The sequence below is a fragment of the Temnothorax nylanderi genome, unplaced genomic scaffold (genome assembly GCF_030848795.1).
Source record: "Temnothorax nylanderi isolate EJ_2023f unplaced genomic scaffold, tnyl_v1.0 TNYL_tig0007_pilon, whole genome shotgun sequence".
Lineage (NCBI taxonomy): Eukaryota > Metazoa > Arthropoda > Insecta > Hymenoptera > Formicidae > Temnothorax > Temnothorax nylanderi.
Genome location: NW_027249069.1, coordinates 627,895 through 1,451,907, shown reverse-complemented (window position 1 = coordinate 1,451,907; position 824,013 = coordinate 627,895). Strand labels below are relative to the sequence as shown.

General features: G+C 41.7%; 29 protein-coding genes, 2 long non-coding RNA genes and 3 other non-coding genes across 66 annotated transcripts; 20 read left to right on the top strand and 14 right to left on the bottom strand.

Annotated features, from left to right (window-relative positions):
* Nucleotides 1-16,639: 16,639 nt before the first annotated feature.
* Nucleotides 16,640-20,640, top strand: E(z) (histone-lysine N-methyltransferase E(z)). 3 transcript variants are annotated; one of them, XM_071719296.1, is made up of 12 exons: nt 16,640-17,013; nt 17,236-17,549; nt 17,623-17,874; nt 17,947-18,163; nt 18,471-18,491; nt 18,692-18,792; nt 18,879-19,056; nt 19,138-19,512; nt 19,586-19,876; nt 19,959-20,141; nt 20,213-20,378; nt 20,452-20,640. In XM_071719296.1, exons 1-12 carry the CDS (start codon nt 16,878-16,880, stop codon nt 20,510-20,512), a joined length of 2,295 nt encoding a protein of 764 aa, XP_071575397.1. In that variant the 5' UTR covers nt 16,640-16,877; the 3' UTR covers nt 20,513-20,640. The 3 variants fall into 3 exon arrangements, with proteins under 3 accessions (XP_071575397.1, XP_071575408.1, XP_071575394.1); XM_071719293.1 differs by having other exon boundaries at nt 16,643-17,013; nt 18,468-18,491; XM_071719307.1 differs by lacking the exon at nt 18,471-18,491.
* Nucleotides 20,641-21,879: 1,239 nt separating this feature from the next.
* On the top strand, nt 21,880-64,470 carry Adcy2 (adenylate cyclase type 2 Ac76E). 3 transcript variants are annotated; one of them, XM_071719266.1, is made up of 19 exons: nt 21,880-22,150; nt 43,012-43,178; nt 44,435-44,770; nt 45,360-45,554; nt 47,063-47,169; nt 48,129-48,240; nt 55,563-55,690; nt 56,903-57,061; nt 57,555-57,687; nt 58,960-59,030; nt 59,285-59,390; nt 59,467-59,525; nt 59,829-59,999; nt 60,409-60,646; nt 60,839-61,002; nt 61,100-61,337; nt 61,827-62,081; nt 62,358-62,475; nt 62,677-64,470. In XM_071719266.1, the coding sequence occupies exons 1-19, from the start codon at nt 21,895-21,897 to the stop codon at nt 62,940-62,942; spliced, it is 3,279 nt and encodes a 1,092-aa protein (XP_071575367.1). In that variant the 5' UTR covers nt 21,880-21,894; the 3' UTR covers nt 62,943-64,470. The 3 variants fall into 3 exon arrangements, with proteins under 3 accessions (XP_071575367.1, XP_071575376.1, XP_071575382.1); XM_071719275.1 differs by having other exon boundaries at nt 22,089-22,833; XM_071719281.1 differs by lacking the exon at nt 21,880-22,150 and adding an exon at nt 35,551-35,708.
* A 158-nt stretch (nt 64,471-64,628) lies between these two features.
* On the bottom strand, nt 64,629-72,407 carry Hexo1 (Hexosaminidase 1). Of its 2 annotated transcripts, XM_071719324.1 has the most exons (7): nt 72,100-72,407; nt 71,260-71,541; nt 68,771-69,182; nt 66,704-67,147; nt 66,008-66,519; nt 65,673-65,803; nt 64,629-64,954 (listed from the first exon to the last, which is right to left on the bottom strand). In XM_071719324.1, exons 2-7 carry the CDS (start codon nt 71,322-71,324, stop codon nt 64,725-64,727), a joined length of 1,794 nt encoding a protein of 597 aa, XP_071575425.1. In that variant the 5' UTR covers nt 71,325-71,541; nt 72,100-72,407; the 3' UTR covers nt 64,629-64,724. The 2 variants fall into 2 exon arrangements, with proteins under 2 accessions (XP_071575425.1, XP_071575420.1); XM_071719319.1 differs by having other exon boundaries at nt 71,260-72,407.
* A 218-nt stretch (nt 72,408-72,625) lies between these two features.
* Nucleotides 72,626-73,636, bottom strand: Med10 (mediator complex subunit 10). Its single transcript, XM_071719336.1, has 3 exons — nt 73,476-73,636; nt 73,013-73,096; nt 72,626-72,937 (listed from the first exon to the last, which is right to left on the bottom strand). The coding sequence occupies exons 1-3, from the start codon at nt 73,595-73,597 to the stop codon at nt 72,748-72,750; spliced, it is 396 nt and encodes a 131-aa protein (XP_071575437.1). The 5' UTR covers nt 73,598-73,636; the 3' UTR covers nt 72,626-72,747.
* Nucleotides 73,637-74,091: 455 nt separating this feature from the next.
* Nucleotides 74,092-77,830, top strand: Gammacop (coat protein (coatomer) gamma). The gene is made up of 6 exons (XM_071719189.1): nt 74,092-74,344; nt 74,631-75,735; nt 75,811-76,390; nt 76,502-76,815; nt 76,873-77,071; nt 77,278-77,830. The coding sequence occupies exons 1-6, from the start codon at nt 74,305-74,307 to the stop codon at nt 77,662-77,664; spliced, it is 2,625 nt and encodes an 874-aa protein (XP_071575290.1). The 5' UTR covers nt 74,092-74,304; the 3' UTR covers nt 77,665-77,830.
* Nucleotides 77,831-78,075: 245 nt separating this feature from the next.
* Nucleotides 78,076-82,451, bottom strand: LOC139780542 (solute carrier family 12 member 8). Its single transcript, XM_071719198.1, has 10 exons — nt 81,886-82,451; nt 81,626-81,806; nt 81,219-81,364; nt 80,916-81,147; nt 80,599-80,800; nt 80,282-80,516; nt 79,780-80,100; nt 79,539-79,700; nt 79,249-79,427; nt 78,076-79,041 (listed from the first exon to the last, which is right to left on the bottom strand). Exons 1-10 carry the CDS (start codon nt 82,078-82,080, stop codon nt 78,882-78,884), a joined length of 2,013 nt encoding a protein of 670 aa, XP_071575299.1. The 5' UTR covers nt 82,081-82,451; the 3' UTR covers nt 78,076-78,881.
* A 452-nt stretch (nt 82,452-82,903) lies between these two features.
* Nucleotides 82,904-85,706, bottom strand: Spf30 (Splicing factor 30). The gene is made up of 5 exons (XM_071719254.1): nt 85,509-85,706; nt 85,172-85,395; nt 84,335-84,484; nt 83,527-83,677; nt 82,904-83,426 (listed from the first exon to the last, which is right to left on the bottom strand). Exons 1-5 carry the CDS (start codon nt 85,545-85,547, stop codon nt 83,283-83,285), a joined length of 708 nt encoding a protein of 235 aa, XP_071575355.1. The 5' UTR covers nt 85,548-85,706; the 3' UTR covers nt 82,904-83,282.
* Nucleotides 85,707-85,982: 276 nt separating this feature from the next.
* On the top strand, nt 85,983-89,694 carry LOC139780552 (uncharacterized). 4 transcript variants are annotated; one of them, XM_071719231.1, is made up of 9 exons: nt 85,983-86,172; nt 86,835-87,287; nt 87,432-87,488; nt 87,689-87,977; nt 88,075-88,201; nt 88,316-88,587; nt 88,659-88,807; nt 88,875-89,204; nt 89,331-89,694. In XM_071719231.1, the coding sequence occupies exons 2-9, from the start codon at nt 86,873-86,875 to the stop codon at nt 89,507-89,509; spliced, it is 1,818 nt and encodes a 605-aa protein (XP_071575332.1). In that variant the 5' UTR covers nt 85,983-86,172; nt 86,835-86,872; the 3' UTR covers nt 89,510-89,694. The 4 variants fall into 4 exon arrangements, with proteins under 4 accessions (XP_071575332.1, XP_071575322.1, XP_071575342.1 ...); XM_071719221.1 differs by having other exon boundaries at nt 87,426-87,488; nt 87,692-87,977; XM_071719210.1 differs by having other exon boundaries at nt 85,984-86,172; nt 87,426-87,488.
* A 329-nt stretch (nt 89,695-90,023) lies between these two features.
* Nucleotides 90,024-90,142, bottom strand: LOC139782487 (5S ribosomal RNA). The gene has a single exon (XR_011720897.1). It is a non-coding gene; the product is annotated as a 5S ribosomal RNA (ribosomal RNA).
* Nucleotides 90,143-90,539: 397 nt separating this feature from the next.
* Nucleotides 90,540-92,230, top strand: Pef (penta-EF-hand domain containing protein peflin). 3 transcript variants are annotated; one of them, XM_071719183.1, is made up of 4 exons: nt 90,540-90,688; nt 91,101-91,275; nt 91,396-91,674; nt 91,842-92,230. In XM_071719183.1, the coding sequence occupies exons 2-4, from the start codon at nt 91,107-91,109 to the stop codon at nt 91,931-91,933; spliced, it is 540 nt and encodes a 179-aa protein (XP_071575284.1). In that variant the 5' UTR covers nt 90,540-90,688; nt 91,101-91,106; the 3' UTR covers nt 91,934-92,230. The 3 variants fall into 3 exon arrangements, with proteins under 3 accessions (XP_071575284.1, XP_071575278.1, XP_071575273.1); XM_071719177.1 differs by having other exon boundaries at nt 90,545-90,704; XM_071719172.1 differs by having other exon boundaries at nt 90,557-90,874.
* Nucleotides 92,231-92,584: 354 nt separating this feature from the next.
* On the top strand, nt 92,585-93,483 carry LOC139780526 (uncharacterized). The gene is made up of 3 exons (XM_071719186.1): nt 92,585-92,872; nt 92,945-93,073; nt 93,310-93,483. Exons 1-3 carry the CDS (start codon nt 92,680-92,682, stop codon nt 93,438-93,440), a joined length of 453 nt encoding a protein of 150 aa, XP_071575287.1. The 5' UTR covers nt 92,585-92,679; the 3' UTR covers nt 93,441-93,483.
* Nucleotides 93,484-93,928: 445 nt separating this feature from the next.
* LOC139780500 (E3 ubiquitin-protein ligase TRIM45) lies at nt 93,929-96,495 on the bottom strand. Its single transcript, XM_071719165.1, has 6 exons — nt 96,357-96,495; nt 96,079-96,279; nt 95,580-95,839; nt 95,228-95,448; nt 94,927-95,127; nt 93,929-94,721 (listed from the first exon to the last, which is right to left on the bottom strand). The coding sequence occupies exons 2-6, from the start codon at nt 96,264-96,266 to the stop codon at nt 94,497-94,499; spliced, it is 1,095 nt and encodes a 364-aa protein (XP_071575266.1). The 5' UTR covers nt 96,267-96,279; nt 96,357-96,495; the 3' UTR covers nt 93,929-94,496.
* Nucleotides 96,496-96,842: 347 nt separating this feature from the next.
* LOC139780412 (dyslexia-associated protein KIAA0319) lies at nt 96,843-102,842 on the bottom strand. The gene is made up of 15 exons (XM_071719050.1): nt 102,419-102,842; nt 101,496-101,910; nt 101,208-101,383; nt 100,635-101,018; nt 100,333-100,558; nt 99,794-100,167; nt 99,557-99,668; nt 99,328-99,476; nt 99,071-99,261; nt 98,812-98,911; nt 98,413-98,730; nt 98,229-98,330; nt 97,925-98,110; nt 97,467-97,619; nt 96,843-97,365 (listed from the first exon to the last, which is right to left on the bottom strand). The coding sequence occupies exons 2-14, from the start codon at nt 101,903-101,905 to the stop codon at nt 97,468-97,470; spliced, it is 2,880 nt and encodes a 959-aa protein (XP_071575151.1). The 5' UTR covers nt 101,906-101,910; nt 102,419-102,842; the 3' UTR covers nt 96,843-97,365; nt 97,467.
* Nucleotides 102,843-103,108: 266 nt separating this feature from the next.
* Nucleotides 103,109-141,202, top strand: Fdl (fused lobes). Of its 10 annotated transcripts, XM_071719075.1 has the most exons (9): nt 103,964-104,155; nt 105,396-105,464; nt 122,425-122,481; nt 132,633-132,776; nt 133,374-133,475; nt 135,792-136,054; nt 136,389-137,000; nt 137,150-137,879; nt 137,960-141,202. In XM_071719075.1, the coding sequence occupies exons 4-9, from the start codon at nt 132,643-132,645 to the stop codon at nt 138,105-138,107; spliced, it is 1,989 nt and encodes a 662-aa protein (XP_071575176.1). In that variant the 5' UTR covers nt 103,964-104,155; nt 105,396-105,464; nt 122,425-122,481; nt 132,633-132,642; the 3' UTR covers nt 138,108-141,202. The 10 variants fall into 10 exon arrangements, with proteins under 10 accessions (XP_071575205.1, XP_071575170.1, XP_071575176.1 ...); XM_071719069.1 differs by lacking the exons at nt 103,964-104,155; nt 105,396-105,464 and adding an exon at nt 103,114-103,712; XM_071719066.1 differs by lacking the exon at nt 105,396-105,464.
* S-cup (spermiogenesis-related protein stanley-cup) lies at nt 114,425-129,648 on the bottom strand. 5 transcript variants are annotated; one of them, XM_071719127.1, is made up of 5 exons: nt 129,329-129,648; nt 120,054-120,221; nt 118,691-119,318; nt 117,157-117,307; nt 114,425-116,076 (listed from the first exon to the last, which is right to left on the bottom strand). In XM_071719127.1, the coding sequence occupies exons 3-5, from the start codon at nt 118,861-118,863 to the stop codon at nt 115,762-115,764; spliced, it is 639 nt and encodes a 212-aa protein (XP_071575228.1). In that variant the 5' UTR covers nt 118,864-119,318; nt 120,054-120,221; nt 129,329-129,648; the 3' UTR covers nt 114,425-115,761. The 5 variants fall into 5 exon arrangements, with proteins under 5 accessions (XP_071575228.1, XP_071575220.1, XP_071575258.1 ...); XM_071719119.1 differs by having other exon boundaries at nt 129,376-129,648; XM_071719157.1 differs by having other exon boundaries at nt 117,157-117,295; nt 129,376-129,648.
* A 2,345-nt stretch (nt 141,203-143,547) lies between the features above and the next one.
* LOC139780407 (secretin receptor) lies at nt 143,548-148,126 on the top strand. The gene is made up of 10 exons (XM_071719046.1): nt 143,548-143,769; nt 144,728-144,801; nt 145,081-145,526; nt 145,957-146,051; nt 146,152-146,317; nt 146,625-146,781; nt 146,881-147,011; nt 147,076-147,167; nt 147,368-147,500; nt 147,572-148,126. The coding sequence occupies exons 2-10, from the start codon at nt 144,735-144,737 to the stop codon at nt 147,800-147,802; spliced, it is 1,518 nt and encodes a 505-aa protein (XP_071575147.1). The 5' UTR covers nt 143,548-143,769; nt 144,728-144,734; the 3' UTR covers nt 147,803-148,126.
* A 3,136-nt stretch (nt 148,127-151,262) lies between these two features.
* LOC139780397 (helix-loop-helix protein 1) lies at nt 151,263-156,193 on the top strand. 2 transcript variants are annotated; one of them, XM_071719033.1, is made up of 3 exons: nt 151,263-151,625; nt 153,068-153,268; nt 153,881-156,193. In XM_071719033.1, the coding sequence occupies exons 1-3, from the start codon at nt 151,570-151,572 to the stop codon at nt 154,032-154,034; spliced, it is 411 nt and encodes a 136-aa protein (XP_071575134.1). In that variant the 5' UTR covers nt 151,263-151,569; the 3' UTR covers nt 154,035-156,193. The 2 variants fall into 2 exon arrangements, with proteins under 2 accessions (XP_071575134.1, XP_071575139.1); XM_071719038.1 differs by having other exon boundaries at nt 152,957-153,268.
* Nucleotides 156,194-156,834: 641 nt separating this feature from the next.
* Nucleotides 156,835-159,792, top strand: LOC139780392 (uncharacterized). The gene is made up of 7 exons (XM_071719027.1): nt 156,835-157,674; nt 157,820-158,085; nt 158,204-158,566; nt 158,834-159,086; nt 159,162-159,230; nt 159,310-159,396; nt 159,582-159,792. The coding sequence occupies exons 1-7, from the start codon at nt 157,372-157,374 to the stop codon at nt 159,672-159,674; spliced, it is 1,434 nt and encodes a 477-aa protein (XP_071575128.1). The 5' UTR covers nt 156,835-157,371; the 3' UTR covers nt 159,675-159,792.
* Nucleotides 159,793-159,917: 125 nt separating this feature from the next.
* On the top strand, nt 159,918-164,765 carry LOC139780381 (uncharacterized). 2 transcript variants are annotated; one of them, XM_071719012.1, is made up of 7 exons: nt 159,918-162,205; nt 162,351-162,616; nt 162,735-163,097; nt 163,364-163,616; nt 164,092-164,160; nt 164,242-164,328; nt 164,538-164,765. In XM_071719012.1, the coding sequence occupies exons 1-7, from the start codon at nt 161,903-161,905 to the stop codon at nt 164,628-164,630; spliced, it is 1,434 nt and encodes a 477-aa protein (XP_071575113.1). In that variant the 5' UTR covers nt 159,918-161,902; the 3' UTR covers nt 164,631-164,765. The 2 variants fall into 2 exon arrangements, with proteins under 2 accessions (XP_071575113.1, XP_071575105.1); XM_071719004.1 differs by having other exon boundaries at nt 164,092-164,328.
* Nucleotides 164,766-165,021: 256 nt separating this feature from the next.
* On the top strand, nt 165,022-170,139 carry LOC139780345 (putative gustatory receptor 28a). The gene is made up of 7 exons (XM_071718969.1): nt 165,022-166,805; nt 167,015-167,283; nt 167,607-167,792; nt 168,200-168,449; nt 168,597-168,665; nt 168,751-168,840; nt 169,648-170,139. Exons 1-7 carry the CDS (start codon nt 166,230-166,232, stop codon nt 169,783-169,785), a joined length of 1,578 nt encoding a protein of 525 aa, XP_071575070.1. The 5' UTR covers nt 165,022-166,229; the 3' UTR covers nt 169,786-170,139.
* Nucleotides 170,140-170,538: 399 nt separating this feature from the next.
* LOC139780336 (protein KRI1 homolog) lies at nt 170,539-176,106 on the bottom strand. The gene is made up of 10 exons (XM_071718963.1): nt 175,970-176,106; nt 175,033-175,109; nt 174,449-174,847; nt 174,051-174,367; nt 173,787-173,968; nt 173,449-173,705; nt 173,108-173,371; nt 172,872-173,029; nt 172,189-172,788; nt 170,539-170,717 (listed from the first exon to the last, which is right to left on the bottom strand). Exons 1-9 carry the CDS (start codon nt 176,079-176,081, stop codon nt 172,191-172,193), a joined length of 2,364 nt encoding a protein of 787 aa, XP_071575064.1. The 5' UTR covers nt 176,082-176,106; the 3' UTR covers nt 170,539-170,717; nt 172,189-172,190.
* Nucleotides 176,001-177,321, top strand: LOC139780365 (uncharacterized). Of its 2 annotated transcripts, none has more exons than XM_071718988.1 (2): nt 176,001-176,142; nt 176,433-177,321. In XM_071718988.1, the coding sequence occupies exon 2, from the start codon at nt 176,454-176,456 to the stop codon at nt 177,120-177,122; it is 669 nt and encodes a 222-aa protein (XP_071575089.1). In that variant the 5' UTR covers nt 176,001-176,142; nt 176,433-176,453; the 3' UTR covers nt 177,123-177,321. The 2 variants fall into 2 exon arrangements, with proteins under 2 accessions (XP_071575089.1, XP_071575095.1); XM_071718994.1 differs by lacking the exon at nt 176,001-176,142 and adding an exon at nt 176,145-176,271.
* A 153-nt stretch (nt 177,322-177,474) lies between these two features.
* Nucleotides 177,475-180,132, bottom strand: Kin17 (kin17 DNA and RNA binding protein). Its single transcript, XM_071718980.1, has 3 exons — nt 179,981-180,132; nt 179,350-179,791; nt 177,475-179,240 (listed from the first exon to the last, which is right to left on the bottom strand). Exons 2-3 carry the CDS (start codon nt 179,753-179,755, stop codon nt 178,471-178,473), a joined length of 1,176 nt encoding a protein of 391 aa, XP_071575081.1. The 5' UTR covers nt 179,756-179,791; nt 179,981-180,132; the 3' UTR covers nt 177,475-178,470.
* A 235-nt stretch (nt 180,133-180,367) lies between these two features.
* On the top strand, nt 180,368-181,583 carry LOC139780299 (ribosomal protein L35). The gene is made up of 3 exons (XM_071718906.1): nt 180,368-180,470; nt 180,848-180,984; nt 181,305-181,583. Exons 1-3 carry the CDS (start codon nt 180,468-180,470, stop codon nt 181,534-181,536), a joined length of 372 nt encoding a protein of 123 aa, XP_071575007.1. The 5' UTR covers nt 180,368-180,467; the 3' UTR covers nt 181,537-181,583.
* A 63-nt stretch (nt 181,584-181,646) lies between these two features.
* Nucleotides 181,647-186,457, bottom strand: LOC139780275 (golgin subfamily A member 2). The gene is made up of 13 exons (XM_071718863.1): nt 186,225-186,457; nt 185,759-185,851; nt 185,121-185,681; nt 184,826-185,021; nt 184,561-184,726; nt 184,306-184,447; nt 184,053-184,232; nt 183,773-183,988; nt 183,508-183,693; nt 183,117-183,368; nt 182,640-182,967; nt 182,223-182,429; nt 181,647-182,071 (listed from the first exon to the last, which is right to left on the bottom strand). Exons 1-13 carry the CDS (start codon nt 186,312-186,314, stop codon nt 181,878-181,880), a joined length of 2,811 nt encoding a protein of 936 aa, XP_071574964.1. The 5' UTR covers nt 186,315-186,457; the 3' UTR covers nt 181,647-181,877.
* Nucleotides 186,458-186,551: 94 nt separating this feature from the next.
* LOC139780283 (uncharacterized) lies at nt 186,552-190,685 on the top strand. 2 transcript variants are annotated; one of them, XM_071718875.1, is made up of 12 exons: nt 186,552-187,000; nt 187,460-187,621; nt 187,754-188,273; nt 188,341-188,547; nt 188,648-188,683; nt 188,759-188,944; nt 189,015-189,194; nt 189,257-189,473; nt 189,591-189,820; nt 189,897-190,031; nt 190,103-190,315; nt 190,407-190,685. In XM_071718875.1, exons 1-12 carry the CDS (start codon nt 186,921-186,923, stop codon nt 190,476-190,478), a joined length of 2,238 nt encoding a protein of 745 aa, XP_071574976.1. In that variant the 5' UTR covers nt 186,552-186,920; the 3' UTR covers nt 190,479-190,685. The 2 variants fall into 2 exon arrangements, with proteins under 2 accessions (XP_071574976.1, XP_071574984.1); XM_071718883.1 differs by lacking the exon at nt 186,552-187,000 and having other exon boundaries at nt 187,460-187,586.
* Nucleotides 190,686-191,010: 325 nt separating this feature from the next.
* Mbo (nuclear pore complex protein Nup88) lies at nt 191,011-255,552 on the bottom strand. Its single transcript, XM_071718895.1, has 13 exons — nt 255,162-255,552; nt 208,327-208,496; nt 195,883-195,996; nt 195,224-195,401; nt 194,544-194,644; nt 194,212-194,404; nt 193,868-194,028; nt 193,572-193,648; nt 193,041-193,285; nt 192,138-192,248; nt 191,722-191,948; nt 191,317-191,565; nt 191,011-191,187 (listed from the first exon to the last, which is right to left on the bottom strand). Exons 1-13 carry the CDS (start codon nt 255,369-255,371, stop codon nt 191,106-191,108), a joined length of 2,118 nt encoding a protein of 705 aa, XP_071574996.1. The 5' UTR covers nt 255,372-255,552; the 3' UTR covers nt 191,011-191,105.
* Nucleotides 255,553-255,564: 12 nt separating this feature from the next.
* On the top strand, nt 255,565-514,087 carry LOC139780307 (uncharacterized). 6 transcript variants are annotated; one of them, XR_011720206.1, is made up of 8 exons: nt 255,571-255,897; nt 256,338-256,420; nt 272,897-272,998; nt 316,978-317,012; nt 375,256-375,319; nt 430,005-430,053; nt 451,660-451,885; nt 459,170-459,725. XR_011720206.1 is itself a non-coding variant. In XM_071718941.1 (8 exons), the coding sequence occupies exons 3-7, from the start codon at nt 272,923-272,925 to the stop codon at nt 466,749-466,751; spliced, it is 267 nt and encodes an 88-aa protein (XP_071575042.1). In that variant the 5' UTR covers nt 255,571-255,897; nt 256,338-256,420; nt 272,897-272,922; the 3' UTR covers nt 466,752-466,756; nt 514,002-514,087. The 6 variants fall into 6 exon arrangements, 5 of the variants coding, with proteins under 5 accessions (XP_071575029.1, XP_071575019.1, XP_071575042.1 ...); XM_071718941.1 differs by lacking the exons at nt 451,660-451,885; nt 459,170-459,725 and adding exons at nt 466,709-466,756; nt 514,002-514,087; XM_071718935.1 differs by lacking the exons at nt 451,660-451,885; nt 459,170-459,725 and adding an exon at nt 466,709-468,214 and having other exon boundaries at nt 255,572-255,897.
* Trnat-agu (transfer RNA threonine (anticodon AGU)) lies at nt 256,336-256,409 on the bottom strand. Its single transcript has one exon. It is a non-coding gene; the product is annotated as a tRNA-Thr (tRNA).
* Nucleotides 257,043-257,116, bottom strand: Trnan-guu (transfer RNA asparagine (anticodon GUU)). Its single transcript has one exon. It is a non-coding gene; the product is annotated as a tRNA-Asn (tRNA).
* LOC139780139 (uncharacterized) lies at nt 468,863-470,880 on the top strand. The gene is made up of 3 exons (XM_071718647.1): nt 468,863-468,997; nt 469,275-469,431; nt 469,644-470,880. The coding sequence occupies exons 2-3, from the start codon at nt 469,282-469,284 to the stop codon at nt 470,523-470,525; spliced, it is 1,032 nt and encodes a 343-aa protein (XP_071574748.1). The 5' UTR covers nt 468,863-468,997; nt 469,275-469,281; the 3' UTR covers nt 470,526-470,880.
* Nucleotides 489,445-494,095, top strand: LOC139780129 (uncharacterized). The gene is made up of 2 exons (XM_071718635.1): nt 489,445-493,575; nt 493,796-494,095. The coding sequence occupies exons 1-2, from the start codon at nt 489,445-489,447 to the stop codon at nt 494,006-494,008; spliced, it is 4,344 nt and encodes a 1,447-aa protein (XP_071574736.1). The 3' UTR covers nt 494,009-494,095.
* A 115,990-nt stretch (nt 514,088-630,077) lies between the features above and the next one.
* On the top strand, nt 630,078-675,516 carry LOC139780123 (uncharacterized). Its single transcript, XR_011720132.1, has 3 exons — nt 630,078-630,202; nt 669,524-669,747; nt 675,464-675,516. It is a non-coding gene; the product is annotated as an uncharacterized lncRNA (long non-coding RNA).
* Nucleotides 675,517-753,779: 78,263 nt separating this feature from the next.
* LOC139780118 (uncharacterized) lies at nt 753,780-759,000 on the top strand. The gene is made up of 2 exons (XR_011720126.1): nt 753,780-753,971; nt 758,188-759,000. It is a non-coding gene; the product is annotated as an uncharacterized lncRNA (long non-coding RNA).
* The last annotated feature ends 65,013 nt before the right edge of the window (nt 759,001-824,013 follow it).

Below are 824,013 nucleotides of genomic sequence, written 5' to 3'. Positions count from 1 at the left end.
CTTTTGAAACATTTATCATTTTCAGCGCCTCTTTAATTTATATCTTTCGTTTTTGTTACAGTATCATCGTAGTTACGTGGCCGAATTACTCCGCCCGTTGCGCATCGGATCGGTGAGTGACGAATTTTTTACAATAGTATGGGGTAACGAATTTGTGTGTGAGACCTATATTAGATATATTTATGTATTGTATCCATATAATAGTAAGATAAATGCGACTTCTTACAAATTCGTTGCTCTAAAATGGATAGACTAGATCAGACTATGCTAAATAATTAATCCTGGAGCATCATCATTATTTATTGTGCTTACGGGAGAATGCATCCATAAGCACATACGTTATGTCGATGCATTATTTATTAATGCATCTAATGTTATTTGTATCGCAGAACATGCGAAGTATACCAGTCGCCTGAAATTTATAGGCAATTATTTAAATTTGGCAAATATACACGGAGAAAAAAATAATGTTGTATCAACAGCCTGAGTCTAATTGGAAATAATCTTGTTAATTCAATACATTATGCTTTTGTTTTAATAAAATAAAACAAGATTATTTCCAATTAGACTAATGCTGTTGATACAACATTATTTTTTCTCTGTGTATATTTTATTGAGGCCGAGCATGGCCTAGTAGACAGCGCACTGGTCTATTGAGCCAAAGGTCCCGGGTTCGATTCCCGGTAGAGCTAGAAAAATTATATTCGCTCGTTCTCCTCTCGGAAGGCAATGGCAAACCACCGAAGAGTATTCTTGCCACGAACACTTCTCTGAAAAAAACATAGCCGTTCGGAATCGGCGTTAAACTGTAGGTCCCATATACAATGTGTATAATCTACGTGTGCAACACATGTATATGAAGAGAAGTCACCACGCTCGGACACGAGTAATAAGTAACGATGATGGTGATGTATATTTTATTATATATAAAGATATTAGTTTCTTGTGCAATAATAAAATCAATTATTTAGATTTATTACATTAATTACATTTTTTAAATTTATTTTTAAAATTATTAAGAAATACAGAAAAAGACAAAGAACTAAAATAAAGTTTTATAACGTTTTTCGAATATAAGATTTTATTTAAGTTTTTTGTGACTTTTATTTTTCGTGTAGAATAAAAATTTTAAAAATATTTATATTTTTTATATACAATTGAAATAAATAGAAAATAATGTTTTATAGATAGACAATAGATAGTTTAATTACAATTATGGAATTAAGAAATAATAAAAGCTATAAGTATCTGTAGATGGAGTACAGATAGGTTTAATAAAATAAAATAAATTAATTGATTATATAGATAAGAAAATTTAAATGTGTTTCTTCATTTTCTTTTTTCTCTCTCTTTCTTTCTCCCTATTCCAAATATTCCTCCAGGATTAAATATTACATAAATTGGTGCAAAGAAGCAAAATGTATTAATAAATTCAATGTGCATGCATTACAAATGAAAAAGACCAAAAGATATTTTGATTCACGTTGCATATATTCCACATGAATCTTATATTGTACATAGGTACATATATAGATCACACTAAAAAGTGTTAATCGTATTTATAGTCTTGGACGATATTTATAGTCTATCCATATGTAGCTTGGCTTTGTATAAACAAAACAAAATAAAATAACGTGAGATCCAGTGAATATTTTATTGCGGGACAGAATCATTTTTCATGTAGAATTATCTCAAAATTGATAGTTTTCATATCAATTATATTACATTAAAATATATAATATAATCGTAGATATATGTGTTTTTGATATGTCATATTATAAATATAAATTTGATAACAATTTGCGTTATAATAACGAAATATTTATATAAATATGTATATAAGAATTTGTAAAGACAAATGTTACAGCGTAAGAACTTGATGAATTCATTATATTGATTGCGATATTAATTATATGGAGAAATTATTAATCCCTTTGGATCTCACGTCATTTAGTCTGAATATCTCACTTGATATCTAAAGTGAGATTAAGTAACGATTCGTGATTCGGTTCGCGGTTCGGTTCGCGATTCGGTTTATACTTTTATACCAAACATTGTTTGTCCATTCATTAATAAATAATTGATTGATCGAGTCATCGATTAATTTTTAAATTTCTGTTGTCTCGTGTTTCTACATTGTACTATTGAAATCCAGATATTTGTGACTAATTGTGAGATATAATCACGACGATTTTTATTAGAACGCGATTAACATAAAATTCTTTCATTTCTTGATAATATAATTCTGTTTTACTTTCCATTGCTGCTGTGTATTAATTCTTGGACGAATACATTAATTACGCGTATCATTGTAAAATTAAAAACAAAATTAAGTCACTTAATTAAGATTTTATTAACGATCCAACGTGGTTGTTTATTTTTTTCCGATATGATTAACGCGCGCTTATTAACGATCGCAACGATTCGTAATCGACCGCAACATTATAATCGTCTACCGGCGCTGTTAATCAGCCGGCATTGAAGGAATTTATCTCCTTCTCATTTTCTGGCTGACATACAACCAAAATGGATTTGGCCAGTAACAACTCAATAGGTGAGTTCAATCTTGGTCAGAAGAAACGACGGAAACATCTCATAAGGTAAGGTCTATATTAATGACCAGAATTGAAGGTTTGTAAAGTAGTTAACATACAAAATAATTTGATCTGTTTATTTGCCCAAAGTAGGACTATTTTCTTTATATTTTCTCGCATATGTGCGAGATTGGAAAATCCCCATCCCCAATTAAATTCCAATCGCGCACGTTAAAACTCTCAATTCTACGTTTCCCAAATCTCAAGTGATCACTTTGAGGTATGGATTAACAAATACTAAATTGTAATACGGGTAGGTAGGACAACGGATAAAGTTAAGCGTGTAAAAAATGTCCCTCTCGTGGTGTGCCACCTTGCCGTGGTGAGAGGGCTCCCTGTATCAACGATCCACTGGGGCAGTACCTTCGGCTTTACCGAAGGGAGGGCCCGGTGGGGAGGTACAGGGTCTACGAGCACACCGTACCCTCCTCCCAGTTCGCTGGGAGTGAGGGTACAATGGGGTCCGGCGCTCCCGTCGCGTTGTCTGCCGCCGCGAGACATTACGCTTCGCTTATACGGTCCGTCGCGTGTCCCCCCGCCGCGCCGCGGGACATTCATACCGTTCGCTCGCTCGTACGGTCCGTCGCGTGTCCCCCCGCCGCGCCGCTGGACATTCATACCGTTCGCTCGCTCGTACGGTCCGTCGCGTGTCCCCCCGCCGCGCCGCGGGACATTCATACCGTTCGCTCGCTCGTACGGTCCGTCGCGTGTCCCCCCGCCGCGCCGCTGGACATTCATACCGTTCGCTCGCTCGTACGGTCCGTCGCGTGTCCCCCCGCCGCGCCGCTGGACATTCATACCGTTCGCTCGCTCGTACGGTCCGTCGCGTGTCCCCCCGCCGCGCCGCTGGACATTCATACCGTTCGCTCGCTCGTACGGTCCGTCGCGTGTCCCCCCGCCGCGCCGCTGGACATTCATACCGTTCGCTCGCTCGTACGGTCCGTCGCGTGTCCCCCCGCCGCGCCGCTGGACATTCATACCGTTCGCTCGCTCGTACGGTCCGTCGCGTGTCCCCCCGCCGCGCCGCTGGACATTCATACCGTTCGCTCGCTCGTACGGTCCGTCGCGTGTCCCCCCGCCGCGCCGCTGGACATTCATACCGTTCGCTCGCTCGTACGGTCCGTCGCGTGTCCCCCCGCCGCGCCGCTGGACATTCATACCGTTCGCTCGCTCGTACGGTCCGTCGCGTGTCCCCCCGCCGCGCCGCTGGACATTCATACCGTTCGCTCGCTCGTACGGTCCGTCGCGTGTCCCCCCGCCGCGCCGCTGGACATTCATACCGTTCGCTCGCTCGTACGGTCCGTCGCGTGTCCCCCCGCCGCGCCGCTGGACATTCATACCGTTCGCTCGCTCGTACGGTCCGTCGCGTGTCCCCCCGCCGCGCCGCTGGACATTCATACCGTTCGCTCGCTCGTACGGTCCGTCGCGTGTCCCCCCGCCGCGCCGCTGGACATTCATACCGTTCGCTCGCTCGTACGGTCCGTCGCGTGTCCCCCCGCCGCGCCGCTGGACATTCATACCGTTCGCTCGCTCGTACGGTCCGTCGCGTGTCCCCCCGCCGCGCCGCTGGACATTCATACCGTTCGCTCGCTCGTACGGTCCGTCGCGTGTCCCCCCGCCGCGCCGCTGGACATTCATACCGTTCGCTCGCTCGTACGGTCCGTCGCGTGTCCCCCCGCCGCGCCGCTGGACATTCATACCGTTCGCTCGCTCGTACGGTCCGTCGCGTGTCCCCCCGCCGCGCCGCTGGACATTCATACCGTTCGCTCGCTCGTACGGTCCGTCGCGTGTCCCCCCGCCGCGCCGCTGGACATTCATACCGTTCGCTCGCTCGTACGGTCCGTCGCGTGTCCCCCCGCCGCGCCGCTGGACATTCATACCGTTCGCTCGCTCGTACGGTCCGTCGCGTGTCCCCCCGCCGCGCCGCTGGACATTCATACCGTTCGCTCGCTCGTACGGTCCGTCGCGTGTCCCCCCGCCGCGCCGCTGGACATTCATACCGTTCGCTCGCTCGTACGGTCCGTCGCGTGTCCCCCCGCCGCGCCGCTGGACATTCATACCGTTCGCTCGCTCGTACGGTCCGTCGCGTGTCCCCCCGCCGCGCCGCTGGACATTCATACCGTTCGCTCGCTCGTACGGTCCGTCGCGTGTCCCCCCGCCGCGCCGCTGGACATTCATACCGTTCGCTCGCTCGTACGGTCCGTCGCGTGTCCCCCCGCCGCGCCGCTGGACATTCATACCGTTCGCTCGCTCGTACGGTCCGTCGCGTGTCCCCCCGCCGCGCCGCTGGACATTCATACCGTTCGCTCGCTCGTACGGTCCGTCGCGTGTCCCCCCGCCGCGCCGCTGGACATTCATACCGTTCGCTCGCTCGTACGGTCCGTCGCGTGTCCCCCCGCCGCGCCGCTGGACATTCATACCGTTCGCTCGCTCGTACGGTCCGTCGCGTGTCCCCCCGCCGCGCCGCGGGACATTCATACCGTTCGCTCGCTCGTACGGTCCGTCGCGTGTCCCCCCGCCGCGCCGCGGGACATTCATACCGTTCGCTCGCTCGTACGGTCCGTCGCGTGTCCCCCCGCCGCGCCGCGGGACATTCATACCGTTCGCTCGCTCGTACGGTCCGTCGCGTGTCCCCCCGCCGCGCCGCGGGACATTCATACCGTTCGCTCGCTCGTACGGTCCGTCGCGTGTCCCCCCGCCGCGCCGCGGGACATTCATACCGTTCGCTCGCTCGTACGGTCCGTCGCGTGTCCCCCCGCCGCGCCGCGGGACATTCATACCGTTCGCTCGCTCGTACGGTCCGTCGCGTGTCCCCCCGCCGCGCCGCGGGACATTCATACCGTTCGCTCGCTCGTACGGTCCGTCGCGTGTCCCCCCGCCGCGCCGCGGGACATTCATACCGTTCGCTCGCTCGTACGGTCCGTCGCGTGTCCCCCCGCCGCGCCGCGGGACATTCATACCGTTCGCTCGCTCGTACGGTCCGTCGCGTGTCCCCCCGCCGCGCCGCGGGACATTCATACCGTTCGCTCGCTCGTACGGTCCGTCGCGTGTCCCCCCGCCGCGCCGCGGGACATTCATACCGTTCGCTCGCTCGTACGGTCCGTCGCGTGTCCCCCCGCCGCGCCGCGGGACATTCATACCGTTCGCTCGCTCGTACGGTCCGTCGCGTGTCCCCCCGCCGCGCCGCGGGACATTCATACCGTTCGCTCGCTCGTACGGTCCGTCGCGTGTCCCCCCGCCGCGCCGCGGGACATTCATACCGTTCGCTCGCTCGTACGGTCCGTCGCGTGTCCCCCCGCCGCGCCGCGGGACATTCATACCGTTCGCTCGCTCGTACGGTCCGTCGCGTGTCCCCCCGCCGCGCCGCGGGACATTCATACCGTTCGCTCGCTCGTACGGTCCGTCGCGTGTCCCCCCGCCGCGCCGCGGGACATTCATACCGTTCGCTCGCTCGTACGGTCCGTCGCGTGTCCCCCCGCCGCGCCGCGGGACATTCATACCGTTCGCTCGCTCGTACGGTCCGTCGCGTGTCCCCCCGCCGCGCCGCGGGACATTCATACCGTTCGCTCGCTCGTACGGTCCGTCGCGTGTCCCCCCGCCGCGCCGCGGGACATTCATACCGTTCGCTCGCTCGTACGGTCCGTCGCGTGTCCCCCCGCCGCGCCGCGGGACATTCATACCGTTCGCTCGCTCGTACGGTCCGTCGCGTGTCCCCCCGCCGCGCCGCGGGACATTCATACCGTTCGCTCGCTCGTACGGTCCGTCGCGTGTCCCCCCGCCGCGCCGCGGGACATTCATACCGTTCGCTCGCTCGTACGGTCCGTCGCGTGTCCCCCCGCCGCGCCGCGGGACATTCATACCGTTCGCTCGCTCGTACGGTCCGTCGCGTGTCCCCCCGCCGCGCCGCGGGACATTCATACCGTTCGCTCGCTCGTACGGTCCGTCGCGTGTCCCCCCGCCGCGCCGCGGGACATTCATACCGTTCGCTCGCTCGTACGGTCCGTCGCGTGTCCCCCCGCCGCGCCGCGGGACATTCATACCGTTCGCTCGCTCGTACGGTCCGTCGCGTGTCCCCCCGCCGCGCCGCGGGACATTCATACCGTTCGCTCGCTCGTACGGTCCGTCGCGTGTCCCCCCGCCGCGCCGCGGGACATTCATACCGTTCGCTCGCTCGTACGGTCCGTCGCGTGTCCCCCCGCCGCGCCGCGGGACATTCATACCGTTCGCTCGCTCGTACGGTCCGTCGCGTGTCCCCCCGCCGCGCCGCGGGACATTCATACCGTTCGCTCGCTCGTACGGTCCGTCGCGTGTCCCCCCGCCGCGCCGCGGGACATTCATACCGTTCGCTCGCTCGTACGGTCCGTCGCGTGTCCCCCCGCCGCGCCGCGGGACATTCATACCGTTCGCTCGCTCGTACGGTCCGTCGCGTGTCCCCCCGCCGCGCCGCGGGACATTCATACCGTTCGCTCGCTCGTACGGTCCGTCGCGTGTCCCCCCGCCGCGCCGCGGGACATTCATACCGTTCGCTCGCTCGTACGGTCCGTCGCGTGTCCCCCCGCCGCGCCGCGGGACATTCATACCGTTCGCTCGCTCGTACGGTCCGTCGCGTGTCCCCCCGCCGCGCCGCGGGACATTCATACCGTTCGCTCGCTCGTACGGTCCGTCGCGTGTCCCCCCGCCGCGCCGCGGGACATTCATACCGTTCGCTCGCTCGTACGGTCCGTCGCGTGTCCCCCCGCCGCGCCGCGGGACATTCATACCGTTCGCTCGCTCGTACGGTCCGTCGCGTGTCCCCCCGCCGCGCCGCGGGACATTCATACCGTTCGCTCGCTCGTACGGTCCGTCGCGTGTCCCCCCGCCGCGCCGCGGGACATTCATACCGTTCGCTCGCTCGTACGGTCCGTCGCGTGTCCCCCCGCCGCGCCGCGGGACATTCATACCGTTCGCTCGCTCGTACGGTCCGTCGCGTGTCCCCCCGCCGCGCCGCGGGACATTCATACCGTTCGCTCGCTCGTACGGTCCGTCGCGTGTCCCCCCGCCGCGCCGCGGGACATTCATACCGTTCGCTCGCTCGTACGGTCCGTCGCGTGTCCCCCCGCCGCGCCGCGGGACATTCATACCGTTCGCTCGCTCGTACGGTCCGTCGCGTGTCCCCCCGCCGCGCCGCGGGACATTCATACCGTTCGCTCGCTCATACGGTCCGTCGCGTGTCCCCCCGCCGCGCCGCGGGACATTCATACCGTTCGCTCGCTCATACGGTCCGTCGCGTGTCCCCCCGCCGCGCCGCGGGACATTCATACCGTTCGCTCGCTCATACGGTCCGTCGCGTGTCCCCCCGCCGCGCCGCGGGACATTCATACCGTTCGCTCGCTCATACGGTCCGTCGCGTGTCCCCCCGCCGCGCCGCGGGACATTCATACCGTTCGCTCGCTCATACGGTCCGTCGCGTGTCCCCCCGCCGCGCCGCGGGACATTCATACCGTTCGCTCGCTCATACGGTCCGTCGCGTGTCCCCCCGCCGCGCCGCGGGACATTCATACCGTTCGCTCGCTCATACGGTCCGTCGCGTGTCCCCCCGCCGCGCCGCGGGACATTCATACCGTTCGCTCGCTCATACGGTCCGTCGCGTGTCCCCCCGCCGCGCCGCGGGACATTCATACCGTTCGCTCGCTCATACGGTCCGTCGCGTGTCCCCCCGCCGCGCCGCGGGACATTCATACCGTTCGCTCGCTCATACGGTCCGTCGCGTGTCCCCCCGCCGCGCCGCGGGACATTCATACCGTTCGCTCGCTCATACGGTCCGTCGCGTGTCCCCCCGCCGCGCCGCGGGACATTCATACCGTTCGCTCGCTCATACGGTCCGTCGCGTGTCCCCCCGCCGCGCCGCGGGACATTCATACCGTTCGCTCGCTCATACGGTCCGTCGCGTGTCCCCCCGCCGCGCCGCGGGACATTCATACCGTTCGCTCGCTCATACGGTCCGTCGCGTGTCCCCCCGCCGCGCCGCGGGACATTCATACCGTTCGCTCGCTCATACGGTCCGTCGCGTGTCCCCCCGCCGCGCCGCGGGACATTCATACCGTTCGCTCGCTCATACGGTCCGTCGCGTGTCCCCCCGCCGCGCCGCGGGACATTCATACCGTTCGCTCGCTCATACGGTCCGTCGCGTGTCCCCCCGCCGCGCCGCGGGACATTCATACCGTTCGCTCGCTCATACGGTCCGTCGCGTGTCCCCCCGCCGCGCCGCGGGACATTCATACCGTTCGCTCGCTCATACGGTCCGTCGCGTGTCCCCCCGCCGCGCCGCGGGACATTCATACCGTTCGCTCGCTCATACGGTCCGTCGCGTGTCCCCCCGCCGCGCCGCGGGACATTCATACCGTTCGCTCGCTCATACGGTCCGTCGCGTGTCCCCCCGCCGCGCCGCGGGACATTCATACCGTTCGCTCGCTCATACGGTCCGTCGCGTGTCCCCCCGCCGCGCCGCGGGACATTCATACCGTTCGCTCGCTCATACGGTCCGTCGCGTGTCCCCCCGCCGCGCCGCGGGACATTCATACCGTTCGCTCGCTCATACGGTCCGTCGCGTGTCCCCCCGCCGCGCCGCGGGACATTCATACCGTTCGCTCGCTCATACGGTCCGTCGCGTGTCCCCCCGCCGCGCCGCGGGACATTCATACCGTTCGCTCGCTCATACGGTCCGTCGCGTGTCCCCCCGCCGCGCCGCGGGACATTCATACCGTTCGCTCGCTCATACGGTCCGTCGCGTGTCCCCCCGCCGCGCCGCGGGACATTCATACCGTTCGCTCGCTCATACGGTCCGTCGCGTGTCCCCCCGCCGCGCCGCGGGACATTCATACCGTTCGCTCGCTCATACGGTCCGTCGCGTGTCCCCCCGCCGCGCCGCGGGACATTCATACCGTTCGCTCGCTCATACGGTCCGTCGCGTGTCCCCCCGCCGCGCCGCGGGACATTCATACCGTTCGCTCGCTCATACGGTCCGTCGCGTGTCCCCCCGCCGCGCCGCGGGACATTCATACCGTTCGCTCGCTCATACGGTCCGTCGCGTGTCCCCCCGCCGCGCCGCGGGACATTCATACCGTTCGCTCGCTCATACGGTCCGTCGCGTGTCCCCCCGCCGCGCCGCGGGACATTCATACCGTTCGCTCGCTCATACGGTCCGTCGCGTGTCCCCCCGCCGCGCCGCGGGACATTCATACCGTTCGCTCGCTCATACGGTCCGTCGCGTGTCCCCCCGCCGCGCCGCGGGACATTCATACCGTTCGCTCGCTCATACGGTCCGTCGCGTGTCCCCCCGCCGCGCCGCGGGACATTCATACCGTTCGCTCGCTCATACGGTCCGTCGCGTGTCCCCCCGCCGCGCCGCGGGACATTCATACCGTTCGCTCGCTCATACGGTCCGTCGCGTGTCCCCCCGCCGCGCCGCGGGACATTCATACCGTTCGCTCGCTCATACGGTCCGTCGCGTGTCCCCCCGCCGCGCCGCGGGACATTCATACCGTTCGCTCGCTCATACGGTCCGTCGCGTGTCCCCCCGCCGCGCCGCGGGACATTCATACCGTTCGCTCGCTCATACGGTCCGTCGCGTGTCCCCCCGCCGCGCCGCGGGACATTCATACCGTTCGCTCGCTCATACGGTCCGTCGCGTGTCCCCCCGCCGCGCCGCGGGACATTCATACCGTTCGCTCGCTCATACGGTCCGTCGCGTGTCCCCCCGCCGCGCCGCGGGACATTCATACCGTTCGCTCGCTCATACGGTCCGTCGCGTGTCCCCCCGCCGCGCCGCGGGACATTCATACCGTTCGCTCGCTCATACGGTCCGTCGCGTGTCCCCCCGCCGCGCCGCGGGACATTCATACCGTTCGCTCGCTCATACGGTCCGTCGCGTGTCCCCCCGCCGCGCCGCGGGACATTCATACCGTTCGCTCGCTCATACGGTCCGTCGCGTGTCCCCCCGCCGCGCCGCGGGACATTCATACCGTTCGCTCGCTCATACGGTCCGTCGCGTGTCCCCCCGCCGCGCCGCGGGACATTCATACCGTTCGCTCGCTCATACGGTCCGTCGCGTGTCCCCCCGCCGCGCCGCGGGACATTCATACCGTTCGCTCGCTCATACGGTCCGTCGCGTGTCCCCCCGCCGCGCCGCGGGACATTCATACCGTTCGCTCGCTCATACGGTCCGTCGCGTGTCCCCCCGCCGCGCCGCGGGACATTCATACCGTTCGCTCGCTCATACGGTCCGTCGCGTGTCCCCCCGCCGCGCCGCGGGACATTCATACCGTTCGCTCGCTCATACGGTCCGTCGCGTGTCCCCCCGCCGCGCCGCGGGACATTCATACCGTTCGCTCGCTCATACGGTCCGTCGCGTGTCCCCCCGCCGCGCCGCGGGACATTCATACCGTTCGCTCGCTCATACGGTCCGTCGCGTGTCCCCCCGCCGCGCCGCGGGACATTCATACCGTTCGCTCGCTCATACGGTCCGTCGCGTGTCCCCCCGCCGCGCCGCGGGACATTCATACCGTTCGCTCGCTCATACGGTCCGTCGCGTGTCCCCCCGCCGCGCCGCGGGACATTCATACCGTTCGCTCGCTCATACGGTCCGTCGCGTGTCCCCCCGCCGCGCCGCGGGACATTCATACCGTTCGCTCGCTCATACGGTCCGTCGCGTGTCCCCCCGCCGCGCCGCGGGACATTCATACCGTTCGCTCGCTCATACGGTCCGTCGCGTGTCCCCCCGCCGCGCCGCGGGACATTCATACCGTTCGCTCGCTCATACGGTCCGTCGCGTGTCCCCCCGCCGCGCCGCGGGACATTCATACCGTTCGCTCGCTCATACGGTCCGTCGCGTGTCCCCCCGCCGCGCCGCGGGACATTCATACCGTTCGCTCGCTCATACGGTCCGTCGCGTGTCCCCCCGCCGCGCCGCGGGACATTCATACCGTTCGCTCGCTCATACGGTCCGTCGCGTGTCCCCCCGCCGCGCCGCGGGACATTCATACCGTTCGCTCGCTCATACGGTCCGTCGCGTGTCCCCCCGCCGCGCCGCGGGACATTCATACCGTTCGCTCGCTCATACGGTCCGTCGCGTGTCCCCCCGCCGCGCCGCGGGACATTCATACCGTTCGCTCGCTCATACGGTCCGTCGCGTGTCCCCCCGCCGCGCCGCGGGACATTTATACCGTTCGCTCGCTCATACGGTCCGTCGCGCGTCCCTCCGCGCCGCGGGACGTTTAAAATACGCCTCGCCCGCCTACACGGTCCGTCGCGCGTCCCTCCGCGCCGCGGGACGTTTAAAATACGCCTCGCCCGCCTACACGGTCCGTCGCGCGTCCCTCCGCGCCGCGGGACGTTTAAAATACGCCTCGCCCGCCTACACGGTCCGTCGCGCGTCCCTCCGCGCCGCGGGACGTTTAAAACACGCCTCGCCCGCCTACACGGTCCGTCGCGCGTCCCTCCGCGCCGCGGGACGTTTAAAACACGCCTCGCCCGCCTACACGGTCCGTCGCGCGTCCCTCCGCGCCGCGGGACGTTTAAAACACGCCTCGCCCGCCTACACGGTCCGTCGCGCGTCCCTCCGCGCCGCGGGACGTTTAAAACACGCCTCGCCCGCCTACACGGTCCGTCGCGCGTCCCTCCGCGCCGCGGGACGTTTAAAACACGCCTCGCCCGCCTACACGGTCCGTCGCGCGTCCCTCCGCGCCGCGGGACGTTTAAAACACGCCTCGCCCGCCTACACGGTCCGTCGCGCGTCCCTCCGCGCCGCGGGACGTTTAAAACACGCCTCGCCCGCCTACACGGTCCGTCGCGCGTCCCTCCGCGCCGCGGGACGTTTAAAACACGCCTCGCCCGCCTACACGGTCCGTCGCGCGTCCCTCCGCGCCGCGGGACGTTTAAAACACGCCTCGCCCGCCTACACGGTCCGTCGCGCGTCCCTCCGCGCCGCGGGACGTTTAAAACACGCCTCGCCCGCCTACACGGTCCGTCGCGCGTCCCTCCGCGCCGCGGGACGTTTAAAACACGCCTCGCCCGCCTACACGGTCCGTCGCGCGTCCCTCCGCGCCGCGGGACGTTTAAAACACGCCTCGCCCGCCTACACGGTCCGTCGCGCGTCCCTCCGCGCCGCGGGACGTTTAAAACACGCCTCGCCCGCCTACACGGTCCGTCGCGCGTCCCTCCGCGCCGCGGGACGTTTAAAACACGCCTCGCCCGCCTACACGGTCCGTCGCGCGTCCCTCCGCGCCGCGGGACGTTTAAAACACGCCTCGCCCGCCTACACGGTCCGTCGCGCGTCCCTCCGCGCCGCGGGACGTTTAACACACGCCTCGCCCGCCTACACGGTCCGTCGCGCGTCCCTCCGCGCCGCGGGACGTTTAAAACACGCCTCGCCCGCCTACACGGTCCGTCGCGCGTCCCTCCGCGCCGCGGGACGTTTAAAACACGCCTCGCCCGCCTACACGGTCCGTCGCGCGTCCCTCCGCGCCGCGGGACGTTTAAAACACGCCTCGCCCGCCTACACGGTCCGTCGCGCGTCCCTCCGCGCCGCGGGACGTTTAAAACACGCCTCGCCCGCCTACACGGTCCGTCGCGCGTCCCTCCGCGCCGCGGGACGTTTAAAACACGCCTCGCCCGCCTACACGGTCCGTCGCGCGTCCCTCCGCGCCGCGGGACGTTTAAAACACGCCTCGCCCGCCTACACGGTCCGTCGCGCGTCCCTCCGCGCCGCGGGACGTTTAAAACACGCCTCGCCCGCCTACACGGTCCGTCGCGCGTCCCTCCGCGCCGCGGGACGTTTAAAACACGCCTCGCCCGCCTACACGGTCCGTCGCGCGTCCCTCCGCGCCGCGGGACGTTTAAAACACGCCTCGCCCGCCTACACGGTCCGTCGCGCGTCCCTCCGCGCCGCGGGACGTTTAAAACACGCCTCGCCCGCCTACACGGTCCGTCGCGCGTCCCTCCGCGCCGCGGGACGTTTAAAACACGCCTCGCCCGCCTACACGGTCCGTCGCGCGTCCCTCCGCGCCGCGGGACGTTTAAAATACGCTTCGCTCGCTCATACACGGTCCGTCGCGGGTCTCTCCGCGCCGCGAGACTATTATTAGCTTCGCTCGCTCATACACGGTCCGTCGCGGGTCTCTCCGCGCCGCGAGACTATTATTAGCTTCGCTCGCTCATACACGGTCCGTCGCGGGTCTCTCCGCGCCGCGAGACTATTATTAGCTTCGCTCGCTCATACACGGTCCGTCGCGGGTCTCTCCGCGCCGCGAGACTATTATTAGCTTCGCTCGCTCATACACGGTCCGTCGCGGGTCTCTCCGCGCCGCGAGACATCACGCTCATAAAGTTAAGCGTATAAAAAATCTTGTCTGCAAAAGACATCATCAAGGGAATAATTTGTAATTCTTTTCAGCAATTACATTTCCATTAAGCAAGAAAAGTCAAGAAACATTTCGACTATATTGCAACAACGTCGTAAAATTAATGCAATATAGTTGAAATGGCTTCTTGATTTATCTTGCTTAATGGCAATGAAATCACACTGCATTGCCACGAGTCTCAATGTGGCTCGAGACTCCTAGCTGACCCGGAGATGGAAGTGGATTTTGTGGCCTGAAGCGCTTAAAAGAAAGTGGTGAGTGTAATTCATTTTCACGTACTATGTCACTTATGTCATAAAATTTTCTATCTCTTCTGTCTTTACTTAATCGAATCGTTCATTTGAATGTTTCAGAAAATAACGACGCAGAAGGTGACATCGGAGCAGCGAGGGAATCGTGCGTAGCTGACATTCCGAGCAGCCTGAGAGGAGGAGGAGGCCTAGGATAGGCATCGGGCATCGGCGTACCAACACTTCTGGTAAATGTTACTTTTTATTTTTTCTAAAGATATTATAGAATCTCTCTTTTCGTTTGTGCTTATTCAGTTGCTACATTAAACCGTGTTTCGGAATTTAAATTAATAAAAAGAAATATTTTGAAAAATTTGATTCAAGTTGATTCTAACGTAGAGACCTTTTTCGAAGAAGTAATTTAAAATATAATATTAATCTGAATAACGAATAAGATGTTCGATGCGCGTGACACGTATTTAATCGATTCGATTATTTTTATGTTACAGAAAATATCCGCGCGGGAAGGAGCATCATCTTCGCATCGAGGGAACACGAGTGACATCGAGCAGCCTGAGAGGAGGTGGAGGCCTGGAAGAGGCATCAGGCGCCGGCGGAACAACATGCGGTAAATATAATTGGTTTATACATATTGTGTCTTTCGCGGAAAGTTTAACCAATCGGTTTTTCAATCGAATAGTAAAGATAGTCAGAGAGTAGAAATTAAAAAAGAGTTTAATTTTTTAAATTCTATTTTGAATTCTTGTGTTCAGTAAATAGAGTATACTTTCAAGAAATTAAACGTGTTTTTTTATTAAATTTATTTAATTAAAAGAAATATAGAATTCCGTGTTTTACCTTCGGTAATTATTTTTCGAAATAAAGACTGTCTCTTTTCTTCCCTGCTCTAATCTGGATTATATGTTTGATTGTTACAGAATCATCGTAGCGACGTTGCAGATACAGCTCCGCTGCTGCGCATCGGTGTCGGTGAGTTTTAGCGTAGGGAAGTGTGGAGAAATAAGCGTAGGTGGTCCGGACTCGCACCAGGGGCAAAGTCTGTAATGTGATTTAGGCCGGTATTCATAGTCAGATCTCATTTCAAGACCGTCTTAAGTAATATCTTAAGATGCTAATACGGCTCTGTGATTGGTTAATGGCATCTTAAGATCGTACTTAAGGGGATCCTGCAGTGACAGGCGAACTTTCTCGATGTCGATAATGTCAACCTTTCTAAGGTCTGTTCTTTGCAGCTGAACTGGCTGCACTAGTTCAGAGTTTATCTTTTTTACACCACATTGGAAGGAAAAGGATGAACTCTGAACTAGTGCAGCCAGTTCAGCTGTAAAGAACAGACCACTAATTTTGTTTTCCCTATATCTGTCTTTGGCCGGTATTCATAGTTGGTTCTTATATTTAAGACCATCTTAAGTACAATCTTAAGATGTCATTAACCAATCACAGAGCCGTATTAGCATCTTAAGATATTACTTAAGACGGTCTTGAAATAAGATCTGATTATGAATACCGGCCTTTGTCTAACGAAATGACATCTGTCCTTGTTTGATTGCTCGCCATCTCTCGCAATATTCGGCAACTACTGTTGCTGCTCTTCTTGTCATTCTGCATCCGTATTTGCATTACTAAAATAATTTTTCGATGGATCTTTTTTTGTACGCATTGAATCTTACTTCTACTTGCACGATATTATTCCTACATATGTTTTCCCAAGGGCAGATGATAAACATTATGTATGTATAAACTGCAGAATTTTTGTTTTAAGCAACTATTGTCGTCAGGTGACAGCTGTATGTGCCCAAATAAGTAATATTTTTAATTTTTTGGTGTTTTTGATATAAAATCGCGTTTGTTACCCTAGATTTTTGTGCGGACTTTAATTCTGTAAAAGATTTTTGCTATTCTATAAAGCCAATTAAAAGATCCATCGAAAAACGATAATGTCGGTAAATCATACGGCTGCAGGATCCCCTTAAATATAAGATTCGACTATGAATACCGGCCTTAGTCCGGACTCAATCCTAGGGGCAAAGTCTGTCGGTAATCAAAGCACGGAAATGCTGGTCTCGACTTTTGAGAGGCCATTGGCTATCTGTCTATTAATCTGTGACGTAGTGATCGGGGAACACCACACGTCACACGACCACACTCTCACACTCACAGACAAACTATATAACTAATAATAGACATCTCACCGTATTAGGGCCAATTTCACCAACCACGGTTAGCTTAACCGACGGTTAAAGTTAGCAGGATTGACCAATAGAAATGAATCCACCCTGCTTTCTATTGGTCAATCCTGCTAACTTTAACCGTCGGTTAAGCTAACCGTGGTTGGTGAAATTGGCCCTTAGCCGTGTCAAAAGATGAAAGGTGTATCGATGGGCGCGTTCAGAGCACTGGATTAGTTGCCAAATGTTGCAGTAGAGGGTACTACCACAGTGGGCTCCGGGCTCCGGGAGCTGAAGTTGGTCTACCCTCTCTATGCGAGTTGGAGTTGGAGCCGTTGGAGGTTGAAGCTCCTGCTCCTGACAGCTCCTGACTCCTGACGCTCTTGTTTTTTTCATAAATGGCAATTTATGTTGTTTGATGTATAAATAGTTATTAGTTTCGCTCGAGAAGTGTGCATTTATGTTACTATGTCGAAAGCTAAAGTCTCGGCGGAATGGAGGAAGAGAGTAAAGTCGGAGTACATGCGATTGCGGCAAATGAAACGCTATAAACGAGCGGATGAAGTCAAGATCGCGTGGAATCAGAATCGTAAGGTTATGACAGGTAAGTGGTGTTTTTCCTATACGTGAAAATAGATACGTGTTTCTTTGTATCTGAAAGAATTTATTTTAATCAGTATATTTTTGGTTTTCTTCCATTTCTGTTAATTTTATGTCAATTTTTTATCCGTTAAACTTACAGTTGTAATGTTAAAATGTTAATAGCTCCAATGTTAACATATAACTTTGTTTTCGTAATAAATATCTAGGATTGTTTATTGAATAGAACTCCTTGTGGCTGAACAAAAACGTTGGACAGATGGAAAGGCAATGTGGCTGACAATACAAGATATTCCACCTCATCTTTCCTGTATGAAGAAAGCCGAAATTACTAGTCCTGATGGCGATGTGCAAAGTTGTCCTGTAAAAATTATTAATGCAGTGACCCCCATACCAACCATGTATACATGGGCTCCTATTCAGCAGAATTTTATGGTGGAGGATGAAACCGTTTTGCATAATATTCCTTATATGGGCGATGAGATTTTAGATCAAGATGGTACTTTTATCGAGGAACTTATAAAAAATTATGATGGAAAGGTACGGAGGACAGTCGAAACTTGCATTAGTAATCGTGTGATGAATTTTGTTATCGCCAACTTTGTTGTTGCAGGTCCACGGTGACAGAGAATCTGGTTTCATGGATGATTCCATCTTTGTTGATTTGGTGAATGCTTTAGCGAATTACGAGAAAGAAGATAAGGACAAAGAACAAACAAAGAAAGGAAAAGAGTCTTTAAAAGAAAAAGAAAATCAAAAAGAAAACGACAAGAAGGATGTTGAAATGAAGACTGAGCTCAAGATAGACAAAACTGAAGGTGGAAAGACAGCAGCTACTCCGTTTCCATCAATGCATATATTTAATGTAAGGAAATTAAATATTACAGTAAGATATTAGTATAATCCTATAACATTGCTCTACAATTATCATTTTCAGGCAATATCAAGCATGTTTCCTGATAAAGGAAGACCTGAAGAATTAAAGGAGAAATATATTGAATTGACAGAAAGATCTGATCCAAATGTTTTACCGCCGGAATGTACGCCCAATATAGATGGTATAAAAGCACGGAGTGTACCTAGGGAACAAACGATGCATTCTTTCCATACTTTGTTCTGCAGGAGATGCTTCAAGTACGACTGCTTCTTACATCGTGAGTATACTGCAATGAAGCGATCTTCTTAACTATTTAAGTTGTATTTTGTGAAGTATTAATCATAAAAAATAGTATTATCTTTAATACTTATTATCTATTCACTTCTTAATATTAACTTAATATTAACTAGTTCTTAATATTCATTTCTTAATAGTATTTTTAGCGGTAGAGTAAAATTAATACCACAAAAAAAGAAATACTTCGCTGAAATACATCTTACTAAATAATTGTATAATATTTAAAGTGTCCTAAATTGAAAGTTTATTAATTACAATAATTTGTGATTCCTGATTTATCGTAGCAGCCAGGGGGACCTCGCCGCAAGGTAAAGAACATTGCATACAAACTAATGCATTATCGATCGGAAGCTTTTTTTTGTTTAGCACAGAGGCATCGTCAAGGGCTCATCTGAAATCATATTTCATTCATCGTTCATCGCTGTGTCCACTAAATTTCTCTCCATTCAACTATGCCGAATTAGTCGACGAGAGTACATTCATAGTGAGTTTATGATATTGCTTGTAGGTCTTCAAGCTTGCCATCCAGGTCCGAATTTGCTGAAGCGGAAAGGACCCGATTTGAAACCATTTGCGGAGCCATGTGGGACAGAATGTTACATGCATTTGGTACGCTACGTATTATGCTATATTCCATATAACAGAATGTCTATTCTCAAAGTATAGATTTGTTGATACCGTACCATTTTATGTAGGAAGGGATGAAGGAAAAGCTGGCGGCACAAGCAGCAGATATAAAAGAGGATGAAGGCGACGAGAAACGCGGTGGTCCTAGGAAGGTACGAAAACAAGCAAGCGTTGATTCTGGAAATGAAGCAAGCAGCGAGGATAGCAACGACAGCAATAAGTACAGTCAAGGAGGCAGTTGTCAAGGTTAATATGTATAACTCGTCACCAGGAGATTACACGTATATATTTAAATAAAATTCTAACAAGTTTTATTACTTAAATTAGACTTTAAGCAAAACGTTAACAAAAACTCCAAGCCTGAGGAAACGATGGAGGATCAAGCGCAACCTGAAAATCAGACACCCTTCACCCTATTAGGAATTGGCAAACGAAGTAAGACAGAAAGCGAATTCTCATGGACAGGTTCGGAGCAGAGCTTGTTCCGAGCACTTCACAAAGCCTTCCCCGGTAATCCGTGCGCGTTAGCTCAAATCATGTTGACGAAAACTTGCCAAGAGGTGTATGAATTCGCACAAAAAGAGGCTTCGGACATCCCCGCTATAGAAAATCTGAAGGACTTTACGCCACCACGAAAGAAGAAGAAGAAGCACCGATTATGGTCCATGCATTGCAGAAAGATACAACTTAAGAAAGATTCTGGTACGTTCATTGATCGATTTCAAAAGTTTTAAGCCCATGTTTCTTTTGATTTCTAATTAATTTCTTTCGACAGGTGCTAATCATGTGCATAATTTCGCACCTTGCGATCATCCGGGTCGCCAGTGCGATAACTCGTGTCCCTGTATCCAGGCGCAGAACTTTTGCGAGAAATTCTGTCAGTGCAGCAGCGAATGCCAGAATCGATTTCCCGGTTGTAGATGCAAGGCTCAGTGCAATACTAAACAATGCCCGTGTTACTTGGCCGTAAGGGAATGCGACCCGGATCTTTGTCAGACGTGTGGCGCTGATCAATTCCATATCACGAAAATATCTTGCAAGAATGTCAGCGTGCAACGTGGTCTTCGTAAGATTAATAGACTTTGAATGTCGTCTACTTTGTTAGAAACAACAAAGATATACGAAAGATAAGAAAATGTTATTTGTAGATAAGCATCTTCTGATGGCACCCTCAGATGTAGCAGGTTGGGGGATTTTCCTGAAAGAGTCAGCGGCGAAGAATGAATTCATCTCCGAGTATTGCGGGGAAATTATTAGTCAGGATGAAGCCGATAGAAGAGGAAAGGTATATGACAAATATATGTGCAGTTTTCTTTTCAACCTCAACAATGGTAAGTACAATATAAATGCAGCAAATGTAGTCAATGACCAAGAAGAAGATGGATTAAAAGATATTTTCTAGACTTTGTCGTTGACGCAACAAGAAAAGGGAATAAAATAAGATTCGCCAATCATTCGATAAATCCCAATTGTTATGCGAAAGTAATGATGGTGAACGGTGACCACAGAATAGGTATTTTTGCCAAAAGAGCAATCCAACCTGGTGAAGAATTATTTTTTGACTATAGGTATATCACTGTGATATTAATTGATTCATCACAACCACATGATTGAAACTGTATAAATTATGACAATTTTTAGATATGGACCGACGGAGCAACTTAAATTTGTCGGTATCGAACGGGAAATGGAATTTCTTTAAGGATTCATATTTTATATATATATATATATATATATATATATATATAATCACACGCATATAAGTAATATGTTAAATTGATGCGCATACAACTGAAATATTAGGAATGAAATAAATACGAAATAAACACTTGTCTGACTCATTTATTAATAGAAGAATGTTTCTTCATTTTTAAATGTTAAAAATCTATATTTTTACTTTGTCTAATCAAAATAGAACGAATTTCTAGTATTACAATATTAATATAGATTTTTTGTGTATGTAACAAAGAAATGTAAAAGAAATTTCAATACTAGAAGACTTTAATTTCAGTTTTTTTCTAAATATAAGTTTGTGATTAAATATAGCATCATCCAATGTGTTTGCGAAAAACTATTATAGCAATACTGCTACAATACCGCAAAAGTAATTGTAAAATATAAATATTTGATGGATAATTAACAGATGAATAATCAATTTTAATTGTAAGCGGAAGTATTTATCAATCTCGTTTTTTAGTTATATACATATGCCATTTATTAAAAAGAGTTTTATGGAAAAAAAACCATTCCTGTACTCTTTTTGTATAACGTACATATCAATTTATAATTTATAATTACGAGAATAAATATATTTGTTACAATTTGTAAAATAAAAGGATACACCTTCATTCGTATATATATATATATGTATGTGCTACTATGAGAATATCATTTGCTACGATGTATCTCAAGAATTGTCCTTTTTGAGTTGTTTGCAGAAGAAATTTAAATTAAGAACTAATATATAGCTATAATACTTTTGCCCCTCTATAATTATATAGTTTATACACTAAAATCGTATTTAAAAATAATATTACAAAATTTTAATTATTTAAAATATTTATTTTCTAAAAAACTTTGTTTTTTTTAGTTATATCATTTGCAGCAAATAAGCGATGTATTTATTTAATTTATTATCATGTAACTATAGTCAATTAATTAATTTTTAATTAGTTCGCTGAGGAAATTACCCAGATATTTATAGCAGGATGATATCTAAAGACGTCTTAATGACTTATATAAACCCGAAGTCGTCAATTGCATTTTCCAATATACATATATAAATACCACCGAGTAACTGACAAAGTTTATTCCAAGAAGGTATATGTACGATAGATCAATTGTATACGTTCGAATCTTTTTATATCCAAAGATTACATTTCGTATTTATTTATTTATTTGTTATCTATATCGTGTAAGATATTGTATACAAATTTTATACGCAGCATAACGAAATATTACGTGACAAGAAATCATTAAAATCTCATCACGGTTTCTTTCAGAAGCAGCTACGACAGCCCGATGTGATCGAGCTTTTCATATTGTGTTACTTTAATTTCAAATCAATTTCAAGTCTGGTGATTAATGAAAGGAGATTGCGTCGAAGACAGGCAAACGTGCCTTGAAATTGCGAGTCGCCTCTCTTTCACGGTGATCACGCCTGGGATTAAAGCGTCACGAGTGACGAGTGACGAGCTTTCGAGTATCGCGCAGCTTACAACGGAGTTACCGCGAAGGGATTGTAGGGAAGCATCTCGCGGCGATCCCGACGTGGGAATTCAGCCACCAGTTGCAAGCTTCGCGGCTGCGAAGGCGGTCGGACGGAAAGCCCGTCGAAAAGGTTAGATTAGGAGACCTCTATAAAGAAAAGTATTTCTTTCCGAAAATTAATACGCATACATTTTAAATTAATACAATTAATACAATAAATTCGGCCGCATTTAAGTAGTAGAGCTTTCGCTCCTTGAACCTACTCAAAAATTAATTCGTGATTGATATGCATAGTGAATCGAAAGCTTAATTTTGATATTAATTTCTCGCCGATACGAGTCGCGCGAATGTTTCTTCGCCCGTCGCCGCCTCCTCTCTTCCCCACAAAAAAAGAAAATAAAAAGGGAAACAAATCGAGAATAAACAAACGATTAATAATGACTGCACTGTCGAACGGAACCGTGCGCCTGGCGACGGCAATGGTGAAAATTCGCGCGTTAAAAATTTAATTGGATCCGAACTGGGGGTAAATATTTACACTCGCGTATATTGGATTCGCCTGCGATCCTCTGCGATCTGGATTTCGATGTGCGCAGGGACGAGTAGCGCGAAATCGAATCGCTTTCTTAGATGGTAAATTCGGGGAATTTGGAAACGTCGCGCGACGCGCAACGGATAAACATGTCGTGAAGAAGGTGAAGTGTACGAGAAAAGCGACGTCGCGCCGTCGATGATACTCGACTCGTCGAAAGAAACCAATTTGGATTGAGGCCAGGCCTGAGGAAATCTCATCCGCGAGCATGGAGGAGGAAGGTAATTTTTTTTCAGTGAAGAAACTAATTAGAGCTTTGTGTTAAGATTGCAGAAAGTAGACGACATTTTTTTATTGCAAATTATTCGCTCTCAAATTGTCAAGCGATTAATTGTTAAATACTGATTGACATCGTAATTATTTCTTAAGGAACTTTTTAATTAGATCAGAAGATTACTCCACCCTCATGGGAGGATAAAACTTGGGTTATTAAAGATTATTAATCAAAATTTTATAAGTGATTTAAATGTGTGAAAACCAACATTTTCTACGCAAATAGTGGCTTGTGAAAAAGAATCTCGATGCAATGTCATCAACACATTGAAAGACACCGCGCGAGTTTGATTATAATCGGGAATGTCTGACTGAAAATTGCTATAATAAGTAAATATCATATTTTTCATAAATTTTCTCATGATTTTGTTTAGCCCAATTAATGGTATTAAAATTATGATTTACATTATTTTATTATATTTGGATTTTTGTTATATAAATATACATATAATTATTTAAACAACACGTGTCATTTAACGTCAGATATTGAGTATAGATAATTAAGTATAATTATTGCATATAATTAGTCAAATGTTAATAAAACACATGTAAATTCAAATATGAATTTAATATTCTAACGTGTGATGATGTGTAACGTACTACCGGAAATCTTCAGCGAATGTTGGCAACAAAAATGTGTTACAGACAAACAACGTTGTTGCATTAAATTTGAATTTATGTAATCTAAGAAAGAATTATTTATTATTTTCTGACTTTTTATAAAGTTATAATTATTATAATATTCGTAATTCAATATGACAGTCGAGAACAAGCTGCATATTACAATATAAATATAAATATTGTACTTTTGTGACAGTAGCGATTTTTCGACAGTATTAAATTATAATGAAAAAGTGCTTTTATTATATGATGCGACAGTTTATAGAGATGCATCATTCTTTTGCTATTATAAATAAAATCTATATAAAAATATAAATACGATGGCGCATTCAATCATCGGAAAATTATGATCTTTACATTACTTTTGTGAAAAAAATAAAAGCTTTATTTAAGAAATTGTTCGTTAACGGTAACAAAACATACTGAAACACTTTAGGCGTTATTAAGAATTGCATGAAAATTTGTAGTGTTTATAGAAATCAATTTAATTTATTAAACATCATAAAATTTATATCACAAAAGTTACAAAAATACAAACTATTATTTTAAAAATCGTAGAAACCTGTGAAATATTAATGAATCGTTTATAAAATTGAATGATTGCATAAAGTTGAATTTAATTTTTATTTAGTATTTTAGTTCTTTAGATTTATCATACGAATTAAACGCCATATCTAATAACTGTAACTTTATTAAATAACGTTACGTATATGCGTATAATATATAGTACCGAGTGGCTTTTTTTGTCGCAGAAATTAATTAAATTTATGTAATTTTAATAATAATCTTTGTATGATTTAAGTTTGAAATTAAATTCCGTTGCGTTAGAGAGCGTAAGCCTCGAGAATAACATAAAACCGATAGAATTCACTTCATCTAATTAAACTTAAAACAAATTTACTCGGGAACAAATTGTTCATATATAATTGTAAATAAAATATGTCTATATATACTTTTTTCTCTTGTACAATCTCTATTTGTACATATAAGAAAAATAATATAAAGAATAATTGAAAAGTAATTATAGAAAAATAACTTTTGCATTATTTTTTTACAAAAAGTAAAATTGCGATTAGATTATACAATATTCTATAAACAGATTTTATATACGATTATTTCTATGATTATTATATGGATAATTCTTTTATTTCCTGAAACTTTATTTTTTGTAAAAAAAACACTTGAAAATTATTCTTTTAATTATTTTTAATTATTTTCCTTATTATTTTACATGTATACAAACAGAGATTATACAAGAGAGAGAAAACATATATGAATTTATGTTATATATAATTATATATGAAACATTTTTTCTCTCGGATATTTATAAAATTTATAGCGTGTGTTTAAAACACTACGTTATAAATCTATGTTACTATATGTTATAAATATACGGTATAAATATTATAAATAAACTTATTTTGAGTTTTATTGGATGAAGTCTCTACCGGTTTTTATGTTATTTTTAAGTATGCTAATGCGTTACGTCATAAAAACCGCTTTTTTTGTTATAGATGCGAAATGTTTCTCGTCCGTAAAATATTCCTCGCATAATTTTTATTCCGTGTACGAGACTGCACGTAGATATATGCGCGAACGTATTCATTTCAATATATTCACATTTTAATAAATAGTTGTTTTTTTTTAAATATATTTATATACGGATATCAGTATACGTCATATAAACTGCAAGAAATGTGATGGCAAAGAGGGCCTGTTTAAACAAGTCGCATAGGACTGCGTTTAATTCTCGTGACTCTTTGATCCGGATATTTTCTCTTTTCTCTTCTTTTTCCCTCGCGTGTGCGAGATATTCCGCGAGAAACGAACGAACGAGCGTAAATTCCCTGAATTTAAAGCGCACCTGGATCCGCGACTGCGAGCGCTATATACCGGTATTCCGCATCGATGTTTCGCGACACGTGATAATCCGGTCTTCCGTCTTCTCTCGCGTGTTTCATAATCAGTATAATCACGTCACTGCGTTGTATCGTCTTTCAAGTTTCATAAACAATTCTCGAGGAAACAGGACCGCTTAACTCGCGTGTTGCCCTTGCGAAACATATATCTCCCAGTATCGCTATTGCACTCGCATAAAAAGCATATCTTTAATGCGGGAAGATATATTATATTTATTTATTTGCCATCGAGTTACAGCTTACTTTTTCATTTTATAACAGAGGAGAAACATTAATATTAATCTGCTTTTCCTGACGCTTAATTTGCTTGAAAGCTTATCTTGCTCCATATCTGTAACAAGAGACGCAGTAGTCACATTTATATATCAAAAAGAAAAATCGACCTTATATATCGTCAAATGTACACTTATAAGAGAGTATGATAGATGTGCACTTGGTATATTCGGTATTCAATATTTTACTGTAATACAAAATTAATTATAATTAATAAAGTAATAATTCTCAACGCAATATAATCTAACTATAATCGAATAATCAATAGCCGTTGAATGCGTAACTGCTTTTTTCATAGGTGCAAAGATTAATTTATATCTCATTGCGCATCGTGAATAACTTATAAACTTTCGGGGGACATCGCAGTTCCCCGGACGTTTCCTGCTGCTAATTTTGTCATCGCGCGTAGAATCGCACGCGACGGCGATAAGACGATTCAGAAAGCGGAGCCAAGTTCCAAATTCTCGTGCGGTCCACGGTTTATTTTGATCCTTCGCTCGGCCATTTATTAACCACGGCGTGTATGTAGGTACGTGGAAATAATAGCAGGAGACCCCCGGGTACGTTTACACCGTTTATACAAATCCTGATTGTTATATGAGCGGGTTACGAGCGCGACGTCATCGTGTTTACTTGATACGTGAAAATACGTAATTCCGAAAGCCGCCAGACGATCACGAGCGTATTCCCGAGCGTATGTACGTGTAGTCGAGACTAGCAGCAGCAGCAGCACAACAGCAGCTTCCGTTAAATGCAGCTTTACAGTTCGGGCACAAAGCGAGTGCTTCTGTTCGGATAAAGCGCTTTATACGCGACTTAATCCTTTCATTACTTGTCTCTATGCCCGCGCTTGTGTGCAATATATACGATAATTATCGTAGTGACAGTAATAGCACCAACAGTGCCGTAAACATTCGGGATATTGGCGATATCGTCCCAAATTATTTTAGATCTTTATTTAGGAAGATAAAAATTAATTGTTTGGATATATTAGGATCTTTCACTCAAAAAGTATTTCGTGACGTTCCTATTATTGCTATTATTAATATTATTTTAATAGGGGCAAAAACATTATGCTGATACCACTCTAATAATGCATTTGCAATTCTATTAAAAGTAGAAGATAAAATTGCGTCATATCTGAAGCAAGTTACATGTATCAGTAAAACTCCCGCGTAAAATATAATAAAACTATTAGCAAACTGTTTACAAACCAACGGACGGGTGAAATTAAATGGGAATTTAATGAGAAGATCACTGCAAATCCGATTGGCATAACGAGTTACTAGTTTCACTTCGAATCACCTGCTTTCAATACTTTAACACGATTGCATTACACTTTAATGACTTTCCGCCAGTTGGATTTCAATGTAAAACGATGCGTTTTCGTATAAACCCGCTATAAATTCGCTCGAACGAAAAATACAGGTTCCGAAATATCGAGATAGCGAGTATAAACGTGTGCATGGTTTTGCCGCACCGAAAATATCACGTCGCGCGTCACGAGAACTCGCGTTTGCATTCGATCTCGAACTTGTGTCAAACTCAAAACTCCACAGATGTTAAATTTTAATTAATTATTATAGGATCGGTCACTAGCGTATCATTAAAGTGGCATCTTCCTTCGTTTCTCTCCTGCGTCGCAGGAGGGTATGTTTATGTTACTCGTTCTCTCTCTCTCTCTCTCTTATACATTTTTCCATCTGTTTTAATAATCCATGATTTCTATGACGTTTAAATAAAACAATACAACTATAAATAAATATATTTAAATAAATATATTTAAATATATTTATTTAAATATATTTTTAATTTCAGCCTTTGTGAAAGAAGGTTTATTATGCACAAGAAATGAATGTTGTTATTTGAGATACAGATAGTTTATTTTATATGAAAAGTGCAGCGCGGATGAGAGACGCAAGCTTGAAACAATAAACAACAACGAGCCTCTAACTTTGTGAATCATCGTCTGAATTTTAGCAAATTTCTTCGAAATTGGATTTATCATTTTATATTTCTTTTACCGAAAAGATTATTATTTCTGTGAAAATCGGAAATAGAACTTAAAAATGTGAGCTTTTTACTTCTCGTGAGCCGGACATATTTCTATAAAATGAATAATATTTATACACGATAGAACTAATCTATGGACTAACGTCGTTAATTTTACAAATAGCAGCAACAATATTAATCTTAGGGGATAAAAGTTTATTTATATTATTCAAATAATAATATTGTCGGGGCTACATAATATATAAGAGAAATAAAATGAAGTAGTTGGTTCTAACATTGATAATTTCGTATTACAAAAAATATTACATTTTATGTAACACCTCTGTTGTTACGAAAATTGAAACTTTCATTCAAAGCGACATAACCGCGACGAAGAAGAAAGAAAAGTTTAAACAGCAACAACTTAAATATTATACTGAAAAGCTTTCGTGTAACCAGGTATATTTCACAAATTAACTTTTATTCCGTTCTGAATATTGACAAAAAAAGTCGCCGATACTGTCGCAAAGATATTTTGCCAAACGATTCATGTTGTTTTCCGTTTTGTGCAATTTTGAATTCATATCGGATTCTATTATTTGTACCGCATCGAGATTGCTTGCATAAATGATAATGTCATAGACTGATGAAGCTCTCACAGCGTGCCGGTCGCAGGAGATTTTGCGAATGTATCACCGGACTCGATTCGAAACCGTGATAGACGCTGACGGCCTGATCGTTGAGGCCTGTCGATACCAGTAGCCCTCGCCACTTCGTGTCAATTCTAACGATCACTTGCACGATCGAGACTTCCCTCGACCAATATAATCGACCGATAAACAACCGATCTTTCTTTAACATTCTTCGAACTCTCTCTTATCCGTTTTCGTATTTATTACTTAGACGATTTTTTACTCGAATCACAAATAAAGTTAGTATCAGTTTTATTCCTTAATATATTTAAAAAGATATAAGAAATTTTATTTAAATTACATCTGTTAAATTTTTCTAGCGCTCTCAGATTAATATCATAAAGAGGCAATAATTTTATGTTTAAAAATTAGATAGTAAGAGGTTTAAAGAAAAATAATTCATTGTTAAATCCTAATTATTTTATCATAACAAAATTTTTGCCGCAGGAACAGGACACATTAAGAATCAATAAATTACAATAGGAATGCAAAGGTAGTAGTAAAGGAAATAATGTAAGCTACCTACATTTGTGGAATCGTTAAGTAATCTTTACTTCTGCTTTGAACGCGTATCTTCCCTTTGTCCCATAATATTGAAATTTAAAACATGACAAATGATCTTTTTTCAATCGAAAAAGTAGCGCAGACAGAACAGTGTAGGACAGGTGACCGAATATACGTATCCTTGAAGAGACATGTAGGTAATTGCATAGTAAAGGCTTTCAGCCGAGAGCCCAAAGCATAACCTGCACAATGGAGAACGCGTTGCAACAGAGAACTCGTATCGCTAGGGATTTACTGAAAAAAAGAGAGAAAAAATAGGGCAGCAGCATACCGCGCGCGTGGCCATTTTTATCTTATATTCCGGGCTGGCTCTCCCCGAGGAGACATTCCCAGATGTAGCAAAGCGAGACTACTGTAAAAAAAAATACATATATGTACGCTTAGAATCCCTTACGTGTAATAAATACGTGTTTTGTATCACACTACCTGATGATGAATTCGACACATTTCGCTATATGTACCTTGAGTTTATTTTGTAGGGATCTCATTTCAATTATACACTTTTTTTTACAAAACTACAATTTATGAGATATTTCTTACTGTACGTAAAAGCTTACTTAAGTAATTTTGCTAATTATTAAGATCATTAGTTAATAGGAGTACAACTCTACGTTGAAAGTATAGTAATGAATGTACGGAACTTTAGAAAATTTTTGTGAACATAACTGAAACGCCCAACATGCAGATGTGAGATAAAATATGGACGAGGTTAATAGAATAAAGTTTTTGCATTCTTCCGATTTCTTGTAAGTCTAATTTCATGACTAACAAAAAGATAATTTATATTTTTAGCTTCTTCTATATTCAGAACATTTTAAATATTTATAATTCCATATTCTATATTCTGTGTTTTGTATTATATATTTTCGTATTCTGAATTTTTTTTAATTCTACGCGTATTCTGTGTTGTGTTTCTAATTCTATATACCTAACTCGTTTAATTTATAACGCATGATTTCCGCTTTGTGTTAAATCACTTACATGTAGTTAAAATACTCGCAAACTGCAATTTACGGGAAGAATTCCTTTACGGTATCGGAATGATATTTGAAGGCTTTGAAGCACGCAATATCGAGAACTAATAGTAAAGCCCTACCCAACGTGCCTATGAACCATACCTAACGCTCCGTATTTACTCCAACAGGTTTATTTAGTTTATTCAGCAAAATTACATAGAGTGCGACCACGCTTGCGAGGCATTTGCTATAGCATTTCCTATGGCACGTAAATTGTGGTAGAGGACAAAGTCGAGCATGCATTCATTTAGAACAATATGTCGAATATAATACAATAACAATATAAGAATGTTATGTCGAAGGTAATACGATACAATTGTGTCTCGCGCAATTAAAAACATTAGTAAATAGCGAGCATTAACACATTGTCGAAGTGGTCGATTGTGTCGTATGACAAAGTGCGATGAATTGCACGGATTTATAATATCAACTCGTTGAGATACTCGCAAAATATCTGGGATTATTTAATGGCGTTTTTGTCGTGCTCAATACATAAAGCTTTATTCAAAACGGAGTTAGGGGTATACCGAGGGGTATACCTACTGAAAGAATAAAAATTTTAACGATACTGAAAGAATCTGTTTCGAATTATTATGTGAATAGCTGGTTATAAATAACATTAATGTTTAAATGCTGTTAACGTTCGATGACATATGATATATTAATTATGAATGCAGCGGATTACCTACATGATATACTATTGATGTATTCTATCAATTTTTACGCAATGTTATGAAATTGATATCTCTCTCTAATTATTATTCTGTTTTATTCAGTTTTGATACAAATAAATTTAAATGGAAATAAAAATGTAAAAACACATTTACATGATACGCATTGCCTGGCGACAGTACGTTAAACACGATAACGTCGTGTAAATATTTACGAACATCGACAATGTGATCTTCCATTTGATGTCGCATCTCGCTTCTTATACTACTATCATGTACTACTATCGATCAATCGTAAAAGGTTAGTAGTTGTATTTTTCAAGAAAGAAATTATGTTGAAATCATATAAGAACATTTCAATAATTTTAACACTAAAATAGTGAATTTTTTTATGCTGAATATATATCTATAGCAGAATTCTCTAATCACAAAAGAAAAATTCCTAAAGAAAACAATTTTGATAAATATTTTTCTATATTTTAATGTCAATTTTGTTTTTAAGGAGAATATATAATTGTGAAAAAATTTAATTGTGCTGCTTTGTCTCATTGATTAAGATAGCTACCTTTTAAAAAATCTTAAATGGCAATAGAAGTCGAGTGACACATTGTTTTAAAAGTATCTTAATTTTCTTTACAACTACGTCTTGTTCTTTTTTTTATTTAGACAAGCTGTAATTTGGTTTCTTGAGAAATCACATTTGGAAGTCTTAGATAGAGTGAAAACTGAAAAGTTTGGTAAGTGTTCGAAATGTCCTCAAGCAGTCTCCGTACAATGATAAAGTCCCTGTTCAAAGTTGTTGCAGACATTTTGGAACATTTCCGACGTTATTCTACTATCACTCATCTACTATTTTTTGACATACATAGATCTTGTACGAAATCCGGCATTGTGGTACAAATTTTATTTTTTAAATGTCCCCGAAGGAAAAAAATTTAATGGACAAAAATCAGATGACCTTATAAATCGCTCAATCGAATCTTTCCCAAAAGATAGCGGTTGAGAGTGCAGTAGAATAGTGCCGGAAATGTTTCGAAATGTCTGCAGCAATTTTGAACGGAGGCTGTATATTATTGCATGGAGACTGGTAGAGAATGATTCGAGCATTTATTGAGTGAATTTTTCTATAAGTTAGGAATTTTCTGTTTGTAATGATTTCTAAATGCGATTTCTCCAGAAACACTTGACGCAAATTAAAAAAGACAAGAGATAATTGTAAAGGGAATTGAAAGATATTTAAAACAATGTATCACTTGACTCCTATTGTCAATTAAGATTTTTGAAAGTCTAGCTACCCTAATCAAGACAGCACGATTGAAAATTTATCACAATTGTATATTCTTCTTAAAAGCAAAATTTATATATTTCGGCATATTTCGCACAAATTAGTCGAGCAATAAAAAACATCGACATGGAAAGTCTTTAGGCTTATCCTGTATATTAAATTGACATTATATTTGAGAATAATTTTAGTTTAGAATATAATTGCAAAAATGCAATTAGTTATGCAATCATGTATATCGACAGTTCTAACAGTTAAGGGACTTTGAACATATGAGTTTTCGATTAAATACAAATTCCAATGCGGGACTCTACTCAATGCTCGCCAACCGCGAGAAATTAACGAGTCGAGGTTTTAGTTCATCGGCGATGAACTTGAACCGAGTTAACAACAATTGAAATTGACCTCGTAATAGCGGATGAGCGCTTACCAATTCTTCTATTAACAATATAAATGTTCTAAGATATATGTTATCAACTTCGTAGACAATTTTATACGCGGCATTATATAGCTTTTAGTAATAAGTTGTTGATAATTTATTTAAAGATGATTTTATTAATATTATACTAATTTCTCTCGTTTCTATTTTTTTTTATAGAGATTCTTACATAAATACACATTAATTAATGATTCTAAATTAGTTATTTATTCATCACTTATTTGAATTGTAAATTTATTTAGATATATTTATTCTCTCTTTGTAGTATATATTAAATCAGATATGACTTTCCTGATATTACTTTCCTAGAACAAAATGCGAACACAAACGGATATAAAACGCGACGGAAAGTTTACTTTCGAAGTTTTCATTCGGTCCAGTATTTTTATTCACGCTCGCAAAGTGGTCCATTCTGTGAAATTGGAGCTGAAGTTGAATCGATGGGTATCACATCCTCTCTGGACACTCTCAATACAGACCTCAATCGAGACAAAGACAAGCATTTTATTAATACATTTTATCTTTGATCAATATTCGCTAGAAACCTTTCGTTATCATCCTTCGGTGATTTCCGCGACAACAGAAGTTTATTCAAACAAGACACCGAGTTAATTAAATCACAATTCGGGCCGGAAGTAATCTTCGTCTCAAGATAAGGGATAAAATATAGAAACGTACATAAAGAACAAAGAACTCTATCTCGTGAGGCTAAAAGATTGACTTGAAACAAAAATATTAAATATAATATCGTAATATTTTATCGTAGATTTTATTGTATTATCAAAAATTGTTTTTTGAAATTAGTCTACATTTTATTATATGAAATGCTCTTTTAACCAAGATCGAAAATAGTTCTTGCTGACTGACCAGAGCTGCTGGGAATACCATTCGCGTATTCTCTTCAATACCGTAAACGTTTGCACTTTGCGCGTTTTCCGGATTCAGCCCATCATCGGTTTCCGCTCACTGCTGCAGCGTGTGATTCCAGCTGGCAAACGGATACAGTTATATAGTCACACATAGGAAGTACGCAGGTTCTACACATACGTACGAGCAACTGGAACTCTCGACTCCCATACAGAAATTGATAATACGCAGAACTAATATTATACTGTTATCAAACTGATTTTAGTTATTAACTGATCTTAGATATACTCGTTTGGGTGAAATGATTACAAAAACAACGCATTCTTTTATGAACGATGACATTTAATATCAAAAATTGTCACAAGTACAAGTCTTTAGTATATGACGTCTGTTAAAAAAATTATCCAAACTGGAGATGTATTGTATATTAAAATACCGAGAACACGCTCGTCGTTATGACGAAGCAGAATTGGTATGCGCGGATTTGTATACAGGTTATTTCTAAAAGTTACGTCTCTATACACTGTCAGGCTATTATAGTAAGTCAATAAAGCTTGTTGTGTTTTCTTTCGTGGCGATTCCTACGATGTCTGAAAGCCATGGCACGTGTATCGAGCTCTGTTTCAAGATTAGCAAAATGGCTAGACGTTTGATTTGCTAAGAATAGCATACGGGGATGATTCTGTAGGGTCTCTCAGGAGTGGATGCTTCACTTGTTCACTCGTTTTAACTCGTCAAACATTTTTTTGACTAAAAGCGGGATATCACAAGTGTGGCAGCCTCCATATTCGCCGGATTCAGCCTCGACTTTTTTTTGTTTCCGAAGCTTCAAAAAGATTTTAAAGGGGCACGGAATTGATAACGTTCGATTTGAAATCACTGAACAAAATTTGAAAAGAAAACTTATAAGTTTCTGAAATAATTTTGAGAAGCGTTTTCAACAATAATGGTAGAAACGATGGGCTGTAAAAGTTATCCAAGTTGCTGCAAAAGGAGCTTATTCTGAAAAATACTAAATTTTTAATTCAATAAGTCGTGCAGTCTATACATGTCACATCATCCGGATATTTTTTAGCAGACCTCGTAAATCATAATAAAAGAAACAGAAGATTAAATTTTCAATTTCTTTTTAGTGTTCGGTTTTCTTTTCTTTTTTTAAATACCTACCGTTCGCACAATTATTTCCAACTCTATTTCGCTAATGATGACAAAAATATGACAGATACTTATATGTATGTAAATTCATCTAAAGAATTAACGGATACGTATTAATTAATTAACTTGTTACACATTTTACTGCACCGAATAATATTAATTAATCTATTTAGTCACTTTTTATGATTTGAAGATTACCGCTTATTTCGATACAACAACGCAAATTAGCAGATAACGTGCATGGTGCATGTATTCTAATAACAAATAACACTCGAGTGGTTACTGTTGTATAACGATATTGCCAGGTTAATGATAACGGTATCACGCGATATTTCGCGTCGAAAGCTTTCGCCTCCTTTGAACAGCTAATACCGCGCTTTTAACGCGCGTTACCAAGGGGACGCACGAAATGGTACGGTCGTATGAAGGCGTACAAAAATTGATTTCCTAATGCGTTCCCGCTGTACACTTTATCTTGACCTTTTATATACTCAGTATACCTTTCTCAATCGCGTTGAAATACCTCAGCCACGCGAGGACATTTTATTTTCGGGCAATGATATCAATAAACGGAGATGGCGTGGCACGATACGTCTTCTCGCGAATGTGAATCTACTCCCATGTTGCTTATCGCTTACGTACGTACTATCGTTTGACAGCGAGATGCCTGGCACTCGATCTGATACCGAAGAGAAATACATTTGTATTCTCTGAGCGTAAGAAAAGCGTCCGTGGAATAAAATATAAAATTATCTCACGTTACGTCTCACTTACACCGCTCATATGTTGTTACGCGAATATTTGCGAACGCGAGGAAATTTCAAACAGACAATGACGTTGAAATTCGACAATCGGTTTAGTAATTTTTCGGTGTCGGGGAATATAGAGGAGAATCGACAGAGAGATAGCCGGCGTTAATTTATTCAATTTAAAATCGAGTCAATCACGTCTGACTGGGTGTTATCGCGAGAGCGACGCGCATAATCCGATACAGATTGATTTACAAACACGCGTTAATGCGGAGGAGATTAACGCGTTGTCAAGAGGAGATTACACCAGTCATATAAATACGGCGGGAATTCCGAACGTGGATGCACACCCCGCGCGTAGAATGGTAACGCGTCGCGACGCCGCGCCGACTGCCAACCCAATGACACACTTCACAATTAAATATAAAATCGAGTCCGGCGAGCGACTGTCTGTTGCAGCCGCCGTTATCGAACAGGCGCGGGCGTGATAATTAAGCTCGAGGCTGCCAGCGCGCCGCAATTATTACTTGGCTTTCACGGCACAGAGAATTGGCGTGGCCGCAGGAAACATCGTATCAGATATGTGCGTGCGTGAGTGTGTGTGTGTGTGTGTGTGTGTGTGTGTGTGTGAGCGCCTTGCGAAACGCGGCCGTTTCACCGTAAATGCATCCCCGTGACATCGGTATGCGCCGCGGTTGCAACAATCGCCGTTATCTCGCAGGTGAAGCGCAATTGTTGCATCGCCGCGGTCGATGCGTCGTGCCTGATTTCGCGCAATTACGCATTCCGTCCTGCACATACGGAATTCGGAAATAGCGGCGTATTGGACATTGCTCTGTTATTTTCTATGTAAATTCATTGTAGATTCAAAGCCTCCGCTACTCACATTGAGAAACGTAATTAGAATACGCAAATTTAGAAAAAGGAAAAGAGCGTGAACAGCAATTACGTTTCGATATTCAGTCATTAAGTGTTTACATTATTTTCCGGATTGAACAAGGAAATTAGTAAATTACCGTGTCAAAATCTCCCCTTTTTTCTCCTTTCCCGTTCTTCTTTTCCTCTTTACTCTCTCTCTCTCTCTCTCTCTCTCTCTCTCTCTCTCTCTCTCTCTCTCTCTCTCTCTCTCTCTCTCTCTCTCTCTCTCTCTCTCTCTCTCTCTCTCTCTCTCTCTCGCTTTCTTTTTTTTCGGAAAGAAAATTCGCAAATATGAATTTCGTCAATATTGATTGAAAAATATCTCATCGTATTTAACAAGAAAACATTGTTGAGCATGTGTGAAAATATATGTTCTTCGCCGTTTATCTGTAGATGTAGGCAAATAGCAGCGACGCACGTGCGTGACATGTAGTCAATGAGGGTGCGTCGTCCAACGAGGAGGGTGCATTTGTTCATGTCACCGCACGCAATCGTTGCAAATAAAACGGCACGCAATAAAGCGGCAAATAACCCATGACGCTTGTTATGGTCCTGTTATTTTCTCTATAAAACATGCCACTAAGCTTTTGAACAAATAAAATACAAAATTTATATGAATCTTTATTAAGCGTACAAAGGGAAAAACTCAATTGAAATAAACATGTTTTATATGAGTGTACGTACACATGTTAATAAAAAACTGCGCGAATAGAGATTTCGACATCAAAGCGACGTAAGCATTTGTAACAAATATACTTCTTAATAATTTATATTATATATTTAATGTTATTTACACTTAATCTTTTGTCTTATATAGCTCTATGTAATTCCCATTTTTATTTTTGCTATACCATCCTTTCTCTAAGATTGAAAAAATAGCTTTTTTAAAGCAAGTTTTAAAAATGCTGTAACATAAAGTTTAGCGTATTATTTTTTAAGCATACAACAGTGTTAGCATAAATAATGAAATTTAATATATATAATATTCTTTTGTATTAAATTTCTTTTGTATTTTTCCGTGGAAATAGAACATTCGTTATTCCTGTTACATGATTATAAAAGGACAAATTTATGGAAAAAGACGAGTTATATTAGATCTGATGTAGACTCCAGAAATATATTGCCATTGAATCTCGCTCTAAATTTACGATTGCCATAAATAATTAAAATGAATAAATATTATTAACACGCAAATTAACACGTATAGGTAATTTTTATCACGCGTCGAGGATTCTGCAAATTAATTAGATAAGAACAAGAAAGAATAAGTCTTTGCATCACCGCGCTTTGCATTAGAAATACAGAAACAAACAAGCTATAGCTCCAGACGTTCAGCGCAGCATTTATTCACCATTTGCATACATAAAATCCAAATAGTGTCAGTCAGCAATTCTTAATTGCATCATACGGTGAAAGCTTGACTAAGTCACCGGAAAATGAAAAACATAGAAATCTCATTTCTCTCTAGGGATAAAGCGTGGAAAATAAAGAAATTTAATTGCAAATTCATAAACGCATAATAAAATAACCGAATTTTTAATTGCGTAATTGTATATGTAGATTTCTAGCAATTACTAAACAATAAAAGAAAATAATAAATAAGTGCAAACGAAATAGATTGATATAAAGATATTGGAAAAATAATAAAAATGTAGAAAATGCTGCAATTATTTAAACTTAAGAGGTTTTAAAAAATGATATAGTAATATCAGAGTCAGTAATATCGAGATCACCGATAAGAACGAAGACGCGACTAATTCTTCCGCAACTTTTACAATCTGTAAATTGTGCGTCGCAAGCATACCACACTTCTCAAGCCGTCGCGTCGTTAAATTCACTTAAGTACCGCGATGCGGAAAACCGAGGCGGAAGGCGCGGAAGCGTGCGAAGTTTGATAATTGCTCAATCGGCGCAATCGCAAGACTTCGAGACCCATGGTTCGTAATCAATCCAAAGTCGAGTATACTTACAAAATGTATTTCTGGTTTGAAGTTACGTTTCGCAATCTACAATTTGCGGACAACGAGCCAGTTGCACTAGATCTAAGTTTCTTGAGACAACATTGATGTTAACAGTTACGACAAACGAACGTTAATTGAGCGTTGACCAGGGAACGGGCACCTGATTCTTTTGTGCATAAGTGGTGACCTGGGGTGATTTTTACACCGTAATTAAAAGTCATTGTTATTAATTACAAGTTGCATATTTTTGATTATTCTATAATTTATTAGTACTTGAGAACAATATGTATATAGATTTACTCAACATTTTCTGAAAAAAGTAAGAAGAAATAAAAAAAATATGTAAGAGACGAAAGAAGCACATTAAAATTACTGTGACGTAAGCTTCATTCTTTCGATAATAGAGTGTAAAGATCACCCCAAGCGCTCGTTCCCGGGTTAATGGAGTCACAAGATTTGCGAACTTTGCAGTCTTCTTTCTAACTGTCGATATGAATACATTTCCGAACTTGCTTATTGTAATAATAACATTGGTGTGGATTCCAAGTATTGGAAGAATTAATATATCGAAGAAAAATTGACAACTTTACGTTTATTGTAACAGAAATTGTATTTGTATGGAAAATATTAAGATGTATAAAGGCAAATTTATGCGGAGTTTTTTCGGAGACAAACGTTTTTATGATTTCTATGCGGACGTGTTTTTTGCAATGGATAAACTGCGAACAGGAAGATACTAAAAGGTACATAAACGCAGAGGGACAGTGAATCATCATTCCACTCGAGAAAAATTCTTCGTGATTTAAAATCACGACGTTATATTTCACGACAAATTGCGACGATTTGTGTCAAAAAAGAAGAAAGAGAAAAGTATGATTAGTATGAACGCTCAAATTATTATATTTAACATATTCTAATGAAATATCATGCAGTATATATCTTGTGAAGAATATATAACTGAATTTGGGATGGAAAATAATAATACATATCTAGCCATTATACATTATATAATAGTTTTTAACTATTTTACAAAAGTTTCTTAACATTAGAAAAAAGTGATAACAATAAAAAGTAACTGGGGAAACTGAGCACTATGTTAATATTGTGTGCGTAATGTAATTTATTTTATTCTCTTCGTACTATATGTTTATTATATGTCGTCGTTATCTCATTTAGTTGATTATTACATCGCAATATGGGGGATATAATATATTACGTTACCTATCACGCAATATTATCGTGACACGTACATATTTACACGTATTGCGAATTATAGAAGTAATGCAGCGGTGGTACACACGCAGCAATAGAGCGAAATCATGATGATTTTGAGCGTATTCAGTTTAACAAGGTGCCTAATTGCGCACCTCCGTGCTATTGCGTACGCCACACAAGAGCAGCGGTTAATTAGAATCGTCGACACCGGGCGTCGTTGCCCTTGGCTTCATCGAACTATTAGCCGCGATCGCGTGTCCGAACGCGACTTGTTTCATTAGCAGATTAGGTTGATTCGTTTATATACGCCGACGCGACGACAATTTCGATCAATTAAGTTAATGCACTTGCAGATCCACGTACCTCGAACACGCGAAGCGTGGCTGCGCCTCTTTATTTAACAAACATTTGCTACAACAGTAATAAATGGCCAAATAATTGATTAAGCCGTTTGCAAAGATTGAAAAACGAAGTAAGATTATTGTAACAAAAACTAGTTTAAAATTGTAACTATAATATTGCAAATTAGATAAAAGCAAAATGAAATAAACCATATTTACTTGCGTTTAATGAATTGTCTTAAAATAGCAGTGGCTATATTATAAATGGTTTTTCTTTAAAATATCAAAATTAGGAGAATTAAAAATAATTTAAAAAATAAGTACATATATATGTATAATAAAATATAAATTTAAAATAAATATATCAATAAGTTATAAATACACATGTTTTGTGCAGAAATTTTCGATATAATCGAGAGACACGGTAGTATCTTGTGTTAAATGTATACGGCGAGATCGACTCATGTTGTATACGCGAACTATCCGATTACGAATACCTAAGATTATCTCAAAAACAGCCTGGCTAATCGAGTTTTTAATAGATTTAATGGTAGCTTGGGTTTAAATTATATAAGAAAAGTGTTTTCACTTTTTTTACGTATTCTACAAGCGGAGATATTATAACGCAAAATCCCAATGTAAAAATGTCTAAAGAGACGTCTTGGTCGCCGTCGACAATTGTACGATTTTCGACACAATACGACATTCGTAAAGCAAATAGCTTTTCGCTGCGTTGAGAGAAATTATTGAGAATATTTTCAGCGTCTCCGTGGCAACGCCTCTAACGCGTGACCATTCGAGGTAATGATGTCCTCCCGAATACAAAAGAGCAGAAAGCACGTACGGATGAGCTTAGAATTTCGGCCAGCTTTGGCCAGAAGAGAACATATCGCGCTATAATTCTCTGTCTCTTTGCTCTGTCTCGATAATTCAAATGCCAAATTTTGCACATTTTATCATGCTTTTATATCATGCGTTTCTAATATGTTTATAATATATTAAAATAAATAAAAATATTTAATATAAAAGAAATAATTTTATGATGTAATAAGAACGGTGATTTAATGATTTTTCTCGAACATGTAATGGTACTATATTTATAATTAAATATTTTTATTTATTTTAATATATTACAGACATCACATATATTGCAAGTGCGTAGTAAAGCAATTTAGATAATAGAGGAACTTTAAACTTTTATTTTACTTTGCTTACGAAGATGAAAAATTACATTTGTCAAAAAAATAAAGTTGTACACATTGACACAAATTGACATAAATAGTTTGATGAAAAATATAAATTACAAGCTTTTTGCTATATTGAAAATTTTCAATATAATAGAGAGCTTGTAATTATTATAATGAGAATTTTGGATATAACTAATTGAGAATTCGAATATAAGAATTGTGAATAATTTATGTCAACGTGTACAATAATTTTTGAAGGATTATAAGCTGTATTAAAATTGAATTTTATTATTTCTATTTTTATTTTGATAATATCTCTTTTGTGATATTATTATTTAAAAAAAAAAAACAACAGATGTATTCTTAGACAAACAATAATATTGTAATATATTTCTCATGTTAATATTTTTTGCTTTTATACTTTTATATTTTACATAATAAATTATTATACGCTTTTGAAAGGTGCTTGTTGCATTATGCACCTTTTTCTACCTTTTTTTTAAATAGGTAATTAATATTAACATAATATCCAAGAGTTCATAAATGTTTATAACTATTTAATTTTACATATTGTAATATAAAAATATAAATGTTAACACTTTGCAGATCTTTTATCATTTGCACTTTGTGATATCGGTCAGTTTTATAGGCACGTCCAATATATTTGACATTTTTAACATTTTAACATACTCTCTTTTCTCACGCATATCATTCATGTATGTCGAGTTTTTATCGGCATGAATTATCGATGGGACGTTACCACGAAACGATATTGAAGCCTTGAAAGTCACGAACTTGGAAATAATTCAGATAGCTTAATCGATCCTTTTTTTCCCTTCAATCTTAAAACGAAATAAAATCTAACGGCTGAAATGTAGCGCACAATAAAAGTGTTGGATTTTTTATGAAGGTAGTAAAGGTAAAGAAAGATGGTAAAAAAAATAGAAACTTTTTATGAGAGACATAGTAAAGTAGTTCAATTTGCCCTTATATTATAGAACTCTACACGTACTCCTTTTATCAGACAAGTGCAATATTCGTTATGTGCATTATTATCTCACGGTATTATACGAGATCTTATCATTACTTTTTTTTATAATGTTTAAAAATATATTTGATAATATTGTGAAACCAACATTTTTGGGCTGAAATATAATAACATAATAATAAACAATACATAGTGATACTATAAATACAAATATTTTTAAAATATAGCGGTTTCCAAAAAGTACATTAAATGATTGATCCTACTTTGACAGTTATATTTTAATTTCTTTAATATATAATAGGAACATATATCTTGTTATATTTTAGCAAATAAATTATCAAAGTTTATTGCGAGGCAAACTATAATATGCATGCAAAGAGATACGTAAACATAAGAGAACATAACTTTTGACTGTAGAGCACAAACTTCATTATTATAATATTGCATAACTGGATAAATCTTATCGCACTTAATAGTAACATCAAAGATGCTGCTGAAATAATTGAACGGTTGGGCAATATGCACTCTGTTATGACGTAAATTTGGTTCGTGTTCAGACTAAATTATTAATTAAACCTTGCTGCGACTGAAGTGTCCACAATGCAACGTCATACAGTTTAGTTACAGTCCCACGCATTACGATATGAAAGCCCTTTACAGAAGTCAGAACGTATTATATTAATAATTCTCCGTCGGATTCTCCGACGATACAGTCAGAATTTATTACTGTGTTGTATACGCGTTGCAAGTAAACGGAATGCCTCTAAGCTACTGATGTTGTAATGTTAATTAATACCTGCAGCAATATGTTCCTCTCTTACGTTTGTACCGAAGCACGTAAAAAGATATTCGTTAGATGAGAAGCAAAATGAGAAGTTTATGCGAATATTTCAATTTGTTATTATTGAAACATTAATTCTTACAATATATAATAATTACATACATTTATAATAATTAGAAATTTTATATTAATAAATATTTTAAATTGTACCCTTTTTCAATAAATTAAGACAGTGAATCGTCCATGTTGTTATTTAGAGATAATAGGTATGACAAATGAAAATTTTCAAATCGCACATGTGCATCTTGCAATCTTTATTCATCCTTCTATCACTATATATTTCCTCGCAATGACTATCGAATATACCGAGTATTTCGCATTCCTTGAATTGTTCTCCATTCAGAAATTCCTTCTCGCACACTTTTTCACATTATTTACTTTCACATACGCGATATATGAATACGACAAAATTGATCTACGGTGCTTTTTTTTCAGAGAGTCTCGGCGATACTGCCGGCGACGATGCTGGCGTTAAGGAACTTCAGGAACTTCGCGACAAATACGAGGGGAAGCTAACGTCGTCTCTCTACACAGGAACACTTTGCATCGCCACCATCTCTTCGCTGATCGCTCTAGGTGCTCTCTGCTTCGCCGACCATCATGTAAGTATCATTAATAATCCTCCTAGTTTCAATTAAAAATATTAATTTTTTCACATTAATCAAACAACAATTAATTGTTGCTTTAAAATAAGGAAAATCTGTCTACAGTTTATTTTTGTTATATTAATCTTTATATTTATCTACTCAGAAAACTTGGGAATTAAAAAAAATTTAGAATAAAAAAATCTCTCTTTTTCTTTCTTCAAACCTTCGTACTTTCGCTTTCCTGGTAAGTCGTGACTCTTGCTTTGATTTATGACCGAAGAAAATATATTTGAAATACTTCTGTACTAAGCTACGCGAACTTACTACGTCTTTACTCTCACTATTAATCGTTATTTTAGACAATCAATGCTCATTAGCGAGATGTTCAAGTTTTCCTAAGTTGGAGCATTATATTACCTTTCGAGAGCAGAGGTTACAAGATGATGTTCCGAGTTGTAATTAATTTTCAATTAAAACTCTACCTAGTACTCCTTTGTAATGGATCGATATTGGTCCAAGGTAGCTGTCGGTAGCATGCATAGATTCTTCGTAAACCTGTCCTGAAATTGAATCGCAGAGCGTTAACTGAGCCAAGAATTAATATGATGTCGGAGGTGCGGAGGAGAGCCCAGACAACACGAAGACGCTGTTCAAACCGATAGATTCACGAAGAATACATAAAACGTCATGCCTTAGGATTGGATCTGAGAATGGACGGTGTTGATCCTTCCAAGCTATCGCAGGACACGCGAGAAAATTGATAACGTGATTTATCTCATATCTAAAAGTTCTCCTCGTATTTTATTACGTTAGAACGTAACATAAAAATAGGAAAATTATCGACGAGGCAACTTTATTTCGACATCCGAGAAAAGAAAAAGTTGAACGAAATTGTTTTAATAAAAATAGATCCCGACAGTGTTTGCGAAAAAAGTTTGACAAGATAACATTTGTTATGCTTATTTGATTTTTATTCATCTATATATTTTTGTTCGTTTCGATATTTTTTATTTTGTTTCACATTTCGTTAATGCAACTTTCTCCGTTACGTAATTTACAATTTTTAATTTTTTTAGCTTGTTATTGCACACTAAGAAAAATGTAGATGTAAAATTTAAATTACATTAAGTTGAATATTGATATTTAAATATTAAAAGTCATGTAAATGATGTTCAAAAAAGGGGGAATTTCTAAACAATCTCACGAATCTTATTGAAAATAAGATCATGAGGATATTGATCTTGTTCTTGATACTATTTTTTATTTTTCAGGAGCTGTCCGATGTGACCTATCTTGTACCTGTATCGGCATTGACAACCATGCTCATCGTCTCTTTGACATTTCTAGTGGTCACGCAATTACCTTCCGCCATGGTCTCTAAACGGTCCAAGATTTTAATAGGTTTAACATCCTCCATCATACTTGGTTTAGGAATTCTAATACTAAGAGGCGTCCTACCCTTGTTCGCCTGCATCCTATCAGTAATCGCCATTCTACCTAAAATGAAGTGGCAAACACCGCTTATCATCAGCTGCATTCTGGCCCTCGCACACATTTTGAGAAGACTTATTTTCGACGATCTAACGAGCTATTACGGCATAATTCAGGTAAATATATAGTTGAACGTTGGATAAAATCTTTCTCTTAATTGATTTGTTATTGTAAAATAATGAATTATAAGGATTTCTTTTTTCTTAACTATTTTTTAATTAATGTTTTTTTTTAGTCTAAGCCAGAGAATTTTTAATTTAAGTTTTTCGAGATTTATTTATTTAGAGGATAACATAATAAGGCTATTTTAGTTCAGTTTAATTCGAGTTTAGGGTACTGAGGCATGGGATTTGCTAGAGGAACTTTGAGTTCAAGCCTCAGTTTAAATTATAAAATAAAGGATAGAACATGATATACCTAATTCAAAAGCGAAAAGAGAATTATGTAAATTGATGTATTGTACGGAAGTCCATTCAAAGTTGCAAGGCACGGATCAAATAAATATATAATTAGTGTTTTTTTTATTATACATATGTACATTTTCATACATAAAACAATAAATATGATACATTTAATAATAATTTTTGAAACCATGTTCTATTATATCACAGAGAACAATTTTAGAAAAAGTACCGAAAAAATATTTTTCGATAAATATATACAAACTATTAGGTATTTTAGAAAGGTATCTTTTTTATCGGACAGATTGTTGCGGAGATCATATTCCTTCTGGCTGCCATCTTCGCAGGCATGTATTACAGGATCCTAACAATGATGGCCCATCGCAAGACTTTCTCCGGCACAAAGACGGTGATCGAATCGCGAATCAAGCTTGAATGCGAGAGGGAGCAGCAGGAACAATTATTGCTCAGCGTTATTCCAGCCTACATTGCGGCAGAGGTGAGCAATAAAAATGTATCGCTTCGTGATCTAATTAAAATGTTGATTACGATCCATCACGGAAGTATTCGCGTTGAATTTTCGCCGCATGAATATGTAACGATGATAAGGCTTCTCATTGTTAGACTCGTCCAACAATTGATTAACGTTTAATTAAATTTCTGCCTATGACGTTTGAATTTTGACTATATTTAATCACAAAACTAATTTAACAAAGTTAAATTCATGCGAGGGATAAAATATGTAGGCGTTTGCATCTTGTGGAGGCAAATAGTTTTTCAGGAAATAAAATTATTAACATAAAAGAAAATAAAAGTTCGCGCGCGCAGTTTTCTAAACAATTGTTCTTTCATCGTACTTTGCGTATTATATACTACGATCTGTTTCCAATCACACGATGGATATCGATTTACTATACTGCAATAAAAATCAGATGATGACTTTTGAAGTGCCTTGACGAAAGTAATTAACGATTCGCGTTGAAGTTTTCTGTGAAATTAGACTCAAATTTGTAAAAACTTTACTTTAAATGAGAGTCGAAGAAGATACGCAGTATTTACAACAAAAGTTCTACGTCAGTTATTTGAAACGCGTAAATGGAGCAATCAGTCCGATTTTCTTTGATCACAATAATTACATCTTCAAAAAAAAAATATTTATTTTTACCAGAGGATTCTATTTCGGTATATAATATTGCATAATATACAGTGAAAGATGATATTATATTTGAGAAGACCTCGTTAAAAACTCCGTTGTTAGAGCTTAATGAGTGTATAAACGTTTTACGTATAATAGATACTCGATACTTCTTTTCATCGCAACAATGCCGAATTTTAACTATTTCTGGTTTGATATATATATATATATATATATATATATATATATATATATATAAAATCTTTGTTATTCGTAAAATTACTACAAGCATATTTTATATTTAAATATAATATACCTATATTATATTTAAATTCGTGTGTAAGAATGTACGAGTTCTAGCAAACTCCGTCTATATTTTTAACAATAAGATTGTTACGAGGACTTGTACAAAATAGAAAAAGGTATATAAAAATGACCGGATAGATTTTACTTTATTAATTTTGCTGTTGTTTTTAAGTGATATTTCCTTATTTGTAATTATTTTTAATAGCACTCGTAATGCAGAGCGAATTGTTCATTTAAATTGATTGCAATTCGGATTCCAATTATTTCCTATCAATGCACATACCGCATGAATCATATAATGATGTTTACCGGTGACATGAATAATTTATGGTTTCGAATGGATGAGTTCGGTGTTAATCTGCTAATCGAAAACTATGGAATACGATGTTTTGTTGATGCGATATTCCATAACGCATCACAGAAATTTCTAATGCAACACGTTATAGGGGATAGATATAAGCACTAATATCGAATAATTAATATAATTGTTAGAAAACTACGCAGCTAATAATAATACATAGATGATATTTATACTAAACGAAAAAAATATTAATTTGTTATCGCAGGTAAAAAGAAGTATAATGCTGAAAATGGCGGATGCTTGTCAGGAAGCCAATAAGCACAAGCAAACCACGTTCCAAGAGATGTATGTACAACGGCATAATAACGTAAGGTAATTTATTATATTTATTATTATTACATTTGTTAAACCTATTAAAATTTATAATATAGGTACACATATTAATGATTGTAACGAAACAGATTGCTTACAACGATGTTACAAAATATTTAATGCAAATATTGTTATAAAATATTAATGTGAAGAATATCGTGTATTTTTATTATTATCTATAAATTCAAAATAAATAATAATTTTTATTTTGTAAAGGAATTAATTTAAATCGCACTCTGATACTTCTATACAATATTTCGTTAAAATATATATGCAATACTATATAAACATTTGATGGAATCGATTCGCAAAAAGAGAGATAATGTTAAAAATAAGACCGGCTGCGCAAGGTTAAGAGCAGAAATAATTTAATCATAATCAGTGTATTTAGAAGGCACGCGCGTATTTAGTTCTCCCGCGCGAGGATTATATGGGTCGAGGATGATGGCAAGGAATATTGATTGCATTGAAATAAACGCATGCTGCACGTGTCGCACACTGCCTTTGGTCGTCCGTCCTCTATCCATCGATCTAGCCATGCATCTGAATTTAAATCATATGATCGCTCGATTGTGCAGCATCTCCGGATTCAATCGAGCGCACTTTAGATGTCGATCCATCAAAGACGAATTTTCAATGCCCCTTTCTTTGAAGTACATGCACCCATTAGAAGTTCCTAAGATTGATAAAAGATTATTCCGTGCATATTTAAATTTAATTTTTACATTAAAATTCTTTGACAAAAAGTGTCAAATAATTTACTAAGAATGTTTTACCTGTTTTCTTGCTCTGTTTTTTATAGTGTAATTAGTAAACTTGAATTAATATTAACGTTCACAAGAACGATTTCAATCTTGTTAAATTGATTTCTGCTTCTGATTTTCCTGTATTTCGTCGAAAAATTTTGCAATACATAAAATCTTATATTTAAAAACAATATATTTTTGTTGATTGTATAGCATTCTCTACGCGGATATTGTCAACTTCACACCGCTGTCGGAACAGCTCTCAGCTTCCGATCTTGTGAAGACGCTCAACGAGCTCTTTGGCAGATTCGATCAAATAGCGCAGGTAAAAGAAAACATAAAAGTTAATTTAATTTATTTATTTCAATTAAATGTTGGGTGTAATTTAAAAGAATAAATTTTCTTATTCAGCAAAACTTTTCCCCAATAGCATAAAAAACATTTTCAATGTCCTTCTTGTAAAAACTGCTTTAGATATTTATTGTAAAAGAGAAATTTAATTCTATTAAATTCTATTAATAGAATTAATCCTATTCAATATCATTGTATACCGCGTCTTTTTTACTAATGTAAGTTCAAAATTACTTATTAAATTTATTTCTGGAATTAATTTTAACGCAAGGTAAATAATCCGATAAAGGGAGAGAACACTGGGTGACCTGCAAAACGAGATTTCTTGCTATATTATCATCAATATTGATGTCGTCTAACCTAAGGTTGACTATGGATCCATTAGTGCGAGGTGAATAAAATGTCTGAAACCTTTTACCCTTTACCAACAAGCAGAATATATGATCGCCTATCACTTGTGCAAAGAGGGACATTGAAAGTGTACTTTCAATTTGTACGAGAATAATATTCACATTTCAAATTCTCAAATTTAATAAAATTCGTTCAATAAAAATTGTTCTATAAAATGTGCAAACATTTGAGTTTAGTATAACACTAATGTTACAAAATTTCTAGCATGAGGAGAGATGTTTTAATTTTAGTTAGGAAAAATTTTTTTACTTATACAATATGATTGTTGAAAGCTTCAACTTGAAATTGAAGAAAAGTTTGTTATGTTAAACGTGACAATTTAAAAAAAGTATTCAGTATTTATTTGCAGAATATTTCTGATTTTTGTTTGCGCGTATTTATTTCCTTTTAACGATTCAAATACAATATTTTTCAGCAACGAACAAATTGAATTTTAGTCCGTCAATATACTTTTAAATCCGAGTTCCTCGTTGACTAAATAAATTTCTGGGCTTGTGACTCAGCGTAACTAAATCTAAAAAAAACATGGAACATTTGCCTTTTCAGAAGTATAGCAATTTTATTTGTTTTACTCGTGCACTATGTTTACGATAATATGTTGCAATGATATTCAGTTAAATGCCTAGTTTTATCTAATAGTCAAAGTGAGAAACAATAAAAATTATAAAAAATATATAAAATTTGCAGAACAGTTATTTTAAACACTGATATAGAATGATTAAAATTATTGTATAGAAATATCTTTTACAATTCGTCTACAATTCTTAACTTCCAAAACGCATTTACAATTTTAATTTCGCTAGAAAGTTGAAAATCGGAGATTCACTTTAATTGCAAACAAGATTTCTGTTATGGTTACCAAAAAGTTTTGTTTCATTAAAAAATGTAGTTTTTCCGTAAATTTACAACTAATCTCATAAAACTCATTCAAAGTGAAATATGTTTAAATATTTTTTATTTTAGTTACTATTCGAACAATTCGAATTCCTAATAAACTGTATATAAAACGTTTTGCATTTTTTTGCGAAAATATAACGCTAAAAAAGATACGTTTTATTTGATATAAAAAAACAGGAGTGAGGATAAATGAAAGAAGATAGATTTAAAAAACAAAGTATTTGCAATATATTTGAAATTTATAGGAATTGCCGAATTCTATAAAAATAATAGAGAGAGATAACTTTAATCAAAAATAATAAATATAAAATATTGCAAAATGTGATGTGCGCGGTTTTTTCGACAAATATTGAATGTCGTTCAATCAAGCCATACGTGATATAGTACTAGTGCGATGAAGATAAAAAGTTTCTTTCGAACATTTGATTCGCAAAAATGTGCGCGCAATTTCTTTCTTGCTAACGACTATCTTCTTTTTTTTCTCTATCTAGACCATCGATTATTCTATCTCGCGCAAATTTTATTTACATGAAAAATCGAATATGTAAAGTAAACGCATTAGCTAATGAAATGCTCAATATAATAAAAATAAAAATTGAAATCTTCGTAATATCGCAACATAAATCTTTTTCATTTCCAATAAAAGTCGACGGTTTATCGATATGTAAAATTTTACGCGCAGAAAAATGATTGTGAAGAAAAATGTTGCATTCTAATAGGAGATAAACTGAATCTAAATACGCAAGATGATGAGAAACATAGTTTGTTTTATATCGTCACATACATTTTCACTCGTTTTTTTCGATTTTCCGAAAACTGCGAAAAGAGTAGTTTTAAACTTAAATTTATATAATAACAACCTAATAAAGCTATGGAGGGAGACAGAGTCCTATACAATATTGCGCGCCCTTGTGTTCATAATCGGATGCCGCTTTACATTCTTTCTCTTGGTAAAGAAAAAGCACAAACTTTCACGTTACGCTACGTTAGCGCGGAAAATTGCTTTTAGAACGACAATAAAACACAATGATTAAGCTTGAGTTTGTTAATTCCCGAGTTCTAGAGAAATCGGTGTTTTGTCAGCGCATTTAAAATAAGTAAAAAACTTATAATCGCTTTGTTGAAATATCTTTGTATATATACAATATATATACTTTTAACAGGACTTACAGCGACTTCTCACGTTTGATAGAATGTAAAATATTTTCATCACGAATCAGTACATTTAAATTTGTATGAATAAAGAGGAGCGCTCAATATACACTGCATCTCCTTCCAGAGCTTTATTAGTTTGCAGCTATATTAATCTAACTTATAACTACTCTTTTCGCAACGAAAAATCAAAAGAACGAGTAAAAATGATAGCATAAAATAAACTATGTTTCTCATCTAGCTTTTTTTAAATTCAAATCATCCTATTAAAATACAAAATTTTTCTTTACAATTATTTTTTTTTACTTAAAATAAAAGATTTATACTGCGATATTATGAAGATTTTATTTTCAATTTTTAATTTTATTATTAAATATTGTGTTAATCAATACGTTTACTTTACATATTCAATTTTGCATGAAATTTGATTTAATAAGTAGTTTCAATGTTATTTGCACCAATTGTTAATTTTTGGTTGCGTTAATATTTATCAATTTCCACCGTTCTCTTTATCCGTTCCCTATTGAAAATTATATTTGCAAACAAATCAACATTTCGACATTCGCTTTGGTAACTCATCAAAGCTAATATCGATGAACAAATACGCAGAACATATATATTTCCAACGAGAGAAGAAGGTCAAAGCATGAAGCCGCAAGCGGACGGATTTTAAAAAACTCCAGTTTCATTTATTTTTCAATCCGCTCTCGCAACCGCAACATTGCTACCGCCACCACCGTTATATCGATCACGAGTTTTAGGAATTGTTTATAAAGCTGAACATTTGCCCGAGGAGAAAGCTCCGGGAAACTTGCTAAATTTCGTTCGCCGTGGGCCAGATTGCAAACGCCAAGGCCTCCAGCCTTTACGGCGTCGCATAATTCGCTTTTATAGCGGCCGGAGGGACTTTACGGCGTTACCGGAGCGCGGCATGAATCCAACAATATGATCCAGCGCACGCTGTGATCGTCTCGCAAAACGTCTTCCTTTTACCACGAACTTGCGAATGTCGTTCCCGCGCTGGTTAACCCGCTGACCGAGCGGGAAAACCGAGCAACTGACATACACAGTTTGGATCACTCGACTCGTTTACCTTGAGCAATTATTTGCGGTTTGTCGGTTTTATATGCAATTCCAAATTCCAACAACGCCCGCTTCATGGACAATTTTGTATATATATATTGATTTCTGATGAAAATATTTTACACTCTATCAGCTGAAGAAGTTACTGTAAGTCCTGTAAAATACAAAGATTATACAGGACAGCTTCTTTTAGTCACACTAAAAAAACTGAGGTGATTTTGATATATTCCTTAAATTACTTGAAATATTAATAAATACATATATTTATTTATTATATAGATATGTAAAAGTAAAAAAAAAACTTTTAGATCGCTATCGTAATAATGACGAGGACATTGCATGCTGATCGATGATGGGAATTATGCCGCGAATAAATTCCGCATTCCGTCTTAAGGAATCTCATAGTGTTCACGTCATATTAGTAGTGATTATTTCCGTAATCTTTTGATCGACAGAAAAACAGAGTAACAAAATTTTTCGAATTTAATTTTGTCCTGCCGGCTAAACTCGAATTTATCGACGCTGATTTCAGTCTCAGATACGCGCGACACATAACAATCTTATACTCGTAACTTCTCCTTTCTTAAATTACGTGTAATGCCATGTAATTGTCGAGTTTCGACAATAAATTGTAATCTGCGAACAACAGATTGTTCCACGTTGTAGTAGAAATTATAGGAGAATCTCATTACAAAGTTATTGCAAAGTTATTACATAGTCGAAATCTTTTAAGCCAAATTTATGTGCTGAAATTTTGCCATGCTTCCTTATGCAATAAAAAATTGAATAAAATAAATTCCATAAGAATCTCATAGATTTCTTAAAAGAAGTTAGAAGATTCACTTTTTATTTTTAACTTCACGATTTATTTGTTAGTATAACTGCAGAAATTGCAGTATAATAAAAAAGATTACATTTTGAAAGCTGTACGTCGATATAATTTTTTAAATTTAATTTTAAATAGAGAACTGTCGAATAAATTGACAATAGAGACTCTATTGTGTCAAAGTTATTACCATTCGAAAAATTCTATCAATTTGTAAAATCGGTTTGTAAAATCAAATACAAAAGCAATCATATTCTGCAAACATTTTTAATCTAAACATACTTTTGCAACAGTTGAAAACATTTATTCGCAACACACGTTTCGCAAAGTTAAACGTAGTATTACGGTCAATATAAATTGTAATTGTAAATTGCAAATTGTAAAAATAATTAAGAGCCCGAGAGAATGAAAAGGTTAATGGTTCCAGAATTTCTTTATAAAAATCTCTGTGTGAAAATAAATGAAATGTTCATTTATTTTCACGTGAACGTTATAAAATCTGAAATATATTGTTTTATTGATATAATATTAAATAGTAATGATAGCAATAACAAATCGAAAATATCTGGAAATGGTTTTGTATTTTTTTTTTGCTCGATATGGCACTGGGAACAAGTAGCAATCTGCTTTCTTTCGGCTCGTATAATAATTCTCGTGGTAATTCTTTTGATTGCTCAATAACATTCCACTGATAATGAGTTTCACGGTCCACAAAGTCGGATTAGATAAGAGAAGGGAAAGGGTAGAAAATCGGGGAAGAAACGTCACATAAATACACGAATAAATTAATGATGCGGAAAATGAAGGAGGAAGACAATGTCTTTACCGGCGACAAATTTCTTACAGCTTCAAATCAATCATTATGTCAAAGATAACATCGGAAAGTAATCCTTTTTGCAATTTTTCTTACAATCTTGTATTAATTCCATGTTTTATCGATATTTGTTACAACAAAACGCCATCTTACGCTTTGTAAAATATTATTCGGCAATTCGAAATTTAATTTGTTTCTACATTTATTAAAGTAAATCCAAGAGAAATTCTACCGAGTTTCTTCCTCTCAGATTCTGCGAAATATCTCCGCAGCTGCAACAAAATTAAGTCTCGCGACATTAGACTTGAACTGAAGTCTTCTCGGATCAGTTATCTGGAGTATTCTCCAGAGTGCTTTAGACGGTGGAAACTGGATCCTCCTTTCTGAACTCGATCTGATATTAGGTCCCAACTAAATCGGATCTTAATTAGCTCAATTAAGGTCAGATCAAGCTCAAGTGTCAGATATGAATATAAGTTAGATGTATAACGCGACATTTTATATAATGAGATGTTACACAAGCCAAGTAAACTGTCAAGTTTCACTCCTCATATTTTGAATCTTGCGAAAGTATTCTATCGCAATAAGAATAGCGGCATACGTCACATAGACATCGATAGATGTTTTCGAACTAGCTTCCGATTTCTCGCGCTTTTGCCTCTGCCGCGCCGTTCACAATTGAATTCGGGAAATGTGCGATATTTCGCGATAGGCAAACAACGACGCCGCAAATGGAAAAACTTTATTCCATTTGTGTGGGTGAAATATATATGATGCTATCCAAAGCTTCGACGGGAATGCCTCTGTCTACTCTCTGCCTTTCTAGCATATTTATCTTCGCAAACATATCGCCGCAGAGATATTTCGATCTATCCGAATAAGGAAAAGAAGACAAAGCAATAGACTCAAAGAGACTATTAATGAACAAGTTTTACAATATGCTCTCATAATTAATAACTTTTATGGTAAAAATAAATATTTATAATAAAACGCCGATATGCGGAAAATAAAAGAATTTATTAGTACTTAATAATACATATTGTTGCACACGCATAAATTATTCAACATTTGCACGCAACCTTAATTAAATCGGTAGTAAAATGCTAATTAAATGAATATTGCAATGAATAAAAACGACGTTACGTAGGTGATCAAAATTTATAAATTTTCATATAAATGCTAATGGATGGCTTACGCAAATGGAGTATTTAGATACCGCCTTGAAAGTAATCATAATTGCGATATGAAGAATTATGGATCCTGTTTTGACGATTTATATCAATAAAGGGCTGCTACAACGTAAATTTATGTGGAATTATTATTTCACGTTTCGCGTTGTAATAAAAATTCTTGCGTTGAATAAAATATGAAGACTATATCGCATAATAAGAATATAAGGTATGTAGATTGCATGGAATGTAAATATACAGAATATTCTGTAATTATTACTGAAGGATTAAATATGATAAAAATAAAGAAAAATTACAAAAAAGTACATAATTCCTTAGTCTCTCTGCTATCTTAATTTTCCGCTTTCTGTAATTGTCTAGAGTTAAATAAAATTAATATTATCTTTAGGGTATTTAACCATTAAGACTCCAACGTCGAGCTAGACTCGACATAAAATTTTTATATACTTCTCTCTTCTGTATTTTTTTAATTAAAAGTATATTTTATGTTTGTTATATGATTCAACATTATTTACACTATATCAATATTTTATTTTGTATAAAGTTGTGCAGTTTAGCTTGCTACCTGGGTAAATATTTAATAAATTTCAATTTTTGGCGTCTAAATTTAATATGAAAGGAAATTGCTTCCTTTCCTATGAAAAAAAGCCTAGACTTATTTATTCAGGAAAATCCTTCAAGCGATATCATACGTTATTAAAGTTTAAACAAGATGCAATAAATGTAATAAATTATTTCTTAAATATAAAGTAATATAAAGTATTGATTATAAAATATTCAATATATTTTTTACTTGTTATAAAAAATACACCTAAAATTTTTATCGCAGAATCTTTCTATTTTTATTTAAAACTGGCGGGGAAGAATGTGAAATTTGTTACAGAGCGCAAAGGGTTGATAATAAATTAATTCATGACTTTCAGGACAATCAGTGTATGAGGATCAAAATTTTGGGCGACTGTTACTATTGCGTTTCCGGGCTTCCGGTTTCCCGTCCGAATCACGCTTACAACTGTGTAAATATGGGACTGCAAATGATTGATGCCATCAGGTGAGGGCCAAATAAAATACTAAAATTACATTTACTAACGAGCGCGAGCTCGTTAGTTACATACGCTTTTCTCTACCTATTTTTCTAAATTGTTGCCTGGCGCTTAACAGGATGAAAAAAGGAAATATAATTGCTACATTACTTTATGCGCAAAAGGGTTTACAAAAAAAAAGGAAACTCTTTATGAAACCATTGCACGTAGAATATTGCGTAGAATATCAATCATATCATATCAATAGCGTCCTTTCTTCTTGCTTCTCATTTTTCTCCCATTCAATATGTACAATGGCGCTAATAATTATTAGATAGAGAGAATATTTCAGACTTTTTATAATTATAAATTAATTTGCACAGTACTAATGATTTTAGTAACTCACTCACAATGAATCGAGGAATATTATGGAAGAAAAAAAATTTGAATTTTATTCGAAATTTGAAATAAAAACGAAAGTAGGAAAGCATATAATATCTTTATATCAAATTTATATTATTCTATAGCTATAACATCATCATCAGTAGTTGAAAATTTAACACTCTCGCATACCTCTGCTTAATCGTGTATTGCGCTTTAATAATCACAGGACTTGTGTGTGCTTTGTCGATGGCATCGTTCCCGGCATCGAAATGGATTGCTCATCGGTGATTAGAGGATTAGAGGATTAGTACAATATACCGCATAGTTATGTGTAGACATTAATTACAGAACAATATGGATCAAAAGACCGGTCAACCGTTGCTTATTATCCTCGATAGTTTTAGGAACTCTATTTTTAAAAACGTATGTTCATTATTTTTCAATATAACATATTTGTCATTTTATTACACTCTATTAACGATCTCTCGTGTATCGAGTTAAAAATTATTTCTTTTTTGTAATTCTTTGAATTGGCACTTAAATAGTCTCTAAAATTAATTCTAATTGCTATATATTAAATAAAGATTGCTCTTTTTGCCAGATTACACATCGCGATTAAAGAGCTTTTTTAAAAATTTCAGAATTTACGTAAATTTATATTTTTTTCCCGTAATATATTAGCATTTTTATCTCAAGTTTACACCGAGCCTACTGTTTTTCAACAAATAGAATCCAAGATTGGATAACTGTTAAGTTTAACGAATGGTGTGCTGCGAGAGAGTGTAGGAGCGACAAGTGCACGTATAAAAGCGGGGCAAATGAGAGTATTCTCGAATTGTATCTCGTCGCACGTGTAGGTTTGTCCGCGAGGCTACCGGCTTTAACGTCGACATGAGGATAGGAATTCACACAGGGAACGTGCTGTGCGGAGTACTCGGTCTGCGGAAATGGCAATTCGACGTGTGGAGCGACGACGTGACATTGGCCAATCACATGGAGAGCGGCGGTCTGCCAGGGTAAGACGATTCACCCCACTCTGGCTCTGTCAATCTGTATTCCTCTCTATATGGTTCTCACCTCTACCGCACATTGCAATATGTACAATTCTACTGTAGATTATATGCAGAACAAATTACTCTATCATCTTTCTGGGGAATACTGAACGTTAGCATTTGCGAATGTTGGCATTTATTTTTCTTGTGCAACTTTGGAGACAAAGTTTCTTAGTCTTAGGGTTTCATTATTTCGTAAAACACTGATATATAACAATTTATAACTCTTTGTCTAACTAATTTTTATTCGTATGGTGCTTCGAACTTGCAAAAAATACAGGCTACTTTTATTGTTGTATAATATTAAATATAATTATAATGCTATTCTGATGCGTCTTATTACGAAGGACATTAATGATCGCTCTCTTTTACAATAATAAATTATTGCACGTAAACAATTAGAAAATAATAATTTTTTAAATTCTATTACAAAGGATTTTCTTTTTTCAATTTTAAGGAGGGTTCACATAACAAAGGCTACTTTACTACAACTGACCGATCGTTTTGAGGTCGAGCCAGGCGACGGAGGATCTCGAGAGAGTTATCTTGCTCAGCATAAGATAGAAACTTTTCTTATCGTGCCGCCCCAGGTAAGTAAAAGCTTGCTAAGAGTCCATTATCGCTTAAAATGTTTTCGCAAAAACATTAACATCCGCTCGTCGCCTATTCAGATTCTTAATTAGGAGTAGTACTGTTTAACTCGTGCTGCTTAATTCTTCACTTTACGGCATCGCCGAAGGGAAAACACCAGACATCCGATCTATCCTCATTTGCTATAGCAATAAACACTTTATCTTCATCGGTGCTAATTAAAGAGATTGAGGGCGAAAATCGAATTAAAGAGCAATTTGTCGTAGCAGTAGCACGTAATTTATATTTAAAAAGAATAATTACTTTTTAGATTGCTTCATAGAATGTGTTTTTCTCACTGGGGGAAAACAAATATAAATAATGTTAATGTAATATATTTTGCGACGTAAAAATTGCTGAGAAAGTTACACGACTCTTAAACACATTTTTTTGTATATCGCAAACAATGTTAAACAATTTATCTAATATCCGAAAATTTTTACAATTCTAATTTGTCTATTTTATTGTATAATTGTTAGAATTTTATATTTTATAAAGTGATGTAAAAGCTTTAACTTTTTGCAAAAAAAAGAGCTCAAGCAAACGAACAATGGCTTGCTTCATGAAAAGGAACAGAAGATCCGCGTTAATACCATCAATTAATCTACCACAAAGTGATGATAAAGTTCACCCATGAAACAGGAAATCCGAGTAAATTAAGTCGCGTCTTATTTCTACATAAACGAAGTTTGGATCGTAATGCTCCGTTTATCGCCTCAATAAATATCTCGACAGAAGCTCGTTAAAAACTTATTTAAAAGCTCGCTAAATCGCGCTTTCCCTTCCGCGTATTTATTCACGTCTTTTTATTTTTCGGAGATGCTTCTTTCTTCCGAATATAAAAATTATAATTGTATGAAACTTAATTTTTTTTCGCGTAATGAAAATCCTTCATCTCGAGAAGAATTCTTCATTGTAATAACTGAAACTTCGCTTTTATAGTAGAAACATTTATATTATACTTTGTGCAAAGACACGTGTTTAATATCAGTGACAGTGATTGATGGTTGCTTGAAATTCGTTCGTTATATCTCCCATTAAGGAATGTTCTCTCAGATATTCTGCAGATAATCTTTTTGTGAAAATAAGTAATTTAATCTCATTTTTGAAATATTCAAAATAATATTTTCTGACAAGAACTTTAACACACACACACAGTTGCGCGTTAAATAGAGAATTATATCTTGATGTCTAAGAAATGTAAATTTTTTTATAATTTTTACTTTCCACAGAAAAATCGAGAGGAAAATGGAATGGAAAACGGTGGAAATCGTATACTGGGATCTGGACCAGTACCTTCCAGGTATGTTTGTTATATAATTTTGTTTAATTCGTGCAGTTCTTGTCAAATTAACATTTATGCAAAAGTGTCAATTTAATGTGAGTCGCAACAGTAACATTATAATACAAAATTTTAATCTAAAGCTTTAATTGTTAATGTATATTTTTAATTTTATGATTAATTAAATAGAAAATTAATAAATAAAATAAAAAAATAAACTAAATGATAAATAAAATAAAAATAAAATAAAATAAATGATAAATATTTTATGATAGATCCAGACCTAGTAGCAAAATGACGAAATACGTGGAATGTTGGGGTGCCGACAAGCCTTTCGCTAATATAGCGGAAGCAACCTTAGCGAAAAATATTGGCCTAACAGTAAGCTATTATTTGTCTATCTTTCTATAAATAGTTTTAACAAAATAATTAAAATATACTTATTTTATTTCGACAGAGCATCGCGATGATCGAATCGAATTTGTTGGCAAACAATTCCAACTGCTTTGATACACAGTGAGTTACACATATAATTACTTAATTTATATCAATATCATATCAATTAAAAATTTAGAAAATTATGCGTTTGACATCACGTTAATATCACGCACGAGTTTAATCACTATAATGGCTTAATGGTTTAATAACAATTATATCACTCTTCTGTCCGTTATACATGGTATGCATGTTGCTATTATGAAAATTGATTAATTATCTTCAATATAATTTTTTAAAGCGACAAACAAGAATCAAGCTCGTATTAAGTCAAATATGTAATTTACAATATAGAAATTTTTTCGGTTTTATGTATAATGTTAGACACTGGTGCGGCGGAAGTGAAGGACTTTCGCCTTTTACTTATTGGTTTAAAGAGAAGAATCAAGAGCAGCTGTATCGAGAGCAAAAGGATGAGCAATACCTTTGGTACGTTGTGGCCTCCAATGTGGTTTACACAATGATGTTCTGCATTCAAATCATCTATCTACCAAGGTGAATTATGATTTAATCGAATATTTGATATTTGAGTCAGTTCTCTCTCTCTCTCTCTCTCTCTCTTTACTCTATCACTCTAATATCTTAATGTCATGATTTGTAAAATTAATATCAATATATTTTTACAAAATAAAATTATTGTCATGTGACTTATTTTTTTAATATTTATAAAATAAAACTATTATATTATTAGTATTTATTTATCTAATTAGGTACCTTCTTTTATTTATATAATTCGATTTAGCAGGCTTAAATTAATGAAATGTTTTAGCAATTAAATTATCAATCTCTTTAACTATTGAACTTATTGAATATAATGATACAAAGATAATGATAAACGTAAACAAATGAAAGGTATATTTCTATTTAATAATTTAAAAATCAATTTTGTCTTTTATTTCCACAGAAGCATTATAGTTTACGGTTGCTTCGCAGCTGGTTTAGCGTCCCTAATTATATTTGCCGCAATTTCTTGGTTCAGTGGAAAAGCTGACTCTGAAAATACTGAAGAAACAACGAATCAAATCGCGCTTAGCCGCGGTATCAGAATAACTGTATATTTGATAACGGCACTATTAGCCATCGCATCATCAGTCATTAGTCTGATCGAAGTTGATCTCAATGCCGAACACGATATTATACCAGTGCGTATATGTCTTAAATTATTTTGTAGATTTCACACGTTATTTTATTTTAAAAAAAAGATATAGGACAACATTCAGCAAATGCTTTTTCATGCTTAAATAAATCGTTATTACACTTAAAATCTAAGTATTGGCATTAAATCTAGAAATCTGGTTAATATTAATATTAAAAATCAGAATTAAAATTTCCAGGTGTATATATATTCTCCAGTGATAGCGTTAGTAGTTGGCTGGACACACTTGAGAGTCGATTTTTTGCTGAAGCTAGGCGTAATGCTTCTATCCGTTGCCATAATACTCGTGATCTTCTCTCAAGCACCGGTAATCCAACTGTATTACGACAACCCTGACGCTAAGTAAGTGAGGCGCTCTGAAAATTCGAGCGATGCATGTATTATAAATCGCAAGCACTCTGGAAAGTCTTGCAATGTTATGGAAGCTACATTTTCGCAGGTTTTACGGCGTCCATTACCTAATGCAAGTGGGATATTTACTGGTTCTCGTCAGCCTGATACTCCACATTCTCGACAGACAAGTGGAATATACATCCAGGATGGATATTCTATGGAAGAGCAAGCTGATGGTCGAGCAGGACGAAGTGGAAACCATGAGAGGCATCAACAAGATTCTCTTGGAGAACATTCTTCCAGCGCACGTGGCTGATCACTTTTTAGCTACAAGAGCTATGCAGGTCAGCTCTTAAAACTTTGATGTTCGGAGTTATTTTCATCGTATAATATTTAATAAATTAATTCATTAAAAAGTAGATTATCTTGATAAATCTAATTTATATACCGTAATTATTGAAATTTGCACTTTTCAATATATTAATCATGATACATGATAATCGATAAGCATTTAAATTGATTATATGTTATTTGCACACAAATGTACTTATTATAGCTTTAGTAATATGCTAATTTGATACTCGCATCGTTGCACATGCATTGTCCACTTTGATCCACGCAAGTACTGTATGTTAATTTTTTTTAACACTTATTTAAATACATTCAGAAATTATTTTATATAGATTGAAATATGCAAAACACAATCTGTAGCTCTTTTTAAAAAATTATTTAATATTTTGATCATTTTCACGCGCACCTATTTTCTTAATAATACAAATGCATAATGATTGAAGTAAAAGATAATTAGATAATCATTGTCTTCTAATTAACAGGAACTCTACCACGAGAGATATAGCAGCATCGCTGTAATGTTCGCGTCGATTCCGAATTACAAGGAATTTTATGACGAAACCGACATAAACAAGCAAGGTCTCGAGTGTCTGCGTCTACTTAACGAGATCATTTGTGACTTCGACAAGCTCCTACTCAAACCGAAGTTCTCGGGGATCGAAAAGATCAAGACGATAGGTAGTACTTACATGTTGGCATCTGGTCTGAGCCCAGGAAAGGAGGACGGTGATGGCAAGGTAAAATCATAAAATTAAACTTTAGAGACAAAATTACCTTATCTGATTTCTTGAGCAACTTGTTCTGTTTATAAAGAAATTTCGTAATATTTAATATAATTATTTATTCTTCTTAATCTAATTTTGAAAAGCCAGTTGAATAAATATCTGTAATTTTGCATAAAATAATATGTGTGTATGTGTGTGCGCGCGCGCGTTGAAAAATGTTTTAATAATTTTTTTATTCTAATGAAGAAAATTGTCAAAATAATATCATTCTTTATCTGTTTTATGTAGAATCTACTAAAGCAACAAGATCATAATGTAATTGTACTCGTCGAGTTTGCCATCGCGCTTATGACCATTCTGGATCAGATCAACAGGGATTCTTTCCAGAGATTCAAATTGAGAATAGGTAGGACTTATATCACTAACGCTATTATTATTAAATTCTTTTTACCAAAATATTTTTTTATATTTAAACATTTTTAATAAGAAAATAGAAGTATTTTAAATAACAAACAATCGCATAATAAATTATATATATATTAATTCTTGTCAATTGTCCCTTTAGCTCTGTGAAATAAATAAATGATCAAATACTTGTTAATCGCAGGCTTAAATCACGGTCCGGTGATAGCGGGCGTTGTAGGTGCGCAGAAGCCGCAATATGACATTTGGGGAAACACGGTGAATGTGGCTTCCAGGATGGACACTTGCGGTGAGATGGGCAAGCTCCAAGTTACCGAGGACACTGCCAAGATCCTCATCGACGCCGGATATGAGCTCGTTTGTCGAGGACCGACATACGTGAAGGGCAAAGGAACCCTTACCACGTACTTCGTGAAGACACCCTTCGACGATAAGGGGGACAGCTATTAGCAATGAATCGGAACGGTTTAGATAATCACACTTTATCTTGTGATCGAGAAAGATTTTTTTCCATTATCGATTCTTATGGGTCTGAATACCTCACGAAAAAGTGTGAAACGTTGCAGAAAATAGAATTTTGTTTAAGTCGCTTAAAAAGATGATCAAAACCAAGTAATTTCAGAATTTTAACGATTAATCTATCTGTTGTAAAATATTTGTGGATGTTTACTCATTTAACTCGTAAATAAGATCTTAACTTCGCTGGAAAAAGTTACATCTTTTTATCATTTAACTTAAACATTGAAATATTTGTAATGTACTCAATATAATAATAATTTCATTCTTTGCTGTTCGTTATGCATTAAAGAATGAATAATGATACATGTGCGATAAGAATGCAAATGTTTAGAATTACTAATCTCTCGATGTTTGTTTTTTGTATTTAAAAGAAAGTGAGAAAGTGGCATAAATAATAATTATTTTTGGGAATTAGAAATTTTATGTATCAAACTTCAGAGACAAGGCAGATGATGATTTTACATACATGTTTTTTTACAAAATATACCACAGGATCGTTGCGGAAAAATTTGAAACACCGACTCAATAAACTTTTAACTTATGCCAAGTAATAATAAGTATCGTTACAACGTACCTGTTCAAGTAGATTATCTGTATATATACAATATATGTATATCTTCTTCATAACATCTTGGCAGATGTGTTGTGACACAATTGTTCAGCTTTGATAATAGCTCATGAGTTCTCATGAGAAAGTAAATAAGCACAGTAGTTTTTCTCCTTGCTTTCTGTGTTTTATATTCTGCCGCTCATTATGGGAGCTGTTGTTGCACTTTATGCAGATTACGAATTTAAAATCCATTTATGCGGAATGAGGGATTGAACCCGGGAAATTCTTCCGGGAAATCCGTCAATTACGAGTCCGCTCTCACGTCCCGGACATCTCATACACATATACATAGACATGCCATAAATTATGTTCCTAAGAAAATTGAATTTATTTCATAACTAGAATAAAACCAGTATGAAATGTATACTTATTTTATTGATTTGACCAATCATAATGATTTTAGTTATCAAATAAATTTATTTTTCTTAGCAACAGAATTTGTAGCACAACTATATGTACATAAATACATAATTGTATATGATTTAATTCTTTTCGAGAGCTACGAAAAATCAATTTCGACGGATAATCTCTATTGAGAGAAACAACGAGAATGTCTCAATCAGTCTCGATACCTAATATATACATATCTAATGTACGATATTGCTTCATATGGCCAGCATTTACTTATTGTCTTTCTTCACAGTTCGAAATATTGCGAACATGGCTATGTGAGTAAAAGTACGATGGTGAAGTTCATCCCGATTGTCATCATTAGAGGATAAGGAACATAAGTTCCGTTTTACAGAATGTTAATAAACGTTTAATTATTTATAAATAATCAGATTGTTCTTAATTAAATATCTAAGTTTGTATAAAATAAATAAAAAAAACTATGTGATTTCTTTTAAATACGAAGTATGTATTTTTCTTCAAGAAGAATTTAATTTGTATGCGGTATAATTGCAATTGATTGAAGTAATATGAAATTTCTGAATTTTTTGACGTCAATGAGATTTGATGAAGAAAAGAAGGAAGATGTAAGAGAAAGAAACAAAACGACGACAAGATTGAAACATGATGGATTATTTTAATATCAGATGTATAGAAAATAGAAACAATAACATTAGAAGTAGAATAGTTTTTATAGCATCGTAGTTTATGGTTTAATAGCACGAGCCTTGGTTCTGCAAGCACCACTCAGGTGTTAAGCTGTCCGAGTAGATTTTTCGTTCGGCGAGTCTCTCGCGATGCCTCAACATTCTCTGTTCAGCGTGATGCCACTTGGAATCCGGCTCGCTCCACAATCTTTCGGCCATCGCAGCCGATCTTGGCCACAATCTCGAATCAATATTAGAGCTGCCCGCCTGTTCGGTCCAAAGCGCTGCTTCTCCACCTATGGAAAAAAAAAATACGTAGCAAATTAGATGATCAATTAAATTGTAATTATTTAGCATTTTAGCATATCAATGTTATGAACCGGATGTTAATGAATTTATAAGTTCAACAAATCTGTACTTTATATTTCTCTGTTAAATTTGTTTTAACTAACATGTCTTAATAATATTCTTTTGCATAATAGCCCTAAATTTTGCTCTTCGAGAAGATCTTTGGGGTGACGCATGGCTCCGCGCTAACGCGGATAATTAGTAAACTGAAGGGTCCCGGGTTCGATCCCGACCCGGCCTTCATCCCACATTTTCCTCGTTTAGTCGTTTAACAACTGACATCCCCCGATTAAGATAGTTTAAGAGGAAATATATCCTCGCTTAAGAGGAGGTTTTATAAATATTTTTGTTCTTTTTTAACATAAGTAATATTTCTCAAAATGTTTATCAGATAAACAGTTTCTTTCTTTTTCTATGGCCTTTTCTACAATATTGCTTCTGAATGTCGAAATAATTGTGTATAATTTATATCAAAAATTGAATTTATCAATTTTTGAGCAAATATTATTTAGAAATTTTATTCTGACAACACCGCTGCGTTATGGTGCATTATCTTAATGCAATTATTGTGAAATTTCTCTCCATTTCATGATATAATTATTGTACAATATTTGGGCAATTTTCTTATCGGGGAAAGTACTAATAAAATTTTAATAAAGAATTTGCCTAGAATAAGATGTTTTTTATTCCCGTATCCTTGTTGCTTGATCATCTCTAATGGAGAATTTTCATAGATCTTTTGCCAACCCTTGTACGGCGAGCACCAATTGTTACCCTCGCCTATCCAAGCTCCGAATCTATGTACGAGAAGAGGGAAAACATAATTAATACTTATTTCTAAGAAGATTTAATATATGTTTATAAAATATATTTAGCGCGACTGATACACGTACTTATTAATGCTAATTTTTTATCTACAAACAGTCAAGTACTTGATACACATTACGGTTTGTAGTAAAATAGATAAATATGCAACGCTATATTCCATAATGTTTTCTCACCCACAGTCAAGGTACAAAGCATCGTAATTTGAGAAAATGATCTTGAAGTCGTTTCGCAAAAGCCTGCCGATAGTTGGGTCGTCGCTGGTCGTCCAAATCTGAATGATATATTTCGCAGGATCCAGATGTTCAATGTTCTCCTCGCTCGTCAATCCGCTGGTCCACAGGACAGCCGTAATGTCCTTGCCGCCGTTGGCAATCTTCAGCTTCTCCAGAGCTCTGTCCTGGAAGTAATCCCACAATCGGTAGAAACTGGTTTCGTTAAGATCCCATCCCCTCTTCAGCATCCAATCGGTGATAATGCTTTGGGATTTCCAGCAGTTGACGTTTACTTCGTCACCGCCCATATGGAAGATGTCCGGTTGTTGGAAATCTTCCAACATATCCTTATAAAGTCCCTCAAGGACCTCGTACATTCTTTCGCTGGTAGGATTCAGCTGACCGCACGGCGGCTCTAAGCAATAGTCCTTCCAGGGCTCGGCTTTGAAGCAAACTGTCGCATTGTCGCCCACCTATTCGTTAACATATAATAGATTAAAGTAAAAAGATAAAGAAAAATGGTGTAAATTGTATTTGATAATGATACATCTATAATAGATTTTAATTTCCTTAATTTTTCTTAATCTTATTTAACTGTTTTCTAATTATTATTTACGATTGTCATATTCACTTGCTGATAACGAAGTTATTACTCACCCACTGCCAGCCTTCGCCAACGTGCGCGGGTGCATCAAACTCTGGCAGGACTCTGACACCGCGAACCAAGGCGTAATCGATGATCTCCCTAATCGTCTCGAGAGTATAGATCTTGGTCGGCGCGTAGCTACCATGCTTGGCGAAATCAGGCCATGTTTTGCTAACATAGGGGAAGCTCTGGGAATCGGTGATATGCCAGTGGAATGTGTTCAGCTTGGACATGGCCATACCGTCGATCGTCCGCAGAATCGTCTCCTTGTCGATATAGTTTCGGCTCGTGTCCAAAACGATTCCGCGATAGGGATACTTCGGGCCATCTATAATATGTGTCTCGTTGGATATTCGAACTTGATTGCGCAAATCGTCGAAGACGATCAGTTGGCTGAGGGTCTCCAATGCGTGTCGAGCTCCGAAGTACGTGTTCGCCGTAATATAAGCTTCCACCTAGGAATTGTTTTAATAAACTTTAATAAACTGCGAATGTGTATATACTAAAAGTAAATCTCGATGTGCAATTTTAATTAATTTTTTCAGATGTTTCTTTCAACGGCATTTAGTTTTTTGTGTTATTTACGATTTATTTTCTATCACCAAAAATAGTTTAGAGAGAAAGATAGAAAGAAAAATGATGATAAAAAAATCTAAAGAATAATAGGAGATACGTATGAAGAAGAGAATTAAATCCACTAACAATAAGTCCTAAAAGAAGAGAAGTAGAGGGAGATAAGATTAATAGAAAGGACAGCGAAAGAAGAAAAAAATAAAGGAAAAGAAGCAGAGAATGAAAGCAAGGGAAAGAAAAAGAGAAAATAATAAAGAAAATCATACGTTCCAATCTATGCGGAGGAGAGAGAGGAGTAGCATAATATAATATGCGGCGTAGAAATAACATAATAGTACCCGAGAAAAAAAAGGGGATATAATATGGTCAGATGTAAGAATACATTATTAGATATGAAAAGATCTAAATAACATGTAATTTTAGATGATTATATGTAATTCGAAATTTGGCGCGATATGAGCATATCTTTATATAATCATATTCGACTTGATCTTAGATATGATCATATCGTGCCAAATTTTGGATTTGATTATATAAAATCATATAAAATTACATGTTATTTAGATCTTTTCATATCTAATAATGTATTTTTATATCTGACCATGTTATAGCCACTTTTTTTTCTCGGGTATAAACGAATCAGATTAAAATAAATCTAGATTAAATTAATTGAAAAAAATAATAAATACATATACAATACGATAAAATTTAATACAAAATTTAAATGAAGTATATACTTCCCGTCACGTCGTGAAAAATTGCAATGGTCTTAATTTATCTGACTAACGCGTCACCAGTGAATTTGGGAGATCATATGATCATTAACGAGACACAGTATGACCTAACGATGAAACACGATGAAACATGATACCTATATGTATATACGTACATACTATGCATATATGTACTTCTCCTGAATGTATGAAAAAAACTCGTTTTTATGTCCAAGCACCTATAAACCAGCAATTGTGAAATGTTACACACTATAAAATAATGAAATCGAAACTTAAGCCTCGTTAAAACTGAACAAGATATTAATATGTCGCCAACAGTGTATTCGACAAAATTTCATTTCGAATCCAAGAAATTGTGAAATACATTTGTCACATATATTTTGCCGGATACGAATTTAGTAATAAAAATGGTAGTCACTAAAATTTTGTCACACACATTTGTTTCCATACATTAATTATTATCTACAATGTCGACGACAATGTTTCTTGGTCAGGACGAAGCTTTAAAACGGCCAATAACGCATAACATCAGTGACGTCTATGTGTCTTATTATTTTTAATGTATCTCGAAATAAAAGAGATTTTTTTTATTCGACACATATATAAAATTTTGATGAAAACAGTTCTATTCTCGAGATGTTTACATAAATACTATCTCGAATAATTTGGGGTTTCTCCACAGAAACCAGTTGTCAATTTAATGAGAATCCAAATGTAAATTTATTCAACATCGTGCTTCTCGCTCCTTTAACTTTCTTTGTTACAGCTTACCTGTCCGTCGACTGTAGCAACTTGGAGAGTGTACCTCTCGTCCGTTTCCAAGGTCAGTTTGGCATTGTCGAGATTGAGTCCTTCTCTAAAGCGTATCACCAGCCCGGTCCCACTAGCGTTCAAAGTTAGGGAACCACCGAGCTTCTTCGCGTTCTCTTTCATACGAACCACGTTCGTCTGAAGCAGATTGCCCACCGCTGTCTGAGTGGAAATTCCGGCGAGTGTGATGCTCTCAGGATTAAGCGGCACCACGCTCTTGCCGATGGACATATGTCCTGTCGGCTTCGGCCACAGGGCACCACCTTGGCCGCATGACAATTGGCATACGCTAAGAGCGACCGGGTTGGTGTCCTCTTCCGTTATCAATACCTTCTTGCATAGGCCGCCATCGCACTTGTAGTGCCAAAGAGAACTGCGATTTGAAGAGGAGAGATTGGCAATTTTTACCGGATGTTTATTGAAAAAATCTTGATTTTATCTTAACTTAATTTATCTTGTTTTTAATTTATTAGATTAAAATTTGTCATTATCTTTTTAATTACTGATTTTATTATCTAATCTTTGCGTAACTGCGTATTCTTTGACGTTGATTGAGAATCTCATTAATCGTTAAAGCATAACGATGCTTAATCGTAATTATAAGAAATACGAAACACCTTTGTATAACATATCACAAAATTGATTTTTTATAAAAGATAAAAAAGCAGTCTATGTTGACATAGAGTAAGTTTTCTGCATGCCTTTTTATTGGCATGATTAATCGGCTAAGTGTTAAAACGTGTGAAAAATATTAAATTAAATATTAAATATCTTAAGGCGACATAAGAAGTTAACATTTGCAATTTATAACAAATTTCTATTATTATGATTTGGAGGCTGCAAAACGTGTTATTAATTATATTTTCACGTATTATGGAATTGAGATAAAAATATTTTGCCAATAATCAGTAGAGCAACATGCAGCATATAGATTAATCATCTCTTTAATCCACTATCAATCTCATTGATATTTCTCCAATCCATATCTAAAAGAACGTACACCGTTTGTAGTGCGAGCATTTAAATCCCGTTGTGAGATTCTAATGTAGGTCTTTAAACCGCTAAATATGATAAAACGTTATATAAAGGTCGGTCATACGTTCTCATTCGATATTCGTGAAACGAAACTCAAACTGATATCCACAAAAGAATTGTAATGTAACGGTGCGTGACTATTCTGCTGTATAACTTAATCATTTTTTTAGTCAACTTGTGAAGAACAACTAATGTATCAAAGAATAGTACTGTATTTATATTTTATAATAATACAAAAATACATTTTTTTCTTTACTTTTAAGAGCAACGTAAAATAATTTCTGATTATCAAATTTCGAAAAATAATCCTCGTGTCTGTAAAGAGAATCAGAAATGTTAAGAATTGCATATTTAAGACCTAAGTTCTTTTATAAATAACGTCACAGAGCATGTGATTTTTTTTACATTTTTTCACCATAAAAGTGCATTAAAAAAATCTCTAACTTGTTAAATATTCTCCAAAACTAATCGATGAAAAATCTAAAAAAAAAACTTCCCACGCCGATATTATTTATAGAAAGATAGAAAAGAGCTTATGCTTTAAAATTTATGCAATTCGTAACATTTCTGATTCTCCTTACAACCCGTTTAAGCAAATACAGTAAATCATATTTTATCATGTCAGCAATTTAAAAAAAATTTAAAGAACGTATAAACATTCATTTAAAAGAACGTAATTTATAAATCATTTAAAAAATGCAAAATTATTTTACATTATGAATTCATAATATCTCCATACATACGATTTTATCAGAGGATAAAAATAATTCTTATCGTTAGCAAAAGAAGCGGCAGATTATCTCATTATTGTTCACTATTACGTCGTGAAAACATTTCTAAGTAGATGTTTACGATATTGTTGCACTCAAACTCGAGAAGTGCGAGAAGGCACGGTAAGATACTCAATAATTTTCCGAATGTCTTTGAACTTCGGGAAGACGTCGCGTCGCCGTCGGGGCGACCGACGCGGTCTATTTCTCAATAAATCCCCACTTGTTGCTTTCACCGTGTACCAGGTGAATTGCCTTTCTATTTAAAACTAACATTCACGCAATCGGATAGCGCTCTATTACTTGACCGCTTTAAAATGTACGCGCTTATTCCAGCACGTGAAAGAACAAATAATGACGATTAGAGAATGCAACGAGACAAGAGCGCTTGGTACTGAAAGTCGACCGAAAGGCTTTGGTATCTAAATTTCGATGAGTCAAAATTTAGATACATCTAAAAACAAAAATCTAAATCTACTGAAATTATACCGGTATTTTTTACTGGAGCATTACTTGGCACCAAAATGTGAAAATGATTTTTATAACATATTTCTACGTGAAAATAGCGAAATGACAATCGACGTAAGCTGCATTTTCCTGTATCTAACATTAAATTCGGGACCAATCTCTCGGCTTGGTACTCACGTATACTCCTCGGCTTGATTGGCACCGTATTGGAGCGCGAGGACGACGATCAGTAGTGCGAGCATGCCGCTTAAAGTGATCGCCAGGGCTACTGTCGAACGCTCGATTGTCGTCCGTACTGTCCGTAGAATGATTTTATCCTTCGCCCAAAGATCGCATTCACACTGTGCTTGCAAAGTAGAGGGGAAAAGCCGAGTGGGGCAAAACCGATATATGTCTTTAATGTGCGAAAAATAGCACGCGCGTGGAGCGCAAATTATTTCGCTGCGTCACACAGTGGGACTATATGAAAATTAAAATATAATATATATACACACACATATAACATAGATAAATAAAAAAATTTAAACCGAAAAATATCGGTCTTAAGAATATTGTGCTGCTTGATCGCAGATCTAACAAAATCTCGATTCTCGTAACATCGATCTTCCGTCCTTTCCAAAATTATATAATTATTCTTAGCACAATAAATGATATTACTGTATTTTTACGCGTTGACGTTTATCCGTGTGCATCTAAAATTAAATCCCTCTTTTTTCAGCTTATCAAATTACTGTATTATTCAGCCGTAACATAATACATGTAACACGTGATATACGTAATTAAAAGTCGTAATCAAATATTCACTCAGCTATTCGTCATTGACAAAATATTTGTGCGAGACGGAAGTGTCACCTCGATAATTCCGTACACCTTCAAAGTTGTACTATTTAGGATTACACGAGTGCAGAGTTTATAGTTGCGATTATTGAGTACAGAGTAGAGATTTAACAAAGTTTCTTTTGTACTCGGGTAATACTCGGGTTATTACAGTCATTATAAAGCTGTTTATAAACACACCTTGTTTCATGACTAACCAAGCAAGTCGCACTTGAACTTGACACCGATTGATAATTATTATCGTCATATCTTAGTATTCAACGAAGATTATACTCCTCTCTTTTCTTTTAAATTCTGTAACAATTGATCTTTAAATTATTTTAATTTCTTAGGCCATGTTGATTAAATCGTGATATTTATGATATGGATATTTGCAAATTAATTGCAGCAACTTCTCAATTAACGCATTAATTGCAAAATAATTTCATATACACAATTTAAGCGTAATATACAAGTGTTTTAATACAAACAATAGCGTGACGCTATTAATAATTCAATAAAATTTGCAAAATTTGTTGGTTTAATTAGTATAAGTTAATTGAACCAAGAATACTGCAAAATATAAAAATTTCGATCTTTCTCTTGTAAGTTTATCCGATTTTTAGAAAGTTGCATATATTTACGCTTATTACGCTTGTTTATTTACGGTAATTTATATATATATATATATATATATATATATATATAAGTAATATTAAGTATCATGCATAGATAATATGTTCTTTAATAAATATAGAAGTTATTGAAAACGTAAATTACATATCATGTGGCAGCGTTTGCAAAGAAACATTTGTTTGTCATAATCTGGTCCTTTAAATTACATTTATCCTATTCGTCTCCGCGAATCGCTCTGTATTTGGTCAGTTCGTTCGGGAAAACTCGATTCAATTCCACCAGCATGTTCGCCTTGAATTTCCTATAGGCATCGATTTTCCCTTTCACCTGTTCATTCTTCGTCAGAGCTTTCTCTATACAGTCTTTGGTATATAACTGCGGATTTCTCCCTTGGTCGATATAACTGAAACAAGTGTTTAACGATAATAATAATTTCCTTAGCTGCATCGATTATGACATCAGTATTATAATGACTTACTCAAATACTTCCAGTGGCACATGGACGTCTTGTACCTGAGACTTTAGCTTGTCAATTTCCTGTAGGCCATTGACTAAGCCTTGACTGTAAGGAAAAACAAATCTGTCAATGTACTTTTGATAAATTTTACATTTCGGGTGATATAAACTACAATTTACACAAATATAAAGTCTCAGCTGAGCGAACTGTAATTTATAGCAAAGAAAATAATAAAGCTACATTGTATTTTCAAAAATGTGCTTTTCTTAAAAAAACACACACATTAAAGATCTTCTAACCTGTCTAACTATCGGATCTCAAAAGTGCTCTTCTAACAAGTACATGCAATAATTTATTATTGCTCAATTGTGGCACGAAGTGGAACGCTCGTTGTCGTACAACCTCGCCGTTGCGAAGTTAATTTATAAAGATAATGCCCTTATGTGTAAATATGCAAATCTATGCACATTGCACGAATACTCACATCTTTTGATTCAGTACGTTTTGCCCTTGGGGTTGAAAATCGCTCACTATAATGCGTATTTGCCGTACGTTTTCGATAAAGAGCTCCAATTGAGCCTCCAAGTTCTCCAAGGCGGACGCCATTTTTGTTTACAATCGCCTCCGTCCCTCCCAGTCCTTCCGAGTTTCCGACTGCGTTCAGTGCGTTCCAAAACCTCGCTCGAGCAACTCTTTTAGAACACATCGTAGTGGGGGAGAAATTACTTTGGGCGCGTTCAGCAGAACAAACCGCTCAGTAGCAGTCGAACGTGATTGGCTCTTAAGCCTTGTGTACACGATACTACAATGCGAGTCGCAAGAATTGACCAATCACAGTCGATTATTCTCCTCAAATTCGACTGTGATTGGTCAATTCTTGCGACTCACGACTTTGCGACTCGCATTGTAGACCCAGCATCGTGTACACAAGGCTTAAGCCTTGTGTACACGATTAGAAATCGGTCCGAGTTTCGGTTTAAACCAATCAACTTGCAGCTCTTACAGAAAAGCAGCAGTTTCATTGGCTTAAACCGAAACTCGGACCGATTTCTAGTATCGTGTACACAAGGCTTAAGACCGTGATTTAGACAAATATTTGTTTTTAACAATATCTCGTTAGTAATTGCGTTTTTGTAATTGCGAATATTTATTTAATATTATTTTTTTTTTTTTTCGTATCTTCGTGCTCGGTGGGAAAGAGGGAAAGATAGCGGAACTAGCGGAAGACAGAAACTGCAATGGCCGTCTAGAACACGTCGAGCTGACGTGTCGTGATATTTTTTCGTCTCCCGAGATTCTGCTTGCAGTGAAACATGATTACGTTTAAGCGCGACAAGAAGGAGGAGGAGGACGGTAATTATGAATTTAATATTCCTATCTTTTTCTTAACGCGAACGTTGCTCGCGAACGAAAGTTGGAAGTCGCGCGCAGGTTATCGGGTCTGTCAGGTTGTCAGTCTCGGACAATTACAAGTAAACACATTTTCAGATGTCAGTGATGAGTCTACGGAATACATCGGATTTTGTAATAATTTCTTACGAACGTACATTTCCAAATGTTATACGCGTTATAAATCTTTAGAATTTAGCGTTGATTGACACTACCGAGCACTGACACATGTCTTTTCTGTCTGATCAAGGCGGTGGGAACCCGTTTCAAAACTTGGAGAAGACCACGGTTCTTCAGGAAGCACGTACATTCAACAACTCGCCCGTCAATCCGAAAAAATGCGCCCACATTCTCACCAAGATTCTATATTTACTCAATCAGGGCGAACAGTTGGGTACAACAGAAGCCACCGAGGCTTTCTTCGCCATGACCAAGCTGTTTCAATCACGCGATGTCATCCTGAGACGGCTGGTCTATCTGGGCATCAAAGAATTGAGTTCCTTAGCCGAGGACGTGATTATAGTCACGTCCAGTCTTACGAAAGACATGACAGGGAAGGAGGATTTGTACAGGGCTGCTGCCATCCGGGCGCTCTGCACCATCACCGACGCCAGCATGCTGGCGGCCATCGAGCGCTACATGAAGCAAGCCATAGTCGATCGTTCGCCGGCCGTCTCCAGTGCTGCCCTTGTCTCGTCCTTGCATTTGACGAGCGTGTCGGGCGACGTCGCGAGGAGATGGGCAAATGAGGCGCAGGAGGCGTTGAATTCCAACAACGTGATGGTTCAGTATCATGCCCTGGGTGTCCTGTATCAAGCACGCAAGGCGGACAAGCATGCGGTGATCAAGCTGGTCGCCAAACTTATGAAGACGAACCCGAAGAGCCCTTACGCGGCGTGCATGCTGATCAGAATGGCGTATAAATTATTGGACGAGGTGGACGAGGGCGAGGAATTCATAGGATTCATCGAGTCCTGTTTGCGTCACAAGTCCGAGATGGTGGTGTACGAGGCGGCGCACGCCTTGGTCAATCTCGGAAGAAGCGGCGCCAGAGAGATCGGACCTGCGATCAGTGTCCTGCAGCTCTTCTGCGGCTCGCCGAAGCCGGCACTTCGGTTCGCCGCAGTCAGGACTCTCAACAAAGTTGCGATGTCTCATCCGGCGGCGGTCACAGCTTGCAATCTTGACCTGGAAAATCTCATCACAGACTCGAACAGATCGATCGCCACTTTGGCGATAACCACTCTCTTAAAAACTGGAGCGGAGAGTTCTGTTGACCGTCTGATGAAGCAGATCGCCACCTTTGTGTCGGAAATTTCGGACGAATTTAAGGTCGTAGTGGTCCAAGCCATCAGGTAAATTTGATTTCTCGAGTTACACAATAACATCGCTAATGTATATATTTTTCTTCTAAAATCTCTTTTTCTCAGGGCTCTGTGTCAAAAGTTCCCTCGCAAGCACGCGGTTCTGATGAATTTCCTCTCGGCTATGCTGAGAGACGAGGGCGGGCTCGAGTACAAAGCGGCGATCGCCGACACCATTATAGCCGTGATGGAAGGAAACGCGGAAGCCAAGGAAGCGGGGCTCGCGCATCTCTGCGAATTCATCGAGGATTGCGAGCACATCTCCCTCGCCGTTCGCATTTTGCATTTACTTGGCCAGGAGGGACCCACGTCGAAACAACCGTCGAGATATATCCGCTTCATCTACAATCGCGTTATCCTCGAGAGTGCCAGCGTGCGAGCAGCGGCCGTTACTGCATTGGCACGTTTCGCTGCCGCCTGCCCGCCCTTGCTTCCAAACGTGTTGGTGCTGCTCTCACGTTGCCAGCTGGACTCGGACGATGAGGTACGCGATCGTGCGGCTTACTATTGCACGATTTTGCAACAGCAGTACGACCCGACTATATTGCCGCTGGTGCAGCCGCCCTTGCTGTCGGTACCGACACTGGAGAGGGCCTTGAAGAATTACATGCTGACACCCATGGAAGAATCGTTCGACATTTCTCAGGTATAGTATTCTGATTTTCTGAGAAACTTTCTTATGAAAGCGAGACAATTACCCACTACTCATACATGTCTTTCTTTTTCATCAAATTTGTTTATTTACATTGAATTACAGATACCGCCAGCTCAGACAGTAGAGGAACCGGCTCAAGTCGAAGTGCACACCACTATCAAGCAACCTCGTTTGACCAGAGAAGAAAGCTTTATGGAGAAATTATCGCAGATCCCGCATTTGGCCAAGCTCATCCGAGACACGTCGCTCCTCAAATCCTCGCCGGTGTTTGAACTAACGGAATCCGAAACGGAATATAATGTCAAATGCATCAAACACACATTCCCTGAATTTCTCATTTTGCAGTTTGACTGTGTGAACACGCTCTCCGATCAACTTCTCGAAGATGTGGTAGTGGCCGTTGAACCTCCTACAGGGTAAATATCCTCCTTATATTTTTTATGACAGATGTTGTAATGAGTCGTTTATTTCAGTTACTCCATTGTGTGCGTAGTACCATGTCCGCGATTACCTTACAATGAACCAGGAACCACCTACACAGTATTGAAATATCCGGAAGATGTACAAACGAGTGTCGTTACCATTCCTACGACGTTACGATTTATGGCAAGGGATTGCGATCCAACGACGGGAATACCAGATGCGGAACAAGGATACCACGACGAATATATGGTAAAAGATCAGTTTTAATGATATAACAAAAAGTGACTTTCATATAAATACTTCTGCGAGCAATGCATTGATACAAAAGTAATATAATTTCTTAAATCTCATGAGAGAAAAATACGCTTGTTTATAAATATTTATTATATCAACGAAATTATTATTCACAAAATTAACGTCATTTATTAATTTGTATATAAATGCGATTTTTTTAGTTGGAAGATTTGGAAGTGACTCTAGCTGATCAAGTACGTGGCGTTGGTAACAGAGGCATGGACTTTAATACCGCTTGGGATACATACGCTGCGAAAGGATTTGTCAAGCTAGAGGAGACATTCGCTTTGGGAGCTACAGTGACGTCTTTGGAAGGAGCGATTCAAAGTCTTACAGAATTCTTGGGCCTAGAAGCTGTGGAACGCAGTAATAAGGTACAGAGCGGAGCGGCTGCTCACAATCTGCTCCTGAGTGGCGTCTTCCGAGGAGGAAAGGAAGTATTAGCACGTGCTAGACTAGCGCTGAATGGAACGCAAGTTTACGTGCAACTATCTGTTCTCTGTCAAGATCCAGATGTCGCTGAACTAATAGTCGCGTCCGTAGGATAGAGATCGCAGTGATACAATGTAAGAATTTTCGCAATAGGAAGAAATACATTCGCTGATTGCTGTAAAATAATTTTTATAATGTAAGATTATCGTTATATATACATGGAAATTATTAAAGAATACTGCTTGTATTTCTTTCCGTCGTTAATATATCATGTGACTTTTCTTTAATGTGTTACAATAATCATTGAACAACCTTCTGAGAACTCCGAGAACTCACACAATAATGATAATGATGTTGCAATTTTGGTCAAATTTAATACCATCGTTTAGTTTGTTATCGATACAATCGAACGGATCGTATTTCTATATAAAAAATAAATTTATTTTCGCTAACATTTGTTTCAGCAGATTTCGCGAAACGATTCATAAACAAACAGGAAAACTGACAACAATTATATTAGACCTCTCTTTCACACATACATATATATATATTCCTTTCTGCAGTTACAAATTCGTGCATTTGTATGAGAATTATAAAAGTGTTAAATAGTGGATAAATATATTGTCAGGTATTTACAGAGTATTTTCATGCACGATGCGATTGCCGTACTTGCCATTATCACTTGATTATCTGCGAACGTAAAAACTCAATATTGTAAAAAAAAAGTGATCTCACATCAAAGACGATGAACTCTACCGAATATCTTATCGTCTTTGATGTGAGATTACGAAGGTAAAGTGAATATTTTTTCTCAGATGTCCGTCAAATTGAATGACACTATAAGGATAAATCATTACTTTTAGTAGCAGATTACCCCGTCTGTGTACGCCAATCGCGATAAGTAAATACTTACAAAAATCTAACACTACCATTACATCAGTTCTTTGTACGTTTCATACAATCAATTTTGTATATGATCCATTGTCTCATTGATTGTTAAAATGCTCTTAAAGCTGCAATTATACTGCATTTTACTTTAAATGCGTATGCACATTAAATAAGTTAGACTAGCTGTTTGCGCGATTGACAATGTTATAAAATGAGGTGGAAATAATAGTTGCCTAAAGATTGCTCGCAATCCTTATCAGGTCCTTATCTGCTCCTTATCAGGTCTTGAAATATTAAATATTAAATATTAGCCGTTAATATATATGCTGTTCGTAATCTGTTCTCGCCACTGAAAACGTATTTTAAAAGACGTGCGTTCGTTATTGGAATAGTATATGAACTCGCGCAATTCATAATTCTGGAAAGATCACGCAATTTCATACGTTTAGTCGACATTAACGTATTGACCTGTAACTGTAGCGGTTTGATGATACCTTCTTCTTCCCGAAAAATCTTCGTTCTCTTCGTTCAATTGAGCTGAACACGTTTCAACACCCGGATGCACCGGGGTCACTACTATCTGCTCGTAATCATAAACTTTCCTCCTATATAACGATAAAATACAAATTATTTTCTAAAGAAATCTTTACACTATAATTTTTTATAAATATTCTAACCAGTATTCTGTAATCAATATTCTATAATCGATTCTTAAGAAAAGAAAACAAGGGAACAAATCATTTCCTGTCAGATCTTTATAATTCTTGAATTTATCGTTTCAAGAGAATTGTGAAGTAAATAATTAAACTTACCCCATAATTCGAAGTAGTGCAATCCGAAACCATTTAAATAATTGGAATTCCGCAGAAATTCCAGGTTTTACAGCAGGGTTAGCGTGACCAACGTAACTCCAGACGAGAAACACGACGACGATATTAGCGATCGCATATCCCCAGTGTACAAGAAACATTATAACCAATTTTACAAGGCACTGCAATGTGAATGCGCACGATATTAATCTTGCAACTAAATATGTCAGGAATATATCTCTTAAAAGTGATATATACAAAAGTACGGATTCTTTTAATGAATAAATACTCACGCCCAATAAAGAAAACCATCTATTGCACAAAGGGCTGTACCAATTTCCTAACTTATTGTGTATGTGAACTTTTCGTTCCGGTGTACTGGAAACACTAGCATTATCTTCGATGCTCGGCGACGAATCCACATATACGTTATTGTCGGAAATACTGTTGTTCCTCTGTAAACGTTAACAAACATTGGAAAAATCTTCTAAATAGACAATAATAATGCATGTTTCGGTAGATGTAATTTCTCACCATAAGATTTTTATGCCTTATTCTCTCAGGGAACAGACTGTCCAAATCATTGTCTGTGTCGGTTATTGAATTGTTCCTACTTGCGGAACCGTAATTGCGATCGAATGTTGGAGACTGCGTACGGAATCGTTGTTCCCGCGTATGCCGAAGATCAAATGTTTGCGCGAGGGCGAAGTATGCATAATCTAAGCAGGCGTATGTTAACAGGAATGGCATCGTCACGATTGGAGCGAGTGTATTAATTTGCCCGGTAATGATGAAAGTCAGCGTTACTACAGCAACAACCAGCATAGCATATATAGGTACTTTATTTGGTCCTCTCTGAAAATAGAATAAATATTGCTAACAAATCGTTATGATATAAAAGAGAATTGTAGGATTTCATGATATAAAAATATTATAATTTTCTTAACCGTAGAATAGGATAAATCTGATCCTCTGTTTCTTATTATCTAGTATGTCTAGAAGACAAATTAAAAAATAATATTCGAGGAATAATTACCCCTCTTTGCAAGCAGCTCATTCCTGGTATAACATTTTGACTGGCGATAGACTGGAGAACGCGAGGTGTGCCGTACATGGCACCCAAACAGCTACTGAATGACGATACATATAGACCAGCGAGTAACAACACCGAGATTGCCGATACCGTCGACGCTATTGTAAAATTGGTGAGCAAAGCATTTCTGACGCAAGTTGCCGCAAGAGTCAACGAAAAGCACAGATACAAAAATGTCCTGCAAGTAACAAGTAATTGTTTTGATGTAAAAATGAAAAAGTTTCTGAAATAACTCACACATTGGAAACAATTTATCTTACCCGGTTCCCAATGCCGCCAAAGTACCATTGGGAATGTCACTAGATGGATGCCTCAAATCTCCGCTCATGTTAATTCCAGCTAAGACACCGGTAACCGTTGGAAAGAATACACCGAACACAGTAAACCAGCTGTATCCATCCTGATAATCGGGGAAAGTGTTGTTTTTCAAATTTCCTGATAGCCAGCCTTCAAAACCAGAATCTGCACACATAAGTGATAATTTCAGTGCGTCTAATTTAAGATACAAAGACACTCGGCAACAATTTTATATCGTAAAATATATGATTTTATGACATGATTCGTTGTATCATCTCACCGATGTTGGTATGAGTGAAACTTCCGACCATGAAGTCAACTCCAGCGAGGAGTAGGATTAGAAGGAGAATAAATTGCAATTTTACAACCCACTTAACACCAGCCACGTTAATTACAGACAATAGCACAACGGCCGCGCACGCGAAGCCGCGTTGTGCCCATGCCGAATCCAAACCTACAAGACCGGCCATCGATTCCCCAAAACCTAAAACGTTTAGAGCACAACCCACCGCCTGAAATAAAATCCACAAACCGATTCTTGGAATCGCTGATAAAACGGTAGAATGAATTTGCTCGTTTCTACCTGTCCAAAGCAGTAGAGCAGTCCGATGGAGCCGCCGAATCTGGAACCCAGCACGTGCGATAACAAAAAGTACACTCCGCCACTTTCGACTCTACATCGTTCGCATATCCCAACAGCCGACAGTACTGTCACCAATGCGATACACACTGAAATCATTACAATACATAGTATTCTCCCTCGATATCTACATATTTTGATAACATCGACTTAATTAAAAAGAGCAACAAGGTTTATATATTCTTAGAAAACTCTTTCTCTTCTTACTTTTGTAAAAGATACACTCGCTTATAAATCATCTCACTTATAAAAAGATATATTTTATGAAAAATATATTTGGCTTGAGATTCTACTGTTTCTACTGTTGACAATAATAATAAATATATTAGTTATATGTCTCATGATATTACCTGTACTAAATATGATCAATACTGCATTCAAAACGCCTGCTTGACCGACTATCCAGCCAGACCTCAGAAATACAATTACACCAAATATGTTAATAAGGCAAGACGTAAAAACTCCATCCCAGGTGCCGAACAACACAGGTTGGGAGATGAAGAAGTTCGATTTCCACCAAGGATCTGAACTCTATGGAAAATACACAAGACGGATGTGATACTGCGATGCTGTATAACGAATCAGTGTTGCTTTGTACGATATTCCTTACATATTCCTGGGCGAACAACTCGTTTGCACCGGCCTGATACATTTCCGGCCCGAGGGCATTGTTACCGTCCTCGCTATCCCTCTTTGCGTTATCCCGCGCCTCCTCCGGATCCCGTAAACCGTATCTAGCCCAATCGACGTCTCGGTGTACCCGAACGTCGCCGTTTGGAAGTCTGTTCTCCTCGTTCGACCCCATGTCTTCGCTGCGCAACAGCACGTGAGCCAGTATAAACAATATCAGTTCCTGCTCGTTGATATCAGTCTCATTCAGGTGGAGATCGTTACAAAGCTTCTGTGCTCATAATAATGCCATACTTGTCAAAGGCTGAAATGATTTCAGTGAAATCTTACGGTACTTTCTTCTCGCGGTGACAACGCGTACAGGTTAGAATATGAGATCCACGAAATAAGATATCTTGAACGCTGCACAATAAGCAGCGGAAAGTGTTCCGTGCATGAGAGCTTATCACATGCTCGTCTTATCAAGTCGCTGAGTCCGCATTTTTTTCGCGATAATTATCGTTTGCTGGTGACGTATGACCGTGTGAAAGGAAACATTTTGGGTGCACATGGGTGCACTTGGTACTGCAACAGCTCACTGAACGGCTAAGTAGCAATAGAACGTGATTGGTTGGATGAGTTGGATCCACAGGTAAGAACCAATCATCAATGTAGCAGCAGCAGTAAGGATCGAAGCAAAATGATCACGTGATTTAGGCAGCCAATCAGACTTATATCCTTCAATTTCGCTACCAAAATCGCCATTTTTTACTTAACTGTAAGGCGCGAAATATGAACGATGTAAGGCCACTTCAATATCAGCATATTTTGATAATCAAAACCAAATGTCACTACAAAAGTGCTTTTGTCTATTAATAATTAATATTATTAATATTTAGGTATATATGTTAATATTTTATTCTTTTGATCTATTTTTCTATAATTAATCTGCGTTACACGTACAAACACACACACGTGCATTACACACATATTCTCTTAAAGAATACCTTCAAAGAAGCTGCACGTTAAAATATACATTTATTCGTATCAATGAGATTGTAAACAAGATATGCTCAAGCGGAAATGTATTAACCTAAAAACACATTTATTCGCTGCAATTACTTTTTTTTTTAACAGCGTTACGGTAAAAAATTCGAAATTTTTTCAGTACATGTAGGATCGATGTTGTTAAGAGAAGGTATTTTAATTTTATCTACACTCCACTTGTGAAATCGTCAGTAATCTTGCGAGCAAGTTATCGTGTCCCGTTCGTTCACCCACGTATCGCAGAAGCGTTCCGGTGAACCAGTCTTTGACATAATATGACGATAATTCCACAATAACTTTCTATCTCTTTCACCAAGTTACAATATATCTATTTATGTACATATAAGTTATTTAAGCTCCCCGCCTCCATTTCTCCCCGTTGCTGAACTTGGTCATTTCCCGACCACTGACGCCGCAGGTACCAATTCCCACACGACCATTTACGTTCTCTGGTGTAGCAAAGATGCTCTTCTTTATGACACCTTTTTTCGTAGACTGCGGAGAAACAAAAGCAATTAACAGAGCAATAAACAGAGACGTGCTTTAAATACATCTGCAGATAAATACGCATCATATAAATAAAGCTTGTGCTCACCTTGTTGGTAAATGCTAGCCACTTGTTCTTCTCCAATTCGCGTTCCTCCTCCAGTTCTTTGAATCGCTGTAATTTCCTCTGCTTCTTCTTCTTAAGATATTCCCTTTGCTTGTTTGGATCCGAACTCGCAACTGCAGCTGCTTGCATTTTTCTGTAAATAAATAAATCGATTATCTGGGTAAATAAATAGAGACGGCGCAAATTCATATATATGCTAAATAATTATTTTAAAAAACCGTTATTGATACTTGTATATTTTTATCAGCATATTCAACTCGACGAGTATAAATATTAACATATCCCGGTGTGTGTACCAATTACTTATATATAACTTATAAAAATTGGCACATTTTTTTTTTTTTTTTGGTAATGTCACAAAAAAGAGTAAAATAATATTATCTTGTTATATCTAGTTAGTGTATAGAATACAATTAGAACTTCTCAATTTCTTTTACACATATAATTATACTATTAATTTCCTTTTCAAAGATACCAGAGAATATGATACCAGAGAATCAGGGACAGTCCTTGTTACCTTTTCCTGGACCGCGACGATGCACACGAACCGCGTGACATCAAAGGATAAATGAACGAATAACGAGCATATTTCAGACAGAATACCGTATCAAGTTGGTGGAGTTATTGTTGCCAATTCAGAAATAAGATAGGAGGAAAAATAAATGATTAGTAAATCGTCTCACATCCTTTACGTTTCTCAGACAAAATTGTATGCAAAATCGTAAGGAATATTTTATATTGGTTCACAATAATGCGTTATTGCGGACATCATAGATCAGAAATGACTTACTTTGATTTTTGATCTGCCCAATCTGATGCTGGCCTCTTAGCAACAGATTTTAGCTGACTAAGCATAACGACATCGGTATTCTTGTATTCATTGAACGTTATATTTGCTACCCCATCTTCGCTTATCGTGTCTATAGTTGCCTCATAATACCTGCAAAATTTTACAAAATATGTTAGAAAAAGTTGTACGAGATACTTTATTTCAAAATAACTTCAGATACTTTACTGTACTTTTTTGAACAAATTATTGTCAATATGTTGTTTTCTTAACATAAATAGTCGATTCATGATTAATTCTTGCTTTACCCTTAGCCTTTTCTGCCTTTTTAATGTTTTCTTTAATATTCAATGTTAAATAAAGTTTGGTAGTAAAAAATCAAATTAAAATTCTCTTAAAACAAAACCGTCCGATATTAACTGAAAAAATAAATTTAAAAAATGAAGCATATAAATAATTTTTCCAAAATCCTTTTTGACTGATCATTGAAGTTTTCAATACCATCAATAATTTTATCAAAGCCTTTGTATCATATCACATAGACTTTAGGTTTTGATAATAATGACTTGGGGGTAAAATATTCAGCTTCTGGAACATTTAATGTATCGATATGACACTATCGGCTAACACTGTACGTGAGTTCATCTGAATGTCATCTGTTGCACAATTCAAACAATATTCAATTGCAAACAGTGACTGCAGCCCATTTGATGCTACAGATGCTTTGAAGCGTTCTTCTTGTTCCTCTTTCTTCACTGAAAGAAAGGAGAAGAGGAATGCTTTGAAGCATCTGTAGCGTTAAGTGGACCACAGCCAGTATAACGCATAAACGGTACCCACTTGCCGTCCTCGCTCCAAGGTGCCATACACTGATCGCCGACTTTCCACTTATTGGCCAGAACTGCAAGCAAAATAGGATCTTTAGGGTCCATGCCATTGGCCTGTCTTTTTTCCTGCTGTTGTGACTTAATTAAATCATGTGTCAGCTTTATTACTTCCTTCAGATCGAACTTCAGTTTTATCAACTCCTCGTTATTCGGATCTGTCGTGAGAGCCGCTTCCACCTGGAGCACAATAAAGCGTGAGGAGTCGCGGGGATGGTCGTAGATGAGTAAAAATGGTAAGCGAGACCGATCGATCGTCACGCGAGGTTAAGCAGAGGAATAACAGGACTCACCTGCTGGAGCTGCAGCTTGTAATTCTGTAAGTCATCCATGCTGCCCGACTTGTTCCGGAGACGGATCACTCAGAGCCACGTCGCGGCACGCGAAACTCGGCCTCCTCTTTTCGCTCGAATCGAAACTATCGCGAAAATAAAGCGTTTCTTCCTCGTAATCACTCGCAACAACTACAGTCCGAAGTCAACTCCAGTTGACAAGCGCAAGATCGCTCGGCGAACAATGCTGCCAATTGTAGCGCGTCGCTGAGACTTCCTCGTAGATGACGACGACGGTCGACGCGTTGCGAGGGACTGATACGGCGAACAAGAACGAAGAAACAAGAATTTATTATCTGTCTGGAAGAATCCGGGATCACTGTTCAGACGCTTTCGGAAGGCGCCGATGTTGAAAGGTACAAATACCATAAATCACAAAGTTGGCTAAAGTGATAACTCTGTTTGCAAGATGGCGGCACGATTGCGCTACGCTAATGGCTTATTTTTTTTTTTTTTTTTTTTTTCTTTAAAGATGGTGGATGGTAAAGATTCACGTGATAAACAGAAGTCAAACAATGTTCGCCAGTAAAATGTTTCTTAATTCGAGGTCTGCTTGATTTCTGTCATCAGTCATCATATCTTGTTGACAAATTTTGTTATATTCCTGCCAGCATCCTGCTAACAGGTTTGTATACATATATCGGATCCTATACATCAAATCTGCAGCCGACAAAATTTGTAACAGACACTTTGTAGAATTTGTTTTGATGAGAAAAATATTAACAAACAAGTATTTAAAGCAACAGAATCTTAAGTTGACTTACAATTAGTGAAAGCAATATTAAATTAAAATGGTTCATTGTTTTTGTCTTTGGTAGCGGTGTAATTGTAATACTAACCTAAAAAAGATTCGCACGTGGTCGTATACTAGGATCAACACGTGACATTTTCCTTAGGCATTACTTTTCTTTAAGTACCTGATGATATAATTGTACGAAAAAGTAAAATTTAATCAGAAACAGAATTTACAATAAGCAAGGTGTACGTATTAATAATATATTATTTAAGTAAATATTGTGACAAACGTTTCTATCTGTAATAAAGTCAGGATTTATTTTTATGCGGGGTGAATATGTGTTATTCAATGCCTTATCTAGCACATACACCATGGTTTGTTAACTCTTTTTTTATATCGTTTGTTTTTAAATTTTCGAATCTTAAACTATTATTATTTTCATAACTAAATTAATTTAAGCCATTAAAACTTTAACTTAATTTAGAAAAAATGTATTGATCGCTACCAACTTGCTACCGTCATTATGTACATAAATTTGTAACATTTTGTAGAGTCTCGTGTGGATCAAGATTGGGATAAAATAAAAGTAATGGATATAGATGCGAATAAAGTTGTTCACGAAGAGATGTCGATGAACATGTCAACGTCGGAAGAAAATAAAAATATACTTCAGGAAAAGATAGAATTATTAACGTCACATCAATTGATGTATGGTGAAGGATCGTTGAAAGAAGAATGTGAGGCAAAGCAGCTAGACGAACAATCATCCAAAGAAAAACACGAAGCGATGTTCTGTGATGAAAAATTAGAGAATGAAAGAGCAGTTATAATCGTCAATGAGAAGGAGATTCTAAATAGGGAAAATAAATGTGATAAGCTTAACGTATCGATAATGTTAGACACAGAGGAGACAGAAAGTACAATTAATAGCTGTGTTATATCTACTGATATTCCAAATATCAGTACTCAATCAATTTCAGAGGAAAACGATGAGACAAATGCACGTAAGTATCATACAACTGCTGAAAATATACCTGATATTAGACAAGCTTTACAAAAATCTTTAGAAATCATAGAGTGTAATATGTCGAATGATACTAATATTGTGCAAAGCAAATATTTAAATAAAGTAATTGATCAAGTTGCAGAAGTAACCATTCGTAATAATGAGATACAAATGAACAATCCATCACCACAAAAGCAAAGTAAGCACACACGCGTATTGGTTTATTAAATAAAAATTTCATCTTGAGAAAAATATTTACTTTTCTATTTATAATACATAAAAAGTAATTTGCATTATAAATTCGAAGATATCGCATATATTATAAGTACATTTGAAATCATATAAAAACATTCATTGAAGTATTTTATGTGCATATATTTTGTTATATCTATTTGACAGAAGATAGGACGTCTTCTCTCAGTGTTATTGCTGCAGAATATGGAGACACTTCAGATTCAGATGGCGAAAAGATGGAGGCAGATACTACAACTAAAAATCAGCACACTATGCCAGAGATACAGACACAACATTTGCAGTGTTATCGTACGACTGAAGAAAATTTATCATGCGAAGAAAGTGATAGCGATGATGATTCTGATAGTAGTGTCGACAGCAGCAGCAGCAGCAGTAGCAGCAGTAGTGATAGTAGCAGTGACAGTGATTCAAATGATATTACAATTATTGACAAGTATTATTATCTTCTTATAAAAGTAAAATTATAACGCATATATTTAATCATTTTTTATGAATAGAAATAATAAACTTTTTATATTTAACTTTTTTAGAAAAAAAGGAAGCAAGGCAAACATAGCAAAGAAGGAAAAGCATATAGAAAATGAATTGGATGATCTTCCACCAATAGAAGACTTACAAATTAGCGTCCCCGAAGTTTTATGTAATCCATTTGGCAAGGTATAATTAATATAAGCTAATTATATATATGTAGACATTCAGAAAATTATAAGATAAATTAATATCATGTAACAGCAATACAGTAACTTCCAAATATCTATTTGAACATTTCAGATTGAAAAGATAGTGGAGCAATTAGTAATCGTAGAGCCAAAACCTGGTCAGCCTACACTTGATCTGGATACAATTTTATTCGTGAATAAAGGAACAAAAGCACTCGGTAAAATATTCGATGTGTATGGCCCCGTAACCGAACCACATTACTGCGTTCGTTTCAATGACGCTAAGCACATGCAGGACAATGGCATTAAAGTGGGCATGCAAGTTTATTACTGCCCATCGAATAAATCGTATACGTTTTTCGTATTCCTACAGGAGTTGAGAAAGTTGGTACTTGGACGAATCTAGCATACGTTACATGTGATTGTAACATATTCAAATAAACGTTTTCTTGCAGGCTAAAAGCTTGCGACACGGCTGGCGATGACGAGTCTCCGGAATTTTCAGACGATGAAGAAGAACAAGCTTATTACGAAAAGTTGAAGCAGAAAAATAACAAAGATTGTTCTGACGGGAAAACTTCGCAGAAAAAACCACGTCAGACAGGTGAGTGTATTTCAAGTTGCTACAGTTATTACAAGTAACTAAATAATTATTGCTAATCGATTTCTAGAGTCTTCCTATACAACACCGGCCTGGCAATCGAATCACCCGTGGAACAGGAATAGAAATGTTCGATCTCAGAGATACAATCAGAGGAGACAGCGAAACTGGAGTGGTGGCAATCGTTTTAATTCTGCACAAACTCCTGGACCATACCCCTATCAAGACCCTTGGCAACAATACCCGTATCAAAATAATGCTCCTTGGCAGCCAGTTCCACAGAACATGCATCCGATGTCTAACAGATCGTATGCAGGATACGGAACATCATATAACGCGCCACATTTGGCACAGGATGGTAATTTGAGCAACACGGACGGTACAAACCAATATTATCAAGGTACCTATCAGAATTTCCAAAGTTACAATATACAAAACAATTTCCAAAGTAACGGTGTACAAGATCAATATTCTGAAGTCTCTTTTGGTGCTCCTCCGAGATTTAATCTTGCATCTCCACCCGTAGAGATGAATTGCCATCAATTCTCCAATACGCCATATCCGTACATGAATATGCCTTCTTATCCGACTCATGTGCAATCGTCACTGCAAATGGCAAATGCTAATGCATGTTGGCCTCCACCAGCTCCTCCATCTTTAGATACACCAAGTACGACGATTGAAGATCCAAATTCGTCTACATGACTTCATTCCTTCTTTTATGAATATATTTTATATTTTCATATCGAAAACATTTTTCATCTCCAATATCATGTAATCTATAATAGGATTATAAAACAAATATACTTGTGTGTAAGTAGTATTTTCTGATCTCATTTTTTTATGTAATACGTTTAAGAATGTAATAAATGACTTGTGAAATAATTATATCCACATTTTTTCAAACTTATTACTAATTTTGATTCTATTTCCTCTAACAGGAAACCTCGCAACCCGAACATTTTGATTTTAATGAAACTTTATACACATAAGGAGGTAAATAGACATAATAGAATTTACAGTTTTTTTTTTCAGTTGCGGTCTAAAAACGATATCGAGTGAAATCACTCTTTATATGTAGCAGTTTTTTATTTTTCTCGATATATCTTGAATACTTTTTGATGATATACATATTGTAAAAAGCAAAAAAAAGTCACTTTGTCATTATTATAACAATGTCTTAAAAAAAAAAAATGCTAAGGAAAAAAACAAAAAATTTGGACAACATCACACGGTGTTCCCAAGCGGTCACCCATCCAAGTACTAACCGTGCCCAACGTTGCTTGACTTCAGTGATCGGACGAGAACTGGTTTTTTCAACGTGGTATGGAAGTTGCCCGTTAAGCTGTGGTACTTGTCAACGATTTAAACAGCGTTATGATTTGGTTATTTTCAAAATTTTGATTTTTTATGTAGCAATAAATAAAAATTATAAGAATTATTAGATCACTGAGCACTCACTGGGCGTTAATTATGTAGAACGAGGTGAAAATCACAAAAGTGAACAGATTTACTAGATTTCGACCAATGAAATCGTAGATACCCTAGGGAATTTTCAGCCATTGGCCGCGTTCAGCAGAACAACTGTTGTCGTCGTCTTCCCAACGCTCTGCGTTGATTTGTTAGTTCTAAAAGTAAGAGCCAATCACGTTCGATTGCCGCTAAACGGTTTGTTCCGCCGAACGCGCCTATTCTTTATACATTTTCTTTATAGGAGTAGAACTCTAGTCTTTCCATTTGTGTTCATGCAATCTTGAATGAACGAATGCCTCATGCACCTGTTGTTTTTTTTAGTTTGCGATTCAAGGAATCGCAAATGCGGAATTACTTAATTGCGGGGATACGTAACGTCACAAAGATCTAGGTCTTTCTTCCAGTTGTCCAGTATGTTTTGACAAAAGTATGCTATTAGCGCACGAATGCGTCTGTTATTATGTAACGCTACTGTTAACGCAGAATATCTCGCGATGACAGTCTAACCAAGTCTAACGAGAGCTCCACGGTGTACACAGTAATTTGTGCCCTGTCCCAGGGTTAGAAAGTTTCAAGTTTCAATCAATGGCGTACCCGGTAATTCTAAATGACAATTCTAACGATTGCACCTGCGACAGCTGATGCACGCTTTATCCAGTCGTTTTGGTTTATTATGAATGCCTGAATGGCCCTGTATCGCCTGACGAGCGCACGTCAATTTGATAGCTCTCACATGTAGACAAGAAGCCTCCTTGTTTCGTCACAGCTTGTCTGAATTTGTGATTCTTTCTTCAATTATATTTATCTTGTCCGTTTCTTCAAGAGCGCGATGTACGGCTCCACCGATCCAGGATCAGGGGTAAATCCAGAGGTTCAACGATGGTTCTCCACAGTGGACAAGGACGGAAGTGGACGGATAACGGCTGCAGAATTGCAGTCGGCGTTGGCCAACGGTCAAGGGGGTACCTTCTCTGACACAGCGTGCAAGTTAATGATTGGTACGTTTGCGGGTTTCGTACATATATTTAGTGAACAAATAGAAGAGAGAACAACGTATCGGAGCTTTAGCTCTCTTCGGCGAGCTGTAAACATATCAACGAATTCTATTTCTTCCGCAGGTATGTTCGACAAAGAGAAGAACGGCACTATAAACGTAACGGAATTCCAAGCTCTTTACAATTACATAAATTCTTGGCTCGGTGTATTTCGTGGCTTTGACCACGATAATTCGGGTAGTATACAAGAGAATGAGTTAAACGCAGCCCTAACACAAATGGGCTATAGGCTTAGTCCGGATTTCATTCAATTCCTTATAAAAAAGAGCGATCTTCGTGGTCATCAGTCCATTACTGTGGACCAGTTCATAGTATTGTGTGTTCAGATACAGAGGTTTACAGGTAATTAGAAATGTTTACATAAAAAGAAGAAAATTTTATGATAATTCTGATATCGTTTATTAATCTAATTAGAGGCCTAACTATAAACATCTGTACATGCAATGGTTTGATAATATTTAGCATGATTTAAGCATGTTTGTTTAACAAAGATACATTGTATGTTACAGAGGCATTTAGGACAAGAGACACAGATCAAACTGGATCGATTACTATTGGATTTGAAGATTTTCTGGGAGTAGCTCTTAGCTGCAGCATATAACGTCTTCATATTTTAATAACAATACAGTTAAAATATTTTTTACACTTGTGTATGCTGAAAAGCAATTATTGTTTAACTTATGCTACAAGTGCTCTATTTTTCTATCTTAGAAGATAATGTAAAATGTGGGTTTAGACATGTAGGTTCTTAGGCTTATAAGAGATTTGTTCTTGGAAATTTCTATTTTCTTTGCCACTAAGCTTTTAGTGAGGTTTATTTATGTTTAGCTATAATGATAAAATTAAGATTGTTAATAAATATGAGAAGCACTAAAATTATGCTTCCTGCTGATCAATACCTCAAATGACAATGAAACGCGTTTATTTTACATTTATGCACGTTAATAAGATTTAACATAGCGTTGAAATAAAAATGAATATCACATGACAATGCAAGATGCATAAAGCAACATGTCCCATGACTTTGTATATTTATTATTTAATGTGTTATATACGATAAAAGCGAAATGACTGGTGTATAATATTTTTACCATTTAAGTAATACTCTTGTACTATCCAATTTTTTTACATTTGTCATACGTGTTTACAATTGCCATCTTTATAAAGATTTACTAGTACAAGGTTTATAAATTTACTGTCTTTATGTGGAGATACAAATAGCTTTACCTGAAATACACATGAAAGTAAATAGGACTTGACATATATAAAGGGTTTTCTTTAAACAGATACTTTGAGAATAATGCAGATGTTTCAAATTTGCGAGACTATAAAATTGTATTACTCCACATGAAACTGGCTCGGGAAAGAATACAAGAATTTGAACGATTACAAAAAGCACGACATCTTCTGGATGCTATTTCATTAATAAACAATTTACTTGCCGATGGTTCTGAAATAGAAATATTATCGCTTGCTGGGATAATAGTGAGGAGATTAAATAAATTAGGTGTGACAAATGTAACGGCAGATAAGGAAAACGGTATGTAGGTATTTGATATATGTGAGTTTTCTTTATGAAACATGTGTTGATGTGTATTATATTCTGTTGCAGAATACTGGTATAAAGATACGAGATTATCGGCTTTGAGACTCACACATAGTGGCATTTATCACTGTTGCACATTTTGTTCTAGTAGTGGAAAAAAGGAAATGACTTGTGGCTGTAGAGGCACCATGCCCGGTAAGGATTAATTTCACAAGTTAAATCTTTAAATAGCAACTATTGAATATGTATCGCGCGCGCGAACCAAAAAGAAAAAAGAAATTAATTTAAAAGTAATTTCTGTAATACTAATTTTATAATATTGTAAAATGTTTAAAATTTATAAAAGAGCAATTTTTAGTAGCTGCTATTCAAAACTTAGATAAGTAAAAACAGAAATAAGAAAAAGAATAAATTAGTTAATTTTTGTAAAGGTGGATACAAAGGCTGTGGCCATGGACATATCGGACATCCAGGCTTTAATCATTGGTCTTGCTGTGGATCTATATTACGTAATGGACGTTGCTTAATTATGCGAAAAACCATGCATCAATTTATATTGTGAATCTTAATAAATCAATAAATATATCTTCTGTATAAGAATATAATTTAGATATTCCAGTTTCCATAAAAATAAAGACATTAATTATGCCTTATATCTTTAATTAAGAGATAAAAATATTATTTCAAGAGATTTGAGTATATTTATATGTGCTCAAACCGATTGAAACATTTTGTAATTTTTGAAACAACTTTATCCTACTGTAGTTTTTGAATTAGAAACTTTCATTTTTGTTAAAAATTATGTAAAATTTTACTTCAAGCAAAAGAGGTAATCTTATATAGTATAATATCTAATTGTAAGTCTATATTGCAACAGCTTATATTGATAATTAAAATTAATAACTTTAAAATACAGAAATGCTTGAGCAAAGTAACAATATGGTTATTGAGCGTCTCTATTAAAAAAAAAAGAGAAGAGTAGAGAAAATATGAAATTTATAACATACTTTTGTATCTTACCTTAATTTTATCACTGTAGGTGACATGTAATAATATATAAACAAATATTCTTTTATTATATCTCATATATAAAATTTTTTAGATACATTCGATACATAAATTAAATGATCTTTACATTTGTATTATTTATTAATACAAATAATAGTTTACATTGTTTACAAATGTTCGCAATATAATTTAACTAAACTTAGATATAACACATTTTAAGTCACACATCAGCCGCAATATAATTTGCTTCTTACTTAATATTAGATTAACCAAATATGTTGAAATTGCATAATAATTTTCATTATTCTAATCAGTCTGTGTTGTCAGTCGAAGCTTTGGAATGTATGCTTTATACCTCAAATGACAATATATACCCTTTTCGCTCATTACTATCATATTAATCACATGACAATTGTTACAGTGTACTAATATTAACAAAAATTAGCTTTTGCACAGTCTTATACACATCAAAGTGTTGCATTTTTATCATACAATTAAAATTAAAAAAATTTATAAGTTCTTAAACATTGTAGTATGAGTTCTATATATGAACTCGCATTTGCACAATGTATTATAGTTTATATAATTTCCAATTTTATATTATATAAAATTACAGTTGGACATACCTGCAAATCTTGGCTATATGGTGTGCTTCTTCAAGATCGTTAGTTGAAAATACGTCGTAGTTGTATTGAATCAATAGATTATTTAGGTACATTTTCGCTTTTTGTAACATCCTCGCTAAGTATGTACCAGCTCTTCTTCCCACTCCAACAGCGTCTTCGCTAGCATGACCTCTGTGCTGCATACTCCACATGCATTCTTTGCACGTTACCTGAAAATTTTGTATTATTGCTTGCTTATTAATTCTATAAAATAACAAGTCGTTCAGTATAATAAATCACAAAAGAATTCGTACGACTTCAACTGAAAGTATCAATCGTTTGAATTCAATTGCATTTCCATTATATATCCTTCTTTTATGCTTAATACAATATTAAAAAGTATCGTATATCTAAGAAGAAAGAATTTTTGTAAACCTGCTGACACGCGATGCAATAAAATCTTAAAGCGTGCGTCGGATGTGTTTGGCATAAAATTGTCCGTCGTACTTTAGTAGCCTCCCACAGTGGTCTCATTAAATGTTTAATTATTCTCGCTTCCGCAAGGTTTTGCTGCTCGTGTTGCCTGCCGCACTCCGAGCAAAAATTGCGTAAACACGTCGAACACTGTATGAACGCCTTGAAAAAAATCAACATGCGGAGAAGTCTATAAAACATTTCTACCTTGCGACGAGATAAAATTTTTAAAGAAATACGATAATAATATTTAGATCGTCACCAGAACTTCGCCTGTGCAGGTGTCGCAAAGTACTCTATTGACCAGTTTACGTCGCACGGTGTCCATAACTAAACGATGTTGCAAGGGATAATGCGGCGGCGGCGGCACGGCGGAATTAGCATTCGGCAAGTGCGAGTCGCATAACGGACACGTTTCGTAAATGTCGGATTGCGCGTACATCCGACCGTCTCGTATTTCGTTCTTTGAAGAAACATTCGGAGCTGCAAGCATACAACAATTCTATCAATGCCTCTTCATAAATCAAAAGTGCGATTGTACGTGACATTATTAGTAACGTTAAAAATTATGAATTGCATTTTCCTTCGTTAAGATTCTTCCTCTCGCCACTTACGTTTGCTCATCAATTCGTAAACGCAAGATAAACATATAGAATGCAAGCAAGGAAGGAGTCTAGGCTCCTCCATTCTCTGCCCACATCTGGGACATTGGAAGTCCGCATCGTGCGGCAATCTATCTGAAAACTCCATCGGCTCCCTCGAGTCTTCCTCGATTTCGCTGGCCATTTTTCTGCGAATGAAGACGGGGGAAGGCTGGTATGCAAAGACGTTTGTATTCGACCGAGGAGCGCGCCTTTTTCTGGAATCCTCGTTGCTGAAAATATTTAAAGTTATTTACATACATCTTAAGAATTAGTAAAGGTCTTAAAAATTCTATTCAAAGTCAACTGTACGATCAATATTTTACATAATATAATAAATTATAATTTTAACTCTCGATTGAAACAGGCTTTATATATTAAATCATGTATCACGTGTTAAATCATATGTTAATAAACTTCATTTTAAGTGAATTTTAAATTCATTTTAAGTAAATTTAAAGGTATCGCTTACCGTTTGTTCGTACATGCCATCGTCATTGGTTCGACGTGAACGAAATCTTCAGTATTTATACCTTTGCTCTTGCCCTCGACCAAATTTGCGTAAATATGATCGCAGCTTCCGAGCTCGCTGTCTGTCGCAGCCCCGCGACCGCAGCAACCTTTCGAAGAGCGTTTTGCCGAACAATTTACGAAATCCATCGATTACAACACGCTAAAAAAATACAGTTAATGAGAATACAACAAACATAATTTTCTCTGACCGATGTCAAAATCACAATAATGACTCACCAAGAAATTAAGGTATAATTAACGGGAGATAACGAAAGAATGAGTCAACGGGCGCACGAAGGCTTCCTACTACTTAAAACTCGTTCTCCTACAGCGTAGCTGGTTAAAAATAACTTTAAAACATAGGCTATGAGCCAAGCGCATGTGGAACTTGCCTTGAAATGTAAAATCTTGAGCTACTGGTCGCGAAGTTGTAGATATCTTTAATATCTAGGTTGTCAATTCGATGAAAAATCTCTCATTCTCCATAAACGTTTGCTAGCGCAAAACGTGGATAAAAATACTTAATATTTATATGCAAAAATTTAGTGGAAAGAGGTTTTCTCCTATAATAATTAATTTTCTCAAGAGATAGGATTAAAAAAAAAATTGTTAGTAAACAAAAATTTATTATATTTATAAATCAGAAGTAACACATAAATATTAAGCGACAATTATTTGTTATTAATCAAGTGGGTATGTGCAAGAAATAAGTAATAAAATATGTATAGATAGTAAATTTTATTTAGTATTCATGTAGTGTAAAAATAAGATTGACAATGTATATATTAAAGAGTAAGCAGTACATACATATAAACGACATACAGAATCGATACAGTGCTTACTACATATCGATTTTAATTGAAATAGCTTCTAAGGCCATAATAATATTCAGATAAGCTCTCAAACAGTTTGACGATCATTTGACGCTGCAACTTGTCGCGTCAGCAATCGTTGACGTAGTTAAAAATCACATAATAGATACAGAATAGAATTGATTAATAATACTTAAGACGAATTAAGTAACATGACGTAGAGTATGAGGTTATTATTATTATCGCATATCTATAAACAAGACTTAAACTCCATCTATGTTCTTAGAGAACATTGTTATCAATACCGATTCTGGAGGCGATCATTCTTATAAGGTACATAAGTCAACTTATACCTTCGTGACTAGTATTTCAGGTTTGGCCAAACTTACACAACTGTGCGCTATTTATCATTGCACTCTATTATCGTTGCATTTCTGAAATTTAGTAAAATCTAGATACATATTGATTACGTTTTATCGTATGATAAATCGTAAATTTATTGTAGTTATTATTTAGTAATTTATTATAGTGTTACCTCATGTCTTTACTCGAGAACCGACTTTGATAAATCCATTCCGAGATTTACCGTTTCTTATATGGCTACCGCTTTTACTCTTACGATGCTCAAACAGAACATCGTCAGAATCGGTGTCCGATTCCGATAACACCATCTTGTTGTGAGTTGAAACTGCGACATGAAGATTATTATAACTTAATAACTAGAATAAATAATTTTTTAATACATTCAAATATTTTCGGATACAATATTTTAAGAGGATATTTCCCAAAATTGTTCGAGTTAAAAAAAGTGGTCATAAAAATTTACAAATAATGAAATTTCTCTCATGGTCTTTCATCTGAATTAAGAACAACATTAAGGCATTAACATTAAGAAGAAAAATTCTACCACTTAGACAATGTACAATGATAATGACAAAATTCAAAATATTAATTATTATTGTCATCTAACAATAAGTAATAAGAGTTACGTACATGCACTGCTATCATCTTCTGGCTCTGGTTGCAGCAAAGAATAACGCGGTGGTTTCTTCTTAGGCCGAAGCAAACGTCTTTTACCGACGCATATCCTTTGACACAAGCAAACAAGACCCCAAATAAATCCAACCCAACATACAACTAATGATAGCAATGCTATTATCACATATAGGATGCTCCAATCTGAAAAGAGAAAAAATGAAAATAAAAGTAAGTTTGAAAGATATAATGTGTATGTATATTGGAACACTATGTATATCAAGTACAAGTAATATGGAATGGAAAGAATAATTTAACATACCACAATTAGAATCTCCATTACCAAAATATTTTTGTATTAAATTCTGCATCCAAAATGCTTCGCATAAGCATTGTCTTGTCTCTTGATCGCATACACCATGGCCTAGATAGAAACATTAACTCCATGAATTATGAATAGAAACTTACGAACTTTGATATATTTATCACTTTTCAATATTATATACCTGAACAATTATTTTGGCATATAGCGGTGTCTATATTGGCAACCGACAGCTGTAAGAGACCGGAATCTTGTAATAACTTTTCTCTCAATCTTTTGACTACTTCTGGACCCGGCAATGCTGTTGTTCCCTTCTTTTTCACGTAAAACATTAAGACGGCCTTTCCAGTATGCGGTTCTGCCCTCAAACTTCGCACGACGATTGAAGCTTCGTCTCGCAATAACATTTGCAGTTTTACTACTAACGAATTCTTTTGCGAAACAGTTAACATGTTAGCTCCAATGTTTAGTGTTAGTTCTACCAAATGCAACAATTGCGGATCTATAGAAAGAAATAGAAAGTTGATTTTTTGTTTAAGTTGTCGCATTATAAAATAATATATTTTTTCTAGTCTGTACTAACCGGGTTTTACAATTACTGATACGGTGTCTTCACTACTCAGACCTTGATCATCCGTTACTTTTAATCGAAAAACATAACGACCAGGAACTATATCTGTTAGCTATAAAAAAGGCAACATAGACGTATGCATTTATGTGTATGCGTATGACGTACATTGTGTATGCAGGTATGTGAGATGAGTCTCAAACAATAAATTAAGCAACAAAACATTTAACACTATTCTACAACTATACGAATGGAGTTCGCATTTTAACTTTACCATTAAGACTGGTGATTTATCCGTATCTTGAACTATAGCGCCAATCGCAAGACTAGATTGATCTCTGGTCCACAGCCATTGTCCTATCCTTAAATCATCACTCGATTGTGATCCATTGATGATTAACGCGCTGATTGGCGCCGTCACAACTTGATCGCCACCAGCGTTCGCTTTGGGAGGCGCATTTTTATCTAGAAAATAAGATTTTTTTATAATACACATCGCAATATAATATACGATTGTAAGGCAGTACTTACTTTGTGTTACCTTCACATTGACCGTATCTGAATCCGCATTCTCGTTATCATCGACAACAGTCAATTTGAATGCATAATCACCTTTGGTTAATTTTGTAATATTTGTAACAGATTCGTTAACTGTGGCAAATTCAGCGTTATTAGGCCCACTGTAATGCCAACAATATATTTATAAATTCAAGATACATGACATGTACTGTAAGATGCAATTTAATTAGATACATTGTACCTTACTTGCTCCCAATGATACAAAACAATCTTTATGTCATCCTTACTTCTTGTACCATTTAGAACAGCGCGAGTTGTCGGTAATGCTATGCTTATATCGTCACCAGCGTCGGCTGCAACAAAATTAATCAATCGAGATTGTATCAAGAAGCGGTACACTTAAAACTGTAAACATTACCGCGCAGTGTTAAAGAGAATTTGATACATTTGAGATATTGACGACAAAAATGATATTTACCCTTTGGCGGTTTATTCGTTGGAGGTTTTACAAACACATGCACTTCCGCTGTGGAAGATTGCTCAGAATCATCCGTTACTTTAAGTACAAATGTATACATTCCTTCCTCCAGATTTGACAATTGTAAGTAAGGTGTTCTTGTGTTCTGCATATCTACCGCTTTATTCTGATCGGATGGACTTTTGGTCCACTCCCAACTCGCTATTCCTCGATCGTCGGTACTTAAATTACCGTTAAGCGTCAATGTATTTTGAGGTAGATAAATGATAACGTCTTGGCCTGCGTTTGCACTGGGGGGATAGTCGATCACTTTTAAGACAGTTATATTGGCACTTGTCGAATTTGTAACGTGATTTGAATCTTCAACTGTTAATCTGCAAAAAAAATATACATATGATTTAGATAAAGAGATTTATATGAAAACTTTTGATATTTTTATCTAAGGAAGGTGTAGAAAAGTAAAAACTTGTCGAGCTATCTCTATACATAAATATTATGTAATTGTATTCGCCATAATATAACACAGTTAGAGTACTAACTTGAAAGTGTAATTGCCGGCAATAAGATTATCTAATTGAAGCGTGGGTGTATCCACAAGGTTGGGTTGATATCCAATCGGGCCTTGCTGCAGTTCCCAATGATAAGAGATGACGCGATCATCATCCTTACTATTCGAGCCGTCCAAGACCGCGCCTGTATTCGGCAGCTTCACAATTTGCGATGCGGGCGTAATTATGGCAATTGGTGCTTGGTTGATACGTTTCGCTAAAATAAAAATTCAGATTTAAAAAAAGACCGATCTCTGACAAAAAGAAAAAAAGAAAATTTTCAAAGCGCTTACGAGGTAAAACGCTGACATTGGCATAAGCTTCTCCATAAGCGTTCGGACTGCTTACAGCTACCTTAAACGTGTACAAGCCTTCCGACAAATTACTTAATTTAACAGTAACACGATTCTGATCTGTCATCGTTCCGGTATGTCCCTCCGGTTGACTGAGCAGACTCCAAGCGTAATTATAATGTTGATTGCCCCGTTCAGCGGGGACGGTATACGCGGACAACGTGACTTCGTTTTCCGGTAATCTCACTTCTTTAGAAACCGCCGAGACTAACAATTGTTTCATAGTCGGCTTAATCGACGTGCTGATATCTTTCACAGTTGGAACTTTCGCTTGTTGCGTTACACCGAGCTCAGCGTCTATTTCATCTATCATTATACAAGTGCCTGCAGCAATAACAGATATAAATCACATTAAAAGCATAATTGATTTCAAATCCACTATTTTTCTAAAAAATAGAGTGGATGTGATGTTAAAGAAAATTATATGATAAATATTTCAGATACATATAAAATTCAAAAATATTTATTCTGGCAAATTGCACAAATAAATAACCAAAACGTGTTATAACATACCAGCAATATTTCGCTTGAAACCTAAAGGACATTGACAAGTTCCGACATCAGTGTCCCCGTGTTTTACACAAATCTCGTTATCTAGGCAACCTGACTGATCCATACAATTGATTATGATTTTGTTTGCTTCATTGAACAATACTTGATCTTGCTCTGTGCCATCTGTACTCAATGTCCTAAATGCGTACAATTAAAGGAAGAGATCATTTTACTATTACTTGTTGCTCGAAATGGAAATACTTTTTTATATAAATACTAGAAATTTATCTAATCTTGAATCGAACCTACCCAACGTTGTCCTCATTGACTTGATCCAAGAAATCGCTCCATACTTTATTACTCTCCACAGGTCTGACCAATACCATGCTCGGTGGATTATCGTTTGCCAATTCGGGCCTGTACAGCGGCACGCACACCATGGAGTTGTCGCACTCTACATGATAGCACGTACCATTGTGCATAAACGCTACGTTACACAAGGGTTTCTTGCAACAGGCCATAACGCAGTCCTGCATGTTGGACAAGTGAATTTGTTGCGTGTAAGTCCCACCGGTCAAATTTCCGCGGGGCAAGTAACTTGTGAACACCCGCGGATATAGGTCCGAGCACAGCAGCTGCACATTCCACAGTCTGTCCAAATCGCAGATGCAGCTTTCGAATAGTAATATGTATAATCCCAGGTGATATATTCCAATCATGTTAGCTGTACAACAGAACTCGAAGTCACACGCAGGCATCTTTTTTTAGTTTACAATACATTGATAGAAACATTTTTTTCCCGAATATAATTATGGTAAATAACGCGTGGTGTAATTAAAATAACATGAAAATAATATAAACCTAGTATATTATATGAGCCATAAAAACAGGTAAGATAATATTTGACAGTTTCAATTATACATAATAAAAATATATAACTAACTAGATAAAACATAATCTCGATTTATGACATAATAGAAAATAATTTCAACACGACACTTTGATATCGACGACATAAATATAAATTATAATTCTAATAAAAATATAATCATGTGTCACATGGAATGTCTCACGATATATCATAAAATATATATTTTAAATAAGTAGATTTAAATTAAATTTTGTTAAACGCGCGTATTATTCAAGGTTGGCAAAATGCGATATGTACGGGGCACGGGCACTTGAGGAAATATCGGATATCAATAAAGCTTTCAATAAAATAGGATTCGTACCTGATAGAATTCGTTCTCGTTGCACACCGATGAAAATGGGACGCTCGTCCGCGCGAAGGCCAAGAAGTGGGATCGTCGCTAGGTTATTCTACAATGACACATGTGTCATTTTCTGCGTCTCCCCGTAGTCCCCGTGGTCGTAAGCCCCTCGCGATCCGTCAACGATTAACTCGCCCGACGTGCCTTACTTTAAAGTAGCCTGGAGACTTGCGCGGCTTATCATATATTAGCAGCATGTTATTATCAAACACAGCCTAGACCATACGGGTGATTATCATATTTCCTGTCGCGCCGTACCGGAATAACGATCGCGCATAATACCGATAAAAGGGGAATACGTACGAGCGCGACTGTACGCCAGTGTCGCGAGTCGCCGAACGAAAAAAATCGGGAGCTGTTCAGCTGTGAGCTGTCAATTACGACAATAGTTTCCGCATTTTACTGCCACCTGCAATACAGAGAACTAATTGTAGAGCGCGTTAATTCGCTGGGTCACGGAAGCGGCCTGACTTATCGGTTTGATTTACTCGCTGCGTCGATAATGATCAACGACTCATTGGATAAATTGTTAAAATTACTGCGTTATCGATTGATTCATTGACAGGTCAAACGCGTTTTCGCAGTTTCATTGACGGCCGCGCGATAGCACCACCGATACATTTTCGGCGGCAAAGTACGGAGTACGGAGTACATACAGGCACTACAGGCAGTACAGCTACGGTGCGCGTGCGGTTCGCGCAATTTACGTGGAAGAGAGAAAGAGTAAAAGAATGAGAGAGACAACTCGTTTCTTCGCCGTGTCTCGCGTTACATGTCGTCGAAGAGTCGTCGCGATCGCTGGCGGGTGAGCCACGGAAGAAGACTCAACGGAGTGTCGAGTATCGGAGTGATCCATCTTCTCGTCGACCACGGTGCAGGCCACGGTGCGGCGAGTACGCGCGCGCGCGCGCGCGCGTCAGTCGCGTCGCGTCTCGCGTCGTCTCCCTCCCCACTCTCGCGGTCCTCTCGCTCTCTTTCACCGCTTTCCTCCCTCCCACTCCCTTTCACTCCTCTCCCGACATGGCCAAGACGTACCGTTAACTCACGCGTCTCTCCTACTATCCATTGATGCCTCCGCCGTCGCGTAACTCGTGCGTGCTCCCCTATACCGTGCATCCCGCATCGCGCGCGTGCAAGGACGCGCGTCCTCCTCGCCTGCCGTCGCCGCCGCCGCCGCTGCGTGCCGCAAGTCTGGGACGAGACGACGCGCGGCGCCGCGCAAACCGGCCGCAGGGCCGTCACGCCGGAAGGTTAGGTGAGTGGAGTTTTTGATGCATGCCCGACACCGTATAGTATACACGCTCCTTTGATTCTCTCGACCCGGCCTGGCTCGGCTCGGCTGGCTCGGCATCGTCGGTCCAGCTCCGTTTCCCTCCGCTCTTCTCCCTCCCGCTCGCCCGCCCGCCCACGGTCCGATCCGGCGGCGATCTGGAGAAAACGGCGCGGCGCGGAGCGGCGCCCGAGCGGCCCGAGCCCGACCGCTCCGGCTCGCCTTTGTCCCCGCGCGTCCGCGGCAGGTGTCGTGTTTACGCGCGCCGAGAGTGCCTTGTTCGCCGCGATCGAAGCCGGCTCCCGTCCCGTCCCGATCGCTAGACAGTCGTTCACCGAGCGCCCGACGATACGTCACGTTTCCCGAATTCCGATCGCGTTGTCCGAGTATCGTCGCACTCCGGCGAGCCTGGCCGTCGCGAGAAGTCGGTGAGTAATTAAACAAACGATCCTCCGGAGAGAGAGCGAAGGTGATTTTCGGTGACGTTCGGAGGCCGATCTGCAGATGCATCGCGTTTGTTATTTTCGTCAGCTGTTCACGCGCGCGCGTATGTGTGTGTCGTCGACAAAGCGTGTCCCAGAGGGGACCGCGTCCTTTCACCGGGGATATTTAATTTCGTCCTGCCGAGCCGACACGTCGGGGATTAGAGAGAAAATCCGAGTTTTCGCCGCTCGGCTTTCCTGTCCGCCGCCGCCGCCGCCGTCGCGTGTCGTCGTGACGACTGATATCTGCTGAACGCGATAACTCGAGACTTTTTAACCCTTAAATGCCACACCTCTCAAGAATCTCGTAAATGACACATAGGGTCTAAAAGACCCCAGCATGAAAAATGTCTCCTTACTTATTGATTTTTTGATATTTAGTTATGAAAATTATTTTCAATGTTGTTCAAGGCTTAGAAAAGAGAATAAAATGCTTATATTGTTAAAATTTCAATTTCAACGTAGTATAAAAAATTAAGATCGCCAACAGTTAAAATATTGGCTCCAAAATAAAAAAAAATAAAAAATAATAAATAAATAAATATGAGCTCCATTTTTGGCGGGAACATTTGAAAATATATCATTCTAAAGGGTCTGGGGTCCGCTGGACCCCGGGTGGCATTTAAGGGTTAATCTGGTCTCCGCGATTTGACGCGTTTTATGTATATACCTCGTTACGAGCACGGGCTTTGCGCGATGGCGAGGATCGAAGGCGTTCGAATCCCAGATGGAACATGAATAATGATTAATGACATCATGCTGACGTCATCCTGACTTTATTCATTTAAAGATCAAGATCACTTTGTCATTTCGATCTGATATCGCGACTCTTCGTTCATGCTTGGAGATCCGTCCGTCTGGAGGATTAGAACCTCTCGCTCGCTCGTTGACACGCGCGAAAAAATTCCGAAAAACCGTATCCGGAGAGCTCGAGAATCGTTTCCTTCCTCGTTTCCTTCTTCGTTCTCGCCCGCGAGATCGTTAGTATCGTTACACTCCGCTCCTCCGCTCGTGATGCATCGCGGCGTAACGCGCGCGCGGCTCGACGGAAACGCGTGCGTTCGCACCGTATAGATCGATCCATCTCGAGACGGTCTACGAGAGAGAGAGAGAGAACCGCGGGATAATTGGCGAGCAATTTGCGAAGCGTATCCAGTATCTGATCGGGGATTTCTTTTCCGTGTAGCATCACCAGGATCTTCTTCCTCCTCGTTTAATGGCACCTGCCTATTCTTGCGAAGGTCAATGCGGCCAGGTAACATCTGGATACTTTTTTACGTGTAGATTACGTCAGAATGTTGGCGATAACCGCATCGCGCGTGGCGCGATATGAATGTTCACGAAAATTAAAGTAATTCCCACGAGTGTGTAAAAACTACGATCGCGCGGTTGGAAAGAGAGTTTTGATGAATTAAAAGGATGCGGATAAATAGAGAAACTTGTACAATACTTTCGATAAATTTTTATAAATTCGACTTTATTTTGATGTTCGATATTTAAATACTTTTGCATTCTATGACTATATGAATTTTTTCTTGATTTTCGTATCTCGTATCTTTTTTATTTTGTTTCCTTGTGTTGATGTTCCCTTATTTCGACTTTTGTTTAATTTAATCATGTTTTTGTTTACGCAATCAGCGTAATCATTGCCGGCTCTTATTGTCCCGCTTATTTTTTTCTCTTTTATTGTATATCGTAAAACTTGGTACCTATACACAGAGGCGGAATGCCGTGTGACAGGTTTCCTTAAAATTTGATGAAATGTTCTTCACGTGCTTCGATAATTGAGTCTCGGACTAAATATATAGCATTGAAGATACCGCGAAGAGAAATATTTCGGTTGTATTACATATTCTTCTCGTTATTTTTATATTTCTCATACATTGCCCATTAATAGAATTCTATCGACGGATAGAAGTCGCAAAAATGCATCGAAATAAAAACATAACGCATAAAAAATGTAAAAATGTAAAAATTTCAAAAAGATTATATAAGGACAGGAATATTCCGTAATGACAAAGCACTTTGATAAGAGTATCACTTTGTTGCAGTTTCAGTAATTATTGCAAATTTTTTGATAACGATGCGCGCGTTACTTAATTGCTTTTACGGTATATACAAGTACTTTAAAAAAATTTTCTGCTTTTAAAGTTTATTTAGATTTCTTATCTAAAAGTGCGTAGCTAAAAGTGCTCTCTTTCGTTAAATAAAATTTAAATTTTTCAAAAAGTGAGGTTCTAGTAAGGTAAAACAAAATTTTCAGATGAAAATATGCAATAGGACGGAAAATAGACAACATAAAAAGGTGTTTGAATTGTGTAGAATTTTGAAGAATATGGAAAAAAATGCAATTTTTATTTCATGCATATACATTTCATCGAAAAGATATCTGAATAACGGATTCCTGAATCGATTTGAGGCTGAATCTTTTGTAAATTTGATGAAATTTTTTTAAACTAAAACCTTGGTAATAAAATTTTTATTTAAAAAATAAAAATTTGCTGCCAAATGGGGAAATAAGATTCTAATTCAAATGGAGCAGTAAGATCTTGTTACTTAATTGCATCCTAGAAAATTTATAGATTCCGGAAAATAGTAAACACGATACAAGGTATCTTGGATCTTTGAAAACGATAATTCTCGGCAATGTTTCTTGACAGATTTTTAACTTTTAATAGCATTTGAGTAATTGTGACTTAAGTCAATCGTTCTATTAAGTTATTTTTATTGTTATTGTTAAATTCTCATTCTGTTGAAATAAAATCAGCCAAACGTTAACTGGAAGATTAGATTCTTTATCTATATTCACATTTTTTATTTTGTCAAAATTTCGTTTTTAAAAAACCAAGTACATGCTTTACGAATCCCAGTCAAATAAAAGGCCTAATGTCCATTTCTACCAACGTAGATTAACTTTAATCTCGGTTTAACTTACTTTTTTTAGTTGTGAAAATGAGAAAGGGATAAAAAGTAAATTAAACCGAGATTAAAGTTAATCTGCAGTGACAGAAATGGATACAAACCTTTCGAAATTACATTTTCCGGGAAGATTGATGCACGTTCGATCATATTACATGACGTTTCTTAATTTGTTCTTAATTTGATGTTAGACCTACCCTGAACGAAAACAAGTTAAGTTGTGCGAGGTCACAGCTCGGCCGTGAGGATAGCTCGCAATGGGAGCCAAGAGAGTATTTAATCTCTATGTAAATAAGAGCGACCGTGATACAGTGACCTGTCAACTTTCCGCGTTCTCCTATTACGGCAATTAATCCGTAGCTACGTGACTATTTATCACTGTAGGACGTTATTGACGTTTCGAAGGCACTTGCTGCGTAAATCTTTTTCCCCTTTTATTCTTCGTTGAGAAAATTTTTACCTAGAACGTAAATGCGAGTAAATAGATTCTTATTTAATTTGAACTATATTTTTATTTTATAATATACACACACGAAAATAAAAGGAAATTGAAAATCGAAGATACTTTGCTAAATTTGTTTCCAAATTTATTGAAGAAACTATTTCTCAAAATAACGTTTATCAATTAAATTATTATTTTAATTCAAGACATACTCTATAAAATATATGAAAATTGGGAGAAAATTGAAAATCGAAGGTACTTTGCTATTTACTTCCATATTTATTGAAGAAGCTATTTCTCGAAATAACGTTTATCAATTGAAAAATTTCTTCTCCGGCGACGATTTATTTTATTTATACATTCCAGATAAAAAAATATCGATCAGATCATAACGTTTGTTACGATGTTTAAAATACGACGTGTATTTAATCGCGAAATTTTGCGTCAATTAATGCTCGCGTAGTTAATTTTATTGAGGCAGTTTCGTGGATTTCATCGCGAACAGCTACGCCGACCGATTCAATGACCGAATTATCGCGAAATAAAAGTGAGTTATGTATGTATACATGAAATTTGTGACATCGCATCACCGATTCACCGGGGAGCTCACAATCGACTATCGCTGTCCGAATTGATCTATCGATTTCTCTGATTTATTCCTATCACCGCGCGGTAATAGATAGCATAATCTCGTTTTACAGTTTATCGGACGGGATTTGCCATCACAACGCTGGCTCTTCTTACACAGTGTGCTACATATACGCGAACGTGATTACAATAGCTCAATGAGGCATTACCTCGACTATCGACGTCGTTATCGACGTTAATATAAATACGATTACGCCTTTTCCGTATACGTCGCACGCGGTTTTACAACCGCTCTCTTTTATCAAGGCGTTTACGCTTTAAGTGCCGCGGCTCGTCGACTGAGATTAAATCGTCTTTCGATAAGGACAAATTCTCGAAGGCCACGGATATTAACCGTGCGCGAATCTCGACTTTAATGAAGTCGCGGCTATTATTAATCGATCGCATAGTGAATCTTCTCTCGCCTTGACTTCGTCGCTGGCACGTTGTCCTCGAGGCTTATATTTATAGACGGTGCTGTAAAGAGAGTACGCGCGATGGTTTTGCATGGTCTCGCAGGTGTGCGCCTCCGATAAGATGATAAGATAATTTACGTGTAAATATCGGAGAGACGGTGCCGCCTTTGCGCTTGATTACGTTAAAAAGGCGCGAAGCTGTTGGAAACGTGTTAATTAGATGTGTCATCGGTAATACAATCGTTTGCGAGTACGAGGAAAACGTATGCGTCATTTGGTATTCATTTCTCATTCCGATCGATGGTCCTCGTATCAGAAAGATGTTAGTCTTGTTCCTCATTATTTTTTCAATGTTGATGGATCTGAGTATACGAATTAGAATAATTAATTTTGTTGGAACTTGTGTTAAAATTTCAACATATTGATCCTGTTTATGTAACTACTAATCCCGAGTGAAAATGGAATTACTATATTATTATTGCATAATATGCGTCGCAAGATGCAGCACTGTTAAATCGGCTTATGTAATATTTGCTGAGAAATCGTTTACGTATTTTCACCGTTAAACTTCGAGACTCTCCAAAAATCTCCAATAATTCAGCAATCGTTAATTACATTTCGTAGTTTGTTATTCCGGCATACATTCCGTCCGTCTGCGTGTAATATTAACGTACTGCATAATTTACAGTTGCTGCAACAATTGCGATAATTTATGCAGTGCAAAAATACCGCGCAAAAATACCTCGACGTAAATAATTACAAACGATACAAACAATTCGATAGGTATATTCGATTATCCGGCGGAGAAAAGCCGAATTTCGCGTCATGTTATTGTGATATGAGCGTGCGAGGCGCGTGTGTGTGTGTGTGTCAGGAAGCCTTCTTCGCTTGAAAATATCCTATTAAACAAACCGTGACAGAAGACTTTCAAGCGCGAACCTCCGATCTGTATATTTGTAAACTTGTAAACATGCTTACCGTGTCGGTAGACAGGTTAATCCGCGATTGTTTAGATTTAGTGTCAAGGTATAATATTTTTGGGAATGCACCTTACGTCGCTTATCTCTCTTTCTCTCTCGTAATAATTTCTACATTATGATTTTACATGATAATTTGTAACTAATTATGTTTTATATTATTTTAATTTCCGTCTCCCTTTTGATTCTTATTCATTAAATTATATTTGTATTTACAATTTGTAAATATTTACAGGTTTTGACTATGCAAACATGCGTAGTCAAACCGACATGCGATACACACCATTTTACACGTATCACAGTCCGAATAATTTTTCGAGAGATACGATTAAGCGAGTAAATAAATATCCTGCGCATGCACACGCAATCACTTTGAATTTATTACTTTAATGAAGTTAAAATCGTAACAAGTCGACCGCTAATAATCGAATTTATTATCCAAGAGATATCGTTTGTCAGGTTCAGTTCACGCCAGCCCATTTCGCCGTCTTCTATGTTTTCCACTACTTTGCCGTATTGTGCAAACCCTGCGAATTCCTTCGTCTCGCTATTCTCGCGCATATATGCGACAATCGTCTACGAACAATCACTCCTTACACGTTGTGTCGCACCTCGTAGGATCGCCTTACAGTAACGCGTCTTACGTCGTCTTGTTACACAAGTTAATATAGCACCAACAAACGATAACAAACGATACATTATTTGTATGACACATAATGACGTGTACTTATTATGCATATATTTATGCATAATATTTATGCATATATTATGCGTAAAACATAATTTATCGTACCGACGCGACGGTCATTAAAAGAATACTCGTTGCATAGATAAGATGCTTTTTAAAAGGCAAATCGAGTGATATTCTTTATTTAATTTATGACATATCGCTCATATTTACACTGTTGGAAAATTTGTGTTAAATATAACATAAATTACATGTCCCAAACGGTCCACTCATATTTTTGTGTTAATTTAACATAATATGGATGTGTTAAATGGTAACATCGATACCATGTTGAAATATTTCAACAGAAAGGAAATGTAATTCTAATCGTAATTTGAGGTCAATTATGTGTAAAATTAACATAACTTTTATGTTAAAGTTAAGATTGTAAGATAAAATCAACACTCTTTTTCTGTAAATTTTAACACATTTAATAAATACATTCAAATTGTGTTACTTTAACATATTTTTTAAATTATTTTAATAATTTTACATTTTAAATTTGTTAAGTTAAATTAACATAGCAGGCATATGTTAAATCTACACATGTATGTGTTGATTATTTTACACAAAAATTTTAACAAGGACCTTTTTTAACAAAACTACAAAATTTTCCAACAGTGTACGAGACAGTCGCGTTATTTTTAATACCCGCAATTGTCACGTAAAAATCTTGAGTATAGCCAACGATAATAATTATGATCTCATGCAGTTATTAGCATATTATTTGAATTACTTGTAACATCTGATATTTATTGATCGATATCAATGTTATTTCAGATTTTCGTTGCATCGTTTAGCAATTAGCTAAATTAATTTTAGTAAATAAACAGATAATTGTTGTAGCAGTTAAATTAATTTGTCGCATTTCGATGTTGATCGCAACTTCCGGATATTTCAGACTAAAAAGCGGTTCTGTTCGTCAACGAACGTCACGATCGTCATCTCTGACCCGGGGACATCGAAGTAAAGGTCGCTTTAATTAAGGACGATAAAACAAATCGCGTTGTTGGTGCTTACGACCCTACCACCGTGTTTCATTATATCTCGTCCGTCGATTATCGGTTTACGTTGACCGCGATTCCATCGATTCTTTCCGCGCGCACTTAAAAGTTCCCGCGGGTCAATAAATTCGTTAATTATATACGGGGCGAAACGGGTTATGCTGCTTCTGCTAGGGCGATCGCCAAACGATCGCTGAATAATGCATGCGTACATATACGTAGGATCATGCAACACCGATACACTTTAATGGCCGATTGAAACTTAATGAGGAGCCACGCCGGAAGATTGCCCGGTAGCGTATTTTACGAAGCCCCCAGGAGAGCCGCGAAGGCAGAGCGGTAATTGTTCCCTCCTAGAAATTATCCGGCCAGAGAACTGGCGCGTTTATATTCTACCTCTCTCTTACATTCATCTTCGCCTCGATACAGTTTCCATCAGACACACAACGCAGCTGAACTCGCTAACACGGAAAAGATTCAAAATTTTCTTCCCAATAATTAACCCTGCGAAAATTTCGAGGGAACTCTTCAAGACCGCTCGGAACTTTGCAAACGAGCTTTATGAGTTTGCATTAATATGCATCGCTTAGAGAAACTTTTAATCTAGTTTATATACAGTCACCTAATTTCTAATCCAGTTATCCAATTATCCGCGAACGCTTTTAAGCAAACTCAGTATGCCCGTCCACTTTCAGTTCTTAAAATACATTTTGAGTTAGCGCGAAATAATGTAATCTCATTACATCACGTATCTATATCTTTCGTTCGGCTATGCTCTATCGTAACAGCATTATGCAATGTAAAAGAGGATTATGTATAACATACAATACATACCGGTTTATCTGTGGAAACCGCTGTACAACGCTGTCGTGTGACTAAACTAAATTGATAACGGGGCGAGTGATGGCACAGTTCTGCGTTACACCGTTGGGAAATGTAAACACGCGAGTTATTCTGTGTAAATCTAATCTAATTACGGCACATCCGGACGATACGCACACCGCGCGCGCGGAACGTACGTGTCGTAGGTATATCGTTAGCAATTTGAAATTTCCATGCGAACTCGTTACCGGGAAATCTCGAATTCCGCCGCGGGGGTCCGCAATCAGGTCGCGGAGCGGAAATTATTTTCTGTTTGGCTCAATCTCCCCGCAGAGGCCGCGTGACGAGGGTGCTAATTACGATGTGCGATCCTAAGCCGCGACCGTAGCATGGATTTTCGGGCCGGATACTGTTAACAACGATGCTGTTTAACAGATGCTTATTTTGCAGAAGACTTAACGGCGACGAAGCGATCGCGCGTCGTAGATCGTGCAATTTGCACTTTTCTCATCCGCGTCATGGTGTATGATTTTATGTCGCCGGCGCCGTTCTTCGTCCTTGATTTTCAAAGATAGCAGACCTGCAATTTGCGGCTTTATCCTTTGTATTGTATACTTGATTGTACCGCGGTTCTTTTTACGTCGTAATTACTTTTAAAAGTTATATTTTTTAGTCATTAGGTGTTGGACGATAAACTTAAAGTTGATTACTATGAGAATAGATATTTTAATCTGTTAAATTAAGCTGATAAATTACAGTGCTATTTTAACATTTTTATTTTACGCTCGTTTATAAATATTCACGGATTATTTATTAATTGAAGAAGAAAAGAGTAGTTTGTATCTTTAGAGCTTTTCGGTCTATTTACAAATTATTGTTGAATTATTCAGTAATAATATTAAAAGAAATAACGTTATTATTAAATAAGCTTTAAATAAATATATGCTGTTTCTGTTTTGTGAACTTTTAACATTTTGCGCTCGCCAGTTCTTCCAGTATATATCTTTTTTTGCACACACGCACGCCTAATGACACCGATCATGCAATAGCGTGCACGTAACTACGCTTTCGGATTTATCGTCATTGATGCACCGCAGTCATCGTTGAATTAGTGTTTACGGGCGCTTTGTCGCGACTACATATCGCGGTGCTTTATCAACCGACATGCATACGCGATGTATTTTATTTCGTCATAATATATCTCACAAACGTGATCTCATCGCATATATCAGTCAATCTCCACGATCGAGATGACATATGAGTGAGTTAACAGGATACTCCACTTCCTGCCACTTCCTTGAATGTTAATAATAGATTATTTCATTACTTCGGGTATTTCCAATACTACGAGTTCCTTTTAACAAAAATACCAAAGTGGCTCTCGAATTAATTAAATCTGCAATATGAGAAATTAAAAATGGATCGTATTAAGCGAGTCGTGCCGTTAAAAATGGATAATGGATTAGCCGAGATTTCTTCGTACAATATTACCGTGCACGTCTTGTAAAATGTAATTATTTTAAGATTACGGCACAATTTTGTACAACCAACGCTGATTGGGGCCAGATAATCCCTCCTCTTTCAACCGTATCTTTCTAACTGTACGTAAATAATAATTTTGTCATGGAAAAATTTTACATAAATAATAGCGAACGCGGCAAACGCTAATGGATCACTCGTCTACTAAATTAAGACTTTTACCGTGTAATTCACGTTGCCGCTTCGTGCTTCGTAAATATCCAGCTCTTGGCAAAAGCATTACATTTTATCGCAGGTTTTAGCCGGCTCGATAAAACACTCGCCTGATAAGGTGCCTTTTCGAGCAAACATTTTTTTTCTCTCGATATCAAGGTTATCGCTTTTTCTCGAGGATCTCTTGTTGCTACTAATTGTTATTGCCGTCGTAATTAAGCATTCGCAAAGAAGGCCAACAAAACGATTCAACCGTGAATGCACGCGATACCAAACATAGTTAGACTTACGTAAACGAGATATCTGTGTTTCTTAATATTAATTGTCGCGTAATATTTACTGCGATTGCATTTGGCGGAAATTAAAAAAAGTTCTTAGCGTTCGTAAAAAAAGAAACTCGAGCGTTCGTAAAGCGCAAAATCTGACGTTTGTAAGCTCGAATCGAATTGCGGAATTGATGTGCGTTCGAGTCGGGCATCGAAACCACTTCCTTCATCGATATAATACTTACTACTTAATATTCATGCGGTCGACGCAGTAATAAATCATCATTGCGGCTGTTGTCGGTGCACGCGCTTAAAAATGCACATTGAAATGCACAGCTATTTATTTACATATTCATCTATCGTACAGAGGGAAAGTTCTACGTAAAATGATACGTTTTGAAGCGTTTTCCTAGCGAAAACGTATACATAAATTCCGCGATGTCGTGCGCCCATTACGCCAAGATATCATTTACGTTATAGCGATGCGCATTGTTTATTCAAACGGAAACTGTAATCTAACGGTGCCGCGTTCGTCTGTCCGCTCTTGCTCTCTTAAACTAATGACCGACCGGGAAAAATATGCCGTTAAGTATTCTCCTCCTTAACATCTATAAAATGTAATTACCTGCGAAATTAGGTCTTTCTGCTCACTGCCTGCGGCTGCGACTTACATATATTATACCTTACGACTTACGTATATACCGTTTTCACATACCGACGGACATTAACTTGGGCTATATTTCGGCGCATTCTACGTTCGAAATCGATACCTACATATTTCTACGACGCGTTCTTATCTATATTTAAAATATTACCGACACATTTAATCATAGAGATCATCAAAAAATAGAAAAGTCTTAGATATTGCATCTTCCAAAAATTTTCTTATTATGTCTCGTCGATGAAACTCTCGGAGTTTTTACGTGTCGTTTTACTTAGACAAGATAGAAGGAAAAACAGTACGTACTTTCGAAAAATTGCTTCGTCGCTTTTCTTTCATCTTTTGTCTTCCGTTTACACACGTTTCACAAAAAGGATGTATGTTCAGGCACTTTATCTTTGGTGGCTTTTCATTCTAACATTAAGAATTACTTGGAATCTTTCAACAAGGCAAGAGGAAAACAATATTCCAAAATTTTTAGAATATTTTTGATATAACGCACAATGTGTCTCTCTCTTATTTTTCATTAACTCCAAAAATAAATCCTCATTTAAAACTCCTTTCTCTTCTCTTTTCATCTCTTTGATTAAAATTATCCCGTACTTTTTACGCATTTTAATTCAAGCGTAGAGAAAAATAGTCTCTTAACATTTTTCAGAAAAATTGCGCTAGAAATTGTTCTCACACTTTGTCTTTTGGTTCACAAATCTACATGGAAAATTTGCTCAGCCGTCTGTCTCTTCTTTCCTCTTCCATTTCCTCGATTAAAAATCAATCTCAGCTCCTTGCGCCGTGTGGAACGACGACGTTCTTTCTTTCACAGATGCTATCGCGAGACTTGACTTCGGCTATCGTCCACAGCTGAGTCAGTCCACCTTGTCGACTATGGAATTTTGCCTCGATATCCATGACTCGGCGTTTCATCTAGGAGCTCTGGAAATTTTCACGATTGGAAATCTGCGATCGAAGTGGTTCCAGCGGCGGCCCCTTATCCACTCCTTAAACGTAGCCGTCAGCTTCTAATTTTAGGGCGGCTTCGTACGAAGGTAAACCCTGATCGTCCCTCGGGATATCCTCCCGCTTGTTGATCCTGTTGGCCTCCGACTCGGTGGGCAAGCTGCTTATCGGGGGCGAGATAATACTGCCGGGATCGTCAGACTCGTCCTTCTTGTCGGTCGGCGAGGGCAGTGCCCGAGGGTCGAAGATGAGGCTTTCGTAGGCCGGCGGCGGGCCCGAAGTCACGGGGCATGGCGGAAGAGACGTGGGCACTCCCTCTTCTTGATGAGCCTGAGACGTTGCCGATCTCTCGATGCACTGTTGAAAGAAAGGGAATCGTTAAAGAAATAACTATGAAATACTGGAATAAAATATTAGGAATAAAAAATGAATATGTAAAAATCAATAGCTCGTCCACATAATAAGGACGGATGCTTTTATCTTTCATATTTTTTATATCTGTGTCTTATATCTTAATCATAATGACATAGATGTAGATCTACTGTTCATTCTTTGCATATAACATTTATTTCTTCATTTGTTTAATGTTTTATTATGATTGATAATATTGCGCTTTATTTCTTGTTCCTTTTATCTCGTTTCTTGTATCACGTCGTGTCTGTATTCGAGACGGTCGCTAGGTCTGAAAGTGCGAAGTATGCACGTTGTCGCATTGCGGCGAGCAATTTCCAGCCGATGTTTCTCGCGCTCGTGTGCCTTTACGTGTAACGCGAGGGCGTGGTTTCCGCGAGATACGCGAATTTTTATTTAATTGCGGGCGTATAACCACAAAGGTGAGCGACTGCGAGAGGTTGCGTAAAAGGTCGGCATGTGGAAATAAGCGAGTCGCGGTGCGCGCGTTATTGTGTCGAGTGTAAGTGGTATGATTTAAGAGTAGTTTCATGTAACATTACGCAGGATATACCTCAGATCTGGCGACAAATATTTTTGGAACTGTAAATACGCCAGATCTGAGAGATATCCTGCGAGATCTCGTTATAGAGATCTTTTTACATCATCGGGGAAATAAAAGACTTCCCGTGGACTGAATGTTAGACGTGTAGGTAAACGGTTACATGTCGATAAATTTCGGATTGACAATTTATATGATTGGATTTAAAATTTATTTTAATCATCAGGAGATATGGAATTTTTTAAATGTTGCTGTTATTATTAAGAAAGACAATATAAAAATTAAAATATTTTACATATATAATATATTTAAGATTTCTTATATATCTTCTCTCAATTTCAATAGTTTTGCTGAACGATTTTATACAGATAGAGAAAGGTCAGTACTATTTATAAAGAATGATAGACATTTTATGATGATTTATGTCTGTCGAGAAATTGGATATCTGCGATTAGAGTGATCTTTCGAACGAAAATGTTGCTTACGTGCGTGTCCATGGTGAAGACTTCTAGACTGTGAATGTCCGGCTCGGCTCTCCAATATTGCGAGTACTCCTGCGGTCGATGCTTCCGGACGTTTTTGTGACAGCAGTAGCATATGAGCACGACCATCATGATCACACCGCTGATCATGGCGCTAAAAGCGAACCAATATAGACGATGTTTAGACGGTGCTTTTTGTGCTGGGAGGTGCCCGTACGCCCGCCCGAGGAAAAAAGCGTGGCTGCCATAAAGGGCGGGCGACTGGTGAAAAAGTGAGCGTGCGGTTTTCCCTCCGGAGGGAGCAGAAATTTTTAAACGCGGCGAAGTACGAAACGGTCACTTTTAACACCTGCTGCATTTTGACGGGTCAACTTTTTATAGCGATTTAATACAAAAAAAAGAACTGCATAAAAAAATACACTCACAGAGAAATGGACAGTTTGTTCAAAAATTAACAAATGGATAATCCGATATTTTTAGTCGGAATTATGAAAAGCCGATCAAGATTAGAATAATGTCCAATCAATGATAGCCGGATATCATTGATAATTGATCGGCTTTTCATAATTCCGATTAAAAATATCGGATTATTCATTTGTTAATTTTTGAACGAATTGTCCATTTATATATATGTAGATGTACCCTTATATATTTTGACAGGTGTTAATTCGAAAGATAACGTTCTTCTTCGTTTTATACGTGTAGAATTTTATTGCGGTAGATAATTTGAAAAATAAATATCTTGTCATCGAAATGTATGCGTAATGCATATATGCATAATGCATCGTTACCAGTGTAATTGCGATAACCATTTAATTAACATTTATTTATCATAAATCTTCTTATCTTAAATTTCTAATAAAGTAACTTGAGATAAGAATTCATTACTCGCTGATTTAATAATGGCACTTTAAATTTTTCTGCATTTCTATTGAAAGTTCTCCGTCTCCTCGAATCCCGAACTCAATTTTACTTTGCGGAACATTTATTATCAAACTCCGTGAATATGTTTTGCCAAATTTTTGGGACGCAAATAGTTAATATTAATTTATATAATGTCCCTTTTATTTATATATCATGCAAATATAAATTTTATGTTGATATATTTGTGAGTTTAAGATAGACATTTTCACGAAAACTTACGTAGGATTTTTGTGACGAGGAAAAGTTTCAAATTTCAAAGAGAGCAACGTTATCTTTCTTCAGAGCTATCAAGTTTGCCAAGTTTTGACTCACAGATCGAATCTCTCATGCTGATGCTCCACGCGGAACAACCATTGAATTTTCAACCACCGGATATCTAAATCTAAGCAATTGAGTACTTTTGAGTGGTGTCTCGTACATGCAACGATCTATTTGACGTACGGATACGATCCGTCGGAGGATTAAGGGACCAGGGCGGGTGGTGCGAGGACGACGCGCGTCTCTTCTCAAAGAGCTCGGGATTAGGCGTGTTCGCCGTGAGATATCTTCCGCCTATATTTTGCGAGCGGTGCTGTCGGAGCGCATCTGTCCGGCCGGCGCGGTTGTTACTCACCCGCCAAGAAGGATGTTAACATTGCCGTGCAGATCCGCGTCGAAGCGGCCGCTCCTGCTGGTCGACGAGGAGCCGTTATCCGGCGGGGCGTTACTCGCATCCCCGTAAGCGTTGCTGCCGTTATGATAGCCGTGGGCCCTCTGCACCGCGGCCATCACCGCTATCTTTTGCATTATCTTATTCTCGCCGTCCCGCACGTCGTCGATGCTAATCCTGTCTCCGCCCGATTTTCGCAAATAGCATTGGATCGCGGCTAATTGGCGCTTGGCGCCGCTGAGATTAATTATTTTTTCCCTTTTCCCTCTTTCGAGCTGTAGCTATTTCTCGAATCGCCCCGTTAGGCTCGTCAGAGTGATCTCGTGGATCGAGGTCGACGCGATGATCACGCGTTGCACATGCTACTGTCGATCGTTATCGCTCGCGAAGATCGGGAGAATCTCGATCATCCGTGCTGCTCCGAGATCGCCGTTGATCGTCTCGAAAAGGAATGTATCGTTTCCGGAAACGCCTCTCGGAAAAGCCCATCGGATGCAAGCCTCTCTCCTCTCCCCCCCGAGCACGATCGACTTCGCATTACGACCGGTTAGATCGCTCGGGGGGATCCTCGTAGCCAAATCGGACCTCAGACCTGGAAATATGCAGGATGTTCATCTTGGTTGGATCTTAATATTTACATATATCAATGGATAAATGAAATTGGACAATGACCTTCTAACCCACTTTTTTAAAAGTTTGAGAAAATCAATTTTGTACTTGAGGACATAAATTTTAGATTAATTCTCTTTGCGCTTTGAAAAAAGTGGTTTATTGTTATTGCACCGTTGCACGGTGATATGCTCACAAAAAGATTCGTAAGAATAAAAATGTGCTTCATGGTAGCGCACAACTTCTTTCTCAATCTTGAAGATTGGATCATTTTTTACGAGCTTGCCTTACATTCTCGTTTGTTTTTGCTAAGTGAATATACAATATATATATAAAGAAAAATTCTTACGTTTTTTAAATATTGCAGTATTACAATTAGACATGACAGGAATAGGCATTTAAACCGACTGAATTTAATTAGCGGAAAAGAATTAATAAATTCAAATTCGACTCGGCGCGACGCTGACAGACATCGCGGTTGTTGGCCGCGTATTGTTGTTTCCGTCTAGCGGTGCGCTTCGACCGTTAAACGGAGACACTTTCGCGTTGCGCTTCCGTTACAGCTGATAAAATCCCGGATCGCGTCGCGTCGCGCGGCGCCGGCAGCGTGATTCCGCGCGAGACGCCTTTTTACGGAGTCGAGTCGCGCTCACGTCGCGACGCGGTTCGCACGGAATTCCAACGCTCCAAATTGAATTTCTCATTGTACAATACTCACGTAGAGCCGTAGCTCCCGCCTGGCCGAACGCTCGGCTTCACGGACACCCGTCGACGGGTTCGCTCGCGCGTGAGACGCGCGTGTCATTGTTGCTCCAAGCAGGTCGGATCTCGGCTCCGATAGCCGTCAGGATAACCGTCGCTTCGTGCCGCTGCCTGATCGCGCGATCTGCAAATAATATCTAATTGTGGATTTTTTTTACTAATCGATCCCACACGTCACATTTTACGCGAAGGAATTTATAATATATCTTTCGATATACCTAGGAAGTTGTGTATATTTTCTCAAATCATATTGAAATAATTTATCTCTGTCACTTTATGACGTTTACGGCTTGAGAAAATAATTTATTATAGTCCGTTTAGTTTCGCTGAGTAGGTACGTAAAAGCCTAATATGAGCCGTTTCGTATTTCCAGTTGCTAATTGAGTTATCAACTTTGACGCGATCTATCATTTTCTCAGCGGGAACATTAAATGTTTACTTATAGGAATTTTGAACTCGTCGTGTAAACCTCGGAACATTTCAGAGCAAGAACGCACGCGAGAGACTGTTTCCCGTTTGACGGTGGAAACATATTCTGGAATTGATAAAATAAATAAGTAATACCGATGCGACTTCCCATCGGCGCTGTTTATATTTGCTGATTTCGTAGCAATAATTGAAAAAGCAAATATTGCCGGAATATTCCACAAGGAGAATATTCCCCTGGAGTCCTTCCACTCTCGAGGCGGCGCGGGCGGTCGATATTAATTTTGAGCCGCCCGGTGCGATAGTTAATTTCAAGGATAATCTACTTGATGTTAATTTATTAGACCGCGGGTAAGAGTCGATATTTTATGTGGACATGCGCACGCAGCAAACATTCTTCTCTTCGACGAGAAGAAAATTTCAAACCTTATCCAAGATATTCATTCACAAAAGAATTCTTTAAACGAGTACGCGTCTCGAATTGTTATTCTATAATTATCCCACGACCACAATTTAAACATTATTTTAGTTATTACATTGCCATGGACATGATACTGGTTAAGAAGTTCTCGTACCGTTCGCTTCGAGGCTTGGTGCTCGAATATCGATTCGCCAACATTGTAACGTGAACTTTAACTTTTTTTCAAACTTGCCAATTCCTTGTGTCTACCGCCGTACAGCGTGAAACCGCCGTAGAGTCGGTAAACGCGTCGATCCAGTTTTTTTTCCTCTCTCTGGGCACAACGCGCGAACTTTCCGTATTTTTGTTTTTTACGTGCTTGAGAGGGACGAAATTGCATGTGAGGGTGGCTGGAAAATTTGCAACCGTTTCCTCGTTCCGTCTCGCGTTACCCCGCGATACATTCTTCTTTCTTTTTTCCCCTTTCTTCGTTCGTTCCTAGCGGTATTCGCGTTTTTACATGGCGCGTTAATGAAGCTGCAACCGGACGTGGTAACGCACGAAGTAAACTTGCGTAAAAAGATTTACCGCCTCGCGAGTACTTATCTCTTAATAAAGTTCAATTGCGATTTCGTTCGCTTGGTTAACTTTTACTAAGGATATTACATAAAGATCATAAGTCGATTATTTAGCCTTTTATTAAAATAGTTTGCCTTGAGATAAGCTAATATTATACCTTGCGCTATTTTTTGTTTAAGCTAGTCTGGAACTAATGTAATAAGTGTTCGAAATATTTCGTATTACAAATAAATGTATAATAACAAAATGTAGGAATTAACCCTGTATCGTTCTTGTTAGATTAATTTCGAATATGCAATTGATATCATAATTACTCGATAACTTGATATTAAATGAATTATAATATATTAGATGTTATAACATTACACGAATATTGAATGTAATTTCGAAATGTATCGAAAAACAAATTTAAAAAATTGACAATTGAAACATTTAATTGTATACAATTTAATTATTGAAAATTTATCATTTTTGCCTAATATTAGGTAGGTTATATTTTTTGTTTAATCAGGTTATATCGAGTTATTACGTTATTAATTGCTTAATTGAACTCAATTTATCAGGGAGAAAAGAGATAAAGCCCAATTTACTTTGACGTAGTTCGTTTTAGTCGATAATGAGTACAGCCCATACGATGACATCGTGCGTCCCTTTATATGACGTGACGGATTAAAATCAATAACGGTTATTAAACTTATGCCTTCGGCCGTTGCAGGGCATAGATGAAAGACGATATAACTCGTAAAATCCACTGGTAACTTATTGCGTTGCGTTGAATTTTAAGTAATTTTTGACTGTGTCTAAATTGACACTGAAAATGTATATGAAGCAGCATGAATATACATGTTCAAGAAACGAGATTGCTGTTCGAAAACTTTGTCTTTCGAGACTCTACAATGGGAATGTATGTCGCCTGTTGCAGATTCGCGCAAATGAAGGACGTTAGATGAGGAAGTTTGCGAGACTGTCTGAATTGCAGGTAAGTCTATAACGCAAAGTCATATGAATAATCTATAGTGCGCAGTATTATTTAATTGCCTCGTGAGATTTTATCTGTGTGTACGTTGATTCGTAACACGAACATTCACAAAACGCAAAGTATATTTTATTCCTAGATTTTATTTTTGTTTTAATTAATAATAGTTTGTAAATAAATGAATAATATTGATGTTATATTGTATACAAATTGTTTTGATAATTTTATTTGCAATTTGCAATTTAATTTTTGAAAAGCGTTTAATGATATATATAACATTGTAATTTTTCATCGTGTATTACATCATAAAATCTCTGTATTATGAAATCACGATGACAATTTGTCGTTACATTAATTTTTCGATGCGCGTTCAATATTCACTTAATCGGGTAGAAAATTTCCACTTGACCACGCTGTTTTTGCCCGAAGCGAAACTAATTGATGTCTCATTAAAAGAGTATTCAATTACGTTTAATACTAGCTCAACATTGTCTGCTATGTATCGACCTAATCAACTGTTATGGCAACCTATCTTCTGCCTCATTCGGATCTAGGAGTTGCCGACTATTCAGCTGCCCATTTAATCAACCACCCGTCTACCTGCTCACGATTATCTCAGGAGGTCACGGCGTCACGCGATATACCACCCGATGTTAACTTTATTTAAGTTTACCCATCGTAGCATCTCGAAATAGCGTTATCACGATCGTATTTTCCCAAATGCTCGTTGTCTATAGATTTCTTATCTGAGATATCGGCGAACAAGAATTTAATTCAAATCAGTTGCCTCGTTTTCGAAGAGAACAACTTCGATATTTAATTTGTCAATCACTCGATATTCAATTGCGCAATCATCATTGCTTAATTGATGCAATCAATGTTTTTATCTGTATGACGATTAAGCCGTTGAATAGAGATAGTTGTGGAGGCTATTTATAACCAGAGGTCCTCCAACTTTCCTCGCTTTCTAATTCATGAAGTGTCAACGTTGCATTTACGAACGTTTCAATTGGGCTTGCTTGCTAATCGACGACCTTGGCTTACATCAACTACGTTGAACTGGGCAACGTAGGAGCGTGATAGTCTCACGGCATAGTTATGCTTTGTCTGTCGTGACGTGCATCTGCCGACTAAATCTTTCAAAGAGATTATAATTACTCAAGGTCGTCGAAATCTCTCGATATTGACTGCAGCGTTTTGACGATCTGCGTATCTAATCTGTGATAACGATACAAATGCGAGAACCTTTCAATTCTTTTTTGCATTCTTCGTTCAGTCGCAGTATTATCTTTCTCTTAAAAATCATTTTGCACAAGTAACTTTGCATTATGGTAAGTAAATAGAAGGAAGAGGCAATTATTATCGCTTAAAAATCTTGTTACATGTCTTGCATCGTTAAGCACCGTATTATTATATACATTAGTCGTACGGTAAATATGATTTTAGACGGTGTTGCTTTCCGAGATATGTCGAGGCATCTGCCGAGTACTCGTATTAATCGTGGCGCATTTGTAACGCATCCGTGCTTCTGATCCACTTCTTCCCAGGTCGAGCCGCACGCCCCAGTGCGTTCTTGTTGCATTTGCAGACGGGCTCTCGACAGAATCTCTAGAACCCATCATTAATATTATTCGAATAATCTTACGGCTATCGTATCAACTTCGATTTCCCAACGCCGATCAGGAAGACGTTCCATAAGTTTTTTTTTTTTTTTTCTACTAATTGGACTAACGAGACGTCGATCGTTGTTTTCATCCAGAAGGATATCTATAAATCTCCTGATAAACGGAAAGCGATGTTCTCAATTATTCGCGATTTCCGTCAATTATTCACCTTTTCGTCTTTCCGGAGAGATAAGCCATCAACGCCAACCGTAATTGGAGTCTCCTCTTCCAAATAAAGCCCGTTATACGTCTCACGGGCCGCTTCGTTTCTTGGCGACGCGACCCGGCGACATTCAGCGTTAGCCGGACTAAAGCAGCAACCGCACAAGTCTCTACCTTCGCAACTTTTCCGAAGGCTGACTTCGGAACTCTTCGAATTATTCACCGGAATGCCCCCGTACGCCGACGACAAACGCGGATTCGTGAACGGGCGAGAGCTGCGACCCCATTTGTCTTCTGATTCCGAGCCGAATTATTCCGCGATATCATCGCGACTCGCGCGCGTGTCGATTACTCGTTTTGCTCGCGAGCATGTCGGGCGACAGCGACATCGCGACGTGACAGTTGTCGCCGACGCCCCGTCACAATACTTTTACAACACGCCGTTACTACACCTGGTGGGATCGATGTCGGTGACTAAAACATCTAGAACACGCCGGGTATTACGGGTATTACGTACGTAATGCCACCGTTCTGCGTCGCCACCTAAACTTGCCTTTACATATTGTAGTCGTGTTATAGGACGTGATAATCCAGAAGGAGTGAGGGAGGGAGGGACAGCCGCATTTGTTAATTAAAATTAATTTGTGTCTCCGGCATGACGGACATCGTCATTGATATCAGCCTTCAATCTTTTAATTACTTTAATCGAATTTAATTCCCTTTTAAACTTTGCTTGACTTTTAGCTTAATCTATAAGTTCATTTTGTTTTAATTTTTCTAATTTATTTAATTTAACAAATTGAATAAATTACAGCGAAATACAAGGATCGTGTAAATATTTCGTACAACGCGGGCCATCTAATTAATAGCGCGCTAATTAACGTTACGTCGGGGAACGTTTCAACGATGCAAACGGCATAATGTAAGTTCCGCTTAAAAAGACTAGATTTGCAGACAGATTAACTATAGAATCGCGCTTGCCGTGAAATGCAGTTTAATACATTTCTTAAAAGTTCACGAAAAGTTTCGCGGGAAGAAGGAATTGCGCTCAGGGTGCGGCAGGGCTATTGGTCTTGCGAGGAAGTTCGAGCTCCACGGAATTGTCTTTCCGACTTAAGAACCTCCGTTAATTCGACTCGATTTTATGGCAATTAGACCTCGTTGAGTGGCGAAACGCCTCGAAAGCTTCTTTTCAACGTTCGGAGCACTTTTTCACATACGTCTATTTATAGGACGTATTAAGAGTCCCTCCCGATCTAGATTTAGATCTTAGTTTCGGGATTCCTGCTTATTCGAAAAGTATCTTTCGGTCGAAGTCGAAGTCCGTCGCGTCCGGTCCTTAAAGTTTTCGTTGCCCCCGGGGACAACGAAAGTGCGAGATGTGAATAAAGGAGGGCTGTAGATAACTGCGGGAAACCGCGTGTTCGCGTTACCTGCAGCTCGCTAATTGGAGTCGTCATATTGCCGGTGCTCCAATTAGTTCCCCGTCGTCGTTGTAGGTACGTAACGAAAATTATGCACGCCTAGTTAACTCGCATAAATTTTGACCCCGTATCAACTTGGCGCAAGTTTAACCGGCCGAAATCAATAGCGAAATAATTTCGATACGTTTGCCGGAATGCGGTGGAATTGCGCTTACCTCGAATACGCGATGAAATACGCCAGACTTATTGTTAGCGGTAGTATCCCTCCATTCTCGGCATGAAAAATTGAAAAGTCTCACGGACCTCCCGATTTCCGTACGCGAGTACGGAAATCTATCGTGCGTTCTACGCTATTCCCAATATACAATAATTAATATTCGAGGAGAGATCGTCCGGCTATAATTGCTTCGTTGCTTTTAATTAACGCTTTTAATTAAAGCGATTAGTCGCGAGAGATGGATCAGATTACCTTGAATTAATTTAGAACGAGCGCACTCTGAGTTATTGTAAGTCTTTGTTACGGTACATTCGTACTTGTGCATTATCGAAACGTCTATCTTTCATTGGCACTCAATGTCTCACAGATTAAAATAGATTTATTAAGTAAACAGAAATTATAGTTTCCAATTTCGAACATTATAATCTAGAATTCTAGATCATTACTCATTGCTATTGTCACTAAAACGATACGTTATCAAAATGTCTTTTTCCCGGACACTTGTTGGCTCATCGAACAAAAATCAATGAATTTAACAAACTTAAATTTTCAAGTTTCAAAATCCGTAAAATAAACCAAATTATTCTTATACGTTGTAAGTTGTAAGTATTACTATAGAATGCTCTTTCACTCGAGACTGTTTTACTGAGATCGTTCTAAATATAAATCGGTCTATAAGATAAGCAAAATTAAATTGACTTTCAAGAATCATGATATAGACGGAATTGTGATCGCGGTGCACTATAAAAGCGGTGCGCTATGAATGTTTTCTCACCTCAATTAAAAGTCTATCTCTCGGAATTATAGTTGGACGAAGCGGGACTCTCAAAATCTCATAAATCCCGAATTTTACACAAACGAGATCGCGCTCTGAAACGAACTCGTTGGCAACCTGACGTCTCGAGCCTTCTGCGTGATTGCGCGTGTATCGACTAAAAAGACGCGTCGAAGGCACGTGACATACGCTGTACGCCGTATATGGCCTACGCGCTCTATATATAGAGCCGTGGGTGCCTTCACCGACGTGCGCGCCTGGGTGGGTTCGCCCCCTTCGGCCACGCAAAACCACGTCGGCCTTTTTTCCCCATTTCTCGTATCGAACGCTCTCGACTCGCGCGACCCGGCCGAAGTCGATCGTCACGGGATAATGCATTCTCCGGGAACAAACGCTCGCCGCGAGACTCGCCGCGACGGGAGCGGGAAAGGGCTTTAAAATGGCATCGCGACTATAGCGGGCTCGCAATTGAGGGCCCCGAGATAAATATCGATCCGAGATTGCAAAGTGCAACGCGAAGGTCAAGCGGCAAGTTGAAATGCAACAAATACAACGCTACCATTCGGATTATTATACGCCGCTGCGAACGCGATCGAAGGATTCCGCGGGAATCGAAAACACGCCAGCGCGAAAGCTGCTTTTGTAATCAAGTAAAGCTGAAGGGAGAAACAAGACTCGTCTTTTCCGCTTCTCCAAGATTTAATCAAGGAAAAATCTTTCTCTTGCGAATTTGAATAAATTGTTTTAATAATTTTTATTCATTTTTTTCTATGAAAAGATGTTGGCTTTTTCTTTCCACAGTTTCTCGTGGAAAAGATGGAAATAGACACACCAGTTTAATGATGTTTAATGAGAGTTTAATATTCTTTCTCTTACTCGGAATATTATTATTCCTGGAAGGAACGCTGCGTTTTATTTCACATTATTAAACAATACATAAATAGCGCTAAAAATATCATATTCCTCCTGAAGTAATTTAGTATCGTTCCTACGGAGTTGCTTATTAAACCGATGAGATCGGCGCTTAATATTTTAGGCTCATTTCAGGCTATTAATTTGAGTAATTTTAAATTCACCATATTTTTCTCTATTTTTCGTTTATTTATGCTTAGAGACAATTATTCGCTTGAACTGTTCCATAGCAATATTTCGCGATGCGTCAGCAATGTTTACCGTTATAACCTGCCCGTCGAATAGCATTAATCGCGATAACGACGGCAGCGAATGATACCGTATCTTCCAGATTGCTCCAGATATATATAGATTAACTCAGCCCGCTGCCATCGTCATTGCCAACGATGTTTCGCGGTGATTAAAGTCGACAACATGTGTTACTGCGGGGCGGAATAACGGCGCCAGTTGTGTTTTTGCCATTCGCTGTCACGACATCGAACGTCATCCCCGCGGCTTGTACGCGGCCGGGCGAAATTTTACAGCGCGAAAATTAGCATCGCCGTGACCGGGAATGTAACGACGTTTATTAAATGCCGGCGTGAGAGGATCCTTGAAGCCCCGATGACTCGCCGCGAAACGTGCGGCAGCATATCATTTTGTAATCCAACTGCCGTGATTGTTGTGTCGACCGCCGGCGCCGCGCCGGTGTGTGTGTGTCGCACGCTCGCGAGGAAATAATAATTTAAGATCCTCGCGGTGGAAGCGGAGACACGCGGGACGTCGTCGTGTGCGTGCGGGCGATCCGGGTTGACCATCGCCGTGCGATGTCATGTTCGTGAGTTCGTGATAGCGGCTGGTTATAATAATTGTTTGCCGTCAGTATGAGGAGGAGGAGGAGAGTGAGGAGGTGCGCATATTTCGCGAAATATCCCGATCGTCCTTAATCCGTTGGCGATATAACGCGACAGTGGGTGCTCACGCCAACTTTCGTTAACGAGGACGATCGAACGCTAATTGTTGGGCCACTATCGATCGACGGCGACCGCCACCGGCGATCTCGTTAGCTCGCGTGTGGATTAAGGTGGGACGTGTGTCCGTGAAATTGTTTACGTTCGATTGGAGCGTAATTAAATGAAACGAGTGGTGATCTACGGTGTTGTCCTATCCCCCGAATATTAATAGCGGTGCTTCATAGCGTGCAAAATGTGACCTTTGTTGGCTTTCACGTAGGGTGTTGAGGGTGACGGGCGAAAAACGCGCCCACTTGACATTATCTGATGGTCTCCAGTTTCGTTATCTAATCGGTATCGCTTAATTCGAAGCTTGTTTTAAAGCTAGATATCTCCCCGAGCTCACGGAATGCTCCTATCAATTCTAATTAGGAGCGCTATTTAATATTCCACGTATTTTTTGTTCTCCGCTCGACACGCGTATCTTTCAACGTGCGCTGAAAGAAAAATTACTGTCGGATAAATGAAATTATCGGTGTTTTGCTCTGATAATCGAATCGGAGGCGAGGCTGGCACGAAGCACAACAACAACAATTTAACAATTTAACATATATCGTGCTTTATTAATTCATTTATTCGCCAAACATATATCGGCCCAAATTGTATCTCGGGATTGAAAATAATTTTTTTCTCGAGCTTTTTCGACGAGCAAAATCCACCCGGCAAACGTCAGCCGCACCGCACCCTTCAATTTCATTTGATACCTTGTTGACACCGTGACAGGTGTCAATTTGCCAAGCGGGAGACCGACCTTTTCTCAGTGTACAACAACGGGGGTCTAGCTGGCCCGGTCGATCGCGCGCTCGGTCTCGCCGAACAGCTTTCTCCTCGCGATACCGTTCCTCCTGGCGATCGATGAACAATCCTGGCCGGTGTCGGTCTGGCCGTCGTCCATCCGTCCGTTCGCCCTTCCTTCCGTCCTGCAGAGACCACCGCGACCGCGACGGCGACGACGGTGGACGACGACGACGACGTCGCGCCCCGGGGTGGCCGCACGTCGACGACGGTCCCGGCTGTTCGTGTCGGGGACGAATCTCCCCGGTCCGTCCTTAGTACCGTTTCGCCGGAGACTATCGGCGGCGCGGTGGTCATGGCACGCGCGTTGCTTGGCTACGCCACGCGATTCGTGGCCAGGCACGGCATTATTTAGGTATAGTTCACGTGTGCTGGAGGCACACGAGCAGCAACGACGCCGCGCCGCGCCGTCGCTCCCACCATCCTCGACTTCGTCGTCCCTGTCGCGTCACGCGCTCCCTCGACCTACCCTCCCTCGACTCGTATAACCCACCCACCCTAACCACCGTCTCTCCCTCTTCATCACCGTTCTCGGTGTTCGCAGAGAGACAGAGAGAGAGAGAGAGAGAGAGAGAGAGAGAGAGAGGGAGAAAGAGAGCTCCACACCACCTTCGTACCGGCGCGACGGTAATGTTAAACCACCCGCTCGCCTAATCGCGCGAGGGTGAAATTTCGGCCAGCTGGTCGCGCGCAACGTGGTTTGGCGTGGCGTGGCGTGGTGTGTGGTGCGGTGTCAGGTCGCCAGTCTCTCGCCGCGGCCCGATGTCGTCACATAGGTATCACGATGGGATCGTATTTCGTCTGAGCAAAGTGTCGTGCGAGATTCGATCGGATCTCCGCGGAATTGGCTTCTCGATGTGGAAATTGATAGATCCGCGTGTGTACGCCGGCGATGCGCGTCGCTTAAGTTCTTTGCGTCGCGTCGTCGATCAACCCTGTTTACGGAGAGCAAAGTCCGTAACACGAAGAGAAATTGAATTGCGGAATTAAAAATTGCGCGTTCCTGTTGATGCAGCTCTTCAATCGTTGTAACTACAGTTTAGCGAAATGTAGAATTAAATGTTATGTGCAGTCTAGCGAAATGTAGTAATAAATATCATTTGCAGTATTTTATGAACTGCGGTAGTTGTTAGTATATTTTTATTATAGTTGTTATTATATTTTTTATTTGCCGGATGATATTTTAAACAAAGGACAAAGTTTTCACCGCATTTTTTAAACGCAGTTAATATTCGCGATTTTTTCGTTTTGCTCTGGAAATCTGCTCAATATTTTAATACCCGGCGCTTTCAGTCTTCATGTCATTTCGCGTCAATTATTTATCATACCAAACCACGTGGAGCAATAAATGTTGACATTTTTAAAAGAGTATACGTAGCACGGTATGTGTCAGAATTTCATTTCTTTTTTTATACGAGCTATTTGAGTTAATTTCCCGATCCAGAATTCTCATTTGATATCGAATAAATCTGCCACTGCCTGCAATTGATTTTTTCGGATTGTGTACTGTTCTATTTCGCTTAGCCGCCTTGGCTTCGTGCATGAATGTCATTAGAGCTGCCTAAATGCAAAACATGTCGAGTATATGCACGAGGAATGAAAAATAGCGGCGCACGAAAATGCTCCGCGATCGGTATTGCTTTTTTCCAACAACTGCCACAGCTCGACGTTAGAGGTCTTGATTACAGCGGAATAAATTAGCATACGGGATATTATGATTCATTTTCGTGGCGGTGGGATCGAAACCCAAAGTGCCTATTCTCGGAGTAAAGGTGCCGAGGAGGTGCCAAGTGTTGTTTGTGTAGTAATCAGAACGCACGTTCCGTCTAGACTGCCGGAGAACATTTCGAGAGGCGAACGAGCTAAGCTTAGACCTCGCCTAGGCGTCCAAGGTGTATTTCTGTGCAATTCGACAGGTGGCCCTTGACTCGCTGCGATAAGTAGCGACACTCGATGACGCCGGTCCTCTTTACGACACGACGAGAGTGAGGTCAGGATAAACGCTCGGTCGTCTAAAAAAACATAGTGCCCCCAATTGGTTTCTTTATTTTTGAAATATTGGTCCGCGCGCCTTTCTAAGAAGTGATTCTCTTATTAATGAGAAAAATTATTTATTAAATTGCATATGTTTAATATATTATTTGTTGCATTGTATTATTACGTAGTTAATGTGAAGGTCTTAAATGTCGTTTGCAAACGACAATTAAATCCCCGGTGGATTTGCGATTTAATTCGGTCTGTCGCCGGAAATATCGTGAGATATTTCGCGCCCACGCGAATTTTCTTCGCTGTACTTATTTACGTTGTATTTACATTGGCGATAAACAGAACCGCATGCATCTCGGATGCATCTCGACAGATCGGATCTCGAGGGATGAAGATTCGCTCGGTTTCCCGACGGAAATGTTACGCAATATCGTATAGGCGACCGACGCCTGGCAAAGGTCCATAAATCCTCTGTGTGATCATAAAGCGGAAGAGCAGGCGCTTTTACGCGCGTACATTTACGTTCGAAAACACTTTCGCCGCGGTTCTTCCTCCGTCTCTGTCGGTCCGATGAAAAATGAAAGGAACAGAGGTACGACCGAGTTTCCCTCGTGCCGCCACAGGAGAATCGCCGGAAGTACCGGGGGAAACGTTTCCTTTCGGTCGCCCGCTGTCTAATCTCGAGATATACATATACGTGCCGTGTCTTTATGCAAATGTTGCTTTCCACGTAAATCACACCTTATCTCTCGCGTGTCAGCATCTGGGGATCTCGCGGTAGGGACGTATATACATCTACATCTTGTTACGCGTTTAGCGGTAAACGCGACATCTTATCTCCGTGTCGCAATCAGAGGAGGAAGTGCCGAAAGATAAAACTTAAAAGACACCGTTCTCTCGGAATGGAGTGGTATACGAACGCGTGCCAGTGACTTACATTTAATGTCGAACGACTTTTATCCCCCGCGACTTTATCGAATCGGCCAGCTTGGCGAGCGATCGCTATTCAGCGCTGAAAATGAAGGTAACGGAACCCGCATTTTGCATTGCTAATCTCGTTTCGCCGAGTTCATTGAAATTCGACGTGCAAGCGATAAACGATCTCCAGACGCGACTCGGGACGTCACGCGTCGTCGCGTCGTCGTCCCGATTGACACACCACGCGTTATGCGACTATCTCGCGCGAAAGCACATCCGCATGATTTTTCCCGTTTTGTTTATTTGCAGACTCGTCAGAATGGTGGGTAGCATGCCCAGCGGATGGATGAGGAGGATCCTCCTCTTCCTCGTCCTGATGACCGGTATCCTGCTGATCGCCATGTACGCCCACGCTCCGCCGCTCGCATCACTCCAGCCGTTCGCGACGCGACGGTAAGTAATTTTTTTAATATTTTATTTTTATATTTTATTTCTATATTTTATATGTTATATTTTATATTTTATATTTTATATTTTATATTTTATATTTTATATTTTATTTATATGCGTTGTTAATTGCCTTTCAAAACAGACAGTAAAACTTGCGACTTGCGAATCTTTTGACGTTCTATATATATTGAATTGAAATAAACTCGAAATCGTAGATGCGTTAGCCCAGTTATGCTTAAAAAAAGCGCGCGGACTCTCTTTGGACTCCGTTCTATTCGGTATATTTCAACTCTCATTTTAATATATGTATATATTTAATTTAATACATGTACAATTTTTGTGAGGAGAAAGATGTCCCAAGAGTTATAGAGTATTGTAAGGCAAGTCCGTGCGAAGCGCAAGATCGCTTTTTTTTCTCTTTTTCGATTTCTATATATTTCTGTGTTTTCTGTTAACACACAGCCAGCGCAGGTTCCTTTGCCCGCGTTGTGTATTAATCCAGTGCCTCTTCTGATTTTCTTTTTGTTACACCGCATGTTATTTTATTTTTTATTTTGAATTTATTTCGCACTCGCAACGCGATGAAATCGTGCATCGAAGAAGACTAGAGGACTTGCAGCGCGGCTTGGTTAATTACCTGGCGGGTAATGAAACCACGATCGGACCCGGGGAACGGCTCTACGAGTATCTGGAAGAGCCTAGGTAACGGACAGCCCCCTGACCGGGGGGTGGAATCTTATGCTAGACGAGATGTACCGCGCATTTCTCTCACACCTCCCATTGGAACCCCCCCCCCGCATCGGTTTGATCCCACTGTGTCTGGTTCGGGGAAAAAGCATTTTTGAACAGCCCTCTCCAGTTTCATGGGGTTGCAACGTATCGAACGGCACTGTACAAAAATTCGGTTTGAATTGTCACGAAAGAGGGAAATAAAAGTTTAAAGTTTTATAGGGAAAAAAAACCGTGCAGTCCCTCTCGAAGTCTAAATTTTACAGAGGGACGAAACCGCGCTCGTATTTCAGAGCGGAATTCGATTCTTCAATTTTGCAAGGCGGAATCTGTAGCGATATCAATGAATTGTCAAGGATTTACATGTAAAATTCTATATAGTATTTGTACAAATACCAAAATCTATACATTCAACATGTCAAACTGTCGAGATTTATTTCCGATAAACCGAATTGATCGCGCTTGATAACACCCGTCCGTTTTATTTTCGCCTTTCATTTTTTTTCCCCCCGGAATCAGTCACGTGCCGTTTGATACCGGCAATCGGACGTTGCTCTCCCAATTAGGAAGCTATCCAGGCATGACCTGTAACACGTCGGCCGTCTCAGTAAACGAATTCCCGAATGTCCTGAATTTCCGCGCGGGCACTCCCTCTCAGGTATTCCTGCACCTCTCTCGCCCTCCTCTCGCGACGTCGCACCTCATTCCGACGCTCGCCCGTTTAATCCACTCGCCCGAGCACGCCCGTCATACTAAACGCACGCCTCCGCCCGCTATTGTTACGCACCATTGTTCCCCATGTTGCGCGGATTGTGTGCACGGTTGCTGCATTTGTCGCGACCTCGCTTTGCGCGCGCGAACCCGACTTTCCCGGCCTTCAATTCCGAGTACGGGCCTCGCCTCTGCCTTCGGAGGCAGACAACAACTCGCTCGGTCGCGAAGAAGTTAAGAGAACAAATTTTGTTGTTTTGCTTTCGAGAGAACCCGGAAGACCTTTCACCCTCATCCACGTAACGATTTCTAGCGCGAGATACAACCAATTCTCCAATTTGTAGCTTCCATTGCATCGCGAATCGGTGTAAATATCCGTCGCCCCGCTCGCGTTTCCCTCTCGAATTTCATCGGGCCACTCATTTTTCAGCCTTTCCTGAAAATCGAGGCGCTCGTTAATTTTTTCCATTCTTCCACCTCGGGCAGACGTTATTCCGTTCCCATGATTCGCCAGCTATTTTCTTGGGTGCTTTTCTTCGTTCGGCAAACATCAAGCTTCCCTCTTCTTCCTTCGCTTTTCTAATTCGAACGATCCCGACGATATCGCTTTTTGCACTTTTATTCCTCTTGCCGTTGTAATGTGCTTTTAATTTGCCAAAGGTACGATATTATCAGTTTGACCGACATACGAAATAAGTCGTGGAAGGTGTAGATCTGATCTTTTTTTTTCGTACCAAAATAGATGGACTATCGTGGTTCGCTTTCTTAATTTATGAAACTGTTTGCTTGTATATTATGAGACGAATTACTCGCGATCTAACAATAAAACAATGTTTATTTTAATTTATTATTGAATATTTAGTTAATAACTTTTTTAATATCTTTTATTAAGATAAAAACATATCTACGTTTAATGTTCACATTAAATACTTCACAAGAAAGTGATATTTAACTTTCTGTGTGTTTTTTTTCTATAGTTAGTCATTTATATTGATTACTTATGACGTTGTTAAGCTGATTTGTTAATTTCTTTTATTTGCTTCTATTTTGCGTTTAAATGTTGCATAAATTGCTATTATTTAAGCAATGATTTAATTATTAAGTATGATATATATATATATATATATATATATATATATATATATGATTGTAATATTTTTATATAAATACAATATTTAGAGAGAGATCACTAACCGCGACATACTATTGTCAATCGCCATTTCAATCTTACAAAATGGAATTCTGAGATAAAATCGCATGTTGTCTCCTTGAATGTACCTGTCATTTTTAACATTTTCTACATTTCAATTGCGAGACAGATGTCTGTTGTAGACTGAATCGCTTAAAGAAGGAACATGATCGCAATTCGTGATACGACGAACAGCTGGATGTATACGTATTTGAGAATTTATTAAAGCAAAGGTATTTCTTTTTAAAAGACAGATTTGTCGAATTTCGATCTAAAAGAATCAATATTCCACAGTCGTACCACAGATTGCCAGATTAAAGCATCCTGTACATTATGCTGCTTTAAAAGATCACGATCGAAATATGAATTCAATTTTCACTCGATCGTAGAACATTTCAAAGTCCGTGGTCCTGGGCGTGTGTGGTGAATCGTTGCGAGAGGCGAGCAGTAAGGTCCTCGAGGACATCCTTGGCGACCTGCACCGCGCATTGCGGAGGGAACACTCGGCTGTTGTGGCCCAGACCGACGGAGAACATCGTCCTTGGCGATGACAGCGTCATTCTGCATCTTCAGCAGATCGAGTTCGTCACCGTAAATACGAGCGACCAGGAGACGAAGGATCTGCTGGAGCATGCGAAGGATATCTTCATCGGTGAGTAAGATACTTTACAACAGCTGTTTCAAGATTAATCATTATAGAAAGCGCACGGCAAAGACTTTTCTTAATTTTCTGAGATATTCTCAGTTAATAAAGCTTGTCGAGCTCTCACATTACCGAAATATATAAAAAACGCTGCATATACAGCATACAACATCACGTATTTCATATATTAAAGTCACATGTAATTGTATCAAAATTACAACTTATACCATATATAGCAGGAAATTACTGAATTCCTTCTAAACAATTATTCACTTTGCTTCGCATAATTAAGTTGACGAGACATCGTTGCTTCTTTCTACGAGAGACGTCCTTTTAATCGCAGGAAACATCAGGAGTCTGGTCAAGGTGCTGAATGCCAAAAGTCGCTCCGGTATCGATTCGTTCATCGTGTATCTGAGCGCTGAAAACGCGCGGGGCACTACCTTGACTCTGGATACGGACGAGTCATACAAGCTGGAACTTGTGCCGAATGGGAAGATTCTGGAGGCCAGGATCACGGGGAAGAGCTACTTCGGGGTGCGGCATGGCCTCGAGACCCTCAGCCAGCTGATCTGGTGGGACGAGGCTACGGGCAAGCAGGGCGCTCTTCGCGTCCTCACGCGAGCCTCCATCGAGGACAAACCCGTATTCTCGTATCGCGGCCTTCTCGTTGATACCGGTAGGCAATTCTTCCCCGTCGAGGAACTGAAGAGGGTCATCGACGGCATGGCAGCCACGAAGCTCAACACGTTGCACTGGCACCTCACCGATTCCCAGAGTTTCCCGTTCGACTCGGCGCAGTTCCCGGAGATGGCGAGATGGGGTGCTTACAGTGGTGATCACATTTACACACCTGACGACGTGAAGGATCTGGCCGATTACGCGAGGATACGCGGCGTCAGGATCGTTGTTGAGATCGATTCTCCGGCTCATGCCGGCGCCGGGTGGCAGTGGGGTGAGTTCTGAAGAAGATCTTAAGTCCTAATGTGATATATAAGTGCATCAATAGATAAATACATATATAAAATATGTAGTTCCAAATTTTGCAATATTCTTGTTGGCATAATTAGGTAAGCATTTTCACTAAATTTTTATGACAATCAGGTACGGAACACGGTTTTGGTGAGTTGGCGTTATGTGTGGATCAGCAGCCGTGGTCGTCCTATTGTGGCGAGCCAAACTGCGGTCAACTGAATCCCATAAATGAGCACTCGTATCGGATACTCGAGGGCCTGTATCGGGAGTTATTAGATCTCACCGAGGTGCGCGATTTAGTGCATCTCGGTGGCGATGAGGTGAATCTCGAATGCTGGGCGCAATATGGCAATATCACCCTGGCTATGCAGGCGCAAAATATGACGGACCATCACGCGCTTTGGGCGGAGTTCGAGACGAAGATGTTGCAGCGGTTGATTCGGGCGAATCACGACAAGGTGCCGAAGGCGGTAATCCTGTGGAGCTCGCCGTTGACCAAGAGGCCTTATATCATGATGTACTTCGACCCGAAGATTCATGTGATCCAATCCTGGGGCGGCAGCAATTGGCCGGAAACGCCGGACCTGCTGGAGGACGGCTTCCGGGTGATCCTGTCGCATGTGGACGCGTGGTATCTGGACTGCGGCTTCGGCAGATGGCGAGAGAGCGGCGAGGCCGCGTGCGGCGAATATCGCACCTGGCAGACTGTCTACAATCACCGTCCATGGAAGGACTATCCACCACAACAACTGCCTTTAGTGCTCGGCGGCGAGGCGGCGATTTGGAGCGAACAGACTGGACAGTCGTCTCTGGGACCTCGACTATGGCCCAGGGCATCGGCACTCGCTGAACGATTATGGTAAACAATGTAGCAAAGTAATGTAGCAAAGATATAATGATTTTTCCTAATAGAATGCTCATAAGAATTTTTTTTTTCAGGAGCGACCTACCGACAAACAGTTACTCCACGGACGAGAATGTTTACACCAGACTAGCCATGCATATCGAAGTCCTGAACAGCAGAGGCATCAAAACGGAGTCTATGTGGCCGCACTGGTGTTCCCAGAACCCCGGGAAATGTCTCTGACCGATCGTTAGAGATCCGTTAACTATCCATCAGTCGTCCCCCGAGTATTGTACTTGCGGCGCTGATAAACACATAAAAACGGAACTACACAAGAAGCGGCGACGTCAGCCGCAAGTCCTGTCGGTAGGCGAAATCGATCTCATTCGACGCTTAATGTCATCGCGTATTCGTGATTCATGGGACTTTTCGACGATGCATATTCTGCCGATGAAACTGACAATCGTACCCGTTCGATAAATCACTCGACGGCTTTTCCACTCGCTAGAAACGAACGCTGAAGGATTCTTTGAAACGTTCAGTAAACAACATCGATATAGCTAATAACCAAGAAGCTCTCTCTGCGTATGCAATGTATATGCAAACATGATAAAGCTGCGAGGTCACGCAAACGGTAGCGAGTAAGACATGATTTTGAACTAACACGCATTAACTTGATATAGAGAAACGCGTGGCTGGGACACGTAATGTAGGACAAATAACCTTATGAAGAGGTTTGAAATCAAGCTTTGTGCAAGCTTAGTTTTATAAGCGTCTACTTAACGAATCGAATAATTGTAATCAAGTGGAACCGCGGAAATTCTATCGATGGAATGTTTTTGTGATTGTTATGCGTAGGATCGCTCGGAAACCGAACTGTGCATCATGAATGTTACGGATCTTTTAATTCCTCTCGATATCTAGACGGTATCATTATTTCGAGAGTAAATTTGTTGTCGGCAAAAAAAATATATGGCGTTTGTGAATTATTGTAACGAAATTAATATATCCGTTACGATGTTATCCGTTAAACTGTTTTTCGCTTTCAATTTCTGCTACGTTAAAGTACAAAAATTTCGCGCTTGAGTGTTTCAAGATTTTCCAGCACAATACTCGCTTTTCAACAAATATGATATTCTGTCTGTCTTCTCTCTTTCGTCTGTCGATTTGATGACGCTAGAATTCTGAACAGTGCTCTGTTATATATTAATCGTTTAATCACGTTATACTGCTTGACGATGCATGATTGAGACAAATTGGGACAATCGTGTCCTAATATCGAGAGATGACGAGGCACTATCTCGATCGAGGCTCAATTAGAGTCCTAGCAAGAAGGAGCCTGTAATTAGCGAATGAGAGAGAAAGTACGATGGCGCATATGTACGCGGCATCAACGAAGCTTATTATCGCGTTATCTCTCGGATCCCGGAGATGAATCGGGAATACCGAAGCTGTCACGGTCGTAGACTAGCTTTATCACTGAAACCAGCCTCAGCCAGGGGCAGTTTTATAGCGCGTAATTTAGCTTTTTAACAATTGAGATTACACTACTGAAAGTATAAGTAACGAAAAAAGCATGTGTGTTTGTGTGTGTATATGTGTGTATGCGTGCGTATGTGTGGTAGTATAGTGATTCTGATATTATACCATGAATGTAGATTGAGAGAAAGAGTGCTTGTGTGTTTGCGATTAATCTGTATTAAAAAGTATGTATGATGAAAAACGCTTGATGTCAAAGAGCTTGAGATTCGCTGATTCGTCAGCGTGCGACGCTAATCGAACTTTCTACTTATCGTCAACGTAAAAATGCTCAGGGCAGAGTAATACAATCGTTGGACGTTTCTTACGCGCGCGGAGAACAAACGATACGTCTGAGGATCTCTTACTTTATTTCTTGAACAATGCTAAGAATTTTATCTCAAGTAAGAATTGAGCTTAATACTATTATATTATTCATTGAACTGATATTATGTTCAATTATAATTCGTGAACATGATCGGTTTGAAACAGAAACAGTCAATATGGTGTGACAACGTGTTTCTATTTAAAAAAATAATAATAAAAACTAAAAACTATTTTAATTTGATAATTTTGTTTCGAAAAATAAGAGGCATTACACTGCACTGTACTACGTTATTTTTTATCTAATAATGAAATTGCAGAGATTTTATTATCGTGTTCTGTTTTCTAATTGAGTCCTGCGCTCGGAAGATGACGTCCGTATCACCACGAAAAATTCGACTGATAGAACTTACGCAAAGAAACTTGCCCAAAATATAGTAATTCCAAGATGCATGCGATCGTCTAAGCGATGCGAGTGATCACGAGTTGAGAAGTGAGAAGCGCGTGAAATTCGCTCCCCTTAATCCGTGTAGTACAACGTGGCCTATGAATAAAGAAAACGCGAGTGGTCCTTGGAAACTTGTACATACTTCGTAACGACGTAGGGAGCAACTTATAATATATAGATAGACATGTAGATAGAGACAAATAGCTAAGATAGTTAGGTGAATCGATAGACGGTTATTTAGGCGAATAAGTAGACAAAGACAAATAGGCGAATCGCTCATGAGGGACGATGGGGGCGAGGAAATGTAATGCGAGTTCAGAAGAAGAGACGTTGGGATATCTGTACTTACCGATACTTACCGATATTGATGGCTGTAAGAGGAACTAATTCTCCTATGCGTTTGTAGATACACGAGATACAAGATCGTAATAACGTGTTTCGGATACTAAATATTATCTTAAATTATGATGTCACTCGCAAAGAAGTATATTTAAATAATTAATAAAATCTGATAGAGGGAGCAGACGAAGAAGAGAAAGAGAGAGATTTAGATTTAGTTGAAGCAGTGTCTAATTTTTGAAAGATTAGCAGCTGTTGTTATGTAACTTTTCTATCATTGTGCTCGAATATTTTTGTGACATCATAATGCAAGCTAATATAGGTACTGAGGATTTTCAAGATTGAAGTTACGCGCACGAATTACTCCGGTTATTTCTTATGTCAAGTTCATCTTAATATCGATTAACGAAACAGGGATCGATAGATGTGGAAGTAAGCGTTACGAGTAATGATAACAATTTATCGGTTATCGTTGAAGAATAAGAATTTTTCGCGATTAGGACGGTGATATTTACGGTACGTATACTTACGTTATGCGACTCTCTTCGGTCCGCAACGATGAATGTATGTAAATAAGACACAACTGTGAGTGTGTGTGTGTGCGCGTGTGTGTGTCTCGACAGTTTTTCGAACTGATTCGAGCAGAAAGATATACTCTGTTATGACGTGTCTCTTACACGGATTTAACATAAAGTGAATTTTGAATACATCATCCTGTTCTCGCTTTATTCCCTACAAAGACTGTTCTATTTCCTTATTAAATATGCGCGTTGAATAAAACACTGTCATGATAAACGTTTGCCAGAAAGAAAAATCTCAGGAAAGCATATTCTTATATGTAATATTTATAAACTTCAAAGAAGGCCCTAGATACATATAAAACACATCTAAAATGGTGTTTGTGATTCTTCGCATTGCCATTGGTCTTATCAGATAACATCTTTTCTCATTAAAATTTGTAAAAATTTTTACTTCTTAATTCAATTAAAATTAATATATCAACACTTATAGATATTAGTATAACCATTTCGAAAATATATCCATTAAATATATCTTCGAAAATTGTATTATTATATCCTTGATAGAGCCATAGCAAAATATTGACATCTGTTTTACGTCGCGTCGTCGGTATTTGATGTGGAAGTTGGGTCGGATAATATAATTAGAAATTCAAACCATCCGCCCTGCGATGGTTTGAGCTAATATTGACAACGGTCTATCGAAAAGAACTTTCAGAGATTAATCTTTGATGGATCACATTTACCAAATAACTGATTTGTTTGTATTTCTCACAAATACGTTGCATATAGCATGATAAACATTTGACGATATTTACACATCTGAAAGAATCGAGTGATGATATGCGTCAGGTAGCGACGATGTGATGATAAAAGAATACGCTGGAAATTTCCAATCATCTCACAATCATCAGTAGCATTATAAAAATTTTAGAACGACGCATATCAAAGTTTCTACAAACTGTTAGTTTCCACATATAGCAACTGGCAACTGCTATGTGTATCGCTGCAGTCAAGAGATAAAGAACATATCGATGACTATTATGCAGCGATTTATTGTGCTGCGTTTATTGATGGTCAATTAAACTGTTGAAAAGTAATCTTCAAGAAAACCTTCAAGAAAACCAAGAGAAAATAAAATTACATAGGTCTCTTCCGTCTCTTCTAACCCGCTACGCAAACTATATATAATGATGTCTATATTCACGTGATATTAATCTTACAGAAATTTAATACTGTAAGTAATTATATTTGGTTAGTGATTTACTTGTTTTTAGGATTGGAGGTACCATTAACATGCTTTTATAATAAGTATACTTATCTTGTGAGTATTAAAAGCACTGTTAATGATACATCCAACCCTGAAAATAATAGTAAATTACTAGCCAAATAATCACTTACAGTATTAAATTTTTGTAAGGGTTGATGTGCCTGCACGAAGTATAGATCAGATTTATCGGTGCTTAGTGCAGGCACATCAATATCACGTGATTTGCCTGCACTTTATATGTATAGTTTTGCATAGCGTGTTAAGAGAGACCAATGTAATTTTGTTAACATTTCCCTCTCAAATCGATCATCATCTATCTGCGTCCAATGTTTTTATAATTCATCTTGACAATTCTGATGATGCTAATTTTAAAATTAATTAGACGTAAGGTAGAATCCGGTCGATTGATTTCTTTAACTTATGCAAATATATAATTGACAGTGGAATGTATATGTACCTTTCCTAACATAATGATATATATTTTAGAGAATTAAAAGAGATACGTGCACGAAAACAATTTTCATTTTAATTTTCCTTTCTGAACGTTTATCTCCTGCGGGAAGAACGAAGAGCGCGTTACTGCGCGGCATGATGTATAGTGTATGATAACGAAATGAATAATATGTTTCAATAAAAACATGTTACTCATTTCGTTATCGTGCACTGCAGTGGTCGGAATTAGTTGCACTTTCGAGGCGATTTTCAAGAGCTACGCCTACTTCTATCTGTTTGCCTCTCCGCTCGGCCGGCGAGCTCTACAAGTGACGAGCGTGCATGTCGCTCAAGCACAGAAGAACTGTCACATGTGCGCAAAAGCTTGCTAGAGGTGTTCTTCCTAAATCTATTCTTATCGAATTTCTTTTATTGAAATCTCCTGTTTTTTTTATTTTTATATACGCTATGAATATATTTATATCATAATTACAACGTGACAATATAAGAAATTATAAATAATCGTAATCTAAATAAACTACGTAAATATTTATTTTTTCTATTAAATTATTTTATATAAAGTTTTATATTGAAAAATTATATTAAGTAGCTTAATTTATTATTTATAATATGTATTATGTATATTGATCTGTATATACCTACTATTTGAAATATATATCTCTCTCACAAATCAAGAGCTTAAAATATGCTGTATGTGTAACGACACAATCGCAATTAGAAATTGCGAATCTTCGACGTGCTATGAGCACGCGTTGTTTGCCGGACGAGCCGTTGACTCGCTCTACGTATTTACTTGAGTTTGTTTCCACATGCGTCATTACATTACGAGAGGAAGGTCCGGGGTGTGCGGAAAAACGTGTGTGATATCGCCCAACGCGCAGCCGCCCGATTTACGGCGATTATTCTCTGCCAAAGTTTCATATGATCCGCGATCACGTACACGCGCATACTCTGAGGAAAGTGCGGCCCAAGCAGTGCTGTTGCTAGTACTTGTAACGTGAAACAATTGTGATTCGCGATAAAATCAAATTTAAGGTGAGAGATAGACATTGTGCCATTTGATTTCAAATATTGCATCGTAAATCGGCGATAAAGAGATTACGATTTATTGGTAATAGGAGAGCGGAGAAATTATTTGGAAGCTTTAACTGACACTATAATTACAATTTATTACCAGCGCAATGGTACGAGAGAAATAATTTTATTATTTAGATTAACATTAATTTTTGCATATTATTTATGTAGTAATGCTGCTCAAAAAAACGTATCAGAATTTTAACGTGACGGACTTTATTCGTATATTTTTTTCTTTTTTCTTCTTGATAACGTTCTGATAATGGAACTATAGTCTTTGACTATTAAATGTTCTTTTTTATGAATACAGCTGTTGTTTTTTATTAGTATAACGTTAAAAGATGGACAAGTCTTCGTTGCAGTCCTTTAAGATTGATTCAAGATCCGACAATCAGAACAATTTTTTAAGAAAAGTTAACATCTGGGTTATAAAATAATTTCCATATAAAATCTTTGTCTTTAAATAATTATTTAGACATATAGTTATAATATTTTATGTGAATAGTACCAGAAGCTTTTGCAATAAGCGAATTAAATCCGTTGTGTTATAATAAAGAAAAAAAAACACTAAAAATGCGGTATCGTTAATGCAATATGCATCAGCATGCAATATACAACAATATACATATCGCATGAAAGATGCGTAAGAGTAAGAATTTTCTTCAAAACATTTTTACTCTAATTTGTTGCATCTCGTATTACTGGTAACAGAAACATTAAGAAACACGTGACTTGAATTTTTACATAAAAATGGGCTTTGATTTAAATAATAAAGTACGATCGTACGCAGCAAAGATGCATAGATTACTATAGTTCTGCATCGTGAATAGAATGAATGGTATGAATGGCGGACGAAAATTCTGTCGCAATCGAAGAGAAAAAGAAACATAACGTAGATTTATTTTTCCTGCTTCCTTAGTGTCGGGATGGCCGAAGCTGAAGTGGATCGTTTCTTAGCCGATCAGAGGCACAAATGCGATCAGTTGTTCGAAGGTGGGCTCGAATTTATATTATTCAAATGTCTGTTTAATGAAACTAAATACCAAAAATTCGAAACACCATTTGGCAAAAAATTGCGATTCTCACGATATTTCTTACGAAAAAGAGAAATCTACATCTCGCGAAGAATCCTTTAACGTCTTAAGAGCTCGAAAAATCTTCTCAAGCTTGATTAGAAATGATGGACGATCGATCGGGGTCGGATATGGTGTTCTTCGCGTTAATTAAGTATATATAGTCGTTATTACCATCAACGAGAACGCCCCACGTTAGGTATGTCCGTGTTTGGCGACATGATGTCGGTGACCACCGGAATCAGCTTATTCGGGGACAACGTCACTAATGAGGATCGATTGGAGAAGTATCGCGGCGTCGCCAAGATTAGCGTTGACGACGGCAACGGAACAGAAATTCGTCAATGCCCGCCGACCTTCGACGGTCTACTCTGCTGGCCGCGCACCGACGCGCCGGGAACAGCCACCTTGCCCTGTCCACCGGCCTCGATAATGGGATACACCGACCTCGCGAGCGACAATCTCAGAGCGCTCGCGGTGGCCAGCAAGGTCTGCCTGGCGAACGGCGAGTGGTATCAGAACTCGGACGGCGTCGCCTGGAGCAACTACAGCCTGTGCGTGCTGAACAGCACGCGTTACATCGTCGACAAGAATCTGAATTATACGCGGTGGTACGAAACGCCGGCGGAATTCGCGCTGCTAAATGTAAGCTCCGTCCTGGCTGCGCGGCTACGATCATCGAGAGAGATCGGGAATCCGCCCGATTATAATTTAATTAACCGCGATCGAATTAATAAAAACAGAATTTGAAATTTTTTGAACTTGATATTGTTTCAAGTTTAGAGAAAAATAAAATTTAGCCGTCCATAAAATAAATTATATTATACATATACAATTCTGAGCCTAATAACTACATATAATTTAATATTTCTCTATGAGAAAGACACATATAGGTGAATTATTGTATAAACTATATAGATATGTAATTAATTGCCATGCATTGTGTGCGATTATTACAGATATGTGAGATTATTTTTTAAAATTAAGCTTTAAGCGCAACATAAATGCGCAGTAGATTTAAAATAAAACTTGTTTGTACGTACAGCTATATTATTGTATTATTATTATTTGACAGAAATGGTTGCCGATTATCAGGATGGTATCGCATATCGGATATGTGACTTCGTTTACCACCCTAATCGTTGCCATGGTGGTTTTTTCCTTACTCAGGTGAGTGTGTTTTCCTTCTGATCATACCCGTCATGATCTCTCTTTAATTCCGTTGAGAGTCCTCCACTTATCGTTAATATCGTTCCCCGTATGTACGCAGGAAACTTAGGAATCCCAGAAATAGATTACACATGCATCTGTTTGCGTCCTTTATCATGAGAGCTTTTATGGCACTCCTCAAGGATTGGAGTTTTATAGACGGCATCGGATTGGCCTGGGACGTCGTCTTTGTCGACGGACAGAGCGCTTTTATCAGGGAGCGCAATGTAAAGAGAGCGCAATGCATAGATACTAATTATTTTATTATTCCAATTTATAATTAGTTATAATTTTTTTCTGTCAGACTTTTCTGTTCTGATCTTTTGCGTTTATATAAAAAGCCTCTGTGTAGTGATCTCATAAACTATTTATGTTCTAGTCAAAATGGCATGACATAGAAGTTATCGCATTAATCAATCAATCTTTAAATACTTACGTCTGCGTAAAGACAATATTCTAAATTGTCTGTTTGGCTTCTGTTTCTATCTTCTTTTTCATCGGACAATCCTCATTTTCGCTAATCGACGCTTTAAGACTTGGGTCTGCAAAGTCATCACGAGTCTGTGGCAATATTTCATCGTGGCAAACTATTCGTGGATCTTGATGGAAGGGATGTATTTGCACAATCTGGTTTTCTTCGCACTGTGTACCGACACCAGCACAATAGCTCTGTACATTGTGCTAGGCTGGGGTAATATGGACAAATCTGTTTAAAACTGTTTAGAATCTAAAGCGATCTTATTAAATCTTATTGAGGTTTACTCAGAGATTTAATTCCGTCCCGAAATAGGCCTTCCCGTCTTGGTAGTGGTGCCATGGATTATAGTACGGGCGACTATCGAGGACACTCTCTGCTGGACCACTAATGAAGATTCCTCACTGTTTCTCATCATAAGAATACCAATTATCACATCTATTTTGGTATGCCAAATAACGTATCACCAACGGGCATTCGAGATGTATGGACATTATCTTTTTCTTTCAGTTTAATTTTCTACTGTTTCTCAATATCGTTCGCGTCTTGCTTGTGAAGCTGAAGACGTCGGTATATCTGCAACGGAAGAAGATGAAATACAAGTTAATACATATAAAACTTTAATTAATATATATATATATGTATAACTTTATTACATATCAATTTATATCAATTTTAGATTAATTTTGTTATTGCCGATAAGGAGGTTTACGGTACAAACAATATTTCTCGATGAAAAATTCAGTTAAGCATATGAACTTTTGGTAAGCACATCCGCATTAATTTTATTTTTAATTTTCAGGAGATGGGCTAAGTCGACTCTGGTTTTAGTACCACTCTTCGGAATACACTATACCTTTTTCTTGGGATTATCTTACCACAAAGGGGTGGAACTCGTTTGGCTATTTTGCGATCAGCTGTTCGCGTCCTTCCAGGTATTTATGACACGAAGAACCTACTCTCTGATATAAATTTACATACTCACGCGCACATTCGTGCTTTGCAGGGCGCCTTCGTGGCTTTTCTTTATTGTCTGCTGAACGGCGAAGTCAGGGCGGAAATGCGACGAGCGTGGAAGGCCCGACAATCAAAGAGGGAGTTCGATTCCTTCACCTCCGGGCACACAAGAAATTCGAGGGACGGAATCAATCGAAAACGGCATCGATCGGAGGGCGATGATGGCACCAATTTCGCGATTGCAACCATGAAAAAGTTGACGTTGAAAGACATCAAGTAGAGAGCTGTCAAGTGAATGTTCAATCAGCTGTCTCAACATCGAATGTATTTTATTTGTATACATGTAATCCGTCTAAATATCTAAAAAATACCAAGACATTGATTGAACAAGTAATAGCAAATGTTTGAGAATAATGAAATTATAAAAGGGCGAAGCGTTTCTTTATATTTAAAGGAAGTATCTCTTTAATGTAAACATATATAAACCTTATTGTAATTTTTCTTTCTATAAATACGCTATATTATGCTTGTGCTACTTTTTCTAAATGTTTGAAATGTTTTAGCACACTCGCTTCGTAAATAAATGTTTCTATGTGTACGTCGACGTTATAAGAATATGCATTAAATATGTATGACGATAAAGAGAAAGAAAATTAAGCGTTAAGAAGTGTCCATGCTTCCGAAAAGAATGATTTATCATTTCTAAGGAATTTATTTACTTTACACATGACAAATAATCTTTAGTGTAACGTATGGGATTTTGTTACTAAAATTGAAATTTTGTTTTTGCCAACATGGACGTTTATTACCATTATTTTTTAAGCTTAAATCATTTCTTTTAATCAGTACCTACATAAAAACGAATAGCTTTGAAAGTTTAATCATACGAAGGTAAATGACTGCAATGTGTTCTCTCGGTAAGTTCCACCATTCTGCCCTGATAAGCAAGAGTGCCGTATCTGCAAAAATTTGGAGTTATATATCGATTCTGACATTTTCGACCTCGAGGAATTCATTCGAATAAACAAAAAAACCATATCTGCAACCGTTTTTAAGATGTAAAAATATCTTTTGTTATATCTGCTTTCAAAAAGGCTTAATTACGAAGCAAAAGAGTGAGTGTATTGTACTATAACAATAAGCAAAAACGCGGGATCTACTTTTTTATATTTTACACTATAAATATTGTAATTTTAGCTTTACAAAATGATTTCTAGTGGTAATTTACTTCAGAAAAAAGTTAAACAATTGACATAGATTGTGACAGTTAGGGCCAAAGCACATAACATGGCGTAACGATATACGACGGTCGTAGTCCCCGAACTGACAGATCAGGATACGCCAAAGCTTGTGCGTTACTTACGTCCACGACTACGACTGACTACGACTGTCATATGTGTTTTGGCCTTTACATTAAAAACTTTCGAGCTGTTTTTCTCAATTTGACGTTTTTGCAGATACTGCACTCTTCCTTAGCAGTGCAGCATTTAGTATAGATTTCTGCTGTTGCTGTTTTTATCACAGCCATTTCATAACTTCGTTTACTTCATTCTTTTTTTCAGTCATTACATTCTGAATGTAAATCCTTCGGCTCTACAAAAACATGCGTAAATATAACGTATTAGAACATTTATGTTAAAAACAATATTTAATCTTTATTTAATATATTAATCATGTTTGATTTGTAACAGTTGTGACGTTACAAGTTATTTATAAAGGCATGTGTTTGGCGGTATGAAAGGGAAAACCAAAAGGGTTTCAACCATGAAAAGAATCGCGGTGACGAGGTGTGAACTATCTCATGACACCCGAGACGCCCGGCGGAACACATTAATCGCGTGCGACGAGCAGGGCGTGTGCCGCGTTCTTGATTGTCGCGGCGAGGATCGGTCATATCCGCGCGCACACGCGTGTACACGCGTGTACGGCGGCGCCTCATCTGTAACTCTCGGCCGCACGCGTCAACCCTCGCGCGAGCAATTTCCGAGATGGGTGTCGGCCTGCGGATTGGAAGTAGATTAAAGTCCGATTGACCAATTTGCATAATTGCGGGTTTCGCGGTTCTCCCCCTTTAGAAACAGCGGGACAGCGGGGGTGGCTGTCCCTTCCTCGGTCGCGCAAATACCCGAGCCCCGTGAAAAGAAGATGGAAATTGATTTTTCTTGAGTTCTCAACATGTATAGAAAAAAGAAAAGCAATAAAAGTGAAGAAATTGAAATATATATAAAAATTAAGACAGCAAAGAGAAATTCAGAGATAAAATTTTCATTTCTTGTTGTTTAAAAAGTATTTAACTTTTTCTTTACATTCTGTTTCCCAAATATAATTTCCAAACGCGAACTAATTTTAATTGTTCTTTCTCAATTTTTGACGCCAATTTAGCGTATCAAATTTTGTCGAACCGTGATCGAAATTCTCGGATACATTGTATTTTATGAGACAAAAGATTGCAGCTATACATTGCTGCGAAGTACAAATGAACCGAATGGATACTGGTTTTGTATAGAAGTGTTCCACGACGGAGGATGTGACTGTGATTATTATTATAGTCGAACGGCGCAGATGCGACGCGTCCACCACCTGGTCCTCCAAAGAAATCTATACTACTCCAGTAAACCCACCCTCAATTTACTCGCTACTCCTACATCACGTTTAAAATGAATGTTACAACAAACTTCTTAAAAGAGAAATCAACTCTTTTCATGAAAAATGAAACCACAAATAATATCTTCACATCAGCATTTCTCGTGTACTGAATATTTTAATTGTAATATTAATTACAAGAAACGCGTCACATTTCTGGTAATACAGTTGTAGACTCTTAATTAAAGTTTCTACGTAATTTGTTCTTTAAGTCTGACAACATGTCGATTTTATCACTGATTCAGCAAAAGAGGGCTGCGTCACTAGCCTCTGGTCATGTAAATTAAATATCCAGCAGAAAATATTACTCCGTCAAAATGACAGATTTCAAATTTTTTGTTTTAAATTACAGAAATTATTAAGGTGCTTTTGCAGGAATTTAACTTTTGTTGAGATAAAAAAAATGATTATAGTACATGCCAATTTATTTTCCACCAACCGCTCTAATTTCGAAGTTCTGGTGTATATCTTATGTATTACCAAAATAATGCTGGTTGTTTTACTTAAGATTATAAAAGAAGATATCATTGTTTTGTAAATCAGATATAATAAGACATTATAGATTATACTTGTTCTCGGTGTGGAATGACGGTTCAGGTATATTTTGATTAATATTAATGATATGATTTATCATCTTTATTTTACTACAAATAAAAGACTCTTCCTCTCTAAAAAAAAAGACATAAAAGCGTGATATGAGAAACAGATCAAATCTGTTATTTGCATACGCACTCGGTTTTGAGATACCTACTATCGTCTCCAACGATAAGGCTAATCCGGTGTTGGTTTTCCAAAAAATCTTCAACGTGTCGAGACGTTGAATGATCGATAATACGGTCCGCGTATCCAGGAGGCTGCGTAAAATACTGTCACGTGAATTACGAAATGCGGCGGAATGGCGACGTGGCGTCAGGTGTCGGGGCGGGTTCGCCGGGATGTCTCTCGATTGTCGATTGGAGAACGCCCGGGATGCTGTCAGGGATGCTGGGGAAATGAGAGGGCGAGGGAGGCTGCGGCGGAATCAAGGGCGTGGTTATGGAAGATGAAACTCCTACCCGCGAGAGCCCCTCGGATCTCACCCTTCCCTAGATCGGTTTTTCCGCCAGGGATGCTGCCCGTCGTCTCTCCCAACGATCTCGTCGTAGCCGGGAGATCGAGATGTTGTCAGAGACGATCTTGTTGCAGCAGATAAAGTTAACGATCGACATCGATCTAATCGCGATCCGGAACCGATAAATGAACGTGATTTGGTGAAGTGGAATATTTTGAAGAATCTGTAAATCCTCTCTCGTGCTGACATCGATAGAAAGAAAGTGATCGGATAAGATTTTGTGCGCGATTGTTTAATTGGTGGAGGAATTTAATTGAGGACGACCAGAGAAGAGTGATGTCGCTTCAAACCGGATGAAAATAGGGCGAGGAAAATCTCGGAAGTATATTTTTTACCTTGGAAGACTATGGTAAGTGACAAAAATAAATAAAAACACATATTAATTATTATATAAAAGTAGATAGTCTATGTATGTAAAACATAATTTTTCATTTTATGAAAAATACCAGAAATGTTACATGATAATCTCAGAAGTTAAATTTGCTACTATAATTTACATATCATTTTAAAAAGTTTCTAGAATTATAAAGTTAATCTTTATTTCCGTTTCAATATTAAACAATAGCAAATTATTACCTTTATTTCGTTTTTTTCTTGTTAATTAAAAATCTCTATTTGAATTTTATAATTATAAAATACAAATACAGGTTAAAATCGAAGTTTTTAAAAACTACAAAGTGCATGTTTTTACAAAATTGGGCTCACATAAAATCGTGCGGTGTAAAGTCGTAAAGATAAAAAAAACCCGCAGGGGATTGCATCGATTTGATTGGATAGCGGTGCCGCGATAAATATTAAAAGAAGCGCCGAGGAGACTTGTCGCCCGAAATCTGGTGGTTTTCTTTGAAATATTAAAGAAAGAAACGGAGAGAAGGAGAGTGGTGAACGCTCATACAAATCGCCGGTTTACCATGAGAATCAGATCGGGCAGCAGTCGTCCTGGGTTGCCGTTCGTCAATACTTGATGAAGAACGAGCCACTTATACGGAGCGCGAACTGCGTTTCTCTCAATAATGCAACGTGCTCGTAAATCGACTGTTTCAAAACGACTGTTTCGGCGACACGTTGGAATACCAGAATCTTCGAAATTTATGATATTTTTCGTTCTTTTCTTTTTCATGTTTACGCACAGAAGCGTTCTTAATGTAATATCTTGCTCTTCTCTTGCTCTCGCTTGTCTATTTCTGACTTTATCTTTACGACTATAATTCTCCTACATAAGTTACGTCTGTGTGCTGGACAAATATTTGGCTATCCAATTATCGTCGACCGAACCCCAATATTCTGGAACTTAGGGCGAACCCTTTTGTGCTGCATTTTTTCGTAGCTTTCGCAAATCCCCAGGGTCAACGGTGCGAAAAATTTGATTATTTTATTTCGCGTCTGTTTATGATTTTTTCTATAAAAATATATGTCAAATAGAGAATGTAATACCTGAATATCTAATACATAAACTGAAAAGTTAATTCTATACAGATTAAAGTTGATGCTATATTCTATAACTCGTGACTAATCAGATCGTTTCTGACAATTCTGCAGATTTTTTTTAAACAAAAATATCGAGGTGTCAATAATCTTTAAGCGATTGATTATAAACAAATAATCTCCCTTCAAGCTTTCGTTTTTGTTATCCGCGTTTTATGTATCCGATTGACAGTTATCGTAACTATATAATTGCAGTTACGTGCTACGAGAAACAAGATAGCAATGTTTTACGATGCGAATCTATCGTCCAGGGCGAAGGTGAGGAGATAATTTTTCACGGTAGATCAGACTGTACCTTTTTGAAAGGAACATTACCGGAACGCAGAGGCACATGAAGAGCTTCAATTGCGATTTCGCGAACGAGGATAGAACGATTCCCATGGCGAACAGCGGCCATGGAGTCGCCGTTAACGGCGTAGGCGCTCCTGGTTCGGGCACCTTGTCGAGAGAGGAGAGACGCAGGCGAAGGAGGGCCACCCAAAAGTATCGAACCGCACACGCCACACGGTAAGGCTACGATAAGCGCAGAATTGAAATCTCGCTACAAAGACAAAGCAGTGAAATATAGTCGCGAAGAAATCGCTTATAACAATTTTTAATCGTATAATTTTAATACTTTGAGAATTACAAGTGGTCTCTCGAACTCGGAATTTTCAGTAAAATTTTGGAAAATTTCCCATTGACTGAAGTCATTTTTTGATATTTCTTATCCCCAATTCCAATTTTAATAACTCCCGCCTTTTCTCTAATAACCTTGATTTATTTATTAAAAATTGTTTTAAAAACTCCATAGTTTCTAGTTGGTAAATATCCGTAACATCCTCCCTGATATCTAAGTTTGAGTTCAGAGAATTTAAATCCTATCAGGACAATCTAATCTTTATTAACGAAAATCATTCCTGGTTTTTATTCAATCAGTTCACATCTTGTGCTTTCATTGACATCACAAGTACTTCTGATAATGCACTCTCTTATATCCTGTTGAAATGTTATCTGAGGAAGTTATCCGAAGAATTTTATTTAATTTATTTTAAAAACGCAGTAGCTTTAATGTATCTTTAGAATTCTTTCACACGAAGGAAAGTTCATTATTAAAGTAAATAATATTTATCTCGTCAGGGAAAGAGTCAGAGTGGAGGCGTTCAACTTGGCATTTGCGGAACTGCGAAAGCTGCTGCCGACGTTGCCGCCGGACAAGAAGCTCTCAAAAATCGAAATTCTTCGGCTGGCAATCTGCTATATCGCTTACCTGAATCATGTACTCCAAGCTTGAACTTGCGTCCTTCGATGAGATGGAAGATTTAAAAAACCATGACAATTTCTCTTCATCCTCACGTGCTGACGCAGATCAACTATTTGTCTAGAACTTAAAAAAAAAAAACATGTTTGTACAGATTATTTTTAAAATAATCTCTTTTCGAGGGAGTTTTTTGGGACAGATTATTTTTATCATTTTCGATCTCTGATTGGAGTCTAAACGATTCCCAATCGATTAGCACAGATGTTTAAGCGCTCAATGACAAATGAAGAAATACGCCGTGGTTCTGTACAATCGTTGAAGATACAACCGTCGCTGAGTTGCGTTAGTCGTGTAGGGTCTCATTGCAATGTACCCATCGATATTCTCGAATCCATCCGATTCTTCCGGATTACTAGGCCACCTCGGGACAATGGAGAGGCTTCCCATGGGACTGCTATCCCTTCGCGTACCTTCAAATTCTCCCACTACCCTCGACAGTCGTCGTTCGGCCGCGTATCCGATCGTTGTCGATTATACGGCATACGAGCTTAAGTGAAAAAGAATGGAATTGCCGACGAAGAGGCCAACTTCACGGGTCGTCGCCTTGCGCCTCTCGTTTCCCGGTTCTCTGCAAATGCGATTATGTGATTCGATCGCTCGAAGATCGTGAAATTGATTGTCCTTGCGAACTAAACTGGCTTTCCTGTCATGGAAAAAACACAGATGAATTAAAACGGAAGAAACTTATTTTCGTAAAACTGAATACCTAATCTTTAAAATAATTTTTAAATGTTAGGATCATTATTCCATCTTTATTAACTTTTTAATTATTTTTTAACAACTAAGATTAACACAAAGAATTACGTATTAGTAATTTCTTATAATATCTGACAAGCAAGAACGGTTTAACTTGAATGAGCGAAACAAAATTAATATATAGATAATTTCGAACGCAATTTGTGACACTTTGACAGAATTTTTCAATTTATTTTTCGAAGATCAGAATTAATTAGCTTAAATTAATTATATGTATTTGTTTCGCCAATAATTATTATTAAACGAGAAAGACTCTATTTATATTCGACAACGTTTGGCTAATGTCGTGATAATTCGACCATTGGTTTTGATCAGATTAATCGTCAAGACTTTTTCGACCATGGGTTTTATGGGTTTTGTATAATTTTCTGTTATTATACACCGTTGATCTAAAAATCGGTGTTTCCATCTTAGTAAGATTTGTTATTGCGATAAATATTACCACATGCCTCAGTGGTCGAATTGGTACGACGCCCTACACGGAATGAGGTTCCAGGTTCGAACCTTGGCTGAGGTAATATTTTTCGCAATAAATTTAATTATTTCAATTTAATTAAATGAGATGCTTATATATAAGTATTAAAGATTACTTCAATTTAAAAAGGCCGAAACCCATGGTCGAAAAAGTCTTGACGATTAATCTGATAAAAACCAATAGTCGAATTGTCACGACATTAGCCAAACGTTGTCGAATATAAATAGAGTCTTTCTCGTTAAATTAATTAGCTAAGCCGTTTAGATTCCTTCATTTTGGCAAAGGTCAGAATTTTACAGACAACGTTCTCACGCAAGATTATCTTTCATCAAATATGTAAAGAGATAAGCAGTATAAAGCGAACAAATTCCAGTGATAATATAAGTAAATGATCACTCGAAAAGAGTTTATTTTTTGTGTGTGTTTATTTCGCGGACAAGCCAATTAAGAAGCGATTGATGAAGCGAATATAGTCAGGTGATTTATTAATTCTATTAATGCCTCTTTTATATAATTATCAGTTTTATAAATAAATATATCGACCGTAATAAATAAAAATTTGGGTCTTTCCTCAATGATTTTATAGCATACTACAAAATATTCTGTGCGATGTGTATAATTAAGAACGTTAATTCGCCGCGCGCGCGTTCGTAAAAAGATTTCACGGGGCGCAATTTCTTTGTTCCTCCACAAAGTAAGATAGTTGAGCCGTTATTATTATTAACTATGTAAACAAAGCGTTTCTTAAATATTGCAGAGAAATTTAACGCTTAATACGCGCACCCCGGACGGCATTGACACTCTCTGCGATGTCTAATAAGCGTGACGTATAATTAATAATCGATTATGAGTCGTGACTGTATTGCATATTCGGCAAGAAATAAATTACGAGCAATTCTCACGCTTGTTTTTAATTTATCGCAGTCCGTCGATTTTCCTTCAAAGTCCGCCTTATTATTCAATTATTTTTCAGAAATAGCTCAAGGTAACGTAAGAAATTCTCCTCTGTGGGCCTATTCTGTAACTCTTAACGACAGTTTCGTTATCGTTATACTTGTGTTGCGCAGATATTATGTATAGTAAAAAAGCTGCGCAACAACAATATAATGATAACGAAACTGTCGTTAAGAGTTACAGAATAGGCCCACTGTGGAGCATAACAATTTTTACATAAAAGTTGCAATGTTTTGCATACAAAATAACACATTCTAGCCGTACTTTTCTTCGGTATGTTTTCGGAATTTGTTAAGCTTGTATATAACAAATACATAGTAGTCTATTGGTTCATAATCTTCATCTGTATCCCTCGTTTAGCATCTGCATATTCAGCAACGAGATCATGCGCGATCTTCCCGCTAGCAATTATCTTCCTCCAGCACATAAGAGTGTATTAATTGTCGTGGGATTTCGAATGATATCTTATAACGCTCGCATTAAGGTAATAAAAAGCGATCCCTGCGCGCACACTGAAACAAATTACTCATTGCTTCGCGGGCAAAGTTGATTCTTTTTATAGATATACATATATGATCGCTTCAAAGGCCACCGGGCGGGGCTTGTTTGCGCACGTTCATTTAACACACCCGCGTTCTTTATAATAATCGCTTATGAGCTCAAGTATGCTCCTTTGTTCATCGACGAAGGTGGATCATCGGCTTGTGAACTACACGAAAACGAAAGCAGGAGTACAGTGAGAAAAGACAGTGAATCGCGTCAATGTTCTGACATAGTCATCAACCATTCTCACGAAATATAGCACGTTGCGTGATATTTACACGTTAATCTAGTGCAAGTATCGAGAAAGAGGAGAGACAAGTGTGATTAATGCTGGAATTAACGCTGAAACATGCATGGAAACGAATAAGCAACTTATCGGTTGAATATCTGTAAAATATTCGGCATCGTCAAGAAATCGGCAAGAAACTACGAGGAAGATACGACTACTTCGCTTCTGAATATTACATCGACCTGATTTTGAATATCATAAATTTTTGATCAGCTGAAAACTAAAAACGAAGATACTTTATTGGAGTAAATGACAATCAAGGAATATCGGTCGATAGAGAGAGATCTGACGAGATGAAGCTACAATTTGCGCGTCCAAAATATTTCACCGAGGCGATAGCGCCGATGAGAACTGTCAACTATGTATTGGGACTTCGTGTTTTTGAATATCCTCGTGGTCATCCAAGGCCTGTACTCAGCCTGATCTATCTCTTGTTTATTTACGTCATATATTGTGGTGGCCACTTGCGCGTGGAAAAAGAATATTATGCGAACATTAGACTGATGAAGCTGGAATATGTCCTGTACCAATCATTGACGTACATCGTTGTTGTATCTGTGATACTCAAGATGTTGCTAGGCTGGTGGCATACAAAGGTGAGCGAATAAAATAATGTACGATATCTTGTAAGTTTATTATACCGCGTTTGTGCGGTATACAAACTATACAAGACAATTTTAGGATAAAACTATGCGTCCGTATAAATTATAATATTGTCTTATTATAAATTGACATTTATAGAAATTCAAAGTTTGTTACAAAAAGATCTTCGAGATCGATGAAACATTGCGACAGCTTAGATTGACGGTGAATTATGACAGAATATATTTCGTGACGATCGGAGTCATAACCGCCTGGATTATACTCGTCATCATTATGTGCACCTTGGTTTTCCTTCACTTGCAGAAACGCACGGACTTATTTACTTCACTTTATCTTATGGCGGTATATACGTATTCGTTTACTGTCAACTCTGTTAATATCTTCGAATTCTACATATTTGCGAGGTATGTCGCAAAATTGATTTTCTATAAATAATTCAGAAACTATACTAGGTTTATATTAGATATTAGATTTTTGAAATACATATTATAATATCTAACATGCTATCACACAATAATGCAGATGCTTACAAATGAAATTCGGATTGATCAACAAACTCTTGTGCGAAAGCTTAACAAATTTATCAGTGGAAGAGATAAAACTGGGTATTTTTGAAATAAAAGATTTTGCTGAAATTATGGATACCGAGCAACGGAAGCAAATTCTCTCCACGAATATGTTACTTCGATGGCGTCGGCGGGTGCAATCTCGATTAAATGTTTTTATGTCAGAGAAGCAAGATTCGGCCGTATTTCAGATTGAATCTCACGTTCCATCTCAGCTCGACCAACAATTTCAAAATGTACTCCGGAATCGATCTCAAAGACACAATCCAAATCCGATGACAAAATGTCAGAAACGTAGACATATGTTACAAATAATCAGGTGAGTACAGAGAATTATGAAGTACATTTTTACGAAGTAAACTCTACAAAATATATATTTGAAGCATATAGATTACATTCAGTTAGCATTTTTTCCAAGTAAAAATTAATTCAAAGTTTATCAATTTTGTTGTTATTCAATATTCAAAATTTATTATTTCCTGCAATATGCTTAAAATATTTGAGTTAGATTTTTTAAAAAATGTTTTCAAAAATAAAAGAGAGCTTTTTCTTTGAATAAAAATATTTATCTTTAAGTGTTTTTAAGACAGGTGCACCTGGAGTTGTGTAAAGTATCGAAAATAGTATGCACCATTCTCGGAGTACAGACAGCTTGTGAGATGGCAGTGATTGTCATGTTTCTCACTGGAGCTCTTTATAATTTGTACATTCGATACATTATGAACCAACACATAGTCAAAGGTTTGGCAGGGCAAACGTCTGTGATGTTGGTATTGTGTTTTCTTCACATTGTAAAAGCCGTTGCTCTAAATCGCGTTTGCAAGTATGCGGCCGATGAGGTAATTTATCTCGTCCATCATCGTTTAATAGACGATGGAATTAAAGATTTTGATAGGATTAACATTTACTTGTAGGGAAACAAAACCATCGAAATCATTCACGCGATTTATGGTTGTGACGCAGATACTGACATGCAGGAGGAGGTTTGTTTGTTACAATATATTAACATAATGCATTGTTATTACGTTAACGTATTATAATTATCGCGCGCAATTATTTCAGATTCAACAGTTTGGTATTCAAATTTTGCAAAGTCCGGTGACATTCTTCGCGTTTGGTCTTACTCTGGATAATCGTGTCTTAAGCACGGTTTGTATCAAATTGTTATGTATCATACATGAGTGGTTGCCGTTTATATCAATGATTTTGAAATAAAATTTGTGTGATTAAAAAGATTTAATAATGTCCTTTTCACATTTTTTTATATTAATTATTTTTTTTAAATTCTAATTCTGATTATGTTATAATCATATTTATACTTTTCTTGTTTATAGATTTTGAAAAATGTAACGACCTACTTGGTTATCATGCTACAAGTGGGCAATACGCTGGAATCGAACAATGCTATACAATATTCACATTTTTAAACAATTGTAGATATTAAATAATTATCTTATTGAATTATTTAAGTTATGAGAGAATTAATAATGTATATCAAACAAATGTCGCAAAGTGTCGTAAAAATAAAAACTGCGTACCTTCAAATTCTCCCACTACCCTCGACAGTCGTCGTTCGGCCGCGTATCCGATCGTTGTCAATTATACAGCATACGAGCTTAAGTGAAAAAGAATGGAATTTCCGACGAAGAGGCCAACTTCACGGATCGTCGCCTTGAGTCTCTCGTTTCCCGGTTCTTTGCAAATGCGATTATGTGATTCGATCGCTCGAAGATCGTGAGATTGATTGTCCTTGCGAACTAAACTGGCTTTCCTGTCATGGAAAAAACACAGATGAATTAAAACGGAAGAAACTTATTTTCGTAAAACTGAATACCTAATCTTTTTAAAATAATTTTTAAATGTCAGGATCATTATTCCATCTTTATTAACTTTTTAATTATTTTTTAACAACTAAGATTAACACAAAGAATTACGTATTAGTAATTTCTTATAATATCTGACAAGCAAGAACGGTTTAACTTGAATGAGCGAAACAAAATTAATATATAGATTATTTCGAACGCAATTTGTGACACTTTGACAGAATTTTTTAATTTATTTTTCGAAGATCAGAATTAATTAGCTTAAATTAATTAGCTAAGCCGTTTAGATTCTTTATTTTGGCAAAGGTCAGAATTTTACAGACAACGCTCTCACGCAAGATTATCTTTCATCAAATATGTAAAGAGATAAGCAGTATAAAGCGAACAAATTCCAGTGATAATATAAGTAAATGATCACTCGGAAAGAGTTTATTTTCGTGTGTGTTCATTTCGCGGACAAGCCAATTAAGAAGCGATCGATGAAGCGAATATAGTCAGGTGATTTATTAATTCTATTAATTCCTCTTTTATAATTATCAGTTTTATAAATAAATATATCGACCGTAATAAATAAAAATTTGGGTTTTTCCTCAATGATTTTATAGCATACTACAAAATATTCTGTGCGATGTGTATAATTAAGAACGTTAATTCGCCGCGCGCGCGTTCGTAAAGAGAATTCACGAGGCGCAATTTCTTTGTTCCTCCACAAAGTAAGATAGTTGAGCCGTTATTATTAACTATGTAAACAAAGCGTTTCTTAAATATTGCAGAGAAATTTAACGCTTAATACGCGCACCCCGGATGGCATTGACACTCTCTGCGATGTCTAATAAGCGTGACGTATAATTAATAATCGATTATGAGTCGTGACTGTATTGCATATTCGGCAAAAAATAAATTACGAGCAAAGACAATTCTCACGCTCGTTTTTAATTTATCGCAGTCCCTCGATTTCAAGGGTTCTTCAAAGTCCGCCTTTGTATTACTCAATCATTTTCCAGAAATAGCTCAAGGTAACGTGAGAAATTCTCCTCTGGGGAGCATAAAAGTTGCAATGTTTTGCATACAAAATAACACATTCTAGCCGTACGTTTCTTCGGTATGTTTTCGGATTTGTTTCGGATTGTTATATATAACAAATACATAGTAGTTTATTGGTTCATAATCTTCATCTGTATCCCTCGTGCAACATCTGCATATTCAGTAACGAGATCATGCGCGATCTTCCCGCCAGCAATTATCTTTCTCCAGCACATAAGTGTGTATTAATTGTCGTGGGATCTCGAATGATATCTTATAACGCTCGCATTAAGGTAATAAAAAGTGATCCCTGCGCGCACACTGAAACAAATTACTTATTGCTTCGCGGGCAAACTTAATTCTTTTTATCGATATACATATATGATCGCTTCAAAGGCCACCGAGCGGGGCTCGTTTGCGCACGTTCCTTTAACACACCCGCGTTCTTTATAATAATCGCTTATGAGCTCAAGTATGCTCCTTTGTTCATCGACGAAGGTGGATCATCGACTTGTGAACTGCACGAAAATGAAAGCAGGAGTACAGTGAGAAAAGTCAGTAAATCGCGTCAATGTCCTGACACAGTCATCAACCATTCACTTATCGGTTGAATGTCTGTAAAATATTCGGCACCGTTAAGAAATCGGCAAGAAACTGCGAGGAAGATACACTTCGCTTCTGAATATTACATTAGCCTGATTTTGAATATCACAGATGTTTGAACAAGTGATGAAAGCTAAAAACGAACATATTTCATTGGAGTAAATGACAATCAAAGAATATCGGGCAATAGAGAGAGATCTGACGAGATGAAGCTACAATTTGCGCGTCCAAAATACTTCACCGAGGCGATAGCGCCGATGACAACTGTCAACTATGTATTGGGACTTCGTGTTTTTGAATATCCTCGTGGTCATCCAAGACCTGTACTCAGCCTGATCTATCTCTTGTTTATTTACGTCATATATTGTGGTGGCCACTTGCGCTTGCAAAAAGAATATTATGCAAACATTAGACTGATGAAGCTGGAATATGTCCTGTACCAATTATTGATGTACATCGTTGTTGTATCTGTGATACTCAAGATGTTGCTAGGCTGGTGGCATACAAAGGTGAGCGAATAAAATAATGTACGATATCTTGTAAGTTTATTATACCGCGTTTGTGCGGTATACAAACTATACAAGGCAATTTTAGAATAAAACTATGCGTCGGTATAAATTATAATATTGTCTTATTATAAATTGACATTTATAGAAATTCAAAGTTTGTTACAAAAAGATCTTCGAGATCGACGAAACATTGCGACAGCTTAGATTGACGGTGAATTATGACAGAATATATTTCGTGACGATCGGAGTTATAACCGCCTGGATTATACTCGCCATCATTGCGTGCACCTTGGTTTTCCTTCACTTGCAGAAACGCACGGACTTATTTACTTCACTTTATCTTATGGCGGTATATATGTATTCGTTCACTGTCAACTCTGTTAATATCTTCGAATTCTACATATTTGCGAGGTATGTCGCAAAATTGATTTTCTATAAATAATTCAGAAACTATACTAGGTTTATATTAGATATTAGATTTTTGAAATACATATTATAATATCTAACATGCTATCACACAATAATGCAGATGCTTACAAATGAAATTCGGATTGATCAACAAACTCTTGTGCGAAAGCTTAACAAATTTATCAGTGGAAGAGATAAAACTGGGTATTTTTGAAATAAAAGATTTTGCTGAAATTATGGATACCGAGCAACGGAAGCAAATTCTCTCCACGAAGACGTTACTTCGATGGCGTCGGCGGGTGCAATCTCGATTAAATGTTTTTATGTCAGAGAAGCAAGATTCGGCCGTATTTCAGATTAAATCTCACGTTCCATCTCAGCTCGACCAACAATTTCAAAATGTACTCCGGAATCGATCTCAAAGACACAATCCAAATCCGATGACAAAATGTCAGAAACGTAGACATATGTTACAAATAATCAGGTGAGTACAGAGAATTATGAAGTACATTTTTACGAAGTAAACTCTACAAAATATATATTTGAAGCATACAGATTACATTCAGTTAGCATTTTTTCCAAGTAAAAATTGATTCAAAGTTTATCAATTTTGTTGTTATTCAATATTCAAAATTTATTATTTCCTGCAATATGCTTAAGATATTTGAGTTAGATTTTTTAAAAATGTTTTCAAAAATAAAAGAAAGCGTTTTCTTTGAATAAAAATATTTATCTTTAAGTGTTTTTAAGACAGGTGCACCTGGAGTTGTGTAAAGTATCGAAAATAGTATGCACCATTCTCGGAGTTCAGACAGCTTTGGAGATGGCAGTGATTGTCATGTTTCTCACTGGAGCTCTTTATAATTTGTACATTCGATACATTATGAACCAACACATAGTCAAAGGTTTGGTAGAGAAAACATCTGGGATGTTGATATTGTTTTTTCTTCACATTGTGAAAGCCGTTGCTCTGAATCGCGTTTGCAAGTATGCGGCCGATGAGGTAATTTATCTCGTCCATCATCGTCCATTTCTACCAATGCGGATTAATTTTGATCTTAGTTTAATTTACTTTTTATCTTTTTCTAATTTTTAAAACTAAATAAGGATAAAAAGTAAGTTAAATAGAGATCAGAGTTAATCGGCATTGGTAGAAATGGACATTAGACGATGGAATTAAAGATTTTGATACACTGAGAAAAAAAATTTATTAATCCTAAAAAATATTTAGTCCGATACGAGCAACTAAATATTTTAGGTAGTTTAACTAAACGTTAATTAAATTATTCAATTTTTTATTTAAAAATTTTAAAGGTTAACATGAATGCATTATACCTTTTTTAGTAAGCAACTTAATAATTGTTGAAACAACTAATGTTTAGTTAACTAACTAACATGTTTAGTTGCTCGTATCGGACTAAATATTTTTTGGGATTATTAAATTTTTTTCTCAGTGTAGGATTAACATTTACTTGTAGGGAAACAAAACCATCGAAATTATTCACGCGATTTATGGTTGTGACGCAGATACTGACATGCAGGAGGAGGTTTGTTTGTTACAATACATTAACATAATGCATTGTTATTACGTTAATGTATTATACAATTATCGCGCGCAATTATTTCAGATTCAACAGTTTGGTATTCAAATTTTGCAAAGTCCGGTGACATTCTCCGCGTTTGGTCTTACTCTGGATAATCGTGTCTTAAGCATGGTTTGTATCAAATTGCTATGTATGCATACATGAGTAGTTGCCGTTATATCAACGAGTTTGACATAAAATGATAAAATTTATGTGATTAAAAAGATTTAATAATGTCCTTTTTACATTTTTTTATACTAATTATTTTTAGAAATTATTTTTTTATAATTCTTATAATACCAATTATATTATAATCATATTTATACTTTTTTTGTTTATAGATTTTGAAAAATGTAACGACCTACTTGGTTATCATACTACAAGTAAGCAATACGCTGGAATCGAACAATGCTATAGAATATTCACATTTTTAAAGAATTATAGATATTAAATAACTATCTTATTGAATTATTTAAGTTATGAGAGAATTAATAATGTATATCAAACAAATGTCGCAAAGTGTCGTAAAAATAAAAACTGCGTAAAATAAAGTGCAGTGATCTATAAAATATTTAATGAATTCTCTTACGATCTCCCTTTAAACTCCACAATAAAATTTTACACGTCGTAATTTATTAAACGAGACCAGCGCGTCGCGCGTCCCTTCTCATTCAATCTTTGTGAATTTCGCAGATAAAAAATTTTACAAACAAAATAAGTAATTAATGTATCATTTAATATAGCAAACACAAAAGTAATTAATTAATGTATTATTTAATATAGCAATATAACGATAAGTCATAAACTTTTGATAAATTAATTTGATAAATTCCTATAATGAAAACAATAACAGAGGGGTGTTCGCGTGACACATTTCTAGATGTTTAACATTTTCAACTTGAAAAAACCGACTGTGTGGTTGCAAATGTCAACTACGACAAAGAAATTTATGCTGAATGTAAAAGCATTACGTTGTATAAGCATACACTCGGAAGAAATGTGTGTGTGCGTCGGTTATTACATATTCTCCGTTTCATCTTCATACTACTCATTTCCCTTTATTGCTACAACGTCGGCGGTGTTATCGGGATCTATATCAGAATGTACGCCCTCTCGAACTTGAAGTTTCTTGCAATATGCATGATAATTGCTTGTAATTATCATAAATAATTAGCGCGATAAAATGGAATTTATGCAACGACATTAATTACAAGAAAAATTCTAGAGATTATTGATAATTTATGGAATAATTTCGTGTGATATAACAAACTATTAAAAATCTTTCTTATTGTGCATCACGTCTTTATCTTACAACTGTGTCTCAATAACACGAGCTTGCATTTTTAACCCTCGTACTGTCGTTAACAAGATAGCTCTTAGCTTGATACTTCGCACGATATCGATCTTGCCGATGAAGTCTCCTGGGCATTCATCCATTATGAGATCACGGACACCCGATGTATTAGTCGTTTATTTCGCACCGCCCGCCTTGTCATCGTTTAAATTTATCATTATCTATCGCATAATGCTGCCGTTCAATAATTGTAATTTCATCATGCTTTATTTTTAGCATTCCACAATAAATGAATCAATTATTTTTATAATTATTAATCGTTATAATTTTTTAAAAATGTGCTTAGAACATTCCGTCATATATGACAGCACTTTTCTGCACAATGTACAGATAATTAAGAATAAATTAATGCTGAAAAAAGAATTTTTAGACGAAAGATTAAATTTCTCTTTCGATTTCTCTCTCTCTCCTTTAAAGAAGCTACCTTTAAAGTACAGGAGATAAAAATAATATAAATAAAAAGGGTAGATATTACGTCGCGCTGGTCTCTTCGAGGGTCAAAAGTAATCGCAATTGTTTAATTCGCTCACAGAGACATCACTTACAACATTCCAATGATCTAGGGCAGCAAAACCACTTTCGAAATCCCACGGCGTATTCGCCATAGGAAATGAAAAAAGGCGTGAACGACTATTTACGCAATACACTCGCGGGCCGATATTGATTGCGAGACGAGCGAATGAATCCTTTGGGACATGGGCATCGCGAACATCGCATACTTGGGTCGCGCGTTCATTACTTCACCGCCGCCGTCACCTGTTCGACCACTATCGGTGGTCGCCCACCCTTGTCGGGGGTGACATTTAGTATTACGCTGTCCGCACGTGTGTGGAACACGCGAGGAGGTGACGCAGTCACGAGACTCATCGTTCATTCCCCGATCGCGAGGTGCGCGTACGTGTGTAGGGCGAAGAGCGCTCGTTCGTCGTTATCGAGGCCAGCGGGTGAATCCCGATCATCTACGAAGATGTTCCAGCCGAAGACTATGCAGGAGAGCATCATGCCGCTGTTAGTGGCGAACATCGTGGTCGGCACGGGGATTTGGACCAGCAAGCGAGGCAGGCTTCTGAACGTCGCCTATTCGTTGATCTGCATGGTGACCTATTGCTTCCTGATGAAGCTGTCGACGGAATACCTGGGCGACTATTATCTGCACAAGGTGAACTCGCTCGGCGACATGACGTTCCAAGGGATCTTCTACGCCAACATTTGCCTGACGTTGTGCCTCATCCCTTGCGGCTGGCTGAGAAGGAAGGTAACTTTAGGGGATTGCCATGGAGAATGACATTATAGCGCGAGAATTTCAAGATCTAAAGTTTAATTCAGAAAAGAAGATTAATTTTTATATTAATATAAAATCTTTATTCAACTTCGAAAGTGGGACTCTTGGTCTATTAAACTTGATCTTGCGCAACTTGGGGCTGAATAGGAGCTGACGCGATTATTATTTTTGAACTTTCGCAGCACATGAAGGCGGCGATGATGCGCATCCTGATGTGCGAGAAAACCATGGATCAGATGGGGATACAGAAGAACTATCGGAAATTGTATCTGAATCAGCTTTACGCCCTCATATTAGTCGTGGTGATATTCGTCATATTCGTAGTGGTCAATTACGATGGGATGTTTGTGGAAGATACGCCGATTCATATCAGATTCATCATCATGTTCGCCGTAAATTATCCCGTCGTCTTACTCTACGTGGGCGACGTGTCGTTCTTGCACTGGGTCAGGTAAAAGCGAGTTTTCTCACATGAGTACGAAACGAAGATTCGCTAATTAATCCCATCTACGAATGCACGAGAAGCTTGGTATTGATTCGCAATAATTTTAGACCCCGACTACTTGCTGCAAACTTTTATCGTGACATTGTTACGTTTTGCGACAGTGCCCAGGTAGCAGAGTGATGTCAAATGACCGAAATGACGTATTAATAACGTCAACAATACGTTATTAAGGCGTGTTTAGACCTGCTATCTGGGTAATTAGTAAAGACTATGTATTAAGTAATCGTTGCTGCCTTTTTCTGTCTCGCTCTTGCCACGAACGCTTGAAGCTACTCGAAGATTCGGTTCGAGCAGTTGAACAATCTGCTGCAACGCATGTTAACGACCACGCCCGATTCGCCGCAGCACAAGAGGGTGCTGAAAATGAAGGACGAGTGGAACAAGCCCTTCACCGCATCCGCGACGCAACCGGATCGTAGGACCAAGGACAACACCGACACGATGAGGGCCGTCAAGTGAGATTTTTACTTCAGCACGTGTATAAATAAATTTTTTCATAATTTTACATCAAGAGCACCTTGCATGTGCATTTTGCACATGTGTGCTGCAATTATGTTTGCATGACAACCAGTCGTTCATGAGTGACGTCAACTCTATCTCTTGATCTATTGCCCATTTATTTCTGAAGAAATCTGAGAAATCTGACAATTAACATATTTTCAATGACGTACATTTTTTCACAAATTAAATAAATGGTAGCCGGGTACGTAATCAAGTCACCCTTGAAAAAATAATGTAATTAAATATTAAAAAACTATTTATAATTTTACGTTTTGGTTGAACAGTATTTTGTTGTAGAATATTACACTGTAATACTTTTTCGATTTGGCTGACAATGTTCTCTTCTTTATGTCGAACTAAGGCAAGTTCATTTGGAGTTAATCAAGTCCACCAGGAGTACAAATGAAGCGTACGGCATACAAATTCTCCTTTCCATGACGATATCGTTCGTGCTCATCACCAGTCTCCTGTACTACGCTTACACGATTTTCTGGGTGAAAATGTCCAGGGAAGCATTTCGACAGGAAATGATACCGGTTGTCGGCTGGATTCTGTTCTACTCGTCGAAGGTCCTCATTATAAATCACATGTGCGCAATGGCGAGCATTGAGGCAAGTAAAGCTTTTATGCGCTCTTTTATCTTTTCTCGTTTTGGAATTAGCAAAAAAAAAAACATAAATTCTTTTAAATATTATTGTTTTCTTGAATACCGGAAAAATACGCGCGGTAACAATATGCCGATGCCTGAACTTTTGCAGGCCGCGAACACGGGTGATATAATCTGCGAGCTGTACGAGCCATCGACCAGCAAAGAATTTCGCGCGGAGGCAAGTAACCATCGCCAATATATTAGCCAAATATAACATGTGAGAAACAGGCGAGACAAGAAATCAATGTCGAAGTCTTTTGCAGATACGCGACTTCACTCTGCAACTGATACAGAACCCGTTAATCTTCACGGCGTGCGGATTCTTCAATCTGGATCACACGTTCATTCACGGGGTAAGCGTTGATGGGTCGTCTGGAATTTCATGTAAAGCAGAAAGTCATTACGGAGATGTTAAAGTGATAAGTTTCTCCGAGATTTATCGCGTAAAAGTATAGACCCTTGCATAATCGCTCGCGAGCTGATAATGCATGTTATTAGTTCGACCTACTTTAATTTCCATCCTAATAGCACCGTAGTTTCGCGAGTATTCATCTACTTTTTGTTGTTCCGTTGCTTCACTATTACATTTAATCTCAGACCTCGTCTCAACTTAAGTTGTAACTTTTACGGCTGCGATTGAGGATTAACTGTCGAAAGTTATAAAGTCTCGTGTAGCACATTAACGTCAGAGCATGACGTGAGATTAAAATGTACAAAATATCTCACGCTTCACTAAAATAAGAGCTTTTAATCTTCGATTGTAGAGGTGGAGTCTTGGGACTTCTGCCATTTATTTTGTAACTTTAATCAATTGTTTTTCTAGAAAAAAAAATAAAACTTGATTCTGTGTGCTGAAAGTTAATGCTGAAAGATAAAAAAAAATACAGAAAATGTATATACAAAAAAAAACGAAGCAATTGTTATATAATTAGATATATAATTAAGTTCATATAATTAAATTTGTTAATTAAATTTATATAATTAATTAAATATTCTCTTTTTTATTTTAATTTTTTATTCTATCTCTGAAGATAAGAGTCTCTAGGGCTCTTTATCCGCTAGTATGTAATGTCCATGCAGTTAAAAGAATTGTTAAATAAAAATACAAATGAAGATAAGTACTGCAGAATCAGATTATCAAATTTTCTGCTTCTTCTCAGGTCATTGGCTCGGTCACCACGTATCTCGTGATTCTCATCCAAGTCGGAGATTTACCCGCGGGAAAGTCATCAAATTCTACCATAAACTACAACGACACGAATTTCACCGATATGTTTACAACCGTTAGTTATCCATGAAGGCGAACTTCGCGCAGTTTTTTTATTTCCTATTTTTCCGTACAAATTACATTCCGTACATGTAAGAAATGAAAGATTTGATGAAATACGCGTGACCGTTTTCGTGGATACATATACTTTGTGTGCGCTCGCGTGATGCGAAGATAAAAAGAAATTAATTCTTTTTTCTTATTGGGTGCCGAAACTTTCATGCACAGATATAACAATATATTTTAGCAAATTAAAGAGCATTATTTATGTATATTATAAAGTGTTATTATATATCTTTTTCTACAAAAGGTGATATCGATTTGTTTTATCCCCGTCAACTTTCTAAGCGGGATAGTCGCGAGATTAAAGACCAATTTTAGCAGAGCTAAATTCTTTTTATAGTGCTTAAACACTTATTTTATAGCGCCTACTGATTCCCCAAATTTACGTTCCCATCTTCGCGATTGTAGACACGGAAGGGACAACGCTGCAAGGTGTTTAATTGTTCGATCAGTTAACGAGGATCCGATGAGATCGGATTCCACCCGACGATTTTCCGCCAATTAGAACGCCGACGGGGATATTGCGTCAATTACGCTACCCTAAGTGCACTTATCCTGCTGTCCAGATGGAGGTGTTAGCCCGTGAAATTCGGCCCTACCGTAATTCAATAGATTCTAACTCGGGCACAGCCTCGTATTCCCGATCAATTACACGTGTGAGTCGCAACGTGAAATTTTCGCGAGACTTCTCCCTTTCTTCCATAATCCATTATAATTAATATTATTCTTGTACCGTATTTATTATATTTAAATAATACATATATGTTATACTTTTTTGTTATTTTTTTCGATGCGCGGATGCTGTAAATGTTTTGCGCTTGTTCTTCAACTTATTTGTATCTTTTTTTTTCTATTTAAATTGTAGAATACTGACGAATTAATCGCCGCACGATCTTATTTCTGAAAAGCAAGAATTCAAACATTAATATATTTTACTGTATAGAATCGCGCGAATTACTTTAATGCAACCGACGATGTCCCGTCGCGTCGGTGCATTCGATGCATAATCCGCGAGGAAACATGCTCGAACGTACGGTTTGGGGCCAAGGGGAACGCATAGGGCGTACGTTTACATCGAGGATAACATTAATTGGGAATTAAGGGCGCGAACGCCAGTGGCCGTCAGGAGCCACCTGCTACTACTGGTACAGTAGTCCTCGTCGAGCCAAGGGGATTGATTTATTGTACCCGAGGGAGAAAGAGGGTTTGTGCCGAGGGTTTTCAGACCGATCCCACCAATGTCGTTGTACTCTCCCGTTAAATAAAATTCTTAAGAGGCGTCGCAGATACATTATCAACGATATTGTTTTCTGCAGCCGCCCTTTTCTCCCGCAAGTGATCGAATCTTTTGTTTTAAAGTATACATGATCACGTTTACACGTTCGGCGGCTAATTCTGCTTATTCTTTAACGTTACACAATAAAAGAATCATTATAATTAAATAGATTTCTTTATAGAAAATATATATAAGTATACATCGGCATCAATTCAAACCGAAATATGATGAAAGTTTAAATAAGTATTTTGAGCGTGAAGATATATTTCTAAGAAATCTGTTAAGTCGAAACAGAAATTCAATGTAAAGAATAAATATCTACTGTGATCAATAAGTAACAATCTTATTAATGTTCCATAAAAAATTTATGATGTAAATAAAAATCTTAATAATATACATAATTTTTTTAACTCTTCAATTGATAGTTTTCTAGATGCAAAATCACGTATATCGTTTAAAAATTCGTTTAAAATTGTCAAAAAATAAAAAACAATTGCGGTTTAATTGAAGTTCCTTATTTGTAATTATATTGGTCAAAAATTTAACGGGGCAAAAAGAAGAAAGAATACAAATGAAGAGTTCGGTAAGTGAAATCCGTAACGGGCCCGATCAATGGGGTGTATTTTTCTCCCGAGCGAAGCATACGGCCTGGATTAGAGATGGAAATTGTGGAAAGGCAAACACAAACAGCGGCCTACGATCCTAATAATCCGCAAACGTCGTTTATCATCCGAAAGCGGATCCGCCCTAACTCGAGACCACTCCTACTCGAGGGTGCGCGCAGTCGCCGACTGCTGTCTCTTATCCATCCTTATATGTGGTATGTGTATATGTATATGCATTTGTATTGTATGTATATGCCTTGGTATTAAACTTGTCACGCTTATATGTACCGACTCATTTATTTAATTTTTTGCTATAACTTTGCGATATGATCAGATATGATATATATATTAATATTTTATTATTTATTAATAAGAAAATATTTTATATACATATATATATATATATATATATATATATATGTTACACAGAATCTAAAATCATATCAGATATGATTTTATATTTACAGATATAAAAATACAGGAAACCAACCTTTACAATTTTTTATTGCCATATTTCAACTTATTTTTTAATTTTTTAGCATTTATTCCGTATGTCTTCAATCTTTCTGCATTCAAAGACATCGTTGGATCATCATAATCTGGTTTGCGCTTTCCAGTGTTTATTTGATTAAATTGAGAACTCTTATTCTTGTTTTTCTTCTGGCCTGCAGATTTATTGACAGATACCATCCTTTCGTTATTGTTTTCTACTTTAATGTTATTAGTGTCCGCTTTCATTTGAGAATCTTTCTTTACTGTGTTGTCTGTCTTCATTTTCTTAGAAATTGGATCGTCGCCGTCGGCATTTAATTTATTCTTTCGTTTCTGGTTTTTGCTTTTATTTATTATGTTTTTCTTTTGCGTATCATTATTTTTTTCATCCACCTGTCTGTCATCATTATTATGCAAATTATTCTGTACACTATTCTCTGCTGTATGCACGCTTTTTTCCTTAGAAATAGTAACAGTATTTGTAGACTCGTTAGGATTGTTGGCTTTAGCTCTCTTCTTTCGCCTACGTTTCTTATCACTGGTTTCAGTTTGCTCAGTGACTGGTTCAGTTTCTTCTTCCTCTCTTTCTTCTGGTTCACTAAATATACATAATTAATATACAATTTATTACATACATATAGTATATATAGTATATATTTTTAATCCTCATGTAAAACTTACGTATATAAGCTCTTAAGAATTTTTCGCTTATGTGCGTCATTCATCGATTTTTCTTTATATGTTCGAATCTCATTTTTTTCTACATGTTCTGGTTTATATTTAAGAGTATGTCTTAAGGGACACCATTTATTCAACTCCTTATCATCAGCCATTAAAATCTTGAAACATAAAAATGTTTGTTGAATATGAAATGATACCGTTAGTTATTGACCCCATTTTATACAATTAACACTTACCTCTTCAACACTCAACCCATAATCGTTTGGCACTACTTTCCGATATTTAAATCTACAAGGCAAGTCTCCAATCATGTCCTCATAATCCAATGAGTAATATTGATCGAAATAATCTGCATACGAAGGAAATTGTTTTGGATCAAATTTGGGTTTCTCCTTTGCTATAAGTTCAGCGAATTTAGAGCGCTTCCTTCGTTTTCTCTTTTTCGTATTTTCAATGAGTTCAGATTGCAGATCTCGGGATTCATTATAATCTGCATCCATCTGCAATCAAATGACTGATGACATTCCTATTCAAAATATATCAGCTAAATATATAACAGGTAGACTATAATAAGCACATTAAAATCTGGATCTTCACAATGAGGTTCTTCTGGTGCAGCTTCCATGTCAATTTTATCTTTAGTTGGATCATAGGTGTCCCATTTAGGCTCGATATCCAATTCTTCATCAATCTCTGGGAATTCAGGCTTCTGCATCTCGTCTTCACCACCAGCATAATATTCATCATTAAAAATTTCTTTCATCCTTCTGTCGTGTTCATTTGGATCGAAATCGGAATCAAAATCAACATTATCGAAGCGCATATCGTCATTTCCTACAATTAGTATAAACGTAGCATAATGTTGAACAATTTGATATAAATTTTACACGTTCGGAAGGTGAAAAGTCATAGTACCTGTAATTTCTTTCAACTTTTCTATCTTTTCTTCTATTTCCTTTCTCTTCAACGCCTTCAATTGCTTTAGTTCCTCTCTCTTTTGCTGTTTCTCTTGCTCTTTTCTTTGCTTAACTTCGACTCTCTTCTGAGCCCTACGCGTATCTTTCTTTCGCATTGAGTTTTCCATTGTTCGTGGATACCTTAGTGAAACGTAAAGTTCATGAATAGAAAAAAATGATAGCATATGTAATAGTTAACATTTATTTGAGTAAGAATTCATACCTCTTGATAAATTCTTGATCAGGTTCTTCGAATCTAAAATTGTATTTATGTTCAAATTCTTCTTGCATTTGGATAGTCTTCTCATCTTCTGACAAATTCTCATCGCTGTCATGAATAACATGATTGTACTCTAAATCAACGTCATAAGATTCATTATCCATATACTTATTATTTAAAATATAATCTCTCAAGAATTTCTCATTTCGGTTTAAATTAGGATCTGACCAAAAATCACGCAATGGTTTAAGCATTTCCTTTTCTTTGGGATCTATTTCTACCTCTTGGCCTTTCAACCACTCCTTGTATGATTCTTCTTCCTAAACAAGTAAAACAATAACAGCATTACACACAATAATACATACACATGAAATTATTAAAAATGTAAGAATTAAAAGTACTTTGTGCTTCTCCTCTTCTGTCTTTTGTTTTATCTTTAAGAGATCATCTTCATCTTCATCCTTTAGAGCATGTTTAAAACTGTCTTTCAATTCTTTTTGTTCCTCCACGTAAGTCGGGATTTTAGATTTAACTTCTTGTCTTGCGTCATCTTCGTCTTCGCTGCTACTAAACCGTCCATCTCTTTCTAATATTATCTTACGTTCGTAATCGCGTAAAAAGAGAGGCTTTTCTTTCTTTGATTTCTTTTTTTCTTCTTCTTCTGCTTTAGCACTTTCTGATATTCCAGGTTTGCCAATATCATTAAAGAACTTAACTTCTTCATCGTACGTGCTTGGATCCTTAGATTTCAAACGTGCCAACGTTATGAGAAACTCTTTATCAAATTCTGGATTGTGAACCTGAAAAGAATAAATTATTGTTATGCATTTATTAGTATTACTATATATATAATTAAATTCGTTGTGGTATAAAAAGGAGATAAAATACAACATCTTCTAACACAAGTTAAGAAAATATTTATAATAGGTACTATACATAATAAGAGCAACTAGTAATTTGTCAAACAAACTAGAAATCAACATACATTCTCATCTTCCGATGAACTGCTATCACTGGATTCATCCGCCGAAAATGCAGCATCTTCTCCATACCTTGCCTTCACTACAAAATAAATAAAAATAAGAAAAAAATTGCAATCATGTACGCATTTAAAAAACCATATAAAATAATTTGATGTAGTAACTTAACATTAACCATGACAGATATAATATCAGATTGGTTTTTCGTAACTTAATTAAATATTTTAATTCTTTTGCGTATATCAATCAATTGTAATCATGTTACTGTAATACAGTTTTTGGCTAGAGAAATTCTTGTGGTGATCCTATAGAATAAACTCCTGACTTATAGTCGACAAATCGGAGATTCAACTTTGAGAAATTAAGAGATTGATTGAGATTGATTGAAAAGATGAAGATAAGGAGTTAAAAGAATTAGAAAATTTCAAGAAGCATAGTATTGTGTCTTAATTATATATGTATAGAGTATATATGCTTGTTCTTATTTGTCAATTCCTAGTTCTTTTACTCTTATAAACCGAGTTATAGATAAGGGTCGGGATCAAATCTGAAACCTGTCGACTACAAGTCGAACGTTCCTACAAGGAGCCACAAGCATCACTTCTCTTGCTCTTCTGTTAGCTTTACATTACTCGTAGTTTTTTCAACGTGGTTACTCGCATGGAGTGTATTTTACACCTCAATATATTATATCTTAATTTTCTCTATTCTCTTTGATGATTTACAATTAAAAGTAAGATAAAAGTTAAAATAAAAGTTGATCATATTCTATATATTTTCTAGAGAAAGATTAAGCGCAAAAGTTCTTTAATTGTGAAACAATTTATGTAACATTCGATCGGTTTTATTCTGTAAATTTAGATGATTTCTGTGGCTAGAGTGTATTTTACACCTCTCGCGAGTAACGTAAGGTTGAGGCGCACATAGGTTAGGTTCACTCACGTTTATGTAATTCCTCCTTTTGACGGAAGGTATCGTAAATATTGGCGTATTCCTTGTTTATTTTCAATTCTCCATCGGAGTCGGAGTTATCGCCGTTGAACAACATAGACATTTTAATCGAGCGCACATGCAAAGCGTGTAAATTGTAAAAGCGACGCAAAGCACAACCGGAAGTATGTACCTGCACAGCAGTACAGCACTGCACAGCGACCTAACCTAATATCAAATGCTTTGAACTCTTTGAAGTAGCATACACATATTTATTGCAAGCATATTTTTAGGAAACAGAAACTAGCTCCCTGGTAACAACACTTTAAAAGAAATACTTGTGTATATACAGAAATAAGAAATAATGACAGTATTAAGAATAGTTATACATATTATTTAATGAATCTAAAGCAGTCACATTTATTGACGATTACTTGATGATTATTCATACACGTTTTTATAATTGATGTTACAGAGTTGCTTGTGAGTTACAAGAATGGCTTATATCTTGAATAAGGCTCCTGTTTTGTGCCGATCTGTTTTTCGCAAGAATATAATTTCTGGTCCTGTCAACAAAAACACGCTCGTGAGAAGTTATGAACATCTTACTAATAGGACTAATACCTGGGCAGAGCAGAAATATAAACTTAAGGACAATATAAGCAACGGTTATCAGCTTGTATATAGGGAACATTCAACTATTAATGGAACAATTATTGTGGCGTATCATATTGGATGGATATGTCTTGCTGCCGCTACGTTTAGTTTTGGATATTTGATCTACATGAATCCACCAGTACTAAAGAAAGGAACAGAGGGTATATTACGTACTGGATATGTATTAAGGCCTTTGACGAACGTGCAAAGGGTACTCATATTGTTTACTAGTTTTGCTTTATCCATCATACTCATAGTAGGCAGCAAAGGACTTCCACTTAGAATTTATTACAGTTCTAAGGAGAAAGTGTACAAGGCTGTGTTTGTAAATAGAATATTTGGCAAGAAACAAATAGAAACATTTGGCGAAGGTACTGTTGTACCTATATCGAATCGTAAATTTCTAGGAGATATATTTTTTAAAATTAATAACCGCATTGTTCTACTTGATAAAGAATGTTTTCCAGTGCAATATGTACGTGAGCGAATGCTTCGCAAAACCGAATAGAATTATAAGTATTGAAATATTTGTATATCATTGCATCCTATACTGCACAGACATTTGTGTCATCAATGATATTGTTTCCTCATTTTATACATTAGTTACATAGTGATATAGTGAACACTGAACAAGATTAAGCTAACATATTTTTTATAAAATAACACATGGAATTCATTTACTGTAAATATATGTATATATACCATAATAGTAAATATTCTATTTATTTTTGTTTCCTCAAATTTTTTATGTATTATGTAGTAAAATATTTTTTATTGATAAATATATATGCAATATAAAAGAGAGAGAGAGTGCTTGGAAGAGAAATTTATATGTCGTTGGACACATGAAATAAATAATAGAGAGTTGATGTTCGTTTTATTTAAGATATATAATAATATAAAAGATATACAAAATGAGTATCTTGTCGAAAGAAACATAAGACTTCAAGAAATGCTGATATACCCTTATAAAAAAAAGAATACATATATTTATATGTACAGCTAAACAAATAACAATGGCCAAATTTCGAGCAAAAATAGGTGTTAACATTTATATATTCAAAATACAATAGTACAATCGAATTAGTTTACGTTTCGACCATACTTGGTCTTCTTCAGAACCGCATATACATAATTAAAGTCGAATTTACAAATAAAGGAATCGGGTACGATCCGGCGCTACGAATTTACAATCAAATCTACCCATGTCAGCAGAGAAATAGATCATATTCAACAGAGAAGAAGACCAAGTATGGTCGAAACGTAAACTAATTCGATTGTACTATTGTATTTTGAATATATAAATGTTAACACCTATTTTTGCTCGAAATTTGGCCATTGTTATTTGTTTAGCTGTTTGCTTCATCGAGCGTATTTATTTCGTTTTTTGTTTATATGTACATTTATTTCGTAAGACTATGTTTTATTTTTACATTTGTTATTTCTTAACAAATAATTGATATCTAATTTAAAAAATGATTATTCCGGAATTTGAGGTTTAAATTATAACATTTTATTTGCGTGGATGATAAGATTCCTAAATAATCTAATTTCACATATCTATTTGCACCGCACATACAAACACTGATATGTATTTAATAAAATATAATTGATAATGTATGTAATATTGTATAAAAAGCAGTTTGCCTTAAGTAAACGTTTCGCAAAAAATTGTTTCCCAAATTGCTTTATGTAATATTTGTTACTTCATGTTTTATATACAAGCTTGATATTTTTTTCAGCTGTTTTTGTACACAGGTGCTTTTTGGGGTAATAGAATGGATATAATACAGATTATTACCGTCAATATTAAAATATAGTATCTTTTTCCTAGTATTTCTCCGTACAATTACTTCTCAATCTATATACTTGCATACTTGTTCATATGGAAGTTTCTTCACAATTTTTTTGTCTTTTTCGAGTTCAACGTCTATGCTATAGTGCTCTATATGCAATTTCTTCACTATTGCTCTCATGCCTTTATGTTTTCCCCAAAGAATCAGAACTTCTTTACCTATTGCGGGAATTACTGTCTCGAGATATTCTTGATCCAGTCGTATAATATGTCCGTTAACTTCTTCCGGTGTCTTCAGTTTTACTTTACCAACAAAAGCGTCTGTTCCAACCGATTGAACAATGCCTTTAGCCTTGTAATATTTGTCACCCAGACTCTTCGTAGTTACTTTAACCATTAAACCTTCTCTAAGCCAGCCTTCAGACGCTGGCGAATTATCTTCACTTTTTAACTTCTTAACAGACTCTGTCTCATTATCATTGGATCTTTTGAGTTTTTCATCTTTTACACTGATTGATCCGCTTGAAACGCTTTGGCTATCTTCACTCTTAATTTTCTCTTGCTTTATTTCAAGTACAGGGAGCAACTTCGGTTTTGGTTTTAGTTTTATATCGAGGACTAAAGGTGTATCATCAGGACGCATCAGTGGTGTCTTAGATGTCTCACCCTCCTCCTCCTCCTCCTTTGTATCCTGTTTAGCTTTTTCTATTTGCTTGTCAATAAACTCCATCAGTCGCTCCTCATCGTCCTTGTCCATTTTTTCCTTCTTTGCTTTTCTCTCTTGTGCAGCAAGTGTCTCAGGATCTCTGTCGATATATGTTACATACCAGCCTGAAATAATGTAACACGTGTATTTTACAAAATCTAAAATTTTATCGATAGACAAATCTTTAATTGTCAATAATAAATTATAAATAATAAATTTTGATAATGTACAAACCTTTTTCAGTATCATCGACAACGCATTGTCCAGTACGTCCGAGCCATTTTACAAAAGCTGTCAAAGTGAGCCACTGAGTCGCATTCATGTGTATATGTCCTCTGTCCGAGATGTACTCCTGATATACTCGATTCGCCGGTACTCGTCTGGTGCCAAATTGTCTCTTCAATAAATTCAGGTATCCCTGTGAAAATTCCCGTGAAAATTGATCCATGTACCGATGCGCATTTTCAGCAAACAATAATAGTTGACGATGGTGCGACTCCGACATTGTGTGGCACTTGAATCCATTCTCGTCTCGACATTGCTTCTGACACATTTGACAATACCATCGTAATTTCTGTAATCCTTTCGCCTTGATTTTATTAGCAATGTATTTTGGTGTGCCTACTTCGTGCTTCCCCATTGTTTATGTTCTATTCTTATTAGCACAGATTGAAGCCTGCAATAGGATTACAGAGCAATTATTTATTTGTCTTTAAAATCTAATTGCATTATAAATATAAAGTTATATGTACACTGATAATTTGCTTGTAAAAAATACATAAATTTTATTTACAGATTAGAAGTGAAAACATCGGAGAAAAATTCAACATTTTTATCACTTTTTATCTTAATACATCGAACTTACAAGCTCTTTTCGTAAATTGCTTGAAAATGCCCGAAACTCTGTCCGAAATATTTTTTTTAACCAATATAAAAATTTCCTCAGACTGTCAATTACCAGTCAATTACAGCCAAGGTCCGTAGACTGGCGTAGACGTAGACAGACTTCTGACAGACGCGACGACAGATGACAGATATATATTCAGAGTCGGATTTTATTTCAGGCCGAGTCTACAATGAACCATTATGCGGGGTCTACAATGCGAGTCGTGGGTCGTGAGTCGTAGGAAATGGACCAATCACAATCTAATTTGAGGAGAATAATCGACTGTGATTGGTCAATTCTTGCGACTCACGACTTGCGACTCACTGAAAGTGTTGCACTGGTTCAGGAAGTTCTTCGAAAAAGAACAGACGGTGCGCGGTGCGCCCTCCTTCGCGACTTCGTCTGACTTCGTCAGTCGTTCGAGTTCGAGTCTTTCTTTTCCTTGCTGCGAGAAAACCGATCTAAAATGGTTAGTGGAAGCGTGAGATTGTAATCCGAATTTATTTAGAACATCAATGGTTAACGTACTCCGATTTTTCGATAAAAACTGTATGAATTTTACAATCTAATAAATGGATTGTGAATATTTTCGAGTTGTATTCACTGGAGAGATTTATATATCACATAACCTTGCGTCATCGCGAACACGATAGCGTCACGATATTTTTGAGCTACGAATTGAACGGGAAATAAGAGAAGATAGTATTCTTCTAGCAATTATGTTTCGGCAAAAATAAACGATTAATATTACAATGAAAGTCGTAATGACGATGCGTGTAGTAATTTGATTTTGTGTTGGTTAGTTGACAATATGTGGTACTTAATGCGTATACCGAATTGTTTTAGGCAAAAGTGAAGTGTTCGGAATTAAGGACCAAAGATAAGCGAGAGCTGCTGAAACAGCTCGAGCAGCTCAAAACAGAATTGACCACCCTACGAGTGGCCAAGGTGACTGGAGGAGCTGCGTCAAAGCTGTCCAAGATGTAAGTCTGTAATTCTTATAATTCTATTATAAATTTCTTCATGGTGCTTTAAATTAATGATGCAAATAATTTATAAAATTGTATAAAATGATAAATATGTATCTGCCTATCTCTTTGATATACTTTATTATATATTTAAGATACATTTACTAAAAAATATTGAAGTCTGTTGAGAAATTTGTTGGTATATATCATTCTATGTGCATAGTATGTGTGTCGAAATTAATTTTAGTCTGCAATGTTTTTTTGTCTAGTGCATGTTGTAAATATTTTACAAATTTATATTCTACGAATCTTAATCCTTTTTGTTGTTGTTTCAGTCGCGTTGTGAGGAAGGCTATTGCACGAGTGTATATTATTATGCACCAGAAGCAAAAGGGAAACCTTCGCCTACTTTACAAGAACAAGAAATACAAGCCCCTTGATTTGAGGCCCAAGAAAACAAGGGCTATACGCCGTGTTCTTACTCCCTATCAGGCCAGCAGAAGAACACTGAAGGACATACGCAAGCGCTCTGCGTTCCCGCAGAGAAAGTATGCTTTGAAAGCATAGGATGTACTATTTTAATTACTATTCCAAATAAAAATTTCATTAAAATATTGAATGTTTATTTGCGACGAAGGATTGGTACTCGTAATATCTCAACCCTCTTGACAAATAGGTGCGAGAGAAAACAAAAAGTTTATTTGCAAAATTATTCAAGGCACTGTATATTTATAAAGCAACTCCCCTCAGATAAAAATGTCACGTCCGCACTTTTACAAGAAATAGATACAGAGGTTTTAAAAAATTCTAAGAATTCTCTATATACAATTGTTACTATTCTACATGACTAATTTATATCGCGTGGATATAAGTTAGTTTATAACAAAGATTAAATTTATTATTCATGATTACACGGTGATGAGCCTTCCGGAGCACCATGGGCATGGATGAAAGTTAGGTTCTATAATACATGCATCTTTACAGTCTTTGATTTCTGTGAGAAGATCAAGAATATCTGATGCAGTTTTATCTTCAATCAACGGTAGTTCTGTATTTTCCTGCTTCTCATTGTCAGAGAGTGTAGGATTGCCGGCATTTATATCTGTAGAGAATATATACACACATATACATATAATAATTATACTTTCTTCTTCATTTTACGTGTCTAATCAAAATAAATTATAATTACATTTATTTAAAAATTATCAAAGGAAATAATGTCTATAGAAAACATTAAATACAAGCGGATTTACCTTTATGACAATCCATACAGGTTTCTGTGGAACTTATTAGCGTTTCGGGATGTTTTTTAAGCAACTCTGTAACTAACACTTTTAGTTTATGCAACTGTTCCTGTTGCTGATTACGTTGGTCCACTAATTGACGGAAGGTTTGCTCTCTTTCCTTCCATTTTTCTCCTAGAATCGCTCGTTGCTTTTGATACAAAGTAATGTATTCTCCTATATGAAATCAGAAGTTAAAAAGGTTCATAAAGAAATTTAAGTGTAAATGTATTCTATGAAAAATATAAGACAAAATACAATTAAAACAAACATTTATGTAATGTTAAATTTAAAATTAAAAATTAACATTGAAATAATTAATATTTTTCAAATAATATTTGAAAAATTAGGGTAAAGTTTGTATAATCAAAAGTATATAAAGCTTACCTATAGTTTCTGTTTCACTTTGGAGCTGGAGAACAAGATGTTCCAATTTTTGTTTCTCGTCAGTTAATTCAGCGACCTTCTCCATTGTTTCTTTAAACCTCTTTTCTAATTTTTGAATAGGCCCAATATTATCTGAAATACTTTTATCTTCTGGCAGTGGTAAGTTTTGCGTCGTTACAATATCATTACAATTTTGCTCATTCTTTGTTAAATACTGATCTCCATGATCGTTTACAGCTTTTCTGAGCAAATGCGACTCTTCTTGTACTTCATTTTCTAATTTTTTCAAGAGTTCTTCATTTTCTTTTTTCAAGTTTTCTACATAAATCTGTGATGTATAATTACAATTACTATACAAAGCTATTATGTTATCAGTATGTTAAATTTGAGTAATATAACCATGGACCACATACAAGAAACACATGAGAATTTATAAATAAATTAAAATTATTAAATTACTAAAAGTTCAGAAATTACCAAAGCGTTTTGTAATTCTTGTTGCAGCGTATGGGCGTGGTGAGACTGTGCTTGATAGTGCTGCATTTGATCTGTAATTTGAGCATTTTGCAATTTTTCTTTCTCTAATTCTATTAATGATGTTTCCTTTTCGTTTAATTTCTCTTTCAGATTATCCATTTGCGTCTCAACAGTATTCAATCTTGCATTTAATTTTCGGCCAATATTTCGTTCAGCTTGAAGCTGCTCTGTCAAATCCAATTTAGCATTACTCTAAAAAGAGAACAATTATAAGTTTTTTAAAACAAGATCAAATTTTGTAATAAATAGAAGTACTACAAAATCTTCTTTTTTTTTAAGTCAAGATTTAATAACATTGGTTCCATGTATATTGTGTAGCAATACTACTCACAAGATTAACAAAAGCATTTTCCATTTCAGTTAATTGTTCCTTCAACTGTTGATTTTGTGAAACAGCTCTAGATGCACCAAGTTTTTCACTTTCGAGAGACTGTACTAATTTTGCTACGTCAGCACCATCATCTTTCGTATCCCGTAGTTCCTGCACTTCTTTAGTTAACATTTCAATCTCCGCATCCTAAAAACGTTATCTTGTTAAAAAACATTTCTCTTACTAAATTTCTGAATTATTATTTTCTATACATATGTATTTTTACCCTTTCAGATAATGCAATATGAAGTCTTTCTTGTTGCGCGGTCAGTTGCTCAATGCTTTTCATTAAATTGGTTATTTCATCGTTACGATCTTGTGGTGGGAGTATAGCATTTTTCTCTTTTTCATGCTGCAATTGTTGTTCTAAATCTGATAAACGTTGTATATAACTTTTGTCTCTGTTTTCTAAATCAGTGATTATTTTATTTCCACTTTCAACCTGCAATTGCTCGATGTAAAATTACTACCTTTATGAAAGGAGTTATATAAACATTTATATGTACCTCATTAAGCAATTTTGCCTGCTGTGCCTCCAATTGTCGTACATAATTTTGATACTGTCTACTGGCTTCATCCTTCTCGTTATTCACTAACTTCAAAGTTTCTCTCATTTGAGCCAACTGTTGTTCAAGCACTGTTACAGTTTGATGCTGGGACTCCAACGTTTGCGATGTATCAGTTAGCTATAACCAATTTATTTGCGTTAGTTTCAAGATAAAGCAATTATAATTTTTAGTAATAATCTTACAGAATTACCTGTTGTATCCTTAATTCGCTTAAGGAAAGTAAGGCTGCTTTCTCTTGGAATTCCTGTTGCAAAGTAATAAATTCGGTGTTCTTTAAATTCAGCTTTTGTTTTAACTCTGAGGTTTCCAATTCCAAATCTTCCTTTTCCTTTCTATAGACAAAAATGTGGACTTTGATCATTTTGGATAATACATATTTAAAGCCACGTATTTATTAAAATAAAAAAATGATTTCAATATACAAAATTTAATATCTGTATAATACCTGAGTTCATGATATTTCTTCTCGAGCTCATCATAGACTTGCTGTACTTGCTGAGCGTTTTTCTGAGTGTCACTAGAATTACTCCTCGTTTGAGCCAATTCCTTTTCAAGCTCGTTAATACGAAACTGGCTATGTTTCAATTTTCCACTCATTTCCTCTATCTCCTCTAAACAGCAGAGATTCAATTGTAATAATAGCATATTTTCCGACATCAGGATAAATTATGAACATTCAAAAATTTTACGTGCACATTACAAATATTAACCTGAATTCTGTTTTGCAGTCCTCTGGCTCTGTGTTAAAGCTGCTGTAAGCTCCGCCTTTTCCGCTATCAAGATACCAGTAGTCTGCGCGTGAACCTGTAACTGCTCCTTGAGAGGACTGATTTCGCGAACGAGTTTGGCTTCAAACTCAGAATCCTTTGTAGCTAGAATTTCTTCTAATTCGGCCACTCTGCTATGCTATTTTATTTTCACATGTAATAATTTATCTTTATGTATGGCACCAATGATTAATTAAATATAAACCAGAAGCTGCATATAGTATCAAAGTATACTCACATAACGACTGACTTGAATATGTAAGTCATTTACAAGCTGTTTCTGTTCCTCCATACATGAACTTAAAAATTGATTACGACAATTCAGATCAAGATTAAATGAATTTGGCGGTTCATTGTGATCTGTGTCGTCGGTAAGCACATGAGCAACTTCTGAGGCCATTTCTAACAAATATTCTTTCTGCACTGTCGATGGCCCATTAGACACCGTAGCATTCAAGTTATATCTCCCATCGTTTCCCACAAATTGTAAATCTGGCTGAAGACGCGAATGCGTGCCATCTTTATTGCCACTTTCGTGTAACGCAGCGCTTTCTGGATAACTCTCCAAGATAGGAAAGCTCTTTTTTGTTATCTTACTGTTATTTGCCGTTACTTTAGTTTCGGTTGTGTCTGGTAAGTTACTAGCACCATCAAAATGATTTATTACATTTTCTTCTTTATGTATAACGTCTGTATCATCTATATGTTTCTCATATCGTTTCTCCACACACTTTACTTCATTTTGATTCTTCTGATCACAGAGTTCATCCACCTTTGCAGTTTGACAATTTGTTTGGCACTGTTGAAAATATTCTTCTAATATTATACGTTCAAAAATACGAAACATGAATTTCTACATTGTTAGCAAATAATTACCTGTGATATAGATTTATTTGTTACATTTGAGTCTTGCTGTTTACTCAAAGTCTCTTGCACTTGTAATTTTTTTTGCAGTTGGAACTCCTTTAGCTGTAAAAAAAAAACACCACAAAGTCCACAACTTTTCAAATACATTGACAAGTAAAACCGTGCCAAAAATTTAACGCAATCATTTTTAGTAAAACATTTTAATTTCGCATTCCAATAGCTTGTAACATTTAAAGAGTTAACGTCATCGTTTTATAATTTGCTTTGTTATTATCTTAATAATTGTGCCGATAAAGAGCATTTCGCAGCAAAACGGCATTTGTCATCTACGGATTTTCTATTGCTGAACTGGCTGCACTAGTTTAGCAATAGAAAACAGACCTTATTAATTATCTCTAATTATACCGAACGTGACGTGACAGGCTTGACAGCTGCGGAAGCAATTGTTCACGATGGTTCCCAAATGCGGGATTACCTTCTTCTTAGCGGCTAACAGCTTCTCTGTCTTATTCAAATTCATCGTGCAACTTTCGTTGCGGGGCGTTCGTCGAAGGTCACGTCGCATACAAAATTTCTGGAAACAATACTTCACATTGTCGAAAAAAACGGTGACAGTGAATCGCTCAGCGACGACTAGGCAGGGTTATGTCACGACTGTCACCACGTCGTCCACGTCTACGTGTATCGCGCAGTGCCACCAGTGATCGCCAGTCAGTTCAGTAGATGGAAAAAGTAACCTTAATAATGCTAGCATTGTCCAGTAGATAGCACTGATAGCAGTACGAGTGTATACGAGTGGTTCCATAAAAACATGTCCTAATACTCCTCCCCAGTCCCCACGTCCCCACCTGCTTCAACCCTTCGCAAGTAGTAGACCTTAACCCTAATGTTTACGCCTTTAATTTCTAGCAAGAGGCTTATGAAATTATAAGAATATAATATTAATCAGAAGAAGAGATCCCCTGTGCTATAAACCTTAGGAGTAGGTTGAAGGCACCTGTCCCTCCTCACTCGAGAACCTGCAAAAAAAAAAAAAAGAGAAAAAGCCTTTAACTCCATGCTGAGGGTGATGGCGAGTTTGTTGTGAATGCAATTTGCTGTGAATGATGAGATGTCATCGCGGCGTGCCGTTCACGTGCGATTGAGAAGCCTGTATTAATTTCCCGCGATCATGAGCGCGCAAAATCAGTTGCCAAATCTCGACAAGATTTTCCGGGATGACGACGAGTCTGACTTTGTACCCTCGGGAGGGTATGTATTTACTCGTGTATTATTAGATACGATTCCGCAAAATGCAAGTACACTACTTTTTTCCTACCTTTTTCTCCATCAAAACTTATAAGCAAACGTTTATTTTTAAACGTTAAAATACAACGAATCCTGAACAAAACTTATTGTTTTAATTATAGCTCTAATTAATTGATTAATTTGAATTCTCAGATTTGCAATTATCGAGTCTGTTTGCTGTTGCTGAACTAGCTGCACTAGTTCGGAGTTTATATTTTTCCTTCCAATGTGGAGTAAAAAAGATAAATTCTAAACTAGTGCAGTCAGTTCAATAATAGAAAACAGACCCATAGTATGAATAGTTCTTGTGTTATTTTATAAGAAAATAAATCCAAATTTGTTTTTCTCTGTTCTAACAATTTTCGCGTTGTCTTGTATATTTATTGGATTATATTATAATCCAATATTATATTATATTTTCAGGTCTAATCTAGCTGCCATTTTTGGGCTACAATCAAAAGTCACGGATTCTCACTCCGCTAAAGTAGCAAGTAAGAAGAGCAACACTCGACATAACGTACAGCAAACTGTACCTCCTTCCAAGACAGAAGTATTGATAGCTAAAGCAATACATGCTTTTAAATTGTAATTACGTCAAATCGCTAAGATTACTGCTAAGATTACTTATTTTTAGTTAATATATGACAGGGATATATAATTATAACCTTATGGTATTTCTTTTATAACAATTAATAATTAGATATAATTGAATTTCAGGCAAAATGGCCAATACGCTTCTGTTGGGAAGCTTGGTATGGCATTGACAGGCAACGCAGTAACAAGAGTATATCAGATAATTTTATATAAGACTAAGCAAGAATACATATCTATTGCTACAGTGACACGTGACTTTGCGTATACTATACAAGCAAATAATTACGCTAGTTATTATGATAATAACAAAGAGAATTGGTCAATTTTGTTCGAGAATAACGAGAGTTACCTGGAGTTTGCAATAGAAGTGGGACTGGCACGCTATTTTGCAACCCAAGAGAAAGGAGAGAATGTAATCTACCAAGATCTAATGCCGAGCGATAAAGACGTGATCGCGAAAGAAGGAGACAAAATATGCATCAAATATTTTGTGGGGACTGAGATTGTACAACCTTTTAAGACAAGCTTTGCAATGTCACAAGCAATGACTGTGGAAATATCGACGGACGAGAATTGGGAGAGAATTCTTTTGGGCAGTGGCAAGGGCCTGAAAAGAGTTTTATTCTTACCACCTAGCAAACAGGTAGTTCACCAAATTTCTATGCAGTTGTCATACGTAACAATTGTTTACATTAAGTAGTTTTACATAGATTAGTTTAGGTCCTGGATTTCCTAAAGAGAGAGATGTTATGCTGATAATAGAGATAACAGATATACGAGTACAGGAGGAAAATTCGCCGGCACCTAAAAGCTCAACGAGCGATAAAGCGGCTATAATATCGAGAATGGCTAAAATGGGTCAGTCCATCTTACCAAAAATGCCTTTGCCTTCCACTACTGATTCTGAAGATACCGAGGTACTCACATTTTCTATTGTTCCTGCTAATATTTATGAGATATCAAATAAAGCCTATGAAATTATTGTCCTGATCTGAAAGAAGCAATATCTTTTCGCAGGATGATGTACCTCATAAATCTCCTCGTCACAAGAGGGTTAGTCACAATTTGCAAATTTCTCCATAAAGATAAAATCCTATACTTTTGCTAAAATATTGCGTATTCTATTAGATCGAACAATCGGAAGGAACTTCGCAGAAGAAGAATTTGCCCCACGAGTCATCGAATGAAAAAAAGGCCGCTCAGAAAACTGTAGAGTCTAAAACTGAAATGCCTTCTGTAGATTCTAGTACTTATAAGCCGTTAGTTGCTGCATCCCCATTAACGCCACAATGGACTCCACCGCCATATTTTGCTGTACGATTAATACAGGCTAGATATCTAATAAGTTTATCTACGTGATTGTGAAAGATGGTCAAAATTACAGGGACATTATGTAACGATGGACAATCAGATGTATCCTGTATCGCAGACTGTGAATCGTGCAATACCAGCTGCTCTGGATCCCGGAATGAATATGCTACTATCGGAAACGAGAATAGCGAACGCGGAAATACGAATGGGGATGTCCAAAATATCCGACAATATCCAGAAATTACTGGATAAGGTACGCACATCGGTAAGAGGATGATAATGCGTTGATTATAAAATTGTTACGTATGTATGTAGTTCCATGCGTTCGAGCTTCAAAATGCGACAACTCCTACGAGCGATAAAGCAACTTTGGATGCCTCTTTGAAAATGTTCTTGGCTCTTAATGCAACTCAAGCAGGAACGAAAGACAACGAATTAGCAAAAAATACTGATAAAGATACATCGGATGAGAAAATTCGCGAGGCACAAAGCAGAATAAATTCTTTAGAAAATGATTTAAAAGTATCGAAAGGTAATAATCACCTGAGATAATACAGACAATATTTAAGTAATAACAGTGTTATATTGGAATATAATTTATGTGTATTAAATAATTTTTTTATTAAATTATCGAACTTTGTTATTACAGAGGAAAAAGAATCATTGTTACAAATTAATGAAAATCTGAGCAAAAAGCTTCAAGAATTGGAAGTAAGACTAACTGATACAAATGATGAGTTGAAGAAAACCAAAGAAGCCTTAGAAATAGCTGAAAAGACGATTGTACAGTGTAAAGAAGAAAATGTTAGTTTAGAAGATAGACTTTCTAAGTGTCATAGAGAACACCAAGGCGATGCAATATTTTCTAGACAGAAAGACGTAATGATCATATTTTCTAATTGCAGATTTTATTCTTTGACAATACAATATATTATGCTATTCGTTTACTTTGTAGGTTGAGAAGAAGAATAAAGAAATTAAGCAAATAATGAACAAAACGTATCATACATTATCAGAAAAACTTGCGGATGAATCGCGTTCTGAACTATCCTTTGATTATGTAAAATCAACTATTGCAAACACAATAAAGGTAAGATATATGCAAAATAAATACAATACTTATTACGATATTAACGTTCTAATATAAAATTTTATGTTTAGCATATCACTTTGCAAGTATTATATGAAGACCCTGATGAAGAGGATAGAGAATCTAAAGCCACTAAAGATGTGAACTCCACAGTTATTAAAACTGGTGACCATCAACAAATTGAGGAACCAACAATTGAACATATCGAGAAGCCAGTATTAAACCCAGATAGTGGTAATGATTTCTCGATAAAATACACGGAATCCTCACCACGGTCTACAACTGTAATAACCTATACGTTTATATTTTTCTAAAAATATTCATATGCGTATTTCTATGAAAATGAATTTCTGAAATCTCTTTTTTTCATCCTAGATCATGCCTATATTTGAAAACGAACCACCACCTGTTCCTGACGGCATTGATGACGTTGATAGCGATGATTGATTGATTCTAACATTGGTCGACTTTTTAATTCATTAATTCATGCCGCAAAAAAAATATTTTATAGAATTTTTTCTATTTTTAGTATCTATTGCGTATATGTATACTTTTACATATCCTAATCAATGTACTATTCCCAATAAACCAACAAATGATGAAACCTCTTGTACATTTTAAGACTTAATAAAGAAAATATTTTTATTATATAAATATATCTGTATCACATGTAGGGAAGGCTAAGGAAAAAAGTAACAGATGCGAAAATACACATAAACAAATAATATCCGCGATTGTAGTTGTTAATAGTTTTTTGTTCTTGTCGATGCGCTTCTACATTAATAATGGTCGAGACTCAGTGTACAACAATTGTACGTGAAGGAGTGTTGCAGCAAAAAAATTACGGCAAAAGTAAGTTTGTAACAAATAATTTAATGTGTTATACACAATTATTCGGGTAAAATGATGGATAGACAAAAGTAACACGTTAAAGTGTTACCATTAATTAGAAATCTTAAAGGTATAGGATTTTAAAGAATTATATAACAAAATAATCTTTTATTGTTTATACAAATTTGTAATATTAAAATTATACAATCACTAATTACAAATTAATAATATTGATATTTGCTATTACTGTTTGCTAATATATGAAAGACTAATTTCTGCTTTAATCTGTTTTACCTGATCTACCAAATTCTTTATATTTTTCGCCCTGTAAAAAAAATGTATCATATTAAAGAGGCAACCAACATATGATAACAATATTATACCAATTTTGTTTGCCAATCAATCTGTTTTTGTAAAATTAAAGATCTCGAATTACTGATTTACAATTACATACGTCTGACTAAGATTTTCCTTTGTCGCTTCCTCTTGGCTGCGTGTGAAAACAATTTCTTTCTTCTTCTCATTAGTTTCGATACCATTTGTATGCATAGTCTGTTGAGCGGATTTTTTCTTGAGCTGTTCAAGTCGGATCTGCATGTCGTATATCTTCACGTCCATTTTCTTCAATTCTTCCGCCTCTGCTCGCTCAATAGACGTCATCGAAGGTTCTTTGTAATTTACCAATCTTAAAACTTCCTCTGCTCTGAAAGTATAGTGTAATTTGGATTTTACTTTTTCTCCCTCCACAACAATATTTAATAAAGAATTGTGTATCTATCATTCACTTGACACAATTTGAATGACACGGATCTGTAAAGTTGCTCGAATATTGCTAAAGTAATTAAATAATTATACTCACCTACGTGCTAATTCTTTCTGTTTATCATTAATATCTTCATATCGTTCAGCTAAACGTTCAGCGGTCTGTCGCAATTCTTTCTTCGTCTCCATTAAAGCGTCGAGTTCCTTTAATAGATGACTTTTCAAAGCCTTCAGAGCACGAACTTTCTTACTGATTTCTTCCCGAACTTTGTCGTGTCGGACGAAATGTTGAGTACGAAAGATATTTGTGGCGTGATACAACAACTAAAATGCAAAAGAAACAGTTGCGTTTTTCGATCGTTCTTGGATTGTAATTCGACTATATAGCTCCTTTTTTGTACATGAGACAAAAGTTCTTAAATATTTGTAATAATTTCTATAAGTGGAATAAACTTATCAATTTAATCGGTTCATATAATGTTCTCTATTAGTATTAGGCTCTATTAGGCTTACCTCTAGGGATTCGCTTAAGGACATCGAGCGAGATCCTATTTTAGTTATCGGTTGTGATATTTCGCGTCTTAGTAATTTCTTGATGTATACGTCGAATGGTTCCTTGTTCACCTTAAAAAAATCAACAATATATATTTCTTTGCTATCAACATTCTCACTAAATAATTAATACTTTCAACACTCTTGCTTCATGCTGAAAGAATCGCATGGAAACTTGAGCAGCTCAAAGAAGTTTAAAAATACAAGAATGGAATTAAAATAAAATTATAATAAAAGAAAAAATTCAGAAATCTCAACATGAAAACATGGGAGAGGTGCGTGGCTCATTGTGAAAGCGATCGACTCTTATTGTTAATCGGCATGTTCCCGGTTCGAATTTCACATCCCACATATATTTAGATTTTAACAAAAGTTTACCAGAAAAGACAAAAGAAATCAACTCTAATTATTACTTCTCTGGATGTCGCTGTAGAGAGAAACTTTAAAAAACAAAACGGCTTTCTTTAAAATGTGATTACCAACGTCAGGGTGACCTGATATGATATACTGAAGAGGAAGAAAAGAAACATCATGAACGTGTTAGAATGAGACAGATAACAAGGACGGATAAGAACATCTTTCTTTGGAATGTTAGGTCTCTATTAGCAGGGAACAGTTAAATCGGATGATACTAATATAGTATAATAATACTTTAAATTTGAAGTGACGCGTGGTTTTGCGTCAGAATAATACGAATACATTCGTATTCAGTAAATCCTAGGTTCGATCCCGACCGTTATCCCATGTATGTTTCGGTTTAATAAGAAATTAATTTGGAGATTTTTAAGAGAGAATAGCAAATGAATAATAACTCGTTTTGGGAACTTAAATTTCATTTCATTCATTCAATATTCCTTTAATTACCTTCTTTGTAGTATCAATAACAGGTTCTAATTGCTCGATCCTTGGAAGATAATAAAGATCTATAACAGAGAGATCGATGACAACGCCTGTGTGCAGTAATGCGACTAAAATACAAGGTTCTTGAAGAAGGCCAAAACCGAATATCGGCGTAGGTTCATCTACGTTCGTATGCTTGGTTCTCGTAGAGAATAAATATTGTAAAATTGATTGGTTTAACAAAGATGGTAGATAATTTCCGCTGTTATCTATGAACAGAAATAAAATATTTGTTAGATCGACAGAAGTATTACCCGCGAAGAATATCCAATAAAAATGTAGAAAGAAAATCAATCTTTTTAATATTTTTATCTCATTCTTTAATTTTAATTTTAATTCTAATTTTTAATAAGAAACTGATTGTTAGTTATTATACATTTAAAAAAAAATTTATTCAAATTTGTACATGTAAGAATGTTTTTACAACAAAGCAAAATGGCAGATACTAATTTTTCTTGTACGCTCTTTTTTTTTTAATAACATAAATGTACTTGCCATGTATAAACTCCTCCAGTTGAGAAACCATCGGTAGACTCACCATGTGAATCCCAGCATTGTGAGAGCAAAAATATCTAATACAAGTAAGCATTGATAAATCAATTTTATTCAATCGTAATCGAATGCAATGCGGATTGCTTTGGAAATATCGCTGTTTTCGTTATGAAAAGAAAGAAATCGACTTTTGATTGAAGCTCAATCGAGCTTTGATCAATCGCCGCTGACTTGCGGCGAAAGAAGTTGCGATAGTTCTGAAACATCCCATACATGTGCGCGCTTTCTTCGATTAGTACCTCGATTTGTTACCCTTGTCGCAGTGAAGGTGGATGGGACAATTATATTTCTTATCGTCATCCGTAAAGAGAAGACCCAGTTCCAGTTCGACGCACTCGTAGACATAAAGCGCATCGTCTGGCGTATGAAGACTATAGCTCGAACCATATTGCGACCAAGTCTGGCGGAGAGAGAAGGAGAGATAATGTATCGTTCTTTTTTTTTTTCTTAAGTAACTATTCTTGTAAATTTGTTCTTCCCGTCCTCGACTAACGATACGGAAAGAATAACGATAAAATTTCCGCGTGTGATATCACGACACATGGAATATATAGAATTCTGTAATATTCATTATACATCATACCTTTCTGTCGTCACCGTCGTCGTCCGATATTTCGCGCAGCAGTATCGCGTGATAAATCTTTCCGGTGCACATGGCGATGACCACTATCGGCGGGGTAGTTTGCAGGCACATGATAGAGCATGAATCTATCCCGTAATTATCGTCGGTCGACGGATACATGGACAGCGAGCCCAATACCACTGGATTCTCATAGCTGACAACAGTTAAAGCCACAATCAAATAGGAAAATAGACGTTATTGCTGGCACAAGTGCAAGCAATTCTGAGATCATTAATAGTGTAAAGCGAGTACTTAATTTCTCTTGGTTTATAAAAGAAACATTTTGTTCGTACTTCTCCAATAAAACGTTCCCACGAACGATTAGTACTTCGCCATTTCCACGGAGCACCAAGATCGGCCACTCGATCTGATTCCAGTTCATCACTTCCTTTATCTGAAAATTATTTGGAACGTTTCATACTATAAGTCCTGATATTAATACTATTTCGTAATAACAAATTAAGAGCAGATATAATAACAAATTAAGAAATGTTAAATAATCATTTAAAAACTTTGAATAAATAAACAAAAGAAGAATTTTAGAAATATTGAATGTTTTGAGTTCGCAAATTCGCAAATTCACTTATCGTTCGCAACTAATTAAACAACGATTATTGAAACGTAAAATATAGGAAAGTAACTTTTGTTTAGAATTTTTATAACACGTAATGCGTAGCAGGTACGACGCGTTATGCTTGGGCTACACTATGCGCGTTATCGCGAATCGGATTCGCGAATCGTGCATTTGTATGCCATTCGTGCTAAGCACACATGGTATACAAATGCACGATTCGCGAATCCGATTCGCGAAAACGCGCATAGTGTAGCCCCAGCCTTATTTATCTTGCAATTAATAAAAAAAATAATTAAAAGACAAATATTGATTAAAGTATGTTATGTATGATTAAAACACATATTTCAGAAAAAAATATGTTGCTCAAAGTTCGTAATAGCAAAGTGCCGGCTTGTGTACCTCGTCGTTTGCGAACAATTCCGGTTTCCTCAGGGTAGGAGTGGCGAAATCGAAGTCCACCGCGGTCTCGCCGAGGGACGTAAAGTCCGGGATCTTCGAGGGTGAGCTCGATGGCGCGCGGCCGACCTTCCAGCATTTTATGAGTCTTGGTGCACCGCCCAGTTCACACTCGTATAAACTGCGGGCAAAGTTAAGTGCAGCTTAAGGTCAGTCCGACGACATTTTTAAAGACGCTTCGGCGTGTCGCGTAAAACCCTCTGAAGTTTAGTTTTGCATAAACGTGCCCGTACTTTTTAAGCTTCCGTCTAAGGAAGACCTAAAGAACGCGAGTTCGAGTTACGCCACGCTGTTTCTCAGGAGTTTTGCAGTTTTCTGTAATTATAATAGCAACAATCGAGGGGATGCCTTTCTCGCGGCTGAAAGATGAGATATTTTGTCTTGAAGTGTTATACACGGACACAATGGACACATTCGATCGATCGAGGATTTCGGCCATTCGTACTAATAAATAATAATTATGCAAGTTGAAATAAAGACATTTTAGTTGAATAACTCTATTCAAACAACGTACTTCTTCTTAATTATCGAAAGAATTAATTATGCAAATTGAAATAAAAACGTTTCAGTTAAATAATACTCGCACACTTTTTCTTAATTACCGAAAAGAGTTTTCAGATGTCAAAACCAATAGATGAGAGTCGTTAGTAGAACCCGGATGCCATCGCGCTTGTTGAATCTCCGTGGTTGCTTCGAAGTCGCCGAAATTATGATTCCTGTAATCAAAAAATGCAGGTACTGAAACATAATATTCAGTTCGTGCGTGAGACATAAAATCCACTTCAATTATCCTGCTAAATTTACAAATTATATATTAAGCTATGACTTTGCTATAACGCAGGAGCGACAATTAAAGTTTAAAGAATAAGTATGTGTATAATGATATCTCGAATCTACATGTGTCGAATACATTACGCAAAATTTGATCATTATTTGCAAGTAATTTAATAATGATCACTCAGGGAATAGAAAAGTTAAAAGTTATATTTGTACTGTATAATGTGCAGTATAATTGTTATTTTCCTATAATTAATTTTAAAAAATTATTAAAAAATAGATTCCAATCCGTTATGTCTGATTGAAACAATAGAAACATGGACGGAGTTCCACGAATGTGAGATATCGATCCAAGCTGGACTCGCGCCTAAGCAAGGAGAGGCGCGTTCGGCCGCGCGGATGAGCATTAATGGCTTTATAATCTAATGAATTTTTAGGTTGAACGTCGGGAAGGACGAGCGGAAAATCCAGATAGGTTTTTCCACGGGATTTATTGCCGAGAAAGAAAAGATGGGAGAAACGGGAGGGGAGGAGAGCGCCCGTCGCTTATCTCCCGTTCGTCGGCGCCTTCCGACCGATGCGATGACCAACAAACCAAGAGTCTAGCTTACAGATTTATCCGCGTGAAGATAACAATGATTATTTGACTCCGAGGAAATATATTCGAATCTCGGACAGATTCCATTCTCTTCGTCTTCATATCTCAGGTTTCCATTTCATTCTTAAAGAATCTTTCCAGAGGAACAATTTTAACAGATTTTACGTTCCTATATATACGTTTTTCGCGAAAGCTTTCTTTTTATAAAAGATGCTAAAATGTTAATATTTAAATATATTTTCTCAAAATGCTGTTATTATCTTTACGCAGTCGGGATGATTTTCTGAATTGAGTAGCCGTCCTGCAGCCTTTCTCCGGAAGACAACTACGCTTTGTTTAGTTATAATCCCGATGCGCAGAGTTCATAATTGTTTGCGCTCTACGTGAACGTTATTATTTAATTCGCCCATTTACGGAAAAAAGTTACGAAAATTCGTCTCGGAATCTTAAATGAGAGCGACGGCCGCGGCAGAAGCGGCAGTGACTTAAACGCAATAACGAGTAATACGCAGGGAAGTTCCTGGAATAAAATGATACGACACCGTGTAAGATCTACTTTGAAGTCAGGTCCGTGCCGTTCTTTGTACAAATTGCGAGAAAAGCGCAGCGCAAAAAGCCCGTCCACCGCCACCGGGGTTAATACGTTTACGTAGGAAAATTATTTTTAATTTTTCTAGACGTGCCCCGGACGAGAAAAAGAGAGAGAGAGATGGACAGAGGTGAGGTCGGGACATGAGGGTGTGGCAGAATGCGCGGCACCGCCGTGTAAGAATTTCTTAATTAGATTCGAGCAGCTGCGTGGCCTTTCATTCTTTTGTTTTCGACGAGAAATTTCCGGTAAATCGCGATGGCGATGCCCGGATCCGGCCACGCTTGTGACAAAGAATTCGCGCTTTATTAAATGTTTTAATCGATCCCAGATTTAAGCTTCGTATATTGCTTCGATATCCCTTTTTCGTCTTCAACAGCAGTCACATACCATATTGTTTAAAAATAAATTGATTTATCGACTTATTTAATTACTTTTTTTTAAATGTAACGAATACCAAAGGAATCGAATCAAACAAAAGTCTAAAAATTGATATATCTCTTCTACCTTAATCAAATACTTCAAAAACGGTATCAGTCTTTAGAAACCAGATATGTTTTCTGTTGTCTTTCGTAATTTTCAACTTGAGATTTTTAAATAAGTGTCAAAGTGATATTCTAAAGAAAGGCACAAAAGGGGAAGAAACCGAATAAAGTATTAGCTTGATTTTATACATTTTTACTCGTTACACTTTCCTTATGAAAAATACACAATATCAGAGATCTTAGATAGCAATATGCCTATTTTATTTAATATAAATGATCAGAAAATGGATATTTATGATACGCACTCTTCAAATCTTTTTTCGGTGCCAGCGTCAACGAATATCGAATACACAATGGGGGGCTGCGAGCGCCCTTAAATGCGTTGGTCCTGTTGCCATTCATTTTATTTAGGAATATTCAACGCCATCGAACGGAGCATCTCCGCGGGCAACCATCGCAGTAATCAAGACAGCTTAATACCTATCAGAATACGCGCACGGGCGCGCCTGGCCACGCGCGCGAAGGGGTAGGCATAAATTCTGATAATTCCGAAATTGTGACAGAACGAAGAAAAATTCTCGGGAGAGGTCGCGGTGAAAAGTGCGAATAAATCGTTGCGTATGCCTTTGTCAACGAAACGGTGGCGAGTCGGGCGAACACAGGAGGGTCGGAGTCACGAGGGTGAGAGTCACCACCACCAACCACCACTACCACCACCACCACCACCACCACCACCACCACCACCGCTGCCATGTCTGGCCCTTTTTTTCACCCTGTCCCTGTCCTCTTCGCTCCTCTATCTCCTCTACGTTCCTGCCTCTATCTCTCACCCCGTTCCCACTCTCTCCCGTTCTCTTTACCGGGGTGCGTGCGTACATTTTTATCAATTATTAAGAACTCCTGGCGCTTGTGCTGGTGGCCGTGTCGCCGTTCTGCGCGGGACGTATGTACTAACGGGGTGTATATCCCGGAGAACGTTGTGTGCCGGTGATACCCGATGCCCACTGTCTTTTTCTCTCCGGGCACCGGGGCCCTTTTGCTCGCTTTTTCTGGCATGCCGCGGACATTAATAACGGCCACGGGCTAACCACCGCCGTCAACCCCCTCGCCAACGTTACCGTGTCCAGCCGCGGAAAGTGCGAGAGTAATAATAAAATATACGAAATGTAGGCGAGAGAGCATCGCTGCGCGGAGCGCGAGCGGGGGGTGGCTCGGCCGCGCCGAGGCCGACAAAACAAACGTCGCGACGTTACGGTGTACCTTTCATTGTCCGCGAAGGTACGCGGATCTCCTCGCGTTATAATAATTTAGAGCGACGCTGCGAGCTCGCGTCGACTCTGCCGGGCCCTGATTTTAGCTTAATAGAACGCCGCGCCGCGCCGCGCCGGCCGATTCGGCCGGCTTGTCCCGCGCGCCACGTTTGTTCCTCGCGAGATTGTCATTATTTTCACGGACCGGAATTTCAACTCGCCTGACGGCGCAAAATTATGACGATTTGTATCGAGGATTTATATACTTGAGGTATAGAGACAATTTAGCAATTCGAGATTGATATATTATCGACTCAAATAACTTTCGACATTATAGTTGTTTGCCGCTATATAATAAGTCTATTCCCATTTTGTTTAATTAATTAACAGAAAAGATGGGAAAAGAAGAGAACCGAGATTGCTTCAGATGTCGCAGAATTTGCAATTAAATGAATCTTGTTCGTGTCGTTCGAAGACACGCCACAGCGGGGCAATTTTTAACCCACTTATATCTCGTTTTAGGCAGAATCTCGATGGTATTTCGTAATCTTTGATCGCACGTCGATGTAACGGGCTGCCACATGGCTTTTACGTCGGCGTTACGCCCTTTACAGCGATCGTGCACTTCGAACCCCTGCGGGGACAACGTTCAACCGCTTAATTCTGCCCGGCGAGCAGAGCCCGTAACGGCGTAATATCGTTCAGTTACTCGGAATACTTTTATTACGGCCTCGCGGAAGTGTGGCGCGTGAGGAAAGGGGCGGCTAAGACTAAGAGGGGTTGGTCGACGGCGGAGTTGGCGGGGGCTTCCGGGCCTCCCGGGCCATGCTCACGATATAACGAGGGCCATTATGATAAGCGGATGCATAGATTAGACATTACTCGTTAACCCGCCTGCTTGTGACGCAAGGACACACAACCTCGCGCTATCAAAGGAGCTCGATGAGAAACTGACGACCGACCGCGGGACCGGTGGTCCTAATTACGGTTTGTCATAAAATTGATTACTTTATTTTTTTTTAAATAAAATAATTACGTTAACGGATTAATGCGTCGAATGTCAGAATGCTATAGTTTTATTCAATTTTCGAGGATTAAGGTGAAAAATTTGCGTTTTAAAAATATTTAATGTACCGTAAATTAACAAGTGATAAAAAATAATTGATTAATATGACAAAACGATTAATGTTTCACTTTTTACGTCAATAATATACGTGACGGAAGATCACAGCAGATCACAGCATCGTGATTAACCGATCCTGAATCGTGCTCTTGTTGAGCGCATCTCATTCCGCCTCATCGGTACCCGGTTACGGCGGCAGCCGCGTTTACACAACGGAAGTTGGCGTTCTCTCGTCCCGAAAGGGGACGGAGAACGCCCCGCTCGTCCGAGGGCGCGGGGGGCGGCCCATAAAATCGGGATGTTGCGCAAAATATAACGACCGACGTTCTCCTGGCGCTAGCTGACGCTCCCGTCGTAATTCATCCCGACTCTCGCTTGCCTTCGCCTTCCCGACGACACCTGCGTCGGCAACTAAGCCCGTTAATTCTCGACGCCGCGGCGCGCTCAGGCAGCGTCGCGCGTCTCCATCGCCTCCTGCCATCGGCTCACGCCTGGTACCCGGTTGGCTTCCCGGTTGCCCTGTCCTGACACGTTCCGGTTCTCGATCTTCGCCGGCACTTACCCCCGTAGGTAGTGCGCCGTATTCGCCCCGATGACGAGGGTGTCGAGCCTCGTTGAGTATTTCGTGGCGGTACACACGCCAACGTATCGCACTTGGCGCGGGATAATTAGGCAATGTGTAATAAGCGCGAGTCATAAATATCGTTTGAAAGCAGTTAGTCGAGACAGAGACAGAGGCAGAGAGAAAGAGAGAGAGAGAGAGAGAGAGAGAGAGAGAGAGAGAGAGAGAGAGAGAGAGGAGGGGGGGGAGAGAGAAAGAGAGAGGTGTGTTGTAGTTAACGGCTTAATATCGATCTGAAGATTCTGTATGTCCGCAGACAGAATTTAAAGAAATCATTGGAAAATTTAATTGTTATATTAAGCGCTGCACAAATTAGGTGTTTGATCAATTATATTTAGAAATAGAGAAATATTCATGCAATATAATATTTCTTTTCAAATAAAAACTGGGGGGATGGATCAATCTTTCATGACTTTGACGAGATTATTTAGCCCCGCTAATTATTTTCCCTTAATAATTACACCTCTATCTTCAATCTTAGAATTTCCCATTCCATATTAATCTAAAATAAAATTCCACGGCGTAATGGATTAACGAGCTCGACGGTGTTTTATTTTTTCTAAGACTGAGGAGGAATCAGATCGTGATATCGACTTTGTGTCACGCGAGCGCGTGTCTCTGGACATGAAACGCGCCGCTAGAAACGGACGAAGCGGACGTAGGTGACCAACGGAAAACGGCAAACAAAGGATACCGAGTGCTGAGTGCGAGAACAGGAGTGCCCGGGCATCCCCGGACCGTGCTCGTGGCTAGCACACGTACCGCTGTAATTAAAAGAACCGACAGATGTGTCTCTCTCTCTCTCTTTCGCCGTCGGCTTTTATTTCGTTACGCGACGACGACGATGACGACGACGAAGCCAACGACGACGACGACGACGACGACGACGACGACGACGACGACGACGAAGACGACGACGATGATGGCGACTGAAACACACGTCTCGCGTATTTAAATTCTCCGCTGTGGCGCGACGCTCGAAATTCTTTGATTAGACGAAGGTAGGAACTCTGGCAAACGAATGCATAAGTCCAAGTGTGTGAACAATTGGTGTCGTGATAATTGAGCAAATTGGGATTGAATATCTCCATAAGAGATGTTCTCTATTTTGTCAGAAAAAATTGTGTACGGATATGAGAAAATTCCTCCGACTTAAATTTTATTTTTATATTTCTTTGAAAAGACAAATTAATTTAACTGTGTCGATGTAGAATATTTCCAAAAGTTGCAGCTTACGAGATTTGCGATTATTATAGATTGTGCTCTAGCATAGTTGCATTTTCTATTATTCAAAAATCAAAACCGAGATTAGATGACAATGTTGAAGATCTGTGTATGTACCTGTGTGGTTATTATTAAATATAGATTTTTCGGTAAAAAAAAAGCATTGATGACCTATGCTGAAGAAGGGAGGGGGAGAATATTTTTGCGATGAAGTATATGTAAAGACGACGCGGCAGATAAATGAATATTTTCATTCATATATCGCGAACAAATACCGTCCGATTATATATAAGCGTGACGCTGCGAGCTTTTTAATTCTGCGCGACCTCTCATAATTCAACTCTTTCGTTAACGCTGATTCGACGAGAAATATCGTTCGGCCGGCAATAAAGTTTCAGGCCGCGGCGGCCTGATAAAGCGCGACACACGTAAACCGTAAAACGGCTTATACGCTTTTTCCTCGGTGTGCCGACATTTTTCAAAAGGCGCGGATATCATCGGGGACCATCTAAATCATCCCCGCGTGCGAATACAGCGCGACCCTATGCTCGGCCTCCGCAAACAATCCCCTCTCGTCGCCGCCCTGCGATTCCTCACTCACCGCCGAGTACAACCGTGCTGCTGCCGGCAAGCCGGTGATTTTCGTTAGTGCTTGCTCATCGAAAAAAAGTAAAAAAAAAAAAAAAAAACAAAGATAGATTCGAAGTGGGGATGCACGGAGGACGTAGTAGATGTCGCGTGTTTGGAGAAACGCGGCTCTCTCGCTTTCTCTCTTTTTCCCTCCGCATGATCATGCGCGTGTGCGTGTCTCTGCGTAGCACCGCGTGTGGTCGTCCGAGATTAGCCTCGGGTTTATATCGGGATTACATATGTAAAACCATTAGGTTAAATCATTTTTTAAATAAACGCGCGTGGCCCTTTCCCCTACCCGCGGTCCAGCGGTCCGGGTCAGATAGGAGAACGATCCTCGCGCGTTTGCGTGAAAGGGGTGGAGGAGGAGGAAGGGATGAGATATTCCGTAGCACGTTCAACATATGCTCGAGGAACTCCAGCGCGCGCTCCGATTGACCGTTTCTGCAATGCGCCCGCGAAATTTTCACATTCGGAAATAAATGAGCTTGCACGCGTGACAGATTAGCCCGCGAGCTTTATGGCGCCTCATAAATCTGTCTTCTTTACTGTTTGTCTTTCAACCCGAAGCGGTTACAAACGAACATCAGAATACGCGCGTTCAATAAATATCGTGCTTTTTTTTCGACGTTTATCTGCTTAAAGGCTTAAACAATTACGATAATTGCGAAAGTTTAAATCAGCTGGTCATTCAGCCTGAACAATATGGGCCAGCTCGATAGTTTAGCTAAAAATAATAAAAATAATATTGTAAGTGATTCTTCTGTTTTAATACACTTAAATTTTAAATACTATACTTTGAGAAACATCCTGTATGCATGAATTGCAATTTTAAACTTTGTAGCGCGTTTGACACTCTGCCTGACCATAAAAGTTTTTTTTCACTTAGTCGGTCTGATACGACGAGTGGTTTATCTACTTAATCTAATTACGTTTAAGTCTGACTACCTATGCCTTTATCTACTGACCTATTAGGCTTAACCTGTTTAAGCTTAACCAGTTGTTATTTAAATATTTATTATTTTCTTTAAATTACCGCACAAATAGAACGTTTAATGTGAAAAAATCAAATTTAATTTTTAGATAAGTGCAGCTGTCGGCGCGGCGGTTCGAAGTACAGCGTAAAACTGAATATTTTTCGGCTGTGGTAAAATCGCAATCTGGCAGTTACATCGTGCAAACAGTGACTCGCGATACGATGGTTTTTAATATAAATTTTGAGGAATGCGTGGTCATGTGTGGAAGATATGAAATACCGTCGCCGGCGTATGTACACGTTCACGCTCTTTCGCCACCATAAACATTACGTGCGCATCACGTCCAGACAAATATTTCTTTCACTCCGAACGCAATATTATTCTGCATTTTTTGTTCGATCTAAAAATATATATAAATTCAATTCACCGCGCGGAGCGATACCGCTGCTGGGGGCTTGCGATTTTATCGCTTGTTAAATGCCGACGTGTCGTAAAGATGATCGGCGCAATAAATCTCGAGTATAAACGCAGGTCGATGCTTCATCGTGTCGCGTACGATAATTTCTTCCCCGAAACTTTCACATCCTGACAGATTGGAAGCGGCAAAAGTAATCACTCGAGCATTTTATTATCTTATTAGCTAATCGGCGACGAGATATATCGTAATTTCGTTGAAACTCGATAACAAAAAAGATTCTTATGACTCATCGTCTCACCCTGAGTTGTGCATACGTCCGTGATACGCTCCACATTTTTCTAGATAGTAATCGTAGTATCTGCTATAAAAGCTCTTTAATAAGGTCATTAGTCGGGGAAAGGTTGTAGTATAATTACACGTGTCTATTATCTACTTTCCGCTTCTTGCTGCAGGCGTTACGGCGATTCGCCTGTTTCGCGGAGCTCAGAATCTGGCTCGCAGATGAAGAGCCGGCATTAGGGGTTTACGAGGCGAACACTCCGAGGGTGGTTCGGCGAGACGTTCGCGGTGCCGGCGAGTGGATTGGGTAAAGGTCGGCGGGGGCGGTGAGGGGGTGGTTATAAGAGGTGAGAATTATTCATAAACGTAGGCTGACTTTTCGTGGCGGGAAAGAGAGAGAGAGAGAGAGAGAGAGAGAGAGAGGAGAGGCGCGCGAGTGGGAGGGAAGAAACGGGCGTAGATTTCTCTCGCTGTTCCCGAGAAGCTGAAATCTACCGAATATTAAGGCAGGTGAAGGGTGACGGGGAAGGTGGGCAGGGCAAGGTCCTCCAGGCCGCATAATAAACACATAACGGTAATCCTTAAAACAATAATTAGCTGCGCGGGCCAACCAAGAGGCGACGATCTTACGGCGCCGCGCGAAATGGCGTCGCTTTCGCAATTCGTTGTCGAATTAATACCGGGACTCGCGACAGTGTAGCGCTACTCACCCACACCGTGACCGCATTATGCGGCGGGAATTGTACTTACTTCCTATAGCGATTATCCGCGGGGAGTGTCGCCGCTGTTTTGGGGAGGCGAGCAAACCGTTATATCGTGGCTAAACTGTTGTTATTTACTGCTTTATGAGCACGTCTAATACACTCGTAAAGTAGTACGATTTTTAAGGACTTTGATAACGCACGATAGAGTGATTATTTTACTCACATTATAAGATTGTATCAATTATGTAATATAGAAAAACAATAGGTCAAAAAGTTCTATTTTAGCATCAAAAACTTTAAATCGTCAAAAAATAAGTCTTCGCCATTCGGGTATTATCAGAATCGTAAGATGTCAGTAGATAAAGACTGATCAGACATAAATATAAGTAGATTACTACTGATTGTATCAAACATTTCAAAATTTAAAAACGCTGCAAAATTTAAAGTTGATTTATACACAGAATGTTCCAAAATGTAATATTTCACAAAATAATACTTCGATTAGTAAAAAAAACTGTTATAACAAAAATCTGAATTTATTAATTTTTCATCTAGGATTTTTTAATTGGCAAATTTCACGATTTATGCTATATTTTAATTTAAATGTTTGCAAAATGATGTATATACATGAAAATCAGCAATTTTTATGTGTGTATTAGATTCAATATAAAAACAAACTTATGGAAATAATTTTCTTGTATTCTTATTGATAGGAATTGCGTGAATATACGCTTTACAAAGCAAAGTATCTTCGTCGTTAATCTGATGAGACGAAAACTTGCGCATTTACATTTCGCGCATCTTTTCTCTCGGTGGTGCAAACGAAACTGCCAGATTCTTTGATCCTCAGGGATGCTGAAAACATCCGAGGAGGACGAAAAAGTCTCCCAAAGGTGAGAGAGTCGTGCGGGGATCTGTCGGGAAGGGTAAAAAGGAGCTCGGAATGAAACGGAGTGAGACCGAAGGGGTGCCGCGAAGTGGTAATAGTTTTAATCCGGTGTCTTGAAGTCAGGATTTGGCGGCGCGGCAGTTAGTGGCTGCCAGTAAGTCCAGGCGAACCCACTTCGCGCTCTGATATCATAATCCGAATAATCACTATTATTGCCGCCATTTGCTTAATCCGAAGCCCGTCCTCTCCGCTCCGCCGCGGGTCGCAAGCTGCGGGACCTGTTATTCGGTTTCAGAACGAGAACGATGAGGACGTCGAGCGTCTTATCGAAAGTTGCCTTTTGCATTTTTAAATCTCTTCAATTATTTCGACGCTCTGGAACGAGAACGACCAAGTCTAAACCAAGTCTGCGATTCGGAAATTACTGGACTGGACAAATATCTGTTGTACTTATTACTTTTTGTAATTAGTGGACATTGACCTACTTCATGTAATGATAATAATTTATTAATTCTATCGAGTAATTCTTAACGCATAAATAATTTAAAAAATGAAATTGTAAGTTATTAATGTCTCGCGCGAAAGCAAAAACTATACGTTCTTATAATACGAATAATTTTCAAAGTTAGAACACAGTACACTCTTTCCTTGACCTTCTCTAATATTCTCTTGGATCGGTCTAATCCTTGTATCGCGTATCTATAGTTACTTGAAATCGCGAGATGATAACACGCTCGAAGTTTCAGACCATTGGCGAGGTCACGCCGCTGGGTCTACCGGAAGTTTCGCCGGCAATAACGCATAAAGTTCATTTAGCCTTATTTAAGCTGACTGGAAGGTGGCAGACATTAAATCCCCGAGATTCGTTCTAATGGCCGCGACTCACTCAGAAACTGCTCCGCGTGATCTTTCGCGCGGTGTGCGCGCATAATGCGTCGTGCGTTCTTAATAAATTCGCTCGAATCCGGGCAGGCCGGGCGAAATCGCCCTAAGTGAAACGACGAAAAAACTTTAGCGCAAACTGCCGCTCTTAATCTGGACAGTTTGTTTAGCGGCGGTCGGTTGTTCCTCTCTGCCTTGCTTTCCTCTTTCTCCCTCTTTTTCGCGTTGCCCTCGCTTTCCCTTTCCCTCTCGAGAAATAAGCGGTTCGTTCGCTTCCGGAAAAAGTTCGGAATTACGAATTAGCAGGAAGTCGGGGAAGGTACCTGCATTTATTCTGAATTCAGCTTATTATGAAATTATAATGCGTGGGACGACTTAAAACGAGTCGGTTACCCCTTTCGCGTTTATTCCGCCGGTGGATTAAGAGTCATCGTATTTCGCTATTAATTACGCTTAATTCAGAGGCGAGTTTTTAGTTGTAGGCGATACCTATCTTTATCTCGAAATATTTTGTAAGTCTCGTATTACGATACTTTAAAAAACTCCAAAAATTTATTTTGCTTAAAATCATCAACACATGTCAACATTATTTTAGTTAGATATAATGTTTTATAATTGCTTAGCTCTCTTTGTGACTATATTATACGAGATTGTGATTCTATCACTGACGAACAAGGTAATAGCGCGATATTACAGAATGGACATTAGGCGCGGATGCACGAAGGACGTTCAGGATACTGATCGACTACGATCGACTGCACCGTGATCCAGCGACGCGCGAGCGCGTGTAATCTCCAACGGCGCCCGTAATTGCGCGACGTTCTAATCGCCCGAAAGATTACGACCGGGGGTCGGAGCGCAAACGGGACCGGGGGCGGCGGCGGCGGTGGCACACACTACCGGGTAATGTTACGCGAGACAGTAGTCTCGGGTGGCATGTGTCGTTGATGAGGCGGTTAGTATTCAGCGGTGCTTCCCGGCCCCCCGGAACTTTTGAAAACTAACCGAGTAAAGCCACCTTAATTCCATAAGAGGGAGGCCGAAGGGGTTCCCCGGGCGTCACCGTAACACCCTCTTAATTACAGGATATTAGGACGCCTACGGGAGACGCGGCGACGGCGCGCGGAGGAAAGGCAGATAGCGCGATTTATTATCCGCCGCTAACCTTATCTCCGTTTTTACGAGTCAGACTTTCTTGGTGCGCGTTTTCTTTCCGGATGGTGTGATTCGGCATGCCGGGGCACCGAAATGAGACACCGATCGTCGACATCGGTCGCTCCGGTGTTGCTAATTTAATTATTTTGTCGCATTCCCGTGAATACTCGGAGAAACCGTTAACAAATACATTTCAACTAATATGCTTTACAAACTTATTTTTAAAAGATCTAAAGATGTATATGTGATTAAGAACAAATTGCTGTGGTTCACTTACATAATTGTTTTATCGTGACATGATTATCCGTATTAAGATCTTATTTTTTTTGTGAATTAAGATTTAGATAAGCAAGCCTTTCTTTATTGCTTGCATAATATTTAAACGCAATTTTCATAGAGGCAATACAGAGATTTCCAAGATTAATGTATACATTGTATACTCACGTGCAAAGAATCTCTTCTTTGCCGCCTTCGTAAACGGCATCCTTGCCCCATCGTTTCGGCAATTCCATGAGAGCGATCCCCAACTTGCCCCATAGTGCCAGTTGCGTTGCTGTCTCGTTTATCAGTACGTTTGTGACCTCAAATATCGGCGGATCTGTTGGCCGTAGTGTCTATAAAGAATAAAAAGTAAAGAATATTGTTAGTACGTGGTCATAAATATTATTTCATCTTAATAACATTACCGTTTATAATTTTGCTAATGCGATATAAAGAATTGAAGTTAAGATTTCCTGATTTCAAATTTTAGTTGCCTATAAAGATCTATAAAGAAATCACTTTTAATAAAGATACAAACGCGAGAGAGATACACGTGAGATTAACAGATATCTTGCCACAGCTAGAATTGCATCTCGTTTCTGTAACGTGGATACGTCCTCGTGCATCCGTTAAGATAAAGACTTCCGAATAAAGATCTCATCACACAGCTGGGACCGCGCTTTCATTAATTAAAATTCTAAGAAGGCAGGCGAAGCGAGAAAGAAAAGTGGTATGTCGCCGATCCCGAAAGCGTTCTTGCGCGAGGTATAAATTCATTATTACACGAGCCAGTAAGCACGCCGCAGGATTCCTCGCCCGATCGCGCCGTTTTCTCTTTGGACCCTTCCTCCCTTTCCTTTTTTCCACCCTCCCCCACCCGTCTGTCTACCTATCTACCCGCCGCGAGATATCTTACCCGTCCCATTGCTCCACCCGCTTTCCGAGACGCGCATCGTCTATCGATTAAAAACTTTATAATACGATCCCGCTCCTCGTTTGTTTTCCAGTTTGATTTTTATCGTGCTGTCCCGGGAAAAAGGCAGGTGCGCAACGTCGCCCGCTCTTTTCCCCCATCGCAAACCTCCTGATACCTCTTCGACGTTCTTCTCCGCCACCCCCGTCGTTCCACCTCCTTGCCCCGATATTTAATTTCGAACTAAGTTCGGCAACGCGAACATCATTACGAAGCGGCATCCCCGCAGGTGGGGTATCGGCGTGTATCAAGGGGCAATTACTTTTTTTCCTACCCAGAGGCTGGTTATTCCCCGGGTTTCTCCGATAGGGGAGACTTCTTCGTCTCGATATATCGGGTATCGTGTCTCGCGTTCGACGTGGCCTCGCGAAAGCGCAGACGAAGCGAACGAAATAAACTTGCGCGAGGTATGTCGTGGATCTTCAAAGTAAAAATATTTTAATAATATTTTAAAAGGTATAGGTTAATGTGGGGGTACATTCTGACAACATTTTATTTCTTTCGGAACTTATGCTTACCAAGAATCATTGCGCCACTAAATCATTCAACAACTATACTTTTTTTCGCATCGCAAATAAAATGCTATAATATAAAATTCAATTAAATCATGTTTTTCTTTTAAAATTAGCAAAGGACTATATTGATGAGTATATTGATTTATACGATCGACAGAAAATCGAATTATCATTGCGATAGCGTAAAAACGTATTCACGCGGTGGTTCATCCAGGACACTCCGCTGGCGGCGAGGGGTAAGGGTTAGTTGAAAGCCAGGGCGCAGTAAAGGGTGTCGGACGATGGTACGCGCGGAAGCGACGGCACTGGAGTATGAGCAGGAAAATGGAAGGGTATAAAAGGGGTGGTGAAGAGCGGGAGGGAGGGGGAGAACGGGATTCCCGAGTACCGATGCCGACACACCGGCGCGCGAGGCTGTAATGCGTTATTAATGAACACCAAGAATTTCATTAAAGATTGTTTGTATATCAAACTGTCCACTAAATTATGCCCTATAACCCCCGTGGCGCCTTCACGCGCCTGGAAACTATTGGCTGCCGCCAGTGGTGTTGCCTTTTCCCAAGTCCCGCGTGGCATTGATAACCCGCAAGGCAGGCAAAAGCCACAATCGCCGCGGTAAAAAGCGAACGGGCTGCTTTTTATCACAGATATTGGTCGCGCTCATCGCGCGTTTTTTCCCTGACTGATTCACGATTCACTCGATCGGCCGACAACGCTCGCAAAATTCGTCGTCCGTCGAAGTCAGTTATTTCGCGACCTTTGGGACATACATTATTAGGAGGGACGATATAGGTAGTTGGGACGTGGCGCGTGCGACGAGAAGCAAGAAGGACGATATGTATATGGAGAACAAGAGAGAAAGAGAACAAGGGTTGTGAGGGCGGGCGGATGAACGGCGAAAAGGTAGAGAGAGAGAGAGAGAGAGAGAGAGAGAGAGAGAGAGAGAGAGAAAGAGAGGGTGAAGAGGGTAGGGCACGGATGGTGCGTGGGTGGAGGGATACAGTTAATCGTTGGGAAGCTATTAACTTCGGACTGGAATGCCCCATAGCGCCTCATTTCGTTCAATGCAAATTTATACCCGACGCCAACCACCTAGCGCGCGCTCTTCGTTCTCTTTCGGCCGCGAAAACCCGAACTGGAAAACGAATGTGGTGCTCTATCAGCGATAATTCTTTTTTTTTTTTCGTAACATCGGTTTTGGATGTGACACATGGTTCTAGTGAATGAAGAAAGATCGGGTATGCAGCAATGAAAATATAAATTAAAAATGGCAAAAGTATGTATAATATAACTGTAAAATGAACCGAACAATTTTCAAGTTCAATAAACATCCAACATAGATATGTTCAAAACAGAGATATGCATATAAAAGCGTTATACTAATTTCTTAAGAATTATAAAATGTTCAAGGAACTTGAAATATTTTGTACTTTGTAGAAATAAAAAAAAACACAATCGACATAAATACTATGTAATTGATACACAGAAGTGAAAAATATATATATCTGGGTGAAATCTTCGCGAGCTTAATAGGGATCAGGACGGCGAGGAAAATTCAGCTCCTTCAACTTATCCAATTTGGTTGTCTCCTATCCTTGTAGACAATCAACGTCGTAATCGGTGACCCGGTTCGCAGCATCATGAAACTTGGACCCTTCTGCTTCCATCGCTGCCTCTACCTCTTTCTCCCTCCCTCTTTTCCCCCGATCGTACCACCGTGGTGTTGCCTTATTAGTTTAGAACTTAGGTTTACCGTAAAGTCGCGCGTGTCACTTATGATCAAAGTCTGCTTGCCAGACGACGAGTCTGAATTTCGCTTTTCGTCGAATTGAATGTCTTAGGAGACCAAGGAGAATTCCAGATTGTACTTGTGATGACCGTCGATTCTCGTGCGAGGTCTTTACCACTTTATACATGTATATGTATATATAATTTCTCAGTAAAATATATTTATTAGTGAAATGCTGTAAACAGAATTAAGTATTTATTTAAGTCGGTGCGCATGCGAATATTTCGACTAATGTCTGGAGAAAGGCGCACGATCTTTGGCGATGTATTCCTTTCGCATTGTAGCATTTAGTTGGTGTTTGCTCGACACAAACATCGGTCCAAGACAAATCCCGGACGCGGATTGTCACAGCCGGCCGAAATATCGCGCTGGGTGCGCGCGACTTAACGCGCGAAATTGCGCGCGTACGGCGAAGCGGACCTGACAAATGGCGATGTAACGGGTGCTCAAGATACACATAGTTAACAGCGAGATGCGGCGCGGGTTGACTAACGACGTCGGGCGTTCTCGCGCTATATAATTTCAAAACACACGCGGGCACGCGGCCGAAATGTCGCGTGTAGAGCGGGGGACGGGGGGACGCGGAGGGTTGACCCCGACGTGCGAACATTGCGAGCGCCATGACAGAGCCTTAATATGAACAAATGCCGGACTATATCTCAGCTTGGGTTTGCTTTGCATTATTCGGCTAACGTCCTCGTTTGCCATCCTTACGTAGATGCCTTACATTATGACGACCGCTCTTCGCGCGGAATGGCTGTATACTTCTCTTTTCGCAGTAACGTGCGTATTACCGAATGTGAATTGATACAAATGCAAGGGGGATGCGTGTCACTCGCGTGGCGACGTCTGGATATATATGTCTCCAAAGTTGGGAACTAGGGGCGCGTCTTCTATAAAATAATATATATTTCACGATAATGATAACGCACGCGGTACATTATGCTTTTATCAATTTGCGTGACTACGTGATATGTATATAATGACGTTACTGTAGACGCGTGTTTATATCAACAAGTAAAATTATCATTATCGATTGGATAAAAGTTCTGTTGCTCGACTCCTCATCAGCGAATAATTTCTCGTTTCATTTTACAGCGTATTAGAAAGACGAAAAAGAAAGATATTCGAGAAGGCGAGGGAAAACGTTTAGAGAACGAGTCAAGAAGGGAGGCTAGCTCGGGATATAAGTCGGATTTTAAGAAACCGTGACAAGACTCGAGATGTCTATCCGACTGGTGCTTAGCGAGAGTTCGCGCAACGGCGATGTTAATGGGTCCCGCTTTCGCAGGGGGGAAAAAGAAAGAAAAAAAGAAAGAGAAGATACAGAAGGAGAAAGACGGAGGAGCGGAGGCGTGCGCGGCGGGGATCAGGGAATGGATGTGTTCACATTATACCCTCTGTTCTTTTAATTTCTTCAAAGGACCCAACCCCGCGACACCTCGAGCATCCTCGGCGAAGCTTGCAGCCTTCACCCTCTCACCCTCGCCTCCGGATTAATAAGGCGTCGACAATATAACGTCTTTTTTTCTCTCCGCGCCCCCGAACGGGATGGCAGACAGCTACCTAAAGTGAATGAAGGCTCTCGGTAAGAGGAAAAGCAACAGGGAGGATACTCTCTTACCGGTACTTAGCGGCGGGATGAGTCGAGCTGCCGTTAATAAATGTGTTTCTAACAGTGGAAGAGAGAAAGAGAGAGAGAAAGAGAGAAAGTGGGAGGGGACAGGAACAACAGTGCGGAACATGGCACTCTCTCGTTAGGCTCTGCCGACGACGACCCCGAGGAATACGTCTTAACGAGGAGAAAACTTTTAAATGCGCGGAAGCGTCATTCGTCGACGTCGAAACCGGTTTCGTCTCGCTGCCTCTTTGTCGTGTCAACCTCAGCAAACGCGGGATCAATTGACGATTATTAATTGAGTCACGTGAGCCGCATTTCAGAAAACAAATAGATGAAATACGGATATGTATTAATCTCTTGCTGTTAAAAAGATTTTTGAGATGTAATAACTGTAGTTTTATATTAAATTTAAAACAATACACTCTATATACATATATAATGTAAATATATAAACAATTATTTTTCAAATATTTCCAGATATTCGTGGTAAAATCTTCGGATTCAAACTCGTCAGTAGCGACGAATAATTCTCTTATATTAGGTTGTGAACAATTCTCAGCGCATAATAAACGCATCGCTTCTTCCTACGTATCGATCGCGGAACATCATTTACGGCGTTTATCGCGTGCGGACAATTTTAGTCCTACGACAGGACGTTGATAAAGGTCAGTTGATTTTCGGGGCCGCGGCCCCGGAGCGTTGCTCCGCTACCGCTGGGACAGAGCAGCCACGGTTAATGAATCGACGTAATCAGGGGGTTGCGGGGTCAGGCGACGAATGACAATCGAGTTTTGTATTAATGCCCGACCGCGCCGCACCCACGGCGGACACAGCCATCAGGCTGATCGCTCGTTTAATCAAGCGAGCCGCTAACGCGATTAACTTATTGCGTACGCTCTTGCCATTGCGTACACACGTGAGACACACGTGAATCAGCGATATGCGCGAACCGTAATTGCCATTACGGTTACTCACCTCCGCTTTCTCCTCGCCCTCGCGCACTTCCGACACCCCCTTCTTCTCGTGAAAGAATTCGCCGATATCACGGGGGCACGTCCATTCCGCCACGATTACGCGTGCTTGTACATTTCGTGGCCACCCTTTTTGATATGCTATCTTTCGCATTCGTCGGCTGACTCGATACAATCGACCAGTTCTGTCCTGTCATTCTCATTAATTCGACTCGGTGTTGTTTAAACCGAGGTACATTATACCTCGCGTAATAAGCGCGGTCACGCGGGACAAAGTTCGCGGATTGCTTTTCATGATATTAAAAGAATATCAAAATTCTCTTTCGCGCGTTTATAGAATTTGTTTTAGCCGCACGGATTGTTTCTGTGCGCTTGTCGAATACAGTTCTTATGCAGAGAGAGAGAGAGAGAGAGACAGCCGCGATCCCCTCTTCTCGTGCACTTCTCGGCGAAGTAAAATTCCTTTCGACATCGCTGCGGCCGGCGCCTCTGCGGTTGATATACCCGTATTTTCTGAAGTGGAGATATGCATACTTTATATACACATGTACTTGGACGTACGCCCTCCCAGCCGGACATCTAAGAACCGAGGCGCCGATGTTCGCATGCATGACCGCGACGTGCACATAAACGCGAATGCCCGGTGAATGGTCGCGACCAAGTGAGTATTCCAGCCACAGATTATGACAATTGTAAAAATATGATATCGATATTTTCGTTGTGTATGCTAGCATCAAACAATCGCGTTATCGTGTATATCAGTATAAATTAAATACTAGATAATAATGAAAACGCAGTTTAATGTTAATAAAGTTTGAAAAATTCTTAATCATTTGACGTTGCATAAACACATTTTATTACTTTGATGTTCGCTTAATCGGTGTAAGATGTAATTAATCTATAATAAATGAATTATGGGTGAAGAAGAAAAATGATAATTATTGTAATTTTAATACATATATATAGATAAACAAAAATGTGACGATGATCAAATGGTCTAAATAAGAATCGAAAATCTTCGTTAATAATAAATTCATTATTTATATTTTTATGCCAATAAAGTGCAAGTCTACTTAATCATCTCGAAAGACTGAAAGAATCTTACTGCAGCTTTTTATGCCCTCGCGCGACGCGATGTCCGTAGCTTTTCCGGCTCATTTCCGCAAGTAAATGCGCTCGCTCATTTTATACTTCGGCCACGAGGCGCCAATGTCCGCACGCATGACCGCGGCACGCACATAAACGCGAACGTCCGTGTCCGGTGAATAGCCCCGCAAACTCCGTACAATGTAAGGATCGGTAGGTGGGCGCGGAAGGTTACCGCCTGGACCCTGCCGCAGGATGGGAAAAGCGCGAAGAACGGGGTAAGGGGTGACAATGGCCGGGAGGAAAGGGGGGAGAGGTGACGGCTACACGGGGGACGATATAGAATTTTAATATAGTGGTTTACGAGCGCGATTGTCCGCCATTTTACGGGCGGTATAGGGCGGCCATTTGAATTCTTAGATCTGCATACTTTGCGGAATTGCGTGGCCGGGCTGGCACGACGATGGGTAGCGTCGCGCGGCACGGATAGCTTGAGGCCGTCCAACGTATGAGGAAACCCACCGGAGTGCGTACGCGTATAAGGGGTGTCGCGAAAATCGCGCGTTTTCCCGCGACATTCCGCGATCGTATCGCTTCTCGATTATCAATGTGATATCTATCAATATGTTGATAATTAACGCTAGTTACTTAATCGATAGAATTCTTATTCTAGCACTAAAGCGATTGTCCAGTCGAAGCAAGCTGAGAAAGGAGACCCAAGCAAGATTTCGATCTTTGATCAAAACTTGGCAGCTTAAAAATTTCAGATATCTCAAAGCTGAAAAAATCCGTCACATTATTTTCAATTTAGATTCACTCGTATGTATGATTTAAAAAAAGCACTCGATTTCTGCGGCACCCTGTACATAACTGTCGTCGCATCACGCGAACACTCCAACACCCTGGTAGTCTCTCTATATTACGACTTAATAAAATAATAACGTAAGCCTTGAGGCACAGCGGCACGTTTCGCTCGTGAGTGGATGCGAATGGAATTGGCGGTGGCAATTGCGAGTGTGGAATCACCGGCGGGGACGGAAGGGAGAAATTTATATCGCGATGACCGCCATTTGATTACCATAGAATTCGAGTTTCTTCGATCCGCTGGCGGATTATTAATTTTTCCGCCCGTTATTAGGCTAATGGGGATGATGGACGCGAGCATTTTATTGTTATAGAATTTTCGTGTTAAGGGGGCTATTCGAACCCGATTCCGCGAGTTCCTGAAACACACTTACATATAAGGAACAAAATCTACCGTTCGTGCTTACGTTTTTAAATTAAAACGTATTTCACTGCCTGCAAAAACCGTTCTACGATCATCCACCGCGAGAGAGTCAACCCTTCGCCCCGGGGGTTAACTTTCGGTCTCTTTCCGCTCCTGCGATTCGAAATTAATGGTTCGGGGATCGAGGGGCCTCATTTGGCGCACCTTAATCAGGCGAGGAGCCCTTTAGGTATCCGTAATCGTCCGAATGCGCATCTCCGCGCGCGACGACGATGACGACGGAGAGAAGATAGAAAGCGTAAGAGAAAGAGAGGAGGGGAAAAGGGTGGGAGAGAGGATGAGAAAGAGGAGAGCTCTCGCTCTTGCGATATAAGCCGTATCAGTTATAATTTATAATGTTATGGCGATTTTATGTATATCTTGCCTCGGCCTCGGCTTCCCCCGCGCCGAGAAGTATTATTTAAATTAAACGGGGCTAAACTAAGCGAACCGGGGGGCCCATCGAAGTGGCGGAGAGGCGCCGCGCGGCGGTATGCAAATTATTATCGCGGGGCGATAATTTAAATGCATATTTCGCCTCCTATATCATTTTATTATTGCCAGCCAAGTTAAGTCGGTCCGTGGGCTAACGTTTACGAGGACGGCGTACTCGCTTTCCCGCCGACCGGGGGGGTGTTGGTGGTAGTGTACCATCACCACCACCATCGCTCGCCCACGTGGATTCCGTATTAGAAACGCTATCGAAGCGTTTTCCCCGTATAATCCGTATTGTTCGCCGCCTCCAGCGGCATAATATCCTGTCGGGTAACGGCCAGCGGGCAGGATTAATACCCGAGGACTAATTGTGTACCACAGGAAGCGCTGGCTCATCCAGCCCCAGCCCCATCTTCGAGATATCCTTAGCGCTGCTGTGTCACTTCGCGCCCAATGAGTCACCTCGGCTAATGATATCCGACGAGTAAACTCCGCAAGTAACATACGGCTCGACATCTTTTTCAACATGCTAGATCTACCGATCTGGAATAATATCTACGATCGAGAGAACTTAAGATCACTTGTTAAATAATAGAGATAAATTTATTGAAAGTTGTTTGTCTTAAAAATTATTATTAAAAGAATATTGGTTTGCATAACATTCTAGAATAAACCGAATAAAAACTTTAGAATTTCAATGGATTAATGTCCTATCAGTATTTTTTGGATAAACTCTTCTTAAAAAGCTTCTTAAAAGTATATGCCTATAGAATTTGCTATCTAAAATCTCAGGAAGTAATTTTCTAGGCTACATTAATATAGTATGGAATTTAAATTTAACAATGCCAGAGTTACTTTAGATCTAGCGCGGATAAGTTGTTGCGTTTTGCAGGCGATGCATTTCGAGCACGTATGCGCGTCCGAAGAAGACGCACTCGCCCGCGTGCTTATCCGCGCGTTACGAATTCTCAGGACGAATCTGCGAGGTCCACGGTTGGTCCTGCTTTTTCCTCCTCCTCCTCCTCCTCCTCCTCCTAACGGTGCCCTTTAATCCAGATTTACATTTCACGGAACAATAGCAAGTAGATCCCGCAAAAGATTGTGCGGGATGTTACATTCGAAGTTTTAAGGATCTCCGAGTGGAAACGCCGCCCGTCTCTACCATCGCCGCTATACCATCGAGGGTTACGGGGACATCGGTCACGTCCGCGTACACCGCGTACCCCCCGAACGACGAAGAAGGGTTAAAACCTGCGGGCAGTATTTTAATTCCCGACCGTTATCGCGCCGGTGGCTCGGGTCAGTAGCGAAAGATACATGTAAGTTGACCCCGCCCTCGAGACCTCTCTGGACGCTTATGAATATTAATTCCGCCCACCCTGTCCCCCTCCCCCCCTGAAAACCACGTCTCTCCCTCTTCCCTCAGGAACCACCACCTACGCATCCGAAAGTGGACCCGACAGGAACAAATTAGATCTTTCCTTCCATACATTTCCCTTTTATTCGCGCGACTCCTCCCGAGCCATCGCCGGACTCCGACCCGCAATTCCTGGCTGCTCTCTAGCTTTGCCGAAAACACCGTGTTTTTTACACGCCAGCCCGCGCATTGTTGTGATACGTAATATCCTCGCCGTGACTGTTTCTATCAGCACAGGGGAGAGAAATATATTTCTCGCGAGAGAGAAGGTGCCTGCCCGGTGCGAAGCCAAGACATCTCGCGATCTCGGAAACTGTGGGGAGAAAGAGAGAAAATTCTGGCTGTTATCAATATATTTTTAATTACAATATATCGCTGTGTCTCAAACCTGCCTAAGAAGTATTTTAAAAAGAACAGATTTTATAATGAATACGAAGGAATTTATTGCTGTATCTTTCAAAAATATCTCTCGGTATCTCTCAGTTTCTAACTTGCGACTCTAATTCCGAAGGGTGCCGGTTTCAGCCCCGTGTTTCTACGTAATACACCCTCATGTAGATGGGCCACGCGAATATACGTACGTACAGGCAGATACGGCTCGCCCGAATCTAGCAATCTCCTACCCGGGAATATAACTAGGAGTTAAAACCACAACGCGAGTGTCGTATCTTAGGCCCTCTCGCGAGATCTTACGAGGTGGTTCTCCGTATTACGGCTAGATCTTATTATCAGACTTTCATTCTCGTGTACAAACGCGAAGATCCCTCGACGCGCCAACGCCAATGTACTAGTCGAGGAGCCAGGAATAATTCAACGGGGAAGAAAACATTAAAGCCAAAAGTTATATCTAACATATGTAGATTCAAACATGCTGAATTAAAAGTATCCGAGTAAAACTGGAATTTCTTTCATTGTTTTACATTAATAAACATATTAACTCCGAGTCGAATATTGTACTTATTTCGTATATGCACTACGACAGCGCCTTTTCTCAATGTTTGACCACATCGATCTATTCTACTTTTGAAAAGATAATATCGTTCGAAACTTGTTGATTTTCTTTTTAAACTGATGTAGTCTTAACGATTTGGCGGTGATCCCGCTTATCTTAGCCGCAACCTATGAGATTAGCGTCCAAAGGGAGTATTCGAATAAATAACGAGGTAAACGAACGAGTAAACATAAATATTCGCAAGTTCCACGGGGCGTGTTCTCCCAACTAGTCCACGACGTGACTTAGCTCACCGCGAGAGGACGACGAGAAGACCGTATAACTCCGCAAGAACTTCTCGTCGTTTCGCGAATTTCCGTCTGCGCGCTCTTACGCGTGTATGTATATGCGGGCCCCGTGCACGCCGCTATTTCGGTTCGCCTTAATGGATTTCGCAGTAATTGTAAAATATCTCGTGAGTTCTCCGCGCGCGTGCATTTACGAGCGGACACGTGCGCATCCTGTACACGGGCATCCCGGTTTAATTTCCAGTCCGCGTGTAACAGGTAACTTTCCGAAGTACTTTCCGAGCGTATCCGACCGAGATTTATTTTAAAAGCGTGACATATGTAAATCAAAACTTTGGTTGGTTACCTCGGCCTTACACAGTAAAAAATTTTGTGTCAATGGAAGTCCACTCTCAATTTTGTGTTAAAATAACTCATACGTCGTGTTATTTTTGACATTTAGAAATGTTATAAATGTCGATATAACATTTCTAAATGTCAAAACTAACACGATGAATGAGTTATTTTAACACAAAATTGAGAGTGGACTTCCATTGACACAAAATTTTTTACTGTGTACACGCACTATCCGATCTAGGATCGCAGTGCAGTGCTCTCAAGTATTCAAGATCAAGATCTTAGAGCGTAATATAAACGATATTACGTTAATATATCGAAGAAAAGTTGCAACAGATGATGGAAAGGACGTCTGTTGACTTCGAACTTAAATCAGTAAAAAAAAAAAAAATCTTTTTGCGACTGCGTATAATGAAGTAAAACACTGATATGTTCTATATACGGTTTCGAGTAGCCTGACGAGATTTTTACAGAGATCCGGCAAAACATATTGATGCTCGTTTGTTGTTTCGCGGATGTCGGAATGACTAAACCGAGTTGTCGCACCCTCTGCATCCCTTCGGTCCTAAAGGAGGCTCGACAATGGAAGATGAAGGAGGGGTCGCCGTCGTGGGGGGTTAAAGAGACCGACGTCAAACGTTAAACCATAATGCCCGCGCCGGCAAGAATGTCCCCGCGGTAGTCGCCCACGTAAAGTGGCCATTTGTCACGTTATTACGCGCGTTTGATACGACGTGTGGAAGCCCACGCCACGGCACGTGCTTTCTCTCGGCCCTCGGCCGCGAGGGAATGCGACCTTACCGCGGTTTAAACGCGCGCTCCTAATGCGAGTCGATTTAAAATATAAATTCTCGGCGATACGTATACTCGCGACTGTAAGGGTTTCCCTCCCCTGGCCCCTTCCAGTCTGTCTCTGTGAAATTCCGGACCATACGCGATTAAGCGCGTCGCTTCCGCGAAGAGCGCCTTGTCTGTGGATATCGCGGTGTGCGGGGTACATCAAATTCCTCATACTTCTCTTCTTTTAAAACTAACGGTACTGTCATCTTCCTTAACTAATGTGAGTTAATTTTTCTTTTGAGAAATTCAAAGCACAGATAATTCCTAAGTCAACGATTGAAATCGTCAAATTCTTTAGCGCTTAAGATTTAAAGAATGAATAAAGAAAGTTACTTTCCGGAGTAACTTTAATAAAGTTTTTAAGCGTAGTTATGAAAATGTTTAATATTCAAGATATTATTAAAAAACTACAAGAAAAGAGACGTCGAACGAGAATTCCTAAATAACTCTCGTGCTTCTCACAACGGTATATTGCCTCAGTATTTCGCGCTGGCGTGAAAATCGCTCACTTCAAGCAATCATAGGAGATAGGGAATATTCCCATTCGTCAGGTTGTCGTGAAATGGAGTAGAGCTCCGGGAAACAAATGATCGAGCAGTCGAGGAGAAGCGTCGTTGAAATACAACGTCGGATTGCGAAGGCGCATTATCATATTCACAATTTGCTTATGCACCTTCTTCACGTATAAGTATTCACGCTTCTACCGACATTCGACAGCAATATTGATGACTTTGTAACTCATTAAATTTATGTTCGGGAAGACGTATGATGTAATTTCTGTATTGAGAAATATAACACAAATTTAAGAAAGACACAAGTTTATATCAATGAAAATATACGAGTAAAGCACCGAAGACTCTGCGATAAGTATCAGTCTCTGCACTTCCTTTCAATATATCCTTCTCAATCGATTTCATCATAAAAAGAAACGTAGACAGTCGCCAACGGCACAAGAACGACGTATCGGAACGACGGCGGTCGATTATGAAAATCATGGCGATTGCTCATCGGCGACGCAGTCTTTCTCGGTCTTGGGACGCGGGATTAGCAACGGAAGCGAGTCGGCGACGGGCGCAAGATCGTCATATACGTAATAAATAGGAGCCATCCGTAACCGCGGCCGGCCGAACTGCTCGTTCGACGCGGCGACGGCGACGGCGGCGACGACGCCCCGAGTCCCGTCGGATGCGCCGACTGATGCTTTTTGCCATCGGTAATAAATTACCCATTGCGATATTTCTTATTGTTAGCGGGGTGCTACCGAGTGCGTCTGAGGGCTCGATTGGTATCGTGGTCTCCATGGTATTTATATATAGCCGGTGTCGCGGTCGTTAATCAAAGATATATGCTTCGACCGCGCCACTCCCCGTGACGGGCCTTTCCCTCCTCACTATCGACTCGATCTCGCTTTTATTTTTGTATATAAGTCGACGATTGCGTATTACGTAATGAAAGATGCTTGACGTCCTTCGTCAATTAAAATTTGAATGTGTGACTTACTTCTCGAATTAGATATTTTGATATAATTGATAATACAGTAAAATCTCACTTGAATTTATGCGTCGTAATGCCAGTTATAATGAGATGAGTAGAATGCGCAAATTTACCATTAAAGCAAGATTAATATGCGATAATAAGATTAAAGTTATTCGTGGGAAAGATAGAGGCGATAGATCGAAAGCCGAGAGCTACTAAATTCGAACGTCGTTTGTAAAATTTCGCCGAATGGTAGATTGGAGGAGCATTAAGAAGGCCATTATCCGGCGGAGGAAATCGTGTCGTTATAGGCTGCGGAAAGACGGTCGCATTTTCCGAGCCATAAAGATCGGATATTGCGAGAATTATTCAGGATAATTTAAATTGCGTGTCGTCCCCCCCCTTCCTTCCAACGCGGCCGTCGATTTTCCGCGAAACGCGTTCTCTCCCAAAGTAGACGCGCGGTATAGCGCGTTGCCAAGAAAACAAGGGCATAAATTATGTACAGATAGGTACTATAATTTAAATTGCGTTCCACGCTTCGGCATTCACGATTTCGGAACCGTCGTAAAATTCAAATCAGCTGCCATTATTTCCTCGCTCCAGACACTCTTGTATAATCGAAAGATTGCCACTAAATATATTTCTTCGTATCGATATCAGCTATTTTGCAAAGAATTAAAGCATCGAATAATGAATTATATTCAATAAGTAATCTAATTCTCGAATAAGTAAACACACGTTTTAAAAATATACAAGAATTAATGAAGTTTTTACCTAATCGGTGACAGTCTCGCATCGTAATCGCAAGTAAAACAATTTGTCTTTTTTTACTGAAAATAATTAAAGTATAAATTCTGCGAATTTTACGAAATGAGAATTTCTGGCTCTGTTTCGCTCTAAATGTATATTTGTAATAACCAAATATTCAATGTTGTTAAAACTCGAATGTACTTTTCGCTTTTACCCTACGTCCGCGAGGATCAAATAAGGACATCTTGTCGCATGGTAAAAGACAGCGGAGTTTCGCGCTCGTCTGAAATAAAACGAAAACGCAGAAGAACTCTGTCGATTTTCGTTCCGCCTTTGCCATCGCGAGCGTCTGAGCTGAATGCCTGAGTTCGTTCTGGGCTCGTCACACGTGACATAAATCTATCTATCCACGTATAAGGATATAATATGAGAATCGGATCCGACATTACGTATGATGTATGATGCTTGGCGGATACACCCTTGGCAATTCTTCGCCTTTCCTCTCTTTCTCCGCTCCGCGTCGACGCTGGAATTCCGTGCTCCGTATATTGATGCTCCAGTTGTCCTAAACCTCGCTCCCCCAAAAATCCACGCGAGAGCGTGTATAAACACGGACGCACACCCGCGCACGTGGAGGAAATATCCTCTTCCCAAATGTCAGCTTAAGCGATCTTCCCTGGTTTTGTCTACTTCGAAGCTACTCTTGGATTCACAGCTATCGTTTGAGGAATCGGGAGAAGTTGCTATTTAATCCTTAGATCAGCCGTAGATTGCGACGAGGGTTGCGGTACATGAAAAATTGTTTTGCAATGAAATATTAATATTGTTGTCCCTCTGAATTATTGAGAGATTACCCGGATATGATGTACCATGGCGACATGGATTTACGATACGAGGTATATACAATGCGCAACGTACGCGATAGAGAAAGTTTAATATAACGGACAATCGTAACATTTCGATGTGTCTAGACATTCGTTATTTGATTATCGAAACGCTCTAAAGGACGGTATTTCCTTTCTCCGGCGTTCGCCGATGTTGTTCGATCTTCCATCGCATTAAATCCCTCACCGACACGGTTCCCGCAATCACCCTCTCCTTCCAAGGGCAGGCAGAGGAAGCCTGATGCTAATAGTTTAATTGAATTCCGATTATCCGAAGAGGCCCACCCCACCGCACAGTTTCGCAGTTCTGTTGTGCTATGAATCAAAAGCAGGGCGCGCCTGCAAGTGACGTAATTATTGAGACCTCGATTTCGCTAGAAGCGACCCCGCATTTTCCTCTTCCTTCGCCGTTGAATGAAATGACAGACGCATTAAAATATTAATGATCTGCGGTATCGGAAACAGACTTCGAAAAACGGCTCCGGTCGCCCCGACCCCTCTGCCGGCATAAATCACTGCCAAAGCATTGATTCCTTGCTTTGAGATGCCGTCTTAATTCCACCAAGATGTCATAAGATGCCATTCAAATTTCACGTTACTATATTAAACTTTTCATAAGATTAAGGTAAAATCTTATGCAGAATATCACCGATGATTTCCGTTGATTATTGCACAATAACCTCACATGAAGATTGTTATAATAATAATCGAGTAAAATATTTTAAAACAGAGTAGCTAATATCTGTAGAACAAAAATGATCGTAGTTATCGCTATATAATAATAATTTTAGAAAATAGTTATGTAATTTTTGTCTTTCTTTTAAGTGTTCATAATGTGTAATATACGGTTATCTATATATCATAATAATTAATGTGGGAAAAGAAGTACGTTTCCACGCATTCGACAAGTTCATGAATTTCAGCCGTTAAATTCAATAAAGAAGTTAAAAAAAAGACATTGAATACGCAAAACGTACGATTAATCTTTCTGGCGAGAGCTATCGGGGAGATGTTGCAGCACGGCATATGGGTCTGATATCGAGAAAGGATGTCACCTGTTGCATCCGGAACGATGGGGTTGGGGTCACGAGGGTTACGGTTCGAAGGCTATTCAGGAGTTCGGGGTAGAAACGACCCTCGATTGGTCGTGTAGTGGCCAGCGAGTGGCTATATCTCCTCAAACGTCGTGTAATCGGAGATACCTCTGCGCTTTCTCTGCTCAGACGCAAATCACCTTAAAGTGACATATCCTAGGGAACGATTAATAATCCATTTCGCTTTTAATGCAAAGACTGCAAGTGAGAAAAATATAAATAATCAATTATACAAATTTCATTTAAACAGTACAAGTAATATATTATGATGTCGATTATTACTTCATTAATTAATTAAAATTTAAAGATAAATCTTTTTTCACTCGATAGTTTGTTTTTCGAAATGATAAGGATAATTCTGAGAGCGCGCACGGTGGCACTTGCGCCTCGTATTACCAGATGATTTCACTCGCGCGAACGTGCCGAGCATAAATTTATACACAGGGGGTTTTGATCGTATTATCTTCGAGTAGCAAACGTATAGGAAGGCAGCAAAGCGAAAGAGGGTAAGGTATAGGAGAGACATCCGAGGCCGTCGATCTCGACCTAGGTCGAGAGAGGGTCCACTACGACGGAGGGCAGCTGGGATTCCTGTGGGATTCCCGGAACAAGGTTGGAATGCTTTATAAAGGGGGCCGATGACCAGCGTTTTACGGTCAAAGTAATAATCTATTACTTGGCAAACTGTATAATCATATTGATTAAACAACCATTCCGAAGAATTATTAAAACTTTGGATGTCATTAATTTTAACAATCTTGCAACTCATATATACATCTAATAATCACTTTGTTTGCTATATTAAACATTTGTAACGATAAAGAATAATAGTACCAGCATTAATGTTTCTTACTAATATAATGTGCTAAAATATGTTAATACATAAATTTTTTTCTATAATTAAAATAAAAAACTTATACTTTTGGAAGTTATTATATAAAAAACGGACGCAAGAGCACAGTCAGGGAAAAAAAATATTTGTGTCGATAGTTCTATAATTAAACGTTCTGATTAATATCGGCGAATAAGAGAGTTATTATCACCTGCCATTAACAAAGTCATGGTTCGCATGGATGTACCTAATTTATCAGTGATTCGTGGTATTAGGGGTAACGAAATGGATGAATGAACGAACGGACGAAGGAAAGGGAGTAACTGTAGGGATGAAAGAAATTCCAATAAGAGGATGAAGACAAGTCCGGGTAAGAAACGAGCCCATTTTGATAATGGGTTCGTATACGGGGACCAACGCTACGTGACTCTGTGGGGATTTAGTGAGCCATCGCTGCCGGATCACCGTGGAAAGCGAGGACACTTACGTGTGCGAACTGACACACGCGAAGCGCGAATAACGCGCACATCCATAGATTCGTTCCATAGATAAGTCGGAACACTTTCATCTCTTTCTCTGAATTATGACTCGACAGCGCCGTATATATTTGCTTTCGCCATATATATTCAAATTCTGATAAATTAGTTTTGCAATTAGAAAAATCGTAGAAAGAAATGGCAAGAAAAGTAAAAATAAAAGAAAAATGGATCTAAAACGATGCACGATCTGGAATGTCAAAAAGCAGTTAACGGTGCATATAAAAATTACATAAATTCACCCAGTAACCCATTTTTTCTAAATTTTCCTTCGTAACTATATTTTTCGCAAGATTTTTGCTAACGGTTGAAAACTGCGATAATCTTAATGAGCTCTAACGAATGTAGTGTCGAATGAGTTAATGTTTCAAGCAGAAAACCCTTCTTTCTAAAATCGTCCTCTTTATTTCAGTGTATTTAATCGGTCCTACCGTCATTAGCACTCTTTCCCGACGAGAACTAAAGCCGGGGCTAGACCGGGACGCCGTTGCGGTTTACGTCGAACCAGGTGCCTGCCAGAAAGGTTAATTTTAACGAATTCAACGAAGCAAGAGAGGTCGGAGTTTAACAGGATAAGCTAATTGTGGGGTATTGGCTAAGAAGTCGGGAGAAATGAGGATGTGGTGACGAGAAGCGAGAGCGGCATGGAAAGAGAGACGGAGAAAGAAGGGATCTCTTCTCCCGACACTAGTCGAGGATCGTTAGCAGCCAGCAGGCGACTGGAATTATAATGCAGTTTCTTACCGGAGATCCGGGACGAGGATTCTGTTTTCCACGAGCTAGCCTTCGATCGAGACGAAAGGAGCGGCGAGCCGAGGAAAAGATATCACCGCCTGTGTCTTTCAGTCGTTGACCGTCTCAACATTGCACAGCTAACTAAATTCGGTGTTTATTTTTATATATAAAAACATGAGTAATAATTGTGTAAATAAAAAACCGGACGAAATTGCTATTATTGCAAACCGTTCGTACCATAATGTACTCATTTCCAAAAATAAATTAAGTTAAAATTATAGATGAATAATGTAGATTGATTTTACGTGTATGGATACTTTGACGGACATCCTGCGGATAAAGAGAGAAATAAAGACGAAGAATTCTCTCGGATATCATTAATCATTCGCAGAATCATCACTGAGCTATCCATTTGGAGGACGACGGGCATATAATAGATATCACGGTCGAAGGCCGTATACTTAGATGGCTTTATTTCCGGTATAACGCATGTGAACGTTAAAGCGAGCTCTTAAAGACGTCGAGATAAAAATATTTCGTTTATTTCTTCTGTTAAGAAAAGTGTAAAATATCGAAATTTTTAAAAACGTGATTAACAAAATATTTTTAATATGTAATCAAATAATAAGTTTAGTGCCGTGAGCGGTTTGCATCGAAGACAATAATTAACGCTAAATTCAATTATCTCTTTCTTGTTTATCTTTTAATAAAATTAAAGATTGGAAATCGCCGATTTGAGATTAATACGAACTAATATCGATGCAGGGAATAGATTGCAACAGATCCAAGTTAATTTATATCTGGGTCGAATATCTCGACGTAGTTCGAGTCACCAAAGTTATCTGTCATTCGGAAGCTTTCGGTCTTCAACCGGAAGACGGGGCGGGAGAACGAAGCGAACCTCCTCAATCGTCGCTTTATACCAGAGGATTAGATTAAGTCCGCCAAGAAAAATCTATCCAACCCCCCTAGGACGTCTCGCTACATTCCGAGGGAGCGGACGAGCTGGAAAAAAGAAAGCCAGCAATATGGCCGGTTGTCCTGACTCGGATCTCTCGCGAAAGATATCCAGCTTTCGCGAGAGGGATAGTCGACGGAAGGTCCAATGAAGAAACGACAAAGAAAAGAGGTTGAGTCTCCGAGTAAGAGGAGTGAAGAGAGGAAGGCATATGGAGGGTACCACTATCCGTAGGTAACTCAATTTAGATCGAGTGCCGAGCATTTGTTACGGAGGCACGGATCTGCGCCTCGTCCTGGCCCCCGAGACACGGCACGTTTTTATTTCCTATTATTTATCTGGATAAATAAGTCAGTGGCAACTCCCTCAGCTTGGACTGTCGGTATCTTTTATTATCGAGGAGATTCCATCATGAAGATTTACGGAACAATGATCGAAGTGGGTTTAGTACGACCGAAACGTTGGACGGAGAGGCTACATAATTATCGGCCACTTGAGTTAGAAGTTACTTATAAGATAGTTATTTGTAATAAATAAAATGAGATATTTACTTGTAATCTGTTCGGAGCTAATGTCGATTTTCTACGAATTTTTTATGGCATTGCAGAATATTTCCTTCCTTTCCTAAACGAAACGGTAGCTTGTCACAAAATTGATAAATATATATAAGACATACATACATGTCCAATTTTCAATTTAACATACATTTCCAATTTTCTATATAAAAATGTAAATAAAGTTTAATCATGGAACTAAGAATAATTACGAATGTACGCTTGCATTATTTTCATTTATTAAAAATAATTATCAATATTTCTGTAGGATCAAATTCTTTAAACGTTTAATATTTATTTGCCAGTTGCTCGCACAAGAAAAGAGTTAAATAATATAGATATATTCCTAAAAATGATACATGTATCATGCGGCGTGTTTGATACGGCACATTTTAGGTCGCTCGGCATACACGAGTGCGGTTGAATATGGAAGTAGTAAGCAGAGCATAATTACAATGAGCCGAAATTACTAAATGCGCCCAAAACGTTTAACGAGGGAACGGTGTTTCAGCATCGGCGAATCCGCGTCGTGTGTTTTTGTCACGTGAAATTAACGCGCGCGCTCGTGGATCCAAATGGTAATACCCGACAACGACAACGACAACGGCAACGACAACGACAACGACGACGACGTCGTCGGCGACGATGTCGACGGCGGGGTTAAAGGTGGCGGACGCGAGTTACATGCGTATAATAATCATTACGAGCCGCAAATGCTCGGCCCTCTAGATCCGGCGTACATATAGAGCGGTGCATAGAAACGGTTGCGACAGCCATGAGAGAGCGAGAGAAAGACAGACGGGGAAGAGGGTGAAAGGAGCGGAGATGAGAGCGTGAGATGGCATATTCGGCAAGGATTAACCGCAGAATGTCGGTGCTGTTTACGATCAGCTCGATACATCCCGCGAGCCACGCCGCGGATAATTAATTCCGCGAGCCGAGCGATAACTTTTTTAATTAGTAACACGCGCCGGCGGAAACGTCGTAAGTAATACCGGAAGTCGGACGACAGGACGGTTATCGCCCGACGCAGACTCTCTGGACGAGACTCTCATGAATGTTGTCGACGCGGACGGTATAATTATGCTTTTTTTTAGCATATGATAATTTCCAGAGAAGAGCTGCGTTAAAACTTGGCGGGTCTTCGTCGCTTTATCGTTCTGACGCGTACTGTTCGTTTCCGGATTCGTTGCTCGATGTCGACTCCACTGCCGTCGAGTTTCAGGAAATTATTCCCTTATGTTATTCTGCCGACATTTAGGAAATTATCTCCCACCGAGTAAAAAATAAAAACTGATTCTCTCTCGCTGTGTTATTGTGCTGAAGATTGCGTAAAATTTGGCACGTTTACAATTCAGTTGCCGATCACATTTATTTAATTATTTCACAATTATCAAATGTTCTTCGTTAATTAAATTGTTTGTTAATTAAATCTTTCTTTTAATAGAAATGTGTTTAGCGTTCTTTTTCTAAGAATATTAAATTTTTCTAAGAAAGAAAAATTAAAAAAAGAAATTCAAGTACGTTAATTTCCAATATTTAAAATGCAATCAAAATGTGAATGCGTATAAGTTCTACAAAAGGGACCCAAGTGATAGCAGGAAAAGATCGTACGTAGGGAAGTCGATTTTCAAAAAGTTGCCAGCCGAAGACCGGAAGGTCCTCGATGGCGAACGCAAATGGGGTGGGTCAAAGAGGGTAGTTCGCTTCATTGTTTCCGCGGTGTAAAAGGTAGGCTAACAGCGAGGCTAGCGCGAGGGAGGCTGTATCAAGGGTTGAGAGCGACAAGCCCGAAAGAGTGAGAGAGAAAGAAAGAGAGCGGTGGAGGGTTGAAACGGGGTAGGGGCCTCGAGCGATGCCGGGGGTGCTCCGCAAGTGTAAATGCCAAGTGAACAGTTCGAGTGAACAGCCCTTCAGTACTCGCGGTGGCTCTCGACCTTTATAATCCGGGCATAATTACTGGGCGGACGGTAACGACGGCGGTGGCGGCACCCGGCCGCTGCCATACACGAGAGATTAATTGTTATTAATTATTTTCCCGCGGTGGGTAATTGCGTCATCGTAGTGCCACCGCCAGCGAGTATGTGGGCCTCGCCCGTTCAACAATGAGACGGTAACCGGCAATTCTCTTCACAGGCCCGGCCGGAAGCGGACGCTCGAAAAACTGCAATCACCCATGCACCCCCGCGGACAGGCCTCCTACCGGAGTGGTGGACTCTTTCAAACGCTGCACTTCTTGGCCACAGACGATTCGGCTCGAGTGCCATACCGAGTTCCCACCGGATTCTTTTTGACGCCTATTCTCGGATTTCTGTTTGAGATTGTACTGAGGGCTCTCCGCGCAGCCCGATTTCGCCAATGACCTGCTTGCATTATTCGGAGATTTCGGATATGACAATTTCTAGATTAGAGTAGCTTTCTTCTTTTTATCGATTTTCATCGAATACTTGATAGTCGTAAATAAGAAAACGATTAACATTTCGTGTTATAAAATTTTGCTCAAGAGAAATATATAAAAAAGAACTATTACATATTTTATATTAAACTTTCGCACTGATCAACAGTAGATTAATCTTTTATGATATACAAAGCAAGATTATATTATTATATACAAATATAATTTTAAAACTGATATAACGCACGCGATTCATAAATCTATAACTTCTATAACAGTGTTATAACATAACGGGTTTAAAAAGAGACAAATAATTATCTATATAAAATAAATAATGCCGATAATTATCCTGTTAACTTAAAGCTTTCATTGCACATTGGTGGCATTTAAGGTATACAAGTATACATCTCTATCGAAGGGCACTTTATCCGTCAGCTGGAGATATATCGTTTAGGATACCGCAAGAGACCGTGTCTCTTTCTCTCTCGCGTGACACTAATCGCTTACGACGTCGTTTCACTAACGGCGGTCAGCGCAATAGCACTTTCGTTAGTACGACCATTGCTTCTTGGGGAACGGCAAGACGGGCCGCGACATCCGAGGCGGAGGGTATATCGAATCAAAAGAGATCTTGTTGTTTGTGACTGAAGTGGGTGCAATATTCCGAGCGCGTCCTTCAACGGTTAGCCCTGCCAGGGTTCTGTGTGTATCGGCTCGACTTGCTCCAGAGGGAACGTGTAGGATTTAAGGGTACTCCGGGCGTCATAGGGAGTGAGCTACGTTAGATACCAAAACGACAGGGTTCACGCGTTACTTCCTCGGCTAATTTATGAATGCAAGCCACAACAGCGCTACAATTCCGACGTATTTTACATGTTGTACAAAATATTTAATTATTGTTCTTCGGTAGAAACAACCAAGTAATTTTCTCCTAAGAATAATTATTACTCTAATTAAAATGTAAACGTTTATTACTTGATAATAATTATGTATTTTATTAGATATAAAGCTAAGTATCCGAGAACTAACATGAGAAAGTAAATTTTTTTAAATCAGTACTTTGTTCATCATCTTTTTCAATAATCATAACCAATCATATGATCACAGCAAGTACGAAATATATTCGATCATATCTATGATTTCAACAGATGTTGCACATGAAGTATGTCATAATACGAAAGCAGAACTTGACGATCTAGACCCGAGGGAGACGCGCGTGAGCTTTCAGCTAGGCTAGGTAGACAAACGCAAGTCGAGAAACCCCAGCAGTAACAGCGGCAAGGGATGGAATGTGCTCTCTCCGACGAAACGTAAAAGAGAAAAGGGGTGGGGGAGAAAGATAACACACGAGACGCGGCGTAAGAAAGAGACAGACTCAGCGTGAGGAGTCTCACACGTGGACGAGGAAAGAGTGCGAGAGAGCGAGAGAGAGCGCGAGAGAGGGACAGAGACAGGGGGAGAGGGAGTAGAAACACGGGGTGGAGTTTGGTCGACCGAGGCTGTCCGCAATTAAAATAATTCCCTTTCTGCCTGCAGCCGAGCGGAAAGAACTTACCAGCACCCTCCCGCGGGTACCCCCGGGGTGCTGCCCTCCTCCTTCATCCCCTCCCTCCCTCTCTCTCCTCCATCTCCTGCCGTTGCTCGTTTCTGGACCGTCGTCCTCCTGCACCCCGTGCCTCCTGACGCATCCCTTAGCGCCGCGCTGGTAAGCATAGCTATTTTAATTGTGTCGTCCTCCGGCGGGATGACCGGTCCGCGCGGGACGGCGCGGAATGAACGCGCACCCTCTTGCGGAAACCCGGAGATCGGACAAAAGGCAGAGTATGTGGCCACATTATTATGCCTCGCTCGCGAGAATTGCGATGGGGGGACGGGGTGATTGCATCAGCGGAATAAGGGACACTAGGTGTAATCTTCCGCAGTCGCTGGAGTGCGGAATCTCGCCCGGGAAGATGACATTCTAGTTCTTGTCGCTCTGGATTTCGGTAACATAGTCATGCAAGATATAGATATAAATGGCGAAAATAATAATTGTCTTCCTACTATTTCTCTTCTCTTTCTATTGTATGTAAAAAGTATAACATATTACAAAAAGCTATGTAATTATAATTATAATTAGCAATCTTTATATATAAAATATAAGAGACGTCCAAATAAAACATAGACTATAGCTGCTCGAGTAAAGTGTAATTTAAGACAGCATAAGAATATGTACGCAGATAAATATACATATCACGCTATTACTGATAGTGTTATATATAGATAGCCTTCACATTTAGGCACGTGTCCTATCTTTAGTGACATCAATGTTCACGATGCAGAAACCCGAGTCTATGTTTTATTTGAATGACCCCTATATATTTCATTTTTTAAATTAAATATCGATTGATTTCAACTTTATTTTAATCTTACGACAAACTTCATGAAATATATACCATATTTATGAAACTTTATTAAAAGTCGGATGTTTCGTATCTTTTACCAAGTGTGTATATTTTACGCGCCCGAGGACATACTTACGCAGATCGTGTACGTAGATTTCAGAGCTGAGACAGCGCAAAAAGCGAATCAAACAGAGAAAGAGAGAGATACAGATTCTGACATGTAGAAGACAATCTCGAAGAAAGGAGTCGGTCTCGTGTTTCAAACGACGTTTCTTTTCGTTCATAGCAACCACTGAAATTTTATACGCGCCCGGTGTATCTCTTCGCAATTACGATTCTCCGTTGCGAAAATGGACGCGTCTCGTAAACGTTCAGCGACGTTTCTCTCTTTCTTTCTGGCAATAGAATAAACGTGCGTTGAGTAGTCGTGACGTCTGGTAAAAAAGCAAAAAAATTCTCACAAGACGATGGCGGCGGCGAATGTGAAGAGCGATACCATAGACCACGACGAGCGATGCGCGAGAGGGTTTTATCGCGCTCAGGTGGCTGTCGCGAACGCGAGCGCGGTTGAGATTAATCCGAGCGAGGTTAACCGCGGTTAAGCCCACTCAAAAGCGACCGTGAAATGTGCCGTTGGCTCGCAAATTCACAACGGGCCATTCTGTTTGCGCCCGCTTTTCACGGTCGGCGACGACTGTCAGTCGACTACTCTCTCCCTTGCACCGAAATCAACGAGGTATTATTTTTTCCCTGTGTCCTCGCAGAAATAGATGGATGTTGAGAGTTCACAGCATTCTTTTTGTCTCAAAAGAATTTTCGACACGCGAGAGATAGCGAAGGAGAGAAGCTGAAGGCAGACGTACATACATAAATATAAAGAGTTCCCGATCTTTTAAATAATAAATTCAAACGCGATGCTAGCGATTGCGAAAAAGGAGTCTTTCTAAATATTTAAGATATCTTTTGCCTTTCACGTAGTACATAAATTTTATATAAAAACAAATTTATGGATTTAACATCATGGAACTTTCCGATAATTCTATAATCTCTTATATTTTGAATAATTTCTTATATTCTACATATTTTGACATAATACTGAACTTACATAATACTGAATATCGAAGAGTTGGTTGATCGAGTATTGCGAACAAAATAATAAAATGTCTTTTTCGATTAATTGTCTTTTTTAGTTTCTTAATGGATAATCAATTACATAATAGTGACTGTAAATTTATAATAGAAAAATCAGTTTTAAATGGAATTTCTGAATAAAAAATTGCAATGTTTTTGGTACACCTTGTATATCTCGCACTCTTTTAATACTTCGCGAAACGATACGTAAGATTCGGTTTTAATTCGCCTTAAGCATGCACATCTACGTCAAAGTTCCGAAGACGCATCTGCCTCGCAGCATCCGTTTGAAAGAAAAGAGTGGGAGGCACGTCATCAGCTCGTTACGCGCCAATTAAATGCGTGCAGCTGGCCTGCCAAAGATATTAGAAGCATCCGAGCGAGCTCGGCCGAGGCCGAGCAAAAATAAGTAATTAGAAATACCGCATGGGTAATATACGGTGCAATTAAGACCGAAAGAGGGCCACCTAGCTAACGCGGGCAACACAGCGCTCTCTTCACCCTCGCCGTGCCGTGTACCCTACCTCCCTTCGCGAGCTTCCGCGGGAGCTGCTGCTGTTGCTGGTGGTGGTGCGCCGTGCAAAGGGGGGTGGAGCCTCACCCGGATGCGGATTCATAATTAAACACGCCCTTAAAACAAAATCATTACGGCTGTGTCGGCCTGGGCGGTTTCCACTCGTCCTCTCGTCCACCCCCTCTCATCCTCCTCACATATCCTCTTGCCCTCTAACCACCTCCCTACTCGCGGCAGGTAGGTGAGTCTCGCTCAAGTGGGTGGAAAAGGGGCAGAGAACGAGAGGAACAGATAGACACGAGAGAGACGTGCCGAAGGGACGCCCGGCTAGGATGCCCCGGAATAACACGCGCGGCCGGGACAGCGCGGAAAAGGGAGAGCGGGAGGGATGATTTTGTCGATGTCCTCTACCGCGCGCGTTCCTCCACTATGCGTCTTCGCGGATACTTGGACACGCGCGTTGAGAACACGTATACGGTTACAGGAGCGGGTGCAGTACATTCGTAAGCTCACGCGCCGCGCCGGTAACAAGTAGAGGGAGAATCGGAGAACAGCCGACGTAAACCTACATCACACACCACCGCCGTTTGCCCCTCTAGCCCCCTGAGTAACTTGCATCGACTGGGGTGGGTCGTGCGGTTCCGCGAGCGCCCGCGGGTCGTGCACGCCTCCGCCGAGAAGCCTAATTCGAAGCGCAACCTGACCAGAATCCGCGGCTAGGTTCTCACTAGATTTTCTTCGAGTCGCGTCGATTCGCTCCTCGGGATACGTAATTAGGACTTGGCGAATCTAACGAACGGTAGTTCGTTTCTCTTCCGTCTCTTCTCTGTTGACATAGTAAAATAAAGTTTCTAGAACTCTGCTTTAGTCGTTAACTTAGATGATGTCTGACTAAAACAAATCTAAATCAGAATTTGTTCATATTAACGTATAATGCACATTGAAAAATGAAAATTATCTATAATATTTAAAATATTTTATATTTGATTAATATATAAATTATCTGATATTTAATTATCCTATATTATTATAGAAATAGCTGTGTTAGCTTATCGTGAGTTTTAACTTAGAAGCGATATAGATGATTAATTACACAATTTTAGATTTTATTACATATACAACCTTTAGATAAGAAAACTTAGGTATAATAAGTAATTTTATAATTATGATATACACTTGAATAAATAATATAAATCTTATCAATGGGGTGTAATACGACGTATCAAAAAGCGTACATTAAAAACGGACATTATAAACGTAGATCCTATCTAAATAGAGAATTTCGGTCTAAATGGTGGGAAAACCGCAAATCCACGCAACACAGCTACGCTGCCAACGAAAATTCCGCAAACAAAATTTTTCATACAAAAACTCCAATCCCCGGGGGCACGTATCCGCGTGATGTATTTACAAAATGCACAAAGGACCCAGGGTTTCTATTTCCTCGGGAGCGCGCGGCGTACGTCGTTGGTGCCGACGCCGCGGTCGAGATAGTAGCGGAGCCAGGATTCGTTCCAATCGTAAATTTCATCCCCACTACAGAGGGGTAGCATCGTAGCGGCGCTACGTACTCGACTGGCTGTCGAGCAAGTGGATTCACCGAGTCGTACAAAACGCCGGACTAGCGCTTCGAAACGAGAGAGAGTGCCCATCTCTCCCTCCCGCAGGTAAGGTGAGGCAGGGACAGCGCGGGGATTGAATGAGGCGATGCCGTCGCCGAAGCCGGGGGTAGTGGAGGCGCAACTACTTTGGTCCCGTAGGGGTGGAAACGGCCGTCGTCGTTGCCGCTGCCGCTGCCGCCGCCGCCGCCGCCGCCACCACCGGTTCTGCACACCTCACCCCGCGATGGTTAGGACGGGGGTTGGGCGTGCGAACCCGACGAGGCATCCCGGGATTCGAACTGGTACCACCCACAAGGTCCATCGCGCCGGTCCGGCCGCCCCCCGCGCTATTTTCTCTCTCGCGACGCTACGTAACGAACGGAAGTCCTTTCCCCCCTCTTTTCTGACCTGCCGTCATCGTTCCCCTCACCGGTACCATCGGCCAGTCATCGAGTGGCCCTCCCGGATTCGTTAAGCTTAAGAAGGCCCAGCTGCATGCGCAATGCACCTTGCATCTTTGCGAAGATGCGAAGATGGAATCTTTTGAAATCTGGGATGCAGATATTTTTTACTCTGTGACGTTTCGCAAATTGTATAATTCTTAATGAAGTAAGGCAATTGTGGCAGGATTGCTGTATATAAGAAGACGTGATCAGTTACATAACTTCAATGATCAATAGAGTGCTATTTTTCTCGATATTTTCGATTATTTACTGAAAACTGGAATGCAAATTGGAAACTTTTTTCTTTCACTTTACCTTATTAGAAAAATGCTTCGCAAATAAAGAACTTGTTCAGTTGATCAGTTTCATTCTAATCTTAGCTATTGCAAAATCTAGCATGCACTGTGCAAAATTTGACAGAAAGGTTGCATTCTTCTGAAGTTTGTAGTATCACGTCGTCCGTTTGTCACTTCGCTTATTGTCAGAGGCAGAAGAGGATTAAGAAGAAGAAAAAGAAGCAAGAGCAGTAGTAGATGCAGTTGGAAGAAGGCGAAAAGCAACGAAATGAAACGTTCGCAAACGAGTCACGATCCCCTAATTAGGGGACTAAATACCGCTGACGTTTTTTGCCGTTGCAATATTATCATATTTAGTATGCGCACTTAGGAAGCCGGCTTAAATAAGCCCCGGGACCGGGCGAGCTCGGAAACTCCGCGCCGGGCGAGAGCACGAAGTGCAATAAGTTCCGCTGGTCGAGCTGCACGTCGTATATCTGCAGGAGCTTTAAACTGGTCCACGTGCTGGCGTTTCTCGAGAGAAAGAGAGAGCATGGATTCTCGAGGGAATCGTGCAAACTCTCAGAAAAATAATGCCTTTTGTCGGGATCGAAGAGCGACTTCGACTATTCTCGATCAGACGAATCGCAGCCGATGTTACTTCAGCCTTCGATTTCTGGCTACGACCGGCGTTGAAATCTCCTCTCTATCACCGCCGCGAATCGCAACTGTATTTCCGGCTGTTTCGACATTCTCGAATCAGGCATCAACGTGAGAGAAAATGCGCTGACATTATAAATGTACGATAGAATGTAAGCGGTGTTGATATATTAAAAATGATATTTATATCCGTTCAATTAGAATGCAATTGTAAAATGACCGTACAAAATTTGCGATCGTCTACGGAGAATCGATTTATGAGAAGTGGCGGGGTCAAAGGACGAAGATAAGGAGAGGGATTATCAAGTCACGTCAAGCTGGCATTCTTGGTGGAGGTGTCACAGGGTGGTGTTGGCGAAGATGGTTAAGAAAAGTTTTGGTAACAAGAGAGAGAGAGAGAGAGAGAGAGAGAGAGAAAAGGTCGAACGATGAACGGGACGGAAGGAGGGAGAGAGAAGCACCAGCAGGCTACGAGAGGTTCTAATTTACCGGGACGCAGGGACTTTGCGTCTGAGGCTGGAGCTAACTGCTAATTTAAGGGTTAATTCCTTGGGAGACAAGTTGGCAGAGTTACGGCGAAAATATTCATAGCATTATGCATATGCTTAGGCGGACGAGGACGTCGCTAATAAAAATTAAAAAGTCTAATTGCGAAAGAGTTGTCTTAGCGGCATTAAGACTCGTATCAATTTCTTCGCTTTCCCGGAGTCGCGAAGCAAGCATCGAGCTTTCTCCGTTATTGTCGGAAGTTATAGTTTCATTTACCGCTAGAGCAATTCACTTGATATAATGGTATCTGTCAGTGTAATTGTTCCCGACTTTGTTTATTTTAATTGAAAACATTAAAATTATAAGAAAGCAAACGTTTTAAATTTTCATAAATGCCTCATCACGAAATAAATAACTTTTATATAAAAGAATATATCGTTCAATATTTTAATTACCATTCAAAAATAAATTATATAAATATGTTAGATGCACGAAATTTAATAAATTACTGCTTTGAAGCAACTGTATAGAGATACGACTCAAAGCGGAATTGAAGAAAACTTCCTGCGCGTTCGCGTTTAAATTTCAATCGGAACTAATAAAATATTCCTTCCTTAAATATCTCTTCCCATCGAAGAAGAGACGCACCCTCGATGCCCAAATCGTCTTTCGTCTGCATCGTCGCTTTCGTAATTTGATTTTCGCCTCGGGCGACAAAGGGCCATTGCAATTTCGTACTTTGACTTTTCTGCCCCGCGATATTTCCGCCTCACGTTCGGCGACATATTGAATTGGCAATTGTATGCGCAGAATGGAGAAGCGCAACAGGAATGACGGAAAGAAGTCTCTTGCGTGGGTGGAAATGGTACTCGGGGGTGATCTTACAATGAAATACACTCACCTCTTCTGTTACTGTCGCGATTTGCTTCCGCTGCTCCCGGAGATCGGAATTGAAAAATGGAGAGATTTTGATATCACTTCGATATTTCTATATAAAAGTCCAAACATATATAATATATTCACATTTCTGAAGACATAAAACGCAGATGTGCGGATCTTTTCTAAATTCATAAATTCTACTCACGTATATTATGTCAAGCAACGTATATTATGAAGAATAATTATGTAATACTTCAAAGTTCAAAATGTTGCAGTGTAATGCTGATAAATAAATTCTATTTAGTAGAAATTGTTTAACATCATATTGCATCTACGATGTAATAATTTGTTTATTGTCTATGGGAATAAAAATTGCCGTAACATTCCAGTTACAGGTTTATAAAAATATCTCGTCTAAGTAGCAAGGATTTCATACATTGTACGCATAACGGGAAGTGTCATACGTAAAGGTACATGTGCACGGGCGTAACAAAAATAATTAATTTAATAAATAATTTCTCGCTCTTGCGATTATTTCTTGCGCCATTAAATGCTTGATGAATCTTTCATACACACGATGTTAATTTAAAAGCTGCGTGATGTCGTTTGCACTTCGTAACTTTCGTCGCTACGTCGGTGTGGCTGCGCTTGTGGTGAGTAAAAAAGTCGCACGAGGGTTGAAAAGCCCGACAGGAGCCTGACAGTCGGATTTGTACATTTTAAGTAGTAAGCCGGCTCTGTTCCGCTTTCCTTCGGTCCCTTATTTCGCGCGATAAATAAGGTCGTAACTCCGCAGCGAGGGCGATAATTAAATCGAGACATTTCGAGCGTTTACCAAGTTTTTTTTTCGTTTCCGAGAAGAATTGAACGATGTCAACCGAAGATGAATACTTAAATAACAGTACGCTAAGTGTCATTCGCCGCATATTCATCGAGCCATCTAACAAGGATAAGAAATATTCACAAAGAATCAAATGCGATTACTTTGTATTTTTAATGCGCGATGTCTGCATTTTGAAAGATACAGTTATCTGGCAACAATTATTAGTTATTGGCAATAATTTACCAACGTTTAAAAAATAATATAAAGTAACGAAAGAAATGTAATTAAAATATACATTCTAATTTTAATATCTGATTATAGTATTTATTTCTTGTTATTAATATGCAAGCCTCTCTCTATTTATTCAAATAAAAATTTTTTAATTTCTCTTTCCTATTTATGTTTCTCAGAAAAGTAGTACATTAGCTAAGCTGGCGATCAAAGCTGTGTCCAATATGACAACGGTATTACAGACTATCATTTCCTGGTGGCACTAAGTGGAGTACGTGGATATCGTTGTCGTTAAAGCAGCCGAGTTACAATATGCCACTCCCTTTCTTGGTTGTCGAAGGACCACGTTCGTCGAGGCGAGAGGGGTGCTTGTAAAAATAAAGGAAATTTATTTGCGTAATTTGAGCGGAAGCCGAGAGAGCTCGCATTCTGCGCGATCACGTCTCTTCTTCTCGCGCCTTCGCCATCGCCATCGCCCTCGCCGTCATCACCGACCTAGTCGACACCGGTGGTACAGTGCCGCGGAGAATGGCAATATAGTTTCCCTAATGGCGCTTAAAAATCTTGAGAGGATGATATTAAGAATGTGACTACCGACGCTCGGATCTATGGAAGAAACGTGAGACAGAGACAATGGACAAAACAAGTACTTTGGCTTTATTGATTTCTGTGACTTTATAATAAATTATCAGAAAAGAGATGGTAAAATATTTATTAATCAATTTTATACTTATATATATTTGTGATTTTGAATTAGAGTTCTAAGAATCAAAGAATTTTCTGAATATTTCACGATTATCATTCCGAGAAATATTATCACACGTTATGTATTTACTACCATTTATACAATAAAAAATTGATAATTGTAGAAGGAAAAGTGGATTCGATTTTTAATTACTTGCAAAGAGAAACGAGTTAAATACGCAACGAAATAGTCGCCGGTACCATCAGCACCCTTTCTAACGAGTGGCAATATAGTTTCCTTAATGGCACTTAAAAAAATCTTAAAAAGACGATATTAAGAATGTGACTACGACGGAAGAGAGTCGGGGGGGGGGGAGATGGGAGACACGAGAGGACATCCAAGGTGGAGGATAGGCCGGAGGTGGTTACGAGGGTGGGAGTTAGCAGCCGTGGTTAATCGCCGTAAGACAACCGGAGAAATGAGCGAACAGTAACGCGGGGGTGGCCTGTTTCCCTCCCCGAGGAGTCCACGTAGAGGCGGGATTGGGGTGGAATTTAAAGAAGTGTCGAGTGGCACACGGCGCGGAGTAAGGTGGAAAAAAACGCGAAGAAATTAAAGATGAACCTTCAGTGAAATGGGGCGTGAGTTTATAAGGACTCCCCGCTTCTCGAGGCACTTGTGCTACAACGCGTTTTATATCAGGGATGAATGTCATTTCGTTGGCTCGATCGAGCCGCACCGTGGAAATAAAACTTTTTTATACGCCTGCAAGAGAACGTGCGAGACTGACATCGGTCGTCGTGCGTTAAAATCATATGCCATGTTGAGAGTGATGTTACATATAATTGAGCATTATTGCAGATACTATTTTAATAAATAAGCCAAAGTAAATAATAGTAATATTATTATTATTATTATATTATTGTCGATGTAACCTGCAAGAAATTTAATATATCGACATTCTTGATTATGCTAAGAATGAAAAAAGAGAAAACAAATTCATAGGCATTTAGTTCCCTAAAAGTAAGAGTTAATATTTTTTAATTTTATTATATTATCGCGCGCGCATGTGTATTCACTGGTGTGAGGCTACAGTGAATCTTCGTAAAGTAAGATAGCAACGGTATCTCCTGAATACAAAATATCAATCAGCTGCAGGGGTAGCTTGCGCAAGAAAAATACTTGGTAATTACGGTAGACTCCCTGCACCACGGGGCGACCCCAATCAGCGAGTAAATACAGTCGTAGTCACAACTTCACGAGGAGATTTCGATTTTCTTTAAAAGCGCTGCACCACTTAAAGAAAGACACCCCATTTCTCACAGCGGTCCACGAAATCTCGCACATTTTTCACACTGTAATTTCTTAAATGTATCTTCGAATGACTTGGAGCGTGTCGTTCGCCCGCTTGTTTGTAAACCACGTATTACCGCACGTAGAAAACCGACGCGTGGCGGCGACACGGTTAATTCCGGCCTTATATGTTTTCATCCCGACGAAACGGTAAGATATTCCGGTCATAACGTTCGGCGTTCATTTTTCTTTCGCCCGCGTCCCCTTCGAGGTCAGAAAATCCACGTCCGACCCGACCCGTGCAAGGGAGCGCGGTATTATAACGAATCCTCGCGGAAATTAAAGGAAGGACCTTTATGTATTCTCCCGAGAATTCATACGTAGCCGGTTAATTACGAAATTCAAATTAACGCGAAAAATAGCGGCAGATCCGACGTGGGGTCCGACGGTTTTTAAGGATCTCTCCCTTTTTAAGGCTACAGACTCGCCTACTTATTACGTTTCCTCAGTGGCTCGTGCACTGGCCTAGCAGTCCGTTATTTACCTACTCGAGGTTTTAATTACCTACCCCCCGGCTCTCTACGGCGGACAGAAAAGTAATCTTGAAAGTATGTGAAAGCGGCCGGTGAATTCACACAGGAGAACAAAGTAGGTATATCGGTATGAACCAACCCTATCCCTTAATGAATACGTGTGTGAGTGTATAGTTAAGAAATATACTTTTGCTCGCGAATTCAACATCCGTTCTTACACTAGAAGTGTATTTAATATGCATATTTTTGTGCATATTAATATTAATGATCAAAGATGTTTCCAGACTATTAGAGCATCAGCAATCTTACTTTCTTTTATCACACTATAAATTTTATTGTTTTAATATAAAACTAATATTAATCCTTTTGTCGTTAAAACAGTGTCCAGTTAAATTATCAGAAAAATGAATTATTGTAATATTAAGATATTTAATAAAATATTATTACAGAAAAATATTTCTTTTTATCAAAAGTCTAAATAATTATTAAATCAATCAAATATGCATTAGCTTACTCTTAACTATTTTGTAATTTAACACTAGAACTATTGACGATTAACATATATATCTGTCTCTATTCCATATATATATTTTTTAATAAAATTAATTAATCATTTACGTATTGTAACAAAAAGTCACAAAAAATCTCAGAAAATGCATCGTTATTTTAATAAAAAATTACAAGTTACAAAATAAATTATAAAAATTATGAAGCAGTCATTTTTACTGCTTTGGTAGTTTTAATGTTAATAACAACCATCATACGTTGCATGTAACAGGATCTAGCCAATAAGTTTCTGTTTTTCTTCTGGTACCTTCCTGTTTTCGCCATGTGTGGAAACTACCTAAATACGACCGCACCATCCGCACAACAAAGTCTCTAGCGATTCGCATAAATCGCGCATACGCCATAACCGTTTCCAATCGTAAGGCACAAACGGCACGGGCGTTTCGAGCGAGAAGTCGCATAAACGAGCCAGTCGGGGCCGGGGAAGAGGAAGAGAGGCAATAATACTTGTTTGTCCAAATGCATGCAGCAACCGCGGTGAAAACCGATGCTGATGCCCTCGCAGACGCGATACCGTGCTGTATCGGAGTTACGAGCGACATAAAAAGTTACAGTTACATTATAATAAGCTAGCCGGCGGCGTACGCGGCGCGAGAACCGCGCGAAAAAGGGGAGAACGACTCCGGCGAGTTTATACGTCACCGTGGATGTAAATTCGCGCGAGGGCACCAGAAGTCCGCGATATATCGTGGCGTAAAAGCGAAAGTCCCGATTATTGGCGCGTTTAAAGGCTCGTAACGGCGGCGCGAGTTTCACCGTCGAAGAACGCGAAAAGCGCGAGAGATTTTCGCTGTTAACGGAAGCAAAGCTAATCCTGATGTGGGTGCAGTACGTTCCTATGCTTTTATTTGCGATTTGTTTAGCATTCGATTTGTTCATTGCAAACAAACAGATCTGACGAATATAAATATGTTATTTCTTTAAGTGATAGGTATCCTAAATTTAAATAAAAACTTCAAAATAATTTTAAATAATTGTAAAAAAAATATTAAAATTCTACTTATACAGGGTAAAGTTTGCTATAAGATTTATATATTTTCTATTACTACGGATATCAACGCGAAGATCTCACTTTATGATTACGGTTGTATCGGCTAATCCTGATAATATATATGTACACTACGATAAGAACGGTATAGTTACGGCAATCAACGCGATATGGTGAACGGCCGTTGCGCATTTTCGCCGGGCGTACAGCCGCGCGTAATATAAAGCGGCCGTTCGGCGAGACGAAGTCGGAATAAACGGAAATTACCGGGGCCATCTTGTAATTATACGGCTAATAGGAAGGTAATTTAGTGTCTCGAACTCGAGTTACCAGCGCGGCGGCGGCGTCGGCGGCCGCCGGTAGCCCGCGTCGGCGGCGGCCTTCGCGGAAAATTAAAATAATAAACGGCATCGTTAGGATTCATCATCTGATTTTAATTTCCATTCCGAAATGATTGCGCATTATCTCCGGGGCCGCCCCGTAACACCGTTTCTGGATTTACTGCTCGAGGGCCATGCCAGACGTTCGCCCGGTTCACTCGTTCCTTCCTCCATCCACTTCAATTTCGTCCTCTTCTTATTCTTTTAGCGTTTCCTGCCGCCTCGTGTCGTCCCCCTTCGGCAATTTAATACCGCGACGGCGAGAGCTGAATGCTTGACACGAAGTTCGATCAAACTTGTGACGTTTCGTCTTGATCGAAATGTTAATCGAGGTGGAATTCCATTACATGCGATTTGAATGATAAAATCATAAGACTTTCTCTCTTTCTCTCCCCGCGCTACTTATCGTATCTGTTATTTTAAACTGAGAATATTATAATAATAAAAGTTTTAGGCTTTAGTTTTAGGCTCACAAATTGCCATCCACATTGGATATAAGCATGGAATGAGTGTGGGGTTCCTACTTGTATCTTCGTGTCTCATAAAACATATCAATAAATTAAAAGCTCGTTCGTTGTAGACCGTTGTCATACTCGCCGTTAGAGTCGTTGCGGCAGATTAAAAATTATACATTCATAAGTCGCTACTCTCTGTTTTGCGAATTATATGTTATCGCGTTTTTTTCCGCCAGTCGTCGCGTTAATTGCCTTACTAATTTTACTTATCGAAAAGATTAAAGATGAAGATACACGGTCAAAATAAAAAAAAAAAGAAAGTAATTCCTCTCTTCTCTTTCATAAATTGTTGTATTCTTTTCTTCAAACGTGTACGGTGGTCGATATTGAAAAAGTTCAGCGCGTTGTATTTCTAATAAAACTTGGGCGCAGAGTGACGTAGCCTTCTCAATAAACGTGTGTCAATAAAGCAGTCAACTTCGTCGACGACTTTGTCGCTATTATGACGGTTACACGGCTATTCGTTGGGCGTAGTCAACGTTTTATGATTCCAACGTGTAAAGTAACGCGCTTTATCCGGCAGGCTTTTTCGAGTCAGAGAGTAATGAAAGCGGTCGTTTCGGCTAACCATTTATCAATATTTCGGTATATTTATGCGGCGACATGAATATTTTAATGACATATTCCGCAGTCTCGATGGGGGTTTGAAATTTTCAACTGGAATATCAAGCGGCTTGTGTCCGCTTTGAAATTACGGAGTGAAATAAAATCGGTCGCTAATATTATTTACAGATACCGAAAGTACATTTATTTCTTTTATATAATTGACAAAATATTCTATATTCAAGTATTTTTTGAAAAGCTTATATCGTATTATTGATTAACAATAATAGCATTTAAAATTGAAGACAACGTGATCAATAAACTGACGTAAGAATACAAAATATTTATTTTTATTGTGACTAGACACTATAGACACTCGCTTCGCGCGAGTAATTTATTTCTTGGCATCATATATTCTTCAATTAAATATATATGTATGTAATTCGGAAAAACTTTATCAATTTTTGTCAATTAAATATTAACCTGCTTGATAACTATCAAAACATATGATGTTTGCGCTCGCGGCATGTAGTTATGAGACGATTCATGTTGGCACAAAAATTAACAATCAATTAGCATCGCGGAAAAGAAGCTTCAAAATAAATAACATCTCTTTTTTGAGAATGGTTATTATCGTTCTATTATTCTCCTTTCTTTACTACTGTGACAAAGAATAATAGTCGATGTTGTGTATATATTGGATAAAGATTTACAAATGAATAATTTTTCCTCGACTGGCCTATACTAAAGTTACCATTTTCAACACGTAACAGTAAAAAGTATAAACAAGAGTCTTCTCTTCGCAGCGGTGCCATTTCAAGCGGTCACTAGCCACTAGCGCTAATGATATATCTGGTCGCGTTACGTTGTCATGCGGAAAAAATATTTTAACGCCCCGTTTTTTTTTCCAACGAGGGCGATCAAAAACCTCGTCGCGGCGACAACGTACCACGCGAAAAAATTGCGGTCGACAATTTTTTTTTTCGGAAATTCCCCTATCATTCCTCGTTCGTTTCTACGAGCTGCGCGTTATCACGATCGTTACCGCGGCCGGGATACGCGGCCACGCATCAGACGATTTTGGAAAATAAAGTTTATCGCCTTCGCAGCCCGCGCTGGTACACGCTGCATAATAGGGTGTCCACCGACGAAACGTAGGAAGTATATTACCAACGCTGGCTCGCCGGTCGTAGGAGCTGACATAATTTTTATGCGCGCCCGCGTCAGCTTCGCGCGCGCCGACGAATACGGTGATGCTGGCGGACATGTTCCGGACCGGCAGAACAGAATTTCCTCGCGTTGACTTCTGATTTAACGCGTGTTCCTACGCGCGGGGTGTAATAACGCTTTGTCACATCAGGCGCGGGACTTAAATCAGAGCGCTCAAATGTACCCACGGCGCAACGACGAGCAGGACAGCTCTCGCAAATGCGTCGCAACTCGAGGAGAACGATGCATCATTTTTCATAGTTCTCTGCATTCATTCGAGGTATCGAGTGACAACGGTTTTCCTTTTTTTTTTTTAACAAAAATATTAAACTTTTAAAGTCGTTAACTGATGGCATAAATTTGCTTAATGTATACGATAAAATGTTTACGTTTGACTGTACGTTATAATAAATGTGAGTTTATATTCCATCCGAATTATTTAGTAATCGTATGCAAATCTGGTGGAGCAGGTAGAGGAAGGGATAAAAAAAAATGGAAAAAAATAACACCGTGAATATCGTTGTCGGAAACATAAACTTTCCTATCGGTGAGCGACTATCACGCGGCGGTACGACCGTAGCCTTCCGTGTCGGCCTCTAAATCTTCTCCTTTGCCGGCGTCGCGGCCGAGGATACGAAACTTCGGAATACCTCGAGAAAGGAGTCCGATTGTCTACGGTGTACGGTTAGGTAAGTGGCTAATTAACATTACAACTACCCGCTGGGAGTCCTCCGCCCCCGACGACGGCAACGGCAACGGCGACGACGATGCCATGGTTCCTCGCCGACGACGACTCCCGACTCTCGCGCGCTCGTAGTCGCGTAATTTAAGTGTGCCACCGAAGACACGGTTTCGCCGTGCGACGCCGGGCATTATCATGGTAATTTGTTAGAAACAAACATTATAATTCGAGAAGACCGCGGTGACGGGGCGCGAGAGAGGATGGCCGCTTTCGGGGGTGAGAAGTCGTCGGCAGGCGTCGGCCGCGGGGGTGGCCGAGTCGTCCGGAGAGAGAGCGGAGAGGCGGCGAGAGCTCCGAAGAAAGGGGGCCGCAACAAGGGGGTTGGCGCGAGAATCGCGGGCAAGGGTTGAGACTTGGTACCCAAGTTAAAGGCGTAAGATCCGCCGTGTTTTGGACAGTGTCCATTGTCTCGGGGTTATTTATTAGAGACGGCGCCGCTGGCTTTGCCCTCTTCTCCTCTTCCTCACGAAGAGCGGGCGAAGACCGAGCTAAGATGGCGCGTTACGCCATATAACGGCGCCGGGATTTATATCACGTTCCCTACTACCAAGACGCCATTATGCCACCGTCGTGGCCGGAACCCGACACCCCTTCATCCACCCTCTGCCGTGGCTATAGGTGTCCGGGGATCTTCTGTCCGCGAGTCCTCATCGCCGGTGATTCAATGGCGATTAAAGCGTTTCAAATGGGCTTTCGGCTGCCGAGCGATATGTATCGGACGTAAAATGGAAATAGCTCGGTAATTCTACGGACTCGCCCGGGAACATTCCGGGAATTACAATTTCATTGTTTCCATCGAGCTCTACGATCGAGTGAAGGACAGATGGCAGCTATAAAGACATTTCTTGCTTCTTTATGCGTGCGATTTTATTTCATTCATTATATTAGAGTTAAATTTTTTCTCGTCAGAAATAAATGTGAGAAATAAATGCATTTTCCACCAAATTAATTCCATTATAAAATATCAAAAGACTATCCTTATATCAGCAAAACCATAATTCTTATTGGTAAAATAATAAGTTTTTGCCCGTTAAATATTTTTACAAAGTTGACTTATTATTTTAGTTAGGTATAAGATTATCGTATCTAATTAAAAATATGAGTATATTTTCCGATAAGACAAGATACTAGATTTGATGTAGATTTCCTCGTCATATTGTATTTATAAATAAAAACTCGCGTATACAGAAGCATACATAAATAGTTATTGCTCAAGTTGGGATTTAAGAACGTTCGAGGAACGTTGCCCCGAACTGCGCGGAGAATTGCCGGAACGAAGAAAAGAGAGTGCGAGAAAGGGAAGGAGGTCGGATGGATATCTTCAGAAACGGAGGGTTGGTGACGGTGCGCGGGGGGTGAGAGCCCGAGCCACTAAAATCCGTGCCGCGCGCCACTTCCTGCGCGAGGTGGAGCCGTGGAATTATTAGATATGCAACCGCGACGGCTCGCCTCCTACGGGCATTATTAAACTTAGTTATGAATGCCCATTAAAACTGTAAAGGAAATGCATTAGCCCGCCAAGGCGTCCCGCGGATGACAAAGCCACCCCCCGCGGAACGAGAGCCATCCACTTTGCTCGACTCTCTCTTCCTCATTCGGAAGAGGCGATTCGATATGCTTGGCGATCGAGACAAGATCATTTTAGCAACGAAACGACATTGCTGAAAAATATTGTCAATTATCTCTATGTGATAAGAAAATAGCATATAGAGATGAGAAAGCATGTCTTGGAAAAATAATATAATTCCTTAATCATTGTAAGTTAAATCAAAATATTCAAATATCTCTGCATTAGAGACAAGAATATTTTCAATGTTGCTTCGCGAAAGAATTATTTGATAATCAAATAATTAGTTTTAAATAATTATCATTAATTAATTAGTGGCGTGACTAGATTTACAATTAGTTGCGACCAAAAAGGGTAGCATAAACAAAGTTATATCATACTTGGCGGATTAATTTACGAGCTCCAGAATTCGAAATTTCAATCAAGCTTGGCTATCTTCGCGACTGGTCCCGAGACGCATTGCGGCGAAGTTACGGTGGGCCAAAATCTGAAGGCGCCTTTAGATTATGGGTTTCAAGGGCTCGATGATTGCTCAGTTGTCGGCCGATGCGCGGAGACTCGAACGAACAGCCGGGTTACAAAGACACGGGGCACTATCGCTATCACAAGGGGCTGCTCCGTGAAGTCTCTGCGAGGGGTTATTAGCGCGGAATTATTGTCATTGCGGGAGCCTCGCAGCCCTTTCACCGCTCATAGGCTATACACGCGGCGATAATGGAGGCCGACGGGTGCGCGCCCAGCTCCTTCCAAGACTAAGGGCGTATTCCGTATTTTAACGGGCAGCTTTGACAATGGACCACCGTCGTTCTTGTATACGACTTCGCGGCTGCGAGAGATAAAGGTGCTAGCTCTCACGAGTACACGGGCCACACATTCGCACTCTTACGCCTTGCGCGTGTATTGGATGTTCTATGGCGGCTCGCTTCCGTCTTGGACGTCCAATAACATCGGCGATGCCGGTTTAAGCGGTCCTTTGACGATTCATTAAACTCCGTTTCTGATGTCGAACTATTTTTACGACCAGCGTATATAGAGTCGTGTCGCGCGTAATTAATTCACTGCGCATGTCGTTAGAGTTGTTAACATCACTTTCTCTCGACAATTTTTTTGATAAATTTGTAATTGTAATTAACCTTGTCTTAAAAAAAAAAATTATCTTTCATATGAAATATACCTTTTTTAGAATATTAAATTAAATTTAGTATCTTAAATTCTCTCTATTAAAACGGAAATCACGTGAAGTTAATTAAGAGGAAATAAAATTAAAGACAAATTTCGGCTACAATAACAAATGATTATAAAACATTTTTCACTATTCAACATATATTCTCCATTGCATAATGGTCATAGCTATATAAATTTTTTTGATCGGGATATATAAGTGAACATACCAAATGATATTTCGTGGCAACGAAGCGATTATCTCTTCAACGTAATGCTTTCAAGGGTGCGTATATATCCCTATTAATAAATAAATGAGTCGAAAGAGCGAGAAAGAGAGAGAGATTGCGCCAGTTCGCGTAGGGTTACCGCTTTTTCCGCATCTCTGAAATGACGTTTCAAGTGCTCGAGCAGTGTCGGGGAGAGAGGGGGAGAGAGAAAGGGAGAGAGAGAGAGAAACGAAGGGAACGTGGAAAGGAAAATGTATCCGTACCGGTGGTGGAACGAAATACGAATGCTGAGAAGAGGGACGCGGGGGACGGCCGATGTCTACCACAAAAGCCATTGTCCGCCACTTACTGAATTCGTCGAGCCTCCCTCGCGCTTCCATATCCCCGCCATATCCAGCGTACGCAAAAAGGGGGAGAGAAACAGAGAGAGAGAGAGAGAGAGAGAGAGAAAGAGGGAGCGAGAAAGAGAAAGCTACGCGCGCCACCCGATGTAAAACACTTCCCGTGAATTTTATTGCTCTAGGTACCTCTCCTCGTATACCTCCACGTGCACGACGCGGAACCTAACCTACCTACACCCAGGCCAGGAACCGCCGGGACCCGCCACCACTCCCCTTCAACCCCTCCGCGTTTGCTTATACGCTCGGGCGTGAATCTGACCGCGGGAACATTCAGACGTACGCGGGCGCACACCACCGAACGCACGGACACGCACAGAGGTCCCGTACGTCGCGGCGTCGTAGTTATTGCTTGTGTACACACGGAACGCGCGGCTGCACGTGTATTTACCACCGACGGCGGGTAGGCGGGTCCGTAGTTACAAATGTCACCGTAAAATTACTTTTTAATTATCGTCGAGAGGATTTCGCTTATTACGCGATATTCCGTTCCGCTTCTGAGACGGAGGCGGCTGGTGGCCGGCGGTGGTCGGTGGCGGAGGCAGGAATTTGCCCGAAATTTTCTATTTTGCTCGCGCCGCTGACCCTCGACCGTCTCGTGTCGGGTCCGGCACTTTTAATTTAGATAAGATTGTCCCTTTTATACGTCGCGAGGCATATAGAAAGCCTCACGTAGGCCGCTGGCCGTAGGTCGCGCTATGCTCCCGAATCGAAGTAATTCTTACCTTGGCACGATTGTGACCGTCTGCGTTTCGTGTTTATAATCAGAGCAGATAGTATGAAAAAGATAGCGTAAAGGATTACAGATGATAACACGAGCAAAGCCGCGTTATGCGATATTCCGATTCGCAAAAGTTAAATTTTAATTTCGGATATTTTTTTAAATCTAATATTTATAATTATCTTTCGGCAAACACCGATATAAAAAATTGTTTGAAATATTAATAAATAATGATATGTTCAAAATATAATATTTCAAAACATCATACAAAAGCTTTTTCTATGGACACTTGCGTTCATTACTTGATAAATATTGAACCTTGCGTAGCATGTTAAATCGTTTTAGATGAACTCTGAGCAACTTAACGCTCCACAAAATTCGTTTACTTTTTGGTGAGTACCGAGATCCTTGAGATGGACACACCGCGAATGAAAAGTTCGGCCAAGAAGCGGCCCTCTTTCGTCCGCCGAATATTATCTCGGCGACAGCGCGGGCGATTCGTTTGCCCGGCGGTAAATCCGCGAATTAAAGAACTTATTCCATTTGGGCAGCCAAAGGGGTGTGAACGCTTTCGCGTTCGTATTATCTCCCGGCCCGGCCGTCGGAGAGACGGGGAGACGGGGGGGGCAAAAAGGGAAAGAGAGCGTAACCGGCAGGAAGGCGAGGACGAAGGACGAGGGCTGGGAATGACCTGGCGAAAGGCGCGAGAGGAGGAAAGAGATAGCCCAGGCGGGAGGGAGAGAAAGAGGAGCTGTGTGTGTGCGAGAGAGTGTGAGAGAGAGAGAGAAGACACGTTTAGACGTTCGTTCCGCTGGTAACAAAGATAACTCTATGCAATAAAAATGATTCAAAGTTTCCCGCGGCGGATGGCGGTTCCGATGGCGGAGCGGTTGACAATGGCGCGTCTTTGTCTCCGTCCCATGCCGCACCACCATCCCCCGAACCGCCGCCACTTTTGCCGCGACCGCCTCCCTCGTCCGTATCCTGCGACACCTATCTTCCGGTTTAAAGTCCCGGCGTGCGCGCCAGAGAGGAACCTCGCTAACTTTTATTATTTACGACCGATATTTCAGCCAGGCCCGAGCGCGTAGCGAGCGCAAAGTAGTCGCCACCCCCCGCGACGCGACGTCACGTTTATTAACCGTAATCGACGCCTCCGCGGAATCGCTGAGAAAAGATTAGACTGATTAGAGGATCGTCCGATCTGTCATACATACCGCGCATCAGCTCGTTAGAATCCCGAGTTATCGCAGTTTTATATTAATATATACGCGTCTTACTAGCCTTTCCCGCGTCGTTTAATTCGCAAGTGTATCACGATAAATGTGGAGAGAACGTCAAGATAAGAATTTCAAGATGATTCCTGATGTCGATCGACGACGTTTAAATCGCGAAATATCGCCGTGAAGATAAAACGAAATGTTAGGTCGCGTTATTAAAGCGACAGCTGAGTGAAATTAACCGAAGCGAGGTCTTATCGAATCAACGGATGAACGGGCGACGATCGGGACGGAGAGACCCGTCGGCGTCGGACCCTCCGTCCGCACTTACTCTCTCGCCGCCCTCGTGGGCACCTTTATCTATACCTATACGCATATACATACGCGACCCTCTCCCCGATGAAGGGTCTGAATTTGCATTTTATTCGCAGCCGTGGAACCGCGGGTCCGTCCGTGCGGGTAACGCTCCTCCGCGGCGCGGACATTTATTTTAATTAAATTACTCCGGAGCGTCGAACAACCCATTTCCTATAAATTATCCCCTCGCTGCTCTTTTGCGTTCGCGCGCCGAGGCATTAACGTGCCCGCTGATCCCGCGGTGCCATTGAAATGAAATAAAAGCACCAGCGGCCAGCGAGAGCGAAATGTACCGCTTGACCAATTCTCACCGCGATTCCGCCGCTTCTCTTTCATTTAGCGCAATCATTTCCCGCAAGTGCGCCGGTACCCTTAAGTGTCCAAATGCTTCAGGGAAACAAATTTTCGTCGCGTCTTTTCGAATTTCTTTTTCCATTTTTTTTTCGGTCGCAGATATATACCTACGTTATCTGATATATACCTAATTAAACTCATGGCGTATTAAAAAAATTAAAAAGAATCATAGATGCATTCAAAATCTCTCTCTCTCTCTCTCTCTCTCTCTCTCTCTCTCTCTCTCTCTAGAGCTCTTTCTTTTTAAGAAAATAAAATCCAAAATGTTAATTTCTCTTCTAATTATTTGATCATGATTTTATAATGCATTTACCAGAAAATACTTATCATGTTTTGTATCAGATACATAAATATCAATTTTTGTAGATTAATATGTAATTTTGTAAAATTTGTATCTATATGTATATATGTATAATATATAAAAAGTTTTACATATTCTACTATTCCATGACTTACACAGAGAAAAATAATCATTCTACAGCCAAGGAAAGCACTTACTTATTTTATTTCTTTTAAGTAAGTTTTCTTACAACAGAGAATATTTTCTTACTAATAGTTTTCAAATATCTTGACACAAGTCTTTGAAAAGCCAGAATATTGTTTTGAGTAAATGTAATACTTACAATGACTTTATGGTAGATTTGCGGATATATAACCTTATCAAATACTTAATCCGCAAATCTACCATAAAGTCATTGTAAGTACCTATTACATTTACTCCAAACAATATTCTGGCTTTTCAAAGACTTGTGTTCAAGATATTTGAAAACTATTAGTAAGAAAATATTCTTTGTTGTAAGAAAACTTACTTAAAAGAAATAAAATAAGTAAATGCTTTCCTTGGCTGTAGAATGATTTTATTTTCATATGTGTATAAATAAATTGGAGTCATTTTACTTCGCTACAATTAATAAAAAAACAGTATTCCTTACACTTTATGGAACAACAGATATAGTTCGCGGCAATCAACGAATCTTACGTACTCTTTAATTATCTCATCATATCATTCAGTCCTTAAATAAACGTTACATAACACGAATAGCACAGATCGATACGTCTTATATAATTCTGTAATATAATTCATCATTCGCAGTGACGATCTCAATTCAATACACTTTCCTATTCATTTGTCAAATATCGACGAATGTCTCGTCGCGAATAACGGCAGTCCCGCGTCCGGAGGCAGCTGTGCCATCCCGAGATTCCAGGACGCAACACACACGGCGAAGCGGCGCGGCGCCGGGCGCACGCGTTAGCAGCCGACGCGGCCGGCGCGTCGTCGAGGTTAGGTTTGGTCGCGCGACGCAACGCGCAAATTCGACGACGCCGCTCTCGGCTATCTACATCCGATCGAGAAAGATTCCTTCGACGATCGATTCGCGAGCGTGAAATATGCGCGACAACGGCACACTCTCTTACCTGATAAGGGATGTCCTCGCCGAGCTTGCCGCGGGTCGCCGCGACGTTGAGCGTGAGCACGCAACACTTGTCGGCGTTCCACACGTACAGCACGTTGTCGCGAATCTCGAGGATGTTCCGGGTCTCCTTGGCGCCGCTCGACAGGCTCGCCTTGATATCCTTGAACAGCCCCTTCTCGTTCAGGCACAACAAGTCCGTGCACGACGACATCCTTCGTTCGAGCGCGTATAGCTGGACCGACGGCACCGACGCGAGGTGCGAGGTTATGACGGTAAACGCGCGCGCTTCGGAACACCAACGTCACCAACGACGTTGAACTCCGTCGAAGCCGCGCCGCCACACGGCTGCCGCTGCCGCTTCGCGGCGAACTTCGCGTCGTACTTGTTTTTCGAAACGACCGTTGATCGCGAGGCGGCGTGAGGCGGCGCGACGTCCCGGCGTCCGATCCGGCAAAGTTCTCTCACCGCGAGGTTTTTTATTCGAACGGCGGCGACGCAATTTCGCGCAATTCTTCGCAAATGTCGAACAGAATCGTCGATCGCGAGCACCGTCGTGGGCTGGCAAGCGCGGCCGCCGCGCGAGACGGTTATCGATCCGTGACTCGGCCGGTTTACCCGCGAGATTTTCGATTCGGAATTCGGAACGCGGTCGCGAGTGATTTCGCGTACGGGCAGTTTCGGGTCAAAATGGAGTTGAGAGCTGAGCTCCGTTGGACTTTGAGATCGAGACGACGCCGGTAAGCGATTGTCCTTATGCCAATTATTCTCAACTTATCGCCAACATATATCAGTCGTATTTTCGTTGTTCGAAAGCAATGTTATCGCTGATAGCTAGCGTTTATTTGTTATGAAAACGTAACGGAACGGATGTCGGTTTTATTATAGTGAAAAGATCAGACGTTAATCGCGACAAATATTTAATGCGTCCATTACAACGGTCGTCGGCGCCACTAATATTTTTACTTATTATGATATTTTGTATTATTACAAATTAATATTTTATTATTCTCTTAATAAAAAAAATCAATTAAAATACGCTTGAACATATTAACGTGCGTGTATATAAATATTAGATGAGCGAAATAAATTTATTTCGATTTTTAATGTCGCAGCGCACGCATTTATAGAAGATCGAGAGAAAAAAAAAATTGAAGCAAATTATAAATTTTGCTTCCAGGCCCCGGAGGGATTCGAACCCTCGATCTCCTGTTTACTAGACAGGCGCTTTAACCAACTAAGCCACGGCGCCGTTGGAGAAAGGTGAGTGATCTACACTTTATCAGTGTATCTGGGAAATTTCGACGTACTCTGCACTTTCGTTTTCAAATTGAATCGTAATTTCTGTGACACTTTATTACTTCCGTTTGTTGTATGCGTTGAATATTTTTCGCGTTATACATGCCGCGATCTCTGTCGAAAGAAGTTATCATTTATATAATGTGACAAATATAAAAAGATAATATATATGATTGCAAAAGTAATACACGTTTGCAAGTAACGGTTAAGTTATATTATCTTTTATTAAATAATATCAACGAATTATATGTAAAGTAAATCGTATAAAATAGATAGAATACAATTTATCAAGTGGCCAATCTAACTTTCGTATTTTTTAAGTATGAATTGTGCTTTTAAGTACAAATTCTAAAACGATTTTGTTATAAACTCTTTTAAATTTCGGTTGATCTATAACAATTTTATTATGTAACAACAAACTTTGATACGTAGCAAGTTAGATTTCTCTTATTCATCAATTTGTTATTAATTAAAATCCATGTTTTCGAATAAATTGAGTAAAAAATATGCAAGATTCGTTTTTAATCATTATTACTCGTATATGATAAAATGTTATTTATATATAGAATTTATATGCAAAATATAACGCCCCCGGGTGGGCTCGAACCACCAACCTTTCGGTTAACAGCCGAACGCGCTAGCCGATTGCGCCACGGAGGCTGATGCTCCGTACGTCTTTAGTAAATGATAAGGTACTTCTCGCTCATCCTCTCTCCACGTAATTTAAATTTTTTTAAAAGTTATACATCTAACGTTTCTTTTACTACAAGTAGTAAAAGTAATATTTGAAAAATCGGAGTCAATGAAGGTAATTTGAAGACTGTTGTACATGTGCATAGCAAAATATTGTTTGTTGATAAGCCTAACGATGGACATAAAATAATTACAACTATAGATTCGCAATCATTAGAGAAAAAGGTTAAAAGTATTCCGTTTGACCTCGTTTATTATCCCTTTGTGCAAAAAAAAGAAACGGGAGTAAATATGTCGGTGAGATCTGCAAATTGTTCGGTGCATGCGAAGTAATTTGCAATTCATTTTCCGATAACGGCCGACGATGAATTGCGCGCTAGGCTCTCCGTTTCTGGGATACCACCGATACCACTACCAATAAAACGCACGTTCGCATCTACAGACCCGTGGCGTGCTACGATACAAATCGAACAGATGTGTCGACGCAAGAAAGCGGCGGCCGCGATGAAATATCGCTTCGCGTTGGAATAAATTCGTTATAGTCGTGGGTTGCGCGCGGCGATAATACGAGCGTATATATAACAAGGGAAATAGTCCGGCACAGTCGCATCGAAACCATATACGGTTAATTAAATGGGGTCGGCTCATTAGTAACTGTCTATATGCAAGGCGATGGGCGAGACGCGATTGGAGGGTGGTCCCAAGGTGATTTATCCGTCACGATGGATCGCAGATGTTCGACTGGTACGCGACGCGGGTCATCACAATACCGTAATTAGGATGATAGCGCGTCTATATGTATATATGCAGAACGAAAACGCATGTCCCCGTTCAGGTGCATGATATGTAGGTTATAGAAAATGATTGCTACAATAACGCGCTATTTCTTAAATTGAACTGGTAAGAATCTGAAGTATATTAATCTAAAAAATAACAGAAGCTAAATTAAATTATTTTTCGAACGAACAACACAATCATATTCAATCTACTTTTCAAAATATCCTTTTTGAATAAGGAAACATAAAGTATTCGTGTCATATTCGTTCTAAGACCTGCAGTTATCGACGAAATAACTCGATACTTGAGTAATTTGTTTATAAATCGGTGTACATCATCGTGTCGCAAGACTCGCTCTTAAAGATCTCCGCCGGAAGGAGACCTTCTGGTTCGGCCATGGTGACACTAACGGTCTGTTTAAATTGTGTGTTTAATTACACAAGTAAGACAGTCGCCGCGAAATTTATCGGTCAATGTTACCGTCCCCTTCGTTCCTAATCTACGTAGCAGATATCCACACTAAACAGAGGAGAACATATCCTTCGCCTGCAATAAGACGCTTCTCATTGCTTTTTAGTGTCTCTATTCCCAGAGAAGCAATTAGATTTATCAAGCGTGCACGCATATAATTTACTGATGTTATTACGGTAGTTATGGCCGATGTAATGCTAAATATGACTTGTAACGCGTTGCACGTAATTTATGATTATTACGTACAAGAGTTATGCATTTTTTCAAGTTATTAACTATAAGAGCAATTACACATATCTCATCTAACTTGCATTCGTAAAGATTCTAAAGAAATTTTACAGCAGTATTCGATCTTGGGTGGCGAATATAGTGCAGTTATGTTACATAATTATTGTTTCAAAAAGAATTTCGTTTCTGTATTTATATATTGTTACATGTTCTCTTTTATACCTCTCCGCGAGAGGCACGCAATTTTCTCTGCAGCTGCATATCTTTGAAGCTCTTTTTAATTATCGAAGAATTCTTGTTGCACAAGATTGAGTACTTGTATATATCTACGGTTAGAGAATACATGGATCTCGTTTCTTATTGGATAGGAATTTATGGCCATAAATCTAACTGGTTCCCGTCGAGAGGTTGAGCTTCCTCCTGGAAGTTTACAATCCCTCGTTCTCTCTATCCTGTAACCAACATCCGCTCCGTCTCTCTTGTTCGCGTTTTCCACCCCTTCCCGCCACGGAAAGCACGGTACTTTACAGGCCGTGGTGGGTGTCTATGATGAAAGTGTGCACGTTCTAGGATATACCGAACTTGTAACGATGTAACGGGTGAGCATTGCACTGAAATCATGATGAATTCATTTAGAGTGCGAATTAACGTCCGGTCGGAGGGGGTAAGTTTCGCTAAATGCCCGGAAGAGAGAACGCATGCGAAACCGGTGATCATAAATATTTCATTATGGTAAACCAAAGTCGAGATTTAGCAAATTTGTTTGCTCAAGAAATCAACAGCATTTGTTAACCGTCTCAGCCATAACGTGCCGATTTATTATGTGTCGATTATACATTCTTTGTATTATAATTATATTTATTAACACATTCTTATGTTCCATTTTCCGTTTTGTTTGATGTAATTTAACTCTTTAATATTTCGAGGGGAATAATAATCTAGAAAATTTTTAGAATATAATATTAATTTTATAAGATAATAAAGATGTTAATTCCATTTTGATTAAAAGTAATTTGACGGTGAAAATATTTTATGTATTCTTGTGTCTTACAAAAATGTAATATTTTATAAAATTGTTTTATAAGGATGTAAGATTTATTTGTGTATATATTTCAAAAAATTAATTCGCGTTCAGAAAGCATAATGATGAGGGAAGATTGTTAAACGTATCGATAGTCTTTACATAAGAACTGTTATTGTTTCGGTCTCACAAGTATGACGTTTCTCCGCGCCATTCTTGTGGCTCGTTTTTCTCGTTCAATCAACTAATGGCCTGCAGAATGAAGAGTACGACAGAACAGATCACGAACACCCGGTAGACAATACGTCTTGGCACTCGTAGGTCATTGTGGCGTTGAAAGGGAGTAACTTATAGGGGCATTGGGAATTACCAGTTTATTATTAGGGAGATAGCATAGAGGGCCAAGATCAGGGGTTGCTGTTAATTCTCCTAACACTTGGCTCCCCGGAGAGAACATGCTGCCTTAAGACTTCCTCCTTCTCGACCCATCCCACTGTACGGCCGACATCTTGAATCGCTGCCGTGTTAATTAGTACGACTTTAAACGCGCCCGCATGCGGTAGCAATCGGGATTCCCTGAAATGGTTTCGGCGCTACCCTCTGGAAGATGTTAAGATTGATATGCAATCTTAGGGTAAAAAAATCACAATTTATTTGTGCGATTGCGACACTTCTGCAAAATTCAATTTCCAACATGATTGTTACGTGTCATAATGTGATTTGTTCTGCATTTATACAGATGATAAAATTTGATTCAATACTTCTTTTTCTCTAAGTTATTTCTTAAATAAAGCATTAAAAATTTGATGGAAGATATAAGTTATGCCGTGATTAAAAGTATTTTTCTAAATTTTTATTGTAGCATGGAAAAAAAATCACATTGTATGGAGGGAAACCAACATTGATAGCGATTTTTGAAAAAACACATAACTGCCTCTGTCGACATTTTTGATGAAAATTTAAAAATTCATGATGATAAAAAGTTTTTGTGAAGATATATACAAAATCATCTTTAGCCAAGTTAATTATTCAGCGTTTCGTACATGCCTCGTTCCTCTGTATATGAGAGGAGAAGATAAAATATCTTTCGCCACCCTCTTTAATCCGGATACGAAGGTGAAACATTTTCGGAGGCTCTGAAAGACGAGTCGGCAAGGCTTTGACGTATGGAAGATGTCAGTTGCGGGCTGGCACGGTGGTGTCGTCGATTCGTCTTCCCTTTAGCCGCCACCTTTCGCGAATCCTTTCTCTGTTCCGCTATCCTTTACGTTATATAAATGGTGCCCGCGTCTGGTAGCCGCTGGCAAAATTTCGTCGGCCTCACCACAGATTGCTCTATTTTCGGAGCTCTTCGATTTATCAATTGGTTTCTTCGGGTTCCTCCAGAGATTGGATCCAGAGATCTTCTAAATTTACTCAACATACTAGTGGCTAGCCGAATAAAGATAAAATGTCGGTGTGTGCAATCGCGCCTTTTTCGATATACGATTACTACACTGAGAAAAAAAAATCGTAGATTCAAAGAAATATTATTTGATTCAACTAAATGCAGCGGTCACGGGCTGTCAAGCTAACATTTGTTAATTCAACAAATATTATATAAAATAAAATAAAATATTTCTTGATATTACTCACGTATATTTGATTTAAATATATTAATATTTACATTAAACAAATCACACCAACTAAACGAGTTTAGTCAAATTAACAACATTTTTTTCTCAGTGTACTGATGTTGGTTTTGCTTTTCTTACCATTAATTTTTTTTGTGTCAATAAAGTGTCCAGAAAAAGTGCGGGGAAGGGAATTCTAACAAATAATATTTAGTAAATAGCATGCGTTTAAAAAGTGGATAATATTTAGCTAGTAAAATTTCAAAGTAATTAATACTCTATCGACTTCGCCTTTATTAAAACCGACCTTTGATATGTTTATGCCAAAAAAATCTATTTTTTATAGTTCTAAAGAAGAAACGATATTGATTGACATAATAAATGGCTATGTTGTAATGTGGATATAAGAACGATCGAAATCGCGGCGTGTATAAACGTTTATAGGTTTTCACGTGCCGAAAAGCTGTCGAGGGGCAATTCTTAGTTCTCCTCGGAAGGCCGTAACGAGGTCGACCGGGCTAACTATGCCAATAAATCAACGGCCTTAATGAAAATGTAGCGCTATCCGTTGCAAGAGCGCTGAACGAGCGGTCCTACCTCCCCGTTCGCCGTTTAAATGAAATGAAAAGAACGTGCAGCACTGGAAAATGCCCTCCTAAAAATATCAAGATAAGAGCGAGTCGGCGATGAGGAGCCCTGTCCGGAATGAGGGATAGGGGCAGCTCGTTTCGCAGGAGAGAAAAACGCGCATAATTACGAAAACGTGGTATTTCTACGAACGCCGGGCAAACGTGCATCCCGTTGATAATATGCTGTAATGTTATTAAAATTCGAACCGGTACGACAAGCATCTGATCTCAGTATTTCAATTTGTAATATTACCAACATTAGGTACGCATAATTGCGGAAAGAAAGTTATGAATCAATATTTTATTATTTGTCAATGCCAATATAAAATAGATTTTTTTCAGTTTTAAAGTAAACGATAAAGCAACCAAATTCTTTTCTTATTTTTTCAAGCTATTAGAATCAAGCGGGTGAAAAATATAAGCAATTATTATTATACTTTACAGAATTGCCCGTATTTTTAGGTGTTGCAGATGTTCGTGTATTGAATTAATTTAGCATTCATACGTGATATTGTTATTTCCACAGACGAGAAAGGGGTACCGTAAGAATGGAAAGCATTCTTTTTCCGTTGTTGAAGATATAAAACATGACGTAGCATATGTTGCTCTACACGCAGTGGTCACATACGTGTACAACATGTATAATGTCGCGTACGTGTGCCTGCTATAATTACGACGGTCGCGAGCATACCCAAAACAAGTTTGTAATCGTGAAAGATGAGCGAAGACGACCCTCGCGGCCATACGCGGCAAAAAAGGCGAGCCCGATAATATATGTACAATATTTTTAATTGTTGACGTTAAAATGTGCTCCCTTGCTTTTTTTCTCGTTAACGTGACGTGGGAGGGTCCGAAAACTGGCTCGCGTCACGTTTTCGGCCGAGCCCTCCGAGTTATTTATTTTACGCTTAAAGAATCACCCGCCGTCCATACATACTACCGTTGAGCACCGTCACATGTAGACGACTTTGGACAGACTGTCTTCTGCAAGCGCGGGAAAAAAAAATCTGACGCGAAAGCGAAAGATCCGAGGAAAATAATCGTGATAATTTAACAATGACGCGAGTTCCACGTAGTAACATTAGTATTGTTAGGTGTATCAAAAATAGCAATTTATCATATACGAGGATATAAGATAACATAAATAAAAGATCAGTCCTCTTCTTTATACGAATACGAATTGTTAAGTAACTCGAATCTTGTCATTTATAATTTACTCATATCTTATATTAATTAGTATGTTTATTTTGATAGTCACTATTGTAGACAAATAGCGACCGATTGTTTCGGAAAAGGCAATTGCGCGCGTGTTTTGTGAAGAAATCATATTTCACCGTAGTTTGATTACTACGTGGGGAAGATTCAACTTTGCCGTTCAAAAATTATGTACCCCTCGAACATCGTTCTGTACGATTACGCGAGATACGATCGAAAGAAACGAAATCGGAGGAGGCCATTGTCGAGGCGTATTCATATTTGGCTCCTACATTTTGCATGCGATTCGTACACAATGCGGTCCATCGGAAGCTGTCGTCTACTACTTCCGCTATCTGACTGCGGCACGTCTGCCTGCCTGTTTCCCCCTTCATTCTGTCCCGATGAAATTCCGACGTATCCGCATATATTTATTTCGGTCGTATATGGAAAAATATGAGAGCGTTTTTCGGTGAGTTCCTCCGCGTTTAACATTCGTTCGGAAAAGTAACTCGGAAAATAGTATCAGTTTCATTTGCAAGAAATAAATATTAATTTTTCGCGTTTTATTTTTTTTTTAAATTATTGCGAAATTTGTATCACAATAAGCGTATTAGAAATTCGCGACGTACATACCAGTTATTCGTATTATACGATTGCATTAATAGAGTTATTATAGAATTATTGACGCACGAGCAGTTGTTAATTTATTCTTATTAAATAAAAGCGAATCAAAAATTAATTTTGGCAAGGCATTTACTGATTACAAAAAAGTAATATACTTAAGTATCGTGAAACTAACAAACTGATTGAGAAAAAGATTCCGACATGCGTGCAATCCCGTCGATCACACGTCGTCGCGGTGCAAACGACGTATCTAGGACATCTTTATTAGGGAGGCACGTGTGGTTTAGAAATGTTTTTAGCGTAATTACGAGGCGATCCTGATTAAATATATTCGAGTAGATTTTTGCCCACTCTCTCTCCTTCCCATTCTCTTCTCTCCGCTATCTCATACGCACACAGTTGTCACGTAATGGAATATATTCGTTACCGCGATATGATAACGGGCCGTCGTAAGTCAGAGAGTCATATTACCTCGGAGATCCTAGTCGCCAAGTATAGCGTGATTTTTCAATTTATTAAAGTCGACGCGCACGCTTGTAGAACTCCCGCGACGAACAATGTAGATAAGGGGAAAATTTATGGTCCACCTATTGGAAATGCGACGAGCGCTCTCGCTAATGAATCGAATTCAGATAGTCGAGGATGAAGAACTGCGCGCGTGCATAAATCAAGAACAAAGCACAGCAATAACCGGCTAATGGTGGCCGGAAGTGCGTCTGTTCCGCAGCTTATCGCAGTCCGATCTCATTAAACGCGAGTGCTCTCGCAAGTTTGTCGATGCGATCAATTCGCTTCGTATCAATTGTCGCCGACGCCTTGGCGAATTCGAGCTTAATTACTTTATTGCGAATGTGTCGCCGGGGAACAACCCGAGTTAGGGTGCGCGTGAACTATTCTCAGTAATGCGATTGCGATACTCATTTATCGTGCTTGATCGGAATGAGCACTTCTTTCGCGAGCTAACGTTTAAATACTAACGTTCATAATGCTGCAAATAAAATTCACGATGTTAAATCGTGTAGGATTAAACCATTGAAGAACTTTAATATAAAAGATCGAATTATTACTAAGAATTAACATTTTTGTGTTGGGTTTACTGCTTGTGCTCTCTACTTTTATTGTAGATTTTTCCACAGACACACGTTGTCGCGCATTATACGCAGTGAACCATGTACACGCTCGTAACTACGGTGTTTTATTCGCAGAATGTAAGAACGCCTTTTGTCACCGCCGAAGTGCCATGTATATATGCGCACGTGGATGTATACGGGAATGACAAACGATCATGAGGGGTCGATCGGGTATTGGCATGCCATGTACGTGCGGGGTTATATAAATGAATCGCGTCCCCGGGGCCGTATCTTACGGGAATACGAAACATTAATGGACAGATGCGTTTTTGCCGACGGAAATGAATGGCCCATGGCTGCGTGTCGATTTATCCTCGACGAACGATTCTGTCGTGGAGGACACGTCGAAGGTATACGCCGCGGAACCATTACGACGGAAACATTTCGATTATTATTTCTTCTTTTTTCTTTTTCGTGAAAAATGTTTCCGTAATTGCGCGCCCATTGTTCGGACACTATTCCATTAAAAAATAAATTAATGTGATTAATATGGAGCAAAAATAATTTATCAAGTTGCGAACGTACGTTTTATGCGGAAACGAATGGCGCCGATGATTTATGATTTGATTTTAGACTTTCTGAGATTCTTTCTCTTAAAAAAACGAAAATCTTTTTTATTCTTTCGTGATATTTACAGAAAAACAAGCACCTGCGAAATTATTCAAAGTTATTCGCGAACCATATGTGAAGCAGGCATTTTTTAAAACTTTCTTGCGTCTGATGTGTTGGAAATAACAAAAAAAAAATACGCGCGGTACTTTTCGCTGAGAGAACATTCTTTGTAGCTCAAAGGTTTTGTTGAAATAGTCCGCAACAATGCGTCGCGCACACTTCAAATTGCCAGCATACCCGAGAAAAAAAGAATGTCTACGCTATATACGAGATGGGGAACGGGTAGTCCTATGGTTTAGCGGGGTAAAGTACCTCGGCGTGTAACGAGGGGCTGGATATTTGCATAATGATTGCAATTATTATTGCCTTACCGCGCGTAATCTATAATGCACTTCAAACGATAACCGCCAATGCATCGGGGACACGAGAAAGGCCCGTTAACATTCCCGGAGCGAAAGTGCTGGTGCAATGGTGGCCCTCACCCATTAGCGAGTGTCGACCAGACACCAACACATTGCCAGGTATCGACATCGTTGTGTATCCGCGGTTATGGTAGATTAGCCGTCCTTAATGTCGTTCTTGTCGCGGTCCGACGACAGTCGTGATTTAAACCGCGAAGATCTCGCGGCAAAGTGACAAATATGTCATTTTATTTTTAGGACTGTGCAGCCATTTCAGATTCCTAATGGCAATCGAGCGAATTTTAATTTTTATAGTCATTTGCACTTGTATCTCGTAGTCCGTTATGAGAGAATAGTCCTAATTAATATAATATTTCTGCCGTTTCGAAATAGTAACTCTTCAATTTTTGACAGTATCAAATGACAATCGTAATATAGTATGATTTAGTTACTATATTGCAATTTACAATTTTTTAATTATAATTATTGTATTATTATAAATTTTATTGATTATAGTCGAATTGATATAAGATAGTAGAATTGCTATAATCTTTAATATATAAATACTGTAGATTTGAAACAAAATTCAGTGAAGAAGAATATTTTCGACATTTTTATTTCAAATAAAATCACAAAATAATTATTATTTTTTAAGTGTACTGAAGTTAGCGTGATACGTGTTTCCATTACGGATACTTGTTCCAAAATTTATTGTCATATTTCGCTAATTGCGTGACCATGTTAATCTTGATTTCTTTTGCATATCACGAAACGCATGGCAATATCTTTAATATATTCATAAGAAATTAATCCAACATTTGCGCAACGCAAGCATCATCCCCGAGTCGGTAGGGTAGATACCCCTGTAAGTGATAAGGGGTCGCTAGTCGACCGTCTTCTTATCGACTGGAAGCTCCATGCAAAACGGCTCCCTGACTCCCCGATAGAAAGGGGTAGCTGCGAATTGCCGCCGTCGATTTGAACAACCCCAATTGGTTAATTTGGAGGGTCGAAAGATTCGCCTTCGGACGAACATTATTCGTGTGATTTCCACCAATTCCGGATAAATGGCCAACTTTGTAATTGCATAAGTTATGATTGCATCGTGGACGTATATTGAACTGCTTTAAGGAATCGATTCTTGGATTCCGTTCATGCGTGACTGCTTGCCAATAAATCGCTCTCAACGAAAGGGAGAACGTTATTGCACCTCGTTTCGCGTTTCTGCAATGCGAGGAAAAGCAGGAACATTCAATATTGAATTTTACACGTGCTGCCGAACGTAATTTAAAATCGGATTACTATTTTATTAATTACTATCTTTTGTTTAATAATATCTGTTAAGCATCATGATATTTGTTGAATTTATCTTATATTTTAACTACGAATTGAAGAAGCTAAATTTACACGTTTTTTATTCGCAATATTTTTTATTGTTTTTTTTTTTACTTTTTTGTATTAAAAATGAAATATACATACTTTAATCAGATAAATTAAGATATAAGAAATTTATGTATTGTATATTGTTATTGTATACATATTCTTTCTGTAATATCAAACTCGATTTAAATGTTATATCTATCGTTTTGTTAATGAGAAATATGTGCTTGTCTTGATTTTGTTACGCTTTTTCTACGACACTGATTGTGAGAGTACTCATTATTCTTTTTCTGCACCCTCTGAATTGATTTCATTTTTTAAATACACATATCTTTGTTCGCCCACGATTACATCGCGAATTGGCGTGGAAACGGATCCTTTTCACAAATCTCCGGTGATATAAACCGGTGTTCCGATACGTACGCGTATACGCGTTCCTTTTGTTATGGAATCCCCGTGTGAATTATGATCGTCCAATAGAGGGAACCCCCGCGAACGGTATATTGGATTCGCGATACGCATTTCGCGTGCCTCATGATACTCAAATTTCAGCCGGTAAATCACGGCTGCCTAGATCGGTGCAACTTCGAGAGGGTCGAAAGAAACTTGCGATTTCTCGGATCAAACGCGAATGCAGAATCGTCGTTCTGCTTTAAATTCTTGGTTACATAGTTAACGATAAGTTTTAGTTCACCATTACTTTTGTCGAGATGTTTTCAAATAAATAAAAATTTTAAGAATTGTATACTATCCAAATAGAAAAAAGAAATGCTTCGTTTATTATCATCTCTATATGTTTAGCAAACGGTAGGGCATCGAACGGCTCTTTCGGGCGGAATTCGTGACGTGTTTTGTCGCGTTGTAAAATATTGACGCGCGCACTACATTCACTGTAGATATTTCACATGGCGCAACGTTCTTCACTGAGACAGAAGGAAATCTAGTTTTATATTTTATCAGGCGATCTCTTCGAGTTTTCTCTGATGTAGCTTTCGTTGACACAAATAATAAAACATTTTATTCTTAGCCAGTATTTATTAATATATATAACTGTGTTTTTATAATTTAATATCTACGAAACTTATCTTCTATTCTAGTATTAATGTCAAAAATATAATGCGTCTCGACCTATTTGAATAGGATGACTCGTGAAACTTTTACATATAGCTTTCTAATAATACAAAATGATTATCTTCTACAATATACGTGTGTCAGATTCTAATTTATCAATTAATAAATCCGATTTCAAATTGTGAATTAAAGAAAAGAAGAAATGTGTATTCAAAACAGCTCCCCTAAAAGATGTAAGAGTTTCATTCAAGTTACAAATGCACAAACACATGTATTCACGAATTCTTTCGTATTGAGGGTGCATCGACGTCGGCCATCATCCGGCCCATCGTATCGGTCGCGCACCCCTCAATAACCTCGATACAAAATTCTTTTCACATTGCCCTCAATAGCTAGAGGTATAGGAAATATATGAAAGGCTCTCCGTCCGGTTTAACCGGCGCAATGTTGGCCGAGGCTTTTTCTCCCAAACACACGAGTGCCGTTTGCGAGGGACCTATAAGCTCGGACCCCCTCCCCGTAATGAAACATAAATTATTCAATTGAAATCAGCTGCGGACTACCGAGCGTCGGCGTCTACCACGACGCCGGGACTTTCCGGTCAAAAGCGGCGCTTTAAACCGAAACCCTCGATGCTTTCCGCGAGGAAGGCGATGAAAGCGAAGCGGCTACGGCAGACCTTTGCTTTTTTTTTGTACGTGCGTGTTTTGAACGATTTTATTTATTTTTTTTTCGGAACTGAATATCGTCTGGGGTGCACGCGCACCTTCAGTTTTTCCTCGAGCAAGCAATTGGAAAATTTCGGCTCTCCGTTTCACGATGAATTCTCGTTATTGAATCGAGCAGAGAGAACGTCGGCTATGTTTTATTTAAAGAGTAGATTTCGAAGGGTTGATAGTAAATTACATATCGCTGCGCGAATAAAAATCGTAGCGTATTGCAGAGACAATACTCGATTACGACAAATTATTGGTTGTACAATTCTAAACGAAGAATGATGATAATAATCATCTCTTCCCGCTAAAAACTTTTAATGCAGTTTTATTAAAGAATACGTTCGAGGGATGTAACGAAGCGATTCTATCTTCAAAGAAATAGCTCCTTGGGGAAAGAAATTTTAATAACATGTTTCCATCACGTTTGTAAAATATATTTTATTTCGCGTAAGGCATCGGAAACAGGGCGATACGCATCGCGAGAGTCCCCGAGGACCTCTCCCGATTCCACTTCCGGAACGGGCACGCGCTTTAAAACTGAATGCGCGACTCAATTCCGGGCGTGTCGACACGCGCGTCGACGTCGACGGGGAATAGAAGACGTTTAGGTGAGGCCGTCAAATAAAATACACTCCGTCCCATGTGAAGGGAGTGACGTGAAACTGTCGCGATCCTTCCGCGGAGACCGCGTGCTGTGCGTACATGCACGTTCTGCAAACGCACACGCACCTCGCGTCAGGAATCGAGGCTAACATGGTCACGCAATTAGCGAAATATGACAATGAATATTTCCTGGGGAAGTATCCGTAATGGAGACACGTATCACGCTAACACCCGCGTACACAGGAAATGATAATCATTTTATGATTTTAAGGGACTCAACGTTTTTTTTTTACGCTGTATCATACATGCCAGAAAATATTTTTTTTTCTCCCTCGCGTTTGTGCGAACAACACATTAGATGTATGTTGTGTAACAAGAAATTTAACATGTGTAGGACTAATTGAGGATGCGTGGAGGACATCTTAGAATTCTCCAAGATTGCGATTTGCTACGTTGATTCAAGTTGCGAACTCCCACGAGTCCTGGCAGCCTAATTAAGCGTCTATATACGACGAAAGACGGGTTAGAACAACGTTCATTGCGAATCAATGTTTTGTTTGGCGCAGGACATTGTGTATGTTGTTTGATAGAGGAAACATCTGAGAACGCGTGACGTTTCTCGCCACGCAGAATTAATTTCGCGCGAACAAAACACACGAATCGGAGACAATATTTTCGCGTTAATTTATGCGAGGTGCAAATAATCGCCTTGTGCAAAATATCACGTGTAATATCTATTTAATGTAACGTCATCTTTCTCATTGAAAACTACGTTCAGTTATTTCGTACTAACAAGAAAAGGCAAAAAATGTTTGTGTACTGCTTAAGTTATATGAAAATTCTTAAGATATTTTGCTTAATATTGCAGTAAATTATATACCCTTTTTCTTTATGCTTGTCAAATTTTAGCCGCGTTTTTTTACATATAATACTCATCGATTATATATTAATTATTACTTTACAGGCATTATATTCTACTTTATTAGTTATATTCGACTTATTCCCACCCCCGTTTCATAATTGCTGCGCGAGCGTGTCGATTCATTGTAAAGCTCGATGCGGCTCATCGCCGGAGAACGAAAGAGCGAGCAATGCTGTTCCGGTCAGCGCTGGGAAGTCGCGTATAGATTTTTATGCAAATTCTATTGATATCCGATCGTGGCCGACGATAGCGCACGGAACATGCACGTCCCGCGATGGTGGCGGTTAGTCAGAAAATAGCCCTACCTAGCTGCGTCCGTTCAGCTGCAACCCCCGCGATTGTTCGTTGCTGTTCGAGAAAACGGTCGTGATTCGTCGGAGCCCCTTTGCGTCTCGCGATCCAACTCTAACGAGGGCGAGCGTAGGGTAAATCGCGATTAACGCTGTTCTTAACTCCTTGCTAACCCCCCGGATGAGACACACAGCAGCAACCCCGAGGCACGTTAACTTCGCGGCCTTTTATCAAATGTATGTGTTTTAGAAATTACACGTGCCGCCGGATTTATCGAGCGTAATGCGACTGGAATAAATGGAAATTAAAAAGCGCGGTCGCATAAAACGAGGCTCTCGCGGTGTAAAGAGCGGAGCCCAAAGGGGAAGTCACGAGTTAAGAGGGCGAGCAATTCTGCAAATATGTTTAAAAACCGATAGTCTCTCGTGCATGTTTACACTAACATATACGTAAATTAGACGTCTCGTTGCTCGGTGAACGTGCGTGCAATGAGAGGTGCGTGACCTGAGGTACACGATTACCGGTTGGCGCGAAACTCGGACCGATTTGAAATATAACCTACTCGTTATTAATAAAATTTGCATTTACAAGGGCGAAAAGGTGTCACAGCACGCCACGCGGGAACGGCAGAACACCTTTCCTATATCTTTAATGAGGTTTCCTTGATGCGAAATTAATGATCTGTCATTCTCTTTAAAGGATTGACCCGAGACTCAAGCATGTCTACCTTATTGTCTAATTAAAAATAAATTTAAAAAATACGTTATCGGTTAATTACATAATAATCACTATATTTTACACTTAATCCGGATTTTGTTCTCTAAATTCTCTGCAGTTATATTTCTCCAGAACACGTTTATTCCTTAAATCACTTAACTTTATTTGCAGAGTAATAAGAGCCTATCTATTACTGACAGATTTAGTATATCAAGTCTTATCCGCGGCAGCAATCGATCCTGTGTTTTTAAATAAATCCAGCAGTGGATCCACGGACACGTTCGTTTAGCGCTGAGCCTCGGCGAGTTCGTGGGGTTTGATTACTTGTTATCGAGGTAACTCAACCGTCGTCTGGCATCTGATAAAGGCCCGCGAGTAATTATTAATCATAGACCGGGCAGTATAACGATCCATCCGAGTCTTATCTCGGTGTCGAGTGATGTATGTACGTGGCCGAGGTCTACGCCGTAGCGCGAGGGCAAGCGGGGGTTGTGCAACGTCTAGAAGGGCGATGGTGGTGGTGGTGGTGGTGCTGGTGGTGATGGTGGTGGTGCCGGCGATGATGGTGGTGTTGTTGCTTGGTGGGTTACTTGCTCGCTCGCTTAGCTCCCGGCTAAACGGGGGGTTGCAATACTTCACCAAGATAACAACTAATAATCGATAGTAGCATTGCCAGGTACGCAGCCAGGTACACGTATACGTAAGTAAGTACGGTCTCGAAAAGTCCCTTATTCCCCTTCCACCCTTTCTACGTTCTTAACTCACTCCCCCGTCTTGCCTCCCACCGCCGCGCCGCGTCATTCGAATCGGTAGTCTCGCCTTTTAACCCCCCATAACCACCCAACGGCGGCATGCGAGACGCTCGTAGGTCAAAGGTTGCGCACTCTGAATACTCTGTGAATTATCGTGAGCTTAACTGTTACCTCGCCTCTGGCCGAATGAACAGTTCGAATACGACGTATCTTTCGCGGGAATGCAATTTTCGTGGGAATGAGAGGGAGAATGTAATTTTCCCCTGTAATGTGTGTATCGTACGTAGAGTGAAATACTTGCTAAGTCAACGCGCTATATACGTATATGAACTTCTCCGAAGATGTATCACGTTAATCTAAATATCAGATCCAGTATTAATAGGCATCTTTATAAAAACAAATGAGAACAAACTATAATTACTCGGTACGCAGCATGTAGAATACTTTGTTACTTATTGTTAGATGATACGAGCAAGAGAAAGCAATTGATATGATTAAAAAATTAATTAATCATCGATAAAATATATTATGATTAATTTTGTTTCTTTACTTTGTGGCTCATTTATGATACGAAATGCACATTTATGTACAGGACAGGAAGCCCGTGCGACAGGAAGGATGAAGCACGCGCCCAGGACGATGTGGAAGGGAAAAGGGCTCAGCAAGGCTGCCGGCCAGTGCAACGGTTTGCAAGGTAGGGTAGCTGCTATCGCCATGCGAGATAAAAGTATTACAATCGAACGCACGCAATAAGCCCTATCGCCGACCGATCGGCAATAAAATGTAAAATTTAAAACAGCAATTATCTCGTGCAGTATATCTGACTGGCTCGTCGACGCGTCGCGCCGCGTCTGACTTCCTCTTATACCCTCCGCTCCCGTTACGTATCGTCAACGTTGCCACTATCGGCCCTACCATGACCAGCGACCGGTTCAATAATTAATATCGACGACACTGTATCGTTGCTAGGCGATTATTTCACCAAACACGCTCGCCAAAACGATTGCGTTGCATCGAAATACATTCGATACGTAATCAACGCATAATCAATGACTTGTGAATAACAAGATTTTACCAATCTTGAAGAAGGTAATTAATGGCTTTGCAAGTTGCTCAATTTAATATAAATTGTTTGGCGAAATAAAAAGTAAATTTAGCACTTACGATACAAATTACAACGACAAATCGCGGTATTATTTTCTCCAATTCCAAACAGGTAGTATCCTATGCTTTTATAAGTTAAAATTTTGTGACAAGATTTATTGCATCTGACATATTTCATATAAACAATGTGCGGGCGTATGATAAGTATATTGCGACGTTTCTCTTCCACATCGAGTGTCACCGGCCTATTTGCATTCCAGTTCAACCGCAATGAAAGGCAGCTCGAATAAGGATTCCAATAAAATGTTTGGGGAGGTTTGCTTTGGGCGGGTGGTTCGGGACGTGGAACGTGGAATTCGATATTACAGCGTTACTCTGTAGTTCCGTACATGCTCGCTCGTATCTGCACGTCAACATAAATTGTCCCTTCCCGCTTTTGTGTCGTTCGAGAAGGAATTTTTCTTTTTGTATCACATATTTCCGAACTGCTGGAATAAGATGCTGGATATATTTTTGTGTATCTTGCATGGCGAGAAATTAAACTTATTTTTTTTCTTTTAATGTTTTAAGGCCTGCATATATAATTGTTACATGAATTTCGTGTCAAAAGGCATATCAAGTAAGATACTCGAATAAAGTTTCATATCTTGAATAACAGACATTAGAGATTAATCTAAAAATGTATTCAGTTGATTATAAAACAGAAGTGGAACGCGATTAATCTTGTAAAGTCTGTCAATCAAGTTGTGAAACACTTCGCAATACTACACAACGATAGATATTTATTGAATCTCACGTTATCAGATGCCTCTGTTTCAAATGATATAAAGTCTAGTTACCGATAAATAAGGTAAGTTACGAAAAATTGGATCAAAACTGACTTATTTATTTAGTTGGAATGCATCATTAAGATCTTGCTCATACATATACATTTTATTTTGTGACAGCTATCTATAATATGAGGCTGTCTATGATATACTTGGCAACTTGGAATACGATCGTTGTACTTATCCGTTATCATTATCGTGTCTAACGAACAGCGGCACGCTAAGAACCCCTCGCGTCTATAACGGCTCGCGCAAACGATAGTAATGAACCGAGCTTAGGAGAGTAATCGTAATATTCGCACGCTTTCCAAATGCGTCCTTTCGAGTTTCGTGCGCTAAGAACGTAGAACCCTTAGGTCCCGTGGGGTGGCTCTACTTTACGATCTGCTCGTCCGCGTGCTTCGCACAAAGGACTGCGCTACCTCGTTACGGAGGGACCAGTTAGAATAAAGTGTGATTAGGACGATAGTTATGGCATTTTGTATTATAATTCCGCGAGGGTAAAGCTCAGCCCTCTCGCCCGCCAGCTCCGCCACGTTCATTCTCGAAGGAGCTGTTAAGGCCTTGCCAAGTTTTCGATCCGAGGTAACGCGAATTCCGTGATCGCTCGAGATTCTGCTTTACTTGCATGCGCAGCCGAGATAACACCAACTGTAACCTCGCGAAACCAATTCATAACTTCATTTTCGAATGAATCCCACGGTGTGTTTTAATGCATTCGATTTTTATATAACATGTGCATGTTTGTTAGGCACAAAACTAACTCGAAACTAAAATCAAAGCACTAACTATTTTAAAACAGTGTTAAATTTACATATTACAAAAATATTTGGAATTTATTAATTTTATTTATATTTAAAAGTATACGAAGGTTTTTTCTATTATGGTAACATCATTTTTCTATATCGTTGCCTTCTATACGTTCTTATAATGTATGAATCAGTTTTCAATCCTTTTAAAGCTCAATCTTAAAGCTTTAACGAAGGTACGTTGTTAAGAAAAAATGTTGGACAGTGATTGACCGGGACGTTCAGCCACACAGGAGTTAGTCATTCGTTTTCGCGGGGGACAATCGAAGTTCTGGCGAAGTTAATCAATCGATCCGGAAGACCCGTGAGAATCGGGTAGATAGTGGGCAGCCGGTGGCTGCCCGTATTTGATTGTTTAATTAGCAAGATGACCCGGTCGTATTCCGACGGGAATTCTCGAAGGAGCCCAAGCTCAAGACAGGAAGGAACGCCGAGGGGGGAAAAGACGGGATGTCTCTAGAACGAGGCACGAGAGAAAGAGGAGCGGGACGGAAGGACGGAACGTGAGAAAACCGAAGACACCAGAAGGAGATACAGCCAGCGGAGCGAGTCAGCGGAAAGCTGACGCAATGGTGGTGGGGACAGGGAAGAGAGAGGAGGATGTGTGCTTCCAAGAGATACAGTCGCTAGAACTCTGGCGAGCGAGAGGACGGGAAGAGGGGAAGGGAAGAAGGGCGGGAAGGAGGGCTAGATTTCTGGTGTATAGGGGTATTAATCCCTACCCTCAATTACCCTTTGTCTTGGGCACAGCTTGGTCCACTTGTTAAGACACCGCCACTGTTTGTCTTGAGGAGCAGGTAAAGGCGCCCCCGAAGCGGTCGCGGAGGTCTGCCGGCTGTTTCGGTCGCTGCTTTACATACGTCCGTGAGACCGGAGACGAACTGCTACCGGGAAGGACTACTGATCGTTGCGGTCTCGCCTCTGCCCTTGATAGAAGTTCGCCGGCAAAGTTCCCGCCTCGCGGCCGCCTTAAGGGATACCGCCTCGCGCCGCCACTGATATCCTTGCTCTCGCGTGATCCGCAGCCTTTTCGTGGACTCGAGCGATCCTAGTGCTAACTTTCCTTGAGATATATTGGCTCGAGTTGTATTCCAAAAAGTGGTAGAAATGTTAATAGTGTAAATCATTTTGATAAAAATATGGACATCTTAGATTTAAACGAGAAAAAGAGAGCTTGTATATCATAAATTCATAAAATTTGATATTTTTTTCTGTAATCTTATTGAGAGTTTATTCCTGCTCATATTTATACATATATACTTAAAAGAGATTTAAAACTTCTTTTTGGAATTATGTTATAGAATCTATAATTTTATGCGTATATAAATATATATAAATATATATAAAGTATATAGTGCTGTAAAAGCTCTCTCTCTCTCTCTCTCTCTCTCTCTCTCTCTCTCTCTCTCTCTCTCTCTCTCTCCACTCTTTCTTTTACCCGTTGCGGTTTGACACTTGTTTGAAATTCAACAAAATGTGGAAAAAAAAGGAAAGATAAAGAGAAAAAATTGCGAGTCGCCTCATTGAATTCGGTAAGGTCGAGATATGAGTCGAGAGATTCAACGGAAGTCCGCTACCACCAATTTATCCCGAGGGCGGGGAGCAAAGAGAGCGGCGTGAAAACCGAAAGAGTCGACAGGACGGCAGATTTATCCACGTCGCGGTAATTTCCTCAGATTTTCCGCCCGTATTATTTGTTCGACATCGGGCCGGCAACGAGCACGGTGGCAGAACGAGGGGTGCGTCGTCCGTTTCTTTACACTACGAAGAATATCAATTGTTAGAAATACAAAGGGTGAGAGAGCGAAGCGGGGTTGAAGGGGTGGAGAAATCGTCTTCGTCGTTTGGGGTAAGGAGGAACCACCGGCGCCGCGCCGCGCCGCGCGGTATATAGGCGAAGGAGACATGGGGTGGGCGCAGCCTGTGGCACACCACCCCTGTACAAACCAAATTCTTAAGAGAATTTAACCGTTTGAATAGCTCGCAAATCCATTGCAAATGTTTACACGGGATTGGCGCGCGCGGGCGGACTTCCTTCTCTTTCTGCTCGATTCCACCGGCAATCGCGATATCTGACTCCCTGCCTTTGGGACTCGAAGGCATTCGGTCGAGTTTCCTAAGATTTCTGACACGCGTCTGTGTTTCCGTGTATCCGATTATACTTGTACAAAACGACTTTAGGCTCTGCGTTTTCTTTCGACTTTCGTGTTTCTTATAAATACGTAAACTTAATTATTATAATATAACACATATTTAATTTATTGTTTCGTCTAATAAGTACATTTTCTTTCTGTTAAAAAAAGTTTATTAAAGTTTATAAGAAAGTCTTTTTAGAAAAGCTCTTACATTTGTTCCTCCCTCTTTGCTTCTCTCTCTCTCTCTCTCTCTCTCTCTCTCTCTCACTCTCTCACTCTCATTGAGTTTTTATTTAATACACTGAAATATACGAAGAGTATATATTTTGACGCAAGAATATTAAAAAAAGAATATATTTAAAGAATTTTTTATATATTTGTCTTATTTAAAAAAGATTATTTATTTGTATTTTAAAATGCTAGCATGTATTACATGATTTTTTAACATCGAGACACGAGGCCAATGAAAGGCTAAGTTCGACAATCATACGGGGGTTGAATCGTCATTTCTCGGCAATCGAAGTTGAGATATATGCAGAGGGTGAAAGGAATACGGCTTATTCGCGTGCCAACGAAAAGTTTTGGGGAGCAGCGTGGCGTTGCATGCCCCGGCATTAATAATTACTTTACAACTGATTCTTTTTTTTTTATTTTATTTTATTTTTTAGCGGTACGGTCGCGACTGCCACCGCGCAGTTAAGGCATTGTGCATACGGGAACGCCTTTCGTTGTGTATTAATAGTTCGTACCATGCTACATTATTATTTCAGCTAATCCGTAGCCGATGTCGCATGCTTGTACGGAATTACCGGTTTATTCCTACCTACAATGTTCGCACCTTAATCATTTGACGCTTTTATATTGAGTCAGATAATTATTTAAATTTATTGAAGTCTGTCATGCGTGTATTAACATGACGTGATTAAAATTAAACCGGTTGGTGACATCTTTCAGTCATTTTCTCAAGTGCTATTAGGAAAAAATTATTTCAATTTTTTATCGATTTGACATTGATTAGTACAACTTGAGAATTTGTTTTATTTAAAAATTTTATAAATAAAATATAACAGTACGGTATTTTTTAAAATGATGTAATTACTGTAAAAAAATAATTTATGTTTCCTTTTAAATATAAAAATTAACCTTTAGAGGACGGGTAAATTTTTTTATGACTTTTTATGATTTTTATTTATAACTTCCATATATGTGTTAAAGTGTTATACTACGAAAAATAAGCGACCCCGTGGAGCCTAAAAATAAGCCTCTCGTCCTCTACAGGTTAATAAATTCCTAATATGCCTGTAATTACTCGAACGATGTCTTAAAATCGTTAATGTTTCATTTTTAATTTCGGACGCTACAACGTTAACTGTTTTTCAGTTCGCTAGCAAAATATTAAGTATGTACATTGTGGTATGAGATTTAGTATGGTCAGCTTTTGATGTCACTGAATTTCGAGTTTTCGTTCGCGAAGTAGGGTAGGTGAACGATGCCTTCGGTGCCAGCAGCGCATATCGGTTGACCTCAAACATGTATATGTATAAATCGCAACGTACTGCCTCCTCAATCTTGTCAAGCTGCATCGCCCCATGAGCGTAACTCGTAGGTCTTGCCGCCAAAACCGCGCCATTCTGCATTCATAAGTTCGTTGCCTTTCTCTGTGTGCTCCGCATTCCGAATTATGTTTACAAAGGACTCTTTGCATTACCGACAATATCCTGATGTTTTTCGGAAGCGGTTTTGAATTTCAATTAAAATCGGTTTATCACGACAATCTTCTGATTTTTAATCATCGATAATAAGAACTTTAATATTATTTAATAATAATATATATAGATATGTATAATTAGACGTCTAATCGGACTAATATTATAAATATATGGTCAAAAATATTCTCGTCAATAACGGAAATATGTGAAACACAGCATCGAGGTTTGAGGACTAATTTATCGCGTCGATCGCCCGCGCCGCTTCGTTCACTTTAATGCGAGTCAACTCCGACTTCATCGAGCACGCATAGAGCCCGCGGTTCAATCGATATTATTACGAAATCTACAGGCTGCCGTGTGCAAATGCTCGTCGCGTCGTTGCAGTCGACTGCACGACAAGGGGCGCGGACGTACCACCGACGCTCGATTATATCGTGGGATTAAAGTATGATCGGCCGGTCACGATATTCGACGATCAACTGATCGATGAAAGGCGGAACGTCACGTGCCGCAAGAACGAGAACGTTCGTTCCACGTGAATTTAAACGTGTTTATTGTACATTTCTTCGCGACTTGTCAGATTTCTTTTAGGGTATCGGGTGCATTTTACGCCGATGCTTTTAAATTTGTTTGCTGATCGTTTCATGAAAGTATTTTCTTAGCAGTAGGTCGCAACAATACGTGTTTTATAATATAGAATAAATATCCATTGAAATTGATGTCATATTGATGTGATAGCGCCGGTATTTGCTTTTTTATGACTTGGGGTAAAATCAATAAGCTGAGACGTGTAAAAATCGCTTAGTCTGGAAATTAATAATACTTTAATGTATTTTAACTCATTATTATGAATATACATTTACGTTGCACATTAAAAGTATTAGAGCAAAACTAAATTATAATAATAATATGTTTAACGCAGAAATTTTAGACACACATTAATTTGAAATGTGTAATAAGTATTCTACTATTCGGTTAATAATTTTCCGAAGTAAAAGCGAAATATATCCGTGACATGTATTGTCTCGCTACTTCGAAAGTTCTACAGTTTATCACGACTGGAAACGGTACACAGCTAACACTAATGTGCGTCTCTATAGAACATGATATAAATGATTTTCAAAGATTTTGCGTGCCAAAGTTCTGCAATTCCGTTCCATGTTCCAGAAATGGCTTCACGTGCCATTTATATCCATTCAATAATTACGTTGCCTCGAAAAATTCACAACTGCGAATGGATCGTGATAGCGTGACATGATACAGTCGTTATCGACATGAACTTTGCACTTTGCACGTTAGTGCCGGTCTCGAAATAATTTACGGTGGCGTTACAAAGCGGCATTGTATTTCTCGTGCAGATGCAATTCGTATTCTAAGCTTACTTGCGTACTTCGCCATTTCTCTTTCACTTGTCTAGAAATAAAAACGATAGTTTTACAGTTATAGCGATATGAGAGTTATGAGACTTGTCTGAATATCAGGTATCTTTACGAGATTACAGTTTCCACGAGATAACAATTTTCGAAGCTTGATAACTATTTCATATGAATTTCTTCCTGTCGTCACTTATTATTAGACGCATTTTCTCGTCTACAATTTGCACTTTGCCTATTCTTTCTATATTTTCGTATTTATTAAAAATTTCTGTGTTTTAATATTTCTATATTATTTGCACGCAATAGACATTCTAATTATATTTAATGGATTCTACAGTTCTATTCTATATATCTGGATTTATATTATATATTTTAATACATGTAAGTGGACATTTATAATTTTATTACTCGAATTTGTTCTAAATATCTGAACAACGTGACTCCGAATTCTTTTTTCAAAACTCAAGTAGCAGTCTGTAAGCTACCGACGCGCCTCGGCGAAACCGGGAAGCTCCGGCGCGGTTCGAAGTCGAAAGCAGAAGTCGGTGGTGGAGTCTGTGATTCCGTCGACGTGGGGTGACGTCGGGGATTGGGGTCTGGGTTCCGTCGACCGACGGGGATGAGGGATCGCGAAGCACACTTTACGATACGTCGAATGACTAATACGTTGAAACAATAGGCTGTCGTCGGCGCGGCGGCCTCCGATGGGACTGATGGCTGGAGGGGTGGGCCAGGGGCTGCAGATTGGGAGAAGGCGTTATGGGGTGAGCCGGGGAGAGATTCCAACGCACCACTTAACCGTTTCTATATCCGTGCCTTCGACCGCCCGTACGTACTTCCGTGCTTTTATCGCGCGGAGCTCGCGCGACGCCACTCGTCGCTACCAGCGAGATGGCTCGTCGCTGTTACGATCGTTATTAATGACGACAATTATTATAAGGAAGTCAACTTTCCCATCATGGGTGTCATTACGTCGTTATGGGCGCTCTCACAGCCCTCGTTGTCGCGCATAATAGGGCGTTCTGACTTCTCCTATTCTCGCATCTTTTCGGGGCTGCGAAACGACGCGATTATTGGCGAAGATGTTCTTTGTTATTTATCGGCATACCGTAACAGAATTGTATTTTATGAGATATGAATTTTACTACAAATTGTAAGAAATCTCGGAAATTTTTTATTGTATGTTGCATAATGACACCTCCTGTTTGTAATTAGTATCAGTACCGATGTAGCTTTCTGGAAATATAAAGCATCATGTTCTTTAAGTCTATACATGATATTATTCACGCTGATCCGGCGCTAGATAGAAGCTCATCTTCTGTGGTGGATTAAAATTGGCGTATACACGAAGCGCCTTGTCAAAGGACACCAGTTAGTACCGCATAAAACATATACGAAACATGGCCGCCCGCCTGCCTACCTGGCTTACGTTGCTTGCCTTTATTCCGACAAAGTCAAAGTTCAAAGTCCGTGTGTGTAGCGCGAGAATCGCGGGGACAGGGAGACGAGCCGGGGGGGGGGAAGGGGGTGTTGGGGACGGGGGTGGCCGAACCCCGCCGACGGTGATTGCTTCTCCCCCAGTCTGCCTTAAAATTGACGTCATATTCGTTATCCTTTCGACCCTTCTTCCGTGCCGTCCTCGCGTCTCCCGCGCTTCCGCCCCTGGGCATCTCTTTCTGCATGCGTATAAGCTTACATCAACCCTTCTCCATACGGCCACACCCAGTTCGGGGTTCAGTCGACGAGTACCCCGAATCCGAGACGCGCGAGGTAGCGGATGAAAAAGGTGGATTCTTTTTTTTTTCTCTGCGATTTCCATTGCCGCGCGTCATCTCCTTCGAGCGCCTCTTTTTTTTTCTTTTTTTCGAAGAGAAATTTGTCCGAAGGTCGTTATTGAGCTGCTTGCTGCTAAATGAGGAATGGTGAGTCGATGGGATGAGGAAGGGGGGGGGGATGGGAAGAGAGAATTTGAATATCATAGTGCTTGCAAATTTATAGAGAGTACTTCGGGAAGATTCGCATGAATTTAATCTTTCCCAACTGCGTAATTATTTATTTTTAAAACTCTAGGTATAAGTATAAAATTACAATTATATCCGAAATTGGAAATTAAAATGGATCGGTTAATTATGAAGTTTAATGGAAATCTTACGAAATCTTATTTGAAACGTTCCATAATTTAATAACGAATAGGAGGGTAAAATGAAATATGTTGTTTAAAGTAATACGTAATGAAGCAATATTGATAAAAATTGATTCTTATTTTCTTCCGATAACAATGGAATTTTTTGATCTTTGCTGCTCGATTGCGAGCGTCGTCGATAAGCGCCGTGGCTTCCGAGATACAAACGGAAGGGAGAAAGAAGGTTTTACGAGCGGAATAGTGGGCATCCCTTACCGCGGCGTCGAACCACCCCCTCCCAGAAAGAGCTTCCATCCCGGGAGAGAGCTTCCATTACTAATCCATGCAAAAACCGGAATATCTTTATCCCCCTCCGCATGCTGAGGACGTATTTCCGGAATAAATTCCGACGGCGGTAGCCGCGCGAAGACTATGCTATGCGTTTCATGTACAGCGTTCTTTATTATTTTTGCCGGATTGATCTAACTCTTTCATGTTGGCTCGCGCGAAAAATTGTTTCGATTTAAACCGGCGCGTATAAAACTATAATATATTTTCAGTTAGAAGATACACGCCCGTTATTATGTAGATTTTCTAGCGTTTCGACGTTTATTGATTACGCGGAACTCTCATAATTTTATTCATAACACTCGTATTCGTTATATTTATTATCAAATACTGATACGCGGTGTTTTCAAAGTTCATACTTTTAATTTTATTAACTTCATATTATTTCAAATTAATTTATATTCACATCACACACGCGAATGTATATATATATAAAATCCAGTACATCTTTCTCTTCGTATACTCTTCCGGCAAATATTAATTATAACCGAACATCTGCATTGCAGTGCGCGTAAACTTAATCCTCAAACCCCGAGACTCGTTTCCCTTGATACCGGTTCGCGCGATAAAACGCCGATGGCGACTTTATGACATTTTCCGCGAGAGATAGGAAAAGAGCGACCGCGGTCACCGCGAGTATGAACGTCGAAACGACTTGAAGGCTCGCAACTCGGGGAAATACGTGTGTCGTCCGAGCCACGGGTGGGCAAGTGGTACCGGAGTCCAAAGGGTTGGGGACCCGAGTAGAGGAGACGGTCGAATGAGTTAGAAAGGGTTGGAGGATCGTGCTCGCGCGCGCGCGGGGGTGGATCTGGGCGGAGGTGGAATACGAATATGAGAATTAAAGCCGTCGAAGGAATTAAAGCGTATAACCGTGGCGCGGATCTCTCCGGACTGCGTCTGTCTGAGCGCCTATCCGTCTATTTCATTGTACTTCGGGTTATCCGCACGTGCGTTCGTCAACGGATTTCGACCGTTCTGTGGACATCGAATTGTGGTTTCATCCGGTTACAGGCATCCGCAAAATTTCTTAAATTTGAAAATCTCTGAAAATGTCTGAAAGATCGGAAAATTTATTTAGTTTGTTTTCCACCATAAAGCTTTATTTCAACATTTTATTGTGACTCTAAATTCAGCGGAGTATCTCTACTCCGAAAGAAGGCTACTGACTTTTAAAATATTTTCTATATTTATTTTTATTTATTTATGTATGGCCTTTCCAAAGGGCGCAAAATTTTGAAACATTTATCCCATAAATTATTTTTGACGAACGAAAATGTTCGGAAAAACCTTTAATCGACAGGATTTCAATCTGGATTTAGCCTGAAATTTCCGTTACTCAAACGATATCTTCGAACTTTGGTTGCGATTTGTGGGGGGACATAGCATCGAACTCGAAATCGCGATTACGTGCACGGTCAAATACCGCCGCGCGCGAGACCGCACGGTCATAATTAACGGGCATAAATTATCAATCCGAACGTCGGTTAGTAGCACGGGCTGGCACACCGGACGCACGTACGTGAAGCCCAGAAGAGGGTGGAGGTGGACGGTTGATACGTGTGTTGGGCAGAGGCGAACGGCGCGACGGGCGCGGGCGGGGCGAGAACGAAGGGTAGTAGGTAGTCGAAGGGCGGCAGCAGGATGGCCACCGGCCGAAGTGATTGATATAGAGAGAAACGCGGTCGTCGCTGCGGGGCCCAACTCTGGTAATGCTGACTCCGTGACGTACGAATCTGCGAGCATTGCGAGCCGTCACTGTGACCGCGTGTCTACTGACACCCGGCCTAGGTGCCACGAAAGAAACAAATGTCTCTCGACGTTCACGCACGTCCCTTCGTCCCAGTCGGACGTATCTGACCGCTGTTGCCCTGTGTACCTATTATTGCGGTTGCAATACTCGTAATTTGAGATAATGTGATCTTTGGAAGAGATGCTCGCAGATTCCTCATGATTATCCCGACTCAAACTGTGTTTATATTAATACGTTATTTATTTCTTATATTTACTTATTTTTTATTTGCTTGTAGGTAATAGCATTATTATCTAATTAATGAATTCTAATGTCCTCTTCACGTTAGATTTATGTCATTTTTATTAGACGAATTAATTATTTGTATTTGGTATTTATATAAAACCATGTTACTACGCTAAAGAATAATACACCACCAAAAGATACACCGTTTTCTATCGTCGACGAGAAGTAGCAACGATATGCAAAAGTAGTACTCGGTGCAGAGCGTAACATCATTTCTCAAATCACGTTGGCGAGTCCGTTGCTGGCTCGTCGTCGCATATTTTTCAGTAGAATAACGGCTTTCGCTCACTAATCGTCCTCGCGTGCGTGGCCAATTCGACGTAGTGTTCACGTACGATGTGTCACTTTCAAAAAAGAAGATACATCCGGGAAGATAAAGGCGTGTCAACGTCAGCCATCCATCCGATCTCTCTAGCTCTTTCCCTCTGTTTTTTTCTCCCTCTTGGTTTCTTTCTCCTGTTTTCTCCATGTAAACGCGCGATGAGCAGCGTCATGAGGGAACAGCGGGCAGAGCTCGGTACTTCATATCATTAAAATAGAGATATTGGCAAAAGGCATGCATATATATCTGCTGTCGGGTATACATATCTCTCTTTCTCTCTCCGTCTCTTTACTACTCTCCTTGCTGCCAGTAGACGAGGCAGCCCTCGGGGCGTTTCACAGATCAATGGGAATATTGAACAATTGTCTCTCTGGCTACGGCTGAAACGAGCGGCCAAGACAATCAGCTCTCCGCGAACAATGCGTAGCTTAATGACGCAGCGCCACCGACGTTTTCGACGGCGCATCGCGTCTCACTTGCCGCCACCTCGTTTCTCATCTCTGAAAACGTTATTATCGAAATCCGCGTGAGCTTCATGCAAAATTGTCAATTTGAGAAATCGAATTCTGTGAAACACGCGTGTCTCGCGAGAAACTGGCGCGAGTAGAGTGAGAGTCCGGAATTAGAAGGATTCCAAGAAGTTCGCGTAGAACGGCGTGCGAATTCGGCTGTCTCGACGGGATACATCGCGGCGGTAGCAGCTTTCCTTAAGCTTCATTCTCCGCAGTGGCAATGGCATTGGCGGCGGTGTGTTTTAGGGATCAATAATTTATGTAAATGTGTACGCGGCAAGGGCGCTACCGTGTGGCGGTGAGTTACAGCCACGATGGTAAGGGGGTAGTAGGTGGGTTAGCGTTGGGTGGTCGGATGGCAGAGCGTCATCGGGACGCGAAGAGAGGCGGGGGATGGGAATGGGTGAGAGCGGGTGACTGGGGGTGGATGAGGAAGGGCGGTCGGACTTTAGGGGTGAGCCGCGGCAGTGGTGGTGGCGGCGGCGGCGGCGGCGGCAGCGGCGGCGGCGGTCCGACCGAGGGTGGAGAAGATCGCGACACGAAGGGGTTTGACGTCCAACCCTTTCATCGATTGTACTTCTCCGCTCCCTTTTATCCCTTCGCCGCGCGCGCGCTCGCTCGCTCGCTCACCACTCCACGCATCACCCCTTATACACTCTTGATCCTCCAGCGCGCGCCAAAAGCAGCCATCGACTAATGCCCGATAATTCCCGCCGCCGCATTCGCTCGCGCGAATATTTCCTCGGGTTTTCCACCTCGCGACTCTCGCCACCCTCGGGTCGTTCTTTTCGCGAATCTTTGAACCGCGTGTATCGTTAGGTGGCTTTCGGGATCGAAGCTCCCGCTCACGCAATTTCCACTTGACGTTGATGATTATACTTCGAAAGGATCGGTCCAACTATGTATAAAATATTATCAAATAATCTTTAATCCGAGACTACTTTAACTTTATAATTTTTATGAGAATAAAAAGTTTATTTTTAATCAATTTTAATAAATTTGTTTAATACAAATTTAATACAGAAAAGAAATTTTCTATAATTTTGAAAATTCTATATTTGTTATTGTCCAAAAATTTTATTTCTTATCTTTTACCTTTTTAAATAATAATTTTGTATCTTGTTAACTTGTCATTGTCACTATATTTTTATATTGTATCAGACAGACGTGGTGCTGTCACACTATATCATTTATTGATGACTATCCACGACTCTGTAACGAGGACGTACGACATGACAGGACAGGTGAAACAGCGAAAATCAGTTGAAGAGGTTGACGGATATTCGAGGTGGCTCGCGCAGGCGAAGGGGACAGGTGGGGATGAAAGGGGGTTGAAAGTGAGGAGACTGGGTGGCTGGGTAGGACCAGTTGTTTCGACCCTTCGTCTTCCTCCCTGCTGTTCGGCAGTGGCGTCATCCCGTCGTCCCCTACTCTTTGATCCCCCCAATAATCAATATATTCTAACATAACTCTAATGGCCACCCCATTTGAATACAGCCGATTCCACCCCACGGCACTCCGCATCTCGCGCATCTCCGACAATACCAATCATCCGAAATATTCCCTTTCTCCCTAGCCCTCTCTCTCTCTCTCTCTCTCTCTTACTCCTTGGTCCGTTCCGTCTTTCTCTTTTCCTCCCGCGGCCTCTTGCCCGCGCACCGTCTCTTGCTTTTGCTTCGATGTTGTCTGCCAACCCTCACTCCCCGAGTGGTATTAAAACTTTCGAGGACGAGACACCCGCAGGCGTCCTTCATCGAGCGACCCTCGGTTACGGGCGTAAAATTCGAGTAGAGTCGATGTCCAGCCTTTGCGCACGTCTTTATCTTTTCTGCCTTGCGATGCACGCAGGGATTTGCGAGGTATGAGTAGTTGTGCATCGTGGTAAACCGTAATGGGTGTACCATGTGACAGTTTATGGGAGACTTCGGGAAATACGTTTCTACTGCTATAAAGTAGATTTAAGAATTGCGAGCTGTGATTACGTTTGTGTTACGTGTTGCGATGTTTTATTACATTTATGCGCGATAGATCGATATATATATATTTAAAAAAAAATTATAACATTTTATCTCGGTTTCTTACAATTAGTAATTTAATTATTAATGAGTTATGTTCATGATATAACGAGAATTAAATTGAATGTGTTAATTGTTTGTTACGTCTCCACAGTACGGCTGCAATACAGCTAAATTTAATCGCACTCAGAATGGTGTGGCGATGACCATAAAACAGCGTGGAACTGCATTAACCGTAATATGATTTTTAACAATACAGATTTGATCTATAGTCGATTACCCGTCCAGCAACCCTTTCAACTAAACGATAATACCCTACCCAGAACGCTCGCAGCCGGAGGGCTTCACGTGATGCATTATCGGCGATATTGGCGATTGAATGAAAGCTGCGAGCTTACACGGGAATAATTCAATTTCTTTTGCAGCCAGTACCACACTGTATCATAACAATTAAAAATATTTTGTCATCTATATAACATCACCGTATAAATAGGCTGCAGTCCATTTGATGCTACAAATGATTTGAAGCGTTTTTCTTCTTCTTTTTTCCATTGAAAGAAAGGAGAAGAGGAATGCTTCAAAGCATTTGTAGTTTTAAGTGGACTGTAGCTTTACTGTAAGATTATTGAGCGATTTCCTTCGTTTTCTAATATAGATATTATCAAAGTATTTTAATTTAACGAGATAAACAATTAAGTCGAATTTGCGCATGTTTAATCTTCGAGATATGGAGTACCAGTTGACGAGTATATAACTCGGCCGATGCACCTTTACTGAATATCTTTTTTTCGCGACGAGGGGCGCGCGAATCACCCCTTGGATAAGTCGAGTGGGCTAATAAATCAATTCCGCCACGTAAAGCGGAACGCCGATGCGCCGCTCGGTTCTCCAGGTTGGTTTTTGGTTTCGAGCGCACTCGATCCGAAAATAAGGATTTACATATTCATGCAAAGATCCTCCTCGTGCCGGAGGATTCAGCGGAAGGAGGTGACGTCGACCTGTGCGGTGCGCGAGCCGAGACGAGGATAGTTTGTAATGGGATTTTCACCCCTTTTCGACCTAGGTTCCCCACCGCGCTTCTCTCGTTGCTGTTTCACACTTTATGCGAGGAAAAGTCCTGACGTATCGACGAGTTTCTCGTATCTCGGTGCGGAACGGAGATGTAGGAATGTGGGAGGGAGAACTGATATCTGATAAGAAAGTTTTTATTTCCTTGAATGGTACAAGAGTGCGATTTTCGTTTATTCAAGAAACACTTATTTTATACAAGTAGACCAATGAAGAAGATAATTTTTAACTTTTTCTTCATAGTTTTATTAAAATAATATAACATTATTAGGTAACTATTAGGTATTTTTTAGTGAATAAAAGTAAATATTGTGATAATCAATATCTTATTGCGAAACAGTTTGCTCTTATTAAATTCGCATCCTTGTAGTAGAAATTATTTTTATCTCCGAGAGAGAATATAGCTAAATGACGCTCTACTTTCGCAAATACACGCAATCACGGCGTGAATTTTCAACGCAAAGCTATCGATATAATCTGGAAGCGTTCCAACTTCGTACGTGGATTGTTGCGAGGCTAACATTGTGCCGCTCTCCGCTTGCTCTCCCCGTCATCGACATTCGCCTCAGAATCGTGCCGAGGTAACCTCGGTCGTTACGTGGTGTAATTTAAAAAGTTTGTATCATCGCGATACTTCGAACGAGCTCGCCAACCGGGGTGGCAAAAGAATAAATTGCATTTTCGCGAGAGGAGGCTAACGTGTCGTGTCGTTTTCCTTCCCTCCGGCTACAAAGTTCGCTCCTAATTCGAGAAACGACGCGTTCCTCGCGAGAAACGCGGCTTCGATTCGGGCGGAATGGGGAAACCGCGATCTTCAGCCCGCTCACGTACGATTTATTTAAACTTTGCTTTTATCGTTGCCCTCCGCGATTACCTATACCACACACACACTATACACTTGTGCTTTCTCGGGCATAGCCCCTCTTTGTCTCTCTCTCTCTCTCTCTCTCTTGGATTCCAACCCCTCTGCGTGCACGCGCGGAGCTGTAAAAGGAACGACGATTTCAGAAGTGCTGATCGAGACGCAACGAGAAAATAAGAGAACAAGAGAAGCATGATAGTTTCCGATAAAAGCGAGATTTTGCGAAAGAAAGAGTACTTATTATATTTGCTTCGTTGCAATAGGAAACAGTTTTTGAAATTGATGCTGCCCGATGCTGCCCGATGCTGCCTATGCGATATAAAAATACATTTTATTATTTTAAGTGCCCTTTTTTTCCTATACTTGCAAGGGATATTTATGATTTATTAAGAAGGGTTGTTTAACAAGAACTTTAGAGCTGAAATCTTGTTGAATGCTTAAAACATAAATTTTGTAGGAAGAATAGGAAAGATTGCGAAATAATCGTACATACCTTACGTTCGAATTATTTCCGTGCCATTTGCATCGAGAATGTTTTCGCGGTGAGTTCTTGTATTGCGATCCACATTCATCCTTCGTACACGATTGGAATTCAGGGGCGTAACGGTCGCGGTCTCTTAGAAAATAGGAACAAGCCCGCGCCCCCTACGAGCCCCCAGCATACCCCCCCTGCATCCCGCCCGCGACTTTATACTTTAAATCCGCCCTATAAATATCACGCTCCTTTGGATTTGGGGCTGGTTTCCGAAAGATTGGCTCGCGGTATCCTCCGTGGGAATCGCTCGCCGTTTTGCATCGATATATCAAGGGATGAAGCGCGGCCCGATCCCTACGAAGCGCACGGAACGATTCGTCATTCCCGTTTCCTTGTAAAACAGGCCACTAGTTTTACGTATATCCGCGCGGCCGCCTCTAACGTGCCGGCAGCCTCACCTCGTCGATGCGAGTACAAAGATATATGGAGTGCTACCTGACGAAGTATATCGAATAAGGAATACCTCGCACTCACGTGAGCCCTATGGCTGGACGCGAATGGATTTATGAGTCTCGGAAATGTTCCTCGAAATAGAAAAATGTTGATAATATTATCTTCGCTATAATTTCTCTAGAGTTTTCTCTAACACGACATTGTAAAAATATCTTAACGCCATATATCATAATTCCTACACGGGAGTCATCTGAATTTGAAGTAAATATTAGTAACATTAAAAAGAACTTTTATTCAGTCTATAATATTAATAACGCTTATATATTTTTTGTCTCTATTTATATTTTATTTTTATAAATATACATTAATGTACCAGTACAGCGCGAGAAATAAGTTCTACGTCAATTGCATCTCTTTTCAAGACAGAAGTTCCTAGCGTAAACTCAATATTGGCGCTAATTCGTCCAAGTTTTCATGTCGCACGGTTTTCCGTTTTCGCGCGCCGCTCGTAAAAATTGCGGGTCGTGGAATTCCCACAGTGCCTCCCCATGGGAACCGCAGCAGCGAGTTGTCGGCAATCGAAGATGGAATGCTAAACAGCCGAAGGGTTGAACGTTCTGTCGTTGTCGGTTCGTTGAGGCACACCGACGGCAACCGAACCATCCGACCGCCGCCATCCAGTCACTCGACCTCCCTTTAGCCCGCGCCAGGCGCTGCTCGCATTTAGATAAGTTAAACTATAAATTAGACGGATCACTGGTAGCTACTCGAGGAAATGTTGTCGGCGCCTGAATATGTATGATTTATACAAGGAACCCGACTCACCGATATAATTCCCGCCAGCCGGTAGCACGGGTGGGCGAACCGTGAGAGACTGACGGAGAAACCGTGCGGCTCTCTCTTAATTCGACCTCGATCCAGCGCGAAGCGTTTGACGTGGCGTAAGAATGAGCTGTACAAATGATACGACGAGATTGTTTTGTAAGGAACATTTTTCTAAAATATTAACAAACAACTAAGTAATCGGAAATAATAGATATTTCGGTGAATAGAATTGAATAGAATTTAGAAAGCATAAAAATAAGTATTAAAATTTATTGTTTACTAAAATCTTCCTTTATGTGGTTTTTAATGGATGTTTTATTTGGGACTTGATTACAAACATATTGTATATAATACGCTTAAAATTGAGAGGGAAGTCAAAGAGTACCGAGATGCCTAATATTATACAACGTGCCACTACAGTTTTGATTTAAATGTTGTTTTGTGGAGATCCTGGCTTTCATAAATAACGAATCACGTCTTCCATCGCGGTAGACGTTCGCCGTTGATACCCAATTAGCTGCACGAAGTGGCCCTCGGTCGGAACGCAAAATCCATCGTCTGACCAATGTCCGCCATCTCTCCTGGACCCTCGGCGCGTTGTTTCTTCTCGGGATATAGCGCGGATTGAAATCCCGACCAACCTCGCGCAACTCTGATCCCCCGGTTGTTTCGGCCGCGGCAGGAGCCGAAGACATCCCGCACACGGCGCAGTTGATTTAGGATTCGCATGTAACCGCGATCGGGCGAGGCCGAGCGCTGTCCCGAACGGAATACTAATCAAAGATACACAAATTCCGTCGGCTAATACTTCAAATCCCCTTTAGCCGGGATCCTGAAATTAAATTATTGGATTAGACGTCGGCGACGGCATACTTGCGCGAGAATGAGAGTGAGAGAGAGGAAAGGAGAAAGAGCCTCGTTTCGCTTTCCCGATGAGATCCAGAATTTCGAAAGTCTTTGCAAAATTGCTTCTTGAGTGTCGCTTGATATTTCTTTGAGAACAATACAGTTGAAAATGTTGTAATTCCCGGAAAGAGATACAGTTACATTGTGCGATTATGTTAATTTTAGTGTGAAACTTAGAAAAGGTTAGTTTTAATTAGGTACCATCGTCATTGATATTAGTCGCTTTTGAAAACCAGCCTCTGTCAGCTTTCAGGGATACAATTAATTTTTTCCACTTATTTTAACTGCTGCTAAAGATAATTCAGTGAATGTACTAGATAAAATTTCTTGCTCTTGAGACTCGGAATCTTCCAAAAGTGTTTTTAGCATTAACTTTATTTGAGTGTTGTGGTTCGGGAGCATCAGGAAAAGGTAGCGGCGGAGAAGGGTGAACGATGAAGAAGAGACGTTTGGTGGACCTGAAGAGGGGGACGGGAGGCAAGGCAGAGATAGGGTGAAACGGCGATTTAGGATCGGAACTGTCCGTCGAAACAAAAGGTATTCTATTCTCCTCTCCCTTTTTAACTTACGGCTCGACCTTCCAACCTCTCTCTTTTGCCCTACGTCGCACCCTCCAGGCGACGATGCTCCGACTCGCTCGGCTGGATGGTTCCGTCGCCGCGGAGGAAGAGGGCACGCGAGGGGGTGCGAGGATGAAAGGGCTATATTTTCATATCAATGATTTTATGACCGCATCCTTCCACCCTCGGGAGCGGCCGCCAGCGTTGTCGCCGCTGCCGCCACCACCGCCGGGAGCCCGTAGGAAATCTATATTTTATTGCGCGTGAAATTCTTGCTATTTATTCGCGTATAAGAATTTAAATGTTTCCAAAATGCGAGTTGGCCGCGCGTAGATCGCTCGCCCGGCCCCCTCCGTCTTTCCACCCCCTTTATCTCGGCCGCCGTTGTAATCCTTACATGATTTAGGTACGAGGGATCGCCTCGGGAAGGATCACGTAGACGGGAAAAAGCGACGGGACAGGCAGAATTCTCCGGAGAAGGAGGACGAAACGCCCTCCGCGTAGATTAAGTTCGATTCGCCGCGACATATTCTTGTTCGGGCGCCGCGGGGAAATACGATCGCGGTATTTTAAAATAACGACGCCATTAGCGGGACTTCGGCAAGACGCGCGAGCCTGGCCGCTTCTCGAGAGGGAAACTCATTTTCCTCTTCTGCGGAATATACGAATGCCTCCGACTCTATTATTTTCGGAGGTCATTATTCGGACCGCGCTATTTCGTTCTAGCTTAAATGATAAACGGATGTATTATTACGGATCTAATAATTATGGAATATTTATTGTTGTGTTATTCTAACGATAATAAACATAATGTTATTCTACGATACAAAATATTGGCAAATAAAAACGATAGCTGAGACACACAATTAATATTATAATTTCAAATGAATATAAAAAATGTTTATGTAAGGTATTCTACAATTAAAGTAATTGTAGAATACATTTTAATAGTGTATTCTTTGAAAATTAATTAGAATTATCATAATTGTATCATCATATAGAGATTATAATTCACCAATCAAGTATTATTCAGCTCTGCATATGTTTGAAATTTAATATCGTAATCAACAGGTGATAATTATTGGATACATTAAATGGAGTTGTTGAAATCCTGCGAATAGAGAGATAAAATTTATTTGATTCGATCGGCTTTTGACACCAATAATCACTCTACCTCGTCCTCGAACCTTCCATGCAGCTTTCAGAAACGCGCGATGCGACCGCGTATATGAACTCCCGGCGCATCCACCTCTCGCAGCCATAAAGTTCGAGTTTACAACGCGAAATGGACTGGAAAGCAAAACGCGCAAAAAAGGAGAGTAACGAGGGAGCGTGAGGGGGGGGGGAGATGGAGGTGGCGGTGAAACGAGGACGAGAACGTTTCTGCTCAAGAGAGATGACGAGAGGAAGCGAACTGGGAAACGAGAGGGATAGCGAAAACGCAGAGAGAAAAAGAGATAATTGCGGAGCGAGCGGGAAATTAAGAGCGTGCGAGAAAGAGCGAAAAATCGTGAGACAGGGACGGGGAAAGTCGCGAAGGAGGGACAGAGAGAGAGGGAGAGAGTGAGAGAAACGAGAGAAGGGATGTGGAAGAGACGGTGGGGGTTGGATGGTGGTGGCGGTGGCAGTCGGAGAAGTAATATCCAGCGCAACGTTCCGGGAGGATGAGCTTTAATTGGAATATGGATCCGCTCTCTGTCGTTTCCCGATACTCCGATAAATTATCCTACGTACCATTTGCCCCGGAAAGCGGCACTTCAATTCTGCCTGCGTTCGCCGCGTAACACCTCTGGCCGTGAAAGAGAAAGAGAGAGAACGATAGAGTGTGAGAGAAAGAGAGTAATTCCGCGTGCTATTTGGCACGAACGGATATGACGAAGTGCGAATGTAGGCTTTAAAGAGACACGATTAAGGTCAATTTGCCGTGATTCGATTTATTCTCGATTAAATTTCGAGGATCTGCGTTCAATCGTACGTCGGACGTCAGACTTTTAGCGTAATTTGCTGAAAAGTGACCTAATTTATCTGTGCGGCGGCGTTCGATGTCGATAACGTACTCTCTCACAAATGTTGAAGAGCATAATGTTGATACAAGCAGGAATAAATTGGTTGATTTCTTTTATTATACACAATGATGCAGAAAACATAATAACATTTGAAGCAGTTATATTTTTGCGATAAGATTTAATTTGTACAAACTTTTTATTTTAAGAGATATGAATTTCGTTTGGGACACATGATTTTTTATCCAATTATCGAATATACGTAACTTATTTTGGTTTTTGCACAAAACGAACGAATCTGGCAGAAAAAAGTCCCGCTCTGCCCCGCGAAGCGAGATATTAACTGTTAAAGTTGACGACTATCAGGTTATGAAACCTGTCATACCGACGCTATGTAGCACCTGTAGCGACTGGTTTTACACTTGTTTGAAACATACATTGTTTTTTTTTACATATTTTTTGCTGGATTTTTTTTCATAATGTGTTTTTCGGCATCGAAATATGAGATTACTTGTATCAAAGCAACAGAGAATATTTTGGAACACAAATTATTTCTGTTACAGATATTAAGCGTTGAATTAAGTTAACGAAACAGAAATAAAATTGTTAAAGCAGAGAACAGTTGGTATATGAAAAGTACATATTTATATGTACTTTTCATATACCAACTATTCTCTGCTTTAACAAATAATTTCTGTTACAGATATTGAGCGTTGAATTAAGTTAACGAAACAGAAATAAAATTGTTAAAGCAGAGAATAGTTGGTATATGAAAAGTACATATTTATATGTACTTTTCATATACCAACTATTCTCTGCTTTAACAAATTATTTCTGTTACAGATATTAAGCGTTTAATACAATATGAGAGTGAGTAGAGTTTTTCTAGCTATATACATCTACTCGCGTTTTGGTACGTGTATGTGGCCAGTTGCGGGAGTTCGGGAGGCCGAAGAGAAATGTTGAGCATTAGGTTCGGGATGGCGAGCAATGACGGAAGTTGATTCGCCGCGTTTCGCCGTGGGACTCCGCCCGGCGTTTCGCGAGTTGTGATCTATATCCGGTATATTCCTGGTACCCGTCTAGGCCTCCTCCAGGGATTTCGCGTGACGTATGTGGCTACCTGACGAGAGAAAACAATCTTCGAGGATATATCGTCCTCGCCCATTGCGAGATGGAGTCGGACGCGAGGACGATGTCTCTTTCGCCGCGAACGGCGACAGATATCTCTAACAGAACGAATATTGAAATCGCGCTTGAATGACTTTCGCGTCATGGGACGCGTGGGCGAGGAGAAGCAGCTGGGAAGGAACAGAAAGCTCTTTCGTATGGTCTTTTGTAGATAGTATTCGCCGATAATAATATTCGCCTCTTGTTTTTTGACATTGTTGGTTCTTATTTTACGAGGTGAATAGAGAGAGAGAGATATATATATATTCGCTCATTAGTCATAGATATAACTTTGAAATAATTAGATTGGAAAAATAGACAAATTGATGGAATATGTGAATATCAGCAATTTGTAAAAGCCTCAAGAATATGCATGTCTGCTTCGTTATTTTATTTATATTTTTTTTTCTAAAAATGATGCCCCAAGATTTTTACACTTATATATTTTATGTTGTCTTTTACACATTACTCCATATACCAACTTAGACAATGCAGGAACTTTTTAAAAAATTAAATTGGGTATAATTTTTTATACATTGTACCTACTCGATATTCGTCAAATCTATACATAGTACTGAGAGAAAATTATTTATATCGGTCCAGTCGTGATCAGCGGCTGTAAAAGAAACGGACCGAATACGAGGCGGAGGATTGGGGCAGTAGGGAGCGCGTTGTTGTTTTCTACTATCTGTCTTCGGGTAAACGCGTGCGGTTTAGCCAATTCGCCCCTTGACCGAGAAAAATGGCTATCGGCCTTGGGAATACGTTTACGACCGTTCCGGGCCGAGTAATTCTATTACGGAAGGATTTTTTTCGCTTTATACTATATCGGGGATGGAACTTTTTTCCGCGTCCTGACCGGGCCATTCGTTCCCTTAATAAGGTCCAAACGTCTCGAGAGGTTATCGATATTCCGCGCTCGCATACCGATTCCCTGTCACTCATTGCTGCAACCACACGAAAATTCTTATATTCCTTTCATTTTTATATTAATCAATTATTACGATATTATATCATCTCGTCTGCAATGTGTAAAATTCAAGTTAGTTGTTGCGACAACAATTAGGTTTATTTAATTAACTTCTTATTTCGACGTAGAAAGAAAATTGTTCTTTGAATCAGAATCTCTTAGCTATTGTCGACATTTTATCAAATTTTTAATGTTTTACGTTGCGTTACTCGCATTAATTTTATCTTTTTAAAATTGATATCAGTGTTTCTTTTTCGAAAGGATTCAAAACCACGGCGGCTGCAGTCATTTTTTTAATACCTTGCGAATCAAGTTAGGCGGCGTTTTGCCCGTTCGCAATGCGAAGTATCAATCTCTTTCGCGGATGAGCTACCCTAGCTGAAGCGTGGAAGGCACTCGATATCAGAACATTTGCATGTTCTTTATGAAAATTCTATAGTTTATGGGGACATTTGTATGTATTATCGTATTAGCATATTCCAAAAGACAGCAATCTCAATATTGGATACCGACGCTGGCTATATCGCTTGTTTACTACCCCTTCGCTCTCGAATCGCCCTACAATGGCGGGCACGCACACGTGTCTTCCCCTCCCGTAAACATAGCTATGCGAACGTTTTCTTCTTTCTCTCGAATTTCGAATACGCACCGCATATGTGACAGGAATGACAGTTGGAGGGAGAGTTTCCTATATCTTAGATATAGAGCATAGATATGTAGAAACTGCGAAGCACAACTTCGAAGGTTTACTTGATTATTGTGTTTTCTTAATAAAACATTTTTATTGTTTAGTATTTAAATATTTATTTTATTTTTGATTGCATTTGTTAAATGATGTTAAGTTACGAATTATTAAATTACGTTGAAAGCTTCTATAATTTAAATACATATATACATTTCATATATTGCATTATTGTTAAATATAACTTGCAACAAACGTTCATTTATTATAAGATCAAGCATTGCATAAGAGATCAAAAATATATATAATACATTTGATATGTCTCTATTGTTCAACGTCGGGCCGTTCGCAGTTTCATTCGTACGAGGAGCTTTTCTCGTCCTACTGATCATGTACGAAGGTTCGTATACGTTGCTAAGCAACCGTCTGGAGGGTGCCTTCTTGCGTGCGTTACATTATATCGACGTGGTTTTAGCTGCTTTACTCATTTAGGCAATAATAGCCTGGCTATGCATATCCATCGCGCGTAAAGAATCGCGTGGTGAGAAAAAGCATGGAGCGAGGAGCTTCTGCGCTTTGCAGCTTCTATGCTTTGCAGCCGTGCAGCATCCCTTTACCATCTTGAGAGTAATTCTGTCACGTTAATTCTTGACACTTGGATTATAATATTTAACGCATAATTTTTTTGCCAATGTTTTGAGCAATAAAACTAAATCTTCGTTGTTTATTAGCAAAACAAAACAATTTTCCAAATTACTTTTAGAACTTATTTTTATCAAATTAGAATAAAATAATTTATTTTAAGAAATAAATATTTTTTTATTACGTTTACACAAAAACTCGGTACATTTTCAGCTATGTAATAATTAATAAATAATTAATAAAGTGTAAAGTCAATGTGTGAAGAAATAATATTCTTGCGACGTTCGTTGTCACGACAAAAAGTGATTTGATTTTCTTTGACAAAGATTGCTCACGTTAAGATTTTGTTTTATTTGAGACAAAGTGAGAAATGTACCGAGAGAAATACAGAATTATGCAAATATACACTCCGTTAATGTTACAAACATTTAAAAACAGATTTTTTTAAACGTCTTTTACAGTTATCGCATTTTTAAAACTTACGTACTGTTTAGGAACTGTTTCGCTTAAGTTTAAGATAAGCAGAGATCGACTGTGAACGATAGGGACTTAGGGACGGACATCGGAATTCACCTTCACGCGCGCGGGCTGCCGTCGCTTTTCCGTGCAATTGCCTCCTAATTATCGCCGTCAACTAATAACTCGCGTTAATTTCAGGCGATTTAGTGGCGGCGGCGCGTGCGCGCGCGCGCGCGTTAGTTCATCCCCGGTTCCCCACATTCTCTCGCCCGCCGCCTTCCACCCTCTCGCCGCCGAAGTTTAAATTGAATTGGGTTGGCGCGGCACGACGCTAGTTCGCAAAACTATACCCGCACGTATAGATATAGCCCAGGCTACGGGCGCCACCGTATCCGAAGACCATCGACTGGAGAATAGTGCTCCCTGTTTATGGGACAAGTAACGCCATGGAGATACAGTTCAACTGGCAATGAGAGCACCGAACGCGCAACGGGGTGGCGGTTCCTTTTGGTCTCGCTTCCTCTCACTCCGGTTACTCTCTTCGATCCTCCTCGAATGCATCGAACTCCTCTTCAATATTCACTCGGGTATTCGCTATACGAAACGAATTTCTTCCACATGTCCATATATGCGTAATCCCGCGCGACCACCGCCAGACCTAGTGGTGGACGAAGCGAGCTTGCCACCTTGGACGATTCTACGATTGGATGGTGTGAGAGTTCGAGCAAGGAAGTCGTGGGGTAGGTAGACGGAAGGGGGGACGGTATCGAGCCGTCTGCAGGGTATCGGGGAATGTTTCTTGCCTTGCTGGGGGTTGTCGCTTATCGGGAATGTATAGTGTGTTGGTCAGGTCGTTAGCAAGTTGTCGAGATTAAATGCCTTCCAGCGTATTAGAAGCTGCACTAGCTTGATTAGCCCCCCGACCGGCGCGCTACCGACGTGATCCTCCTCGGCACGGGGGTCGCATCGATCCCGGGGAAGGCTATCCCACGTAGTCGTTGTCGTCGAAGACCTCTAGGCTGCGGCACACTCGATATCTATACGGAAGCGCATTATCTGCTTACTGTTTAAGCACCGTTCCTACGACGCTTCTACAGATCCGCTTTGGCCCCTTGGCTATGACGGTTGCGAATGTTTTCCGACCATCGCGAGGTAGAATTTATGTAAATTCTATAGGGAGAGAGAAAGAAATAGAGCTACTATTCCTTAGTTTAATATATCGGCAAAGTTTCATACTCAACGTCGTCTATAAATTATTATCAGTTATATTTATAGTCAACGTCTGAAAGTGATAAAATGTTCTCGGTGAATTTAGAGTTGTGGATCGTTATATCTTATTTTTAGATTATCTATATTTACCGTCTTGACAAAATTAAACCTTTAATTAGATTTTCGTTCAAATAAAATTTGCGTGATATCAATTCTTGCTAAGCAAAAAGTGTGCTAGAAATGCATCGCGAGACATATTGTTACTGATTTCTATCTTTTCCGGAATATTCCGTGCAATCCCATGCAAAGATAATGGTACGTCGGTATTCATATTGACAATACACTCGGAGAACAACGAGCCAGTCTACGCACCGGCAGACAGAGACTACAAAAGCATATTAGATACTTCGAATATTGGCTGTGCCTCCGTACGAGGTTGTGATCCGCCGCGAGAGGAAGAGATAGAGAGGGAAAGAGAAAGAGAGAAGGGCGGGAGAGAGGAGATTCACGGCGCTGGATTTCCGCGAGTTGCAATACACTTAGCTCGATATATATTTGCATACACGCACGCACGTTTCTATTCCGTGCAAGAAGGACGCGGGGCGCCGCGCCGCTCTCGGGGCGATGGGGGATGCGCGCGATGGCGCACACGCTCGTTAATATTCATACGAGCCATGAAGCACGGCGCGGCACACTCTCTCGCGAAACGCGTATAAAGTATCGGTAAATAAATCATAATGCGTTATTGCGTATTTGAATATGTTTGATGCGAGGCATCGGGGACCGGGTGGGACGCCTGTGGTCTCGCGACTCCGAGGTAGCGAATGAAATTTCAGGAGGGGGACGCGTTCCGGGGATGGTAGTCGTTGGCGCCCGTTGAATGCCGCTAGAAGCTCGCTACGAGAGATTAGGAGACTGGAAATATTAGTTAGGAAAGCTAGGAATGCCGTAGCTGCTCGCGTGGTTTACTTTGCCGTATCGAGGCGTTTGAAATTGTTTTAAATTCACGAAAAAATTCATTGTTTCAAGTTAATACGTGATCTGATTGGCTTATACTTTATGTTCCCAATACGAAAATATTTGATTGGTTATTAAGAGCTTTTTATTTTAGTCAACGATAAAATACGCTTTATAGAAATAAAAGTTTATATATAGATATTAATCTTCTTTTCTTGCTTCTATCTTTTGCAAAAAAAAATTATTTCTCTTGAGACTCGTGAGATTCAACGAGCCCTCTTATCGGTAAGGATGACAACGGTGGATTATCGATTGCTCGCAATGATTCATTGTGACCCTCTAACGCGGTATCGACGGGGGGTGGCATTCTCCATTGTGAATCGAAAGTAACGCTATACACATCGTTCCTGCGCGGTCGTGGTCGGGGCGCGGTTGATATCGATGTTTTAAAATACATATCTGCATATACGTGAAAATCCACGCTCTCCCTTCGGCTGTCGTCTTCTCGTTACAAGGATAAGGGCACCGTACTTAATGAGTCGAGGAGAGTTGGTCCACGACGGGGATAGATTCCACACCCTCTGCAAAGGGCTCCGCCGTACTCGGGGGACACTTGTAACCTCACCTCGCTGTCACCGTCTCCCTTGCTCCTTCCTCGACTTCGTTGATCATAACACTGCCTGATTTATCGGTATTCCTTGAGCAGTAACGAGCTGCCCGTGCTGGGCCGAACTGAAAAGGGTCGACGCACACGTGTGACTACGTTGGGGTTCATCGAGTGTACGTTACGGAATGGAAATATCGCGTTATCGTCTCTTTCTTCTTTCGCGTTTATGCAAAATAAGGATAAATTGTACAGCATTCTTTAAAATCATTCTACATTCATCGTACTTGAATTCCACATCAATAGACAGGTCGAATAAATTTCCTTGTTTCATGGATTTGATGCTTTTGAGATCCAGTCTCTATTCATGGAAGTCATAACGTTTCCAATCCTTTAATCTTTGCCCGCGAACAATAAAAGTTTAAATAATTTACAAGCGCTGCAGGTTGCAAATAACTTTGACTTTCTCGCCTCTCACCGCGAAGTACGATTATCGTTCACTTTCAATGGGGAAAGGCGAGCCCTCCAGGTATACGTTCAAGCTTCAGACTTCGAAGTTTTGTGGCCGCGCGATATACTGACGTTAGTTTGCGTATAATAAGGTGTCGTCTTATCTAATGGGGTTTGCAACGTGGGCCTGGAAGAGTGTATCGTCGTGTATAACGGTAATTACGCGTTATTAACAAGCCTCGGGGGTGTCGAGGGGTGGTGATGGTTGCCTCTTGTCTAATTAACTGAGTTTACAGCGACACCTGCCCCCGTATCACGGCATCTTCTACACTTCAACCAGTAACTCAAGATTTACGCCGAAGAACCGCGAGCAAGGACTCTCATCCTTATCGTTGTTCTATGTCTCTGCCGCGTAACTAACACAACCAATAAGACTAATTGTTTCTCCTATGGAGTTATATTGATTATAAAATAAAACACTTATTAATTGTATAAGGAAAAAAAGAATTTGCTTAATAATAATAGTTTGATGTTTGCGTAATATAATGCAGCAAAAAATGTAATCTTTATTAAAATATTATTTTACTATTATAAAAGATATTATTTTATCGTATTTTATCGTATTGCGTAGTTCTTTCATTATTTGACTTGTTTCACAGACGTAGTGTCACTTTTTTTTTTAGAGAATACGAAGGATATTTTCTGTTATGTATCTTTATTTAATATGAAAGAATGAAATATTACATATTCGTTATATTCGCATATCGCTCTGATGGCATACTAATTCGCACGCAATGCGCAGCATTTGCACATCCTCTCTCGGTGGTGCCCCGCGCATAATAACATCATTTAGTCGTCAGTGCTCACTTAATTACCGGAATTCACGAGAATCCGTCCTCGCGCGCAGAGCATATGGCCCGAAGCGTTAACTTTCAAGGATCTTCTTTCATAATTTACGTCATAATCATCTGGAACACAGAAGCGCGCCGGAGACACGAACCCGCGCGCCCGCATTCGCCGTTCCTGTCAGCGCGCCATTCTTTTGCGGAACGCTGCAACAAAGTGCGCCCCGCGCGCGAAGGCGCATCGCGGGTCACATTCATAAAGGTGAAGTGCATTTGGCGGTAATGTGTCGTGTATCGTACTGTATGTGGTGCTTTCAATCCCGTTGGAGAACACCGGCTCATGTAACCGCGAGGAACGTCCCGCGATACTCTCGACGGCGCGGCGTTGGAACATTAAACGATAAACATCGCGCGTTCAGCGCCATTCTCTCTTTGCAACTCTTTGCCCTTTTTTGAGCGACTTTATGCGTCGTTTTCGCTTTGCGTTTTTTGAATTACGACGATTAAAACGTCTTTAAATTGTACGCAGCCGTACATAAACACTGACGACTAATAGGTGAAGACATAGCGAAAATACAATAATGTGATAATAATGCGAAGGAGTTTTAAAGTCTGCTTGTTTTTTTATTTAAAACTTATAATCACAAGATTCGTAAGATGCTTTACAATTTTTAATTAAGAAATAATATACTATTTTTAAAGTATCTTGCAAACGTTATTTTAAAATATTTGTGTCATCTCGCAGATACATAAGAGTATTTGCAATTTTTATCGATTTTTCTTTATAACGAACTACTCGTCAGTCCGATTAACTTTACACCATTATGATTAAAAGAAATGTATAAATGGTGATGAATGATAGTCACGGTAAGAACAACACGTCGATACTCTCGTTGCCGTTCTCGTCGACGCCTCTCTGTCGTATTAGAATCCAAATGTATCCCATTACGAGAACAACGATAAAACTAACAAAGATGGTATTGCGATGCTGCTCGGCGTTGCGAAAGCTCGTTTCGAAAGTTGGAATTGAGGGGTGGTTTCAGAGCGCGAATCTATATACGCATTGGAGCATTCCGAATTCGAGCTCTTTGCAATTTTCATTACTTCTGCTTGAAGACTTTTGGTTTATTTATATCGTATTGTTCAGATTCTTAATCGAATTTAGCTGATGACGTCTTCAATGTTGTCCGTGGAATTACCGCGTTTTTTTTCGAATTGTCCTACCAATTCGAGAATTCCGTTGTTAACCAATGAAATAAATTCGATGATTTATATATAACAGTAGATAAAATTTGATGAAAAAATATGCGACGGTAAAAGGTTGATGAAAATACAATGAATCACGAAACTGAAATCAAATGTACAACACAATAATTTATTTACAAACTGATTCGAAAAAAGCAACGACGAAAACGGCCTTTTAACATAACATATAAATAAAACAAATATCTATGATCTTGTTACAGATATCTTCGTTTATGAATTTTTAAAAGAAATTAGCAATGGTACGATTTGATCAGTTTCGTAAGTCGCTGTTATATTATATTTATTACATTTATACTTTCAAGTGAGTTATTTAAAACTGAACGTGTTTGAATAAATGCGCCCGTCGTAATTTTTCTTGAAACGGCCGATTCCGCAATTCCATGAATTCGAAACAGCTGTGCGCGGCTCTGTTCTACGAAGACACACTTACGGCAGGACAGTATTTTCTAAAAAAGCCGAGCGCGGCGCATTCGGTAATTCGCGGGTATCACGTGCTATATTTAAGGTAGACTCGTTCCGCAGCCGACTCTTGCATTTTCGAAACTAACGATAATATTCCGTTTCGCTCGCGCCGAAACGGTCCATCTCCAGATACGATGTGTGCGGGTACTATTACATAAGGCGTGCGGCGTTGCGAAACGAGTACGAATGCGAGTTACTGGTACCCCGGGTACCGAGCCCCGGACATACACACGTCCTCTAGTCGCACTCTCCTCCCCCCCCGTCGCGGCCCTTATCCTCAGCAGAAGTGTACGAAGGCATTTAGACCTTTCCCCGACTCATCAGCTTTGTGCTTTTGCCGGCGGTCGCCGCGGTGCGCGCCACGGGGTAATAACGCAGCTTTTGCGTTACCTCAAAAACACGAATTTTCACTTCAACTTTCCGTTAACTGCCCTCTCGCGCACCTAAGTACAAAGTTAATTTTTTAATTATCCCCGCGGTGTCTGGCATCGCGCATTGTGTCGACCTCGAGGACATCCACTACCACCACCACCACCACCACCAGCACCATCGCCGCCACCGTCACCACCACCTGCGGCGTCGTCGTCACTTCGGCGGCCGCGTCTCCGCGGGCAATTGGGAAGTTGCCTCCGGAAGAATCCCCGACCGGGTGGCTGCTCGGGCTCGGTAGCCGCGGGGGTCGGTTACGGCGGTTATCGTTCCGGTAACTCCGCGCTAACGCCGCGTCGTAAATGCCACCGTATTTACCTTTCCATGTGAGCGAGCGAGTTGCGTAGGCTTCACTTAAAAGGGAAGTTTCTTGAAACGTTTCATTAAGCTTACCGCGAAAGTTTCGCTCGAACGAGTAAATTCTGGATGGCAATGGTAAGAATAAAAATCTAACAAATTCTACTGGATGCGGAAGGAGGCGGAGATAGAGGAAATTACAATTGAAAGAACGAATAAATTTTAGTGAATAGTAACTCGATATTATTGATTACCCTAGATTTTAATTATTTTTGATAGACACATTTACTTCAAGTAAAATATTATAATAATAAATACTACAATATTATAATATTGATTAACAATAACATACGCTGATAACAATATGGGATATTCCATATTTTATGCCATATTATTAAATTGCACTTTAAATTATTAATTTCCCGAATTAATAAAGTAATGCTCGAACGGAAGAGAATTATAAGAGAAAGAAATGTAATTACTTTATTCGAAAAGAGAGAACCGTAATGCATCAAGAGCGTAGCACTGTACAAAGCCTTGATACAACAACTTCAACTAGCACGCAGGCGACGCATAACGTTTTGTTAGTACAGCGCTGGTTCGTGTAGGCTGTCGGCGTTACGTCGGCGATACTGTAACAAGAGACGATTTTGTAACCGAGAGACGTAGAGGAGGGACCTCGGGAAACGTTGACGCAGGTATAAGGCCGTTTCGTCAGTCTCATTGTCACGGTTGTCGCGGAATGAGAACGTACGGCCGGGTCGTATTTTAATTCCGCGGACAAACCACCCCCGCAGTCGCTCGGTCCGGGCCCACCCCTTTCTTCTTCGCGTTTCCTCTGAGCCCCTGCCGGCGGTGGTTGCCGGTGTGTTTCTACTACGTCGCCACCGCGACGAGCTGCTCACGCCGGGGTCGCGTTGACATTACGGCGCATAATATTTAATAATTATTTTCATTAAAGTCATAATAAAGTTTAGGATACTTTATTAATTTATAGGCCAGGGAACACGTTTAAAGGGTTCGCGGCGTTTCCCGCCGTCTCGCGGCCATTCGTATCAATTATTGTCCTTCACGCGGCGAGATTAAGGAACCGCCCCCTGAACGCAGTCTCGGCGAAAACTTCTTCGGCAATCTTTATCGGTCGCTTCGCAGCGTGCTGGCTCTTAATGAAGAAAGTAAAGTTGTGTCACGAGCAACAGCCATGTAACGCTACAGTTTCGTAGATTGTTACAACGCTGTGCCGGTGCAGGTTAGATATATAGCAATTTATATTCAATGAATTTAATTGATAACAGAATTTGTATAATTATTCTTAGTAATTTTTCGAACAGAATTGTTTAATTCCATTTAAAAATGACTTCTACATGACGGTACATATTGTAAATAATTCCGCAACGCGGACTTGTCGCAAGATTGATGATGTTTGCGTTTTGGAATCTTCGACGTCAGTGCGATGATGCGACTTATCGTGATTCGGACGAGAGGATCGTCTCGAAGACGAGCGTGGCGCACCCTCGATGTTAGCGAAGGGTTGTACGTTATCCGACTCTGCGGGCCTTGTTTATAGCGCGGTGACGTTAGAAGAGGAAAGGTGGCTCGCGCGCCAAGGGTCGGACGTTCGCCGACGAACCACGTGGATTGGCTTTCATTAATCCGCTAACCCTATCTGCCCTCGACTCCTCGCACCCGCGTACCTACATCCGCGCATGTATTATAAATCGTAACGCATTCGGGGCCATCGCCGAATATCTATGGAGCCGCAGATTCTCCGCGCGGCGGACGGACTCCGGACTTGAATATTTTAGGACGGAGGCGCATTAACGCTACCCTTCTTACGCTACGTATTAACCTCAACAACCGTTTCCACTACCAGTGTCGACCAGCCCCAACACCAGTTGCCACTAGTGCCACGTACGAATCACGAGTGAATCGACTGATTTTCCCTTGTCCGGCGTTTCATCCCATTGCACACATTCCTTACACATATCGCAGACGCATACTTCTTCAGTTTTAAATTAACGTAAGCAGATCTCGTAATAATGTCTCATAACGTGAAACAAAGATTTTATATTAACTGTTTAGACATTGCTTATTATTATTAAATTATTCAATTACGCTGTATTAGATTATTCTGCGTTTGCGATATCACATTCATTATTTAATGTCTTTATATTTCAAGGTAGAATTATTTAATCTTATATCTTGCTCGTCACATTGTTAATTGTATTATTTACACATTAGTTGCACAATTGATTGAATGTCGGTTGATTGTACCGATTTTTCTTTTATTTTATGTATTTATTTCTGTCATGACGTGAACTAGAAATATATTTGCGAGATATTTCGTGTTTCGAACGCAAGGTCTGCCGATCGTTGTTGCGAATTAACGATCCTCCGCGAACGGAGAAGTCTCCTTGCGCATCGGGGTATGAGGGTGCTCGAGAAATATCATCGAATAATGAATATTCATGCCGATGAGTCGCGGGACCAAAGCGAGAGATAGGGAGAAGGGGGGGGGGACGTGGAGGAGGTGGCCGGGTTGTAAAGTTGCCCCGTGGAGAATCGCGCATCGGCCGCCATATTTTGTACGATGTATTCCGACTGGCAGCACCCTCCGCGGGGTAGATCTAAATACTGTGCCCCGTTTACACCCACCTCGCTCCTAAACCCGCGCGAAAGCTCGCGATCGGCGAAACGACCCGCGCCAACTTTCGAAGTATCAACCGGTTTCACTTCGCCTGCAGCGCGCGATGTAGCCGGAATTAATTATAATGAAGCTTTTACTTTAATTCCATAATTAATCCTAACTCACGTCAGTGCGATGCTCATTATAAATTTAATGCGATTCCGCCTGTTGTCCCTTTAGAATCCTCAAATTGAGCTTCATGGGAATCAACTTTGAAGATAACGACGCGTGATTAATATATTGATATATATAATTCACGATAACATCCGTAAGAGCATAAGTGCCATTTCGGTTATTGGGAATCATATTGTTTCCTCCTTTCTTTTTAAATTAGATAACATCAGCGAAAAGGGCACAGACATCCGGTTGATGATCTCGCAAATACCTTGCAGGACGAGCGTCCTTCTTTGAAAGAAAAAAGAATTCTCTTTCGCGTGCATTTCCCTTTTGCTTTTACGTTCACAGTTGCGATAAAACTCGAACAAAACTCAAGATTTTATGGGCTAATACCGTGAGCAGCGGGTGAGTAGGTGGCTGGGCTAGCTTTCACCCCCGTCGTGGATCCGTGATTTTATATAGAAGTATGTTTTATGTATGTGCGCCAAGTATACGCGGCCGGTTTCTCTGTCTCTCTCCTTCCCTCCCCCTCTCGCTCCTCTGTCTTTCTCTCTTCTTCTCGCTAAATTCCGTCGCATAAAAGGGTTTTGGATTTTATTCCCGCGGTTTCGATGTCGAGCGGGAGAATCGAGGAGGGGGAGAGACGTCTACGAATGTCCTCGTCGCTTCCGGAATTTAAATTTCATACGTATGTGTCCGTGATATCAGCATGCGCGACTTCGGTCCACCCGTTCTTCGTCTCCGACTGATCCGTCTTGCGCGCTGGAATTTGCCGAAGAACGAAAGTACGTCTACGTGGAGTAACGTGGAAGAATCGTGTCACGTAGCCGTATTAATGTCGTATTCGATATTTGAATTTCGACAGTTTCTGCATTACATTGCTTCGGAATAATTTACATTTTAGCCGCGTTGCGTTTAATTATCTCTTTGTTACGAAATTATGCATTCCGGGCGGAGTAAAAGACAAATAAAGTGGCCCGTTCGATAAGCGGATTCTCGATCCTCATCGACGCAGCTCGACACGTCGAGGAAAATTTCTGCGGTTTGCGAAGATGTACGTAGGGCGGGTGGGAGGGAAATGGGGTGATGGTGAAGGGCTGTCCGGGGATGCCGCGGAGCTGGACACGCGGATGGCGCCGTTATCCCCGGCGAGAATTTCAGAAAATATTCCAAGGCAAAAAGTATAGAGCGAGGCGTTTTAATTATCATTAACAAGGCCGGCGTATAACTCAGAATTACGCGTTTATACGTAATAATACGTAGGTAGGTACTGCCGTACGTGCCGGTACCGGCCGCGCATTTATACATATCCACGTATGTAGACGCGTATACATATACGCGTTTATATTCCGCACGGAAATGGCGCGCGGGCACGTACGTATACGTACAGTACCGTACGTACGTAGATACGGACAGTCGAGCGGCACGGGCGGACGGACGGACAGAGAGACAGACGGACGGACAGCAGATCTGCAACGCGCTGACTCTGGTGCTAAATGAGATGCGTTACGGAGGGAGGGAGACGGTCAGCGGATGGTCGGCGGGCAGAGGGGACGATGGAGCGCAGGGTGGCGCCGGCGATGGTGGGGTTTGGAGGGTGGTCGGCCGTCGGGGCGAATTCCCACCTTACCAATCCTATTATTAACAATTAGCTCTAAACTACTCTTTGCATATAAAATCATCCCGCACACCTCGTAACGGCGGAATGGAAATATACATACTGCATGGTCGTCCGTCGGCTCGGCCGTGGAAAATATGCCGCGGCACACGACGCGGCGCCGCGCCGCGCCGCGTCGCGCGTATCGGCGCGCTCGTGGAATATCGCAAGCGCGAAGTTGGATTCCGCCAAATGGAGTGAATGACGATCGACATGTGGAGTTCATCGTGGTGACAGATTCATGCGACACGATCATGTATGTGTAAGTTACATGTAACGGTGCATGTGGGAACCCGTTAAGTTACGGTACATATATAACATATAGGATGTTTATTAGTTGATCAATAATAATCCTCTTTATGTAAAACAAAGCTCGATTTGTGTGCATCAGAATTATTTCAAGTACTGTTCAAGCAAGACATGTATCTAGCACCTCTTCTGACAAGTAGAAACGAAGGAGAAAAACTGAATTCTGTTATGACATTCATATGTCGTACGATGACGTGCTTTTTTAAATCTTGCATTAACAAAACGCATTTACCTATGCGTTTAGGGTATTTGCGTGTTCAATACGTCCTTATAAGTTACTGTGAAAGTTTATTTTTCACCCATGACGTAATTATAAATCTCCAAATATACACACAGTCGACGCTATCAAGTAGGCGACATAAAAGGCCAATTCAAGAGGGCCGTGGAACTCGGGTGCGAAGCCGCGAGGGGTTGAAGACGAGACAAAAGTAATGCAATGCCGGAATATGTCACGAATTAAGCGGGGAGAAACCGGGAGTGCTCTCCGTCGTCGTCGTCGTCGTCGTCGTCGTCGTCGTCTTCGTAGTCGTCGCAGTCGTCGCCGCTTTTATTAGAATTATCTTTGTCACTTTCCCAAGTTTATATTTACTCCTCCTGCGAACCTCTTAAAGTCGTGCCACCCCCGCGGCATCCACCTTCCGCCACTTCCTTCGACGGTACCTCCCGACAACCTCCCTATACTCCTCCTGTATCACCTCCGTCATCCCTTCCCTTCCTCCGGGTACCCCTCCGCTTGCATCCTCTTCTCGACACGGCGAGCAACCCCTGCGTGCTAGCGAGAATACAGCGCGAAGCAGCAGCCACTCGCTTATTATCTTTACGACTGGGAAGATGGAATTAAACTGAGTGTGCAGCCGAAATGTAATAATATTCATTACTATGCTAATGTCCGCACGGGCCCGCGGGGTTATGGGCTCCGAAAACTTGCCTCGTATTTTTGTTATCTGCCGCCGACCGACCGGGGAGGCCTAATTCCCGTAGAGTCGACGATCAACATGGTACCGTGATTCCGCTGGAGATTACGGATCCGCCGTTGTATCTTGATAACGCGACATTAAATTATTGCGCCAAATCGTTTTTAAAAATATTATACTTTTTCCGTTATTAACAATACATAAAGCATTTTAGGAACAAATTTTAAGATTGTACATTTAAAAAACAAAAAACACCAATTTTTATATTTAAATAATAAAATTTTTTTATTATTTAATACATTCTTTAATATTTTAAAAAAATTTATTAATATCTACACGACAGAAACAATCTGAAATAACAGGGTAAATTTCTTTAACACGGAGCTGTGTGCTGTTCTTCATTATTCAATGGGTATGCCGTCCATAGATTTCAAGAGACAGTGTATGTACGTGTCGTGTGCAGCGAAAGTTCGGACGAAGACGCTCGTCATATTTTCCATACAGCAGTTTCCGTGATTCGCGATGTTTCCGTGCCCAAGGACTTCTCGAGTTTCTAACTGGGATGGCAAGCGGCACCGAAACGCGCAACAGAAATCACGGGGACTTCCCAGCGCTGTACCCCAGTCGCGCCACACTCGCAGCGGCTTATCTGGGTCGTCAAAATTATAAGCTTTCGGGTAGAAACTCGCCGGTACAAACGGTGAGCAGTAAATTCGCTGTCCCTATCGGGGGTGAGCTTCCTTGGCGTCGGCTGTAGCGCGCGGACCGAAACTTGTGGCCTTAAATATCAGCTCCGCCTGTCCGAAGCGCGGACGGAGATAAAAAAACAAGCGCAAGCTGGTCAATAATTTGCAGTAAGATAACGTCATTGTTGAACTATTTCGTTTTCGAGTTTTGCAAACAATAGCATTAATCCCACGTGACCGCTTTTTGTTCTTTAATGCATATATGTTTTAAATAATCCTAGTCAAAACGTACATTTTTTTTAACTATTTGAGATACTACATAATTTCAAGGATCAATATAAAATTAAAATATAGCGTTGCTTCTGGACTTAACGTTTCAAATTTTTTCGTTGCCCACGATGTATACGATACAAGTGAAATCGGTAGGAGAAGTATTTAATCAAGCGATCACTTTGGCCGGGTCTAAATAAACCAACGTTGAACGATGGGGTCGCAGATTACAGCGCGAAGAGGGAGGTGATAAGACGACACGGTCGGTCGGCGGTGAGAAGGGTACGGCGAAGACAAGACGAGTCTAAGAAGGGTTAAATTACTCACCTCTTCGTTATAACTACAACGCGTTCCAACCCGCGTCCCGCCCTTTCCTTTTGCTATTTATCCGTCGTAAACTTCTCGAACGTCTTTGGTGCGATCGTGGGGTGACCGAAATCCTAAATACGAGCCGTAAATGATATCTATTAATAAGCTGGATTATAACGATTTCTCTTCCTGAACTTCTTCAGTTTCACAATAGATATAGATAATATATAGGATAATAAAACAGTATTATTTTATTCTGTGATAACGAAACGAAATGGCTCGGCACAACGACGAAAATTTATATTTAACGTAAAGAAATATTAAATTAATCCCATTTGATACTCGGAATGCGAGTGAATTAAACGCCAACTCATTACATTTCTCGCAGGAGATATTGATAAAACAAAACAACGAACTTCATGAAGATACTGATATGCCTTCCGACGTAGTATCGTTATGTCTGAAAGCATTTCACTTCATTCTCAGTTTTTCCGTCACGAACCGAATTTCATGCAGCGCTCACGTACCGTGCCGTCATTCAAATTAATTGCGCTTACTTTGAGCGCGATTCGTCGGGATCTCTTCAGTGGCAGTTTCGGTTTCAAAGCGCCGCGTGGATGAGTACGAATGTCAGGGAAAGTACGCGTGTACCAAGGCTGTACGTGTGCCGGCGGGTGAACGAGGGGGAGGGAGAGGGCGGATGGTGGCGGGATGGGAGGCTGGAGGCTCTCTCGTGTACACCCGACTCCACCTTATTACAATTAGCTTCCTTATATATCTAATTAGCAAGATTCTTGGCGCACGGGGTTTCAGTGCGAAGTGAAAGACGGCAGTTGCCACCAGAGCTCTTCGCTCCTGTCTAATATAACTCCGCCATGCTCCAGTCTGCGAGACGTAATATCTCACGTAGGTGTGCGATCATCTCTACGCGCGTACGGTTTGCGCCAAGTTTTGGGACCAGCCTGACGTGTTGCACGCTTATGAAAGATCGCGTATTGAGAGCAAGGTCCCATCATCTCGATTTTTAAATTTTAAGATTAACAGATTGAAAAGACTTTTCGATATTTTGCTTCAGCAACATTTTATCCCGCGACATTTTATTCAGCAACATTTTTATCTCTTGATTGCAAAAAATTTACGAACGAATAAAAACTGACGGAAAGATCTGGGAAGAATGAGGTATGAATTTTACACCAGAGTTGCAATCCGAGGACAGCAAGAATTTCATTTTAGCCGACCTCATCTTGAGAACCACCCACCGGTCGCAAAATAATTCACAAGTGAGGGTAAACTGACGGAAGATAATTTTTAAACCCTTTCTTGGCCGGCAACCTAGCTCGGGGCGAACATGAATGGACGGCCGGCCAGCGGTTGGCTTCAGCTTACTTAATTATCGCACAAAGAAAGAATGGCCCGTGGAAATGTAAAATAAAGGCTGCGCCGTGTTTCCCCGGCGTTTTCTTCAGCCCCTTCCAGATTCCCGTACCTTTGCTGTTCGTCCGTTCCTTTGCCACTAGGGCTCCGTCAGTCTCAAAGGACAAGCGCGATCTCCCGGAGGAGCACGAGAAGGAAAGGCAGAAGGGGAAAAGAAGGACGAAGGGGAGGATGGGGTAAGAACGGACCGGTAAAGGAAGGGGTTAACTTTCCACAATTAATAGTGACTAACGTCCATTAAAAACTAATTCCTTTATTTATGGTTCACTTCCCGATTCTCCTGCGACCTTCCTTCTTTTGCTTCTCGATCCTCACTCCTTCACTCCTTCTTGTCCTCGCCCGCAATCTCGGTAAGGGGTATCGCGCCCCTTTATTTGCTCTTTCCCCGAACGACAACTTGTTACAGGACGAAAGTTGCCGCTTTTTTTTCTCGGCATAGCCGGTCTCGAATGACGGATTAAAATTGGGAAAGTTCTTGCTACCGGGCCATTTTTTCTGCGGCTGGGGTCCTCGTTAAAAGTAATTGCGCACCGGTAGTCTTGTCCGCGTTCTTCCGCCGATTTCAAAAGGTACGATCGCATTAAATCTTCACGACAACCTAGCGTGGCCAAGCTTGCTGTAACTTATATTGATTTTGTAGCGCAAGTCAACATAATAACAATGTATCTTCCGCATTGTATTACTTAGATTTAATTAGCATTAATGCTACGTTACATCTAGCTCTTACATCAATATTTCCTCTATCATCAAAAAAGTTAAGATTAGAAGTGGATACTTTAAAATAAGCAATGAGATAAGTATTATTATAAGAACATTTTTATAAATGTAAAAGAAAGTGATATATCGATATCCACGAATCGAATACTATCGCTTTTCATTTTGATTATAAGAATAATTCGATTGTGCCATTATTTTTCTCTGGGCTCTTAGTCTTTCGACGAATTCCTTTTAGCGCCGCACAAAAGCTCGTGCGCGTCGACAATACGAAGAACGGAGAAAGATTGATGGCGCAGAGAGATGGCCAAGTCCGAAGCGCTTTCACGACGCGAAGCGAGAGCGCGCCGCCGGCGGGTCTGCACATTTTTAATTGTAACTAAAATAATTATACTTTGAGGAGAACCGGCCGCTTTGACACCGCCGCGCGCGGCCAGCAAAGGCAGCGGCGAAATAAAAAGTCCGTCCCCGTTCGTCTCGTACTGCTCGCACGTCTCGACGCGGTCGTTGCGAGGAATATGTAATTTCGCCTCTGCGAAACTGACAGCCCGGAAGGGGCCACACACCGGCGTTGCACCCCTAAATAATAATAAGTACGTCTAGTTACGTCCATCCGCGTCCATCTCCCTCCACCCTCTCGCGCCCTCTTCCAGCCCGTCCCTTCCCCCGCCCCCGTCACCTCTTTCGCAGTTTTGGATCGCTGTACGTTAATTTCTGTACGTCAAACGAAGTTGCACCGGTCGCGTGTTTACATGTCGAAAACGAGCGTAATGGGCTGCCGCTGCAACTTAGTCGCGTGATTTCGCGCGGCGCGGTGCGGCGCGGTGGCCGGTGACCTTAAGCACCGTTCACAAATGCAGCGCGGGGGGTGAAAGGGCGAGGCAGCCGGCGGCACACCCTTTGAAAAAAATTGTTCCGGGCTCGTCACGAAACCGGCTGGAGAGTTTCGGAAAGTATGTTAAACGGATTTCGCGTTCGACGAAAATTAATTATACGGCCAGGCGGTAACCGGCTCGCTCGCTCGCTCGCCTCGCCTCTCGCACTCTTTCCCGTTGTCCCTGTCTTTTTCCACCGCGTTGTCGGACCTTCCTTTCGACGATGAGGCGGCCCACCCTGACGCTTTATCATTCATAAAGTCTCGGATTTCAGAATTCGCGTAACCCAATACGCTCGCGGCTCTTTTCCCGTTTTGCGCGAAATTTCACCGAATTTCTTGCGCCACCCGGTGCCGCCCACTTAAAAAGCTCCGCGCGCACACCGCGAGCTGCCTGCTTACCCTTTTTTTCCCTTTCTTTCTCTTTCTCTCGTCGAATATATTTTTCCGAGTGGACGCGATGACGAGGAGGAGGGAAAAAATGTAGGAAACACGCGCAGAGGGACGAACTGAATCTCCGAGAAAACTCTTAACGCTGCCTGCCGACTGAGAGAATCAAGTTTGAGATGCAGCCTGCGGATATTCGAATGTGCATATAAAGAGGAATAAAGCAACGAGTGTGATAGTTCCATATGTATAATGCGAATATACCGGGTAATCGGATAGGATTTTTAAACTGAAATAAGAATGAAATCATATCTCACAAGACTTAACGTACAAAGCATCTCTTTTATTAAATTCATTTGCTACTTGATCTTGTAGCGATACTTTTATTTTCTTGATATTATCGAGTAATAATATTAATTACTTTGCCATTGCTTTCCTTTATTAACATTTTCTCTCAGATAGATAATTTTGACGTAACGTGAGTAGTCTTCATTCTTGTATCATTCTCTGTTGTATCATTTTTAGTCACCCGGTAGATGGCACACCGGAGCTTAATTAAGATATGTATTTATTTTAATTCCTCTCGGGCCGCACAGAGATGGCCGACTGGCCGGGCATAGGATAACACGATTTGCTTAGAGCCGCCACTGCGCATACATCTCGCACGTGCAGAGAGATTTTCAATTCAGGTATAAGGAAAGAGCTGATGTGCTAGGAGCGCGCCGGAAAATATAATAAATAGGGAGAGAGAGAGACAGAGAGAGAGAGAGAGAGAGAGAGAGAGAGAGAGAGAGAGAGAGAGAGAGAGAGAGAGAGAGAGAGAGAGAGAGAGAGAGAGAGAGAGAGAGAGAGAGAGAGAGAGAGAGAGAGAGAGAGAGAGAGAGAGAGAGAGAGAGAGAGAGAGAGAGAGAGAGAGAGGGAGGGAGAGAGAGAGCGGGAGGGGAGGAAGAGAGAAGTGCCAAGAATGGATGTTACGTTTTTAATTTGCTTTTAACCCTTTTTCGGGATCATATGTGGCAAGTATTCTTTTGGAAGACGCACCCCTTGCGCGATTCGGCCGGCGGTCCACTTCGCAGAATAAAATTTAGGGAACCGTATCCTTCAACTCTTTGAGAAGATGCGTTTATTCTTCTCCACTCTGTTTTTCTTTCCGCCTCGTTAACTCTTTTACCCTCTGAGAATGAGCGGTCCGAGGGACTTTACTCCTCGTGGCTTTATTCCAAAATGCATTACGCGGATTTCTAATAGCGTTTTCGATAGTGCGGATCCTCTGATACACATTGCTTAAGAATATTTATCCATAAATAAAATTCTGGAATTGAATATTTGTTAAAGTATCTTCTTTTTATAAAATATTGTTCAATTTTTTCCCCGAGAGAAACATCTCATATCTTATCTGTTTCAGATTATGGCTTCTGCGATTTGAAGGACTGCAAAGCGGTAAGTCATAATTACGTAGTACTTTTCTACTTTCCTGACTTTATCGTGTGTTCAAGCAAGGAAAAAGTCGGTTAACCATGTACGAGCGAACTTTGAAAGACAAACGTCACGAGATAAAAGTTAAAAATCTGGTCTATATGATACGAAAAGGACTATGCTCCTGAGGGAGACCCCGTAATTTTTATAGTCCCAATTCGAAATGCGCTCGTAAAAGACGGCATAAAATCGTCGCGTATGGTCGAGCGTGTCAGTTTGTCGAAAGACCAAGTCACGCTGCCGTAAATATGAGATATAAACGTGTTTGATGCGCGTACAATATTGTAATGATCGAGGATTGCTAAAAGGGTGAGAAAAAGGCTTAGATGAACGGATTCGTACCTTGAATCATCGTAAATCGTTAGTTCTTTTTTTAATTAGCATAATTTGGAGTACGATACAAGCATAAAAGCGGCTGTTCTTCCACCAGTAAAGTTACAGTATTTCTCGGGAAAGTGTTCATGGTAGAAACACACTTTACGATAACGGCTCGTTGAAATTAGCGACATTTACTCTTCTGCGATCTTCTAGTCTCGTGTAATTTTGTTTCGGGTATTTTACAGAATAGTCGCAATTTTACAATTTAATCAAATGATGATCAAATATAAGGCTGAGAAAATGAAACTCGAATTTTGTAAATAATTCAAAATTTCAATTCGCATTTATAAATGCGTATTTGACACAGAGAGGAATGTTTTTTTACATTTTAATCTTTCTTACTTACTATATTTCTATAGCACTGAATTTTTTTGCAGTTCAGCAGAAATTTGATTTAGATTATTTCCTCTCTCTTTCTTTCTTGCGTGAATCTTATTATTAATTCTAGCACGTTTAAGCCGATACTGATAAAATACAAGCGTACCCGATTTTTCAACCCTCCGATTTCTCTTTTTGCCCGAGACACGTCATCAGCGACCGTTTTTAAAATCGTCTCGATTTTTCATTGCCGCTACGTTTCCTTCTTGCGATTTCTGCGGCTTCACAGGCTTCCGCCTTCGAGACGCTAATGGGTGCGTACGAATATTTCATTCCCTGTAAGATGCCATTACGAAAGTATATAGGATACGCCATGGCTGTGTGCACGGTGGAGTCGCAGGTTGGAGGGGCGAGGGGATATTTAATGACGCGTGGCGATATTAAAATGGCATAAAAATGAGATGTAATTTGTATCTGGCCTCAAAAGTTGCCCTCATCCTTCGCTCGCAGCCAGATTACACCCTGCTCTCCTCCTCCTCCTCCTCCTCCCTGTCTCTCTCTCTCTCTCTCTCTCTCTCTCTCTCTCTCTCTCTCTCTCTCTCTCTCTCTCTCTCTCTCTCTCGAGCTTTCGCTCGACATTGTGTACTATTATTGTTATTAATATGAAAGGTCGCGGGCTCACTTAATACCTTGAGAAATCGCCGTATTTCCGTATCAACTGTTCCACCCTCGGTCGCGTCAACACCGAAATAGGAATTTTAAGGCGAGAAACAAGTTGGGGATGGCTCAATTCTCTGAGAAAAGTTCTTACAAACATTATCGTCGTAAAATGTGAACAACGATTAAAATAATAATTATAAGACGTAATATTACGAATATCGCGAGATAATGATGAACCGATAGTGGTTTTTCAGACTATCTGTAGCACGTAAATCGTGTGCAATCTTACGCGAATATCGAATGTAACATATATAGCTTAATGTCTTCTTCAATATAGAAGCATCACCGTCGTCCCCGGCCTACACGGATTCTCCTTCTGCACGATCCGTCGAAATCCTTCCGCCCGAAAGGAGCCGCGGATAAAAATGTCATTTGAATATTTGGCGTACGTCCGCGACATCATTTATAACGCGTGACAATAAAGTCTCGAGCTGGTAGTAATCTTTATGGCGCGATACACGACGCGCGCGTACCGCCGCCGCGCCGTCCTCCCTCCGACCGACTTCCATTCGCTTTTTCGAGGCGCAGTTACTGCTTTTACGATATGCTAAGCGCCAGCACCGTCGCCCTTTTCAAAAGATATCCGAGCTCTCATCGTCACGGGCGGAATATTTTCTGGCTGCTTAAACATCGGATTAACGATCTGCAATAACAAACAAACAATTTATGCAGCTATCCCTTCTCGGCGCGCGCGGGCCCCAACTTCCGCCTCGTTCAGAATTAGATCAACGTTAACGACGTGTCGCGATCGGCTATTTAGGTCGTGCATTGTCGCTATAATATATTCTTTAAGAAACAAGTTTATATTTATACCTGGGAATTTTTAATCGGTATAATACTTTGTATTATACCGATATTGTATTATGATTTAATTATACTTTTTTACATTATTACAAAATATTTATAATCTCTTATTATTTTATTACGACTATTACATGTACAATTAGATTGCATTTTACACATTACAAACTTCGGTTCCACTTTCTTATTGAATGTATCGTATAATCTTTGATTATAAAATTTTCACGATGTATATCACGATACTTCTTTCACATTAAATAATAAAATATCATCTTATAGCTATTTTGGCAAGATCCTAGTTCGCAGATTGGTGTGGTGAGCATTCGCTTACGGCGAACATCGCACGTCGTGGCGATTCATGGTCGACGATGGGGAAATAGTTCGGTAGACGTAAGTCGCACGACGAGGGAAGGGGGTCCGGACGGTCACTTGGATTTGTGTGGTGTGAACGCGGGACGGACCAGTAAATCCACCCTTTCGTGGTCTCTTAGCGAACTCGGGTCATAGATCGTCCAAACTATCGTGAAACAACCCCCACCCTGCACCTACTGCGACCTCCGAACTACCCTTCGGGGTGCTTTGGCACCCTCGTAAGGAGCACGGTATCGCCCCCTCGTCCCGGAAGAAGCTCCGATTATGCGAATGGCTTTGGAAATTCACACTAAACTAAAGTGTCTCGTATGGTTGGCAATATCGGGAATCGCGAGTCAATAACTAATATCACCAAGAAGTATATTTATTAACGTTGAAATCTAACGAAATTTTTATTAAAAAACTGACATTTTCGATTAATAAGTTCCTATTCTTAAATTGAAAGGATTCGAATAAGGTGAAGCTTGGATATTATCGCGCGATTACCTTCGCACCATTCTTTCCACGAGGCATTTCCGCTTTTCTTCTTTTTCTCGAATCGGCTATGATATAGAATACACCGTGGGCTTGAAAAGAAAAGCGGCGCTCGTTAGTTCCGTGAGAAATTAATTATTTGCCCGCCATCGCTACGGCCGCTCGAGTAATGGTGAAAAATGTCTGGATTGTGCGGGATTACATCACGTTGAAGGGGGCGGGGGAGGGGGAGGGTGGCAGGAGATGAGTTGGGTAAGTGGGGGGGGGGTGAGAACGGAGACCCGGAAAAAGAATAAGAAGGAATGTATCGGTGTGGCTCGTTACACTTAAATTGGAGGGAATGACTGAGTGGTCTCGTTATTCATCGCGAATAATATAGAAAAGGGCTTCCGACTTCGCGCTTCACCTGAGCAACGATTCCTGGCAGGATATCTGACACGGCTAGATCGCGGGGGAGCCTTTTCTCTTCGGGAGATGAATTGACGCGGCCGTGTCCAATGCCATAATCAGGCATTGAAAATGTCTCGTCCCTTATATTCGAGATCTCGTCGAAAGCGATATTCAAAAGTTGACGGAATATTCTTGATCATTAGCGAGATATCCGTGTATGTACTTATGAAATATATATGGTATGCGTATTTAAACAGTAACTTAAATTAAAAGGGTTTTTATCGTGTCGGTATTTGCAGTTTATTATAAATTAAGGCATACAAACGGAGCTGTTTTTACCCAAATTAATTAATAATAACATTATTTTTCTGTGTTATTTTATTGCCACTTATATTAATAGTTACATATCATCAATTTTTACGAAACCGATATTTTGATTTTCGCTGGAAGAGAAAAGTTTATCATATCGCATTGAAGCTGTCACTAATCGAGACGAAATAAAACATTGACGTTCTTATGCGTACTTTGCTAAACGTAATTAATGCACCCCGAGGAATGGCGTTTCGCTAATTAGTTCGCTTTGTGCGAGAGTCGCGCCGAGCCAAACAAAAAGACATCGAACCAAATTGTTCACAAATTGGACGGATGACATTACCGTCCTCTATTAAATGGCGTTTACCCAACTCGTTGGCGTGTCGGCCTTTAACCCTCTCGGCACGAGCAAAACCACCACCAGGGAGGCCGCCCGGCTTGGGTTGGCGTAGTTTGAACTGCCCATAGAGGTGGTCGCTTCTCTAAGATCAAGTGCTTTCCAGTACCGCACTAAGCCAAACTCCTCCCGCTCTAACGTCCGTTCGTCCGGTCGGATCTGCCATCCAGGAAGGGGTGGATTGATAAACCAACCGCTCCCGTCCCTCTTGACCGGGCAAATTCTTGCGGACAGCCACTGGACTTCAGTGGATCTCAATACGCGACCTTGTTTTCGATGTCGACCCGTCGACATCGACATACGTCGGAAATGAAACGGGCGCAAACGAGAATTGTGGGAAACATTTCAGAAAATATGATAATAAAACATACTTTGCTTACTAATATTGCAGAAAAATATTATTTGAAGGTTTCGATCAGAATACCGCTTCACTTTAATCGTAATATATTTACTGCAATACATTTTTAACTACAATTTATTTACTTAAGCTCTATACAGTTTTTCTAATTCTGTAGTATCACTTTACCCTAAATTTTGCTCTGTCTGCATTGCACCTGTTTCTTTAAATAATTTATCAGTGAAAGACCTAGAGCTCTTGGGATACGCAAGCATATTCTCATCACGTGATCCCACGATCACGCCACGAGGACGTCGACAAATTCCCACTCCGAGTCTGTTCCCCTGTAAGATGTCCCCTGGACCCGATCTACCGGGTGTCTCGTCGTCGTTGGCGCACGTAAGCCGCCTGCACCTTTCGTGAGAACGACGTCGTGACAACGGACGACCCTCCGACCGATCTGCGTGTCATTCTTCGGGGCGGTAGGCTCGCGTGCCTCTCTTGGTTGTTGCGCTTCGTCACGAAGGGGGTCGCCGCGACGTCTTCACGACGTTGAGCACCCCCAGGGCGAAATACTTGAAGTCGAGGGGTAGTGGGTCAAGCGGCACCGGGGAAAATCGGGAGATCCAGGGGTATTGTCGCCGGAAGTCTCCGTTGGTAAGCGCCGATGGTCGGGGTAATTGGATAGAGAAGATCGAGCACAACCCTGCTGTAGCACTTTACCTTGTTCCTTTGCCCATCTCTCCCCCGACCCATGAGGATCTATGAAACCCATCCCCACTGACTGCTAGTTCTTCGACATCCGAAAACTATAAACCCATCGAGAAAGTCTGGTTATCTTCTGGGATGGTACGACGAGATGTCACGCGATTGGGATGAGACGTTAATCTCCCTCGGGGATGAGATTCGATTACTGGATCACGACCGGACGTAGCCTCCGCGTGCATATATAAAATAGTAGCTTTATTAAAGAGATTGTTCTGATATGCGCCAAACGTAACTAAATATGGAGTAAAAGAAAATGCTCGTCAAGTATGATTGAATGATTAATTATATTTTCGAACTTTTAGAAATCTTTTATTATAATATTCTTTTGGATAAACTTGCTAATACTTGTCACAATTAATTGTATTTATAAAAACTCAAGTTAATGACTCTTAAACTTTGCTACACTCATATATTTTTCAACGAAGAATGTTTTTTATTCTTTCTATGTATGTTTTTGTGTATTTTACATATCTCCATTGTTTCCGAATTTAATGAAAACGTTGACTAAAATTTTGATCGGTTGTAACACGTTTTCTGTATTTTGGTTTAACTCAAATTAGCAGCAGACCGAACTTTTCGCCGAATTACAAGGCTAGTCGGAAATATTAGGAGAGAAGATTGTAACGTATCCCGTGATTTTCAACGAATTGGCGCACCGATTGCACGAGTTGGCGTACTTTTGATTTATTCTAATTGCTATTTCGATAATGGGGGCCGGGTCAGCGCTTTCGCAGCTCTTGCATTCCCATTATCGGACTCGAACGCCCGAGAAATATAATCGCATTCGAGTTAAGGTAACGTCCGGCACGGAGCTTGCTAGTAATTATTAGCTAATTTGCCGTTAAATCTTCGCTGACCGCTAAATTATCGCCGAAGGACGAGTGTGAGGAAAGGATATATTTTAGCATCCTGACTACGCGTCCATTTGAACGTACGAATATATACTAGAACTAGAATGAAGTATTTCTTTTCGCGATCTACAAGTAAAACATTTGTAATTTTATCCTTTCAGTATTTCTGATGGAGCGTTTCAGATTTCACGTGAAAAAGATAGAAATGCGATGCATAGTTAAGTTTTCGCGTACCGACTTAATGTAACGAGTGGCCACTGCGGGATTGAATAGCCTTCTGATGGAAACGGTCCTTTGCGACAAATGAACCACAAACCGAGTGGTAACCAAAACCACTCGAGATCGTTGGGTCCACGTTTAAACGTCATGTATTGTTTTGCGCGTCTCAGAAAGCCACGGATCTGGAATTAGTCGGCCCCAAAAACCGCCGTTGTGAAGGTTCTCCCGTTAATAAGATTGGAACATGTGTGCTTCGGGTACATTATAGATTTTTGTTTAAATACATCGTATTCTGTAAAACTCGTTAAATTTATTTAACGTGTCAGCTTCTCTATGAGTGCTTAGAAACGGAATTAAAATACTTAACTTTATCATTCTGATTATATCCATTTAAATACTTGTCAACTTATGGAACTGGCTCTTACTATTTTATATGGAGATTTATTAACCTCGATGTTTCAATGTTTCTAAATAACAATGAACTATAACCGACTACATCGAATCTATCATGACAGTCCGCCATTCTCGGGGGTGACAGGTAGGGTGTACACAGACGCGGTGAAAGAAGAAGGAGCAAGCGTATCTGAATGGCTCCCAAGAGTGCCAAGTTCGAATCCCATTACCGGACTCGCGCCCGTTAAATAGGTCTCGCATCGTCAACCGGAAAATATACACATCGTTCCCGAGTTGTCCTCGGGAAGGAGGAGAAACGCGTCTTATACTCCACACGACGGAAATCGATGTAGGTCCGTAGGGAGGACCGAGCTGAAATTTTCGTTTCTTCATTGTTTATTGCATACGAAATGCTCTCGAATGCTGTCACATAAATTTTAAAAAGAAAACACGTTTCACGGCGTGAGATAGGGAAGTGGCAGCGACAGGATTTCCCTTAGATCGGAGAAATAAGAAATAAGTCATATTTTACGTATTTTTGTTTTTATCATAACACTTCTCTTTATTTGTTTAATATTATGATTAAAGTTTTAATATTTTCCACACATAATTCTTTATGATTTACGTTATCCGTCGTCGAAACGTTCCTCGATGTTCCCCTCCGGCATTTCAGTCACCTTACGTCTTCCTTTCTCTTTTTGTAGTTTTTTTCCCCCCGCCCTCATCGTTCGTTCGTACACCGCTCCGTTCTCGAGCCGTTACGAACGAAACGAAAATAAAATGTAAGTGGAAATTTATTGCCGCAGGCGATAGGAGACGTTTCTGTACTTTTAAATATTTTATAAACTTTCTTCTTCTTGCCTCTCTTCCTCCGCGCGCCTCGTGGTTCCCAAGAGCGCCTGGAGAGCACCGGTGACGATAGAAGGAAAGAAACGAAACGTTCTCAGGAACAGAGCGAGGACTTCACCCTAGTGTCGATCTTTTTATATCTCCCGACACGAATACTTATCGTAATGCTAGAAAGTGAAAAATTTACCTTGCAAAGTATATAATATACATACTTTATTGATGATCAGTTGCACTATTAATTTCGTGCACGACATGGCCAAGTAGAAAGCTAACAGATGGAAAATAGTTTAAGTAATTGTAATTTTTTTTTCACACAAAAGAAACTTTATACGATTCGAGCCCTTAAATCATTGAACCAAAATACAATAAGGTGCAACGGTGATCATCTATACAGGCGCTGGTACCTTTTTCAATTAATTATGATTTTTATGGTTAATAAATTTAATATCAAAGTAACATAGAGATAATGCAATATTGTCTGCAATAAGCGATCAACACCGTTTGATCATTTCCCGCGCGGGTGTATCTGGCAACGAGGACGGGCACTGCCGAAATCAATAATCGACAGGCATAAAGAATGTGCTCCCCTACCTCGCGTGTACTGACATCCGCCATTATTCGACAACACGCGAGCGAACGGCGAAATAACGTCGTAAGGGCCTGTCGAAGTCGTGAATATTTGATGCGAACCTATCAGCGCCTCTCAATACGGTTACGCGAAAATTGACAGCTCCCTCTTGAACGCTTGAACCTCTTCCCCGTCTCTTTGACAGGGGCATAAGCGTTCCTGATGAATACTCCTCGAGAGGCGGATAACGATGGAACGGTGTAGATAAGTAATAAGTTCTTTCCTTATCGGTCTCCCAAACTAATAAGTCCCCTTGTCTGCTCGAGTTCCATCAAACATTCTGAATTATTTAGATCAGGCGAATCCTCTACATACACTATTGATGCCACGCGATCTGCTCTTAAGGAAATCTACTTGAAGCTCTCTCCTTTTTTCGGATCCGTACGCGTTGTGTAGGTAATTCATAAATCTAGTTTTGACGAAAAATTAGTTTCAGATAGCACTCTTTTGCACGTACGGCGTTACAAATTATTCTCTTGTTTTAATGTAAGGAGTTGACAATATCTTTTCTCCAAGTTCTAAAATTCCAAAGTCAAGTATTTCAAGTTTCGCTTCGTACATTACGTTTAGATCGCGCTAATTCATTCGAGACGATTAATTCATACTTTACGCGCGGTAAAAAGGAGCGAAAGAGGATCGCAGAAATGAAAGAGTAGAGAAGCGTACGTCGCGCGAGATCATGCACCGCACGAAACCGCTGCAAATGGAGACGGTGAATTACGAGACTTCGCGTTAACCTCCCGGCATCCTCTCGCACAAAAACGCGCCGTTACGGGGCAGCGGAGTGGTGGAAGGCGGGCAGATTACTTTTCGATAAGGAATAATTAAAAATTTTCTCGTTTAAAGTAGCTAATTCCATTTCTGGCGACGCCCACGGAGGTAATGGGCGGCCGGAAGTGGCCCGGCATGCCGGAAAAAATAACCGCTAAAATACTTGGTAGATAAAGAAGATAAAGTCGCTGGCTGGCTGGCAGTAATTTATATCGGCGTGTGATTCCGGAGTGAGACGCGAGGAGAAATATTTCAGGGCGGTACACCCTCCAGATAGCGGTAATTAAAAATTACGGGGCGGGGGAGGGAGGGGGTGCGGGTGCCGCTAGTAGGGAAGCGGGAAAATAAGAATATATTGATTGCACGGGATGAATCATCCCCTGTATGGAAAAAATCCAATTTATCTCTCTCCTATTATATCTTAAGAAGATACATGTAACGACTGTGTTTTATTCTTTCTCCGATGTTTTAGAGTTGTATAAAATTAAAAGGAAATATTTGTGATTATCATATTCGCTGATTAAAGAATAAGACATTTATTTTTAGATTACAAGTATCCTTGCGATTAGATTTTCGTTTCATATAAAGGAAAACTCTAAACATGGTTGATCATCTGTATTACGTTGTGCTTATATTCGGGTAAATCGCGGCACAGTCGTTGAGCCGGCACAAAACGCGATAGCCACATTGACATCCTCTCTATTGGTGCCACGTGCTTCCGGTCGATCCGTCGAAAGTTTCGGTCAACCTGGAACTCGAACAAGGATCATAAATCCCCGCAGTGGAGACTAATGTAGTGGTAATAGAGTATAAATGGGGGTCACGACCTGAGGTCAGCCCGTCTTACACCCCTAAACTGTCGTCCGCCACCTTCGCCCTCGTGCGAGGACCGGCCGAGACCTTAAACTCGCATAACACCCACCTACCATTATTTCGAAATGACTTATCGGGTCTCCACGCTCCACGAGTATGCCGATTCCGGAATCAGTTTCCTCTCGAACGGTGTAACTGTAACAGGAAATGCGATACTCGAATATACACAACAACGTTTTGTACAGTTTCAAGGTGAATCGTTCAAAAATGTATCTTAAAAGATAATACCACTTCTGTTATTACCCAAGTTAAGTTACGCTAATCGCATTGCTTTATTAAAGTTAGAAAACAAGTCCTATATTTTGGGTTTTTGAAAAAAAAAAAGATTGATAATGAGAAGCATTTTTATTTAAAAAATATGTATTTTATACGTTCATACCTGTAAGGATATTTTACAGATTGAGAAATACGGATGCACACCGTGCAGTGCTGCCGTCTTGTGAATCTGTAACGTACTAAAGGGCCACCAGGACAAAACTTTTTCCGCTCCTTCACGCTTACTCACGACACTCACTCGTCGCGTTTCTTCAGCATTTATCAGTGCTAAGACTTGTAACACAGTTTTAGCTTCTTTTAGCCAATTAATATACAAACATGATGTTGCTAATTTATTCCTCCGCAGTCATAAATCCTTTTTTCTTTTGATTATTTTAAATCATGCTCATATTTTTATTTAAAAACTCAGCAAGACACCGAGAAGGATATATCACATTGTATATTTCTTTAACGTCATGTACGTATCTATATTTGACAATAGCATGTTAGCCTTAAAAAATAACGTCGTACATCGCGTGCTTTTGCGGTCAAGCGATCGCGGCCACATCGTTCAAGTTACGGCTCTCTGGTTCCCGTAGGTGCCGCACGCGTGGAACTCTTTTCCCAAAAGTTGTTTCAAAGTTCACGGCACAATGGACACGACACATTATATATCCCCCTTCGCTATTTCTCTCCGCTTGATGGTAGATATACACACCGCGGTACAAGGGAAAGGCGTCCGCGTGTTGCGGGGTGTATACCTAGCGTAGTGCTGACCAATGTTCGCCCGAAGATACGGTTGACGGGTCCGGGTCCGGCCTTCACGTCACCTCCACTTCAACAGTCTCCCGCGCCCTTTCTCGTGAGCCGCCGCTCTCCTCGGTCCGCATTCAATTTCAACACCTACGTCCGCAACCTGACCCAGCGCGCTGAACAATCGCCGAACCCATTCGCAACTTGAGACAAATGAAAACTTTGCGCGACGCCCGAAACACTTCTGTCACTGTTGGAGGTGCCACGAGAGCCGTTTGAGAATCGACGCACGCGACTTACGTGTAACGGTAGATACGTGGCTCGGTTCATTTTGTCGTAAACCCGACAAGCGATAGACACCTGACAGAAATTTTCAAGAAAAAGTATAAAAGAGATTTATGTTTTATTATTGTTAATTAATAGAATAGAAAGGCTGCTTTTTACGTATTAAGTATTAATAAAACGTAATTTATTAATTTAAGTCAAAGCCATTCCAACCGTATTGATTATTTTACTTAAATTTAACTATTAATTGCTAATAATTATGTATATTTTTCGACTATAAATATATAAAGAAATATATAAACGTAAAAAGATTTTGGCACGAATTTTGAAGCTTATTTCGGGTAAATGGCCGCAGATCGATATCTAGATTTATTTGACAGCTTTATTTGCATTGCATTCTCGCTCGATAGCTTCTAACGCCTCGAGAGGGTCGAAGGAAGACGCCTGGACCGTCGTGAAAATAATTGCACGGTGTTCGGCACGATGGTAACCCTTCCCTTTACTTTTCTTTATCTTAATGAAACTCCATAAATAAAGAGCCTAATGTCACGAAAACAGCCGCCTGGGGGAGAAAAAACCACGCCGCGGTGAATCGTTGAGAATCGAGAAAAACAATGTTAAATTATTAATCTTTTTGTAAATTTTTCGATATTAACATTAAAGCGTTAAAAAACCTCCATGTGTATATTTTATTTAAAAGTTTATTATGTATTTATCAGTATTTTAAATAGACATTAGAATTGTGAAATGTAATAAGCAATATAACGCTGTTACCTGATAATATTGCGTAGTTAAAATTCTAATCTTTTATTGTTTTTCGAAAAACTGCTTTAAAAACGCAGCTTTTTAAAATGTTACCTAGTAACTGATGGTCCACTAACAAAGAGTGAAATATTGACTTTGCTAGAGATTATTTAACCAAAGAGGTTGAGTATTCTTGTGCTGAAACAACAGCGATAAGAATGTAGTGTCGTAAAAAATTTTTTTCAAACGAATCAGGGATACTTTTGCTATCGAGGTTTACGGGAAGGTTTATCCCCCGAGGCGAGTACGTTTTGACGAGGCGGGGGCTTTAGAAAAAGGGTTGATGTGCAATAAAGGGGAGATGCTTACATCTGTAAAAAAAAAAGAAAACGCCAATAATTCATTGACAACAATCTCATTGGAGGGGGATAATGGGCGCCGTTTTCTCAGAGGAGGCAGCTCCCGCGCGTTTTCGCTTGATTAAGAATTAGGCTTAAAAAATAATTATTTTTAATTTGTGACCACGATAAGGGCTTTATTGTTCTATGCTGTATATGGCCCGCTGCGAGGGCGATAAGAGCGAGCACGGAATTGATCTTCGTGTTTCGCGTTAATCCCATTAGTTCCATTAATATTCCCATTCTTAATACTTCATAATTACGTTCAAAATTGCGTTTACAACGTTCCACGGCAGGAGAGGGAGCTACTTCTATCTTAATATTTTATAAAGTTTGTTTGTGTGTATAGTTCTCAGAGAAATACAATACATTATTTTTATTAATTACTATCAGTATGACACTTTTTCTACTCAGCCAGTGCTATTTATATTCTTGCAAGGGATTGTACATAATAAATATAAAATATGCACATAATACTAATACATATATAGTATGCTTGAAGAAACTAAATTAGTTAATAAAATATCGATAACACATATAATGGTAGCGTTTAAAGGGGCATATACATATCTCGGGTCAGAAAAATCGATTTTTTAAAATACATTTTGAAAGGTTCATGTGTCTAGAATGTGTCAGTGAAACCGTTTTTTGAAATTCCGTAAATTATAGAAGATACAGCGTCATCCAATCTTTTTTATTTAAGTAAAAAAAAAATCACAAAATATGCAAATTTTTTAGGCCGAGTTATGTATATGCCCCCTTAAGCATTAATTGCAAAGTATTAATTTTGTATGAGACAAGTTACATATATCTTGGATTCTTTTTTAACATTAGTCTCGTGCCTGTTAAAAATATCGCGTAAACAAAGACAAAGGTGGCGTAAAAACGACGTCGGCCATCGAGAAACGAAAGGGATAAGCAAGTTAATGAGAGACAGAGGTGCGCGATGATAAAGGCAGAACGAAAGCTGGACGTCGAGCCCTTCTCGGTGGCACGGTTAATATTACGGAAGAGCCCTTTGGCAGCCTAGACAGCGACACCCCTCGACAATATACTCCATGACGGGACGTGGGACCCCATTAATTTTTTTTAAGCATTATAAATATTTAAGCGAGCCATTTCTCATAGGGCCATAGGCAAAGCGAAATGGTCTTCTTCAACGAATTCTTTTTTTTTTGTTCGGACTGGCGACGAAATTCACGATACCCTCTTCGTGGCTGACGCGATTGTGAATTGTTAATGATAATATGGGGATTTACGATGCGATTATTTATTGCGATTAGATGTACCTTTACGATGAAAGTTATTCGTATTATTGAAATAAGTTGACGCAATCGGACATATATGAATTATATATATTGTGTGAAAAACAAAAAGTATAATTGAAGAAACTATAGTAACTATACTCAAACATAGATATATAGAATAAATTATTATAAATTATTTGCTATAAAAGAAATGTTTAAATAAATGAGAAATTATTAAAAAATGCAATAAAGATTATTATTAGTATATTCTATATAAATTTAACTTGAATACATATAAAATCAATTTTTATATGTATAAGTGAGCAGCAAAAGAATGTGTAACAAGGAATGACAATATAACACACAGATTATAAAAACATAAAATAATGAAAGATACTATTAATAACGGCAGTATATATTATTGAATAAGTTGGCTTTCGTTCTTCGTAATTGCACGCGATATGTCGGCAAGTTACAGTCGCGAGACGACCGTTACCTTTCGGTGACACAGTTCACGATGAACAAACTGTCGACGCGTTGAAGCGCGTGCGGAAACTTGCTCCTTAGATAAATGGGCGAGAAGAGAAGAGAAGAGGAGGACAGAGGGTGGAGCGCGCAACCGCGCGACCAAAGAAAGGCGGCGTTCGCGCCGCTACGTGCGCGCGAGCGAGCGCGCTATCGCGCTATTGAAACGACAAGTGAAATATACGAAATAAATCTTGCAAGACCCTATTCAGCGGAGACAATACGGCGTCCAGTCTATGGACGCTGTCGAGGGTAGGCGCACCGTATTGTGCAACGTTGGGGAGGTAGACGAACGTGAACTCACGGACCGACTCTCGCTCTCACCCCCTTTGCCTTGCACTTCGCCTTTCCTTCTCTGCCTCCTCTTTCCGAGCTGAACACCCAGCCTTTTGCCCTGACCACCCCAAACCTAGTCCCCTCGGCCACCCCCTCATGCCCTCTTTGCTCTCACCCGATAGCTCTCTTGGCCCCACCGAAGCTCGTGCTCGTCTATCTTTCTCGCTCTTCCCCTCTTCTCTCTCTCTCTCTCTCTCTCTCTCTCTCTCTCTCTCTCTCTCTCTCTCTCTCTCTCTCTCTCTCTCTCTCTCTCTCTCTCTCTCTCTGTTCGCCTGTTTCGCGACGTCCATCTTTCGTTCTCTCCCTCTATCCTTGGCAGCTTCCGTCTGTTTCACTTCGATCCACGAGACGGCAAGTCGCGAGTCGGTGTCGTTGGGTAAATACCGGTAGCGTGTGGGCGATCTTTGGACGGGGTGGTCGTAAAGAATGGTCGTATTCAGAGTCCGGCAGCACTTCTGCTCCACCCTTCTCAATCCACCCCCTCACGTCCAGTGCCACCCCCGTCCTGCCACCAACCTACCTACCTACCCTGTTCGTCGGTGCGGCCGAAGCGACACCACAGTGCAAAGTTTCTGAAGCGAGACAAGCCGCAATATAATGCCACCCTTGGTACACGGTCGCACCTCACCCTCCGTCCAATAGCGATCCTAGATACACCCTTTCTTCGGCCGAGTGCCCGGCTGATATTCTCTACCGTATCACTGATCACGATCGCCGATGTCTTTAAAGGCATTGAATCCTTATGAATAATATGGAATTTAATTATATTTTATATATTTATATATAATATTTACACAAATAAATATTATATATACATATAAATATCAACTACTGAATATATTTTAATAAGAAGTACATTATATAGGATTTACTATAACAGAAATTTATAAGAGATAAGGATTTTACGGTTACTCTAAGTATTCTATTCATTTTAGTAATTTATTAACACTATATACTTACGAATTAAATTTTACTTCTTTTGTAATTAAATTTCTATTTAATATTTTTATGTAACTCTAAATGTATATTGCAATATATATATATATATATAACATAGCATTCGAAGAAGATGTCGAAAATCGGAAACGTCGTACCGCGCAACCGATGATTCCTACATTTTGCGTTTCCGACGCCACCGAATGCTGTCGTGAATCTGCAAGTGGCATCGGCGCTCTGCGACCTTACCGTCGTCATTTCGTGGACGATCCCGTGCGTTCGATAACGGCGCGACTCGACGGACTCCGACCGCGATGGTTAATATTGATTTACGCGTAAGGCTCGCCGGCCTAATCCGGCCGGGCCATAAACAGATCAAGTCCAGACTAAATCCGGCGCAAATTGTTACTAATTCGCATCTTAATAATGACCACGTCAGAGGCGTCACCGTATCTCAGAACGTGGCAAATTAGCCGCGATGACAAATGACAGTCGGCCGTGCACGTGCGCCCGCGGCAACCCTCTCCCAGGCTCGTCGTCGTCGTGGTGGTCATACGTGCCGGTCAGGGCTAGTCGTTGCGCGAATGCATATGTGAACGACGCGCGCGTGTACACGTGCATGCGATGCCGACTACGTGTGTGGGTGGGACGGGTGGCGGTTGGGTTACATACGAATCCGCTGGACATACCGCAACCGAGCCAGCGCGATACAGCTGCCTATTCAACATGTGCAACCGTCAACGTGCGCAGATACAATCAATCAAATCAATTAATGATTCGATTGTCCGATCGCGTCGCGACACGTGCACCTCATCCTGAGTTATGGCAGGCGACGCGATAGTTCTCTGCCCGGAGGAGGATCCTTTTACGATGGAGAAGGTTGGAGTTGTTTACGCTTTCCGTTTTCTTTTAATTGTTTTATAAAAATGATGAATTAGGCAAATAACAAAAGGCACTTTGCGTTAAATAATTGACATATTAGTTTAATTTTATAGATCCGATTTTATTTTTTACAAACAGAATGCATAAAGTGTTACAATTAGTAATAAAAATATTCTTGAAAATATTTGTAGGAACATTCGTGTAAAAAGCGTTTCTTACATGATTTCAATAAAAATCTTTATTAGAAAATAAAATGCTATTGTTAGAGAAAGGTCAGAACCAATAATCGGTCGAATAAACGAACCCTCCGTTTGGAAGAGGCGTCCGCGTATATTAAAGATGGATCTGATGTGTCGTTGTTCGATAGCCGGGATGAATCGAAGCACAAATCGGATTTGGCTTGGGGTCGGGAGAGCTTTTAATAAAAACCTCGTGCCACAAGCGGGAAATCCGATAGAGCTGAAGTACGCGCAAATATTTTCTCTTCCTCTTCTCGGGGCCGGAATGCGCCGAGAGCACCGTCGACACATCAAATCGAGTGTGTATCGGTGCTGCAGCGTGCGGTAATATCCTTTGATAACCAATTTGTGCATCCTGCAAGCTTTACACGATCACCGTTTCGCTCGATCTACCGGGTGGATCCTTTCACTCCGCTCGTGTAACGATGTAACGAGATTTATTGATGTTTCCCTATAAGTTCATAACGCGCTTCGCGATTGCTGCATTGTGCCTTTGCATCTCGCATCTCTGCTAAGAGCACATTCGACCGCTTTTTCACGTCAACTTGCGGAATCATGCGTTACATTTTCACATTGCGTTTTTCATATAGATGTACATAAATTGTATGTATGCTGTGCAATTGTTCAGTAAGATTGATATACATTGTGAGTTATTTAACAACAATATCAGCATTATCATGTTTGAGTAGAGAATTGCTTTCAAAATGTTTCAGTACTTATGCATGCCTTTCTAGTAACCGAAATATCGTAATCTTAGTCGTACCTTTCGATCAGGTATAATAATGCCTAACAATTAACGTAAAAAATATGCATTCTGCATATTTTGTGTTACGTACAATATATGTTTATAAAAAAGTGCTTTCGCGAATTACGGCGAAGTGATAGGAGTCGGTGCGAGCACCCGTTACTCGAAACGGCGCGGGCGGCGCGGCCGGCAATATGTGTATCAATTTGCGGCGTAAAAGGTTGCACTTGATGTATTTTTATTTATCGCCTCTCCGCGAACGCGAACGATATGTCGACCGTATACGGTTCTCCCCAGTCGTACGCGCATCCATGTACATACGCCGGCTCTCTGCGCCTACGGTCCGTTCACCACCCTGTTCGTTTGCCACCCGGCGAGCACGTTAAATCGTATTACTCAGATAAATTGCGACGCACGGATTTCCGCGGACCTTTTTCGCGACGTACGTACGCGAGCGATGGAATTGTCTCATACGTATACGGTAATTTCGTAAATGCACGGCTGCGAGAGTCCCTTTGGCCGGGATGTAGGAAGGACTTTTCGCCGGCCGGCGATAATACAAGGCCGGTAAAGCCGATTTCGCAGCCGTCCACCGCCGATCGCGCATTGTTCCGGCCGTCATTATTCTTCCATCTCGGTTATGAAAACGGTTCGCTGAAAAATAGGTTGACGCACTCTGCGCTGAAATTGTCTAACTTTTTAATAAACGATGTGGAATGACAATAATTACGCTTTTTTGTTATGTAGGCATCATTATTGTTATAACATTCGTTTACAAGTTAGGTTGTTTTGTGAGATCCACGAGATCAAATTAATTTAAACGTTTTCTATCTAAAAATTTTTATATTATAAGAAAAAAGAAGTCTTTTGAAGAACATTAGATATTATTTCTAATAATTGATCATGTTTAAAGCATGAGAGGTTTTTTGAGATCTTTAACGAATTTTTATTCATTAGTTTTTATATATAAATACCATTTATAATAATAATCTTTGTCTACTGCGTTGCGTAATTTAATTCGTAATGATAAAGTTCTTTGAATTGCGGTAATATATACATTATGGTAGAATTACCATCTCTAATTTTTAGCTCGATCATCGGCAGCACGTCGAGGTATGCGATGCAATCAAGCGAGAGCAAAGAAATCGCAGAAAAACATTCGTGTGCCGCATTTTAAATCAAAGAGCTTTCCTCATTAACGATTTGCTCTGATTTCTTTCGAGGCTGGGATGGAATCGTGGCGCACCGATAACGCTCGATTAAATAACCGCGCACGACTTCTCTCTCTCTCTCTCTCTGTCTGTGTTTCTCTCTTTCTTCTTCTCTTAAAGTTATAAAACCAGCACGCGCGTTCGCGATCTCGCGGGTCGCAGAGAGAAAGAGAGAGCGACCGGGAATCGAATTTTGCTCCGTCATATTTCCACGGTGGAATGCGTCCTGCACTCACAGTGCCGCGTACGTTTATAGCCCGCGGCTGAGTTGCAAACTCTCCCGCTAACTATGTGTCGGGAGAGCCGTCAATCGGATCCGCCAACACGCGTATCACTTACATGCAAATCCCGAGCTAAAATCCCGCGCGTTTCGATGATCGTGCAAACGGTCGGGGTGAAGCCCCGAAGAGGAGGAGGAGGAGGAAGAGCAGCAGCAGCAGCAGCAGCAGAAGGCGGAGAGGAGGGCAACGCGGGGGAGGCGATGCCGCGGACGCAGGAGAGAGGGACCGAGCGAGAGGCGCGATGTATTAATTACCAGTATTGATGTCCATTTGCAGTGAATTGATGTGTGGTCAGTGTTGCATCACGCGCAGGGGTCGAGCGGCCGAAACACACCGTGTGCGGCAACCCCACGCATTCTCTCTCTCTATCTCTCTCCCCCCCCTTCTCGCGGAGAGAGAGAGAGATGAGCCCGCATTGAAACCAGGACGAGAGTCAGACGGCTAGACAGGGTTGGCTGCGTGCAGGCCGACTACGCGTCTCGTGTCGATCGCACGTATCGATATATGCATTTCTCGATCCGCGCCGACCCCGGCGTCACGCCGCTCCTGATTTCGCGTGTCCCATTCAGGATGGAGCGTTGCTTGGAATCAAAGGTCTCGGCTATTATGCTGTATCTTGACATCGCGCATACGAGCGTGTGCTCGGGGAAGATAGTAATGCGCGCAGGTCACGTTGCAGGATGCAGGAAACGGTAGCGGTTGCTGACGCGCGTCGCAATCTTTGTTCTTTCTCATGACTCCGGATCTATCATAGATCCGATGTAATAAAATGAAAATATGTAGTTAAGATTTTGCTAATTAAATCACGATACGATTTAAATGTTTTATCTTATAATTTCTAACGTTATCTATCGCAATTATAATTCTAATTGATAAGAAAGTAATAAAATAGGTCGTAACATTGACGTTAGATTCGCTGCAACACATTGTGCAAAGCGACAATGGCAGTTGCGGCGCGTTGCGTGTCGTGCGAGAGACGCGTTCGTAACATATTAAACGCTTCGTTGTCTCTCGTGCAAACTCCGCGAGATTGTCGGGCAACCTTCTGTACGGTTTGAGTAGTAAGAATGGACGTACGCTAAACAAATAACGACGACGAAGATGTTAACAACGTCGGCGTCGCGCGAGAGAGTCCCACGAGACTCTTCCAAGACGATCGTCCGCGCGGCGCTTCACGGCGCGACGGTAGAATCGGTCGTTAAGATTTATGGTCGGCCTGGCATGGTCCCCGGTCTTTAGCCGCTTATTAGCATGCGGTATATCACGACGACCGGACCGGTCCGGGGTCCGCGACAATAATTAGATAGATACGGGACATAGACGACAGCGGGTATGGGACGTAGGCGACGCCGCCGGGTTAGGTGGGCATCCAGGGAGTGAAACGGAGAAAGGGTCGATGGAGAGAGAGTCCGTAGGGCGGTGTAAGAGGATGGAGGAAGATAGCGGGAAGAGACGTAGAGAGAGAGAGAGAGAGAGAGAGAGAGAGAGAGAGCGGGAGAGGGAGAGGAAGAGGGTGAGGGTGGCGGCCTGGAAACAGCCGCAACGGTGCGTCGTATGCAAATGATGACGTCACACAATACCACCCTCCGCGACGAGGGCTATAGACAATGCGTCCGCATAGATAGATCTCGTTCTACTACTGTACTCTGAGCAGCGCTACACATCGCGGCTACCTCCGTGCTCTGGGTTTCTGGCCGATTCGTAACTCCCCTAGATGTCGGAGAAACCGACTGCGTGTCGCAACGAGATCATTACGGTGAATTCTGACGTTGGCCTTCCGTTATAGTATCACGATAGTCTCTTTAATGATCCCCCAAGTTTTTTTTTGAATCTCGTATTGCAGCGCATTATGAATGACGGAACAGAATGACGGAGAGAACTCGTTTGAATCGAGTTGCAAAGCGAAATGACATTCTATTAATTTTTTTCTAAGGAACAACTCTATATTGATCGAAAAAAATCGTGGGGTGTGAAAACCTGGAGAAATTGAAACGTTTGAGTAGGATATACCTGAATGTATACTTTTAAAATTTACAATTGCAAATAATTGTCGTCGTTTCTATATATTCTATTATCAAATTCTTAAATTCCATTTATTCACGTAATTCAGTTGCATTGGCGAACGAACGAGTCTCGCGTTTTAGATGGCCGAATATCCAAATCCTCACGTTGCAAGCAATAACGCGGGTTGATGCAACTAGCCGATGCAGCTTCAGGTATACATCCCCGTGCCACCAGTCTCGGTGGTGCGGTGTCGGTGAATTTAACGGAATTTCGATGAAACGCCTGGGCGGAAAATCAGGGCCGGTCCAGGGGATAGACGGAGATCTTACCGCAATGACGTGCGGTCGAATCGACCCGGACGAAATGACGGATCCTGCGAGTGACATTCGATATCACGGCGGTAGCGCGGCCGGTGAAACGGCGAATACGAGGTACCGGACGTTTCAAGCGTTCCGTCTATCGGACTGACGCTGAAATCCGGATTAATCGCGGCTTCCTGTATATCGCTCTCTCGGTTTGCGGTCGGCGCCGTGAGCTGCCTCGTTTCAACCGTCGTCTCGTTATTTTTCTTCGACTTACATTACCTTTCTGCGTGCCTATCCCTGGTACCCATTATTTGTCAGTCCGTTCGTCTTCGCTGTTCAGGCCATTTTTTTCTTTTTTTAAAAAGGACAGTTATCACAAGAAAATGTGGCAAGAATTTTGAAGGGTGAAAAATCTTTCTCGTAAAATTGTTTTAACAATAATTTTTTTGGAATTAAAAACATAAAAAACATGTTAAATAAAGATTGATCTAAATAATGATTACTAAAACGTGATAATATATTTCTAAATTAAATTAATCTAAAAACACGATTTTTTCCTTAATGATAAATCTAATCTATAACTTAAAAAATCAATTTATTTATAATAATTATGATATTAGAGCGCAATGCAAGTTGATTTCATACACATTATGTATCGAATCTAATAACAGGAATTGATATCGAATATGAGCACATGTCGATTAGTTTAATGATAGCAATGCATTGACTTTGAACGGATTCATTGCGTTCAAGTATCACATGTCTTGACCAGAAGCCATAGTTTACAAGTCTCTCCGCTTCCTCCGCCACCCCCGCTATATTAATTGCGGACAGATTCCCCCGGTGTGTGGGCGCACGAAGCGGACCGCGACATTACACGGGGCAATAATCAATGATCAGGCTAATTGAGTGGGATTGATCGCATCGATGATAACGATACGAGCGCGGTAGGTTGCATCGTACGCCAGATATACGCGCATTAGTATCGGATCATGATGCATGCCCCTTTAGTCCGCACGTCATTTGGCAAAGTTATTACTGCATCCTCGATGACACGATCTGTTTCGCAGAAACGTGGTTACGCGTAGTTGGCAGCCATTGTATCTCAAATTACATAAATTTTACAAAAGATATACCAGATCTCAAATGTTATACGTAAACGGTCAGAAATAATTTTTATTCGACTCTAAAAGATAAAAATGAAGCATGTTTAAAGTTTTTCGTGTTTTATTTTTTTTATATTTATAAATTGATATAAAAATTCAATTTATTTTTTGTCCTACCTCTAGATATATTTTATCTAGTAAAGAAAATTCAATTTTAGAATTTTTTCCTATCAAAAATCGCATTTCCAGTCATTATATAGCTTTGATAAAAAGATATTTAATTGAAAATTGTCTAATTTTAATAATAAAATTTATACTGAGAAAATATGAGAGTAACAGTGCAAAACAAGCATAGCTGTTGCGTAAACATTGGCGAGCATTATTCTGTAGGAATTTAAGATCGTACCGGAAGGAGCGAGAGACGAAGGTGACGTCACTCGAGTTTATTCCCCGACGAAAGACGAGCTGTCAGGCACTTACAAAGGGTATCGGTAGCGAAGGTATTTCGTTAGGTCGCTATGACTAGACGCGTAACGACGCGCACAATCAAAGGTAAAACAATACCGCGTGACAGAGCGGTAGGAAACCTCAGGATGCGCGTATATGCGAGCGCGGTAAAGATCACCGGTAACCGATATCCACTTGCCGCACAGGTGATCCAGCGCTCGCGGAATTACGGACTGTCAAGCTCGTATTTTCCTTCTCCGCGCGAATTCTTATTCTTGTTCTCTCCTTACCGGATCTCACTTTACCGTACGTACATCCTGAGGACTCGTATTGCACTCGAGACCGACTACGGGAATCGCGCTTGGTTACTCCTTATCCTGCCACTTATTGGTTCGTACGTTACACGAGTATGGCTGAGTTTTTAAATTCATTGCCAGCGCTGAAAATCTATAGTATACGTTACGTGCACTATAGATAGAATATACGGTACTATACAATCGCTTTTTTTACCGATAAAATGTACCGTTGAAAAAATTCAAGGCTTTATTTTGGTATAAGCTCGCGCGCCCACATTTCGAAATAAATTCTAACAATATTTACATAATTAATTGCTGATATCGATTTAATAGTAATTTTTTTCATTATTGTATATATTTCCGATTTTTTGTTCTAAACGTTCTGTTGCGATTTTGTATTGACAATGTTTTGATTACACAGGATTGATCTATGTCGTTATATAAACAAACGACGGATCATTTTTGGTACCACGAATGGGTTTCCGATGTCTAATCGATCGATAGCTACTGTCACCGGTTACCGCAGCGATTAATGTTCGGTCAGTGGTATGTGTCGAACGAATAATGCTCGTGAAAACGATTCTTCGTAATCAATGGTCAAGAGAAGCGAGAGATTATTATTCTTTTTAAGCAATACATTTGTTTTACAATTGGCAGACACACAATAAATATATAAAAATTACTATATGATATAAAATGAGAGCTGAAAGTAATATAGTAGTAAGTTTATAATTCTTATTTTTATGGTTTCTTTTATTCAATATATTTATTGTACTGTATGATAAGCGCAGGTTAGAAAATCTATTTTTCCCCAAATATTAATTAGAGATGTAATAAGAATTTAATATCACGCGCGATAATCGTATCTCGGTCAAGACAAATAAATACAGATTATTTCTTTGTAATTGTTCGCGTAACGTAGGGTGAATAGCGATAAATCCATTTAGGGGACTAATCGCAACCCACGGGCGAGCGTCGTCGACGCATCCTCGAAGGACCTCGGGATGCAATCCGATGCACCCCGACACAACATACACAGCCCGGCAGGGCCGCGCACCAAAGTCGGAGTCGGAGGTCCGTGCGTGCACGAGAGCGCAGTAGCCGGCAGATAATGACGCGATATTATGCATAGGATATTCGGCGCACATCCGCGGGCGTATTCTCCGCGTTGATTTATCGTTGTCTTCATTATTAGGAATGCACGTACGCCGCTCGGCCATTATGCAAGCGGGGTCCCCGGTCCGAGAGAGACCTGACGGACGGTCCAGCCTCGGACTCGGCTACAATACAATGTCCGCATATACGGGCGGCATATACGAGAGGGAGCATTGAGACACACACCTACGTCGGGCCAGATATAGATAGACAATTAGCTACCGTCACCGTCTATAATTCTGGTAGATTAGTAGCCTCGGCGTCCTGCAGGAATACAGTCCTCCGCGCCGCGATCCTCTCGTCGTCCACGTCTCTCGTTGTCCCCGTGAAGCCCAGGTCATACGCTGTAGATTGGAATCTTGATGCATGTTGATCTCGTCGGTCGGCAGAGATCCGGGTGCTCCTCGTATAATGGCGGAACCGAAAGAAAAAAAAAGGATCGCGCCGATTTGAGCGAGCGCCCGAGTGAAATCTAGCTCGTTGCGTTTATCGGCATGGATGATTAATTTATGATGACCGATAACGCGCCACGGTCAGTAATCATCCTTCTTGTGACGTTATCTCGTATGCGAATGCAAGGCCCGGTTGCAAGGAATGTCGCTGCAGTGTCCTATATGGATGGAAGTTTAAATAAATTTATAGCATGTGTGTTGTTTGATAATGCGATTTCCATTAAGCTTAAAAGTCTCTCAGATTTATATTATCATCGTGCAATCGAGAGTTTCGTTACAAGAGTTATCGAAAATTCCCCCCCCCCAAAAAAAAGATTCGTAACTTTCTGACGTTTCCCAGATCTTAGGAGGTACACGACAGCAAAATCGAACTACGTCCCTTCCATTTTCCGTGCCCCCCTTTGTTCCGGCGGGAGAAGGAAAGAAGGGACGCGGCATCCGTTGGGGAGCTGCGGGAACGTGGACAGTGATAAAATATTCAGGAACGCGCGACGGTAATATTTCACGTAGGAAATCGGTCGGTTGATTTTTATAATACTGGTCAAATATAGCCAGGGGAGAGAATACGCCGGTCGAGTACGTCGGGGGATCACCCGGCGCCCCTTACGCCCCCGCGCGTCTACCGTCACACAAAGGACTGCGGCATAACAAATAGATGTATAAAGGGTCAATAAAGGCCGACGTAGAAGGAGGACGGAGAGCGAAGGAGGTGGTGGACGAGGTGGAGAGTCTCCCGAGGCACCAGCGGGGAATAAATCTGAGCCCGTTTTCGCCCTTGGCCGCGCAGCGGGACGCTAAAAATCAAGGGTTGACGCGACGTAGAGAGAGAACTTGGTAGAAGTCGCCCCCTCGGCGACGAGTTGTTTGTCTCGATAGTCGAAACAGGATCTGCGTAAATTGTTTTGTCCTTGCGGCTATTGATGTGTTAATGATAAATTGAATACATATAGTCTTTTTTGGATCAAATTTAATTTGGAAAAATTAAGCTCTGGATTTAGTCAATGTTTTAGTGAATTTATTCAATTATCTGATATTACTCTATAAATATTTCCCATTTTTATTTTTTTTATTTTTCATATAATATTAATCGGTTAAAAAATTTTTTTTTTTCGTAAAAGTATATTTTGGTGGAATAAAATTCTTTTGATTCTTTTTAAAAATAATTTAAAGGTATTATAAGCATCTAGATGCACACAAGTTATTTTATAGATACGTTACGACGACGTTGCTGTTATTATTTTATAACATATGTGTTGGGAATATAATACTGGAGACACACCAGCATTAGAGTTAAAATATCTCTATTTAATTTTATAATAATAGTTGCATGAAATAATTCACGACTCAGTCTGTGATCTCTATTCAACATTTAACATTGTATATGTATATAAACATCTTTTTATTTAGATTCACAGTATTCTCTTTAAAGGCGACACTCCATCCGCGTACTGCATTTTTCAATCGCATTGGTTTTCCAGGTCGCACGAGTAAAGGTTATCCGTGCGGCTATCTATCCAGCCAGCGCCTATCTATCCATCCATCTTTGTTTGTTACTACGCGGACCGTGTAAAGTCTGGAACGCCACCCCTCGCGAGTCGAGTCCTCTGGGACTCGGCTTCCCCTCGCGTCTCTCCCCGCCATCCAATCTCGATGCCGGGACAAAATCTGCGGGCGTACATCACGTTTATGGACCGCCAGAGGTGCCGCGTCCCGACGTGTCTATAAAGCCCGCCACCTCCGGGTCATTTTACGTCCTTTAAAGCGGAGTTTCCATATTTCTCGTAGTCGTATCCGTATCGCGAAATTGGTCTTCCGGGGTCTCCGAACGGGCGGGGGTGACCCTTCGCCACCCAACCGCTCGTCCCTGACGTTCTCAACATCCCCGTGTGACCGGAGAGGAGGAGACGACACTCGCCCCTGCGAAAAAGCGAAAAGTCGACACGGAAACGCGTGCGTCCCCTCCCCCTCGTTCCGTTCGACCCTTCTCCAATAAAACCATCCGACGATAGCGCATTGACTCGATAAAAAGGCACTTCGTGGCTATCGCTGCCAACTGCTAACCCGCCCGGGGATGGAGAAATATACGTCTTGTTAGGTCAGACCTCGTATCGCGAGATGCGTAAAGCGCTTTGATTTCGTTATTACGACGAATAGAAGATTTATCCGGAACGACAGGATTTTAGTAGAGCTCGTTTTAGTTTAGGGCATCCTGTCTGGTGGTACGCAAGATATGTTTCCGCGCGACAAAATTTGCAGACCGTATAAAACATATTTTTTCTCTTGGGTTATGATGTTTTCATAATAAATATATAAATGTTATACATTTAATATTTTAGTTTATATTATTTTGCCAATACGGATCATAAAGAAGTACAGCAAGGAATTGCGAATGTTAAGATAGAGTCTTGATAAAATTTTAAAATATTGAAAGCTCTCTCATTAGAAGCTAAGACTAATAAAGTAAAGTCAACGAAATTACAAACGAAATGTCTGCCTCTTCCCTTCATGATCCACATGCCTTCTGACCCTCGATTGGAAGTTTGGCGACGTTCGCGACTCGTTGGATTATCGGTGCTCATGAAGCTGCGAGACGTCCGGCGGAGCCCGCGAGCGTCGGCGTCGATCTAACATTTATAAACGGCCGTTAGGCGGGTCCTGCAGGATATCCGCGTATCCTCGGAGGCAGTCGGCGAGGCCGCGGTTGGTACCGAAGGGCGCGATGCGAACGAGCGGGGGCGGCCGGGGCCAGGTCCACTTCAGCCTCGAACTCCACCCCGAAATCTCATCGGCCCAAATGGCGCATCAACATCTATTATTAACCGGGTTCAGAATATTAACGATACAGTTACCGTATTCCAGAAGCTAAATTAGCGGAGATTATTACGAGTGGGCTCTCGCGGTACCATCCTCCCTCCCCCTATCTCTTCCCCTCTACCTATTCCGCTTCGTCTCTCTCTCTCTCTCTCTCTCTCTCTCTCTCTCTCTCTCTCTCTCTCTCTCTCTCTCTCTCTCTCTCTCATTCTCTCATTCTCTCTCCTACTTTCTCTTTGCCAATTTGTTGTCTTCGTCTGCGCACCGAGTGCAGATCGCGTGCGTACCCGACGGGACACACCCGCGCCCTCCCCTTCCCGCCTCTGGTGTTTTTACGAAGACCGCGCCATTAATTTTAATATTATTGCATATTGCTCTTCAAATTGCCGGAAAGCGTGTGTGACGGCCGCGGCGCCGCTGATCGTGTGACGCATTGCCCGCCGCGGCGCCCAATTCATCTTGATTTTTCGTCATGCCGGTATCCGTTCGCAAACGCGTCATCGATTCCCCTATATGAAACGTTGACAATAATGTGGCTTAACCCGTGTCTATGTAATGAAATTAATATACGATAGGTCTGCCACAAAATATTTCCAGCTGTTATTCCAGACTGCTGCTGTTTGTTTCTGTATGCTGTATTTATTGTAATTATTCGAATTATTTATTTTAATTATAGCATCTGTTGAATTTTCCTTCAAAGTCCCTTTTATAATTGTTTATTTATAGTTTAATATTTATCGGTGTTAATGCGCTATTTTCATATTAATTGATTACATTAAAACAGCTTTTTGATATTAAATAAAAATGTTTGTGTTCAATACTATATCGAAGAATTGCTTTGGTACGTGAAGAAACTTGCAGGAACGTGAAATCATAATTCTTTCTTTTTCGAACACCAAATTGCTTCATGTCGTACTTTGACGTTATTACGTCACACATCCCAGAGGAGATCGTGGCGCAAGGTATGGAGAAGGATTAGGGCGAATGTGTGTGTATGTAGAAACGGGATGTATGTAAAAGCGTGGAAGGAAAGGGCACGATCAAGTCAGGGATGAAAAAACGTAGGATGGAAGTGAAGCCTTTTGATTGACTGTTTGAACGATTTGTGCTCGGCCGGCTACGCCGCGTCGGGTTGGCATTGATTATTGCTTATTGAATTTGTATGCCGGGGAGGGATGCTCTGTTAGGGGTTGTCAAAGTCATCGTGAAGGGTGGGTGCGCGTGAAGCGTTTCCGTTTTCATACGCGTTATCTATATAGGAAGGCACGGTTTATATAATATATATATAGTTCCCTCTATTAACCGACAACCGAAAGACCTAATTGTTTCTCAGTTTTGCACGGAACGAAATGAAAAGAACGGATATAGGGATAAAAAGTGGAAATTTTTATCTAAATGAAAATAAGAATTATTGCACTTTTCAAAGTTGGATGACATTCTATTTTGTATATCTGCCTGAGAGATGAAATATTTTCTCTCGAGTTTCCCATAAGCGTCTGCGATTCAGGAAATGCTTTACCTTATCATCTGCAATCTGTTTAATTGAAAAAGAACACGTACGCGGGGAATATATTATGAAAATTTCAATTTCGTCGAAATCTTTCTCATATAAGTTTCTCTGTCGGATAATTGTAATTACGACTGTCACGTTTACTTATATCGCAGCGCATGGACGAATTCGCTGGTTAAATTTCGCATAGGTATAATTCGGCTGGCACTCTCGAGAGATTCAGCGTGGCGCGCAGCGAGAAATATTTTGTCAGACTAAAGAGGTAACGGGTGGCTTCATCTCCTCTCCCTCTCTTTCGCCTCTCGCCGTTCTCTCGCCCAGTCTCTCTTTCTCTTTGCCGCCGCACTTCCCAGCTCGTTTATGCTTACGCGCATCGTCCGGCGAGCACCACACGTCGACCCGCGACGTAGCCCTGAATTATTGAACGACGTGGGGATCAACCGCGGATCTCCGAACGGGTCTCCACATCGTGAGCCCCCGCCGTCTCTCTCGAGCTTTAACCGGGCGGAATACCAGAATCGAAGAGGTTTTGCAGCCGCGAATAACGTCACTCGCGCGAACGAGCGGTAATCCGGGACACGCGCGCTTTTTCGGCCTCCCCAGAGGCGGCCGAGCATCATTAAACCGTAATTACGGCAACCGCAGAATCGACTGCTCGAATCGTTTGCTCGTACGTATTTATGTAAATAAAACGCGAATGTTGCGCGCACTCGATCGATTAAAAATTAATGTTTAACGGAGTATTCAAATCATGTTTCTCAAGTCAAAACAGAATATTGAAACAAATTTTGTATTATTTTTCGCTCATTCAGTAATCGTAAATTTTTTTTTGTGAAAGTGACGAAGCTCGCATATGATAGCCTCAGGATGGTCGCTTACGCTCGCCGTCGGCGTCGTTTTCTTTATCAACGTGATTTCTCGCCGACGGGAAAGAACCGTGACGCGGTCGCCGTTGAAATCCAAGTGTGCATACGTCTGAGGACCTCCTCCGGGGTCCGGTAATAGAGAGAGACATACGGGTCGTGCGCAAATTAACCCGGGTAATGAAAACACAATGAAATTATAATAAACCAATTGCCAGGTTGATTCGCAGTCCGGGAAGGAGGCCATTCAATAATAAAACACGTACCTGCCCACCGCGCCCGTGCTCGCGCGAGCGCACCAGAGTGGGTTCTTCTTGTGCGGAAAAGGGGGTGAAGGGGGCGGCGGGCGGGTGGACGCGGGGGGAGGGGGGCGAGGGCGGACGGCGCCGTTCGTGTGGGCATCGCCGTCCGGCCGCGCGTGTACGTACCTGCAAGAGAATTAATTTCTCGAGAGCCTTTATGCTCGCTGACTGACCAAACTACTACGGGGCACTACGCTCCCTCCACGCACGTGGGATATATGTGTGTGCGTCTTGGCCGTTCGCGAACGCATTAAGGCGAATCTACACGGTACGTTTTTCGATGATTGCCAAGTGGATGTTTTACCAAGTGAAAAAGAAACGGACGATTCGTGCGAGGTACGTTTCTGCAAAAAAAACGTGCGTTAAAAAAGCTGAAATCTTTTGTTTCTTTCTTACTTTCCTCGGATCATGATTTCATTGATGATAAATCGCTCAAGACTTATGGAAATCGAAGCTTTATCAGTATTATAGATTTATATCATTTGCAATGAAACATTAGTAATATAATTATATTGCTTATTTAGGTTGAATTATCTACAGTGTAGATTCGCCTTTACACGCACTCACACCTCGCGAGGAAACGTTCACGACGGTGCGGTGTTGCGAAAATACTGGCGTCGACCAGATATAGAACGTACGTACCACCACCGACGGCAGATTATTACAACGAGCGAAATTTCAAAATACACTTATGGCAAGTGTGCGCCAGGGGAACCGTATAACACAATGATCAAACACGACCGGCCGTAGAGGGCTGCCTGGTACGCTCAACATTGGACAGGCACTCGCGCTTCGTCGGCATTGCATCGAAATACATTAATATCACGACGTTCGTTAATATTAATTTCTTTGTTAGTGCCGCGGCTTGGTGCGCAGCCTGGCGATTTTCAAGAGGAGCTCCGCATCGCGAGAGAGGAATACGAAATTCGCCTACACCAGCAACGAGACGCGACGATTGACTCACAGTCACCACCGCGCGCGCGGGACGTTGATTGTTTGAAATGGAAAAATGCAATCTTTATTTTTGTTTGGAGAAACGCAAAATGTCGGAATGTACCTTCGTATATCTAAATTTCTAATTTAACAAAGGGCCGAATAATCCGATTGCAAATCGTAAAGAGAAGCTAAATACTTTTTCTAACAACTTCGTCCACAGTGTTCATTTTGGGAACGATACTTTCGGCACGGCCAATAAAGTTATGCAATGACCATTCAGGGGTAGGTCGTCTACATCCTTTATGCTTACGATTATTTTTATTCCTGAGAATCCTTTGCCCATCTCGAAGATCGTTAGCCGACGATTCTTGCCGTAGGGGTGCCGTGACCCACACAGTACGCACACATCAACCTTTTTAGTCGAAGTAGACATGAACGGGTAGGGTAGGGTATGTAGGTAGGTCATGGGGATGAGTCTCGCATTGCCAATGTCGGAATTTCTCTACGGCGGATTGTATTCGTTTGCGTGTGCACTAACAGGAAAGAAGACGCGTAGGTACGGGGGACTGGGTCGCGGAAAGGTCGGGGGAGGAGATCTTTGTTGCGGTCAGACGTGGTCAGAAACGTATACGCGCAGGCGGGGGAATATGTTTTCGCAAATGTAAGGTGCGGTTCTCAAGCCATCCCTTATGAAATTATTTCGATCCTCCGACGGAGGAGGTGTGGGATAGCGAGGTCAAGCGGGGATGATAGCGGAAGACGAGCGACGTTGGGAAAATAGCAGCGCGGCAAGAATTATTAGAAAAATTAATTATTTTCCTGGTCTCTTAATTAATTTTACAATTGCTCTTCCCTCTTCCTCTTTGCCTCCTATATCCTTTTTCTGTCCGCGGATGTCGGTCGCGAAAGAGAAGCAAGAAAGGCAGAAAAAGTGAGAGAGAGAGGGGAGGAGGAGAGTGTGTATGAGAGAGAGATAAAAAAGGGAAGAGGAGAAAAAGGGAACTAGGAATAAGAGCTTTTTTATTGGTTTGATTGTTTCTCATATTTGCGTTCATAGGTGTTTGAATATTTTATTAGCTCTCGAATCAGATTTTTTAATTATCCAATAACTGCGACACAATTTTATGGAAATATCTTGATATATATCGACGTTTCGTTTTTTTTTTACGATCAGTTTTTCCTTTCGAGCTGTGCTTCTTCGGAACCCTCGTAATTTCGCACGATATATCAGGAGATTGGAATTAAGTGTGCTGCACGTGAACGTACCTACGTAAGGATAATGTATCCTTGGAAAATCTCGACTTCCGCTCGAACGAGAGGAAAAGAGTACTCCGCGAAACAGCGCATCCTTTTCCCCTCCATCTCCCCTTCCTTCGCTCTTCCCTCTCGCTTTCTGGATTTTTTGCCGGTCTGGCCACGTCTCAATTATAGAAAGCCTTGCTTCGGCTGCCACGGACGAATTCCAATTAGTCGCCGGGTGGCCCGTGTCGCGGGGACCCCGTATGGGGTTTCCCGGATTCTGTACGAGTTCCTTTCATGGAACGACTCGTTCATTTGCCTTTCGTCCATACCTTCCTCCACCTCCTCTGCCTCCTGCTCCTCTTCCATCTCCCGCTCGTCCATCTCTCTCCCCCTCCCCCTCCCTCCGCCTCCGCCCCCGTCACCGCCATCGCCTCGCCACCGGCATCGCCGAAAGTCTCTCTATCCCTATTTGCCTCTCTTTTCATCTGACCGAACCCCAAACCTGGAGAGCCTTCTGTCGGGGACCGGACGGCTGGATTAGCAGGGCGTCAAAGCCAGCTACGGAGTTGGCTCAAAGTGGGTGCGAGAAACTAAATACACTCCTCCTGTCGTCCGGCTCGGGTACATATATAAACCGCGCTCCTTTTCTCATCGCTCCGAAGACACGGCGACGCGGAATAGTTCTGTATCCGCGAATTCTTTTGAAATTGCTTCGAGGGCTGACGCCGGTTTTATATCCCATACGTTCCACTGCGGCATTAAAGGGTGAGGAGGGGAGGGGAAAACTGTGGGTATTGTTCCGTCTGATATGGCGTTATTAAATTTTTCTTTAAGCGGGAAACGGTCTCGCATAAATGCGATGGACTAATGCACTTGGCTCCCGTATTCAATGAAGGGACTAGGTAGTCATGAATCCTCCGTGAAATGACTTTATATTGCATTTTATTTTTAAAAGTCATAATATGGACAAAAGAAATTTATATATGATATTGCACTTTCAATTTATTAAATCTTAAAGAATTATTTTTATCCATCTCTGAAAGTGTTGATTAATAATGCTATTTTCAAAAATTAATTATTTTCTATAAAATCCACTTGCGATTTGTGGCACTGTATCTGATAAACAATTTTTACTGATGTATAACAACGTGTATGTATAATAAATTTTTGATTTACTTATAAGGACATAGTGACGTTATATAATGATATTACAAGAATTTATGGAGGGTGTAAACAAAGGATCATAACGCTAGGACCTCCCGGTAAGCAGCATCGATTTCGTTTGCTTAGCTCAGGCACGGACCTTATCTATCGTTTATGGGGGTGATTCAGTCCGGATTCTGCCTTCCCGCGCGCACTCGCCGTAGGGGACGATAGTTCGCGGAGCGCTTCACGGGTGGATGAGTCGACCTTTAATATGCCGTTTGAATCGGAGCTTTATACAACGTTACGACGGGAGATAGCTCCCGGCTTGACGTGTTTGCATTTGAGCGAGCCAGAGAGTATTGGATGCATATGTTAATCAGCAATATGGTGCGGGATAGATATTACCCAGTGCCATCCGTGGAAGGCCATCCCGGGGTAAAGCGCCCACGCCGGCCCTCCCCCGACAACTCTTGTGACGTCTATATACGAGAATTCGCGTAATCCATCGGTGGTACCATCGCTTCTCCGCGTTTCTAGAATTTCTAATTTCGAAGCCGTGATATAGTTCGCGGAACTTTACGCCGGACTCATGCCGAGGAAATTCGCTGGGTTATCATTCGCTGGATGATTAAATTCGGCCCGACACTCTCTGCCGGAATGGTCGGCGAGAGTGCGAATATTGATACAGAGAGAATTCTTGATACAACAATATTTGGCTCCGTAGAGCTTGGTCGTCTTCCTTTTTCCTTTTTAAATTTGCATGCTACGCGCATGTTATATTATCATTACATGTAGGATGATATATTTGCGAAACTTAAATAATCCTTCTATTATAAGAATTTTCTAAAACGGTGTGGGAAGGAAAGTTATGTCATTATCACATAGTCACGAATCTAAAATATACGGAAATACTTTGGATAATGTATTGAATATTATATCGCACGGAACACACACACCTACGTTTGATTCGTATCGTCATCCTACAAATCTCTGTCCAGAATTTTTAAAGAAAACAATCTTTATTTTATTTAAATTGTAAATTTGTTTTAAGTACGTTGGTATTTTCACGGACTTTCCAGCGGTAAGTGCGGTTGTGCGGTATGGCGAAACCGAAAACGCGAAACAGGACGAGTCGCGATTGCGCGGCCAAGGATTATTCTCGGAATCTGTCGTCTGTCGGCACTTATCCCGACTTAAAGGGCCAGGTAATCCTTTGCCGTCTGACGAATTTATCGGAAATCTCCGGAGAGGAACGGGGAACGCTAAAGATTTGCTTTTCCTATTGAACCTCACCGTGTACGCGAAGGAAGGGCGGGGAGTAAAATTGTGTGGGAAGGGTAGAGCGACTTTTAACGCCCGAGCGATCAAAGTCGAAGACGTTCGTAATCAGCAAAGGATGTACCCTTATGGATTCTTGTTCGATTGAATTTGAAGTCATCAGTCGTCTGCGCGACTCACGGCAACGTGGCAGGGAGAAAACCCTAATAAAATTAACATTATCATTTTATCGCGATTATGGATTCAGTTTTATGTTCTGTATAAAAAGCAATTAATACCGATTTTTCTCTTAATAAAAATAGATACTAAATATATTCAATATTTAGATTACTAAAACGCATTTTATGCAATTAAAAAATTGTCTCTATTATTATTGTTACAATTAAAAAATTTAATTGTAAGTGTATTTTATTTTTATTCTGATTAATATTGCCTATCATTATTTTTGTGGAATTTATGCAGAGTATTTTTCTCCCAATTTAATGCTTTTTATTAGGCTAATGTTGCCTTGTCCATCTTATTGACCGTCTATGCTATATTACCTTTACACTTCGGCACAGACGTGACCTTTTCTCTCTAACCTTCTTCTGCGTTTTATCCGCTCCATTTGTTCGACACTCGACATTTTCTTATATCGAAAAAGTTTTGTCTATATCATTAAAAATCTCACGGTTCTAAAAAGAACAGAAACTAATTGAAGTTTGATACAGCATTCTGAGTTTTCATATTTTAAAATGCGTTTTTCTTACAAAATGTTTATAATACAGAACATTGATATATGCATTTCACATATTATTAACAACTGCACAACATTGACACTGACAAAAAGAAAGCAAATAGATATATTACAAAGATTCAAAGAGATATTTAGATCTTTTTCTCAAAAAATATTTTCAAAGTCACGCGCTCGCGTTCGCTTCGTGTTAAGACGTTAAATTTAAAGCAAATTTCCATCGATCAATCGTGTTAAGACATTGCAGATCATTAAGTCAAACAGAGGCCCGATTGTTCGGTCAACAAACTCCCCACCTGATCCTGCGGGACGGGTAGTCCTGACCACGAAATCGCACGGCACGTCGAGGAAGGTCGACCCAGGGAAAAGAGATATCGGTTCAAGGGATTCGGCGGGACGCATCCCTTTTATCCCGCCCAATCGTTCGCGATACATCGGGGCTCGGTATACAAGCGCACAAATCTCTGGGCCGGTTACCCTCGGCACGGGTGATTTAGCGGGTTTTCCGAGGGCTTCGAGGGCCACGATGCGGCTGGCAAACTCTTTTATATCAATCGCGGATTGACCGGGGGAGTCCATTGAACGCGGTCGCTTCCGGAGAAAGAAAGAAGAAAAAAAAAACTATCCGCGCGTGGGGCGACCCTCCGCGAAAGTGTGAACCGCAATTTGCTCCCCTTGCACGGCAGATTCGTAGATACGTACAATTGGCACTGGCATTACGCACTGGCTCAAATTACGCGTGTTATTTCGATGGGTAGCAAAAGTAGACGTGGGCGTGATTCTTCTGCAGTTTATATCAATTCAAGCAACGCATCAGAAGAATTTTTGTGGGCGCGAGATATACATTTCGGATTAGGAACAATGAATATTTAGTCGCGATGGCTGATGCCGTATTAACGTAGGTTATATTAATCGTCTGATTTTCATCAACGTATCCCTAATGAAATACTGGAGATATCTCGTTCGGATGTTTAGATATCTGCATGGCGCTACTAGAATTAGAAATTGGTACAGTATATTAAGATTATGTAAGAGAAGGAAATACACACACAGCATCTATTTCTTAATAATATATCGAAATTGACTTCTGGAGGCTATTATTGGTTATTGCTATATCGCAAGGATTGCTGTATTGTATTTTTTTGAATATTCCAATAACGAGATACCGATGCTTCCGTGTGTATTAAGTTATACTTTTTAATGTTATATTTATAATATACATTATATAGAAATATATGTATATAAATACAACTGATGAAATAAGAAATAAATATAAAGTATGTATAAATTAATACACAAATAGGTACTCACACACATAAAGAAAGCTACAATAATATAAAATATATATAAATGTTAGATGAAACTTTCTTCTTTGCATATGCTCGATAATGAGCATCATTCGGTTCTACTTTCTCTTTGCTTCTCCAATTCATCGTTTCTCTCTGCATGGCAGCGTGACAATTAGTCTATAGCTAATTATTTATAATTAGATGGTGACTAGCTGCGTTTATTAGTATCGTTCTGAACTGCTAGCAATCATAGATAATGAAATACTGGGCATTCTTTTGAGAAATTATGATTTCTATAATTTTAATTCTCTGTTCTCTCTCTCTCTCTCTCTCTATCTTAGTTAAGGGATACTGTCATGAATAGTTCCGTGAGAATAAAAATTGTTATATTTTAACTCGGTTTTTACGCGAATAAAATAATTATATTTTAGAAATTATTTTAGACAGTGTAAATGTGTAGATACATTCTTCTGTGTTAAAAAATTTAACACGTAATTAGAACAATTTTATTTAAATGCATACTCTAATATATTTGTATTAATAACATAATTTTTTCTTAAATATTAGTGAGATCCATTATGAAGTGACAAACGACACGCGCATTGCTGCTTTAGTTTCTAAAATATTCTATTGTATCATGTAGGCTGTATTCCGATATTTACTGTCAGCAATTGTCTGTATTAAAAATCAATAGTATATGTGACGTAAAATATAGAAAAATATAGATTTTTAATACTGACAGTGAATATTGGAATGCAGCCTACCATATTTCAACTATTCGATTACGAAATGGAGTCATATACATATAAAGTAAGGAAAGGCAGGCGGATGTTTTTGGTTTATGCCGCTATTGCCGCTGTTGTTTGCTGTATTAATATCGAATGTGAAGAAGTTTCTAACAAAAAATTTCGAGGATGTGTAACAATAAGGTGTTAATAGAGGTTCCGTCATTCTACTTACGGTGGTTATGTTTGCTTTATAGAAAACAAGCAAAAGCCATGTTATTCTTCGATGGTCGCATGGGAGATATTCAACAGTTTGTTTCTCTGATTAAACTTGCCGGAATCCTAGTAGTATTTTCTTTCCTAGAATAAGAGCTATTCCAGAGAAATGTAATATTTTTTCTTCAAATAAGGAAGGGAGGGCTGAAAAAACATACTACAAAAGATTTCTAGTGCATGATTTATATTTCCTGTTTAAATGCTAGACACACACATGTGTTTTTTTATCTAATTTATAAAGAAATATGAAATCAATATATAAATATTATAATAGCCTAATATATATGAACTTTACATCTATAAAATTAGCAATAGAAATAGAAAAAGGCAGACATATTTGTAAAGGAGAGAAATAAAATAAGTCGAAGGAAAATACGAACGTATAGCGCAGCGAGTCGCATTGACGCACTCTCGTTTGTGTCTTCCTTGCGACGATATCCGTTGTTCATAAATGAAATGCTAACGAATCTGTTCGTCATCGCGCGACCTTTCCTGTTAGGAAACTGCACGTCGCGTCTGACAGTAGACTCGTAGCTTACGAAGATGAGCTTTCGCGCCGTGAAAATGAGAGGCGTTTTCGTGCCTGCGGAGAGAATTCCGCCATTCCCCTTGCCTTGGGAATTATTGCGTTAAATCGCATAACTAGCGGGCGAACGTGCGCTCGTAACTCGCGGCGTATTGCGCCGCGCTAGTTTCTTGCGAGAACTTTGGAATCAATCAGCGCCCGCGCGCTGATGCATTCGAGAGAATTAATATCACCGTCACCGGCGACATCCGACCTGCGCCGTAATCCGGTTAGCACTTCTATCAGTTCGCTCGATTCGAGTTCTGTGCCGCGAAAGACGACGAATTTAACTGCGGCGCGAAAAACACGATATTTTACATGTAGCCTCGCTTAAAAAAAGAAAAAGTTTATTATACTAATAAAAAAAAAAAAACAGTTTTGTAAACGCGTAGTTGTGTAAAACTTTTTACTTGTTATTGTATTATGCAACGGAAATAGGTATGTTCCATGTTTCAAAATTTGTTTGAAAATAATGGAAACTTTTATACAATATGATCTCTACATATCAGGCTTTATTTTAGAAACTGTTTTATTTATTCGAATGTATGTCACGGTAATTAATGCGTCATCATTTAATATTGTATAATAATACCTATTTACGTCATTATCATTCAACGCGCTTTCATGCGATGTCTTAGAGGGGACGGATATTCTTACGTCGATCTTTATTCGATTCATATGAGTGAAGCAGGACGGAAGGATAAGAGTCCTTCTTCCGACGGTTGATCGTCGAGGTAACCGATTGCCCCGTTTCTCCGCTTTGTCCTTTATAAGGATTTGATGCCTCGGACAGAGACATTACGTATCGTGGGCGATCGACCGGCCAAAGTTTTGTCCGTCCCTTGCGTCGCGACCTTACCGCTGTAGGAACGCTTACTTCCTCGGTCGGCTTATCTTTCGGCGAACGCGACATATAAACATCAATTCAATGTATGAAATCTGTCAAAATGAATTTCGCCTGGGAGCTGCTGCTCCGAACCACCATTTTTCTTCCCGGCAGCGAATGCGATCTTGATGTGATATATCGCTGTATTATTGCGCGGGCACGTGAGGAGTATCAGGTAGGTCGATTCCCGCTTCTGCTTTTTCAAGATAATCCGTTCGAGCGGCAGGCCGCGTCCTATGTGACGAGAGATACGATTACATCAATCTGCGCTTTATTCTTTATTTTTTTTGCCTTCTTTTATATATTTAACTACTGTTCCTGAAAGTTACAGACGGAAGGGGATAAGAGAAAATTCTACAAAATATTATTATAAATATTAACTGGAATAATTTGACAAGATTTAATAATTTGATAATGTGTTATATCGAATATCTGACGTAGTCACAGATTTCTTTGAATTGCGTTTGATAGCTGTCCCACATATTTTATCGAAAAGGCTCATGTTCGTATAGCTTTGGAACATTTACGATCGTTCGAGAGCAGCGAGCATTTAACGCATCAATAAAACCAATTAGAGTCGACCTTCTAATATGTCGTGAGAATTTGATGACCATAAGACGGGCCCTGTTTTACGAGTATATCGCCTCGCCGTTATTTTGTACCGATCGGTGTTCATATAGACGCTTTTATGATAAAAAATTCCTCCATACTCACATCAAATTTAAACCTTTAATTAGAATATTGTCGAGATACGTTTAAAAATTAGAAGACAGTATGTAGCAATCTCTCGTGAAAAAAACTGACTTTAATTTTGCCAAGCTAAACTTCACACAGCTGAAATATGATCCAATAGATTTGAACAGCATATTGTATATACATTCATATTTAAGCGGAGTTAAACGCGTCAACCGGCTTGTTAATCGAATAGGACAACGCGTTTTGGTAAAGCTGTCGCGGGAAAAATGGAAACCGTGTAAAAAAAAAAGAACTAATTTATCCGGTTTGATACGGGTAATCAAGTCTTCTTAACCGCATTAACGCGTACCCGCTAAAAAACGCGGAAATGGACGTACGCGACGATAATACCGCGGCCGAGCGAGAGCGCTTTGATGTAGCGGGAGGAATTTTATCGTAAACGCATACAGCACCGCGCGATACCGGTTCGATTTATCCAACACCTTGTCGCGCGTTGCACGCGTGCGAGAGGAAATTTTTTTCTTTTTTTTTTAATCCTCTCCGATTCCCCGAGGATCATGAACGGGCCCGAAGGGTAATAGCGGCATCGAAACGTTTCGAAACTCGGACGGTCGGCCATTAGTCAGTCACGAAACTCGCCAATTAAACGTAAATGTTTGTTTATGCGTTCGATGGGGGCCGCGAACGTTTATCGATGTCCGTACATTAAGCTGACGCTATTGAGATGCATCGGTTTCGCACCGAAATGACGACATTGCATAGGAGGGATCACGTTTGCTCTCTGCTTTGCGTGAACTGTTTCTTGGACATACATCTTGTCAAATAGCGCGAAAGGCGCGGAAGCAGATGATCTTGATTCTCTAAATACTATCATAATACTATCTAAATACTATCATAGCTTTAAAATTGATTATAATTTTTAAAAATTTAGATTCTTTTGCATAAACGATTCACGTTTCATTCATTTTCAATCAAAATCTAACAAAATATTTATTAGAAACAAAAGCATATTCTGTGTAGTAACATATTTACATATTAATATTATATTTACTGTTAAATAAGATAATAGGATATGCTGCGTTCGAAAAACAGTTCTTTAACAGTCTAATTTTAAGTTCTGACAGTATTATAACGCGTTAAGCTAAGATAGCGTAATTGTGCTGAAAATGCTTGACAGGATGTATGCATAAACGGATATCACTTCGCGGTCAATGGCGTCCGAAAGTAGGTCGCAAGACACATCCGGGAGCGTGGTCAGAGATCGGAAGGTAATTAGATCGAAGACCAATAAGGACGGGTCACGATTTATGTAGTGTTAAATACGTGGTCAAATGCGTAGCCTGACCCTAGGACCTAGGATCTTTGCTTAATTGGAAAGCTGGGGAGTTTCCGAACAGTTTAACTGCCCTTCGGTACTATCGTCCGGTCATCGTAATGTCAGGAGGAGCACCCTCGAATATTGCTTCACTGGACGCTGCCGCGCTAATGCGATCTCTGCTTGTCCGTCGTGCTTCTCTTGAGAGGAGAATTATCCCAGGATCCGGATTACTGTGGCAAACAATGCAGAAGATATCCTGGAAGGTGCGTCAATAATAGTTGTACTGGATGTTAAACAATGTCGGGTTAACATAACCAAGTAGTATTTAGGATCATAATGGATTTCTGTCAGTCATAGATAAGCATCTGATTATATTTAATATTTTTGCCACATTTTATCCATATGAAGTAAAGAAAAATATTTCAATAGGGGAGATAAATATATATATACATATAAAATATAAGGTATCTGAGAGAGAAATTATAATAGTAAATTTTGATTTGTGTTTTACGTTTTTAAATACATGTCTGGGATATCTTCCATTCTTCATGTCTAAAGTGATAATATGAGAATCCCTGCTACTTCATTGGTTTGGTAAGGACAGTGTCCCAAAGGTTGTATTAGGATGTTGTACGTTTAATCGAACGATCCTTCTGCTACGAGGGTAAATTGTCGAATCGTTTGGTCAGTTGTTACCCAGAGCCTCGTTCGATCTTACGACGTACAAATCTTGCGCCCAGTAATTGCCTCGGGAGTTGTGGATTAACAGGGTGCTTTTTTACGTTGCTTGTAATTGCAACTGAACCTCTATAGGGGCTGAAAGATTTATTTTCAATATTGAGAACAAGCAACACCCTATTATTATATCTCCAAAAAAAAAAAAAAGCCAATGCTTGCAAGTAAATTAATGCAATTATTATTCGATCTTGCTAGTCGTTTAAAGGCAAAGTCGAGATGTTTATCGGAAACTCAAGTCACACTCGAGATGTTAACGGATCGGATTTAATTTCAACTCGATTTATAAAAAGATATATGATGAGTCGACGTAAAATCGGTTATCAGCGCAATTCGCAGCTTCGGGCTGTGACGTCACGTTATAGTGGGGTACATATCGTTCTCACATATCATTGTCTCGGGAATATAGACGTCGCACCTCACGCCTCCATATAATTCTCCTCCTAACGTACGGGATCGCGCGAGAACATCGTCCCACCGTGGTGTGATGGCGAGCGGTGGTGCGGGGGGTGGGGAGGCGTGTGCGGATTCGAAGGGGCGCGGATGCCGGGGGTGCCGACGGGCGCTGATATATTCTTGTAATATTTTTCGATCATCGCGTGCTGCGGAGATTTATAAGGGAGGAAAGGCGCGCAGGCAGCCCGCCACCTGATCGCAAGTTACTATCTTCCGAGTAGCTCCCGACCGCCCCATTCGACGAGGGTGGTAATATGCCGGGGCTTTTCTCCGGGTGTCTCGCGATACCGTCGATCGTGCCTAAATTTGTTTGGCTTGGGACGGACGTGCACGCGCACGCGGATGATTTATTTCGGATAACTCGCGCGGACGATCGCGGAGTTCTCGCACGTAAATTATGTGAACTTCGTAAAATTGCGAGGAACTCGGGAATTTATGAAGCGCTTTATTATCTCCATGTTGCATTATATTCTTCCTTCCATTTATTTGTATATACGTGTAGATTACGATTATGTATATAACATATAGATGCTCAATTGAAATCGAAATCACACGATCGTATTGTTGCATTAAACTATATTATTATTTATAAGGTATATCAGGGCTATTCGACAGATGATAGACGATAGATACCCATAATAAAGTACTCGCGGCTTGCAACAGCTTTTCTCGAGGGCGATAGGTAGTAACACTGGCGGAAGATCGTTGAGTTCAGGTTACCGGCGTTGTTAATGAAGGAGAATAATAGTTCGATACCAATTAGCGAGAAACAGCGTCCTCTCTTCCCCTGCAGCGATGGGTAGATCGGCCATAAAAAGAAACTGCCGTAGGTAAGTAGGTATGCCTCTAGCATTAACTACCCCCGTGGCCAGTGGTACGGCATGGACCCGAACTGGCCACCGTTAATTGAACGCACCGCTCGTAACAACCCTCCAGCTAGCAAACCCTTCCCCCGTTCGCTGCCCGCACGCTCCCTCCACGTGCTTCCTCGTTCGACCCGAGCAATCTCTCGCCGTTTCAAATCTATACCACTTACTTTTATGGTTTCTAAGCCTAGTCGAGTGTGCGCACCTTCCCTCTCTTTCCACGGGGAATAAAATTCCACGAGCCCCTTAAGCGCAAAGGGCGCAACCGCCCAATTTAGCCTGGCCACGCATCGTCCTGGCCTTTAACGGCGTTCTCGCTCCTCCTCTGTTTTCTCTTTTATCGTCTTCTGTTCTCCATGAGTGCTTCAGTCTTTGATTCTTGTGACAAAAGGATGTTGTTTTGTCATATCGTAAAGTGTTATTTCTGAAATAATTTTATATTTATTACATAATTACATTTTAACACAAGTACATTAATTTCTCAACATTGTTTCTTTTTGATTTTGACAAATATCTGATAAACAAGAATTAGTTGTGGAAGAGAATCGGGAAGAGAAGGAATCAAAAGATACAACAGGATTAGATAGCTCAGGTAGATCTGGATTCTATCTACTAGGAATCCGGAATTGACCGCTGGGATACGTTGACCGTGGTAATATCGGTCTCGGGATTTTATGGCTTGTTTCGCCGTTGCCAAAGGTTCTCAACGTGCACGAACGTTATACCGATAGATCTTAGCTATTAGATTAATTTTATAAATAAGACATTAATCCTCTCACATTCAGTAATATATGTGATCTCATACAAAAATTGCAATATTTCATTTGATACAAATTTAGCACCACAATATTCCTTACGTAATGTGGCTAATTATTTTACCATGATGTTCTTTTACTCCCATACGGTTGCGTGTAAGTACTAAAAAAAAAAGAAAAAATAAATTAATATCACACGCTTCGCGATTGTGGAAGAGGGTTAATTGAATTAGACTGCAGCTGGGGCTCCAGAGTGTCCCTTTGCATAATCGTGCAGAAGCGAACGGGGTACTTTCGTCCTATTATAGAATCAAGTAAAATCTCGCCCGTGCCCGCCCGCGCGCAGACTAAAAGGCGTTCGCAACATAATCGCTTAGATGCACTTAATTTTAGTTTTATCAATATATTATTATTATAAGATTATTTTCTCTCTCTTTCTCTCTCTCTCTTTCTCATTCTTTCAGCCATATTGTAGTATATATTTTTGCAAGTATATGATGAAGTTATACATATCTATATTATTTACTTATAACAAGAAAATTAACGAAATATAAAGAAGACAACCGTTCAAAATTTTTTCGTTACTAAATATCCTAAATATCTCTGATGCATTTCGTAAATTTGGTACATTGTCTTATTATCTTATTTTTTATTCTTAGCGCTTCTCTCTCTCTCTCTCTCTCTCTCTCTCACTCTCTCTATGCTAGACAATTAAATTATGTTATCATCTTCAACGCGTTATGTAATTGGTTCTCCCTATTTATATCACTATCTATAGAAAGATCTAATTCTTCGCGTTTCAGCCTCGATGACATAGGCAAGAGTTCTCCCGACGTAAAGCATTATCTTCGCGTTATACATCGCCCACGTAGTACTCGACCTCTGCGTAAACCCTTAACATCGGCCACGGAGTACATTAGTGAGGTTTAAGGCATGAATGAAAAGGGCTGGTGTGTTCCGTGCTGGGTGGCTCGTTCGCGACTGTAAGGACTGTGGCGGCTGTGCCACGGGCAGAAAACTTTACGAGCACCTTTCCTCTCTCTCACATCCGCCGGGCGCCCTTTCCTTTCGTTTTCTTCCTCGTCTTCTCGCTCGCTCGTATATCAGCCACTGCGGTTTCGAAATTATTTTTATGCCTCGCCGTCAAAGGCTGCCCCGTAGCGCGGTGTGTATATATCCGCGCCTGTACCGAGGATCGGCGGTGTCGTGCGAAGGCGCATCCTCCGTCCAGCCTTGAATTATGCAATCTCGCGAATCTCGTCGATTGCGAATGCTCTTCCCGTGGATCATTGCTAATCGAGACCCTCCTCGTGCGTTTGTGCGATTCACGCGGTGTGATTCTTTTGGTCTTCTGTGCTGCTATCTGCGTCAGGACAATATGTATTTGTTAAAAAATAACCGAATGTAGGAACTCAATATGCACGTAGGTACGTCATTAATTGTCTCGTAATATATATGTATTTAGTTTTTAATTATATTTACAAATGATAAAAAAGTCACGATTAATTACTGCGTATATATTTTGAGAATCACCAATCAAAATAATGAAAGATTATCAGTCGTACACTTCGCAGGATGATAAAGGGCTCTCGTTATTGGAGGAAAGCGCGGGAACGCAACGGGGAAAAAGGGAAAGAGGGATACTTTCTTATATTGTCACCAGAGATCGTCTGACGAGCCTCTAAGCTGCCGCTTCCTTTCATCCGATAAATCAGCAGTCGTAAATAACATCGTGTGCCTGGGAATCTACTCTCACTTGCGGCCGAGCGAACGAACGAAGAAATAAAGAGACCAATAGACCGCGGAGAGCCCTTTGTCTTCCACTAGTTTAACCCTCGTGCGAAACTGCCCCGACTTCTCGAGGAGGATCGTCTATCAAATCGGTCGATCGAATCACGTTAATCCTTGTCTTATCACGGTGTCCTTTTCTTCTTCGAGATTTAACTTCTCAATTATTGCTTGATTAAATTTCAATTTTACGCAAATTTTTCATTTTTATTATTCTATGAGAATACATTCTATGTTCAGGATCGATGTAATTCTGTATCTTACCAAGATATTCTTTATAATTTTGTATATCTATGAATCTTGGCTCGAATTTAAGGTTTGCCAGAATATCTCATATTAATGCGCAATTTAAATGAAGAAAGATAGTGATCATGTTATAAAGAAGATGGCCTTTAACTTTGCTAGACTGTACTCTTAAAGTTTCTTGCAGAACGCGCGGGAAGGCTCGGTGACGCATTGCTAGGGTCTTGCTAGGTAAAGAACACGGGCATACAGCACATATACACACACACACATACAAAACACACACAAGAAGCCATAAGTGGGACCCTATGTGTCTTCCTCGGATCGAAGGGTCCTTCAACGCGTATATATCGGGGTATTTCTTTGGGTATCACACTGCTGGAGTCACATTGATTTATGCCGGCCGTAAGATTTATGCGGAAGAGCCGCACGATTGAGTCGCAACACGGCGCCGACTTATCGCGAGTGGGTAGAAACGACAACGCGAGAGAGAAAGAGAGAGAGAGAGAGAGAGTTAGAAGGTAAGGGGCAAGGGATTATTGGATGGAATGTATCGAAAAAGAAGGATAGAATAACAAACCCATCTATCGATCGACAGCGGAAATGCAATCGCATGTTAGGATTTATAGGATCAGAAAAAGATTTATGAACACGTAGAGTTTCTGAAATGTTAAGGGATTGAGGCAATCGTTGATAGATAAATGGCTGTACCTTCGTGTGTGATTGGGCAACGAAGTGTGCCATGAAGTTACATTGGACCTTGATATTTAAATGTCGCTATATTTGCAAACTGCGGGTGTGTGTAATGAAGAGACTCGGCGAAGACAATCTCTGTATCTCTCTGCCACGCTACATACATATTTATGCCCCCGCCGCGCCGGTGTGAAACTCTCACGCGTGTGGTTTCGTACTTAGCGCGTTTCCAGGGAAATGCCACGGTGGGAAATGGTGAAAAATGATTTCATTCAATATTTGTCGCGCACGGTAACGGTGATACCGTCGTGCGGCCGTTGGCGCTGATGCGGCCGCAATCCTATTGCCGCGACGAAATGCGAGTAATGAGCGTTGGCCGTCAGGACCGCAAAGCCCTCTTTATTGGTACTTTTGCGTAACCGCAATGCTCGACGCCGCGGACGCCGACAAAGTCTTCTATTAATTGCAATTAGACCGCCGCCCGATAATAAATATCAATTAATGCGACGCGAACGAGTGATTTACACCGCGTTGATCGCTTTTTTTCCTATTCGCGCACTACTCGGCCGCGTGCGTGGTATGGCCGTGGGAATGAAGGGTGGCGATTCCGCAAAAAGAAATTAAGGCCATCTAAACTCCGCACTGCCAACCATCGCGTCAATGTCGTTCTTTGTTTCCTCAAACTGTCCATCCTCTGCGGCTGCACGAAAGATTTTCTTTTGGTGTCATTGAAAACATAGATTTGTAATAGAATTTATTAGTTTGTTAGCAATGATAAACTTCGTTTTTAATACATTTTACATTTAGTATTGTTGAATTCGCAATTATTGCTAACTTTTTATACTTTTCTAAAATATCTCGCATTTAATTCTGGCGAGAGTAAATACATTATTTGAACGTTCCATTTTCACAATATTGAGTCATTTTAATGATATATTTAATGACATACGAATTTATTATATTTGATTGATAAATATTGTCAAGTGATGCACAATTATTAAATCGATCCACTGAGTTGCCTGCGGTCTGTTATCTCTCTCGGCTTGCCTAAATATATCTTAAGTTCTCACGAGATATGTATGTGAGAGTAGCGCACGGATCAAGTGCCATGAACTAGTGCCACGTTCAAGAATTACAGAAACCGAGAAAACCAGTTACGAAGCCCACACGAGCTCACACACAATCGTTATTACGTCCCTCATCACGTACCGCGAGATGAGGTACGATAACCCCGAAGTACAAATACGATACAAGGAGCTCCATGAATTCTTACCTGATGTATATAACAGTCGTATACGACGAAACCTGACCGCTACGCCGCTTAGTAGTAGATGCCTCTTATTTCGTTGACCAAGCGACACGTTTAAATCGCGCCAGAATGTAGACGATATATTGCATCGTCGCAGCAGTTGGCGATCTCTCTTTCGTTTACTTATAATACCTCGTGAAACGCGAAAACACAGATATTGTGTCTTCACGTGGGATAAATAATCGGAATTGCTAATGCATCATAGGCTTAAATTACAACCTGATTATTTAAAATAGCGATGATACTTTAATAATTACGGAATGTTAATCAAATGACATAAACGATCTGTTCACTTTATGTTCCTTTGTCTCAATCGTAATCTGATTAGGACTGGAGTAAATAAAGAGATACAAGCGTTCATAATTACTTTCATTAATACAAGTAGTGTCACTGAAGAGTTTAGCCTGAAGAAAAATCTTAGTTTCCGCTTCGCTTCTGATCTTGTCGATTTAGCGTGTCGTCGAATCGACGAAGAATCTACATGTGACGGACGATCGAAGATACCCACCCGTCTTGGCGATGCTTCAAAACCACAACAACGGTGTACCCTCTAATGGATCCGATAAGGCCCTTCGGGGCTCCTCGCCTATTGGTAGCTATTACTTAGTCGCCGATAAAGCCGGCCTTCGGGTTAATACGATCCTGAGAATAGCTCGGACCTTACCTTCCTCTTCTTCGCTCCTGCCGGCTATCTGCGTCACTTCGCGGCACGTTAATCGTTCTCGGAGTCCGGACGACAAATTGGCCGATAAGTTAGACGCTAATAGCATTTCCCGGATGTTTCATCGAGGAGGTAACGAAAGAGGCCTACAGAATGAAAATTGTTCGGTATTTCTTGTTGGCTTGTTCCTGCGCGTCTTGGATGTAAGCCACCCTTGTAATCTGCGCGAGTTAATAGGCGCAATGGATTCCAGTGTTCAATTAGTCGGATCTTATTAGCGTTTAATCGGGAACGATAGCGGAACTGATGTGATTGAAATATCTTTCGAAAGGAATGGATGGACTCTTATTGGTGTTGTTAATATTGGAAGCGAGAAGGATTGTTTGTTTGATTTTTATTAAATCAGTTACGTTAGTATTTTAGTAATGCGATTTATTACAGATTTACAATTATTATTGTTAATTTTATTATAATATAGTTCTATTAAGTTTAGTTAAATGAGAATTTGATTCACGTAAGGGAAGCAATTTTCATTATAGTTTTATATTTGCTATTAAAATAGAAATCGATACTGGGACCGTACATGAACGGTAATCAAGATAACGAGAGGCGAAGTTAAAATTATCTGATCACACCGACACCGAATCGGTGAGGGAGAAAAAGATGTCATTTTAAAGTATGAGACTGCAGGCGTGCTTAAGCGGCTAGCAGGTAGATTCCCGCGTAGAAACAAACGATCTGTGGGGCGGGCAATAATTTTCCACGATGCGATTGGTCACCAGAAATGGTATTAAAAAATTGGCTGCGAGGTCGGGGCGTTTGTCATCGAGGGCATCGAGCCGCGAGGGTCTTGAATTAAGCCTCGTTCGCACCTTCGAGAGCCCGCGCAGCCGAAGGTGAGAATGTTTCGCGCAGGTATCATCGAGGCGGAGAGAAGATGAAGAGAAGCACGAAACAGGAACAAAGAGTGCTTGCTGCTAAGAGGATCCGTGTTTTATTTCAACCTCATATAAATTATTTTTTCGATAAAGATAATAATAAATAGCGCGCGCGCGCGTATACAAATTTTTTACTCTTTTTTTACTTTTAATTTGTCAAATATTACAAATCGTTTTTTTATTAGATTCAATATTTCAGATATAAAATGAAAGAAATATCGAATAAATATTCTTAAAAAAGAATTTTTTTAAAGAAATTTGGATAGATTTCTCGCTGGAAGATCGTCCATCGAGATCGATTCTTTGAAATCACGGAGTTTTCTTCGAATATGTTATTCCATCGATTCCTGTGCGATATAGCCACGGTAATATGATATCAGGATCTAATTGGCCGCGATTCAAAATTGATGGCGGTATCGAGACAAAAACAGGATAACACATAGAGTTGGCTGGTCGTTTGCGAAATTGCGAAAGACGAGGGACGAGGGACGGGGCGCAGCGCGCCGGGGAGGAGCAGACGGGATCTTTATCGCCTTCGGCCCGTTCAATTCGCATAATAAACAATCCTCGACGGGTGTGGAACGGGACGAGAAACCGGAACATATCTCCGTCGCCCGGCGAGCCCGGCGACAAATAAACTATTATCGCCGGCGACAAGTTCTCTCACGCCTGTCCCGTGGTGGTAGTGCGGTATACACGTGCACGTACAAGCGGGGCCTGCGCCGCGGGCCCCGTAGCCCGCGAGAGTACCTTTAGGGGCTCTCTGCCCCACACACGGGCACGCGTGAATCAAACGCGAACCCGCCCAGGAATGCTTTACGGACATCGAAACATAGCAATGCTTTATGGTGGTCCGCGGCTGAACCTGATTTATATAAGTGCATTACTGCACCGCGGAAAGTGCGAGGAACGCGCGCGGGAAGATGAGAGAAGAGAGGAGCCACAGCGGCGTGTATAGGTACGGTGCTTAGTCGCGACCTATCCGTTTGCCTTCCCTCGCTCGGCATTCTCGACTCAGGAACTAATGAGATTGCGTGCGATAGTTTAATGAATGAGATTGTTGCAGCGCATTATTTTTTTATAGACTGTCGTTTGCGATAGATTGTTAATGTCTAGCTAGGTCCAAAATAACTTGAAATAAATTGCATTTGTTGAACAGTATATACATAAATCTGGAAATATAGTTTATAAGGTTTATCTCTTTGTAATATTATCAAATGGACTGCGCAAAAAGTCGAGAAACTAATCGTATCCAACCACACAGACATTCAGAAAAAGCTAATCGCTAAAGCGACAATCGATCACAGGAGCCGAAAGGTCGAAAGGTGGCGAAGAAAGAGCGGAGACATATCTGGATTCCCGGTGTATGTGGCCGGGACCATCGATCGGTATTATCATCAAGGATCTCTCGGTGTGGGAGGGACGGAAAGAGGAGGGCGAGGGGGAAGCTGCAGATGCACTTCTGATGTTGGTCTGGTTCCAGGTCCCGCTGCCGGTGCACCGGGAGGGATATAGCGCGAGAAGGAGCTCTCCGCGCGGGGCTTAGCCATAATCTGAAATATATTGGTGCCCGGTGTTTGTCCACATCTCGTTGACCGGCATTATAAATCGGCGAAGCGTAGGCATTCGTTCGAGGACATTAGTCAAAGCCGGGGTAATGTCGTACGCGATAATGCGCCTGATATCGCGCGGCGTCCGTATATGCAAGCTCGCGGGGACGTTTGCGAGTATTTGTGTGCCGCAACACGCGGGAAGGTGTGCGCGACTTTCGCAGGTAACTCTAAGAATCAGAAGGTCGTCGACGGAATCGCCAACGACCTCTCGAACATCCGTACCAGCGATGTTATTGGGCGAGGAAACGAGGCGAGACGCCGTAAAATATCGTTGAATAAATCATGTATTGTGGGTGAGCTAATGGCCGCCGTTCGCGATGCGTTCCGATTATCGAGTTTTCAACTTATCGGCGAACGTTGCACTCGAACAGGCTGGTTCTATCCGATGAATCTTGTCGATTACATCGACAGAGAGAATTACGCTCCATTGTTCGCTGGAGAAATGACGATTAATAAATGTTTAGTTGAAAAATTTTAATTTTTATAAATCATGTAACTGTAAATTGAGTTTAAACAATGGATTTAGTAAACTTTGATATATTTTAAATTTAAATTTAATAACTTATTTCTTTACTTATTGTAAAGCGAAACGCGTATATTATGCACACGAGATTGAGAATTTATATTTAAAGCTGCGATACTTGGAGGGTACAAATATTGTACGCCAATGATAGGCAGATATTTTAGATATGGAAGTCTTCATCCCGAAAGTAGGTCGTGTGACAAGAGTGATCCGAGCAAGATGTCAAGTGTCATTCAAAAACTAACCGTTTCCATGAATTGGTAAAGTTAGGGTTCGCGCGATATTCGAGAGAGGGAAATATTCAGCATGTCAAACGGGGGCGGTGAGACAAGTTCAAAGAACAAAATAATGAACAAAAAAATATATAAACGAACGAAATTACGTATGCACAAATTTTTAACGTACGTATGTACATACATGACACGTTGCTGCACTCTTAACATACGTTTATCACATACATTTATATTAATACATTTATTTTATTATTTTTTTATTTTTCCTAATGTTGAAATCTCTTTTCACGAAAGCGAAAGAGAAATCTTATTTCAACGGAGATAAATTTTGCGATAATAATATCACTGCATTTTTGTAGAATCTATTTCATTATATGCATACGCGCGCGCGAAAGTTCTCTATAATTAAATTCGAATGTCAGCATCGATTGTCAGCGGTGCCAGGACTCCGAATCCGACATATCAAAATTTCTACTCGGGAACTAGGTCAGGCGTTGAGGATATGAGCGGCCATCAAGCGCGATTCCCGAACTAACGTGTTCCACCGTCCTCTGAATTCGTAAAGTAAGGATTCGCGAGGAATCTTCGAGGGAGCGAGAGGGTGGATGTTCGGCGGGTTAGTAGCTGCAGAGGAAAGGGGAGGAAGGAGGTGAAGAGAGGAGGTGGCGCAAGAAGAAGGAGAACGGCGCGGACCGGGACGAGAGGCAAAAGAAGGAGGAAGATGGTGGCGCGGTGGAAGAGGCATGTGTCCCAAACGACGTATGCACGCCGAGACACGTAAACGATATATCAGGGGGTTAGCCGCTGGGGACGGACGACCCGGGCCATCTTTCTTCCACTTATACGTGCGATATTCACATGCGCAAACGTGATACACTCTATAGAGAGATCCACCGGCAGATATCCGGCGCTGCCGCTCACGACAGGAGCAGCGAGAGCGAGCGCTCTCGTGAGCTGTAAATGTATTAAGGTTTGACGACCGTGGTGGGACCCCTTTTCGGCTCGGGAGAGGTGGTGGAGGATCCAAGGGTGGTCGTCGGATCTTGCTCCGCGTACCTGTGTACGTGCTACGTGCGCGATCTCCTTACGCCACGTGAATGAGAGATCGACCTCGTTTCCGTAAGCGTGATCTTTTTCGCGACGGCGAGGCAGGCGGCTCTATATCTCCTCCATTGATAATTCCTCAATTGAGTTGCAGATCCCTAGGATCTGTGAAAGAGGATATTGTAGAAATTTCTGTGTCTGTACGACAGTCATTTATGTGCTTTGTTGATAGCGGTTTTATTTTATTGGTACGATATTTTTGTTCGCCTCTGTCAAATCAACGATTATTATTTACTACGAAATTAATTCTTACGTAACTGTCGATTGATATCGGGATACGCGACGTAGGAATTATCGACGAATCGTCACAGAAAGAAACTGGCTACGTGCGCGAGCGTCCGCGCAATGAGGGTGGTGGCTCGTGTGGGGTAGCTCGTTCGTATGCGTGCGCATTATTACGTCCTTATATTATATCGCGAAGGTACAAATGTCTGTACGTATGTAAAATTCCTAGCTCCGGCCGCGTAGAGCCATAATAATATCTGTGCTGATAAATGAGACACATAACCGTACACGGGTCCCGTACCCCCTACCCTCTCAACCCATCTACCGCCACCACCCTCTGTCCACCCTACCATTTCTGTTGCCGCCGCCGGTGCTGCGCCGCCAATGGTACCACCCCGTATGTCTCGGCTTATTCCACTTTTGCGGCGATGTATTACGAATTTTACATTTTACAAACGGCCCCGCTATCTTCCGCGACACGCGATCCTTCGAGGTACAGCGCGAGGCTTGTGATAAAGGACACAGCGTGGGTGTTTGTACTCGGGTGAAATGGAAAGGAAAGCGACGCGGCTTCGAATCCGCGGGAGAGATCTCTTTAGGATATTCGAAAGTAGAAAATGGCGCTGTCGCGCTGATAAGAATGCTGTCGAGTTTTTAGGAACGATTTGTCTTAATCGTCGTGTGTTCCTACAGATCCTGATATAGTTAATTTATATTTAATATTTTGTAACAATCAACCAACAGATATATTTATCAGAATTACCTGTGACATTTATTTTAAGCATGTAATGTGTTTAGAGATGAAAAGTCTTATCTCAAATCTGCTGAAGCTAAATTTATAAGATATAATATTTCAGTATTCGAGGTTTCTGTAGACTTGTATTCTCATTTATTTCATTTATTTCTTATTTACAATTTGCGGTGGAAATAGCTCGAAGCGAATAGCAATAATTATATGTCCTTTAGTACAAAACTGATGCAAATATTAGCTGTATTATTGAAGAAGAGATAGGCGTTTTAGATTTTGCACGATCGCACAGTGCAAACGACAGTTTCTCAGAATTATGGAAATCTCTGGCAATGTCGCTTTCAGAAAATAGCACGGCACGAAAATATGAAAACGGTTGACGAACGAAGGGGAAAGCATTACGTGCACAAGGGTTTCGCGAATGCCGCTGGTGATAAATAGCGAAAGATTTGCAAAATATATCGTGGCAGTAAGACCCGGCTCATATATGGCGGAAGAGGTTTTAGAAGAACGTATATCGCGCGTTCTAGAAGAAAATGGCGAACCGTTTGTGTCCTCGAACATTGCCAAGATATTCGCCAAGTTGCTCCGAATGCTTGTCAAGAGATGGCTCGCAAAAAGGACGTCACTCTGTCTTGCGCGAAATTCGAGTTTTCGCATTGAATTCGTCTGTATTACGTTTCGAAGATATCTATCTCACTTGAGAAAAGATCTCGTTTTATTACTGAAGACTCATACATGAACACGTGCGCGCATTTTTTTTATTCGCTTTCTTTATGCGCGATTATATGATTTACAAATCATCCATATATTATTTGATATATATGAATTGATCGAGGAATCTATTATGACAATCGAGTGCAGTCTAGAAACGTACATTCTGTATGATGCTGCGAGGAAAGGTGTTATTGTGTCGCGCGACTCCTCCTATTTTCTCATGCTGGCGAATTCTCCGATGCGCGCCGCGCGAGAATCGAAAGGAGGCGAATCTCCTCACGCGCGATTATCTTTTATTCGGCGTTCGCTGACACGGGCTTTACCACTGAAAATAACTGACGCCGGTCGCGCCGGTACTGAGAGGCGCGAAATTAAAAAGGAATACGAGAAGCGTCTTTAATCTCCCGGTCTATAAAGAGCCTTCTACACGAAGACGATCGCCGAGGATCGCGGAGCAGCAGAGGGCGGGAGGGGGTAAGAAAGGATTTCGCGCGGTTCGGCAGCAGCCGCTACGTTTCGAAGCCATCGGCAGAAAGGAAATCGGCTTACCGGGCAAAAATATACTGATATTTATGAGGGTCGCGACATCGGGGCTAATCTTCGGGAGATAATAATTTATCGGCTACCGCCGGTACCAAGGAGTTGTATTTTGACTGAAATCCCTTAGTCGTCCGCTCCAAACGGCGATCATACGAACGTCTTTGCGCGCCGGTCTACTTCTAAACCCACTCGACGCCGCGCCGGCCCCTACGATTCCCTGGACAGTGACGTCCAATCGTCCTCCTGAATAGCTTCAGCAGCGTAAGATGCAAAACCAGCCCGAAGGTTCCCTCGTTCGAAAGTAGACTCGGTCATATTATAAATGATTTTGTCGAGTTTTCTTTTTTACAACTAACCACACGAGCATAAATCTGTTCTTGATATAGGTTTAGTATTAAATTCGATTTTGCCAGAGGCAGGAATTTAAATCTTTAATACTACGCGACGAATGTAGAAATACAATTATATAATTTTATAATACATTATATCCAGCGTCTATCAAATATATCAAGATAATCTAAAAGCTTCCCTCGTGAATTAAATCGCGCGCAGGTTTGAAGTCGAACATTGCTGCTTTTGCATTAACAAGTCGTATTTTAGTCGATTTCAAAGACCTAGCTGACAGTATATCGCGCTTCGAAGGGGAAAATAAAAGTAAAGAGAAAATCCACGCGTTAGCGTGTCGATGATACATGTCGATAATCTTCTTGAACCGTGCTGCAGATCAGAGTTTGCATCGTCCGATTAAAAGCGTGCAACATCATTACACTTTGTCTCTGTCTTTCGTGTGGATCGAATACGTCCTTTGATCGGAAGTTGTGTCGCGAAGCCACGTGTATAGAAGCAAATCGTGCGACGTGAAAACGCGGGTAGAATAATAATACGGTCCGATCCTTCTCTCCGTGATACATCGACCGACGTTTCGTTATTTACGGCGATCCCCTTAATCCACCCTAGGAGTGACGAATCATATCAATAGCGATTCCAAAGATCTGTCGAATGCATCGGAATCTCGCACGGTACGCGCGGTATAAATTACAAATTTAAATCGTGCTTGTCATATCAAAAGTAAAAAAGTGTAGCAGGAGTTACCTTTTATGCGAAAAATCGCGTTGCTATAGTGAAAGGAAATTTGTAAGGATACTTTTTATACGTGAAGAAAATCTTCATACACATGTACATACTCTTGTAAGTATATCTCAATTCAACACTTTTGCAAATAGCTTCGCGAATCCGACGACGATCCAGAAATCGCGCGTATATTACACCAACGATAGCTATAACGACTGGCAATCGCATGGACCGTTGACGATGCTCCTTTTTCCAAGATATATCTCGCGTCATCTCGAATTGGTATGCGACACGGTCTTCCAACAATACGACAATTTATATGGATTTGGGAGAGTCTTCAACGTCCTTTCGGATCCACTGCCTTGAGTTTTACTTTCCGCGGCATTCAGTAGCGTCTCCCTGTTTCCCCCTTCTTTCTCTCTTTCTTTCTTTCTTTCGCGTCAGTCTTCTATTTCCTTTTCTCCCGTCGTCACGGCTCACCCTCTCGCTTCCATCCCGCGGATCGCTCCGCCGGGCATCAGCGAGGTTTTATCCCGCATTCAGGGACTGGCGTCATCTCTCATGGATGGATCGGCAATCCTCTTTCGCTCCGCGCCCCTCCGCGCACTTACCGCTCACCTCCCGCCGCCTTGGTTGTAGCACCCCTTCGCCAGTGCCTATTCGCCCACTCGATGGGAGATTACGCCGCGTCTGAATTCACGCATTCACGCAAAGTGCGTGCATCGTGCCGACGTTCGTCGCCGTAATCGCGCGCGGTTAACCCTTCACAGTTTAACGCAATGTCCGTTTGTCACGTGTCAATTATCCACGCAAAAAGGATATGCCAATTTAAGATACAAATTACGAGCGAAAAGATTTACGGATATAATAACACATTTATTGTTGGAGATGCTTGAAAGCTTATTTTCGATTTGTAGGTATTTTTTTCCAACACTGTCCTGGAATGTAAACCTAAATTCGTTATTTTTTATCTCAGATACTTTGCACTTGCAAACAATTGGCAGCGTAATTGTAACGGATATCGTAGCAATTTAAACGATAACGATTACCTGTTGGATCGAGGACCATTCGGTTGAAATCGTTGAGGTCCCTTTCGTTATTTTGTCTGTCCTGCTTCTCCGGCAAACGTATTGGCGTAATACGTTATTTAAGCGTCGTTTTATTCGGCGAGATAGCCTTTAGTGCGCCCAGACGTGCACTTTCGCGACGTGTAACGATTTTGCAAACTGCTCTTCTATGCTAATATCGATAAGGTGGAAAGACTGCGACCGTATGGTCGCCCAGGGATTTCTCTTCTTCATCGAAAATCGTTCTTTTTGACGTTGGTTCTCAATCGTTCCTACATTGATCCTCCCACATATTGCTCCGGAATTCCGAAATTTGCTACATACCTGTTGTGAAATCGCGACACGTAAAAGGCGAAATAGCTAAAGTCGATCGATACCTCTATTTAGCGTGCAAATTAAGGACACGATGCGCTCTTATTCGTATTTTATAGTTATATTTAGCGGTGCGACAGTCTTGGATTGAGAATCACTGCCAGACGAGCGCAGTTTCCAGTGGCTACCAAGAGATGGCAGAGCCTGTATCATAAACTTCTCTTTGATGCTGCGCTTTAAAGTCTGAATTTTATTTGAAGATTATGCAAATTGCTGCTTTGCTGCTTTGTAGAAATGTCTAGAAGTGTAGAAATGCGGTATTCTATTATTATAGAATTTAACAGAATTATATCCGAAAAATATAACAGTTGAACATAATTGCGGAATCATCTCGGATATTTTTAACAAATTTTGTAGCTCTTGTTGTTCATCGCACAAATTGGTATAACACATTGAGCATAATGTTAATGTTAATTTGCAATTTGTAATAAGCGGTACGTTCGTGACCGCTCGCGGAGTTTTATTTTTGCGAGAGAAACGTCGGAACTAATAAAAATAACGTGGCCGTATTTTTCTTCTAGATTCAATCGTTTCGTCGTGATGTCAGATCCATAACAGGGGCGACGTACAAAGGGATGCTGAAACGTGAGTAGAAATACATGTCTCAGTTCGGTACACGAGGACAAATGTGATATAATGTTACCTCTCTGTGACAATGCACAATACGCGCATTTTTATACACGGTCGAGGAAGTTTCTTTTATCGTGCGCAAAGGCGGTATCTGTCTAAATCCGAAACTCTTGCTTGAGTTTCAAATAAATTGGATATACGCGTACACGTGTACACAAGTACACAATAAAGATCGACGTGGTGTCTTTCGTTTATTACGAATTTCTGCCCGGGCGATCCAATTAACGTGTTACACGGAAAGAGAAAAGCGCTTTAATATTACAACGTGCACGCACACGCGGAAGAAAGGTTGAAGTGTACTCTTCCTCAAATTCATAAAGAGTTCAGAGAAAAGCCGTGGTTCTAAAGAGATATTATATACTCTATAGTCTATAAATTCGATGAGATAGAAGGATAGGATACCATCGGCGCGCGTAGAAACTCGCTGCGATTTTTACGGTATTATACAATACGTACTGTTCCGTTCATGCATGCAAAGCGCCAACACGTGGTGCAAATCTTATTCCACGCATGTATCGCGCACTCGTACGCTCAAGTGCGTCAGCAGGGAAGCCTAATCCGAGCATGAGAATCGGTTCGCGTTCAGCGTGCGGCTACGAAGATCGGGGCCGATAATTCAACGCGATATTTACGATATTTATTGACCGGTTGGAACAATGGATCGATATTGTTTTTCGATTGGGACCTACGCGCGGCCCTCGTGCTTTATATGCGGCACGGTTATATTGAACGTGCGTTCCCTACACACGCGCGCGCGAAGCCTCGGATCCAGGCGAGTCAACCGGTCTCTTTTGTGCGCGAGGGAACATAAATAATATTTAATATGACAGTGCGCGAGGCGGCGGAGTTCTGTACGATATATTTGGTATAGAAATGTCACAGATCGCGGCCGTGTCTCGCTGCCAAATGCGGCTCGCGCGGAAAGCGCCTTATCTTTGATCGGAATAATATATTGCGGAAATTTCGATGATAATTTCGTAGAAAATTTTCAGCGAAAGCAGTGAAACGTCCTTTCGCGCAAATATTTAAAGATATTCAAATTGCTCTCGATATGGATTGCAAAATTAATGCGCTAGAATAAATAAAATCTGTGATATAAAATTATTTAAATCGCTTTAAATAAAATCTCTTGCCATTACTCGTCATGAAAGAGCAAAATTCGATTCCGTAATTCGAAAGGGAACTGACGTACAAGTATTTCTTGAGTGGATAGCTAATAAATAACTGCAGGTTGTTCTTGTGTTCTTCTCTTGAAAAGACAGAACGTGATCGGTAACCACATTGTATCCAGACTGTTAGTTTATCTTTTGATGAAATTTCGTACTAATCCATCTTGCAGTTTATCGCGCAGACCAAACACTTGGTAGTGCGCATAATTGTGCTGCACGAGATCGTCCTTCCATGTACGATCGTGCTTAATACATTAGCGTTCCACACAGATCGACTCGGGAGAGACCGTTCGCGACGGCGGGATATTCGCCGATGCTAAATTTAATCCTTTACTTCTTGTACGAGTCGACACTGCGCGTTTGCAACGCAAGTTTCCGTATATAGGATACGCGTGGACTCGCCACGTCTTCGCGATGTTTCTGTCAAATAAATAACTTCTAAATAAACAAAGTTTCCGCGACGCATAACGGTTTAATACAGCCGCGTTTATGTACATTGCAACGAAATGCCATACGAATCATCGTTTACCGCAAGGAAACAAATCTCGTTGATGAAAGTTCCTCGTAAAAGATGCGAAAAGTAATAGCTCTCGTTGAATCGTTCCTCGCGTGACTTTTATGAGATGCATTTCTTGGAAACAGAAATATGTAATTTGTTTTTATGGAGTACGAAGAGTAGCAGATAATTAATGCTAAGCGGACAACTTACTATAAACACGACAATTTTGCGATCATATCTGAGCGCAAATAGAAACAAATCTCGACATCAGGGTGTTTTCGATCTTCAATCGATTAGGATTGGAAAAAGTCCAGCCTGAACAAAAAACGGATCCATTTGAATATCAAATTTGATACCGCAGCGCAGTTCTGGTATCACGTCTTATCCATAATCGTATTTAAATTAAGATCGCATAAGGTAGGTTAGTTTAATAACGGTTAATCGTATCTTTCCCTTTTCTTTCTCTTTGTCTCTCTCTCTCTCTCTCTCTCTCTCTCTCTCTCTCTCTCTCTCTCTCTCTCTCTCTCTCTCTCTCTCTCTCTCTCTCTCTCTCTCTCTTCCCTCGCATCGTGTTTCGAGGGGGGCCTTAGGTACTCCCGTCGGTGACGAACAATAACGATAAACCATATAATGGTTAAACGCGACAAATATACGTACGGTACGTATATACCTATAGACTGTGTTGGCAACCGAAGAAGAAGTCGGCAGAGGTGGAGGGCCCCGCATATGCATACAATTGATACAGATATACAATCGTCTTTACATACGCGTCGCGAGTATTCTTTTCCCGGAGGTTGCCCGGCTCGTAGCCGACACGAGTATTGGTGCGACACGATGTCGGTGCATTCGTAGATCCAAAACGAGAAGAGAGCCAAACGGGGGCTACTGCAGGGGCCAAGCCAGGTACACCGCGGCTTGTATGGTACCTTATTGCGAGGACTATTCGCGACAGGGCGGACTAGTATACATCTGTTCCTGTCATAAGCGTGATTTAGGGCTGAGCGTGGGGATTGATCTTTCCACTTTAAAGGATATCGGGCAGTTAACGCGAGGTCATCGGAAAGTCGATGGCCGAACGGGATTGCGCGATCAGGCTGACTTCTGCAATCTAAATGCAGTAATATCTGTATAATCTATGAACCAATTTATTTACATAATTTTAATAATAATTTTTAAACGTATTCTAGTATAGGTTTCGGTAGTTATATCTAAAAACATATCAAGTTTCTCCTACTCACTGTATATAAACATTGTGCAGAAAAATCTATGAAGTTAATTCTTTCAAAATTTGATTTATTTATTTTCTACAGTTATTAAAAATGGACAATGCATTTTAAGTAATTTAATTTACATGCATGCAAATAATTTAAAATTATTAATTCAGAATTACAGCTTATACAGGTTTCATATCGTTATATTTACGAATACATAAAATTCTATGCTGTCAAATATTTTTTTGCTGAGAAAGTTAGTTGCCGTAAAGATTTATTATGTCAGATCATAGAGCGTGAACTATGTCGGGTTCAAAATTTCTCATGAATCCTTACGATCGCTTCAGATAACAGCTCCGAAATTTTCATAACGTTACCTTTCCGAACTAGAGCGACGACTGTCTCTCAGTGACACGCTCTAATTATGCAATCAAAGTGGCCGTGAATAATAATCGCGGCTCGTGGTAAGTTTCGGAGAGATCTACCTGCTGTCCGGGCTTGCCACGTGAACGCTTCACCATCGTATTTCATATAGGTGAACCAGTTTAAGTACTCCGGTAGGTAATGCCGTTCCGGAGATATACGAACGTAGGAGCGCGTATGACGCACCGGATAACCAGTTCCACGTGATTTGTGGCTATTCCTGGGCGATCCGGCCGCGATAATAAAGTGGCAATGGGGCTTGTTAGCGAGCGGGTACAACGAGGATGGTCGTGCGCCCGTCGCATGACAGTCAGCGTCATCGGCGGTTCATTTGGTGGAGATCATCATTTTGTGGCCCGTACGGGACGGCGAGCTCGTCCCGTGAGAAAATCGTCCCACCGTCTCGCATAATTACGGAAGATCGTTCGCCACGATTCGAGAAATGAACGATATAATGTCGCCGCTTCTGTCGCACGCGACGGTAAAGACGTTACTTTTTGTAGATCGCCGCGATGTAACGCGTCTTTGTATTTTATCATTGGATGAAGATTTTATCGTTGGCTTTAAGTCGCGTGATAAAAGGGATCATGGCTACAGCCGTAATTTTCGTACCGTTTCGTGGAACAAGAACGAGTTCGTCTCTTCGTAATTCCAAAGATACGAACGTTCTTTGGAAAGTACGCGAATCCAAATAATTGGACGTGATTTCGATAAATTCCGTCATAAATTCGAAAAAAATATTTCTGAGTAATTGCATTTTTGATAATAAATCTCATACGCTTTAAAGATTACGATTGCCGATTTTGTGAGAAAAAATATCGTCATTTAAGGAATTACGGAGGATTATATTATTCACCTTCTGAGTTTACGACCAAGTTTTAATACGATGTTTCTATGCAGAGCACGAAAGAGTTTTTTATAAGATACGAGGTATTCATATAACATATGTTTTAACGGGAAGAAGGTAAAGACTAGCACACGTAATATAATTTTTCAGAATATTTTATGCTTTCGTATTCCTGTCTTATACGTGGGAATATACTACTCTGTTAATTATATATAGACTCTATTCGATGAGAAAATATTTTAACGCCTGGAATAATTACGAGCGATCGTTCGTCCCGTCTCTTCGTATCCCGGAATGTTTTGACTTTTGCGTAAAATATAAGAGGACTGTACCACACACTGTCGGGGGATTACAATTTTAATGTACATTACAATCGCAAATGCTTCTCCGGCTTCGCTAGGTGTACCTACTCTTTTCAGCGGCTTTTCGACCTTTTAATCTTCTTAATTTTTGCTCCTCTTGCGATTGCGAAGCACGTTAAGGTTTAGTTCCGCCACCGGCTTATTAACTATTTCGCTTTACTTTTTAACACAAAATGCATTCTTGTCGCGAATATTTATATTTAATCCTGTATTCCCCGTTTTTTTCTATTCCTCTGCTTTTCGCCGATACGTTTTAATGTAATGGAAAAGACATATTATATAGCTGTCTTCTGCTATACAAATATCATACTAGAATACTATAGATACATAATATCATGATTAAGAGTCCTTAAAGAGAAATTTCACATCTATCTAATTTCATTAACGATTGTTCCTAGTAAAAATAAATTATTGGAGGGCAACAAAAAGAATCAAAGGATTGATTAAAATCTTGAATTCTTATCGTCAAATTTTTGATTGGCAAGAATGTATGGGTTTCTCGAGATTACGCGGACGATTGCTGTTTAAATTATTGAATGAAGTCAAGGTAAGGAGACTACGATTATCACGGCTGACTCACGTTGGAGAAGTTGCTTCATTTGCATGTGCGATACGTAATACGTGAAAAGAATTTAAAAGCGAAAGACTATATATAATAACTTTAGATTTAGAATTATTTCTTTTAACGCTTGAAAGCTATTTTACGAACAGATATGAAATTAATTATATCTAGAAAACATATTTAATTGTTCTATTTACGAAAAAAATGGTTAATTTATGATGCCAAAATATAAATGCCGTAAAATAAAGAGTATCAGAGATATCAAGAGGACTAGATGATTTGAATTTCGTCATTTGAAAATTTAGCGAGAGGCAAAGGATCATCGGAGAGGCAGGACGTCGTTGGCCTGGTCCTTCCACGTCGGGGTCAGTCTGGTAGGCGGTACCAACGTGGCCAGGCCTACCTCTCTTCTGACTCAGGCCTAACAATGGACCTGCAACAATGCAGGCACCTCGCTCTCGTCCGGACCTAGCCTCACCTACGTCCTCTTCCTCTGATGTCTGCACATACGTCGTACGTGGACACTGATACATGTTGAGCAGCTTTGCGGTCGGAGAACCGAAACCGAATATAGAGACACTACCGGACTCTGGCATCAGTCGTAAACATACTGACTGCAGTCTCGCGAACTGAACATTTGTTACATAATAAAACCATAAACATGGTAGAGCAGAAACGTCACGAATGTCTTAGATTTCGGGCAAAAATCAAGGGCAAAGAAAATTAGCGGCATCATTGACAATCACATATATTATTTTGTAAAAGATAGAGAGAATAATAGTAATAAAAAAGATTCTGCAGAATTATTTCTTTATATGTAAAAATAATAAAATGGCAGAAGAATTTGCATCTGGATATACTTACAGACTACAGATGTCTATAAAAGTCTCCGATACGCTGGAAGACATGACGACTTAATCTTTTCTTTGCGATTAAAAAGATTAACGGTATTTAATGAAAGAGTTCGCATGCGTCAATGTTGCATAATAATTAAGATCATGGCGAATCTTTTACCGGGATGGTATTATTTACACGTAAAACATAGATCTCCCCGTACGTCAGTAATGAATGGCGGGCATTAGTTAACAGGATATCAAAAGGATATCCTGAGTTAGGCCCACCAAGGAACCAAGACCCCACCCAGGCAGTCGATGCCTGCTGCAACATCAAGAATGAATCCTTACCAAACACAATGCCTCGAACCTGAGCCTTTATCGCGATATCATCCAGTTATAAATTGGAACATAGCTTCGTTCTGGCATTATGATGTTTCTAATATGTCTTTTTTTCCCGCTGGCCACTGACCAGACCGATCTTCCGGCCGATTGCCGCTCATATTCCTAAGGCACTCGTGTGTCTACGAGAACTGGACTTCCCTCAGCACCCTGCAGATTGGTTCCACTAATTCAAAGATTTCTTTTTCCATGATTTATTAGCCGCTTTATCCGTGATGTAATGTTCTCGATTGCACCGCAATAAGAAGAAAATTGTAATAGTTACATTAAAAAATTAGTAAGAATTTACATTTACAAGTAAATAATGGTATATAAATTTGATGTACACCAGCGAAGTATACTTCACTAAAAAACGATTATTTTCATGTTCGATTATTATGTGTATTATGGGAGAAGTTATGAAGATTGAGTTGTAAGATTTTGCAAGCAAGCGCGTTTTCGAAATGTTATTTAAGTTTAAGGTGTATTTATAGATAACTTGACGTGCCCTACGGGGTAACATTCTCGGCTCTTCCACCGGTAGGAATTATTCAAAATCCTTGCTCATGCGACTGCTCGAGATAAATAACTTTTGCCTCCGCCTCTTCCTCTTTTATCCAACCGCTCCTCTTCCACTTCCATCGGATGTCTCGTGGGTGAGCTCTCGGGGCAGCTCTCCATGCCCGGATGTTTAACATAACACGAGCAATCATTTATGCGTGGTGCGAGCTGGCCGGCGACCTCATAATTTAGACCGGTGGGCAGAACTAGCTTACAGCACCCCGCGATTGGCTCCGTATGGGGTGTGCTTTACATTTTTACGCTCTTAATGTCGTTTCCGTTTTTTCCGATATCTGCTCATTCATCAACGGGTGCTGTATTTCTCAAAAAAGAGTCACGCAGTTTATCTTTTGGAAATATAACCATTTTAATAAATAATTATCATCGATATGCTTTAGTGATAATAAGAAAAACATATTTACATTATATCTTAATGTAGTTAACTGTTGCGTATTTTGTTATTATGTAGTTGCTATACTAAATCGTATGAATAACCACCGTAGCCGTTACAATCGCGAAAGAACGTAATATCCTAGCTATGAGGATGTATAGAGAGATGTTTGCATTCCTTTTTGTATCATACATCACTCGTTTGCGGCATTTATCTTGCGTATCGTACGTTCAAATGATTAGATCGACTAAGAAGAAGCTGATAAAAATTTTTGATTACTGTCGGTTCTTTCCTACCTGCGACCGTACAGAGGACTTTCTTTCGCAGATTACAGATTCGAAGCGGGCAAAACGCATTTGTAACGCCTCTTCGAGGAATGGTCGTCGCATCACGGGGTAATAAAATCAGCATAATGATATAAGTAAATACCTCCCACCCGGTCTCATCGCGGGGTTCCTTAAAAAGTCACCAGGTATATCGAGGAGACCCCGTATACGTACGCGGGCACCGCTGGGCCCCCCACGGTGGGATAAAGCCGGGCCCCACGACAGTAGCCGTGTACGCCATGGGTTAGACAATGCCGCGCGCATTAATACACTTCATATTAGTCCGCTTTAATGCGTGTTCGCCGGCCATTGTGAATGAGCGACACTGTTTATCACCGGCCCCCGTATAACCCCTTAGTCCGCTCGCGATGGTAGGGGGCTGCGTATTTATCTGGGGCCCTTTGGCGATCGAGGGATAACAAATACGTACATGTCACACGCCTGGGCTTTTTCAGTTTTTTAGTCATCTTTTATTTCCTTTAAATTGACCGGCGAGCTTCCTCCGCTCGGAGCTTAACTCGAGAGTCAACATACAGCAATAGTCGTTTAATCTTCGTGCGAGTATCTTTATTTTAAGATAATCTAAGAGTTATGCATTCATATCCCGGGGCGTAATGATTTCTCTTTGTCCTATAAGACATAAATTAAACGTCGAGTTAGTAACGATTAAAATATATACATATATGGTCTAATACCTTGTTGGGACTTTACTTTCTCGCGAATTCCGCCTTTTATATACCTACCTCGGATTTATTGCGCGAGACATATCGGGAGATTTGCAAAAATACGAGCGCGTTCGAGAATGTGCCTCGGGCACTCGAATTTTTCGTGTGAATACCGTGAACTTTCACGATCAAATTCGCAAACCCGCGAAAGTAACGTCGCGCGCTTTCTATTTTATACAACACTCCGTCGAACGGCGCTATAATTCATTCTATTAGACTTAACTCATCACGATTTAACGCGCAAGAATGCTGCGTAACTGACGGCCGACAATCATCAACGCGTAAACGCTGCATTCCGAATCTCGAGACATTATCCGCGAACATTCGCATTACGCTTTCTTTAACGTCACACTCCAGCGTTTCGAAATAATCGCTCGGCGCTCCAAGCTGGCTTTACAGTGGACTCGGAATTAATTCTGGCGCACAAGGTTGCACACGCGAATTTTCGCGTGTACATGTCTCGCGCACCGCGAATATTTCAACAAATACGCACGACATCTTAATACCATCACGACTCGTCGCGGGCTGGCTTTTCAGCGGGCTCATGAATAATTCCGGGGACCCAAAAGGTTGAATGCGCCAATTTGGAAAGTGCGGATTTCGTGTATCTCGAATTCTTGTCTGTCACAAAGAGGCGAGGATCATAAGGAGAAAGGGACGTCGAGGAACAAGAACAAGTTGAGGGGCAACGAGAAGGAGGAGCAAGAAGCGGAACAGGCGAAGCGGCAGAGAGGGGCGGGGGAGAGGGGGGAGGGGGGGAGAAAGAAGCCGCGGATGAACCCGCCGGATAAATATAGTTCGTTAACCGATGATGTTAGGACATCACCCCCGCCTCCACCGACGTACGAGTATACCGATATTATTTCTGGCATTGACTCTCTCCGCAGCCGAGAGTGTACGACCCGACAACGACGACATACCGTCATCACTCATGACTCACGGGACTCGAAATACATACTCTCGATAGTAATCGAGAGCGCTTTCGTCCGTCATTATTCGAAGAGTATGCTTGTCTTACTAGAGCTATCGAATTTCAAAGTGTTCTCGAATGCATTTTACGCAATCTTTATCATCATACTGTCATTTTTTAGGGAGACCGTGTTTTAATCGCGATAAAGGATATAAATCGTGATTTTAATGACTGTTATTCAATCATTTTATTGAAGCTGCAGAATTTTGTTACTCGTAGGAAGACCCTTTTAAACGTGCAGGCGTTTCTGGGGTGTGAAATACGCAGAACGCCGTATTTACGATCGCTTCACTCTCGTTTTCTCTGATTTTTGGTAGTCGACGTGTCGTCTGGGATGCTCAACGATACAGAATAGCGCACCCCACACACGTCCCACGCAGATATCTCGATAGTGGATCAGCCAGTGTAACCTGTACAAAGGCAGCCTTAGGCGAATCAGCTATATTTATGCTTTGTTGTGGGCATAAAGACCCACCATAACGATTCACCGTGAATGCGCTGTCGTTGAGTATTTCATCGCGATGCATTTGTGTCTCTTCGGCTCGAAATTTCTGCAGTCGTCGCGAGACCATTGATTCTTCTTCGTCTCCAAACTCTTTTTTTTCTTGGGTTCTCACTGCCATTGTCTTCTCCAACTTTCCTTTTTTTTTTGCGAGTGCTAATGTCTTTTATAAATTGCCGTGTTTCGAATCGCAAAATAATTTCAAGTTTACGTCTCATATATTTAATATCGCTCTCCTTAATCGTGGTTCTTTTGCCAGCTCTTAGAATTATGCCCCGTGCATTTCGACGAAGAGATTTCGCATCTAGGGTCGGCGCAGGGATACGGCAGTTCGCGCGCATATGCAACGATCAAAAGCCGGAGTTTTTTTTTTTTCGTGGATCGCGAATGTCGCGGTGAAATCTGCAAGCCAAAGAGAGTAGGACGGCCGTTGCAAGGAACGCGGAGAAATTAAAATCACGTGAAGTAACCATTTGGAGAACGACGTTGCCAGAATATTAATGTAACGATGTTCGACTCGACGGAACGAATTATGCTGCGCCGAGAACTGTCAGCACGCCAATCCGCCCGGGGTTTCGGATATATTTCGCAACGTCCTGCAGGCAACGGAAATTTACAAGAAAGACGCGGGTTTACGCGACTGATCCCCTTTTGATGGCTGATAGATGGCGATTGCTCGCCGATGCCAAAAGGCGATGCTCGCTGTTTAACGCCGGCGGCACTGCATCTATTACGTCGCGTTACAAGTATGCTAAAACAAAGGACGCTCATTATGTATCTATGCCCGGTTGAGTAACATGAAAGTGCGAACAGATGCCAAAATATGTTCCGAGATCGTGTACCGTCGCGAATAATATTTTGTCACGGCATCGCGATGGATATTCATCCGTCATCGTGGTTTCGCCTTCGCATTCTGTTCTGAATCAATATTGTTCAAGTTAACTAGAAATATCCGTCGCGCGAATATATTATGAAACCTCTCTATTCTCGTAACGCAGATATACCCTACATAAATTTGTCCTTTGCGGCGGATTAGTCTAAAACATTCTGATCCGCCCATTTGTCGCGCGATGACAATGCGTTCAGCTGCACACGATATTATCATTTATTCCCTTCGTGCCGAAAATAAAGGTGATTTAGAGTGAAATAATTTTCGTCGGTGAGGATAAAGCTGAAGATGAAGTTAAGCTCGAGAATGCAAAACACAGAAATATTATTATCGAAGGCTTTTAGTAGAAATATCCTACGAATTCCGGAAGAAGAGCCAAAGGGATGAAATCGACCCGTCTTACGGGTATCATAATCCGGGCACATCCAGGAAAATATAAGACGACGTCCTGAAGATCGCGTATCTTTGGTATCGCGTGTCTTCGGCACCGTTTCTCGTGGCGGTTTCGCGCTCGTCGCTACTTAACAAACTTACCCCTTTAGCCCCGTCGTCTGCCCGGGGCTGCAACGGTGGAGCGGGGTATACGCGGAAATTCTTAACGCTGTTAAGATATGTTAATTTTGTTTACCTATAAGCTATTAAAGGGGTACCTAACGTGCTTAAAGCTAAACCAGTTTGGTTTTCGCTGGATGTGTTCAAGGTGGATCCTGGGGGATATAACGCCGCGCACGCCGGCATTGCTCGCGCCCTGGAAAGGGCTTTTACAGGAAGAGCTGTTACCGGAGAATATACCGAGCGGCGCCCTATGCGTTATACGAAAGTAAGATTGTATCGCGGCTGAAGCGATACCTCGACAAACACGCGACTTATCGAAATTTGGCCGTGCTATCGTATAAGCCAAAGTTGGAGATAAAGGTTCCATCACGCTTTTTCAAGAAAAAGAAAACGATTAGATGTTTTTAGAGTAAAATAAATTTAAAAAGATAAATGCACAAATCGTTTCTGCAATATATTTTGAGACTGTATATATCTCTTTTTAGAGTTTTTGTTACTATATTTTTTAAATTATGAAATGGTCAATGGGGTATAGAGCAATATATGTACAATTGTGTGTAATTGAGTAGAAAATGTAATTATAAAACAATTTCTCGCGATAATTTAGGAATGATATTACACTTACAAGAAATATTCGATACGAACGCTTGCTTACAAATTTTGATCTTTGGCGAAATGACTCGACGTGCCATCGAGAAAAGCTTACGCGCAGCCGGCCGGAGTTTTGCAGCTGCGCCTATTACTAATCCACGGTAGAACAATTTAAGTGTTTGCTATCACTAATAACCCGGCGAGCAAACGCGGCATTATTAACAGGTTTGCAAACATCTCCTGTATTAGTGATCCCGTCCCCCTATAACCTACATAGACTTTCCACGCGCCGACCCCGCCCGCCACCGCCACGCCAACCCTTATTCCGATCTCTTGTACAGATATTTGCCGTGTCTACACCGACCAAATTATCTCCGGCGATTTGAAGATAAAGGATTTTCGTCGAGTGTCGCGCGCGATGCACTCGGCCGACGAGAGAATTGTGCATTAGTATACGGATCCAATAAAGAGCACAACAACCTGGCTTTTGATAGCAATAATTTTAACAGAAATATCATAATGTAAGGTTTACAAAAATTATCTTAGCAAGATATTTATTCAAAATTTACGATTAAATATAGAAAGTACGCTGCAAGGATAACATCCGGATATATTTAAAATACCTATATGTAAAATATCTTTATCCGGATTTTTAAACTCAGAAAATGATTTATTCGTTCGTTTATTCATTCGTTTATTTTTGTTCCCTTTGATATTGTTCCTGAAGTGATGCTGATCAGGAGCCCTCGATCACGGAAGAGACGCGGATGGCGACCGTGATTTTTGCCGACCGTCGCGCTCAATAGAACGTCACGACGTTTTCCATCTATCTGATGGGATCTTCCTCGTGGAATAAATATGTAAATCGGGTCTTCTTCCAGTCGCAGGGCACACGCTTTCGTGAGAGGCTACGACGGACGGCAAGCTAGACTTGACCTTTCGCATCCCCACTCGCTTCCCTGTGTATCCGATCCCACCGTTTAGCCTCTTCTCTGTTTCTCGATATCTCGAGGAGACGTCGAACGTCCCGGCCGATATCGGAGTCCGGAGGCCCGCAGGCCGTGTCCCGTTCCCTTGAATAATTCAGCTCGTACACTCCCGGCGATTTGCGGACGACTGCAAAGGCACGTCGATATCAATATGTACAAATGTATCTCGGGATTCCGTGTGCGATGCCCCGGGAAATTACGATTGCAAATCGCCGAATGTTATTGCTCCAGCCACATCCGACTTCGTTTTATAAGTCGTTAATAACGAACTGGTTCTTATTTTTCTGAATTGTATGAAGATTATTTAAAGATACATATTTATAGTTGTTTTAGTTTATTTTAGTAATTTGACATTACGATATAGGTATTTGCGATATACAATTTTTATAATATATGGAGGTCTATTTTTATAAACAGTTGCTATAACATTCCAATTTAGTTTTTAATCGATTTCCAGCTTTAAGTAATTTTTATGCTACGTTTTTATTTTAATTCGTACCTTTTACTTAACATATTAAAATTGACTCTGAGAAATTATATGAGATGTCAAGTTATGTTCAATCCGCAATTAAGATCCAACCATTCATTTACGTTGAAGGCTCGCAAAGCGCCGCGCCGTTCGATTTTCGAAGCAAATCAATCGGCTCCGATTTCGTTCGGCCGGCGATTATAAGCTCCGCGCGGAATTAGATTGAAAGCTAATTAGTATCGGACAGCTAATTTCGCTTCGACCTCGCCCTTCGACTCTGCGGCTAACGTTCGTATTTTCGTAAACGTTAATAATACCACGAACAGATATCGGGCCGTCCAGCTGTCAGGTATGCCCACCCGCTGATATTCCGAATCGAAAGTGAAGTGGACAACGATCTCGGCCTAATAAACCATGGAGGAGGTTGCTGTTGTTGCCTGTCTGACGTAAAATCGGCGCTAGAATGCACACTCGTACGTACGTAATGCGATAACTTGTAACTGGAACTTCACCACGAGTGATAATGCAATTTTAAGGATAACTCGTACTGCTTTATTCAATGAGTCAACGCAATGAGTCGTGAATTGTTTTTTTTCGCGTGTTGTAATATTAATCTGGTAATTTATTATTGGAATTATCATTTGTCAGAACAGTGACACAAATCAATTGCGATTTTAACATGTTACAGCGTTTCTATCGCGTCGAGGAAATTTCTAACGACCAATTCCACGTTTTATTTTGTTGCGATGTCAAACTCAATTCTGGCAAACTGACGAGAAGCTCGAGCCGAGCGTGCCGACGAAGCGAGGGGAGAAATGTTTTTATTTATTTAGACTTCGATTATCTCGCTTGCGAAAGAAGTCAACCCGTCTGGGACCACCTATCGTGTTCCTCCTATAATTCAACTCTCGAGAATGGTCTCTGTTAGAAAACAGGGAAATACCGGAGCCCGTACCACGTCCCTTTTCCGCATCCATGCATTTCTCCTTGTTACTGTTGCGTGGAAACTTTTTTTTTGCTCTCCTAGTTCATTTTCTATTGAATTACAGCGACGTACAGATAGAAAATGTCAAGTATCGCATGTCTTGTAGGATTTTTTATAAGATTGATCGTGTTGTGCTTGCTTAAAGCGGAACGCTTTAAACCGTCACTGATTACGCATTAAATATATCAAATATATTTAATGCAGTTTAATGCGCTTGAATTTATGCAACTTAAGAAATAATTTAATTTCTTGGAAAATATTGAGAATTGACTTTTTATTTGCAGTGTGTGAAAAATGTGTGAAAGATAAGATAATAAAGAAGATGCGGACAAAAAAGAATTGAAGATAGAGGAAGGGTGAAAAGGAAGAGAAGGGAGATAAAGGGACGACTCCCTATACGCATCATCGTTCGGCTATTTTTTCGGTTTGATCGTAAAATCTAATGGGCGCATAAACCGTGGAAAAGAAGCTTCGGCATAAAAAAGAGAACCGTCAACGATAGAAGCATTATTAATACTTTATGTTAATTACCGTATCGTTTGGTTCGTCGAACGGCCTTAAATCGAGTTGCTAAACAGCCGTGCCTGATCGTAAATTCGTTGTCTCGGCTTGACGCTCGATTAAAATCTGCTTCCAGGGGGGAATGGCTTCCCTTTTTCTCGTCCTTTTCATCATTTCATCGACCACGTCGATACGGCTTTCCCCGTTGATGCTAATCGGCTGTGATAATCGATTAAAATCACAAGAGCGTTATTCAATCTTTAAGTAAATGTATACTCTTCGCTCGATTAATTAAGCAGAAAATATTAAATGACAAATACAATGATGTCGAAGTGTTTCATTGTCTAATGTAAAAAGCGTTGATGTTTAGATCCGCGTATCGCATTCTCGCAATCAACGTCTTTCAGGATAGAAATATAATTGATACGTAATGATTCGGGCAATTGCTTTATTAACTCCCTTTGTTCTCCCACTCAGGAGCATCGCGTGATTGCATATTTCATTATGTAACAGCCACATGGTGTATCATACATGCTTTGTAATTCAACCTGATTGTGGCCTAACTATAAGAACCAAACTGCCGATTCATCCGCCCCGCTGGACGTAACAAAGACGCACGCACAGTAGCAATCGCTATAATCTGGTCACTTATGCCGACATAATGGCTTACAATCTTCGTTCGGTTTCTCCGTTTTAAGACCCCAATCACTTTGCCATCGCAGCTGCTATAAAAAAGTATATACATTATATCGACTTCCTTGATTAATTCTTTCATTCAGAGCTACTTCCTTCCGTATTTTACTGGGAGCGCAGTCTACCAGCGTCGTTTGTCGATCAACAACAATATTCCCGAAATATTCACGATGATATACATATCTCACATTACGATGTAAAAAATTTACGGTTAATTAGATGCGTCGAAGTTCATTCGTGATGTCCTTTATGGCTAAGTTGCAAAGAAACATCAATCGGGATAATAATTGTGTAAGATTAAGAATTCGACATGTATATTTATTAATGGCAGATTTAATACACGTTTTACGATCATGAGTCAATTCTTGCGTATCCCTTTTGAACGCAATGAAAAGCGCAATTTAGATATCGATTTGTGTTTATGATCATGACATACGCTATCTGAATTTTCATAACTGTTTTGTGAATGTCGAGTTACAAATAGTATACGTGTAAAACAAATTAGGCATTTATTTACGAGAAAATTACAAACAACTTTGACGAATAAAAATATGTATTAATCATATTTAAAGAGAGTTAAAAGAATTTATATATAATTAATTTTTATAATGAATTAAATTTGTATTTATTATAATATTCTGGATTTTTTTACTCTGAGTACTAATATTATATTAACTTATATTGTAATCTTTTTCCGCTATAGTTGTAGTTTATGCAGTGTATTCCGGAAAACAAGGAAATGATTCTTAAAATTGATAGAATCTCACACGTTACACAAAATTTTACCATTGTACCATATATATCAATTAATTCGGAATAGGCATAAAAGAGGGAAAGACGCTCATCCTCTTCTAATTCCAAGCCTAGGGCGAGAGAGAAACGACGATAGAAGGAGCGAGCCGTGATAATTTAGCAGTCAATTAGCTCGCGTTTCAGGGCTGCCGAACTCCCGGCTCCGCGATAATATCGACTGGCGGCTGTTATTTCGCTGAAGTCGCTTCGAATTCGAATTCGCATCTTCCTTCCCCCTCATCCCTTCGGTCCGTTTCGTCATCCCGTGGTTTCTGGAGGTTTGGTGGCATTGGTAACGTCGCGCCCTACCGCTATGCTCCCGCTCCCCCCCTCGCCCCCCAGTAATTGTTTGATTACTCAGCACGGCGCTGAGCCACGATTAAACTCAAACTAAGGCCTCCAAGACCTGCCTCGGCCCTCTCTCCCCCCCCTCTCTCTCTCTCTCTCTCTCCCCGGTCTTCAACCGACGAGTTAACGTAAGGTAATACTACCGTACGTCGGCCCGCCGGGTATTATCGGGTATTACTGTCCCGGGGGAGCGTTAATTAGCGATCATTAGTTAATTGATCGGCAGCCGTCGGCGAGGTGCAGCCTCGGACGATTCCGTCGGCGGAAACTCTTGTGCGTGTTTAGCCATTAATCCAGATAATGGAAGGACGACGGAGTTTCCCCGCGCGCCGATCGGCAAGTAACGCGCTACTGTGAACACGTTGCAAGTATGCGATCATTAACCGGATGCACATCGAGTGAGCCTTTCTAGCGTGTGACGCTTATCAACGTATCGGGTTGCTTCTTTGGAGGATATTATGTCAGATCGTTCATCCGTTATGTCGTTGTCACGAAATTAATTTTTTCACAATAATTGTATTTTTTGCAATTTATAGCCAGATGATACCAATCTTTTTTTATAAAAATATTTGTATTGAAGAATATTGTTCTTGTATCGATACTGGCGCGATTCTTCGTTATAATACTATCATAGTCGGATTTAGATTGAAGCCGCGTTTCATATCTCTTTGCGCGAAATATTTTTTTTTATCAACGTGATGATTAAGTTTGTCGGGCGTAGGGTGTAGAGGAAAACTAAAGTGTTCTCCGCTGAGATTACGTGATGAAAGGAGTGGATGTCCAATATACGATTTCTTCGCGTCCTCGGATAAGCCGCCCGTGAAAGGACAGAGAAAGAGATCAGGAAAGAGTCGTCTATAAAAATAATCTTCCAAAGACTCGATTCTCGATTGATACTCTCTGGAGAGATCTGAGGGATACTTTCTTTGTAAGCGGGTTTTCTCTTCGTCGCTTCTCTCCACAAAGCTTTGTCACACTGACGTGAGGAGTTCTCGCCGCTTTTTACGTTCGGTTTGATTTCGTCGCGATGCTCGCAACGCTTAAGCGTAGGAAATACGGAGTAATTGAAATTTTAAAGATCGTAGCTTTCACACGCGCTTTACATTAATTTCATAGAATTTAGAATAGACGGAAATAGAAAGTAATCTCTTCTCTCCGTTATCAAAAGGTGTCAGAAGTCAAAATATAAAACTAGTTTTAGCAAATAAATATTCTTTACATAAAATCATGGAAAGTTATATATCTTCCGATTACATTTTGATAGAAAGAACGAGATCCAAAGACGCGCGTCAATTTTTATGCAGCGCGAAGTAGCGATCGCCCTTAACGCACATCTCCGATCAGCCGGACAAAACTCGGCCCGCTACCGCTCGTACCCGATAATTGTTAATGAATAAATATAAGTCTCGCACAATAGAGCGCCCATATGCGACCGGACGTGAGTGACAATGGCTTGCCGTGATGCTTATGAAGTGACAGGTGACGCTTTCGTTTCCGAGAGAAAGAGAGAGCGAGAGAGAACTCATTTAAAATCGACCATTTCGAGAGATTGACTCGTTTACACTTACGATCCCGGCCCATCTTCCCATATACAGTCCTCCAATTGCATCCAGCGTTACGGTTGTGAATTACAATGCGAGAGAGGAAATGAGGAAGGGCGTGCCCGAGGCAAAGTCAATGCGATGCTCTCTTTAATTCATCCCGTGTCATTCATTCGTCACGTCTTAACGGAGTTATATTGTACATTTCCATATTTCATCGGTCCACTCTAAGATTGCGGGAGCTCTCTTCTGTCTCTGTTTCGTTTATTTATATTTTATATAATGTTGAACACATCATATTGATGCCACGTATTTTTTTACGTTTACTTCAAAATCTGCATATATTTTCTTTCTGATTTTGATATTTGATATTCCACTCACAAAACGATACATTTCGCGAATTATATAGCATTTGTTGTGATATTTAGCATCTCGTGTGACAATAAGCCTGCCATATAAGTCACACATGCAGCATGCGGTCGATTGTGCGTCAAGCAAATCGGCGTTAAGGCAGGGTGAAAAGTCGGTCAAGTGAATCCGAAGCGTGAAGTATTCGACAGAAAGACGCTTTCCACATGGCGGATTTGAAATAAATTTCTGTCTTCCACGGGGAGGTAGTCGGTGAACTCGCTTCGCTCGAGATATTTATCTGAGCGAAGAAGGAAGGATGAAAGACGCGGGTTCGATGGCTGCTCCGCGTGGGAGAATGGCCCCTACCGAAACGCATACGGCGCGATGAATGGCGTAACGAAATCGTAACAAAAAAACTCGGGCATGTGACAAGTCTTTGTGCGCGACGGAACCTCAGCTTGTTCTCCTCGCGCTTCTTAACATATAGGTGTTTATCGCGTATGTTTGTTTGATATTCGTACACACAACACTTTATTGCTAGTCAAAGGTGATCGAGTAAGTCTTGGATGACAATGTAGGGAAGATAAGGGAAACGTATGAGAAAATTACAACGAGGAAACGAACGCGTGACGCGAGTATGTGTCATAGGTCATTATAGTTCAAATAGTGAAGAGAGATTTGCTTACGTAATCATACGCGTTTATATAATTTAATAAGCATTATCTTATTGAAAGGTACGTTATTAAAGGCGCGACGTATTAATTGACGTATTAGCACTGATAATTCTGCACGATCCGCTGGCTATCGCGGATGGATGGCGCGATCGTAGAGGCGAGGCTCGCGCACTGCTCTCGGAATTTAGCAGCCACCTGGTATAAATGGCCGAATGTGGTAATTATACGCAAGTCAGCCCGCCGTCCATGCGGCATTAACGTCCAAGGGCCTTGGGCTGTGGGAGGTTTCAGTAACGTGTATCGGAGAGGGCAGGAACGAGTTGCAGCCCTAATATTTTGACGTGGCCTAATGAAACAATGCGAGGCATCGTTCCGAAGGCATGAGAGAGAGAGAGGAATACCCGGTACGGGCTGGCCTGGCCTCGGTGCGAGCAAGACAGACGCGAGGAATGGAAGAAACCACGAAATTGTGGACGGGTCCTCCGTCTCGCCGGAATTATTGCTTGCGCGCACCAGCGGAAGCAGCTGCGCCGTAAATCTGCATTTTCGACAGGTGTTGCGTTGATTGCATTGCATCGGCGATACGAAGAAGCGTCTTTCAGGCGTCATTCGGATCCGTGGGAATTGCAAGAGTCGAGGACAATACTGGTGTTTGTTGTCAAGGTTCATGCTATATTAATTCCACGACGTTTCGCGCAAGTCGCGTATACATCGATGGGAAATGCCCTTCTCGTCACTTCCGCACAGTTCTGCTATCGGCGCAATGTCGATTGTTTAATGGAAATTGTCATATTCTTGATATATACGCAACATTTGCATCACACTTTTAAACAAGCTTAGTTTAACTATATACATCATAACGAGCGGTATAATTTTCCGAATAAAAAAATAATAAAATTGGTATAGAGATACGGAGTTATAAAAATTTTTTTTAATTTTTCTGATTTTAATTCATTACATTTGACGAGAGGCATGCATAAATGTACGAAATGGCTGACTATCTCATCTGATTGGACTTCGATTGGCGGCCATCGAAGCGGCCGACACTCTCGAACTGGTCGATGCATCGTCCTGCAGCAGGTCTAATCACGTTCCTTTTTCTCGTGCGTTTTCTCGACGGTAAGGCAGACCAAGGGTCAGTGATTGGTCGAGACGGGAGAAGGGGCCTATGCGGCCCTAAGGCCCCCATCCGAGATCGGCCGTCCTACTACCACGGGGATACCTTTGACGGGTCGGCAATAAGAACAAGTATGAAATCAACCTCTCGACAGACAACAGACTCTATCAGATGGTAATTATGTGTATGGCTGATACAAGGAGATACGGCCCGATATGCACCTATATCCGAAATCTATACTGGGTGTCAAACTCTGAAATAGAATTCTCCGTTAATGAAATGCCAGCTCGAGTGAACGCTCAAGTACACCTCGAGCACTTGTAATAAAGGCTCGAGACCGAGGGCACGAAAAATTCTCTGCCCGAGTTTGTTAGATGTCATGAATCTGTACGTCAACATCTTTTCGATATCATCGTGTTACATAATTTTTGAGTATAGTGTTCCGGTGGGATAATTACACGAGCAGGTGCGATAGCTTCGAGCCGTTAAATTACGTGTACACTGAAATAATCTGGCATACGCGCATCAAATTGATTAAAGAACGTACTACATTATTTTCTTAAACACTGCGGTGTCATCCAGTCTTATTAAAATTTATTTCGAGAAAAATGCGTGTTACTAGATCTTTCACTGAAAGCAAAATAATTAGCAAAATAATTCAATAATATCAAAAAATATTATAAGTATGCTTTTTAAGCAATTTGTTCGCGAGTCTTAAGGATAAGAGATTTTGTACGATCTAAGCTAATAGATCGCTTTCGGAGCACCCGGTACGTAAAATACGTTCGAGACGGTACGTTAGCGACTGACATTATGAGTGACGTACGATATGGAGGAAGGCATCGGGCAGTCTATAATATATAATAAAAATGCATCCACACGCCTCGATGAGTTGATTGTCTGCTTGTCCGGATGCCAAAACGTCCGAACTCGTGCATTTCATATCGCGTTTTATGCATTTACGAAGCGCCCCGCTCCTTCGTACTCGGGTGGTCAAGGAATCGGCCCACGGCGCTCTTTCGTCGTCCCGCGTCGTCGTCGAATAATAATCATAATAATGAGAAATTCTTGCTCATCCTCGACTATTTTTGGATTTAACGGTGTTTCAGGAATAGCCTTTTTAATCGTTCTCCTTCACAGTTTTCATCAATTATTACGTAATCGGTATATGTATCTTATTTAATTGTTATTCACACGCGTGTCGGTATCTTTCAAACGCTTTATTTGCCATGTTCGTGTTTTACCGAACGTTCTAAAGTAAAAGAAGTGAGTGTTCTCTCCAGATAAATTTTTTCTACAGAAACATGTGATACAAGAGACCATAAAATGGTAAAGCAATTCATAATTGCTATTTAACAACACTAGATCGATGATTGACTCAACCGTTCCGCAAACGCGGACTCTGTGGTAATATATGGCACTTTGACGATCTCATAATCCTTTTCTTAAATTAGGTTAAGCAATCGGAAGCGAATATCTCAGCTGCCCCTAAGTTGACAGAACTCCTGCGTATTTCTAAAGTGGTGTCCACTTCTACATGCTTGACTTTTCCCCTTTGCCCTCTTCCCTCTATCTATCTGTCTATCTATATCTACCATTTCACGAGATGTAACATTCGCAAAGCGGGACGTCTTCTGTCAGAAGATCGCGACAGTGAGAGCGAGTGAGAGCGAGAGAGAGAGAGAAAGAGAGTGGGGTGAGAAGAAGGAGAATGGTTTGGTAGTTACGGAAGACGGGGGGGGGGTTGAAGGGGCGGGTATTTGTGTAATATTCCGTTTGTCTTGCCTTCAGAGCATCCGCTAATGTACACAACACCGGGGCGCGGGGGAGGGTGGGAAGGGGGAATGGGTTCGAAGACACTCGGCGTAGAGCGAGGATGTACCTAGGACGACGGGAAGGAGCACCGGCAGCAACTACTAGGATTGTTATTGTACAATTTGCTAAGACTAAGGCGCATCTAGTGTCGAGTGTGAGGGAAGCACCTTTGGACATCAGGCGAGGTATCACACAGAGCGCCTAGTTGGTCCTCCTTTTGCCTGCGAACCGACTTGTACCGCGCTTGGAAGATCTATTGTCTTGATCCGCGACAAGTTCAATGAAGAGCTTATAGATCAGCTTCGACGAATCGCGCCGACGCGAACGACGATTAGACGAACGATCGGATAGCTCGCGTCGTATCGAATTGATCCGCGATAATCGGACGAATCGCTTCCGATTAGTTAGCACGCGCGTACGACCAGGGGGTCTAAAGTTTTGCTGTTGACCAAGATCAAAGCAGAGGACCAGTATTCCGCAGATCCGTGAGAGAGTGTCTGGTTAATGCCAGCACAGGCACTCCTCTTTACCGTTTGAAGCAATAACGAAGACGTTTGTTAACCGGCAATAACTTCGCCCTGATTCCTGATGATAAGATCACAGCAAAGTTCCCTGTTGCGTCCATTGCATTAGCCCGTTTGTAAGCGAGATTTGGAGCTGGTATATTCAATTCTCGGCGAAATATTTCTCAGCAAAATATTATAGTTACTCCAACGTCACAATTTGTCTGATTCGCTGTATTTTACATTTAATTTAAAGTTTTCGTTGTTACGAATAAACAAAGAGATTATTTGAAGTCTATGGCATTGGCATTTGAAATTTATTAAGATTTCGCTGGCTCGAAATCTCTATTTGCAAATCAAACATGTGCTAACAAGCCGGATGTTTGCGATATATCATAAATCCACGAATCAAAGATGCCTCGCTGCGACGGATTAACTGCGACATCTGCGTGCTTTCGGAAAACGAAGGGGCGAGGGGAAAACGTTATAGCGAATGCTCCGACATCTTAACGGAATTACGCGACCGGAAGTGGCTTCCTTTAGTCACACTCACTGATCCTGTCTCATCCTCACCCACGTAAGCTTGCGGAATCGCGTGCGTTCCGCGAGCAAATCGCGACTGTGAATATGGATGTTTGTGTGCGCGAACAGTCTGTCTTCGTAGGCCGGGCAAGAGGGCGGATGGCGGTAGCAAAGTGGTTGTTCTTACACAAATAAAACAGCACTTAGTACGAGTACTTACCTCCTTCGCCTCCCCCCCGCCGCCCACCCGCTTCTCTCTCTCTCTCTCTCTCTCTCATATACACACATCCTCTCTCTTTCTTATGTACACTTTCTCTCTCCCTACGACAACGCCGACAATGGGAATGTGACATGTGCCCGGCCTCCTACAGCAGGTAACACCGCGATGCGAACTCGTATGCAAATCCACTTGGGTATGCACTTCAATACGAACTACGGAGACGCGAATTTCAGCAAGACTCTTTGGTTAAATCAAAGACGCGCTGTCATGATGCTACCGATTGCTCGTTTCGGTCGCAGCCATATTCTAATGATACATTCAGCCATTAGTTGTTAATGCTTATATAATATTATAATCACTGCTAGTTTATTTAGTGGACTGCTTAAAAACAAGAATCGACGTTGTCATTTTATTCCGTGACAAATATAATTTTAAAATTATTTTGAAATTTTGTGATTATAACAATGTAGTGTAAATATTACAAATGCTTAAGCAATTTTTATATTAAAGTGATCATATGAGAGAAATTATTGATATAAAAATATAAAAATATACAGGAAATCTTCCTGAAATATGTATCTGAAATTATACCATTTTTCCTGGATTAATTATAAGTGGTTATATATGTACATGTTATTGCTAAACTTGCATTAGGTATATTTCTAATTTCGTTTGTATTTTAAAAGAAATATATGTAATGCCACGTTTAATGCTAAAAAAGACAAGATTCGCGAAGAGTTTATTAGATTCATAAAAGGTCACTTTAATTTTCGAACGTAGAGAAAGATTTGGGATATAATTTCGACGGCGGTAGATCTTATTAACCCGGCGCTGAACTTTCCAATTTAAGAAATATTATTTTAGAAAATACTACGAAATCGTCAACAGACATATTTGAAAAGCAAATGAACTCGTACAATTAATTATTCCCAAAGTAATTATTCCGTCGCTCAAAAATAAACATTGCTGAATAAGTCCAGGATGAAATTGTTAATGTGCGATGATGTTTTTATCTGACATATATCTCTCGAATTTTCAATCATGCCTTATTAGTCGGAAACAAATAAAACATTTACAACTTACTAACTATAAAATTACGAGTTTCTACAGATTGATAAAACACAAAGACTCTCGCACCTTAATACTCGAAATTTAAACTATCAACATTTTTTTAGATGATTAAAATCTTACCCGAAAGTGAAGATGGTCCGTACGATCTTTTTCGTCTTTAAGCAGCACAAAGGTGTAAGCGTGTTAAACTTACACCGACACTTGCCGCTTGAAGAAAGTAATAGAGAAAGGGTTGACGTCATAGATCCCGCGAAATCAGTAGCTGTGTAGATCCGGTAGAAAGAGAGGACCGGGAGGGATGGATTAATATTTCAGGAAGATTCCCTGTAGTCTCGTGCGCGCGCGCGCGCGCGAGCACGCGTACCATTGAATCCGCGAAGCTGAAGGCTGCCTCTCGCCCCGGCAGAGGTGGAGGGTTTAATAAGAGCCAGTGCCGGGGTCCGTTGTAATATCCGTTTTGTATAATCGCGCTGCCGGTCCTCCTTTTATTTCTGGTAATTTTTCTCATCAGAGCACCCGGACGCCCGGTGTCCCGCGGGACGCCCTGGGCAGTAGGACGCCTCCTCCCCTCCCCCCACATTCTCTCTTCCCGACCGTTCGTGTCCATCCGCTCCGTGTCCGTCTGACAGCGCCGGATTCAGAGAAACGTATTAATACGTAATCAGTCGCGGGAGCTACCTTTGCCGTTGTGCCGGATCGCTGCCTCGTTCTTTCGCTGCTTGTTTAGCATGCCGTTGCTGCCGATGGTGGTGCTGCTCGTTGCTGCTGACCTCGCAGCTAATGAGAGTATAAGTGGGGGATCAACAGCTACCAGCGAGCTGCTCTATCTTTTGACATCGCTGCGGTTCAGCTGGAAACAGAAAGATGTTTGCAGATGAGAATTTTATTACAGATTTGTTCCATTGTAATTTTATAAGAATCGTTTGCTGTTGGATATTTCTAGGAATTTAAGAGATCAGTAATAATAATTAATCATCGATATTAATTTGCCATGAATGTTAAAAGAATACGTTGGCCAGAAAATATTACGTTATTGATAGCAATGTTAATTCTAAAATGTAGAAAAGTCAAAGCTGCGAAGTCGCGGATTGCGATTAGCAATTTCACGAACGAAAACGGGAGAGAAAAGCGATAAGAATTGACCTCGATATACGGCAGCTTTACAAACGGCGCGGGAACGTTGAATTGACCTTGGAAACAGGAAGCGGCGTATGGTATTCACAATCCACGCGGTCCAAACCAACCAAGTCCGTTGGGTTATCCGATCGTTCCTATCACCCGGCTATCGGCCCCATTTGAATGCCGGGGTCAGATCGGGGATCCGATCGGTTGCGCTCGGGCCGCGGTCTTTCTTCGTCTCGCCGCGCATTTAAATATTAGCCTCCTACGAAAGGCCCATTGAAACATCTCGCAGGTGCACTTCTACGGTTTTGCTTTCTTCGCGTGCGGGAAACGCACATCTGAAGGCGCGCCCTTGGAGGGATCTTGATTCCCCATTCTCAGTTGGGTGCCTCCCTCTTTGCTCTCTTGTGTCCTCTCCACTTCGATGAAACCTTTTGGACAATGCAATGTGCGCGATCGACCTATCAAAGGGTGCATGGGAATATTGTAGGCTTACGTAAGAACCTTGAGCCCTGCACGCGCACATCTTGGAGGGATCGAGGACGAAGATCGTTGGCGAGAATCGATTCGTCGTCCAGCTGCGTTGGTTTAGCTCTTTCAAGCGACTAATATGTGTTTGCGCAGAGATGGGCCCCGTAATAAATAGATTTTGTCCTTGAGAGATTTGCGTTTTCCTTTTATTCTAAATACGGCTATTGACTTTGATGATCTAACGGCCGATTTATTCGATCACCCTTTTCATTTTATTGACTCTTCTTTTAGCAGATGTTGTTGACGAATGTAATTACGGATTCAGTTTTTTAAATTATTAGATTGTTAATTGCAAGAAAACTAATAATCACTGATATGATGTAATTTATTATTATTATGCGTATGTGCGCGGACCGATCATGTTAAAACTGAGATTATTAATGTCACGTATATGTATTAAGAACGCGTTAATCTTCGTGAGTTAATCTACTAGAAATTAACAGCGATATCTGCGAAATCTCTATTTAGGAAAGTGATGCACAGATGATTTGAAATCTTCTAGATTGACGTGCCACATCACGACGGAGCCGGCGGGCCTCGTTTCGATTGCTTTCCTTTTCTTTTTGCACGCACATATTAATATTAATAGCTTGCCATTTTTAGATGAAGCGAAGCTCGCGAATGAACTTTTGATTCGATTCTGCCTCAGGGAATGTACGAAGACGATCTTCCTTGTCGTAATAACGTCGCCGCTCGGTATTTCGATAAGAATGTGTATGCATGTTCTACGTATATATGTATGTATACACATTTTTATATATACATATGTGTGCGTGTGTGTGTGTGTGTGTGTGTGTGTGTGTGTGTGTGTGTGTGTGTGTGTGTGTGTAGGTGTGGGTGTGGTGTGGAGGTATGGATGTGTGCGCGCGAGCTCGGTTATCGTCTTCTTTTCCTTCCTTCTCTTTTCTACGCTTTGCATGTCGCTCATTGGCAGGTTTGTAATTATTCTCGAGCGTACAAATTGTGCGAGCAGACGATTGTGTACATCGGTAAACGTAGTCAAAGAGCATAATAGCGTAAACGCGGAGAATAAACACGAATGTTTCGTAATATAATGTGTAATTATCAATCCCAGGCAAAGTAATTTGCATTAAGCAAGAAACATAATTATGTTTAGCTAATGATGGCATAATAACATAGCTCTGGTAAAATTACGAAGCAATGAGTTTCGTGCTTCGATAAACCTTTGTCGCATTATTGGTTATATGAGTTTTTAATTAATCCGTGTAATCGTGAAATGTCATCAGTGCAGTAATTAATGAGCATAGGTAGCTTTGCAATTTCCCAGTGGCCATTGTGCTATATTTATACCCAATAGTCATATTAGTCATCTATATTGCGCTTTTGCTGCGTTTCGGTGATTAATTGACTTCAATTAGACGAAAGAATATTCTGTTTTACGAACTGTCTGTTAAGAACTGTCAATAAATTTCTTGAGTAAGACATTACATAAAATTTTTGGAATTAAAAGAAGTAAGAGTTTATCTGAACATAATTTACGTAAAACAAATGATTTATTAGGCAACTATAATCATCGTTTATTTATTTATGTGTAATGCATTTTCTAAAATAATTGTAATGAAAGAATAAACAGGCACCTGACTATAATAAATGCCAATGTAAATTAAAATTATTTAAATATTTAAATATTATTAAAAATTATAATATTGTTAAAATTATTTAAATATTATTATTAAATATTACTAAATATTAAAATTACTTAAATTATTTAAATTATTTAAATGTTTGTTTAAGTTTACAGTTTTTAATGCTTACAAATATTTCGTTCAACTGTGATTCGTTTTTGTCAATTGTAGAATTAACTTTTATGTGTATAATGTTACGAATTTGTATATAGATAATAAATAAATTTTAGTCATGTTTTACGATATATGTATATATATTTTTTAATGAAATTTACACAGAAAACTTTTTGTTGCAAATTGTCGTAGTTCACGCGTCAGTCTTTTGTGTTTCATCTTGTGTATTATCTTAGCAAGTTTCTTTCGTAGGAAACATAATAATCTGCTAACGCCAACCTGATTGTATCCTATACGGCGACGAAGAAGGTTTCGCGTGTCCTCCGTTCTCGCGTCTGATATCCCGCGATATTGAAACGACCGTTCGCAAACTTTGATCAGCTTTTAATCCACTTGGGTGCCGTTAAGCGAAGATTTCGCGAAGATTCCATCGTGCTCCTTCGAAACCTGCCGTCGTTCATCATTCGAAGAACTTTCCCAAAATTGACGCGCCCAGCAGACGAGATAAAAAGACGAACTCGGGAGGAAAGGCGAGCCCAGAGAGGAAAGAGATGGAACGATGCGCGCAGTGTCTTGATATCGCAGGCTCTCTAAACGATTACATGTAACGAGATTTATCGAAGGCAGAGTTTAGAAAGGACGTTACTTTCGCAGAGCGTGTAACTGAAGTGAAATAAACATGTTCGTACAGATAAAGCAAATTAAAAACCATTAAAAATAAATCCGAAAAAGTGCAATAAACATACATTTAGAAAGTATCATTATTATTCGCCGATATTGGCGAGTTTGATAGAAATATTCTATTCACCAAAACGGATAGAATAATAGATGATTAGTGAATAGATCATTGCGCAGATTATAAATATTATTGTTAACTTATTCGATTTCTCTATATGCAATTAACATCTTAACGCTTGATTTTGCGATGTCTAATTAGCTTCCTCCTTCGCTCGGGGGAACTCAGCCTAACGCGATGAGTCTGCATATAGGAGCAATCCGCGCGCAGGTACGACGCGACGAGTCGCGCGCATTTTTCTTATAATCCCCCCGCGCTTGCCGATAACATGACTTAAGAGTAATTTGTCTCGGATTATTTGTGCCGCACTCGACACTGCGGCATGCGTTCGGTCTCACTCTCTTTATGAGACGCGGTGTCACCACCTGGATTTCAAAGTCGTCGCACGGATGGCGCGCGGATGTGAACGTTGGCAGCGCACTCAAGAATGGGGAAAGGGGCGGCAAATAAGCGAGAGAGAAAGAGAAAGGAGGAGGCAGGAGGAGAGAGATAAAGAGACGGCAGACGGCAGGGGGGAGGGAGTCCAACAAGTTCTTATCGGTGATTATGGATACGTCAAAAGCGAGTCGAGTGTTTAACGAGGACCATCCACCGACGGCGAGTCACCGTCGCTAATGATCGTCAGCCATTTTCTTTCATCCCGGGTGACACGTCGAAACTCGGTGTGGTCCGGCGTCGCCTCCCCTCGAGAGAAGCTGCGATCTCCGCTGCTGCAAAAAGGCGGTATCTCGATTTTATTTTGGAATGCCCGCGCGCGGGCCCACCCACGGTTTCTCACGTGCTGCAATTACTGCCTCTTGTAAAACAGCAATAAGAGCGCAATTATATGGACTCGTAACAGATGGAATTGGGGAAACTGCAAACCTCTTCAGTGTACAGGACGAAGAAATATATATTATGTTTTAACAAAAATGATTTTAATACTAATTGCACGTGTTTATACATACCTATATATAACATCTGAGTTTGATAACAACAAAGAAAAAAGAGCTTAATAAGATAGTTTTCATGATATATAGTTTATTTCCTTGCGCGCAGATTCACAGAGAGTTACACAATAAAAATTTACATCTATGCTACATCCAAATCCAAGTTTCGTGTTTTCTAGAGTTTTCCCGGACTTAGCAAACGCTGCGCTAACGATCTCGTTTCAAGACGCACTATTTCATCGTAAACAGTGCGCCACGGGATTTTCGCCGGGGGTTACAACTTCATTGTCGCGGAAGTGCGACGCCAAGTGCTGCGAAAGGCCATTGACATTTTTTTCGTCGAGCAAATCTCGCCTTACGTCTCCGACGACATAGTGGCTTACCGGCGCGCGCGGTGTTTCCACCTTTGCGATTCCCGGCGTCGAACGAACGAACGTACGAACGAACGAGCGAGTGAGCGAATGAACGAATGCCAGGGGGATCGTAATCGCTCACGCGAAATCGTTAACTCTTACATAAAAGGTCGTCGGCGGAGGCAACACGGGAGAGGCTTCCCGTTGCATGCGCAACTGCATTTCAGTCAACGGTAGCCGGCGAGCGCTCATTGTGCGACATTTTTAATTTCCAAGCGGATGCACCTTGAGCAACCACCCCCTCACCCTCGGCTCACGTTGCGTTGTGCGCGCCGACTTCGGAGTTGTGTCACGCGTGATAAATTCTCGTCGCGCGATGCGTACACACGTACGGGTTTTCAGCTCTAACTATGATCCTTGAAAAGCGGAGTAGAAGAGAATAAACCGTTGCGCAGACCGATCCAGGTATTCTCCGAGCAAGATCGATTATGAAAGTATATTTTAACAAATGTCGCGATTGAATGGACTTACCGTATGATTAACGGGAAGGAAGGCGAGTATTTGTATGTTAGGTTGCGGTATCTTGAACGTCTCGACCAACTCAGATCATATCTGCCGAGTGACTTGTGACTTCGAGCCTGTTAAATCCCTTGTTTGGACTAAACACTGTAATTTTCGATGGCGCCGATGGGATGCCCGCGTAAACACGTTGGGATGGTTAAAACTTTGGCTCTACAAACGGTAATTTTAAGTAGCTGAACAAGCAGAAGCTCGCGCTGAAGAATGCTGAAACAATTTTATACGCTAATTTTTACTTCTTGATTAACGTTACTTACGGAAATATGACATTTCCTCGTGAATATTATATACCTTTTATTTTGTGAAATCTGGAGGTGGTGAATGAATAAAAGATCATAGAATAATAGATTTTATAATAAGATCGTAAAAGAGAGAGATTTTATCCTCGCAAGAAATGAAATCCTCTTCGGGGATAAAGACGCCTTTATATTTGCATTGTTCATATACATTATTTTTGGCTTTCGTAATCTATAAACGAATGAGGTTTCGAAGGAAAGCTCTTTCCACCCTCTTTTCAGAGTCCCGTTCGATTTTCACAGTTCGCGGAGCATCACATAGACGACAAACAATACTCGATCGAAGGCTGGCGAGCACCGCCGGGTGGCGGGAGGAAGGGAAGGGGGACCAGGCCGTATTTCACGGGGATTTGAGCCGAAGACATTTTCACTCGATAAATAGATGATAGGCCCGGCAGCGTGTTATACAGGACGGCCGATCCTTATTATAAACTCTAACTAGCTCGAGCCTCCTGCCGCCCGTGCGCTCCGCCATGGGGGTAACGACGATACTTGATGGGATTCCTAGCCGATGGTGCAGACAATCCTATCTCGAATCCCTCCGCTCTTGAAATCACTCGCGTCGTCTTCGAGCATCGGCGTTCGTTGCGCGCCGTCCTGACGTTAAGACGCGATCTCGCTCCTATAATGGCGGCGATCGTCGTTTTATATTAATACTCTTTTTAACATTCGACACGCCGTTGAGCGGGAGCCCCGCCGAGGCGATTAACGTAAACGAGTTCGCGCCAAAAGCGTGGCCGTTGTGCGTTTGATACTTATCGGCGAGCGCTAGAATAAGCGACTTCGAATTATTGCTTACGTCACGTGTGATTTAGTCGGAGAAAGTTGTAATTCGCAGTTGTCCGTCTACGTGACGGGAGTAATTATAATTCCCTTAATACGTAGATACTATTTTTGAATTTTAACGAGAGATTGAGGAAGAAAAGAGGTGAGATATTTTTTCCTAGGATAACTGTACTGAATTATATTACTGATATAAGTGATGTAAGTGATGTAACAGCTGACAAATCGGATTAAAATTGCATTCGTTGTACTTTTGAAGTAATCGTGAGTTGTAAAGTCGATCGACTCCGTGTACAGTCGAAGAAACCGACTCCGCTTTTGATCGGCCCAACACGCTCGTCGTCGTAGTCGAATAACTATTTATTCGGGTGACACGTCGTTTCCTTCGTCGTTGTCCCGTGACAACAACGCGTTGTTCGTTGGTTCTACTTCCCCTTCGTCAGAGACAAGGGCAAGTAGTGTGCGTACGTATGGAACGCCGTACGATACGAAGACGATAGTCCCACCGGCGAATATCTGCAGGAAGTTAAACAAAAAGGAATTCCCGGGGGCCCCTGAATATTCTGAATCGATTAAATAATCGAAGCCTGCCATCTAGTTCCTCTACTGCCTTATATACATATATAAAGGGTGCCTCAGAAAACGACACGTTCTTAACCATATTACGATCTTTATTGTGGTACTTTTATGCTATAACAATTATATGTCTGAAGGAAAACAGATACTTTTGATACTTAAATATTATGTTAGAAAATTTGATATATTCGCGTGAAGATATATTTATGATTTTTTACATATTGAAGTGAGTAAAAATATCTAGCCTACTATCTCACATTTACATAGTACTGCTTTGCTGCAACAAGAAGTTAAATATTATTTGCGCAATTAATAATTTGGCATCATTTGTGCCTTGAGCGCGAGTGGAAACAAGATAATTAAACTAGCACGTTTTTAAGAGACACCCCGTGTATAAGTATACACCTATACTCCTACCGGGTGACGCGCCTCGGCGGAACCATTCACTAGGCTCCTTCTTTTCATATTCAAATGGTACCATTGACGCTTCAATGAATAATACTCAATGATAAATTTGTGGGCGTATTCAGGATGGACCGCGGCGAGACCTTGAAATCCAACCGCGCCAAACGTGCACGCATTTGAATACGCAACCGAAAGAGTAGGAGAGAAAGAAAGAGACTTTAAGGAAAGAGAGAGAAAGAGAGAGGTGAACGCGAGGAAAGGAAGAGAAAGAGAGAAGGGAGCCGAGGAAAAGGTGTGCATGCATATACAATCGTCACTCGTCTTTCTGTATGACTGAACGAGGTTGCCGTCGAACCTTGATGTAATATTCCTATTCTGAGTCTCTTCCTATTTCTATATCTATGATGCTCTTCTCATTTAATGACGGCCGGGTGATCGCTTTTCATATCGTTTCGTCATTTCTCGAGAAAGATTCGATTTCGATCTCAAAGAAATAAGATTGAATTTCTGCGTCGCGTTTCTGTCTCACTTTTATTTTGAGACACTGTAATTTGCAATGTAAAAACTGCCATCTTGACACTAATAACTATAAAAAGCTTTACACATTAAACGGTATTTAAATCGTACACGACACATGAAATATACAAGGACATTTTCTTGGCGATTAAATGCAAAGTCTGTGATAATTACAGAGAGATAAATAGGATTAAGACTGTTGCTTTTATTTTTCATTACAATACACGTATTAATATTGTAATTACGAACTCTTTCGCGTACTTATAACTATAATTGGAAGCGACTTGGGGAGAAAGAATCGCACGTTATTGAGGCAACAAGCGAAGTGTAAAAAAGGAAGTGCTAATTCCAGTTGATTAGCATTGAGAGAGTTACCGATTTTTTACAACTTTACGAAGTACGACGTCTGAATGCTTCGCTGGCTTTATGGCGACCATTATGCAAAAATACCGGCTTAGGCTCATTACTTTCCATCACGGGCTATTTCCATCTAATGAACTAATAATTCGTTCCTGCGGAAATAATTATCGGTTGGCGGCATTGGGATCGACACTCTTTGTATCCGCTTCGTTAGATATCGTAGCTTAAAGTAACCATGCAGAAATATACTATTATTCTGCAAATTTAATTAATTAATACAATAAACGAGATTTTTCTTGTGCTAATTTCTTTTCACGTATTTAATATTTTCTTATATTAATAGATTTATGTGATTACAATGTATAATTTCTATTTGAGTCAAAAAAACTCTCTCTCTCTCTCTTTCGCGACTCTTCGTACTGAGAATACTATTGATTGTGAGCCAAACATAGATAGCAAAAGATAATTGGCCATCCAGAGCTTTGCCGAGAAGAATAACAAGTTTAACGAGCTGAGACATTTGTACCTCATCGGCGCAATTATCTCATCCTTGCTGGAAGAAAAATCGAGTTAATTATCCGAAAGTATAATAGCCGCGCAGTAGAAGGAGCGCGAAACGATAAATTAACGAAGGCAATATTTCTGTCTTGGTTCCTTTTCCGTAAATCTTTTTCTTCTCTCCTCGAGAATGACGATTAGCGACGCGTTCAGCATAACGTTTTTCCCCCGCGCCCCTAGAGCACACGAGATAAATTTGTAATTTTACGCCGGTGCTTGTTTTCGCCATCCAAAGCGGGGGTGACGAAGTGCAATTTCGAAACTCTAAACCTCAATAAGGCGCGCCGTGATTCAGCTCGGAAAGTGAGAATTACCGCGTCGCAGCGGCGGTCGATAGTAACTAATTGTTATTATAAACTTACAGTATAGGTTTAATCATAATAGCTTCGGGCTAATTGGATAGATAATTAAGGGTAAAGGTAATTACGGGCGTATACACCGCGTACACCGAGCTATATCCGTGCTATACGCTGCTTAATAGTCGATATGGCTTTAGGCTACGGTGCCGTTTATGAGCTACGCGATCTGCCAAAGGCTGTCCACCGAAAATTCATCTCGAAGCTTCTGTCATTGAAACGATTACTTGTATCTCGGTCACGCAGCATCATTATGATCGAAAATGCACAACCTATATCTGCAAGTCGAGCTTCACTCGTATACTCTCGCGTTCTTTCGTGATACATGCCTAAAAGTACATCCTAAATATTTTCTAAGAGAAACTTTTATTTGAAATATCACGCTCTGTAATGGTTTAATAATTCCGATATACGTAACATATGCCGTCGTAAAAATATTCGAAGTTCAAGATAATTTATCGGAAAATCGCATTATTCGCCTTTGGCTGAATAACGTCTCCAAAGCGTACGTAGGTATGCCTTCAGTTTACAACATCGAAATGTGTACCAGAGGTTTCGTCAAATTACCAATTAACGTAAACGCCAACAACAATAGCTCTGAGCTGTATTTCCGACGAAATGATGCAACGTGATGACCGCGAGCTTTAGTAGATGCAATCCGCGTACGGTCAATGCACAAACAAGATATCAAACAGAGCGGATCTTTCTTATCGTGCGAGTGTTCTGTGCGTATTTCTCGTTTAGTTTGAGTACTGAATATTTTAAACATGAACTGTGTGCGCGCTATTTCAATTGAAAAGCTGGAAGTTATTCTGATTTATGCGTGATATCGAACATGTAATAATATATTTTTAATTCTATTTCCTTCATAGAAGATAGAAAAAAATCTGATTAGTGCGTTAGAATTTGTTAAATATTATTTTTTTATAATATTTAAATCTGCGAACCGCGCGTATTTGCGATTCGCATAACGAGACGTGAGCATGATTTTCTCTTATAGGCAATAGCACTACAGTCAATCGCGACGGGAAATGACAAACGAATCACCGATGCGAATCGCCATGATGATGAATAAAGAACAGTAGCTCGACAGAGGCTGGTTGCTTCGTTGTACGACGAGGAATAAGAGAAGGGAAGAGAAGCGCAGTCGGGGCTTGGTCGAAAAGAGAGAGAGAGAGAGAGCGTTGGAGCACGCGGATCCACTAGACAGGGCCGGGGGATAGACGGATCCTCCTGATTATTTGTATTTTGCAGGGTTGGAGTGCTCGAGTGCGGCCGACGCGCCGTTACAATGCACCGCATGGCAGATAATGACGAGAGCGCGGGAAATACAAACGAATATGCTACGAAGTGACACCTCTCAATGACACTCATTCACCGCCGTACTCGTGGCGCGCTTAGTAGACGGGGGTGGGTGGGTGGGCTCGGTTGTAGGCCTGGTCCTGTCAGGGAAAGCACGAGAGCACGCCGCGCTGCCACTTCTGCAATAATGGCGAGCGATGAAGCCCTTGTTTTTAATGAGAAATAACGGTCGGCTCTCTATCATTATTGCTGCGTGTCTCTTCTGCCTGCCTCTTACGCATCCTACTTTCCTCGTCTTATTCCTTCTCGCGCGCGATCGTGAACGACGACAGCGATCGTCAACATTATCGTTTCTGAGAAGAAACTTGCTATCTTAGAAGAGTTTACGAGCTCGATATTTTTTCTGCGACGGTATTACGTTTTCAAGACGTATACATTTTTCGTAATTACAATACTAACATAGGCCTGTCATGCTTTATTACTAATTGTTATCATTACTAATTTTTATCATAGTACAGTTTATGAACAAAGCAGTTGAATGCGAGTCGGGAAACTTTGTCAATTGCGAACGGACTCGCGAGCGAAATGCCGATAAGCAGCCGCGAATAAAAATGCCCCAACGGCGTGTATACCCGCGGTCGCCGGCTGCACATTACTCACCGCTAAATGACTAGTCGCGAAACGCCGCGCCGGCCGCGCGCGAAACGCCTATAGCAATTACATTACGCGGCCAGTTTGCATTTCGCATCAGCGGCACTCCGGTCGCTTTGGCGAAATTCTCGTGACCGGCAAAATTCTCCTCTTTCGTACGAGCGTATTCGTACGTATAAAACGGATGCTTAACGAATTCGTCGTTCAGAATCGAGTCGGTGTGGTACGAAACGGTGTGCAAAGCTCCATTCGAGGCACGACGTGTGTTCTCTCTTTCCTCCCCTCCTTCCCTCCCGTCGTCCCTCTTCCTAGATACTCTTACGCGCTCTACTCATCCGACTCTTTCCCTCCACATGCTCTTTTTGCCGTCCGCGAATTCGTCTACTCCCATATTAATATATACACGTCGAAGGAGTACACGCGTTTTTGGTACGTGTATGTGTGTGTGTGTGTGCGCGCAGGTCTCTGAATATATGAATAACATTGTAGATGCTAACAGCCACGGCATATTGAATATCTACACACGCTGCAGGTACTCCTCCCCCTTCTCTCCTTGATTACGAGAATCTGTAACTTCGTTAACAAGTCCAAACTTCACTTAGCGTCCGTCACCGGGGTCATGGGTGCGAATCGATCGAGCTCGATGCTCCTGGATGTCGCCGTCGTTGCTTTCATTTTGATTGACGGCACAAGACGGCACCCAGTTTACATTGAAGAATATCGAACGAAAATTCTCCTTTAGTACAAATGCAAAACGATTAAAAACGTCCATCGAAACGTAGCGTCACGGATGGAGGAGATGTAATTATTTTCGCTGTCCTGAGAAAAATTATTTTAAAAGAGGGTTCGCTCTCTCTCTAGGCATTAAACACAGTCGTGGCTTCATTCCCCAAGACGGCGTTTATTACGCCGAGCAATGGGAACTCCGTGGAGCCGCGATTTTTTCCAATTAATGACCCATGTAGCCGCAGCATATGCGAAACAAGAGCCGGATACGAAAAGGAAAAATACAACGACAGGAAAACAAGAGAGAGAGGAAGGGGAGGGGGAGAGGGAGGAAGAGAGGGTAAGGGCCAAAGTCTCGAGGTAATGGGTATTGGAAGAAATTCTGTGGGCAACCCCTGCAGGCAGACACACTAAACACCGAACGGCGGGGGCGCAGTTTGTCTTGGCCCATTAGGAGAAACGCTAGTTGGCTTGCTCTACGGGGGTGGATAGAGCGGCGATAGGGGATGGAAAAGAGGAAGCGGTTGTTTTATGGCCCGGCATCTGTTCGACGATCGTCTCGTTCCGATACCACTTTATCCTCGGCGTTAGCCGTTTCCTAACTGTTTGCGAAACAAGCCGGCCCTCTCTCCTTCTATCTCTCTCTCCCCACATCCCGTCCCTCACTCTTCTTCCATCAGCCTCAGCTTCGGAAATGCCGCTCTGTAACGCATTCTATTCTCCGTTCTCTTTTTTGTTTCCAACGTTCGCTTCCTCCTTCCGCGCCGAGTTTCTTTCAGTCTACTTCGCTTGCTCCGCATTGATTTTCGGTATAAGGCTGAGTCTGATAAAATATATTAATAAAAACCATAAAAATTATATTTAATCACACATTTTTGAAATCTTTATTTATATTTTATACTTAATATTACGCTACTGCGTTACTTCAATTAACATCGCGTGCGATGTTCATAAGACGAACGCGAATCTGGGAATCAAATAATTACGTTTTGCGCCAAATGTCGCAAAATACGAATTTACAGTTTTAACGAGTTTACATAGCGCTCCAATGTTTATCGTCATTTTAAATAAGTATTATGCATTAGCGTAATTGCTTTTTACAGGAACAAATTGTTACATACCCTGTAAACTGTGACTTCAAATGAAACAAGAAACGGATGAGAGCATATAGAAAAATTCTTCTACTTCAATACTTCTATTCAAATTTTATCAGTCATGTATCATATTTTATATCGCAGCATTATAAAGGCGGCAAAAGAGGTGAGCCGCGTGCGGCGGAAGGAAACGTTATTAAAGCGGACGATAATCTTCCGGATGTAAAGCACCGATCAACGAAGGGTAAGGGGTGGAAGCCGTGGAGACTGTTGCTGGCGGGGGAGGCGGGCATTCTCTTTTTGCCACACGAGATACGTACCGGGTAGCAATAAATAAGCGCGCGTCGAGCGGGGAGTCGGCGATAATACGTGATCCCCTTGCGTTGAATACTTAATGCTAAGTACTCGGTGTATCTGCATACACACCTCTCGCCCCACGACGGGCGGATACATCCGTGTGGGCTATTCGCGTGTGTGGGCGTGTGTATTGTCCGGGGTATCTCCGCGTGAGCTTCGTACGCGGATGTGTGTTTCCTTGCATGTGGAAGAAACGCGAGCATACGTAACACGGAAACGGTATAGGCGGTGGGAGCCACTATTGAGTCGCAGCACAATAAAATAACACGAAATACTCGGTCGGGAAGAGACGAAGGGTGGGACGGCGCGGCGGAGCCGTAGGGAGAGGGCGAGAAAGAGGAGCGGCAGCCTCCCTTCAGCAGGGCGCGGAGAATCGAGCTCACGGTAAGTGGGGGGGTTGCTTCCACCGCCGGTGTGTATGCATTATGCAGGAAGATAATGCTCTCGGATACTTTGTCCGTATGGGAATAACGCGAAAAGCCGTGAGCGCCGGGAGCTTAGATCGCGGGCATAACTCTTTCTGCGAGCCGCCATTGAGAATCGAGACCACGGCGTTCGTTCTGGATAAAAAATGCTGATAGGTAACTGTCGGACTGACTCGTAACGTTTTAGTGTTATGATTTTCAGCTGATCGCATTATTATTATTTGTGTGAATGCTGCTGACATGTGATGGTGATTAAATATATATTATTATTGCTTAAATTAGAAATCTATACCCCAATGATTACCTAACTATATTATATAGGTAAATAAGAAATTTCGCGGAGCAATTGTCTTTTATAAATAAACAGTTGTAGATAATACAACTGTTTGTTAGAGATAATTTTTATCTAGACTCAAGAAATCCTCTCTTTCGAACCTAAAGCAGTTATCTTGAGACTCACGAGACAAAAGTAATTTGTCGGCGGAACGGCGTCTGTGTGTGCGTGTCTCCACGCTTGCAACTAAGTTCGTCAGAAGAGTGCCCCAAGGGTGAATTGGTCCAGCAGGTATACGATGACGTGCAGCGAGTACACGTGCACCGATGACTTCCGATGCATCCCTCAATAGTGGTACGTCGGAAGAAAGGAAAATAGGATCATGGTAGACTTGAGGAGAAAGGAAGGTACGCTGGTGGTTCGGGGAAAACGAGGGGGATGAAGCGAGACGGCGAAGAGGCGAGAGCCCGTTACGAATTCGCGGCGAAGAGAGAAACGAGTCGATATGGATACGGAGATATACGGATACACGCGCGGGGACACGTGTGCATCGCGAGGGTACACGCTCATACACACACACGTGCACTCGCGGCAGTCTAACCTAAATTCTGAATAAAACGGGGGGTTGCATAAGAGATCAGGGGCGTGATGAAAAACAAACAGCGGTTTAGGTTTGCTGTTTGATCTTCGGGCCGGGCATTCACAGAACTCTCGACTACTGCGCGGGTATTATCTATTGACTGCGTGGTATCGCGGCTATGTGTGCGGATCCGTCGCGGGCGTACGGGACGGGAACGAGCGCGCGCGAGGGTGGGCGCATCGCGATTCGGAATGCAGCGACGGAGAAGGAGTTAGCAGCGGGCGCTGATACGGCTGGCCAACCGCGGTGGATGATGTACACCTACATATGTTAACGACGACGGCGGCGGCGGCGACGGCGAAGCCTTTCAGTTTCCGCGCGAGAGAGACAGACGCCGCCATTGCTCGCTCGGCATTTGGGAATAGCTTTTATGCGCGAGCCATCTTTCATCTTCAGCGCTTGATGATGCATTTGAAGTGCGGGGGAAGGAGAAAAGCGGATTTGTAGCGTGGCCGACCATCGGCTTTGATTTCCTCGCGTGAGTCCCGCCGATGCATCGTTGCTGGCGAGAAAAAGAGAGTTGAGAAAAGAGAGCACAATCGATTACATTTAAAGTCAAATTGGGAGAGGCGACAGCATTATGCAAACGCTCACCTCTACCTCTCCTGAGATTTGCATAGTGATACGAAGCCGGCGTTACATTCGTTGACAATCGAATAATACAAAACCGATAATCCAATCTGACGGTGTCGCGCCATAACATTCGTGATGGAAGGATTCGTGGCAATAAAAGGTACCAGCTTACCTGACAGTGTTTGCAGGGCAGGGAGCATGGGGCACGTAAGCCATTTCCATATCACGTGGATGAGGGAAAAAAAAGAGAACGGGCACGTCGAAGTGATGGGCGTTTACAGGCGGACGAGCAGTAATCCGTAGGTAACCCTTGTTAGTGACGAATCGCTACCTACCCTGATATCGTCTGGCACTCAATTAAACCTCCCGGTCCCTCCCCCTACCTTCCCCCGATTCGATTCGAGGAGTGACGATCGTGATTTTCTTTTTGGGAGCACGCGTGCATAAACATCCGCGGAGAGAGGATCGATCCTCTTGAGGCATCGCGACGCCCCGCGTAATTTGACGAATAACTATTGACGATTCTACGTTCAATGTTTGAAATCGGGATCGAACCAGACCGGAAACAATACTATATACTCAAGTTCTATATTTCCCATCTTTGATGAGGCTGCTTTAACAGGTATTGGCACGTGACTCCGTCTGTTCGGACGAGATAAGATCTCCGTTCGCGATCGGATTGGTTCGACCGGAATCAGGATTGGGTTGGACAAGACTATCGCGGTGTTGCGGCATTCGAGTGATGGCGGGACCCTCCCTCCGAAAGCTTTGAGATATCGGAATACACACGCGCGGTTTGGTGGTGGTAGAGTCGGTAGAGAACGGAGGGATAGAGGTGGTTAGATACACTGCTCCTACCGCTCCCCGCCGATTTCTGACTCGGCTTCACCGTGGATATACGCACGCTCTTTTCGTGTACATCCACCAGCCAGCCGTTACCACCCCTTGCCCTAGCCTCATCTTGAAGCCTCCTTCAGGTTTTTCCTTTCAGTGTTGCCTTATTGAATACCCCACGAGTGGAAAATCAGTTCAACCTACTTGAAAGGAGACGACCGAACCAGCTCACCCCCGCCGCCGCTCTTCCTCTCCCTCTCTCTATCACGTATTTCCCAGTCTTCGTTTTCCCCACAAACCTTACGGCCGAAGTTATCGCATTCAATGCGATTTCCCGCCGATCAAAATCGGATAGCGGAAGAAGCGCCTTGGGGGAAAAGAGAGGGAGGCCTTCAGACGAGCAACAAATTGTCGTATCGGATTTCCGGGTAAAGTGACTGTGCGATATATCCGCGTGCAGTAGCGATGTGCTTTTTTTGTGATCAATCAGCGATAAATGTGGTGGAATTTATCCTGCTGTTTCATGCGGATAACTGATTCCTAGATTGTACTTGTTACTCTCGATAATATTACACAGTTATACACAAATTTGGATTTGGTGTTATTCATAATCACGCATTAATGATTAGTTTCGTTACAATTCATTAATCTCAATTTATTACAGGAAGAGAAACGAGCATCAGCGATGTCTTTCGGGAGATCTCTCAACGTCGACGCGTTTAATAGATTGCCGGTTTAATATTTTTACCAGAAGAAGAGAGGAAACGCCGCTTTCCTCCCGTGGCATCGGCTGCTCGCGAATTGGAAGGGACTGCGTTTCCAAACGGCACCGCGAGCCGTCACGTTTGACGTCTCCATGTATCATCCGTCGGTTTCCATTACATGCGCGCTCATAATATCGTAGGGGATGCGAGATGACGCGAACGAGAAAAAGAGAGAAAGAGAGAGAGGGAGAGAGGGGGGGGGCAAGCAAACTCGCGCCGCGTTATAAGTGTATTCGAAGCGAACGCGCGCCGGTGGAATGAACAAAATAAGGGCGGAGGGAGAATGAGAGGGGGAGAGACGAGCGAGAAGAACCTTCGCGGTAGCGTGGATTTCTTTGCATAGGGAATTCGATCGTTTGTCATGTATACGCCATCTTGCCGTAAATTGCCGGGAAGAGCCGCGCTCTCAAAATTGCCCGTATGCATATTGGATGTTCGTATACTTCCTAGCGTAAATTCAATGCGCGATGTAGATATTTTTGGTGCACGTGGGCTGTGAGAAATTGCGATCGGTTGTTATTTGCCGCAATCTTGCCGCCACTCTTTGTTGCAGCTTTACGCGCGTGATTACCAATAGGGTGACTATAATTCCTTACTTCTCTGACTAGATCGCATAGAATCTTAAAATTTCCAAAATTCTATAAACGACATTGTCGTTAATGTGTAATTATAAGAAAGACAATAATATTAATTAAAATGTTCCTTATAGCGCGACGCTTTTTTTCTTTGATTTCTGAACCACTGTCGTCGAGCATTTCAAGCGCAAAAGGTGGAATGGTAGGGGGTGTTGGCAATAGGGCGAATACCACAAGCACTCGACCTGTCGCTCCTTGTTGGATATTTATTCGTTCGTTCGTTTTTATTTATACTCAAGGTCTCTGCGAGGGCCCATCTTATTTGCACCCGTTCACCCGCCGTTCGAACCCCTACCATCCCCGACAGGTCCTTTAAACGGCTGCCGCCGAGACTCGAAACCCTTTGCCGCCACCGTCGCTCTGAAAAAGGAAAAAATTAATGGACGCATTCGAATGAATTTTATTAATTGAATCGCGCGTAGGGCGCCGCGGTTCGACGCGGCTCGTACGACCCCTTTGTAAACGCGGGGTGACTTGTTGCAACCGCCTTTTAAGCTCGTTTCCCCCTATCGGATGGAAAAAGAGATGAACCAGCCGCCGATTGCCTTTTACTCGTTATCACCTTCTCGATGGTTACGCGATGAATTCTTACAGTAGATTTTTCACAATGCACGCACGTATCGCAGTATTTTATGCACTTGCGATCGTTTAATGCAAAAATGCAATGTTAAATTTTCATTCAGTGCATTTTCATTCTTTGAAAATCCAGTTAATTTGGAAGTAAAATATTTTACGAGTAACGCGAATCAACTTTTCTTCGTTTTGGACATATATCAGTTATTCTATAAACGTAAACTAATGTTTTTCTTTCGGAATGCGTCAGCTGTTCTATAAATTAACGAGTAACAAGGAAAAGTGGGCTTTGAGAGTCAAACGCGGTTAGTTGTGCGTGTGTTAACGTTATGTAACATTTAAATAATAAATAATTTAATACAAATTGTAAATCGCAAATTATAAATTACAAATAATTTAATACAAATTTTAAATGCTCTTGATATTAATTTTAATATCAAGAGTTTTTAGTTAATTATCTATAAATTTATTCTATACAAATTTATACTGTAAATGTTTTACGTTTGATCTCTTTTGAGATTAAAAGAAGTGAATATGAAGAGGAATAACAATGCACGCGCGAGTTGTTTTGCTCTGCGATAGCCAATTTGTAAAACACCGCTATTACTGCTATTTTTTGCGTATACTATTTTTCAGTACCCGATGTACCCGAACAGGTTTTGCAGAAACGTTGCGTTTGCATTTAACATACTTTTGAAGTATCCTTTAGTGGAAAGCGCGCGAAACTCGGTAGCCTCAGCATCGCTTTCCGCATTGTGACGTGACTGTGACGGATACGGTCCTCCTGGGTATTGCTCCACGATTCCATGCACGCTCATTAGATTAATCTCCGAGCTTCGTTGAAAGCTTGCTGCGACGGGCACGTTCAAAAAACAAGCGTGCACGGCGAATTCATCCCAGGCCGGACCGTCCAATGAATGCCCTCGAGCGGACATCGGTTGAGCGAAGACGCGAGTTATCATCGAAAGAGACGAGGAGAGACGGAGGGGGTCGGAGGGGAAGTGGCAGAGGTATCCAAGAAAGAGACCGGGAAGAGCGGAGAAAGATAGACAGAACTCGATGTACGCATGCTAAGTCATACCGCAAACGGTATGAGAGTGCAGGACGATGGAGGAGGAGAAAGAGGAGCGATAGGAGTCGGGGATGAGGTAGACGGAGCATAAAAGGAACACTAGTAGGTATTAATATTTAGCGTCTCTGAAGCCGCCCGCATTCAGGCAACTCCGCTGGATTTCCATCCCCGTCCCCCGTTACACACCCCCAACCTCCCCTCCGTTATACCACCGCCGCGGCCGCCGCCATCGACGCCAGCGTCGCGTCCCTTCCGCAGGCACCGATCTTCCCTTACCTCGCCTCCCCCTCCCCCTTGTGCACGTCTCTTTACGGTAAAATATGTAAATCTAACCAATATTTCTAAAGATACAGCGGCGTACACGCGGCGGGGGCTCTTTTATGACGGGGCAGAGCGCGAAACCCGCGGATACCGCGTTAGCGCGGTAGTGTGTGGGTACGTGTATGTGTACGTATATACATACACGTTTGTATATGACGGTATCTTCCTATGCGTGTATGTAAGGACCAACCTAAATACACGCAAACGTATATACATGTATAAACGCACACACATACGGCTGTTACACGGTGCCGTTGAGCAAGGGTGGAGGTAGACGCCTGTGGGTGGTGGTGTGTGTATGCGCGCGTGCGAGCTCGCGCGTGCAGATACACGCGTGTGTGTAAGGGCGAGTATTTGAATGGGGCTTGAATATCATCCATGAATATTTTGCAAGTTCCTATTTAAAAGAACGCGGAGCGCGGGCGCGAGCGCGAGCACGCGGTAAGATATGATACCGGGCGGCGGACCACCTCGAACACTCATGCGGGAGCGCAGAGACGATGGTATACGGGTACGAGAGGTACCTACTCGAGAAATCGATAGTAAAACCCGGAGGAGGACGTCTCGGCGAAATGGCGCTTGCAGTCGCGCACATTTTTATGTAGATATCGTTATCCGCTATCGCCAACGTTAATGGATTGCACCTTGCTTCTCATTGTTTTATGAAAATTTCTCAGTTCTTATACAAATATTCGTAGTTTCTTCTCACATTTTGACGCAATATTAAAGTGCCTACAAATGAACTGCTTTCCCACATCGTATCCACATGTGATACTATTTTCCTATATAGTATTATTAATAATTTGAATGGCTTTTTAATCAATAATTTAGTTCTATTGTCTGATATAATATTCTTTTTATCTCCTTATTTTTTCAATAGTACATGTGAATATGAGATATATTTCTTAAATGGCAAGCGCAAACGGCAACATAACGAAATGCGTAATTACAGCCGGCAATTCTTTAAGTCATTTCCCAACATCGATATGGCGCGCACGTAGTGTACGCGCCGAAAGATCCCCCAGTGAGGCTTTCTTATTCGAAGGGGGTAGCTAGGAAGGACGGCGCACCTTTCTCTCGACGGAGGCGGAGGCGGGAGGACCAATTTTCACGGCGGCGGGATATATCCGGAGGTCTCAGAGTACCGAAGGGTTGGCGGCAAAGATCACAAGTAATTGAATGGGGGAGAGAGAGGCGGTCCCGCTTCAACCCCCGTGAGTGTTCAACCAATTAATCCACTTCAGTCCCGGAGGCAGCCCCGCGAGTATCGAGCCGCCTTTTTTTCTCTATTACGCTGTAGACATAGTAAGACGTATTGAGATCGAAGGAGACACCTTTGGGATTTAAAACATCGACGCGTTTCCATCCCACCTTCCGTTCTTGCCTTATCGATCTTTTGTCGTTTCTTCTGTAACTTCTCTCCCGTCCCTATCTTTCCTTCGTATTTTCCACCAATTCTTGCTTACGTCTGTTAAATTTGCAGAAACAAAACAAAATATAATATATAATATATAAAATAATAATGATATACATGTTATACATAATGATATACATATAACTATGTACGAAATGCCGAATTGTAACACAGAAAATCTGTTGTTTCACATCGAGTTCCGAAACTCAAAAAACCTGCTTACACGCGTGCTCGATGCGTATCGTCCCAGATTGAAAATCTGGAACAGCGCTTCGACGGATAGCATCGTCTGGAAAGGCTCACGGTATCAAAGCGATCCCGCAACACCAATTAAGTCCCTTTCGAGCGAAATCGGGGATGGTCTAGCCAATAAAACAAAGTAAATCCTCGTCCGGTATAATCTTCGAGATAGAGAGATACGATGGGGAGGGGGAGGGAAGAGGACAAGGAGGGGTGAGTTGTCGGTCTCTCGGTACGAAAAGTAACGATTGCCAGGTACTCCTGAGATACGGCCAAAAGAGATTTTAACCAGAGACCCGTCGCAAATCCTGGATACGTCCCCTAATAATACTCAATTCCAATGTGGATTAATAGCGGTTTATTCCCTTCCTTCCTGTCCGCCTTCCTTTCGCCTGTCGCGTCCGCAGGGCCTCCCATACGAGCCGCGACTCGGAATCCTGAATTCCTATTAACGCCCTAGTAATTAAGTCGAGGAACTACTTAATCCTCCTCCACCGCGCGACTGATCCTGCGTAAAGTCGTTCTCATTTGAACTAACGAATCTACATTAGTATTTTGTATTTTGAGTTTATTGCTAACGAACGTCGTAGGGATTGATCTTAAGTGATTTGAGCATAATAGAGTGTTTTTTTCCGCGCTTCTTCAACGAATTTACGTCGAAACTTTTCTTATATCGACGTACAGCACACTGATGAGAAAAGACGAAGTTTACGGCGGACGGTAACGGGACGCGTTGTACAGATTGTCGAATCGGGAAAGGACAGAAGAGGGCAGCATGCTAATTTATGGCACCCTGGCGCTCCATTACGAATATTTATCCGCGGCGAGTTTAATCTAAACTTCGAGAGTCCTCCTCGTCGTCCTCTTCCTCGAGTCGCTCTCGTCCCCTCTTCTTGCAGAGATCGCCGCGGATTCCTTCCTTCCTTCCTTCCTTCCTTCCTGCCCTGCCCAGCCTTCCACGTCGTTCACCTCGTCGTTCTCGCTCCCGTAACGGAGAAACCCGGCGCCTTAACGACGTATTGTCTCCGCGACTTATCAAAACAATTCGTTGAACTACTACCCGTGCCCTCCGCCGCAACGAACATTGTTTCGCCCGCCGCTGATTAAACGAGCCGACGCCATTTTCGAGATTCGTCACGCGGTTACCTCGATAAGACCGTAATACTATAGTTTTCTTGATACATCGTAATGAGGACGATAAGACAGTTAACATTGATATGTTTTGTACGAATATTTAATTTAGTTTCAGGAAATTATCTTAGGAGAATTATTTTTATCGAGTTACCATATAGAAGTAACTATAATTATTTCATTAAAGAAACATATCACATGAATTGATGTATCCTGGATATTGTTAAATTGATATTTTATCATCAACAGAAAAATATATTTTCTTATTTATATCTTTAATTTTATCGCATATGTTTAATTTCGTGTATTTTCGGCTGCAACATATACTTTAATGTAAAGCGATGTTAAATGTCGTCCAGATCTTTTATAACATATAGTTTATTAATTAAGTAATAATGACATTGAAGGATCGTCCAATCATTACTCTTGTTTCATAGGGTATTCTTCGTCGAACATCCAATTACTCCGCATTTTACGTTTACGAGACAGACGTTTCATCACGTATGCGTAAGTTGCCGATCGAAGTGTCATAAGCAGGCTCGTAATATTCGCTCGACAAGATATAATAATCTTTCGAAGCGAGGAGAGCACGATAATTTCGTCGTCCCAACCATCGTTCCTCATCCTCCGTTTACGGTTATATCCTTATTTCTCGCCACCCCATTTTTCCGAAGCTCCTTTGCATATTAACAATATCGCTCTTCGAAGAGACGGAGTGGTTTTAGGATAAAAAATTATGGAGACAACCCAGCCGCCCTCGAATTTCCTCCATCTTTCCCACTTCGTTTCTCTTTCCGTTCCCTGTTTCGTCTCCTCTCCTCTCGTCCTTCCTCGCCATCTTAGGTCTCTCTCTTTCTCCTTTTCTCTTTTTTTTTACGATACTGCCAATTACACGCCCGTTTAAATTCACTATCCGACCGAGGCGAATACCCTCGATATAAATTTTTATCGTTCGCCACGGGGTTCTGCTCTCTGTACTTCCTCTTTCTATTTTATGACACGCTTCATCCCCGCGTCAGTTCGTCTTTTCCTATTTCTATTCTTGTTTATGTTTGGTGGAAAATTCTTAAACGTAACTTTATATACTTTCTGTAAGTATTTGATTCCTCACACTCCATCCAGGTGCCGAAAATTTTCTTAGAGTAATTATTTAATTATATACGCTCAAATTTTCTTTAAAAAAACTATTGATGAAAATAATCAAATTATCGAAGTTGTCGACACCGTCAGTCGATTGAATTTAAAGTCGGTCTTTCGAAACTGAGGCATGCGCGCATGTTTGTCGCGTTTCTTTAATACAGTGTCAACCCTCCGCCCATCCCCCGAATGTTACCCGGCGAATGTAACAAAGTACTCGAAGAGGAAGGTTTTCGAGGGTGATATTACTCTGTAATAGATATTACGTTCTACCTGCTCGCATATTAGATTTTAATATAGAAGATACGAGAGAGCGGCGCTGAATACTTTTTCCTTTGTGAAAAATTCACGTCGGCTGCAACTTTTAATACGTAATACCGTCGGCAGGCGCGCCGCGTCGTTTGCGAGCGTATGCTAGACGAGCGCATACGTATGCTATCGAACGTAGGAGAGACGTAGGCGAGGTATACTTATGGAACTCTCGCGCTATCACTTCGCCGAGAGTGCCCGTCGCTCTTTTTTTGTATACCCCGACGAATTTAATTCAGCCACGTTATTTTCCGTCGGGAACCGTTTCTCGATTTAGATCGCAGGTCGTTACTGTATATTTTCATCGATGTTCCATTATTTTCAGCAATTGCATTAATTACTCTCGGCGTGTCATTTCATAAAAGTGCGATATGTGAGTTAACAAGTGTGGAAATAGACGGATAAGTATATATTTGAAGAACATTTTGTCAGAAATAGGTATATATGTATATCACACAGAATATAATTTAGTACATAGATTTTACCATGGAGAACTTTTTCAAAACTGGCATATTCTAAAAGAAGTATTACAGATTAAGAATGAAGCTTATAATACTCTACTTAATTTTCGTCTAAAATAGAAATTTTGTATAATAAAAATTTAAGCTGGTAACCAAATTTTGATATTTGTACGGTCTAAAACTTGATGCAAAATAAAAATCTTACAGTAAAATAAAAATCAATGATATCTTTAATAAATTGACATTTTAAAAAGTATATGTGTGATCCGCACGGCTATTTTGACTACTGAGATGTATCAGCGGGTTGACGGAATATGTTAGGACTTCTCTTTCGCCGTATATGCAAGTCAGTGGAAGTAGTCACGATGCGACGTGTCTCTGACGCGTTGAAGTTAAGTGGATGCGCCTTGACGAAGTCGATCTAATTAACTTCGAGGCCTCTCACCCTTCGGCCTAAATATCGCCTCCTGTCCTAAATGCGGATCAGTGAATTGCCAGAGACGCGGTTACGGCGGGAGAAAGGGCTGACGTCGCCGTGGAAGCTGGAGGCCAAAGCGCGGGGGTGCTACATAAGGGGTTGTTTTAACGAAACCAGCTTCTCCATCCACCCTCGTCGCAGCCTGCTTAAACGTAGACAGACGCGCGTGTGGATTTTACTGGCGCGTGTAAAGCGGTTGTCTGTTCGGTTTATTTGTAATCAACGCGATCGTGCCTCGACAAAAGCGAAATATAGCAACGCTAAATGTATCTGACGTTTCTGCGAGTTTATCCCAGCTCTATCTCTTCGGGAGTACATAAAAATGTATCAAAGTTAGTCTTACGTTGAATAAATATATTATTAATAATTACATGATTATTAAACCTCGAGCTGTAAATTTGATGAATGTGCGAAGGAAATTTTATAAAAGTTAATGAATATAATAACGATGAACTGCTACAGTTGACATAAAAATATATGTTATCTATTTTCTTTCCTATAAATTTCAAAGAATCATCTTTCTTGGATCAACTAGCTTTCGAGATATCACCAAATCTCTTTTTCGATTTGATGAAGGCGACATCAGGAGGCTTTTAGTATTTATGAAAGTGCAGATGCTCCACATTCTATTGAGGTTTCTCGAAGGGGAATGGTCGCGCTTGTCTTGTTCTCAATCGAATTCTGTTTTCTCGGCTACGGAATTCCTAAGACGCTCGACGTGCCCACTTCCAGGTTTACGATACGACAGACCCTCTTTTGAGAGAGAAATTCAGATTCTTCGCGTACCAAAATACGGAAGTACCAGAAATGCCCTAATCTACCTTGTATCTTATAAAATAATATAGATTTTGTGATGGTTTGATGTAATATAATTTTATCGTTTTATTCGTACAATTTGTAATACAAACAATAGTTGTGTAGCGTTTCACTGTAATAATGGCTAATCGTTATGGTATTTAGATTTGAAACTTTCACGATTGCTACAAAGAGGAATGTAAACTCGATAAGGGTTTCGCCACGTAATCACGCGTTATCCGTCGCGAATACCAACAGATTCCCAAGACGTTCGTACCCGTATCTCAGCTGACCCGTTTCCGATGACCAACCGCGATTCACAGGGAAATACAAATTCTTCCGGCCATCGGGCGAATTCCAGCGTACGGACTATTGAAAATACCACTTTGACGTGACTGCACGCTCGAAGACAATACCGCCAGCGGTAACGTTTCGAGTTTCGTTTTCGCCTGGCATTTAATGTAAAATAATGTAAATGCCGTATCGTCTTTCGCGGTGTGAGCGTAATGTTTTATCTCGCAAAGTGCGAATAGAAGTCTACGGATATCATCCTTCTTCCTGTAATTATTTGACAATGCACAAATAACACGCTTAAATAAAACAAGCTTTCTCTTTATTTATTCGTAACGCGAATACATTTGTATTGCACGCATTAATATAACGTGATACCACTGATGTATCTTTAATGAATACATTTTTTTCCATAATAGAGTCACATTGATTTCTCTGCTGTTGCGATTACGATATCTTTTCAAGTTATTATCGAGATCATCATTGGGAGTAATCAACTGCGAGATTTGATGAAATCAAGTCTTGTTTGGAATTGTACTTGGCGGAAAATCGGGAACGTTTCGCGAAGCTTGTGAATGCAGATGCTGACACACCCACGCCACTGAGCGACGCGATATCGCGAATTCGGATTCGACGGTAGTAAACCAGCACTAAATCTTGAACAATCAAACGTCCATTGTTTGCCTAGGTCTGTCAGTCGACGGAATACCGATTCAGCGATTACGCTGTGAGTATATCCGCAGACGCATCGACTGTACACACGCAACACCGACTTGTGTTCTTCGTATAATATATACGTGTATATATTTATGTAGATACGTACACAGGGTGCGCCGTTTGTACACAATATTGTATAAATTACATTTCCCGAGCACTAACATATTGACAGACACAATATTTATCACGGTAATAGTAAATAACAAATTTTGTTAACACATGAAGTATCCGCTACTTTGAAAAAAGTAATATTTATTAACGTTTAACATCTTCTCCCATACATTTCTAAAGAAATCATTGAGTGCTAATTAGATAAGTTATATATGATAGATTAGCTGGATAAGATAGAAAAGTACTGAACATAGCATATACACCTTGTATATCTACACATAGCTCGGCGTCGTTAAATCGCATTTCTCCATCGTCCCTGCTATCGTGCAAGTGTAGCGCGTGGCGCGATCACAATGGTGAATTTGACTGCTTTTGATTTGAAGGGAAACAATGGAGGCAGTCACTACTTACTTGCGCTGTTATTTCGCCGGCGCTGCCGGCTATAATATTCGTAGGTGATTGCATACGCTCGCGAGGACGAGGATGGGGCTCGTTGCACTTTTATCGCCGGCACGATCTGCCGGAATGGAGGTGCGAACATTCTGGTTAACAGACATGGGCTTTATATGCTCGTCAGAGATGAATTTGTTATTAACCGCCGACTGATTGTAACGCGAAGATCCAACGTTACCGCGATCAAACTGAACAGACGTCGATATGTTCGATTTTCCGCTCGTTAATCAGATTACGTTTATAGAATTTTATAATTTTGATATTGATTTTTTCCTATACATTACAGCCCTTTGTATGCACGAATTGAAATTCACAACTTGTTTAGCATGTCGCTGAAGTACCTATCATAATTTATGATACATTATTGATTGTTTATTATACGGGAGGTAGCCGTATTCGCCTCGCATCGTTGTTCTTAAGAGATCCCAGCCAAATCGGCTTTGCCGATCGCGACGGCCGCGGCGGAATCTACATCGCTCTTTGTGCCGGGCTCGGCGCCGACGCGTGACACAAGAACGAGAAAGAGCGCGGAGCAAGAGAGATGGGGTAGGAGTGGGAGGCCATTACGTAGACGTAATTCAAAAGCGGGAACGTATGCTTCATTTATTAAAGAGATTGCCTCGAAAGATTGCTGTTTCGCGCATGGCTACGTCTCCTGGCGCTGCCTTGCTTCCCTTCAGCCACGGTCGCTGGCTCCTACGCAGCCGTCATCATTATTGTGCCGGTGCCGCTGCAGCAGGCATTCGAATTACGGCGCGTTTATATTCAATTTGTTTCTAGAAATTACAATTTGTTGGGAATTGGCGCGGCAGACGACGCCAAGGAGCTGCGAGCTGCCCTCCTTTTCGCTCACCTTCGAGCCCTCGGCGATCGTTGCTCGCCTGGTTGAGTCATCTGTGCCATTCGATTCGACGGTTCGAAGATATATGTCAAACATAAAATTGATTTCAATAATACATAAGAGCTAATTGAATAAGAATTTTATAAGAATAATTGGAAATTTGATAATTAATAGCTTTAAGTGTATATGTATAATATTCTTCTATTAATTTTAATATAATTAGGTAATTAATTTATAAGTCAACGGTGTGTGCGAAATGATCAGTTTGGTTCGTAATTATGATTACAAGCATCTTTTATTAGCAATTACGATTAACTTAGCTTTTACAAGAGATCGTAATTTCTCAGACCTTTAAAATGACTTTAATTTATTTATATAAATAATTGCTTCGCGATATCAGGTATAAAATATAATTTTACCTATATATATATAGAGAGACACATTTCACTTTAATTATCTAGATTTAAGTAAATTGAGTAAAACAATGAAGTTAGATTTAATGTTTCTCTATTGCATATGAATCGTGTTTAAACGGCGCGACGCCAGTGTCATTCACTTATATTCTCACCTAGTCTAACTATAAGACGCGCGGCGGGAATAGGAAGGTTGATTCGAGGGTCGCCCATCGAAGAGAGAACACTCGGATGATATATGGAGACAATATGGTCTCATATTTCTGTCGCTGTCGCGGCAGGATTAAGCTTATACTCTTTCGCGACCGAATATCTTCGGCAGTTGTCGTATACTCTACTGTCAGCACCCCACAGAAATCTATCCGCGCCCTCCCACTCTCTGCGTTTGCACCCTCTGGTATTTTTGGCAGCGACGAAAAAAAAAAAGATAATGGCAAGTGATAAATAACGGTGCCAATTCGAGCCTATAATGTTTATTTCTATATACATATATAAATGGATTTTCCTATTATAGCTTTATTACAATTGAAGTGAAGCTCGAATTGTAATCATATAATTTTGTAAGTTAAGAGAGATAAATATGGGAGTGGAAAAATATTTTTTTCATTCTTCTGAACAAATGATTGATATCTAGGTTTTAGCTGTTTCCAAAAGAAATTTTCCTTATTCATTGCTGTTTGCGAGACTCATACGTGGCTATATGCAGATAATACAACATAGTGCGACAAAGACTCGTGGCAACGTTCTTTCCTTTGTTACGTTCTCTTATCGGGACAGAGAATATGAAGGAGAAACGCGAGAGAAGGCGAACGAAAAGAGATGGCTCTTTGTATCGATATACTGCAGCTACCCTCATTTCTCTCGTCTCTCTTTCTCTCCTTTAATGCCGCGGTATCTCGCAATCACGTCCTCGTCTGCTCCTCGTCAGCTGGTAGACGGCCATTAGTGGTAGGGTAAAAGCTATTGGAAGCTCGCGGGATCTTTGAAAGGGTGCAGATGACGATTTCGGTAGCACTGTGTCCGCGCACTTCGCTCACGAACCTTCCCCTCCATCTCTCATATCGCGATTGCATCCGCATATTTTTTATTCGCGGTATATATTTATATTCGCGTATTTTTAATCATATTTTCAATTTTATCACAACATTTTATTGGAATGTGCATTGCATATTAATATTTCTGTCTATAAAGAGCGCGATGTATGATTAAACTTTAATTATAATTCGTCTGAAGGGCTGTTTTGTAATTACATGTTTGGAACAAAAAAAAAGTAATTCATTCGTCCTATTTCTACTTGCAGGCGACCGGTTACTGTCACTACACAGATCGACGTTCGTCTACGTCATTAGGTGAGTAAGTACAACGGCGTAAATCACGTAACGTTGTTTTATTGCCGTACCGTCGATCGCGCCGATTACGCAACGAGCTCGTAGCTAACTGGCGATGATGTATGCCTGATAATTGCCGATTTCAATCTACTGAAACAGCCTGCTAATAAATAATTTAATGCGCCGGGTTTTCGTGCATCGCTGATTCCGAGCGATGCACAGTCGGTCGGTCGGTCGGTCGGTTGCATGCCGTGCATTGATAGGTACAATGCGACGTGATTGTACCAATCATGCGATATTATAATCAATAATACACGCTATTAAACCCTAACTATGCACGACTGCTACCGCTACTAATACAGGCTATGCACCGCAGCGCCATTAAGGCTGCAACGGTTCTCATCCCGTCGCTCGAATTCGTCGCGAAGAAGTCCGTCGTCGGTATCGATGAGCAACGAAAACGGTGCCTCGAACGTTTAATCCGCGACGTGACGGCGCGACGCGAGACTCGTTGGAATGACGTAAAATTATCGTGACGCGAGGTCACGCAGTCAAATCGAAAATAAGACGGGACGGTGAGAGCCGCTGGGTAAGATCAAGTAAATAGAAACAGGCAGTGCCAGTCAGTGCTCGGCGGAACGCAGCATGAGACCTTTGAACGTCCGCACTGTCTTTGCGTTTCTGTGGATCGTAGAGCATAGAGGATCAACGAAACGCGCGCCGCGGCGATAAGCGTCACGTGCAACTGGATACCGAGTCAATCGATCACGGCGATATGCGTTTGATTAACGTATTATAAGAGGTCGGCCGTGCACGCAAGTTTCGCCGTGATATACCCTGCCGCAGGATAATGAGACAAATTTAAACTGTGGGACACTTAATCGGCAGACACTAATTATTTTTAATATGATTCGTACGTCTGGCAAACGGATGTTGCATTATAGATAAATTCGCGGGTAGACAGACTCGCGAGCGGCGTAACGTTTTTAATACCAGAGGAGCGTTTCTGGTCTGGCTCTCGGGCCGAGAAACGAAAACTCTCTTCAATTATTTGTCTTCCTCGCTTCCGCGCAACGAGAAGTTTTCCCAATGGCTCTCCAGGTTAATACTTCCGAGGGACTTAATACTCTTTGTACCTATTTATGACTGCGAGACGGAATCGCGGGCACGTAATCTTCCATTATAATTGACCTTTCCGCCGTTACTCGTTGTTCCGCGAGTAGGTGCGGGGTAGGGATAGGGAAAGGGGTCGTCCAAGACCTCGTCGTAGGCGAGGGGGTCGTCGCCGGGCGAGGAGCGGGAGAAGAGAAGTCAGTCGGAGAATCGCACCCTCCGTCTTCCCCGCGGGTGCACCGCGCACGCCGGGGTACGCGTCGGTCGGTATTTATTTTACAAAACGTTTCTTCCTCACTCTTCCGGCCGCGCCCGACTTAATTTACCACCCGAGGTATTAATTATAAAAAAGTCGTAACTAAATGCCCAGCAGGACGGAGTTACGCGCCCGCCGCGCCGGTCCGCGCGGACGCGGCTTTAATTTTCCTATTTGTCGGGGAAGTTAGCGTCTGAGCGAGCGCGGAAATCATTAGCGAAGTAAAAACCGGCTCCCACGCGACTTCACCAATACCAAAGCGACGGACGGCGGGGCGGCCACGGCCTCCCTGCCTCCCGCCTCGCTTATAAGGCGCGATGTCGTTACGCTTTACCTCGCGAAATTGAATTTGGGATTCTCCGCTCAATGCGGAGATAAAACCGCGTTACGTGCGCCGCTGGAAAGTCGCGCGCGAAGTGGGGCCGTCAATTAATATGCGCGACGACCAACTTCTTTCTGATACACTCTCTCTTTGTATCGCGGGGAAACACTTTGCGAAATAATGAAATAAAATATCAAGTCGCATACACTGTTGAGCGATCACGTCACGCAAATTAAAGATATTAATGATCTATAATTACAAGGGAGATCGTTTAATGTATACTCGTCGACTGTAAAGTACATGCTTTCGTTAACTGTGACGATACTGTATCTCTTAATGATACGTATGACTAATAATAACTGTAATCAAAATGAGAGACGTGTCGCTCCTCGTTCCTCGCTCCTCGTTGACGAATCTTCTCGAAGGCGGAATGGCGAAGGGGCCGAGAGAAGATTGGAAAGAGAGACGAAGATCCAAACGCGACAACGAGAGGCCGCGCGTCGCTCCTCGCTCCTCGTAAATAAATAATTAGAATCTCCCTTCAACGTCTCTGCAGTACGTTTCCTTTTTTTTTCTTCTTTCTTTACCCTCCTTACACGACTTCGCCTTCCCGGGCAGTGAATGGCAGTGATTGGCAGTTAATGACGATGCTTCACGGACTATCCTCCACACCTCCGATATCCACCGCTTTCCGCCAGAACGAGTGTCCCTCGTAATTTCTATCGAGACGGTCGTGATTTTATTCTAGAGGACATCGCTTCTCGAGACACGGCCAATTTCTCCCGGGACCGTCGACGAAAAATCCGTCGACGCTGTAGAATCGCGTTAGTCGGCAAAAAAATTGCATTCACGATTATTTATTTCGTTGATGAGCCACTTACGTATTTTTGTTCTATATCCTATAATCCGCTCACTTTTTACGAGTATCTAACGAATGCATTTTATGTCGAGAAATAGCTAAATGTATGTGTTTTGCAATTTTGATTAGTAATGGATGGAATGTTAAAATTTCTATCAGATACATTTATCGATTATTCATTTAGCATTTTATACTATTATGAATATAACTATTATGTATGACACTAATTACATTCTAATTCGTGAAAGTCTTATCCCATATACAGAGAAAAATATAATAGAAATTATAAATTTCATATTTAACATTGTAAAATAGCTTGGCTCTTATTCTGTGTTTCGAATATGCCAATACAAATTCAAATATATCAATTTCGACCCCTTGGAGGACCTAAGTTTCCCGTTTTGTCATCAGTAACGCGGCAATTGTACAGCTTCTCGTGGTAGGCGACCATAGATACTCGCAGCCCGTCGTAACAGCGGCACTCCTCGACCACTCGGGGAATAAAGTACAACAATACAAATCGTGAATTGTGTTCGGCAGGCCGTCGGGGGCCGTCGACGAACAGCGGCAGCCTATTTACTCGGATAACGATGCTCCGGTTCACGTCGAATTGGCCCTCCCTGGTCTCCGCGCGCGCGTCTCCGCTCCGTCCTACTCGCCGCTCGCTCCTTCTCGCACCGATCCTGTCCTCCTCTCTTGGCTCTCTCTCTGTCCGCCCTCGCGACCCCATTGTTCCACCATAAAAATGTCAGTTTCGCGAATCTATAGTCAGTCGTTCACAAAGAGGACAATGAAGGATGTATGGAAATAGCCAGATAGGCTGCCACCCGAGCCTCTACGCCGGGCACAGCCACTCGAATGCGCTTGTCGTGCACATTTAAACGACAGTAATGAACCATTGTTGAGAATTATCAGTCCTATGTCGCGGAGCTCGCTCGCTAATTATCAGCGGAGCGCTGTATGCGCCACGTCGTCGTCGGCGGGCCCAGTCATCGCGCTCGACTACTTTCTTGCTCCTCCTGTCGCTCGCTCCCCCGGCATGCAATAAGACTTTTATTCGTGTCACGCGAGAACCGCTCTCTCGTGTAAAGTGCATCTGCCTCGCTTTTAGAGGCGAGGCTTTATTGCGGGCTGTACGCGGCAGGAATTGAAGTGGGCGCGTGAGGGGTAGAGAGAGAAAGACAGACAGAGAGAAAGAGAGAGAGAGAGAGAGAGAGAGAGAGGAGAGAGAGAGAGGGACAGAGAGAAGAGGCGGGCTTCGTCTACCAACGCTGATAATTAGACAGAAGATGTGGTGAGAGGCGGTAGATCGTGTAAATGCCTTGTTGATAGTCGTTCGTTAATCACGCGAATGTGCATTATTGTCGAGCGGAGTTATCTCTCCCCGACTCGGATTTTCCCAGTTGTAGGACGTTCGCGGGGGAATCGATTCCGGATAAAAGATGGAAACTTGTCGCGCAGCTGCCGAAGCGTTGGAGTTAACTTTAGCGATAAGAGAAAAATCCCAAAGTGCCTCGAGAGTCGAGCGTCTTTGATTTCACTTTAATTTAACTTTATCGGGAGTCGGTCAATAGTAATGTCCCTAATTGCTTGTCGGCAAATTCTGGCCGTCGCCAGAATTTTATTGAAATTCTTGCCAGACTTTCTTAATTCAACAATCCGATTTCCGCTTTCGCCTTCGCAAGTTAACGCGATATTTCAGTTGCGTCATTTCAATTGTTACGTGATCGGCGCTACAAATAAATTTTCTATAATTATATTATAGTCTTTTCTAATCACATTATTACTTGAATCTATAGAAGAAAGCAATAAATATTATTACGCGTAAATTAATTCTACGTTCCCAAGATTGCATACTAGATATTTCATATATACTGTTGATTTTTATCTAGAAGAAAATTCGTTACTCTTCCATAATTAATACCTTGACGTGGAAAGAGTACGGTCTAATCTGATAATAAAATCGGCTGCTGCTCTGCTTCCACGGCGTATAATTTCACAGCAGTTCGTAGGCGCGCTTAAGACTCACGCGTTCCTACTCTCCCTTCTCATGCAAACGATTTAATCGACCGATCGCCATTTCCAGAGAGGGTCCCTCGCGGTCCGATTCGAGTCGGCTCCTCTACCGTGAAGAGCAAAGAGGAAGCGCGGCGCGCAGCTTAGCGTAGGGTCGGCCGATCGGACGGATCTCCAACGGCCTTATCTTAATTATTCCGAAAAGTTAATTAGTTTTTTCCTCCCGCCTACCCCACGGAAACCCTTTGAACGTTTCCGCGTCTGACGTGGACCTTGCGTTCAAGGAGAATCTCGGAATGAGAACGACCGTCCAATCGCGCCGCCACCCGAGCGCACCGGCCGAGTAATTCGTTGGACGCTCCCTTTTGTGCCTTTAATTATTCTCTCGCCTGAAAGGCGAAAAGGAACACACACGTACGTGCACGCACACAGGTACGGCGCGTGCCGTACGTTCTCATATCATTTTTCGACGTATTATCCTCTCGCGTATTATCTGTCGTTTATTGATGCGCTCGCCAGATGGAATATTTTTGTACCACTTATATTAAATTTTTCTGAAGCGTATTTAATTCATTTAATTTTATTATTATTATTAATATAGAATATATAAACGCGTAAATTAATCTTTTTATTAACTATATCTGTATCACAATCCGTTTTATATAAACATTCATAATTACGATAGCCATATACATAATATAATTTGAATTACTGTCTACATTTTTTAAATATTCACGGATACAGCCACCTTTTATAAAAAAATATGGTCTCATATGAGAATTACATTTGTAAATTAAATTGATAGAAATATTCCACCGAGAAATTTTTCATTCGACTGATTTCTCGTGCAAAAAAGGTTCTCTCTCGTATTAGTTACTTCTATCTTTATGCGGTCATCGCGTTACATCGCGATCGTCATTAATTGGCATAATAAAACACTTTAATCAACGCAAACAGCTCAAACAAGACGATTTCGTCGCCCCCGTAAACCAACCGTTTCACCGTGCGTGCACACGACCGTCCGTAGGGAGTAAACAGGTGTCGGCGGACGGCCGTACACGCCGTTTACACGAGCGTCACCCCTTGCTCGCGTGGATGCAACACCGAGGGGTAGAAGCGAGAATCGGACCGAATGGGGTGTGAGGGAGAGAGCACCGCGTTTGACAGTGGCGAATTTTTTTTTGTCCCGCTGAAAGAAAGTGTAATTAAGCCGGAACAATGACGAATGTCAACGCGTGTCACCGTCCACACGCCTATTCGCGTATAACACGCGTTATACGTGTGCGCGATGCTTAGCATATTTGAGGCCTCTATGTCGCTATGCAAATGATTATACACGCCGGATTACAACCAAGATGATGATAAAAGAGATCATCTTTTTTATCACTGCTCGAAACGCATTGTCTCGTACAGTAAATGGGCGACGAGCACCCGATGCATTGTCAATTATGCAAATATTTTTCAAGATGCGATTTAAAGAATACATTTTTATTTGTTAGATTTAGTAGTCTAATCTTCATTATAAGCTTAAATAAATTTATAATTGAAAAGTTATCAAATATAATTTTAATTGACTTAATGACATAATGACACTTGAAAATTATCGTATAAGTATTTAGGTATCAAGGATTTGCCAATGAAATAATTATCGAATAAATAATTTTGTAAATGATGAGTTGATTAATATTGTTATTGTAATATCACATAAGTATTGTCTAAAAAATGCTGTTTCCTATAGAGGGTCCACAATGTCTGTCTGACAACAGTCATATAATGAGAATGCTGCGAAGATTTCCGATATCTATGTAGTATATGTATACGTGAATGATAAGTGCAGCAGTGGTTAGTGCAGCATATGGCGCGCAATGCGAGCAAGGGAGCCAAGCATGATTACAGTCACGTAGCTAAAGTCAAAAAGCATTTCACGTTATCGCGACGAGGATTCTTCCCCGGACACAACAAAGAGCGTTTTTAGAATATTGATATCGAACTTGCGAGAGTGCTCGTGGAAGAAATAAAGATATTTGGGCTGTATAGAGCTCGTACTGTATTTCGACATATGCAGTATCTGATAATTATCATTACATTATTGAAATATTATGTGCGCATAATAAAGAGAGAAATATTATGTTCTTCAACTAGCGGTCTTTTGCTTCTTATTACTTTTTTAAACTAAAAAAAAAATGAAACAAGCAGGAAAGAAAAAATGGAGAAATGAGATTAATGTTTTTTAGGTCGCACGTCTCACGTAGCAGTAAATAATCTTCTATTAGTGATAAACTTCTATCGACGCGTTGCAGCGGCATTTCGTTACCAGCGCGAAGTGTCTGCGTGCAACGTGGCATATTACGTGACGCGAGCTACCTTTTCGCCTTGATGCGACAAAGGGCGTTTTTAGGATATTGGTATCGAAGCCACCGAAACAGAAAGCGAGAACGCGCGTCACAGTCACATCGGGCGAGAGCGGGCTTTTCGCGCGTACGCGCACAACTCGGCGACGATGTGAGCTTTCGCGTTCTCTTTTTTTCCGCCGTTTCTCATTTTTTCTCCACTCCTCCCTTTCGGCCACGGTCGCGTCGCGCGTCGTCTGCATGCTCGCTCTTTTCGTGGAGCGACGCACTCGCAAAAGGTTCGACTCTTGCCAATCGCGAAAATCGCTGGTGCTCCCGGCCTCTTTTAACGCCCCACATCGGCGCGAATGCCTCTGGAGAGTGCTTTCGTGGGTCGGCTACGTCGAATAACGCCGCCAGGGAGATACGCAAATGAGTGACGCGAGCAGAGAACGCTGAATGCGAGCTGCGAGCGGATCGCTCGGAAACGTTTGTAATATCAATTAATCTTTCTCTAACACGTCGCCATTCCGGCTTCTGGAAGTCTCATCGAGCGAGGGAATCATGTTTTAATGCATGATTGCATTTGTATGCATAGATTTCAACTTTTCCATACGTAGATCCAGTAGATCTTCGATAGAGTTTCTGTCTCTTTATATGTATATCTCGCTTGTATATAGAATTATTAGTTGTATAATAATTTAGCTTCAACTCGATTTGCCTTCCGACCGTTCATTGTTCTCTTTATATGTATATAGCCGTACCGTACAGTCGAAATAAGGGAAAGCGCTTCATTCAAATCGACGCCGTACACAATGATTTAATTAATTGACGTCATCAGCGACAGAAGGTTCAATTTGTAGAACAATCGCGGGCGTCATGAGCGAACAATAACGGCGCCGGCAGACGGACGATCGCGACGCCGTTCATATCTCCATTACTTAAAATAAATCAATATTTTCAATATCCCTAAATGGAGGTCTCCTTTATACGCGTCTTTCTGCTCTGTCGTCGCGCTATGCCCGCGGCGCGGCGCGGCGTGGCACTCTCTATCTGTCTCCGTTTTACGCTCCTCGCTCGCCTCTTTTCCCCTCCTTTCTTCTCTCCCATAATGGCGAGCGTGCATATCATTGTCGATGGGGAGAACGGGAACCGTGAAAACGCCGAATATGCGGTCTGACAATAAAAGATGTTAGCGACGGAACCTGAGCACCCCCTCGCTCTTCGAAGATCGCTCGGCGGTAACCCCCAAAATTCGAATGCGGCCGGGCAATTTCGCAAATGGGGATTGCCGATACATCCGAAGTGAGAGCGTCGTAAATAATCCGTGGGGTGATCCGTTCCGAAAGTCAAGCCTATTGTCAACTATCGATTGCAACACAATGTATGCGCGCGACGCTCTGCGCATCATTTTGACAGCGATAACAGTACATTTTAATTTTAATATTTAAATATATATACGTTTTACATTTATTATATTTGTTTTTGTACAGCACATAAAAATGTATCGCGTTAATATTAAATGAAGAAATTAAAATTATCGAGCAGATGAATCTGAGTAGATATTTAAATTGAAAAGTTAGAGGAGCTCCTAAATCCAATTCTTAATATCTGTGGAAAGAACTACTACAATTTAAGACATTCTTCACGCAGCATTATGAGCAGCAGAAATTTCCTTCCTACTCGAAATTCACAACAATCAGTGTGGACGTGCAATTACGTTGTTCGGCTGGCTGTACGAAAAATCGAGCCCGGCGAATTAATAACGCGAGATTTAATAAAAACGCGGCCCTAATATCAAAGCATTGCGGTATAATTGAGTCGAGAGTTTTTACCCCGGGAGCACAAATTACCCGCTAAACTCGCGTCAAACGTCTTGGCGCGCCCCGGTAGCGCCGGCTCTCGCTTTTAGCAGTCGCTGCGGCGCGCGAGAAGTCGTTGACGAGCAGCGGAGTGGCCGTGGTGGAAAGAGCGCGAGCGGCGAGGGTAGGGAAATTAAAGGCAATGACAAATTCACGTCGTGCAGATAATTGGAATAAATAAAGGAATAATAGAGAGAAAGAGAAAGAGAGAGAGAGAGAGAGAGAGGGGAAGAGGTATGAGGGGGAAAAAGTGGGTGGCTGGCCTCGGGGTGGACGATGGCGGCGGGAGAGAGGGAGGAGGAGCGGGTACAACCCCTTGACATCTGTAATTAAATGAAAACAAAAAGAAAGTAATCGTACGCTCTCGAGGGTCGAGTCAAGGCAGTGAAATGAGAGAATCTGATAGGGAAGCGAGACAATGCCCTCTTGCCAGCCTGAGAATGAAATGTCACCGACCGGATACGGACCAGCGATTCGTCTGGATCGCCGTTCTTCCGCACCGTCTTTATATACCGGCGTTTTCTCTCGTTCGCGGCGTAAGTAAGTGATCTTTATCGTTTTCGAATAGAGAGAGCAACGCACCGTTATTCTATTTTTTCTTTCGAGAAAATTTTTTATAGATTACTTAAAAAATAAAAAAAAAGGTACATTAGATACATCAGCTCGAAGTATTATTGAAGAATAATAATCCGAATCCAATTTTCGTCTGTTTCGTGTTGGTATCGACTGTCGATTTCAAATGATGCCGGAATGCTGTTCTATTTTTTTTCTTTGTCATCAGTACATCAGGGAAAAAGAGATTGCAGTCTCGCGTATCCATTCTACTCAATCCGTCGCTTTAGAGCGCAGAGACCACACGGTGGTCGACGTGCTACTGACAGTGAAGTATCGCTTCGAAATCGTCTTGGGCACCCTCGGTCTTAATACGCGGGGTTGTGTCCCTGCGCGCCGACATCGGGAAGCGTTACTGAAGACATTACAAAACGATCTCTGGGCGGTATCGACGTCCGACGCCGAGCAATATGCCATCAAATCCCCGTAACCATCAATATCTTTTCGTTCTCGACGGAGAAAATCGTGCGGCTCGATTTCCACTCTTCTCGCAGCCCTTCCCGCCGCCCTCCGCTCACCCCTTCGAAGCACTGAAATGTTTTACATTGCAAAATCAATGCCGATATCACCCTCTGTTCAGTCCCCTTTCTACTGCGCGTAGGACATTCTCCTACAGCCTCTTCCGGTAAATCGCACGATTATTGAAAATGCATTTTGATATTTCTATCGCGGGGAGCGAGAACGAGACACGCGCTCAGTACAACGTTCATGTATCATTGTGTAATCTTCCGCGAAGTGATTTTGCATTTTTGCATCCCATATTAAGAATTAAAACTGTGGTAAAATGCATGTTGAATATAGACTTTATACAAAACCAAATCGGTATTCAGTTATGGATAGTTCAGTGTGAAAAATGTCATTATTAACTTGTCACATATCAAGTAATCTCGTAACTTTAAGTTATTCTGAAAATTTGGTTGCAATAAATACATTTGACTATACTAATTACATTTGATTATAACCATAGTGTTTAGTCACAAATGCATTTACGTACGAACGAACGAGCCGAAGAAAACTGAACGTATTGCTTGATGAATCCAAGGAAGTCTCAAAGAAAACACGAGATCTTTTTTTTTTACTGGAACCTCCGATAAAGAAACGAGAATAATTCGAACGGCGGGTAGAGATAGATACATTATGCACCGTCCAATCTCGCGGGTGATTTCCCTCCAATCGGAAGAGGGCAATCAGCCCTGTTTAAATACTCAACGGTGAGCTCGAGAGCGCCAATAAAAACTCACTTCGCGGATTGGGTAATAAAGCTCCAATCAACGGCTTAATTATTCGATTACGGCCGAGGGCAGGCAGGTGGAACGGTGGGCAGATCGGCGGCGAAAAGAACCGACGGGACGAGATTCGCATCGCCGGAATTTCCGGGCTTATGGAATCGAAGATAATTAGAAATAAATAGTAACGAATCAGTTTCGGTCTCCCTCCTAGATGGGTAACTGGGTCTTATTGCTTTAATTAAAACGAGGGATGGAACGGGCTGACTTCTCTCCGCGCATAAGACTCCACGATGGAAGTCTTACCTCGGCGCGCGCGCCCGTCCATTTCCGTTTCTTCTGCTTCTACTTCTTCTGATAGGATTGAGAGGTACTTCGAGCGTAAATTGGAAACTACGGCGGCAACGGACCGAGGCGAGTCCCCTCTTGATTGAGACAAAGTAACGTTAGTTCCTATTTATTAGTTCGCTGTTTTGTTTCGTGAGCTGTATCGGCGTTTCGTCGGTCATCTCTATTAAATCCTCGAGGAATGGATTTGAATTTTTAAGAATCGTAAATTTATAATAATTTGCACAAAGGCATTACCTATGTAGGCACTTGGATAAAGTTTACAGTCAATTCCAATGTTAATTATAATATTGACGATTATTAAAAACTGTTCCTTATATGAATAATATAATAATGTTAATGATAAAAATATATTAATAATATAATAACGTTAATGATAAAAATTATTCCATCGGTAATAATAGAGCAAGATTATTGTTGTTTGCTTTAATACAGATTAATTCCAGATTACATTGGTTATATTAAAACCATGCTTGATATTTAAAAATTAAAAAAGAAGATATATGATTAAAACATGTTTTAATCACGTGAATTTATATTCTTTTTTTTTGTGCGCGATGGAACGTTGATTCCTAATGCGACGTCCGCGCAGATAAATGTACGCCGACGAAAACGAGAAATCATTTGGTTCTCGTGATATTAACACGGGATTTAATGACCGGAGATATCCGACGAGACGGAAAGCGTGGAATATTATCGCGACACGACCGGGAAGACGAATCGCTCTTCGCTGAAACTTTATTAAATCCACGTTCGGCGAGCATGAGCACGATCGCTCGAAGCAGAGCGTTAATACATTCGACAATTTTTATGCTCGTGCTCGCCTGTAGGGGGGAGGACATATTGGCGGCTTTAATGCGACATAAAATTTCACAGCCATGTCGAGCTCGAGCAATATGTATCGGCGCCGCCTATAAATTGAAATACATATTTAATGTACGATAATCACACATCCGCTTATGGTTTCTTCAATGAATATCTTTCTGATATATCCTTTTAATAATATTTTACGTCGAACAAATAATCGCGAAATAACAATAAGCTGCCACATGAGAGAAACAACAATGAGATTTATTTAGATTCACGGGAAGAAACTTAAATTTTCTATTGCAAATAATAAGGAGAAATATCGAAGAGGTAAAAACTGGTCTCCCGTTTTGCAATAATCTAAATTTAACCGAGTGAAACTGATTTTTAATGAAAACTGTAAAACTAGATTTTTATTGCAGTCTACGTGCAGCGCGTCTGAGTGCAAAATATGCGGCCGTGCGTTTTTATCTTGACTGATTCGTTAGCGACAACGTTGAATTTTGCACGTCGCGCACATACATATATGATGACTGAAAGCAACGTCGCAAGGTGAACCAGTCGATGCCAAAAGCTACCCTTCGCGGGGCGCACGATGAAAAGGAAAAAAAGCGCCTAACTCCGTCCACCTCGAGGGATCGAATCGTAGCGGGTCCGGAGCGGAGCCAGCCGCCGCACTCTCCGTTTTATGCTTCGTTCCGTGTTTTTATTTACACCGCATTATTTACTTTCCGTATATCCCGCGAACGAACGCCCGGTATAAAGCGGTTAGAGGAGCCGCAGATATAAGCACACAAGCCGGTTCATTAGAGACATTTGAGCTTCTCGCGAGGAGAGCGGGTGGGGTCTGGGGGTGGTGGCGGCGGCTCTCTCCGGGGTGGTTCAGGGCTGTGAGAGAGAAACGCGGGGTGGCTTCGGGGGGTCGGGACGGAGACGGGGGTGCCGCCTCGCGAGGGTAGTCGGGCGGAGACAGACAAAATCAACAACGAGTAACGGGAACTCCGCGATATTAATCCACTCGTCGAGTTTTCAAACTTCCTACAAAGGCACCGCACCACGTCACCCGCCCTGCCCACCTACGCCGCCCATCCCGTAGCTATTTCCGCGCAACTGCATATTTGTAATGAAACCATAATCAATATTTTATTAGCGCTGGAGCGCGAGAGTGCACGATACGGAATCTAATCTAAGGCGGAGTCTTCTTGCGGAAGTGGTATCGTGGACTTTTGGGAAAAGGATCCACTCATTTCGTATATTTAAGTATTACTTAAATATGACACGTTACTGCTTATAGACATTACGACTGACTTGATATACGTGACGTAAGTTAGTCTGTGTAACGGACTTTGTAGTTTCCTTTGATTGTAGTTCGAGATTGTGCTTTTATCAAATTTATCGCAGTAAAACGTACCCAATAATACTTTATAGTATAATTCTAGTTATTATTGAGTCAGCTCCAACCCGAATGCTTCGCTCTGCATTTCATTGCATTATTATTAATCTGTGAAACGTGATGTTCACTCAAGGAATTTTCTCTAATTAATTAAAAGGATTGCTCATTGTTTCATTACAAATATTGTTTCTACAAATATGTCTGAAATCTATTTTACTGTAATGTTAGTTGTCAGTCGTAACGATGAATAACAGTGGTAATATTATTGTGTGGAATATTTTATAATTTAAAAAAGATTTAATTAAAAATTGACTTGTTATTGAAACTGATACAGTACAAAACATTTCGTATGTGTATAGCGAGTAATTAATAATGCTCGTGCCGATTTATTCTTCGCAATGACTCAAATCGGTCGAACTGCATTATTGTTTTCGAGGAAAAAAAGATAGACGATGTTGCAAGACGGATTCTGTGGCGAGTAGGAGCAATCAATGCTGACGCTATGCGTCGACGGCGTAGGTGAATCGTTAAGCTGTTAAAAGTGTCACTGACTTATGACGATTAGTCACCGGAGCCAATTGACCCGATATGATAGCCCGAGGTATTCTTGTACACGATGGCCCGGTGTCAATTGCGGCACGCGCCAACAATCCATATGCGGACTTCGTGATCCGCTTACGAACGGCCGCGAATTACGTCACCGTCGAATGTGGTTTAATTATCGAGGACGCACGGCCGATCGTAAAGCGTTGTATTTTTAGCCACGATATTATTGGCACGGATCTTCTCCTTATTACGAACGTTACGGACAATAAGGAATGCAAAGTGGCGACCGACCTCTCGTAGGAGGCGACAGAAAAAGACACAGATGCTTTAAATATAGATCACATCCCAGTAACAGCAATTTGCATAGCGTTGACAAATGATTCGAGGGTAATATTAATTTATTGTGTAATTTATATAATCATCACTTCTCGCTCGGATAGTCATTCAGACAATTCCGTTTTTGATAATGGCTCCCGCGATTGTATGTGCAACAAATCGTAGTTAATTAGAGAATTATTTTAACGGCTGCTTGTTTTTGGCGTAAGTTGATAAAGAAATTAACTAATTATACTGGGGTATTATTCGCGTAAAATTTTTTTCGTTGCAAGGAACTGCACATACTAATCATATGAGCGCATACCGCCTTAAAAAAGTCATATTACATATTCGCTCTTCGTATAATTAATTGTGTGCTTGCACGAGATGAAAATTATCATTAACGTAATGTTACTCTTACCAACGGAGAAAAAGGGAGAAAACATTCTGTCGCGTTCGGCGAGGTTTACCGAGGGAAACCGACGAAAAGGTAGGAGGGATGGAAAGAGGGGGACCGAGAGGCATGATTCTCGAATCGAATGCATTAAGATAATTAATTATAAAATCCACGAGAAACGCAGCGGCCGAGAACAGCGGCGCCGGCCAGAGCGCCGCGATGCAAAAATATGGACGCACATCGAGTAGAGTTTCTATTCGTCGCTCCGTCCCCCTTCACCCCGTCGCTGCTTTCATTTACTCAGTTAGCCTCGTTTCAAGAGATACAAATTAGAACGAGAAAATGCAGATTTCAAAATACTTACCGGGGTAAATCGCTCGTGAATTGAGGTAGAATAATACGGGGAAGGTGTCCCGAAAATACCTTGCGACCGCATTATAGGACCCGAATGTGCACGTGGAAATTAACGTTAATTAGTTGCGGCTTGATGACAGAGCCTTTACAGCGTGCGCCGCTATCTGAAAGATTAATGAACGTAGGACGCCCGACTTGTTGTGGAAAAATTACTTTCAGTTATATTCCTCTCGTGACTCAACATGATTGAATCAGAGACAGAAATAGCGATGATCATCGGATTGCCAATTGTATTGGCGGATGTTCATTTAGCCCCGAGTGTCACAGACCGAAGTGTGGTCCGTATTAATAATTTCACACTTTATAGCTGCCATCGCGTAACCAATCAATCAATTTAAACGTTCCGAACGATAAGGAAGAGGAATTTTCTCTTAATTGTAATATTAATTGTTATATATTTAATATATTAGCATAAATAAGTCTTTTAAAGTTATAATGTCTTTTAAAGTGTACATAAATTGTAAATTTATGTATGCAATTTGTACTCGGAGAAATGTTGTGTCTATAATAATATATTTACGATCGAAACGATGCTTCATTCGCGAAAGGCTGTCATTGATTACTTCGGGGCGGAACGTTAATGTTAATCTGAAGGAAATGAACGCGAATGACCTGCAGTTCGTTGCCGGATCGAAAGTCGTCGTCATAGCTCTCGCAGACTCCTTAAGATCCGTTCGCTCGTAAATTTCTCCTCGTTTGCCAAAGGGTTAATGCGTCTGACTGTATCCCAGGAGGAAATCTTGAAATGCAATATTCTACAATATTCACTGACGAGGGAACGAAGGTCGGAGGAGCGGTGGGAGCGGCGGAAAAGACGACGGATGGCGAAAAGGGGGGGACAAGGAGAAGAGGAGTGAGAAAGGGAGAGACTTGGACTTTTACCACGGCTCAATATTGGTACTCCGACAGCGTCTTCCTTCGCTCACTTCCTCTCAATCTTCTTCCCCGTGTTCGTTCCCCGTCTCGCGCCCTCGCACTATTTCTCCCACTCCCTCGGAGGAAGTTACTTGACAACTGTTATTTGCATTTCTATCCTATTGAAGAAAATATCTAATAAAGTTTCGCGAGCGGCGCCATCTTGAGGGAGACCAGCTTCTCTTCGCCCTCCCCCTGTCGTTCCCGGCCAACCCATCAGAATCTGTACTCCAAGTCATATTCTGCGAAGCAATGTCTCGAAAGTACTCCCGTAAGTTCGAATAGTTCGATGGACGTGGTTGCGAACAATGTCACAATGAATAAGATTTGGTCTGAACATATTTCTATATTTCTATATTCTGGCGGAACTTTATTTCAGGTGCTGATCCATCTTTGTTTTTGTCATGCCATTGCTTATTTACTTACTTCCTAGAAAATTAAATCTCACGAAGTAATCGCACATAAATATATACATAAATCTTATGTAATATGTATGTACATACGTGATATTGGCGAGATAGTGAATAGAAATTCACTATCGAATGTCAACAGTTTAGAGATGACGATTTGATCCGAACTGGAATCTTTTCGCGAACGGCATATTGAAGAACTTCGCGTCGTCACATGGATGATTACGGGTATTTCGCTCCCCGCGATAAGTCGTAAATCCGCGGTACGAGTGCTCGTAAAAGGAATCCGAAGTGCGATCCTTACCCTGAATCCCCGCGTAATCACGAACCCTTTAACCGCGGGTAAGCTCATCGCTTCGTCAATTCAGTGGCAAGTATTTGCGTTGCCTATCGTATAGGACATATAGGTAAATTGCGAATTTGTCTTTGAAGACTATGCAAAGTCGAAGAAATATCGATTAGGGTGATTAGGCTAATGAAAAATGTATATCTTATTATTAAGTTTTATTTTCAATCAAATTTTGGAATTAAATTTATTTAAGAATAACTATACTTTTATTGTTAAAGCAATTCTTGAAAAAAATTGTGAAACGACGAGCAAAATATTATTTCTAACAATCAAACTCATCAGCCATGATGATGACTTTCCATTAATTTTTTAAAAGATACAAACGTGATAATGTTCATGTTCGGCATCCGCGCAAGATGAAAAGTTAGCATTTCGAAATAAACGCACAGTACCTTTTCGATATTAGACAGATATTTTTCAAAATATAATGTTGTGGCCTAGTATATTTTCCATTGTGTGAATGTATTTTGATGTTTAATGAAAATCCAAAATTTTGACACAATGATGTTAAAAGTACAGAGTTAGATTAAATCATCGTTTTGAAAAATAAAATATATTTATCCCGCTAAATGACTAGCTTTATTAAGTTTGAACGTGGAAAACAAGTTCCGATTTTTTCATATTCTAAGCTTTTGTAGACGTGAAAATAAAAATTAATATAAAATGTAAAAATACGTATATTATTTTAAAAATGTATATCTTTTTTGGAGAATTTGAGAATGTTAAAGTATTATTATATTATTCACATACAACAAAGAAAAAATTGTATTTTTAATTTTCAAAGTTTTTTTTATGTAAGCATATGCATTTTTTCCAAAAATCCTTTGAATTTTATGCAAGCATGATATTCTTTTCAAAAATCTTGATACATAATATAATTACGCCGAGAGTTATATCGACTGTAGCTACAACTGACAACGTAATGAGATGGCTAGCAGACGACATCAGCGAGAGAGGTTTGTCGGTAGCACAATGCAGCGGCAACGTCTGATTCAGGCGATGTTATGAAATCAGTAAACAGCCGTCTTACGTGCACTTACGTCGAAACTCGTCAGTCACACGTGCATACGTGCGTGTGTATCGGTAGGTGCGTTAGATGTAGATTCCGCAGCGGGGTGGTAAGACACGTTTCTCCATGCGGTGGCATCGCAGGAGGAGGATCGCTCATTCAATACGGGCGTATTGTTCAGGTCTTATCGTAATATCTCATAATTAATATCTCCGCATTGTGGTATGGATGGATAGGCAGGATTCGCTGCCAGACCCAACTGATAGCGAAAGCATTTGTACTCGGCAGCTCTCCATCTCTCGGTCTCTCTCTCTCTCTCTCTCTCTTTCCCAGCTACCCTTGCACGTTCATCCACCTTCTGTCCTCGTCTTTGACGCGACGACCAAAGCTCGGCGTTCACTTCCACCAGGTCCCATGAAAATCTTGTTCTTAGACCGCCAGACGATCCCGAATATCGATAAGCCGTGGATCTTGAGCGGGATAACGGCGGAAGTCTTATAACGAATCAACGAGCGGGTCCCGTGCTCAGAGACGATTGTAATGGCCGCTCTGATGTATCGTCGGAATAAATTAACGACTACTAATTGCGATGATATTCCATTGGCCGCGCTTAATTCCTCGACAATCAAAATACAAACGAAACTTTTCATATTTGAAAAGAATACAGAGAATGCGACATTTCAAATGGAAATCTAATAGCAGTTGGAGTTCGGGCAAAGCATTTCAGCGTTCAGCTAATTATTTAGTACCGTGGTAGCTGAGCACTTACAACACCGTGTTCCGCCAGAATATGTCAAAGCCGCGCGCACGTTTGCCGCTGAGCTAATCAAAATACGTATACGACGGATAGATGTTCTGTGATTTGTCTGGTCCATTGAGACGCCGACCTTCCTTCCCTTGATCCTCAAGGAGTATTTCGCGTAGGACGTAGGGGGACACCGGCCAAGAAACGGCACTAAGGGGCTTTTGAGATCGCCGGACGACGACTCCTGGTGCTCGCGGTCAGAGGGGGAGAGGAGCTCGCTTGTCCAAATGTCGGAATAGACGATAAACAGACGGATAGAAGGCCGTCACAGACGACCGTATCCGCTTGTAAGCTCAATGCTTGGCAGAATTCCTAAGACGCCGCGAGTCCTTCAGCGCGGATATATTCGTATGTGCTCGGTGTAATTGAACGCATACACCACTGCCGGAGCATTCACACGTTGACGCTCCTTGATACGGTAAGCGCGATTGCGTTCGCGCATCTTTTCTTTCGAAACTCAATTTTATCGTAATATGAAATCGGATAGACAATCGTTGAAATCAACGGATTGATAACGATGATTAGAACAGACTTTTTGAACTTTTAGTACTGCCGATTTGTAAAAAGATAATTTTCATGTTTGTTTCTAACATCGTAATGTATACTTAATATAATTATAAATTACATATTGAGCAAAACAAGTATTGAGTACAGGTCAATCGTACCCTCGTTAATACGATTATAAACAAAGATTCAGCGTTAGGTGCGGAATTGCGCAAAATGCAAATCAGCCAGTATAAAATACTGCACACGTTGCAATAAACGGAAATAAAAAATTACAATTTAGCCGAAACGTTATTTAAAAAGTTATTTAATTCCAATGCACATTTTGCTGCGTTCTCGCCTCTGACTTGAATATTTAATTTCTCGCTGAAGAATTAGCGCGATGAGAAGTTGAGAGCAACTCTCGATATTCCCATTTCCTCAGTGGCCACGAGGAGAATAATGCAGGATGGATAAGTCGAAGGACCAAACCAAAACAAGCTGCGCAACAGTTAAGGCAGATCCTGTTTGAATATTGTTACCTTAACGAGGCGCAAGTATTTGCTTTAGAGATGTAATCCAGTGTACCGCTACCGGAATATGAACGGCTTGGCGAATTACAGCGGTGTTTCGATTCTAAATCGACGAAAAGCCTTCGTTAATTGGCTTGGAATTTGCATTCGTTGTTTGAACGTCAACGAGCTGTAAAATTGTACGTTAAAGTTACAAATGGTTAGTTCTGAAGCTATTTTCTCATATTTCTGATATGTAATGGTCAAATTGATAAACCTTTTCAAGACTTCATAATTTGTTATATTAATTTTACCATTCAGTAATCTCAACAGTATAATAGTAACATTTCTCTCAATTTTATTAAAAACAGTCAAGATTAATCAAAATATTGTTATAAAATTGAAAAAAGATAAAACATTTAAGTCTATATAGTCAATACTTATTCGAGTCTAAATTGTCCATAAGTTTCGTAATCTTGACAAAAAGGAAGAAAGACTTCGGCGTGTTTCACGTCAGATTGGTAAAATATCGAGTTTACCGGAAATGGCCACCACTAACAACAAGCGCGATGCGGGAGTCCGTGGCCGCGCGATTCGACTATCTTTCACGGGGCGAAAGGGGTAGAGAGAAGAGGTAGGTTTTCGGGGTACGGGCCGAGGCGAGGAATACGAGAGAAAGGACGATGGAGTTGGGGGTGGCTGGGAAGATAAGGCGAATCAAACCGTAAATAACCGCGGAACGGCGGAAAGGAAAGGGAGCGAGAGGCACGGAGTGGCGTCGAGGGGGGTAGCGAAGGAAGGGCGAGGGTGAGGGGTACGACGCCTCGCCAGCTGCAAAACTCGCCGAGTTTTATAGTTGAATCGCATGACTCCGAATCTCCATACATTCCGCGCCTTCTCCCTTTTGCCGCTCACCCCTCCCCCTCTCGCCGCCGTCCCCCCTGTCTTTCTGTCTTTTTCTACCCTTCGCCCCTGCACTTTCCGCCTTTTTGCTCGAATCATCCCTACTCCCCCTTTTTTCGCTCCCCCCCTCTCTCTGGGTCATATCTATTTTTATATCGCCGTTCCTTTCGCCAAGCCGGCGGCTACCACTCCACCTGCAGATATCTCCACACCGGTAACACCGTGTGCGTATTATGCATATACGAGGCGCGCTGGATGGAACAGAAAGGGGCGATTAATTCCGTATTCCTAGATACTTTCTAACGTCCGCACGCCAGACTCATACCTCATGCCACCGTCGCGGCCTTCACGGTGTTTACGAGCGCCACTTTTCGAGAGGAAGTGGAAAAGAATTGGACGTACGTCCAATATATCTGTGCCGTAGCCTGGAATTATGGTGGCGCTGAATTGAGGTGGAATTTCTCGAAAAAAAACGCGATAGTGTGTTAGGCGGCAATCGAACGATACGAATAATAAAGCGAACTCGCCACTAATTAAAGTGAATGAGCAAAAATTGTTAATTAATTTTTGTTATTGTCCGAGAAAAACAAATAATTTTAAGTAATTTAGAATTTTCTGAAATTTCAAAAAAAATATACTTTGATAGTATATTTTATCATTGAAATCTTTTTCTTTTAAGTCATCTTTGGTTGCGAAATTATTAGCATTAATTAGTATATGTAAAGACGATCTTTCACGACGAAGTGCCATATTTTTATTCGCGGGACTACTTGGCGACTCGGACGTACTCTCTGCAATTTCACGGGGCGCGGAATCGCAGAAGAAGTTTTCTGTGACTCTATGCGTGTAGTATCATACTCGCACATACGTGTGTGTATGTATATGCCTGTGTGCGTATTATGCGACGAGGGTGCAGCCCAGGGTGGCAAGGTGGGCGAAGGTGGCCGTGGGCGGAAAGTGCACGAAGGAGGGTGGAATGCAGGCCGAAGTAGGTACTAATGCCGAAAGTTTTAACGAGTTTGAATGATCGCGGTCGATGTAACCGCAACAATAATAGCAATAGTAATAATCATGCCACTGCTCCGAGGCGGTACCAACTTATCGCGCTGCTCGGTATAAAAGCCTCGCTTGTGTGCGCTTTTGTGTATCTCTCCGAGCGTTCTGGGAAGAACGAAAGGAACGGGGACCGCTTATCAAATTCGTGCTTCGCCGTCAGTAATAGATATGACAATAGAAATTAATGTTGTAAGACTAGTATTATTTTTATTACTATTTTTTCGTAAATATATATTTTTAATATCTGAGAATATGATGGCAAGCGCACGTTTAATATTTCGTTTATATTTTTAAATAATGTATTTAATTAAAACTTATGTTATTGCGGTGGAATAAAAATGTCGGATTTGCTAACGACGGATACGGAAGACTAGATAAGTGCGCATTGGGCAATTAATCTCACGGCGACAGTGCGCCGTTCAGCTTCGTCCGCAACCTCCATCTTCGACGAAGGATTCAAGGGACGACTTTTCTTCGCGTCAGCCAATGACCGATCGCGCAAGTCGCGCCAAATGGAATCCTCTTCGTCTTCGTCGGCACTTTCTTCGGGCCCGGGCAGCGGGATCTGTAACACACGTACGCACCACATACACAGGTATAGACAGGTATCCTGAAAGAACGACCGACTGCTGAGCGGCGGCGCGGAGGCGGGGGACGCGGCAGAAGGTGCCCGCCTCGGCGAGGGCCGACTAAAGGGTGTATGATTGATCGCGCCATGGCATGCCAGATAATGCAATTTTATTTCATTTGATTCCGCGGGGGTAATTGCTATTTTGGCGGGTCTGCCGCGCCGAACGGCCGACGGAGTGATGTATTGGCGTGGCTCTTTCTTCCTCTGCCCACCCCCTCCCTGACTTGCCTCCTCTCTCCCACCGTCTCGCGATATATATTAACTCCAGTCAGGATTATTGCTTCGAGGGTGGAAAAGAGCGGATCGATCACGTGCGAAAGAAGGTGGAGAATCGTCGGCTCGCCGGCTTCCGCCGTCAAAGACCGCGCGGGGTGATAAATTTCGCGTCTTCCTGCCATCTTGTTTTGGAAAGGAGCCTAATCGGCCGTACGATTGATTTAGATCGCCCGATTTACCTCGCTTCGCACCGGCCTCGTGTAATGCTCCATGCGAAATTGGAGAATCGTGATGATTGCGTTATGGCAAACCATGTCTGAATAGAACTTGTTCCGCATATACGCCCTCTCTCGTTTTAATAATAGATTTTACTGAGAATATTGCAATATTTTAAATTAATTTAAATTTCCACGTCAATGAATGCCGCAAAATTTTTATCGAAGCTCACGATTTGTATAGTCCCTCAACTCATAGTAAAAAAAAAGTCAAGCATTGTATATTAATTCGAATTTACTGCGTTTAGCCCAAAAGAGTTATGGCTGAATGAAGGAGTGCGTTAAATACACGCATTTGCGGAAGTTTGTTGCTAATCGCATGAACAAAGCGTCATCTTCAAAATCCTGAGCGCTCTACGCGACGATGTAACCGAAGCTTACGTCGCAATAAATTCAAAATAATATCCAAAGGCAACGCTACGTGGAATAGTACGCGGCGGCAACTCAGCGACGTGTTTCTATTTGACGTCGCGGTGCCGCGGGTGCATGGCGTCGCCGCGCAGTTGGTTAGCGTTAATTGTAATGCTTTTTGGTCCATACGCGATTACACGATGAAATAATCCCTCATTTATGAGTTAAGTGGTCTGTGGAACTCAACGGCGCTTCTGATGAAATGCTCACGGCGAGTGCACCGCTGGTTCTGAGGAGGATCGTTGAGGAAAGAGAAGAAGAGAGATAGAGAGAGAGGGGGGAAAGGCAGAAATACACGCCGGAGAGAGGACGTGAGAGTGAGAGGAGAAAAGGGTGGCCGGCGGGCGGATGGAGGTCAGGGGGTAGGTAACTGCGCCACCAACCACGCGACCCTACGGCGATATGGTCCTTTGCTCGCATTATAATTATGTTCCGCCGTCCGTAAAATTGCAAATAATTAAGATTTGGTCGATGTGAGAGCGCGAAACGTAATAATGTCGTGCGGGTTGTTTCGCTGCGCTTCGCGGCTGCGGAGGGAGAACGATTGTGAGTTACCGAGGTCTTTCTTGCTCATTCAGACGTAATAAACATTTGCTTGAACAGCAATATTTGACTATCGGGAAACAACGAAAATGAGGGAGCTTTTTATCAAAGTAGTTTTTATTAGGCTAGCAAGAGTCATCTTCTTTTAATTTTATACAGTTAATTAAATCGCGCATCTAAATTTCGCTGATGACTCGAAGCGATCTCTCGACAACACTCGCAACACAATGATATATCGGTAATTAGGACGCAAAGTTAATAGGCGAAATTACTCGCTCGAGTCAAAGCCAGCGCGGTGATCTCGCATCACCGAGCAGAAATTACAAACCCTCACCGCGTTCGCGTTGCCGGTCTGCTTCTTGGTTGTCGGTATAACCACTGCGACAAAGACCGCTATTACCCAGCAATTTGGGATCATCCGCGAGAGACATCAGAAGAACCAAAAATATACTTAGTTATCGTATACAAATAAATCCGCCCTCGTTCTCGAGGCCATTTTGGGGAGGTACGCACAAATCCGTGCACTCTTGCGTGAAAAAGGGTGGAACGAGAAACAAGCTTGGTGCATTGGGAAAGAAAGGGGTTTCGAGTTTACATTTTGAGTTTACATTTCAAAGCATACTTGTAATTGTTAAATGGCGGAGATAATTTTTAGACCACGCAAAAAGCATATGAGTTATGTACTCTCGTGATGATAATTTAATCGATCGTTGGCGAAATAATTTCTTTTATGCTAGAAAGTATTTAAGTACGTGTTATACTCATTATATTGTTGTATAATTATATATACGGTAGCATTACCACACGAAAAAATTTGAATACTTTGTGCCAACAAATAATTATTTCGTGAACGCAAAGGCTGCTATGCGAGCTTGCTTCAAAGTGATAAGAACCGAATTAAAGTTACATACAAATTAGCCCGATAATGCGCACGTGAAGCAACGCGTTCTCGCAACATTCGTCGATGCCGAAGCATGTTGAGGGTGAAAGCCTACCCTCTACATTCCGCTATGGTAACTTTTTTTCCAACCTTCCTCCTTCCTTTGACCTCCCCCCGCTGTGCTTTCCTTCTCTCTTTTCTCTCGAAGCGTAAGATCGTCCTGCGCAAATTGGCCGTGGCTTTTTTAATTTACACTCGCTCTGTGCTGCAACTGCTTCGTTCCTCTGTGCTGCGACAAGTCGATGGGTGGTGGGTTAACCCATTTGCCGGCCATCTTGCATATATATATACGCCGAGTTTTGTGATATTTCTTAATTAAATATAGCCTCAAGTTAAAAATGAAATTAAATAGAAGGCAGTGTTTTTTTGCCGGCTCGGCCGGCCACGTATCTCGCTTCCACCCCCGACGAGCGAAGCCCTTCCTACCCTGACTGTTCCTCGGCTCGACAATGGCGAATAAGGTTACCCAGTCGCTTCGCAGCTTCGACCAACCCTCTCTCTCTCTTTCTGTGGACCACCCGTTATACATATTTCACGTCGAAATAATTAAACGCCGCTGGACCGCGAGTCGACTCGCCCTAAGGTCGAGTGGAGCCGAGTCGCGATTATTAATTAGGTCGTAGCTACCTCGCCGACCTCGACTCTCGATTTTCTGATAAGGTTGACTGACCATTGGCCTCGGATGAATAATACGTTAAGCTTCCTATAAAGTTAAAAATTACACCCTTCGCATATTTATCAAAATTTACACAAATTTACTTATTTTCTTTTTTAAATATATTTTATTTGTAAATGTTTACAAAAAACCTATTACTTAAAGCATTATTAATATAAAATTTTTATATTTAATTGTTAATTAATTATATTATAGATTTGGAATGTACTAAAAATGATAAATTTAATTGCGACTATTTTTCTAATTACAAAAATTATTCATAACATTGTGTACCGCAGATCTGTCGCTATATAGAGAATTTATCTTACAATGAAACGGTTCTAACAAGCCATGTGCGATCGCCGGCGAAATCCTGCATCCTCGGCCGTCTTGGTAATTTGTGCGCCAATTTGGGGGGAGCCCTGACGCTCGCGTAACGCTAATTCTCGGAGATACTGTCAACCCGACGGCGATTATCAATTGCCTTGTCAATTACACCCCGTCCAGGGGACGACGCGCACATGCTGGTAGACCGTGCCGTCGCTGATCCTCCACCCTCTTCTTCCTCCACCGACTCTCGGCCGAATCTCGAGCCCGGCCTGATCGCAACGAGTTATTTAATTACCACGATCTATCACCAGGTGTCAGCTTCCAGTCTATAATGCATGATCGATCGTAGCCCGAGCTCTCCTCCTTCAACCCTTTGCTCCCGCGCTTCGGAAAACGCATGTATGTGTGTGAGGATTCATGCGCGTGAGTGTAATAGCCGATGTATACGAGATTTGTAAGATAGGTTTTGCAGTTCCTTTTGTTCCTATATTTCTACTTACAATACCATGATTTAAATAATTTATAAAGATTATTGATAATCCAAGCGAGACCTGTGTAACAAGAATCCTTCCAAGCTGAAGAATTTCCATGATGCGAAATATCCAGAATGTCGACGATGAAGGGGAGAAGCGAAGGGGAGAATCCGCATAATCCGTAAAAATTATAAAAATATTTTTATAAAAACATGAGAAGGAAGCTTGCGCCCCCTTGTATACGTCGCATTCGTCTCCAGACTGTGTTTCACCTATTTATCAAACCAAAAGTCCGACTTATTCCACGCACGTATCGCCCAGCGAAAATGCGTGCCCTGCGAAAATGCGTTCAACGCGTGGTGGGTTCTACTTAATCCTAATTATCTCGTGTAAATCTTAATTCCTCCGTCCCGGCAAGTCGTTACTTGCGCAAAGCGCCGTTAAACTACGCCCACCGTAAACACCGCGCGCCGCCCGGTATTTCGGACGTGAAACTTTTAAACGACGGAAGGGATCGATTAAGGCATAACTTCCATTAAGGTAACTCTCGATTGGGTGCACGGGGAAAGGGGATAGGGATCGGCGAAACGACAGAACTAACCGTGCCCGTCTTTTTCATCGTCATTTTTATCGGCGCGGATAAGACGGCCGGGGCTAATTCGCATTCCCCTTGATGTCTGGCGGAGTTAACGGTTTTAAGGGATGAAACGCGTATAGATCGGAGGTTGGTGGCTGCGAGCGTAGGGACGCGCCCGCGCCGGCGAGAAAAGCGAGGAGATGGTCGAGGCGAGGAGGTGAAGCAAGAAATTGATATAGCATACGAAAATGAATTGCCCCTTTGCCGAAGAATGTTCCACGGCAATCTGCCCTGCGCCTCGCTTTTTATGCTTTTTATGCTCATTTTCAATTTTACTCCCCCGCCTCCCCGTCTTCCGTCTCTCGCTGTGTGTGGGCTCGACGACGCCCCCAGGTTTTCCATAAAACCTTGCGGTATTACAATACCTTGTCAAGCCTCCTGCCGCTGGCACCCTTCGCGTCGATAACTGGATGAATACAAACGGACGTATTATCGGTGTCAAGGCTCGCGTCTCTCTCCTTCGTGAAGAAGACATTTCGCGTGTAAACAGATCGCGTCACGTTACCCGACGTTTAACGAGACATTGATATTTATTGGCGGGCAAAATTTCTTCGATATTTATTACTGCTTTGCGTAAATTTAAAATTGACGAATATTTAATCCAATATATGTCAGCATCGCAATTATTCATCATTTAAATTGAATTAGCATTCCTCAAATTTTTATTCGAGAATTCTTGCGTACTTTTCAAGTATATTGATATTGACATGATAAATAACGAATAAAAATAATAAAAGTATTTTTTCCTAAATGCTTCTAAAAATATAAAATACTTGGCGAATTGTATTAATTATAATAATCAGTGATGTAACGTTAACTTCTCTCGACACTTATATCCTTACTTGGTAAAAACAGAATTTTGTTTTGTTAAAAAATTATTAATATGTTTGGTATTCAAATGTGGATGTCGCGCAAGGATGTCCCTACAATTCCGATTAAAATGTATCCGACGGGCGGAGATAAGGATCCGATCCGAATTTGAAACGACATTCTGGTAGGGTGTCTGGCGCGAGGTAGGGGCCGAAGAAGATAAATTTCAGTCGAGAAGCGGCTCGGAATCAGGAATCTGGCGCGTTTCTCGAGCAATCGTTGCCGACGCGAGATAGGGCCGCGGTTCGTTCTGTTGCTTATTTGTCGCCGGAGAAACGAAACGAGCTGGGGAAATGGCGAGCTGGTTTAAGGGTGCGCGCGCGAGGGGAGTGGGAGGGACTCGTGCTCGAAACCGTGCAAATAACGGTCGCTGACGACGAGGCGCTTCTCTCCGCATCCTCCGCTGCCGGGTGACCCTCGGATCCTTCGTTCGCATCGAATCTCAAACGGGAGGTTCGATGCTCTCGTAGATGCTATCGACTCGCACAACCAGACGAAGGGATTCACGAGGCTTCCGCGATAAGATCGAACAAACGTCAACGTTGCGAGGGGAAAATTAAACGCGAGAGAAACTATCGCCGGATTAACGTGAGCGCGCCGAAAACTCAGAAACGTACAACGCTTGAAAATAAATTTGATGCGATTTCTTTTTAGATTTGCAATGGCAATTCGATGATTGAACCGAACACCGAGTGTACACGATTTTCGTATTGCCTCGTTAACCCGGCAAGGCGTCACTTAGCGACGTACGCACGGTGGATCGGGGACGTTGAACGAAAAAAAAAAGTAAAAAGAAAACGCGAATTCGTATAAATCGTCCGTTGCAACGCGCCACACACGCGTATCTCTTACGTCTGAGCGAACGGCGGAAGAACACAAAGCTAATGCAATTTTGCAATTATACCGTGCTCGCCCGTCCCTTCGCCGCCCCGACACCGCCGAGGGGTGCGGAGGAATGCCCGCGATACGCGTCGTCCTTTCCTACCCCTCGGCCTTCCTCCTCGCGAACAACGCGAGAATATTTAAATTTCGTTTCGTTTCCGCGTCGTTATTCTTTCATCCGTGCCGCCGCGGCGCTCCGCTCGTGATTAATTGGCGAATCCAATCGCCGAGCGTGGAATGTACGCTTTTCGCTTTGTCGCTAACTTGGCGGGCACAAGACGCATCCTACTTATTCGCCGTTGTGTGTGAAATATGATTGCTCTCCTAATATTAGTATGGTCGTCACGTTCTTTTTATTTCTCTTTTTTACCACGCCCGTGGTCGAATTTTTCCATCATTATCAATCGCAGAAATTTATTACGGCGTTCCCTGTGCCCGCGGCTGTCCATTCTTTTTTGAGTGTCCTCCTTCTCGCTCGGTGATTTTATTTGTTTTCTACGTTCTCGTCACGTTCACCCTAGCGCGTTACCGGGATAATAAACCTCGGTAACGAGTAATAAATCCCACGATTATCATGATATACTGGACACGGCAGAGCGAGATACATCCAGTCCTTTCATCCCCCCATTCGGCCCCGATATTCTCCGGCGGAAACTTTCCGAAGGATACGTAATAATCCATCCCGCACAATTCCGTGTTCTCGTACTCCGAAAAGGCTCACCCTGCACGATGGAAAAAGCGACGGAGGGGGGAGGAGGCAGGAGGGACTTGGCGCGCTCGCGTTGCTGTATTAGATTTGCTTTCTAGGACACTTTAATCAGAATGTACCTATGTAAATTTTTGAATACACATCCCTCGTCTCCCGCGATGTTTGTATAGGTCAGGCGAAGGTATTTTCCTGCCGAGAGCGGAGGACCTCCGTTCCGTTGCGACCGCCATTGCCGCAGCCGCCGTCGTCGCCGTCGCCATCGCCGTCGCGTCCCGTGAATTAAAGAATTTGCAATTCTGAATTTCAGGTGATCGCATACATACGCCGTCCGGCTTTATCCCGCCGACGACGGCGACGATCCACGACGCTCGCGAGCATCGACCGCAGCCGCGATATATTCTTTTGGGGCAACTGCAACGTGTGGATATGCGTGATATTTATGTTATACTATAAGTTACATTTTGTATTACTTTCACAGAGTATTCGATATTAGTTATATCTTTGTTTATGCCTTTTTATGGATTTTTTCGGTGGAATCTTTCTTGAGCACTTATGTAAGTAAAGTTAAATGAAGATTTTCTTTTGCGTAATGTACCTACAGAATGGTGTACATACAGTAGTTACGGCTTGGCGATCGCGAAGCTCGTAATTCGTTATTTTTATCGTATTTGCGCATATATCATCGTATTCTATGCGGAGTTGCGTTTCGCAAAAGAATTCGTGAATAATACAAATCCTCGTGAATAGAATTATTATAATGGTCATTATAAATAATAGAGTTTATACCTCTTAAACTAACGTACATAATTATTATTGTGAATCATAAACTATTACATAAATAAAAATAATATGCTTATTCTTTATTGATATTTTTATGATATTTTATGAATAAATATGATACTATACAATGATTTGTTAACCTCAGTGTCTCTTTCTCTCTCAATCCCTCTATTTTTTTCTCTTTTTTACTTAGCAAGATAACGGAGGAGGAAATCATTTCACTCACGTGTAAAAATTCTGACTTAGAGCATGAAACATTAGCTTTACATTGAACATGGCAAACATGGTTCTACAATGTTATTTCTCACATTCGCAAAATAATTACGCATAAATTTGCTTCATTCCCGAATAAAATTCAGATAAATTCCTTCAAACTCGTATAAGGAATTAGCAAACTTTCCGCATAAATATTCAAAAGATTGCTTTAAATATCACCTTGCGTACACATTATTCGAGTACAACGTACGCGCTCGAGGAGAATGGACGTCAATGTGGTGTACCGACTGGTTAGGCACGAATTTCAAGATGAATTCCGACGGACAATTACGACATTTTAATTGCACAATACCCGGGCATAGGGAACGAGAGAGCGGGCTACGAGAGGCGAGCGAAAAGAGAGCGCTCGCGAGAGGGTGGCGAGGCGGAGACGGCGAGAAAGAGGAGAAAGACGGACAGAGGATGCGCCGTGTGTGGAGCGACGGAGGTGGTCGGGGGATGGACGGGCACAAGAAATGACCGACCAAGCGCACACGCGTATAATTATAATAACATTACTTGACAGAGATGGCGGCGAGAGGCGAGCCCGGTCGGCCAGGCTCCGCCGAGCATTGAAATATTATACCTACCAAAGAGAAAATAATTAAAATTCAACCCTTGCGCTCGCTCGCATGCGAGTGCGCGCCCGCATTCGTGTGAGCGCCGGCACAAGCACACACGCACGTACACACCCACATACAACACACACACACACACACACACCAATCCGTGCGCGCCTTCTACGTGGGGTAAACCATCCCCCCCTCCCCTCCTCCGGCGCCGCTACCTCCCTCGCTCGTTCTCCAAGGATGGGGTTTCCCATATTTTTTCCAGCGCCCTAGGTAACAGGTATTCCGGAAACGTTTGTTCGTTACGTACGTGCTTCTGAGCGCCGTTGTAGTAAGTAGAAAAAGCCCCCGGACGTGTACCTTTCAAGTTGGATTATCGGACCGGATGAATGCGCGCATTCACGATCGCGCGGCTTGACTCTGACAGCATTATTGTTGCGAAACATATCCGGTGTCCGCGTGTCGATGCTCTTCTGCGGTAATTGCCCGCGTTACGCGTCTCGCCGGTTTCGGTAATTAAATCGGTTTTAATACGAACTCGCGAAAGTAAAACCCAATCGAGTCCAGATAAAAAGATAACATCAATCACTTGACTCCACAAAATTAAGGATTATCGTACACATTTTATTTTATCGGAATAATGAAATATAAGACATATTTTCACCATCTGGACTGGGATTTCTCCTTTGTGTTGCTCTTGAGACAATGGGACTTAACAATGGGGCCAAGTTGATCGCGTCCGGTTGTACAGATCGATTCGATGTAACCGCCGGGAAATAAAGGTCTCGGTCCCGCGAGAAGGCGAGATGGACACGGCCGTTTTAATTGATATTTTAATGGACTCCGCGAAAAAAAGGTCCTTGAAAATCGGCCCCCGAGGCCGTGACAGGATCGCGAGACAAAGGAATTAATGGAAGCCGCAGAGATCCTTCTACTTTAGCACGTCCACAGCAGGAGGACTCCCCCTTCCGTTTTCACGGCTATCAATAGCGTCGCCGAGAATTTGGGGCCCCGTCAAACGCCGTCGGTTATAATTTATTCAAATTAGCCCGGGGATTATTCATGAAAAAGTTACGACGCGGGGAGGCGAGTCGACGTTCGAACGGCGGACTCGCTCGATAATATCGCTTTATCTCTTTCCTCTACGAGATTAATATAGGTTTATTATACGACGCGGTTTCCTTGTTTTGTGCCATCCCGCGTGATTATTCGTAGATCAGCGTAAAGGTAAAAAGCTATCTACTTAGCCGAGTGATATCCAGGTACTCGCGTTATCTCTCCGATAATATAAATCATTTTGTTAACGCACCGGGAAAATTTAACTTTCATTAACCTAATTACCGTGTAATCACACAATCAACGAATTGTAAAATAAGATTTTTAAATGTAGATCTCTGTCCTTTTAAAGCATTATTCTTACAAGAACAAAAATGAGGTGTGTCGCCATTCGCCAATATATTCATTGAAAAATGATGGTTCGTTTTTTACGCGCGTGAACGTCACCGGGCATTTTGCCTTCTCGCGGAATAATTATTTGCGCTCTTTAAAAGTGCAAAAACAAGAGGCACGCGAGCGCGAGCGAAGAGCACTCGTTGACACGAGGGCGTGCGCAAGGCCGAATCACAGTGGCTCGTAACGGGTCGTACATTATGATTTAATGCTAACACTGTGGTAATGTCGTCAGAGAGACTCCTGCGTATAAATAATTCGCGTGTCCGGGCGCCCAACCCCGAGGACCACGGAGTCCGGGGTAGACGAGGGTGCAGAAAGAGCAAGCGGAGACGGAGGGAAGGAGCTGTGGGCGGGGGCGGGGGGGGGCGGCGAGTTTTTAATGCGGCATCTCTAGGGGCGACGAGGATTACCAAGGTTAAAAAGGAAGTTTTTAATAATTTTTCATTTTCTCTATATTTATTATCGCACGTTTCCTAACCGGGGGTGGGAAAATAGGGGAGGGTAGGGAGTTTTGTTTTGTCGGAGACAATGGAGGGTCGGTAACGCCGGACCGTCTACCGTCGCGGGGGGTGATAGGGAGGTGGGGTAAGGGATGGGATTTCACGATTGTCAGTTGTCGTTGTAAAATTTTAATTCGCCCTCTCCCGTTTCCTTTTTTCATAGCCACTTTCTCTCTCTCCTCTCTCTTTCCCGTTCCTCTTCCGATCTTAGCGCGTAAAAGCCATCGCGCGATCCCTCCATCCTAATTCACAACGCAAAGTCATTTTTACAACGGCACGCCGGATGCTCGCGGAGATGTAGTGCCTTTCACGCGTACCGCTTCTCGTTCATTTGCCCTGCATGCTGTTGTTCGAAGTTTCGCGTTGCGAAATCTCGCGCGCGCGCTCGTTTTTCACCACTTCTGTTTACATCGTGTTCTTCTTCGTCACTTTTTTTCCATATATGCATACTAACCCTTTACGGTTTGCGCATAGAGAAGGTGTTTACAAAGGAAAGAGAGATCAAGGAAATTGGATAACATTTTTGTGTTTCGAGATATCGATATCTACACTCATTAACTATATCAAATGACAATAAATAACAATTAATTTTTGAGAGACAAACTAGAGAATAATCGCGTTTGCCAATCAATTTGATCGAAGAGGACGGAAAAACGCTTGACGCGAGACATTTGCGACATTCCGTGAGAGGACGCGACGTAAGGGGATGCAGGACGCCGGAAATTCGTCTGTGCTAATTTGTCGCGAAGATCGTGGAATTGAAGTTGGCGCGGAGTCTCTTCTATTGGCTCGGAACATTCCACCATGCGCCTTCCTCGCCCTTCTCTCCTTCTTCCGACTACCCTTCCTCCGCTCTCTCTTCACGATACGAAGCGTCCTATCGCATTTTCTGTGCAAGCACTGTTCCGAATTACGAAAGTCGGAAACCTTAACGACATAAAGAAAGAAAAAGAGAGAGAGAAAAATTGAACAACGATTGAAGGCCACGGGAAAATCTCTTGTTATTATTCTGTTTTTATTAATATTTTAAAGCGATAGCTCTTCGACTTTTTTAATTGCTTGCTAATATGCTTGGAAAACGATAGAATTTCAAGATAGAAGGTAAAAAGAGTTTAAAGTCGCAATTATAATACGTTAAAAGCAACAAGAATCTATTAAGCGTGAGGATCAATAACATTTTTAAATGCAAAGCTTTCAGTTGGTTATTAATCGCATGCAAACCACGATGAAATGTACAGCCATTCATTTACGCCGCCTGTATTGAATATAAAGAGCAGAAAAATTATGTTTACATGGGAAATCCGCCACGGATCATTTTCCATCCACGGGCGAGCTACACCCGCTTCGTTTCGTTTTCGCTTCAGACCTTCCATCTCTTTATCCTGAAATCCAGTGAGATATACTACCGGTGTATTAATCAGGAACGCGCAGGGCAACCTGCTTTATGAGTCTTGAAGTATCGCGAGGAGCAGAGAGAGAGGGAGGAGGCGTAGGGCGAAGACATCAATGTCAATAATAATTCATTGATTACTTAATTCATAGTTGCCATGACGACCGTCTCTCGCTTTTCCCTCGCCTCCAAGCTACTCTGTTTTTCTCGCTTCGACGAAGAAGAGTACATACTCCTTAAACTCGTCTCACACGGAGCCGATTGTTTCCTTGAGTGGTCCGGATAATTGACTAATTAAATCACACACTTCCTGACTAACGTTATCACGATTTTCATACTTTGTGATTAGTAAAGTGATCGCGATCACTCGAATTTGATTATCGTTCTCGGCATATTTTCAGGAATAACACGGATTCCGTTGTGAGCGTCGCATTAGCCTTGCTTACGGGTTCGCAAGCAGGCAAGGAGAAACACGAAATGAATATTCAGAAGTTATTAGTCTGTAGTGAAATGTGACGGGGCTCACCCTTCTCGAAAACCACCCTGGCCTCCGCCACCGTCGCCCATTCCTCCTCCTATCCTCTACCCCTTCGTTCCGCCCCTCAGACCGCTATAGATTTTGCGATACATCCTGCGGAAATACTCGCGAGCGAGCGAGCAAGACACCCCCGATCTGCTAGGTAACGGCCGAAGAAGGGGTTGAAGCCTCGATGAAACGGCGGGGATGAAATCGTGAAAGATGAGGAGGTTGCGGGAGGTGGATGCGAATAGACCGGGACCGGCGGGGCGTGAGGGTGATGGGCGAAAGGGGCTTTATGCATAAGCTAAGAAGCACCATTGACGGGTACCGACGAGGGTGTGTGTCTGTGTATATACTTCGACTGTAGCAACGTACTTGATAAACAAGACTTTGGTAACACCAACGTGACGTAACCCCAGCACGTATCCGGAAGTCACCGAGTATAATCACACGCGTGGGGTAAAAGTGCGCCCTGATTAAAGTCAATCGGAAGTATTTTGGCGAATAATTATCTGATAATACGTTCGACGAAACTTGCAATTATCATTCAAGCGAAATAGTGATTTATGAGAGATTTACAGAATCGATTGTTATTGATATTTGTTCTTATGATATTTCGCGAATCTGTAAATATGTAAAAACGTTTCTCTATAAATACAAAATATTTAATTTGTAATCATAAAACTTAATTACGTATTAATGTTTGATTAATTAAATAATTTATGAAATCGAGAGAAATAGTTGACGCCGATAGAGAAGGACTTGGCTACTTTAATCTTATCCCCTCGAGTTGTCTTGCAATCGGCGAGGAAACAAATGTCGAGAAACAGACGCCGGTTTACGTTAGTCGCTCCATCTCCTCACGAAGTACCGCGGGCGCAGTCCGCAATGGAAATACGATCCACGAAACATATAATACCAATGTGTCTCGGCAGTATTTGTCGAGGAAGCGCGCACACGGACGGATAGAGATCTCCGACAATCGTGTAAACGCCTTTACGAACGGCACCGCCTTGAAACGCGCGTGTCGTGTCGCAGGCGATATTCAAATGGCATCAATTTCTGGGAAATTGCTCCCTATATCTGCCCGCAACCTGGATGCAGGCCCTCCCTCTCGCGAGCAGGGGGAGCAGACCGTATTGGCAGATAGCTACAGCATCGTTTTACAACCCCTTATCTGGATAAGTTACGGGCATCCTATTCGGCGATTCCCGTCCGAAGTTACGTTGTCGAGGGTGTCATCGATTTCCATGGAAATCCCTGGTGCGTGTAACTCCTGCACTGCGCCAGATTGTCTTATCGCGTGAGACAACTCTAACTCTGGAAGCAAAAAACATACCAGCCGATCGTCACCGAACGCGATGCCATCTCCGATTGCTTACCAAAGTTGAACATACTATTGGACACAGTTTTTATTTGCATCTTAACAGAGCACGCTCTCTCTCTCTTTGCGTCTATCTAACATTATCAGAGCTTTTATTCGTAATGCGATTAGTTATTATTTAAATTGTTTACGATTGCAAATTGCATTGCACGTTTTTTTCGATAATGAATCAATTCATCTTCATGCTCGAATTTCGCGCAACGTAATATCCAACGAGTCGAAGAGTCAGTCAGTCAAGCTGCGGTAACAATCTTGAAGGAGCTCGTTCCTTCTTTCGCCTTTTGCCGCAGAAGAAACACCCGCAGGGCTCGGCAACTTTTTTTCATCAGCATTTTACGGTTATACCGGCGCATTAATAATGCACATGCTTAATATAAAGAGAGGCTCGCGAGTCTCCGTCTAATAAACTGGAAGAATGCTTTATAACCGTTCGCGGTTTTGGGCCGTGAGGGGCGAGCGACGGCGAGGTGGCGAAGGGTGCGCTGGAAAGGCAAACTAAAGGGGGTGGCTTTCTTCTTTATGCTCGCCAAACGGCCAATCTCTCCTCCGCGCGTCGAAGGAAAGTGGCCTAACTTTCCGGCGTTACGAAGAGACAACGAACTCGTCGCACGATATATCCTCTGGAAGCGTGACTCGTTAAAGGATCTCCGCCATTCTTTCGTCAATCCCCGTATATATATGTACTCCTCTCGCTCCACCATAAAAAATTTATTTTGTCAAAAAGTCAGCGCTAGTCGATGCAAAGATTGAACGGAACCATGTTGATTTTACAAGTTTTGCGATCTAAACTTTGATTAATTTGTATTAATCAAAGCATCAGCATGAATAATAATAATCGAATAAAGGCATTTATCTATTATCTACGGCGGATATGTCATTTATGATAAAAAGCTAGTTGAGTGATATCCGTGTGGCGCGAACGTAAATCATCTTTAGCGTAAGAATTTTCATATCCATCTTATCCTTGAGTGCCAAATGAATTTTTCGTTCTTCCAGGGCTGATTTCCGAGTTGCGAGCGAGAGGAGGCGCTCCAGATAGCGAAGGTGAGACTTTTTGAAAAATATGAGTTTAATAAAGAAGGTAGTATGATGTATGACCCGGCGCGGCGTCGAGGAAGGGAACTTGCCAGGATCAACCAGCTTCGATACACAGATATTGTATACGTAATATAACTAGATGAAGGAAATGGGCGTGATGTACTGGATGTCAAAATGTCTCGCGAGAGGTTCGACGTTGCTTTCACGTTGCCAACAAAATTGCGGGAAACTTCCCGTTAAACTGAAGAGGGGTGGAGGAATACTCGTTATCGGATTTCGTCGCTCATAGACGGTCGATCACCCTCTTCTTACCACGATTCGTCAAAAGGATAGGAAAAAGATTCGTCACAAGGATATTATTTGTGGGAAAAAAAATTTATGTAAATTCAATCCTACGTCTGCGATAAATAATTTACAATGCAGGATGTTTTCGTTTTAATAAGCCGTCCGTTTGTAAATTCTTTAGTCGGTTTTTTAAATGAAAAAATAACGTCAGGGAATTATCATTTTTTGCAAGTTCTCAAGCTTTCCATAAGTCAATTCTTAATATAAAAGTCTGTTAAAATAACGAAATTTGCTTGAAAATTATTAAAACATTTATTAATACACTTTTATCAATCTACAGAAGTCAAATGTTCAACCTTTTACTGCCTATCTCATGGTATTTGGAAACGTTTTTATCACCCTGCATTTTTTCTCCTCGACGCATAATATTGCGTGGAGATATTGAATATTTCATCGCGAAGATCCGTATTTTTCTCCGGGTGATTGTCATTCGAATAGGTCCAAGAGCGACAGGCGCGTCCGGACAGCGCGGCGCAGGGAACAGCAAAATCAATTATTCATCCGAATTGGCCGGGAAAAAGTCCTAATTATCCGGAGCAAATACAACCTTAATACGCAGAAGTATACCATCGCCTCCTCCTTCGCCTCAATCTCTCTCTCTTTCTATCCGCAAACTCCCGGCCACGACCGCGCAGTCACTCTTCGGCACAACCTTCTCCTTCTTACCGTGAATAACCATTTGTATTTCCAATTAGCTTTGCTAATAAGAAGACGGAGGCATTGCCGTAGTTTAAAAAAAATGTATAACCTCATCCAGCCACTGGGGAAATAAAGAAAAGCGCCGTCCCGGTATGACAATACCGACGGGTCGGGCGGGGTTATATCGGGCGAACTACAATTAAAAATCCTCGCTTCACCCTCGCTTAACCCTGGCTCCTCCTTATGTCGTATTAACGACCGGGACCGTGCAAGGATCGCTACGGGGATATCGTACCAAACAGCGAGAATATTTTTTTCCCCCAATTATATGCTTGACCCCTTCGCATTTTCTTTTTTACCCACGCGCTCTCTTTTTTATTCTGACGTCGCGACATCTTTTTTAGCATCGTGTCGATTTACTCTGTTCGGCGCGGCGGCAATTTTCTCTGTCTGTAAAGCGAATAAAATGGGTTATAAAAATATATCTGAGAGGAGAAATATTCATTTTCCTGACCATGTAGCTGAGGTGGTCAACCCAGTTATAAATGGAGAATCGATACATAAATCCTGGCACCTGCACTTCCAGCTCTTGTTTTAACTATATTGAGTAATTAACACATCATAACATTTAATATTATTCTATTATATTTTATGCAGGATAATTATTTAATCTTACTTTATCTGTATATGTTGAGAGTGCAAATGTCGTAAAAGAAATGTATATGGAATATTTAAGGTATTTTTTATTTTAATAAAAAGTCAATAAGTTTGTTGTCGCAATAAGTATTTTATAGTCTTGTATTAGCAAGATTTCTATGCACATTAAATATTGTTGATAAAACACAATTATTAATGTCAAAGACATATCACCGAGATTCTAAAATATTATACGTGCTTGATCATAAATACCTATGTCCGTACAAAAGAATTTACAATACTGAAGAACGTAGCCTCCGTAATAATCCATTTCTGCGAATACGAAACTATACCTATGTTTGCAAACTCGAATTCTCATTTCCGCGACTCCGCCAGGGCTTTTGTTGTCGTGTCGCTCATCAAAGTCGTACCGAGGTCATCGAGCGACAACCAATTCGGAGTTAGCGATAAATCTTGTCAGTCGCGATCGGTATTTCGTATAGAATGTATCGTGCTGCGAAGATTATACGATTCAGTGAAATAATGTGTCAAAAGTGTTAAAGCACTTTTAATCGTAATAACGAGAAGCTGTGTTCTGAACCCTGGGCATCTTTACTTATTCTGGATGTAAGTATAAGTTTATCTTATAAAACCATTACATTTTTTCAGATTTAAAATAAAAGTTTATCGAATTTTTTTTATTTTTTATTAAGTGTATGTAAAATTAGATACTGTTAATATAAATATTTACTTTCCATTAAAATAAAATGTTAGATTAATATCAATTCTGTGTATTTTATAATTTTATATAAATTGAAATCTAATATTCTCTAATATTCTCTAATTTATTGAAAATGAATATTCAATATAAAATTAATCTTATAATTATTTGCCATTTTTACAGTATAAATATGAGAATTAAAACAGTTCCAAGACACAGAACGCTCCAAAACAGTATTAAGATTGCGACTGCATCAAGAAGCTCTTCAGAAGAGAGTGATGCGGATATTGGAAAAGATTATGATTCTATAGAGGCAATGGATGGTCAAGATTCATGCCAGGTAGTTAATTATGTGATATTTTCTATTTTATTATACATTATAGAATTAATTTTTATTTAAGATTATTAGAATTTTTCAATAATTATCAGAAAAGTGTAGCTGCGCGATTAGATTACTTAAGAAATTTTGTATATGTAAAATTTGTAAATGTATTTTTGAACAATATTTAATTTCTCAATTTTTCCGGTATTAAGACGAATCTTATTTAACAGGCATATTCATCACCATCAAAGATTCTTATTCCACTTATGACGTTTACTAGTCCGGACAAGGAGATGACTTTATCTTCATCCACCAGCACATCACCGTCGTTGATTAACGACGACAACAATAACGAGGTCATGGATCTGTCAACAAAAGGTACTTCCAATCGTGTTGACGACATCGCGACAAGTACCTCCGCCGAGCCAGAGGACAAACTGAAAGATTCCTTCCTCTACAAGATCATGACCGATCCAAACTTTCTGAAGAATATACAGAGAAACAAACAGCCGAAGAAATTCGTCTGTCTCTATTGCAAGGAGGAATTCGCGACGTGTGAGGAATTGACAAGTCATATGGATGTAAAAAAGAACGAAAGCAACCAGATCGTCTGCTGCGCCTGCAAAAAGACATTCGCCGAGAAGAGGTATCTCAAGTACCATCAGAGATGTCACTCCGACAGGATCAAGTTCACCTGTGACATTTGTACCAAGAAGTATACGAGGCTGGACAACCTGACGAGGCATAACGTCCTGCACGTGAACCCCGACAAGTTCTGCTGCACGATGTGCAACAAGACGTTCACGCGCAAGGATCTGCTCAACAAGCACCGCAAGAGCCATGAGAAATGTAATCTTTACTGCGTGAAATGCGGCAAGTATTTCAAGAGTATTCTCACACTAGAAAATCACCAAAAAATGCATCGCGAGCCATCGAACGCTTCGGCGAATATAGTTGTTTATAAGACTGAGAGTTCAGTTTCCACTACTGAGAATCTAATCTGCAAAACTGAGAATTTGGTTTCCGCCGAGAATAAAGTTTGTGAAACTCATGATTCAACTTTGGGTGAGAGTTTAGTTTGCACGACCGATGATGTAACTCGTAAAACTTAGAATTTACTTTCCGATATCTGTTAAACAAATATATGTATATGTGTATACATACATATATGTGGTTACACATGTATGTATCTATATATGTATATAAATACATATATAGATACATACATGTCTAGTCTGATTTCAGTTTCTTATACTTTCTGGTAATCAAAGTAAGAATTTTTAAGGCCAGTATTACCGAGTAAAGTACGACGTATTAAAAAGACATAGTCTTGTTAAACATTAGTTTGCAACACGAGCTTTTGTATAATTATTGTGAACTTATTAAGTGATAATTCTTTATTGCATAATTTATAGATTTGCAAATTTATAGATTTATATATAGATATTTGTAATTTTCTTGATCTATCGCGAAAAATTATCTATGAAGTTAAATGGATAATTTTCAAAATTGTATTATGATTAATATGTATAAATATTATACATATACTAATGTACCGATTTAATTTGTTATTTATGTTGTATTATCATTATCATGGTATCTAATATTTCTTGAAATCATTATCCACAACTTACAATTAGTTACTTAACTATATTACATAACGTTACTGTTACCACTAATGTTCAATAATCTTATTCATGTCAACTTTTTTGTATGTTATAATTATGACAAGAATATTAAATCTTTTTCTACATAAAAATATATTCGAACTTATACCGAAAGAAAAGTTATCATTTCTGTAATATTTTACCTTAATTTAATTGACAATTCAAAAATACTATTCCTGTTTTTCTCATATGCTCAGAATATGGAGTACCTACTGGGAAATAAGCTGAATACGATGTGTCTCGCGTATAATCGCATTCAGCTTATATCCAATCATGAGAATTAGAAGGCTCACTTTCTTCAGAAACTCTCGCCACTCTTTTCGTCCCTTTTGGCTTTGCACGTTCATACATTTTTTCTTCATAGCTCTCTTCGCTGTTAACTCTCTTTCTCACTTGCAATTTAATGCAATTAAGTCGAGCGTTAAAATATCGTTCTTAATTCGCCGGCGGCACCCTTTGTTTTAAACGTGGTTTTAGCGCGAACGACTCACGTTGGGGCCTCCCGTTCTCTCTCTTTCTCTCTGTCTGTTCATTCTTGTTCTCTCTCTCTCTCGATCCATCTTTCTCTCTCATTTTCTGTTTTTTCTTCTCTCTCTTACTAGACGAAGCATACAATTCGTTTTTCCGTAAGAAATATACACATGCGTGTCATCGTCGCATTTTCATGAACAGTGCATGACTTTGATGCTCTATTACCACAAACTCTGACCGTTTTTTACGAAATTTTAATTATTTCTTTTTTTTAGAATACTTTATCAATTCTTTGCAGCGACAGAGAAAAGTTTTAGGACCTAATAATATTTAAAATTTGGATTTGAACGAGATAAGAAATCGAAATTCTTTGCTGATAAATGATAACGTACGTTTTTTACATATTTGATACGAAATTCATTTTCTTTAAGTACGAAACGTTTGGATTCTGGATAGAGAAAGAAAATTTATTAAAACACAGTAAGAAAGATGGCGTGAATTTTTTGTCTATAAACATTACACAGTTTTTTAAAATACAATTTTCTCCATTTTTTTTTATTTAAACATCAAGCAATTAGTTATCTATATTTAACTTAAATTCTCCTCTACCAATTCTGATCTACTTTTCACTCTGTGCGCTGCTAGCTACACTCGTTTCGTATTCTCTTTGTTCCTGGCATCCTGAAGAACTTTGAAAAGGTTTTTTCGCTTGCGACATTGAAAGAAAGCTCGACGAAGCACTCAAAGATAGAGCAATAGGAGAGTCCGCCAATTTTCAATGCGTCTCTCTTTCTCTCTCTCCTTCCTTCTGTCATCCTGGAATTCTCCTGTGTCCCTTTGATCCACTTACTCGTCCAACGCGTATCGCGTATGCGGACTCGACCAAAAATGTAACAAAGTTTTCAGGAACGTCCTGGCAGAGAGGCTAGTACAGATTCTGCGGTCTCTTTGGCGAGCGTCGAACCCGGTTCTTGCTAGATGAACGATGTCCTCTTTTCGCCGTCCTCCGGTTACCTTCCCTCTACTCTGTGATACATTTGAACGTTACCCAGATACTCAAAATGATTTTGCGTGATGTGTGAGTGACCATACAGATAGTAGAAAAACTGTTCAGTAGATTTGCTCGATCTTTTTCGAAAATATTACATAAATTTTAATCATTGCAGATACAGTATGAACAAATTTAAAAATAATTTTATTTATAGCAAATATATTACGCTTTTTTTCTTTGATTTTGATATTTATCTATTTTTAGCCCCAAATAAAGTATGTATTAAATTTTTTTGATATATTTTAGATGTGTTTTCTCTTGCCTTAAAATTGCAATAAATGCTTTTAATCGATATGAAATCTCTTAATAGAGGATTAATCTTTAAATATAGAAGTCAAACACATTTTCTTGATAGACATTTTAAGATTGTTTATCTCCTCACGTTGTTGTTTAATCTCTCCTTGTGCCGAAATTTAAAGCATTATACCGTAGAAGAATCTCTTTGATGTCGCGCTTTACATGCAATATTTACATGCTATCGAGGGAAGACTTTAAACTTCTTAAAGATATTTTGAAGGCCCGGGAGTACTTTCAGCGAGCTTGCTGCATTAAGAATTCAGGGGAGGGGCACAGTGGCATTTATTCATTCAGGCATTAATGAAAAGACTGTATGGCTGATGCTTTGTGTACAGAAATCGACGCAAAAGACGAGACGCTGCACGCGACTTTTGTATTTATTGATGGCTTTTCAATCATAAAAATTTTAATAAAGTAGAATTTTTTGTTTTACTATTATTAACCATTCTTTCAATATTTTTAAAGAATTTTTAGATTTGTTTGAGATTACATTTTGAAATATCTGTTTTCGTATGTTAAAATCATAAATATATCATTAAATTTTCAAGTCTGTAATTGCATTCAATCGATTTGATTAATCGTTGTTATAACGTATATCACCCGATCTAACATTAATGACGTGTTAAAATATTTTGTACATACGGTGTGCACCTAGCCGGAAGACAGGTGGAACGACAAGAAGTGGAAAATGGGTAAAAACGCGTAAGGGTAGAGATTTCCCCGCAATTTTAAAAACAGCTAAGCATTCCACGTGTTTGTTTGAACGTGCACAATGCCATTAGAAGTGCCTTTTAGCCCCTCTATCGTCCTCGCTATCGTCGCCGTCGCCGTCGCCGTTGTCGACATCGTCTACGTTGTCGTCTCTCGCGACCGACCCTTCTCCAACCCCCTCGGGTCGAAAAATCTGCTCGCAACGAAACACAAGGCGTTCTATGTACGCAGCACTGAGTTTTTCACGGTTTTCGTCTGGCACTTCGACGCTCGTTTTCCCAGACCGCACGCGTGTGCGCACACGTGTTATGCACGCGCGCCGCTGCTGCTGCTCTCTCCTCAGTTAGGGTCACAACGTTTGTTTTCCTACTTACTTTGCATCGCCGAATGGAAAGCGAAATATCTGGGAGATCAAGTCGCTAACGAACAAGAAGGCCACGGTATCCTTACGACTTTGTCGGTGAGTCAATTCTGATCAGGTATTTCAATCGAGATACATTGCGCTCTCAAATCTTGATCTTAAAAGAACATCTTAAAAACATTATAACGACTAAAAATTATTAATCACTCTCTTTCAATAGATATTATAATACGGATTAGTTTTACTCTTTAATATTAATTTAATAAAAAAAAATAAATTAGATATTTTACTGCCATTCTACTACAACCTTTAGGCTCGAATTTCTTTGTTGTTTATTTTACTCGCGTCGGCATATCGTGACGCGCTTTAGTTTCGCTCGTTTACATTAATATTACATAATGTCGTGTCAAAGGGCGTATCCTTCCTCATTCTCGCCGTTACCCTTTACGCGTACCCCTTTGCACTTCGATGAGGCTTTTTCGAGCGGCCAAGCAACATACGGCTGCCTCGTGAATAATTAGCGGACGAGATGTTAACCGATGGATTTGGAAATTTCTCCAAATTGCTTAAAAAATATCTACATTCCGTTCGTACGGTAATTTCCCACGAGTGTTGCCGTATGATAATTAAAAAATAGTGTACTCGTCCGTAAAATTAATTCTTTGCGTTTTTAGCGAATTCAAATTACGTTGTTCTGTATGAAACGGTTCCCTTTTTTTCAAAAGCATCTAGTGTATTTTGTTTCAACCATGTTATGTCTAAAGCCGGGAACACAATACGAAGGTACAGACAATAGGAACAGGGAATAAGAACAGAATGCATTGATACACGGCTTCCGATTGGTTGAAAATCGATATTCTGTTGCTATTCCCTATTCCTATTACCTGTACCTTCGTATTATGTTCTAGCCTAACACATACGTATTATAACTATCGACTAAAATTCCTTCTATTTTTTTTTTGCAAATCGTTAAATTGTATCATTTATCGATACAGAATTTCCAACGTATTTGTCTCACAATCAGACAGTTAGATTGATTCCGGCTGACTTAACCGCAAAACATCACCAAGGGGGTACAGAATCTCTCGTGGAGAAAGTAAAAAAAAAAAGAAATCGCCTCGCTTAGGCAAACGCGGCCAATAATCGCTGATAATTTATTAAGGCAAAAAACGCTGGCGATCCGCCCTACCGGGCTTCTTGCGTTATTTAAGAAAATAAATATTTGATATCTCAAACAAAGACTCGGCTATTCCTCTCCTTGCCGAAGAGCCGAAACGGAGGAGCGGAAGGAAGATAAGGGTGAGGCCGCGAGAAGGAAGGACCAAGGATCGCAGCTAAAAAGTGCCGAGGGAGAGGGTCGGTAAGTCTCTCGCCTGCTTAAAGGCGCCGGCGGGGGTGGCGACTCATTGGCCGTGAAATATGGGGTAAAATGTTCGATAATTGATTACACAGATTTTTTATGCCGCAAGAAGCCTTAATTCTCGCCGCTACCCCTCGGAAATAATTCCGCGCCGGGAAACCTGAGCGACGAGGCCGGAATATCGAGTCCCTTGCCGCCTCCCCCTTACAAGGGAAGACAATCTCGTGTCGGCCCTTACAACCGGTTCGGAGATTAATCGAAATCGCGATTGCGCTTTTCACGAGCGACAAGAATAAACGGCGTATCGGTGAGGCAATGTCTGCTTTATCGAATGAATGTCTCCGCGATAATCCCTCGTCTTTTCATGAGAATCATTTTGGTCTCTGCCAAATATAAACGTGATAATGTTTATGGATAATGAGTTTTCTTCTAAGCGATTATTTTCTATCTTTTCTAATTAACTTGCCTTCTTTTTTAACGATTATTTACATATATTTGTCGGTTAATTCTTTTTCCGTAATCAATGTTGCAAACAATTTACTTTTACAACGTAATTATTTTTACGATAAATGAAATCACAGTGAAATGATATTTCTGTCACTTGCGATACGTTTATACGCAGATGTATTCCGCAACTTATACATGAGCTAAAAAACACAGCACATATTACGCGACTTTTTCGCACGTAAACAATTAACTAAATCAACATCAAAGAATTGAATCGAATCATTCCTCGTCAATGGGCGACGATATTGCAGACCGGTTGATCCGAGACTGATATGTGAGAGCCAATATAGAAACAATGCCTCCTATTACACGAAGGGTGCGCGGCATATTTTCTGTGCGAAGAAACACGGGTTCTAATATTAATTTTTATCGAGACCAAAGCCGAGGGGGCACAATAGGGGAAGCTCTCGCGGTGCGCGCACCAGAAACGCGTATATTGATTAAAGTGTGGACCGACGGCCGAGGAACGCTTTGTCTCGCCGTGAAAAATCATTGCCACGCTAATTCAAAAACATCGAAGCTGGCGAGAGATGCCGTTAAAGTGAAAGAGAAGGATGACGAGGAACAGAAGGAGAGAGACAACTTGGATACCTCCTCCCTCTCCCTGTATGACCGTTCGATGGAAAAGTATTGCGTCCCCGATACCGATAGCCTCTCGACTGCTTTGTTATTATACTAATTAAATTGCTCGCTCTCACCCCCCCCCTCTTTCTCTCTTTCTGCGATATTCTTTCCTTCTCCATGGACCACATCGCCCCGCATCAGTCGTTTGAACTTTTTCTCCTCGCCGCCGATTCCGTGGGGTTTCGCCATCGATATCTCACAAAACATTCAAATTAATTGGTGCGGAGAGAGTTATTTGTTCTCAGAGGATCGATTGATATATTTTGTATCCGGGCATTTAGCTTAATGTATTTACGTATTATGTTTATTATAATTATAAGTATTATTTATTTACCTATTTATTCTACAACAATATAAGTATTTTACATATATTATTATTTATTATTAATGTAATTTTTTAATTCAAGAAGATAAATGATTATACATTTTTCATTTTAGTAATTTTATTCTTATCGCTTATTTACGCATTTTTCATATAAAAAGATGCGCTTACCGCTCCTAAACATATAAAAATGTTCTTTCAGTCATATGGAATATATAATTGCTTCATCGTGCGTATTATTAACAAGCACGCTTTTCCCGAATGTTTCCCGAATCTGGTTTCCAGAGAAGAATTAAATTAGCATAAGAGCCCTTGGATACGGCAGAGGATGGATAATTCAATGATACCGCAGTGTTACATTTCAAACATTCGTTTTAATTATGATACGAAGCGTACGGTAAGAATTTATGTTTTTCGTAATTACATGCGTAGCGGTCTTTTACACTGCGTTTCTCGCGCAACAAATCATATCATCTGCCGCTGGTCTCTTCTTCGTATGAATTTTACGTAACTCGGAAATCGCGGACACAGAATACGCGTCATTCCCGCAACAGCTCCCGTTTTTGTGAATTCTGACGTTTCAGGATACATAGTCTTCTTTTATAAAGAGGAATGAGGCAGACACGGTGAATGGATTCTTTATCCACAGAAGAACTATTATTACATACATTTTTATAAATTTTATACTATGCCGTTTTAGTCGATTCATTTTATAATATCTATAACGTATCCTTTTCCCATGCCCGTGTTGCAGCACCGCTCTTCAAATCATAAAAAGAAGAGGGAGAAAAAATGTAATTTGCCGTTTTTCGAATTGTTATTTTTATTGGCGATGCAGACGTGTTTGTTACAGAGGTACTGCACACGTCCAGTCGCGTCTTGCTCTATAAATGAGCGACCAGACAGTTTTTGACCTCTCTCATTATTTCGTCTAAAATTAATTCTACTCGAAAAACCTCGAGCATACGGTTCCGCACCACTGAACAACATGTTTATTTCGACCGTCTGCGTCGATTAATGACGGGGCGTATGAATGGCGTAGGCGATATTGAAAGAACGGAGGTCTCTCGCTACGAAGACTTCCGTGCAATCTTTCAATCGTTGTTGCGGCCAGCATTTACACGGATGTAGACACGCGCGCGCGCCCGGGATATCTCGCGAAAGGAACGCGACGAAAATTGATTCGATCATCGTCGCCGAGGCGGACGAACGCGCGATAGGTCGCTCTATAAATAGTGACACCGATGATGGAAGGCTTTAAATGAGATGATATGGCCTCTGATCGACCCAATCAATGCCTCCACTAAATCATCGTCTAAACTGACGGTCGCAACACCGCCGGCTAATATACACACGCCATGGAACGCTGGTGGGCGACCGGAAGAAACCACTCATCCAGCGATTGCCGATGTATAGCGTCTTTATGAGGCCACGTTACGATGAGTGCTCGTCTATGCGAACTCGTCGTCGCGTATTGTTAGATATAGACGCTTTGCTTTTCGATCTTGCAGGAATAACTTTGACTGCACGTTTCTTTATAGATGCGGTACATTGCTATTATTATTAACTTGTGACAAAAATTACTTTTGACCAATAAAAATATTAGATATTTTAGGATAAATCTAGCACAACAAGTAGAAAACAGATTATTTCATTGATTTATTTTTTCTATTAACTTGAGCATTCAAATCTTATTGTTTAAAAAGATATAACTGATCAGCAAATGATTTAATTAATAAAAATATTTATTTCATAAAACAAAATTGAAACAAAATTCAAATTCCCCTTTTTTTCTCATGGTTCTTTTTGTTTATTTAAATGTAATATATAACTGGATAAACGAAAGAAAATAATATTCGTGATTAATATTGCATAATTTCTCATAGCCATTCTTTTGATTAAATTAATAATTAATAAAGTTTTCGATGAAAATATACACACACACATACATACACTTTGCCCGTGTAGCGTAGCTTGTTAAATCCAGGAAGTACATCATTTTAAAAGGTTCTGGTTATAATTCGATGCGGAATGCAGTGTGTTGATATAAAACGAAAAGTGCGTCGCATGAGTGCATCGTCACGCATAGCGTCCGCTGTGACAGATTTCGATTGAAAAAGAAAGAAAAAAAGGAGATGATAATTAGTGCCGTGGTTCACCTGTCGACATTGATGTGTGGCTACGAAACATTCGTTCAACTGCGCTCGAATGTTCACGTATGGGAGAAATTGGAGAGAAGAGAAATACGGGAATTTTGTTTGTCGTAACACCGGCATCATGACGATACACCAAGTTAATTAAATTTGATCTCGATAATTACCCGAAAAATGGAATCTTTAACCGTAGCCAACAATCCCGTACATATGCGTATCCATCGAAATGTTAATGCATTTCAATTAACTTCTAAAAACATAGTGTTTTATGATAATACAAGTTTTACTTAATTATAATTGCATAATTGCATAGAAATAATTTATAATTACTTTGAGGTACATCGTTTGATTATATATGAGAGAAGGAATATATTTCTTGCATGATTCTATTAAAGAAGCAAATGATTGCTGAAAAAATATAAAAAATAATAAAAGTTATAGAAAGATGTCTAAATATTAAGTGAAAAGATAAATTCTTTGTGATACAAATAACGTTAGGAAAACATTTATGAGATCAATATATTATTAACGTTTCAAGTACTGACTATAACTTAGAATCATACATATATACGTATATAAAATTACGAAAACGTATAAACGTCACACAAATGACCAAGTGTGGCAATCTCACGATTGATCGGTGATCGTATAAGGCAGCCAGGCGAATCTTAATGCACGCGATTGGCCGTTCGCGTCTTAATGGTTGGTGCCGAGCAATCGGGTATCGACTTTTCCATTAGCCACAAAAGTTGTGGTCACCGTAACGACGAAATTGGCTATACCGAAAGGACATCGCGCCGGTGATGTTGGTGTCGGAGGAAATGCTCGGATAGCGAGGGGTGACGAAGGGGGTGACACGCGGAGATGGGTGGCGTGGTGGGATGGAGGGGAGAAGGGGGGATGACATTAATTCTCATAACATTTTACGAGGCGGTATCTGACCTGTGTCAAGTCCTTCCGACGCCCAGGAGTACGGTTTAGGAGTCATAACTCCCAATCACCCTAAGACATGCAGTCGCGAGCAATTCAGCCGGCACCAAGGTGGTGGCTGTTCTCTCTTGAATAGCGCGAGCTTACCGAAGGCATGTGGCTGTCTGTCTCTTTCACTTCCTCTTTTCTCACTTCACGCGGCGGCTATCTTGGCATATCACTGTCTTATTAAATCTTGTAGACCTTCAGTAATGAATTGTCCTTCTGAATTCCTAGCTACAAATTTCGCTGAAAAATTTCAGCGTCAAATGCTGTCGAGAATTCCGTCCGTGGATTAATGTGTGGAAAAAAAGATGTAGTGAATAATATATCACATTAACTTCAAATTTTCCCGATTATAGTTAACTTATCTTTAAACAATTCTATACTTTTAGCATCAGTAAAGAAATCTTATTATTACTAATTCTAAACTGAAGAAAGATTGCGGTCATTTGATTTGTACAATCGTCGGCGGTAATTAATACATTTTCCAAATGTATTAATATATTAATGTTTCAGTACTCTCAAAATATGTAATGATATGAATTTTTTAATATTAATTGATGCACGATTTCCAACTCGAAAATCAATGAAATATAGCGCACTAACGTCTCGCGCCACAAATGCGACACGAAAGAGCTGCAGAGTTTGGTAGAACGTGCCTCGTTAAGAGAAACGGAGAACATAGGGGATGCAGTAAGGGAGGCCCGGAGGTGTACATCGTCGTTAAACCGTACCGGGAATATCGCCGTTCAATTTCGCTCCCCGCGCTTTAAAAAGAAAAAAAAAGGTAAAAAACCGTTCCTGCCGCTCGTCGTATCGGCCGACCGGAGTTCTTTTTGATCTCGCTAAAGAATTCATTAAGTTTTGCGGGCGCGGTTAGGTATTAATGCGCGGGGGTGGGAAATGCGCGCGGCGCGTTTTATGCTCGCCCGAGCGCGAGTCAGGCCGGAGAGAAGAGGCAGGTGGAGGCGGTGGATCTCTCTTTTCTCTGCCTCCCTTTGTCTGCCCTTCCATTGCTGCTGGCGTCGTTTCTTATACCTTTCCGTGATGCTTGACTATCGATGGCTCTTTAATATTCGCGCGTGAAAGGCTTGCTATTTCCTCGGTCGTTTCTCAATGATAAACTTGAAAAAAGAAGAAAAAGAGAGAGGAAGATTCGTCTCAGTTACTCACTAAATCTGACGATTAATATGTTTTATAGGGCGTATATTTGCGCGATATAGATATAAATATTACGATTTCTACATGAGTGATACATCTGCAGGGGTATAGAGGCTTTTGAACATTAATTCTGAGACTTAACGCAAGCTCCCAGGGATGTACAATATCCCGTGTTTCTACAAAACGTGATGTACTGAATTTTTCTTCACCTAACACGTTGATAGAGGGGATCAGAATGGAGGTGGCCTGGAAAATACTAGCTGGACGATAGAGATCGGCTAGAAGGCGGGTGAGGCTGAGGTCACCCCGTGCTGGTGGAGTGCATTTGGCCATCAAATAACATCGGCAGTGCCTATAACCGGCTTACGTCCCGACATAAAGTTGGCTTGGCCGTTCTCTTCCTTCCACGGTCTATCCTGGCCGCGCTGCCATCTCGAACCACTAACTCGTGATCAAGCCGCCTAACCATCGTCGAACTACCGCCGTATCAGGAGTTGCTACTCTTGGGAGGCTTAAGCCCGCGATATCAGTTGATTGGGTCTAGCAAGTATCGCCGGAAAGAAAATTCCTTCCTGGATATTCTCTAAGAGAGAAGCTCTGCGATTTTATAAATTTTCATTTTTTATAAAAAGAAGAGAGAAAGAGAAAGAGAAATGAAAAATAAAACAATAATTTGATTTAAATAATATCGCCCTTCTTATGTCAAAACCATGAATGTGTAGATTTTCACTTTTTGAGTAAAGAAGTGGGATGAATGCTTTTTTTTGTTCCTAACTGAATGCCAAAACGATGAATGTGTACGTAATATAGCAACGATGATTATACTGTAAGCTTGATTCATGATGAATATAGGTTATCTGATTACATTTTACATTTAGTTGTTAATTTCCCAAATTTATCGAATCGCACATTCATGGTATGGACATAAGGAGGACGATGTGTATTCTCAAAAGTATGTTATTTTTAAAACAATTAAACACTTCAAGAATAATTTAATTAGAGTATGAAATATATATTATTATACAATTTGAATATTTTAAAATATGTTGTTCATATTTTTCCGAAAATATCCGAATAAAAAGCTTCTATTGAAAACAGCACAAAAGTTATTACGTACTCTAATATTTTTTACGTGAAACGTGCAAAAAGGTGTTTCGATAATGCGGATATGACTGCTGTTACAATGGGAGTACCCTCGTTTAATACGCCAGTTCAGGACACCCGCTACCGACACTATCCTCCGGCACTTTCGGTTTCCCCGATATTTCCAATTAAACTTTCTGCGCTCTATACCGGGCGATACTCTTTCCCGGATTAGCGAAAATACGCTACGTTTGCGGCGACCTTACTGATACCCGGAGGTGGTCGCACATTTAAGGAGGGGACCAATAACTTGCCAATATCGGCATTACTGGCGCACTGAGCGCAATATAAACGTTTATGACCCAATGTGCGTCTGTTCAATCCCCCCCGACTGAGCTACCCCCTTCCGATCCGTCGCTTTCCTACCAGCGGCTCTCAAATGTGTGCCATCTCTGTACGTTGTCTTTAAATATTATTTTACAAATAAATCTACTTGAATCTGGATTGATCTTCAATTATATAGATAAAAGTATATTATGATAGAAAACAGACACAAGCACAAACAATATTTAAATTTATGAAAATGTTTATATTATACATAGAAAAAGCCTTGCTTCAAGAGATACGTTGATAAGCTTCATTTAAATATGTAAATTAATCGTAAGATTAAACGTGATTTTATCCAGTCGTGATTTTTTCATGAGATTATTTTGGTGGAAGAAAATGAGAACGACTGGTCGGGAGGTATCTATAAGACATGAAATGGAAGAAGGGTGGGTATTGGTAGCCAACACGAATTCCGTCCTTCTCTCTCGAATGTTGTCGTGGTTGGTCGTTGTCAATGTGCGTCACAGGACATATCCACGTCGGTTACTTGTTGTTCTTCCACGATGTGCGAGCACATCGTCTGTGTGAGTGCGTGTCCTGGACACTTAATGTTTCTCTATCTATAGCGGTCAGGTCGGGACAGCCGGGGATATTGTTATATACGACATTGTGGAGGACCCCGAGCAAGAAAAGACGAGGAGTGGAGCTACGAGAGATATCGCCCGCCACCAATTACCACCGACCAAGAGTTATTGAAAAGATCTCCCCACGGGAGAAACCCCGTAGAATCGCGGCTTGGCCAGGCTAATGAACACTGATTACAGTTTGGCGGATGCCCGTCGATGATTTGTGGACAGATCGTGGACCGCAGGTTGGCAGAGGCCATTTCACGCTACTGGCGACAATTTTTCTCGGCTCTCGATTCGCGCAACACTTAATATATATTAAGGGAAAATGCGACCGCGAGAAGCATCAATTCTGTTTTCTCTATGCGTATTCTTCCGAAGATCTAGAAATATATATAGACGCGACTCACAGTAACGGATTGTAAACCAGCGTCAATAGTTTACGATAAGCTCAAGTATAAAAAATTTTAGACTTTTCAATTTCATAAAATAGTAGAGAATAGTTCATTGTTAATTAATTATTCGTTGATCGTGGAAAAGACGATAAATAATGGGAGAAGAATTTATTTTCTCACCTCTTCGGCATGCGCCATTCGCCTCCTTCTCCTTCTCCTTCTCCTCCAACTACATCCGGTAAACGACATAATTCGCTAACACCTCTAACTCCTGATATAACAGAGTATTAGTTCTGATGCTGTCACCCCTCCTTCCCGTTCTCCCACGTCTCGCGTAAAACCGTTCGACGGATACGCTTGTAGCGCGTATATAGAGTCCCTCTTTACCAATTTTCCTCCCCGAAGCTTCATCGTCTTTGATCAGCTCCAGCGACGCCCCTATAAGCCTTCGTGCAGCTGCCTGCGTCTAACTCGACGTTCCGTGCATTGAAATTCGTTGTTATACAAACACCGTCAAAAGTTAGAACCAACTGCCTGTACCGCGAGATTAATTAAACAATTATTTATAAGCAATTGTGAGAAGACATTCAATGAGTTACGTTCCCTTAGCAGGCACTATAATGCAAAGTGTAAAATTTATATAAGTAGAATTTTAATTTATTTCCATTAAATATAAATTAGAAGAAATATTTTAATTATACAAAATTGTATGTCAAAAAATAGATCCGTCTATAATAATCAATAGTGCATAATAGATGCGAGAACCATTCTTAATTAACATAAGGATTAACTTGGAAATTTCGCGATTGGCGAAAGCTTACGCCAATGAAGCGGGCATTAATTATTCCCTTTAGATTACGCCCGACACGATCCGTAAGATCTCCCATACCCGTCCCGTTGCGTCGCCATCAATTTCGTCCCTTTCTCCGTGCAATAACTGCGTTCCTCTTTTCTCTCTCTCTCTCTCTCTCTCTCTCTCTCTCTCTCTCTCTCTCTCTCTCTCTCTCTCTCTCTCTCTCTCTCTCTCTCTCTCTCTCTCTCGCTCTCTCTCTTTCTCGCTCTCTCCCTCGTTTCTCCAGGAAGCGTCAGAAAATCTGCCTCGTCTCATCGATGGTAATGCCTCCTTTTACGATCATCATATTTATAAATGTAACCTCTTCCCCCCTCGCGTTCTATCTCCATGGCCGATGAAAGGATCTCGTTAATTGGGAATACTGATGCCGGTACGAAGGCGAACTATACCGAATCGATCCCACCCCTCTGTCATATACCATCGCACCCCGCGCGCTCATCTATCCGCCCACCCATGAGATCACGACGGCGGATAAGACCCGTGGGATGCCGTCAAAGGGAGCTTATATTTATGAGACTTTCGGCAAACAAATGGATAAATCTAATATCTTCGAGGCGAAACGGCCGAAGCCGCTTGAGAAACCGATGTCTGGAGACGTGAATTCAACCATCTTCTCTTGTATGAAGCTTGTGATGGATTTTTCGGCTCCTAGTCGCGAGGAAATGAAGTATCATATATGAGCTTTGACAGGATTTATTAGAAGATGATAAATACATTACGGAGATTATGTAATAGAACGATTTTAATATTTCCAGATTGATTTTTAAATGTAATTAGAACAGTAAAGAAATTAATAAAATAGAATAAGGAAAGGCAAAATTATATAGGTGCACATAACGCTGAATTAATTAAAAAATGGAAAATTAGTCATAAAATAAAAAACAATTAAAATAATCAATATAAGAATATTGATTATAATTTGCCAATTTTCTTTCATTAAGGTTATTGTAGTTTAAGTACAGTTTCCATTAAAAATACGTATTAAAAGTAAGGCTTTAAGTATTTAGTGCAATAGTACCAAGTATTTTGTCATACTATTTGAAACAAATATTCATAAAAACGTTCGTACAACTGTCTGCATTCACACAAGTTTCGATCGAAATCGATTGAGGCACGATCGCATTAGCTCATACAGACAGATGTTTGACGATCGCAATAATCCAGCCGTGGCTTCGAGCGGAAATGACGCGCGTTTACAACGATGGTCACCGATGATCTCACAGAGATGATACGCGGCGATAGGGATCGCTTCTCGTGCTATGAAATTGTTTAAAAACGAATACGGGGCCCTCGCATGGCCGGGGCATCGTCGCCTTAATGACGCCAACTGTCACTAAAGACCCCTTCGATCATGCGCTCGGCGATGTGTCTTAATTGGTCCGCAAGTCGACCGTTATTAACGCAGAAAGTGACGGTAATGCGAATATTATCCGCTCACTGCTGTGGCGAGAGCAACTTTTGACGGCAGGTAGCGCAGAAGCGCTCTCGTGCAGTTTTACGTTTTACGATGTAATATGTAATTAATTCGCACTCGTCGCATCGGGAATGCATGCGCGCGTGATCCGCGTGGTAACATATGTAGGTACGTATGGAGCCGGGGCGATATTCATGAGAAATTTTACCTGTTTCTTTGATCACGATTATCACGAAGATACATAGACAATCGTTACCATTTGCGGTAACGCTGCGCGTCTGCCCTGCAATTACCAAGCCATAACTCACTCGCTACCTCGCTGCATCTAATTACCAGACTGACTACAACCGGCGATTCGCTTTAATAATGCTATACCGCGTCTATTTTGAATTTTCCTTTCTCGATCAAATGCGCGCGCGATTTTACAGCGTATCCCGAATTTATTATTTTTACATGCGCAATGTCCATTAACGAGTCCCGATGAGTCGCACACGCGTTGCACACACGAGTCATCGAGGTCGACGCGCCTCGGTCACCACGCCGCGCGTGAAGAAAGGGAAAAAAATTAATATTTATATCTCGCGTATATCTCTAATCTACGCTATCAGGCTTGTTCCGTTACCGATAATGCATTACGACAACGTATTCCCCTCGCGATTAGCGTGACCTTGATGCTGAGAGCGCAGCCGCCGCGCCGGTATACGCGGCGTTACGTTAAATCGTGGATACATGACTTCGCGTCAGGAGAGATGTGTCGTGGATGCGGAGACGTATCTTAACCCGGGATCAGTCTGGGCTGGTTAGCCGTCTAGTGGCATTTATAACTCGTCATTATTATTTGAGTTGATTTGAAACACGCGCGGTATAGCCTTTCCCCTCTTCGACTTGCATGCGACCATCGTCGTGGTCGTCATCATCATCATTCTTCCTTATGCGCCGCCGCTCGAGTCCGGCAGCTGCCACGAGACATGCATCGACACACACGCGCCCCGGGCACATACATACGCGCATATGTAATAAAACTTATCGATACCGACCGATCAATCGTATCGGAGACCGTTGATTGCATTTCCGTACACGAAATCGGAGTTTCTAATTTTTTGGTGGAATTAAGCCTGACTTAAGAAAAAAGAAAATAAAAGTGTGCAATCCTTTTCACCTTGTGATATTACATTTAGTTGTTTGTATCTCGTTAAAAAATTGCGAAAAGTTATAGTCGAGAATAGGGTGTTCATACACTCACAGTGGATCTTACACCTTTTTTGTCGTTTATTTTCTCTCACAATGACATTAGAAACAGTAAATATTATACGATTTTGAAAGGACAGAAACAAAGGCAGAACAATGCCTTTCATCGATTCACAGAAGTTTCAAGGCGCGCATTCCTATCGCTCGTACTCGTATCGAGATTCTCTGTCGAATTATTGGTACCGAGTACCGTTTTCGTTCTCCAGCGCCATCAAAAGCGCCATAAAAGAAGCGGCCGGCGATGGTCGGCGGGGCCACCGGTGGCAGAAGGGAGGGAGGGGGGGGGGCACCGGGTGAAATTTGTCAGTATTAAATAAATAACCCATAAAGGCGGAACATCAATCCACCGTGGAGGCATTAACGCCCGATATAGGGAGGGCGAGGCACAACGGCTGTTATTTTTCATACACCAGCTACATCTTATATATGAGCGCGCCTATATATCGACGCTCACTTGTTCTTTCTCTCGCCGTAAAGGAGAGGACCTCCCCTTTATTCTTGTTTCTTCCCGCTCTCCCGCTCTTCTCTTTCTTCTTCTTCTTCTTCTTCTTCGAGGTTTTTACGACCGACACGTTGGACCGTATCGCGAGTTACGCCGTAGATCAAAAGTGATGTGTCTATTATGACGTAAATACTTAAGATCCCTCGAGTCTCCGTTACGGTCTCCGACCTGGACGAAGTTTCGTCTCGATACGCGGTGTCAGGATTCGCTCTCGCTATAAGCTTGCCGAAAAAATTCTGTATTACACAGCATCATCAAATGAAGAAATAAATAGAAGACTAATAAACAGAGATTTATACATATGACTTTAAACGTTCACGCTTCAAAATTCGACACGTATTGATCGTAATTTTTCGGTGCTGAATTAATCTGATTAAAAGAACAACGCAAAGCGGACATAGGAAAGTAATACACCATCACAATACTTTTAGTGAATAGAAGCATGTCAATTTCGTACTATATAAATATTGTATTATTTATCACGTAATTTTTAATTACCGAATTATATATTGATGTACTAGATTGCGCACATTAACGGAGAAACGAAAGGAAGGACCACCGAAGGCGCGGATGGTGCAGCGGCGAACTATAATCCGGCACAGAAGAGACGCGGTTGAAGACGCGCGCGTGCGATGAGGCGATATACATCCGAGGGAGCGGCTAAGACGAAAAGCGAAATCCCAGCAGAAGGACCGCTCTAACGGCGGAAGGGCCGCCGGGGTGGAGGCGGCCGCACTGTCGATACAAGGGGTCGATTGTGGCTTGAAAGGCACCGCCGATCCGACGACGCTCGGACCGCATTCGGCGGTCAGGCTGGTGCACGGGGCGGCCTACAGTGGCCGACTTGTGCCCGCGATGCCGATTCCGATGCCGAGATTACGGCGGATTTCGCGCATCGCGCGTCCCATCCCATCGGGACACGCCGTACGCGCCGCGGACGCTATTAACTTCGGCTTTGATTGGCTGCGTTTAATGAGCCGGGCGACACGCGTATATAAATTGCCGCTTGCTCGTCTTTGAAGATATTTCGAGGCCGGTCGCGGGAGGATTCCTCTTTCCTCCTCCCCGACGTCTCGACGCTCCTCTCCCGTCCGCGCGTTTTGCCGTATGTATCGCGAATGTCATCACCGAATTTCTGCGAGTTCGTCTCCGTGCCCGCGTCGCGGTCAGAGCACGCGTTGGCGTGTCTTGGCGACAGATGAATGGCTTCGAAAGAGGAAATGTGTCTCCTCGAGTAAACTACGACATGCATATTAGCGACGAAGTTAGATACTTCTTCAAACAGTGCAGCTGGCGAATTTGCTAGAGATCTTGTAGAGAACGAGACGGGCTTTTATTATACTGATGATATTTATTACACTCTCGTTTTATTTTAATTACTAAAGTACCTATAATTAACACTTGATTTCCATGTGTTTTTATCTTTACCAATCAAACGTGTCCTTTTGTCACGTGTTCGTCATTTGTCGCGTGTCAACGCGTCCATAGAAACCGAAATGAGAATGAAATGTTTTATGGCACTTCTATTCTATATATACTACGTATCTTTTATACTTTTTATTTCTGTTTTTACAAGTGAAACATAACTAATCGCTAAACACTTGAATATAGTTCAGGAATAAAAATACACGATGTCGAAGTTCGTGGTATCAATATTCGAGAGAGTTGTGTCACAAAATTGAAGACGTCCCATGAAAATTATCCGAAGAATATGTAAAAATCTTCGAAGTAAGCAAATTTCTATTCACAAATTAATTAATTCATATCGTCATACATCTGAAGCAACGTCTAATTTTTCAGAAATACCGCAAAGCATGGACGTGAAATAACCTCTCTGACAGCCATAATCAAATATATTGATTTTGTAATTTTCGGGATATCAATCGATCATTTTATCGCGCATTTTAATTCGTATCGAAGTTCAATATGACGTCAACCGGGAGAAATTCTTCGGGACAATCAGACATGTTCGCAAATAGATGCACCCAGCAGGCCAAAACAAACTACTTCCTTCCGCTGCAATGCAATAAGAAAACTATCAAGCACGTCGATGCGGGATCAAGACGAGCTTCGAAAATATCCGCTTCGACAGTCGAGATGTATTTGAGGATAGGACCAGCACCTAGTATACTTCAAAAGAATTACGTCGTACTCAACTCGAGAACTCTTTTAACGTTTCTGCCGTTCGAGGATAAATTCATTCGAAATTCGAGGTGTTCGAAATCGAGCGAGGCCGAAGGCAGGCGGCACACCTTTACGAAGATCTTTGGATCAAAAACTTCGCAAGCCGAGATGTTCGAGGAATCCATAAAACATCGAGTCGCGGAGTTTCTCGACGGTAAAAGTTCGACCGTAATGACTTACGGCATGAGGGATTCCGGGAAGACTTACACGCTGTTCGGCACGTCCGCGTCGCCCGGTATAATAACGCGCAGTATCGAGCTTGTGTTTTCGGCGATAAACTGCACCATAGCGCCGTGGTACAGACCGACGTTTCAGGGCACCGTGCTCTGCCTGAACGAGGCCGCGCGGGCTTCGGAGATGCAACGGAAGATACGAGTATTAAGCGGACAATCGACGGACGTAAAGCAGACGTCTGCGGAGGCCAGAAAATTTCTGGAGAACTCGCGGCCGGGGAACGCGGATCCTGACAAATGCGAGGAGCGCTACGGCGAGTCAATGTACGCCGTGTGGCTGTCCTTCGCGGAGATTTACAATGGAAACGTTTACGATCTGTTGGACGACGCGGAAACACGCTCCCCGTTGAGATTGTACGTGAACACCGAAGGGCGAGCTTATGTTTGCGATTTGCAAAAGGTCCACGCTATAACTGCGCTGGAAGCCTGTCGGATTCTCATAACGGGCCAATCGAGAATGAGCACCGACGTGACGGGATCGAGGAACTCTCGATCGCATACCATATTCACGATAGAATTACTGAAGTACCAAAAGGATCGTGCAGCAGACGAAGTGGTACTTAGTACTTTGACCTTTTGCGATCTGGCTGGCTCTACGCAGTTCGAAAAATCACACGTGCGCGAAGCAAGCAACATTAACAACAGCCTGCTGGTGCTTGGTAGATGCCTCAAGGCTGTGAGTCAGAATCAGAGGGCACCGTTTCGCCAGTCGAAGTTAACGCGAATATGCCAGCGAGCTCTTTCCGGTGAAGAAAATTTGAGTATTATAGTCAATGTCGTTTTTCAGCCGAGCCTTTCTGACGAAACACAAAGTATTTTTAATTTTTGTGATATAGTTAGAAAGCTATTAACTAATCATGATAAGGAATGCAAACAATTAAGCGATTTTGAAAAAACTACCCATAGTCTGGACACATGTGATAGTAACATTACGACATCACCGTGTAGTCATCAAAGCTCATCTGAGACTGCAGAGATGACTGGCTGTATCGATTCGACAGCGTGCAGAAATATACGAGAGCAGAACAGAAGGCTGAAGCAAGAATTGGAAACTGTGAAAAGTGACATGCTGAATTGCGAATACGTGATTCGACAACAACTAGCCGACCAGTATTCGCACATAATCGAAGAGTTGGAAGCGACTTACAAGGAGAATACCAAGAAGATCGAAACTGAGGGGCACGATCTATTGAAATGGTCTGTCAATCAGGTTGAGAGCTTTTATAAGGAGCGCATCGTTAATTTGATGCGGCACAAGAAGAGAAAACGAGAAGATAGTGGCGATTACATCGAGGACAACCATGCGCTTTACGAAGAACTCCGAGCTGAGAATGCGCAGGTTACTTCTAAGGTGGTGGTTCTGAAGGAAGCGGTGAAGAAACTGAGAAAGGAGAACAAGACGATTCTTTGCGAAAAGAACAAGTGCAGCTTCGAATTGGCCTTGATAACGGAGGAATTGAAAAAGTTTCGACAGCTCACGCGAGCCGGGATTCGTAAATGGGGTGGCAACGGTGAAAACATCGAGGACGATGCCGATTGTCTCATGAACAATCTGGAACGGTTAATGGATGAAAAAGTAAATAGAACCGAGAAGAAACTTGAAGAGATGAATGAATACATTCGTACGATGGAAAACAAAGACGCTGAAGCCGCTTCCGAAGCGAACCAGAAATCATCAAATTCGGAACATGCTTTGAATGACGCCTTGATTAAGATAAAAGAATTGGAGGAGAAACTTTTATGCAAAGAAGCTTGCATCGCAAGTTTGCAGCATCATGCACAGTTGCAAGAAAGACAGCTTGCTGAAGCTCAACAGCGCTTGGATAACAAAAAAAATGAAAATATAAGCGACAGAAAGTGCAGGTGTGACCGATCGACAAATATTTCATTTGACGATACAGCAGATAGCTTTTTTCAGGAGAACATGCCTGTAGAGAAAAGTTCTTCACGAGTGTGCGTGAATGCATCTACTGTTGAGCAACACGAGCTTAACCACTGGATCATCGTCCCAACAATGTCTGCGAGCCATGTCGAATCAACGAAGAAGAAACTCTCGGACACATCAAACGTCGGCCGCAAAAGTCTCTTCGAAAGTAGTGGTAGTACGAATTGTAATGTTTCTAGATCGAGCGATAGAAGCAGCAAAGATGACTCGGGTGTAAGTAGCGAATTGCGAAACGAAAGTCAAAGATCTATCAGCATAAGTGATAACATAAGTACCCGCGAAAACGAAGACAAGTGTACACAAACTTGCGTCATCGATGAGGACAGTCAGATTGCAGTGGAAGGAAGCATTGAACAGATAGATCGCGCAGATTCGAACAAATGGAACTGTCAAGAGATGTCACATGTTGCCGAATTGTCTCAAGATCTGGAAACTATCCGGGATGTGATTTATGCACTAAATGAAGCGTCTTGTACGAACGAATGTCAGTTGCTGCACAAAGAAGGAGCAATGGAACGATTTACTGCAGAGGAGAGTGACATTGTAATCAAACGCGATAATTTATTCAAGGTGATAGAGAATAAAATGCAGGAATATAAACGTGAAATTCATATGCTAATCCACAAGCTAGCAGTTAAGGAAGAAAATGAAAGTCGAATTTTTAGATGCTTAGAAAGATACATAGAGGGATCAAGAGCCTTTGAAAGTAAATTATCTTTGATGCGTAATCGGCTGGACAAAACGTTTAATAAATGTGCAAATGAACACTTACCAAAAATCGAAAGTCTTGAAGAAGAAGTGTTACAGAAAACTCTGCAGATAAACGAGCTCGATGGAAAGATTTCTAAAGTACAACATGAGCTCGCGAAAGGCTACGAATTGTTCCAGAAGATACATGATTTTGAGATTATTGTGAACAGATGTCGGAGAGATAAGAACGAGCTTTGCAGGCAGTTGTATGAGTGTTCCGAGACTCAATTGACTCTCGAGGATAAACTGAAGAAATTAACAATAAAGATAGCGGAAAGAGACAGCGAAATTATTTCGTTGAAGAGTGAAATACACAATATAGCAGATCTGAATGTTGCGAACAACGAGAAAGCGAGAAATCTGAGCGAGCACATTACTGAAGCTGGCGAAAGTATCGATTCGATTAAAGAAGATCTACATTGTTGCGAAGATTTGCGTAAAAATGTAGAAAACACCATCAAAGCGGAAATTCATGATTTCAGATCTCGGTTATCAAATCATAAAAATAATACAACGCTCCTGAACGAAATTTGCAAGACTTATGGCGACAGCCAGGATGAAATAACTCGTTTAAAGATGCAACTGGAGCATAAAGAACTGGAAGCAACTCTACTTAAAACTAACAGAGACGTTACAATAAAAAAATATGAGATTTTAATGAGACATTTTCAAAATGAAATTGAAGAGAAGGACAAACATTTTAAACCTGTTGCGAATAGTTCAAATAACTTGAAAAGATCTTCAACCGAGAATCAAAGACAGCCGGAAGAAATCTTAAAAGACCATGAAGCCGAAAATAGTTTCGCGAGTAGTTCTTGTTTCATGCCTAAACATGTTAGTTCGGAGGCATTAAATATTTCGTCGGCTCCAAGTGAAGACCGTACAACTTCTTCTGACGAGAAAGATGGCATTGGCATTAAATTCAGTGATAACGAATCTTGTCAGGTCTGTTTGCACATAATATAAACTAGTATTTAATAGAGAAAGTAAATAATTTACGTATAATGTCTAATTGTTATAATAAAATTTTGAAGTTTTTTATTAAATTAAAAAATTTGTTAATTATTAGTACATTAGCTATTAGCATATACGTAAAATTTGAAAAATTTATTAACTATAAAAGAATACCTCTTATTTAATATTCTATATCTTCAAAAATTTTCAGGCAGATAGCAGTGTAAAATCAAATGTACGTTCATCCGTATATGAAACTGATAGTTCTGAAACGGAAGATATTTTCAATATGACATCTCCAGGTACCAAAGACAAGAGGAAAATACTAGATTGGATGAAAGTTAGAAGAATCTCTGGTAAAACCGTACTTTCGCAACTCTCCGCTAAACATACAGATGTTAATAGTGATTCAGAAACTGAGTGACAGTAAACAACGTATGCCAATAATTAATGATTACTTAATTATATATAATTTTTGTATATAATTATCGATGTTAAGAATATTGCTGTATGTGCGTGCATTTTTTAACTAATTTGACATTTATTTATGTTTGTGTATTTCATGTATTTCGTTCCGCTGAATATTTCATGTACAATTTTAAACACGTGTCATACTTTGTTAAATTTAACGGGAAAAAAATCGTGCACGTCTCAAATGTTATATGTTTTAATCCAACGTTATACGTTTAATGTGTATTGTTGTCTCTATATTATTTTCTCATTGTACACATAGTACATATTTAGCTCATAAATTAATAAACTTTTATGCAGTCTTTACACATTTTTTCAATAATGAACCATTAAAGAGTATGAATTTATTATGAAGAAAATCACGTATATTATACATTTGAAAGCTTGGAAAATATCTTGAAATTTCATCAATATTGGTATTGCTTTTATTACTTTAGCCATATAAACTTATTACAAGATCACAAGACTATAAGTATTACGCGAGAGATGCTTTGTATCAATATTTTATTGTGATACTATCCGTAAGAGACAATAGTACGATTAGCGATTGGGAATATTATCGGTATATCAGACGTTCCCCCGAGATAAGATCGTATGTAATGGCAAAACATGGTTCCGACATTCGTTACAATAAACGAGCCACCCACAAATAGAGGCGGCAACTGTGTTGAGCTTGCTCGTGCAAGGGCGGACCCTGCTCCAGATTTTATTGCCAATATGCTATAATTTCTGACATTAGATGCTGCTGACGCTTTCGTCCGCTCATTACAACCCGCCCCATCCCCAAACGTGATCTTCCCGCGAAAACGGCTACTTTGACCTCTCTCTCTCTCTCTCTCTCTCTCTCTTTCTCTCTGTCTTTGTCTCTCTTCCTCTTTCGCGGATACTGATAGATGAAATTATGAGGAGGGATATCGAAATTGGACCGCGACTTCCACTCCGTAATCTTTCGGCTTCTGATGATATTACTGGGATGTGTGATGTGATAAGGGGATACGAATAAATGAAAGGAAATCATCCAATACGAGATTGCAATCTGCTGCGAGTTTACAGACGTGAAAACGATGCTGAAAAGTACTTTCAAATCGTATTTCTATTCGTAAAAAGATATATTCTTGAAAAAAAGCAAGAAGTTGATTTTTTAAAATAACGAGGGACATTTAGAATAATTTTTATGTAAAAGATACCGTGTACGCGGGTACGATATTTAATTGTGCAAAATGAATTTATTCCGTTAATTGTTTGTGCTGGACTATCAATCTGGTTGTAATTATTCTTATATTACTTTCTCGTAGACGAGCTTGTTATCGCGATGGAAACGGCCACGAGTGGTTTGCGGAATCGCAGATCGCAGCGGCCATTTTCGCTAGCTCACCTCTTCGTCGTCGGTGATTTCTCGGGGTAAATGTACCGCGAACTTTCCTCTTTCAATTGGCAATAAGATTTGATCGTTGCGGGAAATATCATCCAATTTCCTTTCTCTCTTGGCCGGGACGGAACATGCCGCTCGTCCGCCTACTCACGTTCGCCCTCTAACTTCACCATCAACCACCCTCTTTCCGTTATCCTTTACACGCCCGGTCGCAAGATATAAAGATGGCGAAATCATCCCTTTTGGTTCGTCGGTTGAAATTGCACCGGTGCAATATCCTGTACTGATGTGTATTCATGATATGTTTAACACTATAGATTATATAATACAGTTATCGATCTTTTTTAATTGATAAAAAGGATTTTTCTGTTTTCATGTATTTTATTTTGTAATTATTTTATAAAAATAGAGCCGTACAGAAAAAAAAATAAAATAATTTAATAAAACAATTATTTTGCTATGTATTGAATATTACATCTGCAAATTTACTAACACAAATTAGACAGCCAAATGTATGTTCTATATATTATTTAAATAATGTATATGAGAGTTTGAGTAAAATTCAGAACAGCTGACTTAGGGTATACACGATGTTTGAAGGTTGAGCGAGCACTCGGAGGAGTAATCAGATAGAGGAGGAGAAAGTTATTCCGGACGAAGTTTCCTCGAGACATTAGTTTATAATTCGGCAATCCCGGATCAGTATTTGTCACGATTAGCCGAACCCTCCCCCTTCTCCAACGGTTGGAATATCTGTTTCTGGGGAGGTCTCATCCCTTTCTTCACCCCTTCTTCGTAGATCCTGCGCGAGTTTTCATTAATTTCGCCCAATCCTGCCGAACTATTGTCGTAGTTACGCACAATTTCGGTACGACAATGCCCAGCTTTCTCTGGGATTGACGTAGACGAAGGGGGAAAGCGGTCGAGGGAAGGAGAGGCCAAGCCTGTAAGGAGTTATAACGATGTCGAGTGGGAAGGGTAAGAAGTTCTCCGGGTTCAAAGCCCGGGGTGGCATGGATTATATTTCTCGTGTCATTTGCCTTCTGAGTTAGACCGATGACGTTTCGCCTCGAGTTTCTCTATGGAAATCTTGCTACGCGAAGCGAGAAGAGACTCTTCGAAAACGGGATTTGACAGAAAGGGTTTCGATACAAATTGAAGAACTTTCACTTATAATATCAGGTAGCATATGTATAATAATACGTATTAACTATATATAGTTTTATATATCTTTAAACAATCGACGTTTTTATTACCTATTAGTAGAAGGACAAGAACGTTATTCTTTCATAATAAGCTACCGTTATTTTGATAATATTGTTACTATTATTAATAATAATTAAAACAATTTCGTAGATACATAATTATAAATTTAAAAATTATATAGAAAGTAACTTATTGCTGGCCAAACATTTATGAGGTACACATTCACAACGAGATACGGTGAGAAAGAATATGAGCCGTTGCTCGGACAAATATGCCACTCGTGCGAAAACTTTGACTTCGATATGGCCACTTTTGTCAACGTCGAACGGTATCTTAAGAATTAGCCTCATGGGATTTCGAGGCGAGAAGATACTGCTGGTTGCCAGCGCGACGTTGAAAATACATGTGTGTGTATCACAGTAAGGCTACAAGAAGAGACGGGCGGAATCGTCTGGATCCATTTGCAATGTCACCCGGACAATTTCCAACGGACAAACTTCCATCTTCGAGCTTCGGGGGTCGGACCCGCGATATTAGAACAAACGATTTCATCTACTACGTCCTCAAAATCATCCCACTACATTCTAGACGAAATCCACGTGCGAGCTTAGAAATACAGATTTCATATAAAATATATTGTGCTGTCTATAGACATAAATATTCAGTTACTCCAATATGATTAAAATAATATTTCCGTACAAGATTTTACTCTTATTATGCGATAATATGAATACAGCATAAAACACAGCCATTCCAAGATTAATTTAAAATAATTCTAACGATAGTAAAAAATGTTACAAAAATGATCATTATTAAATATCATCTATCAAATTATTCAAATTATTATAAATAACAATTAGTTTTAGTTAATTCCGTGTGTAAAGGTTATTAATTAGTTCCGTTCATAAATTCAATTTGTTACGATTGTTCTTTCGTCGGAAAAGTGTATCGCGACACAGGATGGCATTCGTCGGTGGTTATTTTGCCTATATTGTGGAAACGTAAGATACAGGTATTCGCGGTTATTCGCAGCGTTTTCATTACCGTACGCAGGCACGCTGAGAGCATCCCCGGATTAAATACAACCGTGCTTCCGGACGATGACTGCGTTGTGCCGCGTCGCGTCGCGTCGCGCTGGATAAATCGCGATTGCGTAATATCGCGAGCGAAGCGTTTGCGCGAGTAGAGAATTGCGTAAAGGCAAATATGCGATAGACTACCCGAACGTCCCGTATTGTATGATTGTCTCCGTTCTCCGCCCCCTTCTCTAACCATCCCTGTCCGCCTCTCGCCGCCACCGCCGCGCGCCGCCGCCGCCGCCGCCGCCGTCGCGTTTCGCAGGAAATGCCTGTCTTGCATTTCCCGGCATTGTAACCACCCCGTCGGCTTCGGAGTATTGCCAGCCTCCACGTTTGAATTGCATTACCTATTATTGCTTATTGTTCGCACGTTACGTGCCTCTCGTCTCCTGCGTGTCCGGATTTTCCCTCTTCGGTCCACCCCTGATATTCCTTCCTGCTTAGTTGTAGCTTGCTTTTGCCTTCTTTCTTTAATATCTTTTTACTCGTTATCGTAAATATTATAATACTAGTTTCACGTTTCTTTTTAATAAGAATTAACTCTTGTCTTTATAAACAAATTAAATTAAATTAAATTAATACCCTACTACGATATATAACGCCGCGTCAGTAAAAAAACTTACATCACTTAGAGGAGCTTGATGCATTTCACTTGCATTTGTGAATGTTTGCGGATGCTGAAGAAAGGAATGCCGGATTCGAGCTCGTACGCGCAACGATGTATCCCCATGCTCGCCGACTTGTATATGCTAAAAACGTATGAAATCAGATTCGACCGACTGGCCCGGAGCGATTGCCGCGTGATCCCCTGGCGCAACTTACCGAGATTTTATTCATTTTTACATATGACCGAGCAGACGATAAGGAAACACCCGTGATATTTCACGTTTTTACATGCGGCCGCGTTTGCCTTGAGGTGTTGGCCGGTCGCGCACGCCCTCCGTATAGAAATGTTATACGCCCTGGCCCGTGCCCTGATATGCGAAATAAGTAGCCGCCAGGCATCGGAAAGGCCGCGGCCTCGTTAACTCGACGTCGTAATCCGGAACTGCGTCGGTGAAGAGGGCTATTTTCGTCTTCGCGATCTCTTTAAAAGCTTCAATATTACATCTAAAATTACATCATTCCTAGCTGACGTTTGACACCAAAAATCATCGGAAGCGTCTTACCTTGTATTTTTTATAGAAGCATCAACATTTAGGATGCGGATGTTTTTACGCTCCTGTACTTTAGTAATTTACAATATGTAACTATTCTCTAATGCTAATGGAAACAGGAATATATCCGCACATACGTATATCACGTGTTGGGACATGTCTCTATTCTTAAAAATCGTGCGCCTACGATTAAGTGCAAGATAGCTCATGCATAACTTCTGAGCATTCCTCTATTTTTAAATTGTGCCGCAACTTTGACTGGTAATCGTAAGAACTTTTGACGATCGCTCGACGTTGGGAGAGATCGTATACATGTTACGGATCTGCGAGTGCGGGCACGTGTGCAGCCCGGTTTATGTACGCCCATGTGACAATATGGCGTTGCGGGTGGTTTGAGTGGCTATTGAGATGCTCGGTTCCCGAGCGCGGTGCCCTTACAAAAGAGCAGTACTTACCAGATATTGGAGGCAATGAGGCGGGCTACTTTTAACAAGACTACCCCGGGCACCACTCTCCACTTCACCGATCCCCATGCTCGATACCAAACTGCCGTGCGCCCGATGCGCCCCGTTGTTGTGGAATCCTATAAAATTACGAGCGCCACGACGAACCCATTGATCCCGATTCGCTAACGAGCCACAAGTTGGGGATTACATAAGAGGATCCGCGGATCGTCTTTTCTACGGATGGATCTTATCAGTTATGCTTCACAATGTTCGTTTCTCAAAGAGCGCGGTGTGGCAGGGTAGCTTCACTTAAATTTGACTTTCGTGAACGCGACGTGAATTCTTTCAACGATTCATCGAATTATGATAACTAATGAATATATCGAATCATCGAAGTGCAGATAAATTACGTATTGTTAAATAAAGTCTAAAATAATATCACGGATAATTCTTTAGAAAGAAATAAGTAATCGTTCTATTGTTGTGTAATATTTATTACTCGCTCTCGATTCTCTTTTCCGTAAAGGACGATTTCGGATTCGACGAATCAGGCCGTCCTTTGTTTTGATAATCTCGAGCAAATTCAGAGTTCGCGGAAGTTGGGTGTCCGTACGAGAACAAAATTTGCAAAACAAAGCGTCGATTTGTAGAAATTTATCGGGCGCGTCACGCAATTAGGCAAATAAGCAGTCTAACTGAGAATAGCGCCGGTATACGAAACGGATGGAAGGGTGTAACGACAAACAATCTCTCTTTCTCTATTATCACTCTCGTCCGCGCGCAGAAAGCAACAACATTTCATTTCATTTGTTCAGCCCCTGAGCCCCGCTGCTTTTCGGCCCGACATCACTCGACGTCAAACGTACCGCACTACCCCAGTTCGATCCACCCTCTAATTTGCTCCTATGAACGCATCCCTCTTTTGATCTCGCTTTCTATCACTAGCAACACCGTGATTTCTGCTAATCGCCGATGCAAAAGCGGAAATATTTCTCGTCGCCACTTATCGAACGCTTCATGAAATTACACTTTAGTCCTTCGTCTACTTTATCTTTTATCATATTACTTAATAGTCGATATGTCCGATATCATATGGACTGAAGGGTCAAAAAGAAATTACGATTAAATGCTTATTTAATAATTTAGATTAATTAAAATTAGAAAGAAATTATCCACAGAAAAGGAAAAGTTAATAAATGCTAACATAAAATGTACACTTTCGAGAAAACGGTCATTATCAATTAAATTAATAAACAAACAGGTAAAGCCGTGTGTTCAATGGAAGGCAACACGGTATTTTGCTGATGGATAATTGCTATATTATCGACGAGCGTATCGCAGAGATCCGACAAATACATTCAAGTTCAAAGATGCACGCGATCGCCCAGCCGTTTTCTTGTCGAGGCCGTGATCGACAGGCGGCTGCAATAAAAGGGCCAGACATCGATAATTATCCGTTTTTACGAGCTTGTGCAGCTCTCGTGCCGCTCTATCCTCTTTCCACCTCCTTCTCTCATTTACTTTCCCTTCTTCGATTATCTTTCCCTCTCACTTGCGATCGTCTACGTGCACGAACGTCGACCTCGGCGACGCCGTACGCCGGCGGAGATAAAGATTTCAATTCCTGGAATGAAAATTGCCGATCAATTTAACAATTGACCTGAAATTCCGCGATAATAAAGCGCAATCATACGGCCCACATGGAAACCGTCGGAGACGGATCGGTGTGTTTTTAGTTTACCGTGATGCATTACGTCGCCCGCAAGCCTGCAGAATTACTCATGCTCTGAGATCGGATTCTCTAACGGGTGGATCGAGTCAAAGGTTCCTCCAGAAAACACGAGAAAATCTGCAGATAAGCTCTATTCTATGTTTGTAGTACATGTACCTTTATATTTGTAACGATAAAAGAATATATATGTACCTACACAATGGCGCAATGTATGCAAGTACAATAGTACGATATATAGTTTTATATCTACATTTTAAATCCATAATTTTAATTGTCTTTTCATCTACATGATATTTTACTCTGTGGCTACGCTAAACAGCAACTTTTTATTTTGTCTGATCATATAAATGCTGTAATTTCTCAATATTAAAAATTCTGCTTTTTTTAAAATCACTGCATTAAATGATATCTCTCGCTTTCACGGTCACCCAGTACCTGAGGTTTCCGGACCGATGAGTAAGATCGCGTGTGTGGAAAGGGCCGAGTAATTAAGTCTTCCCGATGTTGACTCTCGATGGCTGCAGGAAAGACGGGCAAAGGCGGCCTTTATTCCTTCGTCGTGTCATTATTTGCGCATTGATGCACTGTTACGACCAGACACGCATCCGCATCTCATTTCAAGCGCGCTTTTGTGAATATTCACGAGACCATTTTGCCTCGTTCCTTAGATTACTGATCCTACCATATTATGGAAATAGTCGTCGAAATAAAAGGGGCTAGCACGAGTCCTTCATTTGGCTATCAAGTGCTGAGTCGTGCAATTGCACTCGATACATCAAATAACATGACGATTTAATTTTATATCGCTATGTCGAAATGTAAAATTCAATGAGTTAATTATTCACATATTTTGTGAGATAATTATTTTCTCTGTATTTATTACTTTATTCATTGCCGTTTCAAGATATGTTGCTTTCTTTTTTCTTTTTCTGTGCATTTTGTTTAAAGTTTCGTTTTAAACATTGCTATGTCAAGCAAGTAAGGCTAAGGTGTCTGTATGATTTAATAAAATAAGATAAAGTAATAATATATATTTCTATCATCGAGATAAAGTATTTTAAGCCCATGTCTTAAATCGCGTTCAATAGCGCGACGTATGAATGAAGAATTAGAATCTTGCGTCACATATTAGCCGCGGGTACGATTAACGAAGGAAGGGAACATAATCCTCCATTTTGATTCCTAAAGGGCCCAAAGAGCAGCGGGCCGATGACGAATTCAGCATCTGGTCCCAACATTTACGGTCTATAATGCGCTTCTTGCGCCGAATGACCGGCACAAACGCGAAACATCAAACGTCACGGAGAAAGAAGGAACGGATGAAGTTAAAGGGAGCGAAAGGGAACGACGTAGAGAAAGAGAATGGTGGGGGAGGGGGGGGGTGAAATCAAGTAGGAGAGGGAGTTATAAGAGGACTAAGAAGAACGGAGAGATGAGAGGGGGAGAGAGAGAGAAAGAAAAGGAGATATAACGCGCGGTAAAAGAAAGTCGACGGAACGTTTTCAGCGGCACGTCGGCGCTTTGTGAGCGCACACAATCGTGAAGATCATGCACCCTTTTTTTCGTGCCCGTGGAAGAAAAACTTAAATTGATGCGAGTGGCTCGCGAGAGCGAGACGTATATGCCGCTTCCTCGCCGACAATCGCAGAACTGGAAGGACACGCGGGGAGGAGAGACGCTAATTAGTCACACAGATTCTCGCTGAATTTCTCTCGCGTCGAAATGTATCGATAACGCGTATTGCGTGTCGCGTGGTATTCACTTGACCGTTCATAGGTTTGAGAAATTTGCTAGAAAAATGTTCAATCTCTACGAAGAAAATTCAAAACTCACTAGGAAAATTTAATGAATTGCTTTGTATAGCATTTACTACATGTAGGTACACAGTTTTTTCTTCTTTACTATATTTATTATTATAAATATTTCTTTACTGCGTGAACATACTCTTTCTTAATCATTATTGTAATTAAGGAACATAGGTATATCTCTATGTGACAGATTCCTCCGACTAGAGCATATTACATGCACATTAAAGTGCAAAGTCTGCAGCAGCATTAAACCCGCGATTTCGCGTAAAGTATCTCGCGTCTAAGAGCAACTACGTTGCACTTTTTCGCAAGAGGCGCGACGCGCTCTTCTCTTCGAATGCCGCATATGGCGGATATACCAGCTCTTCATTCGTTCCCGTCTAATTCAATAAGCCACTGAGCCGCGCCGCCAACGGTCCAGATGCAGCTGTGCCGATGACTCCGAGAGTGCTTTTTGCCTCATTAAGACTATCGTACGAGGAATAATAGATTTTCACAGAACTTCGCGAGGAGAAACCGGAACCCCTCATGATTTATCGCCGCCGCAATTTGACATTCTTTTTCGCTTGATTATTTCCCGCGTATTTCGTGAAGATGTCCATTGTTCCTGATTGTTAATATCAGTGGAAACATCCAAAATGCAATGTAAAAAAGATATCAATTTTAAACGCTTATAAAATCCGTAATATTATTAATACGCTGTGATATTATTTAATAAAGGCAGATGTCTTCGTTCGAGGGAGGATACACGACACGTTCATAAAATTGCGTCGGTACGACCGGCCGACCGACTGGTTAACGATACTCCCATCCATTCTGCTCTCGAAATACAACGAGTCTGACAGGGCCGCCTGCCACGTTGTTTACACGTTGTCATGTATCCCAGACGTGGCTGCTATCGACAGCCTCACTGGCTGGCACGCATTCTCGAAATGAGTTATTTCGCCCGCCGCGTCGACAGAGAAAGAGAGAGAGGACGAGAGCCGGGGAAAAAAAGTATCGGTGTATGACGCGTACCCCCGTCGAAGGAAAATATTGTCGCTGACACCGCGAAACCACCTCCGCTCCGGCCCCTGGTCACCCCCGTCCCTCGCCCCTCCCCCACCCCCTTACAGGGAGAGGGCGAAGCGAGGGTTGAAATGTCGGCGTTATTACGGCGGCTGAAACGACTACGAATCGTATAGCCGACGCTGACTGGATAATGTATCGCGCGAATTGCCACTCCGAAATGGATTCCCGCTTGCATTGTAGGCGCACTGAGCGCACATAATAATTGTACGGCGACGCGTGCGTTCGTGTGTGCGTACGCACACGCACGCGCGCGCGCATGGAAAGCGGCACGTGTTGTGTCGCGGGTGTCATTTGTACGAGATGCAGATAAGGTAATTATATTTTAAAACGTTGATTCTCACCCGGGGACGCGTTTATCGGCGTCATCTTGCGTGCATTAGCGCTCGAAGATTTAACAACGGTTCATCAAATTGCGAATCTGCGAAAATAACTCTCCCTAAGTCGAACTCTTGAAGACTTTTTTCTCGCACCGAAACTGTTTACGGATAGCGAGTATATAATCCTTCTTGGAAATTTGGATCTTTCGTGGGCGGAATATGAGACGCCTAATAAATTCCGGGCACGAATTGCCCTCGCGATGAAGGGAGCTAATTAAAAATTAACCGAGGGAAATTCCGCGAATGTTCACCCAAAATAATATCGAACGCCGGGGGCCATTATATCCCGGACCACTCTTCTCCATCTCATTCTCAACCGCGTATTTTTCTTCGAGCGCGTTCTTTTTTTTCCTATTTTTTTTCCACGGATTCGGAGAACGATTTTTGCCAGACGCGCGCTGGCCGCGAAAAGGCGCGCTCTTGTTCGCGTTCATTACCTATGTTTTTCCGTCTTACGCGCCTCGTTAAACACGCGATGCCGCCCAATACCCGGAGTTCCCGGGTTTTGCTTCGGCGGCCGGGCCTGGATTTTCATATTTCACTTCAATCCCCACTTCAGCCGCTCAACACACGTCCACGAGAAAGGTCGAACACTCGGACACTTGTGCGGAATTCATACAGCAAGTACACGACCGGACGGAGGGAATTTACATCTGCTGGTAGACCGGTGGATGGCTCTCGCGCGGCGAAATTATTTAGTAGTAATTACTACCGGCCGTCTAATGACGCCGGCGCGGCGTCTAGCGTATCGCGATTTGGAAAATATTTTCAAAGGTACCGCGCGACGCTATTACGAGCGAAAAAGGGAGCGGTTGAATTTTTCTGAGGAGAGAGTGACGCTTAATTAATTTTTCTCGTGTTCCGCGGAGACATCGCCTGAAATATAAGCATCGTGAGCATTGCGATTAAAATTGATTAATATTCTTTTCATCACTTAGAGAAAAGAAGTCGCTAAAGGTGGCTGCGAGTGATGAATCGGCGCGAAGTCGCGATTAGTAGGAGAACGTCTGATCTGAATACATAAAATTGGACCGCACGATTTATTTTTCTCTATTTTACGTATTATTTCCCATTTTGTAGTGCAAACGAATTTTGTAGTGCGCATTAACGTGGCATAATGCTAATACAAGAAATGATAGCTCATATCGTTGATGAAGAGTTTCATTTCCTGCTAACGTCATCATTAATCATCATACCATTTGAATTCCGCATCTAAACGCATGTTATCTATTAATAACCAGCTCTAATTAATTGCTTAAGCCTGACCGTTGGTCGATGCAATTCTCTCGCGTCCTCACAATTAAAATGCAATAATTATTTTCATGCGGGGCCGCGCGGTATCGCGCGTAGCGTTGCGGACGGCCGTCAACAGCTCGATAGGCGCGAATCGGACGCGATTATCGCTGGCCAGCTCGCTTTCGCGATGATCATCGGGGCGGAGGGGGGTCAGGGGGCTGGGGGGAGGGGGGGGGAGGACACGCAGAGTACCGCGGGATGCACTCGCGCGAGGCCAGCATCATATGCACTAACATATACATGAACGATCGCGCGGACCACCGTTGACGATCCGTCAGCGGCGCCATAACGTATAAGCGAAGCGATGATAACATCAGCGGCACTTATAATGCAAATTAGCTGGTGACACTCGACTCGGTAACAGAGTAATGTAATGCGCGAATAAATGGCAACAACTGGCTCGGCGCATCGCGCTGTCAAATGCGCCCTGAACTCTCATAAAGCACCGTTGGCCGCGCGGTTTGTCAGCGTAGGCGTGAGTTGTAGGTGTGCTTCTGATGGAAATATTGACTATTACGCGCGACCGGGAATGTGTATCATTGAATTGCCCCCCGCCATAAATATACCGAAATTCTGCCGGGCGCATTTCATACTTTTGATTTATCCCCGGCGTGCGAGCGCGCGGGCCACGCGTTTGCACGTGAGCGTGCCGTGACACAACACGCTCCGATGCAACGTGAGTCCCGCTTGTCGCTCGAGATCCTTAAAACGCCCACGATCCTGTCGATGACAGCTTCCGCGACGGAAAATTCGTGTATTCCGATAGACACGCAGCTGTGAAAAGTATTGGACACGTAGAACTTTCAGCGCATTTCGAGAAGGGCTCGAGGACTCTGAAATATTCTCTACATACCATTATTACATTATTGCACGTTGGGAAATTATGGATAATTATAAAGCTATCATATTTTTGCATCAATAAATATGCATAATATTCCCTCGTCTTTCTTTCACGCTTACCTCCTTCGAATACTTTTCATGATTCTAACAATAAGATCACGCATCGTGAATCGAGCTCATAAATGCAAATGTAATTGCGCAAGTACAGGCTTGCTGGCGCAGCGAAACGCATTGATTTGCTTCAAGAGGAAGCGAAATATCATTTTTCATAATTGCACCTTCTTCAGATCAGTCCGGACAAATTTTGCTTAAAAAGTCATTACATTTTCATGTAAGGGTATCGTGCAGGAATTTCCTCGGCTGACTCACTGTGGATAATTCCACGTAACATCGTTCGTAAATGTTTCGCGTGAAGAATATTATACCCTTCTTCGGAACGATGTATTCCACATCAAATGAAGATCTTTGATTACCGTGCCATTGTAATATTCTTCTCCCCCTCGACTTGCCGAGATCGACAAAGTACACGAAAAAGGTGGAGTTTGTCGTTCAATCATTTGTTGTTCGCATGAGAGAGGAGAATAACGTAAGACATCCAAAACTGACGGGCGATACCCTTTTCGATGAATTAGTGAGGCATCTATAGCACCGGCTGCGGCGTTATTAATAGAGCGACATGTGTTGCAGGTTGCTTGCGCCGTATCGATACCCACGTCCAATTGTGCATAAATTATTGGTACGCTGTGCCTGACAATCGCGCGGATATTGATGCGATTATCAATAATTTCCTGCAGGGGCTGGCACATTGTCATGCGTTCGTGCGTGGCTTTTGCCGGTGCATGGCTAATGTCAGTAGTTATTTCGAATAAGATCAAATAAGATACTGCTCCCCCGTTATTTCCTCTGATTATTAGGTTATCGCGTTTCGTTCGATTGTTTTTTAAAAATTATTTAAGCGTGTACGTTTCTTTTTTTATAATCTCACGAATTATTATTATTAGTAATATTCTTTTACTAATTTATAGATACATTTTTTTATTCAGGATCGGCGTACCGGCGCCGTAAAGTGGATTGATACATTACCGTCGTTTGTTAACTCGCTAACTACAACAATGAACGCGTCGTGATGCATGTACTAACGACACAAAATAATTCGTGTTGTAACGTTTTCGCAGAAAACGTATGCCGCAATTTGCCAAATCGTTGTTTGTCGCATGTAATAAGAGGACGCCTGATTTCAAGTGCGCGATAATCGTGCTCATAAATAAAAAAAAATAAAAAAACAGAGCGAACTCCCAGTGTTCGAAACACGCGGTACGTGCCTCTGGGGGAAAAAAAAATACGAGCTTCTTCCCGCGCGGCATTCATGCTAGCGCGATTGAATTAATCGGGTAATTGAGTTAAGTACTCAAAAATTCGCCGGCGATTCGCGCATAACGCTCGTGAAATGCGCATGAAATAATTTCGATGTGCATTTCAAAATGCGGCGCATCTGCTCTATAATTAATACCGCTAACGGGTTATGTAGTCTCCAACGACAAATTTTTGAAATCATAAAAACATGCTTTAACATATTGCAATTGCAATCGGGGAATACATTGCCGCGTTACGCCGGTGCGCAATGGTGGAAGGGCGACGGGCAGAAATGAGGACGGATGCATTGGTGTCGCGAACGTTAATAATGACGTTTCGAGCGGTATTTATAGCGAGTATTTATAGCGGACTCTGCCAATGATATTATCGGCAACGTTGGGCCGACAAAAAATATTCGGTGGCTTCCCGCCGCGAGAATATCAACCCTGGAAATTATTTTTGCGCCGTTCATTCGATATCACGCAACAAAGGAAATTTACATTTTATTTTTTGGATATTAGTTTAACGTAAAAAAGTTTCCCCGTGAATCCGTAAAAGCAGCACCGTCCGGCAAAACGTAACGGTATTAAATTCGCCCATTTTACGCGAAGCGATTCTATCGCCTGGATTGCTCCCGCATACCGCAGTTTAGTTTTATTCAACGTTAAACAGAGCGGTGACGCCGAAAACACCAAGCGCGCGCAGCTGTTCCGTAATTAATACAGTCGACGGTTCATGTAATAATCGACGACAAAGTTTCGAGCCCATAAGGACGCCATGCTTTAACGCCGTGCGACAGGAGTGCGCGGGTACATCGCGTCGCATTGGCGGCAGCGGCAGCAGCAGCAGCAGCAGCAGCAGCAGCAGCAGCAGCAGCGGCGGCGGGAAAAGGGCGACAACAATGAAGAGGAGAAGAGTGGCGAAGAGCGGCGACGATGGCTCGCGATGGGGCGAGCGCAGCGTGTGTTGGTGGCGACGGTGGCCGGTGTGGTCTGCGACGATGTGGTGGTGGTGGTGGTGGCGGTGGTGTGATGGTGGTGGTGAAATTTATACCGGATGCCAGCCACCTAATAACGTTATTGCGTTGTATAAACTGCGAGAGCGCGGCGAGCACGCTACAGCACATTAAAGCCGCCGTCGGCACCATAGAAACGCGCGAGTATAAATAATACACCCGCGGTCTCTCATTTCCGATGCCGTATTTAGTTTATTAGCGCGACCTGGAATTTTTCGTGCCGCGTCGCGCCGCGCCGCGCCGCGCCGCTAGTACTAACCCGCCGAATTACAGGATACAGTTTAGTGCGAATCGAGCCGGGGTCATAGCTCCATCCGCCCCCTCGCCTATCCCCTCCTCGAATGTGCATGCGGAAGTCGGCAGCTTTACGACGGTGTCAAAAATTGCCGTGACCCTAAGTACGGCAGTCGTTCAGACTCGTTCTCAATGACGTCGGACCGGGTCCGATCCGCCACTTTGCTTTTCGCTAACTCTTCCAACGTCGTTTTCACAAAATTATATAATATTGGTAAATGTTAGAAAAAGAAACTCTTAATTCCTATGCAATTTTAACCGCAACTGGGTCTTAGAAAATGTTTCAGAAAGTGTAAAGAGAGTAACGCCTTCAGAAAAAAAGAGTAAAACGACAATCTTAGGAGCGACACTACTGGCGCTGCGTTCCGAAGAAATACGTCCACACAGATTACGAGTTGGGATAAATCAATGTCGAGTGGTACCTTAACCTGGCTCAAACGAACGCGGAGCCTTCATTGGTTGACTTAAGAAAACTAGCAACCCTTCGCGAACGTTTCGAGTGGCTCGTCTCGATCTCGTCTGTTTACACAAGATCGCGTACACCAGATGCAACGTCGTTAGGAAACGTTCCTGAAATTACGCGGTGTTTGTTTAACCCGTTACTGTGCCTAGTATTGCGCTTCATCGTGATGGAACAGATTCTTGTTGAAATTATATGGAAAGTAGTTGAGAGAAAAAAAAAGAAGAGATAAACAGAAAGTATGATTATACGTAAATGGCAATAAGATACTTTAACATGTGTTAAAATTTTGCATTGTGACACAATTATATTTTGTTAGGCAGAATATATAAATATAAGCCGAAAAGATTACTTTTTTAAGGAAATACTAAATTGTTGCTATCTCCTCTGTGTATCATAACTGTAAAGTATTGCTTAAATAAATAAGTTTAATTTATGGACGCGTATACAAGTCGCGTTATTTCTCCGCGCAACGTATATCCACCGCGGAATATAAACCTATCTCCCCTTATAAAAAGCTTGTCAACGAGTCTAAACAGATGTAAGATAGCCCGGTGTCTCGAGAAAACTTCCGTTGCGGTTACGGAAAAATCCTTGTGACATACGGGAACATCTGTATCGTGGAGACTTGGATTGTGTATACGTATAGGGTGATCACCCTACTACGGAGAGAGCGGGAGAGACTCGTCCCGGTGGCCTCCGAGTCATCCAGGACCTTCGATTTCCCAGACTTGGCGCCAGCACGCCTCGCGTCTGTTTGTGGCCGTGTGGAGTGCCTGCCGCGAGGCTTTTCCTGCCTAAATCCGTTCAGGAGTGCCTGACCTGCAGACCTCGAACGGCTCCCGTTCGACCCCTCGAAGATATCCCGAAGCCGGGACGAGAGCACTCAAAGGGCAGTCGATCCATCGACGCCGTCGAACCTACCGTTCGACCTGCAAGTCAGACGGTCTGCCTGCCTCCCACCGTGTTTTCTTTCGAGGAAGTGGCCCCGGGCAAGGAGATTTATTTACTTGGACGATACCTCCTGCCTGTTTTACGATCGACTCGCATGACAAGTCTCTCGCGCTGCTCCGATCGCTCGAGTGCTACCATCTGACATTTATAACGGCGCGTCGCGTCGTGTCGTCTTTGTATAAAGTTCTGTTCTACGAGACTAAAAGGATGGCTGAGTCTCAGGACGGCCCGGCTTTTAAAATAGACAGAAGTTCTGTAATGACATATACCTATACTTGTTATCTTGATAATCAGTCAGTTTCCTGTGATTGATCTTTAAAATAACTCTCTTTTAGGAACTAATATATATGTCGGTAAGAAGCTAATGTATAAAGAATATAAAACGATATATGAAGAAATTTCTTGAAATTTTAATTCCATCGAATTAACTCTCGCCGCTGTATTCAAATATCTCCGAGAGGTAAAGTTATCGGTTTATTCCAGAGGAAGGGCATGCAATGCGCGGACAATGCGACGGCTCGTCGGCCGAAGAGGTACAATAGCAGTCAATAATGCGTGTGATTTGTGCAATAAGCGCCTATTGCACGCGCAGCCGGCGCCGCGCAATTCGATGCTACGAAATCGTTCCGCCTCGGAACATCGCCGACGCACGTGTGTGCCCAGCTACGCGATATCCGGTGTAGCGTGCACCGCCGATGTTATGTGCATTTGCGCTTGTCATTACGCGCGTCGCACAGCTCGATATACATATCAAGGCGCATCGTCATTTTCGTTGATACCGCTTAACGATATGCCGATTACAGCCTCGGCCTAATATCGCCATCGTAAACATAGCTTGCGAAGAGCGTTGACGCAAATCGAAAACAATATAATGACGGGATATGTGCAGAATTGCTACTGGAGGTATCTCGTTACGCGCGAGAGATAAATAAATTTAAGATTTAGATTTAGCCGTAGATTTATTCGAGTGCATCGAAATAGTGTTAACATATTTCGTATTATGTTAATTAAAAGATCGAAGGCGATTTGGCTTTTTATGAGAAAAATATAAAAAATATTATATTACGACTATAAACTTATTTGTCAAGTTTATCGATATTATTCATTATTCTATTCGTTTCATATCTATTCCTGTCTCGATATGCACATCTAAAACGGTTGATGACCCTTCCAAATGTCAAAGGTATAAAAAGGCCAAGCGGAACGTTACGACGAATATCCACCGTAATGCAAATGTCATCCTATACATCTTCGAAACGGTTGCCAATCGACGTTATAGCGCCCGATAATAAAATCCCTTTCGACCGTACAAACGGACTCGCGCCAAATTCCACCTCGAAAATCCCGTTCGCATTCGTGCGCGCTGTGGATCGATCGTAAAGATCGATGGATGGTGCCCGATGTGTCCGAGGTAGGTACGCGCTCCGAAACCGAAACGAAGGATCAGTGGTCCATGCGGGACAGCGGATAACGCGCATGGGACCAGGGAGGACGAGGACAGGAAGAGAGGAGGAAGGGAGGGAATGATGATGATGCAGTCGATGGGTGGACGATGCTCACGCACGCGGTGCATCCGGGGGATCGCCACGCGGGGGATCGACGCGCTCCGCTGTGTGCGAGTCCGGGGGACAGGAGCTTGGCGGTTGTGTCGCGCCGCTGCGCCATGCCATATCGATGCACTGCTCGTGCTCGACGCACCGAGCCGCGTCACGCCGCGCCGCGCCGCGCCGTGCCGGTTCGACCGCCGGTAGGCGAGATAGCGACGCGGGATAGGATACATATAATTACCGGAGGGGGGATCGTGCTCCATTTCACACATCGCACACCGTGTGATCGCGTCACACGGCCGACGCCTCGCAGCTCCACGTATGCGGCCGCCCTGCATTCTGCATGCACTCCGCGCGCCTTCTCTCTCTCTCTCTCTCTCTCTCTCTCTCTCTCTCTCTCTCTCTCTCTCTCTCTCTCTCTCTCTCTCTCTCTCTCTCTCTCTCTCTCTCTCTCTCTCTCTCTCTCTCTCTCTCTCTCTCTCTCTCTCTCTCTCTCTCTCTCTCTCTCTCTCTCTCTCTCTCTCTCTCTCTCTCTCTCTCTCTCTCTCTCCTCTCTCTCTCTCTCTCTCTCTCCTCTCTCTCTCTCTCTCCCTCTCTCTCTCTCTCTCTCTCTCTCTTTCTCTGTCTCTTCGTCTCTCCATGTTCGTATGTTCATATGTCGGATGGATCGATTCGGATTTCACGCTACACCGCGATCGAATGGCCGTGCGCCGCGGTTCCTTTCTCATCAAAGATCGAAGAGACTAGGGGATGATCATTCGCGTCGTAATGCGCGCGTATATATTTTGTGCATTTTCCATCGCGAGTATCGTATGCGTGGACGCGGTTAGTTATCTATCGTAGCGTGCATTTCGTTCCACGAACGTAAAATACGTATACAATTACGCATTACGTACACAATAAAGTATCTATATACCTATATATATATATATGCATTTGTGTAAAATGTATTATTTTGTAGATTCATGATGTCAACGTGTACAGATTGAAATTAACAGGAATTCTGTTTGGAACACGCAAGTGCACGCGCATAAAATTATAAGGACATTGGCGAAAGAATAAGAAAGTTTGTAAGAAAGAAAGAAAGAAAGACCCCATAGTTTTTATAAATATCTTATTAAGCACATTTGTCACGGTAGATGACGCGGTGAAAAGTGACGTAAACCGCTCGTCTTCTCGCATGTGAATTGCAAAGTTGCACGCTCGATCGCAAGTTAATTCAACGGTACCGTATTACGTGGAAGGACGAAGGGGTGGTTTCGACACATTGACGGCGATGCAATAGAGTGGCAACAAACAGCGGACACCAGATACTCGACGGTCCCGCACCCGCACGCGCACCCACCAATTCAACCCACCCACACAACGCACACGTACGCACCAACCCGCGCTTGTCTCCACGCGTGTGTATATCTGCACGAAGCAATTGAACGGCGAATGATTCAATTTGTCAGACCAATGAGTTTGTCAGGTGCCACTCCATGCCGCGCCGTACGGCGCGCGAGAGCTCGAATTGGATTTGATTTAACGTTGCGCGTATTGCCGCGCATTACACACTAGAAATATCGCAAATTTCTCGCACGGCATCCAATTACTTGTTCCCCGAATACAATGCGGAAAAGCCGCGCGCCGGTACGTTTGCGCGCGCGCGCGCACACACATACATTATCGTACGCGTGTGTGTATGCCGTTTGGCTGATTGTGAATATGCTGAAGCCTCGCGCGAGCGCGTAGTGAGTTCGGGCTGCGTTCGGCCGCGTGAAATTCCGGATTTCGACATAATGGAGATCGCTGTATCTGCGTGCCAGCTGTGTGCGCGCGGATCTATCCGGTTCTCGAAAAACATTTTCGCGCCGTGGTGACTTTGCTCGTATACTTTTACATTTCGAACGACACGTGGTGATGAAAAAAAAAAAAACGAATGGTTCATTTGTTGCAGATGACGTTTGCGCAACAAGCCATTTTGAGCGTCGGATATTGCGATACTTACATCAGTCTCGCGACTTGCAGATTCAACAAAGAAAGGTAAGAACTATTTTAAACTGCTTTATAAATAAATAATATTTAAATAACCTATTTGTATGTGACAATTTAAGTAATTTTCCGGATTTTTGGATTTTTTAATAAAATTATTTTCACAATTAAAGGGATTACTATTATCAATTTGTCATCGGTTAAACGGCGAGGAAACTGTTCTTTTAAATAATTCTTGCTTCACTCTTGTCCGACTTCTTTTTCTTTTGTCTCCGTAGCGAACGACGTACTATCCGGTTGTCCTGACTTAATTAAATGGTTTAAGTTCCGACGAAAATCCGAGGCCGATATCCGACGGCGAAGCCACGGGAAAAAATATTTCAGTCGGATTAAGTACGTAAGCTTTAGAAAAAGGTTACGGAGGAGAGGCTGCCGGCTGCCGTGGGAATAAATTCTAATGTGGCGGCATTATAATTGCGCGGTTTACGTTCGTTGCCGGCCAAGGGCTGCACCGGAGCCAAATTAGCGACGATCATTATTTATGTCTCGCGAGGAAAAGGGGTTAAAATGGCCACTCGTTGCCGCCGTGCTTCTATAACGCGGAAGACAAAGGGTAGTTAGCCTCGTCCGGGATGGGGATCCTCGAATATCCGGGAAATTACTTATCCCACCGAAATGACTGTCGAATTAAGACCATTGATAGGGACGCATTTGCCTGTCGCTTCGATATCTGCGTACTGGAAGGCGCTATTATTTAAAGAGCAAATAACTACATTTTTCTATGACAGAGTCCCTGATGAGTCTATAATTAAAATATTGATTCGTTGGCTTCAAATCAGCTCGAAAAAGAAGAATGTGATAAAGTTAAGGTAGAGAGATCCTACACACGTTAGTATACAGCGCTAAATGATTCTATACGTTATAGGCGAGCCGTTATGCGCTCCCCTTGTAATTTCCCCGCGATTAAGTAATTACGCATGAACTCAAAGTCCGTCGGAAGGTACGACGGATCCGCCGTCGGAGTTTATCGCGCCGATAAGACGACCGACGTGCGGAGAGTACGCACGTTCCTTATACTTTTTTTTTCTCTTTTCGTTCTTTTCTCTCTTTTTCATAAATGACACGAGCAGCGTAATTTATAATACACCGTGATAGCGCATCTCGTCTGGACTTTATAACTTTATGGTGCAAGACAAACAGTGAGAGCGACTGATAAGTAGCTATCTGCCGTGTTAAACATGTTATCCTAACCCGTTACCGACATGTCTACGCCGAAGTGCAGATAAGCAACAAGTGTGCAGTTCGCGTCGAGCCGTTTGGGAAAAGATATTGTGTACTCGCTTCTCGTTAATTATCTCTCGCCTCTTTCACGCTGCTTTTTTTCCTCTCTCCTCTCATTTTCGTTCGCCGGTCGGTCGCCGGCACCGGCGTTAACGCCGGTGCCTACCAATAACGGACGATATTCCTCTCATCGAACGAGTTTTCACATCGCCTTCGTCGTTTAATTCCTCTCCACAGCGAACGATAGAATTTGCGTGAATAAATCACGAATAAATTGCGGTGATTGTGTGACGACCGGAAAAATATAGCACGAAAAGATTCAATGTTTTAATGTGAGAATATTTTAAAACAAACACACAAATTTTTTTGTTATAAATTAAAATCATTTTCTTTCTGATTAAAAGAGATTAAGAGGGAAATTTGTAACTAGTCGTACTTTTATTATAATTTTAATATCTCGATTATAAAGGACGGTTGAAATTCTTACATAATAGTAATCTCATATAAGCGAGACTTTACAATTATCCGTAAGCTGAGTAATTTCCGAAAGTCTGCTAGTATCTTCTCTTACGAAACGATAAATTTAGATCCTGACATTTAATTATGCGACACGAAGCTAAGGGTGGTTTCTTGGACTACGAGATGACTCTTGTTTCGTTTATTTTAATGGTAATGGACACTACTTACGCTACAGTCGCTACAGCGTATTTGCTGAATTATCGAGGACTTGGAATGATTACTCAGCAACTAAAAATTTTTGCATTTGCTTAAAATAAATATGAAAATCGTAATTTTATTATTGTTTTGGAAGAAAATATCTTTGTAATTTATATTACGCAATTATCACATCAGTGATTATGTTATATTACTCCATAATTATATGTATAGTTAATGCAATAATTCCTTATCGATTGTTTAATTATATATCTAATTTATTTTTATCTCGACTCTCGAGGCTAAGATAACAAATATTCTTTTCTCTCTGAGTATCAAATACCTACTCAATATTCCATCCATTTGCCCACACTTTCTGTTTTCTCTGGCTAGGGAGGATAGTACGACCTTATAATATCGATATAATTTCTCCGGAGGGTCCATATGACTTTCGACCACCGAAAGTTTGAGAACAAACCTACATGCAATTAAGCGTAACGGTTCTTCCACGTCTAATAATAAATTTGGCGGTGGTGCGGGTACCGGGCCGCTAATGCGTTAGAGCGTATAGATTGTTGTTAATGGGAGTTATAAGGACGCATTAGCCTGATAAATAGTAATGGGGTTTATTGGCGGAAAATCAGAAAATATGACGATAGTCGGGGTATTCTCCCCCCTTTTCCTTGCAGCGCACGGACACGCAGCGAGACGTTCCTTTTTCTTGGGGTCTGCCATCAGCCACCATAAGCGCGGATATATGGACCCCAAGTTTATTATATTTGCTGGCCACAAGGAGGCTTCATCGGCTATATCTATGAAATACTGCTTTAGACGGACTATTAGATTCTTTTTTCTTTCTCGCCCTCGTTCTATCGATGTATCACCATGTGCGAACATTGACTAACAAGCTCTTTGAACATCCTTTTTAATGTACATATAATCATTAGCATTATTTTTATATAAAAGTTAATTTGGCATATTAATGATTCGGATTATTGATTATACCTTAACAGTTTCTTGTTTTATCATTTTTATTGCGTTAGTAGTTCCATTTGTAACAAACTTATCCTTGTAGACAAGAGCAAGTTGCTATTCTATTTGATAAACAAACCAGAAGTTTCTTAGATTTGGATAAGTGAAGAGGTAGATATTCCTGGAAGAATATGCAGGTGGACCACTTGGAACTGACCATGCCGTAGACTAAATAGCATCATAGGTCGTGGTGTTTACGTATACAAACGCGGTCAATGGGTTTTTAGTTCCTAGCAAACGACACTCGACTACTGGATGTTTATTTCGAGGGCTTTAAGAACATAAATTTTTCTGAAGAACCTTGAAAGCGAGGAACCTTCTAACGTCGACTATTTTCTTCCATAAAGTTGTACTACTTCGTGCTAGTGAATTACCGCTTGTAAAGGAGATGAAATTTACTCCGTAACCACGAAAGAGAAAAAGAGACGGAATTCTTCTTCCAACATTAAAATAAATGGATTTCTGTACGCGTTTGGCGATCTTTATTTTTTTTGTCTCGAGCTTTATATTAGTATATCATATAGCATGCTTATCTTTAGTATCATAGGCAAACTCAATTCTCAAAATTATTTTAAATAACATATTAATATTGAAATATATCGATTAAGCATCATTACTTTTACTGTGTAATTATTGTTAATTTTGAACACATACATTATCAATCATTAATTTTAATAATACAAATAGACTTTAAAAAGGAAGTATTTTCTATGGAATAACCGTCGAAAGAAATATACATAGAATATACAGAAAGCTAAACGATGTGTGCTATTTTAGTAGCAGGGATTCATGTCTTCCAGATTTCTAGCTGTCTTGGGGACATATTTGGGGAATAGGTTCTTTTTTTCGTTATGGTCGTGTTTTAAGGATGAAGAAAAAAAACAGGGCGAAACGAATAGGAATCGGATGTGACCACGTTCTCTTCCTATATAGCGCCAAGTTTGTCCTTTCCGGTCTCCCCCTTTATATTCGGGAGCGATATGAGCAGCACGTGTGGCAATGCGGTCGTCGTACGTGGTGGCTCGTGGTAATGTATATGAGGCAACGCCGAGAGAGGAACGTTGGTGTACACGGGTGAGAATTACTCTGAAGTCGGTCCCCCGCCGAATTATACGATTCACCTGGTCCCTATTTTACGACGTTTATATTACATCGCGCTGCGGCGAATCTTGGCTGCCGGCGCGCTTCTTGCGGTTCGACTTTTCCTCGCCGCCCGCGTCTAATCTTATTTCACCGCGGATACTGCGGAACCGTGAATTCCGAAATTTCTCTTGTAAACTTTCGTCGAGTAAAAAAAAAACCCCCGAGACAAAACGTCTCGACGCATTGGCGCAATTGTCAATTGTCAAAAAGCTGTAATTATACTGGCGTTTCATAAGTAAAAAATTACATAAGGTAGTAAGTGATATTCGTAAATATATGGTGGTTTACAAATATTAACACGTTGCAACGTATTATCGTACAAATTTATAATGGACTGAAATTATCCTCTACAGGATATTTATAAGAACTATTATAAATATTCTCTCGTCAGAGAGATCTAAAGCTTAAATACACGATTCCGTCTGGAACAAGGCCGAAGCATAAATCTATCAACGAGGAAAGAGTTACTCGTAAAAAACGAAAACAAAAAGGAAAGGAAGATCGCTAACATCATCAGGGAGTCGTTGCGTTATCGCGGCGTATTTAGTCTTGCCCACAACCTCTCCTCTGCTTCTCTACCCCTTGCCCAATCTCTCCGCCGTTAATACCGCGCGGGTATCCTTCGATAAACAACGGAGCAGCAGGTTGTTCAGATTTTATTTGTCGAAGCCGCCAGCGCCCTTCTTCATACCCGCGCTTATCGTCCTCGGACGTTCCTCCCCGGCGCTTTCTCTCTTTCCCTCCTAGGAAGCTGGGAAAAATTCGTAAACGGGTAAATATTAAAGGCTCGGCTCCCCTCGCTGCGTCGTTGGGCGTACCGATAACGGGGGTCCCGCTTTCGGAGCTTCACGATACTATCTTTATTTCTCGAGATCGTAAAATTTTACAGTCGCCGGGCAGGGATTTTTATCGTCGCGACGGTCCGTCGCTTCTTTCGCTTTCACCGCGCCTGTATCTTCACTGGTAGGTATTCATACGCGGGGGATGAAACGTAAAATTTACGAAACTGTCGGCAATTAAAAGAATATTGATCGATAGGATGTGCGTTTGCGTAACTGATGTTAGTTACGCGCAAATCAGCAAAATCGACCACGCACTTTAGTCTATATCTTATCTGTATGAACTTCTTGCGGACATCATTAGAACGATTGTTATTATCATTTGTCAGAACAAAGGAGAGCGAATAGGTGAATAGATAGAACAACGCGCTGCGCAGGTGGCCTCCGACGGCGAGGGTTACACTCGGTCCCGTTGCCCCGTTATACCGCGCTCGTCCATTAGCCCGCGTCCACGAAAATTATCTGTGACACAAAGACGATAGGTAGGCGCGCGCAAACAAGTTAGTCGTCTCCTGATTTCGCGGAGTGGCAGCCTCATAATTGTTACGACGTAACCTCCAGATAATCGCGTCTAAAGTTTCAGGACGTTTCGTACAGTTAGTTGGCGGTTTGGTTGGGAGCCGGGCATTTAGCCCGTATTGTCGTGTATACGCCGAGCGTGGATGTACACGCTCGGAGTCCTCTTTGCCTACAGGCTCGTTCAAACGGAACGTACGTGTTCCTTCGCTCTGTCGGGGCACGGGATTGTACTCCTCCCGCCCGCGCCGCGCCGGCTCGAGCGTCCGTAATCCGTTCATGGACCAACTGCTGGCTCCGGTAGACACGTACAATGCTTGCCACTTGAACTTCCACGGATGCTGCGTATCCACGTTGTTAATGCCGCATAATTTCTATTACTTTTCACTTTGGCTCGTTAATCGCTTATATGTCCACGGTATCACGACAAGGAACATGTGAAATAATTAATTCTTTTTCGATATCATACCTTAATCTTTTCGACGCTTTCTCTTCTAGCTTATTATTATCTTTTGTAAAAATTGCATTGGTCAGATCGACTCTTTATTTTAGATCTTTAATCTTTTTAGTACGCATGAATCACCAAACGGTTTCGTAATTCTCATTTTTTTGGATTTGAAATGTGGATGGATCGAGATCTATAGAACGACAGATATAAAAACGAAAGCCAGAGAGAAAGAGAGAAAGGGATTGTGAGAAAGATAGAGAATATGCAGGAAGCTGCGGTTAATGCGTGTGCGAGCGACCACACGAATTAACGCTTGTTTCCAAAAGCCCTAACGTGCCTGCGACAATTCTTGAGTGCTGTCTACTGCAGAGGCGAAAAGGGGGGAAGGAGAGAGATCGAGAGAGACAGAGATAAACAGAGAGAGAGAGAGAGCACAGTGCCCTCCTCCGACCAGCAACCTTCCACCTCCGCCGCAACCAACCCCTTTCTCTGACCCCGGGGATGCGGAGCAACCACGTTAAACGTTGGTAATGTTAACGTAAATAGATTATAACACTCTGTTAAACAGGCAGGCAGGCGGGCGGGCCTCGGCTCGTGCGAATTACTCACGGATCGCGTGACACGTTCCCCTGTCCTGCCAACCGCCGCTTTTGGCTATCATCCTACGTGGTGCACGCGTCGACGACGCTGTCCTCCCACCGTTCTCCACCCGACTTGACTGTGTCTACCTACCTACCAACCGATGCGGACGCGACGCGACCCGCGCTGTACCTCGGCGCCGAAAGCAAGCGTGACCATCCTTGCGTTCGTATGAAATGAAATCGCCGAAATTTCCTTGCTCGTTTTTCGCGGGACCGCGGGAATCAGCTTGCGGAATGAAAGTTGCTGCTGACGGAACGATTTGGAGTACGGAACGTTGTCTCCGGTCTGTTCTGTCAAAAGCCATGCTAACCACTGATTTCATTACTTTGACTTTCAAATGCTCAGCCTCATGTTTATAAATTATAAATGCCTCATTTTTTTGCCAAAGAAATCAACTAAAATCAGTCTTGAAACGCGATGCGATTTAATGGATCTTGACATTCGTCAATTTGATAAATTTATTTATTATTTTGATATTTATAGGAATTATCCTAAATTATAGTAATTATTATAATAAAAACTTGTATGTAACTTATATAAAAATTTTGAATTAATAATATATGAACAATTGACATCGGTGAATACGAATCTGAGCATGTAAAATCTATGGTCAATGATTAGCTTTAATCGATTTTAATTCAAAAATTTCGACTTTTATTGAACATCGAAATATATATTCGCATTATGGAAGATGTACTGAGATAAAGTATAATTTTCTGAAAAAAAAAATTAGAGAGAATAGCTGCGTGCTGCGTCTTTATTTCGAGTACTAACGATAAGTTTCATCTCGCGTAAATTATTGAAATACTCATAATATAATTTTATAAATCCATTATGTCCATATTGTCTCAACATTGAAATGGCAAAATCACTCACCGGCCGATGCGCAACAGCGGAGTTGTAAAACTGCCGTCGATCTGTAACACAGAAATATTTTTACATTAAAGCAGTGTGTTCACAAGATAATCAATATTTCAAGTAAATAATTATATCGCGCCTCTCAAATTTTTAAAACGTTATTTTAATAGATATTTGATCTTGAAATGCTAAGTAAAAAACAATCGTGGCCGCATATTTCCGCATTAACTCGCGTTCGCATAATTAATCCGCGAAAAATTGTTCAAGTGTAATATTATGACCGTGCAACAAGACGCGACGTTCACGACACAATATCTCTTTTCGCATACGTCTCCGAGATCGAACTCCGAAATTGCGAAATTGCGGAGTTAAATTTAACAAGTAATGAGTATCACACGTAATGGTCGAATCAAGTCGCGCTTAAGAAAGTGGCTGAATCCACCACTGAATAGCAAAAAAAATAAACGGTGAATAATATCTACTCACCCCACGATTGCCCCGCTGTCGCCCGATGCCTCCCAGGCCTCCTCCTCCTCTCCTCGGTTCTCCTCCGTTGTCGTTGTCGCATCTCCATCGGTGCACTCACTCACGACGCGACGTTCACGCGAAAATCGACGATATCGATGCTTATGATCGCGCGACACTTAGCACACGGCACTCCCGGTATTAATCTCGCGACGCGGCGCGTACCCGCGTTTATTACATGACGACGGAAGAATTACGGAAAAGCTACGACTAAAGCTATTTAGCTATACGATCCGCTCGACGGACGTCGGCGTCGTCGGCGTCGGCGTCGGCCCGTGATGTCCCGCAGGTAGAAGCGACGAGTGAGTTTAAGATGGCGGAGAGAATTTCGTAAATTGCGCGACCAACTTCACTCGCCAGGAGCAACCGTCGCGAGGACGCTACACTTGCCGCTTGCCAGGCGATTTTGGTTAACTGCAATTAAATAATCGATTTATTCGCATTATTCGAACATTCACATTCGTGTCTATTTCCCACGATCGCCAAATAGCAAAACAATGTGATTAAATACAAAGTTAAATACGTACGACGTTAATAGAGACTGTGATCTGTGATCGTTGATTAAACACGTCGTGGCGTTACTCCGATTTATCCGCTCCGGTCCGCTCGTATTCTTTATCCGTGTTCCAAAAACGACGATTCCGAACTATCCCGAAGCCGCGCGACACGGCGCGAGGCGCGAGAGGCGAGTCAAGTTGGCGGTTGAGAAAAGCGAGATCGATTAGGGCCGGTCTACAATCAGTCGTCGGAACGCAACCGATGGCCCAATGAGAGAATTTCTTTTTCGATAACGAATTTTTCTCATTGGACCAGCGGCTGCGTTCCGACATCCGACTCCGACGTACGATCATACTGATTGTAGAATCGGCCTTATTCGAAAGAATGTAATCTAAAGTCAGTATTATTGAACGCGCGATATACTTCGTGTCCGTATAAATTCCGCGAAACATATGTGTTAGCTATAAATCATTCGATGTATCACAGTTTTCTGTAATTTGAAACGCCGGCTCGGCGATTCGTAGGTATTCGTACGTTCTTACTCCGCGATGCGACGCGATACGAGAACAACAACGAGGTCGCGGGCGCCGCGGCAACATGCGTAATGGAGACAGCGTGGGGGAAAGTAACTAGACCCACCGAACGCGCGCCGTGACTAGTCACTCTACCCCCCCTCCATCATGTTTACGAGAAGTCGCGGCGCGGCGCCCGCGTCACGCGACCCCATCTTGGAATTTACTGACTCTCGGCTCTCGCCGCTCTGGGATTGTAGATCGATGCGCGGAGTAAACATACGTATCGTCGGACTCCGTTTTCGGATTACGGAAAACTGTGATATACGTGGTGTATGTGACATCGAATGTGTATTTAATACATTGTGCTTCGCGATTCCGATACCGAGGTATATCGCGTTCGATAATTACTGACTTCAGATTACATTCTTTCGAATTTCGCTTTTCTCAACCGGTCAACTTGACTCGCCTCTCGCGTCTCGCGTCGTGTCGCGCGGCTCCGGAGTGAATTTGCCATCGTTTTCGGAACACGGATGAAAGATACGAGCGAATCCTAATAAATCAAGTAACGCCGCGACGCGACGTGTTTAATTAGCGACAGATCGCAGTCTCTATTAACGTCTCACTTTAACCTCGCATTTTATCGTGTTCTGATACTCGGCGATCGTGGGGGACAGACAGTTTTCATAAATCAATGATTTAATTGCAGTTAATCAAAATTGTGCTTCACAAGCAGCAAGTGTAGTGTCCTCGCGACGGTTGCTCCAGGCGAGTGAAGTTGGCCGTGCGTCGTGCGATTTACGAAATTCTCCCCGCGATTTTAAACTCACTCGTCGCGTCTACCTGCGGGACATCACGGGCCGACGCCGACGGGCGTCAAGCGTCAAGCGGATCGTAGTACAGTTTCTTTCGTAGCTTCTCCGTAATTATTCCGTCGCCGTGTAATAAACGCGGGTACGCGCCGCGTCGCGAGATTAATACCGGGAGTGCCGAAAGTGTCGCGCGATCATAAGCGACGATATCGTCGATTTTCGCGTGAACGTCGCGTCGTGAGTGAGTGCACCGATGGAGATGCGACAACGGAGGAGAACCGAGGAGAGGAGGAGGCCTGGGAGGCATCGGGCGACAGCGGGGCAACCGTGAGGTGAATAGATGTTATTCATCGTTTATTATTTTGCTCTTCTGTGGCGGATTCCCGCCACTTTCTTAAGCGCGACTTGATTCGCTCATTACGTGATACTCGTTACTCGTTATGTTTAACTCCGGCGCAATTTCGCAATTTCGGAGTTCGATCTCTGGCGTATATGCGAGAAAAGATATTACGTCGCGAACGTGTCGCGTCTCTCTCTTATTCGCACGGTTATTTGCACGATTTTTCGCGATTAATTATGCGAACGAGTTAATGCGTAAACGAGTTTATGCGGTCGCGATTTCTTACATTAACATTTCAAAAAATATCTGTTAAAATAACATCTTAAAAATTTAACGATAATTATTTACTTCAAGTATCGATTACCTTGGACGATGTTTTAATGTAAAAATATTTCTGTGTTACAGATCAACCTTGAGATCAATGCAGTTTTACAACTCCGCTGTTGCGCATCTCGACCGGTGAGTTATTTTTTTATTTCAATTCGTGGCAATAGATTTGTATGGAAAGATTTGTATGGAAAATTAGAAAAGTTCTTTCCCACAGCTAAGCGTCGTACGAATGAAGTCGTTGCGTTTATCAATCGCGCTATTCCCGCAACATTCTACAATCCGTCTCGAAAAGATCCTCGTTGAAATCCTACCGAATTTAAAGACTCGATGGGAGGAGACGGCGTGTCGTATTCGTGGTTGCCACCACGTGAAACGCGGGTCGGGGCAGGGAAGTAATAGATAGGTTTGTAATCCATCGAGAGCTCGAGGCGTTTAGGAATGAGATATTTTGGAAGGGGTTGGCGATATCGGCAGTCTGCGAATGAAATGGCGCGTCTCCCGATCCTCGACGTGCCCCGAAGGGGCTTGCTGCCGAATCGAGCCGCAATCCATCCCCGTCCCTCCTGATTTCAACTACCCCCTCGGCTAAAGTTGTCTTCGTGGAGACGAGTCAGAATTGTCCTATCGTCCCGAATTTCTGCCATTCTGCAGACTCGCTCGTCGCTCTTCGCGGCATGTATAAGATATTGATGAAAAATATATTCAGCGCTTTTATACTCCTTTTCACATTTCGCATTTCAATGCGTCATTATCTAATGACTCTTTTTATTTCGCGAGAATCTTCTCAGAATTAACTTATGATGTGTTTTATTATTTAAAAAAATTGCTTTTTTCGTTAAAATATCCTCGCCTCGTTATATTCTTCATTACGCTGAATATATCGATAAAACCGACATTTAACTCTAACAAAAAACGGCAACAATGGCATATTTAACATATCTCCATACAAATCTATTGCCTCGTTCAGATTTGCTTTCCAGCCTTGCGGCGCCCGCGGCAAGAACCTATCTAGATCGATTCCGCTATTTTTTCTCTGCTTTGATTATCGCCTGCGATCTCGATAACTATGCATACTCGTGCTATAATCTATATGTGATATTGATTACATATGTTGATTTACATATATTGTAAAAACTCTGTCTAATAGTTAAATACCTTATATAATACGGCCGATTTTTAATAACTACATAGCATCGATTTTGAATAATATATTAAATAATCTCAACCTATACCCAGTTGATTCCTTAAGCATTAACATTTCTAAACCTATACCCAGTGGCACATTTTCGGAAAACAATGTGGAAGATTACCGCCTGAGTGAAGTACATCGGAATACCGGAATATAGAGACGGATGGGGCATTGAAAACGATCACATTGTTCGACACGATAATATTTGCCGCCGAAAATAACGCTGAAAAATCGTGAAGAAATAGAAAGATGGGACGGGGCGTGTGTTCATTCAAACGCGGACAATGCGAGAGAGATTCATCTGCCTGCCGGTGCCACTCTGATTCCATCCACTCTTTTCGGTCCTGCTTCCATTGACTAATGTTATGTGGTACGCGTCGAATTAAAAACTTGATTTGCAATCCCGTTGCTCCTTCTGCAGGATATTTTATGACCGAATGTCAAAATAATTTATTAGAAGTATAATAAATAATATTCGCAATTTACATCGCCATTTAGGATATTTGTATATCGTACATAAAATATATTTATTTACATGCGCGATTACACGCAAAAAGATCATCTATTGTAAATTTATCAAAAAAATCTGCTCTAAAATATCTTTTGACAATATAAGAAATCTGCATGAGATATCATGACGTTCAGAATTAATATTAGACAGATTCCACATATCGATTTGAAGCTATTGTTACAGAAATCCTGTATAACTTTTAACGAGTTGGAATGAGCTGCGTATATGTGTGTGCTATCTTGACAAGAACATTTTCAAAATTTATTTCACAAGAAATAAGTTATCTATGTTTTTGTAATAGTATCCGAACAACTCTCAACATAGTACGAAAAAAAAGCAATGAGATATATTTTATACAATAATGATTAATACAATTTTCTTAATATGCCATTCGGTTGTAAATCCGTATCATTCGGGTACTCGACAAATTCAGTTCGTCGCATCGCATTTAGCGGGATCATCAGCGGGAACGGTAGGCAATATCGGAATTATTGTGATTCGCAGAACGCGCACGGTACGCCCGAGGGCGAGCAATCTATACGAGAACCAGACATTACTCCATCGTGGCTTGGATTTGAATATTGCGGTAGCAATACCGCTGCGGGCTCTAATAGTTACTGCGAATGGCACGTGCACATCCGTATGTATGCACCCTGCTATGCGCCGCACAATGTATCTAGAAGTATAAGACGAGTTATAAATGGTTGGATTATGTTGCCTGCTAGCGAAACTGCAGCCCGTTCTGATGCGTTGAAAATTACAAGACTCCTGTAACAATATCTTCAGGCCTGTGCGCGCAGTCTGTATATTAATTATCAACGCCACAATACAGGTTTCTCAAATCAATCAAAAGCTATTTCAGAGCAGATTCTTTACATTCAGAACAGATTTGCAATAGATCTTTTTGCGTATAGGCAATTGGAAATTGTTCAATTTAATCCATTTATAAGATAAGGGAAATTATTTACATATAATTTAATTTTATAATTAATAGATTTTTTCTATTTCTTTTCTCTAGAAACATCTGTGACAAAATTAATTCCGGTTTCGTTAAAAATATCTCTTGTACTAGTATCTCCCATAAATTCTTTTAGTCATAACTTTCTTAACTCATAATTCTCTTAAGTTACAAGTCGCTCCTGTAGTACGGCGGCACAAATTTCGCCGGATTACGAAACGAATTGGCCAGAACATGGGTTTACTGCAAAACGCGCGCGCTTTGACGACACGAGACGTGTCGAGAGAGAAACGCGATCTTAATCCCGCGGCCACCTTATTTTTAGGGCGTCGAACTTACCGGCTGACTAGCAGTCACGATGGCAACGTCAAAGCCTGATTGAGATGGAATCGGAGAATAAAAGAGTTGTAAATAAGAGATAAAAGCAGGCCGTATGAGTGAGACGCCGGAGTGGCTGGTCGTGTCTAGCCCGGACAAAGTGTGGTTTTATTGGTACGTAAGGGGGCACCGTCGCAACGATAATCCCCATTTATAGCTTATAAATGATTTTAACCCCCGTAAAAATGCATTAGCTGTCGCCGAGGTGTGTCACACGTACGGCGTTGGTAACGACGCTTCAACGACCAGCACGTATTACACACGTACGCACAACGCGTGTGCGTGCACGCGTGTACCACGCGCCTGACAAAAACCACGATATCGAGTGACGCACGTCTGCAAATGTAAGTCGGCTATTAAGGAACTATAAAGTAGTACGAGAGAGTGGTTTTTGTGACCGAGTCTTGCAAGGAGTGGACCCACCCGTTGAAAAATACGTAATCTTGGCAAAGTAAGGATTGCTAGGCTTTCCTGGCAATGTGAATATTTCAAATATTCAAAATATCTTATAGCGTAACACGTGTCACATAAGCAGATTTTAATTCAAAGAAATAGTTGTTGAAACAGAGGCTGGATTCTTGAATAACAATTATTAAACATTATATCAAAATTTTTATTTAAAATGATGATTAATGTAGGTAAAGTGTTCTGACATTACAAAAACTTTGATATAATGTTTAATAATTGTTAGAAAAAGACGTAATTCTTTTATAATATTTCATTTTTCATGCATTTTATTTACGTTTGTAATAAAATTTTACAAATTTGGGCATAACTGAAATATAATGCTGACGTAAAGATTTTTACATGACACTCAATGATTGAATACTTTTTTATAAAAAATGATACGTCAAAACAAATTCGCATAAATTTTTCTGTCTCTGTTAAAGACATAATTGAGAAACGGTTTATCATTGCGGCGCGTAATATTATTATTTAAAAAACGGAATATTCTTATTAATAATGATGCTGAATCTTTTACCGAAAAGATGTTCTTTGTATTCTTAAGGCGCGAAGGTTACTTCGAGACGTCGCTTTTTTCCAGTCGCGGCGGGCGTCGACGTCGCATCGACGCGGTTCGGTTAGCCGGACGTGAGAGAAACTCGAGGTGGCGGAGAGAGTAGAGTGGGATCCCTCGGTTTTCAATTCGCGATATCGTGCCGGTGCGACATCCCCGTGTTAGGGAACGAGGGGCAACGGTAACCTGTCACGAAGGAGCTGCGCCGCGTTCCTCGAGTCGGTATAGCGGCACCTCTTAGTCTAATTGAAAAGTCGGCGGAAATTGAAAATTGTGATCGCGAATTGTGAGCTGCATTAGGCCTTGGAAACGGGGAAGAGACTGCGGAAGAAAGGGAGAGAGAGAGGATAGGCTGCAGAAAGAATGAGGGGGCGGGAAGGCTCGGTGTGTGTCGGGACGCGGCAGAATGAAGATTCACTGTTTTGTCTTCCGGTGCGTGCGGAGCGTTGAGGGTGGCGTGTGTCCTAGGGGTGGCGCAAATCCAGATCCGTATGGGCACATTCTTTTAAAGAGTCGTCGATTGTGCCGTTCTATATAGAGTCACGTTCTGAGGGTTGATTTCGCCGTCGCGTGTACTTGCATATCCATCTATACGTCCATTTATAGACAACGCCGCGCAACATTTCTCTCGCGACGCGTCGCGACACTCGCACAACGACATTCGCTGACTGCTCTAAACGCAGCCCCTCTATGGTCCTTCGAAGGCACTTGTATATTTCAAACGCCGACTCCGTACGCGGTGCATCGAAAAGGAAACAGGGGACGAATTGTAACTGAAATGTCGGCGTGGCATCTGATGCAGGAACTGTAATCGTCTCTGTTTTAAAAACGTGGAATCTTTGATAATGGCCCCACGTGTGCGAGGAGATCGTTCGCGAAAGACTACTTAGCGTATTACGAGTAGGAGGATCGTGACGTGAGATTACGAGCTATGCTTTATTATATGTTTATATGTAATTGCACTTTTGATTAAAAGATTGTATCAGGATGCACATCGAGATATAATACTTGATTGAAACTTTATAGATTTATACAAAAAGTAGATTTAATATGAATTAGATTAACAGTACACAAATTATTATGCACCTAAAAGTTACGTTAAAAAATTTTTAAGAATGTATAACCCGAGGTATAATCTTTGTAACATAAGAATTTTGCAATTAATTTAAAATACTATTTTTTCATCTTTATCAAATAAAGAATAATATTTGCTTCTCTCGTATTTTCTTAGTTTTTAATCTTTTTTTCGCCGCGTAATGGTACAGCCATTGATGCTGATAGCTAAAGAAAAATACCGGTAATTATACGATCGTGATATCTGTGTCGTTGTCTGTATCAAAGTAATAGTTGTTCAGTATGATGCATAGTGCACATGCATCCAAATTGAAGCTCGTCTCGGTCACCTTCTTACTCTCGACGCCTTTGCGCTGTTCGTCTTATACTCGACCCGTTGAAGTCGACGACGCGGGCGAGGAAAAGAAATAGTTAAAGGTACACATCAAAGCGGCGTGATTTCGAGGGCGCACCTCGGCTTACCGCGCTACTTCTTCGCTGGGCTGAGAGGAAAAGAAACCGGAGGACAAGACACGCGAGGGAGAAAAATAAAACTGCCGAGAAACGCCACGCCGGCCGGTGCGGGATGCGCGAGGGAATTTCGAGTAAACGAGTTAATTTGCATCGAGAACGAGGACTTGGGCGATGATGGCGGATACGCGCCGGATGATGATCGTGACGACGCACCGACGGTGTCGGGTATGCGAGAGCTTACCTTGCAGAGCCGCGCGATGACTGTCTAACGAAGTCGAGTCAGATATAATGGCAGATGATCGTCTTAAATTTGTTCAAGCTGTTGTGAGCTACCGGTTATCTGTGAGCGAATGTTTTACATATACATATATTAATTCTTGACGTTTTAATCAAGTAATATTCTTAAATATTATAGCAATATCGCAATATGTTTTAATTATATTTACTTAGCGAAACAATTTAAATTAATATATTTTTTGCGTTATATCCTTTATTGCTCGTAACTTTATATCTTGGATAAATGGAACCTTTTCACAGATTTTCAATTTTATATTAAATGTCTGTATAATTATATGCCTATACTGTTTCAATGTTGACTGAATAAAAACTTATAATTAGTATCGCGTTTCTTAGTAAGATAATTAAAAGGCGAACGTCTTTGACTGTATTTTTAACGCAATGTGCTTCAATTCATGCAAAGCTCGACGCACTTTGCGGCCCATTAGTATCGCAGGTGTCGACCATCTCTATTAGTGAGACGTCGTAGATTAAAATCAAATTGCGCCTTTTCCGCGATTCATTCTCAATTTACCGCTTCCGTTCGTCATCCTCCGGTCGACCGGCTTTACCTTTATTCGTATACTTGCGAATGGAACACGCTGGATACGTTGTTGACGCGCGTAATTACACGGTTGGATTAAAGTGACACGTCGGACTCGCCTCAAAAGGACGGATCCTAGGACACTTCGATAGGTGCTACATCGCGCTCTCTTACCCTTCGCAACCCTATCTCGTCGTTTCTCGGTAATGTGTATGTTCGCATCGCCGCGGTGCGTCGGTGTCGCCTAATTGGAGCTTTCCGAAGTTAACGTGGCAGTGCATCGCGCGAAACGAATTTCCTTAGCGGCGCTTGCTCTTCATTTCTAGCTCGTAGAGCGAATGACGAATCTGCAATCGCGAAAATCTTTCTTATTTGATAGGGGTTCCGAAATCTCGTCTAATATTGATAAAACGTACCATATTTGGCAATTCGAGAATTAAAGTCTTGCAAAGAAGTTCCAGGTATTTGCGATATGGAGAAGAAAATTGAAAATCACGCAATGTGCGAAAGACACACAGTGATATTTATTTTCTTATCTTTCACATAAAAATTATGCTGACCTTAAGAATCTTTTTATTAACAGAATCACAAACATTAAATTAAGAACTATTTGAATACACATAACGCACATAATTTACGTGTGTTAACAATGTCACGAATGATCTAAAGGATCTATTTAAAGAAATAGGTACTCGGAAGATAGTATTTGACTGTTCTAACGGAGTCCAGATGAGGACATGTAGGTAACGTTTTAATCACAAGAGACGCACCGTTAGATAGGCTCGGTTCCACGGGCTTGTAGTTTGAGCATTCATTGTCTCCGGGAATGCGAATTGAGAGATAAAACGGGAAAGTTGTGCCCGGGCTCTCTATTGCGACTCCTCTCGCTCTGCCATCGCTCACCAATTGTCCTTGTCTCCCGCTCATCGCGTTCACGTACGCCGAACTCTCGTTCGTTCGTTCCTCTGGTCGAGCCCGGGCCACCCCTCTAATTTTCTTCGGAGTTCAGCTATGCGGACTACATTATGGAATAATTGCGCGGGTCGTTATTTCCGGCTTCTGTTTTCGCCGGCGGCCGTGGTGCTCCTATTCCTATGTAGCCGAGGCCGGTATAACAAGGGCTGAAGCTCACTCTTTCGTGCGGACTAATGAGCAATGATATCTACATTTGCGATTATTCGGCGTATCCCCTTTTTGCTCCTTAACGCACTTTGGAACGTGCTTTAATCAGGCGTTTGTCGAAGTTGCGACGAGAATTATACTGTTCACCAAATGGACACGCTTTAGCGGGTATTACATTCACCAGTTCCATTCAATTATGAATAAGTCGTTTTCGCATTTATTTAAGATTACAAGACTTTTGTCAATTTTAATGATAAAACAGAATTTTTTTTTGAATTCTTAATTAATTAATTTTATCTCACTTGAAAGTAGGAATTATCGATTTTCATCAAGATTCTCACACGCAAGTATGACGGCTAGAGAGTCTTAGGTCGATTTTGACCCAGACTGAAATGAAAACCCAACACAGTGAGGGAAGGGATGAACGTTGAACGTCGAAATAAACGGGAGAACGCCACTTTAAACGTGCAATTGCATTGCCGGGAATCAGACCCATTCCTCTCCGCACCCTCTCTCACTCACTTTCGCACCCTCTCCGTCCCTTTTGCTGTCGCGCTCCGTTTCTCTATCTCGTATCAGGGCGACAGAGCGGGCAGCTTGCAAAGCCCGCTTCGCTCTCCCCCGCCTTACCCGCGACCCTTCGAGATTGCTGAGCTATTCTCGCGACTGAATGTTTCATTAAGGCCACCCGGTATTGCTCTTAGATAACTCTACGAGGGGTAAATGAAATTTCCGCCATCTCCGATATCGCCACGTCGCTACTGCCACCTTCCACCTTTCATTCCCTAACACATCCTACCTCCCTAGCTACCACCCACACTCTCACCCTTCCTTACTCTCATACCAACACGTCATCGACCCGAGAAAGATTTAATCAAACGCATTTCCGCTTGTTCGATATAATGAGTTTGACGGTTTCAGCTTTCGATCGGGACATGCCGCGAGGATAACTGTAGCAATTGAGAAAGACAACGACAATGTCGAACGACGAAGAATAGGCGAATATGTTGGAAATGCGATAAATGACATCGTCTCAGCGACGAAAATCGAGCGAAGCACGGGTTAGTGTCAAAAAGCGCAAAGTCGAGGGAGGATCAGATGAAGAAATACTGACAGAGAGAAAGAGGGAGGAAGATTGGAAAGAAGAGAAAAAAGAAACGAACAGCCTGCAGCCAACCGTCCGTTTACCACTCGTGACAGTCTCGTATCAGCTGTCATCCGTTAAATTCATCCGAAGAGGACGAACAGTATGGAAAGAAGATCCGACTCGAAGCGAAACCCGTAGGACAGGATAGATGGAGGCTTTCGTGGGACTCATATAAGAGAAAGGGAGGGGGAGGGGAATGAGAGGTAACAGCCGGGGGTGCAGCGGGATGAGAAAAAGGGTGAGCGAGGTGAGGCGAGAGGGGCGGATTTCTCTGCGGCCTAGATCGAGACGAACTTGAATGCTCAAATGTCAGAGAAACGACGAGTCCTCATTTGCCGCCGTTTCCGCGAGCATGTGTATAGCAGGAGAGAGGGGAGTAGTCGGGGCATCGGAAGGGTACGAGGGGCAGCAGCGGGCAGGAGGGGAAATAGGGGATAAGGGATCGAGGGCGCGACGGAGAACGCGAGGCACGTACGTGTGCACATACGGTGTGTGTCTGTCCCGGCGCTGTCTGCCATGCTCATTCTTGCGATCTTCAATTAATGAAACTCGGGTGCAGTCGCGTCGCATGTCAAATAAATATGTCTCCTACCCCCGCCCCTCTTTCCGCGGTACAGTCGCTCCCACCGGCAGACTACTTACCCTCTTCACCCTCTTCCTTCTCAACTCCCGCGTTGCCGCGTCGTTTCTCGTCGCCCTTCTTCGTGAATCTTCCTCATACCACGACCGATGTCGCCCTGCCTCCGCACACTTTAACCCTTTCGCGTGCTGCTCCTTCCCCTGCCCGTCCCCCATCCCTCTCGGGCTTCAGGACGGTTTGATCCGGAACAAAATCATCGTTCTATTCGCGCGTATATGCTTCTGACAGCTCTCAGCTTGCCCTCTCCGCTTCACTCGGCGCGACGATAGGACTCGCGTGGCTTCGCTCGGTTGTCGCGTGAACTTCGATCCTAAATTCTGGATGTGTGATCATTACAATCCGAAGTTTGGAACTTTTAGCTATGTTAGAGACTATCGTTAAATACAAAGATTTTCTATGTAGCAAAACTTATTCTAGGAGCACATACACAGAATATATACATGTTTTAATCTCTTTCAGAAATAAATATTAGAATATAATATAATATATAATATGTAATATATAATATATAGTATGTATAATATATACATATAATATTATGAAATCTTCAGAAATAGTTTGAACAGACAGAAAAATAAGAAGAAAAAAGGAATTAAAGACGCAAAACCAGAGGAAAGAAAATCAAACATAGACGCGGTTTCGTACACGGGTCGTCGACACGGTCGTATAATGTCGCTGGTGGCTGACGATGTACCTCGCTCGACCGGTCAGAGGGGAAGTGAAAGGGAAGAAAAGGATGATAAAGAAAAAGAAGCAAGAGAGGAAAGGAGAAAGAAAGCGGAGATCTCTTTATTCTTATTAGCCCCAACAGTGATTCCTGCAAAATTAAAATTGCCTAAGGAGGTATCATTTGCCCCCTCTCCCTCCCCCCGTCAACCCACCCACTCGCCCTATCCCACCCCAGCCCATCTTTTTCGTATCTCTTGCACACTCCACTTTGGTTTGGCGTCCTCCTCACGCCAGGCACTTCTTTGCCTCCTGCCAACCAACCAACCAACCAGCCAAGAGCTTCTCTGATGTTGCTCCTACAGATAAGTGGTCGGCTCTTGGGTTGCCTGCCTGCGGGCACTATTGGTCGATGCGTTTTTCCGTCCTCCTCCCGTCTTTCTTCCGTCATTTTTTTATCCTTCTTTTTTTCCATCTCATCTTTCGTTCTACACCTCTTTCCATCGTCTCTCCAGTGCCCTATCTTCCCTCCATCCCTCCATGCCTATATTTACATTTTATTTTACGTCACGCTCCTTTATTATCTTTCTCATTTCCCGAGGATACCCATTCGTTCGTGACAATTGTCGGAAATGGGGAGGAAGTGGACGAGTCGATGGCAAACGCTTCTTCGTGGCTCGGTCTAATCTGGCTTTAAGGCACGTCAAGATCCTGTATTCATCATATTTAATGTGTCCACTTTGTCCTCACTGTAATTATATTTTACTTGTATTTGTATTTCCACACGTGTGTGTGTGGTGTGGTGTGGTGGTGTGTATCGCTATTGAGAACTTTCTGTTATGAGTCAATATTGATAAAGCACTTCTTTAAGTGTTAGTATAACTTAAAAATAAATTTACTCTAGAAAATATGTATTTAATATAACATTTTTCATATATATATATATATATATATATATATATATATATAACGATTTCTGTTTTAGAATATCATAATGTAATAAATTAAGCATTTATAATATTTCTAAAATCAAATAGGGATTTTGATTTGAAAAATACATTTAATGATTAATCGAACGTTTTGAAGAAACATTGTGAGTTCAAGAAAGCTTTCTTGATTCGGCGTACAATTTCAGTCACTTAAATGGAACGAGACACTTTGACTTGCTTCCGAAAGGACACCTCATGAGAGGGTGTTCGCTATCAAACGCTCGGCGCGCCGCGGAATGTGCCTGGCTCACCCTTCAGAAATCACGACGCTCGACCGATAGACGAATTGATACGGAATTTCGGCGGTCTCGCGTTTAATCGACCGATCCATCCCTCTCTCTCACTTCCTCCGTCTGACGTAACCCTCGGCTGCTGTTTCTCAGCGTTCGCGTCCCACCACCTTGTCCGCAAGAGGTTTATCGCCGACACTTTGTAAACGCCGTGATTTCAAACCGCGGCGTAAACCTCAGGGCCGGCTTAGATGAACCGTATTACGCACCGATAATTAATCCTTCGTTGACGGGAATGGAATTTGACCGTTGGCACGCCGGCAAGAGATTATTTTGCACATTGCTTTTGGCCGTTTGGCTAACACATTATTCAGCGGACGAGCCACGCGTAATGGATGATTGCGCGAGCAGCGGCAATTAATCGGGGATTAAATTTGGGGATTAAATGCCGACGTGCGACGAAAGGTTTAAGATCAAAAGCCATATATTAATAATTTGATGTATATATGTACGTTTCAGAAATTAATTCTAGAAATCTTATTTTATTTTTAAATATTGACATTTATTTTGCTATACGTTTCCTCTACATCGTGATAGTTTGCGAAAAATGATATAATAATAAGAGAGGTAAAGGAAAAAATTTCTCCAATGGCGTACTTTCCAATGATAAGTACGTTTAATATGCGAAATTAATTTAAATCGATGTTTACAATCTGGAATTTTTCCCTACGGCTCCACCGTGAGGTATTACGCATACTTAATGACTTCCGCGGTTGCAAGAGTTATTTCATTTTAATACTGGAGCCCCTGTGCATGATTCTCATTTGTTTCTGTCATGCTAAGTAGTGTATCTTTATGCTTCAAAGTTATACAATCATTATTTCTCACTGCCAGAAATCTCTATTTACACATTTTTTAAATTAAGGGTTTTATGTGCAATCTTACATAATTTCGATTAGCAGAGTCTTATGTGAAGCTTTATTGTACTGAAAATAATTATATTATTATTAGAGAAGATAGAAAAAATGAAGAAAAATGTATAATGGAAAAGAAAACGGAAAATAGTAGTTGTTTTGGCACTGGCATCTACGATGACTCACTGCGCACCTCTGCGATTTCCTATAGGCTGTTTCTGTGCAGACGTCGCCGCTTCTATAACGGGACTTGAAACCGTTCTCATTAACCCGCGAGCGAATACCGCGCTCCGTCTATTCTGTTCTATCTGCATTTTGCACCCGGGAGCATTCGGTGGATGCCTACTTTGATTTGTCTTGGAATATTGCGCCGTATTCCACTGCACCGTTGTCTGAACGTCTTCCTTTCTACCCTCTATCCTGCCTTTTCGCGTGGTTTTCGTATAGCGGCACCTAGTTCTTACATATGACATTAGAACAATACCGAAACAGTTAGAACTTTTAGTTATAATTATACATATATTGAATATCCTTTGAAAAGTATTTAATTCCAGGCTTGATACTTATTGCGATTGATCAGCTGTTGTGGTTTTTGAATTATGTTGCAAACATAACTTTCTTTGCCATACAACTTATATTCTGAAATTTAAAAGATAACTTTTTGCAATACGTAATATAATATACTTGTACACTACATAATCAATTCTTCGATTATATTAATTTATCTACAGATACATTCTATAGTTCTATATATATATAATTCATAGTTTTATAGAATTATAGAACCAATTATCTTATCTATAATTCTACAGTATAAATTTTATATTTATATAAAATATGTAACATATAAAATTCAATATCCATATTGAATATAATATCATGCAACTGAAACATATGTAGATGTAATAATAGATTAGTGTAACAATTTATCTGTTATACCATGTGGTTTACATTTAATATCCAAGCCCGAATAAACATAGAATAAACATAGAAGCTCGTTGTTTTTTTCCTCGTAGTAAACTAATAGTAAGTGAATTATTATAGCTCTAGCAAAACGCCGTGACGTTACATGGCCGATCATTTTACGAAACGACTGTGGGCGCATGCCGTAGGAGTACGGTGCTATGCATTCTCCTCTTGCTCTCTCATTACTGTTAAGTTTATTGTAATTAATTTTCCTATCTATATCATGCACTTTTAGATGGACACAGACGGTAAAGCACTATACTTTTACGCATATATAGCTAAACGCCACTCTCTCTCTCTACATTGGACTAAAACAAATCTTAAATGTATTTTCTCACGTACGTTTGCATGAATAACAAAAATCACGTAACTTACATGCTATAGTGCATTGATTTATTGCATTATATATTAAGAAATTAAATTATATACTAAGAAATTTTATTAAGCAAATTGTAATATTGTATGGAAAGTTTTCGAATTCCCATTAGTTAAAAATCTTTTTTTTTCTAAATCTAACATTATCTTGGAAGTTTTTGCCCGCGCATTAAGAATAGGAACAGTAGCGTGTAGACGTGTGCGCAAACTGTAATCTGTAATTAGCGATCCCGATTAGAGTTATTTACGAGCCAAGCGCGCTCACACTGTGTCAGCCATTGTATTTTAATGCCACGTCGCCATCTTCACCTTTAAAGCAAGAAAAATGCCGATTCTCCTGCGGCGTACGAAAAAGGAAGTCGGACCGTAACGCTCGGCGTGTAACTTACGAATTAACGAAACGGGTCGACCTCGGCATCGGAGATTCATCCTTTATTTTAACGACATCGTGTCGGCGCGCGTGTATACATGCACGGGCGTGCGTTCGTGTTGCTTATCGTTGATCCGGGAAACGGTATGTAGTCACTCTTAAGAGAACGTTGTTCCACATCGTGGTGTCGAAACATTCCACTTGCTTCCTTGCCAAATTTCACTCACGATATAATTCAGACGTGCGTACGCTGTTACGGGCATGCACGTGTTGCGCACAAATGTGTTTTTTACTCGCCGAGGATAGTGAACCTTTCCAAGAGCGATGGCTGCGACGATAAATATAACAAAGAAGGCACACCGGAGAATGTTTTACTTCAACAAATACGCATGTATATTCATGCGGGTATATAAATCTATCAGATAGGAATTGATTAAAATATATATAATCGCGATTATTATTTTTAAATACATAAATCTGCAATCAACCTCTGAATTTTTTTACGTCGCTGCGTCAACAACGCTCGTCTATTTATCATTTGGCAGTGCTAAAGACACTCGTTTGATATTTGAATAGTGCGTATCAATTACGGATCCATTTGCACATTAATGCGATTTTAATTAAACTCGACCTCGCTATAGCCGAACACGCGAAATAGTTCGGGCAAATACGTGTAACACCGGTACACAACGCAGACACGTGCAACTTTTAAAACAGTTTTACGCAAACGTCTCGCACGAGATATTTCGAATGTTTAACGAGATCGTAATTATTGAGACAGATAGCAACATTAAACATACATAAGCTCGCTTTGGCATGGATAGTGGGTTTTATTATTTTTTCAATCATTTCTCATACACACGCACGTGAACTTGACTGCGTTGTAATCTGGAAATTGTCTGTATAAATTAAGTCTCCCGACAAACATCTATCAAGACCGTAAGCACGGAAAGGAAGCGCGTTTTATTCGAATACCGAGGTGCATCGCCTCCAGGGTTTTTCCAGACGACACACACGAACGCTTTTCCCGGGCACGTTACCGGCCGCTAACGTCGACATAAGAAATGTATCGGGCGTAATCAGTATGGTTAACCAGCCGCTAACTACGCACCCAGGCAACAATTAAATGCATTAAGACTCGAGGTGCAGCGTGTACGCACTAATGTGCGCTCATGCATTGAACGTTCTCAGGACGATCCCTTCGATGTTTTACCGCCGAAGGACGCATTAGGGAAAAACATAACCAGTTTCTGTCTCGCCTACTCTTTTCCACCTTTCTTTCCTCTATTTTCATATTTTAGTTTATTGTTTATCGCAACTTCGGTGGTCTATTATAGCATGAGAATATGCCGCATACTCTTTAATTTATTAATTATTTAGTATACAAATTTTGAGAAAGAGGATGATCTAAATAAGAAAGCCATGAGCTTAAATGAGTCCGAGTATATTGCGTTTAAGCTGAGTTTGCGAAAATATGAGTACATCTTAAACGCTCGCACGTTTAAAGTATTTTTGAAGCTGTAAGATTGTCTTTTTTAAAATAATTTAAAGAAATGCTATTTTTCTTAGATGGCTATATTTCCAGTACATTGTACATTGTATGTTTCTCTCTAATCCCAGTATAGTAGTACCTATCATTGTTTATCCATAAAACATGCACGCAAATGTAGCCCCTCTTAACGTTCCGTCGTGTATCGACTCGACTCATCTTCAACGCGCCATAGCGACGTGTAATTATTCAATGAAGGCCTTCTACGTGTACGCACCCGATTGATGTCGCTGATTATAACAGTAATTACCATTAGCATACTTAATGGTATCAAGTGCAACGGCAGGCAGTGTATGTTACGGGGTATCCTCGATAGTCGAGCGTCGCCTCTAAGAAAACACGTGATATTTATATGTTTTTAAAGTAACGGCGGACTTTCCTGGCAAATGAAGTTTAGAAAAAAGATACGTGATATTTTTCGTACAATATAGCTTGTATATTATAATAACGACCGATAGAATAAATAATATTTATATATAGATGTCGCGCTTATAATTTGTTTTGTGTCAAACTTATCTCGATGTAGACGTTCACGCATTATGTTTTATTGCAACTTTATTATGCGTAATGTTTGCAACCTGACTTATTATTTCATCGAACAACATGATAAACTGAGTTATCGAAATTAATTAGAAATACTTATCGCATTGATCTGAAGTTACATTAATTTAATAATATGTGTAATATTAAAAGAACATTATAAGATAAAAATTTGATGGAATGGTAGATAGAAAAATGTAGTACTTATCAGCAATTGTTAATTTATGAATTGAAAAAAATTTATTATCTTTTTTTCACGTGACCGTATAAATTTTACGTAATGCATATGGACAATGTTACGAATGATAAAAAATTAGGGATTGGGCATGCAGGTACGATGTGTTCTGTTCAACTAACATATCACGGCTATTTTCATTTCCGTTCTCGTATTTACTCAAAGCGCAATCGTCTTTTCGCGCTTACGGACGCGCCGATACGTAAACAGGAGCGTCCCCGTTGGAACTTTATAATTAATATGCGCACGGCCGGACGGCTTTTGAATAATTCCACGGTAGCGTCTCGACTTGCCGCGATGAACTTTATCGACATTAATTAAAAACGTGGCGGCGCACTCGCCGTGTAGTTTGCATCCCCGCGCTTATCGCCACGACCGGGCGTTCGGGGCAAACATTGTGAAAAAGCGGAAGACCATTGCATATCCGTTATCAATCTCTCTCTCCTCCCTATCTCGCTCCCTCTCTTTCAACCCCCATCACCGTTCTTTCGTTAGTATCCAACCTCTCTCCACCCTTTCGCCATCGCCCCTTTCACGCCTCGAACCCTTTCGCAACCGCGAGAACCTTCCTTACGAAAGGCAGATGAATATTCATGCTCCCGTGCCACTGTCGTGGTCGCCATTGGACATCAGTGGCAATCAACTGACACGAGCGAATGGCCGAAGCCATAAAGCCGTGTCGGATGTATCTGGAAAAAAAAAATGCGGGCGTGTAACGGAACGGCGAGGGAGAGCAGCTGGCGGTTCGAAATCGGCAGCGGGCGCTATCCATGAATTATTTGGCCACTCCATTAATAACGAACGATGGGAGCGTAGATGACCATCGACGCCCGCGGCGCGCGGCGGTGTCGACAGGATGGAAAAAACGAGCGCTGCGCGGTTTTCAACTTGTATCTCTTGCTCCAAATGCATAATTGCATCAAATATTATAATTGGTTTCTCACTAGTTGGTTATTCAATTGATATTTCACGTATGTAAAATTTCGTGTAATTTCATGTAACCTGCGATATTTGATTATTCGAAAAATCAGCAGAACCGAGAGAAAAGAAAAAAATAAAGCAACGTCCATTACATTGTCCATTCGACTGACTCCGTGCTCCGCCACGCGTGAAAACCGCAGGTGCCGATACGCTTCTTCGAAGAAACGAAAGAGTAAAATCGTCCCTGTATGTGGCACGCACGTTCGGTAACGCGCGTCGTAAGGAAAGGGGACGGAGGCGAGCGGCGGGTTTAACGCAACCGGAAGTGGCATTATACGCGCGAGCAAGGATACTCGTCTAATTGTCGGAGAGAGATAATTCCGCGCGATTTGCATACGTTTCCTCGTCCGTTAGGCCGAGGTGCGTCAGCCGGGCAATTAGCGATTACTGATTAAGTCAAACGGCCGGGCCGGCTCGGTCAAGAGCCCAGCGAGGGGGCGAGGAGGAGGAACCGGAGGGAGCGGTGGTAGCGTGGGAGGCGCAGGGGAAAGAGACGCAACGTGGCGGACGGGTGCGAGGGTGCTGATGGTGAGCGATTGATATCTGGTGGGAGGAGTGATGGGTGCCCCGTGTAAGCTCGGCTTTCTGGCTCGTCTACCAGGCCCGATCTATCCGAGGATTCTTATTGTATGCTAATTATCACCGGGTTAATCAGCGCGTTCGCGCTCGCGCGCGCCTCCTCGCGCGGGACCGCGCTATCTTCCACCGCCGCCGCGCCGCGGATTTCCGGACGTGGAGTGACGTAAGTGCGCGCCAAAGAGAGTTGAGCCGAATTAATTGGCGGGCGCTGATGCCGAATCAGCGGCCCTCGTTATGCGTAAACTCGCGTCGAATGGACAATGGTGGTATTCTCCCTCATAAATTTCTATTGTTTTTTTTTGACTTATTGTTAGAAGCTCACGTACATACGATGATCGTTCTGGAACGAAACGTAATCGATTATCTATATTGATAAGCTTGTTATAACATGAAGGCGTTACATCCTTCTTGAGAAATCATCACAAGCGTTAAGAAAACAAATCTAATTTGTAAATAGTAGAACAAGAGGAATATTTGGAAAAGATTCAAATAGAGAGAACGCGCTGGCGTTTGTTCTACTATTACGTGTTGTATAATTATTATGCTTATTATTATGCTCATTAGGAAGTAGTATTACATTTTGCCATTCTATGTTTGCGTTTATTTTTTTAAAAAGGACCATTTCCTCAAACCGGTACGTTCTCGTAAACGCTTTCTTTGCGCAGCTTACTCGTCGTACCGGTTCCGATGTCATTACACCACGAGTAAATCACCTTCTCCTTTCGGTTACGCACTAATAATCGTTGTTGCCGCGAGGGCGTAGAATACTTGACGCAAGTTTCACTGTCTTACTCCTACACCTACAGTGAACTCCGGACGTGAGGTGTCGTAAACGCACGCCGAAGAGACTAGGTTTGAATTAATTGGCGGTCTGATGCAGGCGTGTCGATGGTGCCCGTACGATCGTGTCGGGTAGTTTACTCGGTTTGTGATAGGAGAAATCTGAGCTTCGCGGATTTTCGCCTTCGTTTTATGCCGCCGTCGATTTGCATACGCACGCACATTGCGGCGCGGGCAGGCTATTAAGCGTGAGAATTAGAAAACCGCCGCCGCTGAATATAAAGGGGATTAATTAACTCCGATGTGTTTTTTCGTCAATCTTCTTCCCTGTTGCGCGGGCCCGGCCGCATTAACTACCTATCACTGATACGATCTGCTCGTGTAAGAACCGCGCGGTAATTACGCGCTATTTTCGTTAGGCGCATAGCACGTAGTACGACTTAATCACTTTTCTCGTGCAAAGAGTCGTGGTTGCTCTCGCAAATTTGTTTAACGCAGAAAATCGCTCTTACACCCGTTCAATTAATAACGGGGACTCGATACTTAACTTTTGTTGAAAGACCATCGCTTAGCAGGCATCAGCCTAATTTGTAAATCCAAAGAGTTTAAATAAGATTTGCAATTTTTTAAATGAATAATTCAAATTCGTTCGAGTTACATATTCGATGTCCTTGCGCAATTATAGTTTCGCAAATGGCAATTGATCGGAAAGCCGCAGGTGACGCACGTTGGAGAGATGTCGGAGCCGCTGTGGGGTGGCGCGCATCCTTTGGAGAAGCAAGAGGAGCATCCAAGTCCAGCTCCGATCGACCCGGTCTCATGTCCGCGGTCATTATCGCCGTAATTATCATGTCGCATCCACGCCCGACGCCTTTCAGCTCCGAGGCATAGGCGAGGCGAGGCGAGGCGAGGCGAGGCGAGGCGAGATGCGGTGAGGCGAGCGCCGTCCTTTTCACCGCGCGAAAAACCGTGCGCGGCCGTGTGTGTTACCTATCGCCGTGGATACCTCCACGGGCAAAGGGAGGGGTTCCGAGAGAACCCGCGTATCGTTTTATTTGCATTTTAGTATGCCGCTGTAAAAGTTTTAATTACGTCCATCATAAGAGTCGGCACGGTCCGTCCGTTTGTTCGTGTGCGCGCGCCCATGTGTGCTCACGGCCGTCGTCCGCACCCCTTCTCTCCCGGTTCCACCCCCGTGCACACCCTCGGGGGTCTCTTTTGCGACGAAAAGCGGGATACGTTAGGCGGACGGTAGGTTAGGTTTTACCCCTTTGTGCGATAAAAGGGGGCCGGGAAAGGTAGCGACCGAGCGGCGCGTTACATTTAAGACTTTTACGTTTAACCGGGGGAAACGCACTTTTTCAAAGTTATTTCCCGCCGCTTTGTACCTGTGTTCTTCTTCGTATTCTGCGTCCCTCGAAGCGTCGGATATCGCGAACTCGGTGATATTGATATTAATAGACTGTTGATAATAATAAACCTGTTAATAGTAATTGAACTGTTGATAATATACAATTATTATAATACAATTAAATATTAATTAATCGGTTTTTAATTTTTAATAAAAATTATCTCGTTATGTCAAAAGTCAGATATAATTATATTATCTTGAAAGAGTGATTTGAATTTTAATTAATAATAGCATTTATATTATGAATTATCATATTCGATCCTCGAATTAAGATGTTAGACAATTATATATGATAATCGCGAATGTGTTTTTAAATATCAAGCGTATCGTTGTTTTTAGTGCGAACGTTAAGACCGACAAGTGTTTCGATTAAATTTTCCAGAGATATCCGTTACCGCGCCGACTTTAAAACCAAACAGCAGGAACGTTAATGGTTTTCCGCTGTCGTTATGCGGTCGATCTTTGAGCGCGGAGCGACTGCTGTATTTTTCCATAATTAGCAGCCAGGAATTAACAATGGTCGGTCGTGCCCGGCCGCTCTGGGATCGCTCGTGCAGACACTGAGACTATTCCAGAAAGATAAATAAATTATCACTTAAAAGAACTAACGAGTCGTTAGTTGCTCGGTTTCTTATTCTTCATGAATATATGAATACGCATAACGCTTTGACGGCCAAGTTTCGACATCTCGTTTCTTCCTTAATTATTGCCGTAGTGCAATTATAACATTTTTATTCTAATTGCTCTTATTTAGACGTTTCTATTTTATGTGAAATTAAGAAGCAACTAATGAAGTATTAAAATATCGAATAAGTCTCAGATCAATGAACTAATTGCATGATTACATGCATATTAGAATCAAAGACAATTAATTCCTTGTTGAGATAATTGGAAAATTGATTAGTATGTATAGGCTTTTGTAACTTTGTAAAACGCCTCGAAATAATCCGGAGTTTATAATGTAAAACCGCATAAAGAGAGAGAGGTAATAAAACGCTTAAAAATGTTTTTTTCCAACAGTCAGTCGATTTTCTTCGATGTCTAATTTCTCGTGATTATTTCTCCCTTTGATGTCATCGACCGAATCCAGCTTGAGCGGATAAATAACACGAACGGTTGCATTTTATGGAAAAGTAGGTTTCCGGCGATCTGAAACCGCTATCGGAGCGATCATTGGGCAACCTTCTTCGCACCGGGTCCCATTGAAAACTCCACGCGGTTCCCACGTGCTGAAATATAACTCGCAATAAACCAAAGTGATAGTAGGTTAAGTCCTACGATGCTATCTGCCGGATAATTGCCCCGCGGACTCCGGCAATGTCTATGTACAAGGAATCTGAAGCAATCCGTCGTCTGTCGTCGGGTGAGAATCAAGAATAGCGATTCACTTTTTTTCGCTTCGTTTGTTTCACTAGAGGAAAGATTATCAACTCTATATAGATATAGAATATATTCCGTCTAAATGAGTTGTCTTTTTCAAATGGTACTTTAGATAGAAAAACTTACCTTCCAATTGTGATCCCGTAATATTTTTATTGATGTATTATAACATGTTTTATTTTACGTATGACATAATGATACGAGAATAAAGGAAATTCTATTTGCTGTTGTTTTGACGTAAAAAAATTTTGTACATTTTATTTTTTTATATAAACATTATTTCATATTTACATTGTCCGAGGTTATTTCTATCTAATGTACTATGTTGCGCCCGGCCACCCTCCTTAAAGACCAAAAACGCATTTCTACGAGTATCTCGAGAGATATATGCCTGATCGTTGAGAAGGACGCGAGGGTAAGATACACATGGGAAGAGGGAGGAAAAGGATTCCCATCGGTTCCGATAACGTATTGCCAGACGGCCTCGTATAATCAACAGATTAGCCGAGGAATAGATCAGAGGCGATGGGCAAAGGAGACTCGGTTAGCTAAAAGCCTCGACGTTGGCCATTAACGGAGGGGCTGATTCTGTTCTTGTCGACGTATATGTGGCGCGTAAGAGACGCGTGGAGGTGGGAAAATGCGATTATAAGTCACGAGGTGTGTCTGTCTGTCACCCGGGCTCTACTTAGGAAGCACGGAATTGATTGGATATGGGAAACCACGGCAACGGCCGAAGATGAAAGACAAAAAGCCTGCACTCGGGTCAACAAAGGAAATGTGCTTCCCCGAAAGCCGTAAAACACGGGTCACGCTGAAGCAAGCCACTCGCCTTATAAATGTCCGTTATAAACCTCACATCGCGGAGATTAAATGACCGTAATACAAAATAGTCGCTGATCTAATTATATTTCTTAATTAAATCTCGTACGTATAACGTGTAAGTTGAGGTAACAATTTTTTTTTTTCAATTATATTAGTGTTCTCGAATTCTTCCCGCGCGATATATTCTGAATTCCAACCAACGAGAGGGATTCCAGCGAGAGATCTTTACGCGACGCCGCGTCATTCCGCGCCTCAAATGCGATTTTATGAAATCGCAGCATGCGCACGGCAGGCGCGATCGAGTAGTCCCGGCGGTACGTCCGAGTCGCGAAATAAACCGCTTCGCGCCACGGGAACGGGAACGGGAACGGGAACGGAACCGTCGCGTCGTTCGAACCGCCGCGCCGCGCCGGATACGGCGGCTACGATCTGAGAGGATTTGCACGACACGTTGGAGAGCGGACCGCTTCTCTCGTCGTTTCTCGCACGCAATCGAGACAAACGTACTTAAATGCACACACGAGCGCGCGCGTGTGTGGTGATTTAGCACGAGTGTACGCGCGTACATGTATACACATACTGGCGCTCGCGGAAATGGAAGACTCCGTGGTGCGTAGGTATCCGGGAGGGATCTCTCATCGAGAGATTAGCATTTCCGCTTTTCTCTCAACAATTCCTCGTTCCCGTACGGATTATCCGTTAATCCGCGCGGGCCAACGGCGGGAGGTGGAGTAATTCGGTAGAACGAATCTTCCTCCAGGTGCCTGTATCAAGTATTATTTCAGTATCGTTCCGCGCCCGAGACCCTTTCTCGCGCGAGATATGTACATATGTATATGTGTGTAGCGCATTCAGGACGCGAGGTGTGCGGATCTGAAGCGAGAATGATTATTCCGACGGATCAAACTGAATCGCGAGAAGAGAGGTCAAAGGTCGAGAAATTTTACGTCACGTAAGAACGGAATTTTCGAAACGAAATTGAATGTAGTTTGGACTCTTATCAATTCGCGGGAAATTCGCGATCCTTGCCTATAAACATTAAATGATATTCACGCTGAAAACAATTCATTATGATGAAAATCGTAAGTTTGTGCATGTTATTCAATCTGCGTTTTTGAATGCATATTTTATTTAATCAAATACGTTGACGAATTTTGTATCAGTGGACGATTGCCTTACAATTAGTCCCCCTATGGACATATGTGCATGTGGACATATCCTTACACGCAAGAGATATAGTTTTTTCTTTCGATAAAAATAAGTCCACAATCATTTACATTATGAACAGGCAATTTTGAAGCATTTCGTGTACATGTCCGCGATTTCCATGATTTTCATGTTTTACCTATACGGCCTGACGTTTTCGATAGCTCGCTATACATTCTCAAAATAACACGTATCCTCGCTTCTCTTTGAAAGACACGTAGTTGCGGCCGTTCCCTCTTCTTCCTCATCGTCGGAGCCTCCCACCCAAATCAAAGCTACGGTAGTAATAAGCACCCGCGGTGCCGTGGAAGCCGGGAGGGTGATGGTGTGGGCCGGATGAGGTGGCCGCTGGCAAGGAAGAGACTTCCCGAGTGGTCATACGTGCTGGACCGGAGACCGAGTAGTCGGATAGAGGAGTGTGATGCATTATTGAGTGGACCGCGGCGGTGGTGGGAGGCGGGAGGACAGGGGCGACGTATATAATCGCGCACACATCCTCATCCGTCTGCTAATGGACTCCATCCACCCGTTTTGAGCCCCGTACCTTCGCCCACACACACTCATCACCCCCTTCTCGCCACCTACCCCCGACGCTCGGGCGTTAGCGGACATCGTGATATTTTCGCTGCCTCAAGATTCATCCGGGGGTGTACGTACCGGCATTACAGATATACGTAGGTGCTGGCACGTACGCCGCCCGCACACATCGCTGCGCGCGCGAGAAAATGTGCGGCCAGTAGCGTAACGAAATTCTGTTTTCCAAGGGTAGCGTTGAATCTTCCTAAAAATTGCTTTCACTAATCTGTTGAAATTATACTATTTCCATGTGCGAATTAGATCATTCCGCATCGATCGTTTCTGATTAAAGTAAAGAGAATTTTTTATAATCACAGATTAAGATTGCGATTATGTCATATTCACAGAAGTGAGGCTTTCTTCAATTGTAGTAGCATATGCGTGAAATCAGAGCAACATAACATAATCTCTTATTTAATCTGAAAACGACACGAAGTACAGAAAATAACCGGGAAGGAAACATTGTCATCTCATATATAAAGATTAGTATACACCGTTGTAAGGATTCTATTAAAACATAATTTAATATCTTCTTTGCTCATATTGGCATTTCAACATTTTTTATTGATTAATTATGTTAAACTATGATGACTTTGTCTTCATTTTTCTATCCGTATCTCCATCAAATATCAATAACGCATCAAATCGTTACGTCGAATGTGATCGTGTGCTGTTATTCGAGGGGCACGGAATCACGAGCGAAACATTTTTTTCACAAAATAATACACACCACAGTCATTTACATTATGAGAGTATCCGCGGACGGCATTATTTACCATTATAGTTGTGACGGATAAACCGGTCGTATTTCCGCGCTGGCTAATTATCTCACGGCGGAAACGAAAGGGGCTCTTGCGCCCCGACGTAACCCTTACTTCTACGCCACTATCCCTACATATAACCGCGTGCGTCTCATACGTACGTACTTTCACGGACACCAGAGACGCGTTATTATTGGATTACATTTTTAATCCGCCCTCTCTCTGCCGCCAGCACCGCCACCCACCCTCTCTCTAACAGTCCGCCATCCTCGCCGACCCCCCTATGCCCGACGTCGTCGTAGGTACGTACGACCCCGCGGCGCATCCTCTACTTTCGTATTCCGAATGGAATTACTATGCAGGAGATTTCATTTGTTATATATGCGCGCTACAAACGAGCGCATTTTCGCTTAGGTTAATCGAATTATGGAGAGACTGCGAGTAATATATGCATTTTAAATCCGTGCCACCTTTCGTATACGCTACGCTCTGCCATGGATGTTATATATCAATGGATCTATTCTTCGTACTAATTATAGTTATCCTCAAAGAACTTTCGCAACGTTATATTATACAGTCCGTCCTGATAACAGCGTATGCTGCACGTGCGAGTAATGCATAAGATAGCAGAAACATAATTTACGTACAAATAGCAAAATATATTACATAATTGTATAAATAAACGCATAGTTATACAATTCCAATATTAAAATTTATGTACTTTTACATCCCAGAGGGAGAATACTTTTTTTAAATATTAAATCACTGTGTGCCTCTTGGTATATTTTGCTATCTACTCGACAATAAATTCATTAATCGGCTGCAAATGTTCTGTTCGTCGCATAAAGCGCAATGTTAACGACACGCAGTAATCACATTAGCTGTCGGCCGCGTCAGTCACGTTCGAGTATAAGCCACACGTGATGCTTGCGACATAACAACGTGTATTTTTATTGGCTCATTAACAAAGCCGCAATTGTATCGTTAATGAAACGACGACTATCACTATGGGCCGTTTCTCGCACTCGTGGCGGTTAACGGCATCCCGCTTCGATCGTGATACGAGAATCCTGAACATCGTATACCATTACACGCAGCCTGATCTCGTCTACTCTTAGATTGATCGAAACGATAGATTTATTTACCGTTTAACTGTAATTATTTAAACTGCAAATATATTGGCCGCTTCGTGCATATGCACGAAAACACGGATCACGCGCAGTCGTTAAGTTAAATTGTACGTTGTTACAGGATCAAATGTTGACTTAGAAAGGGAAGAAGTCGCGGAAGAAACTTCCTACTTCTGCACCGTTGCATTAAGCCGTTCGACTTAATAACGATTGACACGCATGAGCCGTAAGATTGTTACATGCGCGGCCCGTAATGCGGCTTTTAACAAGTCGTGTTCGAGCACCATGTCGCTCTCGCTGGCAAATCGCTTCCTTCCTCGCTCGAAAACCTATAAAAACGTCAGCGGTACCGACTGCTCGAAGGATCGTTACGTCCTCCTCGTTAATAACCGAGGCCGGTTGCCTTTTCGATCCGAGCGTCGTGCTAATTAGTTCCTAACGCTGAATACGAGCGGCCGCACAACGCCCGCCGTTTCCATGGAGTCGGCTTTACTTTTCGCGCACAGCTTGAGTCCCGTTTTCATCGCGATGATCGCCTTGCAAGGACTCTCGCGTTTTCGAATCGCTCGCACGGAATAATATAATGAAACCGCCGTGTGTGTTGGAAAGGATCCCGCCGCTGGAGTTGTTAAAACGATACGCGACGACAGTTTCTCGTGAATTCTGCCGCTCCGAAAACACGCGAATTTAATTACTCGATATTGTTAAATTCGCGCTATGATTATTAAAATCTGTATACCGCGTGTTAAAAACTGTCGAAAAATCGCGATATATCGAATGGACAAAGTTTTCAAATATTCTTTGGAACTTTACGGTACATAGTAAAAATGATGAAAAAATCTAGCTGCTGAAACATAAAAGACTTTTTTCTAAATTCTCGTTAAAGTAAGAGACGTTTATTTATGTAGGCACTGCTATTGAATTAGCGTAGAATGTTTGTTCTTTCCGCAGTTAATAAATATTACCAATAACGAGAATATATACGACTCGATAGGTTTAAAGGTCGAGTAACGATAAGTTCCGATTTTGAATAATCATCCTAAAGAGATGCTCGTGCGCGACGGTTCTGTTAGCGGGTTAAACGTTAACTGGGGTCGTGAGTCGACATAAAAGTTTCTATCCGTCGTTATATCGGAGAAGACGATGACTGTTCAGTTCCTGATATACGTGACTGCGGCACAATGGGACCGTGCTCGCCTCGTCGACGTACCAATCGCTGCCCTGTCACAATACGATCGGCCGTGATCACTCACGAATGAGACAAGAGTGACGACGTATGGCTACCGTGCGGTCCAGAAAACTCGACCCTATTCAACGCCTCTAAATTACGGCGCGCAGTCACGATCGCGCGCGTGATCGTGATTCCTCGCGGTGGATTTGCTCGTCGAGCGGAGTTTTATACGATTCACGCTTCATAAGCACGTATACAATGAAGTGCGTAAAAACGCGATCGCGAGTGTGATGCACGTCGATAATCCCGAGATAAAAACGTTGATTGCCCTCGCGCTCTCGTTAATAATGGAAACCGCAGTAATTGTACATGGATTGCAGTAATTGTGTAATAGACTTTTATTTAATAATCTAATTTATTAGTACACAGATATTTCGATATATGTCATTACGTTTCGTATTATATAGATGTTATGTTGATCATTTTAACGTCTATTTTCAATAAGAAATTGTGTGTAAGAAGATTGCACTTGCTAGTGTAATCGCGACAATTTAGATCGAAACTACTGTTATGTCGGTTCCTTTCCCCTCATAATTTCTCTGTCTCTGCGGCGCCAACAATAGTTGGCCTCGTTAATCGTTCACTGGCGCAACCATGATGCGTATCTCGCCCTGACAACTGAAAACGCGATCTTCACGGGAATTAGGCGTACCTAATTATAGCCTAACAATACGCCGTGATTGTAATTAAAGAGCTATACTGCCTTAAATATAATTCATTATACGTCAATTTATACTACGGACGTTACAAACTTCATATAAAAAAATCATGTCAGCTCATATCGTTTTCTTTCCGTGAAATAATTAAGTCTCGTGATCCATGGTGATTTTCAAACTACAGCAAACAAAATTATATTAAATGTATGTTTTACAGAATTAACATTGAAAATCAACTGACATATGACACATAGTTGCGCGTTTCTGGACCTGGCCGACACACGCGACCATCTTTTCATCGGTGTCCGGTACTTCGCGTGTCTTCTTCAGAAAATTACTTCTCTCCGTAGGTTAATGTGCGACCGGTCAGGATATAGTAGGGCCAGGGTGAACAGGATATGACCTCCCTACAAAGTGTCCCTTCGCCGTCGCGAATCTGCTATACATGCCAAAATGAGCCCACTTTGACTGTTCAACCACTATTGCAAGTCGAGTCTCGACCGCTCATCTCGGAAATTACTTCCGCCATGACATTGTCGTCGTCCACTTTCGTCACGTATGCAAAGGACTCCATCACGGGGCAAGTCCGTTGAAGGAAGTCGCTCCCTTTGCCGGGCAATATTTGCCATTATTCTTTCGTTCCCAGTCACTAAAGGCAATATGCGACCACACTCTGACGCTCAGTTTATTTTTTCTCCTAGTTGCAAGGCAAGCTCGTTGCATTTGCATGCATAAAATAAGTCTTGCGCTTTTATACCCTCGGCGTAAAAACGTAGAATCGTACGTAAATAAAAAAAAAGAAAGGATAAACCTAAATCAGTTAGAGAAGTTATGCTAGTTGTTAAAGTATCATTGAGAGGATAGTTAAAAGCGAATAAATCACATTTGAAGTGGTTCCACCCAAACTGACCTTGGAGTAAAGTCTCGTTAGAATTCTGAGCGATCTCGCAGAAACCTGGCGGCATCGCGGCAGTGGGATCGTTCCTCGAAGGTGTCTGCAAGATTTCAAGGGCGGAGCTTGGAGCGCGCGGCTCGATCGCGCTTCTCCCGCGAAACCGGTCGTTATCCGGCGGTTATTGATTGACTCTCGTTAGCGCCGGCTATTTGTTTTGTCAAGTGTGAGAACCGGAACTTTCAAGCTCTACTCTACATTTGACTGTATATGTAACTCTAGGAACCTTATAATTATCTTACTCCCTCGATTTTAAAACCGCCCATATTTTTACAAGGGTACACAGAATTAAGTGTAAGAATAACATGCGCGCGCGTACACACAGATGAAACAATTGATGAACGTTATGGGGAAATAATAATGACTGGAAGACGTTGGTCTATGAAAGGAAGAGCGTGGCAGAGGAGAGCGATTTATGGAGGGCAACAGGCATGACTATGGCAACAATGGCATACAGGAATCTGTCAATCCACATACACGTCTTCCATGAAGGCGGCTTCCTCCTTGAATGGCATAGAGGGCATCCGGACGCCGCATCACGGCTAATGACATGCATCACGATTCTTTTCTCGTAGGCGATGTTCGAAAACCGAACGAATACGGCGATGTACCGTTTACGTTTCGCTTCTTGCCGGCCGAAGCTTTTCAGGTATACCCCGGTCGCCCTTCTTCCTGCTCGGATATGATTAATATAAAATAAATGATTGCGCCCGGCATCCGGTCTCACAGAGCCGGCCGAGTGGATTCCTGCGTCGGCTGGCCCCCTTCCTCGCCTCTTTTATTCTTTTCACGATCATTCCGCGTAATTTGTCGGTCAAGTCACCACGGCTAGTTTCATGTCATTTCATGGTTATTGTCCAAGCGAATTGTCGAAGAGCGCACTTCCGATCTGCCAACCGATTCGCGGCAATTGCACTTTTTTGCGAGCGGATTTACATCGACAGTCGTAACGTTCAGTGGATAAGTAGATGAATACACACATGGCTTATTGCGCGGAGCCTTTACGGGCAAACGTCAAGTACTGTCTGTGCTGATTTGAATATTAACGATTGTTATCAGTAATTTTCAAAATATATAGTCATTAAATAAATTTTACACTTATTACACTTTACAAATATTAGCAGTTTGCTAAAAAAGAATAATATCCTAATTAACTTTTCATTTCTTGCCACGTTATTTTTGTGTTATTCCTAACGCGAGGAAAGACATCCTTAGCAAGGATCCCGGAAGAAAATCGAATAAACTCGTTACGTGGTATCCGTTGTATCAATTCAAAGGAAGACGTGCAGATCCGAACAACGAATTTCCAATGACAGGAAATCCTTTTTCCCCTCGTAACCCGTGTAGTCGTTGAGGAAACCTCTCGTAGCAGTGGAATGAGGAAGGAAACGGCGTGATTGGAAAACGTGCAAAGGTTGGCTGGCTCGTGTCTAGACCGAGGTTTTTGGAGGGAACAGGACGGCGAGAGGGCCTGGCGAGGGCGAAAGGATGCCGTTGTGAGGGAAGGAGTGAAGAAGACGAAGAGATCTCCCGAAGGAGTTCTCTTTACCCTCGCGACCTCAAACCGAACGGTGGCGGTAGATCCCTTAAAAAAAACGGATTTACAACCTGTTGCTGGCAGAGCCACTTAAAGATTCCCCTCGATATTGAAAGAATATCCGAAAAGGAGGGCGACACACCGTCCCCGTCGATACCACGCCCGTTCTTCAATACCTTGTAAATATAAAAGTCCGGATGTTAAGAAGGAGACCGCCGGTACAGAAGGAGAATGAAAAAAAGATATTTGCCTCTTTACCGCGTTAGATTTTCACGTTTAAATTTCTGTTTTATTCTCCAATAAACTTTTGTAACGTTTTAGAAAGTCTATAAGTAAATAATGCATTCTGAAAAGTCAAACAATATAACTCAATTATTGTGTGAGTATTTATCTCTTGCGAGATATTTTATTATATATCAGAATAAATTATACTAAAATTTAATCTCCTAACAAATAAATAATGTTACGAGTTATGTTGGTTATGTAATAACGTCATATGTTATTTATTACTTCTTTTCAATGAATATATTGATGCAACAGACAGAAATGATGACCATATTGATAAAGATTCATCACTATTTATCCATGAAAAAGAACGTCTATTTTTCTATGTGCCTCATTGTGGAGTCAATTACCTACGTAATGACTTTCGGGCGATTAATCGCGGCGCGCTTTGCGTTCGGAAAAACGGTTTATCAGCACCCCGATGTGTCGACATTGGCGCGAGAATTACCGGCGCGACGAATGGCTATACGAAGCGAACGACCACGCGTCAATTAACCGCACAGCCCGATGAACAGTAGCACCACGTATATCCGTCGATAAATCAGGTAAACGGAATATTTCCCTGATTTCCGACGCGCCGTTCATCTTTGAACGGGGTCGGCGGTGTAACTGCATCCACGCGTGTAATTCTCGCCTCCAGCTTGTCAATGGAGCGGTGGCGAGGGGGTGACTCGAGTACGCGTCGTATGTAACGCCGGGGTAGGATGCGTAACGGCAACAGCAGCAACAGCGGCAACGGCGGTAGCGCCGGCTCGATTTTGCTATTCATTAGAGCCGTCAGTGGGTAAACAAACGGTGGGTATTCGCGTGTACGGATATGTGATTAACGTGGAGCCTCCGCGTAACCGCCTCGATATCACGAGAGAGCGGGATTGAACCACGCGTATACCGCATACACCGGCGCACCACCCCCGGTGGGCATCCCAAGCGCGCGTTTCCCACGAGGACGTATACCCGGCACTTCGGATGATTCCCAGCCATCGATTGATTAGATCCGACGATGCGAACGGCATTTAGAAACTGAACGACTCTCGAGTTTAATCGACATATTGATTTCTTGAGAATTCATAATTATTCGGCAAGAAAATCTGTGGTATCTCGAAAATATATTATTTCCGCGTGCGACTTACAGCGTTCATAAGAGTAACATTTTTTAATTTTTGAAATATTATTGATATACCTACAGTATTCTGCATGTTTCATTGTTTCTCTTCTTACATCTAACAATATCAACTTTATAGAAAATATATAGAATATTGTTTCTTTGATGAATTTTTGAAATGGTTATAGTGTTCGAGATTAATTTGAGAAGAAAAGACACAAGAAAGTATGCGCGGTCTTTGATGCTTTAATGCAATTATTCTGAAGCTATATAAGACGCGTCGATTGTAGACAATGAACAATCGGAGTATTCCCATGTTAGCATTAAGAGCGCTTTTAATTCGTGCAAGTAATAGCGCCGTAGATTATCAAGCCTATCTAAACCAATTAGCGGCGCTTTCGCGCAGAGATATCGCGTTTTCGGTCACTGCCCAAAAACAAAAGGTATCGCGCACTACGAGGCGATCATCATCAGCATATCATCCAGTGTGGTTTATTACGCGGCAAGAGATTATTATACCGACGGAATTCTCTCATAGGAAAGTACTTCATAACAATAACAACGCGAGCATCTAGTCTTACGGGAGGAACGCATAAAGTATAATGCCCACGCAGGTATTTTCCATCCTAACCCAAACGATACAAAGGAGACCTGTGAAAGATATCTTAATTCTTTCGATGTTTTTCTAGACGCCTTCTGGCCTATTGTATTGTCCGGGAGTACCTCTGACGAACGCGTGTGCCGGCGTGAAATTTATTCTTTTCACGAACGTGGCGTTAATACAGATGTCAATTGTAACTGGAAAAACGGCAGAAACGTTTATATTTCTCAAAGCGTTTCTCTCTCGACACATCCTCTCTACCGTATTCTCTCTCTGCCGGCGTGCGGCCTTGTATTTTTGCTCGATATCGGGAAACACGTTCGGGACGGTTTGCAACCATCGTTCCCTCGGGAAGCTATCGGCTCGCATATCGAGAGGAGGGCGAGTGGATTCAGGCGAAGGGGGACGGGGTGGCGACAGAGGGGGAGGGCACATGCAACAAGTAGTTCGGTTTTCAAAGCCCATTGAAATTGATGGCTTTCCCATACCATGACGAACTCTCTCTTTCTCTCTCTCTCTCTCTCTCTCTCCGGCGCTTCGCTCTCGCGGACGAGCTTACAATACACTGAAGCTTTTATCGATATTGCAGCAGGATGGAAGGAGAGACCGATGTGAGAGTGGGACGAGCGCGGAAAGTCGATGGCGGGGAACGAGGGAGCTTACGGCTTTTATTACTGCATTTTCACCTTGTCACGGCTTCTCGCTTCGACACTCTTTACAAGCTATCGAACGTCAAGCTATTTGCCTCCCCTTCACACTTCGCTTCGTTATACACATCGCTCTGATCCGCTTGCGTGAGCTGTGTAACTTTCTGCGTGTATATCCGATTTGATTATTTGTAACTTCGTCAATAAATTACCGAGAAGCAACGCGTAAAAACGGGAATATTTTTCTGATCGTTTAGTAATAATATTGTAGTATTAATAACAGTTACAAAATTGTATTGAAAACCTCTCTCTCTCTCTCTCTCTCTCTCTCTCTCTCTCTCTCTCTCTCTCTCTCTCTCTCTCTCTCTCTCTCTCTCTTTTTCTCTTTTTCTCTCGCTCGTTTATTCGCTATCCGGATTTTCTTATTCGTTATCGTATCTTGCACGAGTCAATTAAAATTGTTTCTGTGCAAATATCGCGATACATTTATGCTGTAAATATGTAATTACGAAAAGATTAAGTGTAATTTTGTTACATTGTAACGCGGAAGTTTCGCGTTTTCAATTCACATCAAGCAATAGTAATTGGTTTATCTAATAGGTACATTTTAATTACATTAATTAAGTTGTGAGACACGGTAATTTTTACTGACTTTATTATTGATGATGCGCAACTATCACATGTTCCCACATTTCAAGATTCTAGCTTCTCTTCTTTCCATATAAATATTATTTCGAAAATTTATGCTACTGTTTATCATTTTTTGTTTTTCAAAAATTTATATGCAACTATTGCACTATATTGGTTAATCGATGCAAGTTAATCATAACAATTAACTTTTATTTCTTTATATCTTGCATAAATTTTCTTGATGGATTGCTTCTAAATGACGCAATTGATCTAATTTGTGACTCCCATTCTAGCCATATAATAAACGCGAATGTCCAGTTAAACATTAATTTAACACGCATTGCTGTAACGATTAGTATTCATAATTTGTATTAAATTATAAGGTTTCACTAGGATTGTGATGGAGTGACGTATTAATTCGTTTAATGCGCTATCGCTACACGAGGAAAAAAGCGCTAGCTTGCTCGTAATCCTGGCATGGGAGCGTGTGTTTGCGGCGGGAAAGACTTATAAATGAACGAAGTGACGCGCGGTTAGTTTCGCGTTGCTTACAAATTATCGTCGTAGTATCTTATAGACAACGTATATCTAAGCGCACATTTTAGCGCGGCGCTTAGCCAAGTACGGCTCGATCCTCGTCAGGATTCTTACAGCCGATATTACGTCTCGCCTCGGGGAGCATTCGGTATGTTAGCAGTGGTTCGCAAATTACAACGATATAGAATATTTCAATTGTTTACTCCAGGTCGTCACGGGAACAATGCGAATAATAGACTTGAACAATTGTCATGCAATATCTTGTTGGATTTTTGTGCATTAATGAAAATATCATTCCTGAATAAAATAAAGGAATTATTTTTCTTATAACAGTTCTTATAATAGTTATATTTCGGTTAAGTATTATAGAATAATATTTTTCCATTGATTTTAAATATTCGCAATTTCGTACGATATAAATTTTCAATTTCACGATTTCTTGCTCTTAGTCCATGTATACTAGACTACCCTCATTATTCGCGAGACAGGTGAATTTTCCCCCAAACCTTTTTTCGTTGCGTTCGTCTCCTCTCGACCATAACTGATTGAGTAACGACGACGCATTGATCCGGGTTCGTTGCGCCGCGATAGCGATAGCGATAGCGATCGCGATCGCCATCGCCATCATCGCGGAAATGGCGTTATCTCTTCGCATCAAGAAAAGCAACGATGGCAGGAGAGAGGTGCGACCAGGTGAGCGCGGAGCACCTCGGTGTAATACGTTTATAATGATAAGTTGTCATTACCTGAAGTACAAAGTGAAAGAGGGAGAGAGAGAAAGAGAGATAGAAACGAGAGACGAGGCGGGGGCCAGAAGAGAGAGAGAGAGAGAGAGAGAGAGAGAGAGAGAGAGAGGATGAGAGAGGCGGGAAGAGACCAAGAGAAATGATGATCTCGCCGCTGCGGGCTAGGTAATAGCTGGCGGTCGAAGCAGCACGATTATTGATTAGTTCGGAGGCCCGATCGGTGCCGGTGATCCATCACGGATGTGAGGCCCACTACGCCGATTTTCTCTTCCTCTCTCTCTCTTTCTTTCCTTCTCTCGTACGCGTTGCACCCGCCTCCCGCTTCCCGTATGGGCTCCGAGACGTACGCACAGGGCGCCCGCGCCGCGCGCCGCGCCGCAGCGAAGGAATGGTCTTTAAAAACGCATTACCGAACCTTGTGCAGATCCTTCACTTTCCCTTCTCCGCGCTCGCCGATCCTGCCCCGTCACCGCGACGATCGTGTCTCAGCCAATCAGGCCGATAGATTCGAGACCGACTGATCGTACGGACCATTCAATTATTTCGCAATCAACGATCCACGATCCTGTGGGCGCGGATCTTCGTGCCTGAGGATCGAGTCAGTCGAGGGTCATTTGACTGCATCGTCCGATCGCCGGTCAGCGTTGTTAATTACTTCTGTCTCTTCTTTGAACCTCTCAGTTTATGTTATTGATATCAAGTTATTTGCAATTATGTAACTTGATTATTTATTCATTACTTTTCATTGTCGTGAATTATGCGCAAGAAATTGCCATTATTAATTATCTTACGTTTTACCTCGTTCAGTTTATCGATTGACAATTTAAAAGTTTTATTACGTTCCCTTTACGTTTATGTCTATAAAATAAGTTAACTTTTGATATCTATTCTCGCCTATATACGTTAATATATTCGCGAACCGTTCATTTCATAATTTACGATTTCCTCATAAAATCTCTTCTAACGGTACGACAGTTCACCTGCAAGATTTTTTATTCGCGCTATGCGATTTATTTTCTAAAGGCAGCCTGTAATATTTTACACAGCGATTCGCTCGGGGCAATTTTCCACCGCTGAGTATCTCCGTACCAAACATGTGACTTTTTCTACTCGTGAGCCGGCGCGGGCGCGAGCGGACTCGTTCCGAGATTCATCAAATTTTGTAGGAGCCTGCGGAGCTACCCGCCACCCTCCGAACGCTATCAAAGTGGCATTCTTTAACTGATTGTCCCCCGGAGGTACGTCGGATCGCGCTCCACGCTCTCGAACTTTTACGATAATCAACTGGAAATAACTTCGTAACTTTATTACGGGTCTCCCGAAGCAGCCCGGGAGAGTCGGAGTGCTAATAAAAAATCGAGCGTACCTAGCGCCGGATTTTATGTTCGAATTTGATCTTCGACGTCGCTCGAGAGAGAGAGAGAGAGAGACGGTGACCGGGGATTCGCGTTATTACGGAGGCATTATGATTAATACAGAGCAGAAATGACGAATGGGAACGATAATGGAGAGCTTTATAACTTTTTGAAACGTGCTCGAGGTAAGCCGTCGGAGATTTATGAAGAATATCGGAAGCAGTCGTTCTTCCATACAAATATCACGAACTTATGCCGAATAAATATCTTACGAATAATATATGCGAAACGTTATTTAATTTAACGACGAGAAATCAAAAAGTTATTACCGAATGAATTTGCCATGCGCCGCGAAGGAAGCGTAACGTTCAAGAGCATCGACGGAGATTTAAAAACGTATGTTCAAGGAATCGCTCGATTATATTGACATCAACTCAGCTTGCCACGCATTCCTAACTCTCGACCATTTAGTAGTGCCGTAGAATTATAATTTCATTAAATCGGCATTAGGCCTTCAGCCGCGTCGATTTTCGGGGAGCCGATGATTAGCAGACGAATGAATGCACCGCGAGCTCGTGACGGACTTGTTATTATCGGCGTCACCGAACACGTTTACCAAGTTTCCTGCGTTTGAATTTCCCCTTCTCTGGGAGAGAGCTGGACGGCATCGTCGATTTCTCGCATGGTAATCACCCGCGTCGCTCCTTTCTTTTCTACGCCTTCTGTTCTTCTTCTTGCTCTACCCTTCCGGGCTATTCCGTGTGGGGGAGGGGGCCAGAGAAACGAGAAATTACGAGTCGGTGCATGATCGCACGGATCGGATGCCCCGAAGGTTCGGTCCGCTACGCATTCTCATTAGCGTCGTCATTAAGTTCTTTGTCGTTCTGGAGCACGGGCGCACGCTCGCTATTAAAACGACAATGATGACCGACGCGATTAGCGTCGCACTACCGACTGGATTTTTCGCGCTGCATGCAAGATTATACGCATTTCGTTGTCTGTTCGTCAAAAACCGTCCTATTCTATCATTTCTTTAATACTCTATTCAAATGGATTCTTTATTCTGGGCTGATATGGAAACTTTACGATAGAATATACTGATAAAATTTGGAAATTGTGAGATAAATTTGCCCATCTCATAATTATTATATAATAATAATCTGATAGTATTACAGTTATGTATCAGATAGTTGATCATTAATGTATTTAAATCGAAAAAGTTATGATAAATGTAACAATAAAATAACAATATTGCACAAGAAATCATAATGTAGATGAGTTTCAAGAAATACAATAAGAAATATTAACTAAAACATGATACGGGGTAATGAATTAATACGAGAGATCGATTACAGTTATTCCGCCGTTGCTATCTGCCTGCAAAAGTTTTGAGACACAATAGGTTTTAAAGCGTGAGTCACTCGCGTGCACGAGGCGACTACGATACGTTCCTCGCCCGACGTTGATAATCAAATTCGTCGTGGGATGACGAATCGACCAATTAAAACCCGATCGTTCGTCACGATAAGGGCGACTGGTCGATGAACCGCCTTGCCGTATTACAGTACAGTGCTGGCTTTAAAATGATAAGCACGACCATTTAATACACGAAGACGCGTAATGCGTGATTGTAAATATTGTGAATAAACAGTCTCGAAAATTTTTAACGCTATTATTATAAACTTCAATTAAAATAATTCTTGATATAAAAATATTTTGACGTGAGCGATTTTTTTGCTCATGAGATAAAATATTCTTTATTATTACATTTCACTCTCATTTAATAAATAGTAAAAAATTTAACAATTTTCACACACACATATACACACACACATGGACAATAACAAAACGTAGATTACATCAAAATTTAATCGAGCCCCACGACGTGAATTTTAATATTCCCAACTCTTTTTCTGAAGCGATATTGTAGTTTTCTTTTTTTAATACCATTGACGATGATTCTTCCGAATGACAATTATATTTCCATTAGTGACTTCGACCCTTCAAATTTCTAATAATCGTCCGCAAGCCATCGGTCCCACAGATCCTCTAATTCTTGGTCATTAAAAGGGATTCGTGAAACCGTTACTTCGCGTCCACGAACCGCCCTCATCCTGCGCAAAGTACTTTCGGAAATCTCCAGTGGGAAAGAACCAAACGTTTAATAGTCGCGTTCTGCGTGTTCATTACTTGAAACATTGCGAAAATAAACGTGCAAATGCTATAATCATAGAAAAAACTCGTGTGCCATTTTTGATACCTATCTCACAACATACGAATTTAGTAATAAATTAATATTAAAAACTCAGGCATATTACCTATATGTTATAGACAATTTTTCTTCTGTTTTATGAAGAAACTAACAAAACGGATCGCATTCTTTAGATTATTTTCTCAAACTTTTCATACATTTCTGTATATATTTGATAGAACAATGTGCAGACAGAGATACCTATACTTACACATACTACGTGCTTTACACGCCAAACCGATGGAACAAAATTACGCAAGAGAACTTAGCTCTGCTACAACTGATATTTTCTCTCTCTTTCTCATACACAGCTAAATATTCCCTCGCAGCGATACCTTCCTAAACGACCTTACGCAAGACCGCGGAACGGCCGAGCTATAAATTACATTACCGCGTTTTCGCAAGTACGTAAAAGTCGATCTTCACGCTCCGGCCGAGATCAATCGAGCCGTGGCCAACGACGAGGTACAACACGTAGAACGTTCGGCCGGGCGCTTCGCACTTTTAATTATCGGCCGCAATCATCAATCAATTTCGTCTTTCCGCGAAGTCCGGGCCGCCTCTGTCGCCGGGCGTTTTTGCCTTCTGGCGTGGTTACCGCTCTCCATCGATTTATCCCGGCCGTTATGTTCTGCGCTAATCCATCGGTCATTAAGACCGCCCGATCGTTACACGCATGATAGTTCCCATCGACTCGATTTCCCTCCGTCCTTTCGCGCGGTCGATATTTATTTCGCATTCGATATGCGTCATCAAACATTGATGCCGAACAGTCAGTTTCGATGAGATATTTTACACACACACATATATATCGATGGAATTATTACGTAAAGTTGTAAGATCGAGTTGTAAGATCGAGTTTAGCTGATCAATAATAAATTAGTACGTTGCTCACAATTTGCAATGTTTGTGCAAGAGTCTATCATCATGTTTGCAATTACGAATCTTTTTCGAAAGGACTAGTTTTCGTATGATTGATGTTACATCTTGATAAAAAATATATCAAGAATTATAATGAAATTTCTACAACATAAGATAGAAGATATCAAAATGAAGAAGGAAACGAATTGTAATTAAATTCGCGATCTTTCGTGCGTGACGCAGGCATTTTTAGGATATATAAATTGTAAATAGATAAATAAAGAAACTTTATTATGAGAAATATTGAGATAATTTAGGATACGAGAAAAGAAAAATACGTAAATTTACATTATGTTTCTGAAAAATCCATACGATAGGCTGGTTATTTAATATCATAGCAAGGTACAATAATGCCGATACGTGGCGCCTCGCCTACCGGCAGCGGATGCCTTTCAAACTAAAGGAAAGCTATAGACATTGTTCCATCGCGAGAACGAATGATTGAGAATTTATATTCTTTCTCATAAACTCCTGCGCCTACGAATTTTTCCTCAGTAACATATTAATTTTACCGTGAAATAATAATTAATTACGATATAATATTACGTCACAACAATAAGCGGTAATGTAGGAGAAGTAATTTAATTTATTGCAACGTAAAGAAACGGTAAGAAATAACAGTTTAAGAAAAAATCGTGAAAATTGAAGCTATAAATCTTTCTATATTTTTAGCAAGATGAAAGATGTATTTTAATAAAAGTGTAAGTGAATATAGTACGCTAATAAATCAAAAGAATAATTTGAATTAATATAATTTCATTTCTCGGAAAGATCTCGCAAGCATAAATGTCAAGTTATATAAGAATATTAAGAAAAATCAGGGTTTTAGTAAATTAATAGGCAATTAATCGCAGCATAACGGGCGTAATTCTTAACCGTCACTGAAAAAAGCGGCGGCGTTTTGCCGACGCCAGATGATTTCACAGCGTGCTCCGCGTGCGTGAAACGAGCAACGTCTAAGAATCCGCGATATGCGCAACGCCGGGTGCGTTATCGCTCCAGAAAATGCCGACGTGGAAAAAAGTGGTAGGCACGACGGAGCCTGACGGCGGAACGGGCGGGAGGGACAAAGGACGACGACGGGCGAAGGTAGTTTCCGTCATTTATCGGTGAGAGATGACTGCGGGTAAGTGCCGCGGAACGCGTTGCCGGGGAGATAATGTTTTGCGGCAACAGGTGAGGCAGGTGCTCGACCTGAATGCCGTGCTCTGTGCACGCGTCTAATAACCTGGATCTATGGATCAGGTGTGCCGATCCGTTCGGACTTACAGAGAGACTTACAATAATTACCATTGATGGACTAGGATCCCTCGGTCGGTGAAAAAAGACCATCTCGATCGTTTCGTTAGTGCCCATTCCGTAAAACTGAAGCATTCCGTGATAGTGATAGTTGCAAAAAAATGAGAGTAAGCTATGTAGGCTTAGTGAATGTTCGTTTTGTTCCACAGATCATTAATCTAACAAAAGTCTAAATATCAATTGACGCCTCATGATTTTGCCACAACTGTAACAATTTAGAACAGTGCTTTTTTATTTATCATGATATATTATTGTTATATTTTGAAGTTGAATATAATGCATTTTTCAATACTAAAATCATAAATTCATAATTCATTTCTATATAATTTTTCATTTATTTAACGATTTAGTTGTCATTAATTTGACATTTGTATGACATATTGCTTTATCGATCGCATTATCATCTACGTACACGCGAACTCGTCATTGCGTCACGTGTCTTCGTAACCGCGTGCCCCGACGAATTAGCGTGTACCCCGTAGCACTTAATTCTCGCCCCCTAACGAGTGGAGTGATTCCGAAAGGAGAGAAGACGGTCGTGGGCCGGCGGAGAGGAGTCGAAGAGCGATTATCGAGGCTTTACGACGCCGCGACGCGAGTCGACCCAGAAGACTTTCTTGCGCACGACTCTCGTGGACTCCACCTTACTCCCCGGTCTTCCCCTCGCGCGGTTCGAAGTAATCAAGAGCCTATAATTTAGCCTGATCGAAACGTAGGGGCTAACGAACAAAAACGATCTTGGTTTTTCGTGTTAAAAATCATTATACGTAGACGACGAAGGCGCCGACGTCGATGCCGGTCCCGTCGCGGTCGTTCCCGTCTTCTCTCCGAGTGTATTAACGATCAAGTGATTCCGCGGAAGAACAATTTATAAAACATAAACTTTCTCGATCTTCGCGTAATTATTACGCGATAAAATCCACCCTAACGATTTTGAGTCGATTCCGAGGAGGCGAGGATGACGATTACTCGGTGGCGTCACTTGTTAAAAACCGCCGGAAATCGAAGCAGATGTAGCGGGGGGATAAATTTCGCCTCTATCCCTAATTTCTGTCGAATTGTGATCTTGATCATTAGTCAAATTAGATCGTAAAATTTTTATCGGATCGTCCGCCATCAGAATTATTTCGTTATTAGATTTTTATTCTTTCTATAAAAATTCAACAGATTGTTAAATTATTAATTATAGTCATTAGCATATTTTATTTTAATATTTTAATATGCTTCATAATGTATGTACATCCCGACACTGTAGCGATCACCTAACTAGTTAATACGTCAGAAGTCTTTCGTTGTAACGTGAAGTACATATAGTTCAAGCGAATTCAAGCGAATATGATGAAGAGAACATACCGAAAAGAAGGGATCATGGAAATCGTGGAAATCGTGAAAAATACCGCGGTAGTCTCGAGCATCCTTTCAAGTACGATTAGCGTACTCGTGGCGGCGTTCCGCCGTTATCAATTCTCCGGAGAACGCCAATAAAAGAGACAAAGGTAGCGCGGCAGAGGGAGAGGACGATGGAGGGGTTCGTTCTCCTGTATTCGCATGCATACATCATATTCGGGGTGAGTTTTTGCCTTGTGGATCCGCGAGGTAGAGACTTTGTATCATGGCACTATCTATACGTATGTTTTATGCATCCCTTCCCTAGAAGATATCCAGCTACGTATCGTCGACGCGGAGATATCGAGAGAGCAAGAGATAGCGAGAGAGAGCCATAATAAATTCTCTTAATTTTACTTTACACGTGCATTCACGATAAATTATCTTTATATTGTTCGTATATTTTATTGGTTCTACACTGAAAAAAAAATATTTAGATCCAAGAAAATATTTTTTCACATAGTACCAATGGCTTATTTACTTAATATAATCACATATTTATTTAGAATTAGATATCTTTACTTAATTTAAGTAAACGTCTTGTGGCATCTTGTGGCCACAAGATGCCACAAGATTTTTACTTAATTTAAGTAAAGATATCTAATTCTAAATAAATATGTGATTATATTAAGTAAATAAGCCATTGGTACTATGTGAAAAAATATTTTCTTGGATCTAAATATTTTTTTTTCAGTGTATTGATTAATTCTTTTTTATTATTCATTTTTTGATAAAGCCATGAAAGATTTTTATTAAAAATGAATTTATTTAAAGAAATTATTTCTTATTCTGAGTTTCTTACAGATAGATTTAATTTGAGATCGATATCTAATATATGGTAAGATGAAAGTGCATTTGTACATGTATTTTGTAACAAAAATATTGTCTAATCACATATATTCAAGATCTGTGGCACATGTTATCAGAGAATATAATACAAAATATAAAGTAGAAATTTGTCGAGTGCGTAAAAAGCATAAGGTGACAATAGAAAAAATACGTTACTAGATATTTTCAACAACCGGATATTTTTTCGACTACATTCACTCGGAGACATTTCCCACTTGTCTCGCCATTGCGAAGGCGCTTGAGCACCCCTGCAAAACGGGCGAATATATACCGCAGGGCGGTATACGGAAACGAGGATGGGCAGGAGGGGGTTGGTTGGTAGGTAGGTATAGGTATAGGTAAAACGGCAAAGCCACGGACGTAACGTTGAATTTATCCGCGGCGTATCCGCATACACGAAGGTATCCGTCTATCTTACTTTATCCCTGGGACGCGCAGCGCCGTATGACAGCCCCGCCAGCTGATCTATCGCATAAAACATAAAGTGGGGTATTCCATTTCTAAGGCCGAACCCCGCCACCCCCCGGGGCCGCCATCCCCGGTCGCTTCCATCCGGCTTGAAATATATCGCGGAACGAGGCGCGCGGAAAATGTGTGCCCGCCACTTGTGTGCAGTTTTTCACGACGCCGACGGTCGTAGCGAGACGCGCGCCGCACGTTTTAATTTTTTAAGATAGTTTAATTCTTTTGGTATAACGATCGACACTTCTGCGAGACGTCGTTTAACCTCCTTTCTATTGTACACGATATTACATTCTCTTCTTGTTTATTATGGACATATGTCAAGTCTTATTTACAATTAATATTTAATTAATGCTGTAATTGGATGCAACATGTCGAAAATTATTTTTAGGACAATAATTTAAATTTTTAATAGTAAACTTTTTTTATATTGCCATTACAATATCAGTTTTAATTCGAATTATAATTTTTGAATATTAATATTTATTTTCATGCAATATTTCAACAACGTTTATTGTTTACGGTGATACTTACCATACCGAATAATATATAACAGATTAAAAACCCATTCAGATCGATACGAAGAACGAATCGCTATAGCGTGCCGGAAGAAATTTTTTTCAGAAACAATTACAGGCTCGAGAATCGGATCGCGTGAATACATTCGACAAATAGAGAGAGAAACGGGGAAAAATGCTTCCCATCGCGCCAAACCGTCACTCACAGGCGGGCACCTCTCTTTTACGTGTGATTTTGCGCGAGTAAAAAATTCGTGAGAGAAGAGTTTACATGCCGTGAGCTACAAGAAGCACGATGATTCGACAAAATATTAGCAATACAACGCGTGTAAATGTACTCCATTCGCGTTCGAAGTTCCATCGGTGCATAATCTCAGGAACGAGGTTCAACGCGTACGGCATCATTACCACTTTAATGCGACGGTTTGTCGCCGTAATTCGTTAACGACGGGACAGTTAAGTGGTGTTACACACTAATTTCACGCGGCATTCGCGGTAGAACTGGAAGATAGTTCTAGGTCATGCAATTAATGTTTACTTTAAGCTAGTAACGGTAAGCAATAACTCTAGAGCATACTCTGCATAATTATTTAGCTAATAGTTAAACCATTGGCAACAGAGCTAATACGGTTGACCGTCGAAGGGAATTATAACAGCTTAATTTACGAAGTAAGTGATACGAAGTACAATGTGCGCTCCGACAAAGACGGCCGTCTGGATGGGAAGACGAAGGCTGATGTAGAGAGAGAGAGAGAGTGACGGGGATGGCATGAGGGTGGTAGTTGGATGTTCGCGAAGAAAAAGACGGAAGGAAGGAAGGAAGGAATATTGCAAGGCAGAAGCGGAGGCACTCCGAATGCAATCCACGTACCGACTGCTTTCAAATATTAATGTCACGTGACTTATTATATCCGAGGCTTGTGCGGTGGAGTGAGCAGGAGCTCCGCCATCTACTAGAGCCGCCGACGCCGGCAACCATCTACCCAAGCATCGCCATCCTCACCGGTGAGAAGCAACTGTAGGCAGGCTATGCATCGTTGCGGCAGGACTGGCTTGTTTGAGCTTGATTGTAAAATTTTTCGCGGCGCATAGTGGTCCATTTTATCGCCTTATACTCGACCGACGAGAAAGCAAGAGAGAGAGAGAGGGAGAGAGAGAGAGAGAGAGAGGGAGAGAGAGAGAGAGAGGGGGGAGGAAGAGATGAAGAGAGAGAACGAGACGGAATGTTAGGGGTTGGTGTCGACATCAATAGCGGTGGCAGTAGTGGTGGTAGTGGCGGTTAAGGTAGCGCTGGGATGCAGAAGAAGGGCCGCGGCTACCGGATAAGCACGGAGACGCGAATTGCGGGAAAATACTCGAGCGTGCCGCGGCTTTTAATCCGTCGGCGCGCTCATTCTCGCGGATGCCTTTCTAATTTTTACGCGGTCACTCATGCGTGATCGAAAATCAAGGAAAACGGGGGGAAAACGAAACGGGGTATGGGACATGAAACGATACGAAGGAGCGCTTGCCGTCTGTTGTCGCAGCAACCGCCACTTTAACTCTATCGAGTTAAGCTCTTACCATTTTCGCGAGAAATAAAGACTATTTGTTATATCTACAAAACAATTAGTGTTAACATTTTCTCTTCTTCCAGTTACACGTTCCTTGACTAAAAATTGTAAGTTAATTTTTATAATGATAAAACTTAAACAGATATTTAATTACAGTATTATAATTACTGGCAATTAAAGAGATTAATTGCGATTAATTTTGAAAGTAGATGTCATAAATAGAGAATAATTTAATTTTTTATTTTTAAATGCATTAAATTCGCACCTTAGGTAAAAAAAGATTAAAAACTTGTTGCTCAGATTATATTTTTTAATTTATAGCTAATGAACAAAAAAAGTAGGCGGTTAGTGATGTGAATTTTTATTTCTATGTTCACGATTTTACCACTGATTGATTAAAAACCTGATATTGAAACTTAACGAGCAATAATCTGGACTACGCAGGCGTTTTCTCAGAGAATTTCGCAATAAATAAACCTTAATGGATAGCGAGCGATCAAACAAAGCAATTTAAAAGCGGCTATGTTATGCGTCGGTTTTGCGTGCGGTTACCTTTGATTTACATACGCGGACCGTACTTCCGCAGCATTATGACGTCACTCATGTCCCAAGGATCGCGTGCACGCACTCGTCGAAGGGTTGAGACAGGGTTTGGCTGGCTGGCGGTGACGGTCGATAAGTCCTCCGTTCCGCATCGCGAGATCGATCGAAGCTTGAGTTCGAGAAGGTCGCGGCGGTTTCCGCGCAGTCCATTTCTGCATTTAATATTTACGATATACGCCTTACCTTCAATACCTCACAATCTACAACGCGCACTACCCCATTATAAAATCGTTCTCGCCGGGCAAAAACACACGGCACGCCCGGCTATTCTTGGTTCAACGCAAATACAGCGCGGAAGCTCGTGCTTTAAATCAAATGGCCATCGTAATTTTCGTCGAGACTGACGTTGGACATACATAGGGTGTTCCAGATCTATTTCTAAGATTCTTAATGAATTCAGAATCAATTTATCTTTATTAAAAATTTCCAGACGAATATTTTCAATCCTTTGATTGAAATATTTCGATATTTGCTAATTGATATGCATTTAAACATTTTGATAATATTTCATAGTAGTTGTTGACAAAGGAAATAGATCTGATTAGATCACATTTGTTCAAATTGAATATCCGTTTCCTTTTTTTCCTTTTTATTAACGAGGTAAGAGTGAAAGAGAGAGAAGTACTTCACAAGTAAAACTTGGATCTGAATTAAATGTTATTATCTATCATAGAGGAATTTATTCCACAAAATTATTTTATTACAAATTTTTATATTTGATGTTTTTTTTACATTGTAAAATTAACAGATCATTTTTATGCATTTAAAAATGATATACTACGTGATGTACTTTTAAAAGATAACAAATATTTCTGTCTTTTATCCCGGAATTAAAAGGTCATATTCAAGTGCGATTTAAATGAGTATTTAAATGTATCGACCTCGTGCCTGGTTTTGAGAGTGATAGCATATTGCTGTCAGTTTTTCAATTACGTACAGGAAGATGGATTTACATACTACAAGTTCCGCAACTTCTAGTTTGGCTAACTTATTTGTATACACGTAGCTGATATTACTACGGAATAATCTTCGACTTCCGGGAACAACGGCGTTCAATTAGGAAATACCATACGAACTAAGAGTTCTTTCAGCACACGGGTGATGTCAAAGTGTTAAATTATGAGTTAAGAACAGTAGTGTAGTGGTTATCGTTATTGATCGAGACACGTTCGTTTATTATTATACGCGTTTAACGATCAATTATGAGAGCGGATATTTTGTTATCAATGTCTTTTTACAAACAAAGCAAACGCATTTGTTAATAATGGAATTTGATGCAGGACATAAATCGATGCGAGATAAATGCGATCCAAAACCGGATGTCCGTTCTTGCTCTCATATCGATTTTCCAAAAGCCGCACTAATTACAAGCGGCTTCAAGTAAGCTTTTCGTTAAAATGAGAACCGCTGCGTCGCGGAGGAATTAACGGTCGCGAGGTTGGCACTAATATAAGGGTTTTGATAACCATCTTAAATTATCGATCCGATTGTTTATACGCCGGCGCAATTCTATTTAATGTCGTTCGTTTGCGTACCGCCTGCCTCGTTCGCCGCACTTACCTACCATCACCGTACCTTGTATCTACAGTGCTATGCGTGAACACGACCGTGGGCATTAAATTTATCGTCCTGCGCACAGTTTCAAGCTAACTGATTCACTCGGTTAATATAGCGAGGGATTTAAGTCCTGATTTATCCGATCGAGAACGTGTCACGACTAAGCTTTCTCCAGCATGAAACAATAAGTACGATGTCTTTCTTCAATAATGTCATTAGGTCTGTTTAATTGATAACTTTCTTATGTATTCCATAGTTCTATATTTTAGACGTAAATATATACCCTTTCCTTTTTCTCGTACAAACAATATTAGGAATTCTCTCTCGCCAAGTATTAATTGCTGCATCTGTGCGCGAATATTTAAGAAAGGGAATTTGTTTCGATGTTACTAATATTCGCGCGTATTTACATTATTTAGTTTGCGAAACTGATTTATAAGATTAAAATATTGTGGCCGCGTAATAAAATAAAGCAAGCGGAAGTTTGACATTTCGTTTATTTCCACGCACAGTCGCGAAAATCCATTATATAATTCCTCTCTGGAATTTTCAAAGAGGTGAAAAATAGCGGAGCCGCGATACGCAAACCGCTGTAGAGCGGCGGACCGAACTCCCCCCTCGGTAGAGGCGAAGATCGCGACGATAAAAATGTTCGTCATACGATGTATAGCCGGGCACGGTGATAACAAAAACATGCTCAGTAATAATGCGGATAATAATAATGATTATTGTCTTTACAGCCAACACGTGTTCGAAATAACGAGTTACTAACTAGACTCGTGGAACATTGTGGGTATTAATGGAGACGGCTTTAAAACTAATAATCTGCGCAGCAGAGAATTGGAATGAATTTGCGAGCGACAAATGTCGTCTTCGTTATAATTTAACATCGTTAATTAGCCACCCGGTAGCTCTATAATGCACGCTTCTCCAATTATATCATGATAGCGCGATATAAAGATTTCAAGCTTTCTCCCTCTCCAAATAAGACCTTACGATTGTGATATACGATCGCTGATCGGCAACGAATCCGGATGAATATTAATAAAAGACGACGTGTTCTTAATCTGCGTAATAATTTGCGGATTATGGAAAGACTCTCGAAGACGCTGTCGACTTTCCCAATTAAGCGTGCAATCATAAATTCATAAGGCTTATACAATGAGATCGATAATAAGCGCGGCGCGCAGAAATGTAGCGCGAGTGCATCAGCCAACGATGCGTGAGATTCTGCACGGCGTGCTCGATGAACGGGCAAAGATATAAAAAGAAGGAAAAATCGGAAGACAGCTAATTAATAAACTAGCACGTGCATGCTGCGAGCGAGGCGGCGCAGTGAGAGCGACTCGACTTCGCGCTGCCGCAAATGAAGATTGACACCGCAATCGTCATAATGCAGTCATTATAACTCGGTAGCCGCGCCAAAAGGGACGAAAAAACCGGGGCGCGTATCCTCGATCGAATCGAAACGAACGTAGGTTTTTTGTCGGCGTAATTTTGGAGCGCAGCGCCGCGCCGAACCGCGCAGAAAAAGGAGAACGAAGTCAGGAAACGAGGAAATTCTTGGCATTGTCGGCCCGAGTCTAAATCATTGATGATCGCAAGTGGGAGGTCCGATCACCGTGCATACAGGGTGTTTCACGTTACGCTCGGATTTGCAACGCTTACGCCATAGAAGCCATTCTTGTTGATACGTTATAATACTACTTTTTATACCTCGAGACAATTATTGGAAAAATTAATATCGGTAATTAATTTATTTCCCATACTTATGCATAGACAATAAGATCCTTAATAACATTCTTTCGTTGTAGTGAGACACCCCGTATATATATTCTTTTAACGTGAATGTCCGACAGACAGACTGCAGGAATTACATATCTCACATGTATAAGAGCCACTGTGTCTTTATCGCCGCGTGAACGCCACGGAAAATGAGCGGACGCATTGTAAGATAGAGAATCGATTTGCCTTTGATCGATCGACCCACTGTGGGTGGCTTGAAGGAAGCACCATGCTGCTCGCGGAATAATAAGAAATGGAATTGTGGTTGGGTCTCGATTACACTTATTAATTCTGACATCAGCCTTACAGTAATTACTTTGCTTCATAATGGAGTTAGACAAACCATTTCTTGAAATTTAAAATTATTTATAGAATCATCTCCAAAGATTAGCAAGCTAGCGTTATGATATTTGTTATTTTTTTCGAACGCTTTTTTTTGCAATTGCAGAGCACAAGTGTAACATTGTCGTTCCATAATATAAAGCAATTAGTTAGTTAAATGTAATCAGTTCTTTCCTTGTACATTTTTATTTCTTAAATGCCACTTGAGATTGCAGATTTGTATGTTATCAGGGCGAGGGTATACGTTACTCGGCTCCTTTGACTTTGATTAATGTCGTTGATTCCATCAGAGGTCTTTTGCATTAATTGTCCACATAATGTTAGAAATATCACGAGGGTTTTAATGAACGCTCAAGGTTACAGTAAAAAATTCTCGCACCTTGAACTATTGCAACACCCACGGAATCCACGGCTTCAATGCGCAAAATGAAATTCGCAATATCTCGGGACATGATTGTGGGAGGACTTGTGGCTTGTTGCTCAAGCGAATCCTTCGAGAATGAGAGCCTTCGGTTTCCGACTGCCAATTAAAATGCGGTTTTAGTCCGGAGAAGCGCGATAATTACGCGACGGTATCGTGTGAAATAAATCGCAACGTCATTCGTATCTGCGGCAATGAATTACGCTAGCGCATGAGAAATGCCTTCGAAAATAGTGTAAATTTTTCTATTTCGCTTAGGCGCCTCGCTTTAATGCAGTACGTAAAAGATCCTCGCGCACCCTTCGAAATGTCTTTGCAATTCAATGAGAAATTATGTTGTGCGTTACAATGAAGACAGCCTGCAATTATCCGCAATTTCGCGCCGATGTTAGACATAATTAGGATATAAATTTTAAAGAAGTTTGAAAAGATAATAATGTATTACGTGCGAAATATGGTATCTGAATGAAGTTCTAGCATGATTGAGTGATAAAGAGATCAAAATTAATCGAAATACATATTAATATGTTTGCGGTATAATTGCTTACTACATTCGTTGCTTATTCGTCGGTGAATAGTTTCATAATTTAATGAATCTTATAGACAATATTAATAGAACTAATTATTCCCGCACCAACATTTTTATTCGGTATTATTAATGTGAAACATTATATAATTACGTATGTAGAATTATGTAAATTAATCACATAATTACATATATGTATATAATAGTTTAAAAAGCATACTTCAAATTAAAATTTTCAAATTATTTTTCTGAAATTATATCAAATTTATTTCGACATTTGGAAAGCGATATTATATTGTATGTTCAAGATTTTTTTATGGTTGGCGCCACTCTATGTTGTAATAGCTCAATTTACATTCGTTTGAGTAGTGGGCCAGAGTCCTAGGACAGGTTCGACGGTTTTACGAAAAATGCTAGTCACGTTTCTCGGCAGTGACTCGTCAAATAATTGGTCGGCGGGCGGACGCCTCTCATTAAATTGTTAAATGTACATTAACAGTGGTCAGATCACAATCTATTCATCGATCGTTACCTTTAATGTATTTCCAATTAATAATAGCTCGGAGCCAACGAAAGAATTCCCTGGCACTACGCTCTGCTATCTATACATCATGGATCTCACCCATAACGCTCATATATATAACGTTCATATATAAAAAAAACCATATTGTAGATTTAAATGTCAGAATAGGATATTTGCACTAATTGGTAGAGTTAGTATTAATATTGGCGCGGGATGAAATTGTGCGCGGTATGTTCGATTAATATGATTTGAAATAACAGATTGTTCCTTGAAAAAGATTTTGCCTATTACAGATTTACTTCTGCAAACTTATTTTTTGCTCATTATTGTCGAACTTTATTGTCTCATATCTACGTATCTTTTTTACGTCTTGTAATTTCGTGTCGATTGTCACATAAGATAAACAATTATATAATCGTAATATAATTCTCGAAAATCGAAGGACATTGCCTCGATCAAAGCATCTAACGTGCATGAGTTCGAACGTTACGAACTTGTAGCTGTACCGTCAACGCGCTGTTAAGAACGACGATTTACGCTATGGCGTGGGATAACGTGACTGTACACGCGCGTACGTTTAAATTGGGAATATACATACGCAACACAGGCCACAGGACGACGGGCTTAGGAGCCTGCTAAATCGATCGTGGTAAATTCCCCGCAGTGTATTGAGTAGTTTATTGCTTTCATGCATTTGCATGCTAAGTAGTCGCGTGCTCGCGAGTAATACCACCGTCCCTGATACCGCACACCTCCGGTAAGAATGGCCTATCTGGCCTTCGGTCTTCGATATTGCGGCCGTGGGACACTTATAAATTGAGATTTTATCGCGGTTTAAGTCGGGGATTACGAACGAACCGACGCTACGGGGACGTTATGTGCGCCCACGAGCGGAGGCCATGTTATATACTTGTGTATTTCACGGGTCCTTTTCCGAGTTTTTATGAAAGTACAACGTGTAGACGCCACCTGCTTCACTACGTTTCGTGAGGAAGGCTGAGCGTCAGTGTTAGATTGATAAGTGGTTCTTGCGGCCGAATTCGATCGCATTGCTGCCCATTTAAAATTAAGCGATTCTGAAAGAATATTGAATCGAGATTATTGATTTTGCGTAAGAGCAACTTGAATAATGTTCTCAATAATAACGCAAATTAAATATTATGTGCCAATATTTTTAAATGTATAGGGAACATAAATATATAAATTGCATGTGTACAGTATGATCATTTATGTAATTATTTAATTAAAGGTAATTGCTAAAGTTAAAGATAAATTTTTAGAATCAGCACTTTGAAAAGTGTAAGAGCTACATAATTCTTTTGAGTCACCATGAGCGCAACTGTTTTATTCTAATAGAGTTGGTGTCCGTCGATAAGTTGACAGCCCAGGCGGGTGACATTCGTGAATTACGGGTGCAGAGAAACCGCAAAGAAGAGGGAAATCTAATCGAAATCACGTCCGAAACTGTCGAGACCACACTCCGCAAGGATCGCCCCTTAAATCCTCGAAGGGTTGCGTGCGTTTGGGCGTCCGATCGAGGCGCCGTAATTTCCTGTCGTGCAATCATTTGCCCCGAATCTTCAATTTGTTGCACGTGGACACCTCGCGATTGCTGTTGAACGAGAGCAGGAACTTTCTGCGTTTCGAAGGAACTGACTACACTTCGGAAGTAAAAAAAAAGCAGTGGTTTGACTGTCTACCCATCAAGCGGAAATTATTGTGCAGCGGAGCTCGATACAAACGCACGAAAGCGAATCGTAACGAAACAATGCAGACGGTATTTGTCAGAGAATTGCTGATAGACGTTAGTATTCACTTGTCAGGTTTTAATAGAGAACAACGAAATTTTTTTTTAATTTTTATTATGAAGATAAAAATAGTACTTGTTGTGCGAATAAAAATACAAAACGAATGATGAAATAGAATATTACAATAAATTTCAACATTAATTAAAAGATAGATAAAAGATATATACTCTTAACACGATTATTTTAAAAAATATTCTAACAGTTGAATGTATTATAATTATTAAGTTTATGTACTTTCTTAAAAAAGTACAAATATCTTAAATTAAATTAAGTTATAAATATACAAGAAACATTCTTTCTACGACCAATGAAACTTTGTCACTGAAAGTATCGAAACGAATAATGTAAATTAAGAGAACATAAGCCGGAACCGTCTTTATTCGTAGAAAAGTGGGTATAAAATTAAAGGAATGCCGGGGAGATTATCGTTAATTTTTATTCACATCGCCCGTTATTTCTTCACCCGGCGACGACGTCGTAAAGCCCGCGGTTGTTATCTCTCAAACATCGGAACCTACTCGAAGTCGTGTCATAAACTTAATAGAGGCACCGCCAAATGCGCATCGCGGGGCGAAACTCGATTCCAACCGAAAAGAAGAAGCGAACGAACGAAAGGGCAAGCTATGAAATAAAGAAAAGAAAGAGAACAAGCCGTGGAAGAAATCGAAAGTCGTCACGAAAAGTAAACGAGATCCGATCACGAAATTAATCCGAAGACAAGGAAATTCTTGCACACCGCGTTTATTTGCGTTTGAAGTAACGTAAAAAGGATTATTATTAAAAGAAATTTAATGCAGTTTCAATTTTCAGTTAACAGTCTGAGAGTATATTATTATTATAATTTACAACTAGATTTTTGGCAATTATAGAATTTTTATAGATTTTCTTTTAAAAAGCATCTCGTTGTTAGAACTGATTTATAGAAATAAAAATAGGTATTTTTAACAGAAAAAACAATTTTACGTAAAACTTACAAGTGACGCAAAAAGATTTAACCATGTTATTACGTACTAATATTTTCCTTTGCTTTTACTGCCGAAAGATTTGACTTTTAAATTGGAGCTTTGGAAAACAGAACTCACAAATAGCTCTAAAATCGCGTACGGGATCTAAAATCATAGTAGGTAGTGGTCAGTTATTTAAAGAACTATTTTAAGCACTCGCATTTCTCCAATCTGCATTTTCTAATCGGCAACCACGTAATTACGGTATGCATCGCGTTCCGAGCCGTGATTTACAGAGGAACATAAAAAAGGGGCAGTATCTAAAGAAAAGATCGAAATCGCGCGAAAGCAAAGGTAGTCGATATAGCCCGACGCTCGAAACTCGGTACGAGAATCTCTCAAGCGACCTGACGTCCTCCTGGCAGAGCCAGAAATTCCAATTTCCGAATTGGAGGTCGGGGCCAGCCCGGATTAACCCCGCGGCGTAATCGTACCTTTATCAATAGGGGATCGTAATGAGTTCGAAGATAATGGCGCCCTATCAGTCTTCAGCCAAGGAACAATGATGGATGTAGGAGCCAGTGTTTTCATGCCCTCGCAGTGGCAACCCCCGACGAGTAACGTCGCCCACCGGCGTTCTCTTTTCGTCTTCCGCACCCTCCTTTACCCTCCAGCAGCAATCGCCGCTACGTCGGACCACCCTCTATTCCACCTTCCGCGTGTGGTGCTACACGAAGCTGATTGTTTTGTCGACCCCGCGTAGCACGCGAGCCATGCTGATAATTTGACCTTAGAACCCCGGATGTGTGTGTGCTCATAAAATTAAGTAAGCCCACATATCGAAGTCGATAGGAGATATTATGCATGTACTTATAACAAAATTTTCTTTTTCTTTTTTAACTCATATAGATATCAAATATCTATCCATATCAAGGTTTAGATAACAATAAAACAATTTTATTAGGTATGATAAAAGAGGATTATTTCATCTGAATATTATTAGTAGACAAAATACACATCGTATCGTTAAAATCCATAATTATCAGATTAATCAAATAATGGAAGTTACAATAATAATCTGGATAAAAACTGTAAGATCTCTCTCTCTCTCTCTCCGAGAGATTCTTAATCCTTTATGATTTTCTATATATTTGCATAAATTCTGACTTTTATTCCCGCATCAATAATTATTACAATACACTGGCAGAAAACAGGCAATGCGATAAAAATTAAATATATGTATATGCAATCCTTCGCAGGATATATATAGGTCGTTCGAAGTCACGAACTAGTTACGATTTTAAAAAGGAAAAAACAGCGTAGGCGTTGATCGCAGTCCATTCGTGCCGTCGTATTCTCTGTTTAACCAGCTCCAACCTCTTCCTTTTTTTCTGTCGTGCAATTGTAAACTTGACCGGCGGAACTGGCCGGTCACATGCAAAAGTCGTTCAACTGACAATGCAAGTCTACGTGTCGTAGTAACGCTTCCGCAAAGATACTGCAACGCTACGTGTACGCGCGCCATAAGACTACTTGTCCTGCGCGTATATTTCCTTTTTTCGTGTTGATTTAAATATCTTACTGTTCCTATATAATTCAACGGATTTAACACCTTTTACGGCACGACTGCATGATATACGCGATATTTTTATGTCTTTCGTGATACTGTGCGATAAGTCAAACTAAAATATTTTCTAATTCCATGCATCTTGTATTACCTGCGATTTTAAAAATGTAAGTCCTTTAAATAAATATAAATTGTAGACGCGATAATGTAAAACATTATCAATTTTCGTTAATCTCACTTATGAGTGCGAGGAAAGCCCGGTGGAAAAAGCTACCGCGTATATGTGGAGCCGCGTTCTATAATTGACGGCCGTATACCCTAATGAATTTCCATGTTTCTCGCCGATATAGTGATTTACCGAGCGATATAATAACCAGGGGACGCTGAGAAAGACGTACGCGAAGCACGGCCACGGAAGGGTGGCCGAGGTTTCAGCAGGGACGAGAAGCGCGGGCGAACGATTCGTGAGGATGGGAGGGCGGGTGGGAGGGAGGGAGGGTGGCGGAGGACGGGTGCGATTTATTTTATTGAATGTTAAATTTCATGTAGGCACTCAGCTTTAGAGCGGCGAGAATTTATCCTTCGGCATTTAATTAATTCACGGGCCGCGATAAATTCTGTGTAATGTATTTGATTAAAGGATAATGCCTCTGGTATTCTCTCCCTCCCGCATCCTTCGCCCAGAGTCCTCTTTGAGTCGCCCTTCTGCCTTTGCCCGCTGCGTTCTCTCCGCCACGCCGGTTTCCATCGCCGGTATCCTCTCTTTCCCGTCCGATGTTTCCCTCTATTCGCTCCACTCTTTATCTTCGCTCGGGGAACTAGTCACACCCAAACCCTCGGAGAATCGGCAGCACATCGCTATCTCATTATCTCGATTGGTCCATCTTCCGTTCTCCTGAAAACAACGCGGTTTGCGCACGAATCTCTCGGCCCAGTCCCCATCTAATTTTCTTTCCCGTGACGTTTCAATTTGCTCTCTTTCATTATTTTTATCTGTCAGCGCGGCGACATACCGGCAGGTACTCAAGATAATTAAATATTCTTATACACATATGAGTATCTATGATTTATCAAATAAATGCTGATTTACGTTTGAACATTCGTAGAATGGACATCTGAAGCTTCTTAACAAATATAACGGATTCGACAACAAACAAAGCATGTTAATATCATCTTAAAAAAAGTTTTTTTTTATGTTTTCGAAGTAGAGTAAAATATGTATCGTTGATCTCAGTAGTATTTTCGACGAACCAAAACAGATAGAGATGCTCGTCAGGCTCATCCGGCGCAGCGACTTTATCAGGAAAATGTAGAAACGTACGCGGCACCGTAAAACGATATGGGTATTTCGGCTTCCGGACTATTCGCGGGAAACGAGTATCGCAATATTTTAGGATGCTCTTAAGAGACTTTGTCCCGGGGAACAATAAATCTGCCTCTATCTTCTCCGGTTTATTCGCCGACCTCTTTCACGCGAGCAGTTCTCGCGCGCGGTCGGGTTGGCTCCTGAATATCGAACCGGCGCGGCGCGGCGCGGTGCGTTCGCCGTCCTGAAAATCGCGACAGAATTTCACGAGACACACGTCGCTGCCGCCGCTACCGCCGCGGTAGAACGGAAGCCGGCGAGTAACCATCGGAATGGACGGAGAGAGGGAACAAAAGCCACGTTTCCACTCCCGATGTCGTGCGCTCGAGTTAATTAATCCTCTCGACGCGACACGGTCAGGTACGCTTCAGACGGGTATCTTCCTTTAATATCGATAATGCGAGCACAGCCGTCGACTGTAGGCGAAGTCGAATGGGAGAGGAGAGAAAAAGGAAACTGGGATAGGCTAATATTTAATACATACAGAGAGAGATACACGTGAATGCGAAATGCGTATAGTCGTCGCTTGTGCGCGCGGATATTCGCGTGACATGCTTGGCTGAATTCGCCTCGCAATGAGCAGGGGATATATCGCAAAGGCTAAGAATATTTCGGTACGTGATACGCGCAAATTTTCTTTTTTATGAATCTGTAAATTAATTTTAATGTGCGTAAAAAGTGGTACACGACGCCAAAAGAGCGCTCCTATTTGTCAAGGAAATCTCTATACCGCGCGACACACACGGACGGAATTAGTTGTATAATGCTCCGGTCGACGATTAAGTCAAGCCGAATATATGTATGCAATTATGCGTTCCCGGGCACTTATACGCGTACACGTGTACCTACTTATGTGTACACATGTAAATATGCAGCCTGAGCTTGGTCCATACCGCGTCCGCGCCGCCGAAACGCATTCGTGCATGTATTCGCGAATACGCGAGCGGGTCCGTGATATTTGCCTTAGCTCAATCCACACCCGGCTCCTAATTACTTACAGCCCCGGTTTCCGTGCCACGACGGATTGCCCGACGTTATACATATATACGGTGTATCACGAAGCACACCGCTACTTTATTATAGACGGGGTGCATAGTCTTGTGCATGTACCTAAAGTGCAACGGTGGGTCCAGGAGTTATGTGTGTCGGAGAACGGTTGAGGGAGTGTGTATGTATATGCTTAGTGTGCGCGAGGATTTGATAAATCGAATTTTACTTGGCGGGCAAAAAAATTATTATTTACTTAATGTGTAATTTTCTTGACACGAGAGACTTATACGTTTTTACAGATATTTATGATTAAATACGACACGGATACTACAGTAGCAAAAACATCTAATTATTATTACGCGAGAGAAATAAATCTTACGCTCAGGCGCACATCGCGAAATTTTGAGCACGAATAAGTCGAGGGTGTTTCTCAGTCGGAAGTCAAAGATTGACGAGAGGAGAATACGTATCCTGTATTCTATCTTGAATAGAGAGTAACACGGAGGAATAGTAGTAGGGCACTACCCTTATGATTCACTCACACCTCCTCCCCGGCAGCCAGAACGAGGCGGAAGGAGAAGAGGAAAACGTAAGTTCCCAGAGGGAAGGAAATTAGAATTAAATAGTTGATGAATTTTAGGAGTGGCAGACTCCACGGCGGTACACATGTACGTACCTTTAACTAATTGACACGCATGTATAGTCATCTCGTGAAAAGCGTTTTCCGCGGGAAATACGCTCGCTTGTTCCAAATCTATGCGCGTGCATATCAAATTAATTCATTTTTTTATCCATGGACGATAACAATTCATGTTTAATATTTCTGCCGAAATAATAAATGTATAACAGAAATGTCACCCGTTGAATATTGTTTCTGAACGTGCAAATTTGCATTTGCGAGGAAATTGTGACGTCCTTGTGATTCTGTGTGAATTGTTATTTAATACCCTTGAAAGATTTATTCGCTGTAGCGATGTTTGAAATATTCCTGTTGCGACTGTCGAGACTTTTTTGTGTTAATTAATATAAATATCGCGATTTCAATCAACGGTCGTTGTCTTATTCGTTCCTCCTTCACGACAAGGAACGTATAAAGATTCCCCAGGCATACACACGATGTCATTATCCGTGCGATATCTGATTTAAAGTGGCACGCGGAAACGAATATCCCATCGGCGTATATACGTAGTCACCGGGGGGTTCGTAATTACCGGTGCCCTTCGATCGCGCCTAATTGGCCCAGGACTTGTTCCCCCCTCCTATCGGTGCATCCTTCCTTTTTTTCCCTTCTCTCTCTCCTTCGATCTTTTCTTCTTTATGCATTTTTTTTCCACCGCCGTACCCTTGGGGGCCTTGACCCGAGCATCAGATTTTTTAATTATCGTCTCTTGCATACAAATAAGCACCATAAATTTGCACAGTCACTCCATGTAAATCAATCGTTGGGCGCTATAAGCTTGCCTGAAAGGATTCACGCGTGCGTGGTGACAAATTTAGCGGTAGGAGGGCCGCGTTTTGCTTTTGGACAGAATTTTTTTATTTGATCCACCGGAAAGACTGTGTGAATCGACAAATAATGATGCATTGATATAAAAAGCTAAGATACATGATAATTCTTCTGAAACAAGATTTTGTATGCAAGATTTTAAAATTACGTGAAAATGTGGATGTAGGGTTTATTAAATTCTTATCATGCTTCGATACTAAATAAATTTTTTATCATCAGATGAGATTGCAAAACTCTGCTCACAAAATTCCAGCTACATTTTTTCACTCTTTAAATTGTCGAGTGTTACTCGACAATTTCTCTTCTATCAAATTTATCAAATTTCAACAAATAGATGTGTCAACGAGTTTGTCAACTCCCGATTATTACCATTCTCCGCAAAGTGATCTTTTCACCGCGCCTTTACCATAATCACTTTTCCTCGTGGCTCGCTCGAGTTACTTCGAAAACACTCGGCGACGAATTACACGTTTCCCGTCGGACGTTAATAGACAATCCAAATCGCGTTACGACTGGAGAGTGCCTGGTTTATTTTCACGTACTTCTGCAAGACTAACATATGGGCTCGGGGTTACCAGTCCGTTTGTTTGTACAGCCGATCCGCGACATACACTCATAGTCGTCGCTATTAATAGGCGTAAATGTCGTGGCGTATACGGTTGCAGTGCATAAACTTTATTTGAGATTAGCTGCGCGGCATGCAACGGCAGGACGAGAAACAGTCGCGAAGACTGGAAAGAGAACGGATGGAGACGGAGGGGAAAGTCGACTGGTAGCACCGCCACTTCACTAGAAATGTCGATTTTTCTTATAGGTCATCCGCGCCGCCACCGTGTGCACCCTTATCGCGCGAACTCGTGTGCTGTTCTTAATTATGAGACCGAACATTAACATTGCCTATCTTGAGAATCCGTTTTAAAACTGTATTAAAAAGCCACTTATGAGCCTCAACTCTTTATAAATATAGTTGCATTTGCGCTTTTGATTTGTTTCGTATTTACCATAAACTGCTATATCAATGTATGTTTTAATAATGACTTTAAGATAGATCTGTACCTTATTGTGTAAATTGATTCGAAAATTACATGTATATATTTTTGATAATGTTAAATAACTTGCATATTTGCGACTCAGATCATTACAACCAAGGTACAACTGATTTTCTCTTTTTATTATACTAATTTGACGCACGCTGCAACTTGTAAATAACATGTAAGTTGTAAGTAAGACACACATTGGTAATTGCGAAATAAGTCGTTTTAATTCGGTATATGTTTATCTATTTGCCAATTTATCCCGCTGCGCGAAGTCAACGTCGTTAATTTAAATTCACGTACTGCAGTCGGGAGGCTGAAGGCATCCCACGAACCGCAGCTGAGTTATCAGCCCGGCTACGCGCAGCTGTATATGACACCATTAGCATATCGGCTCTAGGTGGGCTTCGAAACCCGTGACCTTTAAGTTTAAAACCCGCCGCCTAATGTTATGCTGAAGGTGAGAAAACACCCTTCGATATTAAAAGTTGCGTGGCTCGGAGATATTACCCCGTAGGGTTTACCCCCTTCTCGGTGGCCATCCCCTCAGTACCCTCTGTCCCCGCCGGCCTTTGCCGGCCTCCGCTCGCTCCGCCGGCGACCGTCGCTACTCGACTTTAACCCCACGTCGCAACGTCTCTCCTCGTACTTTATAACCGGCGATGGTTGTAACTCAACCGGTTTGCGTACCGATTCGTGTCGGTTGCCTATATTTGCACATTTTACACGACGCCGAGGCGCGAGGTTATTGCACGGATTTGTCATGCACGTACTGTCACGTACACGATAACGCGTGATCGAGGTGTCGCGCGATCGCGGACGATCGGCAGCGACGCTTTCCTCTCTCTTTCTCTCTCCCTGTCTGACGAACAACGCGCTCGTAAAAAATAATTTCGCGAATAGAAATGGTCTGGTTTGCATGCTGTTTCGCCTGCACGGTGTTAAAAAGCCTTGTCGAGATACACGTCCGGCTCCCGGCCGGTTTTTCTTAGTCACCCTGATTATGCGCACCCCATGAGGTATCCGGCGTGAAAATCGTAGATGTGAATTAATCTTCGTGTTCTAAATCCACTTCATTTTTAAACGCAGATATCAACATACGTGTGTGTATGTACATATATATATAAATGTATATTTTGTTTGCTACAAAAAATAGTTATAAAATATAATAATTTTAATTCTGATAGCAACAATTTTACTGATCTTATTTTGCAATAAAACAACGTATACGTTTATTAATAACGTAATGATTTTTTTTGTTTTGTACAAAAATGACATGTTTAGTTTTACTTTTCCGAAGCGGTCGCACTCAATCTCCGATCTCAAGAAGCGTTATATTGCGCCATAAAGATTATCAAATGCTGAATCGGTTTTTGACTTTGGGTCGAGGCCACTCGAGATATCGATTACTACGATATACTCGCTGCGTTACTTATACAATATTGGTGCTCGTTACTTGCATAGCGTACACACGTCTATATTCTACAGGGTGTTGCTAAATTATTGCACAAATTTTATACAGCAATATTTCTTATGCCGGAAAGGAAACTAAGGAGTTTACGTGAGCTTACAAGCTTTAGGTTACGTATAAATAACAAGAGCTTATTCTTCGCTTAATTTAAGATGGATTTTACATTAACATTTAATTACAGATACGTATAATTAAAAAGCCACGAAAGAATTATCATGCGATCAAAAAATTCTGGTAGAAAAAAAAATTATCTTGCTTTTTCTCACGTGAAATATCATTGCTGCAGGGTTCGTATGGCAATTTATAGACATCCTGTATGGTGACCTATACACTCTAAGGAGGCACGGCAATTTGAGCAGACGCTTGCGTCCAGTCTCACGCACGCGTTATACATTCGTCCGCCTTAAACCGCCTTAAACCACCCTTCGACTACCTCTCTTCGACTACCCCACCGACCACCTTCGACCACCGTTCCAGGCAGTGATGGATCGAGCCGTGTTATCACCACCGCCGGAACACCTCCACCCAACCGAACATCGTGATTCGTAAGGGACGAGGGGAAGGTGGTCGGCTTCGTCTACCGTTATCGTGCGCATTGTTAAGGGGGCACTTACCTATGGACAGCTGCTAAATAGAAGCCATTCCCGCATCGAGTTCACCCGTCCGTGATAAATGACGACTTTACGGGAATTTACAAGTAAAATATTTCGAATTATTGAACAAGTTAACCGACGAGACCTTCGAAAATATTAAAGAGCTAACGAGTTGTTTTTCTTTATGTTAAACGGTATTGCAATCTTTGTTCGTTGTGACGCTTAGTTATTCTTATTTGTCTATTTTACAGTACTCTTTTGCTGTAATATTACGCCAGATACGTTTCCAAAATCATTGAATATGTTAGCGAACGATCTCTGCATTTATTCTCAACGTGCGCTTTTCCACGTTTTACGTTTCATATCATATTGATTGTAGCGTCCTTATTGCAAAGGGGCACGATAACATCGATCGCGAGGGGCACTGTTCAAGGATAAGCATTCACCTAATGCTTGCGCAGGAGACTCGAGCATTCGCTTGACCTCCGTCGATCGTTTCCTTTTTTCATTCTGCCGGTCTCGCTTCTGCGTTAAAATATCGATGCGGGGATATATTTACGGCCGCGGACACCGTGTAAGTCTACCTACCCAAGAACACGACTCGCCGCGCCCCCGTGGTTTCCGCGCCAATACGATGAATATGCAGTAAAGAATTGTGTATTAAATATCAGCAGCCACCATGGACGACGGAGAAGCCGGCAACCGTGCCGGGTAAGCGAGCAGGCTCCTCCACGCTTGTTTTGTTCTCGCTGCCTTTAAAACAAGACAATTTGTTTGTCCGCTCGATACTACGGGTGGCGTCAGCGGGTGGGATGTATCCCGGCGTCTCTCTTCTCCTCTCTCTCCCTCTTCTTTATCCTCCGCACTCTTCTTCCTCGTCCGCCTCTTCGCCTCGACGGTAGAAGCGGTCTCAGGTATCCGTGCGTATTCGACGAACGGCCGAATAACAAACACGTCGTAACAAACATAAATCCATAACTAATACGGAACAGATTAAAATTTCATTTCGCAACTTACGTCGCGGGGGTGGCGGCGTCGACGGCGGCGAACCGAAGGCAGCCGCCCACGGCTGATTAATTGAATTTTAATTAAATCGGCGTGGAATTATTAATAGAAAGGCTATTACTGCGCGGTAAACTCCGGAAAAGCCTCGATCTCGTGGAATCAGAGTAATTAGTGATTGAGCGAAGGTAATGGAACGGGTGGAATGCTAATAAATTCATCTATGTATCCAGTTAGATCAAACGTTTTAGAGTACCCCATCTGCGTTCCTTATTTACGTGATCAAAATTGAAGTTTCTTTATTTGTAATATAAAAATGTAATTATTTATTTAGATGTCAACTTTCGTTCCAAGATTCTCAAGATCCCACTCCAATCTTTTCCCTTTCTATTAAAAATTCTCCCTCAAGTGTCCTCTTGCGTTACAGTGTCGTTTCTGCAGCTTTTATTAGCTTGACACAACCAAAAATGATTGCGAGTATCTTATATGAGATTCCCAGTGCACTCAAGATAGGAGTCGCGCGATGGTGCCTCGTCGTTATGCGAAAATTATCGACGAGGCCGCTACACTCTTTAAAACAAAATCCCGCCTCGTAAAGTTCCTTCATTAAACGTCGAAGGTGGCCCATAAAATCGGCGAATTCGAAAGGGAGCTGAAGCGCGCCGGAAGGGGTGACAAGAGGGGAGGAGAATGTGTTAGAGGGAGTTGCTGCCGAGCCAGGTAGAAACCTACACCTCGCGCGTCCTATACTCGCGCACCCCGCGCGTCCCACGGGCAGTTGTTGTACGTGTCGAACCCCCGTGGCGCCTCAGCACCATCTCAGCTTCAGCTAAGGCTAATTCCGTCGGAACTCACCGTCAGATCGGCGGTTGATTAAAATCCACGAATCTCTGATATACGAACCGCCGAACTTCGTCATCCATCCCCTTGCCTACCACGTCTTTCACCCTCTATGGCTTTCCTCGTCCACGACTATAAATATTTTCGACACTACGTATGCGCGTGTAGGAGCGCGTCTTCTTAGATTCCTTTCTTTCTCTTTGTGTGTATGCATTATGCAAGCAAAAGTCTCTATCGAGTAAATAAATCTAGAAATTTATTAGCATAGTTGAGAAGTTTATTAACAGAGTTAATAGACTGAAAGTACATCTCATAGATAAATATATTAATAACGAATTTCTCTCTAAAATTAATTTAAGCGTTGCAATAAAATTTCGAAATTCTATAATGAGGTATATAATAATAACTTGAATGTACTCTTATAGAAGATTAAAAAGAAATTATGAATATTCAATGTGAATGCACCTTAAACCAGTACCAGCATTTACGTACATAACCAGTTCCCGTGTAACGTATCATATTTATGTTACACGCATTTAATAATTATTCATCCCGCTATACAGATTTGCGCAGATAAATTCAAGGTCGAACCCGGTCCCAGAAGCTGCTCACCCCAGGGACTTCTCCGAGCGGCGAACGAACAAATATCATAATTCGCATTGTTCTCCTCCCGTTTTTTCCCTGGACGCGATTAAACGTAACGAAATACAAACACAACGATCACCAGAGACCACTAAGTTAACTGTAACGGGGAACAGTCATTAGCTTGTTCAATACCTTTGATACCAAAATAATAAAATTATTGCTTACGATAAACGTTAAATGCTTACAAAATAAAGGTTGCGTAAAAAAATATTAACACAATCAGCGATTTGAGAGCAACATCTTTAATTTGTATTTTACAAGCGCAGTATGACAGACAAAATATGTTAAAGAGCTGTGACGAACATGACCGAGATCCGATATCTCGAGGATTGATGTCGACCGCGACAGGAATCACAAAATTAAAATTCAATTATCCGCCAAGTCGAGCGCGCGTCGCTCGGAGATTTCACGGAGTTTTTCCGGCGGTATAGCCTCGGAAGACGTCTGAGGAAATTGCATCGCCCATTCACGGTATCCCGGATGATCGCCGGGAACTGTCGCCTAGTGGGAATGACAGGAACAATCTGCCGTTGTCGTTCGCTTCGTGCTCGATTCGAAAAGAAAAAAAAATTGAAGTAAAAGTAGAAAGAGAACAACGAAGACACGGATCACGACGTCGCGTACCAAAGATCCCGAAGCGACATAATAACTTGATTTCTCTACCCACGCAGCTTCAGGCACACCATTGTGTATATCTCGATAATTTAGCCTGGTCGATCTTAAAGAGATTATTAAAAGTGGATATATGTATACATGTATATGTGTGTACACAAATATGTATACGACAGTTAAAATTATGCTGCTATCGAATCTCATTTGCACTCGTTACATCTGACATTTTGTTCTGCGAATGTAGCGATTCAATTTACCTCACGTGAATTTTCATAATAAACGTATATTATAGAAAATGATTTAAATGAAAATAGCAATTTAAGTATCAAAAAGCTAAAATCATAAAGTAATTAAAGGGTAATTGCCATTTGAAAATTTTAAACTTTGATAGATAAATATTAAAAATTGTTGGATTCATATTTCGTTTTCCCAAATATCAACGTTAAGTGCGATTTTGCCACAATATTCTCGTATAATATAATCTTAGAACGAATCTGGGAACGAATCGTAGAAGAACTCGTCCAAGTGAATTTTCAGTATATTTACTTTACCAATCACGAATGAAAATCAGCATCACCGAGCGGAGTTGAGATTATTTCTGGTGATGTCTGAGAGAACATCATCAGGCAAACCTTGTAATTTTGATTATTTGACCGCTTATAATATGCTAGCCGTAGTCCTTACCGCAGAATTTATTGTTGTCCGGTCGCGGCGGATAAAACATCTTAGATATCTGAAGACGCCGAATGCGAAATGTCGATGAACAAAGCACTAAATAATTATATCCTTTTTATTAAATAAATAATATAATTTTTCCGCATTTTCTACAACAATATATAACAAATATTGCCAAACATTTCTAATATACTTACATATAAGCGAATGCATGTTTAATGATTTCAAGTAATTGATCGACCGTTGTGGTCCATAAGCATGATTGCTTTCTGTTTCTATGTGATGGGCCGAGACGCGAGACAAAGAGGTAAAAGGGGGGTTGCACGACGGAGATAGTGGGAATGGGAGGGCGGCAGGTCGGTTTTGTGCTCGACGGGGAATTCACACGGTCCGTTTCGGTTCTACCGATTACGCCCATTCGTCACTGACAGAGGGAACATCGATTAACGTTGCCCAGGAGCACGGTGCAATATGTCTGGGACGCGAGAATCCAGCCAGTTGCAGCATCGCGAGACGGCGACTTACCGCGGATGCACGCGGAAGGATCTCTTGTGACCTCGTAATCCGTGGACTCTATTTCACCTTCACCATCTCGGTTGCCGAGCTTCCTTCTTCACAGATATCTATCGATTTTATCCAGGGTCGCCGAGAAAACTCCTCGCAAAACGTCCACCGCGATAATCAGCTCGCGGTTGGCCACTTTATCGCGGACTTAAGTCAGCTCGAATTCTGCGATCGGTTTAAATCGGATTCTCTAGGTTTTACGAATGGAATTTGCCATCGGTTAGAACAATCGCAAGTTCTCATTTGATGGATCGTCGTACGTTAATAGCTATAATAATGCACTTCGTTTCGCCATGAAAGCGAGCGGCCGGGAGATATAAAGTCCAGGATGAGATCGCGTCCTTTCCTCGATAATCCGTCCTCCTCCTTCGCATCATCCCTCGGCGTAGCGAGTGGGTAATTCCAAATTGGTAATCACGCGATGGCGCCAACCTCTCGCGGGCCGTCAGCAATCTCGACTCTTGTTGTTCGACTTTGCTACCTCGTCTCCTCTCTCTTCTTCTCTCCCCCCCCCCTCTCTCTCTCTCTCTCTCTCTCTCTCTGTTTCTCTTTCTCTCTCATCTTTTCTACCTCTCCTGTTGCGTCCTCTCTCCCACTTATTCTTTCTTGTCATTCTACACTCGGCTCTCTCTCTTTCTCTACCAGTAGCTCGTGTAGTAGTCTTGCGTGTTCCTACACGACATGTGGGATGATTGTGTGCGATGCGGAACGCTCCGGTATACCGCATCAGAGGTTTGTCTTTGTGATAGCCGACGCAACGTGCCGCCGCAGGGACGCAAGCGGCTACCGAGATACGCGCTGAATTATCTACTATACGATAGTCCCTTCAACTCGGATACCCACGTACGCTGCGCACTCCGCCTACTCCTCCTTTTCTTCTTCATCTTCTCTTATGAGGGAGAAGCGGTGCATAGGGAATCCGCCGTCCTTGGCGATGCCTGCGGGATGCAGCCGCTGCTATCCGCCCGGCCGTCTCGCTGGCACTTAGCCGTCACGGCGCTTATGCATCTTCGGGAAAACGGACGGGAGGAAGGTGTCGTAAAGCGGCGCAGCCGCGCGGCTGATCGTATGTAAATACGAAGCAGCATCTCATCACGGTGAACCTCGCGGATCGCGGATCGCCGAATCAACGCGCTCGCAACGACCGCGGCCGGGGCTTCGTGCCGAGCCGGTTCGGAAAAATCGACCAATAATCGTCGAATGCGCGCAGAACCGCATTCCACCGACGCGCGACGGCCGAATCTATTCATCATTCGCGCTTATACACGCGTGTAATATACCGCGGGCCGCGCCGCGCCGCGCGCGTAGGTGATCGTAGGTGTGCGCGCTTACGATACGTTTGAATATAAATATCGGCGCGCCGTGTGTAAGCGCGCCTACCTGTGGTAGCCATCGCGCCGGCGAGACACTGATTGAATTGAAGTAATATCAGGAGCAGTGAGTAATGATCACCTGGGATTCAAATGTGAGCTCTACCAGTGATTTCTGTTCACATGCACGCGCGCGCTCGCGCGCGCACAGGCCTCTCATGTGCATGTGGATCAGATAGTGTGTAGTCATGCCAGGTGATTATATCGCATTATATGAGAAGTCTGCTACTGTGTACTCAGTCCTCACGAGAGAAGCCCCTCCGGGCCCCCTTTATCCCTCTCTCCGCCCTTTCCCTCCGCACCCTCGTCTGTCGACGAAGAACTTTTGACCGAAGGAGATGGCCAACCGGTCGGTCATCCCTATATTCATCATAAGAAGTTATTATCGTGGATAAGGCATCGAAAAAAACCTCTTCAGACTTCCGGTTCGAACTTTTTAGAATCGAAATACTCAGAAGCGGAATCACTAATACACGAATGTTTCTTATTTGAACTAAAAATCAATATTCATTAGCGAATTGCAATGATTAAAATGATACATGATTAAAAATTATATCTTTAAATACTCTAATCTTTTTGCAATATGTATGCAATATATTTACTTGACAAATTAATGCTTTAATAGTTTAATAAAAAGTATAAAATATTCTCGTAACCTTTTTTGCGCGTATGAAAAAAGAAAAAATTTATTATAGACACACTTAAATAATTTGATTAAATATAATTAATTCGGATATATTTATCAAGCAGGATTTTTATGAAACGAATACTGTATTTATATCTACATATACATTTTGAAGAAAATACTTCTATAATTTTTACAGTAGACAAGACGTTACAAATAATATTTCTTGCTACGCTTGATGGAAAGGTTGAATCACGACTTTGTTCTCCGGTTTTTCCGCGGGCCCAAAGTTCGACAAGGTGTCGGGTAAGACACTTGACTCGAGGACGTGGATACGATTCAGCAGACTGGTATCGAGTCAATAAGATCCCCGTCGGGCATATAGGTTCTGTCCGGGTGGTCCTGAGCTCCCGGGCATTCTCGAGGCCTCAAGGCCTGTGGAGCACACGGACCAGGCGCCCCTTTATCCGACTGACGCGTAAGACAATGTGGCTCTCGGGCATCTGATTGATACGCGATACTATCCACGTATCGTAACGCCATTCTTTGAAACATACCCCGTGTATTCTTCATATTTTATCGAGCATTATCGATTAAATTCTGGAAAAATTTTCAATCTTTTGCTTCCATTGTGTTCGTGATTTGCATTTTTTTACGGTATCGCGCGTCGATAATCGCTAACTTATTACTGCCATCGTATGACCGTTTTTAAAACTTGCAAGAAACAATATAAGAAGAAACGTGACGTCTCTCGCGTCGAATAACGTATGACAAATGTTATCATACGAGGTACCACGTACGGATGTTCTCTCGACACCCGTTGCATTAGGCGCGACGCCGCTCTCCGTCAACCGGTTCAATGATATCTCCTACGTCTTGGCGATGATTTATTCGACGTAAGATGGCTGACTTGGGTTACCCAGCGACTCCCCTTCAGCGTAAGTACTCTAAACAGAAGCTATTGTGAACGTCCACGGTGAGATGGACGTACCCCACGCACGAAGCATGGATCTCCGATGCTACTGGACGCGCACACGCGCGTGCACGCGCGTACGTGCATACGCGCGCACACTAGCGCATTTATGTTTGATCATCAGTCGCGGGGATCGTTGGGGTTTGGTCGTAACCTTTGATGCGGGAGGGCACGGACAAAATACCTGACGTAGCGGAGATAAGATCGCAAGCGTTATTTCATTCGCTATTCCTTTTGATACAAAAATTATTTTGCGGATGGCGTATCGCAAACGAGACTCCGGCGAGCTCTGCTCCGCTTCGGTCTGGACATCCTATCCTGACGGTGAAATATGTATCGACCGACCATAATGTCCCCGAGCCAGCGTGGACTTCAGAAGCTTCGCGCGGGGCCGCGATTACGTGCAAAGATTTATGAATACTTTCCAGAGGATTGTTGTTGCTAGATTGAATTAACACCACCTTCAAAATTTTCCGGCATCTTGTTGTTTCCTCATGCTTGCTTCGCTGCAAATCGTATGTATGATCGGTATACACGAAGATTCAAACGCGATATTTCGACGGACAGATCTTTTTATGGTACAAAAGCGATTGTTATTATATGTCAGTCTAAAAGCATACATTTAATTATCCGTTTCGCGCAACCCATCGTCGAGCGCGCGATTATTTCGCGCGAACGCATCGCACGCACACGTGCAATCTTATGTGTGTTTTTCCCATGGACGCGGTTGAGCCCCGTAACGAACCGGGGACTCTGCGAGGATGATTACATGGTATCGACGCCTTACAATGAGCCAGGAAGAATTCCGCGTAGGTATCTCCATTCTGCACCCCGTAACCACCCCCTGGAACTCGCCCAAGGGTGTGTCCCGGATAAATGGTCGGCTATCTTATTGAGCTATCAATGGCCCGACTTTAACCCTTCACCGCGCGACCGGCAACGCGGTCTACGGTCCATGAAACCTTTGATCTTCACCGCGCTGGCTCGTATGTAACTATATGTTGCATTATGACTTCGCTGCACTTATTGCCTCTACACTACTGTTACTCGCAGCGGTTCTCATTGACATACATTTCTTAGACGACACTTGTTCGATTTTTTAAATACTTTGCGAAACAAGCCGGAATATTACCTTAATAATCAAATATCTGTAAATTTAATATTTTATGCTTTTTTGTACGAATATTATAAATTACTGTCTCACATACAAAAATCGAAAGATCGAGCTTGTATCTAAAAAGTGATCGAGCGAAATGCATATGGACACTTAAAGAAACGGCTCGAGAGGCAGTCGTGTTAAGGCACACTCGTGAGTCGTAAACAAAGCTAATAAAATATTACGTACGCAACATACGCGGCTGAGGTAGGGACGAACGGTCGGAGAGGGACCATAATAACAGCCGCAACGCATAATTGCCAGAACGATTGAATTTCTATATTACCGCGATGCCTGAGCGGTAAGACGTATGGCGCCGACACACCGACGGCATCATCTACTATCTGTACACCTTAAAGTACACAGCCTTACCTTCCCTTTTCCACGGGTTCTTATGATTTCCTATTATTTTATTCCCATAGTATACAACTATACACATTTGTCAAGATCGATATTTTATTGAAAATATTCTTATATATAACATTACACAACGAAGAGATATTTTCTACAATTATTTTAAAGATTATATCACAGGAAAGACATAAATTCATAAAAATATGAGGCACTGATAGGTATTTATTCAAGTTAGTTCCGTTTTACATGATTCTGTAAATATTCGAACGTTTCTTTAAATTACACCGCGATAACGAAATATTGATGTAATTAAGCCGAGCTATGTATTCTCTTCTTCTAATATTCTCCTCCTCTGACTTGCCGTCAGAATATCGCTTCGCGACTTTTCTCGTAGGAGGACCCGTCCGTCTTTCATGTTCTCGCCGCGCGCGATCTCCAGCAATTCCCAGATAAACACGCACGATTTTTCAATGGCGTCGATCTCGCGTGACGCACGATTCGCACCATAGAACAACGAGGTGGATACGAGCCAAACGGATAGCGAGAGACGACGACGTACGCCCGGCAATGAGTTACCGGGCGGGGACTATAACTCCCCCGGTGATATACGACTGTATCTCGGTACCATTTGGCAGACGTAGATATATTATACGCATTCCGCCACGACGTGAATTTATTTATTCTATAATTATCGCGTACAATCGGTAATGCGCCCCGTGTGAGCGCACGCGGAGGGATGCGGACTCTCGCCGCTCGTTTCCTGACCATTTTCGGAGATACGCCAAAGACGTCCTCGAGTAACATCTATGCGTGTGATAATTAATTGTGCAATTACGCTATGGCTTAATAACTATCTACGGACTTGTGCACACGATTAGCTTTTTGAGTCGAAACGACAGCTTTCCTTGAAGACACGCACAGAGAGACGCTTGTGAATATTTTATAGGAAGATCAATAATCGGCCGATTATAAATTAAAGTTGAGTGACAGTAAATGATGCTAAGAAAGATAATTGTAAATATTACTTGCTACAAGAAACTCTTCTTTTTCCTGCGTCATCAATCGACCCATTAAGAAATTTTTCATTTACGTTCCATCTCTGTTTTCTGTTATATCATTCCGAGAATACGTATCTCGGTAAGTACCTAACCTACCTCCGTGATAGCGAAATCGATAGCACACTGTCGGGCTCAAGGAAGCGTTGTAGAAGAGGCCGCAGAAAAGGAGCCGGGAGAAGTGAAGTTTGAAGGAGTAATGTAGCACGGGGGGTATGACCAATCAATTACTAGTAGTGCAGCTCGGGCCCCACACACAGCACCAATATTACCGGGACCATTACCTTTCGTCCGCTACACCTCTGCCGCGGCAGAGAAGACGGAGAGAAAGAGAGGCGACGAGAGGAGAGCCGAGAGGAGTCGCATGATGCACGCTTACAGATTCGCCTGCCGGCTATGACGTCGCCGCGACCCGTGGAGATTGAGCGTGATTCAACTTTTTGTATCCTGCGTATATACGTAATATATGCATGTAATATATGTATATGTAATCGATCGGGACACTGCCACTATGCGTCTTCGCTACCCGCTATAAATTTTCTTCGACGGTTCATTTATTAGTTGCTATTAGTTGCTATTAGTCATACGAATGCTTCGTTTCAATCCTATATGTTGAATAAGAATGGTTTACCTTCCTTTCTCACGCAAAAGATATGCGTGAGAAAGCAAATGATATAACATCGCATAAAATATTATATAAAACAATATTTATTTTATTTCTTGTTTTATAAATAATATATATCTAAAAAAATCAAAAATAACGTGGACAAGCGAAATATACTCTGGAGAAAAAAAATAACACAAAAATAGATATTTTAATTTTATTTTTGAGATAAATTCTTGTCTCAATCAAAAAATATTGCGATAAACTCGGAATCTTACGCCGATATATGTTATTATATACGTGTGTATAAAGGCTAACAAAATTTTAAGGCTTGGGAAATTGAGATTGAACGAAGTATTAACATTTGAACGAATATTACAAATTTGAATCGAGCAGTCTTAATGTATATTCGGGAATAGTGAAATGTTTTGTAAATGCTTAACCTGGAGGATCACCAACGTCGTTCTGCCCGAGGCACGTTTCGAGTGCGAGTTCAGTCGAAGATATTGAACGGGACCGAACCGCAAGAAGATATTTTAATTACTATGCACAGTTTCTCTGTTGTTTCATAGTCCACCCACGCGCCGACTTTGAACAGACTCGAGATCTGCCGTCGTTCTGGCGTCTGTGCCTCACGTCTAAAACGAAATTCAATCAGGTGAAACACATATTCCCTAATTTGCATTAAAAAAAAAATTATGATACATCGACAAAAGTTTAATACGATCACATATTTAATTTTACGAAGTAATATATAACTTTAAATTAGTTTCTTCAGAAAAACAATTGTAGCGCATAGAAAAATTAAAAAGATTAGAAAAATAATTAGAATACATATTAGCTACGCATTTGTATGTGCTATTTATAATTGTATAGAAAGATATAATGATTATTTAAACTTTAAGATGTTCATCTCAAAATCTTCAAGAAGAGTGAGATTGTTCGGATCTTTGCAAGCTGCAGAATCTCTCGACGATCTTATAATATTACGCGTCCGGTAATCTAGTTCGGCTATTTTTCAGCGCGCATAATAGCACCGATAGATCAAATTAAACGCGATGTTAGGTGCGCGCACATCGCGCACGCGTCGCGGAAATGCGTCTCTAAATCATCGGCGGGTATAACGCATTGGGAGGATCAAAGAGGTACGAGGCAACGTCGTGGCTCTTCCCGCGTTTTTATTTCGCACTCCTCGACCCTTGCCTTTTCACGAAGACGGTTGTAATTATCCATCCGAGTGGTCTATTTAGTTTCCGCGAAGTGTCATGGCCCATCGAAAGAGTTCTGGAGAGAACGGCTCTCCTTCTCTCTCTTTTCCTCCGTCCATCTGCTTATCTCTTTCTTTCTCCATATTCTGGCGCTCCCGGTGTTCTTTAAAAGACTTCCCAGAATAAAAGATTAACGGGATAAACGCTGGCCGATCGTTTCGAAGTAACGTTTTCTTTCAGACGCTTTCCTAAAACAATTTACGAGGTCGTGTTTTTATAGCTCGCTCTTAGTTTTGTTTTTACTTCCAATGATAAAGATCTTTCTCGTGAAATTGCATTTTTGTTCGCTGCATTTATAACTAGATATTTTAAATAATCGTTCGATAAAGTGCTGTCGTTCACAAAATGTAAAGGTGTACGCTAAATAACGAATACTATTACAATATATTCGTGAATTTGTATTTACCTGTTTTGTACTTTTCAAGTCTTCTATCCTTCCTCGAAGTACTCTTTCGTTCTACTTATAAGTGGGACTCTTTTAAGAAATCAGATTGCATTCTTTTCCCGACCGTCCTGCGAGTTCGCGCACCGAGTCTTCGCACTATTTTCTTCGAATGTTGCAGAATGAGAGTCGCCCATAAATCTCGAGATGGACCACCCGGCTCTGAGGTCTATCCCGTCACGTTCTCCACGTCCCATCGAACACGTAGATTCGAGAGTCCCTCTTCGAGAGGAAGACACCGCTCATGTCAAGTATTGCCGTCAAGTATGCGGATTCCGCGACGGTGCGGCGCGTCCGTCCGTTCGAGGGACGAGAGTGAGATGCGCCCTTTTTTTCTGGGAGATATCCGCGCCGAGCTGCCGGTTACTCGCATGCCGGTTAAATAAGCCATAGCGCCGAGGGTCGTGACATAACGCAAGGTTGTCATCACTCGTGGCATCCGCGGAGATTCTGCTGATTTATTGGACGCGCATCGCGAGAAGGGGGATGAAGAGACAGCGCGAAGAACAACATCGGGTCCGATGCGAGGGGATGGAGGGGGGGGGGGGGTTGAGAGATCGGCAGCGATTCCTGGAACTGTCTTTGACGTCTTCCACGCGAGACACGCCGGAAAGATGAAGACGCGGGTGGAGAGACGAAAGAAGGGCGGGAGGAGTCTCTCTCTCTCTCTCTCTCTCTCTCTCTCTCTCTCTCTCTCTCTCTCTCTCTCTCTGTATGCGTCGTTGGACGCAAATCGCGAAACGCGCATCGCAACTGCAGTTCGCAAATTTGTGCGCGCATCCAATGGCGTGGTAGTGATTAGCTTCGTCTCGCTAAATTCTTATCGAAATATAAAGCGTATATTGGAGTGCAATATGGTAGTAATTCTTTTTATTGCAAATACTGATATAAATATCGTATATTTTGAAAAATACTGATTATGAAATACTGAAATTAAATTATACGATTGTACGAAAACGTGAGACTTTATGCAAGCGCGAGCGAAATGCAATACTTAAAATAATTATTAAATATCGACAACACATTTGGGACATAGCATCACCGCCTGACGATAACCAGTGAGTATCACTGTTTTAAAATATTAATATTGTCGCTGCACACACGCTGAAAAATACATCACGCGAAACTACGTACATTGTCACGGTACATTATTCAATGCGAAATAAAGCTCCTATTAGAAGGACGTTTACAGTCCTCACGGCACAAAGATGAAGTCTTATTTCAGACGTGCGACGCTATTATCAAGATTAAATGGCTAAAAACGATGAGTGTATATATACGTGCGTGTATATATATGTGCTACATACCACATACATACATGTATACATGCACTGTCGTTATAATATATTTCGCGGCGTGCGCTACGCCACTGCGTGCGTAAATGCGTGCGTGCACAGACAACGCGCTCGCGTGAAAGCGCGCGAGGAAGCGGGGGTGTGTGTGCACCAGAAGCAAAAGTAAAGTACGCCGCTGCACCTGCTTCTCGGTCCATCATGCGGCGTGTCACCCACGCTAGTTTACTGCACTGCGAACCGTGTTATGCATCTGCGAGACAAGGCGCTGGGAGGATCTATGGAGGGATTTCAGCGGTAATCGAGAGATACGCGCCATCGTCGCGGTATTTATTCCTCCCGGTCGGTGCCGGCGCGCCGCGTCGCCTTTCCTCTCGGCTCCGTTCTTCTCCTCGTCCGCTCCCCGTTCCCCGCCGTTGTTGCATATTACGGGTGCGAGCAGCTGCCAAAGCCGCGGGAATTGGCTTCGACGTGTTCCGAAAATATTGAGAGGCACCCGAGTGCGCGAGCGAGCCCATAAATCAATCCGCTATCTTTGACGCGGGAAAGTCTCGCCTCGGAGCAACGCAGATATGTCTCTGGTGATATTCGTTTTTCACGAAAATACCTACAATATGAATTTGACTATTGCCATTATGTTATATTATTTCTGTTTGAATCAGAATTATTGCTGCGAGGTATGCTTTGAATCACATAGCTTTACGCAAAACTGTTTTCTTTTTTGTCTGCGTACCGGTATTACATAAATTTTGATAGAATATGAAAAGATGTATTAATGCGTAGAACGGAAATATTATCAAGACATAATGTGATAAAAGTGTGATTATCATAATATGAGGCTTTATTGATTAAAGAATGCATTGGGATGCTCTTAAGAAATTGACTTTTGAACTATCGCTCCAAGTTGCCTAAATCCTGAAATCAACTCCCGCTAGGTCGACAGTATCGGACGAGCGTATGTATAGTATATTCGGGTGGTCCACCTCCCAGTATAATTAATTAATCTGCTGGTAATTATATGTAATCGCCGTTGCGGCTGCGCAGCCGCGCGGATCGCGCGCATAGTAAGTGGAGCTTAGACCGACGGAATCTCGTAACTCGTGATAAATTGCCAGCCGATGACTAACTACCGGATGAAGGCGTCTCTGACGTCTCGTAGAAGGATGCAACACCTCCGATCTATTTCATCCTTTAACGACCCATTCGGAAAAGTGCATAATTGTATCGCATTACACAATTTCGATAAAACGCCGAGTCGATTTTTCGAAGATTTGCCCGTACATACGTATGCGGATGTTATAATTTATAATACTCAATTTAAATCGTATAAAATTACAGTAGAGTTTCCTGGAGCTACATCACACCTTCTAAGGCAAGAATATTACATGTTTTACAATAATTATTATTATTACAGTCCATTATGAGGCATCTCATCATTAACGCACTCATTATTAATAAGATAATAATGATTATAATCGCTGTAACGCATCCGTGAACTCAAAATTCCAGAAGCTTGTAATAGTTGTATGAAAATACTATACTAATTACTTGTGAAATTCGCGTAGCAAAGATTATATACTATATAGTTATGGCGAAAACATTTATAATTAAGTGCACTTACGATTTAGAAAATTATATGCAGGAGACCAATGCATTATTAAAACTGGATTTATTGATATTAGATATAAATATCCGATAAACTTCTTATACTTACGGTGACATTCTCTCTCTCTGTCTCTCCGTGAGACCAAAGTCACGCACGCCGATCGTCATCTGCCATGTCGTTAGCGTGCTGCAATGTGATCGAGCACGCGCTCTACGCGTAATTTATAGTTTCCACTCGGGCAGGAAAATGACTAAATGATCGCGTGTCCGTCGGTTACAGCCCATATAGTGTTCGATCCGGCGCGAATCAACGACGTACAATCGCTGGAAGCTGCTTGATTAAAACGCGGAAGTGTGTTTAGCTACCGGAGAAAACATGCCTTGATAAAAATGTGAAAGAAAATTGAACAGCTTGGATGTGACGATCTGAATTTCTAAATCTTACGATCTCGAATTCGATAGTTGTTTATCTCCTTCAGTTGGTTGTACTTGACCAATCTGCTTCTTATTAAAAAAAAAATTAGAGAAAAATCACGGGATAAATTCAGAATGCAATTATAGAGAATAGTATAACTTTATTTGAATTTCTCAAATTTCACTCAAGACATGGATATAATCTTAGATATCTGATGAAAGAATATTATAAGGATAAGTATGCGTTTATAATATCTTTTTATTTAATACACGATTTTTTATACCTCGATTTTCAAGAAATCACAGATAGGTATAGGTAAATTAATGATTTAAAAAAATTTTCAATTTTAATCGCGCTTTGAAGATTAGATACGAGTATTAATGAAGAGAAATATTAAGTATAATGAGAATTATCAATTTGTAGCAGTCTGAACTCTCGCACAGCTCGCACGGGCGAAATGTAACGCAACGAAAGACGCTTCGTCAGAGGTGTGTAATCTTGACTTTTCGTCAGTAGGTACAGCATAATCGCTCTGCACGCGTGCGATAACGTCGCATGCCGTCTGGGAGGTGTATAAACCTCCGTTGACGCACAGGTGACTAAAAGCGCGGCGCGACCCGCTCTCCCTGACCAGACAAAGCCTCCAGACACATCCCTACCCGGCTTGCCGGCATAGCGTAGACGTCTACAGACTGTAGGAAGGCAGGGAAGGATATTTCGGGCGCGAAAGCCAAGAGCGTGTAAACGAAGCCGCTGCCGCCGTCGCCGTCGCCGTCGCCGGTCGACCGACGTCGACGGTGCGTCGTGCGCCTACTTACTGGCGCATAAATCAGAATTATTACGAAGCTATTAGCGTTCCGGAGTAACACCGGTACGTGTCCTTCGTCGTGCCACGCAGGGGTATGCGGGTATCCCCTCGAACCCATCTCCGTGTGGCACTCCTCACCCACCCTTCGCTCCACGTCTCCTTTCCGGTCCTTCCTAGCGCGGCGCGTTTCACCACTACTTCGGGCTATAGGCAATAATTAATCATTTTGCGGTAGGAGAGCACACACAGAGAAGCAATTTGCGCGCGTATCCACAGCGTGCGCGACGTACGTATTACACGTGTATGCGTATGGGATGTGTGGGATACGGTCTCGCGGTCGCGCGTGCACATGTGCATGCATAGCTACATACATAGATACGCGTAAAGGATTCACGACGCATTATCGCATGTGTGTGTGTGTACAGGAGAGCGTTATGCCAAGTGGGCAAACCTATACTTAAGCGACATAGAATATTCATATCGCGGTGCGCAGAGTCGGTACCGATAAGAGTGTATACCGTGTGCTGCGTACTTATGGCGCCAGTGATTGTGCCATTAGGAATATGGACAACCGGGATCCTCAGTATGTATCTGGGTCGGCCGATCGGGAACCACGTGAATCGTGCGTGAGGGATCGATAAGTGTCGGCGGGGAAATTCTTGGTTTATAGTCAGCGAGAAAAGGAAAGTTCGCACATGTGCATTTTGTAGACTCGTTATAACAAATAATTCAGACACTGTAAATGTAAAATTAATCAAAACTTTATACGCTTTATTTTTTCATTAAATAACAGAGTTTTTAAGTTTTACAACTAGAAGCTATAATCATGTATTTTTCTAAAACTCAAATTTCCCACGAATAAAAAAAAAGAAGACATCGTTCAGTATCTGTTCCGTGTGTAGCGATGATTTTAATTAGCTAAGGATAACAGCGATCGAAGAAGGTGTGACAGATGTCTAGCGTTGCCGCTCGTCTCGGCCTACGAGAATACGAACTTAGGGAAGCATTGCGCAAGTATATGTGTCACATACTGACGGATGAGTTAAGCTCTAGGCTTTAAGTCCTGCGCTTAGCCCGTCAATGTCATCTCCTCGAGCTCAGCCCCTTCAGACTTATCGGACGTTGTGCAACAAACAGACTGAATATATGGTGCCCGCCCTCCACCTATCCCGCATTCGCGGATTTCCACGTCAGATGTCGTGCCGTCTACCGTTAGGAAATCGCGAAAATTCCGGCCATTCGACCCTTTCAAATCTCGCCTGCAGAGGACACGATACTGCGACGGGCACATAGAGCCAGACGCCTTCCGCGATTAATATAATGGGAAAAGTGAAGAGGAAAGATTAGGATAAGATATAAATGTATTTTAAAATCAGGGATTACGCATTATTTCAATGGAATATCAATAATTTAAACACGAATATTTAAGAGGCAATTGTATTTAATAGACATTTTCTTATCTGTATTTAAACTGTTACTAGTACAAGATTTTTAAAACATTTTTAAGTACCTAATGTTCTCTCTCCCTCTCTCTCTCTCTCTCTCTCTCTCTCTCTCTCTCTTTCTCTTTCTCTTCAGAAGATTACACTATTGTATACATATAATTTATACATATAATTGAGAAGTGATTTAATGTTACCCATACAACAGTTGGCATAAATAAACAGACAGTAGATAATTGTAATAACATAATATCAAATGTGCAATAACATAATAGGTCATACCTTGCGGTTAATATATTTCCGTGCGAGGTTTAGTAAACAATGTTAAATGATATATGGCGGTACATCAGGTTCCATAGCCCACGGTCACACGTTCACACATTCGTACACACACACGCATCGCTGCGGAGTGGAGTGTATTCTGTGACACAATGTTGTAGTTGCGCATTTACATTCACCTACACAAAGTAGCCGTATTCAACTTGGCCGAGACTTTGACTCGGGCCAACCCAAGCAGAATCGAGACCGCAGGGCCGTATGCAAAGATCGGCACTAACGAAATTCCAAAGCAACTGTGATATAATTGTGCATTTCCCGAAATATAATTAATTACGTTGCGTTACGCTCTCGGTCTAATAATACACGCATTGAACATAACGTAAAATTGCAAAATCGATTTTTTTAATACGAGATTCGATAGCCGATATGTCATAAAACGACAGCGATATTTGATCAGCGCGCTTCTTTGTTCAAAATTTTCGATAGCGAAGTCTGGGTGGTAACTAATAACAACTTGCACGATCTCCTTGTGCACTCTTCGGTCTCATCGCAATAATTGTCATACATAGACATGTAAATTATACAGACGAATATAAACGTCAATATGACAGGCGGTACCGGTCGGGACTCACTGAGGCCAGGCTTGCGTTTCTGCTGCGTTTCTTCTCCGCCGACTGGTCAAAGTGAAATCATTAGTTTGCTTAAATCAATGCGCACGTAAACGTCCGAGTTATTTATGCCCCGTCATTACGGAGACGTCCTTCGCGTCTCAGACTCTTAAACCCCACCCGCGCCATCCCTCGCCCACCAACCGCCCCCTTCTCATGGTTTTTTCACCCTTTCGCGGCTAGGTACTGGAAGGCTGACCTCGCGATTGTGTGACCTACGGGCGCGATAAAACCTGAATGTAGATATACTTGAATATATACACGAAATGAAAGAAATTGCAAATAATACATTGCAGCGAAATAAAATCTTTATATGTTATATAGATATTGCTTCGTGCACGTCTAAACGTTCCAATTTTCTAAATATTACTGCTCCTTTATTACATACTGCTTTAAATACTAAATACACAGCTTTTAATCATTGTCTGAATATCGTTGACGTATATCGTTGACGTATATATGTGAAAGAGCCATATTTTTCTAAATGTGATTAAAATTGTGGATTTTTGTTAAAGATTATTGTATATTGCATAACGTAAAAAACTTCTGTCGCAATAAATAGCGTTTTATGAGCTAATTCGATCCGGAGAATGACCAAGGAATAGTGAAATGCACGTGGTCCAAATCATTTTCTGCGAAATACTCACATGTTTCCCTGACACGCGCGCCAATAAGAATCCGACTTTACAAATCCGGCGGCGGACGATGAAGCTACGATGTTAAATTTTGCTAAATATTTGTTGCGTTTGTCGCGTAAACAGTAATGAAACATTTCGAGATATATAACGCTATAAAATAGTCTGACGAAAGTGACGAATCATTTCTTGACGGTCGCGATGCGGAGGAGGGCGATCTATTATTGGTATGCTGTTGAATGCTCGCAAATAATTTGGTAACGTGTGAGACACTGGCTCTTATACCTTGATACATGCGTTTCTATATTTCGCATAACAATAAGTGGGACCGTACGAGCAACGGGTCATTTCACCAGCCCGCGGTGATCTCCGCACGCAGTCGGATCGTAAATTAACAAACACCACCTTCAATGACTATTTTAACTTCTTAGTACTTAGAAATCATCTCCAAAGACCCGTTGTATACGGTTCGGTCTCGTGCATATTTTGTAAGCGCGTCGTTATTCGCATCTTTATGCGGCGGGACTTAACGAAATATAAGCGGAATGCTCGAATCTTGTCCTGGACATTTTACGAACTTCCCATTTTATGGTTTACAAGTATGGGGGATAATCTATAATTAACTCACTATCTTGGAATATATCTTTGGACAATATTCTATTCATGTTCCTCTTTTTATTCTTAAATTACAGAAATAACATTAATTAATCTTATTTTTATATATACACATGCTATTTAATTCTGATATAAGAATCTTACGAAACAATTAACAATGGATAAAATGGCAACAAGTGTAAATTCTATTAGTGCTTACGTAAGAGAAATATTAAGGTAAAGAGTTTTGGCAATAAATTATAGTCGACATTTAAGTACGTGATTTTCGAGCCGGTCATTGTATTAATACGTGGTTTGGCTTGGCTCCTCATTTGGTAACGGTAGCTTCACGAGATCGACGTGGACAACTGAACCCGTGTTTTCGGGGTCTGATCACGACGCGAAGTGACTCGAGCTCGACACGCGGACGCGGACCGGAGTCGATCGGCCGATCGAGAAGCCGCGTCGAGATAGACGCGCTTTGTAACAGGATTGATGCGGCCAGCTGGCACAAGCTTGAGAGATTTATACTGAATCCTTTAAATAACGTTGCCTAAACGAATTCCGACAGGCCACGTGACGCCGATCTCGTACGATTAGCTGTCCATTCGAATTTTACGCCAACTTCGCCGTTCGCAGATTAATGTTCCACAGAATAATATTCTTCTGTGTCGAGAAGTACGAAATGCTACTACGCTGCCACGAATAACGTCGATGTCTAATTGTGGCTTTTACATAATCGTGATATCAATACTTTGGAACGAGAAAACGCGATCATACTCTACTTAGAAAGTAGAATATGCTGTGTTGCATGACGTTACCTTCCTTTTACTTCTGTTAAATATACGACATGATTGAAGTATCAATGGAATTCGCAATTCAGATCTCGCGCATTAATTTGACATCAATAATAATTACTTAAACATCAATAATAGTTAATCAAACAATATTAAAGAATTTTTGAGATTTTAAAATATAATTATTTAATTTATCTGTTTTTTGTCTCTCTACAAGTGACTCATTAAAAACAAGATTTAAGAAAAAGACAAAAAACATGATTGCTCGTCATATATCAATCTAGGACAGATCCGGAATATTTAATTTAGTTTATAATTTGAACTATGCTGTATCCCTCGATCGGAAGCAGAATACTCGTACTCAGAGCGACCAGGTGCGACCAGGACTGGGAGGCACTCTGGACCGAGACGGACGATATGAACGGCAGGACGTAGGAATGGCAGGATGCCAGGATAGCAGTCAGCTTCGAGTCACGTACATAACAAATGATTGCGGGCTGACCAAGTGCGAGAGAGGGGAGGGGAGGCCGAGAGAAGCAGAATGAAGAAGAGAGGCGCGCGTGAGCGCGGACGCTCCACGATCTGTTGGTGGTCCGATGCTCCGGGCGTCGCATCGTTTGTCAAGCCGTCGATATGCCGATCCCGTGGCTCGATTACCATATTTTAACGCCAGCGTTATTGGCTCGCCACCGGCTACCGGAATATTAAAAGGCACGGCTGCGCGTGTGCGTGTGTTGCGAGGCGCGATCTGCTCTCCGCTTCTGAATCTCGCTTTGAATAGATAAGCTTCCTGCGTCGCACAGATCGCAGAATCGGTAGCGAGCGTAATGATCCTTGATATCGCGTTGGAATGCTCGACGCGCGATTAGGGTTTAATGATTCGCGTAGCATCAACCAAGTCTCCGCATCTCCGTAGCATAAATTGATAGCACCGTGTAAACTTTCTGTTATCAAATTATTTATTAGGAGCAGGAATTCTATTACACAGTCATTTATCACGTGTGCATTATATGACAATTCGCATCGTAATGAAACTGTAATAAAGTCAAGCTTATACATCAAGCGCGTCCTACGTGACACGCTCCGTAATTTCTACCAGCTTTCGATTAATTCGAGATCAAATCAAGAAATTGACATCGTTTCCTGAAGTCGTGCGGCCAAGTGCCGGACGCACCGCGCCGTTTTTGATTTCCGGCGAAATCCGTGGCTCGAGTAGATGAGGCGAGAGGAGGAACGTGAGAGCGAACGCGTCTCGGGTCGGCACCCGGAGGGGGATGAGTAGTCAATTTCCTTTCAGCGACACCGGTGACATCGGCGAAGGTGACGGGACCATTTATAACGGGCGCTAATAGATCCCCGGTAAGCCGGCGTGAGGCCGTTTTACAGGTTTTCCGTCAACATCGAAATACATCAGACCGGTATAGTCGGCCGCATCGCCCGGCGACTAATGGTCGTCGACGTCTACCCCGACGTTCTTGTCGTCGGGGACGCGCGAGTGACGAAGTCAGACGGCGTCACCGACGACACCCCGATTCAAGAATCGTTTCCGACTTGATAAATCGACGATATCCGAAAAATTTGTCGTGCCCCTCCCGTTTAGCTTTCACGGGCCATTGAAACGTTAAACGCCCCGTGAATCGGGAGAGACTTGTTTTCCCTTCCTCGAGCGCGGAAATTTCGGCAGGAATGAAACGAGAACGCTGATCGTTCGTTAATATATCAACAATGCGAAGAGTTAATCCCTTGTAAATTCTTGCGACTCGAAGAAACACGATTTGCATTTTTAAATTTGATTTATCAACGATGAAATCGGGTAACAATTACAAGAACTTAATTAATCATTGCATCATTGTGAAATATTTTCCGCGTACGAGATTGCTTTATACTATACAAATCGTATTGAATTAAAAAAGTATTTGAGGAAACCCGAGATCCAGCATGCTGCAGTTTTTTTATTCATATCCACATCCAGCAGATATACACGATTAATCTAAGCGAATCGAAGTCTTTTTCTCGCATGGAGGCAGACTCGCATGCGTTCGTACACGATCGGAAATCATTCACGTCCTGCTGGCTAGTAAATGGCCCGGTCCGCCAAAGTTGAGCGGCATTGACAGGAGATTGGAATCATCGACTCGGCATTCGTTGCGCCGGTCGACGATCAGATATGTCGAACTCACACACGACACAACAGCAGTCGTGACGTATGTACGTGCAACCCGTCGCGAGAAGGTGCTGGTATGAAATTTAAGACACTCGCTCGGTCGGATCTTCGTTATTCTTCGCGGTAAACGCTGGCAGGATGATTCATGGCGTACCGGCCGTAATAATTCGTCATGACTTCTGCTCATTCGTCATTTGACGGGGAAATGCTCAACGTCGATGCGCCAGCATCCGATACGTTCACGAAATAACGTGACTTTCTATCAGTCACTGCTATTACAATGCCAAATAAAACACGTGATACAAACTCGCACACAACTTAGTTACGAAAACTTAAAAGCTCTGATATTTGTTTATTAAATACATAAAAATATACTCAGATGCAAGTATGTAAAAATATTTCAACTAAACATTCCGATCAAGTTTTGCTATCATAATCTATGCGAATATAAAATGAAAAGCAAGTACGAAATGGCAAATACGAAACAAGAGATACAGTTTTAATCTTTGAGATTCGAAGTGGGCCCGAGCTGGCGGTTTTAGCTTGCACAGAAATAATTATGGGTGCAATAAAATCTAATGGGTCGAGAATGGGGAAGGGGAAAGGGTTCGATGAATCTTTCAACTGCGCTTCATCAGCATCGAGCGCGCACGAGGAGCAGAGAGGGACTGGTCCCTGATTGCCCGCAAACGAAGTAGACGGCCGATTTCCGCTTACGAGTGGAAGTAATTTGGAGTGTAAGGAATTTCGGACCACCAAAGGTGACCACCGTCGATCGGCTGAATGGAATCCGTTGTGGCCACTTCGCTCGTCGATCGAGGAGCGTCAGCGTCAGGAGGATCGGAGACTCATCTCCGTGCACTCGACTCAAGTATCGACGACTCACTATAATAATCTGACAGGCCTCGATCTCGTGCCCCAAGATTCCTTGGATCCTCGCACAGAGGCGTCTCTCCTCTTCTCCTCGGCTCTTGTATAAACAGCGATATTTTGATTTGAAGAAAAATAATGGCCGTTGTATAGATGCATGCAAATATATCGTTAAACAAGGAAACACGTAAAGGATTTATCCATTGGAAATCAACAAGAAGAAAACCGTTGTAAATTGACATAAAAAGAGGTTGCAAAAGTGTATAGAGATAAAAATAGCATCGACTTATATTTATTTATTTTTTATCTTCGGTATACTACGCGGTTGATTTCTCGGATGCTTCTATAGCCGAGAATAATATTGCTTAATCATCGCCCCGTAGAACCTGTTCGAATAGCACATCTCATGCACCAATACGCTTAAGAAAAAAGTAACTAGGATTTTCTCCGTTTAATAGGCGATTATACGCTCGACCGTTTGCCTAAATTGAAAATTTTCTACTTAATTTTATTGTTTACTTAGACCGTTTTTTGTTCCAATTAGCTCATTAATCCCTCGTTACGTCAAATTATAGAAGGTTATTTATGATTATAGAACAGCGGATATCTCAAAATTCGACGAGTATTTAGTATAACATATTCTGCGCATTTATTGCATGTACTTACACAAAATAAAATTTATTATAAACTTTAAATTATAGATGTCCATTAGGACTTATCTTTAAGTACTTTAGCACCACATTAAAAAGGATAAATGACAGTCTATATCGTGCGCAAATATCCGTTACATGTTTCACATCCATTATTTTCTGCCCGCGAATGTCCTGCTACGTAGCTTCGATACGATCTGGCGCGAGTAAATGGAGAGCCGAGTTACTCTTCTTCTGGCAACAACGACGTCTTAAGCTGCTTGGGCGCATTGTTGCTGCTAATGGGCCTGCAGCCACTTCGCAGCTACCGCTTGCAGCCTAATTATGATTTATAGTCCTCGTACCTACAGCATCGGGCATCGAACACCCTCTGACCAAGGTAACCTCGTAATCGTTGTCCTCCCACCAGTGTCCATGGGCTATTTGCAGGTATGGCCAAGATCATTCCGCGTCTTCAAAGGCGTGGATCTCAATAACATCGAGTCGAAATGCATATTTATTCGTTTATTTACATCATTATCAGTACATTATTACGCGGTAATAAATTATTTCATTTTAATCACGAACAAGTAACGCAAAAGCATAGTACGTCGTAATAATTAGAAATATTAACCGTAACTTTTTAAGTGCATGATTTTGCAGGGATGATTCATACAATCATTTGGCCTTAGCAAATCTACGAATCCATTCTCATCGCACACAGATGCTTACATACATTTACACAAACACACGCGCGCGCATGCATTTTTACGAACAATAATGTAATGGATAATTGAAGAAAAATACAAATGAAAGATAACAAACTAAAAAGAAAAGACGTACAAGATCGTAGTTTAAATGTATTAAGAAACTTTATTGAACTAGATGCACTACAAAAATTTAAAAAAATTGCATGATAGATTTGATTTGCTTTCTATTTGATGTATTTCAACCAGACCCCGCATCTCGCAAGACGGACCGGAAATCCTTTCATCTTACTAGCACCGACAACACGAAGAGTCGGCAGTGTCGATGCATTACAATGCGTCCCCGCACTCACACTAGCGTCTTCCACGTTCGATTTAATACTGCTAACGATGCCTACATTATAGAAACACGAGCCATCGTGGGCGACACAGCTCTCTAATGCTCCGATCGGTCGTGACCCGGACGAAAGGTTTTTGTTAGGACAGGGCGGGCGAGGATAGAAGGAAAGGGCGGGTGAACTGTAGGCAGATTTCAATATTTATAACTTATTGTCTCAAACTTACTGACACGGCCAAAAAAGATCTTCTAGAAATCCCAGACGAATTTTATATTTGTATCTTTGTGAGGACTCGTTCTCTCTCTCTCTTCTTGTTAGATTCTCACTTTCGCTCGACAAGATTAGTTCTACCTTGACATCGAATACATGTATTTCTTACTAGATACTAGCAAGAAAGTTTTTTTATTTTATCGACCATAATTAGGAGTACTTCTTACTTCGCTCCGATATAAAGTAAGATAATATAGATACTGCACAATGTTATGAATAAGGATTTTATTAAGACTTATTGATATAATGTTTCGTAAATATATTTTTCGCGATTATTGTGAGGAATAAGTCAAACGATATATATAATTTCTTTTACAAAAATGTTTATATCGTATACGTTAGTTTCCTTCTCTTTAAAATTGTTAGAATTTACATTTTCAATTTACATTTTCAATTCTTTGCACGTTTTTCCACTATAAGTAGCTTAGCATGAATTACACAAAGATACATATACATGCAACAATCGATATAATTAATCAACTATAAATTTTGAGATGGAAAGTCGAAGGAAGTGGAAAAGGAAACAGAAAACGGTGGACCGAGAGAATCGGTGAGTGCCAAGAACGGTACCAAGAAGCCGGAGCCAGCCGTGATATCACCGAACCAAGCATGTGATGTATGTCCCCGTCTTGTCGTCCAAGTCCGTGTGTCCACATCAAGTTTATATCGCGGTAATCAAATCGCCCGGCATAAATTTCGCTTATGCACAGTTGTGCGCGTGAAAGTGACCACGGCGAAATTAGCCGAATCGAAAAAGAGGCGCAGCAGCCCGCACATTTATTCACGTGTATGCACTATGAGTGTATGCGTATGCGTGTATGTGTATGTGTATGTGTATGTGAATATATTTATTGTTTTATCTGCACATTGGGTTTATCCATGAAAGAAACACGGTAGCTTTATCGATAATCAACTGTCCGATAAAAATTGGACTGTATTGCGTAGCTTTACAGATAGTATCAAGATCTATATCAGCAGTTTTACACATACACATATCCATAAAGTATTCACTTTATTTATATCAAAAGCGTTTATATTAAAAATGTGGGAAACTATAATAATCCGAAGATATTGTTAAAATGTTTTTGATTTACACTATGGGATTGTTTAAGATAATATTCTATTATATATATTTGAGCTTATAAGATAACATATTTTGGCAACAGCGGGGTACCGGTCGCTCTTAGAACGTTCCTGATCTTTGTGCTCACTTTCCTACGTTGTCTCCTCTTTCCTCTTTCTTCTCTACCGAGCCCGCGTCTTCGCCGTCGTTTCCCTCTCGCTTTGTTGCACGAGCGCGGCCCGTAAACGAGATAACGAGATCAAATTTATGGCACCAGATCCCCAACGAAAATATGATAATCGCAGCTAATGCCGAATACTGGGCAAGAAGAACCGGAGTTCCGCGAGACAGGCGACGCGGACAAGTGGGGACAATGATTTTGTCCTTTGCGCCCAATCGCTCTTTTCGAACCACTCAGAATCGTCCTTATTACCGAACAAAGAACTCAGCCACGCAAACACGATCGTATGTTCTCCAAACCTTCGTCTTCCTTAAAGGCCGTTCCGTAGCGTGTTGCCAAAAATATTTTTCTGCCGTATCATTGATTTAAACTAGAGCTTCAGATATTTCATTTTACAGCAGTATCAGCAGAATAAAAAAAAAGATTTATTAACGACGAAGATGTGTAATATACGATATCTCGCGATAGCGCATTATAATTATCTATATGTGTAGGTAGATTGCTATCGCTTTTTATCTAAAATTTTGACATTACTTTGCGCTCCAAAAAAACAAATCCACTCTGATCTCTACAAATTTTAAAAGCACGACGATTATAAATTAGCCCGAAATTCGTGTAAACAGGCTTTGCGTTGCATCGCGCCTACCAATCAGGGTTCGTTTCTCGTTCGTCGACAGTCTCTTTTTCTCTCTGTCTCTCTCTCGCGTTTCTCTTTATTTTTTCCTCTTTCTCCTTCTTTATCTTTCTCTCTTTTCTCTCGCTTTTCTCTTTGCCCGGCCCCGCGTCTCTTTTCTTTTTTTAATATCGCCGTGTATTTTATATTTCTGAAATCCTATCTGATTCTCGTGGACTGATTTATATGCACGATGATACACGCGTGCCGCCACTGCCAACGAGCGGAGAAGCACCGAGAGAGGAGTCATCATATCTGAGGGAATCATCGGGCGGCGCAAACAGAAAATAACTGGGTTACGTTTAGTTTTATTTGGCATTGCTCGTGGGAGGGAAGAGGAGAAGATGCAAAGGGCGGCGAGACCGGGGAGACGGAGAGAAAGAGAGGAGAGAACGGTCGGTATGAGATGGGGACACGTTATTGTTCTTGGAATGATTCCAAATAAAGATTTCACCGCGGTTCACGATGTGTAGGAACCTGAATAATAAAATCCCGACGATGGCACCAGTCTAACCCTAAGTTCAGTTCTGCTGCCGGTTAGTCGGCGGCTGCGTGCACGGCGGCGAGGAAAGTGTAAAGGTCGCGTCGTTGTAACAAATCGTCCCGCCTGGATTTACCTCAGTCGGCTGCTTTCGAGATATCAAAATGAAACGATTATCCGCGGTAGACGTTCTACTTGGAATCAGCTTCCTTTGTAGGCGCTCCTCCGCGACGCGCCCTTACACGAGCCGCCATACTGGCGTGTCACGAGATTCGGAGTTCCCCCTTTCAAACATGGTCTTCAAATTGCCTTCAGACTTGAGATCCGCGAATGATAACACGTTGAAGCATCTACAATCGTCATGACTGCCCGCTCTTTTTCTTACGAATCAAAGCTTAAGAAAACAAAAGTACTCGACAGAATGTCTGGATTTTTCTGTTTCGAGTGCTTCTACCATTTTTCTTGTTACTTCATTAGAGAAAGAATAATTTCAAAAGTGATTCGAGGAACAGTTTTCTAAGTAAGTAAGCTAAGTAAGACGATTCAGGAGCGTAGAACACCTTTCGCAGATAGCCCCATCAGGTATAAAAGAGTCGTTCGTTATACTCAGTTGCTCTAGTTACTAGGTAGGGTAGGATAGGGGTCGTGGATGCCTGACCGTAAGAGGAACGTAAAAACAATGTATAATATCACCCGACCAAGTAGCCGAGGGTACCGAGCCAGCGGTGGCGGCAACGACGAGAAAGCCGAGGGGGGAGGTGGAACGACAGAGGGCGAGGTGGGAGCACTCAATTCATCAAGGAGTCGACGGCACGTAATTTAAGACTGCTTTTAACTCTTGGGTGTCGCAATTTATGTGAGCTTCTTACAAAAGAATGGCGCTCTTTTCGCTCCCGTACACACCACCACGAGCCAACGAGCGGGCCATCGCCATCCGGAGCCCCATCTACCTCTCGGTTACGGTGGCTTGTACCACCCCCTGAAAACCAACCCTCCCTACGCCTGCCGGGTTCCGACATCCTGAGATCCGCCGGCGCGCAACGGCGATGCCGCTCGGCTCCCCGCGTTGGTAGTGGTTTTCTGTTCGCGAGTGTGAGCGATCCCGCGTGTGTTGATATAGACGGGTTTTACTTTTTTTTCCCCCGACCAATTTGTCACAGATTAGGCGGGTTATAAATTCGCGCCGCGTTACCGCGTCCGGCCCACCTCGCAATTAATGTTCATTGGATGGAACGCCGATGAAACCGCGGTACATATTCGATCTTGGTATTCAAACAGGCCATCGTACAGTCGAAAGAATCAACCGTTCAATATTTATTATTTTAATTCACATATTACAGTAGTGATTAATAAGAATTACATGACCAAATAAATAAATGTTCGATAGTTTAAAAGTGGAATGCGAACGATCTTTCGATATGAAAATAGAAGATGTAATTTGTACGAAATCTGTGCAATTTTTTAAACAGTTATTATAACTTAACGATGATCGAAGGTATCATATGCAAATTAACTTCATACAACTTTCATAGGCAGGCTCGCTTTTGCGACAATTTTTTATCGAGCTACGCGAAATGACGGGCTCAATTTACATCCGCGCGTTAAAGCGCACTGAAACGTACCGCGAAGAAAAGTGCGCAGCGACCCGTTCGTTTCTCGCGAGCGGATGGACATCGGCGAGAATTAATTGATCGTAATTCTCGCGAGGTCGTATACATAATTAACGAGCGGATATACCACCTGTACCTACACGAGCTCGCTCTCCTCCTTCAGCACACGTACTGCATGAACGGATCAAGTGGAGATTCTCCGTTGGACCCCGCCGAGCCGCGCCCGGTAGCCGTAAGAGGCGGCTCCGCTTCTCTGGACGTTATCAAATCATCGTTTGTTTACGCCTAATCCTTGAATTAATGATTAGGACACCCTTTCCACGTAGCATGATGCGACGGATCTTAAAGCTTGCCGCGCAGATGCCCTGTACCGGGTGTCCTTCTTCGAGTTGAACAGGTTTCTCACAGATTTCTCGTCCGATAGAGCTGAAGCAGCGAAATAAATGTTACGTAGAATCTAACGGAGTTTGAAGCGACAAATTCGTGAATAATGTTTTTTAATTGTGATAACGACGTAGATTTATAACAACGTTTTCGTGAAAAGCATTTCTCACAGTGTTCCTCTCTCTGCTTAACAACTATATTTATTAAAGTTATCGGAAATTTGGGCTGCACATAAATCTCTTTTATCTGAACATTTCTATCCGCAAGAAATCTTATTTTGCATACGTGCGGGATATTTTTATATTTAACGTTATTTCAAGTTACGGGCAATCAGTTCGACTTCAAATAGTCTCGCGTATCATCGATCTCGTACACGCAAAGATTCGTTTATGAATCACCGGAGCTTCCGTTTCCTCCAGAACGTGTATAAATAGATTTAAACACGCTGCGAAATCAATGAGTGCGCCGCGCTGACGAACTCTCCACCCGTTACATCCTTCAAACTATACGTAGACTCGGTGGCCGGAATATATCCCCTTAATTATCCTATGTGTGCATTCTGAGTGTGAACTCTCCATTAATCATAGGAGAAGAGAAGGGTAGCCGTTGCTATAGCCCGAGCGATTTTAATTCAGACTGGCCGCTCCATATGTATTCTACGGTGCCCACGGGATCATTAGTAACCTTAGGTGGACACCTCCGAGTCGTTCTTCATTCTGATGATGCTACTGCCTCGGTATCCGCCGATCCACGCCGTCATTGGCGAACCGAGCCATCCTCGCGTCGCGTCGATTCCATCGCAAACGTACGCCCGCGATTGACCAACTCTCAGAGATTCTGCGAAAGCTTCAATATTGCAGACTGAGTGAAGTCGTAGTTGCCGTCTACTAAATCATGTCCTTTAAGATCCATACTCGCGAATGAATTTTATAGATTTTATATACTATAATCGTTAAGTTAATTTGAAAATACCGGTGAATATTAGAGCAATATTTTGCAACGTTACGTATTACATGCGACAGTTTTGAAGATCGATACCTAGCCGGAACGAAGGAATGAAGGAAATATAATAAGTGAGTATCATGAATTTTTTAGATGACTTTATTCGTCTAGAATAATCCTGCATGCAGCGAAATGCGTTTACCTCGCATTTATCGTTCGGCAGATAGGATACACTCATGTGCCATGGCATAACGACCATTTCATGGTGAAATAACGTATAAAATGAACTGACTATAAAGTCCGTAGCTAACCGAGCAACGCGGCCAAGTTATTCGTACTTCGACTCTCGACTATGTTTGTAACGTGTATATCCCATAATTTGACACCCTCTACCTTCACTGGACATTGTAATGTAACCGCCCGTATATTAAACGTATATAAGTATATATCAGTATAATCCGTCTTATAAAACTAAATCTTGTATATTCTCTGCAACACGCCGAGCGAATATCACCGTGAGAATTCTCGATACATTGCTCAATATCAGATTGTATTTCTGCAATATTGATGAAATCTTATCTGCTTATATGTGACATAATTGTGGATAAAAAAAATATTGCAATGATGCTCATTTACATTGTTTAATCGTGTCTTAGAAAAGTTCTAAAATGTGTATACTTTTAAACAATTGCGTTCGTGAAAAGTGACTTCTGCGTATTTTTTAAATCGTTTTTCTCTTTCGCGACCATAAATATTTTATTTAGTGGACATAAAATACATTATTAATTATACTAGACTGTGAAGAAGTTAAACTTCCAAATTTATTTATATCTATAAGAGAACCGATATACGTCATATTTTATCCATATTCAATAATACAAGGATTTTATCGCCGCACCGATCTTCTACAATCTATATATCGCGCACAGCCTCCAGCGATAACGTCATCGCGGCTCGATCGTCGCGGGATGGAAATGCGTAAAGTCCCAATATCCTCGCAAGATCTCCCGAAGGCAGAGTTTGCCGTACCGAGAGAAGGGATACGGTTAATTCGCCGCACGGTCCTCTCTTCAAGTCCATGTCGGCGACCACACGCGGATATAGCCGAAGGCGGTGAGCTGCCGTCGATACATCCTCGTCGATACGGACACGTGTTGGCCGACACCCCGCAACACACGGCCCCGCGGTCTCCTCCGGGGCCCCTCCGGCCGACTCGTAAACATACAATGCACGCGGCCTTATGCGATATTATACGCGGCGCGGCCACGGCGCGTTATGCTCCGTAACAGCATTCAGAGACGCAGGCTAAACGCATTCGTGACTTTTTAAAAATGTTGCGATTACGTCACGACACGCACGGTGCCCCGGGCTAGCCGGGCCTCATTAGTCCGGCCGATCGGTCTTTGTTTCTCCGAGTCGCGGAAGAGGGTGGAAACAAAAGCGATCCGCGGGCGGTGAGATCAAAAGGTGCTCTCGGAAGTGTCCTCGACAACACGAGGCTTGTGGAGGGTATACGAGGTGTTTGATTTTGACGAACAAAGTAGTATTTCTTGCATTGATGTCGGAAATAATTTTTCTCTAACACCAATGTCGAAACAACAGTAGTTCTTGGCTCTCGGAAACAGAGGCTATAACTCATACTTTTATACGTCACGCGATCATCTCAAAGAACGCGTAACTAGCTACGCAATATATTTGAGATACGTCGAAACGCATAACGAAACACATCCCGAAGATCGCCAATGGAGGTGCGTGGATCTGCAGCGCGAGATAGTCTATATTCTCAGGACAGAGCGTTCAAGAGTCTACCGATACGAAAGATCATCATCAGGTGCAATGGCTCATTGACGCGTTGCGTCAGGAGTTTTGCAAGGACGACCGAAGGTTGCGACCGCGGGCGAAATCTATATAATCGATTCTGATTGCATTGAAGCCCGGTAGTAGTGGCGTTGATTGGTGCATTCATAAATATCCATTAGTGGACAATGTCGGTAATGATCGAGCGTGCGGGCTACGCCCTGCCGGGCTGAAGGGCTCCTGGTAGCTCTCGCTTCTGGTAGCTTTCGTAGCTGAGAAACAAGACTCGATCGTAGCACGCCATCCGTCTGTATCTCGACGTTTCGTCCTCTTTTTTTACCCTTCCATAGGCGCACCTTTTTTTCCCTTGTCCCCCGTCCCCCCGCCCCTCCCGCCCCCAGCATCTTTCAGCCTTTCTCTCTTTCGACTTGGTCGTCTCGTTGGAATGCCTGCCGGATGAACGCATTCGATTTCGGGCCATAATATATCGGGTGACCTTCGATCGACGATGGGCGTAGAAAATGAGCAACGGTCGGGGCTTGGGCCCAAGGCCAGCTTCGATGGATGCATTGGTCGTCGATGTCCGAATTTAACCTAACGAATGTGGGATTACTGTTTCATTAATCCTTTTAGCATATCTTATAAGATATATTAGAGATTGTGCCGAGAGAGATCGAACGATAATACCTTTGGAATTCCAGTACGATTTCACAGTTATCATTGTCAAGTTACCCTGAATTCATTAGTGCTCTACAAAAAGTGTCTTTATTTCAAAGATATAGCTAATGATTGCCCTGTCGCGTAATCTCGACGGAAATAAATTTCCGGGAATTCTCAAATAAAGATGTCGATAAGTGATATACTATTTTTAAAGGTACCTCGCGATGTAACATTAACGCGTGATATCGAGGGGAAGCATCGATTTTGCGATGTGAGATCAGATTTACGATCGCGATCCAATCAGATTCTCCACGTAAAACAGGTTATATCGTTCGTACCAATTAGAAAACTCGTTTCCGCACCGGCGGAGATAGCGGCCGCGATCGTTTCTGATTTTGATCCGCAATTAGTTCCGCCGTTGCCTCGCTAATGCTTTGGCTCGTTAAAATTTATCCCATTTTTATGCAATAAGCAGTTTACTGTACCTTACCGTAGCCACTGGCTGATCCTTCGGATAAACCCGACAGTTTATATTCTCTCAAAGAAGCAGACGTATTTTTCGGCGATCTTTTTAGCACGTTATCTCATCTCGCTCTTTTGTGGAAAGAGGCAAAAGCCAGTTTTACGGCCACTTACGCCTAGCCACGGAAGATCGTCACGCTCCAGCTTTTATGCGTGACATAATTCGCGATAAAGGCGAAAAAATCGTGCAGGTAGATCGATTTGCATTTGAGAGAATAGATGTGCTCATTAATCTAAATGTATGCACGCCATCCCTCGAACGATACAAGCAATAATTATAAAATTTATGCGCATAATTAATAATTTATACATTTTTTCAGTAACCAATTATTAAATAATTTAGTACGTCTTTTAAATGCGGCAAAAGCAGAACATTTTAAAAAAGAATTGCAACGATTAGCGAATGGATACGTTGGAATTATTCAGCGTCTCGTTTGCTCGACGGATATAAAAAGTACTAGAAACATTCGGCGCGCTTCCAATGTTTTCACACGCGTTCTTCTCTACGAGAGAGGTTTTAATCTCGCAACCGATTGATATGATGCTGCGAGATCGGGCATTGGCGCGAAACGCGTGAATCGGTCGGACGAGCGCCGCGAGGGAGATTTTCAGGTCCGCTAGATGAGAAAACCAGTCCTTCGATAGGCTCTGACCCCTTCGCATCTCCTTCGATCCCCTCTAATCTGCCGAGGCACACAAATCCATACACCCACACGCGCGCGATACACGCGTAGACGCCGTAGACCCGCGACTACGACGGATACACACACGGTGGGGCCCAGCCTCCGACAATGGGGGAGTTACCTGTTGAGCATACAGACAGGTGACACCCCGCGTCCTTTATTCCGTATATCCGTTGCGTCGTATTTTATCGGTCGGAAAGTTTGATTTCTCGTAACGGCGGCGGGGGTCACAATAAAAATCCGTCGCCGGCTCCCACGCCGATCAGCAGTCAAGAGTGGGGCCGGATTACTTTCATAAATTTTCCCCCACTGACTGCGGCCGCATTCGTCGATCGCGCATCGCCGAGGATGAGTAATCCGGAGGTGGCATTGTGCGCGATGCCCATGTGTACATCGCTCCGCATTGAGCGATCTGAAGAAGAGCTTCAGAAAATTGGTAGAGAGCACAAAAAAAAACTGACGCCCTTGGTGGACTATGCGCTTCGAATTAGTTGGGGTGTGATTTTTGGAATAATCGTTAAATTCTCGCGTAGATATTCTTATTTGTACACGACTCAAACATACTCGTATAGCTTGTAATATCTATCAATTTTCAGGATCATTTCAGGAGCTATTTATTATATTTATCGTGAATAACTTTCCAATGTGAATCAGCGTGAAATTTAAAATTGAGCATTATACGTCAAAGGGGTGGGCTATATCGGACGTGTGTCTGTGGGCGGGCTGTTTTCGATTCCAGAGATTTCCGAAGACTTAGCATATTTGTTCGGAGCATCATCGCGGCGAGTATAAATTAGAATCGATCAACCTCGCTTTTCCAAACTTTCTCTAGATTAGCATCACGTCTGGCAGTTATAATTTGTGAGTGACCCCCGCTGAGGCTCGAACTGAGTCAGGGGTATTCCGGGCCCTTCTGAACGAAACGTCACGTGGACAGTACCCTCGTCAATATCGATACACTCACCCAGATCCTACATATTGGAGTACCCTACGAAATTGGAGTCGAACTTCTCACGGACGCCAGTCGTGAACCAAATTAAAATTCTGTCAGAATAATAATACCATGCTAACATCCCTTTGGAATTCCAGATCTTTACTCATGCGCCTTTAGACAAATTCTTATGATAATTTGCTACGTTAAAAAAATTGTGACTACTGACCTCGAGTAACTATAGCTGCATTGTTGAGTAGTACTGAGACTTTATATTAAGATTTACGTAACGATTGTTTCACTTAATACTAAAAAAAATAACACGATGACTGTTATCGGTAAACAATTATTAAATCTGTCACGTACATTATTTACAACTTTTATTATATTAACAGAGATACAAATTAGTATCGAATAAAAATAAAATTATTATTTTATGTAATGTTTGATTTTGCATTATATTACATATATGCATATTGTATAGTATATATATATTTTTATCAGTCAATAGAGAATCGTCCTTACTTGAGAACGTAAAAGTTACGCAGGTGCTCCGGATAATCCGCTTCGCTGTTGCACTTCCGGGAGAAACTGCATGCAGCAATCTTCCCCGAAGCAGCCCCGAGATTCTTCCCTGAAACGATCGGTGCGTACGGTTGGCGATAAAGCCGTATGTACAGCGGTGCTCCATATATTACGCGGGTCGTAATCGGTCGTACGGAGATTACGGATGAAACCGCACAATCCGTGTACGGCTCCTTTCCAAGGTTATACCGGGTGTACCGATCTTATTTAACGATTCGATGGAGAGAAAAAGAATGCAGTTCTTTCGCGTTTACCTCCTCCCACACCAATGCTCGGACATGATATTCACGTGAACGGCTCCTTCTCAGGATTTATATATCCTAAATCGATTGCCGGTAAACTTGACAATTCAGCAGCAACGTTTGTCTTTGTCCCTTCCGCCTCTTACATGTTCACATATTTTGCATGTCACAACAGCCGTTCCAAAGACACGTCGGCGCAGTATAATCGTTAATCTTTCGTCGATGGTTGCGTTCCCGAGTAGGAGAGCAAAATCAGACCAAAAAATTTATTGTAACAAGTACTTGTATAATAATAACGTCGTCAATAATTTCCGCTCGTGTCACGGTGATGTTAGAGTCTGTGCAATAGTGATATTTATATTTTGTTCTCTACATGAGAAACCTGAAGATATGATCATTCTTATCCTACGTTAAGAGATATCGATTGTGCATCTATTTATAAATTTTAACCGATTGATTGCTTAGGAACTAGGTGAATCAGTATTTTAACACTGCACAAGTTTAGACCGATTAAATAAATTATTTCAATAGTGAAAGTCATAATGCTCATGTATTGGGTCATTCCAGGGATAAATAATTTTTTAGAGATATTTTTTAAATAAAACAAAAAATTCAACATTTTAATTTTAATCCATAATATATTTTCCATTATTGTTTACAACTTCTTCCCATCTCAATCTTAAATTTTCAATTCCCTGGTGACAAAAGTTTTTCAGTTTGGTGAGCTAAAGAATAAATCAAGCTCTCCCTTTCATACCACATTATTTATGAGATGACTCAGTAGTGGCAAAGAATGTTGCAAACGTAAGCGAATGTAGGGACAGAGAAAATGTTTAAAATTTGATCAAGTGATCGAACAGGAAAATTGAAGGTGTAAATTCTGCGGCAGCCGCATTCAAGAAGGGCGCGCAGCGTCGAACAGCGGAAATCCGCGCTTCCTCCCGCGTCATCCACGAGACGATCAAAGTTCAACCTCCATAATCTGGCCTAATCATGGCCCGGTGCCCCCGCGTCTCGACTCGCTAACTTCTGTGACGTGTGCCAAGTCGCGGCGGGTTGCGCGGATCCGAGAGAGGGGCGGGATGGGTAGAACGTAGGATGAAGGGGAGAGCGAGAGGTGGTATCAGTATCGCTCCGAGTAGGTTGCCAGGCGGGAATAAACCGTTTATCCCATATTATAATTAGTTAAATTCTTCGGGACGTGGAGGTGTCTTTACACGTCACTCAGCCCACTTCGCTTCCAGGCTCATCCACCCTCTCGCTCCACCTCTTTCACCCCCCTTTGCCCACCCTAGCCTCCTTCTTCCATCGCTCTCCTTCCCCGCCACGACAGAGACGAGCCAGCCGTCCCGACTTAAGTCGTTCACCCGCCTCAGTCACGCGTGCGAGAGCTACGTAAGATATTAAACTATCTGAAAATTAGTTAAGTCTTGTTTAAAAGTTAGTCCCGACCAACCGGGCAAGTATTGGCCGCAGGCTAACGACGACAGAGAGAAAATCGACAGCGTGTACCGTCGCGAAAGAGTTTATTCGTATGCAAGAGTGTACGATGAGATTCAATCTCGTTTCCATAACAGTCATCGAAATTTATTATTTGATCTGATATTGTAGTAGATGTCCATTTTTCTGTTGCTTCCTGAGAAAAAATAATATAAAATAGTTAAATTTATGTATCATCATATTATATCTCATAAACATTTCCATATAATCTTACATATTTTTTCCTACTAGGGTTTTGGAAAATAATCGACGAAGACGGACAAATAATGATTACTTGTCGCGCTGATCAGTGAATTAAGAAAAGTTTCTTAATCGGCGACTAAATATTCGCGTTAACAAGTGAATCTCGCGAAGAAGCTAAATGTGTTTGACACGTTAACGTCTGTTTTCTCGTCTTACACTCTTGCGGGAATCTGAAGGTGTACGCACGTCCCTTAAGGGCATGTTATACAGTACTCTTCGAGCCACTTCAGATCCTCTCGCTCCGATACCTTCGCCCGTATCATTACGTACCTACCCTCGAACGAACTGATGCGTACCTTGTGCCTGCGCGGCACAAACGTTTCTCTGCCAACCGCGGCGCGTCGATGCGCGAGTCGAATAAAACGTATATTTAAAATTTTCACTGAATGTATTTCAGTTTCTGCCTCAGGTGCGCGATATGGGCAGACAATGTTCCTGTTAACATAAACGTTGTAATTTGTCTAATGGAAGCGCATGATAAGAATATTATTATTTGCCTCTACACAGCGTCATAAATTATGTATGCATTGCACTGGCATTTGTGCAGGTTGCAGTAGTTAGAACTATAGATACAGGAGTCACCGGCGTGTATTTAACATGAAACTTTGAATTGGGTTTAAGACCGAGTACACGGAAGAAAACCCAAGGATTTACGTAACTCTTTAAGTAACTGATTTCCCAGCAGCAGTTTGTCGATGATCTTTTTGGATAATTTCCGGAGAACTTTACATCAAACCTGCTTGATTCTTGCTATATCTTCTGAATTTCTTTTTAATAACGAAAGTATATATATTTTGCGCGTCGTTGAGTGTGCAAATGCGTGGCAAAGGCTTTTTCGCACGTTCCTCGCACTACTGGCGGGCAGTGATCGTTGCTGATCCGAATGATTCGGCGAAAGGCAGTGTCTCAGTCCCACCATCTTCCTGCCCTCCCATCCACGCCCTATTCCATCGACGTCAGGCCCGCCATAACTCGACCAAGCGAAACAGAACGGGGCATACGAGCGACTCGCCGTGGCGGAATCTGTGTGTGGCCACGAAGGCATGTATAAATACGCGAGGAGAGCCGCGTATAACAAGTTATGGCAGATAAATTTATAGCATCTCCAGTGAAACGCCATTACTTTAAATGCACCCCTCTACTCGGGCGAAAGAGCCATCCTCTTCGACCGCACGATTCTACCTTCTCTTTCCCTCGGCCGCCCCTTCCGCGAGGGCAAAACGGTCTCTATCGGCTTTTACGATTTTTAAATAGCCCGCGTGAACACTTCTGACGTCGCGGTGGTACGACAGCGCGTGGCCGTACGCCTTTTGTCTCGTGCCCGACCGTTTCAATTCCTCAGCGGTTGGATGAAACGAATTAATAGCATGCGGCGATTCTTTATGCACAGATAATTAGGCAATTAATCTTCCAGCCAGTAAAGTCATATGCCACTTGGTGCTTTATGATGTTTTCCTCCCGATAACTTCAGCAAAACTTTTAAAGTTTCACGTTAGCGTCCACACACATACACAAATTTGCTTGGATTTAGTTTGCCTGGCATTCAATATCACAACATTGAGTACTATATTTATTGCTGTATTTAATAGACTCCAATAATTCTTATAAAAATTCACTAGATATTATTAAAGACAAATTATCGAAGTGACAACGTCTACAATGCGCGCGTGCATCGTGTCACGAAACACATTTGGCAATCAACGATCCACGATCCTTGATCAATTAATCAAGAGACGGCTCTTGCGTCTTTTTGTGCACCATGATAATTGCACATAAATTTTTTGCCACATCCCGAGACGCTAATAGCGAACGTCGTCCGCTGATCACGGCGAGTAGCCTTATTAATTCTTTATCGTTATCGCATAGCTCAGTGCTTAATCATTTCTTATTTCCATTTAATAACGATGATATGTCACGGGCAATGAAAATAGAGGGGGGAGGGGAGAGCGGTAAAAGATCCAAAATGCGAGAGCGAGGATCTCTCTTGGAGCGCGCGGCTACCGGAAGCCGATTGACGGAGTGACGTCGACCCGATATCGATCGCGACGCGACCCAAGTAAGAACAAGGGTCTGACCACGGTGGGCCTTCTTCACGGCCGTGGTATGGTGTGCCCTATAAGAAGTGATCGTTACTCCACGCCGCCCTATAATCTACACGGGCTAATGACGTCCATTACGTTACTGCGCGCCTCGGCCGCGCTTCGGACCGCTCGCGTCGTCCGCTCGCTTTGGCCACGGTCCCCGATACGCGACTCCGGTGGGTGCCGACTCTCGGCCGAGCGCAGCACACGGCCGACCGTGCAGAACACACGGGATAGATACTCGCAGAATACGTAGACACAGGCGAGCCGTTTATACAGTTGCAGTCGCGGCGCGGTAGATTTTGCCATCACGTATCCCGTCCCGGCCGCGTTTGCATTTTATTGGCGACACGTTCAGGAATTCGGCATGCGAAATCCCTTTCTTTTATAACGCGCCGTTAGACTTTGGCTTCGAAAATCGAGATAATTTCGTCGCACTCGCATGTTTTTCACTTGAACGAAGATGATATACAATTCTATTGCTAAGATGATTTTGGTGGATATGGTTAACGAAAAAATGCAATCTTAATAATACTTACGTTAATTATGTATAATATTATGTTTGTTAAGAGTTAATATATAATTCCTTTACCATATGTCACCGTCAAGCATACATAATTCCTTCTTTAGTCACTGTTTACGAACGATTTCGTATATTTGCTAACTGACACGCGTCATTGAGCAAGTATACTGAACACGTCTGGACTCACGTGCAAGAAGAGACGAAACTGGCTGATAATTAGCGCATTTGACCATCTCGCTTCGTTAAGACTCCCTGTTGATAATAAATCTCTGATTTATTATCCGGAACGTTTAAGTTTTTACGAAGCAGGATAGCACTTTGGCCGAACCCATCCGAATCTTCCGTGGCTCGGCGCCAGGCAGCTGCGGCAAGATTAATGTATATTTATGTACATTTCCGAGCGTTTTTTAAGTCGACCAACGTCTTTTCCTTTCGTCCTCACCAGTCGAGGGTCATCGAATAATTCCCAATATTAACATTAAATTTATCAAGTTTCCCGGCATAAATGTATGGAAATGATATTCGAAAAAAATCGAACAAGTGGTCGCGTTATTTTAGCAGGAACGTTTAAGCAAACTTTCTTGAAGGATGGGATCTTTATTCAACGAGTAGCATCGCAATTAACTGCAACCGAGTGACTACATATGTTAGGCTCATGTCGCGAAGTAGGTCGACTGGAATATTGCACGATCTGTCGATGTTTGCAACTTTTCGAAAGGAGGGCATTTCCGCTTTGTTCTTCGTATACCGTCAGTATATTCATCTAGGTGTCAATACAGTACAAATAGTTCGAAAGTTCCAGTTTATGCGCACGCACACGCGAAATACGTAAACCTCGCGTACGGTACAGCGAGGTATGTGCGGTCACGTCCCTTGAACTGCCGTAGTTTCGTTGCGAGCGCATACATCCGTAGCCGAGGAATTTGTTCGAGTGTAGTAAATACCTACTGTCGAGTATCGTCCAGAGTATCCTGCCAGACAAAATGAGAAAGACGAGAGGGAAGACACGCACGCTTCGAAACTAATCGTCGCGCAAACCTCTGCGTGAGCAAAGTCGTGCTTTGGATAAATTTGCGGAAATTACTGCTATTAAGGGAGACATAATTAGCGGTTACAATTAACACGCTGGATTACCAGGCAATTGAGAAAAATGGTTTTCTTTGGTGAAAAGACAACTGGTTGGGTGTGAATTTTCATTGAACGTCTTTTGACAGCCGAAAACGTCGAAGTGTACGTGCACCCTCGACTTGCGGGGAGGAGACAGGGATGAAAGGGGCGAGAACATCAAACAGGCGAGAAATGCGGAAGAAAGTGCTTCCTGTACTTTGGCACGATGGTGGATGGGCTGCGGTGAAAGGTTGGATGTTAGACAGTCTGGAAGAGTCCTTCCAGGCCATTCTACATCGTAGGCACGAGTAAAACGGGTGCAGCATACGATACGCCTGTCTCCTCCTTGCCGATAAGTCGATGCGTGATTAGAGGGTGGCATTGTGCTTTGAGGGTTACCTACCTTACTCTCGCGTCTTCTTCCTCTTCCTCTTGCTGTTCTGCCGGCAATAATTACAAGCGTGGCACGGGAAGGCACCTCTTTGAGCTTATCGATTGCTTGGCATTAATAATTGCACGCCGAGCCTCGTTGGCTGCGAATAATCGCCCTGATCTGCCATCCGTCTCGACGATCCTGTTATAATATTACCATTATCGTTTAACCATCAAGTGCCCCGTACTGAACGCGCGTACTTTACGCTTTTGTTAAACATTTTCTTTGTGTATTAATTTTTCTGTTTCTTTATGTATTAATGATCGATTAGATTGCGATAATAGATGGATGCAGTACATAACAGGTCGTCGCCTGTTTCGCTGCATACGATGACTTTGAGAAAAATGCCGTTCTGTTATTCTACAACTTGCAACTCCGAGGATAATCTCAGAAAGTGTAGAAGGAAGTTGCAAGATCTTTAAGAATGCAGCACGTCAGCTGAAAATTCATCCGCTCTCGCGGATCTTGTTGCTCCCTTTCCTCGTTCGAGCCCTTGCCGAGTTTTGGGGGTAAATTTCACGGGTCAAAGTAAATCCGATCTTCGAGGGGAGTTGAGGGGCGCGATAATCGTTACAAACGCGGAGAGAATTCCAGCTGCACAGATTCATCAAGTTTTACATCTATCATTAACATTTGCGATGAACTCGAGAAAACTGTGCTTATCGACGTGCTAATGTGTTTTCATTTACAATGCCTTCGCAAAGAACAAGCATGAGAGACAAGATTAATGACGTTATTAATTTTATCAGGCTCGATTACCGATTCATTTATTGCGTCCCAGTTTCAGGATACCGCTCTACGTAGAGACTAATTACCCAATAATACGTTTTGTATTAATCATCGATGTCGAGAGAGCGTTACTTACGTGAAAGTCCGTTTATTAAAACGCGAAAACTTTAACGCCATTAAGTATCCTCACGTTTATGTATGTTTTTATCTGAATTTCTGCTTTTCTTTGCAGCCTCCGCGGAGAAAATTCCAGAGGTACAGCTACTCGGGAGGCCCAGGCGTTTCGCTTTCACGATCGAAGATGTCGTGTTTACCGGATCTACCCTGCAGGTGTCCCCAGGTAAATCAAGTCTCACCTAAAAGATAAAGAAAGACAGGAATAGGGTGAGAGAAAGATCTAATAATAAAGCAGGATATATGCGAAGGGAAAGAGGAAGAGAGAAAGAGAAAGAAGGGGAGGGGAGCGACTCTGCCTCGCTCGTACTAAGGACGTATCGATATCCGTGTAACGATATCGCGTGTACCATCGAAACCGATAAATAACCGACGGTCCGACATAAATCCCGCCTTCGCTCCTTATAAATCCGGCAACGGATAGCGCGACGGACAGTTCCACGCATTGGCCGCCGGATTTTACTAATTTTCTGTCGCGCACGGGACTCGCCGCGCGCCGTCGTCCGCCGCACAAAGGGAGATAAAGGGAAAGGATGCTTAAGCTTCGCAACTTGGATTCTCCCTCCTACCTTCCGTTTGGGCTCTCTTTCTCTCTCCTCCTCTCGTCCACCGTCTCCCCTGTCGAAGTTTTTCTTTCTCTTTAGACGGGCCCAATCTTTTCGTCCTCGTCTCTCTTCCACGTCAGGCCACGTGTACGCGTATAGGGAGTGGATGCACCGAGGCAATATATTTCCTGGCATCCATTCCTCCTTCGCCTCGTTCATCCATTCATAATATGCATATGCTTTTGTTGTCCTGTCCCTGTTGGGCCCGTTTTTGTTGGGCCATTAGGAGCCTACGTATCAATTTTTCTTGTGTCCGCGACGCCACCACCGACGCCGCCGCCGCGCTCAAAATTCAAATCACCCCGCAACGCGGCAAGGAGATATAAATTCGCAATTCATGCATGGAGCCTGCTATTACTGTCGTCATCTTATGGATTTAAAATGAAAGCTAGATGTCCGATTACAACGATATAAATAATCCGTTTCGCAGTATCCGGAAAAAATATTCTTTTAGGTCTACCTGTCCAGTCAGAAGTTTCCGTCAATAAATAAGAATGAAATATGCTTGACATTTTTTCCACGAAAAAAATTAGGATGCACAACTGTCGTGTCTCTCGTGTTGTTTCACAATTTTGGGATGTTCCCTTGATATCTGATTTAGTTCATCGGACAGCGGCAGATCCGAAATACTTAGTCTTTAAAGAGAGAGTATTCGACAGGTCGATTCCTCGGAGGGGAACGATAATGAATCGGGTTTACCTCCGACTAGCACAATTTTCTAATTGCTCGCGATAATTAAGGGTTACCCGGAGGATCGTCTTCCAGCGGGAGCTACCGGGAAAAATTACCTGGTAGACGTACCTTTCACTCCAATTCTTTACCACTTTCTCGACGTTTTGACCTTCGAGAAGCGTCACGGAAGTAGTTTAATCGTAAATTAACTGCAGCGCTGTAGATACTTAGCAGCTCTGTGCATCAAAACGTGTCTAATTAATCAAGAATTAATCTTCCTAGGTAACGGAGCAGACACGGCGCGTTATGAAATTAAACAAATAATTAGTAACAATACTGTGAAACGCGCCAAGCTAATATTTATCATAACGCAAGCTTGTTATACAGAATTCTAAACCGTTTCAAAGTTGATAAAAAAAAAGGAGCCTGTTATTAGGATTAAAGTCGGCATTCTGGAACTAAGCTTAGCTGCTGATTTATTTTATTTTCGAGCAAATTAGTAATGTTTTACTCCTGTCCCGTATCAAGTGATTTTGGTGCGACTAAAAATGCAAAGGGTCGTGTCCAGGCGCGTGGAATTACCGACGCGAGGAAGCCCACTCGAAATTCTCCTTGTATCTCGAGATTCGATCTCTTGAGACGGAGAGACGCTGATTGCGTTGCCTTATGACTTTCTTCCTTTTTCCCTGCGATCCTCCCGCGGGGACCAAACCAGTATCGATATCCCCGAGGCGGGATCGAGGCGTCACTATCCCTCCCGGGGATAGGGAAGGATATCCGGGGGGGGGGGGGACGGGAGGGATAAAACTTTATAACCCCGTAGAAAGGTAATGACTCTCAATAAACCATCGATGTGCCTGCATCAGGAGCCCGCAGGACGTGTCGCGTAAGAACTCAATATAACAGCCTAAAGGAGGGAGGTGAAGATGCCGGGAGGCTTGCCGCGCCCAGGGCCACGAACTGGCTCGTAAAATAAATCGGTGACATCCTGGAAGGCTGGTTAGGCGATTTGTGTGACGGACAATGCTGCGGAGGAAGGGTCGCCGTTATGAAGACGTCACCAGCTAGCACGTTCGTCTCGATCCCGCGGGAACGCCGTGCATCGGCAGATTCATTTGTCAGAGAGACGTCCGCGTCACGCAGTTGGAGGTCCTTCCACTTATGATCGACCTACCGATTTCTTTATCAGTATACCCACGACCTGATTGACTTATTATTATTCGTCAGAGGGACGATTTGACGATGACTTCGTCAAAGTTGTCAGCATGCAAAGGAGAATACATGGCAGAGAATAACCTACATAAAGACATTTCGAATGACAGAAGTCTATTGCAACCCAAGATGAAGAAGATATCCGCGTTATAATTTTATTTATAACGTTCTATAAAACAATCTTTATGATAACATTGTGTATATCAAAATACATTTATATAAACGAATTTATATAATTTTAATGAAAAGAACGAAATAATTTTTTAAGTAAATTAATGAGAACAATATTAATTAAACGATTTTTATATTTTGTCAAAAATATATATAAATAGATGGCATAATAAATGATATTTTCGTATTTATTCGCATCATTCAATTAGTGTTGCAATCTGTCTGCAGAAATGATTTATTACAATATCGCGTTGGAGATTTTCTGGTATTTTCATGTTGTACAAAGCCTTTCGTAAAAGTACGGCTAAGAAAAAAAATTCATTGCGAAAAAGAATTCGCGCGATGGAAATAATACCGCGTATGCCGGATAATAACAGTAAGTTCCACCTCGAGCGATGCTGAGATCTCGAGAGGTGGTACGTTACGCAACGATCGTAGTCACGATTCGCGATCGCAGTGACATTACGATCGTTGAAATGTCATCACTTTCAGTTTATAGATTTTTCGCATCGACAAAGATTGCCTGAGATTATGTTGTCATAAATCACGAGGCAGAAAAGACTTTTTTCAACGTTCGTGTGCAATAATAATTTCTAGTCTGATGATAAAGATCTGTATAATGGAAGACAAACGATCTCCATACAATATCTGATATGACGCGATAATTTTCCTTGCGTACTTTAATACACAATTCTTGTAATACGACCGCGTGTGCCGCTAATACATGTCTGCTGCAGAGTTAAATCCTGATATCAATTGCGTACTAAATGGAAGTTAGAGATGTAATAAATTAGAAAGATAGGTCCTCGGAATAAACTTAATATATATTTTCTCGTTTATTTTATTTAGCTGTTTCCACAATTATAACGAGTTAGTTTAACATGAATAATGGGATCAGATCAATTGCACCCAGTGTATACTCTCTGAATTGCTTACACACCAGAATGCATCAGCGTTTTCCCAAAATTAATAAAATAGCGTACAAAGTAAAGGCCATGAATATTAATGTGAAATATAAATCTCACAGACACGCCCGTATCTCTAAAAAGTTCTATCAATATGAAACAGTGTCCATACCTGCGCTGCAGGCGCGCGCGCGCGATAGCCTGATCCGCAAAAATATATTATTCCAAGATCAATGATCGAGAGAATCGTAGCCGAACGATATCTAAAGCGATATGTGTGTATAGGATCACCTAAATCATAATTCAAAAAAAGGGAGAGGCGAGTAGGGAGGGAGTGCAGTGCGTCACCCATTGTCCAAAGGCGGGTGTGGTTTTGTCGTTGTTGGACCAACGCGTAGGATGGTCTACCTGGGCCTCACCGGGCCCAGGAGAAGGCCCGTCTCTCTAATGCTAATATAGTCTCCGAAATTGTACGAAGGCGAGACATATCCCGTCGCTGAATTTTGCGATAATAAATCCGTTGAGCACCGACGAGCACGGCGCACTTCTCTTAGTTGTGATAATAGACAGTTTTTTTTTGTGGGCAGGAAGTCTTTCATAAAATAACAATCCTTGGTTTTCTATTTCTTATATGTTGCAAAAAAATTCTAGCTAAAATTCATAGATTAATTACCGTAGATTTCACTTTACCAGAAAATTTTCTTCATGACATTTGTTATAATTTAATTTAATGACATGTTTGCTAAAGAAATCTAAAGTATATTGCCACATTCTATCAGTCACAATTTTGAGATGTCGATTATACATTATCAAAGATATTGACATTAAATTAATCCTAATGCTTATGGTGATACGTAATCTCGTTTCTTTTCATTCTTCAACGAAGGTGAATCAGGTATCAGAATGCGAGCGAGTCTGAACCGAAGCGATGCCCTTTTTTTGTCTAAACGGCAATAAATTCTTGGATAATGCAGGCCGTCTCACACGGCGTATCCCGGACGTCGCAGCGCGAGGGTGGTCAGGGAGGGCAGAAGGGGAGGCGGTTGCGAGGGGAAAAGGATATTATTAATATTTCAGAATTTATAGGGTGGCAGTATTAGATGTGAACCCTGCTATACGACCGCGGACGCGTTGTGGAAGCCGGCGTGAAGGATCCAATCACGCGACTACGCTGTCCGTTATGGCACATAAATTGATATTATGTACGGAACCGCGCGTGTTAGCGGCCCGATGTGCGGATGCATATATGCGGGTTGTCTGACGCGAAGAAAGAGGGATTTCCCCTCCGCGAGCGAGTCTTTCTCTCGAGTCATCGAGCCGGTGTCAATTACAATTGCTGATTCGAGATTGATCGTATACGGGTGACGCTGGTAATCATCATTAAGACCTCCTTGTGTGGACGAAGCACGTTTCACGAGAAATTTTATGGGCATCGTTCGATGCCCGCCTTCGACATCGACACTACGGATAATTTCGGCTGGAAGGGAAATGCTGAGAGACCAATTAAGCGGAAGAGAATTACAAAATGAGAGAATATGTTCGTATTTTCTATTAATAAAAATGAGAATCGATGCACTAATAATAATAATATTTATTTTTTTTTTTAAATTGATTTTTATAAGAATAAATCCAAAACATTAGTATATTGCTATTTTAATAGCAACAGTTGGTGGCTTCAAGATAGTCGTATCGTATGGTATATGTTACTCTGTATATAACGATTATGTTAGCACATCAGATACGTTTAACTGTCCGTGGCGGTACGTTTTCCGGATCTAAACATTGGTCGCACTGAACGCCGCGGACTTTTCTTCATAGTGTGAATGCCATAAGCGCGATAAATTTCCCCTTCAGAAACGACAGAGAGAATTCCAAAAGTTCTCGATTCAAAAGACGGCGGGGAACGAAGGCAGTTGAGAGAGCGAGAGAGAGAGAAAGAGATAGAGAAAGAGAAACGGAGAGTAATGAATTATGCATGAAAGCTTCGATTCGCGGATTAAGCGAGCACAGCCCGTAGTTCTAGTGCCTATTCTTCGTTCTGGAAGGCAGAGGTAACCAACCGTAGTCGTCCGTGGCGAATGTCGAAAGACTCGGTCCGTATAGAATGAAGTGGAATCGTCAAAGGGACGGAAATCCGTGGAAGAGATGACCAAAGCGATCCAGTTTCTTTTGAATAACTTCATCCTTGTTATCAATATCGTGAGGCGACGACTGACTGTCCGCGAGCTTGCAGGAAATAATTAATTTGTACACCACGCCAACATCTTTCTGTCGACGCGTGTATATACGACTCACGCATACATACATTCGCACAATATGCGTCCTCTTTCGCCGCGAACGAATTTATGTAATTTTCGCGTCACAAAAGAGGGCGTATCATTTATTCAGCAAATAAATTACAATTTTGAAGATAATTTTCTTTACGATAGCATAAGCTATAGTTAGACCAATCAGAAAGCGTATTAATTGTTAAAGCGTTTTTTCGTTCTTTTTCTTTAATAATCTATCTACACACATATATCTATAATTATCGCGTTTATATATCTACATGTTCCCCGAAAGTACCGGAAAGTTCGCCGAATTCTCGTACCTTCAGAGTTTCATGGAAACCGCGGCGCAAGGGCTCGCAGGTCGAGATTGCATTCTGGCACGTATGGTAGTTTCCAAGATGGGTATTTGATAGGATGCGGCCACGTAGGATACGTAAACGCGGCGTATACTCGGTAGATTAGGATGATATAATTACGACATTAACATAAGTCACCGGGCAGGTACAACCGCGGAATAGTAATCGTGTCGAACACGTGTGCGCCATCGTCATCGTTTGTTTCGTTTTACTGCACTTTTGTTCCTGGCCGACCGGGCAGTTCCTCAGGTTCACGAGCGCTCAGTCAGGGTTAAGCTTCGACTAAATGCCGAGATATTTATCGCGAAACGTCGAGAAAATCTCGGGAGAGCATTGCCATTGTATAATCGCGGGGTCAAAATTCTCTGTCTTGATTTTTCATTATTAATGTATGTATGATTAATTAACATGATAATCCATCGAATATTTATTAGAATCTTAATAGAAACGCGCGCATCACATCTAAAAAATCTTCTTTCCGCTAAGGCTGTAATATATTTTCATCTCACACTTCTGAATAGATCCGAAATTATTCTGTTATGTGACAGACAGGTGAAATCGTAATTTAAATTAATCTTCATCGCATTTATCAATTATTGATGGCTACTTTGAAGTTATAATTCAAACGTCGTCAATTGTGCCGTAATCTAATAGATCTCTCGTATTTTCATCATCTTCCTCAACGTATTCTACAATAGATTTCTCAAAAAGATACTTTATATATATATACTAGAGTTACCGCGATGGCATTTCCTATTATTTTATTTTAATTTACAAATTCGATACATATATAATATTTCCATTCCTTCAAGTCGCGAATACAGGAAAGAAGTCCACGAAGTACAACAAAGCAGGCCCGCTCTCTCATCGATCGTGAATTTCGATCACGCATCAGACGGGGTCGACCCCAAGCTGCATTACGAAAGCCGCTGCCAGCCGCGGCCGCGCTCTCGGTCGCTGCGCAACGCCGTCAAAAACTGATCGGTCGGTGACGCAGTGCCTTAAGATGCATCATAATTATCGTGGATCCCCGCTCGCCCTTCGCCCCGCTTTCTCGCGCGGGTGGAATACGAAGCAGTTGGCTTTCCCTGTATCAGGTACAAACGTTTCTATTTATGGCTGCCGGCTCCCGGCCCCAACGAGTTATGATATTGTTTCGGCCGGTTCTCAGAATCTACGCGATCGGTGACTCGGATAAACCGCGGAGGAGAGAGAGAAAGAGAGAGAGAGAGAGAGAGAAAAAAAAATGAAGATAAAGTCGCTGCGAGCGAGAGGTACGTCTTGTATTTCGCCTCGGTGCGCGCTGAACGGGAGAGAGGAGATGTAAGCGAGAGAGAGACATATAATTTTATTTCTTCATCAAACAACGCGCGACCCGCCTATCTTTTATGATCGCTTGACCGCTTCATTAGTTTGCCGACTTTCCGAAGATTCCAGGCGCAGCCTGCTCGCACTGCTCGTGCTGTTAATCATAGCTTGAATAACACTATTGACATTTACCAATATTAGTTTTAATATTGTTAATGTGTAATATGTAATAATCGGTTATGAGGCATAATGTGGGGTATTTGATTTACAAAAATATTTTATCAAAGTTAGATCTTGAAAATTTGACTTTTGTATAATTCAACTAACTTGATCAACAAGTCTCTGTTAGAGCTTAACTCTATCGTTATTCGAAACTTTCCGCTGCGAATTACATGCATTCTGTCAACACCGAATGATCATTGATGTGTATCTAATAGGATTGATGTGTATCTTTCCTATCAAAACCGCATTTCTCGCGTCCGATCGTGGAACTCTTCTCCTCTGACACACGGCCACGTAAGAGCAGTACAGAGAGAGGGAAGGAGAAAGTTGACCCTCTCAAGAGTTGGCCGAGGTTAGTTATGGAGCCGACGGTCCCTGCACGCGGTTACAGAAGTATTTGAATGGCTGTCGGCCCTTGTAAGCTGTCAAAAAGTCAAAGGGAAACCACTAAAATCAGTTAGGGATCTCAACTATGCACGAGAGCGAGAGCGAGTGTGCGCGGCGACGGCTCGCGCGAAGAAGAAAGGAGCGGTGGCTCCTTCCCTCGCGAGGAGGGAGACGTTCCCGTGCCCGAGCGCGAAAGAAGAACGAGGAGGTAGAGAAGGAGACACGAGCCCGGGCGCGGGAAGATGGGGAGTTTATGGAAATTTCTTCTTTGGAGACCGTTATGCACGTCTCGCCTATTTCCGTGACCAAACGTTTATTGGCCGCATTTTGTCCTCGAGACAATAGTCCTCCGTTCTTTATGGTCGCGCCGATATCTCAGTTGAAGAATTATAGCCGGAAAGTCGGTACACTTCGGAATATAGAGAACATGTGCGACGGATATTCGTCTTTAAGGAAAACTTAAATACAAATGATGAATTTTTACAACCTATGATCTATGACTAAAATTTTTTAACCCTTATAAAAATATTTCATAAGATACATATATGTTAATTAATTTTTGTAGTGTAACGATGAAAGAAATTAATTAGATTTCTTGCAAGAGAGACACGAAGGAATAACGCACGCGTAGAAAACTCAATATGCAAGTATCCTGAAGCGAACATTGACTGCGAAATGCGAATATTCGGGAGAATCGTGGTGAACGTTCGGCGTTTCGAAAAAGAAAATAAAACGAGAAAAATACTCAGCCCCGGTCGCGCCTCGCATTTGTTGCGTCAGCGACAAATCTCGGTCTGGGAACTCGCAAATTGCCAAACGCACCGGCATCAGAATTCACGTCGACGACGACGGCAACGTTAACACGTACACGCGCAACGATGTGGCAACACGTTCCGTCGGTACACATCTGCGCGGCTCGCGATATGCGCCGACTAGGTACACACAGTACGTACCTACGAAGATGCGGATACATTTTTTACAAAACGTTTCTCATTCCGCGGCGCATTACCGGAGAAACGAGAAAGGGATGATGCGCGAAGGTAACTCGGACAAGGAGGACACCAGCAGGACGAAGAAGAGGAGGTGAAAGAGAGAACCGCGCGTGAAGGGGGAGAAGGGAAAGAGCGGCGTGGAGGAAAGCAAAGGGACAAGGAGGGGCAGGACGAAGGGCGAAGGGAAAGGCGAGCCTGAACATTTCGTGAAACAAGGAAAAATGCGACTCCGCCGAGGCACGACCGCAACATTTTTGTCTTTACAAAATTATGTATTCCGCGGGCCTCCGCCATATCTCTCAAAGCATAACAAGTTCCCTCTGTGTCTCTCCCGTTCCTCCTGCACCTCCTCCTCCTCCTCCACCTCTTCCTCCTCCGCCTTCTCCTCCTCCGCAACTCCGGCTCTTCCACGTCGTCTCTTCTTTCGCCGTTCTCCCCGGGTCTGCAACCGGGACACGTCTGTCCTTCTTCCTATGCCGGGGCCATATATCTGCATCTCGTAACGCGCTCCTTGTCTACCTCGCTCTACGTCGCCGTATCCGTCCGTCCCCCGTCCTCGTCCGCGCGAGAGCAACATCCACACCCACATGCCGGTCCACGTCTTTCCGCGGATCCATCCACGTCCATCGTTTCCCTCCGACGAGCTCATCCAGATAGGAGCCAACTACCGAAATCGAGTATTCGCGACCCCTACCGTCAGTCTACCGTGGGATAATCCCGCGGTAGGGAATGCGAATAACGTCGACACGACGCTCGATATTTATTTCCCGTATTACGATGCTCGGATTGTTCGGAATTAATTAATATTCTCGTTACGAGATGCTCCACGGATGAATTATGAACGAGAAACGTATCTCCTCCGTGACTTTAAATCCCGAGATACCATTATTGGAGTTATCATGAAGGAATATAGAGATCCTACCAGATGGCGGGACTTCCCTCGATCCGGACGTTATCCCGCACGATCTTCCGCGGTGTTCTGATAACCGGCACAGAATAGTTTCGAGCGGGATGATAGATTGACGAACGTCACGTGAGCGGCGATCCTATCGGTTTTCACGGTCGAAATCCGTCACCGTCGACAGCTACGTGAATTTTACGTGCGGAACAGCCGTCAGTTGACACAGATACCTTTTCCTCCTCCCTCGATTTTCTCCGCTGCCCGCCCTGCCCTTCGTCTCCCTGCGGTCCTTTGTCTCAGATGCTGCGAGGATGATACGACAGCGAAGGTGTAATGGATCGCCACACGACCGGCCCGACCCTCCTCCCGCCTCCCGTAAGGAACACCGGGAAAGATCGGTGAGATTACATGGGAGCAGGGCATAATGTCCAAACAGTTGCTCGTCAACAAGCGGCTAACGGTCCACAAAATGTCTATCAGCGCTGATCGGATCCTGCCATTGAATTCCTCGGATGATCAACCGTCGAACGCCGAAATCTCTATGAAATATCGCCCTATAAACATACACGGGAATCTACTATAATATCGTTATTCTTTGTCGATCGTTCGACATACCTTTCGTATGCTGTGTCAATTGATAATACTTAAGCATTGTACCAATGAATCGTGTGGCCTGTGAATATATGAAAAATATTATATTCTATTTAAATCATTATATCTAAATATTCTATGAAAAATAATATATTCTAGCCGTGAGGATTACGTTACTATATTAAATTAAAAAATGAAGTGAAAATAAAGCGAATATTTTTGGTAAGAAATAACAAAAGATTCCGTAATTGACTTTCGTATCAAACTCAACGTCAGGCAGATTGAAATTAACCCACGGCCGCGGAAAGAACCTCCGCTGCAGACGTTATAACTTAATCGACCAAAATTGTTACAGCGAAATTATTTTCCGGACTCATCAATAAGAAAGTTACCGGTGAATCGTGAGAAAGACATGATCTATCTATTTAAAGATGCGAGATTCCTCGTACTGCCTCAGAGTGCAGTTTTAATGAATTCTTCAGTGGTCGCCGAGCCGTTGAACCGCGTTAAGCCGCGATCCAAGATCGTTCAGGCGAGAACGACTTTATTGGACTTCCATTAAAGCGAGAAGAGAACGAGCGGCGATGCTATGCATACGCGTGCGTATATAGACACGTATATAGGGCTGTCGTAAATCGATCGTTGCGCAAATTGCCCTGGCCTAACATCTGGCATCGTATTCGACTATCAGTCGGATCACATTCAAGCGGCGGTGAAGGACAGAGGAGCCGGGAGAAGATCGGGATTCGATAAAACGACTCGAACTCGTACGTGGCAGTGCAAAGTGCTTTACCACGGGGGTAAAAGCGGAGTGGTGGGTCGTGCGCGAGCTCGGGTATGGGCACGGTAACGAAGAAAGAGGGCACGAGTGATGTGAGAGGGACAGATCTTCGTAGGAACGAGTTTCGCAGGTTTTTACGAGCACGTGATCACCGTGGTAAACGAGTAATCGAATCGCTGCGAATCCCGGTTAATTTGTTCCGCGAGTGTCTATTGCGCGCCGTGAACCATTCGTCACGGGGACAAATGCGGCCGCATATGCAAATCTTTTTCAGCGCGCGAATAGTTGCAGTCGTGAAAAGAGATGTAATGAAAAAAAGATATGGGTAGACATGGTCTATTTAGAGCAGAATGAAACAGCCAAAAAATCTATTGTCTATATCCTCTGTATAGATTACTTTTGAAGTATGATGAGAGAATATATCATGAGACAAAACGATTCTAAATAACTGGCTTTAATCTTTTAATTATTAAGGTCACATGAAAATTAAATAAAGTAAAATTAATAACTGGTAATTAATACGTTAAAAAATGACGTTGATAAATGATACAATAGTGTCCCTCGACCGTCTCGAAGAGAAGTAATTATCTCGTTTAATCCTGTTAGAGATTCCATTATTTATAGGAACCTTATATTGGATGCAACACGATCGAAGATTATTAAAACAATCATTACTTGCGTGCTCGTTCACTACAATATATTCTGCTATATATATTGTAAAAAAATCGACTAATTAATTATTGACACTTAATTATAATGTAAACACAATGAAGAGAGGTATATATATCGCCCCAACAAATTTATTTTATTTCTACACAATAGACATGTATAATTTTTCACTAATCCATCCAATTTTCTTTGTACATTGTTTAAGTTACCAGCTCACTTGCGATGTCAGTGTTGCATGGCAAAATCCCAGACGAACTATTTAAGTCCGCCGCTGATATCTTTTTGCTTCTCGAAGAAAGGACCTTCGTGGCTCTTTACGAGTTTCTTTAATAGCGATAAAGAGTCTTATCTCCACAGATCCGCAAGTCGTTACCTTCGCTGAAGATGTGCCCGGGCACACACTATGTACACAAGCGCATGTACGAATCGTCTTCGCGCGACACTTTTGGTCGCGCTGTCACGGCCGTGTCAAGTGTAATTTTTTTAACATTGCCGGGCATTCGTACAATAAAGTACCTCCGTTAACGTGACGTGAGAATTATGATCGCAATTATCCTTCGCACTTTGTTACCTGTCGGTCTTACTCAAGATGAGGGCTTTGTTCATACGAGAGAAACATTTTCTCATCGCGCGAATGAAGTTTGCATCCCTTTAACATTTTTATATTTCTTTCAAAAAATCATTACACGATTCATTATTTGCTTTAAAACATGATCGTCATTTTTTTACTTTAAGCGATTTCTGTTGAAGTGTCTGATGATACTTATAAATAACATTATATTTTTAAGTCGACGACGATTTCAATGTCTACACATATACAGCAGATACGGAATACTGCAGTTTTCATAAGTCACAAATGGATCTACTGGCTCGCTTCCTCGTTACATTAATTAGTAACAGTCCGACCATTTTCCGTTCTAACGCTAATAACGAGGCAGATACTTAGTGAAAGATGCATCATACACCGCGTACCGTGATCATTATTAATTTAGTTTTATCGGACTAAAAAGACGTAGCTACTGCTGTGCTAATTGGAAGATTAGTTTGTATAGATGTAAGTATATAAATCGACGATTGCGATCGTTACAAACGAGAGTTCGAACATCGTCGCCGGGGTCCTGCTCTTCTTATCGCCCTTCCCTCTCACGTGAGAAAACGTTCAATTAGCCGCGGACGGAATCGACAGGACGTCCGTAACGATCGTCGTAAAGTCACCGACGAATCACTACGTTTCCAGGATTCAGTTAAGACCGCTCATAAGGCTATCGATAGAAGCAAGATCGGTATCGGCCGGCAGATTTAAGACCGCGGCATGCCCGGCATTCCTGATGATTCTATTTCGACCCTCCGGCTCACTCTGATTTCTAATCCTGACGCTTGGCCTCATCTTTATGTCATCGGATCTCCGATAAATCCACCGGCTTTTCGTATCTCGAATAATAAATTCTCCGAGCCGTGACTGTGAATACGATCACATCCGACGGAATAGAAATCTGATGGCCGGTATCTTACAATCGATTTCGGTATCTATTTTTTATAATGCGTAGTTCTGACAGGAGGCATTGAGACTCGAAAGATGACGAATCCATCAGTTACGTTTCTTGAAGCTAATTTTAAATCAAGTACGGATTGATTAAGAAAGTATGAATTCTGTGTATCAATAGGAGTAAGTGAAGTATCAGACACCGGGCCGCAAGTCCAACAACTCATAGGACTAAACAAAAAGAATTGCCTGATCTTACATCCGCACGCAGACACTCTGCTCGTGTCGCATACACGCGCACACGCGCACAAACGCACACGTGTTAAACACCCTCGCAAAACTCGGCCGTGTATCCGCGCTCTCTTTCTGCGGGCCCGCGCCTAACATACGGCCGACCGACCATTAACAATCATAATAAAAGGCCCGCGTGTGCGCGATCGTGTGCGGCGTGCAGCGACACGCGTGCCCCGGGTACTCGCGGGCACCTCTCTCTCACCTCCTCTCCCCGCGGAGATAATTTTAATTTAAACAAATGGCCGGGAGGGCGGCATCTTTGTCCGCGTCTTGTATTATTTATACACGACTACTCCGTGCGCACGTGCGCCGCTGTGTCATCGGCGGGACGGGTGCGTTGCCTCTTGTCGCGCGTCAATGTTTTCCAGGACCCGCCAGGTATATATACCTAGTGGTACCTGACCGTCGTGCCGGCCGGTCGACCGGCCTGACCCTTTCTCGCGCAGTCCTCTCCGACTCTCTCGTCTCGCAGCGGCCGCTCTCTCCGTTTTTGCGTTGATTTATGCGATCACGACTAGAGACGCCTTCTCATCATCGCGCGCAAGTGTATTTGTAATCCTTTGTCCGGCCGAGCTGCGTTTACGCGCGCGGCTAATTGCAGGAATGGCGTCGGCTCGTTAGTCCGTTTTTCGCGACAAATTATAGTTGTCTCGTTAGCCGGCGTTAGAAACGTTAAATCTCGTGGAATAAATCAATTTGCAGAATATTAACATACGCTGTCTTCAGTTTATGTCGCGTAAGGCTCATAAAAGACTAATAATTAGGTATATGTACATCTCTATGTTACTTATCTAAGAAAGAAAGCTCTTATCTAATTAATCGCAAGATTGCGTATATAAAAATGTTCTAATATATTTATATATTTATAACATGACTTGAGTGTTTAATAATGATTTTAATGATGAAATTGCTCTATACAAGATACGCGATTACATGAAATTGCTGAAATGAATTTTATCTTGTTAAAATTAATCGAATCGTCCTAAAGAAGCGTATACGATAATCCGAGCATCGCATATAGAATTAGCGTCCGCGCTCGTAACACGGGAGGTGGACTTTAAAATCCATTTTCCGCCGTAAGTATATGCTCTTATTATGATAACTCCGGCGTATAAATAAAGTAAAGGGCGACATTTATTAGTTTACATAATCAGATCGATGAATGTCGCAGGTGCGCTTAATGACGGGAACGTAAATTTCGCGCGAGTCGGCGTTTAGGCGACGTTAAGCTTTCCCAATGAGATTATGAACGGGGAGATCCGCCCTCTTAATTTCTTATTCGCGTATTAACGGTTCCCGCCCGAGATGACGGCGATGATCGGCACGAACGGAAGCGCCGAGGCGCACAGTCGGCGGCGCACAGTCGAGACGCGCGGATTTTTATTTTTCTGCCGGCGGAAGCTCCGAATCCTCGCGTTTCGAAACTAATAGCGGCCAATTGTCGACGTATCGCGCACTTCGCCGTAATTGAAGGAATAAATTGAAAAATTAGCAGAACGCCGCTCGGTAGGCTGACTCATCAAAGTCCCCAGAGCGGGTCTCCAAGCGATCCGGCGGGTCCGCCGATAATAATAACCGGCTGGAATGTCATATGGTCGCGCGCGCGGCCGCTCAGAAAGAACCGGACCTTATTTATTTGTTAAATGTTATGCCAAAATGCAAATGTATTGTAATAGAGGAAACTCGGTTTGATAAAATCTATTTCGAACGAAATGACAAGACGCTTGGTCTGTTTTTTCATCGTCACTTATCGACGAGAAGTCGCGTCTTAGTTGATGCGGGATTTTTCTTCGGGATTCATTAGTCCGTGGTTTCTCTCGGTTAATTATTCTCCGCCTCTACATGCGCGTTTCAAATCCGGTAGCGGAAATTGTCTTTGAAATGTCTTTACAATGACGAAAATATTTTGTCTTATCATTTTTTTATGCAATGTCGGTGGGATTATATTATAATTCATATATTTCTAATAAAAAGGAACATTTAGAATAATGCAAAAATGCGATAAAGCATGTTGCGATTTTGTATCTAGCGCACATGTTGAGTGAGAAACTAAGCCCCGCTCAATTCAGAAACATTTTATAATTTCATTTAATGTAAAATGCGAAATAACTAATCAACTTTATAAATTTCAAATTAAACCTTATATTCAAATCGACGCATCTAAATGCTGATCTCCCGATAGTCTTTCAATCCTTTTTGCACTTCATATCCAAGGCTCGCCGTTTCCATCTTCTCGTAACGTGGGTTTCAATATCTTCAGCGTGGGACTCGACGGTATTCAGAAAGTACGATTCGCCGGTCTCGAGTGCCGAAGAAAATCACGGAATCGTCATGAAGCCCAGCGCCAATCATGGAGGAAGAGGAGATTGAGGAAGAGGAGGAGGAGGAGATGGAGGATCAAGAGCAAACGAAGAAGAAAGACTTGCAGCAAACGCAGAAACCATTCGCTCGCTTGGGCCGTGGGGAAGAGAGTGTTGGTACGAGACGGAGAGACAGTCAGCGGAAGAGAGATCACGACGAAGAGCGTGGCGGCGTGAAGGAGAAGAGGACGTGGGCAAGACGGCGCGGTGAGGGACGAAAGTGAGATGTAGAAGGACGGAGGAGGGGGACTCCCCCTGTCCCCCAAGCTACCACGCGGCCTCTATGGGCCCTTTGATCTTCGCCGCTCTTCGCTTCTGCCTCGCTCTATCGACACTTCATACTTCTACGGCTGATCGCCGCCATAAAACATTATACCGAGACTCCGTAGAAAGAGAGGAAGAGAAAGGGAGAGCGAAGAAGAAAGGGAATCGCGAGAGAATCGCTCAGACCCGCCGACGGCTGTGTTCCATTGTGTCCGGCATATACAACGTATGTGTGTGCATGCGCAGCGTTGTAAGCACGACTGCGCAATGATGAATTTTTCTGATGGTTTTATATCGTTCGGCGGAAGTAAGATAAGACTGTGGCCGGGTCACGGGGATATCTGCTGGTAATCACGTCGCGTATGTTAATGTATCGAGATCTTTTATGGCGGTGTTGCGTTCACGATAGGCACCGCGAACGCTATATACTCGCGTGACTACAACGGTTAGCGGTCGCAACGAGGTAAAGGCATGTCGTTGGAGGCGCGCACCGATAATACCACGATACAATTTGATAATTAAATGTATTTTTACGTTGCGTCTCATTTTATTTATGGTAACGCTCTTGCGTTAAGCTACATCTTATTCAGATCCGTGTTTCTTCCAAGCGTATATAAATTTAAAAGAGCCAGACGAAATAATTTATGTCGCCGGCGTAAAAAGATGATGTCTTTACTAATTGTAAGAACCAACAGTGTAACGCGATCCGAAGTGTCTCTATAATAAAAGAAGGGGATAATTACTAGCGCACAGGTCCCGAAAGACCGGTGTAACACGATCGGCCCGCTTCCCGGGAAAGAAAGATCCACTGAGACGGTCGTTTGAATTCGGCTGACCTTCCATCGCCGAAGGATACCATCTTCTTTAAACGTCTCAAGCCTCTATAAAACAAGAGTCCTCGTGCCCTCTTAATGACCTGACCTAGCACGTTTCTGAAGGTCGCCGCGCGCACGAAAGCTCGGTGTCGTTAAATATCTCCCGTATTAACTGCACGTGTTGAATTCGAAGTTTTCCCCAGGACCACGCGGTTTCTCGCCGGTATATCCAGATTAGAGTAATAATGCCCGCGTTAGAGAGCGACGAGACGAGCCACCGAAAATACGCCACGTCAGAACTGAATCCACAAAATAACGACGCTGGCTAATTCGCATTGCCGTTTCCAATTGCGTTTATCAAGGGCTGATATCTACGAAGCGCACTTATTGCGGCGCGCGATAACAGGAAGCTCGTTAAACTTTGTTAACACTGATTGCGAAGTGCTCGCCCTTCGTTTGATTAATCGATATTCCCCGGAATACCTGCGGGACCGCGCTCATCCTTTCTCATCCCGCTCCCGAGGGACTCGACGGGCACGAGTCGCGCTATTACGAATGCGATTCGTTAATGACCGAATTAATTTTTCCACGCCATTCGCCATACACGCCAAGTCCCGGCCGGAGCGAGAGAGAGAGAGAGAGAGAGAGAGAGAGAGAGAGAGAGAGAGAGAGAGAGAGAGAGAGAGACTCACGATGATAGAGCGAGGACGAGAGGCATAGACGACAGAGTCGTGCGTTATTAATTAACCTGATAGGCCATAAATAAAACTCAGCTTGCCTCCTCCCCCACGTCTCTCTACTCTCTCTTTCTCTCTTTCTCGCTCTCGCTTTCTCTAGAGGCGAATATAAATAAATAAAAGTCTCCGCATGATGCGTTATGTTAATTGGGGCGTTGTCTCTCGGCATTCGCACGCACCTATTCTCATTAGCCTTTTGCTATCGAACGACCCGTTACATTTATTTTATAGAAGCCGTTATTTACAGTCGCAGCCATTCTCCATTTCTCCTTTCCTCGCCTCTTCTACCCTGTTACTGCGTTTCATTCATTCGTTCGCCAACCTACCAGCGTGACACGTATAAAGGTATCATGTCGCACGTGCGTGATGAGGCATTATTAGAACATCCTACCTCATTGTATAAAAATACGCTGGACGTTTCATTAGATTTCTCGAATATCTTTTGATCTGTCCAGAATAGATTATATCGTATAAGAATTTAACAAATAATATAAATTAAACATTTTTTAATATCATGAAAATATTTTGTTAAAAATACTGACCTACTTACTTTTAATCGGGATTTAAGTAAAAATAAAGAAGGTATGTTTAAAGTAAGTAAAGTAAAGCAAAAATAACAATAATCATGTTATGTAAATAAACAGAACAATGTGTTAATTGGTGGTTATTGTCAGTCTATTCGTAGAATGTCAAGAATTATTCGCGTACTCTCCAAAATCGCATTTCGCGATTGTTGTACCACGCGCCGTAGCTACATTGCTAATACGACAAATCTTTATGTCGTGGTCATCATCTTTCTCTCAGTGAATATAATATGTCCTGCTCTCGGTGTAATTAGGCTGAGTTATCGACGCTGAATTCGGGGACAATAGCTGTATAAATATCCACGGCGAGACGGTCCTCGCGTGCGTGGGCAGAAGCGTTCGCGGACTACGGGGTGGTCCTGACTAAATGCAACATGTACCAGGACAAGACTGGATCGTAACAAGCGCTTCGCATAGCGCCTGTTACGAGCGCGCTTGACGCACAACAGTCTGTCGCGTTTCTGACGGCAGTCGTTACTTGCCACTTTTGCGGGCACCGCCGAATTCTTGTGCTTCACTTACGAGGAAGGTTCACCATCATTTTGCACAGGTTCTCGTCGTCACTCGCATCACGAGGATTTATTAATAGAACCATCTAACATTTAGTATTGAGTTGAGCATTAGTGAGACAAAGAGGTCGATCTGTATTAAATACTTTAATATTAAATACTTTAAAAGTATGCTATTGTTAAATTTTCTTATTCCAATATTACAAGAAAGAAGAGTTCGATTTTGTTTCTCTCTATGGGTGACTATTATCTTTTAGTAAACATTTATTAATATGAAAATGAATTTCTTTACATCAACGCTTCAATTGTTTATTTTGATCTTCGTATTTTACATTGAATTCTACCAAGTCCGAGTTTAAGAAAGAGCGAGAATTGTCTTTGAATTAGACCAGACCAATCTCGAGCCTGACCTAGCGGTGTTATCGTTGAATGGCGATCGACCGTAACCACAGACTTATGATCCTCATGGTCATAAGAGAGCGACCGGTTCGGTCATGCCAGATTTAATGATCCCTAATACCCGGGTATTAAAACAAATTCATAGAATCAATCTATAACCTTTGTCTATACACTTTTAAGTCTCGCGTTACAACCGGCGCGGCGGCGTACTCGAAAGTATTGCCGGCGCGTCGCTGACGGAAAAGGAGAGAAATCAAAACGCAAGAATGGGAGCAAAGTGCTCTCCGTGCCGTGTAATCTATGATGACTGCCTTAACTGCGAGAATATTTGTTAAGAGTGAAATGCATAATTGCATATACATATTTCGTTTATTGTCCATTTATTCTTAAATCTATCGATGACAAATCTCTGCCTTTATTTTAGTTACTGTGAACTGCTGTGTCAGTGAATAATCTTGTAATACAATCCAAAGCCCATCACGTTAGTGAATATTGGCTGAATTGAAAAAAATTACTATTAATCCGAGGCTCTGTTTGGTCATTCGACTTCCTCTCATTGATTGACGATAAACGATTCTAATTTAATGTAGCTAGTGAGACAGGGCATAATGTGGTCGTTGACCTGTAGGCAATAACTCACCAACCCACGAAACTACCATCATTCTATCGTACGCGACACAATAGTTCAGATTTATATAATTTCTCCCTAGCAAGGAGCTCTTTCTCGAAATACGCCTCTTCTATATAAAATAATCCGCGAAAATAGAAGTTACTGTTATGAAAATAATGTTATTTTTCTTGCAGAGCACATTCTTAATTTACCACAGCTCGTTTTCGCTCGCGTACTCGTAATTGGCTAAATTTTCTTTTGGCGAATCCCTTAAAATATTACATTGTTTATCGATTCCTTTTTTTAAATAACCAGATTGTCGTCTTACTATACAAAATTCTCCCAAGTTACGGTACAATCTGTTGCTTTAAAAATAACAGCTACCTTTATAGCGAGCTTTTACACCGCGATAATTTATTTCCGAGCTGCGATGCCAAAATTGGGTTTCACGTTTTATGACCGTAAACGCCTCATGATCGTCTATTCAAATACGCAAGTTCCATAAATGAATAGCATTTTTAGATACGTTCTAATTTATGAATCCTTCTGATTAGCGTTGAGAATGAAATGTCCATGTAATGTCAACGGTCGCAATCTGTCGAGAAATAGAGCTATTATCCTCGACGATAAAATTAATCATCTTTATCTGCTTCCAATTTGTCGCACAAGACTTCGCATTATCAAGATCACATTCTCACAATAATAGATTTCATAGTGACATAATCGCGCGGCGATAGATAATGCGACGCGATAGGACACTTTTGTCTATCGGCTTGGAAACCGGCTTTCGCGGTACTCACATATAGTCGTATATTCGCAACGGCCGTAGATAGTTGCTGATCGCAGTTTATTACGAATCGGGCACGGTCCAGATATGGCTGATAGTCCACATGTGTCTACCCCGCTGATCGATATTATTACAGATTGCCTGAACGGCCTGTGAAATTCATGATGAGCCGTTTAACGGACTTCGGAAAGACCGCGAAGGCGATCCATTATCTTTCGATACAATGCCGCGAGGACTGATAAAGGTTGCCGCGAACGGAATAACCGTGCAGTGATGAAATAACTCGGTATTTTTTCATATTTACCATGTAAAACATTTCGAAAAATGCCGCGCTGAAAGAAAGAAAAGAACTGGTAATAATGCTAATTATTGTTGATACCAATCAAGTATCGCGCGTTTTACGACGCTTTAGGTCGGCGAAGGTTTTTCAGGGATAAATGCCTATCGTGATATTAATTCATAACTTACATCACGATGCATCTCTGGTAATAATCTACAACCTTTCGTTTCTCCAGATACCATACTCGGTTGCTCCCATTAATGATCAAGTAATTACAGATAGCTACGGGAATTTAATGAAGAATTCTTAATTGACTCTTCATTCCATCTTGGAGTATATGCCCCGCGATAAATAACTTCATGTTCACGGGCTTTGAATTTTCCGGTAAGGATGCAGAAAAAAGGAAGCCTTTTACGATCGTGTGTAGGATAATGAGCAACGCTTGCTGCTTTTATTGCTGATAATTCCTAATACTTTGTCCGATCTTATCTGGTTGCATGTTCGCGCACTGGATTGTGCATCTGGTAACCGTATCGATATTGGCTTATAATTTGTTGCGAGTCGAGGTCAGTCATTCAGATATCGATTAAATTATATAGGAGTGCATAAAATATTGAACGGCGAAGGTATTGTAATTTCTCTCCACATAAAGATATTAGTCGTTCGTTACTACAACAAAATTAATAATTCTTATTTGCTTCAAATTTGAATCGTGCGCGATTTTGCCTTACGAGATTATGGTAGTAAATTCTATATTAATACAGATAGGATTTTATGATTTAATAGAGCTATTTCACATTTTATGCAGCTATTATTACTGTACATCAGCTATTTAATCGTACTGTATCATAAACGTAATGCATGCAACGCCTATCTGATCTTCGAACGCCAATTATTCGCAATCTAATGACCCTGATCGAAAAACGGCATTGCTAATACCGGAAATAATAACTTGCAAAGAAATTAAGTATTCTAGGAATCATCCCCTTTTATAAGAAAAACTGCCCGTTCATTGCGGAGAGTCATTTAGGCAGGGCACAAGTAGCTTAATTCTATCAAGCGTTTCTCGCTTCATGCACCGGAAACAGGTTTTATGAGAGCGCACATGTTAACCGAGACGGATTAACATTAATTTCAATAGCACGCGTTCAGTAATGATAACAAACAATTAAGTCAAGTCAAGTCGGCCGCGACATGAGATCATCGATGGTGTGAGGGTGTCGGAGTTAAATGACACGTAGATAGCGTGTGCTGCCATTACACTCGTTAACGGCTCGCCCGCTAACATAACTAATAGATTATGAACTCTATGAATTAATATCATTGCTTCAAGAAACGGTTCTCATCTTTCTATTCGTATCTCTCGAAAAATACCGAGAATTCAATCAGTTTACATGTATTGTTGAAGAAAAGGTCGTCTTTAAGGAAACTTCATTAACTGTTTGAAATGAGTTAGTATAAAATAGAGTATTTGTGAAATCCTAAAATTGATAAAAGAATAGAAAGTATGAATCTTAATTACAAAATATATTATTTTTACATGAATACGTCTTCCAAATAGTAATTTCTAAAATATTTATAACACAAAATATGCTATATTAAATCTATTTCTATTCGTGTAAAATTAAGATTTCAATTATGTACAATATTATATTTGTTTTTTAATTTGGACACGTAAAATGCAAAAATTCCTTGACTTCAATGTATCCCGGAGTGAAATTGCGACGTAAAGTCAATGACACTTTAGATTGCAGATTGAGAACCGCGCGCCGTTAGTGTTAAATAAAACACCACGATGGATCAATTAGTGAATGAGCGCCGCGACAATATCCTGTCTGGAGCGTCGGCCGGTTCTGCTCGATGCAGCGGCAGCAGATCTGTCGGCGGATGATGTCATCATGACATCATAACGTCGTTCCGATAAGTTGTTGTACCGATCTGTGCACCGTAAGCTGTAACAAGTGCGATATCGAGAATTCCATCTCAGCCATCTCTGTCATCAATCCGCGACGTTTCAACGTACCAATATATAAGTCGTCGGTCAAAAATTTTATGCAAATGTCACGTGATTATTATACATTACGATTTTATATACACACACATACATATACATATTAATCTATTATTACATATTACTATATATTATATATTATTGTATATGTATATCGGATGAGATGAGACTCAAATCGGCACCGATAAACGTGATTCTTAAAGAAGGTAAAGGCGCACTTGGCATGCCGATCACGCAGTACGGGACGCGCAGTGCGTGCACGTTGTAATTATGACGACGCGTGGGCCAAGACTATATCAACGAGAGTGAGAGTACCGTGCGTTCGTTAACTCCTCGGTATTCGTGTTGTGGAACGTAAGAGCGGGAAAAGAAAAGTCCCGGCTCGAACCAAGATTCCTCCGTATCCCTCTTCTCTCCTGCCTCTCGCGCTCTCTCATCCGCTTAAAGTCGTGTGGGATTTGCGAGCTTAAAGGCGAGGAAATGCAGGAATTGGCTGAAAGTTTCGTTAGAGAGGAAGCGGAAGCGGCTGATTGACCGATATCGTTTGTCACAGTATTGCAATAATGACCTTTAATTGCGTGACGGCTTAATTTGTCTCGATGAAAAGAGTTTCCTTTGTGTGCTATCTGAACCCTCTACGTCCTACGAGGACAAATAATCGACGAGTCGTCGTTCCTCGTCCGGTAATATTCGCATTGACGAGATATTTTTAATTTATTATTTGCCCGTACGGTTATCTGATACAGAACAGTTTTTATATGGAATCGTTTTTGGAAGTTGCGGTGGATATCGGATATGAATATTTATTCGACTTGTTTCTCCGGTTCCAAATCCCTGGAACGCGAACGAGCGTCTTTGGAGGATGTAAACCAAGCAGAGTGGGTTGACGGCTCGAAGGCAGCGTTATATACACCAGGAATGCCTCCCGCTGGCTGCAGAAATCACCGGCGGGAGTTAATAAGCGTGGAAAGAGCCGAAGAGATGGAAGATAGCTAGGCGGATGATGCGAAAACTTTGGTATATTAGCCGATTTGGTGATTCCGCGCTGCTTTTGCAGCTCTCGCCCAGAAAACTTGCAATACCGACCTGGCGCGCCGACGTGTTTGTCAGGCATGTCGAATGAACTTCCGCGGCGTACATTCTTGATGAATCCATTGACGCGTCTTACTAAGGAATATATCAAGACGCACCCACACCGAACGTTTGCGACTAAAGTTTTAATCGAGCGGCCTGGCATTTTTGTAAACGATGATGAACATATTGCTGTTTCACGAGAGATGTAATTCCGTAAGTTTTAGTGAAATTATTTCATGTATATGCGACTACATGTTATTCGCATTGCGTACGGTAGTAAAATGGATAATGAGTTGTGATTTTGCGCAAAAAGAGATTAATAATGTACGTGTATATAAATTTTATTTACAGGGCATTGAATGAAAATCCCGCGTAACCAATTTACGTGCGTCTTATTCTTCGTCTCCCATAAGCTATCTCGTTTGAACATATCGATAAGTATGGTGACCCCCCGTCCTCCTTCCCCTTCGATGAATCTTTGAATCATCGTGGCCGTTGCGCCGCGCGGAGTCTGATCTCCCGGCGGTTTTATGGGTTTATTAGAAGCAAATCAGGAGGATAGAGTCTCTAATCAAAGATACTGACGAGCGAGACTGTGTTGGTTTGGCATTATGGCATTACGTGCTATCCTCCTTTCGCTCCTTCACCCTCTTTCCTTCCCGTTCCACCCTTGTCCTTACACCACACTCTCGTTAGAGACATTATATTACCGACGCCAAATCAAATCCGTGATTGTGAATACTACGGCAGGGGTTCTCGAAGTGGTACGCCTTATTCTTCGCAGGGACATCATAATCCGCGTGTAATAAACAAATAAGGAGAAATAGGTCAGAGAATGGGATATTACCGGTAAATATCCCTCTAATGACCGCGATATATTTTGGAATAGCTGTATACGCAATTATTATCCATTGTATTTATATTTTCCTCGGAATAAATTCGCTGTATATTATAGGTATTGTAAATCGCGGTAATATTTTTTCTCCCGTTGCTATTTATGCCAAACAAAAATAAATTGCGCTAACGACTTTATCATGAACGTGTGATTCGTAGTGGATGGTAATTAGATTTTATGACTGTACATTTCTATGGTCGAATTGTAGAAGTTCTTTTAATGATTGGTAATTTCTTCGGTAGATTGCGAATCCGCTTTTGTAATGGAATCTCTTGCCGCTGAATTGTGCGGATTATAATATGTGAAATGGAGGCAATTATCCCGCTGGGGTGAAGATGCAATTCCGATATTGAAGTCGCATATCGTATATACGCGAAGCGCGCGATAATTTGGTCCATAGGGTATAGGTACTGATTACGAATTCAATCTTCGATGTGTCGGTCTCAAGGGTTAATTACGCGCAGCATGTTAAATTGATATTTAACGATCCTCGATAATGATTGCATCAACAAGTAGCCATCGATTTGAGGTCTGCGAAGTGTCTCGTTGAAAGGAGACATAATTGCTTAGGCACTTGAAAAGGCTGTCTCTTCTTGCAGCTACTTTAGAGCGCGCGTGGACACATAATATTTTCGGATTGACTTACACGCGTGGATTTGAATCGCATAAAAATGATGATCGCGTCATGAAAATACCAGGATTTGTACCATTGAGGATGCAAAGGAAGACGAGAAAGAAATGAAGTTTGATAGCTCGGAAAGTCGATGTGACTCCGAGTTCTACCTCAGCTCAGAGACACAACATTTATGACGAAACGAGTCCACACGAGATAAATTAAAACGAAACCAGATAAATCTATCGATTGATCCGGGGAAACGCGCGGTGACGCCCCGCTGTTTAACAACGGTCGCGTCTTAACACGTTCACCCGGGCACTTGGACTTGTCCATTAAAGGTATTTACTGCATATTATTACCTTCACTGTTTGATCGTTTACGATCACGATCGGCGATAATAAAATAATTATAACTCGACGTCGTAAAACTTTACGGGAGGGAAAGAGGTCCACGAGGACGGTGACTGTGCTCCTCGGAAAGAGACGGTGCCCGGCCTAAGGTCGTTCCCTCGCGTTCTAAACTTATGTGTGCACGCGCAAATACACGATCCCGCGATCGTGGTCATACGCCAGACTGAGATCGTCTGGCCGTAAAGATAACGGAATGGCGTTTCTATCTTAAGGTCCACTTCGATTTTTCGCCGGCGCGATTATTCCCGGCGCGGTACGTGAGATCGCTGGAATTTTTCTCTTTCTTGATCACCACTTTTATTCACTATGCGTACGCCGCCTGCATTTGTTCAGTCTTCGCGAATGATCTTGAAACGGTCTTTCAGTATTTAACGATATCTCAGACATTCCGACGAATACGCCATCTGAATTTAATATAACATTTCGATTAATAAAAAATAAAATTGTGTTGTGTAGAAGGGGAAGTTTATAAATGTTAATAGTAGTAATAATAATTTATCCCTTTAATGTCTTAAGTTCATATCTCAGCTTAAAAAAAGATGAACTTTTAAATTCTATCACTGATGACACTTCTCGATTTCAGTCAAAAATTAATCATAACTGTAATTAATTATAACTATTAATTATAACAAAATAATTATAACTGTATGAATGTTTGTATTTCAAAATAATATTAAAATAGCCGGAATGCTAAACATTTAGGTGCTTGTTTCTATTCCTCTCACATTCTGCATACGATACCGTCTGCTTGGGTTTATTAGTAGCGTGTACCGTAAAGGTTTCATTCCGCGGTGTCTAAAACGGCACCGAACGATACCTACATATCTTCAACAAGTAGGTAAGACAACGCGCATTGACATTCCACGCACGGCCAAGAGACAGCATAAAGTTGTATTGCGTTTATTGGAAACGTTCTCATTCGGTGCTAAGATCGGCGCGAACTATTTTCGCGCGCGACACTAAAACGTTTCACCGAGTCGTTGCGCAGTAAAGCCGTTGTTTACCAGTCGGCCCAGTCGCATCATAATACGCGTGAATTATCGATCTTTAATGATGATTCCGGCACGGTGACCGTGCGACAGACGCCGTATTCCACGACGATAAATCTTACGGTCGTAAACGATTTGCGCGGACAAAGGGGACAACCCGGGCCAAAGCGGGACGACGGGGCGAACGTGGCATCGTAACGACAAAGGAGCTAAGTGGTAATTATTTATGCGTTATAGACGGGTATAGCTGTAGGACGTCGCGGACGCTCGAATTAGACCGGCGTTAAATCAGTATAGACCAACCGGATTCTCTCGTTTGGCATCCACCGCGGAGCCGTTCCCTTCGCCACGAAACGTTTCAGTTTCATTCGAGATGCCTGATTTTCGTAGCGCGAGCCACATACACCTATACTTCTAGACTTCTAGAGAGAGAGAGAGAGAGAGAGAGAGAGAGAGAGAGAGACACCGGCGCACCCTCTGCCCACCCATGACCTAATTGTGACTTATGGCGACTCTAACAGAACCACCCGTTTGTATGTCTCAAAGAGAGGCACCCCCCGAGAGCGAAGACGGTCCACATCTGATTGGCTGGTCGTAGATGCCCCTTTTGCGATTCATTATGTGTTACTTTTATTGTGGAAACTTTGCATATTAGAGCAATTAGCGACGTAGGAATCTTTTTTTGCGCACATTTTTTAAGTTACAATTTCTATCCTGAGATTTTATTCTTTTTTCTTTTCAATACTCTTTCTAGGATAATCAGTTGCTTTCTTCAAGGACAGTTCTTTTCAATCCGACCATTCATTTGCCAACATGTCTATTTTTAATCAATATTACACGATCTCGACGGAAAGGCGTATGAGATCGAACGTGTACGTGTAAACAATACATAGCTAATGCGCATCGAGTAGCGAGCAACATGTTGGAGTCGGTGAGAACAGAGAAAAGGAGAAAGAACGGTTATCTGTTACCTGTTGTTTCTGTTTGTACAGGTCGACAGGTGCGCCCTGCGCCACCCAGCTGCTGCCATTGCCTCAATATCATTCATATGTAACCTGCCTGCACTTCCGCCAAACAATTTGACTGTCTTCCCACCGCTTCGTTGTTTCTACACGAATATCGATAATCACATTCGTTTCACGTTCCCTCTTTGAGGATGAATTTAGTATTGCTCATTCGTCCAACGCACGCTCATCATCAACGACCCGAAGGCCGCAAGCAAAAAAGGACATACAAATAGAAACCGGGCGTTGTCCTGTAGCTGTTAATTTATGGAAGAGCGTGCGTATTCCTTCGCGATTTATCAGCACGCTTTCTTTTCAGCTGTTATCGCGCCGCATTAATGGCTCACGAGTTTTCCTCGTGTGTTGGCTAGATAAGGTCTGCACTGAAGACGAAGGATCATTTATGGTACATTAAAAGGACCGTAGAGGGATAGTGGTAGTACGAGAGAAAGACGAAGAGAGAGGGGGAGAGAGAGAGAGAGAGAGAGAGAGAGAGAGAGAGAGGAAGAAAGAGAGGGGCGAGAGATTATGGAGAAACGTTCGGCCATTTAGCTACCCTCCTCACCTTTGGCCAGCTTCGTCTGGTTATTAATGAACTCGCTGATAGGAAGTGTCCGTCTCTCGGCGAAGAATCGCCTCCCAGAGCAAGGCTGTCACGTATTCGGCTTCTATTTCCCTTAGCTAACGCTCTCTATATGCAAATACGGCCGACCGGTCCCTCCGCGTGTCCTCTTTCGCGCGCCTCCTCCGCGCGCGTCTATGTGTACGTATACGTATATGTATGCATATATACACGTGCACATATGTGTGCATGGAAATGCGTATTATCGAGGATATACGTGTGGCGCGCGCGCTCACCCTCGTCGGCTCTTTATAAATAGCGACTTTGATATCCAGTCGCGCCTTCACGGGGGATGATCCCACCCCTTCGCGGGCTACGTAAGCGGGAGAGAAAATGCTGAGTCCGTTAAAAATTAAAGAGTCGGCGTTACGCGCTCATGGCTCAACGTAATATCATGTTGACCAACGCCCTTTAGTCAGCCGTGCAGATCCATACGTGCGTGGAAACATCCTGTAATATGCACAGTATCTGCACTTTGGGATTAATCTCGTCCTTCCATATTTTTCCGCGGGAAAAAAGTAGGACGCCGCGAAACGAACATGTGTCTCGAAAAAAAAATGGAGAGAATGCGCACTTCTTTTGAAACCGTTGCGTTCCCTTCGTGTCAACTCGCAAAGGAATATTAAAGGAAGGTATCATTAAAAGTATCCAGAAGTTATTTTAATAAAGTAGCGACTAATGAAAGTGAATTAATAAAAAGAAATCGATCTATTCTATCAATATATTAGACCTAAGGTTGTATATGTAATATATGTATCTTCTTGTTTTGGAGATTATATTATAACGGAGCGTGCTCTTGGTGGTATATTTTGTCGTATACCGTAGGGAGGCTAACAATAAGACAAAAAACGGCCGAACCCTTCATTTGCGGCTTAGCATTAATCCTTTCCGCGAAACGAACGCTTTATCGGGCCGTGTACTTGGTTTGTTCTACGGATAAATATGGTCCCAAAGGCAAATGGGATAAATCTGAATAACACGTATCAAGCGACGCCTATGGCATCCCTTGATAAGGGTGCGAAGGGGCCGGTGAATGATTAGAGATATTAATATTGCGTGGTAGAAGGGTGCAAACTACCAAAGTCCTGTGCGAAGGATGATCTGTATATACTCGCGCACAGATCGATACGTGGGCTACTGCTGATTACTGTACGTATTTATGTATCTAATATTATTATTTATGCGTATAATAATGTTTATCGATGAATATTTTACATTTACAAGTGCATCAGACGGTTGGCAGAAACATTCTCGGTATAATTTATTGAGGCAACTCGCAAAGAAATTCTAGTACACGCGTTGTACTAGAAAATATTGTACATATAACTCGTGCTTCATCGGAAGGTATATTATATCTATAAAATGTCGGCGATTATTAGCAAAATGTCATATAATTACGCTTAATCTTGCATCAATAAAACCGCAACTGGTGGTCATATTTCGCAAGAGTTATCGCCTTCGGTCTGCCACTATAATCGTAGGAATGGTGCCGCTAGGAAACGCAGTGCCACTTCCGCGCGTTGTACAAAGCCTCGTAATTCAAATACCTAACCACCGTTTAAATCTTTTATCGTTGTAAACGCGCGAACGTCTATCGTGACTCACGTGCAACACGCTCGACGGCATTTCTGATTTATTTGGATAAGTTACCAGGACACATCATCCCTCGCCGGTACCCTTTCCCTGTTTACAGTATACCCCCCGCAGCTCCGGCGTCCTGCTTCGACTTTGATAACTGTACGATAGTTGCTTTTCGCTCGTGGGGCGGCGGCGGTGGATAGGGAGCCCGGCGGTTTATCTTCGATTACGTAGCAGCGTCTTGGCGCTCGGTTTCTTGGCCTTGGATTTATGGCGAGCGATTTGTCGGTAGCGCGAGATTAGGATTAGTTTGCGCAGTCCCGTGGTCGCGTTTGTTTGCGATCCGACACGCCGCGTTTCGCTCGCGGAGATCGAGATCTGTGGCTGCAAGACATCCGCGAATGATCTAAGAAACGCTCGGTCAACACAGCGAAAAATTGATATTAGACAACGTAAATCTCAACCAAAAATTAATCTGCAATATTTAACAAATTTTCTGAGGAATGTATAGTACCACATTTCATACGTAAATGATATACAAAGTGGCCATTTTGCGCTAATAATACGGAAACCGATATTCTGTGAAGATTCTCTTAAAGATAAAATTCTACATGCACGAGATAATAAAGTTCAGAATACGATATCACAAGTAAATGATAAGCCGATACAGCCTTTGTTTATTAAACTAACGCTCTAAATACTATGGTTTTTTTAAACGCTACGAAAGTGTCGGACATTTAATCTTACGTCGGGAATGCATTTCATTGTAGCAAACGATTACGGCGATCCCCGTTGGATCTGTCTCATCACAGAAGGATCCCTGATCCCAATGCTTGACTCGTTGACGAGATTGATCGTTCTTCAACGACAACCGTCACCGTGTGGAACAACGAAGACCCTTTTCCTACTGTGAACGTACCGGCAACGGTGCACCATACATCATCGGGATTGAAACATTTCCTTATTATTACCGTCGCGGGCATAGATTAATTCCATGGTATTACAATCGCCCATGCTCCACTAATATCCGTTGAAGCAGCACTATGACGTTGGTTCGACCGACTGTCACGGGGCATTTACCGTCTTTGTTCGAATTAGACGACGTACACTCTTTGTTTGCTTCGTCGAATAAAAATATGGGTATGATGATATCATTTGTAACGTACATATATTTTTGCTGCGTGAAAATGTCGATAGCGATTGAGTTACAAGAAATGTGTTCTGAGAAAAACAGAGATCACGTTTATCTGTATATATTAAATAGAATAATATTAGATATAAGAATAATTATAACTATAAAATTATATAATGCAGAATATATGTAAATTTTTTAAAGATATGATTGATTGATATGTTCTTCAAGAGAGTAATCCATTATCAAAATGTATGAGAAAATTGCATCAGAAAAGAAAACGATATTCGAGAACATTTGAATAGAAAACTCTGAACTCTAATAAAAATTAGCAATATTTTTATCAACGGATAGTATAACAGTTTAAAGAATTTATTCGGCATGCATTCCATTGCATGCATCACGCATAAAAGTTCAAAATAGAACGTGGAAAATGAGACGCGGCCATAAGACGTTGCAGATAGACATTTAATACTAATTTTATACCAGCGAGAATCTTATATGTAATATCAGGGAAACTGATTTATATCGTTTTTGTGAAATGGCATCGTTACTGCCCGACACTGAAAATTAATGTCGAGCAACAGTCGACGTTCATGATGTGCGCTTAAATCTATTCCTATGATACTCTAGATAACTCATCCGATGCTAAGTTTCAAAGTCCATTGACTTCATTCATAAAAATAAGTTTATATTCGGTCCTTGACTATCGGACAGATACAAAGGAATTACTTTACGACGCAGCAGGGGCAAATTACAAATTATAAAGTGTATACGTAATATGAAAAAAAAGAGTAGCTGACAGCTCTGTTCCCTGGTTCTCCTACTATTCGCAGCGCATAAAATATTAAAAAAGTGCTACGTTATATTACATGACACGAGGTAATATCGGAGCATGGATAAAACGCAATAATGCAGAATATCGTACGTACTGCTATCAAGTTGAAGATCTCAGTCAATGTGCACGTGTGAAACCGTGAACATGAGAGCCAGGAATGCTGATCTACGAGTTTGTGGCATACAATATATATACATCTCTCTCTTTCTCTCTCTTCACTTTTAAACCATTATACGTGCACTTTAAGCTTACAGTTGATAAAAAGCTCCGTAAAATTTACTTTTTGTTGTGTAAACTCAGATAGTAATTGCGACTATATCGATTTATCACAAAATTGTTTGACCGCACATTTAATTCATTCAATTTTTCTACATAGTTTGACAAAATGATCGAGGAGACAAATAGAAAGAAATGACTCTTGATACACCCATATTTAATTAATTTTTATAGCATTAAAAGTTATAATATTATAAGTATTGATTTTTTTTCTGTAGCAAATAAATATTTTTAATGTTATCATAACACTGTGAAATTTAAATCTTATTCTCCAGCAACATTTTTAAGCAACTTTTTCTTATTTTTTTTGCTTTTCTTCTTTTGAATAAATTCCGTGATATTAAACACTTATTTAAAATTGTTAATCTTTAACACATTTCTCCTAAGTATTTCGAATTGGTATTTAGCTATATGATGAATGCTTGGCCTCGAGAAGTCTCCCTTAAATGTCTTTGCGAAGACTGCACTCTCCCCCTCCCCCCATCCCGCTTGGTCTCTCTTTCTTTGTATCTCGGTCTGTTGCACCTCCTCTCTTTCCCGTCCTCGCATGCTACTCGGTTAATCTCGTAAATTGCCGTCGCCCAGGGTTGACGGGAATATTTACTGGAATCTAAGTTTATAATTACCGAGAAATCCAACGCCGCGAATATACGTATCGGACGTAGCCCTACCAATCTCGTTATAAACTAGGATCGTACTCGGGTGCCTTCTTCCTCGTTTCTGTCACCTCTTTCCACCTCTCGCACCCCCTGCTCGATCCCCGCCTCCGGTTGACGTGTCCCTCGGCCCCTCCGCTCCCGCTCGCGTATTACGAATCGCCTTCTATGTCAAGCACGGCGAATTAATGCGCGTAATATGTTGGCCGCGGGCACGTTTACGGGTTTTACGTTCCTTCTGGTATAACTTAAAACCAGCTCGATGTGTCGCGGATGCACGGATACCCTGGACGTTAAGAAATTGTCGCACCGATCTTACGATTGCATCTTACTCCCTGTTCTTCTCCTCTGTCTTTTTTCCCTCGATTCTTCGATATCTTCGATGGTAGCTCCTTGCTCCTGTCTTATTATTTTCCTTCACTAAGATCAGTGGATTTTGTATTCCTTACTAATAATCTAAAATGTGAATTGTTTAATCATATTAAATGCAGCATAAACTTTGAAATTACATTTTAAATCCGAGATTTTTTAAATATTGTTATTACTGCTACTTCACTGAAAGTTGATAAGATGCGAAGTTAGTAACAGGTATTAATTGTTAAAATCACTAATTGGAATTAAAATGTTTTCATTTTTATAACTCGTGTTTGTCGACACATCGGACATATAGAATAGATTGTCGCAGTAATTTTTTCTCGCCACTTTTGCCTAATCTTTTTTGAATCTTTATTTTTTTATTTTTCTTTCGTTTATACCGGTCTTCTTCTTTCGCGATTTTTCTTCGCTTTCGCAAGCGCAACCATTGTTTTTTTGCGTTTCACGTTGACAACGTTGAATATAAAGCGGCGCTGCTTCTGGTAATCAGCTTTCGATTATTTATTGCTGTATTAATCCGGGAATAGGTACCGATCGGGCACCCAATTTGTAATCGTTAACTGAACCTGATCCCCGAGTCTTTAGCCGCTGCCACCGACCGGTAAGGTCGCTCGGTAAGCGTCTACGTAATGTAGAAGTTACTTGCTCATGATCCAGATGAAACATCGCCCGTTGCTGCAGTGTTACAGATCGGTTCGGCCGCGGTAGCGGCGATTATATACGGCGCGACGCATTTTATGGGCCTTCCAGGTAATGCTTGCAATAATTAAGGATAACAGATGATCCGCGCCGGCGGAGTTTATTTCAATTCCTACAAGCCGAATTGTCGTTCACAAAGTAGCAAAAGTGCGTTCACGATTCATTAATCGCTTACAGTTTGCGGCAAGCATAATTATATATGAACACGATTTCATATATTCGCATTTAAATTACCGTCTAGTAACACGTTCCACATGCGTTTGATTAGTTCATAATTTGCTGGACCGTCTTCTCTTTAATTATACAACGAAGTCTTGCTCGTCTTTGTTATCCAACACGCTTGTGACTCTTTGCTATTCGGAAAGAGTCTTAAAAATGTTCACGGTGATTTCAATCGTTTCTCATCTCTAAGACGTTATTATACCATTAGAAATGCACCCGATTAATACACCCGTCAAGCAGTCTCGCTGATTCGTTTATCGCTCATCGTTCATACGTCGTTCGAAAAGATAGCTGAAGTCTATCAACCAGCTGGTCGTGCACCCAATCAAATCTCGATGTCTCTCACGCGGTCAATCTTGGAGGTTTCTTAAAATATCGTTCGTTGGCATATGCCTTTTCCCCTTCTACGGCTACGCGAGTTCGTTTAGGTGGGCCCCGGCGATGATATATCGGCTATTACCCTGAGCGCAACACCTGTTAATGCGTTTCTCTTCGGGCCCGACACCTGACTCTGGCGCACCGCGGTACCCCATTCAGCGATCTCGGGACGTTTTGCTCTGCAGCTACTATTCTCAATAAGAATATCGCAGCGGGAGCGACCGCGGGATTAGTCCCGACTACACGTTTTACGCGACCGCATGCGCGTGCGAACTTTCCACTCCGGATCTCCTGAGTTGACTTCCTACGAACTATACTTGGTATACTTGGTACACGTCTTTCAAATTGAACTAAGAAGATGCGAATCGAGATTTAATATAATTAATATAGCGATTACGTCGTTTAATTTAAATATAATGTATATAATAATAGAAATAACACTGCGGTGATACTCATTAAAAAATAAATCTGGAATTGTAGATTGCACTGTATGTTAATAATGCTGTTAAATGTAATATGAAGAGTGCTTCGAGCTGCAGATGGCATGGTTATAAATCACTGATACTTGGAAATGGAATTCAGACGATAAGGTATTTTCCGGATTTGAAAACTCATCGAGTTGCCGCGAATAAAATACAACGTTAATACTTTCTCGTCCATACGGCGGAGATAGAAACGGAGAAGGGAAGTTTAATACCTTCTTAAATATTCCTTCCATTCTTTCCCCTCCCTCCATTCATTCATCCGCCGTGGTAGATCTTTGCCTCTCTTTCTCTCCTTCTCTCTTTCTCCCCCGTGGTCTTTGCTTTCTTGGCGTTTAGTCGCTTCGTCTCTCTCCACTTCGAGCCGGGTATTAGGACGAGGATAGTATTCTTAAAGGTAGAAACAAATAATACGATTACGTTCCGTTTCCGTTTATTAAAGAAACAAGATATCGTCGTTGTCTGCGCGGATGATTCCGAGCCTCGAAGCCGAGTCTTCCTACCGGTAAGAATATCGTTTCTTCTCCTTTATCTCCGGCCACTTCTGAGCAGCACTCGATACCGAAACTCGATATTAAAACTTGACGCGGGAATTATCTCCGCCCTCGGGATTGTACTTACGCGAATGTACGTCTGACATTGGCAAACCGTATAAGCCCGTTTGTAATCAGGCCGAGTTTCAACGATTTCCTGTGTCATCTTGGTGTCATCCGAAGCTCTGTATATCGATATAATTATCGAAGGAAACTGTGAGTGTACAGAAAGAGACCAAATATGTACACATACATAGCTAGATGTAATAATTAATTATTTTACCCATTAAATGGATGGCCCATACAATAAGCTGAGTATTAGTTAAATTTTCAAGTTGCTAACGTTAAAATGTACTATAAAAAAATGCGAAGTATTTATTTTTTATTCCTATATTTCTTAATTATAAAAAATTGTGAGGTTTTAATAAAATATTCACTGGACGTAAAGCGTTCTGCATTAAAAACAGATCTCGCCGTTGACATTCTTCATAACACCGCGAGATTTTTATACATATCGTGCCACTAAAAGTCGCGGTGTTTTCGATGCGATGCAAGACAGATTTTCAATTTTATTGGTCTCTTTGGATCGTGGACATGGTCGGCGAATCTCTTCGCGTTTCTCTGTATACGACCCATCGTTGCGCGGCTGCTGGATTGTTACGGTTCGTTTTGATGCGCGGAGGTGACTCGACTAATTTATTCGAAGCTCGGACGTGCACTGGCGGAGACGCGCAAACCGTAGTTGCGGATCAGAGAGAAAGAAGCCTCCCTGCCTGGGTGGTGTGCAAGTGTAGCGAGCAGCTCGTTGAAAGAGCAGCGCGACTGGTCCAATGAAAGGGCAGTTGGTAAACGGCGAAGCTGATATTCTAACTCACAGCACGCGTGCAGCACGCGCGGATATATAGAGACACGCGCCAACGCATTCTAATTATCATGTGCATAATGGTGGCCGCTAGCCAAGCCTCAGAAATACATCAGAGAGTGCCCTACTATAGATAGATGTGCTCATGTGCATGGATCTCACAGAAACGGCGAAGGGATCTGGGCGAATTCCTCCGCTGCGACTGATCGTTTATCGAGAAAGAAACACGAGCGTGCGCGATCATTCGATCATTTTTGTTCTGATCACGATCTTGTGAGAATCTGTGACGATTAAGTATGAAGAACGCATCGGGATACGCATGCGATCAAAAAATTATATTAGATGCGCGTATGAGCGTATAAATAATCATCCTTATGAAATATTCTATAGATTATGAGTTATATGAATTGACATATATTATCATGTTCATTCGAAATCATATACGCAATTTAATATTATCCTTTGTTGAGCTGACATATATCCTTCTTTGCGGGGAAATACTCCGGGAACATCACGAGATACGCTCGAGGCCAAACCATTAATGGCTCTCGAGTGTTCATCAATGGATCGGTAGTGAGCACAGAAAATCAGCCAGCGTCAAGCCGTTCAGGCCAAATGACTGCTCGTTTCTCCTGGTACAATGACATTTTTTTCTCCTAACCCGAGGACAATCTCAGGTACGTTTCTCCATCTCTTCACCTCGCCCTCTTTATTTCTCCTTCTTCTACGAACCATACGTCATCGAAGCCTTTCGTGCGTCGCCGTCGTCGAACAAGAGGAAACCGACTGGCATTCAGTCGACGACGGGGCACATATAGACGAGGGGTCCCTTCCTCTTCTTCTTTCCCCACCGGCAGTGCTATTGCTCGAAAGAGGCCCCGGTTTCGCGTCTCATTTTTTTCAAGCGAGCCGATCTTCAATCTTCGAGCTGCAGCCGCGCCGGCCATTGCCGGACCGGAGTGATAGATGTGGAAATAATTATAGGCGAACGCTCACGCGCTCTCGCGCAACAAGAGTAAAAACCATGTCAAATTTCGTTGCTCGGTAATGACTTTTGACCATGCAACAGAAAAAGGTCCCCGCTCGCGCTGTTCTCTACCCGACGATTCGACGATCGTTTGTGTCGTACGGCGTTGGCGATACGAACGCTTCAGGATCAACGCGAGGTCAAGACGAGCTTTCGATTTTTCGCTTGACTATTGTTCTTTGATTATTTCCCGTTTAGTCTTTCGATTCCAATTTTTTATATTTTGTCGCTTATATACGTTTATTGTAATCGACAACAATAATTATTTTTTAAATTTTCTACTACGCAAAATTCTACTTTGCTGAATCGAAATTTTTCACGACTCTACATAGCTCGTCTCATTTGCTAGAAAATAGGTTGATGAAATCTCGCAAAAAACTGTAGACACGAAGCTCATTGAACGATGAAGACGGATAGCTTCCGAGAATCGAGAAGGTCGCCCGAGCAGGTCGATCTAAATCAAAGATCCCGCGAATCCTCCAGAGTGATCCCTCCATCGAAGGTCGCGGGGAGACCTTCGTCGGTACCTCATAGGACTCTGTTCTCTGGTGCCGACTAATGCACCGGCGTGCCCTGGGGCACAGTAATGCCTAATTAATCCAATTAATCTGAGGCCCCGGCATAAATGACCTCCGTGAGGACCTCAAAGACGCAGCGACCGCCGTCGCCCTGCGCCGCTGCGTGATGGACCGGGCCGATCTAACATTCCGAGAAATTAACGATTACCGGTGATTTATACAAATTCATATTTTAAATTATTGGCCGTCATTAGCGTGCGTCGGGGTATTAGTTCTCGGTGACGTGTAAAAGGCTTCATCCCGCCCGCTCCGCTACCATCAGCCACAGCCACGATCCTACGCCGTCTTCCTCCGTCTTATTTCGCCTCCTTCAGCTTCGATCATCCTTCCACCACGTGGACCTCGAAACAGCATATATAGTATCCGCTCGATCCGTCCGGATCCCGTCTGTGCTCTCTCGCGCGCTCGAATATATTATCGTTTTGTTCCCGCGGGAGCGAGAGAGAATACGGTACGAAGCGAAAGGGGTACGGGGACGAGGGAAAGAGAATGTAAGAGAGAAAGAGAGAGAGAGAGAGAGAAACGCGAGAGAGCGCAGCCAGGCCGGGCTGGTTGTCATTGGCTCATTTGTTAGACGCCATCCAAAGCATGCGGGGCCTTGATTTAGTGCCTCCACCTCAAACCGCGCACATATATACCCCGAGAGATATCTACCGCGGCGCCCTTCATCGAAGAGACAAAGACACGAATTCTCTCAACCGCTCCAAGTGCGCAAGTTCATGACCCCCTTCGCATTCGTCCTCTCCGTCCTCCTCGCGGCTTTCTTCGCTGTCGCTTACTCCCTTTTCTGCCTTTTGTCGATGGTCTCCTTTCGGCGTAGCTTCGCCGCCTCTTGTACGAAAAGAGTCTCGCCGAAACGCGTTTCGTCAATGTTAATCCGGTGACCGTGGAATGTCGAAGCGGTCTTTTCTGGATTAATTTTATAATGACAAGCGATAGCTAATGTAATCTTCGTAGTATCGAATGAAAGAATATAAAAATATGTGTATAATAATATCTTTTCTTGTAATAATATTTAACTATTACCAATATTACCAATATAATTTACGTGAAATTTTTTTTACAGTGAATCTACAAGAATTGTATTTCTCCCCGGAACTGTGGCGGAGAAGGGAATCGGGCAAAAGGGATCTCGAAAGTGACGCTTTTACAAAGATGACTTTACTTGGACCTCCATCAGGCATGTGATACCCGCACGCACACGTAAACGCACATCGGACGTAGTACACATCGGGGGCCCCACCACCCCCTTCTATAAGCCGCGCGCACGTCGACTATAATTATCCTCAGGTAATCACGACCCACACCACTGTCTTTCAATGGGCGCTCACCGCAGTCCGGCCACTGTATTCCGCAAAATTAGTATTTCCATTCCCCGTGGAAGAGAATCGAACGGAGATCGCAGAAGGAAGGGACAGAGATGGAGACAGAAAAAAGGAAGAGACTTCCGGCGACCGCTGGTTGGTCCTCGATTGAACGTCCCCCGCTCTCACCCCCTTTCTACCTAGCGTAACCCCTTCATCCCCGCTTACCGCCATCCGCGGACGTGTTTATTTTTGCAATTTGCTCGAAGACCGACAATTAGATTTCCTGGGGTCGTTCGGCTACCGTATAAGTGTAAGGCTCAGGAGATCAGGCCTTGATCCGGGGCGGCCCAAACGGCCCGCAAATGCGTTCCCGGGGGAATGGCCGCGGGGACCACCTACACCTGCCTCGTATAATTCCGCTTTCTCTTATCTCATTTCTTCCACGCTGTCCGAACAAGTTCGGCTAAATATGCACGGCGCCTTCATCTATTATCTCCGACGAATGCGCCGTAAAAGATAGGATCCGGTGTCTCTGTCAATCTTTTATGATTCTGTAAGTATTATCTCGAAGAAATTTCGGTCAAGTGTTTTCGTCAATTAGTACGGAGAACTTAATAGTAGTCCGAAACGTTGGATTCGATTTAGTCTTGCTTTGAATGTCGATGTGACTTAGAAGAACACTTCAATAATCGATGGGAAATTGAAAAGAAGGAAGCGATTAAAGAAAAAAAAAGAAGAAGCGCGCCTGTGTTCAAGGAATCGTAAATACCCCGATCCCTGGCAATAAGAATTTATTGCGGCTGCCTTTGATGAGTAGCCGCCAGTTTTTGGATTCGGGGAAGGGTCATTTTTGATATCACGAAGCTACGTTAATTGTTGCACTACTAAGACGGTCCGTATCCGAGGGAGGGAGTGGAGGGAAGGTGTTGAAGGAGGATGAAGCAAACTGGGAAAGAGGAGGCAATGCTGGTCGCGGAGGTGGCGCAGAGTGAAGGTTGAGGAGAGGATGAAGTGGAGATATAATTGCTACATCCTCTTAAGTCACGTGCCACTCACGTGGTTCCCAACTGCGAGTGCGAACGACCGACTGACTCCCTATAGCTTCGAGAAGCAGCGCTTAGATACGTTTGTATCATGACGTCTCTCTTTCCGCATTATGATTGATCATCCAGTGACGGGGCGCGCGGGTTATCTTGAATTAATAGACAGTCAGGTCCAGTGGCATTACGTACTTTTTTTTTTGGTAGTCACCTGCCATAATTAAATTAGAATATACGAGATATTAGGGAGAATTAGAAATTAATATTTAATTATAGTTGGATCACGCGCTCGCGCAAGAGCGATATAACGAGAACACGGTTCGACTCGGTTCTATCAGTGGTAGGATTCGAGCAGAGATCGGCCATTAATTTCCTTTCGGGAGAAAAACCAAGTCGAGCTAATGGGAGCTACGGTCTAATGCCTCCTGCTGTGTCTCCCAGAGGCCTTTCTTTTGCTCCGCTCTTCTACTAATGGCCACTCTTTGATGACAAATATCGGCCGAAAGAAAATATATAAATTACTTCGAGGAAGCTGCTCCCTGTTGGTGACGCCCACCAGTCGCATATCAATAATACTGTCGAATATTCAAGAAGAATACCAGTTTTCATAGAATACTTCTCAGCATCATGGAACTTAAAGAACATTCATTTTTTTGCCCATAGATCGGTTTTAATGATTGAATGTTGTGCATAACATCTCATTAGTAGACTCGAATTAATATTCAGAAATTGTGTTCTCAGTACGGTTAATCAACTTAATTTCGAAAATCAGAACGACTGGACACACAAGACATTCGCGCAAATAATAATGACATTGATGCGTGACAGGCAACGATGTATCAAATCTGTTTTCGCGAAGGCCCTCTCAGTGACAGTTACGCCGGAATCATCCATAATTCTTTACAAGAACAAATTGCGCTGGAAGCCTCTTTTCTCGTCATGACTGCACTTCACCACGACAGCAGATTCGATAGTTTTATATATATATATATATATATATATATATATATATACATATATGTATATACATATATAAAATGTGTATATATGTTTGTGTTATATATATTGTATACACACACACACACACACACACACACACACACACAATATGCCATACTTTGACAGATATAAAAACATCGGAGAGCCTTGATAAATTGCCTGCGAGAAAAAGCATCGGGCACTCGAGGCTCTTCGGTGGCGCGAGAAGGGCGCAAGGAAAGACAGAAATGAGAGATGCTGCGGGAGAAGGGGGGAAACAGAGGGTGTCAACCAAGTACGGGTGACAAAGAGGGAGCGAGAGGCGTTAAGGACAGGATACATCCCAGACTGGTTCCGGTATTGTTCGCGCTAATAGCGCCAAGATACAACAGTACCCTCCCTGGCGATCCACCCGAACCACCCCCAACGACAGAGACGTTCGTTCGAATAAGCGACGGTCTGTACAAGCTTCGATTATCTTGATCTGGAGAGCGTCAATGCGGCGGAAACGAGAAACAGGAAGGGCCTGGCAGCTGCTGAACGGAAGCGTCGACGTGGTCAAAGTGGCCGTCTAAGTGCTCGATGTATTTATACGTATAGCTTGCACCGCGCCGACGTATCGGCGAAGTTTTCTCCGCTATGTCCGTTAAGAGATGTTATATTGATAGTTACATTTATAAATTAAAAGATAAGAATCCATCTTTTTTATTTTATTTATTAGCTATTAATTCATTATTTTTGACATTTTCATTAAAACTGAATAATCTTTTAGCCATATTTATTTCATCAATTTTTTTCTTGTTACATATTTCTATTTCTGTTACATATAAGTTACATATTTCTTGATAAAAGAGATTAACAGGTAAAAATGTTATTTGTAAGAAAACATAAGTACAAACATCCGATTCGTTGAATACATGTGTATATAGGAACCATTAAAATATCTTTTGATAGTTCTAGGTCATCTTGCATATTCCGCAGGTCTACTTTCTTATTCATTTGATCGTTTTGTTGATGAGTGATGCCGTGTAAAGTTTTGAGGCTACGATACGCCTTTATCGATAAACCAGTTCGATCGTGAAAGCGTGTGTGCAGCGTGTGCCTACCCACCGCAGGAATAACATCTTCTCCGTAGATTGGACCGCGGCTACGAGGCTGTACATAACCCTGAGTAGCCGATGCGGAATGGACGAGCTTGGATGTTAACGAGACACGCTACTGCTTATTAATTCCTTCGAGCTGTACTATTTGTATCTCATTGGGAGTTTACGCTACTTTGTTGGCATGCCAATAATGCAGCATGCTGCTTTTTATGTTATCTTATATACTATCGAGTCAGACGGTGCGTAAATTGTCTTAATTGGTGTATTAATATTGCACCATTATTATACGAGTAGTTAATGTGTGCAACTCTATTATGTATATAATTACAATTTAAATTACGCCTTGGGAAAAGTGTTTGTATGTTAACATATATGTAAGATACCCAATCGATACTTGGATAGTATCGTCGATCAATATGTAATATATATGTCGACTATAATTCCTTTCTGATAAAGACATTAATCTCTAAATGCTGATGTAGCTAGTCGCACGGATATAAAGAATAATTGTCGCGTGGATTCGAACGGAGGGCGGAATACACTGGGCAAGCTGTATAAACGTACGGAAAACGTTTTTTTCGCGTGTCGAGATATAATTTCAATAAATCAGGGATAAGTGGTGCAGGGGAGAAAGGCCACGGATTCGGTGTTACCACGGCTGAGGAACGCGGTCGACGATGTGCCGGATTAATTTATCGCCGCACCATCGCGTATACGTGTGGCTGGCGACACATTTATTTTTACCGACTTTCGCGGTACGGTGCGGCGATTGGATGAGGCCTACGGGAATATTTCTTGATTTCGGGACGTAGTTCGGTGTACGATGTTCCTCGCAATATAATCGCGGTTTATGTCCCGGGCCAATTTTCACAGGTTGTCCGCCTTTATTCGTATTATTATCCCGAAAGTAATATTCCGAAAGACACATCGCCTTCGCTAAGCGAATTCTCCCTCATATCGGTTTTATTTTCATTTAAATGAGGTTCATGAATAAATTTATTTACATTAGGTTTATTGTCTCGGGTTTTTCATAACTATTTTTGTCGTCAGACAATAATTAATCTTTTTTAATATACGAAATAGATCATTTCAGTGCTTATCGAAAAGTTCTTGCATGAGAAAATCAATCAAAAATCAATTTGCGGAGACTGGAAATAGAATCGTCTCATAAATGAGTCAATTTGCTAGAATTACATTACGTGTCAGTAAATTTATTGTATAACAGCCTGTTATTTCTTCGCGTTACATCACGATCTAAGATTACTCGATAATTGTCTTTATGCCTTCAATTCTTAGCATAAAATTTCAAGTGTTACAGTCGGCAATATCTTGGCTGTTCTTGACGTGACAGCGATAGAATAAAATTCTAATGATTCTGGCAAACAAACAGATATTTACGGTCTCCTTTCGCTAACGTGAAAACTTCGTTATAAGCGTAGGATTGCTTAATATCGACGTCAGTCGCGCTTACGGTCCTCCATAATGTAGGCACTTCCACGAGTCTCTCGGTCATATTAACGGAAGATATGGCCGCACTCGCTATCAGGAATCTCTCGTTGACACTTGATGCGCCTGTGACATACCACGTTGTTAGCATTTCTGTTAGCACTCTTCGCATGTGTCAGTCTAATACTCGAACGGTACATGCGCTGCATACAGCAACGCGGAACGCTTTCTCTCTTCAATACCATATTTTAATAAACCTGCACATTTATAGATGAACATGTTTGGACTTGTCGCCGATGAATTTACTAACAGCATCATTAAGCATATTTTTTATAAGTATTATTTTCGTAAATATAAGATTCTTGACACTCGTAAGCAGAAACGAATAATTAATATGTTTAATAAATAACGTATATCATCGCCGCGATGAGTGACGCGTGAAGTTGGCCGCGCGATTTTGAATTTCGCTGTCGCTCCGTCGCGTCGCTCCGCCCGCGCTCCGCGAGACGTATTTTGCGGGTATCGGCGTCATGTACATACTCCGCTCGTATTCTCGTCGCGTTGTTCTTCCATCGAAACGTAACATACGGTGCACGTCGCGTACGATTGACGCCGGGAGTGTCGCGTAGAGTGTCGTTTCGATGATCGGAGCACGTACATACAATCGGAGTCAACCGCGGCCCCGCGGGGGCCGCGGGTGAGCGTACCTAACCTCGGAAGCGCCGCGCGAAACCACTGTCCGGCGCGTCCGACGGCGTACGGTCACCGTGTCTCAATAATCGGCGGCATCGGCGCGTGATCGTGATAAATGTCGTCTTCGCGAGTGAGTGCCTGAGTGCCACGAGAAACAGCAACGACGGAGAGAGGAGGAGGAGGCCCGGGGAGGCATCGGGCAGCAGCGGAGCAACCGTAGGGTGAATAATTCACTTGTTATTCACTTGCTACTCGTTTACTGTTTACTCACGACCACGAGCGATTAATCCTTCCCCGAAAATTATATATAATTGTTCTATCAAATACATCTACTTGAAAAAAAGACGAGCGAAAAGTTTAACGCGATAATGAGCGTTTTCGAAGAATTGGTTATTTCGAGCGATGTTGTAATCTTGTATATTTGTGTTTTTTTTTACAGATGAACGTGATCGTGTCACAACAACTCCGCTCTGTTGCGCATCGTGTTCATGTGAGTTTAATTACCTTTTTTATTTTAATATGTTTATATGTGTATATTCGATCTATGAAAAAATCTCGTATCAAGAATGGTTAAACGTGAATTTGAAATTAGCAGCAGCTTTTAATAAGAGAAAAGGTCTTTATATAAATTCACAGTTTTTTAGTCATGTATATCTATCTACAGCCTGTCCCCATAGAAAAGTAGAAAGTGCCTCGTCAAGAATGCGATGCTATATAGATCGTTTCGTGCAACTAAGGCAAAGAGAGGAATCGCTAGAAGGGCCATCACGGAATCGCGGAATATATTACCGCTATTAGTCGCAATGCATAAATTCGATCGTAATATCGGGTTGTATGAATTAACGTTTATTGATCACGAGCTCCGCGGGCCGTAACTTCCACGATTTTATTGCATATGGAAAAAGCTGGGGAATATCTCGATTCGCAATGTCGTAAGTCGAAGGAAAGACCGAGCGAAAGAGGAAATGAACCGCGGTGCCGCGGTGAGTTGGCGTACGGGCAGGGGCAGGGGCAGGGGAAACGCGAATCGAGTAAAGAATGTTTACAACGTATCTCGCGGCAATAATGTAGCGTACGGTATAAGCTCATGCGAGATATTTAGTCGGATATCGTGGCGCCACGCCACCCAGGGGACCCCCTCATTATTTGCTGCCAGGATGAGCCTTTATTAGCAGTTATCCCGTTCGGTCTCGAATCTATACGTTCGCATATCCATAAATTCGCGTTTACGGTGACCGTATCTTATGCAAATGAGACGATTTAATCCGCCGGATATTTCAGGGCATTTTTAATAACCCTCCCCTCCCCTCCCTACCCATCTCACCTCCTGGCATCCCCCGCCGTCTCCCTCTGTTGCTCCCCCCTCCCCCATCACCCTACGGGGTCCACCGATCGTTTCGTCGTACCTCGCGAGCGATCAATTAATGCCGATTCATCGTCTTTGGCCTCTCGATCGCGCTCGGGCCTGCTCTTCTGGCTTTCGTCCATGTCTTCAAGTTTAAAAAGAAGAAACCTATATAAATGATGACTTTAATTAAGTCTCTGTTATTAATTTTCTACGTCTCCGAGAGACCTCATGTTTTTATAATATCGTATGATCCATAACTTCGCTTTACCCATAAATAAAATAGTAGATTATTTTTTGTATTTTTTTGTACCAGCAGTAACCAATTAAATACTATGTCTGACAAATTATGCAAAGAGCTACGAAGTAATCGAAGTATAATAATATAATTGCTGACTATATCAGTGAAATAATCATTATTATATAAAAATATAGCGCGTTTGCCATACCATATTTGTTGGTTGAACTATCCCGAGTATTTTTGGTTATAGATCATATCAGTCCGTTATAAAGCGCGCTCTAGACTCATTGTACGCGGTGGATTGGCCAGGGTAGAGAAGCAATTTCGCCCGATGTTTCACCCGGTAAAGTGCGATAATAAGCCCGCGGGCAGTCGGTGAGAATCTGCAATTCGCTCCACTCAAATTGAATACTACGTAGGCGGAATCTGGACTCCCCTGCCGTGGGTTAAGCTAAGATCAGCGATCTGTGATATAGCTACGCTTTGCGGCCATTTGCACGAGGCATTTGTCCATTTGGCTCGAATGCGATTGTCGAATCCCACTCTTATCGAATATTGAATTTTTTTGCATTGAATGAAAGCTTGACGTTATTTTTGAGTTCATCTCCGTGCAGCCGTCCGACTAGGATGACAGTTATCGATTGCGCGCGATCTCTCATTCTTGGACGGATGTTGGCGAGATCAGTTTTGCGGCCGCGAAACGAACCGCAACCTTCGGGGCGACAGCTTGAAAAAGGTCGTCCAGGCGGTGCGGGCGCGTGGCTTTGACCGAAAATAATAAGTAAGCTTTTGAACTTTGACCGCGACGTGCGCCTGTCGAGAGACAAAAGGCAAAGTAATCGTAGCTTGAAATTATAATATAAACGGCCAACCGTAGTCGCGGACAGTGCGTCCCTCCGTTCTGCCTCCTCGGTCCCCCGTTCTCGTCGTCCCACATGATTCGTAGTATAATAAGTAAGTCGCCGCGGGGGTAATTTGCAATGTTTAAGAGCTCATCCAATTATCCAGGGCAGAGCTCGCCCTCGTCGCGGTCGTTGTTGACACGGCCCGCGATCTCTAAATGTATCCGTCGACCGTCTAATACGTGTAAACACAGTAGACTGTCATGCGTGATATCCGCGAAAATTATTGACAAAACACCTGGTTGAATGTTACATTACATTCATGAAAGCTGCTTTGACTGGAAAATTGCAATAAATTTATAAAAAATATAATAAAGAAAGTTTTTTGTATCTCTGTATTTGAATATAATCGAGTTATAATATTTACCATTTAAAAACAGTAGGGATAGAGAATGTTTGCATTTTTAAAAGTTTTACGATTAGCTACTTTATAGGTATTTATTAAAATAATTTCACGGTAGAAAACAGGATTTAAAAATCTTGGAATAGATAAACAGAAAATATGACGTGAGATTTTTTTCAATCAATCTATTTCGATTGCCTGAAATATTGAGGAAATGACGATAGCATGACGGTTAGGTCGCATCTCACGGAACCATCCGCGCGTACAGAATCATGTTTATCTTGTCGTCGCGCAGCGCGCCGCTGTAATCATCGCCGACGTGAGACGTCTTAACCAGACTCGGTGTCAAAGTAACATATGTAAAATACCTATTTCCACGTACGTGCGCATACGCATTACGTGCAAAGGTGGAGATATCACACGCTGCGCGAAAGCTCGTTTGCGTTAGCCCGTGGACAGAGCGAGAAGGATACACTCTCTGTAGAGAGAGAGAGAAGGAGAGTGGAGAAAGAGGACGTTGTCACTCAGGATATTACCTAAGACTGAAAAAATCCAGGACGAAAGCAAAGTGGACTGCCCCAAGGTGGAACAAAGAGTCCGCCAGCGCCTCGTTACGTTCTATCTTAAACGATGAACCCGAAGGCGTCGCTCGACTATGCAATTAACGGCGAATATCATTACAGTAGAAATGTCCCCTCTCGATCTCCTGGCGCATTGTCATACGCATTGTCGTGAAATAAGTCGAAATAAGGACAAATATGGCTAACGTTCAGTTAATGCAGATTTGTAATTATTTTCTAACGTAATTATTTTCCACCTTACGTGGGAAATTAGAATATTGAGATTTCTTACAAAACTTGTATATAAAAAAGTGTTATAGATATTTTCGCTGATATTGATTCAAGTGAAATTAATAATTGATATCAAAGCGCTGACTATCCGGGGACTCGGATTCGTGATAGCTTCCGAACTTATATAAAGCTGAATGATCGCCGAAGGGTGGCATCGAAAGTGCGCGCGTATCTCGCAATTAGCTACCCTCAGTACGCAGCCGTCCACGACGGTGTGCCTGTAAGATAACAGTCCTTTGAAGCTTTGATGCAGAAGGAGTGACCTCTGTTTCCTCCACCGGAAAGGAAAGGGCGGTCGGTAGCCGAAGCGGCAGCGTATTTAGCGCGTGTGGATTTACCTATGGTGTCCCGATGTGTGTGCGGCGTTGCGAGGGGTAGGGGGACAGAGAGAGAGGAGATAGAGAACGGAGTCAGAGAGGGCCGTTGAAGCTGGAGCACAAATCAATTAGTGGGGGGCCTCGGGCTCTTTGGGCTGTGGAACCTACCCTTCCGCCGGCAACCCCCGACGTGCCCTTCCTCCCTTCCACGTCGCCGCGGAGTTAGCCCAGGCTCTCTTTGTCTGCGTCGCTTCTCGGCGTCTGCCTTCGTCTTCCTCGACCGTAGCCGTAGTAGCCGCACCGAATACAGATTGCGTTTCAATCTATACGCTAACGAGTGTTTAGTGTTTACCGAACCGCGAGCCGACCGCCTTTGCTTTGGCCACAATTTCCGCGTCCCTATGTACAATAAACGAGGAGACTATACAGCTACAGCGCAGTCTCGCTGAGTATAATCGCGCGGCGAACACCCTGAGATCGTTCGACTTCCGCGAAAGAACATAAAGCTACCGAATGGCAGAAACATATCGTACGCTCGTACTATATCTGTATTCAGTTTTAATAAGACGTTTCGAGCTTTGATGCGTTTCTAAGACTGACGAAAAGATCGCCATGGATTATCATATTTTGTAATACGCGACAAATATTTATATTAAAAAGTTGTGTATTACAATGAAACAGACCGTAAAGAAGTCGGGTCAGAACGGTCAACAAAGTAACAAATGATGTAACCCTAATGCCACTCTCGATTTACCGGCCGTTCATTTCCCTATCCGAACGCATCCCGCGCGTCCCATCGACCGTGCTTTATAAATTCCCGAAAGCTGTGATCAATAACATACGTCGCGGGAACGCGCATAGGCAGTTAGATGAATGCGTGCCGCTCGCATTTAATTACAGAAGTATTTTATCGGTACAAAAGCCATTGGTTGTCCGTCCGTCCGTCCGCCCGTCCGTCCATCGGTCCGGTATTTCGGGCGCAACAACATCGGCCGAACCCGATGGCCGGTACCATCGACCGCGCGCAGACCCGTACATCCAGCGGTCCCCGAATATTTATGGGGGCCAAAGTCAAATTAGTGGCGTACCGCGTGCACCTTTTGATTAAGTATCTGTTAACTAAAGGTAATACTTAATAAAGTAACGCTGATTTAGTGCGGGGTAGGGAAGCGCGGCATCGACCCATCGTTCGTTTTCCCATTCAAAATAAAAATGAGATATTTATGGGCCCATGGTGGGTCCCGTGAACGCGAAAGAGCGAGCGAGCGAGCGAGCGAGCGAGTTCTCGGGTTGCGGCGATACGCCGATGGTATTCGAAGGGTTTGCCGCATCGGTAAAATGTGTATGTATACCTGTCGCGCGCGAACTCTGCGAGTGTGTGCCGCCTCTATTTCTTCGTTTCTCATGTTCTTCTTTTGGTCTCGCGCGCGTCTGTAACGATTATTGGTGGACACGATACGAGACCCGCGGATAATTTGTACTCGATCGACGATCTTCGGCCGCTACCATTGATATTTCGCAGCCCGTATTTAAAATGTCAAATGCTCAATTCTGCCAAAGGAATTCGAAGAGTTAAAATAATGGACGACATTGGGAAAAGTAGAATATCGTTGGAGAAGGCGGTAATCAATTAGATACAATTTTATAGAGGTTTTAATTCGACTTGTTTTGACGTTGAAATTTCAATTTGTCGTCACCTTGTGACTTAGAGTATTATTACTCTTTGTGGCATTACTTTCGCTTTTCTTCCTTCTTTATCCGATATTTCTTTCTTTTCGAATTCTCGCGACGTGCAAGTATTCTTGACAAATAAGCCCACCGTGTCGACGCGGGATGGAGAACGAGCGAATAGCTTCGCGACCGGGCGTCAGAATCAAGATTATGACAAGACCACGCGTATAAATTTGAAATTTAAGAGAATTTTACCTTTATCCGGCCGCCTCCTCGTCGAAACGCCGGTTTGATGTAAATCACCGTGATATGCGGGTTCGCCCAAAATTCCCGGCTAATCTCGAAATCAAACGGCCAGGAAGGACATAAAAATGCTTTATCGCTGGCGACCGAAATGCACCAAAACTCCCGCCCTGGTCCGGGCCACCCCTCACCTTTTGATCGTCCGCTTCGAGATGGTGTATCATGCAGCATCGTGATGCATCGTGCATCTTCTCATCGCGGAGAGCGCGCATTGTTTGTTTGCAATTCTATTTTTAAAACTTAGATTACGTGGATCTTCTACTTTTGCAATCAGAAATGAATTTTGATTTCAAGTTTCGTTTATTAACCAAGTTAAATAATGAAAATATATTTCATCTATTAATGAACTAAATTATACATATATATTAAAGACACCTAGTTTATTATTATCATTCTGTAACTATGATTATTATTACAAACGCTTATTCGCAAGAAGAAGAGGAAGCTGAATGATTTATTAAATGTAATTTTAAGTTTCGCAAAGGAATGAGATCGAATGGCATTACGCGGTATAAGCTTGATATGGGGTATAGGATTGTATCGAGGGGATTCTCTGTCTTGATATAGACCACCATGGGTGTGCTGGGCCCAACCAGTAGGCCTTAAATCGTCTTCGCACCGGGGGAGCGACCGGTACCCTCAGTATCACCTAAAATATCCACGACCTAAGGTATCCCGATCGAACGTGTGTACGCTATACTCTTCCCCGTCACGGGAATCGATATCGTTCCTTAAATCATTTCAGAACCTAGAAATGGCGTGATATGGCTGGATTTCCAGATAATACAGTCTTCTTACGGGAAGACTAACCGGATAGTCCAATAACTCAACCTGGATTCGTCAAATCATTTAAATTTGAAACATTTTAGCTATTCGAATCGATAGAATCCGGATAGTGGCTAATAATTTACTGTATTGTTTCTATTTTATAATAGAAAATTATGACGTTTATATGAAACATTACAAGAAGTGAACTCTCTACTTATATACGTACATGCACAGAAAGAATGGTTTTATTGAACTATATAAAAATTAGGTCAGATACGGATCTGAAAATAATTATATTAATCACCTAAATAATTATATTGAAGGCTCAAGCCAATATAATTATTTAGATGATTTAACATAATTATTTTCAGATCTGTATTTGGTAAAATTTTTAGATATTTCAACAAAACCGTGAAAAGTAATAGGAAAAATTTTATACATAATAATATATTTAAATGTGCATGTGTGTATGGACGAACACAGATATATAAAAGATTAAATAAAAGATTTGTATTTTTGTAATTGCCGTATATAATACTTAGATGCATTTGATATTTAATGCACCTGCTTGTTTTGCGTCGATGCTCACACATTCAACGCTTCGCCCGGCTGACGGATTTGGAGAGAGTAATTTGATCGTCGTATAGATACGATACGCACCAGCACGTCGAGTTGGGCGTCGAAAAAAGTTATTGCACTTTACGATCGGGCTCGATTTCTCGAAATAAGATTCTACGGCGCGTTATCCAGGCGCGTTGCGCGCACGATCGAACTCGAATTCGACGGTGGACCACGAAAGCCGGGCCTCGAAGCGGGATACGTGGATCAGGTGGCGTTCAGGAATGCGAAAGACTTTGACGTGAAATATAAGGTAGTAGCGATCCGGACTCACTGACAACGACAAAGCAGAGCTGCAAAGCAACCTAGGTCCCGATTCTTTCTCCATTCCGAGAATAAATTCCGCCGACCGTCAACGGTCTTTAACTGTTTTAAAATATCAGTATCGAATATCCGCATGAATAGTGGGATTTCGAACGCGAAATTCCCGATGTTCGCAGAACTTTGCCAAGTGATATATAGCGACGCGAGATATCGATTAATAAAACTGCACAATAAAATTTATAGCTTTGCCTAAAAAAAGATACGAATTAAATAATTCTTATATCACGTATAATTAATATTGAGATTATTATAAAGAACTTAAGTATGAATATCGTTTTAAGATTTTCTCTGTATTATTACGACTTCTTTCTGTGAAAGTGTCAGAGAGATATACTATGAGTATCCAGTTATTTTTATAGTGTACTAATATTTTTAACGACTTTGAAATAATGTTTGTCTCACGCGACAAACAACACAATTTTCAAAGATCCACATTAAATACAGGGATAGGACGTTATTTTGAGGCGGGCGGGCCCGTGCGCGGGAAGCTTTTCACTCGTAAAAAGTGCGAAATTGCGGTAGCGGTATCGAACGGGTCCATCGTGCTGTGAATCGACAAATTGCTTTTCATTGCCGCGATGTAATCACGGATTCAGGTGTCGCCCTCATTACCGACACGGCCGATGGGTGGGTTCACGAGGGCGTAACTGGAAAGGGTAAACGGGGGTGAATGCGGGGAAGTGAAGTAACGCGGTAGCAGCAAATTGAGGTTTTGAGGGGGGAAAAAAAAGAAACATTCGCCAGCGCCGTAGGTTCGCTAAAGGGAAACCCATTGATTTCCTTCATTCAGCACGGCGCGATAATTAAATGCATTTTATACAGTTCTTCGGCGCGGCCCGGCATAACGTCGAGTAATTAATAGACATTTAAACTTTTTAATAACGAACGCTTTTACGCGTGCGGCAGCCGGGCTTCCTCGTAATTATGGCTAGTGAATGGATCTGTTGCATTTGACTTTTAATGCCGGCGGATCAAGCGGTCGCGCATGACGCACTTCGCGACACTTATCAACTCGCGCTAATGACGGGCCAAATTTTCGTACCACGAGCCAGGCATGCTTTTTTTCTCTGTCACGTGTGCGTGTGGATAAGCACTGAGAAATAACTCAGGATCACGATGTCCTTATACAGCTATGGGCTCTAATGGCATACTTCTGAACAGTTAAATAATTAAATAATAATAATTAAAATAATTGAACGGAAATACAATCATCAAATGAGTTAATTTGAAACCTGCTTTAGATTCTACTATTTATATTGTCAGACTAATTGGCTTAACTGCCCACGTCTCGACTATGAAATGTTTATTACCCCTCAATTTTTGTCGAAATAGGATTTATCAAATAATAGGAAGATAATTAAAATTTCTCAAGACGCTGATCGCCTCGAGATAACTCAAAGTTTCGTTCGACGAATCTACACGTAGCATCCAAAGGACTTGAGTCCGCACCACTATGCGTGTATACAGCGTGCACCCACACGCGCGGCCAATAACATATATCTTGAGTGTGCACCGTCCAAGAAGCAGAAACTCCAGAAGTGTCACCGAGAGCGAACTTAGGTCGCTCGACCTGGGGGTTCGAGAACGATACCGCTTACACATTGTTGACCCGCGGCTGATATATCGTCTCCTCCACAAGGCGAGAGAGAGGTTCTCAGTCCCCTCTATCGAGCCATCGATGCCATACATCTTGGTTCAGAGTCTCAGGCAGGATCTTAAAAGCCGTGATATGGATACGGCGTGAAATCTCACTGCGCCGCGTCCGATGGCTTTCCTAGAGCCAAGCCGATCTTTCTCCTTCGAGATCGATCTTGTATTTACTTCCGAGAAAGATTCCCTATCTGTATGTGCTTCGTTACTACGTCTCGAATAGAATGATCTTGAGAATGATCACAGTTGTGGATAATCACCTTCGGTTTTTATTACATTCGCGGTATTAAGAAAATAATTTAATCTTGATAAGTAATTTTAAATTTTATCGTAGAAAAAACTGATGCATCTATATTTATTATTGTGTCACTATATCAAGTGCTATACATATTTATATTATGCAAAATTTATGGAGCACATTTATAATAATCATTGCAAACATTCAATAATTTACTCATCTACATGATCGGGCTTTAAAAATTTGTACAACGGTTTAGGAAATCCTTAAACTTTGGTACGCCTTTGAAATATCTTACTGCAACTGGTAAGTAGCAGCTTGCGAGCTTACGACCTCCCTCGGCGAGAACACGTAGGGAAAGTTGCGCGCAATTGGCCGATCATTAAATTGAGAACCAATATTGGCAAGGTTCTGCCGCGCAGCTGCCAGGAACATAAACATACGAGACTCGTATACCTCGTCGGAGGACCCGGCACCGATGTACGTGCATACGTATACACCGTATTATACATACACAACGGGCGTATGGTGTAAAAGCGGGACGTGGCCGTGCGCGCGGTGTAAAGCACTAATTTGTAACCAAGTTGTCGCCCTGGTTTGACACTGCAGTAAATACGAGGGTGATAGCGTTGTATATCACTAGCCCACCACCACCACACTACCGTCTACCGTCGCAATACCACGCCGAATACTGCACGGTCGTAAGATCATGGCGAACCGGGTTGGTGGATCGCCCAATGCATTCGCCGTTCACGTATATCTTTTTTTCTGAAATATGCACACCGGGTGACACGTAAGCCGTCATGCAATCTTTCTTAAATGCGAAATTGAAATTGAGAAAATATATAATTTCCTCACATTACCTTTGAAACAAAAACAGTAAAACGAATTGAAGATGAAGGGACGAACATCTTATATCTGAAATTTCTTTCTAGATAATAATGTGAAAAAATTTAGACGCATTTTCTCAGAAAAATCAGTTTTTTTTTCAGTTTAAAAATAATTCAAACTAAAATAAATATTAAGAATCCGAATTGGCTATCGTGATTATTGAACGAATCATATAATATACGTAAGAAAAGGTGGAAATTATTGCCTATAATAAAAGTTCTATTTCGAAATATGAAAAATTCAATCTTAGATTTTATCATGATAATTTCCAGTTTGCTTTGCAAATAAGATTGCCACGAAGGTAGAGACGGAAAATCGATTGCCGCTCGCAGTCCCGATCGCTTAATAGCCACGTACGTCCATAATCTCGCGCTATAAAAGCAAGCTTCGATAATACACTGGAAATAATGCCCGTTCGTCCTTTAACTTTAGTGCAACGTTCCCCTCGATCGAAGGCTTTCGGAATGCCATAACTGACAAGAGAGTTCCCCGACAATTAACTATCCGCTCCAGGCTCGTGTATCACCGCGGACATAACGGAGATAGCGAGCTTCTTCGAAAGTCAGCGATTTAACGTCCGCGATCGTTAATCGCGCGTAAGAACGGCCGTGTCGGCGCGCGCCGATTGCCTCGTATAAATATATCCAATCGCTGATCCGATCTCTCGTACACGGATCGTAATACTGAATCGATCGGTTTAATGCTCGGCGCGCACCGTTGTTTATTTCTCATATAAATATCCTTTCGAGTCTCGTGTACGCCGTATGACTTTATCATATCGCGGCTTCCAGGCTGTTTCATTTGTTATATGGAGGGCCGCATTGATTTTTAAAGGCGTACGGTAAGTGAATAAAAATTTAAATATTTGCTCAAGCTTTTCCCTCTGTTATAAATGTGTGCATTTGGCATAATCATTCCTTCTAATAAAGTATCATACTTTGTGTCGCAAAGAAATTAAACATTCGCAGTTAAATTGCGCCGCACAAAGTGCGGCCAAGCGCGATAAAGGAAATTTCTTAAAGGCCATGTGCAACAGAAAGCATCGCAACGAAAGGCAGCATTACGTATCACGTCGAGGAACTCTCCTTGGAAAGTCGCGTAATTGATTTCCGGGTTTAAGACGGGGGGAGGGGAGTTGGGGGATGTATCAGAAAAGCTGCGGACGGATCGTGAGCCGCGCTCGTTGCCTCCCTCGTCGATTAAAAATGTATCCGACAATAGAGGCTTTACGTCAAACGTCCGAGGCAGGAGTTTTCCTCATCCGCTTCCTCGCTCACGAGGAACGAGCGAGGCGAGCGGTTAGTAACGGAGTTCGACGAGGGGTACAGCGTTCGGAGGGGGAGGCGGATAGAAATTCGTTATTAAAATTAATTATTCAGATCGGTAAAATGGCGATATAAGGCGCACCGACGGTGGCGGCCGTTTCGACGAAATGAATCGTAAATTGGACCTGGTGCAGATCCAACCCCCGTAAGCGCATCCCCCATACCGTCTACTAAACCCAGCATCACCATGGAAGCCTAACCCTTTGCTTTTACTTATTAACCACCCTGATTTATACGCGATTGTGCGTGAGCGAACTTTTTTCATTTCGTCCTTCTTCTTAGTCTTCTCCCTCTTCTCTCTATTCTTTTCCTACCGTTCAACGTCTTACTTCTTCTTTAAGTTTACCTTACCAAAACGGCTTACCCACAAGTTTGGTTGATAATACGAAAATAAATCAAAATTTGAGATAACATTTAATTAATTTATCTATCTCTGAATTAATTAAATTGAATACCGATTTTGTTAAGGCACTGCAGCTTCAAGTTTTTGCAAGAGAGATAATCCGAAAGTCCCTTGACGAGTCAGACCGATCGAAAATCCAAAGAATGTCTTGGATCTCTAATGCCCCTTACATTCCCTTACTTCGCAGCGGTTCTCAACTGCGCTCTTCCGCTAGCGGCTTCCGCGTGAGCGGCTCCTGATTAACTCATACAATCCCGTCTCTCTTCTCCGACTCCTACGAATCTCCGATTTGCATGAGCAAGGAATTCCTTCGGTTTAAACCCCCGAAGCTTCCTCTGTCTACCTCTATCTATCTTTCTCTGTTTCTCGTCCCTTGTATATCCTCGCGTCCTTGTCGGATCCTCGCGGCCGCTCCTCATGAGCCTCCTCCTCGCTCCTGGGTACGAGCGCCGCCGTCTCCGCTTGCTCAGCCACCGGCGATTCGGGCGAGCCCTATCGAGAGCGCATTTTAATGCGAGTCTAATTTTCGATTTAATTTCGGTAAAAATGATCCGGGCTCTTGGCCGATCCCGCGGCGGGAGAAGGCGGAGGAGACAGATTCGCCCCGCTTCAACCCCGTCGAGTATCCTCCGCTCCTCTCTGTCCTCTCTTTCTCTCTCTCTCTCTCTCTCTCTCTGTCTCTCTTTACGTTGCCGACGAAAGTTCTCCCCGCAAAAACCCATTTGCATAACGTTTCCGTCGCCTTCCCGGGATGAAAACGAGCGGACGCCCAGAGGCTGTGTGTGCATATATACATACCTGTACCTTTTAGATATACGTAGGTAGCTATCAAGGTGTGTGCGCACCCGCATATAATAAGTGGCGCGACTGTTGCTTCGATGCAATGAAACACATAATCAACGTGAAATATATCATGGGTGCCGCATGGATGCAGTTCTTATATTTTAATTGTGAATCACTATGTATAGCTCGTACATGGATCATTACATGGTATTATATTAATCCTAGATTTTTTTAACCTAGATAGTCATAGCAATAAATAAAACAGCGTATATATCTTGTCATTATAATGTTAAATTGCATTAAGTGTAATTCTGAGGATAATTCTAAATCTTCTCATTTGCGTGGAATAAATTAAAATAGCGTTAATGCGGGTGACCCGTCAGCAATGAAAGTGCGTCTTAGTTAAGGCGGTTATTTCCAGATTAAGATTTGTTTCTAATGCAAATGAAGATATGGACGAGTAAATATCCTTTAAGTGAGAACCGCTGTCTGGATGGAGGGAAGAAAGAATGGACCTGGAACACAGGGAGAAAGGGAATAAAATTTTATATCTTATATAAAAGACGAAAGGGGTTACGCCGAGCACGACGCAATTTGTAGCCAATATTATTTTATCGCGGTACATTTTTTAATTACTTCGCTCCGACATGCTCAAACCCTTCTTCGCCTTCAACGCCTCGGTAGTCCGGTGTCTTATTAAACAATGGCGGATGGCGTCCGAATACCCTGGAGAATCGTATTTTACACTTTCCACACAGTCTTACTTTTCGCACTTTATACGACAACTTCGTTTCATTGCGAATAAATCTTCATTTACTCAATTAACTTTTATTTAGTTTACTACAGAACTTCGATGAGGACCTCTGCAATTTAGAATATATTCATGTGGGCTTCTTTCAGGTTAAAAATGCGTGAATTTTTTAGAGTCATTTCAAAGTTAGAAATCGAATATAATTTAACTGTAAAATCAAGCATTAAGAAGTAAGATTTGTTGCAAAAGTATAACGATAGAAAAGTGATGATTAAAAGTAACGAGTAAAAGATCACACAATCTGTTCAATACAATGACTGCAACTTTAACGTCATTTATATAGTTAATTTTGAATACATCAGAGATAATGTCATTACACATGTGTAATGTCCGTATATATGCGTATAAATCTGATTATGAAGAAAAAGAAGAAGGATAAAAAATTGACATGTTCTGATTTCAGATATCGATTTTAGCCCACTGGCAAATAATTTCTGAATGTCATATCTTGAAGATGATAAATTTTCGTTCCCCTAGCTTAGTTACTGCTGTTAAATTTTTCAGTAGTCATATTTTTATTCTCTCATTCTAATGTTTCGTTCTTTTGCTTCATTAGTTTCTGTGAATTAGCGCAGGGTGAGGAAATCAGGAAAGAGCGAAATGACGACGAAACTCGGCGTGGTGGCGTGAGCGCGTCGAAGCGGACCGATGAAATTCAGACGAGGGATAATTTTTTAACGTTATTACCCGTCGGGTACGCTGCGAATCGGTTTCGCCACCACTCTGTCGACGCCTTCGCCTCTGAAGCCGCCCACCCTTCGTTGATTGGCAATTTCGCGTCTTGAATTTTTATCCGACTCAACGGCACGATGGGGGTGGAGGTGAGGTGCTGCGGCGCGGCGCGGCAACCCCTTCGTTTTTAAATTATCCGCGAGATTAATCAAGGCGTCATTTTTCACGTCCAATTTGCAATAGAAGAGGAGGCGCAGCGAAGGGACGACGAGGGACGGTGCGAGAGAGTCGCCACGCAGAAAAGCAAACCTTATTCTTAATTGATATATTCTGAATTAATTAATCCTTCCGCTGGGACGGTCCAGCGGCGGCCAGCGAGTGCGACTGGATAAAAGGGAGACGACTGGTTGGATCCCTTTTACTTAATTAGTGTCAGCCGTAAATTTCTTTCATTGGACACTTTTTTCTTCGATTATTAGCGCATACATCTTCCGACCACCCCTTATTGGCTTGGCAACCCTTCCGTTGCGGATGGCCCACATCTGCCGACCAACATTAAGGATGTCGAAAGCAGTCGAAAACTGTACCATAAGAAAGAATACATATATATCATCGCGTTAAACTTTTTTTTAATAAGAATTTATCGCAAGAAGTTTTACGATACAAAATATCAGACGATCAAAAGTCAAACAAAACGACGTAATTAAGCAATAATAATTTCAGAGGAAATAACTGTTGATACAAAATATTCGCCACCTTAATTTTTATAGAAATCAAGTCGCGCAATTACTGCAAGATTAAAAGCGTGGTTCTCGGACCGTAAATGTATCGCGCGATCTTAACGCGATTACATGTACGTGATAAAAAGAGTGACTCTCGAGGAGTCTCCCGTGGGAAACCGTGCCTTTCGCGGCGTTAGGGACAAAAGCGAGCAAATGGACGTGAAAAAAGAAAACAGCCTCACTGTTGATGCCAAGAGAGAGAGGACAGAACCGAATAGGACGGAGACACGACGATCGGCCGATGAGGAGGAAGCGGGAAGCATCGGCAGGAAGCCAATGTAAAAAGCTTGGCGACGAACGCGATTGCCGCAGCTACCGAAGAAAGATCGTCTTTGTCGGCGAACCTGCTAATTAGTTTACCAGCTTATCGATCCCTCTCCCCGTATCTCTACGTGTCCACTGTCACGAAATGATCAATGACGGGACTTGAAACATTGATGGGTTTCTATCACCATATGTTCGAGATGTTATTCGAATACAAACTCGGATAAACTCTCGAAATTGTCCGATTCCTTCTCGCGATGAGCGGAAAAGCAATGACGTTTCTAGGGTTGTGTGGAAACGCAAGAATCGATACCAAAGTAACTCCACGTCACGATATATTCTCTCTAAGTATGTACTGCTGGCAGAAAGCTACTTTCCAAATAACGGCGGAATTCAGAAGATGGCAAGCAGCGCGTTACAGAGGCTGTGCTAATTGTCCTTATTGCCCCGTCTGCCTTTGACATATTAGTATATAGACGGAGGCGTCGGCGGTACTGAACGTCGACACGGTGGATAAACCGGAAACGGCAAATGCACGCGACACACACTGACAATACGTCGGTAACGGTAATATGGCGCTACCCTGCTAAGAGCACCTACCTATTTCACGATGTTTCCAAACCTTTAAGCAAGGTTTCGCTATCTGACGTTTAAAATCGTCAGCGATCCTCAATATGCTAATTTATCAGTATTTTAGTAGTACATGAAAATATACTGTAGCTCAGTTTACGTACGGTAAAGTGACCACTTTTCTCCGTCAACAATTTAAAAGAACAAATGGATAATTAGATGAATTAGTATTGGAAGTATATTAGGCATTTTAACCGTTCATCTTCTCGTTAGATTAATATAAGTTTATAACATTACAAAGATCACGCTGTAAATATTAACAGTATCAGAACAGGTCAATTTCAAAAAGTAGCGATATAGTGAAATATTGTCGTGCATATGAGGACTCTTAAACCGTTAAAAGCAAATTTAATAATTGAGTTTCACCATCGAGCTTTTGAGATAGGTCCGATGAGAACCACTCCGGATCCGGTAACGAACGGGAGGTAGCGTCGGTGCATTGACAATGGTAATAATTATTGTTGATGCTGAAATTTCAATTTTGCAATTGATGCAACGTCTGGAAACCTTCGGTGCGCCTGTGTGTACAAAGACGCGGGCCCGTGTAAAATTCGTATGTGTGTGTGTACGTGTACACACGTGACCACAGAAAGGCGAGCGGCAGACTGCGGAGACGCGAGCCAGCCAGAAACCATCATAAAGGTTCGGTTCTCCCTTTGATACGCGTACGGTAACGTATTTAGTTAGACATATCATTCGGTTTCCATCTATTGTACTCCCGGCGAACAAACTTCCTATTTGTTTGAACGTTGAAGCCCACACCCACCTGATTTACCACCCATGTCCCACGTGGCCAAGGAACGAAGCGTGCGTGCTTCCTATCAAGAAATAAGCTCGTCTCGCTATTGTAATTACCTGCAAATGGCGTTTTGCGTCGCAGTAAAGCTGTAAGAGAAAATTGGTCCTCTTGTTCGGACTCGACGAAAATAGTAATATAATCGGGGTGACGTCATCGCCATTTTCATTATTATCCAAAATTGATTCAGTTTCTTGTGTATGAAGTCGAAAATTTTTTATATAATTTTTTTGCAAAATAAATGTACAGATTTGATCAATGCTTTAATTTGTATTTATTGATATTTGAATGAAATTTTGATAAGAATAATATTTAAAGAAATGCTAGCTAATTTCTTATACAGTTAACATAATTCATCTGTGTTGCAAAATCTGTTTTAAAACTGTCGATTCGCTCGCTCTAGAGTTAGAGTTTACTAACGTGTAGCTTCTAGTTTTCTACGTACTCAGACTTGACATTTGAGCATCGCCTTCAAAGCTTCGTGAATCAGCCGGACTTTTTGCTTACCTTTACTCGATTTACGGAAATGGGCATTTAAAGTTTACTTAATTATTGTTAATTGTAAACAATTAAGGACAGGACCCGCGCCGGACGTCTAAGTGATGGTCCGTCTGGGGGATTCCCGAGACGGTTTTACCCGCGGGTTCTTAATAGCAAAAGCGACCCGCCTAACGACCGACAGCGGCATACCGAGTCCTTCGGACTCGCGAGCGACGTGCCTCAATAGATTCATCGAATACTATCGAAGGAATTTCGCAAACAATCCCGACCAATCGACACACGATCTTGGGAACCGCTCGGCGGATCGCCTCTCAAAAGGAGCACGATATCGCCTGCCTATACACTGTGATGTTCGCCGGTGCACGAAGAACCGTGCTGGCATCAACTCTGGCGGTCAAAAAATAATGATATCTGAAATCTTATCATTCGAATGTTATTTGTCTAATTTAGTCAAGAGCCAAAATTCAACCTATCTTACAATTAGTGTATAATTTCAATAGTTGATATAAATACTAATTAATATATTATACAAAAATATATTTTTTTTACATCATATATAAGTTATTCAAAAAACAGCTTTGCATATACCTGATATAAAGAAACAGCGGTTAAATTTAATTAACTTTTAAATTAATTTGTATTTTTTGATATTGATCTTTATATTTTCCTATTTATCCATTTTATTTGCCACATCAGTCAAATTGTTAATACAAGTACAACCCTCAAGCAGTTTGACCAAATCGAAGGATCGAATCCCGGTGCCCTTGCAAATAGTGACCGGTGTGAGAAACGCGTCGGTCGGCCTTAAATCAAGGAGGCCCTAATTCCAGCAAGAAATCGTTGTGGGGCGTTGTTCCCAGGATCAGCTGGCCGGCTGACGGCATTTCTCGGACATACCTGTCGTACCTCATCGACCGGTTCCGACCGGTAACAAGACAGACTCTTCCCTGGTGTCTCCTGGAATCTTAATACATACCTACCTGCGATTTGCCGCAATTTCATGAGTTGTCATGCCGCGATTGACGATTAACACTCGAATAGGCTGCAAGTTTGTGCAGATTGATATACCGTTATGTCAGAAGGATTATAATATATGATAGGTATGATATTTATTATCGTAGTTGACTTAACATTCGCTCAATATAGTGGCATCTGTCACAATTATACATGCCGATTTCTTAAGATACTATACTTAAAGAGTCGCGCGTGAAGCGAAGCGGGCGATTCTCAAAGGTAATGAGTACAAGAGAATCCGTCACAGATTCCGGATTGTGCGTGGTATGTGTCTTGTTGTGGAAATGTTCAGGCTCTTAGGCGGGATTTTAATGACATTAAAGAAAAGTTGAGATTCAAGGGTACAGATGCGGCTCAATCAATGCCGCATGCTCGAGGCCGCACGCTCGACCTAGCCAAGGACGGCCAACAGTCGCCTGCATTCTACGTGTTCTTGTCTTATCTGTTCGTATAATGCAGGTGATCCCCTCTGCTCAGCTGAGGCACTACCTCGGGAAGGGCGACACCGAACCGACGACATTTTCTGGATGCGCGCGATGACACTCCCGGCTGTCAAGCTCTGTTGGAACTCGGAATCCGCGAGCACGAGCGGAAAACTGCGTTTGTAGTAAAATTCAGTAGCAGAAAAGGGAGAAGGATGTAAAACCGTGCAGTTTCCAAAACTTGTGACGTTTCCAACGTTTCTTGATAATTCTGCAACTCTTTTTATACACCTACGGGAAATATATATTTCTTTATAACGTCAGAAACTTTCGCCGGGGTAAAGCGACGTTCACTGTTCGAAATTACGAGTATGTCAAATTGTAAGAGAAACGATGGTATAAAATTCTTCGTGGTATGTGTCTTGCCCATCGACGCTTCGAGAGACTTAGCTCTCTTAGCTTTTTCCTCTGTGAACTGGCACTATACTGTCACCAAGACGAGAGAATGAGGGCCATTTCACCGATTTCTCGCGGAGATATCACCGGCCTGCCGAGGTATGAGCGCGGGAATCAAACCCGACCGTGCTCTCCTCCGTGCCGAATGTTCGCGGAATCCGTTTTCCTGGCGGATTAATCCGCTCTTCGGGCGCGATCCATTTGAGAATATCCTCGCAGCGTAAGTAGGACGCAGCTTAAACCCTTCTTTCCGTTTCCTCCATCCGGCCCATTGTCGCGGAGCTAAGCACAGATTTATTATCACGTTCAGAACCCACCTCCCGCCTCTCCCCTCGCCGTCGTAGCCACCCCTCGCTGTCGCCTCCTCTTCCGCCAGCCTCGGGGCTCTCCGAGTACTAACCGGTCTTAGTCTCGTAAGAGAAATACATTCATCGAGTATTCTATTAAGAATCTGCACTCCCGCGGATGAACGAGCGAAATAAGGTTCTTCCACCGACTCGTGTTTCCTTTTCTCTCCCTCTCCCTTCCTCTTTCGCTCTCTCGTACCCTCCGCCGTCCAATTCTCCACTCCTCGCTCTTCTTCCATTAGTCGAACGATTTCAATCCCTTGTCTCCTACGATGTCTTACCTCGTTTGGATCACCTGGTCGAAAAAGCCAGACTATCTCCTTTTACGACAGAGAAATCTGCGTCACGCTAAGATTTATCATGATTGCTGCAACTACCACATCCAGCAATTTGTTTTACGTTTTACGTTTTCTTCAACCGCGCCAAAATCGAAAGTGATTTTTCGATATTGTTTTATGGTAGAATGCAGAAAGTTTAACAAACAAGAGAAGGTAATTAGCCATGCCTTTATCATTATAATATTTGGCATCTGTGATGTTATCGAGTATCTATCAGATCGTCATAAATCAATGATATTATCGGCAACGTTCGATCGAATCGCGACGGTCATAAAGACTACGTCGCAAAAAATTAATTACTCCCTACTTTTATATCGATCATGTTGCGAGGGCCACGCGATCGTCATTAATCTCAGAAAATTCCGAATTCAGCCGCGTCAGCGTGCCAAACTCGCGTCGAACACCCGGTGCATGCTACCGGATAATGACGCGAGACGTGCAGCACGCGCTACGCGTAAACATTCAGAAAGCATTTACGCCGAAGTCTCTCGTCTTTCTCCACGTTTCTCCCTTTTTATTTCTCCTTTCCTTGTGTTACCTTTAAGATACACAAGGTGCAGCTGTTCGCCGCGGCTCGACTTAAACCGATAATTAGCTCATTTCAATAATTGACAGGCCATCACCGTTCGCACCGACGGCGAGTAAACGCATCTGGCATCGGAGTGGATTCGTCATATGCGCGCGCACACACACACACACACACACCGGTACTCGGTGCCCATTCGCATCGATGACCATCGCGTTGCAGGCTGCGCGCTGCATTATGTGTCGGCGCTCTGCCGCGCCGGGTCTTTACGCGGCAATAAAACGCGTGTACGCGCTTATTTTGCGTTCGACGTCGTCGACGACGTTCCGCGCAACTTACACCGTCCATTGTTTCCTTCACGCGCGTCTCGATGCGCATACCTACGAAGCACTTGATTCCCGGCTGCGCGCATTCGCAGCATCTCTTCTCGCATCCTTCCCTAATACCGTTTTCGCGTAACGACCGCGTGCGCGAGCCGCGTACGCTATCGCTCGCAATTATTGCAGTTTACGCGGGCACGAAAGGCGCGGCAGTAAAATTCCCTTCGAATTGCGAGCGAGGTATACGAGAGGAAGGAAGGAGAAGGTGACGAGGGAGGGTGGAGGAGGGTAGCCGAAGGCGAAGACGACGACGCGGAGGAAAGAAATCGCGTACGATGCTCTCGAGAGAACGGCACGGCTTGTCTCGCCTAGCGCCTTCTTCTTGCTCGTGTTTTTCCCTCTTCCGCGGCCGGCCAGGCAAATTGCACCAGCCGCGTGCAGAGAGATGTCTGAAATTGAATATTATCCGCGCCGAACGACTACGCGCGCTGAAGAGGTACGATAGTGACAACGAAGAGCAGTCAAAAGCTCTTTTATGTGCACCTGATGACTATGGTAGATGATAGCCCCCTCTAGACACACGACGAGTAATTGGTTGACGATCCTAATCTATTCTGCGCTGAATACACCAAGAAAAATGCGTCAAGAAAATAGAATGTGTAGATAACGTGAAATAGGAAATAATTGTACTGCCGCGCTCTATCTACCTTGACATATAAAGTTAGATATCTTTCGAGCAATATTTCAATTAGAAAATGAAGATATGTGAAATGCATAACGTCTTTTCTCTCACACATATAATGTTATTCTTACTATAATGATACACTTCTATTATTATTTTGACGTATATGATTTTAGACTTATTTGATCTGACCGTGTATAAATCTGGCAACATCGACATAAATAATAATCAAGCGGATACATGCATAAGATATTTATTTAATAAATAAAATTCTAGAACATTGATCTTATAAGTTGCCCGTGTCGTAATCTTACTAACTATTGCTTTTTCTTGTAATGACCGTGATATATTACAAAAGTTTCGTAAGCTATACTTTGATCTTTATAAGAGTTAAATTATTTCGACTGTTTTGAATCTTCGCTTTGTTCATTGTTACCATTCAGCTATATACTTAATGTTGCTTAATTTAATGTGCTATTGCTTTTAACCTTTATATTGTGCAAAAGTGCGATGAAGCAATTTTGTCTTTGATATATTCAGAAATGTTAATTCTTAAAATTCCCATACTTATATGTAAGAACAGAGAGATAGCTAACTAATAATAAAAAATTTCGCTAAATATTCTAACACCAATGTTTTATATTATACTATAACGCTAGCCAGGCTGTTGAAATTTCTTTAATTATTATACCTATGTATCTTACTCTATGAAGTAATTAATCTTATTCCATATTTTATAATATATCTTATTTTATTCAACTCCTTTGCAAATTTATCTATTAAAGAAGCTAACAAGTATTAAACGCTCTTTCTTCAATACGTTTCATATTCCGCATCGCCGACTTTATTTAGCCAGCTTTGACTTTACGTCGCCGCTCATTCGTTTATTACCCCGCAATTACCGTCGTCGATACCATCTTCAATATTATAAACCGTTCTAATTGTCTCGTCGGCTTCGCGACTTCGTGCAACGCAAACGATCGCAATCGTCGAAACGATCGTTCTTCCGTCGTCTCACGCGAAGTCTTCGATCCACGGCATCCATAACTCCCTTTCGCCGTTTCGTCCCCCCGCGCGGATCAGTCCCCTGCTAGTCGAGCGGGGGTGAGGGTGGCCAGCACGAAACGGCCTTATGGAAGCCTCTTAATCGCACCCCCGTCCGAGTTTCAAAGTTTACGGGTTAAAGACCGGCTGCGTTATTAATGCACGGATTCCGTGATAGCGGCGTCCGGTCAATATATCTCGCGTTTCCGAGCGATTCTTCCGAGCAGTGCAGCTATACCCCATTCCTCCTACTCCTCAGCCCCCCATCTTCCGCAGCTCTATAGTCTTCGATCGATCAGTCTGTACACGTCTTCCCGAGCATCGTTTTGTTCCACACAAAGTGAGAACGTACACAAAGAATGCCAAATGTATACAATCGTCACCGAGTTATCGATATTATGAAAATAAACCAATTTTATTCTATGATTCGGAGATGTAAGATTGTTGAAATAACGCGTCGTGGAAAAATCAATTCCGCATTTATCAGAGAATGAAATATCTACGGTAAATGTAACGTAATAATGATATGCTCGGTGTATACACTCGTATCCTTCGAATCACGAGTAAGATGTGCGCCGCGCAGCTCCGCTCGCGCTTTCTCTCTTATTTCAGTTATTTTATAAAATTATTCCCGCAATTTATTCGCGCGCATTGAAATTAGTCTGTTGGATCTCGGGAGTATTCTGGCAGGCTGCCGCCTCGCATTATATTCTTTGCATAATAATTATGACGATAATGAGGGTTTACGATAGAAGCGCGGCTACTTGGCATGTTCCATACGCTCTCTCGCCGGTACTTTCCGCACTCCAATTTGGGATTGGCGAATGTGTTACCTTGTCGAGCTTCGCGGAAATTTCCCACGTCCGTAACTTTTTCTCCCCGGTACATCAATTCCGCAAAAACCAACTAGGTATTGTTACCTTATTATATATACATTTGCGAACTTCTGCCTCGGTGGTATCAGCCCTTCGCTGAAAATGATTTTCATCGCGTTTAAACATTTTTGTAACAATGAGCGAATATGTTCTTACGTTATGCTCTCGTTAATAAAGTTATTAATGCGATGCGCAATAGTATCACTTTGTGCAAAATATGGTTGGTTTAAAATGGTAAGATGGCTTTAGATGCCCATACTCGCGTTTTAATTGCAGGAATATACGTGCGCCCGTATACAAACTCGGACGCATTCACGCATATTTTTCATTTCTGCAATACGGCTATATAGCAGCTTTTCATAGCGGCGTTATTTCTGCAAGCAACCAAATATAGATTTATATTAATATTTAAATATGATTTAGCACATTGCTATCAAATAATATTGTCAGTTTTACGTATCGTTAACTGCAAGTGCATCTCCTTAAGGTTATAATAATACAAATCAAAATCTCACCTTATAATACTGTTGTTATATATGGTACGGAATCTGCTTATTTTTTATTCGTTAACTTTAATAAATCTACACCGTCATTTCAACTTATTACGGCTTTCTGATCGTCTACGAGCTACCGCGGAAATAGAAGGAGGGGCCCAATCCACGAATCTTCGGTACCAAGTTTGGCGAGAGAAGGGGCCGCACGCTTCGGAGGACGTCGTTAAACTTCTTGAAATTGGAATGCAAACAAACCCATTATCGTAAAGTCAAAGGGGAAGACAGCAGTTTATTTAAAAGCCGCGGCGCATGCATAGTGCACCCCCTGCCCCCCTCCCCTGAAGTGTTCCACGTGCCGCCGAATGAACAGACCGTCGATGCCCGCCGCACGAAAAGTATGAAAAGTAATTAAATCCACGTCTGGTATCTGCAAATATCGCACTAGCGTTGGAGGAATTCAAGTATTCCGTCGGGGGAAGAAACATGAGCGTGCCGCGACAACTTTTATAATCCTTTTACTTACTTGAGATGTTATCTCCGCTGGTTAATAACCGCAATCAGAGATAAGTACTGATATCATTAATAATCCTGCATAAAACTGGTACGGTGCTTTAAACGACGCCCCGAGTAGTTTATTATGAATATAAAATAAGGATTTAGAAATTGAATGTTTTTAATGATACTAAGACGCTGTCTTTATTGCTATTTCTCTCTTTCTCTCTCTCTCGTTTTTTAAATTTATGAATATAATTCATATTTGTTCTGGGCTGTTTAAATCGTTATCTACTCCGGTTAGTGTCTCGCTGCTTAAGGTATCTGCAAGTTTAATTTGACTTTTAACATGCTGACAAAACAAGGTAGGTATAACTTCCGCTGTGTTGCGAGAAACATCAGTGTTTCTCGGCTGACATACTGCTATCAACACTTCGCTGTCGTGCGGCTATTCGTGACAGAAAGCTGATATCGTGCGCCAGCTTTCAGTACTCGGACATAAATAACTCCAAGCGATTCTTAAAGGGTTCACTTACAAAAGGGTCCATTATTAAAAGAGTTATATCCGCGGCAATGAGTCTTTTAAGAAAAGATATGCGGGATTATGAGCAATAGACGAGTGTGTAGGTGTGCAGCAATTACGACATTAAACTGGTTGCGCCAGTTAAAGACTCTCTATTGGATAGTATAAGTTGCGAAATCCTATTTCGGGTAGAAAGTGGAAGCGTCTTCGTTCCTACCTGTGGGAAAATGATTCGTTGCATATTCTATTATCCTTAATAGCGACGTTCTCGATCTACGCCCATTGTGAATTCTACGTGGCCGCATGTGCTTGCGTCAGAATTACGGGCTTCTCGGTGTAATTTCGTAGAAAGGCGCATCGATCCATGAGGAGTACGTGATTTATGTTGCGAAACTAGTGTAGGGATCTCAAGCTTGTATATGTCATAAAGTAATAATAATGATAATTTGATGTATCGTTATAAACGCTCGAAATTGAAAATAACCTTGGAAACACGAAAATCATACATTAGGGCGCATTGCGGAGCGAGTATGCAAGAGAAATCAATTTATCAAATCACGAAAAGAACAACATAATCAATTTATTCCCCATCACGTCTGGCACGCGTGGATCCACGCGATATCTCTCTCTCGAAGAATTGGTCGGGTCCGATCTGTATCGCTTTTCTGATATGAGCGAGCATCAAGGAAGCAATCATCCACCCCACGCGATTCGCTAACGAATCAGGAGTGGCAATAGCGCGGTAGAATATCTCCATCTGCGTTTCGATTCGCACCGACAATTGGGTATCTAAGTAGGTTAATAAACGAGCCTCGTCGATGCTGCCGGATTCCCATAGAACCAATCGGCTGCGCATCACGCAACGCCTAACGCGCCACGCAATGAATCGCACACATCTCTAAATCTTCCCAGGATTATCCAAAGCTGAGTCAGAGACACGAGTTTACCTGTTTACGGAACTGCTGTGTGTTTCAGACCCAGTCGAGATTAACGATCCTTATAGAGAATTTTTAATTTTATTTATATACATTTTTTAAAAATATATTTATATGAAGATAAAATTAATCAGATATTAAAATTTTTAGAAAAAATAAAATAACCAATTCATGTTCTCTCTCTCTCTCTTTCTCTCTCTATTTCTTACATCGACTTATTAATTTAGTAATTCATTAAATAATAACGAATCATTATTTTCAACATCATAATCTAAGTTCTTCGGAACCATTGCTATATTGAGAAATCAACGTAACTTCCACTTTGATGAAAACGCACGGCAGAAGATAAGAATCTCCCCATGGCCAGGAGAGTAATCGAATTCTCTAAATCCAGAACAAAGAGCATGCTGCTCGATTCCCACGAAATAATAGAAAATAAATATCTGCCCGATGATTACTCTTCGTGCTAGTTGCGGACGTCTTCGTGACACCCCTCCTTGCCGCTTCGCGGTTCGATGCACCTGGGAAGAAAAGCCCATGTGTAAGCGAAACGGAGAATACGAAGAATAATACATCAAAATGTTCCACACGCGCGATTCGATTTGCAACGGTTTCCACGCTAATGGAATGCTAGAAATATCCCATCGACACTTCTGCTCTGTACATTGTTTTTATTCATTATTACAAAATACATAGTTTCTATTCGTTATTACAAAATACAATGGTTTTTCATAGATTTCTTGCTATCGCTGGTTCAATAATAAAACATAGTTACAAACTCTTAAGTAATAAATATTTTTAGGATTTATTCACACATATTTGATTTTTCGTAATATAACGTTTAAAAATTCTTTTAAAAAAAATTTTAATGTAGAAGATAAGAAGTGTGATTTTATTCTTATGAATTATATCGCTCCATTGTTATATCGCTAATGTACATACTGTTGTGTGTGACATATGAGTATTCTTATATGGTGCGAAGTGACATATTGAAATATTAGAACCGCAACGGACCGGCGAATATATCTGGGCGAGTCATCGCTCATCGGCGTAGTTTCTTTCGGATAGACGCGCGGATGACGCGGTCGAAAAGAGAATCGACCAGCTGTAGAAGAAAAATTATCACCTACAGGTTTTCGCTACAGGGGCTGTGCGCGCAGAGGGGCAGGTGCGGCAATTAAAAGACTCACCGCCGTCATTTGTTTGGCGATCTCGACGGCGTATCTTGCGCGAGCTGCTTTTATAGTCATAGTTTCCTGAGCAGGGGTGAACCAAGTTCCACCGTCTGCTTGAAGAAAGTAGAGCTAACCGAAGAGGCGATGCGCGCACAGGCCACAAGGCCATTATTGTTCATGCCTGGACGCGCGTTGCGCGCGCGTTATAATGTATAATTCAGGCGACTAGAGCGACCCGCGCCTTACATTTCGTTGAGTAATGATCTGATAGCATTCATGATATCGATAATATCGTTTCTTATAAATCCCGTGGGAGTTGTATATTTTCGTCCCCGCTAACTCGCGCTTTGCTGAAAGAATGGATCGTTATTAAGATAGTTATCAAGGAAATTCCCTGACACGGTCCATTATTCTTATCTGCCCGTAATGGTGGGAACTGATATTGTAAGTATATTCGGCTATGGCAAAGGGCAAGGTGTGAATTAGGTAATATGCGATTAAATATGTAATGAAGTAAATATAATTAATGAATATTTCAGCACTGCACACATACACGCGCGTGCACACACACACATACACACAAATACTATACCTACGACTCTCGCGAGAGAATAACTTTTAGCTCCGAAATTTCTTATAAATATAATTTGATAGAGATTCATTAGCTATCATTCACTAAATTATTACGAATGCTTCCATATTAATTTTTAGTGTTCGCTCTTTGTCTTTAAGGTTAAATATAATCCATCTTGATATAAAACGGAAAAAACAGTAAATGGCTGCATCAGGGATTGTTACGTATGTGCCAAACCAGGATGAATGAGCTGAATGTTACGTAGGCGGGGTCGAGGATCGAGAGGGTAACAGGTGGTCGTGCAGGAAACATAGGCTATATAAGAGCAGATACTGGCAAGTGGTTAGCATAACAATTGCACCAGCTACTGTGTAATACGAGAATTCGAATGATTTATGTACGGACGTGCGTTTTGCGTTCGCATGCATCTCGAACGTTGCATACGAAAAAAACTGTCAAAGTTTTTGATGGTCCCGCAGATTGTCGGGATATTGAAAAAAATTATAGATATTATCCATGTACTTCAAAGCAATGGCGCTATTTCAAAAGATAGAAAAGTTCAGTCTACTTAATATGAGCTTATCTAATCGTTTATCTATTTAACTCTGCATCACGAGTATTCAAATTAAGATAGTATAAGAAGAAATTGTTAATTATTATATTTAAACATATTTAATTTTAAATTTTATTTTAATTTACAACAAAAACAAGTAATTTATTTAAAAGTAATTTATTTATTTCGCATCTGTCTTGTCTATCAACTCGATCATTTTTCTTAAATGTAAAAATCAATATCTTCTAACTTAATTTGTGAGTTATTAGAAGTCTTAATTTTTAAATATATTCTTACATTTTCAATCGCGCTTTTATCCACATCTTATGACTTTGAGAAATGCACGTGTCACGAGCATAAATATAACGTTTTTATTATAGGTCATTTTAAAATTAAATTTTTTTTAAATATTAAACGTAAAATCTTTTAATGTTAATTAATACGCTATTTGAATTAATGTGAAATTAATATTAAAAATATATGAATTAATAATACTCTAATGGAATAATTTTAATTATACATGTGATATGCTAGAGATCGTCACTGTAGAGTTATTGTAAGTATCGTTAAATGTTTCATTGCTATCTCCTATTGTGATATCATTATCTTCACAGTTCCTACGATAGTCTCCTACTTTTCCATACAATGAAGAATTTTTATCTCCATCGAACATATATATCTGAATATCGTTTCTTTACCTGCACTTGGCTTAATCGCCTCCAAATTGCATTCTTCAGTACTCACTATATGAAAAAAATCAAAACTTGCAGTTGTGTCGTGCCCTAGCACCCGCTCCCTAAAAAAAATAAAAACTTAAATTTCACGAAAAAGTTAACGTTTCGATTGCCAAAAGCAGTCGCAAGAACGCATGCGAAAAATGCCAAACAGACTTGATGCGAGTCAGAAAATTACAGATCATTATCGATACGCAATAAAGATGAAGTCCGTTCCCTCATGAACAGTTCTTTATAATATACGCCCTTGATGTCATCGCGATTGTGACAAAAATAACGTGTATCCGCCGGAAGTGCTTCCTTCCCACTTGCCGTTTCAACTTTTCTATGCGGTCTCCAGTCCCTCCATTATTTTGTAGTTAGCTTTTTTACTCTCGGTCTTACTCACTTGTTCAGCTCTTTACCAGGATGATTTGCTATTTCGTTCTATACAATCCTCAAGCCGCGAATTTGCCGACGTGGTCATTTATACGCTCTATCCAGCTCGCACACGTACATATACAGATCCTATCAGAAGTAACAAGTAATATTTCCTCTTTAATTCTATGGCGTTGAAATTAATATTAATCTTCTAATAAAAACTTTATTGATTACTATTTTAATCGACATCTTTATCGATATGAAAAGTATTTGGAAAACCTTCAAATTAATATTTATAAATAAACTTATTTCTTTTTACACTATTTACATACTGAAATTTTATTTTTATTAGTTATTTATAAATTCATGTTATTTCAGAATATATTAGAACTTTGATGTCGATAGATGCATTCTTTTTAATTCGTTTTTTACGATGTTTAGCTTATTGTTAGAAGGAGTATACGACTTCTGAGACGAGCTGTATATATGGCACACCGACAAACGATTGCATCTGCCATCCGCGTATCGAATTGAGTGTCAAATTAATTGATCGCGATCTCTGACGAACGGTGCAATTGTAAACCACCCTTGGCAGGAAGCCGTCTGCTCGCTGAAGCACAACTTAATATCTCGATCGCATCTGCTTGCAGTGGATAAAATATTACAAGATATCTTGGAGTGACTTTAAAAAAAGATCCGTAAAAAACGGAAAGCTAAAACTTTCTGGGCTTTAAAAACTATAATACTTCTTTTTTATATGAAATTGTTGTATGTGTGTGTATGTGTTATATTTTTAATATCAGACGTAGAGAAGCAAATAACCTTATTGAACCATTAGTAAAAATTAAAATGTAATTAAAAAAGAATTTTCTCCATTGTTGATCGTAATTATTGACACGAATCGTTATTAGTTTGATAAAGAATTCGTAAAATATGAATACAACTCATCACGTCAGAACTGCGCGGGACTTATTAGCGAAACAGTTTCGCTGATATGCTTGCTTTCTAAATAATTCTATGCTATTGCGTAGCTCGTAGCACCCGCACAATATTATCAGATCACGGAAACATCCGCCGCGGAGAAACGCGCGTACTCGTAGGAAATAGAATTTTAATGAAGACGCCAATCGTCCTCGAGATGCATTCTTCCTGCATCTCTCTTATACCAAAATGCGATGGTAATTTAACACTGATTGCTTGAATTAATGTTGCATATATATATTTAACTTTAGTTGATATTTTAGCAAAATGAGAGACAACGTTGCGTCTCTTCACTGACAAAAGAATAGTCACCAGTGAGCAAAATTATTCATAGTGATATCTTATGAATGTTAAAAACGTAACGAAGTCAGTTTCGGTTTTGTCAGATGAATATAGATAAAGAAACTCACCGCCTCTTTAGTCAGTTTTAAAGGCAACGATGTGTCGCGCCTCTTTCGTGGCAGACGAGATAGCTCTAGACATTCAAAAGATTTTCACGGGACACACAGAGAAAAGAAAAATGAAGAGAGAGAGAGAAAGCGGGGCGGGCAAAGGGGAGGAAACAGATGGATAGCGAAACGGAGAAGAAGTCTCTGTGTCTGGTAGGCGTGTGCTTACGCCTACTAATTACGATTCTAGATGTTGTTATGCCCCTTCCGCTATGAAAGCGCTCTCGCCTCGTCGGTGTCGTCTGGCAAGACACAACGGAGAAAAACTCGCGCTGCGTATAGCCAATCGAAGTAGCGACAGAGGGTGGAAGAACCGCGCGAATCTTCCACGGAGAAAGGGTGGAAAACGGGCCCTCGAGGCCCGAGAATCTGCGTCGCTTACTCGCGCGAAGAAACGGCGGGACCGACTCGCGCCTCACCTTCGCTCGGTCCCCGCCGCCGCCGTCTCCGGGTCCCCGCCGGCGGATACTGACCGTCTGCCGCCGCAAGGTAATTACGACCGCCGGCCGGAGCCGGTCCTTCTCGAGAAGGTGAGTGACAAAAAGCCGCGTCTTAATGCAAACGCGCGGCGGCCGGGGCCGTAACTCGTTAATTATAGGCCGCCTCTGATTGATCCGCGGCCACTTCGCTTCGGTATCCGCGCGGCGGATAGCCAGCGAGAGGCTGGCCCCCGGTATATACCAACACCCTGTCGATATCCGGCGCGGCACGCGCGGCCAAAGGATCCGGGCGCTGGGACCGGGCGTGGGGAAAAAAAATTAATTGAAAAATACCGACGGCGAGAGGCGGCGCGAGGGCGCCTCACGAGACCGGGGAAAGAAGTGAAATGGGCACCGGCGCGCGATGGTGACGCCTTTGGGCCCAAAGCTGCGTTTAGAGTGTTGGCCTCCTTTTTCGCACTCCCTTGCGTGCGAAGTAACGAATGCAATCGCGCGAAGTCGTTCGGAGCATCCGGCTAATGTCGGATTTTTACGTTGCCGTTTCAGCCGAAGGGCTGGGAAACAAAGAGCTGTAAAAAACATTCGGTGTACTTTTTACCGGAGCGCCGGAGATTCGCAAATTTATAAAAAATTAGTCCAAAATTATTATTTGATCATGCAAATTGCAAGATTGTATTAAGCTTCGTATAAAAGATTCACACGAGAATAAAATTCTCCTACGTTGCTGGAACCGAAGAGCGATAACGTCGTAATCGAATTGATTCCGAAATCGAGAGAACCCAATTCGTTCGTTTGACAAGGGTGTAACTCGATCCACCGGCAATTTGTCTCAACGCACGTTCACGCGAATCCGATTCCGGCGACCCCGTAGCCTAGGCATGTGGGGAAACGCGCTGCATACGGTCGCCCGCCATCTTCGTGGCGTCGAGCTGTTGCCTTTTTGCATCGTCGCTGTAATTCAATTTGCGTCGCGGTAAGAGCCGAAAGAGCCACGGCACCGGCGCTATCGACACGTCAAACGTAAACACATGCAGATTAGATATTTTCCTACGATATGACGCCAGGCAAAGGATTCACTATCACGCGCGAAGTCGAACCGTGGCGGCGATGGTTACACAGCGGTATGGCACCGGGCGCGCGCACACACGAAGAGCACAGGGGTCTATCAGAGACCACCACCTACCCCTAAACCCGTACTCCGCATGCTTCGCCTATCTGCATGACGATATCGCCGAGTGCTATGGCCGAATGTAAGCGGATATTGGCTATACATATTTATAGGAGCGCGCTGCTACCGGCTCTTGTGACCGCGTTCGTTCAGTTCGTTCGTTTCCAGCACCGCCCTTTGCCATCAACATTTTGTTCCACTTCCACACACAGACACACACACACGCGCACGCGCACATATTCTATCTCTTGCCCTCTCGTGTCTTCCCTTTCTCTCTGTTGAACTCAACCGCCATTTCTCGTATATATCTCTCGGTTTCTGCGTCTCCGTTTCGCCCCTTTTTCGCCGACTCTTCGCCGTTACGTTCAACTCGCATTGTCGTCTTCGTCGCTCTCGTCGGTGTCGTCGCCAAAGTGCGGTGGAGCGGTGGTGAAAGGGTAAAAGAGAGGCAGAGGTATAGAATCCTTTGTCCGGCGGAGAGAACCTCCGTCACACGGAAAAATATTTGCGTTATTATCTATTACCTCGAGCGGAAAATTGAAATTTTCCGTCGCAGTGGGACAGCGCTCCGGGGACGTACTAATGACAACAATTCACGTCCCGCGACGAACTATACGTTTAATTTTTATTAAATGCAACGCAATTGAATTACAATGTCGGCTGATACCGTGCGACGTGACAATGTAATGGTAGGTGTGTATCTTGTTAATATTACAGTAAGTCATTTTGTGTTGTAATCGTGATCGGAGTCCGCGTTACCTCTCGCACACTACTTTTTATTTAAACTCTCACCTTTCTGTTTTCTTTTAACGGCATCATGTAGCCTAATTTTTGCAATTTTACTGTTATTTTAAATTCGACAATATCGGTTTAAGCTCTTGGTGTAATTTTTATCAAATACAAAGGATTATAGTTCGTCGCAGGCAGGAAAGAACAGGTGAAACATCGTTGCGACAGCGCGATAGTTTTACGGCGCAAGGTGGACAATCGCAAAAGCAAAAGCGCGTCTCTAAATCGCGCCCGATGGCACGAGGTTTTTCTTCGACGCAGAGGGTCGAGAGCGCAGGCATGCTCCTCGCCAATTTGCAAGGTGCAACTCGCCGCGGTCGCATTAGTCAAGGTGCCCTATCGCATCGCAACCATCGCGTAACGGTATGCGCCAGCAGGCGATTGCGATTCGTTCGCGTTCTCCTTCGTTCTGATCGCGATGACGTTAATGATCTGCTTAATTACGGCGTGACGCGGCGAAAGAAACACAGGCGACGCGGGCAGCCGAATGATTTTCTCCGCAATAATGTGTAGGTCGCCACTTGATGATGATAGCATGGATTGATAATGTTTGAAGGACAGTCGGCTGAGATATACCATTATGATCCTTGCGAGTAATATTAATTAATCAAAAATTATATAGAGATAGAAAGATAGAAATAGAAAGAGATATATTACTTAATTAATAAAATTACATACTAAAATATCGCGGTATAACAATCATTTAAATAATTAAAAATATTGAATGTCCAAGATGCAAAGTAAACCCAAAAAATGTATCGACAAATTCAAAAGTTTTTAATTAAAGGTTAGTCTTTTCACTTGGATATTTAATAGACTCGATTAAATGCTTAATTCAACACGGATCTCCTTTTCGAAAAAATCTAAACGTTATTATTTGCGCTACGTTTACTATATTTTGCGCAATGTTCATAACCACATATAGATCATAGATCGCAGCGGATGGCAGAACACGAGGATACGCAGAAACGATCACGATCGACACGATCTCTGATTTTAGCACGGAATTTGGCACGGTGCGCGGTGCTTTCGTCGCGCCCGCAAAGCTCTCGTGCGACTGTTCCTCCCGCACTTCACTCTCTCCTCCCCACGGAGAAACGCTTTTCTCGTTCGTTTGAGTTCGGACGCGAATTCTTAGCTGGCACGCGTGACCGATGTGTGCAACGCGCGACGTTCTGACGAGCCCCAACGCGCGCGTCCTCGTTACATGTCCCACACATTTTGCAGCACGTCCCACGGTGTTGTGATGTTACGGGAAATCTGTCTCTTTCTTTCTTTCTCTCTCTCTCTCTCCTCTCTCTCTCTCTCTCTCTCTCTCTCTCTCTCTCTCTCTCTCTCTCTCTCTCTCTCTCTCTCTCTCTCTCTCTCTCTCTCTCTCTCTCTCTCTCTTTGGAACGAGCACGTGTACACCTTGACGCAAATCTCGTGAAGACAGGCTTCGATCGGCGCGCATCCAATTCATGTTAAAGTTATTATTTGGAATTTTTTAATTGATTATCGGTGATTAGTCATATTTCAGCTCGACTTTCTCGTGACAGTCCCGCGTTCGGAATGTTTGCGTAAAATCAAGATTACTACCCGGAGAATTCGATGACCGCCGAAGAATTCGCCACTACACCTTCGCGAAATTACATCCTGCTTCTAGGAACGATAGGCATCATAATGACGCGCGTCTTACGCCATTACAATTAGCTACCACGAAGAAGCGAGTTCGACGGTGCGCTCGGCGCGGCGCGGCGGCGCGGCGTTCGCGCGAGCTCGTTACGCGTCTCACGCGTGTCCTCGCCATCAGATCTGCCTCGCGCGAATCAGTCTCACCCGTGTGCCTCTGCTAATGCCTAACAGTGGCCGTTCCTTCGCCCCGTTGTCCGTGTACAGCCGCGGCGCTTCACGCGTGTGCGCGCGTGTGCGTGAATAGCGTGGACGAAGAGAGCGCGCGCTCCCCGCGCGCTATAATTAATGCGATAATTATTAGCACGAAAAGATCGTATCTGCGGCCGGTCTTTTCTTCGGTAGTTTTTCTGCCGGCGGATTTTCTTGTCCCCACTTTGCGGGGCCACCGAACTCCCCGTTGCACGACGCTCCCGATGGTACCCTCCGCGGTACCCCCCTTGTAGGAGTTAACGCCCGAGCACAGGTGAACGCGAAGAGATTGGAAGGGACGGAAGCGAAAAGGGACACACGCCCATACGTGCACGCTCCACGAAACGATGAAATCAATTCCGACGTGTGTGGCTGCTTTCTCCAGTTCTCTGGCACACAACGATCGTTCGGAAATGCATGCCATTCCACGCGGTCGTGGACATCGAAATTGGACGTAATGTTGTTTGCCTTCTGCTATTTGTGCAAGAAGCAACGGATCAGAGCACATTGAAAATCGCCCGAAGCGCATTTCACGGTTTCTTCACTAATAATTCCATTTACGAACGGCACATAAATTCGTTGAAGCACGCATTCTTCGTGGCGTCGATATAGCGTGATTTAGACGGATCTCTATCGCGATCCCCTTCGAAGAGATTACATTCAAGAAGAAAAAAAGATGCCATGTCTCTAAAGTATAATAATAATGTGAAGAATAAATTTTTTCGTGTCGACAAACTCAATTTTTACGATTTAAACATCAGTCGAATAATATACACACTTTTTTTTTTATATAATCAATTAATTTATCTGTAGCTTTTGCAGAAATTGGAATCAAAGAACCGTACACATTCTATGAGAAATCGAATTTAGCATAGCTATGTCGCCGTTATTAAACGATATTTATATTCGACCGCACCACTACATATTATGATTATTTACTAATTACCAATTACATGTAAATCATGATTCTACATTGCATCACCGCTTTACTGGAGCGCCGTCGTTGCTTCAACTGCCGGCTAGTCCATGCATACTGATTCCTACATGTGTAGCGAAAAGCGTGATGAGAACATGTATGCCGCATGTTTACATGCGTGATTAGATCCCTGAGAGTTTCAGGTTGACACGCGGATCGTCTCACCGTTGTACGTTTACGTAAAACGAGTAACGCAACGTCGTCAACTGGTATCAATCGACAAAGTGTGCAATATATTATTGAGCGAATATAAAATTATATTGATAAGATAAGAGAATCTACGAACATACAGACGGGCACGGGCATATTAAATTTTGGAAGATTCTACGATTAAGATCCGATTCGCGGGATCAAGTCGAATAGCTACTGTTACTAAGTTAATTGAAAGTAACGTAGCGTTGCTACTGAAGCTAAATTACAATGGAAGGTACGCAGACGAAGCGCTCCCTTGGCTGCACTCTTAATGCGGTTGATTTTTCTTCCTGCTAATTGCGCCGGTGAGATAGTCGATTATATTTCTCGGCAATAAAATCGTGTTCGTTCACGCTCGGTTTTACATGCGCGAGAGCGCATGCCCCGCGATGGAATCAACTATTGTCCAAACTGATATAGCGCGCCGTCTCGCATCGCGTCGGCGCGCAATGCTGGAAACCAATTAATAAGTAGCGATAAAAAAAGAACGAACAAATCCAGACGTGGCCATTATTATTCAAACGCACTTCGCTGTTCTCTAGTTTAAGTTAATTACGCTACGCACGTGGTAAAAGCGATTCAATCGTGATTGTTCTCTAAAATAATTGAAACGCGTCGAGTGGAGCACACTTCATGCGTTTATAATACGCTAATAGACGTCGGTAGGAAGCGATAGGAGAAACCGCGTACTTATATGTGGAGGTTTTTAACAAACGCCAGTGAAGCAGTTTTACACCGTTAATTATTATGCGGCATTGACAAACCGTTAATTATTATATGCCGCTGATAAGATGAGCAACAATCATTTTTGAATAAATGTTTCCAAACAACGCTGGCATTATTATAATTTAGAATTTTATATTGCATAAAGTTCTTACAATATGTATAAGACAATAATGAGATACAATAATAAGGCTGATGTAATGTATTTAATTCTAATATTATTAGCGTTTTGTTTGACATTATTTCCACTATACATATAGTTTTAAAGAGACACACATTTCACTTGAATGACATCTGTATAACTTTATTTGAAAAATATATTACTTCGAATACCCGAAACGCAAAGATCCAGCAGAATTATTAATGGATTGTTAAGTGTTATGGAGTGCCCTCTCACAATGGCAATTCACATCGTAAAAATAAAAGGCGAGAACCCAGGGCTGAGACCTCTGCGCCCTACGAATAATTGCAAGGAAATTGCACTTGCATCTAGTTAATCACGCAAATCAGTAGCAAGTCCGCGTTGCCAAGATTCCTTGTCGCGAAGCGGCCGAATTACTTCCCAATAAAATCAGATCGCTCCGCCCCGTGGTTATTTCGAACGGGCCGCATTAATTTTATCTACAATGTTTCTCCTCTACTGACCGTTGGCATTACTCCACGGTGACGTGAATAAATGTCGCCGCGACTCGCGCCGGCACCCAAAGCGCGGTAACAATAACAAAAAGGGGAACAGGACACGGCGGCGCGGCGGTGCTTCGTCGAGAGATCGCGCGCGAGCGCGCGCGCGCGCCTCGTCGAACCGCGATTCGAAGAAAATTTTGCCGCGGCTTTAATTGCTGCCATCTTTCACAGGCAAGAGCAACAATGTCGGCCCACGTCTGTAAAAAGACTAACGTATCCGGCTCCATTCTTCGCGGACGCGAAAGGCGATACCGTAGCCGGGCTGTAAACGTAACGCGCTGCACGCGCGTCCCGGGAGTATCAAAAGGGGACTTATTATTGATGGCGTATTGAAACGGTATGAGCACGGTGATAAAACGCGATGGGCCCACGGCGCCGTGGAGGTCCCCACTTAACGTCCAACGTTATATACGAGCGAGAAGGGGGAGGGGGGCGGGGGCGAGACGCGCGGGAGAGCCGTGCACAGTCGCGGGGGTCAGAATCGACGGATCGTTTCTTTCTCTTTGCTGCTCGGCTACATTGTACTCGAGGGCCACGAGAAGGCTCTATAAAAATTATTAGCGACCCTTTAATGAGGAATTATGAGGAACTCTCGTCGTTCTTTATTTTCGCCGGGACATCGCATTGTGTAGGATATCATTCTTTTATGAACGTACGGTGTTTTAAATTGCAAAAGGTAATCGAGACTTGTTTTCTAGCATTATTTTGTAAGACGCATGTGTAAGACGTATGTGGACAATGTAATCCGATATCAAATGCTTACGTTGAACGTTATTATTCCTTATTAGAACGTAAAAGTCGTTTACTTCTGGTAATTATTAGCAGGGTTTATAAAATTTATATTCAACACTTTTCTTTAATAGTGATACAGTCTGTTGAACATGCATGGAGAAGATCTAGATTTTTCCGTATTAATTTTTGCTGAAGAAGTCTACTCCGCTTAGTCCTTCGATAGTATCTACGCAACACATATACACGCGTATGCGCGACATAAAAGCTTAATCAAGTAAAATTTATAAATGTATCTATTCTGTATATTCGTTCATTAGTTAATCCAGATAAATAGGAACCAGCCGGAGAGCTTTCACTTATTAATATTAATTACAATATATAATCAAGGATAATAGCTTCATTAATATTAATTGGTACCATAATACGTTTATTTTCATTGATATTATCACGTTGACATATTTGTAAAACGTAGCTTGTGCTTACGCATAATGCACATGTATTTTTATAATAATGGTAAAAAATTAATCGTCGCTTCGACATATCGGCGAGCGTTATTTCGAGCATAGCTAACAATACGATTTTTGTCGATTCGTGACGATTGCAAGATGACACGTCACCTCTCGTGCAACCACAATTTCGAAAATTGTCCAGGGTAGGAAAAAAATAATAATTACAAAGTCCTGGCCGCGCCGGAGAGACAATGCATCCGCACGAATACCGTCAGCGGTGGTCCGTAAATTAAGCAATTTGCTAATGATATTCTCACGTGGCTCGTATTTCAGTCTCGGGCATCGCGGCTTTTAATGCCGGTGCTACATCAGACGAGATTCTCCGCCCTCAGCGCATATAGAAGCCTTTAAAAAAAGATGGACCTCCTTGTAGTTTGCATTCTTGGTCGCGTTACACCACGATAGGCGCCAACAATCGCTTTATTTCCGACCTCGCAGCATCAGAATTAAACCGCATTGAGTGCGATTAACAGATTTGCAAATTAATCACGATATTTTAAAGAAGTTTCAAGTTTTAAAATTTTATTTAAAGATAAGATACTCTCACTCCATTCATTATTTTTTTATATGCAATGGAAATTATGTATACAGTTATTTTTTCGTTGGCGCAATAAAAAATTTATATTGATACGTCAATTCTTGTGCAAACAAATACGAGCCTCTCTATTCTTCATATGGCCCGGGTAAATTCCGAAACCGGGCCTTTATCCCTCTTATATTCTTGGTCCACGAATTATATCCGACACCAAGCCGATTTCGCGCACAGGTGTGGTCTGTATCGTGTGCTACCTCCTCGACTAATTACTTTGCTTACTTTATCCAAGGTATATATAATTTTTTGCTTTTTTCCCCGAGACCGAGAGATTTCCGCCTTTCGTGGTGTTTCTGTTCTCGGCAGAACTGCGTTAAAACGAACGAGTACATCCGAGCGCGCTGAGCGAGCTTAACTTTAACGTGGTCCGCGGTCCTCTCGTTTTATTTCAACCGGATTATTTCCGTCGTATTTCAGATTGGGATTTGGGTACCATCGCCCCTTTGTATTAATAACGACCCCCTCTCGCGTTTCTTCCACGCTAACGTAACCTATTCTCTCCCCGCGAACAACGACCCCTTGTGTTTTTGTTTATAGCTATCCTGTAGGACGAGGGTACGTCTAAATCTTAGGATTACGAACGAGTGTCAGGCGACTACCCTTCGCTTTTGTCTCGTTTTACGATTGCGCCATCGCGTTGGAATGAAGGAAAGAAGATAATTTTTGTAAAGCAATCTTCCTCGAGGCGAGGCACGGCCAGGATGGACCGCGTAGGTCGGCGCTGATTTACGGATTCTACGCCCGAGACGAATCCAGCCGCGCAAATCTTGCAATTGCCTCGCGATAACGTGCGCGCGCGCTCGCGACGAGAAATTTATTGCTGACTCAGCGACGAACGTCGCCGAGTCGTTGTGATGTATTACTGGTACGGCGATGGCGGTAATAAGTGATGATAAATTGTATCGCGCCGCGCCAATTTGATGGGCATTTTAAGTCTTTAGACGACGTAACATATTGGGAATTATTGTTGCGATATCAATTCCATTTCTTACGCTCTGTTTTAGATAGACTGAGTAATTTTAATAAGCAAGAAATTGAATTTCTCGCTTCTAGATATAATATCTAATGTATTAGATACAGGTTGAATATACTATACAGTACGTATATAGGAAAGAGACGGAGGTACACACTCTCTGGCGAACCGACGAGCGAGGCCAAGACAACGAGAACACATTAGGGGTATTTCTCGTTCGGTTATTGTTCGAGGTATGATTGGAGCCTCCGCGGCTCCGAGAGACTCGAGGTCGAAGGTGAGGGTTAATGAATGAATCGCCGGATATTCACGGTGCAGCCACAAAGGAGCCAAGTTGAGCCACCACGAAGGCAAGACCTTCCCTTAATTAATATAGATTACTTCTAATTGTATATTTATCTATTAATTTATATTAACCTAGGCACACGGGGGGGGGAGAGGCACTGAGAACCAAATGTCTTCGACCCGCTGATTCGGTTTAATCGGCCGAAGGGTTGCATAAATTGATTGATGCCTCATTCTGTACTTCTCTCGCTTTATCCTCAGCCTTCTTTCTTCAGAGAGGATTTCACATCGCCGCGGTTGCTTTCCTCTCGCAATTATAGATCTTTCTCATCAATCTTAACTCGGTCGAATATCCAGGAAAACTTTCTAAGGGTTTTTTGCACACACATACACTCACACACACATAGCGTACGTTTTTACAGCTTGCTTATTAAATCATCATGGGTTTTTTCTGTCTCAAGATCTCTCTGTGTTCTCAGTTTAATAACAGATATAAAATATTATTACACACTACGCTATTACTACGAACACATAATTATGCTATATAATTTAATTCGCTCTCTCTTTCTCTCTCTGTTTTCTCCCTTTATAATGAAATTATACAAGTGATTAGCAAGAAAAGGAATAATCGAGGTTCAAACAGTAAGTACAGCAGTGTTACCGCAAAAAAAATATCCGAAGAGGGTTCTAACAATGGCAACGGTACATCGATATCGACCACTCCGCTTTCCGCAAGCGGCAGAGGAGATTTAAAAACGAAAGCCGCGACTTATCTTCGGCCTCTGATTGAATGGCTCCGCCGGAGGCACTCCACGAGGCAGCGTAAAAGAAAGAAGGGACGGTGAGAACACACGTCCCCCTCTTTCGGCTGATTCAAGGGCGCGGCGGTACGCGGCATTTGATATCTGAAATCCCCAATATTTTTAAAAGCACGGAGATTTGCGCGCGCGCTTTCTCTCTTCTCTCCCTCTCTCGCTCTTCATGCGAGAATGGACCGGGAGGGAAGCTGGAAGAGAACGAGCTCTCGAGAGAAGCCGCCGTCTCACCCGTCGGCTTCAAAGGCATCGGTGTCTTTCCGCGGCCATTAAAATACGAATAATAATTATAAGTGCGACGGCGGAGTGATCAGTCTGCTCGCGCGCGAAGCGATCGTCCGTATCAGCTGTGGCGTCCCCTCAGCGACTACCCTCTTCTTCCACGGTTTTATACTCTTCTTTCTCTCTCTTCCTTTCTGCTCTTTTGGCGGCCATTAATCCCCTTTCTTCTGCCTGCTGCAACGACACTATGCCATCGGCGGAACGTTATCCCGCGCGGTAACCGTCCTCGTGAATTTATGGATGAGTACCGAGGCGAAGTCATATCGTTATCTGCCGCGTGGTCTTCACGAATGGCCGGCGATACGCAAAAGTTCTACAGTTATGCTCGTGTACGCGTACCGATACCGGGGGTACGTCCGTACGTCGGTGTATGTGCACGAACGCGCGTGGCTCTTTCGGAGCGAATAACGCAAGTGCGTGCGCTTCTTGAAACGTGCGCTCGCGCGCGCCTCTTTGTGCGCGTCGGGTGTATTAAAGAGGTGAAACATACGTGCGACTGTCATCGTCGATGGGTTTAAGTGCATAAGATTTTAATTTGTTCGGTTATGCGTGCCGCTCGCCGATTACTGCCCGTCTGAAATGAGTACTTATTCGACGAAAGTCGTAAAGCGGCCGTTTGCGAAGGTTTCTTCACGATTACGGTTAATATGGGACATACGTATGGATATCTCGAGGAGCCGTGATGCGAGTTTTTAAGGGTACCTTTCTTTATGGCGTACGTTAATAAAACGTTGGAAATGATTGGAGCACCGGTTAATATACTACAGTTCTTAATCGTGGAAATCCGCGATGGAACTGCTAAGAAACATCTGCTCGGAATTAAGATTCTCGAGAAATTGTCTTTCGTGTGAAAATTTTCGCGGAGCGGATCGTCGAGCATCGCATCCGTCTTGAAATAGTCTTATCAAACGGACGACGGCGTGGCTGGAAAAATATCGCTATTACGTACACGCGTGCCTGTATCTGCTACTCAAGGTATAAGTTTCTGCCGGCCGTGACGATTTTACGAAAGCCTTGATTTCCTAGAAATAGAAAATGTATCTTTTCTTAACTGATTAAATGTACTATAATTTAGAGCGGCACTTAGCGATGTGCGCGATATAATTTCTGCGCGACGCACACACCGACAAGACCCAAGTAATTCCAGCCGACCGACGTACCACACGAGGAGGGACGGAGGTAAAGTCCTTAAAGGCATATCCACACGCCTAGAAGTGTCGCCCGAGCGAGCGTCGGCCGTGCGATTGCTCGTTAGCGTGGCCACGGCCCCGTGTCTGTCACGAAATCGCTGATTATCATCGTTCAAGGAAACCGCCGACGCTACCCGCTACATCGCCCCCTTAATTCTCATATAGCAGCCATCGCGGCCATTACTTACTTATTCCACGGCCTGCTAGTCTTAGAAAAACCATCACCCACTGGCGCAGGTAGCAATATTGCCCTCGGTTTCGCTTTGCATAATTCATAGACTTACTCGAAATACATTATTAAGAAATATATTTTGAAGAAGCAAATTTTGGAGCTTATAAATAATTGTTTTTTAATTATTAATTGACAGCATGAGCCAAATTGCTCAATATATAGATATTAATTATATAAATTTTCACATAGGGGACGTATATTCCTAAATAAAAACGATAATGTAAAATGAAGAAAATACGTAATGTATTCAAATCATATGAATGTAAGAAGGAATACCAATTTATTGCGCGAAATCGCAAGCAGCTGCCAAGTCTTCTAATTTGTGAAGCTAATATTTTCAATTACTTTAAATTAACATTGAAAGTTTATTCATGACCGTCTTACTCACATTACATCCTGTTTCTGGATTTGTGATTACTCACGAAAATTACTACTGGTTGTTAAGTTGGATGCGAATAGAAGACTGTTACGCTGTTGGCCACGTTCGGCGAGCGTAATGCGTTCACACATCGGTTGTCGCTTGTGCACGTGTGAACACGGCGACACAACCCGGAATCAGGAAAGACGCTTATTATTTCAAGGTTCGGTTCGTCTGCGCATCGAATAATCAGACGCGATGCGCTATACGAGATAAGTTTGTAGAAAAGGTAGGCGTTTAGAAGACTAGGGGGGGAGAGGGCAGAAGGAAGCGACTAGGATTAATCTTGCTAGATTGTCATTGTCTACATTGTCTACGTCGTTCTTTGTTTTTTATTTCCCGTAACAAAAAATTTTACAAAAAAAAAAATAAAACCACTTGGAAACTTAATATGATATAAAATTGTTTTCTAATATATTTATTTTGAGCTTTCAATATAATTATTATTCGCATTTGCATTTTATACATTTTATATGTCATTTATTAACTCGTTTTTATTTTTGCAAAATTTCCATAAATTTAACGTGCTAAAATTATCGCGACACTTGTATAATTCAACGATAGTCTTTATCAGAGAAAGAAAATTGATATTGTAAAGAAAACGGTGATAAAATATCTTTTGAAAGCGTGTAATATTGTTTCTTGTCAAGTATATCCGATTCTTATTAATTTTCTAGACAATCTTGCAACGTTTAATTGAAAAAAGAAATTAAAAAGAATTAACTGAAAGAGAATTACTTTTTGCATCACGGAGTAATACTTTTGAAAACTGTGGAATACCTTTACATCGTCACGTGCCGCACAGATAAATCTATGCGAAAAGAAAGCAATGCGATCCACAGAAGCTACTGAAACTTTAATAGGTTTCACGGCTTCGGCTCGGTCTCTCGGCAGCGGTTCGATGTTAATTCGGCCAAAAGTTCAGACGAACAAATTGGCGAGATCAACCACTAGAAGAAGCCGCAGCAAGAAGTTAATCCTCACAGAAACCAGACGAGGTTTAAGTCCAGAGGCAAGGTCGAAGGATTTCTGTTGATCGATCGAGGGATCGAGTCACATCGACCTTTCATTCTGTCGGGCACTTTCAGCCGCTTTCCACGTAATGCGTGGATGGATCGGATCACTAAACCGAATGACAAATCCTGCTCAATTTGTCGAAATGACTTTCGCTATATTACATTGATATGAGTTAATAATAATATAATTAATCATATCTATCAATACGTTGCGTCTCTCTCATCTCTTAAGGATAGAGAAACTAATAATTAACTAATAACTTCTAACTACTACTACTAAATACTACTATTATTAGTTTATATAACTACTAACTAATTTAACTAATGACATTTTTTTGCCAATAAACCTGTAGAGCATATTCTCCTAAAGCTGAATGCTGTGAATACAACTAAACCGGATATGTGATCATCATACCTGTTCTTTCGCTGCCACTCTCTAGCCACGTGAAAAAGACCGTTTCTTTTCCATCCCGATAAATACCTTGGACGAACAAAGCAAAACCCAGGATTAATACCCTGTAATAGTAAAGAGTTTCTCGTCATCGTTTCCTACTATTACTCTAGTTCCCTATATCAACGACCGCGGTAATTGTGACGAATCTACCTCCCACCTCGGCGTCTCTTGTCCGCCGGATTAAAGCGTGTAATTTAAGCGGAGCGACATTCGCGGGATTGTCTATCAAGACGCGAAGGCGACGCGATCGCGGTGCGCTTTCTCACCGTCACCGGAAGTGCGTGCATCCGCGTAGGGGGCACCGTTAAAATGTAGAAAACGCACAAGAGAGAAAGAGAGATACATCTCCCGCTGCTTTAATTCCATGAATAAAGCCCGGGAGAACGGGGCAGGGACCCGCGGCATAAATGAGCGCATCGGGGGCGACTAATGCATAGGATTATCGAGTTTTCCCATGCCCCACATCGGTCATTACGGAATAACAGTAATTATTAATATGCGAGCTTCATAGGTATCTCTTTCTCCGAGTATTGTCAGACGGCGCCGCCGCCGCCACCGCCACCGGTTTCTGCTGTGGTCCTCCTACTCCTTTCTTCCTTTCACCCCTCTCTCTCTCTCTCTCTCTCTCTCTCTCTCTCTCTCTCTCTCTCTCTCTTTTCTCTCGTACGTACTTTTATAAAAATTCTGCCGCTCGCTCGCCATAGTATCTGTCCTCTCTGTCGTACCCCTCTGTTCTCCCCACATCTCATGTCAACGCGTACGATATTCGCAGGGAAAGAAAGAGACATTCGATGAGAGCGGATGCGGAGGGACAGTTGCGTGCAACGTAGTTTCGTATTGTTGGCTTCGCCCCGTCCTCGAGAGCGCAGATAAGTACCAGGCTGAGCACCAGGTAGTACACCGATGCCACTGCTGTCTCACTTACAGCGACATGATCTTGTAGGAAAGAGCGTGCACACACGTGATGCGTACGTAAGGTAAGGACATTGGGGTTAGGCCAGGTCGGGTTACCCAACTGCACAGAAATGTCAAGAGAAACCATAACGTTATAATTTATCGCCGTGCACGCCATCGTGACCGTCTTCCACGGGGGCGGTGGAAGAGAAAATTCATTCTTTATCGTTTGAACGGACCGAATGCTGGGACGAGATTAATTTCTATTCTACCGTCTCTCGGTCGTTTTGATCGCGAAAGTTTCGAGTGACGAAGAATAGTTACGTTTTGAAAATTCCAGAGAATAGCGAGAGATAATCAATTAAACATTATTCCAATTGAATTAAGTCCACGTAAATTCTTTTGAGTTCTATTGAGTTCTAATCACGTTCTAATCTACTATTACATGTTCTAATATTTCTTTTACGAAACAAATTACGTAATTTTAATATTTCATTCCAAGTAAACAAATTGGCGAAATGGTTACTGTTAGTCTCTTGTAGAAAATAATAAGGAATAATCGCGCACTCGGCGACTAAAGAATTTTAGTCCGCCCCGCGCTCGCGGGACAAAATTTCCCTTCATTAACGTCAACGAAGCCCATCATTAACATTGACCAATGATCACAGAGCGGTTGTAACGCACACATTCTTGTGGACATACCGTAGAGCGTAGAGCGTACGCGTTATTGGAGAACGCTTGAACCGTAACGACCATAGCCAAACCGCATACGGTTATGGGGACGAAAGAATGATGCGCGCACTGCATGCCACCGCACGGTAGCGTAAACAGGTCTATGCCGACGTGGGCTTCATGGTCGCATGGGGACACGCCGGCGTGATGTGTACACGCGTATGCGTGCACGCACGTCGAGCGTTTCCCACCATTAATTTATGTGCGCGTACACCTCATTGTACGCGCATAGTTGTATTTGTATCGCGGACCAGGCTATGATCCGCGACCACAGATCGTGACTTCTGTGGGAAACTCGAAGGAAAGTAATGACCGTATAAGACGTACCCGGCCGCGCATCCGTGATATCTACGTTGTCATACTCGGATTGCGCGTATATATGTTTGCGCCTATCTTCGAGTCGTCGAGAGGAGGAGGCATGCATCCTTGATCGCGAATTCATTGCGATCGTGCGATATTTCTGCGCGTGTGAGAACATTCTTCATAGTTTGTAATTTTATTCAAAATTATTTAATTTTACTTCTCTTCGTCTACTTCGATAGAGTTTGCGACAAATAATAAATAAAGCGTTCCTGTCTCGTTTTATAAAGGCGGCTATGCTATCGGTTGGGCACGACACGAAAAGAGATCGAGGGTATTCTTTACAGGTTGCGGCTCACCCCTGTCGCGCGGCTCAATTCGCGTACCCGCCACGTTTATGTCCGCTTTGCCCCAAACACGCCATAAAATCAGCCCCTCCGCAGTTGTCGACGGTTTCCTATGCGAATGTGGGACGAGAACCATATTCTCCCCGCGATGTGGAGAGCGAAAGAGGAGAACGGGAGCGAAAAAAAAGAAAGGAAAAACGGGAGAAAAGGAGAAAAAAAAGCGCGTTAGGTCCCGGCGGGCGTGCAAAATCCACCCGCTCTGTCCCCCAAACCCCAACGTGCGTTCGGCGTTCAACAAGTGTATCGGCGTAAAAAAAAGGATGCGCCCTGGCCATTATCGGTGAAATTGGGAATCAATAGCCCATGAAGGGATGGGGCCGAGCGTTCTCCTCTCTCGTACCGAACGACTCTCCGCCTTCCGTCGCACGTACGCGTGCAGATACGCGTGTTGGTAGTTTTTATTGTACATCTCCCTTTACCGGAGCGCGGGATAATTCGATTGTCGCCTGCCGTGTTTTAAAAAATAACAAAAAGCGAGTGCGGAAGGGCGCGCTGAATAAAACCTCGGTAACGATTCGGTAAGGTACACATAGGCTGACTTGTTATAGGCATTAATTGATTGTGCGGAAACTCGTAGAGCGTGTCCCTTTCCGTAGGCAATTTGCTCCTGTGTAAACAATTTTTTTCTGCAGAGAAAGAGAGAGAGAGAGAGAGAATCTGAAATATATAAGTAAAAAAGGTATTTCGAATAACTTTATAATGACTTGTTAGTTGGATAAGCCTGAGGTGTGCGCGTGATATGTACAGTTCGAGCCGGAAACGGTTTTATGGAAAATACTCAAATCGTCTGAACTCGATTCAGGCGACACCGGTATCTGCCGCCATGTATATATCCTTATCGCCACTGCCGACAGGTATAGAGCGTTGATGCAACAATGAGCGCCTAAATAAATGCCGATTTACGGGCTCGCGGCAGTGACACGAGACGTATCGTAAAATTTTGTTTGCCTCTCAAGAGAGAAAGAGAGAAGGAGAAAGGGGGAGAGTCACCTCGTACGTACAATGCATGCCTGGACTCGTAAAACTCGCGCCTTCTTTCGACGATTCTCACCCTGCTCCCTGTTATTTTCTGACTTTATTGCGGCACTCCCGCGGCTGCACCGTTTGCAGAGTTTCGTTTGCACCGTCGAAGGATAAGGCGGCTGCATAAGAATCGGCGTCGAGTGCTGGCGGGCGCACCAGGTGGAGACAATGTTTCTATTGTGGCCACCTGTAATCAGCAACACTCTCCCCCGGGCGACGGGTTCCGCCAGGTGCCTTTCCCAAAACTGATAAGTCCGTTAATTTCTTTATGGCTTTACACTTGTGCGGTCCTACGCAAACAACGGCCTACTCGATGCACAATAGCGTTGTTCTCCTTAAATCTGGTCACATCAAACGTGAATGGTGTACACGGTGTATTCAGATGCCGTAATTTGTCCCGTGGGATTGATATTGTCATGCGATTTTCTATATTTATATTTCCATTGGCGTGGTTCGAAGAAGTCGTATTATTTTGACACGAGAAACATTTTTAAAAGAAAATAAGCATACCTTGATGAAAGAATAACCTTTAACATTTAATAAAAGTAAAAGATATTCTTTATTTCCTTTTATCTCTATCGATTTAGTAACAATATTCAACTTTCTGGCACTATCTAACTTATTATACTTCTTCCGATCTCGAATAATGCCCGACTGCAGATAGACGATCAATATAAGTTCCGCCACTACATGACGGAAGAGTATCAAAATATTCATTGATTTTCGGTCATATTTTCGCACAATCTCCTGCGTTTCTTCCTCTTTTTAAAGGCAATCGAGCACAGAAAATGTACAATCAATTGACAAGCTTTTATGAGCGTAGTGATGATCGAATATATCCAAAGAATTACCATATTGAGAGGACGCTCTCGACACCGAGAATCCAATATTCTTGACTTTCTCATCAAATAGTCAAAAGTCGATATCTGTTTCCGTGTTGGTAATGTTGGTATACAAGTCCACGAAACTGCAACGTATCCTTGTGTTTGTTTCTGATGCTGCCATTAAGTACTTTTAGGAAATTAGGAAATATCTATGTTATTAGAAAGTATCTATTTATGTTTTTTTTCCGTAGAAAAGTTTTTCTTTAAAATGCTAGAAAAAAATATGTCTTTAAGACACGATAAACATTAACGAAACGAAAATTATTATATGAAATTTTTAAGACGTGCCATCATCATCGTCGTCATCATTGCGCTTCAACATCAAAGCTATCGGCATCTTCAAATCTTTACCCTTCATCAAGAGGGGGTCCACGGTGAACGGGCGAGCGGCAGTGAAGAGCGGTACTGCCGGTACTCTAAGTACGTACGGCTTGTATTTAAAACATCCTTCCCGCGAAATACCGATATAGGTGAGTTCTCGTCGTAAGGGGACGACTCAAGGTACGAGAGGATAGAACCTCCTGGTTTCCCAGGCGGTGGATGCTTGGGGGTTGCCGAGCGTACGCGAGAATTTGCTACCCCTCCAACCCTTGCTGCTAGCAAGAGGTATGCCTTTGGCCTTTGTCATTTAATATCGGTGCCGGTATGCAAGGACTCAGGGTAAGGAAGCCTCGGGTGATCGCTTTGATGGCTGGGCGGTCCATTCGCGAATTTATGGCAAGTTAACTCCCCTCTCTCTTCCCCCGCTTTGACCTCTTCTAGCGACTAGACGAGTCACCACAAGTCGGAGAAACCCCAATTTCAATCGAAGATGCTCCGATTGCAAGGATACTATTTCAATGAAATTACTCTAGATACACGTTGTCTTGAATCTCTCAAATTTTGAACAGTAACTCAGCTAATTTGAAGTAATCTGGTGTAAACTGATATATACTGATTTAAACTAGACGAACTTAATAAGCATCTTGAATAGCAGAATTATTTGTCAGATAACTATAACATTACAATATAGAAATATATCTAAAAAGTCATAATAAGATAATAAAGTTAATCCGTCTTTTTTTGATATCAATATAATAAATGAATTAATGACTAAAACTATAACACTGATAATATAGAAAGGGATATTCAAGAAATTGCTAAAATTAGACATATAAGATATCGCCTTCTCTCGATTAAAATTTATCGTTTGAAAGAACCGACATCGTTAAGCCTTTTAAAACGGAGCTGATAAGAAGGGTGATACTTTAAACCCTTTCTGTGGTAAAAGAAGAAAGAGAGAGAAAACGGAAGCAAAGCAGAAAGAAGATATTTGACTAAGAAGCCAATATAAAAGGGTTGCCGCAGAATGAAAGGCACGTCGACGATTATCATCAGCAAGAGTCCGGAATCAATTGGAATAGTTAACGATCAGTTATGAAATCGCATGAACAATTTCTGTGGGAGGCACAAAATACCAAGTAAATATAATATAATATGTATCCAAATATAATATCTATCCTGATAAAATAATTACGTATTTTACAATTAAATTATAAAAGTACGATTCATATTGCTCTTATTCAAATTACATAATCTACATATAATCATTTCATAGTTAATCGTTAAAATAAACTCGATGAGTGTAACTCTTCTTGATATTTATAATTATATTGACGGAGTGTAAGAAATAAAGAATTGAAGGAAATCAAGAGTAGGAAAGTCCCGGCGAAAGTGTCGACGAAACTTGAAAGAAAAATAAAGGGAGAAGCTGTGTGCAGGAGCTGTGAAGAAGAGCCCCATTTTCCGAATCCTGCGAGCAGATATCTGCCGTAATTACTAATAAGTTTTCGACACGAAATGAGGTGAGGAAAAGGGAGAGGGTTAATCCGAAAGTACGACCGAAAGGGGTTCGGAGTTACTTCTGATACCTAGCAGACGGAAAACCCGGTGGGGCCAATAAGGCTCTAGAGAGGAACGGATGTTGCAAGGATCGGATGAGGAGCGAGAGAGGAAGAGAGACAGAGAGAAAGAGAGGAATCGCTCCCTTTTCCATCGAGAAGTCGGATGGCTGAAAGCAGTTAAAGATTCGCGATGTCTTTTCGATTCCGCGCCGAGATATTCGTAATTACTGTTTGTGTTTCTCTTCGTCGACGGCCGTATTTATCCCCTTGAAGCTCGACCCTCCGCCGACGGTGCCGATGTCGTATCTTTCGAACTCTTCCAGCCAACCCCAGCCGGCGCGGCGTCGTTCTTCTGCTCCTTAAATCCTAACGAAGATACCCCGATTCACGATCTCTCCCTCGTGCCTGACCCTTCGTGCGCGGAGGAAGTAGCCCGCTTTTCCGATTCCTCCCGTTAACATTGATTCTTATCGCGACCTGAGTGCGCGGCTGAAAGAGAGGCAAACTGATGATCTTCGAAAGGGTAATGGGCTGGCCTGAGGATGAAGCGAAAATGCTTTCAATTCGATGCATCTGATTTATCGATGTCAAGGTAGAATATTTTCAGCAAATTTGCAATTGTTTGGAGCAGCGTCAGAATATTCTTGATTGTGGATTGCGGCATTATATGAGGCTTTTAATTTAATGTGGTTATAAAAAATATTTGATTTTATTATCTATCAAGCGTTAAAACACACTCAATCTTTATAAAAAAATTTGAGAATTCTAGTTGACGTATTTCAAATACATATCTATGTATATTATACGCAGAGTTAGGTAAAACTTTTCCAGTGACTATTAACTAAAAAAAAAAAAGAAATCAAAGTTGTGAAGTGAAAGAGTGCGAAAGGTATCATCAAGGCTATAGCTTCCGGCGCGATGGTCACCATTCGGTGGAAGGTGTAATTGATGGTAGCCGTTAAAATTAGGCAGCGGAATCAATCAATATTTTACGATCTCTAATAATCGCCTGACCGTTTGCTCTGTGACATGTTAACTGCGGCGCACTGTTATATAGTGCTGTACAAGATCGTTCATCATCGGACCTGCTACAAAGTAGTCGTTGAACCTACGCGAAGGTAACGAATACGGGATTTATGTACAACGTCTTAATCCTACAACTCCTCTCGGTACTTGTTCTTAATGCAACGTGAAAATATCTGATTTTTTAATTAAAATTTAATCTGCGTGGTAAAATTGTATTTAGTTGCACAAATTTAAAATAGTATGTTTTTAATTATGCTAATACACATCCTCAGATTAGCACAGACAGAAGTATTACGTCTCAAAAAGATTTTATCAGCTTTTAATTTCGCTACAAATGTATAATGTGACATTTAATAAAGAAATTACACATTATATTCAAGGCGTAGATAGAATACTAAGCAGTGTTCTGAATTTTGAAAGAAACGTGACACTTTGTACGTGTCAGATACATAATATGATATCATGTAGTCGCGTTTGAAATATCTCTCGGAAATTAAGTGAATGGAGCGCGCGTTAAAGCAGCAGTTAACTCATCATATTGCTCTTTCGTAGGTTGACGTTATTCCTTCGGCTCTATTCTCGCTGAAAGATAAACGTGGTCATACGTGGACAACGTTGAGACAGTAAAACGCGGCGTGGCCTCGAAGGGCCTTTAGATAGCCGAAAGACCCTCGTTTGCTACTACGACGCTTCGAGCGGTAATGTTTTCCTTCCCGAGCGGGCTGCTTGATTTATTTTATTGCTTTTGGCCTAACGTTCGGCGTTTATTTCGTCGAATTACAAGAAAAGGGTTGCTCGCGCCAGTCGCTAAAAGGCTCTACTCCTTGCCCCGCCGCGCCTCTAAGTCCACAAACTTATGCTATTCCCAGTTATAATTTATCGAAGACACTCAGAACGCCGAAATGGCATGGCATAGGCGAAAAGCTAAAGAGTAAAAATGTAAAAATAAGAACACGAGAAAAAAATCATTGCATAAAATCTTTCTCGGGTAATCTAAGATAATCAAATTTCTCTTGGTTCGATCTCCATGAACTTGTCGAGATTTAAATGACAGATGTAAAAGTGAAAATAAGCGAATTTCTTTCCCTGGCAGGATTAATCTGGATATCTGCGAAGGCAGGAAACCGATGTTTATCCCGCCGGGTAGGAAAGAGGAGTTCCGCAGGCATCGTTCACCATCTTAATGTTTGCGATGGTGTTACGGTTGTGGGGTTGCTATGATAATTGTAATGAACGCCTCGAGATTCCGCGAGCCCATCTGCGCCCACGCGTTTCGGCCCCCCCGGTCCACCCCCTCCGTTGACTTCGAGAGGCGGTAACGCTCGCGAGCGAGCAACGTTCTCTGTACAAACTCGGGAGCTCTTAAGTACCGAACTTGTTCGAATTGATTTAAGTGCTGAATGCTAAATCAACCGAAGGGCCCACCCTACCGGCCGGCGAGAAAGAGGGTGGAGAGAACGGGAAAGAGACGCGAGGAGGAAAATTTACGAGTCGCGCGCGCGCGGCGCGGCGCGGCGTCTCGCGTTTACGTGCAGTATCCTCTCCACTGTACGGAGAAATCGACCCGGCAGTGTCGACCCCTCGGTGTAATCAGTATTTCGCGTGGATCAGATGCAGTTTAATGTAAAGGTAGGCGGTGTAACTAGCCTTTGTTCTCCTGGAGGCTTCCGGAGGACAGATAATCGGAGATGTATAGTCTCGCCGAGGTAATTAGTTAAGCGTGTAAAACAGCGCCCGGCGAGGATACGCGCGATTATTTATATCGCGGCGTGCAAATAATGCTGGTAATAAAAGCACGAAGGGGACACGAGTCATTTGCATCTTGGATTAAGCATATTTTTTGAAAAAAAAAAGCCGGACGGCGACATTGGACTTGTACTTTCGCAAGATTGGTCCTGGAGGAGGTAAAACATTATCAACATGTATCGCACATTTATATGCTTCTAACAAATTTATGAGAAGATTGTATTATACACTAGATATTGATTGCTAAAATTTCAAGTATATTGTAATAGTATAATAAAAATTGTATCGTGAGATTACACGGAATTTATTTAAGTTAGAGCAAACGCGTTACAACGTTCCGCGATCAGTAATTTATAACCGAAGTTCATATTGTGCCTGTGAACGTAATTATCCTGTGATAATTACTTAATTTTCCACAGTCTTCTAGCTTATGGCATACTTTTACGATGTACTTGGACGAGAGGGTGAAACCAATCTTGAAGTTAACATGCTTTAGACTTTGCAACGAGTTTTGCGATAAATTTGACAGAAACTTTATAGCGAGTTCAAATATGCCGGTACACCACCGATGCTTCGAGTATAACATCTTGTAAATTATACGTTGCTTATCGTTGTGCTAAGAGTTTTTTCTCCCTTCAATCTCGAAAGCGTTTCGTGCCATATTTATCCGTAATTTTGCTAAGTTTATGAGAAAACTAATAAGAATAATTGAAGAAATAGAAAAAGAGTAATCTACGAGTGAAGTGTGTAAATTAAAAAATTAACGGCTCTGGAATATAATTATATGCATGCATAATCTTCTTAATGATTTCGATGCGATGACTTTCGCTAGTTTAATCCGGAAGTACACTTCTATATCCCCTTTTACCTCCCACGGTAGAAACTATTATATTCAATCGCCGTCCTTATATATACACAATTTACTCGACACGATAATTTAAAGACGTCGCCAACTCGGCAATTAATATCGTCATATAAAACGACCGCGTCTAGGATCGACTTTCGGAAACGACGATTACGGTCTAAGGTCAAGTAAGAACGACTTCCAAGAGTCCAACCCTCTCTTCTTCTTCCACCTCTGCTTCTTCTTTCTCTCTCGACCTCTTCTCCCTTCTCTTCTTCGTAAACTGGCGATACCGGCGAACGCCGCGCGCGGACGTACATCCGCGATGACGCACACGCGTCCGTTCGCGTTTTATTACACGTGCCCCGACTCCGAGCGCGACTCGCAGGAGCGGGTAATATTCATAAATTAGGAGTATCGTTGAAAGAGAAGCACCGGGGGGAGAGAGCCCTGGAAGCGTACGTACATTCGGGTGAACGCAACCGCCGCTCGGTTATGTTGCCTCGCATACAATATATCTGTGCGCGTTAACTCGTTGAGCAATGACGTCGGATTTTTTTTCTTGTCTTCTTTTTTTCGTGTAGATCTTATCCACGAGGATCCGTACGGATCCGGCTGAGAGTGTGAGAATGTTCGCGGGGACAGGTAATAGCCGTGGCGGCGTTCGCCAGTGACAACCGTTCGTCAACGAGGAGCGCTTTCGTGCGATGCGATGAACGGATTGCGAGATTTCTTGGTGAGAGAGGCGGACACCTGCCGTGGTAACTATCACGGTAGCCCTTACTTCCGATGAACGGCGATGAGAAAGAAAGTGGCTGCTGAAGTAAAGAAAACGAGCGACTCCTGTTTCGCTCGGCGAAACCCTTTCCAAATACGTATGTAACACACTTCGCGCGCGGAGAAAGTATACCGATCCGGTCCCACGTGAGTTGTCGTCATGATAATTATCGCAGCACGTATTTTTGAAGTTGGTTGCACGCGATGCCCATCAGCATATAATATCTTTTTTTTTAATACAACAGAAAGGTTGCAATTTTATCATCGCTCACTCCATATAAGGTATTTCGCTAATTGAACTCAAAATTAAAATTTCTGCTCAGATAAAGCTCAATAAAACGAACACAGATATTTAATTTTATCATCTACCTGCGTCTGTCGCGTTGCTAAATCACAAGGCTAATGGAATAATGCCTTGTTCGAACAGATTTAAATATCATTCGATAATTCTTTATCGCTACGTCCGCGGTATCGTCGATTCCCGGTAAAGGGAATCTCCGCAGGTGGCTGCGGTTGTTACTGTTTCTAAAGGCTGACCGACGAAATGATTGAAATATGTCCGCGGCACGAGATAAGGGCACGGGGCCTGTAATATTGCCCTTATATGGCAACAGCGGTAAATCCGCGCGCGAGGAGAAGAAGCTGCCCCGGCGACGTTAATTTGTGAACGATTACAGGCACCTGGTGCGTGCACCGGCAATACCTACAGGTCGCTAACTGGGCCCCGGGAGACAAAGACACGCGAGAGGTCTCGGGGATGCGATGTGGCGGCCATCGCGCATTCTTTCCTCAGGCGCGGATTTAACCGTGGCAGCGTGCCGGTGTTTTCCTTCGTGTCTCTGTGACCCTGAAGGCCGACGACACGCCGTTGCTTGGTATCGGTGTGAAACTACACCAAGGGCACTCAGGAAGGTATTAAACGTATCTACCAGCAAATGATGTGCTTGCAGGAATGATCCAAATATTTAAAAATCATGTATCGATACGTTATATAATATAGTTAAGATAATATAATCAAATTTATCCCGATGGCAATAGACAAGTAGTAAAAGTTAATGAATGTTAAGAAATAAGAACATTGAAAAACGAGATGCTTATTAAGATTTACAGCGACAATATAAAGAAATAATATAAGAAGTCTAAGAATATTTAATTGAAATTTTACGAACGATATTTAGCAACGAGATGATCATTACGTTCCATGATGATGATTTATACAAAACACAAAGTAACTAGAGTACCCCAAAGTACCCCATTAATATTTGCATGGGCAAAACCTGTTGTCTGACCGGAGTATGTTTCGACTTTATAAGACAGTTGTTAATAATTCGGGGTTTAAGCGTATTTTTATGAGAAAACTCGATGAATAATTGCATGAACACAGATCCCTTTATTTTGCTAACGTTTTTCCTGAAATTGATATTCCATGAATTAGCATAGTTTTTTTTTTTTTTTTTTAATAAACTCTAAATGAGAATTAAATACAACGTAAAACTTTCTCGGGATTCGTGGAAGATCAATAAATATAAAATTGAAATTTTGTTATTAATCAATAAATTCCTCACGCTTTATGTCATACGAAAATAGCTGCTTAGAAGGATGAGAATGAACTGCAGCTATGTCGAATACGGGAAAACAAAGAATTTAGGCGAGACGCCAGCGAATACGATCGTCATAGCACTTTGGATGATTGCGATTAATTAATTTTACTCCGAGCCGAGACACTTAGTTTCCGTTCGTTTAAGCTCGTTAATACGCTATCCTCTCTCTTTCTCTCTGTCTCTCTCTTTATTTCCATCCATCTCCTTCTCCGTCTTCGCATCCATCTCTCTTTCTCTACTTCCTTGAACGCGCTGCAGAAACAGCTCACTCAGTTTACGCCGTACATGTAAATTCATCTGCGCCAGTTGGCCTGTCACGAAGAACGACCTCCGCTCGTGACCGATCTACTCGCCATGCTCCCTGACCGTAAAGAGCTTCTGAAATTCGAAACTATCGTCGCGAAAGAAATATCCGACACTGTTCGAGAATCGTTTGTTCTTACGTTACCTGCGTTTATTAGAGATTGCGCGCTGAAATATCGTTCAATCAATATATTCTTGGTCAAGAAAAGCCTTTTTTAATAGTAACAACTTATCACTAAATGTATCGTGGCATATTTCGAAGATCTCTATTTTATTATAATTAACAAGAGCCAATTCAATAAATGATAATTTCTATCAATGATCTTTAAGTCTTGTTAGGACAAAGAATCTCACGATCTAACACCCATTAAATCCGAAGCAACAATGGCCGGTAAACTTCGGCTACTTTGGTACCAGCGCAGGTCGTCCAATAAAATTAATGACAAGGACCGGCTCTCCTCTCCCGGGGACGCAGAGCCGTGGGAAGTCGTTCGCGGGTCATCGCTGGCAACACGTTGACGCCGGCGACGTTTGTCGACGTGCATTTACCTGAACGGCTTCTTCTTCTCACCTCCAAACCGCTCGTAAAAGTTCGCCGGCACGGTGTACCTACGCGATGATAATTGTCGAGATTAGAGAACGACGAGAAGCCCGATGTTCTCTCCCTCTCTCGAGCTAGTTAAAAGTAACGGCGCTTATTCACTGGGTCCGTGCTGACAATTCAAAATCTCGGCGTTTTACAGAGGAATTCAAAACCGGTGTGACAGGTGCGGTGCTTTTGGCCTCGTAATTACTTTTAATTTTTAATGAGGTTTATGAAACGACTCGGCGGCGCACGAAACGAATGTTTAATGAAGAGATATTATCAATGAAAAATTCTCCGTATATTTTTGCGACATCTGTATTGCTACATTTAATTTAACATTGACGACTCAGTGAGTCGCGACGCGAAAAAATTTTGCTTTAAGAGACCAGTTTTATTCTCTTTTAACTTCGGTTTGAAAAACGGATAATTATTAACTGATCTGAGAATAACTACTTTGAATCATTTAGGTAGATTATGCGATTAGATAAAAAAGGGGATTTTATTAATGAGTAATACCAAAAATGTCGCACTATGCGATATAAAGAATTACAATTATAACGACACATGTACACGCACGCGGAAATCATATTTAAATCGCTGCGGGCGATCCAGCACTTAGAAACCAATGACAGATCCCGCGACAGTTCACACGAGCGCGAAACGCGCAGTACCAGGCCGCTGTACAATTTCTTCGCACGAGGAAGTTATGCGCTCGCGGCTTATGAGAATCGCGATACGTAAATGACGGCTGAGGCATTACATAAAATGGAAGTTTAATTGAAGCCAAACAATAATGCGATGTGCGCGGAACCATGCGGGTCAGGAATGGCATTCGTTATGTGTCTTTGCAGCTCTCACTCCCTCGCCCCCTACCTCTTTTCTCCTCGCCCTCGCACGCCTCTCTTCTGCAATATCCTCCCTCCCTCCCTCCCTCCCTCGCCCTCCTCCCGCCGTTGTTCCCTCATTCTCGTCTGCTCGCGCGCGTCTCCGTGTCGAACGTATTAAATTTCATATATCGCCTCTCCCTTCGCGAGGCCCACACTCCCACGATTCGCAATTGCTCGCATTCCCCGCAATCTAGAAATCTAGATCACTATTAATTTTATATCCTTCTCCTCTTGTGACTCCTCTTACCTCCCTCGTACCACCGCGCTCCCCGTTCGTCGCCGAGCAGCCGGCGCACTTGCTCAATTGTGCATTAGCGATATGTTGCTCTCGGAGCTGCGGAGTAATCGTTACTAAAATCGTTGAAGGTTTATCTGATTTTCTTGAAGCGGAGCTGGGGAAATTGTGGCCCCACCACGAGGCGACGATGCTTTCGTTGTTACTTCGTTATGTAACCGCCTGCGTGAATCAGAGCGACGGGAAAACTGAATATAAAATCTGCGTTTCGAGCAATCGCTGGCGAATAGTGTCGTATACTTCGCTTAATGTCTGTGAATGTAAATTCTTAAGGCGTTCCACAAATACAGATTTGAAATAAAATGTAAGCCAAATGATTTTGCGGTCGCAATAAGTGTATCGTGAATGTTCGAAAAAAGTACCGACTCTCTATTAATTAATTTCTGATGATACTCCGATGTTAGAAGTAGCCAAATCATGCCTGCTTTATATTAATACTGAAATAAAATTCGACGATATCCGGCGTTGTATTATTACAGAATGTTCAGTTCTGCGAGACATAAGTTTCTTCGACGACGTCAAATCGAAGGGGATGTTCGGCGCAAGCGAGGCGAAGCCGGAGACGAAGTAATTTTAGCCATCTGGAGAGTCTTAATTAATGAGATATCTTACTGTTCCACTTCTTTCCGACGCGCTGGTGTGCTAGCCGATTAAGCAAATATGTATCTTTCTCTCGGTGCATGGCCGACGAAGTAATTACAATCGGTATTCGTTATCGCGCCACGCCCGAGTAGATTCCCGCGCGCTCCGCACATAATTATTAAGTTTTCCTAGGGGTAATAAATATGTCGAAATATATATCTGTGACCACGAGAGGAACGTCGACGCGTTACGCGGTCTTGCTGAAATACCGCGCATGAAAACGAAATGAAATCAATGTATCGAGTTACTTAATTAGTTGCGGTTAATTGGATAACAGGTTTTGAACGTCCTGCCATTTAACAAGGATGCTGAAGGCAGCTGAAGGGAATCGTTTTTATTGATAATCACTCCAATACGTTATTTCGTACTAGAAGGCTGACCATCGCTATATGCATGGGCCTTGCATTTTGTAACACACATGTACAATATCTAAAGCTATTTCACTTATTTTCTTCGATAAAACGTTCGCTTATTACTTATGCTAAGTCGAAATTATTACATATTTCATTACAAAACATATTTTATTATAAAGATTTATAAAGCACATATAAATTCTGAGTTACTTGTTAATAAAACATTTCTACTCTGTACAAATACTAATCTTTCAGCCTGTATATGCAGTAACAACGGGAAAATCGCAGGATCGTGTGTGTCGTTCTTGAGAGATCTAAATTAATTTATATAAATGTTCAACAATTTAATCTGCGTATCTACAAACGTACAGCGTTCTCTCAACATTTTCTCTTAATTATGCTTACTTTTGGTTCATGCAAAAAGGTCTATAAACAAAGTAAGCTCGACCATGTCACCGCTTGCTTTAATTCGGAAGATGGATCTTCTCTCTGCGAATTGATATTTTATTCAACTGTTCGTCAACAATTCGTATTTTTATTTTTATAAAAATGCAAATGTCTTTTTTCATATAATTTTATGAGGACCATTTGCAAATAATCATTAATAGCACCAGCGCAGTATATGAAAAGCAAATTTATAGCACATATATTTACGCATTACGGAAGATTTATTTTTTCTTTATTTAATTTGACAACGAGTATGGTAGAACGTAAAGTAGATGAAATTGGTAAGATACGTCGTACCGACGGCAAAATCATATCTTTGTCCTTACGTGAGAGTCACATGCGAGATCAGTCGACCAATCAAACAGAAAGGAAAGATGGATAACACGGGACAAGGCAAAGGAGATGGATAAAGAACGATTAAGAGAAAACGAGGAAAGGAAACAGACATCAGAGAGACAAAGATAGAAGCTTAAGAGAGGGGCGCATACGCATGCATACAATGGTGCAGAAACGACCGTCCAACCAAGGATGCATTTTATAGGTCCGATGCCTTTTATAGTCCGCTGGACTGCTGGCGGCTCTAAAGAGACTGCTGCGATGAGGAATCCCGTGCAATTAAACGCTTATTGCTTGCATATCTTCGAATCGATCCGCCACTAAAGTGAGTATTGGCGCTGGTAGTAAAAGCTCCTAGATAACCGGCGACCGCTGACCACCGACCACGTGTCTCGAATCTTCAGATTTCGAAATAACGAAAAAGAAATGGTATATATTCCGCCGAAAAAGTGCGGCCGAATCGAATGGACAAAATGTCGAAACGAGAACGGCGAAGAAACGGCCAGTTTTGCCTTTAGATTCAGGAAGAATAGTAAAAGCCAACGAAAGAAAAGGAGGATTGAGTGATTAGCCACACATTATTGATCGTACAAAGTTATTTTTATAATATTAACGACTCGAAATACATATCTATCAGATGTTATACTAAATAATACTCTTTTCATTTATGATATAATTTAAAAACTATAAATTAAAATATTAAGAATGCTAATATATTTTTGCGATATAGATATTTAAATTGACATATAACAATTGAGAACTTTTTATGATCTTTTTGATCTGATTATATTTTTTCTAAATAAAGATTATTTATTCATACTCTTGGAAATTGTTAAAGCAGAAAGTTTTCGATATCAAAAAATTCCGTTGTCACTCAAACCCGTTACTACTTGGCGGAGGATTGAAGGAACGAGAGCGGCCAAAAAGGACTGTAAATATTTTCCTGGCGGGCTATTCCAGACGAAGTTGATTTTATGATTTTATGGGTTCAATTTTATGAAGCTGTCGATTAGATTCGCGGTACCGCTTTTTACGCTCGTTTCGCTTTTTATATATTGGAAAAGAAGAAAAAGAAATTTCCGCAGAGGCGCGCGTGTATCTCTCGTTGATTTTACGACGGTTTCATCACACGAGTCGTGAAACCGATTAGTATGGCGCATCTGCCTCGCGAAATTAATATATAACGCGTATTTTATAACCGCTAAATAGCGTATCAATCCCAACCTTACGAAAAAGCAAAGCGTAGTATTCAAAAAGTTATTGCCGAGATAGCGGTACGACTACATTAGAAATCTTATCGCTAAAATGTTCCATAAAGGCGACATTCCGTAACATCTTCGTGAATACGGCTCATAACAATTTCCGAAGGAGGACTTAGTTTATAATTAAACCAATTTAACGATTATATCGTATGTATTGCAATAGTCGCGAAGCGGCCGACTGAAAATTAAAACAATTAAAACAATGCGCGGTGACAATTTATGTACCGCCGAGCTCCTTAATTTCCGCCGTTCTCTTTAGTGGCTCACTCGTCAAACAAGATGGTCATGGTGCGACTCTCGCCTTCTCCTCCCTCCCTCCCGGACCAGCGCCACTTCCACCTCTCAAGCGTCCCACTGTGCCATCCGAAGTTACGACTCGTCGGGCTTTAGTCAGCACGGTGCTCATTGCTACATTACTAATTTCCGCCCTCGGCCTCGGCCGCTCGTATTGCCCGTGATACACGTACACGAAAGCGATGCCATGAGCGCGATCAAGCGCGCATCAAGTATGTCGGTACTGTCCGCGTGCGAGAGATAATGCGTCCACCTACAAACCAATCTATTAGGCGCCATCTCTCTGACTGCTCACTTACGTCGGGCTGTCCGGTCCCGCCGTCTCTCTCCTCGTCGTTCATACCGTCTGCCTCCTCCACTCCGCGCCGGCCGAGGCTCCGCTCGCCTACCGGAAGCGGACCGATGCCGGACGCCCACGCGCGCGTGATCGCGTATTCGACGCGTATCAACGAGCGCGAACGGAGAATATGGACCGACCGGCATTGGACCTGAGGGACTCGCAAGTGACGTCTGCTTTGAGATCAGAGTTCCCAAATGCGAAGGACCAATTTATAGACAAGCAATTTTGATAAATGCGCGACTATATTAAAAAAAAAAATGCGTAAAATGATTGTAAATGTGGCTAAACAGCGCTCCTGATTTATACTTTAATTATATGTACATACATTAATTACATACATTAAAAATGAAAAAAGCATATAAAACAGATCAGTTTTCTCAGAAATATGCAACGTTCTCTAACGCGATGCGAATCAGGGATTCTTCAGAGGTTTGAACACGTCTTATTCGAGATCGAGGAATCGCATACGTAGCAGATGTTTCTAGGAAAAACATGCTTGTAATATCTATCGTTCCCATAAATTTCCTTCGGAATCGACACCGCACAGTAGGCATTTTGTCCTCGCGACGAGGCTTGATGAGAACCGCGCATTACGTGCTATTACAGCCACTGCCGGCTTCGAAAAAGGATGTTATTCGCGACTGCCATGTCGCGTCATCGTATCGCCTAATAACGAATATCCGAGTCGACCCGTTGACCGAATGTAGCCCGTCAATGATGCGTCGGAGTGATGAGCCGTTGAAATTCATTATTCTCAATTCTCGTAAACAGGCAGTTATAAATTATTCAGGCCGAATGCCCCGCCACGTTGGGATGACCTAAGCGGTCGGATAGCCGCTAACTGCCGGTAAATTAGCCAATTGAGGACTTCGAGTATCCGCGGATATCTTATTACACACTTGGCAGCTACAGCCATGGCGCCCGTGTGCTTGTGTCTCTGTCCGTACGATACATATAATCCTCCTCTTCTTCCGCACGTCAACTTAAGGTCGTGGTTAATGGAAATCAAAGCAGTAAAAACATAAAAATAGGAATTGTTATGTTTAAAGAAATAAACCTAATTAAATTGCTATCACGGGCATTGAAAATACAATTGCATTACTCACAACATCGTAGTGCTATAAACTTTTATCAATACATTGAATATCATATAAATAAAGTTAAAAGGATAAAAGTTAAAGATCAAGACATCTTTCCTTAAAATCACTCATCTTTCACTTGTTGCCTCGAATTCAATGTTGCATCTACTATGAACAAGTGGACTTGCCTCATAAATCGTAATATATTGAGCAAGACGAGCGAGAGCGAGCATCGCGATCCAGCTCGCAGGTGAACACGAAAATAATTAACTGCCGGATCCGCGGAGGCGGTCTGGAAGCGGATTCGTGAGAACCTCGCGTGGAGAACGGTTTCGAGAAAGACGAAAGGCTTGACGATGACGATTCGTCGTCCATTAGGCGACAGAGCGGCGGCGGTTCGTGAAACCGGTAAGCAAATTTATTCTCCCGTAGACCAACGCCTCTCGACCGCGTCCGGCCATGTCATTACTTCCTTTCGCGATTCCTCGTTAGCAAGGACTCGTGGCTCGCACGCGTAAAGCACGGATCCTGTAATAAGACGGACACGTAGCCAACCGAATCGTAACTGGTGAGGACGACGACGCTGGATATCGCAGGAACGCTGGGCACAGAATGCGAGTGTACTTTTTGTCACCGTTACACGTTTATATAGTTTCCGTTGAAAGCGTCATTGTCTCTTGTCTTGGCGCGCAATTCTCTTATTCAACGAGAACAACCGAGGCATGTCTTTTAGTATTAACATCGTATTCGTAAAGTAACTATCACGCGGTCTATTCAATAGAAAATGTTGTCCCCTTCTTATTTCGTTGTCCATTCATATTTCTTTTAGGATGTTTTTATCGATACAAATTGCGAAAGTAACGTAGAACTAATATTTCATTGATTATCAAATTGTCTGTGAACGTAACTAATAGGTAAGCCATTTTCGATAGAGAAAAAAAATAACAGACACATCCCTTTTAATTATAAAGAGCCTCGCAAGACGGGATGTCCGTAATTCTCCAGCTGGAAAAATTTTCCTCCGTCTTCTCTCATTTCGTCGCAATTTTACCGCGCGCGCATAGACTTAAATTGAAGCAGTTGCTCTCCGTAAGTGAGTGACTAAGGAAGAGAAAGGACTCCTGCTTTCCTGAACGCCCGGCTAGGAATCGCGGCGCGAAATAAACTCGAGCATAACACATCCTTGTGTATCGTCGGACGGATGTTCGTCGCTTAACTCGTAGAGACGACGGACTTTGGTGTAAACCGAGGGAAGGCGCCATTATCGTAGCTCAAAACCACGAACGCGGCGCGACAAATCAAATCTCCGCGCTAAGCGACTGAAAACAGGACGAATAGACGAAAACGCGGTGACGGGGAAGCGTCGGATTGGAGGGGAATGGGGGAAAATCCAGGAGACGCACACACACCCGCGAGAGACCGTGATATAGAATGCCACTGGAATTTCACCGGATGCGCGGCACTTCTCCACGAGCCATTGAACAGCCATCGCTGCGTCGCGATGTTCAATGAGCGGACGGCCGAGTGCGAGGACTTCCGTTTTAATCCACGCTCGACGAAATGACGGATTTGCGTATACGCGCGAGATGAGATGCTTTAAAGGTGATTTTCCACAGATAAAACGAGGAAAATCAGATACAAACGATTCACTTAAATTATTTTATGCATAAATTCTTATGGTAATTATATACTCTCAGTAAATATGGTATATATTCTCTCTTTGAAAGAGATTTTATATTACTTTATCTGTGTGTGGCTATCTTGCACCAAGACAGGATCATCAATTTTTTGTACTAGATATTTTATCTTGAATATTTCGATATATTTTGCTTGTTCTAAAAAGTACGGACAATAAATAGACTACAAGAAATTCTTATTTGGTCAAGTGAGTTTTCTCCTTAAAACTGTTGTGACTGTATTTAAAATATGAGATCTTAGCGAGGTCACGTTCTTCGTCTTTCCATCTGGGCGACACGTGAACTTCTTGTTCTCGGTCGCTGCCCCTGGCCTAGACGCACGACATGGCAACGTGAATATTATTATTAATGCACGCGTGAGAGCAGAACGACTAGGAATGTGAGTTAAAAGGTACACCGTGTCGTGTGACAGATAAGCAGAAGCCAAACTCGCAGAACTCTGAAGAAGCTGTGCCGCACTCCGGCCTTGTACATCTACCCTGCACATCTCCGCGGCGTCTCTGCTGCACCCCCGCCTCGCCACCACATTATGTTTCTATAATATGTTATAACGGCGGCCGTGCGGCCGACACGAGCCTAAAGCTTAAACGCGCGATCTACGACCGACTTTTCTCGGCGAAAAGCCCGGGTAACGACTTCCAAGACAGTCATGACGCTCCGTAGCGACACCCGACGCTTTTAACCTGCCGGAATAATAATAACCAAGCGGTAATCGCGCCTAATGCTCGTCGAGGGAGCCCACGGGGTAAAAGGAAAAAAGTACATCCGCGCATAAGCGCACGATGTCTTCTCTCGGCGAGGCAGTAAATGAAATCGGCTGATTAGACGTATTTTATGATCACGCTCGGGGAAAACATTCGCGAACTATTTTCGGCTGTCTGTATCCGAAGTCGAGTAGAATAAAAATAGGGGAGACGCGCGCGGAACACGATCAATTGTTCCTTTTAGATCTGCTTTCAATAGCAACACGTTCTTTAAATACACATTAATTAAACTTCTCGAAGTTCACAGTCCGCTTTTGCATCAATTTTTAGCATTTGGCATCGCAAATTTAGACGTCTGTACGTTTGCACAATTGAAAAGATAAGATTTCATATAACTAAAACGATCTCAATTAGGCGCACATATATTAACTTAAAATATTAAATCATGTGTTATATCCAACCATACTATATGGCAATTGTGATAAATTTGGGATAAATCAAGTAAATTTGGTACACAACGATTATTTTAGATCAAAATTGCATATAATTAAAGTAATAATTATCTTGATATTGCCTATGTAAAATTGAATTTGATAAATTTGAAATAAAATTAAACTTGAAGATATATCGACATTTCTAAAATTTTGTGCAACTAATTGTGATGAAAAAAATTAGAAGGATACAGAGTTATCGTGACACTTAGTGTTTTAATCTTTTGGAAATTTCTCAAATTATTCAAATGAATCAGGTTCATAATCGTTTATTACATCTGACCCAAAAAATGGAAAGAGATACGCGTGGGAAAGGTTATTTCTCTACAAATTTCTCCGACTTGTGCTTTCTTGTGAGCGCGTCGACCATCTCGATACCCATCAGCGATTGTCCGGCGTCGACTATCGGTCGACAGCACGGACACGCTGTTTACGCATCGCGTCGCGAGTTTCCGGTGAAATCATCGCGCGGCCGTCTCGGCGCGGCGCGAACAATCGCGCGGCCATAGTTAATACGGTCGAACAAAGTTTCATGGCGGTGAGCGGCTAATGTCCCGGCCAAGCACTGTCGCCTCGATTAAGAAGCGAGCGACGAGGACACGCGAGCAACAAACGAAGACGCCGCCGACCAAGAGGAAGCAGGAAGCAAGCGAAAAAGGAGAGACAGAAAGAGAGACAGACAGAGAGAGAAAGAATGTGCGACGTTGAACCTTCAAACGAGGCGACCGGAGAAAAAGTTAGGCTTCTTTCTCCGAGAACGAGAAATAGATGGAGAACGCGGGAATAAGATGGAAGAAGACGGGATTATATGAAGAAAGACCAAGAAGATTGTCAAGAAATAAAGAAATGCAGTAAAACATAGAATTATTTTTCATATGTCACGTAATTACATTTTGCAATAAAAGCTGTCACATTAACCATGTGAGTAATCAAAATTAACCAAAAGTCCAACCTTTTTAAATTTCCGATTATCGAGAAATATCTTATGGAACAATATCACTTACAGTTAGAAATATTTCGATCTTTAATAATTATATATCTCGCGGAGAGAGTAGGGAAGGAGATAGAATTCCGGAAAAATTATCTCAGCCTCAGATGCTGGAAAGTCACCGTTCGCGGAGACGAGCGTAATTCGTAGAGGCCGGAAAGAGCGGTTGTTTGTGAAAAACAGTTATAAAAATCAGAACTCCGCCATGCATGCCGGTGTATGATGGCCGAGGACGGACGCACACAGGATCGTCCGGTCTCCCTTTCGCCAACGTCGTCGTCGTCGTCGTCGTTGTGGTCGTCGTCGTCGGCGTCGGTACGTGACGGTTCGCATAATCGTGACGGACGTGATAATCGCCGAGACGCGCCGTCGTCACACCTCGTGCGTCCGCTCGAGCTCTGAGCGCTCACTTACAATTATCAGCTGGACGACGCCTGATGCGCGCGCTTTCCCGGCGCCGACGCGGACAATAATCCAGAGACGCGCGATCGCCGGGAATGGAAATTGGAGATTTCATTAAACAGAACACGAGAGTCATTTTGAAGATACAACGGGCAAAACGGCCGAGAGCAGACATTGCGGTTGATGATTTTTACAGTCCTTATTACAATTCAAAGCATAATTTCTCCTAAAATTTATATATTTAATTTTTTCAAATTTAAAGCCCTAATTAATGCCTTCTGTAAACATTACATACTATGGATATTAATAAGTTGCTAATTGTAATTATATTACGACATAATATTATACTTCCTGGTAAAACTATTACGTTACCTCTTTTGTTGCAGGCGTGATTAATGTATGTATCATTCTCGGCACTCCAATTATCACCGAATTAACGGGATTATTACTTCCGTAATCGCTACGTGTCAATATCGACGCGGACACAGGCACTTTCTGACGCGCGTTGTTAATAACGAAAGGGCGTTTTATAAGAGGATTAGAACGCACACGCTAAAGCCGCGAGAAGCACGGTGACGAGAGCGTCGCGTCGCGCTCGAGTGTTTGCTTCGACGTCGTCGTCGTCGTCGTCGTCGTCGTCGCGGCTCGCAAGGGCCGCATACCGTATCTAATAGTGAAATAACTCAAATAATTCAAAAGGAGTTATGCGAATACCTTATCGTCCTGACGCTTTGTATTATCCACCCCGGCGGTGTCCGACGGGGAAGATAAAGAAGGTGAAGGTTACGGCGACAGCGGCAGAGCTGCGACGGCGGCGGCGGTAGCGGGAGTATATTTTTAGAATGATCTATGTCTTCGTTTGATTTCGAAGATTGCGCTCTCCCGGGACCAACAAACCGAGTGTCTTAACGGGATCTTGTTACGGATCTGACAGTGCGTGTTTTCGGATTCCTGTAGATCGGCTTCGTCCTGGGACAGAAACGTGCTATCGATACCACGAATCTAACTCGTCTCTCTTTTCTCTTCGTTCTACACGCTGATAGAATTGGCCCGTTAGATTCATGCCGATCTAGATTGCCGGGGATCCTCTAGGATTTCTCCTTCCTCCTTCTTTTTCTCTGTTGTTTAGCTATTTTCTCGCTATTAAATAGTTTACTTGACATATATATTTCTTATCCATCGGTCGGCTTCTTCGCGCAAACATAAATATCTTATCTCCCAAATGTGCAAAGTTGAAGATCTCATTGAACATCACCAAAGTACGATCAGAGCATTGACTTGAAACGTGATTATTTCTCTCGTTATTATATTTTCCAATCCCAATAAGGCCACAAGTGAGTCTCGGGATTGATTACACCCCGGAAGCATAAAGATTCTCGTCTGGTATGTCTGTCACTGGTATTCATGTCAGTTTTAATCGAATCTTTGAGACAAGCTTGAATGTAGAATCGGATGATTAATGAGAATTAATGTGACAGACCGAATTAAATTAGGAACATTGATTAAAAGGCGCCAGCGACACCGAAATTATTCTGGGAAGAGATACGAAAAGATTGTCATGTATCGGTGTGCAAAATAGGTATTCTATCGTAGGTAGACCGAAATATTTGACGAGCGTAAGTTTTAACAAGACATAAGACATAAGATTGCAAAATAAGTTATAAGAGAATACTTAAACTGAAATATAAAAATAATGTGTGAATCATTTATAAATGCAAAACTTAATATTTTAGCTGTGTTACTAATTAATTGGAAATTACTTGTAAGTTTTACTGCCGTTTATATTATTTTAACGTTAGTCATCAGTATATTACAAATTTTAATTTTTTGTCTTGTGTTTATGAATTTTATCATATTTATTTCATACTTTTGCTCTTACATAATTCCAAGTTCATTTCTTCTTGCATTAGATCGTATTTAATGATTGTGTAAACAATGATAATTAATTTGTAAACATTAATATTAAATTGTCCAAGATATATTGTTGGCGTGGTAAATTATTAAAATCAGTCAGTCTGTGCGCCTCGCGCCGAACGTCTGCGAGAACGCGCCTAGGCGAATCATCATCCAAGATTTCAAGTAGATCCCCAGTAGATTGGACTTCGAGTCGGCTCGCACGCGAAGCATCATCCCTCGCAAATTATCTCGCGAGAGTTCCACTCGGTAGGCATGTGCACGCACACGACTCTTTCACCAATCACCCACTCGCAGATACACACGCAGCCGCGGCGACCAAGTGGAAGGAAAAAGGAGGAGGAGGAGGAGGAGAAGGAGGAGGTCCGCACACGAACGCGAGGAAAAAGGCAGCAGGAAAATAAGAGAACGCGCCGCGCCGCGCGGAGCGTCTTGCACGACGTGCCACGATCAAGATCGCAAGATCTAACCGGCGGGCATGGTGCTCATTCGACGTGCTATATTTATCGGTGATCTTACTGAGTTTTCCGACCCCTACTGGCCATGGAGATATCCATGCGGAACGCACACCACCTCGATATCGCGATCCTCCCCACGTAGACGAACATGCACATATGTACGCTTTTATTTATAATGCAGGGAGATGAGCGTGGAAGATCGGGGGATGTGGGGGAGGGGGGAAAGGGCAAGGAGAAGATAGAACTCACACGCGCGCGCGAGAACAATGCACGGGCGCCTCCTCGCCGTCGCCGTCGTGCGTGAGCAAGCGCGGGTGCATGATTCTGAAGGATGCGCACCCTACGTGCACGCGGGAACGCTCATTAACGCTTATCGATAATTACGTTTCTATATTTATCACATAATAAGCAAGCCTATCTCGCCATTAGTGGCGTTCCTGGATGGCTACCGAGCCGCGCGGGGACATGGTCTACTTAACTTGCTACGGAGCGCCGCCGCGACCATCCCACTCGCGTTTTCCGCGCCCGGCCACTCGTAGAAGATTTTTCCGGAGTTAATGTTACCTTCTTCCGAGTCGCAGAATAAACAAAATGATCATACAGCGGCACAAAATATACTCAAGAAGGCTCATTGATAGTTCGTGTTAGATTATATGTTTATTTTAAATTAAAGAAGATATTTGTATATGGAAAAAAATTAACATGTAATGAAGGTATTAGATATTTTTTAAAATTGGAAATATATTTGTGCGCGCCTAGGAATATTATTGAATATTCCGTAATGCAATAAACATGAAAAGCGCTCCCGTTTGATTATAACATCACAATAGCCATTTAAAAAGGAGCATCTCGCGATACTCGGATCTCTGTGCGAAAACACGCGAGTTTTTTCAGTAGACGACTGATAATTATGGCGAATCAACCGAGCGTACTATAAATATATAGTGCGCGTGATGAGGCAACATTGTAAGATTATAATGGATAGCAGTAATAACTAGCACTAACGGAACGTACTTGCCAGGGAAGATAGTAATCGTATCCGTGCTCTATTTTGATCGAGATACGCGTACCAATGATTTACGCTGTTGTCTACCCATCATTTCTCTTCTTAAACGAACTTATCAGCTCATCGCCATGAGAAAATTTTGGCTTTCGTTGACTATGTGCACTATTGTTTTCATCTTGATTGAGCAGTTATTTTGTGCAACATTTATGTGTTATATTTCACTGAAAGTTCGTGAAAGTCTTAATAAAGAAAAAAAAATTATTCATATTCATATCTGTCGAGTAAGCGAGTGAGGTCTTCGTGAAAATCTTATTTGATCGATCGAACTCTGATTTTTCGAGCTAATTATCTCGTTTCGACGTGAAAACGACGTTAATGGCCGTCGAGACAAGCTTTTCTAAGGGGACGCGATACCCCGTTCCATGCCTCGGTTAGCTCCTCCGCACGAGCTGGTGCGACGTAGACAAGATGATAGGAGCAAGGAGGTGGGAAGGCAGAGAGGAAGGTGGCGAGGGCTGTTTCGCCCGGTATATTAATTTAATTCTTTGGATACCCGATAGAGATGGTGGGAGGAAAGGCGGGGGCGGGGGGCGGGGGTGGGTCTCGCCCAGTTTGAATATTCATAGGAAAGAGGGAATAGAGATCGGGTGTAATAGAATTTAAATTAAGGAAGGGAGGTCGGCTGAAACTGTATGGAGAGTTCCATAATATGATAATGCGCGTTCTATCGATATATTCCTACGGCCGGCCGCCCCGACGGGAGCTAGCTCGAAAATAGCTCGAGAAATTGTCGTTCCGTTGATTGACCCTTGGCACCGAATACTGCGCCCGTGATCGACCCTTTCCCATTTGTCGCACCATCGACCTTTACGACTTTACACATGAAGCTTGTAAACAGTTCGCTATAGTCTCGGCGGCGAAAATTTTGCGAAAACATCACGATCGTGTCGTTTAATTATACAGCCCATAAATAAAACATCTGATAAAAAATGGAAATATCGGAAGATCATGTAAGCATTATCTCGTTTCCATGCCTGTTGCAAGTATAATTACGCTACTTTGTTATTCTTGTATATAATTCTACTTTCTATTTTTAACTCAGTCGCTATATAGATATAGAATATTTATATATATTACAGGGTCGATAGCGTTTCAACAACAACAATGCGCAAGAAGGTTACTTCATAAGCGCAGGACCATATAGTCTACTGCAAGAAACCGCGTTGGCACGAGGAACTTTTAATACGGCTTCGAAGTTAAAGTCCACCTTTACCACCTCGAATCTCCTACTTTCGGCCTTTTCCACCGACAAGAATCTCCCTCTGATTTTCTCCGCCGTCTCCCTCGACACCTCTAACGCCTTTCATCCCCTCCACTGTCCTCCTGCGGCGTCAAAGTCCTCCGTACCTCGCTCATTCGCTCGAGACGTCTCTAATCGTAATCGTCGTGGAGTGTTAATATTCCCGTTAACTCCGCTGAGGTGTTTAACCTTGTTAACTCGTGCTCGTGCACGGTGCCGTACGAACACGCATCTCTACTTCTTAGATACGAAGCTACGTGGCGGCTAGGATAGGTAATCGGTATGCCCGAGTCGTTTCAGCTCGCCGTCTTACCACCCACATTTTTACCTCCGTTAAAAAAGAACGCACATGATCTTTAACAATACAAATTTTAGATTATGCCACATTAAAACAACCTCCTTTGCAATCCAAGATATATTTAAACTTAATGGGTTGAAAAATATATTTAATATAAAATTTTCGCAGAAAATATTGTAGATTCGACAGTTGTCAGAAATTATACAACATAAACAGTGCGATATGCACGATAACGCCTTTCTTAATTTCAAAATTTCTCCAGCATCTACAAAGGTTGAAAGTCACGTATATGCATCATAGGAGGATATATTATCCCGTTGCAACTCTCGCAACCGATGTCGCCTCCGTCCGTGACACAGGTAAGTAACTCAAGCGGGAAGTACGTATAGCGTGCGGAAAAGTGACTGCGAAGTTTACCTCGAAGCGACAATCAGTTAAACAGTTTCCTGCGTACCGCGGTCGCCGTCGTCGCCGGTTGTGCTTGCCCGTGAACCCCCGTACCGAGCGTACGTGGTCGCGGTACGAACCCAGCGGTACACGAAGAAGGTGTGGGGTAGATCGGCGTCGCGGATAAGCGAAATAAAAGTTATACTCCTCATTGTTCGCGGCAGCTTCTAATTACGCACATGAAGCCGTATACGCGCACCAGTAAGCGACCGCAAATGTAAGCGCGCGCATGTTGGTGTATTCCCTCCTGTGCACGGTATCTCGAAGCACATTGCTTCGCTTTTTAGATTCGCTCGCGCGCAGTTTCCTCGTACGCGCTTAAGTATGTACGGCGCATCGCGATGCGTTGGAAATTTACGCGATAGCCGTTAAGCCTGACTTTAATGCCAGGAAGCGAGTAGAGTGAAATTCGATTGCGTATTTCGCGCTCTAGAACAAATCACTTGTAATCACAGGGGCACTGTACTTCTCTCGGTTTTCAAGAAATGTTGAAGGAAGTCTAGCAGTATTGTGAATGACGAATCTACATCTTTTGAAACAGAAAAAATCCAGTGCCAATACAATTAATTAATCGATATTTCTCGTCTCTTGGGGGGAGATAATTTTTGGTTTTATATTTTTGTCTTTGTGAGATCTAACGAACGAACACGAAGGTCCCTCGCTTCCAATAGAGACGCTACCGAGAACGGCGTCTGCATCGTCGTGTGTAAATCTGCTCCATGGTGGAGATAAAAACGGCACGGCGATGCATCTCCGCGCACGGCCAGTCACATACTCGCGCCGAGTTGAGCTCGTTATCGGATGCAGATCGGAGAAGAAGAAGTGCGCGCGGCGCGGAGGCAGCGAAATTCTTGCCGCTGAAACGGGCGTACCGAATCCTATGACGTCCCTGAGACATTTCCACGAGAGGGCCCCGCGCGAGATGATTTACCGGACCTCGTCATAAAACGGTACCGCAGCTCCACGCACGGGAGACACAAGAGGACTCTGATTATCGCTAGAGATTGTTCGCACAAAGGGGGCCTCTCCTTTCGCGATGGAAGGGCCCTGAGATTTAGATATTTACGCAGGAAAGAAGCAACGGACGAGTCCGTGTCGCGACTCCGCGATCAGGTTCATTGTTGAAGGATCAAGACGCGGGATGGACCCTAAATCAGCTGGAACGAACTCGACGATCTCGACTCCTCGTCGCATTCTGCACAGTGAAATAAGAGCGCGCCGACAGGACGCTGCTTTAGTCAAATTTCAAAAATATGGAGATCGTATTGGGCTGCTTGCAATTTTGCACAAGATGTCAGTTACTTTAAAGCTAATAAAGATATAAATATCGTTTATATAAATAAAACCTTTTTACTTATTGTTAGACGTACGATTTTGATTGCAGCTATGTCGTTCTCCCGTCATACGTCATTTTCCGCATTGTTCAAAATTAAAGACTTTTACAAGATCAAAGACGTTTCTAAAACGAAAATCTATTCGCATTTAAAACGCAGAAATGTGATTACTCGTCTAGATTATTTGTTCCTGTCGCAGAGTCAATCACGCTCGAATTCAAACGTCTAACTTACGAGGCTCTTACGAGCGTCGTAAGTCAAGGCGCAGGCACCAAGCCAAGAATCGCTCGGCTCGTTGTACAAATACCCGAGGAAACGGAGAGGACCGGTAGTGAGGTGGAGCGTGGGTGAGAAGGGATACGAAATGCGAAGGACCGATCGAGACGGTGGCGGTTCCCCGGGGTCGGGCTCGAATCGCAAAACCCGAGTGCGTTAGTGTTATTTTAATCAGGAAATATAATGATCGCCGCCTCGCGGAGGGACCGGGGGATGGGGTAGGGGGCGGGTAAACGGGAAGGAAGGTGGAAGGAAGGGTGGTTCCGATGGCGTAGCTTGCGAACGCAGGTTGCCGCGCATTTGTTACGGGCCGATAGCAATTGTTTCCCCTATCTACGAGTTCCACTGCGACACTGCAGCCCACCACCAGTTTGGTTGGCTGCGTCGCCTGGTCGGGTTGCAATGTATACGTGAATGCGTATACAACCTGTACCTGTTTACTGTGTACTCAGTCTGAAGCGGGGGGGAAAGAGAAAGAGAAAGAGAGAGAGGGAGAGAGGAAGAGTGGTCTTATGTAAGCGGCGCCCCGACGCTGAGTATAGATTGTATTCTATCGGTACATACGGTAATGCTGCTCTGGCATTGGTACAGGCTGACTCCAAAACTGTGATTACTTCGGAAAAGACACGACGCTGTGACCTAATTCTATACGAGCGTCATAATGATACGTTTCTCCATCGTCTATATTAATTTTTTATTTAATTATTTCCTCAATGATACTCGTTATAGCGTCTTTTCACGTTTCCAATGTGTAAAGGAGAAAGTTCCTCTTTCTTATTTTAAAGACGACGGAGGAGAGGGTTCAGAATCGTTTCGGTATCAATAATTTCTATACTAGAAACGACTGTGCTTTAAAAGGTAAAGTAAATCGTAAGAATCGCGTGCAGCGGAACAGGCGGTTCGTGTTTCCCCAAAGCCTGGAAAGCTTCCCAACGCGCGGCGCTGGTTCGAATGGGAATCGTACGTTTAAAAAAATGACCACGATAGTTGTGTCTACAGGATTTCAATCGTACGTAGACGCGGAACCGATCGTGCTTGTCAAAAGGAAACGAACTTTTCAGGCACAGGGGGAGCTCCGTAGCGTTTCAAGCTCTGCCAATCACGCGATTGTGTCAGCGTCGTCCTGTTTACGTGGCATTTAAAAATTGCAAATCGGAATCGCCGACGCTTCGCCGTTTGATCGGCAGGATTAATTGCCCTTCACTTTTTTTCGCGGTAACCCAAATTTCGACGTCGATCTGTCCGTCGCTCCTCAGACCGTCGTCTGTCATCTGTCTTGCGCGACAACGCTGTCGTTAATTACAGAAACTCCCGTATCCATATTCACGTGATTACCGGAAGACGCCGGATTCGTTCTGGATAAGACTCCGCGGCGTGTGTCTGCCGCGAGATTGAGTTCGACTCATCTCGAAATGCTTGTAGCGACTATCCTATTCGTACATAGTTGAGTGGCGCGGCGGCGGGTACATAGATAGGCGAGACGCGCGGCGGGGAGGGGGGAGACAGAAGAGAGAAGTGAAGAGAAAAGGGAGGTAGGGGGTGGACCCATGTACGCCGTGTATCTATTTGCAGACACAGATAAACACGGATAGAACCAACACCCCGATACACCCCGGGACAGAGCGAGAGTGTTCTTATAGTGGAACTTATTGATCCAACAAAACTCATTTCAAGATACAGTGCGAAGTCTCCAAGATACTGCTCTCCTACTTCTCTCTTTCTCTCTCTCTCCCTATCTCTCTCTCTCTCTCTTTCTCTCTCCCTCCCACGTCCTACCACGTCCCGCACCTTTCCACTCCACCCGATTTCCCTCCCGCCGCGACCCTCCCTTCGTCCACGATCTTCTCACCGTTCGACGCCCCATCCGCACGACGGCTCTGCTCTGACTCCTGTATCGTACATCCAAGACGTTCCCTATACGCGTAAGTACGTATATACACACGCGAAGCGATTAATGCACACGCCAAGACAAATAGGATTTCGGGAAACGAAATGGCACTCTTTCAAGTCGCTTCGATTTGACCGACGAGAAATCTGACGCGTGGAAATGAAAATAGCGTCATGACGTGGACAGTATACCAGAGAAATTATATTATTACTATTGCTGTAGTCAGATTTATCATTGTTATCGATATAATTGTATTTCATTAAAATTTTTCAACGGACACACGTCCGTTTCAATGTGCCCTTACAAGAAATGATTCGTCTTTGCGAGATGCATAGATTCGTTTAGGATCTCCTAGGGGGGAAAAGTTAATAATCTGACTCAACGCGTGACCTTGTACTCCGGCGCCTTCTCTCTCGGCTTTCACCTTTCCTCACCCGCCTCTCGCCCAAAATCCAAAGTTTCCTCGAGCAACTCGACACTGGAAGCAATTTTGGCGTCGACTAACCCCCACCACTTTGCCCGCTCATTCACCTAGCCCTCCGCCGAGTAGTAAAGGAAAGTGCATAAAGTTGTAGAATGTCGCTGCTCGCCTGCATTGCTCGCTCCTCGCTTGCATCAAGAGAAAACAATTCCAGCTCTCGCCTTTCGTCTACCAGCTCCATATTTCTGACACATTTCTTTCACCTTTTTTTCGTACATTTTGATATAGGAAGATTTTTCTTATATTAACGTTTTTTTGTTTTGATACGTAAAAGCACAAGTCAAGTAGAAATGGGTGAAAATAAATACGCGGCTTTCATACGCCTAGATACGTTTTCTTCAAGTTTTATAAAGTATTCGCGTGTTCTATCTCTTCGTGTGCATTTTCTTTTTCTTTATTATCTATTATTTATCGTACGAGGTGATATTTTCGTGCTAATGGATCTTCGCCGCCACGCGTGTGCAACAATATTTGAATCAACGTGGAAACGAGCAAACAAATGAAGAAACTTACGATTGCGTAAAACTGCGAAGTGTCTGCGGTTTGTTTGTCGGCGGGAGCATTTCGAGGTAAAGGCCTAGAGAAAGAGGGAGCGAAAGTGAGACGGCGCGAGACGGAGGTAGCGAGAAAGAGGGCGGAAGGGTGTCGGGGTTGAGAAAAGGATGATGGTGAGAAGAGGCTGAGGAAAGGGGGGGTTTAGGTAGGTGAGTCGCGAAGGATGGGCGAGAGGTTGCGCGGGAGGCAGGTGGGGGAGGGAGGGTGGCAAAGCCGTAGGAGGAGGTGGAGGAGGAGAAGGTGGAAGAGACAGAGAAGGTTGGAAAAGGGGCGGAAGGGGTGGAAGGCCACGAATGTCGGAGGGAAAAGAGGGAAAGAGGATGGAGCGGGCGGGCGAGAGGAACGCCGGGAGAGGGAAGGAGGAGAGTGAGTCGGAGGAGATAGATGTATGTAGGAGGGCCGCTCGATACAGCCCCAGCAACCCCCTCCTCCACCTCCTCCTGAAGCCAAGCATCGCATCGCGAGGTTAAAGTGAGAAAAGTCAACTCCAGTCACTCGGCGAGTCCTTCCGCGCTGGAACATCGGGACTTAAGTGACCAAGTAGCATTGCTAAGCCGACAAACAGCTTAAGTATCACCTGCCTAAAAGGCCGCTTTTGTTTGTCGGCACCCAAGGAGACTCTCTCTTGCGTCTCTTTCCGCGTCTTATTATTCCGTGAACTTCCAAAGACGGTATCATCACGTCGAAACGGATGATGATGGTCGGCGTGTGGTGAGTTTGATAATAGCCGCGGAGCGCGTTACGGAAAAGCGAAATTGTTACTCGGAGTTCCGCAACGGAGAATCTCATGGCGTAGAATCGGCGCGTTCAAAATTGACGGAATGGCGCGTACTAATAGATGTCGTCGCCGCCCCCGAATTCAACGAGAATACGAATAGTAGCTGGTAGCTATGAGCGACGCAGCCTTCCCCGTCGACGCAGTCCGCCGCCACTTATCGAGAGACTTTTAAACCCACTTTCCCGAGTTGGCTGGCTTTCAAAATTCGAGTCGAGAGGCATGCTTGCGCTGGCAGGGACCTGCCATCCGGAGACCTGCTGGCTTGTCACTTGGCTGGTTATCCAGGCACTTCCATGCCCGGCCACGCGGATACGAGTGCATAAACATACGAGCGAGCGCCATCCTAGCTAAAGAGTACCTTTATCTCTAGCGAGCCGCTTCCACCCACCGCCTCTTTCCTCCCCCTAGCTGTACCTTTCACCCACCCGTTCTCTTTCTCTCTATCCTTCTATTTTTCTCTTTCTCTTCCCTTCCTTACGCCCACCACTCTCCCTCTTTCATCCTGTTTTCCTCTCGTTTTCTTTCTCTCTCGCGCCTCTCTTTCTCTCTCTCCCTGTATGGAACCACCATTCTCCTCGTGTGACGCTGCCGGCGTTCAGGGCAGGAGGAGGATGAGGAGGAAGCTCACGTAGGTTACTCCTTTCTGCCGGCAGAGGATATTGTGATTTTAGCGTCTGTGTAATTATGGAAATTAGCGACATGGAAAGCCTAGGATAAAAGGGTTGATTATAATCCGGGCGCGGGAGTGAGGACCGACCCGAGCGTCTCGCTTCTCCGCGTGACCGTAGATTAAAACGCTCCTTCTACACTCGCGCCTTTACTTCCACCAACTACCCCTATCCCTCCGCCCGCTGCACATCCACCTAACCCCTCGCGCTGCGTCCCCCATATAACCCCTATGGACTCTGAGAACCGTCCGCTCCTTCCCCCTCGCGCTTTCGTCGCGAATTCTGCGCTATCATCCTCCCTGTATCCAGAATCACTGGCGATATTAGGATCGAGTTTCCTCTGCTTTGTATACGCGCTTACCAACTGGAGGCGTTTAGAATTTCGTCTGCTGGGAGATGAATTATAAATGACACTTCTCATTTCAAGGCGCGAAGCGCGTCTCTTAGAAGTCGCGTGCATTAATGGCGAAGTACGTTTCGCTGCGACGGCACACGTCACGTCATCAGTAATTCCTTAGTAATTCTACGTTATTAACATCGGGTTGATAAACTCGAGATTGTCAAAGAAATTTCGATACACCCGAGATACGCGTAATCACTTTTCATCGGGGAGATTAATCTCCAGTCTTGCAAAACAATAAGTCAGTTGACCGTCTGCGTCGGTGCCCTTGTTCCCTCTCCCTCGCCCGCGCGTTTTCGGGGTTATACTAGAGAACAGTGGAGGAAAAGAAGAAGGAAAGAAGAAAAAATGGCGAATCCAACGAATTGCCTGCCACGAGGTTGGTCGGGTTGGGGTGCAATCGCAATCCAACCCTACGGTAGCACCGGAGCGCTTTTCACCCCCGCGCGCATCGCCGCGACATTGGCGTAGATGCGCGCACCCTCTTTCTCGCTCTCTTCTTTTCTCTCCCTCTCGCGATCCCGTTCGCTCCCACTTTGATCCTCCCGCCGTCACTCCCTACCTCCTCCAATTCCTCCTCGCTCTCTCTCTCGTTCTCTCCTCGACGCTTTTTCCCATCTGGCTATTGGACTACCGCGGTGTTTCGAGCGGCGGGCAGGAACCTATGATGTGATCGGGTATCGAATATCGGCTGGCTCTCCCATTGGTCGTTCACCGCGCACGGTCGCAGCACCGGCGCGGCAGTTACGACTGATTTGTTACGTAAAAACGTCGATAGCTTCTATACCTTCTCTTGTCCCACCCTTCGGTGCGCGCCCTCTCGCACAACCGCCTTCCATCCCGCCGTGCCCTGCTCGCTCACCACCCACCTTGCCTGGCCACCCCTTCGACGGTCCTCGACATACCGCCACCGCCCCCAACGGGTTCCGCTTGTGATAGAGAAAGGAACGAAATAGGGAAGAAGGGACAGAGAGGGGAAAGCTCTCTTCTTTTTTATCGGCGCCGTGCGTCGCTGCTTGCTCGTTCGGCTGGGTGCGAACGCATTGTCGAAGAAATGGCTGGTAGACGGGACGACGTTTTTCATCATTTCGGATGAAGATTTCGTTCTCTACCATTTTCTCGCATAAATCGTCATCTTGATGATTATTGAACAAACTGAATGATAAATTGGTAATAACGAATAAGGATGTAACGCGTAATCATTATGCGTGTATGTTTAACATTGTATGTAATACATTTTTCTAAATTTGTATTTTTAATAAATCTATAACTTTTTTATAAATTATATATATATATATATATATATTAAATTATCGTAGCAAAAGATATCGCAGAGACGTGATTTGATTCATATATCTGATTGTGCTGTTAGATATAAATTTAAAAATCGTATTATCGAAGTTAAAACAAGATTTAATTGCCGACATAAAATTTGTTTTATGATCAATATGTGAACAATAGGACAGCTTGCTACTTCAAATGTAATATCGTCCAGTAACGCTGACGTATAAATAATATATGGCCGAGAACGGAAAGAGATAAAACATTTTATAATATCAAAGAATACATTAATACGTTGCAACTGTAAAATGATATAAGCCATATACTTAGTGACTATATCCACTCAAGGGCGTGCAACATTATCTTTGCAATTTGCCTGGTTTTCAAGCTCAATTCTATTCTCCTTGTCTTGCACGCTTCTAGACTACTTTCTCTTATAGTTCCTTGGTAAAACTTCTCGACACAGAATCTTGTAGAAAAAAAAGGATGCGGTAAATTATACTTAAGTACTCCTTCTAATGGACTATAAACCGAAGCATTTGTGTGTATCTATATTTGCAGTTTTGCGCTAACGACGTAAAGTAAAATCCACTTGTCGACTTTGTAATTTAATAATCACGAAAGAGCGCAAGGAGGATAGAATCCGAGATCCAAGCTACTGAGCGCGGCGGGACGAAATTATTTATTCTCTTATATCAAACCGTGTAATAATGATTACACAATTTCAGTATCCCGTGCAGTGAACCCATTTCTCACGTGTCATGTGTCATATGTCATTTGCACCGCGATCGTTTCAAACTTATCAGGTACACCTAGGACAAGAGTTTTTAACGTCTTCCGTGTTTCTGCCGCATGCCGTGAACGTCGAACGAGATCCAGGCTTTACAACGCGCACTCGAGAACGCGAGAAATGGAAGTTCTCGCGTCGGGTGAATTTTAGTGTGGCATCAAGAATATCGCGCGTACCTTCCTCTATCGTGGACGCCGGCCGAAGGTAGAAACGCGTTACGATACTGCGTAGTGACCGTATTGTAGAAGCGTATTCAATGGCGCTCCGCCATTTAACACCCCGACAAGCCGCGAAGTTTCCTGCAATGAAAGCACCGGCGCGGAACCTATTGTGAAAATATCTGACCACTGTCCGGTGCAATGAGGTATGGCCGTTCCCGGGAGTGTTGGCTCGTCGAATATGGTGCGCGCGGCGTGTGTACGTGCACGGGGCCCCGGTTACGTGTGCACGTGCAACGACATCGACCGAAAATATTTCACGCAAGCGCTACTAAAGAGACATAAACGCACTTAACGACAGGTCCATGTCGTGATATACAAACCCGCGTTACAGTCCATTTTAACGGCACCGACGCCGGGATAATTCACGTTGCGCCGGTGTTAAAATAATTTTTCTCCACCAATTCTCGAAATTATGAACCGTCGCGTGATTTAAAGAAGCAACGCGAGTCGACGATCGAACAATTATCGCTCAATGAGACGGTATCGGTACCACGTAGACCGAGATAAATGTGCTGATTGATTGCCGACTGGTGTTTCGAAGATTATTTTAAACTAAATGTATAAAGATACGTTGCAAAATTAAATATATAAATAAGATAAAACATTTATCGATAAAAGTTAACTACAACAACAAAATTAAACTGCGAAAGTTGGCTACAGCAGAATTATATACATAGAGAATTATATACATAGTCTTATCATTCTACAAAGTATCGCTGCTATAATGCAACGTACTTTATCTTCTCATTAGATAACTTTATATAGCCTTCTTATTATTTTTTATTACAGACATCGTTGCACACATGATCTATGAAGATATTCATTAAATCATTGCGTCATTACAACAACGAAACCGTTTTTATCTCGCTCCTCTTACTACTCGCTGAAAGGACCACACAGAAAGAAGAAAAACGAATGATTGGGCCTAGGGAATGGCAACAAAGGTAAAAGAGAGAAAGAAAAGAGAAAAAGAAAAGAGAGGGAGGGCGAGAGAACGGTAATGCGGCGCGTAACCATGGGACGAACAAAGTACGGCGATGAGAGAAGAGAGCGCAGACTCAATATCTCCGAACCGAACCCTCCGATAGGTCGAGGTTCGACTTCGAGGGTGGGAATAGATTTCCAATCGCGCGGGGGGTGGTCCTACAACGGCTCGGATGCTCGCTCACCACGCAGCACCCCCGGTAAACTCCTGCCCGCCTGGCGTCGGCAGAGGGGTCCACCCTTTCCTGTATCGATGGACCAACGCACCTACACGCAACCCCGTTCCCTCCCCCGCACATGCCGCGGAAGTGCTACACCCCCTTTCGGACTCTCTACGTCGTCAGGACAGACTGCCCGCGGCGAAACGGAGAGGGCGCCGGAGAGGAGTGGCGGACCGGAGCACGAAGAGGAGACACAACTCTATTGACCAGGGTTCGATGCGCGCATCTGGGCGTAACCCATTCGTTCGTTCCGTCGGACCAGAGAGGGCGAAGAAGAGGGAGAGAGAGAACGCGAAATAGAGAAGGAGTAGTGAAGCATCGGTAGGAGAGAGAGGGGAAGAAAGAATGTGGGAGGTAGAACGGCAAGAGGGTGAGAGACGGAGAGGAGAAAGAGATAGAGAGAGAGAGAGAGAAGAGGACTGTGCCGCGCCTGCGAATTGTCGTCAGGGCGACGGCGACACTGGAAAAATCGAACTGAAATAAACCGAAGCGTTTTCTTCGCGGAGCTCGAGCACGAGCTTTCCCTCTCGCTTGTTCTTTCACAATTTTCTCGACTCTCGTCCCTGTCCCCCTCGTTCCGTCGACCGACTCGCCTCGCCTCCTATCACCCTACCTCGATCTCCCTCCCTCCCGCCCTGTCCTCCTTCTCGTTTTCCAGCACTTCTCTTTTCTTCCGCCTCTGCTTCTCCTACCTAGGCTGGCTCCGTTCCTCTCCCAGGCTCCCGGAGTTTACTCTGTTATTGCCAGACCGTCCAGGACGACTGCGTTGGACTTTCGACGTCGATCGCTAGACTTCCTCCTTATTCCGCCTTTTCCGCGGTCAATATCCTTTCACACTACATCTTTATTATGTCTGCCTTCGTCCTACGGTGCGCTTGTGTGGCATACCGCCACATTATTTCGAATCAATTATATGATTTCAACATTTCACCATACAAATTATATGTTTTATTAACATTTATTACCACATAAATGTTCTCATTATCAACGTTAATTTTAATATACAATAATTTTCTTCGTAGAATTTTCAACAACGCTTTGTAATACATTTTAATCATACGCTCTGTAACGGTATAGAAATCGAAATTAAGTAAATTCAAAATTAATTCAAAATGGATCGATGAGATTTTTACGCTTAAAAAGCTGACGTATGAAACGGGAGCGAGAATGTTCACATAGCTGAAACAACTCCGCGGATAGAAAAGTGGAGAATCGTTCCTGTAGGAAAGGAGGTGAAGCCCTCATCTCTCGTCGTAGATCTTCAAAGCTCGTCGCAACTTTCAGCGGATGAGTTGTTGGAGCGATTTAGGCGTTACCGCAGGAATGGTCTTTTCGCCTCTTCGCACTACGCTCCTTCCGCTTTCTCCCGGTTCCTCTCTCATATCTACCCCGTCTCTCTCTCTTTCTTTTCCCTCTCTTTCCCCTTTCTTTCTCCCTCTCACTTCTTCCCGTTAGGTCTGGCAGACTCTCTACAAGCCGGAGAGAGCCACGCCGGTATTTACACGTCTCCGTGGCGCGCGAAACAAAGAATTATTATTTGTATGCCCTCGTGGGTGGCGGAGGATTTTGCAGTTCACAAACTAAGTTAGCAGCTACAACTCCGTGGCTTGGTTTGGAGGTGCCGGTAGTGGATAGGAGTCGTGGGTGAAGAGAGGGGTGGGTGCCGGTGTGTCCGGAGGTGTCGGAGGAGGAGAAGAACGGTGGGTGCCTACCCACCCTACCGCGCCCGCCTGCCTCTCTACGGTTTCTGAGATTATGTGTTGCGGATATACGGGAGTTACAGCCCCTCCGTCCTGATGTCGGAGGAGGTCTACGTACGTATGTGCGCGCGGGAGCTCTCCTCTTCGCTCTCTCACCTCGGCGCTCTATATTTCTCTCCCTTGTCTCTCCTTTCGGGCAGCACGGTAGCGCCCATTGTATTTTCGCACGAGTGTACACTTTTATAAATCGTCTGACGTACCGGGCCACCACCACCACTACATCGCCACGCGAGCCGGCACCGGATTAGATTAGCAGTGAGTTATAACGCCTCGGAGGAGCGAGCGAGAAAAAGAGCGCGGGGGCGAGGGAAAGAGAGGCGCCTTTCTTTCAGAACCCTAATACGCGAGTCCGGGGGACCTTTGATCCATTTTGGAGTAGACGGCCCGCGACGAAAATAGATCTAACTGTTATGCACGCGGAAATTTGAAGTAAATTTCTTCGTACAAAGTAGCAGACATATTTATCGCGAGCGATATTCGCTCGCTAAATTACGATACGTTTTTTTTATTCCACTACTGCATTTGCCCGAAGAAAAACTCGCAAATTTTATGCTTTCTTCAAAGCGTAACGAGGCAATGTGAAGTCGAATAGGAGAAAGAATTTGTGGTCGCTAAAACTTGAAGGAAACGATGTATAGGCGGATTGCCAAAGTTTAATAAACCGCAATAACTAACAATATATGAAATTTGCTAGATAGGAAATTAGTATTCCGAGTCATTACCGTCGAGTACATGATTTTATTAACTCAAACTCACTGCGTCACTTCCCGAAGCACGCTGCCCTACTTGGTTGCTGTACTAATAAGCTTCCATAACGAACAATTTTGTAACCGAAGTATTTCCAAGCAAGATGCAAAATCTCTACAATCGGGTCGTACAACCACAAAATAACTTCGTCCCGGCGAACTTCGAAAAACTTGCCGCTTCGCGAAGATTGGGAATAAGAATGTCGAGGTTTCGTGGACGCGAGTTTCTTAGTTCGGTATCTGGCGAAAGGAAACGTAAACTGAGAGAAATTCACCGACGCTTGAGGTCCCCGAGAGGTCCTTGTCTGGGGACTACTACCTTTTCCTACGGCGAACAGGCAGTCGCGATGGGAAGGTCGGTCGGAGGTATTGATCTCAACTCTTGCTTTTCTCAACTTTTTATCCGGCACAGCCAACCGCCGCGTCGGGGAACGACGGCGACGCCGGCGATGGACCTAGGAGCCGGCAAAGCCACAACTTACTTCAATTCCTCATTCCCGTGCGAATTCTTGGCTTGAAGTTATGACCAACTCCTAACCCCGCGCAGCTACGGACTTCGCGAGCGCCGTGAGTCCCTTGGATTCTTATGAAGTCTCATCGAAGCGACTATCTTAAAGAAACCTTGACTTTCGTCAATATTTTGATTTACCCTGAGCGAGATCAATGTCACGTCTTAAACTTCTATGGAGTATCTTTAGACGCTGTGCATAATTTTTTTTACATCATAAATATTTTCTATTTATATGAAACAAAAAAGAAAAAGCCTGTCGAGACGGTTCGAGTTTCAAAGTTCTCAGAAGTATTATAACATGGAAATGTTCTTTCTTGTTTTTATGTTTTCATAACAGTTGGAAATATGTTTTATGTGTGTGTTTGTGTGTTTTATATTTATATAAAGTTAATTTCATGAGCACATATATATCATGCCTATATTTATGCAAAATATGTATAATACGTCTACCCTCGTCTTACGTAACTTATATTTTAGAAAGGTGTTCTTGTTCGTTCATCGACATGCACGCGAATAAAAAAGCACGCCAACGAGTTAAAAACACCTATGATGGTAGAAGGAAAAGCGGAACAAGTAATCGTGGCCGCAAGGTATATACTCTTTAAACTTAAAATTCAGTTTTTGTAATATAATCTGTAATCAAGCATCCATGTAATCTCTCTCACTTTTGCTCCGTGCGATAAGATATGATGTGTGTGTGGTGTGTGTGGTGTGGTGTATTGATTTATTTAGAAAATAATTTATTTTAATGTAACGACTGACTTCCACCTCATTGCAGATACATCTATCTTTCTTGTATAAAACTCGCCTGAATTTTATTGCATATCCACATATTACCTATTTTATTATTTTTTTGCTAAATAATTTAAGATTATTGTTTTTATAAATAAATATCACAAATTGATTCGATGAACTATATAATTCTGATCTTGTATTTTTCATTTGCTTTATTTCCTATTTTCGTTCTTTTATCTTTTCTTACCCGTAAAAAATAGAAAACTATTTTTTAATTTAATTTGATTCCCAGTCACGGAAATCACAAAAGATCTCAGAAGATTAACGCGTCGATAAAAGAAGATATCACCAGTAAAATGCGAGAAACATGTCGCTCGAATGTAGCGGAACGTGGTGAATAATCGCACTCCGAGGCTGGCTGCTTCTTCAGAATTAAAATTCAGTTTCGCGGTCTAGCTTGTAAGCAAGGTACGAAGCAAACTTTCATTTCCCATCCGGTGAAATATCGTGTATTTATTTGTCTGTGAAATCCTCGGTTCCTCGTCTCGCCCACCACCTACCCTCCGACACCCCCAGGCTTCGGCGGTGTAGCGCCTCTTTTGGGCACGGGAGCCCGCAGAAACCGTGCTGCTACGCCGAGGCGGCAGCTATCTACGTTTCTACCGTTTTCACGAAATTAATATATCCCTCATATACTTTGCATATTATTGCAATATTCCGTAGCTATTACTCGTCCGCCTTTTCCTACCTCCCCGCCCGTCCTCACCTCGCCCCGTCGGCGCCCATGATACGCGGAGTCGAAAGATGTACTGATTCCGCATCCCCAACCAAAAGTAGATCTCCGCTCTACATTCCTAATTCTCGTCGTCTCGTATCGTCCACTTCTGTTTGAAATACTGTTGACTCTGTTTCGTGATCGCGCTGATTATTTAACGTCAAACGTTGAAACAAGATATTATTTGTCTAGTACGAGTGCAAGTCGAGCGGACACCGTTACTGAAAATAATCTCATGATTAAGAATATTTAGAGTGTTATAAAATAATATCCCTGCTATCAGCTCGTTTTGTGTGAAAACGATCAGTATTACATAAAATGGGAAATATTTTAAGAATCTTAAAACATTTTTCAGACTAATAGACTTCTTAATAATTTGTGAAACTCACGATCTACACGCGTATAATATTCACTCAATTGTCATTTGCCTATAAGTACGATTCTGTAATCTTTAGTCAGTTAATTCCGTAAAATATGATTTGTATCCAATTACAGATTGTGTTACATTTTCGATTGAAATAGGAGGATATCTAAAGCCAATTACTGGCGTACAATAGCTTCGGTTTAAATATAGCGTCGTTTTATCAGAATCTCTGTCAGTAAGGAGAAGATTAATTCTCAGTCGGTTCAGTGACATCCGTAGTTAGTCTAGAAGTAGCTACGTCTGACCTCCTTCTATTTAAAGTACCATCGCCCAATGAGGAGTTCCAATTAAAAATCACGAATTTATTCGGTATCGAAATTATCAGGACTTGAAATCAGTTTGTAACCGATGTCTCGTTCGTGAAAAATTCAAGGGTGTATCAACATACTCGGCGAACTATCTCGCAAGTTAGAAATCTGACATGAAAGATACGTGCTTGTAATGCGCAGCAATAATACTACGACAAATAATTTAATGTGCGCGATTTATCACCCTACAATTTGATAATTTTAACGTTTCCTTGAAAAATAATTGCGACATGTTACAAATACGAATCGTTCGCGTTCGGTAAGCATCGCCAGGTTTACATCATCACCTTGTTAGATAAAATAATATAAAGTAAGCATACGCGGCGGCAGCCTCATGATCACCTGTACAGCGAATTAGTAGAAAACACATAGCGTAACCTAAAATAGTTACTCTTCTTCTACGGTTAATTTAATCTAGACACAAAGTTAGCTCGTGCGCGTTAACCCGTTGCTGCCAAAATAGCAACTTAGTTCCTAAGCTAATATGTAACTGTCTTGCATTGAGATAATTAATGTTTACATTCACATACGCACATATTGGATTCTAAATCTTCTTGCTGCGAACACGCTGGGCGTTCATGCGTGCGACATGCTCTTTCTTTCGATGAATCTGCCAGGTCCGTTCGGCTAGCAGAAATTTTCGTAGGGATATAATTATCGTTCCAGTGTAAACAGCACACTACTTTCCAAGAATCCGAATGACTGTTGACAAATGCGATTGCAAGGAGCGTGGAAATTAACATTAAAATCGTTTTTAGACTCTACGAGCATCGAAAAGAGAGAATATATATGTGCACTATATATATGCACTAAATATACATTCGTACTAAATTTAAATTGGTATTAGGCGTATATTCCCCGATATAAATCAATTACTCTACAGCCTGCATAATCTATCCGTATTTCATAACCACTCGCAATCATAATTGCAAATCGATACGCATTGCTTGACAAGTGGGCTTCTGCTTAATTTAAACTCGGATGGCCCCCCTCTCTGTCCCTCTTCCTTCATCCTCTAGCCATCCTTCTTTCTCTCTCACATTTGCATCTGCTAAGTGATAAGTAAACCCCCGTAAACATATCCGGACAGACGATAAGCGTGAAATAAATCGCGAAACTTTAAGTAGTTATAAATCTATACTTACACTGATGTCGAGAGAGAGAGAGAGAGAGAGGGGGGGAAGAGGGAGAAGGGAAAGACGAGTTTTGGGCTCGAAGGAATGAAAATCAAGGGCGGAAGGTTGGAACGAGGAGGGAAATGAGAGGGGCTAGAAAGGGGAGCAAACATAGCGAGAGGCATAAAATATAATTGCATCGTGTGGCGTCACTGTCTTGAATACCCTCCGCGCTGATAGAACACCACCGCTACTCGCTTCTCGCATTTTAATGCCTAAATTATGTTCGGCATTAGAGATAGACGGCTGCCTCAAGAAAGCCCCCATTGATTGCGACCCTAGAGTCGGTTTGCATCTTTGTCCCAACAAGTTTGTTATTTGCGAACGCGGCGCGTGTGAAATGCGAGACACCTCGCAATTGCTTCGAGTTTCGCGATAGCTAATATGTAAAACTACGATGGAAACGGATGACTATGATGTGTATCCATGAAAACTTAAAGAAAATGAAATATATCGATCTTTTTTTTTTAGGAAAAAAGAGAAAATTCCTTTGAAACATAAATCGCATTAAAAATCGTCGTAAATACCACTGTACGCCGACCGCGTCGTGTGTTATCAAGCGTAATTATTCACCGCAAAGAATCACCGCGAAGCAGCGTCGTTTTTCGTAACGCTTACATCCGGAGAGCGCGCTTACAGGCGTAAATCCTCCCGCGGTATTAAGTTCAAAGGACGAGGTCCGCGATTCGCGGGGCTGATCTGTTGGAGAACATTTGTTTAATTAGCTCACGCCGGCCGCTGACCGCGAGGACGTCCGCGCTCGCCGTCTGTCCGTGGTGCGTTAATAGGCTCGCACTTCCAAATGGATTTCGAGATTTATGCTAACGCGACGCATTTATTCGCGCATCGTGGCCCTCAAGTCCGCGTTTCGCAATGTTACCATACGCAGACACTATGTGGCCGTTACTTGACACGCTCGCACGAAGCGATCGTTAACAGGATGTATACTTGTACAGATTTGCGCGAAATATTCCGAGTATCATAATACGAAATAAGAAATCAGAGGGACAAATTACAAACCGAATTTCCTCAGAAAACAATCGCTTTAATACACCTAAGAACAAGGTTGACGATAATATCCGTAAGATTTACTATATCGTTTGAAAAGAGAATTGAAATGAAAGCGTTGTATACGCGGCCAACCAAAAACAGCGCGAGAAACGTGGAAATATTATATACACAAATGTAAAGCGGGCCTTAATAGTATCGACGCAGAAAACTGCGCGGCGGGAAAATGTTTTAGGAATATTAGTAAGCAGAAAACAGTGGAGAGAAAGTAGCAGCGGGTCGAGAGCTCGTCTCCCGGAGGGTGAAACGCGGGAGATTAATTTACGGTGAAAGATAAGGAAGAACAGAGCGAGGTCCTCCTCTCATCCGACAGGATTCGATTGTGTCTCGCGGGGCAATAAATGTATTTCAAGCCGCTCGTGCCGACCACCCCGTCCGTTGTAAAATATATCCATTGTTGTTGTTGCAATTAGTCATGCGGCGACGACCGCGTCTCTCGCAAAGAACCGAATAATATATGCTCCCGATATAAGCAGAGGACGTTTATTTTCAGTCATTTCCAGCGAGAAGATGCAATGGCGTAGAGAAACGGCAGCGAAGTGGAGCGCGAATAAGAGATAAAGAATTTCATTCAACGTTCTGCGAGAGGATCGGGCGCGGACGCCAAAGATTAAACGATGCAAAAATATCTGATTCGTGAATCTCGAATTTTCATCAAATAGAACATCTTGTCCGCGTATCGCGTCAGTTTTTGCCAATATAAATAATTAATGCAACCACACGCGTTTCAGTCATCTTGTAGTCTGTACTGTCTGTAGTCTATCAGTCGCGTCGAATAACCGAAGGTAGAGTTTAAAATAGTACGGCTCTCGATCGAACATCAATAAAAATTAGCACGTGACTCCGGTATGTGTTAACTTTGGATCGAGGACAATCTTTGAAAGAGGCGAGATCGGTTATACCAGTTGGCGGACGACACCCGGAAGATACGACTATGCGAAGATAGGAGTGCGATCTGCTCCAATTTATCACTAATGCACTGTAACGCCCACCGCGAGGTGGTAGGGATACAGTCGCATCTCGTGCACGCCGGTACAAGCTTGTCTCTCCTGCGTCCCAAAAATCGAAAATAGCGTCTGTGCCGAGGCTGTTTCTGCTAAGCTGACCGACACACAGTTCTTAGCTTGTCAATCGTTTAATTAAGAACCCGATGACGCGAGCGTCGCTATCTGTCGCACTGTGGTAAACGTTTCGTACGAATATTCAAATATCTAGTGATAGCTGCGAACGTCGATTGAATCGAAAATCCGACGTCTCATTTGTCTGCCTGATTCGACCTTACAATTAGATCGAATACGGAAAACTTAGCTTATCCCAGTTACGTTCGTATTGAGATAAGTTTGTGGTCAAAGCAATAGCATTGTTTTATCATATAAGCATTATCGTCGCAGAAGCACCTATAAAAGAATGAATCCATAACGTGATGCAATTCGTTACATTATATGTATTGCCGTTGTGTCGTACTTATGTCACAGATGAAATACGGAAATCTCGTCACGAGTTATTTAACATACGATGCGGCCAGGCGTAATAAGTGGCGCATTAATTGCTTCCGCGATACATTCAATGCGCGTCGCGATATCGAGGATAACATTTAATTGTAAATCGCGTTCGCGACGGGTTCGCATCTCTCGCTATCAATAGAGGCTGAGCATTCCAGGAATAGGCTGTCACGAACAGTGCCAATGCAGCTACTAACCTATAACTTATTTCACGTGTCGTTTGACGTGATGCATTCGATCCAATAATATCTAGCAACATCAAGAACGCGTCGCCGGCGTGACTGCGCGCCGCGGCGACGGAATTCATAATCGCCGCCACATCAGACCAATGCGTTTAATGCCGCGATTTTCCCCGAAGCAACGATGCCGTTAAGATTAATCGATCTTTCGGATCTTGCACCCTCTCGGCTTCCTCCGCGCGGCAAATGCGCCGCCAAATTTATAGCGGGTCCATTGCGCTTAACCAGGGCGGTACCTGGAGTTTGCGATGCCAATAACGAAGGAAACGGTACGTTTGCAGCTGGCAGTTGTGAATCGTATCTGGATTCTATGTAAGACATCCTGAATTATACGCAAAAATCAAAAAATGCGAACGCTACGATTTATTTCATAAGCGCCGTACAAATATTATATTTTAGACGTCAGGATGACGCGTGATCATTGCTTTATGCGTTCACGAAGGAAGCACAGCGACGTAACGCTCGATAAAGACGCCAAAGAGATCTGTCCCGGGGATCGCCTTTGTCGCGAGAAAAAGTTAACGCTTATGCGAATATCATTACTACAGGCTCTTACCGCGAGTTCGTGTTTATACAGTTCTCTTGCGACAATGCGAATGTAATTGGGCTACTTCCATCTTCTGTCGGATATGTTTGCTACGCTCTCTGAAGCCGACTGCTGAAACAACAAACTGAAGAACAGTGGCCACACTAGCTCGGCAGCCTCGATTTCTGTCACTGTCTTGCAGTACGGGGCACGGATACACACGTTACTCCGTATCTATTTAAAAGATAATAAATGGCGCAGCGTATGCAAACATGAAAATATTTAATACGACTAATACGCTACATCTATCTTCGTGATACGATTCTTCTGTTTCTTTCAGATAACGCTGACCTAGCGCGTTACCTCGTTCCAGCCGTATATTTTCTTATCTCTGAAATACTTCCCATTATCGCGATAAAACATTAACGTTTTCTCTGGATGTTCATAATTCATTTTAAATCGACGTTAAGCGAGTTAAAATTATCTTTCTACATTTAAAAATAATGAAATTCTACGAAGGATAATATTCAGATCGATTGCTTTTTCTACAAGATTGCTTGTACATTTCTTGACCTTTATGTTAACGAAGTAATGACTTTAGTTTATAAAGTCTGTCATGAAAAGATAATTCACATTGTATCTGAGGCAAAGCCAACCCCGCTCGTAACGAAATCCTCGCTTTATTCGCTCAGGGTATCCGAATGTCGCGTCTAATTCTTTTTATGATATCCTTACTCTTTGTCTCGCGTTTCCCCACGACTAGCTTCGCCCTTCGCATCTTTCTCGTATCGTCGTCGATACGGTTCAATTGCTGGCACGACAAAAATCCAGCCGGTATTTCGATCTCGGATGTGGGAATTGACATACCGAAGACACAACGCTTTAAGTTAAGCTTTAAGTTAAGCTTTAAGTTAAGCTTTCACGGACGATGCTTACGTGTATCGGCCATACGTTTTGCGGCGCGCTTTATTTGCCCGTCCCCGTTGTTACCAGTCGTATTATTATGTCTACGGCGAAACACGTTTACCGTGTGTCGCTAAACGGGGGTAGACGATGCATAGAGGTAAAGAAAGCCAAGAGAAACAAGGGAGATCGACGAGGAGGAGATGAAGGTTTCTACATGTCGTACCGCTACCCGCCGCCGCGCTGCTCGGAACGGTCTTAACGTCATGTCTTCCGTAACGACACGTCCGTCATCCGGCGAATGTTGCCACCCAGAAGGTGGTGGGACCGCAACGGGGGTGATCTTTTGATTCCGCAAGTTGTTGAAATATATTACCAGCTGCGCAGTTGGCGTGTACATTTTTCCGCTAACGTATTATGGTGAGAGTAGACATTCTGTATTTCCATCAACTTGAGCTTTAGGGGATATTTTGATTGAATTAAATATCGGAGAATTCCGGAAAGCGCGATTATCGTTTGAAAATAAACGGGATACAGCTATGGGAAGAAAATCGAGAATATAACGATGCGTTAATGATTAAATTATTAATTTATTCTCGGTAAAAAATCAAAACATTCTAGTTGCAAAGAGTGTATTAAATTCTCTTGCACATACATACGTATTTGTGTTTCTCCATATATAAAAATTACTATGTGCTTATGTAACAGAACGAACGTTATATTGCATAATCAAGCAGTATGACAGTTTGAGACAAATTCTCCATATGCAAGCAAAAAGACTTACATATTGCATCTACAAAACCGATTAATCCAACGCATCAAGCTGAACCTGGCAAAGCAGCTTTTATCATCACGTTGAATGTATGCCAGCGACAGAACCAGCGAGAAGCTGAAGTCGCGGGATCGGTTCGCTATATTTAAGCTATCTGTTGCGGTGTCCAAATTGGTTTCGATCGGTGGACGCGAGCATCGCTTCGTTGTGGCACAGGTGCCCACGGCCAGAGACGGTCGATCAATACCCAATTGCGAGAGGAGGCGGATCTTAGGTCGCCGATACATTTGTCGTGGGTGTAGAGAACAATAGAGCCGCCCCTGACTCGTGAATCGACAGCGTCGCGTCGATGCGAAGCGTAGCGAGATGCAATGTGCAACGACGCGAACTGCTTTATTCGCGGTACTAAGTGTGTCGTCGTAACTGTTCTTACCCTACGCGGGACGCCCCGTTTATGCGAAAGCATCTTATTTATCGCTGAAGACGCTCGGTTACGGTTGAGACGGCGACGATGCCGTCGACTTGCAACGAATGCGACAAGTCCGACGACGAGCATCGAGAATCACGCGAAATGATATTCTTAGACAGAGTAAACCCGGGATCTACAAAGGAGGATGCAATCGATTCATCTGTCAAGACGTCGGATTGATGTAAAGCGTATCTCGCGCGGCTCTAGGCGATGATTTACAATCCTAAAGTCATAATGTAAATATATCTGAAAAATATTATAATATATATACAGTTATACTACACCTGGATACCTCATTTCGAATAAGTGAGCGATGCCTAAGTCTATTTAAATCAATGACGCCAGGTGAGCTTCGAGATTACGTCGTCCTAATTATCTAATTTCCACTCCATCACCATTTATACTCGCGATAAAAATACCTCTCGCACGAGTTTGCCTTCAGGATAAAATACTCAGCCTGTCTAATTGAATGCACGACGATTATATCTCATCGCGCTTAATTTTATTGGCATTCTTTTAAGCGCGCGCTGTTACGTCTATCATAATCGTTGCGTTAACAGTTTACTTCCTACGGGAGTTTCGCGAGTAACGCTCGCTCGAGAAGACCAGTTAACGCACACACCGGGTACCTAGGAAGGTCTGATCTATTCGGACGTTTACGACCACTGCGAAACCCACCGGGCAATTACTCCGCAGATTCTCCGGTGGCAATCCCGTATAGTAGCAAATTCGAAAGTGACGATTTCTATCTGGTGGGAACGGCAATGCTCCGTTGTCTCGTTTCGTCTTTAACGACCTACCCGGCCGAACGGTATAAAATATATCGAATGTTATTTCGCAAGTGCACGAGAACGAACTGACTGTCGCGAATCGAAATTAAGACGCCTTCGTATATATTGTAGTCGCGTATATAAATTATTATTTATTGCTGTAGCAATAAATATATATGACGTATTGATACATTTGTTGTGACAATCATCGAGAATTTATTCATAGCAATGTCATAATACTAAGTGTATCACTATTGCGTTTGTTCTAACTCTTATCTCTATTCTCTCTTTCCGTTTGTTCTGCATTTTGACTGTATAACAATTATAATTAAACGAACAAGCGGGCCAACAGATCCACGCATAGCAATTTTCGGCGTCACCCGCGTCGCCGGTGGCGGCTTCGACATTACTTTGTAAACACCGCGAATTCCGACATTCGCGAGCGTGACGGAATGAACGATGATCGCGCGTGGAAATGCACAAAAAGAAAATAGACCGCGCGCGCGTCCGAGTTTTCGGCGACCAATTAACCGAAGTGCGCCACTTTCCGAGACCCCGGGCTAACCCGAAATGTTCACACAAAGAGATTCACTGAACGCCTGCCGAAAAGAATTGTGATTCCGACCTTGACGCGTACAAATGCGCCAATGAATAACCGAGTCATTTTATTTAGAGAACCGATCCGTCTTTTCGCGGTGCAGAAAGCAAGAGTAGCGCGACAAAGAAGGAGACACAGAAGGACAGAGATAAAGGCAGACGGAGAAGCGAATCGCGAGACACAAGAGAAGAGAAAAGAACGAAGAAGTAAAGGAGCTGCATCGCGCGGGCTGCACCCCGTTTCTCCAGGAATAGCCGCGTAAGTCACCGCGCGCTTGGTTTTTCGCTTCTTCAGGATCTCCGCCAAGACGGCGATAATCTCGAGGCGTGTCTCGCTCGGTCGATGCTGGAATATGCGACCAATTAATGCCTACCTCCCTTTGATTCTCAACGCCAGGATTGATGCGGTCGCGCGCTCGGCAGCAGCCGGATAGATTTCACAGTACGATTTTTCGGCCGAAATCGGAGAAGTCTCTCTGCGGCCGCGTCGAGGAGTTCGTACTTATCCAGGAACGAGATTTGTACGTCCCTTTTCGCAAAAGGAAAATTCCCACGGTTGCCTCCTCCGCTCCGCAAACCGGCGATGTTGAACAACATCACCTTTGCCAAGTTTTTCGTTTACGTTATTTTTTGCTCGACGAGGGTACAATAAGAGAGGATACGCGACGTGAGGAAGCGACGCCGATTATTTCGCGCAACATCCTCAATTCGTCGAAGAGATTCACGGCCGCCGATCTTTCGCGAGACGATCTTTGAGACGTAGGTGACGGGCACGTTCGCGTTTTCGAGAATTATAGACGCGCCCGACGTGATTTAAAGCGCATTTATGAGAGAACGAATGCGCCTCGCGTGGGCGGAAAACTCGTATTTATTGTTTCGATGAAGTAACCCGGCACTGTCTTTTTGTTTCTTGCGCGAGTCGGCGAGACTTTGGCCTCGTTGCCGCACGCGCGCTTTATTCCCGGTATTTATTCCTCGCGGTGATGGGCTAACGCGGAACGAGGTGAATACGGTCGTTCATGAAGAGATAAGAGACAATGATTTCCTCATCAAAGTGATTTGTTAACGCTTTCAGTGAACAATTACATTTTTTTCCACACTTTTCTCGTCGCCGAGCAAATATATACGATACGCACGTCTCGAACATTGCAGCTTCTTATTGCTTCTCGCATGATTTTCAGATACTTAGTCATATTTTAGTAATATAGTTTATTAGTCAATTTTATTGATCATTTTGTTAGCGCTTTCGCGCGTTATTTGTGCAATACGCAAACTTCTTTTCAGATAGATAATAAATTTTTGAACTTTTAGTAAACTGATAATACTAGATTTATAAGATTTACAAACGTTAGCTGTATACATGATACGTAATGTATATCTATAAATCATGCATAGAGGAAACGGTAACTTATGACTATTGTCATTTACGGTAGACGTCCAATGCTGACTCTAAGCTCTAACGCTTTCCAGTCTTTGAGTGTCAGTGCCCAGCGGGATACTTCATAGACACAGGAGGCAGCTGGTGTATGTTTCTGCGGTGCAATTTCGAGCGACGCGCGTCACTCACGGTATGATCGGTTCATCAGTCGGGCGGGCCACCTGTCCGGCGAAAGATGCGGCGTTAACAGTTAACGGCGGCGTAATTACTCGGGAGGATCCCGCGGTTACAAATAAACAAGCCTAATTGACTCGGAAATAAACTGCTGTCGCGGCACTAGCCGGTGCCACGAACTCGCTGTCGCGTTACGCGTTCAAGTGAGACAGCGCGAGATGCGAACAGAGGGGCGGGAGGGAGAGAGCAGTTAGGGAACACAGAGGACAGTGCGAGTCTGTTCGCGCCATATGCACGCATACCAAAGGTTTTGACTTATGCCAAAACGAACTGTCTTTGTGTCTGGGACCCGGGTCCCGTCCCCGCGCTTCCACCCTTCTCGCCACCAATCCGCCTCCTGCGCTTGTCGAGTCGCGGGACTAACCAGGATTATTTTCACGGCATACCACCGTCTTAATATAGACTTGCGAATGGTATCGAGTTCGGTCTGAACGTCCACCCGTCCTGTTTTCCTCTCTTTCTCTGTCTCCTCTCTCGCTCTCCCGCCGCCTCGCCCTGGCACCCCCCGCTTTCGCGTTCGACTGATTTTCTGGCATCGCGAGTTCGATGATACCGACTCGCAGAGGTAAACGGCCCGTAAAAGCAGTTTTGGCGGTCGTTGATGCTTCCACGCTTCGAGGCAAATTCTTTTCCGTGTGGATTTATGGCCCGGTTATTTACAGTCATCCGATTACGAGGAATCGATTGTCGCAAGCTATTTCGGTATCGTAATCGCTCTCTAATTATCTCAACGTAAAAATTGCTTTTATATATATATATAATATTAAAATTTATAAATTTATAATATTTTGTAAAATATATCTTTTAATTATTCAACTCATTAATTATTTTGAACATCACGTGCGTAACGTGTTAGTCGTTACTTATACTTCTTCAGTGTTTAACTGTGCTTGCGGAACGCAATTGGGACCACGGCCTTTATGTGTCGAAGGTCGATTCTGCGTGAAAAAAAGCGTTGATGGCGACAGCCGTGGAAACAGAACGAATACGTCTACACGTACTTCAGATCGGCACGATGATTCACTGCGCCATTAATCTATTTCCACGTACCGCGGCACCGATGTCGATTTCCGCGAAGTGCCTTTTGATCTGCGAAGATGAATCGGCAGCGCGGTCTCGGTTGTGCGCGGCGTGACCACGAGGCTTCAGCAAGCAGGGAAAACCTCTGAAGGGGTCGACGTCGTTTACATCGGAATCGTAAACGTCATTTCGATCGCTCGCTTTTCGCTTACAATACGAGTCAAAGGGGCCACAGCAGCGAATGCCTTGGCGAATCAAATTTCTCGACTTACTGCGTCAACATGTTATTGGAAAAGCTCAGGATTCAGCTAAGCGATAGGTAATAAATGTTTTCATAAATTATTTTTTTATAAACATTTCAATGCGTCCTAATGCTTCATTTTTTCTTTTTAGTAAGATTTAGAGCAAATAAAAATCTAAAGTACTTCCCTAACTAAAACTCCATCCTATTGATCGCAAGTGTGAAATTCTCACACACCTGTAAAAAAGAATACGTACAAACTCGCGTCGGTTATTGCACACGGTGTACGCAGGAGGGTCTGCAGCTTGTTACGGAAAATTCTCTGAGTGATTCGAATACTAAATAGATTACTGCGATACATAAATAGATTCGCTGGAGGTTCGTTACATTGTTTCATCGCTCTAGTAAGCTACATGCTTCTTTTACCATGCTCAGTTACGTAGCAGTAGTTATGGCGCACAGTTTTTTCAAGCGCACGAAAAAGCCCATAATTATATAAAAGATCTATAATTAAGTAAATTGTCGGGGGTTAGCATTGAAACGGAGTCATTTATGGAAAGAGTCTGCGATGATCGCGTGACTGCGCAACGAATACAGGAATTTATGTATGTTACGTTATGATCGATACAGCTACAGTAACGGACGCGGTGTTGAGAAAATCACTTGCACCGCTAGTTCATCTTACATTGCGAGATATAATTTCGCAACTGCGCGAACATTACTTTAAGCATTTAAGAACATGATAAAATATTATAGTCAAGAGTACTGTAATTTATCGCTGTTTTAATGATACCACATATTGCTAACATTTAACAATGTTAAATAAAAAAACTCCATATATATATATTAAATTAATTAAATGAGATTAGGTTTAGATATTTAAATTAATCGAAGAACTTTTTTATATTCCTTTTGCAGAATTTAAAGGCAAATCTGTCACTTCACCCCAGTTGATGTTAATAACACAGGTTTACCGCGAAAAAAGATAGGTGTCTTAATATATCGTGTCCCTATAAAGATGCATGTGCTTTACGCGCAGTGCATCGCTGTAAATTGGCATAAGAGCCTAACCGTATAAACAGCGCACAAATCCTCCATGAAATATGAGAGTGATTAGCCGAGTCCATCGTCGCCATAGATCCTTGGAGTCTCTTTTTCTCGGAGTTGATCCCCAAAATTAGAGCCCACATCCTGCAGTCGCCGCGACGTTGCACAGGCATGCAGAATTTACGGGCGTTTATGTGTTACTAACCGATGCAGGCGATGCAAAATCGTCTTGAGTGTCCCGATAACTCTTTGGAGACGAACGAGCCGTTTCGTCGTTTCTCTTACGGCCCTCTCGCGGGCCGTGCACCAGTATAACCGTTGAAAAAAATCGGATCTTGAAATGCTGAAAATAAACATTTCCATCGAGAATTTGTTGCGGGCGCCGCGTAAAATCGGAAATTCAAGGAAAATGGTTTCGCGCGCGTAAGCTGTCTTGCGCAAGAACGGATAATCCACCGATATAACGTCCAGCGATATGTAGGATAACAGTTGGACCGGCAGTTTCATTTTCAAGTACTTCGCGAGTACATTACGAATAATTATTCGCAAAATTATAGCACATTCGAGTTTTGTGTTCACTTCGATGTTACGCAAGTCTGAAAACGTTCTTTCAATAATTCTATTTTTAAAGCTGACACACGTAGCCAATTTTGAATTAACTTTTGCAAAGTTTTATAGTATCATACATATTGATATGCTTAAATACGCATCCAAATGCACTTCTTCCTCTTAAAGCTCGAGGACCGACTCATTATTACTCGCGTCACGCAAAAGCACAGAGCGGCGACGCAAGCGGGATTCGCTCTGTCGCGCATCCAACCATCGGTCCTCTCTCCATGAGCCAGAAATAAACGTTTCCTCGCGCCCGTGCATACGCGTGTACAATTGAAAATTTCGCCGTTTGTCGCCGGTCGGCGTTGCATTAATCCGGGAAGAAGCCAGCCATCGCGCAGCGTTGAATAGCCGGTGAGAGATGCCAAGAGAGAACGAGAGAGAAGGAGAGATCGGGGGAGGAAAGGAGGAGGGTACGGTTTGCCACGCTACCAGCGCCACTAAATTAGCTTAATGCGATGCATTTGATTAGATCGCTGGTGAGGTTGTAGCGAGGAGGTAGTGGGAGTGGGTGAGCGGGGGCGGAAAGAGCTTTGCTCTTTCGAGTTGCGCGGGGTGGCCAGCCTCGTTTCATGGAATTGATTAGATTCAGTTATTAATATTCCTCTATCCCTCACTTCATTTCCGGCCCCGATTAACTCGGCGCTAACAGCGTGACGACGAGCAGAGACCACAGTACAGAAGCGAACACTACTCCCGCCTCTTCTTCCCCTACTCTCCCACGCCACCTTCGTCCGAGTTCATCGTCTCTCATTCGCGACCGAACGTTCCACCGAAAGTAAATCAGAGAACATTGCACAATCGCTTGATTAATATTGTTAATTTAGAGTCGGTTCTCCTTGTGCAGAGTATCGATCGAAGCCATTGTCGAATAATTCGACAATGTTCGTTTAAAAACTTTTATTCTATTAAACGGACAAGGAGATATAGTTAACGTATCCGTCAAAGTATTCGAGAGCAACTAATTTCATGCGAACAGGATTTACATTTTTTTAGAACATTGTAAGCTCGACGTGTATTTTCTATCGGTTATCTTCTGAAGCGAATCGATGATACTCAAAGTAGTTCACCACACACGACGAGCCGTATGTATAATACACGCGCGAGCAAAGCGCGAAGCCTGTTCGCGCGTTCATCGAAGCAAGAAGCAATCCCACAAGATCAGCTAGGCGGCCAAGGAAAACATCGGAAACCACGGTCGACTAGAAGACCTGGCGATCGCGTAACGATAAGATCATCGTTTCGCTTCTCCATTTCAGCGTGATAGTCAATAAACACTGGAAGAACTTCGCGGCACGTGCGAGCGCACTGTGACGTGCCAAAAGTCAAGACGCACGGCATCGCGTGGAAACAATTTTCCGCCATTACGTTTGTACCATGCTGTTCGCACGTCATACAGAGCTAAGCGAGTGTGGAAATTGCATTTCTTGATGACGCATATAGTCAATTAGGTCGAGAGCATGCGGTAGAAGAATCTCTATTTCAGATACAAAGTTATTTTCATTGCTCTAAATAACAATCTTGATTAAAACAATATATTTTTTGTAGATATATTTATAGTAATTTTATTTCCTGATGTTACCTTTTATTTCTACCGTATAAATAAATAAATATGATTTATCTTCCTACTGAAAAATATATTTTTTATATCCAGATAATAGTCATTATTTGTATCGAGAATTTCGGATGTATCCGTTGACGCGGAATTTACAAAACGTAAAAATTGACGTCCACTCGATTTATCTGCAATCGCGGGACTTGTCTAGACACGGTCAAAGCAATTGCGTGTTTACACGCGTGTGCGCGCAAAGTAAACGGCGCCTATTCCACACCGTGCGTTACGCCGTGGAATATGAGAAGCTGCCAGCAGATCGTGGAGATGTAGCCAAAGCAAACAAAGTACTGGCTAAACAGCGCGACCGTACGGACGAGGCTCGACACTTAACGATGTTTTACAGTAATTGTTTCATTACCGGAATACGCCGATGCGTTGACGAGAGCCTATTATCGCCAGTACCATTATCACATGCTTGAATTCCTAATTGACTACGCGAGGTCCTTGGGTTTTAATAATTTAACATCACGGTGGGAAACAACGCCATTTTTACGAGCTAGATACTCTCCAACGGCAATAATGCAATCTAAACTCTCCTCACGATTCAAATTACACGCATTCCTCCATCATAACTTGTCTCTTTGTCGCCGTCGTCGCGCCAGCGACAGAATTTATTAGCTTTTATCGGTCGCCTCTCGATCGATTATTATTATTAACCACTTGGAGAACACTTCGCGCGGTTTAAGAGCCCCAATTTCCGCTAACCACTTGTCCCTCGCGCGGTTTCGCGCACCCGTAAGGACGCCGCCAAAGCGACACGCACACTTGCGACCGTTATGGATGCAGACGTTGCAGCCAGCATGTTTGTGCGCGTGGTAAACGGGCCTCTTCACGCGCGGAGTGAGACGAGCGAGGAGACATCGCTCGAAGATCGCGGGTAAGTAGCCAAAGCAAACGTACGTAGAGCCCGGCCGGTTCGTCGGCAAAGGCCGCAGAAAGAGATCTCACAGACTGACAAAAAAGCTCTCGTATAACCGGCGAAAGAGCGGCCTCGTCATGTAATAGTAAAACGCGTGTATCGCACATGCCGTTGGCCATTGCCACCGAGAGTTCGCATCCTTCTCTCTTTCTGTCCCTCTCTCTCTTTCTCTCTCTTCCTATCCCCATAATCTCTTTCCGTCAGTCTGCACTCATATGTGTTTGTCCGCCTCTCTTTTTAGCGTCTCTTCGACGCTTTATCTTTTCCTCTTCGGCCTCTTTCCTCATTTCCTTCCTCTCGACCTCCCTGCGAACCGACCGAACGACGATTCAATCCGTCGCCGATTGTAAAAATAAACGGATTCACGCGCTCCTTTCTTTATGCCGCGTCTCCGCTTCGATCTCAGAAGAGGGCCGAGTCAATGCGCCGCTGCTGCAACACGCAGCGGCTCCCTTCTATTTCCGTACTCACGAAAACCGGCGTCTGTGTTTTTTACCCTTGCTGGGTGATGTGACGCTCGTCGATACGCGTTTCGTCGATTTGTTGCCGCGTGCGTACACGATCTATATGATCTTATCTAATCCAGATCTTTCTCAATTCAAAATATCAAACAATTATCTCGGGAATTTTTCGTTGACAGTTTTAGCTGAATTCATACTTCTTTGCAAATTAATTTTGTTAATCTCATCTTATTAAAAGTCCACATTCAAAATTTTATATTACGAAGAGTTTGCAACTCGCCTTTTAGAGAAATGTTTTGCAGATTAAAGTCAATATTTTTACATTGTATTTAAATTAGCACAGTATAGACACTTAATAACAAGTATTCATAATACTGTAATAAATGTATATAATTAATTATTTAATATCTCAGTCATGTCTCTGTTATAATCAATATCGTGAAATCGCGAGTTCTTATAGTTCGTTCGTTCGGTCCGTGCACAGTCTATTTATAGTTTAATTTGTGGCTTAGGGTCTCTCGTTAAGGGTCGCGAGTATATTTATTTGGTCGCATCGGGTTCAGAACTCTCGAAATCCGTTCGGTCTCAGTCTTTGGCGTGGTGGTCGAACGGAAAGAATTTTTATGAGGGCGTTAAACAAGCGGCGAATGTATCTCTAGAGTTTTGCCTCCCAAGCACGATCGGTTTATCGTTCAACGAACGATCGAGAAGCCCATCATTGTCTATATTTTCTTTCCTCGTCTTGAGAGGTATAAGAAGTCATTGAACTATCCGTTGCGTGCTACGGTTTTTCTCCGAATATATAATTAAAGTATTGTTTGGTAATTTAAGAATGTTGTGTGTGAAACTAAAGCGTTTTTACGTAATATTGGTTTTTTAAATCTTGATGCATAGAACTATGAATATAGAAATTCTACTTATGTAAATTTTGCTTGAGAATTAATCATGTCCGTTAGCTTATCGTCATTAAAAAAAAAAAACAATATTTTTACGCAATGTAAAGGTCAGAAACTTTATACAACACTATTGGTTATTAACTTCGATTACTTATCATATCTAAAATTAACTAAAAAAACTGCTGTAACATTTACGTTTTATAAGATTTCTGACTCCAATCAATTTCCATGATATGCTGTTAAATGATGTACGATGATTGTGGAACACCTTGTGCAAAGAAGGTATAATAAACGACTGGTTTCGTCATAGTTGACGTAATTTATTGGTAAGTGAAACCACACCGGTCATCGCATATTGCATAGCCAATAGATGGATTAAGGCGCGGCTAATAATTGCCTCCGTTTACCGTGAAATTGGGAGTCTAATTGATTACCTCGCGATAATTGCCCGATGAAAAAAATAAGATAGCTCATCAATAGTGTAGAACTAAATACCTTCGCGCACACTTGATATCCATGATGAGACACGTTGTGTGCATTAACGATATTGAAATTGTTAGTAAACGGGATAAAATTTGCATATAACAGCCATAAACGCAGTCGTTTATTAACGATGCGTCAGAACGAGTGGTTCTTCAGTAGATCAAGTTATCATTGCGCTGCCATTACATATATACATATGTGTGCGTGCTTACAGTCTATTCCAATATACTGGCAACGTTAAAAATAAGGCGTTGGCTTTGACAAAATTAAACTTTAGACATATAAAGTTTAATTTCTACGAAGATTGTTCACATGCGCGATCTAAATTGAATTTCTAATAAACGTAAATTTCTTTCAGTTATCATCATATCCGGCTACTCTTCTTCTTCTGTGATTAAGCTCGACATAATATACCAACCAAATGTGAATTAAACTGGCATTAATTACCTTAGACAACTCTAGCGATTACAAGGTCGCGTTTACTCATTGCACTTGGCAAATATTAATATCAGAACTGCATGCACAGTATATTTCACGTTAGACAAAACGTTAATAGTAGTAATGCGCAACGAATGACGAAAGAGTTCATTAAGTTAATTACTCTTAATTAATCAATTCTTAATTTAAGTGGATTGTGAAGTTTTACCTAACGAGAAAGCGCCCAACGATTATAATAACTCAAAAAAGGTCGTATTGAATTATATCCCTCTTTCATTCGCTTATCAATTTTGAAAATAACATACAAATTTATTATTTAGTATTAAAGAGAATTCTATAAAGGCAGGCTATTTATATTTGCTATGATAGAAAATATTCACCAAGACAACGCTGTTATTTATACGAGGTTAAATAAAAAGATCAATTCAATAAAATGTGAATAAAGAGCCTGCGTTATGAGCATTGCTAAAGATCTGTAAAAATAAAAGACTCTTGAACGTTACCATAAGTGTACTTATTAAAATAATTTTCACTGGTATCTTTGACATACCGCGAAGCAGCTGTAAAGACGAGGTAAGATGTGACGCGACTAAGCTCGAGATCCGGGCTTCTCGATGGTTTCTTTGGCATCCGGTATTTGCCTATTTGCATCGCCGGGATATCGCCACAAAGTAAAAGAGTTCGACGCACACGGCGGTGTGGCCGCTAATCCGATTTTCGCGACAGGTCGATCTCACGCATGGTTTGATGGCGTTTGAACGGTAACGCGCCGGCTGCGCGCGTATTCGACTCGAAGTGGCATAAATCAAGAGTTTATGGTTACGAGAGAGAAGTCAAAGGAGGCTTTGGCCGTCGCTTCGACCGTCACACATTTTACCGAAATCGTCGCGGCGCATAGTGGCGGACGATATATGTATAACGGGCCTGCCATCCGTGGGACTCGTTTCCACGTACACGCGGGAAATGCGCTCTGTATCGGTGAATCATCGTGAGCATGTATATACAAACATATACATGTAATGTTTAATCCAAAATTACTAAATCTAAAATTTTCTATTCTTACTCTGCTGATATAAATAGCCACTTAACTCTGTTTTGGACTGTTTGGACACGCAAAATTATCTTCTTTCTTCGTAACGTAATAAAATAACAATAAAAATATACTAACAAAGGAAAATGTATATTAATAAAATATAAATAGTTATAATAACCATTTGAGATTGTAAAGTACCGAAAATACACACTCTTCATCTATCAAATAATTTTTCGAGATTCTAGAAATAAATAAGCTTTGAAACGAAAAATATTAAAATATTATTCCGTGATATTCTTGTACAAGTTGTCTCGAGTTAGGTAAGATGTAATAGTAACCGTAAAATATGCGGGTTAAACGCTGCGTTCTACATGTCGTCGTGTACATGACACGCTGTTACGATCGGACAGCGCAAGAGACTCGGCAGATTCTACGCGCGCCGCGCACTTTCTCGGCTCGTTGTCGCGTTCAAAATACCAGTTAATATCGCTAGATTGTCGACGAATAAAGCGCGGACCTGGTGGAATTTCGAATTCTCGGTCGTAATACGATCAATCTTCGGCCGCTCGTTATCCGTCGAGTTCTCCACGCCGCTCGAATTACTCGGCTTTAAGTGCCACTACTCGCGGTTCGCTCGTTATGATGCCAAAAACGTTTGCGCGCAATACGACAGTTATTGACAGAATATATAGACGGTACAGTAAAGAGTAATATGTTACTTAGATTACAGAAATAGTAAGTTATTGACGTGACAGTATATATGAGTAGATACATGTATAAAATAACTTTTGATACTTTAAGTCCGAAAATTTTAAGATAAACATAAAAAGTTTAAAATAAGCGATAAGAATAATTTTTTTAGGAAAGCTGAACTCATTTTTTCTGAAATTACATTTTGTAGAATAATCTATGCTGAAATAGCAAAGCGCGCGCGCGCCAATTTATTATAAACAAATTATTTATTTGTTGACCTTTTATATACTCTCAGAACCTGCATATAAGCGACTCTAACATTAAATCAGAATTACTACGAGTCAGGTATATTTTTCAACGAGCAAAGTCGCATCGAATAAACCTCTCGCCGTCGCAAACTGCAGCGATCGTCGCAGTTCAGCCACGTCGCAGAATTTAGAATCCGTGACCGCCGATTAATCTCTGAGCGGTCGTTATCCGTCAGGTTCTCCACGCTGGTCGCGCTTGGAGTTTAAGTGCTCGGCTTGGTGGATGGTCAGTGATGGTTTCCGGAAGTGTTTTCCGTGCTATTACGACGCGCGATATGAATCGATCGGTTACAGCGAGATGGAACTCTGCACGCACGCCAATTCGCATATAGACAATGAAAAGACATTATGATTATGAAGCTGGGTAAAATTAGAGCGCATCAAGGAGACGCGGAATGAAATTTGATATAACGCCTCTGTGCCTTGCGTCTGTTTCGCGAAGGCGATGCTAAATTTGCGTGCGAAAATGAAGCCTCTCAATTTAACACATTATGCAGTTGTTAACACCGAATATTAATTAATGGATTGAAAAAAAATTAAATATTTTTAGGTAGTTATCCCGCGTTACCTCTAAAGAGCATTAAAAAATTATAATGTGAAATTTTTCATTTCAATGCGACGATTCTCTGTGAAATATCACGATGGCAGGACTCTTTTTTAATATTTAAGCGCGCAATTTGTTTGACGATGTAACGCAGATTAATGCGATCAGCCACGGAATTTGCAACGTTGAATTTCGCAGCAACTCGCATAGTTCATTTCTTCGACGTTGTGACAATGGGTTGGGCAAGGGGGTAAAGTCGAAGGACTAACTACTTGCTAAGTCCTCGAGGTTCTCCCCCGAAGAGGTCGGCGCGGAGGAAGGGTTACGATCTCGTTGATTGCTGTAGTTCGACTATGGCTACCATATCGAGAATTGTAATCGCCCGGGGAACAATAATAGACGTAGGAAAAAATCTGCCGGCAATCAAACACCGACTCTATAAACGACTTGTGCAACTCTTAAGTTAATACGCGCCGTTTCATCGTTTTATCGTGATTTTTTTTACGTTAAATTATGAAACTTGTACAAACATATCTTAAAGTGATTTTTTAACGCAAGTAAATTTGGAATTAATGATTACAGAACAGTTGCTTTTTTTTACAAAGCATCTCTGATTCGGCAATTTAAAATTGATCAAAATATATGAACATTGATATAATCCGTCGTTTTAAAGGGAATTCACGTGTACCTGTCACCATTCCCGCGCACTTTGAAACGAATGTATCGCATATAACAGTTGATTTATTTGTATGTATCTGGAGTTTTCAAGTCATTTATTTCTATTTTTCCGACATTCCTCTTTGGGAGGAAGTGAAGCTATTTAACAGTCCCTGCGATTCGGATAAATGCTATAACATTTTATAAAATTTCCATCGAGTATTCAACGCGGTTTTACGTTTAAGAGATTTAACACCTCTCCCCGGTCGTAATTTATTTCGCTCAATGAATAATCAATTCAATTCGCTCTTGATTCGAGTATCGGGATTCCTGAAGCGCTTTCGCGGTGGCGCTCGTCATCCTTATTGCGATATTTAATCTCCGTGGGACGTGTTTCCATTACAAAATATTTCTGTATTTGTCTGCGAAGTTTCCTAAGAGTTTATGAGGAAACTCCGCCGTTAACCGGCCAAGGTGGGTACATCTCGAAGAACCTCTCCGGTGTTTGCCTCGCGCTACTACGGTGCTCTCTTTGCCATCCCCTTAGTTTCACCACCGGTACTCTGAGCAGCTCCCTTTACCTTTTTCAGCGTCTCTCCTCTCTCCCGCAGCTACAGTGGCACCGCAAAACTCGCTCTCTCCCCCGCGCGCGCACGCGGAACGCGCGTGGCCACAATCGAGTCTCTGGAAGTCCCGGAGAAGCTGTCGACGAGACCGACTAACTTGCATAATACATTTTAATTTATAGTGATATTATGTAAAACAACTTTACCGACGTGCGCGTGTTTGACTGCGCCGAGACGCGATAGTAAATGCCCTGGATTATTAATGCCTAAGATGATACACTTGGGCATAATGATACACAACGATCTATACGTTTATAAAAAAAAAGATTTCCTATTGATAGAGTTATGACTGATTATTCGTTTGCCACTTCGGTATTATATTGCAAACATGCTATCTTTGCAAATAGTGAAATAAATATACTTATCTTGAGATAAAATGTTAATTTTTATACAGTCAGACATTCGAGAATAAGAAGTATTTTTATTTATAGAACTTAATGTACATTTTCAAGTTCGAGGCCTGATATTTTCCTTATTTTACTCCGAAAGGCACGGAATCGGGGAAAGAAAAATTAAACGGGGGAGTCATGCTGGAAACCGTCTGTGTAAATACAGCTGCGACATGTCGCGTTGTAGAGGCAACCCTATAACATCTTATTCTGCATCGACGTGCTTCTACTTTCTCACTATTTATAGTTTCCTCGAAGAGGTAAACGATGACTCGCCGCGAAGGGATTAAATTTGTAGATATATAGATCACATGTGCAGACAGATTGGTACATTTGCGTCAGTAATTTTTATCAAAATGCCTCGGATAGGGTAAACAGCTGGAAAACTGCTTCGACCTAACGAGTTCGAGTACTGCAGTTCATCGGGTGAGGTCGGTTGGTCCGGCCAATGGCGGACGATTCGTGCGCCATAGCGATAATGACAAACATAACCATTACTGGCCAGAGGTTACTAAGCAATAACGCGGAAGAGCAGCTTTTCGGTCACGGTAGCTTGGTGGTAACCCGAGATAAAAACTGCTCGTCTAGAAAATTAAATAATAAATTACTTTTGCCCCTCCCCCCTCTCTTCCCACGCACACACACGCAAGTCCGAATCTACCCAGAGACCCTCACACAAAGATGGCAATTAAATATTTTTCTTTTTACGTTCTTCTCGTAGAACGATGGCGCAAGTTTGATTAATTCACCGTGCAATTAAAGTCGACCGATCTTATTCTTGTTCCCGCGATATCGCAAACGTTTGTCCATTCTAACGAGTGAATCACTTAGCCAGGTGTTAATGATCTGTCGGCAATCAAGATAAATTAATAAAAGCTCGCACTGATCCTGCGCTCAATAAAATCAGCCGTACAAATCGAGTGCTTATAACGTGACTAGAAATTAAGACATTTCTTTTAAGTCGTTTCGCGACACGAATCGAGGATCAACGGACTTTCGAATGAAAAAGACGTTTAACCATTCATAGCTTTCCGATTGGTCTTGTTCATAAAAAATATTTCAAACAATATCTTAAAAGTTAGAAGTTAATATTTAGATTAAAAAATTATAAATCAGATTTTCCGCTAATAACTTTTTTCAAAATACTATTTCATCGAGAGTGGTAAAATAAATAAGAAACATTTTTGCAGTATAAGCTTGACACACGACCAATGTATAGCGAATGTTACACTCAACAAGAGTCAATTATTTCCGACACACATGAAAAACACCTCCGCGATGCACGCTTTTTCATTTCCCATGGCGCCAAGCCGTGGCGCAGCGCTAAAAGACCTAAACACCGCAAACCCAAACGCTCACTAATTTTCTGTTTAGTCGTAAAATAAATTTTCCGCGAGCCAGGAGGGTGTGCACTAGGTTCGAAACGAGGAAAATGGTTCTCGGGTGTATTTTCACCCTTCTCACAGAAGGGCGGCGGCGGCGGCGGCGGCGCCCCGGCGGTTCTAGCATCGATGGTAGTGGCGGTGATACCGCCATTTACTGAACAGCAAAATTTCAAACCAGGAGTAATCGAATTTGTTGGCGTCGTTTAATGAGAGCCGCACAATAGTTGTCTGTGTAATTGGTACATACCCCTCCGTTCATGCCGTCGCAATCCAAACGATCCTTCCTGTGCGTCTCTCCTCGCGACTCTTCTTCCTGCTCATCAGCGTCACCACCAATGAGAACGAAGGAACGGCTGAAAGAGAAAGGAGTGTGTTCACTACAGTGTAACTATTTGGCTCGGATGGCTTCTTATGAGAGCGCATTCAGTGACAGTCTTAATTGCGCTCAAGCGTTCAGTAAACTCATTTTATCTTTCCTCAAAAAAAGAAAGTTGTTCTCTCTACACAGAATAATCCGTACTTTTTGACACATCTATTTCTTAATTAAGGATGGAGGAAGCTTTAATCGTTAAACTATCAATAAAGAAGCATATTTTTGAGAAATGTTAGTGTTTTATTGACTTTACCAACTAGGCAATTGACGAATAAGAGAAAAGTCGGTTTCTAAATTCTGTCTGATTGTGTTGCAGCTATTTACCAATACAGTGATTAAATGTTCCATGAAATCACGGGTTCCATGTATGTAGGCGAATTCGCGTGTGTACCCATATGTACATCAGACATCAGGACGTTCTTCGAATAGGCTCGAAATTTGAAGCGTTTTATCGTCTACACTGTTTAACTATAATTAAACCATACAATCATTCTTAATCCCTTCCCTTACTCTAGCCGTTACATTCCTTGTTTACTCAAACATCCTCTTTTTCTGCCTGCTTATCGCCGCGCCCGACAAAATTTTCGCCGTCCATTCGTAATCCCGAATGCTGAAGTTAACGAAGGCCAGGTATCACAAGTTGAATGTAAGTGTCGCGTCCGCTTGGAAAAAAAATATACATTGGGAGTATAAACGGGGTACATCGATCCTTGGAAACAGTATGGACCCGCTCTTTCGTTCCGGTCGTCGTGGAAAGTTTAATGACTTTTTGTTAATTAACGTCGCGCAGACTGCGAGCTTGAAGTAGCGATGGTCACTTCGGTCAGTCCCTCTCCTCCATATCCCCTTCCTTCTCGCCGCCTCTCTCTCTCTCTCTCTTCTCTCTCTCTCATTCTCTCGTACTTTTCGCGTGCCCGCCCTTGTTCGATGGCAAGCGCGTTCATACCCATGGATCGTATCGCTCTCGCAGGGCGGAACACAAACACGCGCGCCGGTCATCCCGTTGTCCACACGTGGAATTGCAGCCACGCACCGGACCGCCGAGCGCGAAACAATTTGCCAGTCGATAAATTTTTATAGAAGGTCGCGTCGGCGGGGGAGAAGGGAGCGCGCGAGAGGTGGGACGGTGGATACCCGCCACTGAAACGGAATTGAATCGATATATTTATGTGCCGGTTACCGAGGGAAAGGGTTGGCGTTAGCGCTCGTGTAATTGCCGCCAGGGTAAACTTAATTTCGGGAGACGACCGACTGCCATGATCTAATCCGTGGAATTCGTGCGTCACTCCGTTTACGGTTAAAGGTGGACCGGGCGCAACCTGGATTTTCTATTCAACCCTTATATCTGCTCACTCCACCGCTTCTTTCTGCCGAGTAAATTAAACAGGCATTTGTTAACGCAATTCGATGCCGTTCTTCATCATCAATTCTCATCGTTACGAATATTTCTCTATTAATGCATTACAAAATAATTTCCTTTAATCTTACAAAATTACATATTTACATAATTACCCTCATATTACACATGGAATTGTGAATATTTTGTAGGTTGTTTATTTCTCGAATAATAATAATTGAATAGGAATACAAAAGAAAAAAAAGAGGATCTGCGTTTTGTCACATATTCTATAGGAACATCCCGACACTTTTCGTCCGATTGAATGAGAATGCATAACGGGTCTTTGGACCCCCCTCTGACTTTGAAATGTCAGGAAGCGATAACGCACGAGACCGCAATGAACACTTCGCATCGACTGGATTACGAAGTGATATTTTCGTGGCTGTCATCGGCGATTGAACTTTAGGCAGTTGTACCTCGGGGACCGATAAAAGACCGATTCGTTTCATTATCACCGTATCCGCTGACAATCCTCGCGGATTAATGCCCTTTCGTGTTCCGCCGCGGTAAACGGCGTCCTCGGAATTTATTGTAATTGGTCTTTTGATATAACGTCGCGGCGCGCGCTCACGTGCCGCGCATTTTCACCTCTCTTCCTCTTCTCTCTCTCCTTTCCACTCTCCGTCATTTCCCCCTTTCCTCTGTCATTTCGTTCCAGCCCTCCGCCGCCGCTTCTGACCACTATTCTCCGAAATAACGATAATATTTTAGGAGACATGAACGATGAGTAGCGTGGCTGTTTTTGTTAACCTTCTGCAAGGATAGATATAGTGCGAGCGATACTCGTGCTCGTAAATCGGACGTTTATTTTCTTCCTAGCGCCATATCTTGATCCTCGATCCTGTTTTCTTTGACGGAACTTTTTCTCAGAACTTCTGTATATGGATCCTAACATGAAAATTGGTGATTTATTATACTCGCGTCTCTTTGATCTATTTTGTAAAATCTTACAAATGACAGCTTTATTGCTTCCTTCTGTAGATATACTTGCATTCTTCGATTCTGTGCGAAACACTTCTGATTCGTCAACTTATATATTTTTCGTGCTTATCAAACGTTTCATATGTCACGACGTTCCTTTCCAGGTCGTGTCAGCCGGTGAACGAAGAAATTCCATTGCCTCGAGAGCGATGGAGCATCGCGCGTAGCGACGGAAGACGAGCGGCTGGGAGAGGCAAGGTCGGGATGTATCTCAGCAAACGACTCGAACTCAGAAACCGAGGTCGTTCGGGGAACGTACGAGAGACGAAACGCTCGAAACTCGAAGGAAGAGCGCAATGCACGGGGGCCAGGCGGCGGAGGAAAACGAAGAGAAGGGAGGGAAAGGATGGTGCCGTTGCCTGTTGCGGAGGGCAAAAGACGGGGGGGTAGCTGGCTGAAGAGGCAATATAGGAGAAAGCTTATTATTGGACTTCGCTGCACCCGAGAAGAGAACAAAATACAGGCGAGCAGTGATTGCTGTTTCCAATTGAACCCCCTCGCCACGCCACGCTCTCTACCTGAATGAACGTGCTAGCGGAAAATAATCAGGCCCCGCCCGGAGCTACTATCTAGCATTCGTACATCCACCCCCGTTCTTACTCTTCTTCCATCTCCGCGTATCGGAGTTGTTGCTTGGCGTCTCCGCTTGTTTCAGATATCGAGTAACGGTTAAGTAAACGAGTGAGAATTCTCATCTTATTCCCTCATCGCGAAAAAAACTAAAATTGCTTAAAAAATTATTTGTTGTCCGAGTTGTGTACCTTGTATAAGAAGAGACAATCAAAATATAAACCGAAATCTATCAACAACAATGCGATACAAAAGAGGATCCGAAATATCAAAAATCAGATTATTTCAAAATAGTGATATATTAGAATAATAATTAAATTCTTTTGTATCAAAGTGCATCGAAGATATACCAATAATTGCAAATACAACTTGATGCATCTTTTTCGATCCGAGTCGATATCGCTGATCGTATGCATCCGTCTAACCCCCCCGGTCTCATCTGTCACTTCAAGTGATGGTGTAAAGTAAAGTAAGTGGCCGCGGGTAAGAAGGCGTTTGTCGAGTGATGGGGTGGAAACGGGTCTTCCAGATGGGTTGCGGGAGGAGGAGTAAAGAGGAAAAGGTGGTATAGGGCGGGTGGGGTGATTCGGGCGTAGTTGGGTGGCAGTAGGATGTACTCATCCGTTGCAGTGCTGCAACTAATGAGACATCGCTAAAGGGCACAAGAGTAGGTGGGTAGACACGGCGGGACATATACGCGCGGGGTAGTAGGCGATACACTTCACCTGAGACTCGGCTGTAGACTGCAAGAGATAGACGACGACGACGACGACGACGACGACGACGTCAACGATGAGGACGAGAGTGCAGGCACAATTAAAACTGACGCTCCTAATGGCAAGTCAAACGCCGACGGGCTCAAGAGATTCTTGACTTTCCAATGAAGCGATTGTTTCATATACCTCCGCGCGCCTCACCCGCCCTCACATCCATCGACCTCACTCATTTCTATCCTCTCTCGCTCCGTCTCTTTCATTTATTCTCTTGTTCGTGCAGACCCGACACATGAATCCTGAAAGCTCGATGGAGCGGAGAGACGAGGCCGCGGAACACAGGGGATGAGACTGGGAAACTTTAAGAGGGAGGAATCAGCTTAGATCTGTACACGTTTGCGCTGGCTTGGAGAAGGTGCCTGTCTGTCGTTAACAAACATGGCGCATCCTTATCCAATCTCGATGTCTCGCGAATCTCTCCCCTATCGCGTGATATACCCAACGTGTCTGTCACCTACGTCTTTCAATAAGATAAATTTGCGTACATACAGATTATCCTTCTTACATATATAATCCTTCTTACATAAATAATTATATAATATACCTCTTTCTCAAGTAGGAATATTTTTAAGATAAAAGTGACAGTGTTATGTACGAAATGCATCGCAAGAATTCATAAATAAACGTTCGTAGAAACAATTTCAAAGCGTGTCTTAATTTTCGAAAGACTCGAGAATGTATATCCGAATAAAGCTGTACAACGCAACGACCAGACAGTGATTATCCATTCCTTCAGAATTAGCGGAACAATTTGACATGCATGAACCGACAACACAGGTAAGGCAGATAAAATTACAACTATCACCTTTCGGCATAATAATAGGCTTTTTACTCGCATGTAATTATCTCACCAGGTGGAATCGTTGCCCTCTATTAAACGCGCAGGGCCTCGTGATTCACTCGTTCCTCTTCAGCCTTCTTTGTCCCTTACGGCGTTTGCATTGCTAAGGACAGCTGCGAATTGTTTTTCTCGGCGGAAAAAGAGGGAGGGACAACAAATTCTTCGTTTACAGACTGGCGTTTGGTTCTGTTAGCCAGTATGAAGCTTCGCATCTCTACCGGTCGCCAGCTAATGAGCAGCAAATCTCAAGATAACTGCGGGAGCACGCGCTGCTGCCGCGTGCTGAACGCTGATGGCAAAGACGGAAGGGGGGAATAGGAAAAGAGTGCATAATTGTCTGCTCCGGCTAAGGCCGAGGCAAACAACCAGCCGTACCTTCGCCATCTTCGATGCAAATGCCATGGAATTTTCGATTGTCGCGCGATTTTGCGAAATCAAGTTCCGATTTATGTCGTTGCGTATTCTTTGCCGATCTAGTATGTTCAAAGATTTTTACTAAGATGAAAAAACGCGTAATTGCACAAAAACAGGGCTAACGAAAGCGATAAATTTTCTGAAATAAAAAAAATTCCATAGGAAAATTATTTTTTATACTAGATTTTTGCGGAAAGAATGCCTATCACTTTGTTCCATTTTTAACGGAACCCAAGGACGCACAATAGGACATGTAGTCGAATATGCCGGAAATATCGCGGCCTTTTCGGCGTCGCGTCCAATGAGCATGGAGCGTATCCTTGTATATCCAAGTGTACTTGTATTTAACAAGCTTTCGCATTATTGTGAAGAACATGCTTAAAAGGAAACCAAAAATGGGGGCAAGTAGCTCAAGCTCCGGGCAGAGAGAGAGGAGGGAAGGGGATTAGCACGACTCCCAACGGCGGTAAAGGAGGTGTGAGAATCAGCGGGATCACTGTGACACCTCGGGCACTCTCTCGTATCACACTCTTTTTCACAGTGAGTAGCGCACAAACAATAACAAACAGCACTAATGAGACTCTTCAATATCGTGGAAACCGCAATCGTCGCCGACAAATGAGTGCGGCACTCCGATGTTCGCGACAAAGCCAAAATTACGCGACGTGGTCCGATATTTGAATACCGTATCTCGAAAGCTCTTCTTAGACAGTGATTTAATGTAGTTGCGTTAACACTCAAGACTTGTGCAATATAACGATAACTTTTTGTGTACCGAATAAAACCGAATTAAAATTATGTTCGTATTATCATAATAAGACATATTGCTCGATAAAATTGGCATTTTCTATCGAAAGGAGATTCGAATAATTGAAAAAAAATTAAATAAGTCCTTGTTCTTCGGAGATGAGTTTAGACAACTCGAGATATAGATTACACAATACGATGATTCTCCCGCGATTTGCACCTAACTGCGATATCTTTTCTTTAATTTCCGTCATTATCTTCCATTCTGCAATGCAACCTCTTTGTCCGTTAGCAACAGTTACAAAGTCTACCGTTGCAACAGCTGCGCGAGTATGCAATTAAACTAATTGGACTAAGAAATAATACCAACTGAGAAGATTGCACGCCACTGAACAGTCTTTGCGGAAACCGAGGTTTGCGATGATTATTTGTTCTTTATCGAAGGCGGGAGACACGGTTCGCGACGTTGCATCGTAGTTCCGATGTCCGCAACGCTAACATTATCCGTAGCTGCAGTGAATCGCAATTTGAATATTTCGCGTCGAATCGAATCTACGAGAATCTAACATGCACCAAATACTAATAACATGTACTAAATCAATACGAATTCGAAATGGACGATTTACGTGCGATTGTAAGCGAGTATGAATGCATACCGATATTTCGTAACTTCATCAGCCTTTCCTCTATTAACTCTTGTAATTGAAAGATTAAATATTTATCGAAGCGTATCTGGTCGTCCGAGTGCATTCGCGCTGAATAATTTTACTGAAATTTCGGTTGTTGAGGAGCTGTAACAGAGAGCTAACAGAACTCTAACATTTCCAATCTCTGTGCCGATTAATAATTCGCAGAGACCTGGAGCGTCCACATGGGTTCCAGACATCATCCGTGCGCGTACTCGCGTTTGTCTGGAGCCCACAATCACGGCTAATGGATTTATGTGGCTTCATTCTTTGCGCAACAATTAGATTTATTATCGTTAACGAGTCCGCCGACTTTCGATCGGCGCGGACAAAGCCGGTGCTGTGCGCGAAAGCAATTTTCTCCGTGAGCGTTCTCGCAGGTGTAACGGTGACGACGGGCGGACAGGGCTGATTCGCAAAGCAGTTTACACCGTTTATACAATGAAGGATCTTTGAGAGGAGAGCTAAAGCTTAATCATCTCGCGCAGAATGCGAGGATATACGAGAAGGCGCACGGTAGTTCCCCCGTCGTCGTTTTTGCCATCGTCGTCGCCGCCGATGAATTCATCGAAGTCAAGGCGGTGAAAACCTATTAGCTGCCAGTCAATAAACAAAGGAACGTTTTGGGCGATTTAATATTGATTAATGGGGAGGTTAAGGAAGCGTGGAGGCGTTTAGTCAAAGTTCTCTCTAAGGCAGTGACGGGGAGAAACCGTGGAACGGGAGAGAGAAAGTAAATGCTTGATAAGGAGAAAGAGCAAGGCAAGGAAGAGAGAGGGAGAAAGGAATAGAGTAGAGTAGAGAAAGAGAAAGAGAGAGAGAGAGAGGGGGGAGGAGAAAGGTGCACCGGTTAGTGTGCGTGCGCGTGTATGCCGAGCGATTATCGAATTTCCTCCCTGTAACAATGAGGTCCTATTAACTCCCACCCTCGGCGAGGTTCACCCGATATAACCCCCGCTTTTGTGTATTGTTAAGTCTATCCGCATTAAGCGATCCATAATGCGAAGTTACTCTTCACGATAAATCGTTTCAAATTGCTGCGTCCGTTACGGATACCTGCATAAAGCTCGGCGTTTGATACAAAGCGGCGAGATCGGATTTTAGCTTTCGATGGAGTGCAGTATATGTTCCGAGATACAATACGTGAAAGTAATGTAGTATGCACAAAAGATGAAAAAAATTTATAATGTACCATAATAAATATATATTAATTAATAAATCAATGTGTGTTGCAGTTCAACCATGTTAGACTTTTCTGAAAGTGTGGAAATAACGATTTTTACATAATTGCGGAGTATAATAAGGATCTCATCCTTTTTTAAACTCGGCGAGCAATTCGGAAGTGTGATTTCGACCAGAAGGTCTATTAGAAGGCACAGCGCTTAAATATCTCGTTTGCGTTTCATTATAAAAAAAATAATGATTTCCTTTTATCTTTGAAGTACGCCAACTATCTTTCGCTAGCATGGTACACACTCTCGACTCGTATACTTTAGAATTCCAGATACTGCTAGAAGAGTCCCGGTTTTGCGCGTTTTTCCTTTTTTGTTTCATTGTTTTTCTCTCGCTCATACGTCTTCGTCCAGTCGCCCTATCGTAGCACGTGTCTTGTTTGCTACAAAGTCCACGACTTTCAAGAGGATACCACCCTCTCCTCCTCCAATTAGTTCCATTTTCTTTTAAGAATGATATACGTTTCATTCTTCAGATGATACCGAAAAGAAATTGAAAATAAAAGATGTGTAATCGGGTGTCTTTGTTGCCTTTGTAAAATTATCATTGCTGTAATCAGTGATATAATTATATATAACAATTATCGGGAAATATAATTATTAATAAAAGTATTTTGAGATCTACCGTTTTAAGTATATTTCTCCTACATATAGCTACATTTAACTTCATTTAACTTTGCGATCCAATTACGAAAACTATCATAAACTCCTATTAGAGCACTGCAACGTAACTGACACTATTAAATACAGCAGCGGTGCACAAATACATTCTTTGCGTTTCTGCTTGTCAACAATTAAACGATCACGTGCGCCTATCATCGCGCGTTCCGCAAGTTCATTAAGCGCGAAATAAAGCGCGCGCGCACGCGCGCGCTTCCTAATTGCAACCGGCTCGAATTTAGCAACATTTGCACTCGGCGAAACATCTGTCTTAGGTGTTTCGCCTTTCGACAGACTTTCGGAGCCGCGCGAAACACGTCACGCGGTGGCGGAATTCTGCAAGCCGACGTGATTGCGTTTTAATTTCTGGCCGCGCGATAATGGAAACCCACGATTCTCGGGGCGCGCGATCGCACAACACTCGCGCATAATTGGAGATCAAGAACGTGACGTTCCTCGCGACGTCGCCGGCCTGCGCGAGGCTGGCGAATCTTTTGGAAAAGATTCGTACCACCGTCGGGGATACTGTGTTACGTAATGCAGAAAATAGCTCGCGAGGAAATAGAAATGCTGCGCCGCAGCTTAGCGGTTGATCCTTATAAGACTGCTGATGTTTCGTAAACTAAAATGCTCAAGATTATTAATAATAAGATTTCAAAGAATTAAGTTACGGCATGTGTAATTGGCATTTATAAAACAAAGATATGAAATAAATTTAAGTTTATCGAAAGTTCTTTATCTGCATCCGTATATATAATTCTTACTAGCGACAACAACTATCTGACTGCAATGAATCAATATAATGGATATATATGCACGCAATGATCTGTGAGTGTAACCAGCAAAGGTCTGTCCTTGTTTTCTTCCGTTCTTTCTGTGGGACGACGGAGACAGGAAGGAGAAACGTTTTACTCGCGAGAACAGGTCTGATCTAAGTATCATGAAAATCTACCAAATTATTACCCTATGTCATCGCGTGGCGTTCGTGCCAGGAGGTATGCGTTCAGACTGCGTTGAGGCAGTTCCCGCGGCAATAAATAATAAATAATTCTTAAAACAGTCGCCTATACATCATCGTGTCATTTTCGCGGTGCTATATCCATGCCGGCGTCGTTGTCGCCGCCGCCACCGCCGTCACCATTGCCGCCGCCGCCACCGCCGCCGCCATCGTCGTCGTCGTAGTCGACAACGCGGAACGACGCGCCGGAAAATTTATCGATGCTAATTTCCCGGCCGCGGTCCTCCGCCGTCGTGGAAAAGAATTGTTATCCTGCCGGGGCTCGCCCCCGCGCCGTCACCCCTCGTCTTATCCTATCCTCGGGTGCTTGTTACCTGCGTGGTTTGTTTTTCCTACCGAGCGATGCGACATGCTAAAGCTCCTTTTTAAAATCGCGCCTTGCTTCTCCGCTTAAATGCCGAGTGAGCAGTACCGACGTGAATCAGCAATAAAGATCTAATAGTCTTATTTCGTCTCGTCCCTTATTTCGTGTCCTAACTCCCAAAAATTATTGCTTTCCTGATAATCGGAAAGGAATACAAGATTGCAAACTAAATGCAAACTGACGGCCAACGACACCACAAAACAAATTTACAGCACAGTTTTGATTGGATGTCACTTTTTATTATTTTCGAATGCATTTAAATTTGTATATTTTAATAATAAATTTTAAATTAAAGTTCTATTAAAAAAATATAAAGTACAGATTAAAATTAGTAAATGTGTTGAAATTAATTGAAAAGCATGATTCAAAGATCAGTATGCGCAAGAATTCCTTTCATCACTGAAGATATAAAAATTATGTTTTACCAATAAGGAATTTAAGATTCACGAATACATTTCACGAAGACGACGCGCTGTATAAATCACGAAACCTGATGATCCACTTGGCACATCGCTATTTCATTTCTTCCAAGTACGGGTTATACGGGTAATTTCTATTACAAAAGAGCACCAACTCTACAAACGCGTGCATTATACCCACTTCTCGGCACGCTCGTAATTCCGACAACACTTTTTCGCGGCTGTAATCTTCATAACGATGTCGCGAGTGCCGTAACACGGTAAATTACTGGATCAATGCGCTTTAGGAGCGCGACTCGTCTCTACGTCGAGAGGGTGTTCCCGAAGAATGCGACGTAGACAATGCGCGAGCGGGGAGAAAAAAACAATGCCAGGAGGAGGAGGGGTCGGACGGTAAAGACACTCCGAGGGGTCCGCGGAAAAATAATCTTGGAAAAATTTCAATCAGCAAAATGCGTTACATATTCATATTTGCCCCGCGTAATCTTGCCCATAAATAAGATAAATTATTATTGCGCGAGACGCCCGGCGTGACAACGGATTCCATCGTTATGCGTACGCGAACGACTCGTAATCGCTATTCTTATGAGTTGTTACGAAGAGATTTGGACGCGATACGTCGACAGAACGATATGACTTGCAAACAATGCAAAACTCTTACGCGAATCTGAAACGTCAAGTATAAAAAACGGCGCAGTCGATATATGAACGTTTCGCGTTGCGTTTCCTTTCCTCCGGATTCCAGGAGTGCGCGGAATTCAGCCGGCGAAGCCCCTCCGCGCTCTGGCTGGTAGTTAAAAGTTACAAGATGATTCGTTGAGTAATCCCAGACCGTTCCCAGACGGTGGCAAATTGCAATCGTGAACGCCGCGATAATTGTCGCGCCAGTTCGCGTAATGACAATTTTCATCGTGTCGTCACACAGCGCGACTGGCAGAGAGAGGGAAGGGAGGGAGGGTGGGATGGTAATTGCCCTATTGCATCTTTCGGAGCATCGTCATTATCGCGAATAGCCCATTCGGATTTCGAATGTCTCGCGAATACGTTGATACATTAGACGTATATACGCGCTAATTTGCTATTTAAAAACTGTATTAAAGAGTAAAAGCTGAATTTCGTAACACGTTAGAGGCATGGAATGTTACATGCTGTAATATCTGTAAGACCGTCAGTGGTTTTTTTCCTAACAAAACGATTAAATATCGATTTGCAGAGAACAGCGATAACGATGAAGATCCGTTTTAATTAAAATTGTGAAATAGTAAGAACTGGCGCATTCTAAAGACTTTAGAAACGATTCACGATCGGCCACAATTTTAATCCAAACCGTTGCATCGCCAATGTAGCGAGTGTCACCGAGGGTTTTTTGCCCAGTCATCAATCTGTCGTGACTCAAGAGGGTACCTTCAAAGATCACGCTATCTATAACGCGCGCGCTGCGCGCGTGTGGCCGTACTTCCGAAGGAATTTCAACCCCGGCGCCGTTGGAATTGCACGGAAGAGTCGCCCGGGGAGTTAAGCTGAGCAACAGCGTTGCACCGCCCGGTCCGTTAGTCTATCCGCACAATAAACTACAATCACAAATTACAGAGTCAAATAGTTTCGGCGTTTCGCGCGGAATGTCGCAATTTCAGCTTCGCGAGAAGGGGTTTTCGGACCGACGGCGGCGGCGGCGGCGGCGGCGGGCGCTACGGCGGAGAGGGGTGGCGTAGGATCGCGGTGACTTCTTCCGAGCATGGCGGGAGGCGGGCGAGGATGGAAGATGGAGAACGTCGGATAGAAGCACCCGGGGACTTGGGGAACCAGACATAGAGGAGGGAGGAGAGAATGGAAACGTGCTGCTCTAATGAACTTACAATAATTGCCAACCATTGATCTATGGGCCAAAGAGTTGTGTTCCCTGCTGTATATCCATTACCGAGGACCTCCTTCTTCCTCTCCTACGTGTTCCTCTTCCTATTGGAAGCCTCTTTTCTTCCTTCCCTCTCGGGGCATTGCCGGCGTCGCCCGTTCTCCCTCATCGGGATAATGTTCCTAGCCGGGGTGGCATACATTGTGCCTGGCATTAAAGTAATTCTAGGCAGCTAACTGCGACGACGAGGAAGGTTCTCGTCTGCGATTGTTTATCCTCGTCGAAACGCGAGAGTGAATTTGCCGAGCGGGAAATGTCAGAAGCGACTGCGCGAGGAGATATGGCAAACATTTTTTTATAATCATATGAAGCGCGGATTAATTAACGTAGGGTTGACTTAAATGTATATAATAATCTAAATTAATAATACACCAATACGCAATACATGTACAAATCCGATATGAATTTCAATGACCGTTTCTTAAGCGTGAAATAATCAATTATGCAATTTTTTTATCGCAACGATAGAGGTATCTGAGAAAAGACGTTTCGCCAATGTACTATCAAAGAAGAAAACATTTTAAACCGCTACGAAAGATAGCAGGCGAATGTGCGTCTCGACAGGAATGAAAGGACCATTTACATGCCGCTCGACAGGCAATATCGGACGCCGTTTGCTTTAACTGTCCCACCAGGCAATTTTCACTATCGCAAAAACAATTAATGCTCGTTAAAAGAAATCCTTGATTTACTGTTGAATGGGGTTCGAGGCGAGATAACCACTGCCGGCATGCCTTACGCGCAATCCCCTTCCTTAGCTGCGAGTTAACAAGGGAGCCGCAATGCTCCCAGTCTTTGACCGTCAACACAAAGAGCTCCGTTTTTCCTGAGATTTTTCATAACCGCGAGTGAATTTTTTTCACTCGTGATTGTGAAAAATCAGATATTTCTTCTCGGAATGCTAGTCATTTTTTACGTTGCTAATATTAATTGAACTTTGCGACAGATAAAATTTTATCAATAATTAAAAGATCGGAAATCAGTATATTATCGAATATTGCGATAAAAATAAAAATAAATTTTGTAAATTAAATTTCGGATTTCAAAACACACAAGTAGATCTAAAGAATAATGATCGTAAGGCCAAAATTTCTGTAATATTTTTATGATACGTCATGTGAGTGTCTTTAAGTGGCTGCCTCTTACCGTCGCGAACGTATTAGTCGGCAAGAGTACAATAGGTGGGTAGAGCTTATGGTAACGGATGCTTTACTGCCGGCGCTATAGCCATTAACGGGTAATTAGAAACAGATGCCGAGCGAATCTTTTAACATAAAGCATAACCTTAATTCATAAAGTGCGATTATTCAGCGGCTGGGACACCCGGGAAGAGGCCATACATCACCGCTACCTTCGAAACAAAAGTTTTAATTATTTATTAGCCGGGGCACGCGCTGAATGCAACATTGCAGGTCCGCGGTACCTCCGCGGTGCTTTATCTTTTATGTACTTACCCCTTGCCTTCGAGAGGCGGATGGGAAAGTCGAGAACTTTATCAAAATGAAAAGAATACAATCTTTCACCTGCGAGTCATGAATCGCAACAGACTTTGGAATTAATATTCCTTTGTTTCGCGATATTGGACATTTATTATGGTAAATTATGCATACATCGATACTCATTATCTCGCAGTTTTATTTTTTATGATAATTAATAATGATCAACGATCGTCATAGCACTCGTCTCAGCATTAAAATATAAATCCTAGATATGACGCCAGAAAATCATATCTCGTCCTACCTTCGCGAAGCTAACTATTATATAGCAACCCGATAATTCGTATATCGATACGATTGTACGACTACGCTCGCATAATGTGCCTGCAGAAGATAAAGCCGGTTTTTCATCGATTACCGTTAAAATCTGCGAGGAAGACGGTACACGATCATCGAGCGTGACACGAAACCGTATAATGATTGAGTCGATGCATTTGCCATATTCGGCTCGTGCTAGTTAATTTCGCCGCTCGCCAAAGAGGTACCGCGGTGAACTCGACTGCGCGATACAGCGAGCCAACGCCGGGAGAATTTGAAAATGAGACGGATTCGGTGAGCGTAGGACGAGGGACAGGAGAGAGACGTGGCGCGGCAGAGTGACGTGGCGCAGGGCTGCCCAGCGGGGATGGACGAAGAAAGAAGAGCACGCGGCGACCTGCAGAGGGACGGGGGGGGGGACGAACCACCGGGGCCGCACCCTGCTCGCGTGGGTCGCCGGATGTGACAGTCGCTCTCTTTAATTACTCACACGCATACGCGCGCCGATGCTACGTGCAAAGACCCGGAGGACCCGAGGATGCCCCGACACACGCGTCCGCCACCCATATCGGTGCGGGTTCTTCGACTTACGCGCGCCGCATTATGTTTTGTGCGTCTGCCCTCCCACAGGACGCAGGGCAATCACGTGCGGCGCAGGAGACGAGGAGGAATCCCGCGAACCGATAAAAGGACGACCAAGAGTCGCCACGCGCGTCCGCTCCCGATTGGAGCTTATTTGAATGGCGCAGTCTCCAGAGGAGCTTCGCGATCGTCGACTGGTCTTGTACACAATACGTACAATACGATATTTTTCTCGAGATCATCGGTGATATTATAATAATACGAATAATAAATGGATAATTATAGCGACACCCAAGTGCTCATTGTTTATTATATTACGGCATGTATACCGGTTAGCGAATCCTTCCATATTTCTTCTTTCTCGATGTGCGACGTCATGTATATATTATCGCAGCTAATGGAGTCATTAGGACAGTTAAATCGTTATTCTTTATAACGCCCATTATCTTCTCGATCATAACTCATACACACCGCGCGAGAACCCGCACGCGGAGCAGAAGTCTTAATTCAGCAATTAACCTAATGGAATGTATATAACAATTAGGCGGTCCACGCAATTTTGTTTCGTCCGCTTAAGGATGAAAGGGAGCTGTTGCATCCCTCCCCGGGCTTGAGACTTTTCCCACCATCCAAGGCGGTGTTCCTCGCCGAAGAAAAGGAAAGCAAGGACGGCAACGACAACGACGCGGCAGTACCATGGTGCCGCTGATGGTGCCGTTAGATGATGGTAGGAGGAAGGGGTTAGCTATATCTCGTAATTACCAGCTGATAATTTATGTTTATGCGGCCGTAGGAGCACCGGGCTTACTTACCCCTTTCGCCGTCCGTGGATGGGGTTCAGCGCGCGCGGAGTATATTACTACACATTCTTATGCGCGTGCGAGGGTGTCGGAGCCGCGAGTAGGGCCCGAAGGTTGGATGGGAGGAGGAGGGAGAGGGGAGTGAAGGAGTGCCCCTTGTTCATATTATACATCCTTAAAGTCCTACCACCCATTACGCCGCGCCGTCGAAATTTATAGCCGTTTTCACACGTTACTGGCGGGGGGGGGGGTTAATAGTCCCTGTGGAAAACCGGGAGAACGAATTGTACGGGCCCCGGAGATACAAACCGTTTCCGAGAGGCAGGACCGAAGAACTCAAGCTCGTGGACCTGACCACCAGCTCCGCCATCCCTTGACCGCAAAGAGGGGTTGCGCGTGCCGGACGTATCAACATACTGCACACACGCGGATCGGCAAATTGATTGGATAACGGGGTGGTTTCATTTTTAATATTTTAAAGAATTGCCTTAAAAAATTAACATTATGTTGAATTAGAAATTCCTAATCAGTGATAATCTTTTCAGGAATAAACTTTCAGTTGTAATATCCGATTTGTAATCCGATAAATGTTTTGTGATTAATCCTTGCTTTATGTAAATTTATATGCATAAATTTAACGTTAATATCTATGTTTTGCAAACACTATTTCTATTATGATTCTATAATCTGGACACTTGAGAGGCATGAAAGTCAGGAAGATCGAGCACATGCTAATCCATCGGCTTGTTCTACGGAAGTGTGAACTCGTTGAATTGTTTGGGCCCACTCCACGCCCGTCGAGCCGATTGGAGCTGTTATATAGTCCGGAACTAATTGCAATCGTCAATTAGAACGCACCGGCCGAAACGAGCTGAAGATATTAATTATCGATGGTTCGGCTCGTGCGATTCATGCGCCGAGACGACGAGCGGCAGCAACGGCAGCAGGTAGATATAGGTAGGTGGATACTCACAACTATTATCGGTTAAATATCTGAGAACAGAGAACGAGAGAAAGTGAGAAGGAAAGGTGCCACGGTGAACGAAATGTGCGAGGACGGGTTGCAGAAAATTAACTTTCAATTTGAACTCTTTATCGCGCCTGCAGCTTTCCCTTAACCGGGGGCCACCTTGTAGATGGTACCGCCGGCAGGTAGCCTACACCTGTACTCCGAATACCGGCCACCGCCGAGGGAACACGTCCCCTCTCCACGCTCCCTCTCTCGCGCTATCACCAAGAAAAACTTCCGGTTTCCTACATACTCGAAAGGCGGCGAACGGTTTTCACGGTGCACGCAAGCCTGTCGATCGTGTGTGCTTCCCACCGAGGAAGTTTATTTCAAAAATTACAGTAGGTCTGTTCTGCCGTCGTATCTTCGTCGTTTACATGCCGCGTGTACGTTGCCCGATAATATCGCGATGAGAAAGAATCACGATGCGAAGAAATATTGCGGGTAAAGTATTATGCCGGACTTTAATAAGACATGAACGTCGGTGTTCTACAAGCAACTTTGTATTTGCTTCGTGATTGAATTAACAATTGTACGACATAGCTTCTATCTATAAAGACAAATAGAACTTGCACAATTATTACCTTTCCACACATATCTATCAAATATTAAGACAAAGCAAAAATGTCGGTCGGCAAAATCTAGAGCTATTTCTCTATGTTTATCGCCAGTTCTCCAAACCCTGATCGTGCCATTATTCGCGAAAGCTCTACATCAGCATATCCTGTCTTATTTACAAACGCGTCATCAACGTAACGATAAAAGGCCGACGGATGTCGGTTACTGAATCGTTCGACAGCAAGAAGGTGCAGCGTGATCACGTATCAGTATATGTGTGCTAGCCTGTGTCTCCGTATGTCGTGCTCATTCACCCCTGACGCAGCACCTTTACGTTTCGAGTCGTCGCGAGTTCGACGTTCCGCAAAACATATTCTCGCAGTACGTGCGTGCATGCGTGCGTGCAGGTCGACACGCGTGTAAAGCGGGGCGATCAGGAGTGAGGAAACCGAAGGGAAGCCACGGAGGACACGCAGATGTCGGTGAAATTCCGTTCGAGAAGTCACTCGAGCGGCGCCGCTCGCATAAGTGAACAAGGCAACCCACTCCGGCGCGTCTTCCTTTATTTCCGCGCCACGGGTACTTCTTATTGCCTACGCACGAATTCGTAATGCCGACTACGCACTAACGCGCGCGCGCGCGCGCTCGTTTCGTAAGTAAGCCGCAGATCGACCGGTAAGATTCGACGAAATGTTTCGTGCGGGGAGGAGATGTTATCGCGATTATTCGCAAAAATTCGCTATACGTTACCACGCTGTATGCTTCTCTCGCGTACTTTCACGACTTTTTTACATAATCGAAAGTGGCCGCGTGCAAATGAAAAATAGCGTTAACTGTGAACAGATGTTTCTTTCCTGTATATCCGAAAAATATCTCATTCTTGTCTCCTACAATTACAAATATATTTATATCCAATTCTAGAAGGATTAGTTAAATTTCTTATATTTATGTTTCAAAACTTTACATATATCAAAAAATTGCAAAATTAAATAATTGCTTTATAAATTGTACTAGAAAATGATTGCGATTAAAAAAAAAGAACTAAACAATAATCTTAATCACTGTTAAATGAACATATTTCCAAAGATATGTCTCTATAATGTTGTGTGTATGTTGTGTGTATGTCTATGTATTTCATGATAAGCATGTGATGCTTGTATGCTTGTAATTCTTCTGTAACACTGTTTTATTCATTATCACATTGCCGAAATACCTTAAGCCTATAAGAGATGATATCAGGTTCGAAGACAGATTAGAGCACGCCGTGAAGATATAGAAACGATATCGCGAGAGTAATTAGAGGAATGTCCGATCATCAAGCAACGAGGTCCGTCTCGCTAATTTCTTAACGACAGGGGCCAGAGTGCAACCAGTCATTAATTCCTAATTAAGAGGCAGTAAAATTTCAATAACGATCATTAAGAAGCGGACGTTATGGGGCCCAACGTCTATCGGCTGATACACGTTGTGTCGAAGGGTTGTGAAGAAAGGGGCAACCGAGAGCAAGACAGAGACAGGCGAGAAGGAACAAGGCATCGTCCGACTGACCGTCAGGTGCGCCAGATGCGCGCTCGTCCCTCCTTCTTCGATACTAATCGTTCGCCGATCGTTTCTAAACGACCTTCGTATACCGGCACGAAGAACGACTTCCTCAGCCAGCACTGTTCGCTACACGACATTGCTATTACAATGAAATTATAGCGAAGGCGCTATGCGGTTAGAGTCGTTACGTAGCTACGTTTACATCAGCGACATTATTCTAATCCTCTACAACCGCGTTATCGCGTGTGATTAAGATCATGGTTAGAGAATCGGCAAAGTATTTCTGGTTATTAAAACGAGTGAATATCGGCATAATTAATTAAATCGATTATATACTAACGCATTCGCAGAAATGTATTTTTCATATTTAGCATCAATTGGCTAAAAATACTTCACTCGGTGCAGTATCGTTCGAGAAGTGGGATTATATTAATCTTGTCGTATGAAAATCCCCCGCGTAAGACAATACGAAACGCGGCGCGAGTTAGCACAATGGCCAAAAAGGATGCACACTCGTCCGGATATAATCACCAGCGTACAATGATCAAATAAGCTCGCTCCAGGCTGCGAGCATTCGTAACGACGGGCGGTAGCACTCGCCCGCGTACTCGACGGTATTCTCCCGGTACTTGGTGTACACGTAGGTGCGTGAAAGTTACACCGGTGGTATCGGGTAGCCCATTATATTCCGCGGCAAGGTTAATACTGGATGAATTGGAATTGAATATTATGGCCCGGCCTGTGCAAACAGGGCCTCCGCGCGCGATGCGTGCTGTCCGATGGTGGTAGCGCGGCGGCGGTGATGGTGGTGGAGGTGCCCACCGGGACGCGGAAGCGGGTATTATACGGTATGGGAACAGGTACGGACCTTGGTGCACCATGCCACCGGTCACTTGTACGGAATTGTAATTATAACGTCGGTAAGTAAATTATAATACAATGCCGCGCCAGCGCGTGTTTGGTATTCACAAGATAAATAATACTGGCGTACGCCTCCGGAGTCAGCCGCGAGACGAACCGGCGAAGCGGAGGAGACGGGCGAACGAACGAACGGACGGACGGACGGACGGGCGCGGACCGTGCTGGGAAACGGGAGCGAGTGGTGGGAAGGGCGAAGAGGCGGAAAACGGAGAAGTTGAGACTCACGGAGCAAAATACCCGAGTTCTCCGCGCTTCTGCGGTCAAAGAAGCTTGACCTCGGACCACCTCGAAATCACCTACGCGGAGTTTTCTGACCTTTGTCGGGAAACGCCGCCGGGAAAAAAATCTCGCGGTGGCTCGCTGGCGAGCGGAGTAGTGTTCGGCATATGAAGGAAGTTTTGCGGTCGCGGAGCCATAGTATCCCGCGGTAGAAGCCGTATTCAGATGGAACCGCGTTTGTGATGGTCATTCGCGCATTAGAGCATTATCGTTGATCACGATGATGGCTATCTCGAATTTGAGAAATTATAATAACGGTAGTTTGTCTCAGGCGTGAGAAGAAGTCCGGCACGGACTTTGCTATATATGTTGTGAAGCCCGCAGGATCTTAAATTCGACCCCGGCGAGACACATTATCAATGGCATCGTACGAGCAATCAATTTCGGTACCACTGCGGAACTTTTCCCGCTCCTCCTTCTCACTTCTCTCTCTCTCTCTCTCTCCCTCTCCTCATCTCTGTAACTTATTCCTGTCCATTCCCCCATAGCTTCGTTCTTTCTTCTTCTCGCGTGTTTCTAATGCCGAGACACATAAAGTCCAATATACGAACGAGTCGGCCGCACGATGACCATGACTCAAAAGTTCCCTCATCGCGCCGGGTAAATAACACCCACGTGACGGTGTCGCTTTCTTCCAGTCGGTGGCTAGATTACCCGGATGAGTTATGATAATTCCTGCCGGACGGCGATCAACGACGTCGAGCAATCAAACATGGCGCCCGGCCGAGCGTACCGAAGCCCGCCGACGCCGCGCCGGAGTAATATCTTGCGCCGCGAAATAACACGATGCTAGGCGCAAGTCTCTCCCGAGGGACGGACACACCTGTCCTTTCGCACCTTCCTCCCGAACGATTAATCTTTTTGCAGTCGAGACGACCCCTAGTCATCTTGAGATCGTTAGGGGTGATTGATACGTATCGGCAGAATTGATTGTTGTAGACGCGCGGCTTATATCAATCTGTTCAATCTGTATCACACTTTTCGAAATTGCTAACGTTCGACGTGACATCGCAAATAATTTTAAGGCGATGATGATGGCAATCGCTACAGCGAAGAATGATTACTGCATCACATTCATATTACGAGAAGAAATGACGATAACGTCTGAGAATAATTCTTGACGAATCCGTCTATAATTTAAACGAGAAGACACTCGTATGTCTTCTTATACGCGGAAATAATTTTATCAAATTAAGCTTGTTTTTGAAGCTGACGCTTTACGTCATCATTTAAAAGGCTGACGCGGTATCCAGCACGTGAACGATTGTACTTGAAACTGAAATGGTAATTATCGAACGCAAAATCGCGACGAGTTCAAGGAAGGAGAACGACGGATGTGCCGCGGCGACAATAACAATTATTGCTCCATCTCGACAACCGGAAATACAATGACCGGTCCGAGAAATCGCGCCAATTGCCGGTCCTCACGTCGTCCCGCATATACGCGCTCGTTAATCGCGCGCGCACACGTCGCGTTCGTGGAAACGGAAAAATAGCCTGGGAACAGCTTCGGGATCGTTGCCGCGAACAATTCGCCGTGCTACCATAAAATCAAAGCTAGTCCGGCCGTATGGCGGAAAGGGGTGGCAAAAGAGGAGAGATCGATCGAGTCGCGTCGGTGCAAGAAGGAGTCGGTCAGCCCGATAGAAACGTCGCCGGTGCGCGAGAGAAAGCGACAAGCCCCGATAGCCAATGGAACCGATGGAACCAATGCGCGTGTTGCCAGTTTATTCCTACCGGCCAATCGTGTTAAATCGCTTCGACCTCCTCCACCGTCTCCTCCAGCTCCTCCCGCGCTCCCGTGCACGCCGGCTCTTTCCCTCCTTCTCGTCTTTCTCCTCCTGTGTTCCGCTGGGCCCTTCAGCTATGCCACGCATTACGCGAAAAACACGAGAAGAAAATAAGAGAAGGACGAAGATGTGAGGGAAGAAGAAGAGGAGGAGGTAGAAGAGGGCATCGAACAAGACCGAGGAGGCAATTTTATCGCGCGAGCAAACCAGACGAGAGAGGGGTGAACAGAGTAAAGAAGGAGGACGCGGAGGTACCGTTTATAGGGAGGGAAAGAGCGGCGGGTACCGCCGGCAGAGAGAGAGAGAGAGAGAGAGTAGTGGTGGATATCATGAGAGAAGAGTAGTCGAGAGAGAACGTTTACCTACTCCTCTTCTCGGAGCAGCGTCGCGGTATTGCGCCGTCTCCGTCTTATCGATAATTGGAAAAAGGAGAAAAAAAGGGAGAAGCCTGCCTGCCTGCCTGCCAGGGGTAGAGAAGCGACGACGACAAGAAGAAAGAGGAGGAGAAGGAGGAGAAGGAGGAGGAGGGGGAGGACGACGACGACGACAACGTGGAAGAAAACGACGACGACCACGCCGGTGCCTGCAGCCAACCCCCTCGAACTCCTCTTCTCTTCGGCATGTCTCCTTCGTCCCCCTCCGCCCCTCTTCCTGCCGTGTGCCGACCGTCCCGATGTCCCGCGCGACCATCCTTCTTTCTCGCCGATTCCCGATGCACGATCCATCCTCCTTTCTCGGATACTTTCGGTGCGCTGCCCGTCTTCCTTTCTCGCCGAGCCTCCTTCTCCGCGGGGCTATTCCACCTCTCCATCCTCTCCTCCTGCCCGCCGGATGGAGGTCCACGGAGGTCGGAGGTAGAGAGGAAGCGAAACTCGGTGGAGGTGGACGGCACTTCATGGAGGTAAAGAGAACGAGGAGGAGATGGTGGCGGCGGCGGTCGCACGGCGACGTTGGGAGGGGAAGCCTATCTAGAACTGGAGGGGAGAGGGAAACTACAAGGCACGGTTGGAGCGGAGTAATGGAAGCTGGAGTAGATATTGTATGGCATTACCGGACGAACTTTCCGCGGCGAACATTGCGATATTGGTTTCGAAGAGCGCAGCCGAAGCAGCCCGGATGAAATTGGCCTACGGTGCTCTCTTTCGTATCCACCGCTTTTGTAATAGTATAGTAGTGGGGGCCCCTGACATTAAGTATCCGGAAATGCAACGTTATAAAACAGCAGAAACCGTAGAAGTCGTGGAAGAGATTCAAAAAACCATATTAATTAAACTCGTATATAAAACTAATTTGATTTAAATTAAATTATTTTCTGTTTGGTATTTTTGTGCCTTAGAGTATAATTTTTTTTAATTAAATAAATTTATAATACAATGAACGCGAATAAATTGATCCTTTTACTGCTGGTTTTAAAGGTAAAAAATGTATTTTAATGATTCTAACTTCTAACTGCAATGGTCTGCATATAAGAGTGTATGCTTCGCATGGTTTAATTAGGATTTCGTATTATATGTATATAATTAATATAATTAGTAACGCTATCCACCATAAACAGGTATTGGTTTTTGTGTATCAAGCATATCTAATCATATATTGTTCACACTGACGCTCTCTATTAAAAGAATCTGTTGTCATGCATTTGCACTTGCAATTCTTCAATAAGCAATTGTTTAACAATCAGACCTGGAGCATAAAAATTGTAAACACCGGAAAGAGTTCTTTTTGTTGGCAGTGCTCACAATAAAAGTCACGTATATTAGCAGAGTCGAACACGCAACAATCGGTACACAATGGCCGAAGAAAAGAGGCAGAATTATAAAAACATATTGAATGAACTCTATACATTATACAATTTTCGAAAATATTGTTTTTTATATAAAGACATCAGTTGAAAACCAATTTCTAATCCTGGAGAATCTTACATTTTCCAATAAATATTGTAAATGAGGTCTATCGAAAAGTGTAACATTATCACATTTACTACTTATTTAATTATTATTTTTATATTGAAAATGTATATTATTTTTATAAATTTTTTTATATAAACTACATAAGAAAAAGTCTCGTTAAAAAAATAAAACTTATGCTCCGAGTACCTATTACAATTATTGCTTTAGAGGTAACTAATATTAATGGGAAGCTAATGTGATTTAATATTTTGTATCGTATATTGATTCACAAGACTGAAAGACGAGTCATAGAGATATGTTCCATAGTGATATCGTTGATATCGAAGCTTAATGTTTATAGCGACATGGTTATACTTTTAATGAAATCAAATTGCTCGTGAAGATGTAACAATGTCCGGACAAAAAATTTTATTGCGCGCTATTAAAGGGTAAGCACCAGTTGCAAATGTAATAAATAATTCATCGAACAAGTGCGACGTGAAGTTTTAATTGATGGTGATGATAATAGGGCAAGTTACACGTGTTTCTAAGTAATAAAGTATCAACTAATGGTATCCTTGATACAGGGTAACGATGAAATCAAGTGATCGAGCACAATTTGAAGGTCTGCGCTATAACAGAAAATTGACCGTTTTACAGGTTGCCCGTTCCGCATTAAAAACTACATTATGTACTATCTCGACGAATAGGTATAATTATATGCAAATTACCCAATTAGTTTTGCTTGACATATTTGCAGTACTTGTTAATTTCGCCGTTGTTCAGTAGGTAACAAACTACAAAGATTATAACTTTGGACATCCGTGTACGCTCATTTATTTAGGCGATTTATCGATTGTGTTACCATTACGAGAATCAACACTGTAAGCGATAATTTCGAGATGCCTGAATATTTGCACGTGGGTGTGTTACGTCATTGTTTGCGATACATATGATAACGCTCAAGTTAATACCGTTTCTGAAATTGCCGTTGTACCTGCTCGCCTTAGCGAGCGGAAGAAGAAGTGAGAAAGAGAAGGAAGAAAAATGAAGCCGGTGACAATCGAGTCAACAACCTGCGGGCGTTCCGGCCATTGTTTCCTTAGTCGTTGCGTAGAACAAATGATATTTCGAGAGAAAACAATGGCACCTCGTGTTCGAAGTATCGCTCTGGTTCGTGGAAAGCATCAAACCAACTGTTACTGATATCCGATAGAAATTTCCGTTTTCTAAACGTGATTGTACGAGGTCAGAGAGACACTCGTATGAAGGGAGATACTACATGATTTAAAACTCAAACAATTCTTAAATTGTTATATAACCGTTTTGTCATTAGCTCATTATAAAATGTTTATATTATTATAGAATATTTTGCAACAAAAAATAAATCGATAAAAAATAGGTACGTTAACTAAAATCTTAAAAATTTTTTTTATTTTTTGTAGTGGACATTTGATTCAGTCTATTATTTGTTAATAAAATATTTGGTGGATATTTATCGAGCACATTTTTTGACTGTCAATATGATAATTGTTGATACGTCATGTACAGAGAACAATGCGTGAGTAGCTTAGGCGCGCACACACATTTCTTCGTTTATGCAAAGTAGCTTCTGAAGGAAGACGATTGCTATCTTCACGCTTCATATGCCTTAATTGGGCGTTGTCGGATGATGGAATTAATTTGCGATCGGCGAGCTGAGTGGCTAATGAGAGAATAGACTGTCTTCCTTTTATACACCGATGAGAACCTACCAGGTTAATATATTGAATGGTTAATATATTGAATGGTTCATTTGGAATTACTTTATGTGACTAAATTATGATAATGGGCGGGTTCGTTAGAAGATCCGTCCTTGTTGTTAACTGCACATGCTGCCCGCTCCCGATTGATTACTTAATAACGTTATTAAATATTTATTATCATGCGCTCTCATCACATATTTTACGGTGGAACAGCTCCGATATGCCGAACTGATATTGTAATCACTCTCAACGTATATTATCTTATTATGAGTCTCAGTTCATGTTTCCAAGGTTCGTGGTATCTCTGGAGTTATAATATAAATGAAAAATTGCATCACGAAGATTATTTTAGCGCTATAATTCTATTTACACCTACCAAAGCAACTATTGAAATTTTTTATAACACAATTTCGGGCGGTTATGCGCGTTAAACGTCTGTCTCAAGTATCTTTTTCGTAATGAAATATATAACGGGTGCAGAGGAAAGTGCCGCCGCATTATTCATCGCAACTGTGAAGTCTGACAGTTGCCGCGAACTTTCCAGCTCAAAATCGATGTCACGGCCGTAGCACCTCGATCTACCGCAACTTTGTCGAAGAAGGGGATAAATAGGAAGTAAAAGAAGAGGAGCATTGTGTATCTATTCTCAGGATCGGACTGAGCAGACATTGGCCGTATGGTGCACAAACGCAAGATACAGAGACCACAATAATGACAGGAAAGCAACACCGTTGAACAAACATATATGTTCATATCCGCGGTTGGATAGGCCTCAAGACTAGTATGGATTCTCTCCATTCGGGAATCTTTTCGCTTTGTACTCGCCTCGGAGTTTTAAGCACTCAAAGCGTTTCATGTGACATATCTATATACAGACGTCTACGCGTGATCGTTGAATTAAAACAGTGCGAATGCAACGTCGCAATCAATGCTTTCAAAAACGGTAACTAAAATTCATCAGTTAGTACGAGAATATATACTAAAATTACATGCATCAAAATAATAGCGAATAGCAATATTTTTGCGCTAGGAAATTTTTTTATCGACCGTTGTTCAACAAATAAAAGTTTATCCCAGATAAACGTTCGCTCACACAATTTGAATCTTCGAATATAATCACACACAATTCATCGACGGTCTGTTAAGCTTTCGCAGCCTTGCGTTAATAGAAATAGAGAAAGTCTCGCGTAAATTCAGCGGCTTCGCGAAGTGTTCACCGCCAAGACGCGGAGTGCGTAAGAATTGCCAGGAACAGTGATTAGAATCACTCACCGTTTCGGACCAGCGACCAAGATCGTCCACGCGTGGAGGACTCAGCTGCTTGCTAGGCCGCAATTACAATACGTCGGAACCCCCTCGTGGTCTCTCCCCGTTCACTACTATACCACCAGCTCACTAACTAAACCGCCGCCAAGCACCGACACACCTTTCCTAGCGCGAGAGAGAGAGAGAGAGAGAGAGAGAGAGAGAGAGAGAGAGAGAGAGAGAGAGAGAGAGAGATTCACCAACACCTACACATATGCCTCGCTCCTCGTGCACATCTCATTAACTCCACTGTTTCAACCTGACGAGGTATCGCCGACTATCAACCAGGCATCGACTTCGACGTAGGAAGTGATTCACGGTTCACCGTGCATCATTTCACGCGGATTCGACTGCTGCTTGCTGCATGCATACGTTATATACGTACGCAGGTCTGTGCGTTTCGTAATTTTCCAGTATTGAGCTCTCCTGCAGGCGAAGACCTTTGTATTGCACCGACTTTAAGAGTAATTGCGATAATTCTTTAGTATAATTAATTCTATATTTATTTCGTAAAACATGGTGCGATGTGTGTATGCGAAAATTATTTAAATTTAAATTAATTATATAATTACATTCATAATAATTTATAAATGTTAACTAATATTTTAATAGTATAAACAGCAAAATTTTATTACGATTTTTTAAATCAAATTATATTCATAAATATATTCATCGTTATATGGGATCAATTAGTTGCATGCTATAACTTATTATCATTAACTTATGTGAAAGTTCCGAGAAATAATTACTTTGAGCCTATTTCATTGATATCTTATCATTACACATGGTACAGCTCCTCACAATTATGATTTTATAAAGTATAAATCTACAGCAATAATTACTTAATTCTCAAGGCCGTTATAGAGCATATTGTACAAGCACCGTGGAACCAATTAAGATGAAAATTTCGATGAATTATAATTCGCACTTAACGTACCATAGCAGTTAATCGCATAGATTAAATTCACCATCGAGTCATTATATCGCGGCGAAGTCCCGAGTTTGATGTTTAGATGAAAATACAACGTGTTCACGTGAGCCGTCGCGCTCTGCCAGAGAAGAGCCACCTTGCAGCCCGATCCTAATTGTCTGCGGAGCCAGGTGGGCCTTCCAGTCCCTTCCTGTCCGTTCATCAAACTGTCATTCGACGATGTCAGCCTCAAGAGAGCGAAAGGGCCCAACACAACACACACACACACACACACACACACACACACACACCTCACAAGTCCCTTCTTGAAAATCGAATTATCGTCAAACGCGGTCATTAGACACGCGTGAGTGGCTACGAACAAAATACCAATAATTCTTGTATTTTGTTCCAGCACCGGAAGCTAATGGATCATTTACATTGGTATGTATTTCAATTCATTTCAATTGTGGGAAAAATGTTGATATTTCCTCCTTCTCTCTCTCTTCCTCTCTACCTTCTTCCTCTTGTATCTATATCATGTGTCATTTTTTAATGTATTCAAGATAAAAGAAAATATTTGTTTATATTTTTAAAAAGATATATGTAGATAATATAAATCAACATTTAATCTCGAAATTAATTAAAATTAAAAAATGTTTGTAGTTTATATAGATATTTCTTGTGTATAAAAAGTACAGTCAGATAGCTTTCAATAGCTAGATGTATGACCTATAAAGCGTTAATTATAACTACAAATTGCCACGTCTGCGTCAGTCAAATCAAGATATGAAACATCATTTCCGAAGATCACGTGTACACGTAAATAAAAATTTATACAGTGGTATATGGAGATTCAGTTATGTGTGCTAGAATCTGAGCGCGTACATTCATCAAAGCATAATATACGATATTAAAGACGATTTAAACCACTTTCATATTCATTTTTAGCGATAACTCACCAGCATCGCTCTTTAATTATTTTCATATCGTGGGTAACGTAAATCGCGAATAGGCGTAATTTCCTGCGAGTACAGTGGCCATGAAAGAGTCGTGTCGGTTTTGATGGCATCACCGGGACGCGCGTTACCTGCCACCTTAGCTTCTTTTCCATTCGTTACTTCCTTTCGATTATCTCGCACCGTCCTCTATTAATCAGACCCGACAGTCGGTGCTCGCTCTTAATTACTTAGCGAGAGCTCGAAGCTCGCGTACGTAGATTGACCATAAAGATGACTCGGGTACGCTCGATTCTTCGATGGTACCGGCAATATAAAAGCGCCGACTAAGCCGCGGATACACAAGGAAAGGACAGCGGGACGAGCGGTTTTAACTGGCCGTTAAAACTCAATGTATCGCGCGCGACGCCATTAAGGGCATTTAATCGAAACGCGAACATGGAGCAGAAATTATTCTTGACCTGCTTTTTTCACCTGTCATCGACCGTAATGATGCTAATGGCCTCTGAAGGATCGATTACATTGACTATATTTTTTTCTAATATTTATTCGATCAAGTACAGAGCTTATTTTGCTTATCACGCCTACACAAAACCAACTTACATCTCTGTCAATCGTTAATTAATCGTTACCTGATCTATCATAAATTGTCATTGCTGTTAATGTCATGCTCTTATAAAATGGTTCACATTTTAAAATTTCATCCGATGTGCAACTAACAATTATTAAATAATGAAAGAGATGTGTTACCGCAACGTAAATATTTTTTTTAAGACAGACACTTTCTCATTCGTTTGCACAAAGATCGACGCTCTCACACGGACGGATATTCGCACACACATGCGTCCGTACGTTGAAAAGACTGCGTCTGATTTAAGACCCAAGCCTACCAACGGAATACCACAGATATTAGGAACGTTCGCTCGGCGAACGAAGCTATAGACAGTCATATCCGGCGGGCACCGGCAATTAATAACTCGCCAGGGCCTATTAATGCCATTGTTCAGAGACGCGTGACGAAAGTGCGTCCGTGTGAGTGCGTCAGCGTGGCCGCGTGCGCCTGCTATCGGCACTCGAGCGACGGCGTGTGTATATGTACCTGCGAGAGCCGTGCGCCGTGCAACGTAAGTTTAAGGTACAGGGCATTTCAAAGTGAGGGCGAGACACTCGCGAACAGGTGCTCCCACCTCGTGTCCGCCCGTAATCGGCGAGCCCGATCTGCCGATCGATCGGATCGCGCCACCCGGTGAGGGGGAAGTCCCGCGCTCTTGGAAGGATAAAATGAGATTTTAATCGACTTTTCGTATGCTCACGCACAGCTGGAACGCCTTTTAGGACAGCTCCCGTTCGTAACGTACATTTCGTAGGAGACGTAGGAGTTGAGCGCCGAAGGTGCGATTCGCGTTAGCATCGCGATCGGTGGAAGTCCTCATTGATAAGGAAAGCCTTGGCCGGAAACAATATATTTATTTCGAAACTATCTCGTACTCAAATCGATGCGATTTCAAAAAAGCTGTTATCTAATTATTATATTAATTATTTGTAAAACAATATAATAGAATTTAGATGTTTTATTTTTAGAGAGAGCGAGAGAGAGATAGCTTAACGTTTATTAAATATTACGTATTATTGGAAATTTGATAGTAAAGCATTATCTACATGTTTTGTGAAGAATTTATATATCTTAGTCGTCCCAAATTTTTATCATACATTTGCCTTCTGCGTCAATGAAAACTTCCTCGTCGAAGACCACGGCTGAGAATTGGAGCACGAATAAGCGTATAGCGTACCGATCGCGTTGGAGCGCATCACAGAATCTCTGATATATCGGCGCGAAGAATCGAAGCCGTGAAATTTATTTGCCGCGTGGCGGTACGTCGGGTACGACCAGTGTGCCGTGAAGGTAATAATAACGATACGCTATATGTATATATACGTAGAAAACGGTAGCCGTCAGCAGGCACACAATGCCCAACGACGCACACAAGCGTCCTTCCTCCCGTCTTGTCCAGGTCTCATTACTCCGTTTGCGTTACGCTATCCAGTATACCGGTCGATGCTATCTGTCGTCAGTATATCGGCTACGAGGGTCGCTTCGAATTTTTACCACGACTTGATAGATCGCTTCAGTATGAGCGGCGCGCTATTTTTTGCCTTCCTCTTCGATAGCCGCGGCGGAACAGTCGTGACCGAAAGAAGAGGGCGAGCAAGGGGGGCGAGTTCTCTCCCCTTCTTTTCCGTCAGCGGGCATATATACGTGTATGCTAATTTGTAGTTAGCTTACGTGCGCAATCGTATCTCTCTGCCACTGATGCGTGCACGGTACGTGCCAACGATAGGGCGACTCGTGGAAACCGGTTTCCGCCTACCGAAATCACACGAAACGCGATTTATTTTCTCTTTGTCGGCTATTTGCAAACAGTCGGCGATTTGGCGCCCGATTTCGGGCCTTCAAACGGTTTGAAGAACGCGTGACAATCGCGCGGAACGTTACCGGACTTAGAAATTGTCACTGGCATTTCAGAATTTTCCGGTGGTTCGAGTTTCAGTTGCCGAGTATGAAGTATCTAGATTCAACAATGTAAAATTATTATACATGTGTGTATAATTAAAAGCGCTGCATTGTGATCGTGTCATCATTTCCTTATAATTTTTAATATTAATTATCAACCGGGTTGCTTCTTTATCTAAAAACCAATCTCCTCTTTTATTGGCTACTTATAAATAAACGACAACGACGAGCTCCAAGAATTTCGTTATTTTCGGTAGCTGAAGATAGCGCACGTGAATCGTTTCTCGTAACTTCGAGATTTCCTTTTCAGATGGAAATTGCCGATTACCCTCTCAATGACGGCGGTTTCCATGATTTTATTCCGCACGATTTTCCCTTTGTATCTTCGAATGTCATCGCCAGTTTAATATATACGACGAGTTTTGTCAACTTGCAGATATGCAAATTTAAATGCAAACTGACTCTTTCAGAAGTTACCGCATTAGTACATTCCTCTGACGAAGAACAAGAGGCGTTTCAAGATTTTCGTCTTCCGATGTAGCGACCATCGCGAATTGGACAATCGGTAAAGAATCGGCGCGAAGGGAATCAATCTGTCTGTACGGGCTTTGAAATTGCTGAAAGGAGACGCAAGTGTCCGCAACTGCGTCGTTTTTTTTTTCTTCGTCTCTATACTGCTATACGCGCATTTACGGATCGCAGGCAGATTAATAGCCCGTGGCAGGACGAAACCGAGGCGCACGTTGCTTCTGAATCAAGATCGTAAAATCCCTGGCTTCCGTTCACACCAAACGGCCCTCCGAACTCGATTTCTCTCACTATCTCTCTCTCTCTTTTTCCCCCCTCCTCCCTATCTCGCTCGTATAAGCGAGGAACCAATAAATCTGGATCCGGTCGCTCGGATCATGTGTGTGGCTACTAAGGCGCTTACACATTATCTCTTGCCCCCTCTCTGTGTTTCTTTCCGTTTCTTGATCGCGCGTTCCCTCCTCGTCCCTTCCTTCTTTCGGTACAGTTCCCATCGAACTTCCTCGTCCGTCCCTCCGGCCCGCAACAGAACTCAAATCTAACTTATTTACATATCTCTGGCGATGGTGGTGAATTACCATATTTACGCGTGTACACATATATACAATATATACATATATAGTAGAGAGACACATACACACACATATATACGTACTCGGGTGGCACATACGTGCCAATGCATATGGGAGCTAAAGACGGACATGAAGACAGGCGCGTAGGTAGGGGAGTTGGAAGGGACAGAGGGGGAGACTTCTGGTGCCCGATAAAAACCCTCGTATAGAGGTACACCTCCTGTGTGCAAAGGCGGATCGTATGACACATACGGCATACGTGGCGAGAAAAAAAAAGACAAGAGAACCATGCTTGCGTGTGTGCGTACGTGCGCGTGACCTCAGTAGTGTGCGTGCCATCGTGTGTGCACGGGTATATCCCTCCTTTATTGGGCCAGGTGGAGGGGCCGCGCCAAGGTCGAGCCTGGTTCTCTGTCTTTCGATCGTTAGAAAGGGTTGTGGATCGATGAGCATGGATTAGCATTGCACCACGGTAATGTCCGCGTATATGTTCACATTCGTGGCTCTCGCGATGTGAACTCGATGTCACTTTTACGACGTGGCTATACGATGTTTCGTAACGCAAATTTCGCCAAATACGCGAAAAAAGAATAACTCGCTTAGCATCTAATAATAACTGATAATATCATTAGTGCTATAAATATATTAGATTTGTTATATGTTGTTAAATTGATATGTAAAGATTTAATAAGACATTTATAAGCTCATGATCAATGGCTTAGATGGCGATTAGAAATGTTTGCACGCGAAGCATGAGCCTGAGTGATGGTACATTGTCCTAGAAAATATCGGAGAAAGAGACCATAAAAGTCGATTAAGATCGTCTTCGCGGCATACGTCGAAGTCGAGCCGGAGGTTTTCAACGGAAAACTTACAGCATTTCAGGTAGTTTTGTAGCCGACACCTTTGCTCGTTGACCTGGATCAATTCTGGAAATCAAGATCCAGGAAAATTGTGTGCAGGTAGCATACAGACAGTGATTCATTGGGCGGAAAAGCATTACTATCTAACTAGAAAAATTAATACAGTGCTTTCGTAAACCTTGTTATAATAATGCCTAATTTCTCATTACACCATTCAATGACTATCGATTTAAATGTATTTCAGTCAAACTCTTAAATAAGTAAAACGGCGATTTTATAAGACATGAAAAACACAAAAGCGCTAATTGTTGTATAAAAATTCGCCGTGTTTGCGAAAGTAAAAAAAAGCGTGATTATTCGAGGTGATCGTTTAGAGGTAGATAGAAGTTGGCGTGAGTCAATATTCGGAGTCAATGTCCAAACGCAAAAGCCGAAATGTTTTCTTCACTTTCGAAACCGACACTTTTGCTCGTTGACCCGGATCAACTCTGGAAATCAAGATCGAGAAAAGTCGGGTGCAGGTAGTATAGAAGATGGTCGATTGTCCATTGTGCGAGTGGAAAAACACGTATATCGGTGGAAAAGAAGTTACGTGTGTCGTGTACGGAAAACGATACGCATTCAGCGCCCGCCGGCGCTCTTCCTCGTCCACGGGGTGTCCTAGAATTGGAAACGTGAGACGACGGGCTCGTGGATGCGACAAACGTGACAGGTAGAAACACTCCGGCAACTGAGAAAAACCTCTTTCTTCCCCGGAGACGGCTAGACAGTGCATTCAATGCGATTGATCCGTTCCATTTTTCACACCGATTGAAGAGCGCGTCAACAAATAAAGATATATACAGTATGCAATTCTACTTTTGCAATCCTTAGATATTCTCGGTAAATACACAAGTTGTCATTGTATGTAATTTATGTAAGCTAGATTTTTTAAAAGAAATTTTTCTGCGTATAAAATAAAATATAATACGGATTTAAAATCTTAATAAAAAAAAAGAAACAATTTTATCATACAGATAATACTCAACTTGTTATTCTACAATCGCAGTGTCGCATGTCGTAACGATAAAGTTCTCGGACGCCTGACGTGTCAAGTTTCCACTCGAAAATCTCAAACTCAGGAGCGATCGGGAACACACAACGAGAATGAAAATACATTAGGATTTCCACAAAGGGAAAAAAGCGGGATTATTCGCCGTAGATCGGGCACAAAGGTATTAGCACTATTTGGCTCCCTTAATATATTATTTCTACGTCGAGGACCTTCTCAGGCCCCCTCGTCCATAGCCTTTCAATAGACAGTCATATGCATACCTATGAGAAGACGAGACGAGAGGGTGAGGAGGACGTACCGATACCCGAATTTCTTTCGATCGACCGGTTGGGAGACGCTCGTCTCCGCCGCGAGTGTGTACGCGGGATGCAAATTTCTCCGTATGCAAATCGTGCATCGGGAGGTATGCAAATGCTCGGAACATGTGCGCCCCGTTCTTTTTCGAACCCTTTTCCGCCCAGCACGCCGAAGATGATCGGGAACGCGCCTGATATTTGCATATCTTGGATATTTCCTCTCATTGTGTATCGGGACCATTGTACCGTGGGTTTCTCCGTTCCGGGATGGGACGCGCGGATTCTTACGTGCACGATGGATCCAAGCCATTAATCCGAATATCTCATTGAATCGAACCGGTGCTAGGATTGACAGATTGCCTCGAGTGTTCCCAGGATCGCAGTTTCCGGCTTCTTAATGTTTTCCCGACCGAGCGTGTGCTCGCAGATGTTTTCGCGCATCAATTACTTAAATATGAAGCGTCCTTATATTTTTTCGTGTCGGAAAATTCGCGAGCAAAGTCATAAGGAAATATCATTTTTTAAGCTTTCATATATATATTTAATATAAGTATTTCTATTAATTACGGATGTGTGTGCAATCAATAGATATGTTAATATCACTTTACTGAATTAATGCACTTGCGAAGTCTACCACAAACATGTCGAATAAGTATACATTGCTCAAAGTGTTAATGTGGATACGGTTGACAGTTGACTAATTGAAGATGCACCGAGCGAACGTAAAATAAGATAAAAGGAAATTTGGCGAACGTGAGAAAGGGGCGCGGTCGCCTTAGCATATCGAAATTACAACGTAATCGAGAGCATATCGAAATCAAGGGCCAGAGCACAGGGTATATTATACTCATAATACGATCGTACCGGCGATGTTATTGTCTGAAACCAGTCTGGAACGATCTCTTACTCTTTTGCATACCCGCTCCGCGATTCGTAATTATTGGTCCACGCGCATTGATTATTAAACAGCTTATTATACGCGTCTCGCTCTCTCGGTGTTTTCGACTCGGTGTCCTGTCTGAATATATGTCACTGCAATTGAGGGGACAGCCTAGAAAAACCGCCAGGTGCTTGCGAGTATGAAATCGATTTGAGTATAAGAAACATTGCGAGAAGGAGCAAGTTTCGCTCGCGAACCCCGAAACCCAACGGACGCGCATCTGGAATTTTTTCGCGATAGCATTTGCATATCGATCATCCGTACAATAAATCTGCACTGCTTGTTTGCCGTTTTGGATTTTACGCCTTACCGATTCGGAGATTGGGGTGCGATAACGTATCCAATGCTGCGAGTTGCATAACATGTAAAAACGCTATACTCGCTAAGTTACGTTCTTATCATCGCTTGCGTAATAAACAATACGTAAATGCGTGTACCGATAATAATGTATAACAGCGCTTGTTTACAACGTTTACGGCAACAGATTTCCGATGATGCATCATTCGTTGCCGCGCTCGGACACGCAATGTGCAACGATGCAGCGACACGGCAGTGACGGCGGCGCGGCGGCGGCGCCGCGGCGGTGGCGACCGCGGTGGAGGCGCAGCGCGATCGTTTTGCAATGTTGCTGAAATAATTGCTCGAAAACGGTAGCGCGGCTAGTGCGGAGTTACGCGGGGGTTACGGCCGCCCGGGAGAGATAGATGCTAAATTCCTCTTTGCTCCGAATTAATCTCGGCCGGAATGTAACTCCCACACCCGACTACCCCATTGCCCCCGTGGACGTCGCGCCATGGTGTGGACTTTCATCACGAATGGCTTCTAGAAGGGATGCAATTGTCCGCGTCGTCGAGCCGATGTGCATACGATGCACATTTTCGCATCGCCAACGAAAAAAAGAGAGAGAGGGGGAGAGAAAGAGAGAGAGAGAGAAAGGGAAAGAGAGACGAGTACAGACATAGTGTCGCGCTCCGATCGAATCATTCATTTGTGTTCTCCGTGCATAGCATTGTATAACGATTGTATAACGCGTATCAAGTCGGGCCAAACGTGTTGTTTGCGCTGTAATTATTTTACGTTGCGCAATGCGATCGTTTATTGCCGGCACTCGTTGTTTGGGGAATACATTGCGACGCGGCGTGAACACGTGTACTACTCGGCGGTTTGATAAATACTCGATCGGAAAGACGTCTCGCCAATGGCGCAACGTTCACCGAGTCGTCCTTATACGTTGCATGTCATACTAGTCGCCTATGCGATAGTTGCGTAACCACGCTGATAGCGATCGTTTTAAGATATTAGTCGCGTTTTACGTTTGAATGTCTTGTGGCGGAACCGTTGAGATTGTAACTTGAGATAAGACACATTCGCAAAAGTAATGCGTTACGCTAACAGTTTTAATGTATTATTAGATGTATTATTAGAATTTTAAGATATAAACCGCTGATTATTCTTCTAAACATGACTGCGTTAGTAAATTTTATGAAATATTTTTCACAATAGAAATATTTCTCTTGGAAAATCTAATATCATTTTATATATATTTATAACGCCAGACATTATATATACGTATATTTGCTACATAATCTGTCTTTGCACGCGGTATAATTTTCTTCAACGGATTATCTCAGGCGCTAACTCATACGTGCGCGTATGCAAAGTAATCTTTTTAATTATGCAGGGAGATGGAACTCAGCATTACGTCCATGACGAGAAATCTTAATGACAATCGTCGAATAAGTCGCCGATTGGGCGCGGTGTTCCTGCTATTTTCTGGGGCAATGAAGGGCCAGAGCCTGATTCGCCGTATGCAAATATAAAATCGTCGAATAACAATCCTGCCTATGTTTATTAATAGTATAACTGCTTTTTCCCATCGTGTAGACTGTTGGTGGCTCGAACGAACCGGCTAGACGACTCTATGAACCCCTTTGCGAATTATTTCAAGACAGTC

Coding starts and splice junctions, on each gene's coding strand:
- Adcy2 (XM_071719266.1), top strand. CDS start 21,895: ATGAAAGGAGATTGCGTCGAAGACAGGCAAACGTGCCTTGAAATTGCG. Junction 48,241..55,562: donor GATTCGATCAAATAGCGCAG/GTAAAAGAAAAC, acceptor CATGACTTTCAG/GACAATCAGTGTATGAGGAT. Junction 59,031..59,284: donor TCTGGACCAGTACCTTCCAG/GTATGTTTGTTA, acceptor ATTTTATGATAG/ATCCAGACCTAGTAGCAAAA.
- Hexo1 (XM_071719319.1), bottom strand. CDS start 71,324: ATGCTCGCACTACTGATCGTCGTCCTCGCGCTCCAATACGGTGCCAAT. Junction 69,183..71,259: donor AATCAAGCCGAGGAGTATAC/GTGAGTACCAAG, acceptor TTCAAATCGCAG/TTCTCTTTGGCACTACAAGT. Junction 64,955..65,672: donor TAAAAAACATCTTATTCTAG/GCAAATTCTTTA, acceptor TTTTTTCCATAG/GTGGAGAAGCAGCGCTTTGG.
- Med10 (XM_071719336.1), bottom strand. CDS start 73,597: ATGGCGTCCGCCTTGGAGAACTTGGAGGCTCAATTGGAGCTCTTTATC. Junction 73,097..73,475: donor AACGTACTGAATCAAAAGAT/GTGAGTATTCGT, acceptor TTTTCCTTACAG/TCAAGGCTTAGTCAATGGCC. Junction 72,938..73,012: donor GTGCCACTGGAAGTATTTGA/GTAAGTCATTAT, acceptor CACTTGTTTCAG/TTATATCGACCAAGGGAGAA.
- Gammacop (XM_071719189.1), top strand. CDS start 74,305: ATGATTACGTTTAAGCGCGACAAGAAGGAGGAGGAGGACG. Junction 76,391..76,501: donor AATCGTTCGACATTTCTCAG/GTATAGTATTCT, acceptor ATTGAATTACAG/ATACCGCCAGCTCAGACAGT. Junction 77,072..77,277: donor GATACCACGACGAATATATG/GTAAAAGATCAG, acceptor CGATTTTTTTAG/TTGGAAGATTTGGAAGTGAC.
- LOC139780542 (XM_071719198.1), bottom strand. CDS start 82,080: ATGGGGTCGAACGAGGAGAACAGACTTCCAAACGGCGACGTTCGGGTA. Junction 81,365..81,625: donor ATTGATCATATTTAGTACAG/GTAATATCATGA, acceptor TAATGATTTCAG/TGTGTATCGCATTGGTGACA. Junction 80,101..80,281: donor TGAGCTGCTTGCAAAGAGGG/GTAATTATTCCT, acceptor TTCTATTTTCAG/AGAGGACCAAATAAAGTACC.
- Spf30 (XM_071719254.1), bottom strand. CDS start 85,547: ATGGATGACTTACAGAATTACAAGCTGCAGCTCCAGCAG. Junction 85,396..85,508: donor ACAAGCTGCAGCTCCAGCAG/GTGAGTCCTGTT, acceptor ATTGTGCTCCAG/GTGGAAGCGGCTCTCACGAC. Junction 83,678..84,334: donor TGGGCAGATCAAAAATCAAA/GTAAGTCATTTC, acceptor ATTTATTTACAG/AAAAATGCAAGCAGCTGCAG.
- LOC139780552 (XM_071719210.1), top strand. CDS start 86,873: ATGGATATAGATGCGAATAAAGTTGTTCACGAAGAGATGTCGATGAAC. Junction 87,288..87,425: donor AAACGATGAGACAAATGCAC/GTAAGTATCATA, acceptor TAATTGATCAAG/TTGCAGAAGTAACCATTCGT. Junction 88,202..88,315: donor TATGTAATCCATTTGGCAAG/GTATAATTAATA, acceptor TGAACATTTCAG/ATTGAAAAGATAGTGGAGCA.
- Pef (XM_071719172.1), top strand. Junction 91,276..91,395: donor AGCGTGCAAGTTAATGATTG/GTACGTTTGCGG, acceptor TTTCTTCCGCAG/GTATGTTCGACAAAGAGAAG. Junction 91,675..91,841: donor TCAGATACAGAGGTTTACAG/GTAATTAGAAAT, acceptor TGTATGTTACAG/AGGCATTTAGGACAAGAGAC.
- LOC139780526 (XM_071719186.1), top strand. CDS start 92,680: ATGAAACTGGCTCGGGAAAGAATACAAGAATTTGAACGATTACAAAAA. Junction 92,873..92,944: donor AACGGCAGATAAGGAAAACG/GTATGTAGGTAT, acceptor ATTCTGTTGCAG/AATACTGGTATAAAGATACG. Junction 93,074..93,309: donor CTGTAGAGGCACCATGCCCG/GTAAGGATTAAT, acceptor ATTTTTGTAAAG/GTGGATACAAAGGCTGTGGC.
- LOC139780500 (XM_071719165.1), bottom strand. CDS start 96,266: ATGGATTTCGTAAATTGTTCGGCAAAACGCTCTTCGAAAGGTTGCTGC. Junction 95,449..95,579: donor TTACGAATTGATGAGCAAAC/GTAAGTGGCGAG, acceptor GTATGCTTGCAG/CTCCGAATGTTTCTTCAAAG. Junction 95,128..95,227: donor CCTGCACAGGCGAAGTTCTG/GTGACGATCTAA, acceptor ATTTTTTTCAAG/GCGTTCATACAGTGTTCGAC.
- LOC139780412 (XM_071719050.1), bottom strand. CDS start 101,905: ATGATTGGAATATATCACCTGGGATTATACATATTACTATTCGAAAGC. Junction 99,669..99,793: donor AACGAATAAACCGCCAAAGG/GTAAATATCATT, acceptor ATTTTGTTGCAG/CCGACGCTGGTGACGATATA. Junction 97,620..97,924: donor AGAAGATGATAGCAGTGCAT/GTACGTAACTCT, acceptor TTCATGTCGCAG/TTTCAACTCACAACAAGATG.
- S-cup (XM_071719127.1), bottom strand. CDS start 118,863: ATGCAAAAGATAGCGGTGATGGCCGCGGTGCAGAGGGCCCACGGCTAT. Junction 117,308..118,690: donor GTTAACATCCTTCTTGGCGG/GTGAGTAACAAC, acceptor GTTCGCTTTTAG/CGCCATGATCAGCGGTGTGA. Junction 116,077..117,156: donor TCTTCACCATGGACACGCAC/GTAAGCAACATT, acceptor TTCTTTCAACAG/TGCATCGAGAGATCGGCAAC.
- Fdl (XM_071719055.1), top strand. CDS start 128,496: ATGAGGAGGAGGAGGAGAGTGAGGAG. Junction 132,777..133,373: donor CAGCCGTTCGCGACGCGACG/GTAAGTAATTTT, acceptor CGTGCATCGAAG/AAGACTAGAGGACTTGCAGC. Junction 137,001..137,149: donor CGGCGCCGGGTGGCAGTGGG/GTGAGTTCTGAA, acceptor TATGACAATCAG/GTACGGAACACGGTTTTGGT.
- LOC139780407 (XM_071719046.1), top strand. CDS start 144,735: ATGGCCGAAGCTGAAGTGGATCGTTTCTTAGCCGATCAGAGGCACAAA. Junction 145,527..145,956: donor CGGAATTCGCGCTGCTAAAT/GTAAGCTCCGTC, acceptor ATTATTTGACAG/AAATGGTTGCCGATTATCAG. Junction 147,501..147,571: donor AGCTGTTCGCGTCCTTCCAG/GTATTTATGACA, acceptor CGTGCTTTGCAG/GGCGCCTTCGTGGCTTTTCT.
- LOC139780397 (XM_071719033.1), top strand. CDS start 151,570: ATGAAAATAGGGCGAGGAAAATCTCGGAAGTATATTTTTTACCTTGGA. Junction 151,626..153,067: donor TTTTACCTTGGAAGACTATG/GTAAGTGACAAA, acceptor CCTTTTTGAAAG/GAACATTACCGGAACGCAGA. Junction 153,269..153,880: donor CGAACCGCACACGCCACACG/GTAAGGCTACGA, acceptor TTATCTCGTCAG/GGAAAGAGTCAGAGTGGAGG.
- LOC139780392 (XM_071719027.1), top strand. CDS start 157,372: ATGAAGCTACAATTTGCGCGTCCAAAATATTTCACCGAGGCGATAGCG. Junction 158,567..158,833: donor CATATGTTACAAATAATCAG/GTGAGTACAGAG, acceptor AGTGTTTTTAAG/ACAGGTGCACCTGGAGTTGT. Junction 159,087..159,161: donor GCAAGTATGCGGCCGATGAG/GTAATTTATCTC, acceptor ATTTACTTGTAG/GGAAACAAAACCATCGAAAT.
- LOC139780381 (XM_071719004.1), top strand. CDS start 161,903: ATGAAGCTACAATTTGCGCGTCCAAAATACTTCACCGAGGCGATAGCG. Junction 163,098..163,363: donor CATATGTTACAAATAATCAG/GTGAGTACAGAG, acceptor AGTGTTTTTAAG/ACAGGTGCACCTGGAGTTGT. Junction 163,617..164,091: donor GCAAGTATGCGGCCGATGAG/GTAATTTATCTC, acceptor ATTTACTTGTAG/GGAAACAAAACCATCGAAAT.
- LOC139780345 (XM_071718969.1), top strand. CDS start 166,230: ATGAATCCTTTGGGACATGGGCATCGCGAACATCGCATACTTGGGTCG. Junction 166,806..167,014: donor GCGGCTGGCTGAGAAGGAAG/GTAACTTTAGGG, acceptor GAACTTTCGCAG/CACATGAAGGCGGCGATGAT. Junction 168,666..168,750: donor GCAAAGAATTTCGCGCGGAG/GCAAGTAACCAT, acceptor AGTCTTTTGCAG/ATACGCGACTTCACTCTGCA.
- LOC139780336 (XM_071718963.1), bottom strand. CDS start 176,081: ATGTCTATGTTGTTCAACGGCGATAACTCCGACTCCGATGGAGAATTG. Junction 173,372..173,448: donor GTGAAGATCCAGATTTTAAT/GTGCTTATTATA, acceptor ATTTGATTGCAG/ATGGATGCAGATTATAATGA. Junction 172,789..172,871: donor ATTCTTAAGAGCTTATATAC/GTAAGTTTTACA, acceptor ATGTATATTTAG/TGAACCAGAAGAAAGAGAGG.
- LOC139780365 (XM_071718988.1), top strand. CDS start 176,454: ATGGCTTATATCTTGAATAAGGCTCCTGTTTTGTGCCGATCTGTTTTT.
- Kin17 (XM_071718980.1), bottom strand. CDS start 179,755: ATGGGGAAGCACGAAGTAGGCACACCAAAATACATTGCTAATAAAATC. Junction 179,241..179,349: donor TGTCGATGATACTGAAAAAG/GTTTGTACATTA, acceptor ACATTATTTCAG/GCTGGTATGTAACATATATC.
- LOC139780299 (XM_071718906.1), top strand. Junction 180,985..181,304: donor GCGTCAAAGCTGTCCAAGAT/GTAAGTCTGTAA, acceptor TTGTTGTTTCAG/TCGCGTTGTGAGGAAGGCTA.
- LOC139780275 (XM_071718863.1), bottom strand. CDS start 186,314: ATGCGACGTGACCTTCGACGAACGCCCCGCAACGAAAGTTGCACGATG. Junction 182,968..183,116: donor AAGAATTACAAAACGCTTTG/GTAATTTCTGAA, acceptor TATACATCACAG/ATTTATGTAGAAAACTTGAA. Junction 182,430..182,639: donor AAGTGAAACAGAAACTATAG/GTAAGCTTTATA, acceptor GATTTCATATAG/GAGAATACATTACTTTGTAT.
- LOC139780283 (XM_071718875.1), top strand. CDS start 186,921: ATGAGCGCGCAAAATCAGTTGCCAAATCTCGACAAGATTTTCCGGGAT. Junction 188,548..188,647: donor CTGATTCTGAAGATACCGAG/GTACTCACATTT, acceptor ATCTTTTCGCAG/GATGATGTACCTCATAAATC. Junction 188,945..189,014: donor CTCCACCGCCATATTTTGCT/GTACGATTAATA, acceptor TCAAAATTACAG/GGACATTATGTAACGATGGA.
- Mbo (XM_071718895.1), bottom strand. CDS start 255,371: ATGTCGTCGTGCACGGACTTGTTGTGCCTGAACGAGAAGGGGCTGTTC. Junction 191,949..192,137: donor CCTTAAGCGAATCCCTAGAG/GTAAGCCTAATA, acceptor TTTGCATTTTAG/TTGTTGTATCACGCCACAAA. Junction 191,566..191,721: donor CAGAAAGAATTAGCACGTAG/GTGAGTATAATT, acceptor CTATACTTTCAG/AGCAGAGGAAGTTTTAAGAT.
- LOC139780307 (XM_071718918.1), top strand. CDS start 272,923: ATGAAGCACGCGCCCAGGACGATGTGGAAGGGAAAAGGGCTCAGCAAG. Junction 272,999..316,977: donor CCAGTGCAACGGTTTGCAAG/GTAGGGTAGCTG, acceptor TATCTGTTTCAG/ATTATGGCTTCTGCGATTTG. Junction 375,320..380,742: donor GTACAAAGGGATGCTGAAAC/GTGAGTAGAAAT, acceptor TTGAAAATTTAG/CGAGAGGCAAAGGATCATCG.
- LOC139780139 (XM_071718647.1), top strand. CDS start 469,282: ATGAGAATTAAAACAGTTCCAAGACACAGAACGCTCCAAAACAGTATT. Junction 469,432..469,643: donor ATGGTCAAGATTCATGCCAG/GTAGTTAATTAT, acceptor CTTATTTAACAG/GCATATTCATCACCATCAAA.
- LOC139780129 (XM_071718635.1), top strand. CDS start 489,445: ATGACGTCAACCGGGAGAAATTCTTCGGGACAATCAGACATGTTCGCA. Junction 493,576..493,795: donor GTGATAACGAATCTTGTCAG/GTCTGTTTGCAC, acceptor AAAAATTTTCAG/GCAGATAGCAGTGTAAAATC.